Source organism: Thermobia domestica, chromosome 12 (assembly GCF_964235325.1).
Source record: "Thermobia domestica chromosome 12, izTheDome1.hap1.1, whole genome shotgun sequence".
NCBI lineage: Eukaryota > Metazoa > Arthropoda > Insecta > Zygentoma > Lepismatidae > Thermobia > Thermobia domestica.
In genome coordinates, this window is record NC_137465.1 from 189,718,432 (window position 1) to 190,871,864 (window position 1,153,433).

General features: G+C 35.9%; 1 protein-coding gene across 1 annotated transcript; it reads right to left on the bottom strand.

Annotated features, from left to right (window-relative positions):
• Nucleotides 1–50,820: 50,820 nt before the first annotated feature.
• On the bottom strand, nt 50,821–749,744 carry LOC145666909 (uncharacterized). The gene is made up of 4 exons (XM_081734500.1): nt 748,942–749,744; nt 168,693–168,826; nt 83,533–83,590; nt 50,821–55,009 (listed from the first exon to the last, which is right to left on the bottom strand). Exons 1-4 carry the CDS (start codon nt 749,006–749,008, stop codon nt 54,879–54,881), a joined length of 390 nt encoding a protein of 129 aa, XP_081590626.1. The 5' UTR covers nt 749,009–749,744; the 3' UTR covers nt 50,821–54,878.
• Nucleotides 749,745–1,153,433: the final 403,689 nt, after the last annotated feature.

Below are 1,153,433 nucleotides of genomic sequence, written 5' to 3' on the forward strand. Positions count from 1 at the left end.
TCCACTATTCCAGCTTTACAACCATCACTCTCACATGTAATAAATATTGACCATCCTCTTACAGCACCAATCACTACACATGAACTTGAACACGCACTTCATAAGAAACGAAATACTGCACCAGGCATCGATCATATTTCCTACCGGCTAGTAAAAGAAGCTCCACTCTCTTTACTTACACTACTCGTTACAGTCTACAACTTTATTCTCCGCACCGGTTTTTACCCTATGGATTGGAAAGTGTCCAAAATCTGCATGTTTCTTAAGCCTAATAAACCAGCACATTCTGTGACTTTTTACCGCCCAATACAACTGACAACAGTTTTCAGTAAGCTGTTTGAGAAAATTCTTGTCCAACGGCTTCATTTACATATCCAAGAGAATAACTTATTGCCCATACACCAAGCAGGTTTTCGACCAGCCTTTTCCATTAACGATCAGCTACTTCGGCTCTGTACAATAATAACAAATCAATATAACAAGGCCTTTCCATCGTGCCTCGTTTTAATGGATCTTGAAAAGGCTTTCGATAAAGTATGGCATTATGGTCTTATTCAAAAGTTACAGAAGCTAAACCTCCCGATCTGCTACTTACGTATCATATATTCGTTTCTAGTAAATCGAATTGGATATGTTTATATAGGATCTGCTATCTCACACCCTATTTTTCCGTATTGTGGCGTTCCACAGGGCTCTGCCCTCAGCCTGCTCTTATATATACTATATGCGTCTGATATACCAAAACCTACGGAAAACGTATTCTTATTTCAATATGCCGATGACACGGCCTTTCTAGCTCTGGGCAAGACTATGCATCAGATAAGCACGACATTACAATCCACTCTCAATGGATTTTGCAATGGTGCAAAACTTGGAAACTTACTGTCAATAGTGACAAAACGCAAGCACTGGTCTTTTTACCCCCAAAACGCCGCTCCAAGGTTCATCGCAATCCGCAAAACCTTAAAGTCAAAATTAACGATCATTCTCTTCAACCAACTATTACGGCCACATATCTCGGGATGGTATTCAATTCCAAACTCAACTGGAAAGCTCATCTTGAGAAAATATCTCAAAAGGCTAATATCCGGCTCAATCTTCTCCGCTGTTTAACTAGCACTACTTGGGGACTAAACGCCGCCTTGCTCCTAAATACATATAAAATGTTCCTTCGCCCTATCTTAACTTTTGGCCACATCGCTTGGTGCAACGCTCCCACGAAGTTCTATGACCGTTTGTCAGTACTCGAGCGTCATGCCATTCGACTTGCACATCGTATCAGGCTACCATATCCCAACTTTCTGACTTATGAGCACATTGACTTTCCTCAACTGACTCAACATCTCGCCGATCTCCGCTTGAAATATATATTCTCTCGTCTATCAGTCTCACACCCATTTCTTCTCGATACCCTACAAGCAGATGCTAAAACTGACGCCCCGTATAAGTTTTTGCACACACCATTAAATATACTTATTACGATGTATCTTAATACTGAGCATCCTACCGCCGCTGAGCGGGATATCTTTCATATTTATCATATTGGTGATAATCTCCCTCATTTGTTTCCATCTATGCACCATGTATAATTTCAACACTAACACTGGGCTTTCCACATGTCGCCATCAGTCTCGAGCCGCCCCGAGACAGAAGAACTAATCTGCATTTGTCTTCTTAACAATGTGTTTGTGACTGTGGCGTGCACGCACTGCATCTCATCTTTCACCGTCATCATATTTATTTGATAAAGCACCTCAATGCCTATGTACTCTTTCTTAATGAACAAACTCCATGGCTCTGGATAAGTAGAGTAACAAATAAAACACAGTTCTGACCAGAGCAGAATGAAATATATTAAAAACTATACTTACAATGTTACAGTTTCAAGGACCTAACGTCCTCTTCATCTGATGTTTGTGTTTGTGTCTGATGAAGAGGACGTTAGGTCCTTGAAACTGTAACATTGTAAGTATAGTTTTTAATATATTTCATTCTGCTCTGGTCAGAACTGTGTTTTATTTGTTACTCTTTCTTAAACAGTAAAAAAAAAGTTTCCTAGTTGCACCACTTTTATATGTGTTCTTTTCTGCACTCATGTTTAATATTTGCACTAATCTTGTGTTTAGATTTTTTCATTAATCTATGTTTTTGATAATTTCACATAGACCGTCATCAAATCTTTAACCCTTTCCGAATCCTGGCTTTTTGGGCTATTTTTTTAGACTTTCAGTCAAGCAGCTACTGTATCGTCACTATTTATCCTAGGATCATAGTTCATACCTCATTCTCTTTAGAATAGAGCTGGCTTTCAAATGGTACCACTTGCATGCTCATACCATATACCAGAAGCGGGGAAAAATGTCAAAGTGAAAGTTTCGGAGGGAATTTTTTTTCTCGAACTTTAGCCCCCCCTGGACCCCTCTGTGTGAACGTAGCCATCTAAACAAATCTCAAAAATAGTACTTGGTATACTGAACGTGTGTGCCAAATTTCAAGTTTCTATCTTGAATAGTAAGGAAGGGAGAAATTTTATCAAAATTTCCCACAATGCCCCAAATTACCACAAAACACTATGATCTCAGGGGAAAAACTCCTGAGACATCCCTAATTACCCTAGGGTTATGTGTCGCCCATATTCTCTTCTGAATAGAACTGCCTTTCAGGCGGTACCATTCACATGTCTCCACCTTGTATCTAAGGCGGGAAATTCCAGAAAAAGGGATTTTTTGGTCTAAAAATCCCTTTTTTCAACTTTTAGTCCCTTTGGACCCCCCTGTTTTAACGCAGAAATCTGAAAAAATCCATTAAATACCACTCGGTGGACTGAATGTTTGTGCACAATTTCAATCTTCTAGGTGCAAAAATAGACCTGCCAGAAAAAATTCAGAAATTTCCCCATGTTACCCTATACAGAAGTATATTTTGAAAAAATTCACTGAGACGTCCCTAATTACCCTAGAATAATAATTCGACCGTCATTCTCTTCAGAATGGAACTGCCTCTCAGATGGTATGACTCACGTGTCTCCATCATGTATGTGAGGCGGGAAAATCCTGAAAAAAGGGATTTTTTTGGTCTAAAAATCCTTTTTTTTAATAGTTTTTTCCCCCTCTGGACCCCTCTGTTTTAATGCAGAGATCTGAAAAAATCTGATAAATACTACTAGGTAGGCTGAATGTTTGTGCACAATTTCAATCTTCTAGGTGCAAAAGTAAGCCCGCCAAAAAAAATATCCCATTTTTCCCTATATAGAAGTATATTTTTCAAAAAATCCCTGAGACGTCCCTAATTACCCTAGGACAAAAAAAACCGGACGAAAAAGCTCAAATAGAAGAGAAATAACGCAATGTACCATGAAAAATGCGTATGGTACAAATTGTACCATAGGATCCCGAAGGGGATAAACAGCAGTGTACTAAAATCTGTGCCAAAGAGAGGGCGTAACCCTCTAATGGCTAGGGTTAGAAATATTCTTTGAAATTAAATGATGAATAAAGAATTCCATAAATCCCTAACTCTTTACTACTACAAAAAAATATAGATATAGTACAAGGATCTGGGCTTGGTTCAGAGTTCAGAAAAACATATACGGAAATGTTATATTCTTTATATCCTAATTACATTGGCGACTTTTTTTCGGGACAAAAATGTGCCCGCATAACATACTGGAAAATATTGCTGGAGACCTCTAAGCTGGAAAACAATGTTGGATCCAGTAACAATTTATCCTGGTTTTGCTCTAAATTATGCTATTAATTGGACGAAAATTAATGGTCCAGCAATCAAATTCAAGCACAACTTTTCTTTTAATTTGGAGCGGAGGGGACACAAGTTCGGATACCATGTTGAACTCTAGGTTCCGTCTCCTTAGGATGTTATGAACATTCATCCCATGGAAAGCAATGCCAAACCACCATGGATTCACCTTGCCAAGGGACTTTTAGGTCAAATACCTACCTTCGGACAGAATATCATTCATTAACAGCCATAGAATAACACATTGTAAAATTTTGACCCAGAATATATGTGAGACTGCGAGACCATGCGAGAAAGTCTCGCGCGAGACGCGAGATGAGACTCAAAATTTTATGCGAGACGCGAGACGAAACGAGACCAACATTTGAGGCTGCGAGACGAGACGAGACTTTTTCATTTCTCGTCTCGTGTCGTCTCGCGTGCATCCCTACCCACCAACTTATGGTGAGGAGAGAAAGAAGAAAAATATCTAACCTCCATTTTCTGCATTGAGACTACATGACATGTAGCAATAAATTAACACACTATCCGAACAACATGAGGCCTTTCCCTAATGTAACATGATGTATGGAAACAATTACATTCCTGAAAATTATGCTAGTTAGGGTCTACTTGTGAAAGGTTTGCAGTCTTCCTGTTTCCTATATAATACGTATTCGCAAGGTCATTCAGCTGGCTTTATAATTCATTTAACAGGCTGTCCACATATTACGTAACGCTATTTTTGACCAATTTTTACCCCCTCCTTTCCATTTGCATCACTTCGTAACGCAAGGCCAAACCACTTCTCCCTTTGTTACGTAACACTTTTTGATTTTTGTTGTTTCACCAATTTTGCTTATTTTGAGGGTTATTACAATAAGAAAAAACTATCTTTAATAAAAAGTAGAACTTTTTATTACGAAATGTGTGTATTCTGAATACATTGTAATATTTTTTCGCCAATAAATCAAAGTATTAAAAGATGGTAGTACCGTAATAATATTGTAACCCCATAAGATTGTTTAATTAACCAGTCTTAATTCTTCAAAATTTCATACTGTCGTTTTCCTAAGGAAATCGACCCATCTTTTAACTTAAACTAGAAATACAAATCACTGAACAATGCAACATTTGCTTTTATTTTAAAATAATAACTATGTGACAGTTTCGCCAACCGTATTGGCTTCATCATACACTATATTGGCTTCACACAGTTATTAATTTAAAATAAAAGCAAATGTTGCATTGTTCAGTGATTTGTATTTCTAGTTTAAGTTATTACTAGCACATTCTGTGTGATGGAGGCCTTTAGATATGTAAAGGTAGCTAGTAATATGAACCAGTTCTATTCATCACACAGAATGCGTTAGTAATAACTTAAACTAGAGGCCTTCATCACACATAATGCGCTAGTAATAACTTAAACTAGAAATACAAATCACTGAACAATGCAACATTTTATTTTATTCTAAATTAATAACTGTGTGAAGCCAATATAGTGTATGATGAAGCCAATATGGTTGGCGAAACTATTACACAGTTATTATTTTAAAATAAAAGCAGATGTTGCATTGTTTAGTGATTTGTATTTCTAGTTTAAGTTATTGAAGATATGCAAAGGTATTATGAACCAGTTAGTTACTGAAGATATGCAAAGCTAATATGAACCAGTTAATAATTCGATTCCATCCTTATAAGTCACCGATGATTGACAAGGAGGAAATATTGCCGGAAGATGCAGATGAAACAGCATCTAAAACCTGACATCGACTCTTTTTTTCCAGGATCCAGGATGCTTCGTGTATTTGAAGTTCATTAGTGTCGACGATCCAAAGTTCTCTTTCTCGTTTATAGCAGATTCGAAGTGGCTGCACACGTGAAGGATCAGGGACATATCGTTTGTGAACAAGCTTTCGAACATCTTCTTTGGACGTTAGTTTACCCCTTTCCAAATTCTTCTTGTCCTAAATCAGCGCCAGAATGCGAATAAACTCGATTTCTCCAAAAATATTCAAATTCAAAAATAAAAAAATAAAAATCAGTACGAGATGAATACTCGACGAATTAAGTTTCAAATATCTTATTTTGTTCTGCAAAATTGAGGATCGTGTCGTTGCGGAAAATGTTGTTTTACGCAAAAGAGTATCTTCATACAACTCTTCTGTATGTTGCTTCTTTTAACATACGAAAATCCTTAGAAGAATAGAATGGATAATGATATAAATCAAAAGTTTTGAACAATATTCTCAGAAACAATGATACAAGTGGGAACACGAGGGCATTTTTAAGCGGCGGTTACGGTCACTAACGACTAACTCCAGAAAATCATGTGCGGTAAATGAAATGTTACGATGGCCAAGAAACGGAGTTTCATTGTATTGTGATTCATGCAGTGTTCGTCATCAGTCATACTGGTATCTAGTAGCGTCTTCGAATCTCTTCTGCACGATTCAATTTATATAAGCTCCATGTTTGTAATTCCCCAAAACATTAAAAATACTTATTAACTTACTTATAAGAAAGATAGGAACTGAATAAAATTACTTGTTTGAAAGATTCCATATAAACCTGAAAATAAAAATAAAAATTACAGCAAAAAATACATGCAATTACGTAATGATGACGTAAACCCCCTTTTCCCTCCTTGTCAAACTTCGTAACGCTAGGCCTAACCCCCTCTCCCCTTTGCCGTGTTACGTAATATGTGGACGACCCCTAAGATTGCTAAATAGTAATGAAACAAAGTTCCCTCCTAGTCACAAAATTGTGTGCATCCTGTATTTGTATATTTTATACGAATCGATAACTGAGTAACTAAGTTACACATATGTACTAGGTACCGCATTGCTTTAGTTGGCTATCTAGATATGTATTCTCATATATATGTATATATTTCTTTTTTTGCCAAACATTTATACCCGTACATCTAAACCGTATTGGTCTAATTTGTTTCTGTATCGGGTTACTAGGTTTCTACTTTCGGTCACTCCCCCCCTTTTTTTTAAAAATCCTTTTTGTTTTTATATGTTACTGTGATCTGGCTAAACAATGTTAGCGGTGAAACAGATAAAGTCCCCACTACGCGTACACACACACATACACACACACACACACACTTACGGAGCCAAGCATACGCTCTACCGGTCAAACGCTGTGGTTTTATTTTTTTAAAAAAAAGGAGAGCAAAAATGGTTCTCGGTCCTCTCTGGTCTGACACTGTGCCCCAAATTCTCGCATATTCTTTCATTTTTTTCTCTATCTTTCTCACACTCTCTCTCTCTCTTTACATCTATCTTTTTCTCTCTCTATCTGTACTGCACAATCGAACATTCACGAATCTATTCCGACAAGATGGCTGTGAAAAAAAAAATCGTAACACAAAATCGAAAATCTGTCTGTTCGCTCTCCTATTCTCGACTAAAGTGCTTTGTTATGTCTCCAGTGTGGCAAATCGCCACCAGATGTCAATTGGTCGTGAAAAAGACAACTATAGTTTTTTTCTTTTTTACAATACTCTTTCCCCTTCTAGTATAGTATTCCTAATTTTTTTTCCTAATTCAACTCCATTGCATTCTAATACTATTATAGTCTTTAAATATTTCCCAGCACTTGTTTTCAATTTCTATTTTTTAAAATCTTGTTTCTTGCCGAAAGAGAGAAATAAAAAGTTACATGAGAATGTTTGTTTCGAGTTGGTTCATTATATTCTTGATATGTATATAACAGTACACGGAGCGCAACATCTGCTTCGAATTGCAACGTTCGAGGTATTTAAAAAAAGATAGAAACGGCAACTATATAATTGCTCAATTAATTCTGAATCTAAACAGGTCTGAATTGATTTTTGCTTTTTTTTTTAAAAAAAAAAAAAGGGAAAAAAGGCCTATAATTTCAGTGTTTCACTTTAAAGTTGAATTGATACGGAACGTGTGAAAATCGCTGTGTATAATTGTGTTCCATTTTTAATTTCTTTTATAAGAGTAACACAATTTGAGAAATTGAGCTTAGATTTTCATTTGTTTCACAATTCTATCCTAATTGATTTCATATTGTCGCTCACTACATTTTCCAATCCGTGCTCCTATATATATGACACTGTATTGTAAAAGGGACTAACTCATAAGTGAGAGATTTTTTTCCCATTAGGTTTACCTAAATTAACTTGACATCTGCATGTACTCAGAAAAAAGGCCAATCAAATTTGAAATAATACTATTACACTTAGAGCGAAGTGAAATAAAAGCTGAAAAATTCAGAAAAAGTATTTCGTTAGATGTTTGATATAAAATAAATTATGAACAAGAAGCTACCAATTCGGAACCAGATTTGCTGAATTGTAACCATCAACAACATACTCAGCCAACGTGTTCCTTGAATAGAAACAAAAGAAAAGTTTATTTTTCTCTTCGGTTAATGAGATTTAGCCCAAAATTATGATCAACTCTTAAAGTATGGTTAATGAGACATAGTCCAAAATTATGATGAACTCTAAAAGCATGGTTAATGAGATATTGCCTAAAATTATAATGAACTCTTAAAGTACGTTTAATGAGATATAGTCTCAATTTGTAATTAACTCTTAAATTTTTATATTTGTTTAATATTAATATAGATAAAATTTATATCAATTAATAGATTTTATCATGTTCAAAAAAAGAGCTGAGAATAAATTCTGATGTTTTGTTTTCGAGAAAGTTGACAAGAAATGGAATTTTATAGCTCTGAAAAGTATGTCGTTCAATACTCAAGCAGAAATGATGGTGAAAAAACCAACGTATTTTTTTCATATTTATCAATTGCTAGGATACATAGGAACAACAGATGGCAGAACGTCTACTCATGTGAATGTTGTCAGATAATTCATACGTTCCTACAACTATTTTCGTGAAGGATTACAGGAAATATCATATGCTGCTTGTTATTAGGCGCATATGTAAATGCATCTCGTAAAGGTTTTGGGCATTGCAAGAAAGTAACAACTAGTACAAACTCTCACTGTCAAGTTACTTGATATCCATGATACCATACCAAGATGATGGCCCACAGGTATTCAACCTGAAATAGAGCTCCCTCGTGACTAAGCGATTAACATTCGGGTCTTTGGCGTGGGAGAGCAGGTTCGATTCCTGGCAAGAGCTCAGGTAATTCTTATCCCACGTTAAGCTGTAGGTACACGTCTCAATTAGCCTCGCTGCTGAAAGGGATGCTATAAAAATCACATTGCACCACAGCTTAGGGGGTTTGAGTAAGGCTAAAAACTTCATCCTGTAAAAAAAAAAAAAAAAAAAAAACACTTGTTCAGAAACATTCACATAAGCCTCGGACAAGGACTGATAACTTGGCACGACCTCAGCAAAAGAAAATGGACGTGAGATTTGGAACATGAAATATTAGAAGTCTTTATAGGGTAGGCGTGTTAAAACCCGTAACGAGTAAGTTAGGGAAATACAGGATGGACCTAGTAGGAGTTCAGAAGTTAGGTGGAAAGGAAATAGAACTGTGAATTCCGGAAATATTACGCTCTTTTACGGGGAAGGAAATAAAAGTCACCAATTTGGAACAGGGTTTTTCGTTCATAAACGAATATCAGCAATTAAGCAGTTTGAATTTGTTAATGATGAACTTTCTTTTATTACTCTTAAGAGTCGGTGCTGTGATATTATTGTTTTAAATATACATGAAGTAACAGAAGTTAAGGATAACGAATACAAAGTAGAAACTGGATTCAGTTGGCTAAGGATAGAAGTCAGTGCAGAGCTTTTGTGAATGCGGCATTGAATATCCGGGTTCCATAAGCCATAGAGTTAGTTTAGAACAGATTTTTAATTTATTTATTTACTACATATGAGAACATCTGTTCTTTGAATCCACCTAACAATTATACTCATGCCGTAATAGTGACAGAAATCATTCACAAATAGTAACTTACTTAAAACCCATTCCTCAAACGAAATTATTGTTTATTTCTGATCCTAAGCCTGTCAGCAAAATTATTAACACATGATTCTGTTTTTTTCTTTTTTTCTTTTTTTTTTTTTTTTCGGGAGGCCAAGTGTTCATTTTTAATGTTTCTCAGTTGCTGTTCACAGTCTTTTGTTCCTTCCCCGACCATAAACAATTAAAACACTTCTTTTTTTTTTCCTGATTCAAAATGGCTGACTCCCTCTCACTTAGGTTGCTGTTGGGAATCCTTTTTATTTGTTGGGTGAGTTCTTCCTTTGACATGTTTTGAGCTGCAAATGCTGGGAAGCTATTGAGCCACTTTATATTGTCCTCACGCCTTCTGGCGGAATGCGATGTTCATTTGTCACTCGCGTTGATGATAAATGACGTAGCGTAAAGGTGAAGTGAAGATAGAGCGACATGATAAATTAGAGAATTTTGGCTTGATGTGTTCAAAAGCTTCTGTAATTTATAACTATATATAGAACAGCTGTATTTGTGGAGTCAGAAAAAGATCTTTTCATATTGCCAAATAATTTTTATATATATTACACTTGGTTTCAAAAACATTTAGTTCTGTTTGTCTATTTGTTACTTCCCTTCACAACGGATTCGTCTTACAGAAATAAAGATGTACTCTCTGTGTTCTTTAGTTATACATTGGATTAACTCTTTCATATCCTTTTTTTTTTTTAAATAAGAATTTGTTCAGTACTCCATGTCATTACTTTGTTGCTTCTTTGATTGATTGAATTGTATTAACACCTTTATCAGATGCAGCTCTATATAGACTTCGTTGTAGGTCTAGTGGCTAGAACGCGCTTCTTTGGTGCATGGAGTTCAGGGTTCGCTTCTTGGTAAGATAATTTCGAAATTTGAACGCATTATGGTGGTTATTATTTCACTTTAAACTGTAGATCTAAATTCCTACCAACTGATCAACCAATCAAATTTATTTAGGACGAAACCTCCAGTTTAAAGCATGATTTGAAGTATTTTCAAGAATCGAACCCTCGCCTCATTCACCACAGACACTAGAATTATAAAGGTAACCAAGAAACTTCTGTTGTTTTTTTGTGGAAATCTGTGTTCAATTGGTCCTCACACCGTGAGCTGAATGCGAATGGAGATAAGGCAAAGGGCTTGTTGGTATGGATATATCCAACATACTACCTGGTTGTGGCAGTTCAGTTACATCGGGAACTTGCATAAGGACAGAGTGAATATGGGACATCCACAGAGCGTCATAAGGACGTGTATGCTCTACGTCTTCAAACTGAGGTCAAACGCCGCTGAAGCGGGCCGGAAGATCTGCCAGACCTATGATGAGGATGCCGTTACTACACGGACAGTGCAGCGGTGGTTTAACAAGTTTAAAGACGATGACGAAATACTCGAACACGCCAGAAGACCAACACATATACGAAATGAAGATCTTCAGGCACAGTGGCCAGACGTGTGAGAAACTGAGACTACAATTCAGTATGAGTGGAGAAACCATTCGGGAGCAGCTCCATCAACTTGGGAAGCACTAGAAGTTGGGTCGATATGTCCCACATGATTTGAATCCGGCCAGAAAGCAACGTGAGCAGACGCCTGTGTTTCTTTGCCGTCTCGTCAGAGGAAGAGCCATTTCTGGACAGGGTGTTACCATGTGATAAAAAATGGGTCCTATACGAAGCTCCATGGGTCCGTTACTATTGGTTAGCATCCCATGAACCTGTTCAAAAACAGCTGAAACCAGCACCGCACCAGAAGAAGTTCCTCCTGTGTGTTTGGTGGACTGGTCGTGGCGTCGTCGCTTAGGAACTGTTACCAGCTGATCAGAGCATCAATGCAACTGTGTACTGTCAGCAGTTGAACCGCATTCAAGAAAAACTCAAAACTCTGGAGTCCCGAGTCATTCTGAATCGCAAACGGATCCTCCTGTTACAGGACAACGCTGAGCATACGTGGATAGGATGACTCGGGTCACGATTCTACGACTTAGATAGGAAACACTATTGCATCTGCCATACTCCCTGGACATTGCACCGCTCGATTATCACCTGTTCCATTCCTTGGACAATTACCTTAGAGGACGCTGGCCCAAATCCCTAGTAGAGGTACAAAATGCACTTGATACCTTCTTCACTTCACGGTCCACCAAGTTCTACCGCGATGGAATCCATGGCCTTTCAGTACGTTGGTAGAAGGTCGTCGATTCTGATGGGAACTACTTTTTATTTTTCAGGTACATCTTAGGTGACATATCATTGTTCGAAGGTAGTGGGTGAAAAAGCGACAGAACTTTCTTGGTTACATTTAAAGAAATATTTTCTCTTTCTCTGGTGCGGAAATCCTTTATTGTGTAAACAGTGATGATTTCAAGGGACGGTTCGGAAACGAATTCCACCGAAAACAATTAGGTACATAGTCTCATGTAATGGAGTATTGTTATCCCATTTGGTTTACCGTTGTCCTACTTCGTTTACTGTGGTCTTTTCAACCTACCCGAATCTAGCAATGTATAGCAATGCATAATAATAATAATAATAATAATAATAATAATAATAATAATAATAATAATAATAATAATAATAATAATAATAATAATAATAATAGTAATTTCAACTTCTTTGGGAGAATGAGCGTGGTGTTAGATGGTGATACGAGCATAAAGTCAAGTGAGTGTTATATTAGACTGATGATGTGGTCGTGACGTCGAAATGATGATGTGAGTGTGAGGTCAAGTTAGCATGATGTCAGATTGATGACGTGAACGTGAGGTTGAGTGAAATTAAGTCAAAGTAGTTGCGTTGAGTTGATTTTGAGTTTAACGTCCCTTTCAGCAGCAAGGCTATATGAGACGGGACCTACTGATTAACGACGAATCCAAACAACATGAACACCTGCCGGGAATCGAACCCGGGTCTCCCACGCCAAAGGCGCGTACGCTAACAGCTTAGCCACGAAGAAGCTCGTTAAGACAAAGTAGGTACCATTGGCTAATTCAGTTCATAAATTGCTACACATATTAAGTTTTTTTCCACTCTTCTGTTTCTACACAGTTTTCCATTGTCTGTGATAAACACAACACTACTCTCTATCCAGAGCGACATTCCTAAATTAGTCATGTAATATAATGGAGAAACAAAAAGCAATGTCTGCCTGTTTTTTTTCCCTTGTTAAAAGGTATATATAAATTGTCAAATAATTTTATTATAGACAGCTACCTCTGCAATGTTATTACTACAATTTACATATACGGTATATAGTATATGTATTTGGACAGTACAGGAGAAAAATAATGAAGGCTACGAGAAAAAGTAACAGTGGCCTATAATATTTAAATGTTTTCAACAGCTCGCTGCTGGGGTTCCTATTAAAGTCTTCTTAATCAATCAATGACATTGCTTTCAATAGTAATCTGAATGTGGGAAATCGTAAAGGTGAACAATCCATTGAGAAAGTTCAGGAAGAACGTGAGCATAAATTTGAAAGACAAATGCAATATCAAAAATCAAACATCACTCATCGTTTAATGACCATTGTATACATAATGCTGACAGAGTTTAAACAATCTTTTTTCTTCGAAGTTTGTAAATTTTTATAGACATATTTATATAACATTTTACAATATTATTGAATAATATACAAGACTGTCCATACAATAATAATAATAAGTAGAGCCCGGATTTCTAAGCAAAATGCTTATTTCGTTCCACACTTCTAAAGATATGTGGAACTATTGTACTGTGTAGTGCACACCCTGACAAGCAAATTTAACCATTGTTGATAGTGCTTAAAAGACTTATTATGGTAAAAAATTTTTTGCTTACTTATTTTACTATTTTCAATTAAAATTGCATGCTTTACTCAAAAAATGCAGTGCTGTTATTATTGATTTAATATTTTCCGCATTGCATCCATAACCACAATTTCAAACTTTCCGATTTCAGAAAACAGTTGAAGGCTCGAAATCTTCAGAGACTCATGGAAAGAATATTCTATAAGCTTAGTTAAGTATTACCATCCTGGTTACAAAACAATGTGCAAAATTTTTGTAGAGCTTTCCACTGAAGAAACAAATATTGAAGAGGAAAAAATGAAATGAAATCTTTGAGTTTTACGTCCCACGTTTATGCCGGCTAGTCTAAAGGAGACGATGATGATGAGAAATGAACGAAATGGTGGAATGAAGAAAGTTGGAGGAAACGGGAGAACCCCGAGGAAACCCACGCACACGGTGTTTGTCCACCATAAAGTTCACTTGGTGGGAGCAGGGTTTGTTGAACCCGGAACCCCATGCATCAGAGGTGAACGCTCTATCACTGAGCCACCGCGGCAAATATTGAAGAGGAATTCATCGAAGAAGAACTGTATTGCTTTCCGCATGACCCTATGACGTCATGTGACGTGCAAAGAACATTTTCAATCCACAAATCATTTTTCATCATTATAGTCTATTCGAAGCAGTGTGAGGAACTTTTCAATTTTGCTTTCTAATTTGACATTGAAACTGTCCGTGGCAGAGATCAGAATTGAAGCTATTAGTTAGAACCTACCTTCCTCCAGCTAAAATATTTTTAACAAGCAAGACCAAGTCAACTCTCTTTTAACCACATTTATTTTATTCATACAGTGACTTTTTCTCTACTACTATACTACATACTATCTTAAATTTATTCTTTAGTTCTTAATTCCTTCGTCTTGCTTTAACTTTTCACCTACTTCCCTTTAGGTTTCTGACAAGCTACTGCGATATGCGTTGTGTGTAGCACAGTTTGTCCTTCATCTGACGTGAGTTATTGAAAATGTATCACACATATAACAATATTGTATTTCAAGACTCCCATAACATTAGTAAGTTCTTTACCCAAACTTTTACAACAATTGTTTCGGCATTAGCCTTTCAGTTCCAATAATGAAGGTTCTATCTCAAATAAAGGAAACACACAGAAAGAGAGATAGAGAACAGAAAGAGAGAGAGAGAGAGAGAGAGAGAGAGAGAGAGAGAGAGAAATAGAGAAGGAGAGAGAGAAAATGAAGGTTAAATGTTAGAAAAAGGAACGATGTAATTACATAGTGTTTTAGAAAAACCTAGAAAAGAAAAACATATAAAAAGGACCAAAATTACTTAGCCGTAAGTGACAAATAGCTGTATCGTGTTATAGATTAGGGCATGTGACAGCAAAAGGCCCAGAAACTGCTTTTGACGTCTTAAAAATTGAAGTGAGTTATTACAGAGGTAGACTGCTGAAGCAATAAGTCGCTGAAAAGAAACAAGAAAAAAAGAGTAAAAGAAGAAAACGAAATTAAAAAGGAAGGAAGGGGGGAGGAAAGACCTTGTAACAATTTTCCTTCTACACGTCCAAAAACCGAAACCAAAACCAAAATTTAAAAATAAAAGGAGAAATGAAAAGGGTTCAATTGAAATTCTTTATTCTTCAGATTTCAGGAATGCCATTTCGCATAATTTTCGTATAACTTTACAAAATTATGTTGTTATACATTTATTAATTTCATATTGTTCTTTAAAAAACTTTTTAAACACTTTTACCGCCCCACACTTAAAAGATTATACATTTCCTGACACACACACACATACACACACACACACACACACACACACACACACATATATATATATATATACATATATATATATATATATATATATATATATATATATATATATATTTCTCAGAAAACGCCGGTGAATTCATCAGCATTTGAGAAGTATAAAATCACGTTAAGTGATTTGAGAAGCATAAATTTGTTTTTTCTTGTTTAGAGCATAATTCCCTTCTTGTTTTTATAAGCTGCATTTTTTCTAAAAAAAAATGTCCTCTAAAAATAAAAATGCAACATATAAACGCGAATAATAAGTAATATGTACACCAGACAACATAGCATCATTTATTTCGAACATGTGTCCTGGAAGTATGAATCATCATTGTTGTTGGATTAACATTGGCTGTCCTTCATTTAAGTGAGAAGGACAAAGAAGCACTTATTTGGTACATACGTACTTGAAGCGTAGGTTTTGTTGTTGAGCTAACATTGCCTGCCATTCAATTAAGTGGGAAAAATACAGCAGCATTTACTTGGTACATGTGTGCTTGAATCATAAATCATTATTGTTGTTGAGCTTACGTTATATGCCATTTAATAAAGCGGGATGAATGCAGCACCATTTTCTTGATACGTGCGTACTTGAATGACGAATCATCGTTGCTGTTGAGAGAATTAAGTGGGAGAAAACAGCAGCAGTTATTTGGTACATGTGTACTTGAATCATGAATCATTGTTGAGCTAACGTTACCTGCCATTCAATTAAGCGGGAAGAAACAGCAGCAGTTACTTGTTACATCTGTACTTGAAGCGTGAGTTATTGTTGAACTAACGTTGCCTGTCATTTATTTAAGTGGGAAGAACACAGTAGCACTTAGTTGGTATATACATGTGTATTTGAATCATGAATCATTGCTGTTGTTGAGCTAACGTTGACTGCCATTCAATTAAGTGGGATGAACACAGGAGCTCTTGGTACATTTGTACTTGAATCATGAGTCATCGTAATTGGATTAACGTTGCCTATCTTACAATTAAATAAGAGTAGTTAATATGATTGCTGTCTCCTAATAATAGCAAGCCCAAGACTAACAAGTAACTGGTAGTGCAAGTGTACCAGAGCCAGTAACAGCACTGTTTAAAGGCAACTACGTGCCCACACACACATGCAGTAGCGTACGCAGATATTCATCACGGGTATTCAATCACTCATTCTTGTGTCACTCGATTTTGTTAGTTTAACGTCCCATGGTTATGGCCTTATAGGCTAAAGGAAACGGATAATTAAAAATAGTGAATGATTAGGAAATTAATTTTTTTGTGGTCTCTCACCAGGAATCAAACACGGGATCACCTACACAAAAGGCGCACTTGGTAGACACTAGACTATCAGAGAGAACGATGTTCTTTTACGAAAATTGATTTTTGTATATATATTTATTTAGTAAATGTTTGCTTTACTATACTATCTTTATCAAGGTAGGGGTTAAAACACGGGAACTCTTGTTTACGTACGTCACTGCACATATCAGCCGATACTCACCTAGAAAGCATAATAAAGGCGAAGGGCTTTTAAACGAAATCCTTGCACTTTTTTAATAATAACGAAATCATCATTCACTCCTTCGTTGTTTTTCTCCCTTCTTTGGAATGAATTGGAATTTTAATATTTTTCTTCAGCTCGATTTATATTTTTAAAAAAAATTGTGCTATATACTTAAATAAAAGTAGGTTACTAAATATTAAAATTATATCTAATATGATTTAATCTACAGAAAGTAAGGGACTTCAGAAAGTTGAAAGAAGTTGGTAAAGTCAAATCATTATAATGTGCAGAAATTGTGTCTTCACGATGAACTGTGTAGAATAATTACAAATTTTTGGGATGCAACATATTAGATTTAATTCTAGTGATACTGATAATCATTATTTATTTGAAATTATGAACTCTAAAATTCTCATCGTCAGATCAATGTTGAAGTCATATTTTCATTTTCATTTCTTTCAGTTCACTAGCACTTCAATTACATTACAGACACGGAACTATTTCTATTTTATGTTGACTTCTTTATGTATGTTTATTTTTGGATCGAAAGATCCAATATATTTCAGGCACAAATTTTCTTGTAGGCCTTATATCTGGAGAACTACATATAGTGTAGCCAAATCCAAACTATCACTTAACTCAGTATGATGTGCTTATTCTGCTGTAAAAAGTCCGAAAACTCGATTTAGGAGACTTTCAAACATTTTGTGGCCCCTGATCCAGAAACTAATTATTGGTCAAGCTCGCAATGTTTTAATGCATTTTTTTAAGGATAATTCCTAAAATTCTTGGACAAGGTCGCAATCGTTTGATCCAGTTTTGGTTCAGGGTCATTAATAAAATTCTTGTTTTAATTAATAAAACTACAGATTCTTTCCTTTGACCATATGCCAACAATCACCTTATTTGTGGTTTATCTATGTGGTTTGCATTTTTCACAATCCACATAGTAATTCATCGAACTGTAAAGCGAATGACCGAAGAGACGCCTAGCAAAACCAGCTGGACGAGGTAGAGAAGAGAGAGTCGAAGCTTGATATTTACACAACGAGGATGTAGACTCGTGAGTCACAAATTCGAGTTTATAAGACCGTATCTTGCCGTAGTCTGTAAAGAGTTGAACATTGCACGAGAATGTCTCTTTTATTGGAAAAGCATTAGTGTCTCAGCAAAGTTCACCGTCACTGAAACAGCTGTATTCTTGTATGTACCATGTCGGACTTTCAATTCTTATCACTTGTCGATGAGAAGACAGGAGATGTACTAATGGAAAGACGACAATTCGCCATAGGATTCATCGCAGGACGATCAACGGGAACATCAGGCAAGTACAAGTAGATTTAATATGTCCTAACTATCATTACATAGACCCTACTCGTATTACCCTTTTCATTCCCGTTAATATCACAATCTGCTTTCAATTTTAAATGTGTCCTGTTTCATTTATAAAGTTACCTATCCCATTACTCTTGCTCTATTAATTTTAGTTTACAAATTCCTGAGACGGCTTGTCAGTTCTGAATCTACAACCCTGAGGCTGCCTTCACATTAGGATCTTGTGAACCGCTCGTGTGAATCTGTAGTGTGAAGACATTGAATAGTCTCTCAAAAGATCGTGGTATACTAATGCCACATTGACTTGATCCCTAGTCTTTCGTTACAAGCGCTGCTATCGGCTGAAGGAATTCCACTCGCCTTCTCTCGCTTAGCAACAGCTGAACCCTTATTGGCTCAACGCGTGGGTGTGTGAGAGTGTCAGCTTTAGTTCGCATTTTTGCCACGGCTCAAGACATTTTGGCAGCACAATACCAAAATGGCAGCCATCTAGAGCCAAAAGAAGCTGTAGCTTTAATTTTGGTGATAAAGTGCAAGAAAAAAGGAAAAGAAGGTATCGAACAATGTGGATTCATTCTATAAATCGATCAAGACTGGAAGAATGTTCATTTTACAATCTGTTTCCTAAACTAAGAGAAGATGAATGAAAATTTTTCAATATTACTTCAGGATGTCTACATTTTCGTTTGAGAACTGTATAATAGTATAAAATGTACATTTCATCAGAGTAACGCCAAAATGAGAAAATTTTCAACATCAAATATATGTACACATTTGTCCATTCCAACCGAGTTCACGCTCATGAGTTAAGGGCTCTCATAAGGCCGTGCTATTTTCATTCCCGCCAGCAACCTGCTCGAGCCAGCTACTAGCGTGGTAATCTTCATGACAGCTGCAGCTCACTTGCACCGAAGCGCATGTGTGAAGGCGTAGTGTACATTTAAGACAATGTAATGCTAACAGCTGCAGATCACGTGAGCGGCTCATAGGAATCCTAATGTGAAGGCTACCTTAAGTTTACTCTTGTTAATTTGAGTTACTAGAGCTGGATAAGACGTAGCAGCACATGGTGGAATGATATGACGCTTATGCCTTATTTATAATCCTTAATTTTGTGCCCTATATAATAACTTCCCATACAAATCAATAGGCTTAAAAAGAAGATGCTGTTAAGAAATTAACATTGTTTAAAAGGACTGGGGTTACTGTCCCCCCCCCCGCTTTCCAAGGATAACGCTTTACTTATGAGAAGGTTTCCACGAATAGACAAATAGTTTTAGCTTCTGACTCGAGATATAGAAACAAGAGTGTTCAGATATTTGCGACATCTAGCAGGAAAACTTTGTACTGTAAAAATAAACCGTTAAAGATTATACATAAGTTTGCGTCCCTAAATTTTAAACTTAATTCAATCCGTTGATTTCTAACACCTTTCGAGTAATAAATTGAATTTTCGAATTCTGGCGTTTCCCAAGGAATTTTGTTCTCTTTCTTTCTTCCTCTTTCCAGTCATTCTTTCGTTCTTGTCTTTGATTGGACAAGCACTAGATGACGTAAAATAGATAGTTGGAGCGAAGAGAAAGAAAGAAAGAAAGAAAGAAAGAAAGAAAGAAAGAAAGAAAGAGAGAGAGAGAGAGAGAGAGAGAGAGAGAGAGAGAGAGAGAGAGAGAGAGAGAGAGACAGAGTGGAAAAGAAAAAAAGTTCTGATAGAATTACCTAAACGTTTCTTTTTAGACTCCGCTTAAAGACGTTAATAGAACAGAAGCAGGAAATCAGTGCCTGGTCTAAAGGGGGAAATATTTTTTCCCTTCAAATTCCTTAATATATTTTGAGGATATTTTATGAAGACAGAGATCCAAGCTGTAGAACGTGGACATTGAGATCAATAGAAAGAGAGAAAAAAATCTACACAACACGTGTAGCTTCCTTTAATTTTGTGATTTCGGCTCTAGAAGTTCAAACGTCTTGATCTTTCCCCTTTATACATCAATAGACTTGTCATCTTTTCGTAAGTCTAAAGCATGATATACAGGTACGTACAGATCAACAGTTCTTCATTCTGAGATTTATACATGGAACAATTTATAGTGAAAATAGAAGGATATATATATATATATATATATATATATATATATATATATATATATATATATATATATATATATATATATATATATATATATATATATATATATTAGCATCAATTACCCGCTTCGCTGGGTTAAAGTAAGAAAAATAGTAATATGTTTCGTTAGTCAGTCATTTTTTACTATTACTATTACTTGATATTGGTCATTTTCGATGATATATATATATATATATACCCTCTCCTCCCCATTTACGGGCCACGGCATCGGAAGTGTCATTGTTCATTTCAGCGACCTCGAAAATTATGAATTCGATACTGATATTGGTACCTCCCTTCAAACATTTTTTTGCGGGGCTCAATTTGGATTTAACTGGCATCAGAAGTGTCACTGTTCATCTCCTTTAAGTTAAATCGTCAAAGTGGTATGACAAAAATAATTTCATGTTCGAACTTAATCTAGGTTGAAAATTTGATCGAGATCGGTCCGGTGGTTCAAGAGTTATTAAGTTTTATTTATTTTTATCTATCACTCCCTCCTACCTCCTCCCCTAAGTTCTATCGTAAAGTGAATACCGTCCTAGGCCCGAATGTTGAAAATTTGATCGTGATCAGTCAGGTGGTTCAAGAGTGAAGTCACATAGACAGTCACTTTCATTTTTATTTTTTACATATATCTCCGCCTCCCCTCCCCCTCCTCTACGTTGCACCGCCAAAGTTAAATGATTAAAATTATCCCAAGCCCAAACGTCATCTATGTTGAAAGTTTGATCAAGATAGGTCTGGTGGCTCAAGAGTTATTAAGTTTCATTTATTTTTATAGATTTCTCCCCTCCCCTTCCCCGCCCCTAAGTTCTACAGTTAAAGTGATATAATAAAAAAACACCTCATATCTGAACCTCATGTATGTTGAAAATTTGGTTAAGATCAGTCGGGTGGCTTAAACGTGATGAAGTCATAAAGACTGTCACTTTTATTTTTACTTTTTTGACAGACATCTCCCCCTCCTCCTCCCCTTCGTTGCATTGTAAAAGTGAAATGATGAAAACATCCCAGACCCGAACCTTAGCTATGTTGAAAGTTTGATCGAGATCGGTCGGGTGGTTCAAGAGTTATTAGGGGTATAAGTTTTATTTATTTTCATATATTTTCCCTCCTCTTCTCTCCCTCCCCTAAGATCTACTGTCAAAATGAAATAATAAAAAACTTCCCAGGTTTGAACTTCATATATGTTGAAAATTTGATTAAGATCGAACGGGTGGTTCAAAAGTAATTAATTCACGAACATAGTCACTTTTATTTTTATATTTATTGATTTTTGTATATATCCCCCTCCATCCCCTTCCCTACATTGCTCCGTCAAAGTGAAATGATAAAACTCTTCCCAGTCCCGAACCTTATCTACATTAAACATTTGATCAAGATCGGTCGGATGGTTCAAGAATTACTAAGTTTTATTTATTTTTTTCTATGTCCCCTTCCTCTTCCTCCCATAAGTTGTAACGTCAATTTAAATAGCTAAAAACACTCCCAGGCCAGAACCGCATCTGCGTTGAAAATTTGATCGAGATTGGTCGGGCGGTTCAAGAGATTAAGAGTTACAGACATAGTCACTTTCAATTTTATAAGATATATATATATATATATATATATACATTGCTAGATCCAGGATTGTCTGAGGGAAGGGGGGTGCACCAGTAACTACCAAAATAACCAATCACACTGAAACTCTTTAAAATTACATCTGATAATGTTCTTTATCCCAGACAACACTGATGCAGAGAACTGAGAAAAGTATTTTAAACAGGGTCGCAAGTGTTATGCAGGAAAAATGTTTTTCTCTGCTACTGGTTTCTCTTTTCTTCCCTACTTGACAAATGCTGTATTATTTTGCTTGATGCATCCTTTTCCTTCAACCATTTGAAAATCGACTTAAACTATTGCTTTTGCAAAGCTCTGCTTTCTTTTAAGCCCCAAACGGAAAAAAATGATGGCAGGAAGTTTCGGAAAGTTGTTGGTATTTTCACTGCTAGCTTCTCGTTTTAGATAGTGTATATTTACAACGAAGGAAGGGGGGGGGGGGCGGTGGCCGTACACCTTTGCACCCTCTAAATCCGACCCTATATATATACATACGAAACAAAATTCATAGCATCCCTTGTTGGTGGTCATTTAAACAGAACTTATGAACCATTGAACCGATCAAAAAAAAAAAAAAAAAAAAAAAAAAAAAAAAAAAAAAAAAAAGAAAAAGAAACATCAACAGCAGCGGTTTGACTGCAGCCAATCCACACACACACACTCACAAATTAACGATTGAGCCACATCAGTATTTCGATAGTCACAGGTAGTACATACAGTGGGTCGAAATTTACAAATATCAATTGCATATTCTTATTTTATTAGCGTTTTGGATAATTCATCTAGGATTTAGGAATTAAGTTTCTGAGCTTTCGGCATCTATGGCCATGTTAGCTCGTCTCGTATGAGGGTAGACATCCCTCGGCGATTACACTATCCGAGGATAGGGAAGGAAGGAAGCGGCCTGGTACCTGTATGTTAGATACTATCTCGGCATTTGCCTGGTGTGAATGAGGAAACCCTCACTAAGAATAGATGGCCTGAAGAAATTATATACTTTTTCGACCGAGTGTCGTCACGGAGAAACGAACCTGGGACCATTGGATAATTTATTATCCCGTCTTTGATATAATTCGGGATGCTGAAAATTCACTTAAAACTCTGGATGTCCTGCCTGATTCGCGACAGGTGGGAACTCTGTGTATCCACGTATGTATTGTTCTTGAGAACTATTTCTTGTATTATGAGCTACCACATTTACTAGGTATTTCCTTCCTTCTTCACTTGCGTATTTTACTCTAAGATTTCAGCAAATGGTTTTGATATTTCCTTTTTTCAAGTAGTATGTGCGTCATCATAAGTATTGTCTGCGTCATTGTCAGCAGTATGTGCGTTACTGTTAGAAATAGAGTGTCACGGTTAGGAGAAGAAAGCGACAAAACCTAGGTAGATACAGTCTTTTACTTAACAGTATATACACTGGCCAGCCACCACCTATTATTTTTTGAATGAAATCAGTGGGCTGAAGCAAGAGACACAACAGAACCTCTCTCCAGGGTGACCCTCTTCAACCAGTCTCTGTGATTCTTGTGAGTTGAGTTGCGAAGACCACCGAAATATTTGATAAGGGCCAGATTGTGATGGCCAGACGGCTGGAAATGAACATATCAAAGACAGTACGACTTGTCAGATATTCGCGAGCTGCGTGATTAGTGTTTTCGAAAGGTGGGGAAAGGACAGTAAAACCAGCACCAAACTATAAGATATGAGATGGCCACACTTCATTAAAGATGTCGAACGTCCTGTCGAAGTTCGTACAACAGTGGACAGGATGGGGATAGGGAAGACAACAACGGACAAAGCATGAATGTGTCTGAGAACACAGTTCACCGTATACTTTTATATGTGGCTCCCTGAATTCGATGTCCCACATGTGTAACAATGTTTACCGCACGGGATCATCGATAACGATTACAGTGGACACATTGTCATCGTGGTTGAACCACAGAGGAAGAGCACGACTTTCCATGTTCCGATGATTCACGATACTGATTTTGTCACATCAATGACCGAGCCAGAATATGTAATCTTCTAGGGGAACAGCTGCTAGTAGGTAGACGTGAACAGTAGAATGACAAGAGAGCGTTGGTAGCTCTGTTATGCTTTGGGGAACTTTCACATAATCATCAATGGAGCACTACGTATGCAGGATGTCATGATAATTTGGAGGTCTGCACGGGCTCGGGCCTAAAAACCAAGGTTGTGCTACAGTCATTTAAGGAGTACAGTAGCGGATTTCAATTGATGTAATGGTCTCCAAATTCACCCGATCATAACCCAGTTGAACAACTTTAGAATGTCATTGATGTGCAGAAATGGTGCACCATTTCTTCTGCCATCCATGAAGGTCTCATGTTCCCATGCCAAATCACATTGGTGCTGCCTTGCGTGCCAAAGGTGTACATATCCGATATTAGATAGGTGGTCACAACGCTTTGGATGATCACTGTATGTAAACAATCGATTCCAGGAGAACAAAAATCATCGATTATTATTGGCCAACAAAAACGTACGTTTTAGTGCCGTAAAAATACGTTTTTTTATTTTTTCGAAAACTCATGCATTGGAATTTAACTCAAATGTTTCAGTTTGTTCAGCACAAGATCTCTGAGTTGAAATACTTTTCATCTTGGAATAGAGATGCAAAAAACCCGGCTTTTTTGAATCGATTGTTTTTTTCACATAAAAAGCCGGCTTTTTTGGAAAAAAACCGAGAATTTTGGAAATTTTGGCTTTTTTCATTTTCATGATTTTTCTATCCAAATAGCTTTCTTATAGTATATTCTATAGTTAGATAAGATTTCCACGACCTGAATGCCATATTTAGCTCTGTAATCCACCATCAAGATGGATGGAGCACATATTTTACGAATTAAAGCTAACATGAAGAATGTAGTATTTGAGGGCAATTTTACAGGTTATTTAACTTTATTTTAACTTTTGAGTTATCGACATTTTTTTCCTTCTCTAGATCATTTTAGTTTGTCATCCGTGTTTCATTTCTAAGAGCTTAGTACTCCAGCTTCTAGCACGAAAGTTAAACTTACGTTTTTCTATATATCCGTCAAAGAATACGTTTTTCAATATGTCCGTCAAACCGTATTTGCACATTTCTGTTATACTGTAGTTGTGCAATGATTTAGCAATAATTTTCCAGATACAACCTTGAATACCAATTTATACAAATAATCAATAGCGGATTTAGAAAAGTAGTTTGGGAGAGGTTTCTCTGATTGTTTCGTTTTCTAAAAAGTCCTAATTTTATTTGAGAGGTGCTTGAAGTTTATGAGTACAGGCATAACTAATATTTCGTTTCATTTATATGTTTAGCAATAATCTTCCGGATACAACCTTGAAGATCATTTTATACTGAGAATCAGTGGCGAATTTAAAAAAGTGTTTTGGGAGGGATTTTCTTACTACTAATGTTTAGTTTTTCTAAACATTCGTAATTTTTACTTGACGGGAGCTTAAAGTTTATGAGTAAAGGCATAACTAATAGATATTTCGTTCGTTTTAGACATTCCACAACTTTGGAGAACAGGCTTCAGTCCGAAAGACCGATCCTCTAACCTTCGCAAAACCGTCACTGCTGGTAATTAGTAATAATAACGATTTAAAAACAATAAGAAGGGAAGTCGGCCAACTCCTACACTCCTAGTCGGCCAGTACACGCACTATTTCTACATTCTCAGATGGAATGAAGGAAGGCTTTGTCAGAATGGTCGAATGCTGGATTGAATCCCGGACTTCCCGATAGAAGCGCAAAAGCCAACCACTCAGTCACGTTTGTTGTGCAGTTGTATTTAGCTTAACTTAAATATATTCCGTAGTCTTTTTTTTTTTTTTTTTGTTCCGTAATGATATGTTGAATCCCTCTTGTTAAAAATTCAGAAAACTTGAGGACTGGGTAAACCGTGATGGTGGTCAAGGGCGCCCATGTTGTGGTTTCCAAGGAGGGGAAGTATAAGCGACGTTTCAAAAATAGTTTCAAATTTTGCTGTAACTAATGTAAAAATCCTATTGGATTTTCAATATTCTGAAGTACATTTTCCTCTAGGGGGGCAAGCGCCCCCTTAACCCCCCTGATGGGCGCCCTTGATGGTGGTTATAAAAAACTTGACTGTAGAATTTCAAGAATATACAGAACCATGTGCAGCCTTTAATTGTATCATACAAATCTAAGTATTTCTCTTATGTTTTATTTTAATTTTATTTTGTTTCAAAAAGAGGGTATGGAATATTTTGAAGTAAAAATACTACATACAATTTTGCTAGTTATTTGTGTATTTTTTGAAAGAAGTTTTTACTCTTAGGGTTGGCTCGTTTACACCAGCTGTTTTTTTTAAATAACTGGTTTAAACTAAAAAAAATTAAAAGAACAAAAATGCGAATCGTGTGAACTTCATGGTGACGTTTCACATGTCAAACCATCTGCATTAGTCTTATTTCCTTTTCACCTTTTAATCAAGGTGTCCCATGTTCAATTCTCGGTCGTACCACAACCCTTCTTTCATGTGTAAACCAAGTACTTTTTCGGATGTCACTTTAAGCGAAAGTCTTCTCCTTGATAACCTCGGTATTACGTAAGGATGTTAAGCCTAAACATACAAAACGAAACCAAATTATATATTTCTGCATGCCTGTTGTTTTATAAAGAAGCGAAGGTTGCTTAAATATATTGATTAAAATTGGTAAAATTTATCGATTGCCTACTTAGCTTCCAACATTAGCTTGGATTGGACTTTCAATGATACCTACATACTAAATTTGTAATTTAATACCTCAGTTTTAGAAAAATAAACACACTGCTGAACAAGCCTGCACTTATTTAATATCAAAACACATTTACACGTGACGTTTCGATCTTCTATCCAAGATCCTCATCAGACGTACACTCACGTCTCATGAGGATCTTGGACAGAAGATCGAAACGTCACGTGTAAATGTGTTTTGATATTAAATAAGTGCAGTCTTGTGCAGCAGTGTGTTTATTTTTCTGATTTTATTCGCAAGACGTTGACTATGATTGTGTGTCACTCAGTTTTAGCGTACTGATTATAATACGTTGACCTTTAAATTTTACATGCAAATTAAATTTTACAGGATTTTCCCGTTATTGTTTTACATTTAAAAGAATGACGGGATTTTCCCGATGGCTAGGGCGGGAGTTTCTCAATTTAAGAAATTTACTGACCGGACTTCTTTAAGCTTATGGGACCTCTTCCAGCATAACCCCGTTGTTGAATAATAACACCAAGGCGAAACAAACTTATTTCTGTGAATTTGTAATACAAATACATAAAGCAAAATATCTAAATCAAAAAACCTGGTTAAAACCCCCAAAAAGCCTGGTTTAAATTGCCCCCTCAAAACGGGTTTTTGGCATTTACAGAAACAACCATGGTTCTTGCCAACTCTGCTTACTTTTGTATATAGGAGGTTAAAATGTGTTTATTATATACATTGGTTAATCCTTTGGAATTCATAATGTAAAAATGTTGAAATAAAATTGTTTAAAATATCTTTTCGAAATTCATGGTTTACTTTCGAGGTTTTATATTATTATCGGCATCAACCACTAATTAAATGACTTTCTGTGTTATAGAGAAGCGAAACAAAGTCTGCTTTATCGATTTAAAGCAGAATTTTGAAAAAAGCCCAAAATTTCCCAAGCAAAAAAGCAAAGCAGAAAAAACCGAGTTTTTTTCCAAAAAAGCCGGTTTTTTTCCGAGCCCTTGCATCTCTATCTTGGAACAATATTATTGTTAACCAAACGAAATTTAAGAGTGTTAATCATAAATATTTCGGCTACATTTCATTAACTGTACGAAGTACTATAGTTTTACTACCTCCATAATGAAATACTATGTATACGTTGGAGAGATGAAATGATATAATGAACTCATTGAATTTAGTTTTGTTATAAGTTTTATCTTTGTGCGTGGCGTAGTTACAATACAGAATACATTTTGAGGATTTTCTAGGATATATCTTATTTTATCTAGGATCAATGTTAAAAAAGCAAAACCATATCTACAAAGAAATCAATGTCGACTAAAAGCAGGAAATTCGTGTTACTATTCAGTTCAAAACCTTTTGTCGTCGCGAATTCTGTCGAGGAATTTAAAGCTTGAAATATCTAAAACGATAATCATGCTTGTTGTGCTGTATGGTTGCGAAACATGGTCGCTTACTCTGAGAGAAAGGCGTAGGCTGAAAGTATTTGAAAATAAAACCCTGAGACAAATGTTTCGACCCAGGAGAAACAGGAATGTTGAATAGCGGAAACTTTATAGAGAGGAATTACATAATTTTTATCGTTTATCAAATGTTGTTAAGTTCATCAAGTCTAGGAGGCTCAGGTGGACATGTCATGTAGAAAGAAAGGAAGAAAGTACTAACGCTTTTGAAGTTTTAACTGGAAATCCAATTGGAAAAGGAACATTAGGAAGATTTAGGAACAGATGGGAGGATAGTATTAAGATTGATCTCGCAGAAATAAGAATACAAAGTAGAAACTGGATCCACTTGACTAAGAACAGAAGTCAATGGAGAGCTTTTGTGAACTCGGCGTTAACATCCGGGTTTCATAGGTCATAGAGTGAATTAGTTGATATATATTACTTGATTTTCCTGAAAATTACTCTTGAGAATGATCACTTCACCATATTATTTATTTTTCAGCTTAATGAGGTATATTGCTTTGTATGTGTCTCATATTTGGACATTTTTATTCTCCTTACCCTATGAAAAAATGTACAAATTTATTCGCTTAATTTTCTTTTTGAGGTGATCTTGGAATGTAAGTGATGCAGAAAGAAAAATAATTAAGATATATCGCGTGTAAGCCCTTTTAAGTGAATAATATTTTGGTGATGTTCGTTCATATAGACTTTTAGACTCTAACGTCCTCCTTCTGAAGTGCAGGGTGTTCAAGAAATCCTGGTACACCTACGTTTGAATATCACACGGAACATTGTCAGTGTAATTTTAATTGTGGTATTGATAACTCTGCTTTCACTGTCACAGAGAGCACAGTCTCGTATTTTTGTGTTCAAAACCACTTGCAGAGTTTCAGTTGTACCTAGGTAAAGCCATGACTGATGTGAATGTCTGCAGCTGCACGTTTGAGAAACACTTTTATTGGGAGTTTGTCACTGACAGTCTCCGAGTGGACGTTGTGTTCCCGTGGTTCTATATAGAGGAAAGGGGTCAAGTGGGACTTTCAACTTCTCTCCGGAAATTGACTTTTTCCCAATTATGACGTTTTATTTTGCTGATTGTGACCTTTACTCTTCACGGTGTTTTACCTTATCATAATTATTACTTTGTAGATTTTCTATTATATTCTTCTTATATTTATTACTTTTTACTTTTTTTCTAACAATATCTTTGCATTGTACAACTTTAATTATTTTTGTAACTTGCCGATAAGTCCTGTCCAACACAGTGGCAAAGTTTTTATCTTTTTTGGGTCTCATTTGTGACGCTTAACAGAAGAGGAAGAACATTGAATGGCAGGAACGACTACAAACATGTTAAACAATGGGTACATCCACTGGATACATAGTTTTGATGTATAAATAGTGAACTATAACATGTTCCTATCATTCAAAATCTTTCAAATTAACGTCCCACGATTATGCCTGTTAGGCTAAGAGAGTAAGATGATTAAGGCATTTGAATGATGATGGAAGATTCGGTGAAATGAGAATGTGGGAGAGAAAACCCATGGACACGATGTTGTCCAACACAAACTTACTTGACCGCGGATCGATCCACGGACCCCACACACCAGAAATAAGCGCTCTCTATCGCTGAACCACAGTGCCCCCTATAATGTGTACTTAATAAATACACTAAAATTACGCTGACATTGCTTTCTGTGATATTTAAACTTTGGGGTAGGGGGATTTCTCTGACGCCCTATAGAATTCCCAAGTAATTTTATATTCTAGATTTTCGTTTGGTAAAATTACTGGGAAAACGACATGCATACACTGATTACAATGTTTGAATATTAAACAATTTATAATTGCAAGAGCTATGTAATTGAGTGAATGTACGAAATTTACTTACAACTTTTTTGTTTTTTAATCTTTATCTTGAACCGAGAGCACAAGTGTATTTTGTGAAAAGATAAATAATAAGCAATTTAAGCTAAACATTTTAGATAATTGCTTCTTGCTTGGTAATCAAACTTCTAACTTTTGAAATGCAATACTACTTCAACAAACCGATTACTCTAATTTCATCATTGAATTTGTATGTCAGTATTTAATATCTGAAAACAAGATTACGTTACGGTAATTGTGAGATTACCAATTATATGAACAGAAATATTAAATTAAATTCAGTGGAGAGGAAGCCTACACAATTAGTACTTTCCTATATAACGGTTACGTTGTTTCTTTTTTAGAATTTCTTCTTGCATGTTTCTTCTCTGTTAATGATATATAGATAAACTTTATGATGATATATATATATGATATGATATTTGTAATTTGCTCTATCGTAAATTTGATACTTGCTTCTTATATTTACTTTCAAAACTTTTGAATTTCGTCTTCGATCTGTGCTTCATGGACGAATAATCAACTTTATTTTCACCCACGGTGCATTTATAAAGTAAAGAAATAAATAGTTTTTACTTACCACTTAGAAATGGTCATTAGTTCAAAATGTAATATAAACTTTTATTGGCTAACTTTAAGGGAAGCTATCTATATATTAAAATGCTACGTTTATATGTTTGTGGCCAAGAAAAGTTTATATGTTTGTGTCCAGTTCTTTCGACAATGATATCTCGGAAACCCAAGCTCTAGGAAGAAGTCATTTTCACTGATCGATTGCAAATATTGTGGACTATATCGTTCAGTTCTAATTGAATATTTTTTTTAAAAAAATGGCCCTTATTTCTTTATTACATTTTTTAGGGGTACACTGGAAGTATTGATGTTTAAAAAGTAATGCATCGTATCCTACGTGTTATACATTCCAACACCACACAATTGTATACAGGGTTAGTAAATCACTTCGGCGTTTGTTTAATGGGAAACGAAGGTTGACCATTTCTTCAGTCTAAGAAGCATCTTTTGGAGTGTTTTGCCCAATGAACACCATATGTCACTGACATTATAATTATTTGTGTATGTAATGTGGTTGCTTATTACATAGTGCATGCAAGAAGAAAGAAAACTGATCATACATGAATTAGAAACTCCAATCGCAAGTAGGCTCAAATGTTAGAAACGGTGCGAGATATTGGAAAAAATAATAGAAAAATCTCTTCTTTATGGTACCCCTTGCCGATTTTTATCAAGATTTCTTTCACTTATGTCTGTAAAGCGTCATGTACAGACGTGAGGAATGACAAAGAGAATCATGCTCATATCTGAATGATGCGCTATGTAGAGAGTGCAGGTACAGCTAGTATATAATTAAAAATATGAATTTTATCGGTACGAGCTAAAAGAATGAAGTTTATCTAAGTGAGGGAGGAATACCAGATTGAAGTTTCGAATAGATTCTCGGTTTTAGAAGCTTCGGAATGCATTAGTGTTGAGGATACTTGGATTGAAATTAGGGAAAGCATTTAAATTTTTGTAAAAGAAAAATTGTGGCATGCGGAAAAACATAGAAACAAACCATGATTCGACCAGGAATGACCTAAACTAGCAAAGAAGAGAAATCTGCATTGGCTAAAAAATCCAAACGATATAACTACATAAAATTTCTTTGACATCAGGTAGGAAGCTTACAAAACCTTTAGAAGAAAGAAACTTGATTGTTTGAAAACTAAAATTCATGAACTTTAAGACAATAGTATAAACAAATGCATTAGAGATATCTCTACACGACTCCAAAAATGCATTACCACCTGCAATTCTCCCTTTCTTGCAAATGTAGGGAATCCAAAAAATAGAAAAATGAAATGAAAAAATGAAATTTTGAGTTTTACGTTCCACGTTTGTGCCGGCTAGACTAAAGGAGATGGTGAAAATGAGAAATGAATGAAATGGTGGAATGAAGATAGTGGGAGGAAATTGGAGAATCCCGAGGAAACCCACGCACACGGTGTCGTTGGGGTGGTTGAGAATTAGAAAGGCGTTGGACCAAACCTCAAGATTGTTACAAATATAGCAGTGTGACAAACTGCAAATAATAGAATAAAATAAATTGTCAATAATGACGATTTTACTATCGTGAGGGCAATGGATAACTTAAAATGTTACAAAATGATCTTACTTAGGCAATTCAAACAAGACGAATAGAAGGAAATAGATATAAGAAGAAACAGGTTTCTCTCCTTTTCCCAAAAATATCTCGTAAAAAAAGAAAAAAAGTTACATAATGTAAAGCTTAATATAAAAGCCTAACAGCACAAAAATAAAGATCCACACCAAACGGAAAGAGAGACAAACACAGAATAAGGGACACTAGTGGCGTAGCATACATGTTGCCCTCACATGCAAGATCAACAGATGAGACCCTAGTTGTAAACCCAATTGTTTTAATAATAATAATAATAATAATAATAATAATAATAATAATAATAATAATAATAATAATAATAATATATGTCAATATCGATATCGGCGATATCGATATATCGACATATCGCGCAGGCCTAGATCTGTGAAATGATGCAGTAATAATAATAATAATAATAATAATAATAATAATAATAATAATAATAATAATAATAATAATAATAATAATAATAATAATAATAATAATATATGAAAATGAAATTTGTATGTCATGTGTTACTTGTTTGAATTGTCAATAAATTTCGATCTTCCACGTTTATAAAATAATTTGTAAATAATTATTTTCCTTAATCGAAACAAGTATATTTTGTTATGTTGTCAGAAATGCAGTGTCTCCATCATACCTTTTGTACCATCACCTAATATTGAGTCCATTTATACTAGAAAAGTTTTTTTCTCCACCCATAACCTGTGGAACGTTTGAAAATTTATTATTGCTCATTTGATGTTTTACTTTCCTTCTTTTATTTGTTCATTGGTTTTGAGACCCGGGTTCGATTCCCGGCGGGAGATCATGCGGTTCGGACTCCACTTTAATCAGTAGGTCCCGTCTCACATAGCCTGGCTGCTGAAAGGGACGTTAAACTCAAAATCAACTCAACTCGCCCATTGATCAATTTGTTTCTTCTTCAAATCAAGAGCACAAATTTCGTTTCTTGGTACTTGATTTTTAGCAATCAGATATGATGAAGTCACTCCTCACTAGAGGTCTGCACGAGCATGGGTCAAACCTACAGACCAGATTCGGGCCTACAAAGCATATAACACTTCGGGTCCGGGCCTGACTTTTATATTTCTTATATAAATTTTTAAATATACAACCATTTTTCTCGAACCTAACTTTGTAAATATAGTGTAAAACGATATTTATTGGACCGTTCTTTATGGAGAACTTTTAAAGCATAACTACAGAATGAAACCTTTGATTGCTGTAAATAGAAATACAATTTTGCGTTAATTATCAAGTTTTTGTAATTCGGGCTTATTTCGGGTTCATTTGATTATCACACGAGCTTTGGCCTCAATGCTAAAACATATTTCGGAGTCGAGTCGGGCCGGGCCCGGGCTGAAAATTCCGGCTCGTGCAGACCTCTGAGGTCACTGCATCGAATATGCGTTTCGGGGTAAAATGTGCACTTCGTAAGAAAACGGACAGCATGTAGCAGAAGCTGCTACGTTGAGTTGTTGTTCTCAACAGACAGGAGGACTCCGCAAAAAAGACAAATTCACTCACAACTTTAGGTATATTATTGACAATTTATTATATGAATGTGTACGTGTTGCATCAAAAAAGTGCCTGATGTAATACTGAGTATTTTTGTATTGTGCTTTAGGGGAGAAATAAAAGCATAGAGAATTGCGAGTCTGGTTGCCGTTGTAAAAGCAATTCATGGCTTACATAGGGAGTTGGCAATTTTAGGAGCAACATGCAATTTAGCATATATATGTGTGTACTGTGAATGGGGAAATACGCGCCCTGCTATTTTGGGAGAAAACGCGCATCTTGCCCTGCAATATGTTGAGAGATGCAGAACAATAAGAAGAGTATATTTCCCTATGGGATAGAAGGACGACTACATTTGTAAGCAGAAGGGAAGGGGGAATTAACCTTTAAAAATTCACTAATGTATTTTTAGGCAGATTTCGAAAGTAATACTACCTGTTACAAGACCATGTTACGATTTTCGGAAAATTTCTACGTAATTTTTCGTTTAGTGGTACCTAGACCTCCTTAAACCTCAAAACGGGTTGCATAACGTGCGTGGCACTGAAATCTACAATATATTTATTCAGTATACAAATGTCAGAATGTACTTCAACCTGTAGGCTTGGCCGAAAGGGATTTGTTTACTTTCTTGTACGTATAGCTACAGGGGTAAATCTGAAACTGTTGGTACGGCACTCAGCCCTTTTCGTGTGACTGGTATTTTTCCATTAAACGCAGATGCTGTTCCTGCATATGCGCACAGTCCATCTGCGGGTTTCCGATCTCCAACAGAAGAAGACAAACGCCAATGCCATCAGGAGAACCAGCTTGTGCAAAATGTGAATAACGAGAATGCACCATTGCCTCAAACTGAACTCCATGTGTTATGCAGCAATGTTCCATGTGTGTCCGATGACAACAGCTCTACATCTCAATGACTATCGCCAACCACATCATTTGTGACATTGTGTCCATTGCCACACATGACACATCATCACCTGCTACTACGGGAAGAAAACGTCAAACTGCTACTGTTCTTACATCTGATCACTATATGACTTGCTACGTTTAATAAAAGCTTCTACTAAGGCTACTGCTTAAAAAAAAAAAAAAAAAGGAGTCACGAACACACACACGCACACGCACACATACACAAAAACAGCAGGACAGGACCATCCATCATCGGCAATTCGTACGAAAAGCAATCATTGTGGTGCCTGTAATGGACAGTTTTACGCAGAAGAAAACGGACAATAATGGATACAGCATATCAGATGCGCACTATGGTATCACGTTTCGTGCGTATCTGCCCAAGACATGATCTTCGTCTGTGATCAGTGCCACAAATAAGATAGTGTTACTTCTTGTGATAGTGTTTTGTTTGTAACTGTTCAATTCATGTCATATCAACACAAGAGTTTGTAGACAGTTCAGATGCTACACACCTATGTTAGAAGTTATAATACTTGAAATAAGGATTTTGAGCTACGTTTATAATTTATTAATACAGGGAAAATACTTCAGTCAGTGGTAACAAAAGTTTGTTTTTGTGTAAACAAAGAGAAAACATTAAATTTACGTTTCCTTTCATGAAAGTTTCTTCATAATTTCTTGGTATTTTCATAATGTAAGTTTGCAATATTGCTTCATTGTATGATTTCATAACGTGGTTCTAAATTAGAGTTTCAGATATTTGATGTATTGCTTGTCAGTAGTTTTACATTTTGGTTTGATAATTAGACACGGTGCGCATATTACCCCAGTGTCGGGAAATATGCGCCCTTACCACCCTATGGCATATTTTTGTGTATGATGCCTTTCTGTAAACTTTTTTTTTCATGCTTGCTAATGGAATTATTTACGGAGATATTAAACTTTGCAACTACGTACTGATTTTTGGGTTCCTTTTTTCCACCTGTGCCCGAGAGTTCATTTTATCCTTAAGGAGCACATATTCGACGCAATGACCTTACTCCTCACTAGCATGGACTTCGCCGATAAGAAAGAAAATACTGCAGACTGAAAGTTGATAACATTGACACGTATTGATGACTCATTATAGCTACTTCCCGGTTGTACAGAATTTTGTTGGCGTAAATTATGTTATAGTGAAAATCCCATTTATATATTGCCAATTTCGAGGAAAATTCCCTTTATTCCATTCCGAATAATTAATATAAAAAATCCCACAAAATGGGATATTTCTCGAGTTGGCATCACTGACCTTTATATATGTTATATCATTCAATATACAGCACATACATGTAGGAGGTCCACGGCATTGTATGAGATAAAAACGATACCATGGATCTCTAGCGGTCAGCAAGCCACTAATTGGGAAAGGCTGTTCTAGAAAGCAAAGATAGAAGATATTCCATATATTCGTACATAAATGTAGGTAGATTATTTATTTAATTATCCCATTGATAATTTGAAATAGTTATCTGTTCAAACACTATTTAAGAAAATGTCATTAAATAGATAAACGTACGACTTAATAAGAAAGTTTCATATGACTACAAAGCAATAACATTAACAATTTTGAATTATAATTGTGTTGTTATACATTAAGAAGCCATTATCTGTTGACTTTTTCTAGATATCATATTTTATGTAAAAATTATATATAACAATTTATTTAAAAAACACTGTGCTAACTTCCATAAACTACATTAAATTTGTTTCTCAATTTCAAGCGCCATCTTAGACGTACAAAAACAATAATCTATTTCCCTTCCACTTATGAAATTTCCACTCACCAATTTTCAAAATTTGGAAGCAACCCAGAACGTATAAACAATTAAAAATTAAGTAATTTGTAAGGTGTTCAGAAATTTTTTTCGCGTGATTAGCTTTGTACTTACGATTTGGCTAATGCGTGATTATAATAAGGACCTTTCTAATAATATTATCCACGACTTTTTAATCTGAAGCAGTGATGCCAACCTGGAAATTTATAATATTCCATATTGAAAGGAAGGAATTCCCATTTTGCTCGTAAATTTTCAATATGCTCTACTAATTACATCAATTTGAATATTTAAAAAAATATGAACATTAAAACTATTGTATGTCACTTACTTTCTTCTACATTTGAGTTAATTATTTACAAATTCCGTTATTCTAGATTTATTAAATATTTGATGATGTAAGTGATTTTCTTAATTAAAAGCGGCTATTGAAAAATGTTGCAAAAAACAAGTACGTTTTGTTGATTGACTTTTGAGTTTAACGTCCCTTTCAGCAGCGAAGCTATATGAGACGGGACCTACTAATTAATGTGAAATCCGAACCATACGAGCTCCCGCCGGGAATCGAACGTGGGTTTCCCACGCCAAAGGCGCGTGCCCTAACCGTTGAGCCACTAAGGAGCTCTAAGTACATTTTGTTGTCAGAATTTACTATATTCATCACGCTTTAGTTGCATAATCTTCTACTGAAAGCAATTTCTATTTGGTAATTTACCTTCTTCCGTTAATTATTTTTTTTTTAATTCCAGAGTACAATTTACAATCATTGATGCTTGTTTTTGGAAATTCACAAGTTACTGCATAAATCATTACCATACTAGCATGCACTTACACTTTCCGATAACAAATATTGGAAATTAGTGTTGATTTCACGTTTCTTTAAGTGTCATTAGTCTACTTTCCGCACACAGAGAATTTCGTTGGCGTCAATGAAATAATATATATATATATATATATATATATATATATATATATATATATATATATATATATATATATATATATATATATATATATAAACATGTGTTTTCAATTTTGACGAGGATTCTCGTTATCCCTATTCAAGAAATTAATATAAAAATCCCATAAAATGAGATTTTTCCCACGAGTTGGCAGCACTGGTCGGAAAATGCAAGTCACGACTTGTCGGCAGGATTGTGCAAATTAGTGACGATTTTTGAAGATTTTCTCCGGGTGGAGGGATTTCCATACACTTAGGGTGAAAAGTAGTATTACAAAAATATGATATGAGCACAATAGGATATACGGTTCCGGGAGAAATTTGTCCAGGCTCACCCACTGAAATCATCACTGGTCCAAATACATTATAAGAAGAAAGATAAGACAGTATTCTGGCTTTCCTTTTTCTACTCGTGTGTTTCCTCATCTCTACTCAAAGGTCGTGACTTGCGTCTATCGACAGAGGCATTAGTCGTGGATAACATAAGAGAAATATTACGGAAAGTATAATCACGAGTCAGTCAAATTCTTAGTACCGTGCTAATCACTTAAAAGATAGCTTCTGAATATGCGCTATGTTCTTTTCGTTTAAGTTCAGACAGTAAACTATCAACTACCCGGTCTAACTTCCAAAATAAGAAAATAAAGAAAGTAACTCTGTAATAAAATGTGAAATATTTTTTGTACGATCTACTCGACTAGTAACGCCTTCATAAAAATATGAGTTTGCCAAGGAAAAACAGTCGTCTATCAAAAACTTTTTCAAAAGCTAAAACTAAGTCTGGATGCTTTTAGGCCTGCCCTTTCAGATTTATTTAATAAATTACAGACACTGTTAAAATTACATTCTTAAATCTGAGAAACCATTTCTTATCTGTGCACCGACAATATCCTTTCTTAGAAACAAGAGTTTGGAACTCTCATTAATGAGAAATGACGAAAAGTAGATGAGGTTGTATTAAGTGGAATGAGAAAACATACTGTTACTTTCCTTATGAATGAGAATTGTAAAACCTCATTTCTAAGAAAATATTGTCTCGGTGCACAGATAAGTAACAGTTAATCAAATTTAAGAAATTATTTTTTTTTTTACAGTGCAGCCACACACAAAAAATAAAAATTCTGTGTACCGGACCCCATGGTATTTACTTGATTTGATGTATTTTGTTACACAGAATCCAAATTTCGAAACCCCAGGACGATCGACCAGAACAATTTTGTTTTAGGGCGAAAAACGCGTGTACTCGCAGTTTAAAATCGCTCAAATCTTTCGCCCATAAAAAATTGACACGACGAATCGTCCTGGGGTTTTGAAATTTGGATTCTGTGTAATGGAATCCATATCCTGAGGTCCGGTGCAGAGAAGTTTTATTTTCTGTGTGGCAATGATATGAATGAACAGTAAAACAAGCTTATGTTATTTATCTAAGAATTAGACCTGTTTTATGCTAATGTTAATGTTAATGTTTTGTTTTATGTTAATGTTTTGTTTATATTAAATATTATGTACGTATACTGTACATCATTTTATGTTTCCTGCAGTTAAACCAAATATAAAATTTATCTTAAAAATGTGTACAATATTTTTGTTCCGGGACATCCTTTCTCAGTACAAAGCAAAAGAAAAAATATTAAGCACTGGGGTGAACTAAGAGGTCAGAAAATGTGAATTAGGGGGACTTTTTGTGTAAAAATTTTGTTTTGTATTGGTGGGACAAGAAGTGAGTAATTATAACACTTTGGCTTATCCGGTCGTTTTGTTATCCTAGTGTAAACGCACCAACTAAAACTAGAGACAAAATTGGTATAAAGCTGACTTTGGTCTCATTTGATGTAGAATCCATCCAAGATTGACACATTAAAAGCCCACCGCTATCCGAGTTGAAATAATGTACACAGGGTGGTCCAAAGTTGCTAAAATTACGATGTAAAGTACATAAAATAATATTGTATAGAATAACTTTATGTAGTAAATAATATAACCCATATGAGAACTTCAATCCCTTCGAAGTGGAAGACTGCACAGTTTTACATATATACATTAGGATGGAGCGAAATGGGGATCGGTTATCAAAAGTTGTCCAATGAAATACGGTAGCACTAGGTGTCAAAAGTTGTGTATTGATTAGTATAACATTCGTAATTTTTTCATAATTTTTTGTACTTCATCTTCATTCCCCGCAAAGGCCTTAAAATTTTGTACTTTTTATGAAAATTTGATTCTTTTTTTTAAAATATTGAATTTTTAAAGCTGCTCAATGAAATCGAACTAGGTGACAAAAGTTGCATAATGCCTAGATTAACTACCCACTCATGAATTTTAAAATAATTTGAATCTTCATCCCCCGTAAGGGCCTGACATTTTGGAGTTTTATGAGAAATTTCGAAATTTCACATAAAATGTTAAAGGAGTTTTGAAACCTGCCAAATCACTTCACACTAGCTTAAGAAAGAGTTGTTTTCACTACCGTAACACCCATCGTTTTAAAATAATTTTCTTACTTTATCTTATTACCTGCCGAGGCCTTAAAATTTTGGAATTTATAACGTCAATCTCAAAATTCATTGGACACTGACAATTTTCAAGAACTGTCAAATAATATTCTACTAGATGTCAGGCTTGTGTATGACTAGTAAAATTTCCATGATTTAAAAAAATATTTTTCCTTCATCTTCTTTAACTCCAGCAAGTTTTAAAATGCAATTTCACTGTAATATTTGAGATGCATTGAGCATTATATTAAGATACATTATGTAGCTCTTTGCTCGTTCCCAGAACCACCCAGAACTCATCACGTGGAAGTGGTTACATATAGAGTTCCGCCCTTTCTGCCATCCCATCTACCCTACCTTTAGAAATGATCTCTTTAACTCGTTAGTTTGTAATCAGATTTTGTTTCGAATATGGTATGAGGGTAAGTTCAAAAGTCTTGCTCTGATTTCTCCATCTCGAACTAAGACACCACACACTTCAGACGAATCTTCGCTTACAGTTTTAACGTACCTCTCGATTGCTTGGGTATGACATGGCAAGTCATGCTTGGTTACTTCGTGTTCCTGCTGGTTGATTAGGTCAATATAATTCTGAGTACTGTAGTGTATTGCTGGAATACTGAACATGCTTACAGGAGGTGTTTGGTTTGAGCTGTTTGACCTTCCGTCAAGGATTCTACGCATAGCTAGTTCTCCAATATGCTTTCGATCGCTGGCGAGCATAGATAGTAGTAAAGTCTCCGGATGCTTGAAGAAACCATTGCGCTGAATTGCCCTATCTACTATTAGCTTCAGTTCATTGCTTAAGCACCGTGAGAAGGCTATAGTACGACATAAGTTCACAGAAGCATCCTTGATAGTAAGATTACATTTAATGTAAAACCACATCGGAACATACACTTCGATGATGAATGTAACCAGCTCCTTCAAGTTCGAAGATGGGTCAGTAGTGCTTATGTACACTCAAAGCACCTTGTTGGCAGTAGTAATCGATCTTGCAGGATTTCAGGATTTCTTGATGCCAAATTCGGTGAACACCCCCTAGCAGAGAGTGCTTTGTAAATATCCCACATAGTGATGTGAGGTGGAAAATTTTCCGCTATATTTATCCGGAAAGTTTTCCATTCTAAACAAACATCAGTTATCAAGTAGCAATTCCTGACTAATCATAAAATTGATTGAATTAATGTATAGAAATGTTAAAAAGTGAAAGATCGTTTAAAGAATCTGAAAATTTTCATGGCTCAGACACTTTTGAGTAGTATGTAGGAACAAGTGAAACAACTTTTCATAAATCGAAATATTTTCTGTCGTGAAGCAAAAGTAAAACAACTTTTTGTGAATCGAAAAGTTTTATTGCTCTGTAGAAACAAGTGAGAGGAATTTTCATGGTTCGGAAAATCTTCATTACGATGTAGAAACAAGTGGAACAACTTTTCATAAGCCGGACAATTTTGAATATTGTGGATAGTAATGCTAGGTGGAAAATTTTCCGCTATGTTTAACTGCACATTGAGCAATCAAAATGAATTCCTGTAGAGGTAAGTTAGACAGCAACAAATTATAATTTTTCAATTAGTTTTCGGGAACCGGAAAATTTTCCTATATTTCAAGTTGGTAAGAAAAAAATTACATAGTATCTCTCTCTCTCTGCGAGCTTCTTCATTTTTAAGCAGTTAGCGTACGTGCCTTTGGCGTGGGAGACCTGAGTTGGATTCCCGGCGGGAGCTCATGTGGTTCAGATTCCACGTTAATCAGTACGTCCCGTCTCATATAGCCTCGGTGCTGAAAGGGACGCTAAACTCAAAATCAACTCAACTCACTCTCTCTCTCTCCCTCTCCCTCTCTCTCTCTCTCTCTCTCTCTCTCTGTGTGTGTGTGTGTGTATATGTGTGTGTGTGAGTAACTGAGTGAGTGTGTAAAGTACAGGGAAAATACATTGAGTTCGTAGAGTACAAATATCCCATTTCATAATTTAAAATGTAACAAGAAAGCGAAACGAAACTTTTGTGAATGTATCAATTATTTCAAAATAAAAAAATCCACTATTTCTTCACATACAGGCTTGCCTATGTAACAAAATAACTACATAAAAATTCCTTATGAGGATTATTTTTGAAACAGAAAATAAGAAGAAATGTTTTGATTTTATTGTGTTTAACACTCGTAAATTATAGCTTAAATATTAGAGATATATGTAATTAGTATCTTAGAGCAGATATTTTGTATTGTCAAACTACCATTATTATGTATGAAATTGTATTAGAAATAATAACTAGTCGATACAAGAAGTACATATTTAACAAAAGAAAAATATATTTTTATTTTGTAGATAAGAATAAAATTACGGTTGCTTTTATAACGCAGCACTAATAGCGCAGCTTTTTATATATACAGTATCTTTTATTATTTTACTGAAAGAACAACTACACAGTCAGCTTGCTTATTAGTTACATTATACTTTCTCTATATAAATAAATAAATGTTTACAGTATTCCCAGAAAATGATCAGTATTTGTTTTCATGAGTTACTTAAACTGGAATTTTGGTTAGTCAAAAATTTACAGTAGGCACTTTATATTATCTCTATTTATTTATACAGGATGTTTCAAAACAACACTGACAATGTTTGGGAGGTGATTCCTGACACCAAGAAAAGACAAAAGGTATAGACCAACCTGGGTGCACAAATGCCTCCTTTCGGAGATATAGGCTGCCAAAATCATGAAAACGTGAACGTTAAAGGTCCATAGCTCCAAAACTATGGGACCTAACATAGTCGGGTCAAGACTTCACTTAGGAACTAGTATGTGCCCTATAAATATCGAAGTTTCAGAATCCTGTGATGCTTCCGCCACAATTTTTATAGAGGTAGTTGGTGAGTACTTCAAATTATATGCTCGTAGCCAAACTACTTCTATAAAAAACTGTTGTGTGAGTACCTTACGATTCTAAAACATAGATTTTTGCATAGGGCACATATTAGTTCCTAATTTAAGTCTAGACCCGATTTCGGTAGGTCCTATAGTTTTGGAGCTATGTATCTTTAAAGTTCAATTTTGCATGATTTCGGCAGCCTATGACTCCGAAAGGAAGCATTTGTGCACTCAAGTTGGTCTATACTTTTTTCTTATCTTGGTGTCATGAATCACGTCCCAAATGTTGTCAGTGTTGTTTTGAAACACGCTGTATAAGTTGCAAGTATATAAATCCAGAAAAGTAGTAAAGATATGAGGTAACTTTTTCTTACGCGTATTAATCTGACGAAATATGATTTTGTGACGACAAAGGTGAATTCTGAGGGAAGAACACATTGAAGTTATAGAAACATTTTTCCGGAAATGAATCATTAGATTTTCAATTAATGAAACTTTTTGAAGACAATATTTATTACCAGTGATGAAAATTTTCCGGAATATTTTCCGATTCATAAAATCGTACTCCATTTATTCCTACATCGTTGTCTAACCGTAAAAGTTATTGGTTTCTACAGAGCAATAAAACTTTCCGATTCACAAAAAGTTGTTTTACTTTTTGGTTCAAAATGATTTAAATTTTCCGACTCATAAAAAGTTTTTCAATTTTTCCATACACGATGAAATTTTTTTTCGATTGATGAAAAATTGTTTCGTTTGTTCCTACATAGTACTAAAAATTGTCTGAGCCATGAAAATTTTCAGATTTTTTAAACTATCTTTCACTTTTTAACATTTCTATACTTGAAATCAATCAATTTTGTGTTTAGTCAGTTATTCTTACCTGATCACTGATATTTGCTTAGAAGGGAAAATTTCCGGAAAAAATATAGTGGAAAATTTTCCATCTCACATCACTATGTATTACCTAATAAATGTTAGGCTAAACAACGAGGTAGGAATAAGTACAGTATGTTTTTACGAATCGGAAAATTTTCATCATTGATCTCACACATATTTTTGGTCTGTGCTAAGGTTTCTGACGTCTTTTTCTTTCATGGTCGGAAAACTTCCTTCAATTGCTTGAAAATCCTCACAATTGGTTAAACTTCTTCCTGTACATAGTTCTCGAGAATTTTTGAGGACCCACTGTTGTGCCATCTAAATGATCTAGAGTATGGCTTAGAACATACCATAAAAACTGCAAAACTTTAGGCCCTTGTGGGGAATGAAGATACAAATTATTTTAAAAATCATGAATGGTGTAGTCAATCTAGTCATTAAGCAAATTTTGTCACGTAGTTTGATTTCATTGCTTTAATAAAATTCAATATTTTCAAAATATTCAAATTTTCATTAAAAAAAATACAAACATTTAGGCCTAAGACTCTTACGAGGAATGAAGTACAAAAATTATGAAAAAAATTCACGAATATTATACTAGTTAATACACAACTTTCGACACCTAGTGCTATTTAATTGGATAACTTTGATTTTTACGCTCCACCCTTATATACCAGTTTCAAGTTATAAGTTTATACATACAAGTGATACAATATTTTATTGTTCCTTCACATAACACAGGCAAGGGTGTGGCAAAATATATTCTGCTGAAGATGTAAATGAATCTGAATATTATAATTTACGAAAATGAAGTTTCATGTTTCATGTAATGTCGGCTCCTGTTACAACGACATGGTGCATTCTTAGGTTGTGTTTTGAGCAAAAAGGTTCTATATATAGAGATTAGCTGCGAGTATATTGAATAAGCAGTCGTGGAGATGCGTTGTCGCCATTATAATTTAATTTTGTTCTCGAGTAAGCAATAAGGAAAATCAAAGATGACAACCAGGGCCTAGAGCTGAGTAGTATTCACCTGGTTATGGTTTATGCTGAGGATATAAATATGGTAAGGGATGATAAGAGAACAATAGAGAGAAATGCAGAGGTCTTATTTAACCCTTGCAAGATAATGGGCTTAGAAGTAAATGCAGAGAAAAGTAAATACATAGAAGTTCGGATAGTAATACTGCAAATTATGGATGCGTTAAAATATCAAATAATACTTTTGACAAAGTGAGTACATTCAAATATCTAGGATCAATATTAACAAACGAAAACCAAATTATATTGCAAAATCTTCTTTGAAAACACGCTCCTTCGCTCAATTATACATAATTAATGTGGACGTAGCAGCGTTCGAGATATTAGTGACTGTTAACACACAATATCATTAATTTTCACTTTTAGCTAGTAAAAGGCTTTCGCGTTGTCCATTTCAATAGAATTTTGACTCCTTGTTGGCTCTTTTTATTGAAAGAACAATGTAATTTTTTTGTGTCACCCTGTAGATGCGTATGGATGCAACTTTGAAGAAACGAAAAGAGCATGTACTTATGTAAAATTGTACAGTCTTCCACGCTGACGGGATTAAAGTCCTTATGTGAGTCATATTTGACTACATGAAGATATTCTATTTTATGTTATTTTATGGATTTTACATGATACACTATGTGGTCAAAAGTATCCGGACACCTGGCTGAAAATGACTTACAAGCTCGTGGCACCCTCCATCAGTACTGCTGGAATTGGCTATGGTGTTGGCCCACCCTTAGCCTTGATGACAGCTTCCACTGTCACAGGCATACTTTGAATCAGGTGCTGGTCGGTTTCTTGGGGAATGGCAGCCTATTCTTCACGGAGTGCTGAACTGAGGAGAGGTATCGATGTAGGACGGTGAGGCCTGGCACAAACTCGGCGTTTCAAAACATCCCAAAGGTGTTCTATAGTTTTACAAGTCAGGACTTTGTGCAGGCCAGTTCATTACATTGATATTATGGTCGTGTAACCACTCCGCCACAGGCCGTGCAGTATGAACAGGTGCTCGATCGTGTTGAAAGATGCAATCGCCATCCTCGAATTGCTCTTCAACAGTGGGAAGCAAGAAGGTGCTTAAAACGTCAATGTAGGCCTGCGCTGTGAGAGTGCCATGCAAAACAACAAGGGGTGCAAGTCCTCTCCACGAAAAACACGACCACACCTTAAGACCACCACCTCCGAATTTTACTGTTGGTACTACACCGCTGACAGATGACGTTCACCGGGCATTCGCTAATCTCACACCCTGCTATCGGATCGCCACATCGTGTACCGTGATTCGTCACTCCGCACAACGTTTTTCCACTGTTCAATCGTCCAATGTTTACGCTCCTTACACCTCGTTTGGCATTTACCTGCGTGATGTGTGGCTTACGAACAGCCTCTCGACCATGAAATCCAAGTTTTCTCACCTCACGCCTAACTGTCATAGTAATTGGAGTGGATTCTGATGCAGTTTGGAATTCCTGTGTGGTGGTCTGGATATATGTATGCCTATTACACTTTACGGCCCTCTTCAACTGTCGGCGGTCTCTGTCAGTCAACAGATGAGGTCGGTCTGTACGCTTTTATGCTGTCCGTGTCCCTTCACGTTTCCGCTTCACTATCACATCAGACACAGGGGGCCTGGGGATGTTTAGGAATGTGGAAATCTCGCGCACAAACTTCTGACACAAGTGACAGCTAATCACCTGACCACGTTCAAAGTCCGTGAGTTCCGCGGAGCGCCTCATTCTGCTTTCGCACGATGTCTAATGATTACTGGAGTCGCTGATAATGAGTACCTGGCAGTAGGTGGCAACACAATGCACCTAATATGAAAAACGTATGTTTTTGAGGGTGTTCGGATACTTTTGATCACATAGTGTATTGCAACAACTTTGGACCACTCTGTATACATTATCTCCACTCGATAGCGGTGGGTTTTTAATGTGTTAATCTTGGATTGATTCTGCATCAAATGAGACCAACGGAAGCTTTATACCAATTACTTCTACCTCGCATACTGGTACGCCCACACTAGTCTCTTCCAACACATTAGATTGGGTAGTCGCCAGCTACACTGTGAAAGATAAAATAGCATTTAAACAATTTTAATACTTATGTTGAGGAGGAAATATATCAAGTGTGTGTTTATAAAGTGTATGTACAAAATCGTTCATTCTTCGAAAGCAGTATCTACTATGACATATTTAAAACACTTCCTCTTAAACAATTCGAAAACAAAGTGATGACATACATTTTGCACGTTTTGTACATACATCTGGGACATACTTGGACAACACAATATCCACAAGGGATGAATATGTGTCATCTGGAGGTGTTCAAATAGTGTTGGTAATTTGTACAGTGTTCTACTGTGTCTAAAAGTAGTTTCCTTATTTTTTTCCGTGTACTGTGTTTCAAAATTAATCATATTTTTGAAATTTCAACCTCCATATTCACAATTATAGAATCTGACCGTTGTGGTGATTCCTCGAAGTTATCCACGATTTTGCCGAAACTATTTACAGGAAGACTGATGTAAATCATTGTAGTTGGTAGTCCACCAACATTTGCTCTAAAGTTTTAGCAATTTCTTAATTTTAGGCTATTACTTTCTCTACCGCAAACAACCAACCTAATGAAATCTAACCCAAGCTAAGTTTACCTGACCTAATCTAATCTCATCTAACTTGAATAATTTTGGTAACTTTTAACCAACCAATATACCTCACAAACTCTCATTACGTACTGAACTAAAAGTGTTGGTCAGTTTTTTATTAATACCTCACTTACATTGGGAACCCAAAATAACATCACATGTTCAGTTTATTCTCCACTTATGATTGTTCATATTTATTAACATGACAACATGTATAAATTTTTTGTTGTTTATTGGTACTGCGTACAAGACAATATTTGTCCTGTACGAGTATGTAACCGTTTTTAAATAGGAAAATATATCGTCGGTGGCAATTCAAAACCTGCTATGTGCATTTTGCAGGAGAAGCGAAAAACAGTATCCTGGTTAGCTTTTTGGCTTTATAAAAGTGGTTATAAGTAATATTTGATGCTGCACGTAACTGGTACCTTCTCAAGTTACTTGAAAAGGTATCAAGTTACGTGCAGCATCAAATATTACTTATAACATCACTTTTATAAAGCCAAAAAGCTAACCAGGATACTGTTTTTCGCTTCTCCTGCAAAATGCACATAGCACGTTTTGAATTGCCGCCGACGATATGTGAAGTCACGAAATATAATACGTAAAAACATGAAAGAGGTGAAAATATTAATTGAAAAACCTACCAAATGAAGGGCGTTGGTAGTAGATGGGAGTGAGCAGACACTATGATGCGATTCACTTTAGAGTTCATATGCTTTGTGTTTCTCATCATTACAACAAAGCGTACAAATTCTAAAGCAAAGCACACCAACAATATTCCGCGAAGAATCAAACATCTTCTCTTCCTCGGTTTCTAATCCATCAAAATATCTTCACTAACCTGTTTTTAGCATTTGTTAACCACATTTCAGTTTATTTTTAAATCTGTATCTAAAAGGAAAAACAACTGTACTTCATGTTTAAAACATACTTTATTCATCAATCAAATATATATGTCCACACAATGATAATTATACTACCTCAGAGAATATATTATAAACAATTGTAATATCTGGAAGATACTATTATATTTGAAGATACTATTATATTTGTTGCTGTGGAAAGGAAATAAATTAGTAGAAATTTCAAATTACCAAAACCTGGGTACGCTTTTGAAAAAAAAAAGACCATCATAGAAGTTTGATGTGTATATACCTCATGATGCGCAAAGATCATACAAAATGTAGCAAATGGTGTAACTTCAAATAAATATGAGAGCCTTATTCCATAAATAAATACCAGTCTTCTTGGAGTCAAGGTAGTATTAACGCAGCTGTACATAGGACATCTTAAGTTGGTTAGCATAGAAATCTCAGTTGCACAAGGATACATGTTTAAATTATTTGCATCTGTGGATCACTCTCACAGAGAGACTGGTGGTCAAGTTTCTTTAACAAGACTATACATTAGCTTTTTGTTCCACTGTGTATTACGTATGGAAGGAAATCGAAGTTAGTTATATGCAAATATCCAAGAAGCATATATGGTGCTAAGAAGAGTGAAATTGATACACTTGACTCTCGTAGTATTTGACTTTGCTCTGGTATTTCCTCCATGGTATATATTAAATTAATTAAGTTAAAGTGAAGTGATATCAGGGAAAAATGTAGCTGGTCAGAACATTGGTAACCATTTTACCAGATTAGTTATGCGAGAGATCCCTTAACTATATTAATTGAAATATTACTTCACTATTTAGATACGGAAGTATAATTACTAGAAATGGCTACTCTTGAAACTATTAGCATACTCGTATAGTCGAAGAAAACTATGAATATTTAGTACAAGTTTAGTTTTCCAAAAAATAAAGAAAAATGTTCAGATACTTAGGTATCTGCAAATAGTGTTTTACGAATATAGCATATATACATGAAAATGAACTGACAATTTTTAGTTTAATATTTCATGTTTATATACCTTTTAGCTAAAAGAGACGGAATGATTAGTGAAAGTGAGTGATTGTGAAGTGAAGTTTTTGTGTTGTTCCAATGGTAATGGAACTCGAGACCAGATGCACCAATGACGCACGTGCTATCAACTAGGCAGCGGAAGGGTCAGTATGTATATATATACGTGTATAAATAGAGTTTATGAATTTTACTTGTATTTGTATGTTTAGTAATCAGTGTAGTTCACAATAAAATAAAATAAAATAAAATACTTGAATGAAAACTTAATACTTATATTTTTCGAGTAAAAGTAATAGTATTTGATATTGGGATATATTTAAATTTTGATTGTAGCTTAGTTGGCAAATAGTACCGAGGATTAAATGTCATTTCCTTAAAGAAAATGACAGTAGTGTATTCATTGATTATCATGTTCTGTTCTATAGTGATATGAATTTGATGTTAAATTCAGAATTCAGTAGGATTTCGTAGGATTCAATCGATGTAGGACTCAGTATAAAAATGTAGATGAAATGCAATGATCCAAATAGTTATTTAGAATACTTTAGTGGAGATTGAAAATAAATACGATAGATGAGCAGTTTGCAAGTGAACATTTATGGTATGCATAATTACTATTAATAAAAGTAAGCGATATTATATAAACACATGCGGTATCTTTTTAAGTGTATAATAGGTGAGACTTGAGGTATCAAGGCATGAAGTCATTGATTCTTCCATCTCCTGTTGAACTTGCTGTAGCTGTTTTCCTATCAATGAGTCAAAAACTTTCCTTTCCAACTTTAGTTTTCCTGCTTCTTGATACACACATACACTGCGTGCCTTCAACAATATGTCTCTGGATCCAACTCCCTGGAGTAGTTTGGGAACTACTTAAAATGCAAATAACGGATAATGATATACGTAATTATATAACTAGGAATAAGAGCAATTCGTATGAGAACGCTGAACTCACTGTTACAAACAATTTTTCAGATTTTATCGATTCTTTTGCGTCTCTAAATAAGAAACTTTCAGATCGCAACATATTCAATGTATCTTTTTGCTCTAACTCATATACATTACAAAAAAGGTGCATTTTTCTCAAAACTTCGTTTCGTAAGCGCGAATTTCGAAGAAAATCTTACTGTAGCAAATGAAACTATTCTTAGAACTAGGTAGGTAAATATTTGAGAAAGCAGGCTTCAAATTTACATTCAGGGAATTTTAGCCATTTTCTTCCATACAATATTTTTTCGTCATATCTTCTTGTGACAAGAAACATTTCACCACAAAAAGCAACAACAACGCTATGTGTAGAAGAAATATTTCGAAGATGTAGGATTTATTCCTTCCAGCACTTAAGTTCTTATTGTATGCATTTTTAATAGATATTTAGAATGCGTAAAAACGTCGCAAAAATAGTATTAGCGGCTCTGTATCATCGATGGGCAGGACAACTATTTTGCATAATGTAGATCATAAAATTGTATCTGTTTGGCATGTGGTAGTTCTTTGATAACTATGGAAGAGATGACCAAATAAATTAATTCATAATTTTCACTATAATACTGGCTTCGATTTTATCCTTATATTTTTTCTTTGTGCTCCTTTAAAACCAAAACTATTCTAGCTCTCAGTTATAAATAAGGAAATTTATTAATAATAAAAATATTAAAATGAAGAAAAATTAGTTTATTTGTCACAATTAAAACTATACATATAATTACCAATTTGTATAATTATAAATGTTTGAACGAAAGGAAAGGTTGAAGATAATACAAACAAACTTCTAATTTTATTTTTTAGAATACGTACTTCATTAAAGTTGTGAATCTTTCTAAATAATACTAATTCAGATCTTGATTACTTTGTAGAATTTTTCTTAGCAGTTTACGACTACTTGTATTATAATATATATATATACGAATATATATATATATAACATTACAACGTAAGCATACACAAAAATACTATTGATACGACACTATAATAATACTAATATCAATTTCTAAAAGGTTCATTAATAGGATAAAAATAGTGTTAATGTTAAGCTACAAGGATAGGAACACGTAAAGAAAATAAATTGAATGTGAATGAAATGTTTCCCCAATTGTTGCTACATCTTGTGCTAAGGGACAGCATTAATGGGACAAAATTCTTTACACTATGTTATACAATCTACATATAATAAACTACGAAAAACATCATTTCTCTTTATTTACGTGGTACTTAGAATATTTAGAATATAATCAGCAAGCTTCCAGTACTCCTCGCATGGCATTTTTGAAATTATATTTTCTCTTTCTCATTACACATGTTATTATTACTTTGTAAAACGAAGCTATTTCATATTTTATGTACATTTTATGAATTCAGTGTCTCTATCATATGATTTAAAATAATTTATGCTTCGTTTCGGCGACTAATCATTGATAAATATTCCAAATTGTTTACACTTGCTACTTAGAATCTGGATGCTATGTAGTAATAATAGATATTAATCTACAATAATTTAATTATTGAAAATTAAAAAATATAATAGATTTAGATGTATATTTTGAAATTTTAAAGGTTTGCTGTAAAACTGGTCCCTATAGAAGCAATTAAATTAATTATTTTGTTAAGTATTACTTACATATAAACGCATTAAATAAATTAATCAACTAAACATTTGCATTAGTTATTTAATAGATGTTTTATATCTAAAGCAAGCTTGCAGCAAAATATTGTTCTATTAAATATAAGAAAGATGATGCACGATCTAGTCAAATTAATTGAATTTGAAGTAAATCAATTATATAATATTGCAAAACAGTTAATCATTTACTGATTGTCCTACGCTGGTTCGCATAAGAAATAATATTGATGTTTGATATTGCATAGAATGTTATGTTTACTTCTTTGAAACATATATTAATCAAACACTTTTGTCTAAACAAAAAGAAGACATTTATTTGTTACAAACATTTACAAAGTGTATAGATTCTTGTAGTATTTGATAGTGTATGAAATATCAATTTGCTTTTATAATATTTATTATAATAAAGTTATTTTCTAACAATATTATATAATTTTGTTTTGATATGTATTTATTTCCAATATTTACATGAGTAGAAACAACAAAAATAGTAATAAAGCTCAATTTTAAGTTGCGAAACATATTCGCATTTAGAATTAAACATAAACATATTTTGTAGTGATAATTGAGTCATTTTGATTATAATATAACGTAAAAGATATATTAATTTAAATATTAGTACACAATTTTATTATTCAAATTAGATATTAACACCTTCATGAACTAGGAGACTGGAAGCTCGCATAGAAATATGCAATTATTTTACTTCTTTAAAAAATGTACATGTTTGTTACTAATATTTAAGTATTGATGTACAGAATACTAATTAATATCTTGGCACTTTCTTTCGCCATTTTGAAGAAGTTACAAGAAAGTTTGCTTTATTTATAGCATGTTGCAAATAACTTCATTCAAGTAACATATTTCATACTAAACTTATTTTGTTTGTATATATGTAAAGAAGTTAATGCATTCAGATTCTTCAGTATATGCAAGTGTATAATTTTACTTATATATATCTATATATATAATTTTTAATGATTAGTTTCGAAAATAAAATCTACACATTAATTACCAATACATGAATCTTATGTTCATATATTTTTATATATCTATGTGTATATATATAATATATCTATATGCAAATATATGCATACGAACGAATGTCTATATATGTATATAATCAGTTAAACAACTATTATATCAATAGGTGAAAACATTATGTATATATTTTACTTAACTTGGAAAAAGCATTACTCCTTTTTTAAAGAACGGAAAATGTTTCACATAAACACTTTTCAAAGTGCGAACTTGTTTATAGTGTTCTACAAACTATTGTATGTATATATATCGTATAGTAGACGTGTATATATTTAGTTTGCAGAAATATTGTTCTGCAACATTTATTGTATAAATGTAAATGGTTTTGAACATACTTATTACCTTCCATAAACTCGCTCATTCTTTAGATTCCGTTCGCCAATCGTAATGAATGATTAGAATATGAACAATCCCGACCTTCAGAGATAATAAAGATACCGAAAAACGTTTAACTAGAAATAAATAAGATTGGTAATCGAAAAATGTTCAACTAGAAATAAATAAGATTGGTAATCGAAAAACGTTTAACTAGAAATAAATAAGATTGGTAATGGTAAAACGTTTAACTAGAAATAAATAAGATTGGTAATAGAAAATGTTTTAACTAGAAATAAATAAAATGGGTAATCGAAGCACCACGTTTAACTAGAAATAAATAAGATTGATAATCGAAAAACGTTCAACTAGACATAAATAAGAGTGGCAATCATATCTCAGCAAGATAAATACAAACATATTTTATTAGCACAATAATATGAACAATTTAATGCTGCATATTCTATACCTTTCCAAGCAACTATTGTCCAATATCGTATTGTAAAATGTATGCGTAATAACAATGGGTGGATACGCAATAACAAAAATATATTATTATCAACTGTATATGTGAATAGCCATTAAATTATATGAATTATTATAAAGTTTATAATCAATAAATTGTTTATATAACTTGAATAAACGGTAAAAAGACATAATGGTTTTATTTCTAATACTGTAGGAATTTCTCTAGAAATTTGCTATACTGCATATTATATTTTCAATTTGTTTTTACTAAAGTTTTATTACGTTACGAAATTTTGGAAGATGAAAACTGGAAAATGCTTCTAATTTAATATCTAAGTTAAGCTTAGAAGATAAAAGTAATACATAATAAATTTTTATTATAGTGTAAGAAATTCATAAGAAATGTTCAAAATGTGTTTAATTTGAAATATAGCTCTTTAATAAAACAAAAAATAATATATTAATTCTAAATGGTTGATTTGGAAACTTTTGTTCACCGTAATCAATGCCATTTCTTCAATGTACTCTTTACTAAAATTATATAAAATTATTTACATCTTCACTGAGACTAGAATGTACCCATTAAAATACTTGTCTAGCAGCAATATTTTGTGTTCTCTATTGTTTATTTTTAGCTTATAAGAGATGTTCCTATAATACTGATTAATACAACTTATTACGATTCATTTATTATCATTTAATATTTCTTACACTTCAAAAATAAGAAAAGAAATCTACAATTTTTGTGCTAATAAAAATTGTTTGTATGGAATAACGCACAGATTAATAGAATGCATTTGATTGCAACAAAACTTCCAACGTGTGATACAATACACTGACAGAATATACTTTAACGTGAAACACATAACATTAAATGCTATGTAATTCAAACAACATAATTAACAAGTACTGTTGTAAAAACATAAATAACGTGAACTATTATTCTATACCATTCTGTGTGCACCATCCAAGACAAAAACACAGAGTTCTTAAGTTTCAGAGAAGAACTGTTCCTGCACTCTAATACCTATTAGCACTTTTCCGATGTTAAAGACATCTACCAGCAAATCTTTTGAAGAGTTTTTTTTTATGTTTTAACTTTTTAAGGCATGGTTTTTAGTTGTAATTCTGAATGCTTATCATTGCCTTACATACTGTGCATTTTTCATGAATAGACGTCTGTTGTATCATGTTGTTGTGTCTTCTTAATATTATTTTATATTTATTTTTCTTGAAAAAATATTTGGCGTTAGCGTTCTGAAGGCTGAGATAATTAGAACAGCCGGTGGTACGTTACCCAACCGATGATAGTAGACGCCATTAATACAACAGAAAGCCGTGAAGCTCCAGCATCATTGCAACCATCGGCATCATTGCAACAGTATATTCGTGTGTCTCCAGTTGCTGTAAAACAGAAACGAGACTATTATTTATATGTACTAACAAGTCACAATTTATATACTTTTACAACATGCAGCAATCAAATTTACTATTTTTAAATGGGTATCAGTTATCGATGGTCTTTAAATATGAATATCATATTTTGCATTTAAGAGATTGACCAATCTTCAAAAAGTAATAGAGATGCAAACATTTTTACCTAAAAATATGAGTGAAAACACAATGGAAGGTGTACTTTATTACATGATAAATATAAGAAGCAGGCTTAAAATCTGAGAATTAATTCGTTTTTGTTGATCGTGAGAAGTTATAATCGCATACAGTTCAACCTTTATTATATCATTTTAGTTGCGTGGTCATTCCATTCAGACGACTGATCGTTTGTAGAATGTTGATGACAAACAGGCAGCAAAAATGACTCAAAGTTTATTTTTGAATATCATGGTTTTATCTACGTCTGTCATTATTCATTATCAGCTGTTTTATTTAGTACTCATGTATACGTCTATTTTAAACATCCCATTTTTATATTACTTATTCATCATATACACTATTATACTAACAACATAAGAATAATTATTTTGGCATTTTATTACTTTTGTTCTAAAATCAGGTAGGTTAGTTTTAATCCCAGCATATGTCTTTATGATTGGTAGCTACAAATGGTGTTGAGTAGCGTCCGGTCCTTTTAGTTCCCTTCAACCAAAAACCATAAAGAGAAAGATAGGTAGATCATGGCAGATAGCGGGACATTTTTCTATAATAATCTGTTCTTTGAAAATGACAAGTGTAAATATCCTCTCATTTGCTTGCACTTTGCTAAAACATTTGAAGCAGAAACTAAATGGCAGAAGGACAATCGACAATAATAGTGTATGCCTCCTCCAACACATACGTTCTTCTCACAATAAATTCAGGACAATTTGTTGGTTCCTTGATTTGAAGCTTAGCGTCCCGTTCAGCACAGAGGCTATATGAGACGTGGGTCAGTTATACCATATTGCAAGATTATTAACCACATATACGTATATACGTATTTATGAAAGGTAAACAAACTTATCTGTGACAGTTTTTGAGAAAAGCGTCCGAAAAGTACTCAACACCTCTGGTAGATTTCTCTACAAACATGGCTTATACCACTGCATAAATTTGTTAATCCAACATTGGTACACAGCATATAAAGAAAATAGTTTTAGCTGATTTCGAGAAAATATCATTTTTTAATTTTGATTCCTCAGTAAACTACTCTTATCTTTGAGGAAGAAAAATATCTTAGAAACTCTTCTAAAGAATCTTCGGTTTAAATGTGGTGCGAATTTGTTTGAACGATGTGATTGCTCGGCGTGTAAACGCATTACATTGGAACAAACAAACCGATATACAAAATCACTTTTTTTCTGTATATAGAGGCCATGAAACGTATGAATTCGTTGAAATCTAGAATTCGATTTTTTTTCAGGTCATCGTCCTTCTCTCCCACCGTTGCTCGAAAGTTAGTACGAAGTGTGTGAATATCACACGAATTCCTATAATTTCAAATGAGAAAAGAGGGAGAGATGTATTAAATTGTTGTTTATATGCATGCACCTCTTGAAACAGGAGTGGCACCAGCAAATTTGAAAGGAGATAACTGAAGAAAATTACACGTGTTTCATAACTTACGGTATTTTTAACATCATTCTGTAACGTATATAGGAACCACCATCTAAAACGTAAGTCCTGGGCGAGATAACACCATCTATAATGTAACGGTTATAACATATTATTGTTATATTTTACACGTTACATTTAGCCCCAGTTCGTATAATTTTTAATTATATCAACACGATCAAATTACATAAAGTCCAACACGTTACCTTGTAACAACATTCCTTTTTATTATTCTTTTCACAACTCCATTATTATTATTAAGAATAATAATAAATTCTCCTTATGGTTGTTATAGCAACCATAAGCTAAACAACTATCTGCTGTTATAATAACAAATAGTACAGTTTATACATATAAAATCAACACATTTTCAGTTACTACGATTAAATCTTATTCCGTGGTGCGCGGTGGCTCAGTGGTAGAGCGTTCACCTGCGGTGCTTGGGGTCCCTGGTTCGATCCCAGCTCGCACTGTGTGGACTTTGTGGTGGACAAACACCGTGCTCGTGGGTGGGTTTTCTTGGGGTTCTCCCGTTTCCTCCCACTATCTTCATTCCACCATTTCATTCATTTCTCATAATCACCGTCTCCTTTAGCCTAACCGGCATGACCGTGGGACGTAAAACTAAAGATTTCATTTCATTTTAAATCTTATTCCTTTATATTTAGAATCAACAACATATTATCTCTTTCCTTCTTCTTCTTCTACTCAATAAATTGTGTACTTTTAAGCACCGTTGTCCAAAATCAAGATATAAAATAATATATATATATATATAATATGTTGTATATGTGGCTCCTGACGAGGACTTCTTAAATTGGTTACAATTTAAGAAAGAATCCTGGACCGTTACATAATTTTACATACATGGTTACATTTCTTTTCGAATAGCCCTCGTATATATAAAAATTACAATACATATATATTAATTTCATTTTATCTCATTCTTATATTCATTTAACAATTAATTCCATTTTAATTGTATAAAAGTTTCGACGAAGAGGACTAATTCAAAAAAATATGATCAATTCCTAAAATAGATTTTTCAAATCAATATTATGGGAGCTCATTGATGAATCAACGCAGTATATGTTGACATACTATATAACTTATTTCTTCTATTTGGGCAAAAGTACAATACTAATAAACGATATTTGTATCAAGGCATAGATGTAAATTGCATAGAATTCAGAAGTACAAATTACAAAGGAATTATAACCATACACTAAATGAAACAAAATAAGACTTAATTAACATAACGGAACAATACAAATAAAGAAATTATTATATTAAGAACTAGAAAAGTAGGGTAAAAGCACCGAATATGGAATACTTTTTGTTTCTTCTTTATTTCCTAGAAATGCGTATTTCCGAATAAAAATATTACACATCATTATACTTGTGATACCTTTGCAAAACAAAATACAAGTGTAAAAGTTTATTCCGCGTTATTGATTTTTTACAATATTACAAAATTTAAAGAAACTCAATTTCCCATATTAGGCACACCCTGTTCCTAATATGGAACATTACTTGCTCTTAAAATGGAGTACTAGAATAAAATATGCTCATCTGGCTACAATGCGACATTTGGATAATTCGAGAATGGGCAATACATTCGAGCAATTTATTTATTTATTAAAAAATAAATTTATTTATTGGTTCAAGGAAAGGAGCAAAAAAAGTGTTTGGGCCTCCAACTTCGAGATCGCATCAGTCCTTAAGATAAGTCTACGAATTGGAAAGGACCGGGCCCTTGTCTCAGGAGAATACAATCTCGGCATATTGCTAATGGGACGGAGGAAAACCTGGTAAACCTCACTCAGAATGGGCGGTCTGAGCAGGGATCGAGCCCATGCTCAAATTATCCAAATATCGCTTTGTAGGCACTGTGGCCTATATCATATTTGGTAGGCCTGTAAGAGAAGTAAACAAAAAATACGTAACATTCTTAATATAATTAAAACATAAAACAGCAGAAATGCCAGAATTTTACGTAGTACAATGATAATTATAGAACTTGACTGGACTTATTCATTATTAGGCCTGCAGTAATAGGCTGTAATGGCTACTTATTTTAACTTTTGGAATAGCTATAATATATTTTGTCTTCAAATAAGTATGTTTACTAGGTACGACCAAGAATAAAAATAACAAAAGGAAATATTCGGGGAAGCAAACTACGTGCTACAAATAAAGTAAAAGAAAAATGTCTACAGTATATAAAAGAAAAAGTTCAAACATACTGGATTAGTGTATCTTACGTCGTCCATATTTTGACTCCAGTTTTACTTTGCAAAACAACGGGCACATAATTTCTCCACCTTTCATGGGATACATTTCGTGGGACCATTTTTTACAAACTGTACATTTTAACCAATTTTCCTCCCCTGCACTGAACGACCAGAATGTCCACATTCCTCATTATCATCATCAGTAGGATCACTTAATTGTCACTATCTTCGTTTCACTATGTAAACTATCATTATCTTCATTCAAGTCACTCATTGACTCTTCGGATTAACTTTCTAATTTGTAGTCGGGTGATGCTGCTTTTTTCTTTTTTTGGCATGTTTCAATTGGAATTTGTTGGGTGCAGTTAGAAAGCAAAACGTTCTTTAACTACTTGCAATGATGAGGTAAATGCCCATTGTGATGGAGAAGAGGCAGTTTCTAAATCGTTTTCATGTGGAGTGATCGCTTTCGAAAACGTGTGTTGCGATGCTGTGGTTGTAGTTGTGGTGGCGGACTCAGTACTTCAATCGGTACTGTCATGCTCTTCTCTTTGCTTTGCACTATATACGACTTGGTAGTTGGGACATTTGAACCAATAAATAATCTGTGAAAATTTCATTCCAATCAGTTCAGGCATTCAGGAGTTATCATAAGACACACAGATATATACCCACATATACAGACAACAGAAATGCCAAACGTCTTGACTAGGAGACGTTCGCTGACGGTCGGTCTAAAATAATATGTCAGGTCTAATATATCTTACAATACAGTTATTCTTCTTCACTTCTAGTTTACATACGTATGATCCTATTTAGGAATATTCCATAGTAGGATTCTGCTAGTATTCCATATTAGGAAAATCGCCATTTTGGATAGTTCTCTTCCTACACACGCTTACGTTATTCTCTGTGTACTGAATCTTCATGGCCTTTTGGTATACTATATATGTAATCTGAATATCACAAATTCAACAATAATACATGCCTTTTGCGTACATTCAGCACTCTGGAAATATACGCCCGAAAAACTCAAGTTCTTCAAAAAATATTCTGCAACAAAAGAACATGTTAGGTTATCGTTCGGCAGCAAACGACTCATGCACAGACTGAGAATAACACTGTGTACAAGTTTCCGTAAAGTCCACTCGGTAGCAGTACATAGCAGACAAAATAGTCTGGTATTTCATATTAGAAACGTATTCCATACATGGCGCACCCACCCTATATATAGATTAGAATATAATATTATGTTTTATTTATTCGAGCGTGTTTATCATAATTTTTAATAAGTGATATTCGGGTTCATATCACAATTTGCTGAAAGTTAGTATCCATTATTTTTATTATCTGTATAGAATTCAAACAAAGTCGAATTACAAATGAAATCATACTTGTATTCAAAGTGAAATAAAACAAAAACCAATTGAATATGTTTTGTCGGACGCCACAACATTAGCTTAAGTTACATTGCCAAAGGGTTCGGTTAAGTTGCATTGTACGCCACAATCTTGTACACAGTTCTGCTCATTATGTACTTCAACGGTATTTGGATCCTTTTTTGAGAATTTCTGGCATCTATGGATCTATTACGAAATCCATTTCGTGTAAAATTAAACTTATTATTCGCTTGGTTCCTAAATGTATTACGATTATTGATCCTGTTTCTCCTAAAATTAGATTCAGTTCTATTACCGGTAAAATTGGGTTCAGTTCTACTCTCGTTACAATAGAATCTATTATTATTTCTCGCATTAAAAACGCCTTCTTCTTGTACATTGTTGTTGCGAACAGGTACATAACTAACTTGATTACGATTAGTATTAGCTTGATTTCGATTACTATTATCCTGCAACATAGATTTATTTTCAAAATTTTGCACTATCATAATACGGTGATTGAAATTAACGCGTTGTGCAGAAATCAACATTTGTTGCAACTTAAAAGGTAACAAGATTCGAATTGATGCTATTACTATTGATTCCTGTTGATATGGATTAATTAACGTCAATTCATGAAATACGGATATTACAAAATCAGTGAGACTCTTGTCCAATTTTGGGTTATATTGTCTATTTCGAACTAAGGCGTCTCTATTGGCCAACATGAAATCATTTTCAAAATTGGATGATAAGGTATTTTTAAAATCTAAATAATTACGTAAATTACTTTTGATTGCTTTGAACCATACGGAACACGGTGGAAATAAAACATGAGGCAGAATTTTCTAAATTTAAAATCGGTCCACACCAATTAAATCACATTCCTCCTCGAATTTTTCTAGGAATGTGCTGGCCGAGATGTCATCTGTCTTTCTACTAAATTTTGTTAATGATCTAATTTCTCTAAACCCCTCGTAACTACCTTTATTAGTATGATTGCAATGCTTGGAATTTACGAGAATGTGTTTTTGGCGGTGAGATGGATGATTTCTTCTCCATTTTCTCTCTATAGTAGCTTCTCTATCGTCTTGTTCTGAATATTCTTCCGATGAATTATCTTCCCCTACTGCTCCAGATTCATATGGAATAGGTTCACCATTGATGGCCGGAACTCGATCACTATTTGGAGTATTAAATTTCTCTTTGATCGCATTTACTTCTTCTTGCAGTTCCCGGATCGGGTTGGTATTCTCATTAACTACAGTTTTCACAACTTCCACCGAACTTTGTACATCAGCAAATCGATGTAAAATCTGTTCCATCTTATTATCTGTCTGTTAATTTGAAATGTATTTGTTGATTTATTTGCTCAAATTTAGCATCCACCTGTTATGTTAGTTGATGTGTTATGGATTGAGTTATTTGGTGGGACATTTGCTCTAGCTGAGTATCCATTTTTTGTTGTGGCTGCGATATTTGGTGGGACATTTGCTCTAGCTGAGTATCCATTTTTTGCTGTTGCTGCGATATTTGGCGAGACATTTGCTCTAGCTGAGTATCCATTTTTCGCTGTTGCTGCAATTTTGGTGGGACATTTGCTCTAGCTGAGTATCCATTTTTTTGCTGTTGCTGCGATATTTGGTGGGACATTTGCTCTAGCTGAGTATCCATTTTTTACTGTTGCTGCGATATTTGGTGGGACATTTGCTCTAGCTGAGTATCCATTTTTCGCTGTTGCTGCGATATTTGCTAGCCAAGCTGTCTTATAAGATCAGCCACGTTCGTAGAAGAGTTCATACTTGTTAGCTCTACATCACCACCTTCTTCATTTATATTTTCATTTCCAGAAACATCCATTTTTATGTTTCTATAAATTCTTTTCCCACTTCTGAGCAAAGTATACTCCGTGTTGAATACAATGCTGAGACTGCTTTACTTTACTTCAAAACTAATCTCAAGGTCCTGGTCGGTAAACCACCATCTAAAATGTAATATATAGGAACCATCATCTAAAGTGCAAGTCCTGGGCGAGATAACACCATCTATAATGTAAGGATTATAACTTATAATTCTTATATTTTACACGTTACATTTAGCCCACAGTTCGTATAGTTTTTAATTATATCAACACGATCAAATTACATGAAGTCAAACACGTCACCTTGTAACATTACCTTTTTATTATTCTTTTCACAACTCCATTAATAATTATAGTAATAATAAATTCTCCTTATTGTTGTTATAACAACCATAAGATAAACAACTATCTTCTGTTATAGTAACAAGTAGTACAGTTTATACATATAAAATCAACATAGATTTTCAGTTACTACGATTAAATCTTATTCCTTTATATTTAGAATCAACAACATATTATCTCTTTTCTTCTTCTTCTTCCACTCAATAGATTGTGTACTTTTACTCACCATTGCACAAAATCAAGATATAAAATACAATAGATATACAATATCGTTGTAATTCGATCGCTTGTAATAAACCTCTGTAAAATTCACAAACTGCGTAAAACCTCTACATAATTCAATTCGAAGTTGCTTGCTTTTATTTCTTCAATAGGATTATATAAACTCTGTCCGGCAATGTGAAAAATTTTGTATTCATTCTCTTTGGTACTGTAAAAAATGTGCATCATCACACACACACAAAATAAAGTCTCGTACAATTTACATAATTTGTATATCTTTCTTCTTGGGCAAAAGTATAGAAGAATTGGAGAAAGCGAAAAATGTTACTTGCTGCAACAACTATTGATATTAGGTAGATTGCAGTAATAATAAACTGAGAGCAGATTATGGTCTAGTATATTAACATAAATAAGACTTCTCGGTTTGAGTCATTAAAATAACACAAAAACAGTTACATTTTGTATTAAGGCGGAGCATGCCCCTCGGCCTCTTCTGGATCCGCCATTCCCCCTTGAACTGACTATTTTGTTTTTGCTACATGTTCGACAACGGCATGGAGGCATGTACACCTAATTGTTTCTTAATGGTAATTTCACTCGTTCGTTGTGTCGTCTGATGTTTCTGCCAAGGATGGTGATCAAACGTTTCATCGTACGGAACCTGTTTTACCACTACTTATTTTTACACTTGGTTGGCAACACTGACAAACCGGGGTCCTTGGGAGAGGGATACGTCCATAATATATTTTCTCTAGTGACGAATGATGTTTATGCCACGTTTCATGGATATACATCTAGTGGTACAGAAACCATATACCACATTGCATTTACAATTCGTTGGTAACACTGACCAAATGGGTACGTCGGGGTGCAAAGTGATATTATCAAATTCTTTTCCAAATCACATTCTAGCAATGAGCCAAAAAGGAACACAACGGGCTTAGATGATTTTGCGTAACGTATTGTAACATTCATTTTTACGTTTGTCGAATATGCCATTCATAGGGTCACAAACACTAACAAACAGACCCCTCATAGGCTCAGATTGTGGGTTTGCCCGTGATTTGAAAACGGTTTCGTACTTCTCATGGCAAGAGCTTTCAGACGATATATAGGTTTTTACCAAGTACTTGGTCTCGGTATGGAATCATCCCTAGTTAGTATCGGAACTAGTCTTGCCATGTAAGGTTTTCAAACTAGTCAAAAATTTTTGTGCAAAACCAAGTGTGATCGGTATAGACAAGTGGTTACCGCATTTGATTTCTATCTAGATGACCAAGGTTCGAATACATGCAGGTTCGAAATTTATAACACGCTTCAATTTCAAAATCAATCCATACTCGATGTGGTATGCAAAATCTTCTCCTATGGAGAAGGAAATAGATGTTCAAATGGCGGAAAATTGGAGTAGGTCCACCAATGGAGTCAAAAATTTACGAACTTCCTTCTATAGTTCCAAATTTAATATTTCAGATAATTTGAACAATTTTCTAACTCATGTATGATCAATATTACTTTTTCTTTCTCCTCACACGCAGTATGTTGTAAAATAATTCATTATACACACAACAAACTATATCAATAATATAAGGTATTCGTTTGGACAACGCTCCAAAGATAAAGATTAACTTCGAAATGGAGAAATTTTCCGTACGTTAAGCTGCACAGCAAAAATCTGTCTGTACAGACCTACCAACCGTCGTCAACGGGTTGAAATGTTAGGTGTAAATTGGGTTGCATCTGTTTAGGCTTTTGTGATACCAGCAAAAGTACTGAACACAATCTAATGGAGTTATTGGGGGGAATTACTTTTGCTGCTGACAGTACAGTAATAATTAATTTTCACAAAGTAAAGGCGATTTAAATGGATTTCAGGGAACAAATCAGTAAAAACAAAATTACAGCTCATTTCAAAGAAAACTAAATCATTTTTTCCACAAAAATAATTTAATTGAGCTAAAAAAAATAAGAATGGCCTGGAGCTGTTCAACAAACTATAATATTTTCTGTGAGTCTTCTCTCCAACAAGAAATTATAACGTAACTGGGCGTCTCAGTCACTATGACATAAACTAGTGTTGTCAATTGTTTCCTTTTTGTACCTAATTGGCACCAATAAGTGAGATTCCTTTTATAGTTTTGAAACTATGTTAAATTTGCTTAGGCATATATTGAGGAAATGTTGAGGATTATAGAGATATATATATTGAGGATTAAGGTTAGAATTAGGAATTAACAGAGCAATTCTAACATCATTAAACACGTCTCATACAGCCAACCTGCTGAACGGGACGTTAAACTCAAAATCAACTCAACTCTAACATCATTAAAAAGATACCTAGCCTTTTACGTATGCCACGTAGTTATTCTTTACTAAAAAGGCATTCTGAGTGCCTATAATTTTAACAAGCCATTACTTTACCAAATACTACTACTACTACTACTACTACTACTACTACTACTACTACTACTACTACTACTACTACTACTACTACTACTACTACTACTACTACTACTACTACTACTACTACTACTACTACTACTACTAATAATAATAATAATAATAATAATAATAATAATAATACAGAATTGTCAATAGAAAATGAACATTTTTCTGTACTTTTACAAGTTGTATATGCGTAAAGAGTATTGTGTGACATAAAACTTAAAGATTTCATTTCTTCTTTTCATCTTTCCCTCTATGATCTTCTCCATCTTACTCCAATACCACATTTCAAAGCTCTTTCAGGCATTTCTTTTCTAACTTTCGTAATGTCCAAGTTTATACAGTACATATGTAGCAAATTCTTCCAGCAAAATAATTAGTACTAATTTATCATTGACAGTGAACGACACATTTCTTAGGGTCACAAGAATTTGGTTTATTTTTATATTATTCTTTTTTTTAAAAACAATACATCTGAGAATCTTGTTAAGTTCGAAGTGACCTATGTTTTATATTGTAAAGATCTGCTTCTGTTAGAGAAAGTAAAGCATAGGTAGCGCAAATTACAGTTCGGAATCGTTTTCCTACTACCGGTTTTTTTTATTATAAAATCATCTATGATCAATATTTTACAGAAGTACTAACCAAATGTAAATTCTCTAATATACATTAGATTCGTGGCTAAGCGGGTTAGCGTACGCGCCTTTGGAGTGGGAGACCCGGATTCGATTCCCGATGAGCTCATGTGGTTCGGATTCCACGTTAATCAGTAGGTTCACGTCTCATATAGCCTCGCTGCTGAATGGGACGTTAAACTTAAAATCAACTCAACTCTAATATACGTTAGAGAAAGGTGGCCTAAGCAGGCTAGAGTAGGATCTCTATAGAACTCTGAAGCAAGCTAGATGGAGTGGATTAGGAATCCTTAATGCTCTGAAGCAAGAAAAGAGAGTGTAAAAAGTCACAGAGCTGCAAAGCAAGCTAAGCGACTAACGTTAGGAATCCCGACACAGCTCCGAAACAAGCTAAGCGAGATAGAGGAAAGCCTAGAGTTCCGAAGCAAACTAGCGGCTTTGTGTTAGATATCTCCTAGAGCTCCAGAGCAAGCTAGAGGAGGGGTTGACCAGTCGAGACTAATAGCTGTCGTTGAAATCTTCTCGGTTAGATACGCGCATCAGGCGAGGCAGTGGCGCTACTGTTTCATCATCGTAATGTGACTGGTAGTGTAGTGTAGCTGTTGTCTCCGTCGTCTGCAGTTGTGGTATTCCATAGCAAGATGAACGTGCTTGTTGTTTATAAATAGGAGCACATGTTGGGTGTTTGTAGACACAAGCACGTGTGTCATCACAATATTAGGACATTTCAAACAGAAATCGAAATTTAAGAGTTAGTGACTATTTTAAACAGTACCTCATTAATCTTACCACATACGGTCGTCTTGCTAGTATTATAATAAACAATTTAATGAGGGTATATTTCAATATCACTTTCAGTTCAATAAGTATATTATTTGTACATCTTGCAGATAATCTGTTTTTAGGTTTACAAATTAATTATTTTTCTTCTTTTTCTCGAAACCTACGCATGAGGTTTTACATCTACTTTTGTTCAGCTCAATACGATCTATCAATTAGTATGTGTCAGCTCTGGTCATTCTTTTTTCGTTAGACTCTAATGATATTGAAGAATGTGAGTACATGTTTCTAGAAATGGTACTTTTCACGGAGATTCTTAGTGTGTAAATAAAAGTAAAGTAAAGTGATAACCTGTTAAGTTTTTAATATATACACAATGCTATTTCCTGTAAAGGTTTGTATTTTGCATTAAATATTAAGCACATTCGTTACACAAATACAATTCTTTGTCTTTGTTACAGGATATATCTTCGTAATGCGCCATGATTCCTAATCAAGAAAGCAGCGAAAAGATATTAATGGTAATCAACCAAATGTAAATGTAAAATTTTTAGTCTTTAATTGTATGGGAACAAAACTTTGGACTGTCTCTTTCACAGCAGTGTCGTATCTTGAGGGAAGTCATATCGACACAAATTACAACTTTATCATTACGAGTTTAATGAATGAAACTTATCCAATATGTTTATTGTTGTATGCAAGATTTTCTACCGTATGTCAGGTTTGCTTTGTCTTGCCCTAAAAAGCCGCCACTGCTTTTCAGTAAATGTCTTCTAAAGAATGAAGATATATTGTAAAAACTATTCAATAAGTATGTAGAAACACACGTATCTTTCAAGTGATGTTCGATGTTATAACGATAATATATAAATGGTACTATGGACAATGGTTCGTAACGTATATGATCAATTTGATTATGTGTTTTTCCGTCTGGTGATGTCCAAGTGTATTTATGACCGTCGCGATGTGGAAATTTTGTACTCTTCACGATTAGATTTTTGGATGTTGCAAAGTTCACGAGTCTAACACCGTTGTCATTACTTTCCTTATGCAGAATTTCGTTCCCTATAATCGGTTTGAAAATATCCTCTCGTCCTATCTTCGCATTGAAATCCCCTAATAGAATTTTTATATGGTATCACGGAAGTTGGTCAAATATCCGTTCCTCTTCTTCGTAAAAACTGTCTTTTATATCGTCATCCTTATCTTCAGTTGGGGCATGTACATTTAAAACAATAATATCACACCACCGTCCCTTAAGAGTAATAAAAAAAAGTCTGTCAGTAACAAATTCAACCCCTTTAATTGCTGGTAATATTAGTTTATGGACGAAAAACCCTGTTCCTAACTGGTGATTTTTATTTCCTTCCGCGCAAAAGAACGTGAAATTTCCGGAATTCACAGCTCCATTTCCTTCTCACCTAACTTACTGGACTCTACTAGGTCGATCCTGTATTTCTCTAACTCACTCGTTAAGGATTTTAACGCGCCTGCCCTATAAAGACTTCTAATATTCCATTTTCCAAATCTCATGTCCATTTTCTTTTGCGGAGGTCATGCCAAGTTATCAGTCCTTGTACGAGGCTTTTGTGAATATTTCTTAACAAGTGCTTTTTTTTTTTTTTTTTTTTTTTACAGGATGAGGTTGTTAGCCTTACCCAAACCATGAAGCTGGAGGACCACTCCTAGTCGGCTGTCCGCGACTGCTTATTCAGTATATTCGCAGCTAACCTCTATATCAAGAGGCCTTCTCCTCGATCCGCAACCTGAGGACGCGCCATGTCGTGGTGACAGGAACCCACGTTACACGGAACTTAGTTATCATTATATAGATATGCTGTGGAGATGAGGATGATAGATGAGGCGAGGTGCATGATCACATCACAACACAGGGAAAAGTTAGTTGACGGATGAAGTTATCTTCTCACTTAGGGGCTACTCTAGGCATTGATGAAGACAGTGGGAGCCCATGTCAGTTGTGGATGAATTTATTGTGCAATATAGGATGGAAAGATGAGCGGAAGATGATCATGAATTTGATAGTCTACAAGTAACCCCAGTTCTAGGGCATCATGAGGTAGTGTGTAGCAGTACAGGGTATATAGGTGTAATAGCGGTGGATGGAAATATCGAAATAGTGATGGGTGGAGTGCCATATGATGCATACGTAGTGGTCAGAAGTAGAGGATGGTGTGCTTCATTACGATTGTGTATGTAGCTGAGACGTAACTTTTCGAGATGAAACTGCAGAGATGGAAATTCGATGCGGTTGTATAACTCTGTTGTTGGGCTAGGTAACTTAATTCGAAATACAATACGTAGTGCATGTCTTTCTAAGATTAAGAGCTTTTCGTAGAAGGAGCGTGCAGCAGCTATCCAGGCAGTGTGACCATATGTTAGAGTCGGTCGTAGGAAAGCTTTGTAGGTATTTAATACTGTAGTGGGTTTCAACCCCATGTTGTTCCGGTTAACCTCTTTAGGAGATTTAGTCTATTGTAAGCCTTGGTAGTGACTGTTTGAAGATGAGGTTTTCATGGTAGATGTCTATCGAAGGTAATGCCTAGGTAGGTCACTGTTGAGCGTGCCTGTATAGGTGTATGGTTGACATGAAGTGTGAGGCGGTTGGGATTTCGACGGACTCATGAGGTTTTCTTAGATGGAATGAATACAATGGCCTGGGTTTTCGTAGCATTAATTGTTAGGTGCCATTTATCACACCAGCGGAGGAAATCGTTAATAGCTGTTTGTAGAGATGTGTTTATTGATTGGGTAGTCGATCCCAAAGCGAGGAATGCAGTGTGATTGTCGCACTGAAAAAGATAGGCTTTATATGGTAGTGGAGGCATATCAGCAACGTAGAGAATGTACAGAAGTGGCGATAAAGCCGATCCTTGAGGAACTCCGGATAGCAGAAAAATAGGGTGTGATAGGCAGTTTTTAATAGAAACATAGGAAAGACCACCAACTAAGAAGTTGTAAATCAGACGGATATATGTGAATGGAAAACGGTACCGTATTAATTTATAGTTAAGTGCTAAGTGCCAAACTTTGTCAAACGCTTTCTCTAGATCAAACAGTACAAGACATCATGGCTTGACGGAATTATAATGATGTGTGACCATAGTGGATAAGCGAGGCAGTTGATCGTTCATAGAATAGCCTGGTCGAAATCCTGCTTGATGGATGGGAAGAAGGTAACGGCATTCTACGTATGTATGTAGACGTAGGACAAGTATGTGTTCTAAGATTTTACTGAAGGTATACGTTAATTGTATCGGACGATAAGATGATACGCTTTCAGATGGTTTGTGAGGTTTCGGAAACATTAACGTCTTTGATGTTTGCTACTGGATAGGAAAATAGCCTGATCGAAGAATGAAGGTAAAGATGCTGGCAAGCAGAGTAAGCAATGAAAACTGACTTTCTTTGATATGTCGATAAGTGATATTATCGAATCCTGGTGCACTATTAGGTTTATTTCAAACAACAGTGATGATGTCCTGAACTGTAATTGGTTCTGTCAGAGGTTGATTAAATGGAAGAGTATGAAGTAGATGAGTCTGTAAAGAAGGAGATGAAGTATTGACTGTGTCTGCTGGATGGCGATAAGTAGGAGGAGACCTATTAGATTTGAATGCTGTTTGAAGAAAATCAGCGAAAGCGTTGGCTTTGTCTGTATCTGATTGAATTCGAGATTTCCCTTGTAATAGTGGGTAAGGTGTTTTCGTGTATTTTCCACAAAGAGTGTTCAAACGTTTCCAATACTTTGTGGGATGATCGGTATCAGAGAGTAAATTACATGTTTTAACCCAACAACGTAGTTTGTAAGCACATATCTAGTTTTTGACCATCCACTGAAGTTATTGATAATGACGAAATGATTCAGGATTGCCAGTCCTTTGATAATCTCGATAAAATTGTCGAGAGCGGGTAACGAATGTGAGGTATTGTGGAGGTAATGCAGGCCTGTACGGTATTGAGGTAGAAAGTGGTATGAAGAGAGAACTTGCCTCCTGGGTTGCAGTTGTGATAGTGTAGATACTAGCATAGAGTTCGTCTTCTGTAGTGGGTGTCTCTAATGGCTCTATAGCTGTCATTAGATGAGCTCGATACTGATCCCAGTTTGCTTTGTCAGAGCATTAGTGCGCTGGAAATGATTAGATGAATTGATAGTAGTTGTACGGAGCTGAAGTTTAATTGGAACATGGTCACTGCCGACTGGATAAGAGCATCAATATAAATAGGAGGGGAGACTAGATTAGCTGAAGTAATGACGATGTCCGGAGTAGTTTATGAGATGGATCTTGTATGTTTAGGCAGATTGTGAAGGATACCAAGTGCATGAGTCGTAATGAAGTTTCGGAATGTGGTGCTGTCTTGTTCTGATCTACTATGCATGTTAAAATCGGCTATGATTATAAATCGTTTATAGTTATCGGAAATGTACTGAACAAAGGATATAGGTAGTGGATGGCCGGGTCTTATGTAAATGGTGGCAACAGTAATGGCTACGTTACGGAAGTATAATGTAAGTAGGAGGTACTCAGGAAGACCAGGTAAATTACAATGATGTCTGCGAGATGGAACACGATGAGGAAAATCCACAGCCGTTTCCCCATTAGCTTTTTTGGACTGAAGCTATCCTACCTGATCAATGTGTAGCCAGCAGACTGGCGAGAAATGGATGGAGTAAGGAAAGTGTCATTAAGGATAAAGACTGTGGCTCTTTCCTCTAGTAGTAACGCTTCGAATAAAGGTTTGTTTTTAAGAAGAGAACGAATGTTAAGAAATATAAATGTTAATGCCATGAAGAAACAGACAAAACTAAACAGAAGTTTCCAAGCGAGATGTATGGAAATATACATTTTGTCCTGAATAAGTCGCATAGAAGTTAACATGAAAAATCTCTTTCGTTGCATTAGTAATATGCTATAAGACGTGAGAGCTATGAAATGGTTGGATATTGTGTAAGGTAAGTGTGAGAAAAGCAAGAAGATTTTGCACTGTTATAGGCGAGTCCATAGAAGGAGGAACATCAGCGAAATAATTGTGCGTGCGCAATTGTACTACATGCTCAGGACGTTTACTTCAGGAGCAGGTTTTCTTTTGCATTTATAGCTATATGTCGGATGTGCCTCGTGACAGGTAGAACAATTAGGTGTTCGTTCTAGATTTGGACAGGTACGCGTTAAGTGCTCGCCAGAGCAGTAACCGCAGATGTTGGTGTTAATACAGGTGGCGGCGGTTGTGTGTTGATTATAAGCCTGACATTTTTCACAACGAATAGGCAAAGCTGCAGAGGAGCGAGAGCGTTTGACACGATGATTCCTGTAATATATATATGCGCCACTAGTCAGCAGACTATCTATGCTGCTTTGCGATGATGTTAAAACTCGAACCATGAATGTGGGGTCTGTAGCGTTACGGATTCTCAGAACTTTCTGAAGACTGTGTCTTTCGTAGGTTAGTTCTTCTTGAATCTCCTCATCGGTGTAGGAAGGTTCGACACCCCAAATAACCGCAGAAAGCAGTGGTGTACATTTTAGAGGATGCATTTGTTTTTGTTTAGACGCATTAAGACTGCTAAGTTGAGCATCTTTGCCAAACGTATCAATAGGCACATTGTTCTTAATAGTGCTGAGTAAATTAAGATCATCACTTTTAAAGAATTATCCATTTCTAGTCTTGATAATTTCTTTAACAAAGTTGTAGGAAGATATTTGCGAAGTTGTATAGCGATGTGTTTTTCGTGCGAGAATTTACTGTCGAATTTTGTCAATAGGAATGAGTAAGTTGTTGCAGATGGTATGCTGGAATAATCCGAAGCTGCAGATGTTCGGTTTCCATGTTGTTGGTACCTATCTCTATATCCAATTTTATGTGTTTTTTTACTAGGTGGTGAAAGCTGCAAACGAGTAGCATAGCTACCTTGATTTCTTGAAGAGTGTGAACCTACAGAGTTAATGGAATTTTGAGATGCGCTCCTAGTACGAACAGTTCTTTTGACCACTCTTTTCGTTTTTGCACTTTAGTGGAACATCCAGAAGGTCCAGGAATGAGGCCAGGCAACCTGCGTCGACCGGTTATGGATTTGCCAGTGTCAACGCCAGATTCTGCCATCGTGAAAGTCGCCTAGTGGACTAACCCCGAGTATGAGATGATGACTGATGCCGATGAGTGATTATGATGTACAAAAATATAAGCTATCCTCAGAAAGCGTCAATTTCCGTCAATCCTCTAAATAACGTATGTCTAGGATGATCACAGATGTGTATGCTACACGTGATCCTCGCTATCAGATTAACAGTTATAATAGAGGCTGGGTTCAGCTCAAGGTATCTCGTAAAAACGGATAATGATAATGATATGAAGTGCATTGAAGTCACAATCAAATTGGGAACATTAGTTGAGACACATGAGGGTTAGATCTTCTGTCTCGGGGCGACTCGAGATTGATGTAAGACGTAATGATAGCCCAATATTAGTGATGAGTGCAGAACATGCGCTAAAATGGAAAAATATGAGGTAGATGATCTCTGACGATGTAAATGTCAAATATTGCTCTCTCTAGCGTCCAAATTTGTTGTCTGAACATAGATTGTGGTGAGGATGTTGAGCGGTGAGTGCTGATATGGAGATGGAGCATCTGTAAGGGCATCAACTCTTAAGGTATCAAGATAGAGTGGATGAGCATTTGTAATGCGCGATTGAATGTATCTTGTCCGGAGGGTAGCAAGTTGATTAAAAATGGCTGGAAAGTAAATGTGTTCGTAGGGCATGTAATTTGGATATGGTAATCGAATTCGATATGCCAGGCGAATAACATGGCGTTCCATAATTGCTAACTTCTCGTACAGTTTAGGTGAAACATTACACAAGGCAATGTGACCAAATGTGAGAGAAGGTCGGAGAAAAACTTTGTATGTCTTTAGTAAGACATCCGCACTTAGTCCCCAGGTCGTACCCGTAAGGCGGCGTAGAAGATTTAATCTAATTGATGCTTTTTGCGCCAGTTTTTGAAAGTGAGGTTCCCAGGTGAGTTTGGTATCGAATACCACACCAAGATATGTAGCAGAGGCGGTTGGTCGAAGAAAATGGCCGTCAACTGATACACAGAGATTAGCGGGATTTCGGCGTACTTTAGTTCTACGTTTTGGTGGAAGGAAAACAAAGGCTTGTGTTTTCTCCGAATTGACAGTTAATTTCCATTTCCTGCACCAAGTAAGAAAGTTGTCGAGTGTAAGTTGTAGGCTTCTGTTGATCTGAAGGATAGTTTGCCTAGTGATAAAAATGCTGTGTCGTCAGCATATTGGAAAACATAGACATTAGGCAGTGGTCTAGGCATATCTGAGGCATATAAGATATATAATAATGGACTAAGTGCAGAGCCCTGGAAAAATAGGTCTAGAGAGAACACTTTCTATTGAAACATATGCTATTCGATTACTTACAAAAGAATAAATGAGACGGATGTAACAAGTGGGAAGTCGGAGTGACTGTAATTTGCGCAGCAAGCCATAGTGCCATACCTTATCAAAAGCTTTCTCTAAATCCATAAGGACTAGACACGATGGAAGAACTTTATTGTATTAATTGGTGGGAACCGTGGTTAGGCGTAGCAGTTGATCGCTAATAGAAAGCTTTGGCCTAAAACCTGCTTGATGTGTTGGTAACAGATCGTGTTCTTTAAGATAAACATGTAGTCTGTTGACAAGAATCTTTTCAAATAGCTTACTGAAGACAGAAGTTAACTGAATTGGCCTGTAGGAAATAACATCAAGAATAGGCTTGTTTCGTTTATGAAACATGCCCACCTTTGAGACTTTCCAATGTAGCGGATAATAACCAAGGTTGAGTATGAAATTATAAATTACAAATAGATACTAGCGAAGAAATAAATAGAGGTGGAGATTCTTTCAGCATCCTATACGAGATACTATCAATTCCTGGTGATGTGTTACGTTTCCATCGAAGAGCGGTGTGTAATTCAGGAGCAGTGATTGGTCTGGTAAGAGGATGGTTGATGTCGGTTTGATGTGATGTAAAATGTAGAAAATGTATTCTGGAAATACCAATGCGTTCGCTCTGGCATGGAGACTCAGTTGGAGTGAATACTGTTTGTAGTTGGTTTGCAAAAGCATTCGCTTTATCTGCATCTGAAAGAATTGGAACATTATTGACATGGAGCGGATATGTTGTAACAGTGTTTTTTTCAGTTAATTGATGAAATTTCGTCCAGTAGCGGAGGGGATGTGCTTCGTCTCTCAGCTTATTGCAAGCATCAATCCAGTGCCTCCGTTTATACGCAATGAGGTAGTTTTTAACTGCCCGTTGCCATTGTCTGTGACAATGAAGATGTGCCTCGTTCCCAGATGTGCCTCTCGAATGTGCTGCCTTGCACGTTTTACAATGGCCAGATATTGAGGCGGTAACTTTGGTCTGTGTGGGCAGATTTTGTCCTCAGGAATGGATGTTTGAGCATTTGTAGTTAAGGTATCTGTAAGCCGGGAAATAGTGTAATACAATTCAGACTCGGGGGTTGGTGCTGTCAGATGTCTAATGTCTCTTGCAATGGTTGTTCTATAACTATTCCAATCAGCTTTATCATATCGTTTAACTGTACGAAACACGGGAGTAGTGTGGCAATCTTTGCCTTTGTTGACTGTTAGTTTTGCTGGGCAGTGATCACCACCGATTGTGTCAAGAACCTGTATTGTACAGTCTCCGACCAGATTAAGTGATGTAATTACAACATCTGGTGTTGTTTGACTACTTGGCCAGGTATGACTAGGAAAGTCATGGATATACAAATGTAGCTGATGAGTTGCGTAGTTAAAAAAATGTTGTTTCTCCCGGTCGCTTCGACTATGGATATTGATATCAACCATAATGATGACATTTTGAAAATTTTGTGCAACATAATTGAAAAAATCGAATGGAATTGGTTGTCTCGGCCGAATACAAATGGTATCAACGTTTATGACGATGGAGGGAAAGTAAACAGAGAAAAGAAGATGTTCTGGATGATTGACATAAGCCTGTAGGTGATATTGACTGAATGGTAATTTTGGTGAAAAACCTATTGCAACTCCACCTTGAACTCTGGCGGTAGGTCCTCTATAGTCATATCAGTCAAGGAGATAACCTGTTAGGCGTGCTGTGATATTAGGTTTGAGTGAAGTTTCGTTGAGAACAAAAATATCAATTTGTCCTTCGAGTAAAAGATGCTCTAGGAGAAGTTTGTGTTGCTGGAAAGATCGTATATTGATAAATAAGAAATTCAAGACTACAAGCAAGAACGAAATAGATTTAAACAATAGTTTCAGGAGGCGCGATTTGAAAATGAGCATATTGTCTTGAATATGTACCATGCATATTGATGTTAAAGAACGATTTTGCAGTGGCAGTAATAGTGCGAAGTATATGATCGCGTTGAAATGGCATTACGTTCTGGAGCACTATGGTGAGGTAGCGAAGAAAATCTTCGATACTGAGCGGATGTAGGATAGATTGTGCTGGCTGGAGGTGTAGTTTTATCGCTACTTTGAATAGGTTCAGTAAACTCCGGGCGGGTAGGTTCCGCAGAGGGCTTAGCCTTGCAACGGTAGCTGTACGTGGGGTGCGCGTCTCCGCAAGTGGAACACTTTGGAGGTTGTTCTTGATTTTGACACAATCTAGTTTCATGTTGGTTGCCACTATGGTGAGGTATCCGCATCGTGGTTGATTAGGACAATTGTTAGTGAAACGAGAGTTGTAGGATTGACATCTCTCGCATCTAAGAGGTACTGACCCAGGAGTTTTAGAAGGCTCGACTCTATGGATTTTCTTATAAATAGGGGCACCATGCGCCAAAAAGTAGTCAATAGCCTGTTGGTTTTGTGATAATACGCGAACCATATATGTTGTTCCGTTATTGTTTTTTATGCGTATGCATTTTTCAATGTTGATGCCCTCTTGAATAAGCTCCTCTCGCACTTCGTCGTCTGTGAACTCTGGGAGAACACCACGTATAACGACAGATAACATTGGCGATTTCTTAGCAGGTGGTGATTGTTTCGGCCTAGAATCAGACTTTTTTGTTAGTTTTGCGTTTTTCGCAAAGATTTCGTAAGATGCTTTATTACGCAAATAGGTTCCGAAATTAGGATCTTTTGATTTGATATATCCATTCCCAGTCTGTACTATTTGTTCAATATTTGCGCGTGGAACGTATTTAATGATCTGAAGAAAGATTATCTTTGGATGAGTGTATTTCGTGTCAACATCGGTGAGAAGAAAATTGTAAACAAGATCTGGAGTTATGCTGAGAGTTACAGATGACGATTCTGAAGATGGCGATCCAATATCCATTGGTTGGACGTTAGAAGATTGAGATCCACTGCAAAATCTCTTTGCAGATTGGGTTGAGTCAGTGGATGGATGTCTTTCTTTAGACGTACTCGCTACTGGTTGACTATGAAAAGTGTCGAGTGCATATGAGCATAAATCTCCTTCTCAATCCTCACAATATATGTACATGTCCCTTTTCAGACACAAGTGAAAGACGTCTTGATAAAAAAAAAAAAAAAAGGCAAGGGGTATCATAAAGGGGAGATTTTATCGATTATTTTTTCTCAATATCTCGCACCATTTGCAAGATTTGAGCCTACTTCCGGTTGGAGTTTCTAATTCATGTGTGAGCAGTGTTTTCTTTCTTCTTGCATGCAGTACGTAATAAGCAAATACATTACATATACAATTAATTATAATATCAGTTATATATGGTGTTCATTGGGCAAAACACTCAAAAAATAAAGATTTATCTTAGACTCGGGAAATGGTTATCCTTCCTTTTTAATTATATATATATATATATATATATATATATATATATATATATATAATGTTCTGTGTAATGTCATTAAAACGAACTTAGGACAAATAGACGTTGTATAACGTAGTGTGTACTGAATAATGAAAAATTAACGTTATAATGTTTAACATTTTTTTAGTTCTTCAACCTCTTTGACGTTTAATCCATTCTTTTGTTCGGAGATCTTTAAGAGCCGCGATATTTTCATACAAATTATTTGATGTGTATTTCCAGTGTAATCTTTAAGGATTCTCTATAGAGGTCTCGTTTATGGAAATTAGACGTTTCCTGCATTTAAAATACAATTCAAGGCGTATATAAAAAAGAAACACAATTGATAAAATACTTGGAAGTGATATTTAAGCATTACAGTTTGGATGTCATAGAAGGCTCGTATTAGAGTTGACTTTTTAAATAATTTTTCTTATGGTCCTACAAAATATCCAGGAATAGCAGGTAAATATCTAATATTTTTTTCTTCTAGTTCACGGCGTTCTCTGTTCTCCCTAAAAGCGAGCTGCTGTAACTAAATTTCTGAGAGGAACCGGCGCTTTACGCGGAGAGTCAATGAATATTAGTCAGCATCCGCCCACATCGTTACTTGACTACGTGGTAGAAAATTAGGTGCCCATGAGAGTTTCTGTGCACCATTTTCGTAACATCGAGATCGTAGTTTAGGTTGGTCTAAGTGAAACTGGGAATACACCACTGTTCTAGTCAACATTCATATATATATATATATATATATATATATATATATATATATATATATATATATATATATATATATATATATATACGTGTGTGTGTATGTGTGTGTGTGTGTGTGTGTGCGTGTGTGTTTGATGTTTCACTTACAAGATAACTAACCTAACTTTATACTCTTACCATCAATAACACAAAAAACCGAGTAGCTTTCTTTTGTGATACCGGTATATATTTTTATGAATTTAATTATATAAAATGTTCTAGTATCTCGAGTCTTGTAATTCTACCACTATTTCCCACACACTATTATTGTTAATAGACTATCATTATTACTATCAGGTTTCTTCCCATCACATACAGGTTAGTTATCGTACGTTAGGAAGTTCCGGTCTTTCAAAATTTATTTATTTATCCGTAAGAATTTCCATCATAAATATATTATTTTAATTAATCTTCTTCTTCCCCCTCTTGTCTTATCTTCTATTATATTCCTTATGAATTCCTAGTAAGATCATTTACTTTCAAATCATACTCTAACCAATATAAATGATTCTTAAATATTGAATAAAAAGATTGCTGTTATTAAAGGTTCCGCTTTGAAATGAAGTTTTCAGACTATAGGAACAAGCTATTTCATCCTCACTACGAATTTGAAATATATTTTAAGTATCAATATATAGTATGAATAATAATGCTCTCTAGCATGAGACAACTCACACAATTTAAGAGCAAATGTTTCGATAGCTCATTTAGAATATTGTTTAATAAAGAACAAGTTAGAAAAAAAATTGAAGAAACTTTCTCTTTGAAATTACTATGTTGATCTAGTGCGAAACATAGGAAGTGATTTAATACTTAGAATTCACTGAACAGAATTATTTCTCGGCGGTACGTGAGTGAGGTTATTTTCTTACAGAAAATGATTAACTCTTTTCCTAGTTCGAAGGGAAACCTATAGAAGCCGATGGTAATATGGAAGAGGACTGTAATAACGGAATCGTTCTGACTTTCCAATCTTATATATGTTTCAGTATTGAAGTTATTTTTAGTACGTAACCTTCTCGCGATCAATAACTGAAGCACTATATTGCAATCTTGTAGAAGTAAATAGAAAAAAATTTACTATATACATCTGGAAACTTCTACTTTGCTCTATTTTCTAACATAGTTTCCATAAACATTCAAGTACTTATCATACCACTGTACTAGCTTAGAAACTCCATCAGCATAAGGAGTCGCGGTGGCTCAGTGGTAGAGCGTTCACCTCTGGTGCTTCGGGTCCCGGGTTCAAATCCTGCTCCCTCCAAGCGAACTTTGTGGCGGACAAACACCGTGTGCGTGGGTTTCCTCGGGTATCTCCCGTTTCCTCCCACTTTCTTCATTCCACCATTTCATTCATTACTCATAATCATAATCTCCTTTAGCCTAACCGGCATAACCCCAGGAGATGTAAAACTCAAAGATTTCATTTCATTTTCCATCAGCATAAGAATCTCTCGCCTGTGCCTTGAGCCAGTTTGTGACCGCATCTTTCAGCTCCTCATCATCAGCAAAAGGCCACTTCTTCATATGCATGAGGAGACGATAATCGCTGATTTTTCCAATTAATTTTCTGAACGGGTTCATTAGTTGCTATTTATGGCTTACAACTTCTTTTTCGTCTGAATGTTTGTTCATCCACTTTTAAATGAACGAATCCATTCACATACAACTCCTTCACTCATCCCACTTGATCCACACACGGGACAAAGTTCCCGCTGAGTAGCTACTGTCGATTATTGTTTGGCTGTAAGAAAACGTATAACAGCGCTTCTCGCACTTAGCGCGGTTTTCTATTGCAGCATACATTTTGAGACGTTACAAAAGTGGAACTAGTGATCAACCTTCACTCTACCACGGCTGAATGCAGACTGATCTACCGTTCACGTCTGTGCGAAGGTGGAGCACTGCCACCACTACTTCACGCGCAATGACCAATCGGAGGCTACATTCCAAACGTGTGTCATAGAATTAACTGAATAAATCAATGTTCCTGAACTTGTATTTTATTCACTATAGCTTTGGAAATATTCATCAGTATTAATGAAACAAAACTGACCAAAGCACCAAAAATATATTAATAACACTTGTGTAACTGATTTAGCAATGTAATATAACTATCATCAGACACGTTCGTCACATTGCCGAAACTGTTACACAAGTGTTAATATATAAGCGGCTCGGGCGAACATAACGGTAAGCGTCACTCCCGGTGAAATTGAGCTATTAGGTGCAATGGGTTGGGATTGGTCCATTGGATAGTATGTAGGTAGTTTAATTTCGGAAATGTACACTCATGTCCAAAATTATTGTCACATGCGTGTAAATATTTTGTTCTAGGAATACAATTTGAAAACGAACTCGTCCAGTGTTTTTTTTATAATGTTAGTATGTGTATACCCAATGGGGAAATCGCGGTCGAAAAGAGGGATGATGGCCACAGCCGATGGTGGCGGGCCGCCGGTACGGATTATACATGACTATGTACAGAAAAAAAGCATCTTTTTGCCGGCTCGGATCAGAGGCAGCAGGTAACCGCAAACACTGTTCCGACCCTTTGCCGACTGTATGACGGCAGAGACGCGACGTCGCGGCAGGGATGGTCACAGATCCGTCTCTCTGCCGAAGAAACTGAGAGCCTCTATGCCGCCATCGTTTTAGAGACGACTTAGCCGCTAGGACGTCTATTTCTCGACCCTAAACCAGCCTTTGAAATGTCGACCGTAAATCAACCGTCGGAATGTTGTTTTTCCAACGTCTTTTTATAACAAAGGTCGTAGATTTGTCTCGCCTTTGCCGACCCAAAATTGACCTGTAGGAAGTTGTTTCGACGTTGCTATGCCATCACGGCATATTTTCCGCGAGTCTGGCAGTTGCGGGTGGCCCTTTCGCTGCGGAGGCGGACATCGGCGGCAATTCCCCATGGGGTAATTGGCAAAGACATGTATGTGGCTAATTTCATGCCAAAAGTGCACTAAATAAGAACAATAAAATGAATATAAAACTTCCTTGTCCATTTAGCAACATTATGTTTTACTCATTCTAATTTTCGTATTTATAATTCTTTTCTATGAAAGTTACCACAAATATATATTTTCCGACTATACAGATAGTATCAGTATTAAGAAGACAGTTATAGATATGTGACAATCATTTTGGACATAAGTGTAGCTACAGATAGCTGAGGGTGCTTGTTTTGATATGTGCCATTGCATTAAATTGCATAGGAATGTTGAACATTCTTTCCCAGTTTATTCGAAAGTTAGAAAAAGGGACACATTATTACTTATGTTTGACCAAGCCGCTCATATATTTGGTATTCTAGTCAATTTTGCTTTATTAATACTGTTTTTGGACATCTGATTTTTTTTTTTTTTTTTTTTTTTTTTTTTTTTTGCAACATAGGTATAATCATCAGTATGGACTTGCTTAGATGAGAATAGTAGTCAGTTGAAACGACTTACGTCGTAGAAAGTCCCATCAAATGTGAGGGGTGATTTCACAACGCCAAAGAACAAAATGAAGCCGACATCACAGCAAATATATATTGCCAAACACTCTAATCCGCGACTTGCCTTCCAAAACTAATATTACGATATGGAATTATTCTGATTCATGACAATGTCTACCCACACATAACTGCCTGTGCTGTTGAGACAATTCAATAATTGTGATAGGACAATTTAATCACTATTCATATAGTCCCGACTTTGCCTCTAATGATTTTATTGTATATTGTGTTCCTTCACCTGAAAAGATGGCTTGCTTCCCAACGTTCCAATGGCAATAAAGTTCTCATCGCATCAGTTCCTGACTGGCTGAAGTATCAGGCGTCAGATTTCTATACGGGGAGTCTACAAGAACCTAGTGCCATTCTATCAAAAATACTTCGTGGTGGGTGCAGAAAAGTAACCAAAGTATGCTCTAGCATAGAATCAATATTACAATTTTCTGTAGGAATCAAGAATGTGTCCTTATTTACAGTGGAGAAATATGGCTACCCTACTTGGGCTAGAAGTACTCCCTTTATTGAATTGACTTGACTTAAGTTAGCATGTACAGTCAGCGACAAAACTTCTTTCCATTTGCTGAAATTATAGTTCACTAAATAACTTCAGAATGGAATGAAAATTTGAGTACAGTCTTCAGTAAATTAAAAAGAATTTAATTTTCTACTCATTTCAGCCTTGAAACTCTGTGAAACTACGTACGTTTGACCGTTATTCCCAAAATAAATTTACCAAACAGAAAGAACTTTTGTGGTTGACTGTACAAACCGTGTTCTAGTAGACATTAGTTAGCAGACCAACCAAGGCTTTTTGCAAAGATAAAATGCATTGGTAGCTCTCGAATGGAATCACATCGGTAAAAAAAAAATCAATTGTATTTGCTATAAGCAGTTATGATTTCAGAAGATTTGCCCACAGGAAAATTTTAATCTAAACATGTTTGGGGTTGAAAAGTACTATAAAAATATTGGCAATCCGCATTGAGCACAATCAAATATATGTCTCAGGGGGAGAACTTCTTTACTCTAGGGGGAAATTTCTACAGTCATCCACAGAAATCATCACTGGCTACAATCTAAAGCAAAAAAGAAACTGATTTTCCTGATTGTCATATACAACAATAAGATGTTTGATAAGTTTTCTCTCTTTAGATTATAGTGGTAGAACTGTATTTTTTTTATCGTTTCGATTTCCGTCAAGAACGGATACTGAAATAGAGCAAATAAAATCATGTAAATTATGACATAGTTATTAACCCCTTCCATTCCAGGTTCATTTTTCTATAATATGTGGTGGGTGCTGTAATAGCAAGTTTTCATTTATTATTAAAATATTGTTTAGACCGTTATATAGGGCAGATTTATTGGACAAACTTCAACGAATATCATTTTTTGTACAATCGCACGCGCTCGCACAAATACACACATGCATCTCCCCCACACACATGCATGCACGAGAAGAGCACTCACATTACTGATTAAAAAAAAACTGCATTGTTGAACATTTGAACTGAAAAGGGAAATTTTGATGTTTTGAAGGGATTTTTACTGCTACATGTTGGCAATACTGACTGGTGAAGAGTAAGGTGCTGTTACCTGAGGAGAAACAGTAGATATAACGCGATTCTTTCGTCCGCTAAAAATTTCGTTACCTCGATTAATACGATTCTTAATTAAAAAAATACCTTTTCTTAATATCCCCATGGAAGTCACTGGTATTTTGCAAAGAAGTATTTTATGACATTCACATGGCTGTCACTGGAACGAAAGGGGTTATTGGTTATTGAAGCCTTTTGGTCGGAAAAATAAACATAAGTCATTTCTTTAAAAAAAATAAACGAGATGATGTAATATATTTTACGTATACGTACTTTTAGGTTTGCAGTCAAACGAACAGTCCCTTACATGGCCTCCTTCGGTTACGTATTTCTGAAAAGAAGGGAAAAAAATTTAAGAAGGTGTGATGCATTACACTTGTGATTAATCACAATTTGATATAGGAGATGGTGCAGGTTTTTAACCTGAATACTACAACTAAAAGTGCTTTTTACTATGACAGAAAGAAATCTTGCATAAGAATCCTAGAAACTCCTAATTAATGTTGAATGCTCTATAAAATATCACAAACAATATATTCATTATAGATATTTTATTTGTCAATTACAACACAATCTCAACGTAGATTTCTGTTTAGCTTATAATAAATTATTTATAGATTAAATTTATATTATAAATTAGATTTTTTTTTATAATAATTGCCTGATATCCGTCGTATTATCAATACTATTCCTGACCAGCCCAAAATCTTTAACTGTATAACCATGTTTGTGTTGGCTGTGGCACGCTGTACAGATACATATTTCAATCCATGTTATACAGGGTGTCCCACTCGTAAGAGGCGCTGGGAAAGTGTTATAAAAATCTTAATAAAGGCATTATTGCTGTATGGCCGAATCAATTTGAAAATCGATAAAAAGTACCAAAATGTGCTGCACTTGGTTATATTTGGTTGAATTATATTACGTTACGTTAGATTACATTATTAGGCGTGTAGTTTTACTATACGAATACATAATATAAGTAGAAGTAGTAGGAACGGGTTAGTAGTAGTAGTAGTAGTAGTAGTAGTAGGAATGAGTTAGTAGTAGTAGTAGCAGTAGTAGGAACGGGTTAGAAGCCCCTCAGGGATTCGTTGGGTTCTGCTCTCGACACGAAATGGGCAAATTAAAGACTTGCCCAAATTTTTCTGTGCATTTTACAGTCTATGGATCCGTATAATAAAACAAGTGTACCTCTCCGCGAAATAGTCCATCCGCCTCCACATACAGTGCCGCTTACAACATCAAAAACAATCAGCAAATACAACCACTTTCTTAACTTTTACTATTCCCCTTACCTTACTTTCACTCATTCTTTCTCACAAACTTAAATAAATTCTCCAATTGACCCGGTAAATTTCCTAACACTGGTCCGGCGATACAGCAGTTAACCCTTAATAAAAGTGGGTATGAAACCAAATTTGTACATAACATACCTTTATGATTGAAAAATGAAGGTACATTACAACAGGTGCTGGAAATAACCTAACCCACCTGCGTACACAGTTCAACACGGTTCTGAATGTTCGTGAATGTTGTTGCCAAAGTGTTGGGCGTGACTCTCTGGATTTCACTACGGATGTACTCAATTAACTCGTCGATGATGCGTGGTTTGTTCTTGTACACATTACCATTAAAGTGAGACCACAGAAAAAAGTCAGGTGACCTGAGGGCCATAATAATGTGAAAATCCTTACGTGAGAACATCCACCATGAAATCCAGGTAGTCACGCCTAATGCTCTGGCAGCAACATTCACGAACATGCAGTCCCGTATTGAACTGTGTATAGAGGTGAGGGGGGAGGGGTTCACTTCCAGCACCTCTTGCAATGTACGTTCATCTCTCAACCATGAAGGTTCATGTCCAAATTTTGTTTCATATCTTCTTTTAATAAAATTTTTACATAACATTTTTCTCGGGGTCTCTTACAAGTGGGACACCCTGTATAACTATAAAAAAATACAAACAATAATCATAGAAATTCCTAATAACAGTATAAAAAAGGCATCGAAAGCAACACATTGGGGGGATAACCAATCAACAGCTAAATGTAAACTGGGAGTTCTTTTCTTCTATAACACACACACAAATATAAAATGTTTTCACTCAAGAAAAAAAGTCCGTTTCCTCGTTTTAATGTGGACAAAATCCAACATGACTCGACTCGAGGAGAGCACGGTGGCTCACTCACTAGTAGAGCACTTACATCTGGTGTGTGGGGTCCTGACTAAGTAAGTTTGTAGAGGACAACATCGTGTCCGTGGGATTTCTCGGGATACTCTCTTTTCCTCCCACATTCTTGTTCCACTATTTTTTCCATCATCATTTACTTGCCTTAGTCATCCGTCTCCCTTAGCCTAAGGGGCATAATTGTGAGACAGTAAACTGAAAGATTTCATTGCGACTCGACTCGTGCCTCTTATATTGTGGAATATACAAATTATAGCCAGCAGAACTCTTTTCGTGATGAAAATCCTGATAGCTACATTTGCAGTCAAATTCTCATGGAGCTCCGTTATGTGCATATAATTCTCAAGTTGAGACGGTAGTTTTGTCATCGGTGATTTGAAGCAATTGTTATCTTGTTGATTTGTTACGAAACCGTTGATTTACACTACATATTTTATTCATCGGTGGCCTTGTCTCTGGAATACATTTTCAACCACGTTTATTTGTCTGTTTCATATGGATTTCATGTTTCTACTGTCAATAAAGGTATGCTTTAGAGTTAAGCATTAATAAATACAACTCTTTTTTTTTCGATATGCTCAAGGCTGTATTTAACATTTTACTAAAAGAAGCCGCCTATACGCTCAGGAAAATTTGCGCCTCCTGCCAAATGTGTACGTATTCAGTTATGTGTTCACAAAAACAATACAACTGACAAAAGATGGAAAACTATATTTTTACGCTGGCAGCCAATAAGCAATAATTAAAGCTGCTTCTGGCGGCAATAGCATCGTAACTCGATCGCTGTGGCAACAACATTATTTTCAATAAAGAATTTCCTTAAATCTCTTCCGCTCTTTAGCCTCTTTTCTTCCGCTTCTCACTGTCTTTACTATACCTGGATGTTGGTCGTCTTCCATTGACTCTCGTCCCTCTCTGAAACGCCGTACCATATAAATATACGCGCATGGAATAAACAAGTGGCTCCATACACTTCTTGCAACATTTGATAAGTTCTATTGCAGTCTTACCGAGACGCGCACAGAACTTGATGTTCATTTTGTTCCATGTTGAATTTACGACTCAGCTTAGTAACACCTGTCTACACCCACCATGCCCACACACGTAACTGTCAGTCAAGATTAATGCATTGGTATCAGTTACTCATGGAACGTTCCTCTTTTGTTTGCACTACAACTGCGCTACATGTTGAGAAAAAAAAATTAATCTCGATTTCAAATTGCTGCACTGTGCAATTAAATAAATAAAACTCCTCTCCATATTCTTTATCTTATACTTAATCTGACACCTGTTGACAGACAGAAGGATAAAGCCGATCTATAAGATTTCTAATACTTATATAGTTTTGGAGTCGAAAAGGGTAAGTTGAACCTAATGGAATTTGTGTAGGAAGAGTAGTGTATATGAAGTCGTTCTGCCTTATGTAAAACTATTGAAAAATAGAAAAATATTAAATTATTAAGAATGCCACAATATTTGTTGCCATACATGAAAATAGTTCTTAAACATTAAAGAATATGTAAGAAAAGCTTTAAAATTAATAGATCTACAATGTAGGATTTCTCTTGTCTACGTACTTTTCTTCACTTTTGTAACTAGTTTTCCCAGTATCGGACCAAATATTTTGTGTATTAATTTATCTGGTAATTCCTTATTCAAATCACAATAATCTGTAGGTTCATTTTGGCGTTCCCATTTTCTATTCAAATAACAACTGTACACAATAATAAAGCAAAATCCGAAATTGACTATGTATGCTCACTTTTATTGTTGTTATATTCTGACAACGAGTGCTTCTTCCAGACCTGTTTTTGGGGGGCACTGGCCCTCGGAGCTCTGAGAGTGCCCTCCCAGAGCAGACCAAAATAATACGTCTATAATATAATAATAAATAGAATAGTATCTGGAGTGCCAACCCGGAATACTAAGTGTGCCCCCCCGGAACATTGTTTCTGAAAGAAACACTGACAACACTGTAAAGTAATGCAGAAAAACTACTAATGTCTGCACTATCAGCACCCTAGTTCATTCACACGTAAATACAACGGCAACGACTGTACTAAAACAATTCAGTAACACTACTGCTATGTAATACTAATCATAAAACACGACTACCATAGTCAGAATAGACCACCTACATCACAGTTTGCTTGCTCATCCAATTAAGTTACATGAAAAAATGGTGAACTTTAAGGTCGTTTTATCTCGCGGTTGCGGTAGCGTTTACTTAACCGCCGTGTTTTCTAACTATATTGAATTAAATCGGCGGCGATTTGGTGGTTTCTAGTTGCATAGTATTATATAGAACCTTTTGTGCACAGCGATTTGGATCAAAGGGCAGACTCATTTGATTTCAACGTAGTTAGAAAAACGCGGCTGTTGAGCAATCGCACCCACAACCGCGTGGATAAAAGAACCCTAAAATTCAGTATTCTTTTAGACAACTTCATTGGATGAGCAAGCGAACTGTGGCATAGATGGTCTGTTCTGACTACGGCAGTCGTGTTCTATGATTAGTATTACATAGCAGACGACATACTGAGTTGGTTTTGTAGAGTCGTTGTTGAGTTTACATGATGTTATTGGGTTAATTAATAGTTTTCTGTATTGCTTTAGTGGAAACGTTAAGTATCACATCCTCAATGTATCAGTACAAGATTCCTACTGATCAGGGAAATCAGGGAAAACTCAGGGAAAATGGTGCAGGTCAGGGAAACTCAGAGAAAAAGACTGGAAATCAGGGAAATTTTAGATTTTTTTCTAACATTAATTGTACACCAATTTCAGCTTAGCCAACCATTAATGATCACAATATGGAACGTTGCTCGGATGAGCAAGCGAACTGTGGCATAGATGGTCTGTTCTGACTACGGCAGTCGTGTTCTATGATTAGTATTACATAGCAGACGACATACTGAGTTGGTTTTGTAGAGTCGTTGTTGAGTTTACATGATGTTATTGGGTTAATTAATAGTTTTCTGTATTGCTTTAGTGGAAACGTTAAGTATCACATCCTCAATGTATCAGTACAAGATTCCTACTGATCAGGGAAATCAGGGAAAACTCAGGGAAAATGGTGCAGGTCAGGGAAACTCAGAGAAAAAGACTGGAAATCAGGGAAATTTTAGATTTTTTTCTAACATTAATTGTACACCAATTTCAGCTTAGCCAACCATTAATGATCACAATATGGAACGTTGCTCAGATACTTATGAGTTATAATTGGAATGTACGTATGAACAATTGGTTATTATTTATTTCTATGGAATAAATATTCTCATATATTCACCGTTATTTATTCCTTGTTTATACTCCAATGTCACCTGACACCTGTCATGAAAGTCAGGGAATTTCTTGCCAAAGGTCTGGGAGAAGTCAGGGAAATAGATTTTTCCAGAATAGTGGGAATCCTGCAGTAGAAACATAAATATCACAGTGGTAGAGCGTTCCCCTCCGGTGCTTGGGGTCCCTGGTTCGATCCCAGCTCGCGCCGTGTGGACTTTGTGGTGGACAAACACCGTGCTCGTCGGTTTTCTTGGTGTTTTCCCGTTTCCTTCCACTTTCTCTATTTCACTCATCTCTCATCATCACCGTCTCCTTTAGCCTAACCGGCATAACCGTGGGACGTAAAACTTAAAGATCTCACTTCATTTTATAAATATCACACACTAAATGTATCAGTAGTAGAGCTATCATGTCTTGTGCAAGGGGTTCCTGGTTTGATCTCACTCCCACATAATTTGAATTTATAGTAAATGGCATCTTGTCCATGTGTGTTGTGAAAATCCTTCCATTTCCTCCCATATTTTCATTGCACCAATTATTTTACAATCGTTAACTTTCAATAATCGTACGTTTCTTTTAGCATAAAGGGCATAAGCATGTGAAGTACACATGGGGAGTATTTCATTTTTTAAAGAAAAAGAAGTTTTTTAAAAAACTAGTTTCCTATACTAGTGATTATACATGCTTTTTGCTTTAGTCTCCTAGCCCGTACTTATGTAAAATGGGCCCTAATCGTATGTCTGATTGTTTATACAGTACTTCTATGTAATCCATATTTCAAATATTTTCGGGTAATATATTGCACGTCTAAGAGTAGCTCCATATTCATTGATTTCTTTCCTCGAATGTTGATCTTTTGTCTGTTAATGAAAGGGAAAGTTTGTGAGAAAAATGCGTGCAATTTACCATTTACTTCAGCATGGTGGGTTCATCCTTTGTATTCATAAATCCCAATAAAAGCGATAATAAAATGAATGATGTATTTGTCTATACAAATCACTCAGCTAGCGTATCAGAAAACGATCGAGATATGGTTTTTTTCCATTTTTGTCCGGTTACTGTTACAGGCCATCCTTTAGAGAGCAAGCTGCTAATATTTGAAGACGAAAATTCTACTGAAAAATGAAGGTTAAGAGTTTTAGTATTGATTTTCCGTCATTCTAACTGATTGCAGAAGTGGTTCAACGTACATCCGTCTCTCTACATCTCGAGTTCTTCCTCACTAACTCTAGCTGCCTCATCCTCCTGACCTCATCTCCTCCTTTCTGACCTCTCACACTATAACTCTTTGCATTTTTGTGTCAAAGACGGGAGACATGGTTCGTAAATGTGTTCGGCATTTTTGTATTATGTCGAGAATATATCGTCGCACGAGAACCCTAGGAACGTAACTTCATTTTCGTAGGTTTACAGGCGAGAGAACAAAAATATTATTTCCTTAGAAAGATGTGTTTTTAATAAGATGGTAATTGAGCTACATTACAACAGATGATTAACAAGGTGAACAGATGGCGTTACGTTCCATTTACACCAAGTGGGGTTTTCAAACTCATGTCCAAACATGAAGAAAACGAATTTTTGGAGCTACGTTCCTCTGGTTGTCATGAGACGATTGATTATTAGAATTTGGGTTATGTATCAGATTCTGTGGGTTATAGAAGAGAAAAGTTCATGGCCGCAGAAAAGAAATTGCACTAGTGTTGATTATCCGAAGCTAAACTAATCCAATGAGTTGAGGTGGTTTTGAGTTTAACGTCCCGTTCAGCAGCGAGGCCAGTGTTGCCACACTTGGTACAATCGTACCAAATTCAGCCCTTTTTGTCATTCATCGGTCCCCATGTACCACGCTGGCATTTGCAGCCCCCTTTGTGAAAAAGTTGGTACAATTCCACCCAATTCAGCACCATTTAACAAATACTTGTCACATCTTCAAAAGTGTCAGTAAGACTTTTCCTACATCTCATGTTACTCATACTCTGAGTTGGACTTAAAAAATACTGTTGAACATGAGATATGATATCATGTACTTTCTGTTACTGTATGTGTACTGTCTTACTGCACATGAGGTGTGATGTTATATGATTTCTGTTCTTGTATGTGTATTATGTGTATGTGTGCTGCACTACTTAGAAATAATAGATACCATTGTGACTTAAAATTATTAATAATGTGTTATGATGTCTTTCAGGAAAGTTTCTGGGGTTTTACATTTTTCACAAATGTCAGTTTACTTACCTTATATTCTTCTTCCATTCTGTTATTTTCTTTCGGTCGTGAAATAAGCGAGATTTCGGTGTAATAATTTATATTTTAATATTTTATTATAACGTACTGTTTACACACGAACTCGGAGATGATTGATTTGTTCCTGATTTTATATATTTTTCATATATATGGCCATAATACAGTTTTGGTTTATTGGTAACTGAAATAGAGGTGCGTTTAATTTTCTTACAATACATACCGAAGATAACTGTTTTCCCTTTTAATTTGCGGCCTTTGTTATACTTCCTACGTGCGAGAAAAGTTTCATCTACTTCTACGGTTGTTCGGAGTTCTCCTATTTGGATGTTTTAATAAAGAGCACTTACTTGATTTAGGATCTTGGAAGGGGGTGGGGAAGTGTTCTAGAACTTAACCTCTTTTAGTTTCATGTTATAGAGCCATGTATTACAATGGTATAAAATAATAAATATGAACAAAAACACCAGAGGTGCAAAAGGTGCAGCCAAGTTCGTCAGCCTCAAAAAGTGTTGAGATGAGGATGGATGAGCCAAGTTCCTTGGCCACTGCATCCGAAAGGAACACTGGAACTTGGCGCGAAGTGTCTAACATATTCGAATACATTAAGATGTCTGTTCCTAGTTTCACGGCCGGGACATTTCAGCCCTAAGGCTAGTGGTGACCCCCAAATCCACCACGCTTACAAACACCATCCCTAAGGCTCGTTAACATCATTTACTTTGACACTTCGTTGAGGAATATAAGTTTTCCTTGTCTGGGTTTCGAACCACCAATCTTACTGCAGTATACTGTATATGTGCCTTAGCGCATTAGCAAAGTTGTTATTCCTAAGATTGATGGTGGTCCCAAACCCACCACCACTATCCCTAAGGTTCTTTAACATCATTTTCCTTGACACCTCGCGCCAAGTTCCAGTGTTCCTTTCGGATGCAGTGGCCAAGGAACTTGGCTCATCCATCCTCATCTCAACACTTTTTGAGGCTGACGAACTTGGCTGCACTTTTTGCACCTCTGGTGTTTTTGTTCATATTTCACTTCTTTTTGTAGTCCACCATGTCAATATCGTATATTGGAATTCTCAATTGTGGCATATTGCTGCATTTAAATTTAAAATTGTACATTTTTGGAGGAGTCATAGTGTGTCACATACAACATTAGTTTCCAAGGGCTCTCCCACCGGGAATCGAACCCAAGACCTGTACAAGAAAAGCGCACATGCTAGCCACTAGAACAGCGGGGAGGAGTTATTCTATTAAATATCTGTTAGAGCGTTATGTCCAAACGAGATTCCAATTCATTTACACGAAGTACAAAATCACGATCGCTAACATCTCATTTTTCATTACCTAAATACGAAGAGTATCAACAGGGCCCAAAACCCTTGATGCTGAATCCTCGCTGCTACATCACTAGACATAGCTGGTGTTTCAATATACCTAGTTGTACCTAGTTGTTCTCTACCTTTTCACATTGCGAAATTACGGAGTTCATTACATGACGCGCATGTTGCGCAGTTTCATACTGCCGCGGGTTTTCCTTCCAATGATATACACCTTTCAAATAGCTTGTAAACTTAATAATATTTGCCACCAACATATTCTAACTGTATATAGAACTACATGAACTGACATAAATTAAAGGGATGCTTCCGGTTGACGTGGAAAGTTGAAATGATGAAGGGGGATGAAGAATTTTCCCATGTTATTTAAATAGGTCTTATATATATATATATATATATATATATATATATATATATATATATATATATATATATATATAATCTCATGTTTTAGGAACTTGGAATAAAAAAATTGAAATTCGGTATGCTTGTACGTTTTCATTAGTATTACCTAAATAAATCAGTAAAAATAAACAATTCCAACTTTAGAGTGGTTTTATGGGGAACTGAAAAATCTTTCCCATGGTACGTATTTATATGGGACACCTTCTACACCCCAAAATTATACGGCACTTCCTGTAGAGCTACAATGATTAAATTTGACGTGATTGTAGTTTTTCGGAACTAACCGACAGAAAAATTGCCAAAAGTGAATATTTTTAATTTTTAGGGAGTCTAAAGGGGAGATGAAGAAATTCCCCATGCTATTTAAATAGGCCTTTTCTTGCACTTATAATCTCATATTTTAGGTACTTGAAATTAGAATACAAACGTGAAATTCGGTATACTTCAACGTTTTCGTTAGTGTTACCTAAGGAAGTCAGTAAAAATGAAAATATATAAATTTAGAGTGGTTTTATGGGGAACAGAAAAACTTTTCCATGTTATTTATATTGGACGTCTTCTACACCCCAAAATATTTAGGTACTTCAGGCAGGGTTAGAATGATGAAATTTGGCACGATTGTAGCCTCCCAGGACTAACCAACAGGAAAATTGCTAAAATTGAATATTTTTAATTTTTAAGGAGTCTAAAGGGAGATGAAGAAATCACCATATTATTTAAATAGGCGTTTTCCTGGAATACAAAATCTTATCTTTTAGATAGTTGAAATAGGAAAAGAAACTTGAAATTCGAGAATTGTAAGCTTAAGAGGTGTGAAGAAGTAGGACGAGCAAAAGCGAGAACCCCCGAAGGGCAAATTCAGGAAATATGAAGAGCAAAGGCACGAAATTCACTGTTGATGAAAAGGCTTATACGTAAGAGATTCTCACACTGTTCACAGATGGAGACACGAAGTATCAAGAACATTTTTACATAACGACTGTGGTAACTATAATATAACTCTGGCACTAGTATATTTGCGAAATCGGTTACATTTTGTTGCTAGTCTCACATAAAATCGAACAATTGGATTTCTCATTTCTTCGAAAACTACATTAATTTTAAACATTCTCACCTGAACATTATCTTACTTATCAAATTAATTTCAATATCTATTTAATACCAATGACTGCAATGAAGGAAAAATATTCACCGAAAAAAGACAAAATATTGGCTCTCGTTGTCTGGGTTTCCAACCACGAAATTTACATCAGTATGTACGTGTCTTAGTCCACGGTTTTAAAAGTTAATTGATTCACAGAACGTGCCTCATTAACTTGCTTAACTACTTATTACTAGCTCTCACTTATTTTACTCACACACTCAGAAAAACTGTATGTGGCATACGTAAAAACGTTTGTTACATGTGTAAATCCTGTAGCTGTTGGACTTAACGTACACTAAACGTATAACTGAAAAAGTATATTTGAACGTACTTTCTGTATAAGTGTTCCGAATAAACGTACTTTCTACACGAACGAAAATACTTTATGTAGGCGGTCAGGATCTCACATACAGATGGCCGTATGTAACTTATAGCTGACGTACGTAATGTACGGAAGACTGTTAGATGTCAGACATCCTGCAACGACATTGTGTAACATCTAAGCGGGAAAGAGGGCAGTACGTATGTAGCATATGGATAACGTATGTTAAGTATTGATTTCTGTAGTAAACATAAGGATCCCGCATATTTGTACACTATACCGCTATCCGGATAACGGATTTTTCTCAGTGACAGCTCATTTTTCTATTAATCTAGAACGGCAAGGACACGAACACAGAAACATCGAGGAGAGTTAAGATTCCAAAGGCTCATCCACCGGGAATCGAACCCAGGACCCCATACACCAAAGGCGCACGTGATAGCCAATAGACCAGCAAGAAGGACACCAACTCGACACTCAGACGATTGACAACATTATCACTATGCAGATGATGTGTTCAATAACGAAATCGTTCCCGATTTCTGATTGTAACGACAGTTTTTTTGCTAATGAAAAAATTTCCGTAGCAAATTCCTCAAATTTCATTTTCAAGCCGTTATAGTGTACCTTTATGGAGAGTTTCGCATCTTTATCTTCTTAAGAAGTAAATAATGGCTATGGACAGTTTTTCGCCCATAAGAAGTCCCCATAGTACATTCCTTAAATTTGGAACCTTTACTTACACAGGTTATTACATAAGGTAGGTACCATTATGCAGAGTTTCAATTCTCTATCTCATTTGGAAGCACCTAATCAATGATGAGTGAGTAAATGAACCGATCTCTGTTTGAGTAAGGACAATTTTTTGCCCATAGAAAATTCCATAGCACATTCCTTAAATTTCGGATATTTTTCATATTCAAGCTATTATAAGCTACCTTCGTGTAGACATTCACATCTTCATCTCATTGGGAAGACCTAATGGCTACGGACAATTTTTCGTCTATAAAAAATTTCCAATAGCACATTCGTCACATTTCGGACTTTTTCCATACTCAGGTCATTATAAGATACCTTTATGCAGTTTCACGTTTCTATCTCATTGGGAAGTACCTAATCATTTTGATGAGTGAGTGAGTGAATCGATTTCTTGCTTGGCTAAGGACAGTTTTTTGCCTATAAAAACTTTCCCGTAGAACATTCCTCAAATTTCGGACTTTTTCCATACTCAAGTCATTATAAGGTATCTTTATGAAGAATTTCACGTTTCTATCTCATTAGGAAGTACCTAATCAATTTGATGAGGGAGAGAATGAAACGATTTTTTTCTGGCTAAGGACAGTTTTTCGCCTAAAAATAACTCCCATAGCACATTCCTCACATTTCGGACTTTTTTCGTATTCAAGTCATTATAATGTACCTTTATGCAGAGTTTCACGTCTCTATCCCATTGGGAAGTACCTAATTATCTTAATAAGTGAGTGAGTGAAACGATTTCTTGCTTGGCTAAAGACAGTATTTTTCCCATAAAAACTTTCCCGTAGAACATTTCTCAAATTTCAAATTTTTTTCCATACTCAAGTCATTATAAGATATCTTTGTGCAGAGTTTCACGTCTCTGTCTCATTACAAAGTACCTAATCAATTTGATGAGTGAGTGAGTGAAACGATTTTTTTTTTTTTTGGCTAAGGCCAGTTTTTTGACCATAAAAAATTTCCCACAGTACGTTCCTCAGATTTCGAACTTTTTCCATACTCAAGTCGTTATAGGGTACCTTTATGCAAAGTTTTAGGTTTCTATCTCATTGGGAAGTACCTAATCAATTTGTTGAGTGAGTGAGCGAATCGATTTCTTGCTTGGCTAAGGACAGTTTTTTGCCTATAAAAAATTTCCCATAGTACATTCCTCAGATTTCGGACATTTTTCATACTTAAGTTAATACAGGGTGCCTTTATGCAAAGTTTCAAGTTTCTATCTCATTGGGAAGTGCCTAATCAATTTGATGAGTGAGTGAGTGAAACGATTTTTTTCCTGGCTAAGGACAGTTTTTTGCCCATAAAAAATTTCCCATATCACATTCCTCATATTTTGGACTTTTTCCATACTCCAATTGTTATGGGGTATCTTTATGCGAAGTTTCACGTTTCTATCTCATTGGGAAGTACCTAATCAATTTGATGAGTGAGTGAGTGAAACGATTTTTTTCCTGGCTAAGGACAGTTTTTTGTCCATAAAAAAATTCCCATAGTACATTCCTCAGACTTCGGACTTTTTCCATACTCAGGTCGTGATAGGGTACCTTTATGCAGAGTTTCAATCTCTGTCTCATTACAAAGTACCTAATCAATTTGATGAGTGAGTGAGTGAAACGATTTTTTTCTGGCTAAGGACAGTTTCTTGCCCATAAAAAATTTCCCACAGTACATTCCTCAGATTTCGGACTTTTTCCATACGCCAATTGTTATAGGGTACCTTTATGCAAAGTTTCTCGTTTCTATCTCATTAGGAAGTACCTAATCAATTTGATGAGTGAGTGAGTGAAACGATTTTTTTCCTGGCTAAGGACAGTTTTTTGCCCATAAAAAATTTCCCATAGCACATTTCTCATATTTTGGACTTTTTCCATACTCCAATTGTTATAGGGTACCTTAATGCAAAGTTTCTCGTTTCTATCTCATTAGGAAGTACCTAATCAATTTGATGAGTGAGTGAGTGAAACGATTTTTTTCCTGGCTAAGGACAGTTTTTTGCCCATAAAAAAATTCCCATAGCACATTCCTCATATTTTGGACTTTTTCCATACTCCAATTGTTATAGGGTACCTTTATGTAAAGTTTCATGTTTCCATCTCATTGGGAAGTACCTAATCAATTTGATGTGTGAGTGAGTAAAACGATTTTTTTTCCTGGCTAAGGACAGTTTTTTGCCCATAAAAAAATTCCCATAGTACATTCCTCAGACTTCGGACTTTTTCCATACTCAGGTTGTTATAGGGTACCTTTATGCAGAGTTTCACGTCTCTGTCTCATTACAAAGTACCTAATCAATTTGATGAGTGAGTGAGTGAAACGATTTTTTTCTGGCTAAGGACAGTTTTTTGCCCATAAAAAATTTCCCGCAGTACATTCCTCAGATTTCGGACTTTTTCCATACTCCAATTGTTATAGGGTATCTTTATGCAAAGTTTCACGTTTCTATCTCATTGGGAAGTACCTAATCAATTTGATGAGTGAGTGAGTGAAACGATTTTTTTCCTGGCTAAGGACAGTTTTTTGCCCATAAAAAAATTCCCATAGCACATTCCTCATATTTTGGACTTTTTCCATACTCCAATTGTTATAGGGTACCTTTATGTAAAGTTTCATGTTTCCATCTCATTGGGAAGTACCTAATCAATTTGATGTGTGAGTGAGTAAAACGATTTTTTTTCCTGGCTAAGGACAGTTTTTTGCCCATAAAAAAATTCCCATAGTACATTCCTCAGACTTCGGACTTTTTCCATACTCCAATTGTTATAGGGTACCTTTATGTAAAGTTTCATGTTTCCATCTCATTGGGAAGTACCTAATCAATTTGATGTGTGAGTGAGTAAAACGATTTTTTTTCCTGGCTAAGGACAGTTTTTTGCGCATAAATAAATTCCCATAGTACATTCCTCAGACTTCGGACTTTTTCCATACTCAGGTTGTTATAGGGTACCTTTATGCAGAGTTTCACGTCTCTGTCTCATTACAAAGTACCTAATCAATTTGATGAGTGAGTGAGTGAAACGATTTTTTTCTGGCTAAGGACAGTTTTTTGCCCATAAAAAATTTCCCGCAGTACATTCCTCAGATTTCGGACTTTTTCCATACTCCAATTGTTATAGGGTACCTTTATGTAAAGTTTCATGTTTCCATCTCATTGGGAAGTACCTAATCAATTTGATGTGTGAGTGAGTAAAACGATTTTTTTTCCTGGCTAAGGACAGTTTTTTGCCCATAAAAAATTCCCATAGTACATTCCTCATATTTTGGACTTTTTCCATACTCCAATTGTTATAGGGTGCCTTTATGCAAAGTTTCAAGTTTCTATCTCATTGGGAAGTACCTTATCAATTTGATGAGTGAGTGAGTGAAACGATTTTTTTCCTGGCTAAGGACAGTTTTTTGCCCATAAAAAATTTCCCATAGCACATTCCTCATATTTTGGACTTTTTCCATACTCCAATTGTTATAGGGTATCTTTATGCAAAGTTTCACGTTTCTATCTCATTGGGAAGTACCTAATCAATTTGATGAGTGAGTCAGTGAGTCAGTGAGCCTGAAAACTGCATATTTTGGGGGTCCAGTACTCAAATATGGTTGAAGATAGGAATGTGAGATTTGGCATATGAGTATATCTGTGGGACATCTCCTTACATTCTAAATTTCATGTTTCTACCCTTAACAGAATCGTTTTTACAAAGCCTCGAAATCGGCGTTTTTACCCAAAACTCTTGTTCGTGTATAATATGCTTACGGCAGTGCAGGCCAATTTTCATTTTCTTCGCGGAACTTGGCTGCCATGCACTGCCGTGCATGTTGATTCAGCCCTTTTTGTTTCAATTTGGTACTAATTTTTTAGCCCACTCCAGAGCTAAGACTGTGGCAACACTGAGCGAGGCTATAAGATACGTGGACCTACTGATTAACGTGAAATCCGAACCACATGAGCTCCCGCCGGGAATCGAACCCAGGTTTCCCACGTTAAAGGCGCGTACGCTAACCTTATAGAAACGAAGGAGCTCTAAACAAATCCAATACAATGACTAATAGTCTTCTTCATGATATCTAACTTCACATTAATCTTCATAGTTTTGGGATCTTACAGGCTGATTGAGTGGCGACTGGCGTACGAGTGGCTAGTGGCTTTGACGCGCGTGCTTCGGGTTCGGTTGCTAGTTCGAGATTATAGAAATTCCACAGTATTACGGATGTTCTCATTCCACATTAAACTATATGTCCACGTCTCACATGGCATTGGTACTGAAAAGGTAGGATAGGATAGGAATTTAGATTTCTGGGCGTTCGGTATCTATGACTATTTAGCCCGTCACGTTTGAGGGAGGACGTCCCTGGGCGAGCACACTACCTGAGGAAAGGAAGGGAAGAAAGGATTGGGGAAAGAGAAAAGCGGCCTGGGACCTATAAGTTAGGTACCATCCCGGCATTTGTCTGGCATAAATGAGGGGAACACAGGAAAACCTTATTCAGGGTGGCTGGCCTGAAAAAGCGTTTTACACTTTTTCGACGAAGTGCCCCCCACCGTGAATCGACCTCTGGACCGCTTGCACCGAAGGCGAGAGCTTTAGCGGGTACTGAAAAGAGAAGCTAAACTTCAATAAACATTTTACATTTGGGTAAAATATAGGGCTCCCAGACGTACCGGTTTAGCCGGAACAGTCTCGAATTTACATAATCACCCTCTCCTTAGGCATTTATAAAATTATTCACATATTCAAGCTACGATAATCACAGATCAAACATAATGTCGAGCTACCGTTATGTTAAAGGCTGAACTCTATTATATTTCTCATGAGAAGTAATACATTTCATAATTAACAAACAAAAACATAATACAATCGCACCACAAACTCTAACAACATAGCAACGTCCAACTTCATTATTATATGGTACGAATTCTTTGATCTGTTACCCATATTTTAGTTAGCTACCCATCACTCTATATTTGTTCGAAACTGAAAAATGTCCTGATAAATCGCCAAAATAATATCATCAGTGCGATATTTTTTTTTCTTAAAAAATCTACTTTTATTAGTCATCGTTACTCAACTAGTGAGAATGATCTACTCTCTATCACTCACCCTTGGTGAGTGTTGACCATATTTTAATGAAAAGCAAGGGTATAACTATGAATATACTGTAAATATTCATAGGGTGTCGATGTGTCAATGTTTTTTAGTCTAAAAATCTGCGAGCCCTAATTAAGTATCGAACTTTGTGTGGCTTAACTAATACAAAAATTCATTGCCTCAGAGAAAGTCTCTCCAGCAGTGGCGTAGGGAAGGACGGGTATGAGAGGGGCTGCCCCCAAAGTTTTCCGACAAAATGCTTTGGTTTTCAAAACAAAATATGCCATTAAACTGTTCCTACACAAGCTGTTTCCACCAATGTCGTTTTATTCTTTAGAAATGTTTGCATTTTGGGGGACATGGAAATCGAGTTTTCCAGAAATCCTTGTTGTTCAAAGGAAATAAAGGTTTTGATTTTTTTTTTAAATTTAACGTCTCGCTCAGCAGCGAGGCTATATGAGATAGGACCTACTTATCAACATGGAATCCGAATCACATAAGCTCGCATCGGGAATCGAACCCTGATCTCCCGCGCCGAAGACGCGTACACTAACCGCTTAGCCATGAAGGAGCTTACAAAGAGGCGAAAAGAGCGAGGACCTATATGCATATGGTGACCTTGAAGTTTTTGTTCTATTGTTTGACATAGCAATGACCACATTTTCACGTACCGTCTTTGACACAGTTTGTAGACTGAGCTAGAGAATACTGAAAAGAATCAGTTCCTTTCTAATCATAAAAAGAAATTCTGAAAAAAATTACTTTACTTAGTTGAAGAGCTAAGAGGGAATTGACATGTTTGAACCCAAGAAACCATTGACCTCGATAAAAATAACAAAACACGAGACTTGTCATCGTCTATTTTGAATGCGTTCCCAAAAAGATTAACTACAAGAAACCTCGGTTTAATACCATTCACTTCTAGCTGCAAGTGGCATTAAAGAAATCGGCGATCAATTGATTTCGATAAATGCTCAACAGCTAGTTTCCTTAGCCTACAAGGGTGAAAAAAAGAATGAATGAAACAAAGAAGGGGTAAAAATAAAGATTTTCCTTTGTTGTTTTAGTTTCATTCAGATTAAAAATATTTGAGGAAAAATTAACAAGAGAGAGCGGAAAACAATAATAAAGACTTGTAGCCAGAGACTCTCTCACAGAAATCTCTGATGTTTGATCGATTAGAGCAGTTCAGAAGATTTGCTTGAGTAGAAGCTTAATTGAAGTAGAGCTGCTAAACTTATCAGAGAAGTAAAAGAAAGTTTTACGGCTTTTGGGGCAAAAATAAGATATGTGAATTTTAAAATTTATATGTAAGAAACATACATAAGGTTTCACATACTAACGTAGAAACATTTTAATTCGAAATTGGGCAGTTTCGTTAAAATTATTTGAGAGGGTGCTGCAAATATAATGGTTGATGCTACTTCTGGTGAAACTTAGTTATTAGGTAGAATGAGTGGTGATCGAGCTACAGAAGAGTATGTAAGTAGTTTTATTTCTGAAATGTACCTACAGAAGATAGAGAAAGCTTGTTTGGTATGTGCCATTACATTATATTGCATGAGAATCGGCAAGCTCCTTCTCCATTTCACTCCAAAGTTAGAATATGTAACATGCCATTGTGTTCGTCCAAGACGCTCAATTGCAAACCATAAAATACAAAAAAAAAAGTATATTACAATTCCCGGTAGGAGATCATATAGTTTGGATCCCACGTTAAGTCGTAGATCATCGTATTAGGGCCTATATAGCCTGGTGCTGAATGGGACACTAAACTCAGGCCGAACCAACAAACACAATTCTTTGTTGCCTTTCAGTTATATTTTTCTGAACACTTTGTATCTCTTAACAGTTCCACATGATTGTTTTAGTCTATGCGTTCAAAGTATCCTCCGAATTGGGTGCGGCTCCAGGGATGGGGGCGATCGCGGATCCAGAAGAGAAAACTTTCTTATTTTATAAATAAATAAAACCCATCCCAGGGTTTGGAGCTCTTTAAAGTAACTCTAAGTAGCAATATTACAACCCCCCCTCCCCACACAAGTCCGTCCTAGATACGCTTCTGCTCTCAATACATATTGAAATTTACAACTTGAAGTTTTGCTTTTGTTAGTCTCCAGTACCTTCTGTTATTGACATCGATATGTTACGATCGGTCGAAAATGCAATCTGATCGAAGCGGTGTTGACAGACAATGAATAAGATGCTAGAACTAAGTTATTCTTGAACATAAGGTTGATGTGCCGGTTAGATAGAAAATAAAAACGACAGCTTTTATTTTCTTTCCGAATACCAAGTTATTTCTTTGGATGATATTGTTGACAGTATGCGAAATTAGTTCATCTAATTAAAAAGAAATACTTGTTTCTCGCACTACCATAAAAGAAAAGATTTTAATAATATTTAAGGCTCTCACTTAGCTATTTCATTCATTAAAAAATGAACAAGAAATTGCTTTACGTGGAAAAGAAAAATGTATAACGTAAAATAAGCCAGTGAAGGGTAAAACTTACGAGGAAAAGAAAAACGCATAGCATAAAATGGGCCAACACAGCGTAAAACCTACGAGGGAAATAAAGCATAGAATAAAATGGGCCAGTACAGCGTAAAACGTACGGGGGAAAAGAAAAAATATACCGCAAAATGGTCCAGTAAAGCGTAAAACTTACGAGGAAAAGAGAAACGTGTAGCGTAAATTGGGTCAGTAAAGCGTAAACGTTACTTAAGAAAATAATTGTAATAATGAATAATCTTTTATAAGCTCTTATTAATTTCAGTTATTCCAATTTTGTAGCAATTTATTTATAGCTAGAGTACCAGTTCAAGTTTCTATCAGCTAAAAAAGCTGCCATGTTTATGACAAAAACATTTGAAAATGTGAAAATAAAGAGAAATTACATTGAAAATAACACGACTCAAGAATTACAGTATTTCCGAGAGAAACGATTTTCAAGGTAGTTTAATATTATACATACCCTTAATTACTCAAAAGACTTGCGTGTCTCTTTTGTGCTTTGAAGTTTCAACGTCTTTTCTTGTTCGCAACTTTTTGGAAGAAATGTTGATGTTATGTGGAGGTTTTATTCTTAATTTTCTACTTCAAGTGTCGCACCCTAGCGAGTTTCACAAAGCAGGAAATTATTATCCTTTTAAAGTAAGTTTCCAAGTAAGCGTTTGTGGCCTTTCAAAGGACTAGGAGTAAGTACCTTTTGTACACCAACGCATCGCGGGTTCCAGAACTTATTTTTACATTTTAAAGAAAAGACGAAAAACAACCATTCACTATAAGGAATTGGTTATTTGAAAACGTTAATAATAATAATAATAATAATAATAATAATAATAATAATAATAATAATAATAATAATAATAATAATAATAATAATAATAATAATAATAATAATAATATTACCGAGCGGAGTAGTTCAAGTGGTAGAGCGTTGGCTTCGCATTCGGAAGGTCGCGGGTTCGATTCCCGCTGCCGACCATCCTGATTGGGGTTTTCCAGGGTTTCCCTCAATCCTACCAGGCAAATGCCGGGATGGTACCTACTAAAACAGGCCCTGGCCGATACCTTCCCAAATCCTTTCCATTGTTGTTGTTATTGTTATTGTTATATATCCAGTATAAAATGGCTTCAAAGCTGTATCTGGTAATTGTTAAATAAATAAATAAATAAATAAATAATAATAATAATAATAATAAATAGTAGTAGTAGTAGTTGTTGTTGTACTTCTAGTAGTAGTAGCTTGACCTTACCACAAAATACTAAATGCTTTAAGTTATTCTTACACTAAATGCTAAATGCTTTAAGTAGTTATCCTTATAAGAAAATAGTAAATAGCTGGAATATAAGAAAATAGTATTTTAGGCCGCGGGATCTTAGTGGTAGAGCGCACATCTTTTGTACGTAGAGTCCCTAGTTCAATTCTAACTTTCGCTAAGTAGGTTTTGTGGTAGAAAAACACCGTGTGCCTGCATTTTATCGGGGTGGTCCTATTTCCTTCCTCTTTCTTCATTACTCTATTTCGTCCATTACCACCACCTACCTCATGCGGGAATTCAGTAAAATCATTTGTAAAAAAAAATAATCTGGACGAAACTTCACTTTTCGCACTTGTTAACAACAAAAGCTATGGAAAGGGTGCAGAATATATGTATTACAGAAAATAGTTTGGGTCAAGGGTTTTTGACAAATGAAAGAATGCCGAGGAAGAATTTCTCATTCCCTCTTTCCTTTTTGAGTTACCTATTGCGTCAAAGATTTTCGTTTGGAGATACTTTACAGCATGTATTGTACATCAGTCTTTACACGCTTTTTGGCTCTGTCTAAAAAGAAAGTTGGAGTATATAAGCAACTCAACTTCTTGTAGGTCGAATATAACTTCTTACTCAAATTGACTCATTATTATTAATTCGATCATTTAACTTAAAATGGTGTATTTCTCACCACTGTGTGTGCCGTTCTGATTGGCTTGCGGACCCTCTCGTATAGTCTTGCGGACCCCAGGTTGAGAAAGGCTGATATAGTGTATTTCCTTATTACATACTGCATGCAAGAAGAAAGAAACTAGTGATTATACATGAATTAGAAACTCCAACACGAAGTAGGCTGAAATCTTTCAAACAGTGCGAGATATTTAAAAATTCTACCCTTTATAGTACCCCTTGCCAATTTTTATCAAGACATCTTTCAATTGTGTCTGTAAAGGTACATGTACAGATGTTGTGAAGAATGACAAGGAGATTCATGCTCATATGTGAATGATGCGCTGTGTAGAGAGCGCAGATTCAGCTAGTAAGTGATTGTTTTCATTTTGCTGGAAGATGCTGCTTATTTATTTATGTCGAGTATAGAAAATGTGCTACCACGTAGCAGACTTGATCTATTGTTCCTTGCCTAATACTAATGGTGACGCATAAAATCTTAACAGTGATACACACTGGCTGTAAATAGTTTAGTACGTTATTTTGCGCTCTAATCTGTTTCCAGACAATTGCGCTACAAAATTTATATATTCTTTCCTAGAACTGTTTAGTACAGAAGCAGGCACATGCGAATATACGGAACATCCTGTATACTGAAGAAAAAAAAAAAAATAAAACGGTTTCTAGGAAGTGACTTGTATTACACCGTGAACTTTGGCATTAATTTAGCTTCGTTGCCCGCATCAGTGAAAACTCTAATTTACCAAACTGATTCCACCTCATCTCCGTTTCTTCTACCCTCTCCTATTTAGCAGCCGTGCGTGCTTTTCTCTCGCTTTTATACCCTCAATATTCACTCTCTCCCGGTCTATATTTGCTTCATTCCAAAATGCTTTCAACCCCATTTTTGCATACAGTTTGATTATACGCTCACTTCTAAACTACGTAAATGCTCCCGTGATATTTGGTGCGTCAGTTTGTCTTACAAGAGCAAATCAAAACCGCTTTAACAAAAAAAAAAAAAAAAAAAAATGTTTTGAAACCAACCTTCGTCCAACGTTTCTAGTAGAGGAACGAACTTTAAAAATGTATCAGTGGTAAAGCGTTGACTTCGGCTGCATGGGGACCTTGGTTCGATCCCAACTCGTGCCAAGTGAGTTTTGTGGTGGACAAATACCGTGTGCGTGGGTTTTGTCGGGGTTCTCCCGTTTTCTGACACTCTCTTCACTTCACTAATACGTTCATTTCTTATCATCACCGTCTCCTTTTAGCCCAGCCGGCATAATCGTGGGACGTAAAACTGAAATAATTCATTTAATTTATGAAATACACTAATTACTTCGACTCATTTTTGTGGTAAACTCACCTACTGCCCTTGTAAGATAGATCGGTGTGAAAAATTTCTCGTTCAGTGTTCATATTGTTCTAAATTGATAATACTCATTAATGGAAACACTACGTTTTCAAAAAAAAAAAAAATAAAAAAAATAAAAAAAATAAAAAATCTCATAGCTTTGTATAACATTAATGACTCAAAATGTATTTTCTTACACAGTAGTGTAAAGCTCATAACTGATAAGGGAAGCGAAGTTCCACTTCCCTTTGGATCGATTTCTTCATTTAGGTTAACCCCTTAAGCGGGAAATTTTCAATTCTAGGTTTATCACGTGTTGGGTATTTTCGTTTATTACAAAATCAAGTAGGTAATACTTAACTCCTATTATACTTGGTACAAGTATTTCAGAGTTACCAGGATTTCCATTTGTTACACTCAAATCACTCAGCAAATTTGCTATAGTCTCGTCAAGAACAAAATTTCCTTGGAATAGCACCCGCAGCAGAACTTGTGCTGGCAGTCATTTTCTAACAAATGACATACAATGCACGATACAATATAGTACGCAAAAGAAATGCCAATCATACAGTAATCAAGTAGGAATGTTGTCAATAGGTGGCATGTTTTCACCCAACTTGACGCGTATTAGCGGTCTACACAAGAATGAAAAGTAAAACAAGATTTAAAATCACGTAAAAACAGTTTAGCCAAAAAGAACGTTACATCGGTCGTGACGCTTATAAGCGGTCCACCCGCTTAAGGGGCTAATGAGTAGAATCAACCCAAAAGAAACAATAACATAGGAACTAGGAAGGGTGGCTTCTATGTTTTGAACATGAAGTAGGCTGATAGTAGAATTGGATTCACAAGGGCAGTGAAAGGAATATTTCAAAGATCTGAGAGATCTTTCTGTTTAAAAAGAAAACACATTCTCAACACTATTTGAAACAACGATACAGTACATACGAACAAAGAAATCAATAGTTGTACTAAGATTGCTATTGTGGTTAATTTAAAAATATTTTGAAAACCTTATGGATTTAACGAAAATGTGACATATTGAAGATAGTTAAATTTCAAGTAAACTAAACTGAATTTAAAAAAAGACCAATGATACACAAATCTGTATTATTGTAATTAATTCTTTATTTTGCCAAAGAGTAAAATCGTTTTTTTTTCGCAGAGATTTAGGTTCTTACACAGAACATATTTCGAGATTTATTTGCCACCTTTCATCATTATGACCTCTTTTAAAATCAAATTTAACATTAAAGTAATTATATTACAAAATAATTATTTATAACAAATCTCAGTGAAATGAGTGACTGGGACCTAGGTATGCATCTGAAGATATACAATGTCAATTGAGGTTAAGAAGAAAAGAAGTGTAAGCCCAAGAACTAAATTTAAGAGAAGGAAATGCTATCTCTGTTAAATCAAAAATTACTGCATAGAAGGACATTAAATTAAGTTTCTTACTATCAAAAGCCGAAAATAATCTTCCATTTATAGCAACTTGCACTATAAAATGTAATTGAATCCATGGTTGCAAATGGAGTTGAATCCACTTTGTATGGTGTTGACATATTAAACAAACAAACAAAAAAAAACTATTTAAATATCTTTATTGCACATCTTTCTGCACACAACCTATAATCCAACACTGTGTTTACTACGTTATTTAACCTCCGACTCCGCTCTTTTCTATTCAAAAAGTTGCGTATAACCCTAGAGGATCGGAAAATGAGTCAGGTTCTGAATGCATTTTTTCATGAATTGCAATTGAAGTGTAAACTAAAATTTGACATTAAATGTTGCTCATGTTTGGTTCTGACAGAAACCTTCATATGTATTTACTGTGAAAATACCCGCAGAGACTAGGGATATGAATAATGTATTATTATTGAAAAAGCAAAGAATTAAATTATTTAACAAAAATTCATTGTTATTCTAAATGATTAATATTTTTCGCATAAATTTATTACAATAAGCATTTGACATTTCAAACCAGAATGAATTCCGGGTTCAATTCCTATCCTTTAAAGAGTTCCACTGCAAAATCTGTCTTTTGACCTTATAACTGTTTGCTTTAGATACAGTGTACTACTGGAAAGCATATTATTCATAGTCACTTTATGTTACATTGAAATTTAATAATGTTTTATTTTTCTAGATGTTTCTACCTCACTCATTACAAAACACCGTTTCTCTTGAAGTCGGATTTCAATTACATAATTCATGTTCAGTCACCTTTTCCCAATATAATTCCCTGTGAGAAGTAACTGTATTTATATTTCGCATATATTCTGAACATGGTTTGGTATGTGTGATCTGAATTCAGTTGTCAATTAATGAATAACCATATTACATTTTTAATCATCCCACGTCTGTTTATAACGAGCGAAATTGCATTCTGAATTATAAACACACATTTGTTCATTTGTTCTCTCTCTCCAGCAATATTTTTTATAAGCCACGCTAAAAACAGAATGGATTGTTAACATTTTGAACTCCTTATGTCAATGTATAATAGTAACAATCAATGTTTAAAGAAGAAAATGTCTTTTTGTAACGCTTTGTTAATGTTCCTCTTCAACGTAAATACGGCATCAGGCAAAACCAACAAACGCAGTTCCTATGTTGTATAATGAAGTTATTATCCTTCCTTGGTATGTTACCCACATAACCTTTCTGTTAGTATGGCTGCATAGCCAGTTGGAGAAAATTGGAGCAGATAATATGAAATTTCCGTTCTCCCTTTGATTTTTGTAAACAGTAATAAACCAATCGCAAGGACAGTGCTCATTACCCATTATTACTCATGAGTGTTGTCCTTGATTGAGTTGTGATTCATTTATTATCAATTAGAATTAGTGTCTATCACCGACAAGGATTTGAGTAAAATGATCGTAACTTCTCTCCAAACGTACGAATGGGAAAACATCACTTAGGCGATCAACGTGGCTGCAAAATAGTGTTGTCATTATCAATACCAATGTTCCGACAGGAAAGTAGAATATTTTCTTTCTTTTCTTTTCTTTTTTATAAAATTATTTATCAAGCAGGATTTGTTAATACATTGGTTTGTATACCTATGCATTCTTGGAAGATAAAGCCATTAATGAAAAGCAAATGGCTAGATAGTGGTCTCTCTTGATTTGAAATAACTTCTATGAAGTATTTGTAATTATTTATTATTTATAACTTTTCACAGGGAGAATAAGTTTTATTTTGGACATAAAAGGCACCAAAACCCACAAATCAACTTAGGGACCCTCAAAACTATGAATTTGACACTAATATAAGTCATTTTCAATTATTATTATTATTATTATTATTATTATTATTATTATTATTATTATTATTATTATTATTATTATTATTATTATTATTATTATTATTATTACATGTAACCATCCCCATTTGGAGTACTGATAGGAGCTGAATTTGGATTTAAACGGCATCGAAAGTGTCACTGTTCACCTTAGCGACCCCGGAAACTACGGATTCGACTCTAATATTAGTCGTTTTCGATCGTTTTTATATCTCTCAACCCTCTTCCAAGTTGCACCTTCAAAGTGAAGTGTTAAAAACCATGTCAGGTCCGAACCTTATCTATGTTAAGAATTTGATCGAGATCGGTTGGGTGGTTCAAGAGTTGTTAAGTCACAAACATAGTTAGTTACTTTCATTTTTATATTTATTAGATAGATAAATGAAGCTTAAATAAATGGTTTATGCAAAGGCACAATTACATTAACATTACCACTGTCTCTGAAGATAGTAGGCATGTGATCTTATGTAGATTTGAAACAAACTATACATCACAAATTCAATATTACAATTCCTGTACTATCACAAAAGAATCTCATCACAAGTTGCCTTCTAAAATTATTATTATTATTATTATTATTATTATTATTATTATTATTATTATTATTATTATTATTATTATTATTATTATTATTATTATTATTATTATAATCTAGTGCGTCAAAAATGTATACACATTTTGAACCGTCATAGAAACTGTATTTCTTACGCTACAAGATTCAGTTTCTGAGAGAAAGTAATGTTATATTTCTTCAATAGGTAGTAGAAGAATTGTCGCTTTAACTACTCAACCCAGTTAGTGGCAAGACATTATCTGCAAGATGGCAGACGTACGTTTGAGCTTTGAGGCGCGGAAGCTGGTAATTAAGTGGTACTGGAAGTTTGAGAATGTTGCTAAGGTTCAAAGATGAGGTGTACAATCGTAAACCACGTAACCTAGACACACTTTGGAATGAGATTCAAGCAGCGTATGCAGAAATCCCATTGGACACGTTGGCATGATGTACGGAATAAGTGGTGTCTTGTACTCTGAAATGTATTGATGCTGAAGGCCACCATTTTGAACAGTAACCATATTTGCATAAGAAAGTGTATTTATGTTTCAAATTGGACTTTAAGCTTTCCATTTCCAGCAATTGCACCTTGTAGAACGGAACCTAAATTTTCTATGATGATTCAAAGTGTGTATACATTTTTTGACGCATCCGGTATTTATTTATTTTACGCTGTATGACTCATGGCTGAATTAATATTTTATAATCAATTCATAAGACAATGTAAAAGAAAGGTATATTTTGTTAAGTTTCTACTTTCTCATTTAAGAATACTACAAACATCCAATAGTTCATAGTAATGAAATATCAATTAAATCAAGGAACACAGTGAAGGTTTATCTCTCAAATATTAGTAGATATTTTTTTTTTTTGTTGAAATCCCTTTTACTTTTTAAAGCTAAAGCAGGGAGTAAAAGTGAAGGGGAACGCGGGAGAACGCCTTTTCCCCACTTCCAAAAAATATCTAGAGCGTCCACCCACTTTCTAAAAAATTACAATGGGCAAAGATAGGCACTGGGGATGGTGTGACGTCATCCGTTCACCTACCTTTTCAGATCTACTTTTACCCCTGGATAAAAGGAACCTTTGCATTTAGTTTGCCCGCTTGTCCGACAAATGGACTTCAAATTCGGAATCCTTAACCTATCTGTCAGTTTGTGTACTTATTTCTCTCTTTCAGAATTAAATGTGGTGTATAGACAAATAAATATACTTGATATTCAGAATGAGATCCTGCAGGCACGTAGCCAGGAATTCGTAATAGGGGGGGGGGGTCCGTGACGAAACACTATGGTTATCACACCAGGGGCTGGATCGTTCTAAACTATTTTACTGGCGACATACATTAGTTCGTTTAGCCAGGATTTCGTAATGGGGGAGAGTCGTAACATGAAATATTGTGGTTATACACCAGGGGCTCGATCAATCTAAACTATTTTACTGGCAACATACCCATATTGGTTCATTAGGACAATAAAATGAGGACATGTTAGTAAGTATTTTAATAACAAGCTATAAAGAAATCTCCAGTAAAAGAATGTTTTAAAAATATTGAAAAATATATAGCCTTTCGAGGTCATTCGAACTCGGTTCGTATTGTGTTCTTTCTTCTTTTGTCTTACCTTCGTTTAACGCCGTCAAGGATAGCAATGAGATCTCTTTGGCAGTTAAGACATCCTATAAAATGGATTAGTGTTGCTGCGAAATTGAAAATTTCTATAAACGTTTAACTGTAATCTAAGTTGCCAGGCTCATATTATTGGTGATTGTGGGTATTTTTTAAGTTCTACCTGAGAGTCTATCTGATCGAACCGATTCATCGATTGTCATTTGTAGTCCATAGGATTACCATGGAGTTAGATGTAACTAGGAATGTTCCGTTCTAATAATGTCCATTTTAAACTTGAACCCCTTCCGTTTCCTCCTCACAAAGTTTCTCATAAAAAAGGGTAACCAAACGTTTGCTGTAGTTTTATATTTTTAACGCTGATTTTTCTTTTTCTCTTTCTTTTTGTTTCGTCGTTTCTTAATTTTTTCATTTACGGTTTCGAAGGGGGGGGGATCCGGACCCCCCGGACCCACCCCTTTGCTACGTGCCTGGATCCTTCCATTTATCTGGTTATCTTTAATAGCATGACCTATTATTATCTCTCTGTAAATGTTTCTATCCATCTGCATACATGAAATACCCTGTATCTCCTTAACGGTAAGAATTATCGACTAACTCGATTCAGACTCAAAATCCATATAATCGATTTACTCGATCATTTACAATATCACCTCCTATTTGGAATTAATACTTTTTATTTACCTGCTTGTTTTGTAAGTAATGATTTTCTGTCTCTTTGCCTGTAACATTCGGTATCTGGAAAGATACGGATAGCCTTCCGAAAAAAGAGAACTCACATTCCGTATCAGACAAAAGATGACACATTATAGATTCAACTGATATTTTAAATACTTTCACAAAAATTCTGTTGAGATGTGGCATAATATATTATGCAGTACCAGAAAAAAAGTAATAAAATTATTGTCTTAATTAAATAGGTGAGGTGGTCTAGGAGGCTCAGGTGGACAGGTCATGCAGCTAGAATGAAAGAAGGTAGGAATGCTTTCAAAGGTTTTACTGGAAGTTCAATCGGAAAGATGACCTAGCCGCAGATGAGAGAACAATATTAAGACGTACTCTATCTCACAGAAACAGGAGTACAAAATAGAAATCCATCTGGCTAATAATAGAAGTCTATGAAGAGCTTTTGTAAACGCGGCATTAAACCTCCGGGTTCCATCAACCATAGAGTTAGTTACTTAGTTAAGTAGGATTCCAACTATTTTATGGCATGTTTACAGTGTTAAGGGTCTTAATTTATGTTGAAACTCAACACTTATTTTTTTCTCAGACTTCCAGTCATATTTTAAAGAAAGTGTGGCTAATGACTATCTCTTACTAATTAAACGTCTTGTGATGGATAAGAACATTATATTAAAGTCTCCATTGTACTGTCCTATCTTTGTGGATTGCTTATATTTATTGCCTGATGATGTGTCAGATCACCACAAAGTAATTGGATTCATCAGCTGCAAACAACGGATTGTAGATTGCAGATTCATTGCACCACCAGGAAAGCCACACCAAGAGAAGAAAACACAAAGCATTCTAACACATCAGGAATGATTATGATTTTAATTGCATTAAAGATGGAAATACATAAGTTAAACCAACTTATGATGTAAACGGATCACTCTTTATTTAGCTTCAATTAGGTTAAGGGCGATAACAGTTTCTGATGCGACATATGACTACATAACAGGTGAGACGCTAAAGATACATTTAAGAAATGCGTGACGTACAACTCATGTTTACATTCGTCATTGGCTATCAAATGTCTAAGTAGAATCATCATGTCAAATATTCACCATATAATTATAATAATTATATTATCTTATATATAGTATCTTTATTTATTGATTCATTTCATCAAATGTTTATATCAATTATAATTAATAATCTTCGCCGCAGAATATCTCGCAGGTCATCTCCGCTAGCAACGGAGTACATCAGACTATCAATTTAAAGCCAACGCATTATACAATAGAATTAGCTCCTGAGCATCGATATTACAACTTTGACTGCTATCGCCATATGTTTGAGTTAATTCAAAGTTAAACAACAATTCCTGATACGATATACACCAAATGTGAGAATAAGAGAAAGGAATATACTCCATTCACAGAATCCTTACGGATTCCGGACGTTTGGGTTTAGCTGGACATAATTTAAGCTATACTACATCCAGAAACAATATATATATAACATTACCATTTTAGAAGAAAACTTATGTATCACACACTTGAAAGACCTATTTTTATATATATGCCAAAACTATTTTCTTTCTAACATACAAAGATCAAACTTCAAATGTCATGCGAAGAAGAATAAAAACAGGCATTAGTTTTACTGCCAATTTCGCCAGCATTTCTATGGTGCAGATAAATTTTATGTCATCTTTTTACTTTGAAGATTAGTTTGGTACAAACTACAAAATAACATAAAATGCTGTAATGCATCAAACCGGTCCATTATACCATTGTAGGCGAAATATTTAGTTCAATTATCAACCAATGATATAGATATAATCAAAGTGCATATTATCAACATGAAGAACGCTTTTTAATTAATATCTTACCAAGGACAGGAGGTAATAAATATCAAAAATATTAAACAAAGTTTGAAAGCAACTACTGAAATTTGAAGCACTCTACAAATAGAATAATACATGCTTTTACTGTATCAACTGTTCATTAAATCTTAGAGTTCAAGTAACAAACCTGCTTTTACAAGTAGGAAATCCTTTAAAGAGAAAGAGAAGTTAGACTTTTTTCTTTTTGAGTATTTCAACAGTTTTCCCTACTTTCTTGTTTTCTTTTTATATTAATTCAACAAAATAGACGTGTTTAATCATGAATCAATTTAAGGCTCAGTAGTAATTCCATGCTAATACCAGGAACAAAACTTTGAAATCGACGAGAATGATTACATTTTTACATTGTTTATCTAAGTCTAGTTTAAGCTCACAGTTAGGCGTACATATTTGTACTTATCGCGTAGCATATGTATCTGAAAAGGAAAGTAACAAGAAGTAGTAACATTAGGAGGATGGTGAAGGGGAAAATATGCTCTTTTTATTATATATGTCTTTATTTCAATTAACTTTTCATGTTTTTGCTTTCTATGGTGAATGGGTTGTTGTTCACTTAAAATTAAATGTTGTCTTTAGCAGCAAGACTATACGGGAGATACCCCACAGTTTGATGTAGGATACTAACAACATTATCTCCTACTGGGACTAGAACGCGAGATTAACTCGCCAAAGACGTGTTCGTTAGCAATATAATCACGAAAAAGCTCTGTAGGTTACATAGAAACATAAAAAAAAGGATCAAAACGATTGTAGTCAATATAATATAATCTTGTACATTCAGCGACAAAAATTCTTTCCGTTCGATGAAATTTTTATCATAAATAACTTCAGAATGGAAGGACTATTTGAGTGCAGTCTTCAGTAAATTAAAAACAATGTAATTTTCTGCATGTCCAGCTATATCACCGTTATGCCCAAAATATAAATTTTATCAAGTGGAAAGAGCTTTTGTCGCTGAATGTACCAACACCCTTTCCTTAGTAAATGAAACTCGATCTCGCGACTTCGTCTCACACCCGCCACCCTGCGTCTCAGACCATTCGACTAGGCACGCTAGAGGTCTTGAGGATTGAAAAAGTAAGTTAGTACGCAATGACGTTAGCCATAAAATTGCTCTTGGGAACGCCTGGTGACGTACAAAAGAATCTTTGTGACATAACACCTCCCTATTAGCTGGTAACACTTACTTTTCTAACTTTGTCAGTTGATCTTGCACACCTGTGTGCTCCGTCTTGGCCTACGCGCTAGTTCGGAACTTGGAGCAATTGATGACGCTAGGAAACACTTCCTTGATGAACGTTGATTTAGAAAATTTCAATGAAGGACGAAAATTTGATCGTTCTGTGTTGCAATCCACTCCGAAGTATTGGGATACTACTATGCAACCACACAAACAATATGGTTATGCGGGTGACATACCAAAAAACGATAAATGAAATCCACAAATGAGAAATTGCACCAAGTTGCTTAAACGTCATTCTGAAGGACAAGCATTCTCTGTTGCAATTCTTTCCGAAGTATTGGGGTACTACTATGCAACCACACTAACAATATGGTTATGCGGGTGGCATACCGAGCAAGGATGAATCCAATCCACGTAGGAATTACACCAAGTTGCTTAAACGTCATTCTGAAGGACAAGCATTCTCTGTTGCAATTCTTTCCGAAGTATTGGGGTACTACTATGCAACCACACTAACAATATGGTTATGCGGGTGGCATACCGAGCAAGGATGAATCCAATCCACGTAGGAATTACACCAAGTTGCTTAAACGTCATTCTGAAGGACAAGCATTCTCTGTTGCAATTCTTTCCGAAGTATTGGGGTACTACTATGCAACCACACTAACAATATGGTTATGCGGGTGGCATACCGAGCAAGGATGAATCCAATCCACGTAGGAATTACACCAAGTTGTTTATACATCATTCTGAAGGACAAGCATTCTCTGTTGCAATTCTCTCCGAAAGATTGGGGTACTACTATGCAACTACTCTAAAAATATGGTTACGCGGATAGCAAAGCGAGCAAGGATAAGTCAGTTCCACAAAAGTGGAATTATATTAAATTGCTTGTACGTCATTCTGAAGGACGACCATTCTCTGTTGCAATCCTCTCCGAAGTATTGGAATAGGAAGGAAGTAAAGGAAGTAAAGCAAGAAAGTAAAGGGATCACACGTAGTATCCTAGACGATGTGTGTGATCTACAGATCACATCATATCTTGACCAAACTTTGCATGGTAGAACTTATCTTGATAGTAGGTATGTGGCATACTTTCTTCTGTAGTTTTAGGTTCCTATTAAAGTTGGGGTTAAATTTAGTCGCCTAGCTAATTTTTATTTTTTTTACATCTATTTATAATAAAGAGTTGCTAAAATCAATGAAGAAAGTATATATATATATAAACATAGGGCGAAAACTGTGTTATTTACGTGTTATAGGCTGCCGAAAGCTTGGGAAAACGAACTTTAGTCTTAAATATTTCACTAACTACTAAGCGTAGACGTGATGCGGCTTGATATCGTCAAAGGATCCTAATCTGCTCTATCCAAAGTTGCAGTTTTCAAATTTGTGCACTGGCGGCGCAAGGGATTCCCCAAAAGACGTGAGGGATTCCCGGACATTTTATAATGTAAATTGAGTGGACAAAAGCATGTAAAAGACGCCTCATTAACCAGAAATAATACTACGTGGCAGATCAGTATTCATACACGCAGATTAAAAGATGGCGGATGAAGTAATAATCACTGTGCGTGGTTGCATACCTACTCAAAAAAGTACTAGTAAAAACCTTGTACAAGAATTCACTGGAAACGTCACGTGGCTACAATGTAAAATGCGTATAACACAAGCCGATAGGTAACAGAAGGTAAAGAAATTCCGATTGCATATGTGATGTGCTCATATTAATGACATCGCATTGCTTTTAATGACGATCTGTTACTAATGCTAATGTCGTTTAGTTTATTTGTGTTTCGTAAAGTACATACTCGTCTGTCATTCCCCCAGTATCTTTTCCAACCCCTTCGTGGCTAAGCGACGTTAGCGTATGCGACTTTTGCATGAAAGATCCGGGTTCGATTCCGGGCGGGAGGTCATGTGATTCGGATTCCACGTTGATCAGTTTGTCCAGTAGCTATGCGAACGTCATGCTAATACACATCGCTTCATGTCTCGTGTTCTCTTTACAGATGAAGCTACATTTCCCGTGATGGAGTGTTCAATACTCACTATCAACATTTGTGATCTGAGACAAACCCACACGGAACATCAACTCTTGCCGATCAGAAACGGTGTTCTGTGAACGTTTGGACAGGAATCGTTGATAATTATCTCATTGGACCGTACCTACTACCACAAGCCTTGACCAGGTGGGAGTATCGCATATTTTTCAAAGACGTTCTGCCTGAACTATTAGAGATTGTGCCACTGGCTGTTCGTCGAAACATGCTTTTTTATGCACCACGGTGCTAGAACACGTTTCGCTGCGGAGATGGGAAATTTTCTCAACGCATTCTTTCCGAACAAATGGATCGGCGTAGAACGACCAGTGTCTTGGCCACCTCGCTCACCAGATCTTAACCCCTTTCATTTCTTTTTCTGGGGCCATATGAAACATCTAGTCTATACGACGCCAATACAATCACAGTAGGATTTGCTTTCTCGAATTTTGGTGCTGCCTGGAGCATTAGGGAAACGCCAAGAGTGTATCAACGCGCCCGCCGGTGCCTTCACCGCTGCTGTAACTTTTGCATTGAAGTGGCGGGTCGAAACTTTCAATACGTTTTGTAGTGACAGTTCTGACAACCATCCTCTTTTAATTTTAACAAAGACTCTTCTCTGTACCTTGTTCCCTACAATTCTCTTCGGTATGCAGTCCCGTTATACGATTTGGGACAAGAAACATCAGCCTCTGTTACAACAAACATCGCAAGTGGAATGAATGTTTTGTTTCACGTCAGTAAGTTTAGAACATTAATTGAAAAAAAAAAAAAAAAAGAATGTATGATAGTCACATTTATGTGATATACTGATCAAAACAAATGTGCTCAAACAGTTATGTGTATTATTATTATTATTATTATTATTATTATTATTATTATTATTATTATTATTATTATTATTATTATTATTATTATTATTATTATTTCTTTAGTTGTCTTTTAATAGTAGTTCTTGTTCAATTCCTGTAGTAGTAAAATTGGAAGCGTTTTCAAATGCGTTGCGATATCATTAATATGAGCACATCAGCAATCGGAATTTCATCTTCTGTTACGTATCAGCTTGTGTTGTACGTATTTTTCACATTGTAGCCACGTGACGTTTCCAGTGAATTCTTGTACAACGTTTTTATTAGTACTTTTTAAGGAGGTATGCAACCACGCACAGGGATTATTACCACATCCACCATCTTTTAATCTGCGTGTATGAATATTGATCTGCCACGTAGTATTATTTCTAGTCAATGAGGCACTTTTTACATGCTCTTGTCCAATCAATTTACGTCATAAAATGTCCAGGAATCCTTAACGTCCTTTGGGGAATCCCTTGCGCCGCCATTGCACAAATCTGAAAGCTGCACATTTGGATAGAGCAGATTAGGATCCTTTGACGATATCATGCCGCATCATGTCTACGCTTAGTAGTTAGTGAAATATTTAAGACTAAAGTTCCTTTTCCCACTCTTTTGGCAGCCTATAACACGTAAACAACGCGGTTTTCGCCCTATGTTTATTAGAACTTTGTTGTTTGTTTTACTTTCAGGAATCACCCCTCTGCTTTTGTATAACGAATTTAACGCTATACTATATATATATATATATATATATATATATATATATATATATATATATATATATATATATATATATATATATATATATATAATTGGAAAAGCATTTATTATCATTGAGCGGAATTGTTTTTATTGAAAATAATAATATCAACAAAACATTTTCTATAATATGTTACAGGAGAGACATACATAACGAATCATGGCCATTGATATGGTCGCATGTATGTGGTCGCGTGAAACCTGGTAAAGTGTAGTGTTAGTGAAACATAACCTGTGCTTTTTTATGAATTGTATTTTATTTAGATAATAAATCGTATGTATCAGATCAAGTAAACAGTGTGATCAAGGATAGAGATTGCAAGTGACATGTGGTGTTGTGGTTTTGCAAGGAATTCATTGTTGCATTACCGAAAATGTTTACCGAATACCAAGAAGTTTGATCTCCCTTCTTTTATCAAATACAAATATATTACAAATGAATGAAGATGGGATAAAATCCACTTTTCTGAAATGTGTAGTATAGCGATTATCATTCTGACTTTATAATCAAGAGGTCCTGGATTTGAATTCTTTGTTCACACATATTGACTGGGGGTTCTTCCAGAGATTTCCCTCAGTTTCACCAGAGTATATCATGATGGGGTCATCAAATACACAACCTGGTTATCTTCCTTTGCCATGACTATTATTATTATGTTCATTTGTTTTTTTATTGAAGTTTATCGCCTCTATTCAGTATCGAGGCTAAATGAAACGTGAATCTATAGTTTAAGAAGGGATCAAAGCAGTCAAGGGATTTAATGGTTTTCCGCCGGGAATCAAACCAGGAACCTCAAACACTAAAGTCACATATAATAGAAATTAGCTAAGTAGGAAAAATTATTATTATTATTATTATTAGCAGCAGCAGCAGCTGTAGTAATAGTAGTAGTAGTAGTAGTTGTTGTTGTTGTATTTGTTAATGACTCCCATTTAAATTGGTTCCATAGGATATATCCAGAGGAATAATAAATAAAATGATGTGAAAGACAACTCAATAAGAATGCAATTATTTATTACGTGGGAAACCTAGAAATAGTAATTTGATTGTGAATAAAGAAAAGATAGTTATCAAAACTTTATAAATAAATTTTCTATCAAGTGCACTGTAGACCATTTCATCGTAGACCATAAGAACCAGATAAACGTTAACTCCATTTTCGTAGGTTTACAGAAGGGAGGGAAAAAGTTTTTTTTTTTTTTTAAAAAAAAGCAAATGTTGTTTTATTAAGATTGTAAACATATTATTGCATAACAGACAAGCCAATGACAAAGTCAACTTCAATAACACTCAAGTAACACCAAGTGTGACTTTCAGAATTATGTTCATAATTTCAGGAACAAAAGTTCCATTCTTGGAGTTATGTTTCTCTGGTTTTCATACGAGGATTTGATTCTCATATTTCGATATCCTGTATACTACAACCGCCTGTGCTATTATGCAACCTTATCCGCAGTAAAGAATGTAAGGTTGCCTATAAGCATGTTTCTTTCAAACAGAAAGGGAATTATTGGTGCACCTATATTAAAGTTGAATGAGAACATACTCAGGGCATATATACAGGTCCCGGGTTCGATTCCCGGCGGGGTCCCTCGGTCGAGAAAGTGTAACACGCTTTTTCAGGCCAGCCACCCTGAATGAGGTTTTCCTGGGTTTTCCTCATTCATACCAGGCAAATGCCGGAGTGGTACCTAACTTATAGGTCCCAGGCCGCTTCCTTCCTTCCCCAATCCTTTCTTCCTTCCCTTTCCCGGGATTGTGCGCTCACCGAGGGACTTCATCCCTCAAACCGTGACGGGCTAAATGGCCTTAGATGCCGAAAGACCAGAAATCCAAATCCTAAATCCTACGGCATATATACATGAACGGGTCAAAATGAGAATCTTTTATTTTTTTGAAGTCGGTTAAAATCTGTTTAAATTGGTTACATAAGTTATACCCAGCACCCAGGGAATAAATAAAAAATAAATAGAGGCTGCTAATGACTATTCAAATGAATAAAAATTATTCTTTACTTAGGAAAATCCAATAATGATACATAGAGAAAGAAAGAGAAAAGAAAGAACAGAGAACAGGAAAAAGAAAGAAACAAAAATGTTAGGTAAGATTATTTATACTGTAGAAACGCATCCGTTAATCCTTAATTCCTTACTAATACAAACTCCTTACAAATTTAATCAGATTTATATTTTGTAATGAAAAAAAAATTTTTTTTCCTTTAAAAGGATATATTATTTTTCTCATATTTTCTAATTTCTTGCTATAATTATGCAGTATGTTGCACTGGTTTAATTCTGAAAAGAAAAAAAAATGAAAGAAATATAAGGAGAAAATATATTTACAAGGAGGAAGTTATTAAAAATATAATATCTGGCGTTGGAATTGAGTCAGTAGGTGAAAACAGTTACCCATTGCCTAGGTTTTGTCTTACTTAATTAACCCAGAGCTCAGCTTCGCCCAGCACTTCTCCGCTTTTGCTTCCTGCCTGAGTTAGAGAAAAAAAAGTTTTGTGGATTCTGGGTCGTGTGCCAGAATTCTTAAGCAGAAGAGGAGGGGGAGGGAGGGGTGTAAAGCATATGTTCCTTCACAACAGGGAAACTTCACAGACAAACTGTTCCTGCTAATATAGAATTTTCTTCCTCATTTCTTGGGAATTCACCACACGGCAGTTTGTGATTCGCTGGTCGAGTATCATTATAGATTCTTTTTCAGTTTAGACTTTCAGCTTGGGAGGAGGTGAGTTTGATGAGAAAAGGTTGTAATATGTTGTCGTACTGCAACTGACTTCGTTTATTATTATTATTATTATTATTATTATTATTATTATTATTATTATTATTATTATTATTATTAATAATAATAATAATAATAATAATATTATTATTATTATTATTATTATTATTATTAATCCTTAGTAGCAGAGACATCTTGGAAACCGCTTGCTGTAAGCTTGAATTGCAAATAGGACAAGCTTGCATATAGCTTGACTGGAAAACGTGCAAGCATGCCACAAGCTGGATTCCAGTAACGAAATTACATGAGGGCAATCTTGTATTCAGTGTTCCATTCAAGCTTGACACAAGCGTTTTACAAGTGAAATCAAGCCAATAGCCAATGAATAGCCTGTGATGCTATGACGCTCTGCGAAGGGTCTAAAGCATCGCTTGCAAGTACAACAAAAGGCAGATCGTATGAAAGCATGCGTTTCAAGTGTAAACGTAGAAAGCCAGAAGCCAAGCACGCACTAACTGTCTTCCTTGCTTCTTTCCAAGGAAAGCTTTCTTGCTACTAGGGAATATACCTGTACATCTTTGCCCTTTCTAAGGAGAAGGGAGTTCAAAAAGTATGCCCAAATTAAACCACCAAAGTAGTTCCTTTAGTTCAGGGCATTCTCGAAAGATCTGATTCCATCAGTGATGAGAAAGCAATTTCCATAACATTTTAATTCACCCTTGTCGAGTCATTACTGTAAGAATTCTTTTCAACAATTGAAGACCTGAATTGCATAACATCCCAAATCCAATTTTTCTCTTCGTATTTTGCGTTTTTTTTTATGGTAGCATGTATGCTTTAATGGCTATTTACTTGCATAATACGTAAATCCAAATCAAACCCTGTTTAAAAAAATACAAAATAATTTCAGCTAAACAGAATAGCATGCCAAGTATTTGGTCTAGGAATTAATTCGTGCGGGTGGACAAGAGATGGCGCAACGAACGGAGTGTCCCACAGTTCCGTGTATCCACACATGTGTTGCAAACCCCTGTCATCGCGTATCGTTCGTAGTATAGGGCAGTGGATTAAAGCGTCAACAACACCAGTTTGTAGTTAAGTGAACATGGCGCAATTTGTGCCTGATAAAGTGTTTTTTGCGGGGTGTCCTGCTGCATTACTTTAACATGCAGAAAAGTGCGACTGAAAGTCATCGTATTTTGGTGGAAGTGTATGGTGACCATGCTCTAGCTGAGCGAACGTGTCAGAAGTGGTTTGCACGGTAGAGACCTGCACGGGCCGGGCTTGGGCGGGCCGACTCTATTATTTCTTTGGGCCGGGTCGGGCTTGGGCGGGCCGACACGGTTATTTCTTTGGGCCGGGCCGGGCTTGGGCTGGCCGACACTGATTTATCTTCAGGTCGGGCCGGACTGGGGCCGATCAGTTGCAATTATTGGCTTTCGTTAAACGATAATTGGAATAAAGCCAAACGTTGAAGAAGTGTGTCCGTGAAAAATGTTACAAAGAATGCAATAGCTATTTACAGTTTGTGTTGCGTAGCGGCTCCCTTTCACTATAGAGGATTGCAGGCATTATGCGGCAAATTGAGCTCTGACATTGCCCTTCACTGAACTCAAAATATAAAAAGAAGAGGTGGGAATGTTTTGCCTGTAGCTAAACAATATTGTCATCTTCACTTTATGCTAAAAATCAATTAACTTAGATTTTTGTTACAGGGAATGGAGTTTTTGTTCTCTCGATGACAGGCAAAGTTCTAGGAGGCAATGGTACCATTCGGGAGGCAAGCGTCAGGTTGTGAACCAAAGTTTAGAAAATGTTTCTGAGGATTAGGTCAAATGTAGTACTAAACTTTGAGAAAGATTGGGGCTCGAGCTAATTTTTTTTAAAAATTATCGGGCTGGGGTCGGGCCAAAAACTTTTAAAATTTATCGGGCCCGAGCCGGGCTTGGGCCAAGAATTTTGAAAAACTTATCGGGCCGGGCCGGGCTCGGGCCGAAAATCTCCAAAACTTTTTGGGCCCGGGCTGGGCCGGGCCTAGGTACGTTCGGGCTGGATTGGGCTCGGGCCGAAACATTCGGCCCGTGCAGGTCTCTATTGCACGGTTTAGAAGTGGTGATTTCGGCTTGGCAGACCAAGAGCGAGCTGGACAGCCAAAAAAATTTCAAGACAAAGAATTGACAGCATTGCTCGAGCAGGATTCGTGTCAAACGCAGGAACAACTTGCAGCAGCATTAGGCGTTGATGAAACAACAGTCTCCAAACGCTTGAAAGCCATTCAGAAGATGTGACATTGGGTTCCACATGAATTGAAAGACAGAGATGTTGAAAGACGAAAAACCATTTGCGAACTGCTGCTTCAACGACAGAGCAGAAAGGGGTTTCTGCATCGAATTATTACGGGTGATGAGAAGTGGATCCATTACGAGAACCCTAAACGAAAAAAGGCCTGGGTGAAACCAGGTGAACCAGGTCCATCACAACCAAAACGAGATATTCACTGTGCAAAGGTTATGCTGTGCATATGGTGGGATATGAAAGGTGTGGTGTACTATGAGCTGCTGCAACCGGGAGAAACTATGAATGGAGAACGTTATCGACGACAATTAATGCGTTTGAAGCAAGCTCTGGCCAGAACACGACCAGAATGGGAGAACAGACATGATAAACTTATTGTTCAACATGATAACGCTCGCCCACATGTCGCAAAACCGGTCAAAACCTGTTTAGAAAATGTCGGATGGGAAGTTTTACCCCACCCGCCGTATTCACCAGACGTTGCTCCTTCGGACTACTACTTGTTCGATTGCATGAACAACGATTTGATTGGACAGCGGTTTACTTCTTCAGAAGATATCGAAACATGGGTCTCTGACTGGATCGCTTCCAAGGATGAGGACTTCTTTCGCCACGGAATCCGTACATTACCTGACAGATGGGCGAAAGTGGTGGCTAGCGATGGACAATATTTTTCTTAAGGTATTTATGTATTTTGTGTTTGTACTACAGCTTCAATGTGTGCGTACCAACCGCACGAATTAATTCCTAGACCAAATATAATCTTCTTGTCTTTGTTCTAAAATCACAAAAATACTCCGCTGGACTTGGGATCTTCTGCTATTTAGGTCTTCAATTCTTCACATTTGTGTATCCTGTATGGTTCTTTCTCATGTTCTGTGGTGTATGGAGACGTATTGTACATCATTTCTTATCTGTTGGTATTCATTCAAGTATTGTACATTCTTCTTGCAATATTTTCGTCTCACTCTCGATTCGATGATTTTTAACCTTCATTGCCATCAAATATTTGATCCATATATTCTCATTTTAATTTTTCGGGAAAGTACTACCGTATCAACATACACACGTCTTTTACCCCCTGTGTTTTCTAAGCTGGATATGATAAGATGATAAATACCTCATTTTGTTAGCACCTTACAACGATATGTTGTAAATTTTAATTGTACTCTTGTATTCTTTGGGCAAAATGTCTGATTTTGTCTATAAAATATGCACTCGCCAGCTGGATTAAGAAGAAGAAGAAAAGAAAATATTTAATATAAAATCAATGTATTTTTTAAAAAAATGAATGTGTTGTTGTCATCACCAAGACGACATATTTAGTTATTGCTATGGTAACAGAAGTACCATAACAATATTTGGGAAAGTATAATAAATTTTGCCTTCAATGCAAGTAGTAATTAGCTTTGTAGTTTAGAGCGCAGATTGTAAACTTTGATTATAACTGGAATGGAAAATAACAAAGATTGCAACAATTTTCCATTCCATCTGCAGACCAAAAAAGAACCTTGCCCCCATTCTGGATATTTATCAGAATTTCATTTTTCTGAAATGTCCTTATATCAGAACTGACACAACAGCAACACCAGGAGTCAACGACGTCGTACCAAGGCAATACCAGTTGAAACCATGATTTAAATATCAAGATAACAAACGTCAAAGAAGTCCCCTTTTATTCGTCCCTTGTGGTCAGTTGTGAGTAGGAACTTACGTCCGACGACTCATCTTTCGTCCTTGGTTTCTGACCCGGAGCCGATCTTGCTGAGCCGGTCAAAGAAGAGGACTTCATTGCCCAGGAGGTACAATTAAATGTTTCTGGGAAACACCGTGATTGCAGAACCTTGATCCAGCTGTCCGTGAAGTGGTCACCTTATGAACCAGGATCGAGTCCCGACTGCACTACGCTCGACCTTTGACCTTTGTGCCGAAGTGTTGGTAACAATGTAGCTGAGGTTTAGTTTTGTGCTTGCAAGAACTCAGAGCAAAATTTATAACAATTATCAAACAATCATTTGAATTCCTTTTTTCACAATCATCGCCTTACTTCTCTCCATTTTCTGTTTTACTCAATTTAATCCGTTTGTGTTTCATTTCTTGCACCTCAAAAGTATATCTCATCACAAAACCTTCTTTCTAAATTAAAATTTCTTCCTATTCTTTACAATTTGACATAGTGTAGACGCTTGTGTTCCTGTTATTTTATATTGGATAAGATTGGCTCCTGTAAGAAAATAAGATACCTATAAGAAACTTTAAGCATTAAAGATTCACATACTTATTTTATTTTCTTACAAGAGTTACCCTTATCTAAAATAAAAGGAATACCAGAATCTATACTATAACACAACTATCTATCTACCTATATATATATATATATATATATATATATATATATATATATATATATATATATATATATATATATATATATATATATATAGGGTACACTAGAACCAACTAAGCAGTTTTAAGGAGCAATAAAAAGTAAACCTGGATATATAGAGAAAAAATGTTTTTATTTTCTAAATTAGTACAATATACCATTTTACATTCATTTAGTTTTGAAAATAATGTCCTCAAGAAGGCGGCCGTTAGCATTAATACATTGTTGTAGGCGATCCCTGAGCAGCTCTTGCACACATATCGCGGGGTGTGGCATTCACTTCGTCAATAATCCGCTCTTTTAACTCTGGTAGAGTGTGAGGGCGGCTTTTGAAAACCTTTTCCTTCAGATATCCCCAAAGAAAGTAGTCACAAATGCCCAAATTTGGTGACCGCGCAGGCCACTCGACATCACCCCTCAAAGAGACGAAGCGTCCCGGAAACATTTGTCTCAAAACATCAAGTGAAATTTGAGCTGTGTGAGCAGTAGCCCCATCCTGTTGGAACCACAAGTCCCCCAGTCCATGTTCTTCAACAGTCTCGTCCATTCTGGGTTGCAGAAAATTTTTCAACATTGAAACAACGTGTGGAATTCACTATCACGGACACTCCTTCCTCCTAAAAAAAAAGTAAGGGCCTACCACGCCAAATTGTGATATGGCACACCACATTGTTACTTTAGGAGAATGTTGTGGTCTTTCATGAATAATTCGGGGGTTACTTTCAGCCCAGTAGCGAAAGGTTTGCTTATTCACGCACCCACTAAGATGAAAACGGCATTGCTGTGTGGAATGTTGAACTGTCGCCGAAAAGCTCGTTGTGTAGCGATCACAGATCTGTTATTTTCATAATAAGCGCGAACGGCAAAACCACGATGTACATCGGTCCAGACCATATTAGCTACTGAAATGGGGTCAACAACTGAACAAAGGCAGACCACGTGCAACTGCCTACCCCCACCACAGCTCTCGCGGTAATCGATAGAAACTGCTTAGTCGGTTCTGCCGCACCCTGTATATATATATATATATATAAATGAAAGTGGCTTTGTGACATCATACCTCTTGAACCACTCGACCGATCTCGATCAAATTTGCCACACAAGTGAGATTCGGGCCTGGAATGGCTTTTATCACTTTACTTTGACGACACAACTTATGGGAGGGGAAGATATTTAAAAATGATCGAAAATGACAGATATTAGTGCCGAATTCAGTTTTCTGGTTCGCTGAGAAGAACGGTGACACATTCGATGTTGATTAAATCCAAATTCAACTCCGCAACTTGGAGGATGGGGAGGTATTTAAAAATGATCGAGAATAACCTATACTAGTGTCGAATCCATAGTTTTCGGGGTCACTGAGACGAACAGTGACACTTCCAATGTAGTTTAAATTCAAATTCACCCCTTTATGTCCAAAATGAAACTATTCTCCCCGTGTGAAGTACGGGTATTTTGCTGGTTGTAACTAAAAAATAAATAATGGTCACGTTAGAAAGGAGAGTTAGTGATGATATATATGATAAATATTTCATAATATAACAGAAATATTGATGGATAGAGTTTCAAATATTGAAAGATCTCGTCAATCATCAGCGCTTCTAACCATACCTTTTCGATTAAGCTTATGAGCAGGGCCCGGATCTTGTTGACCTAAAAAATTTTTAAAAGTGACCTATAAAATGACACTAAAATTCCTGTAAACTGACCCTAAAATCACAAAAAATTGACCTTAAAACTTACGTTTTCTCAAACTTTTATTTCATTAAACGTTCACATTTTTAAATATCCATTGGATTTTTAATTAACATTTCTCACTCATATTCAAAAAGTTTTGTTTCAGTTAGTTGCAGTCCATTTATCACTTATGTCGATTGATCAGTCCATTGTACGGCATTGTAAGCGTCAGTTCACTCCCGAGTTGAAACTAGGAAGCACTCTTAAACAATAAAACTTAGCAAGTTTAGACTACAGGAAAATAATAGATAAAAACACGTTTAAAGCCCTTGTGCGCCTTCTAATGCATTTTTAGTTATTCACGTGATAACATTCATTGTGGTCAATAACCCAAAACTATCTGTTTGGCCACCTACCAACCCCCGCCTTTCGTTAACCAGCTACAGTTTAGTTTTCATTAGCTTGTTAAGAATGCAGTTTTTCCACTCCAATAGTCAGGGAGTAAGAAAAGAGATTATTCAACTTCGTCTTTTCCACATCCGTAAACCGTGTTCATTTAAAGATTTCCTTATGTAGAAAAAAAGAATAAAAAGACCATAAGTGACCTAAAAGTTACCTTAAAATATTAAAAAAATGACCTGAAATTTCAAAACAGCAAAAACAGACCAAAAGTTGATCCTAAAAAACTATATTTTTAGAACCTAGAGTTGATGGATAACGTTTTTACTTGAACTTGCCTTGTCCTATGCGGAACAGAAGAAAGTTGACTTGTCAACAAGATCCGGGCCCTGCTTATGAGTAATATTGACATCTTAGAACATGTCGACTCGAATACTTATTTATTTATCTTTACAAAGGCAATAAGTTTATTCACGACGACTGTGAAAAAAATTGACTGTTATATTAACCCGGAGATTTTCAGAAACGCTTATGAGCATGAGTTCCATTTTTTATTTAGAAAGCGATGAGGTAATTATAAATGGCTATATTTTAATACCTTTTTCGTTTAGCTGTTGATACGGTTCTCTTTGTAAACAGCATCGAGAAGGTGAAAATTACAACAGAACATCTTAATTTGAAGAACAACATAGATCTAATTGAAAATGAATGTGGAACTGACAAATATAATACTCAATAATCTGCATATATATACAGGGTGTTTCAAAACAATACTGACAACTTTTGGGAGGTGATTCCTGACACCGAGATAAGACGAAAAATATAGATCATCCCGGGTACACAAATGCTTCCTTTTTTAGGAGTTATAGGCTGCCGAAAACATGAAAAAATTAAGTTTAAAGGTCCATAACTATAAAACTATGGGACCTACCATATTCGGGTCAAGACTTCACTTAGGAACTAATATGTGCGCTATCCAAAAATACATATTTCAGTATCCTAATGTACTCACGCAACAATTTTTATGGAGGTAGTTTTTGAGTATTAAGAAGATGAGGAGGGAATTTGTAAATCGTCCCGTAACAGGGAATAATGGTTTTTAAATATTTGCTTGTTCGTTACATCTCCAATACTATTAAGTGTAGAACCTTATATTTTATACAATTGTCCATACATTTCAAGTTCTTAAAATGATTTTTTTTTCAGCTTAAGCAGTAGATAAGCGATTTTTTTCAAGTGCGGCTACTAAGGAGGGATAACGGGACTTGAATAATATGTTATTATTCACCATATCTCCGTAATTTTACTAGGCGTAAAATTTTGAAATTTTGTATATATGTTTTTCTGGCACTCTAGATAAATAAGAAGGGATTTTCTGAAATGGGAATAACGGAGTTTGAATGAATTTTTCCCGCTCTCCAGATCTCTGAAAATATTAAGCGTAGAGCTCTGAAACTTTGTTCAAAGGACCTTGAATTTCAAACTGTAGATCAGACGAGCTTTTTGAAATGAGGCCGCGGAACGGAAATAAGAGAGTTTGAATTTTTTGTTTTCCAAATCTCCGAAATCAATAGGCATACAACCTTGAAATTTTGTATAAATGTTCTCATTGCAGTTTAAGCTGGAAATATATAAAGATGCTGATATAAAACGCCTAATGTCTATAACTCACCAACGGCTGAAAATAAAAAGAGGAAACAAAATGTAAGGTATGTAAATGCCATAGGGTGCGTTGTATGGAATTTGCTGTTTGTTCCATACAGCTCCCTAGCATGAGGCACTGAGGTTCGCTACAAAATTTCAAGTAGGAAAGTGTTTCATTAGATATATCACGGAAAAGATCATAGAAATACAATCAGCTTTTGTAGGAAAACTGGTGTGTGTGTGTGTGTGTGTGTGTGTGTGTGTGTGTGTGTGTGTGTGTGTGTGTGTGTGGAGCACCATTTACGTAATGACCACCATTTAAATATGAGTAGAGTAGCTGTTAATACATCTTTCAAGGGAAGAACTGCAAAACCATAGCAGATGTATAACGATAGCTAGGCAATGAGACATAAGTGTTCAGTGTAAAAGTGCATTTCGTGGAGTGAAATAGAAATCGATATTGTTTGTTTGTTCTTGATCTTTTTGATGATATATCAAATGATTTATTTTCCTATTTAAAATTTTCGAGTGATAGGGACCCTGTAGACAAATATCAAACTCCATTCAATGAGCTGTATGACATTTTCCTACCCCGCTTTTCTGTTTCATCTTTTTATCTTTAGCTATTTGTATTTATAAGACTACACATTTTGTTTGACTCTGCTAGAATTCATTCTTAAATAATGGCTATTTCGTAAACATAACATCATACGACAAAATTTTCCTACAAGAGTTGTGTGTTTTTCAACAATATATTAAATGATATATCTACTCACTTAAAGGTTTCTAGGGAACCCCTAGTGTCCCTCGATGAGGGCCCCTATGAGACAAATGAACCACTCCATTCATCGCGCTATATTACATTTCCCTACCTCACTTTTTGTTTTATATTTTACCTTCAGCCGTGTGTGTTTTATGAGTACTGAGCGTTTTATATGAAACACACGATCCATCTATCTAACATGTAGTTTTAATGATCCTAACGAAAAAGTGAAACTATATTTATGTAAGTGGAAAATCTTGTCCCCTACATCACCTATCCAAGCTAAATGTGAAATGACTTCATTATTACGAAATTTCAGCTACTGATAATTTCTATTCCAGCAAGCAACCTGTCGGACAATTAGAAACAAGATTGGAATATAACATAGAGACGAATATATAGCGCACTATTGAAAAACATAATCACATATGCCATATGCAAGGAAAATCACTTTACACATCAATTTCCGGAGAATAATGGACTTTCTGAACAAGAATAATGTAGCTTTGGAGAATCCAGTTTTCAGCTCATCACAAAGAAAATCCTGGAAGATGTGTTTATCGTAAATTGTATGTTCTGCACTGCTATATGTCCATCAGTGTAATTTCACGCTGATTGCTAATAGTATACTAATCTAATTTGCTTTCTTCCTCTATCTCTTAAGCTTTTGAAGAGCTACCCAATCTCTTAACTCTGAGGATTTATATCTTTCGTAGCCTCCGTTACAGCACAAGAATCACCAAATTAGTTTTCTCAAAATAGGCCATTACTTTAGATTTTTAAAACACAAATCATTCTCTTAGTAACCATACAATGATATTTTTGTTAAATAAGAATGAACGATTGAAAACGTGAAACCAAATTAATTTAATATTGATCGAATTCAGCTCCTTTACTTATATTTTTACTGTAAAGGTTTTATATATTATAAAACTTACTGATGATTGCTTTTAAGCGAAGTCAACTCATATATGACAAAGTACAGAAAGTGAAAGTCGTTAATATCATTGCAGACCTTGTTACAATTATAATAATGAAGCGCGCAACACTGCCTAGAATAGCAGGTCGAAAGTTTCTGAAACTCTATTATTCTAGTACATAAAGAACAGTTCCGTATGTGACAACAATTATTCATATAATGAGCATTTATATATTATTGGTTGCTTGATTTGGAGATTCGCGTTGCTTTCTACCATAAAGTTATATGAGACGTGTACCTTAGAGGTCTGCACGGGCCGAAATTCTTAGCCCGGGTCCGGCCCGGCCCGTGAATTTGTAATGGGAGACCTAACCCGATTCCGAAATGTTTTAGCATTTAGGCCCGAGCCCGGCCTGAGCTCCTGTGATAATCAAATGAGCCCAAAATAAACCCGAATTATGGAAAATTAATAATAAACTCAAAATTCTATTTTTATTTACAGCAATTAGAGGTTTAATTTTGCAGTTGTGCTTTAAAAGTTTTCAAGGAAAAACGGTCCAATAAATATTGTTGTACAATGTATTTACAAAGTTCGGCCTGAAAAGGCCCGAGATATATCGTTGTATATTTAAAAATTTACGGCCCGAGTCCGGTCCGGGCCCAAAGTGTCATATGTTTTGTAGGCCCGAGTCCGGCCCGAACCTAGTGTACCTACAGCTTAATGTGGGACCCGAATCATACGATATGTTTTTACACGGTGGCTGTTATATAAATTTAATTACAGTTGTGAAATGTTGAGGAGGTAGACGTGGGAAACAATATACATAGACATACTGGAGATGTATTTGTTGGAAGAAAACTGTTGTTTGTGCGGGTCAGTGGGTCGGTGGGTCAGTGGGTCAAGTGGGTCAAGTTTTCTGAGTGGGTCAGTGGGTCGTGGGTCAACAGCATGTGACCCACTGAGACCTACCACCCACCGTGACCCACTGAGATCCACCACCCACCGTGACCCACTGTAACCCACCGCCCACCGTGACCCACTGCGACCCACCACCCACCGTGACCCACTGTAACCCACCGCCCACCGTGACCCACTGCGACCCACCACCCACCATGACCCACTGCGACCCATCGACTCAGTATGATCTACCGACCCTCTCTGCCCACTGCATTGTAGACAGTATCTTCTGAAGACTGGTAAATTTGTCTCCGTTTTACTTTCAAGACCATTTTCCTTTCTTTTCCACTTGTTTCTCTCTACTTACCTGAGGTGAGTAGGCCCTATAATATGAAAAAAGAACTTCAGGCACTTTTGGATATTGATATTTTTAATTGTAATAATAGCAATAGGACTTACACTACAACTTGGCTTTCGAGACCTGTGAGTTTTTAGAGGAGCTAACTACTGGAAAAAATACATTTTTTGAATCACTGTAATATATAAATTATTTATAAAAAATTGAATGTAACTATGTGTACCTGATTATCACGGTCAAATTGCAAAGTCAAATGAAATTACTTTTGGTATATAGTTAGGCCGTAATCCAAATTGGGATGCTATTTTGCTTTCATTATAATGCATAATATCCTAAGGAGGTAGTGAGGATCCGAATTTTTGCGAAAAGAAATAGTATCTCGCAAGCCGTTAAACTTACGGAGCTGAAATTCAGTGTATTAACTCTTTATTGAAAATAAACAGAATGTGTCCTAGCATTTTTTTAAAATTCTCCTGAAATAAAAAAAATCAGGAACAAAAAATACAGTGTTTGGCTTCATATATCTATTGCTTTCTGCTATAATAATTGCTGAAGCTATTTATTATATGAAACGCTCACAGCACAGGGCAATCAACCCATAAAGTTGTGAGAAAAATAGGCATAAAATTTGTACTGTAAGCTTAATTACACGGAAATTTGAACTTTGGATTGTACGGATAATTGTATGGAAAATTTTACACTTTTTTTCCCTTTACGTTGGTACTTTGATTTGGAACTTTGAAATTTCATCGTTTTTTCCACTGAAAAGTATTGATAATTCAACAAGGAAATAATTATACTATGATAATTTAATTGAAATTCATCGCAATTTGGCACATGGCAAACAGCAGTGTGGTAATTGAAGTTGAAGGAGGAGGGACATTCCCATTCACCTCTGAACACTTTCCAGGAACCTCGTTCCCTTTCGATTTCTAGACGGGGAAGGGAACTTGGTAATGGTATCAAACCTTCATACTGTGATTACAAAAATTAAACTTATAAACAAATGAGAAATCATCAGTTTATCAGGTTTTAATTGATAATTTATTCACAAGATTCCCTATCAAAGGCGTGGTAGATGAAGTTTCTGTTCTACAAGGGTCAACATTGCCAACTGACATGGTCGATATGCAAAAGATGTTGTATAGTGATAGAGAGATGATACTTCTTGCTGAGTATTTCAAACCTGACCAAGAAAAATCGTTATCAGACTTAAGTCTAACAAGTAGATTGTCGATGAGAAGTTGCAGAAATCGGGTAGAAGTATTATCAATTTCCATGACAGTGCGAACGGGGATTTCCCGTTATGAATTTACAGATGACTGATATTAGAAATACACTAAGTGCTCAAACATTGTCTAACTTGTTGTTCATCAATGTTAATGGTCCACCGCTAGGCAAGCTCAAAGTAGATGAGCTAGTTATTTCTTGGCTGAAGGATGGACATCATTCCACTGCGGATGATTTACCGCCAATAAGTTACCAATAGGAAATAAATCCGATTTCAGATTTGTTTTAAGGTGGAAAATTACGAGTTACAGAAAATGTATACTTGTATTACTAATGGCTTATTTGTATTATTCAACTTTGTACCTACTTTTTAGTAAGTCTCTTCTTTGTTTCAGGTAAACTACTTTTGAATAAATATTCATAATAATTGCAATTATGCATATTTGTAACTTAAATTTAACGTGGTGTTTTAGTGATTACACAAATTACAATTATGAGCATACTTTATGGAGATGCTCTCACATAGGGTACCCGAGCACCTTTATACTCTATGAACAACTGATTTTTCAAGTCTTTTGTGAGAAAAATACTGTGAACTGAGAAACTATAACCTTTTCCATATTGTACAAGGGTATTTTCCTGCGAATAGAAGTTTCTTGTGGAATGCGTTCAGAAATTAACACTTCCAAGAATACTCTCTTAGTACAAGTATATTTTAGGCACACACCCCACCTCGGACTGTTTCAATTTCCTCACTGACAAACACTTTACCATATTATATCGTAAAGGTAAGATCCACAGTTAGGTATACGGACAAAATCTCGCGGCCGAAACATCGCCGCCCAAAATCTCGCCGGCCAAAACCTCGCGGGACAAAATCTCGCCGGGCCAAAACCTCGCGTGGCCAAAACCTCGCCGCCCAAAACCTCGCGGGACAAAATCTCGCCGGGCCAAAACCTCGCGTGGCCAAAACCTCGCCGCCCAAAACCTCGCGGGACAAAATCTCGCGGGCCAAAACCTCGCGTGGCCAAAACCTCGCCGCCCAAAACCTCGCGTGGCCAAAACCTCGCCGCCCAAAACCTCGCGGGACAAAATCTCGCCGTGCCAAAACCTCGCCGCCCAAAATCTCGCCGTGCCAAAACCTCGCCGCGAATGAAACTTTTCTTTAAAATTTACCCAATGTGTTTCCTAATATGCAATTCCACATTACAAATAATAATAATAATAATAATAATAATAATAATAATAATAATAATAAAAAAATAATATACAAAACATCGTGTACGTGGGCTTTCTCGGGTTATTCCCGTTTCCTCCCACTTTCTTTATTCGATCATTTCCTTCATCCTGGTCATCTACGTCTCCTTTAACCTATAGGACATAATCAAGGGACGTCGTAAAAACTCATATATTGTTTCATATTTTCATAAATATTATTAGATTTTTGTTAAAATTTTAAGTTTTTGGATGTTCCAAAGTTCACGAAACTAACCTCGTTAGTTGTCATTACTTTCCTTATGCAGACTTTCTTTCCCTATAACCAGTTTAAAAACATCCTGTCGCCCTACCTTCACATTGAAATCCTATAATACAGAAATAGAATTTTCATATGGTATCGCGGGACTTGGTCAAATACCCGTGATACTTCTTCTGAAACAACGTCTTTTATACCGTCATCCTTATCATCTGTTGGAACATTTACATTTTGGTCAGGCGAGATTTTGGGTATGGCGATATTTTGGGGCGCGAGGTTTTGGCCCGGCGAGATTTTGGCCCGCGAGGTTTTGGGTGGCGAGGTTTTGGCCAGGCGAGGTTTTGGCCCCGCGAGATTTTGGCCCGCGACGTTTTGGGAGGCGAGGTTTTGGCCAGGCGGGGTTTTGGCCCGGCGAGATTTTGGCCCGCGAGGTTTTGGGCGGCGAGGTTTTGGCCAGGCGAGGTTTCGGCCTGGCGAGATTTTGGGCCGCGAGGTTTTGGGAGGCGAGGTTTTGGCCAGGCGAGGTTTTGGTCCGCGAGGTTGTCGCCGCGAGGTTCTGGCCGCGAGGTTTTGTACCCAAACCCCACAGTTATTGTAACAGAGCGTTGCTTGAGCGATTGACTAGAAATTCAAACTCCGATTAGTGACAACTTCACAGTTTTGTTTTATTACAAGTGTAAACTCTTTAATCAGTTCAGAAAAGGCCGTGGATCGTGTTCAGAGTTGATGACGATGAATTTTGATGAGTCAGAGAAGGTGAAAGTGGATGAGTGGTTCATGGTGGGTGGTGGGTCATGGTGGGTCAGAGTGGGACATGGTGGGTGGTGGGTCAGAGTGGGTCGCGGTGGGTTGTAGGTCAGAGTGGGTCATGGTGTGTGGTGGGTCAGTGGGTCGTGGGTCCAGTTTTCATTGACCCACGCCAACTCTGGGTGGAAACTATTATCTGCACAGTCTCGCGAAAGTATTAGGAGATAAATGCATTAATAAGTGCCTGCTTATAGCAATGTTATAATTATGGTTAAAAGAAGGAAAAATAACTGTGTATGCTGCTGGATTCATATATTCTGGTTTATAGTTTTTGCTGCACTGAGAAAAATCCGTTCTCCGGACAGCGGTATATTGTACAGCGGGGGACACTTCAAAATGGTACAGCCATATGGAGATTTACGGCTAAGGTGTACCATTTAGAAGTGTCCCCCGCTGTACAAATATACGGTATCCTCTTACTTACTACAGAAATCAGTACGGAGCATATGTTATCCGTATGCTACATAGGTACTGCCCTTAGATGTTACATCATGCCGTTGCAGGATGTCTGACATCTAACAGTTTTCCGTATATCACATGAATATATTTGTTACCTTCGTCAACTATATGTTATATACGTCCATTTGTATGTGAGATTCTGACCGCTTATATTGTTTCATACGGAAAGCACCTATAGATAGAACACTTATACTGAAAGTACTTGTATTATAAAACATGCGTTTTCAGTTATACGTTTGCTGTACGTTAAGTCCAAAAACTACAGGAATTACGCATGTAACTTATATTTTTTTTCTCACGAGGAAGGTCCATAAACCGTGAGAGTTGAATTTTGATGAAAATTTGTGAAAAGATTCAGATAGAGATGCTAAGTAACGTAGTAATAGTCACTCGATGCGCAAATGCTTCGTTGAGCTGCTATACCGACGCCATCTTGAAATTCAGTAGGCAATGTCCAAGAATACCCTTTTGGCACAAAAACGAAAAACCTTTTGATAGATCTGACTTCAGTATTGTAAACCAAGGTAGAGTATCTATATGTGGTAGTACTTCCAGTGCATGATCGCCATTTTGAAAGGCGCCATATTGAATCGCCGTCAAATATGATAAATGGCAAGGGGGACATGTGGGATATCAAATAGTACTGGAATTTTCTCCTGAATCCATTTCCATAACCAAAGTTTACATATCTGTTTTCACTTCAGAGTAAAGAGCTCTTTTACCCACAGGAACATATAAAAACTGTGCGAGTTAGACTTGTGTTATGAAACACGGTCGTGCGAGCTCTTGCAGGATTTTAACTAATGCAGTAGTTAATGCAGTACAAAAGCCACTACCAATCAAATCTTGAGACTAGTAAGATAAATCGTTACTTAAATTGAAATGCCTGAAATGAAAAATGGAATAGCAGCATGCTACAAGTTATACCTATTTCAAAGTGCGATGGAATAGATTGCTGGTCGATGAAACACATGCCGAATAGTGCTGACGAGCAGAGAATACCAAAGGGATTGTTCGGATATATATTAGAAAAATGATATAAACTGGTGCATATTAGTTGAACGACCAAAATGGTTGGGATTCCACTATAATCAGTAGGTCCACGTCTCCTTTAGCGTAGCAGACATAAGTGTGGGACGTTGAACTGAATCTAACCAACAATCTATTTTAGGCAATTTTACATGGTCCATTATATTGTGTTTTCTTCTCCAATCTTGAAACCTTACGCAAAGACGCTCATTATTGCAGAATATTGCATTCTTTTGCACTCATACTTGACTCATACTTGAGAACCTATAATTTACCGTGCATATTACGAAGTTAAAATACTTTAATGTATTTATTGCCAGTTTGTCTAAATACAATCTATTTATTGCAGCCGCATTGGACAATGAAGGGTATTTAAATTATCAGTTCACAGCCAATTCTTAGAAGAAGATACACCTGGAAATTTAGAATTCACTGTTCTTGTGTCTGTTCTGCTATTAGTGATAAGAGAATGCATACACACCTGCTAAGAATAGATGGCAATAAAGATTATTACAAGATTCAAAACCAAGTTGCAATCCATAAAACAAGTCTCTTTCTTGCTTTTTCCTTCAATATTAAATAATTAAATATCTGCATCTTTCCACCTTTAACGATAAAACACTTGCTTATAATAAGGGCAAGACTACTTTTCATATCAAAACTGTGATAAATAAATAACTGTAGCAAGTGTTCACTTGTTCGGTGTACAAGTTATATGGCATAATTTTCATAAAGAAAATGCATTCTGTTGTGTATCATCAATTTTATGCGCCAGTCCTAAAGGACATGCTTGCATATACATGGCAGAAATGTGGGTACGTAACAGGAGCAATAGTTAGTTCATTTACAAATGTTCTGGAGACGAGTAGAAAATAGTGTCTGTGGTCATGAAGATTGTGACGAAAGTGCATTTGTTCAGTGTTTGCACTGCTCCATGTCGCTGTGTGCTAATCATTTCGTTTTTGATCTCCATCATCACAACTGAAGAGCAAAAGGTTAGTAGGTTCATATTTGCTTATGTCCACCAGTTTATATTATTTTTCTATTAATTGTCTAATAACTTCAAGACATATTCTTGTAAAGTCATATGCGCCGTTGCACGTAGCTTATATTACAGCAATTAAATGCTATGCATAATCTTAACACACACAGACTCATATATAGAGCACACTTTGAAATAGGTATAATTTGTTACAGTGCTGCTATTCCATTTTTCACTACAGGCATTTCAATTTAATTAATGATTTCTCTTACTAGTTTCAAGATCTGATTGGTATAGTGGCTCTTGTACTGCATTAGTTAAAGGTATTGCAAGTGCTCACACGACCGTGTTTCATAACAAATGTTACTTGCTCAGTTTTTATATCGTCCTGTGAGCTAGAAAGCTCTTAACTCTGAAATGAAAACAGATATGTAAACTTTGGTTATGGAAATGGATTCAGAAGAAAATTCCAGTGTTATTTGATACCCCACATGTCCCCCTTGTCATTTATCATATTTGACTGCGATTCAATATGGCGCCTTTCAAGATGGCGATCATGCACTGGAAGTACTCCCACATATAGATACTTTACCTTGGTTTACAATACTGATGTCAAATCTATCAAAAGGTCTTTCATTTTTGTGCCAAAAGGGTATTCTTGGACATTGCCTACTGGATTTCAAGATGGCGTCGGTGTAGCAGCTCAACGAGGCGTTTGCGCATCGTGTGACTATTACTACGTTACTTAGAATCTCTATCTGAATCTTGTCACAAATTTTCATCAAAATTCAACTCCCACGGTTTATGGACCTTCCTCGTCAGTGTGTGTTGTATTAGGTATTGGTTTGTACACTCTAAATTTTGTTAATACATGAAAGGTATTCTAATTTTAGGTTTATATAAATTTGTATTTATATAGAATTTATAAAAATAAATTTATATCAGCTTCTGACGGAAATCATAATTATCAAACTACACTTTCATTATTAGAACAGGAAAATGATTTGTTTGATGTGTGAATATATTATGTATGAAGATGTTTATGTGTCGTTAGGTCTAATTCTTCAGCCTAACCGTATAAGTTAAAGATACTGATAAAAATACTTACATCAGCATCCACATAAAATGAATCTATGTAACAGTATTAATATGTAGCTTTCCAATTTAGTAGTATTTCCAACTATACTTGCGAAGGATAGTTATTTAATATTTAGCATATTTTAAATGTAAAATAGGTTGAGTGTATGCGCAGTAATATACCTACGTATGTAAGGTCTACGTAATTTTGTATTCAACTATATGATTTTAAAATAATAATTTTAAAAACAGCAGCTCATTTTCTGAGAATTATTTTTTATACATCGAAGTTAATAAGTCAGAGAGAAACGAATTTTATTAAGATTTGAGGATTGAGGAAGTGATTTTTTGTAATTTAATCAATTTAGTCGGGCTATTTTCATAATCTTATGAATTCTTGTTGTTTCTGCATATGTATATTAACTGGGTTTTATTTAATTGTTTTCATGGTGATGTTTCAGTAGCTTCTGTTCTATACATAGTGAAGAAGTGAGTTGGGAAAAGATTTTTTTTTAAGATCGTCTAGAATCGATGTGGAAAAAAGACGTATTGTGCAGCAGTGTGCAGAACTGTGAAATTACTGAAAATTATTGCGACTACATACTCATTGGACTATTTAAATTACTGTTAAAATCGAATGAGTCTTTTCTAAATCTCACTCAATTTATTAATTTAACTTCAACAAACATTTTGTCCTGAATGTACGAGGGTGAGTCAAAAACTTAGTTGCACTGCTTTAACAAAATACTACAAGATAGAAATTTTACAATAACTTTATTTGTATCGTAAAGTTTCATTCACAATCTATTTTCAACGTAATTACCTCCGTTATTTAAGCACTTGTCGAGGTGTGGTATAAGTTTTTCTACGCCTTCCGCAAAGAAATCCCGTCCAATGCTGATCGGCAATAATGTTATGGACACTACCATGAGAAATACCCAGTTCATTTGCGATTTCGTCTATTGTTATGCGTCTGTTTGCAAGAATTAATTTATTCACGCGAGCAACGGTTTCCGGATTTGCCACAATGGATGGTCTTTCCTTGCACTCAGCATCGTCAATATCTGTATGTCCGTTCTCAAACATTTTACACCACTCCACGATAGCTTGACGTGACATTGCATTTTCCCCATACACGTAATGCAACAGCAGATAAAGTTTAGTCCAGTTACACCTTTTCGCGTACATAAAACGAATCACTGCACGCATGTCCAATTTGGACGCCACTTGCAGCTGTGGAGACATGTTAACGACTGATTATCAGAACACATCTATTTGCCTCGTGAAAGACGCTACGTCACACGATACAACTACATGTTTGCAGTGTTACCACACAGTTTCATCAAAATAGCCTTTAACCGAAAATATTTACGAATTAGTGCAACTAACATTCTGACTGACCCTCGTATATTCTCAGATAAGTATTTGTAAAATCATTATTACATTCATTTAATTATTCTGTAAGAAAAACGATAGACTAGTGTTCTTTCAACAATTTATTGGTATTGCTATATTTATTTGTATTGCACGAGCCTTCTACGTTGTATGATCAAAGACGTCATCATCTCCTATCAAAACTGTTGGGGCACACTTTTCTTGGTGGGTTGTAGGATTTAGGTTTTAGATTTCTGGGCTTTCGGCTCAAAGGCCATTTAGCTCGTCACGTTTTGAGAGATGACGTCCTTCGGCGAGCAAACAATCCGGGGAAAGGGAAGGTAGAAAGGATTGGGGAAGGAAGGAAGCGGTCTGGGACCTATAAGTTAGGTACCACCCGGGGATTTGCTTGGTGAGAATGAGGAAAACCCAGGAAAACCTCATTCAGGGTGGCTGGCCTAAAAAGCGTTTTATACTTTTTCGACCAAGTGTCCCCACCGAGAATTGAACCCGGGACCGCTCGCACCGAAGGCGAAAGCGTTAGCGATCTTGGTGGGTTGTGTTGTGAAACGTACAATGAGGAGCATGACCAGAACAAGCACTATTAGAGTCTAGGATCGTCTCTCTGCCGTCCGACTCTGGGGACTTCCAAGAGTTCATCACCGCAGAAGCAGACCAAGAAGGAAGTCCAGGCTCCCACCCAGATATCATCAATAAGTTGAGTTACAACAATTCACTCATCGCTCCTGGTAGATTTGACGTAATATGAAATCCAATCGTCAAGTTTAGCATTGGTTCTGGTGCATTCACGCCAGGGAGTTAGACATCAATTTCCAAGAGTCATTTCGTCTATTTGAACAACTACAACATCGCCGAGAACAAAGAATAATTAAAGCAAGTGCTCGCTTCGTATTCTAATTGTTAAATCTATTATCTTCCCTCTTTTACCTTCCATGTAATTTAGTCGCTATTTTATTATTTAAAATTGTTGACTTTCATTTATGCATTGAAGTATAACCTTTCATAACATTAACTGCGTTTTAATTGTCAGTTCTCACTCCCATCTGCATCCCTTTGTTTGAGTAATTTATGGTAATTGACGAATAATTCAATTTCTGAGCTAATTGAACTGACATTCCACAACTACACATATTGGAGATGCGGGGTATTCATGGGTATTGATGGTGGAGATTGCCAAATTGTATTAGCTACAAAAACACACAAATTTGATGTAATTTGTGTTTCGCAAGCACGTGAAATTTGTTTCAAATAATTTTAAGATTAATAAGTAGTAATTTATAGAGTTAATCCAACTAAAAAACTGCAATTATTACATAAAGATCAGTGTGTTCGTCATTGGACAAGTAGCTATATTTAAAATTGTAAGCAGAAATACTGTATTTTGTATCTTCGTAAGTATTTGGAAGTATTATGATATTAGAAAGTACAGGTATAATTTGATAGAATATTATAACAAACGGAATTAGTGAAAATGGAGTTAAATGTATACAGATAAGAGTAAAATTCATCTGTGGATAGTTGCTTATACTAAGCCGTATCAGTCAGTCTAGCAGTGTAAGCGTATATACGAGTTAGAAACTGACTCGGCAGTTACATATAATGTTAAAGTGAAATATTGAGAAGTACTTAATTCAATCACTGACAAATTCATACAAGTACTGCACAGTATTTTGTATTTTATCTTGATAGACAACATAAAGTTCTTTCTGACAATATTATCCAAATGTTTTCTCCATATTAGTGTATATGGATTTTAAATCAAAATTTACGCAAAAATTCCATAAAATGACAGTTATATTGCTACTTATTGAATTTATAGGTCTACCATACGTTTATTCGAATTATTTTACTTGAGATTGGTATAGTACATATACGAGGGGGAGTCAGAAACTAAGGTTACAGGGCCGATATTTCTGGAGTTTCGTCTGTTATAGAGGAATGAGAAGTGTGTGATAATTTTAATACATGAAGTTGGTAACTATGCAGAGTTTCAGCCATCCGTCACCTACAGCGCTAGTTGTAGTAAACAAATGGCGACTCGTATGGAAAACTCTAGGATCTTATAAAATAGAGGATCTGCCCTTACAACAAAATCTTGAAGCCATACGTCACAGTTTCGCCCCCCTACTCTGCCTACTCCGCCCAATAAGATCGCAATCTTTTGAGCCAACAATCATGGCGGAAACGAAAGTAGCCAATCAGACGATGGCAGATACGAGAGTAGCCAATCATACGTGCCGATGCTCGGTTGTTTTTTTTTTGGCTTCACCGATTTAATAGGATGAAGATACATATGGACAGATCCTCTATTTATAACATCCTTGGGAAAACTAGTCTTGGAAAGAAGTCAGCTCAGTTATTCAATTTCTGTAGGCGAAAACATGTAACCGCGGATGATAATTCACCGCTAGCTGGTAGATGTTTGTGATGTTTCTTCTTCAGCATGTCGCAGAATGATGTCGGCAGTTTGCGGCTGATAGAGATGCGCAGTGGCCGACTCAGCACGGTATCAACAGATTTGAACACAGCTTGCGTGGAGAGATTGATACAACACAAAAGGAGGATCACGTTACTACATCTGATGGCAGAATTGAGATTGTCGTTCAGAAGGAGCACGTAGGAGGCCGTCATTTCGCTTCAGAAGAGGAGGAGAAACACTTCGTGACAACTAGGGATGGCCTGGTGGAACCGGTTTTCGGGTCTGAACAGTTCCGGTTCTAGAATATCTGGTTTCGGAACCGGTTTTTCGGATCCAAGTCTGGAACCGGTTTTTTCGGATCCAGGTCTGGAACCGGTTCTTCGGATCCAGTTCTGGAACCGGTTCCCAAGATCCAGTTCTGGAACCGGGTTTTCGGATCCAGGTCTGGAACCGGTTCTGAAAACCGGATCTCCAAGAACCAAAACTTTGTGACCATCCCTACGCAAAACCAGAGCTGCTGGCAGACTGTGAACAGTGTGCTAGATGAAATGCTGGAAGCGACAGGCAGGCGCCCAGGCGGCGGGCGCTTGTCTCATTTGGCTAAATAAACTGGGTAACTGACAAACTCATTGGCTAAACAGGCAAACTGGCCAACTCATTTGGCTAAACACCCACTGGTGGACCAAATTTTTTTTTCTGGAGGCACAAGCGGGTCTGGGCGGGGAAGGCACAAGCGCATGGTCTTTGCAGTGTTTTGAAGATGAACTTTGTGCCTCCTTTACGGGTCTTTGGGGGCTTTCGGACCTAGGTCTGGAACCGGTTCCTAAGATCCGGTTCTGGAACCGGGTTTTCAGATCCAGATCTGGAACCGGTTCCTAAGATCCGGTTCTGTAACCGGGTTTTTGGATCCAGGTCCGGAACCGGTCCCAGAACCGGTTCTGAAAACCGGATCTTTGTGGCCATCCCTAGTGACAACATGACTGAACACGTAAGGACAAGATTTTTACCAGGAGGGAATCTTCAAACTCATCTGATGATGCAACAAATGCTTCAACCGCTAAGGAGACTATATCAAAAAATAACCTGATGTATGTACTATCTGTTGGCCGTATCGGTTGTATGAAATAATATGTGTATACACGGTTTCACTGCAGGCTTTGTAAACTTACTTTCTGATCACACCTCATATGAACCAGCTGATAAATACTTTTCAAGATAAATTGTCTGCTCTGATTAAATAAAAATGATTTCATCTAATTTGCGCCTTTGGCGTGGGGGACCCGGGTTTGATTCCCGGCGGGAGCTCATGTGGTTCGGATTCCACGTTAATCAGTAGGTCCACGTTTCATATAGCATCGCTGCTGAAAGGGACGCTAAACTAAAATCAATTCAATTCAATTGTTTTCTACTTAATTTCTACTTAATTTGTTTTCCTCCTTCAAACCTCAATTAGCTAGTTTAAAACGATGTTTGACATGGCCGATTCATAGTAATAATAGTATTGTTAATAATTATTGCATAAATGTGTTACATCTGTGCAACGAAATAAATTGATACTTTAATACTCGTAATAATAAATACAGATCGTTTACGTAGAGTATAGAAAATGTGTTATATATTATTTTCGTGGATAAGCACATAATTTTAATAAGAGTGAAAAGCGCCAATATTAAACATACCGGAACTATAAAATATTTAAGACATAGGTTAAATTATCGTCAGTGAAAACTAAATAATTATTTTAGATTACTATTCTATGGTTTGTATGTAGATAATTATTGCGTGTTAAATATCTGTAAGAAACTAATGACTATTCTCTGTAATAGGTGTCGATAATTACGAATAAAATTTATTTTGATGAATAAATTTACGTCATATGTATTACAAGTGCAATTTATTTTGATCAATTCATTTTTTTGTTATATGTATTGCAAGCGCCGACTAGTAACAAAGATCTGTAATAAAAAAAATCAATTTATGTAAACTGCGAAATTGCTTTGATTTGCTTTTAAAATTGTGCAAAGGCAGATATACTTAATAAAGATTCAGTCAATTTACAGTTTTCATTACGATCATTCAAGTAGATAATAGACCAAAACACAACTGAATTAGTTATTTAGTGAAATTACTTTAGAACTGATAGCAATTGGATTCTTAAAGAGAATAACAAATCTAGAATTATAATTTTTTAAAAAAATGTTTTACTTAGGCAGCCTGGCGCAACAAAGTTTAGTTTAAAAGAAAGCTATTAGATTTGTCATTAATGTAGTTAGAAAAATATTAATTTTCTCGCTGTATAAAAGTGGCAATTTTAAATTAACCCAATTTTCACACATTTTCTTTATTATCACTACTAGTATTTGTTAGTATTATTTCATTATTAATAGTAGTAGATTTTCTCACTACAAATATGTATTTTCAATGTTATATCTTCTTTAGAGGAATATTAAATTAGCATATAGGCCTAATTGGATGCCTATAATGTTTAACACTGTCAAAAAGTTTTTGTACATGTTCATCGTCTTAAGACATGTCTTCGATTGCATTTTCTTTTACGCATAATATCCTCTTCAGTTTAGGAAAGACATTTGATTAACTTTAGAGCAACCTTCTGATTTCTGGAAAACTAATACACATGAAAAACATTCTAAAAGCGCAATACATTGAGGCCTATATTTTGCCTCGATGGTTGACGACTAAGGAAGAGGGTTAGCAACTACTGTGATACTTCAGATGTCTAAAAGTTCAATTGGTCTTTTGGGAAAACAGTATCCATGTTGCCGTTGTATACTTGAGTTAGCTCATGTAGGATATTCATATGGAATTCAATTTCTTTAGCTGGTTCATTGCTTGTTTACTGTAGTTTAGCAGAGAAGCTACATAAAACATGGGTTTACAGTTGAAGATGGAATCCGAACCACCGCAATGATTTTAAATATCAATGCTCTCCCACGTGAATCGAAGTTGGTACCACATGAACTAACGACGAATGCGATATAGACTACACCAGCGAAGAGTTTGAGTTGGTTCCTATAGGAAAAGAAAGCATCTATGTGAAATATTAATACTTGGATTATTTCCTTAAGGAAAACAAAGATGGCAGGTAAATCTCGAATACTTTAAATTAGTCCGTGTCAGAAAACAAAGTATTTATATGAAATTTGAATAATTAAATTGATTTCTTAGTTATATGAGAAACTCAAATAATAGCATTGGTTTTTGTAGGAAAACAAAATATCAATTTGAAAGTTGTAAAGTTGCTTTTTTCCCGTAGAGAAGAATATATTCTTCCTGTAAGAAAAACTCCATAAGTATACAAAGTATCCATCTGAAACTTGAATTATTTAATTAGTTCCTGAAGAAAAGCTAATTATTCATAAAAGTTCCTTGACTCCTGTAGGAAAATAAAATATCCATGTGAAACTTGAATATTTAGTTGGTTCATATAATAGAAAACAAAGTGTTCATATGAAACTTAAATATTTGTATTAGTTTCGATAGAAATATATGGAATGTATTTGAAATTTGTAAAAGTTCATTAATCCTACAGGAAAATAAAATATTGTAATGTGCCATCACAGTTTAGGTATTATAATTTGTTTTGGAACCAATACTTTCCGAACATACCGCGAATTGTAAATTTTAACATATAATTTTCGGTATATGTACTAATTCCGTTTGTTCTTTATTTAAATCGAAATTAATGTGGGTGCTTCAGAATAATCTAGGAAAAATTATATTTTGGGGAATAATTTTATTATTTATATATTATTTCATTGTAATTTCTGTATATGGATATTTCAAATGGATGATTATTGGAATTAAACATCTTAATGCGATATAAAAACATAGGCAAGTAATTGGACAGAATTTAATGAAATTGTTCACCAATCTGATATTTGTTAGAATACTTTAGACCCCCTTCGTCCCTCTGAGAAAAAATGAAATGAAATCTTTGAGTTTTACGTCCCACGCTTTATGACGTCCCTCTGAGATGCCCATATCCTATTAAAATCCAATTTCATCCAGTTTTTACTATTTTTAATTGGCTTTGTATTTTTCGCCGTCAAAATTCCTCTACTCTGATTGGAACTATATTTCCACCTTAGTATTATGGTGCGCCTTCACCTTGTTCTGCTTTGGACACGATTAGAGTAAGACCACGGTAGTTCTGCTCCCGAGAAATTTGGATTTTCTGCAGTAGAAAGCAGTAGAAAGTAGTAGAATTCAGGTAATAATGTACAAATTAGTTAAATAAACACTTCAGAAGTAAAAGGGAGCCCTAAACTGTAAAATTCTGTAGTGAAATTATTCAGAAAAGCTAAAACATGGAATCCAGGTCAGCAGACGCCATGTTGGTGAACATTGATAGTTATGGACGGGATTCATAGTGGTTTGTGATCTCTCCAAACTAAGATTTGAAGATTAGTGCTTACCTTCAAAATGTCCTTCACCCTCCCAAAGTCAATTAGGGTGCGATAACCTGTTCATATATAGTTTTGTACGTAGTATATATGATTTTTTAAAACATGGTGGTACATGTAGGTTATTTGGTAGTTAATTTTCTTTATGTCAGTGTAGCTTTTAACAGGGACTCCAATTTACCCCTAAATTGATCACAGCTTCCGACGCATCATGGGTTAAATATTTTCATAAAGGTTCTTTTCCCCTCAGGAAAGGGACCTTCCTTTCTTTAATAGTTTCAATATGTCCCTCTTGGGGCATTCAAATAATCTTGTAATTGAAAAATAGATTAGTTTGATAGAAGGGCCACTCGGTGCTCATTATTAAATTCCCTTCTCAGTTCCCGAGCTGGTTTAGAATGGTGAAATTAGTGAGTTGTTCGATATACGTATAGTTAGTTTGTGCGATAAGTAGCAGTGATGTGTGTGTGTGGGGGGGGGTGGTGCATGTATAACTAATCTATTTAAATACGGGGTATTGTTGCTTCTTAATTATTTATCTCTTTTGGTCCGTTGTAATAAGTACATTGATTCGTAATGCAAATTTATAGTAATTCCGTACCGTTATTCCATAGTCAGTGGCGCATTTACGATTTTGTTTCGGGGGGCTTTGCTATCTTTCGGGAGGGGCTTTGCTAACTTTCTTGAGGGGCTTTGCCTGAAATTGTGAAAATTCAGCAAGATATTTCATATACTTTAATATAGTAAGTAAGATTTCGGGGGGAAGGGGCTTAAGCCCGGAAGCGCCCCTTTAAATACGCCACTGTCCATAGTATACGACTCATGGTTAACTGATAATAGTGTACAAAGCACTTTCCTTTAGAAAAGTTCATTGTCACCGTGTAGCGCCCTCTAACGTCTAGTAAACAGCCGCTCGTCGTCAGTGTTTTGTAACTATGAACACTTAACAGAGTAGGTATTCTTTAAAACACTCATTTTCTTTAATTATTAGAAAATATCGGATAGCTACGGTTCATAATAATAATATTACAATCGATAAAGAACACTGTAAAGCAAATATATTGAAAAGTACGAAACATTAGGTAATTCCATAATTAAATAACTAATAAATATGAACTTTACATTTGTTCTTAGCTAGAAGTTTACATACATAACGCTATTCGTCAGCAGATGGCGATTTCTAATTTCTCTCTTCGTTGTGCTCCGTAATCAGCTTCATTGCTGTTGCTCTCAGAATATAAATGGATTTAGTTAAGAGTACAGTCAATAGTATTGAATTCTCGTTGAATACTTACAAATAATATGAAGCCGTGAAGTGTAAATATACTGTGGTTTGTAATGAAAGAATCTAGCATTAGTTCACATAAATTCCCACGTATTGATCAGTGTGCGATAGTTTAGTGGTTTATTGATTTTGATATACGAATAAAACTACTTTGAATAGTCTTGGGCATAATTTTCAAAGGTTGCCCAAACAGGAATATATGTTATAAATGTGAAGAAATACAAATGAATAAGAATAGTAATGATGTATATTTTACAGTAAGTGTGATTAAATGAGAGGACACTCGTAAATTTATGTGCCCAGTAATATACTTTGCCATGAGATATTGATTATTTATATGTAATGATGAAGGTTTCGAGCACTGTGAGGAAGTGTGTTTGTGAAAATGATGGATTATACTTGCACTTCGTAGCCTAACATTTAATCATAATAGTGCGTACTCACTGATCATCTGGTACGAAGATGTGAACAGTGTTCATGTAGTAAATGATTCCAGATAGTTTACAAAAAATTACAGAACACATAGCTGTTTTCCTAATTGGCACAGTTCAAATATACGAGTCCAGCTTTACATTTGCGATAGTACTCTGCAACTTTGAAATTTTTTCCACGTCATCTGATTAAGCCAAATTCATCACTGTTCGCAGAGGTGACGAAGCGGATGGAATGAATAACATAGTTAATTTATTACAGTAGAATCTCTTTATTCCGTACCAAGGTGTCGATCCTCCCCTCCTAAATATTTTCATTTCCCTTAGTTTTTAAACTATGTAGTGATTGAAATTAAATGACACCTCAAGATTGGTGCCCTTGCGGAGTTGGGAGCTACTAGTAAGATTTGGTAGACAACTTGCTAGTACAAATTTTATTTTATTTAAACTTTTTTAATTTTTGGCATATCCCAGTTAGAATTTTCTCTATTTTATTCACTTCCTTCTACTTTTCCACACTTTACTCGGAACTTCTTTCAGTTTTTGAGGAATCGGATACTTTTTTATTTAGAAATCCTAAATTAGAAAACACACTGACCTTCCGGCTGGACAGGCAACTTGAGCGAATTGGTACCGGAAACGGTTAATAGTCAATCATTTCAAAGGCTTATTCCTTGTGAGAAGGTTGCCTAGAACGCACGTACTCGTACTTAGGCGCGCAGAGACCTCTTTGGGCCACGCATTTAGTAGGCCACCTGTGTTGTTAGATATATTTTTGGCTCCGAAGTTGACGATTGTCATATATAAAATTCGACCATTTATCTTTGTAGTTTTAGTGTCTTAGTTTATCTCCTTTGGCGAGTCGTTGTTTCTCTTCCCTAGCTATCCTTCTATTTTATCTTCTCTAAGAACCTTTTTTAATTTTGCAACCTTCCCCCCAAGTTTCAACTCGACAAATTCATGCAATTTGGCATACGTCATTCGAATCTGAATTTCGGACTGAGACGTTGCGAGACACAATTCGTGTAGATATTCACTTATGTCAAACATCGAGGGACAGTTTCTATCATAATTTGACCCGCCGCAATAGCGAGCGATAGTCTCGTATGTAATCCAACTTTTGCTTTCGTATATTTTATTACCCGTTTGGGATTCTTCGTCGTACTATTCGTTATTTCCACTTTTGTTTCCATTGATCACCGTAAAGATATGCTGTGTAGATGTTTGGGCCCATAATTCTTATTAACATTTTTTGAGATTTAATTATCTGGATAGTAAATTACAAAGTATGTTTATAATTTCTGTGTTTACGTGCGTGCCTTGCATGAACTTTAAATGTCCACTCTTTTGAAATTGTTTGAGAATACATATTTTTTTTTACCATTATGCGCGGTTAATTGGTCATTATATAGTTGGATTTTCTTGTGTGAAGTGTTGCAACCTTAGAATTTAATTAATCGGGGTCAGTGATTTGAAGGATTAAATGATGATTGATTTTATGTATGTTGAAATATAAATACTTGTCGAATATAAATGTTATATTGAAGTAAAATTATAATGTTGAATTACTTAGATAAATATGTGTAAAGGGTCTTGGTACCTACACCGAACGGTTGTTGCTTGCCATATTTTCGGAAAATTCGACGAATATAAAATGTGAATTTAAAGTATACCGCCGCATGTTAGATATTACCTTTAATCTTTGTAATGTGGTTAACTAATGTATGTAAATATTAACATCTCCTGTTGTCATACTAACTACATGTGGCAAGAAATTAAACCCTAAATTATCATTAAAGTTTACTCTCAATTACATAAACACGAAATCTTCCTATACAATTACATTTCAAATTCATTCCTCATATATGAATCCTCGAAACTGAATAGTTTTCTACTTCAGTAATCGTGGTCTTGATACTAAAGTGAAATCTCTTTGAACCTAGAAAATTCTCGTTTTTCTTTACATTTCGCTAATATAACTATAAATGTGTGCACTTAATGTAAAATAAAGTGGTAGTGATTTAAAAGGTAGTAAATGGACGAGATAATAAATGGAATGACAAAATGAGTGACGTAGTCACTGCGATTAATCCCGGAAATTGGAAAATGTACAAACCAATAAGCCGACAGACTGAATATGCGTTGTTCACGATTTATAAATATTATTTCACGTGCGTATATCTAAATAAAGTGAAAATGAGTGCATGGACACTAAAAGGGTGCCTTACGAACACGTCACATAACAGGTCATTTGAAAGTACGAGAAGAGACTCGTCTAATCATCTTCTTAAGTTTTTTTCTTTCCCTACGTATGAGATACGGACTCGTTTAACCATCATTTTAAGTTTATTTCTTTCCTTTTACGCTTTATTTTATCAAAATTTAAATTACGTTTTTTGTATTTCTTTTTCTTTCATTCTTCGGTTAATGTCAAATCTATATTTATGTGATCCAAGACTCTATGTGGAATGATACTTTTATATGTGTATTCAATTGCTTGTCACAAATATTTTCTTTGTGTCTAAATTTTTAATAGATGTAATAAATGTAGACCAACTATAGTTAGATGATGTGTTTTTTTTGAACTGATTTACCTATGTCAATACATTGTCTTGTATGTATGTGTATGTGCGTGAATTAATGACAAATTTAGCTTTAAGTAGTAGCTTTTAACCTTGTTTTACGACGATAGTGTTTACAATATTGTGTAATACTATATAATATGTGTATTGGTGCATGGCCAAGGTCATGAAAGATAACTAACTCTAAATTATTTTAAATCGGCTCTGGAAAGAAAGCCGGAACAACAGGATGAGCTTGGATAACGACATTCTTTTTAAGAATCATGAAAACTTCTATTTGTGGAAAATATGTAAACCACTTTGATTTTTTTTCTTGGCTTATTCAACTGTGTGTTCGATCTCCACTATGGGAATTCAGCTATTGGATAAAGGTTATTCAACATTCGGGAATAACAGACAAACGATTAAATTAATACTTGTTGCCATCTGGGCTGGGTCAGGGTAACTCCCACTTGTGCAGTTGCCTGGATACAGGTCAGGGTAGTATGAGCGAACATGTGTAACATCAGGAACAATCCTGAATTGATTTTCTAATAATAAAATTCGGATATGAATCTCCTTTCGAATAACTATTCAAGCTTCATTATAATATTCCCGTCATTATCCAGTAATTCCTCATCTCTAGTTCTTTCTTCCTTAATTCTCTTCTCCTTCTTCTTTCCTCCTACCTCCCTATTCTTCCTCCTCACTTTTCCTATTTTTAATAAAACTGAAGAGGAGCCGTGACTGGGAGTCGTCTTTACAGACACGGTCAATAAATTCATTTGATATTTATCTTCGGAAGTCCTATATTAATTAACCAATAGCAAAATATACATATAAAGACACAATACCGAAACTCATTTATTTTATTTTAATTTATTTTCTAAATTATCCGATTTGAGTTTTAAATTAACGACTCTGCTTTCCCACTCACGACATATCGTCTTCAATATTGATGTGAAACTTGATAAATTTGACAATTTGATACACTTTTTAAAGCTTTTGTGTTAAAATATAACGATCAATAACGAATATATCAAATAAGAACCATATTGTAAATTACAGTGGAATTATAGCTGAATTCTAAATACTACTAAATAACTAATTTAGTTGCATTTCAGTCTGTTATAAACTTAAATGATATATAGAAATGTAAATGATCCTGAATCTTTATTAAGTATATCTGGCTTTGTACATCTTTAACGATCAATCTTTATTACTTTAATTTCAAATTTATTCTACACGTTAATTTTGAGTATAATTTGATAATGACGTCAAGGTTTGTTTTCCTGTAATTTGTTGTATTTTTTTTTTGAGAAAATCATATAGAATAGTAAACTTGTTTAAAAAGTTTGTAAATCTAGCTTGTAATAGCCATATAACACTCAATTAAAGTTAAACTCTGTACTATTCAAGAGTTATTTTCTAAAAATTCCTATTTGGCAAACAAATGAACATATTAAACGATATTTTAACACTAAAACTTAGATTTTCCTTTACATAAAACTTTATATTAGAATTTTAGGATATTTTATGTTTACAGATGTTTAACAAAGACTGTATAGTTTGAAGAACGCCAATTTGGATTCTCTCCAGGTAGCCCAACCCTCGCAATTCTGCTGTTTTGTTTCACCAAATGTGTTACGAAGGATTGAGCACCCACAGTTTCTTTTCAAAGCATAATATTTATCCATTGCAGAAGACCTTCCAATTCTAGAGGAAAGGGGAGAACATTTGTTGGGACGAAGCGTGAAGGGTTGGCAATACTCCAGGTCCATGAGACCACAAAGTTTTGAGAAGCATACACCAAAAAAGGAAACAAAAAAGAAGGTTGCTTCTTTTTTATTTTTGCAAGGGAGTGAACGGCAAGAGAGAATACCCTTTACTTTCGAAGTGAAAATTTGGGGGGTTTGAGGGAACTACAACATCAAAGAGACATCAGTCTTAACTATAAAATACTCTCGTGTAAAGCCTGATTCACCAGCAAAATTATCAAAGAACGTCTATTGAGACAGAAAGGAAATAACTCTTATGTTTTATGTATAGCTTTTTCGTTTTATGTTAGCGCATAAGGATTTAATATAAAACTAATGAAAAAAAGAAATATGTATAATTGTCAAGCATGGATATTCATATAGCGCTTATAGTAATCCTTCAACAATTCGTTGGAAAGTCTTTACTAGTTCCCATAACTTTTCGTATAGTTTATCTATAAAAACAAGATGTTGGATACCATTATTATTATTACAGATAATAATAATAATAATAATAATAATAATAATAATAATAATAATAATAATAATAATAATAATAATAATAATAATAATAATAATAATAATAATAATAATATACTATAAAATACCATTTGTTGAAACCTTCTCCTTTTACTAAAAATCTTAGCGTTAAATCCTTCAAGTTCCACATGCATACTTTGTTTTCCTACTGGAACTCACTCAAATATTCAAGTTTTACATAAATACTTTGTTTTCCTACTGGAACTCACTCAAATATTCAAGTTTTACATAAATACTTTGTTTTCCTACTGGAACTCACTCAAATATTCAAGTTTTACATAAATACTTTGTTTCCCTACAAGAACTACCTAGGTAACTACACGCACACTCTGTCCCTTCAGTGCATTTACTTCACTATATCTGTCACTTATGTCATCTACCTATTGGGTATAATTATTTTCCTACTTTTTTGCTAATTACGAGCATACATCTTTCAATACTTCGATGTGTATCTCGGTGATGCAAAATTCTTAATTCTTTTAGTATTTACAGATTCAATCATTGCTTCAAAACTGATAGGATACCTTCATTGAAATATATTTGTTTCACAAGTATCGGTATTTTAGTTTGTACATTATATGTTATATAGATATATAGATAACTCATCATATATATCAAAATCAGAGGAAGCAATTGTTTTCTCCAAACGACTGTTTCTTCTTCTTAATCAATCTTTCGATTGCCTTCACACAGCTTTACACTCTTTCTTCTCCTGACGAAGATTTTTAGTTTCCATGTACTCTTTTTCCCTACTTCTCTGTTCTATTTGGTCTGTACATTTCAATTGCTTCCTCTTTCTACGTAATTTTTCTTCTGTAATTCTCTCTATGACTAATAAGGTGATTTTTCACTGTTTCACCAATCATCCTTCCTCTTTTCGAAATTTTCTCTGGTTTACTCCTCTCTTCTCCTACCGTTTTCTATAATATATATATAGATATCTATTTGATACTTTCTCCACACATCTGATTTTCAACATCCTACTTTAGGACCACATTCTGAAGGCTTCTATTACCCGTCTTTCCTCTTCTCCCAAAGTCCATGCTTCACATCCGTACAACGCCAAACTTCATATACTATGTTCTTTATCAGCTTTCGTTGCGTTTTGGATAAATATTCTTAATTAGAAACTTCTGTTTTTCTTTGAATACCTTCTTGTCCTGTGCTATTGTGGGTTTCACATCTTGTTTTCATCTATTATCGCTTGTTAGTTTACTCCCTAAGTAAAACAATTCCTGTATCTATTCCACCAGCTGATCCGCTATTTTATTTTCCATTTTCCTCTTCTTTTTTTTGCGTATCTCGTAACTAAACTATTGTCCTGTCCCATAATCGTTTCGTTTCATAATTTCAGCACATTAAATAGTATTTGTTTAGTAGTGCCTAGCTATAGTCTACACAAGTATTCTGCCATCTGTGATCCCCATCGTGACTTTATAGTTAGCCATAAGATGTTGGCGCATCTGTGTTTGATTCCTGATGAGAACTAACGTGGTTCAAATCTTACGTTAAGCTTAAAACGAATAACAATACTTGCTATGTATAGCACTTTGTATCATCCATTAATTTGAACTAGTCAAATAACGGAAATCTTTCCCTGTGCGTGCTTCAATCAAGCAGTCTAAGACCCAAATCATTAGTCGGATTTTCATTCAAAGGTTTATTTGCCCCTACCGAAGGTCACCTGAGGCCGTGCAGACACGAACACGCGCGTTTCATGTAGCTCTCGGAAATTAAAATGTCTTGTTAAAAGAAATCTTGACCATCCAACTTTCTGTTGACTAGCCTTGCACAATTACAATGAAACCTGTCTATGTTGGCCACCATCGGTTCTATCAAAAAGTGGTCAACTTAGACAGGTGGCCAACTTACAGAAAACAAGTGCGATTGGTGTATTTTTAGAATAGGATTTCTAGTATTACTTGATTGTAAAATTTTAATAAGCAGTGGCACGACAGCTACTTATAAATAATGTTTATAGAGTAATCATAAAAATATACAGTACTAGAAAATATTACTATAGTATGTTTAATATATGTGCATACCTTTCTCTTCCTGAAAACTAGTGTGGTACATTGGATTATTCGGATTGAAAACACAATAACACAAACAATCATGAAATAGATGCGTATGTACGCAGTTTATTGAAATTGATATTATAGTACAGTGAATTATTCAGATTGAAAACGAAGAAAAGCTAAGTTATAAATTAAAAAATTCATATGCAATTTATATGACTTCTTTTCAGTTGGTACTGAATGGTGGTTCATTCTAGACTATGCTTTATTCTTTTTGGCAGATATGCAAATTCTAATATTGTAGTTAATGAGCTAAAAGTGTTTCCCTCGGAGCAAAAGATGTTTTGAGAAAATCTTGAGGGAATTCATATCTAAAAAGCTCCGCTATCTTTTGACAAGCCGATAGGTGCCAATAGTTGACAACTGAGATGGTTTGTTTTCAACCGGTATTACTGAAGCTCCCCACTGATGAGAGGAGCTGATATAGCTAATGGTTTTACCAAAACAGACAGGGTAAACAAACACGTATAACAATTTCCAGAATTCCTGTACGTGCTTTTTCTTATTCACATCTTCCTTCACCACCCTTTTATCAGGGCAGTCTTCTGGCCATTGACCTCCAAGAGCAAATCGCGCCAATCCTTGCTTCTTTTCTCCAGCCACAAATACAAAACATCTGCCCCTTATATGAGAATGCGAAGGAGTTAAGAAAAATAACAAAACGGTATTTTGCGTGGCCAAGATATGCAGGTAAATTTATCATTATCATCATAGGATAAACATTGCTTCAGTGTGGCCAACTTCCAAGATAGCCAGGTGGTCAACTTTTAGAGTAGTAGTATGTAACGAATGTCTTATAGGAAAATGCAGGTTCAAGACGAACTAGGCCAACATAAGCAGGTGGCCAAGTTGACAGGATTCACTGTACCTGCAGCTCGAATTAAATCAAATACGTGCGTTTTTTTCTATAACCAGTTGACATTTTTAGTTAGAGACAAAGGAATTGGAATTTTATATGTATGTTTGTTAGGATATTGACTTTGCATTTTACAAAGATAAAAGCCATGGTGATTGGAACGAAGGTGTCGGTGTCAAATATAGAAGTAGAAGGAGAAAAATAAAACAGGTGACTAGTTTTCGATACCTGCATAGTATTATTAGTGGTGATATGAAATGTGAACGTGAAATCAAAGCAAGGATAGGAATGCCAAAAGAAACCTTTAGGAAGAAGAAAAGTCTATTTTGTGGAACCTTGAATAAAGAGTTGAGAAAGCGACTCATAAAATGCTTCGTGTGAGGTATTGTAGTGTATGGGTAAAAAACATGAACATTACTTAAAATGATGAAAAACAACTGGAAGTTTTCGAAATGTGGGTATGGGGAAGAATGGAGAAAATTAGGTGGAGTCAAGAATGAGAGGGTGTTAAAAATGGTGGGGGGAAACAAATTTTTAGATGTTATGAATAAGAGGAAGAGAAATTGGTTGGGATATTACCTAAGAAGGAACTGTATCATGAGGAACGTGCTACAGAGTATGGAAGCAGGAAAGAGAGGGAAGGGGTGAAGGAGACTACAATTAATGGACGATATCAAAATAGAAAAATCGTAAATGAAGACAAAGAGTTAGCGGAAGGCCGTGGGGGATGGAAGATTCTCAGTTGCAGCAAGTGACATGGCAATAATGCTAAAATACCCATGATGATAATGATGAAGAGTTCTTGCGCAAAAGCCTTCGGTTCTACTGCATGTTATAGGTTAAAGTCGCACAGTGGTCAGTTTTAGTTATCTGATAGCGCAATATTATTTTACGTTTGGTGGATACTTATTATTCATAAGGTACTTATTATTGTGCAACACATATATGAACTTCATATATATGTTGCAAATTAGTAAGTATCTTTTAGTAGCATTGTGGTATTCGCCTTATTCATTTTAAGGTGTCATACAGATTGGTTTGAATACTACACAAATAATAATGTATCAGAGCTAAATATTAATTTATTAAGAGCAGTAGTTTCAAGATTTGATCTAAAAATGAGTGAATAACTCGTCAGGATTGATATTTACAGGGACAAATTTATAAGACAAAAAGGTTATAACTTAAGACACTAAACATCGTTGCATACTGAAATCAAATTTCTTATGGAACAATCGAAGGTTTTATGTAAATAGGTGTTCTTAATTATGTCAGAAAAATTGTCTAAAACAGTAGATTTTAGTAAAATATATATATAGTATATGAGTGAACTAGTGAGATTGTGTTACATAGTGTAAAAACAAGCCTCAGGAGAGAGAGAAAGTGGTTCTAAATTCAAAAATATTTGTTTATCTCAATATTTTAGTTCGCATATAGAGGAACAATATCAAAACATGGTATACTTTTGCCTCAGGTTACATCTTTGCATAAATCAAAATACTTATAGCTAGTAAACCTAAAAATACAACAAAAGTCTTTAGAAAATTTTTGTTTTCACTGGTGGTATTATACACAGCTACGTAATTACAAACATGATGACAAATATACAGGAAGATGTATATTACACCAACTTTAAGCGGCCTTTCTTATCCGTATTGCTAATACTACTATCCATTAACTCATACAGAGTTTGATTATTCGGCTATTTCTAACATTAGAATTACTTCTTCGGGCAAAGATTCGCTTCGTTTTGCTATTTTTCTAAATAGCGATTTAAACATCTGAGGACATCAGGAGTATTGCACTATGGATTTTGTCTTTCATGGTTTGTTGCTGGCTGAAGTAACGAGTGACGCTCCCGAAAGTGTTTAGAGTTCTTTTTGCACTCTTCTTCGACCACTTCGAAAACTTGTCTCATTAATAATACAGCCATATTTACCAATATTCAGTGGTCAAAGTGAGATGGTATGCGGTGGTATGCCATACCACCTCTGGTTTTTTAGTAATGAGGACATACCGTTTTTTGTTTTTCAGTGATCAAGACAATATTTAAATAGCCGGTATGTTGAGTCAAAATCATAATAAAACATACCGCTTCTGCTTTTTTTCCCACTTCGAACACTGCCAATATTTTTCCGTAAGTAAGTATTTTATTTAAGCTCTGAGACAAGTAGAGTGACACAAATAGTGCAGTGACACATATGGTTGAGTAGTGTGCAGGAAGAAATTTTGCAATATTTCAACACCAATTTCATGTCCATATGCTATGTTAGCGAGTACTATATGTAACCGTTCTATTAGCATCTCGTCAATAGCGATGGATATCCTAATTGTAAGTGTCAGAAGGCCTTGAAGCGTAGTTATTGTATGGCGGATGTAAGTAAATAAAACGTGTGATTTATTTTTGTGGATTTATACAATAGGCTAAAACCTCTGTTGTGAGTCATGTATGTGGTCTACAAACCACTAACCGAACCTAATCTATATGAATTGATGCAAATATGTTCGTCTAACACTTCAATAGGTACCAAATTACACAGAAATGGAAGTTGTTGTGTAAGTACGTATTTCTGGGCCGTTAGTGCGGAATAAAGGCTCATAGGTGTATTAACTACAGGTTGTTGCAGACTAAATCTATCAGAACACAAATACCAATATATACTTTGAATAATGAAGTCGTTATGATTACCCATACGCGTCAATAACAATAACAGTTCTTTTTTGTCTATCAAATACAACAAACACTACTATAATCTTATTATCATTAGAATGTATTTGCAATGCGTCGTTTTAATAATTAAATTAGACGTTGAATCAAATTTTCAAACGAAATATGAAGCTTACTTATTCATATTATGAATTATAAGAACACCACAGCACGTTCAGTAAACACATACTTAGCAGATACAGGGACGTCATTTGAGAAGTGCAGGGGACATCCCTTGAGTTTGAGATATGCATATATTTTCATAAAATGTATACTAATGTACTAATAAAGAACATGAAACTCTTCTGTCGCTGCACTATTCCCCCCAAGCACTTAGAAAACCCTTATATGACGCTACCGAGTAAAGGTTAAGTAAATGACGTGTGTAGGCCTACTTACATTAAAAATGAAATCTTTGAGTTTTACGTCCCGCGGTTATGCCGGATAGGCTAAAGGAGACGGTGATGATGAGAAACGAATGAAATGGTGGTATGAACAAAGTGCGAGGAAACGGGAGAACCCCAAGGAAACCCAAACACACTGTGTTTGTACACCAGAAAGTTCACATGGCGTGAGCTGGAATCGAACCAGGAACCCCATGCACCAGCGTTGGACACTCTACCACTGAGCCACCGCGGTCCTTACTTACATTAAAGATTTGGACAATGTTTTACGCAATGAAGAAATTTATTACTGATTGTTTTGCTGGTTTCGTTATTATTAGGGATGGGCAATTCCGGAATTCGGAAAAATTCCAATTTCGGAAAAACTCCAATGTCGAAAAATTACGGAATTCGAAAAAATCCGGATTTTATCCAAAATCCGGAAAGTGAAGTTTCCGATTCCAGAACCCGGATTCCGGAAAATTTTGGCTACATCTAGTTCTTATATCTGTTGACACGAGCAGTACATTCTACAAAACTTTACACATTTATACATAAACATTTAAGAAGTCTATAAAAAATGAAAGTTCAATAGAATCAATTTGTACGCAGTTTGAAACATCTTTTGGAACTCTACAAGTTCACATTTTCTTGAATGTAAGATGTTTCTGTTAATCTTTCCGTGGGTGGAGAGAGAAATAAATAAATAAAAATAAAAAGAATGAAGCAAATAAAACTGGAAAACTTATTTCTCTTGCTACTTTTCTTTTTTCTCTTATTTCCCTCAAAAACAGGTTCACGCGAGGCAACATGCGAGATACACTTTTCTCTTTTTCTTGCTTTATTTCTTTTCTTCCCTTTTCTTCGTTGCTATCTTTTGAATAGGCTTTCCTGTCGAAGCCAATCGAGTGTCATAATCCAACTTTCAATTTCTTTCAACGAGAATTTTCTCCTTGTCTCATCCTCTCTTTTAACCGTACCTAGCTCCCTGATAGCAAATGCAGTGGTAAGACGTATATATATGAAGTAGTTACACAGAGTACAAAGATAGACTTATGGCTTTTGTTGGAAAAGTGTTAGAAAGGAGGAATTTTAAGTTCGAAATGATTTTTCCACAAGTTTCATTCAATCACATGCAGTGTTTGAAGGTTAATCGAAGAAATATCACTATTTAAATCGTGTTGAATCTAAACGGAGCCCCGAATGCTGCAGCTAGTACCTTCCTTAAGGAGCCCTATCGCGGCGAAATTAAAATGCCCCTGATTTTACAGTAATTATGTGATATCTTCAAATATATAAAAGATAATTCGAAATGTGGAACAAGAGCTCCCGAGACAATATTATTTTACATGAGACATCGTTATGACGACTCACTTATCTGCTTTCGTTTTCCATCTATTTAGAAAATATTCATTTATTTTCGCGTTTCTAGATGGCTGCAAACGGAAAGCTACTAGGTAACTCGTGATAACGGTACCCCGTGTAAAATAAGATTGTCTAGGGTGCTCTTATTTCACATTTTGATTATCTTTTATCTATTTGAAGATATCACATAATTGCTGTAAAATTAGCGGTATTTTAATTTCACACTGATTAGGCCTCTTAACAACTACCTTCAAATGTTGTTCCCTGAACCACTTTCAAATTATTATAGTTTAACACATCGAATTAACTCTGAATTCAATGTAAACTTCTGAATAAGCACATTGTTATAGGCAGGGAGCTGACCCGGTTAAAGTGATCCCTTATAGTATTGTTATATCGAACATCTCGAATATTGCCACGTTTTATACTTTACCACAAAAAATAACTGTTCTACAGTCATGCTTAGAAATCTTATTGCCCAGAAGCTCATCTTTAACCCTACAAGCACTTTCAGAAAATCAATACTTTTGCCGTATTTTTAATTTTTATGTGGACTAACATGTGGATCAATCTACAGGTGCTAAGAGAGAGCACTAGAAAAGAAAATGGAAGTTCAAATTTTCCATTGTTAAATTTTGCTGAGCCCCTGTTTAGTAGAATTGTTAATTCACACGATCCCTGTTCCTATTCCGAGTGGGAACAATAAAATTTTCCGATGTTGACACTAGTATAAATGAAATCAGTTTCAGCGCACGTCCATTTCCTAATTGAATTTATATATAAAAAATACATAAACGCATTTTACAGATCAATACTACACCAAATTAGATTAGATTATGAATGATTAGAAGATTTTCTAAAGTTCCTATTCAAAATCTTCAATTTATTATTTTGAACAGACGATTTTTACACATGGCTAACAAATTACAGTTTTTATGAGCACGTCCATAACTAAACAAACTACGATGAAATTTATGTTACCACTGAACTTTTCAACTTGAGAATAACGAAAAGTGGGCTTATTTATTAAATCTGATTTCATCAAATGTATTACCCTTATATTGCATATTCGTGTGGTTATTAGGGCTGTTCCGATAATAGAGTAATCGATAACAATTCGATAAAATTTCAAAACCGTTTCGTCTTTAAAGAATTTTAATTTTTTCGAATTATCGAACTTTCGAGACTCCCGAAATGTTTGAGACTCGAGGTGTTCGAGAGACTCGAAATGATCGAAGCTCTCGAAATGTTCGAAATACTCGAAGTGTTCGAGACTCTCGAAATGCTCGAGGCACTCGAAGTATTAGAGACTCGAAATGTTAGAAACATTCGCCGAGTTTGAGATACTCGAGCTGTTCGCGAGTCTCGAATTGCTTGAAAGCAGGAAATACTGAAGGATCTCAGTATGGTCGCAATTTATCGAGTCGTTTGAATGTTTTGAAAAGTTCAGTATTATCGCAGTGTTTAGAAGAAACAATGTAATCGAGGTTATCATAGGTGTACACTCATGTCCAAAATGATTGTCGCATATCTTAAGTGTCTTCTTGTAAGAATATAATTTGATAATGATTTGTCAGGGTACTTTTAATACTGATAATATGTGTATAATCGGGAAATGTATATTTGTGGAAAATTTCATAGGAAAAAATTATAAATACGAAAATTAGAATGAGTTAAACAAAATGTTGCTAAAAGACAAGAAAGTTTTATTTTCGTTTTATTGTTCTTATTTACTGCTCTTTTGACATGAAAGGACCTCGCACTTTTCTTATGGAAAGTGGCTTTCGGCTAATGTTGTTGAAACTTCGCTGGTTGATAGTTCTTAACATGTGGATCAAAAGTCTCAATGGGCACAAAGAGCGAAATCAACTCCTTCCCCCCAAAAAATCGCCTCCAAGTAGCTGGGGGGGATTGAACTGATTTCAGCATGTAAAACAATTTGTTGTTTTAATTAACTCAACAAGGACCCCAAACAACCACATGTTAGACAATCAAACTACACCACTTGACATCGCCCTTTGCCCCCCACATATCCCCCCCGAGAATTACCTTACGGACGTTCCATATTACTGTAGTTTATAGTTGCGCGTATGTGTTGAAATACCTACAGTTTTGGTCTCACCGTCGATATAATGGGTTTCACGTATCGCTGATTACGAATCTGAAGTGAGAGTTCTAGAATTCAAGATGGAGGATCAATATGGCGGATCAAAAACACGAAACTCCTGAATGTAGCCACAAATAGCTGTTTACTAGAGTATTTTGGGTCGTTGGTTACGAATCTGAGGTCAAAATTCTTGAATTCAAGATTGCAGATGCAATATGGTGGATAAAAACGTCGAAGCCACAAATCGTAGTAGACTAGAGTGTTTTTAGATCGCTGTTCAAGTACGCAACATTCCTTGATACTTCAGCCACCATGTAGAATTATTCTGCACCCTTGCCCTTTACCAAAACCCACCACAGATATCTTAATGCTGAACGGAGTTAAAATAATTCATCAATTATTTGCTCATTATTTTCATCATTTCGGTTTGCAGCATCTAATGTGGTACTTAGCAATGAGTCATCGGGATATCTAATATTCTGTAAATGTCATGCATGGCCTAAATACCACAAGACACTTGCAACGTGCGTACATGTACCTAATGTACGAGCACCGCTTTGACATGTACGGTAGTAACCTTGAATAACATTTTGATCATAATCCTGGTCATCTTCATCATTGGCTATATATGCTATGAAAACTTGATGCTTAGTTGCATTACGGAACCTTGAGTAGAGAGGTATGCGCAGGAATCCCGGTTCAGTTACGTTTTCGTCAAGCTGGAATTGCTCATCGTTATCTCGTATTAGTTTATCTTGGACGTAAGAGGATGAGAGATCTACTTGATAGGTGCCTACAGTCAAATCTCGTAAGTAGTTTAAGTTAAGTACAGGGAAATCAATTAGGCCTTGATCATTCAGCGGTACCCATTGACCGTTCCTTCTAATAAGATTATCTACCTCCATTCTTGCTTTAACAACGTTCGGCATGATTGACCTATTTCTCACTTCTCTAGCTAATTCAATGGTTGCATCTTGCATGAAAATAATGGGATGGTTTCTGTTCAAAATAGCTCCAGCTATGCGATAGAAATTATTCAATTTCTTTGCATGTTCCAGATTGAACGTTTGTGCTAGAAACTTAAAAACAGATCTTAGATGCCCGTTTCTTGCCTCGACTATCCATCGACTTTTAGTAATTAGTCGAGAAGTATTCGCATCTTCTGTTGATAGTTGTCTTTGACGTGGTGGTAGGAGTGCGGGCATTCTATGATCAATTCCTAAACATTCCAGTAAAGGAATTGCATCGCGGTATCCTCTGTCTACTAACACAATGACCAGGATTATGGTCAAAATATTATTAAATGTTACTACTGTACATGTCAAAGCGGTGCTCGTACATTAGGTACATGTGCGCACGTTGCAAGTGTCTTGTGGTATGTAGGCCATGCACGACATTTACAGAATATTAGATATCCCGATAACTCATTGCTAAGTACCACATTAGATGCTGCAAACCGAAATGATGAAAATAATGAACAGATAATTGATGAATAATTTTAACACCGTTCAGCATTAAGATATCTGTGGTGGGTTTTGGTAAAGGGCAAGGGTGCAGAATAATTCTACATGGTAGCTAAAGTATCAAGGAATGTTGCGTACTTAAACAGCGATCTAAAAACACTCTAGTCTACTACGATTTGTGGCTTTGACGTTTTTATCCACCATATTGCATCTGCAATCTTGAATTCAAGGATTTTGACCTCAGATTCGTAACCAACGACCCAAAATACCCTAGTAAACAGCTATTTGTGGCTACATTCAGGAGTTTCGTGTTTTTGATCCGCCATATTGATCCTCCATCTTGAATTCTAGAACTCTCATTTCAGATTCGTAATCAGCGATACGTGAAACCCATTATATCGACGGTGAGACCAAAACTGTAGGTATTTCAACACATACGCGCAACTATAAACTACAGTAATATGGAACGTCCGTAAGGTAATTCTCGGGGGGGATATGTGGGGGGCAAAGGGCGATGTCAAGTGGTGTAGTTTGATTGTCTAACATGTGGTTGTTTGGGGTCCTTGTTGAGTTAATTAAAACAACAAATTGTTTTACATGCTGAAATCTGTTCAATCCCCCCCAGCTACTTGGAGGCGATTTTTTGGGGGGAAGGAGTTGATTTCGCTCTTTGTGCCCATTGAGACTTTTGATCCACATGTTAAGAACTATCAACCAGCGAAGTTTCAACAACATTAGCCGAAAGCCAATAGAAAAGTGCAAGGTCCTTTGCCACATACATGTCTTTGCCGATTATACACATAATAACATTATAAGAATTCGTTATCAAATTATTTTTCTACAAAAACATATTTATAGATATGCGACAATAATTTTGGACATGAGTGTACATGTACTACATATATGCAGGGTGTTCATTTTAAAAGTTGTCTCTCTTGAAATGAAGCGAAAGAAAATTTCTTCCCACAAACTCGATACTGGAAACTTCGATATATTCGATCTTTCGATAATACCCGAAACTTCGATAATACTCGGAATTTCGATAATACCCGAAACTTCGACAGTACTCGAAATTTCGATAATACCCGAAGCTTCGATAATTTCAAATGCTCGAGCGCTTTCGAGTATCCGATGACAATTCGATAAATCGATAGGTCCTCAGCCTTATCGAACACCCCTAATGGTTATGCCATAAAACTGACCATTTTCGTTGATTTTTTCTTTAAAAATATTCATATCAGAACTCCATCATAGTTTATTTCCACAAATGAAAAACTACATTAATAATTCTATCCTGATCAAAATAATGTTTTTTTTTTTTTTCAGAAATGTTTAATGATTTATTTCTTTGATTTAAGTATTTCCCGCACTTTTCTATTTGCATTATAAATTCCCCACCATCCAAATTTCTTTGCACGATAAAACCCACGTGACCCTTTAAATAAAGTAACAACAGATAACATAATAAGCCACATATTGTCAGATAACATCCAAAATCACATATTTCTATCGAACGATACGTTTTATCTTTGATTCCAGATAAGATGATAGGAGATCAAAATAAATTTTCTCTCCACAACCCTCACGCACGAGAAATGATAAACGTGAATGTTGATGTTTCTTTTTTTCACCATTAACGCTAAAACACACGAAGGTATTTAAATGTTCTAAAGAATTAATTACAACTTTCATAATATTATATATTAATCTGTATTAGTGAGACAAGTAAACATTTTAAGTATAACTGTAAATTGAATTAAACATGTATCATTTAGTATCAAGTATTTAGTAGTCAGGATTTTGATGTAATGTTGGAATAGCAAATGATGACCAAGTTGGAAACTGACAGAGCGTTTTTTGTGTTTATACAATAATATTTTGGGGGGCACGGCGGCTAGAGGGTACAGCGCTTACTTCTGGTGCGTAGGGTTTAGAGTCGATCCCCGCTCAAGTAATTTTGTGGTGGATAACATCTTGTCTGTGGGTTTTCTCGGGATACTCCCGTTTTCTCCCACATTCTAATTCTACTAATTCTAAATCATCGTCTCCCGTGGCCTAAAGGGGATTATCGTGCTGTATTAAACTGAAGGATAATTTCATCTTATGCAATGCGCAAGCAAATGCAATCTACGAGTATACGCCCTTTATATCTACCTCAAAGAAACGCTAAGTAAAAATAGGTTAACACGAAACTATAATAACTACTGCATTATAGTATCTTGTAAATTATTGATTGCAGCCAGTGGCGGATCTAGAACGGAAAAACTGGGGAAGCAGCCAGACTCCAGACTATGATAGTTATATCATGGGTGTATTATTTAACTTCCTAAAATATATACATAATAACTTAAATTATTTTTATCACTCAAAAAACTGGGGAACCTAGGCCCCCCGGCCCCGGGCTATATCCACCACTGATTGCAGCTTCGGAAAATTCAAGACTTACTAATAAAACTCTAACTGACAAAAGCAGTATAAATATATTTTATGAGTATATATATATTGCTTTGGTCAGTTGGAGTTTTGTTAACAAATATAGTATCTTATTTTTTGTTGATTGATTGATTGATTTTGAGTTTTACGCCCCGTTCAGCAGCGAGGCTATATGAGACGTGGACCTACTGCTTCTTATTTTTTGTGTTAATATACAATATAATTTTCATGCATGAATTGTTAATATATATTTACATTGATGTCCGTAATCCCGAGTTCGAGTCACATTTATTTTTGATTTAGTGAGTCGACTGAGAATTCTGAAACAATTCAGCATTCTTCCAGAATATTAAGTGGTAATGAAGACGTTTTTGTAGAATTACAGAAATAACATCAACCGAAATCTAATATTTCCAGAGGAATAATATCTGTATTACAGTTATTGTATAGTTAAATGAAGAGAACCAGACAGTAAAAATTTTTAGGACACTTCCTTGGCTACGTGGGTGGAGAAGAATATCTAGTTAAAAGTTTATATATATTGAGATCCCAAGTGAACCCAACGCCTTGATCTTCCACACTCTGTACCATAAGTCTTTAAAAAGCGCTATTTAAAAGGAGAAAATAAAATAAAAGAACTCACCACACATTGTGCAGTAACTGAAGAACATTCTTTAAGGTCCCTCTTATCTGTGTAGTTGGTACATGGGGTGATGGAGCCCACTCCCTCTGTATATTCTCCACAGATATAACAATGAATAGCTAGAGATGGCATTACTGAAACAAAGAAACGATCTCAAATTAGTAACCAACACAACATACTCCAAATCAAAAGAAATAAACTTTACATAGAATAGTTTGTTTTAAAACAACAAACAGGGACATAGGAAGATAAATATAGAAGTCAGTGGTAGCGCGTGAATGAAGTCACATAAGTACAATTTTAGAATTTTATCGGCACAAGTTAAGAGAAAATATATTACTTGTATAAAAAAAATTAGAAATGAGATAACTCTTCTTCCCATAGCTTGCACTGATAAAATTGGATACAAAAAATAGGACATTAGATGAATTTTCTTCCTTTAGCCAGTACCGAAAAAAATATACACAAAGATTTAGAACATTAAATACGTTTTCATCCCTTATCTTGTAGCGATAAATTCGTATACAAAGAATTAGGACATTCGGTAAGTTTTCTTCACTTATCTTGTAGCGATAAAATCATATACAAAGTATTAGGACATCCGGTAAGTTTTCTTCACTTATCTTGTAGCGATAAAATCGTATACAAAGAATTAGGACATTCGGTAAGTTTTCTTCCCTTATCTTGTAGCGATAAAATCATATACAAAGTATTAGGACATCCGGTAAGTTTTCTTCACTTATCTTGTAGCGATAAAATCGTATACAAAGAATTAGGACATTCGGTAAATTTTCTTCCCTTATCTTGTAGCGATAAAATCATATACAAAGTATTAGGACCTCCGGTAAGTTTTCTTCCCTTATTTTGTAGCGATACAATCATATACAAAGTATTAGGACATCCGGTAAGTTTTCTTCACTTATCTTGTAGCGATAAAATCGTATACAAAGAATTAAGACATTCGGTAAGTTTTCTTCCCTTATCTTCTAGCGATAAAATCATATACAAAGTATTAGGACATCCGGTAAGTTTTCTTCACTTATCTTGTAGTGATAAAATCGTATACAAAGAATTAGGACATTCGGTAAGTTTTCTTCACTTATCTTGTAGCGATAAAATCATATACAAAGTATTAGGACATCCGGTAAGTTTTCTTCACTTATCTTGTAGCGATAAAATCGTATACAAAGAATTAGGACATTCGGTAAGTTTTCTTCCCTTATCTTGTAGCGATAAAATCATATACAAAGTATTAGGACATCCGGTAAGTTTTCTTCACTTATCTTGTAGCGATAAAATCGTACACAAAGAATTAGGACATTCGGTAAATTTTCTTCACTTATCTTGTAGCGATAAAATCATATACAAAGTATTAGGACATCCGGTAAGTTTTCTTCCCTTATTTTGTAGCGATAAAATCATATACAAAGTATTAGGACATCCGGTAAGTTTTCTTTACTTATCTTGTAGCGATAAAATCGTATACAAAGAATTAGGACATTTGGTAGGTTTTCTTCCCTTATCTTGTAGCAATAAAATCGTATACAAAGAACTAGGACATTTGGTAGGTTTTCTTCACTTATCTTGTAGCGATAAAATCGTATACAAAGAATTAGGACATTTGGCAAATTTTCATCCCTTACCTTTTAGCGATAAAATCGTGTACAAAGAATTAGGACATTTGGTAGGTTTTGTTCCCTTATCTTGTAGCGATAAAATCATATACAAAGTATTAGGACATCCGGTAAGTTTTCTTCACTTATCTTGTAGCGATAAAATCGTATACAAAGAATTAGGACATTCGGTAAGTTTTCTTCCCTTATCTTGTAGCGATAAAATCGTACACAAAGAATTAGGACATTCGGTAAGTTTTCTTCACTTATCTTGTAGCGATAAAATCATATACAAAGTATTAGGACATCCGGTAAGTTTTCTTCCCTTATTTTGTAGCGATAAAATCATATACAAAGTATTAGGACATCCGGTAAGTTTTCTTCACTTATCTTGTAGCGATAAAATCGTACACAAAGAATTAGGACATTCGGTAAGTTTTCTTCACTTATCTTGTAGCGATAAAATCATATACAAAGTATTAGGACATCCGGTAAGTTTTCTTCCCTTATTTTGTAGCGATAAAATCATATACAAAGTATTAGGACATCCGGTAAGTTTTCTTTACTTATCTTGTAGCGATAAAACCGTATGCAATGAATTAGGACATAACGATAAAATCGTATACAAAGAATTTGGGATTTCGGTAAATTTTCTTCTCTTGCCTTCTAGCGATAAAATTGCGATAAAATGTCCCAGAATGAGGACATTCGTTAAGCTCCTTCCCTCATCTTGTAGCGATAAAATTGTATACAGGAAATAGGACATTCGGTAAGTGTTTTTCACTTATTTTGTAGCGATAAAAGTGTACACAATTAATTAGGACGTTAGATGAGTTTTCTTCCTAGCTTATTGCAAAGAACTTGTATACAAAGAACCAATATATTAGATAATTTTCTTCCCTTATATTGAAGTAATAAAATTGTATACAAGAATTAGATAACTTTCGAATATCTCTCTCTCTCTCTCTCTCTCTCTCTCTCTCTATATATATATATATATATATATATATATATATATATATATATATATATAATATAATGCATGCTATCTATCTCTTCTATTTATCTATCTATATATAAAAATGAAAATGACTATATTTGTGACTCCATACCCCTTGAAGCACTCGATTAAATTTTCAACATATATGAGGTTCGGGTCTGGGATGGTTTTTATTATTTCAATTTGAAGGTGCAACTTGGGGAGGGGGAGGAGGTGTGTATTTATTTATATATATATATATATATATATATATATGATCGAAATTGACCGATATTAATGTCTAATTCATAGTTTTTGTGGTCCCTAAGTAGATTGGTGACAGTTTTATTACCTCGTATTTCTAAAATGAAATATTCTCCCCATAGGTATTCTGCTAGTTACTTTATAATTACGAAACTATTATTATTATTATTATTATTATTATTATTATTATTATTATTATTATTCGGAGTACTTCAGTCCTCAACGGTACTGTGACGGTGTGCTCTGTAGTTACGCCCTGCTGGGTGACGACGAGCTCGGTATATGTTATACAGTATACTTTCCTGAAGCAGGAATGGCATTCATACTTTCCTGAAGAAGGAATGGCATTCATACTTTCCTGAAGCAGGAATGGCATTCATACTTTCCTGAAGCAGGAATGACAAACACCAAATTAAACCCTATTCCACCTTTTAAACACTTCTAGTTTCACAATTGAATCGCTGTAATTATAGCTGCACAATGTACAACTAAAATTATATTGTTTTGAATCACAGACTAAATATGCACACACAAGTTTGTTATCTGAACTAGTCTGAATTATCTACGTTTAAAATCAAGTGAAATCTGCATTCGAGCAGAACAAGGCTCTTAGATTGTGAAAAACTGAACACGTTATGAGGCATGCCATTCTTTTTACAATAAAGCAGACAAAAACGTTAGTTTTGAAAAATCTACGTCTTGATAAACGTTTTTAAAAGTAGAACAGCAAAAGTACTTCTTTAGAAATGTTTTCAACTTCTTTAAACGTAAGTGCAGACAGCGTTAAAAGATGTCGATTTTCAACAGTTAACGAGAGATGATGAATCGAATATATCGAAACTTTAACGATTAACTTCTTTTGTTCTTGCTTCTCAGATTTCCTTTCCTATTTCTCCCTCCCCCTCACTCGCTTTTTATTATAAGTCTTTCTTTCAACACTTTTTGTGCAATCTTTCACTCAACTTCCTTAGTTTTACTTTTTTTTTTCTTTTTTACACATCCTTTTTCTTATTCACCTGGGAGTATGCTTGGCAACTTTCCAAAAATGAAAAAAAAATATAACCTTCAGAAAGAAATTTCAACTCGTAGTGATGTAAGCATACATAAATATGTATATTCTACCTTTTGGCCCAGCTGTTTTTGGATTGACCATTCCACACATAAAAGCTTTGGATTAGAAAAAAACAATTGAACAAAATTACTTTTTCGGTCTTTTTTCCACTATGCTGTTACTGTGATTTGATCAAGATTCATAAATATATTTGTCTCTTTCAGTTAACGTTGATTTTACGATGTGGTGTTTTCGGATTTGTTGTATTATCTATAAGTACACTTTACTAGATATCAACCTGACTACAGTCCGGCTCAAACCTCCTGACATTTAAGGCGTGTCCTATTTGTCACAATATCTAATGCAAGTTGGGCGATGTTGTCTAATAACTTTGTTCTTGGATTAGTAGAAAGTAATTTCAAAGGTAGGTTTTTATGATATATATATCACTTCAGCGTTAATAAATTTGTAAGAATGAAATTATTTTTCATTATCATAATTACTCGCGTTAATGTTTTACATTGCACCTGTACACGAAAGGAAACGAAATCTGACAACGTCGCACCTGCACACCATTGGCTTTCGACACAATCAAGAAGTTTGAGCACGATTTTAATCCTGTGAGCAGTGTTCGTGGATTGAAGGAAATATATCTAGTCTAGGGAAATTTGGTAGCAAAATTTAGCAAATAGAGAAGAAAGGGAATTTTTAGAAATTAAGACGTTGACATTTACGGAAATAGTCCGCAGAGTTGAGTTGCAGACCGCACTTTCTGGTTCTACTTGTCTTCTACCTTGTATTCAGAAGAATCGATAAGCTTCAATTTTCCTGTTTCCTCCGAAGCTGTCCTTGGTTGAGATTTTGTTGGATGATCCCTTCATAGGGTTTCCACACTTCTTGGTCTAGCCGGAGCTGTCCCACCTTTAAATAATCTGTCCCCTCAGGCTACATTGAAAACTGTAGCTTTAAGGAGACTCAGCACTCGCCCTTCCGTCATATTCTGCAGCATTGCCTTGGCAACAATAGCCATGTGGACGAGCATTGTCATGCAGTATGCGGGCTCAAAACACAGCGATTTATTCAAATGCCTAAATTCCTCTAGCGAACTAAATGACTAAATAATTTATTCCTCTAGCGAACTGACAGAGTTACATACTTGAAACTGATTGATTACTTCTTCCATAGATGACACTATACGCCATGAGAGTCTTACAACCAAAGGCGCAATATTTGAGTCAGGTCTGAAACTTTTGGAAATACTTTCGTATATTTCTAAGGATTATATAATTATCTTTAGGCACAATTCTAAAGTTATGGTAAAATTTATGTATTCAAACAGATGTGTTGTAGTACATCAAACGACTAAGGGCGTACTGTTAGAGTAGAACTACAGAAATTAGTATTTACGTATGCCGAAAAGAAAATTACTGATTAAATAGCGTTTTCAACAGTACGCTTGTTATATCATTACAGTTGACCACTGTAGCAAATTTTGGGAAAAAGTCGATAAGTTTAGAAAATTCGATTTCCAAGAAAGCAACAAAATACGATTTTTCAAATTAATGACTTTTTTTTAGTGATTTTAAAATTACGATTTAGTGACTTACTTACAAACTTTTACTGCTACAAAAGACTTGTCCTTAAGTAACCAGGTACTATAGTTCGAAGCAGTTCTGATATATATTTGTTTTCCTTTTGTTTATTTGAATTAGGCCAAGCGTCGGTGAATTAGGCAAGTGGCTCAGCCTATATTGTGTGCGATCAGACTTCCAATTTCCCGCTTTGATTTTTTTGTTTTCCCTTGCTCTCTAACGGGAAACGATACCACAGTAGAAGCACATCAACAAAGAGGAACAGTGATCGGAAGAATATTCCCGGCTAATAGTTAAGAAAGATGGGAGAGGAATTAAATGTGAAGTTCCGTTTGTGCAGACGATTTTAACATAAGAATTGCAGATGGAACGCATGTCTTGCAAATAATTCTAAGATTGTTAAACGACGAACAAAAGGGATATTAGTTGGAACTGTTGAAAATAATCTAAATTTGTCGAATAGGAGGATAGCCCGACTTCATAACAGGCGTTGTGTCATAAATATATTGGTAGAATCCCGACACTAAGTGCAATCCTCGTAGTGCAAGAACACTGCTTTACTGATAATAGCAAAGTAATACAAAATTCTTCGAATGTGAAGACTATGGTGAGTGGTATTGTGCAACATGAATACACTCTAAAGAGACAGACAGTTAAGCATTCATACTATAAAAGTGTTCTCTAGTGATTGTATAAATAGTTTGGCGCAAGAAGCCGGAATTCTAATTGTCAAGTATTGGATCCTGTAGCACGGTTGGTCATCGCACCTTTTCAATAATAAAATATTTGGCTAAATTTCAAATTCCTGTGCTACTTCAGTAACCCTATTTCAATATTTGACTCCTTCGGATCTATTCCCGTTTCCATATTTAAAAGTGACACTTTAAGGAAAGAGATTTGGTAGAACAGTAGAGGTTCTGTCAAATACTGAAACAAAACGTTAAGACCTTCAAAACAGATGATTTCCAGGAATATTTCCTAAGTGTGAACGTTATTGAAATCGATATGTTCAGCCTGCAGCTGGCTGCTTCGAGGACAATCCATCCAGATGATCTGTAAGTACTGACATTCTTACATTATGAGTCCAGCCTAAAGAAAAACCTCCGAATTAAACCACGTGTAACAAACTTGAGTTGCTGTAACGTGATACAAAAATACAATATCAATATACGTAAATATCCTTTATAAAACCAAATTAAAATATTTTAATTAAATATGATTTTCTTTATAGTTTTCAAAAATTGATAAATTGTTAATACTATGACATAGATTTGTTGAATAGGTATACTGTACGTTTGTTCCATAATGTTAATAATAATAATAATAATAATAATAATAATAATAATAATAATAATAATAATACAACTCTAGATAGTGTTCACAAATAATATTGGATAGAGTAGAAATTAAAAATTGTATTACAATCCTGGCTGGTTTCGAAAAAACTTCTACTATTTTAAATCAAGAAATAAATAAAATAAAATACCTTTATTCATGATTCTTTCCATTAGTACCGATAATTCTTAAAAGATTTGTTAATGCAAAAGAAGTTTAAAGAATAGCATTACAGTTATTGGCAATCTCTAAACCAGTTCCTTAAACACTTCCTACTGTTAAGAAATATTAGAAAATAGAGCGTGCTGGGATATTTGTTAATGTAAAAACATGTTAGAAAGTTGAGTTTACTTGAATGTTTTCTAATGAAAAGAAATGTTAGGAAGTAGAGTTTACTTGGATGTTCTTTAATGTAAAGAAAGCCAGAACGTAGGTTATTTGAATGTTTTAAATGTAAACAAATTTTGGAAAGTACAGCCTACTTGGATATTGGGAATGTAAAGTGATGGGGAATAGAATTTACTTGGATTTGTTTATGTAAAATATATATTAGAAAGTAGAGTTTCTTTGTAATTGTTAACGCAAAGAAATGCTAGAAAGTAGAGTTTACCTGGGATGTTGATTAATGTAAAGAAATGGATATTTTCGAATAAAGACATATTAGAAAATAGAGTTTACTTGGATTTGTTCATGTAAAAATATATTAGAAAGTAGAGTTTCTTTGTATTTGTTAATGTAAAGAAATGCTAGAAAGTAGAGTTTTCCTGGGATGTTGGTTGATGTAAAGAAATGGATATTTTCGAATAAAGACATGTTAGAAAATAGAGTTTACTTGGATTTGTTTATGTAAAAATATACAAGAAAGTACAGTTTACATGGATTTGTTAATGTAAAGAAATGCTAGAAAGCAGAGTTTACTTGGGATGTTGGTTAATGTAAGGATATGTATATTTTCGAATAAAGACATGTTAGAAAGTAAAGTTTACTTGGAATTGTTCATGTAAAAATATATGAGAAAGTAGACTTTACTTGGAATTGTTGAAGTAAAGAAATGCTAGAAAGTAGAGTTTACTTGGACGTCAGTCTACAGTTCCGACTCCTCAACAACAACCACTAGCAACAAATTTTAAGTTGTCTTCCTGTTTGATCCTTTCCAAACTGCAAACCATGACGAGAGTGGGAGAGGGTAAGACAGAGAGAGAGAATGGGAGGAAGACAAGAAAGAAGGAAAAGAGAAAAGCGTGCAATGTTTGCAGATCCTCCAAAAAGCCGAAACTGAAACTGCCTTTGCCAGGATGATGGATTAATCTTGCGGACCTCGTTAAAGCTAGACATCTCTCTCTTTCTCTGTCTCTCTCTTGCTTTTTCACTGTACTTTTACACACAACCCCTCACACTGTCATATTTCGTGTAACTAGAATAGAAAGAAAAAGGATAGACAATTTTTGCCCTGTTCCCTTTTATTTTCTGAATGACCATATACCAACTGAAAACTAGAGCTTGTAGTGATTTTTTTTTTCAGAGCTTAAAGATAGGTTTGGGAGTAATATTGCAAAACAAGTGATTCGTCTATATAACGAACCACTAACTTTGTATCAAACTTCTGGACAAAACAGCTAACAATCACACGATGTTTATTAAATATAATATTGGAAAATGTCACTTTCAAACGTATTACGGACACGTTTCTAGTTAGTTTATTTTCCAGAATAACTATGGTTGTCACATCAAATATTTTTGTAGTGAAAGTTTTTCTTTAATCTCAAGAGAATACTGATGGGAATTAAATTAATCCAATTATAGTTTTAATCCTTATGTTTGTATGTGCAACAATGTTAAAAAATAATGAACACCCACGCCAAAAGATTTTAATTAAATTTACAGTGAAACTTTGGCAAATAAACTTTCATTACGTCATCGTTAAATAAAGGTCACCCCATTTTATGAAATATTTAGTTTAAATTACTAATAATACAGAGCAAGTCAAAATGATAGACCCGATTTCAGAAATTTATTCTGTAAAATCTAAATAATGTATTATTGTCAGACATGCGCTTCGAAAGGCTGATCTTCAAAGTTTATTTTCCACACAGTGCTTTCAGTTTCTACCGCTAAAAATCAGCAGCTAGTAGTTAAGGAAAATGACGTCGACTTGAGAACAGACATCTTTTGTGTGCTTTCAGGGCCCGGGTCTTCTTGATCTAAAATCTTCTAAAAAGTGACCTATAAAATGACACTAAAATTCCTCTAAAATGACCCTAAAATTCACAAAAATTGACCTTAAAATTTGTTTTATAAAACGTTTTTAAAACGTTGTCATTTTTTAATATCTATCAGATTTTAATTACCGTTTCTGACTCATTCTCAAGCTTTTTTTCAGTTAGTTGCAGTCTATTGATCAGTCCATTGTATGGCATTTTACGTATTGAAAGCGTCAATTCACTCCCGATTTGAAACTAGAAAACACATTTAAAGAATAGAAGTTCGCAAGTGTAGACTGTATACATGAGAATAATAGATAAAAACTCCGTTTAAAATCTTTGTAAGGCTTCTAATCCATTATTAGTTATTCACGTGATCACATCCTTTGTGGTCAATTATCTAAAATCATCTGTTTTGCCACCTACCAGCCCCTACCAGTACTCAACCAGCTACAGGTTAGTGTTCATTAGTTTCTTAGGAATGCTGTTTTCTATCCCAATAATCAGGAAGCAGGAAAAGAGATAATATTACTTCGTGTTTTTTTAAATCCGTAAACAGTGTTCATTTAAGATTTCCTTATGTAGAAGGAAAATACCAAAATGAGCATAAGTGACCTGAAAGTTACCTTAAAATATTAAAAAGTGACCTGAAACTACAAAACGGCAAAAATTGACCAAAATTTGACCCTAAAACAAGATACTTTCAGAACCTTGAGTTGACGGATAATGTTTTTATTTGAAGTTGTCTAGTACTATGCGTAACAGAAAAAAGTTGACTTGTCAACAAGATCCGGGCCCTGTTCATTATGATGTAAGCAAGTCTGTGATTAGTATGCAATTGCATTTCCGTACCAAATATCGGAGTGACCCATCTATGGGGAAGACTATTCGTACCACCACTTTCCACAACATTGAATGACCTATGTGCCCACATCATAGCAGCCATTGCTGATTTTGCCCGCAAGATGCAACGAAAAGTTTGGCAGAAGATAAACTAATGACTTGATATGTGTCCTAATACGCTAGGTGCTAACATTGAACATTTGTGATAAGTTTGAAGAAACCTTCGACATCTTATCTTTATTAACACGTGTCTCACAATGACATGTTTATTTAATTTCACAGAAATTTTTGAAATCGAGTCCATTATTTTGATTTGTCCTGTACAGTATAAGATTGATATTCCTTTCATAAATGTTTTGATGTCAGTCCTGTTTATTGTATGAGATTAGATTGAAATTTAATATAAACATTCTAATCTATATTTGCCAGTGTTCCATTGTAGTCTTGGCTGCAATGACCACTCTAGCTATCTATTGAGAATTCAAAAATTCACTATCATTCAAGAATAAAAATCGTTTGGATTAAACCACAAACGTAAGGCATCTTTACTCGTTAAGATATTAACAACACATTCATTCTATTAGCCAACTCAGCTGAGATAATTGTTGTAACTATCTACTATAAAAGTATATTTCGTAAATTCGCTTTTGTATAAATGTTATGGTGTAGAGTAACTGACGGACGTAAGTCACCGTTATCCGTTAAGGCATTGCAGATAACGGAAACTTTAACGGTAGCTATCTATAATCAATATCCCATGTATATAAACGATTTTTTAATTTTTTTCCTGCACATAGCTAGAGAAATTATCCCAGTCTAGTTCATTAGTGTAGTCAATTCGTTAACATTTTAACGAAAAACGGTGACTAACGGTGGCTATCCATTTCTTATACGTGGAAATATTGTGTATGATCCTTTGTACTGTCTTTACCAGTGTTTATCATTTATTCATTTTTTTTACAAGTCAATCTCGTTTTCTAATTGTCGTACTATAAGCGGTCATAGCTAAAAGGAATGCTAAACTCAATCCAACCAATCAAGGATGTACGTAAAGGTTGGATCCTGTAGGGTCTGAGCTCCCGAAATTCCTACTTTTCTCTAAATATAACCTAATTTTAAAGGTAATTTTACACATTTTTATATAATTGGAGCTAAGGTACCTTTTACTCGAATTAGGCGTTCGTTTGTTCGGAAACTCCTCCGAGATCCCTGAACCGCTCCTAAACCAAATTTTACAGGGTGATTCGAGAGCACGCGCTGAGTGTCATAAGAGGTTTATGTCTGGATCGAACATAATCATTGAGGAATAATCACCGGAAAACGGGATTTTTATAGACTTAACCTTGGAAAAATATTGGCGCGCAAATTCTCATTGTAAACAATGGAAAATAGAATTTTCAGAACTAGAAATAGGGCGAAGCCCTTTTTTGGTTTGTTCTGTGAGCACAATTTTTCAACCCTATTTTACCTGTCACTGATATTCCAAAACCAACGAAAACATTGCACTAAAAGATTCTATGAATAATCAATAAAAGTCAATCCCTTCGCTCCAAATTTGAAATTATTTCATACCTAGTTTATCCTCATATTGATTTCGGACCTCAACGAAATAAATTCCTGCGTACGTCCTTGCAACCAACTAAGCTTATTGAGTTTAAAAAATCTTTTTGCAGGGAATATTGATCAGAATTTTCAAAATATGGAGATTTCTTCATTTCCTTGATATGTTCGCACTAACTTATACATAGTTACACCAACTTTGAGGTGTCTGTTTCGAAAGAGTATGCATTCAGAATGGTCTCGTGTAAACGTAATTAGGATATTCAGTTTATTCTTTGGACCTATAAACTATGAAATTTCTCAAGGGTGAAAGTGTTACTACTCAGTCATTTTCACGTATATTTCTGTATCGCTTAGAAACAATTTGTTAATGCATGTTTCGTAAACCGAAACATTTTATGAGAAATAAGTATACTTACTTTTAGGTACGCATCTAAACAACTGGGGTAACGACAAAAGTGGAAAAGGGTAAACATACTTGTCAAAATGTATTAACTGACTTCCAAAAAGCACTAAATATGCAGAAATTGAAAATCTTTTGTAAAAAAATATTAACCAACCTCAAAAACAATGGCTGAAAAGCAGAAAATAATTTTAACAGCGCTAAAATGGAGAAAATGATTTTGAAAAGTACTATAACGTTACTACTATAAAAAAATGAAGTGTATGTTAAACCACACAAACTAACTTATACATAGTAAAATTATCCATTATTTGAAATGAGCGAATAATTTATTTAGTTTAGGAGAGACTATAAATTTGGTTATTGATAATATTGTGTGGTATCCTTAATTAATTAATATCCTAAATAAATTAGGAGTTATATTTGAACTACTGTATTATAACAATTTGAATCAAATACAAATCTCTAATTTGATTTAATAGGTAGTTATACGGTAGTATCCTTGCATTGTAAGTACAAACTAAAGGTTAATTGTCAAAGAATGAAATTCAATTGATGTGTAATTATTACATTATAAGTCTTTCTAGTTGAAACAATTAATTGCAATTTTTGGCATGTATCAAGTACACTTAAGGTCTGATATTTTCGAAATTAATTTGACTTTCAGAATTGGGCTTTTCGAGAGATCTCTATGAGACGTGAATAAAATACGTTCTCAATTTCTAGACAAATTCAATTAATACAAAAGGTAAGACACATGAAAAGTGGGAAGCTTTGATATTCTCATTTCTCAAAAGTCCAGAATAATCTACTTCGACATGAGTTCTATATCCTGTCCCTTTCTGAATTCTGTCACTCTTTTTTTGGGGGGGGGGGGAGAATTTATATGCAAATCTTAAAAAACACTTTCACTTACATGAAAATCATAAACAACTAGTACGCCATACATCAGGGATGTACGCAGGGGGTAGGTCTTGGGGGTCCGGATCTCCCCCGAAATCCCGACTTTTTTTGAAAATGTAGACTACTTTTAGGGTCAATTTTAGAAATTTTCATATAATTTAACCTCAAATTGTATTTGGACCCCTCCCGAAATAAATTCATGCGTACGTCCCTGTCATACATCCTTGTACACTGTTTTAAAGTTGTTTTGGAGTTGCAAGTTCCTATTTCATTAAAATAAATTGTTTCTTGGTTTTGAAAGTACCTTTGACTTCCTGTACAATCATGCACAAAAGTTTTTAATATTTTTATCATGCACACAAGTTTTAATATATCAAAAATACACAAAAAAGTTTTTTTAATGTTTCAAAGATATGATAAAGGATATTAACATTAGTTAATGCAATATTACGATTTTAGCACCTTTTAAAATTATTTTCTGTTTTAAAACCGATTAGAAGGTATTGTTAGTGTTATTAACTTAATGTTTTGGTTTCAAAATCTCTCTTTTACTTCGCTTAATTCGTCTCCCTTCAATTTTTTTTTGTTATAATTGTTAACATCTTTATTTAGCAGCAAACTCTCCCTCTCATATGTGTTGATGTAGAATTCCAGCGACCACCTTTAATATTGAACAATACCTCTGCTTTAAAAAGAAAGAAATATTACAAATAAATACAATGAAAACTAGAATAGATAGTTAGTGAGACAAATACATGACTTTGTTCTTTATTTTATTACAATTAATGTCTAGCCAACAATACAATTCTTTTTCTTTGAAGCATTGTAAACTCGCTTCGTTGTTACATGCCGAAGCCATTACAGTCATGTATTTTGTTCGATATGCTTGAGCTCAATGTCTGGTTTTCAACGATCGAAACATTCAATTCAATGTGCCCGTAAATTTCTGTCAGAGACAATAAAAGAATTGGGCTAATAACCTAAACATCTGACAAAAAAGAAACTTTTTTTTATATCAGAAGTAATAATCTTGTTACTTGTTTTAATGTTACGCATAAAAGCAGATGCTATGTCTTTATAAATTCTGATTACTCTTCATATACAGGGCGTTACAAAATAAAACGTTCTAAATTGACATACATGGAAATAAGAAGAAAGTTTATCTTGTACTTTTTTCAGAGATGTATGATTATGGATATAGCGTCAAGCTATAATGCTTTTGACTAGGCCTAGATAGTATACTATCTCAAAATGAAACATTTAATTTAACGTTTCAATGTAATGTATCTGAGGCTAAAGGAGAGGAACAATCATTGGACGCGAATGATTTCAAAAGAATTGTTTTAATGAGAAAGTGAAAGGAACATTCGAGAAAATCCATGGATGCGGTGTTCTCCGCCACAAATTCTTATAGTCTGGCACCGAATCAGAGATCTCTCACACTAGAGATGAGCCTACAACTGAGTCACCTTTCCAACCCAACCATATACACGTAGAATTTTGATTGCTAGTTTTAGAGATAATGTAGTAGAAACCACGTTTTGTAAATGGTACACTCAATCTGTACGTTAACCTGGAGTGTGTGCTAATCTCCAGTACCGTTCCCGGCCACGGGTTTCCTTGATAATCTCCCACATTCTCATTCCATCAATAGTTTTGTTGGTTGAACTTAACTTTAGCGCCCCTTTCAGCACTGAGACTATATGAGACGAGAACCTACTATGTAAGGTGGCATCCGAACCACCGTAATCCGTTTAACTTCCAATGTCCTCACATTGGGAACCAAACCAGGGACCCCGTGCTGCAAAGATATTCGATTAGTCAATGGACGTGCGGAGAGAGCTATCAGTTCTTTAATGCTCATTTACCTCATTGGTCATTCATCCCCTTAAGCCGATATATGACATAACAATGGAACGTAAAAACATAAATAATTTATTTAAGTTCCCGTGTGTATCCATATCTGTAGAAATATCCTGTGTCTTTTAGCAAAGGTGCATGCTGGTTTTACTTTATTGTTTTGTTGTGAGAAACCCTGATGGAAACTTTGCAACTTTTCTGAAGAAACACTCCCCAAGCGTATGAAGTTCTACAATTCAGTGTGGTTGCTTGACGTCATCCACACTAACTCTCATATACACTTCTTCTGCCTTCATTTTCAAGTAGTAACGATGCCTGTAAGGTACTGTACATTAATAAATAAGCGGCTCGGGTGAACATAATGGCACGACACATGTTCTAACTGTCGAGTAAATTAAAAAAAAGGTTAATCATTCCCATGTAATTCAATGCAATGACAGATACCAAAAACAAGCTACCCCTACCATCTGGAGGCACGTTTCCGGAAATAAACTACCTACATACTTTTCTGTGGTTGAATATCTAGACATTCTCTGGTTTGCTACTTAAACTGTGTTTCCTTTGGAAAGAATACTTTATACTATTAATTGTACCGAAAGTATTATGGTTTCAATTTTTTTTAACGATGTTTTGTGTCAGTGTTTTGACAGCACTGCCCTGGACAATCACATCAGAATTTAACCTCTGATTATAACAATTCCCTTGTTTCTCGGTCCAAAATACTATGTTCAAGATTTCTTGCCATTCCAAGATGTTAGCTCTCAGTAATCTTGAGAGAAAAATGTTGTTGCAACGACTTGCTGCTTCTGCGATTTCCTGGAAAGACGTTGTGAGTATTAACGTTATATTTTATTTTAAGTTATTGCCGGGTGAGTATTAAATTGCGTAAATTTTGAAACACGAACTTATTTTTGAACTCAGAACAAAAAATGTGCTGAATGAATCTTTGTCACTGTTGCTACCGTACTGAGACGAGCTGTCGCGAGTTTACTGTTTACGCGGAGGTGCTGAAAGTGAAATTAACCCTTTGCATACCAGTGACATACATGTGAATGTTATTAAAATTATATTTGTTATTAAGGGTCCTATAAATCCTAGAGATGGTGAAATGTGGATGTTGGTGGATGCAGGGCAAGACTTGGTTCTACTATTTCTCGTTACGTGACAGCACCTTACTGACAAAAGACAAAAGAAATAAGTGTTCTCTCAGTAGGTGGCAGGCCTAAGGGACCATTCAATTACAACACAATGTGTTTGTTTTAACGATAAACAATTAACAACTTCGAGATCTATTTCGAGATCGGAAAAAGAAAACTTTTGTCTTTGATCTCCTGTCAGTGTTGCTAACCTGAAGCAGCATAAAATCCCTTCAGAACTCAAAATTCCCGTTTTCAGTCCAAATGTTCCACAATACAAATAGACGGCAAGTCTTTACTTTAGGCAAGGCAGTGACAAGAAGCGATTCATGTGAACCGGTTCTCGCAGTTATAGTTAAAATTCCCAAGAACGAAAGACAGAAAACAACATGCCCTGCGGGGCTCTAATCCGTCTTCTCTCCCTGACGCTCGCTCAGCAATACTATGTGTGTCAGGAATGGCAACGACATTAGTGAGAAAATATCTATGTGAATAAGGAACAGCAAAGAATTAGTGACAACCTGTGAATAATATTAACAGTGACAGAATATCACTGCCTTGTCCAAAGTAAAGAGTTACAGCAAATATTTTTTTCAGTAATATTTTCCTTGCGCGTGCACACTATCTATGTCCTACATAATGGTTTAGAAACTCTTTTAACAGTAAATAAAAACCTCATATTACGGTATGCACATAGGAAAATGACACCTGGAATACAAGGGGTTAAGCAGAGTGGAGGAGTAACCTGTTATTTTGTCCATAGGAGGGGAGGAGGCTTAGGCTTAGAGTTGGCTAATTCTGCAAGATGTCTAAATCTGTCGCTGGGAAAAATCAGTTAAGTTTCAAGCAACCGACTTTATATTAAAAATTCCCTTATTTTCATTGACAGTAACTGAGCCCTCTATGGTTGTTTACAGACAATAATTGAGGGTATCTCGTCTCAGAAAGTGTGCGTTTCTATTGGAAGAGCCCTGTCTCATTTCGCATATCATTAGAAGCATTGTGTTTCGTGAGCTACAAGTACTCCTCCCCATTGTTTTACTCGCATCGGTACTTAAAACGATCTTAAACATCTAAATATTAATCCTCGAGTCGTAATTGATTAATGTTATTCATTAATATCGACATAGTTTCACTGATTTTAGAAAATGTGATCAAAACCATTAAATTCTATTAACGTTATTATCAGGCCCGTATTTATAGTCTATATTTTGTGTCCCTGTGCTCTAAATAATTTGCCGTCCCCGCGCACAAACTTACGTATCAAATAAGGAAACAAGCCATGATTTTGCAAACATACCAGCTCTTGTAGGTATTACAAGTTATAACGTAATTTCAACCGGTCTAATTCTTTAAATGATGATAATGATGTGGTGTTCTGCCCGAAGATAGGTGTTTGACCCGAATATCCCCGGGCAAGATGAATAAATGGTAGTTTGCCATTTCCTTTCATGGGATGATGATGACGTACTAAGGACGGGACCTAAAGCTTAACTTGGGATCCGAATCACTTGTGTTCTCACTGGGAATCGAACCCGGGATCCCATGATTACAAAGCAAGGAACTTAATCACTCATCCATTAGGGACACATTCTTTCAATACTGGCATGTAATTTATTCATGTAGGTTTTAATTTACTGGCCTGAGAAAATACATTCTGTTAATTTTTAAACAGCCGTTACGTCATTTTTATATTCCATAATTTCACTTGCATTATGATTGAGTTTCTTAAATATTTACTCTTACCACTGTAATAGTAAATTATGGAATTACAAAAACTAGGCAGTGTTTATGATATTGTTTATTTTGAATGTATAACATAACTAAAGATTATAGCGTTTAGTAAAAAGGCGTTTTATAACACTTTACATTATTCACCGTCAGTAATAGTTTAATAGCATATATATTAATAATACAGACTCTTTTTCTGTCTGTCTGTAGCGCTTTTCAACTCGAGAACCATAATAGATAGAAACATAAAATTTAATATGTTTTAAAGGTTTCAGAGAAACGATCAAAAGTCACACCTGAGCTAAGATATGGGAATGCAAAGTCCCCATAAGAATAACATGGAGGCATTTTAAAAATAATCGAAAACGACTAATATTAGAGTTGAATTAACAGTTTTTGAGGTCGCTGAGGTGAATAGTGACAGTTTTAATCTAATTCAACTTCATGGTCATATTCCACTCCCCAGGGAAGGGGAGAGATTTTAAAAGTAATCTAAAACGACAGATATTAGTGTTGAATTTATAGTTTTCGAGGTCACTGAGTTTAACGGTATCAGTTTTCATGATGTTCAAGTACATTCTCATTCCTTGGATGGGGGTGGGAGAGGATGACTTTTTAAAAATAATCAGATAAGCTGGCTGATTAGTAACTACTGTAATTAAAGCGAATTATACACATTAACATATTTTCTTGCGTTTGCGCTAGACTCTGCGGGTTGGTAGTTTTAAATATTACTTTATTGTGAATCATTTTAAAAAAATTCCAAAATTTTGCCGCTCTCTAAACACTGCCGCCCTGTGCTCGAGCACAGAGTAGCACTTACGTAAATACGGAATTGCTTATTATACAGATTAAAGAATAATACGACTACAAATAGTATTAGGTCTATTAACAGTATTAACAGTAGGGAAAATTAGTCTGTTACATGTATAGTGCTGCAATGCTAAAATTTTTAATACGTCTATACTCGACCGTTTTCAAATATAGCATATTCTCACCCTATACGCTCCTTATGTCGTGAATTTAAAATGAGCGTGCGCTAAAGTAAAATAAAAAAATATTAGGTAGGTATAGGTCATATAGCATATATTCCTCAGTATATGTAGTTTTATTTTTTTTATTTCCTACGTATGTAGTTCTTGGAGACATTTATAACACTCTTTAGTTATGTCAACTTTTTTAAAGGTTTAGGTGGAAATTTTATTGTAGCTGTTTTTTTCTCTCTGCCTTGAAAACATTTCCAACTTTGTTTTGGGACACAGCTGTTGGTGAAAGGTTGCTGCCAACAGTGTTTCGTATTATTTATGTTGCTAGAAATTGAAATCGCTAAGGGGTCAACACACACACACTCACACATAATATGTAGAAAAGCAAAAAGTAAAGTATTTGTGTGTTTATTTATATTCCTGAATAGATATTAGGTGTATATTCATATAACGTATACAAGAAATAGGAAACAAAACAGAAAGAAAATAAAGAAAATGGGAGAAAAATAATGCAAAGAGAAAACTTAAGAAAATGATAACTGAGTAATACAAAACAGGAATGGCTCTATTGAAAGCAGTGGCGGCTTTCGAGAGAAATCATTTTGCTCAAATTAAGGAAAGAAACTTTATCTAATGTGGTAATTCTTACAAGTAGTATACGCGCCACTGTTAAGATTTTGTATGTGTCGCTGTTAGAAATATGTGTGTGACTGTTAGAAGTATGTGTGTCATTTTTGAAGTATGTATGTTAGAAGTATGGTGTCACTCTTAGAAGTATGGTGCCATTGTTAAAAGTATGTGTGTCATTGTCAGAAGTATGTGTGTCGCTGTTAAAAGTATGATGTCACTGTTGGAAGCATGATGTCGCTGTTAAAAGTATGTGTCACTGTTAGAAGTATGTGAGTCACTTTTAGAAGTATGTGTGTCAATGTTTGAAGAATGTGTGTCATTTTAGAAGTATGTATGTTAGAAGTATGGTGTCACTCTTAGAACTATGGTGTCACTGCTAAAAGTATGTGTGTCATCGTTAGAAGTATGTGTGTCACTGTTAGAAGTGTGATGTCGCTGTTGGAAGAATGGTGTCGCTGTTAGAAGTATGTGTCACTGTTAAAAGTATGTGAGTCACTTTTAGAAGTATGTGTGTCATTGTTAGAAGTGTGTGTTGACAACATAGTGTTCTTGTATCTTTACAGGTTGTCTCCCACATACTCATTCCAAATATTACTACTTATTTACTCATTACTCATCCGTCTCGTTTAGCCTGCAAGACATTATGATTGGACATTTTCATTTTTTTTTTTCCATCAAGAATTACAATGAATGTTGCTAGTCTTCCTCTATACTTTTTTCATCAGCCAACGTCCAGGTACAATATAACCCAAACCGATTCCAACATTTTAGAAGCGAGATTGCAAGCTTGAATCATACAAAAATAGGTTTGGGTTAGAAATATGTAGAAGACCCATATACCCCATATACCTCTATTTCTATAGCACGTGAAGCTTTTGTATTTTTTCTTACATGATACAAGGTTTTTCTTCAAGTCGAAACCAGGAAAAGAGCAAAAGAAGATAAAAAAAATAAGAAGCAAAAGAAATTGAAAAAAAAAAAAAAACGTTGATAGCGAAGGCAACGGATTTTCCAGAAGTAAAAAAAAAAAATCCTGTTTCTACATCAGTGTATTTTATCTTCTTTTGCTGTGCATTTTTTTGCAGGTAAAAGGAAAGCGAGTGGCTTCTCGATAAACTATAAATCGAGAACGCAAGAATATCAAGAAATGCAGTGTTGCAAGGTGAAAAAAAATCAATAAGTAAATGTTACCAAAATGGTGAAGTGTTGCAAACTTTTTTTCTACACGTGTAATCCGCACTAAAAATTTCTAAACTTGATTGATTCCAGTGGAAACGCTTTATACAATACGGTAAAACTATATTTTCTTTCTTTAAGTTTTCTGCGATAATATTATATTTTCTTGAATCAATTAATCAATATATTGTAGGAAATTAAATAATTTGTTGAAACTATAGAAAGTAATGCGATAACACAGTTGAGGGTGAAAATAGCGATGCAAATTTGTTTATACAAAAACTACAAAACGTCTAATAATAGCAATTGCATAATACAGAACCGACTGAAAAAGAGAAGCGCAAAACATGCCGTCGTTTAAAACCAGCGATATGGCAGTGGGCATGGTGTCTCAGTGTTAAGACGCTTAGTCTGGTAAGTATGGTCCGTGACTCGATCACCGGCCAAGTAAGGTTGTGGTGGACAACATCGTGTTTGTAGGTTTTGTCGTTTCCTCCCACATTATCATTCCAGCGATTCTTTCATCAATATTAACTTCCTTTCATCATCCGTCTTCCTTAGCCTAATGGAAAAATCATGGGACGTTAAGCTTTTCATTTTCATATCATAAAACCAGCAATGCAAAATTCAGCGTTGGTGCTATAATAAGCTAATGTATTTGATGTCTTTCAAGTGTTGAATCATTTTCATGGGCACCAATCCTGGGAGGGCTTGAGAGGGATCTGGCCCCCAAAGTTCCCTTGGGTAACCCAGAATGTGGATATATTTACTTGGATCGTTTCTTGAATATCTAACACTAACACATGAACGCCCTCCAAAAGTTATACAGAAATTGGTGCCGCTGCTCTTTTCGTAACATACTGTTTATATTACTAATGTACACTCATGTCCAAAATGATTGTCGTATATCTATAACTGTCTTCGTGTATGAATAAAATTTGAAAATGATTTTGCAGGGTACCTTTAATAATGATACTATGAGTATAATCGGGAAATGTATATTTGTAGTAAATTTCATAGGAAAAGAATTATAAATACGTAAATCAGAATGAGTAAAACAAAATGTTGCTGAATGGACAAGGAAGTTTTATTTTCGTTTTATTGTTCTTATTTACTGCTCTTTTGACATGAAATTTGGCACATATATGTTTTTGTTGATTATACACATACTAACATTATAAGAAATACCGGGAAAATTCGTTATCAAATTATATTCCTACAACAACATATTTATAGACATGCGACAATAATTTTGGACATGAGTGTACCTCTGTTCGTGCATTATTGTTGAGTTGAGTTGAGTTGATTTTAAGTTTAACGTCCCGTTCAGCAGCTAGGCTATATGAGACGTGGACCTAGTGATTAAAGTGGAATCCGAACCACATGATCTCCCACCGGGAATCGAAACCGGTTCTCCCACGCCACAGGTATGTGCATTATTGTTATTCCCAGTGATGTAGTCCTAAAATTTTCACAAGGTAAAATTATATGATCGTGTCTATGTTGTTATAAACGATATATATTACAATAGAGAAGACATTTTTAAAAACGAACAATGTAAAACTCACATTCCATAATGAAGATGTGATGAAGATGAATTTGCGCTTTCCCCCTGGCCTCCTAAATCTTCTGATCCGAAATTTTGTGATTTTTTTTCCTTTTGGTTATGTGAAAGAGACAGTGTATGTACCTCCACCAGGCGCGCCCCCAGATTTTTTGTTAAGAGGGGTCCAATCTTTGGCGGGTCTCATATTACAAGCCACTACGTCTAGGTAGTATTGAACGGGTATTATTCTGCACCCGACAAGACGATGCGTAAAACTTCGACCTACATTTTTAGTCAGAAATGATACAATTAGATTGTTTTTTATATATATAAGCGAAAGAATAGAAATGAAGTGTTTGATCAATTTTGTGTGCTACATCAATCATTTCCGTGTCAAGCAAGTGTAGTTTTATTGCTACATACAAATGTATGTTGAGTTAGGAAGATTTTTTGTGGGGGTTCCTGACACGCTGGACCCCCTGTGTGTGCGCCATTGATCGAACATTTGTCAGACTTTGTCTAAAACTTGGACAGTTTCTGTATATTTTCATGTATCATTCATTATTGTATGTGTCACACATTTTTAGTTCAATCCTTTCAAACTCGATGAACCATTTATAACCATCCGATATAAAGGTTGTGATACTATTTTATTTTCTAAAAGCATTGTATGCTATTTTCTTGAACTCTTAGATAAATCACTGCATTAATAACATAAATTGACGTAAGTACACAGAAGGAACGAACTCATTGCAGGAAAGGACAGAGAAAATTGCGTAGCCTATTATATTCAAGAAGGGACTAAGGAAATTGTGATGAAGATTAGGATGGAAACACGAATATCATAGTTAAATGAAGCTTTCGTACTTTCAACTATACGTCCCACGATTATACCGACTAGGCTAAAGGCGACGGTGATGATGATGAGAAATGAATGAAATGGTGGAACGAAGAAAGTGGGAGGTAACGGGAGAATACCGAGAAAACCGATGCACATGATATTTGTCCACCACAAAGTTCACTTGGAGTGAGCTGGGATCGAACCAGGGGCCACATGCACCAAAGGTGAACACTCTACCACTGAACCACGGCGGCCTCGTAGATTTCGTACGGATATTCACTGATCAGAACAACATGGACAGAGCTGATGTAGATCTTCTATTTTTCTTTCTCTTTCTCTCTATCTCTCTAGTCAGGAAAGAAAACGGATTTTTTTAGTACGATCGATACACTTGAACAGCGGCTAAGAATAGGATAGAAAAGAAAGTGACGTAGCCAGTTTATCACTGGAGGCACGACTCGTTTAGATAAATAAGTAAATAAATAGAAACAAGAAAGTATTATATGTTTTAAAGCAGAAGATATACTCTACTGACCAAGATTAAGCAGAGGGTGTACGGCGTACACCGGCGTATACCTTCGACTACAACTCTGGTTATGATGTGATACCACATAACCACAGGACAATAGTAATGCTCTGTTTTAAGTGCACTTTAAGTCAGTGCATTTGATTCGAATTTTGCAATATTATTCGAAGTTATTGCTACACCACCACCTTATGCTACTCACCACCACAAATGGTATTGTTAATTCGGTTATCCTGAACCTATTGTTAAAATTTCTCATGCTTCGGTAACTAGTTGTTAAAATTGATTCTCTACCTCTATAGCCGGTACCATTCTCAATAAATAATAATAATAATAATAATAATAATAATAATAATAATAATAATAATAATAATAATAATAATATTTTTAATTTAACACCTCATGGTTATTCCTTTCAGGCTAAGAAGGTCCAATAATTAACGAAAGTGAGTGATGATGAAAGACTTGAGTTGATTTTGAGTTTAACGTCCCTTTCAGCAACGAGGCTATATAAGCCGGGACCTACTGATTAACGTGGAATCCCAACCATATATACTCCCTCCGGGAAGGATTATGAGAATTAGTGGAATGAGGCTGTGAAAGGAAACGGGAGAACATTGAGAAAACGCATGGACACGATATTATCCACTGGTCCGCGTATCTCTCGTACACTGAGAAAAATCCGTTCTCCGGACAGCGGTATATTGTACAAATATACGGTATCCTCTTGCTTACGATAGAAATCAATACGGAGCATACGTTATCCGTATGATACATAGGCACTGCCGTTTGATGTTACATCATGCCGTTGCAGGATGTATGACATCTAACAGTTTTCCGTATATCACATGTATATACTTATGTTACCTTCGTCAGCTATATGCTATATACGTCCATTTGTATGTGAGATCCTGACCGCCTACATTGTTTCATACAGAAAGTACGTATAGATGGAACACTTATACAGAAAGTATTATAAAACATGCGTTTTCAGTTATACGTCTGGTGTACGTTAAGTCCAAAAACTACAGGAATTACGCATGTAACCTATCTTTTTAAGTATGCCACCTACAATTTTTTTTCTCAGTGTATCATGTACCAAGGACCTCTCGCATTAGAGGTTAACGCTCTATCATTGGGCCACAGTACTCTGTCCTTAATAATAATATACAAATATATACGTATTAAAATAATCATATAGTAATAGTATTAATACGAATCCCACTTCCTACTAATCTAGAAATCTTTTTGTTAAGCGATTTGAATAATACTACTGAGTATAACCGAATATAACACTAGCTCAAGACAGTCATACAGTACTGTACGGATTTTCAGTGTTATTCAACTAATAAGGACTATGTGTTACAGTATTTAAGCACATTATCTTGATAACTAGCAAAGTACTCCTCCGACAGAGTAAAATTTAATACTTTTCGCAGCGTCAATTATCCACTTCCCTGAGTCTCTACTAATACTGAAATGCTCTCTGGTAGAAGATTTTTTTTTTGTCTTAAAAATTAAATATTACTATTCTGCCTAAATGTCGATTTAAACGGCAGCGGAAATGTCAGTATTCATCACAGCGACCCCGAAAGCCATGGATAATATCAGTGATTTTCGATCATTATATATATATATATATATATATATATATATATATATATATATATATATATATATATATATAGAGAGAGAGAGAGAGAGAGAGAGAGAGAGGAAAAGGTGCAAATATGGGCTACCACTTTTTGACTGCAAATAACTCGTAGATACATGGAAGTCGAGTAAATTTAATTACTGCAATAAAGACTATGCGATATTTCCTACACAAGATATTAAGAAAATTGAAAATAACAAATCACTAGTATTGTACATTTATATTTTTCTGACACTCTACGAAATCACGGTTCAAGAAATGGTGGTGCAAATATGGGCTACAAGCAGGGGTGCCCATCCCCCCCAAAGCTGATGGCGCACTCCCCCCAAAAACTAATAATCTCTTCCCTCCTCAAAACTCAAGTCTTCTAAAAAACAATTGCCCAGTGTAGCAGTAGTTTTTATAGTAGGCCTACTAGTAATTGTTATTTTTGTTGTTGTTTTTATTTCCTGTAGTAGTATTATATAATGCTTGTGGTAGTAGTAGGGGCAGTAGTAATTATAAAAATGGCATTACTTTTATTAGTAGTCTTGGTAGTGTACAATACTAAATATGTTCTATAAGGATATTGAAGGGTATAAAAACTTCTACACACTGTGTATGGCACAAGTATTCTTTTCTTACAATTAGTAGTATTATTTTTTTCTTTACAAAATATTGATATAATTGCCTTGTACATGAAAAGTAAGACGCAAGTTACAAGTTATTGAGTTTGATACCAAAAGAAAATGTTGTCCTCGAAATTAGCCTACAAAAAGAAGTGATATCCAACAAAAAACATTCCTGTAAAAGAGCCAAGTACGAGTGGCCTTAAAAAGAATTGAAATCACAAAAATAGGCGCCAAGTTCTGGTGCACAACAGTTACAAACACTCAAGGAATCACTTTCAAATTTAGATTTGAAACTTGGCTGTTGTCTGTATGGTTACCATTAGCTCACAATTATGTCAAACTACTTTATAATTTTCAACAGACAACATAGGCAAGTTTCAAATCTAAATTTGAAAGTGATTCCTTGAGTGTTTGTAACTGTTGTTCACCAGAACTTGGCGCCATCCTTTCATATAGCAAATTGCGCGGTACTTCATTCATAGAGTTTCTAAGCAGGGGGTAGGGGGATTCATTCTCGAGATTAAAAAAAAAAATCGCATCGTGTTCCAATGTTATTCTGACGACAGCAAAATTACTTATTCGACATTAGAGTAAAATTCTTCCCCAATTTTTTTCTCGATGGCACAACTTGCGCCATTCATCCCTCCTGTAGGCGGCTCTTCTCTCTTAAAACAAACCAACCTTTCCTTTCATACGGCTACTTGCGCGGTACTTCATTCATCGAGTATGGAAGCAGGGGGTACGGGGGTTCACCCCGGAAAATTTTTGAAAATTAGCTTCTCAAAATCGTGTTTTAATGCTATTCCGACAGTAAAATTGCTAGTTCGAAAGTAGAGTAATATCCCCCCCAAAATTCTTCTCAATGGCGCAGCTTGCGCCATACATCCCCCCTGTGGGCGGCCCTGGCTACAAGTACAAAAACATACTAATATGAAAAAAAAGTGGTACAAAAGATCACAATACTACCAAATGTAAGTCTATACACTTAGAGACAATAGTTACACACACACTCGTCGTGTTCAGCACCTGCGCATTCATTATGTGCCCATATGTGACACTTTATGCACTGAGTATCCCGTGTGTATCCGCTGAAAAGTTGCCGCGACAGAAAATGCAGCGCACATCTTCATCTGTAGGTTTCTGCACGCCAACAAGCAGATCTAACTCCACGTCACTGTCACTGTCGTCGAACAAAGTTGCTACAGATTTTGTGGATGATTCCCCATAGTCCAGTCTTCTAGCAGAGGTTGATTGCTTCGTTGCAGAGCCTGTCATTTCTATTTTCTTGCCTTTTTTTTTTGCGTGTTTTGCAGTTGATATCGTCGATTCATACAGGGACTGCCTATACGGGGATCCAGTTATGAGCGATTCAGCGCTACTCTTGCGACCTCTTTGGCTTGTCTTCTTCTTGATGGTGGAAGGAGGTGCATTTGAAATTTACGGACCAGCTGTTGATGGACCTGCATGAGACTGTAAATCTGAAGCACTGCTTGGTGAAGAGGACTGATTTTCTGTTGATGGCACGCTGCTTGTTGTCCCTGCATCAGTCTCCACAACAACAAAATCTTCGTCAGTGAAGATGCTCCTGTCAAACGGCATTATTCCTGTAACACGAAAACCATTTACTGCTACGTCTGCTCTCTGCACTTTCAAAAAAGCTCTTCCGAAAGTCCCAATGATGTCATAAGGACTAAGAGGACCATTGGAATGAAGAAGGGCAGATCTGATCTCATTGCTGTAATGATGCTTGAGAGGACCCATAAAAGTTTGTCCAACGGTTGTAACTTTTGCGTACAATGGTGCGGCAATGATTTAAAAATAAATCTGTCCATGCTCTACCGGCTTCTTCTGATGTGAAAGGATGAGGCAAACCATTCACTACTGCTATACTACGGCCGCTATGTCTCTGGCTCTGACAGTTCTGCACGTGGACAAAACAATGTTGCCAATTTGACCTTTATACACTATTTTGTTTGGCTTCGGTTCTGAAGAACTAGCCATTGTCACCAAATAATAACACTCCTTAACAGCACACCCAAACACACACAAAGAAAAGAAAATAAGTTGCAATAACCAAACACGGTCTCAAAGCACTTTTCACTGAACTATGCACAAACAAAAGGAAGAATACGGAGCGGCAACAACGTCTGGTTTCCATGCCAGCGCGGTGACAGCTCGGCCACTCATTGGACCTTATGGGGGGGTGTTAATGTAGTATCAACCCTCGCTTTCTTTTTCGCATAGCTGTCAGAGCCAGAGATACAGCGGCCGTACTTTAATTGATACGCAAGACGTCTCAAATCTGTCACCGTGAAACCAAAGAAATGTGACATAAACAGTAAATATTCCACCAACATCTTCTCAAGACAGTCCGTCTTCCGAGTAGTTTCGACGCTGCTACTTCAGGAGAGAGAGATGTGTCCTTGCTAAGAGATTGTAATGTTGTGCGAGGATAGTTAAACACTTGTGCAGCTTTTAGTGTCCATATTTTCTTTTTTCTGACAGCAGCAATTGCTTTCGCCATGTCTTCTTTATTCCATTGTTTCCGTTTATTCTGTGGCATATATCTCTGCTTGCTCCTTGGCATGCTATAAAATAAATCGTAAAGACTAATTAGAAGCTTGGCTCAACATGGTGCAAATATGGGCTGGTAGCCAATATTTGCACCAGGCAAGGTAGCCCATATTTACACCACCACGTCACATCTCAATTTTATATTCCATATACCATTGTTGGTGTTATCTGCACCTAACATACACAGTACCAACAATTCTAATATTTGAACTCAACAGACACACTCAGAAAAGGACGCCCCATACACTCATTTCCAAGTAAAAATATGAAACATATATACCTGCGAAAGTTTTTGTTCCCTCGAGAAACAACAAAAATGCACTATCCACTCTGTATGAGGCTGTTTCACTCACAACTGCATCCTCTACCTGAGTAGCCTCGTACCAGTAACTTGTCGCATTCTCACAAGAGTGCGTCACTTAACACATCTTTAATTTGGATTGACAGTATTTGCACCATAGCCGATATTTGCACCTCCTCCTCTCTCTCTCTCTCTCTCTCTCTCTCTCTATATATATATATATATATATATATATATATATATATATATATATATATATATATATATATATATATATATATTGTATTATCATACAACTGATTAAAACATGTATATATCAAATTCAGGAGGAAAGATACTTCCTCATGTTCCCTTAAATGACACCGATGAACTATATGTTTATGAACTAGGTGACTTTTTTTTCCCGCTGACATTTCTTTTAGTGTGCAATTTTATATCTTGTCATTACTGAGGTGAAAGCGATTTGAGAAAATCCAACAGAAGCTAAAACCTTAAATAGATGACACCCTGACGATCACCAGTTAATAGGGTTTGAAACTTTAAAACGTTCCTTTTAATTCTTGAGTGGGCCAAAAAAGCTCGAATCAAAACATAAGCTGCCGCAGTATATATATATATATATTCCTATCTCACCGTTAAAACTAAAAAAAAAAAAAAAAATAATAATGCTCAATCCATAATGAAGTTTTATTACAGTTATGAATCCGAGCGCAGAGACCCCAGATTCACTGTCATTTCCATCAGATACTAAAAGAGGTCACCAGCGGCGTCAAATTGATGAAAGGCACGTCATTGCTCCATTATAATACATCAACACGAAGAAAGCGCGAGCATATTATAAAATATAGAATAGATACAATATATATATTGAAAGCAAGTAAAAGTCCTTGTTCTTTAATATCAAGGACATGGAGTTTAACGTTTGCATACAAACACATTAAGAATGTTATGAAATTACACGCTCGGTGAAATGCGTTTATCATCTTAGCTCTTAACACAAAATGGCAGTTAACGGCGTTATGAGTGTTTACGAAACATTTAATGACTCGGTAGGAGGAACATAATGGTGCTCTTACCTTGTTCATTTAAAGTCAGATTCTTGGAAGTGCTTAATATTAAAAAATTAAGTTGCAAGGTAAGAAAAGGTACATTAAATAGGGAGAAACTTTGTTAGTATATCACATTATGTTTGATTGAACGTGTATAGAAGGATTTCGCACTTTTAATGAAGGAAGTTGCAAAGTCTATTATTTAAGTTGGTGTTCAGATAAAAGGAACCTGTGTGATAGGGGAAACAAAACAACACTGTGATGTTACTATACAGGGTGAGGCAAAAAAAATGTTAACAATCGGGTGTTCTTTTTCTTTTTTGTTTTGTAGATCAAACAATGGCGTGCCGATATTCCATTGAGGAACGAAGGAAAATAGCTGCCTAGATGGAGGTTTTTCACTCCCCAAGCATCGTACAAGAAAATTTCATGGCCTGGAATAGACGGGATGCACCTTTGCGCCTGGCAATTGGTAGGATCCAAGGGCGCCCATGTTATGGTTTCCAAGGGGGCAAGTATAAGCGACGTTTCAAATATAGTTTCAAATTTTGCTGTAACTAATGTAAAAATTCTATTGGGTTTTCAATATTCCCAAGTACAATTTCCTCTTAGGGGGCGAGCACCCCACCTTGCCCCCCCCTGATGGGCGCCCTTTGGTAGGATCTACGAGAAGTTTGTAAGGACGGGGTCTATTCAAGATGATTCCAAGGAAAACAATGGTAGAAAGAGATCTCTCCGAAAAGAAGAGAATATCATCCTCGTCGAAGTAGCGATGGTAGAAAGCCCAATCAAGTCTTCGCGCAGACTTTCTCTAGAGACTAACATTTCTCACAGGTCCGTTTTTAGAATTTTACACCGTGATTTACAAATGAAGCCAGATTGTGCAGCATCTCACAAACGCAGACAAACAAGCAAGTGTGAATGTTGCACAATTTACCTTGGAAATGTGCATGGAGCCGGACATTCTGTTCATCTTTTCTGACGAAGCAACATACCACCACAGCGGTCGTATGAATAAGCACAACTGTCAAGGACCGCGTGTGTGCCAGCAATCTAGCAACTTGGACTATCTGAAATACTACATCACTTAGATCATCGGTGCTATCTCAGCCCAAATGGCCCAGAGGGTCATATAATCAACAATGTACAGATTTTACAAGTGCATTAAGCGAGATGGGTACCAAATTGAAACCCTGTAACCAAGTCCTTGCCTTGTAATTTCACGTATGCCTCGCCTATCTATGGCTAATACCTGTCCCGAGCTTATTGAAGCAGCCATAATGAATGAGATTTTCCATGGTTTTTCCTCATTCACACCAGACAAATACTGGGTTAGTACGAAACACACAGTTTCGCGGCTGCTTTCTTCCTTCTCCCTTTCCTAGAGGGAGGTCATCCCTTATAAGTGACGGTTTCAAGGATGTAGGTGCCCATAATGTCCAAAAGTATGTATAAATAAATATCGTCGTCGAATATTAAGAAAATTTCGAGCATCACAAATAACGCCTAAGGTTGGTGCAGTATATGGTGGGTCGTCAAATTATCTAAAACACTTAAAAAATATGCAACAGAAATTCTTAGTGAAATTCGTAAATTTCGACCCACGACGTGTGCCCATGACTATCGAGACACGGATACGTTTCTGTCGATAAAATATTCCGTGCTGGCAACAATGAAATCATCGCCAACAATGAAATTATTCTTTGTGCAGCTTCATTGGTTCATTAATTTCATTCAATGACCGGTCAATAACCTAACACAACGAGGTTTAGGTTTCATTTTTATAAATTTTAATTTTCGTTGCAACTTTCATTTATGAATATACTATTTCAGGTACAAATTTGAGTCTATGGAAGCGGCGATCTGCACAAATTTGATAAGAATGTCCTGCTTTCGGCTTACCAAAAGGTAGAAACTCCGATCTACGTTGCCATTGTGAGATCGATTTCTACTTTGAATTTTACGTCTCTTTAGTTTCACATGCTATATTATAACCTACAGACTAATGATCAATGGCGGCTCTAGATTGGAGCCGAAGGGACTTAGGCCCCTCAGTTTTTGACTGACAAAAATAATTGAAGCTATTATTTATATATTTTTGAAAGTTTATACAGTAGACTATCGAGTATCCGGCTCGCGACTATCCGGCCTAGTTTACTTTTATCGTAATTAAATGAGGAAGGCAAGGCATTGAAAGCGGGTGTCTGCTACGATCCTCCTATGTATCGTGTGCAAAACAAGTTGTGACAGGAAAAGGGAGGCGTTCTGCTCTTTGTTCATTGGTTCGTCAAGTGTGTAACGAACTTCAATACAGTACGTTTGCCGCTGTTCCTTATTATAACTGTACAGTACGTTCAGTACTGTATTCGTAAATTGTTCTTGGGTATGCTTAATGATTTTTAGGTATACTACAGTGAAGATTTGAAAATGGGTAATAAAAAAAAGTTGTAGTGACTATGGAGGAGATATGATGCGCTATACAACGACTAGACTTCGGTGTAACAGCAAAAAAATATAGCTTCAGAATTAGGAGTTGGGTAAACCACAGTGGGGGACAAAAAAATCGAGCAGAAATTGAAAAGTGGTGTGCTGCACAAATCGAAGTGGAATATACTTAAGGAAAACCATGTTGTAAGGTAAGCGTAAAGAAGTTGAGGAAGCTTTACTTTTGTCTCATGAACAGTTAAGAGGAAAAGATATACCTATAACTGGGCCAATATTGCAGGAAAAATCTTTGGAATTTAACCCTTTAATTAGCAAGCATTGATAGCATTACCATTGATAGCATCACTGAAGTTAAAATTCGAGCGGATAACGCAATAGAATGCGATGTTGCTTGTGAGCTACAGTGCCAAATAAAGGGTTAAGCGACAAATAGAAGAACAGTGGGTTTTGGTATAAAAACTTTGTCTTCTGGTATTGGTGGGGCAAAGAAATGAGCCCATAGGACTCCGACCTAACCGGCTTTTTTTGTTATCCGGCCTGCACTTCCACCACATTAGGACTGATACTCGTGAGTCTACTGTAGTAAGCGTTGCCTTTTATTCTTTATGGGACATTTCTAGGATAATATTAATAGTTATGAGTTGTTTATTTGTATTCAACATCTGTTTTCTTCGAAAATTTCTAGTTTGAATGGTTCTAATTGAATCACAATTGAACCTTGGGGCAAAAAACCATTAAGTCCAAAAAGTGAAAATGTACTAGACCGAAAATAAATCGACACGTATTGTTTCGTTTCTTTTGGAAAATAGGGTAAGGGGGCCAAAGGATCCCTTTCCAATAATGGGTCACCTTGATTAAAAGAGCTACTTTAAAGAAACTGAACTCTGCCGATGCAAAGATGACTTCAAAGTAGAAAATACGGGTTTTGTAGTTTTTGCGAGAAAAGGGTTGCAGGGGCAATGGCCCCTTTCGAAATGACAAAGGACCCCGCATAATCCTTATGGAAATTGAATTTCGGTGGAATTGCTTGAAACCGTGATATGTTGTAGATATTGTGACCCTGAGGAAAAGTCTTAATGGACACAACTAGCACTCACCGACTGTTTACCACTTTTAAAAGTAACCGGAGATAGTGATGTTCTGGATTTCGGTGAAAATGACTGAAGCTATGATAGTGTAAGTTGTAAATACTGTGATCCTGAGAAAAGGTCAATTGGCACATCACTAATCACTACTGTTTGGCTACCACGAGGCCTACTTTTTTGAATCTGGATTTCGGTTAAAATAGCCGAAACCGTGATATGTTGTAGATATTTCATTCTGAGAAGAAGACTGAATGAACACAACCACAAATCACCAATCGTTTGGTCACTACAGGGCTACTTTCTTGAAAACAGCCGAATATAACGATGTTTTGGATTTGGGTAAGATTGAGTAAAACTAAGATGTGCTGAAGATCTCCTTATGAGAAAAAGTCTCAATGGACCCAACCATTCAATTATCGAATTATGGCTGTTTGGATGCTACAAGTCCAGATTTTTTAAAACACCCAGATTACGATATATTTTATTTCGGTGTTAAAGAATGAAACTGTGATATGTTATACATGTTGTGATTCTGAGAAAAATTATATAGGGCTTTCCTTTGTCCCGCAAGATGAACTTCTGAATGTTGTCTATGCTTATATGATGTCCTCTACTCTCCCCATCCATTTTTACGGGTTGTGGGATCGGACGTTTTAGGGTTTCATACAATTCTATCAAAATTTCAGAGTATCCTTACCTTCTGCTGTTTTTAAAAATATAGCCCCGTAGTTGCCAAATGGTCACTCATTGATGGTTGTGTCCATTGAAACTTTTTCTCAGGATCCAATATCTACAAAATATCACAGTTTCAAGCAATTACACCGAAATCCAGAATAACGGTACCTCCTGCTCGTCTAGAAAAGTGGTCCTATGGTGGTCAAATGGTCAGCGATGGATGGTTGTGTTTTTTCAGACTTTTTCTCAGGATCACAATATCTACAACATATAATGGTTTCAAGCAATTCCACCGAAATCCAGAATATCAATATCTTCGGCTGCTTTCAAAAAAGTGGCCTCGTAATGGACAAACGGTCAGTGATTGGTGGTTATTCCCATTAAGCTTTTTTCTGAGGATCAAAAATCTACAACATATCACGATTTTAGTCATTTTTACCGAAATCCAAAATGTAGTTATCGTCGGCTATTTTCAAAAAAAGGGCCTGTAGTTCAGTGTAGTGATTTGTGATTGTGCCCATTGAGACTTTCTCTCAGGAACACCATATCTACAACATATCACGCTTTAAATCAATTCCACTGAACACTAATTTCCATAAGGATTGTGCGGGATCCTTTGTCATTTCGAAGGAGGCATTGTCCCTGCATCCCTTTTCTCGCAAAAACTACAAAATCCGAATTTCCTACTTTGAAGTCATTTTTGCATCGGCAGAGTTTCGTTTCTTTAAAAGTGGTCTCTTTAATCAAGGGGACCCTTTTTTGAAAAGGAGCCCTTTGCCCCCCTTTACCTATTTTCCAAAAGAAACAAAATACAGTATACGTGTCGATTTATTTTCGGTCTAGTATATACTTATGTGCCAGGTCTGAAGAAAATCGGATGTAGAGAAACCCTTGTGAAGCTATCTCCTTTACACTTTCATTTTTTGGACTTGACGGGTTTTTGCCCCAAAGCAGACCGGACTGGCTACGTCGAAGGCTCCTGGCGCTGACAGCTACTTATCCCCTACCCCCCAAACTTTTTGTAACGTCATTTTACATTTAAATTGTAAATCACTTTTAGGAAAATGTAAATGAGCTAGTAACTTTCTGTAATGATCCGTTTCCGTATTACCATTAAAACCAGACTCATAACCAAAGTTTAAAATGTCATATTTAAAATATAGTTTTCGTACACATCAAAGAAAACATACATACGTAAGATATAAATGTGATAGTATTCTATTCAGCCTATTAATGGGTTATAGGTACATAACACAGGCTATATTTCCATAACTGCAAGTTTCAAAAAGCTACGATACACATTTTCTAGAAACACAAAACTGATCAAGAATCAATACAATATTAGAACATTAATAGTTTTCACGTTACAGTACTTATTTTTAATAACTTCAATTTCAGTTCGTCGCTTGATTTGGCTATTTCATCAATCACCAGATCATTGTCAATATTTAAAAACAAGTCTCTTTCAACTGCAATAAGCATTAGAGAAGAGAGCTTCTCGTTGGTCATAAAGGCCCTTAAGCGATTCTTCACAATTTTGCGTTTGGAAAAAACCTTCTCGCCTACTGGGCAGAGTCATTATATATTTTAATGTTGAATACAACTTTGGAAAGAGACCTGACTGGGAAAAAAGCTCATACACAATTTTGAATGCACACGATAAATATTTCTTCTCTTGGCTGTGGTATTCATATAAAAGTTCATCACATTGTTCGGCGTTATCATCATCTTCACTGTTTCCATCACCTCCCTTTCCCTTTGAGGTATTTTCAGTTTATGCTAATGTGGAGTAATATAGGTATGTGGCAAACTGCTTCACTTCCTGTATAACGTTCAATCTACTGCATTTCGCGAGTGCGCAGACTTTCTGAAAAACATTTTCAGGGATTTCTTCGTTTTTATCATATTTTTTTTTGAGTCTATCAAAATATGCTTGTTGGTACTGATCTGTCAAAAAATGCTGTTTATAGCCGAATTTAAAATATTGACATATATTGTTTTCAGTTTTAGAATCGAAGGAATCTGCCTACTATCATCTTCAGAGAGTTCCCCATTAAGTTTTTTCCTTTGAGGATTCTTTTTTCTCGAAGAGAAGTTTCTTTTTCCATTATGACGTCGTTTTCAAAAAATAACTCCGAATTAACGTAATGTACCTACTTTCTCAATTTATTTAGCAAGTTTTCAAAGTTGTCATCTGTTCTTTTTTGCTTACATGTTTCAACAACGTATTTACCAAATGCCATGCTTTTGAGTAATCTAGTATTTTGCTTTGTAGAAACACTGACACAGGTGACTCCACAGAAAAAAAAAGATCCAACAAAACAAATTTTCAATTTTGTTCCATTGCCAAATCAAATTTCGGGCTGTAAATTTAATTTTGAAATCAAAATTTATATTTATCAGTTCTAACAAAACTGAAAAGTTTGGAAGCAAACTTGACTGAAATTCGTCTTGTAAATCAAAATTAACAATGGCTTAAGGTGCCTTATGTTTGCTCCACCATCATGTACCTCCTATCTTCTGTAATCTGTATAATTTTTCTGACCCTGCGTTGAGCTTCTTTGTCTCTTTTTTTCATACAGATATCTTCTTGTATGAATGGTTCAAGAAAGTTGCCGATTCCTCTTTGAGGTCAAACACATTTTCTGCTTCAGGACAATTGATAGTTCAGTCAGCCATTACTACATTTAAAACATGGCCCATACAATGAGTGTAAATTATATTAGGATTATTAGTTTTCAGATAGGCCTGAAGACCCTTGTAGAATATTCTTTTTCACTAGATACTTAAAATTTTAAGTATCTAAAATCTTAAGTAAGAACTTAAAATTGATTTTTTTTTTAAAATACCACTTTATTTCTATGTTCAGCATTTGGCGTTGTTCGTTTTTTCCCCACTTTTCAGCACTGAGGCCCCCCGAGCTCAGGGGCCCCTGGCGATCGTTAGGTAGTCAGCCTGGCCAGTCCGGGCCTACCCCAAAGTCTTCAATTTCTTGTAATATAAAGCGCAATGTCTTGTGATCAATATATTTTATGCTATGATAAAGTACTTTTGAAATGTATATTTAAGAAATAAAATTTGTATTTAGAATTTAAACGTAGGGAAATGATTAATGTGTATCTGTCTGATGATAAAATTAATAATGGATTTATAAAAACGTATGAAATTAGTAGTAATTATTTTATAGTGACAATGATGAAAGTAGTAGTAATCTTAAATTTGGTTATGATGAAAGTAGTAGTGCTTATGAGAATGAAAATGTAGAAGTATCAAATAACAATCAATGTAGTAATAGGAGAAGAAGAACTGGTGGTCGTAGAAAACAAATGAAATGATTTTCTATATAATTAATAATTGGTGACTTATTAATTGTAACTTATGTGAATTTTTTTTATAAAACGGAAACTGTAGAGGAAGATTTTCTATATGAATAGAAGGGTCTAGGTCAAAACCCCCACAGCCAAAACCCCCACACTCAAGAAATGTCAAAACACCCACACAAACGGTCATAACCCCCACATAAATGGACAAAACTCCCACACAAATGGTCAAAACCTCCACATGCAGAAATTGTCACAACTGCCACACAAATGGACAAAACCCCCACAAAATCGGACAAATCCCCCACACTCTGAAATGATCGTCATTCCACGTCTTTGTTGCGGCTCTTTATGACGCCCAAGAAGAATAGTTGGAACATCAGTTTAACTGGAATAAAAAATGTTATTAAAGTTTTCTGACAGCAGCAATTGCTTTCGCCATGTCTTCTTTATTCCATTGTTTCCGTTTATTCTGTGGCATATATCTCTGCTTGCTCCTTGGCATGCTATAAAATAAATCGTAAAGACTAATTAGAAGCTTGGCTCAACATGGTGCAAATATGGGCTGGTAGCCAATATTTGCACCAGGCAAGGTAGCCCATATTTACACCACCACGTCACATCTCAATTTTATATTCCATATACCATTGTTGGTGTTATCTGCACCTAACATACACAGTACCAACAATTCTAATATTTGAACTCAACAGACACACTCAGAAAAGGACGCCCCATACACTCATTTCCAAGTAAAAATATGAAACATATATACCTGCGAAAGTTTTTGTTCCCTCGAGAAACAACAAAAATGCACTATCCACTCTGTATGAGGCTGTTTCACTCACAACTGCATCCTCTACCTGAGTAGCCTCGTACCAGTAACTTGTCGCATTCTCACAAGAGTGCGTCACTTAACACATCTTTAATTTGGATTGACAGTATTTGCACCATAGCCGATATTTGCACCTCCTCTCTCTCTCTCTCTCTCTCTCTCTCTCTCTCTCTCTCTCTCTCTCTCTATATATATATATATATATATATATATATATATATATATATATATATATATATATATATATATATTGTATTATCATACAACTGATTAAAACATGTATATATCAAATTCAGGAGGAAAGATACTTCCTCATGTTCCCTTAAATGACACCGATGAACTATATGTTTATGAACTAGGTGACTTTTTTTTCCCGCTGACATTTCTTTTAGTGTGCAATTTTATATCTTGTCATTACTGAGGTGAAAGCGATTTGAGAAAATCCAACAGAAGCTAAAACCTTAAATAGATGACACCCTGACGATCACCAGTTAATAGGGTTTGAAACTTTAAAACGTTCCTTTTAATTCTTGAGTGGGCCAAAAAAGCTCGAATCAAAACATAAGCTGCCGCAGTATATATATATATATATTCCTATCTCACCGTTAAAACTAAAAAAAAAAAAAAAAATAATAATGCTCAATCCATAATGAAGTTTTATTACAGTTATGAATCCGAGCGCAGAGACCCCAGATTCACTGTCATTTCCATCAGATACTAAAAGAGGTCACCAGCGGCGTCAAATTGATGAAAGGCACGTCATTGCTCCATTATAATACATCAACACGAAGAAAGCGCGAGCATATTATAAAATATAGAATAGATACAATATATATATTGAAAGCAAGTAAAAGTCCTTGTTCTTTAATATCAAGGACATGGAGTTTAACGTTTGCATACAAACACATTAAGAATGTTATGAAATTACACGCTCGGTGAAATGCGTTTATCATCTTAGCTCTTAACACAAAATGGCAGTTAACGGCGTTATGAGTGTTTACGAAACATTTAATGACTCGGTAGGAGGAACATAATGGTGCTCTTACCTTGTTCATTTAAAGTCAGATTCTTGGAAGTGCTTAATATTAAAAAATTAAGTTGCAAGGTAAGAAAAGGTACATTAAATAGGGAGAAACTTTGTTAGTATATCACATTATGTTTGATTGAACGTGTATAGAAGGATTTCGCACTTTTAATGAAGGAAGTTGCAAAGTCTATTATTTAAGTTGGTGTTCAGATAAAAGGAACCTGTGTGATAGGGGAAACAAAACAACACTGTGATGTTACTATACAGGGTGAGGCAAAAAAAATGTTAACAATCGGGTGTTCTTTTTCTTTTTTGTTTTGTAGATCAAACAATGGCGTGCCGATATTCCATTGAGGAACGAAGGAAAATAGCTGCCTAGATGGAGGTTTTTCACTCCCCAAGCATAGTACAAGAAAATTTCATGGCCTGGAATAGACGGGATGCACCTTTGCGCCTGGCAATTGGTAGGATCCAAGGGCGCCCATGTTATGGTTTCCAAGGGGGCAAGTATAAGCGACGTTTCAAATATAGTTTCAAATTTTGCTGTAACTAATGTAAAAATTCTATTGGGTTTTCAATATTCCCAAGTACAATTTCCTCTTAGGGGGCGAGCACCCCACCTTGCCCCCCCCTGATGGGCGCCCTTTGGTAGGATCTACGAGAAGTTTGTAAGGACGGGGTCTATTCAAGATGATTCCAAGGAAAACAATGGTAGAAAGAGATCTCTCCGAAAAGAAGAGAATATCATCCTCGTCGAAGTAGCGATGGTAGAAAGCCCAATCAAGTCTTCGCGCAGACTTTCTCTAGAGACTAACATTTCTCACAGGTCCGTTTTTAGAATTTTACACCGTGATTTACAAATGAAGCCAGATTGTGCAGCATCTCACAAACGCAGACAAACAAGCAAGTGTGAATGTTGCACAATTTACCTTGGAAATGTGCATGGAGCCGGACATTCTGTTCATCTTTTCTGACGAAGCAACATACCACCACAGCGGTCGTATGAATAAGCACAACTGTCAAGGACCGCGTGTGTGCCAGCAATCTAGCAACTTGGACTATCTGAAATACTACATCACTTAGATCATCGGTGCTATCTCAGCCCAAATGGCCCAGAGGGTCATATAATCAACAATGTACAGATTTTACAAGTGCATTAAGCGAGATGGGTACCAAATTGAAACCCTGTAACCAAGTCCTTGCCTTGTAATTTCACGTATGCCTCGCCTATCTATGGCTAATACCTGTCCCGAGCTTATTGAAGCAGCCATAATGAATGAGATTTTCCATGGTTTTTCCTCATTCACACCAGACAAATACTGGGTTAGTACGAAACACACAGTTTCGCGGCTGCTTTCTTCCTTCTCCCTTTCCTAGAGGGAGGTCATCCCTTATAAGTGACGGTTTCAAGGATGTAGGTGCCCATAATGTCCAAAAGTATGTATAAATAAATATCGTCGTCGAATATTAAGAAAATTTCGAGCATCACAAATAACGCCTAAGGTTGGTGCAGTATATGGTGGGTCGTCAAATTATCTAAAACACTTAAAAAATATGCAACAGAAATTCTTAGTGAAATTCGTAAATTTCGACCCACGACGTGTGCCCATGACTATCGAGACACGGATACGTTTCTGTCGATAAAATATTCCGTGCTGGCAACAATGAAATCATCGCCAACAATGAAATTATTCTTTGTGCAGCTTCATTGGTTCATTAATTTCATTCAATGACCGGTCAATAACCTAACACAACGAGGTTTAGGTTTCATTTTTATAAATTTTAATTTTCGTTGCAACTTTCATTTATGAATATACTATTTCAGGTACAAATTTGAGTCTATGGAAGCGGCGATCTGCACAAATTTGATAAGAATGTCCTGCTTTCGGCTTACCAAAAGGTAGAAACTCCGATCTACGTTGCCATTGTGAGATCGATTTCTACTTTGAATTTTACGTCTCTTTAGTTTCACATGCTATATTATAACCTACAGACTAATGATCAATGGCGGCTCTAGATTGGAGCCGAAGGGACTTAGGCCCCTCAGTTTTTGACTGACAAAAATAATTGAAGCTATTATTTATATATTTTTGAAAGTTTATACAGTAGACTATCGAGTATCCGGCTCGCGACTATCCGGCCTAGTTTACTTTTATCGTAATTAAATGAGGAAGGCAAGGCATTGAAAGCGGGTGTCTGCTACGATCCTCCTATGTATCGTGTGCAAAACAAGTTGTGACAGGAAAAGGGAGGCGTTCTGCTCTTTGTTCATTGGTTCGTCAAGTGTGTAACGAACTTCAATACAGTACGTTTGCCGCTGTTCCTTATTATAACTGTACAGTACGTTCAGTACTGTATTCGTAAATTGTTCTTGGGTATGCTTAATGATTTTTAGGTATACTACAGTGAAGATTTGAAAATGGGTAATAAAAAAAAGTTGTAGTGACTATGGAGGAGATATGATGCGCTATACAACGACTAGACTTCGGTGTAACAGCAAAAAAATATAGCTTCAGAATTAGGAGTTGGGTAAACCACAGTGGGGGACAAAAAAATCGAGCAGAAATTGAAAAGTGGTGTGCTGCACAAATCGAAGTGGAATATACTTAAGGAAAACCATGTTGTAAGGTAAGCGTAAAGAAGTTGAGGAAGCTTTACTTTTGTCTCATGAACAGTTAAGAGGAAAAGATATACCTATAACTGGGCCAATATTGCAGGAAAAATCTTTGGAATTTAACCCTTTAATTAGCAAGCATTGATAGCATTACCATTGATAGCATCACTGAAGTTAAAATTCGAGCGGATAACGCAATAGAATGCGATGTTGCTTGTGAGCTACAGTGCCAAATAAAGGGTTAAGCGACAAATAGAAGAACAGTGGGTTTTGGTATAAAAACTTTGTCTTCTGGTATTGGTGGGGCAAAGAAATGAGCCCATAGGACTCCGACCTAACCGGCTTTTTTTGTTATCCGGCCTGCACTTCCACCACATTAGGACTGATACTCGTGAGTCTACTGTAGTAAGCGTTGCCTTTTATTCTTTATGGGACATTTCTAGGATAATATTAATAGTTATGAGTTGTTTATTTGTATTCAACATCTGTTTTCTTCGAAAATTTCTAGTTTGAATGGTTCTAATTGAATCACAATTGAACCTTGGGGCAAAAAACCATTAAGTCCAAAAAGTGAAAATGTACTAGACCGAAAATAAATCGACACGTATTGTTTCGTTTCTTTTGGAAAATAGGGTAAGGGGGCCAAAGGATCCCTTTCCAATAATGGGTCACCTTGATTAAAAGAGCTACTTTAAAGAAACTGAACTCTGCCGATGCAAAGATGACTTCAAAGTAGAAAATACGGGTTTTGTAGTTTTTGCGAGAAAAGGGTTGCAGGGGCAATGGCCCCTTTCGAAATGACAAAGGACCCCGCATAATCCTTATGGAAATTGAATTTCGGTGGAATTGCTTGAAACCGTGATATGTTGTAGATATTGTGACCCTGAGGAAAAGTCTTAATGGACACAACTAGCACTCACCGACTGTTTACCACTTTTAAAAGTAACCGGAGATAGTGATGTTCTGGATTTCGGTGAAAATGACTGAAGCTATGATAGTGTAAGTTGTAAATACTGTGATCCTGAGAAAAGGTCAATTGGCACATCACTAATCACTACTGTTTGGCTACCACGAGGCCTACTTTTTTGAATCTGGATTTCGGTTAAAATAGCCGAAACCGTGATATGTTGTAGATATTTCATTCTGAGAAGAAGACTGAATGAACACAACCACAAATCACCAATCGTTTGGTCACTACAGGGCTACTTTCTTGAAAACAGCCGAATATAACGATGTTTTGGATTTGGGTAAGATTGAGTAAAACTAAGATGTGCTGAAGATCTCCTTATGAGAAAAAGTCTCAATGGACCCAACCATTCAATTATCGAATTATGGCTGTTTGGATGCTACAAGTCCAGATTTTTTAAAACACCCAGATTACGATATATTTTATTTCGGTGTTAAAGAATGAAACTGTGATATGTTATACATGTTGTGATTCTGAGAAAAATTATATAGGGCTTTCCTTTGTCCCGCAAGATGAACTTCTGAATGTTGTCTATGCTTATATGATGTCCTCTACTCTCCCCATCCATTTTTACGGGTTGTGGGATCGGACGTTTTAGGGTTTCATACAATTCTATCAAAATTTCAGAGTATCCTTACCTTCTGCTGTTTTTAAAAATATAGCCCCGTAGTTGCCAAATGGTCACTCATTGATGGTTGTGTCCATTGAAACTTTTTCTCAGGATCCAATATCTACAAAATATCACAGTTTCAAGCAATTACACCGAAATCCAGAATAACGGTACCTCCTGCTCGTCTAGAAAAGTGGTCCTATGGTGGTCAAATGGTCAGCGATGGATGGTTGTGTTTTTTCAGACTTTTTCTCAGGATCACAATATCTACAACATATAATGGTTTCAAGCAATTCCACCGAAATCCAGAATATCAATATCTTCGGCTGCTTTCAAAAAAGTGGCCTCGTAATGGACAAACGGTCAGTGATTGGTGGTTATTCCCATTAAGCTTTTTTCTGAGGATCAAAAATCTACAACATATCACGATTTTAGTCATTTTTACCGAAATCCAAAATGTAGTTATCGTCGGCTATTTTCAAAAAAAGGGCCTGTAGTTCAGTGTAGTGATTTGTGATTGTGCCCATTGAGACTTTCTCTCAGGAACACCATATCTACAACATATCACGCTTTAAATCAATTCCACTGAACACTAATTTCCATAAGGATTGTGCGGGATCCTTTGTCATTTCGAAGGAGGCATTGTCCCTGCATCCCTTTTCTCGCAAAAACTACAAAATCCGAATTTCCTACTTTGAAGTCATTTTTGCATCGGCAGAGTTTCGTTTCTTTAAAAGTGGTCTCTTTAATCAAGGGGACCCTTTTTTGAAAAGGAGCCCTTTGCCCCCCTTTACCTATTTTCCAAAAGAAACAAAATACAGTATACGTGTCGATTTATTTTCGGTCTAGTATATACTTATGTGCCAGGTCTGAAGAAAATCGGATGTAGAGAAACCCTTGTGAAGCTATCTCCTTTACACTTTCATTTTTTGGACTTGACGGGTTTTTGCCCCAAAGCAGACCGGACTGGCTACGTCGAAGGCTCCTGGCGCTGACAGCTACTTATCCCCTACCCCCCAAACTTTTTGTAACGTCATTTTACATTTAAATTGTAAATCACTTTTAGGAAAATGTAAATGAGCTAGTAACTTTCTGTAATGATCCGTTTCCGTATTACCATTAAAACCAGACTCATAACCAAAGTTTAAAATGTCATATTTAAAATATAGTTTTCGTACACATCAAAGAAAACATACATACGTAAGATATAAATGTGATAGTATTCTATTCAGCCTATTAATGGGTTATAGGTACATAACACAGGCTATATTTCCATAACTGCAAGTTTCAAAAAGCTACGATACACATTTTCTAGAAACACAAAACTGATCAAGAATCAATACAATATTAGAACATTAATAGTTTTCACGTTACAGTACTTATTTTTAATAACTTCAATTTCAGTTCGTCGCTTGATTTGGCTATTTCATCAATCACCAGATCATTGTCAATATTTAAAAACAAGTCTCTTTCAACTGCAATAAGCATTAGAGAAGAGAGCTTCTCGTTGGTCATAAAGGCCCTTAAGCGATTCTTCACAATTTTGCGTTTGGAAAAAACCTTCTCGCCTACTGGGCAGAGTCATTATATATTTTAATGTTGAATACAACTTTGGAAAGAGACCTGACTGGGAAAAAAGCTCATACACAATTTTGAATGCACACGATAAATATTTCTTCTCTTGGCTGTGGTATTCATATAAAAGTTCATCACATTGTTCGGCGTTATCATCATCTTCACTGTTTCCATCACCTCCCTTTCCCTTTGAGGTATTTTCAGTTTATGCTAATGTGGAGTAATATAGGTATGTGGCAAACTGCTTCACTTCCTGTATAACGTTCAATCTACTGCATTTCGCGAGTGCGCAGACTTTCTGAAAAACATTTTCAGGGATTTCTTCGTTTTTATCATATTTTTTTTTGAGTCTATCAAAATATGCTTGTTGGTACTGATCTGTCAAAAAATGCTGTTTATAGCCGAATTTAAAATATTGACATATATTGTTTTCAGTTTTAGAATCGAAGGAATCTGCCTACTATCATCTTCAGAGAGTTCCCCATTAAGTTTTTTCCTTTGAGGATTCTTTTTTCTCGAAGAGAAGTTTCTTTTTCCATTATGACGTCGTTTTCAAAAAATAACTCCGAATTAACGTAATGTACCTACTTTCTCAATTTATTTAGCAAGTTTTCAAAGTTGTCATCTGTTCTTTTTTGCTTACATGTTTCAACAACGTATTTACCAAATGCCATGCTTTTGAGTAATCTAGTATTTTGCTTTGTAGAAACACTGACACAGGTGACTCCACAGAAAAAAAAAGATCCAACAAAACAAATTTTCAATTTTGTTCCATTGCCAAATCAAATTTCGGGCTGTAAATTTAATTTTGAAATCAAAATTTATATTTATCAGTTCTAACAAAACTGAAAAGTTTGGAAGCAAACTTGACTGAAATTCGTCTTGTAAATCAAAATTAACAATGGCTTAAGGTGCCTTATGTTTGCTCCACCATCATGTACCTCCTATCTTCTGTAATCTGTATAATTTTTCTGACCCTGCGTTGAGCTTCTTTGTCTCTTTTTTTCATACAGATATCTTCTTGTATGAATGGTTCAAGAAAGTTGCCGATTCCTCTTTGAGGTCAAACACATTTTCTGCTTCAGGACAATTGATAGTTCAGTCAGCCATTACTACATTTAAAACATGGCCCATACAATGAGTGTAAATTATATTAGGATTATTAGTTTTCAGATAGGCCTGAAGACCCTTGTAGAATATTCTTTTTCACTAGATACTTAAAATTTTAAGTATCTAAAATCTTAAGTAAGAACTTAAAATTGATTTTTTTTTTAAAATACCACTTTATTTCTATGTTCAGCATTTGGCGTTGTTCGTTTTTTCCCCACTTTTCAGCACTGAGGCCCCCCGAGCTCAGGGGCCCCTGGCGATCGTTAGGTAGTCAGCCTGGCCAGTCCGGGCCTACCCCAAAGTCTTCAATTTCTTGTAATATAAAGCGCAATGTCTTGTGATCAATATATTTTATGCTATGATAAAGTACTTTTGAAATGTATATTTAAGAAATAAAATTTGTATTTAGAATTTAAACGTAGGGAAATGATTAATGTGTATCTGTCTGATGATAAAATTAATAATGGATTTATAAAAACGTATGAAATTAGTAGTAATTATTTTATAGTGACAATGATGAAAGTAGTAGTAATCTTAAATTTGGTTATGATGAAAGTAGTAGTGCTTATGAGAATGAAAATGTAGAAGTATCAAATAACAATCAATGTAGTAATAGGAGAAGAAGAACTGGTGGTCGTAGAAAACAAATGAAATGATTTTCTATATAATTAATAATTGGTGACTTATTAATTGTAACTTATGTGAATTTTTTTTATAAAACGGAAACTGTAGAGGAAGATTTTCTATATGAATAGAAGGGTCTAGGTCAAAACCCCCACAGCCAAAACCCCCACACTCAAGAAATGTCAAAACACCCACACAAACGGTCATAACCCCCACATAAATGGACAAAACTCCCACACAAATGGTCAAAACCTCCACATGCAGAAATTGTCACAACTGCCACACAAATGGACAAAACCCCCACAAAATCGGACAAATCCCCCACACTCTGAAATGATCGTCATTCCACGTCTTTGTTGCGGCTCTTTATGACGCCCAAGAAGAATAGTTGGAACATCAGTTTAACTGGAATAAAAAATGTTATTAAAAAGTACAAGGGCAATACATGCAACCAGGATCATTTCAGAGTGTGGGAGATTTGTCCGATTGTGTGGGGGTTTTGTCCATTTGTGTGGCACTTGTGACTATTTCTGCATGTGGAGGTTTTGTCCATTTGTGTGGGGGTTTTGTCCATTTATGTGGGGATTGTGACCGTTGCTATGTGTGGCTGTTTTGTCCATTTGTGTGGGCGTTATGACCGTTGGAGGTTATGACCGACTACCAGTGTGGGGGTTTTGGCTGTGGGGGTTATGACCGTTCGTGTATTTGGGAGATTTGTCCATTTGTGTGGGGGTTATGACCGATCGTGTGGGCGTTTTGACATTTCTTCAGTGTCGGGGTTTTGGCTGTGGGGGTTTTGACCGTTCGTGCGTTTGGGAGATTTGTCCTTTTGTGTGGGGGTTATGACCGTTTGTGTGGGCGTTTTGACATTTCTTGAGAGTGGGGGTTTTGGCTGTGGGGGTTTTGACCGGTTCCCGAATAGAAGATGAGTTTTATTAATAATGTCATGAATATATGAAAAAAATAAATCAAATCTGAAGATCAAAGTGGGAAAACAAGAAGGTAATGAAAAATTTAAATAATCGTACCATAATTATACTTGATAGGCTTTCTATAGAAACAGGAATAATATATTATTCCTGATTAGAAAGAACAAACTAATCAACCTAATTAAACAACATGACGAACAACAAGAACAAAGAAATAATTGTCACAAATTAAAATTTTAAAAAAATGTTTCCATTTAAAGATGAAATTTTTGAGGAAACAAAACCTGAAATACCTGAACTAAAAATTGAACTCAAGCTTCATTCTTGAACAGATTACAGTATGTAGAATACGAAAAGTTCGACTCTAGAAAATTCTTAAATGCAAGTGGTAGAATTGTTAAAAATATGATTTAAGACAGTTTTAAACACTTTAACAGTTTTAAACAGTTTTAATGCACTTAAAGTAAATATGTACTTCATTTGTAAATTAAAGAAAACAAATTAAATGAACATAACTTCAAATAATAAATGAAATAATACTTTACAGACCTAAGTGAATTTTATGCAAACTTTATAAACGAACTCAGAATATAAATGAAAGAATTTTAAGGTTCTTGTTACATAGAACTTCCAAATATGATTCAGAAAAATGAGTGAGTTAATATTAAGACCAAAGATAAAATGTTTTCATGGTCATTTCTATCTGCATTATATTCCGTTAATAAACTTGCAGACAGAGTTTCTAAATATGAAAATTATGAGGAAGACATTCATATTCCTGATCAAATTAGAGATATAAGCAAGTTTGAGAAAAGAACAAATATTTCCATTAGTATGTTTGAATTTGATAAAAAAAAAAAAAACTTTTCAATTTTTCCTCTTAAAATTGAAACTTGTCTGTTATATTTAAAAGAAAAAAGAAAACCAATTATTGGATTAAAACTTTATTGAAACTTGAGAGCAAACGAATAACTAAAGATGGACAATATATTATTGTGTGAAGGGAGTTAGGGTAAGTATTTTGAATCAGAAGATGTCTTGAAAGAACATGAAGAATATTGTGGATTATACTCTGCAGCAAAAGTAATATTACCAAAACAATGGAATAAAATATTGGATTCTTTAATAACAGACGTTCTTCAAGAATTCTTTTCACAGTAATAGCACATTTCGAATCATTATTACGACAAATTAATACATATAAACCTGGTCTAGAGACATCACATGTAATCAATATGAATAGTGATGTGTCATTTGCACACTGTGTTTTAAATGTTATTCATACACGATGTTTTGTAATTAACTACAAAACGATACAACACATTCTTTATTCTTTTCCTCTTTCCACCTGTGGCAGTAGGTTTAGATAAGGTCGTTAGATATACGAAATACTCAAAACATGTATACTGTCTTTCTTCTCTTACAAGAAGAAAGAATACATTAGTAAATGAATTTCGGGACCATCTTGCGCAAGGTAGTAGTAGACATTTAAAGTGTTAATATTACAAACTTGGCAGAGTGAGGAGCGTCTATGACACGTGCAAGGAGTCTCGTGTTCGATTCCCGCTTGAGTTAGCTTTCTTTTGCTTTTACCAGTAAAGTAGTCATATCTAACTACGAGTTAAATATTATTTCATCATATGTTTATAATGCATAAAACAATAGAAACGTTCAAACCAGTCATAAAACCTTTCAATGTTCCATGTTAACTGGCAAAAATGTAACATATTCCGTAAATATATTGATATCACGAGTTATATTATGGTTACCACAGTCGTTATGTAAAAAATGTTCTTGACGCTTCGTGTCTATATCTGTGGACAGTGTGTGAATTACAAGGGAGATGACGGGGAAGTCTTCTTTTGCTATAGCATTCATCCAGTATTCTCAAAGCTAATCTCAGTTCATCCTAAGCACCATTTTGTTTTCTATTTGCTTATAGTCATTTTTTCACATTTGTCTAAAAGGAAAACTTGTTTTATAAGAAAGAAGTAACTCTTGAAGTTTTACAAATATTTAAACATGCAGTCCTTTTTATTTACAAATCCAGTTGTATCCCATGCGATGCTTTTCCACCAAATGTAAAAACGGACATTTTAATCGCAAAAATCCAATAGAAGCCAAAATACTGTATCCAATATATATTTTATGAGATAGAAGGTTGAATTGCTAAACATGAAAACACACAAATAATACATAGCCTAAATGAACCCACGTCTGGAAGAACATAAGTAAATACCTATAGCCCGAGGAAGAAATGTGAAAGAAGCCACAAGAATACGTACGTCACATTTGCATTATACAAGAAAGTAAACAACAATATTGTAATTGGCGGTCTGGAGAGAACTGTTAGTAAAGTAATTAGTTAAAAATACCGATATGTGCGTACTTCAGTGTTGCACACATCGCACATTCATATTTAGTTATCTCTTACTTCAATCCGTTCCGTCACAAAAATAACTAATAAAAAAATAAAATCTAATCTTTAATTTACCGTTCTCCGCTTATGCTCTTTAGTCAAAATAAGGCATATGATTTATGAAAGTGAAAGGAAAGGACTGCGAAAAGATCGATAGAATTAAAATGTGGGGGGAAAGGTAAGAACATCGAGAAAAAAACACAGACACGGAAATTGTACACCCATGACATGGTTTAGAAACAAGAACCCCACACGCCAGAGGTGACACTTGAGCTATCGTGCCCCTTATTATTATTACGTATTCTGCCTTCTGGTAGGTCCTAGGAAGTTTGTTTTAAGGTTTGAACCTGGAAATGTTGCTTCCCCTTTTCTTGATCTTCAGATTCATCTTTTAACTCTCAATATTTTCTTCTATTCTTCAAATTATCGATAAGTTTTGTTCTTTTTCTTCCTATTCCTTGCTTCACTTCCATTTTTCCTTCTATGATAGTATGAAGAAGACATTTTCTTCGCAAGATGTGCCCAATCAAATTGTCCTTCCTACGAAGGATGCTGGCAAAAAGCGTCCTCTTCTCTCCTATACATTTTAAAACAACTTCATTTGTTCTCTCTGTCCATTTTATATTCTCCATCTTCCTCCATCACCACATTTCAAAGCTCTCTAAATATTTCTTCTCTAACTTCCGTAATGGCCAAGTCTCTGAACCATACGTTCCAATACTCCATAAATAGCACTTGACCAACTTCCTCCTTAATCTAATATTAAGGCTGCTAGTTAAAAGTGATCTTTACTTGTTGAATGCTTCTTTGGCTGTGGCAATTCTCGACCTGCTCTCTTTGATACAGTAATCATCTTTCATCAAAATACTTTCCATAGTCCCAAATACTTGCCTCAACAATAATAATAAATTACATGCACACACTTCTTCAGTTTATCACTGTTGTTCTTCTCCAATCCTTGTGTCCCTACTTATTTACATTAAAATACAATTTTATTTGAAACACTTTAATGTGAACTGTTTCGGATTTATCATCTTGTTTGTGCAATATCTCAGAAATTTCCTTCTTTCAGGTTAATATTTCCGAAACCCCTATTCTACATCCACTGATACATTACTAAAAATAAGGGATAAAATAATTGCTAACCCTTTCTTCCAGTCCTTAATTGGACATTTCGTTCTCAAGCTATGGTCCTTTCTTACATAATTCCGATATGCATCTATGATTGTCTATATTTCTTTTTGGCTCCGTGTGAGGAATCATTTCGCAAAGTTCTTTGGTTTCATCTCTGAACATCCCCTCCTGCATGTACCGTTTTTCTAAACTATGAATACTGATCTGCATCCAAAACTTGGGCCTTGTATGGCGTATTCTGGAAGGGAATCTTCTTTTTGCTTTTACCTAGGTGATAAATATTATTTCCTTTACTTTTCGTAGATACAAGGAATTTCCTAATTTCTTTGAAGGCTACCCTTGCGCCGCAGCGAATTGTGCATTAATGACATCTACAACTAAAAAAGTTGAATATTCCCTTTTATCCGATTTTAATACGAGATTTCGTTTACAAACTGGAGCAGCGGTGGCTCTCGATCCCAGCCCCCGCCAAGTGAACTTTGTGGTGGACAAACACCGTGTGCGTGGGTTTCCTCGGGGTTCTCCTGTTTCCTCCCACTTTCTTCATTTCACCATTTCATTCATTATTCATCATCACCGTCTCCTTTAGCCTAACAGGCATAATCGTGGGACGTAAAACTCAAAGATTTCATTTCGTTTTTCGTTTCCAAACTATGGATGTTTACAATTTTTTGTAGAAGAAATGTTCTTCTAGTCATAGATCCGTAAGGTTGCATTTCTGTACCCAGGTTGGTCTATACTTTTTGATGTCAGGAATTACCCTCCAAAAGATATTGAAGTTGCTTCCGAACACTCCGTATACATAAATATGTAGTATATAGTATGTGTGTGTGTGTGTTTCCGCCAAAACACGTCTTCAGAAGTAGTTCCAGGTTTTCCTTTTGATATAAGAAGTATTATGTTTTGTCCTTGTTTCAAAAAGACACAGAAGATTTAGGAGACCTAACCATGGCGCACAGCGTGGGGCAATGTAAAACAGCCACCAAAAGGAAAATAGATATCTCCATCTCCACTAAAATCTTCTTAGTCATGCTTTTTTTAAAAAAAAAAGAATAAAAGAAAAAAGCAACATTGATTTGGGTACGTACACCTACAGTATATTACAACCACAATATACACAAATACAGGACTTGTCTTTTTGTATGGTTGCATTGGCACGTAAGACGCGGAGGGAAAGATAAAAAAGTGGGGGACGACCGACTACACGCTAAATCCCTCAACCCTTTCTTTTTGTAACCCACTCTTCGTCGTGTCTCCTTCCTTTTGGTTTTGAAAATTGAACAATTCAAGCGAAGAAAAGGAACCTCTTGTAAGTCCCAAGACTTCGTACAGCTGCGCAACGCCACAAATCTTTTGAAGCCAGTTACCGGAAGAGAAATTGACATTTTTTCTTCATAGTATTTCTTTTACAGCTATTCCGATTTCCTTCTTGTTTGTGTGCTTGCCTGTCTTTCTTTTCTCTTTCTCTCTCTCTCTCTCTCTCCTTCGCGGAAGGAATAGGAGAATGACTACCAGAGGAAGCAAGGAAGAAGAAAAGAAAAGAAAATCAAACCGAAAATAAACACAAGACGAAAACGGAATAAAAGTGTTTTGGGGTTATTTTCCGTGTGAGTCCAAGCAGAAAAAAGTTAGTTCACAACTTCTTTCATTTGCACAGCGTACTTGAAAAAAACCTTTATTCTTGTTGTTGCTTTCGCGTTCTTTCCTTAAAGTTACCGACTCATATTTTTCTTTTTTTTAAAAAAAAGTTTATCTTCTCTAAAAATACGAGTTCTGTCCTCAAACTATAAAAAAGAAATAATTCGACGAATTCCTCCGTAAGTCATCAGAGAAAAGAAAATATGCTTAACGAACAGAAAGATAGGTATTATTTATATATATATATATATATGTATATTGTTAAATCTTTCCGCTCAGAAGTTTTAATTATTTCTTTGTTTCTCTTAAGCGTATTTATGGTTCGATTTAGTTTTTTGACGTAAAAATAAAAACAGAAAAGAGAATAAAGCGGAATATATACTTATATATAACATTTGTTTTTTAAAAATATACAAATTTCCTTACTGAAAGTAGGGAATTCGTGTTATTATTCACTCCAAACTCATTTGTCTTGCTAAATTGTGTCGAAGAAATATTCACGAAGAAATTAAGTGTCGACTAAAAGCAGGGAATTCGTGTTATTGTTCAGTTCAAAATCTCTTGTCGTCGCGAATTCTGTCGAAGAATTTGAAGCTTCAAATGTATAAAACGTTAATCATGCCTGTTGTTCTGTATGGTTGCGAAACATGCTCGCTTACTCGGAGGGAGAACTTAGGCTAAAAGTATTTGAGAACAAGATCCTGAGATGAATATTCGGACCGAAGAGGAACGCTAATGGTCGAAACCTCATAACGAGAAACTACATACTTTATACGGTTTACCAAACATTATCAGGGTAATCAAGTCTAGGAGGCTCAGGTGAGGCAGGTCATATAGCCAGGATGAAAGAAAGTAGAAACGCTTTCAAAGTCTTAACTGGAAGACCAATTGGAAAATGACCATTAGGAAGATCTAGACGCAGATGGGAGAACAATATTAAGATGGATCTCGCAGAAGTTTAAACTGGATCCAATTGGCTAAGGATAGAAGTCAGTGGAGAGCTTTCATGAACGCGGCATTGAACATCCGGGTTCTATAGGCCATACAGTTAGTTAAATCGTGTTGAAGAATGTTAATTTTAAAACATAAAACGATAATGGACACTTTCACTGTTTTTTTTCTATTGCGCTATGAATATTTCAAAGCCAGCTGATTACGGAAAACACTTTCTTTCACTTACGAGTTAATTCTAACTAGTCGAAATTTGGGATTGAATTTCGATCTGTTACTCATACACTTAAAACAATGACAGTCAAGTTTGTACGTAATTTGCCGGTTCGGGGAAAACTGTCTTAGCCGCTCAGTAGAGAAACGGCAAAGAGGAAGGTACAACATCAAGTGTCTATGACGTTGCTAAGAATCCACACGTTTGAATCCACTGTCTTTTCTGCTAGGCTATAATGTAGTTGTGCATTGTTCGAAGATATTGTCGGTGTAAGAAAAGTGCCTCCAAGTTGCCGCTTGCTTGGTACTCACGATAAGCTCGACGTGAAGAAGAAATTAATAAAAGGTATCTTGGTGGCTAGATAGTTTTTTTTGCAGATGTTTATGAGTAGAAGGAATGGACTATTACGCTGCACTTTGAACAGCTGCAGTATGTCAGTGTGACTTGATCAATACTGATACCCACGAAGAAGGTACAGTGAGTGTTCGAATGTCGTCGTCAATTGTGGAAAGATATTGATTTCAATTAACACCTGATGATATAGGTTTTCTTGGCTGGTAAGGAACTTGGCTACTTTACTTAACATGCAGTTCCAGTTTAATAGGAACATAATAAATATCAATTGAGTAATACTAATAAGAGGAGATAGAGAAAACGAGGTTATGACAACATCAGGAGTTGTGTTGCTAGCTGGTCTCGTAAAGTGTGGCAAGTTCATTGGTAGTACAAGAAATTAGAGTTGAAAATCTTTTCTGGGTAAATATAAATAGTAGCAAAGGTGACTGTGCGAGCTAGAAAGTATATAGTAGTTATATTGTATTCAGGAAGATTGAGAGTTTGAGGCATGGTAGCGGAAAAATATTGTAGAGAGTGCTAATGTCGATAACTGTACCGAAGTACAGACGTAGTTCGGGTGGAACATCATAGTCGACGGCGAAAGTGCGAAACCTCGTAATTCATCAAAACCAAACATTTCAGAACGAGTTGATCTATCAGCAGGGAGCGGATGTTCAGGGTGAAAGTCACAACGAAAAGATCAAAAGAAATATCAAATGAAAGCTATCATATTAAGCGTACTACTTCGAGCAGTTGGATTTGAAAATCAGAGTAGTCGATTCAGAGTAGTTGGCAAGGAGCTGAAGGTTAAAACGTAGTTGAGCTGTATGAATGATTTGATTGAGAATGTGCATGCGAAGGAACGAATGGATAGTCTGTCAAGTTATCGTGAGAAAGCGTAGGAAGTCTTCGATAGTATTAGAATGAAGTAAAAAATTGACATGTAGAATAGGACGGTCAGTAGACCCTGTAGTTGCAACAAGTTCTAGTTTTGAAAGTTCGACTAGTGGCTTAGCCTTACTTCTATAGCTGTAAGTATGTCGGATGTTTCTTAGGACATATACTGCCCTGTTGTGGTGCTTTTTGATTGGGACAATCCTTATTAGTATGTTACCTTGAACAATATTCACATTTAATGTTGTTAGTACACTTGGATGTGGAAAGTGTATTATTTCGTTGATGTTATCAAGCGTGCTCTTCATGGTTAGCATCCTTTTAGAAGAATACATCTCTTTCAGATGGAAGAATTTAAACAAATATTGGTAGAGGATGACGGAGGTACTGGTCTAAGCGTTGAAAATTTATTTTGTTCTTTCTTAATTATTGTAAACCAGGTCATTATGGTCTTTACGACCATAATCATAAATTTTAGATAGGTTGAAGCAACAGTGAGTGTAATGTTATTGAGTAACACTAGTGAAATACATATAAAGAGATATTAACATATGCAGTGATGAATTGATAATTAAGAACTGAAACGGCAATATGTGAAATAAAGTATCGTGGAGAAAATGTATACAGATATCTAAGAAGAAAAATTTAGAAAAACAAATATACTATTGTACATTGTGATATAGGGTCCTTAAATGTTCGACTACCAAATTGAATTAAAGCATAACAAAATGGTGGAGCGAGGTGCGATACACGAGACATTGGAGAAATTGACAAAACAAATGAATGTATCTTCTGCTTCGGGGCCAATCTAGGCCGACGACGCACGGAGCTCTGTTAGGGATATAAGGTAAATGATTGAAAGATATGAGGCAGATGGGCAGTAGTTTTCTAACAAGAGTAGGTCCGGATGATTAGGTGACAAAGTAATTAGGTGGTAGCAGTATTAAGTGAAGAGAAGACATAATGGAGAATAGATGTAGTGAGGTCGAACTCGGTGTAATTCATAATGATGCATGGTATTCATAAGTAAAGGAAGCTGAGAAGTATACCGAACAGTGATGAAGTTTTGCCTAAAAGACTCAAGATGATGGGTGATGCTAGGAAAAGTAATAAGCTCGTAGATATAGCAGATGGGACTGGGTAGTTGAATGCGGTGTGCAATACAGAATGCATGACCTTCCAGGATATGAAGTTTTTCATAGAAGGTTACAGGTGCATAAATCCAAATGACAGTAAGAACAAGCCACATGAAGTCTTTGTAGGTATTAAGAACTATGGTTGGTTGTAAATCCCAGGTAGTTCCCGTAAAACGCCTCAAAAGGTTTAGGCGTAAACAGGCTTTTAACGACTTTCTATAGATGGGATTTGTCAAACTCGTAATGTGAGTATCAAAATGATGTTCAGATAGGTGACGGCTCTGGCGGGAACAACTGGGGTATGTGAGAGTAACGATAAGTTATAGTGAACTCTGGAGCGTTTTCTATGGGATATGGACGTTATATCTTGTGTTTTCGTGACATTTATAAAGAGGTTATTTTTGTGCATCATCGGGTAAATCGGCTCCCTGAAGATACTAGTTAATCTGGCGAATAGTTTGCCAATGCCATAAGCAGTATTATCGACATATTGAAATAAATATAAGTCTGGAGGAGAAATGGGTAAAATCTGAAACCAAGAAGATGTATAACAAAGCTCAGAGCAGAAACCTGAGGCACTCGAGACAAAATGAATATGAGATGAGGATTTGATTATTAATGGAGATGTAGAGGAGACGAGAGAAATTGGTAGACAAATAGAATATACTGCAAGTAATAGAAAAAGGTAGTTGGATAAGCTTGTAAGGAAGTGCCAGGTGCTAGACTTTGTCAAAGGTCTTTTCAAATTCGAACAATTGATGAGAAGAATATTTGATGGAATTGTGGTGATTATAATGAGATTTGTGAAGCGAAGAAGTTGATCATTGATGGACGATAGTCTGCTTGGTGAATAGGGAGGATTATACCTAGTTTCTAGGTAAGACCTTTTAAGGATGCGTTGTAACGTTTTACTAAATGGGATGGCAGTTGAATGATTTTGGTAGGACGGTGTGTTGGAGGTAACTTTTTTGGGCTTGAGGAATATGAAAATATTAAAAGTTTTTCAGTTGGAAGAAAGAAAGTATAAATTAGTGTAGGAAGGTTCATGACTATAAGAAGTTTTGTTTGATATGATGTTATGTTATATTGTCAAAATCAGAGATAGAATTACTTTTGTAGTTAACAGCAGAAAGGATTTAACTATCGAGATAGAGGACATCGGATGATTCGCAAGTGTGTGAGTGATGCTGGGTTGTAAATGAGGAGAGCCTTGAAGGATTCTATCGACAGAATTTGTAGTATTATTGAGACTAATAGGCGGTGTACCAGTGAAACTTTCCTATCGAAAATCCGCAAAAACGTTAACATTATCCTGATCTGTTTGAAGAGCTGCGTTATTGTGAAGAAGAGAATAAGCAGATTTATTGCATTTACCACAGAGAGCTTGGAAGTGTTTCCAGAATTTTGTAAGATGGGCAGTTCCGTTTAGAATGTTGCAAGTCTTTACCTAGTTTCTTAATTTATAGGCCTTGGTATACGTATGCACTGTATGACTATAGTTGAGTATAGCGATTAAGAGTTTCTGAGTTTCTAGTGCGAAAGTAATTATTCGCAACATAGCTGACGAGTACGGAGAATCATAGTTAAATATTTGGATGGAAACTTTTCTAGGGAACAGAGTATATGGATGACATGATTGATAGTAGTGCTGATTGTTCAAATGTATGTTATAATTGTTTTTCTGTAGACACTGGTGTGTGGTTATTCAGAGATTGCGAAAATGAAGTCACAGTATTTGTTCTCATCGTTTCTGTCATAACGAAGAAATGAGTGATATGGTGCAACTTTAACAGGCTAAGGGGCGTGAGGATACGATATATGGGTTTTATAGAGTTGCAAGATTACTGCCAATAAGATCAAAGCTTCGATTGTGCAATATAAAGCTAGTGTGGTAGAAGTGAGGTCATCTCAGATGTTACTTGAGTGACAGGACAAGATGGGGATGACCCATGAATAATATGTCGTATTCAGAGTGACAAACTGTGTAAAATTGCTACGTTCAGCATTGCAGCAACTCAAGCGAGCACGTGTCATTGAGTCCATATCATGAATATTGTATGTAATAACTGATCGTTAGACTTTGAAAGTTGTAAGCTTTTGCCATAAGCATTTGCCATTTGACATTTACGAGTATACCAAGTAATAAACAATGTATTACACAAAAATAACGTTGTGAGCGTATGAATTTTCTGACAACGTTTAAGTGAGTAAAAATACAGTCACATACTTTTTCTATGTGCACTATGCTTCTCTTAGTCATAAACTGCATTTCGTTCCTTGTAACCATTTATAAAAAAATGTATGCTACACATTTTCCCTCATAAGAGCTATGTCCGTTTAATAAGAATGCAAATATTCTTGTGAAAGTAGTGTTTAGTAACTGCATATAAATAACAGCCAAAGAAGTGTTACTACAAAGACTTGCATCTTGTCAGGGGGTGAATTGAACTACTAGTACAGAAACACTTTACTCCAAAGTACTCCAACATACGGGGAAGTAACAACACACTTGTGTCAAAATTTAACACCACTCGGGTAACACAGATCCTTATATTGTATTAACACTACCAGGATTTACTGTCTAGGTGCAGAAGGGAGGATAATATTGAGATGGATCTCCCAGAAATAGGAATACAAAGTGGAAACTTGATCTAAGGCTAAGGATAAAAGTTAATGGAGAATGTTTGTGAATTCAGCATTGAAACTTCGGATTCCATAGGCAATAGTGTTAATTAAATTACCTTCATATTTTATTTTTACCTTCTATAAGTCAACTCAACTTCGCTCTGCATTACCGTACGTCAGACGTCCTAAACTTGTAAATTTTAAGAGAACCCGAGCAGAAATCAAGAAAATAAAGAAAAAAAACTCAATGTGGAGGAGTTTAGAAACTCTTCAGTTTTTGTTCTGATTTCACAATGTTTTGCGTTGTTTTGTCACTGGATTTTAATTTATTCCGAAAGGTTAAGCAAATAAATTACAAGTCTTAACGTGGAAAATGAAATGAAATCTTTGAGTTTTACGTCCCAATGTTATGCCGGTTAGGCTAAAGGAGACGGTGATGATGGGTAATGAATGAAATAGTGGAATGAAGAAAGTGGGAGGAAACGGGAGAACCCTGAGAAAACCCACGCACACGGTGTTTGTCCACCACAAAGCTCACTTGGCGGGGGCTGGGATCGAACCCGGGAACCCAAGCACCAGAGGTGAACGCTCTACCACTAAGTCTTAACGTGATTATATTTAGTTGTACGCATACCCATTCCTCATTTATTAGGTATGACACAACTTCCCTCCCAAAGTTACCACTGATATATCTTGCGTAGGACCGCTGTAAGGGCCATTCCATCACCTTTCAAATGCGATACGTCTCACCTTTGTAAGTAGAATAACAACAAGGTGAAAAATAATCAACATAAATAAAAATGATTCACAACCTGTAACTTTCATATCATTGACAATAGAAAATCTATTCACATGAAAGTTTTTGATTAGAATCAGCCATACAACTAATTCCCAAAGTATTGTCACTTGCTCACTGAACACTCTGTATAAGGTGTATGCGCATATACACAAGAAGAAATAAATACGCACACGTACTTTACGCAAAGGGGGAATATTACTGGTGAGTGCTGCGCAGATATTGTTGGCTAAAAACGAAACGATACAAGAGCCGTGAGCCCGTTAGTCACTGGATGCTGTGCATGCTGTAGTTTACTCCGTACTATACGTTTGTTCCTTCTGCAGTCTTGTTGTACATTGTTTGTTTTTCTGTACGGACCTCATATTTTCTCAGCTTTAGAGTCTCATATGTTCCTTATTTGGCAACACTGATAACCCATCTCTTGTCCTTCTTATTTCCTTTCATATTTTAATCCAATTGTTTTAATGCCATAAAATTGTGTACGTTCTACTTGAAAAACTATAAGGTTGTGTTGGGATGTCAACACTGATTGTGTAATACTACTGCCGTGTTCTCGGTCACGTGTCTTCCTCCCAAAGTATCAGGTTATCTGCACACATTTTTAATTTTTCTGCCTTTTCCCGGCATTTTTGAACTATAACCCGGCACAGCCTCACCGGTCACTGTTTGGTATATGCAGTCGCGTATTTACGATGCAGTCGCGTATTTGGCAATTGAATTCACCAAATCGGAATGCTATAACAAGATGGATTGGCGTGGATTTTTAAACCAACCCTCGTATTATTCCAACATCAATTCTTGGAAATGAAATGCGACTAATCAACAGTTGGAAAAGAACAATGCTCAGAAATTTCTCACCCAAAAGGTACCTCACTTTTCCAGACACTCTTACTTCCTCCCGTCAGTCCATATTAAGAAGAAAAAATTAGCTACTCTCGAGAGAAACGTCCACGCAGAAGCCCTCATGACGATGACAGAGTTTTACGTGACAATGTGAAAATTATTAATAATCGTGAATTCTACAATTTATTGGAACAATCGGTGTTTCTAGTGTGATTTCTATTAACCTATGAACCATTCATTATATATTATTAACAATATAATAACGCAAAAACTTAATGTTTTCTACGAACTATATTTTAGTTTAGTCAGTGTATTCTTGCGCTGTGATCTGGCAACGATGTGACGCGCGAAAAGGCGGAGAGAGCGTCAACACCTACAAAGCAAGGCAAACGCAAAAATACCAGCTCTCTAACATGGAAATCATATTAGCAAATATATAAAGTGAAGAATTCAGTATATTCTTAAGTTCCCTTATAAGTTCCACGCAATATTTACAATGGCATAACTACCAAAATTAGTAATTTGTACTTTGTTGTGTGAGGAATGCATATTCGTCTCATATTTATGGTCGACTTTTGAATGAACATACGCAGAGAGGAGTGTCACTGTAAGCCGTACCATGAAAACATCAAATAAACTTATCTTCATATAGTGATGAAGTGAAGTGTCTGCAGTGAATAGTACAGTCGCTAACCGATCCATCATTTTCGTTCGACCGAAACTGCGCGTATTATTCAGGTATCGTCTCGGTACGTTCACCACAGTGATTGGGCCATTCTTTTCATTGAAATATTGTGTTTTGTGTTTTCATAAGTTTGTAAATGTTTTATATTCCTGGAATTGAGAAGCTAAATATAAGTGATTTCGTAAATATTTCTCTTTTCAATATGCAGTGAAAGCAGTTTTTCATAATGTCAAAGTGTGTGATTTATATTGTCTTTCTCAGCTAATGGAGAATATTACTTTCTTATAGTATACAGGGTTTAGGTTAGAACCAAACAGGTAAGGTATCTATAAGCAGTGAAGGACAAACATTACTTTCGTCTCCCACTATCCATCTGGCGTAAACCAAATGTCTCTAGTTAGTGCTACGCCCGAATCCTAGGACCGTGGAGGAGTGAAGATACTTGTTTATTGCCAGTCTCTTACGTCACTTTACTAATTTGTGCATTTGAATGATGATGTAAAGGAGATTTTGGGAGATCCAAGGTTCGGATCCCAACATTATTATTAGTTAGTTTTCTCGGACTGGAACAAACGAGTATCGAACCCCATTACATCTGGCGCTTCGAATACGGACATCCGGAACTCGAACCCAGGACCGGCACTCCCCTTATATCTGGCTTTCCCGAACAGGAACAGGTAATGAACGAACCCGGCACCATTATATCTGGCGCCCGAACAGGGACAGATGCTTTAGTGTGAAGAAAGCGAATTTTTGAACTTCACTGTTTTGTATTCAATGCCACTAATTTGCATGTTGTATTTTTAAGTATAATATTTTACAATGTCAACGCTTAGTGAAACGGAAACACTGCTTGAAGCGGTGAAAAGTGTGTCCGCAGATTTGGCTGCAACTAACCAAATGCTAAAATCAAATCATAATGAGTTGACCAAAAATTTGATAATCTAAAAATACAATTGGCTGAATTACGTGAAAAGTATGAAACGCACAAAAAGGTTGAAAGTAATTATCGAGAGCTGTTGAATCAGCCAAACACTGCTGAAAAAACGCAGGTAGGTCCTAATGTATGCACACCAGAATGCGAAACAATCACTGAAATTTAAAATGTGAACTTAACAATTAATGTTCTGCGAAAGAAATATATCCTTGCATTCTTTCACATGTAGTGTTACTTACATTTTTATATTTTTGTGTTCATTTTAGAGTATATGATTCATAAATCCACGTACAAAATGCTAGCGCTGAATTTAATGAATGTAAGAGCACAGATAGAGTTACAGTACGCTAATGTAATAAATGAATATAAGTATAGTACTGTTCCATTTTGTTTAGAAGAGTTTCAAAATGTTTTAGGCCTCGATGCAGAAACTCATAGTTTCAATAGGGTAGCGAAACTTGCAATTTGCGAATATGTATTCAATTTTAATTGTGAATATAGGAGAGATATAGAAAAGGAGATAAATCTCCGTGTACGTGGTATTAGAAAAACTGCCCAGTACCAAAAATTGAAAGAGAAATGTGCTCGCGGCAAAAATGTATATTTTCAGTATGTAGCAAAAAAGTTGAAACTTCAATGTGATGACGTTAATGTCAAGAATAAGGTTATTGAAATAATAGTTCAACGGCTACAGAAAAAGTATTCCAATGACGTTAGTTCCTTTAGCAATCAGGATAGTACGTTCAATGAAGAGGAGAAAGAGTTATTTTCAAGCAATGTTGAAAATTCTCCTGAAAGTGTGGTTAGTAGTATCAAATCTATTCTCAAAAAACGTAGTAAGGATGTTAGTTTACATACTATGTCATGTAATGTGGGTCAAACCGATAAGGAAAATAGAATTCCGAAAAGGGTTAAATTCGCAGATGAATTTAACGTGTACCCGTTAGCACATGTTCGTCATAGTTGTTCTTCTGAGGTTAGAACTAAAAGTTGTAAGAGGAAATTGGAAAATGTTGCCGATGGTCGTGATTCATATCCAAATCCTGTTAAGAAAGGTAGGTTATCTGAAGTCCAAGAATCACATTTTGTTCAAACTAATGAAAGTGAAAATAGTAGGTGGAATGAATTATTTCAGTTGGATAATAACACTGTACAATTACAAAGCATTACAACCAAGCTGGAAAATATTTCTGTTCTACAGAGTAATGATGTATTTTCTCAAGGGAACGAAGTAAGTATTAAATTAGCCAGTGTAAATGTAAACACCGTGCAGGTTGACTTTATGGAGGCGACCTCCAATAGTAGTACGAGTGTGGTTAACATAACCACCACTAGGGAAATAAAAAGTGATACTGTTGTAGTATTTTTAGACAAGAATAAAGTCTGCACTTGTCCCTTATGTGATAGGAAGTGGGTGGATCAGCTGTTTCCCCCCTCCGGCTCAATGCTACTTGTTCGAAAAAAATGTTTGTCTGTAAGTCCTGTAATTTTTGTGGTGTATACACGGCATGTTACGAGTTTTCCCACAGTAAGCTGCATCAGGCAACCAATTCAGATTGGCGAGTTGCATTATTTTTCCAGCGGTAATATATCTTTAGTGTTGCTGAAAGGTACAGTATGTATACTCGTAATTGTATGTTTTAATAGAAATGAAACCATTCCATGTTCGCTTGGCATACATCATGCAACTAGTAAATCTATGAAATTTAAATTCAAGAAAGGTAAGAAAAAGTGTATTGAACTAAATCAAAACGTTCAGATTGATTATCCACCAACCAATACTCTGTACTCAACTCGAAAGGTTATTGAAAAATTTAGGAACAGTAATTTCGATTTGGCAACCATGAAAAGTAGGCAAAGATTTTTTCATCGTGCGAAAATGAAAAATAACCTAAAGATTCGCAAAAAAGTGCGTAAAGTAAGTAAGGTATTACGCCTACGTAGAAAGTGTAAATTTTTCGCTGCCAACATTTGTAATGACACTCAAGTAGTCAATGTTCCGAGTGTACAAATCAATCGTAAGAAATCTGCTAGTTCTTACAGTAAGGTAGAACAAAAATCTACTGTTTACAGAATGTTGCGTTCTTGTACTAACAAAACCCAATGGATGCCGATTATGGAAGTTAAACTCAAAATTTTTGAATGCATGAGAATTTTACTCTATGATGTTGTACTAAATCCAATACGAAAAGGAATTGGGTAAACGACATTGACACTTAGCCGGATTGCCCATTTTCCATATTTTGACCTTGCAATGAAAAATAAATTTTGGTTATATCCATTGCAAAAGTTCTTTTATACAAAATTCTCAGGTGTTAGTAATTATTATTCATGCTATAAATATTTTTCAACACTGTTAGTGATTTATAAAATTTCGAATGCTCAAATAAAATGAACAAAATTTTATTGTATGTATCATGTGAATGGCTATAGCCAATAGATTCAGGAAAATTTTGAATATTAATTTTTTCACTTTATACATTGTTGCACCTCATAATATATTGAAAATGTTGAAGGAGAGATACCATTTTTAAAATCTTGATATTTCATACATACGTAATACGAAATTACTTGTAATCGCATATTTTTTCGTTAACACATTCACAACGGAATTTAATTTTTCGAATCATAGAAAATATAGTGTTTCTTTTCGAAGTGCAAGAGTACATTTGCGTAGTGAAAATTTTCAAATATAATGAAAGGAAATAAGTTTAAATTGTGAAAATGTGGGAAATCTTTACAGGATATTCCATCACGGTGTTGCAATTTTACAAAATTAAAAATTTGTCGAATCACAAATTTAAATATTCTGGTGAGAAACCATTCGGTAATAAACCTGAATAAGCACATTTTAAATTAATGCAGTAAAGATTTCAACTTTTAAACAACATCCATGCGTCAATTAATAGTAATGTATACTTACGATGTGTTATCTCAATTTATTTGTTTTAACCATCCAGTATGCCTCTGGGATTACTAATCAGCTGAGGATACTTGGAGTTTGGTGTGGTAAGTTATTGTAGTAGTATTTTACACCTGTACCCACCTTCATGGCGCGTTGTTAAAAAAAAAGGCAACGAGACATCCTATTATAAATGAGTACCAAGTAAGTTGTGTACATACTAATTGTTAGCAACCATTGTTGCATTTACTTTGTATTAATCTTTTCGTTGAGTACGAAAATATTTCAAGCAGTACTTGAAGACATTGAAGCAAAGGTTCCTCCAATATTATGGGTTATTCATATTATGTAATGCCCGGAGTAGGCAATTTTCTTATTAGTCCCCTCTATATTATTTTTGAATTTTAACCAAACGTTATATCTTTTCACTTTGCTTCGGGGATGGAAACATATTAATTAACAAATGGGTTAGGGTCTTGCCAATGTTATGCAGGCAGTATATTTTTATATACTTTGAGCGTGACGAGCTCACATGTGCCGAGTCTTTCATTTCATAGTAAATGAAATATTTTTAGTGTTATATTTACCCATGTGTTTTTAATATTTCACCTTAACAATATGTGAACCAATCGTGTGCACTATATCATATGTTTTAATTGTGTTGAATTATTTCGAATATTCTTGATAAATGTCTTGTGTTAGCATGTCAATGAAAGTACATTTTTGAATTTTATGAATAATGTTGATGTTTTCATTGTAATAAATTTTCTACACATATAGTAGGAAGGAATATCTCATTTTCGTGAAAAATAAAATCATGATTAGCTGAATTACTTAGTGGTATATGCTATTTTGAGTGATACCGTGTGTTTTATCTTAGAATTAAGAAGTATTATTGCAGAATCTTAAATCAATTTTACTATTTTAAACTTATTGGTATACATTTAGTTTGTATTATTGTGCATTCTTAAATATGGAATTGAATACAATACCTTACCAAACCTAACATGTTATTAAATATGATGTTTATTCATTAAATATATTAATATGTTTGTGTAATTTAGTTTGAATTTTGAAAAACATTATGAAGTATAATGTTGAATAGTATTTTGAATTACATATAACTATTGATTTATATTCAAATATTGAAATTATTTTTGTGTTTACATTTCAAGAAATAATTGAAATAAATGGAAAATATAAACAAATAATAAAAATGAAAGGACTCAAAAGACATTTACGAAATGGCCCTCGCGTTATCGTAAATGGCCCTCGCGTTCGTAATCCTTCGAATTTCGCGATCATGTGCGTTCGAGTGAAGCCTACAAACTGTTATTCTTCAGTGTGAACGAACTTAAAATGACATTAACCCTCTATGGACTAATGGAGTGCTGTAATTGCTGTTATATTGCAATGCGGTTAGGAAGATTTGGATTCCAGGGTTCTTGCCCACTTCTGTAATACCTTCAGTGGACAGTCCGTCGGCCACCATCTATAACAAGATGGATTGGCGTGGATTTTTAAACCAACCCTCGTATTATTCCAACATCAATTCTTGGAAATGAAATGCGACTAATCAACAGTTGGAAAAGAACAATGCTCAGAAATTTCTCACCCAAAAGGTACCTCACTTTTCCAGACACTCTTACTTCCTCCCGTCAGTCCATATTAAGAAGAAAAATTTAGCTACTCTCGAGAGAAACGCCCACGCAGAAGCCCTCATGACGATGACAGAGTTTTACGTGACAATGTGAAAATTATTAATAATCGTGAATTCTACAATTTATTGGAACAATCGGTGTTTCTAGTGTGATTTCTATTAACCTATGAACCATTCATTATATATTATTAACAATATAATAACGCAAAAACTTAATGTTTTCTACGAACTATATTTTAGTTTAGTCAGTGTATTCTTGCGCTGTGATCTGGCAACGATGTGACGCGCGAAAAGGCGGAGAGAGCGTCAACACCTACAAAGCAAGGCAAACGCAAAAATACCAGCTCTCTAACATGGAAATCATATTAGCAAATATATAAAGTGAAGAATTCAGTATATTCTTAAGTTCCCTTATAAGTTCCACGCAATATTTACAATGGCATAACTACCAAAATTAGTAATTTGTACTTTGTTGTGTGAGGAATGCATATTCGTCTCATATTTATGGTCGACTTTTGAATGAACATACGCAGAGAGGAGTGTCACTGTAAGCCGTACCATGAAAACATCAAATAAACTTATCTTCATATAGTGATGAAGTGAAGTGTCTGCAGTGAATAGTACAGTCGCTAACCGATCCATCATTTTCGTTCGACCGAAACTGCGCGTATTATTCAGGTATCGTCTCGGTACGTTCACCACAGTGATTGGGCCATTCTTTTCATTGAAATATTGTGTTTTGTGTTTTCATAAGTTTGTAAATGTTTTATATTCCTGGAATTGAGAAGCTAAATATAAGTGATTTCGTAAATATTTCTCTTTTCAATATGCAGTGAAAGCAGTTTTTCATAATGTCAAAGTGTGTGATTTATATTGTCTTTCTCAGCTAATGGAGAATATTACTTTCTTATAGTATACAGGGTTTAGGTTAGAACCAAACAGGTAAGGTATCTATAAGCAGTGAAGGACAAACATTACTTTCGTCTCCCACTATCCATCTGGCGTAAACCAAATGTCTCTAGTTAGTGCTACGCCCGAATCCTAGGACCGTGGAGGAGTGAAGATACTTGTTTATTGCCAGTCTCTTACGTCACTTTACTAATTTGTGCATTTGAATGATGATGTAAAGGAGATTTTGGGAGATCCAAGGTTCGGATCCCAACATTATTATTAGTTAGTCTTCTCGGACTGGAACAAACGAGTATCGAACCCCATTACATCTGGCGCTTCGAATACGGACATCCGGAACTCGAACCCAGGACCGGCACTCCCCTTATATCTGGCTTTCCCGAACAGGAACAGGTAATGAACGAACCCGGCACCATTATAATGCTCCCTTATAAGATGCTAATATCAATTTATTTTAAAACATAAGAATGGAGTATCGATTAGATAGGAGGTAGAACGTAACCTGTTGCATTATTTTTTGAATACTAAGTTATCTCGTTAATTTGCGTTGTTGACAGTATCTGAGAAATCAGTTATTTTTTAAAAAAATATATTTTTTCTTCGCACTAACCTATATAAATATTTTAAAGGTATCCAGGACTATAATTCCTTTTATTTATCAAAAACACAAAAGAATTCGTTTTAGGGGGAAATAAAAACGTATAACGTGCCAGAAAAACCTAAAACTTAAGTGAAAACAATTTCTGGCAACCCTACGGGACAATAGAAACCTTGATAATAGAGATACCCAGCAAATGTGAAAAATATTTGTCACTGACATGGCTTAATTTTAAAAATATTGTAGAAAGCTCTTATTTTCGTGTTTCACAATATGTTTGAGTTATGTGGCTAAAAATTAAAAAGTGCGACGCCAATACAAATGGAGTTTTGTATTGATTTGCTGCCAATTATATCACATCCATGCATCACATTACATTACATTATTGTTTTTTAACTTTATATGTTTGATTTGTTCATTTTGTCATGGATTGGTTTGTTTTTTGTGTGTATTTATTTATTAATATATTTCATATTTTGTCAATCATACAGAGAGTTTTTCTAGAGTTCTTTACACTTTCCAATTTACTATAACTTTGTAATGAATAGAGATATTTCAGTACAATAAAGTTTGTATTATATTGAAGTCTATAAATTATTACCTTGCAACGCTGTACATTTCGAAGTTCATGTGAATGCAAGCAATTACATGTTTCCATAATGAAGTGAATTTAGAAGAGGTAGCAGTCAGTATTGTGATATGCAGAACTGAAATTTCATTCTGTGCGTCGAAGAACAGCAGCGTATATGCCGGTATATATCCACCGAAAAATCATAACCGAGGCAAAAGATCACGTTAAATTAATACATGTGTGCTGTACTGAACGTTTGAACTTCCTTATTTCGTCTTTTTTTATTTTATTTTTTTTTCGAGGAAGATGCCGTCCCCGTCCCGTTTCTACCTCAACAGGGTGCAGATGTCCCTTTTTCTCCAGCAGGTTGCATTCACCATTAAAGATCGAATGCATTTGCAGCCCAGCAGGTTGCACTTTCCATTAAAGATGGAATGTACTTTCAGCAAGACATGCTTCCTTGCAATTTTGATCTCGCAGTCAGATTGTATCTGGCAGTGGCGGATCTAGAAAGTAAAAACTGGGGGAGCAGCCAGACCGCAGACTATGATATTTATATGATGAGTTTACTATAAACTTACAAAAATATATAAATAATAGTTTAAATTATCTTGTCACCCAAAAACCTGGGGAGGCCTTGGCCCCCCCGGATGCCACTGGTATCTGGATCAGTAATTTTGACTTTTAGGGATTGTCCGCAGAGGATCCGCATCACAGCACGGTCACTAGACGTAACTCTCCGTGACCAGTGATTTATCCAGAATTTTGAGCTTGGAGGGTGTTCAAAAATCTGGGGGGTGCAGTCTTTCATTAAGATCGTATACTATTATCGTCTTTTTAATTACCTTTTTTTAAACAACTTTTAAAATTGGTTGATGCAACGAATGATTGCATTGGATTTCCTTCCTCAACCAGAGCCAATTAGCGTCGACTTTCTTATACTTGGTGTGACGTCAAGATGAAATTGTTGGCAATCGATAGATCAAACGTTGTTGTGACGATCGCAGCCGTGTAAAAGTTGATTTCCGTTCAATATTGCATTGCGTGCTTTGCTTGAAAATTTATCTTGGCGAAAGTAAGTTGTTTTATTTTATTGGCACTTAAAAACAAGAATTCAAAATCTTTTAAAAACCAAAATAGCAAGATTTTTAATGGTGTCTTCCTGTTCTGCGTAAAGGCCCCCCAGCACTTTGAAGAAAACATTTTAAATAATCTTATCTTTAGGCAGAATAGAAATTTCCGTGCTGCCTAATCTTTTGAGACGAGGAATTCTGTCCAGGGAGGGATTTCTTTTAGAGATTTTTTCTTTAGTAATTGTAACAAATTCTGAAAGAAGAATAACTATTCCTTTAAGTTTTATCACAAATTTCAGATGTTATTTTACTTGTTCTTCTCGGAAAAATGACTAGATACAGTTCCGTTATTAATAGTGTTATTCACATCTATTTCAGTAAAAATGAATGTGATTAAAAAAAAAAGCAACCTGCAGAGAAATGGAAAATTGAATGACTCAGTTGCAAGAAAACCGTCTGACATTGTAGCTGAAACGAAGATAAAACAAATTTACTTTGGTCTAGTATCAAGTCATTTCACAAAAAAATTTTATTCAGTTTTCTGGTAGTTCACCTCCAACATGCTAAGGCTCGCAGTCAAGGGCTGTTTTAGGATTTTAATTTTGGGTAACCCATTCCCTCGTGTATGGATACATGCACATTTGATTGATTAATGAATTACTTTTACAGTAGTGGTTAATGCTGTTTACTTATTTACCATTAATACAAATCTATTTACCCTTAAGTGGAAAATCTATTTACACTTTATTGTATCTTTTAGTATTTATAAATTTTTGTGTAGGATCATGCCTACGAGACCTACCCGCTAAAACCGTCACTGCTCGCAGTATGTAAAAGGTGTCATAGTTCACATCCTCAAGACATGTTTGGATATATATTAAGCAAACAATGCAAAAGAATGGGTATTCCCGATTATCTGACCTTTTGATTTGATTGAAACTAAAAAAAAATATAAGTATTTCAATATTGATATTGATATTTTATATTGTTGTTATTTACATTGACAATATAAGGAGTTGTGATGGCGAACAATGCTATTCAACTTTTTTTGGTCATGCACCTCTAGACACAGTTTGCCATCCAATTTTGTACCCCTGAAACTGTTTAAAAGAAATTCAATCGAAATGAAGTTATTAAACTTAATACACATGTTCTGTTGCTTTAAAAGGGTGACCAATAGAGACCCAACAAAAGGACAATTAGAGAACCAATCAAAAGACTATTTACAGGGGGATAAAGTGTATATCCGAAAAAAATTAACATGAGAAATTTCAAAACGTACGGGAGACATCCAGTTCTACTGAGGGGATTTTTCCCTCATCGTCCCTTATAATTTGCACACTGGGGACAATGTTAAAAATTCAAAAGCTAAAAGTAACTTCAGAACTAAACTGTTAATGAGATGATTGAGTTTGTTTCCGGAACGCCAACTCCTCGATTCTTGGTCGAATCTTCGACAGTGCGAGAATCAGAGCTGGTTCTGGATTGAAGCAATTTCTGTGCTTCGTTTTTATTGATGTCGATGCGGAGAAACCCTGTTCACATAAATATGTTGATCTAAATGGAAGAAGTTGTGAAACAGCACTGGTCATTCAGTAAATTCTCCTACTATGATCATTCAATAAATACTGAAAATATGCTTATTTTATCATTACGTATCCCTAGAAAACTCTTCGCGTACCCCAAGTGAATAGCACTAATGTAGAACACTAACATTCTTTCTGAAGTGTTCTACATGAGTGCTAACATTCTTTCTGAAGTTTCGCCTTATGCATCCTCTTGCATTGTTTACTTAGTATATGGCCAAATATTAAGCCTGCCATATGTTTTTCATGAGAATATGGGACGACTTCAATCCACCTCTCCTCCTACAACCTTCCAGCACGATACATATTTTTGGAAACATTTTCACTGAATTATTTGAAATAGGTACAAGGAGGTAGCGAACGATTCGTTCTCAGGAAACTTTATGCTTCTGGAGAAATCCTATGAATGTTTTGCATTTACACATGATATTATTTTCCATCTGAATATGATATATTATTCAAAAATGTAGCAGACGAAAGAAAATCATGGACCTATAATGTCCTAAATAGACACAATAATGTGCTTTTGTTCTGGCACAGTTGAACTTAACGTCGTAATATTTTTATGACCTTTGAATGTAATCCAATGAACTGTAGCCCTGGTTATAATCACTTATCTTCCCTGTGCTTGTAGATGTAGAAGCACTTGAAATCATCTTATGTTTGCTTGTTTTCTGAAGTTGAAGAATGTCCGAGTTTCCACCACGTGCAATGAAAAAGTAGCATTGCAAATTTTGCAGTCAACTTCATAGTCAAACTTCGTTGCTTACAGAAAAGGGCATTTCTTCTTCAATTTTTTTTTAAGTGTACGTCCATTTAGGCATTCTTATTGACACAAAATTGGAACATTTCACTTGTGTTATTTAATAATAGCTTAGCTCGTGTACTTGATCAAATATTGCAGATCTCTTTGACTGCCAATGGACAACTGCAACTCTGTGTTGGAAGACTATTAGCTTGGTCGCTATGAATTCAGAGAGAGTGGTATGATAACTTGCACCAAGCTGTTCATGTCACAGCTTATTTGTTCATTCACTAATAACAGGATTGCCAGCCAATGTCAGAATTTTTTATTTTTTACTTTTCAATAAGCTGATATTGAAAGCAGAAATGGTCCGGGACTAAAATACGGCACATTTGCCTGTCCTGGTTAAATTTACGGGGACGTTGGACATTCGGGTCAAAAATCGGGACTGTCCCGTTTTTACGGGACGTATGGCAGGCTTACCAAACATGTCTTGAGGATGTGAACTGTGGCACCTTTTACGTAATTGAACTACTGAAAAAGTAAATAACATCTTGATGTGAAATAATTTGATATTACACCGAATTAAGTTTACTTCATGTTCATTTCAGTTACAATGTCAAACGGGTTTCTTTCAACTGAGTCAAACAATTTTCCATTTGCCCGCAGGTATTTTTTTTTAATCACATTCATTTTTACCAACGTAAATGTGAATAACACTGCTGATAAGGAACTGTATCCTTGTCATTTTTCCGAGAAGAGCAAGAAGAATAACATCTAAAATTTATGATGAAACTTGAAGAAATAGTTATTCTTCTTACAGCCTCTGTTAGAATTACTAAACAGATTAATACGAACGCAGGACAAAATTCAAGAGGACAAATCCCAAGAAAAATTCTGACAAAACGGAATAAATTCAAGCGACCGAATCATAGGCGCAGATTAATAAAATAATGATTTTTTCTTAAAATGTTATCCATGTAAAGTGATATCTGAAATTATTCACTTTATGAAAATAACATTTTTTCAAAAAATACTGAAAACCCAATAAAACACGTAAGACTGTTATAGTAAGTATATATATTTCACATTTTGATCTTTGCCAAAAAAAATCTTGATCAGTATTTCAGAATTAAAATAAATATTTATACATTACTCAAAATAAAAGATTGCTATATGCTATTACACAAGGACGACTTTTTAAAAATCAAATAACATCATAGTTACTTTTCGTAATTCAAATGAATGGGCTTACTGTAATATTCCATACGTATTTCAAATGTATTAAAGGTATAATAAATAGGAATACCCAGAACTTTTCATATGAGTATGTGTAAAAGTAATTAAAGTTAATCTGCCCTTTTATTATAACATTTTTACGTTTTATTGAGTTTTCAGCATTTCAAAAGAAAGAAAAAGTTATTTCAGTTGAAAAAATACAGATAACATTTTAGAATATATCTGTATGACAATTGAAGGGAAAAATAATCACATAACGTGTCCACTGGTACATTCAAGATATACTCTTGTGATTTTGTCCTACCTAGGTGACGTTTAAGCAAATATATATGCAGTATTGCAGATGTTTTGGATGAACAGTACCGGAAAGTTACACCAGGTTACAGGACAATGCAGGAATACATTGATTTGAGCAGTGAACAGTTGTGGCAATTAAGAAGACACATATGTAGTGCTACCAGATGAAACTTTGAAGATGTTATGCAATAAAAACCCTGTTCATTGACATATCTCACGGCACTGCGTAGAGTAGACGCTTATGCTTTCGCCTTTGGTGCGAGCGGCCCAGGGTTAGAACAGATGTTTCATGCAATCCATTCTGAGTGAGATTTTTCCTGGCTTTTCTTCGTTCTCACCAGACAGATGCTGGGATGGTACCTAACACACAATTGCCAGGTACTTCATTCATTCCCAATCGCTTCCTTCTCTGGATAATGAGAGCTTGCCGAGGGGACATCATCCCTCATACATGACGAACTTCAGGCTATACATGCCAACAATGCCTAGAAATATCCATAAATGAACTATCTATCTATCTATCTATCTATCTATCTATCTATCTATCTATATGGAACGAAGTTGTAGTTAATTGAAATGTTGTAAGACTTTCAAGGAACTCCGAATTGTCCAATCACGACCATTAAATTATTTTGATATTAAAAATCAGAACCATTTGGAAAATTTAATAATAATTTCAAGGAGACGTATTCTAGGATAATATAGGAGGTGAGCTATATGCTTTGAAAGGATGGTCGCCTCGGATAGTATTAATATAATATTTCAATAAATACTGACATTACATGTGGAATCTCGGAGAAAATTCTTCTACTAATATCTTGTCTCCTGTGGGCAACCATCCTCTGAATCCTTTTTCTAAAAAGAATACCAGGCCTTGAAACGTGGTCAAACATTACCCTATTTCGCTATACTCAGTTAACATACAATTCCAGAAATTCGCATGATAAAAGGCAGAAACCGCAAATGAAAGATCTGCTAATCAAGGAAAGGAGAAAATAAATTGAAAGAACGCATATTTTTTCCTTTTATATAAAAAGGGATTCCTTATTTTTCTCTTTCTCTTCACTAAGGTTGAAAATTGTGAAAAGGGTCTGCTCGATGAAATAAAGCAAAGAGTGTGTGGAGCGGAAGGTGAGGAAAGGGTGGAGGAGAAGGTTGAAGAAGCATTCATATTCAAAAAGCCATAGAACTACGTACAATTCTACGGCTAGAACCATTCGTCAGTGTCTTGATTAAAGCCGCTCCTGTACTCAATCAATGACAACGCTTGCAAAAGTGGTACGTATAGAGTTAGTGGGATTTCCAGTCTGCTAAAGGGGGGGGTTAGAGGGAAGGGGAACGGGAATGAAGATGGTACTAGCTTCACTAGATTTCTGTTCTCTCTTCAATGTGGATGTTTTCGGTAGTTGCTTATAAAAATAATTTCTCTATTACCTTTGATAGATGATCATATACAAGGTGTTAATGAACTTTATTGACAAACTGTAAGAGGTGATTCCTTACATCAATATAAGAGAAAAAGTTTATATCGACCTGTGGGGAAACGTGCATAGTTTCAGAGCTAGGGCTGTCCAAAATCGCGTAAAAGCAAAATTTCAAGAGGCCCTAGTTCGAATTCGAGAAAGTGTGAATGGTGGTGCTTATCAGCATAAAGGAAGTCACGTATGCGTAATCTAAAAATGCATATTTCTTTAATGTTCAATGGGTCTACAGAGTATTCCCTGCAGGGTGAAATTCCCAGACATGCCATGAACCGAATTTCGAGATATGCTCTGACTTTATGATTGGTCCAAAGTAGGCAAACAATATGCCTTGGCAGCAATGAACATGGAATCCTTTCGCGGGATGTCGGAAGTGTTAAGTATCATCAGCAGCAAGGTCTCCCGTACTCGGGAAAATCCATGCTACGATGTTGTCTTTCACACTTATTAGTGAAGAAAACGTGAAATATACCGTGACGAAATACATCGCAGCACACGTTATTCCGAACACAAAAACACATGCAGTTGCCGATTCCTAACACTTCCTACTTCCCTCTGAAGCATTGAGTGTCCATGTTCTTAAGGCTTACCTCCTGCGTACTTTGGACCCTCCTTGAAGTCAGACTATATCTGGAAACTCTATTGAGAGCATATCTGAGAATTTTGCCCTGTGGGGAATACCGTGTACACCTATTGAAAATGGATGAAATATACACTTTTGGATTGTGTATTCGTGACTTTCTTTACACAGATAAGGACCACCATCCACAGCTTCTGGAATACGCACCAGGGCCTCTGGAAATTTGTTTTTTCTGCGATTTTGGACAGCCCTAGCTCTGAAACATGCACTTTTCACCATAGCTCCATATGAACTTTTCTCTTATTTTGATGTGAGAAATTACCTCCTACAGGTTGTCGGTATAGTTCATTAACACCCTGCATATCATATTTGATAATAATTGAAAAAATGAAATATAATATTTAAGTTTAACGTTCAACGCTTATACCGGTTAGGCTAAACGAAACGGTGATGAAAAATACATGAAATGGTGGGATGAAGAAAGTGGGAGAACCCCTAGAAAACCCATGAACACGGTGCCTGTCCATCTCAAACTGTACTTGGCGAGAGCTCGGATCGAATTAAGGACCCCATGCAAAAGAGGTGAACGCTCTTCCACTGAGCCACCGCGTTCCACGATGATAATTGAAGTAGAGGCGAATCGTGAGGGGAGTCAAATCTTAAAAAAAAATGGTTCCTCACTACACACTAACAACAATTAGGACATCAAGTAAGTTTTCCTTTTAGTTTAAAGTGAAAAAGAGTTCCCTCGTGGCTAAGTAGTTAACGTATTCGCCTTTAGGATGGATGACTCGTGTTCGATTCCCGGCGGGAGCTCATGCAGTTTGGATCCCAAGTTAAGGTGTAAGTCCACGTCTCATATATCCTCGCTGCTGAAAGGAACGCTAAACTCAAAATCATCATGTTGAAGTGGTAAAACTTTCTTTTGTACTAATGTGTCTTCCCTCACGAGTTGCCACTGAATTGATGCAAAATGACCTTACAACAAGCAAGTTTATAATCAAAATAAAAATGGCCTTTTGATTCAACCATTATATGCACTTAACATGTTATATAATAATAGTAAAGTAAAAATAAGCGTCGATCCTCATGCGGGACAGATCTTAAGAAACTTAAATCATGGCTGCCCAGAGGAGACCACATATTAGAATTGGTTTTCTAAATATTTCAGGTGTAGTTGCAGTAAATATTTGAATTTAAACACAATCAGGTGCGCCCATTTTGTAACGTTATTTAAGATTCCCTTTTTGTTACATATATTTGCCCACAGTTCGAGTAAGTCAACACGATTTGGTACTTTAATTTTTACACTTAATTGCAAAAACTAACAATTGCATACCTTGGAAATTAGACTCGTCAAATATATAGAACAACTAATTTTTATTGTCAAAACTCCATGAATAATAATCTTGCTGTTGTCATAGCAACACGAAACAAACAATTATCTCTAGTTATAGCCACTATCATTTCATGAATATCAATCTATCTCAAGCAAGGATGTTATAAATAGAGGATCTGCCCATATGTATCTTCATCCTATTAAATCGGTGAAACCAAAAAGCAACCGAGAATCGGCACGTCTGATTGGTTACTCTTATTTCTACCATCGTCTGATGGGCTACTTTCCTTTCCGCCATGATTGTTGGCTCAAAACATTGTGATCCTATTGGGCGGAGTGGGCAGAGTAGGAGTGGCGAAACTGTGACGTATGGCTTCAAGATTTTGTTATAAGGGCAGATCCTCTATTTTATAAGATCCTTGATCTCAACATATATTCTACATTTTTCTTCTTCTTCTTCATAACATATTACGCACTATTAAGCACCGTTGCCCAAAATAGCTACAATTAGAAATGAAAGTAATTCAGAGATGTCAGATATACAATGTCAGATATACAATATCGTTGTAATTTCACCAACGTCCATAAAATACTCTATACATCATCTCGACATTTGTCTCTGCAAATCAATATCTGTTTTTAGATTTTTTATGGCTCTGATTTCGAGTATGATTCCACACTTTGTTAGGTTCGGTATCTAGGAGAGTTGTAGTGGTTGTGGGAGTATCTTGGCTTTTCTTTAGGACTTCAGTATATGCCTAAATCTATAATTCGGCTGACAGAGGGTTCTATTTGCATTTCTGATGAGGAAACAGCTACTGTCTCAGTTTCTTTTGCTTAGTATAAATTGTTTTCACTGCTGTTCGTCAGGGCGAGACATTTTGTAGATCTTCCTCTGAGGTTGCATTTGTCTTATTGGTGTTAAGTGTGGATTAGGTTAATTGTGCATGCATTTTCAGAAGTTGGTGGTGCAAAGTCTCCGTAAGTGTTTGTGAAAATGAAAGTCCAAGTCTCTTTGCATTTGGCCTATGGATCTGTGTCTAGTGTGGCCTATAACTACCCGCGCACCTTTATTTTGGAACACTTGGAGATGTCTCTAATGCGTCAGAATTGCATGTTACCAAGCTGAATGTGCGTACATCAAAATAGGTCTCATGAACATTTCGTACATGTGTCTCCTTGTATCGTGTTGAAATTCATTGCTAAGCAATACCGGTAATACTGCGCGGAAGTGTTCTATTTTTCTTTGCTGTGTCTGAAAGGATACGTGGCTGCCAAAAAGCACACGCAACTGTTTGACCTGTGTTCGGAGTTAGAGTGGTGATGCGTGAAAAAAGTAGCTGAATAGGGCGTTGCTTGATGTTCTTGGAGTGAGATGAAAATGTAGTGGAGAACTGGGTAGCTAAGAATATACACAAACAAGTTTGCTACTAAGGAAAGAGACAGACTGTCGCTATGGCGTGGGAATAATATTGGGTTAACGGTTGAGTGAAAGTATACCGACAATACTGTTATGATGATAAGATTTAAGGAAAAAGGGAAGGATCGAGTAATGATACAGGCATACGTATTGACCATTGCATAGACAACTAGAGGTAGAGGGAGTTTATGAAGGAACAGGAAAAGTATATTCAGGTTGAAGAGAAGTGCATGCACAATTATAATGGAGAAATTATAATTCTGTTTCGAGGAAGATTAAGAAGGTACTTAGATCCGTGGGTATGATTTGGGAACACTTTTCGAAAGTAGAAGTTATTCGTATTTGGATATTAATGATTCACCTAGCATAACAGCAGATGGAAATCCTCCGAGAAATGAACATTAAATAGATTATGTTATGATTCAGCAAATATATTAAAATAATTTAAAGAACGCAAAGACTATCTTTGTAATTGGCTATATATAATAGCCTATATAATAGACTATTTAATAGGAGATGACAGGAAAACAATAGAAAAAAATGCAGAGGTCCTATTCAACGCTTGCAGTGATTTGGGTTTAGAAGTATACAACGGTACGTTGTATATTTTTGTACATTCTTATCACTTGTAAATTTTGGGCGTAAAGTATTTTTATATACGTACTAAACTAGGTTGTTTGAAGAAGAAAAAGAAGTTAGTCGGATATAATATCGATAAAAAGAAGATATTTATATGTTGTCATAGGTTTTTAAAATAATGAGATTGTGAATAAGAGGTTGGCAGGACAACCAGATATAAATAAAATGATATAACTGCAACGTAGCTTCGCTTTAGTTAAGGCTCAATAACAATTTTTGAAACAACCGTTTTAAGTAAATGTAGAGAAAACTAAATACATGGAAGTGCGTCGGGACCGTAATACAGCAAATTATGGATGCGTTAAAATATTAAATAATATTTTTGAAAAAGTGGATACCTTCAAATATCTAGGATCAATATTAACAGGAGAAAATCATATTCACGAAGGAATTAAATGTCAACTAAAAGCAGGGAATTCGTGTTATTATTCAGTTCAAAATCTCTTGTCGTCGTGAATTCTGTCGAGGAATTTGAAGCTTAAAATATATAAAACGATAATCATTCCTGTTGTTCTGTATGGTTGCGAAACATGGTCGCTTACTCTGAAATAACATAGACTGAAAGTATTTGAGAACAAGATCCTGAGATGAATATTCGGACCGAAGAGGAGCGGGAATGGTCGAAACCTCATAACGAGAAACTACATACTTTATACGGTTTACCAAACATTATCTGGGTAATCAAGTCTAGGAGGCTCAGGTGAGGCAGGTCATATAGCCAGGATGGAGGAAAGTAGGAACGCTTTCAAAGTCTTGACTGGGAGACCAATCGGAAAACGACCATTAAGAAGACCTACATGCAGATAAGAGGATAATATTAAGATGGATCTCGCAGAGACAGTACTACAAAGTAGAAACTGGATCCAGTTGACTAAGGATAGAAGTCAGTGGAGAGCTTTTGTGAACGCGGTTGAACTTCAGGGTTCCATAAGCCATGGAGTTAGTTAGTTTAAAGACTACCTTTATGGGCTATTGTATGTTTCTCTACCTGATCACATCTGTGTTCTGACCGAAGTGATGTTCAACAGAATACTGCATCCAGAAGAAACAGTTGGATTCTGAAAAGTTGAAAACAAAAAGTAAAAGATATCTTCAAACGAAAATTAGAAGAAAATTATTCAAACGTGAAACTCACATACTAATGGCAGAGAAAGCAAATTCCCCTACATTACGCTGGAAGTAAAGCAACAAAATATCGTAAACAGAAAGCAGGAAAGTAACCATGTGGAAATTAAACATGAAGAATATAAAGGAAAGAAAGGCTTTAAAATTTAATAATACAGTGGAAGGCAAGTGATAAACAAGAAATTAAATTACAGAATGATGTACAAGGAAGGAAACATACAGATCATAGGAAGGATCTTAGGGGAAACATGTGAAGACCTAGAAGAATTATAGTACCCATACACGATTCCTCGGTTTATGCAAACAAGGCTGTTTGTGCAAACAGTTTGACCATGTATAGTGCTGTATGAACTGTTTGCGCAAACTTTTGTGCAAACCTTTTCCCCATCGAACTCGTTCGAAAATTGTTTACACGAACATTATATTTGCGCATTCACGAGGACCATATATGGACACGTTTGTGCAAACACGAAGTTTAATTCCGAGTAGGAGGCCTAGTGTACAGACGCTTATTTCTTGCGCTATCGCGTCAATGAATAGGAATCAAGAATTCTGGTGAGAATTTATTGAACTTTATCGAAATTTACCTGAACTGTGGAAGATAAAGAGTAAAGATTATAAAAACAGGAATCTAGAAAAATGTGGCATAAGAGAAAATGGTGTATAAAATGAAGGAAATAGATCAGAAGGCGGATTGAGAGTCAGTGAGGAATAAAATCAATTTTCTAGTATTTCACCAAATGTAATTGAATCTGTTCGTAAATAATTTTCGTAGTCCACAGACAAACTTATCTCAAGCTCGGTTATTAAATTTTGATGACTAAACTTAAACAGTTTCTTGAACCACTCTTTCATCTACACCCTCTTCTTTCTTTTTGGTTTCGCAGGTATCTCCGCTTCCAAAGTATAAGCAATTACTATCGCTAAACAAGCTCTTCAGTGGCCATGTTTACGCGATCAAACTCAAAATTGAACTGAAATTTGTGCAAACAGTTGAACCGTGTATGGACTAGTGTTTGTACAAACCTTGGATCGTCTATGGGTCCCTTTATAAGGAGAAAGGAAAGAATGAGGAAATGTACAAGAAGGTGAAATATGTGTAAATTGTGAAGAAAGAAGCAGGTATTAGAATGGTTTTAGGAAATAAGAAAGGGAAATTAATCAGTAAGTAAAACTGTTGGATAAGAGACTGTTAGGAAATTGGAAAAATATTTTTGGGGTATTATTTAATATTTGGAGTTGAACGAGAAGTCACATTCTTGAAGAGGTAAACAGGGTAAGGGAGGATAAGAAATAATTACCATACTGTTTGGGATGAGTTTGAGAAAAGAAAATTTGAGCTGTGGAATTGAAAAGAAATCGAGATATAATATTCCATCTGGTACTGATATGTATTTATTAAGAATGTGGGAGAAATGCAAGAAAAAATGTTGTGTCACTGTAATGCAATGTATAAAACGGGGCTATAAAGCTTTTTGAAGACATTGGCTGAGAAAACGAATACAGAGAGATATTAGTTCCTCAATACAATTAGCCTCATATTGTACACAACGAAAATTATTACCCGAACAGTGAACAAACTGCTGTATAAGAGAACAAGTTCCACAGCCACAAATGAACAGTCTGATGTGTAATGTTTAAAGGTACAAAAGATACTATTGTTTTAGGAAGAAATGAAAAGAAATCTTTCAATTTTAAGTCTCACGGTTTATGTCATGTAGGCTAAAGGAGTCGACGACGATGATGAGAATGAATGAATGAAGAAACGAAAAAAGTAGAAGGAAACGGACGAAGCACAAGAAAATTTCCTCCCACACTGTTTGATCACTACAAAGCAAACTTGGCATAAGCTGGGATTGAACAAAGGTCCCTACACACTAGAGATAAATGCCTTACTACTGAGCCACCGCGGCCGCACTGTTGTAATAAGAGTAAGCGTGTAGAGAAAAACCCAAAGAAGTGTATCTTGTGTCTGTTAATCTAGAAAATGCTTTTGATTGGGTGAAATGGAAATTCTAAAATAGGTTGAGTTGGAATGGAAAAATTCAAAAATTCATAAGAAACTTAAACATGGACCAAAAATTAAGTCATAATACTGAAAGATGACAGAAGACAGTGTTATTTAAATGAGCGATCGATGGCAATATTTTCTCTCTAAACACTTTTAAGTAATTTTGAGAGAGCGAATAAGATATACAGATGTCATGTGGATACGTTTGTGGTTATAACCCTCTTATTCATCCCTTTAAACATAAAATCAATATAAAGATAGAAAGTTTTAGGAAACGCTGTGAGGAATATGGGACTAAAAGTAAACGTTAGAAAGGCAAAATCCAGTGACAATTAAGAGCATTGCTCTATATGAAAAGTTTAAGTAGCAGGAGGAAAGTCGAATAGGTGGTTAGAATCAGTTCCGAAGACATGCAACTCTAAGGTAAATAAAAACAATCAAGAAATATGCATTTAGAATATAAGTAAAGCTTGTGTTTACCCGTTTTAGGTAATTATTTTAATCTAGAAAGAGGTTCTAGCTTTTACCTCTCTCTCTAACAGAGTTATCCTTTGTGATTTGACCAGGCCCGTATCCAGGGGGGGTCTGGGGGGCCGACCCCCCTAAATTTTTGCTGGCCCCCACTAAAAATTTTATGGTAGGCTTGCAAATGAACTACAATGTGGTGATGAACTATAATATGGTTGGATCGGGCCCCCCCCTAACTTCAGTCGGCCCCCCCCCCTAAATTTTGGGGCTGGCTACCGGCCTGGTTTTGACTGTACATGTAATTGGTGATATTTATGAATTAAGTCCAGCTTTTTTTTGTTCAGGAACAAATGATAGTTACGTTAGGTGTTGAATCACTGTAGTTGATGGGTAATAGTAAATAGTTGTGAGTTGTGAATCGCGGTCAGAGCCGGATTTAGACATGGGCCCAGGACCATTGCGGCAATTTAAAAATATTTTAAAAAACGATAAAACTATTGAAAATACATATTTCACCAACGACTCAATAAAATAAGCGAAAGCCATTTTAATGGCTGTGACTACGATAATATTGTGGCAGATTAGTCGTAGCAAATATTGTCATAAGTCAGTTGGTTATTATGGTGGTTTGATCAGTTGTGAGTGGATCTGCAGAAAAGGGCGGCAGTAGACAGGTCTACACTCGAAATGCTGGCCAGATATAGGAATTAAAATATATTACATAAAATGAATAATAAGAAATAAGCACAGTAATAATAGTAATGGTAATAATTATAATTTTGTAGCAAACGTAAAATAATATTTTTAGAAGTGGATCCAGGAGAATAAAAGTTTTGGAGAGCGATGCGATTGGTATGGTTAGGGGCGGCAATTTCGCTAGGCCCCATGGGCGCGAAACATGGAAGTATGGCTCTGATCGCGGTGGATTTCATTCACCCAAAACTCCTCCGATCAATGCTCGAAATGGGATAAATTTGATCCAGGCTTCATTCTATCTCTGCTTTGGAGTGCTAATGTATGCTAATGATTTACTGTGGTTGATCTACAATTTTAATGATTCATAAATCCATTCGACTGATTTTAGTAACGACATTAAAAACACATGTTTTTCACTGCTTAATTTATTACTATATATACACACATCCGTAATTATTGTTATGTAGCAATAATATAGTAAAGAGCGTACTGTGTGGGATTCCATTACGATTTGAGTTTAACGTCCCTTTCAGCAGCGAGGCTATATGAGAGGATTCCATTACGAAACACATTGCTGCACTTATTCGTTCGTCTGTTTGGGTGTTACCTTTTTAGATTTCGAAACTTAAATGTATATAAGTATAGGAAATCTTACAGAACGACTTTCTCCGTCCGTCCATCCGTCTGAGTGTTCTCAGGCATCAGAGCAAAACAGTAAGAGATAGCAAAAGTCGAAGCAGTCCTTCTTATAACTTTGTTTTGGCACATTTCAATGAATTTAAGAAACACTGAGAAATCCTGCAAATATATTTCTGGACTAGAGTATTATTCCACTCAGAGACCTTTTAGGCTAAGGAAGACAATGATTAAGGTAAGTGAATGATGATGGAAGAATTGGTGGAATAGGAATGTGGAAGGCAAAAGGAGTGCTCCGAGAGAACCAATGGACACAGTGTTGTGCACTACAAACTTACTTGGTCGGAGATCGAACCTGTGACTTCACACACTAGAGGAATGTGTTCTACCACTGGACCACCGGGATCACCACTTGGGCAATATAAAACAAGCCTTTCAATATATGTAAGCCATGTTTCGAACAGTACTAGATTTCAGTTATAACTCAGCACATTCCCAAGTGTGGTATACAGCGTTATTCGGTGGAATTTGTTCAATTAGTTTCTGAGCACAAATTGTAATAGACGGAGAGACTAAAAATAAACACAGAAATTAAGCTTCTAAAGCTTCCAAGTGGAAGTAACTTGGTGCAGGAGGCTTGACTTGGTGTTCTGGTAAATGGTTAGAGCAAACGAGACAAGTGAATGAGGTTGTGGAAAGAAAATAACCTAATATTGGCAGTGTACATGTAGTTCCATTTACAAGGCCCGATTCTGAGCGAGCACAAACTTCAATGAAGTTAGTAACCTGGATTCAAGCAAATCTTAAAAAAAAGAAGTAGTGAACCTCACTGAGTTCAGAAAAATCTCGAACTTCATTGATAGTGAATCAGAGCCGTCGCGAGCCTGAAAGAACCCCGATTTCAAAACGGACAACTCCACTTACAACTCGTGGCGTTTACAAGAAACAGACTTTTGGATAGTTCGAGAATGGTAAAGAATTTTATCAAGCATGATTATTAACCAGTGAGTAACAACAATCCAGAATAGAGTGATCGTAACTGTACTTAAAAAAAAAAGACTTGAAATCTTTGAGTTTTATGTACCACGTTTATGCCAGCTAAGCCAAAGAAGACAGTGATGAAGAGAGATGAATGAAATTGTGGAATGAAGAAAGTGGGAGGAAATGGGAGAACCCCGAGGAAACCGACACGCACCATGTTTGTCCATCACAAAGTTCACATGGTGCGAGCTGGGATTTAACCAGGGACCTCATGCACCAGAAGTGAATGCTCTACTACTGGGACACCGCGCCCCATGACTCTGCTGGAACAGAATATGACCTGATTTTGATTTTCCGTTTCTGTTGCGATAAACCTATGGATTTATTAACTTATAAAGTTAATCACTATTGTGATGCTATGGTCGTCATGTACGTTAAACAACTCATTGGATATATACAGAATGTAGACTGTAAAAAATTCTATTAAGTCTCGGTTTTTAGGTTAGAAGTCAAATCCTAAATTCATGGAGAATATTGGATTATAGAGAAAGAGGAAAAAAGCGGACTCGAATGTTCACCCTAAGGCCAAGATACCAGAAACGAAAAATAAATAAATAAGTAAAATCACTTCTCATTTCTTGATGCGTTTTTCTTCTATATCACCCAAATCGAGGTCAGATGTTTTCGCTTCGTAACATGGCTTGATTCCGAGAGTCAAATGCGTAGAGAACTTGAGAGAACCAACAGATTGTATTATTCATATGTCACCGCGCTGTCTGCTTCATAATGCATAAAGTGAAGGTTATTTAGGGGGTGAGGCACAAAGAAGGGGAGAGTATCGAGGTGTTCATCTTGAACTGTTCCTCGTCTCTGCCACTACTTATTTCATATCAACATATATACATATGTGTATATATAAGAGTCAGAGCCAGATGGAAGAGCAATGTCTTTATTAATATGGTGACGAAGATTGGCAATGCTTGCATATTGCATATTACTAATTTATGATATGTATCCTTACTTTGCCAGGAGAAGAGATTGGAATGAGACTAAACATTTATTCAATGCATAAGGAATTATTTTTTTAACTCATGAACAGTACGGATTATGAATGAACATTCACTTAAATTTCCACTAACGGTAAGATTTTTACTGTGCTACGTAAGGTAAGGTAAAAAAGGTTACGAACAGCGCTAGATAAACTCACGTTTCTAAAGGTGCACAGCTCAAATTATGCTCAGAGTTAAAACATCGAGCTAAATTCACGCTCAAACTCATAATTTGATACAACGCCGTGGATTCTGTTTTGCTTACCGTAATCCAGTTTTGAGCAAACTACAGTAATCTAGTTTTGAGCAAACATTTAGTCTCATAGGGGCCGCTGTGACTCAGTGGTAGAGCGTTCACCTTTGGTGTATGAGGTCTCAAGTTCGAACCCTGCTCACGCAAAGTGAACTTTGTGGTGGACTAACACTGTGTGCGTGGGTTTTCTCGGGGTTTTCCGGTTTCCTCCCACTTTCTTCATTCCACCATCGCCGTCTCCTTTAGCCTAGCCGGCATAACCATGGGACGTAAAACTCTAAGATTTCATTTATTTTTTTTTCAATTAATCTCATTTTAACGCTTACATGTAGGAATAATCCATCTTTAAATCTGGTTCTGATTTTCGATTCCGGGCGGTGCGGGAGTATTTGGCTCCAATACATAAATGAACAGTAGCTCGCAGGAACGTACGTATGGAATGGGTTCTGGGAGTCCGGACACCCTAAAATTTAAACTTTTCAGTAAATTTTGTCTAATTGTAGGGTGATTTTACAAATTTTAATGTAATTTAGCCTGAATTTGGATCTCCGACAAGCTTGGACCCTCACGAAATAAATTCCTGCGTACATGCCCGGTGGTTCGGAATCTTACTTTGAGGAGTGGGTTCTATCTGAGGTAACAGCGGGAAAATGGAGGTAACAGTGTGGCGTAGTCGAGCAGTCTGAGGGGTTAGGTTCACGTTCGTGAGGCGAAACCCAATGGAAGTTCGATTCTCTCTGAAAAGTATAAGCATTTTTAACTGTTCTCGATATTCCGGAATTAGTGTTCCAGTAGAGTATAGTAGTAATGAAAAATGTAAGGAAGAGATTAAATAAAGGTAGAAAGCTGATTACGGGTGCGAGGTACCTGGTTCGATCTCGAGTCACTTGATTTTGTGGTTGCCAATATTGTGTTTGTAAGGTTCTTTCTCGTTTTCCCCATTTTCATCCACACTTTAATTTCACCAATTCACCCGAAGTGCAAGCGGTTCCGGGTTCGATTCTGTTGGGGACACTCGGTCAAAAAGATTAAAAGCTTTTTCAAACCATCCATCCTGAGTGATATTTTCCTGGGTTTTTCACATTCACACCAGGGAAATGCTGGGATAGTACATAACGTATGGGTTCCAGGTTGGTTCCTTCCTTCCCTTTCTTCGAATCAGGGGCGGATCCAGGACGGACTTCTGGGGGGAACAGTCGGTAGTAATACTGCTACTTAGAGCTACTTTTAAGAGCTCCAAACTTTTTATGGATGGGTTTATTTATATATAAAATAAGAAAGTTTCCTGTTCTGGGGGGGTGGCGATTGCCCCGATCGCCCCCCCCTGGATCCGCCCCTGCATCGAATAGTGTAATCGCTGAAGGACGTTATTCTTCATACATGATATAACATAGACATACATGCCGGAAACGCAGAAATCTAAATCCTAAATCTACAAATTCTTTCATAACACTGCTGGTTAAAAGTAATTTTGGTTGGATGAAACTAGATGTTTATAGTTTTTAAGCTCTTACAAACGAATCTGAATTTATCCTGCTCCCTTCAGTTTAAAAACACTTACCACTATTAATCTTTTAAGAGTAACGTTATTATTTAAATAAATTTAGGATTTTTACCCTAATTAACTTAAGATTCATGGTTCATAGAGCATTGTCTTTAAATTGATTTTTGCTTTCTCTTGACACCACATAATGATACCTCACGATCAACAATTTTAATGAAATCAGGAAAAATTCAAGTAAATTCTCAGAAAAATATTATAATCTTTAGAAATCTCTGTGCCCCTGATAGAGCCATAGTGTGAAGTATCTACAGAAAATGTACCCAAACATTATTAACTATTTCGAACTAACTGTCTGCCAAGTTTCATTAAAATACAATTGATAGTTTCAAAGATAGGATTTTTTTTAAAAAATATATATATATTGCGACATTTTGAAATATAACAAATGTACTTAATAAGCTGTTGGTCATACTCTCATTATAACAGGTTCGTGGTTTGTACGTTATGCTCTTTAGAATAATGCAAACTTTTGAATGATACCCAAAAAATGTGTTGGGTAAATTCGAAAAAAAAAATTGACATTTTCCTTTAAAATGGTATATTTTAATTTAGGAACCCATATCGGGACCTTAGTATCTGACGCCTACACAAGAGGTAATCCAAATAGTCCTACATGTCCTATGTTATTAATTTTTCAATTTGCATTGAAATACGTTTAGTAGCTATGACGATATAATTAGTAATTGAACCAAGGATAATATATTTTGTAATAACAAATATGGCTTTCGAGAGGTTGAGGAACAAAGGAGGTGTAAGAAATGTAAGTTTTTTGGAGTACCTCTGATGCAGGTACCTGATACTGGGGCCCCGATAGTGTGCCCAAATTAAAATATACCGTTTAGAAGAAAATATCAGGAATTTTCCCACATTCATGGATCGTTACACATGCATTGAATACCGTTCGAAAAATTGTATTTTTCTAAAGATAAAGTGACGTATTAACCATGATCAAAAGCTTATTAAACTCATTTTTGTATTCAAAATGTCGCAATATATTTCGAAAAAGAAATCTCATCTTCACAAATATCAACTGTAGTTCAATGAAAGTTGGCATAAATACTGTTCGAAATATATAATAATGTACGGGTACATTTGGTGTGGTACCTCGCACTGAGGCCCCACCAAGGTCATCTAGATTGGTAGATAACATTTTTTTTTTCTTGAGTAACTTCTCGACCTTTCACAAATTTCTCCAAATTTGTGGATAATGAGGTATTATTGTGTGATATCATTTGAAAGCACTTATCATTACAAAGTTAATGATGTACTAACCATGGATGCAAGTTAGGTAGGGTGAAAGTCTAAACTGTCCTTTTAAAAACGTTATTTTTTAAGGATTACTATTACTGTTACTGGTATTATATTTAAATTGGGGGATACAGAACCTAAAACTAAGTTCAAATTTGGTTTCAGAAGCTCACAACGCATAAGAAATAGTTTCCTAAATGAAAGTCATAGTTGAATCATGTTGGCATATCTAATCATTCACTTTCTAGAGAGCTTGATTTTCCTTAAAAACCTAATAGATATGGTTGGTTCCAGTGAATAACCGGCTAAGTCGACTTTTTTTTTTTGAAAATTGAGATTTTACAGGTATAAGCTTCTTTCGGTTAGTTCTACATTATGTAGAAGCGGCTAAGGCGAATTCATAAAATTGAGGAAGTTAAATTTTGTTATGTCAAAATTACCATGGTAACTGTTGTAAAATTTAACTTTAAACTGCTCTACTGTAATATTTACTTTTCTCGACTTAGCCGGTTATTCACTGGAACCAGCCATATTTCCTCTGACTGTGTGTTCTAGCAATTAGTTCTTGAGACTTTTTGTCTCTTAGACTGACGATCACCAGGAATTTTAGCTCGTATATAGAGGGTCAAATTTTCGGAATCGTGTTCATTGCTGGAAGTGGTATTCAAACCAGAAATGATTGCCCAGTAGTAGAACGTCATTTCTGGTGAGTGGAGTCCCTGGATTAACCCCATTTTTGCACCAAGCTGGCTTTATGGTTGACAAACACCATGTGTGTGGTTTTCTCGTGGTTCTTCCGCTTCCTCCTACTTCCTTCATTCCACCATTTCATTTGTTTCTCATCATCACCGTCTCCTTTAACCTACACGGCATAATCGTGGGACATGAACCTGAAAAATTTCATTTATAGTCGGGAAACTATGGCAGGCAGGTAGAAGGTGTTTTCTGCAATCGATTAAAGCATCCCAATAAATATATTCCATTTTTACACCTAAACTCTTTACTAAACCCGGAAGTGGAGTAAATCTACTATCACTTCCGGTTTCAATAATAATTAAGAAAATATAACCCCTTCAAACTTAGCGTGCTGCACATGTGTCATTGTATTTTTCTGAGTTCGCCTTGCTCTCTGATAGCGTATTCGCTAAGGTGTCGACTGGCCAACTGGAAAATCCCAGTTAAATTCTCAGTAGGAACGTGATTTATGTATCATTCGTCTTTCGTTTCAAAGTGGCTAAGGGGTTCGTCCAGTTTAGTGATATAATGGGTGTATACTGACCTAATATTTTTATAGTTTAGCTCTGTATTCACCTTAAATTTACCAAAGAACGAGCGAATATACTATATTTCTGAAAACGATTGAGCATATACTTACCAAAACTCTATCAGTACACACTGGTTAAGTCTGCGTAGAATGGGATCCTGGTTGGTAAAGGCGGGAGGAGTGTGGTTTTGAATTCATCACGTACAGTATTGTATATGTTGACGTCAGGAAAAAATGGAGTCTTATCTCCACATTGCGATAACTTACAGAAACTCCGACACATACACAGGAAATTATTTAGGGAGTTTCAAATTCAATATGAGGACAAATTATATTAAAATTTCTAAAATCGTCCCCAAAATGTACACTTAATCAACAGAAAAGACGGGATCTCGGACACCCCAGGACCCACATCCTGTTCACATCCTTGCATGGCGTGTTCCGAATGGAGTATCCTTTTACCTTTTTCAACTACTTTTACGTTAATCGCATTTCGATAGATTACAAACAAAATATGATATTGGAAAATTTTAAAAGTTTTACAGGAAAATGCTAGCACATAACGAAACATCGAATCATCGAGCTACTGTGAATAATATGTATTAATGTTAATTCTCATGCTTAGATTTTTGTAGAAAATCAAGAAAAATGAGTTTTTGTATACATAAAAATTGAATCTGCACTGTTACCACAGTACATATTAAAGGTTAATTCACTCATAGTGTGCTGTTCCCATACCATGTCATGGTCCACGAAGTTCTTTTTCAAACTTTTACATTGTCAGTTCATTGGATTGTTTTTTTTTTTTTTTTTAATTTACACATGACGTGCCGTTCCCATGCCTTGCTCCGACTGGCGGCCTTGAAGAGATCAGGACGGCATGAAAGCACTAACTCAGGAAAACTTTGACAAAGTGCATGAAATCATCATGAATGATCCACGAATGATCATCAGGCAGATTACTGAGACAGTGGGCTTGTCTACTGGAAGCGTTCAGTGAACTATCACCTAGTATCTGGCAATGAGCAAAGTTTCCGCGAGATGGATGTCAAACCTTTTGGCATCTGATCAAAAGCTCATCACACCCAACACTTCAAGGAGCAATATTAATCTCTTCCGGACATATTCAGATGCCTTTCACACTTAATTCATAACAGTAGACGAGACCTGGATCCACCATTACTAATCCGAGTTCAAACAAAGTTCCAAGCAGTGGAAACGCCCGTTACCCTCCCCATCCGAAAAAGGTCAAGTCAGTGCCTTAAGGTGGAGAAGCAGTGGCTACAATATTTCAGGATTCGAGGGAATAGTGATTGTGGATCATGTTCCGAAGGGGCAAATAGTGACTGGGGGGTATTAAGCAGGTCTTTCACGACAGCTGTGTGATAATATTCGGCAGAAGTGTTGAGGGAAACTGGCAGCAGGTGTGTTTATCCATTAAGACAATGTCCTTAGCCACAAGTCAGTTATCGCAATCGGAGCAATTCATGACTGCTGCTACGGATTGGTCCCGCACCTACCTTATTCGCCTGATTTGACACCTTCTGATTTTCATTTCTTTCCAAAGCTCATAAAGAAGTTGAAAGGTGCTCATTTTGAAACTGATGATTACTTCGTGCATGACGTAGATTAAATTTTACACGCCGTCGACAAATCATTTTTTTTTTACCAGCGGGATTATCGTACTTGAACATCGGTGGGCAAAATGTGTTGACCTGTCATGGGACTATTTTGAAAAGTAACACCATGCATAAACTCTCTACTGCTCCGTTCATAGGTAGGCTTTAACTTTTGTAACAACCCTCGTATATATACTTCATATTTTGTAAGTAAATGATTATATAATAGCGACAGCATGGATAGTTCAATTTAAGCCAAGATAGTGAGAAAGTTTAGTGCGACGACCTTTTATTTTTTCTATTCTATTAATGATTCTTTTCGCAACGTCAATGCTATTTTTCAAGTTTTTTGCTCTAACTGTATTAATTATTCAGTACAAATTATAATTGGACCAAAATGACCATAATTTTGTAATGAAAAAAGCAAAAATAATTACGTGGTATCTTTCTGAGAGCAAGAACTCCTAGAAAATGGCATTACAATTCTCTGTTATTCATTTAAAAATTTTCACAAATCAATATAACGGTATTCAAAATAGCTACCGAGTGTACATGTGTTCTCCTATGTTATAATCGTTTTGTTTCTCCCGCTGTGCATTGATTTCACACTTTCTTCACCACACCAATTTTAGTTGACCTAAAGTCTAGCGCGCGCTTTTCGTGCGCGGGATCTTGGGTTCAATTCTCGGTGGGAAATTCTTGAGTTCTTTGAGCATGTTATGATGGTTCGAATTTCACCTTAAAACTCTAGGTCTCCGTCTTATATAGCCTTGTGCTCAAAGAAATATTAAACTCCAATCCGATGGATATTTCTATACTTTTGAAAAACCCTGTAGATTAATTTCTTTCAAACAAATAAGCTGAGGTAAAATTTTCGAAATCACTTCGTACTTAAGCATAGAAAGACATATTTTTTTCTTTTCTTCAAGTTTCTTTCTTCAAGATCTCCAGTGCGTATATATATAAAGGAAAAGAGCATGTTAAGAATGGTTCAATCTATGTCAGATTCATCTTAAAATGATTTATGGTAAGACCCGCTTTTCGTATGCTGTTCTGAATGCGAGCTTAATGTTCTTGAATCCAAAAAATGGGAGAACGATTTGCAACCCAACTGTGAAGTGAATACTGTGTTGGTGTGTGAACCGAGAGTGCACTTTCCTCCTCCCCCCTCTTGAAATACTGCGAGTTAGACAACCGGTGACGCAGGCGAGTAAAGTGGGAAAGAGTGCTTGAACAAAAGTATTCTTTTCGATCAGTGGACTATATACGTCCAGAAATGGAGGAAATATAGGAAGCATATAAGTGTCTCTGTGTGTGAACAACGTAAAAGTCTGTTGCAAGAGACACGAAATAAAAAACTAGAAATGGCTTGGAATTTTCAGAGAAGGAATGAAATATTTTTGCTTGCACCTGTTGCACAAGAAGAATTAAATACTTTATCTTGAGTAGTCATTAGGCGGTAGATGTGTGAGTAATAATAGAATAACACACTGGTAGGAAAAGAGGAACTTAAATTCATGAATAATTTGTTCACATCTTTTTCTCCTTCATTACTCATAACATGTTAGAAGAGGATAGGTAGTATCATGAAATTATTACTTCGTTGTAGCTCACAATGAACATATCCTGTTCACTTTTATGTCCCACGTTTGTGTGCTCTGAGCTGAAGGGAACTGTTGATTGATAGAATTGAGTGGTTATGAAATAACTGGTAGAATGAGAATGCGGCAGAAAATGGGAAAGCCCTGAGAAAACCCACGGACATAATATTGTCCACCATAAATTTACATGACTTAGAATCGAACCGGGGAACCCTTGTGTCAGAGGTAAATCCTCTACCACTGAACCATAACGTCGTAGTAAGATTAAGTAGTAAGATTTTTCTTTACTAGACCTACTAAATTTACCTTAGCTTTCAATTCATTGATTGAGACTTTAACTTCCCTCGTTAGCCCCTCGGCTAAACGAGGCAGGACCTACTTTCGCGTTTGTATCTAACAAGGAAGGTGTCCGAAGTGTAAATCTCAGATTTCAAAAAGGGTTATGCAGATTGTTAGGGGTTCATGGAATAAAGATCGGCACAACAAATTTCGGCGGAACCCTATATTTGGGTGGGGCAGTGCCCCATTTGCGATTTTCGGCTTTCGTAGGAAAAATCGGCCTTTTCACTTGAAAATTGACTTATTGTTGTCTACAATCGTTGTCATTTGTCTTCATTTGCCTAAAAATGCTTTAATTGTGGGTCTGAGATCCCTATGCTTGTGGAGCCCCCTCACAAGTTTGATACATGTTCCCCGTTCATTTTGACAAGCTGAATTCAAATATTTGATTAAAAGTACTTTGTGGAGCACATGTGCGCACAGGTCTCTACCTAGTTTCTGGGATGCTAAATTACAAGTTGAAAGAGAACTGAAGGGCTTGAAATAGGAGTTTGGCAGAGTCAGTGTTTACTGTATGGATTGTATGTTTTACAGAAATGGAACGCTCCCCCGGAATTAGTAGCAACAACGATACTACAATGTAGGTGATGTCATATTTACTTTAAATTGTGTTCATATTTGATATTTTGTAATTAATGATTAGCAAGTATGTACTGCAGAATCTTTTGATACATGTACTAGAAAGCCCATTTGTTACTTCGTGGCTAATAGAAATAGTATAGGGAACATAACGAACAAACAAAATACTAAAGAAAACGGCAGAGACGTCAGCTAATCCAATGGCTTTGGATTACTCAGGGCGCGGGAGCGAGGATCTTTCTCCACTTGCTTACCCAACTGCTGCTTCAGCGAAACCTGTCTGACCACAAGCAAATAATCTAATTTAGACATGGACTAACTTTGTACAATCATTTATTTGGTACTTATGAGTATTTTAAAATTATAAAATTAGTTTTCAAAAATAGAGCACAATCAATTCTATCTTGTACAAACAAAATTAAAAGGAACCCCAGGCGTTGTAAACGACTAAAAGATTGGGTGTACAATGTTAAATACACTCACAGACCATTTGGCGCTATTTAAACCATGCGCGACAAACCAATTTACTCCATTCGCGAATTGCACGCGTCCTTGAACAGACACTGTTTCGAGTTATCGTCTTATATAGAGATTGCATATCTGTTATTAGGAAGCCAGTGTCTTATGTCGCGTTATGAATTTCGTTTATGTTCACTGTACTTACGTATTTACATACGTGTTAGTAAATTGGATACGTTTTGAACACGTGAAGCCTCATAATGAATCCTGTGAATATCATTTCACTTTTACAAACTGCATTTCCTGCTGAAAAATATGTAGCAAAGATTATTACAGATAAGGAAAAAGAATTGGCGCCGTTTTCATTGATATTTTAGAATGTGGCATGAAAGATCCCATTTTTGTTGTCGAAAAGACGGCAGAACTCGACATCGATAAATGCTTAACAGTGACCATAACCGTCGACGATCCGGAATGCGAAGTTGTAGAAGATGACATCCATAAAGGCGATGCAGTACCAACAGAATACAAGAAAAAAAGTCGTCAAGTTTTGGAAATCTAAATCAAGTCCTGGAGGTAAAAAAAAATATCAAGTATACAAACTATATTTAAAAAGTAAAACATGCGTCGCAACTTTACCGGTGGGAAGCTTAAATTGATAATCAAGGAACACGCAATGACAATGTTCATCTATTTCCAATTTTGTGTATGCAATGTTCATTGAAGCCAAAAGAGATTTCATGCCTGTACATGACATGGATCTCCCGAATGAGCAATTGAAAAAGCGAAAGAAATTAATCTTGATAACTTTAAGGTTTCCAAAAGTTGGTGCTCCCACTTGTGAGGGGAACCGCCCCCACACCAGGGATGCCCGTCCCACAATTGAAGTATCTTTAGGCAAATGAAAACGAATGACAACGATTGTAGACAACACGTCAATTTTCAAATTAAAAGGCCGATTTTTACTACGAAAGCCGAAAATCGCAAATGGGGCACTGCCCCACCCAAATATAGGGTTCCGCCGAAATTTGTTGTGCCGATCTTTATTCCATGAGCCCCCCCTAACGATATGCACAAACCTTTTTGAAATCTGAGATTTACACTTCGGATACCTTCCTTGTAAGACTGAATACCTTTATTGGGAAACGAAACCGGAACATGAAAAATAAGCACTAGTTACTTGTCACTAAGAGACAAACTTTGCTTTTAGTGCTCTAAGTTATAGAGGATACTTCTAATGCAAAGAATCCATTGTTTAATCTCAGAAATTAATATGTGGTACGTAAAAAATGCTTGTGATGAGATGAGATTATTTGGAGTTTAACGTCCCTTTCCAGCAACAAGGCTATATGAGACGTGGGCCTACTGTTTAACGTGGAATCAGAACCACCTGAGCTCCCGCCGGGAATCGAACCCGGGTCTCCCACGAAAAAGGCGCGTACGCTAACCTCTTATTCACGGAGGAGCTCATAAAGAATGTTTGTAAGTTAATATGATCATTGTTTTTACGTTTCTGGTGAAGCACATATCTCTTTATATAATCTGTTTTGCGAAATTTTAATTCTTAAGATATGTATTATTTATTTATTTATTTATTGAACCTTGAAGTCTCTTTTCAGCACCGAGGCTATATGAGACGTAGACCTACAATTTAAGGTGGAATCCGAAGCACCGTAATGGATTCAATGTTTGTAATGCACTCCCACGGGACTCGAGCCCGGAACTCCGTGCATAAAGGCGCTCGGGTTACTAGCCACTAGACCAATGGGGAGGGATTGAGAAACATAATCAAAGGTATACAACAAATATTCACCCCACGGTCAGAAATAGTTATCCGTAGTTGAAACTATTAAATGTCACACATTCCAGGAATATTTTACGTTGTTTTATGTGGATAAAACTTTAAAAAGCACTTACGTACTCTATCGTTCGAGTTTTACTAGTGATTGTAATTGTGAGGATGGATGCCTTACTTGACAATAAAACGCTGTAGGCTATCGTGAATGAGTAGTATAATTGAAATGAACCTCGAGTATTCGAGTCAACTTACAATTGTGCGTCTGTCTTGTCTTACAAGTAAACCTTACGTTTGGGTGAATCGAGTTGCTGACTGAGACACATATGAGAAAGTAGTACTAAATGTGGTCAGTATTTCAGTGAAGTTGTAGGTGCGAAGCTCCAAGGGTTTAGGAGATACAGTTACCAGAACATCACATGGAAGTACAGAATAGTCTGCATACAGTTGGAAGTAAAAGCCCTGTAAGTCCTCTTGTAACGACAAAAGGTGAATAACAAATATATGGGTACATATTAGGACTAGAGGGAAGTCGTATAGTAAGGGTATTTCTGACGGCGGCCATCTTGAAATCCGCCATTTTGAATTAAGGTTAAGTTTTTAAAATAGGAATAGGGTCATGTGATACATGATTTAAGGCGCAAATTTAATCAGAAGAACAATGGTGACGCTAATTTTGATTTACGCGCAATTGGTAAAAAGTTACAGGGAAATTAAATATTGTTGCAACAGCTTTACCACACCTTGTAAATTTTGTGTTAATAATAATTAAATAAGAAGCAGGTGGATAAAAATTAGGTCTATCGTAAGAGTTGCCTTGATGGCTGCCATTTTATGACTTCGGGCTAGAAGTTAATCAGAAATACAATGGTGGCGTTATACCATTAGATTTATGGTAAAATTTGCTATTAATAAGGTGTCAATGTTACGCGTTTTGTTTAAAACTTTTGTCTGATTCAAAATGGGGGATTTGAACATGGTCGCCCTAAAGGCAAGTCTTACCATAGACCTAATATTTATCCACCTGCTTTTTATTTAATTATTATCATTAACACAAAATTTACAAGGTGGGGTAAAGCTGTTGCAACAATATTTAATTTCCCTGTAACTTTTTACCAATTGCGCGTAAATCAAAATTAACGTCACCATTGTTCTTCTGATTAAATTTGCGCCTTAAAGCATGTATCATATGACCCTATTCCTATTTTAAAAACTTAACCTTAATTCAAAATGGCGGATTTCAAGATGGCCGCCGTCAGAAATACGCTTACTATACGACTTCCCTCTAGTCCTAATATGTACCCATATATTTGTTATTCACCTTTTGTCGTTACAAGAGGTCTTACAGGGCTTTTACCTCCAACTGTATGCAGACTATTCTGTACTTCCATGTGGTGTTCTGGTAACTGTATCTCCTAAACCCCTGGAGCTTCGCACCTACAATTTCACTGAAATACTGACCACATTTAGTACTACTTTCTCATATGTGTCTCAGTCAGCAACTCGATTCACCCAAACGTAAGGTTTACTTGTTAGTATAATGCAGTCTAACTTAAGTATTTTCAAGAGAGATGGTATATGCTTCCTTGGAGGCTTAAGATTCAGTCATATCGACCGAACTGAAGTTGGTAAAGGATAGAGTAATGAAATCTCCAACATTAAAAAAGAAAAAAAAGAAGAAAAACGTTCTCTCTCTTCCTCAGTACATAACATTGCTACCTTCAATTAAACAAATATGATATTCATTCTCTTACCAACAGGTGTAAGAGCTTACGCATTTATATTTTCTACATAGTATCAGAAATATTTTCGGTCATACTCTAGGGTTGCCAGATTCTTCAAGGAGAAAAAAGCTACTTTTTTCACAACTTTTAGGGAGGAAAGGAAGATTTTATGACTTTTAGGACAAAAAGGAAAATTTTATGACTTTTAGGAGAAAAGAGAGACTATTATTTTTAAAGGAAAAATGGAAGAATTTATGACTTATAGGAGAAAAGGAAGATTTCTATGATTTTTAGGGAAAAAAGGGAAATTTGTTTATGATTTTTAGGGGAAAAAGAAAGATTTTCAAAGGAAAAAGAAGATTTTATGACTTATAGAGGACAAAAGGAAGATTTTATGATCTTTAGGGGAAAAAGAAAGATTTTATGATTTTTAGGAGAAAAAAGGAAAATTTTATGATTTTTAGGAGAAAAAAGGAAAATTTTATGGTTTTTAAGGAGGAAAAGGAAGATTTTATGATTTTTAGGAGAGAAAAAGGAAGATCTTATGGTTTTTAAGGAAGAAAGGACGATTTTGTGATTTTTAGGAGAAAAAGAAAGATTATATGGTTTTTGAGGAGGATATTTAGAATTTACATATAGCTAACACACATATGCCTTTGACATAGTACTATAGATTTTTTTTACTTGGAAACTAGGTCAGTTTCATTAAAAATAACTGCAACATATAAAACACACAAAAAATATTATAATGCCTGGTTGGAGCTTATTTAGGGTTTGAATCCTATGTCAAGTAGTTGGTAATATAGCCTCGATGCTGAAAGGGACGATACTCTCAATTTCAACGAACCAAGTATATTATATAAATATTGGTTGCCTTGTAATTATATTTTAATGAAGAATTTGAATCTCTTTACAGTCCTACATGCTTTTTTTTAACGTTTCTAAAATCTTCGTCGAACATATTGAAATTCACTACCATTTAGAATTATGCTTTTATAACACATCTAATTTAGTTCAGTGAAGTTTTTAATTTAGTTTTAGCTAGCTTCTGTTATTGAAGTAAGTATATTATGATTGATCGAAACTGCTATGTGAACGAGATCAAATTATTCTTAAATGCAAAGTTGGAGCGGTAGTTAAGTACGAGATAACAACGTAACTTGTTACAGTTTCTTTCAGAATATTATATTACATCACTGGGTTGAGTTGTTAACATTACAAACAATTAGCTCCTCTAATTGTTTTCTCAATAACCCCTTCCATGCGTAATTTTCAGATGCGAACCGCTGTAAAAAGTGTAGTTTTTTTGAGAACTTTGGATGTTGATTCTAAATCTGTTTCAAAATCACTTACATCAGAATCACTAATTAATAACTCTTCCTCGATGTCAGCATCGTTGAAATATCGTTTTGAACACATTACTGTATTGTCTGCTTTCAAACAAAACAAAGAATGAAAAGTGTATTTGACGAAGCCCATTTGACGAATTTAGTTTCTTTCTTTTTCCTCTTCTTCTTTTAATTAAGCAACAATTGAAACCAGCTGAGCGCAAACTCGCTAAATATTGTCGGGATAACATTACTCATACTATGGGCAAGTATATTCGCCATACGCAATACAAAATAGCCAAAGCAAAATGAAAGCGTATATATACGCCATCCGCACAGTAGGTGCATTTTGAAGATACGAGTTAACTTGCCACTCACACTGAAGGAGATAACTTATAAAAAGTGTAGAAGTCTTCATTTCTTTCATTCTTTTTTTTAACGGTAGAAATCATCTTGCCGGGAAAATAAAAATGTGTAATGTAAAACGTACCAGAAAAACTTTAAAAAACTTACGAGAAAAACGTAAGATTTGGCAAACCTACCATATTCTCATCTATTCGGGGTGGAAACATAATTCAACCGGGGCGTTGCCTCTACATTGCTACTTTCCCGCCAAAATTTATGTATAAACGACTCCTTTTTTTTAAAATTAAATTCCTTGACTGACACTTATATCACATTACCGAGAAACTTAGTAGCTTAGTGATTGCGTAGTCACTCAACTACATTCAATATTGAATGAATATTTCAAAGAATGGAAACGAAATATATATCTAATGCAAAGAGTTAGATCAAGGTTTCTCAAACCTGGGGGTCGAGAACACGGGGAGTTCCCAAGAGGGTTTCAAGCTGGTTGCGAAGATAAGCTTAAGAGATAAATCTTCTAGTTTTGATCTCTTCTACGGTTGAAAAACGGATACTTTGAGGCCTATATTTAGCTTTGGGGATATCCAAACATCCAATGGTGCTGAACTGCTTTTAAGGCTATTAAAGTCTCTGAAGCAGATTTTTCTCCAATTTGCACATGAACTTGATGTTTGCATGTTGCTCGATCTGTGAAATTGCTTCAACTGATCATCACACACTCATCCGTTCAGCTACACTTCTCGTACGCTGCTTGTTATGACCTGTTCACACTTGTCAAATTCATAAGTAGGCAACTTAAGGACGGTACTGTACAAGGCTCATTGTAATTGCATCACAGATGCCAAAATAACAACGGCATTCCGGAAAATTTTTGACTGGCCTTCATATATAGTTCATAAAAAATCATTGATAACTAACCAACTCTCGTTGTAATTGTTAACGATAGAAACAAATTCATCTAAAGGCTGCAATACAGTCCAAGAAACCAACAATGGAAATTGCCACAAATTCCTATGCAAATAATACTAAGATACCATGCACATAATAATAGGATACAACAATTTCGTCACTCCAAATTTCATATCACAGACAGGCATGAATTCCGAGCGCTAGAAGGAGTTCATTATATAATTCACTCCCTTTTTCATGTATTTAAGATTATCGTACATAGTTGATCTCTTTTTCTCTCAATTTTGAAAATTTGACTTGATACCCTTGTGTTCTGAATGTCCCATATACCCATCATGTTTACATATTTTCATATTAAACAGGAATTTTTTTAGTTTTACGTACCATGGTTGTGCAGGCTAGGCTAAAGGAGACGATGATGATGAGAAATGAATGAAATGGTGGAATGAAGAAAGGGAGAGGAATCGGGAGAACCCTGAGGAGAATGGTGTTTGTCCACTACAAAGTTCACTTGGTGCGAGCTGGGAATGAACCAAGGACCCCATGCACTAGAGGTGAACGCTATACCACTGAGCCACAGCAGCTTATTTTTACGTTCAATACTAATCATATTGTAAACTTCCTTTTTTTTCTAGTTATAAGTCCTAACGCAGAGACGTACACAGGAATTAATTTCCAGGGGAGTCCGAATTCAATAGGAGGATAAATTTTATTAACACGTGTGAAATTAACTACTAAAAATTAGACTAAATTTACAAAAATGTAGGGATTTCGATGAATTCGAAGCCCCAGGCCCCATCCCGTGCTTAGTTCCTGGTTCTGACTATTTCTGTAATTCATAAATGTGATGCAATGTAACTTGCAAGGATACGGAATATTGATTGATAAAATTATTATTTAAATTACTTAGAAACTGGTCGAATTTCAAGAACCACATCACGTATATAAGACTATACAGGCCCGTATCTAAGGGGGGTCTAGGGTGCCGCCCCCTAAAATTTTCACGGTAGGCTTGCAAACGAACAATATATGGTGTTAAATTATAATATGGTTGGATCGGCTCCCTCTAACTTCTGCCGGGCTCCCCTATATTTTTGAGCTGGTTACGTGCCTGAGACTATATAAAACTCTTATCAGACCTAAACTTGAATTCGCAAATGCGATTCGGTCAAACATTGGCAAAACAAATATTTCTAATGATAAAATAGAAAGGGTTCAAAAAAAGTTTATAAAATATGTAGGCCTATATTTCCATTTACATTTGTACCACTACAAGAGATAGAGGTTTTTAATGTAGACCTTTTACCGCAATGACGAGGACAACAAACATTAAGATTCTTCGAGTCCATTCTAGAAAATAAATTATACAATCAGTACCTTCTAGGTAATATCTCATACAGAGTACCGACTCACAAAGTAAGGAAAACACATTTATTGTGTAAGAACGGTAAAAAGAACTCTGTATTAAGCACCTTACTTACTATGTTTAATAACAGAAGACAGGTCTCTTAGAAATTAGGGTTGTGTTAGGTTTTTAGTACTTTTATAATGTTTTATCCTGGTATGACAACAATTCATACATATTTTTTGTATATATACATATATACAACCTAATCATTAAAATCGGGCAAATTTAACGTTTTACTTTGTTATATTTTACTTTATGGCCTAGTTTTAAACTATGAAATATTAAAATTGTACTCTTATATGATACTACCATCCAATTCTAAGTTTTGAATTGTATTATGTACAAAATGTTCAATTACCTTGTACAGAATGTTATACTTGGCCAACGCTGCTCTTAGCACTTTCATATGTTATTAAATTAAATTAAATTAAATTATTATTATTATTATTTAAAAAAGTTGAGAATTTTATAATATACTCATTAGACTATTGACGTGAAATCAATAGATAGAGATTTTAAATATAGAGAAAAGTTTGGTATTCGGCATAGGGACCATCATGAATTACAGTCTGGAAACGGTTTTCTTTTGTGAAGGACGTCTGTGCATGTGAATGAGTGCTTGATGTAGGGAGAGAGAAAGAAAGAGAGAGAGAGATAGGGGAGTTGATGCTCTGTGGTCCGAACCAGTATTCCCCATTAGAAAGCATCCTACCCTTTTATTCTGCTGTCACACTCTGCCTCCCGTCCATTAAGCATCCTTCTTTGATTACCTAATGAAACATCCTACCACCAAAAGTGACCGAAAATTAAAATGGAAAGAAATTAATCCTTTTTTTTTTAGATTCAAAAATAATTATTCACTGAAAATTAGGATATGGATTTCTCGTGCATCGACTGTGATTGGTTATTAGCAGCAGACGGAATTTCTTCCTGGGAGAGAAGATAAAATCTATTCTATTACTAAATATATGTTAAAGTGAGAATAATTCCTTTTTGTTTGAAATACAGTATTCCCAAGATATTGAATTTTTTCATATTGTTGAGTTATTATTAATAACATTTTTATTTATAAAATATGAACTAACTTGTTCCTGTGGCCTTCGAGAAAATCGTAGGAACAAAATTTATTATTTGAATCAAGCAAAATTTTCTGTTTCCCCCAGATAAACAAGTAGTGTCGTCCGTTAGAATTGTTTTTATACGATAGGAATATATAGCTACTACAGTTATTAATCCCGTTTTCATCAGATCAACTTGCAGACAGAGACACCTGGCAAACCGGATTTCACAGAACAACAAAACTGTACACATACCGTACTTATATCAGTCTCTCAGCTGCTATGTAGAAAAGTATAGGTGTTGTAGTGAGCAAAATCCAGTGGTTATTCTAATCTTTTAACAACCGGTTCTCTCTCTCTTTTTCTCTCTCTCTCTATATCTATCTATCTATCTATCTATCTATCTATCTATCTATCTATCTATCTATCTATCTTTAGCTGCTAGGGGTCTAAAAAGGACGAAACAATAGATATATTCTAAATTTTCTAACTTTGATTTATTTGCTCCTCTCTATACTATATTGACTAAATCTTGATCTGAAGAAATGCGTGAAGCAATAAAACTATGAATATGCTATTGCCATCAACACGTTTTGTTCTAATTTAGTTTTCGGAATGTAATGATATTTTTCCTAAAATATCACTATTTTTGTGGAAATGACTTTTGATGTCACCGTTTTACAAAGAAATAAGTATAAAAAGCTTTATCGACCCTATTATCTATTCACAAATAAATATTTTGTTGTTTTTTAAGAAACAAAATGTATTTTGTTCATTACATACCACCAAGGCATCTTTCTGTGAGGCGAAAAAGTCGAAGGACAAAAAAGTTTATATTTTCCAATAAATTTTGTCGAGAGTGGTAAAGGACTGTGAGAAACATCGTTATAGAAAGTTTTGTTAATTAATTTTAATAAATAACATATTTATACATATCTATAATTTTGAGGGGTTTAAACGGGACGAAATGTTTCCAATAATTTGGATTTTTTTAAAATAACAACAATATTTTACATCTTATTGCAATGAATCTGACATAATTCAATCTAAGTAGCATAAGAAACGTTTTCCCGAGATGTGTCAGTAATTAGATAGAAATAACGTTGATTGATATGACGATATTTTTTATGGTCAAGGGGTTTTTTCGGGACGATTTTTGGTTATTTCCAGGTATCCAACTCTCAACAGAATGTATAAGAAAATGTCGGCAACTGTGAGCGTATTCTTTATAACGTCTCTTCTCAAGCATTTCTCATTTCATAAACTATTCTGTTTAAACAGTTCACAGAAATTAGGATGGAAAATTGACAAAAACAGTGTCTACCAACATTTCAGATGGAACATCTCGCCATACACAATTGCTTCGGAGAAAGTCGCATCACCGTTCGCTCATAACAAACAGTATTGAGAAGGGGGGAAATATGTAGGAGGAGGAGCCCTCCCCACGTGCGTCACGCAGCAGCTGAATAGTTGATTGACACCTGAAGTTCCTTTATAGCAGTTTTCTTCCGCTGGTTATAAAGCAGTAAAGCGAACAAGAAAGACTGGTTACAGATTTCAATAACAATTGTATAGGCTGTGCTCTACACAAACATATTTAAAGCTGAGAAAATATGTAGAAGCCCTAGACTAAAAGACACACACCATTTGAAATATTATAATATATAACTACAATACATGTATATAGAATAAGAAATACATGTTACTCAGTGATAATTAAATAATCCAATGTAACACCACTCTACAATATATCCCATATTTTCAGGAACACCATCAATAAGACCGTTATATTGTTTTATTTATGGTTTAGTGTCTCACTGGTAATTACACTGAAAAGAGAGGTTCCGACTTCATCTGATCTCATGCAGTTTTTTATATGGTTTCTTGCCTTTCACTCCTTACATTGTGTCGTTTATTATTATTATTATTATTATTATTATTATTATTATTATTATTATTATTATTATTATTATTATTATTACATTATTAGTGAGTTGAGTTGATTTTGAGTTTAACGTCCGTTTCAGCAGCTACGCTGTATGAGAAGTGGACGTACTGATTAACGTGGAATCCGAAACACATGAGCTCCTACTGGGAATCGAACTCAGGTACCCCACGTCAAAGACGCGTACGCTAATCGCTTATCTATCTAGATACTACTACTACTACTACTACTACTAATAATAATAATAATAATAATAATAATAATAAAGTTTAAATTAAAAGACAAATTCTGAACAAAGCATGAGCTCCTCCGTGGTTAAGCGGTTAGCGTACGCGCCTTTGGCGTGGGAGACCCGGGTTCGATTCCCGGCGGGAGCTCATGTGGTTCGGATTCCACGTTAATCAGTAGGTCCACGTCTCATATAGCCTCGCTGCTGAAAGGGACGCTAAACAAAAATCAACTCAACTCTGACCAAAGCATATATTAACTAATAAATAATAGCATTACAGTTTCGGCAAATTAATTTGCCGAAACTGTAACGCTATTATTTATTAGTATATATATGCTTTGGTCAGAATTTGTGTTTTAATTTATACAAGAAGCTCCAATGCTAGAATGAGTGGTATTCAAATAATATAGTTAATAACATCAAGAAATTTTGAAAACAATAATATTGGGAGAAAATAGTTTTTGTGGTGGTAAATTGAAGAAATGAAATTAACACTAAAAGCATTTGCGAGATTAAATGTTTTTATAAACTAAACTACTTCCCTGATATTCGAGAAAACCGTACTCAATGTTTTTAATTTCTTCATTTTACCTTCTCAAAAATAGTTTCTTCTTTGTAATGCATTTTATAAAAACTTTGCTTTGTTATAATTTCAGCATCATCTTTACTAAAGGATTTACCAATGAATAAATGAGTTTATTTATAACCTCTTTCTAGTACCGAAGCTATACGTTGCTTGAAAACAGTAATGGTTTTAGATTTTCCCTCAGGGGTGAGGATTTTAATACACTATGTGTGAAAAGTAATATTGTTGAAATGGTAGGAAATCCACATTTAACATGCTCAGGAGGAATTCAATAGCTCCAAGGGGCTCCCTGTCACTCTCTGAAATAATCACTGCTTGAAAATGAAATCTCTGAGTTTAGTGCCACAAAATTATGCTCCAAGGCTGAAGGATATGGTAGCGAATGAAACAAACAAATGATGGTAAAATCTTGGCGATATAAAAAGCGGGAGGTAATGGAAGATCTTCGAGAAAACCCGTGCACATAGTTTTCATTCTCAATGAAACCGGCTTGGCGAGAACCAGGACCGAAGCTGGGGCCACATATCCTAAGAAGTAGGTTGGTGCTCTATCACTGAGCCACCGAGGTTTTCGTATAAGTGAATCCATACCTTAAGATCGAATCAGATCTACGCTAATGAGTTCAAATTTTAAAGCTGATCAAGAATCGAACTCGGAGCCTCTTACATCACGCTCGCTAACCACTAGAACAGAGCGGGGACTGTAGGGGGTGAAATACAGGGACCTGATCCCTATTAATTGTAACTTCCTGAAGTTAGCTCCCCTCTCATCACAAATATGTATTCCAAATATTATACTTTATTCCTTTTAAGTCATTTTTAGTACTCAAACAGCATCTTCCCTAAAAATCTCGAAATCTAATTTTGTAAAACAAACACAGGGGCTGCATCCAGGATAGCGATCGGGGGCGATCGCAACCCCAAGAATAGGATTTAAAAAAAATAAAACCCATTACAAAGTTGTAGCTCTTGATTTTTTTAAAACTTTGTATTATAATTGTAGAATAAAAACTAAAATAAGTAAGTCTTCAATTGCAGGAGTTAAATGAATCAATACATCTCAATAAATTACTTGCATTGGAGTTCTTGCTCAGAAAATGCCCACTTCCGAAAATGTAGGTGGCTGCTTCTCCTCTTTCTTTTCAAGATGCAATATTTTGAGCTATCCGTTCCTTCTCAAAACTAATTTCTGCTTCTTGTTAACAATTGGTAAACAGTAAGCTATAAACCCATTTGTCCACAAGTGTTTGCCAATATTCCTGTTTTAGAAAGTCCAGTTTGACAGTACAGAAAGTCAATAAACGTAATGGTTCTGGCATTTTAGATGCAAGTGCAATTGAAAATACAAAGAAGGAAGTAATATAATTAGCGTATGAATAGAAATTAAAGTTAATGATTCAAGAAGAATTCGTATTCTTATTATTATAATTATTCTACTGCTACTACTGTTATTTACTGCAGTAAGATTGGTGGTTCGAAACCCAGACAGGGAAAACTTATATTCCTTCACGAAGTGTCAAGGTAAATGATGTTAACGAGCCTTAGGGATGGTGTTTGTGAGGGTGGTGGATTTGGGGGTCACCATTAGCCTTATGGCTAAAATGTCCCGCCGTGAAACTAGGAACAGACATCTTAATGTATTCGAATATATGTTAGACATCTCGCAGATGCAGTGGTAAGGAGCTTGACTCATCCATCCTCATCTCAACAGTTTTTGAGGCTGACGAACTTGGCTGCACTTTTTGTACCTCTGGTGTTTTTGTTCATATTAATTCTACAGAAGAGTCCATTCCCTTTTCTAAAATTGTTTTTACTTTTCGTTTTTTTCTTTCTTCTTTCTTTTTTGCAATATATTATTACCTTGTTTTGAGCTCGAACGACTGCCCCCCCCCCCAATATTCAACTTGGATCCGCCTCTAGTTACACAATTAAGGAATTATCCACAGAAAGATTCATTTAAAATTTTTTGTTGTTTATTACAAGCGCTTGCATGCGTGGAATAAAACGAAATTTCTATTTTACGTAGATACCAATGTAAAGCTAATTAATGTTAACTGGAAAGCAAAGTTGTTAATGTTTAATTTAGTCGGCAATGTTCTAGTGAGATCAGCGAAGTTAAATAGTACCGGATCTGACCCGAGTGACCATGCGTACTCATTACATGGTATCGGCATTTCGGTATCCACCCAGCGTCGTGAGGACAATTGGGGAACTACTTGAAAGAAAGTATTGAACTCGGTGACTTCAACTTTCGGCTATTCAAGATTCGTCTAATAACCTCAGGCAATGAAATTTGCAGATGTTAACTCAAGAAAAAGTGTAAGCGAATCTTGAATTCAAGATTGCCTTATGTGAAATTATGTTGGTAGTACTGACAAGAAATGACAAAATTTAAAAAATTTGTAGTTTCTAAATTAAAATAAAAATAAAAATAAAAAGTACACATCAAAACAGTATAAGCGCAATTACACTATACGACTAGATATTATATGTTTGACACCAAGATATGAAAATATTACGTGAAGTTACAAGCATTACAGAAAATATAAAATAAAGTCACAAATTCGACGAGAGTTTACATAATTCATAAAATAAAATTAAACAAAGCACCAAAGATCAGTATAAGCACAATTACGGTATAGATAGTATACGCTTGACATCGAGCATCACCATTAAAAGTGTAAATTTTTAATTAGGTGCAAACTGTTTTAGTGCGGTATGCACACTGGCGGATCCACGGGGAGGGCGGAGGGGGCGACAGCCCCCTCCAAAGAGTTTTTTGAACTTTCAGCATTTATTATTGGGAAATACTAATATGGTCTTTTCCCGACCGATCCAATGTGTGTGACAAGCCTAGCAGAGTCTGATCAAAATGTGTGGTACTTAATTGTACTTAATACAGATATATTTAAATTGTGAATACTTCTCTTTCTAGTTCTTTTGGACGGTCACCATAAGCTCCAAAGGAGCGTGAATATGATTCATTGGACGTTGGACGAACAACTGTAGGAAGGGGCTAAGACGACTCACTCTTTGAACTAAAAATGTGTTATTGTGTCCTAGAAAAAGGATATGAAATGGATTTCGGAATTCCGGATTATAACCTCAATTACCTTTACGACCTTGAATAAAGTGAAATATAGAATCTACAGCGCTCCTTACCGAATAGCTCTGGAAGGAGAATTTTCGGTTGGTTGATTGACTAATATGTACACTCATGTCCAAAATTATTGTCGCATATCTTTAAATATGTTCTTGTAGGAATATGATTTGATAACGAATTCGCCCGGTATTTCTTATAATGTTAGTATGTGTATAATCGGCGAAGACATGTATGTGGCAAATTTCATGTCAAAAGAGCAGTAAATAAGAACAATAAAACGAAAATAAAACTTTCTTGTTCATTTAGCAACATTTTGTTTTACTGATTCTAATTTTCGTATTTATAATTCTTTTCCTGTGAAATTTACCACAAATATACATTTCCCGATTATACCCATAGTATCAGTATTAAAAGTATCCTGCAAAATTATTATGAAATTATATTCTTACAAGAAGACAGTTATAGATATGCGACAATCATTTTAGACATGAGTGTACTTACGTCGTTTGTCAAAATCGATGCTTTACAGAACGAGAACTAGAGTTTAAATTTGGATCTGAACCACCGTAGTGCGTTCCATGCTCGCTCACCGGGAATCAAACCACAGGACCTCATGCATCAAAGATCAAAAGTACGTTCGCTAGCTACTAGACCAATAAAGAGACCCCTGACTTTTGGGGTTCAACACGGAAACATTAGGAAGGACCAGACATTCATTGTGACTTCTAATGGCATTTCACGAAATCCTGAGTGAAAAACTTCGCACAGGCCAAACCGCTTAAGCTAGAAACTTTAAATTCGGACACTAGGTAAGATTTGTATCGTAGGGTATCACTAAGGAAGAATTTTTGGAAATTCGAAGAAAGGAAGGGAGAATTGGGTGGAAATTATTTTAATAAGATGGCCATCTCTTCGAATCAGTTAAGACGAGAGACTTGAAATTTGGCATTTGAATTTCTCATTTAAAATAATTTGACACGCTTTTCAACGTTTTGTGATATTTTAGTAAAACGGAGAAAAGAGATGGAAAGAAAAAGGGGCGGGAATTGCAAATATTATAATAAGATATCAATATCTAAGAATCGTTAAAGGTTAGAAACATGGAATTTAGTATATGGACTTTTCAGTTAAAATAATTCAATACTTGTTCCAGCGTATTTGATATTTTACTTACAGTTAGAAGGAAGAAAAGGGGTGGATTATATTATTATTATTATTATTATTATTATTATTATTATTATTATTATTATTATTATTATTATTATTATTATTATTATTATTATAACATGACCATATCTCGGGATCCCTTGCGATTAGAAACATGAAAGCTAGTAGTTTGATTTTTCTATCTGAGCGGTTTTCTTTCACTTAATGTAGAAAAGAAGGAAAAGATATGGGGGTGGTTCATTAAAGTACCTTACGAGATGTTTGAATTTCGTGACAGAGTTTTAGCTCAATCCAATTCTATATGAAAGACAGAAGGAGGAACGCGAAATATTGTGCCCCAGTAGCACGTAAGAGCATTTGCTATATTGTGCAAGGCCGTATGCCGAGCAAATTGGGGATCTGGAACGAAGCCCTACCTAGACTAAGGCTAGCATAATATAATTTTATTGTTGTTGTAAGCATAGCTATAATTATACTATGTTTCGTGGACCGCACACAAATATAGAGCTTTTGTATTATTCTTTATACACATATACTTTTGTTATCTATTTTTGCGTAGCTCGAGCCTCCAGTGTTTCTTCCTGCACCCCGGACCTCTGACAGTGCCCCCCGGATGAGACCAAAATTATACGTGTATAATATAATAATAAATAAAATAGTACCAGCAGTGCCCCCCCGGAATACTACGTGTGCCCGCCCGGAACACTTTTTCTGAAAGAACGACAGGTTCTAACTGTTGTCCCGCAATTGTTATTCAAAATATAAATGATTAGAGCAAATTGTACACTCTTTCGTTAAAATTAATATTATCGTCAATACAGTATTTTCTTTTGTGCAAATACCGGTACTGTCAACGACAGTGCATCTGATATGTTGCGGTGATTGTGTGTGAAGTGAGCCACGCCTCCGAAACGGAAGTACGTATTTAATTTAAATGTACAGAAAGAATGTACTTCCATTAAAAAAAAAAAGTTACAAATTCGGGTCCTAAAGTGGAATCAGGGTTACACCCGCTCCGCTTCAGTCCCGGATTCATATGCATCCCATTCTTGCAAATTCAAATTCTGATCACCTTGAAGCTACACTCATCTTCCAGGAAGCGGACCGCCCCTCTCAAACGATCCTTCTAGATCCGCTAGGGAGTATGCAGGGGTCTGAACCGAAAAGAAAAAAAGAATAGTAACAATAAAACTTATGGGACAGCTTCTTCCAATCAAATATAGGCATATCCTAAAAGTGACCAGATATTCACTTAAGCTTCACCCAATATGGCTGCCATATCTCATGTGATCGCCGCAGTCTATAGAATATCCATGTTTCCTTGATTTCTTACCTTTCGTTCAATTATACGATTATGAAACTTATAACAAAATATTTTGTAAACAAATTTCTTCTCGTTTGATATAAAGTACAATCTCTGTAGGTTTGGTAGATATAAAGTTACAAATGAAGGAGAGGGTTGTGTCGTTTAATCTTGTATTTTTTTTCAAGCGTATTTTTCTGATTTTTCATAAAGAAAGCAGATTTCATCAATCAGTCAAAATGTTTAAATACATGAAAATACAGGAGGAAACATGGATGATGTGATGATATTTTTACATGAATTTTCAGGAAGTAGCATGGCTTTGTCTCTGTTGCAAAAAGGGAAGAAAACCTTTGAAACTACTCAAGAGATATACAGTTAATTGTAATAGGTTGTGAGTATATTCAATAATTCTACCACGAATCCTGAAGAACTAGTAAAAGTGGGATAACGTTTCCAATTATACTTTTATGCATCCCATGGGGTGACACACTGGCTTTCTGTCGATATTTCACATACAGAAGACTTATTTCACACCAGTCATTTACCTCTCAGTTTTACTCTTAAGAGCAAGTGTGAGCAGACGGCACGTATAGAAAGTGTACCATAAGGAGCTAACTTTGCTGGAGCAACATATTCAAGTAATTAATATGGGGAGCAACATATTCAAGTATTGGGGATCGGAAGAGAAAATGGGAACGCTAACTAGTTCGTTGTTTGGACATAGCAGCACCATTTTTTTTAAAGCTCGTGTATTGCAAATGTAAAACTCTCACGTACTTGGGCCTATTGTTTATGTTCGAGATTGTTTCACTCAGACATGCAGTGGCGTAAGTAAGGGCTTGGGGGCCACCCAGCAGACAACGTGGAATGGGGCCTCTTCTCTGTCCTACATCACGATTTGGAGCCCCGTGATGACTTTGCCTCCCCTCCCCGCAATGCGGGGTCTGCAGGGCCTTTATTTACACCCAACCGTATCGTTTATGTCCCAACAGTGTACCGTGCCAGGAATGGACTTTTTTTGTCTTTTATGTACCATAAATTATTTCTATCGCTTATAAAAAACTGAATTTTGCTTAAATAACGTTTTCTCTATAGATTATTTTGCTAAATAAGATTACAGAAACTTCCGTATAATTACCTATTGTTCTCAAATGCATCATATTTTGTATATGTCAAGTGTAATTTTAGCATGTTCACAATTTTTTTCTCTATTTTTTTTTTTTTTTTACTTATATAAATATTATTTGTATAAACAAACAAAGAAATCAGAAAAATACGCTTGACAGAAACACAGGCATAACATTAAGCGATACAAGCCTACTCCTTCATTTCTAGATTTATATCTACCTGACCTACAGAGATGAATATACGAAACGAAACTAAATTTTATTCACAAAAAATATTTTGTTACAAGTACCAAGACCGTATAATTGAACCTAAGCTAAGAAATAAAGAACATCATTATTTTTCTATACACAGTGTCAGCCAAATTGAATATGGCAGCCACATTGAATGTAGCTCAAGAGGAATGTTCGGGGACTTTCAGGATATTACTATACTTGATAAAAGGAAACTATCCTGCAAGTTTCGTTAGGCTACCAATTTGCGCTGGGTTTGTCAAAATTTTCCGCTACATACTGGACTATTTAATAAGAACGTGAAAATACTTTCAAGAAAAAATTATAACTATTAATAAAATGCAGGATTACCAACGTATGCGAGCTAAACGAAGTGCTTTAAAAAGTCAACTTTCGCCTAGTAAGAAAATTAACTGTGTCATCGCTTTGATTGACGTTTGCATAGCTAGGAGGTATTAGGCGAATCTTGAATAGGTAAAACTTGAAGCCCGGGGAACTCCCGTCTAGTAATCCAGCATTAACGGCGAGGGGAGCGATGTGCTGACCACACATCACTCCAAAGGCATAAGTGCCGTAAACCAGCTTTTAAGCCATGGTCCGCTAAAGGCTGTTACGCCAGTGTTTTTTTTGAAGTTTAATTCAGTGATGGTAGGTAGTATTCTGAGATTTATTATTTTTCTTTTTCCATTTTGCATAATTATGTTTTTTTCTCGTTATTATATAGATATAAAACATTCTAGCAGTTTCGATTTGCTCGACTACAAACACGGAAGTGTACGATAATTTGGAACTATTCATACTGTTAGGTGGAAAAAAAAGGTTGTATACCTATATAATACATCACAGTCTTATGAGCTTGTATAAGAAACAGGAAGTGAAATCTGAACTAGGAGAGATATCTGAGTTTGAATCTCGTGTTTGGTGACACAACCCGAGACCACAGATAATAAAAGATGATTGTTGGATTTGAGTTTAGTGTCCCGTTCTGCACCAAGGCTATATGAGACGCGGACCTACAGCTTAATGTGTAACTATAATATTATGGAGAATAAGCGCATCGTAAGGTTGCAATAGCCTCGTGTTATAAAGTGTCAATTAAAGTTGGTGTTGTGAAAGGTAATTAAGGATTTCATCCATTTGAAACAAATATTGTATTAATAAAATATCTATTTGTTAAGTTAATGAACTTGATTTTCTTTGTTTAACATGGCAGTCAAAGAAGAATTAATGGATAATAAATACGAAATTGTAAAATTTAAATTTTCTATCGTTTAAATACATTCTTGCTACTATCGACGGCATTATCTGGTAGGAATATTGAATAACCCTGATTCAGCAGGAAGAAAATAAGCTATAGTATTGAAGTTGATTGATTAGAGTTTCACTATATAACAAATATTGAGGTTATATGAGACAAGATATGTTGTTTAAAGTGAAATGTGGATCACTATTCGAGTTTTATCCAAGGCTTGATATACGCACTAATGATTGAATCCGCAAAAACGCATAGGAAGCACGAGCATTGCAACTTAGCTACGAATGGACACGCCATTCAATAATTCTAATTCAAGAATGAAGGCTAAAAATAAGAAAGATGAAACGACAGTCTGTACGGTGATACTACTTTCACATTTTTTTATTTCACACTACTTATTCCGAGACGAAATCGAGACTTGACATTCTAGATCGAGACAAGCGTACAGTGTGTTTATCGAGACGAGATCAGGATCGAGGCCATTATTTGTCAAACGAGTCAAGTTCTACACTGCGGTCTCGTCTCTTTACCACCCCTAATCCGAACTCCTCTAAATTGGACGATTCTCTAAAAGAAGTTGAAAGAATTATAGGCTCAACAACCATTTGTAACATAGTTTAGAAAATGTTCATGATTTTTTGATGATGAACATTATACCAATTTACCAACATTATTAGGGAACTATTCACACAGGTCCTGAGAATATTCAAGAAATCACCACTGGAACTGTTCCCATAGGCGGTGACAAATATAACTATGTGTAAAATTTTGGATGGCTGATGCCGTGAATGATAAGAAATAGTACCATGTTTTGTGAAGTTTATTTCTATGTGCCAAACAAAAGGAAAGACAAGCGGAAACAATGAAAGCAGAAATTTTATCTGCTTTAAATCAACTCGCTCATTTCAAACATGGGAGAGTGCGACAAATGAGCGATAAAAAAAAAGAAAGAAAATAGGAACGAAAAAAGACAACTGACATAATTTACCTGCAATATTGATCATAAAAGAAAGTTCAAAACAAAGAAAACATTTTACTGGATGGTAGAATAATTATTTCGTTCTGATCAATAACCTTAACAAAAAAGGAGGTGTGTAAAATTAAGCATGTCTGCATGAACTCGTTTCAATCCCTGTACTCGTTTCAAAATTAACGTGGGATTTCTAGACATTTTCTACGGTCTATCTTCGCACTTTCCCTCACTTATCTCCCACCCAATATACGGTCTGCCACTAAACACTCTTTTTCTCTGTTTATTTTGGTGTTGAATCCAGTGCTAGTAATCAGTTTCAGTAATTTAATTCACCAAATCGGAATGTTCCCTTGTGAGTACTATTTGTTCACGGAGTTGTTACTTCTTCTTTAGAAACACTTCGTATATGTAGTTACTTTGGGGATTAAAGTCGATCCTTTGGCGATATCTCATATGGGCAGTAATGATTTCAGATTTGTTACTGATGGATTTCAATACATTGGATGTGAAAAGTACTACTGCAAAATACTGGGAATCCCCATTGAGCTCGATATGAAATAGGCCCTGGGGGAAATTTCGTAGTTCCGGGAGCAACACCTTGGGCCACCTCTTGAAAAATATTACTGCATATGGGTGCTAGTGACCGCCAATTATTCATACAACAATTAGTTCTTCGTGTAGCTGCGGATCTCCTATTGATTTTTCTTGTAAAGTTAAACATTTTATAAAAAAGTATCTTTACTGAAGTTTTTGCGCGAAAAACTGCTTTGAAAGAGACATGGGAATAGACATTATTTTATTATTATTATTATTATTATTATTATTATTATTATTATTATTATTATTATTATTATTATTATTATTATTATTATTATTATTATTATTATTATTATTATTGTGATGCTTTATTTTGTTTAACCCGGGAACGGTCGACAGGTGAGCGCAGCACTCACCCTATTTTATATTTTCGTTTCAAAGCCGGCCTAGTGGGGTCACAGACCAGAGACGCTGTCTAGCTGTGTCTTGTGTGTGAGAGCCAAGTATAACCTTTTCATTCTCTTCTGTTGGAGTAGTTATTTATTTATTTTTGTGAAAATTTTCAAAACAATGTTCGAATAATATTATTTAAAGAACATAAGGAAATTTTTGTAATAACGAATAAATTTACACAAATAATCCAGCTTCCAAACAATTTATCGCATTTATTATACTTTCTAATTTCAACGACATGGAGGTCCTACAACTATCAATGGTATTAAACCTCGTTGTATATGCTATGGCGAAATAATTATTCAAGAAAAACAGGACCGTGCTGGATAGGCACTCTAGTTCTATTGAAACATTCAGTGCCAAGTAGCACAAATTGACTATGAAATGTATTTTTTTCACTTTAGTTTGATATTAAGTTTTTCTATGCAGTGTCAGTATAACCCCGAGAAAAAAAAAGTTAACCCTGTACGAATCTGGTTTTACAACTTTGAGGAAGGGGTACTAAATGTCACGGCCGTCTTGCACTGCAGCGACTGCGGACTTGTTATCTCAGTCACTGCTTCCCTGATGTATTTCTCATAAGTGCAAGTTAAATAATTAATCTGAAAGTTATTTTCGATACCAGTTTGCTTGGAACCTACCACAGCGTTCCGTTTCTTTTTAGTTTTCATTTCAAACTCACGATGAAATATTTTGGGTTGTCAGTATTATAATAAACATGAATAGATTTAAACGAGAAGGATGTGAGTGAAGCCCTTAAACTGTATGCCCATGTGTCATATGGTCTAATTGTTAAAAAGAGACGTTAACTTCAATAAACAACAAGCAAAGGAGATGGTAAGGGATGAGAAAAACGAATGATATTAAAGAAATAAGTGGAATTAAGAAAATAGGAGGAAAGGGCAGAACCACAAGGAAACCTATACACATTGTTTTTGCGCAGCACAAAAGTGCAATAAGCATGAGATGGATTGAATCAGGGATTCAGTACCAGAGGTGAATACTATACCACTGATCCACCGCGGTCCCGTAGTTAGGAGTCCATGTGTCAAGCCTCCCTCCCCCTACAAACACACAATTTTGAAATTCAAAGTCTTTTGTACGGCAAAGTCTTGTGGTATGTTTTTACTTTTTGTACCGAAAACCCCAAGTTTTGTGCTCTCGCCGCTCTGAAGTTATAGCAAGAATAAATTGGGAGGGCTGGAGACTTCGGAAATTGAAAGTTCATTCTGTGCAAAAGTTTTGTACTAGTTTTGTGCTGAAAACTCCTAGTTTTGTTCTCTTGCCATTTTCGAGTTCTCTCTCTATTAAATATGGGGTACCCATCTCTCCAGCCACTATTTTATAAATTGAAAATCTTTTCTATACCAAAGTTGTTTTTAACCCGTTTACTCTGAAAACCCCAAGTTTTGTGCTCTTGTCGTTCTCAAGTTATAACAATAATAAATTTGGAGGTGCGGGATGAACCTCTCACTTTAGAAATTAAAAGTCTTTTCTATGTCAGGTTATATCCCCAGTTCCGTGCTCACATTTCTCAAGTTAAAGCAACAATAAATTTGAGGCCGCGGCTGGAGACATGCAACAACCCACTTTAGAAATAGGAAGTGTTTTCTATGCTAAGATACATTACCGCAAAATTGGGGGCCAACTTCGTGAAGTTAGCATCCCATACGTCACATATAATTTTAAAACCTACATCAATTGCTTTAAAATGTTTTGAGAGGATTTAAGACTGAAATCCTAAAGTTTAGAAGTTTACACTTCTCAAGATACAGCCAGTAAAATAAAGGAGGGCCCCCATTTGTCACGAATAATTAAAACTACGTTAATTGTTTTGGATTTGTTTCGAAGGATTTATGGGTGAAATTGTTAAGTTTATGAGTTAAAAGTTCTGGATATACAGTGCAACAAAATAGTGGGGTCTCCCATTAGTCAAACTCTTCGTGAATATCAATCGTTTAGGAGTTGTTTGCGAGGACTTAGGAGTGAAGTCCCAAACTTCAGGAGTTTTTTTTTTTTTTTTAAAGATAAACGGCTGGAAATAGTTTACGTGTTGTTTGCCGCGACCTCATTTTGGTGTTGTTTGCCACGGTATTATCTCTGGCTTATCTTATATCACAATCGTGAAGATTTATACATAATCGACTCATAAGCTGAGGGTTGCCAGATGACCATATCATAAAAATCAAATCTATTATATTTATAAACATAATACATACAATACAAACTGTCCGAAGCACGTTATTGGGTTACTACGCTATCAGCTGCTAACGCCGTTGTTAAATTTATTCAAGTTGAGTTCAAGCACTCGATGCAATCATTTGTGTGCTTAAAATCTCCCCAAATGCAGTTTCAAAATTTATATGACGTACAATTTGTGTGTGTTTGAATGTGTAGCCAATGTTGAATGTAGGTATTTCATCAGGACCACCCATAAGTAGGAGGTAACCATCTCGAAAAATGAGAACCCGGACCTTCAGGAGGGGCATGTTTTTTTTTTCTTTTAATCTTTCATAGCTTTCCTAGAGATTAAATTAAACAAAATTAGATTTAAATATATGGATTTAGCAATCTTTTAAACATCTTTGGTGAGAGGAAGGAAACTTCTCTTGGTAATACAAAAATTTAGTGAATTTTGTATTGTTAGTTGGCTAATTTCAAGCCCACTCAGAGAGCTCCTTTGTGGCTAAGCGGTTAGTGTACGCGCCTTTGACGTGGAAGACCCGGGTTCGATTCCAGCGGGAGCTCATGTGGATCGGATTCCACGTTAAACTGTAGGTTCACATCTCATAGCCTCGATGCTGAGCGGGCCACTAAAAATTAAATCAAATCAATTCAACAGAGATTATTAAAATACATAGGTCGGCAATCCCTTCATAGCTTTTTTGAAACAAGATGGAATGTGCATGAATTTGAGTAGATTTGAGTTAAACATCCCATTCAGCAGCAGACTGAGACATGAACCTACATCTTAACATGGAATCCGATCCAAATAAGTTTTCGCCGGTAATCTAACCCAGGTCTCCTAACCTAAAGGCGCGTGGCTATCCACATAACCACAAGGGAGCACTGTGTACGATTTGATACAATGAAACCTATGGCAGAAGTAAACTAGCAGATTACATTTCTCTAGGTTTGAACGATTAATTCTCTCGGACGTTTGAAGGTAAAATTTAGACCATATAAATGTAAGAAGTTGAATTCCGCAATTGAAAGATAAATCATTCGATACTACCCCCAGAAAAAAAAGAACAATTTAAAATATTGTTTTTGTGGTGTAATCGTACACAAGATCGTATCTCAGATGGATTCTCGGGGTGCAGAAATGAGAAAAATTTGCTTAATTTTTCAAGCAAGTCTCAGAGTAAACACTTTAGATGACAGCGATGCAGTAGGTTCTTCTGTTTCCTACCACTTTCTTCATTACACTATTTTTCATTCATTCTGATCATTACCATATCCTTTAGCTTACACGTCATAACCATGGGAAGTAAAACTGAAATATTTCATTTCATTTTTCTAAAGTATATAAAACCCAGTTCTTTAGTCGCGTAGCATAACGGAAAAAGTAACATTTTGTAACAGCCCATATTAAAAACTCAGTTGAAAGAGAAAATGCAATTATATCAATTTACTAAGCTATTGTGAAATTAATGATGTTTTGTGTTCAAAGGCGAGAACATTTACCACTTGTTCCAGAGAATCAAAAAGAGACGTGCTTTGCAATCCTTCCTTTTACTCCAGGTGTGTGTGAATTTTCGCGATAATGTGATATGGCAAGATCGGAATGCAAATCGTGGCAAAATGGTGGCAATCAACATGAAAATTAAGTCGTGGCAAACAACACGCTACCTGAAAATACTGGGGATTAACTTCGTGAGGGAGTAACTTCCTGAAACTAGCTCGTCACAAAAAAAAAAAAAAAAAAATCAAGCTCACTCTCGAAAGTCTCGGTCTCTCGTTTCGAATATCGACAAAAAAAATACATATATATACCATTGTCTTTACTCAAAATGCACGCATTGTTAAGTTACATTTCTGATAGTAAACAATTACCCTTGGGTGACCGTGCTCAGAGGGGTATACACGGGAGAAAGAGGAATTCCACCTCTGATCACAAGGTATATCGAAAGTGTTTAAAACAACTCAAATTTTGAGTTGTGACTCAATATACTGTAGATCTATTCCCTTTCAAGTCATTTTTAGTCAAAGAGCATGTTTCCAACAAATTCCGAAACCTAATTTTGTAAAACAAGCACATAAGATTTCTACCTTCCAATATTATTTTGTTACACATAGCGGTAGATCCAGAGGATTTTTTTTTTTTTTTTTTTTTTACGTTGTAGAAGTTTAATGAAGCAATACATCGCAATAAATTACTTGCATTGGCGTTCTTGCTCAGAAAATTTCGACCTTCGAAAATGCAGGTAGCCATTTCTTGTTCTTTCTTTTTAAGATGTGATATTTTGCGCTATTGCTTCGTTCTGAAGGTTTGGTGCTGATTGCCACGTGCGCTGACTGCCACAGCCAATTATTGGTGCTGATTGCCTCGACTGGCGCTGATTGCAAATATCAAGATGCTGATTGCCACGAAGGTGAGCTGACTGCCACGAGCCTGAGAGAAACTATTTGGAAAGAGCGGAATTAATCCGTCATACTAAATTTACTAATCATCATACTAAATTAATATGAGGGATTAATTTAGTAATCATCACAGCAAATCTATGTAGCATCCTGTAAGTTACAAAGTTGCTCACTAAGTGTAACGACATACGCTTGGATGTTTATAAAGGGATTGTCTTTTCTGTTATATGTACAATTTGCACATTTCGTCGTTTAAATTAATTGTTTTATTGTATTATTTAATGGATAAGTATTATAAAGTAAAATTAGTGTGTATTTATTCACCCAAGTAATGTTTTTAGAGTCAAAGGAAGGGCTATTTAAACAATGCTAGAAGGACAGTTCTTGGCATTAATAATAATAATAATAATAATAATAATAATAATAATAATAATAATAATAATAATAATAATAATAATAATAATAATAATAATAATAATAATAATAATAATAATTCCACGTCTAAAGAACTAGATTTTCCGGGTGATCATCTTCGCTTCGAAGATGGAATTTCCTTTTTGCAGTACGATAGATTGCAACAAGATAAACGGATTTTGTGTTTTGGATATGATGGTCTGAAGTCAGTGCTGACAAGGGAAGTTCGGGACAAAGCACTCACCTGCAGAGAAACTAAGCATACCGTTTGAAGGACCAATTCATGCTGATTTCAACAGGTAATAATATTCCTGTACAGTTGAGAACTGTTCGAGATATTCAGATTGGAAGTTTATATGGAAAAATGAGTGGATGCATATTTAAACGCGTTAAGTATTTTCTCCCATAGCGAAGCCTGATGTTTTGAACTTGCTACTGCTTGATCACTGGGTCCATTCACAGACAAATTGTTAATTACAAGTTGCATGACGGATGACAAAAGACATAATGGTTGAGAAGATACCAAAGAACTGCTGCACACGGGGATACAACCATTTGATGTGTTTGGATTCCTATCAATCAAAGATTATGGCAGAAGATTTGTACAGAGTACCGGTATGAAACAACTTCATCAGAACGTTATGATGTACCAACGAAATAATCAAAGACAGTTCGTGTCCATACGAATCAGTTCCGATCACCGCAATACATTGGATTGTTTCATTTTGCGTTTCACAAGGCAGGTTATAGGCCTATACCTTTTGAATCACTTGTCGAATTTTCTTTCTGCTTTGGTTCTGCGAACTGTTCCCTTGACGGGTGCAACGCAATTGCACATATAAAATGTTAATGGTGCAAGGAAGTCTTTTGTCTGTGTCATTTCTTCATAAAACAGAAGAACAACAGTGATCAATTTTCATCTCTAACCTATCATTATTGTGAACAATATAATGACTAATTGTATCTAACAAACCCGTTAGTTATTGCAAAACAGTTTTTTTTCCTATAACTTCCGATGGCTTTCAATTCGTATGTCAATATTCATTGCTAATTATGTTGCACTTAACGCGTTTAAATGTGCATATCCTCATTTTCTCACATAATGCCAAGTTGAATATCTCGAACAGTTCTCAACCGTACATGAAATTTATTAGCTTGTTGTAATCAGCATGAATTAGGGCTTCAAATGGCATGCTTAGCTTCTCTGCATGTGAGTGCTTTCTCCCGAACTTCCCTTGTGAGGGACAGCCAGCAGTGTTTTTTTCTTTTTTTTTTTAATGTAATTTTCAAGAGCTGCTCGAAACAATTTGCGCAGCTGTACACAGTTCATGCTGACATAAGGAGTTCAAGTGAGAACACATAAATCGTACCAATTTTGTACGTACCGCTCCCTGACAAAACTGAAAGTACATACAGAGACCTGTTTACGTTTGTTAGAAGTTGGTCTGAACAATACGATCCTAAGGTTCATCACGTTTCTTTCATGCTTCTTGACGTCCGGTAATGTTACGTCTAGCAACTTCCTCTCAGGCTCGTGGCAGTCAGCACGCCATCGTCACAATCAGCACCTTGATATTGACAATCAGCGCCAGTCGTGGCAATCAGCACCAATAATTGGCTGTGGTAGTCGGCCAGCAGCAATGACAATCAGCACCGTTCTGAAAACCGATTTCTGCTTTTCTTAAACAATTGGTAGACAATAAGCTTTAAACGCTATCTGTTCGCAAGTGTTTGTCAATATTGCCGTTTTAGAAATTCTAGTTTGATAGTGCAGAAAGTTAATAGACCTAAGGTTCTGGCATCGCATTCTTTTTCTTCTTCTTCTTCTACTACTACTACTACTACTTATTATTATTATTATTATTATTATTATTATTATTATTATTATTATTATTATTATTATTATTATTAGTAGTAGTAGTAGTAGTAGTAGTAGTAGTAGTAGTAGTGGTAGTAGTAGTAGTAGTAGTAGTAGTAGTAGTAGCAGTAGCAGAAGTAGTAGTAGTAATCCATCAGTATCAACGTTTAAACAAGTTAATTGTACAGAAGAGCCCATTCCCTTTTATAAATTGTTTGACTTTTTTTTTTTTTTTTGTAATATATTATTACTTGTTTTGAGCTCGAACGATTGCTCGCCTGGCAATACTCAGCCTGGATCCGTCCCTGGTTACACAGTTAAGGAATTATCCACAGAAATATACGTTTAAAATTCCCTGTTATTTTATTACAACAGCTTGTATGTATGGAATAAAAATAAATTTCTATTTTACGTAGATAACGATGTAAAACTAATTAATGTAGTGGAAAGCGAAGATGTAAATGTTTATATAACTCGGCAATGCCCTAGTGAGATCAGCGAAGTTAAGGAGTGTCGGGTCTGGCTCGAGGAACGATTGTCGACCATGCATACTCACTAGATAATATTGGCATTATGGCATGCACCCAGCGTCATAAGGATATTTAGGAAGCTACTTAAAAGAAAGTAATAGCGAACTCCGATTGAGAAAGCCAGTATTAACGGCGAGGGGAGTCGAGTACTGAGCACTCGTCACCCCCACAGGCATGAGTGCCACAAACAGAATTTTAAGCCATGATATCCGAAAGGGGATTTTTCGGTCAACTGTAATTCAATCATAGTATTTAGTGATGAGCAAATGCAAGACCAAGATCAAGACCGCGGTGGTCTTGGTCTTGGTCTTGTACTGCAGCCCTTGGTCTTGGTCTTGGTCTTGCACACCCAGTCTTGGTCTTGGTCTTGCATGCAAGAGCCTTCAAGTCTTGCATTTAAGAAATCTCAAGCTTTTCATAGGTAAATTTTAAGGATATAAGGGATAATAAACTCTACAATGCGCCAATAGTAACGGAAATGCAATGCATGTTTCTAAATGTAATATAGTTTTAACTTTGTGTAAGTATCATGGTAGTGTACAACATAGGTGATGACCTTTCCTTTTTTGATGGGTGCCCACGCTTCACTACCTGTAAGATATGCCTAAATCACAACGTTTCGTAATCTGTTTATATTTTTAACAGATCCAACACTCCACTGGTTCCCAAACTGGAGAGGCTACCCCTGAAACGCATGAAAGATAAATCAAGACGGCACAGATTATTGAAATACCAATTGCAAAATTATTTTTACACTCTAAAGGCGCCAGATTTTTTTCAACCACGATTAGCTAATCCTTGTATTAATCAAACTTCCAATTAAATATTGAGATTTTGTTTTACTGATTCCAATATGTACTCTATGGGTCAGAAACATTGACATTACGCAAAAGTGATGAAAAAATGCAGGATTTCGATACATGGGCATGGAGAAAAAAGCAGAGAATTAGCTGTGTTGAACGGACAACGAATGAGAAGGTGTTAAAAAATTAGCAGTAGGGAAAAAAGAAGAATTTTAGATATTGTTAAGAGAAGGAAGAGGAACTGGTTAGGATATTGGCTGAGGAGGAACTGTATTATGAGGGACGTGCTGGAAGGTAGTGTGGAAGGAAAGAGAGGGACGGAGCGAAGGAGACTAGTTGAAGGAAGGTATTAAAACAGAAAATTGCTACATCAAGACGAAGAGACTAGCTGAGGACCACCGAACATCGAAGCTTCTCAGTTGCAACAAGTAACCTGCCAATAATGGCAGAATAGCTATTATGAAGATCATGATATATTTAGCAATATTGACTAACAAAAGAGAAATCAAACCTCTTAATATTGTAGAATAATTTGAGTAAAAACTGAAAACGATTCAACTGTCTATGCCTTTTGTGTAAATTCAATCTATATAAATACTTTTGACCTGTATTGGAAATACAAAATAACGGCATCAAACGCCAAGTTATTTGAAGTCTCACTTGTGAATATGGATTACTAACATCAATTACCCACTTCGTTGGGTTAAACTTAAATAATAATAATAATAATAATAATAATAATAATAATAATAATAATAATAATAATAATAATAATAATAATAATAATAATAATAATATATTTCGTTAGTCACTTTTTACTATTAGTAAAGCGCTCTCAGACATCGATCATTTTTTATTATTTTTTATATTTCTTTCTTCTTCTCCTCCCCAAGTTCCGCTGTTCGTCTCAGAGTCCCCCAAAACTAAGGATTCGGCACTAATATAGGTCATTTTCAATAAACTTATATATCTCCTTCACCCCCATGTTGCGAGGTACGGCATCGGAAGTGTCATTGTTCATCTCAATGACTTCGAAAACCATGAGTTCGACATTGATAATGGTAATTTTGATAATTTTATATATCTTGTACCTCCCTCAAGTTGCGGTGCTGAATTTGCATTTAAACGGGATCGGAAGTATCACTGTTCATCTTAGCGACGCCGAAAACTATGGATTCGACACTAATATTTGGTCATTTTTGATCATTATTATGTATCTCCCTCTCCCCAAGTTACGATGCTGAATTTGGTCGTAAACGGTATCGGAAGTGAAAGTAATCAACTCAGCGAACTGGAAAACTATGGATTCGACAATAATATTTGTCATTTTCGATCATTTTTATATATGTTCTCTTCCCTCCGCCAAGCTACGGGGTGAACTTTCATTTAAATAGCATCGGAAGTGTCACTGTTTATCTTAGGAACCGCAAAAACTATAGACTCCATTTTAATATGAGTCATTTTCGATCATTTTAAAATATCTTTCATTCCCCTCCCCTAAACGGCACCGTCAAAGTGATAGAAAGAAACCATCTCAGGTCCGATCCTCATCTATGTTGAAAATTTGACCAAGATCGGTCGGGTGTTTCAGAAGTTATTAAGTTTTATTACATATATATATATATATATATATATATATATATATATATATATATATATATATATATATACCTCCTTTCCTCCTCCCTTAGGTTTTACCATCAAAGTGAAACAAACTCTAAAAACCTTTTCAGGACCGAACCTCATACATGTTAAAAATTTGATTGAGATCGGTTCAAGAGTTATTGAGTCACAAACTTAGTCATTTTTATTTTTATTTATATTGATTTTTGTACATATTCCCCTCTTCCTGCTCCCCTACATTGCTCCGTCAAAGTGAACTGACAGATATCATTCCCCAAGTCAGAACACCCCAACACCCCTTAAAAAAACACCCCAAATCAGAACCTCATCTATGTTAAAAATTTGATCGAGATTGGTCGTTTGGTTTAAGTTTTATTTATTATTTTATAACCCCCCTTCCCCTCCCCTAAGTTTTACTGTTAAAGTGAAATGATGAAAACACTCCCAGGCCCAAACCTCATCTATGTTGAAAATTTGATTGAGATCGGTCTGTTGGTTCAAAAGATTAGGAGTCACAAAAATAGTCATTTTCAATTTTGTAATATAAATTTATTGTTGTTGTATAATGTTATATTGTTTAATCCTCGATGTGTCGTATACCTAACAAGGCTAAATATTAATAAACAATTATTCAATGTATAAGCATCCGCTCATGAAATCAAACTTGCGATCACATGCACTAAGTGTTTGTCAATGTCATGAAAATGTTATTTCGATATTAGTTTTAAGAGTACGCATTGAAAATTTCCAACGGATGCTTGAGTCTCGAAGTCAAGGTCATACCCATGTAGTCGACACCTATGGTGTACGGTATTACTGATGTTCGATCTACATTTCTCTTTAGTTTTGGAAGAACACCACTAATATGCTTTGAAATGAAATGAAATATCTAGTTTACCATCCCATGATTGTGCACCAAGGCTAAGGTAGACGGTAATGATGAGAAATGGCTGAAGAGGTGGAATGAAGAAAGTAGGAGGAAACGAAAAAAATAACGAGAAAAACCACGCACACGGTGTTTGTGAACCAAAAAAGTTCACATGGTGCGAAATAACACCTGTGTCGCTTGAAAACGAGTAGTATCTACAGAACACGTGAACAAGCAATTCAGAAAACGACATACTGTTGCTATAAGCTACAGGGGCAGATTGATTTACACGGATTGCATAAACTACTGGAATACATTCACTTCAGCAGCATTTTTACTGAAGCCAAGAAATTCATCTCCTCCTTTTTTACATTATATAAAAAAAATCAAGTAGTGCCGGTACTTTTGCAAGACTCTTGCGCAAGAGTCTTGGTATTGGTCTTGGTCTTGCAGGTATGGTCTTGCACACCTTGGTCTTGGTCTTCGTCTTGCATCGGGATTCCTGGTCTTGGTCTTGCATGCAAGACTCTTGCAAAAACTGCAAGACCAAGACTCTTGCGCTCATCACTAATAGTATTCAGCATTTTGAGATTTAAATTTTCTGTTATCGTTACGCAACTGTACTTTTTTCGTAATTATATCAAAAATTCTAGCAGTTTCGTTTTGCTCCACTATAAACACGAAAGTATACAACAATTTGTAATTTTCATTCTTTACAACAGAAAAAAAAACATGCCTATATAATGCATCAGGATCTTATCAGCTTGTATAAGAAACAGAAAGTGCAATTCGAACTAGGAGAGACACCTGAGTTCAAACCTAAACCTAACTCGATTGAAGATGCAACCGAGATTATAGATAATGAAAGGTGATTTAAGTTTAGCATTCCCTTCTGCACCGAGAGTATTTGAGAAGTGGTCCTACAACTTAATGTGCAGCTATAGTATTATGGAGAATAAGCTCATCATGAGATTGTAAGAAGGCCGTGTTATAAAGTGTCAATTAAAGTTGGTCTTGTGAAAGGTAATAAAGCATTTCATATATTTGAAACAATTATTGTAGTAGTAAAATATCTATTTGTTTAGATAATGAACATTATTTTCTTTGTTTAATATGGCAGTCAAAGCAGAATGTAATCTATAGGCTATATACAAAATAAAAGTAATTAAAAATGATCGAAAATTACCGATATTAATGTCGAATCCATAGTTTTAGTGTCGTTGAAATGAACAGTGACACTTCCGATGCCGTTTAAATCCAAATTCAGCTCTGCAAATTGGAGGAAGGAATGGGTACGTATACCTTTCGGGTCCTTGTCTTCAAAAGCGAATTGCACTTTGTGGCAACGTCGCAGATGGAGAACCATTGATTACATCTACCAATGCATCAAATAATTACATCGATTCTTGCCAGATGACAGTTAAAGTCAATCATTTGCGTTTCTAGCATGTTAAAATTGGGGGGCGGAGACGACTAGAATGCTAGTAAACCTCAAATAAAGTTATGTGAAAATTATGAGTAAACTGAAATCTACTTTACTAATGACATCCGCTCTTTCTAGCCTTAGCAACACAGTTCTTCATAATTTTCTTCCATCAATTTTAGACTACTTGCCGAAAAAAAGTATGTTTGTCTATAATATGATTATTAGATAATTTCTTCACCTTGATATTCCTACCGTTGAATCCCTGCTCAGTTTTCTTAAACGCATTTGAAGCAGTATAGTTTCATAGTCCTCATATATTTCGATTCTTTAGCTAACAAAATCTTAACACTCTGAAAGAAGTCATACGATGATGCTTGATTTGATTGTGCATTTCGATTTTTTTAAAAATTTTTCTTCTGCATTCTTAATGAACTCAAAATGTATATTATCTACCTTTTTGTTCTTAATTTCGCTGTATGTTTTTGAATTTGTCCAATGAACTATCCTCGTTTACTTCATTTTCCGTTTTAATGTCTAAAATGTACTGTTTATTCTTGCTGTCATCCGACTCCTCAATGTATTCTTTCCATCTTCTTCAAACTCAATTCACTCATTAAACACTCATTTCTATCTTTAATTTCTATATTGTCATAGTAGTTGTCCCTTGCTGCCCTTCTACAGTATTCGCATGAAATTTACTCTCATATATAATATTCAAATTTCTCTATCTTTTTAAATTCTTTTTGGTCACCTTCGCTTCTATTGTATATTTCCGTCCTTGTAGATTTCCCTTCTTAATTCGAAGATAAACTTTCTATACATCCTTTCCTCCCCTTATCCAGTCTCCCTTCGTCATGGAAACCAATTGTTGCTGGTTAGGCAATGAAAAACTTATGTGCCTGTAGCAGATACTACTTTGACTAACTAAGAAGCGTAACTTTAAAAATAAATAAATAAACAAAATCCTTCTTTCAAAGTGACATACGTCAGGCGGACATTCTATTCACGCTAACCTAATGTTTAAGAATAGGCATAATTTTAATTTGTTCTGCCTATATTTTTACTTCTTTCACATAGATCTAAATACTTTCAGCATTGATCCATTTATCTCGTATTCAGAATATTTGGGGGACGCGTCCCCCTTTAGACCGCCAGAGACGCCCGTGAAGTCAATAGAGTTGATACTAGCACCAATTATTATCTTAACAATCGATATAACTGTTTGATGGATTTGTAGAGCGATGCTAATGCTCAAAATTAATATGCGATTCTGCCACATAGTGAAATTTTAATTCCCCATGCCAGCTGAGAGAGGCCCTGGGGAGCATTCCATCATATAAGATTTTCCCTTTATTTTGACCTGCAGAATAGTGTTCTGTAGTTTGTGGGCGCTTTTTTTAGGACACCCGTTATATATATATATAAATAACCGATAGTAGTGTCGAATCAATAATTATCGGGGTCGCTGAGACGAACAGTGACACTTCCGATGCTGTTTAAATCTTCTAAGTCCAGCTCCCATTAGTGCTCTTAAAGAGGATGGTGACTTAGAAATAATTGAAAATGATCGATATTAGTGTCGAATTCATAGTTGATGGGTGACAGTATTTTTGCTATGTCCAAAATGAAACTTATTCTCCCCGTGCAAAAAACGGGCATTCTGGTAGCGAACAATAAATGAGAAATTGTAAAATTTAAATTTCCTATCATTCAAATACATTCTTGCTGCTATCTACTGTGTTATCTGGTAGGATATTGAATAACTCTGATTCAGCAGGAAGGAAATTAACTATAGTATTGAAGTTGACTGTGAAGAGTTTCTCTGCATAGCAAGTACTGAGGTTATATGATAAGATATGTTGTGTAAAGTGAAATGTGGATCACTATTCGAGTTTTATCCAATGCTTGATATACACCCTAATGATTGAACCCGCGAACACGCATAAAAAGCACGAGTGTTGGCCACCTACCTACGAATGGATATGCCACACAACGATTCAAATTGAATAATAAAAGCAAAAAATGATACTACTTACACATTTTATTTATTTTATACTATTTACTTTGAGACGAGATCGGGACTGAGACCACTTTTGTCAAACGAGACGAAACCGGAACTGCAGCCTCGTGTGTATACCATCCCTACCCGAACTCCTTCAAATTTGACGATTCTTTAAAAGAGCTTCAGTCTCAAAAAAAAAATCTATAATTTAATTTAGAAAGTTTTAATGTTTTTTATGATCAATTTTATATCAATTTGCGATCATTATTAGCGATAGGTATTGAGAGTAATCAATAAATCACCATAAATCATCACCAGGACTGTTGTTCACACAGGCGGTGTCAGATACAACTATATGTAAAATTTGAATGGCTGATGGAATGAATGATAAGAATGGTACCATATTTTATTAAGCTTATTTCTATGTGCCAGATAAAAAGGAAAGACAACCATATCTTTGAAGTTTTTTAGGGTACACAGACAGTAGAGCCTACAAACAATGAAAGCAAATATTATCTACTCTAAATGCACTAGCTCATTCGTAACACTTGAGCAAGTGACAAGAGAGCGTTGCTTTTTTATAATAAGAAAAAAGAAAAGAAAAAGAATGAAAAAACAACTGACAGTTTTCTTGAAACATTCATTGTAAAGGGAAATTCAAAGGATTTTAGAACACAAAGGAAAAAATTTAACTTGATGATAGAACATCTATTTCACTCCCGTCAGTAACAAAAATGCAGGCGTGTAAATTTTTTTTTATTTTCATGTATTGAACCAACAATTTGACACATGGAAGGAATTCCCCCCCTTCCGCATTATGAAACCTTTTGCTGTGATTTAGCTTTTTCCGTTTCCCGACTATCCACTACCGATTTCTTTACACAACTGGATACTTGAGATGCAGTTTACAGAGGTCACATGGATCACAAGCACTTTCGAAAGAGACACCTGTGAAAAAGGGGGAAAGGGTCATCGGGTTAATGATCCCTAAAGGGTAGTGCAGTGACTAAGTGCTAAAGGTATAACATCTGGCGATATTCGTCCTTTGCTCAATGGCAGGAAGTTTCATGTGAATTTTATAGTGTACAACGCGGTGTTTGAGCTTTATTCTACCTTTCTTTGGCGTTACATGGGTTCCTCCATTATAATTCACTGTACATCATTGTTGTTCTTCATCTCAATGGGAGTAAAACGAAGATGTTGAGGACTCATGCTTGATTTAGAGGTTAGAACGCTTGCCTTCGGCGTGCGTAGCCCTAGGTTCGATTCCCACTGTGATACGAAAAAAGTGGTTCTGATTCCACAATAATAAGTAGGTTCACGTCTCCTTCAGCCACCACGGCGTAAGAGTGGGACGTTAAACTCAAACAAAGCAAAAACCAAAATAGGTTAAGCTTTCATTTCATGTCGAGTTTTCTTCAATTATGAGTTTTATTTTTAAAAGTAGTGTACTAAACCCGTAGTTTTAAACACAATTTACGAGCAACGAGTAAGTTCTATCTCTAAAATCCGTCGATCGAGTTTTTCATTGTTGCAATGTTTTGAAATATTTTCCATAAAACTTATTCTACCTGTTCGAATAGCGGGCATCATAGGCGCCGACTTCGGGGGGGGGAGGGGGAGGCAGGACACTTTTGGCCCCCAATATTTAAAGGTGGTGTCCTTGTCCCCCGAATATAATCCAGTTTAGGAAAAAGTAACAAAGAGGAGAAAGAATTTCTGTCGTAAACTTTGTCGTACCTTCAATTCAATATTAGGAACAGCCTTCTTATTCGATACAAAACGCCACTTTTAAAGTTATGTTTAATAGAGCACTGAAGCTTCAACCAACACTATCGCAGCACTGATATGACAAGGGATGATCAATGTGGTGCGCAAACTTGCAGTGAAGTTCCCAAATTTTGAACTTGAATTTGTTTTAGGCGAATTTGATTTAGGTCTTGAAATTCGCAGCGGAACGGATGGAGCGGACCGAGATCCTGTGGGGAAGGGGCTTTCATCCAGCACCTGATAGAAAACGTCTGAATATGGTGATATATTTATTCATTGTTTGCCCCCCCCCCCCCCGATCGGCGCAAATCCGTCTTCAATATTGAGCGAGAGGGGTAATATATATATATATATATATATATATATATATATATATATATATATATATATATATATATATATATATAAGCAATGTTCAAAATATTTATGAAATTCAAAAACAATGTTGTGGAGGATCAGGAGAGCAGAGTTGTCTTCAGTGGCGTATAGGGTGCTATCGAGCTCAAGATCGCCTCGTAATAAATCTGTTAGTTTTTCGCATTCCACTTAGAACAATAATCAATAATCCTTCTTAGCATTTCTAAGAATTTCATTGGCTTTCCATTTTCTTATGCTCTTTGTTCAGAAATAATACTGTATTTGCCAAATTTCATATAATGTAAGAAATGCGTCCTCTTTTTCTTTCTTTTGTCTTTTCTAATTTTCTGTTTCTTTTTCTTGATGTTACTATCTTTGGTTTTGCCTATCATACTTTATCGACCGTTGTTAGTTGTGATTCAAGTCGGCTGTCATCAGTAACACCTAAACTAACAGGAGTTGATAAGCGAAACTGGTGTTCCACACCAACTTGAGCGGATATCAACATGACGGAACTTTAGTTATTATAACAAAGGAAAAATTATATCGTTTTTTATTTTAAAAAGAAGGAAATGTTTGAATTAAAGAAAATCAAAACGGGAGAATAATTAACCTGGAAAATTAGGTAGGCCAAGAGTATACTTCCTTTTTCTTCTATGGATATAATAAAAGGTGAGATTCACTCCTAAGTTTTTGTATTATACCATATAGGATTTATCGGTCTGCAATTCTTGCCATTGAAATTTCAATTCATGCATAAATTAAAAAACATTTAATACTCAAACTCAGGTGGGCAATTGCCACTTCCTTTCCTGTGTTGGGCGTAGCCCCTCGAAACAAAATCCTAAAGGCCCCACTGGTTGTCTGCAACATTGCGAGGTGGGCAGACTTGAGACTTATTCTAGGAAAGGGAGATGAAATCCATATTACGGTAAAGGGCCGCAGTGGCTCAGTGGTAGACCGTTCACATCTGGTGCATCGGGTCCCGGGTTCAAACCCTGCTCCCGCGACGTGCACTTTGTAGTGGACAAACACCATGTGCGTGGGTTTATTCGGGGTTCTCCCGTTTCCTCCCACTTTCTTCGTTCCACCATTTCGTTCATTTCTCATTATCACAGTCTCCTTTAGCACAACCAGCATAACCATGGGACATAAAACTCAAAGATTTTCATATTACGGTAGATGAATCTGATTTCTGAGGTAAACATGTTGTAGAGTATATTATATATTAGGCGATGTAGATGAAGTAGTAGTAGTACATATTCGTATTACAAATCACTGTCGTGAACGCATTATGAAATCTTAATACCTGAATATTTATAATTGGTATGTTTCCAATTAGGCATCAGCAATGATCCACGTTAAAATTTCGGACACTTGTTTTATATATAAAGAATAACTTCCCCAAAACTATGAAGAAAGAAAATTATGTATGACGCAACAATACTCTTATTTGAGCAAAATTATGATAATTTCAATAGCATTACAGGAATCGTTACAGAAATCTGACACTGCAGTTAACAGATGTAACCTTAAGATTACGGAGAAAAATATTCCAGCAATTAAATTCTTTTCTTTACTTACGAAGCATGAGTAGATGCCTAGTCTGATACTACAAATAGATGAAATGCGCGTTTACTGAAAAGATAGGTTGTACTGACGTAGGGTAGTCTATATACTCTTCGTATGCTAGGGCCTATAGAGGAGGAGATAAGATTTCACATCAGGTTACGTCACGCACAGTCGCACACCTTCATTTTCATTAAAAATAGAAAAGCCAAAAGAAATCAATTTCATCTCACTTTCCTTTGAGGCAGTCGGACACAAATCATCACACTTATCTGCAAAAAGCACTTTTCAAATCGGATTATTGGAAGAGCCTCAGCCTCCAGTTCCAATGTTAGGGGACATGTCTCCCAATTTCCCCGGAATTTTGCCCGTACCTACAGCTGAGACAATTTTCCAGGATGAGAGGAACATATTCTCCACTGGCATTTATTGCAATTTGTGCCCAAGTAGCGGATGTGGAATTAATACATATTGATGAAACTACTAAACGCACTACAGCACGAAGTTCAGTTTGAACTACTACAGAACACGATTCTTTCTAATATATATATATATATATATATATATATATATATATATATATATATATATATATATATATATATATATATATATATACCGGTAAAAGCTAAGAGAAATAAATTCCATCATACATTCCTTTATGGCAGACGGACACAAATCATAACACTTATCCCAAAAAGCACTTTTCACGTCAGATTATTGGGGGACTGTTCCCCAGGTACAAGATTGGGGGACATGCCCCTCTCATCCTCCCGGGATTTGCGCCAGTGGTCCCCCCAATATTTTCTTCAAGTCGGCGCCTATGAGTGTTACATTCCGTTATTTTCATCTTTTTATTAACTCTTCTGGAGCATGATGTGTGTATGTTTTGTATAAGTCATTATTAATGTCTGTATAAAATGAATTATGATATTATTCTTATTAACACTCCTAAAGGCAATATTTAGATGCATGTAGCAAATTCCTTGGTGTGTCGAATATTCAACAGCTTCTCTCTCCCTACTACGTTCTAAAAATATGGGTATATTTTATAGGTTTTAAAATATATTACCGATAAAAGCATCAACCGGAATAGCTATAGCGCAAATTCCATTGCAATCAGTACAATACTTTCCAACTTACAAAGGTGTATACACAAATTTGAATCAACCTTTTATCTTATCGGTGTCATTATGAGGTTTCACTGTATATTATTATTAATATTATTATTTTATGTCATTCTTTTTTCACGACGTAGCATTCATATATCACATAGCTGGAAAACTGGGATTATAATTCTGTAGTTGATGAGACCATGTAATACATTCGTTTAATGTATCTTTTAATGTCTTTATTACTGATCTTGAACAATAAAGCACATTTTTACTTATTTTTGCATAAAGCGTGATACTTGATATGCTTCTTAGTAGATATAGCAAATATGTTCCTCAGGGATATTGCTATTTCAAGAATTTCAAACCAAAGTATTCTAAAATCAATACTTTGTATTTTTCTGTAAACATAAAGTATGTAACTGAATTAAATTATGTACCGCTGTATTTTCTAGTTTTCTTGTATTGCTGATAAAACATTCTAGTCTTGGATTTGTGTGCTGTAATATGCATCTCTATTACAGTACACAAATGGCATGTCTGTTACAGCATAAATATTCATGAGCCAAGTGAGTTTAAATCATAAGTTTTCTAAAAGGAGCTTCAATTCTTCCCAGATTCCGTATGCAATAAATAAACTCTTTCTTGTAATCTTTGGTGACTTTGCCATTGCACCCTCGGTATTCATATCTCCCTCACGTAAGAAATCCGTCTGGCTATTCGAGGCCGCGGTGGCTCAGTGCTAGAGTGTTCACTTCTGGTGTATGCGGTCCCGGGTTCAAGCCCTGCTCCCACCAAGTGAACTTCGTGGTGGACAAACACCGTGTGCGTGGGTTTCCTCGTGAATCTCCCGTTTCCTCCCACTTTCCTCATTCTGCCATTTCATTTATTTCTCAGCATCACCCTCTCTTTAGCCTAGCCGAAATAACCTTGGGACGTAAGATTTCATTTCATTTTTCCGGCTGGCTATTGACCTTCTAATCCCCCTTTTCCTCGCTAATGATACTTCTGTGTAATTGGAAATCGCGGAAAATAAACTTCCACAGATTGAAAACATTTCATCTCAGTCTCTACTGCGAAGGCACGGAAAATTCTGGAGTGCTAGATGTTAATAGAACGACGTCATAATTCTATCTTTTTAATCGATTATTAAATTTGGAAGTGGCAAAATCAAAGTAATATGGAAATCAAAGAATCGGAACAAAACTCTCCCAAAAGACAGAATCTACTGCCATGATGGCTTGTAGTTAGGGATGAACATGACGAGTCCGAAGCGAATTTTCTTTCAATTCCACTCGGGAGCTCGGCTTGGAAATTTTATCCAACTCGACTCGAATCAAATCCAGTGTAGTTTGAAGTACACTGAATGGGCGGATATATGAAGGGGAAAGGATCATACGCCAGCATTTTCTTTGTTCAAGGGAAGGATACAAGGAGGAGTTCGGACCTTCAACACCGAGGTCACATTTGCCCTTTAGGTTGGGCTAGGATTAAGAAAGAAAGCGGCTCTAGTCTAAAAGAGTAACTATCATCCCAGCATTCACCTGGAGGGACTGAATAAATCAGGAAACCCCTCAGTCAGGATGTCCTACCGGAGCATGGGTTCTTGCCAACCTCGACCTACTAAATAACGCGTGGCAGGCATAGTGATCTCTACTCCACTGGCTGGTGATTACACACGACTTCAATATTCATGGCAGTACCGTTACTACTCACAAACAAGAGGAAGGGGCAAATACAACACAAAATTAAATTAAAACAGGGTGAATTTTACTATACATATGTTTATTAAAACGTTGATATTTAGTTATGATTAATAACAGAAAATATAGAAAAAAAATATCTGTCTACTGAGCAATGAGCATTACTATCTAAATAGAGGTGACCTAATAGATTAAAGAATTTGTCTTCAGAACAACAACTGGTAGTTAATTGTTAACTCGTAGTGTTTTCCAGCGTTGGATAAAGGGAAAATGTCTGCCTATTAAACGGTTTATTCGTTTCACAATAAATGAAATTTCAACGTTGAATCAACGTATGTATTACTAAGGTTGGTGGTGGCGCCAGTGCCGTAAACATTGAAGTGGGATGTGATCCTTCATCCTTCATATGCCCGTCTCTTCCATCTTTCATCTTTCGTGTTTGGTCCAATTTGAAATATAGAAACATTTTAGACCGAAAGCCTATACTTTCCAGTAACATTGCTTTCTTATGTCTCATCTTTTTTTCATATCTTTAATCGCTATCTAGATGGCCTATGCAACCAGACTTATGGGACACAGTTTATTTATACAGTACACTCACATCCTATATACTATACTGTATATACGGGGATAATGTGTACAGATGGACGTTTGTTGTTCATGAAAGTAATCATACTTCAGATGTTTTTAATAATATTGAAAACAAATCTTTCACAAAACCTGTAACACATTGTTAGAAATCCCTGAGAAATTGAATCGTTGCAGAATGTTGGGTGCAGCTACACTGCAACAGATAAAAATACTTATTCCTTGTCCATTTTGTTGAAATGATCTGAATATTTTCTTCAAGAAACGCAGCGTTCAGAAAACAATGCTTTGAATAAGTAAATTTCTCCACCCAAAAAAAAAAAAAAAAAAAAAACAAAAAAAAAAACGGGAACAGTAAATGAAAAATTGAAGTTGGGGCATACATGCATTCAATTGGTGCTATTAGGTTTAAAATGAATGAAAATAAGTTTTATATAATTTCAAACTTAGTTTTAAATTCTATATAAGAAGTGCTCTCAAGGTACTCGTATTAGTAACCCCTGAATCAAAAGACCAGCCTTAAAAAATAACTATATGCATGTGAGGGAAATGGATGAGAATAAAGTGTAACAGTTTCAAAAGTTTCAATTCTGTAAAAATTCTCCAAAGAAAACTGTCATAGTGTTTCTGAGGCCAACTTGAAAATTTTAAGTGATAACTGTTAGAAAAAGTAGTGTTTTCTAATTCTCGAAGTTAAAAAAGTTACTTCGGAGTCTGAGGGAGAAGCCCCGAGAGGAGCTTTGGGGACGAAACCCACATGCGTAGAAACATAGAATATGAGGGCCTATACCTACGCTTGGTTCTTCGGTGTCCTGGTCAGGGCTCCTTGCGGCGGATTATTAGGGTTCTACGGTAATAGATTTTCACAGTATTCTTCCGAGTTCATCCGCAAGTTAGTAAGCACTGTGCTAGCTTTTTCTCGAATTACTGGGAAAGAATCCTATTTACAAAATTTTAGCTTGATTTTGCTACACGCAGCGATGTTCATGAGACGATATTTGAGATTGTCTCAGGGTAATGTAGTCTCGTGTCGTTTTCGGGATGTGACGAGATGTGAGAATTGCCCTTTCTCGGGAGCAACACTAAAATTATTCCACATTACTGCTTACTTTTCATAGCTTTCGTTTTCGAAACAAAGAAATCTATGATCTCTAAATGAGCTAAAAGGAGCCGCACGGGTAAACGAAGTATCAAACTCGATTCGACTCGAAAATCGACCTAAAAACTGTGACTAGAATACAGAAAATTTCTCTGCCTCGGCTGAAAACTCGACTCGTACCCATTCCTACTTGTAGTAATCTGGCAGTCTTCTAAGGATATTCGTGGTATTTCTCGTGCCTTAACCGGCCTCTGGGTCCGCGATTGTGCACCATTTTGTGTAAAAGTAAACAAATCACTATTTTGGCAGGATATTCTTAAATATTCACGAATATAACCAGAACTAGGAATTCAGAATACATGTGTGTGTGGTTTTGTTCGGAAAGCACGTCCGTGCTGAGGATAATGACATATAATACACGACCCACATGACTACACAAGCAAATCAATTTGTAGTTGTAACTATATTTTCGGAATGTGCATTTTCAGTTCTCCGAGAAGTATTGAAACCCTTGCAAAATAGTCCAAATTGTTTGAAATTTCAGTTTTCCTGAAATTGTTTGTCTTTCCTCAAGGGAGTAACGCATAAATAGGTGATTATATTACGATAATTATCGAACGGTCTATGGACCCTTGAAAACGGACATTATTCTTGTAAATATACGCTGATAGAAGAATTCTTAAGGGAATATTACACATGGCTTTACGCAGGGGTATAGCCACGGGGGGCCATCGGGGCCAGGCCCCCCCAAATGGACCAGTTTTTAAAACATTATAGTGAGATTACCTCGCTTCAATCATTTTAAAATAACAAAGTTTACATATTAATATTTTATGGAAAAATAGTATTTTACCATACCAATCGAAAAATAGTATGGTTTCTCTTCCTTATACTGATCGGAAAATAGTATGGTATAGTTTTTTGTGACAACAGATTACACAATTTACTGTGATTTGTATTTGACAGTTTGAAGACAAACATCCTAACAAGTTTGTGTATATTACTGCTTCATAGAAAAAATGGCGCCATATAATATTTGCCGTTGATACGTATGGATTATTTGTCTTCCCGTCGAGTTAAGAAAGCTACACGATTTCCGTTTCAATTGCCACGGACAATGGCCCAAAAACAGCGCTGTAACTTAGATTTTTTTGGAGGGAGGTAAGCATTAATACGGGTATTGCAAAAGAAATAATAAGTCTTCCACAAGTTATTCTTAAATTGCACAAAAATCGACAGTGTCTAAAATGTCATTCTTCATTACTATAATTAATATTATCCTTTCCATTTATTTGTTTTGCAAATTTGTTATTAAATAATCTGATATCACACTTTTCCAGACAGAGTTTTAAGATGTCCATGAACAAGGAATCAAATTTCTTCTTACACCTTCGTTGTTTAGACTACAAAGGGCTAATACCTATTTGGATTTCCCTTGCCAATTTACTTAATAAAATATGAAATACAACATACGATATTTTAACAGAAAAAAATAGTATCCTATTAGTTATGCAATCTTTCGGCAAACAAAGTACTAGAAACAGCTAGGAAAACTAATGTTGATACACAAATATTCAGATCAGATCTTACGCCCTCACTTTTAACGTCCAATCGCCGCCACTGCTAACAAATACCATAAAACAATGGTATTCAACTAAGGGCGTGGGTAGATAAGTATAGTGAAATGATTCGTCTTAGGTGACATATGGATGTTGGAAGATGGTGTGTGAGAAAGCGATAAAACTTTCTTGGTTACCTTTATAGATAGGTTCTGTGTACAAGGGCTTAAATTGAAATAGTTATGCACAAAAGTGTAGTGTTTGGTCCGAGGCAGTATTCTTAGTTAAACATAATAAAAACACCACGAATATAATTTATGAAGAAAAACAATAAATAAATAAATATAATAATAATAATAATAATAATAATAATAATAATAATAATAATAATAATAATAATAATAATAATAATAATAATAATAATAATAATAATAATAAGCTAAAAACAATGAAGGAAACCAAAATTTTCCGGTTTTTTCAGGGCTCAGAAACACTAGCTGCAACACATTTTTTTAAAAAAATTTTGTACATTGCAGCTGCTCCCCTTCAAAAACGACGGCCCCCCTACCAAAACCTGCTGGCTACACCCCTGGCTTTACGCTTCTCTTTAAGTCCAATTCCACTTTGGAACTCTTAAGTAACAAGAGAATTTGGCCGTAGAAATAACAATGGAAATAATAGTTTCGAAAGTAAACTGTGTAATTTGAATTTCCTTATCTTGTGTTCCATTCCATTATTTTTATATCTGCTCCTTTAAAGAATTATAAATGGATGACGGTAAAACTCTATATTATGAGAATTCAACTAGACAATAATACATTATACTGTAATTCATTTTAGAAACATAGTCAATCTCAAAAGTCGAGATGTGACTACGTGAGATAGTTTAGTGCCGCAACATAGAATAGTGGTCAAAGTACTTGTTCCAGTATCTATTCTCGGTAGCATAGTAAGCAATGAATGAAGAACAGACAAAACGGACCATATCTTTACAGAAACATTATATTATGTAGCTTCGTTTATGAACAAGAACGTCAGATTGCACCTAATAAAATAATCGAAAACTTATTTGTTATACTTGGCACAATTTTATCACTACAAGACGCTATATACCCAGGAATACTTCCTTGTTACCACCTAAGCAAAAATCAACCGTACTCACCAGCTCGTTTCATTGATTGTCATATTCTTTGCATAGCCTGTTGTAAAGGCAGACAAAAGGAACTGTAAAGCAATAAATCACCTCTAGTTTTCACGTGTCAGTACCTCACTAATATTCTTTTCCTCTTGGGAATTCACTTTACCTGTAGTTTCAACTTATACACGATATACCATAACAAGTAAGCGGAAATGATGTGTTTGTTATGATTTTCAGTAATATTTTTGTTATTTTTTTATTTTCAAAATTTAGTACCTACCATGTTCCATATTTAGTCAATTATAAACACACAATAATCTCCGAGTTGCTTCGTGTAAATAGACAGAAGGCATACTAGCTGAGAGTAAGAGAAATCTTGAATTGACGCACTGTAGTGTCCATAAATCATGTCTATTTACTGTATAATTGCAGTATCTTTTCTTCTTCACAGAGAGAATGAAAATACTGTAAAGCATATCGAGAATGTAGATTATACTTTATAACCAGCGTGAGCCAAAACTATATTTGTAACAAGTTTTGGCTATTTTTGTCTCATGGTAGCTAGCTACCTCAGCCTTTTAAAACGGGAGTAATAACAGTGTATAGAAAAATAGTCGGAAACGTTGTTTCATTTAGTCGTCCGTTTTAGACCCCTTGCATATTTTAGTTCATTCCAAGATGGGTCTAAACGCGCCGGAAAAGATCTGAATAGACCCCTTGGATATGAGGCGTTTCTATCTATCTGAACTTACAACAAATGGCTACAGCGAATCAAATGACATACTTTGACTCAATAGTGTGTGGGCAGCGCGTTGACTTCCAATATTATTTATTGTTGTTGTTTTTTTTTTTCGAAACAAATATTTGATAGCTCATAATGTAAGGGTTTCCCAATTGCCTTAAAACACGAGAGCAATACCGTAATAGTCATAATAAATTAAACTGTGAAGGAAAGAAATTTCGAAGAATCAATTACGAGAAGATAACTTACAGCTTAGAAGCTGAAACAGAACAACCTTATATAGAAAAATGGTCACGTGATGAAAAAGCAGTTGGAGACAGAAATAGTTTTGTACTTTTAATATATTAAAGTATTAGCCGAGAGTGGTGGGTCTGGTGTAACCAAACATACTAAACCTAAGAACATCAACATATTGTAATATAGTAATCAAAAATAGAAAATTTTCATCATGAGTTTAAAATACTTTTGCATCTGTATGTACACAAAACCATTTGCTAACTTTTATTTTCAACAGAATGCTTGGTTACAGGATTTTCCGATTGCAAATCAGTAAAGATTACCGATGCTCGACCAGTAAACACACATCCTGCTTTGACCTCTACTGATACACATATTTGTGGGCAAGTAAACCTCAGTATGATGAAGCCGTAGTTACTCTGTTATTGTATACGTAAAATCTCTAATTCTATAGCTTTATACTCTGCAGTTTTTACATACATTTTTGAACAAGTTAGAATTGCTCTTTCTAATTGTGTACTATTAGTCTACTAATCTCGACTGTGTCCAGCAGAATACTTCCTTACAAGTACACATGCATGCACAGAGGCATCACTTTCTAGTTCCAAAGAAACACTCATTTTGGAACAGGTTGGCCCATTTTGTAAGTGCGCATTCATGGTATGGCTTCCACATATAAGGGCACGGGTTCAATGAGATGACATATAGGTCTATCTTTCATGTTTAACTTAAACCAAACATACTAGTGCCCCTTCGTTAGCCAGGGAAGTGTGGGGTAAATGACAAAGTATAAATAAATCATTATGCGTACCTCTAAGAAGCCTGCGGTGATTGGAGCGTGGTGACTAGAAACTGCCACTAGATGGATTTAAAATACTTTTTCCCAAGTTAAATATTTTCCTTACCAAAAGCGTAAGAGTAGTGAACTTTGAATGCATACTACAGGTATCTCTTTACTGTTTCATAAGTCAAGACTAATCTAATTCGTTTCCGTGTATCCCGACTTTTTATTTTTTCCTTTTTTTTAGTTCTTGTGAAAGCTGATAGATCAATTTTCAAGATGTAATATATACACTTTCAGTTTTTCCCCAAACTTTTCGCTGGTCTAGTAATTAACACGCGTCCTTGGTTCATTAGATCATGGGTTCGATTCGTGATGAAAGAGTACCTAAATTTTAAAGTATTATGGTCGTTCACATTCCATATTTCACTGTAGATCTACGTCTTATATAGCCTTGGTGCATAAAAGAGATGCTAAACTTCAATAATCATCATAGTCTTTCCCCACATACTTGTAACCGGTTTGAGTTTTATGAAAGTTGAAACACATTTAGTTTGCAACATCATACTTGAAAAAGGACTTTGACCATATTTCGTGAAAACAGTGGAGCTTCCAAAATGATTTTTTCTACGGAGGCTACTGAATCCTCCCACACTTGATAATAGATGAAACGGGAGAACCCAGAGAAAACCGATGCACACGGTGTTTTTCTATTCCAAATCTGACTTGGCAGTAGCCAACCATCGAACCAGGAAACGCCACCATAAACGGTCTACCACTTTATCAATAAGATATTTATAAACTATACCTAAAAGATGTCCCAAATTGTAAGTGCTACATCAAGTGCTTAACCTCCTGACACCCCGCGTAGAGCCGGCTCTACAAAAAATTACCACATTTGCCCGTTCGTTCCTGTGGATATATCGAGCTTTGCTGAGTTGAAACCTTTTGTAGGGTAATTTCTACAGTTCAAATTTTGCTTCCGTCGGACGAACAATAGCAGATGCGCCTTATGTTATGCAATTGGACAGCAGTTAAGATCTCCCGTGCTTCATGTTGCGATTCTGTCTGGGCGTCAGGAGGTTAATGTTTTACGTTTCTATTTTAATGTTTTTGTGTATTTATCTTTTTATTTATTCAGTATTCCGAATTACTTGGAATTAAGATGTGTTTTGTTTACTTGGATGACTGTACTTTTAGTGATCTTGGTATAATGGTAGAGTTGGAAACTAATATAATATTTATCATTTTAAAAAAATCCCAAATGAGATGGAAGAAATATAATGGGTATATGTAGTTTGATACTATAATGCTACCACAAGCTCTTATGTCATGATTATTGCTATTCTCGTTGCTATAGTGACTAGCACTCACGACTTTGGTACGTGGGGTCCCGAGTTTGATTCCCGGTTGAAAAAGAACAGAAATTGGAACGCACAAATGTAGTTCGGATTCCACCTCGAACTTTAGATTCAAGTGTCTAATAGCCTTACTGCTGAAAAGAAACACTAAACTTCAAATCACTATCAGATGAGCATAATTTAAGTTTCAGTAAACACTTTAAGAAAAGTATGTTGGTAGCACTGATCGTCCTGCTTAGACCCCTCCGTCCCATTTAAACCCCTATCGTCCGGCTTAGACCCATTTTTGGTCCTCAATAGACCCATTCGTCCCGTATAGACCCCTTGTGTATTTTCGTGCATTGCAAAAGGGGTCTAAACTGAACGAAAACGTCCGGAATAGACCCATTGCAGCTACCTATCTATCTATCTATCTATCTATCTATCTATCTATCTATCTATCTATCTATCTATCTATCTATCTATCTATCTATCTATCTATATCTATCTATCTATCTCTATCTATCTATCTATCTATCTATCTATCTATCTATATATATATATATATATATAGATAGATAGATAGATAGATAGATAGATAGATAGATAGATAGATAGATAGATAGATAGATAGATAGATAGATAGATAGATAGATAGATAGATGTAGAGAGAGAGAGATGGAGATATAGATATATATATGCTGTCCCATCAGAAAGGTACCATATTTTGAGGAACGATAGTATTGGTCAAGACAAGCAATCGATCGAGACATCGATGGAAAGACAACTTTGTTTTGTACACATTGCTCCGAAGTAATATATCTCGAGAACTAATGAAGACATTGGAGTCATTCAAAATAGGCATTAGGGGCCGTTCACATATTACGTAACGCTCTTTTTGATCAAGTTTATCCCCTTCCTCTCTCTTGTTACACTTCGTAATGCAAGGCTGAACCCTTCCCCCTTTTTTATGTAACGCTTTTGGATTTTAGTCTTTTCATCAATTTTGCTCATTTTGGGGGTTATCACAATAATAAAAGAAAAAGCCAATTTTAATGGCAGAACTTTTCTTTACAAAATGCTTGTATTTTGAATATATTTCTAGTGTTTTCTCGCCAACAAATCAAAGTATTAGAAAATGGTAGTTCGGTAATAATATTTTAACCTCATAAGAGAGAACCAGTCTTAATTCTTCGAAATTCCATACTGTCGTTTTCCCAAGAAGATTGCACCCAACCTCTTAGGTCACCGATGATTCCCAAGGAGGAAGGCTGCAGGAAGATGCAGGGGAAACGGGAAACAGGATCTAGAGAATTGACATTGACTTCTATTTTGTGGAATCCAGGATGGTTCCTGTATTTGAAGTTTCTCAGTGTCGACCATACAAAGAAGTTGATATATAAAAAAATCAGTATGAGATGAATATCCGACGAATTCGGTATTTAATATCTTATTTTGATTGGATCGTTCTGTCGCGGACAATATTATTTTACGAAAAAGAGTTTCTTCTGTTTCACATGCGAAACCCCTTGGAAGAATAGAGTGGGTAATGATTCAAATCAAAAGTTTTAAATCTATTCTCAGAAACAGCGATACGAGTGGGAACGCGAGGGCATTTTCAGGCGGTAGTTACGATCGCTAACAACTAACCCCAGAAAAGCGTGTACCGTAAATACACTGCGGCGATAGCCACAAAACAGAGTTTTGTTTTATTTTATTGTTCACTGGGTTCGTCACCAGTCATGCTGGTGTCTAGTAGCGTCCATTCTGCATGATTCAATTTATACAGGCTGTATGTTCTCAATTTTCCAAAACAATATAAAAATTTATTTATAAAAATGAAAAGAACTGAATAAAAATTATTTGTTTAAAAGATTGCACATAAACCTGAGAAAAAAAAAAACACTTTACGTAACGAAGACGTTAACCTCCTCCTTCCTCGAGTCATATTTCGTAACGCAAGGCCGAACCCTCTCCCCCTTTGCGGCGTTACGTAATATGTGGATGACCCCTTAGATACGTATCATATTCATTACATTCATAGATCCCAGTATCCCGTACAAAATCCCGCAATTCATATTCAAATTTCTATCTGTCCATTCAAATTTCTGTCTGCATTGAATTGAAACAATTGAAAGTTGTTTTAACAACAATTCAAGTGAGTGGAAAGGTACACAGTAAAAATGGTTGTGTTAATTCAACTCAATTTTAACACAGGGCAGTGGTTCAAGCGTGACTACCACTATGCGGTGTTAATTCAACACAGACCCCGAGGTGTTGACGTTTAACACAGGGGGTATATTACCTTTTTAACATATAACCAGTGTTGAGCGGTGTTAAATTCAGATTTGTGTTAGTATTTTCAGTGTTGATTCGACATCATATCAGAGTCGGTAATGTGGGGAAACGTATTGAGTGTTACTTGTGGTGGTGTTGCACCAACACGAAGAAAGTAACACAGTGTGTAGTGTGTTAATTATTTTGTGTTAATATTACACCATGTCAAGTATCAATATAACACAGTTCCTGTGTTATTTCAACATCATTTTCTTATTTCAACACACATTCTGTGTCATAATTCAACACTCCATTCTGTTAAAATTCAAGGTCAGACCACTAGATTAACACCGTTTTTGGTGTTAGTTCGATTCCACTTGTGTGTTACTACGACAACTATTTAAGTGTTGAAATAACTCCGTGTGCGATGTTGATGTAACCATTTTTCTGTGTTGGAAAGCTTGTGGTGTGCATGCTTACACTTACAGAAGATTCTAATTTTAAAATAAGAATAGTAAACTACAGAACACTACATTTAGAAAATCTTCAGAAACTTTTCTAGAATGATACGAAACTTTTACCTATCTCCTTATAGTATGTTTGCTTTCTAATCGTGTTTCTACTTGTTTTCCGCCATTTTTGAAACAGTCTTCGGTGTCTACTGGTGAGCTTTAGTACATTGTAGAAGTGCCACAGCAGTGCGGTGTTGTTTCTCGCTGTTGACATATTTCTTCAGAAATATTATGTAAAACAATTGAGAACTCATCGCACGGTTTGCATGTTGAAATTTTGAGAGTACCTAGATTTATTCAAGTATTTCTTTCTTCTGTGTTTGTCTGTAGCTTCAGTTTATAAGACTTTATAATTAGGTGCCCGGCATATTTGGCAATCACGCAGGAAACAATACCGAAGATTCTACACTTGTGTTAATTTAACACACAGGCTGTGTGTCATTTCAACTACCGGCATTTGACACACAACTCTAAATGGAGAGTGAGTTGTTCAAACCACCTCTTTGTGTTATATTTTAACACAATCGTGTTAACACATAGGCATGTCGTTGAAATAACAACGATTTTTTTACAATATATAGGTGTTTTCACTAATTGGTTTTGCTTCTTTGTTTCACTCTTGGTTAGGACAAGCGTGTGTGCGTTTAACCTGGGTGTACCGAACGGTTCTGAAAACTCGAAATATTTTAACAACCGGTTCCGGCGAACCGGTGCGAACCGGCTGAATAGCACCACTGGCAAAATCCTATGGAAAAAATTGCTTTTTGAGAAGAGAACGTCATGGATGCTGTTTTCCACACACACTTTAGCGCTTACCACGTGGTACAAAAGTGTCGGAATATTGACTTTACGATAGGACAGGTCACTGTTAGGATTATAATTCAATGTTAAGCACAGCAGTCTCCTCCACAATCCATATTATCAATGAAATCGCATCCCAGGACTCATTTCTACTAAAGAAGATCTGGGATATGATGACTTATGAGTATCCATTACTACAACGTGTTATATCTAAGCTAAACAGATCCGAAATATGATGGCCTATGAGAACCCTTTACCAAAAGGTGTTATATCTGTACTAAAGAAGATCCGGGATATTTTGGTCAAGGACAATCTATTTCCACAGTGTGTTATGGCCGTCCAAACTTTAGTATGTGGTCCAATCAACAAAGGAGTCGGACAATCTGTCGCAAATTGAGGCTGCAAACTGTCCGCAAAGCCAACATGCATGTCTTCTAACCAATACGGCATATCTCGGAGCAATGGCGCCGACTTTCCAAAATTTATGTAGGTACATATCAATGGAGGGACACTGTCATAAAGAGCTGTACTGTGATCAAGTAAAATATACCGGAATTATAAGAATAAGTTGAGGCTGCCCTAGCTCAGTCGGTAACACGGCTGGCTTAAGCGCAAGAGAAACGGGTTCATACCCGCTTCCAAACTAAAACTCTTGTGGGTGCGCCGCACTCACAAGATTATTTATGTGGGTGCAGGGGTCTCGGAGTACCCATGTAGTCGGTGCTCATGTCTCAGAGCAAAAAGGAAGATCAAAAAGCTGCACCAGTGCCACCTAGCATTTGACAGCTGGAAATTTGTTGTAACAATGTCTCACTTTCCTTTTATCCATCAGATATATATGATTCGCTCTCACTATAGAAATATTTGTTAATTACATTATTTGGCTTCAGAAAAAAAATATTGATAACTCCCTTCCCCCGGCATGAAGTGTGCCGATATTTTGCCTTGGAAAGGTGACAACACTAGAACTCAATGAAAATACATTCCAAATGGTCAAAAGTATCTTCCATTTATATTGAAACTGTTTCCCAAAGTTAAGATACACGACTCCCACTATAGGCGCGAGAACTAGCTGTCATGTAGCAGTTTGGTATTGCTATTTGAACAAATCAATGTAATTTCTGAGCGAACATATTTTTTTTTCTTGATTTCGCCCATACTATCACTAGAAACATCTCATATTTTCCTCAATTAAGGTCTGAGACACAATCTGAAAAAGGTAATTGCATTGAGGATAACAAACATAGTTTCTAATGACCAAGGGCGCCGATCCTGGGGGACCGAGGGGGCTCGGTCCCCCCAAAGCTCATGTGGGCCCCCCTCATTGTATTTGTAAATTTACAATATTTGGCATAATTTGAGTGCAATTTGTCTTGAAATGCTTATATATGCTTTCTGCATCTGAATCCCCCCCCCAAAAGTTACAGAGAAATCGGCGCCCTTGCTAATGACATAAAAAAAAATATGTGACTCGAGGCTAAATTGGCAGTTTCTAACGACACACCAATACATTTATTACATAGGAATTATAAACGATTTCTAATAATGCGTTCCAATTTATCTCATAGCAAACAGATATAGTACTGATAACTCACTGCAAGATTATTATTATTATTATTATTATAACTTAGTTTCCACATTATTATACAGACAGAGCCTTCAAATAAGAGAAAACATTACAACAGCGGAAGACAGGTAGCTACAGTATGTGCCTAGCAACAGAAAATCTAAGCTTACTTTCTAATTGTTGACTATTGACTTCTCAAGGTAGCAACAGGTAACCGGAAATATACTAGTACATTTAAATGTGAAGAGTAGGAGCAGTAAACCTGCGAATGCCAGCAGCTGAAGCAATTACAAGAAAAAAAAAATGATCCTGTTTCTAAAACAAAAATTAAATTCTTGGGATGGCTAAGTATTTTTATTTTCATTTTTTTAGTTTGCAAACGTAACATATAGGCCTATACAGAGTTACACACTATTCATATTGAGCATATTTTTATTATATGTTATGTAGGGCCTTTATGATTTAAATGCACTCATTTCCCTTTTCCTTTTATCAATTATATATATATATATATATATATATATATATATATATATATATATATATTGCTCTACAATATTGGAAGATTTATATTGCATTATTACAGAAAAATAAACTCTGGTAACCCCGCTTGTCTCGTAAATAGCTGCATGAAGCATGCCGACATTTTGCCTTGGAAAGGTGACAACCCTAGATTTAAACAAAAATGCATTCCAAATGGTCAAAATTCTCATACATTTATTTCTGAAACTGTACAACTGTACATACATTTGTACGAAGTCTTTTATTCCCATTGAAAGATTGACGGGACGTAGGAAGGTTACGCCTTCTCTTTCTCCAGAGTATTGATAAAAGATTGGATGTTAGACAGTCGTGGGAGGGTAAACATACTGTATTTTCTTTTGTTTTAGATATTGGGTTTTATGAAACAAGCGGTAAATATTCTAGTGTGTGAGAAGTGATTCATAACACTATGCATGATGGATGCAGGACTTCAGAAGAGGTATTAAGACATGACCTGTTAAAACTAGGGATGGCCAGAACCGGTTCCTGGTGGAACCGGTTTTCTTCTCTGAATGGATCCGCTTCTAGCAGATCCGGTTCTGAAACACCGGTTTTTTGGATCCAGATCCGGAACTGGGTTTTCAAATCCAGGTCTGGAACCGGTTCTGAAAACCGAATCTGCAAGAACCGGTTACTCGCGGAACCGGTTCCACCGGAACTTTGTGGTCATTCCTACGCTAAACACGAGCTGTTGGCAAGCTGTGAACACTGTGCTAGATGAAATGGTGAAAGCGACAAGCAGGCGCCAAGGCGGCATCTGCTTGTCTCATTTGGGTAAAGAAATTGGGTAACTGAGAAACTCATTTGGCTAAACACCCACTGTGTACCAAAACTTTTTCCTGGGATCACAAGCGGGTCTGGGCAGGGAGCGCACAAGCGCGTGGTCCTCTTTGCAGTGTTTTGAAGGTGAACTTTGTGCCTTGTTTACGGGTCTTTGGGGGTTTTCGAATTCAGAACCTGTTCCTAAGATCCGGTTATGAATCGGGTTTTCGGATCCAGATCTGGAACCGGGTTTTAGGATTCAGGTCTGGAACCAGTTCCGCAACTGGCTTTGAAAAACCGGATCTTTAAGAATCCGCCGCGGCCGGAACCGGAACTTTGTGGCCATCCCTAGTTAAAACGTTCAAAGTTTGACAAGGATCAAAGTGAGACGGTGTATATGTAGAGATGACTATCATAAATTCAACGTTCGGAACAGCAATCTTCTGAATTTCTGTCTCATTCATATATTGCAAAGAAGTGGTCGAAAGTGGGATAAGCAAAATGGGAGACTGTGCAAGCATGGTCCAAGAGTTCGGCAAAGAGGGCGTGAGATGCAGCAAAGTGATGCGTAATATAAAGGGATCTCAGACAATAGAGATGGTCCAAAAGAAGAGGCAGTGATGTATCACGAGAAACGTGGGCATTTGATGTTCTTTGAGGAAGAGAATTAGAGGTCTGCACGGGCCGGAATTTTTACCCCGAGCCCGTCCCGTCCCGTGAATTTACAATGTGAGCCCAGATAAGAGTCCGAAATATATTTTAGCACTTAGGCTCAAGCCCAACCCGAGCTCGTGTGATAATCAAATGAGCCCGAAATAATCCCGAATTACACAAACTTATTAATTGACACAAAATTGTATTTTTATTTACAGCAATTTGAGGTGTAATTTTGCAGTTGTGCTTTAAAAGTTCTCCAGAAAGAACGGTGCTGTATATCGTTGTACAGTATATTTACAAAGTTAGGCCCGAGAAATATGGTAGTATATTTAAAAATTTACGGCCGGAGCCCGACCCGGGCCCGAAGTTATATATGCTTTGTAGGGCCGAGCCCGGTCCGTGAGCCGGGTCAGGCTTAGGCCCACGGGCTCGGCCCGAGCCCGTGCAGACCTCTAAAGAGAATATGCGATACGTAATGTTTGGCGCTCTAGGACTTGAAGGCGAGCATAAAACTATTTGTTTGCTGACAGCCATGCTAGATGGCCATATGTCACAGCTGCATGAAAAAAGATTTTATATGTGCAGAGCAACAGTTCGGGATTTAGGCTCCATGAATGTTGTGCCTATTAAGGTACGTAGCAAAATAAGATGACGGAATACGAGCGTACCTAAAGCGGTCAAATGAGTTCGCCGAGAGACATATTTATCAAAATGGACCCCAAGGTATTTGGCACTTCTTTGTAATGGAATGTCTGATCCCAGAAGTTCAATATTAACACATTCATTATTACAAGAAAAACAATAGTTATGTTTTCTGGGACCAAAAAGTGCAATTTGTGTTTTTGTAGGGTTGAGTTTAACCCTTTAACGCGCCATTTTTCAGACCAGACTGATTTTTTTTTTAAATTGGAGTGGTCTCGGTGTAAGAAACACGGGAATTCTTTTTTTTTTAAATAAAGATAATAGTATGGGGTGTATGGGATATTTTATGGCGTTTACATATAGAGACTATACAAAGTTACGCGTTGACATCTGCAAAGTCCACTAAAACCGGATAGAACCAATAAACGATACGAATGTCAGCGTACTTGCACTTTTGCACTCATTACCCTTCTGTCTAACACAGAAAAAGTCAACAGTTCAAAACCTGTCCACCTAAACGAGCAAAGAAAGCTCAAAACTGACAATATGGCGCAACTCCGCGTGCAACAAGTAAGACAAAGAGTTCAACGCTGGCTTACTATGACATCTAGCGGTAGAGATGCAAGGGCTCGGAAAAAAACCGTCTTTTTTGGAAAAAAATCGTTTTTTTCTGCTTCGCTTTTTTGCTTGGGAAATTTTGGGCTTTTTTCAAAATTCTGCTTTAAATTGATAAAGCAGACTTTGTTTTGCTTCTCTATAATACAAAAAGTCATTTAATTAGTGGTTGATGCTGATAATAATATAAAACCTCGAAAATAAACCATGAATTTCGAAAAAAATATTTCAAACAATTTTACTTCAACATATTTACATTATGAATTCCAAAGGATTAACCAATGTATATAATAAGAAGTTTTTAACTTCCTATACACAAAAGTAAGCAGAGTTGGCAAGAACCATGGTTGTTTTTGAAAATGCCAAAAACCCGTTTTTGGGGGGATATTTAAACCAGGTTTTTTTGGTTTAGAGCAGGCTTTTTTGGTTTAAACCAGGTTTTTTGATTTAGATATTTTGCTTTATGTGTTTATACTACATATTCACAGAAATAAGTTTGTTTCGCCTTGGTGTTATTATGCAACAGCGGGGTTATGCTGGAAGAAGTCCCATAAGCTTAAAGAAGTCCGGTCAGTAAATTTCTTAAATTGAGAAGCTCCCGCCCTAGCCATCGGGAAAATCCCGTCATTACTTGAAATGTAAAACAATAACGGGAAAATCCTGTTATTGCTTTGCATGTAAAATTTAAAGGTCAACGTATCATAATCAGTACGCTAAAACTGAGGTATTAAATTACAAATTTACTACGTAGATATCAATGAAAGTCCAATCCAAGCTAATGTTGGAAGCTACGTAGGCAATCGATAAATTTTGCCAATTTCTATCAATATATTTAAGCAATCTTGGCTTCTTTATAAATCAACAGGCATTTAGGCATGCAGAAATATACAATTTGGTTTTGTTTCGTATGTTTAGGCTTAACATCCTTACGCAATACCGAGGTTATCAAGGAGAAGACTTTCGCTTAAACTGACATCCGAACCGCTACTTGGTTTACGCATGAAAGAAGGGTTGTGGTTCGACCGAGAATTGAACATGAGACACTTTGATTAAAAGGTGAAAGGGAAATAAAACTATTGCAGATGGTTTGATAGTTGAAATTTCGCCATGAAGTTCACACGATTCGCATTTTTCGTTCTTTTTATTTTTTTGGTTTAAACCAGTTATTAAAAAAAAGTTGGTGTAAACCAGCCAACCCTAAAAGTTAACACTTTTTTAAAAAAATACATAAATAACTAGCAAAATTGTATGTAGTATTTTTACTTCAAAATATTCCATACCCTGTTTTTGAAACAAAATAAAATTAAAATAAAACATAAAAGAATTATTAGGCTGCACATCTAGAGCGTTTGGTTCTGTATATTCTTGAAATTCTACAGTTAAGTTTTATATAACCACCATCACGGTTTACCCAATCCTCAAGTTTTCTTAATTTTTAACAAGAGGGATTCAACATATCATTACGGAACTCCCCCCGCCCCCCCCAAAAGGACTACGGAATATATTTAAGTTAAGCTAAATACAACTGTACAACAAACATGACTGAGTGATTAGCTTTTGCGCTTCTATCGGGAAGTTCGGAATTCAACCCAGCATTCGACCATTCTGACAAAGCTTTTCTTCATTCCATCTGTGAATGTAGAAATAGTGCGTGTACTGTGAGTTGGCCGACTTCCTTTCTTATTGTTTTTAAATCGTTATTATTACTAATTACCAGCAGTGACGGTTTTGCGAAGGTTAGGGGAGCGGTCTTTTGGACTGAAGCCTGTTCTCCAAAGTTACGGAATGTCTGCAACAAACGAAATATTTATTAGTTATGCCTTTACTCATAACCTTTAAGTTCCCGTCAAATAAAAATTACGAATGTTTAGAAAAACTAAAAATTAGTAAGAAAAAACCCTCCCAAAATACTTTTCTAAATCCGCCACCGATTCTCAGTATAAAATGATGAGGAAGATTATTGCTAAACATATAAATGAAACGAAATATTAGTTATGCCTGTACTCATAAACTTCAAGCACCTCCCAAATAAAATTAGGACTTTTTAGAAAACGAAACAATCAGAGAAACCCCTCCTAAAGTACTTTCCTAAATCCGCTACTGATTATTTGTATAAATTGGTATTCAAGGTTGTATCCGGAAAATTATTGCTAAATCACTGCACAGCTACATAATAACAGAAATGTGGAAGTACGGTTTGACGGATAGGCCTATATTGAAAACGTACGCTTTGACGAATATATAGAAAAACGTAAGTGTAACTTTTGCGCTAGAAGTTAGAGTACTAAGTTCTTAGAAATGAAACACGGATGACAAATTGAAATGATCTAGAGAAGGAAAAAAATGTCTATAGCTCAAAAGTTAAATAGTCTCTAAAATTGTCCTCAAATACTACATTCTTCATTTTAGCTTTAATTCGTGAAACATGTACTCCATCCATCTTGATGGTGAATTTCAGAGCGAAATATCGCATTTAGGTCATGGAATTCTTATCTAACTATAGAATATAGTATAAGAAAGGTATTTAGATAGAAAAATCATGAAAATGAAAAAAAAAAGCCAAAATTTCCAAAATTCTCGTTTTTTTCCCCAAAAAAGCCGGCTTTTTATGTAAAAAAATTATCGATTCAAAAAAGCCGGCTTTTTTGCATCTCTATCTAGCGGGAAATTCAAAATTTCATTAGTGAAAGGGCATCTTAGCTGATACACAAAGCTGCTTTTCTATGTTCGAACTAGAAACTGCATGGTCCAATACAATTTCAAATTAAACTTTGTATATATGCAAAGCTGCGCGCTAAAGGGTTAAGTTGCCAAGTTTACTTTGAAATTGTATCCTATAAATATTATAGTACGGTAGAAGTATAAAACACACAATTAATAAAATTTTCAGTTTTTTTTAAAAAAATAATATTTGAAATCCATTATTGAGTTAGTTCTTGATTTCCTTCTCCTAAAGTATAGTAAGTAGGTCTTACTTAGTTCCCTCTTCCGCTTATCTTTCATTGTTGCCAAAACGTGCATAGTTTTCTATGTAAATAGACACAATTTCTGACAACATGTTGCGAATGTTTGTCATGGAAGATGAATATACACGTTTTCTGCTGACACTTTACAAACTTTATACACGTAGTTAAAAACGCACTTTAGAAAATTTATTATATGGATATTAAAGGCATAGATTCCGAAATCTTGTAAAATTTTCCCCAGGAATTAGACAAAAAACTTTCTCGCGGCATCTAGGATATGTTAGTAAAATTAGAAGGGGAAAGTTTCTGTCAAAGCACATATCTTTATTTTATTTATTTATTGTGAGAGCATACTATGCACATTTTTCGTTATACCTCGAAAAAAGTTTTACTTGGAATATTAAGCAGTACAGTTTCTGATGACATCTTGTAAAATTGTTTGGATACAAGTTGAATGGATACACTTTCCGACATACCTCATAAAATTTATTGCGTGGAAATTAAACAGAAACTGTTACTGATTGAACTTAGCTGGCCTTTTATGTTGACGCTAATCAAACACAGTTTATATCTTGAGAGCTAAATTTCCTTTACAGCTTCTTTACGTTCATTATATTGTAAAACAGAGAATTTATTCAAATTTTGATTAGAAATCACTTAAACCGTTTAGAAGAAAATGAAAATGAAAACAATATGTGAGAAAACACTCTGTACATATTTTCTCAAGATGTAAATTACAATGTCAGCAAATAATCAAGGGGTAAAAGTGATGGAGAACGCTGGGGACGTCGTCTCTTCACTTTCACAAAATATCTTTCGCGTTCCCCCACTTTCTAAAAAAATTCAATGGACAAAGATAGGCACGGGAAACGGCATGACGTCATGCGTCCCCTTCCCTTTTCAGATCCACTTTTACCTCTGCAAATAACAATGCAGTTTCCTAAAATATGTCAATCATCAATAGTTATAAATAATGCCCGCCCCTTCGCCTTCAACCCTCTGGTGTTCATCTGGCTCAGCTTCCTTAGTTTGCTCAGGATTCTTAGGTTTTACGCTGGATCAAAAACAAAATATCCCTGCGAAAAACTTTCCGTTTAAAGTTACACACCAGAGATGGAGTGGGTCAAGTTTTCTGAGTGGGTCAGTGGGTCAACAGCATGTGACCCACCACCCACCGTGACCCACTGTGACCCACCACCCACCATGAGCCACTGTGACCCACCACCCACCGTGACCCACTGCGACCCACCACCCACCATGACCCACTGTGACCCACCACCCACCATGACCCACTGCGACCCACCGACTCAGTATGATCTGCCGACCCTCTCTGCTCACTGCATTGTAGACAATATCTTCTGAAGATGGTAAATTTGTCTCCGTTTTACTTTTAAGACCTTCATTTCCCTTCCTTTTCCACTTGTTTCTGTCTACTTACCTGAGGTGAGTATATCTAACCAGGTAAAAAAAGAACTTCAGGCACTTTTGGATATTGATATTTTTAATTGTAATAATAGCAATAGGATTTACACTACAACTTGGCTTTCGAGACATGTGGGTATTTAGAGCTAACTACTGGAAAAATACATTTTTGAATCACTGTAATATATAAGAAATTGAATGTAACTATGTGTGGCTGATCATCAGGATCAAATTGCGAAGTCAAATGAAATTACTTTCGGTATATAGTTCGGCCTTAATCCAAATTGGGATGTTATATTGCTTTTATTATAATGCATAATATCCTAAGGAGGTAGTGAGGAACCGAATTTTTGCGGGAAAAAAATGAGTATCTCGCAAGCCGTTAAACTTACGGAGCTGAAATTCAGTGTATTAACTCTTTATTGAAAATAAACAGAATGTGTCCTAGCATTTTTTAAAATTCTCCTTTATGTGGGGGAGGGGCACTTTCTATATATGGAAAATTGGTAATGAGTTGGTTTGTAAAAAATGGGGATGGGCACGAGCGAGTTCGAGCGAGTTTTCTTTGAAACTCGACTCGACTCGAAACAGACATGTTTGAACTCGACTCTAGAACTCGGCTCGAAAAATTTCCTCCAACTCGACCCGAAACTCGACTCGAATTTGGTTCGAGTTTCGAGTCGAGTCGAGCCAAAACGAGCCAAATCGAGCCTAATCGTGTGTGTAGTTCAAGTACTCTCTTCAAGTATCATACATACACAATACAATTATTATCAATGACACCACTACTACTACTACTACTTATAATAATAATAATAATAATAATAATTATTATTATTATAAGGACCGCCGTGGCTCATTGGTAGAGTGTTCACCTCTGGTGCATGGGGTCCCGGGTTCCATCTCTGCTCCCGCCAAGTGGTGGACGAACACCGTGTGCATGGGTTTTCTCGGGGCCCGCCCATTTCCTCCCACTTTCTTCATTCCACCATTTCATTCATTTCTCATCATCCCCATCTCTTTTAGCCTAGCCGACATAAGAGTGGGACGTAAAACTCAAAGATTTATTATTATTACAGCGTTTTTGCTTCGCAATCGGAAGGTTCCATGCTCGAATCCAGAGTTCAGTTTCCTGACTGAGGTTTTCCAGGGTTTTCCTCAGTTACACCAGGTCAATGTTGAGATGGTACCTTAAAATACAGACCCTGGCCGCCATCCTTCCACTTCATTTCCCAATGTTGTTATTATTGTTGATTTGAGTGCTCCAGTGTAAAATGGCCTCTGAGATTGTATCTGGTGGCTTAGTAATAGATAAATAAATATATCTCTCGTTCACTTAATTCTGCAAAAGATGGCTGATGTGGGCATGAATTCATACATTTCCAGGTACATATACAGTTCCTAAGAGACCACCACTTTTACGATACTTTTTCGATACGAGACAGACACAAACTTTGTCTTCTAGACTATTGTCGTGGTCTGTATATGAGTAAATTTAATACACAATCTATGCTACATTCGCGAAGTGTTCTCTCGGTATTCGTGTAAAATTGATTCAAATGCGAAGTTCTCCGCGGCCTAATGCATATTGCACTAATTTTAACGGCCCATATGAAATTTGCATATTTATGGGCCTTCATATATCCGGAATTCAATCATACACTACTATAACGCTCGGGAACAAATATTTTTTACACTAGTTTCTTTAGATGGAACTGGACATGAATGTGGGTATATACAACAAAAAATTGGATCAAGTATTGGACCAAAGAATTGTTTTTAATGAATATTAGTCTAGTAGTACTTTACTGAGTAAATAAGCAGAACGATATGGAGGAGAGATTTGAATCGGATAAGCACTACAGTGGCTTGTGATTGAAGAAGACAAAATTATGTATGTAACACTGCTGTCAGAAATAAGATAATATATTGTAGATATTCACTATTATTATTATTATTATTAATAATAATAATAATAATAATAATAATAATAATAATAATAATAATAATAATAATAATAATAATAATAATAATAATAATAATAATAATTTTAGCACGCAAAGTGTCACACGTAAATATTTCGTGAAAGCAGAGAAATGAACTTGTTTTTCCGATTGCCTTTGTAAATAGCTGTGGGATTCTTCCTGTTATTTGAGGAGTGTCTGCAAATTTTGACTACCATAGCTTTGCTGAAGTAAATGACACACTGCCGCGGAAAAGTAATATTGTTTTTCTCCTATTTTATTGCCTACTATAAAAAAGAAAAGAGCTTAAAACTATTCAGTAAAGAAAAGTCTGAACCTCTGTAGGGAGGGACCTCTGATTACAGATTCCGTTTGGTGGTAACTTGTTTACTTGCAAAGTTGCAGGGCTATTGAACAATAAACCACACGTGTTCAGTTGCAGTCCAGTCTAAATCTGTAAGAACGTTTGCCTTCAATGAATAAGATAAAAGAGAATTTCCGGCCATACAAAATATGAAGAAGCGAAGTCAGCACTTTATTTACCATGACATGTGGGGGGCGCAGTAGTAGAGCGTTCACCTCAGGTGATTGGGGTCACTGGTTCGATCCCAGCTCGCGCCGTGTGGACTTTGTGGTGCACAAACACGTGCTCGTGGGTTTTCTCGGGATTCTCCCGTTTCCTCCCACTTTCTTCATTCCACCATTTCACTCATGTTTCATCATCACCGTCTCGTTTAGCCTAACCGGCAAAACCGTGGGACATAAAACTTCAAGATTTCATTTCGTTTTTACCATGATATGAGAGGATTTAGCGAACATCATGATAATTGTCACTTCTGGTAAAATTAAGTTATTAGGTGGACTGGATTGGTATTAAACCACAAGGGAAACTTGTTTGGTATGTGTCATTGTATCGAATTGCATAGGAATGATGAACTTTCTTTTCATACTTACTCGAAAGTCAGAAAATGTGGCATACAATTATGTTTCCACGAGCTGCCCATGTTATACAAATAACAACATTGTTATCCGGAATAGGCTTTTTATAATATTGGTAATAATAATAATAATAATAATAATAATAATAATAATAATAATAATAATAATAATAATAATAATAATAATAATAATAATAATAATAATATGTAGAAACTAGATGACGATTATTCTTCTCGCAAGAAATTCTAAATATGAGGAATAATATTTAAAAATACCATAGGAAAATTATAAAGCTAAAGACAATATAGGAATATCACGAAAGAGTATTATGAAGATAATTTAAAGTTAAGTATGATTTCTTTTGTCACTAGAATTCTTTATAATGATTGATACTAACAGAAAAACAGACTAATAAAAGCAATATGTTAATACTGAAAAATTAGTAATTTCTCCATATAGCCTATGATAAGATATTCAGAAAAGTGATCAATTTTGAATATCCTTCTTATTAATCATTCATAATGGGAGCCATTTCAATACAGCTATACACAGTCACATATATAAAGACAAGGAGATTTAATGTTGATAATTATGGTTGGAGGGGTTATTCGAGATATATATATATATGATAAAATATTGGAAAATATGGTAAATTTTACGTATTAATTAATTAATTACGAGTATTCATAACGTGAGAGCTGCTTCAACACGGCTATAGCATAAAGGTGTATACCAGGAGATAAATTGATACCCACATCAATTTGATTAAAGAAGGGTTACATGAGGCACATCATGTATAGGCCTATACTAAACTTAGAATACCCCGGCAATCCTGTTATTTTTCTGTTCTGGAGTTAGCAGTTATCTGAATCACCGTGGTGCTCCGCCCGGGTTTAGGATTGTCAACGGATCGAGTGGCTCGGCTCACAGCTCATCTACTATCAATCCGAACCGAGAAATGAGACGAGTCAACACCTCACCTAACCGAGACGGCAAAAACCGATGGCTCACCTGAGCCGAACAGAACCAATTCGGTGGCTCATCCCGAACGAGTTGGCTCAGGCCATCGGCTCAATTGAGCCGAGCCGATAGCTCATCCCAACCGAGCTGGCTCGAGCTGTTTTCTCTGTTGAATCGAGCCGAGCCCGTTGACATCACTACCCGGGTTGGGTTTCTGCTTAGGTTCAGAAATATTGCCGTGCAGGTCTCATCCTTGATGGTAAAAACTACAGTATATACATATATTGGTGCTCACGACATTTGAGGCTGTCCTTTTATTTAAAAAAAATCTATTGTGGTCTCGTTATCGAGACGAGATGAGATGCAAGCAGTGTCCCCTCTCGTGAGCAACACTAAAAGTATTCCACAGTACGGCTTACTTTTCTCATGGCTTTCGCTTTCCAGTTTAATCAGGCCATGATTTCAAATCGAGCTAAAACGAGCTAAACGAGTGAGCCATGTATCAAACTCGACTCGACTAGAAACTCGATCTCAAAAACAGTAACTCGGCTCGAAACTCGACTCGAGAAAACTACCTTTGACACGGCTCGAAACTCGACTCGAATTCAAGTCGAGTTTCGAGTCGAGTCGAGTTTCAGCTCGAATCGTGCCCATCCCTAGTAAAAATGATCGAAAACGATCGATGTTATGAAAAAAAATCAAAAACAAAAAATACAGTGTTTGGCTTCATATATCCATTGCTTTCTGTTATAATAATTGCTGAAGCTTATGTTTATTATATAGAGCGCTTACAGCACAGGGCAATCAACCCATAAAGTTGTGAGAAAAATAGGCATAAAATTTGTACTGTAAGCTTAATTACACGGAAATTTTAAGTTTGGATTGTACGCATAATTGTATGGAAAATTTTACACTTTTTCCCCTTTACGTTGGTCTACTTACTTTGATTTGGAACTTTCAAATTTCATCCTTTTTTCCACTGAAAAGTATTGATAATTCAACAAGGAAATAATTATATTATGATAATTTAATTGAAATTCATCGTAATTTGGCACATGGCAAACAGGAGTGTGGTAATTGAAGGGGAAGAAGGAGGGAAATTCCCATTCACCTCTGAACACTTTCCAGGAACCTCGTTCCCTTTCGCTTTCTAGACGGGGGAGGAAACTTGGTAATGGTATCAAACCTTCATGTGTAATTACAAAAATTAAATTTATAAACAAATAAGAAATCATCAGTTTATCAGGCTTTAATTGATAATTTATTCAGAAGATTCCCTATCGAAGGCGTGGTAGATGAAGTTTCTGTTCTACATGGGTCGACATTGCCAACTGACATTGTCGATATGGAAAAGATGTTGTATGGTGATAGAGAGATGATACAGATCCACCGTTATTGTAACAGAGTGTGCTTGAGCGATTGACTAGAAATTCAAACTCTGATTAGTGACAATTTCACAGTCTTGTTTCATTACATGTGTAAACTCTTTAGTCAGTTCAGAAGAGGCCGTGGATCATGTTCAGAGTTGATGACGATGGATTTTGGTGAGTCAGAGTAGGTCAAAGTGGATGAGAGTGGTTCATGGTGGGTGGTGGGTCACGGTGGGTGGTGGGTCAGAGTGGGTCACCGTGGGTGGTGGGTCACGGTGGGTGGTGGGTCATGGTGGGTCGTGGGTCAGAGTGGGTCATGGTGGGTGGTGGGTCAGTGGGTCGTGGGTCACGGTGGGTGGTGGGTCAGTGGGTCGTGGGTCAAGTTTTCATTGACCCACGCCAACGTGCATAAAGCTTGTAAATGTTTAAGCGTTCCTTTGCTCCATTGACTTTTATGGGAGAAATGCTTTCTCGATGAATATTCCAACGTACAGGCGCGTACCCAGAATTTTTCGTTGGAGCTCCAATACGTCTATGTAGGTTTCTTATTCTTAACCCGAAGAAACGACAAGTAGTTGTTAATTACTGCCACCTACATTCTCAGAAAATCTGAAAGGAAGAGTGCAGCTGGGAAGTAAAATAAAGTCTTTTTTTAGGCTACATCAATAAATCATTTCTCTGTTGAAGAAGTACAGTTAGACCCTATATTAAAGTGTACTAATGTTAGTCGAGTTACAAAGTTTTGGGGGCTCCGGACCCGGTAGATTTCCCCAAGAGCGCCGATTCTGGGGGGCCGAGGGGGCCCAGCCTCCCCCAAAGCTCATGTAGGCACCCTTTTTGTATTTATGATTGTACAATATTTGACATAATTTGAGTGTAATTTGTCTTAAAATCTTCATATATATACCTTTTGATCTGAATGGGCCCTCCAAATTTACAGAGAAATTGGCGCCCTTGGATCTCCCCGTGGGTGAGCCCCTGCCTCCGTGATTTACCACTTTAAGATATTTTTCATAAACTTGACAATCAATTCTCTTAACCAGAGGCGTATTTAAGGGGTGAGCTTCCGGGCTTTAATCCAACCCCCCGCCCCCCGAAATTTTATTTACCATATTACAGTAAATGAAATATCTTGCAGAATTTTCACATTTCCAGGATTAAAGTTAGCAAAGCTTCTCCCCGAAACAAAATCGTAAATACGCCACTGCCCTTGACTGTCATAAACATTCTGGTGAACATTCGTCGAAGGTTCAAACGAAGAAGCGTCAGAAGTGTGTTATATTTCTTGGGGATAATGATATAACATACAAAAATATTCATGTAATACCGTAACAGAAGGAACTCGATATCATTAAGTTTGTAGTATCATTTAGTTTGCAACTGATGTCTTATCATTGAATTACTACTATAGGGTGACCTAAAGAAAACACCAAATTTGATGCATATGCCCAGCATGTTTCACGTTTAAATTAGCTAGTCACTAGATTTGTATTTCCAGTTGCCATAGCGTCCTGATGCCTGATTTATATGGCTTGGTTTTCAGAAATAATGTATTGATCAGAAGAAAATCTCTTCCTAGAGACCGCAGTGGCTTACTCACCTCTGGTGCGTGGGGTCCTTGCTTTAATTGCAGGTTTCGACAAGTGAACATTATGGTTTAAAAAGAAACATGTGGGACTTCGTCCGAGTTCTCCCGTTGCTTCCCACTTTCATCATTCTAAAATCATAACTAATATTATGGTCATCGTTTTTCTTAACCTCAGTAAATGATCGTGAAATGTTAAACTAATAAAACAAATCTGTTGCCTCCTAAAATGAGTATTCCACTAGGATGATTAATAGGCAAACCGATATCTCAAGGAATAATGCGCCAAATAAGGATCTAGAAGCTGATCCTAGAGCAACAAATGTTGAAAAAAATTGACACCAACAAATTTTTTCCCTAGGGGTGGGGAAAGGATCGATTCCAAGGGGGACAAGAGGAGGCACGGTGGTCAGTGGTAGAGTGATTACCTCTTGTGCATGAGGTCACTGATTCAATCCTCGGTCAACTAAGTTTGTGGTGGACAACACCCTGCTCCTGGGTTTTCTCGGGGTCCTCCCGTTTCCTCCCACTTTCTCATTCCACCAATTCTTCCATCATCCTTCACTTACCTTAATCATAGTCTTCCTTAGCCTAAAGTAAATATGAGACTTTAAACTGAAAGATTTCATTTCATTTTTTCCAAGGAGGGCAAAAGACGCACAAGCACAGTCGCAAAGAGACATATTAATGCATGCGTATCTGAGCAGATATTCTTATTAACTACAGTAAATAAAGTATATTATAGTATTTAATATACATATATTAAACACTACATGTGAGAGCAAATTAGTATGTTTTGACACGTATTTTCAAGAACTGAATGCCTTCGAAAATCCAAAGGGGTCAGCTACCCACTTTCTCTCTGCTTTAGGCACTACTGTTATTAGCGATTAACGAAAAACAAAAGATGTCTAAAATTGAGTCATATATCAAATAATCAATAAATCTTATAAATTAAACAAAATTATATGTATGAGTGTGAAACCTCCACATGCGTACTTTTCGAGAAAAAAATATATATAATGGGTAGAAATCAATTAATCTGAAAACCTAAAAATTGATGCTGTACTAGCAGAGCCGTAGCTAAGGGGGGGCCAGCGGGGCGCCCGCCCCGGGCGCTGATAGCAAGGGGCGCCGAACGAGCGAGGAGAAAGAAAAAGTGGTGTTGGACATGAGTAAAATACGAGTCGCCCCCAGAAAGTATTGGCGCCCTATTAGATCAATATTGCTGTCGGTTATCAATGAAATACGCAGATTTCTTAAAAGTTTTCTTGCTCGCTTCGCTCGCAACCCAAAAGTTTAAATAAGTCATAAGTTTTTACTTATTACTTAAAGGGTTTATTATAGATGATTTCTTAATAACATGTGGTATACAAGGTCCCGAATAATGACTTATAGTGTATGCAGGACAGTGGCGTATTTACGATTTTGTTTCGGAGGCTTTGCTAACTTTCGGGTGGGGCTTTGCCTGAAAATGTGAAAATTCTGCAAGATATTTCAGTACAATGACAGTCTGTGGACCTCGGTGCTGGCTTACGCAGCTAGTACCTGGGCACATAGACTTGTTGAGCGAAGTGACAACAAAAGCAGGGTCAACAGAGTACAACGCTCAATCTTACAACGATTAAGCGGTGCATACAGGACGACTCCTGGCGAAGCACTCTGCGTAGCACTGGGAATAATACCAGTTCACCTTAGAATATTGGAGCGAGCTGCCAATTACTGGATCAGGCGTGGGGAACCTGAAAAAACTGTTGACATAATAGGCCACCTCTGCACTTCCAAGGCAGAAACAAGGGCCGGCATACTGGCAGCCTGGCAAAGGGAATGGGACACCTCCGAAAAGGGAAGAAGAATCCACGACGTGCTACCGGATGTGGCTGAACGGCTGCTCCTGAAGCACTTGACCCCAGTAAAAGGCCTTGTACATTTTGCAACAGGACATGGTCCATACAATGCAAAACTCCATGACATGGGGTTAGTGGCAGTGGCACAGTGTGAGTGCGGACGTGCCCTAGGTACGCCTGAGCACACTGTTATGGACTGTGAACTTGTCCAGCAGGTTTGCCCTGCGGAAAGAGAAAGGTTACTGCATATACCGCTAAGGGACATCTTGCGTTCTGAAGCACTATGCAGTGACATGGGGAAGCTCGCAAGTGCAGTATCAGACTTTTATAAAGCGAGATACTGTGCATTGCTACGACAGAGACGAGGTATCCTCCCAAGAGATCATGGAATTGACGAGCGTCTGCCACAGGAGTGAAAACTGTACATAGTGTAAATAGCGTATCTTAACGAACTCCAACTTGGAGCGATAAACAAATGACTGGTCGGAAGACCTAAAATACTGGACGAACTCCTACACGCAAGCAGACAGGACAAGGAGCATTAACCTCCGCTAGGGGAAATGTCTCAAAAGGCTCGACCCCCATAACCCTGCCAGGGGATGAGGGAAACCGATCCCAAATGGGCGATTAACACGTGCCATTGGGTCTGGTAGTGTACGTGGTACCTCAACACGGTAACAAGTGAGGTAGCTCTTACGGGCGGCCCTACCGGGGGAGAGCAGTGGCCACGGCCCTTCTCCCAAATGGTGGCTTACACGTACCATTGGGTCTGGGAGGAGATACCAAGTATCTCAACGTGTTCGTGGTACCTCAACACGTAAAAGAGAGGTAGCCCCGTATTGCTTGGGCGATCCTACCGGGGGGGGGGGAGTGTCAGAATCCAACCTGCCGAGGGACGGACCGGAGGCGGAGAGCGGCCAACCCCAGGAATCTGGGCAACGGTCATGAACTGCCAAAGGGAAGAAACTCTGCAGGAATGGGCTGGCACCAAACCCAAATGGTGATGACACGTACCATTGGATCCGGGATGAGATGCACGAGCATCTTGACGTGTGTGTGGTACCTCTACACACGGCGGTTGCCAGTTGAACGATAGAGGTAGGCAGGGCCGGGACTCGAGCCCCCTCGGGCATTGCCTGGGGTTCCCGGATTGGGTTGGACTCTGCCGGGCTGTGGTCATACCGTGGGATTCGGTACCATGCGGGAGCTAATCCCAGGAACCTGGGTAACGGTGAGCGTATGGGGGAGGTGAGCTTGCCTTGAAACGCTCGGGCGCTATGCCTGCAGAGCATGGTAGGGCCTGACTCGCTAGCAGGACCGCCTCCACCAGTAGGGAACTGGTAGGCAAAACTTCGGTGATGCCGCGAGGTGGGCGTATCCCACCCCCTTAATGAATAAGGGATACACGCTTCGGCGCCAGGATTGAGGGACAGATCTTGACAGTGTACATAGTGCACAGAAATCGAAGAACAAGAAAGAGGAACAATGGGCAGGGTGCCTTGTTTGGTGGAACCTGTCCGACAAATAGGCTGGAAGGCCGCGGGTGCGCTCTCCATGCGCGCACGTAATCGTGGAATAGTAGACCACTCTCTCCTAATACTTTACTATAATAAGTAAGATTTCGGGAGGGGGGTTAAGCCCGGAAGCCCCTTAAATACGCCACTGATGCAGGAGCATTTTTAAAATCAGAAAGAATCAAAGTCGTGTTCGGCATTTAACAGCGATGAGTTTGCTTGTTCAAAACTTTTTTTTTTCATCTACCCAATCGGATTAATCATGACGCACAGTGGGGCGAAAGCACTGAATTCTTGGCAAAAATAAGAATTCGCAATATGAAGCAGAAAATTGAAAGAAAACCAATTAGTTCGGTGTGTGCAGTGGCTACAATAATGTTATTTCGACATTATTTCATCAAAAGCATAGTGTTTTACATCATAAAAGGAAATAGGTCTATTCCTTATATTCGCGCCTAAATTATATAACAGATTATATGATTGGCATAAACAAACGCGTGGGCAATATGCTTTGATTTGGCAATTTACGATTGGCTTATATTCTTACGCATGAAAGGAAAAAGTGTACTTATTCATTTTACAACTGAAGAGTAATAAAATTGAAGAAAAGTTCTTGCTTCTCAAAATTATTTCAAACTTGTGGAGGATTCGTTATGACAATGAAGATGCAAGGACGCTTCAATACATAAAAATTATCTCATCACAAATTCTCGATATGGATATATTATCAGATATATTAAACATATTATGATTTACAAGCATCAGTAACTTGTTCAGTTTGTTTTATATATTGCATCGTGCATTACTTGAGCTCATTTCAGGGCTTGATTGGAACATTCTCAGTTGGAGCGAGCGGAGGCTCATTACAGTTGATTCCAATGTCACTTCTGTGCACGCATCAGAAAAAAAAAAAAAACTAAATTGATCAACACCATTTTAAACATGGTTCTACCTTATGGTCCATAGATAGTTTAGCATTGGCGTTTCAAAATGTCACCACCATTAATCAAATATATTTGACTAGAGTTTAGTTCTGTAGGTGAATGCCAGAGAAGTATGACTAGATGTTGGAAACAAGATGGGTCCTGGAGGCGAAACCCCCAACGAGGTCTGGGGGCAAAATTCTCAGAATCGACCTATATTCAAATTCGTCACTGCGTGCATGGGGATCACACGTCTAATAACCTAACACTTACTCTCACATTCATCCCAGCTAAATTCAAAAGCAGCAATGCATCCAGAATGCGGTTTTCTTCAAACATTTTCATGCGCTATACTTCCCAAAAGTGCAAATATGTGCAGGTTTTCTCTTTGCATACAGTAAGAACAATGTTTCCGCTACGGCATATTAAAAAATCACAGACATTCGTATATGCCATATTTTCTACTAAAATGCCATTCTATCGCTTGACGATAGTTTATATGCTTTCAGTATCACAGCATTTTCCAAATATGATATTAAGTAGGAGATTATCATAGGGATATGATAATGATATTAGCATCATTGCAAATATGACTATTGACTACACATCACATCAACATTCTAAATATACAAAACGATACATACATGTCGGTCGTGTCACCATGTTTACCAGCCACTGAATATCTACACGCAATGTAGGAATAGTCGCATTCAAAGTCAATTTCCTATCTTCTGACGCTAAGCAGCGCCTCTCCGGCTTCGGCGGATAACCAAATTTACACGTCCCATGAGTTCATTGTAAACTGCTATCACTTCTTTTCCTGCACACTATCTTATGTGTACACTATTAAGCTTTCATTATAACAAATCATATCAAGTCAATCTTTTACTTCATTTTTCGAGTTTTTGCTGAGAATTGCCTGGTTTGGGCCCAGTGTGCGATGGTGAGAATGAAGGTATGAAAATGAGAAGAGTGAAGGAACATTCAAGCTGCTGTTTGCGCGGGAATATTAAAAATAAACGTAACGAAGGGGAACAATAACATTTTCGAACTTCAAGCAGTTGTAGAATAGGGGCTTATCCCAAGGAAGTTCGACTTTTTCAGACACTAGTCACTATCTATGATTTATTTTAAAATTCCATTGACATATCAAATGCTTCCAATTTGGAGGAATTTATTGGGTTCATTTTTTCATAAACTTTTTGTATCGCAGTATATTATTTTGTGCATACGTGTTTAGTTGTGTGATGTTTTTATCTATCTACATTCACACATTCTTTATATATGTACGTGTTAGTGTATTAATTAATAATATGTTAATTAATATGTTAATAATAATATGTTAATTAATAATAAGTACCTTAAATTCGGAACTTTCATTCATTAAGAAATTAAGTACTAAATAATTACTATAATTTCAGACATATGTAGTAGCCAAAGTATATTTTGGATTTTAAGTACAAACATTGAACATATTCTTCATCTCCATCGATCAATATTTAGAAATTCACAAAGAAGGCTCCTTCTGAATTTCCATTACATTTCACAAAATATTTTTTACCGTAAAAAGATCGAAATTAAAATGCTATTGATGTCGTCACATACAGAATAAAATTAAATAGTTTACAATTATTACTGGCAATTAATACTATCACCCATTTCGAACGATTAAAAGAACATAGTCTAAATGTATTGAAATTTCATTTCTTATCGTTAGTACGAAACGTTGTAAATAGTAGTAACTTTTAGTAGTATTAGTAGTAACCAAAGGTAGTTTTAACAAGTTTAACAAAAAAGTCCAAAATAACACTCTTGAAAACAACTCTTATTTGAAAAAGGTACATAATGATCGCGTTCGGTTTTTGCGATGGTCTTTCCAAGAAGATTAATAAAAATTCAACTTAGCATAACAGCAATAACAACAAAAGCTGTTTTGCTTATATATATATATATATATATATATATATATATATATATATATATATATATATATATATATATATATATAATGATTGGTAAGTAGAGTGTAGGGGCGCCGAATTCTACTTCGCCCCGAGCGCCGAAATCTCTAGCTACGGCTCTGTGTACTAGAACCGTGCCACTACTGAGGTAAAAGTTGTATTGAAATAAGTATATTCCCTAATTGAGCTCTTCATTATAATATTAGGAAGACGATAGTGTATTGTATGTTAATAAGATATACAATAAGATTATCATTAACGCTTAAATATTACTTTTTGTTTAACTCAAATATTGTACAAATTAGGGATGGGCAAAACCGGTTTTTATAAACGGGAAACCGGTTTCTAGAAAAAACGAAATCCGAAAAACCGACATTTCCGTCTTCTCCAAAACCGGTTCGGTTTTTTCACCGAAAACGATTTCGGTTTTCTTAAAAACCTGTTCGGTTTTCACCGAAACTGGTATCGGTGAAAACTTTTGGAAAACACATAAAACTAAAAACTATTTCTGTGGGAACGGAATCCGTTTCCGGAGAAGAACGAAATACTATTCTGGTCAGAAATAGAACAAATTTTGCAAAAAAAAGTAACCGGTTTTGAAGAAAACTGAAATCGGATCCGGTGGGAAGCCGAACCGGTTTTAGAGAAAACCAATAACCCGTTTCGATGAAACCCGAACCGGAATTTCGAAATTTAAAAAAAACGGTTTCGGTTTTCCTAAAAAACAAAAACCGAAAAACCGGTTTTAGTGCCCACCACTAGTACAAATGTAAGACGATAGACCACATCGAGATGACTTATTTGAGGGTAAATTTCATGTGCAGTTTTCGAGGAAATCGAAAAAAATAACTCCTATGGTGCTAAAAAAGTTTGACATTCATTCCCAGTAAAATTGATCGTTTTTATTTTGCTGGAAAGAAATTATTTATTTATGTACTATATATATGTCACTGGGATCGCAATACTGTAAACTATGGATGCGTCAAATTATCAAATAATACTCTCGTTAAAATGGAAACTTTTAAATATCTAGGATTAACATTAACAGACCAAAATCAAATCCACGAACAAATTAAATATCAACTGAAAGCTTTCGTTTCATTATTCAGTTCAAAATCTTTTGTCGTTGGGAATTCTGTCGAGGAATTTGAAGCTATAAATATATAAAACACTAGCCATTATTGTTGTGCTGTATAGTTGTGAAACACGGTCGCTTACTTAAGAGAAGAACGCAGACTGAAAATATTTGAGAATGAAATCCTGAGACGAACATTCGGACCCAAGAGGAACAGGAATGGGAAATGACGGAAACTTGATAACGAAGAACTACATAATTTATACAGTTTACTTAAGATTGTTAGGGTCATCAAGTCTAGGAGGCTCAGGTGGGCAGGGCATGTAGCCATAACGGAGAAAAGTAGGAAAGCTTTAAAAATCTTAACTGAAAACTCTATCGGGAGAAAACTATTAGGAAGACCTAGGCGCAGATGGGAGGACAATATTATGATGGATCTCGCAGAAATAGGAATACAAAATAGAAACTGGATCCAATTAGCTAAGGATAGAAGTCAGTAGAGAGCTTTTGTGAACGCGGCATTGAACCTCCGGGTTCCATAGGTCATAGAGTTAGTTAGTTAGTTAGTTAGTACTGTATATATAACAAAATACATTGTTATCTAGCAGATTGTTGTTTGTCTTTTTCTAATAAAAACACACATACTCATTACGACCATGCTACCTTTGGACGATATCTAGCAGATATCGTTGTTTGTCTAGCAGATTGTTGTTTGTCTTTTCGTAACGAAAACACACATACCCATTACGAACATGCTACTTTCAGACGATACACTGTTATCTAGCATATTGTTGTTTGTATTTTCCTAACGAAAACACACATCCCACTACGAGCATGCTATCTTTAGACGATACACTGTTATCTAAGAGATTATTGTTTGTCTTTTCCTAACGAAAACACACATACCCATTACGAGCATGCTACCTTTAAATGATATACTGTTATCTAGCAGATTGTTGTTTGTCTTTTCCTAACGAAAACATACATGTCCATTAAGCGCATGCTACCTTTAGTCGATACATTATTATCTAGCAGATTGTTGTTTCTTTTTCTAACAAAAGCACACATACTCATTACGAGCATGCTACTTTTAAACGATATACACTATTATTTACACATACACTATTATCTAGTAGATTGTTTATCTTTTCCTAAAGAAAGCACACACATCAATTACTCGTATGCTACGTGTTAGCGAAAGAAGAAGAATGTTTTAAGGTACAGAGGACTAGTCGAGCCCTTGATAAGAAACCTTATATTATTATTGCCGTAAGTGTACTCCTTAATAAGTTTACATTTATAGTGACTACTCTTCAACATCTTTATTCTATAAATAAAATTTTTATATTTACGCTATATTTTCGTTCAAAATATTTCCGTATATACTCGAATCTAAGACGCTATTTTTATCCCAAAATCTCGGATATAAAATGAGTGTTGCGTATTGGAATCGCATACAAAATCGCATACAAAGTGATAGTGAAACTTTGTGTTAAAATAGTGAAAGTGCTTAAGCAGAATGTCCTCTGTTCACACTGTAAGTAAGATTGCAAGATAGCACCTTTGTTCTATTTTTAATCTTGACATTTAAATGCTCAGTTTGAACAAATAAACCTATATCATTTTATTTGTACTGTCAAATTCTGTGGTGCTTCATTGAATATTCAGCATGTGTCTTAGAATTGAACACAAGAAATTGGCACTTAGAAATGGGAGTGCGTCTTAGATTCGAGTATATACGGTAATGGCTTGGATCTAAAAGAGCCAATGTCACTGTGTGGCAAAAATAAAATGTTCGTAAATTTTTACGTCTGTAAATGTTTATTTTCTTGAGCACGTAGAGGAAATATGAACATGAAACATTATATATTCCAAACTATTCCATAATGACATTTTGCAGTTCTTGGTTAAGAAAATAACCATTTAGAGACGGAAATATTGCGGAAGAAAATATTTTTATCTAAAAGTGACATTGGCGCATTTTTCAATTCAAGCCACTAATTATCGCAAGGCGGTAAGTAGCTGTCTCATTATTTTACATTAGAATGCATTGTAGTAATATTAAGACAACATATGATATAATGAGTGAAATATTATTCATTACTTGCCAAGCTGTTTCTTTCTTTTTTTATTACTTTTTGTATCGCTTTGATAGGAAATGTGACTTCAGCAGTTACAAATGATATCTACTGATCGTGTTAATACGTGTGTGATAGTTAAGAAAGAAGATCATGCCCTTAAGCTGTTGAGGATTTTGTGCTACTCTGACCCTTTCCCCTAAGGCCACGTGGGACGAAGAGAAGATTCTCGGAACTGTGTTTGAGCACTTAAAACTTAACTGTGGGAGCTCCCATGAGACGTATCTGGTTCGCATCCTTGATCCGAAGTTGTAGCAGCATTAAGTTCCTCTCACACTCTGTCGCTTTAAACACAAGCTTTTACTCGCGGAGACACCATATTTCACAAGACCGAAAACATGGATCTGTCTTCATGTCTTGTGAAAGTTTCTGAGGTGAGGAAGAAAAAAAAAAAGTTACGCGAGAATTGTAGTGGGGATAAGAACTTGGGAAACCAAGAGGAAAGGTGTTTGTTAGAGCTTTACTTGCGAGATCACGCCGTGTCGTAAGGAAGGTTTGTGAATCCTGACACTTGTAAACAAGAGTAATTAATATTTCCTTCAAAGAAATGGTTTTACATTTCACTTTTTACCTTAATAAAAATAGGCAGCAGGATAGTTTAAGTTAACAGATGAATTCTTCTTTTGATGTCGATCTGTGGCGGAAATTATGTTAGTGTATCTTCTCGGGATTCTTTTACAACTTTTATTCTATAATATCCTTCAAAATTACTCACATACAAAATTACATTCCTAAAAAAAAAAATGATTACGTCCTAAAACCTCAACCCCAATAGAGGGCGAAACACTAGTAAAAAAAAAAACACTTACGTTGAGTATGGTTTTTCTATTATTTACAGAATATGATACATTTACATTAAAATGTTTATTTCGTTCAAAATTTAAATAAAGAAAGTATATTATATAAAACAAAAATACTATAAATGATGTGAAACCTTTGAATTTTACGTCCCACGGTTATGCAGGTTAGGCTAAAGGAAATGGTGATGATGAGAAATGAATGAAATGGTGGAATAAAGAAAGTGGGAGGAAACGGGAGAACTCCGAGAAAACTCACGCACACGGTATTTGTCTATCACAAAGCTCACTTGGCACGAGCTGAGATAGAACCAAGGACCCCATGTACCAGAGATGAACCCTCTACCATTGAGTCACCGTGGCCCCAATAATACTATAATTGTGTTCAAGGCGGGAATTTCACACTATTGCTCCTTGGGAAATGAAATCTTTCAGTTTAACGTCTCTGGATTATACCCTTTAGGCTAAGAGAGACGATGATTAAGGCAAGTGAATAATGATGGAAGAATTGGTGGAATGAGAAACTGGGAGGAAACGGGAGTATCCCGAGAAAATCGACGGACAAGTCCACCACAAACTTACTTGGCCTGGGATGGAACCAGAGAGCCCATGCACCAGAAGTTATGGCTCTTTCTATAGCTTAAAGTAATATTAATATGATAGTGGAGTCTACTATAGACCAAATAATATACGAGACTACAATATGAGACGGTAAAGGATCCTTCATTGTTAAATGGTTAACATGTTTTTTTTTTCTGTGTTCGTTGTTCTTGGACAGACTGCAGTGTGTGCAGGGGCGTAACCACAGGCTTAGAGACCTCCAGGCAACTTTTATGATACCTCCTACGGCTTTCTACATATGACAATTGATATCCTTACAATCTTTATTATATCTGAATTTTTTTTTATAGCCCACAGATTAGAAATAAGCAACTCATAATATAATTTATGTGTAGAATATACATATAATTTATTTCTAGCTTAATAATTTTATAAACGTAGTATTCTAACAATTTTCATACTTTAAAATTCTTTCCTTCTTGCTTTAACTTTTCTTTGAAATCATGCTTCGTGGCTCGATAGATAAAAAGAGTTAATTCTTTTAATCCTTGTTCACACATTGTGTTCCTCAGATAGATTTTATTTGTATGCTTATTTATTTATGTTAAATTTGTAATTACCATGATATGATAACATATATCTATCATTTCAATACCCTACCCACACACAAGACAGATATCTCACAGGCTATAGTAATAACTTAAGATCTAAGAAAGGCATGTATTGATATAAAAATTAATACCATGAGTTTAATCTCTTTGATGTTAAGAATGCATTTATGAAAGACAAAAATATTGAAGAAAAATTGCACCGAATCACGTGTGGTCCCCTTCATTTTCTGGGTTCCTGAATATTTACTCATCTAGCCACTCTGCACTTACGATCCTGAGTGTCGAGCTGCGTCGTGTCTAAGCGGTTAGCGTACGCGCTTTTTGACGTGGGACATCCAGGTTCCATTCCTAGCAGAAGCTCATGTAAGTCTTAGTTTGGATCTCGTGACAAGTTGTAGGTCCCACGTCTCATTATAGCCTCGCTGCTGAAAGAGACGATAAGCTCAAAATCAAATCAAACAACTCTGAGTTAATGTGGTTACCTGAGACAAAATCCTAGAGAAGCAATTTAGTTTTCCATTTCATTTAACCTCGGCAAGGGACTACTAGCATCCATAGTATCTGTACGCACATTCCTGGATTCGATATCCTGTGGGTACGTTTGAGTTGAGTTGAGTTGATTTTAGTTTAGCGTTCCTTTCAGCAGCGAGGCTATATGAGACGTGGACCTACTGATTAACGTGTAATCCGAACGACATGAGCTCCCGCCGGGAATCGAACCCGGGTCTCCCACGCCAAAGGCGCTAACCGCTTAGCCACAGAGGAGCTCAGTGTAGGTACGTTTGGCTCTAATAGAAACTTCGTATACTTGAGATTCAATTTTAAGCAATATGTCTCGTGTTAGATATCCTCGAAACTGAAAAAAAAAAGGATCATTAAACACCAATCAATTTTGTTTCCTCTTGAAATTTGTATTCAAGTTTTTAAAGCAAAATTTTAGTTAGTGTTCCTGAAATACAGTAGATCATTAAATGAATTTATTGAGTTTAACGTCCCACGATTATGACCGTTAGGCTAAAGGAGACTATAATTAAAGCAAGAGAATGATGATGGAAAAAATGGTGAAATGAGAAAGTGGGAGGAAACGGGAGTATCCTGAGAAAACCCACGGACACTATGTTGTGCACCACAAACTTACTTGGTTGGTGATCGAACTGAGGACCCCATGCACCAGAGGTAAGCGCCCTACCACTCAGCTAAATATATTTTTAAGGAGCTTGGATTACCAAAACTCCTTTAGATATTTACCTTGTTCTTGTAAGGGAGGCAAGAAATCACAAGAATCAATTAATGGGTGCATCACCGTCAAATTTAGTGAGGATTTTGTGGGTCAAAGTTAGGAACCATGTTGGTTGATTAAGGTGATGCTCAAACTGGAAATGATAGAAATCAACCATTTCCCGTTTTTTTTATGTTTATCAGTATACAGCAGGGTTTCTCAACCGGGGTGTCGCGAAGATAAGTGAAAGAGATAATTATAATTAGAATCTAATACCGGAAAATATTTTTAAAATATTTTGAACTTTATTCTGATAGACATACTGTAAAGAACAACAAAAAAATAGCTCTACTAAACGTTTTCAACAGGTGCAGAGTTGTTTAAAAATCAATTTAAATAAAAAGAGGTACGGTATGAAACTAATGAGAACTTCATATTGAAATACCAGAAAAAATACAAATGCAACAAATCCTGCACATTGAAATACAGTTAAAATTGAAAGATAATGAGATGCCTGAGCATGGTGTGATTTCACTAGTGTGGCAATCTCCGGTTCAATTTTCGTGACGCACATTATCAAGTTATTTTCAACTGATGACTGCTTTTTTTTTGGGGGGGGGGTCTTTGTTTTAATACTTACCATGGAAGAGAAAAAAACTCGCACCGGTACGATGTAACAAATATAATTATTACTTTAAAGCAGCAGACATAAGACCAGGATATTCTTCTCACTTTGTTCTCTTTAATGATATGACCCAAAAATAAGGGAGTTAGAAGTGTTAAAATTTTCAAACGGTCTCCATTTTGAAACAATATGACGGATCAGATCCGATATTTGTAATATGAATGAACGGACCAAATTTGGTTTTAATGCTTCCCAAATTCGCTTTTAGGGAAGAAATGGATTCTACTATTATAGAAATAGATGGATATCGTGAGATATCCGCAATAAATGTCTTGAAAATCCCATTCAAGCTGATTTCAAACCAGAAATTATAAGGGGGAGTCAAGATAGGAATTAGGTTGAGAACCACTGCTATAAAGTAAGTTAACCACTTCTGGTTTTCAACATTAATTGTTCTAGAATAATAACGGTAAAAAAAATTAGCAAGAAGCGATTTTCTAAAATCAAATAAATATTCAAAGAATATATTCTAAATCCGCTTGTAGTGTAGAGTGGGGTAGGGGGACTCTGAACGGCGGGCGACTCTGAACATATTAACGTTTGTCATTTGTTACCAAAAACCGCCACCTTGAGTTTGGTAGAAATTGGTGGAATTGGAGGACGTTTGTGTGGTGAGCTAAATATTCGCGCGACGTGAGGAACTCACGTTTGTTTTGGAGAGGAAAGCGAAAGAGACAAACACAAATGTAAGGATCAAGTAATAAAATAGCCATACTGTAGTTTGAGACCTTGTGTATATAGTGTGTAATTTCTACGAGAGACAGCACAGAACCACGTTGTTGATGCATCGAAGTTTGGCGGGGATTTGGTCATGCCTGACTGCCACATGCTGACTGGTGCTGCCATCAGTGAAAAATTACGAACACTTAACCGACAACCTGCGTTGTAAGGCCACTCTGAACAGATTTAATGGGGTGACACTGAACACAGCTTTGTATTGCTGTTATGTTGCTTTCACTGTACAGTTTGTACACAGTGCCTTATCAGGGTTTTATGTTTCATTACAGCTGCCCAAAGACTACAAGAGAGTAAAGAATGGCACAAAATACGAACGATGGAATGAGCAAACAATGGCGCAAGCCTTCGAAGAAATTAAAAAAACTGTCCCTCTGCCAGGCTGCCGAGAAATACGAGATACCCAAGGGCACGTTACACTTGCGGTTGAAATCTGTCAGTAGGAGATTACAAGGAGGTCAGCCCGTGTTTGTGAAAGAAGAGGAAGACGAAATGGCAAACTTGTTGCTCAATGTGGCAAGGAAAGCTTTCCCTATAACACCGCAAAATGTAAGAAAAGCCGCATTTGACTACGCTGAAAAGAAAGCACTGAAACATCTTTTCAACAGGGAGACGCGATCGGCGGGAAAAGATTGGCTTCGATTGTTTCTCAAACGAAATCTTGAATTATTATTACGAACTCTGAAACAGCTATCTCTTACAAGAGCAAAAGTTTTGAACAAGGAAGTTGTCACAGAATATTTTGATCTCCTGCATCAAACCGTAGAAGGCACTGGCATGGTCCTCTCCGGAACACATCTACAACGTGGAAGAGACTGACCTTTCTTTCAACAATAAACCAAAGTGTGTTGTGGCAAACAAAGGTTGTTCAAATGCAGTGTTCGTGACATGCGACGAGAAAGGAGAAAGTGTTTCGTTAATTAAGGTAAACGCGCCGGATTTCGACAGGTTAAGGACCTTTTTCAAAATCAATTGTCTATTGTGGCCATAATATTGGTCGGTGTTGGCCCATTTTTTTCCTTGAAATGTGCAGTCTCTACTAATACTAAAAGTCACTTCAAGGCTCAAATGCTAATGTTAAATTTTTTTATGAAACTGGAACTCGCCAATTGAACCCGAATTCGACACACTTCACCTGGTTTCGACAGTTGCGGTATCTGAATTCGACACCTTCAATTATATCCATGTAAAACATTAAGTTGGCATTATTAGTAGTAGTAATCTCTTCTCAGCTTCAAATATTGTTTTATTATTATGCAGAAATTGTCAGACGGGAAAAAGAACACAACTTAAATTTTCTGAACTGAGTAGTTACTTCGACGATCCTCAATTCGACATGCAGGAACCTGATTTCGACATTCCATATCGAACTGAGGTTACAACTATCGGAGAATTATGCAACAAATAGCTTTATGAAATACTTTGAACACACTTGTACGTTTAGATATTCAGTTAAAATTATATTTGCACTACTGAGTATGAATTCGACAACTTTGTCGAAATCCGGTTCACGTTACAAATAAAGGCTCGTGTTTTCGACAACCCCCAGTTCATGTTACATCACAACCTTTGTCCTCATAGAAGGAAACAAAACGCACTGTTTGAAACTCCTTTACAACATTAAAGTACCACTATTTGCTTGAAGCAAACCTAACTTTAATAAAAGTCTTAAGAAAATAACCTGCCGCCTTATGATTTTCTTAAGATTATGTGTTTTTTCTCGAAGAGTGTATCACACACACAACAATGTACTTCTTTTCTCCATGCGTATGACTCATCTACTGTAACCGTGCTTTTGACACGAGAAAAGACACTCCCATAATGTTGCCACTTCTTTTCACGATCGCAGGGATGACATCTTACGCTTATTTCACAACATTTAAGCACAGGTATGTCGAATTCGGGTGCCTGTCGAATTCAGGCGCGTTTACCTTACGTGATGTAATGCTGCAAGCACTTTCATTTCTGTCCTGGGTTATCTGCAATAGGTAACTGGATCCAATGTTCAAGATGCAGCCGTTGGTACCGCATAGTCTGTGTGAGCACTGGTGACAATGTACTTTTTATCTGTGGACGTAGAACCAGTGCGTGAGCACATGTCAGCATTGCTTAGTTCTACAGGGTCTACGTTCCCCAAGGAGTTTTAATATCATTGATTTTGTTTTGACTACAGATCATGCAGATTATTCTTCCCTAAAATATATACGTTTAGTATTTCTGAATATTTTTAGTGCTTTTTTTAATGTTCAGTGTCACCCCTCCCTTGTTCAGTTTCACCTCTCGATTGTGGGTGACTCTGAACAGAACACACGTGTTCATTTCCATGTACGTAGCATCGATTCTACCAGATATCGCGCAGTGCTTGCACTGAGTGTTGAACAACATATATGGGTTTCCAGTGGCGTATTTACGATTTTGTTTCGGGAGGGGCTTTGCTAACTTTCGGGGGGGGGCTTTGCCTGGAAATGTGAAAATTCTGCAAGATATTTCATTTACTTTACTATACTAAGTAAGATTTCGGGAGGGGCTTAAGCCCGGAAGCCACCCCCTAAATACGCCACTGTGGGTTTCGATTCCATGTAAAGTTTCTTCCATTCGTTGCGAACCATTTGCTTATAAGGTAAATTACCATGAAATTGTTCAGTGTCCCCCCACCCCACTATATTCTATTCGAAAATCGGTAAAAATATGTGTTTGCTCGGTCTTGTGTTCAGTTGGATAAATTTTGTGTTTTTGGTTAACTGTTTTGGTACAATTTGAATAGGATATGTTGTCTATCTTGGTCTGTGATTTGAATGCTTTAAGATGTTTATCAGATTGATTTCAGTGCATGTTAGATGGTGTCTTGACTGTCGAATTCAGTTAACCAGGCAAGCAGTGCACTTAATTGTGTTTACTTTATAGTTTTTCTTCGGAATTTTTGTTTCCTGAAATATATGCTATTTTGTATCTTGTCAATCTTCTTGTCAGCCTTCGCTACCAAATTGGCCAATTAAAGTTGTCATTTCTTCTACAGGTAAAGGTAGATTTAATTTAGAAAATAAATGCAACTCTTCTGTAAAACTGTGCTAAATACTTATCAGGTTGTTTGCGTCTGGTTCTGACATATGCTAATTTGGCTTGGATCGCTGCACCTCTTTCCTTCTACAACAAACTGAAGATGTTGGAATGCCATTCACTTCGCATTGCATAAGGATAAAATTGCCCAGCCCCACATACGAATTGTACGAAAGAACGCCTTTTCCACATATTCTTTTTCATCTCGAATCTCTCCGTCTGAGATATATCGATAAACATCTACATGAACGCCATCCGCTCCTTATAGACACTATGAACGCCCACATAGACTTTCCGATTTCAGCTCCTATTATACATACACCGCCAAGGGCGCCCATTTTGTGGTTTCCAAGGGGGGAGCAAGTATAAGCGACGTTTCAAATATAATTCCAAATTTTGCTGTAACTAATGTAAAAATTCTATTGGGTTTTCGATATTCCCAAGTACAATTTCCTCTTGGGGGAGGGGTGAGCGCCCACCTCGCCCCCCCTGATGGGCGCCCTTGTACACCACCATCTCTTCTCTTCACGATCTACCATTACACTCTACCTCCAAACCACAACTATCTCCCCTTAGCAGAAGAATTGAAGACCGACGATCCCCAACCCCTAATATGTCCATTATTCGCACTCTAATACCTCTGTCACTAATCTGGGCTTCCTTTTGTCTTTCATCAATGCTTGGAGCAGCCCCCAAGCGAGAAGATTAACCAGCATCTGTTAACTGACATAACCCAGTGATGAGTTGTCTTTTGCACTTCACATTACATTTCGCCTTTTCTTCTTCATCTCATGATTGTGATCTAAAGATAACAATGTTCCATCTGACAATATTTGAAATAAATAAATAAATAAATAAATAAATAAATAAAAATCCTACTCTATAATTATCCTACCGTCTTTCCTTATTTTTTCTTTCCCTCCTAACTACGTATGATACTATCCCATAGACCAGCTACAACTACTTCTATTTCTTCCTATTATCCTACCACAAACCTTCCCATAGAGGGCGTAACCCTTGAGCAGGTAGCTAGCTTTGGCTAGCAAAAAAAAAAAAAAGTTTTGAAAAATGATTTTTAACACAATAGAGGTTGTAATAGGTAAGAAAGAACCGTTTTCTACAATCAATCTTCCAAATAGTACATTCTTTTTCCACTCTAGAATTTAATCTTTCTAGTGAAAACGCAAGTGTGGAAGAAATGTCGTTGAAACCAGCTCCGTTGTCAATATTAATCGAGAAAATTTAAAAGAAACCAAGAAAGTTCTGTTGCTTTTTGTGGAGGTTTGTGTTCAATTGGCCCTCAGTTTAATGCGAATGGAGATAAGGCGAAGGTCAGTTGTTGGGGTGGGTATATCCAACATGGTGCCTGATTGTGGCAGTTCAATTACACGTAAACTTCCGTAAGGACGGAGTGAACATGGGTCCTCCACAGAGCATCATATGGGGGCCATAGACGCATACACTTGCATGGCCAACATGGATAGAAAATTTGTGTTATCATGCATGTTGGAAGATTTATTTTGCTCACACACGTATCAACTATTGTTGTTGAACTTACCAGAAGAATGAATCGGAGGAAAGAGTCACGTGATTTCTTCCGCTGTCGTGATTGGCGGACCTAAATATAAAACAACCAACTTGCATGAACGAGCACATACAAAGTAAACGTGCACAAAGAACGGAAAAACCATCGTGCACGTTTACAGAAGATTTTCAAAACTTTCAACATGCATGAACGAAGCCATACACGATCATTTTGTCTGTAGTTTTATAATTTTTCATGCATGTTAGAATGTTTCTTCATGCATGGGTCTGCTTACATGGGGCCCCTTTAAGGGCGTGTATGCTGTACGAGTTCAAACTGGGGTTAAGCGCCGCTGCACCAGCGCGAAAGATATGTCAGGCCTTTGGAGAGGGTGTCGTGACTATGCGGACAGTTCAGCGGTCGTTTCACAAGTTTAAGGACGGTGGCGAAACACTCGAAGACGCACCACGTCCCGGAAGAAAAACTCATGTACAAAATGAAGATCTTCAGGCAGCAATTGAGACGAACATCGGCCAGCATGTGAGGAAATGGGACTATAATTCAGTGTTAGTGGAGAAACCATTCTGCATCACCTCCATGAACTTGCGAATCACTACAAGTTAGATCGATGGGTACCACATGATTTGACTCCGGGCCAAAAGGCAACGCGAACAGACATTTGTGTTTATTTGCTGTCTAGTCTGAGGAAGCAGGTATTCTGGACAGGGTATTGACATGTGATGTGAAGTGCATCCTGTACGAAGCTTCACGGCGCCGTCATCATTGGTTAGTAACCCATGAACCGTTTCCAAAACAGCCGAAACCAGCACTGCACCAGAAGAAGGTCCTCCTGTGTGTTTGGTGGACTGCTTGCGGCATCGTGCATCGGAAACTGCTACCAGCTGGTCAGAGCATCAATGCAGTTGTTCACTATCAGCAGTTGAGTCGTGTTCAAGGGAAACTCAAAACTGTGGAGCCAGCACTTCTGAATTGCCAAGGAGTCCTCCTGTAACAGGACAACGTTAAGCCCCACAGGGCTAGGATTACCCGGGGCACCATTCTACGCCTCGGATGGGAAACACTATTGCAGCCACCATACTTCCCGGGCATTGCAACGTCCGATTATCATCTGTTTCATTTCTTGGATAATCATCTTAGAGGACACCAGTTCAAATCCCTAGTAGAGGTGCAAAATGCACTTGATACCTTCTTCGCTTCACGGCCCTCCAAGTTGGGCCGCGATGGAATTCATGGCCTTCCAGAACGTTGGCAGAAGGTTGTCGATGCTGATAGAGACTATTTGTGATCTTCCGGGTGCGTTTTAGGTGACATATCGATGTTCAAAGGTGGTGCGTGAAAAAGCGGCAGAACATTCTTGGTTACTTTTATACCATGATATACAGACGACACTCCTTCACATGATGTACAGGTGATACTGCTACCTGTTCATTTTTAAACTTGCTTTTTCATCGTAAATTTTTGGCATGAAAGAGTTCAATCTAAACCCATTGCAAATAGATCTCGAAGAATGGGGTTTTGCATAACAGAGGGCACGCACATACAGAACTTTATTTCGACGGAGTGTCCAAAATTAATAGGAAGATGAATTAAATTAATATTTGTAAAATCAACCATAAAATTATACTAAATTTACAGAAAATTCGGGACTTCGTGGAGCTCGAACCTGCAGGACTCATTGCCTGCGAACGTCCTTGGCAGGGAGGTTTATAACAACAAATGTGGAACAGTTAACGCGAAGTATTTATGTAATTAATTTTGCACTTTACAGATAATACAAATGACTTAATATAAAATCTATAATATGCTCTCAATTTAAAGTTTTTATATGAAAGATAGGAATACCGAAAGAAGGCTTTAGGAGGAAGAAAATCTTATTTTGTGAACCTTGAATAAGGAGTTGAGAAAAAGACTCATAAAGTGCTTCATGTGTGGTATTGTGCTATGTGGGCCAGAAACATGGACATTACGCAAAAGCGATGAAAGACGAGTAGTAGAAGCTTTCGAAATGTGGGAGTGGAGAAAAATGGAAGGAATTAGCTGGGTCGAGTGGAAAACGAATGAGAGGGTGTTAAAATGGTGTGGGAGAAAAGAACAATTTAGATAGTATTAATAGGAGGAAGATAAATTGGTTGGGACATTGGCATAGAACAAACTGTATCGTGTGGAACGTGCTAGAGGGTATGGTAGCAGGAAAAGGAGGAAGAGGGCGAAGAACACTACAATTAATGGACGATATCAAAGTAGAAAAATCGTACCTAAAGATGAAGAGGTTAGTGGAAGACCGTGGAGCATCGTGACCTTCCAATAATAGCAGGATATCAATGATGATGGTGGTGGTGGTGGTTAATATGGAAGAACATTCAATAAAGGTCTCCTGGCGTCATTAGTGTGAATGTGAAACATATTAGAAATAGTTCTGACATATTTATAAAATAGTACGCAACAAAGGGAGTTGAGAAAGTTTCTTTCGAATAGACTTACTTATTCATTTACTATAGTGGATCTTCTTAAGTCAAATAAAGAACGTTAAACATTGAAGACCAGACGAAAAAAGTCAAGTATTATATGTGGCGAAACAAAATTACCATGAATGGTAGCTAATGTTGATAGAACTTTCGCATTAATAGAATCTTTTCTCTTTTATGTTAGAAAAAGTACAAACTTTTCTACTTTCCAACGTTAGACACAAGTTTCTAGAAAATTTCGCATATTCCTTTTTTTTTATTATATCACTAAAGAAAAGTTAGTTTCTTTTTAAAGTACATTAAAAAGCATGAAAGATCTGGAGCGATGCTTGTGCCATCTTATAACGTTCTCAAGCACTATACGCGGCGACATATATCAGAAGTGCTTTTCCCTATTTTCGTTAGTTGCTTTGTACGCGGAAATGTTTCTGGTACAGAAGGTACGATCTCTTTATACCTGAAGCAAGTTTCTGCTCTTTACCAGACGAGAGCAAACCGTAATTAAAACTTATACGGAACGAACCATCGAGGTTTAGAACAGCTGAAACTTTGGCATAAGTACAGAAAAAAAATGTACATATCATTACTCTTCGCCTTCCCTTTCCTCCGTTTCGTGGAAATTTTGGCAAAGATCCAAAAACCTACATGCTTCCTTGAAGTTTTAGAACATGTACTCCATGTCCGGAAGATCTTTATCGTTTTCAAATTATATTTCTACGTGTGATAGTTGTGCATGTGGATTGAACACGTGTCGTGTCTTGAAGACGATATACTTTAATCATCTAATAACAAAGAGTAGTGGTAAAATATGAGTGCAGTGTATTCGATGTAGACAAACTAATATTCCGGTTCATGGAAAATATTGTGCTTGTGAGAAAGACACTTATGTTTGTGATTTTTATTAAGAATTGTAACGAATTTTGTGGAGTAAATTTTATTTTATTCATTTTAGTCTTTTCTTGATGCAAACAGCAGAACATAATTTTATATTTCGCTACTGTTCTAAAACCTATACTCATTTTACCTTCTTTCACATTTCAGTAATTAATTGTTTTCGAAAATTGGTTGGAACTTCAGCTTATTATAGACTAGTTGAATATAGCCATGCTTCGCACGGGGGCTGTATTTGGAAGTCAACGCCTGTGGGAGTATCACCATTGATCTCGGCGACCGCGAAAACTAATACTAATATCGGTCATTGGGCTTTTTTTTTTTTACATGTCTCGGTATCTCCGCGCCTGCTGACTCCCGGCCCACATACAATTGTAACTAAATTTGCTATTCATCGCTAATGAAAGTATCACCATTGATTTCAACGACCGCGAAAACTATGGATTTGACGCTAATATCGGTCATTTTGGATTATTTTTATATGTCTCGGTATCTCACCCCCCTTCCCCGGAACCCCCGACCCGGAGCCGAATAGTGTGAATTTGGAAGTTAATGCGATCGGAGTTTCACCATTGGTTTCAGCAACCGCAAAAACTATGAATTCGACACTATTATCGGTCATTTTCTACTACTTTTACCTTTCCCGGTAAACGCCCCACTGAGACCCCCCTGGTTCGAATTTTGACAAAAACGTTTCACTCTGGTCTGGAGCCTGGACCAAGGTATTCGTGACTAAAATTCGGTAACTCTCAGTCAATTTGTTTGGGTCCCAAGCCGGTTCCGGTAAACGCCTCCCTGAGATCCCCCTGGTTCGAAATTTAAAAAATAGGCTTCGTCTTGATCTGGGGTCTGGGCCAAGGTACCCCTGACCAAAATTTGATAACTCTCGGTCCACTCGTCTGGTCCCCAGGCCGCACACAGACAGACAGACAGACAAACACACAAACAAACTCTTTATTTTATTTATATTAGATAGAAGCTGGGATGAGCCCAACTCCATGCAAAGCTGTGAAACTCACTCTCTGTTGTCGAGCCGATCCTGTATCTGGCTCACCTCGGCCAGCATATATAGCGATCTGCATTCCTTAGTCGATGAGCTACTCCCGCACAAGATTTCGTTCAGATCCGGCCAGTGGTTACCAAGGAATAAAGCATCTCATAAAAATCGATCCGAGCATAACGTGTCTCTGGCCTAGCTCGACCACCAAATATAATAATCTTTATTTGTTAAACGATAAGTTATTTGCCTACCAAATTTGATTTAGAGCCGGCCGGTAGTTTCTAATAAACAAAGTACAACATATAGAAACTACACACACTTTCACGAACATACATAAGCTGTGAAACTGTATAAGCTCTCATTCGCTTACAGTGGCCAAGTACAGCATAGTTGCTAACGCTCTGTCCTTGGTGCGAGCGGTCCCGAATTCGATTCCCGGTGGGGACTCTCAGTAGAAAACTCTAACAGTTTTTTCAGGCCAGTCAACCTGAGAGAGGTTTTCCTGGATTTTCTCATTCACACCAGGCAAATACCGGGATAGTACCTAACATATGCTCCCAGGCTATTTCCTTCCTTCTACATTTCTTTCTTCCTCTACAATTCCCGGGCAATGTGATCGCCGAGTGACGTCATTCCTCATACTATGACAGGCTAACATATGGTCATGGATGCTGAAAACCAGAAATCTAACTTCTAATCCTAGTCCCGTATGCTTATGCCGAGAGCTTATAATAACTGGAAATTCAGTTCTACGAAATGGGATTGTACGTTTGTGTAAAATATTTAAACCTTAGAATATTCTCCCCTTAGAATATGCATGTATATGAAAGTGAAAAGATAAAAAACATTAGACATACTATTTTTGGAATATATTTTAAATATCCGTATCTTCCTTAGGACAAGTCCTTTAATAAAAAGAGCATGATACAAAAACATAGCTTGAAGTGGACATAATTCTATGTTCCAAAATTAACTTCAAATTGATCAGCAATTTTCCCGTAATATGATCAAAAACTACAGTCAACGTTGATTTCAATTACAGCAAAAACAATTACAGAAATTAGCTCCTTTTAAAAATAGGAATTTTCAAAAAACTGGAATACATACACCGACTTACATCTTTGAAACTTGACGGGCTTATGAGATACTAACCGCCTAATGCAGAGTCGTTTTGACGTATCACTAGCGTCATACTAAAGGACTGACTACTGCAGGAAACATATGTTAGTCGAACCCTTTAGTATGGCTCTAGTCACACGTCAGAACGACTCTGCATAAGGCCTTAAATTTTTAGCATTAACTATGACCTTCCCTCTGGACCCCTTAGTATGTATTTTAATCAACGTAATGGGATAAAAACTCACCTCGAGGTACATTAGTTAACAACAATGTTTAAAAATTAAAGCATCCCACCGAATAACGGTGTATGGCACATTATGGAATATACTGAGTTGTCAGTTGAATCAACGGTTAGCGTACGCGCCTTCGGCGTTGGAGACCCGAGTTCGATTCCGGCGGGAGCTTATGTGGTTCGGATTCCACGTTAATCAGTAGGTCAACGTCTCATATAGCCTCGCTGCTCTGATTTTGAAAAAAAAATTGGCAGGTAGATACTATACATGAAATAAACAAAAACGTGTCTTGTATCTTCTGCGGAAAAACAGTTTTAGGGTGCAAAAGCCCCCACCCAAAATTGTAAAAGTTGACGCCCAAAAGGCAAAACAAGTGAACCGAAGTCAACGAAATTGTACAACATATTGTAGACGTAAAATGAGGGAACACGTGTTTCATATTTTCCTGAAAAAAAAAATAAGAAAAACGTTTGGGTGGGATAGACCACTCCTAAACTTTGATCATGCAATATCAAAAGTGCTAGTAACAATGTCAGAAGTGTTTAAAGGACATGAAGAATTGGAACGACATATTGTGTAGGGATACGGAATAAATAGAATACGGAAAAACGGTTTTAGGGGGCAAAAAACCCCACGCAAAGTTTTTGAAATTTGAGGCCCAAAATGCAAGAAGAAGTACATTAAATTGAATGAAGCTGTGCACAGATATTGTAGACGTAAAATGAGGTAATTGGGTTTCGTATTTGCCAGGAAGAAAACGGTTGAGTGTGGCACGGAACTTGTAAACCGTTGATTACGAAATATCAAAAGTGCAAATAAGTATAGGTACGTTAGAAGTTCCTAAAGAATATGGAGAATTGCAATGAAACTTCGTATAGGGACAATTTGAAAAATAAATAAAAATAAAAATAAAAATTAAAAAAAAAAATGTTTGTTATGGTAGCCTCATCCGCATTTATACACACGGTTCTTACTTTCTCTTTCTTGACGTGCGTGGGTGTACGCTGTGTCGTACGTCTCCTTCAATCACCATCATCATAAGATATCCAACGTTCTATTAAGTGGCACGTTACAGATGTTAACTGACGTTCTTTAACTGGTACCCTTATTCCTGTAAACCATACCACGAAATACAATTCCTACGATGCTAATGAATGAAGGGCAATATGACAGCTACAGCGAGGAATTGCCTGCATTACGCATTAGTAACGCAATGTCCGGGTTCTTGAATAAATGGGGATCATAAGGAAGGCGTTGATTTTACATCGCACGGAGGTTTAACACATACCGTGACGAACTTAGCGTAAGCTGAGAAATATAATTATCCTAAAACCATAAAATGATTTGATGACAATATTACATTTTCAATTGATCATGTATTGTAAATCTCAATCAGTTACAATATGTGGAACATACAACATACAAGTAACAGTCTCGTCCAAGTATACTCCATCAGCAAGGTAAGTGAATAAACAGTAAATAACTTAATGTTCTCACACCGTATTACATGTATTACTTCACATCATATACCCTGTACACCTGTACATATCTTAGTTAAAGTAGTTAGTGTTTCTATCTTGTAAATAAATCGTTAGGCTAAGGTGTTCCTATTTCGTATTACAATCTTGCTTTATTTCTTTCAGGTAGCGTTCTCTTGTCTCGCTTCCTAGGTGTTTCATCGACTACAAGAATCAATGGATTCCTCTTCAGTGTGTATTAGGTGAATATTTAGTTAGGTATTCTCTTTTTCCTATCTCTTTCTCTTTCCTTTCTTATTTCTTTTTTTATTATAATTTCGAATGCATGATTTTTACATTATTATTTAAATTGCTTATTCTGTTACTTTTATGCAATCATTATTTATATTTATATATTTATTTAGCCTTCAAATGTAACTTCGTCTATTCATTTAACTTCATGAATATCGTCGACACTATTACATTGCATTTTTTTTCAGAGAATATACTATCCTTGACTCCACGCCGAAGGTATGTCGGATAAGTACATTGTTATGAAGTTTAATTTGCTCTTAGCTTAACGAAACATTTCCTTACGAACACACTCTGGAATACTCAAACATGTAACCATTTTATTTATAGGCATTTAATAGACGAGTGTGAACTTAGCAGGACCACTTTTGAAAATTATAAATATTTGCATACCATACCGTTGTACTGCGTTTGCACCGATTTGTTCCGTAAAAATTTTCGTTTGTACCGGTCTCAAATTCGAAAAAATCGAAAAATAAATTGGTCCTGCTAAGTACCCGAGAACATAGCAGGACCACTGATAAATTTTCTAGAAATTTGAAAATTTTTCTGTACGAATCGTCTGTACTGCGTGTGTACCGGATTATACCGTACAAAATTTTCGTTCGTACCGGTTTCAAATTGGGGAAAATCGGACAATAATGTGGTGCTGCTAAGTTCACTTGAGGATAGGACTATTGACTAATTTCCTCAAATATTTAAAAATATAAATATTCCAATAATTAAACAAAAAGTGAATGGATACAGAAAACAAAACAAACTTTATTGATATGGTAAAAGTAAGACCTGTTTTTACATCGAATATGCTTAATAGGGTGTCTTACTTAAAGTGCAAACAATATCCATAAACAAAACGGAAGGATTTATACACAATAAACAAAACAAATAAATTCACATCTAGCTCTTGATATAAGTAGCAAGATAATAAACACTTAGGTCCTTTAGGGAACTGTATGCAATATCGTTCTATACCCACCAAAAATACATGTGCTACTGATTATTGCATGCATTTAGTGCTCTCTATTGTGACAGTGAAAAGTTCAGGGAACAAGTTGACAGTGTAAATCCAGATACAAATTAATTTTCTATTATAAAACTAATGTGGAAAGTTTACAATGCGGCATTTGCCTTATCAATTGTGAAAGTACAGTTTCGAATATATTAAAATGAATCTTTCATTACTTTCCATCCTGGACAGAAACAATAACTTGCAGTTCTCTCACTTGTACGACACCGATAATTTTCAGATCGCATGTTTTCAATTGTTGAATATTGCACCAATCATAAGCATGGTTATCAAAATTTTAGGATATATCTTATCCCAAACTTTCTCTCTAATCTCTAATCTTATCTCTAATATCTTTTCTTCTCTAAATTTGCAGGACCACTTTATTTTTCGATTTTTTTCGAATTTGAGACTGGTACAAACGAAAATGTTTACGGTACAATAAGGTACAAAAGCAGTTCAAATGATTCGTACAGAAAAATCATCAAATTTGTAGAAATTTTCACTGGTCCTGCTATGTTCGCGTGAACTTAGCAGGACCACTTTATTTTTCAATTTTCTCGAATTTGAGACCGGTACAAACGAACATTTTTACGGTATAATCTGGTACAAACGCAGTAGAAACGATTCGTACAGAAAAATCATCAAATTTGTAGAAATTTATCAGTAGTCCTGCTATGTTCACGTGAACTTAGCAGAACCACTTTATTTTTCGATTTTTTCGAATTTGAGACCGGTACAAACTAATATTTTTACGGTACAATCCGGTACAAACGTAGAACAAACGAATCGTAGATAAAAATATTCAGATTTGTAGAAATTTGTATTCTTGTCCTGCTATGTTCACGTGAACTTAGCAGGATCCCTTTATTTTTGAATTTTCTCGAATTTGAGACCGGTACAAACAAAAATTTTTATCTTACAAACCGGTACAAACGCAGTACAATCGTATGGTATGCAAATATTTCTAATTTTCAAAAGTGGTCCTGCTAAGTTCACACTCGTATTTAATAGTACTTGGTCTTATGATTGGTATATTTACCTTTTACTTTGCTGAATAGTATTTACGTAAGACTATATTAGTTATTTCAAGTCGGACTTCAATATTCCATTTCCTACTGAGAATTTTGACGAACATCCAAAACTTTTTAGCAAAAGCAGTTCATTTTAGTTATGTGACAGAACGATGTCGGGGCAGACATTCCCCGAAGGAAATACGTTTTTAGGAACTTATATTTGACTCTGTCATACAATTAAATTCATTTAGTCTAATTTATATAATAACAGTTTTACCTCTCTAGAAAAACAAATCCTTCTTATTGTTAATATTAAATATTTTGCTGGAGATATATCTTAAATCTCAAAGAAAATTATAGTTGTTTGTAAACTTTTCGTTTTGAAATCTTGTGTATTCTTAATTCTTAAATTTTCTTCAGTTTTTGTTTTTTCTATTCAGGTGCCAGAATTAGACCTTTTCGCCAGATTTCAGTTTCATATAAAGAAATACACTAAATTATAGCATGAAATACTAAAATAAAATTACATAATGTGTAGAGAATAATTAAATTAAAATATGACATATGAATTGATCTGTATTCTGAAGTGCAAACCTGGAGCACTACATGTTTTAATTTGTGCAGGGAAACAGTGTTGGGGCCTAGGCCCCCTCCGAAAAATGTAAATTTGACCGTAATAGCGCAGGAAGGAGTGGACCGAAGCAAATGGAATTGTGTGTAGATATTGTATAGATCCTATGTACAAGGCCTTTCGTGTTTCTCATGTGTCTCTATCCGTTTTGCTTCAAAGTTGGCGCATCAACAGCCAACAGGAAATTAATCGACATTTGTTTATGCGGAAAAACATTCTAAGGGTTAAAGGTGCCTCCTAAAATACTATAAAATACGCTATACTGTTTGTGCTTGTTGTTGATCTACCAAATTTGAAGAAATCGGATGGAGACACTTGTGAAACACGAAAGGCATTATTTTACAAATCCAATGTCTACATACAATTTCATTCGCTTCGGTCCACTCCTTCCGCCACTCAACGCCTTGGTCCACTCGACAGTTTTTTTTTTTTCTTTTCAGGAAAATACGAAACACGTATTTCCTCATCTTACCTCTACAATATTATGCAAAATTTCATTCAGTTCGGTCCACTTCTTCATGGCCTTTCGGGCGTCAACTTTCACAATTTTGGGTGGGTTCTTTTGTCCCCTAAAACCGTTTTTCCGCAGAAAATTCGTATTCGTTAATTTTTTGTCTATTGTCTCTACAAAGTTTCGTTGCAATTCTTCATGTCCTTTTCACACATCTGACATACTGCTATTACCACTTGTGATTTTTCGTGATCAAAAGTTTGGACGGGTCTGTGCCCCCACCTAACCGTTCTTTCCAGGAAAATACGAAACCCGTATTCCATCGTTTTACGTCTACAATATCTGTGCACAATTTCGTTCACTTCGGTCCACGTGGTTTTGCCTTTCGGGCGTCAACTTTCAAAATTTTGAATGGGGGTTTTCGCCCCCCTAAAACCGTTTTTCCGCAGTAGATAAAAAACACATATTTGTTTATTTTGTGTGTAGTATCTACCTGCCAAATTTGATCGAAATCGTAGTGTTACACTTGGGAAGTGTTACTTGTCAGTCAGTGGCGGCGGTTGGACGTTAAAAGTGAGAGGGCAAGACATGATCTGAATATTTGTATATAAATGTTAGTTTTCCTGGTTGTTTCTAACATTTTGTTTGACGAAAAGTTGTATAACTAATAGGATACTATATTTTCAGTTAAAATACCGTATATCGTATATAATAGTTTATTAAGTAAATTGAGAAGAACAACACTGAGAAAAATCCGTTCTCCGGACAGCGGTATATTGTACAAATATACGGTATCCTCTTGCTTACTATAGAAATCAATACGGAGCATACGTTATCCGTATGATACATAGGCACTGCCGTTTGATGTTACATCATGCCGTTGCAGGATGTATGACATCTAACAGTTTTCCGTATATCACATGTATATACTTATGTTACCTTCGTCAGCTATATGCTATATACGTCCATTTGTATGTGAGATCCTGACCGCCTACATTGTTTCATACAGAAAGTACGTATAGATGGAACACTTATACAGAAAGTATTATAAAACATGCGTTTTCAGTTATACGTCTGGTGTACGTTAAGTCCAAAAACTACAGGAATTACGCATGTAACCTATCTTTTTAAGTATGCCACCTACAATTTTTTTTTCTCAGTGAACGCAAGTAGATACTAGCCCTTTGTACTCTTAAACAACGAAAGTGTAAGAGGAGATTTGATTCCTTGCTCATGAACATCTTAAAATTCTGTCTGGAAAATTGTGTGATCAGATTATTTAATAAATTTGCAAAACAAATAAATAGAAAGGATAATATTAATCATAGTAATGAATAATGATGCTTGTTTTGCAAAAGTTATATTGAAACTGAGGATTAATGAAAAACTTAATATTTAATTCCACACATGCTATTAAATGTATGTTATTACTCTTAGAAAATGAAAGACAGTAAATACTACAAGCATATGCTACGACATTTAAAGAAATATTTGCTTTTGCAACTTCTTGAAATATGTTCGTTGCCATTAGGTGCAGATTTCACTTTCTTGGAACACATCAAAACACAACAATACTTACAATCCACACTTCAGTTATACAAAATAAACTTAAAACTTAGAATTATGTTCAATTTACTAAATTTTATTGTATATACACTCGTACATCCTTAAACACAACACTTCACTCGTATATTACACTACAAAACAATGGAAAAGGTAGAAGTTGTTTCTTATCACGCTCTTTTTAATCGATATTCCTTACTTTAGAAAGAAGAAAATACATTTTAGGAACTGTCAATTTTTGTGCAATTAAAGAATAACTTGTGAAATAGGCCGTACTTTTTTGCATAATGTTCTTTCGATTAGCTTCAAAGCGGCTCACTAACATATCGAGCCCTTGTAAGAAGAAATGAAAGTATGCTGAAATTGTGCTCCAATATTTGCTCCAATATTAAAACGCAATTACTGTAGCTTTCTTTACTCCACGGGAAGACAACCAATACGTATTCACGCAACAGCAAATATTATATGGCAGCATTTTTTCCTATTAATCAGTAACACATACAAAATCGTTACATTTCCAAATGAAACTATATACATTAATTGGTTACTTAAAAAAAAGTGCGGGGGCAACTGCCCCCCTTTGCCCCCCCTAATCGCCGCCCATGTTGTCAGTTGATGTAAGTGTTGTACGAAACATGATTCCCATGTACTGTCTGATTCCCATGTTTCCCATGTTTCTGCATTGCCTAAGGGATGGCGGTAATATATTGCCAAACTAGTCTCTGAGCCGTACAATGCCGTAGTTAAGGAACGTACTATAAGTTTTCTCTACTTTTTCACAATTTCATTGAAGTATGTCACACAATGCACTTGAGGCAATTTTTGAAGTAATTTTAAACAGTTATAGCCGATTTCTTGTAATTTGCCACAATACAAGATCAGTTTCATTTTTATATTTTAGATATCTCACATGCGTGTTTGAAAACAGTTATGTATCCAAATACACATTACCTGTTACACAGAGTGACTACCGCTAGAACTTTCGCACTAGATATAGCGTCTTTTATAATATTTCAGTGTTCTCATACGTTCACCAATAAATTTAGTACTTTTCTCTTGCTCTTCTTTTCTCGTAAATACATTTGGGAGAGAAAAGAAATATCATGAAAATTTGGCAATGTACGAAAATTTCACTGTTCCTGGTAACATTATTCTTGCTTTTATTAAACAGTGGTATTTACAAGAGCGGAAGTGGGACATAGGTGCTGTCCGGTCGCCTCCTCCAATTAATAAATAACCACAGTAAACCAGTAAACAATATTACATAATAGCCGTTTAAACAGTAGGCTATTAAGGAATTAAAATTCGATTTTGTCAACAAGTTCATTTTATGATATTTCTTGTTTTCTCCCGACATCCCTCTGTATTTGACGTACTTGTGTTACTTTACTGGTTTTAGTAGCGTAGTTGCTAACGCTCTCGGCTTCGGTGCGAGCGGTCCCGGGTTCGATTCCCGGTGAGGGTACTTGGTCGAAAAAGTGTAAAACACTTCTTCAAGCCAGCCACCCTGAATGAGGTTTTCCTGGCTTTTCCTCATTCATACTAGGCAAATGCCGGGGTGGTACCTAACTTTTAGGTCCCAGGCCGCTTCCTTCCTTCCCCACTCCTTTCTTCCTTCACTTTCCCCGGATAGTGTACTCGCCGAGGGAGGTCATCCCTCAAACGTGACGGGCTAAATGGACTTAGATGCCGAGAGCCCAGAAATCTAAATACCTATTCTAATCCTTTCGTGGTTTTACAGTGAGATCTAATACGACAATTGAGCAGGGATTCCGCCAGGATTTCAGTTTGGGAGTGTAAAGTCAAAATTGGGAAGCTGTAAGTGGTTTGCACGGTTTGTATCGAATTTTGACTGTAAAAATTTTAAAATTTTAAACCTTCTAATAAGATATCAATATCGTAAAATGTCATAAATAAGGTAAAATTGGAGCAGAAAAATTTTTAGTACTTTTCCCTCAAATCTAGTACTTTTTTCTTCATAGGTTAGTACGAAATATTTTTGCTGGGTGATCACACTGCTGCTAAGTTTCTCAGCTTGTTCCTACATCCAACCTTTACTTCACTTCTGGTGATATTTTGACTTACGAAGAGTAGTAAAGATTATGTTGTGAGTGTTGAAACTTTTGAATTACTGTTGGTCTTATTCCAGGTTATGGATATTTTATAATCACGAATAAAGATTAACAATATTGTATACGTTCTCATAAAATGACTTTTAAAATTTAATGTTGCACGATTGTGCCCTATACGCTAACGGAAAACAGATAAATAAAGAACGAGAAGGCCGGAGGGAACTGGAGAACCCCTAGAAAACCACGGACATGACGTTGTATGCCACAAATTAGCTTTGAATGAAATTAAACGAAGGATCTCTGACAATTTTCAGAAATGAGCTATGCCACCGAGCCTCTCTATACTGTGAAAAGTATTCCAGTATTCCCTTTAAAATCACATGCTTCGGCACAAGAACCAGCAAGGAGTCGATGGGTGCCGTCATACCGATAGAACACGAAGAGATACGAGGAAGTTCCCGGTTATATAAACGGACAATTGGAGGCACAGGACATAAAATGTTAACTGGTCATATCCTACCGATCCCTCCAAGCTGCAACGGGCGGGAGAGACTCCTCTAACCTTACCTCTGAGTTGCAATAGGCAAGAGGTATGTATCCTCACTTATCTCCTAGCTGTAGCGGGTAAGAGGTATCCTCACCTATCTCCGAGCTGCAACGGCCAGGAGGTATTAATCCTACGTCTGAGCTCTAACGAGTAAGAGGTATTCCCACCTATCTCCGAGTTGCAACGGGGAGGAGATAGTATTAACACTACCACTGAGCTGTAAGGTGCAAGAGGTTTCTTTAGGCCCAGCTTCAACAGGCAGGGCTATTTTTAAGCAGAAAACCTGAAAGCTTCGAGCTGCAACGGCCAGGAGGTCAAACTATAGAGGAAAGAACTTTTATAGACTTCCTTGTAATCTTGTGTACACACTGTATAAACTCTTCCATAATAAAAAGAATAAGGGGAAACAATTCTGTACCGTTACTCTACCGAATATTACAGTACACTTCACAAATGATAGATTAAGCATGCTTTCACCTGCCTATTAACGTCAATAAATAAAATTGTAGATTTCGAGACTCAAAAAATCAAAACAAATGACGTAAAAGGCACTCCCACAATGCCAAGGTCAGTCACTGCTCAGCAAGCAGTGATTCGTGTGTTTATGATTTAAATTTCTAAAGAAGAGAATGGTACGCATTTCACTTACACGCTAAATTTTTAAGGAGTTTGGTTTACAAAACAAAACTGCTTTATCTGTTTTCCCTATCTGTCCGTGTGTTTGTCTGTTTATCTGTTCGGAAGACAAAAATATCTCAAAAGCTACTCGATGAATCGCCATAAATTTCAGCCAGGATGTAGGGGATTAATAGTTAAAAATCGAGTTCGATGATAGAGATGAACAATACAGCGAAAGTGGTCGAAATAAATTATTTCCTGTTTTAACGTTGATGACTGTAGGGTACAAAATAATAGTAAATACCGAGAAGAGCTAATTTGAAATCGATTAGACGTCCCAATAATGCGTTTCATCTCCATCCATAACTCTATACAAAAACCGGAAGTGATATAAACTTACTATAACTTCCGGTTTCAATATTGATTTATATAGAGAGAAAACGATAAGAAAGAGAAAGAGAGAGAGAGTCATTTTTTAAACTGATTTAGCGTTATAAAAATAGATACCACCTTCTCTCTTAGTTCTCTATTCAAATCGGAAGTGGAAGAAACCTACCACTTCCGGTTTTAACGTTGATTGCTATAGAGTAAAAACGGAAATAGATATCAGAAACTGTTTTTTGTTGCAATCAATTAAGCGTCCCAAGAGTACATATGTTCCACCTCCCCTCTAATCTCTCTACTAAAATCAGAAATGGTAGAAACCTAACATCACTTCCGGTTTCAATTTGAATTGAAAAAATATCACGCCATATAAACGAAACTCCATCACATGGCAGGGGCCGCGGTGGCTCAGTGGTAGAGCGTTCACCTGTGGTGTATGAGGTCCCGGGTTCAAACCCTGCTCCCGCCAAATGAACTTTGTGGTGGACAAACACCATGTGCGTGGATTTCCTCGGGGTTCTCCCACTTTCTTCATTCATTTCTCATAATCACCGTCTCCTTTAGCCTAACCGGCATAATCGTGGGACGTAAAACTCAAAAATTTCATTTCATTTCATTTTCCTTCACGTGGTGTACACGTGACATTGCTATTTTCAATTCTGGAGATGAAACAGCAATGATCGTACACACTTCTGGATACAGCTAGACTATTTCTCAAAAGCCAACGGTATACCAATACAGATTTTTCAACAATAAATCACTACGCGGTTGATTTCCAGACTCAGTTATATCCATTCACTTTTTTATAATCAGTAGATAAATATAACAGCAACTGAAGTATTTTTTGTAATGCTACCTAAAGAGAAGGTTATTGGATACGTTAACCAGTTGTCCATGTTGAATATCTTCACCATCTTAGGTTATTATTATTATTATTATTATTATTATTATTATTATTATTATTATTATTATTATTATTATTATTATTATTATTATTATTATTATTATTATTATTATTATTATTATTTGTTTTTGCGAATTGATTTATATATTCCTATCTTAGTTCACTATGGACAGGTGTCGATTTTTGGCACTTTTTACTTTCATTTACTATATATTACTAAGTACATCTAACCTCAAGAAATATGTCGTTGGACATTCGAAACCGATTTATTTACATCCTGGTATGGAACGTGGTGCTTTACGATTCAGAGACGTGGACATTGACAAAAGTTGAAATATCCAAGCTGGAAGCAATTGAAATGTGGTTTTGTCGCAGAAGGCTGTACATTCATGGATCGGAAGGAAAAGGAATGAAGACGTACTAAATTAAGGCTAATGAAGGACGACATATCATGAAGATAATAGGAAAAAGAAGAAACAGCATGCTTGGCCAGCTTATTCAGAACTCCAAATGAATCACCGTGCTGATAGAGGGAAAGGCAGAAGGAAAACGAGGAAGAGGAAGACAAAGGATAGAATACCTAGATACAGTTATGAAGAAGAGATCTTATCTAAGTATACAACAGCTCTCACAAGGAAGAGAAGTTTTAAAATTTGCATGTTTCCTACCTACCTATGGTTGAGGTTAGAAAGAAGACTAAGTACTACTGGTCTACGAATGTATCTATCTCTCACGGCGCTACGCCTTACAGTTTCAGAGTTGTTGCAGTTGTAAAAGAGACGGGTGTCCACTAAGGATTTCATACTTTGCTTTCGTTTTTTGCTTCTTCCGAAAAACTAGATTTTGTGACAACCGCCTTTAGTGAACTACAGTGCGGATATAGAGAAATATTTTGTTGTTTTGTTTAAAATGAACTGCAATTTTTATAGTTTGATTTTACTGAAGTCCTCTTCAAATCTGCTTATGTGTCTCTTAATTTAAATCAAGTAATACTAAAGTATACAACTGACCAATGGTTAGTAGTAACCATATATAAAACTACATGAACTCACTCACTCACATAATATAACGGGTACTTTCGATTGACGTGGAAAATTGAAATTTGTATGTTTGTAGGATTTAGGATTTAGATTTCTGGGCGTTCGGCATCTAAGGCCATTTAGCTTGTTACATTTCAGAATGCCTCCACGAGAAAGACGTCCCTCGGCGAGCACACTATCCGGGGAAAGGGAAGAAAGAAAGGATTGGGGAAGGAAGGAAGCGGTCTGGCGCCTATAAGTTAGGTGCCATCTCGGCATTTTTCTGGTATGAATGAGGAAAACCTAGGGAAACCTCATTCAGGGTGGCTAGCCTGAAAAAGGCTGTATACTTTTTTGACCGAGTGCTCCCACCCCAATCGAACCCGCGACCGCTTGCACTGAAGGTGAGAGCTTTAACGGGTATGATTGTATTTTTTCGAGACTAACCATAGGAAAATTGTCAGAAGTGAAACTTTTTAATTTGTAGGTGATCTAAAGGGGAGATTAAGAAAATTCCTATGTTACTTAAATTTGCTTTTTCTTAGACTTGGTGTTTTAGGTACTTGGAATTGGAATAAAAACTTGAATTTCGGCATGATTATACTTTTTCGTTAGCGTTAAAGAAGTAAAACAGCAAAAATAAAATTTCTAACTGTAAAGTGGTTTTATGGGGAATTGAAAGTTCTTTCCCATGTTATTATTTATATTGGACATCTACACCGCAAAATGTTTATGCACCTCCTGTAGGGTGACAATGATGAAATTTGGCATGATTGTAGCCTTCGTGGACTAACCCAGAGGAAAATTACCAAAACTGAATATTTTTAGTTTTTAGGAAGTCTAAAGAGGAAATGAAAAATCTCCATGTTATTTAAATGGGAGTTGTCTTGGGATACAAAATCTTATCGTTTCTGTAGTTGAAATAGGAAAAGAAACTTAAAATTCCTTAGAATTGTGGGTTTAAGAGGTGCAAGGCCTAAGCCGAGCTAAAACAGTTATAACGGAACTTACCAAAAATTATTCGTATATTCAACTGTAATGTCCTTATTTCGATAATCTTTTCTATTTGTATCAAGGTAGTTCTTAATGGACATGTCGTCGTTGATAAAATGAAATACATACCGGCGTTGTCAAAATAGACTACTTTACTTTAGATGTACACTTTTAAATTAAGGAAATATTAAGAGCAAATGCACGAAATTCAGTCTTCAAAAACAACGGCTGATAGACATGTGATGCGAGGCCCTAAACCGATCAAACGCGGGGGTCTGGGAGCGTGGCCTCAGCTGGTGAAAGGCTAGTGTGTATATATAATGCAAATTTATATTTTGAGAAAATCGTGTGGAATATTTTGCTAGATTTGAAGACGAAATCAATAAAATTATATCGTTTAGATTCCAGTTTCATTCAAAGAAGATCAAAAATAAATCCCAATATAAATAAATGGGCTAAAATAACTAACTAGGGTAAGATAACGTAGGATGATAAGCAAATATCTGGAATTCAAGGCAGGAATCTGAACGGAAATATTGGACATGTTACCTAATTTTTCTGAATTGTTGATGATAGAAAGAACTCGAGGATTATCTCCAAGGTAATTAGTATTCAACATCAATAATATCCGTGTCTTGATTGTTACTATGATACTTATAACGTAGTCCTGCTTATTGCAGTTTGATTACAGCATTAGTTGTATTTATAACATAGTCCACCGGCTACGTGACATACCGGTACATAAGGTACTGAAAATCAACACCATTCATAAGGTTTTTATTCTAATATGTACATTGGCAAAGTTTCTTTTCTGTGAACTGTCATAGAACATTATATTATTGTTTCTAATATGTATTTTGTTAGGCTTTGGAGGCATTCTGAAACTGTAACATTATATAATGTCAAAATTGAACACTTTATTTTCACGATTTTTAACAGATCCGGAAAAGAGGACAAAAACTAAATTTTCAGCTTCGTTGCCATCTAGTAATGAAGAAATAATACAAAACAGTGGTTTTGGTTCTTGGTAATATTTTCTCCGAGCACATTTTCACACGTATGGCAAGATAGCCCCCCCACTTTAGAAAATTCAAACAATGACTAGGTCATTCGTTTGTACTACATTTGTACCGTTTGTACCGAAAATATTTTCGTTTGTACCATTTTCCTTATAGGGTTACTTGAGAGGTCGACTGGGGGGGCTATCTTGGCGCCAAGATAGCCCCCCCGTATCACAGCACAAAAAATTGGAATATACCATTCGAAAGCAAATCGTTTGTACCGTTTGTACCGAAAAAAGTTTTGTTTGTACCCTGATAGTTTTCGAGAAACAGGGGATGATATTTTGGGCGGGGAGCTATCTTGGCGCCAAGATAGCCCCCCCCGTATCACAGGACAAAAATTTGAAATACACCATTCGAAAGCAAATCGTTTGTACCGTTTGTACCGAAAAAAGTTTTGTTTGTACCCCGATACTTTTCGAATAACAGGGGATGACATTTGGGGGGGCTATCTTGGCGCCAAGATAGCCCCCCGTATCACAGCACAAAAAATTGGAATACACCATTCGAAAGCAAATCGTTTGTACCGTTTGTACCGAAAAAAGTTTTGTTTGTACCCTGATAGTTTTCGAGAAACAGGGGATGATATTTTGGGCGGGGGGCTATCTTGGCGCGAAGATAGCTCCCCCGTATCACAGCACAAAAAATTGGAATACATCATTCGAAAGCAAATCGTTTGTACCGTTTGTACCGAAAAAAGTTTTGTTTGTACCCCGATACTTTTCGAATAACAGGGGATGACATTTGGGGGGGCTATCTTGGCGCCAAGATAGCCCCCCGTATCACAGCACAAAAAATTGGAATACACCATTCGAAAGCAAATCGTTTGTACCGTTTGTACCGAAAAAAGTTTTGTTTGTACCCTGATAGTTTTCGAGAAACAGGGGATGATATTTTGGGCGGGGGGCTATCTTGGCGCGAAGATAGCTCCCCCGTATCACAGCACAAAAAATTGGAATACATCATTCGAAAGCAAATCGTTTGTACCGTTTGTACCGAAAAAAGTTTTGTTTGTATCCTGATAGTTTTTGAGAAACAGGGGATGATATTTTGGGCGGGGGGCTATCTTGGCGCCAAAATAGCCCCCCGTATCACAGCACAAAAAATTGGAATACACCATTCGAAAGCAAATCGTTTGTACCGTTTGTACCGTTTGTACTGAAATTTGGGGGCTATCTTGTAGGCAAGATAGGCCCCCTAATATGTACTTTTTCCATGTCCATTAATAAGTATCATATGTTTATCCATGTGAATTGATGTGTATTTAGAATTCTGGTTTTGCATATCAAAATAAAAAAAAATGAATTTTTCAGTAATAACTCAACGTTAGAATTGAATCGGCGACTGGGAAAACAGTGTGAGTCCAAAATAAACCATTTTGAAGTAAAGGCAAAAATAACACTAAAGATGTAGTACTACAAGTTGTAATGAAGAGCAGTGCAATTTGCAAGACCTTGCACGTTATAACAGAATGCTATAATGTCGACTGTACATTTCTGGCATTAACTAACGAAAGTTATATTTTCAAGTATCTCAAAATGCGTTTTGTGGACTATAGTAGTTTTCCTCTCACCGATTCAATTAAATTTTCTCTATTTCTGCCCTTTTCCTTAAGTAAATACGTATTATTCAGCAATGGCCTATTTGCTTTCGTCTATTGTCTATGAAAGCGGCAAACTTCTCGAGCCGTTAATGTGACAGATATAAACAGCTAATTTTTTCAGTTGGTGTAAAGCTGAAACGTGGAAGAACGCAGTTTAGGTGAGCAAACATTTCATCTTTTAGTTTTCTTTGTTTAAGATTATTTCTGTAAATCCAGTTTCTTTCTGAATTTGTACACACTTCGTTATGCTTTTTACGGTATTTATTTACGGAAAAGGGCACAAATAGGTTAAATTTAATTGAATCGTTGAGCGGAAAAACACTACTAGTGCACAAAACGCATTTTGAGGTGTTTGAAGAAAGAACTTTCGTTTGTTAATGCCACAAATGTACAGTCGACATTATAGCATTCTGTTATAACGTGCGAGGTCTTCCAAATTGTACTGCTCTTCATTACAACTTGTAGTTCTACATCTTTAGTGTTATTTTCGCCTTTAACTGAAAATGGCTTATTTTGAACTCACACTATTTTCCCACTCGCCGATTCAGTTTTAACGTTGCGTTATTCCCAACAAGTCCTTCTTTTCATTTGGATATGTACATCAAGAGATCTAAATTCACATAAATTCACATGAATAGACACATAATACTTATTAATGGGCATGGAAAAAGTACATATTAGGGGGCCAATCTTGCGTACAAGATAACCCCCCCAAATGTCATCCCCTGTTTCTCGAAAACTATCAGGGTACAAACAAAATTCTTTTCGGTACAAACGGTACAAACGATATGCTTTCGAATGGTGTATTCCAATTCTTTGTGCTGTGATACGGGGGGGCTATCTTGGCGCCAAGATAGCCCCCCCAAATGTCATTCCCTGTTTCTCGAAAACTATCAGGATACAAACAAAACTTTTTTCGGTACAAACGGTACAAACGATTTGCTTTCGAATGGTGTATTTCAAATTTTTGTCCTGTGATACGGGGGGGGGCTATCTTGGCGCCAAGATAGCCCCCCGCCCAAAATATCATCCCCTGTTTCTCGAAAACTATCAGGGTACAAACAAGACTTTTTTTCGGTACAAACGGTACAAACGATTTGCTTTCGAATTGTGTATTCCAATTTTTTGTGCTGTGATACGGGGGAGCTATCTTGGCGCCAAGATAGCCCCCCGCCCCAAATATCATCCCCTCTTTCTCGAAAACTATCAGGGTACAAACAAAACTTTTTTCGGTACAAACGGTACAAACGATTTGCTTTCGAATGGTGTATTCCAATTTTTTGTGCTGTGATACGGGGGGCTATCTTGGCGCCAAGGTAGCCCCCCCCCAGTTGACCTCCCAGGTACCCTATAAGGAAAATGGTACAAACGAAAATATTTTCGGTACAAACGGTACAAACGTAGTACAAACGAATGACCTAGTCATTGTTTCAATTTTCTAAAGTGGGGGGGCTATCTTGCCATATGTCATTTTCACCATCTGTTATTTTGTCATACAACGGAATGAAACATATTACCATAGTTGAGATAACTTTCTTTGCTTTGAAAGGCGTAATCACTGCGAAATTGTAATACCGCTAATTTTACGGTAATTATGTGATATCTTCACGTAGATAAAATATATAGAAATGTGGAACAAGAACGCCCTAGATAATATTCTTTTGAATTAGATACCGTTGTCACGAGTCACGTAGTAGCTTTCCGTTTGCAGCCATTTAGAAACGCCAAAGTAAATGCCGATTTTCTAAATGACTGGAAATCGAAAACGAGCTCTTGTTCCACCTTTAAATTATCTTGTATCTATTTGAAAAATATCACATAATTACTGTCAAATTAGCGGTATTTTAATTTCGCAGCAATGGGGCCTCTTAATCACTTCTTTTCCGTATTTTTGAAATACTATATTATTACAATTATGCATTTGTATATTTTATGACGTAAACAAATAATAGATATATACAATGAATAGTGACGTGAAGCACTTAAAGTGGGAGGAACTACTGCAATGTTAAAGTTTCCACTGATTTAATAAAGTTTCCACTGTTAAAGTTTCCACTGAAGCTCAATATTTATTGAAAGTAGTGTATAAGCTACCTTTTTCTCCTTTCCTGAAACGAGCAGAAGATGAATCATACCTGATGAATATGAAGTGAGTCCACACAATACCAATGAGATCTATAGTAAGATACATTATTAAATATATCGCCGGAGTCTATAACACATAGTTAGAACAACACATTAATTAAAGATCGTCAAAACAAGAGCCGGACATAACAGATGCACGTAGGTTGTTAGAATGGCATCTTTTTCATTAGCCTTTGAAGACTTATTCAATTGATCTTGTATCTCTCTTAATGGCAGGGGCGGATTTAGGTATCTTTTGACTCTCCCCCGCCACTACATCCACCTCTTAAGAAACTGTACACCCACGAAATTGTCCCAGCATATCTTTGACAGTTTTGCTTTACAGATATTTTACAATACACAGAGAAAAAAGTCACTGCTGTTCAGTTCCAGATGAACTTGCCAAACGTATGGCTGTGGAAACTGAACATATTTAGTTAAATGAATGTTGTGAGATGTGCAATAAATAGTATACCAGACGTTATATTGCCTGTCTTACTGGACACATATAGTTCAACAGTATGCTAGGAAGGTGCTTACCAATCAATCTGGCTTAGACACTGAATAAGTTTAGCTAAATACATTTAACGAAATATATTCAGTTGCCATCGCCATACGTTTGACAGGTTCATCTGGAACTGAACAGCACTTACATAGCTCTTTCTGTACATTTACTTTTTAGTATATAAAGGTACAATATCTTTACGGTCAGCAGTTTAGTAGATTTCCTCACGCAACGCTTTCTGACCAGAGTGTGAATTATAAACTCGTTTTGACATAAAAGTTTGGTTTGTTATTTTACTGTCACTGTAAAAACATTAGAGGTCACATTTACTGACCGATTACCGTCAATTCTGACTGCCAACCGATTACTCTAAACTTAATGGTACTACTGTAAAATTAATATGCTATAGGCCATAAAAAGGCCGTATTTATGCCCTATTACTATAACTTTAACACTAACGCCGTGAATTTTAGGGTAATCGGTTGTGAACAGATTACTCTAAAATTGATGGTATTACTGTAAAATTGACACGTTATAGGCCATAAAAAGACCGTATTTACGCCCTATTACCATAATTTTCACACTAATACTGTATATTTTATAGGGTAATCGGTTGGCAGTCAGAATTGACGGTAATCGGTCAGTAAATGTGACCGTAATTGTTTACAGTGGTAATAATGGACTGTACCAAACCAAAGAAAACGTAAAACGTTGTTTGCTCCAAATGTTAATTTTCTTTCTTTTGTGGCCCCTCTGAGCTCTGCGGGCGGCTATAGTTAGTTTGGTTTGTTTGCCTAGTCGGAAATCCGACGCTGTCCTTTGAAATTATTGCTGACAACTCCGTAAATTGCGATCGAGATTTAGAAATTAGACTTGTTTCTCTCAAAAACATTGTTACTAAGGTTTTTAGTGACGTTCATTACTGGCGGAAGAAAATAATGAGATTTTTGGCTAAAGTGAAAACAAGTTTGTTAAATATGTTGTTCATTGTACGTAATGATGAAGTTTTGTATTTTATAAAGATTGTATGTAATTAGAAACCTTTTGTTTTATGAATTGTGTATGTAATTAGAAAATTTTTGTTTTATGAATTGCCAGCACACCATTTCTCGTTTAATAACATCTCATTTAGCAGATCAATAAATTTACTCTCCTTTATATTCTAATCTATATATATAAAAGAGAACGCACAAAATCCTTTGTCCGCTCATCACGCTAATACGGCTGAACCGATTTCTTTCATTTTTGGGGGGTTGTTAGGATTTGGACCCTAGATGGTTTTTATCATATCACTTTAATTTTCAATTACCAGTGTCTTGAGATAATTGACCAATCAGGTGTCAATACGTACAAAAAATCCTTTGTCCGCTCATCACGCTAATACGGCTGAACCGATTTCTTTCATTTTTGGGGGGTTGTTAGGATGTGGACCCTAGATGATTTTTATCATATCACTTTAATTTTCAATTACCAGTGTCTTGAGATAATTGATCATTCAGGTGTCCATACGTAGAAATCCTTTGTTATTAGTTCATCATAGGTATAAAAATAAACGTATTTATATGCAACCCGCATGACCCTGTGACTCGGCGGGTTAACATAACTAACAGGCGCTATAAATCACTTGAAAGCGAAAAAGTAAAAATTATCTAAGTAACAAAGTTTATTGCGTTCCGGGGTGACCGCAGCGAAGCGGGGTGAACGCTGCTAGTATACTATATAAATATTATTTTACTGCAACAAGTAACATACTGTTATTTTTCTGCAATATAAAATGTATAATTGACAAGGTCATTTGTTGCACAGAGTTATCTGACAACGTCCAGAAACCTACAGAGCACAGAATGTAACATGATCATAGAGCATTACGGAAAATCTCACATACAAAGTATATCCGTACAGGACCATGATTTTTTTTACATTCTCAAAAGAAACAAGTATTTACCTTCAAATGAACCTATCCCCTTCAAAATAATTACCAGAGGAGGCAATACACTTTGTCCAGAGTTTGTACAGATCTTGAGAATCAATGTTGATAGCCATTAACAATAGATTTTCGCAAAATAAGCGTAACATTTGATTTAATTGTGTAATGTTTGCAAATCTCCGCTCTTTCATGACTACCATTAGCTTGGGATAAACTAAAAGAAATCAGAATTCGATAAGTGTGGAATATATGGTCGGTGATTTAGCACTATCACTAAATGTTTAGCAAAATATTGTTTTACAGACAATGCTCGGGAGTTTTGTTTCGGAATCATAGTGTAAATGCCAGGTTTTATATCCGGCCAAGTTGCACTTTAGGAAGTTGATGTTCTGCACTGCAGTATCCACTAAATCCTTACAGTAACCTTTTTCTATTGGCTTTTACCTGATCTGTCAAAATGGAAGACAGAACCTCATTTTCACGTCTTTGGTGTCAACTAACCTAAAGCTTACCTGAAACATGACTGATAGTTGCTGCCTGATTAGGTTTAAATGTCGTATCAGCTCTTACCAGTACGCGAATTTTATTCACATTTTCCTCATTCCCTGAGGTTCAAAAGAAGAACTGAACTTGCTTCTCGTTTACATTTCAAGTGGTTATGTATTCAATTCGATTCTTGCTAATGTTGCAACAGGGTCCTTCTCCACTACAACGTTTCATAGAAGATTTTTCCAATTTGTAACAAATCGTTAGAGTGTTGTTCTAAAGTATTTAAATGTGTGTGTTTCGTACGGCGATTCATATTACTGCATGTGCCATAGACAAACTCATTTACAAAATGTATCAAACCGGTTTAAATAGGCACTAAAGAAAAATTTAGGTATATGAGCACCTCTTTCTAGTTACGGTAATATTTCTAAGGAAGTCCGCTATTTTTTTTAATCGGTTTCTTTATGATCGAACCTTCTACTATAGTATTTGATGGATATGGAGGATCTAACATAAGAGATACGATCCACTCACAAACAATAAAGTTCTACGCTTATATTAAGGTGAATATAGAAGATAATGAAAATGTCATGATTGAAGATGATTTTCCTTTCAAACTACACGAACAAAGTAGGTCTTCCAAAATGGCTACTGGAAAGCTTCTGGGTGTAACGTACACCAAGCAGTTGTTGACGTGGGAATCTCTATTACATCAAAAGCCATTCAAGTAAGAGCAACATGTTCGTCGGTAGTTGTTCGTGAAGATAGGTCTCCTTTTACTGTTGATATCTTATGCGCCAGATAAAGGATTCATGTTAATATATGATATGACTGAAGAAGATTGCATATATAATATTCGACAGATGGAAGGCCAATTAGGATATATATACAAGGGTATATCCTTTTCTAAATGCATTCGCTGGATGTGATTCAAATTCTGCTTTTTCAAAAAAAAAAAAAAAAAAAATGCCCCGGCATATCTTTGACAGTTTTGCTTTAGCCACAGACTGTTTTACAATATATTTATTTTTGGAAAAGATTTACGGAAAAGTTACATGTACAAGTAACTTTCCAATTATGGTCATTCCAGTTATTTCTAGGGCAGTTCGCGTCTCTTAAAATCTGTTTCTTTAGGAGCGCACTTTCTATACTACTATAGTATTTGATGGGTATGAAGGAAGGCCTAACATAAGAGGTATGACACACTCACAAACAGTTGCATTCTACATTTCTATTAAGATGAATATCGAAGATAATGATTAAAAAATCTGAAAGTGATTTCCTTTCCAACTACACGAACAAAACGACTACTAGAAAGTATCTGGGTGTTACCAAGCAGTTGTTGTCACGAAGAACAATATTACATCAAAAACAATTGAAGTTCTTCGGTAGTTGTTCGTGAAGATACCGGTCTCTTTTTACTCTTCATATCTCATGTGACAGATCAAATATTCATGTTAATATATGGTATGACTGACCAAGAATATTGAATGTAAAATATTCGACAGATGTAGGGCCAGTTAGGACATATGGAGAGGTATATGCTTTTTCAAGTACATTCGGCACAACTGATTCAACTTTGGCTTTTTCAGCATAAAATCTACTTTCAACCGATAGTAACCATCACATCAAATGGATGTTTTCTTCAGGGGCCGCGGTGGCTCAGTGGTAGAGCGTTCACCTCTGGTGCTTGGGGTCCCGGGTTCGATCGCAGCCCCCGCCAAGTGAACTTTGTGGTGGACAAACACCGTGTGCGTGGGTTTTCTAGGGTTCTCCCGTTTCCTCCCACTTTCTTCATTCCACCATTTCATTCATCCCTCATCATCGCCGTCCCCTTTAGCCTAACCGGCATAACAGTGGGACATAAAACTCAAAGATTTCATTTCATTTCATTTCATATTTTTTGCAATTCTTCTTCATTCTTCCTGATGCGATTGATACTATTGGTAGAGAAATTTTTCCTGACTGAACATTGCATGAAAGAAGAAATGAACATTTAACAAAGCAAGATATATTTATTTGAAAACCGATATCAAGAAGAGAATCAATGGAAATTTTAGCCTTGCAGTACATGACAATAGCAATGAACTAAGTACTCCACCTGCACGACGTTAACGTCCGAAATACGTAATAAGATGTTTATGAATATATACCTACAATAACTGTACAAATTCCACGTTATTATACACGTATTGCATATATTTGATATTTAGTGTATTACCTTTATATGCGATAATTTATATTGCCATCACTTTAAGTATTTATGTTATTATTTTTGGTTCACTGGAATTCGAGTATCAAATTTTAAAGAATTTTGATCTCAGAATCAAAACCAGATGACAACGATGCCTCATCTAGCATAAATTGCGATTCTCCACTACTTAAAATCAAATAACTCTGTTAGTTTTCGTGACACAGAAATAAAACATGTGTTGTTTTAAACTAACTAGAATGACTTACAATATTAGTGCACGAACACTTACTAATATTCTACAGTCAGAATAATATTTATGTTCAAACTTTAAAATATATATTCACCAAAAAAAAGGGCAGGGATGGAAATAACCACTCGCCCGGGGAAAGTGGTTCATCGGTGCAGACAAGTATTTAATATTATACAGAAGGTATGTACAAGATTTATATTGCGAGATGTGGGCTAGTAGCTATTTTCTTGGGACAGTAAAATTTTGTTGCTTTTTTGTATTCCTGGTTTAGTGGAACCTTGAATCAAGAGTTGTGAAAAAGACTCATAAAATGTTTCGTGAAGAGTATTGTGTTGTATGGGGCAGAACATTGACATTATGCAAAAGTGATTAAATGCGACTGGAAACTTTCGAAATGTAGGTGTAGAGAAGAATGGAGCGAATTAGCTGGATCCAGCAGAAAACAGATGAGAGGGTGTTACGAATAGAGGAGGATAAAGAACATTTTTAGATATTTTTAAAAAGGGGAAGAGAAACTGGTTGGTACATTGGCTTAGAAAGGAAACCGTGACATGAGAGACGTGCTAGAGAAGATAGTAGCAGGAAAGAGAGGGAGGGAGCGAAGGTGGCTACAATTGATGGACGATATCAAATCAGAAAAATCGTACGTTAAGACGAAGAGTTTGGTGGAAGACTGTGCAACATGAAAGCTTCTCAGTTGCGGCAAACGACTTTGCTAATAATGGCAAAATACCTACAATAATGATGATGTTTAATTCTACTGAAATATAGATAAATATTATAGATATGTTTAGAAAAAGCAGTCATTACTGTAAGTTGAGTTTAAGTTAGATCCCGACAAAATTTACTTTCGACCGTCCTTTGTCCTAGTGGTCTGACTGCAGGCCACTATATTTTAGTCACTTATATCAAGTGGATATGAGATCCTTCCCATACCAATTGTAACCTATTATTGTTATTATTATTTGGTAGCACATATCTTTTGCACTTGATGCGTAAAATACAAGTCAATATTTTAAAATATGGTCTATCACGGAAATATTAGCTTAGTTTTTCTCGTTTCTTCAGCTTCGACTTCATGGAATTTAATCTCGTAAAGAATGTGCCAGCAATATTGTTATTTCCGGTACAAACAGTAGTGATTTATTCTTAAAGATTTATTTACTATACAACGCAATATGTGTATACATAAAGAGATAATAGGATCTTCTATACCGCATTACGCACCTATTTTCTTGGAGACATGATTTCTAATAGGCTTGAAAGCCTATTCTCTTGGTTATTAAAAATAACGCCATGTATTATTTTATAATGTCCGTATAGAATACCATTCATTATATTTCTTCTCCATTAAGTACCAATGAAAAGAGAAGATACTGTGGATCAGAATTCTGAAATGTCCAAGTTTACATAAAATGAAGTGCCTCTAATAACACAGTTCGTATCTTGTTGAGATAGATTTTCCTTCCTACCACGGATATTTTTCCAGTGGATTGCCATGCTTCCTGATAGAACTCTCCTTTTGCCTACGATAGAGTTGCTGCTAGACCACCTGTGTAAATGTTAATCTAATAGACCTTTGGTGTACTAAGTCCCGGGTCCGAGTCGTGAACGCATTACATTGGTTCGGATTCTACCTTAAATTGCAGCTTCACGTATCAAATAACCTCTGTGATAAAAAAAAGAGACACTAATTAACAGCCAACTAATAATAATGTTCCAATCACTTATAGCAGACGGCACTGTGTTGTGCGGGCAGTGAATGAATGAGGCAAGTACGATGTAGGGCTGTTCCGATAATCGAGTAATCGATAACAATTCGATAAAATTTCAAAACCGTTTCATCGATAAAGAATTTTAATTTTATCGAATTATCGAACTTTTGAGACTCCCGAAGTGTTCGAGTCACTCGAAATGTAAGAAACATTAGACAACTTCGAGACACTCGAACTGTTCGAGAATCTCGAATTGTTTGAAAGCAGCAAATACAGAAATATATCAATATGATCGCATTTGTCGAGTCGCTTGAATATTTAGAAAAGTTCGGGATTATCGGAGTGTTCGAAAGAAACGATGTATTCGAGGTTATCATAGTTGTATATAATATGTATTACATATATGCAAAGTGTTCATTTTAAAACTTTTCTCCTTAGCAATGTAGTGAAGGAAAAGTTTTCCCCCCACAGATATGTAAAAGGTTTAAGCAGTCTGTCAGAAGAGAGAAAGAGGAAGAGAAAACATGCATCACCCGAATGGAATTGGAATCCAAGACAACATTAGTCTACTAATAGTCACTTTGCCGATTGCGCCAATAACGGGGCAGGCAGAAAAATAATTTTACATATGATTTCGACAAATACAACTTTGCAATAACTTATCAGATGAAAAAAGTTGTTTGACTAGTTTGGCTGCAAGAAGAAATCATTGGAGAGGTGAAGGAACCGAACTGTTCATCACTACTTTTGATAATACCCGAAACTTCGATAATACTCGAAATGTCGATAATACCCGAAACTTCGATAATACTCGAAATTTCGATAATACCGAAACTTCGATAATACTCGAAATTTCGAAATACCCGAAACTTTGATAATAGTCGAAATTTCGATAATACCCGAAACTTCGATAATTTCAAATACTCGAACGGTTTCGAGTAACCGATGACAACTCGATAAATTTTCCCTTCCGAAGTTCGATAGGTCTTCAGCCTTATCGAACACCCCTAGTACCATGTCGTTTGTGTATATATATATATGAAATAAAATAAATTCAAATTAACACGTAACAGAAACACAACACAAACACAGTAGCACAACACAACACAGTAACACAAATCTTTTCAAATTTTAGTTTATATTTTTATATAGACAGAGTTTATTTATTGGTAATACACTTTGTTTTTATTATAGAGAAATGTTTGCAAATTTAACCACGAGAAATGGCGAAACTATTAACTACTTCGATATTGCGTACAAGCGGATGAAAACAGAGGTTATTTATATTATAACTTGTTAAAAGAAGCTAAATATATGGCGAAAATCGTTACAGGGTAATACGTAAGGAAGTTATATAATCGGCTTAATGAGAGATCGTGTGAAGAGTGTAATGTAAGAAGATATTTTAGTAATGTATGATAATGGACTGCATTAAGGTGCATTATATCTGCTAACATGGGATGTTGAATGAAGAGATGCAACTTTTATGGAATTTTTGTTTTCGTAAGGTAGATAAGACGGGTGTGAATATCAAATAGGTTCTGTAATATGTAAGGTAAATGGAACTGAGAAACAAAGTGCGATAGGCTATTTGGAGAACAATCTTTAAAAAAAAAAAATAGAGGTCAAGTTCCAGATTATGTCCATAAATTCTCTCCACACTGTAAAAAATAGAACAGCATTTAAACACTTTTAGTACAGATGTTGAGCGGAAAATATACATATCAAATATGTGTTTATAAAGTGTACTTTGCGTTCCAAAAGCGTTCATTTTCCGGAAATACTATATAGTATGACATATTTAAAAACACTTCTCGGCAAAGAGTTCGAAAACAAAGTGATAACACACATTTTGTACATATATCTGGGACATACTTGGACAACACAGTGTCTACAAGGAATGAATATGTGTCGCAGGAGGTGTTCAAAGAGTTTCGGTAATGTGCACAGTGTACTACTATGTCTAAAAGTAGTTTCTGTATATTTTGCAGTCTATGTTCCAGATATATGTACACTGCAAAATACTAATATCAGGAAGTGCTTGACGTATATTTGGCTTTCCGGTTCATTGTGTGAAGATGTGAAAAAATATAAGTACAATAACTGATTTCATAGCTCTTTCGCGGCTGTATGATCAATATTCGAGCCTTTAGCGAGGTAAATCCGAGTTGGTTTGAGTCCCATTGAGAGCTCATGTGGTTCGAATTTCACCTAAGTTGTAGGATCACTTGTCACACAACGTCGGTGCTAAAACGGATGTTAAACAACAAACCAACTAATAACAAATCTCTATCTCCTTAAAATTAGGTAGGTTTTAAAAGGTGCGAAGTTTTCAGGATTTTCTCAACGAACGACATACCTTTTAGCAACCTCGGAAATTATGCATCATGATGTATCCATAAGCATAACATTTTGTTAGGCTTGACGTCTCAACTGATATACGTGTTGTCTTTGGACAATAATTTAATTAAAGATGTAAAATAAAGTTCAAGACTAAATAATAATAATAATAATAATAATAATAATAATAATAATAATAATAATAATAATAATAATAATAATAATAATAATAATTTTGTAGTATACTAGATTCAGTCTAAAACTTCCCGGAATCTAGCTCTAGTTTTGGCATTTGTGATGCATATTGAATCTTGTAAAGTGCAGTCTTTAACTTGCTTAGTTATGAATATAACAATTGTGAACAAGTCATAACAATCAGTTTACGAGTAGCGTAGCTAAACGGAGGAGTATGCAGTGATCATTTGGTTCAATGTCGCGGTTCAAACAGTCCACGAACATCAAGTTCATGTGCAAATTGGGGAGATGTGCTTTAGATACTTATTTTGATAGCCTTAAAGTTAGTTTACGGTGTCAGTGCTTTAAGAGTCTTCATCCCGGCGAAATTAAAATACCGCTAATTTTACAGTAATTATGTGATATCTTCAAATAGATAAACGATAATTGAAATATGGAACAAGAGCGCCCTAGACAATATTATTTTGCGTGAGGTACCGTTATCACAAGTCACCTAGTGGCTTTCCGTTTTCAGCTGTTTAGAAACGCGAAAATAATGCCGATTTTCAAAATGGCTCGAAATCGAAAGCAGATAAGTGAGTCGTGATAACGGTTTCTCATGTAAAATAATATTGTCTAGGGCGCTCTTGTTCCACATTTTGATTATCTTTTATCTATTTGAAGATATCACATAATTACTGTAAAATTAGCGGTATTTTAATTTCGCCGGGATGAAGACTCTTAAGGAAAACAGCACCAATACCCGTTTTGCCACCGTAGAAGACATCAAAACCAACGCGACGGCTGAAATTCAGAAGATACCAAAAGATTACTTTCGTCAGTGATTTCAGCAATAGCAGGAGCGGCAGCGGAAATTTGTGTGTTCCGAAAGTGTCTACTTTGAAGACGATCAAGTAAATATGTACTTTTGTTGTGGTAATGAAGAGTCACAATAAAATTCCGAGAAGTTTTTGAATGATCCTCGTATTTCATTAACTTTACTACGTTCTGTACTTACATTAATGTCATAGTACGTCAGTATCAGCCTCATCTTAATGGATGGCATGATTTCGATCAGCATCAATTTTTAGGTTTAAAAAAATATTAGTTTTCTTAATCTCTAAAAGTACGCATTGGTTTGTAAACTGATTTATATGATTTTTTTTTTTTTTTTTTACTCAGAGTCATCTACCGATTGGTATATATTTGATCTTTAGGAAAACTCTTTTCCATTTAAATACTAAAAATATTGTAAATTTTAACATGAAATATAGGTATAAGTATCTGTCTAACATTGTTATACCTGCTGCATATGCTGCAGAAACAACTCCGAAAGCATACTGGCATAGGATGTGCAGGAGTGTTTCTTTTAGAAGAAATGGTCAGGGGGCACATATAGTATTTGGAGAGGCACATATTATTTTCACACCGTACTACTCTATTTATTATTATATTATAGACGTATTATTGTGGTTTCCTCAGGGGAGCACTATTAGAGCTCCAGGAAGCATTGCCCCCAAAAACATGTCTGAAAGATACACTGTGTGCAAGGGGTTGGCTGGCTTGCACAACTAGGTAGAACTAGGTAAAACATTCCCACATTAATGAAACCTTCCAAAGAAATTTATTTCAATCGATGATCGTAGAAAGGATCTGAGTGCATTTTGTGTAGCTTTGAGATATTAAAGAAAAGCTATTTAAACCCAGGACTACAGACCTTTCTTGTTCTCAACCTATAGCTGAATGTTGCGTTTGCACTTTAGACACTTGCCCTCTCTATACACAAAAGTTGCGTATGACCCTAGAGAATCGAAAAAAAAAAAATCGTAAATCAAATTTCAGAAAGATTGCCTCGGGTCCTCTCTGCAATGATAGATTTATTTAACAACTAAACTAAAATGAATAAATCTCTTTCATATTCGTATTTAACCTCCTTATTATTGAAAATGTCAGCAATATCAACATGTACGTATAGTAGTTGTGTTACCTTCCTAATTGTATAAAAAAAAGTTATTAAATAGTGTTAAAAATACTTGTCTGTTGAATAATGATTGTAAAGTCAAAATATTAGAAATGCAGCAGCAAACAACATATATACTTAACAAGAAAATTACGGTAAATAATTCGGAACAAAAAATTAATAAATTTCACTGAATTATTGAATTTATGGAATAGTACGTACACAAAATAATTCGCGTATTTGTGAATTATTATTGGTAATAACTTTTCAAGACATGTGTAAGGTTGATTAATTTGAAGTTTCAGCTATATTGTATTATGTTATTGTAAAACTCCTACATGTTATAGTAAGATGTGTACCGCAGCAGACATTAATAAATGATATAATATCTTCACTTTTATCACCGATCAATTTTATTTGCTCCAATATCTTCCCAATATCTGTAACAATTGCCCATTTCACGGAGCCAGTTCACTCCTGGACAATTGGTGTATTAAGGTATACTCAATAATCTTAGATAAGAAATCTGTGGATTTGTTTATAATGTCATTTGATTTATCCTGCTTATCGTAAGAAATTATTCCTTCCTGAGCCTTAAGCTCGCTATTTACTGTAGGATAAATTCGTGGCTTATTCAAAGCAGTATAGTGGCCACGACGACATCTAAAGTCTGGGTTCTACACGAATCATAGAACTACTTTTCCCTCACGTGTGATACATCGGAAGAATTCGGTACGATTCGTGGAATTGCATTCCGAACGCACACATGAGAAAATGCGAAACAGCAGAGATGCACCAATAACGTTGCCAAACTCAGAAGACATGGCAAATGAGTGAAAAAAATAGTCAGAGAACTATGAGTTAAGTTGAATTTGATTTTTTAACGTCCCGTTCAGCAGCAAGGCTATATGAGGCCTGGACCTACTGATTAACGTGGAATCCGAACCACATGAGCTCCCACCCGAAATCGAACTCGCGTCCTCATGCCAAAGGCGCATATAGTCCCCCAAAACGCATATACATATATGACAACAACAATAACAACAAAACGAAATTTAGCGGCAGTCCAAGAACACTGCACTCTCAGGAGACGTTCGCCGTATATCAAGAAAGACTTCACTGGTAAAATTTCATGGTCGGTGAAACATTGACGAGAGGGACATACCCTCGCGTTCTATTGGGTGGTGAAATTGGTAAATCTACGTCAAGCTTCACGACTCCTTGCGATCAATTTACATGCATCCATTTAACTTTTTATCTTTTAGTTTGTCCACAAGCACACCTCACACTGTATTTCTTGAGAAATTATTTATAATTTTCGTCATACAGTATAGCAAAAGTGCAACTAGCGACATCTATTAGCGTCAGACATACAAGTGATAGTGAGGTAGTAACATCTATTAATGTGGCAGTTTATTTTTATTATTATTGTGTCGCATAGATTGAGACATTTATTATTTATTAGAATAAAATATTACGATATGCTTTTTCATACATTGTTGCTAGACAATATGAGCCCAGCCTAGCCTCTAGCGACTGCAATGACATCTGGTATTCACTCCCATCTCTCTTAAATCTGATACTTCTTTTTGTTTTACATTAAACTGGGCTGTAACGCGTTTTCCTTCTATTCCGGCATACAACTGTATCAGTGAACAAAGACTGGAAGGAGAGAGAGAGAGAGAGAGAGAGAGAACAAAATATAACACATAACAAAACAACAATAACAAAAGGAAATACTCCGCGAATGTCTCATCATCAATGACTCTTGAGACAGTGCCATCTCTCGGGCAGCGTTTGTAGCTTTATATGCAGAGCGGGTAGCAGTATACCCTTAAGAGTTGTATTATATACATTCATACAGTGACTTTTGTCTGCAACCATGCTTTTTCCTTCTTTTCTGGAAAAAAAAGGAAGTAATACAGTCTGGATATTTTGTCCTTTTTTTCCTTTCTCTCTATTTTCCATTTTTCTCTTCCACATGAAATTTCTAATATGATTCGTCTTATCTCTGTTTTATGTTCACACTATACATGTTTATCCTTTTCCATATCAGAATAACAAATGACTTCAAGTCTTGGCATATGAAGTCCTATTTAGAAAACATTTCAAAAAAAGTTCTGATTAGAAATCTTTGTATTAAACATATAACATTGCAAATATTCTGATAGCTCAAAAGTGAATGCTTACCAATATATTATCTTTATACTGGAGAGTAAATTCAGTTGAAAATAAGGTTGCTATTTAGAATTAATTTTATCTAGTGGCGTACGCGATGGAGGTTTCGGAGTGTAGCTCCCCACTCTGTTGACTAAGTTATTATGGAGAAACAAACAATTGCAATACTTATATATATATATATATATATATATATATATATATATATATATATATATATATATATATATATATAAGGGCGGATCCAAGGGAGGGGCTATAGGGGCCTTGGCCCTCAGGTATACACTGGATAAAATGGACTTCAATCCTCTTTTACACTGGATAAAGCGGCAAACTATGGTTTAGCCCCTCCCTTGATCATATCCTGGATCCGCCACTGTATATATATATCCGTGTAACGTGGGTTCCTGTCACTACGGCATGGCGCGTCCTCAGGTTGCGGATCGAGGAGAAGGCCTCTAGATATAGAGGTTAGCTGCGAATATACTGAATAAGCAGTCGCGGACAGACGACTAGGAGTGGTCCTCCAGCTTGGGGGTTTGGGTAAGGCTAACACCCTCATCCTGTAAAAAAAAGTACTTATTCAGAAACATTCACAAAAGCCTCGGACAAGGACTGATAACTTGGCACGACATCAGCAAAAGAAAATGAACATGAGATTTGGAACATGGAATATTAGAAGTCTTTATAGGGCAGGCGCGTTAAAATCTGTAACGAGTGAGTTAGAGAAATACAGGATGGACTTAGTAGGAGTTCAGGAAGTTAGGTGGGAAGGAAATGGATCTGAGAATTCCGGAAATTTTACGTTCTTTTACGGGGAAGGAAATAAAAATCACCAGTTAGGAATAGGGTTTTTCGTTCACAAACGAATATTACCAGCAATTAAACGGGTTGAATTTGTTACTGACAGACTTTCTTTTATTACTCTTAAGGGACGGTGGTGTGATATTATTGTTTTAAATGTACATGCTCCAACTGAAGATAAGGGTGACGATATAAAAGATAGTTTTTACGAAGAAGTGGAACGGATATTTGACCAACTCCCGCGATACCATATGAAAATTCTATTAGGGGATTTCAATGCGAAGGTAGGACGAGAGGATATTTTCAAACCGATTATAGGGAACGAAAGTTTGCATAAGGAAAGTAATGACAACGGTGTTAGACTCGTGAACTTTGCAACATCCAAAAACCTAATCGTGAAGAGTACAAAATTCCCACATCGCGACGTTTATAAATACACTTGGACATCACCAGACGGAAAAACACATAATCAAATTGATCACATTTTAGTAGATAGAAGAAGACAATCTAGCATAATTGACGTCCGGTCGTTTAGAGGGGCTGATTGTGACACTGATCACTACCTGGTAGTAGCGATAATACGGGAGAGATTATCGTTGAATAAAGGTAATATTCAATGTTCGAAAACGGAGAGATTTAATTTAAAGAAATTAGAAGAGAGCCAGGTAAGAGAGGAATACCAGATTGAAGTTTCGAATAGATTCGCGGTTTTAGAAGACTCGGAGTGCACTAGTGTTGAAGATACTTGGATTGAAATTAGAGATAGCATTAAAAGTTCAGCAATAGAAAAATTGGGACACGCGGAAATACGTAGGAACAAACCATGGTTCGACCAAGAATGCATTAAACTAGCAGAGAAGAGAAAACAGGCAAAATTACGGTGGCTACAAAATCCGAATGAAACAACTACACAAAATTTCGCAGATATCAGGCGGGAAACTTCCAAAACTTTTAGAACAAAGAAACGGGATTTTTTGAAAGCTAAAATTAAGGAACTTGAAGATAATAGTAAAAATAAAAATATTCGGGACATGTATAAGGGGATCAGCGAATTTAAGAAAGGCTATCAACCTCGTGCTTATATATTAAAGAAATCTGACGGAACAGTTCTCACCGATACGGATAGCCTCTTAAATAGATGGAAAGATTTCTTTGACGATTTGCTGAACACGCAGCCAAAAACTAATGTGCGTGGAGAAAAGGAGATACACACCGCAGAACCGTATATTCCAGAACCCAATCGAATAGAAGTGGAAGCCGCTATAAAGAAATTGAAGAAACACAAATCTCCGGGTGTAGATGAAATTCCGGCTGAGTTAATTTTAGCTGGAGGCGAAAAATTGTGGAACAAGATACACAAACTCATTCTCCTTATCTGGAACAAGGAAGAATTGCCACAAGAGTGGAAAGAATGAATCATTGTTCCAATTCACAAGAAAGGCGACAAAACTGACTGTAATAATTATCGAGGCATTTCTCTTCTGTCAACATCCTATAAAATCCTTTCAAATATTCTGTTAGCAAGATTGACCCCATACGCAGATGAAATTATTGGAGATTATCAGTGCGGATTTAGACGAAATCGATCAGCTATCGACCAAATATTTACCATTCGCCAAATACTCGAAAAGAAGTGGGAATACAATACCCCGGTACATCAACTATTTATTGATTTTAGAAAGGCTTACGACTCGGTTAGGAGAGGAACATTATACAACGTTCTTACAGAACTTGGAATACCGAGAAAGCTAATTAGATTAATTAAGTTATGTTTAAGTGAATCCCAAAGTAAAGTCCGGGTAGGAATTTTTTTGTCCACTAGCTTCCACGTCGAAAATGGCCTGAAACAAGGAGATGCGTTGTCGCCATTATTATTTAACTTTGTGCTGGAATACGCCATAAGGAAAATCAAAGATAGCAACCAGGGCCTAGAGTTGAACGGCATTCACCAGGTTATGGCATATGCTGATGATGTAAATTTAATAGGGGATAATAGGAGAACAGTAGAAATAAATGCAGAGATCTTATTAAACGCTTGCAGGGACATGGGTTTAGAAGTAAATGCAGAGAAAACTAAATACATGGAAGTGCGTCGGGACCGTAATACGCCAAATTGTGGAGGCGTTAAAATATTAAATAATGCTTTTGATAAAGTGGATACTTTCAAATATTTAGGATCAATATTAACAGACGAAAATCATATTCACGAAGAAATTAATTGTCGACTAAAAGAAGGGAATTCGTGTTACTATTCGGTTCAAAATCTCTTGTCGTCGCGAATTCTGTCGAGGAATTTGAAGCTTAAAATATATAAAACGATAATCATGCCTGTTGTTCTGTATGGTTGTGAAACATAGTCGCTTACTCTGAGGGAAGAACATAGACTGAAAGTATTTGAAAACAGGATCCTGAGAAGAATATTCGGGCCCAAGAGGAACGAGAATGGGGAATGGCGGAAGCTTCATAACGAGGAACTACATAGTTTATACGGTTTACCCAACATTGTTAGGGTCGTCAAGTCTAGGAGGCTTAGGTGGGCAGGTCATGTAGCTATAATGGAAGAAAGTAGAAACGCTTTCAAAATCTTGACTGGTAGGTAGACCCATAGGAAAACGAACATTAGGAAGACCTAGGCGCAGATGGGAGGACAATATTAAGATGGATCTCGCAGAGATAGGAATACAAAGTAGAAACTGGATGCAATTAGCTAAGGATAGAAGTCAGTTAAGAGCTTTTGTGAACGCGGCACTGAACCTCCGGGTTCCATAGGCCATAGAGTTATATATATATATATATATATATATATATATATACATAGGGTGAACCTGAAAGATACTGAAAGAGTATTAATTCTGGAGATGATGAAATTTGTTAGTGGATGCCAGGCAAGACTTAATTCCACTATTTCTCCTTAGATGACAACACCTTACAGACAGAAAAGACAAGGCAATGTGTTGTCTTAGTAAATGACAGGCCTAAGGGAGAATTCAATTAAAACACACGTGTATTTGTTTTGACGATAAACAATTAACAACTTCGAACTTTATTTCGAGATCGAAAAAGGAAAAGCTTTCTCTTTGATCTCCTGCACGTATAGTTCCGAACAAACTAGAGGGTTTGGGTTCGGTATCCCTAGAGCTCCGAAGCAAGCTAAAGGACCAGTCGCAGGCTGACAGAAGTCGCGGTGGTCCTCCTGAGGTACTCCAGGTGAGGTGAAGGCACTGTTGTTCTTCGTCATCACATGACCAGTGGTATCACTGTTATCGCTGTGTCTGCAGCTATAGTAATCCGTAGTAAGACGCACGCGGTTGATGTTTCCAATAGAAACACACGTGAGTTGTTTGTAAATATTCGGGATATTACAATATGAATGGAAATAACATTTACTACATTGTGACATGTCGAGTAAATGTTCGTATAATAATATGTATCACCTACCACGACATAACTATTTATAGAGTTAGAAGGTTTATACATTTCCTCTTGTCTAAAATGTATAAAGTGCGTGTTAATGTAGGAGCGTGTGAACCTTCCAATTCCAATTGGGTTTGTTATGTCTTCGTAGCTACTAATATTTGATGCCTGAGATCCTCTCTCTCACTAATTTCAACCCTGTATTTAATTTCCTTTATAAAACACACACAATGTTCTATAAAAATCTGAATATGTTTAATAAATGGAGTAAAATGAGTCGTAAAAAACGCCATCATTAGATTTTTATTTTTGTGTTCTTTGCTATTTAAACCGTTTATTTATGCCTATTGATTTAGAAAGTCAATTGTGCGTAACTTGGGAACTGTAAGCCAGCGCAACATAGTATTTCGTATGATTATACAGCAGATTAAGGTCTTAACCTATACTAAGTTTGATCCCCATTGGATGAGTTCAAATTATGGATCTTTGAGGTCGTGCCGAAGGGCATGGGAGGTTTAGAACTCTTCAACAGAGACTCTTAACGCAGAATAAAATTGTATTTCGACTTTGTTTGAAATCTTTTCTATTTAATACGTATAATCTCCGATTTTTCTTTCGGGTACTTTTTTTCCTACCTAAATAAATTGAATATTTGTAAGAAAAGCGAATAGCTCATGTATTTTGTAACAGGAGCCGCGGTGGCTCAGTGGTAGAGTTCACCTTTAGTGCATAGAGCCCTTGGTTCGATCCCAGCTCGCGCCAAATGAACTTTGTGCTGGACAAACACAGTGTGCTTCGGTTTTCTCGGGGTTCGCCCGTTTTCTCCCACTTTCTTCATTCCACCACTTTACTCATTTCTCATTATCACCGTCTCCTTTAGCCTAGCTGGCATAACCGTGGGACGTAAAACTTAAAGAAGATGTATTTTATAACATTGCAACAATCGTAAGATCTTACCTGCTGCATTGTGAGAACTGGAAGGAAATTTTGGAACTAATATTCCTATTTCAGCATTCTTCTTTAACACATGCGAAATAGAAACGCACGAGTATTGTTATTTGCATTAACGTATTATTTCAACAATAACACTTCTGAACACTGTTTTTCTTTTCTTACTTCTTTTTGTTTTGTTCTTTTCCGTAGCTTTCTGCAGTTTGAAGATTGTACTTGATGATTCTCTCAATGTACTTCAAAGTCTGGAAAGCGGAAATGTGTTTGGTGCTATCCTGATTGACTTCTCAATGTGTTTGCTAGTATTCATTACTTATTTTCCGTAGGATTTTGTTATTTATTGCTAGAATTTTTTATGGATATACGCTAGTTTTTTTTAATGTAGCTTATATCATCCTTATACCTTCATTACACCTCTGAATGAAAGTAAATATATGCTGAACTATTTTCGATTTTGATTTTCAGTGCAGCAGCAAGGCTATATGAGACGTGAACCTATAGCTTAACGTGAGATCCGAACCACATGAACCCCCACCAGGAAACTAACCCGGTCTCCCACGCCAAAAGAGTGTACACTAACCGCTTATCCTCGAGGGAATGTTGAGCTATAAAAATATTACGTGGTTATATGCCGTGTATTCCCATATACCCTCCATTTCATTCTTACTATATTTGAAGTCTTAGGTTTTTCTAAAATAATCTCTCACTACTAGTAAGTCTAAGATTTGTTTGACATTGAACTATTTTTCGGAAATTTCTTGTGGCAAAAATCTTACCACAGAAAATTATATTGAGCAATTGTAAACTATTGAACATCATTTAGTGCACAGATGTATCGTGAAAGTTTAGAAGAAACTTAGAATAGACATATTCGGCCAAAATTAACGAACATCAAAAGATGAAAACTAAACAATGTCGAAATTTCAAAGTTGATTTACAGCAATAAATGGCTGGCAGATTATGAAATGAAGTTATCCTTGTATTGTTTCCCTTGACTGTTATTTGAAGGAAATTAGCTATGAATCTTAAAGGCGTAATATATATACTTAGGAGATCTGATTGAAAAAGTTAAGAACCATGAAAACTTAAGAAAAACGTTAAAGACTTTACTGAATTTAACTAGTCGACGGTATCAAAACAGAAAAATCGTACGCGAAAACTAAGAGGTTAGGTGAAGACCATGGAACATGGAAGGTTATCAATTGCGGAACCGACCTGCCAATAATAGCTGAATACCTAACTTATAATGATGATGATTATGATGATCGCATAATACAATATAGTCATTTAGTATACGTTCAAATATCCTTTGATATTACACGCTCGTCATGCAATATAGTTAAAACATAATGAATGAATAAGTTGAACATGCAGATAATGAAAAGAAAAAAAAATCCGATCAAAACATACTGGCAGTATCTGTAACTATAAATACATTTGTTTTGAACTCCACCCATTGGTCAAATGAAATTGCATATGGTTAAATCGTTTACATTAACTGTGGTATCATGCAATTTCTCTGAGTGGTTATACATTGAAAGCTGTTGTATTGAATCTATTCAATGTAATCAAATATTGATTGAATGTTCACAGCCAATTAGTGCTATTGGCTGACCAAACCCTCAATCAACATCATAACCCCTAGGATTGCAACTAAAAATGTATTCATTTCATTATGATTATATACACACAAATTGCAAACAATATGCTCAACACAGGGGTCTATCTGAAACATGCTATTTCATAATGTGAATATGTAACGGGAGATCATGAATATTTGGAAAATATTATTGCTTCGTACTTAGAATACTAGATCAAATCCTGCAATATTTCTCCTTTTCGCCACGTAAATATTGAATTGGTACCAGTGGAGGAATTTTGAAAGGACCTATTAATATTTGTCTGATATTATTTAAAACATCTCAATGAGTATTTTAGTATAGGAACATCAGGACCAAGCCAACTTAAGGTACCAGGGGGCCTTCTCGTTCCTCTTATATCAGTGCCCATGGTTTGTACTGATATATATCAACCAGGAGTGTCTGTAATCCTGGTTTTTCACACAGGTAAACAATAAATAAATAGAATGTCTAACTAAGTAATACAGTTCCTTTGCAATTTAGTGGAAACATCTGGATTGGAAACGCGTCAGATGACCGGGCAACAGAGAGATAGCAACCGTAACGTCGGACTGCTGCTAATGGTGTATTAAGGCGAATTCCGTACTACGTGAGGAGCAGTATAATGGTAGTAAGCAGTGTAAAGAGCACATTTTGGTAGAGTAAAATTAGCAACCTATCTGATTTCCGAAAACAGCAAATACATGGCGCTCGGCTATATGGGGGAGGGGGAGTGTGATGAAATTGTATTGGTTGTGTTGCCAAGGACAATGTCCAAAGTGATGACAAACCTACAAAACTAACGGCAAAAACAAATCTGTGAAAAGAAACAGTGATCGGAAGAAAGTTCTCAGTGACAAGTCTGGGTGACAAATATAAAGTGTTTTCCACTTACCATGTTGACAATCACAGTTCGCCGCGAGCTATATGAAACGAATATAAGTAGTTGCTTTGCACGGACGAAACCGCTGATAAGGCACCATAACGCTTTAGGATATCATCAATGGAACCGCGAACATGCAACATGGACCGCTAATGACTGGAAATGTGAGATATGGTCAGATGAATCATCGTACCCTACACCATATTTAAAACCGTGGGACTAGATAAACCTAGGTATATCTAGGTATACTTAGTCTTGTGCTTACACTCACTAGTTGTGTCATTGCCCGTGATTATGTTGCCATTTTAGGAGACTACTATGTTGTACGTCATATGCTGCAGATGCTGTTCTTGGGCAATGACTCAATATTCAACGATGATAATGCTCCCTTCCACACAACTGGAGTTGTCGTCTGGTAGTTCGAGGAACATCAAAGCGACATTGAAGGCCTCCTGTGGTGATTCCTCCCTGTTTCGCCTTTTCCTGTTTCGCCTTAAGCCATATTAGAAAACATGTTCATAAGCATTTTATCTTAAGGCGAAAGAGGAATTCCTGTTTCGCCTTAATGTATGATGCAACACGAAGCAAAATTTCTCAAAGGGGAATTTTCTGCTCACATTGGGAATTTCTACAAACGAAGAAACGCAAACTAAAGATACTCAGTATATTTTCAGAATGACATATATAAATACATCTAATTTACACTGCACATTATTATCACAAATGTCCAAACACCTGAAAGCTTATGATTCTAAATGAACATAATGTGAGATTGCATTTACATATGATATGGTATCAATTTCACCTTCTTGTAGTCTTGTCTTTAATACTTGAATCTTCCTATTCAAACGCTTCCATTTAAGCTTCTTCTTCGCAACATTCCCAACTTCAAGTAGATGCATTTGCGACTCATTTTCATTTTGTTCTTGTCTCAGAAGATTTACGAAAGAAAATATGTCCAGATGGTCCCTTGACGCAGCCCTCTGCAGCTTGGAGTGCCATCCTTCTGCATGGTTTTGTTGTCCGTTCCTCGTCATTATCGAATTGGTTTCATAATATGTTGCAAAAATAAAAACGGACATAAATAGGGAAACACAATAAAATGAATGAATGAATGAAAATAATAAAGTCCTGTTCTACTCTGCACCAAAAATCAATTGGTAGATCAAGAAATGTCTAAAGTGTTATTCAAGCGTGTTATACTCCGTAAGAAAATCTAAAGATTCAGCAAATAACAATTAAGTATAACCGTAAATATAATCAAAAACCATATAACCACTTCTTCACATACAATTCAAATGAACAATAGGTGACAAAATAACTAAAATCTAATTAAAATCAACTAGAAGAATTTAAATACTTGCACTTACGGCGGGAAGAGAGCATTATTATCATCTAACCAAGTGTCCACCAGGTAATCGAGAAACTCTTGTTCCTTTGGAAGGGTCATAGCATCCTCTTGTAGTTGCAAAAACACAACGTCTAACTGAGAAATTGGCACTAGTGGTAGCGCTGCTGCTTTTCGAATTCATTTCCTCAGATCAGAATTCTCCCAATACATGGTCGATAAATCCAAAGTGTGTACTTTCCTCCACAAAGCTTGAGCCAAATGGAAGAAACAGCCTCTGATGGTTACATTGGGAAACACACGAGTTGCTGTATTAATTGCAGCTCTTTCGAAATCTATCACTATTTCATCTGGCTTTAGCTGTAAAGCATTCTTCTGAGCTTGCTCCTTCAGGATTTGCAATAGTCTAACATAAACAGCCTCTTCTTTAGTGGTAAGCAAACAGAATATAAGCGGGAACGACTGTCCAAGATGTTTTCCATGTAAAGTATACAGTTGAGAAAATAACCTAGGTGGGGGGCGCGGTGGCTCAGTGGTAGAGCGTTTACCTCTGGTGCTTGGGGTCCCGGGTTCGATCCCAGCCCCCGCCAAGTGAGCTTTGTGGTGGACAAACACCGTGCTCGTGGGTTTTCTCGGGGTTCTCCCGTTTCCTCCCACTTTTTTCATTCCACCATTTCACTCATCTCTCATTATCACCGTCTCCTTTAGCCTAACCGGCATAACCGTGGGACGTAAAACTTAAAGATTTCATTTCATTTTTTTCAAAATAGCCTAGGAACGATCTTGAATACCTTGAACGATCTTAAATGTTATTTTTTTTAAATATATTTCTCGCTGCTCAAATTTACACTTGTGTGGTGTATAAGTTTATGTAAATAAGATCATCTCTCTTTTTGGGTGGTTTGAAAAATATACAAATAATGAAGAGGGATTTTTCACCAGAAATCAGAAAACTAAAAATTAAAATTAAAACATGCTGCTTTATGTACTTCTCCCGCTAGCGAAATACATTTTATGTACGCTGCAGACACGTTACAGCAAATAAGATTAACATCAGTAGAAAAAATAATTTTTAAATTAAATTTTCCGGTTTTTGCCGACATTTCCGAAAGATTTTTAATGTTTAAAATGTCCGGCTCCATAATATATATTTGATTTTAACATACCGTTATTAACTAAAATGATTCTGGCCCCGTTATTATAACACTCTCTGCGATAAAGCGGGAACTTCATAAGATTCCTTAAGATTTAAATGGGTCTCTTCATAAATTAATTTTATTTTAGTAGCCATTCTATCACGGTTCTAACATTAAAGGAGTGGTTCACATATATTTGTTGACACAAAATTCCCTTATTCTAATACAAGAAACATAAGCACTCAATGATCTTAACTGTAAATTAGTAAATATAAAATATTTTTCATTTTAAAAGCATAATGTAGTAAAATATTCGAAAATTTTAATTTTTTTTCAAATTTTCGGTTTGTTTTTCAAGCTTGGGGAAAAAATGGCAAAAAACGGTAAAAGAAAGTTAGCTATTTTCTCCGTCGAATTTTGTATATATATGCATCTGTACATTTGTAATTTCCAGTATACTATTGTATTTTTTCTTCTTTCTTTCAATGAATTTCAAATAGCTTTGTGAGTTGAATTACCTCTCTCTTAGATTGTAATCGTAGTAACATACTTCTTTGAAACTAATTTCATTAAATGATTGACTCTCTATAGTGGTTGGACCAATTACGGTTGGAGTCTTCTGTAAGCTTAAGATAATATACATTAATAACACTTTTGTGAGGTGAACACGGGCCGGGGACAAAATCCAGGAACTGTGAAAAGTAGCTATGATGTTATTTAACTGTGAAGGTAACTGTGATCTTATTAGGATGCCCCTATGATTCTTTCCCTTGGATTTTGTACTGCACTCGGTGAAGTTCAGCTTTGTTTGATTTTTCATGTTCTTAGTAACATTCTTCTTTAAAACTAATCCCGATGAATCAATAACTGCAGCTTCCTATACTGTGTAGACCAATCATAACCCGCCTTTTGTAACTTTAAAAATATTTTCGTTTTAATAATAATTTTGTTGAATGAATTATCCCCTTAAAAATACTCTTATTATATGAAATTTCCCTTCAAATTGTAAGGCGAAACAGGAAAAGGCAAAACAGGAATTCCTGTTACGCCTTAAATCAAAGTTTGATCTTGTTATGTTTTTAAAGATGCCAGGGGGGCAGAAAACACTGGAAAACTTGTGTAAGGCAAAACAGGAAAAGGCGGAACAGGAAGACACCCCTGTGGTTCGTTCATTCTCCTAATCTGAACGAAATTGAATTTTTGTGGTATGTTTTGGAGACATGACACCGATGCAGATTTCCCTTTCCATCCTCTGGTACTGAGAAATGCACTGCGCTCGGAATGGTGTAATATTTTACTTGCTACTGTTGACGCCCTCTATGACTCCGTCGCACGTTGCATCAGAGCCGTCCTGAGTGCGAGAGGTGCTCCAACTCCAAATTAAACTGGTGAATTACATTTGTTTCAGATATCTCCAATAAATTGATAAATATGTACACATGTAGAAACTACTCAAATACAAAACCACAATTATGAAACAAGCTTATACGATAAGTACTTAATATTTTCCTGACCAAAGTATTTACTTCTTTCTTAAAATTAAAATATGTCGTAACAGTTTCAATAATGCAACGTTACGTTATTGAAACTGTTACGACTTATTTTAATATTATTAAAGAAGTACATACTCTGGTCAGAAAAATATTAATTATTTAAGTGATAACTGCAGTATCAAGATGGATGGAGTTATATGAAGCTTATACGATATTTCAACAATCCAAATTGAACGCCAGTCGATCCAAATACGAATGTACTGAATTGATATGAGTGAAAAAACATAGGAACTAGTCATATGAATGCATTAGACATCAATGCAAATGGGTTACCAGGTATTTCAAAACTAATTTAATTTCTTTGGCAGTATGCTAATGTATATTTAGAAAATTCAAAGAATTTGACAATCTTGGAAAAAATCCGTTTGGAATGACCAACTATAATAGAACATGAAATGTTTCTAGTTTCTCCATGTAAGTTAAACTGCTAATGTTCCTTCAGAATGTCCAATTCCTTTCAGTACATAACAATGTTTTCAACACTCAAATTAAAGTAAAATTTCCCTCACAGAGATAAATATAATCATCTTCTTCAGGTTGAGGCAAAACTTCTTTTGTCTCGGTTGTTTGTACTGGGCTACTTTTATTCGAACTAGTTGCAAACCTGTGGATGAAATTTCGTATAGAGCAGCGTTTCCCAACTGGTGTGCCGCGGCACACTGGTATGCCGCGAATGGACCGCTAGTGTGCCGCGAGGAATTCGAAACAAAATTATTAATTCTATAGCAACCAAATTGCAAGACATAGGAAATGATGTATATTTTTGTATTTCACATTAGTATGAATTTCTAGCATAAAAAAATACTCTAATTGTAATATATTATTCTACATCTATTACTGTGTAGCAGACAGTACGGTTAGCTACTATGTTACACTTCAGTTGAGAGTCATAGTAACACCCAAAAATTGAAGCTCTCGTACGGTACGCGTCAAATGAACGTTCGTAGAACATTCATTCGCACATGAATGACAGAACAACACTTTGTTCAACAGCTGTGTTTTGACTTCGACGCATCGCAAGCTGTGTGATTGCAATAATATGCACCGGTTTTGGTTAAAACAGCAAAATTAAAAGTACAAGACATTTGATTTTTCGTTCGTTATTTAGTGATCTTCGTTCTTAGTGAAAGGTTGGATACAGTTTTCGAAAAAGAAAGCGTATTTTTAAAAATCTGAGTCGTATATTTCATTGCAATTGTTTTCTATTTTAAAATTAGAATAAAAAGTAAGCATAATGAATTAGCATAGGAGAAAACTACTGATCGAACTTTCATCTCTGTGAGAAGGAAATCAGTAATCACAGAAAAAAATTACCATGGTATTTTATATTTGCAAATAATACTAATACTAATACTAATACAAATAATAATAATAATAATAATAATAATAATAATAATAATAATAATAATAATAATAATAATAATAATAATAATAATAATAATAATAATAATAATAATATCTATAAGTGTGCCGCGAAAATTCAAGTAACACCCGTAGTGTGCCGCAAGTTAAAAAGGTTGGGAAACGCTGGTATAGAGAATAACAGTTTTACACAAGACGCAATCCAAAAGTTACCATTAAAATTAAAGAAAATGTCTTCGTTTTCAACCTGTTCCTGAGTCCGTTTTTAACTTTATTCACCTGACTGAATACATTCTTCATTTCCGCGTTTGAATGTGGAAGCAATAGTTATCTTGTTTTTTTTTTATTTTTTTTAAAAAAAGACAACGAAACTAAGTCTGAAAATAGATCATCATTTCCAGCATCTGTGTAATGATTTACTTCTTCCAAAACCTGTTACAATTGAACATTTGTTTACTTTTGTCAATATTACCTTCAAATTTCAGAGCGAAAGCTGAAACTAAATCAGAAAAAGACTGTTTCACCGGTTTCAAATCCTTATTGACATTGAAAAGCGACATTTTCTCAAGGATGTTTATATTGTCAGAAGTCTATTTTGAATTTCTTTAAAGTTTTTAAAAATAACACAAGTCTTCCTCCAAAATTTTACTCAACGTTTACTGGTAACTTACAGGTTTTGAGCTCATTCTTTGCTGTGTAACCAAGATATGAGGAGAGATTAATATAACCATTCATGCTATATATTATGGGGACAATCTAGCAGTGGGACTTAGAATGTTACCACTTAGAGAACGCATCAAACTTCAGAAAATAGCAGAATGCAGGGACGAATCCAGGACGGACTTCTGGGGGGCGGTGGGTTGTAATATTGCTATTTAGAGAGCTACTTTTAAGGGCTCCAAACTCTGGTATGGGTTTTATTTATTTATATATAAAAAAGAAAGTTTTCTCTTCTGGGGGGACGATTGCCCCGATTGCCCCGATCGCCCCTGGCAGAATGACAGAATATATAAAAAAGTGGCTAAACTCAGAAAATGGCCAAAAATGGCTTAAAGCAAAAAGCATGTGGCTAGAAAAGTCACTAGTGGCTTTTTGGAAATTTTGTGGCTAGCCAGACCCTCAAAGTAGCCAGATCTAGCCACAAAGTGGCTAAATTGGCAACACTAGTTCAATCACGAAAGAAAGTATTCTTCAGCCAAGGGCGCCTATATTATGGTTTCCAAGGGGGGGGGCAAGTATACGCGACATTTCAAATATAGGTTCAAATTTTGCTGTAACTAATGTAAAAGTTCAATTGGGTTTTCGATATTCCGATCCTCTAGGAAGGAGGGGGGGGGCGAGAGCCCCACCTTGCCCCCTGATGGGCGCCCTTGTCTTCAGCTGAAAACTTTCTTTTCCTAATAACTCAACAATACATTAACCTATTAGAGTACCGACTTTTACAAGTTGTCAAGTTATAACTATTCTAAGGATAACAACAAAAAGATCCATATTAATTCATCTGTTCCCGAGTTACTGGCAAAAGAAAATGTGTCAACTGTCAAATACTTTCTTTTACGTGTGTACAGTACATAAGGTCTTCGTCATTATGTCAAACAAGAAGAAAATAAAAAAAGTAACTGGATTGAAAGACATGGAAGTAGTGTTGTTGCTCACCAGATACTACTTTCATTCAAGTCTTTCATGTTAGACATGTATACGAAGATAGTTTTGTAATTATACTTTAGTATGAAAAACGAGTAAATAGGTATTACATTGCAGTTTCTTTCTAATTTTTTATAGAAGACGAAGAAGCACTATTATTCCATTAGTGCTAATAGCGAGGAACCTAGGATTGATTCATCGTATAAATGTGTCAAAAGTTTGCAGAAAACATTAATATGGTGGATCTCCAAAACTGCAGTGCTGCATTATCATTTACATAAGAATAGTTGATATTAGAAACGAAAACGGCCGTAAAACGTGACAAAAGATAGATCCTTGACGTTTGCTAAAATATTAAAGTAATGTTTTATTATATGCTACCGTATTCAGTACATTTTAAAATTATAAATTAATTGGGTGCAGCCTAGGGAAACTTGAAGTTTGTATATTGTTACTCATCATTATCATCATAGAAATTCTGCCATTTTTATAAAGGTAACCAAGAAAGTTCTGTCGCTTTTTTACCCACCACCTTCGAACATTGATATGTCACCTAACACGTCCTAGAAGATCAAAAATAGTCTCCATCAGCATCAATGACCTTCTGCCAAGTTCTGGAAGGTCATGGATTTCATCGTGGTAGAACTTGGTGGGCCGTGAAGCGAAGAAGGTATCAAGTGCATTTTACACCTCTACTAGGGATTTGAACTGGCGTGCTCTAAGGTGATTATCCAAAGAATGGAGCAGCTGATAATAGAACGGTGCAATGTCAGGGAGTATGGCGCATGCAATAGTGTTCCTCATCTAAGGCATAGAATGGTGTCTCGAGTCATCTTAGTCATCTGGAGCTTAGCGTTGTCCAGTAACAGGAGGGCCCCTTTGCGATTCAGAAGTGCTGGATCCAAAGTTTTGAGTTTTTCTTGAACATGGCTCAACTGCTGACAGTACACAGTAGCATTGATGCTCTGATCAGATGGTAGCAGTTCCCGATGCACGATGCCGTGGGCAGTCCACCAAACACACAGGAGGACGTTATTCTGGTGCAGTGCGGTTTCGGATGTTTTGGAACCGGTTCATGGGATGCTAACCAATGATGACGGCGCCGTGAAGCTTCGTACAGGACTCACTTCTCCTTACATGTCAGAACCCCATCAGAAATGACTCCTTCCTCAGACGAGAGAGCAAAGAAACACGTCTGGGAAAATAGCCTCCCGACTGTAGAAAATTGAAACAATGACTAGGTCATTCGTTTGTACTACGTTTGTACCGTTTGTACCGAAAATATTTTTGTTTGTATCATTTTCTTTATAGGGTTACTTGAGAGGTCAACTGGGGGGGGGGCTATCTTGGCCCCAAGATAGCCCCCCATATCACAGCACAAAAAATTGAAATACACCATTCGAAAGAAAATCGTTTGTACCGTTTCTACCGTTTGTACCGAAAATATTTTCGTTTGTACTATTTTCCTTATAGGGTTACTTGAGAGGTCAACGGGGGGGGGGGGGCTATCTTGGTTATTGATTTTCTTATACAATTCTGACAGGTTATTAATTTTCTTTCAGGTTCCGCAACAAGCACCATATCATTTGCGAACTGTATGCACCTAATCATCTTACCCCCTAAGGAAATACTGTGTTCACTTTGCAGGCTATTCTTGACTATATCTTCTAGATATGTATTAATGACGTCGGCTAGAGACAAGATCCTTGTCGAACTCCCTTTCTAGTTTCACTCTCTCCAACTACTGCAAATTAAATATTATTGATTGTATTTGACATTTTTACGCGATAAAATGACTGGAAGCTTTCGAAACGTGGGTGTAGAGACGAATGGAGCGAATTCGCTGCGTCGAGTTTAAAATGAATGAGTCTTAGAAATGGTAAGGGAGAAAAGAACAATTTTAGATATTATTAAGGAGAGTAAGAGAAACTGGTTGGGACATTGAATAAGAAGGAAATGCATCATGAGGGACGTGTTAGAGGGTATGGTGGCAGGAAAGAGATGGAAGGGCGAAGAAAACTACAATTAATGGACGATATAAAAACAAGAGGATCAAAACTCGTAGGAAAGACGAAGAGGTTATCGGAAGACTGTGGAGTATTGAAACGTTTGTGTTGCAGCAAGTGACCTGCCAATAATGACAGAATGCCTATGATGATGATGATTATATTATATGTTAACAATGGTCAAAATGACAATTTATTATTATTATAGTATTTGTTGTAGTTATGAATAATGGAAGTAGATCGTGACGTAGATCAGAAATGGAACGTGACTATACTACATCTCGAAGACTACTTATTTTGTATGGTTAATATTAAGTTTGGATTATGTTTTTCCAACGTTTAACGTTACAAAGCATAGAATAACTTAAATAGTAGAAATATGCATTGGTTACTCCTGATCTAAACGATGAAAGTTCAAAGCTGCACTAGCCCAGGGGTGGATCCACTGGGACGATTGGGGCGTTCGCCCCCCCCCCAGAAGAGGAAACTTTCTTATTTTATATATATAAATAAAACCCATTACAAAGTTTCCAGCCCTTAAAAGTAGCAGTATGACAACCCACCGCCCAACCAGAAGTCGGTCCTGAATCCGCCCCTGCACTAGCCGTCCATTAAAGTGCATTCCTTTCCATTCCCATTAAAATGCAAAAGTATGTACTGTTGTACTAATGACAGATAGTAATATAAACAAGGTATGAAATTCTTCCTTTAGGTGATTAATGATCGAACATTGGCAAAACACTGACGATAATGCTTGTAGTTTCGCTACTGTGTCAAAAAAAAGTGTTGTACTTACACATATTTAAATCCTTTTTTTCTATCTTCCATATTTTGATGATACTGCCATCTGATGTTTTGAAACGTAGTTAAATACTTCATCATTGGGCGAACTCTGGTGATCACAAGAGCTATCAGTTACATCACCATTTGACCATGTCGCGTATCGCGAGCTGTGTTCGATCATTGAGTCATCAGGTGAAAACCACATCTGTGGCCAATACAACAACAAGAATAAAAAAAAGCGTTTTGATCAAGGAAAAATTGGGTAATTTATCAATGAGAATGTGATATTGAATGCTGTAAAATTTATGTGAAGGTTTGACGTGTCATGTGGTCATGCATTTATTATCGAAAACTGCTGCAGCGTTGAAAAATTCTTTTTATTAATCACTGCGTATAATAGCATTTGCAGTTATGTGTTAAAATAATGAAATACAGATATTTCATGAAGATCAGTAGCTCCGAGCTTATTCTGGTTTTGTACCGTACGCTTAAAAAGGAAATTTTACTTTATATTGTAGAAAATAATATAACAACTTATTCACTTCCAATGCGACATGAGACATGCTCTACAGATTATTGTGGAATCCAATAGCCGTTTCATTATAACAATTCTTCCCTCCTAAATGAAAGGTGGCGCAGTGGATCAGTGGTAAAGCGCTTACCTCTTCTGCGTGGGATCCCTAGTTCGATCCCGACCAAGTAAGACCGTGATGGACAACATAGCGCTCATGAGATTTTTCGTGGTACTCCCATTTCCTCCCACAGTATAATTCCACCAATCCTTCCATCATCATTCACTTGCCTTAATCATCATCCCAAAGGGCATAACAGGCCCATATCCAAGGGGTCTAGAGGGCCGCCCCACTAAATTTTTGCTGCCCCCCTAAAATTTTCACGGTAGGCTTGCAAATGAACTATAATGTCGTGATGAACTATAATATGGTTGGATCGGGCCCCCCCATAACTTCAGCCAGTCTCCCCCTACATTTTTGGGCTGGCTACCGGCCTGGGGAATAATCTTGAAACGTTAAACTGAAATATTTTATTTGATTTCTGTCCTAGGTGAAATATTAAAAAACGCTGAAAAAAAAAGTTGAAATACCAAATTTTGTGTCTCTAACCTAAAGTGATTTCGAGGCCATTTTATTATAATACACACCTTTTTCTTAATTTGTAGGAGAAATTAAAAAAACCTGAAGCAGGTCTTTGTATTAAATGAAAATGTTAAATACCAAATATCACATCCCTAACCTTTCAAATGATTCCAATATTTCAAAGCACTACACAGACAAAAATCCGTTCTCAGGAGAGCGGTATATTGTACGAATATACGGTATCCTCTTGCTCACTATAGAAATCAGTACGGAGCATACGTTATCCGTATGCTACATACGCACTATCCTTAGATGTTACATCATGCCGTTGCAGGATGTCTGACATCTAACAGTTTTCCGTATATCACATGCATATACTTATGTTACCTTCGTCAACTCTGACCGCCTACATTGTTTCAAACAGAAAGTACGTATAGATGGAACACTTATACTAAAAGTATTATAAAACATGCGTTTTCAGTTATACGTCATCTGTACGTTAAGTCCAAAAACTACAGGAATTACGCATGTAAGCTATCTTTTTAAGTACGCCACCTACAATTTTTTTCTCAGTGTATCATATTATAACAATTGTAACCATATCGTTTTACTTTCCCGTCCTTTTTTCTCCCCCTCTAGGATTTTTTTTGAAAAACGGTTAAGCTAGAAAGAAACTTGAAACTTTGGCAGTAACGTAAAGTACCACTGAGGAAAGGGTTCTCGAAAATTCGACGAGGAAGGGGGCAATAGCGGTGATAACTATTATAATAAAATGTTCATATTTCCGAATATCTGGAAGGTAGACACATACAATTTGGTATATGGACTTCTCATTTAAAATAATCAGATAGTTGTTTAAGCAGTTTGGCCTCGGCGTTGATCAGTCACTCCCTCAGTATTTCCTCTTTTATATGTAGCCTATATCCAAGGCTAAAAGTGGATCTGAAAAGGTAATGGGACGCATGACGTCATGCCGTCCCCCGTTCCTATATGCCCGTTGTAAGTTTTAGGAAGTAGAGGGACGCCATAGATATTCTTTGGAAGTGGAATAATGGCATCCCCCGCGTTCCCCCACTTTTACTCCTATATGCACCAAGATGAGTCACAATGAGATATGGTTAATATACATAATAATGAATATATATAATTGTGGCCTGGCAGTTGATAGTAAAATTATCCTATTTTCCAGAACGCTTCATGATGTACAGTTACCAGCCTGTGTTCAATAGTGAACGAAGACTATACAGAGTATTAATGAGATGTACCGACAAAGTGTAAAAGGTGGTTCCTCACATCAAAATAAGATAATACAAGTTCATATGGGCATGTGAGGTAAAGTACGTAATTTCAGAGCTAGGGATGTTCAAATGTGTGGTAAAAAGACATATGGCTTTGGATCATATGACAAGATCGATCCAAGATTGCGTGATATGTTGCAAACAAGTCTTTGAAATTCTGGATTTTTAGATTTGAAAATTACATTGTTTTTTATGTATGATTTTCGAAACATCAGCTCGTGAGGTACATATTAAATAATTTGGAGTATAATTCGCTAGTTATTGTGCTTGGGGTCACTGGCTCGATCCCAGCTCGCGCCGTATGGACTTTGTGGTGAACAAACACCGTGCTCGTGGGTTTTCTCGGGGTTCTCCCGTTTCCTCCCACTTTCATCATTCCACCATTTCATTCATCTCTCATCATCACCGTCTCTTTTAGCCTAATCGGCATAACCGTGGGATGTAAAACTTAAAGATTTTTCGCTAGCTATTACGCAATAGTGCGTAAACAATTACAGATTTGCATTGTTCATGATTGTCGAGGACATTGATGCAGAACCCATTGAATTAACAATATCAAGCGTTTTGCTAGAATTTATCAAACCTTAATTTTCTCGATACGTATACTACTGCTCACTACTAGAATTTAAAAATTATACTGCTCGTTATTTGCTTCTGTTCTTATGGTAAAGGCAGGTAGACTCTTCTGTGAAAAGTTTAAAAATTACAACCTACAAAGCTGTTTTTCTGTTCGGGTCTAATAAGTTTTTAATTGAAATAATTTGCATAAAAGTAATATTCTTTACACTGCTGATAGCATCACCTTTGTAGATTTCAACTAATAGGTTTTGCAAAAGAACAAGTAAGTAAAATATACGCCATCCGTACGTAGTTTGTGAATATTTAAGTTAGGTATTAGCAAATATCTATTCCACTGAACACTTTTTAATTACAGTGGACTTTTTTTAATTCGAAGTCCAAGGGGACACGAAACAACTTCGAATTATCCAAAATTCGAATTATCCAACAACATTTTTCTCACATAATATAACAACAAACAAACCAAAGTACTCTGCATCAAAAAACATATTCATATGGTGTAGACTTTACTTTTAAAGCAGCTTATTTGCGTGATCGAATACCGCAAACTAACAAATGACACTGACTCCACATAATTCGAACTACGTGTACAATGAAAAATATATTTACGTACAACATACATTGAATAGCCCAAACAATTAAACACCGGTAACAATTTGAATATTTTGTTCTCATTTTTAAGAAGTCGTAAACCTCATTTGCTTAAATTTGATTGTTTTTGTACGGTTAATAAATCTTGAAATTCTTGTATTGCGTGAAATACGATATTAATAGTATTTGGTTGACTTTATCAATAATTCATCTTAAATTTTCAACCAATTCTGAAACAAGATGAGATTGGCACACGTTCTCTATCTTTACTTCTTCCCCAACTCACCTTCATCTTTATCATTACATAGATTTTCTATTTATCTTTTGTATTACTCTTCCTATGGCTGCATCTGGATAACAGAAAACACGTTAAAACTGTATTTCTCTGTTTACATCTGTCCAACATTAAAAATTTTCAACTGATTTAGTTCGAATTATCCAAAACATAGGTTCAAAAGTTCGATTTATCCGCGATTTTTTACTATTGTTTTCAATACAGTTTTCAAGGGGAATTGATTTCTGTTCGAATTATCCAATATTTCGAATTATCCAAGTTCGAATTAACGAAACTCCACTGTATTATATCAGATACAAATAAGTAGGTTGCATCGCTCTTCTGTACCATACGTGAGTCAGCTCTGAATCAGTTGTGTGTGACTAATTCACTACAATTGGCCGTTCTAATTTGAAACTTGCGTTAGAACTAATACAAATAAACATCAATTCAAGTATTATTCCTAATTTTTAATACTAAAGTATACGAGAAAGTGATTAATATGAGCTACGTTCAGTGTGTAGTTGGATTTACAAAGAATCACTGCCCCCGTGTAATCCAGCACAAGAGAAGCAACTTCTACAATATAATTTATCACAGTGATTTAAAATCGCTCCCAACACTGCTACTTTGTTTTCGTAACCTGCTGATTCTCGCTTTCTTCATCCGGTCTCTCACTCATGCACCCTCATTTCTCATTGGACTATAAAGCAAATCCTCTCATCCAACCAAATGTCGTAAAAGTAGAAAACAAACGATTAGAATAAGCATTTCGAAGACGTTAAAAATTGATATACTAGGTCTATATTTTTTTATTGTAATTTGCAGTGGCGGATCTAGAAGGTAAAAACTGGGGGGGGGGGGCAGTCAGTACCCAGACTATAATAGGTATATATAAACTTTCAAAAATATATAAATAATAGCTTAAATTATTTTGTCACTGAAAAAACTGGGGGCCTAGGCCCCCCGGATCTGGCCTAGATCCGCCACTGGTAATTTGTGACAAATTTTATCGTAGAATAGGTTATGAAGTACCCTGCGTTATACGTGTAAAATAAGTTCATTTGCTAATTTAAACCAGCCAAAATTAATGATGCTGGTTTAATTTTAGCACACCACATTTTGGAAAATCTACAGGCAAAATCCAATACTTTGCATGAAAGGACATATTTACCGTATAAGGAGCACATTTTTGCAGGCAAACAGAGATAAACACAAAGTAATACAGCTGTATTTTAGGTTTACAAGTGTAGGGTTACTACTGTAAAATCATTACAAGTGCTTTATTACAAATAAAATAAGAGAGTGGATATAAAAGATTACTTTATTAGATACCTAGTGAACAGAAAATGTATTTTATTTTACAAGTGTAGCGTTAGTAGTGTGAAACCATGACAAGTGATATTGAACCTAGTATCATTGCCAAAACCCTGCCCTCGTTTTCACTACCCTCGCTTACGCGAATACCCACCATCCCTGACGCGCATCCTTTATTCGGACTCACCCCTGCGCTTCGCCCTGCTGGTGCTTTTCTTTAAACTTGGCACATATATACAAGATAGAAAATAAATCCACACGCATTTCTTTTTTCTTTCGGAAAATAGGTTAAGGCAGATAAAGAGCCTTTTTTTTTTTTTTTTTTTTTTTTAGAAAGGGCCTACTTGATTAAAAGGGCCACATTAAAGAAACGAAATTCTGCCAAAGCAAAGATGACTTCAAAGTGGGAAATACGGGTTTTGTCGTTTCTGCGAGAAAAGGGTTTCAGGGCGGCAATGCCCCCTTCGAAGTGACAAATTTGCCGAGATTAGTGCAGACGTCCATTAAGTGTGACCCTGGATCATCTTTTCGGAAAGCATTTGGTATATGGACAAATCAGCGACCATGGATCCCATTATGTTTGTGGGCACACGTTTTGAAATAATACTTTTGGCCACAGGATCTCACACAGGGTTCTAGACAGGGAAGAAAATAAAAATCACCAATTACAAACAAAGTTTTTCGTTCACAAACGAATAATATCAGCAACTAAGCAGGTCCAACGCAAAACTTGCAAATGGCAAGACGGATGAAGTAGCACAACGTTTGAAAGTTGTTAAACAAGGAAAATAAAACACATGTGTTTGTGTTCTGCGGGAAAAACTGTAAAAAGTTGGAGGCAAAAGCCTACTTATCCAGGGGTACCAAAGTTCATAAATGCCCAGTGATAAACAAAAGACGCTCTGGCAATGCAAAGAAAACCTGAAAGAACCCCACTGTTCCACTAATTTGTAGCAAAAACGAACAAGTCGGATCGTAATTGAATCATGGGGTAAAATGCTTTCCGCTAGGTGGCAAACACGTCACATTTCTAGCCTAGGAATTAGTTAAAACGAGTGCAATGAGGTTTATCAGATGAAATATGTTGAACGGGCAGTGAACCTAAGATATTAGACATGAGAGCGTGTACTTGGTACAACTTCGGAAGAGAAAAATTAGAAGCCAAGCACATCGAAAAATTGAGCAGTGAAACTACCAAGTCAAATGATATAAGCAACTCGAATAATAGAAAGTTTAAAAAGTGGGTGAGAAACGAACAAGAAAGGAAAAGAAATGTTATGAAGAGTATGAAAAGAGGAGAAGAGCACGTAAATTGGAAAGGCAAATATGTTCCGAAGAAAACTATTGAACCAGACTGCAAATGTAAAAGGAAGTTCTTTTCGAAACTAACAAGGAACGGACAAGAATGTGTCATCCGGACGTCTGAATCAAACTTAGCGAAAATTGGAAGAATGTCGGGAAAATTCCCTCCAGAATCCCTCTCATCAATTTTGGACTTCCCTAGAGTGGCCTCGGATAAAAGCACAGAATCCAAATGTATCTTGAAAAATACTATATGGGATAAGAAATGTGTGTACCAAGCTTTGTATTGATAGACATAATAGATATGAGAAAAATGTGTATTGGTATACAAGCTTCTCCCTCATATCTATTCCGTCTATCAATACAAAATTAGGTACACACATTTCTTATCCCATATAATGTTTTTCGAGATACATTTGGATTGTGTGCTTTTATCCGAGGCCACTCTAGGGTAGTCCAAAATTGATGAGAGGGATTTCTGGAGGGAATTTTCCCGACACTCTCCCAATTTTCGTTGTTCAAGTATGTTATGGACTCCAATACATAACAACTCTGGCAACAATGACTTTCCAATGAAGAGTGTTGATGCAATAGCTATTTCACTGCGAGTCCACAATTTTCTTTTTTTAATGAGCCTCAGAGACTTACTCCGTTGTCCATTGTACCTATTTTTTTGTGTATGATCATATCTTTGTTATGTTTATCGAATGGACTAAGTTTGATTCGGATGTCCGGATGACACGTTCATGTCCGTTCTTTATTAGTGACGTGCAAAAGAACACACTGATAAAACAATTCTACGATATTGGTGATAGAAACATTCCCCATTTGGGACATCCCGGAAACATTCCAGTCACCCATATTCACACCTGTTTTGTGGGCATAACAATACTAACAGGAAATGTCATACCTACATCAAAGGGCTCTGTAATCAACATACAATTATGTGATAGTCACGTTGGTATCTATGCGTATTTGCATTTCCTTGGGTCGTTGTTTGTGTCTCCTGTTTCCTCCTAGATTTCACCTTTTGAATAACATCAGTTTATTCACCGATGTATTTAATTTTATTGCGTTCAACACCGATTTCGTCATTTCGTCCCCACATAACACAAAACGCTTCATGTTTTCCTATGGAAACAACGAACCCTGCTTTTTCTAATTTCCGGTCACCTGAACTTAGTCACATTTTTGTTTCTCTAGCGCCAAGCTTTATTAAATATGGGGCCCATTATATTCAGCTGCTGGAAGATTTACGCTATCTTAATCTAATATTAGATAGCAAGCTACCAACCGAACCGAGGAATGTAACGATAATCTAAGTACAAATGCTTACATCAAGCTACACAGATGAGGAAGTAGAAGAAACCTATGAGCAAATAGAAGAAGTATTGATGAAGTTCAAGACAAGGACAATTTAATCATCATGGGTGACTGAAACACGGTATTCGGCGAAGGCAAAGAAGATAATCTAACTGGGAATTACGGCCTAAAAGAAAGGAATGCGAGAGATGCACGATTAACTTAGTTCTGCAAAAGCCATAATCTGACTGTAACGAACACTCTCTCCACTCACTCGAACCATTAAGAAGAAAATATACATGGGCATGACCAGTAGACAAAGAAAGATATCAAATAGACTACATACTGGTCCAACAAGCATTTAGAAATCAAGTGAAGAACAGTAAGAGTTACCCAGGAGCAGACGTTAACTCAGACCATAATTTAGTTTTAATGAAGAGCGAACTCCGACTAAAGAGGAAAAGAGTGGTAGTACCAAACAAAAGAAGGAACACAATCAAGCTAAGAAGAGATGAAAATATGAAAAGGGAATTTGCAAATGCGACAGAGAAAGAGATGTCTGAGGTAGCTTTAGCAGACGATGGCATCAACTCGAAATGGGAAGACATAAAAGCAGGGATTACAAAAGCTGCCGACGAGCACACAGGAAAGGAAACGAGAACCCAATATAAACCCTGGATAACAGCAGAAATATTGTAAATGATGGAGCAAAGAAAAAGACAGTTGAAGATAACAAACAAAAAAGAGAAATACAGAAAGTGCAGAAATCATATCAACAGAGAATTAAGGACAGAGAAAAATGGATAAACTAGTTGTGCAAAGAATTTGAGGAAAATATAGCCAAAGGCAATACAGATACGGCATAGGAAGGTTAGGAAACAGTTCGGTGAGAAAAAGAAACGCACAAATATTATCATGGACAGGGACGGAACAACGCAAATGGAAGAGAAGCAAATAACAAGGAGATGGAAGGAATAAATTGAGGAACTCTACAAAGGAGACAGAGTGAACGAAGAAGAGAAAAAAGGAGGAAGACGTGGATGAAAATGAATTAGGATCATCATAGGCGCCGACTTTTGGGGGGCAGTACACTTTTGGGGTGGGGTCCTCGCCCCTCCAATATAATCCGGCCGAGGAAGAATTAACAAAGAGGAGCAAGAATTTATGTTGTAAACTTCGTTATTCCTTTAATTGAACGTTAGGAATAGCCTTCTAGGAATGGGTACGAGTAGAGCTAAACCTCGACTCGACTCGAATCGAGTTCCGAGTCGAGTCAAATGTAATTTTCTCGAGTTGAGTTCCGAACCGAGTCGCTGTTTTTTAGGTCGAGTTTCAAGTTGAGTCGAGTTTGATAAATGGCTCGCTCGTTCAGCTCGTTTTAAATCGTTTTAAAATCATGGCATGATTAGACTGGAAAGCGAAAGCCATGAAAAATGTAAGCGATAAAGTGGAATACTTTTAGTATTGTTCACGAGAGGGAACACTGGTTGTATCTCGTTTTGTCTCGATAACGAGGCGACAAAGGATTTTATAACGAGGCCTCAAATGTCGTGAGCACCAATTTAAGTATATACTTTAGTTCTTACCATCAAGGCTGAGACCTGCACGGTCGAATTTTTGAGCCCAAACAGAAGCTCAACCCGGGTAGTGATGTAAACTTGCTCGGCTCAGTTCAACGGAGCGAAATGCTCGAGCCGGCATGGTTGGAATGAGCCATCGATTCGCCCCAACTGAGCTATCAGCTCTGTTTGTCTCGGTTTGGGTGAGCCATCGGCTTAGATCGGCTCACCCAGGCCGACAACCCTAATCCCGAGCCGAGCAGTTTTGAACATGCTTGGCCAGCGCCCTATAACTTTTAACAATATTTGGCCTTAGCCAAATCCTTGCTTCTCCGGAACTCAAATCCAGAATCTCGTGAACGATGGCCATTCCTCCTAGACTTCACGACTACCGAGGTCGGCACTCAATTAGTTTTTAGTATTCAGATAGAAACCACCTATCTTTCATGTTTATACACAGTGTTGTTATGATAATAATAATAATAATAATAATAATAATTAGTTGTAGTAACAGTAGTATCATTGATAATAATTACACTGCCTATGTAGGATAGTTGAAGAAAGTACTTGAAACTACATAAAATTTTGCTCCATGTGGCTCGTTCTGGCTCGACTCGACTCGAAACTCGACCAGAATTCGAGTCGAGTTAGAGGAAATTTTTCGAGCCGAGTTCTCGAGTCGAGCTTAAATATGTCTGTTTCGAGTCGAGTCGAGTTTCAAAGAAAACTCGCTCGAAGTCGCTCGTGGCCATCCCTATAGCCTTCTTATTCGATAGAAAAGGTGGTTTTCAGACAGGTGTTGAATAGAGCACTGAAGCTTTAACAAATACTCTGGCAACACTGACCTGACAAGTGAAGATCATGCAGTGTGAATTTTGCAGCGGATCGAGATTTGGGGGGGGGAGGGGGCCTTCATCAAGCAGTTAAGTGAAAACGGTTGAATACGATGATGATATATTTATTCATTGCTTGGACCCCCCAATATTTTCTTCAAGTCGGCGCCTATGAGAATCATCAATTTTACAGTGCGAAATTGACAATGATTTGGAGAAAATGCAACATGGCAAAGCCTCAGGAATAGATCAAATGCCAATGGAAGTGATTAAGAATCTCATAATAACAGCAAAGAAGAAACTATTTAATCTTATTAATGAAATGTACAACTCGGGAAAAATACAAGTAGACTTCGAGAAAAGCATATTGGTACCTATCCCGAAGAGAAAAGGCAAACGGAAATGCAAAGAATACGGTACGTTAAGTTTGCTTTCCCATGCATCAAAAATACTATGCAAAATTGTCGCACAACGAATAGAAAGGAAAATCGAAGAACAGATATCGGAGGAACAATTTGAATTTAGAAGAAAAAGGGAAAAAAGAGAAGCAATACTGAGTCTACGGTTGATCATGGAACAGCACATCAGAATAAACAAACCAATTGTGATAGCATTTGTAGATATAGGAAAAGCTTTTGACAATGTAGACTGGAATATCATGTTCAGAGCATTGAAGACTCTGAAAGTGGATTACAGACAAAAGAATAATATGTCAACTTTATAAGAACCAGACAGCTGTTATAGGAAGAGTTCAGAAGGAAGCAAGAAAAAGTAAAGAAGTGTGGCAAGGATGTGGACTTTCAGCTCTCCTATTCAATGTCTATATAGAAGAGGCTATGAAAGAATTCTTTGGTAAAAACAAGAAAGGCGTAAAAGTAAATGGTCAGGTTTCCAACACAATAAGGTTTGCTGATGACGTAGCATTGATAGCTGAGAACAAAAGGGACTTGCAGGAAGCACTTTCAAACATGAGCGACCAACTGGAAAAACATGCAAAATGAAGATAAATAAGAAGAAAACCAAAGTGATGAAGTACACAAGAGTAGGACAGGAAGAAGCAAACGTATGGCTAGATGAAGAGAAAATCGAACACGTTAGAACGTTCCCCTATTTAGGAAGTCTAATATCCTCGTACGGAAGACGTGAAACAGACGTAAGTTCCAGAATAGCGCAGGCTAAACAAGCATTCAATAGGAGAAGAGGACTACTAACATCAAGAAATGTGTCATTAGACGTTCGTAAACGATTTATTAAAACCCTCTTATGGAGCGTGGCTCTTTACGGATCAGAGGGTGGACATTGAGAAAAGCTGAAAATCCAAGCTGGAAGCATTTGAAATGTAGTGTTGGCACAGAACGCTGCGCGTATCATGGACCGAAAGGTAAAGGAATGAAGAAGTACTAAAAAAAGATAATGAAGGACGACAGATCATGAAGATAATAGGAAAAAGAAGAAACAGCATTCTTGGCCATCTTATTCGACACTCCGATTGAATCACCGTGCTGATAGAGGGAAAGGCAGAAGAAAACCCAGGAAGAGGAAGACCAAGGATAGAATATCTAGATGTAGTTAAGAAGAAGAGACCTTATCAAAGGATAAAACAGCTCTCCCAAGCGAGAGAAAAGATTTAAAATTTACATGTTGCCCACCAACCTATCGTTGAGGTGAGCAAGAAGAATCTAATTTTCCCTAGACACCAGTTGGAAAGTTTTCACGCTTTTATGTTTTGCGCATACTTTATATAGTTGTACTTTCTCTTTGACAGATATTGCATGACTAGTAATTTAGGGAAGCTTTATCATTCAAAGGAGATGTTTACCCCTTATCTATAATACTTATCTCGTACACACACAGAACAAATGTTAAGTGGTTTTGGGACGTCTCTACATTACCCTACTTTTGAAATAGTGGAATACGTACTCTCCTGTTTTGACATCTGTATCAACGTTTCAAATCTATAGGAGTGGCAATGGACTTTTCGATCAAGTTTGTGTTTATATGTTGACCCGCATTCTATTGCACAGGTGTAGACAGTCAAGACTCCCTCCAGTTTCTTTCACTTTATAACAACTCTCTACGATACGCAATTTGACCCGTCTTGCTATTTGAAAATTATGAGTAGGACTCGTCTGAGACTCTGGGGCATATTATATATATATATATATATATATATATATATATATATATATATATATATATATATATATATATATATATATATATATATCGTAATACATTGTGCAATTTCAAAATAATGAAATACGTGTTTTCCTGTTTCAAATCTCTCTCACCGTTTCATATTTATAAAGGTGGTCATAGACTTTTCAATGCAGATTGTGTTTCCATTTTAACCCGTCACCATTTTGCACTAGGGTATCGCAGAGAGTCTAGACTTACTCCATCTTCTTATATTTAACAATAGCTTTCATTCAATATGCTACTCGACCATCATTGCCATTTGCAAATTTTGCATTGAACTCCGTCTGGGACCCTAAGGTCAAAAATATTATTTCAAAACTGTGCCTAGAAACATAATGGGATCCGTGGTTGCCGATTTGTCCATATACCAAATGGTTTCCGAAAAAAAAAAAATAGATCCAGGGTCTCACTTTGTGGACGCCTGCAGTAATCTCGGCAAATTTGTCATTCGAAGTGGGCCATTGCCCCCTCAAACCCTTTTCTCGCAGAAACGACAAAACCCGTATTTCTTACTTTGAAGTCATCTTTGCGTCGGCATAATTTCGTTTCTTTAATGTGGCCCTTTTTTTGAAAAAGCGCTTTTTGTCCCCCTTAACCTATTTTCCGAAAGAAACAAAGAAATACGTGTCGATTTATTTTCTGTCTAGTACCGGTATATATGTGCCAAGTTTGAAAAATATTCGGATGACGAGAAATCCTTGTAAAGCTATGTCCTGTACACTTTAACTTTTTGAACTTCACGCGTTTTTGCCCCAAAGTCTTCAATTGTAAAAGATAGGAGGATATTGTTTTATTTTCTTTTTTTTTTTTTTAAATATGTGAATTCATACCCCGAGAACAGCGTTCCCATCTCTGACTTTATCTTTCTGTTGCAATGGGAAGTTATAATTTACCACTTCCGGTTTGAGTACTGAATTTTCATAGTTTGGTAGCAGGGGTGTCATTTGCAACTCCAGGGGGTCAACTGTCCCTCCCTCTTGAGTTCGAGATTTATATACAGGGTGGCCCAAAAGTAGGTATACACCCCTGCATTGATCTAGTATAACATTCTAGTTTATGGGTTTATTTGCTTCGGCTGTTCCGAGCTTAAAGTGTAAGTAAAAGAACACTAAGAATAAATAATAAAGAAACTAAGTCTACCTGATGGATAGCAATAAGAAATGATATAAAATGCAATGAGCTGTTCAGGACGGTACTGTATACCTACTTTTAGGTCACCCTGTACATGTTAATCAATAGAGTAATATACCAGTGATGAAACCGTACCAGTGGTCAAACCCTATTTACCCTCCCCCTTAACTTCATGCAAAATCTGAAACGACGCTGCTTTTTAGATGCCTACTATAGTTTCATAATTCGAAACAAAAGTCACTTGTTATTTGGAACTAACGACGAAAACTAACATAAGATCGTTCACTTGGATACTTTCTCGACAATGTTGTTTGAAAAAAAAAAAAGCATCAATTCTGCAGGCGTGTGTTGAAAGAGAAAGCGTTTGCCGAGTCTCTTTCTTTCTCATTTCGAAAAGAGAAAGTCACACTCAAAAACTTAGCAACAAGAAAAACAAAGAGTTCAAAGCAAACTAAGTGCGTATAACAAAGAACAATGGAAACAAAGTGTCGCAGAAAACTTTTTTCTGTTTGTCCCTTGTCTTTTCCTTTGTGTAACTTTTTCTACTTTGTTATGCCATTGTCGTTTCATGCCTCTTTGATCTTCGATTCCCTTGTGCTGATAAGATTCTCAGATAATACTGACTACTATGCATCTAGAGAATTCACGTATTGTAGTTTCCGTTTTTTGGTTACCCAAATGTCATTATTGTTTGTGTTTGTTTATTATCTGCTGTTATATAATTAACGTCTTCTCTCGTGTACTATGATCCTGATTGTTTGTTTGATCTCGTGAGTACTGTTCATATTTTACTGTATCATTGATTATTCGTTTTGCAGTTTAAGCTTCCTATCCTGTACCGAGAGCAGTTGAGGATTGGAGCTGAAAATTAGCGTGGAATTTGAATCACGTAACCTTACTTCCAATCGGGACTCGAACTCTTGCTTCCTACATTAAAGGCGATAACTCAAATCAGTCATGATGAGATTATCCTTGACATAATACGGATTCAGAGCCAAAATAGATCCTTTCCATAACTCTCTCATGGACTTACGATGAGTGTATGATTCTTCGATGTGGGAGGCCTGAGTTTGATTCTCCGTAAGAGTTCATGCTGTTCAGATCACACCTTAAGTTGTTATTCGACATCTCATATTGCTTCGGTGCTTAACTGAACGTTAAACGGAATTCCAATTAATTAACTAACCTAGACCATCTCTAACAACCATCATAATCAAAATTTTGACATGTTTGTCTAACTATTTAGTTTAACGAACCCAGAAGTTCATCGCTGCAGATAATAAAACAATTACAGGCTTCAACTTGCTGGAATAGGGATAACTTATCTCCCGAAGTTCTCCTTTTATCTTATCTTAAATCCTCTTTTATCCATCCAGATGTATCTTTCCCATAGTATGTCGATATAACTAAACATTCCCCCCAAAATATATTTGCCATCTACTTGTAAAAGTCTATAACACTCTAATCCAGGAATGCAAATAAGTAACAAAATTTTACTAGCCCAAGGAAAAAGCTACTAGGCCACATGGCACATCCTAATCGTGACTATTATGGTCTTTACTGTTTAAAAACTTGCCCGCGCCGATTAACCACTCACCCTGGGCGAGTGAGCGAGTGGTTATTTGCATCCCTGCTCTAATCCATAATATGGATAGTAAATATATACAGATATCAAAATAATGGAAATACTTCACATTGTATACGGAGCTGACCACAATTTTCCTGCAAAACAGCTTTGATTCGCCTTCAAATGAGACATTTAGGACATTGTTTCAAGCTGGATATTGTAGTATTTGTTATACAATACAGCATTCTGTTCTGTCAACGAGGATGAAGAAGGATTTGCTTCGAAGTTGGCTCTCCAGAATTAAATGCAGGTATTCAATAATGTTGAGATCTGGAGATTGGATAGCCAGTGATATGTTGCAGTTCATTCTGACGTTTATGAAACCACGCCTCAGTAGTTAATGCTTTGTGACTTAATGCATTGTCATTTTGCAAAATCGTGCTATTTCGAAAAATACATATGGAACACAAGATGAATGTCAGTGCCTAAAATATCTACATAACTAACGGCATGGAGTACCAGAGAGTTAGGGCTCCCAACAAAACAGTTCTGTCATCGTGTTTGACAGTTTGGCAGTTTCAGGCATAAGCTTCTTTGAGCGTTCACCTGCGTAAACATGTCCTATTGATAGAAATAAGATGAAAGAGAACTCATAGATCCCTAGTACAACCATCAGAGGTTTACTTGCATGTTCTTTGAACAATTTTGATAAGCGGTATTGAAATTTGCAGATCCACTGGGAATGTTCACGTTATGCAAATTATGTCTGTAGGCTGCTACAGTGCAGATAATCCATTTCAATGTTTTATTATCTTTGCCACTGAGGCTTCTTTTCCGTATACTATTATTCCTCATTGATGTTGTCTTGTTATGAGCTCTGAAGATCGCAATCATCTTGGCAACAGTTCCTTGCGACACACGTAACATATTGAGCACCTCGCATGTATTTATGTCAACTAACAGTGCATCCAAAATTTGACTTTTGAAAATTTAGGGAGGTGTTTAATTTCCCATCACAACAGTCTGCCCAGTCTATATACCCGTTCTATTCCACCTGATGTATACACCACAAGAGTGCTATCATCTTAAACATTTTATATGTTTGCAAAATTGTGCCATCGTTTGCGTCTTATCTCGTTATACCAACCTTCAACATCTTTAATAAAGATGCTGACCTATTTCATGTAATTTGGTGTTGGTTCTACCGTCCTTTCCTCATCTTTGGAGGATCCTAACTACTGCAGCTCGAAAGTCACGCTGTTTAGGAGATGCTTGTTCCCAACCGTCTAGCCATCACAATCTGGCTCCTATGAAACTCTGTTATATTGCTAGGTTTCCCCACTATACGCACAAACACCACACTGACTGATCGAGTAAGACCTATGTCACCGTCTGCTCTGTTATCTACCTCCTACGTCAGCCCAACGACTTCTTTTAAGAAGTAGTAGGGTTTCATGTTTAGGATGGTTAGTGTATGAGTCATGAACCTACAGATTAACGTGGATTCCGAATCACATGAGCCCCCACCGGGAATCGAACCCAGGTGTCTCGATGTTTCTGAAGGATGGATGTTTCTGAAGTGTTTGTGACAAGTGACTTACTACTAATATTGATACTAATGGTAGACTATTTATAATGATTATTATTCTGATGATTATAATATACTTAATACGTTTAATTATATTTCATTTTTCAATTTCTGACTTTTTTATACAAGTGGAGCTAGGCTTCAACTCAATGTAACTTAGGGATATTACGCAATGCGTCATCCACCGCTAGTATACATTATATCGTCCTTCTATATAGGTCGCCTAATGCGCATTATGGTGTCAAGTAATGATTTCAGGAGGCAGCTCGAGGAAAAATACCCCCTCGGAGCTACATAAATTCCTCCAAGGCATATCTTCGATTATGCATACACACAAACACCACACTGACATATCATTATGCATAATGGGAATCACCAGTATTTATGCTGTACTACTTTAACCCCCCTCCGTATATTGAAAGTCTGTGCAAGGGAAAATCTGAAAGTATAACTAATGTCGTACAACTGTGATATACATTATGCCATTCATTTGCTATATACACTATGATATATATGATATGTCGATATATAGTGCTATATACACTATGATATGTCGGTAACTCTTTAACGTGCCTAACTGTATATCATTTTTATTCTCGTCATAAAAACATAAGATCCGACTGTAAAAGAAAAGTGTAAATGGTTGAGTGGAAGAAAAGGTTATGCCTTAACTCCGCCATTTAAAATAAGAAATAAGTAAATAAATAAATAAATATGATATGCAGTCATGATTTCAGGATATGGTCCTTCGTAGAAATTACCCTCGAATCTACATAACTTCCTGCGGGAAACACATGGGTTACCGATCATGCTCAACGTGTGTTACAAATATTTTTGCAGTATTAGTATATGTATTGGAACTTTCCCCAAAGGAAATCTGAAATCATTACTCATGTCGTCCAACAGTAATATATGTTACATCATTCACTTTTAATATACATTGTCTTCCACTACAGCACATACATCATGCCATCCACATCTTGTATACGTTATGACGTTCAACTGCAGTATGTATTATTTCTTCCAACTATAATATACAAAGCAATAAGTTGTCCACCTGAAGTATACATCTTGACATCCATCTCTAGCGTACTTTATGATATCCAGCTCTACTATACATATCTACCATCATACTCTACTATACACGCTTAATATTATCTAACTCTGCTGTACGTAACATGATTCAACTGCATTATACAAATTTCAACTCGTACTTTTGAAGTAGGATTTATTGAAATTACACCTTGATATTAATGCTTCTAGATGTAACTAGCAATTTTGTACGCTCTTTAAGGCCCATGTCAGTTTTAAACTACTTAGAAATAAGGATATTAATTGCTAAATCATCCAAAATATCTGTCTTGTGTATCATTCAATCTGGCTACGGTTCTAAGTGTGGTGCAGCCCAGTATCATCCGTTCTACAAAAATGAATTTTTGAACATGAATGCGTAGACATGGTTTGCCTTGATTAGTAAAATCCTATACATAAGATGACTGTTGAAAAAATATGCTAGGTTCGAACATGGATCTTACATAATAGTCCTAATTTGAATAGATACTTGCATACACATAAGATTATAACGACTATTAATATTTTACCGAATACAAAGAGATACCATAAAAGTAAATCTAGATCAGTTAACTTCCATATTTTTGCAGTATCCTTAACATGATAAAGGAAATAGTTATAAAATACTCACATCTGGTATAAGGACATCCTTTCTAGATCCCAGATTTGTAAACGTTAATATTATATTTGTATGTGTTCTTCAAGGTTTGGCCAAGTGGGTGAAAGAATTCAGCGTATTGCACCTACCTGAAAAAAAAAGAAAAATACATGAAATTTATAACATTTTATCATTGATAGTATCAGATATAGAAAACAATTCACTCTTATTAATGAGCATATACGTAATATATATATTTAAAATGTAACCAAAATATTTTTGAACTTTACGCAGTGGACTCCTCGGTTCGCGAACAAATTGGTTTACGATCAAGTTTTGTGAACAATTTCTCGCTCGGCTTACGTACAGTATTTTAGTATACGAATGCACACACATACGTGTACTCACAATTTCACGGTTCCAGTGGTGTTTGTACGCGTATGCCGTGAACAGAATCTGCTATAGAGCACCGTTATCGAAAACTACGTTTTGTTCTTTTTCTACTTTGGCATTTTAGCCCTTTTATTGTTTTAATTAACGTTTTTTGCATTTTCGCACATTTTGCGCCCTCTTATTTACTTCACATTTTGTGCACTTTATTTACATGCGTTCTTTTTTTTTAAAAAAATAAAGCGAATCACACTAAAGGAGAAAAATGAAACTAATCATTCTAAAAGAGTAAAAAATAACTATGCATTCTAAAATTTACCTCTAACAATCAGTTTATGTGTGACCAAAACAAAAATAGTAGTGTTCTCATATTTAATCAATTTACACTACACAGGTTGTATCAATACGGACTCTACAACTTTGCCAAGTTATATTGATATATTTATTTAGCTTTACAGACATGGTTTTATCTAATTTTGTAGCAAAATATATCAAGTGGTTTTTTTTTTTTACCTTATACCTAAAGAGATTCAATGTGAATTCCATTGGTGATGCGGCTGTACATTCCGTCTGAAGTCAATTTGTTGCGAAACACAAAAATTCCTTATGAGCAATTACATTAGTGTCTTTTAACTCATATACCATTTCTAATTTGTATGTTTTGAGATGCCACCGTTTTCTCAAGTCAAGCCAAGTTACTATGTGGTGTGGGATGCCCAGTTGTCGAGAAGCACGCCAGGTTGATTTCGTAGGAGTGTTTAAAAAGCTTTGTCTCACTTGCTCTACAACGTTTTCAGACGTATTTGGGACGACCTGAATATTTATTGTGTCTTACCAAACATTCAGTTTCAATAAAACACTTATATCAATGATAAATAGTATTCGTACTGGGAGGATCTTTACCATACTTTGTAAGAAAATTACGTTTCACAGTTGTCGCAGACTTGGATTATTCAAACCAAAACACACAGTTAGCACTCTCGGGATCTGTACAGGCAAGACTCTGACCTTTGCTGCAACCAGTGTTGCCACAGTCCTAGCTCTGAAAAATAGTACCAAATTGAAACAAAAAGGGCTGAATTCATTATTTTATACCAGTGTAATACATTGCTCTATAGCACGAAACTAAAAGAGATAAAGCTCTAGAAGACCGTCTCCCCCTCTTCCAAGAGTCCAGGACCAAGAAAGTGCTCTTTCTAAAAATTACTTAAAAGCATCTAAATAGGAGGACCCCGAACAACTATGAAAGTAGATGAAACTTTTCTCGCAGATAGAAAATATAACAGAGGCCGCAAAAATTAAACGGAAAAGCAGTTATCATTTTCGGTATGTATTGTAAGAAATATAAATTGGTATACGGACAAAATCTCGCGGCCGAAACATCGCCGCCCAAAATCTCGCCGGCCAAAACCTCGCGGGACAAAATCTCGCCGGGCCAAAACCTCGCGTGGCCAAAACCTCGCCGCCCAAAACCTCGCGGGACAAAATCTCGCTGGGCCAAAACCTCGCGTGGCCAAAACCTCGCCGCCCAAAACCTCGCGGGACAAAATCTCGCCGGGCCAAAACCTCGCGTGGCCAAAACCTCGCCGCCCAAAACCTCGCGTGGCCAAAACCTCGCCGCCCAAAACCTCGCGGGACAAAATCTCGCCGGGCCAAAACCTCGCCGCGAATGAAACTTTTCTTTAAAATTTACCCAATGTGTTTCCTAATATGCAATTCCACATTACAAATAATAATAATAATAATAATAATAATAATAATAATAATAATAATAATAATAATAATAATAATAATAATAATAATAATAATAATAATAATAATAATAAGACACAAAACATCGTGTGCGTGGGCTTTCTCGGGTTATTACCGTTTCCTTCCACTTTCTTTATTCGATCATTTCCTTCATCCTGGTCATCTACGTCTCCTTTAACCTACAGGACATAATCAAGGGACGTCGTTAAAACTCATATATTGTTTCATATTTTCATAAATATTATTAGATTTTTGTTAAAATTTTAAGTTTTTGGATGTTCCAAAGTTCACGAAACTAACCTCGTTAGTTGTCATTACTTTCCTTATGCAGACTTTCTTTCCCTATAACCAGTTTAAAAACATCCTGTCGCCCTACCTTCACATTGAAATCCTCTAATACAGAAATAGAATTTTCATATGGTATCGCGGGACTTGGTCAAATACCCGTGATACTTCTTCTGAAACAGCGTCTTTTATACCGTCATCCTTATCATCTGTTGGAACATTTACATTTTGGTCAGGCGAGATTTTGGGTATGGCCGCGAGGTTTTGGCCCGGCGAGGTTTTGGCCCGCGAGGTTTTGGCCAGGCGAGGTTTTGGCCCCGCGAGATTTTGGCCCGCGACGTTTTGGGCGGCGAGATTTTGGCCAGGCGGGGTTTCGGCCCGGCGAGATTTTGTCCCGCGAGGTTTTGGGCGGCGAGGTTTTGGCCAGGCGAGGTTTCGGCCTGGCGAGATTTTGGGCCGCGAGGTTTTGGGAGGCGAGGTTTTGGCCAGGCGAGGTTTTGGTCCGCGAGGTTATCGCCGCGAGGTTCTGGCCGCGAGGTTTTGTACCCAAACCATATAAATTATTGCACCTTATTTTCGCTTATCCCACGACCGAAGGAGGATAATAGACCCTAAGAAGAATACAAGGTAAGTAAACTGACATTTATAAAAAAAAAAAAAAAAAAAAATGTAAAACCGGTCCAGGGTCCTAAAATCCTTCCTTGAAAGACACCACTACACATTGTTAATAATTTTAAGTATTATAATACGAAGTATTTGTTAAATAGTGCTGAATTGGGCAGAATTGTACCAACTTTTTCACAAAAGGGGCTGAAAATGCCAGCGTGGTACCAATGGGCTGATGAGTGACAAAAAGGGCTGGATTTGGTACAATTGTACCAAGTGTGGCAACACTGGCTGCAACTGCCGCTAGCGCTTGCGGTGGCTTATTTCTGAACTAGTGTACTACGTGAGTTAAAACATGATGTATTTTGCAACAAAATGACACCAAAACCGTGAATAAATTATTATGAGCTTTCAAAGTTGTAAAGTCCTTTTTTAATCCCTTCCTTTTCCTTTTATTCATGCATAAATAGATTTAAAAAAAAAATCTTGAAAATAGATTATTTTCGTTTTTTTGAGTATGATTTATTTTTTTTCAAAAAAGAGTGTTTTTATTGTTTAATTTTACCTTATTTTCTACTTTTTAATAATAATTACATTTTATTCTATTTCATACATTTATTATTATTTACATGTTGTTTCTCAGAGGTCCATCTCAGTACGGTCCCTCTAAAATTTAGTTAAAAAATGTATAAATATACAGAAATATATGAATGAAACAACGGAATATTATATTTACACGTGACTTATGTCGCCGTGCAAATTTCATCATTGTATGACGTCTGAAAATGAGTTAAATTAAGGTAGCAATATTTAAGGAGAAAGTTGAAGTACTGTAAGTACAAGTATAAAACATACAGGGTGTTTCAAAACAACAACGAAACGTTTAGGATATGATTTCCGACACCAAGAGAAAGACAAAATATATAGACCAACCTGGGTGCACAAATGCTTCCTTTTGGAGTTATAGGCTACCAAAAACATGGAAAAAAATGAATTTTATATGTCCATAGTTCCAATACTATGGGACCTGCCGTAGTCGGGTCAAGACATCACTTAGGAACCAGTATGTAACCTATCCAAATATCCATGTTTCACAATCATGCGGTATTTCTTCAACAATTTTTATAGAGGTAGTTGGTAAGTACTTCAAATTATGTGCCCGTGCCCAAACTGCCTCTATAAAAATTGTTACGTGAGTATCACGGGATTCTGAAATATGTAATTTTGGATAGCTCACATATTAGTTCTTAAGTGAAGTCTTGATCCGACTACGGTAGGTCCCATAGTTTTAGAGCTATTGACCTTTACAGTTCATTTTTTAATATTTTTCGGGAGCCTATAGCTCCGAAAGGAAGCATATGTGCACCCAGGTTAGTTCATAATTTTCGTCTTATCTGGTGTCAGGAATCATCTCCCAGACTTTATCGGGGTTGTTTTGAAACACCCTGTATAAAGCTTCTCCTGAATTTAATACGAATGCAGTTACTATTCATATAATTATAAATACAGTAGTACGAAATAATCACACATTCCTAGTCTAACATAGGATTAGTACAAGCAATACTTTTTAGTATCAGCGTCATATTAATAGATTCCGTGGTTATCGTATAGTATCAATATTCAGGCTTTTAAAAAATCAGTTTTCCTCAATTTTCTCGAAAAGCACGCATAATGATTTCACTTTATTCAGCTTAATGAGATCTATCAATTTTTATACATATCATAATTGAGGACAATTTCCGTTATACACTAATAATATTGCACAACTTTGTTGCCCTTATTTCAATATTAACGTTACAAAAAAAATACGTTATCGTTTCTAGGTGGAAAGGAATGTTTCCGTCTCTTTCTCTCTTTCGGTTCTGTTGTCTATACCCGCACGTATTCGTTTCAATTGGCAGAGAAAGAGAAGAAGAAAAGCGAGAGAGAGAAAGAAACGGCAAAGATAAAGGGGGGTGAACTCTTTTGACGTTGAGGAAATATCGCAAAAGATCAAACCAAAGTATTTGAAACGTTACAAAGATAGAAAAGGGTCGTGACTTCAAAATTGGAAAACGATATCTCACTCAGCGCCCCTTTTCCTCGCTTTTAACAAGCTTCTTATCAATTGTAAAGTAACGTTTTCGGCCAGTTGAAAGAAATGAGGAGAAAAGAGTGATTGAGAGAGAGAGAGAGAGAGAGAGAGAGAGGAGAGAGAGAGAGAGAGAAACGAAGACCAGAATTAAACTTGAGTTTTCCGAAATAGCTTCTCCTTTCCTGAGAGAAAGTACGTACTTTTCCCTTCCATCTGCAAATGTGATTTATTCGTTATACGCTGTCCTCTTCTTTCTCCCTGTCTTATGTACTTTCTAAACAGATCTCTTTCTGTGTGATCTTTCCCAACTGCCACAATTACACTGTCTCTTTCAAGGGATGAACGACTAAAGAAGTTGCAGTGCGCCTATGAATAGTTATTATCTCTGTGGGTACAAGTGTATATTTGCTTATATATTATGTCTAAAATAAAGCAAATATCTATATATTAAAATGCTAGAAAAGTTTATATATGTGTGGACGTTTACATATTCGTTTCCAATCCTTTCGACAATGAGATCTCGAAAACCACAAGTGCTAGAAACATGCTGCTTTCACTGGTCGATTTCAAATTTTGTGTAGATTGTTCAGTTCTCATTGAATATCTAAATACAAGGTAGTTATTTCTTTATTGCATTTTTAGGGGTAACTCGGAATGTTGAATTTTTTTTAAAAGTAAAGCCTCATATCCTACCACTTATACATTCCAACACTACACAATTGTATAAAGGGGAAGTATCTTTCTCAGAAGTTTGTTTCATGGCGAAATGATAATGAAAAACGAAAGATAACCATTTCTACAATCTAAGATAAATCTTTATTGTTTGGAGTGTTTTGTACAAGGAACACCATATATCACTGGTATTATAATTAATTGTGTATATAATGTATTTGTTTATTACATACTGCATGCAAGAAGAAAGAAAAACTGATCATACATGGATTAGAAACTCCAGCTGAAAGTAGGCTCAAATCTTGCAAACGGTGTGAGATATTGAAAAAAATCACCCTTTATGATACCCCTTGCCGATATTTTCCAATACGTCTTACACTTGTGTCTGAAAAAGGACATATACAGATGTTGTGAGGAATGACACGGAGATTGATGCTCATATGTAAATGATGCGCTGTGTAGAGAGCGTAGGTTCAGCTAGTTGCAAGTTAATTGGCTGATCAGCTAGGTGATAATCAGCTAGATGCATCGAGTTGCTGCCCGAGACATATGTGAGAGAGTAGTACTAAGTGTGCTCAATATGTGAGGGAAGTTTTAGGTGCAAAGCTCAAAGGGCTTAGAAGATAGAGCCATTAGAATGTTAATGGAAGTACACGTTATAGTCTATTTCTTACGTGATCTTATGATCACTGGTAATATTCTAGCTGCCAATGTCTTGAATGCGGATCAAAGTCGCTTCGAGAAGGAATTGCATTCGTACCGGACGTTGAGGGAGAAAGGATAAGTGAAGATCAAAACAACAGTGGAATATGTGAGTCCAAAATCTCATTCTTGCATCATAATGCCGGTTGTGTCCATGGAAGGAGTAATTCTGCGTCCCATATATGTTCTGGTGGTTGAAACAAGCGCTATGTTCCCTGCAGTAAAGCCAGCCAATTCTGCTAATATAATCTTAATCTACTTTGCTCGTAAATCAGCGAACATGAATAAGCAGAATCTTATGATTTTCTATTCGGACGTCATGTGGAGAAGCATTCCAGGTGATAGGAAGAAATTCCCCCTGCTACTTGATTCATGATCTGTGAACAAAGACGATAGTCATTCGTCACAGTGTTTGCCAGTAGGTTTTGCATTGATCAAACGGCTGACACCTGATGGATGTAGTGGCATGATTCAGCCTTTGGATGTTCACTTCTTTCGTCCATAACAAAGCCTTTGTTCGTTTCATCACTGATACAGCAATGGCAGGAAGTAAAGTAAATATTTGGCATTATGAATTCGTTAACTTCAATCGTTAACAATTTACCAGTTCAGTGCTCCTCGTTTTCGCAATATGTTTCGATTCGCTTTCCATAAGGCTGAATATTTGAATGGGGATCCTGAAGGTTCGATTGATCCTTACGATTACTGCTTTGACGGAATTGTCAATTACAAATATTTCAAGTGTGACTTGATTGCGTTTGTCATGTGTGCTTACTGTGAGCAGAGTATTTGTGCTAGGCATGGACTCTTTTTCTGAACTGCATATTGATTGTAGTAATTGTTAACTTTTCTGTGCAATAAAAAAAGAAAAAACACTTCGGATTTGTAAAACAAAGAACGTTATTTTGTGTTTCATCACTTAAATATGGTAGAAACACGAACATAATCTAATTTATAGGAAATAATAGGTATTACTTTTCCCTTATGTTTTGAACTATGTATTACTTCTATAACATGACCTCCGTGTGAAATTCTAGTGGCTCTATCTTTTAAACACTTTCAGCTTTGCACCTAAAATTTCCCTGACATATTAAGCACACATAGTATTACTCTATCACATATGTCTCGGGCATCAACTCGATTCAGTCAAATGTGACCTTTACTTGTTAGTATATTTATTTTAAAATCAAAATATTTATTTAAAATCAGTACCTTTATTTTAAGATCAATCAACGCTTAGTACATTTTTTAAAAAAATTAATCAATCCCAGTATCTTTAGTGTAAAATCAATCAACTCTGTGTGCTTTTATTTTAAAATCAACCAACGCTTAGTGCGTTTATTTTAATTAATCAATCTCAGTATTTTTATTCTAAAATCAATCAAAACTTAGTTACCTTTATTTTAAAGTCAATCAACGCTTAGCACATTTATTTTAAAGCAATCAATCTCAGTACCTTTATTTTAAACTAAACCAATCAAAAATTGGCTTGTCATATTAACGTTTCTACATATATATGATTGAATGGGGATGACTTTAAAATAATATATGAGAAATAATAGAAAATGCACACTCTGAGAAACCATTTGAATGATGTTTTGTTGAACTTTCTTTTTAAAAACAGTGTAGTTTAAATATTCAGAAAAGGTTTTTCAATACTTTTATGATATATGGAATGCATTTCAGAAATAATCGTTAAAAAATATCAATCACTATAGAAATATTTATATTATAATATTTGAAAAGTTTTCTCAATCTTTTTTTTACGTGCACACACACATCTTTGTGTGTTCCTTGCGTAACACATATTTGGGTTGTAACTACATATATTACAAAGTGAATGTTAGCAATCGATCATCTCTCTCTCGTCTGCCATATCACACAAGCTATGTGCCAAAACCAGCTGGAATTTTGACAGATATCTCTGTGTATATCCCATTTCCTCTTTCCCCTCTCCCTCTCCGCACACTCAGTCACTCACTCAATAACCTCCATCGATACGGTTATCCATAAATACATTCAGGTATCTTCAATTTGTATGCAGTTTCTTGAGTTGAAGTACTAAAGGTTTACTCTGAAAAAAATATTAATTAATAGTGTAAATTACAAGTGATATGGAAGTCATAGTTTCAGGAGAAATTGCCTCTTTTTTAGGGACTTTGTGTTTCACTGTTGCGGAGAAAATTTATAATAATTATAATCTGATAGGTACACTGAGAAAAAATGTATGTGGCGTACGTAAAATCGTATGTTACATTTGTAAATCCTGCAATTTCTGGACTTAACGTACAGCAAACATATAACTGAAAACGCATGTTTTATAATACTTCCTGTATAAGTGTTCCATCGTACTTTCCGTATGAAACAATATAGGTGGTCAGAATCTCACATACAAATGGACGTACGTGTATATTACATGAAACTGACGAAGGTAACATACATATATGTATGCAATATAAGGAAAACTGTTAGATATCAGACATCCTGCAACGCCATGATGTAACATCTAAGGGCAGTGCCCATGTAGCACACGGATAACGTAAGCACCATACTGATTTCTGTAGTACGCAAGAGGATTCCGTATATTTGTACAATGTACCGCTGTTCGGAGAACGGATTTTTATCAGTGTAATAATGTATTGTTTTACAGGAACTACATAATTGATATGGTTTACCCAACATTGTTAGGGTCGTCAAGTCTAGGAGGCTTAGATGGGCGGGTCATGTAGCTAGAATGGAAGAAAGTAGAGACGCTTTCAAAGTCTTGACTGGAAGACCAATCGGAAAACGACCATTAGGAAGACCTAGGCGCAGATGGGAGGACAATATTAAGATGGATCTCGCAGAGATTGGAATACAGAGTAGAAACTGGATGCAGTTAGCTAAGGATAGAAGTCAGTGGAGAGCTTTTGTGAACGCAGCATTGAACCTCCGGGTTCCATAGGCCATAGAGTTAGTTAGTTTAGAGAAATGGACCATCTGTTTCTAGCAGAATAAAAACTAGACGAATGACATGCATTTCAGCATCATCAAGTTTGTTTTTGTTGATTCTCTTGATAAATTTCCCATCGAAATTCACCTACAAGGCTGCGATTTTAGTCATCTTGATGTAATGAATCGACTCATATATGTCTAGTACTAGCTAATTATTATAGGTAAAGGAATCTTAAACTGCTAATTATCATATTGGACTATATCTAATTAACCATAAATGGTCCCGCGTAGCGTAGTCGCTAATACTCTCGCCTTCGGTGCGAGCGGTCCTGGGTTCGATTCCCATTGGGGAAACTCGAACGAAAAAGTGTAAAAAGCTTTTTCAGGTCAGCCAATCTGAATGAGGTTTTACTGGGTTTTCCTCATTCACGCCAGGCAAATACGGGGGTGATACCTAACTTAAAGGTCCCAGGCAACTTATTTCCTTCCCCAATCCTTTCTTCCTTCCCTTTTTTCGGATAGTGTGCTCGCCGAGGGACGTCATCCTTCGTACGCGACGAGCTAACATGGTCACAGATGCCGAAAGCCCAGAAACCTAAGTCTGAAATCCCCTAACTAACCATACTGTCCGCTTGCTAGTGTCATGAAATTAAATCTTTAAGTTTTAAGTCACATGATTATGGTGACTAGACTAAAGGAGATGGTGATGATAAGAAATGAATGAAATGGTGCAATGAAGAAAGTGGGAGGAAACGGTAGAACACCAAAAATCCCACGCACATGTTGATTGTCCACCATATGCTCACTTGGTATGAGCTAAGAGCGAACCAAGGACCACATGCACAACAGGTGAACGCTCTACCACTGAGCCACCGCAACCCTTGTTAGTGTCATGACTAAAAGTTTGACAAAGGTATGCTACAGAATCAATTTCATCTTAGTACGTGGCCTACTTATCGTACAACATAAATTGTTAGTATTTTATTTAAAAAATTAGTTTGTCGAAAACTGCGCATGAGGATTTTCAATTATCCAGGTCATTTTATTAGTGAAATGAGATTTATCTATCGATTTATGTCTCATTTTTTATTATTCTTTGTTTCGTTATACGCTAATATTGTAGAATGATGTACCCCATACTCAGTGATTTTAGGGAGTACATCATTAAGTATTTCTCGCCGGAATTACGGAATTCTTCCTGTGCATATTTCCGATTGTGCTCAACGAAGTTTACCAGTATCCTTGATGTATTACTTTCACCTCCTCCAAGTGTATTGGAAGTCACCCAAGGAAAATCTTCTGAAGTCATCAATGCCCACAATTGATTTCTAACTCACTAAATCTAATGTGCCTCTTCAGAAACTTAAAAAAAAAAAAAAAAAAAAAAAAACTTGCTGTCGCATAGTATCGTGTGTGCCTATTGGTGGCTAAACGTCAAACATTCATGGTCCTGGATTCAGTACAAAAATATTTTCTTCGCATTAAACCTCACGTAATTGCTTTCACCAGTCTCATATAACATACTAGACAGCTGTTCTATTTCAAGTGTGCCCCTGTTGGCGCTGCTGTCAATGTGTGGTGTTTCCGTACAGCCCTCAAAAGATGAGGAAGGAGTTGCTGTGACCGAGACTTTCAATAAGTTGGTTGCGGACAGGATTGTTTCCCCATAGCAAAGGGAAGGTTTCCTCTGTAAGAGGGCGCTGTGGGTGGCGCTGAAGTATGTTTCACATATTTTCCGAGAGCATACTTGAAATAGAAAGGCACTAGGGTTAAAATACCTTGTTATAAGAGGGATTGTTAAATATTGTCAGTAATTTCACTGTATCTCTCTAGGTTGTGCCTACTGTCTTATGCCTTCACGTCTTATAAGCTTACGCTGTTGTGGTAATGTAATGGTAGTTTGATCTTAAGTGCTTCACTTTTATTTATTTTATAGCAAAGAGAACATGACGTTCGGCTGGTGGTGTACATCAAGGAAAAACAGAAGATAATGGCACGATTTGATTGGTTTGAAGATCTATCAGATATTGAAATTTGTGGAAGACATGCAGCACAATTCAGGGAAGTGAATAGAAGTATGCATGGGTGGCTCAACTTCTATCATTACAACGATCAAGGCGATAACGTTTTGGGCAGATAGTCAGAAAATGGAATGTTGATCTCTCGTTATGAGCCAGAATCTAGAGAGGAAGTATTGAGTGCAAATATCCAGGATTACTAATAATAAAAAAAAAAAAAAAAAAAAAAAAACTCTTGCACTCAAACACCGCGGGAAAGGTGATGCTTAACATGTCTGGGACTAAAACGGATCTGTACGAGGCGCGCACTCACGCGGGGGACCATTAGGTGCACCTAACTCAACATACATTTGTACACTTTCTTTATAAAACTATACTTGTTTAGGAGAGAGCTAAATGATATAGCATGAAGATTTGTTCTTACACATCATCATACTCTCTTTCTCTTATAAAAACAATCTAATTCTATATTTTTTTCTGAAAATATAGATGAAAGTACTTAACAATTACCCATCGTCTTTTCGGGTTCAGAGTAATACCCGTTCAATACTACATAGAGTAGTGGCTTGTAATATTGGACCCTTCCAACAAAAAATTGTACGGCGTAAGCGATAAACGAAGCCACGTGAAACTAAATCTCGCTGATTTGCTGTTGGCCTACTGACGCTTGTACTCCTCCGCAAAATAGTTCATATGATTTGATTATTGCTTCTACTATGAATCTCCATATAAACCTACTATATTATTATAAATGAGAAAAATATAATACAGATTATCTAATGATACTGCAATCGAGTATGGTTAATGAAACAATAGAAATAAGTACTAAGCATGCGCAGAAATTATGGCGCCAATTCAACTGTGGAGGTGTGTTCTACTTTTAAGTCTGAAAATTGTCTCACATGAATCCCGGTTCTGCAAGTGTTGTGGTGAAACATCAAGGTAAACCTTTACTCACTAAGCAACAATTGTTTACCAGCGAAATTAAAGTATATTTTTTCTTAATCTTTCGAGTCTTTTTCTTTCTTTTCTGCTGCTGCTGTATCTGGACAACACGAGACAGTATTGTCAAAAAGCACGTTTATAATTTGCTCCTCCCCGTGGGGAGTGGGAGTGATACATCACTAGCCAATCGTATTTGTGACAAGCGGAAGGATACAAATAATTTGTTTATAGGAGTTTAGAGCTTACGTTGAACAGGGAATAGGTGCGCTCCTGGTTTATATTGGAAGACAATCTGAAAGTTAAGCGTGCAAGTGTGTTGGCCAACTATCCGAATCCAGCAATTTGCGCCTAACAGCAAGATATATTGTCAAAGATAACATTTTTGTCGCATTGTCACTGCCCTCTGTTCTACCTTGATGTACACTAGCAGCCGAGAGGCCATGTTCTTGGTGCGTGCAACAAAAGAAAGAAAAATCAAACAATTAAAATCAAACTTACGCAGCATTACCACAAAAATATAACCTTAGAATATGCGAAGGCAAAAATCAGTGTGTACAATCTAAAGATGATATGAAGACATTGCTGATAATTTTTTGACTTTTCCTCTTATAATATTATTAGGTTATTGATGAATGTTGCTGATTTCATTTATAAAAGTCCAAACAGGAATAACATTTTTTTTGTCACTTCCTATTTTTTTTTTACACAACTGACTATTTTGAGATAACAATTGTATCTTCTCTGATTGCTTTTTTTTTTTTTTTTTTGAATTTAGAGTGATACGATGTATTTGTTTGTGACTATAGACTTCCAATTATGGGGACCGGTAAATATTTAGCAGAAGGGGTTCAGAAGTACGTAAAAAAATACAAAATTTACGGCAGAAATGGAAAATGCAGTATTTAGACCTAACATAAAGTAAACTAAGCTAATTTAAATTAACCTAATATTAATAGAAATAAGCGAAATTCTATCATTTTTCGAAAATTATGCTGCACCCCTACACTAATACATATAATCTAACATAACCTAACCTAACCTAACCTAAAGTAACTTAATTTTAACAGAAACTATAGAAATTGTAACATTTAGTAAAAAATGCTGGACTCTTCTGATAAACATTGTCCTCGGGACCTGTTTTCTTAATGATACTTCTTGTAGTATTTACAAATATTTGTTAATTTTATGTCTGACCAATCTATACCTGACGCCATTGATGGGCTTTCAGGTTCAAGTTCAACGTCTATAAAAGTGTTAGTTAAAGTCGCAGATGTAAATCCATGTCGCCTGCACAAGTGTATAATTTTATTAAATTAAATTATATTGACTATTTTATAGTGGTATATACATTGATCATTAATTAATTAAATGTCCCATAGGTAATATATTTTCAATAATTATTTACTCAACGTATAAATTAAATTATTTTAATTCTACTAATGTTGATAATTTCTAAGCTATTAATACCTGTTCCTCTCTAAAAGCTTTGATTCGTTGTATGCTATAGAATAAAATCATTATTAATTACAAGTTCTAATTATTGTGCATTTTACGTTTCTTTTTACTTTGCCTACTAACTAACTTGCGGTTACATAACTATTAATGTTCAGATCTCAATAGGTTCTGGTTTGTTACTGATAATATGCATTATGTGAATTGGCGGTTTAGCTTGTCAAATATTGGACTGCCTACAGGTGAAAAATAATAATCGTCTATAGCTTATATACAGGGTGTCTCAAAAGTAATTTTGTTAATAACAAAAAAAAATGTAAGAGGGGAGACCGTCTTCAAATATGGTGTTTTCAGTCTAAAGTGAAGGAATTCTTTAAATCGGATGAGCCGTTTGGGCTGTACACTCTTTATGTGCCCAATGTTAAATAAAAATGGAACGTTGCCATTTACCTGGACCCACAACATAAATTAATGAAGTTACTGTCTTTTACGCTAATGTGCCGATGACCAGCCCCAATCTCAAACATGACCCCATTTACTCTACTCTTACAAAACTTATCCACCTCCCGGTAAATGGTAACGTCGCATCTTCATTTAACATTAAGCGCATAAAGAGTATACAGTCCAAACGGCTCGTCCTATTTAAAAAAAATTCCTTCACTTTAGATTGAAAACATAACATTTGGAGACATTTTCCCCTCTTATATTTTCTTATAACAATAGATAATAAGAGAGTTACCCTATGTCAGGGTACAGTTACCCTGTATACTGTGTTCATGTCGCTTAGTTGCTAAATTATATTGTGCTTGGGATGGAATGAGTAATTATTTGTTTCATATAGGTAGTTACAACTTTATTAACATTTAATATGGCCATTGTACTAATAATAAATACTAAAGCACAATCAAGTTCAGCATTAACATTATCCATTTTAAAATAAAGGCAAGCAGGCATATACCATAGCAAAACAGCGTGTCTTACTTATGAGGCATTCGCGTTACTCACAGGCTGTATTAGATATTGGACAGTGTTAGATATTAGATTAGATATTGGACAGTGTTAGATATAATAATAATATCTATTAGACACTGTAACATATTAATAATTTAATTAGAAAAAGGCTTTATTGTCCATGTTCTTGTTCGTAAAGCCTGTTCCTTAGTCTACAAGGAATTTCTTTCTTGGTTGTAGGTTCCTCTTGTCTTTAAGTTAAACATGAATATTAAATATGATAATATTTCCCGTTATTAACATTTATTATTCAGAATGAAAGTCTATCAAAAAGTGGCAAAAGTATAGTAAAAATTGCGAAGCCACAATGGCTTAGTGGTAGAGCTCTCACCTTTGGTGCGAGGAGGTCACTGGTTGGATCCCAGACCGCGCTAAGTGGGTTTCGTGGTGGACAACGCTGTATACGTGAGGTTTTTCAGAGTCCTTCCGTTTCTTCCTACTTTTTTCATTATATCATAATCATGCATATCATCATCACGATCTCCTTTAGCCTCAGTATAATAGTAGGACGTTAAACTAAACGGAAATAACTAAAAGCTCACACATACTACATTCATACAATTGTTTCCATCACCTTGTAGTCTCGAACCGTCATTAATCCTATAATCTATCTTGTTTATTTTTCTGCCTTCATATATTATTAACTTCATTTCTTTCTGTTTTTCTTTTCGATTATTACTAATTTCTTACATCTTTCCCCCACACAGACTATTTCAACTGCCTTTACTTTATATACTGAAGTCTCAATACTCAGAAAACTGTAACCGATCACTCAATGATTTGACTCATCTTCTTCAACTCAAGCCTACCGAAAGGTTTCTTTGATATTGGATTTTTGATTAAATCTCTACTATCGTACATAATTTTCGCGACGAAGCTGTATTTCCCGCACCTAATGTATCATGCTTTTATTATCTATATGATATTCAGTAACAGGTGCAAATATTGTGAATTTCCATATTGTGTAACTTTCGAAACTTGATGTAGATAAGAATTAATAAAAAATAGGATTGCAAAAAAGAAGAAGAAGAAGAAGAAAAGGAAATGCAAAAAACACTAGCAAAATGTAGACGAAAGAGTAACATTGGAAGATAATTCTTTTTAAGAATCTACAATATTAGTAGTGTTTAACGCAAGTGTACACCCAGAAAATTTAGTTGGGAGGAGTCTAAGACTGGACGGGGGGAGGTTTAATACTACAAGTCACTACGTCTATGTAGCATTGAGCAGATATAATTGCGCACCCAAAAAGACGATAAGTAATTGTAAAATACTTCCACCTATATTTTCGGGGAAAACATTATAAAGCGAGATTATTTTTGTAAGAGAAAGAGTACAGATGAAGTGTAAGATCAAATTTTCATGCTACATCAATTATTTTTCTGTTAAACAAATTAGTTGTATTAAGAAAGTATATTCAGTTAGGAATTTTTGGGGAGGTGCAGACCCGGTGGACCCTTCCCAGTGTGTGCCGCCTGTTTTACTCCAAGTAGATTATGTATTATTTATTTGTATATTTTATATCCATATAAATACAGGGGGATTTAGAATTTAGATTTTTTGGGCTTTTGGCATCTATGGCCATGTTAGTCCGTTACATTTGAGGGATAACGTCCGTCGGCGAACATACTCTCCGGGAAGGAAGGAAGGAAGCGGCCTGGGACCTATAAGTTATCTACCACCCAGCATTTGCCTGATGAGGATGAGGAAAACTTCTTTCAGGGTGGCTGGCCTGAAAAAGCGTTTTACACTTTTTCGACCGAGTACGCCTACCGGGAATCGGACCTGGAACAGCTCACACCGAAGGGGAGAGCGTTAACGACTACGCTACGCGGGACTATTCCACAGAAAAACAGGAAATTAAGGAAATTATATCTATTGCGCAATTTACCGTCTTTATTTAACGATAATACACATACCGGTACTCCTAAGAATAACGCCTATGCTACTTATAAAATTATTATTACAGTGATGGATTTTATTTGTGTTAAATTAGATTAAAGAAGTAACATATCGTCTAGTTTATTGCCCAAACTAAAACAAGTAGGCAATTATCTGTATCTTTTAAGAAAATGAAGAAAATAAAAATATGATATCTTCTTTACCCATCCTCAAAATTGAACCAATGCAACATATTAACTCAGTGAGAGGTTGATGAAAAAGAAACCAAAGATACAAACGATATCAGATAACAGTGGGAAAACAAATGAGTAACGCACTGCGTCAAGATCTTAGTATCAAGTAACATTACCACCTCCATTTCCATCTACGAAACAAAATAGACAAAAAAAAATGCATTTGCATTATCATTATTTGGCGCAGCAATAAGAGTTTGCCTTTTTTTTCCCTCACTGTTATTATACTTATCGTAAGTCACGTGTTATAGAATTACCTTACAACGAAATGTACTTTGCTCTAATGACTTTGATAGGGGTTTTATTTCGATTACTCAGTTCTTAATTTTTTTCCCTCGACGTCGTTCCACCAATAAGCATCTAGATTGTTAAAAAAGATACACAGCACAGTCTTCCCGCTCCTTATTTCAGATATGGTTCTCTTTGAAGATGCGGTTTCAATTCAATTATTTATGACGGACTCAAGAGGATCTTAAATACAAGAGTCATTAGCCTCTTTTCTTTTAATGTACTTTGATGGCTGAATTAAGTTAGATATTAGAACATACACACTTAAGTATTCGTTCTGCGCAAGGTATCATTTTCTACCTTCCCTTATGTGTGTTGCTATTCCAACTTAGAAACAATGGCGCACCTACGAGGGATATCCACGGGAGCTAGCGCTTTCTCCCAAAAATTCCGAACTTAATAAATATATATTTCTAAACTTTCTCAGAGAAATGACTAACGTTGGATGAAAATTTGATTTTACACTTTCTTCTATAAAAGCAATGATTTTTTTTCGGAAAATATAGTAAGTGGAAGTAATTTTACAATTACTTATTATCTTTTCGGGTGCAGAATAATACCCGTTCAATACGGCATAAACATTGTAGTGTTGGACTTGTAGTGTAGGACTACTCTTCCCCCAAAGCTTGGATCTCTCCCAACAAAAATTTCTAGGTACGCGACTGCTTGAAAAATATTTAAGGTCTATACTATTTATTACAATAAAGAATAATGGACTAGGGCATTCCCAATTTAGCGAAAATTTGTCTTCTACTGATTTTAGCTAACCTTTATTATCTTACGACTTTCCCAATGAAGCAGAAAGTTGTCTTTCACTGCTTTCAGCTAACCTATATTATCTTATGACTTTCTCAAGTCAGCAAAAAGTTTCCTTTCACTGCTTTTAGCTATTGTCTTATAACTTTTCTTTAAGCGAAAAGTTGTCTTTCATTGCTTTTAGCTAACCTTTATTATCTCATAAGTTTCCCAATTAAGCAAAAAACTGTATTCCCCTTCTTTTAGCTACCTTTATTATCTTGTGACTTTCCCAAGTCAGCGAACAGTTGTCTTTCACTGCTTTTAGCTAATTTATATTATCTTATGACTTTCCCAAGTCAGCGAAAAGTTTCCTTTCACTGCTTTTAGCTATTGTCTTGTAACTTTCCCTTAAGCGAAAAGTTGTCTTTCATTGCTTTTAGCTAACATTTATTATCTCATGACTTTCCCAATTAAGCGAAAAATTGTCTTTCACTGCTTTTAGCTAACCTTTATTATCTTATGACTTTCCCAAGTGAGCGAAGAGTTGTCTTTCACTGCTTTTAGCTAACCTTTATTATCTTATGACTTTCCCAAGTCAGCAAAGAGTTGTCTTTCACTGCTTTTAGCTAACTTATGTTATCTTATGACTTTCCCAAGTCAGCGAAAAGTTTCCTTTCACTGCTTTTAGCTAACCTTTATTATCTTATGACTTTCCCAATTAAGCGAAGAGTTGTATTTCACTGATTTTAGCTAACCTTTATTATCTCATAAGTTTCCCAATTAAGCAAAAAACTATATTCCCCTTCTTTTAGCTACCTTTATTATCTTGTGACTTTCCCAAGTCAGCGAACAGTTGTCTTTCACTGCTTTTAGCTAATTTATATTATCTTATGACTTTCCCAAGTCAGCGAAAAGTTTCCTTTCATTGCTTTTAGCTATTGTCTTATAACTTTTCTTTAAGCGAAAAAATGTCTTTTATTGCTTTTAGCTAACCTTTATTACCTCATAAGTTTCCCAATTAAGCAAAAAACTATATCCCCCTTCTTTTAGCTACCTTTATTATATTATGACTTTCCCAAGTCAGCGAACAGTTGTCTTTCACTGCTTTTAGCTAACTTATGTTATCTTATGACTTTCCCAAGTCAGCGAAAAGTTTCCTTTCACTGCTTTTAGCTATTGTCTTGTAACTTTCCCTTAAGCGAAAAGTTGTCTTTCATTGCTTTTAGCTAACATTTATTATCTCATGACTTTCCCAATTAAGCGAAAAATTGTCTTTCACTGCTTTTAGCTAACCTTTATTATCTTATGACTTTCCCAAGTGAGCGAAGAGTTGTCTTTCACTGCTTTTAGCTAACCTTTATTATCTTATGACTTCCCCAAGTCAGCAAAGAGTTGTCTTTCACTGCTTTTAGCTAACTTATGTTATCTTATGACTTTCCCAAGTCAGCGAAAAGTTTCCTTTCACTGCTTTTAGCTATTGTCTTGTAACTTTCCCTTAAGCGAAAAGTTGTCTTTCATTGCTTTTAGCTAACATTTATTATCTCATGACTTTCCCAATTAAGCGAAAAATTGTCTTTCACTGCTTTTAGCTAACCTTTATTATCTTATGACTTTCCCAAGTGAGCGAAGAGTTGTCTTTCACTGCTTTTAGCTAACCTTTATTATCTTATGACTTCCCCAAGTCAGCAAAGAGTTGTCTTTCACTGCTTTTAGCTAACTTATGTTATCTTATGACTTTCCCAAGTCAGCGAAAAGTTTCCTTTCACTGCTTTTAGCTAACCTTTATTATCTTATGACTTTCCCAATTAAGCGAAGAGTTGTATTTCACTGATTTTAGCTAACCTTTATTATCTCATAAGTTTCCCAATTAAGCAAAAAACTATATTCCCCTTCTTTTAGCTACCTTTATTATCTTGTGACTTTCCCAAGTCAGCGAACAGTTGTCTTTCACTGCTTTTAGCTAATTTATATTATCTTATGACTTTCCCAAGTCAGCGAAAAGTTTCCTTTCATTGCTTTTAGCTATTGTCTTATAACTTTTCTTTAAGCGAAAAGTTGTCTTTTATTGCTTTTAGCTAACCTTTATTACCTCATAAGTTTCCCAATTAAGCAAAAAACTATATCCCCCTTCTTTTAGCTACCTTTATTATCTTATGACTTTCCCAAGTCAGCGAACAGTTGTCTTTCACTGCTTTTAGCTAACTTATGTTATCTTATGACTTTCCCAAGTCAGCGAAAAGTTTCCTTTCACTGCTTTTAGCTATTGTCTTGTAACTTTCCCTTAAGCGAAAAGTTGTCTTTCACTGCTTTTAGCTAACCTTTATTATCTTATGACTTTCCCAAGTGAGCGAAGAGTTGTCTTTCACTGCTTTTAGCTAACCTTTATTATCTTATGACTTCCCCAAGTCAGCAAAGAGTTGTCTTTCACTGCTTTTAGCTAACTTATGTTATCTTATGACTTTCCCAAGTCAGCGAAAAGTTTCCTTTCACTGCTTTTAGCTAACCTTTATTATCTTATGACTTTCCCAATTAAGCGAGGAGTTGTCTTTCACTGATTTTAGCTAACCTTTACTATCTTAAAAGTAGAAGTTATTATTAATAATTTAAATGTCAATTAGTGATTTATGCTTCAAAAGTTTGATCAAACCTCAGAATTGATGTCACATCACTCGGGAACAAAAAGTCTGTACAAAATATATTTCACATGTCCATTAAGCATTTCAAGATCAACCTCCATAACAAGTTTGTTCAAAAGTTCTGAAGATTACGTACGATATGTACGATACAGACCTCACCATTAAGCTAGCCACTAGAGGAAGGCCAGCTAAGCCAAAGCAGAGGGAAGCATTAGAGGAAGTGCGGAGAGAGGAATAAGTCCATTTACTGTGTGTCTCATTCACAGGATTAGGAATGCCATTGTCTTGCACTTCATCAAGTAAATATGTAATACGAGGTTTTGTTTTATTGGTGCCTGAGAATGCTGAATCTCGGCTTGGCTGTCCTGTTCTCTGGCATACGACACTAATAATACAAAAAGGATAGATATTGTACGTGATCAATGAAATTCGTCAAATTATGACGAAACCTGGCGAACAGAAAATTAAACTATTACAATCCCATTTTTTTAAAGAATAAAAGAATTATTTTTTTTATTTAAATCTCTATAAAAGACATATCCCATGGAAAGCAATGTTTCAGGTATTCAAGCATTTTAAAGCTTAAGGCATTACAAGATATCTTTACCCATAGTGAACTTTGCTGATAAGCTCCATAGAAGGCAAGTTATTATTACTTTAGACCAATCAACAATATGTTTTGGGTAGTGATATGTTGCGTTCAAGTTGTCTAAAACGGAGCAGGAAAAACCCTCCAAGAAAGGGCAATAGGATATATGTCCATCTACTAGTTATAACTATTAATGATAATGCTTTTAACGAGTAGGAATCTAATGGCGTCTCTTGTGTCAGCGCCCCTTAAGGTAAGCTTACACTCTCCTTTTCTTTTCCCTCAAAGGCTTCCAGGAACCTCATGGCACCAACTCGCACGGTACAGCCACGCAAGGCAAGAAATCATTTTGTTTATTCATAAGAGCGCAAGATTTGGGCGCAACATATTCATACATAGTGCGAATGAAGGTCTCCGTTGCACCGAAAATATGTACAAACTATGGTCGGTACTGTACTCGAGGAAGTAAGGAATAAAAGAGTTATAGTCAATTTGTGTCAGTTAATTAGTTTAGAAGCTATAACATGATACGTGTAAATAAAGTACTATAAAATATTAGAAACAATTCTGGAAACAGCTTGATACTTGACAATATGGTTTCTCGGTAGCTTGAAGCCATCGTGCTTTGTGCGACATCTAATGTTATTACTAAAAAATGTAGCTAAGGGAAGTGAAGATGAATGTACATGCCTTGGTTCAGTAAAATGTTATATGATTCTGCCTGCAAAGACAGTTGTGTGAGGAACAGTAATTGTACTTGTACATAAGGACGGGTCCAGGACGGACTTCTGGGGGAGGGCAGTGGTTTGTAATACTGGTACTTAGAGTTACTTTTAACAGCTCCAAATTCTGGAATGGGTTTTATTTATATATAAAATAAAAAGTTTAATCTTCTAAAGGGGGGGAGGAAATTGCCCCGATTGCCCCACTGGATCTGCCACTGCTTATATGGAGTGTAATGTATAAAGGCGTGAAATAGTAATTTAAGACATTAGTGCTGTATCGCCGGGCCAATTGAAAATCGAAAAAAGTATCAAAATGTATTGCAATCGGTTATATTTCGTTGGATTAGATTAAGTTTCGTTAGATTACGTTACATTAGATTAGGGACATAAAAAGTAGTACAAAAAAGACAAACCTACCTGTGCTAGGTGGCCACTAAAAAGCAAGAACGCTATCTAACCAAGTCAAGCAGGGCGAAGATGGCGAGACCGCGCGGTAGCGCGGTGGTGCATCCGAAGGGATAAGACGCGTCAGCGACGCTGGGTATAAGCGTAAGCGAGAGTAGTGAAAAGATGTAGGTTTTGATAACTAACTAACTAACTAACTAACTAACTCTATGGCCTATGGAACCCGGAGGTTCAGTGCCGCGTTCACAAAAGCTCTCCACTGACTTCTATCCTTAGCTAATTGCATCCAGTTTCTACTTTGTATTCCTATCTCTGCGAGATCCATCTTAATATTGTCCTCCCATCTGCGCCTAGGTCTTCCTAATGGTCGTTTGCCTATAGGTCTACCAGTCAAGACTTTGAAAGCGTTTCTACTTTCTTCCATTCTAGCTACATGACCTGCCCACCTAAGCCTCCTAGACTTGACGACCCTAACAATGTTGGGTAAACCGTATAAACTATGTAGTTCCTCGTTATGAAGTTTCCGCCATTCCCCATTCTCGTTCCTCTTGGGTCCGAATATTCTTCTCAGGATCCTGTTCTCAAATACTTTCAGTCCATGTTCTTCCATCAGAGTAAGCGACCATGTTTCACAACCATACAGAACAACAGGCATGATTATCGTTTTATATATTTTAAGCTTCAAATTCCTCGACAGAATTCGCGACGACAAGAGATTTTGAACCGAATAGTAACACGAATTCCCTGCTTTTAGTTGACATTTAATTTCTTCGTGAATATGATTTTCGTCTGTTAATATTGATCCTAAATATTTGAAAGTATCCACTTTATCAAAAGTATTATTTAATATTTTAACGCCTCCGCAATTTGCCGTATTACGGTCCCGACGCACTTCCATGTATTTAGTTTTCTCTGCATTTACTTCTAAATCCATGTCCCTGCAAGCGTTTAATAAGATCTCTGCATTTATTTCTACTGTTCTCCTATCATCCCCTATTAAATTTACATCATCAGCATATGCCATAACCTGGTGAATGCCGTTCAACTCTAGGCCCTGGTTGCTATCTTTGATTTTCCTTATGGCGTATTCCAGCACAAAGTTAAATAATAATGGCGACAACGCATCTCCTTGTTTCAGGCCATTTTCGACGTGGAAGCTCGTGGACAAAAGTTTTCCTACCCGGACTTTACTTTGGGATTCACTTAAACATATCTTAATTAATTTAATTAGCTTTCTCGGTATTCCAAGTTCTGTAAGAACGTTGTATAATGTTTCTCTCCTAACGGAGTCGTAAGCCTTTTTAAAATCAATAAATAGTTGATGTACCGGGGTATTGTATTCCCACTTCTTTTCGAGTATTTGGCGAATGGTAAATATTTGGTCGATAGTTGATCGATTTCGTCTAAATCCGCACTGATAATCTCCAATAATTTCATCTGCGTATGGAGTCAATCTTGCTAACAGAATATTTGAAAGGATTTTATAGGATGTTGACAGAAAAGAAATGCCTCGATAATTATTACAGTCAGTTTTGTCGCCTTTCTTGTGAATTGGAACAATGATTGATTCTTTCCACTCTTGTGGCAATTCTTCCTTGTTCCAGATAAGGAGAATGAGTTTGTGTATCTTGTTCCACAATTTTTCGCCTCCAGCTAAAATTAACTCAGCCGGAATTTCATCTACACCCGGAGATTTGTGTTTCTTCAATTTCTTTATAGCGGCTTCCACTTCTATTCGATTGGGTTCTGGAATATACGGTTCTGCGGTGTGTATCTCCTTTTCTCCACGCACATTAGTTTTTGGCTGCGTGTTCAGCAAATCGTCAAAGAAATCTTTCCATCTATTTAAGAGGCTATCCGTATCGGTGAGAACTGTTCCGTCAGATTTCTTTAATATATAAGCACGAGGTTGATAGCCTTTCTTAAATTCGCTGATCCCCTTATACATGTCCCGAATATTTATATTTTTACTATTATCTTCAAGTTCCTTAATTTTAGCTTTCAAAAAATCCCGTTTCTTTGTTCTAAAAGTTTTGGAAGTTTCCCGCCTGATATCTGCGAAATGGCACTTGACATGGTTTCATACTGGTAACGCTTCACTCGTAAACATAAAATACAGCTTCTGTACACTGTGCAGAAATACATTGCCGTTGAGTTTGAAGTCACTTACCTTCTTACTTTTGCAATTTCAAGAAGAAAATCGTGTACAACAGTTTCGTAGCTGTTGCCCGTTATTTTTGAATAGTTCTATATAACTCACACATGATATGTCACACCCTTGACATACACGCGCCATTTCCACACTGCCTTTCGCGCCACTATATCATAACAAGTGTATCTCTCCGCGAAATAGTCCATCGGCCTCCACATACAGTGCCTCTTACATACAAAAACAAACACTTTCTTAACTTTTACTATTCTCCTTACCTGACTTTCACTCATTCTTCCTCACAAACATAAATAAATTATCCTGTTCACTTGTAAATTTCCTAAAATTGGTCCGGTGATACAGCATTTAACCCGTAATTTAATTTAACTTCATTTTAAAATAGTTTGATTTAATGGAACTCCTCTTCTATATAGTTGCTCTGTCCGTGTGTTTGTCCGTCCGGGACACACAATCTCTTAAAAACTAATTGATGGATTATTATCAATTTTGGCATGATATAAATGGTCAAAAGTTAGAAACCAAGTTCTCTGATGGATGTAATATTGAAACTGAAAGTGGTAGACAACAACCATTTCCGGTAACTAACTGGTTCAGTGTAGCTTTGTTATCTTAAATAAGTTAAACTAGAAATACAAATCACCAAACAATCACCACATGTTTATTTAAAACTAAAACATGTGTAGCAGTTTAGCCAACTAATTGAACATATTTTCTTCATCAGACACTCTTACAAACAAGAAGGTGTTGCGTGTAAATATAAGGGGGTCCTAGAAATTAGTTGTGGCCCCGTGTGGCGTAGTCGCTAACGCTCTCGCTTTTAGTGCGAGCGGTCCCAGGTTCGATTCCCGGTGGGGATACTCGGTCGTAAAGGCGTAATAGCTTTTTTAGGTCAGCCATCTTGAGTGAGGTTTTACCTGGATTTCCCTCATTCACACCAGACAAATTCCGGGATGGTACGTAACATATAGGTCCCAGGTCACTTCCTTCCTTCCCTTTCATAGGATAGTGCGCTCGTCGAGGAACGTCATCCCTCATATACGTGACGGGCTAAATGGTCATACATGCCGACAGCCTAGAAATCTAATTTCTAGTTCTGAACGCTGATTAGTTGGTCAGAACGGACTCAGCCAATCATAATATAAGTTAACAAAAGTGAAACTAAACACCATAAAACCCTTTCCCTCCCTGTTTTTTTTTCGTAGATAACTATAAAGCAGAAACGATAAAAGGTAGATAGGAGCAGTTTACTGCAATCTAGTAAGCACCCCAAAAATATGTTTCACGTTCATCCTTAACTCTCTATTGAAATCGGAGATTTACTAGAACTTCAGAATTTAAAATTGATGTAGGTAGAGCTACAAAAAAAATAAATAAATAAAATAAAATAAAATAAAAATATAATAAGAGATAGCAAGAAGCAATTTGTTTTTCGGGAACTAATATAGCGTTCTACGAATAGGTACCATTTCCTCTGTTCAAACCCGAAGTAGCACAAAACAAACACTTCTTTCATCGTTGACCGCTATAGAGATAAACCGGATATGGATAGCGGGAAATGGTTTTCTGCAGTCCATTAAGTGTTCCATGAATGTATTATATTTTCACTCGAAATTTCTACTAAAACTGGAAGTAATAGATATCTGACACCAGATCCGGTGTAAATATTAATTAAACAACACGATATATATAAACCAAACTTGTTCGCGTTTTACATCTGATATTAGTACTTGTTTATTACTTATCGTATTTTTTTCTTTTATACTATCGAACGACGAAAGGAGAGAAGAAAGTATGGTGAACGTAAAATAAATCGAATTGGATACTTTAACCGATTTACACGTTTCGCGGACCAAATACACTGAAAAAGTGATTTCTTAACAGCTGTCCGTCCATTCATCCTGATGTACACTCATGTTTAAAACAATTGTCGCATATCTATAACTGTCTTCTTGTAAGAATATAATTTGATCATGATTTTGCAGGGTACTTTTAATACTGATACTATACGCATAATCAGGAAATGTATATTTGTGGTAAATTTCATAGGGAAACAATTATAAATACAAGAATTAGAATGAGTAAAACAAAATGTTGCTAAATAGACAAGAAAGTTTTATTTTCGATTTATTATTCTTATTTACTGCTCTTTTGACATGAAATTTGCCACATACATGTCTGTTGATTATTCACATACTAACATTATAAGGATATCGGTAGAATTCGTTATCAAATTGTATTCCTACAGAAACATATTTATAGATATGTGACAATAATTTCGGACATGAGTGTACATTCGCCTACAGACCACACAGTGGTCAAGGTTCCTGAACCAAATTTTTAGCTTAAAGTTCTTATGTCATTCTCCGGGATGTGTCGTATTTCCTTCCATTTCCTGAAAATAATTGTAGTTTAATATAGGGTCAAAATAAATTTTAAAAAATATGAGAACTGGGTGTATCAGTTTTGTTTACATTTAATAAATCAAGTGTTCAGTAATCAACTCTTTCCTGTAAATATCATTTACCTGGAGAAAAGCACGAAGGATATTTTTCTCTTAGCGGGGTGAGTTCTTTCCGAGCAATTTTCTCACAAACGACTACGACGATTTTCTTCATATTTCATTGAGAACCTGATACATTGGAATAACTCATTTATCCTGAAAAATGTACGAAGTGTAGTTTGGTTTTGGGATGAGTTTTTAGGGAATTTTTCTTTAAAATTATTCAAGTGATTTTGTTCTTATTTCTTAATAAGGATATAATGTTTCATCGCTTACATAAGAAAATCCCGAAAGGTTAGTTCCCTCTTGAGATGAGTTTTTCATAGTTTTGTGAACTCTAACGTACGTGATATTTTGTTGACATTTTACAAACAAACAATTCATAATTACCAAAACATATGGCATAATTCATTGTTTGTGTAAACATGTGCAAGGCAGTGAATTTTCTTCTTTGGGTGAAATTTTCCGAAAGCATCTTTTAATTTTGTTCGTATATCATCAAAACATGTTTCATTATTGCTGCACAACACAATTTCGGTGAGCGAGAAAGTTTAGTGCGGTAGCCCGTATCTTTTATTTCCTTTGCATTTTGTAGTAAGTGGTTTGATGTTAACCACTTTAACAACCCATTGTGTTCTCATGCTCTTGTACAGTTTAAGTATAAAAAGATTTTATATTCATTTTATCTCATTTTGTATTATGAAAGTATTTTATTTCATTTTGGTCCCTCTGGCATTTCCCAACCTAGTTAGTTGTAAAAATAAGCTCCAAATTACTGTAGAAACTGTAGAGTTCTTAAAAGTAAAAGTCAAATTGAAGGTGATACATCATATCGTTAAACATTTACATTTTTTCTCTGCAAGCCAAGGGAAGAAAGTTATCTAATATATAACTCCTGTATTAGGCTTTCTTAAGATATTTCTCATCTTAGATGTAGCGATAACATTTACATTTTACGGATATGACTTATTTCAAGACACGCCGCCATATGTAAAGAAAATAGTTTTTCAATAGGTCCACTATATTTCGTCTGTGATGAACAGAGATCTGTTTTTTTTTCTGTCTAAATAGCATTAATGTTGGTAATTAAAACTGAACCTACCAAAATACGCAGTATTGTTTTAGTATATACTATAATAAATTTACTAAAGATAATTTGATTTTGCCTTAAGTAACATCCACTGAGCATCAATAAACATAAATAAAATAAGTGACATTTGCTTCCGGGTATACATAAAAAGGTTATTAAACTTTTGTAAATTAACATAACGGCATCAAAACACATTAATTTGTAACTAAAAAAAATATGCAGTAGTTTGTTTCCATCATAAACCACTACATAGCCTGCAGCCATTACGACGAAATGATTTTCCACCGTATGCATTTTGTATGTGTATGTATACATGTATTCGTGTGAGCATATAGGAAGCGTCGCGACGCAGAAAGAGACATAAACGAGAGGGCGAGCGAGAGATAAAATGTAATTATGTTGCATATTTAATTACGAAGCCGATGTTTCATACGAAACAGTGTTTTTTTATAAAACATTTATTACCTATCAATATATCATGATTTCTAATATTAGATGTGAATGACATATTTTTTGCTTATATTTATAGAAACGTGACGAGGTTAAAACTTCATTAGAGGAAACGTTTTCTAAGTAATGGGCTGAGACTAGCCCATATCCAGGGTGTCTAGGGGAGAAGGGCCACCCTAAATTTTTACTGCCACCTAAAAAGTTTCGCAGTAGGCTTGCAAATAAACTATAATATGGCGATGAACTATAATATGGTTGGTTCAGGCCCCCTCTAACTTCTATCGACCCTCCCAACAGTTTTGGGCTGGCTACCGGCCTGGGGTGAGGTACGTAATTAGGGGAGGCCAGAGGGGGTTGAACTCCCAGTGAAGGGATTTAGATCCCCTAGAACATTGATTGGTTTACTAATATGTTCATGCACGTTCATACATGTACATGATCAACGAAAACAAGCAGTCAAGAAATTCTTATATTTAAAAAAAAAGAACAAAAATTTAACTTGTATATTCCATCATAGCTTTGGACATATTTCATAGTAATACGTATTAATAAAGCCCATACCTACCGAAGTACTAAATACGGTATATTTAAGACACTTGTTTAACAGTTTTGACAACGTATCATCGCCTTCATCAGATACGTTGTCTGCTCTGTTAACGGCTGACGAAGACGATGATACATTATCGATATACGTATCAATAACGTCTACACACACCGAAGTACTAAATACTGTACATTTAAGACACTTGTGTAAAAGTTATGTCAATGTATCATCGCCTTCATCACATGCGTTATCTGCTCTGACAACGTGTCTGAAGAAGACGGCGATATATTACCGATATATTAATAAAGTACACACTCACTGAAGTACTAAATACTGTATAACTAAGACACTTGTGTAAACGTTTTGTCAATGTATCATCATCTTCATCAGATGCGTTATCTGCTCTGATAACGTGTCTGATGAAGACGATGATACATTACCAAAACCATTACACAAGTGTTTTAAATGTACATAGTTTAGTGCTTTGGTAAATGTGGATTTTATTAATGCATGTTAAAAATTTAGTATTGCTGACTTTTCGTTTCTCCGAGAGACGCTGACAAAGGCATTATTTATTTATTTAACTTGACAACCTTGTTATCCTGGAAGTTTTTTTCGTTGTTCAGTTGACAACAGTTCTTTCCTGAAGAAAAAGTAGATTTAAGACGTGTTTTCAAAAATTCAAATGTTTTGTCGCAGCCAATATTTCATTTATTGTGCTAATCTGGCTGTATCGGTATTTTTCTCTTTCCATTCGAGTCCCGCATTGTTTTCAATTTTGCATGTAGAAATGCTTTAGGGAAATGTCAGATTACTAACTTGGTAGTATGAGGGTAAAAGTGAGGGGGAACGCGGGGGACGCCATCCACTTTTACCCCTGGGTAGAATTAGATTCATTTTGCATACTTTTTTAAAATTTAGAATCTACTAAAATCATCATAAATTGTGCTAATTGTTTAGTTCATTTCAAATGTTTTTGTGTCTAAGTAGCTTATTAAAGAAAATCGTATTTATGTACTAAGAAAATATGAATGTATGGTGAACTCAGGTTAACCTTTCCTCCCTCAAAATATATCTCTGCTTTCTTTACTTCAATAAAGCGGTCATCACTAATGAGAAGAGTCCTTGTTTCAACTCTAGGTTATGTGAGATTGTGATGGAACACTGTATCCATGAGCATGCACGGGGTTGTTCCGTCTTCTTCTTCTGTCTATTTTTCTCTAAGAGGCCTAATCATTGAGAAATTAAAATACCGTTAATTTTACAGTAATTATGTGATATCTTCAAATAGATAAAAGACAACCGAAATGTGGAACAACATCGCCCTAGACAATATTATTTTGCATAATGTACTGTTATCACGAGTCATCTAGTACCTTTCGGTTTGCAGCCATTTAGAAACGCGAAAATAAATACCGATTTTCAAAATGGGTGGAAATCGAAAGCAGATAAGTGAGTCGTGATAACGTTATCTCATGTAAAATAATACTGTTTCGAGAGCTCTTGTTCCACTTTTCGATTATCTTTTATCTATTTGAAGATACTACATAATTACTGTAATATTAGCGGTATTTTAATTTCGCCATGATGGGGCCTCTTTCACTTTCATTAAATAGGGTCTCCTCTAATCTACATGAGATTATCTCAATATGTTGTTGAGTCTGCTCGTTTCTAAGGGGTTAGCATACGCGCCTATCGCTAATGAGAAGAGTCCTTGTTTCAACTCTAGGTTATGTGAGATCCTGAGACATGGGTACGAGACCTGGGTTCGATTCTCGACGGAAGCTCATGTGGTTTGGATCCCACATTAAGCTGTAGGTCCAATCCTCGCTGCTGAAAGGGACCCTAACTGAAAATCAAATCAAATAAATAGCTACGTTGTTGAGTTTATCTTATTATCCTTTTCCTAGTAAAAAGATTTCGTTATATACACTTACAATTAGTGCAGTCAAAATAAGGTTTGAGGTAGACATTTAGAATACAAAGATGGGATCTGGAATTTGTTCGTGATCTCTTCCTCATTAACCTCTAGAAAATCCAAAAAAATCCAGTTGCGGGTTTTCCGTTATTTTGAATAAATAGTCTGCCATGTTGGATTTCTCACAATCACTAAGTTTATGCCACATAACTTTTAAATTGATTAAAGTAGAAGGATCATCCTGTCTTTATTATACTTCTAGTATTATAGGCAATGTAACAAGTTATTATCACTTTTCTCCGAGTAACCATTTTTGCATAACTTTAGGATAAAGTGATAAATTGGGATTTGTATTAGGGGACATAGTCTTTTCATTGCTTCGTAAAACTCAACAGAGTAGATATATAAAAAATGCTCGGATAAAAGTTGTTAGAAATTTCATAAGCTTTAAACCGATGTATATATTGTCACTATATAAAATGTCAGAGATGCACAATGAAGCTTCAAACGTCATCGGACTGCGCACAATTTCTGTAGAAACATATTAATGAATCATTAAGATGAAGGAAAAGATATTTAGTGATTTGAGATGGCTTTCCATTGCAATTTCCGTTAAGTATCAATAGGTTTGGTAGTCCGGCTATTTTAATAAGTAGTTCATAAACAGTGTCATTGGCAGGGGGTGCGCAAGAACCCTGAAAGTAGACTTTCGCACCATCTTCTGTACGTAGGATTAAGTGTCCATTGAAATAAGTGCTTGATTTAAACGTTTTAAAAAGGAGATGAAATCTAACTGACGTTGTTATCTCGCAAAAATTCCAGTTGCGGGTTTTCAGCCTTTTCGAATACATAGCCCTAGTCCAGTGCAATTACGGCAAAAATCGATCAATCTTAAGATTTTCTTTTAAAAAGGACCAAACCTCTTAGAATATGATCTATGTATTGATATTATACTAAAATAGTACCAAAACTGTAGTTGTTGGTTTTCCCGCCATTTTAAATAAGCAGTACGCCATCTTGAAATTTTCCTCAGCACGTAGTTAGGGCTTCTAAGCCAATAAACATTAAAGTATCATTCTTTCTTTATTATATTTCTTATATTATAGTTTACATAATAAGCGATCACTTTCTCCGCGTTGGCGTTACTAAAAGTTTAGTGTACCTTAAAATTGTATATATTAATGCTTGAAAACATAAACTTAGGAAAAATAAAAATGGCGATTTAACCCTCGAGAAGTCGCGCTGAAAAAGTAACGCGAGTAGTCGCGCGCGGTCAAAAGGACCGCACGAACATAATATGTTGCAAATATCGTTTTAAACATTTTTTCTTGTATTAGAAACATAGTTTTGTATATTTTCTGATTAAGCGAGATTAAAATATTTATTATTATAAGTTTTACAGTAGTAACTATTAGTGGAACCTACTATTAGACATGTACTGCTTTCTTTTTTATTTCTTATTTGGAATAAAATGTTTTTCTCGTTACATACTTATTTAGATAGATAACTACGCACTGGTTTTATTGAAACTTCTAATTCTGATGACGATCTTTTGTTTTTGTCAATTCTTTAGTTCGTCTAAAATTAGAAATGCAATAGTAAATTAGTAAAATAAATACTATATACACATAACAATAAGAGAAGCTTCAAAGCGCATTTTACATTCAATTATAGCTCACTCGTAGCTAAGCGGTTAGCATACGCCCTTTTGGCGTGGAACTTCCGGGTTCGATTCCCGGCGAGAGCTCATGTGGTTCGGATCCCACGTTAAGCAGTAGATCTACTCTTACATAGCCTTGATGCTAATAGGGGCGCTAAATTGAAATCAAATCAAATTTACATTGAATTATTTTACGGTCCTCTTATTTTGAAACTTTACCTATACAACACTACATTGAATTATTCTAGGTTATATTCAAATTTACAGTGTTTACACTTCGTCGTCGCTTATTTCAGCTTCTGCTGCGCTGACTGCATTCGGGGAATCGCTGGTCATTTCTGGGTTTAAGATCTTCAGACTGGCTCGCAGACTCTTCAATTCCAGTTTCGTGTTCACTCACTTCTACATTATCTGTTTTTATGATCTTTCTTAGACAAAGCTTCCACGAGATCATCATGGCTGATTTATCCGAATAGTCCATTCCTAACATTTCCCTCCATTGTTTTAAGCTGTTCATTTCTAATTTCCTCTTTTTCCACACTTGGTATCAGTTTGTTAACTTTGTCGAACTCTCTACCATCCATTAAAATAATATTCATATTTATAAAGCTTAAAACATCTCCAAAGCAAAGGTCACGTGCAGAGCGAAACACTGAGAAAAAACATTACACGGTTAGTCGCGCGCGGTGGAAAGCACCGCAGAGTCACTAAACAATCACTAGTAGTTAAACTAAACAACGGATAAGGTAGAGATTGAGCAGGAATGTTCGGGAAGGTGAGGGGTAAGATTAGGTAGACGGTGGAGTCTGTCGGACAAACAGAGTGGGCACACGATTTAAAATAATTTCCCTGCGGTGCTTTTGACCGCGGCGCGACTACTCGAGGGTTAAACTAGGGATGAATTATTAAAAATGAAGGAAAATATACTTACCAAAATTATTTGAGATGCATTTTGTATCCGATTTACTGCAAATACCATTATATCCTGTTTCATGATTTTCACTATTTCACTATACGTACTTGCTTTCTTAATTGTGCTTAGATTCTTCTGCGCATCTATTAAACTGCTAAACTTAAAAATATTGTAGTTATAAAAAGGAACACAATATATCCTGATCACCAGTTGCATTATAGAGACCTACCTAATAGCGTGTGGCACCAACTTTCGCTTTAATAAGGCGTCGTTCCATGGCGCTTCAGATGTGTTAGATCAGATTGAGATGTGATGACCATGTTGCCAGGGAAGTGTTGCCAGATCAGAGGAGTGCTCATCAAACCAGTTTGCTGCCATCCTAGAGAGGTTGGTCGACACATTGTCCTGCTGCAAGATGAGGTCACCACCTGGATGTAGCAGCCGAGCAAATGACAAGATATGGTCGTCAAGAATATAGTGGTAGCGTTTACTTGTGAGGGGCTGTGTTACACGTGTTAGGGGATCCATTTCCGCCTACGTAAACATGCCCCTGATAGGAATACCACCAGCAGCAGCCTGCACAGTTCGATGCTGTCACGGTTGATCCATTTCCTCATGCGGTTGACGACACAAAATTCCCATACCGGTTCATTGGCATGTACCAATGTGAAACTGTCCAGGCAATCTTTTTCCACATTTTCACCGTCCAGAGGCAGTGTTCCTTTGGCCATGCTAGACGTTGTTTCCTGTGTTGTGCTGTTAGAAGTTATACTAGCGTGGGTCGATTGCTTCTGTACCCCATCCGAGCAGGAGATTGCGAATTTTGTGGCTGCTGACACGGCGCTGTTGTCTTGCATTGAACCTCTCCGGGATTTGACGCACTGTGGCCCGTCTCTTGGCTGTTTCGATGAGGGCCACTCGGCGTCTACCCCTGTCGTCGATACACTCCTGACCGCATCAGTTCGCCCGTGTGGATGCGGTTTTACCGGAAGGCAGGTACTCGCGATACACCTTGACACAGTTGCTTTTGAATATCCGAGTGCCACAGCCACTTCCTAAATCGAGCCACCCAGTCGTCTGGCCCCTACAATTTGACCACGGTCAAGTGCACTTAGGTTTTTCGTCTTGCCCATCACACATTGCATTGACACGAATAGTGATAAAGGAAGTACACGGCAGCAGTATCCTCGGGATGCATTTAGTCACATGCACTGGTGGAGACTCTGCAGGGTGGCTTCTGCAACTGCCTCGCTGTCTTTAATTCAACTGCTAATCAGTGTATATGGCACCGTAAAAAGCCTTTCGATAATAAATGATCTTAAAGAAAAGTTCTAAATGTAGTAGTGTAGTTTCAGACTTACTTTTCTGGATGGCGTTTTACAGTTGAATTTCCACAGTTTTCGTTAACTTCCTTCTCAAAGGAGTTGGTTTTGGTGACAGCTTCATCATCACTTCCTTCATCTGCATCTGCTATTACCACATCCGTGTCGACTACTCTGCCCATAAAATGATGTACACCGTAACTTCCTTATTTTGCACCCACAATTGTTTCCGCAGTTCGCCTGGCAGTTGCATGCTATAAACTTTAACAAATCTTCTGGAGCAGGTTGTTCAAATGTTGTTACAGAAAGAAGGCAATCACCACAAATTCTCCAGCTCCATTCAGTTGGCCATCTTTTGATTTTTCCGCCGCTGAAATTGATTGAACACATGGAGATTATGCTGATTTGCAGCAGCTGTTATTGGAGATAGTATTGTACAACGGTACGTTGTATATTTTTATATTTTTGGGCAATAAATATGTACTAGGTTGGTTTTTACTATCTGAAGAAGGGAAAGAAATAATTTTTTAAAATAATATGATTGTCAATATATAAAAGATATTCAAATGTTCAAAAATAATAAGATTTTGGATATGTTGTTGTCAGGGGCAACCAGATATATAATATAAATAAAATGGAATCAATGTAAGGAACGAAGTGTGTGTATTATTTAATGTGGCTCAAATTTAAATCAAAAAGGAAGAACCAGTGATTATATTTTTATATTATCGTTGTAACTGCTAAGTTGAAAGTGTCACTAATACGTTGTTTGGATACAATCTTTTTGTACATGCAGAATCTTGTACAATCCAGATTTTCTTTCCCTGCACATCTATATAATGCTAAGAACATTTTGTTTACTCCAGCAGCTACCACACCTTCAGCAGATGATGTTGGTTTGTTGAAAACATCCATTTCTCGACGCAGTTCTTAATTTTTTCCCAGTATTTTGTAAGCAGCTTTCCTCCCCTTACTGTGTAGAGCAGAAGTGTTATCACAAATAAAGGCATGCAGAAATAAAATGCAGTTCACACTATTTCCCAATGCTCCCTGAAGTTTGGTACTGCTGTGTGGTGGCTTCCAGCCAGGAATAAACATGTAAGTCTCAGCTGTTGCGAGTGCTACCATCAGAACCAAAATATATGGATATTTTTCCACTATTACTGACGAGCAAGATTTTGCAAGATTTGTTGCGATTAACACAACTAATGTGTCTGCATCTTCAGTTGATTGATGTATGGTACAAAAATATTTCTCGAGATATTTCGTCAGAAGAGTTATCAATTCGAATTTGTTCTTTGTGTTAGAAAGAAATTCCTGTTAAGATAAACTGCGTGAATGTTATCATCAACGATTACGCGTAAATATGGTTTCTTTGTTCATGTCTAGAGTTTTACATTCTTTACGCTAGGTGTACCATCGCAACCATCAAACACAATACATTATTTACCATAATGTTTTGTGATAAACCTCACTTATTGCTCATATGATTGGCCGCAAAATTTACGGAAAACCAACAAATAGAGTTCTGGGACTGTTTTAGTTTAATATCAATACACAGAACATATTGTAATAGGTTTAATCTTTTATTTTTTTTAAAAAAATCTTTACATTTGATTGATGTTTGTCGTAATTGCACTGGACCAAGGCTATATATTCAAAAAGGAGGAAAACCAGCAACTGGAGTTTTTTTTTTTTTTTTTTTTTTTTGCAGGATAACATATGCAGGTAAAACATATTTCAATAGATATCATCTTCTTTCCAAAACGTTTATCTCAAATACTAATTTGACACTAATGGCACGTCCCTGTTGACTAATTTGACACTTTGACGCGGTCGCTGAGATCAATGGTGAAACTCTGAACGCATTAACTTCCAAATTCACCCTATTCCGCTGCGGGCCGGGGGTCATGGGGGGTTGATTCGGAGACATATAAAAGTAATCAAAAATGACAGATATTAGTGTCAAATCCATAGTTTTCGCGGTCGCTCAGACCAATGGTGACACTTCCATTAGTGATGACTTGCAAATTCAGCTACCACTGTATGCGAGCCGGGGTCAGCTGGGGGGGGGGAGACTGAGACATGTAAAAATAGCCCAGAATGACCAATATTAGTGTCAAATCCATAGTTTTCGCGGTCGCTGAAATGAATAGTGATACTCCCATAGGCGTTGACTTTCAAATACAATCCCCATGCGAAGAATGGGTATATTCAGCTAGTAGTAAATAAAGTATAAATGTTGTTATAACACATCTTTCGTGGACCTCTCCTGACGCAGAAGAATTGTGACAACTTCTAGGTGAAATTACAGAAGAGAAAAAAATGAAATGAAATCTTTGAGTTTTAAGTCCCACGGTTTTGCCGGTTAGGCTAAAGGAGACGGTGATGAGGAGAGATGAGTGAAATGAAGAAAGTGGGAGGAAACGGGAAAACCCCGAGAAAACCCACGAGCACGGTGTTTGTCCACCAGAAAGTCCACACGGGGTGAGCTGGGATCGAACCAGGGACCCCAAGCACCAGAGGTGAACGCTCTACCACTGAGCCACCGCGCCCCTACAGAGGATAAATTTTGTACAAACATTGTACAGAGGATAAATTTTACAAACTGAGACAAGCGTACTACAAACAAACCAGAGACATGAGAGAACCTTATTACTAGTCTTGTCTCGTTTGGTGGCCTACACACTGCAAGGGAATACTATTATTATCTTTACTTGTGAATGAAGTACATAATTTCTATTAGAATTTACTGATTTTGAAATATCATCTAATAAGAAATATTTTGACTTTAGCTACCGCCAGCCCAATAAGGGACAGTTAGCAATTTATTTGATTGTACTCCATCGTTGTAAACAGATTTTTGCTCTTGTTGTCCGGTTTGGTATCACCTTGTTCCGTGAATATTATGTTGCGAGAGATAACGCACGTTCTGCAATAAGAGGACGAAACCCGACGATAATCTCTATGAACAGACGGCTGTGATATAAATTTCCCCTCTGCAAAGTAGAAAGCTCCAACCAACCCATTCTTGACGGACGTTACCATGTTTCTCGCTCTACAATGTAAATATGCGTAACAGTTGTAGCAGCACAAAGCAGGAAAATAGGGTATAACTTTACTTCTACGTATAACTTTACGTCTTTTTCTACAAGAAAAGAAAAAAAAAAGTTTTGTCATTTCTTCAAATATAAAACACTATTTTTACAGCGATGAATGATGTCTTACTAGTAGCACTACATGAAAATAACGATAGAACATTATAGAATTAGATTTTTCCACGTCCCTGTTTCTCAAAACATATTTAAGCGTTTTTTATATTTACATCACATCGAAAGTGTACGCTATTTTTCTCTTTTTCATGTTTGCATGTTGACAGCGTTGCCATATGTACACAAAAGTCTACTGTTCTTACCGAAATTCTAGGTTTTTAGTACATAATTACATACTTCAGCATGCCTGCAGGGACTACCACCCTGCATAGCAGTGTTGGGCAAATTTCAATTGAATTAACAATTAACAATTAATCTGTAAATTTAATTGTTAATTGCAATTAACAATTGAAACAAGTAATGGTTAATTGTTAATTGCAGTTGGCCATTAAAAAGGAGAATCAATTGCAATTGATCAATTGATTGAAAGTAATTGCAGTGGAAAGTAATTGCAATTGAATTCTGTAATTCAATTGCAATTGAAATTAATTGGCAATTGATTCAATTGCAATTGATTTCCACAGCAATTACTTTCAATTGATTGATCAATTGCAATTGATTTTCACTGATAATTTTCAACACTGTAGTTCAGAGAGGGCGTGGGGCAATGAAAACTTTAGCCACGACCAATTGACTCACCACCCGTCGTGACCCACGACCCACCGTGACCCACTCTGACCCACCACCCACCATAAATCACTCTTACCCACTGTGACCCACAGACCCGCCAAAACCCATTGTCATCAACTCTGACCCATGATTCACGCCCTCTTCTCTACTGACTAAAGAGTTTAAACTTGTAATAAAACAAGCCTATAAAATTATCACTCATCGGAGTTTGAATTTCTACGATCAATCGCTCAAGCATCGCACTAATACAATAACAGCGGATCTGACCTTTCTAATATAAATAAAATAGTTTGTTCGTGTGTCTGTGTGTCTATCTTTGTGCGGCCTGTGGACGGGACGAGTGGACCGAAAGTTTTCAAAATTTGGTCACGGGTAGCTTGGTCTAGGCCCCAGACCAAGACTAAGAGATTTTTTTTAATTCCTTACTAGGGGGTCTCCAGGAGACGTTTACCGGGACCGGCCTGGGGACCAGACAAGTCGACTGAGAGTTACCAAATTTTGGTCAAAGATACCTTGGTCCAGGTTTCACACCAAGGCAAAGCTTTTTCGAAAAAATTCGAACCAGGGGGTCTCAGGGGGGCGTTTACCGGGACATGTAAAAGTAGTAGAAAATGACCGATATCAGTGTCGATTTCATAGTTTTCGCGGTCGCTGAGATCAATGGTGAAACTCCGATCACATTAACTTCCAAATTCACCGTATTCTGCTACGGGCCGTGGGTCAATGGGGGGGAGGGGGGAAATACCGAAACGTACAAGTAATCCAAAATGACTGATATTAGTGTCAAATCCATAGTTTTCGCGGTTGCTGATATCAATGGTGACACTACCATTAGCGATGACTTTCAAATTCATCCACCGTTGTATGCGGGCCTTATAACGAAATACTTTGTATCGGTCCATAATTACATATATCTCGGGCAGAAAGTGCTTTTACACAAGCACTATACCTGTTATAATGTTAATTAAAAATAATAAAAGAAGAATGTTTTTAATATATAAGAAATATACATTATTGTCTAGTTGGTTGCTATGTCGTTGTTTATAGATACTCAGTGGACATGTTTGATTGCAAGTCGGTTTGTGTGAATATACATTAAAAGGGAATCAAAGAATAAATTATTTAATATTCATCATGGACTTGTAATTTCAGTAGAAAAGGTGAGCATACTAGTGAATATAACTTCAGAAGATATTTTAAGGTGAAAACGATTATTGCCACTAAAGATATAACTGAACCAGGGTTAACGACTACCTTTGGTGAGTCGTTGTAAAATTTTGGTTTACCTCACCCGGGAATTCTTGTAAATTCATATCCCGAAGTCTAAAGTAAGGGTGAATTTACCTTAGTAAGAAGGTTCATGAATACGAACTCAACAGTTCTTAGAAGTGGCAGAGTAATCACAAGAAAAATCATGATTGGTGAGACAGTAGAGAATGAAACTGTTGACAGTGCTAACAACGAGCAGAATATAGCTCCTATTGCACCCGGAATGTTGACCCTAGAGGATAGAATTTTAATAGCATTGCAACGACAGGAACAAAGCCGAAAGGATGATTTAGAAATTATGAAACAAAATTTAGCCCAGATGTCCGAAGAAGTAAAACAAACAGTACAGCAAAAATCTGAAGAATTGAGTAGACGGTATGAAGAAGTGAATGGACGATTAGAAAGACAGTATGAAGAATTGAATGGACGATTAGAGAGACAGCATGAAGAATTGGGTAGGCAGTTAGAACAAATAGATCAAAAGTCCGAAGAAGCGAAACAATCTGTAATACAAGCTGTGACAGACATCACGTTACAATTCGACGAGAAGTTAAAAAGATTATCTGAAGATTGCAAGGATAATTACAATCATGTAATCCAAGAAGTTAATATTGTAAAAAAAGATTTTGAAGTAATCGAATCTTCTGTTCGTCAGCAAAAGATTCAGGTGACAGATAATTCTAACCAAATACGTGCAAATACACAATTGATATCTACCTTACAGGAAGAAATTAGGACGTTACAGATTAAAGACAATGCATACAACAACAACATTGTTACTGATCGTTTGGAGTTCCCTCATCCACAAGTGATGCCCTCGCATTCACCCGAAGCAGATCGACAAGGACCTTGCGTTATCTCTTCTTCAAGTAACTCATCCGATGAGGATATTATTTTGGAAAGAATTCAACCAAGGAATACAGATGGGCAGAAAAGAGATGGTGGAACCACACATAACGCAGTAGGTAGAAATTTTCACTCAACACGAACACGAAACGGTAAAAGAAATGTAAAGTTAAGTGTAAAAATGAGCGAAATACGTGCTATGAGTAAGTTTAGTGGTAGATGTAATGAAAATGCTACTTCTTTCCTAGAAAAATTTCAGGACGAATGCAGTATAATGTGTATAGATAAATCTCAATATATGAAACTAATCCCTCATTTATTACTTCCACCGTGTTCTTTATGGTTTAAGGCAGTACGTGAACACGTCAACACATATGAGGAATTCAAGGCAGCGCTGATTGCAAATTATGAGAATGACTTTCTACTTGCAAACAGAGACGCTACGATTAGAAATCAACCTTTTAATCCTCGCGTGCACAAATCTGTTGTTGATTTAGTTGTGAATACGTACAACGAATTAAAAATCGTAAATCCATTGCAATCTGAATCTAGAGTGATTGCATCTATTCGAAATCTACTACCGTTTAAATTACAACAAATCCTGTTTTCTACGCAATGCATGAGTTTTAATCATCTATTAATGCTTGTTCAATGTTATGAAACTCAATACCAGGCACAGAATCATCAAGCAGGAGTAGGCAAAATTAAAAACAATTCAGATAACTTTAGATCAGTACCAGTCCGGAATCTAAATATCCGTAATGTAGACGATACGGAACATAACCTAAATCGAGTAAATTTAAACAATCAGAACAATCAGAATAGGCAAAGATATGATGGGAACACACCTAACCTAACTAATCGTGACAATAATTATGTCAGACCATTTAACCAAAGTAGATTCAAAAACAGACGAAATATATGGCGAAATTCTAGAAATACTGTAAACTACATTGATAGACGTAACCGTAGTTCAAGAGATGGCACTTCGTATCAAAATCAAAATAATGACACAATTCCTGTACAGAATAATAATGCGGGACATAATCATGATTGTGCGGTACAATGTACTTTATTAGAATCATATACAAGTACGAATCTAAACTGATTGCAGTTGATGTGGTAGGGGTTAAACCCATATCAGCTATTGATTCTTATGAATATTTATGTGTGAAAATAAATTTAATTTCTTCTTTTCGTTCACTTGAACATAGATTATTATATCTACCATACGGGAAGATGTTAATGTTGTTACTGATTAAAAACAAAGGTTATTTATATTATATTGATTTATGTTGAAACTTTATTGTCAAAGATTATATTCAGTAGAAGGTTCATTCTATTAAGCTAATTATCCGACGACTGTACTCATGTGTCACCTTATATCAGCGTTTCCCAACCTTTTTCAACTTGCGGCACATTATGGGTGTAACTTGGATTCTCGCGGCACACTTATAGATATTATTATTTGTAAATATAAAATCCCGTAGTATTTTTGCTGTGATTACTGAGCTCCTTCTCACAGAGAAGAAAGCTCGATCACTGTTTTTTCCCCCGTGGTAAATCACTATGCTTATTTTTCATTCTAATTTAAAAGCAGAAAACAATTGCAATGAAATATTGGACTCAGGTTTTTAAAATTACGCTCTCTTTTTCGGAAACTGTATCCAACCTTTCACTAAGAAGGAAGATCACTAAATAACGAACGAACAAACAAATTTCTTTTACTTTTAAAACAGAAATGTAGGAAATTTGTCAAAAGGATTGAATGAAATTTTAAATTTTCAAGTTACGAAATAGTCTGCAACAATAAAGAAACAATAATGGTCATAGCAATGACAACAAATACTTTTTTCAACATTAGAAATGTATAGAACAGTAACATGGTATGAAACTTAAAATTCTAGATTCATAGTAGAGGTTCATAGTAATGTGAAATACAAATATACATTTTCCCCTGCGTTTTGCAATTTGATTGCTATACAATTAATCATTTTGTTTCAATTTCCTCGCGGCACACCAACGGCCCATTCACGGCACACCAGTGTGCCGCGGCACACCGGTTGGGAAACGCTGCTTTATATGATATTTGGATAAGATTCTTTTGTATCATGACGCCTTGTTGATATGATGTATACTCTAAAATACCATCTTACGTAATTGTTATATAATGCGCACTGGAAAGAGCAAACATTTTTTTTAACATGACCGTTTTTAATGATGATTGAAATCGTTGATCATTGTAATTTGTGTTTTAAAATGTAATTATCTCTTACGCTTTTGATTTCGCATCCTTCGTTGATTGTATTAGTAAGCGACGACATTTTTTAATGATAAAAGATAAATAATAATGGAATAAAAGTTTTATTATAAATGTATTTATATGAAGGAAACTTAATGAAGTTATATATGAAGGGCGATCAAAATGTAGAGAACACGATTATTATCATGTCATTATTATAAACGGACCAGTGGTTCTTAAATATAAAAGTCAAGCTCCCTTGTAACTTTTATATTTAGTCCCTTTATCGGGCGACATTTTATATAACGAGATACTTTGTATCGGTCCATAATTACATATATCTCGGGCAGAAAGTGCTTTTACACAAGCACTATTCCTGTTATAATGTTAATTAAAAATAATAAAAGAAGAATGTTTTTAATATATAAGAAATATACAGTATTGTCTAGTTGGTTGCTATGTCGTTGTTTATAGATACTCAGTGGACATGTTTGATTGCAAGTCGGTTTGTGTGAATATACATTAAAAGGGAATCAAAGAATAAATTATTTAATATTCATCATGGACTTGTAATTTCAGTAGAAAAGGTGAGCATACTAGTGAATATAACTTCAGAAGATATTTTAAGGTGAAAATGATTATTGCCACTAAAGATATAACTGAACCAGGGTTAACGACTACCTTTGGTGAGTCGTTGTAGCCTTGGGTCACCAGAGGGGGGAATTCCGAGACATGTAAAAAAATAATCGAAAATGACCGATATTGATGTCAAATTCATAATTTTCGGGGTAGCTGAGCTCATTGGTGAAACTCAAGACCGCGTTTACTTTCACATTTAGCCCCCATTAGATAAGAAACGGGGGCATTATGAAGGGGATCACGAGATATGTAAAAATAATCCACAATGACCGATGTCAATTCTGTAGTTTTCGCGGTGGCTGAGATTAATGGTGATACTTTCATTAGCGATGATTTTCAAATTTAGCCAGCATTGTATGCGGGTCGGGAATCACCGGGGGTGGGGAATTGCGAGACATGTAAAACTAATTTAAAGTGACCGATATTAGTGTCAAATCCATAGTTTTAGCTGTCGCTGAGATGAATGGTGATACTTCCACAGGCGTTGACTTCCAAATACAGCCCCCATCGGCTGCGGACCAGAGGCATTGTTTTTTTCAAAATTGGAACCAGAGGATTATAGGGATTTTTACCGGCATATGTAAAAAGTAGTAGAAAAGGGCAGATGTTAGTGTCACATTCATAGTTTTCGTGGTATTAGTTGGGGGTTGGTGGGGGCCAGAGGAGATTGTTTCACAATACGAACCAAGGGGGTCTGAGGGGGTGTTCACCGGGACATGTAAAAGTAGTAGAATTTGTGTCGAATCCATATTTATCGGGGTTGCTCAGACGTATAGTGACACCCCCGATAGTGTTTACGTTCAAATTCAGCCCCATCGGCCTTCCCAATGAAAGCACATGTACGTTGTTGGATATATATTCACACAAAATATATCCAATGTTAGAAATGTTTCTTAATTGTTCTCCCGTTGTTCAGTTTGTTTACATTGATATTTTATCTGATCCGTGCGAAGAACGGGTATAACAGCTAGTACGAAATGGTAAAGTGTTTGTTATGGACCAAATTACAATGAATTCAATTATATATTATAGATAATTATTATAATTATAACTAATAAATATTTCCTTGTTGAATCATAGAGCTCATCCGTGGCTAAGCGGTTAGCGTACGCGCCTTTGGCGTGGGAAACCCGGGTTCGATTCCCTGCGGGAGCTCATGTGGTTCGGATTCCACGTTAATCAGTAGGTCCATGTCTCATATAGCCTCGCTGCTGACCGGGACGTTAAACCCCAAAAGCAACTCACAATCAAATCAACTTGTTGAATTATACATATTTTTCAGTGGAAAAATGAATACAATTTAAAAGTCCCAAATCAACGTAAAGTAGACCAACTTAAAGGAAAAATGTATAAAATTTTCCATATAATTAAGCTTACAAACTTAAAATTTCCATGTAATTAAGCTAAATTTCCATTTTTGTGTCGTTTTGTGCGCCTATTTCCTCGTTTTCTGCGTCACCGGAAATGGGTCAACGTTATCCTACAAATATGGCGGAACAAGTTAATGTTGTTCCGTTTGTTCCGTCAGGAACGATTTCGAGGTCGTTTCCTTCACATCTTCTTGTGCGTGTTTTCTACCGTTTTGTAAGCCTATTTCCACGTTTTGTGAATCAATGGTAGTGGGTCAAAATGGGCATTCAATGTGGGAAGAAAACTGATCCACTCTCCCACCAGTATCGAATTTCAAGGTCGCTTTTTTCGCATTGTTTAGTGCATATTTATACCGTTTCTGCGCATACTTTCACGTTTTGTAGGCCAACGAAAGTGGGTCAAAGGTGACCTACAAATATGGCAGAGAAAGATATATTCATTCCACTTTCAAGGTCCATTTTGACCCTCTTCCACTGATGCACAAAGCGACACAAATCATGTATAAAAAGTGTGAAGGAAACGACCTCATTTGATGGTGACGGAACAGCATTAAGTTATTCCGCTATACTTGTAGGCCATTTTGACCCATTTTTGTTGTCGCACTAAAGTGGAAATAAGAGCACAAAACGGTACAAAGCAGGCACTATACGATGCGAAAGAAACGACCCCCCAAATTCGATAGTGGCGGAACAATGGCTCTATTTTCTCACACATTGATGGACCATTTTGACGCATTTCTGGTGATGCTCAAAACGTGGAAGTAGGCGAACAGAACGGTACAAAATACACACTAAACGATGCGAAAGAACCAACCCCGAAATTCGATAGTGGCGGAATAGTGAGCCATTTAACTCCCACTTTAAAGGCCCGTTTAACTCACTTCCGGTGACCACAAGACGAGGAAGTAGGCACAGAAAACTTTTAAAAAAATTATCACTAAACGATGCGAAAGAAACGACCTAGAAATTCGATAGTGTCGGAACAATGGGTCATTTTGGTCACACTTTGGATGTCCATTTTCACACACTTCTGGTGACGCGCAAAACGTGGAAATAAGAGCACGAAACGGCACGAAACATTCACTACTCGACGCGAAAGGAAGGACCACGAAATTTGGTAGGTATAGTGGTGGAGCAGTGGGTCATTTTCGTCCCACCTTCGAGGCCCATTTTGACCGTCTTCCAGTGACGCACAAAACGTCGAAATACGCGCACAAAAGGGTATGCAATGTGAAATTAACGACCTCGAAATTCCATAGTAGCGGAACTCTTGGTCATTTTCGTCCCATCTTGGAAGCCCATTTTGACCCACTTACGGTGACGCACAAAACGTGAAAATAAGGGCACGAAACGGCACGAAAATCCACTAGTCGATGCAAAAGGAAGGATATCGAAATTCAGTAGTGGTGAAACTCTTGGTCATTTTCATCCCACCTTCGAGACCCATTTTGACCATCTTCCAGTGACGTACAAAACGTCGAAATAGGCGCACAAAAGGGTACGCGATGTAAAATTAACAACCTCGAAATTCGATAGTGGCGGAACAGTGTGTCATTTTCGTCCTACCTTGGAAGCCCATTTTGACCCATTTCTGGTGACGCACGAAACGTGGAAATGGGGGCACGAAACAGCACGAAAATTCAGTAGTCGATGCGAAAGGAAGGATATCGAAATTCGGTAGTGGCGGAGCAGTGGGTCATTTTCGTCCCACCTTCGAGGCCCATTTTGACCGTCTTCCAGTGACGCACAAAACGTCGAAATAGACGTACAAAAGGGTACGCGATGTGAAATTAACAACCTCGAGATTTAATAGTGGCGGAACAGTGTGTCATTTTCGTCCTACCTTGGAAGCCCATTTTGACCCACTTTCGGTTACGCACTAAACGTGGAAATAAGGGCACGAAACGGCACGAAAATCCACTAGTCGATGCAAAAGGAAGGATATCGAAATTCAGTAGTGGCGAAACTCTTGATCATTTTCATCCCACCTTCGAGCCCATTTTGACCATCTTCCAGTGACGTACAAAATGTCGAAATAGGCGTACAAAAGGGTACGCGATGTGAAATAAACGACCTCGAGATTTAATAGTGGCGGAACTCTTGATCGTTTTCGTCCCACCTTGGGGACTCATTTTAACCCACTTCCCACGACGTACAAAACGGAAGTAGACGCACAAAACGGCACAAAACGATGTGAAGGAAACAATCTCGAAATTCATTGGTGGCAGAAGAGCAATAACTTGTTCCGCCATATTTGTAGGCCCATTTTGACCCACTTCCGGTGATGCACAAAATGTGGGAATAGGCGCATAAAGCGACACAAAACACGCACAAAAGATGCAGAACAAAGTACCTTGAAATTCGTTGGTGGCGGAACAAGTTAATGACGCCGTGAGCACCAATATAAGTATATACTGTAGTTCTTACCAGTTGGCGCGGTGGGTCAGTGGTAGAGCGTTCACCTCCGGTGCTTGAGGTCCCTGGTTCGATCCCAGCTCGCGCAGTTTGTACTTTGTGGTGGGCAAACACCGTGCTCGTGGATTTTCTCGGGGTTCTCCCGTTTCCTCCCATTTTCTTCATTTCATTCATTTCCTATCATCACCGTCTCCTTTTGCCTATCCGGCATAAGCGTGAGACGTAAAACTAAAGATTTCTTATCATTTTTTGTAGTTCTTACCATCAAGGCTGAGAACTGCACGGTCCAATTTTTTAGCCAAAGTAGAAGCCCAACCGGAATAGTGATGTCAACCGACTCGGCTTGGTTCAACTGAGCGTACAGCTTGAGCTGGCTTGGTTGGGATTACCCATCGACTGGGCTCAATTGAGCCAATGGCTTGAACCGGCTCGGTAAAGACGAGTCATCGGCTCGGCTCGATTGGAGCCAATGGCTCGAACCAGCTCCGTTGAAACGAGTCCATAGGCTGGGTTCGAGTCAGCTCAACTGAGCCGATGGCTCGAACGGGCTCGGTTGGGGTAAGCAATCAGCTCAATTCGGCTCGGCTCGTGTGAGCCATCGGCTGGAGCTGGCTCGGTTGGATGAGCTGTTGGCTCGGCTTACTTCTCGGTTCGGCTCGATAAGTGAATAAGCTGTGAGCGAGCCGCTTGAGCTGTTGACAACCCTAAGCCCGGGTCGAGCAGTTTTGAACATGTTTGGCTGGAGTCCCATAACTTCTAACAATTTTTGGCTCGAGCCCGAATACTTGCTCCTCCTGAACTCAAACCAAGAACCTCGTGACCGATGTCCTTGCCTCCTGAAGATTTCTTGACGACCAAGATCGACAGTCAACTAATTTTTAGTATTCCGATACAAACCGCCTATATTCCATGTTTATACAGGTACACGGTGTTATAATGATAATTAATTATAGTAGTAGTAGTAGTATCATTGATTATTATTTTGTCTATGTAGGATACTTGAAGATAGTAGTACTTGGAACTACACAAAGGATTTAGCTCGAATTGGCTCGACTCGACTGGAAACTCGATCCGAATTCGAGTCGAGTTGGGGGAAATTTTTCGAGCCGAGATCTCAAGTCGAGCTCAAAGATGTCTGCTTCGAGTCGAGTCGAGTTTTAAAGAAAACTCGCTCGAACTCGCTGGTGCCCATTCCTATTGTATGCATGACGGGCGTATAGAGTTCTTTCGAGGGGGATAGAACCATAAACATAATATATTTTTAAAAATACTTAGTTTCCTGGCTTTCTTCCCAGGGGGGGGGGAAGGGATGGTAGGTATCCAGCATTTCTTATAAGTACCTTATTTGAAATATGTAAAACAGTAACAAGTGGACAACACAATACACACACATCTTCTTATCTTCAGTTTTAATTGCTGATTTCAATTACAATTAACAATTACAATTAACAATTACAAGTTTCAATTGTCAATTGCAATTAACAATTAAATGTTTCAATTGCACCCTTTGCAATTGACAATTAACAATTAAAAGTTTCAATTGCCTGGTGACCAATTAACAATTAACAATTGACGAAAATTTAATTGCAAATTTTATGATTGAATTCAATTGCAATTGAAATTAATTGTCAATTACAAATTGAAATCAATTGCAATTGAAATCAATTGCAATTGATTTTCAGAGCAATTACTTTCAATTGATTGATCATTCAATTGATTGATCAATTGCAATTGATTTCAATTGATTTTGCCCAACACTGCTGCATAGAACGTAGGAATATATACAATTTGTATGTCTTAAGAATCAATTTGCATTTTGGCAATAGTTTATTTATAAATGCTACAGTCTCTAATTACCTGTCAAAACCTAGCTGCAAGCCATTAATGGAAGACAAATATCTTTGAGTTTTACGTCTCATTGCGATGCCAGCTAGGTTAAAGGAGACAGTGATGATGAGAAATAAATGAAATGGTGGAATGAGGAAAGTGGAAGGAAGCCGACGCACACGGTGTTTGCTCACCACAAAGTTCACTTGATGCGAGCTGGAATCGAACCAGGAACCCCATTGTAGAGGTGAACGCTCTCCCACTGAACCACCGCGGCCCCAAATGGAAAACAAGACTATATTATAGTGACTCGTGACAGCGAATCGTTTATGAGACCCACTATAGAACTAAATGAACAATACCTATACAAGTCGGCTAACTTGAGATGACCCTGCACAGCACGGTAAAGAACATTCTCAATGTGTTAGAAGAAGATATTTGTCCTCCTTTTCCTCTCCGTGCACGAACATTGAAATATCCAGGATATTTAAAAACACACATGTTCTTAAGTCTCGACACCACGTGAGTTTCGCCCCATGATCGACAGCTAACGCCTTAGATTGCTCAGCTACCTAATACCAAACCCACTGAGGCAACGTCTGTGAAGTTGTTCCGCTCACCTAACCAAATTTTCCTTTTCTTATCCACATCGTTAGTTTATGTTGGTTTTGCTAAAATTATCGTTATTTTCGCCCGAGCTATATATGGGAGGGCTAATTCACAGTTAGTGGGAAACTTTATTTCTAGAATAAAATTGTTATTTTTGCGAAACTAACGATAGTTATAGCAAAACTAACCCAAACTAACGATAAACTAACGATGTGTTATGAACAACGTTTGAAATTCGTTTGTAGGTGGGGAATTGGGAAGTTGGCTTGCCCATTTATTGTTTGAATAAAAAATTTTATTTTTTCGAGGCTGACGATAATTTTAGCAAAACTAACGTAAACTAACGATAAACTAACGATGTGTTATGAAAAACGTTTGAAATTCGTTTGTAGGTGGGGAACTGTGAAGTTGGCCTGCCCATCTATTGTTTGAATTAAAATTTTATTGTTTCCAGGCTGACGATAATTTTAGTAAAACTAACGTAAACTAACGATGTAGATTAGAAAAAGAAAAATCCCCGTTAGGCGGGTGGGACACCTTCCCAGACGTACTGAGGCAACACAGCCAAATAGTGTGAGGTATTTGCTCTGTGTGTTTTAGTAATAGTGTTCATAGTAACAAGAAAAAAATCCATTACTTAAACAGGAATATATTTTTCCTTAAATACAATATAGAAAAAATGTTAACCGTTCAGACTATCTGAATTGTATGTTAACCATTGATGGTGAGAGTTAACCATTGATAGTGATACAAAGGATTTCTCCTTTTGTGTGTAAGAATTTTAGAAAAAACAATCTGGCAACTCTGCTGGGACAGGAAATTAGATACGGAATGGTCGTTGTTGAAATAACATACAAATTCGGATGTTTTTTTTTAAAACTTTATTTGAATGTAGAACGAAAAAAAAGTCATTTGAAACGCAAGTACTAAAATAAACAATTTTACATTTAGCAACTGATGGAGAAAGAGCAATCAAAAATTTATTAGTGCGTAATAAAATAATATTGAACTATATCGTTTTATATTCAAAGAATCTATAATGGTAGAAAAAATAAATGTGTATATTTGTTGCACAAAATGGTAGGATGGAATTCAAACTAATTTCTAGCATCGTTTAGGAATGAGCACATTTGTATGCAAAAGTTACATTTGTGACAATGTGTGGAATTGCTTGTATGAAGCAAATTTTACATTATAATGCTACGATTGTGAGTTTGAATTTCAAAGAATAACTCTGTCTTGCAAATGGCATGTTTTTACAGACTTCCAAATTGCAGCAATATGCATAAATACTGGGAGTCTTATACAACGCTGTGTTCGTCCGTATGTATATCGTAAGAGATATCAAGAAGTTATTTTTTTTTTACTGAGTATATGGATTCAGTAACCCCATATTGTTTTCATCTTATCTCTTAAGCATCTATTAAATCGGAAATGGTGCAAACTTACCATTTCCAGTTTCTCATTGATCACCATAGGGCAAAAACAAAATACAGGGTGTCCCAAAAGTAATGGTGAAAAATGAAACCACAGATTTTTGGTACCAAAACAAGAAGAAATGTTTATATGACATATAGTCCGGAAATGGATAGGGGTGAAGCTAGACAGCTTCGAATCTGGAGGGAAAGGAACTTCACACCTGCCAGCGGAATAGGAGCTAGGAAGGGGGTTCAGAAAGACATAAAAATCATATCGGCTTGACATGTTAAACGCTTGTTACATAACTGCGCCAGAGATTCTCCATACGTCATTTAGGAATTCACCGAATGTCTGTACGGCAGGGGTAATGAAACGGTGCAGTAAAGATGGAAACCATACAGAAGAAAGTTGTTATGCATGACACGCACATCTACAATGGGAGTCAAAGCAATGATCACTTAGCATGGTTGCATAATCTCAGCGGCAATGGAAAGTAGTATACCAAATAGAAAGCTGCAGAGAGAGGGTAGAAATAAGAACAAGTGTAACTAGTCATGTCATGTAATGAAATAATAGGCAGAATCCCCAACGACTTACTGTATTTGTAACGTAGTATCTTACACAGAATAGCAGTACAAACTGCTAGGTCATACATGCTAACAATAAACGTATCTACAGAAGATGTTCAAAGTGTTGTCCTTCCAAATCTACGCAACGTGTTAATCGTGAGTTTCGAATGTATTCCATCACTCCTGGTGTGTTGCGTGATTATTCACACGCATCTTATATGCGGTTTTGTAAATTGACAAATTCACTTCCCTAAGACTATCGTTCTAAGAATAGGTTTCTTTCACGCTTTTATCTCTTTATAAGTTTAGAGTAATTGAACTCTACTACTATTTCGCGGGCCGCGTTGGTTCAGTGGTAGAGCGGAAAACGTCAATTTTCTGAAAAAAAGAAAAGAAATTCTGATCAAAAATAAGACCCGTTCGCAGGTAAATATCAAGTGTTTTCACTTTTAGAATTGAAGAAAACCTAATTCAATTTCTGATAAGAGTTAAAAGGTGATTTCAATCTCAGGTATAAAATACAACTAGCCTCGATGTTGACAAAGAACGTTTACTTCTACTTTTTAGTCCATTTTATAAAATATATTATTCTTAAAGGTTTATTGAGTTCTCATTTTACTTTCTATTTATTCAATATATTTAACTGTACTGTCGAAGACAGTAGTTGCTTTCTCTTATTACGAAAAGGAAGAAGTTCAAATTTGATATGAAGTCAACAAAATGATTCGACGCCTGCAACCAACCTAACATCAATGGCTGTTGGGTTGCATAACCAACAGTATTTCTAAAATAAATACGTACTTTTACGCAAAAAAGTAGACGCTCCAAAGAAAATTGTGCGATAATATTGTATTATGGTTTGATTTATGTATCTTTAAAAGTTTCAAAGCTCTAATTCGCATGGAAGTGTGTGAAATTTTAGTTGCTATTTAACAATAACAAACAGAAAGTAACCCATTAAAGGCATTGTAATAGTAAAATTGGAAACATTATCTCATTTTGTATAGAAGGGCATTTCTCATGACAACACAGGGTTGCAGTTTCCAGAAAACAAATGAAACATTGTATTATGCTACTAAATTAACAGTAATTAATACTATTGCAATATGATGGTTCATAACTATTTCGTATTTCATGAGCTAAGATATTTATGATATTGTGCGTGCGTAGTATTGAAGCAAATATAGTGAGGAGAGATGAGTGGTTATGTGCATTATTTTACAGTGTTGCCCGAATATAAGAGCAGTAACAGTCAGTATACATAATCCACTTTCTTTGTATTAATTCCGAATAACTAATAATTTGTAAATGTAGAGGCTTGATGCTTGTATTTTCATACCTTAGCGGCAAAGTGCTACTTCCTGTGTGCATGTCCCACATTCGGATCGTCATGGGGAAGAGAAACTTCGACTGCTTAGTAGTAGAGCGTTCAGCTCAATTATTTGGGGTCCTGTCTCGATCCTAACTCACATCGAGTGGGCTTTGTGGTGAACAAATACCGTGTGTGAGAGTTTTCTCGGGATTCTACCGCTTCGTACCTTTTCTTCAGTATCTCATTTTATTCATTCTCATCATAATCGTCTCCTTTAACCTACAGAGCATATGTGCGGGACATAATATTGAAAGATTTAGTTGTATCATTGGAGTACTTGCCTTGTAAAACATATCCGTTTAGAGGGTCGGGTCTCAGTTTGAACAGTAATCAACTGACCAATTATAAATGTGTACTTAAATTTCTAACATATACTTGACATTGGATGTTCGTTTTAATCTTAAATATGATGAAATAGTGTTTCCCCCGAACTAAACGTGGTTATGTGTCCATATAAAGCCCAATGAGCTTGAGCTGAGACTGAACCAGCTACCCCACTCACTAGAAGTGAACGCTCTATTACAGAGTCACTGTGGTCTTTAGTTCAGGCTTGGCTACACGACTAAATGAATGGGATGAAATACAAGATACAAAGGGGAACAGAAAGGAGAAAATACCTTAACAAAATTATTTTTGGATTTTTTTTCTATCAAATAACAAGAAAACAGAAAGTATTTGAAAAAAATGTATTTTTGTTGTCTAAAAGAAACTTTTCTTTAGAACAAGGAAACAGAAATAAAAACAAGACGGTGTCACATTTTTACATAAACTTGAAATATAGCTTCTGCTTTCATTTCCTTATATATATATATATATATGTATATATATATATATATATATATATATATATATATATATATATATATATATATATATATATATATATATATATAATCTTGCTTTCATTCCATTAAAAAAGGGAAAAGTATATATATTATTTCCGCAAACTTTTCCATACTACTAAATTAAGAACTACCAATATCTTCAGTCTCTTTTACTATTTTTTTAAAAAAAGCAAAAAAATAATAATAATGAGGGAAAAGTCACAGTAGAATACGATAACTTGTTTTCAACAAATAAAAGGATACACGCGTGGGAGGACTAAACCTTTCTGCTGCTAATACTGTCTACAAGCTCTTATACTTGGATGATGATTGTTATAATAATACAGAGCTTGATTATTTATGATTTTCATTAATTTTTTCCTGAAAAATCAAGGACACTACCGAACTTAACACAATCTTAGCATGGCAGTAGAACTTGACCAGGTTATCCCTTTTTTAATTTTGAAATTTTTAAAGTAAAGTTTTAGACTTTCAGTCAAGCAGCTACTCTCTCATTACTGTTTATCCTAGTATCATGGTTTGTACTTCATTCTCTTTAGAATAAAGCAACCTTCCAAACAGTACAATTCGCATATCCGTATCATATACCTAGAAAGGGAAATTAGGGAAAAATGAGAGTTTTTTTTCCGAAAAATCCCTTTTTCAAAAGTTTATATCCATCTGAACCAGCCCTGTCTTAACATATAGATCTCAAAATTTATTGAAAAATACTAAGAAGTTTACGCAATGAGTGTGCAAAATATCGATTTGATATCTTAAAAGCTAAAAAGGGCAAAATATACAACAGGCATTTGCAAGAGAACAAAATAAGGCTTTGCTTTGTGCTCTTGAAGGCCCAACAGAAGACGTCATGACCCCCACCAACTTGACGAGCTCCTTCTAAGAACACATGTGACCTGTTTGGCAATGCATTTACGACTGAACAATAAAGAAATCCAGCAGTAATAGATGAGCTATTTGAAACAATACTCACCATAAATCCTGAAAGGGCTATACAAGAATGTGAAAATATTTATGTTGTGTAGGCTTTTGGTTCCAGAGTTATGGGCTATATCGAAAGTGAGATGTAGACTTAATGAAATCCTCGCAAAACAATTTTAATAAAGGTTATTTTAAATAATTAATGAGCGATGACCTTTCACTCCAACTGAGAAACTTATCTTACTTTCTACATCGATGTTCTGTAATTAAGTACTTTTTCAAGTATCTCACGATGTTAAATCAGCAATAAAAATTGTGTTAACATTCAATTCAATTATGCGGAAGAAGTCTTGATTATCAATTCCCGATACATCATCGAAACCTATACCATTTTTTTATCTTTTCGTTCAATTAGTTCTCACGTACAACAGCGAACAAGAAGGCGGTATTGCTTTCTTCTCAATAAATGTTATTCTTCAGTAATACCTAGAAGTAGGGCTTACTAAAGTCACGTTGTTGTAAGAAAATCAGTAGCTTTAAAACCTAAATAATAAAATTTGTAGTTCAGATGACATACAGGGTGATAATTAATGAACTATTTTAAATAAAAAGGAAATTAATGACAAACTGCGTAGTACACAAACGGTATTGCAAGTGTAAAGGCACTACAGACATTCGGATTTAGGTTTTGCCATGTCCGATATGTCCGCCATCTTTGGCGATGATGTGGCGCAGACGAACAGCAAAATTCTGCATGACCCGCTATGGATGACCTCCTAAATGGCCGTTTTCAGCTCTACAACAGTTTTGTGGTTATTGCTGTATACGTTGTCCTTAACATTGCCAAGCCCCACGAAAATGAGTCACATGGGTTCAGATCCGGGGAATATGGCGGCCAAGCGAGTCCCATTCCAGTGGCCTCTGGATACTACAGAGCCAGAATGCAGTCCCCAAAATACTCCTCCAGGAAGTCAAAAACTCTCAAGGTCCGATGGGATCAAGCTCCGTCTTGCATCAAACACATCTTGTTGAAATCAGTGTTTGGATAATGGGTATGGAATCATTTTTCAAAACCGTCACGTATCGTACAGTTGTCACCGTGCCGTCAAGGAATATCACACCGATTATTCCATGGCTGGACATTTCATACTACACCGCCACTGTTCAAGGTGGAGAGACTTCTCCATTGCGAAATGTGGATTTTCAGTCCCCCAAATGCCCAATTTTGCTTATTGACGAACGCATCCAAACGAAAGTGGGCTTCGTCGTTAAAGTGCGTTTCGTCGCATGCGCATACGAATTCTCATCATGGCCTGTGATCAACCACTCAGTTTGAACGTCATCAGAAATTTTGATGGTTTTATTTCATATAGTTCATAAATTTCCACCCTGTATGTAAGAGTTGCATGGAGTAAGTATGAATTTGGGTTCAATCTACGACCATGAGTTTTATTTTATCGTTAAACATGGTTATATTTACACTGTCATCGTAATAATATTTTGAGGCCAATTCGGACGCGTATTATCAATTAAAACCTAACTTACGTGAGCTTTGGAGTAATATACAGTACACTTTGACCAGCGTGACAAATTATTTTACTGCTAAATTCATAATTTTCTTCGCGAAGCAAAATAAATATTTTTTAATGCTGTATGATGTAACTGGAAATACTGAAAATAAAATTCGGATTGTATTCATTAATTTCATTACCATGTTTAATTCTGTTTTTATACATATGCTTCCTGTTTGTCTATACCTACGTAGATAATTTATCTTTCCCATTTGAATTAATGTTGATGGACTAACACCATGTACGTGGGTTTTTTCAGGATTCTTCCGTTTCCTTCCATTTCCTTCATTCCAGAATTTCTTTCATGACTGTCATCAAAGTCTCCCTCATCAAAGCCTTGGTATATAATCGTGGAACATTAAACTAGAAGTTTTATGTTTTTTTAATTAATATGTGACTTGCTTAAAAATATTTTTGCTTAAGACATGATTATGGATATACGGTTTGCAATAATATTCATCCCACAATATGCTTATTCAAACAATTTTCATCTTACTTTTGTTATTTTTTTCGGTTTTCGGTATTGTTGGGAAGGAAAGGAAGTAGATTTTACATATTTTGGGACATGTCTTTGCTTTCATACGTACATCTTTTCTACACATTCTAAGTGTTTAGGCTTTTACTTTCCATACATTACACACTTTTGTTTCTTATGATTCGTATTTGACTTGATTTATATTTATATGTTTAATTCGCTATGTCAATGGACCAAATCAGGATTCTTGCAAATAAATTAGAAAAATATATTCTGATTACATTTATGTTGTAAATATTTTAGTTTTAATAAAACAAACAATGCAGTAATTCATTTGGCTACCTATCCTGAGTATCTTAGCTTTAGCCGAAATCCAAAAATGTTCATAATTCCTGTCAACATGTTTACATTCTGTGGACAGAGATTCGAAAGCAACGCCAATTATTATGTCTAAATTATAACGCGTGATTGGATTAAGGAACGGAAAGATGGAGGATTTTTTCCTCTACATAAAGTATGGGCATAAAGCAATTCTTTGCAAAGAGAGGAAAGTCATGGAATATTACATAATGCAGTATAACAGCTATAAATTGGTTTATATAAGTTAAAATATAGACTTTGACACATACAAATGTAAAGAAAGAATTGGTACAGCAATCCTAGATTAGGAAGTAGGAATTATAATTATTGGCTTTGGGAATCTATGGTCATGTGCGAAGGAGGAGACCGTGCTGTCTATGGGAGGAGGGCCCGGGTTCTTGCACGTCATTCTATATTGTCTTTCTGGAACAGTAGATTCTATATTCACATCACTGTGCCTTCATTCAGTTCAACAGAATGTTTCAGAATAGGACAGTCCAGAATAAAATTTGTCACGGAAGGATATGCTACAATTATTCAAAGGCATAAACTTATTAAAAATGCTGTTACATCCGACGTCGAGACATTGTTCGTACATCTAGATACACTCAGGTCACACCAACACTCGTTGAAAGTGAATTGTTGTTCTCTAATGTGCCACCAATTGCTGCTTCCAGAGAACATCATGCGTCGCGGATCTGCACTGTTTTAAGTGTGCTGCTATACTACACATGCTGCAATCGTAAAAAGCCAATTTTTCCTGTTGTATTTTCAATGTCAAGCAGTGGTGTGCTATTCTTTAAACTCAGTTACTCAAAACACGTGGAACCACCTAACACATCTATCCTTATTATAGCTTCAGTTTTTCAGTCATGCTACTAATAGTTCACATTTAGGCTAATAGTTGTCACTAGCGGCGCTACCTTTAATCTGACGCCAAGAGATATCGCTAGAAAGCAGGCAATTCCCAAATGAGACGAAGGCTTGGCGGTATTTTGGATTTTGAATTACATTTTGAATCTGTTGATGAAATTTAACCGATCTGCCGATTCATTTCAATCACTAAGATTATCAATTTTGGATAGATACAGGAAATGCATACATGATTTTGTCTTCGATTATATGAGATAACCAATTGCGATATCAGTACAAAGTTACTCTACAATAGTTTCTATTTGTACTTGAGATGAATCTCTGGAAATGTACAGGAAATAACGGTTAACCTAATAGGGAAACCTTCGTCAGGAGTATGCCCTAGTATAACCGTTCTTGCATTAACATTTTCATCTTGCAATCCGCATGGAATACATAAGCAATGTACGTAACTCTGAACGCTAAGGAATATTGCTTGAAATTTATCCAACCGCAGGAACCTTCTATATACGGCTGTTATAAAGTTCATTACACGTAGTAACATTTTGCCCAGCACGGAACTTGAGAAGCTCCAATGAAATCACTCAGCGAGGCATTAATAATAATAGATCACAAGGGTCATTCTGAAAGACCTTTAAGACTATATATATATCCGGAAACTTTCCGTTATTTTTCGAGAGGAAAAGAGGGTAAAAAAGAAAAAGAAAGGTCCAAAACGACAAGGGACAGAGAAAGATGTCAGCGAAGGAGGAAAAAGGATAGGGACATGTGGAGAGAAAGGGTTGGGAAACTGCAAAGACAGACATTTTACTGCCAACCCGAGTTGGGTTTAACGGTGGAAAATTTTCAACTGCCGTACTTATAAGTCGCTTCCGCAGTAGCCCACAAGATCTACAGAAATGGGGGAAGGTAGATCATTTTCCGAGTACGTGAAAGTAGGAAGAGAGAGAATTTCTTCCTTGAGTAAGGCAGCGAATAGCAACACGGTCTTGGAATTCACAATTCCGGTTCTTTTTTCTTTTGTGGACCTGTGATTTCTTATCTAATAGAGGGGAGTGGTTTTAGTTCCAGAGTTCTTGTTTTTTCTTCTTTCTTTTTCTCGTAATCTCGAGAAAAGAAGTTCTTGGGAGCTGGGAAATAAGTATTCGGGCGATTGATTTTAAAGAGCCCAGCAGGTAAGCCAGCTCAAAAGTTTGGAGAATTTACGTAATTGCTCCTTAAACTGTCAGTTATAAGTAGAATAATCAGTCAGAAAGTCTGTTATAATCTTTTCTGTTCATTAGAGATTATTTTCTCTCGCAGAAATGAACGTACAACACCAACTCCGTTATGGTTGTATGCACACACTTACACACGCACTTTTGTCACAGGAGACGCCAGTTCGATCCCTTGTGAGAGATATGTGATTCAAATCAGACGTCAAGCTGTAGATCAACATCTAATGTAGTCTTGTGATTCAAATCAGACGTCAAGCTGTAGATCAACATCTAATGTAGTCTTGTGATTCAAATCAGACGTCAAGCTGTAGATCAACATCTAATGTAGTCTTGTGATTCAAATCAGACGTCAAGCTGTAGATCAACATCTAATGTAGTCTTGTGATTCAAATCAGACGTCAAGCTGTAGATCAACATCTAATGTAGTCTTGTGATTCAAATCAGACGTCAAGCTGTAGATCAACATCTAATGTAGTCTTGTGATTCAAATCAGACGTCAAGCTGTAGATCAACATCTAATGTAGTCTTGTGATTCAAATCAGACGTCAAGCTGTAGATCAACATCTAATGTAGTCTTGTGATTCAAATCAGACGTCAAGCTGTAGATCAACATCTAATGTAGTCTTATGATTCAAATCAGACGTCAAGCTGTTGATCAACATCTAATGTAGTCTTGTGATTCAAATCAGACATCAAGCTGTAGATCAACATCCAATGTAGTCTTGTGATTCAAATCAGACGTCAAGCTGTAGATCAACATCTAATGTAGTCTCGCTCCTGGAAGGGATGTTGTACTCTAATTAAACCAATTAACACCTAACCTCACCACTTGTTCGAGTAGTGGCTAGTAGACTTGCTTTCGGTGCACGTGGTAATGGGTTCGATTCCTATAGACAAAGCATTGAAATTTGAACTGTTTACGGTAGTTCGGATTACAATGTGAACTGGAAAGTTCGCGTCTTCTTTAGTGGAGTCTAAACTTCAATAAAGCAACAACATTTAGTACCAAACTTTTTTAAAAGAAAAAAATTACCTTATGCTGTGAAAAAAGAAAAAAGACAACTAGGAAAAGATGCAAAACTAAGTTTACCAAACATTCAAATTGGAAATACTATTGGCTGTTCATTGTTACTCAGCTTTATGAATTAGTACGTATGTTGATGTCTGTGAATCTGGTCATACGCACACCCGAACAAATTGAAACGAGACTACTTAAGGAGCATATTACAGACAGGAGAACCCAAAAGGTATGGGAGATCTATGATAACGTGATTGAAAGGAAATACATAATTTAATTAATAACAATTAGTAGCAATTGGAATGCAAAAGAGCAAAGATGGCAGAGCTTTGAAAAGCAACATAACGCAGAACAGCTTTACACAAGATGCGTAGTTCCATATTTCTTCGTCTGTTTCGTAGGTGATGAAGAGCAAAGTTCTCAATGTTTTAATGGCTTGGAGAGCGAAGTGATTTGTAAGATTCCGCTTTGAAATGAAAGGTAATCAAATAATTAATTCCGAATGACCGATCATTGTCTAATTAAGAAGTGACTATTTTGCAAATGACCAAGAAATGACTAAGATTAAGCTGTTTTAAATTGCTTCTGATTTGTCTGTTCCTCTGACGTATCCCATAACATAATTTTAAAACATATACCTAAAATTAGTGCTACCGACCTATAATGCTTAAAAAATAGTGCTGTTACACAAACATCAAAAAACAAAAAAGATTCTGGGTGGTACTAAGTTCACGCTAACCCACCCACTAAACCGATTGAGACGAAACCCATACACAAAATTAGTGTTAAATTAGTACTGACGATTACTATAAAGATTATCAGAAAGCAAAATGATACGAAAATGTTTAGTAGCGGTATTATCAAAGAAAACAATTGATCCCTCATTTTTATGATGAGATAAATACAACTAATTTTCTTTCTACGCGATATCGTCAGCACTAATTTAGCACCAACTTTGGGTAAAGATTATAAAAGCCAAAAGCCACACGAAAAGTCGAATTGCGGAGGCATTTAAATATTAATTTTAGGAATGGTCTAAGAAATGAATCAACAGATTGTGATCTTAGCAAATAATTTAAGGAATGATCCAAAAATTGTATCAAAAGATTGCGATCTTGGCCAATAATTAGTTTTTGGATCAGGGGTTTCAAAAATTTGGAACGGCTCCTAAATCGGGTTTACGTATGTTTTACGGAATAAGCACACCATACTGAGTTAAGTGATAATCTTGGTTTGGTTACACTATATGTAGTTCTCCAGATATAAGGCGTACAAGAAAATGTTTGATTCTATGAAACATATTAAATTTTGCTGATTAGGGGACATAAAATTTTTAAACGATAGTAAGCACATCATACTGAGTGTATTGTTAGTTTTGGTTTAGCTGCACTATATGTAATTCTCAAAATATGGGGATTACAACAACATTTTTGATTGAATATATTGAATTTTTTGGATCAGGGGACACAAAATTTTTGAACGACTCCTAAATCGAGTTTTCGTATTTTTTTATGGAATAAGCACATCATGCTAAGTAAATTGTTAGTTTTGGTTTGGTTACACTATATGTAGTTCTCGTGATATAAGGCCTACAAGAAAATTTTTGCCTGAAATATGTTGGATCTTTTGATCCAGCATGAAAAAATTGAACCCTTATTTTCATGACAAAACGATGAAGGAACTTTTCTTTAAAATAACCTGATTTTTTAAAAAAAATCTTTCCAATAGGTGACTACGAAAATGGACTCAGATTACATGCTGTATGTTCCGTTTGGGATTTCGTGTGATAGGACGTTCATTCATGATTTTATGAGTGAGCTATCATCAGCCATATTTTTAAAAAGTCTTACTTCAAGACTAATTTATGATTGATTAATTGTTTCTATCTCTCGGTTTTCATTCTGATTATTCTGAGAGATTCTTTGTGGCTATGTGGATAGGTGGGAGGTCTGAGTTCTATTCCCGATAGGAGCTCGTATCGTTCTTACTATACGCTAAGCTATAGGAACACGTCTCATATAGCTTCGCTGCTGAAATCAAACCATTACGAATACTACACGACGGTTAAAATAATTGAGCACAAGAAACGATGGTTGTATTAGATATTATTTTAAACTGGCGAAGTACAGGGTGACAATTAATAGACTATATGAAGTAAAATGGAAACTAGTGACAAACTACGTAGTACACAAACTGTACTGCATATGTAAACGGCACTACAGACATTCTGATTTTGGTTATGACACGTTCGATATGTCTGCCATCTCTGGCAATGATGTGGCGCAGACGAACAGCAAAATTCTGCATGATCCGCTGAAGTGTGGGAACGTCGATTCAGTCGATGACCTCCTGAATGGCCGTTTTCAGCTCGGCAATGGTCATTAGGTTATTGCTGTACACTTTGTCCTTAACACAGTCCCACAAAAGTGAGTCAAATGGGTTCAGATCCGGGGAATATCGTTGTCAAAAAGTCCCCTTCAGTGGCTTCTGGGTACACCAGAGCCAGAATGCAGTTCCCAAAATACTCCTCCAGGACGTCAAACACTCTCATGGTCCGATGGAGTCGCGCTCCATCTTGCATGAACCCATCTTTTCGAAATCAGTGTAACTTTGGACAATGGGTTTGAAATCATTTTCTAAAACCATCACCTATCATGCAATAGTCGCCGTGCCTCCAAGGAATACCGCACCGATTATTCTATGGTTTGACATTGCACATCACACCATTACCCTGTCCTGCTCTTCTTTCTTCATCTACAACGTAGACGTTATGGACAAAGGCGAGAAGCTTCTGATGATGTTAACGCGCAACGGAAATAGAATTTTAGGATTAAAGTCGTCCAACGCACAATCAAAGAAAACCGTGCTAGGTGACTTTGAATGGTCCGAGTCGCATAGCTCCATGCAACACTAACGCATCCAAGTTCGGAATATAGAGAGTCCGTACCCCAAGGAATCGAACATTTCTCATAGTTGCATTCAGAAAGAACATATATTAATTAGATTATCAAAACAGTTACCGGAATAAAACATATTATAATATTATAGATTGGACCTAAAACAAAATTGGTAAATAAATCAAATATATATATATAAACAAAACATAAATATTCGCATAAACAACATATCACATTATCTGTACACAATACTTATTTTATTTTCTCTTTTCTGACTATCTTTGACTTGCCCATAAACAGAAATTCCAGTAATGTATAGTTCAAGACAATAAACAAAAGTAATAGGCTAACAAGTAAACCTTACGTTTGGGTGAATCGAGAAGCTGACTGAGACACATATGAGAAAGTAGTACTAAATGTGGTTAGTATTTCAGTGAAGTTGTAGGTGCGACGCTCCAGGGGTTTAGGAGATACAGCTACCAGAACATCACATGGAAGTACAGAATAGTCTTCATACAGTTGGAGGTAAAAGCTCTGTAAGACCTCTTGTAACGACAAAAGGTGAATAATAAATATATGGGTATATATTAGGACTAGGGGGAAGTCATATAGTAAGGGTATACCTGACGGCGGCCATCTTGAAATCCGTCATTTTGAATTAAGGTTAAGTTTTTAAAATAGGAATAGGGTCATGTGATACATGATTTAAGGCGCAAATTTAATCAGAAGAGCAATGGTCACGTTAATTTTGAGTTACGCACAATTGGTAAAAAGTTACAGGGAAATTAAATATTGTTGCAGAATATGTATTAGTCGTTTACCCCACCTTGAAAATTTTGTTTTAATGATAATAATTAAATAAAAAGCAGGTGGATAAATATTAGGTTTATAGTAAGAGTTGCCTTGATGGCGGCCATGTTCAAATTCGGCATTTTGAAGCAGACAAAGTTTTAAACAAAACGCATAACAGTGACACCTTATTAATAGCAAATTTTACCATAACTCCAACGGTATAACCATCTTTGCTTTATCATGAACCAGCATTTGTTATTGCATTTACAAGTTGCTAATTTAAGGAAAAATGACCAAAGAGGAATTGAGTCATAATTGAACTTGGGTCTTTCTTCCAGAAAAGTCCTCAATTAGTAGTGAATCAATATGTAGTTCAGAAAAGAGTGCATCACTTGCACAAATGCTCTGCTCACAGTGAACACACCTGACAAAGGCAATCGAGTTACACTTGACACATCTGTCGTTAACAATTTCGTCAAAGCAGTAGTCGTAAGGAGCGATCCATTTAATTTTGTGCTGGTTAATGATAAAGCAAAAATGGTTATACCGTTGGAGTTATGGTTAAATTTGCTATTAATAAGGTGTCAATGTTATGCGTTTTGTTTAAAAATTTTGTCTGCTTCAAAATGTCAGATTTGAACATGGGCACCATCAAGGCAACTCTTACCATAGACCTAATATTTATCCACCTGCTTTTTATTTAATTATTATCATTAAAACAAAATTTTCAAGGTGGGGTAAAGGACTAATACATATGCTGCAACAATATTTAATTTCCCTGTAACTTTTTACCAATTGTGCGTAACTCAAAATTAACGTGACCATTGTTCTTCTGATTAAATTTGCGCCTTAAATCATGTATCACATGACCCTATTCCTATTTTAAAAACTTAACTTTAATTCAAAATGGCGGATTTCAAGATGGCCGCCGTCAGGTATACCCTCACTATATGACTTCCCCCTAGTCCTAATATATACCCATATATTTGTTATTCACCTTTTGTCGTTACAAGAGGTCTTACAGAGATTTTACCTCCAACTGTATGAAGACTATTCTGTACTTCCATGTGATGTTCTGGTAGCTGTACCTCCTAAACTCCTGGAGCTTCGCACCTACAACTTCACTTAAATACTAACCACATTTAGTACTACTTTCTCATATGTGTCTCAGTCAGCAACTTGATTCACCCAAACGTAAGGTTTACTTGTAAGTAAGATGTTTCTCAGTAATTTTTATTTTTACTAGTGGTGGTATTAAATTTATTGGTCGTTGATATGTAAGTCGCTAGTCTGAAACACAATTCTAACTGAGCTGTTTAGTTTATTTATCATTTCGATTGTAATGTTATATATATATATATATATATATATATATATATATATATATATATATATATATATATATATATATATATATATTGGTTATTGACATAGTTTGTAATGCTCGTCCTTTAAATATTATAGAATAGTGCTCATTAGTATGTCATTTAGTTAACATTATTGCTTATGCATTATATTTTCATAGAATATTTTCTTTCATAGAATTTTATCATTATTTTAATTATTTCATTATTTTATATCTATATAATTATTTTTATTATTATATAACACTCATTTTTTAAAACAATCTTCAGTAACATAAATATATTTCATGTTTTTCGATTCTCTTTGTTTCTTTATTCTACGCATAAACAAACATACCTCAAGCTTCACATGAAGTAATTATAAGAAGACAGCTTCAACACAAGATTCCCAACATGGCACTATATATAAAATCTGTGTATATCTTCTAGCCGACTTCACATCTTCACCACAATCATTAATCTTATCAGCAACATCTTAGGGTTAAATTCCAAAGTTGGGCGTCCGTTTCCAGCAAAAGTTTTAAAATTTACAGGAAAGATATGGATAATTTGATCGTTTGTGTGCTTGATAATATATAAGAGTCTCGAAAAATCTGTTTATTTGTTATATATATGCGGCTATAAACATGGGACTATACGGCGAGCGGAGGGAACTACTTGGCGCAAGGTAACCAAACAGTTGCATTGTGGGAAAGAAATGAGCATTTATGTTATCAACATGGCGAATGTACAAGGGAAATGAACTAACAGTTTTAACATTTGTGAAGCAATACGTTGATAACGAGCAAAATCTTTTAAAAGTTTGTGAAGAGCACGGATTAATGAACCTAATGACAAATTACACAAAGTGTGCAGAGGAGATAACAGCGAAAAGCGGACGTCCAACTTTGGAATAAATGCCACATCTTAAGTAGAAAAGTTGGTAGGACTTGAAAGCCATCAGCTGATTTTGAGACAGATAATGGGTCATCATTTATTCATTTTTTTAGAATTGCATAATTTCACATAACATCTTACATTACAATTACGATAAACAAGTAAATAACTTTTAGAAACAAAGTTATTAGTTATATTTCACTTCCAATTCTATATTTGACTTAACGTTCAGAATATTCAATTACACTTATTAATACTAGAGCAATTAACATTTTTTAAATAATCTTTTGAAGTACAATATGTTTATATCAATTTTCATGCAGTTATTTATTTTTTTAAAACAAAAGACGATAATGTATCATATCCACCTTTTCTTTCTTCAGCACAATTTTAAGGTTCAGAAGTAGATTATGTTCACCAATGCTTCAAATTAATATTGAATTACTAAACATTATAGAAAGCTATAACAAAATCAATAACAAATTGTTAACATAGAATAGATGAAATAATTAACAAGAAATTATGAAGCAATATTTAACTCTTGTAATTTCCACGCGTAACGCGGGGCATTACAATCCGCTAAGGGTGGAGAGACTTCTCCATTGCGAAATGTGGATTTTCAGTCCCCCAAATGCGCCAATTTTGCTTATTGACGAACCCATCCAAATGAAAGTGGGCTTCGTCGCTAAAGTGCGCTTCGGCGCATGAGCATACGAATTCTCATCATGGCCTGTGGTCAAAGCCGTAACTAGGGAAGGGGCGACCCGAGCGCTGATAGCACTGGCCGCCGAACAACCAAGAAGAATGAAAAAGTGTCAGCAAATTGCAAACGATGCGGCGCCCCGTATGAATATTGACGCCCCACTAAATCAATATTATTGTTGGTTTGCAAAGAAATAAATTTGTTAAAAATTTTTTTACTCGCTCCGCTCGCAATTTGTACGTTGCAACAAGAGTCACAACAACTTTTTACTTATTCGCTGAAAGCAAGGGGGCGCCGAACGAGTAAGAAGAAATAAAAAGTGTTGGAAAAGACCAAACGACGCAGCGCCCTGTATAAGCATTTGCACCCGACAATTTCCAAAGAAATACATTTGTTAGAAATTTTCTTACTCGCTCCGCTCGCAAGTCACACGTTTCAATAAGAGCCACAAGAAAATTTTAGTTATTACTTTGATTTGTTAATGACAATGTGATATACAAGGTGTTGAGTAATGACTTATAGTGTATGGAGGAGCGATTTCAAAATCAGAAACGGTCAAAATCTGAAATACGTGTTCGGTGTCGTGATGGTAATGAGTTCGGTTAGTTAACCATGCTTTTCTATTTAATCGGATTAATTACAATGCTAAGAATGAATGTATGAAAATGAGAGGAGTTAATAGACACATGCAAGCTGACTTTTGCGCAGGAATATTAAAAATGAAGGTAAACAGGGGGAATAATAACAATTTCGAACTTGTAGAATAGGGGCTTAAGGAATCAGAACTTAACTGAACTAATTTTGTCTTTATCAAAGGCTAATAACTACGAGTGATTTTTCTTTATTCCATTGAAATATAAAATGCTTCCAATTTGAAGTAATTTATTTGTATCACTTTTCCATCAACTACTTGTATTGCCAGGAAATTTTTTCTGTGCATACGTATCTAGTAATGTTTTGGTTTTATCTATCTACATACATACAATATATTTGTATTTATATGTGTCTGTGTGAACGTAATATGTACTTTTAATATGTTAATTAACAATAAGTAATCTTAAATTCAGAACTTTCATTCATTAAGGAATCAAGTAATTACTATAATTTCAAACATGTGTATTAGCCAAACTCTATTTTGTATTTTAAATACAAACATTAAACTTATTTACGTCCTCGAAATTCTCAAAGAAGGCTCCTGTTGAATTTCCGTTATACTTCTATGAAAATTCCTTTCACTTGTTTCTACAGAGCAAGAAAACTTCCCGATTCACAAAAAGTTGTTTTACTTTTTGCTTCAAAATGATGAAAATTTTTCGACTCATAAAAACGTCTTCAATTTTTCCATATAAGACAGAAAATATTTCGATTCATGAAAAATTGTTTAACTTGTTCCTACATAGTACTGAAAATTGTCTGAGCCATGAAAATTTTCAGATTCTTTAAACGAACATTTCTATACATGAATTCAACCAACTTAATGATTGCTGAGGAATTGTTGCTTGATTACTAATATTTTTTTAGAACGGAAAATTTTCCGGAAAAATATAGTGGAAAATTTTCCGGAAAATTTTTCACCTCACATCACTAATTACAACCCACTGCCTCCCCCCCAGAAGTCCGTCCTGGATCCGCCCCTGAAACGGACTGCTGTGGATGAATAGGTTTTGGAAATCTTGAGGGAGAAATCGACACCTACTATGGGAGATGTCGACACTACATAAATAATGAAATCCTTCACATCTTTGGAGTACAAGAAACATAAAACATAATGAAATAGTAGATTTAAGGTTGCTACTATCTACGTATGCTTTTTTGCAAACTTTGTTACGATTCACAACAACCTGAGTTGAAATACAAGAGGAACATTGAAACAATGTAAGCTCGTTAAAAACGAACTTCGTTTTACACCTGTTTTTTAACATATTGCTTTCAGTATTTGCTACCCACAGTAATCAACAATCTAAAATCATAATGTAACACAATCATTTTCGGAATCCATATGCGAAGAATCAACAGAGGCTGATTTCTTTCAACAGAAACTGACTTTCTCATAGTCTTCTTTCACATTTTGCCAGGGCTCTTACGAACAAAGTTCCCATAAGATAAGTTGAAATTGCTTTTCAAACTGCGTGAGAATATATTAAGGATTGACAATTTTGAGTACTCTGTAATGGGTGACAACATTTCTATACCAGCATTAGAGGCTTTCTTTAATATATTTGGAGTTTTGACACGTGTACTGTGGTCATCTAAAACCAATCGTATTTTTTACCATTAGGCTTATACCGGACTAAATGACCCAGAAACTGATAAAGCGTGTTTGTTATGTAACCTAAACCATGATGTATACACTAAGATGAACCAGACGGTAGTCCGTTTGTCTGATTAGTTTCCTTATAACAAAGGAACTACATGTCGAAATCTCCCTCCAATCACTGTCGATTTATTCCCTAAATGCATTGATTAACAAAAGCTGGCACGAGTTGTCACTGTAATAAGCAATGTATGTCAATCTGACACACATGCATACAGAGGGTATACTCTATCATAATACCAATCCTTTGCTTCCTTTCATTAACATATATTACAGCTATACCTTATTTTTGACTTACTGAAACTTATAACATGAATATTCTTTTTTCTTATATAAAGCTTTATGTACCCCTTTTAGAGGTTTCTGCTTCCTTTGTAACAGGCAAAATTAACTTCTGTGTATATCGACACTAACCTTATACGTACTGAATGTTTATTCTCGTATGATCACTAGTTTTGCAGTACCTTAAAAGTGTCAAGAACTCCTGAGTGTCGAGATGTCGCCAAATAACCCTATATATATATATATATATATATATATATATATATATATATATATATATATATATATATATATATATATATATATATATAGAGAGAGAGAGAGAGAGAGAGAGAGAGAGAGGGCGCTCATGGCAACTGGTGTAACTTCAGAAATGGAGTTTTCTTTTCAGAAGAAAATTTTGAAGATCAATGTCCTCTAAAATTCATACTTCTTTTATAGTTACAGCGAAAACCATAACTGCGAAGTTTATTGTATAATGCTTATAATGAATAACATTCTCTTGATATGATATACATGAGATGTCGAAGTTCAAAGCCCTCTCTTGAAAAATATCAGTTTGGAAGTTAAATCACTTGGCATTCAAGTGGTTCATATGCTGAAAAGATACGTTTGAAGTTATGAGTGCATCGTGAAGTTATGAGTGAAGAGTTATTGAACTACATCGAATACAATAAATTCAAATGACGTGTGTGTGTATGAGTACTTGAAGTTACTGGTATCCATACATGAAAGCAACAACAATACACCAAGTACCTTTGTATTTTTTGTGAGTGGGATAGCCGTGACAAAGCCACCACGTTTATATGTAAATACTGCCTGAAGTCAAAATTTCATTTCTTTTACCAGGAACATACTTTGTAAAATATCTGTTAAGTGCCTAAGCTATGTCTTTTCCCCACCAGCACTCACCACACTTTGTTAGGTAAAGTTTTGTTAAGTACTAGACAGAGAAGATATAGATTTCACCATTTGAAAGAGCAATTTCCAAACTTAAGTGAGACAAAAATTGAAAGGTCCACATATTAAGGGGTCAGACTACTAAATATTTTTCAAAAGCTAACAATTTTTCTTTTGCCAGTTTTTCGTAAGTGAAAAAGGGATAATGAAATGTAACTTACCTCAGTAATAGATAATGTTATTCTACACCCGAAAATACGAATTGGAAAACTTTTTAGTGTTGCCATCCATAGAAATTACAGTGTGACCACAATTTGAATTATCCAAAAATCTAGGTTATGGTAGCGACTAGGGAAATGAACTCAACGGCAATTGATCACTTATCATGCGTTTCTTGTTAATTACTTTTTAAATAATATTTGTATTTTAATTCTACTGATAATTAAAATTTATTTATTTTGTACTCTTTATTACAAAATAAATACAAACATTATTTACAAAGTAGTTAACAAGGAACACAGACAGCATGGTAAGTGATTAATTGCCGTTGAGTTCGTTTTTCTAGTCGCTGCCATAACCTAGATTTTTGGGTAATTTGAATTCTGGTCACACTGTAATTTCTATGGATGGCCACACTGAAAATTGTTCCGATTCCTATTTTCGGGTGTAGAATAACATTATCTATTACTGAGGTAAGTTACATTTCATTATCTCTTTGCACTTACGAAAAACTGGCAAAAGAAAAATTGTTAGCTTTTGAAAAATATTTAGTAGTCTGACCCCTTAAATCAGTCATGCGGGATATTTTGAAACCAAACTATCAGAAACTACTTCAATAGTATCTATTTTGGAGGAAATTCTTCGTTGCCGTGAATCGTGGTCGAGATTCGTAAGTTAAGGTTTCTCATTTGGATTTTTGATATCATTATCTTCACTTATACATAGTTAATTTTGTTATAATTAACATTTCAGTAGTAATATTTTGTTTTGAGTTACAAGCTATTAGTATAACGGTCAGTTGTGAGTATTCTCTGTTTGCTATTGAACTTAATTATCAAAATGCTTTACGTATTTAACATTTGACAGAATGAGAGAAATTTATGGAAATATTGTATTAACTATCTTAAAATAGCATGTATGTAAAATTAAAAGTAGTGATATCTTGTGTTCTAAATACAAATTATTCACGTATCAGTTATTCATTAATTTGATCTAAATTTGTTATTGAATTTATCACAATGCTTAATTTTGTTTGAATTACATTCATCAAATATAGGAGTTCACGCAAGTTTTAGAGAACACCGGGGACAAATTTGGTAGAGGTTTAGAACTATGTAATAACAAAAATAAAACTGATAGACACATGACTCTACTTAAAGAAAATCGTATAAAAGGAGTCGTGATTCCGAAATCACAGTTCCAGTTATTTTCTCAAACTTCGATTCATCACTGAAGGAGAAAAGTGTGTGGAAAGATGTGGAAGTGCCTATTTCCATTCCCCCTTCCCTTCTCAAGGAAGCATAGATAGAGTCGTTGGTTGAGATTTCAGCGCAACACACTGTGATCCTAGTTCCAGTGAATGATATAAAAATGCCTGGACATTTTTCATCCATAATATTTGCACCAACGTAAGAAGGGTTGGAAAAATGGGAGGAGCAAGAAGAAGTAGGCCTCCTCTAACATTTTTTGGACCTTGTTCCTTCTTACATTTTGTTATTTCGGCCGTCACTTTTTCTTACCTTCTTCCTCGTGCTATACATATTTCAGTAGCCCAATAAAAGTCCAACACTCGCGGGATTTAAGAAGAGGAGCTAGTCTTGACTTAAGTAAAGGACGAAACCCAGCCTCTGTGGTTATATATACAGGCAAAGGGCCAAGTATTACCCCTTCATAGTGCGCATGTGCTGTAAGTACATGGTTATGAATGTGTCTATGTGTGGCCGGCAGTTTTTTGTCATCAAGATCACTGCTTGCCAGACATTTTTATTGCCCGTGACTGCCATATGGTGCTTCTTGGTCATGAAATCCACTAATGCACGCTTCAACATAGACAGATATAAGGAAAAGCACTCATATCTACATATGTATACAGTTGCATATGTAAAACGAGCGTCATAAACTTGAATATGCTCAATGTTTCTCGTAGTCCATGTTATACTTAAGATCTTATTAGGAAATGTGTGGAATGGCTTTCCTTCTGTAAAGGAAGTACAAAATTTAAAAGCAATTACACATAAAGGGAATTTAAGATACTGTTTCCAGTAGTTTGCTGGAAACTCTAAACCTCCAGTAGTTGCCGCTCAAACGACAGAAGCATCTGGAACATGCTGTTGCTGTATTGTTTTTAATGAGGAGGTAATTAAAAACCGTTACAATTCTGATGAGAAAACTTAACACATCACTTATATTTTCGCTCTTGGAGTGGAAAGCCGTAATTGCAGTCGCGGTGACAATATATTTGGGTCTGATCATATCTTAAGGTTTAGTTTCATGTTTCGTATCTTTGGTGATAAAATGGTACGCTAGTCTAGTATACTCTCTCCGCGTCACCCGAATTGGCGAATGGTGTCACCCAATAAGCTCGCAGTGCACTGTTACCAAATCTTCAGTGACGAATCTAATCTTTCACAATTGTCCACAATTATGAATTATGAATGATTAGAGTCCTCAATGAAGGCTTACTAACGGCATATTACGAACTTATTGGCTGATGCCACACGCCAATTCGGGCGACGCGGACTATAGTTAATTCAATTTATTTCACTCATTTAGGAATAAGAAGATCGCCTAGCAATTCTGGTTACTGTCACCTAGTGGATATCTTAAAAATGGAAAATGACAGATTTGTGTGTTGAAGTTCAAAAACTCGCTGAGCAGAACGACTAATATTTCCTGGTGTGCCTAAGTAAATGTCTCCTCTCTCCTTCAAATTGTTGCAAGTGAACGTATTTAGTATTCCGTGTACTCTTCTTCTTCTTCTTCTTCTTTAGACTATTCGGGTATTGGTGAGTATAACTTGGTGAATCAGTACAGTATCAAAATGTCAAGATATACTGTTTAAAACATTCATTGCGAACTACGCTTTTGATATAAACTAATTATTTGCTGAGCAAAACTATATATTTTCAATAAAATTCAACACGTGTTACAGTTTCTGCAACTAACTCTTTGGCTTCATCAGACACTATGTGGTCTTTGTGTCTGATGAAGCCAAAGAGTTAGTTGGTGAAACTGTAACACATGTTGAATTTTAATGAAAATATATGGTTTTGCTCAGCAAATAATTAGTTTATATTTAATTATAACAAAGCAAAGCTTCTATTTATGGGAAATACGCTTTTGATTAAATACGTATTGTTCCACTACAATTTTGGTTAAGATGAATATTTGTATCTTCAGCATTTCTTTTCTGCTCAGATCTCTGTAGAATATTTGTGAGTTGTGATATATAAAACAAGTGGGTTTCGTTTCACTGTGTGGAACTACGGTAGATTACCAAATTGTTTCTAATCAAATACTTAAACTTGAACACGTACATCTACGCGTATAACTACTTGAATGGATATCGGAAACAGTTGATTTCCAGTTTGCATATAGAGTTAACGGAGGAGATGGAACTTGAGGCCCTGAATCAATTATAAAAAAATAATATATTATAAATCAATTATAAATCAGTATTGGAATCAAAAGAACCACTACATTTCAACCACTTTTAGCTTGCGTAGAGTATCGCAGGTGTTAACGGTATTTTCTCTCGAGACGGTGAATCGAAAAATTCTCGATGTTACCGTTTATTTTCAACAGTGATAAACGTTGAAATCAAAAATGGTTAATTTAAACCACTTCAGGTTTTAATAGAGGGTTTAACACAGAAGATAAACTTATTCTGACCTTGAATCGATTGCTAAAAAGAAAAAAGTATCTCGAAATCATTTTCCATTTTCCCTCTATATGGAAATCAGTATTGAAACCGGAAGTACGACTTTTATACTACTTCCGGTTTTAACAATATCTTTGAATGGTAATAATATGTTCTCTTGATTGCCAAAAGCTGTTTCTCACTATCTATTACCGCTTTTTTCTAGGCTGACTAAAGCTGAAACCAGAGAGTTCATTTCCACCACATCCAGTTTCAATAGAGTGAAGCCAAGTCTTCGGACGCTGAGTCGATTGCAAAACACTACACTTTCGTATTTTTCGGTTTTTGCTCTATGGAAATCAGAACTGAAACTGGAAGTAAGGATACACATGAACTCCTTCCGGTTTCAGCAAAGTGTTGTGGACAGTCATACTGTATGTTTTCTTGACACACAGAAATGTTTGTAAAAACCGCTTCTCGCCTAACTGTTACTGTTTACGTTCTATGGCTTCAAAAGTAGAGAATGGAAATGTTTAAGGTGAACCATACTTCAGCTTTGAATAAACGGTTAACGGAGAAGTTGAAGCCTTCATTTGGGGTGCTGAATCGATTGAAGAAAAAAAAAACTCCGTTGATATGTTTTTACCGTTACCGCTATACGAAAATCAGTATTGAAACCGAAAATAATTGAAAATTTGAACCATTTCCGGTTTTTGGTAGAATGTTATGGATAATCATAATATAATGTCTTGAGACGCTGAATCGTTTGAGAAAAGAAAACTTCGCACTATCTGTTAACGCTTCCGTTCTATGATGGTAAACGTTGAATCTGAAAACGCCTAATTGAAAGCTGAATCTCTTGGGAAGCTGAATCAATTGCAAAAAACGTTCCTTGCTTTTATCGTTTCTGCTCTTATACCTGTCGACGGACGAACGAACAAAGCCGTTCTATAAGACTTCCAACACTTACGCATACCGTACTTTAGAAGGGTGATAAAAATGGATGCAAAACTAATACAATAAAAATGGATGCAAAACTAATACAATAAAAATGGATGCAAAACTAATACAATAAAATCGATGCAAAACTAATACAATAAAAATGGATGCAAAACATACAATAAAAATGGATGCAAAACTAATACAATAAAATGGATGCAAAACTAATACAATAAAAATGGATGCAAAACTAATACAATAAAAATGGATGCAAAACTAATACAATAAAAATGGATGCCAAACTAATACAATAAAATCAAAGAACAAGCCGAAGTGAACCGAAATTAGTAGCTCCTGCCACGCAAAGCTGTGAAACATAGCCCCTGTTCTCGGCTTGCGTCTGTCTCTGACCGAGCTCAGTCATCAAATATAGTTGTCTTTATTTGTTAAACGACGGGTTTCTTTTTCACCAAATTCGGTTCAGGATTAGGAGTTAGGAATTAGATTTCTGACCTATCAGCTTCTAAGGCCATGTAGCCCGTTAAGTACATGAGGGATGACGTCCCTCAGCGAGCACACTATCCGAGGAAAGGGAAGGAAGAAAGGATTGGGGAAGGAAGGACCATTATGTTAGGTACCACCCCGGCATTTGCCTGGTGTGTGTGTGAGGGAAACGCAGGAAAATCCTCACTTAGGATGGGTGACCTGTAAAAGCTGTTACACTTTTTTGACCGAGTGTTTCCACCGAGAATCGAACCCGGGACCGCTCGCGCCAAAGGAGTCAGCGTTAGCGACTACGCCATGCGGTGCCACCAAATTCGTTTCAGATCCACCAAGTGGTTATTGAGAAATAACGTACCACATATAAGCCGAGCCGATTCTCTCCCCTGACCGACTTCGACCACCAAATATCAGTATCTTTATTCCGTAGACCAGGGTTTCTCAACCTGGGGGTCGCGAAGATAAGCGGAAGAGGTAAACATAATTGGAATGTAATATCGGAAAATATTTTTAAATATTATTTTGAATTTTGTTCTGATAAGCATATTTATATTTTTATACATATTGTTAAGAACAACAACAACAAAAAAAAATATGTATAGTAAACATTTTCAATGGGTGCAGAGTTGTTTAAAAATCAATTTAAATTAAAGAAGTACGACATGAAACTAATGACAACCGTATATTGAAATACCAGAAAAATACAAATGCAACAAAATTTGCATATTAAAAATCAACAATGGACAAATTATTGTCAGCAATAAAAGGAACTGCTTTTGTTTAGTATCCTCTATTGTTCTTAGCAGATTTGTAGACATATGTGTGTAAGCGAATAGTCTTTTTTTCCAGCAAGCTTGCCACAATGATAATATATTTTTGGTGTGGGGATTTATTTGTTTCCCAAAATTTAAATGCCAACAAGTTGCTTTTTAATGCTTTTTGGTGATACTGAACACATACACAAAAATGCACCAAATTCACAACAATATGAGGTAACTCAAAGTAATGACCTCTCGAAAATTAATACTCAATAACATTTTAACAACTGTTCAAGTTTTTTAAAACCAAAATTAGAAATCACTTTATTTTTTTTATCATATGACCAAAAATTAGAAGACCTATGAAGTTTTAAAATTTTAAAACGGCCTTCATTTCGAAACAGAATGACGGATCGGATTCGATATTTGTAATATGAATGAACTGATCAAATTTGGTTTTAATCCATTCGCTTTTAAGAAAGTTATTGTTTCCAAGAAATGGATTCTACTATTATATAAATAGGTGGATAGCGTGATATCTCCGCAATAGGTATATTAAAAATCCCACACAAGCATATTATAAACCAGAAATTATAAGGCAGTCGCTGGCAAGAGGATTTGATTTTTTTTTAAAAAGTGGGCCATGATAGCAATTAGGTTGAGAACTACTTGCCCAGTAGAATGAGGTTTAGATCCGACCAGTAGTTACCAAGAAATAGAGCACCACGTACACATATAAACTGTATATACGAACCTGAAGTGAAACTACAAAGTCCCTATCGTTACGCCTGGAACTAGGATGCATAACACATTCTATAATAGTAAATGCTGAATTATTCAACCATACTTAAATTGCAATGGATTAGTAGAGCTTATTTGATGTGAATAGGCACACTTGGGCTTGGCTAATTGTTTTTAAGGCTCGTAATTATTTTTATCGTTTTTTTTTTTTTTTTACAAAAATCTATTATTTTATTGATAAATCACATTGGCCAACATATAAAAGGATACGTTAGATCTGTGGTAGTATTTTTGCTTGAACATTGTTTCCAGAACACACTATTTTATTCAAAAAAATGTTTTTTTTTTCTGGATACGTCAAAAATATCCTTTACAACTATCAACGCTACAAAAGATCAAACACTTTTTGATCCATTCGATAAATATTGATGTGTATTAAACTTTACATTAAGAATTACCGCGATTATTTTGTGTGTGTTCCTTGCAATTGATTTTAAGCAGTTTGCAAATTTTTGGAAAACATTTCTGGTCATTTAAACAGTTACTAAAATTCAACGTTACGATTTGTCTCATTGGTTTTATTCTCAAAATGTCTCCATAGACAACGATAACATTTGTCACAAAAATCATGTGTCAAATTTTTGGTTGCATTTCTTTTGGGACACTCTGTAGAAAAGATTTATGGGAAATTGTGATGACGTATGTGCAAGTGTACATGTTGTGTAACATGTTTGCCGACGGAAGGCTCGATGTTACGGATGAGCAAAGAATAGGAAGACCATCGATTTCCATCAATGACAGGCATGTGTCTTATGAGGGTTCGATTAATATTGACGATAGAAAACACCATCCTCTGGATAGTCCTGAGCTAGCACCCTCTGACAACTATCGTTTTCGATCATGAACAAAACCTCCGTGGTTAAATTATTCACACACTGTAAACTATTCAGTTCCATCTCGTATCCCATCAATTTTTGACAGCTAAATCGTTGCATCTTATACTTTCACGCCTGCTGCAGTCTCATCTCATACCCTACACATAACATATCTATGATTTACCTTAAACTGGTTACACTTGGTCATGCTTCAATAAATGTTGAAATTCTTTTCATAGTACTTTTTTGGAGTTGTCAAATACTCTCACTAACATATTCACATTCTTCTAAAAAAAAGTTTGTAATAATATGTAAGTTTACGAAATTTACGATACATATTTGAGTATATAATTTTGTATATTTTAAATGAATGGGAATCTATTTTAGATTATTGAGTAGTAAATCTCTTTAAATAAATATTGATTATGTATGACTTATTTACATAATCGTATAAATTGTTGATTTTATTGTAGTTAAGCATCCCTTTCAGCAGCAAGGCTATATGAGACTTGGACGCACAGATTACCGTAGGAAAATCTCCCATCGGGAAAAGAACTCGTGTCTCCTACGTCTATTTATTGATTGAGGGTGCCACTTATTTATCCCCTTCTGGTTTGCAAAACAGTTCTTTCGCCTTCTTTGGCACTTAAAAGTGTGTGCCACTGATTCTGGAGTTGCTTAGATCAATAAATGCGGAATAACACCAAAAACTATAACACCAATATTCTTTCAGCAACTGGATTAAGGACTAATATAAGAATGAGCAATTATAATAGAAAATAAAATCATGTGACACAGTTGAAATGTAAAGTTGCGTTGCAAATAATGCCACCATTCGGAGAAAACAAAAAAATCATAAATAGATCTACAATTTGCTAGTAAATAGTGAATTTTACTTCAACTACATTACATAATTCAATTACAATTTTTTGCAGCAAAATAGAAAGTATATGTTTCTTTTGGTAACAAACGACAGTTCTTAGCACCATAAGTTCTTTTTCGGCTTTTTTCGAAAACTACGCATAGCAATTTACCCTCAAGAATACAAACCACCACCCTCTGGACACCCCTGACCTAACACCCTATGACAACTATATTTTTCAATCATGAAGAAAACCTCCGTGGATAACGTCTTGACACACTTGAAACGATTCAAGTTCATCTCGTATCATCTTATTTCATATCCCATCAAATTTTGACAGCTATATCGTTGCATCTTGTACTTTCACACCTGCTGCAGTCTCATCTCGTGCCCAACGCATAACATTTCTATAACATACAATAAGGTGGTTACATTTGGTTGTGGATTTTGCCCAGCTCATGTGTAGTCTATTGGTTAGTATGAATCCTAGTTTTACACAATATTATAGCAAAAAAAAATGTATATAATATTATGTTATTATTGTGAGGATGTCATTAACGATACTATGTATTGTTGTCTTGCTAGATCATAACGAAAAGCTTAATAACACTCTTAAGGAGCTCCTTCGTAGCTAAACAGTTAGCGTACGCGCCTTTGGCGTGGGAGACCTGGGTTCGATTCCCGGCGGGTGCTCATGTGGTTCGGATTCCACGTTAATCAGTAGATCCACGTCTCATATAGCTTCGCTGCTGAACGGGACGTTAAGCTCAAAATGAACTCAACTCGACTCAAAACACTCAGTACCGTGCCGTGGGGAGTGCGACGACCCCAGGTGCGGAAGTAAGGGGGCGCAAAATTCGAGAGAAAAAGGCGAGAAAAGAGAGGAAAAGTTACTTGAAATATATGTGTAGGGCACCGCCGTATACTCTCGCCCCGGACGCTGATTTTCCATGGTACGGCACTGATAACACTTTAATTTCAATAAGTGGCATGGTTCTCGTAAGACATGAATTTAGAAAGAAGTTCATTATTTCCTCAAATACACGTGAACTTTACACTCATGTATATGTTTCGCTCAACTCAATTAGATCTTTTCAATGGTATCTGGTTTGGGATTTTTCTTTTCATTCAAGCTAACAATAGTGTAAAATTTTGAAGAACGCACCCATCTTCTAAGCATCCTTAACAGAGGTGAGCACATAATGAGGTCATAGTGCATACAGATCCACTTATCCCCAAACTTGGTAACTTCACACACATTTCTAAGACTTTTGAATAACATGCTTATACAAACGAATAATAAATCTAAGCAAGAAATTTTGAATTTACTAAAAAAATGTCTAACAAACTGTTTGCTCGTAGCCTACTTCTGTATTTTTCAGTTTGTGTAAAATCACAATTGTCAAATCTAATTAATTACATTAATAACCTATTTACACATCATCGCGCTATAATATAAAATATTGATACCCATTATGCTACCAAGTGTTGCGCAACGGATAGTTCCATGCCAGCATCTAGCCTAAAACTAACTATATTATACGCAATTTTACATATTGACGTGAAATCTGAATTTTTTGAGTTCTCACAAAAGACAGAAATTCTCATCAACTATCCACAATAAAATTCTGGTTAATATATGTTATTTAACTGTTTTAATATCCTACCCGCTATTTCGTATTGGAAAATGTAATGCATTTTTTTTAAATAGCTACAAGTTTTACATTTATATATGAGAATATTGGGTAGAGTTGAATTGAATTGGGATTTAGTGCTCCATTCAGCAGCAAGGCTATATAAGACGTGGGCTTACAGCTGAATGTGGGATCCGAAACAAAAGAACTTCCGCTGGGAATCGAACCCGAGTCCCCCTCGCTAAACACACGTATGCTAACTACATAACCACAAAGGAGCTCATATATATATGAGAATGTGAAACCAAACTTATGCTCAGAAAAATAACAACTCGGAGCGGTGTCTCAGTGATAAAGCGCTCAGCTTTGTCTTCTGAGATCTGGTTACCACCAAATGGGGTTTGTGGTGGACAAACACCGCGTATGGGTATTTTGAGTTTCTCCTGTTTTCTTCCACTTTCATCGTTCTAGCATTATTAATCATCTTGTCATCACCGTTTCCCTTAGCATGGGTGCATAATCGTGGAATGTTAAACTAAAAAGAAAACAGAAGTGATTCTCTTCTGTCCCATCCTCAATCGGAGTTGTACATGTAGTTCATATCCTACGTACGTTAAATTATGCTTTCGCTTAGCATATAGCTTCAGAATTTTTTAGGAGGGAAAAATGTTCAATTAATGAAGGGACCGCAGTGGATTAGTGGTAGAACTTTCACCTCTGGTGCATGTGGTCCTTCGTTCGATCCCAGCTCAGGCCAAGTAAGCTTTGTGTTTCACAAATAACGTGTGCATGGGTTTTCTTGGGGTTGTCTCGCTTCCTCCCACTTTCTTCATTCCACCATTTCATTCATTTTTCATCATCAATGTCTCCTTTAGCCTCGCTGACATAATCGTGAGACGTAAACCTTAAACATTTCATTTCATTTTTCATTTTAAATTAGTCAGCTCAGCTTTGTATTTTCAACTTGCTCCTAGGAATATTATGAACTAACCCCTAAACTTATTCACATAATAAAAATAAGATCGAGTTTTTTCTTCTCTCAAATGGGAAGTGTCAACTGTTATAAGGAAATGAGAAGAAGGAGCAATACAGGATATTAAAAAACATTGTATTTTATTTTACTTTGGTATTAAGTCTATAACATATAGAGTTCAGAAGAGCATCCATATTTCATTATCCACTGCGGTTATCTACAATTGGTGAATTATCACTGGAAAATTTGATTGATATTTTTAGAAGTAAGACAGGTATCAACCCGATAACATAGGCAATAGCAATTGAAACTGGATCCTAGATTTCTGCCTGAATGATATCCCGCAACTATAGACTTCTAACAACTTCTGAACATTCTTATACGATAAATTCTATTATTTTCTTAAATGACTTAATTTTAAATCTTATCCTTCGGTTAACTGGATATCCCTAAATTTAAGCTTATTTGATCATTTATGCATATAGAATAAATGCATTTCCTTAGAAGGAATGCTTATCAGAAATGTGTATTGTGATAAGCATACAGCACAATGGATGTACAGGCTTACAATAAATCAAATATACATATAACTATTTGCAATTTAATAAATCTTATTATAATAAACAACTCGTGCATTAATTTGAATGATACGTTGTGTAGTAATTAACAAATTTAAAGATCTTATAAATTTCTCATAATTCTGACGAGCAATTTGAAGCTTAAAATGTATAAAGTGATAATCATGAATGTTGTCCCACATAGTTGCGAAACATGGTCCTTACTTTGAGGGAATAACGTATACTGAAAATATTTGACAAGAGAATGAGATGAATATTCGGATCCAAGAAACATGGAAATGGTTAATAAGGAAAACCTTATAACAAGGAACTTGCATTTTTTTTTTTTTTTTTTTTTACGGTTTACCAAACATTGTTAGAGTCATCGAATCTATGATGGGCAGGTCATGTAGTCAGAATGGAAGAAAGTAGGAACTCTTTCAAAGTTTAAACTGGAAGGTGGGGGCGCGGTGGCTCAGTGGTAGAGCGTTCACCTCCGGTTCTTGGGGTCCCTGGTTCGATCCCAGCTCGCTTCATGTGGACTTTATGGTGGACAAACACGGTGCTCGTGGGTTTTCTCGGGGTTCTCCCATTTCCTCCCACTTTCTTCATTCCACCATTTCATTCATCTCTCACCATCACCGTCTCCTTTAGCCTAACCGGCATAACCGTGGGACGTAAAACTCAAAAATTTCATTTAATTTCATTTCCTAACCGGCATAATCGTGGAACGTAAAACGCAAAGATTTCATTTCATTTCATTTTAAACTGGAAATCCAATCGGAAAACGACCATTAGGGAGACCTAGGAGCAGATGAGAGGATAATATTAAGATGGATCTGGCAGAAATAGGAATTTAGAGACTGGATCCAGTTGACTGAGGGCAGAAGTCAATGGAGTATTGAACCTCCGGGTTCCATAGGCCATAGTGTTAGTTGGTTAGTTAAAAATTCGTATAAAATGAATAATATTGTACTTAGTGAGGCTTGGTCATGGTTAAAAATGAATTGCTAAGTCTCTGGCGGAGAAAAGAGAAGCTGATATTACTTCAAGTGTTCCAACTCGTTCAAGATGGTTTCAGGGGACGAAACGAGAATACACGAAGTGCAATTTTATCATTGAAACTGTGCAAGAACCTACCATTACTTGGCTCAAGAGTTTGGAGCAAAACTTCTTTTGCAACTGCTACGATCGATTTGATCTCTCAATGTAATAATGTTTGCACTACTGTGGAAATTACATGGAATATGATAATGTGAAACCGTATATATGACATACTATAGGTTCATATTTGTACTTAAAAAGTTCAGGAATAAATTCAATACTTACCTTTCTCTTTAATTCCTTCTTGTATACAGTAAATATTGGTCATTTAAAAAGCTCAGATTAAACTCTGCTGTCATCTAGTAGCGATTATGAGTTCTACACTCGCTATACTCTCATAATTTACTGGCATACCACTTTTATTGCTTTTCACCTATTTGGTTTGATCTTGGAAAATGGTTGCAAACCATTGGCAAAAAGGGGAAAAAAGTTACTTAACGATGACATGATGACATATGCTGTAGTAACGGAATAAATACGGATTTTTATGTGGACAGGGAGTAGTAATTTTCTCCTTTTAAAATGTCTCTACATTACGGAGAGTGAATTTCGATCCATATTGTAGATATCTTATGATCCCATCACATAGTGTACTGCATTTTCTCAGAGGAACACGTCAATATTCTCTCCAGGACCAGTTTTTGAAGAAAGAAAGTAAGAAAAAATATCTTCCGTGAACCACACGAAGAAAAACTTTTTCATTTCAGGTTTCACACAAAGTAACCGTTAAGATGTCTTTTCTAGCCCCCCTCACTCCCCTCGTTCCTTCTCTCTTTGGCAAATGATAAACGACTCGCGTGAGACCCATTATTTGGGGTTTTCACAAGGCTCATCTCGGAAGACATTGCTGGACCTGTCGAGACATGGCTGTATATGCGGAGCTCGTTTCCAGTCAGGGGCGTGCTGCGGATTGCGATTGGGAAGGGGACGGATGCCACGTAACGGGTTTCTCTAGCGCGCAAAAGAAGCGAAATAAAGTTTTGCTGGAATAAGTTTCGGTTGATGTAGCATCAGCCTGCCATTTAAGTCATTCTTTTAACTTCTTCTTCTTGCGTGTTGTATACAAATAGACTTTTACCCATGATAGCGTAGTAGGGAAGTCATCTACCTGCTGATTACACGAACCAGGTTCGAGCCACAAAAGAGGCGAAATTTGTCTATCATTCTACCCTGTACCTAATGCAACTCAGGAGTGAAAAGATCACGCACCCTCCGTAAAATTGGTTACTGAGTACACTTGTGGGGAAGGAAGGTAATGGAGGGCAGAGAATGTCGCTGTCTATGTACTATTCTGTACGTATCCAAAGCAAGATAAAGTTTAGCCCAGATATTTCCGACAGACGTGGATCTGCGTATCATGCTTGCTAACGCTATCGCCTTTGGGGCGAGCGGTTTCCGGCTCGATTCCTGACGCGAACACACGGTTGAAAAGATATAATAGCTTTTTTAGCTCAACCATGATGAGTCAGGTTTCTTCCTGGATTTTTTTTATTCACACCAGGCAAATGTCGGGATAGTACCTAACATATAGGTTCTAGGTCGTTTCCTTTCTTCCCCTTCCCCAAAATGGTATGATCTCAGAATGACGTTATCCCTCATACATGAAGTACTTAAGGTGATAGATGCTGTTAGTGCCCAGAACTATGTACAAATAAATATATTCTCAACGAATGCTCTACAGGGCAGAGCTCCCTCGTGGCTAAGTGGTTAGCGTACGCGCCTTTGGCGTGGGAGATCCGGGTACGATTCCCGGCGGGAGCTCATGTGGTTCGGATTCCACGTTAATCAGTAGGTCCACGTCTCATATAGCCTCGCTGCTGAACAGGACGCTAAACTAAAATCAACTCAAGCTCTACAGGGCAAGGCAAAATGTGTGAGGAATCATAATGACATTTGATAAGGGGTGTCTATAAGTGGGGGCGTAACTTATAGGAGTTATGACGACAGCGGCGGTCACACTGAAATCTGCCCTCTTGAATTTGAGTTACGTTTTTTGAATGGAAGGGGTTCATGTCGCATTTCATTTTATAATGCCCTTTTCTGAAGAATACACCTGTGCAATCCGTTTTGCGATATCTTTATTTGTGCAGGAGTTATGATCTGTTAAATTTTAAAATTGCAAGGAGGTGATCAATTGTCTTTATCGTTGCAGGTGATCCACAATGGCAGTTTCACAGGAGGAGTGCATTGAAATTGTCTTAATGAGTGGTGAACGAAGTACCAGAGTGATTGCTGATGACTTCAATGCAAGGCATCCTGAGAGAAATGTCATTTCACATTTGACAGTTTCCAAGTTATTGGACAAATTTCGTGCAACAGGTTCTGTGGCGGATAAGCCACGCAGTGGACTTCCAAGAACAGCCACCGACGAGGAAACTGCAACAGCAATTGTGGCATCGGTTGTGTAATGTTCATATCGCAGTAAACGTTTGTTATCAGCAATATCCGGTGTCAGTTAGCGTTCAATCCTGCGCGTGTTGTACACACACCAATGCCACTTGTACAAGTTACAGTTGCAACATCATCTCTAGGAATATGTTTCTGATCGGCGGCGATAATTGCAGAATGGGCTCTAAATCAGAGCAACAGTAAATCCAAATCCAAACTTCAGAGATAGGTGTTATTCATTGGCAAAGCTTACAAGGTGACGTAAACAAACAGAATCATCGTTACTGGTCAGATACAACCCCTAGTGAGTGGATCCCTGAAAAAGTGGTGGTAGAGGAAAGATTATGGTTTGATGTGGGATTTGGGATCGTGGGTCGTGTCTGGTGATGGAACTTTGAATAGGGAGAGGTATCGTAACATGCTCATGATAATGTGTTTCCAACGCTGTTAAATCCGCAGGTTAATTTCCCCACTTTCTTCCAACAGGACGGTGCACCTACCCACTATTCTACCGTGCCCAGACAGTTTCTGGATGAACACTTTCTAGGTCACTGGATAGGTAGGAAAAGCCCACCACAGGTCCTATGGAAAGGCCACCACGGTCTCTTGATCTCATATCTTTTGACTTTTATCTATGGGGTTGTAGAGATTTTTACTGTGAGTTTGTGTCATTGTCATTATATTTGCATAACGTTTCTCTTTTGTTTAAAAAAACAGTGTGTGTGTGTGAGTGTCAGCAAGTTGAGCACCAAGAGATCCATACAAGACGGTCCTCCGGCATTCGTAAAAAGACAATATAACAGTAAGTTGTAAGTGTTTCAGTTGTTGTGTAGTTAGTGCAAATAAACATTTATTCATTTATTACAATTAAGTTGTTTTGTGAACATTTATTCATCAAAAGACAAAACATTGGTCAGCTCCGACCGGATCACAGTGAACTAGCGTTTGATACAAACTGTGAATGTGTATGTGAACAAATGTTACATTGCTCTTTGTTTAGTGCTGTTCATGTGTGCAGTGACATTTATTAATTCTTCTGGAAACTATGTGAATAGACATAAGTGAGAACACGTTCATCAGTGTGGACTTGTGTGTGGACTTGTGTTTATTAGTTAGTGTGGACTTACAATATTTTTCAAGATGGAGGACTCAGAAAGAAGCAAGTTAGTGAAACAACGTGGTGTGTGCAAAAGTCAACTGACAAGAATTCAAAACTACGTAAGTAATATTAATTCAACAACTACAATTAGTCAGGTGAAAGTACGTAAGACTGCAATGATTGAGTTGTATAAAAAGTTCGATGAAGTACAATCACAGTTAGAAATAAATTACGAACAAGTAGAGGACGATGCATATAGGGAGGAGTTTGAAACCAGTTACTATGATGTATTAGCGCAAGTAGAGGATTTTATTATTCAGCATAGCCAGGAATCTCATTCAAACAATTCCTCGAAAAATGAGAATCAGGTGTCAAATGATCAATTAAAATTGCCTCGTGTTGAATTGCCATCATTTGAAGGACGATACGAAAATTGGCTTTCATTTTCAGACAATTTTAAAGTTATGATTCATAATAACGATAATGTGTCAGTGTTGCAACAGTTCCATTATCTTAGGAGTGCATTGAGAGGGGAGGCGTATGATTTAATAGCGAATCTGCAAGTTACAGAAGCTAATTATAAAATTGCATGGCAATTATTGAAAGACAGGTATGAAAGTAAGCGTTTGATTGCAGCTACTCATGTCCGTAATTTGTTACATATTAAATGTATCACAAAGGAAACTACATCAGAATTAAGAGAATTTATTAATACAGCTACTAGTAACTTGAATGCATTACGAGCTTTAGATTTGCAGACACCACTAGATGAGGTTTTGTTAGTTCAACATTTCGTTTCTCAATTAGACAGTAACACTAGGCGTGCGTGGGAGTTACAAATCACAGATCATTCTTTCCCTCCCTTATCAGAGTTCTTTGCTTTCTTGGAACGTAGGTGTCAAGCATTTGAAACTATAAAAAATGCACCATCGCAGGAAGTAGTGTCAAGGTCAAGGGGCGATAAAAATAGACAGAGTGCTGAACCAAAACAAAAAGAAAAAACAACCAAATCATACGTGACAACTCAGTCTTTCTGTAACTTTTGTAAACAAAACCTAATACATCAGCTGTTTAAATGTCCTGCATTTTTAAACGCTGAAGCAAAAGAAAGACAAGACTATGTTCGAGATAATTTATTGTGTTTCAACTGTCTCAAAAAAGAATGTAAAGTAAAGACGTGCAGATCAGGTGGCTGTAAACGTTGTTCCAAAAAGCATAATACCTTGCTGCATTATGATGTAATGTCAAAAGCAGATGAGAAAACCAGTGTTGCTAATTCACAATCAAGAAATTTTTTCGAGTCATTCTAATACGAATAGGGAAAATATAACACAAGGTTCTTATTGCATTTTCAAGGGAAAACCAAATGTTACTGTTATGTTATCTACTGCTATAGTAAATGTACGAGATGCAAATGGTAAATTACATCCATGTAGAGTATTATTAGATTCTGCCAGTCAAAGTAATTTTGTAACTGAAGATTTAGTTCAAAGGTTGCGTCTACCTAAAAATAAACACCGAGTTCCAATTCAAGGTATTAATAGTGTGATTAGTGAAACAAAGCATTGTGTAGATGTACATATAGAATCAAGAATTCGTGAATTTGCAATTGATGTAAACTGTTTAGTTTTGCTCAAAATAACAGATAACATTCCAAGTAGGCCAATAGATCATGCTGATTGGAACTTGCCGACAGACATAGTGTATGCAGATCCTAACTTTCACCAACCAGATACTATTGACATTTTGTTAGGCGCGGAAGTGTTTTTGGACATTTTGCGATCACATAAACTAACTAGACCAGGGAATTATCCAGTAGTACAAGAGACTGAATTTGGGTACATTTTGGCGGGTGAAGTTCCGACAACAAGAGATTCTAGTATACCACAAGTGTCATTTTTTGTGCAAGAAAGTAACCTTGATAGACAGTTACAGGCATTTTGGGAGCTCGAAACTATACATTCAACAGTCATGACTCAAGAAGAAAGGCAATGTGAACGACACTTTGAGGAAAACACTACCAGAGATAGCAGTGGTCGATTCGTTGTACGTCTGCCAATTAAGCCAAATCATAAACCATTAGGAGAATCATATAATTTAGCTCTTCGTAGATTTTACCAGCTAGAAAGACGGTTGCAGCAGTGTCCAGAAATTAACGAGCAGTACTGTAACTTTATGAGGGAATATGAAGAATTAGATCATATGAAACCAGTGAAAGAAGAACATGAAGATAATGGTATGAAATGTTATCTGCCACATCATGCAGTATTGAAACCATCCAGTACCACAACAAAGCTAAGAGTGGTGTTCGACGCTTCTGCAAAGACTTCAACGGGGGTTTCATTAAACGATATACCCATGATAGGACCAACAATCCAGCAAGATTTACATTCAATTGTCACGAGATTTCGAACCTTTCCTATTGCTTTTACGGCGGATATTCAGTCAATGTATCGAATGATTAAAGTTCATGAAGATGACATTGGACTTCAAAGAATTCTGTGGAGATATTCATCAGTGGAACCAGTCAAGATTTATGAGTTGCAGCGGGTCACATATGGTGAAGCATCATCACCATATTTGGCTATGGCGTGTCTTCGAAGGTTAGCGGAAGAAGAAAGAAGTAAATATCCTCAAGCAGCGACAGTATTGGAACGCGATTTTTATATGGATGATGTAAGTTCAGGATGCCACAATGTTGAACAGGCGTTAAAGCTTCAGAAAGAACTTATTCAATTATTGCAAAGCGGTGGGTTTACTTTAAGAAAATGGTGTTCGAACGAGCCAGCATTGTTGGAAGCAGTGCCAGAAGAACATAGGGAAATTAACTTACCGTTTGAATTTGAGTCCGAGTCAGGTGTTTCAACATTGGGTTTATCGTGGAATCCTGCATCAGATAAGCTTCTCATCACCAACAAGTCAGTTAAAGAATGTCTCACGACCAACATACCAACCAAACGTCAAGTGACTTCGACAATAGCAAAAATATTTGATCCTTTAGGACTTATCAGCCCTGTAGTTACTCCGTTCAAGATTTTCTTACAACAAATGTGGATCCATAAGATCAATTGGGATGATCAAATACCATCAGAGCTCTATCAACAATGGTTAGATCTGTGTCATCATCTTCCAAGTGTTAACGAAATACAAATTGATAGATGTGTAGTATTGAAGAATTATGTTCATGTCGAGATACATGGGTTTGCTGACAGCAGTCAACTTGCGTACGGCTGTTGCATTTATGTTAAAACTGTGGACATTTCAGGCAAAACTACTGTTAAACTTTTGGGTTCTAAATCGAGAATAGCTCCTATTAAAAAGGTAACGTTACCAAGACTTGAACTTTGTGCGGCAGTACTTTTGAGCAGGTTGTATCACAAAATTATTTCAATATTAAACATTTCAGTGAATAGTACTTACTTCTGGACCGATTCAAAAATAGTGCTTGCATGGATATCATCTCCAGCTGCCAGATGGAAGGAGTTCGTGGCAAACAGGGTTGCAGAGAAACAGGAGATCACATCAGTCAACCAGTGGCATCATGTGTCGTCAATGGACAATCCAGCCGATATTATTACACGGGGAATGGATCCGAAACAGTTGAAGGAAGCAGATATTTGGTGGCATGGACCCGCATGGCTTGAATCATCTGCATGGCCCGAACAATCAGAAGTGGTAGACGAAGATGTTCCAGAAGAAAGGAAAGTAACGAGCATATCTTTAGCCAGTTATGAAGGTGACATAAGCTGTCTGAAGAAATTTTCATCATTGTGGAAACTATTGCGAGTTATTTGTTTGTGTCGTCGTTTTATTTACAATTGTAAAAATCGCAACGAAAAGAAAGTAGGAACTATTTCCACTACTGAAATTAGTGATACTTTACAACAATGCATTAAGCTAATCCAACAGGTTAGTTATTCGCAAGAATTCAAGGACTTAGCTTCGTCAGGCCAAGTTTCATCCCAAAGTGAACTTAAATCTTTGTATCCATTTGTAGATAATGAACAGTTGCTACGAGTGGGAGGACGGCTAAAAAACTCTGGCTTACCGTACGATGGCCGACATCAGATCATCTTACCACCTAAAGAGCATCTCACCAAATTGATAATTGAAGCGGAACATAGAAGATTGTTACATGCTGGACCGCAGTTATTGATTTCATCATTGAGGCAAAAATATTGGATCCCACGAGCTAAACAAGCCGTTCGATCTATCATTCATCAGTGTCTAGTTTGTTTTAAATTGAAAGCGTCAGCCTCAGAACAACTCATGGGTGAATTACCATCAGCACGAGTACAGCCAGCTCGAGCTTTTATTCACGTAGGGGTGGATTTCGCCGGTCCCCTAATGATTAAGCAAGGAACTAGATCTCGTAAAGTGACAAAGGCGTATGTTGCAATATTCGTGTGCTTAGCAACCAAAGCGATTCATATGGAGTTAGTGAGTGATTTGAGTAGCCAAGCATTTTTAGCATCTCTTCGAAGATTTGTGTCCAGAAGAGGCAAATTTTCGAACATCTATAGTGACAACGGAACCAATTTCATTGGAGCTCAGCGAGAACTTAAGGAGCTTCAACAACTACTCAGTTCACAACAATTTCAAAACTCAGTTCAAGATGTTGCAGTGCAAGAAGGATTTACATGGCATTTCATTCCACCCAGAGCAAGTCATTTTGCAGGCATTTGGGAAAGTGCAGTGAAGTCATTTAAGTTTCATTTAAGAAGAGTAGTAGGTTGCACGATTTTGACATTTGAAGAACTCAACACAGTCATAACACAAATAGAAGCCTGTTTGAATTCAAGACCAATCACCGTTCTATCCAATGATCCCGATGATCCTTCATTTTTGTCGCCAGGACATTTCCTTATTGGTGAACCTTTGATGAGCATTCCTGAACCAGATCTAATGGACATTCCGACCAACCGATTATCAAGATGGAATCATCTTCAGAAGATGAAGCAGCATTTTTGGAAAAGATGGTCTCAGGATTATCTACATGAACTACAGCAGAGAAGAAAATGGACAACAAAACAACCTAATATTTCTATTGGAGATGTGGTTCTAATCAAAGAAGACAATTCTCCTCCATTGTCATGGAAATTAGGTGTCATTCAACAAGTATTTCCGGGAAAGGATGGACTAGTGAGAGTTGTGAGTGTAAAGTGTAAAACAGGGACTGTTAAGAGACCAATTACTAAAATTGTACCTTTACCTAAAAGTGATAATGTGGATTATGTGTAAGTTGATTGACTTGGTTCAATCAAGAGAGGGGAGAATGTAGAGACTTTTATTGTGAGTTTGTATCATTGTCATTATATTTGCATAACGTTTCTCTTTTGTTTAAAAAAAAACAGTGTGTGTGTGTGAGTGTCAGCAAGTTGAGCACCAAGAGATCCATACAAGACGGTCCTCCGGCATTCGTAAAAAGACAATATAACAGTAAGTTGTAAGTGTTTCAGTTGTTGTGTAGTTAGTGCAAATAAACATTTATTCATTTATTACAATTAAGTTGTTTTGTGAACATTTATTCATCAAAAGACAAAACAGGGGTCTTTGAAATAAATTGTGTATGAGGTAAAAATTAACAATGTATCCAAGCTTTGCCTGCGTATTGAGGAGGCGTGTACCTCTGTTGACCCACAGACCAAAGGATATGCGAAACGAAAAATATGTTGTACTTATTTTTCTCGTGTTATGTCCTGATGGAGATGTCTATTCATTGAAGTCCCCACATGTAATGTTTATATGTTTATTTATCTTCCATTTACATATTTCAGTATTTCTCGCTTCATACCTACCTTCCTTAGTAAAGTTTGTATGACTTTTGCGGTAACCCTCATATAAAGTAATGGGAGAAATTTTTTTTACAATTTTTGTAAAAAAAAAAAAAAGTGATTGTGATGTACTAATGTATATACTTTCTTCGTAGGTTGTTCATCTGATGTACTGTAGTGCGTTCAACGATCTCCCATCGAGAATCAACCCGGATTATATAACAAATGCGTACGTGTTAGCCGGTAGTCTAGGGACAAGGTCTTCAAATTCATGAAGTAGAGAAGAAAATGTGAAACCTAAAAAGTTAAGTGCAGTTATATTTTGTACTTTTTATTTAGCACCACCCTGCATATAAAATTTGCAAAATTAGCAATCATTTCTGAATTTATACATGTTTATTCTGGGAAGTATTGTGACCCAGTAGTAGAGTACGCTCGTATGGGTCTTACTTTGATCTACGTAAAGTGAGATACTGCAGTGGGAAGGGAATCATTGCGTGAGCGATCTTTCATAGCTATTGTTATAAGTGAATGTTGTGTTAGTATTAGTAGTAGTAATACTTCATGTTCCTACTGCTTTATGCTCTGCAACTACTTATGAGATAATTTAAACCGTTTCACTTTATTCAAATAAACAGGTATGGTTCTTGAGGTAAGATTTTCCAGAAAGACAAACCCAACAACGAATGTAAACAATCGCATACACATGTGAATTAGCACTTTTAATAAAAGTAAACCTAACATATACCTTTATGTTTTGCGTATCTCATAATTTGTTCTTATCTCATCATAGATTCTTATCATATTAACCCCTTCAGTGCGTAATTTTCAGATGTGAACCACTGTAAAAAGTGTTTTTTTTTTTTACAACTTTGGAATTTCTTATCTTTTAATGTCTTTTGAAACTCTCAAGCAATCACAATGAAATTTTCGGCATTATGATCTTTGTTGCTTCTAATTAGCTACTATAACTTGTCATTGTCGCATTTATGGTTATCATCATCATCATCATCATATGGTTAGGTTACACAAAATTTGGAAGTGCCTCAACAGATCAAGCCCATTTTTTCTGTGTGGTCTCTTGGGGTTCCTAGGTGAGCGTAAATATTGTCGGGAATAACATTACTCATACTATGGGCAAGTATATTCGCCATACGCAATACGAAATAGACTAAGAAAAATGAAAGCGTATATATACGCCATCCGCACAGCATGTGCGTTTTGAAGACACGAGTTAACTCGCCACCCACACTGAAGGGGTTAATCTCTTTCTATAGGTCTCTCTGCATATTTCACAACCTAGTCCAACACACATCGAACTTTATTACAAATATTATTACTTCATCAGTAATTATTATTCTAGTTTATAATAAACAATTTTTGTTAAATTCAATTCAGTCCTCTTGTGTAAGAGCAATAAGGAATAGGTAAGAACAGCGACCAAGAGTTAGGGAAAATTGTTTTTTTAAAAAAAACAAGAAAAAAAACGAGTTTTTCAAAGTTTTTTATGTGTGTGGCTTGAAAATTTTTAATTTTTTAACATTTCAACTTTAATGAAGAAATAACAATACGTTTCCTCTTTCTTTTCTCACTATAACACGAAAAACTATTTAATAATTAAATTCTGACGAAATAATATAGGGTCAATCCATTTCAAATAATCCAATTTTAAACAAAATTGTTGCTCAACATTTTTTATTTTCCTGACTTTTTTTGTCATGAGTTCCCTATAGGTAGACAGTCACAAAACAATGTTTGAAAAAATTTTGATGCCGTGTTTTTTTTTTCTGGCAGTCATTTTTAAAATGGTGGTTGGGCAAATTTTATTTAAAAATGTGGTTTCCGGAAAGTTTAATTGCCAAGCTACTTTTAAAGATATCAGAATAATTCAAAAACCAGTGTGTTGAGCATGAAATGAACTTTAGGTATACGTTATTTTAATTTTCTATCATGCGAGGAAGTCAGTCAAACTCTTTATTGTAAAAGCTCGGAAAGAATATGTAAATCGTTAATTTTGAATACCATTAGTTTTATGAATGAAAGGAGACTCACTAATGATATGCTATTTCTGTGTTGAATACTTATATAACTACGTGCAGTATAAGTTGTTCGTCCTGGAAATGCACTCCTCTTTTTCTAGAGCTTTTCCAAAATGGCAGAAAGCCTTTTAACGTTAATTTTGTCAGGTCAATATCTAAAAAGGGACTGAATGAAAACAACTGAAAATATTACAGAATATTCTTTATAGAAACAGAAATGTCTCACAGAAAAATTATGACTGAGACTCAACTACATTTAGACTAATAGAGTAATGAATTTCTGTAAAAACTCTACCCTTCTACACTCTCTGTAGTGCCAAGCTAGCAAACTAGGCTTGAACTAATTACAACTGACATTGGTCGAATCATGTTTAAATCATTACAGACAATACATGATCAAATACTTTCTACTTTTAAATAACAATGGGGAGTGCTAACAATAGGTGAGAGTTCTAATTCTTAAACATAACTTACCGATACATTTTACTGCCCTACACTTGCGTACAGTATACACAAAACACGATATTTCATTGCATAGTTTATCAGTTATGTTGTGTGTTCTATAAGACATTGTTCTGAGTTCCAATGGAGTCACTTATCGTACTATTTCCTTTGCAGTCACACAAGCAGTATGATTTTTGGAAAGTTGAAAGGGAGTTCTTGGTCCAAAAGGGTGAAATAAATGCACCAAAACAACAATGTTATTGTAGAATATGGGAACAGGGCTCTATGTGCTTGAAAATAAGAAACAAGCTGTTACGGTACTTAAGAGATATAGTATGTTGAAATATAGTTAGATTAGAATGGAAGTTAGAATATGATAGGAGTCAGATTATAATTGTTGTGATTATGAGATATAGTTTATGAAGTGAAAAATGGATTGAGATTGATGTATAACAAGATGAGTATACTTGTTGAGTATCATTGAGATAGATAGATGTATTATAGAACGGCACAGATTAAGAGTAAATATAGGGAAGAATTTAAGTGTGTATCTTTGTAGATTTTAGTAAACTAAGAATTATCTTCACTTATGTCTTCAATTTTTCCATGTCACAATTTCTCATCATGTATACAAGTAACAAGGTCATTGTTTGTAAAAGATGATACGTTTGTAAAAAGTATTGAGGTTTGATTATCATCGAGGTTTGAACCTTTGGAAGTAACAAAACATCTTGTTCGTCACATATAGGGACATATCTGTGATAGTTTCTTGTTCCCTTCACCGATAAACAACATTCAAATCTCTTAGTTAGTTTCCATTTGTTCAATTTCAGCTGAGTATATTTAACTCTTGTAATATTCTTTGAAAGTCTTTGAAGAGAAGCTCATGTGACTTCTAGTTTTGTTGTTGCGCCTTTCCCAATGATGTTTTGGTGAATTTCTTTCACCTTTCTGGAACAGGAACTGCCTTTCAACTTTCCAAAAATGATATTGCTTTGGTGCCTGCATAGAAAATAGTACGAAAAGTGACTTCATTGGAACTCACAACACTGTCTGGTAGAAAACACAACTGAAAAACTATGCAATGAGATATTGTGTTTGTTTAACTCTCTAATTAAAATTGAAGCTGGCAAAATGTTAAAGTTTTAAATATATAAATACATAGAGAAACATTATTGTGTGTATACTGTAGGCAAGTGTAGTACAATGGTAAGTTATGTTTAAGAATTAGAACTCTCACCTATTGTTAGCACTCCCCATTGTTATTTAAAAGTAGAAATATTTAATCATTTATTGTCTGTAATTATTCAACAATTGTCAATTGTAATAATTTCAAGCCTAGTTTGCTACCTTGGCACTCCACGAGCGTGTAGAAGAGTAAAGCTTTTACTGAAATTCACTGCTCTATTACTCTAAATGTATTTAAGTCTCAGTCATAATTTTTTGGTGAGATATATCTATTTGTATAAAAAACATTCCGTAAAATTTTCAGTTGTTTTCATTCGGTCTCTTTTTAGATGTTGGTTTGAGAAAATTGATGTTAAAAGGCTTTTTGGCCATTTTGGAGTAGCTCTAGAAAAGAAAGAAGTGTATTCTCAGGACTAAAACTTATACTGTGGGTAGTTATGTAAGTATTCAACACAGAAATAACATATCATTAGTGACTCCCCTTTCCTTCATAAAACTAATAGTCTTCAAAATTAAGGAGTGATACAGTTTTTCCGAGTTTTTACAAAAGTTTGACTAACTCTCTTGCATGATAGAAAAAACAAAATACTGTATACCTCAAGTTCATTTCGTGCTGAACACACAGGTTTTTGAATTATTCTGATATCATTAAAAGTAGCTTGGCAATTAAACTTTCCGGAAACCACATTTTTTAAAAATTAAAATTTGCCCAATCGCCATTTTAAAAATGGCTGCCAGAAAAAAACTATGGCATGTATTTTTCTCAAGCAGTGTTTTGTGAATAACAACCTATAGGGAACTCACGGTAAAAAAAATCAGGAAAATAAAAAAGTGTTGGCAACATTGCCTGGGTGATTTGAAATGGATTGACCCTATACGATTAATTAAATAAACAAAAATAGTCGATTATTTGATAGGAAAGAAAAGCTAACATGCATCCTAGATATTATGGCATAGCTGTATTTATTGTTGTTAGCAAGTAGACGGTTTTGTTGGCTGTGATGACTTTGCTAAGACATTGTTCTTAGAAATAAAAGTATTCGTTAGGTGTGACACTTTTGCTGTCATTGTTCTTACAAAATAAAAGATTTCGCTGGGTGTGATATATTTGCTAAGTCATTATTCTTAGCAAATAAAAGGTTTCGTTCTCTGTGATACCTTTGCTAAGTCATTGTTCTTAGGAAATAAAAGGATGCTTTGCTAAACCATTGTTCTGAGCAAGTAAAAGGTTTTGTTGGCTATGATACCTTTGCTAAGCCATTATTTTTAGCAAATAAAAGGTTTTGTTGGCTATTAAAACTTTGCTAAGTTATTGTTCGTAGCAAATAAAAGGTTTCGCTAGCTGTGATACCTTCGCTCAAGTAATTGTTCTTAGCAAACGAAACGTTTCGTTGGCTGTGATATCTTTGCTAAGTCATTGTTGTTAGCAAATAAAATATTTCGTTGGATGAGATACCTTTGCTGTCATTGTTCTTAGCAAATAAAATGTTTCGTTGGCTCTGATATTTTTGATAAGTCATTGTTCTTAGCAAATAAAATGTTTCGTTGGCTGTGATACCTTTGCTAAGTAAATGTCTTGGCAAATAAAAAGTTTCATTGGCTGTGATATCTTTGCTAAGTCATTGTTGTTAGCAAATGAAAGATTTCATTGGTTTTGATGCCTTTTCTAAGTCACTGTTCTTGGCAAATAAAACTTGACCTAATCACTGACTAATAATATGTTTATCAGTATTATTACCTCTATACCTTTAGTTTATCATGAGATATGGGGTCTTGTTAAAAATACAGGGTATATAAGAATACCATGACTGTTTTCTTTGTTCATCTACCTGGTTAATTATCATTACCACGGTATTATTATCTCACTGCAAACTTAACACCGCTCAACATTGGCTCTGTGAAACAGCGGTATCATCGGGCCTGTGTTAATCGCAATGTTGTTGGCGGAATAACACGATAATGCAGTTAAAATTAATTTGCATTACTACTTTTTTGCAATTTCACATCTTTAACTTCATAAACTTCTTTATCTTAGGTATTTTCTCAATAAAGACTCGGAAATTTGAATGTTTCACAAATTGCCTACTTTCTCATTTAGGAATAGAATTTTCGAAAACGTCGTAAAACTTGTTCAGTTATTTTCAGTAAGGAGTTAATATAACGAGTTTCATCTTCCTAACTTAAGTTATTTATAAAATATTCTATTTTCGATTAAAAAAATCTAATTTTATCCAGTTTAGGATGAGCGTTTAATAAAAAAAAAAAAACCTTGTTATCTTGTGCTTTCGCAAGTAAAGGAGTATGCTGTCCAAATTTAAAGTTTCTAGCATAACGTATGGTCTGAGACAAGTCACTCACTCTTTTTATTTATAATCTAAATTCAGAGAATAAAAGATTATTGAAAAGCATGCTACACCTTCATATTTAATAGCCTTACTTTTGTGATTAAATTTGCAACCACTTGAAGTTATTTTGCAGAGTTCAAAAGTCATATAGGTAACATATATATATATATATATATATATATATATATATATATATATATATATATATATATATATATATATATATTTACTTCTACCTCCATTGTCTGGAGACCAAAAGAATAAGCGAGCTCTTAAAACTCTGGTCAGATAAGGGAATTTGTACTTTTCGTTAACGGAATCAAATGGGAGAGATATTTTGCAATAGATTTCAAAGTTGACACTATAAAGTGTTATGTAGAAACGTGCCTGAAATCTTAAAGATACGAATAATTCCGATCAGGTACACACATTATTTAGTTTATTTAATGACCAAGCAGTTTGCCACACTGAATCTATGGATCGTCTTTTGGCAATGAATCCCAAAATAAATAAAAAAAGTGAAAAGTATAGCATGTTCTGATATTTGGGACGACAAAGCAGTTCAGTATGAGAGAAACAGCTTCCCAGATTTCTCCCCTTCACGTTTCTGAAGTCCTGTCCCCTCCAGGCACACAGAACCTTCCTTCACTCCGGCAAGGAACACAAAGGCTTGGAAAACGTGTCCAGAGTACAACTTGTCTTTGGAAAAGACGTCCCAGAAAGGTCTCTATTATTATGGCTTGGAAATCACAGAGACTCTGATTCTTTTTTCATCGTTCACAAAGGAACTAGTTCTCTCAGTAATGCAGAGATACGAAGAACAAGTTTGTCAATGAGGGGACTTTTAACGTCAAATTCTAGAATTTGATCGATATAATGATCAATATTTTATTATTTCATTTCATTTTATACAGTTTGTTATCAGAACAATCTATTGGATAATACAATTGCCCATTACAGAAACTGAGGGCTACTTATGCCACATCCCAGGAGATTTCCATCCTTCGTGAAAATACAGGGGTGCTTATAACTCAAGCTGAGTATGATCCGAGATAGGCTATACCTCGGTGTAAATTTAACAGCGCCAGGAGGGACACTCAATGAAATCTCCACTGATGGGGTGCATATGAGGCAAGAGTTTAGGTTATCTTGTCTAGAAAATATGTCATGAAAGTGCCTCGTGGGGGAAAATGCATGCCTGTTTTATTGGAAAAGCTGTTTCATCTCTTATCGCGTCTCTTGAGCAACTATCTACGCAATTATATACAACTCTTGATCAACTCTTGAGCAACTATCTTGAGCAACTATATACAACTCTTGAGCAACTATCTTGAGCAACTATATACAACTCTTGAGCAACTATCTTGAGCAACTATATACAACTCTTGAGCAACTATCTTGAGCAACTATATACAACTCTTGAGCAACTCTTGAGCAACTATCTTGAGCCATTATATACAACTCTTGAGCAACTATCTTGAGCAACTATATACAACTCTTGAGCAACTACGAAATTAAAATGATTTGAATTATGATGTTAAGCTATACGTCCACATATCGTATAACCTCAGTTCCGTACTGAAAAGGGATGGCAAGCTACAAATAAAGACAATACCTTTTATGTAACCATAACAGCATAAGGAATCGAAAGCTTTGAAAACATCATAAATTTAATTCAATGCCATGCACTTATTAATTTTAGGACAGATTATAAGCTATGAAGAAATTTTTATAGAGTGTACAACTAGAGTTGGCGAGATCGAACTTGACATATTTGCCGCGCAAAAGGAAATAATGTCTGCTACATATTTGGTACATTGTCATTCTGATGGAAATTACGAGTGACAAATATCAACATTATCTCACTTTATCATCATTTCTGCTCGTAAGTGGCTCTGAAATATCGTCCTGTTCAATATTACGTGAAGTAATTTGATTAGATAACTGTTAAGGGTCTTCATTAGGGCGAATTTAAACTACCGCTAATTTTAGAGTTTTTCTGTAATATCTTCAAAACTAATAAAAAAACATTCGAATAGCAGAAGCGTAGTGAACTAGACAATACGATTTTGTGTGTGATATATTTACCACAATTCAACTAACTGCTTTCGGCATGCCGTTACTTGCAGAACCGGCAGAAAATGCTAAATCTATCTACAGTTGCAAATTAAAAACAGATAGATGAGTTGTGATAACGGTGTCACATGCAAAATTGTATTGCCTAGTTCACCACGTTTCTGCTTTTCGAATATTTTTATTTGTTCAGAAGATATTACGGAAAAACTAAAATTAGCGGTAATTTAATTTCGCAGTAGTGAAGACCCGTAACTGACGTCCGTCTACACGATAGCGAAACAGATGTTCATTGAATGGGCATTAGCAGAAAGTGGGGGAATATTAGTTTAGAATACTGCAGATACAAAGAAATGGCACATTTTAAGGACTAATTTACTTAAGGCTACCTTTCCCCTAATAGAATTAAGTGGAAGGTAGGAAAAGATCAACATTTAACTGGTATCACTAATTGAATTGTATAAATAATAACGTTAAGATATATGTGAGAGTTGATAATATATCTTTAAAGTCTTGTCCTTTAAAGGAACAATTTAAAAATATATTAAAAAGAACATCGTTAAAATGTTACATTTTCATTAGATATATTTGTTTAATAGTGTTTGTATTTTATGGGATAATAGTTAAATATAATATTTGGTTTGCATCCAAAAGGTGTTGCTGTCAACTTCTTTCTTACGTATTTAGTACTTTCTTTGTATTTTATAAAATGATGTCAATATTCAGTGTAATCTATACTAATAAAAGTGAACATAATCTTTTTGTAATAGAGTTATGATCAAACTACTGAACTGAACGGCTGGGTAATTTTTTTTTTTAGCTACTCCGGGAAAAAAGTTACACTGTGGTGGGGTCTGACAGACCACAATTGTTTCTTTCACAATTAATGATTTAATAGTTTTTTTTTAATTCCACAGTTAAGTAATCAGTGGCGTATTTAGGGGTTATTGGGCTCAAGCCCTCAGAAATAAATTTGCTAGTTTTTCGCATTAAACGTACAACAATAATCCTTTTTTCTAAAAATTTCTAAGAATTTCATTGACTTTCCATTTTCTTGTGCTCTTTGTTCAGAAATAATAACGTATTTATGAAATTTCATTCCATATAGGAACTGCCTTCTTTTTTCATTCTTTCGTCCATTCTACTGTACTGTTTCTTTTTCTTAGTTGTTACATTCTTTCGTTTCTTTTATCATACTTTCGACCGTTGGAAGTTGTGATTCAAGTAAGCGATGCAAGTTGCGATGTAAGTAACACCAAAGCTAAGTGGACCTGATAAACGAAACTGGTGTTCCACACCAACTTGCATGGATATCAACAAAACGGGTAGTTATTTTAGCAAAGGAATATTTACATCGTCTAGTTATAAAGAAATGTAAATGTTTGAAATAAAGAAAATCAAGACGGGGAAATAAGTAGCCCGGGAAATTAGGAAGGCCGAAAGAAAGGTTTCCATTTTCTTCTATGAATAGAATACGAGGGCGGGGGAAAAGTTCTCGTCTTGACCCAGAGATGGCACTCCAATCAGCAAAATGTTGTTGTTCTTGCCTAGGGACGCTTTCTCAGTTGTTCGTATAACAAGTGTCAACTTGTTCTCTCAAGTAATTTGTGTGCAGGCATTGTTGCAGTTAGACGTTTTGCGTGTTAGTTGTGAAAATGGATAAACTTGAATATCGTGCGGTAATCAAATTTTTCGTTTTGGATGGATTAACCCCTATGGAAATTCATCCGAAGATGACAAAACACAAAAGTTTACGAAGACTCTGCTCCTTCCATGTCAACCGTTAAAAAAAGGGAGCAGCTGAATTTAAACGTGGTCGCACATCCCTCGAAGATGATCCACGTGAAAGAAGGCCGAAAACCGCAACCACACCGGAATCAATCGAAAAAGTGCATGATATCATGTTGGACGACAGGCGAGTGAAGGTGAGTGATATAGCTGAGAGTGTGGGGATATCGGAGGAACGGGTACGAAGCATCTTGCACAAAGAACTAGGGATGCGAAAGCTCTGCGCAAGATGGGTGCCGCACAGGCCCGTATACTGGGGTCCGGGCCCCACTAAATTTTTGCGGGCCCCTTCTAACCTTTCCACGGTAGGCTTGCAAATGAACTATAATATGGTGATGAACTATAATATGGTTGAATTGGGCCCCCTAACTTCAGCTGCCCTCCGTACGATTTTGGGCTGGCTACCGGCCTGGTGCCACATTTGCTGACTGCCAACCAAAAGCAAATGCAAAAACGATTTCCGCAGCAATCTTTGGAACTATTCAAAAGGGATCCGACCGATTTTTTGCGGCGATTTGTGATAATGGATCAGACGGGTTAACCACTACAGAAATGAAATAGCAGTCCAAGCAGTGGGTGGAAGCCGGTGGTAAAGCACCGAAGAAAGCGAAGACGATCGTATCGGCCGAAAGGTCATGGTCAGTGTATTTTGGGATGCGAAAGGGATCATGTTAATTGATTACCTTGCAAAAGGGAGAACAATTACAGGTGAATATTACTCCAACCTTCTTGACCAGCTGGATGCCAAAATTTGCGAGAATAGGCCTGGCTTGAAGAAGAAGAAAATCATCTTTCACCAGGACAACGCACTTGTGCACAAGGGTGAATTGGCGATGGTAAAACTGCGGGATGTGGAGTACGGTTTTCTCGGCCATTCCTATATTCTCCTGATTTGGCATCATCGGTTTTCTATCTCTTCCCAAACTTGAAGAATTTTTTGTCTGGGAAGCGCTTCACATCAAATGTGGAAGTTGTGAGGGTCTGGATGACTATTTTCACAGCCTTCCAGACTCTAACTTCCGGGAAGGAATACTGATGTTGGAGAAACGCTGGACCAAGTGTATTGAAGTTAAGGGAGATTATGTCGAAAAATAAAATCATTTTCGAACTGAAATTCGCAGTCTTACATTGTCAGCCGGAGACAGGAAGGAAGGAGTGGAAAGAATAACGACGCCTGACACACAAGCCAAGCCACTGCGAAATTCAAGGTCAGTCGGAGAAAAGCAGTGGCCATGAGCAGAGTGTGTTACTCAGCGTAGCGAATGCAGGTGTCCCAAGACTGCAGGTGTACTTCTTTGAGGAGGATCAGGACAAATTCCTGCCTCAATTGGTGACAGGGGACAAAACCTGGATCCACCATTGGGATCCTGAGAGCAAGCACCTGTACCTGCACTTGCGGGTACAAAGTTTTTCGTCGGACAACGAGGTCCAACAGGCTGTTTTCCAGTGGTCTGCATTTCATGACAACTATCCTTTTCTCTGGGTCTCTGGGATCTCTTCGCTGCCCACAAACTGGCGAAGCTGCATAGACCTTCATGAGGACCACATCGATAAACAGGGATGACCAGGTGAGTCAATCTGTATTCCTTCCTGTTTAAGTAGATAACTTATTGGACACTCCTCGTATTTTCTTATATTACCTGTCTCCACTCTAAACAGAATAATGACTCCAAGGATTTTTTCGATATTGTAATGGCTAGCGCGTGCGCCTTCGGTGCAGGAGTGCTAGGTTTGGTGGGAAAAACCTTGAAAATTTGTGCGCAGACGGGAGTTCGGAATCCACCTTAAACTGTAGATTCCTGTCTTATATAGCCTCAGTAGAAACAGGCAAGCTAATCATTAATTAATTAATTCAGTCAACCAACAACTACATAGTTTAATAGTGACGTTAATCTATACTTTCATTTTGTTTTTTCATCTAATGGATATCGTGCGAATAATTTTGAAATTTACTACGTGCAGCCCTGACTTTTCTTTTTCATGTAACTTCTCACACACATTGGTAAATTTAAAAGGAGAGTTTTTAGAACCATGGTCTATGTGGATGAAAACATCACATGACCATGTATAATTGATTTTCGTTAGAAAAGGAACCAAAGCTTTCCTTGTTATTTGTCCATCTCATAACAGATATTATTCACGATATTAAGCTTGATAAAATAATACAGAAATCCACGGAGTGACTTGGCATGACCTATTGGACTAGCTGGAACTCGAACCATTACTTGCAGCTTATCTAATAGGTTGATGCTTTACTACTTGGAACTTCTAGTGACACTGTGTGTTTGTTGCTTGTTGTTCAAGAACTTCCTTAGCCAAATACATTCACTACAGTGTGGAATCACTGGAATAACACGCAAGAGTATGGCCATCAAAGATTAATGTTAGAATTGTACATATATGCTTACCTCTGGGACAGAAGAACAAAAGCTTTCCACATACCTTGTCAATATGGTCGCCATGTTGGATAAAAGTCATTATGGGATTGAGATGCATGTAATAACATCAAAAACACATTAGTGGAATTATTTTTGCATTATTTTTAAAGTAACAAATCTAGTTTTTAAAGTAACGAATCTAGCAGACTTCTCTTCTTAAATAATCTGCTCGAAGTACGTAGCTTTTTGCAGAATGATTAGATAATGATTTTTGTACAATGAGCTCAAAAATTAATGAAGAACCAGAAAAATAAAAGTAATCCCGACACTTGTAGCGCAGTTAAAAACGAAGTCTTTAATTCAGGGTGACTAAACGCCCTGTTTTTTTAAATGAGATTGTCTCTTTTTTATAAAGCTGTCCGGAGTCCACAGAAAAACGCAAATAGAGCCCGAAATCTTCCATTCTTGGATCCATTTTTGGATCGTAGCTGCGAAATCTTCATATTTGTGTCTTCGTTTCGATAGATTTTCAACTTTTGTAGAATGGTTGCATATCTTTCGGCTCTGTAATGAACTAAATGTTTCGGTGTTTGATAACCTTTCGTGCTTAGATGATCACTGACATGAATAACAATTAAACAATGATTATATCAAGGTGGATTAAGAGTTTGTCGCATACCTTATTTTTTAATAATATTACTTTGTAAGTGTGGTTAGCCTATTTTAATTTAATTTAATATACATTTTTTTATTTTAGAGTACAGAAGACTAATGAATTTTTAATTGTATCAAAAGATCTAATATATATTGCAATAAAAAATCTTGTAGGCCTTATGTCTGGAGAACTATGTATACTGTAGACAAACTCAAACTATCACTTAACTCAGTTATTATTATTAGTAAGTATTCTGCCTTTCGACAGGTCCTGGGACTAAAGTGGTTTCTTTTTTTCAATTTTAAATTTAGGTATTTCCAATATTTTCTTTTGTTTCTCAAATCACCGATCAGTTGTGTTCTTCCTATTCCTTGTTTTCCTTCCATCTTTCTATGGCGATATGAAGAAGACAATTTCTTCGCAGATGTGTGCTCTTCTTTCCTATGCGCTTTAAAACATCTTCGTTTGTTGCTTTATCTCTCCATTTTATCTTCTCCATCTTCCTCCAATACCATATTTCGAAGAGAGCTCCTCTGTGACTAAGCGGTTAGCGTACGCGCCTTTGGCGTACGAAGTCTAACTTTCGTAATGTTCAAGTCTCTGAACCATATATTCCAATGCTCCAGATAGGCCTATAGCACTTGACCAACTTCTTCCTAAGTTCAATATTAAGTCTGCTAGTTAAGAGTGATCTTTTCTTGTTCAGTGCTTCTTTCGCTATAGCAAGTCTTGACCTGATATCTTTGGTGCAGTAAGCGTCTCTTGTCAAAATATTTCCCAGATACTTGATATTCTCGACCTCTTCAATCTCTCTTTTTTCTACTCTGACCCGCAATGGCGCGTCTCCTCGGGATATTCTCATGACTTTCGACTTTTCGATGTTGATTTCTATTCCTTATAGTTTTCTGGTGTCAACTATTTTGTCAATATTCTTCTGTAGTCCTTGTTTGGTTCTAGCTATAATAACCGTATTATCTGCATATCTTGATCTTGTTAATGATCTGGTACTTATTCCGTAGAATATACGAAAACTCGATTTAGGGGCCGTTTAAAATTTCCATGGCCCCTGATCTTAAAATTTTTGTATAAGTATATGATTGTGAAGGAATCGGTAAATTAAGAATGTGGGAGGAACGGACATTATGATGTCCACCGCAAACTCACATAATCTGGGATTGAAAGAGGAACCTGTTGCACCAAAGGTGAGCACTCTACTACTGAGCTACAATACCCTTTCGGACCCTGAGTTCTTGCCTGACCTATGAGCAGAATAGGAACTCAAGAACATCGAAGATAGTTAAAGCGCTAATCTTAAGAGAGACTTGAATCCCAAATCGATTTCACCTTACGATTAGGAGACAAATTCTCAGACCAATCGGATACACCACACTGATGTGAGTCACTGTGTTCCGTTTGTAAGTTAAATGACCGGAGCAAAATGAGATTTCGTGAAAAACTACATTATTGCTTCTTGAAGAATGTCGTTACCTTTATGATAAATTGATCTTAAATCTGATGCAAAATTAACTCTGCGCTAGTAAAGTATACTAGGAAATCTATGTATTACGTGGTTGGATGCCCGCAGAGTTTGAGCTGAAACTTGAACTACGTCAAATTCAAAGTTTGAAACAGTCGGAATACGTTTCAAATATCAGGATGTACAGTTGAAGCATATTTTCCACTCACTCTCTATTCTCAGACAATATTTGTTTTCTCCTCATTACTTCATCTTTAGGCTCACTTAAGGAAACACACAATAGAATTTGGTTCTAGGCACACTCGTTTCTGCAACATGTATTTAGCAGTTAACCGTTTCTGCGTTAGATATTTAGTGAGACTAACTGATTTCCCATAAGACAAGTGATTTTATACCACACTTAGTATGACATTCACATAACATCATTGCCATTGTCAGTGATGATTGCTTCATATAATGAATTTCATATTCGCTCAGCAACTAACGAACGGGAAGTTAATGCCCATCCAGGAGTGTCCACAAGCGGGTTTCAGGGTGCAGATTGCTCCCTTAAATGTATTTGAGAGGAGATAGTTTTTCATTGGAAATGGTACTATTAAATTGCAAAACGGTACATTTGGGAGCCAGAATGGTAAAATGTAGTGATGCCACGGACCACAGGGTCTAGGCTAGTGCTCTCAAATGGGTTACCTCGGGTCGGGTTACGGATCGGGTCGGGTCAGGTCAACTCGGGTCGGGTTGTCAGGTCGGGTCAGTCGGGTCAGCTCGGGTTGGGTTGTCGGGTCGGGTCAATCGGGTCAGCTCGGGTCGAGTTATTCGGGTTGGGTTGTCGGGTAGGGTTATTCGGGTTGGGTTGTCGGGTCGGGTCATCGGGTCATTCAAATCGAGTCACTGAGGACCGACCCGACCCGTTGAGAGCACTAGTCTAGGCACCCCAATTTTCTGAGTGACAAAAATAATTAAAGCTGAAGCTATTATTTACATATATATTTTTGAAAGTTTATACTAAACTCATGATATACTTATCATAGTCTGGATTCTGGTTGCCCCCTAGGTCCGCCACTGGTAAAATGGATGAGGAGAATGTTAAATTTCGTGGAAGAAAGGTAGGTTTGGGGGATTGTGACGAAGAGCTTGGGGGATGTGCACCGGTGTGCACATCTATGTAGAAGTAAAAAGTTCTTGAATCTCATTCCTAAATTTCTAAAGATCTATGTAGTATTGCAGTGGTTGTTCTTGCAAATTTCGATTATCCGTCCACGCTCTAACCTTCTTTCCGGGCTATATGAGAGGATTATCTACACCTTAAAGTAGATTAGGATTAGGAATTAGATGTCTGGGCTTTTAACATGGCCATGTTAGTTCGTCACGTATTGGGGATGACTCTCTCGGCGATCACACTATCCGGGGAAAGAAAAGGAAGAAATAATTGGGAAAGGAAGGAAGCATCCTGAGACCTGTATGTTAGGTTCCATCCCGGCATTTGCCTGGTGTGAATGAGGAAAACCCAAGAAAATCTCACTCAAGATAGCTGTACTGTAAAAGCTTTTATACTTTCTTCGACCGAGTGTTCCCATCGGGAATTGAACCCGGGGCTGCTTGCACTCCTTAAAGTAGAACCCGAACCACTATTTGATTTTGTAATTAAGACTATTAACTTTGGAGAACGAACCATGAACCACGTGCCTAAAGAAGTCACACATGATGCTCACTTGCCCATGGTTTTGAAATCCTATTGAAGTGTTTGCAAAATATACAATTCTTATGTTGGAAATAAAGAGGGGCTAGACTGGGGTGAGAATGTAGGTTTATGTAGAAAATTATTTATACTCAGAATGAAAAAATCTAGTTCTTTGTATGTACTTCCCTTTTTTTTTTTGTCAAATGACTATATATTATTTTAAATACTCTGAATAACGACCAATAATAATCCATTTAACAAATTGATTTTGTCACGGAGCAGAAAACTCCGAATCGAAGTGACAAAAAAATCACTGAATCAAAGTACCCTGTGACATTCGAGTGTACTACGGAAAGAGGAATGTTCAAATCTACTGGTGTACTTTGCTCTCGTGAGCTGGGTCTTAACTGGATCAAAGCAACTGCTGAATGGGGTTTTCGGGAGAGTGTATCCCCTCCATGCCCAAAGAGGATTACAGGGAAAAAAACTTAAAGGATATAAAAAGAAGAAGAAAAGTAAGTGAAAAAACTGAGAAGAACGAACGCACGAATAAGAGCCCTGTAACGAGGAATGGTCACTAAAGAAAATAATACAATGGGAGGTAATTCCTCGCACGATTCGGTCAATTGAACGTAAAGGCATTTAATTTGAGTTGTTCCGTAAATGCTCCACACGTATTGTCTTTGTTTTCTTTGGTAGGGTTTATAAAGCATCCTTCTGTTTACGCTATCATTTATCATGCTCAAAGACATACAAAATATGGGTTATAAAACTGACGAAAATATAAACTATTCGTACTTAACCCATACGCTAAAGGTACATACCTTTTTTACAACTATTGGAACCCTTTATTTCACTGAAGATTCCATAAGTCAATTATCTGCAACTTTTATAAGTAACCAGTGGCGGCTCGAGAGAGAAATCACATCCAATTAACATTTTATCGCTTCAAACTAAGGGAAGATAAATTTACCTAATTCAATAATTCTAGTATACATAGATGAAAAATGAAATAAAATCTTTAAGTTTCTCGTCCCACGGATATGTCAGGTATGCTAAAGGAGGTGATGATTGTGAGAAATGAAGGAAATGGTGGAATTAAGAAAATGGAGAACACCGAGAAAACCCACCCACACGGCGTTTGTCCACCATAAAGTTTACTTGACGCAAGCTGGGGTCGAACCAAGAATTCTAGTATGCATTAGATAAGTTTTGTTCCAAAACTCGATCCGATAGAGCAACATAAATTCCACGATGGGTCTTTTCCCTGCGAGTCGCCACTTTTAGTAACAATAAGATCTCAATAGTCTCTTACAGACCTCATCAAATGCAATTTTCGTATGCATATAATGTTCAACTTGTGCTGAGTGAAGAAAGTGGGTTAAATGGTTGTCTTTCCACTACACTTACACATACAGTATATCATTCACTATTCATATTTACATCTTTTCCGCCGTAGCTTTTACATAATATATTTCCCCCTTTTCCCCAAATTTTACCCCCTCGTTGCTTCGCTATCTTTTATTATATGATCTTTCCCGATTGACGTTTCCCCGATTTTGAAGTTTCCTTCTTCCCATTTGTGACCTGTACTTTCCACGTCATATAACATTATTTTACTTATTATTTTATATTCCTTCTACTACATACTTGATTATAGTTATTACTTTGAACATGTTTTATTATACCTAGTTTTTGTACTATACAGTGCACTTTTTGTTACCTGTGTAAATTCCCGGAGAGTCTTCTATAAGACGTTTCGACAAGTCTTTCTGTTGTCACATTTGTGAGTTTTTACAGAACAGATTGTCAGGAGCCTACATATTCAAGTATCTACAACTCATTTCTCGTAATTCTACACCCATTTCTAGTAATTCTACATTATATTTGCTTAATCCATAGTACTCTTAGGGATTTAGTCACCGGGGAGAGGGTTCGCCCCCATCAAATGAATTCGTATGCTATGTGTTTAAGTTATTGTAGCCATATGCCAGACTTTAAAAATTTGTACACTTTTAGGTTCCACAATATATATATATATATATATATATATATATATATATATATATATATATATATATATATATATATTAGGGTGGAGCGTTTTGCACTTTTCTTGGAAATTCAATGACGGCTAGTGCGGAAAAGGTGCCATTAGTGGCACCGATCTTACTGATTTTTTAAAAATTTTTTGGGACAATCCCTTACCCTGCCTCAACGGACTTAAAGTGTTTTAAGTGTTTGGTTAGGCAACACACACAACATCAATGACAGAAAAGCTACTTGTGGTCGTTTTTAGAGTTACCTGATGGCTATAATACAATTATTTTATTAAAAGAAACTTGTAGCAATGCCAGTAAACAATTTTAAAATGTTTATGAGTCAAAGTACAGCCATATTAGCTCAGTTGTTGGAATTAATGTCCAGATTTTGTTTGGAATGCCACGTTAAGGATGATTAAGGGCATAGCTCTTCATATAACATGATTTGTTTTTGGCAACTCTTTGCTTGTTATGTATACCGACAGCAAATGCCATCTAGCGGCAGACTACACAACTTCATGGTTGCTTACTTTGGCCACGCTCTTCGAGCGTCGTCGCAACGTCCGGCTCCGTCTAGAAGATTCGCGTATCTCCCGCTCGCCTCGATGGCTCCAGAACCTACACAGGCGTTTCTAGAGTATTCTAGCTCGAAGTTCGGCGGTGGTATAAATAGTGCGTACTTCGGCCAACCAATCCAACAGGCTAGTTAATTGCAGCTTAAGCTTTAACGGTTTTAGTTCGCTACTGTTTCTGTTAAGACAGAGAGTTTGTGCATTGTACCTAAAGTTACAGTCTTCTTAGTGCAATACGATTCAGAGACATTTTGTATACTTTGGTTTCCAAGTTCTGAAGCAATGGAAAGCAAGAAGAAGAAAAAGCCTAATACCAGACCAACGCGGGAAAGTGTGAAACGAGACTTATTTGGCACTCCAAGTGAAATAAGTGAAGTGCAGTTAATCAAGTACGTTGACGTTATGCGACATTATCATTAGTTTTGAAGTGGTTTAATTGGTGACGAAAGTGTAACTAAGTTACCAGTGACTGACATTTGTAAATTAGTTGGACAAATAGTTGTACATATTTGCCGTAAAGCAAGCTTTCCTATGGTTTCAGAAAAGAGAGCTTTTGACATGCTGAAAACATTATATAATAAGTGGCGCACCAAGGAAAAACATTTCAGTCGACAAGGACAAGAAGCAACACTTCGTGCAGGTTTTTGTTGCAACGCGTTAAAGTCTCTTTTTGATATTGCGTCTTGCAAATGTAAAACCGCCGAAGATTGCAACTGTGAGAGGACACGCAAGATTCCAAAATGATAATTCAAGTTTCTTTTGGACCAGAGAACATCACGGGAAATGAGCATTGGTAACATTTACGTCCGAACAATCAAATCTCTGTCAAAGATGTTTTCCCGTAAAGTGAGCAGATTTAAGGGGCCGACAACCAAGAAAGACGCTGGAAGTGTTGAAGCAAGTCCATCAACTAATGGGATTAGGCATAGGCACAGATCAAAGACATTGGTGTCGTCAGGGAAATCCAGCGAAGGTGTTGAATCGGGAAGCACGTCGGGACCTGACTTCGAGGCGCGACCAAGAAAGAAAGATAGCCTAAAGCGCATCTGTCTTTAAAATGCAGCGGAGGCAGCGTTTAGAACTGGAGCTTCAGATAGACAGGTTGCTTTGATCGCTTCTGCTTCGATCGCTTCCTACTTCAGGACGCATGACTCATAACGCCAGATTACAAAATTCTTGTTGTTGACAGATCTAAGGTACGAAGAGGAAAAGATAAACTGGGTGAGAAGATCCAAAAAGAAAAAGCTCGCCTAGACTGGTCGATTACAAGTATCTACTTCGACGGAAAAAATGATGCAACTCTTGTGCAAGAAAAAACTTAACGGCAAACTACGAAGACGAGAGGTTACAGAAAAGCATATCACAGTTCTATCGGAGCCCGGTTCAGAATACTTGGGTCATGCTGCACCTAAGTCGGGTACTTGCAACGATATTGTCGACTCTATATTGGCGCTTTTAGAGAACGTGTCAAGTCTTGAGGCAGTCGGCAGCGATGGTGAAGCCACGAACACAGGATGGGATAACGGCGTAATAAGTCAGATACAAAGATCCCTAGGAAAGGAACTGCAGCATCTCATTTGCCTTCTTCATACCAACGAGTTGCCATTTCGATACCTGGTTACCAAATTGGATGGTGGGACGACCGGACCCAACGCTTTTTTCGACCCCATCGGATTGAAATTAAAGGATAGTGTACGATCGTCTCCTTTATACCCATTCCCGTTGAATGGGTGTCTGAAATGGAAAAACCAGATGGTTTAAGGAGCGACCAGAATTATCTCTTTGAAACTTGTAAGGCTGTTGCTGCAGGAATGTGTACTACCGATCTAGCAGACAGAAAACCAGGACCCTTATCACATTTACGATGGCTTACATTGGCCTGTAGGATGCTTCGCCACTACATCAGTACTGATAAACCTAGTTCAAGTGTATGTCTACTTTGCTAGTACATTGTTAAAGTATACGCTCTCGTCTGGTTTGCAATACGGCGAAATTCTTCGTGCGAAATGGGCGCCATGCATCTGTTTAGCATAGTTAAGCTATCACGTTTTCTGCCAGAAAATCTACAACACATAGTTCATTCTGTTCTACAAACAAACGGATACTACCCTCATCATGAAAACCTGCTGATAGCGATGACAGCAGATGAAAATCCGCATATTAGAACGTTAGGCTGGAGAAGGATAAAAAAAGTAAACTCCAAGATCAAGCCGCCCACGTGACTTCATTGTTCCGAAATTAAAGTTTACAGCTGAAAATTACTACGACATGATTAATTGGCCTAAATGTCTAACAGAGCCGCAAATCACATGAAACATAACGGATCAGCACCTTGAAAAAACATCCAAACTTCAGCTACTCTAACAACATTCCCTTGCCATAGTCAAGCTGTGGAACGCACAGTGAAGCTGGTTTCCGAGGCAGTGTCGAAAAAGTGCGGCCAGAACCAAGAGATATCTACGTTAGAGCGAAACTGAAGTCTAGAACAAGAATACCCCGCTTCAAGACCAAGAAGAACTACGTGACCTAAGGTCAAATGTCAACGTATGCTTACTGGGTGGGTGGGTGGGCGGAACTCGATGTGCAACTACCTCCCCATGGTGAGTTCTGGGTTATTTTGCGTACAGAGCAAAATAAGCGAAGAGTTGCACAAAGAAAATCGTGTTATATCAAGGGATATGCCTATAATCATTGTTAACGTGGCATTCCAAACAAAATCTGGACATTAAATCCAACAACTGAGCTAATATGGATGTACTTTGACCCATAAAATTTTTAAAATTATTTACTGGCATTGCTACAAGTTTCTTTTAATAAAATAATTGTATTATAACCATCAGGTAACTCTAAAAACGACCACAAGTAGCTTTTCTGTCATTGGTGTTGTGTGTGTTGCCTAACCAAACACTTACAACACTTTAAGTCCGTTGGGAAAGGTAAGGGGTTGTCCAAAAAAATAAAAAATCAGTAAGGTCGGTGCCACTAATGGCACCTTTTCCGCACTAGCCATCATCGAATTTCCAAGAAAAGTGCAAAACGCTCCACCCTATCATATATATATATAAAACCTATTAATAGGTCAGCAGAAAATATAATTATAGAATTAAACTTTTACAATACCAATTAGGGAAGTTTTATTGCCTTGCGACTACATCTGGAGGTGAAAATGAAACGAAATGAATTTCAGTTTAACGTCCCACGATTCTGCCATGGAAGATAAAGGAAGGGATGATTAAGCAAAGTGAATTATTATAAAATGTTAATGGAATGAGAATGTAGGAATTAGTGGGAGAACCCTGAGAAAACTCACGGACATAATGTCCACCACTAGCTGATATGGTCTAGGTCGGACTAGGGACTCTGTCCGCACTAGAACTTCCTGTATTTCCTTGGAAATTAAAAAAATGTGACAATAATAGCATTAATAACTATTTAGAACCACACAACCGTCTCCCTAGTTGAGGTACTGACTATAATATGCGTAAAAGGTGTGTACCTCTGTAAGTCGGGGTGATCTATCTTGTTTCCTTTCATAGGTAAAGAAAATGTTAAAAATGTAAATTTCGGAGATATTTGACCTGTTTTATCCTATTGGATGAGGCTTTATTAGTATGGGTAATATGGGTAAGTCAGGGTTCAATTGCCTTTCATAATACATGAGTACATTAATTCACCCCTCTTAAATATTCGGAGGGGTACATAGAACCACCCCTTAAACTTGGGAATTATCAAAAAAATAAATACGGTAAATGTTTCCCAGGATCTAAATACATATTGTTGTAAATTTACGTGGCACTTTTATGGTATAAAATTGACATAAATTCAAGATTTGGAGATTTTTTTTATCTGATTTTATTCTCCTTGATGAAGAGGTTTATCATGTTATATGTTTATGTGGATGAATATAGAGTCGAAAAACTTTTATAAAACGGGAGCATATTGGCGCACTGCTCTTAAATTTTGGAAGATATATATAGCACCATCTCTTAAATTTGAGAAATATTTAAAAAAAACTATTAAAAATTGGTAAATGTTATCTAGAATCGAAATACATATCACTGTAAATTTGAGTGGTCTATCGTGTTCCCTTTTGTGAGTATAAAATTAACATAAATTCAAGATTTGGTGGCTTCTGACCGAATTTTGTTCTCTTTGATGAAGCGTTTACCATATTATATGGTTATATGGATGGATACAGCGGTCCAATACCTTTCATAAGAGATGCGTACATTGATACTATTTTTCAAAATTTGAATGGGTGTACATAGATCCATACTTAAATTTGGGAATTGTCAAACATAAAATTTAGTAAATGTTCCTTAGGTCATGAATAAATAACTGTAAATTTGGGTAGTTTTGCTTATCCCCTTCTGCGGGTAAGAAATTGCCAAATATTTATATTGCCACGTGTTTAGCACTGATCGGTTATTAACCTATTTTATTTTATTTTATGGGCTTTATTACAACATATAATGATATGACTGAGTACAGGAGTCTTTTCTCTTTCATGGAACATAAGTACATTCATGTCCAAAATTATTCTTGCATGTCTATAAATATGTTGCTGTAGGAATACAATTTGATAACGAATTAGCCCGGTATTCTTATAATGTTAGTATGTCTATAATCGGCAAAGACATGTATGTGAGAAATTTCATGTCAAAAGAGCAGTAAATAAGAACGATAAAATAAAAAATAAAACTTTCTGGTCAGTTTAGCAACACTTTGTTTTACTCACTCTAATTTTTGTATTTATAATTCTTTTCCTATGAAATTTACCACAAATATACATTTCCCCATTTTACACATAGTATCAGTGTTAAAAGTATCCTGCAAAATCATTATCAAATTATATTCTTACAAGAAGACAGTTACAGATATGCGACAATCATTTTGGACATGAGTGTACATTGATGTACTCTTAATTTTTTGGGAGGGGTACATTGGCCGACCTTTCAAATTAGGAATTGAGAAAAAACATTTGGTTAATGTTCTCTAGAACTCAAATATATATATTTGTAAATTTGAGTGGCCCCATTTACCCGCTTCTATGGGTAAAAATAAATTGTCAAAAATACCAAAATTGGGAGTATTTGAGCTATTATTTTGGATGAGCATTTATTGTAGTATATATTTATAGAGATGAGCACAGGGGTCATTTTTTTCAAGTAATATAGGTATATTGATACTTTTTTTTTAAATTTTGAAAGAAGTACATTGGCAAATATACAGGGTGTTTCAAAACAACACCGACAACGTTTGGAAGCTGTTTTCTGAATCCAAGATAAGATGAAAAATATAGACAAACGTGGGTGCACAAATGCTTCCTTTCGGAGTTTAGCCTCCCGCAAATATTAAGAAAAATAACTTTAAAGGTTCATATCTCCAAAACTACTAGACCTACCGTAGTCTGGTCAAGACTTCAATTAGAAAATAATACGTACCCTATCCAAAAATACATACTTCAGAATCCTACGGTACTCACACAACAATTTTTATAGCGACAGGTTGGCTACGGGCATACAATTTGAAGTACTTATCAACTACCTCTATAAAAATTGTTGCACAAGTACCACAGGATTTTGAAACATTGATATTTGGATAGCGCACCTACTAGTTTCTAAGTGAAGTTATGACCCGACTACGGTAGGTCCCATAGTATTGGAGTTATGGACGTTTGAATTTCATTTTTGTTTCATGTTTTCAGTAGCCTGTAACTCCGAAACGAAGCATTTGTGCATCCAGGTTGGTCTATACTTTTTGTCTTATCTTGGTGTCAGGAATCACCTCCCAAACATTGTCGGTGTTGTTTTGAAATATCCTGTATATTGGTAAATGTTCTCTAAACTTTAATATATAAATACTTCCTTAAATTTGGTCGGTCCTATTCACCACCTATTATGGCATAAAATTGACAATAATATGCTGTCAAAAATAATACTTTATATCTTGCGGAATTTTAAATTTTGACAGGAAAATTTCAATTCGCATGAAACTCGACGATTGAATGTTGCGCACTGAGAAAAATCCGTTCTCCGAACAGCGGTATATTGTACAAATATGCGGAATCCTCCTACAGAAATCAGTACGGAGCATACGTCATCCGTATGCTATATAGGTACTGTTCTTAGATGTTAGATCATGCCTATGATGTCTGATATCTAACAGTCTTCTTTATATTACATACATATAGGTAAGTTACCTTCGTGAGTTATATGTTATATACGTCCATTTGTATGTGAGATCCTGACCGTTTATATTGTTTCATACGGAAGGTATATACAGATGGAACACTTATACGAAAAGTATTTGTATTACAAAACATGCGTTTTCAATTATACGATTGCTGTATGTTAAGTCCGAAAACTACAGGATTTGCAAATACAGCATATGATTTTACGTACGCCACATACATTTTTCTCAGTGTGCTTAATGTTTACGAAGATAAATTGTAATATATAGGACTATTCATATGGGTGAATAGAAGAACTCATTGTCTTTTAATGAACATGACTACATTGAGATATTCTTTTTAAATTTCAGAAGTAGTTCAAGTGGCCTACCTTTTTTAATTTTGGAATTGTCAAAACATTAGAAATTCATAATTGTTCTCTGGGACTCGGATACATTTGCATGGTTTGTGTCCTTTTGTGGCTTAAAAATTTGTTTCTAAGTCTAGACTTTGAAACGTCATAGTTTAAATATCAGATCTTAGTCTAGTGTGCCTTGAATTTCATGTATGTACTAAACTTGTTCCAGCCCGAGGGACAGGTCTGAAATACACTTGGAAACCGGGAACTTCGATACTTGGAATAGGAGAAATACAGACTTTCAGACTCCAATTGGGAAACTGGTCACAAATATAGAAACTCTACCTTGCATGCTTAGGTCAAATGTATTTTTGGTCTGTTGTGCTGTTGATATGAAGCAGGATATGAAACGCGAAATAGATTACTACTTAATGTAGAACTATCGATATTGTACGTAGTAACAACTTAAACTCATATCTACACGCTGTTTTAGTATATATATCTCAGAAATACAACTATTTTTATTCGCTCAACAGCTAATTCACTTTGGGGAGTAATTTTAAAACTAGTTGTGTCCATTGCCTGGAGGGACTTCAATAGCATTATTTTATACCATTACTCACTTGAAGGAATCTCATTTTTAATTTCCCGTATAGTGTTAAGTTTTTCTTTAACTAGCATAATTTGTTGCAAATGTCGCATAGATTTTGACAACGATTTCATATTTTATAACTTATGCATGAAAACACCTAAGTACACTCTTGTAAGCACATCTGAAATTTACAGGTATTTTATTAGACATTTCGTGATTACGTTAGTATAGAAAATCGATTACATCGCCAGCTATTAAGACAATTATGTATTAATCCACATCAGCTGTTAGTAGATATTCAATACATATATTTTTCCTTTTGTGTTTAAAATGCTCATATATATATTCCTGTGAATTAAAACCAATCTACTCAATACAAAATTGTATTTATCTAGATAACTTCTTTGCATTTTTAAAGTTATTTCGTAAGAATTTTGGGTATTTCCAATTATGAGAAATTATGTGTTATTTTAATTAGTAAAAGCAATAGGAGGTCTCAGTGTACAAAAACGAACATGGAATATTTAGGTTACTAAATCAAAATCTTTTAATCGTATGAATGTCGTTTTTTTGTATCTAACTTACTTCTACCATCATCATCATCATCATCATAGGTATTCTGCCTTTATTGGCAGGTCACTTGCCGCAGCTGAGAAGCTTCCATGCTCCACGGTCCTCCGCTAACTTCTTCGTCTTCGCGTACGATCTTTCTGTTTTTATATCACCCATTAGTTGTAGTCTCCTTCGGTCCCTCCCTCTCTTTCCTGCCACCATACCTTCTAGGACGTCCCTCATGATACAATCTCTTCTTAGGCAATGTCCCAACCAGTTTCTCTTCCTCTTCTTAATAATATCTAAAAGTGTTCTTTTCTCCTCACCCACCATTTCTAACACTCTCTCACTCGTTTTCCGCTCTACCGTGAGCTACTCAAAATCACTAATTCATGTCTTTTTTAATCTGGTTTATTCTTAATCTGTGCCTTATTCTCTCTTCATATAAATCTCATAACTATCATAAATCTTCTTAAATCATACTTATTTTTATAATGGAAATCTTTCTTGTAATCTTAAATAATATTTTTTCATAACATCATTAATCTACATCTTAGTTATATCTTATTTCTTTCTATTTGCACATACTTATAACTAGGACAACCCAAAAGCGTAAAAAGCATAAAAAGCAATTTACACATATGGTTGGTACCTTCAACATGGTTGTGGTTGTCTAAGGGTCCAGAAGAAACTAATTTTAAAATCATAATAAAGCATAATTTTAGAAAATAAAGCAGAAAACATAATTTAAGATATATAGCACAATTCTTGGAAAAATATATTAGAACAGTTCTTGGAAAATTCTGTTTAACTTCAAGTGTAACATATTGTATGAATATTTTTTAAAAGTAATATTTACAGTGAAAAACCTTTTAGAACACAACAATGCAACATGAAAAGCTTATTTTTATTTCTGTAAATTTTTCAGTGTAATCCTTTGAAGTGGAGAAAAGAAAAAAGGAAAAGAAGAAGAAAAATTTCAATGAATAAACAATAGTTCCGTCATCAATGAATAAACAATAGTTTTATTCAAAGTGTAACTGAACAGTAATTTATAATGATTTGAAATGTACAAAAAGTGCACAAGAACTCCACATGTATACCTCTTGAACTTGAGCACTTTTGGTGGCATTTTTTTACTTTCTCTTTCTGCATATATGCACCTCTAAAGCGCACACAAGTGATAATAAAAAAGAAAAACTGACTCGAGTAAAGCATATCTCTTTACAAATGTATTAAGTAGGAAGTTCATTAAACATGAAAGAAATTGGTTGCATAAAATATTAATAAATAGATCAAGATATTTAGAATATTTAATGTATAGTAAATATACATTATATACGATTTGTGTTAAGTAATGATTGAAATCAATAATAAATCATAATTTGGAAATGTATAAAGCATAACTAAGCAAAAGATAAAGCATAATGTGGGTTGTTCTACTTATAACCATTTACCATAGAAACAGCTAGTGTCACATTTTTAAATACTTTCTACCTATGTACTCTTATATTTCAACAGAATACATCTTGTAAATTACAATTTTGACAGATTTATTCTAAGTCAGATTACCTTTGCCAAAGAATAATAAATATTAATTTTTATTTTAAGTGAAATTTCATTTTTTTAGCATTTGTACGGATGTACCTATCAGCTGCTAAAATGCCGGCCTAATTTACATTATTAAACTCTACTATTATTATTAAAATACATATACATTTTAAATAGTAAGTACAACAAGAGTTTTACATACTCTGTTCTCTGAAAAACACAAAAGATAAACCAGCATATAGTAATGGGTTATTGTGAGTGTTTGAGAAGCCGAGACCGTTAATCCCATGTCAACCTTAAGGTTAGTGAAAAGGGACAAGTTTTGTCGACAGATGTCACTACAGTCTTCGAATCTCTCCCATGTATTTTTTACCTTTCACGAAAATTTACAATTTCTCTTACAAATTTCAACCTTGGGACTTCAAATGTTTTAGAGAAGGAACTTCATAACCTATTAAAAGAAACAATCCGTGCCGACTTTTTAATTTAAAATTTTCTTCATTCTTGAAACAGTTCCATTGTTAAAGGTTTGGATATGCATTGCCACAATCAAGCCGTTTCAACAATGAAGAAAATTCTAAATAAAAAATCGGCACGGATTATTGCCTTTGATAGATTATGAAGTTCTTTTTCTAAACATTTGAAGTCTGTAGGTTAAAATTCGTAAGAGAAATTGTGAATTTTCGTGACAGGTAAAAAATATATGGGAGACATACGAAGACTGTAGTGCCATCTATCGATAAAACTTGTTCCTTTAAATCAACCTTAAGGTCTACGCTTCATATATCCTCGGTGTTTTAAGGGACGTTAAACTAAAATCCTATCGAAATCAGAAGCGAAGAGTCCATTACACTTTAGAGTAGGAGCAATTGGCTAATATTAAGCCTGGACTTCCTTATCATATTTATAACAGAATATGAATATATTTTTCATGTCAATACTTTAAAATAATTTAAAAAGCTTAAATTAAACATATATTTCGTTACTCTTATTTACCTAACTGGATGTACAGAGTTGATAATTTGTTACTTAGCTGATTCTGAGTTTGGCATCTTACCCTTGTGCGGGTTTATATTATATTATACTATACTATATATATATACAGTGTGTTTCGAAAGTCCCCTATTATACGATAACACTGTTATTATCATACTTACAACAAAATGTAAGAGGGGAACCATCCTCAAATATGATATTTCAATCTAAACTGAAGGATATTTTAGAATCGGACGAGTCGTTTGGGCTGTACTCTCTTTATGCACCCAATGCTAAATGAAAATGCAACGTTGCCGTTTATCTGGACCCACAGTATAAGAGAATGAAGTTCCTTTCTTTTACGCTAACGTGTTTGACGGCCAGTCCCCATTTCAAACAGTCACTTCATTCACTTATGTTGTGGGTCCAGGAAAATGGCAACATTGCATTTTGATTTAACATAAAGATTGTACAGCCCAAACGGCTCGTCCGATTTATATATTTAAAAAAAAAAAAATCCTTTACTTTAGTTTGAAAACATCATATTTGGAGACGGTTTCCGCCTCTTACATTTTGTTGTAACTCTGATAATAACAGAGTTACCCTATGTCAGAGGACTTTTGTTAACTTATAGTTACATTTCCTAGAACCTAGCTAACTTCACACATTATCAACACCTATGTTTCAACAAGATAGAGCACTATAAATATAATAATATTTATATTATGTACATATGTATGTATTTATGCGTGTGTAATATGTATAAATTGTTTGTATGGTGAGTTATTAATGCTTTCACATTCTGAAAGAAGTCCTTTAGTTTTCAGAATTGAAAAACTCGGCTTTCTTGATCCATTGGCTTCTCCTAGAAAAGCTTGCTGTCTACACAATTGAATACTCTTCCGTTATCACATCGTATAAACATACAAAATTATGCACAAACTAATGAAAAACATTTTAAAGCTTTATTTACTGTTCTTAATTCAATATGATTTTTTTTTTGCTATTATAAAACTTAAAAGAGTCTGGCAACACTGAGAGCTCATCGACTTGCAAATTTACTTCTCGTTACTTGAAAGTACCAACATTCTCTCGTTCAACTAGATTATAAGTTTAAGAAAAAAAAAAGATGCAGGAAGAAATATTCCCTCTTCAATTTTTTTGCAAGTATAGGATATGTATTACGTACAACTATTACGTATTTAGGTTGTCGTCTCTGCTTACACAAACTGGAATTGTCTTTGCGCTGTTTCTTAATAACAAAGTTACGCAAAATTTAAGTTGAGTGCACTTATTCTTGATGTCTGGAAAGTTGTCTGCAGAAGTCTAGCACATATTTCGTGAAATTATGACACTAAAGAAAAAGGATTGAAAGTAGTTTCGCAACAAGCTGAATATATTTAAACATATTTATACAGTATATAATATAAACTTGATTTATACTTAGTAAAACTGGGTCATGATTTTTTCTTTTATTCTACAAAAAATAGTTAATGTTATAACGAGTTCGTAGTTCTTTAGTTTTGAGTTTAATGTCCCACGACACTGCTCCGAGACTAAGGGAGACAGTAATGATGAGAATGAAGTGGTGGGGTGTATCAAGTAGGTGAAAACAGAGATGGTAACTAATTTTAACTTAACTGGGTTTGATAACCTCAGTAGATGGAGGCTGTAGCCAGGAAATATTAAGACGTTCACTTCTTGGGAGGAGGACTATAACAAACCATGGCAAATAGCCTCGTTGCTGAAGTCCTCATTAAACACCAATCAGTCAATCAATCAAATCATAGCAAATAGCTTCGTTGCTGGCATCCCCATTAAACCCCAATCAATCAAACCATAGTAAATATTTTCGTTGCTGACATTCCCATTAAACACCAATCAGTCATTCAATCAAACCATGGCAAATAGCCTCATTGCTAACGTGCCAATTAAGCCAATCAGTCAGTCAATCGAACCATGGCAAATAGCCTCGTTGCTGACGTGCCAAGTAAGCCAATCAGTCAGTCAATCAAACCATAGCAAATATTCTCGTTGCTGACGTTCCCATTAAACACCAATCAGTCAATCAATCAAACCATGGCAAATAGCCTCGTTGCTGACGTGCCCATTATGCCAATCAGTCAGTCAATCAAACCATAGTAAATAGCCTCGTTGCTGACGTCCCCATTAAAAACCAATCAGTCAAAAAATCAAATCATAGCAAATAGCCTCGTTGCTGGTGTCTCCATTAAAGCACAATCAATCAAACGATAGCAAAGTTGTTAGAAGCCAAGACGTGACTTAGGAGACGAAGATTCGTGTAGTCAAATCTGTGGCTATTCCAACAGTAATGAATGGACGTGACAGCTGGACATTGAAAAAGACAGATAGAGAGAAAATTGAGTTCTTTCAGTTAGTCTATGGTATAGTGATATGAGTATAATGGTGAAGAGAACTAATAAATAGATACCGGAGGAAGTAAAACTTGAGCCAAGTATTTAAATTAAAGTGGTCACATTTTGGTCATAGAATGATGAGATATGTTAAGAAAAGGAATAAGTGAACAGCAGAAAACAAGTTGGATTGATGGAATTTAAGAAGCAATAAACCAGAACATGGGAAAAACTTTAAAAAGCGGTACACGACAGGAGCAACTGGCGTGATATGATCAGGGACATTAAGAAAGTACTAAAAGAGGGAGGAATTGAGCGTTATGACGTCACACATTGGACAGTGGAAATGGTTGGTCTAAGGGATTTTGTATTTACTTTTATGGAAGAGAGAGAATTCTGATCATAATCAAAACGGTTAAATTAACATGTATATTTAGACAGAGAGTAAAGATGATAACACAGACTTAACATTTATGAATGAATCTGTGGAGATAATTGAAGATGTTAGTATTAAATATCCTCTCATATTCAAAGTTGTTTTCAGATGTAATCAAAAAAACTTATTCTTTGGTTTAAACTGTTGCAAAACAACAGAATTCTAGGTTTCACATATCTTTTCATACGGTGAGTTGTAAGATTTTAACCTTACCAACATTTTTTCAGGTTTAATAAAAAAAACTGTTAACCTAAAAAGAGTTCAACCACAGAACAATTTTGTTCTTTAATATTTAAAAAAATCCATCGTGAAAGTCACCGTTACCCGTGTGAAGATGTTAACCTACTGAATCCATTAACCCCTTGCGTTCCAGTGACAGCCATGTGGATGTCATAAAAATACTCCGTTGCAAAATACCAGTGATATCCATGGGAATGTAATAAAATACTCCATTGCAAAATACCAGTGACATACACGGGAATGTAATAAAATACTCCATTGCAAAATACCAGTGACATCCATGGGAATGTCATAAAATATTCCGTTGCAAAATGCCAGTGACATCCATGGGAATGTAATAAAATACTCCGTTGCAAAATACCAGTGACATCCATAGGAATGTAATAAAATACTCCGTTGCAAAATACCAGTGACATCCATGGGAATGTAATAAAATACTCCGTTGCAAAATACCAGTGGCATCCATGGGAATGTCATAAAATATTCCGTTGCAAAATACCAGTGACATCCATGGAGATGTCATGACAACGTATGCTTTATTAAGGGCCGTATTAATCCTGAAGATGATGAAATTCTTCAGTGGATGCAAGGCACGAATTAGTTCTAGTATTTCTCCTTAGATGGCAGCACCTAACTGACAGAAAGGAAAAGAATGTTTTATCTGAGTAGATAGTAGTCCTAAAGGAAAATTCAATTACGACACACACTTGTTTGTTTTGACGAAGAACAATTGGCAACTTTAAGATCGTATTTCGAAGGTTCTCAATCAAGATTCTCTGAAACAATCGAATCGATTTTGTTCATATTTCATACACAAGTGTTTTATTAATATCCCTGCAATACGACATCAATTATTTCACTAAAAGGTCCACAGATAATAGTGTACTTTGAACGGTTCTTTAGGACAAGTTTCTCAAACATGGCACGAGTAATTTTGATTTTATTTCATAAATAAATATCTCATTAATAACTTGTCATATAATGTAGGTAATTTCTCCCGAAATTTTTTTATAATACATAGTTTACTGTACAGTATAAGTTTATTTTTGGAAGACTTTGCTCAAATTTCATTGATTAGTACTTCATAAACAATCGGTCTATGTAGCCTATCATTCTGGTAAAACTAAATATAGTTGGAATCAGTTTTGTCTGATGTAAAACTTAAAAATTTATGAAATGGAACCGAAACAGTTTAGTGCGATGGCTCGTATCTTTTATTAGTTTTTCAATTTTTATAGTTTCTATTTTCATTTTTATAGCTTTATTTCAGGAAGATTATACATGAATTTGCATTCTCCTCTGATTAATCAATTCAGAATGAGAAATTACTGGAAAATTCAAGTAAGCGACACTCTTTACTATACTAAGAATGGATAAATTGAGGTACGAAACTCTTGTTGATATTAGAGAATAAGGTCTATACCAAATGACTATCATATGTGGAATGCCATACACGAGACTTGCCAATTTGAAAAAATACCAATCTAAATTATCCTACAGATTTCTAAATTACGGCAGATTTTAAATGTATTTTTCCACACTAACTTTTAAGATCTTACTCTTATGACTGGTGTATGTGTTACTATAAGAAGTGTGTACCACTTTTAAAAGTATATGCACCATTGTTCGGATTAAACGTATCACTTAGAAATATATATGTAACTGTTATGCATATGTTTATCCATTATTGGATCTTTTTTTTTTTGTTTGTTTGTTTGTTTAACCTCCCACGTTTATTCACAGAGGCCAAAGGAAAAAAATGAAATCTTTAAGTTTTGCGTACCACGTTATGCCGGTTAGGCTAAAGGAGACGGTGATAATGAGAGATGAGTGAAAATGGTGGAATGAAGAAAGTGGAAGGAAACGGGAGAACCCTGAGAAAACCCACGAGCACGGTGTTGTCCAACACAAAGTCCACACGGCGCGAGCTGGGATCGAACCAGGGACCCCAAGCACCGGAGGTGAACACTCTACCACTGAGCCACCGCGCCTCCCAGAGGCCAAAGGAGATGGTTATGAGAGAATTGATCATAATTCTGCCGTCCTAAGTGAAAAGACCTTAACTCCACATTTTTCGAAAATCGAGATATTGGTATGGGAATGTTCGTAGTACAATTCTGCATCTATCTAAAGCGAAATTGACGTGGTTTGACCAATAGGTAGGGGGTAATGACGTCATGAGTGTTTACCTTATGTTCAAAACTGGAACTGAAAGTAAGCAAAAAGACCTTAAGTGGCAATTCATAAGCAAAAATATTTAACTGTATTACCACACAAATTTTAGATCGTGAAAATATATTTAATAAAGTTTACTGAAATACAAGAAATTTGAACGTACAGCCTAAGGCAAAACGCGTTTTGCTTATTTTTTCGAAAGTATGTGAAATGGAGATAAGGCCTTTTCGCTTAGCAGGGCAAAATGGTGGAATGACGGAAGTTGAAGGAAAGAGGAGCACCCCGAAAAAAATTACTCACACGGCGTTTTATCAGCCAGAAAGCTCAGTTGGTAACTTCTAGACTCGAACTAAGGACCCCCATGGACCAGAGATAAGCGCTTTAAACCTATGCCACCGTGGTCCAGTATTAGGAATAAGTATCTCACTCTTAAGAATATGTGTGTTATTATTAGAAGAAGACAAGTAATGTGCTAGATCAGTGGTTCTCAACCTTTTTTGGCTGACGACTTTATCTAAACGTCCAGGACATCACGACACGCTTTATTGATATTTTTATTATAAATTATGGAAGATTAGTAAAACCAATTAGTCTTTATATTGAGCATGATTGCTACCGCAGAAAGTGTTGACTGATACAGTCTATCTCGATTTTAACTAATTTTATTATTAAATTTTTCATGATTTTTAAATTCTAAAATTTCGCGACACACCTTAGGAGACTGCGTGACATACCAGTGTGTCGCGACACATCAGTTGAGAACCACTGTGCCAGTTCATATTTCTCTCTCTCTTTTTTTTTACATATACAATACATAAATGTATTCCAGCAGAATAAAATATAACACTTATTACGAGGAATGGCATACTCGTATTTAGCGAGGAATGGCGTATTTTCTAGCTTCATCAAAATTAGTTTTTTTTTCTCTCTTACGATTTTCTCGTAAATTGTGGATAATAACATAAACCTTCCCATATTTTGTTCCGCTTAATGATATCTATCAATTGGTAGACTGTCTAATATTTTGAACAATTATCCGTGACATACACACACACTATTAATATTGTATTATTATAGTGGAGTGTTGTTTTAGCTGTAATTCTACAGGAATCATATTACATGAAGTGATTGCGGGCAATAAAACAAAAGAACAGTATGTGAGAATAGAAAGGGACGTTATCTTCAGAAAAGAGTCGCTCTTTGCATTGGAATGAGGAAAGATTAATTTATATTTGTCTAAAGAGATATAAGCAATATACACACATTAGAGGTCTGCACGGGCCGGAATTTTGAGCCCGGGTCCGATCCGGTCCGTGAATTGACAATGTGAGGCCCGAGCCGAGTCCGAAATATGTTTTAACATTTAGGCCCGAGCCCGACTCGAGCTCGTGTGGAAATAAAATGAGCCCGAAATAAGCCCGAATTACAGAAATTTAATAATTAACGCAAAATTGTATTTTTATTTACAGCAATTAGAGATTTAATTTTGCAGTTGTGTTGGAAAGGTTCTCCACAAAGAAAGGTGCAATATATATCGTTGTACAGTATATATTTACAAATTTAGGCCCAAAAATGCCCGAGAAATATCGTTGCATATTTAAAAATTTACTTCCGAAGCCGGGCCCGAAGTGATATATGCTCTCTAAGCCTGAGCCCGTGCAGACCTCTAATATACACACATACAATACATCGTTTCTGACAGCTCACAAGTGAAGGGTGTCTCAAAACTAAAGCCGGATTTGAAGCTATTATAAATCGAATTTATGTATTTGAAAGAAGCAAACAAAACACATCATTCTCTTCAGGAGATGTTGAGGTTTAAGCTTTGAAACACAATATCGGACATATGACTCTCCCCTCCTACTAGCCCTACACATGATCGCTCGGTCCATGAAATTAACCATCACCGGCACGCACATTTATCCCATCAGCTTCGTCGAGAACACGTCGAATTTCTTGTTTGAGTTCCAACAGATTACGGAGTTTGTTCTGGTAAACTCGTAAGTTAGCGTACCCCTATAGGAAAAAAGGTCACAAGGTATCAGGTCACAAGATCGAGTTGGATAAGTTTGGTCTCCTCGTAACGAGATTAGTCTGTCTGGGAACTTTTCAAGCAGCAGAGCAGCTGTGTCTCCTGAAGTGTGGCAAATTGCGCCGTCTTGTCGGAACCATAAATTGCCAATGTTCTTTTGATCCAAACGGGACCAAACAAAACAGTGAGCAACGCACGATAACGAACTCTATTCACCGTGACAGCCTTTCCTTGTTCGTCTTCAAAAAAAAAGTAAGAACCGATTAAGCTCCCAGTCCAAATCCCACACCAAACCGTAACTCACTGTGTATGCATGTCTTTTTCATGAATTACTTTTGGGTTCTTTGATCCCCATATTCGGCAATTATGCTTGCTCACAAAGCCGTTCAAATGGAAGTGAGCTTCACCTGAGAAAATTACGCGCTTTCTGAAATCAAGGCTATCTCCTTCCTTTTCCAGGATCCATTGCACAAATTGCCGCCGTTTTCCATGATCCACTGGTTTAAGATTCTGTGTTAACTGAACTCTGTACGGGTGTAAGTGCAAGTCTTTTGTTAAGATTTTGTGCATTGTTACTGGACACAAGTGCATTTCTTGAGCACCACGACGACATGATTTTCCCATGATTCACAGTAACAGAATCACGCACAGCAACATTTGTCTCACTCCGGCCACTTCGAAGGCGCCCAGGGCTTTTGATGCCTACTGTTGAACCTGTTTGTTCAAATTTCTTGATCAACCTACGAACAGTCAACAAATAACTAGCGTGCATTATTTATGAAATGACCCTCGTATTTGAATTCACTGTTGCAAAATTAGGTTCTATTTCCGTCCTTATTTTTCTAGAAAAACCGGAAGCTGTAAAAATCTGTAGAGCTTCCGGTTTCAATTCTGGTTCCGGTAGAGTTAAAACAGTACTAGTTAGAGATTGTTTTCCGGTATCTGCTTTCATCTGTGACCTTATCCTTCTATTGCAACCGAAAGTGATAGAATTACCACTTCCGGCGTAAATTTTGAACCCTCCTAGTTCGGAATTCTACTGTAATTTCACAATGTGAAATGTAATTCACATCAGTTTTCACTACACTAAAACATGAGTTAATATCTGTGTGTATGTTCTGGTCCTTCTATTATTATCATCACATAAGTGACAATTCATTTTTTTTCTTGATATTTTGGTATCAGAAAGATTACTCATTCTTACCGAAGATAAAAGTGACAATATGTCAGTAAGAGGAAAATAAGGCGATAGGACACAGAGGTAAGGGTAATGTATTTTCATCTTAGACAATTTCCAGTCACACTTAACGCACTCACGTTTCTCTGCTATACCTACTAAATCCTCCATAGGCTCTGGCCACTTTACAAATACTGCAATGACAGGGCGACGCCAAAGCACTCAATCTAGCGAATGAAAAATCTTATGTCACTGCTGATAGATTCAACATTAACCATCGAGTCGTAAGAAGGAGGGAACCTCGATATTGGTATTGGACTTGATCCAGATTTTCAGATATGATGACGTGAGATAGTGGCATTGGGTGGGGGAGGAAAGAGAAGAGTCGAGGGTTGGGTACACGCAAGATATTCTTTCTATATAATCCCCCCACCCTAGCCAAATCCCACGAGAAGGTATTCTTTCCCATCCTTGTTCAACTGAAATACTATATTCTTCCCATTTGGAGAGCGAAAAAGTGCAAGCCTCTTTCTGCTACTCGAATCTCTCCAGTTTTCTATCTACCAAATGGTACAACAAAAAATAAGCACCTCCCCTTCCACGAAATCAGCCTTGTCGGCTTTGATTTCAGTCCCCAACGTTCGTACTTCTATAATTTATCTTAACCAAGACCTAATAGTTCACCATTAATAACCTAAGACACACATTTTAAATGTATATGTGATCTGCAATTAATTTTGCACCAATTCAGTTACCGACAAAATCACTCTCTCTCTCTCTTTCTCACGTACTTCCTTGCCTCTTGTAACGTTCACATCCACCCGCTCTAACGGGAAACCAACACTCTTGTCCCGTTATGCCGAAAAGAGCCTGGAGACTGCCTGGCGTGATCGCGAAAAACCTTTAAAACATTCTACGCTGCGAAACTCTTGGGGTGATTGATTACTTAACATTACGTAATTCACGCTGGATAGCCTAGCAACCGATTGGACGAAGTGAGCGTTCGCGCCAAGTGTAATGTAGCAAGGAAAGTTGCTAACTAATATAATTAAAGATATGCGAATTAACTTACAGATGTGCAAATGTGATTGTTTTACGGTCTCTGAACGTTAATTGACATATTTCATATTCGAAAACTTTGATAATGCAACAATATTGAAAATAATAATAACAATAATGGATTGGATATTTGAGTTTAGCGACCATTTCAACAGCGAGGCTATATGAGACGTGGATCTACCGATTAAGGGTGAAATCCGAACTACATGAACTCCCTCCGGGAATCGAACACGGGTCTCCGTAATAATATTGATGAAGAATATTGTGAAGTGTGTTACGTACTATAAGGACCCGTATAATATAATTTACTACAATAGCTACGAAAGAGTCTTCCATACGAATTTAATTTATGAAAAGAATAATCTGCAAAGTACATATTTCTATGGTAAATAATAATCAGTATATTAGACAGCAAAAATAAACGCCGTGCTCGATGAAATTTTTCTTAAGGAAACCATTTCGTGCTGTGAACGATAACGATATTTTCCTTTTCGTTGTCTTGAGGTGTTGTTTATATTCAAATTTCCTTGTAAATCAGCAGTGAAAGAGTTTGCGAAATGAGATAACGGGTATACGATAAATCAGTGGGTTACATTTAATCATATCTTTCAATCTTCAATAAGAGAGCAAGAAATCTTCTTTGTGGTTATCCTACCGAGAAATGTCATTGGAAGCAATCTCATTGTTACTTGAAGCATTTTTTTAGGTATTCGTTCAGCCGTAAATTCAGCAACACTCGTCACCGTTCGATCAACGTTTTCCTTCCAAGATCACCATAAATATCTCCTAAGGAAGTGATTCTTTGTGACGCATTAGAAATAAGAGGAACTCACTAACTAGTTCTTTTTTTAAATATTGATTTATTATCACAAGTAGCGAGCTATCTTAAGGCACAATTATATATAAATCTCTAAAATTCACTACTATTCCGGTCAAGTTGTTTAGTATATGAGTGAAATAGATATTCCTTTTTGATTTTCTTATTTCTGATCATTGGGAATAGTTTATACAAGTATACAAATGTATGACGGATCAGGCTAGGTTTTTACATTTTGTTTCTTAGTCCGATTGAAACTTTAATCAGATCCGATTCATTACTTAGGTTTGTATTTCTCTGGTTAACATTTTTTTTTTTAAGATTTCCAAACCACATTATGCATAAGTATTAGAGATCTTATAGAACAGCTATGCCCTTCCATCGTTATAGAACGAGAACGGTAATACATAAAGACAAACTGTTTTCTGGAATCGAATCAGAGTCTCAGGGAACTATATCACCTGCGCTCTTAACATTCTACTAAAATCGAAAATAGTTGAAATTTACTAGCACTTCCGGTATCAATAATAATCACTATAAATCAGTAACGGTAGAATATAATGAGTAATGGCTTTCTAACACAATGGATCGTTTGAGAAGGGCAGAGGACAAGACAAAAGTGAAGTTTTAGCTGTTTAGAGTGACGATTTCATGAATGAAGGAAGAATGATTTAATTTCTGTTGCTACACAAGCTGAAGGAGGGAAAAGAAAATTCACTAAAAGAGCTGATCAAATATGACCATCACCTGACGAGTAAAAGTATCGAAAACATTAAAAAAAACACATATAGATGTTCCTGGTTCACTTTTTACCGGGACGATCTTCTTTGTCCCATACAAAATATTGGACAAAGTCTTCGATTTCTCCTGCTAACAAATCTTTCGAGATTGCAACAATCATACATAATTTCATTGGACAAAATATTTAATTGCTATTGATCCTTTCCATCATACTGATGAGTAAAGAGACAAAAGACAGATATTTCTAATTTATCACTCCCCGCTGGTCTAGTACCGGTAGCTAGAGTGCATGCCTTTGTGCAAGAGATCCGAGGTTCAGTTACCGGTCCGTTTGATATTTGAATGCATTACGATATTTCGGATTCCACCTTAAGCTATAGATTCACGTCTCAAAAGGTTACAAACACTCATCAATCAATCAATCAATCAATCAAGGTAATATTATTGTTGGTTAATTCCTCAGATAACATTAGTTTTTCTCTCAATGGTTGCTGGAATAAAATATACATTATGATGATTTCAAAAGATTTCCTGTGGGAAGGAACATTCAATACAGTAATACGAAAATACTAGTTGCCTGTATTTAGAACAATCTGAGATTTGAAGAAGACTTAGCCTCTCCGGGAAAGAAATTCTTCCCGGACCATCATCTGGAAACATCTCTGGATACGTATGATACATCAAGATGATTTACTTAATGTTTGCCTGATGCAGCGTAGCAAGCATTTCTAATATTAGTAAGTACCGAACCCTGAATTCTCCTTTGGGATAGTATAGTCATTTTAAATTTAAGGATAGATAGAACCCATATTATCTGAAGCAGTATATATTTCTACTTCATCAGTAGAAAAGTGAATTATAAAATGCTCGAGTAATTGTGTGGAAAATTCCGTACCTAGAACACTATATGTGAAATACTAATCTCCCATAACAAGTTTTCGAATGCTGGAGGTGCAGCACCTTCTAGCAAAAGCAGATGCTACTAAATTGTTAATTATGCTACAAAGATTGAATCCAGTTTGCGGATCACCGCTACATTAGTGTGGTGCAGATGGGAAATGCTTTTACCATCTCCCGCGTTTAAACCCTATTTCGTATTCAGCCTGGTTATACCTATCATCATAATTATATCTCTAGTCGATACGAATAAACGCTAAAATGCATATACTTCCCTCCATTGTGGTACCACGCAAACTCATAGGCACAGTGAGTGAGGATTACATAGCAATGGATTAAAAGAAATTCTCGTAGAACGGGAAATTAAGTTCTAGATGAATACTTCATATTAAATTAAGATATGTAATTTGCTTTATCCAGTCATTTATTATTTTAATACCAATGAAAGGATGAACATACTAATTGGAATACAAAATTTAACAATATTACTAGTACATAACGAAAAGAATGTCCAAAGATGTCAACCCTTAGATTTCTTTGTCCTGAACAAAATTATATGAGTGAGCTTCAATCTTCATCCGTAATTTCTGAGAAAATTGAGAAAAATAAATTTATTGTAAACCTGCTGTGTGATAGCCACACTCTCTCTCAAAATGAAACCGATACTAAAATACTGTATACATCATTACAGCTTTTTATTGAGATACTAGTAAAATTCCATTATATACTATTTGTTTAACACTAACATTGTGTTAAGATTAGATATACACATATTTACTGGATAATCTGAAATAGCTGAAACATACCAACAGAGGCAGATCCAAGACGGACTTCTGCGGGGGGGGGGGGCACAGTTTGTTCTAGTATTACTACTTAGAGCCACTTTTAAGAGCTCCAAACTCTGGGGTGGGTTTTATTTATACAGTAGAGCGTCGATTATCCGAACGTCGGTCAACCGAACGACCGCTTAATCGAACTGTGTACTCGCTCGCTTAAAGGATTTTTTTAAACGTTAATTTTGTGTACTGTGTGTATTGTTCATGCAAAATGCGTATGTAATATGTACATATTTTTGTTTAATAAACTGTACCACATACTATATATTCCTACTAAAGTTGCCTTTGTACGTTACTTTGTAATACTTAAAGAGATGCCTGTTTTTATGAATAAATTTACTGTACAGTACTTCTTTTTGGCAAATAAACATGTACAGTTCGATTATCCGAACAAACCAGTTTTCCGAACACCCATGTCCCCCAATTACTTCGGATAATCGACGCTCTACTGTATATTGTAATGTTTTTGGTAGAGTCAATAATGGTCCGAGATTTATCCCTTCACCAATTTTATTATAAAATTTGATAAATACAAAATGTCTTTGATTACAAAGAGAATAATGCTGTTTCCTTGTTAATGTCCAAGTAGATGAGCATAGGTGTTTTGCACGGTGCTCCTTCTCTCAAGGCAGTCTCCAAGGCACCTGCCGGTTCGATGGGTTTGGAAGGATAGCCCCCCTCAGCTCAAGGCAGCTTCGCAAGGCTTGGTTGTTGAGAGGATCCCTAGTCCAGTGCGACCTCGGGAAGGATGGGTGTCCCCTAGTCCAGTGCGACCTCAGGGCGGTGTAGGTGATAAAACGAAATATATATAAATACTTCGCTTTAGCCCTGATTCGTTTTACGTATCTTTTAAATTATCATGTTATTATAATAAACATATCAGCTACTAATTACTGACCATAAACATGAATTGCGTCCAGATATCGTCGATTTATTCTTCTGTTTTATAGGTACATTAAATATCAACAGCAACCATATCTTTCGTATACGTATCCTCTAATTTCGTGTGTATAACTCAGTAATGAGCTTTCCCATAGCAACTAATAATCTTGTCAATAACAACATGTCCTATCAATAATAAACTAATAATCTTATTCATGACAACATGTCCTGTCAATAACAACGTTCTTTCTTTTAATTAATATCTAAGCTATATGCTTAATTATTGCGCCTCTGATCAGTGTTGATAATATAGGTACAGATTAACTATAATAGGGATATATCGCTGTAGAAATGTCGCCCGAACGGGAATTCCGTAACAGTATTACAGTGAAGGAAAGAACCCTGTGTATTTTCAAAACATTCACCTTTTGAATAGCCCTCGTACTAATTATTATTACATCAATCCTCGTATTAATTATTATTATTACATCAATATAAATATTTTTCTTTTCTCTTCTTTCTCCATATATATATATATCAATTCATTTATAACAACATTTTTCTTTTATTACTAATTACATATCATAAAACGTCGATTCATTACAAATATCATTTATGGGTCTATTCAAAATTATAAGTAATTGATGACTTACGCAGAGTTACTAGTTAATTGTTCCTCTTTTACATTGAGCGATAACATCCATATACAAATAACATTATTTACAATTAAGATCGTCATCTTATCAAAACAACAACAAGATCAGAAGGCAATAATTACGTTTAAAAGCTTCAATTTAAGTTCACTGTCATGGATTTCAAGTTAATACAATCGAATCTCTTTTGAACATGTAAAGTAAAATAGAGGTAAACATAACATTCAGAGTTAATACAAAGATAAGATAAATTAATCATATGATAACATGTTGCATAAACATAAAGTTCAAATGAAGTATTCACAACACAACTCGTAACATCTGAGAGAATAAATTAAGAATTGTTATCCAAGTTTAATTTAGTTAACATATCAGGGTTGAAATTTTAACCAGCTTTAGCCGTTTACCTGCTCCAGCTTTTCATATCTAAATTATATTTATCATCAATATTATTCACAAATAAATTAATAGACGAATTTTGCGTCGAATAACTGTGGGAACCTTCGGCTGGTATGGGATTAACCCCAACCATATCAGCGGGTTTTAGTTTAAATTATGATTAACAAATGGGTCAATTAAAGTACATTGAACACCACAATCTTGGTTATTCTCTCTTGATCCATTTCCCGTTTCATTTATTACTTCGGTCCTATTCCGACAGTTCCTGCCATCTCGAGATCTCCAATTGAATCTGTTTTGGGTCACACTGGTATGCATGACATTGTTACTGTAATTACGTCTTCCACGAAAGTTTCTTCCGTTCGTCCAACTGTTCCTCGGATTATTATAATTCGTTCCATTTCTACCGCTAGAATTGAATCTTCCATTAGCTCCAGTTCCAGTACGTATAACAGATCTTTCACTAATTCCAATGCCAGTATTGTCACGTGACCTCTCATCGCTGCGAAGATTTTCGGTATTTTCATTAGTTATATTCAAGTTTCTGACGGCAATCGGATTCGATGGATTACGATTACTCCCATTAGGATTCGGGAATTGATTCTCAAAGTTTTGAACTAAAATTATGAGATGATTGAAGTTTACGCATTGAGCTGACAACAGAATTTGTTGTAATTTATACGGCAATAAAATGCGTACGGAAGCGATTATTCTGGATTCGGGCTGAAACGGATTGACGAGTTTAAGTTCATTATATGCATTGATTGTAAAATCCGTAAGAGATTTATCGACCCGAGGTGAATAGTGTCGAGTTCGCACCATCGCATCACGGTTAGCTAACAAGAAATCATTTTCGTAATTAGCCAACAAGGCCCGTTTAAATTCTTCGTAGGATTTTATATGGTCGCGAATAGCCTTAAACCACAAGGAACAAGGAGGAAGTAACAGATGTGGTAACAACTTCATAAATTTAGATTGATCTACACCCATAATTTCACACTCTGCTTCAAATTTTTCTAAAAACGAGCTTGCGGTTTCGTCACACTTACCGCTGAATTTAGTCATGGCCTTAATTTCACTGACCTTAACATTTATTTTGCTATAGTTATGTTTTTGTTGGCGTTGATAATGGTCTGGAACCCTTTCGCACTTATTTATCTCCTTTCTCCTTTTGCGATCTGGACTTTGGAATCGCCTACTGTGGTTTTCCACAACTAAACCATCATCAGTAGAACTCTTAGAAGAAGATATCCCGTCAGTTTCTATTAATGGAGTTCTCGGGCAGTTATGCAATGTTTCCTGTTGATGATGCATTGTTTCCTGTTGATTGGGAGTACTCAAAGCCTCTTTATACATAGGATCATTGTAGTCACATTCCCTCTCTTGTAACGATCTGATTCCCTCTTGTAAGTTGGATATCAGTATGCTATGTGAATTAACCTGGGCAGTAATATTCACTATCTGATTTTTTTGTTGGGCTGTCGTCGATTCTACGGCTTCAACGGCTTTCTTTATCGACTCTGTTTCTAGAGCTAGTTGATCCTGTCTATCTTGCCATTTGTTACTAAATTGTTGAAACCTAGTATCAACTTCTCGCGTCATATCATTTGTAATTTTGTTGGTGACTTCATCAGCTAATACTTGCAAATTTTCTTTCAAATTGTATTGCAAGCGATCAAAATTTTCTTGCACACCTTGTACTTTATCTGAAAGAGATTTATGCTGCGCTAGTATCTGTTCTAGCTTTTCATCGTTTGATTTCAGCTTTTGATCGTTCAATTTCTGCATCTGTTCTAACTTTTCATCATTCAATTTTTGTTGTTGATCCAATTTAGTTTGTTGTTGATCAAATTTAGTATCAAGTAGTTGACTAAACATATCAATAAGGTTAGAATAGGAATGTTCAGACAGAGTTACGGCATTTCCAGGCATGGTTTGGTTTGAAATACTGGGTACTTCTTCAATCTCGGAATCCTGCATATTAGCAATTCTTTGTATTCTCTTCCCACTTCTCAAAATAGTGAAACTCATAAAAAGGTATATATACGTATGCACATAAACTCAGTTCTTACTATTCTTCGGAACTAAATAGTATAGTATAGTCCCGTGTCTTCGGCACCAGATAAAACGAAATATATATAAATACTTCGCTTTAGCCCTGATTCGTTTTACGTATCTTTTAAATTATCATGTTATTATAATAAACATATCAGCTACTAATTACTGACCATAAACATGAATTGCGTCCAGATATCGTCGATTTATTCTTCTGTTTTATAGGTACATTAAATATCAACAGCAACCAGGGACGTACGGAAGGGGGGGGACACGGGGGTCCGGACCCCCCCCGAAATTTCGACTTTTTAAAAATTTAGCCTAATTTTAGGGGCAATTTTAGCAATTTTAATATAAAATAGCTTCATATTTAGTTTGAACCCCCCCCGAAATAAATTCCTGGGTACGCTACTGACAGCAACCATATCTTTCGTATACGTATCCTCTAATTTCGTGTGTATAACTCAGTAATGAGCTTTCCCATAGCAACTAATAATCTTGTCAATAACAACATGTCCTATCAATAATAAACTAATAATCTTATTCATGACAACATGTCCTGTCAATAACAACGTTCTTTCTTTTAATTAATATCTAAGCTATATGCTTAATTATTGCGCCTCTGATCAGTGTTGATAATATAGGTACAGATTAACTATAATAGGGATATATCGCTGTAGTGATTTGATCAGTTGGTCGACTGATGCTGGGTCCCTTGGTGTTTCTCCTTTTATTTGTCCTCCTCGGGTCCTTTCGTGAGGTCCGTCTGCTTTCGGCGTTCCTCGGTGTCCTTCCGCGTTGGCTTGCTGTCTGTTATGTTGTTTGTAAATAATAACACGTGTTGAGTTGACACGTGCGTCTGTTGTGATGTGGGGATCCTTGCAATATAAAGTTTCCTCTTCTGGAAGGGGACACTTGCCCCCCGGATCCGCCCCTGCTTACCAATGTTGGTATTGGAACATTTATAGCTCTCAAAACAGCTCTGATGTGATGTGGAAAGGAGGCATAGAGATTGTGAATAGTGACAAGTGAAATATACCGCCAATCCAAGTGCAGTGCATCACTCAGTTCCATGTAAAAGGATAGGAGTCATAGAGATTGTGAATAGTGACAAGTCCTTTGAACTTCCTTCAGGGTGACATTTTCTGAATTCAGGCAAGATAATGCATAAGATATTTGTGTGTTTGTACGGCGGGGGACACTTCTAAATGGTACAGCCATATGGAGATTTACGGCTAAGGTGTACCATTTAGAAGTGTCCCCCGCTGTACCAAATATTCAGGAAAATAATATTCGAGAGTCCTCCTAGCTTACACATCTTCCAATCTTAATTCTAAAATTAAAAAGCTGTAGTCGACGAAGATAGGCTTCAATAAATTGGCGTATTGATGAGAAATTGGAAAAAAATTATCTGCAAATTTTCGTAAGTTAAAATGCTTTTCTTATGCAAAGTATAACTCTGTCACATTGCTTGCTTGATCTTGACAGGAAAATACTGTTTTTGCAAGCGCAAGAATGGTATCGATAACTAAGTTTTCAGGGAATGTTTGATACAAAACTCATACACATGCACACAAAAGATTGACCGGAAAACAAAATCCTTTACTCGTACAATGCTCAATTAATATTAATCACAAAGAAAGAAGTTGTATTTTGACGCTATCCTGCATATCTCTCATTCGGTCCCGGTCACAGACATCAATTTAGTCATTTGCACTGAGAAAAAAGCGTATGTTGCGTACGTAAGAACAGTGGCGGATCTACGCCAGGGCCGGGGCGGCCTAGACCCTTCCAGTTTTTTGAGTGCCATAAATAATTTGAGCTATTATTTATATACTTTTGAAATTTTATAGTAAACTCATGATATACCTATTATAGTCTGGATTCTGGCGCTCCCCCAGTTTTTACCTTCTAGATCCGCCACTGTGTGCAAACATATGTTACACGTGTAAATTATGTAGTTTTTGGACTTAAACTACAGCAAACATATAACTGAAAACGCATGTTTCCTAATCCTACTTTCCGAATAAGTGTTTCATCTATTTTCCGTATGAAACAGTATAGGCGGCCACGATCTCACATACAAATGGACGTATATAACATGCAGCTGAGGAATGTGATGTAACAGCTAAGGGCAGTGCGTATGTAGCATATGGATGACGTATACTTCGTACTGATTTCTGCAGTAAGCAAGAGAATTTCGTATATTTGTACAATATACCGCTGTCTGAATAACAAATTTTTCTCAGCATGGTTCCCACGCATTTACTCTACTGTTCAAAGACGTCCAGGAACTGTTTGTCAGATATGTTCAAAGCAATGTATGTCAGTTTCCAGCTCCAAACACTCGTGAAAGGTTATTTTACAGGGATTCAAAAATGAAAGATGACGAAGTATTAAAATGGAAGGGTGTAGATCAAGCAGGTGAAACTCAGTATCTGAAGTGGGCCAAATCCTGGGCCAGATGCACCTAAGGCGCATACGCTACCATTAGTTCAGTGACAAGTACTTTTTCTTTGATTCTGCAGCTATGATCATCCGTTTTTTCTTTAAATCATAGTATCAGTAGAAAGTTCCCTAGAAAATTCAGTTAAAAATGAAATAAAATCAACAAAATTCTATATTTTAAAAAAATGTATGCGGAGTCTAGGCAGAAAACTAAGAAAATGTGACTTTCTGTATATTACATGTATGTGTAAAGGGTAAATATTCCAGGAGAAGTCGTTGTAAGCAAAAAGACGGTACTCAGAAACACGTATTTCAAGCAGAACAAACGGAAGAAGTTCCTGTGGAAAGAGAAACACCGTTGTCTGCAGTAAGAAGATTAAGTCTTGTTTTCCTTTAAAGAACAAAGGACTTAGGCTGACATTACCGGTAAAAGAACGCTCAGAAACTGTACTGACGTTAAATCGGTTTGCTACTTAAAGGGAAAAGTAGCAACTTACTGCAAAAGAACATTGCAATAAATAAATGCTCTGTTTTTGTATTGAATGAACATTGATTACAGAGATTTGTTTTTACTTTATATTTTTTCTGTTTTTCTTTTTGTAGCTACATGATCGAGAAAGGTGCCAAGCTTTCCTATAATTACAATTTATTTTAAGGTAAGGAAACTATATTTAAACAAGTAGCTTGTGGCATGAGTTTATGACATATGGAGTTTTATAAAATAATATATAAATTACTAGATATTAATTGTTTTCTTTAAGCTGATTTAAAAGTAGTAAGTGTATGAAATAGAGTATGCCATAAAGTACATAACTTTTGAAATGTCCGCCATTACTGCTAAAGTATTCGGCGCTCTCTGACTACTAATCATAAAAACAAGAACAGATGAAAATAGTGTATCATTCAATGTTGCCAACTTACTAGAACAGAAATGGCGGGTATTTTAAAATTTGCGTTCTTTATGAACACCCTTTACACTTGAATGCATGATTGCAGAAACGCCTTGAATCACATCTATTCTGAAGGTTGGATTATGAACTTTTCAGATTCTCTATTATCATACGTAACTTTGTGTATAGAAAGGGCAAATGTCGGAGATGTTATAACTGCCTAAACGCAACGTTGAATTACAGGTTGAGCATAAGAAAAGTTTGCAAACTGGATTTAAATAGTTTCCTTCAATATCTCAAAACAAACACAAAAGGATGTCAGGTCTTTTCTAAAATGATTGATTCATTTTGACTTTGCTTAGCACAACTTTTTCCAAAGACGGTCTTTTGACTTTTTCTGATTTGATTTGAGTTTACCGTCCCGTTCAGCAGAGAGGCTATATGAGACATGGACTTATATCGTACCTAATGTGAGATCCGAACCACGTGAATTCCCGTCGAGAATCGAATCGGGTTTTTCCGAAGATGCTAGCCGAACAAAATTCATGATAAGTCTTCACAAAAATTAAATTAAATTTTTAAGTTTTACGTCCAGCGATTTTGCCGGCTAGGCCAAAGAAGACGGTGATAATGAGAAATGGTGGAATAAACAAAATGTGAGGAAACAGGAGAACTCCGAGAAAACTCACGCACACTGTGTCTACCATAAAGCTCACTTGGAGCGAGATGGAATCGAACCAGGGCCCCATACACCAGAGGTGAACGCTCTGCCACTGAGCCACCGCGGCCCCAGAGAAACTTTAATCTAGATAAAAGTTATATATTTTAATATTTTCCATTAATTAACCTTATGTTCCATTCATCTTTTTCGTTTCACCATGCTTTCGATAACGTGATTCATAATGCATTCATTTCCATATCGTATTTTAACAAGTCCCTTTTCTTTTAAATATGTCTTTAGTACTTGTTTCTCTAAATCCACTCTCAACACCTTCTCACTTGTTTTGTTTTCGTTCCAACTAATTTGCTCCGTTCTTCATCACACTTATATTTCGAAATCATATATCCGATTTTAGTCACTCTTTGCTTATATATCCGTTTCTGATTCTTTGGATAGTTTATTTGAAGTTTAGCGTCTCGTTCAACACCGAGGCTAAATGAGACATGGATCTAGATCTTAACGTGGAATACGAATCACATGATCATCAAACTCGCACTATTTCTGGTTTATACAGTACAACACTCTACGCATTTCGTAAGTTCCTATTCTTATTTTCATTTCTTCTCGTTCTTTTTTTTGTGACAGAGAAAGGTACTTTGTGGATTAGTGAATGAAGAGTTGTGAAGAGTAATTAAATGTTAGTGGTTAACCGTAATAGTAGAACCATGTGAGAAAGTATTATTGTAGGAACTTTGGTGGATCAGTGGTACAGAACTAACCTTTGGACTGCCTCGTTCGATTTTACCTCCTGTTAAGTGGGCTTTATGGTGGACAAACACTGTGTGTAAGTGTTTCCTGAGGGTTGAGTTCTTCCATTCCTTCCAATTCCTTTGTAACACCATTTCGTTCTTTACCATCATCACCATCTTCCTTAACTTCAGAACATATTCGTGGAATGTTAAAATATTTTTAGTGTTCGAAATACAGGTATCAAGAAGGTTGAAAAAAAATAGTGACGTAAAACCAAGCCAAATGATGCAATTTTAGGAAATGAAAACAATATTTGTGATAATATGAAAAAGGTGGAAAATGGTAGGAACTATTTGAGACTAAATAGTACTCTAAAGGTCGTAATGAAAGGTATAATGAAAGTAAAACGAGTAGCAGAAGAAGAAGGCAAATAAGTGACGGTATTCAAGCAGGTTAAGTTCAATGTTAAGGTAAAGAAGTAGCTGCGGATAATAATCTTTTGCACTCTTACGTCAACTGTGAGTCGACTCGGTAAACTTCTCTGTCCATTCTTGTATTGGGACGCTTCCCACTGCAATCTGCCATCATTTGCACTCCTATGTCTCATTTCGGCCGGTTTGTTTCCGCCCTTTCTTCATGTAGGTCTTTGTTTCCGCATAAGGTGCCAAGAGCCTCTGTAATGTGTGGGTGTAACACTCACGTTCTCTCTTTTCTGTTGAAAGGAAATCTAGGTAACATGTTTGTTTTATGTCTCCTTTTATAATTGTAGGAAGAAAAAAGTTGAAATGCGATGAGGCAGTAGCTTCTTTAGCCGTAAATGATTTTGATAAAACGGTTTCAGGAAGGAAAATGATCGGAAAGTTACTGTAAATGGTTTGGAAAGCAAATCAAGTAATCATCATTAGAGATATTCTGTCATTATTGGAAGTCACTTGCTTCATCTGAGAGGTTTCAATGTCTATGGTCTTCCGCTAACCTCTTCCTCTTCACGTACGATTTCTCTGTTTTGATATCGTCCATTAATTGCAATCGCCTTCGCCCTCTCCCTCTCTCTCCTGCCACCATACCCTCTAGCACGTCCCTCATGATTTAGTTCCTTCTCAGCTAGTGTCTCAACCAGTTTATCTTCTACTTCTTAATAATGTCTAAAGTTGTTCTTTTCTTCCTCATCATTTGTAACACCCTCTTATTCATGTTCCGCTCGACCTAGCTATTTTTTTTCATTCTTCTTCACACCCACCCTGATAAACACCATGTTTACGAAGATATTTATGTGCCAGGTGGGGAAGCTTGCGTGCTACAGTGAAATTTAGAGCTATGTCGACGGTAGTTCACTACCAGAAGGGCCACTCCTACCTATTTGGTCTAAATGGAATAGTCAGACGAAGAATCTTTGGGAGAAGGCAGCAATTCTCCAGTAACCACGTTGGCGTAAATCATACTAATTGATACGGACATTAACTCCAGACGGGGTCAGAGTGACTTTAACGGCTGGGATAATGTAGGGTGGAAAGCAACGGGAAACCATCACTTTAATTTTCTCTAGTATGCAGAGAGCAGAAATCAAGCAATATAATGAGAAAAAAGATTAAGAAAGTGAACCAGAAGAGGATATAACAAATTGTGGTAGTTGTAATGCACTACCGGCAATTAGTGATTAAATGTGGTATTTAGTGTTTCCCATAAGTCGAGATGAAACAGAGATTTCTTAATGATATACAAGACTAGAAATAGTCTTTCAATAGAGAAATGTATACTTTTCGAGACGAGAAAGCACTTTGAGGACACTTTTTCGAGCCAAATCTCGTCTCGGGGGCCACACTAGTGGGATTTACCGAGTTTTATTGAGATTTCCAAATTTACATTTAGTATTTACTACACTCTTAAAAATAATTTCTTAAATTTGAGAAACCGTTTCTTATCTGTGCACCGAGAAAATATTTTCTTAGAAAAGAGATTTGGCAATTCTCATTCATAAGAAAAGTAACAGTATATTTTCTCGTTTCGCTTTATACAACCTTATCCACTTTTCTTCATTTCTCATTAATGAGAATTTCAAATTCTTGTTTCTAAGAAAAGATATTCTCGGTGCACAGATAAGAAACGATTTCTCAGATTTAAGAAAGTATTTTTAAGAGTGTAACCACGTTTACAATTAAAAGCAAAGGATATGAGAGAAAATGTGTTAAAATATGTTTTAAGCTAACAGTTGAAATATATTTAAAAAATACTAGTTGAAAACAAATTTTTGTAGCATAAAAATGCAGTACAAAGGGCTAATGTAGCTTTTGAACTTATGGTAAGTGATCTGCCAAAAATGTCCATTATTGCTTATAATAATGATAGGTTTATAGCTAACCAAACACATTTTGAAGTACACCGTGGAGTATTTAATCCTGAAGGTATAATAAAACTTTGAAAATACGATCTCACATTGGGATATAAAAGTTGGCTAAGGTCACAGTGTCTGTATTTTTGAATACTCGAAAAAAAATAACAAAAAAAGGAAACATTGTGACATGTTCATGAATAAAACAAGTACTTTTTCAATCCCTATCGTCCAGGTAACAAGCAGTTCTTTTTCTATTTTTAACAAATTTATTGCCACGAAGCGTATGTTCCGCATTGTGTACGCTTTGAATAACATGTTCTAGTGACTGTTCGTCACAATAAAACTTCAGTTGGGTTTTTTCTTTGTTGTTTTCTATTTTAATGCAGCCAATTTGGTGTTATTTCTCATGCTTTGAAATTCAGTTAATTTTAATTTCTGGTGCTCTTCCTATAGACGCAAGCAGAGGCACATTCCTTCCCTGCCATATGATTTTCCGCACACACTTTCCAGTTCGAAAAGCGTTCAAAATGCAGCAGACTCTTTCCTTTTTTCTAATGAAACGAAGAAATTGCATTTTCCCTCCATTAAAGAAAACTATTCTTTCAGAATTCATTGACAGAAGAAATCTGAAAAGATATAACGTAAAGGTATGTGTGTTAGCTGAAAATAAATTCTGGAGTTTACATTATACATAATGTCACTTTAAATCATGTCTTTATGAATGGTTTCTTGTTTCTTTTTAAAACTCACTCCCAGATGTCTGATGTATAACATCATCATCAGTATTCTACAATCTTTGGCAGGTTACTTGCCGCAACTGAGAAGCTTCCATGCTCAACTGTCTCATCCTAACCATTTCGTCTTTACGTACGATTTTTCTGTTTTGATATGGTAAATTAATTGTTGTCTCCTTCGCCCTCTCCCTCTCTTTCCCGCCACCATACCCTCTAACATGTCCCTCAACATACAGTCCCTTCTTAGCCAATGTCCCAACTAGTTTCTCTTCCTCTTCTTAAAAATATCAAAAAATTGTTTTCTTTTCTTTTTTTGCTCCCACATAATTTCTAATATCCTCTCCATTCTTCTCCACACCTATCTTTAAGAAGCTTCCAGTCATTTTTCTTTCATAATGTTCATGTTTTTGACCCATATAGTACAATACTCCAGACAAAGCATTTTATGAGTCTTTTTTCAACTCTTTATTCAAGGTCCCTCCAAATAGTATTTTCTTCCTCATAAAGGCTTATTTCACCATTCCTATCCTTGCTTTTATATCACCTTCACACTTCATATTATCACTAATAATCTATCCAGGTATCGAAGTAACATACAGAGAAGTACTATTTTGCGATCCGAGTCACGGGTTCTCATAGGTTGGTTTTAGGACGCAGGCTGCACTCACGAGATTATTTGGAGAGGAATATAATTTTTCCTTATTTTTAGGTAGAAATGGTACAATCAAACCGGAAAATGGTAAAGTTTGAAGGCGAATGATAAACTGGAGAAGGGGAAGAAATGACAAATTTTTGAGGAGAATGATAAACTGGGGAAGAGGAAGAGAATGGTAAATTTTGGAGGAGAATGATAAAATGGGAAGGGGAAGAGAATGGTAAATTTTGGAGAAGGATAAACTGAGGAATAGGAGGAGAATGGTAAATTTTGGAGGAGAATGATAAAGTGGGGAAGAGGAAGAGAATGGTAAATTTTAAAGGAGAATGATAAAAAGTGAAAGGGAAAGAGAATGGTAAATTTTGGAGGAGAATGATAAACTAGGAAAGGGAAAGAGAATCTTAAACTTTAGAGAAGAAGGATAAACTGGGAAAGAGGAAGAGAATGGTAAGTTTTGGAGGAGAATGATAAACTGAGGAAGAGGAAGAGAATGGTAAATTTTGGAGGCAGAGTTGCAAATTTGGGGAAAAATAAAGTTGGAGAAAATTGGTATATTGGGAAGCAGAAAGATTTTTTTGTTGTTACATTAAAGTCATTGGAGAAATGGGCCCTTAATTGAAGGATAGCCCTGAGAAGTAGATGGAGCAATGAAGGTAAGCTTACGAGGAAAGCTTTGCATAAAGAAGTGTTAACAGTAATAATAGATCCTCTGCTAGTGTACCTGGAAAATCATAGACTTGCGATATCGAAGCCCTATTTTGTCTATTTCTATTGTAGTTTTTAACTTCAAATTTCCCCGAACGTTCTCTCTCTCTCTAATTTATTGAGAGGGGAACAGCAAACTGTAACTTTACAGAGCACACAGTTAAGAATTTCATTCTGAATATGACCTTAAGATATAGACTATGCACCTTCACTTCCAATTAGTTACGTAGGACGAAAGATGGTCCCTGTAAGCAATGCTCACAAAGATGGTGATTATAGTAGAGTAATGAATGACATTGTTCTAAGAAAGTACATGATAAGGCATGAATTAGGGAGAGGGGGATGTAAGTAACACGTTCCAAAGAAATTTTTACCAGTTTTCAATAATTAGGCTATGTTTTTACAATTTATGCTTACTGAATTTTAATTTTCCAAAATATTACATGCCTACGTCATTAGAAAGACTTTCAATAACTCTGATAATGTGCACAGTTTTTTTTTCATGCTGAGGAATAAATATATTTTTAGATATTTGGATTCTATTTTCTTTACACCATTTCTTCAATTTGGCAATATTTCTTGCCTTATTTCTATGTAGGCAAGGACGTACACAGAGTCTTGGAGGCAGGTGTTACTGAGGCAGTTCTTCATTCTTTGCAATATATCGTGTACAATGATTAATAACAGTAGAATATAATATAATGCAGTGAATTTTTATCATTAATAATAAGAAAGATACAGAGAAGTACAATACTTGATACATGGAGAATAGTGTGAAACATCTTGCAAATTTAAAAATGCAGGAAATAACGTAGAGAAACAGTGATATGTTTGGAGGGTCCGCATAATATAATATTCTGGTGAGATGAGAAGTGGAGAAAAATACAGATAAGTACCGTTTTACAGTATAAAACTTCCCCAAGCATCCAAACTATGGAAATTCAATACTTAAACTTGAAGTAGTACATCTATAACTACTTGATTAGAGGGAAAACCAAACATAAAAACTGTTCTGCATGTATTACCTTTGTATTTATTCTCATTTTAATTACTTAAACAGTTAGTTAAATTTTCTCTTTAAATTTTTCATAAGCGCAATATATTGCATTGTTGGTGCCTTCCATTTCAACTCAGGCAAAAAAATATAAAATTGTACCATCACCATCTCAGATATTGTTGAAACTTTTTTTTATAGCAACTAGACATGTTTTTAAGAGACCCATATTTTTTTGTTTTGTCGAAAAAAAATTTTCCCGCCAAGTAATGGGCCATCAAAGACGGGGAGTACAATTTATGAATTGTAAAAGACATGGAAAATGGTCAATTTCGGAGCCTCACCATTCGGCTATGGAGACAGGTAGAGTTATAATTCTTGTTGTGGTATGTACATAGGGATATAAATAAACTATATTTTATTATAGTTTGGTTTGCGCATGCGTATCTTTTTGTACATAAATTAACAAATGAACGTCAATTTATCTGAAAAGTCGAATTTTGCGAATTTTTTTCGAGCACTTCCGGTTCGAATTTTAAAATTCTGTTTTCACGGTTGGTAAGACCTAGTTACCCGCTTTCCGAAAAAAAAATTGTGTCGCTTCTGTGCTCAACCGTTTTGTCGCAAAAAATTCGAGAAATTGTAAAATTTTCAAAAATCGCCATTTTTGGGCGCCATTTTCTCGAAAACACCATATTTTAAAATTCTGAAATTTTGTCAGATGGTTCAACTTTACCTGAATAATAAACACACCAAATATCATTCTCGACCAATGCTTCATGGATTAACTGCAGCCTTTTAAAGTTTCGCTAATTTTGATGTCACAGTTAGCAACACTGGGAACAATGAAAGTGCAATGATTTGATGATGTTTGTGATTCACAATCATTAAATGAAGAATAAATGGTTTTCTTGGCCTTTTTTTTTATTATTTTGATTAAAAAGGCTCTCTGAAATAGTAAAATGAGCCTCCGTCTACTCCTCCGTTTTCTTAAACTGAAGTAATCTGAGGTGGAAATTACGATTACGAAACACACAAATTTCAAGTTCACTTACTTAAAATGGTCTTCGGAAACAAAATTTCACTTCTTTTTTTTTTTTTTTTTTTTTTTTTTTTACATGGACCAATCATTTGCTTGGTTGTTGTCTTCTTTGTAACCGTGCAGATGCTCCAATAGATGTTGCTTCACTCATAACTCATCCAAAAGTGGATCTAGGGGGGGAAACTTTCTTATATATATATATATATATATATATATATATATAAAACCCATCCCAGAGTTTGGAGCTCTTCAAAGAGCTCTAAGTAGTAGTATTACAATCCCCCCCAGAAGTCCGTCCTGGATCCGCCCCTGCGTAGCACATTATCGATAGTCACAAAACACTTATTTTCACTTCTCTTATGCTCTTCTGGAAACCTGTACCCTGCTGAAGGTTCATGTGGAAGCATAAACAGCACTTAAACTTCACGTAATTCATGATTTATTCATAATATTTCTGCTACGCACCACTGGTTATCATACATATATGTATATAACAAAAGTTCCCTTTTGCAGATTTCTTAAATCTACACTTTGAATTGCAAAAGTTCGATTTTGGGGGAAGTATGAAGTTAGTTCATGGTGACCCGTTACTGCCATAAAAACTTCGCAATTTTCCGAAAGCCAAAGATAACTTCGTTGAATACCAGTTACCGGTCGCATACTTTCCCTTTTTTCTTCCGGAAGTCGTCGAATTCAGTTCCAGGTAACAAAACGAGAGTAATACCCGGAGTTTGTACTTGCACTATACTCACGAATTTTCCTGTGGTTTTAGTGGGGACGCGGTGGCTCAGTGGTAGAGCGTTCACTTCCAGTGCCTGGGGTCCCTGGTTCAATCCCAGCTCGTGCCGTTCTGCATTTCATTCATTTCTCATAATCACCGTCTCCTTTCGCCTAACCGGCATAACCGTGGAACGTAAAACTTTCATTTCATTTTTTTCTTCTGCGGTTTTAATACTGTGTATCTGTTTTAGCCTAAGGCCATGGCACGTTGCCACATTCTTTGCCCCCCCCCCTTCCCCACTACCGTCGCAGAGACCCTTGCATGGCCGGTTTCACTGCAAAAACACTGCTTTATCGGACCTGTCTGCATCTCGAACATCTGAAAGCGATTTTTAAAGTGGGATGCAGCACCATCAGAAATCACTGACACGGTTTGGGAAATTGTAGACACCTATTTTCACGTATTCAAACCTTTTTCTATAAAATATATTTTCGCTTTTCTTCGAGTATGTTTAGAATCTTGTCTATGACTATGAGTACATGAGCCGAATCGTGTGTTTTATCGTCGTTTATTACAACAAAACTGTCAATTGTTTCATATTTCGGTGATAACTCTGAATTGCACTTTGCAGAATAACAGTTCAGTTTTCAACGAAGTCCACATGAAGTAAAATAGAATTTGTATCTTGAAATTTTATACGGTTGTTTTCGGTAGCAATTGATTCTCTTTGGATTTTCTTGATGTAGTCATGAATTACAATTCTTACAGTTATACCGGCAATGTACGATACGAAAACAGAAAGTGGCACAGTTTTTTTTTTTTTTTTTTTTTTTTTTTTAACGAGATCATTATTCTCCCATATGGCATATGTAATCACTTTCATTTTCATCAGGATCAATAATTAAAGACTTATTTCTTCCACTCCAGGACATTCACCACATTCTTGAAGAAGACAGCTGTCATTTTCTACGGATCATACTACTAAAGGAAATTGGTCACTCATGACAGCTTCAATACAGGTTGCACCTTTGATTTGTAGCAACGCAGTAGCAGCTAACTTAAAATTTGCACAATACACACACACACACACTTCCCTCTCAGGTTGCGGACTGACCCATTTTAGTCGAATACTGTAAAATTCGGAGTGACCCATTTTTATACTGGGATTGTTCTGTTTAAAAATTCAGTAAATTTCTTTGGAACGCGTAAGAAAACGTTTCGATTTTTTTTTTTTTTTTTAACTTTTTGTCATTTTTCGATTTTGTAATGACATCGCACTTAATTGAGACTTTGTCTGGAGCATTCCAAATCATACTGAGGTAATAGTTTAGGCCTTTTATAGATCATCAGAATTCATTGAATGGCCATTTCAAGTAAACTTAAAATTTGTGTGTTTCGTAATCGTAATTTCCACCTCAGATTACTTCAGTTTAAGAAAACGGAGGAGTAGGGGGGGGCTCATTTTACTATTTCAGAGAGCCTCTTTGTTCAAAATAATAAAAAAACCAGCTAAGAAAACCTTTTATTCTTCATTTAATGAATGTGAACCACAAACATCATCAAATCATTGCACTTTCATTGTTCCCAGTGTTGCTAACTGTGACATCAAAATTAGCGAAACTTTAAAAGGCTGCAGTTAATCCATGAAGCATTGGTCGAGAATGATATTTGGTGTGTTTATTATTCAGGTAAAGTTGAACCATCTGACAAAATTTCAGAATTTTAAAATATGGTGTTTTCGAGAAAATGGCGCCCAAAAATGGCGATTTTTGAAAATTTTACAATTTCTCGAATTTTTTGCGACAAAACGGTTGAGCACAGAAGCGACACAATTTTTTTTTCGGAAAGCGGGTAACTAGGTCTTACCAACCGTGAAAACAGAATTTTAAAATTCGAACCGGAAGTGCTCGAAAAAAATTCGCAAAATTCGACTTTTCAGATAAATTGACGTTCATTTGTTAATTTATGTACAAAAAGATACGCATGCGCAAACCAAACTATAATAAAATATAGTTTATTTATATCCCTATGTACATACCACAACAAGAATTATAACTCTACCTGTCTCCATAGCCGAATGGTGAGGCTCCGAAATTGACCATTTTCCATGTCTTTTACAATTCATAAATTGTACTCCCCGTCTTTGATGGCCCATTACTTGGCGGGAAAATTTTTTTCGACAAAACAAAAAAATATGGGTCTCTTAAAAACATGTCTAGTTGCTATAAAAAAAGTTTCAACAATATCTGAGATGGTGATGGTACATGCTCTGCCTGAATTGAAATGGAAGGCACCTGTTGTTTTTTCATAATGTGAGAATGTAATCGCGTCAAGAGACTCTTTTCTCTGGAGTGAAAGTGAAATACGAGTGCCGATATCTCTTATGTTTGGACATTTTATATTCAGTGTTTTTATAGTGCATTGTGGGTTTATCTTAGTATCGTGTCTACAAAGGAAGAACATTTTACTTTTTCTACAGATCCAGATAGTTCTGCAGACACAGACAAGCTATTCTTTTATATTATTTTATAATTTGTTCGTTTTCCTTGGAGGATACCATGCCTTTTACTGTGTATTGTTTTTAAAGCCGGAACGTTTAAATAATAAGTACTTCATACGCAATACTTTTCTTTCTTTTTCTTTCTTTACTTCTAAATTAATTCGTTTTCCCGATCACTTCCAGCACCAAATTATGTAACATATACTCTTTATATATTGAATATAGAAAGAAGTGAGTATATGTATAACAACACATATCGCCACCGAAAAGCAGAAAGGTGCTAAGCGCCAAATTGCAAATTTCTCAGAGAGCATAAAAACGAACAAAATACTAATTAATTCCGATTCTTTCATTCTTCTGTGAAGTATCTGTCTATTGGAAATGAAGTAACTATGTATTGGATATAAAGAAGCATGAACTTTAGAAAACTTTGAAAGAAAACTTTGTTTAGAAGTGTACATTCTCAGACACATGTTGTAAATGCACATTTGTTAAATAAACTCGACTAGCTTCCTTCTTTCCTTTCCGCATACCTTCGAGCACAGCCTGATACTTCCCGATTAGGTCATCATTCTTGAATTGATCAAAACCACGAAGAACAGAACAACAAGGGGTATTCAACACACGATTGGGACAGGTGCAGGATCATCAGAGAGAAACGGATCCCACCATTGGAGGACCACCGACTCCACAAGTCAAAGAGTACCATTCTGACGGTTCATTGCCGCAGACACCTTTAAGTTTGTCACCAGAGTAGTAGAATGAAGGTGTAGGAGGACAACATCGCAAAGACGCATCATCGACGCCCCTTGCAGTTCAACAGGATTAAGATCCAGATGTTGACTGTCACCAGCTAATCCAAACTTCTCCAGATATTCATTCCAGATGACCAGGACGACGCCAGCTTCATTGGATACATCAGGCTAGTGCTCATTCCTATTCTTTAATTACAACCTTTCTCTTTCTCTCACCCTTTTCCCCTTACTAGTCATTTTTTAAATTAAAAACATTTGAATTTTATTTAAATTCAACCACAATTTTACAGTTAAGTACCGTGTTGTGCATCAGTTCCATCCCCATTTGGTTGCATTTATTTATTTCATATTCTGAGCTATAACTGATGACACAGCACCGGCACACTTCTATAGAATTCAGTTTTCATTGCAGACCTTTCATATTGTCTCCTGCCACTTATCTCCTTTCTGCCAACATTAAATATGAAATGGGAAGTCAGGAAATGCACTTAGTTGGAAATCAAGGCGAATGGTGCTTAGCACCTTTCTGCTTTCTGGGGGAGATGTGTTCTTGTTATCTTTTACCATTTTCGTTCTATGGCGATAAACGTTGAAAATGCAAATTGTTAATTTAAACCACTTTCGTTTGAATTCACTGTGTATATATGGTTAACGTTGGAGATGGAGAATAATCTTGGGATGCTAAATCGCTTGCAAAAATCGCTTCTTTATATTCTTTACCGTTTTCGCTCTGTGCAAATCAGCATTAAAACCGGAAATAATTGTACACTTAAACCACTTCTATTTTTCGTAGAGTATTGGAGATAAACGTGATGTGTTGTCCTGACACGCTGAATTGTTTGTTAGAAAACGTCTCTTGCTATCTGCTACAGTTTCTGTTCTGCACTGATAAACATTGCAACCGAAAATGATTAATTGGAACCTGCTCCGGTTTTAATAGAGAGTTAACGAAGAATATGGAACCTATTCTTGAGACACTGAATCCATTGCAAAAATCGCTTCTAGATATCTCCTACCGTTTTCGCTTTGATATCTATTGAAAGATGGACGCATGGGTGGAGACATAGCCATCATATAGGGATTCCAACACTTATGCATAGCATAGTTTGACAGAATAATAAACTGACAAGAAGAGAAAGAATAACAGACAAATTCTGACCAAAGCATATATTAACTAATAAATAATAGCGTTACAGTTTCGGCAAATTAACTTTGCCTTCATCAGACACATTATCTCCTTCCTTCTCCTGTCCTTCCATCCGTTTATCCTCCTATTCAGACTTGGAGGTACTTCTATCTGAATGTGTCTGATGAAGGCAAAGTTAATTTGCCGAAACTGTAACGCTATTATTTATTAGGTTATATATGCTTTGGTCAGAATTTGTCTGTTATTTTATAAAAGAAGTTCCAAAGCTAGAATGAGTGGCATTCAAAGAGAAAGAAGAAGAAATTTCAATTCATCTACCTTAAACTAATGAAAGATAAATACGTTACATTTAGAGATGAACGTAGACAAAATTATATATATTTTTGAATACTTCACATTGTTACATTTCAACTATTCGCTATCACCTCCGGCTTTAATACTGATTTAGATAGCTCATAACAGACATTCGGGTCCGGGTTCCTGCTATCAATTCAACGTCCCAAAAATAGGTTCCATCTCCTCCGTGAACTCTAAATAAACTAGAAGTTGTTCAAATTAATTATTTCCGATTTCATCATTATTATCCTCATAGAACAAGATTGGTAGTAGTTAACAAGTCGTTTTCTTCAATCGATTCAGGTTGTCAAGTGAACATACCATGACTATCTGCAACACTCTACCAAAATCGAAAGTGGTTGAAATTTATTTCCAAATCCCATATTGTTGCATATCCAATACAGCAAAAACGGTAAGTGAAGGTTATTTTTTTAAAATCGATTTAGAGTCCCAATAATAAATCCCATCTCCTCCGTTAACCCCCTAATCAAACCGGAACTGGTCCAAATTAACCATTTTCGATTTGAACATATACTGCCATAGAGCAGAAATGTTATTAGATAGTGACAAACGAGTTTCTGCAATCGATTGAAATTTACTATTACTTCTTATTTCAATGCTGACTTTCCTAGAACAACAAGGCAAGAGATATCGAGATGCATTTCTTTTTGCAATAAGTCCGAAATGGTTTGAACGAATCATTTCCGGTTTCAACATTTATTGTCTTAGAACTGAAACGGTAATACATTGCGACAAACGATTCTCTGCAATTGATAAAGTGTGTCAAAATATATATCATGGCAACTCATATCATTCCTTCGAAACAGCAAGTGGTTGAAATTTACTAAATCTTTTGGTTTCAAATCTGATTTCCATAAAGCAAAAGCTGTAGGAGATATTGAGAGTAGTTTTTTAGCAACAGAATCAACGTGTCTAAGAATATGTTCTATCTCCCTCTTATCCCTCTATTCAAAGCGGAAGTGGTTCAAATTAAGTATTTCCGGTTTCAATATTTATCGTCATAGAACAGAAACAGTAACGGATAACGAGTACGCCTAATGGCTTTTTGATATGGACTCAGCATCCGAGTAATTGGTTCTATCTTTAATGTCATTATTCTATTGCAACTAATATTTATAGTGAAACTACGTCATATTTAAGTATTTACTTCGCATAGCTTGGAAGTCTATCGTGGTTCCACATTGTGAAACAAAACTCACTAGTTCTGTTTATGTGAAAGTAATTTTAGCAATTATCTTGTGTCTACTTAAAACCATGTTTCTCTCAGAGTGCTTATTAAAGCTAATGCGCAACGAACAAATAAAAAGACAAATATGAAGTAATTACAGTTACTTAACGTGTAAAGTAAGTAATATTCGTTTCTCTGTATACATTTGAGTGTTTGTTTCCCTATTATTAATAAATTTGTCCCACTCGACATGTCACTTTAACGTTTGTTCACTACTATCTCTCCGTTGGAGGCTTTTTTCCATATCTGGAAACCGGTTACAACATTGCACGTGTTTCACTTTCAGTAGCGCTCTAGGGTCATTACAGAATAATGTGACTCAGGTGGGCCATTTCCGTACAGATAAAAATTAAAACATTCATACGAGAAAGTCCGTGGTACATTTATTCCCTCACAATACTCTCTCTTCTTCAACTAGAAAAATCTTGGTTTTACATTCTTATTCTTTCACATTAAATTCCTCTGCCGGTAATGCAAATACTTACCAAGTTCCAAGTGGCTAGCGCTCGTGATTTTTGTGCATGTGATCCAGGGTTCGATTCACAGTTAGAACCCAAAACATTTTGTGTTAATCCAGCATAAAGCAATATTGAAAGTGCTTTAAGACGGACGTCGTACAATTACGTTCATCGTATCTATTCTTATTGTCATTATTGCGAGCGTAGAATTGTCTATTGCCTCTACCTTTGTTGTTTCGATGGTCATTTTTCCTATCCTTAGAATTACCATTACGTTGTTTTGGTCGTTTATCGTAAGTATGGGAGTTAGGATTCCTATCTTGCTCACAATTTGTGTTCTCATTCCGAAAACGTGATTGTCTATCGTTGTTGTTACGATCATTTCTATGTCTGTGGTTCGAGTTACCACCTCTTTTAGCCTTGATGTTATTGACGTTTTGATTATAATATCTATTTTGATTATTGTTAACATAACTGAAAGATCTCTGATAGTTTTAAGAAGTTTGATTCTGTCTATTGTTAGAATTATTGCCTGCATATGTTTTTCCTCTCTATTTTATTGGAAATAAACGTTTCTAATTTCTGACTAGACGCCAAAAATTCCCTGATATTGCTACAAGAATGCAAATAAACCTCTGTGCGAAATCTCTGGGGTAACATGTGTTTGATATCAGTTAATATGAAATTCTCTGATAACTGTGGTGTCAATTCTCAAACTTTAATTAACTGATCTAAAGCAAAAGAGTGTGCTGAATCATGGGTCTTGGGATCGAACCGAGTTGCTTTACACCGATAACCTATGCTGTATCGTTGCGTCTTCAGCAAAAGATTGGATTAACGCCTTTCTAACCTCTTCTAAAGTCTTAAATTTTCTCATTGCGCATGTACTGATTCAGTAGCAGGATCACCCTTAAACTTAGGTAAATAGGCAATAATTCTATGTGTAAGATGTTTTTTCAGTTTAGCTGTTTCCATTTCCCTGTAACTAGCCTTCCTATTATTCTGTCTACGATTTCTATTTTCAATAAGCTTAACAACAGTTTCGTCGCTACTGCTAATTTCACTATGTTCAGTTTAAGCCGAATCACTGTCAGATTTGTATCTAGTTCTATCATAAATGCCACTGTCGGTATTGAGTTCTGATTCCCATTTTTTATTTTCGATACTTTCTTCTTTTTGGAATACTAATGCCAAATCTTATCTAATTTCTAATAATTCCCGCTTAGCTACTTTGATTTCAGCGTTGTTTTCAAAAGCCTGTTCGTTTTTAACTTTAACATGGTAATCTAGTTGTCTAATCTCTTCATAATACATTTGCAGTGACCCTTCATTCTTTTGGACCTACTCTTTTAAGTCTACAAATTCCTCGTGCATTTAATCTAAATGACCTTTGGTTTCCCTATGAAATACAAGCCAACCTTCTTTATTAGCGTTACATCTATCAGTCCCTCGGTCAATTCTAATCTTTCGGATATACCCATTAAGTGACATCTAACACATGTATTCTATTGGCTATTTTTGTAGTCCCTTCCTCACATTTCATTTTAACTGCTTCTATTTTTGCTTGTAATTTTACAAGGTTTTCTTCCTGACTACTTAATTTCTACCTCATTTATGCTAAATTTTCTTTATTTTCTTTCTCCGCCTAGAGAGGTCTTAAAATGTTCTCTATTTCCAGCTTGCATTTGTTCAAATATCTTAAGTAAGTTATCTTGTTGGTAAGCCATAATGTAAATAAAATTACTAATCACAAGTAATAAATGTCGATAAAATTCAAGCAGAACACATATACTAAATAACGGTATGTGTGTACGAAAATATTAAATTTTATTATTGTCTCCGTTAGAACAACCTCTAGGGAGAAAAAATATGTTTAATATAATTTTCTGTTTAAATATTAGTAACACTTATTCACACGGCTACTATCTCCATCTTCAAATCACTGACGGTTTAGGTCCGTACTTCGGGTGCCATTAAATTGTTGTAGCGGTAACTGTTCGAGCACCAACGGTTTCGATTAGGGTTTCTGTTTTAGGGCGTCATTAAATTGCTACTTACTGTCTTCCTCGGGTGCTGGCTCCTAGAATAGTCCCTGAAGAAACAATTTATAACAGCCTGGTTCAGAGCTCGTGTCCTCTTCAAGCGCAAATTAGCAATGATAAAATAAAATAAGTATATGACATAGGTAGCCTTAGTGGGTCGAAAATTCAGGTTTAACTGTATTTCAATTGTGTACACACATATGCGTATATACGACTGGCAAGCTACTGATTTCGTAAGTATTTGCACACACACAAATAAAAAAGGGAAAATTGCCTTGAACGAATTCCTATTTATTGAGTTATGCGTATATATATGTAGTGAAAGAAAGGATACTGATAACACACAAATTTTCACTTGTTATAGCATGAATGCTTGACCGAACGACACTTCACACACACTCTTCAGAAATATGAAACACTTAATATCACAAGAGAGAGACAGAGAGAGAAAAAATATATATGGCAATTGAAAACACTGAGAATATAGCTCTTTGGTTATTCCTATTATCATATTCCCTAAATCACTATCTACGTCGAAGTTGGGCTTTCACTGAGAAACAGGGGCAATGAGTATGGGGATTGAGTAGAGCACCAGTTTCCAACGAGGTTTTGTAGCTTCATGAATGACTCACTTTATAAAATTATATAAGGAACATTTTGTTCACTTTACGTGTTGAGGTTGTGGTTGTAATCACACAAAAAAAACTTAATACTTGGTCGTAGACATCCACATACTAGAACATAAGTAAGTTCGTCCAACGTATGCTTTACTTGCCTTATTCCCTTAACACCAAGCGCGAATTTCTCGCTTCTGCCAAAACTCGGGAAAATCACGTCGCCATGTCTCTGGTTGGCAGTGTCTTTTAAGATTCAGTATGAGAAATACACAAGTTTATATATTCATACTTGATGCAAATAAAGTTACGGTATACTCAGTAGTTCTGACAACAAGTCTTTTAGTTTCGTGAGAACAAAGAACTAGAAATTGTAATTAAATGAGTATTACAGACCAACTTTAAGAATTCAGTCTATAGCTGATGGATTCTTCACGTAATAGTTCAATACAAAATAGTTTAATAAAAAAGAATACAGATTGGCAATTGTGGAGATTGACCATTCTGTCTGCAATTCACACATACTACGAACCCAGTTCCCACCGTAGTTGAGATAAGAAAGCGTTGGTGTGTCGGACTCCGACGGTCAATGTGCACCTGCCTGCAATGTAACAATTTTATATAGAAAGGATTTCCAAGCGTTGATAATCATTCATATGAAAAGTACAGCATGCCCCACAAAAAAGCAGGAAATATGGATTTTCTACAATAAGAGCGATTGTATGTGGAATAATGTGTGCTACGTGCAGTTGTATAGTTTTGTTATGTTCCATTGTGTATATTACGTATGTGCACCAAGATGTTCCAAGACATTAACACAGTTATGGGTGATCACGAATGGACATGGCAACAAGACGGTGCGAAGGCCCATACAGCAATCGATACTGTGACATGGATAAGAATTAATACTCCTGACTTCATCGAACCTAACGACTGGCCGTCTAAAAGTCCAGCCAGATCTCAACGTGATGGATTATTGCATTTGGGGTATACTGCTACAGAAGGTTCAAAAACACAGGAGAGAAATCACAAACATTGATGGCCTGAAAGCTGTACTGACAGACGCATGGGACAATGTTATACTTCAAACTATCCAGAATGTCACCGGAAATTGGTTACGCTGCCGCTGTGTGGAAGCCAAAGGGCATCGTTTTGAACAGTTGCATTGATTATGAACATTCAAGTAAAATATAAATGAAAATATGTGTGTCCACCTTATATTACAGAATCTACAATAAATTTCCTGCTTTTTTGTGGGGCACCCTGTATATACAAAATAGTCTTAGTAGCCAAAATCATGAGTTGGTAACTTCACTCAAGAAAAGAAAAATAGAAGCACTCTGCAAACGAAATAAGCATTCAGTTCAATAAGGAATGATTTCTTTGTATTATTGCCTTTGGGAGTAAGTCTAGAGAATACCTGCATGCAAAGAAAGAACGCAGTTTCTCACCAGATCGAAAGCGTTCAGAGCAAAGCAAGAAAACAACTTTTCCGTTTTCATGAATAAAATAATAATTTTACCTGTTGATTAAAACGATAATCATGCTTGTTGTTCTTTATGGCTGCGAAACATGGTCACTTACTCTGAGGGAAGAACATAGATTGAAAGTATTTGAGAACAAGATCCTGAGACGAATATTCGGACCTAAGAGGAACGGGAATGGGGAATGGCGGGAACTTCATAACGAGGAACTACATAATTTATATGGTTTACCCAACATTGTTAGAGTCGTCAAGTCTAGGAGGCTTAGGTGGACAGGTCATGTAGCTAGAATGGAAGAAAGTAGAAACGCTTTCAAAGTCTTGACTGGAAGACCAATCGGAAAACGACCATTAGGAAGACCTAGGTGCAGATGGGAGGACAATATTAAGATGGATCTCGCAGAGATAGGAATACAAAGTAGAAACTGGATCCAATTGGCTAAGGATAGAAGTCAGTGGAGAGCTTTTGTGAACGCGGCATTGAACCTCCGGGTTCCATAGGCCATAGAGTTAGTTAGTTAGTTAGTTACCTGTTGATTAAAAATTGGAGAAAATATACAGTTTGTCCAATAAGTGCGGTGTTATGGCTGTGCTGAAGGCCATAAGACACGTGCTAAAAGACGTGAACTGACGAAGTTTTCTTCAAATATATCACAAGTGATATATGTGAGCATCTTGCGTTAACACAGCATACGTACATCAAGCCGATAGTTTGTCTCCTGCCAAATCTTTTGTGGCGTGTTGCGGTTAATAACAGTAATTCATTTCATTCTCGCTACTGACTCTTAGCGGTAAGAAGTGGTAACACTGCGTGGAAATTGAATTTTCAAAGTTAACCTTTCAAATTGCATAATAACATATGATTATTAGATTTCACAGAATAAATTTCTGAAATCGGGTCCATCATTTTGACTTGTCCTGTATAAAAAAAAGAAGAGAGAGAGAGAGAGAGAGTGAGCGAGATGGATATAGATACAGATAGATAGATAGATACCATTAGCTAAGCTTAAATTGAAATGGTAATTTCTATCTTTTGGATAAAAGGAATGTGAACTAGCGTAAATCTATATCTATGCATGTTGTAGGAGAGATAACGTTTGAGTGCTCAAACTTGAAAGGATAGATCAATCGATGTTGCATTCTGAGTCCGCACAAATAGACAGAAAAGGCGACCCATAAAAGAGAATTATTTGACATGCATTTTCAAGAATTTTTAATATATCCTTAATAATATGCTATAACAATTTGTAAGCTTAAAACTTCCTTTTTTTATATATAAAATCTCAGTTTCCTACCATTATAGAAGTGTAAACATTCCAGAAATATTTCAACAGAAAAGTTTCTATTTTGACAAGAATCGCGAAATATAAAGCGTACGAAAGTTCCCACCTGGAATGTTGATATCATTGGGAGATCTCGAGAATCAAATCGGAGTGAAATTGTCTGAAAGGAATTTTCAGAGCTTCGTATATATATATATATATATATATATATATATATATATATATATATATATATATATATATGCAGACATTGGTATTGAAGTAGATCCCACGTTGTGATGTAATCAATACGAACTCTTTTGTCGCGAAAATGGTTACGCCTTCTTTACGGTAGTAGAAAGACATTTGGTGACGAATCAGCGATAAAAGCGTTTTGGAAACACAAAAAAGTGGAATCTTGTAAGAAAGAGACTAGAGAAGAAGGAGGGAAAAAGAAGGATGATGTGAAACAGAGATAAAATGACAAGAGAAGTTTTATCTCTGAAGTTGCACAGTTTGAAAACCTTTTCTTCTCTTTTTCTCCAATCTTTTTCTATCTAAACCCTTTCTATATCTACTGGAATTTAATTGAGGGCTTGAAAAGATAGATTTGTCAATGCTGATCCACACCATCTAACGGAAATTTACAATTCTAGGACTGATTTCTGCTGAATAATAATATTTTTTGCTTTTCACTATGCTTTCACAAAAAGAAGGATTTTATTTCAGTTAAGAAAATAGTATTCAATAATTAGAGTGGTTAAGTATGAACAATAGCAGTATCTAGAGACACAATTGCAATTAATACTATTGTTTTCCAGTTTTATTTTAATTGCAATCCAAAGTATATATGTATGCTTTATGTTCGTTTACGGTAATTTAAAAAAATGAATGAAATCTTTCAGTTTTACGCGTCCCAAGGATATATCGGCTTGGCTAAAGGAGACGGTGATGATGAGAAATGAATGAATGATAGAATGAAGAAAGAAAGAGGAAGCGGGAGAACCCCGAAGAAATCCACGTACAAGGTGTTCGTCCACCACAAAGCTCACTTGGCGCGAGCTGAAATTGAACCAAGGACCTCATGCACCAGAGGTGAACGCTCTACCATTGAGCCACTATGGTCCTTTTGTGGTAATTTAGCTAGAATTGTTATTCTTAAAATGTATATTCTTAAAATGTTATTCTAGGGAACCCTTTCTTTTCTCTTTAAATATTAATACTATGAATTTATATTTTAATAGAAACTGAATGAAATACCCGTTTCTTTTAAGGGAAGAATAGGTTTCCTAGAATTTTTTGAAAGGTATACTTGAACCTCCATCTTCTTCCTTCCTCTTAGGAATTGAATCGAAATGAAATGATAAAATCCCATCTCAATGTAAGTGCTGACTATGTGTAAAACAATCATATCAAGCGGTACAGTCTTTTTACTATGTGAAATTTCTAAACATTCTTTGTCCAATGCCTTGATCCAAATATTAAGAAAAAAAATGAATCTGAACGGCTTAAATGTTTCCTTATTTTTGGCATGTTACAAAATGAAATAGTAAAATAATACACAATTTATTCATGGTTATGACACTGTGTTACATAAAATTACATAAAAGAGGGAAAAAGATGAATGTTTTAATGTAAATTTTGACAACTGAAAAGAACATAATTAATTTATTTACACATTAATAGAAAAACAAATACTATCAAGGCAAGACGAAATTTTGGCAAAATAAGAAGAAATGCTAAAAGAACAAGAAATGATGGTAAAAGAAAGATATACATTAGAATCAAATTGGGATAGTAAACGTGAAAATGAAAATGCATCTTTCAATGACAATGACAGTTATGATGAAATAAATTCTTAAGTGCATATTGTTTAAAATATCTTTCCGTCGTTGGTACTCAGAAACCAAGTCGTTATTTTCTTCCTTATATGAGAAAGATCTCCTCTAATTCTTTACCTGTGGGTAACGTACCCAAAATGGCTGACACGTTCCCACGTCGAATTGCGACACTGATCCGTTGAATAAGGAAAGATTTAGATCATTTATCTCCCGATATAAGTGAAATACGATGGCCGATTTCCTTGATAAAATTAGCTCCTTCTTGACCCCAAGTACCACTTGACTCGATGGCAATTGGAACAAACCAATATTTATCAACGAGATTAATATATTTATTCCTCTTGTCAGTCTCCTTATGAGCAGCTACGAGACCTGCGCGTGATGATGAATGTGGAAGATTGGAGGGAGCATAAGTATCAGTGCAGGTGAAGTCCCAAAGTAGAGCTTTCCCTTTTTTCCAGGGCACTAATGTCATTCTATCTGGTCTTTTTACGTCTGAACGACTGAATCCGTTTGGTTCTCGTACTGATGGGACACCTGCAGATGTGAGAGCTCTCAAAATGATATTGTTCACACTTGAGTGCCGTAATTGTCTACCTGCCCTGCTCTTGCATGATAAGCCATGTAAGCATCTCTTATCGACGAGAGCATTACAAGCACAACACTATACAAAATTGCTCTCTATTAGCACACTATAAGCTGAATTTTCGAAAGAAAATGTTTGGACACGTGTCAACTTAGTTTTAGTAAGGAGACTTAAAAATACAAGTTTAATCTAAGTTAGTGAGATACTTTACTTTTGGTATAAATTTTGACCTCACACTTTACGAATGTTGTAAAATATTTTATAAGACATTATTGAGTTTGTACACTCATGTCCAAATCTATTCTCGCAAGTCTATAAATATGTTATTGTAGGAGTATAATTTGATAACGAATTCGCCCGGTATTTCTTACAATGTTAGTATGTGTATAATCGGCAAAGGCATGTAAGTGGCAAATTTTGTCAAAAGAACAGTAAATAAGAACAATAAAACAAAAATAAAAATTTCTTGTTCTTTTAGCAACATTTCGTTTTACTCACTCTAATTTTCGTATTTGTAATTCTTTTCCTATGAATTTTACCACAAATAGGGTCTATACATTTCCCGATTATACAAATGGTATCAGTATTAAAAGTACCCTGCAAAATCATTATCAAATTATATTCTTACAAGAAGACAGTCATAGATATGCGACAATCATTTTGGACATGAGTTTACTTTTTATAATAGTAAACATGTACTTTTTATAACAGTTGAGGTCGTAATGAAAGGAAAATTGTTATATTTGAATGAACAGAGGAAGAACGTAGATATTGTAAAACAATTTTTAATACGTTTTTTATTATTTTCCTCAAGATTTCTTCGTAGTTTATTAAAATACCTATCAACATATCCTCATTTTATTGTCCTAACAAACCACACGGACCCCCCCCCCCTTCGCAAAATCCTGGCTACGTGCCTGGATCAGTAAAGATTTAACCTTTTATATAGAGAGATTAATTAATAAATTACCATTCTTTCAATGTTTTAGGTTACGTATTCCAATTGAAATGGAACGGTGAGAGCCTAGTCAGCAAGGGTGATATCTACTTGTTTCTCTCCTTCGATGTCTAAACGTTTCTGTGATTTCCCCTTTTTTTCTGCTGTTCTATGTCTATCGCTGGACAATAGTTTCTCTTTCTAAGTTTGTTCGTATCCTCGCTGGCATTGTGTGTTTTAAGTTAAAAGTCTACGTTAGAAATAATGGAAATATTTTATTACGCGTATCAGTGAAAAACGGAATGCAACGTGAATTTTGAACTCTCGTTAATCCTTACATACGCAGCGTTCGTAGTTTGAGGGAAATTTCCCTTAATCTAGGAAAATTTCATAGGTTAATTTAGCAGAAAGGGAAAAAGGGATTTTTTTCGATAAAACGTGGAAATCTAGGGTAATTCTCGCGCTGACTGATTAACCAATATAAATGTTTAAATTTTTCTCTGTTCTTCAGAAATAAACCAATTCCATAGCAAATACGGTGTAGTTCGTGTGTGTGTGTTCAAAGTAACATAATTTGTACCCATATTTGCGTATAAATTTTTTATTAAAAAGCCAAAGAAAAAGTTTTAAAAAAATAGAAGCCAAAAGCAAATAAATAAAATAAATGTGGTTGTTTTTTCCTTTAATATAGTTAAGTTAATCTTATCACATAACTTCAATCAGTAATTGGACACTCAATAAAGAAGGGAAAATTTTGCCAGTCGTGGGAAATTTTCTTAAGGAAACTTATGAACACTGTATATAAGAACATTTTAATGAAAGTATCACGATAATTTCCCAGTTCCATTCTCATCAATCAGTTCAGGCGTTTACTTACCATCCGATCACAATGAAAATGACTTTCATTTTTATTAACACAGATTAATCAATAATTACAAATTTATAAATTTACAAATATACACAGTAAGGCCTATATTCTGGTTTTAATGGAAAACTTGAAGGGTATCCACGACAAGGTTCGTATTACATAACGTAGATTATAAATACAGTAATGGAATTTTAATTTAAATCAGACTGGATATATGTATGAAAATCTGTATTCACGTTGTTTTGTGGTATTTGAATTTAAAATCTTCTCCCATTACCTCCATAAAATTAATTACGCATTTCCATCATTAATCAAACAAAACAGGGCAAATCGAAAACCAATCATTACTCAAATTGAACAATACATTTTATTGGTGTTGTTTGCTATTTTTGTGGTGGCTCAAATAGTATTTTGCTAAAGTGCAGAGTGCATGTAAGCGCTACCCGTTTGGTTTTGCTATTGTCTTCTCATACGTCGATTATCACAATTAATTCATTTGTTTCTACCAATTACATAGTTCTAGAGAAGTAGTTATAGTATTTGAATAACTGACGATTTCGGTTTTGGTCTGTACGTAGTATGATGAGTTTGTTTTGTTTTATTTTAATTGTTCAGTAGATTTTAACTGGAACCCATAAATGACCTAAGCGGAAAGGGGGAAAAGGAGAAAAATCAACAAATAAACACAATTTCCGTTTTCCTTTTTTTTTTAAAAAAAAAAAAATATTTTCCTAATCGGCAGGATAGTAAGTTTATTCTTGTCCTCTCCCTGCCTCGATCATTTCCACAAAAAGCACACACACACATGTAACGCATGCTGTACGGACAAAACAGACCCAATCAACCTTTCAAATTAAGCATTCAACTGCAAGAAGGGACGTTTAACTCATACACATACATACAAACATGCACACAAAGACTAAATATGTTTGAACGTGGAGAGAGAGAGAGAGAGAGAGAGAGAGAGAGAGAGAGAGAGAGAAGAATCAGAATAGATCTAAACCAGATGGATGTTTTCCCAGTACAATTGGTGCGTTACTATCCGCTTATTGAGATATCACGTTAGCTTAATCATGCTTGGATCTGTCATCATAAAATATGGAGAAGATTTTTTATGTTTGTTTTGTTTTGATTGTTTAATATTTAAATTGTCCATGACACATTTCTGTGAAGAGTAACAAAATGCACTGGACAGACATGTTTCTGCTGCAGCAGGCATTTTTTTTAAATAGTAATAATAAAAAGTGAAAGTTTATCATATTCAATTCTAATGTTAGGTTTATAAATAATAAATTTAAAATTCATGTACTGTATATCATTTAGTTTCCTGTCTCATTATATATTTATTAGTTATGACTACAATTCAATTATGTACTCTCATTTCTTCGAACGAATGGTTTCCTGCAAACATAACTTTGTGTTATGAGGCGATATGTGATATATATACACAAAATATCTACTAGTAAGACTATTCATGGCTTTGGATTAATTGTTTTAACAAAAGAGACACTGACCAAAGCTTAAAACTTTACTTTATTTTAAATTATAATTTGTAACTGTTTCGGATATCTAGCATATCCTTCTTGAGACACTATCGAAATTAATGAAAATACAGACATATATATAATCTTTGTTTTTTTAGTTTGTAAAGTTTTAAGCTTTGATCAGTGTCTATTTTGTTAAAAAAAATAACTACGTGGTAAGTTGAAATTCTATCTAGGACTTGGATGTGTTAACTCTTGCTCATGGTAAATCAGGAACTGAAGATGAAATTAAAAAAAAAAAAAAACAATAATAACAAAGATGGTAAAAATCTCAATAATCATGAAGATAGTTCATTGCGCGCGAATTTTTGAAAAAGTGTTTCCATATCCCATTCCCAGTCGAAATAGCCTAAACATTTTTTGGTATTAACGCAGCAATTAAAAGAACTACTTAAACTAAGAAATTATACGTAGTCAGGGGCGGATCCAGGACTGACTTCTGAAGGGAGGGGGCGGTGGGTTGTCATACTGCTACTTTTAAGGACTCCAAATTTGGGATGGGTTTTATTTATATATATAAAATAAGAAAGTTGCCCCTTCTGGGGGAAGGGGAGATCGACCAGATCGCCCCCCCCCTTGGATCCGCCCCTGTACGTAGTACATACCAATTTGATATGAGCTAGTATTTTGTGTCACTAATTCACACCCGTTTCTGCTGCCTTCTTTCCTAACAGTCCACATAACCTTTGTGGGCTATCATATCTAGTTTTTTGATCAGTGATTAGAAAAGTAAAAAAGTCTCGAATGTATTTGGACTGGCCAAAGAAAGAAATATCTACATATAAACTGAATAGTATTTAAAATTATAACCCAGACGTTAGAAACATACATAAGTATCCTAGGGAAGATTTTAAGTAAATTTGCAATTTGATCTTAATAGTAGGAATATAATGAAATAATCAAGTAATATTAACACAAACATTTAATGAAACTAGGGGTAAAATGAATAACTGTAATTTGGAAGTAACTATAAAAAGAGTAAACAAATGACAATATAAACATTTATAATCTAGAACTGGTTTGGAACATAAGTCAAATTAAAAATTGAAATTAAAGATAATAGACTAGGTATGCGATATGAAAAATATGCAAAAATATTAGAAAAACTTTTGGGAACAAAAGAAAATACAGATTGAAAGCAATATCAACACTAAGTTATAAGAGCCTTCTTGTGGCTAGTTAGTGATGGGACTTTCGGGACCGAAGATCTGGACTGGATACCACATTAAACTGTGAGTCCATGGCTCATATATACTCGGTACCGAAAACCAATACCCACTTTTCCAATTTACAAGCTAATATTCGCCGTCGGATCAACTTGTTACGAAATTTCAAAGGCATTAACTAGGATCTTAACACCAAACTTATTCTTTATACATATAGTTTTTGTTCATTCTGCTCTTCCGCATGGACATGTCGCCTAATTATCAGCCCCACAAAAGTTATATGACAATTGCCGCCTTGCTTATTCATTGTCGCCACACGCCCCGTCTCCCGAGATCTACCGTCGCACAACAATATCAACACTCTTATGTCATCTGTACAGTTTCCGCTCTCACTACATTCAATGCCGCAGATCAGACACTTATGCAATTTTTCATGAACTCTTACACCAGACACCAACTTTACCACGTTATGCTTATTCACTAAGAGATCTCTTGCTATTTACGAACGCGATCAAACCGCACTTCTCTATAACGCCCGTTGCCGCATTTATTGTCGCTACCCCTTCATTCATTGCATGTAACTTCGTCACTGCATCCCATTGTCATTAACTAACAGGGTTCCAAGTGTCTAAACTCACTCTGAGTAGCCTCAGAGCAGAAGATTAACACCCACTCGCAACTAATATTCAACGTCCTTGTGATCTGTTACCTGCACTTCACTCCATCAGTTACATTACATGTCATTCTGAAATCTTCTTATGTATGCGTAAATTAAAATGCAATAAATAAAGAAAATACCAATCTCCAAATAGACCAAAAAGTAACTTGACGCTCGTAGTCCCAGATAAGGTATTAACTTCTATGGCCCGCCCATCTTCAATTTTTTTCTTTAAAAAAAAAACGTTGAACTGATTTTTCGTTAAACTCATCCTAACAATTTTTAATTATATTGATAACTTATAAACAATGAAGAATAACAACATAAAAACTGAACCAGATACTATGTAGTATCTACAAGGTTTTATTATATGAATTCATAAATGTTTCCAACACGTTTCGTATAGTGTATAAATTTCGAAGCAAACACTTATTACATCAGAATTACGTCCTCGAATTTCTGCCCTATAAGAAAGAGGTTTGCAAACACAAATTAGTTTGTTTAATCAGATATTTCCCGGCTCACTTCTGTACTTTTTTTTAATGTTCTTCTCTAGCACCCCTTTTTGCACGGGTAAATACGTTTCATTTCGGGCATAAAGAGGTGAATGAAGATTCAAACGACATCGGAGTTACTGTTCGTCTCAGCGACCCTGGAAACTCTGGATTCGACACTAATATCGGTCATTTTCGATCATTTTAAATGTCTTCTTCCTGCCCCTCCCCTAAGTCACATTGTCAAAGTGAAACACGAAAAACAATCCCATTCCGAAACCTCATCTATGTTGAAACTTTATTCAAGATTAGTAGGGTGATACAAGAGGTATAAAGTTATAAACGTAGTTACTTTCATTTTATATATATGGAAAGCGTTCCTACATTATATTTTATAGATATATATAAAATGAAAGTAACTACGTTTCATTTTAGTGCCGAATCCAGAGTGATATTAGTGATAGTATTAGTAATAGTGATAGTGATATTAGTGCCGAATCCAGAGTTTCCAGGGTCGCTGAGACGAACAGTAACTCCGATGTCGTTTGAATCTTCATTCACCTCTTTATGCCCGAAATGCAACGTATTTACCCGTGCAAAAAGGGGGTATTCTGCTAGAGAAGAACATTAAAAAAAGTAAAGAAGTGAGCCGGGAAATATCTGATTATCTGACTAATTTGTGTTTGCAAACCTCTTTCTTATAGGGCAGAAATTCGAGGACATAATTCTGATGTAATAAGTGTTTGCTTCGAAATTTATACACTATAAATTTCCATTTTATATGTACGGAAAGCGTTGCTTTCATTATATTTTATAGATATACAGATGGTGATCAGAAAAATGGAAACACCTGAACGAAATTGCAACTTACCAGATTAATATGGTGTCGGGCCACTTTTCGTCTTCAGAACAGTCTTGATGCTACGTGGGATGGAGACATAGAGGTCGTGAATGGTAGTAAGTGGAATTTTACACCATTCCTCGTGCAGGGCATCAGCCAGTTCTGTGAGAGAGGATGGAGGTGGAAATCGTCGCCGGAGTCGTGTTTCCAAGACGGACCATAGATGTTCAATTATGTTGACATCTGGGGATTGGGCGGGCCAGGGGAGGTGTTGAACTTCATCCCGATGTTCCTCAAACCACGCTGCAACAACGCCAGCTGTGTGAATGGGTGCATTATCCTCCTGGGAGATGGCATCATTGTCCGGGAACAACATCCGGACCATAGGATGCAAGTGGTCTCCTAAAATTGCGACATAATCGTTGACAGTGATTCGTCCGCTAAGTGTAACCACAGGACCCAATGAAAACCATGATATGGCGGCCCACAGCATCAACGAGCCGCCACCATGTTTCACAGTTGGGCGGAGACACTGCAGATCATAAGCTTCTTTGGGCGTTCTCCACAGATAAACACGGCCCGTGGTTGGGAATAGGGTGAAGGATGACTCATTCGACCATATCACACATTTCCAGTCCTCAATGGTCCAAGTTGCATGGTCGCGGCACCATTTGCGGTGTGCGAAAACGTTATGGTCCCTGCTGAGCGGTTTGGCCCGTGCAACACGATCCCGTAAGTTCATGTCATGTAATTCGCGGCGGGCTGTGATTGTCAAAACAGGGTGGGGGAGATGCTGATTGAGTTCCTCCGTCACTTGCTCCGCAGGGGCACGACGGTTCTGCGTGACAATGCGCTTTAATACCCGGCTGACTTGTCACTCATGATTTTCTTCCGCCCACTGTTCCGCTTCCCCGATGTGGTTTTCCCGTCATTACCTTCGACACTGTCCCACGCGACACACCTAACACAGTAGCCACTGCCGTCACACTCACTCCACATAATCGCGCATCAACAATTTGCCCTCTTTGAAAATCTGAGAGGTCTCCCATTTTACACTACCTCCGTCTGCTGCTGTCACTGGACACTTCTGTTCCACTGCGCCTGACGTAGTATGGAGACCGACCTAACACACCATCACCAGCGGTCCGGCGCTGCGGGCGCCACGACACCATTGCCAACCCATACATCTGACGTGTTGCCAACTACAGGTGTTTCCATTTTTCTGATCACCATCTGTATATAAAATGAAAGTAACTACGTTTATGACTTTATACCTCTTGTACCACCCTACTAATCTTGATCAAAGTTTCAACATAGATGAAGTTTCGGAATGGGATAGTTTTTCGTGTTTCACTTTGACAATGTGACTTAGGGGAGGGGCAGGAAGAAGATATTTAAAATGATCGAAAATGACCGATATTAGTGTCGAATCCAGAGTTTCCAGGGTCGCTGAGACGAACAGTGACTCCAATGCCGTTTGAATCTTCATTCACCTCTTTATGCCTGAAATGAAAAGTTTTTACCCGTGCAAAAAGGGATATATATAGGTTATTTTTATTTTTCCATTAAAATTTTTTAAAATGGGGATGAGTTTGGGCAAGAGGATTAAAAAATGAACACTCAAAATACTTAAATGAATATAAACTGAATTCAGCTTTGAAGCATATATATATATATATATATATATATATAGAAGAACAGGGACAAGTTACCTTAGAAACGCTTCCTATTTTAAAGAGGATAATGAATCAGAAGCTTAAATATTTGTGTATGAATCAGTTCCAGACCTTTTGTTCCCGGTGGTGATATGAGTAGAAAATCTTGGAATTGCATTCTGAAATATGAGAATGTGACATGTTGAACGGTATATTTATACACATATATGTATGTATACGTTTCTGAATTACTGCAAAGATGATGGAGAAGCCACTCGTATGTAAAACCCTTGCCACATTCTCTCTATTTGCACACTCATTAATTAGATTTACTTTGTAATTAACTTAGCAAAACGGGTGCTCAAGAGGAAAGGAGGGTACAGGAATAGATGGGGGTAATTCTATCTCTGACGGTCGGTCCCTTACTCACAAAACTTACTTAGTTTAGTAAGAGTAACAGATGCTAGAAGTGCTTCTTCCTCATACTGTTTTTTTTTTTTTTTTTCCTTTTTGCGCTTAACTAACAAACTCAATTTTGATGTTTGACAAGACTAAAGATGAATTAAAAATGAAGAACTTTCTCGCACTGGCTGAGTCATTTTTCTCCTGATCAGAGTACACATAAGAACTGTAGTGTAAAAATTGTTTCCAAGTTCAAAATATGGTAAAATCGTAATGTACACAAGCAGCTGCGCAAATCTCTCTTCAACGGGGGGGGGGGGGGAGGGGGGGAATGGATAAGACCGTTCTCATAATCTTTTCTTTTCTTTCTTTTTTACTTTTTTTTTTTTTTTTGCGGTGTCCAAAATATTTATGAAGTTGAAAAACAATGTTGTGGATAATCAGAGGAGCAGAGTTGTCTTCAACGTTGGGAGGCGGGCTGATTTGAGGCTTATTCTGGGGGACCTGAATTTCATCTCACGTTCGTTTGTGGCAATCGGACAAAAATCATCAAATTTCCCCCAAAAAACACATTTCAAATCGGATTATTTGTGGGGGGACAGTCCCTCTCATTTCCAAGATTGGAGAGGACAAGTACCCCTTTTCTCCCTCGGCATTTGCGCCCGTGTACACAAGTGATTTGTAGTCTTTACCAGTTGGCTTTGCACGAACGAAGAGTTCAAGGTTAAATATTTGTCAGAAATATTATTAACATGTGATCTATTTTGTGTATTTTTCGAGATTACTGTTTTCATCACAGTTAATGCTTAGAAAGTAATATCTCAAGTGGGTTCTATGTATAAGTATGTATTGATATTTATGAGCTAGCGTTATGGTTAACGATATTGACATGAGTTGAGTTGCGTCGCAATAACAAAGTTCTGGACTTTACCAATGTTAGATCCTTTTAATTTCAAGTGTGTCACTGTTGGCGCTGCTGTCAATGTACATTTTCCCGTGCCTCCGTCCAAAGAGGTGGGACAAATTGATGTGGTCGAAATCCTTCAATAGTTGAATGCGAACAGGATTGTCACACTGAATTATTCCACGGGCTTCGCTCTTGTTACCCATTCTAAGAAGCCAACGATCTTCACTCGCCAAAACCAAACGACTGAATGACTAATTGGCAACTCAGCCGAAGTCATTCACTTCTTTCTCCAAAGTAAAGGGAAGTTTTTCTCCGTAAGAGGGCGGCGGGAGTTGGGCCGAAGTGTTTCAAATATTTTCCGCTGACACACTTGAAATAGAAGCGCTCTAGAATCATAGAGTACCAGAGTCCAATAATGAATCTTATTCTTATTACTAGAATGTATATGTTATACCAGATAGGTTATTATAGTAAGTGACTACAATAAGAAAAATATAATGGTAGAGAGAATGGTGCAATAAGTGAAACACCATTGCAAGCAATTGATTTAAAAATATAGGCCTACTGCCAATGTGACACAGAATCATGTAATGCTTGGAATAAACATACCACGATATGTTTAAGACATCCTAAGAGTGTAAGAAAGAAAAATATAAATAATTGGAATATCATTACACACAATACATTAGAAAATTCTTACCATTCTGACAGAGAAGGATGTAATATCTGAAATACCATTATGTGAAACAGTTTTAAATCATCTTAACAATTCGACAGAGAAAGATGTAATGGCTGAAATAATAGTACATACTATACGCTTAAAAACACTTTAATAATGTGACAGGGAGAAGTGCGTAGTGCTTGAAATCATTACGCGCAGTGCTTTAAAAATCATCTTATAGGTCCATCTGACTACCTTCGTTTACTAATCATTCATATCGTCTCTTTAATGCTTTAGCAGTAGATTTTTCTGCTATATGAAATTAAAAAAACGGCATAATTTTGAGATAAAATGATTTTAATAAACTAAATATTTTAATTTCCATGTTATCTGATGTTGTAAGTTTAGAATAGATCTTGGGAATTAAGTTTGTTCTCACATTACTCTTTTGAAATATAATAAATTCAACTAAATACAGCAAAGAGGATCATGTATGGGATATTGGGAGAGGCATTTCGCACTAAGTAAAGCTTAATATCCTTTATTATACGCAACTAACATACCTTAGCTACTGTGTAGGTTCCATAGAAGCTAGGGAATATCATAGATTTTAAACGGGATTTAGATAGCCACCGTTAAAACCACCGTTATCCGTGAAAGTGTTAACGGATTGATTCCATTAACGAACTCGGGAGAGATAATTGTTCTAGCTATCTACGGCGCAAAGAAAAAGAAGAAAAACAGAATTCAAATATTCACTTCCGTTATCTTGTGAGGTAACGGACAATATACAGAACAATATATAGGTGCCCACAAGATATCTCGTGATTATTTCATAAATGCCCCAGAAACCAGAGAGCGAACTACCAGGGAGATAAGGGAGTAATTTACCCCTCAATGATATGTGATCCCCCTTATGAAACTAGAGGATTCGTGTTCCCTTAACCATGTTTATGACCGCGGTGGTTCAAACGTAGACAGGTTACCTGTGGTGCATGAGGCCCTTTGTTCGATTCCAGCTCGCGCCAAGTGATCTTTATAGTGGGCAAACACCGTGCGCGTGGGTTTCCTCGAGGTTCTCCTGTTTCCCCCCACTTTCTTTATTAGACCATATTCATTTCTCATTATCATCGTCTTCCTTAGCCTAGCCGGTATAACCATGGAACGTAAAACTGAAAGATTTTATTCATCTCATTTCCTAAACTATGTTTTGTGATAAAAATTTCGAGTATACTGTCAAATAATATTTCTCTTGCTGTTCCATGTAATTTTAAGTTGCAAACTGCCTTTCGTGATGTATATTTTTAAAGTTTATATTTTTAAAGTTAATTGGCTGGTTCCAGTGAATAACCGGCTAAGTCGAGGAAAGTAAATTTTACAGAAGAGCAGTTTAAAGTTAAATTTTACAAAAGTTACCATGCTAATTTTGACATAACAAAATGCTATAACTTCCTCAATTTTATGAATTCGCCTTAGCCGCTTCTACACAATGTAGAACTCACCAAAAGAAGCTTATAAATGTAAAATCTCAATTTTCAAAAAAAGTCCACTTAGCCTGTTATTCACTGGAACCAGTCAATTCTAAAGTTACAGTTATCACAATATTTACATTTCCCCCTATTTTCACCGTCATTTATAACTATTTTATTGTGTCTGTTGTTCTAACTTTCAAGTGTATACCCTTCAGTTCGTCATCGGAGATGAATTAACATGACGATGTTACAATAAGCGCATGCTATACTAAGGCTGTCATCTACGAATTTGCAAACGTCTTACGTTGTAGATACTGATTGTAAGATATTTTCAATCTCCCACATATTCTGAAAGTTAGGTTCGAATATCTCAGGCTAGATATACGTGCTAAGCTTATTAAGTTAATAAATTTCTTCTTTAATACTGTTGTCATATAATAAGTAGAGTGTAATAATAAGTTTCCTTTTAATCTTGAAGAATACTCGAACCTGATTAATTTTTTAATGTTTATTAGTCCATTTTCGTATAAATACAATACGTGGATTAAGCTTTTCTAGATGAATAGTGTCAAAGATTTAGGAGTAATATTTGACCAGAAGTTAACATTTAAATCTCAATTTGAAAGAATAGTACCATACGCATACAGGAATTTGGGTTTTATTATTAGAAATACAAAAGATCTCTCATGTTTTGATGCAATAACATTGTTTAATGCTTTAGTTAAAAACAAGTTATAATATGCAACTGTTATTTGGTAGCCTTATGTTCAATCAGAAACCCATTTATTTGATAATATGGTGCAAGATTTTTTTATCTATATATTTGTAGTTAAAAAATTTCAGAAATCCCCTTCAAAGAAACAGTATTTCTTATCAAATTTTGTTAAATAAATTTCAAGTTAACTCGGCAGAGTCTAAAAGAGAAAACATTCAAATTTAATTTTCTATAAAATAATTAATAGCTTGATTCATGCGCCAGACTTTCTCTGTTTATTTAGTTTTGTTGCGTGCTCGAAAACTTTAACAACTCGTTAATTTTCAGTATTCCAAATTCTACTAATAATTATTATATCTAATCTGAGTTAATTAGGATGTCAACGATTCAAAATAATTTAATATCATTAGGGACTATATCTTGATTGCAGTGCTCCCTGTATTAAATACAGCTCTGTCTTAAACTATTATCAATTATGATAAAATGAGTTTATATCTGTTTGTAAACATGTATAAAGTGAATATCCTATAAATTTGTGTATACATTTTGTCTGTGTATACAAATTCAATCTATTACTTTCGGTATGACATAATTCTTTCGTTTAAATGTGTGTATTTGTATTTTAAAGATGCATGTCTATATATCGTATAATTTATATATGAACTATTTTCGCTTGCTCTTTTACCATATGTATTTAAATGTATGCACTTAAAAATTATGTAGCATCCAAAAGCTCTATTTTGGTTGAATTGTTTTGAAAGAATAAAAAATATTTGTGTGTATGTTGGTAGATGCAAGAGAGCATCATTGCCTCATTTGTGTCCTATTGAATTTCATTTTATAGTTAATATCAACAAACTAAATCGCACACCACCATAAATTATCCGCAGGAATACTGAAGGAAGTTCCGTTTCTGGGACTTAGGTGTATATCTGGATTAGCAAAGGGAAGTATGAAATGTGCACTGGCTGAAATAGGATACCCCAATTTCTTGGAACTGACGTCACTTGGACGTCCAACGTACATATTTATGCTATTTTGGTACACATTACGTATATTTCTAAATGAGCATCGTTTCTTGATATTATTTTAAGTACGTTATTGAGTACATGTGGCGACGAATGGCGAATATAGTTAAAATTACGTATTACTGGAAAGCCAGTTTATGGCCAAGTGGGCAATGCACATGCACTGTGCGTGTGGTCCCAGGTTTGACTCCCGTTCGGAGAACTTGCCGCGGATACAAACTTGTATAGAGTTTCCTATTCTACTTCAAGCAGTAATTCCTAGGGATGGCCACAAAGTTTCGGTTCCGGTGGAACCGGTTCCAGAACAGGATCTAAGGAACCGGTTCCAGACCTGAATCCGAAAACCCGGTTCCAGACCTCGATCCGAAAAACCGGTTCCGGAACCGGATCTTTTAGAACCGTATCCGTTCAGAGCCGAACCGGTTCCGCCAGGAACCGGTTCGGGCCATCCCTAGTAATTCCTGCCTCGTACAGCATCGGTGTTAATAAAAAATATCAATCAATTCTAGACAACCAATCTACTTAACTCTTTTGTTATATTTGCTCCATTGTATATTATATTAATGGACGATTGTTTTTTTCCTTCGGTTGAAGAAGAGTATATTGCAAAGAAGGGAAATGTTTTACAGAATGAAATATTCACTTTATTAACGTAATTACTTTCAGCATTAACAGTATAAATCACACTGTATACGCTCTAAGTTCTTTGGGGGTACGGAAAGTACAGTAGTGGAGTGCTCACTCATTGTTTGAAGAATCCCTAGTTCGAAACCAGAACGTGTGAATTAATGATGGATAAGATTGTGCTCTTGGCTTTTCTCTGGGTTCGCTCATTTGTTTAGATCTTCTTGTTTCGCCAATTTTTTCATAATCATTTGCTTTCAATAAAGCACCTGTCTCGTTTAGCCTTAAATACATTAACGTGGAACTTTAAATTAAGGATTTCATTTAATATTTTTGATCATTTGTACCTTTTTTTCTTTAAAACAACTAATCACAAGGGTAGTATACTAGCATACTAGCAATGAAATTAATCTTGATGAGCGTTTTATAGATATGAAATATCATTGTGTGCAGATTTTTAGAGATTCTTAAGTTATTGACTATCAAATTTAGGATTGCACTTGAAATCAAGAAATTGAACTCATAAAAGGCCATTGATAAAGGTTATTCTAATCTTGACCTAACTTGGTATTGTGGCAAACATTATGGTTTGTAGAGCAGACCAACATCAATAAAGAAATGGATCATGCATATAGGTATATATTTCTACAAAGTGAATATGACTTTCTATACAATAAAACATAGTTAGATATTGATTTTTTGTATTGCCTATACTTATTCATTGTTTGTATTTAAGAAGATAATTGGTTAGTGGGTTTTACATTAACTTAGTTAGTTAATCCGACTTAGTTTATTTAATATATCATACAATATGTAATGCCGTTAGGAAATAAATACTCATGAAATGAAATTCAATCCAATATATTCTCAGTATAGCTTAAATACTTGGCCTGCTTAGTATGCGTGTGTAGAATGTGTGTTGACAGCCATTGAACGAATCAGTTAGAAGATACGATATACATTACTGTACCTGAAATATTGTCTCCAGTCTGTATGCCTACTCCAGTATTTACGGTTAGAGGAGACTAGATCAAAATACAATGCAAATGTCAAAATGATTATGATTCAATCACAGAGGTCCTAATCAGGTCTTTATAGAATACACTGAGGAAGCGGAACTGAAATTAAATGTCCAAAGATTTGTTATTAAATGACTACAGGCAGACACAGATACCCAAGATACAGGGAAGAACTTCAAAACCAAAGTTTTCCCTGCAACTTCGATATAATAAGTAAAGGAAGTTTATAAACGAACAGCTCAAACTGAACAGTCAAACTATTCTTTCTCATCACTATTTCCAAATTGCAGTCACATGAAAAAAGCGAAAAGCTCAGCATATATCGTATAAAACACAATTTTCACTATAGAGTGTTTCTTGGATTACAGAGAACTGGTGAATTCCTCCAATGACATAGATAGAAACACTTAGGACTCACTCCAAAATCATGTTCAGCAATGCCACAATGTCTCAGGCGCCTTCACTCAATAAGGATTGTTCAAAGAAGACTACAGAAAAGACGACATTTTGTGGTTATGAAAAGGAATATTCCATCGACTGTAAAGGACATATCCTTTTCCAGCAGACGAAAGAACTCTGACAAAAAGGAAACTAGCCTAGCCCCAATACGCTTAGACCTACTTTATATCCAAGTTGTGTCATCAATTTAATAATACCAATCGTCTTCTGAAATTGAACTAATTCAGTAAGCTAATTTCCTTTAACTTAACTTCTATTCTCTAAATGAGAAGTTCAATAACTAATATGGGTTAAATTCCAAAGTTGGTCGTCCGTTTCTAGCGACATTTTGCAGATTTACCAGGAAGAAATGAATGATTTGCTTGTTTATGTTCTTGATACTGTATAAGGAAGCAAAAGTTGTGTTTATTTTCTTATATAAACGGTTCTAAACAAGGAACTATTTGGCCAGCAGAGGGAACCACTTGGCGCAGGGTTAATTCATGGTAGGATTATGGAAATGTAATGAGCATTTGTTTTGTAAACATGGCAGGTAATAATCAGGAAAATCTACTAAAAGTAAGTAAAAGTTAAGGTTTAATAAATCTAAAAATAAATTGTAAAAAATGCGGTAGGCAAATAACTGTAAAGAAACGTGGAGAAAGTTATACTTGTCAATGTAACGTTAAGTATGGTAACAACATGGCGGAAGGTTCTACAACACAGGTCCCTCTTCCCATTTATCTGTAATAAAGACAGAAAACAGCGTGTCCTGTGGAGTTCTAATCCACCTTCACTCGCCAACGCTCGCTCGGCAATACTTTGTGAATTAAATATTAAACTTTGACACACAAAGGAACCAATTATTACGCTTTTAGCCAAAACTAGGCAGACGACCAACTTCGGAATAAATGCCACTCATATAGTGAGTTCAGAACGATAACTTGAGAAAACATAGGCAAGTAACCAACTACCAACCAACAATGTATAGTTTCAGTGACTAATAACTGCTACCCGTTTTACAATATGCGTCACACAACTTTTTTTCACATAATTACACAGCAATGTCTTAAGTGTTTTTATTAACTATGCACTCACTTACGTACACACTCACTTATTTCATCCGACACACAACCTCAGTAACCATATTTTTAATAGTTTTCTTATTACTAACAATCAAAAACTTTCGTCTTTTTCTTCATATGAGTTCACATCAAATATCTGAAACATTTATTGCCCAACTTTATTAACTACAATCAACACAGTACCATGCTCAAAAACGATGTCAGGACCTAGAGATACCAATGCATCCTGATCTACTGATCAAGATCCTAGCACAGCAACATAATTATTGGAGTGATGATCCCCTATAAGAAATATTTCGCAGAAGAACCTCTTAGGAACCTAAGACCTCCACCTTGCTGGACGTTCTTCCGCTACACACATGCTACCAAAGAATGCCACTTTACAACAGTTTGCTATAGATGTGGGGAAAAAACAAGAAAAATTGCAACCGGCCAGTACGCAAGGAGTTTATGTTTCCGATAAAGAACCTGGGCATCACGTTGGAGCAATTGCTTCATGAAATCTCTAAGAAGAAACCAGAGCACCCGAACCAAGCTCATTATTGAATCAAACCCATTCTACTCTTTTACTATCATCAACGAAACTTTGCAACATCCTATGGTCGTCCAGCACAAGGGAAAAATTAGAAAATTCATTGGAGAAGCTGAAGAAGATCATCCCACTCCACCCACTGCATTGACCATGGAACAACTCATCGAATGAGTTATTTTTATTATCACTATTATAGCCAAATACAGAAGATTTACCCAGAACTAGCCAAGCAATCTATAACGCCACAGAGAAAATCTTAAAGAACCTCCGTATACTTTGACATTCAGAAGTGGAATCTACGTACAGGTCTTTACTAAAGAATAGCATTTATATACTACTTTCACATTCTTCCCGGCTTCCATCGAGAAGGACTCATCATCAGCACTACGAACAGGACCGAAGCTATCTGACACCGACCATTGGCTAGAAACCATATCTAGGATATATTAGAGGGTCACTCAGTGCTTTGCCTTCGACGAACCCTTCCTGATCCATGAAGACTGAAGACTTCACCACCTACCTGCAATAAAAAGAAAATATATTACGTGCAAAATACCCGCTAAGTTAGATATCCTTTCAATTTTGTTTGGAATAATAAGTTTATGTGTTTTGATGATGATAATAATCTCCAGATGCAGGTGAAGAAAGAAAAGCCATGAGCATGATGTGTATACCTTATGAAGTGCATAGCATCTTCGCATTTTCCCCAACCTTTCAAACTTATTGACTTCTTTACTGCAGCAAAACTGTTCACCTAGAACTTCAAATCCTTTTACCATAAAATAGACACTACGTAGGACATTCAGGTAACACTAGAAGCCACTCGCAGCCTATTTAAGGGGAATACACTCATTAATTCGTTTGTTGTTCGCCACGTCCAGCTGAGCATTGTTACCACATAATCCATACAGTTCTACCCTACATAGCAAACTCAAACGATATGCAGCGGCTGCACCTCGAATTCAAATTCAGATGCATCACACTTCAATCGGAACTTCTCATGCTAGATAGTAAAATCCTCGAGAAACCCATAACTCAAATCAATATATATTATGACTTTACCTTTACCAAGACAGAAAAAGAACCGTAAGTAGAACATTGAAACTCAAAGACTCTGACCAGAACTACGTGTATAGCAACTTAGCCACCTTCCTTGCCTACATTTGAAGCTTCTTCCTGACGAAGAGGAGTATCCTCATCTTTCTTCTACAAAACTGCTTCCAAATCCAAAACCTAAATGAACCTGTTACTGCAGGAAACAAACATGTCCACATTTCGTAATTTTACAGGAGAGGCAGAAAACTGAATAAAACTATCTTTACGATATTTCCATCATAACATGTATTTTTCCTTTAATGATAGAAGTATACGTGATTAAAATACGCATGTAAAATTTGTGTATCACGTAAGGGGATAGAGGGGGCACTGTTTTGTGTTTTGGACATGTTTGATTTTTGCTGTAAATGCTTTGTTCAAACGAATTGTAGATTGAATTGGTTAAAGAAAACCACAATGATATTGATAAGTATCCTTTATTGAAAGAAAACGTAGCTGTTAAACATTTCTGAATAATATATGACTTGTGGAACTACAAATTTATCAGTCATTTTTATTTATCATCAGAACGTGTTTCCGTTGTGATGGGTCAGGATGCTATTGAAGTTCAAAATAGCATCTTCTCTTGAGGAATGTAGACCAACGTTTTTTGATGTTATCCATTTTCTTGTTGTTTATGGGCAGGACAGAGTGTTTAGAAGAGTTCCTCAGCCTAAAAGTATCCACTATCAACCCACATAGCACAAGTACGTCCACGGGATGTCCGAGACTGAGCCCGCAACGGACGACGGGACATCCACACGTGCTCCTGGGACATCCACAGGATTTCCGCAGGAGATCCAGATGTCCGCTAATATCCCGGGATACGGGATATTCAACGAGACCATGAAGGGATGTCTATTGGTTTTCCCTCGGACCTACTGTCCCATCTGGGACGACCCGTGGACATCCTACATGGGAATCCTTCAGGACATCCCATGCAGGACGTCCATGGGATGTCTTCTCATTGACCCATGAGTGTGGGGGGTTTTGGCTGTGGGGGTTTTGACCCAGACCCTGTGGAAGTTATGACCGATTGTGTGGGCGTTTTGACATTTCTTGAGTGTGGGGGTTTTGGCTGTGGGAGTTTTGACCGTTCGTGCGTTTGGAAGATTTGTCCATTTGTGTAGGGGTTATTACCATTTGTGTAGGCGTTTTGACATTTCTTGAGTGTGGGGGTTTTGGCTGTGGAGGGTTTGACCTAGACCCGTCCCGATAATCCCGGGAACCGAATGGGATGATATGGATCAAAATGGGACATCCCAGGGACGTAGTGTGCTATGTGGGAAGCCACCAATATTCATGTTAACTAAATATTATATGAGGTTGCATGAGAAGTACATCTTATGGTATTTTGGAATGTTGGAAATCGTTTTTAGGTGTTTAGCGATTTTTTTTGCCATAAAAGTCATCGCTTAGACACGCTATTTTGTAAAATTCAGCCACAAGAAATTCTAGTCTATGAAATTAGTCGCTTTCATTTGGACAAAGGAAAACTTATTGGAGATGGTCGAGGAAGTTTCAATGAGCTCAACAACGTAATCTATTGTGTAGTTTTCCTCCTTCCTCAGCTTCTCCGTATTACTTCGAAATCCCTACCATTGGGCATGAAGGAGTGACCTCTACCGGGAAAGCTACAAAGTCTCATTTCCTGCTGATAAGGAACTCGTCCGGCACAAGTTTCGTTTCTGATGTCCGTGAACCTGGCACAATTTTTTTAACATTACAGGTCGTCAGCACTAATTGGGCACTAATTTTTGGCATATGTTTTAAAATTAGTGCCGATGTGGGTGGGGCCAGGTTCACGGACATTCGTTTCTGCAGTAAACGAAAAATAGAAGTCGTTGGGGGGCCCCTTGTTATTGAGCGGACAAGTGTCATTTCGGTGCTACACGATGCATTGATCTATTACAAACCATTATCGTCACAGAAAAGAAAATGTGTAAATGTTGGACATGTTTGCTTTCTGCAGTAAATTCTTAATTATTCACAGAGCAAAATAGTTTGCAACCATCCCACAGTAGTAAACCTAAGATTTAAATTGAAATAGATAAGTGGCGACTGCCCAGTATTCAGTCGAAACGAGGCCATCAATAGATACAGTTGTGGCCCAATATGTTCTATGATACATGCAAATGACGATCATCAAGCAAATTAATGAAAACTCTTTTCATCGAATACAATTTCCTATCTTGAGTTGAACAAACTTGTTTTCACATTCGTGGAAATGTATTGGACTACATTGAATATTAGTGCACATTGTGTAATTAGTAAATATTAGTACTTGTATTTATCTATGAAAGTTGATAGATAGTAGAATCCATAAAGACTATAAATTATATTCCCCAAAATTATTGGAAGCACGTAAGCGAACATAAAACAGTACACAGTTTAAGTAAGCTGTGGAAATTGTTATTATTATCTTTATTTTGTAAAGGGTCACAAGAGTGTAAAATGTAAACAGTGACATCTTTCATTAATTTTTATTTTTATTTTATTCAATAATGTCAAACGCAATACCATGCATCAACGATATTTGTGTGGAACATTTCAAGTTCGGTATTCTAATATATCGACGTATGACCAAAGACGCCAACTCGTAGAACTTAAAAAAGGTTGCTAGATCATAGATCTAAAACGAAACTAGACCACAGTGGAAAAGAGAGCTATACTTTGCATCTCCATCTGACCAAGGCTAAACCCAAAACTGGCCGGGACGCCGGGACGACCCTTTAAATCCGAGACGTTTGACGAGCCTACCGTTCAAGGGCGCCGATTCTGTGGTTTCCAAGGGGAGGGGGAGTATAAGCGACGTTTCAAATATAGTTTCAAGTTTTGCTGTAACTAATGTAAAAATTTTATTGTGTTTTTCGACATTCTGAAGTACAATTTCATCTAGGGGGCCAAGCGCCGCACCTTGCCCCCCTGATGGACGCCCTTGCTACCGTTACTTAAATATATGATGCTTTTAGATAATATTGCTATTCAGATAAATAGATCTAAGCTGTACTTGGTAAAGGATTCTAGGATTCTAATAATATAATATGTTTAGTTATGTAAGTAATATCGAAGGTATCTGCTTCATATGGAAATGATGATTTCACGCGTGACACAAGAAATTCCTCCTGAGCTAAGAAATGTCCCCTAGGCAAACTTCCAATCCTGCTCAACGTGCTTTAACAACATTTTCGCAATATCACTTCCATCCTCTGGGTGTTGAAACTACCCCGGGGGAAAAACCTGAAATTATCCCTGTGTGGAAAATAGGGATTGTAGAGTCCAATTCTATATTGAAAATTGAATAATAATAGTAATAATGAAGATAATTCTATTTATAAGACAATAACGTATCTGTCTGTGAGTAGCCTAATACGGTATGCAGGGATCTGAAAAGGTAGGAGGATGGATGACGTCACGCCATTCCCCGTGCCTATTTATATCCTGCTAATATGCAAACTTCAAAACAAGCGGGAGTTACAGGTTTCATAAACATCCAGGTAAAAGTACTTACTGTTAGACACTTAAATACATACTTAGTCCTTATTACAAGCACAAGACATCTCAGTCAGTCATACTATTTCCCAAAATATCACAGTCAGACTAATAGATGTCCTTAATTGCGTTGCTTCCTACCTGGCGCCAAGGAATGTCACCACCATGCAGGCAATTTGCAGAGAAGTCGGAACTACTACTACTACTACTACTACTACTACTACTAATAATAATAATAATAATAATAATAATAATAATAATAATAATAATAATAATAATAATAATAATAATAATAATAATAATAATAATAATAATAGGTATTTTGTCATTATTGCCAAGTCACTTGCTGCAACTGAGAAGCTTCCATGCTCCACGGTCTTCTGCTAACCTCTTCGTCTTCACGTACGATCTTTCTGTTTTGATATCGTCCATTAATTGTAATCTTCTTCGCCCCCTCCCTCTTTTTCCTTCCACCATACCCTCTAGCACGTCTCTCATGATACAGTTCCTTCTTACCTAATGTCCAAATTAGTTTCTCTTCCTTGTTCTTAATACTTAAAATTGTTCTTTCCCCCCTACCTTTTCTGACACCACCTTATTCGTTTTCCGCTCGCATCCCATCTAATTCTCTCCATTCTCCTGCTCCACATGCATATTTCGAAAGCTTACAATGGTTTTTAATCATTTTTGTGTAATGTCCATGTTTCTGATCCATACAATACAACACTCTACATGAAGCATTTCATGATTCTTATTCTCAACTCTTCATTCAGAGAATATTATTTTCTTCATCCTAAAGGCTTCTTTCGCCATTCCTAACTTTGTCTTTATTTAAGATAACAACATTAATAATAATAATAATAATAATAATAATAATAATAATAATAATAATAATAATAATAATAATAATAATAATAATAATAATAATAATAATAAAGAGACAACTTTTCAATAAGTGTGTATTCTATTTTATTTTGCTCCGTTCAAATGTAGGAATATTTGTCACGAGACAACGAGAGCGGAAGACTGTAAAATATTGTACGGTGTGATATATGGTTTCCTCTTGTTTCATTAAGGATATATTTTTCTGGTTGTAAAATAATTGTCTTTTGGGAACCAGTTGCTATATACGAAAATTGAATTCGTCTTTGTTTTACAGCTTCTGTAGCGAAATATATTCTGCAGTCCCCTTCCCCCCCCAAAAAAAAGTGCAATAAGAGAATGCGTAATATAAAGGGTGAAAAAAATCCATTGCTCGTTTCGTCAGGTCGTAAAAGTAGACAAAAGTCCCTTCCCTCCCTCCATTTACCCTCTTGTGTCGCCCTTGAACGACCTGATAATATGACAGCAGAACCTACTCGTCCTGAGAATATTCTCCATGTACGACACGTGTCTCTTTAACTCCTATCCCGCATTGAATATGTGTGTGCACATTTCAGTACTGCTGTTAACCTAAATATATATACACATATATACAAGAGGACTTTTTCGAATTTGGGTAATATCGTAAAAAGAGAGAGAGAGAGAAAAGCAGGCCATGCATGCGGGTATATGTTTCTACATTGCGAATGTGGCTTTCTATACAGTAAAACATAGCCTTGTTATTAAATATGGTTAGATTTGGTTTTCTGTATTACCTATTTTCTATATTCTGTATTTTCTAGTAGCCCTATTACCTATATATATATTCATCCCTTATATAGTATTTAACATGAGTTGAACAGTGGTTTCTATAATATTATACCATACAATATATAATGGGATTCTCTCTCCGTTCTTTTTTCGTTTTTCCTGGTTATGAATTTTATTTAGTAAGTAAAAATGCATGGAGCGAAATTCAATCCAATACAATCACAGGATGGTCGTAAACAGGATGAATTTTTCATGTTCAGCGTAAATGGGTATTTTTTTAATTATAATTTTTTTTGAGAGGCAAGCTCGTCTGCATGATTATCATTAAATGTGCTCAAAAGCGTACACACTGTAGACGGATGTTTAATACAAAAATTAATGTTTATACTACACATTTGCCGCGATATATATATATATATATATATATATATATATATATATATATATATATATATATATATATATATATATATATATATGATACCATTTGTAGTTTTATGTATAGTAAGCGAACACAATGTCAAATATTTTATTCATTAACTGTATACTTTTATATGTAGTGCGTTACTTTTTATATAGTAAGGTCTAATTAACTTTTCGTTCATTGAAATCGATAAAAAATCAAACTATGTTTCGAATTCTATAAATGTCTATTAACTCACTATAATTAATATCGCAATAGTTCTGAACGTTTCATATTTTGAAAACCTGTAAAGTTTCTACAATCTACAATAATACCACTTTTATTGTAATTTTGCGCAGTAATTTGTGTAAGAAATTAAAATTTTCAAGAAAATTTATAATTTTTATATAGTATTTTCGGCAACAATGGAAGCTAAAGTTATTTGCTTTGGTCTTATACATGGACCTGAAATAATAAAAATAAACATTTTTCGTATTTAACGAACACATATGACAATCAAAAGCAAATTAGAACAAAAGTAATGACTTACAAAAAACTAGTAACTTTGTTATTCTACATACTTCCTAAGATGGTATCTTGTTTTGAACGTATCCACATGGATATCTCTAGTCTTAAATGTTAAATCCATAATGCCGTCAAGAAACGGGAATTGATTTGTCGTTGAACTTTATTAACAAAATTACAGTAACTCATATTGTAAACAATTATGTTGGAAGTTTAAATTTCGGCTTCCTTTTTCTTTTCTTTTCCTTTCCTTTTCTTTCTTTTTTTTTTCATAGAAAAGATAGTATGTAGAGTGCTGAGTAGAGTATGTAGTGCTATTTAGTTATCGTATTTCCGTTATTGTTCTAATTCCCGAAAAGCTGGAATTGAACACGGGACCTATCTACCAAAGACATATACTAGTCATTATAAAAATAAGGAGGACAGGACACTTCATGAAATCAAACCAAACCGCGGAAAACACCTGAGCTTAGAATCTTCGGACTCCTAATGGAGACATACAATATATTCAAACACCGCAAAATCTAAGGCAAACAATCAAAAGTGAGCGAATGTGACTTCTTTTTCTACAAGATTATTATGAGTCTTAATAGAAATGACCATGCGAACGAATCCTGATAGAATATTTGACGTACTTACCAGGCGCGTACCTAGAAAACTTTGTAGGATGAGTCCAAAGTTTGAAAGGAGGGTCCAATATTATAAGAAACTACATCTATGTACGATTGATCCAAAGTAATTATACAGCCGAGAAACGATATGTAATTGTTAAGTTCCGCCATCTATAGTCTAAGAAAAAAAAATATCGAATTAGATTTTTTTAAAAGAAAACAAATAGTACGAATCAAGTGTAACATCAATTCTTTAGGCTTCATCAGTCATTTCTCTGCTAAACATTATAGCTTTATTATGAAAATGTACAAACGCAAGTCGAGTTAAGAAGTTTCGTGGGGGGACCCGAACCCGGTGCATTCTCCGTGTGGGTACGCCCCTGGTGCTCACGCTAGTTAAATTCAGCATAATTTTAATGTGTTTATTACAGTTCTCATACTTCTTTTTTGTTCAATGAGATGTCGCAAATATACTACACAATTCAGGTCCACTGCTAATCCCCCTTGTATAAGAAAAGAGAAAAAGAAAATAATAATATTTTCATTTCAGAATCTATCAGCCATGTATTACTTTAAATGAACTTTGAAATTTCGACACAGTATAGTTTTCACCTCTAGATGATAGTTAACTTTAGTCGATTATGTTCTAACTTCTTTCTAAACTTTTACAATTCGTCAGTGCACTAAAAGATATATAGTAGTTTGCAATTACTCAAGAGAATCCTCTATAAAATAGGGTAATGATAAGATTTTTGTTGCAAGAAATCTTCCGAAAAATACTTCCGTATCGAACAGGCCTTAGGTTCACTAGTATTGAGAAAATATTTTAGAAACGCCTAACATTACACACTTATGCGAGAGTATGTGGAGTATACCCACCTTAATATATTTATAGTTCAGCATATATTTATTTTAATTGAGAGATGTAATGGAGGTATAAGGATGGATGTAAGCTACAGTTTTGAAAACGGTCGAGAGTATATCTACCAAAAATTCTAGCAGCACCCAACTGATGGAAATTATAGACAAGAAATAATAAATAAGCCTACTAGCAAACACATTGATAAATCAATCAGTATACCACCACACAACATATTTTCACTTTTACCACTTCCTTCGGGTTCCAACAATAGAGAAGGTAGGATTTTTCCATTGTAACAATGTTTCTAAGTAGAGTATGTTTTGATAAGCTATTCGCTTTTCTTACAAACATTTAGTTTATTTAGGCAGGAACACTGTAGCCAAAAGAAGACCAGAGATTATACGTATTTAAAAATAAGTCTTGAAAATAAATTAAAATTGCATTTTGTTCTGCGTTAAGTTAAGAATCTTTGGGTTAGGGTTCTAAACCTCCCATTCCCTCTCCGTACGACCTCGGAAAGACGTGATTTTGTTTCTTCCCTTAGTTTATTTTCATTACAAGAAATTGAGATAAAAAGAAATGTAGGTAAGTGATTGAAAAAATAAGTTATACTACTATATTTTTCTATTTTAAATTGCAGTTCAGTCTTTGATTCTGTTTAGAGTGCCACATCGCTGGAAATTAGTCACCAACAGCTGTCAACGCTGCTCAGAACGTTAGAAGACCGCAGCTGCCCGCGCTTCCCTTCTGTACTTCACACAGGGCAGTCCATCACGCTCGCTGCTCTGTTGCAAACGTGGTGTAATGATAGAATGCATATATACAAGGGGTAAACCAAGCTGGCGGTAGGAATGAAACAACATAATAATATTCTAAATATTATTAAATATCAACAAACAGTGCACGATATTTGGTGGTTCATGTGCTCTTGCGAAATGTATAAGGTGACGGCACTAATTGAGACGCTTTCTTTTCATATGTTTAAAATGCTGAACTGCCGTCCTCTATGGTGATTGTCCAAGGAATGGCACAGGTGATAATCAAAAGGTGCAATGTCCGGATAGTATTGCGCATGGAATAGTGTTTCTCATCCAAGGCGTCAAATGGTGTCCCGGGTCATCCTAGCCACGTGGGGCTTTAGCGTTATCCTGTAACAGGAGGATCCCTTTACAATTAAGAAGTGCTGGCTTCAGATTTTTGAAGTTTCCTTGAACACGGCTCAGATGCTGACAGTACACTGTTACATTGATAATCTGAGCAGATAGTAGCAGTTACCGATGCACGATGCCACGAGCAGTCCTCCAAACACACAGGAAGACCTTCGTCTAGTGCAGCCCTGGTTTCGGGTGTTTTGGAACCGGTCCATGGGATGCTAACCAATGATGGCGGCGCTGTGGAGCTTAGTACAGGACCCACTTCTCATCACATGTCAGCACCCTACCCAAAAATGGCTCCTTCCTCAGACGAGACAGCAAAGAAACACCTGTCTGCTAGCGTTGTTTAATGACCAAGAGTCAAATTATGTGAGGATCCATCGACTTAACTTGTAGTGCTTCCGAAGATGATGGAGGTGCTGCCGAATGGTTTCTCCACTTACAGTTAATTGTAGTCCCAGTTCCTTACATGTCTGGCCACTGTTAGCCTAAATTGCTGCCTTCCTTTTGTACATGTGTACAAGACCTTCTTTTTGTACATGTGTTGGTGTTCCGGCATGTGGTGCGTCTTCGAGTGTTTCGTCATTGTCCTTAAACTTGTTAAACCACCGTTGCACTGTCCGCGTATTCACGACACCCCCACCAAAGGCGTGGCGTATCTTCCGGCCTGTTTGATCCCAGTTTAAACTTGTACAGCATACGTGCCTTATGACGCTCTGTGAAGGTCCCATGTTCACTCTGTCCTTACGCAAGTTCACGTTGTAACTGAACTGCCACAACCATGTACTATGTTGGATATACCCACACAAATAACTGACCTACACCTGATCTCCATTCGCATTCAACTCACGGTGTGAGGGTCAATTGAATACAGACTTCCACAAAAAGCAACAGAACTTTCTTGTTTACCTTTGTAGCATCCACTACCAAATTTCAACACTTCCAGGATTAGTACAACCTTTAATAAGAGATACATTTTCGTGACATCCGCATGAATTTCTCTGGTGCCCAATGGATTAATTACAACTTTATAAGGTGAAAAGAAAACCCTTCTACCATGATGGAAAACCTATATTGTGTATATGTATTATATAAAGACTCAACATTTATCAATCGCCAGATCTTGTCGACCTGAAGAACAATTGCATGCTAAGAGTGAATTTTCATAAGTAATGTTCGAGAAAATAATCCACAATTAACTTTTTAATGCATTAGAAACACATTATAAGTGATTAATTATACGAGCAGAAAAACACAACATCTATTGAGATAGAACTGTTATTAAAATATACTCCGAAAAGTCTTATTCCAGTCAAAAACATAATATGATCAGAACATTGATTAACACAGTAAAAAAAAAAAAAAAAAAAAAAAAAGCTGTCTTAACTCAAAGCAATGGCAATGGCTATATATTATGATACTTATGTTAAATATTAAGATTTAACTGGTACTATTAGAAGATCCAATGGATTTTGTAGTAAATTGTTAAAATGGTAGTGGTTATATAATCTACCGGTATTGTATGGATTGGATGATTTGTATGGATTGAAATACGTCGAGAAGAGTTGTAAGAACATTATTATTATTATTATTATTATTATTATTATTATTATTACGTATTCTGAATTTTGGAAGGTTCTGGGACTAATGAAGTTTTTTTTATTTATTTAGGATTACGCCTGGAAATGTTTCCTTCACTTTTGTCGATCTTCAGCTTCTTCTTTTAACTTCCAAAATTTTCTTCTATTTTTCAAATCATCGATCACTTGTATTCTTCTTCTTCCTATTCCTCGCTTTCCTTCCATCTTTCCTTCTATGGCGATACAAAGAAGAAAATCTCTTCGCAAAATGTGTCCAATCCAATTGGTCTTCCTACGAAGGATGCTGGCTAAAAGCATCGCCTTCTCTCCTATCCGTTTTAAAACATCCTTGTTTGTTACTCTGTCAATTTTACCTTCTCCATCTTCCTCCAGCACTAAGTTTCGATGCTCTCTAAATATTTCTTCTCTAACTTCCATAATGTCCAAGTCTCTGAACCATAAAGTCCAATACTCCATATATAGCACACAGGGACATACGCGGGAGGTAGGTCCTGGGGGTCCGGACCCCTCCGAAATTTCGACTTTTGTGTAAATTTACCCTAATTTTAGGAGCGATTTTAGGAATTTTAATATAAAATACCCTTATATTGAGTTTGGACCCCCAAAATAAATTTCTGCGTACACTACTGGCAATTGAGCAACTTTTTCCTTTGTCCAATATTATTAAGTCTACTAGTTAAGAGTGATTTTTGAATAATTCTTTGTCTATGGGAATTCTTCATCTGATCTCTTTGGTGCAGATACATCCCAAATATGATCTTCTTAAGTTCACTTTGTTCTACTCTGAATCGTAAGGACGCGTTTCCACTTGATATTCTCATGACTTTCGACTTTTCGATGTTGATTTTAATTTCATATAGTTTCCCAGTGTCAACTATTTTGTCAATCATCCCCTGCAGTCGTTATTCGGTTCTAGCTATAATAACCGTATCATTTGCATTACCTGATCTTGTTAATGATCTGCCCTCCAACCTTAAAATCTCTAATTCTCATTAATGCTTTCTTCATTAAACAGCCACTGTAAATGTTAAATAATTGATGCGACATACCAAATCCTTCCTCTTCCAACTTCCACACTATTGTTTCTTCCTTGATTCAAGCATAAATTGACTCGTTGTCCTATGTACAGGTTGCGAATGAGTCGTCGGTCTCTCCAGTTGAAAACCGATTTCTTTAAGTATTTTCGAAAGTTTGATCCAATTGATCCGATCCAGAGCGTTTTGCCAGTTGAAACACAAACATGACTCTACCTTTACATCAAGAACTCGCTCTGATATCTGAGAACTCATCTAATTCAATAACACCTCTGGTGCTTTTTTTTCTTTCCGTAGTTCCAATTGATCTTCCTCCATCATTTCTATCTTACTTCTGTGTATCTTTTCCTGTTCAGCATGAGTGCAAGAACATGGGAAAGAGATGGCACTATCTCCACTAAAGTAAATTTTGCAGGAATTCTCATGCGATCACAAAAATATTTTCCTAAAGTCTTACATAAAATATAATATATTGGTCATTGCTGTTATAAATTTCAAATATATAAAATAGCTCTTGCGTATGGCTTCGCTCAAATCTAATAATTAAAACCAATACGCATTCTCAACGTTAGTTACTTAGACATTTACACTATCCTTCCACTTCAATCTATACCGATTTATTTATCTGGTTTTTACATAAAATCTTTCATAAAATAAAACAATCTGAGGTGCTTTTAACACTATTGCTAAATCGTTATTAATGAAAGTTTCGATGGTCGCTTTCGATTAATTCAGATATCAATATTATAAAGGCAACCAAGACAGTTCTGTTACTTTTCCACCCATCACCTACGAACATTGATATGTTATCTAAGACGTACCTGGAAGATAAAAAATAGTCCCCATCATCATCATCGACGAGCTTCTGCCAACGTTCTGGAAGGCCATGGGTTCCATCATGGTAGAACTTGGTGGACCATGAAGTGAATAAGGTATCAAGTGTATCTTACACCTCAACTAAGGATTTGAACTGGCGTCGTCTAAGGTGATTGTCCAAGGAATTGAATATGTAATAATCAGATGGTGCAACGTCCGAGGAGTATGGTGGATGCAATAATGTTTTCCTCCCAAGGCGTAGAATGGTGTCCCAGGTCATTCAATTCAGAAGTGCTGGATCCAGAGTTTTGAGTCTTTATTGAACGCGGCTCAGATGCTGACAGTACGCAGTTGCATTGATGCTCTGAGCAGATAGTAGCAGTTCCCGATGCACGATGCCGCGAGCAGTCCACCAAACACACAGGAAGACCTTCTTCTCGTGCAGTGTTAGTTTCGGCTGTTTTGGAACCGGTTCTTGGGATACTAACTAATGATGATGGGGTTGTGGAGCTTGGTACATGACCCACTTCTCCTCACATGTCAACACCCTGTCCAGAAATGGCTCCTTCTTCATACGAGACAGCAAAGAAACACAGGTGTCTGCTCGCGTTCCTTCTGGCCCGGAGTCAAATCATATGGGACCCATTGACCCAACTTGTAGTGCTTCTCAAGTTGATGGGGGGTGCAGCCGAATGATTTACTCACTCACACTGAATCGTAGTCCCAGTTCCTCACATGTCTGGCCACTGTTCGCCTCAATTGCTGCCTGAAGATCTTGTTTTTGTACATGTGTTGTTCTTCCGGTACGTAGTACGTCTTCGAGTGTTTCGTCATTGTCTTTAAACTTGTTAAACCATCGCTGCACTGACCGCGTATTCACGACACCCTCACCAAAGGTCTAGCATATCTTCGGCTTCGCTGAAGTGGCGTTTAACCCCAACTGACCTTCGCCTTATCTCCATTCGCATATTATATGTTAAGTCTTCCTGCTAAGTTCACGTGAACTTAGTAAGATTACTTATTTTTCGTTTTTTGAGTTTGAGACGAGTACAAACAATACTTTTTGCGCTACCACTCGGTACAAACGCAGTACAAACGATTCGTAAAGAAAAGTCTTGAGTTTTATAGAAATTTGTAGTGTAGTTCTGCTAAGTTCACATAAACATAGCAGGACTACAATACAAATTTCTATAAAACTCAAAAATTTTCGTTTATACCTGTCTCAAATTAAAAAAAATAAAGTAGTCCTGCTAAGTTCACATGAACATAGCAGGACTACTTTATTTTTCGAATTTGAGACAGGTATAAACGAAAACTTCTACAGTACAATCCAGTACAAACGGTTCGTACAGAAAAATCTTCAAATTTGTAGATTTTTTTCAGTGGTCCTGCTAAGGTTATGTGAACTTAGCAGGACCACTTTATTTTTCGACTTTTTCGAATTTGAAACCGGTACAAACGAAAAGTTTACGGTACAAACCGGTACAAACTTATTAGATGCAAATATTTATAATTTCCAAAAGTGATCCTGCTAAGTTCACACTCGTAGCTAACAGTGACACATCTTCCAATAGTGACGCACAAAATCCAAAATCGGGTAGTTTGCCGTTCTGCTGCATCAAAGAACTCCTCAATTTTGGAGGATCGTAATTTGGGGTGGCAGGCGTCTTATCTAGTAGAGAGGTAGGTGTCCTTTTGAGTGTACACCATGTCGTAGTCGACAAAACATCGTACTAGTTTTTTTTCTTGTTCAGGAATTTGAAAAAAAAAAAATGTGGGTCATCAGCAACAACGCAGTATGCATTACGCATCGGCTTCGTGCTTTGTATAATTAATGGAAGCCACCAATTGAGTAATGGTTTGTTTAAATTACGTCGATTTAAAGCAGTATTCTCTGTACTTCCCAGAACATAATAATAATAATAATAATAATAATAATAATAATAATAATAATAATAATAATAATAATAATAATAATAAACAACTGCCGTATCTTCTTTGGTTGTAAATTTATTAATTTTCCTAATAAGGGTGATCTTTCTGTCGCACTCTTTATAGTAATTTGACATGAATCTAAAAATACTTTACAACAGTACTTCAATCATTCTTTATAAAAAAAAGTCCCACGGAAAATTATTGAATATAACGTACGGGATCGGTGAAACACGTCCAATCTGCACGAAAATAAAATACAGTGTTCAGATGTTTGGTTTCCGAGTTATGGATGGGCCTTCAGAGTTGGGCTTCAGAATTTTTGCCTCGGAAATTGATATTTACAGTACACTGAAAAGTACTGTACATGGAACAAACTTATTAAAAGTTGTCTTGAGCCATAACAAAGTAAGTTATGAGAAGGTTGATTAGCTATGTTCTAAGTGCAGTGTTCATTTGCAATAAAAATTTGATTTTAAAATCAACAAAAGATGATTTTCTTTTAGCCATAGGGAAACTTACTACATAGTTTCTTAATATCGAATAGTATAAATATTTTACTGTATATGCGACAGATGAATTGAATCATAGTTTCTCAATAGCCTTTACTTCAAATAACGGAGAACTAAATCATGGATTTTCATTGGGGTATAGTTCAAATACTTTACTATGTATGTCGTAGACATACTAACAGTGAATTAAACTATAGTTTTCTAAATGTCGTAGACATATTAACGGAGAATAGTTCTATAGTTTCTTAGTAGCTTATAGTTCAAATATTTTACTAAGTAACCCATAGACGTGTTAACGGAGAATTTCACTGTAGTTTGTCAATAGGCTATAGTTTCAAATATTTCACTACATTTACCATAGACACATTGCGAGAATTGCACTATAGTTTCTCAATAGGCTATTGTTCAAATATTTCATTCTATATGTCATGCACATATTAACGTAGTAAAAATGAAATCTTTGAGTTGTACATCCCACGGTTATGCTGGTTATGCTAAAGGAGACAGTGATGATGAAAAATGAATGAAATGGTGGAATGAACAAAGTGGGAGGAAACAGGAGAACCCCGAGAAAACCCACACACACGGTGTTTGCTCACTACAAAGTTCATTTGCCGCGAGCTGCGATCGAACCAGGGACCACATACAACAGAGGTGAACTCTCTACCACTGAGCCACCGCGGCCTCATATCAACGGAGAGATACAGTACAGTTCCTCAATAGGTTACAGTTCAAATACTTCACTATATATGCCATAGATATAGAATTAACTCATAGTTTCTCAATAGTTAATAGTTTAAATAGTTTATTATGTATGGTATAGACATATTAAGAGACAAATTGACTGTAATTTGTCGATATACTTTAGTTTAATTAAACCGTAGGCTCTCAAGAGGCTATAGTTCAGATTCTTTACTATATATATCATAGACGTATACTAAGGAGAAATTAAACATAGTTTGTCAGTAACATTAGTTCTAAAAGATATTTTACTATGTGTCATACAAGTAGCGATTTATCCATTTAGCAGAGGAAATAATGTGTTCTCTTTCTTTTGTGTATTTTCAAGTAAGATTTTCATTATTCTAAATACTGCATTTTCTAGGAGGAAAGAAGTCCCACTTATTGCTGCCTTACTGCATTCAAGCTCGATATCGTTATTCTGCAAGGTTGCAACGACGAATGTTTTCTTCCGAATAAATCCGAGCAGAGCCGAATATAGCAAGGAATTGAGAAAGCCAAAGAAAGCTGTGCGCTTGAACTGTTCCATCCCCTGTATAGAGCAAAGCGGAATTCAGTGCTTAATAAAATTCAGTTTGCTTATATAATTTTAATTTGCTAAGGAATAAAGGATTTGTTCACCATTTGTATAACGTTGTATGTGATAATGGATAAAAATGTGGAAGGCTTAGGTTTCCATACCGTTAGTTAAACTTGTGTAAATAAAACGGCAATGGAACAAGTGAATTGAATTGATTTTGAGTTTAACGTCCCGTTCAGCAGCGAGGCTTTATGAGACATAGACCTACTGATTAACGTGGAATCCGAACCACATTAGCTCTCGCCGGGAATCGAACCCGGGTCTCCCATGCCATTGACGGGTATACTAACCACTTAGCCACGAATGAGCTCAATGGAACAAGTGGGTGGAAGTAGACAAAATTATTAAGGTCATTCAATGCTGATGAGAGAAAAAATGAAATGAAATCTTTAAGTTTTACGTCCCACGGTTATCCCGGTTAGGCCAAAGGAGACGGTGATTATGAGAGATGAGTGGAATGAAGAAAGTGGGAGGAAACGGGAGAACCCCGAGAAAACCCACGAGCACGGTGTTTGTCCACCACAAAGTCCACACGGCGCGAGCTGGGATCGAACCAGGGACCCCAAGCACCGGTGGTGAACGCTATATCACTGAGCCACCGCGCCCCCACATGCTGATGATAGAATTAGTGGAATGAGAATGTTAAAGGAGACAGGAGTATCCCGAGAAAACCCACGGACACGATTTCTAGGTTCATGCATTTGGAAATTTTGTCTTGTACAGAAATGAACCAGGCAGAGTATGATAGATCAAATGAAATTGTGTCATTTTGGCTCATTACACTTTATGATGATATACGGTACTTTAAATGGAAAGCCTACTTCTTATCTTACAGAATTTAAAACAAAAATAAATTCTTACACTGGGCATTTTCTAAATAGTCACCATTATTATACGAAATTGTTAATTGAGTATTCATCAAGTGATAAATTGACATATTAGTCATGTTTATTTTGTTACTGAAAATGTGTTTGGAATGTCTCAAAATTAGTGATCATTTCTTATGTTAATAGTGAGTGTCATTTTTCCCAAAACCATTTCCATACAAGTACTGCGTAAAGATATTCCATTATAGAAGGAGTGACCGTCTAATAGATCATCAACCCCTCTATTAGACATTTGAAAATAATAATAAAAATATGAAAGCAAACAAAAAAAAAAATGTCTGATTAATCTCAAATGTATTTTTATAGTAAAAGCAGAGATTAGGTTATAGGAGACAGGAAGGTTAGCAAGTCAAAGAGCAACAGCAATATAACATTGAACTGCTGAATTTGATTGTAAGATAGAAAGTTGCAAATGATTTGTTGAACGCAAATATGTTTGCTAGAATTTCCAGTAGAATTCAAAATATAGCTCTGTAGCAGAGGAAATATTTAACGCAATAAGGCATGAAAAATTTCAGTTCTCTATTTGTCGCAATATTACTTCCGGAAATATGAGACTTAATATCTTTGAACATTGTTACACCTGGAAAAATGATTTCCATGATTACTGGAAATTGATCAGCCGCAGAATTGGCAGAACATGTGTGAAAATAAAATGAAGCGTTTAAAGTCCACGATTATGCTGTTTAGGCTAAAGGAGACGGATGGTTATGAAATAATTCGTGGATTAATAATGTAAGAGGAAACGGGAGAATTCTGAGGAAACTCATGAAGATAATGTTTCCCGTGTTAAACGTATTTTAATATTACCTCGTGTTTGACACTGTCTAAGGGTGTATTACTATTCATGAAATATTCCTCGATCGGAAACAGCACCACATGCATTGCGGCATACACATATTAAAGTAAAATTGAATTGATATGAAATGAAATATTTTAGTTTAACATCCCATGGTTATGCCAATTAGGCTAAGGGAGACGGATAATTAACGTAAATGAATGTTGATGGAAGAATTGGTGGAATTGAATATTGCGAGGAAACGCGAGCACCCGGAGAAAACCCATCTGTAGACCACCACAAACTTACTTAGCCGGAGAACGAACCCGGGACCTCATACACAAGAGTTAAGTGTTGTACCACTGAGCCACCGTGCCCCCGACAAAAGATAATTCAACCTATTCACAACTTCATTTTAGTAATGGCACTTAAAACAATTTAATTTGAGTTCCAACTAATTAACTTGATGTCACGTAGTTCAGTATTAATTTTTCTTTTTTTAAACGAAAAGAAATAGCTTGACATTTCGTGAAATGTAATTATGAAAATAGAACAAAAATAATAATAACAAAATATTCGTTGAGAACATATTACCAATTTCCTATTGACCAAAATCATTTCCTGTCAATTTAGTTAGTTAATTTCCTGCCAATTTGATTAAAGACTAAAAATAGACAGAGTTCCACACCAGTTACATTGAGAGAAAGAGAACTCAAATTAGATACATAAAGAAAATATAGCCAGTATTTCTGCATTCGCCAAAATAGAGAATGTTGTTGTAATTGAACACAGGCATAGGACGAAAGTACTGATCGATTCAAATTAAAAGTAACTTCTTGTTTTATCTTATTTTGTAAGTAGTGCCGGCTGAGCGAGCGGGGCTACGGCCCTGGGCCCCGAAGTAGGGGCGAAAAATTAAGAAGGAAACGAGAAAAGAAAAGAAGAAAAAAAAACAGATTGAAAAATGATTTGGAATATTACTGGTATGTACTTAAATCATCTTCCTGCTTTAGGAAATTGTTCTATAATGGTACTCGTATGTGCACATATATAAGCTGGAAGGAAAAAGGCAATTAAAAGTGCTCAAAATCAAAGGAAAGCAGGATTTATTTTTGAAAATTTTCTTACTCTTCGCGCCAGCAGTGGTGGCGTTTTGCTACTGGTCTGTCAACCTCAATCATATGTACGGGGTCGCTGTCGTATACTCTTGCCCCGGGCGCTGATTTTCCACGGCATGGCACTGTTTGTAGGTGGAAAAGCAATAGGACGCTATGCTACAAGAGATCCTGGTTATAATGTGAGCATAGTCACTAATAGTAAAACAGTAGTAAACACTGGTGCCTCCAAGCGGTGAGAAGGTACGTTAGGAAATAGTTTTAACATGGGAATCCACAATTCAGCATTTTAAAAGTATGTTGAGGCTCTTATAGCGTGGTTTCTACAGTTTTAACATGGGAATCCACAATTCAGCATTTTAAAGGTATGTTGAGGCTCTTATATCGTGGTTTCTACAGTTTTAACATGGGAATCCACAATACAGCATTTTAAAAGTATGTTGAGGCTCTTATAGCGTGGTTTCTACAGTTTTAACATGGGAATCCACAATTCAGCATTTTAAAAGTGTGTTGAGGCTCTTATAGCGTGGTTTCTACAGTTTTAACATGGGAATCCACAATTCAGCATTTTAAAAGTGTGTTGAGGCTCTTATAGCGTGGTTTCTACCTTGAAGGCGAGATGGTCTGGTGAGAGATAGCCTATAATAGGAAGATTGATCTTGTTTGAAGTTTTGTGTACCCGCTAATTCCCCAGGAGTCAAGCCCTGGTAGGAGGTTGGAGCCCATGTTAATAGTAGGTTCATTGTTTGTAACCTCGGGATTACATAATGATGTAAAATGAAAACCTTTTAAAATCCATTTTCTTCCTTTTCCAATCTGTTGAGCCAAAGATAAGCTTACGAATTTGTCAACTACGTTGAAACAAAATGAAATCTGTTGAAATGTACGTCATACAGTTAATTGATTATATATTTCAGCTGACAAATTTATGTAAGTCATTATAGACATAAAAATAGGAGGAGAGAAAATAAAACAGGTATCTGGTTTTCGGAACCAGGGTAGTATTATTAGTGGTGATATGAAAATGTGAACTTGAAATAAAAGCAAGGACAGGAATGGCGAAATAAGCCTTTAGGAGGAAGAAAATGCTATTTTGTGGAACCTTGAATAAAGAATTAAAAAAAAAACACTCATAAAATGTGGAGTATTGTGGAGTATTGTACTGTATGGGGCAGAAACATGGACGTAGCGCAAATATGATGAAAAATGGCTGGAAGCTTTCGAAATGTGGTTGTGGGGAAGAATGAAGAGAATTAGCTGAGTCGAGCGGAAAACGAATGAGAGGATCTTAAAAAATGTTGGGGAAGGAAAGAACAATTTTAGATATTATTAAGAAGAGAAAGAGAAACTGGTTGGGAGATTGGCTAAGAAGGAAATGTATCATGAGGAACGTTGATTGATTGATTGATTTTGAGTTTTACGTCCCGTTCAGCAGCGAGGCTATATGAGACGTGGACCTACTGATTAACGTGGAATCCGAACCACATGAGCTCCCGCCGGGAATCGAACCCGGGTCTCCCGCGCCAAAGTCGCATATGCTAACCGCTTAGCCACGGAGGAGCTCTCATGAGGAACGTGTTAGAGGGTTAGGTGCAGGAAAGAGAGGGAGAAGACAAAGGTAACTGCAATTAATAGACGATATCAACACAGAAAAAAATGTACGTGAAGACGAAGAGGTTAGCGGAAGACTGTGGAGCATGGAATATTGTCAGTTACGGCAAGTGACCTGCCAATAATGGCAAAATACCTATGATGATGATGATGATATACAAATTTATAAATTTCAGCTTACAGTTATTATAAAGGTGCTGAATCTAGGGGTTCATATTACACGAGAGCCTGGGCTCTAGTTATCATTCAAAATATATTTCTGATCTTATGTGTTTCTTGTTAACCTTCTAATATATTTTGATTTTAAAAAAAAATAACATTTAACAATTAGCCCTTATAAGGCTACTCAGGCCTCTGGCCAGCCCAAAATGTAGGGGGAACGGCTGAATTAAGGGGGGCCCGATCCAACCATATTATAGTTCATTAGCCAACCTACCGTGAAAATTTTAGGGGGGAGCAAAAAATTTAGGTTGGGGCGGCCCCCTAGACCCCCCTGGATATGGGCCTGAGACTACTGTGTTATTGACGAGCCTGTTCAAAATTAAACATAAGAATAACATTCGTAATAGTGAAATTAAAATTAGATTTTAAATAAAAATTTCATTTTAAAATGCATAAACTGGCATTTTAAAATGAATTTTAAAATGAACCTAATTTTTTTTTAAATCTTACAAAATTTGAATTAAAACGCCATTTTAAAAATAATATTTTGCGAGTGTTTAGAAATTGATTGTCAGGAGAGGTTTCTGACGCCAGAAGAGGTTCCAGACATGAATAAAATGGTTCTTTGGGAATGGTGGTCAAAAATGCGGCTTTGACACCACAAGATTTCTTACGTTGTGTTTGTAAGAAAGCATTCGTTTCCAAAATATGGTTTTGAACAAGGAGGGAATGCTCTGAACCTCTAAATGCTACAATAGTTTGCCTATTACTGCAATAAATAACATATGTCTGTAATAAGTATGTCTATAAATTTTCTCTAAAAGTAACGAACATTTCTCAACTAGCCAAAGCTAGTTTTAACAAGGAAACATTTAGCGAAAAAAATAATTTTCTAATACAAATAGTGAATTTCAGTATTTACTAATTAATACTGATATTAACGAACAGGCTATGATAAAACTTATTCTAACTAGGTAATTCGGATATTACCTGTTTTAGGATTTTGGCTCGTATTGTAAATCTGTACGCAGTTAATTGCCAGATGTCTAGAAACTAAACCTGTAGAAGACATTGGGAAAAAGTGAAAGAATTTTTATTTTCAAGTACCATATTTATTTCTAGTGACGCCCTTCAACTTTTCTTTGTGGTAAGGGAATATGTGGGCATGCACCAACATGATGGAATGCAAAATCCATTACGATAATATGTCCGTGTTCTGTCCGGAAGAAATGTGAAGTTAAATGTTGAATCACTTAGAAACCCAAAGGCAGACCTAGCCTGAGGCCCAGGGCCTAGGCTCATAGTTTTTGAGTGACAAAACTAATTTAAACTATTATCTGCATCTTTTTGAAAGTTTTTGGTAAATTCATGATATTCCTATCATGATCTGGCTTCTGACTTCCCCTCTGTGTTTATTTTCTAGATTCGCCACTGTATGGACATCATATTGTTAATCCTTACATCTAAGACGAGCAAACGTTTCGAGGTTTATGGTGGAACATTTATTGCATATATATATATATATATATATATATATATATATATATATATATATATATATATATATATATATATATATATATATATATATATATATATTTACTCTAACTGACAAATAAAGAGAAACAAAGTTGAATATAACCGGAACGAAAAAGAAATCTACTTTGAAATGTATTCATATGCTGGTTAAAGTATTTCTTTCAAGATTCTTTTAAGACCATGTATTACAATCCTCTAGAGATGTCGGTGCGCCGTCTATTTTTCAAAGTTTCCGAAGAACAAAAAGTCAACCAATTCTCTCGGGACTGCTGCAACAAACTCAACAGAAACCAGAAACGTAGAAGAGCCGGAGGCGTAGGACTTTGTGGTTACAAGAGACTTCGATCAAACTTTTGCTACCCGAAACCTCTAACTGCAGGAACTTGATATAGTTAAGGCATACGTATGTAGAAAACGTGTAATTAGTTAAGAGTTAATCAACACTTTTTCTTCTCTTTCTGTAAAACTAAAATAAATATCTAATAATAAAGAATTCTAAGATAGTATAAGCTTTTTTAAAAAATGTCAAAAGATTAAAGACAAAGTCCAATTGATACATCTCAGTGAGCTGAACAAAAAGATTTTCTGTTAGTTTAAATCTTCATGTGTAATTTTAAAGAAAATTTAAGAAAAATATTTCTTGTAAACCTAAAAATTAATATGCTATTGCTACGCCACACATTAATATAAAACTGATACGTAAAGTTTTCTTATGACTCTAAGAAGAGCTCTGTATACAGCCCAAAGTTAATGATAGCCCAAAGTTATGATGAACTCTTAAAGTATGGTTAATGAGATATAGCCCAAAATGTTGATGAACTCTTAGAGTATGGTTGAGATATAGCCCAAAATTATGATCAACTCTTAAAGTATTGTTAATGAGATATATCCCAAAATTATGATCAACTCCTTAAGTATGGTTAATCAGATATAAACCAAAGTTATGTTAACTCTTGAAGTATGGTTAATGAGATATAGCCCAAAATTATGATCAACTCTTACAGTATGGTTAATGAGATATAGCCCAAAATTCTGATAAACTCTTAAAGTATGGTTAATGAGATATAACCCAAAATTGTGATGAACTCCTAAAATCTGGTTAATGAGCTATAGCCCAAAATTTTGATCAACTCTTAAAGTACAGTTAATGAGATATAGCCCAAAATTTTAATAAGCTCTTAAAGTATAGTTATTGAAATAGATCCAAAAAATTATGATCAACTCTTAAATTATGATTAATGAGATAAAGCCCAAAATTATGGTAAGCTCTTAAAGTTTGATTAATGAGATATAGCCCAAAATTATGATGATTTTAAAGTATGGTTATTGAGATATAGCACAAAATTATGATAAACTCTTAAAGATTGATTAATGATATGTACCCCAAAACTAAGATCAACTCTTAAAGTTTGATAAATGAGATATAGACCAATATTATGATCAGCTCTTAAGTATGGTTAATGAGATAATAACTCAAAATAATTATAAACTCTTAAAGTATGAATTAATATAAACTCGTAAAGTTTCTGACTATAACCCCCTTAGTATAAATATTACATTACCTTTTCGGGGTGAAAAAGAGACTTAAAAAATTATGATGAACTCTTAAAATATGGTTAATGGGATATAGCCCAAAATTATGATGAAGTCTTAAAGTAGGTTAATGAGATATAGCCCAAAATTGATGAAGTCTTAATGTAAGTTAATGAGATATAGCTCAAGATTATGATCAACTCTTGTGATGAACTCTTAAAGTATGGTTAATGAGATGATTGTTAACAAGTCTTAGACTTTAATTTTTATTTACGTATAATATTGTCCAAAAATAATACAGATATCAATTGATAGATCACATCGAGCTGAAAAATGTACGCTTGGCGGTTTTGATGCGTAGTTTTTGAGAAAATCAAAGAAAACGAGAATTATATTGGAAAAGTTTTATGATTTGACTATATGAAAAACTATATGATTCCCGATGGAAGCCCATGTAGTTCTGATCCCACGTTAAGATGTAGGTTCACATTTCACATAGCCTGGCTTCAAGACCAATCTCATACCATAATATCAAAGAATTGTGTAATGCGTTATATTAATGATCACATATACTGAAATTTATTACTCTGTTTTCCTTATCCCTAAAAATTCAACTTTCTACTATGTTTTTGTATTGTACCATGATAATTCAATTTGATTAGATTCAGCTTCTATGCTAATATTCGTACCTTCAGAAAATCAACAACTACATTTTTTTAATGGAAATTCTTCTTATTAATACTATTGTTGTTATTGTAATAGGTTAATCCGTTACCTGTCCAAAAATAAGGGGATCAGTAAAGTGGTTATAAGAAACAATAAAATATAATATATTCATAAGAATACAATAACTATAAATTATACGTTAGAACAAATTAAAGGGCACCCCCACTAATTTGCGGCTAGCGCGCGTGCGTTTGGTGCATGGTGTCTCGGGTTCGATCCCATGTGGGAGATCTGTTAGAAAGCCCATTTAACGTACTCCGGTGGTCCGGATCCTACCTAAGACTGTAAGGTTCCATGTTATATGGCCTTGGCGCTGAAAGGGGTCACTAGAGTAGCCTTCCCTTTGCATAGTAGATACTCACTCAAACTCGGGGAGTCCGAAAACTTTTTAGTGGTAGTGTAGGAAACAGCAATATAATTATAACGGGTAGTGAACACTTATTTCATTCTGCAATAGTTTTTGTTTCTGTTCAGTATAAAAACATTTTCTCGATTCTGCAAAATTTCTCTGTCAAAGAGAAATTTAATTTCTTTTTCACTTACAACTAAAATTCACATTTTTTGTACAAGAATTCTCTTATGTACAGAGAAAGCTGTAATTGTGCAGTAGAAACAAAGTAACAATGGCGTTGTGGTTAAATTGTTCATTCGCAATGCACAATACAACAATGAAACCCATAAAACATGGAACAATTTTATGAGTCTATGCATATCAATACTCGACAGTGCTTTTATGCGAAATGAAATGTAATTCACCTTTTTGCTCCTATTTAATTAGGTAGGGAAATTTTCTGTTGACTTTGTAGTTTCAAAAAGAATCACACTGTGTAATATTTACGAAATAGAGAATTGTGTAGTCATTTGAACTAACTTCGGTAATTTGATTTTAGGGTTTGCAGTGGTGACTTCAGCTTGATTACGGTTTATTATTGTCAGTTTACAAGATATATATTTAGTGTATAAAATTAACTATCTGTAACGAACAGCCTTAAAATTACTGTACGCATTCTCCATCTATACTTTTAAAGTTATAAGTCGCATTATACAGTACATACAGCAATACATTTCTCAGATTGATTTCATAGAATGAAATCAATTGCGTGTCCCTTCATCTTCTCTCCGGATATACAACTTTGCTCGTTGGTAAGGCTACTGTGAGCTGTTTGAGAAGCCTTCTTTTTGGATATCCTTCAGTTCCTTTGTAACGGATATTTTGATGGCCTACACGGCATCAAGAATTTCTCTTTAAGGTGAAGTTTCGGCTTTAGGAACAAGAAGTAGTCTCCTGGCGCCAAATCTGACGAGTACGGTGAATGGTCGAAGGATATAACCTGTTAATAATGTTACATTTCTAAAGAAGACTTCCGTTACCAGAGCTAGTCAATTGTGGCGTGATGTGATAGGCAGACCTAGTAGCAGTCATTGATGAACTGGTCTCCTGGAACAAACTCGTGGTGAATTAAGTCCTTAGCATCAAAAACAGCAGTGAACAGAAGGTGACTTCTATGTGTGAACTTGTGTGCGCATGTGTGACTTCTATGTGTGTGCGCAATTGTGACTTCTATATGTGAACCATGATTGGTCTTGCCTTCTCTATCAACTTTGTGTTCTCTAAAAACTCCTTGTCCTCACGAAAGTGTGTATAATTTTCAAAGGTATTTGCTATAGGAAATGTTCTACACTGTAAAAAATAAAACGGCATTTAAACCTTTTTAGTACAGATAATGAGAGGGAATTATATCAAGGATTTTTGACAATTTTAGTACACAAAACTGATTGCGAGATCTAATCCATACTTAAAATACGACCGAGATACCGCGCAGCGTGTAGCACTGTTAACTACTGGTCGACCATTGGTTGGAGTATGATGAAACTTGCTCCAGTGACTGGACAGACAAGTACCAAGGCGAAGGCGAGGCTTTTGAACTCTCGTGTGATGTTTTGCTTTCTCTGGTCTCTAAAATTTCAAACCATGAACTTTGTTGTCGAACTGGTATTATTATATCTTGCGTTTTGACATTTCAAGTGGATAGTGCACGCGCCTTTGATGTACGAGGTTCCAGATTTAATTCTTGGCGGAGAAAATTGAATGAACTACATAAATTAAGATCCCGCACTAAACTATATCTATGTCTCGCCTTACAGATTCTCGCTGTTGAGAAGATATGTAAATAGAAACCAATACAGAGAATTATGGCGAATCATTACAAGCACATGATCATTCCATCTATGACAATTTACAGTAACGCATATCACGAGAAACGTGATTAATATCAAGGCAAATGAGTATATTGTTTTAAAGCTTGAATCCACGAAAGATTTCAAATTATTTCATTTAGTATTGAAACTAAAAGTAGTATATTCATAGCATCTGATTGCAATATAAAAGATAAGATCAAAGATAGAATCTGCGACGTTGAATTCATATCAAAAAACTATTACTTGCTACGAGTTACTGATTTTGCTTTATGGAGATTAACATCGGACCGCATATGCGGTAGTTGATGCCTATCACTTTCGATTTTAATAGAGAAATAAATTCAGTGACCAAATATATTCTTGCGATAATAAATCTATATCAAGAAACTACATGTCGCTGTATATTTCCGTCTTTTACGATAGCAACCGGAAATTTTCGATTTGCACCACTTCCGATTTGAATAAAAGGGGCGCAAACATCGAAGTGAAACATACTCTTGGAACGCTGAACCTATGTCAAAAAGCCTTTTATCGCTATCTCTTACCATTTTACTTCTGCGAAGATCATTGTTGAAACAGGAAGTAGTAGTGAATTTATAGCACTTCCGGTTTTAGTAGAAGGACACGACATACGAGTAGAAAATGAGACTACTTTTGGGACGCAGAATATATTTCAGAACGCTATTTCTCTCTATATATTTTTGTTTATGTTATATGATGAAAAAAAAGTTGGAATCGGTTTGTACAATTTCTGGTTTGAATCCAGATTTAATAGAGTAAATAAAACCCATTATTGAGACGCCCAATTGATTCTAAAAACTGCTTGCCGCTCTTACGTTTTTGTTCTATTTACTTCAATAGGAAGTATGCCAGTAGTAAATTTAAATTTCTACCACATCCAGTTTTAACAAAGGGAGATGGACGAAGATGCTATATTTTCTTCAGATGATCAACCATTCAAAAAGACCGCTTCACGATAGCTATTGCCGTTTTTGCTGTAACGTCTTTTGGCAGATGGAAAGAATGAAATGAGAGGAGAGAAAGCAAGGAATAGCAAAGGAAGGAAACAGCCTGGGACTATTGTAATAGGTACCATCCCGACACTTACATGACGTGGATAAGAAAAACCCACGAAAATATCATTCAGGACTTCTGATAAAATTTTCCCTTTTTTCCCATTGAGTGTCCACACCGGGAATAGAACACGAAACCGCTCGTACCAATGACTAGAATGTTAACTACGCTATGTGGGGCCACCCGTTCTATAAGATTCCCGATACTTAGGCCAGAATAGTTTTGAAGTCTAATAATACTTATTGATGTTAAAAAGAACGATCAATAATACTAATCAATCATTATTTCTATGAATATAAACGGTATTACGCGTATCACGCAAAACTGAAATTTATCTATTACAGAGTGTATGTACTTTGATAGAGCAATAGATATTAACACACTTCTTATATAGCCTAATTTGTAACCAATATAATAAATACCATAAAACTTTATACAGTAACATACCAAATTATTGGGTTTTCTTTAAATTTATTTTGCTTTAGTTATGTTTATAAGTATTATTCAAGGAATATAAGAAATAAAAGAACTTTTATAATCGTTGGTTATAAAATGAAGTTCAAGAATTCAACAAACTTAATTTTTTAAAACAAAAAGAAGTATTTGTAGCTTCTACCACTCAACATAACACACATTTATGTGTAGAAATCTGTCTGCCTTTTTTCAAAATAACCTTCGTAAAAAATTTTAGATTAAGTGAAACATGGCATGTGTTTTCTTTACGGCTATTGATCCTTTTCAACTAAAAGATGTTGCTCAAGTTTGAAGTCGGTCCAGGGTAAAAAAAAAAAAAAAAAAAAAAAGTATACAGATTTGACCAGAAATTGCAAGTTTGCACTTTGTAACTTGATAGCGAAATATTTTTGTACTACGAATTTGGTAAAAAATGATTTCATTTTGATTGAAGATTTCTTTGTTTCTCTTTTTCTTTTGGAGACTTACTAATAATGTCTAATGTTTATGGAATAAGTGCGTTAAAAATAAAGTATCAAGTCAATTATTCTAAAGTACATAGTTCATTCGTTTTATTATATATTTCGCCTTTATTATTTAATAAGATTGTTACAATTACTATAAATATCTAATTTTAAATTACGTTCTCGTGTTGAAATTATCTATAAAAATAATTTTCTCTTATACCAAAGAATATCATCCTTATGGGACATTTTTGGTGAGTTCTAAATATTTAGCTTCTGTAGGCTATAGCAAAGAGGGTTTCCTTTTATCTTAATTCTATTTCTCTTTGACCTGGAGTCCAGGTAGACAGATCCTAATATATTAACCATGTAATAAAAATGTTACACTCATGCAAGTACACTTTTTAAGCTTAATCCTTGTCCTTCATAAAATCTCAAAATATTCCCGTACTTATAATAGAACTATCACTATGATTTACACCACGCCAATTATAGCTCAATAGCTCAGATATATTCTCCTTAAATATCGTAAACTATTAAACTCTACTAAATTGCAAGTAAATCCTAATACAGGGCACAAAATTTCCGGTCGCCAGATCGCCACTGGCGACTACAAATTTATAGCTAGCAACCAATGTTTACTAGGAATGGTTTCTGCTTAAACTTACAGGGCTAAGCAGTTTGTTTCGCACGAAAATAATTGTCACTGAGTGAGAGGAAACACGGAATGTGAAGCCTTCATAACGTTGTAATTCGCCTCCTTTCCCACCCTCAATCGAAATGGTTTCCCTCCAATGGTTACTTTCTTCATTGACATTGAATCAGGCACTGAAAAAGATTGCACTGAATACATTTTTACGAGATACCCGAATTTGCTTCCAACTGTCACATCTTGTGCAGTTTTACCTGTGGGGATACTGCTTCATGTGAGAGAGGCTTCAGCAGTCTCAGGGTTAAGACTACCTAAAGAAATTCACTGAAGACTGACACATTAGATGATTTGCTGAGAATTTCCATCAATGGCCCTTCACTTAAGGACTTTGATCCGAAAACTGCAATCGACAACTGGTACTTCAGTGCAGAGCAAGAGCGTTACACAAACGTGAAGTCTTAAGGTAAGATATTTCTTAACAAGTATATAAATTGTCCAATTCAAAATTGATTACCCTGAATCTAATTGTCTGGTTTTAAAATTTTATGCCCCAATGTAATCTCTTTGTCAAACCAAAGGCCGTGGGGGAAAACTCTTATAATTTGTACGTGAGAGATACTGGCGAACATCACTTTTGGATTGGCGAGTGCGTCTGACTTAAAAATTTTGCACCCTGTCCTAATACATTACAGAGAATATTGATTTGATCACCTTAAAGCGGGGAACATATTTCCGACAGCTTTCAGCTCCTATCATAACAGTTTGATTTGCTGAAATTACTATATGCTTCAGTTAACACGGCCCTAGTCTAAAATCAAAATCAATGTATGTACACACATGTCTATAAATATGTTGTTGTAGGAATATAATTTGATAACGAATTCGCCTGGTATTTCTTACAATATTAGTATGTGTATAATCGGCAAACACATGTATGTGGAAAATTTCATAACAAAATAGCAGTAAATAAGAATAATAAAACGAAAATAAAACATTCTTGTCCTTTTAGCAACATTTTCTTTTGCTCATTCTAATTTTTGTATTTATAATTTTTTTCCTATGAAATTTACCACAAATATACATATAACGATTATACACATAGTATCAATATTAAAAGTACCCTGCAAAGCCATTATCAAATTATATCCTTACACTAAGACAGTTATAGATATGCGACAATCATTTTAGACATGAGTGTACGTACAAAGTTTAGAAAAAAAAATATAGTCCCTAACACTCTTGTCTTTGGAGTGAGCGGTCCCGGGTTCGATTCCCAGTGCGAACACTCGGTTGAAAAAAGTGTAAAAAGCTTTTTCAGGTCAGATATCCCGAGTGAGGCTTTTTTCATTCATACCAGGCAAATACCAGGCTGGTTATCTATCATGCAGGTCCCAGGGCGCTTCATTCCTTCCTCAATCCTTTCTTCCTTCCCTTTCCTCGGATAGTATGATCGCCAAGGGACGTCATCCCTCATATGTGACGGGTTAAATGGCCGTAGATGCCCAAAGCCCAGAAATGGAAAATCTTAAATCCTAAGAGATTTGTTAAGGGAATTAGATATAGTAAAATTGGCTAGAACTAGTCTTTGTGGAAATTTTCGGTGTTCTGCTCAAATGCTATAATGGAGGCTAAAGTCAGGGATTGTTTCTTTCGTTCATTTCCTTTATTTTTCTTTTCTTTACTTTTATTCAGTTTGCCATGAAAATATTGTACTCAAAACTTTTATAAACCATACACTTTGATATACTCTTGCAAAGGATCTGCAGCTCTTGTGACGACGAGATATTGTGATGTTTAACACTCTATACTGTAAGTGTTCTTTTACGTGATGATCCGCGCACCCATCAGTGCACCGGATTCAAACTCCGGTTATACCTTGATTACCTTGGTATTGCATAAGGGTACAGAAATAACACTCAAAATTAGCAAATAACCATCAAATTTCTGTACCATGTGATTATTACAATTTTTGAAGAGACTTTTAGTATTTCAACAAAAATTAATTTTAGTCAGAATCACCTAAAACGGAGCGCTTCATAAAATGAGGGAGACAATTGGCAAAATCATAATTGAAAGGCCAACATTTTCCCTCTTACTCCACTTATAGGAAATATACTTTTCTATAGGATTATGGTCGGCAGCTTCGGACCTCTGCTAAGAAGGGTTTTGGGTTCGATCACAGGTTATGAGAGTTTGAAGTGGACCACATCGTGTCCATAAATTTACTCATAAGTATCTTGTTTCCTCGCACATTCTCACTCCACCGATTAGTCAGATGAAACTGAAATCTTTAAATTTTACGTCCTACGGTTATGCCGGCTAGGCTAAAGGAGACGTTGATAAAGAGAAATGAATGAAATTGTGGAATGAAGAAAGTGGTAGTAAACGGGACAACCCCAAGAAAACCCATTCACACGGTGTTTGTCCACCACAAAGTTCACTTGGCGCGAGCTGGGATAGAACCGAGGACTCCATGCACCAGAGGTGAACCTATAGCCTATAGTGAGAGGTAAAATGGAGAAATTTCATATCGTTTCAAAATATATTTCTCTACGTCCGTACAGAACTACACTAAAATTTGTCAATTCATTACAAAAGTTTCAACGTCGTATCAGACAGCTCTGTACAGTAATCTCCAACTTACTTCTACGGATTCTGTTAAAAGATGAAGGTTAGTAGAGAACAGGGTAAACTGCTGATGACTATAGAAAGCTAACAACATTATGAACTCAGAGATTATCTCCGGGAAGTAAGACGAGTTTCTTATCACTTCTACTCAAACTCTTTACCACAATTCCTTTCCATGTCGCTTTCATCCCGTGGCCGTACTGGAAAGAGATACGGAATAAAACAGTTCGATTGGTTCTGTTGAGGGCATCACCTTCCCCTATTTCAGAAACGGAACTCTCCTTTCTCCGTTACAGCGATAAGCTTCCATGTGGTCACTTTTCAAGGTAAAGTTCTTGAATATTCCACTATCTTAATCTGCAAACTTTGATTTATTTTGTTACGCGCTACAATACGTTATCTGAAAGGAGAAAGGTGCTCCTAGAGAACTTAAGAATCTTGGTTCTCGTTTTTGACTTAAAAGTGTATATGAGCCATCTCTCGTGTTCCGTTTCCCACTGCTGTTCAACCAAACATCGGAAACAGTAGTTTAGAATTAGAGCGCTCGTCTTCCATGCGAGGAGCTCCTGAACCGATTCCAGATCATGGCAGTTTGCAGTCAACAACATTCCAGTCATGTGATTTATCCTGTTTTCTTCCATATCCTCATTTCGTTAATTCGTTTGCCATCGTTCATTATGTGTCTTCTTTGGCTTACAGGTCACACACATGGGACGTTAAATATTCATTATATTGTAAATTAAGAAATTTTAAGGTTATTTATTTATTTATTTATTTATTTATTGAAGTTTAGTGTCCCTTTCCTACACTAGGCAATATATGGCGTGGACCTACGGTTTAAAGTAAAATACGAACCTCTGTAATGCATTCAAATTTTTAATGTTTCCCACCGGGAACTGAACCCGGAACTACGTGCATCAAAGGCATACACTGTAGTTTACTAGAGCAGCAGGAAGAACGTACATTTATTTAAGTGTAGATCAATGATACCACCCAGGCCCGTGCTGGCCCACCGGGACACCGGGACGTGTCCCGGTGCGCCCTCCGAAATATCACAGTATAAACAAAAGTTTTTAGTAATAATTTCTTACAGTTTTATTGGTAAAGAACCCGTGAAAGGTGCAGTGCGCCCTTTACATTAGGCGCCCTTCCGAGACCACATCGAAGATGAACGATGTTATTTACTGTTCTGTATAGCACAGATCTGTACAATAAATACACACCGTTACTGTTGGCGAAGAACCCGTGAAAGGTACTTTGCGCCCTTTATATAAGGCGCCCTACGAAACATCATATTATAGATAAGTGGTTTTAGTTATCCTGTATACCAGCTTTGTTTAAAAAATTCATATACTGACTGGTAGTACAGAACCTGTGAAGAATACAAGACGCCCTTTACATAAGATGCCCTGCGAAATATCACATTATTTTTTTATTTTATTCTTCGGTATTTCAGTTTTGTATTATAAATTCATACAGTTGCTATTGGCAGAGAACAGTTAAAGAATATAATCTATCTAACTAACTAACTCTATGGCCTATGAAACCCGGAGGTTCAATGCCGCGTTCATAAAAGCTCCCCACTGACTTCTATCCTTAGCTAACTGCATCCTGTTTCTACTTTGTATTCCAATCTCTGCGAGATCCATCTTAATATTGTCCTCCCATCTGCACCTAGGTCTTCCTAATGGTCGTTTTCCAATTGGTCTTCCAGTCAAGACTTTGAAAGAGTTTCTACTTTCTTCCATTCTAGCTACATGACCTGCCCATCTAAGCCTCCTAGACTTGACGACCCTAACAATCTTGGGTAAACCGTATAAATTATGTAGTTCCTCGTTACATAATTTCCGCCATTCTCCATTCCCGTTCCTCTTGGGTCCGAATATTCGTCTCAGGATCTTGTTCTCAAATACTTTCAGAAAGTTATATAGCTATAAAACGAAACAATGTGATACATCAAGAATAGTTCGGATAGTCAAACGTACGATACATTTATGTGATACTACACTGACACTAGTCTCTAATTTACGATTTTTGCGGCATCGAAGCTTTCACAGTCTTAATATGCATCCATATATCCGAGTATATTGACTGTTCCTGTGTGTTTTAAAGCAGTGTTCGTATAATCAGTACCTGTTGTATTTCTGAAATAAAGCTGTATTAATTTCCGTAAAATGTGGTCTTCCTGTCACCACGGCACGGCGCGTCCTCAGGTTGTGGATTGAGGAGAAGGCCTTTGGGATATAGAGGTTAGCTGTGAATATACTGAGTAAGCAGTCGCGGACAGACAAGGGGTGATAATCCAGCTTGAGAATTTGGCGTGAGGCTAACAACCTCATCCATTAAAAACAAAGGATTTTTCAGATAAGTTCGCAGAATCCTCGGATCAGAACTGATAACTTGGCACGAACTCCGCAAAGTAAAATCGACATGAGATTTGGAACATAAAATATAAGAAGTCTCTATAGGACAGGCGCGTTAAAATTTGTAAAAAATGAGTTTAGAAATAGAGGTTGGACCTAGTGGGATATCAGGAAGTTAGATGAGAAGGAAATGGAGGAGTCAAGTCGGGAAATTTTACGTACTTTTACGGGGAACAAATTAAAAATTACCAATTAGAAACAGGGCTTTCTGTTCACAAACGAATCCGTAATATCAGCAATTGCATAGGTTGAATTTGTTAATGATAGATTTTTCTTTTACTTCTCTTAAGGTTGGTAGTGTAATATTATTATTTTAAATGCACATACCCCAACAGAAAATAAGGATGGCGATTTAAAAAATACAGTTTTTACGAAAGAATAGAACGGGTATTTGTTCATCTCCTGCAATACCATATGAAAATTCTGTTAGGCGGTTTCAATGCGAAGGTAGGACCAGAGGGTATTTTCAAACCGATTATAGGTAATAAATGTTTGCATAAGGAAAGTTGTGACAACGGCGTTAGACTCGTGAACTGTGCAACATCCAGAAACCTTACCGTGAAGATTACAAAATTCCAACATCGCGACATTCATAAATATACTTGGACCTCATCAGATGGAAAAACACATATTCAAACTGACCATGTTTTAGTAGACAGAAAAGAACAGTCTAGCACAACTGATGTTCGGTCGTTCAGAGGAGTTGATTGTGATTGTAAGAGAGAGACTATCGTTGAATAAAAGAAATATTCAATATCTAAAAACGGAGCGGTATTTTGTTTAAAATAGAGAAGAGTCAGGTGAGAGGGGAGCCGGATTGAAGTGTCGAATAGATTCTCTGTTTTAGAAGGTTCGGAGTCACTAGTGTTCAAGATACTTGGTTGAAATTAGAGTTAACTTTAAAATTTCAGCAAAATAAATATTGGTGCACGCAGAAATACGTAGGAACAAACCACGGTTCAATCAGGAATGTATTAAAGTAGCAGAGAAGAGAAAACAAAAGAAACTGCGATGGCTACAAAATTCGAACGAAATAACTACACAAAATTTCATTGTCATCTGGCAGAAAACTTCTAAAACTTTTAGAACAAAGAAACGCTACTTTTGAAAGTTAAAATTAATTAACTTGAAGACAATAGTTAGAACAAAAACATTCGGGACATGTATAAATGCATCAACGAACTAAAGAAAGGCTATCAACTTCGTGCTTATACAGGGTGTTTAATAAGTAATGGTCATAAATTAAACCGTAGATAGTACACGCCAAAACTAACAAAAAATCCTAGTAAACATGTGTCCGCAAACGCTTCCTAACCGAGATAGGGGCTGTCGAAAGTGTGAGAAAATGAAGTTTAGAGACGAATATCTCAAAAAGTATGAATCGAACAGAGGGCGGTCCAATGAATGACTATCGAAGTCAGACCTGCGCTATGCAGAAATTCATGGTTGATAACTCTGCAATGCGCGCGCAAGGGATTCCACAAAGAAACGGAGGGATTCCCGGAAAATTGTCCAAGGAAAGGGGGCTAGAGATGATCATCGAGGGCGAGTCTATCCACCAGAAATTCATAAGTCGTGGTACCAGGTCGAAAACTCGAAAAGATACAACATGGCGGACAATGTTTACGTGCCGTGTGTGGTTACATAACCAGCAGGGAATGAGAGAGGCAATCGAAGAAACGTGATGGTGCATGTTGTGAACTACTTCAGAGCACATTCCTAAGACGAATACACATGTACGGAGTAGTCCTTTACTGTACCAATAGCAAGGTAAAACAAACGAAAATGAATGTAATGTTCGAAAGGAACACTGGTAGAGCATGCAAGCCAGCTAGAAATACTGAATCGGGGTTGCAACAGACGTTGTGAACTCACGTTTGGTGCATGATTTTGCGGGTTCAAATCCGTTGAAGTGCCCACTGAATGCAGTGGTTGTGATCCCAGATTTTCCAAATCGTAGGTGCCGTCCTTCGAAGCTCCTAAGCTCGTTTAAAACAACAAAAACTCAATCAATCGAACGCCTGTAGGTTGCTCATTATTTGGTGCATCCCCTGTACGTATACGTAAAGAAGAAAAACTGTGCGCGCAGTTGTTGTCAATCAGCTGGTAAGCCAGGAAATATGGAATGTAAGAACACTACATTGTTTCGATTACAGACGTGAATTGGAAACACGCTTGTCTTTCCACGTTTGTTTATTATGTTGCCTAAAGGGTTCTGCTACAGGTCTACATGCTTTCGTCGTACCGGAGTAGTCGCTTGGGAGAATGATTCAGAGTGTAGAGGTTCGTTGTCTTCACTTGTCTTTCTCGCCTACAGTGAATGTAGTAGTTCTGTGTGTTGAAGAGGTGTGAAATGCGCGTGACTTTACAGTGTTGTGGATGTACTTACTTCACCGTATTGCGGGGAACAGTGCAATAGTTTCAGTAGTGTTACAAAGCCACGGGGATACTATTGTGGAGTGGTAATTAGTGCTATTAGTGTGTTGCTAAATTATTGTTTACCTTGCCATTGATACAATGTACAGTAATATTGAGTATGCTGACATGCACTTTATGTACGGCAAAGCAAACGGGAATGCGGTAGATACCGCTAGGTTATATCGCGAGACTTTCCCTACGAGACAGCAAGCAAACCGAAGAACATTCAGCAGAATACATCAGCGGCTACGAGAATATGGGAGCTTTACACATTGTTCCAGGCCGGGAAGGCCAAGGACAGTACTTACCCCTGAATTAGTAGAACGCGTGCTATAGGCAGTGGACGAAAACCCAGGAAAGAGCACAAGACGTGTGGGACTTGCCGAACGCGTATCCAATGCTCTCGTATGGCACATTCTCCATGAACAGCAGTTTACCCATACCATCAGTAACGTCTCCAACCTCTGGCCCCACAGACTTTCCGGCGAGTATGCAGTTTTGTCAGTGGCTTCGCAGACAAATTACTGGTTATCCTCATTTCACTGATGACGTCCTATTTACTGATGAAGCACAATTCACCCGGGATGGCATTGTAAATTTTCACAATTCTCATGTAGGGGCCCCTGAGAATTTACATGCAATAGTAGTTTTTCCTGAAATGTGTGTGTAGGACTCTTAGGTGAATACCTCGTAGGACCAATCTTTCTTCCTAATGCATTAACTGAGATCTCATTTTTGTGATTTCTCCAACATGATTTGCCTCTTCTACTCGAAGATATACCTCTCAATAGGCGTCAGGGACTGTGGTTTGTGCATGATGAAGCGCCAGCACATTTCTTTAACCGTGTCAGAGCACGTTTACATGCCTGATTCGGACGAAAGTGGATATGACGTGGGGGTCCTATTGCTTGGCCACCGCGCTCCCCGGACTTAAATCCTTTAGATTTCTTTCTGAGGGGCCATGTAACATCGCAAGTTTATTCTACCCCTGTTGCAACAGTAGAAGACCTTCGAGAAAGGATGGAACAATGTTCCAGACATATTCAGCAGGATGGCGATGTGTTATCACGAGTACGTGGATCTTTGTGAAGACGGGTACGAGCATGCATTCGCATGAATGGACGACACGTCCAACATTTACTTTAACGATAGAGGTAAGTTAATTTCTCATGCGTCTCTTCTGTGGTTACACATCTGGGTATTTACTGTTTACCTTATGATTAATACTGTACACATTACCAACATGACGATTTATGTTTTTTCCATTGCAATCCAGTTTGCGGATATTCGTTACATTAACAGCTTAGCACATAATGCTTCATCAGTGCCTTGCATACCGTTTAATTTACCTAAGTGCTGCCATACTTGTATGCATTAGTTGACGGAATTCTTTCTGGAGCCATTTACAAGTACATCTCCACACTTCGATTGCCTCTCTCATTTTCTGCTGGTTATGTAACCACACACGGCACGTAAACATTGTCCGCCATGTTGTATCTTTTCGAGCTTTCGACCTGGTACCACGACTTATGAATTTCTGGTGGATAGACTCGCCCTCGATGTTCGTCTCTAACCCCCTTTCCTTGGACAATTTTCCGGGAATCCCTCCGTTTCTTTGTGGAATCCTTTGCGCGAACATTGCAGAGTTATCAACCATGAATTTCTGCATAGCGCAGGTCTGACTTCGATAGTCATTCATTGGACTGCCCTCTGTCCGATTCATACTTTTTGAGATATTCATCTCTAAACTTCATTTTCTTACACTTTCGACAGCCCCTATCTCGGTTAGGAAGCGTTTGCGGACACATGTTTACTAGGATTTTTTGTTAGTTTTGGCGTGTACTATCTACGGTTTAATTTATGACCATTACTTATTAAGCACCCTATATATTAAAGAAACCTAAAGGAACAGTTCTCACTGATACAGATAGCATCTTAAATAGATGAAAAGATTTCTTTGACGATTTGCTTAACACATAGCCAACGTGGAGAAAGTGAAATGCATGCAGCATAACCGTATATTCCAGAACCTAACCAGGCAGAAATAGAAATCGCTATTTTAAAAATAAATAAATAAATAAAACACACATCTCCGGGTGTAGACGAAATTCTGGTTGACTTAATTTTAGCTGGAAGGGAAAAATTGTAGAGCAAGATACACAAACTCATTCTCATTATCTGGAACAAGGAGGAATTACCACAAGAGTGAAGAGAATCAATCATTGTTCCAGTTCAGAAGAAAAGCAACAAAACAGATCTAATAATTATCGAGGTATTTCTTTCCTGTCAACATCCAATAAATCCTCTTACACATTGTATTAGGAAGATTGACTCCATACGGAGATGAAATTATTGGAGATTATCAGAACGGATTTAGGTAAAATCGATCAACTATCGACCAGATATTTACCATTCGACTAATACTTGGAAAGAAATGAGAGAATACAACATCCTGGCACATCAATTATTGACTTTAGACTCTGGTAGGAGAGAAACATTGTACAACATGCTTACAGAATTTGCAATACAGAAAAAGATAGATTAATTAAGATATGTTTAAATTAATCCCGAAGTAAGGTTCGAGTAGAGAAATTCTTGTTCACGAGCTTTCACGTTGAGAATGACCTGAAACAAGGAGATGCGTTGCCGTCATAATTATTTAACTTTGTTCTGGAGAGCACTATAAGGAAAATCAAAGACAGCAATCAGGTACTAGAGCTGAATTGTATTTGCCGGGTTATGGCGTATGCTGATGATGTAAATTTAATAGGGAATGATAGGACAATAGAAAGGAATGCAGAAATCTTAATTAACGCTTGCACAGATATAGGCTTAAAAATAAACGCAGAGAAAACTAAATAAATGGACGTTTGTCGGGATCGTAATACTGCATTTTATGGATGCGTTAAAATACCAAATAATATTTTCTTTCGACAAAGTGGATACTTTCAAATATCTAGGATCATTATTAACACACCAAAGCCATAATCACTAAAAAAAAAAAAAAAAAATGTCAACTGAAAGCAGGGATTTCGTGCTATTATTCAGTTAAAAATCTTTTGTTGTTTCTAATTCTGTTGAGGAATTTGTAGCTCAAAATATAAAACGATAATCATGTCTGTTGTGCTTATGGTTGCGACACATGGTAACTGACTCTGAGGGAAAATCGCAGACTGAAAGTATTTGAAAACAAGATTCTTAAACCAATATTCGAACTCCAAAAGGAAAGGGAATGGGGAAAGGCGGAAGCTTCATAACGAGGAACTGCATAATTTTATACCGTTTACCAAACATTGTTAGGGTCATCAAGTCTAGGAGGCTCAAATGGTCAGGTTATGTAGCCAAAATGGAAGAAATTAGAAACGCTTTCGAAGTTGTAACTGGAAATCCAAATAGGAAAATGACCGTTAGTAAGGCCGAGGCGCAGATGGGAGGACAATATTAAAATGGTTTTCGCAGAGATTGAAATATAAAGTAGAAACTGGGTTCAGTTTTATAAGGACAGAGATCAATGGAGCGCTTTTGTAAACGCGGCAATGAGCCTCCTGCGTCCATAGGCGTGCTATATTAAGTTATTGATACATTTATCTTCTTTTTATTTGACAGAAATGTTATTACAGGAACTAAAAAGTTTTTCTATAGTAAAGAGGATTTCGATTCGAGGTTAGCTATTTACGTTAATACTAAAACAAATTTGGAAATTTGGTGGTGATTTTCATACAAAATGTCACCCATACTTTCTTTCAAAGTCTCTCTCTCTCTCTCTCTCTCTCTCTCTCTCTATATATATATATATATATATATATATATATATATATATATATATATATATATATATATTCCCGTTTGTATGGGCGCCCTTTTAGTAGACTTGTCCACCGCCCTTATTAGTATCCCAGCACGGCCCTGATACCACCTATATTCGTACGAGGGAGTCATTATTTTAATATGGTGAGAAAAAAGTGCAACCTGTCAATCTTCTGCAATCCCATTATGAAGCCTTTCGTGATCGAGTGGCTAGCACGCGTGATCTTAGGTTCGATTTTTGGTACAATACTGGTTTAGGATAGAATAAACGTGACAAGGGAACATTCCAATTTGGTGAATTCACTTGCTGAAAGTGATTGCTAGCACTGGATTTAGAACCAAAAGAAACAGAGAAAAAGAGGGTGTTTAGTGGCAGACCGTATACAGGGTGGGAGATAAGTGAGGGCAAAGTGCGAAGATAGAACGTAGAAAATGTCAAGAAATGCCATGTTAAGTTTGAAACGAGTAGAAGAATTGAGATCAAACGTTGGAAATGAGGAATGCATGTAGAGCTCCACTGAATAGGCTTAATGTGAATCATAGGGGACACATGAAAAACCGCCATGTTGGACTTAGCGCAAGAAGAATATACGGGAAAGGGCTTATGTGATATATGGCTCTTGACACACGCCGTTTGTTGAAATCAATAGTGACGAATACAGTTTGAGACTCCGTAACAAGAGGTGTTACACGCTATGACAATGTAGCAATACTGTTGTAAAGGAGACGTGAATGAGGAACAACCACAAACTTGAATGAGGCTACTTTCGAGGCAACAATCGTCCCGATCCGCCGAATATTCGTTTCCATGCTGGGAAAAGTGCAAATATGACCAAGGACAACCTGAAGGAGTTTATGACTGACATTTTCTGGCCTTCTATAGAGCAGATAAAACTGCTGCTCCTCGTTGATTCCTGGAGAACCAATAAAGATGAAGAGTTGGTGCAGAAACTAGGCAATGTTGAACTTACCCAGCTCCTTATCCTTGATGGTTGCATGTCACTCATACAACCATTGGATGTGTTCTTCTTCCGCCCGTATAAGAATTTCGTAAAATATACAACAGACAGGTTTTCTGTCATCTGACTTGAAAATAAGACAACGGTATTTCATTAACTTGCAATCACTCACCCAAGTCCAGTTTACAGCACCAAGCTTCCAAGGTATGATTAGATATTGCAAGGATCCCCACGTCGCCGTACCATGCAATAGCCATGCGTACTACACGTGTTGATAATAAACACAAACAAGCAGACGACGATCCCGAAGAGGAGTCGCCCACCATCGCCAACAGTCGGAAGGACGAGCATTACCGAAGGAAGTCGACAAAACAGGATAAAAGGGAACTGCACGCCTCGACCAACATCAAACTACCCAGATTGATCGAAACACCTACAACCCCTCTCACGACGCTTGGTCACCAAGAGGTACCCATCCTTAAACCCACGAAACTTGGTCACCGGGTTCCTTTCCTCTTTCTCACGACGCACGGTCACCGAAAAAGAAACACTTAATTTCAAGCCCTCTCACGGTCACCGAGAGAACTTCCCCTGCAAAGCCCACGACGCTTGGTCACCGGGTTTCTATCTTAATCTTTCCCGAATATATTAGAGGAATTACTTATTATAATTGTGTATATAAGAAGACTTTTTATAATAAAAAGGTTAAGGGAAAGTCCAAATTCCGAGTACATTTTATTGCTCTATCCAAGAAATTTTACAATATGCTTTCTACAAAACTGGATATTTGCAAACAGCACCTGGCACATTCATGACGCCTGTTTACTACTGCTTCAATTTCAATACCGGCGACAGCTATGACGAGCCCGATTGTCCATCTTTATCGTTTTTCAAATGTACCCACTGTTGTCTCCATTTTTGTATCAACCACACAATCATTCATAAGTTCCATAACAGTTGCAATTAAACAGAGGTCTCAAACCTTATTGGTTTTTACCGATTTCAAGATCCATATGTCACATGAATCCTTTCCTGTATATATTTCTTGCGCTAAACCCAACATGGCGGCTTTTCAGATGTCCTTCGTGATTCACATTACTCCTATTCAGTGGAACTCTACATGCATTCATCATATCCAAAGTTGATGAACTCTACATGCATTTCTCATATCGTATCCATTTGACCACAATACCTCTACCCGTTTCAAAATTAACTTGGCATTTCTAGACATTTTCGACGTTCTATCTTTTCACTTTGCCCTCACTTATCTTCCACCCTGTACACGGTCTACCACTAAACACCTTCTTTTTCTCTGTTTCTTTTGGTTCTGAATCCAGTGCTAGCAATCACTTTCAGCAATTAAATTCACCAAATCGGAATGTTCCCTTGTGAGTAATTGTTTGGATCCCATTAAATAACCCTTATGTAACCTGGTTGGTGAACAGGGACTTTAACCCTACAACGGCCAACCTATTTTTCTAACATAAACAGCCAAGGTGAGTCCAATGGACTCACGCTGTTCATAATGGGTTATCAGACCTTATATTGTGATACGAAGTGTAATTTCGTATATTTTTAAGTGTTTCTGACGGAATATGTAAGTATAGCAACCAGGTATCTCTACAGTTTTTACAAGCTCGTCAGTGTTGCCATCTGACGTAAAATTTTGGTGGAAATTTAAATTATTTTCCTTGTATTGTGTAAAAGATAGTTTAGTTCTAAATTTTAGTAGGGACAACTTTTGCAAACTAACGATTTTTAAGAAACTTCTCTTTCAAAATACTGTAAGTTATTAGAAACAATGTAAATAATGCAACTGTTTGTTTGGAATGTTCCCATAATCTTCTGGAACTACTGAAGAACATGCTTTGTTTTCCTTGTTTGTTGATTTACATTTTTTACAGTATCTAAGTACAGCCGAATGTTCAGAAAACACATGCTTTCTGCAGGTCATGCACGTTTGCCTTTGCATTCGTCCTTTTCGCGCATCAAACAAGTAAAAAAGTCTTTTCTTCTTTCTTTCTCCAACTTTACGTTGGTAACATCACTATTGTTGAACTCAGCAGCCGCAGACTAGATTGATTTGTGAGACCTACAGCACTTCTATTATCAGTATGTGGCTGGATAAGACTTTCTGCTATTGCAGTAAGAAAATCCTTTCTGGAAATCTTCCGATCACGATGTAATATACTCCAGACGAAATAGGCTGCAAAAGCGCATACATCAGGCATATTCCTGAAAAAAAGTGAATGGTCATATGTTGCTATTTCTTTGGCATGAATATTCATGGACCAATTGGTCTAACATGTCAACACATTTAGTCTCATTATAATTCAATATTTTCTCTGGTTTGGTTGCTTTTCTTACGTCAATGTCTCCAGAATGATGCATACTTCAGAGAAAAATTACAGATCTGTTTCTCTCAGGGACATAATACACAAGTGTAAAATCTTTCTGGAAACCAAACATTGGCGACTTTTCTTCGTCCATTCTGTTTGGTAAGAATTCGGGGGGAACGTTGGTTTTTCACTGTTCCTGTTAGTGTAAGACCATTGCGAAGGAATGATTTGGCTTGATCAAAATCTATGAAATAATTATCACATTGTATATATCTTTTACTTCCAAATTTTCCCCATGGTCAGAGTGACTTTTGAAGCATTGGTTCTTTCTTTCCCAAAGTTCACGTATTAGGGCCAGTTTATCTTTATTTCTTCTGTCACTTTTTGTTGTTTTGCATCAAATTGGAAAAATATGCACAAATAATTGAACTTGTTTTTACCCATCGCACCGCGAAATATTGGTGGTCCTTACTTTTTGTCCGATAGAACTTTTATATTCAGATCTTTGGTTTTGAGACGACCAGTAGTATACAAAATTCTAAGTAAACACTTCAATTCTCTCTCATCGACCGGCTTCCACCGTTTCTGCATGTTGCGTTTTCTGTGTTCACATATTGCATCTTCATGGGTGTACCGAACAATAGTCTTCAATACAGCGTCTTGAGTAAACAATAACAGAGCCTCTAAGGGAGGTTTTTAATTCGGAGAAAAAAACCTTATTGACTCTCATCTGACGATGATCTGAAATTTCGTCTTCTGTGGTCGAGGATTTTCATTATATCATGTGGTTCCGTCCTTTGCATAGACATCTTTTCATTACTTTGGTACCTATTCCCATCATCTTCAATCTCAGAATTACTAATCGTATCAGAAACTTCTAATGTTTCAGTTTCCCAATCACTTCCGCTATCTTCAAGTTCACTACACATAATGTCTTCGTCTTCATCCTCCAAAAACTGGCGAATTTCTTACACAATGTTCAAAGAAGCTTCCATTTCTGCACTTACGTTGGTAGTATCATACACTAACATTTCCACTACCTGCACCACAACAAGAATCAACTGATACAAACGTGTCATATACTGTAATTAATAATTTAAAGACAAATGTACCGATATTTAAATTGGGAACTCAAATATATGATGCAAAGTAGTAGTGAGTCCATTGGACTCATGTTGGCCTTTTGTGTTACGAAATTAGAAAAATAATTTTAAAACATACCCTAATGTATATTTTTTGAATCCCAAATTGTATTCACAATTTACATTACCTACCGATAGTATATCTAGAAAGAGACATATATTGAGCAAGAAATAAATTGCAGCTGGATAACAATTATACGCGATGAGTCCATTGGACTCACGTTGGCCGTTTAAGGGTTAAACTTCAAAAACCTAAATCATAATGAATATTGCAGAGATGTACAACCACAAGGCGAATTTTGTGATTTTTTATATAAAGAAAATTCTTTTGTAGTTTTCCACTAATTTCTTTACTGTAAAACCTCGACATACTGTATATTTTCCGATCATCAAATGTATCCTTGTAACGCTTATTACTGATAGTTAATACACTCGCCGCTTCACTACGTGCGCTGCACTACATGCCTTTCTGATGTCAATAGATGGCACAAGTGTGTAGGAAATTTGCAGATTTAAATCCATTGTGACCATTTGATTTCAACTTAAAAGCTGTCTTGTTTCAATTTAATTATTTGATAAGAAAGGATAAGATCGTGGCCATTCAGCACTAACATTACAGTGGTCGCGCTTTTCATATTACGTGTTTGATCGCTCGGATCACTATTGTGATCCACAGCTTATTTTTTTTCCACAGGCTTATATTTATAGTACTGTTATTATACGGTAGGGGGAGACTATAAAGCAAAGTACAACGCACATTTTAATAATATTTTTTATTATTTAAAGAGAAACACATTTACAAGATTTTTTGTAATTTTAACAAAACTCATAACAAACATATAACAAAACTTATTCATTGTATTGTCAATCAGGCAAGCAAACGCCCCAACAGGTGTACGAGCATTTCTAGCATCACCCTGAGGGACAGGTGCAGGGAAAGGAGGTATTATATTGATATATCGAGCTGTAGAAATACGTGGCAATTGAGGCTTCAAATACCAGAGGGTTGTCTCTCTTTTCTTACCTTTTCCCCTATCTGTGTAAAACTCACGTAAATCAAAATTAGGTAGTTGAGGTTCTCCGGTACTTCTTGCCAATACTGGAATATCATCCTCTGCTACTTCTGCAAGCAGTGGAGGTTCTGCTGCAGCCTCTGCTTTTTTTGCTGATCTCCATTACTGTTGAATTCAGAAGAAACTTCCTTATCAATCAAGAGGTCTTCCTCTACTTCGTCTAGGTCTTCCTCTACTTCAGTCTACATTTGTCCAATTTCGACTTACCTAAAAATTTAGAAGAATGCATGCCGCCAGGTCCGTAAGTGCTCGATGTGTTTCCCTTGGTTCCTGACAGTAGCCAGACAGTGTAATTTGCACTGTAATAGGCTTCTCTGAAGAACTGGGAGGGGAATCTTGTCCCGTTCCCTTTGCACAGCTTTCTAAAGTCCTTCCACAGTTGTCACACGCCGTTTTCCCAAAGTCCGCTTCAGCAATCCAAAGCCACAATAGTCCATAGGACTTGCATCTGGAGATTTAACAGGTATCTCATTGAAAGGTATCACTTGTATACCACTTGCCTCCTCCATCTCCCTGTAGAATGCGAGGGACGATCGTGGGGTATGTGATGAGGTCTTGTCCATGTGAATGCGCACCAGATTGGCGTCATTTCCGTACATTGTTGGAATCTCATGCTCGTAGATCGACCGTAAACCTTTTTGGGAAGGATTCTTTACAGACACAGACGCACCTTCTGAAGTTCTTGGCGCCTTTCTCTCGGTACATGATGGCTCTCGGTTTTCCGCAGTCGGAAAAATAAATCCATTCTTCGTCGAGCGTTACGACGTATATCCACCTTTGTTTTACCAGATGCCGTTCATACAGCTTCCTGGCGTTATACGTTCGTTCCTTTTGGTGGGCATCCGTGAAAAGATGGCCGCGAGATTTCATGACTTTTTCAAACTTGAGTTGATGGTGTAACGTCCGGCTCACAGTCCCCAAAGACACGTCAAGACGATTAGCCATACACCTTTGTGTTGGCGGATTTTCTTGCATTGCCATTTTGCGAAGTTTCCTCTGCGTGGAGGAGGTGGCCTTGGTGCATTCCCGCTTTCTACGCAACTTCGTTGGCGATGCAAATGGTGGAGCTTCGTTGCCCTTGTACATTTTAATAACATGTTTTTATTCCACTTAAACTGATGTTGCAACCATTCTTCTTGCACTGTTTTCTAATGACAGAAACACTAAAGTGGGCGTCATAAAGAGCCGCAACATAGCCTTCCCAAAACCGGCTTAGTTTGGGCGGCATTTTGGTCACAGAGCGGAAACCCACACACTTGGAAACAAATTTAACACAACACTCACAACAATGGTCCTGTTTTGTGCGTTATTGTCGTCCGCGCGGAAAAACAACTCCGTTCCCAGGAAGCCACTGCACAACACTGCAGGACGCCAAGAGACAAGTCGGGTGAGTCCATTCTGCCCGGGAGGGGGAAGGAACGAAATCGGCCAAACGTAGGTTGAACAACCTCTGTATACCAACAATGCTGTCATAGTCACTCTCTGTTTCACTTAACCACTTACGTATCTGTTCACGGTCTCGTCCCGACATTGTAAACACTAATTATACCCAACATACAGAAAACAAACACAGCTATTCCAAAAACCAAAATGGCCAAGTTTTAAAAAATGTAGTCCGTGTTTGGTCGCGTGGATCACAATAGTGATTCATCTATAAAAATGAGCACCCGATAGACGCACTTTTGACAGCAGGAAAGCTGTAACAGCATTGATCTGTTTCACATGATGTGGGTGGAAGGTAGACGGCTGCTCAAAGTCAAGCCTTCTACCAGCTCCTAGTGGCAACAAAAGATATACCTCTGGATCACAATAGTAATCCGCGTGACCACTGCAGTGCTAATATTTGTGCCTTTCTACAGTAATACTGTATATTATAGCAATTTAATCCGTAACTTAAACTATATTGTTCCAATTTAATTATTTGAACATAGTGTTAACGCTGATAATGAACATTATGTTTCTTCTTTTCCCTAGGACAAGGATCATATAAATATTTAAATTTGAGCATTAATATTTACAAAGTCGCTGGATAGGTGGTGGGCAAACTAAAACAAAGTTAAATGAAAAAAGAATACGACTAGCATAATTAGCCTGCTGTTTATAGTAAGCCGAAAGCTTGGTGGAACAACTAATATTAATACAACGAAATTATAACCACTAATAAATAAACAATAAAAAAATCACGTTTAGTAAACACCAATTTCTGCTAGTTATTTATTGATTTACTTAACGAACTTCCAGATATACAGCTTGTACAGCTTACTTGTGCTGGAACTATGAACAATAACATCAACAGGAATCGGAAAGAAAATGAAAGTAATTTCGACTAGGGTACCTGTATTGAAAGGTACCATTTCATAATTTGTCTTGAGAACTAACAAACGTTCAATTCCGGGTCAGCAGCGTCGGGGTTCTCGAAATCTCCCGATAGCAAAGCACGAAAGAGAGATAGCTTCTAGTTTAATTAATATAAACGTGGTAATCCTGCCAGATATATAGTGATTTAGTTAGTCATAAATAGTCATTTCTGATATTTAATTATTGTTTTACTTAATAGTAAATAGTCATTTCTGCTACTTATTTATTGATTTACTTTATCACAAATAATCATTCATGTTTTTTTTTTTTAATTATTGAATTCCAAATATTCATTCCTGTTACTTATGAATTTATTTAATCATAAATATTAATTCGTTCTAGTTATTTATTGATTTTGTTAATCATGTAAATACCCATTGCTGCTTCGTATTTATTGACACATTTAATCGATAGAGAATCATTCGAATTACTTATTAATTGATCTATGTAATTTTGAATATAGCCCATTCTATACTTATTTATTCATTTATTCAATCGTAAATAGGCATTCCTTTTCCTTATAGATTTATTTATCTTCCGGTGGATGATTCTGAAAAGCATAAAAAAAACTCTTTTGTTTTCACTCTTGGCATTGTTGCTGAGTGGTCTAAAGCAAAGATGGCCAAAAAAGGACCAGCGAATATGGCTTGCGGTCGTGTTCAATCCGACCTTGGAAAAATAAAGTGAAATGAAATATTTCAGTACTTGATCGAGGATCTCACTCGGTCGAAAACGTGTAACAGCTTTTTCAGGCCAGCCACCCTGAATGAGGTTTTCCTGGGTTTTCCTCATTCACACCAGGCAAATGCCGGGGTGGTACCTAACTTATAGGTCCCAGGCCCATTCCTTCCTTTCCCAATCCTTTCTTCCTTCCCTTTCCCCGGATTGTGTGCTCGCCGAGGGACGTCATCCCTCAAATCGTGAAGGGCTAAATGGCCGTAGCTGCCGAAAGCCCAGAAATCTAAATCCTAATATCCTCCCTTGATCGAGGATCGAACCAGGAACCTTACACACCAGAGATAAGCGTTCACTACGGAGCCACCGCGCCTCCCCTCATCTGGTCTTGGAATCTGTATGGTCTGTTCCTTTGTTTCTTACTCCATCCATACCAGAAAAAGCATAGCTGATTATTATATTTTACATAGATATAAACATAACGTTTAAATGTGAGAATATATTTTTAAAAATCGTTTGGTTCTCAAGATCTTTCTGCAAAGTAAGACAGTTTCTATCGGGCCAATTTTTAGGAAGATGGAGATCTTCATAATTACTTTAAAATGTCCGTAGTTCAGTCTTTAATTCCCTAGGCGCTTGAAACTAGAAACAGGATATGTAAAATGAAACAAAAATTCAGGGAGGATATAAGTTTCGCACATTCTGAGAATCATGGTCTCAGGGAGGGGAGAAGAGAAATGCCCCAATAAGTACGGTTCTTATTTTGTCCTGGCCGTCACCTCGTTATAAATTGGCAACACAAGTATAAGAAATTTAAAGAGATCTCCCGTAGTTAAGGGGTTAGCATACGCGCCTTTGGCTTGGGATATCCGGGTTCGATTCCCGACGAGAGCTCATGTGGTTCGGTTCCCTCGTTAAACTGTAAAGGCTCAAATAGCCTCACTGCTGAACGGGACGCTAAACTCACAAATCAAATAAAATCTAGACACTTAAAGATCGAAGAATTATGTGTCAACGGTTCGAACAGCGTTTCGAAACATAAAAATGTAAAAATTTTAATCATTTAGACACATTTTTCTGGTATATTTAATTCCGTTGATCTAGCCATTTTTGTCACAAGACTGTGCATACAATGCATACAATCTAGTATATTTTGTGAAAAAAGAAAAGAAATCAATTTTAGGATTTTCAGCAAACTTCCGAGTGAAGTATATGCGGAAGTGGAATAACTGTCCGCGTTCTTGAACCAGAAGGTAGTTCATGGTGTATGGAGAGGGCATGTAAAAAAAAAAAAAAGTGGCTAATAGGGGAACCTTTTATTTCCGGTGAAGCGTTTTTGAACTCAGTTCCTGAAAAAGCAGCAAAAATTGTGAACTTTTCGTTTTACACAGAGAGCGAGAGGATGGATACAGAGAATGTAACGAGGAGGAAATATATTGCAGTTTACTCTTTTTTTCCCCTAATGTTTTCACTTTATTTTGAAGAGAGAGTCAGTTGGTGATAGAATGGACGGGGGAGTTGGGAGGGAACGGATGAGAATTTGAAAGTGTAAGACCAACACTTTTTCCGGGTGACTCACTATGCAGAAATTCCTCCTTTCATTCCAAAAATGGCGGTTTAGCTGCCAACAGGGTTAAGAGAGTAACACGCACCGTATCTAAACCGCAAATTTAATAACTGTATAATTTTCCTCGCCTAACATTTCTTGCTGGACTCCTGCATCCTTTTTTTTTTTTTTAAACCCATACTGCCTCCTCCATCTCTTTATTCCCCCTTCCCCTTTAACCCTTAAATTTTCTCTCGTTTTATTGTGTCTTTCGCAAAATGAGCAACTCTGTGTGTCTAAAAGCCTGAATGAAAGTTTCCTGTGTTTTTTTTTCTTTGTGTACGTGTATATATGAAAGACCACCGAACGGAAAGAAATGTCGCATGGGAGAGACGTAACATAAATTTAAAACACTCTACACACAACGTTTTATTTTCCAGATTTTTCCTAAAATAGACTTATGACATGTCAATAAATTATGTGCTTTTATTATTATTATTATTATTATTATTATTATTATTATTATTATTATTATTATTATTATTATTATTATTATTAAAATAATAGTGTGTTTAAATAAGGCATTAGAAATATTTTTTTGTGGATATATGTTATTTAGCATACACACTTTCGGCCTGAAGACCGATTTCGAGTCCCTGTAGGAACTTATATGCTGTAGCTTGGATTCTGCATTAAACTATTGGTCCATGAGCTACATTCCTTATCGCAAAATTCTGCTTACAGCAACGTAACGAAAAAAAAATGCAAAACACCATCATAACTTCTTTGCCAAGTATGGCAAACTGAGTCAGAAATATTGCTTTGCCTTGACACAGTAGTAACGATGTCACTTTGTCTATTTTTTGTGCCCCTGGGTTCCTGGCCTAGAGTCAATAACCTAGGAATACATAGGACCACCTGCTCTAAATTATTACGGAGGTACATATCCAGGTTCTAAACTATCATACTAATGTTCAGTTATGTTTCCAAAATTTAAAAACTAGTCCTATATTCTCTTCCGAAAATTGAGGGGGTTGGCCAACGTACCTATTTCCAAAATGTAGAGGGGGTACACCTAGGTACACCTGGAAAAAGGACCATAGATCCTGAGCCTGGGGCACAAAAGTTAGTCAAAGTAACTCAAATACTACTAACACAAACAGGTACAGAATGAAAAAAAAAATGAAATGAAATCTTTGAGTTTTACGTCCCACGGTTATGCCGGTTAGGCTAAAGGAGACGATGATGATGAGTAATGATTGAAATGGTGGAATGAAGAAAGTGGGAGGAAACGGGAGAACCCCGAGAAAACCCACGCACACGGTGTTTGTCCATCACAAAGTTCATTTGGCGGGGGCTTGGATCGAACCCGGGACCCCTAGCACCAGAGGTGAACGCTCTACCACTGAGCCACCGCGGCCCCAGGTACAGAATGTGAACGCATGCTTCGTATAGCCTTGATATCAAAAAGAGACGCTAAACTTCGAAGGATGGTTGTGACATATCCGATGCCGTTTAAACCCAAGTTCAGCCCCTAGTAGGGGTAAGCGCCCTAGCGTCCATAGAGTGACCTGGGAAGTGGGGAAAGTGTAAAAATATTTTTTTAAAAATTGATCTATATTAGTGTCAAATCCATAGTTTTGGGGTCGCTGAGATGAATAGTGACAACCAGACGACATTTAAGTCTAGATTTATCCCAATTAGAACCCCTAAGAGGTGAAAAAGAGAGTGACATGTAAAAATAATCAGACCGATTATAACTGTCGAATCTATAGTTTTCAGTGTTACTGAGATAAATAGTCACACAATCGATGCTGTTAAAGTCCAAATTGAACCCCCATCGGCATGGAGGCTCAGAGGGTATGAAAAATAAAATATTTTAAATGACTCAGATTAGACCGAATTCATAGTTTTCGAGTTCACTAAGCTGTTAGATGACAATCCTCATGACATTTCAGACCAAGTTGAGGCAAGATCTGACATCGGCTCGATTATTACATTCAATTCTTTGTATTTTGATAAGGACTACGCTGAAGGCCTTGGTCGTACATCTATATATAAGTATCTTTGAATGTACCTGAATGAATATCGTAACGCCTGGACCTCTTGGACCAATTTCAACCGAACTTGATAGACATATGCCTTACAAACTGAAAATAATACTATGGGACTAAGACACTCCAAGAGATGGGAATTGGAAGTGGAGACATGTAAAATTAATTCAAAATGATCGATATTAGTTTGTAATATATAATATTCGGGGTAGCTCAAATGAATAGCGATGCTTCCGGTCATTTAAGTCCAAGTTCAGCCCTTTCAGCAGCCGGGGTAGGGATGAAAAATAAAACATAGAAAAAATGACTAAGATTAGTGTCGAATTCATAGATTTTGGGATCGGAAAAACAGCTGAGTCGTTTGAAATGACTTTTGGAAAATAGCCAGTACTCACATCAAACTTGGCTTTTTAAACATAACGAATTTAATAAAGAGCGTATTCCGTGGGAGAGACAGTGTTTTAATAATTCAAAAAGAAGAGTATTCTTCTCTAATGTTATAATTATACTTTCATTGAAATACGTATCAAATGAGAAAGGAAAATTTTCCCGTATTATCATTAAGGGAAGTATTTTGAATAAATCTATTCCTCCCGTGCAAAGAACGGGCGTTTTAGCAATGCATATATATATATATATATATATATATATATATATATATATATATATAATATATATATAAATATGTTCGAGCATAACTCTAGAATCGCTAGAGCAAGTGAAACCAATGTTGGTACGTGTATGACCTCTGAAAAAACTACTGTGATAAGACACCACTCAACCTTAGAGGGTGAAGAGAGGGAGTGGCACATAAAAATAATTTTTAAAAAATGACCGCTGTTAGTGTCGAATTAATAATTTTCGCGGTCACTGAGTTGTATAATGACACCTTTGTTGCTGTTTAAGGCTAAGTTCAGCCCCATTAATGTGTATAGCGGATCAGAATGGTTATGTAAAGTTATGTAAACGAAAATGACTGATATTAGTATCGAATCCATAATTTTGGGGGGTTTCTGATGAGTGACGTCCTAATGATATTTATGCTCAAGTTTAATAGAGAAATGAGACCCCAATAGGACACTTAGTGGTGTAGGAAGGGGAATATTATGTAAAAATAATCGAAAAGGACCGATATTAGTGTTTTCGGGTTGGCTGAGGTGAACAGTGACACTCCAGATAGCGAACCCATTATCAGCCATTGTCCCTTTTTTGGGACGGTTTTTTTTACTATTTTTTGAAAGTGTTTGGAAAGATATTCTTCCAATATTTCATTTCCTTTCATTTGTTTACAGTCTATTCTGCATGATACAGAAGTTACTTGCAAACTTGTAATAATACGATGGCCAAGATATGGCGCTACGTTATGTCAAATTTGCATTTTTCAGCTGTGCAAACTTTTTTCCGTTTTAGCGTAATATTTGTACCGCATATTCAATAAAATAACGTTTGTTCTATGACAACATGTATCTCAAAGTAATATGATCATCTGCTATGCAACATAAGTGCATTTAGTTAAATTTCTCATATATTTATTTAAAGCGTCCCAAAATTGGGTCATTGGCTGGATACGTCAGTATATCACACACTTTCATCAAGTAGCCTAGCCTCTCTTGTGTTAGTTACTGTGCGAGCGAGGACCAAGTATTGCAAAACGTACTTGTGAGCATAGCACACTTACGCACTTAGAGGATCGACGGAAGTTCTCACTTTCGGAGGGCAAGCTTGTTTTTTGCACATCATTTAATCATCTTTCATTTCTTTTCCATCTTCATTTGGGCTTCGGCCCTAGGCTCCATTATCATCATGACGGACCTTAGCAATGCTTCCGGACAACTACATCTCGACCAACAAATTCCTACTAATATAGGACCAAACGGACGTCAGAAAACTCATCCACGTATTGTTACTGGCACCAAGGGAAACAATAATGCACAAACGGGAGACAACACTGATGCTGGGGACAGCTCACTTCGAGATCAGCGAACTCGTTCCCGATCACCACACGGGCGTGACTCTATCTCTGAACCTCCGAAACGACCACGCACTAGTAATATCGACAACCAGCAAACAAATAACATGGATTGGGCTTCGACAACTAATGAATCAAATACCTCAGCAACCACTACTCAAGACGTCACTTATAACTTCTTACTAACCGATTTTGACACCAAATACGATTCGGTACGTGCCATCTTTCAACAATTAGTTAAATACGTGCCAAGACCGGAGATCCGTGAAATAATCAAGACACGTAAAGGCATTATAATAAAATCAACTAGGTCTAATTTTGCGACTCATGTACGGAATAAGGCCACTTTCGAGATCTTTGGGCCAAAAGCAAACCTCTCCGCTTTAACTCCTACTACACGTAAGACACCTCCGCCTCCTAAACGTTCACCAATGCTATCGGTGGTAATACGCGGAGTAGAGCCAGACCTCAGAGACGAAGAAATCTACGAAGAACTGCATCAAGAAGGGTTTCCTGTCAAACGATGCATCCGCATAAAGAATAATTTAGGACCAACCTATCTGGTACGTGTGCTTACCGACCAACCACAACTTATAGATCAACTCCTGTCTAAAGGAGCGTATATCTATCGCAGACGCTATAAGGTCGAGCCATCTCGTACACCGGCACCTCTTCCCTTGCGCTGTGAGCGATGCCAACAATATAACTCACATCCCACGTCGGAATGCACTAATACCATTAAATGTGGGTATTGTTCCATGCAACATCCTACCAGGGAATGCCCTAACCAAAAGGCACCACCGCAATGTAGTGCATGTCCTGAAAAACATCCGACATACAGCTATAAATGCAAAGCCAAACCACAACCTGAACCTTCAAAGCCGGAACTGGTTGCTCCTATTCGCTCTATTGATCCTCCGACTCCACCTGCCAACTCATTACTTCATCCAGTTACTGTTGAAGACTTACTACGCTTTCTGACCATTACTCTACAAAATATCCATCCTTTTCTACGCACTCACATACTTACTCAAATAATTCACGCAGCTAAAATCCTGTTTAATATTCAGCTTCACGCCACCTATTCTGGCCCCACAGTACACTTTCAGATCCAACCCCTTGAAGTTTATGTCTAATATGGCGAAATTCAGCTCTAAACCTTTCTGTGTATTTATTATGGCTTACAACTTACTCTTTATGAATATCCGCTCATTACTGACCCATCAAGTGCTTTTTACGCAGTTACTACAAGAAGAACGAATATCAGCTTTTGCATTGAACGAAACATATCTGGCTCCTTACCTGAATTGCTACATACCGAAATATACCATACTCCGTCACGATGCCCCTGCAGGACCACGTCTTTATGGCGGCACAGCTATCGGTATTTGCAATCGTCTGCCATATCGATCCGTAACAGCACCTCATAATATTACTCTTCCTGAATATAACATAACTACAATATACTTTCGAGGCCGTACTGTCACCTTTGCTACAATCTATTTTCGCCCCGGCAAACAACTCAATTATGACTTCTTTCGCTTCATTGACTCTCACTCTAAGCATTACATTATTATGGCAGACCTAAATTTTCATAGTCGTACCCAAAGAGACAAACAGCACTTCCTTGATTTTCTTCAAAATACTACTACTGGTGAATTTCATATTCTACCTAAGCCAACACGACCAGCTAGTAACAGTACTCCTGATGTTGTCATTACCTCATCTTCTCTGACTCCGTTTATCACCATCACGATATTAGACTCCATAGGAAGTGATCATGTTCCTATTAAGTTAGAACTACGCTGCACAGCACAATCTTCATATCCATTGCCAACTAAGAAAATCTACTGTTATAATCAGGCTGATTGGGATCAATACCGCTCTGCACTTAACGATGCTATCATTCCGCTCACTGTACCTAATTCCCAACATAACCTCGATTTAGTAGTCACTACACTAACTGAAGCAGTTCAAAATGCAGCTGATCGCTCTATTCCTACTACTACCGCACATCTTCATAAACCCACATTACCGCCACGATACCTTTCATTAATAACTGCATCACGTAGAGCTTACCGAGAGTACCGAACGAGCGGCAACTTGGAAGCACTTCGACTCCATCGTCAGTACCTACGCATAACACATAACTACATCGTTGCGTACAAGAAACGACAATGGATCCGTACATGTAATACTCTGGGTGCCGAAACTCATCCAAGCAAATATTGGCGAAAGTTTCGTCAACTTACTGGCACAACTTCATCCACGCCATATCCGCTTGTTCAAAACAATCAAGCTCTCACTACTGACTCAGAGAAGGCAAATTCGTTCGCCCTCTTTTTTCAAGATATCTTTACTCCGTTGCCTGGGTGGCACATGCCACAACGACTTCAAACAATCATCAACCGCCAAACTGATCCGACCTCAGCTCACTTACAACCGTCAGATAATCATATTCTTGAACCAAATAATCCACTTACGCAGTCTATAACACCAGACGATATCACTACAAGTCTAGAAAAGAAACGGAATACTGCACCTGGCTTTGATTGCATCACCTATGTACTGATCAAACATGCACCTCCTTCTTTTCTTCTATTCCTCAGCCAACTTTACACTTTCATACTTCGTACTGGTTTCTTTCCACTTGATTGGAGATACTCGAAGGTTCTTCTATTTCCTAAGCCAAAGAAACCTCCATCGGATGTTCAGTCGTATAGACCAATTCATTTAACTAGCTGCCTCTGTAAAATCCTGGAACGGATTCTTGTTCGCCGACTTCATGACCACATTCGACGTCACAATCTTCTGCCTATTCATCAAGCTGGTTTCCGGCCTCATTTTAGTACTATAGATCAGTTATTACGCCTTACCACGGCCGTTTATAACCAATATAACCGGGGTTTTCCTTCTTGTTTAGTCACATTTGATCTCGAGAAAGCGTTTGATAAAGTTTGGCATCCTGGGCTTATTTATAAACTGCATCACTATCTATTACCTATTTCCTACATACGCTTAGTCAATTCCTTCTTAACAGGACGTCTGGCATACATATCCATAAACAGCACTCTCTCTCATCCAATATTCTTACACTCTGGAGTACCTCAAGGTTCGTCTTTGTCGCCTCTCCTCTATCTCTTATACGTTGCCGATCTCAGATTACCAGCCAATATCCAAATTTATCAGTTTGCTGACGATACAGCTTTTCTTTCAACAGCCCATACTATTCAGCAAATTAATCGCCTTATGCAACCTGCCATTGATAGCTTTGTCGACTGGTGTAACATATGGAGACTGAGTATTAACTCTGCGAAGACACAATCAATTGTATTTTTACCACCAGGACGACGCTCCAGAGTGTACCGTAACCCGACTTTACTACGCCTTCATGTTGAGCATACACCAGTTCCGGTTCATTCGACTCTGACTTACCTTGGTATCGTCTTTGACAGTAAATTATCTTGGATCCCACATCTTAAGAAGGTTGTCACCCAGTCTCAAAATCGACTCAATTTACTTAAAAGGCTAGTTGGTACAACCTGGGGCTTACAACCCTCTATAGTACTACATACCTACAAAGCCTTCATGCGAAGTACCTTAACATATGGCCACACGGCTTGGGTCTCTGCATCTGACAAATATTATCAAAAATTGTGTATCATGGAGAGACATGCCTTACGGTTAGCGTATAGAATCAGGTTACCAAGTCCAACTAGGCTCCTGTACGATCTTATCGATTTTCCGTCCTTACTCCAACACTTGGAGCAGCTTCGAACCCGATACATTACTACTCGGTTTGAGTTACATCATGTAATGCTACAGGACATTATACGCTACGATAGAGATAACGATGCACCACCACGATACATCGACTCTCCGCTGCAACACTATATGACACTATATCACCTCCAATTGGACCCTGCCACTAGAGACCCCGAGATCTTTGCCATATATCATCCACGTCATCTATCACCTCATGTTTATCCATCATACGCACAGTGATTACCAACTAATATGGGCCTCCCCTGTCTTCATCAGTTCCTGAGTGGCCCCAGGAACAGAAGATAACTGCATCTGTCCATTAACAAAACCTTGTGATGTGGCGTCTGTGCAATTCATTCATTATCATTTCATCATATCGTCCTTTCAGTTATATATATAATGTTTTCTACTTTGTTACCACTTTTTCCCTTTGTTAGCCTATATGCATATATATAATATTGTTCTACTTTTCACTTATTTACTCCTTGTGCACCTATCACCTTATATATTCATTTTGTGCACCTATTACCTTTTGTTATATTGTTATTGTTTAGTTATCGTTCGCTTGATTAACCATTATCAGTATTGAATGTATGTATAAATTATTTCCTTATTAATGAATAAAGAAAAATCCCATAGACCAACTATAATATTATTGAGTCCAAAATGTATATGAATCACTTCCCCGAAGAAAGGGCAAAACCCTTTAACCGGGTAGACGGCAAAAAAAAAAAAATAAAAAAAAATAAAAAAAAATAAATTACTTCAGTATTATTTCCTATGTGAGTTATAGTTCAGTCCGTCTTATGCAATATTGGTAATTCTAAAGATATAATTAGATGCTGGTGGTAAGTAACGAAGGTTGCATTTCGTAGAGCACTATGACATTGTATAAGCCTGCCCTCACAGTGGGTGAAATTATGAATTTATTAGAAAAGTAAGATAGTGATGAGATCGACCCCTGCCCTTTCATGAACAGCAATCAGATGGAGAAAGAAACAAAACGTGGTTTCATGGACCATAGATTTGATAAAGAAAACGAAATTCTCATTGTGAAACGGAATCATAACGGAGATGAACTAACAAATCCATAAAGATAAGTGCAATATAAGTGTACAAACTCCTTTAGGATAACAATAAAGTAATTTAGAATTACATGTATGTAAAACAAATAAGTGTGCAAATGTGTATTCATTTGGAAAAAAAGCATAAATTTCCCAATTTCAAGGACGTTTGTGAAATGCAAATATAAAATGCTTACGTATTCTGCCATTGTCCCAAAAATGGGACGGGTTGTATTTTCTGAACTATATCGGCTATTTCTATTTTAGCACTACTTTTGCGTCTTTATATCTCATACAGTTATGAATAAACACATTTTATGACATTAACAACGATACAAGGGTTTTGGCGGGTAATGGGTTAAGTCCAAGTTGGCCTTCCATTTGCAAGACAGATGGTAGTTAAAATGAATGAAAAATAAAATATTCAAAATAACTATAGATTAGTGTTGAATCCATTGTTTTTAGGGTCGCTAAGTTGAATAGCGATCCCCGTAACAGCTCCAATGATATTTAAGTAAAACATTAGGCCATAATGGGCATTTCTGTTCTCTAAGATTCGACAGGGGCAACGCCAAAGACGTTCTTCATGTTATTTGTTTCACTCATTTCTTTATTTTCAACCTTTGAAAACGTTATACTCCCTCTGCATGTTAAATGGTTTCAGAATTTAAGCGAAGGGCAATGCCTTCGGCGTTTATCTTCGTTATTAACATTTTATCCCATATTTAAGAAGGAACATGTCAGCTGGCTCGGGAATTTACAAGGCGAAAGCTCAAGGCCTTTCCTCATTGTTATGTATTTCGCTCATTCCTTGACTTTCAATAATTTTATATAAACCTTATTCTTCCAATGCGGAGAAAGGACATTTCAGTTCGTATATATATTGGTTACCCGGCTATGGCGAAGCAAAAAGGACGGTATTGTGTTTGGCTGGTTCATAAGTGGGTATGTTTGTATTCATGTCATTAGTTCCACTGTAGAGCTCAAACGCCTGAACCGATTTCAATAAATGAGTAATCGTTGGAATTGTGATGACTAGGGATCGGATTTTAAGGTGCAAAAATGTGGTAGGAAAAAGGGAATAAAAGGACTGAAAAATCATTCAAAAAGGTACTAATAGGATATCTTTATTAAGTTCTATAGTATACAGTTACATGAACATTCTTTATTTATTACGCCAGCAAATATTGTTAAAATCTTGGCTTTAAATATTGGACATAAATTGCAAAATGATTTTATTTAATCCCAAACTTGTACAACATTCAACATTCTTGTAATAAAATTTTGGTTAAAACCAACTCGGTATTTAAAAAAGAACACTAAAATTAGCAATATTGTGACTTAAGAAACGGTTATATTTGATTATGCACAACATTTCTGTTTTCGATTGTTAGTTTCTGTCGCTTGGAGCTCAGAAGATCTTTCTATGTGGAGAAACTTCGCTCGACATCAAAGGAAACCAGTGGTACACACGTTGTAAGCACGTGGAAGTTTAGTTGACGTTGCAAAGGTGTCTATGCCCGGTTTGTTTCGCAAATTCAATTAAAATTTATCCCTAGCAAATCCGTCAAGATTGCGTCTAAATTTATGGAATGTTATGTGTAAACTAGATTGAAAATAAAACATATTACTCTCCATTTTTTTAAAGCGAGAGAAAAGGAACAATAAAGGTGCTGCAGACTAAAAGAAAAAAGAAAAAGGGAAATTTTATGAATCTAACAAAAAGAGGTGGAACATTCACTAAAAAGGTGAAATAAAGTGTGTTCATTTCAGTTCGTTTTATGCCCAGAAATACATATTTTGAACTTTGGTTATTATAACAACTACCTTTTTAGAAAAGGTGCTGCACCTTAAAATCCGCTCTCTAGTATGACATACAGGTAACATGAGATAAATGACATCACAAAATAGTCAATATGGCGGACATCAGCCACCATTTTGTTTAATCTGAAATTTTACGAGGACTCCATATATATTGCAAGAAAGAGGAAAGGAAATCGATAAAATTAGGGGAAAAAGCGAATTTAGCATCCAAAGTCGTACATAGTACATGAACTATGATTGATTTCTTAAGTAGACCTAAATTTTCTTTTTTAATTAGCTACTTCATAGTTCATACTATAAATACTAAAAAACTGGGAAATAAAAAAAAGATAATTAAAATAATTAATTAAAAATGACTTCGGTGAAAATTATTCATCACCCTTTGTTCTGAATATTAGTGTATAGGAGGCACGGTGGCTCTTTGGTAGAGCGCTTACCTCTCGTGCGTGGGATTCCTGGTTCGATTCCCGGATAAGTAAATTTATGGTGGACAACATCGTGTCTCTGAGTTTTCTCGGAGTATTTTCGTTCCCTCTCATATTCGCATTCCATCATATCTTCCATCATCATTCACTTGCCTTAATCATTGTCTCTCTTAGCGCAAAGGGCATAATCGCGGGACGTTAAACTAAAAGAGAAAAAGAAAAAGAAAAGAAAGAATATTAGTGTACTGTATATGGATGAGTGTTAATATTTCAAGATCTAAAGCAAATGGAACTATTTATAGAGACCTATTAAATCCAAGAAACAACTTTATCCAAATTTATTGAGCTTGTAAAACTTCAAATGTGGGGACATGTAGAAATATTTTTTTTTCAGCGGATGTTTTTTATTTGTAATAAGGAAGGATTAATGGAAAGTTTCAGGTATTTGATCGAGAGGAAGCTATTCATATCTATGTGGCATTTGCCTATTTAAAGTACGATCATGTGTCATAAAAGACAACTTATCTAGTATAAATTTGAATTTCAAGCAGAGCTATAGCTGTATATACATATTCTGCAAACTTAGAAAATCAGCAATGAACATAAATTCATCCAATTTGCTCAGAAAAATGTTATCGTGGATATGAAGTACCAGCCCGTAGCCAACCCAAAAATGTATGGGGGGGCGGCAGAAGTTAGGGGGCCGATCCAACCATTATTATAGATCATTTGCAAACCTATCGCGAAAATTTAAGGGGGCCAGCAAAAATTTAGGGGGTCCCGGCCTAACTAGACCCCCCTGGATACGGGCCTGTGAAGTACTACAAAACTGCAGCTTTAAACGTGAACAAATACTAGCTTCTGATTTGCCGAAACTAGACAATATCAATAAAGATTTCCTTGTATTACTTAATATTTCTCCATATTTTTATATCAGAACTTTCCTATAAATTAAATATAATTTTCTAAATAATTTTCCATTATTAGATGACATGCACATTAATTTTGAATTTCAAATATAATTTACTTTTTCTACTCATAGTAACACAATAAGGAAAATGTCTGTTATGTCTAATTAGTCGTCATGAAATTAGAATAAAATAACATAAATAAAACACAAAAATCCTTAGTGAATAATTAATAGTAACATAGTAACGCCTAGTAACGCATAGTAACATTTGAAAGAAAACAAAATCTAAACTTTTGTTCTTATGCTCGAAGTGCAACAGTATATGGATCATCAAACTGAGATGAATTCGTACTTAATCGGATGGTATACAATTCCAAATAGTCCCAAATCTTAAGTATTTTTTCCCAAACCATCTACAGCCGCAAATTACGCTAAAGCCCATGTTTTCGGACCAGTACGATGATTTTCGTGATATTAGGCCTAATATGTAGTTTCTGTTCTAAACGTTAAAAAATTTAATTAAACTCTCCATACATTCGTTACTTTTTAAAAATATGAAGTAAGTCAATGAACAATTATGTCAGTTTCAGCACAGACGTAACGAAAGGGATCCAGAGAGTCAAAACATCTCCAGAAACACAGGTAAGATTCTTTCTCTCATAAATAAGAAGGCATGTCCCTCCCTCTTGCGAAATCCTAATTAGGCAATTGAAAGAAAGTGATTTAATACAGCTGTTTTAGACGTAGGCAATAATGTTCCCCACTCGGCATTGGAACGAAAAGGGACGGTTGGGATGCGTTTGACCCTTTCATGACTTGTTAGGTCTTTTTTTTTTTTATTGTTGGACAAAAAAGATTATGCACATGTATTTTACAAATTATCTAAAGTTTAGACTTTTTTTTTACAAATAATAATAAAAATTATTATTGTTTTGTTAAAAATTCGGTTATTATAGATTTAAAAAAAAATCAGTCAAAGAAACGTTCGTTGATCCTTTTCTTTTGGAAAGTGAAGGAAGTAAGCACATGTTAAAAAAAAAAGTTACCCAACAAATTAAAGGTAATCAAGTCTAATGTTGCATTCAACAAAAAATTAAAAGTCTACTATAGTCGTATTGCTTCTATACAATCTATATATATACCAGTTGAGAATGATCCAAGAGTATTACCAGAACAAACTTAAAAAGAATGGAGAGATAGAGCTGGAAGGATAACTGTGACTGTTCCTACATGTAAAAGTAAATCTTTTTATCCGCACCTTCTATTTCTCGCAAAAATGAGCAAAATATCATATCTATCATCTCTCTATGACTTACAGTTCTCAAGATATGGCTGCTTAAAACATCTAGAAATTCGAACTCTTTTGGCCAATATCTGCGGAACGGTGCCCAGTTAGCCAGTAGACAGTTAATCAGTGGCCACCGGTTACTATTTGGTACCAAATTGTTCATCCTCCTCTTAGGTATTGATCAACATCTCTCTAACTTATGGTTCCCGAGCTATGGCTTGTTAAATATCTAGAAATTGGCCATTTTTGGTCAATATCACGGGAACGGTAAGTCATAGAGAGATGATATTGGTGTTAATCAATATCTAAGAGGATGGTAAACATTTTGGTACCGATATTAATTGGTGGCCATTGGCCAACCAGTGGGCAGTTGGACAGTGGCTACCGGTTACTATTTGGTACCAAAATATTTTCCATCCTTTCAGATATTGATCAACACCAATATGATCTCTCTATGACTTACGGTTCCCTAGATATGGCTCCTTAAATCTCTGGAAATGATCCATTTTTTGGCCAATATCTCGGGAACGGTAAGAGTGACGCGAAAAATTTAATCACTCTCTCTGATAGTTTTTGATACTCTATCGAATGCATGGTTCAAAATTGAAAAAATCGCAAATAACAGACAGACGGACAGACAGACACACAAACATAGAGAATTCAGTAACGAACTTTTTAAGTTTGTTGAACATTTCGGGGACAATTTATAGAAATAAAATTTTCTTTCATGGACTCAATTCTGAAAATAAGCATTGAAGAATATATAGTATATAGTGTTACCTTTTCCTATTTCTTAGATTACTTCGTCCATACCTTATATTCAGCCTTGTGCATAGAATGATTTGATTAGAAGATGATGACGGGCGTTCAGCACAATCGTATTTCCCCAAGGAGGCACCAGGCTCAAAAAGTTTGAGAACTTTTGATTTAATACACTATAAAGTATTGTATTAGTGAAATATTTAAGAGTTTGTGTGTAGGGTAAAAACTTGAGCCTCCAGCAATTATAACTTCGTAAATTGCTTCACATGTTTCTGAAATACAAGAAAAGATCAGGAAACGTACGTACTAACTACATTTTCATACGAATATTCGTACACCATTTTCTGAATATCAGATGGCGCTCTTCTTAAATTCCCAAATTAGATTGCATTTCATGCATTTTCGCTAAGGTTATAAAAAATGCGATTACAGACAAACTAAGATTTATCCGAGTGAAAAACATATATGTTATCTTATAAATATAATTTGTGTCAGTCTGTGGTATTTTTTTAGAGTTGAAATCTGTTACGTGAACCTAGGTCAATAGTAAATAATTAACTCAATCAAAACATATTTTTAACTGTGGTAGTTACACTTTGTCAGAATTATTTAGGGAACATTTAACGAAGATTGTTTGAAATTTCAACATGCTGGAAAATTGTTTTCAAAGGAAGGTATAAACGAATCAACTACAGATGTTGTTCGCACACAGTTACGCATCCAGAAATTTGTTGAGTTGATTTTGAGTTTAAAGTCCCTTGCAACAGCGAGACTATATGATAAGAGATCTACTGATTAATGTGGAATCTTAACCACATGAGCTCCCGCCGGGAATCGACCCAGAAATTTGTGTTTGGGATACCAAAGTTTGGGAGCAGTGTTTCTTTCAGAAATAATATTCTGGGGAGTACATTTCGTATTCGGGGGGGCACTGCTGATACAATTCTATTTATTATTATATTATAAACGTATTATTTTGGTCTTCTCTGGGGGATACTCTCAGAGCTCCGGGGGGCAGTGCCCCCCCAAAAAAGTCTGAAAGAAACACTGTTTGGGAGTAGTTAGTATATCTGTGTAGTATTATGCTTGCATTACTGAACACCCAATAAAAGATAAATAATTTAAAGTACTCGCACTTGTATTCTCAGCAAAAGTAAGAAAAATCTAAATTATTATTTATAGGATAAAAATAGTAAAGATGTAGTGTAAGACCAAATATTTAAAGTACATAAATTATTTCTCCTAGGGTAACCATAACTAACTAAATAACTCTATCGCCTATGGAACCTGGGGGTTTAATACATCATTCACAAAAGCTCTCCACTGACTTCTAACCTTATTCAACTGGATCCAGTTTCTACTTTCTATTTCTTATTCTGTGAGATCAATCTTAATATAATCTTTCTACCTGTGCCTATGTCTTCCTAATGACCATTTTCCGATTGGGCTTCTAGTTAAGATTTTGAAAGCGTTCCTACTTTCTTCCATTCTGGCTACATGACCTACCCACCTGAGCCTCCAGATTTGATGACTCTAACAATGTTTGGTAAACTGTAATTACGTAGTTCCTCGTTATGATGTTTCCCCATTCCCGTTCCATACAGTAACCATATTTCTCTTTTTAAAAATGTAAGTTCTCCATGTTTGCAATCCTGCCAGATACCTGCATTTCCGAACGCGTTGGCATAAGTCGGTAGATGGGGCTAGACAGATAGACAGCTCATGGTAAACGTGTTTTGTCCCATTTCGATTGGTAGGAGCTAGGCGCGAAAGACAGGCAATCAGTGTATGTGATAGACGTAGTGCTGTTATAAGATAGAGGGCAACGAAGTGTGGTCCATTGTTCCAGATGGAAGGTTCGAAGCTTTGTGGTAAGTATAGTATTGCGAAGACGAATGCTTTATGTCTACAATGATATGTGTAACGCTGTGTGTTGTACATTGGGAGTCATATTGTCACCCCATTTGTGTAGTCTTTGGAAGTGCTTGCAAGTTGCCATGCACAACAAAGGGTGGCGAAATTGCAACCTATGCTAATATGCATGACGTAATGGAGCAATGGCAGTGATATCTTCTTTCCTTCGATTTTCAAATCTATTTTCTTTCGATTTAGTTGCAGATAATGGCAGACAGACGGAATAAAACGAAATCTGCAAGTGGCCATCGATTGATTTAAAGAACGTTGTGATCAGCGTTACCCAGCAACAGCAGTCAAGGCTGCAAGTAAACAATTCAACATGCCACGTCGAACATTAGGAGCCTATGTACAAGCACGAAAGACACAACATACACTTCCTAGTGGAAAACCTGTGTTAAATGTAGTAGAGGAAGAGGTCTTAGTTCAGAGGGTTGTGCGACTAGCAGATGTAGGACTTCCTCTCACACCTCGACTGTTGAAAAAATCTGTCTACAAGTTTTGTACACGAAACAAAGTGCCACATCCTTTGAACAGTATACAAGGTGCAGCAAGTTAAACATGACTTCGTGGATTTTTGTTACGGCACTCTGAAGTAGCGAAAAGGCAAGCTCAGCATTTAAATGAAGCCAGGGTTCAGAAGTTAAATAGATAAATATTAGAAATGACTATGTATTATGTTTATCATAATATTCATTTGGTGAAAATATGTACGCCAGTATTTGTTTTGTCAAGCGATTTGACTTGTCACCTTTGTTTACAGTAGGGGTGGCAAAATTGTGGACAGGGTGTATACAATTTCGCCAGTTGCACACTTTTTTCTTTCGTATTTGGCAGTAACATATTATTAGCGTACGGATGTTATTTTTGTTACACAGATAACTTAACCCGTATATTATCAATTTCCAGTACGAACGTATCGCCATACCAATAAGGAGTTTGAAACAGTCGTTCAAAGCTTAACGTGGCGAAATTACGCACGCCTACCTAGTTCTGTCGAGTAACGAAGTTCGGGGGACTCGATGGACCACCCTCATGGGTGTGCCCTTGTCCGTGATCACGAAGCGCGTTGTTTAAGTAGCTATAACGGAAGCTAGCTACATCACCGTGCTCAAATGACAGTTGCTCTTTCTTTTGCAAAGTAAAGTCAGACATTGTATTCCATCTCCCTACTTTGACTTCTGATCGTAGCACCACTTCCGAACTACATATTTACAATAGCTTCTATCTTAGATATTCATAGTTTTGAATGAACCAAAATACGAGAAAATTTAAAATCAGTTGATAAAATAAAAAAGTCTGACTATACTGTACAGGATGAGTTCTTTTAAGAAAGAAACACTTGAGACTGCAAAATATTTCGAAAAATGCCCGAAATAAAACATTTTGGAGGAGGAAATTTACCTGATAAAATTATTCCTCCGTGGGGTAGGAAACTTTCGAAATTTAAACTGCAAACTCCATTCTTTTTTAAATTTCAGACTTTGATTCTGCAGGAGAAAATAATTAATTTTATTCGAAACATTTTTTACCACTCATGACAGATAGCACTGTAACCAGTGAAAACTAGTATGAAATACGAGCAAAATCGTGAGGTCTTTTCGTAAAAGCTTAGTTAAAGAAAACACAACTGAAATAAATTCATTGTGGACTTTTTCTCATCACAAATGAATTATGCATTATTCTTCAAGTATTCATAAAATATCAACAAACTGTCACGGACTCTGGTGAATTGATTATACTTTTGTCCGTGATTGTATTTTTAATTCATTATTCTTCAACTGTTTTATAGACTTTCGACGAGAGGAAACTGAATATTTCAAAACTAAATTGAAGACTACAGGGGAAAGGGGAGGCAAAGTAATTTTCTATAACTTGACACAATTGCCCTGTTTTCCACTGACTCACCTGCTTCTTCCCTAGTGGGCAAAATCTTTAGCATTATTTTTTTTTTAAGTTACTAACTTCCTTCTTAGTGTGGGATTTAATTTTTAGTACATGCCAACTTCCCCTTTCAGGCTACATAATTCTGCTGTCAACTAATTTTCTATCATTTCTTGACTTACCTCCTTTTTCTCCGGTGGTCTTCAACTGTTATTTGCTTATGTAATCCAGTCTCCAGCCTATACTCCGTAAAAATTTCTAGTTCCGGAGAATTTTATTGCTGGAATGAGATAGTGATCGAATAAAAATAAAAATCGTAGGTAGACATCTGTTATCCTGTTCATTATCTTTTGGTATCCATTTTTCAATATGGCGACTGCTATAACACTTTCCACATTATCTCGGGAGCTACTGACACTTTTTGAGTGATTTAAAAGTATAAACCCATGTTCTCGGAGTTATAAAATGTGATGAAACCGTTTGCAATTACTTTTAAATAATTTCGAGTATATTTGTACTAAGTATGTTTACTTACACTCCACGAAAACTGTAAAAAATGAAGTAATAGGATTTGTTTTTATTATTTCAAAACAGAGGCAAGGACGACAAATACATCTGCGACAATTACTCCTCAAGGTGTTCAACTTAGTCGTCTATGCATGAAAGAGTCCTTCGATAGCAGCAGATGTATATACAATTTGTCAACAAAATATGTCAGAGCGATTGACCAATACGGCTACCGGAATTAAAAGGTTACAAGAAGTTGTTGAAATTCGAATGTCGACATAAGTAAATGTATAAAAGAAAACGACAGACAGAAAATAGGGTATTACAGTGGTAACGTTTGTTACAAGGTTTATAGTCTAAAAAACACGTAAGAGTAATTCGAAAATCGAAGGAAACCGAAGCAGCTGAAAGGTTCTAGAAAAAGAGTGAGAATGTTCATTATTTCCAACAGGAACATCAATGATTCGGTCAGAAAAACGGGGAACATTCTGAACTGAGTAGCGTAGTTTCACCAGAGCTTTTGCCGCGCATTATATGTGCAAACGTAGCAATCAGAGGAAAGATGGGAGATATTGAAAATATAGAAGTTATGAGTCAATACGTACAAACTCTTTTCTACTGCAATTTGCCATCTCCAAGACGAGATATTTTGTCGATCTCCTGACCTGGATAGTGAGGGAAGAAAACTTTCGCAGCTGATCTGTACGTATATGAAAATTGTATGCGAGAATGCGTCAAAAAGTATGCGAGCAGTTGTAGAAACAGAAACGGAGAAGCGTCCATCATCAGAAAATAATTCTGTATTTCAAAAAAATAAATGTGAAGTTAGAAACACTTATTAATTCTGGTTATACCCTGACCTTATCTCAAATGAGACACGCTATAAAACCTATCAACAAATATACGAATAAAAGTTTATAACAATGAAATCAAAATATTCCTCGTACGCACATACGGCGAAAGAGTACACTTTTTCAAATCCAATAGAAAGAATGAATCACTTCCGGTCTTTTGGGCAAGTTTGACACCAGAAGAAATTCGGAAACAGTTCGAGCTAACGATGCATCAAACTGTGCTGCAAACATTCTAAGAAAAGATTTACTTTCTGTGGATTTCGGACTACAAGATAAGTTTTGTGACTCTTCGAACTTTAGGAAATCATAGGAAACAATACGTATGCCAAATAGTGTAGCCACATTTTTCATCATTGTTCCATATGAGCAAGTCTCGACTTACGAGTGTTGATAATGTGATTTTCGAGAGCCAAGTACATAATTCAGATTTGGACGAGGAAATATTGGGGATGTGTGACGAAGTATATGATGGGGAACATGCTAACGATTTTTGTGTTCCTACCAACATTCAATTTTCCAAATTCTTATCTACGGGCTGAATCATAGAAAAAAGAAACTTCCCCTGAGAGCTATGATCGGGCATTCAATCTACGAAAAATGCAAAAGAAAAAACTCATAGCATCTATGAACAAAGTTGGTGTATCTGTGAGCTATAACGAGGTCAAATGAAATAGAGATATTCTTGTGATGTATGCTATCGAATTTTTTGCAATTACAATCATACCTGTATCATGTCATTTCACAACAAAAGATTTCACAGTTGCAGCTTTAGATAATTTCAATTTTGAAGATAATTCATCTTCGAATGGAGTAAGTAGAAGACATCAGACTGCGATGATATTGTTCCAGGATTCTATCAATGATTATGATTCAGGTAAAGCATCGGTATCGTCGCTGATCCCTAATAGACGAAATTGTGCACTAAAATCAGAGCTGCCATGTCAACACGTTTTGATGTACCCTCTTCCATCTAATCTTCCAGATTCCTTCAACGTAAGAGAAAATGATGATCCTAAGTTACTATAAGTAGGTCAAATAGCTAAGGAGGTGGAATTCCCGATATCATACATAGGTTGTCCAGAAGACACAAGCGCTCTAAGTAAACTTCCAACATGGAGTGCTATCCATACAAAGACAAAAACACCCAACTTCTACTGTTGTCCAGAGGACACAAGCGCTATAAGTAAACTTCCAACATGGACTGCTATCCATACGAGACAAAAAACACCCAACTTTCTCTGAAGCGAACAGCCTTCCTTCTTGTATTGTCATCACGAGTAACAGACAATGGAATAATAAAAACTGCCTTGAAGAATTTTGAACATATTCGTGGACAACTGCAAGATCAAACTATTCTTCCTGTGTTTTGAGATGAAACACTTTTTCGCATTGTGGTGGACATAATGCTGTCTTGTCCTCTGGAGTTTCAGGATATAAATCCTATGGTGGGTACTTTCCACAAGACAAAAATCAAATTACGTTGCGCTGGAATGGTTTCCAAAGTTTCGAAGATTCACAAAACTTATCTTGTAGTCCGAAATTCACAGAAAGTAAATATTTTCTTAGAAAGCTTGCAGCACATTTTGATGTATCGTTAGCTCGGATTGTTTCCGAATTTCTTCTGGTGTCAAACTTGTCCAAAACACTGGAAGTGATTCATTCTTTCTATTGGATTTGAGAAAGTGTATTCTCAAATGCGTACGAGGAATATTTTGATTTCATTGTTATAGATTTTTATTCGTATATTTGTCGATAAGTTTCATAACGTGTCCTCATTTGAGATAAGGTCAGGGTATAACCAGAATTAATAAGTGTTTCTAACTTCACATTTATTATTTGAAATGCAGAATTATTTTCTGATGATGGACGCTTCTTCGTTTCTGTTTCTACAACTGCTTGCATACTTTTTAACGCATTCTCGTATACAATTTTCATATACGTACAGATCAGCTGCGAAAGTTTTTTGTCACTCACTATCCAGATCAGGAGATCGACAAAATATCTCGTCTTGGAAATGGCAAATTGCAGTAGAAAAGAGTTTGTACGTATTGAGTAATAACCTCTATATTTTCAGTATCCCCCACCTTTCCTTTGATTGCTACGTTTGCACATATAATGCACGGCAAAATCTCTGGTGAAGCCACGCTACTAGGTTCAGAACGTTCCCCATTTTTCTGACCGAAACATTGCTGTCCCTTGTGGAAATAATGGACATTCTCCCTCTTTCTCTGGAACCCTTTCAGCTGCTTCGGTTTCCTTCGATTTTCGAATTACACTTACGTGTTTTTTCAGACTATAAACCTTGTAACAAACGTTGTCACTGTAATACACTATTTTCTATCTGTCGTTTTCTTTTATACATTTACTTATGTCGACATTCGAATTTCAACAACTTCTTGTAACCTTTTAATTCCGGTAGCCGTACTGGTCAATCGCTCTGACATATTTTGTTAACAAATTATACATCTGCTGCTTTCGAAGACTCTTTCATGCATAAACGACTAAGTTGAACACCTTGAGGAGTAATTGTCGCAGATGTATTAGTCGTCCTTGCCTCTGTTTTGAAATAATAAAGACAAATCCTATTACTTAATTTTATACAGTTTTCGTGGAGTGTAAGTAAACATACTTAGTACAAATATACTCGAAATTATTTAAAAGTAATTGGAAACGGTTTCATCACATTTTATAACCCCGAGAACATGGGTTTATACTTTTAAATCACTCAAAAAGTCTCAGTAGCTCCCGAGATAATGTGGAAAGTGTTATAGCAGCCGCCATATTGAAAAATGGCTACCAAAAGATAATGAACAGGATAACAGATGTCTACCTACGATTTTTATTTTTATTCGGTCACTATCTCATTCCAGCAATAAAATTCTCCGGACCTAGAAATTTTTACTTGGGTATAGGCTGGGGTCAGGACTAATAAGTTCTCTATCTGTAAAAGCTGCTCGTATAATTCCTTTTAAATTTGTTCCAAGTACGGAATTCATCTATCTTACACAAATCATCGTGAAAATTCATTTATGTCAAATACGATGAGAAAATGAATTCTTTAGATACACGTACTTACTAATTCAGGCAGTATACAGTGACTGCGTGACCTCAGCACTAGACACGAAACAAAAACTAGTATGCTTTCGATAGTCGAAGTAGTTGAGACTCAAATCTCAGGAAAAGAACATCGTAGCTAAGCTAGGAACAGACCTGATAGATCTAAGGATTTGTATTCTCCAGACATCTACATTTTACTTCATGAGTTTAAGGTATGTATTCGTTTCGTATTTTTCAGTACCTAGTCATGATGAGGTACATGAAAAATTTCAACGGACACGAATAAATATAAAATTGGCGCATTAAAATCATTCCCCCAAAACTCTGTTCTTTCATTTCGTCATAAACAAAATGTTCATGAATATTGGTGCAAGAATTATCGATGTACAGATTTCTAAGAAAGGTTGGGCATTCCTATGACTACGACACTTCTCGCGTACATTTTGTTCTATGTTAAGTATATATAACACATAGCATAACCGCAAAACCACCTAAATAGTATTTGAGAAAATTGTGTGAAAAGATTTTACCCTCAAAACTGACATATCCATTATACAATTTTTCAGGGCAAATGAGTTAAATCATGAGAACAGAACAAATTTAAAATTTGTGGAGGATTTCTTGCATGATATTACCTCAGCGCAAATTATATATATCAGAATAAACGGATGGGTAGGTTTTAAAATTACTTTTCCGGTAGAGGGGAGGTCATGAAACGAGTAACTTTGTTGAAATTTCGAATTCAGCTTTCTTTTCAAGGTCACTATACTTTCTTCTCTTCTACACAGAGAAAAAAGAACGCATGTGGCAATACTCAAAAGGTACGTTATATTCATAAATCATGTAATTTTTTGACTTAACGTACGACTTGTAGCAAACATATAACTGAAAACATATGTTTTAAAATACTCTCCGCATATGTGTTCCATCTATACGTAATTTCCGATTATATATATATATATATATATATATATATATATATATATATATATATATATATATATATATATATATATATATGTATAGGCGGTAAGGATCTCACATACAGATGGACGTATACAACATACGTATAAATGTGTAATATACGGAAGATTGTTAGATGTCAGTCATCACAGCGGCATGATGTAAAATCTAAGCGGAAAATTCAGTATGTATGTACAATATGAATAGCATATGCTCCGTACATATTTTTGTGGTTGACATATGGTTTCCATATATTTGGACACAATACATCACTGTCCGGATAACTGATTTTTCTCAGTGTATCAACGCTGGGAACAATGCGTCTTTTATTTTGTAGACATTTTGTATCTGTAACAGATAATCTAGCTAATGCACTAAAAACACGTTCTGAATTTGACAGAAACATTGTTGATAATGTGAAACAATAGAGTAAAATCTCCGAGATCTCATAAATACTTATTTATTTTATCGGAAGGTTAATACAAGCATGAAATCAAAACAGTAGTTTAGTTTTCATTATCAGGAGACACTGGAAGCTAACATTGAATTACAGAAGAACTATATGACAGAAACTTTTCAAAGCAGTTTCTACCGCTTTTAACAATCTGGACGTCGCGTTACATGGAGCGATTCGCTTCGTTTTAGACGTTCTAGAGAGCTACCACTTTGAAAAAGTAATGACGAAGGTACAGAAATCTGATCGATCCTTTCTCTCGGATATTGACAAAACTTTCTGTATACGGTGACATTCTCAGACCACCAGGACACTGATAGAAGCACAAAATTGTAGCAAACGATACCTTGGAATATATGAAGTTTCTACTTCTGCAAAATGAGGTATCGGAGACATAGTACAAGATATGTGTACCTAATACTTAAAAATTATAACCAGAATAGCTTAAAGTTTATAAATAGAAATCATTAGGCCCTAACAATGCAAGAATGTAAAGATTTTAACTGATATTACGATACCATGAACTCATACTATCAGTTTGTCGTTGTTAAATTATGGTAAAGCATGATAGGGACAATTCTAATAATAATGGACAATAGTCTTTGTTTTGACATGATAATTGTTAATAATAGTTTTGCTAATGACTTGCGCCATCACATTCATGCCTGACGCTAATAGATGTCACTATCTGCACTATCGGGGGTTAAGAGATCCCTCGTGGCTAAGCAGTTAGCATACGTTGCCTTTGGCGTGGGAGAACCGGGTTCGATTCCCGGCTGGAATTTATGTGGTTGGGATCCAACACATTTAAATCTTTATTAACATTACTCTGAGAACAACAACAATATTTACACCCCCTTGTAAACGTAATTGAATTTAAAATATGTATGCAGGGTTGCCATCTGCCAATTTTCAAATCGTTATTGATTTATTTTAGCAGGAATGACTGTTGAAAACGTCAGTGTGTGTGTGTGTTTTATAATTACTTAATGCATCTCTACATTTTATCTAGAAATTCAAAAACTGCAAGAAAGTGTGCATTCTCACAGGCACGTAGCCAGGATTTCGTGAAGGGAGGAGGGGATCCGTGACATGAAATACTGTGGTCATCACACCAGGGGCTCGATCATTCTAAACAATTTTACTGGAACATATATTGGTTCATTTAGCCAGGATTTCGTAACGGGGGGAGGGGGAGCGTGACATGAAATTCTGAAGGCCCAGGAGCTCGATCAATCTATGGTAAACTACTTTACTATCAACATATATTGGTTTGTGAGGATATGTTGGTAAGTATTTTAATAAACTATGAATAAATCTCGACTGAAAGAATAATAATAAAAAAAAAAACGCATTGAAAAAGATTAGACAATATTTACATCCTTACTCTGTTTATTGAAATATAACAATTTTTCTTTCATTATGACCTCAACTATTGTAAAAAGTACATATTCACTATTAGAAAAAGTACATACTCAATAATGTCTTGTAAAATATTTTGCAATATCTACGTTCCTTTTTCTGTTGAATCAGATGTTAACAGAACTTTCTTTCCACATATATTTTTGTTTTTATTATTCCGTCAACTAATGTCTGTTTCAAATGACAGATTAAAGGAGCAGTAGAAAATTGTTTTTTTGAAATAACATGTTTGATATTGCAAGAATGCGATGACGAAAAATTATGATTAAAAAAGTCGACTGTTATACAACGGCATTATGCTTTCGGAAGCTTGAAATATCCCTGACTAGTAGCAGAAATTCTGAGAATTCCGTAACTTTTCTAGAAATTTCAAATTCCCTGACTCTTCCAGGATATATCGCTCACCTCGCAACCATGTATTGCAAGTAATACAAATCTCCTTATAAGAAAGAGTAATCAAAAGTTTCCTGATTAAAAAAAAAAAACGCGATCCTTCTTTTTCTCATTTCATTTAGTTTCATCCTTCCCTAAATTTTTTCATTTTTGGTCTCGAAGGAGGGAGTCCGGACCCCCTCCCCTTGGCTACGTGCCTGGTTCTCGAATTATTGTATAGTCACTCATTATCACACAAGCATTATTGTATATAGCGTTAAAGCTTTTCAAGATAAATTATCGTATAGTTGGCAAGCCTGAAATCTGTTTTTATTTCGGTCATGTCCATTTCTTGAAGATGAAATAGGCCAATAATAAAGGGACAAATTTGAATAACAACAGCAACAGATTGTAAAAAAAAAATAAAAATAAATAAAATAAAAAAAAAATAAAATAAAATATTTAAAAAGTGATCAATTAAATACTATGTTTCAATATAATTTTATATAAAAAGATAAATGATGTAAGAAAAAGTTTGCGTTTTTGGAGATTTATGAATTATTCCTTTCAGCCGTACATTAGATTAGAGTTCATAAAGAGTATGTCGATGAATAATCTCTCATTACATAAAAGAAAAAAATAAATAAGCATTTCATTTTTACAATCCTCAGCATCATTTGTATAGAGCAGACAAATCTCACAAGATCTCCTGTAAGACAGACACACACACATATCCATTAAGAAAGTTCCATTATTTCCTTTTACGAAATACTTCCACACTTTAATAACTCTCCATACATTGGTGGCCTATTTCACGAGGAGGAATTCTACTTCGTAATTTTAGTCTCTGAATAGACACTCGTTGTTGGCTTTTAATAGTTGCAACAAAGCTAATGAGAAATTTTAATTGAGTTTAGCAACATTAATTTTGTTTGTGACCTTCCCGCGAGAAGTTTGTTTGTTAACAGAAATATTGAGTTCTTAAATACATATTTAACAAGCGTAAACTGTTGAACAAAGCCCTAATAGAATTCTGAAGTAGACATGTTAATTAAATGAAAATGGGCTTTTGTAGTATTTTAAGAGCGGAATAAGTTGCCTTTTTACCCTTATATTAACAAAAACGATAAAAAAATACATTTATTACTATGCTATAGTACAAAATACAACAAAAATATTAAAAGAAAGCAATTAATAGTGTCAAAAATGAAAAGCCACCATTAATTTTTTTTTTCAATTTCTAAAAAATAAAATTGAATTGAAATTACAATAATAGTGGAGTAGAAGACGGAGTGCAAATAAACTTCGTCCCACTCGAAACATCTCATATATCCTCGTATTGAACTTTATTCCGCATATAATGAGATACGGAAATCATACATTTCGCTAGGGCGCATACATTTAACGCAAGGGTGCTGATTCTACAGGACAGGGGGGCCCGAGCCCTCCCAATGCTCATATGGGCCTCCCATGTATTTTTATGAATATGTACTTTTTTATATGTATGTATATGAATATACAATATTTGGCGTAATTTTAATTCGATTTGTCTCAAAATCCTCGTATATGCCTTCTTAGACCCTTGTCTGCAAACAAACATTCATATGAATCCCCCCCCCCCCAAAGTTACTGAGAAATCGGCGCCCTGGCCTTAACGGAAGTTTTGGAATTGTTAGTTAAAAATAAAAAAAAAGAGATAAAATGCTTTAGTATTTTAAAATTTTCTTTCTCAACTTTATTGAAGATGGAATAATGAAGTTTCCACGTAGAAGGATCAAAAAGTAATGAAACTGATTTTTTTTTTTCATAGAGATATGAACCGCAAACCAACACTTGTATGCTACTACGAGCGCTTGATGTCCAATGAATGAGCTGTAAAAAAATTCAATTTTCTGTTACACATGGAAAGCAATATTAAAAGCTGAGTGTAGTTGGAAATTGCTAGCATAACTATTTTATTGTTATACAATTTATAGTATAAAAACTACAAATGTGATAAAAGTGGTTCTAAATACGTGGGATGGTTAAAAAAAGTTACAAAGCCTATTATGTCTTATGTATGAGATATGTTTGGAAGATCAACACACCTCATGACCTCACTCAACACTTGTTCTCGATATAATCACAGTTTTTGTTCAACCGCTTATCAGAAGTCAGATAAAAGTTTTCTATACCATTCGCATAGAAATCCTCGTCAAGTTCTCGTAGCCACCGTGAGGCAGCGGTTTTGACATAATCAAATGCCAGACAATGTTGGCCAGCCATTTTTTCTTTATGAAATGAAATTTTTAAGTTTTAGGTCCCACGTTTATGCCGGCTAGGCTAGACGGTGATGATGAGAAATGAAGGAAATGGTGGAATGAAGAAAGTGGGATGAAACGGGAGAACCGCTAGAAAACCCACGAGCACGGTGTTTGTCCACCACAAAGTCCTCACGGCGCGAGCTGGGATCGAACCAGGGACCCCAAGCACTGGAGGTGAACGCTCTACCACTGAGCCACCGCTCCCCTTTTTATCTTTAGAACACGGAAAAGGTGAAAGTCACTGCCCTATGTCAGGGATGTAGAAGGGGTGCTCTATTCATTCCAAGTGTAACGACAGTGATTGATGGTCTATACCGCTATGTCCAGGGTTGTAATTAACATTATTGGTTCGTCTTCCGGTTTTTTTTTTTTTTTTTTTTTTTTTTTTTAATTTCGCCCTCAGCATACACCTCTACAATATGACTATGAATGTCAGCAGCTGTATTGTTTTCAGACCACAGGAACCTCACTTCTACACTTTACCATTTTTCCAAACGAGTCATCATTTTTAATGCCCGCTTCTCGAGTATAAATGATCAGAATTCGAAGTCTTCAAACTTGGACCAAGACAGACATGTTATTAATCTACAAATAAATTTCCGTTAAGTTACAGTGAATAACATAACAGTTTTATTTCTTGTAACCTTTTCCTCGATCCAGCAATTTATTACATTATAATTAGGATCACTCAGTGAGACTTGTAAGATTAACATCCGTCCGTCCATCCGACTGTCACTCAATACTGTAACTCTTGAATAATTGCAAACTTTTCATCCGTTTTTTATTTTGCAATTACCTCGATCGAGTTCTTTAAGAGAGTCAATCCACTAACAGCTTAACAGGAAACGGCGATTTCAACAGTCGAAATCTCTAACCCATATGCCATAAATTTAAACGATTTTTTTAAAATCTGTCTTTTGTAGCTATAGCTATTATTTCGGCTGTGTTTGTTACCTAGTTGAGTCAATCAGTTAATGCCTTAACGGATAACGGCGATTTTTAACGGATGTTATCTGTGAACCCAGATTTTATATATCGAAGCGATTTTTTTTAAATCTTTTCTTTTTTGCAATAAATAGCGACAGCGATTATCTTAGCCAACGTCATTAACGGAGTCAATCCATTAACATATTAACGGATAAATAACGGCATCTTTAACGGTAGCTACCGATATCTCATACACATATTTCACGTGATCCTCTTTACTGTCATTATCGGAGTTTATTTATTGATTGATAAAATATTGAATATTGAATAATGGAAATCCGAAGTTAAACCCTAAAAAATTACAAATATACTAACAGGTACACTAATGTTAAAAAAATCATTAAAACTGGTACAGGAGTCTAAGATGAGTGAAATGCCAAACACTGTTATATTTATATTTATTTATGTATTTATTAAGTTGCAGAAATATTGGGCATTACAACATATATTATTAACAGTCGTTCTTTCAGATAGTGTTGTAAATAGAAAAAAAACCGTTCGTATTTTTTCAGAAATTTACGTTTTTTTAGAAAAAAAACATTGCCTCTCATTTTTTCTAAATTTCGTTTTTTTTCAAATAGTCATTTGTAATGCATCTTAAGTCTATTTAAGTATTAAATATTTTTTGTAGGTATAATCACCGTAAAGTGCAACATAAATTACACTCTAGATACTGATACCTACAAATATTTTACAATTTACATGAATACCATACCTATTAACAATTCGGGTTTCAGCAGTTTTCATCAATATCAACTAAGAAATAAAAGTAGAAATGAAATTTTGTTTTTTCGTGAAAGCAGGCCTTTAATAAGAACGAAAATAATGTCACGAACAGTATAAAATTCAAATAACTTGTCTAAAGGTAAAAACTAATACTAATTTGCCTAATAGTATTTTTCTAAATGTCATATATAAATAATTTGTCGACTAGATATATATATGATATGCAGAGCCATATGTGCAACACGTGCATTTGCGTGGAGCGGGAAGTTTGGATGGTCCGGCAAAATCTGTCATAAGTATATTATTTAAATTAAATATTTCTTGTTGGAAACAGACTTCATGATGATGGTAGTTACATTTACTAAGCTGACCTTCTATTTGAATACTACATTCATAAATTATGTTTAGGTTGCATTACTTTAAGGCCATATGAACAATGCTAAAGCAAATGGTCGAATAAATCCGAACACAAATTGCTTGATTGTTGCCAAATGCAAGAATTCAATTCTCGAATAGTAGTGAATATCTGTTCCATTTAGTAAGTTATCACAGTTTTGATATGACAACTAGTCTTGTTTTTGTCAGAAACAAGTTCCTTATCATAGAAGATAGAAACAAGTTTTTTTTTTAAATGTTAACAGATATAGAAGAGAAATAAAGATAAAAGAGCTAGTTACACTGGAATTGCAAACTGATACATTGAGATTGAAGCTCGATATTGAATTCTATAAAAAGGATTACCATCTTTACTCTGCAGGTGTGTTTGCTTTATCTTTCACTAACATAATAGATTAATATTTAAAAAAAACAGACACAACGCGATTGCATTTTTAGTAAGCATTTAAGCCTTTCTGAGTGCAACTTCACTTACCCTTACCTTTGATGTTCATACTGGAGTAGCATACCTAAAATCATGACTTTTTAAGATTTGTTCTTTCTGGAGAAAGGGGGAGGCGGCAATTATGCCATTGTATGGGGCGGCAAATTAACTAGGACAGGCCCTGATGATATGTACATAAAAGACATGAATATAGGATGATACAATTTGAAGTAATGCAGGGTGTTTCAAAATTAATATTAGGGTTTTGAAACTTTGTAGTATCTATTACAATTAACTTACAATTATAAATATTATATCAAATGAAAGAGCAACTCAAACAGTTTTGTACGCACGCATGTACATGTACATGCAATGCAGTTGCAGTCCTTTTCGTTTGCAGTTGCTACAGGTCTAAAGCCTAGAGACTACGGTTTACGTGCCAATTTCGCAAGTGAAATATTGCTGCATAACAATGAAGATTTTCTGGATCGTGTCGTCTTCAGTGATAAATCGACATTTCAACTAAGATCTAATGTGAACACTCATAATGTTTGTATCTGGCCGTCAGCAAATCCTCAGGAGATGGTACACTTGAAACGAGACTTCCCTAAATTGAATCTGTTTTGTGCCATATGGCGGAAAGTTTATGGGCCTTTCTCGCCTATCGACTAGATGTGTGCCGTGTGACGAATGAATCTCACATTGAACACTTGTAGCAAAGACTGTTTGAGGTGCTCTTTTACTTGATGCATTGCTTATAATTGTACGTAAAATGTAATAAGTACTACGAAGACTTAAAACCCCAAAATTCATTTTGAAACACCCTGCATTTCTCATCAACAGTGTTGGAACTAAGATGTAAAAATGAGAGAAAGTTTTCCTTATAAAGTTATTGTTTACAACAACGATATTATTATTAGTCGAGACTATAACTACAACAACAACACGAGTTAGTAGTCAAAAAAGGTAATCAAATATATAGTCGGTGGCCTAGGTGGCCAAAGTGGCACACACGGGTGTGTCATTTGTTTAATCCGCTCCTGTGTGGACACTAATTAAGATATCGGGATATTATTCTTGAAAAATATGGTTGGACTATAGTTTATCATATTATTTTTTTTCTTCTGCTGTCGAATTTCCTTCTCAAATTTCACCCAGTCAAAAATTCGAGAATTTTCTAATTTCGAATTTCCTTTACTTCTTTTTTCACCTGTAGCTTCCTTCGTTGTAGAAAGACCTCCATAAGACTTGCCAGGTAGATACCTCGGATGAATACCTAATGGGGCGTTTACACTTGGTCGATTTAGTCGCACGACTAAATCGATTTAGTCGCAGGACTAAATCGACTCGCTGCATTTGCCACTAAATCGAAGCAACTAGGCCGAATCAGATCGATGGATGTGTTCAATTATTTCAATCACAGAAAATAGAACGTCTTTCAATTCAGTTGCCAGTCGATTAGTCGCTTTCGATCAACAAGCGATTAAGTTGAATTTCCGTTTACACGATCGATTAAGTTGAAAGTGACGTCAATTCAACTGAATCAAACGCAAATCGACTAAGTGTAAACGCCCCATAACTGTTGACATCAATTGGACGGGCCTGCGCGCAGTGTTGTCAATTAGAGAAATTAAAATTTTCCTAAATTTGGGCAAAAAATTATAAATTTTTGTTTATAAATCCGTACCTACACGTCCGAGTGGAAGTCAACTTACGCCAATCGAACATTTTTCCTTACTTAACAAACGCAAGTACAGATCGTGACAATGGAGTAATTAGGGAAGGCACGAAAAATTCTTATTTAGGTTCTAACCCTTGATTTTTCTAGTTTTTCCCTACTTTTCTGTTTACCGTAATATATTTTTGGTAATTAGAAGTTTTGTTCCTTAAATATCGTTATAATACTTGTAGGATATATTAGTGGTGTACCAATGTTTAATTTAAGATAGTTTGCGTCTGTCCGGTAGCAGTGTTACCAGCTACAGAAAATTTTAATTCCAGATTTTAGGGGGAAATTTTGGAAAAATTATCTGTTTTCTCTCTATTATTTCCCTCTTGTTGGCTATATCGGACCAAACGTACCAGTATTTGGAAGTCTCGTCTTTGCTCTACACAACGCACTATAGAAAGTTTCAGTAGAATAATTAGGGGAAGTACAGGTGAGGTTTACACTAGACCTTGTTCTCTAATTGAGAAGATAACTGTGATTTTTTTAAAGGCAGAATGAGATATTTTTTATTGACATGCTTACTTCACTAGATATCGTCACAATACTTGTAGGATATATTAGAAGGATACAAAAGCTTATTTTAAGATAGTTTGTGTGTGTCTGATAGTAGTGTTGCCAGCTACAGAAAATTTTAATTCCAGATTTTAGGGGCAAATTTTGGAAAAAAATCCCTTTTTATTTCTATTATTTCCTTCTTGTTGGGTACATTCGAACAAACGTACCAGTGTCTAACAGCCTCATCCTTAGCCTACACAGTGCACCATAAAAAGTTTCACTAGAATAATTAGGGAAAGTACAGTTGAGGTTTATAATAAACCATGTTCTGGAAATGGTAAGAAAATGGTGAATTTCTGAGGTAGAATGAGTTTTTTCAATTTCATGCTTACTTTGTTATATATCGCCATAATACTTATGGGATATATTTTTGGAGTACTAAGGTTTATTTTCAGATAGTTTTCGTCTGTCTGATGGCAGTGTTTCTAGCCAAAACAATTAATTCCCGCTTTTAGGTGAAAAAATTCGGAAAATTTCTCTTTTCCCCTCTATTATTACCCTCTTACTGGCTACATTGAAACAAACGTACCACTATCTGAAAGCTTCCTCTTTGCCCTATAGAACGCACCATAAAAAGTTTCAATAGAATAATTATAGAAGCTGTAGCTCCGGCATATTTGATTTTTGCTTGTGAGGCGTAAAAAGTGTCAAAATTTCATGTGTATGACAGAATTTTTTCTTTCCCTTTTTGAATGGAAGCCAGCGACTTCAGGATTTCACTGTACCTTGTCAACACACCAAAGATTTTTTTAGGTTACTTTAGCCCATATAGCAGCAGTGGTACTAGGTACAAAAAAATTTGAAATTCGGTTAGGGAATTTTTTGTAAATTTTCACCCCTACATTTCCGTCAATAATTTCCCATCCATTGGCAACACTGCAATGCAACTTACACCAAAAAATAGCCACATCCATCTTCTAAAAACCAAGGCCTTAAGCATGTCAATCGAATGAGTGATTTTTGAGCAATAAGTCACTAACTAGAAATGTAGGAAAACGCCAAAAATGACCTGGGTCCGAAAGGAATAATTACACAGATTTGCTAGTATATAGGTACAAAGAAACAAAAGATTTCTAAGTTACGAGGGCTTCGACTCAAGTTCTGTTGATTATTTCAATAATCTGCAATGTAAATCAATAAATCATAGTTGCCAGAAAAAAACAGACATTTGAAAAAAAAACATGAAAAAGAACGATGCTTTTTATTGAAAAAAAAAACTTCACAGAAAAGAAACCGTTTTTTTTTCAACACTAGTATGTGCCCTATCCAAATATCCATGTTTCAGAATCCTGCGGTACTTCCGCAACAATGTTTATAGAGGCAGTTGGAGAGTACTTTATATTGCATGACCGTAGCCAAACTCCCTTTTAAAAAATAATTCGTGAGTACCTTAGGATTCTGAAACATGTATTTTTGGATAGGGCACATACTAGTTCCTAAGTGAAGTCTTGACCCGACTACGGTAGGTCTATAGTTTCTGAGGTATGGATCTTTAAAGTTCATTATTTCAAGTTTTCGACAGCTTATATCTCCGAAAGGAAGCATTTGTGCACCAAGGATGGTCTATACTTTTTACCTTATCTTGGTGTCAGGAATCACCTCCCAGACGTTGTCGGTGTTGTTTTGAAACACCCTGTAATGTCCAGATGAACGTCGTATATAGAGATATGATGAACCTAGTGATATTTTAAAAATTAGGCTAGCAGAAGGAGGCCCATTACTTACATCATAAGACTTACACAACACGAAGCTGTTTCTCCTTATATTTTGGAAATGTAAATCTAGTTTTTCCTTTATTTTTTGGGGCCTCCGAGACAGTGGGGCCCTAAGCTATGAGCTTGTTTAGCTTATATGTAAATCCGGCACTATTTCTAATGATTGGCTAGTAAATCCGGCACTGCTTCTTTTGATTGGCTAGTAAATCCGGCACTGCTTATAATGATTGGTTAGTAAATCCGGCACTGCTTGTAATGATTAGCTAGTAAATTCGGCACTGCTTGTAATGATTGGCTAGTAAATTCGGCACTGCTTGTAATGATTGGCTAATGGATAACGATTTCCACAGCTGTTTCAGTCTAAACTGGGTATCTGACAATGCGAACTGTTTTAATATTTAAGTGATTATTTACATTATGACCATTCTACTTGCGTTTTAACAAGGAAGATTATGTATGGATCAAACCATAGTTGTTATTAATATGAAAATTCATAATATAGCTACATAGCTTACATGAGAAAATGAATGACAGAGTACTTTAAGTATGCAAAATGAGTAACACGATGTATGTGGGATCTCTAGCGCTTTGCACCGCCGATTGTGGCCAATGCTTATGATGGTGGCAAACACATGCCGAGTTCACTATATCACATCGAAACAAACAAATACAACCCAAGAAACTAATTTTGATATCATAAACACTTTATCTTATTACTTTAGAGTAACTCTTCGTGTAGTTACTTCCAGAATCGCAACTAGAGGCGAGGAAAGCGGAGCATGCTTCCTAGGCGTGTGGTTGGTCGGACTTACTAAAACGGTAAGTTAATTTGAAGAAGCACCGAATTTCGTGTTTGTCCCGGGCGACACAAATCCTACTGGCGCAAATCCCAGGAAGCGAGGGGGCATGTCCCTCCAATCTTGGAACTGAGAGGGCTGTCCCTCCAATAGTAATCCGATTTGAAATTTGTTTTGGGGGAGAAATGTGATGATTTTTGTCCAATTGCCACAAAGAAACGTGAGATAAAATTGATTCGTCCAGAATAAGCCTCAAATGCGCCCGCCTCCCAACGTTGAAGACAACTCCGCTCCTTTGATCCTCCACAATTTTTTTTCCAGTTCATAAATATTTTGTACATTGCTAAAAAAAATAAAGAAAAAAGAAAAAGAAAAGAAAGAAACAGTCTTAGCCCCCCCTCCCAATGTTGAAAACAGATTTGCGCCCCTGACAAATCCTACTTACTCCTAATTGCTCTATCGTTTCCCTTATGGAAAATTGTCAAGCAGAAATGATCTCTACGGATTCTCCAGTTACCTGGTGGGAGCTCATGTGGTTCGGATTCCACGTTAATCAGTAGGTCCATGTCTCATATAGCTTCGCTGGTGAACGGGACGTAAAAATCGAAATCAATTCAAATTCACCACTAAATTGAAAATGTCTTCATTACAGTAGTGCAGATATCAGGCAAATTGATATTGGTCTTGTGAGAATAACACATAGACATATCGATAGTAAAGAAGCTATAACGTACTACGAAAATTATTTATGAAAACAGGTGTTCATTGTTGCTCAAAATTTTGTTACTATTCTGTAAAAAGTGAACTTCAGGTTTTAGTTTAAATGACTCTCATACCATTATGGAATTTTTTTTCCAAATTACAGTTCACTTCTATATTTTCCTTATATAAGTAAACGGTCGAAATATATTTGGGGCGATCATACTAAGTAGAAATGAGTATTTAAAACGAGGAGGAAATTTCCTTCTAGAAAAGCATAAATATGGTTTCCAATTATACAGTAGATTTATCAAGTACATCTGCGCGTTCTCTTATCTTTAAGAATTACTTGGTGCTTCTTTGGGGGCGGAACCAATAGGGATACTGCCACGCTACTGAGGATACTGAAACAAAAATGATGTAAAGTCTGATACCTAATATATCTTGGAACCGAAGAGATGCGATTATGTATCTAAGCATTTAAAGTTATAAAACAATATCAGTTTTAATTACTGGCGCAAATCCCGGAGGGGTGAGAGAGACATGCACCCTCCAATCTTGGAACTGAGTGGGTCTTTCCCCCTCAATAATCCGATTTGAAATGTGCTTTTGGGGAGAAATTTGATGATTTTTGTCCGATTGCCACAAAGGAATATGAGATGAAATTGATATCCCCGAGAATAAGCCTCAAATCTGCCTATCTTCCAATAGTGAAGACAACTCTGATCCTCCACCACATTGCTTATCAACTTAATAAATATTTTGGACATTGCAAAAAAAAAAAAAAATAAAAATAAAAATAAAAATAAAAATAAAAAAGAAAAATATATTGAAATGGTCTACCCATCTCACCCTCCCCCCCAATGTTGAAAACAGATTTGCGCCGCTGGTTTCAATTAAATAAATTATAAGTTTGATGTGTTTCGTTTGTATTTTATTTATTCTAATAGACCTTCCGAAGGCAAATTGACTCTTTTTATTAGCCATTGTGTGTTGTATTGATTTAGGAAATGAAGATCTATTCATGGACATAAAGCCTCGCTAATATAAAGATCTACCGATGGCTATATTTAAAAAAAAAAAATCAATAGAAATGAAACGCACCTTCAGTAGTTTAAGTAGAAAGGAACGTTTGAAATAAACAAAATTGGAATATTTTACTACAATAATCAGCACGTCACTTTAGGGTTTGCTTGGGAGGAGAGGGAGAGGAAACTTTCAATATAAGTAACGGGTTACAACTAAAAATCTGCACAAAATGTAAGGTAAGATAGAAGCAACCAGACGACAAATGGAAACTATGTTTTAACGTTTATTTACAGTATATACATAGGCAAAAAAGTAAATGCTAATGACACATTGCAAATGGTCCGTGATCAGCTACAGTCCGCAAAAGTGTTGGAATAGACGCACAGGCTGTTTGGACGAGAGTTGGGTCAATTTCTTTTAAACATTTGCGTATTCTTCTTTGAAGCTGCTGAACAGTTTTTGCCTCCCGATTATGTTTGTACACCTTGTCTCTCAATTGTCCAAAAAAATCTTCGATTGGGCGGCACTGGGGCAAGTTAGTTGGATTTTTGGTTTTGGGCAGTAATGGGATGTTTTGGGACATGAGGTACTCCTGAGCCTTTCTCGCATAATGAGAGCTGGCTTTATCAGGCCAGAAAATAAAATTATTGTCAGAATGATATTTTCGTATAAAGGGAACTAAGATCTTTTGAAGACATTGCTTCACGTACACATCTTGATTGATTGCTAACCCACTAGGCTTGAAATAAGGCTGCGACACACTTTTGTCCGATACAACTAAATAAAGCATCACTTTGCTTTCAAATTTCTGCTTGCCTTTATATTTTATATTAGAAGGAGTGTGTTGCTTGTCTGTGGAATAATAAATGTCATTTCCGGGCATTTGGGCTTTAGAAAGGCTAAAGTAACTTTCATCATCCAAGACAAACGATTTTCCTTTGTAATTTCTGACCATCCAACGACAATTTGATTTCACAGTCTTTATTTGAGTGTCTGTGTAAGATGGAACTTTTTCCTTTTTGCATGCTTTGATTCCCATCGATTTTAATGTTTTAGATATGTATTGTTGTGAACACTTGATGTTTTTGCTACGTCGTTCTGACTAATGTTGTCTTTCTTGTCAAACATCTTTTTTAGTCTTTGTTTATTTTTATTCGTCATAATTGCTGCCTTTCAACCACTTCCTGCGTTTCTTTCTATTGTTCCGGATTTAAGTATCGCATAAATTGTTCTTTTTGGCACATCTTCAGCAGCAAAGTGTTTCACACAATATGATTTCCCCAATTCGTGATGTTTTTCATCGAAATTTACAATGCGTACACGGAGGACTTCTTCCTTTGACGCCATTTTCTACCAGTTACTTCGCATCTGAAAGAAAGCAAACATATTGTGAATTAGACAAAGAGTGTACTATCAACATACCAAAGAATAGCGAGACTGTGTCAATAGGTTTTATTTTATGACTCCGCACATTTTGTGCAGATTTTTAGTTGTAACCCGTTAGGTAGGTACAGTTTCGAACATATAATTGATTAACATATGTAAATTTTCCAAGCTCAAAAGGGGGAAATGGTTTGTTATTAAACAAATATTCTAAAGAGATGTCAGTAAAGTGCCACGTCAGCTTATGAATCTAAATAATTTCAATGTCTGTACTCAAGTTTTTGACACTAGGCTACATATTACATAGTAATTTCAGTATCAGTGTTGCCACACTTGGTACAATTGTACCAAATTCAGCCCTTTTTGACATTCATCGGCCCGTTGGTACCACGCTGGCATTTTCAGCCCCTTTTGTGGAAAAGTTGGTACAATTCTACCCAATTCAGCACCATTTAACAAATACTTGTCACATTTTCAAGAATGTCAGTAAAACATTTCCTACTTCTCACGTTACTCATACTGTGTGTTGGACTCTTAAAAAATGCTGCTGAACATTCATTCAGTGACGTTGTACCGCATAACGCTACAAACTTTGTTTGGAATATTCGTAATTCAAACTACACTGAGAAACAACGCTACATGGGCGCATCTGTGCCGCGCATGAAGGAGACGAGAAATTTCAGCTTGAAATATATATATATATAAAAAAAAAAAGCAGCACATACACGTTGAATCAAGTGTTGAATATTTTGAAGAAGATCAGAGGTGCTCTAGTAAGTATAATTTATGTGTCGTTGCAAAGATTCTACCACCAAGTTTGTCCGGGTCCTTCTATTTGGATGTTTTTAAAAAGTAATTTTTAAAAAGAGCACTTTCTTGATTTAGACTCTTGGAAGAGGAGGGGGGAAGTGTTCTAGAATATTACCTCTTTTAGTTTCGTGTTATAGAGCCATATATCACACTGATATAAAATAATGAATTCAGCCCTTTTTGTTTCAATTTGGTACTATTTTTCAGCCCACTTCAGAGCTAGAACTGTGGCAACGCTGTTCAGTATACAATATTTTGGATTCGATTTCAGGTAGGGATACATCGTCTAGTAGAAATAGGAGCATAAGCTGGAAATCCACTTCAAACAATCATAACTATACTGTATTATTTATACTAAAGAGGCACATGAATTATTATCTTAGCCATGCATCATGTTCGGTATCAAACTCTTCTCTGTATAAATGGGGGGGGGGGGCGGTGGCTCAGTGGTAGAGCGTTCACCTCCGGTCCCTGGTTCGATCCCAGCTTGTGCCGTATGGGCTTTGTGGTGGACAAACACCGTGCATCGAAAAATGTAGATTTGTTTACAGAATAAAGTTTGGAGTTCAACTTCACACTGGATTTCCAAATTTAAAATTTCAATTCAAAACCTAAATCAATCATTTGTTTCCCATTTGTTATTGGTTGTTTTGATTTTTAAAAAATGATTGTTTCGAAAAAGATGTTTAGAAGAAATTTATAAAACAGCATAATGTATAATAGAATAAAATAAAGTAAATGTAAAAATATATTTATGAAATAAAGAGGTGTAGCCACCTTCAAACTGGCCCCCTTTTTCAAATTTCCATTCAAAACCTAATTATTTCCTTTTCGTTTGTTGTTGATTGTTTCTACTTTGTTTTGTAAATATATCTTTTTGTTTCTCAAAATAAATGATTTTTTCTTCAAAGTAATCAATAACAAACGATTGATTTTGGCTTTGAATCGAAATTTGAAATTTGAGTAAATCACTAAGAAGTTTCCCCACAACCAACTGAATTTTCTGAATATTTATCTACGTTTTTCGAAATAATCATTTTCTTTTTTTAAGCTTCTGTTTTGAATCGAAGTTTTAAAATGAAAAGCTAGTGTAAAGTTGCACTGTCCTACCATCAACATTCTTTTTAACGTTTTTTGAAACAAAGCATTTTTTCTTCAAAACTCTCAGTAACAAACTATTGATTTTGGCTTTGAATCTAAATTTGAAATTAGAGTAACCAGTTAGAAATTGGCCACGTCCAATTTAATTTTCTAAATATTTCTCTACATTTTTTGAAGTAAACATTTTTCTTTGAAATAATCAATAACAAACAATTGGCTTCAATTTTGAATCGACATTTGAAAGTAAGGGACTAGTATGAAATCGGCCGCCCAACTTCAGTTTAGTAAATATAATTTCAAGATGCTCCTTGTTCAAAGATGTTCCTTTGAACCACATCATTAAAGGATGACTTTCCTCCTTTACTGGACGGTTATAGTGAGAAGGAAGTGATACGTTTGACAGAGAGCGAGCTGAAATATAACCCGTACGTATTTTAGTGTTCAACACAGCAGAAAAGGTAGTATTACAATACTCCCCATTAGTGAACTGGATTGTTGTACAAGAAATTTGATTTTTTTTAAGTAAACCTCAGAGTCTTAAATTGTCCCTTAGCTGGCTCCATCACTTAGCCAAATTTTACAATGTGGTTTCAATAAGTTTTTGCGTCCATCTTGTTTCTCCTATTCTTTGTCCCAGCACATACGACTACGCTAAACCTAGGCACACTGAAATATTACTGATAACATTTGTATATTATTTATTTACCTTAAAGACTATTAGTTATTATTGTTTTTAAAATTTATTTATTTGAGTTCCGATAAGTATATAAGATGTGTCTTACCAAACCGTGGTTTTGGAAAATCAAAATGATCTTGATTTAAACGCTTTATTTTATAATTCTAGCATAAATGTTTGAAGTTACGGTTTCCCCCACCATTCTCATGGCTGTTTTATTTACTTATCTACTATATTGATGGTTTATAAACATGCTGAATGATGGACATTCTCAAATACATTTTATTCAGCTTTGGTTAATCAGTCTCATATACATTTGAACATATTTTGTTGCCTCTATAAAATATAAAATATTTATTTTTAGGTACGTCTTTTAGTGTAATTTATGTGTGTGTGTGTCTATTATGTAGCACCTTTGCATATTTCGATTAACTTTATGTGATTTTTATTTATATTTGTAATGCTTAAGAGTTTTATTATACTCGTGTGAGACTCGTTGTTTCCAAAGGTGATTACAATTCAATTGCTTTGACTTTTTTTTAGTTTTTGCTGTCGCTGAGATCAATCGTGAAACTCTAATCGCATTAACTTCCAAATTCACTCCATTCGACTGCGGACCAGAGGTTACCCGGGGGGGGGGGAGTGATACCGAGACGTAAAAATAGTCCAAAATGACCGATATTAGTGTCAAATTCATAGTTTTCGCGGTTACTGAGATCAATGATGACACTTCCATTAGCGATGACTTTCAAATAAACTCAGCCATCATTGTATGCGGGCTGCTGGTCACCGGGGGGTTACCGAGACATGTAAAAATAATCCAAAATGAAATTCATAGTTTACGCGGTCCCTAAGATGAATTGTGAAACTCCGATCCCATTAACTTCCAAATTCAGCCTATTCGGTTGCTCGTCGACGGTCACCAGAGGGGATAGCGAGACATGTAAAATTAATCCAAAATGATCGATATTAGTGCCAAATCCATAGTTTTCGTGGTTGCTCAGATCAATGGTGACACTTCCATAGCGGTGACTTTCAAATACAGCCATCATTGTATACAGACCGGGGGTCATCGGGATATTACCGAGGCATGTAAAAGTAATCCAAAATTACTGATATTTGTGTCAAATCCATTAGTAAAATAAGTGCTTTTATCTTTCGTTGTTCAGTTTGTTTGCAGTATATTTTATGTGATCCGTGCGAAACGCAGGCATAACAGCTAGTATGTTAAACAAAAGTACGTGAAGTTCCATAAGGTTTAATAAAATGTAAATTCATCGACCTTATTGTTCTGAGAAAATTCCTTAACTTGCTGCTAGCAAACTATTGTTTTATTGAAATCTCTCGTGGCTATGTAAATAACGTACGTGCCTTCGGCGATTCACGTCAGGATCTAATGCGGTTCGGATCCACTGTAGGTTCACGTCTCATATAGTCTCCTTGTCTAACGAGGACAATAAGCTTACACCAAATCAATCAAAAACTATTGTTCTATTATTTAATTATTGTTGATCAAATCATGATAAGATGATTGCTGTTATCCATTTTTCTTTCTTTCTTTTTTCTTAATTCTACGTAAATGTAACATTCTTCAATTAGATATTTAAGTATTAAAAGAAAAACTTATAATTGGACTATTATTTCACTATTCGAAACTTTTCTTTTAAGTAGTGTGTTAATGTTCTAGGTTTTCCACGATATGATTCATTTGAAAGAAAAGAAAAGAATTCAGTGTTTTGTCTTGTTTGCTAGATGTGTCCCAAAAGTTATGAAATATATTTTTTTGCGGAGTCCCGACAGGTCGCAGCAGATCGAAGTGTGTTGAGTTAGTTAGGCGGGACCCTCAGCTTTGCAGCACTCACTAGATCAGTCTGCTCCAAGCATCTGTGGCGTCAGGATCGCTGATTTAATGCACCCCTGTTTTGACACCACATCATGGCGAATACTTTCGAACAATGTCGATCAAGTAGTGCACAAAACTCGACAAAAACGCTGCAGAAACTCATAAGCTGCTGCAGGAAAGGGTCATCCGCATGCGAAACGATATCGCCGCTACCTAGCTCCTGCATCACCACAATCCACCCAGCGACACGTCTCTGTGCATCCATGAGTTTGGTGAAGCTGACAACACTGCCGCAGCCACCCTACAGTCCCAACCTCGCTCCGTCCGACTTTGTTTTGTTCCCCAAGGTAAAGAAAATTGCTTGAAAGGCGCCGTTTTGACAGGATTGAGGCTATCCAGGTGGCTGTCACCACAACTTTGAAGGTGATTCTCGTTGAGGTCTTCGAGCTACGGGAGTTATACCGGCCATGGGAGAGTCAGTGAAGGAAATGAGTGCATGCTCATAGACAATACTTTGAATAATATTATCCCTTTGTACAGATCTTGTTAAAAAACTATATATATATATATATATATATATATATATATATATATATATATATATATATATATATATAGTGTGTGTGTGTGTGTGTGTGTGTGGGTATGTATATATTTCATGACTTTTGGGACACACCCTGCATGTTAAAGACAGCTCTAAAAACGTATCATTTGGATCGCTATTAAATATTTCTTCTTTTCTAAATTTAGTATTTTATTCATGCTGTGGGAATTCCTTGTCTAGCTTTATTTACTTAATCTAAAAGTTTACAAACTTTTATTTTTATTTTGTTTTATTTTTAGAAGAAATTCAAGAGCTTCATGGTAGCATCTTCGGCTTTTTTTTCAAATAGCTAGGCTCGTTCAGGAGTAGTCACTAAGTTGTAGTTATTATTTTTTTTTTTTTTTTACTTTCTTCGCACTCAGATCATTTACCCGTCATCACTCCTAATTAACTTTAATAATTTGTATATATTACCGTAGACTTTTTTTTTTAAATCAAATGTTCCCTCGTTCTTTTCCATTTAGTTAAAAACAACTATATTTTAAGTGTCCTTTTATCACTTCATTCCACCTATTCTGTCTGCAGTCGGATCCGAGTCGAAACCTTGGTCTTTTTTTTTTTTTTTTTTTTTTTAACATCATGATAGACTCGCTGCAAAAGCGCCAGCACAATACCAATTTTGTGTTAAATTTTAATATTATGGTTTTAGACGAAAAGTGACGTTAGCAATAATGACGTCGTTGAATTAATTGTGTTGTTAAATACGAAAAAAAAAGTGGTTACTTGAAATTCCATCAATGATAAATATTCGAAATCATTACCGAAAATAGAATTGTAAATAATTCGATTACTTCGCGTCTTTCTCTGTCTTCTTTAATTTTTGAGTCAATTCGATTTTCATATCAAAAATAAACTCTCATAAAAAAAAAAAAACTTGTATCAAAATTATAGCCGTAAAAGTGAAGTAATTTATTATTTTGTATGAAGGAATATTTGTCTGTTCTTCATCAAATGGTTTGAATATTACGAAATGTATCCTTTACTTGAAATTACACACAAAATAGCATAAATATTATAATTAAAAAAGCATGATAATTTTAACGTAATTGAGTTTTCTCTAACAATTTAATTAACCACTGCTTACCCAAGCCAATAATATATATATATTTTTTTTATTTTTGCCAGCATTAATGGTACAATTAGAGTTTATCTGTTATCATCCTAACAGATCCTGTACCCTATAGTAAGTGCAAAGTGTATTTACCTTTTTCTTAAAATTCAATGTGGTACCTATGCTAAAAGCCTTATCTACCTTTTACACACTTCAATTCTTCAGTTAATGGCTCCTGTTTTGCATTGTAATTAAAGCATTGTTTACAAAATGTGTGCTTTTCAAACCCAAGACATATAAAAATTAAACCCTCTTAACCTTATAAATAAGGAATATATATATATATATATATATATATATATATATATATATATATATATATATATATATATATATATATATATATATATATATATATATATATATATATATATATATATATATATATAGGGTTGTTGGATCCAGGATTTTCTGAGGGGGAATCCGTGGTGTGAATGAGGAAATGCCCTGGAAATTCTAAATGTCTGTTCTCGGTGAATACTTTTCTTTCAACTTTTGAAAAATTGACTTAAACTATCGATTTTGTAAAACTTCTCATTATTTTAAGCTCAAACGAAAACATGGCAGCAGAAATTTTCGGAAAGTATTGCTATTTTCACTGCTAGCTTCTCACTTTAAGTAGTGTCTATTTACAACGAAGGGATCGTGCACGTGCACCTTTGCACGCTCTAAATCCGGCCCTGTATATATGCCAGGGCTCCGAAAAATTTTCATCAAACATAAATGCCAGTTTTTAAAACTCGGCGTCATAATAACACAAATTCAATTTGATGCGAAGGCCAAATATCTGAGCGGCAGGCTCGTTTTCCTAGTCGGCATGTTGACCTGGTATTCGAGACTTTTAGAGCTCTAGATATGTACCGTATATCCTATTCCAAAATCTAATTATTATATCTTATCGGCTATAGGGAAATAATTGTATTCAACCACACAACTAAAATCATTGCTGAAAAAATTTGGGAAAGAGAATTTGGGAAAAGAACCTCTCGTTTGCCCATTATGGCTGATCTTTCATTGCTTGCTCCTGCAAGAGGAGTAATGTATGTGATGTGTATCTCAGAGAATTAACAATGTTCATTGAATAAAACAATTGCCACTAGGTGGCTCTTTCATCCAACCGTGTAGGTAAATAGCCCATGTTTATTCGTCCAAGATAAAAAAAAAAAACAGATAAATGTAAATAAATAAATAAATCAAATTAAGTGAATAGAGACTATGAAAATATTGTGTTGTTTCTAAAACTTAGTTTCTGTTCTTTAATAATAACATTCACCATTAACAGAACAGTAAGAGCTAATCATGTAGCTCTTTCTTTAGTTCTAGATGCAGAAGATTCTTTCGTGGTTGTGTAACGTAGAACTCTTACTGTTCTATTTGCGGAAGAAAAGATTTGTAAGCTACTGCTCATGAGACTTATGACGTTTGTCTGAAAAGGAAAAGCACGTGCGCTTTTAATTTGTCTTTATTGTTCTGTGTTCGTGTCTTTGTCGGGTCTGATAGTTATCAGAAGTGGAAGAAATAGAGATTAATAGAAAGCATTTTCCTTTTTTTTTTTAAAAAAAAAAAAAAAGTAGTAGGACACTCATATCCAGTACAAGAGATCTCTAGTTTGATCTTGAGCCATGTTGTTTTGATGGGCAGTATACCGGTATTTTCCGTGATTTTTCGCTGGGTTCTTTCTTTTCCCGAGAAACATAAGCATGTTATGTTAAAGAGTAAATTTTATTCCTCTTAACCTTATAAATAACTTTCCCTTTCAGGAACTTAGCTCTATAACCTTATGTATAATCTTATGCTCTTAAAACGAATATATTAAGATTATTATATATTAATTGCTCCAAATGTTTAGTTTCTGATTTAGATGCCAGTTTCCAAAACTAGGCATCATAATATAAATTTAAATTGTTGCAAAGACCTACATATTTTCACATGAAATTCGCCGAACTCGTATTTCTATTTGCCATGTCGATATTATGTGTCTGGGATTCTTCGAACCCTGTAGAACAAACATATATATCTGGGGCTGAGAGGTAAATTATGCCAAGTCACTTTTTGGTCGAAATTGACTTATATTTTTCTTTACTTACCTCAGTACGAGGGCACTAAGAACGTTTTGAGATGTGGACAATTGGAACGCAGGAAGTGAACATTTTTTCTGTCAATAAACAATCGACCCAATTCAACAAAATATTGTCTTATAAACACTTTTTCACTTCTCCTGTGAAATTAATATTTTATGACTTATGCTGCTTTACTTCTCAGCCCCAGATATACATTTAGACCCTAGATATATATTTCCAAAAATTAATTATCATGTCTTATCAACTATAAGACAATAACTGGGATCGGAGTATGTTTAGTACAAGGGGTCCAGAAGCACGTATAAAACACAAAACTTACAGGAGAAATGAATGATACAAGTACTTAGACGTAACATAACGTAACCAAATCTAACCTAACCTAACATAAACTAACCTAAGCTAACCTGAACTAACCTAAACTAACCTAACATTAGTAGAAATAAGCTGAATTCTATCATTTTGTTTTTTGGAAAATTATGCGGGACCCCTACACTAATTTAACATAAGCTAAACTAACCTAACCTAGCCTAAACTAACCTAACCTAACTTAAGCTAACCTAATCTACTCTAAACTAATCGAATGTGAATAGAAATTACCAAAATTGTGACATTTTTTAGAGAAAAGAGCTGGACCCCTTCTGCTAAACATAGGCCCTGGGATCAACCGCAGAATTGAGATTATTGCTGAAAAAATCTGAAAAGGAAATTTGAAAAATCAACCTCTAGTCCAGCCATTGAGACAGATCTTTCACTGCCTACTCCTGCAAGAGTAGCAATGTATGTGACATGTATCTCAGACAATTAACCATTTTCATTGGATAAAACAATTGCCACTAGGTGCCTCTTTCGCCCATCCATAAAGTAAATAGCTTATTTATTATTCGTTCAAGGGCAAAAAGGAAACCACAGAAACTCGTAAAGAAATAAATAGAGAAAAGTTAAATGAGTAAAACTAATTATGAGAATAGTAAACAAGTAAATAGAAAAAAGTTAAATGAATGTAAGTAACAGTGAGAATAATGTGTCGCCTCTGGAACTTAGTCTCTGTTCATTAAATATATTTAAGATTGAAGATTAGATGGTATATTTTTTAGAGCAAAAGGGAACAGTGCGATCAGTGATGCTACTTTGAGGGAACTTTCCTTCGGCGTTCCAATAAGAGATTTAGCATATATATATATATATATATATATATATATTTTTTTAAGGAGGGAAAAGGGAGATTTTGTGAATATGAAATAAAATGTAAGAAAATTTAACTTTTCAACAAATGTTATGTTACTAAGCGCTGTGGCAATATGACGAAAGACGATGGCATTCTTTCCGGAATTCCACCCACATAGTGACAAACTTTTTTCCCTCACAAGCCTTCCGCGGCCTGGCTTGAGGATGTCATACAAGATAATATTGAAGTAATAACAGAAAATCAAAGGCACACATGTATGTTGTTGAGATATGAGCACAGTATAATAATCCATAGATATGCAATCATTCTCTCTTTAAACAATGATATAAAGGTATATGCTTATACATATTGAACTAAAAATAGGAAAATTTTATCTCAAAAGATAATTTTTGAGCATTCTTGAGGGAAATTTTAACTTGAGGACCTAGCATCTACTGAGTGCGATACGTTCACCAACAAATCTAGTACTTTTCTCCTTCTCTTTTTTTTCTCATAAATACATTTGAGAGAGAAAAAGGAATCTCATAAAAATCTGGCAATGTACGAAAATTTCACTGTTAAGAGTGTCAGGAGGGAACATCCATTTCTATCGATTTTGTGCTGTAACTTACAGTCCATTCTATTGGGAAGTACAAAAGTGTCAAAGAACAATTAGATAGCAGGCACATGCGTATCATGTTCCCTCAAGTACATGGGAATGTGTCCAGTGTGTGCCTTATGTACCTCTGATGGAGAAATCACATGGATGGCAAGTGATAGTCACAGTCTATGTCCACCCTTAGGCAAATGCCAAACATGTACCTGGGGAACGTGCCTAGTATGTTCTAGGCACGTTCCCCATGCCCTAAGCGTCAATGAACCACAAAATTACTCATCCAAAATATGTTAAGTCACCTATATTCGTAATGTGTTTACATTAAATTGAGTCTGAAAACACTTTAAACAAGTTAAAAAAATCTACCCCAGGGTGTTCGCGAACCATCAACCTTTGGATTACTAGGCGCGTACTCTTCCGACTTGGTCACGGAGGCAATAAAGAGAACGTCGCTTGTAGAGGGATTAATTGTTGAGGTCTATTGAATTTGGCGAATCAATGTGCTCTTTTAACTGCATACATTCGACGATAATCGTTTGGGATCAGATAAAATTTACTCACCTTGTAATTTTATAATAAAATGACGAGTGTCTATTTACTTTATTTCATTGTTCTTTCATATTCACTTTCAAATGATCAGCGACAGTTGCCATCTAATAAAGTTGATGCGTTTGTTGCTTCTAGTACACAGTCGCTTAGAAAAAGAAGCAACAAATGCATCAAATGTGGGAAATAAATTTAAAACACCTAAATGGCGCATGCCTAGCACATCTTGTGCTGTTATTGTATCTGAAACAGTATGTACCTACAGGACGTACCTAGAGCGTGACAGATATATGTCCCAAGTGACGACATAAAAACAAATGACTGTTAGAATGCGAAACTGAGCCAGGTATATAAATGCTATATTTGTGGTACATAGTTGCAAATATCAATTAGGTGAAGTACGTACTTAGCACATGAATATCATATGTTTCAAGTGTCGGGTACCTAAAAAGTAGCTGAGGCACCTAAATAACACATGCCTAACACATCTTGTGCTGTTAGGGTTACTATTGGGTGATCTATTCAAAAACGATTTAGATTTTGTTCATATTTCATAAAAAAAAAACTTTCATTAATAATATGATAATATGGTAACTCGTTTGTCCTGCAAATTCTACAAGGAATAGCTTATTTCTGAGGATGAATAGTTTTGAATAACTTTCTCAAAAAGAACTAAGTCCATTTTTTCGTATTTCGTAAATAAGGGCGGCTTCATTATTAACCCTACAATTCGATATAAGTTATTTCTCCTTTGAAAAAAACTCACAAGGTGTCGTATAGTCAAAAATAAATAAAGAAAAAACTTAAAACGATTAGTTTGCTCTTAGGAGTGAGTTTCTTTACTCTTTTTCTTAAAAAATCCTCAAATGGGATTTATGTGATTTCGTTCATACATCATGAACAAATATTTCGTTAATAAACATTATATCAGAAGTCTGTGTGTGTATATCTGATATTACTATCTACTACGGATAGAAATATGTATTTCACTACTAGAACTATGTGTTTCACTGTTAGAAGTAGATGCATCACAATTAAGACTGTATGCGTCAGTGTCACTGTTAGAAGTAAATATGACACTGTTAGAAGTATGTGTGTTACAATTAAGGTTATTGTGTCACAGTTAGAACTATGTGCGTCACAACTATGTATCACTGTTAGGAATATATGTGTCACAGTTAAAACTATGTGATTGATCGTTGCAAGTATGTATGTCACTATTAGATATATGTGTCACTGTTAGAAGCATGTTAATGTTAGAAGTATGTGTGCCACAATTAGGACTATGTGCGCCACAATTGAGTATGTGTGTCAGTGTTATAAGAAGTTTGTCATAGTTAAAATTATGTGTTGTACGGTTAGAAATGTGTGTCTCAGTCAGAAGTACATGTTTCACTGTTAGAAGCATGTGCGTCCCAATTAAAATTATGTTTGTCACATTTAGAAGTACCTGTGTCAGAGTTACATGTAAATGCGTTAGCGTTATAAGTAAGTGTGTCACTTTTGACACTATATGTCACCGTTGGGAGTATGAATGTCACTGTTAGAAGTACGTGTGTCACTGTTAGAAGTATGTGTGTCAGCGTTAGAAGTATGTGGGCCAGTATTAAGGTTATATAAGTCACTCTTAGAAGTGGGTGTGTCACTATTAGGATTATGTGAATCATAGTTAGGACTATGAATATCATGGTTAAAAGTATATGCGTCACTTAGGAAGATATGTGTCACTGTTGAATATATGTGCGTCACAATAAATGTTATGTGTATCACTGTTAGCAATATGCTTAAAAAACCGTTAGGAGAAGGCATTAGATATAGTGTAATTGTTATATATGGGGCGTTCAGAGCACAAGAGAATTCAGTCCAATAACCAAAGATGTGAGATGAAGTGTTCATAAAGTTTAAACGGTTCATTTAAGATGAAATATTAAAAATAAAAATAAAAAAAATGATCCAAAGTGAGGTTCATTCCTTTAGGCTGGACGCACCGTACACAACACACTAAAATACAAAAAATTAAGTTCTAGCAGACTAAAACCTACCAATTATTATCGACATAAAACGATATACTTTCATGCAACTTAAAGTCATTTTCTCGAATTTCTCGAAAGCAAGCATAAGAATAAACTCTCAAGTGTATCATTTTGTTTAGCTGGATGCAAACTATCGAGTGATATATGTCTAATCTCAGGACAAAGTATGTATATATGCAGTAATAAAACAAACATTAAAGTTAAGGGGTTAATAATAATAGCGTTTCATTTATCATACTATGTTCTTTCGTCTTGCTAAAGCCAGTACAGGAAAGGTTAATGACGTTACGCTTCAGCGTCAGTTTGATCTTTAAATAATATTTTGCTTATCGTATAGCGTTAAATTTTAGTTACATAAAATCTTATTTTTAATTTTGTCGATAACTGAGTATAAGGAATAGCACTCACTTACCTTATTTCACTCTGTTGAATGTGACACATCAAATGATTGGTGATTTAGATTTTTTTTTTCGTTAAGCATTTTAAACTTCCAAATTATGCTATTAATAAGGTTTGAAGTCTTACAGAAAGGCTATGTCCGTCCGTCTTTCTGTGTGTCAACAAACATCAAAGCAAAAACGATATGAATTACTGAGGTACATTTTGTTTTGGTAAACGATTCTGCGTCAAAATAGTAGATTCTATCTACTCCGTCAACTCTGTATTCAAACTAAAAGTGATTTTGCCTCAAAATAGTAGATTCTATTTACTCCGTTAACTTTGTATTCAAACCAAAAGTGATTTAAATCTGTCATTTCCTGTTTCATCGTTTATAGCCATAGTGCGACAACGGGGATAGATAGCGAGAAGCGGTTTTCTGGAAACAATTCAGGCGTCCAAGGGCAACATACTATGACTGCTGTACTATGTACTATGGACATTTTGCCAAAACCGGAAATGGTTTAAATTTAATATTACTTCTGGTTTCAATATTGATTTCCACAGGCCAGAATGGTAATAGATACCGAGATGCGCTCTTTTGTAATCGATTCAGGTTTCTAAGAGTAGGTTCTACCTCCTCCATTAACCACCAATTCAAGCCGGAAATGGTTTAAATTATCGATTTCCGGTTTCAACCTTTATCACCATAGAACAAAAACATTAAGGAAGTAATGACTTTGTGAGATGCATTCAGCGTCCGAGGAACAGGATCTGTTTTTTTTTTTTTATCTCATTAATCTATTACAAACCAGTTGTTATAAATTTACTACTTGAAGTTTGAGTGTTGAATTCCCATAGTTTGGAAGTCTATCGTAGTTTTACACTGTGAAACGAAACTCACTCGTTTTTATGTAGAAAATATCTTATAAGACACATTTTCTAAGTATTTGACATTATCTATTTGATTATGCTATTTTCACTACAATTAAAGAAGTAATGGAGACCGTCTTTTGAGTGTACAACGAGATACTTTGTATCGATCGATAATTACCTGTATCTTGGGCAGAAAGTGCTTCTACACAAGCACTATACCTGATATAATGTTACTTAAAAATAACAAAAGAAGGATGTTTTTAAGATATAAGAAATATACATTATTATTGCATAGTTGGTTGCTATGTAGTTGTTTATGGATATATAATTAACATGTATGATTGCAAGACAGTCTGTGTGAATATACGTTAAAGGAGAATCAACGAATAAATTATCTAACACTTATCATGGACTTGTAATTTCCGTAGAAAAGGTGATAATACTAGTGAATATAATTACGGAAGATATTTTAAGGTGTAAACGATTACTGCCACTAAAGATTTACTTATATTATTAGCCGAACCAGGGTTGATGACTACCTTTGGTGAGTCGTTGTAAAATTTTTGGTTTACCTCACCCCGGGATTCTTGTAAATTCATATCCCGAAGTCTAAAGTAAGGGTGAATTTACCTCTGTAAGAAGATCCATGAATACAAACTCAACTATTCTCAGAAGTGGCAGAGTAATCACAAGAAAAATTATGATCGGTGAGATAGTAGAAAATGAAACTGTTGACAGTGCTAACAACGAGCAAGATATAGCTCCCATTACACCCGAAATGTTGACATTAGAAGACAAAATTTTAATGGCATTACAGCGACAGGAACAAAGCCGAAAAGACGATTTAGAAGCCATGAAGCAAAATTTGGCTCAGATGTCCAACGAATTAAAACAAACGGTCCAGCAAAAGTCAGAAGAATTGAGTAAAGGATTAGAGCACATAGAGCAAAAGTCAGAAGAATTGAGTAAAGGATTAGAGCACATAGAGCAAAAGTCAGAAGAATTGAGTAAAGGATTAGAGCACATAGAGCAAAAGTCAGAAGAATTGAGTAGAAGATTAGAGCAAATAGATCAAAAATCAGAAGAGACGAAACAATCTGTTATCCAGGCAGTGAGAGACATCACATTACAGTTTGATGAAAAGCTAAAAAGATTATCTGAAGATTGCCAGGATAATTATAACCATGTAATCCAAGAAGTCAATTGTGTAAAAATGGATTTGGAAGTAATAGAATCTTCTGTTCGTCAGCAAAAGATTCAGGTCACAGATAATTCTAACCAAATACGTGCAAATACTCAATTGATATCTACCTTACAAGAGGAAATTAGGACGTTACAGATTAAGGACAACGCATATCACAACAACATGGTTAATGATCGTTTGGAATTCCCTTGCTCACAAGAGATGACCTCGCATTCACCTGCAGCAGATCAACGTGGACCTTACGTTATCTCTTCTTCAAGTAATCCATCAGATGAGGACATTATTTTGGAAAGAATCCATCCAAGGAATACAAATGGGCGGAAAAGAGATGGTGGAACCACGCATAACGTAGTAGGTAGAGATTGTCACTCAACACGAACACGAAATGGTGAAAGGAATGTAAAGTTAAGTGTAAAGATGAGCGAAATACGTGCTATGAGTAAGTTTAGTGGTAAATGTAATGAAAATGCTACTTCTTTCCTAGAAAAATTTCAGGATGAGTGCAGTATAATGTGTATAGATAAATCGCAATATATGAAACTAATCCCTCATTTATTACTCCCACCATGTTCTTTATGGTTTAAAGCAGTACGAGATCACGTCAATACATATGAGGAATTCAAAGCTGCGTTGATTGCAAATTACGAAAACGACTTTTTACTTGCAAACAGAGATGCCACGATTAGAAACCAACCTTTTAATCCTCGTTTGCACAAATCTGTTGTTGATTTTGTTGTAAATACGTATAACGAATTAAAAGTCGTAAATCCGTTGCAATCGGAATCTAGAGTGATTGCATCTATTCGAAATCTACTACCGTTTAAATTACAACAGATCCTGTTTTCTACGCAGTGCATGAGTTTTAATCACTTATTAATGCTTGTCCAATGTTATGAAACTCAATACCAGGCACTGAATCATCAAGCGGGAATAGGTAAAATTAAAAACAATTCAGATCACCTTGTACCTGTTCGTAATCTAAATATCCGTAATGCAGACAATACGGAACATAACCCAAATCGAGCAAATTTAAACAATCAGAACGAGCAAAATAGGCAAAGATATGTTGGGAATCCACCTAACCTAACCAATCGTGACAATAATTATGTCAGATCACTTAATCGAAGTAGACTCAAAAACAGTCGAAATACATGGCGAAATTCCAGAAATACAGTAAACTACATGGATAGACGTAATCGTAATTCAAGAGATGGCACTTCGTATCAAAATCAAAACAATGACGCAATTCATGTACAAAATAATGCGGAACATAATCACGATTGTGCAGTACAATGTACTTTATTAGAATCATATGCAAGTACGAATTTAAACTGACTGCAGTTGATGTAGTAAGGGTTAAGTCTATGTCAGTTATATATTCTTATGAACATTTATCTTCAAATTTGTGTGTTAATGACAATAATGAAAACAACCCATATGACTTTGAAGTACAACACATTAAAGGAGTAAGTAATGGATCCGTAGATATTTCATTACTTCTGTTTCAATAAATGATAATTTTCAAATGATTTTAATTCTTTCTTGTTAATGTGAAGAATTATAGTCCGATTCATAATTGATTAAAAGCAAAGGTTATTTATATTATAGTGATTTGTGTTGAAACTTAATTATCAAGGATTATGTTAAGTATAAGGTTCATTCTATTAAGCTAGTTATTCGACGACTGTCTTCATGCATCACCTTATATGTTACTCGAATAAGATCCTTTTGTATCATGACGCCTTATTGATATAATGTATGCTGTAAAATATCATCTAAAGTAATTACTATATAATGCGCCCTAGAAAGACCAAACATTGTTATCATCACCGTTTTTAATAATGATTGAAACTGTTGATCATTGTAATGTGTTTTAAAATGAAATTATTTCTTACGTTTTTGACTTCGTACCCTTCGTTGATTATATTAATAAGCGACGACGTTTTTATAATAAAAGATAAATATTAATGAAATAGAAGACTTGTTATAAATGTATTTATATGAAGGAACTTTAATGAAGTTATATACGAGGGGCGATCAAAATGTAAAGGACACAATTAATAGAATACCATTATTATAAACGGACCAGTGGTTCTTAAATATAAAAGTCAAGCTACCTTGTAACTTTTATATTCAGTCCCATCATCGGGCGACATTTTATACAACGAGATACTTTGTATCGATCGATAATTACCTGTATCTTGGGCAGAAAGTGCTTCTACACAAGCACTATACCTGATATAATGTTACTTAAAAATAACAAAAGAAGGATGTTTTTAAGATATAAGAAATATACATTATTATTGCATAGTTGGTTGCTATGTAGTTGTTTATGGATATATAATTAACATGTATGATTGCAAGACAGTCTGTGTGAATATACGTTAAAGGAGAATCAACGAATAAATTATCTAACACTTATCATGGACTTGTAATTTCCGTAGAAAAGGTGATAATACTAGTGAATATAATTACGGAAGATATTTTAAGGTGTAAACGATTACTGCCACTAAAGATTTACTTATATTATTAGCCGAATCAGGGTTGATGACTACCTTTGGTGAGTCGTTGTAAGTGGAGAATGGAAAATATAACTTCTTTTTCCGGTCATGAAGAAAAATCCTATTTTAAGGTGTCAGATGCAGGTCATTGATTGGATTTTACTCTTTTCTGGAAACATATCTTTAAGATGGCGAGTCATTTGCGCCCATGTGGAACTCTTAGAGTCCATGTGGATAGAGTCAGTTAGGTTTGATTCAACACCGTACGAATCCATTTGAGTAGAATGCTTATACGCTTTGTAATTTTCTGCGCATACCTTTCTCTGCCTAAATGGCACATAACTTTCTCTACAGAAATTATTAAAAAAAATATTTATATTAAAGTAATTTTACATCATACTGTTTATAGAAAAAATATAATAAAAGATTACGGAAAAAAATCCATAATATATTATAATTTACTCTACCTTTGTTTTACCTAAGTAAACCTTTATAATATAGACTAGCTAAACTTCCTGTTCTTCGCATTGGGGAGAGCATTTTTATTGAAAGTAAGTGTGCTCCCTCAGTATACGCTTTTCAATGAAAGAATACACAAATCCATAAGGTACTATATTTTTTACACAAATTTGAACTTTTAATATGCTGGTATATTAATGTGACATAATGTAACAAAAACAATTGAGTTAGGCTTATGTTTCATAATTCATTTCAAACGATTGCACCGTTTTCCATGATGCGATCACAAGCAACAGACAACGCTGAATTCAACGTGATGAAAAATATATGAGTGTCTAGAGGTAAGCACCACCTCCGTCGAAATGAAGTTATTTGGTGTGGAATAGATTTGGATCGGGCCACAAAATAGCATGCAAATAGTTGAAGTTCTGTTTTGTATCCGCATACTATAGGAAAAGTCTGTGTAGTATGTGTTACTGCATTGCATTGCAATGCACTCCGAGCCGCTCGCATTTAGAAATTGTTCCTTCCCCTCTTTAAAACCGAAATTGAAGAAAACATTGGGTCACATGTCTTCTTGTTTGTAATGTGGAGTTTGTATGCCGAAACTTTCAGATGCTAGTGTGATACTCTATTTTTTGCGCATTAATTTTGAACCGTATCCTCCACTTAGGATACGTTTGTTAATTAAAATGGTGATTAAAATCTAGCTCTGAGGTAAATATGTTACGAAATTCATTTCAAAGTTTTTAGCAATTAGGCTCGTGATGCGATCAGAAGCAACAGACAACGTCGTTTCCAATGGGAAGGAAAAAATATAATGGAAAATATCCCTTTTACCTTAAAAGAACAATTTTATTGATCACTGAAACAAGATCGCTTCTTTTTAACAAGGACCTTATATGGAGAGAATCCCAACTTGAAGGATTCATGTAGTACTCAGTTCTAGATAAAACATCCCAGAATCGAATCTCATCTAGGGATGGCCACAAAGTTCCAGTTCCGGCGGAACCGGTTCTCGTAGATCTGGTTTTCAGAACCGGTTCTGGACCTGGATCCGCAAACCCGGTTCCAGAACCGGATCTTAGGAACCGGTTCCAGACCTGGATCCGAAAACCCGGTTCCAGAACCGGATCTTAGGAACCGGTTCCAGATCTGGATCTGAAAACCCGGTTCCAGAACCGAATCTTAGGAACCGGTTCCAGACCAGGATCCGAAAGCCCCCAAAGACCCGTAAAGGAGGCACAAAGTTCACCTTCAGAACACTGCAAAGAGGACCATGCGCTTGTGCCCTCCCCGCCCAGACCAGCTTGTGCTACCAGAAAAGAAATTTTGGTTCACCAGTGGTGGTTTAACCAAATGAGTTGACCAGTTTGCCTGTTTAACCAATGAGTTTGCCAGTTTCCCAGTTTATTTTGCCAAATGAGACAAGCGGCCGCCGTCTGGGCGCCTGCCTGTCGCTTCCACCATTTCATCTAGCACACTGTTCACAGCCTGCCAGCAGCTCGGGTTTAGCGTAGGGTTGGTCATAAAGTTTCGGTTCCAGCGAAACCGGTTCAGCGATTAACCGGTTCTTGGAGATCCGGTTTTCAGAACCGGTTCCAGACCTGGATCCGGAAACCCGGTTCCAGAACCTGATCTTGAGAAACGGTTCCAAACCTGAATCCGAAAAACCGGTTCCGGAACCGGATCTTCTAGAACCGTTAAGGCCCGAAAACCGGTTTCACCAGTAACCGTTTCTGGCCATCCCTAATCTCATCTATGTTGAAAATTTGATCGAGTTCGGTCGGGTGGTTCAAAAGGTACGAAGTCACAGTGACTTTGAAATTTATGTATTAGATTAATAACAAAATCAAATAAATGTATCGCGTCTTCGTAGACGTTGAATAAAGTATGCAGTTAGTCGAAAAAGGTTATGAACCACTGTGTTAACGAAATTGTTTTTGTGTTGATAATGTTCCACATTGTCAAAAAATAAATAAATAAATAGATAAATAAATAAATAAAGTAAGGAAGGAAGGAAAGAAGGAAAAATGAAAAAGAAAATTATTGAAACTGGAAATGTTTCGTATTGCGCAAAACATTCGCCTTTCATTAACTTTACCGAATAATTTATAGATATATATTACGTTTACGACATAGGGTAGCTAATGACATTTACGATGTACGATCTCACCAATAATTTTCTTATGCCTTTAAATAGATTGACGTTTAATGGATGTATTCGTTGTATATTTTTTTCACATATTAGATTTTTTTTGACCCTATAGTATTAAGTTCAAACCTTTACCTTGATGGCGCATAAATTGAAAACTAGATTCATATTCTAACTTTGATAACCTACAAACTGAGAACTAAGTCTTCGTCAACTATAGAAGACAGAAAAATTAAAGATGTTTTATGGAATTGTGAGAAATTCTAAACTATTCATATTTTGCGCTAAACACTGACTACAAGTTTTGAGTTTATTTTTGAAATTCTTTTAGTACATAAAGCTGTCTACAAACGTTTGTTTATAGCACATAGTTTCCAAATTATTTCCAGTTGAGGAAAACGTTTTCTATTTGTGGAATTTGCATTACATGCCCATTTCGAGTACAAAGTAATGAAACACATCTCTCTCTCCCAGAAGTCAGAGCTGGACAGAAATGGATGGTTGGAATACCACTCCGAATCTTCGTTTGTAAACAATTTTTGACAACGAATATTAAATTATTTGCTAATGAATATTTAAATTTATTTATTTACTGATTGCCGTGGAAGGTTATTTTTTCCGGATTGATTTTAAAAAATCAAAATGAACGACAAAAACGAAAAGCAAGAAAATCGACAATGGTTTATGTTCAGTGAAGTTCTGCCAGAATTTTGGTATTGATATGCTCGACCGTTTTCCCAATTATAGAATGTACACATCTCCGTATACGTTTGTTCTTTCGTAAATTTAAGATGAGTAAGCGCTAGATTCTAAAAGTATTAGATGAGTATACGCTCGATACTCCCATATTCGACCCATTACATTTCTCCATACATTTAAGGGATTAGAAATTAGATTCCTGGATTTTCGGCGTCTACGGCCATATTACCTCGTCATGTATGAGGGATGACGTTCCTCAGCGATCACACAATCTGAGAAAAGGGAAGGAAGGAAGCGACCTGGGTCTTGTATGTTAGACACTATCCTGGCATTTTCTTGGTGTCTATGAGGAAAACACAGGAAAAACCCATTCAGGATGGCTGGCCTTAAAAACCTTTTTTTTTACCGACCGGGTGACCCCTCTTGGAATTTCCATAGATCTAATATATAACATATATTCCTAACTATATTATATCTATATATACTACAAGAGTAAATTGGCTTAGTAATCAATATCTAGGACAAACTACTATTAGCAATAAATGTGAAATTACGAAATAATACTCTTTTCTTTTTGTCACGCAAGCAAGCCCTAAAGAGAACTTTAGATATATGTATGTTAACTTAAAAAGAATGAGAATAAAAGAAGTTTCCAATGTTTTCCTAATTACAAAATATATTACGAATCTCTGAAGTAAGGAAGATTAAACTGAACATACAAGCTACTTGTTCAAAAACAAACGAGAAACGTGTTTTAAGGTTTCCGTAAATCCCGCTGCTAAAGAAGAAAATGATAAATTTTCTGTAATATTCAAATTTCCGGTTTTGTATTCGTAAAATGTAGAACGTGAGAAGTAATTAAAGTTGGAGGTGTGGAATTTCATATCCACATAAATTCTTAGTATTTAATAACAAATAATAATAATAATAATAATCAGTGTTTCATAATATTTTCACATAGAAAGAATCCACCAAATTTCATAAACACATATATATTAATCAGATATAATCGCGTAAGAAGTCGTTTATTATTATTATTTTTTTTTTCGATTTTCGTCTCGGGGAAGGTAAAGAGTCATGGAACGCTTGTTTAAGCACGATTTTTCTCCGATTAATTCTAATAATACCAAGCATATATACAACCCTCATTGCTTCTGTGTTGTGCACGCTTACATAAGAACAGAGGATGAATATCTTGTCAGTGAAATGGTTGTGGAGAAATTCTTTAAAGACATTCTTTATCCTCTGTTTCCATCCAGCTAATGAAGGCGAGGAACGACGGATGCTTACTCTTTTTTTATCCAGGTTCTGTATTAAGATGGATTGGTTTTTATTTGAGTTTAGCGCCCTATTTAGCAGCGATGTTGTATGAGATGTGGCCCTACAGCTTAACGTGGGATCCGAATCTGGGAAACTTCATCTGGGAAACGAACCTCATGACCCCCACGCTAGCAACATAGCCATGAGGGAGCTCCCGACGATAAGGGGTGTTACTACTAACTAACTAACTAACTCTATGGCCTATGGAACCCGGAGGTTCAATGCCGCGTTCACAAAAGCTCTTCATAAAAGTTCTATCCTTAGCTATTCCCTGTTCAGCGTAAGCTCTTTAACTCCGATAAACAAAACATTTGTATCCTTCCGCTTGTCACAAATACGATTGGTTAGTGATGTATCACTCTCACTCCCCACGGGGAGGAGCAAATTATACACGTGCATTTTGACAATACTGTCTCGTGTTATCCAGATACTTACAGCAGCAGCAGAAAAGAAAGAAAAAGACTCGAAAGATTAAAAATATATATTTGAATTTCGCTGGTAAACAATTGTTGCTTAGTGAGTAAAGGTTTACCTTGTTGATGTTTCACCACAACACTCGCTGAACCGGAACTCATGTAACACATCTTTCAGACTTAAAAGTAGAAAACGCCTCCACAGTTGAATTGGCACCATAATTACTGCGCATGCTTAGTGTTTATTTCTATTGTTTCATTAACCACACTCGATTGCAGTATCATTAGATAATCCGTATTATATTTTTGTCATTTATAATAATATAGTAGTTTTATATGGAGATTCATAGTACAAGCAATAATCAAATCATATGAACTATTTTGCGGAGGAGTACAAGCATCGGTAGGCCAACAGCAAATCAGCGAGATTTAGTTTCACGAGGCTTTGTTTATCGCAGTTTAGAGCTTAGGCCGAACAGGGTTTAACTGCATCCAGTTTCTACTTTGTATTCCTATCTCTGCGAGATCCATCTTAATATTGTCCTCCCATCTGCGCCTAGGTCTTCCTAATGGTCGTTTTCCGATTGGCCTTTCATTTAAGACTTTGAAAGCGTTTCTACTTTCTTCCATTCTAGCTACATGACCCGCCCACCTAAGCCTCCTATACTTGACGACCCTAACAATGTTGGGTAAACCATATAACCTATGTAGTTCCTCGTTATGAAGTTTCCGCCATTCCCCATTCCCGTTCCTCTTGGGTCCGAATATTCGTCTCAGGATTTTCTTCTCAAATACTTTCAGTCTATGTTCTTCCCTCAGTGTAAGTGACCATGTTTCGCATCCATTTAGAACAACAGGCATAATTATCGATTTATATATTTTAACCTTCAAATTCCTCGACAGAATTCGCGACGACAAGAGATTTTCAATCGAATAATAACATGAATTTCCTGCTTTTATTCGACATTTAATTTCTTCGTGAATATGATTTTCCTCTGTTAATATTGATCCTAGATATTTGAAACTATCCACCTTATCAAAAGTATTATTTAATATTTTAACGCATCCATTATTTGCTGTATTACGGTTCCGACGCACTTATATGTATTTAGTTTTCTCTGCATTTACTTCTAAACTCATGTCCCTGTAAGTGTTTAATAAGATCTCTGCATTTATCTCTATTGTTCTCCTATCATCCCCTATTAAATTTACATCATCAGCATATGCCATAACCTGGTGAATACCGTTCAACTCTAGGCCCTGGTTGCTATCTTTGATTTTACTTATAGCGTATTCCAGAACAAAGTTAAATAATAATGACAACGAGCTCCTTGTTTCAGGCCATTTTCGACGTGAAAGCTCGTGGACAAAAATTTTCCTACCCGGACTTTACTTTGGGATTCATTTAAACATATCTTAATTAATCTAATTAGCTTTTTCGGTACTCCAAGTTCTGTAAGAACGTTGTATAATGTTGCTCTCCTAACCTAGTCGTATGCTTTTCTAAAACCAATAAATAGTTGATGTACCGGGGTATTGTATTCCCAATTTTTTTCGAGTATTTGGCGAATGATAAATATTTGGTCGATAGTTGATCGATTTCGTCTAAATCCGCACTGATAATCTCCAATATGGAGAAATGCCTCGATAATTATTACAGTCAGTTTTGTCTCCTTTTTTGTGAATTGGAACAGTGGTTTATTCTTTCCACTCTTGTGGCAATTCTTCCTTGTTCCAGATAAGGAGAATGAGTTTGTGTATCTTGTTCCACAATTTTTCGCCTCCAGCTAAAATTAACTCAGCCGGAATTTTATCTACACCCGGAGATTTGTGTTTCTTTAATTTCTTTATGCGGTTTCTACTTCTATTCGGCTGGGTTCTGGAATATACGGTTCTGTGGTGTGTATCTCCTTTTCTCCACGCCCACTAGTTTTTGGTTGCGTGTTAAGCAAATTGTCAAAGAAATCTTTCCATCTATTTAAGATGCTATCCGTATCAGTTGTACAGGACAAAAGAAATCAACCCTCTCTTGAGTTAGCTCTTTCCTATACTTTGTTATTGTTTCGCTACTTGTTGTGGTATATATATTATATTATATTTACATCGATGTGATTTTGTTGTTATGCGGAATTCCTTTATTATTATTATTATACTACAACAATAGCTTGTGTTGAAGAACATTTACATGTTGACAAACGTTGGAAACGTCTGAAGCGTTGGCCCATCACGCAACGGTCGCCATCCCATTTAGCTTGTGTTATGGGAAAATACCTGAAGGATACAGAAATTAAACAAGTTCATGGATAACATGTGAAATAACATCTGGGAATGAAAAACAGCGTAGCTCGGCGAAACTGAGAAAATGGATATGTTACACTAAATTTTCTTAATATTTGAAATAAAACTTGCACTAGAATTATTGTAAACTTTGATTTATAAATACTTCATAAATATATACATATATTTTAATGATCCTTGTGTCTTCTGATTTTGACAGGATTCTGCACATCGCGTCCTTTCTAGAGTCATATCCTTAATAACGTAATTATTATGATTCAACCTTCCCTGCATCAATTAATTAATACATTATTTTATTCATCATTTATATATTATTTTTCTGTATATTAATTAATACATTATTCATTCAATATATATATATATATATATATATATATATATATATATATATATATATATATATATATATATATATATATATATATATATATATATATATATATATATATATATTATCATTATTATTTCTTCATTCTATTCTCCTTTCTTCCTTCCTTCTTTATTTTTTTTTAAAACATACTATTAAAATTATTTTCTTTATCTGCAGGTTCGTTGATTACAAACACGATATTACTATAATTAATTATAAGAAAATAACTTATACGGAGACGCGAGGCTTCATCCGTCATATTCAAGATCATACAAACGTACGTAGTTTGGAACCATTAAAATAAACTTGTTCCAGAAATAATATCCAAACAATGTTTCTTGCCACGATGTACATTCTATAAAATCAGATTCATTTCACTTCGTTATTAAATATATTGGATTTCTGTAGTATTGGATTTCATGGATATATTCGCAGACATAAAATTTTGTAACATATAAAATTTACTTTATATTTTAACATTTAGATTATCATTGTTATTGATCGGTGGAAGAAACGGTTCAGGGAGAGAAAAGTCTCTCCGACCTAAACTTTAAAATTAATACATTTTTCTTTCATATCTCCTGCCACAAATAAATAATTAACATTAAACATATTTTTACCTTCAAAAGATATATTTAATTCTGGACAGCAATTCTTAAAGGAGATATTTTAATTAATCTTCAATCTTATTAAATTCATCAACTATTTTTTTTCTTATTGAATATTATCGATTCGAAAAAATTATTTTATGTATATTTTAATTTTAGTATCTGAAGATACAGACCAGTGTCAAATTTCCCCTGTCCAAATACTAAGTAATGCGCTGAGGTGTAGGTATAGATTAGCGGCGCATTACACAGTGAGAACTGTACCGTCAGATTTCTTTAATATATAAGCACGAGGTTGATAGCCTTTCTTAAATTCGCTGATCCCTTTATACATGTCCCGGATGTTTTTATTTTTACTATTATCTTCAAGTTCCTTACTTTTAGTTTCAGAAAATCGCGTTTCTTTGTTCTAAAAGTTTTGGAAGTTTCCCGCCTGATATCTGCGAAATTTTGTGTAGTTATTTCATTCGGATTTTGTAGCCAGCGTAATTTTGCCCGTTTTCTCTTCTCTGCTAGTTTAATGCAATCCTAGTCGAACCATGGTTTGTTCCTGCGTATTTCCGCGTGTCCAAATTTTTCTTTTGCTGAACTTTTAATGCTATCTTTTGTTTTAATCCAGGTATCCTCAACACTAGTGCACTCCGAATCTTCTAAAGCCGAGAATCTATTCGAAACTTCAATCTAGTATTTCTCTCTTACCTGGCTCTCTTCTAATTTCTTTAAATTGAATCTCTCCGTTTTCGGACAATGAATATTACCTTTATTCAACGATAACCTCTCTCGTATTATCGCTTTTACCAGATAGTGATCAGTGTTACAATCAGCCTCTCTAAACGACCGGACATCAATTATACTAGATTGTCTTCTTCTATCTACTAAAACGTGATTAATTTGATTATGTGTTTTCCCGTCCGGTGATGTCCAGGTGTATTTATGAACTACGCCATGTGGGAATTTTGTACTCTTCAAGATTATGTTTTTGGATGTTGTAAAGTTCACGAGTCTAACACCGTTGTCATTACTTTTCTTATGCAGACTTTCATTTCCTATAATCGGTTTGAAAATATCCTCTCGTCCTACCTTCGCATTAAGATCCCTTAATAGAATTTTCATTTGGTATCACGGGAGTTGGTCAAATATCCGTCCACTTTATATCGTCATCCTTATCTTCAGTTGGGGCATGTACATTTAAAACAATAATATCACACCACCGTCCCTTAAGAGTAATAAAAAGAAGTTTATCATTAACAAATTCAACCCTTTAATTGTTGGTAATATTCGTATGTGAACAAAAAACCCTGTTCCTAACTGGTGATTTTTATTTCCTTCCCCGTGAAAGAACGTAAAATTTCCGGAATTCACAGATCCATTTCCTTCCTACCTAACTTCCTGAACTCCTACTACGTCCATCCTGTATTTCTCTAACTCACTCGTTACGGATTTTAACGCGCCTGCCCTATAAAGACTCTAATATTCCATGTTCCAAATCTCATGTCCATTTTCTTTTGCTGCGGTCGTGCCAAGTTATCAGTCCTTGTCCGAGGCTTTTGTGAATATTTTTGAACAAGTGGTTTGTTTTACAGGATTTGGTTGTTAGCCTCTCCCGAACCCCCAAGCTGGAGGACCACTCCTAGTCGGCTGTCCGCGACTGCTTATTCAGTATATTCGCAGCTAACTTCTATATCTAGAGGCCTTCTCCTCGATCCGCAACCTGAGGACCCGCCATGCCGTGGTGACAGGAACCCACGTTACACGGAAGGGGTGTTACAGATATTTTAAAATAAGTGAACAAAATCTGAGTTTTCTTTGAAATTCTGCTCTTAAGGTGGAGAAAATGGGAGAGATTTCTATAATGTATCATAATTTCCGATTTTATTAAAGAAATCGTTTCGAGCATGTAAAGTAAATGATACACTTCAAAAAACAAATAAAGAAACAAACGGGACGTTCAAAGCATAAGGATTCAAATTCAATTACCAAAGTTGAGCTGCTTCATGGCTAAGTGGCCTTTGGCGTGGGAAACCTGGGTTCGATTCCCGTCTCAGTAGGTCCCGTCTCATATAGCCTCGCTACTGAAAGCTTAAATTCAACTCACCTAAATTACCAAAGTTGTAAGAGAAAAATATAAAGCGTATACGCTCTATTGGAATATATGCACAATCAGACTCAGACAGACAGACAGACATGAAAGAAGCTTCAGGTAAAGAACGTAAAAATTAAATATTTCCAAAATGATCAAAATGAACATGAATTTTTTGTGCACTGAGCTCTACAAATATTGCGCTGTAAAATTACATCTTTGTGAGTAGAATAAGTATATTTAATGGTTGATTTGTACACGATTAATAAATCTATCTTCAAGAGTAAATAAAAATTGAACTACAAAATTGAAAGCAAAAATACTATTAGACAAAAATGACGTCCGTAAATGCTACATTTTTGTGTTGAATTAAGTTTAATTCAATTACTTGTAAATTCATTAAATGAAAATGTATTTTAAAGTTAGGATCTGTAGGATAACGCTTTGGTTCTTATCATTGAAGTCAATTGTCACAATACTAAAAGTTCTTAAATTCAAAATTCTGAAAAATCTCTGGTTTTTAGTTTTAACGTAAATTTAAAACTCCAAAGAATATACTGACAAAATTGAAATATTCATTAATATATGTTTGAGTCCCGAGTTCATACGTCCACTCGTTTGGTACATCTTTTTATTGTCACTGTAGCATGATTTAATACAATTATTTTTCCTAAAATTCGTAGTTCGATTTTTTTTTCTGCAGCCTAGTGTTATATATCACCAATAGAATTTCGTCAATGAAAAATGGATATTTTTAATGACATGCGTAAAATCAATGGTAAGATAAGGATTGTTAAGAATTGTTGAAATTTGTTCGATGGTTTTCGAATGTATCAAGAGCCGGAATTATAATCTTACCACCCGTAGGCCGAAAAAAAAAAAATGCCGCTCCTCATCCTGACATACAAAATGTTAAGGCAAAGGAAAATAAAAATAATAAACTTATATAACTACCTATGCGTACCTTTATTTCAACGATTTTGTATAAATTTTAATGAATTTTTATTTGGAATATTCTGGAAAGACATTATTTGAATAGTTTGAAATTTACATTTTTTAACCCCTTGCGTCCCAGTGCGTGCTGTAATACCAGGTTGTCATTTACTGTTAAAATACTGTCTAGACCAGCGTTTCCCAACCTTTTTCAACTTGCGGCACACTATGAGTGTGACTTGAATTCTCGCGGCACACTTATACATATTATTATTATTATTATTATTATTATTATTATTATTATTATTATTATTATTATTATTATTATTATTATTATTATTATTATTATTATTATTATTATTTTGCAAATATAAAAATACCATGGTAATTTTTTTCTGTGATTACTGATCTCCTTCTCACAGAGGTGAAAGCTCGATCACTGATTTTCCCCTATGCTAATTGATTATGCTTATTTTTTATTCTAATTTTAAAATAGAAAACAATTGCAATGAAATATACGACTCAGATTTTTTAAAAATACGCTTTCTTTTTCGAAAACTGTATCCAACCTTTCACTAAGAACGAAGATCACTAAATAACGAACGAACAAACAAATGTCTTGTACTTTTAACTTTACTGTTTTAACCAAAACCGGTGCATATTATTGCAATCACACAGCTTGCGATGCGTCGAAGTTAAAACACAGCTGTTGAATAAAGTATTGTTCTGTCATTCACGTGCGAATGAGTGTTCTACAAACGCTTACTTGACGCATACCGTACGAGTGCTTCCATTTCTCGATGCTAGTATGACTGTCAATTGAAGCGTAACATAGCAGCTAACCGTGGAAATGTGTACGAGCCGAAATACTGTCTGCTACACAGTGATAGATGTAGAATAATATATTACAACTGCAGTAATTTTTTCCATGGTAGATATTCATAGTAATGTAAAATACAAAAATATACATTTTTTCCTATGTCTTACAATTTGGTTGCTATAGAATTAATAATTTTGTTTCGATTTCCTCGCGGCACACCAGCGGTCCATTCGCGGCACACCGGTTGGGAAACGCTGGTCTAGACCATTATATAAGGCATAGTTATTGTGCAATCGCTAGTAGAGCATTCACATTAGTGATGAAAACAATATTTGCATTGTGGAACATTTGGAATGAGGAAAATAAATTTTGATGTTCTGAAGGGATTTATGCTGCTTCAGTTTGGCAACACTGACCGGAAATCAAAGACACTGGAGTGTCACTGGAACCCAACGGGTTAAAGTAAAGTTACAGAAATGATTAGAATTAGATTACTTTTATTTTCGGGTGACGATGGGAGAGAAAGTAATGCTGAGCGTTAAAATAATCTAATACAAGATTTCAACGAATTTGCAAGTTATATGGCCCCCTCATGGCGGAAAAATGAGTTTTGGTAATTTGTGCACTCGTTCGACCCAACGTAAATGTGTTCGTTTGCTTAGATGCCGTATTATCTGGTGTACTCGCACCAACTTTTAAGATTAAGCTTTTTATAAGTTTATCCAATGAGATGTATTCGAATTTTCTTCCTAATCTCAAAAAGAAGGGTAGTTTACTGAAATATGAAAAAAAAAGAAATGCGATTTTCTCAAAAAATAATGCGGGCAATATAGTTCATATTTCATAAATATATGATTCATTAGCAAGTTGACAATATTGTATAACTCCTTTCACCTGAAAAGCGACAAGGGGTAGATAGTTCACTCTTAGGGGTGTGGTTTTCCAACGATTTTCTGGAAAAAGACCCAGAGTAGTTTGTTCATATTTCATAAAAATGTTCCATTAATTACTTGACATTACAAAATAATTCCCTAGTTCTAATAAAATTCATAAGGGATACTTTATTCTTTGGGATGATTTTTAGAACGATATTCTGAAAAACGATTCCGACGATTTTTTTTCTTATTTAACAAATGACAATATGGCATAACTCCTTTGTAGGTAGTGTCTACTCCTGAAATGTTTCTTTCGATATTTTTTTTTTTTAAATAAAAACGACAGGTGATTTATTTTCATATTTCTTAAATGTCACATTAATAAAAACCTAACAATACATCAAAACTCGTTTGTCTTGAAAAATGCACAATGTATAACTTACTCTAAGGGGTGAGTTACTTTTCCGACAATTTTCTCAAAGGCGACTCAGGCATTTTTTTTACAACTCGTAAAAAATATTTCTCATCTCATGAACATATCTGTATGGGAAGTTTATTCTTGGGAGTGAATGTTTTCCATCTTTTATTTAAATATAAAATAAGAACGTCTCCTCTTCTGTCGGGGGGGGGGGGACGATCGCACCCCCCTGGATCGGCCCCTGGCATTACATAATCTATTTTAAGAAATTGGAACGAGAAAGTTTAGTGCAGCGGCCCTATAACATTCACAAGTGCAATGATAAAAGAAATTCGTTTGGAATTTTCATCCGTAATAGTGTGAATATTCAAATACTAAAACGTTCGCTAAAACGAATAAAATACTGCAATTGTTTAGATTATTGAAACTAATGTTCCTACTGAAATAAGACATAATTATTTTCATAACAAGAACTCACAATGTTTCAATATTAATTTTTTTTCTTTATTCACACTAAAATCATGAAAGTAAATGGAACTGGAAAAAAGATCATCACGAAGTAGTATAAGAAAATTCATTATTATTATTATTATTATTATTATTATTATTATTATTATTATTATTATTATTATTATTATTGTTGTTATTATTATTATTATTATTATTATTATTAGCTATTATTATTACTTAAGTTTTGGATTTTCTTTGACTTGCATATTAAATTTTCGTCCAACGTGCACCCCTTAATCGAGATCAAGTTGTAAGTCCGGCCCTGAATGTATGATCTCATTTGACTAAAATTAGGTCACTGCCTTGGGTCACGAGAAAAAGATTTGACATGGCCTTCATGATGAGAAAGTATTTTGGCGCGAATGTGTGAGGGTTTTACTTAACAGTAATGAAATCTTTCTTGCATCAACAACTATCCTGAAATTTAAAAATAAAGTAATAATAAAGTTTGTATATATTACATTGAAATATATGCAATAAACCACACTTTTCCTGAGCAAAAAACAGGCATTTGTGACGAGTGTGAACTTAACAGGACCACTTTAGAAAATTATAATATCTGCATACCATACATTTGTACCAGTAGCGTAGCCAGGATGTGTGTTTGGGGGGGGGGGCCAAGTGCTGTTATAGGTACATATAGAAAAATTACAAACAAGAAAATATATAAACATAAAAATATATAAAAAATTACAAACATCAAAGTACCAAAGTACATTGTCGGACCTCTTTGGGGGGGGGCCCGGCCCCTCCGGGCCCCCGGCCTCAAATTGGAACAAAATCGAAAAATAAAGTGGTCGTGCTAAGTTCACGTGAACATAGCAGGACCAGAATACAAATTTCTACAAATCTGAAGATTTTTCTGCACGAATCGTTTGTTCTGCGTTTGTACCGGATTATACCGTATAAATTTTCGTTTGTGTCAGTCTCAAATTCGAAAAAAATTGAAAAATAAAGTGGTTCTGCTAAGTTAGAGCTAATAGAGAGATTAGAGATAAGATATATCCTAAAATTTCGATAACTATACTTATAATTGTTGGAATACTCAACAATTATTGGCATTATATTGGCATTAAAACGTGCGATCTGAAAATTATCGGTGCCGTACAAATGAGAGTGTAGTGTTTAATACTTTGCAAAGGTCAGTTGAATTATTTTCTATGCATAAAAAAGGGAAACGAATTGAATTAGTGGTATTATATTGTAGTTGGATACACTGAGTAAAAAGTTAGTTCAGTAAGTTAGTTGGGGAGGTACAACCCTAGTGTAAAGACGTCCGTGCGACATTGTAGCAATTGTAATATCTAATGCCAAAATATAAGTATATAATATATTAATGAGCACTAATTTAACCTACAAACAAATTAACCCGTCCATGCGAGCTTTTATTATAGTGTGCTATCGAAAGAGATTTATATAAAAGAAGTTTAGTGGAGTCAGATTACGGAAGACATTATCCTTTCGATAAAGAAGACAAAAGGAACATTGCAAGAGAACTGCAAGTTATTGTTTCTGTCCAGGATCGAAAGTAACAAAAGATTCGTTTTAATATATTCAAAACAATACTTTCGTAATTGATACCAGTGGCGGCCGGTGGACTGTGGTTTCGGGTGTTGCAGTACGAGCGATAAGAGACAGAAGATATAAAGCTAACTCATTGACTAATCAGCATAACTTTAGATGCAAATGCTATGTGACATGTTAAATTAAATAAAATTCTGTTTTTAAAAAATAAAAAAAATGCAGAACATTTTATCCGATTAATCACCTTAATTAATTAGTAAGTTCATTCTCCTCTCTTTGATTGGAGCAAATCTGTCTAATACATGCTGGTTGAACTCTGATATTCTTATTGTCAGGTCTTTTTCGATGGAAAGCATAACCAATGGTGATAACCTTTCTTGGGACATTCAGTTCCTTGAAAGTGTCAATTCTTTCTCATGTGCAAAAAACTTTTCGTCGTTTGCTGACGCCATAGGTACTGTTAATATTAATTTCAAAGTTTTGTAGATTTACTTAATATTTTTTCTAGATTATTGCGAACGATTCATTCTAGCAAACTCAGTCCTTGACAGTGATCCGAATTTCTCTTCAGCGTTGACTGAAGAGAGTTCGTAACAGAGATTAGTGTTATAAAAAATGTACATTAAACACACTTTATTTACAGTTTATCCAGGAAAATTTAAAATAAATTGAGGAAATGTATCTGGTGCAAACAACACTACTGTGTAAGATATCCTGTAAATTTAAACTGGATTTTTTTTTTCGAACACTCTCCTGAATTACCCTTTGCTTGTTTTGTCTAAGCCTTAATTGCAAATTTTTCCTCAGTTGAAAGCTGGTCAATGTTTTTTGTAAGTTATTTACAGAAGTCATGGTATACAATTCATTCAGAATTTGTAGGTTATTTACAGAATTAAAGCACACACAATAAAATTAAACCTAATAATTAAAAACCAAAACAGCTGATACAAAATAGGTAATGGTATATGAATTCCGAATGTCACATATTCATACATCAACACACACATATGTGCGTAAAAGAAAAAAACTACATTCCAAATCATCCGTCTTGCTTGTTACGCAATGCACGATGAACACAATAACCTTCCACATGAGGCGAAACAATGCCTACCAATGTGATATGTTCTGGAAAGGAAACCTCGAAACCCGCCAGATGAAGGATCAGCATGTAACAGAAGCCAAAATATCAAAGAACATCAAAACAAACAGCACTGCCAGTTCTACACCCAGAAATGTTAACTGGGAGGGGTCCAAAGTATTTGAGGGAGATCCAATACGTCTGCATAATATGGAACCTGTCTTATATTGCACCCGAAAAGACTATAAGTAATTCTTACTTACTGTCACCTATATTTTTAGAAAAAATGATAAAACGATTATTTTTATAAGAAAATAGGAGTACATGATGAGGCGTAAAATAAAATATTTAGCCTACATCAATCGTTTCTGTGTTAGAAAAGTATAGTTTATTAAGAAAGTCTACAAATGTTAGTCAAGTTTCCAAATTTTTGGGAGGTCCGGACCCGGTGGACCCCCTCGTGGCTACGCCCCTGAGCATTGCTAACTAGTCCCAAATTCAATGTGGAGTTCCCCATCATACTGTTTTATGTTGAAATTATCAAGAGTATAAAATATACTTATTTTATAAAAGAAATATGTTTATACTAAAATACTATCCACAGAGGGGGGGGGGAGCGATTCTACATACTGACTTATTAATATTTGATTCACAAATTACTGTAGAAGAAGCCTTCATTATCAATATAAGCTAAGAATTACTTGTAAATGTGGGTCTACTTTCATTTGTTTTCTCCTCTACTAGATATTTTGTTTCCTATTTTGTAATTTTGCAATCACTTTTTTTTAATTGTCATTATATTGATTTTCTTCAGTATGGTCCCGTAATTTAAAAATATGAAAGCATAAAAACAAATTCCATTTGTTAATTGCTAGTGAAAAAATTCAGAAATCTTATTTAGCATGAAAAACCTTCTCGTTCACTGGAAACCGTGCTGTGTTGCAGAAGCACTGCAACGACCAGTCCCTTTAACTTCTGAGATAGGGGAAAGGAGACTTAACATTTGCTCCAATTCCCGCGCTGAAGGAATCTGGTCGTTGCATGCTCGCTGCAACACAATGTAAATTAGAGACTTTGTGACGGATTATTTTTCGCTTTTTAAAATGGATTAACGGAACGGACAGTTACAGAAATAAAAAATATGTTATTTAAAGTGTATATGCAAGTATTAAAAAGTATTTTTTCTGTTTACTACTATTGATAATAATATTTTTTCTTGAAATACTTTGGTCGTTGCGCAACGCTGCAACACTAACATTAGCCGCCACTGATTGATACGGCAAATGCCGCCTTGTAAAATTTCCATTTTAGTTTCTTAATAGAAACCCAATTTGTATCTAGAGTTACACTGTTAACTTGTTTCCGAAACTTCTCACTGTCACACTAGACAGTACTAAATGCATGCAATAGAGAATCAGTAGCACATGTATTTTTTGTGCGTATAGGACGACATTCTATACAGTTCCCTAAAGGACCTATCTAAGTGTTCATTACCTTGCTACTTATATCAAATGTTAGATGTGAAATTATTTGTTTTGTTTATTGTGTATAAATTCTTCAGTTTAGATTATGAATATTGTTTGTACTTTAAGTAAGACACCCTATTAAGGATATGCGATGTAAAAATAGGTCTTACTTTTACAATATAAATAAAGTTTGTTTTGTGTTCTGTATCCATTCACTTTTTGTTTAATTATAATTGGAACATTTATATTTTTTAAAATTTGAGGAAATTAGTCAATAGTTCTGCTATCCTCAAGTAAACTTAGCAGGACCACATTATTATCCGATTTTCCCCAATTTGAAACCAGTACAAACGAAAATTTCTACGGTACAATCCGGTACAAACACAGTACAAACGATTCGTGCAGAAAAATTATCAAATTTGTAAAAATTAATGAGTGGTCCTGCTAGGTTCATGGGAACTTAGCAGGACCACTTTATTTTTCGATTTTTTCGAATTTGAGACCGATACAAACGAAAATTTCTATGGTACAATCCGGTACAAACACAGCACAAACGATTCGTGCAGAAAAATCATCAAATTTGTAAAAATTAATGAGTGGTCCTGCTAGGTTCCTATTATGAAGACCCCCACTGATTCACCCCAGTGTGGCATGCTTGTGGTCACAGTGATTCTCAGTGGGGGAGATTGGTTCGAGTGGATCTTGGAAACAGGCTCCATCTTGGATGTCCAACTGATTCGGCCGGTCCTGTTTTATGGGCTGGAGTAAGGGAGGACAACAACCTACCGGCGGAGGGAAGAATCCTCCGAAATGGGCGATTAACTCGTGCCATTGGATCCGGGAGAGTACGTGTGACCCCGTCACGTCCTCAGTGGGGTAGGTAGCCACGGCTGCCGTACCTACCGGCGGGGGTGAGCCCTCGGGTATCCCTCGAAATGGGCAACTAAGCCGTGCCCTTGGGTCCGGGAGATAAGGCTGCGTGGTACCCCAACACGCTAAAAAGAGTGGGTAGCTGGTGTGTCCAAGAGTGTGGGCGGATCCAGCGCCCTACCGGGAGAGTTGTATCTGCTCTCAAAGAGAGTGTCATGCGTTCTCTTGGGTCCGGAATGGGATACTTGTATCCTAACGCATACTCGTACCTCAGGAGTGCTGAGGAAGTGGGTCACTCCTTCGTCCCAGGTCTTCTGCGTTCAACTGGGTGCAGGAGCCACGACCCTACCAGGGGAGTCGCCGCTCCCAAATGGCCATTGTCTTTAAAGGTAGACAGTCTACATCAGCCATTGGGTCTGGTAATGTACGGTTCACCTCTCCCGTAAGAGGAGGTAGTTCCGGATTGTTTGAACGACCCTACCGGAGGAAGGGTGTGGGTGTCCCTTCTAATGGTGGCTTACACGTACCATTGGGATTCGGACAGGTAGCTATGCTACAACGTGTACGTGGTACCTAAACACGTTAAAGATAGGTAGCTCCGTATTGTTTGGGCGGGCCTACCAGGGGAGACACGGCTCCCTCGGGAGACACGGCTCCCAAATGACAATGTTTGCCTTGAGCAAACGGTCTACATCAGTCATTGGCTCTGGTAATGTACGGTGTACCTCTACCGTAACTAGAGGAAGTCCCGTATTGTTCGGACGACCCTACCGGGGGGGGGGGAGTGTCGGAATCCAGCCTGCGGGAGGACCAACCGGAGATGGGAGAAGGGCCAATCCCAGGAATCTGGGTAACGGTTCTGATCCTGTTAAACGGAGGGAGTTCCGTGGGACATGGGCCGGCACCAAACCCAAATGGTGACTTAACACGTACCATTGGGTCCGGGATGAGATACGGGAGTATCTCGACGTGTGCATGGTACCTCTACATGACAAGGCGGTTGCCAGTTGAACGATAGAGGTAGGCAGGGCCGGGATTGAACAAGCCCCCTCGGGCATTGCCTGGGGCCCCGGTTTTGGGTTTTGACTCTGCCGGGCTGTGGTCATACCGTGGGATTCGGTAGCTTGTGGGAGCCAATCCCAGGAATCTGGGTAACGGTGAACACGGGCGGGAGGTGAGCTTGCCTTATAACGCTCGGGCGCCATGCCTGCAGAGCATGGTAGGACTGACTCGCTAGCAGTCTGCCTCAACCAGTAGGTCTACTGGTAGGCACTCAGGACTTCGGTCTGGCCGCGCAGTGGGCGTATTCCACTCCCTCAGTGAATGGGGGTGACACACTTAGGTGTCAAGTTTAGGGGACAAATCTTGACGGTGCACTTCGTGCACGAGCAATAGCGTATATTGTGCAACTACGGGCGGGGTGCATTGTAGGCGGAACCCGTCCATTAAATAGACCGAACGGTCGCGGGCATGCTCTCCATGCATGCAATTAAGCGTGGCATAGTAGACCACTAGCTCACAATGTATACTGTATGCTTATAATTTAAATAAAACTTCGTAATTTAATTGTTGTTAATACGACTACTTACCTCCAAATTACTATTGCTATTTAAACAAAAAAGTTAAAAAGTATGAGGCCTGTATGTTGCCTTAAAATTAAAAAGGTGCTCATCAACTTTGAGCTAATTTTGAACCACTGTTTTGAAGTATTATGTATATATAGATTACACCTACATTCACGTACTTGAGATTGCATTGAATGTGAGATACTAACTAACTAACAACTATTGTCTATGGAATCCGAAGATTCAATGCCGCGTTCACAAAAGCTCTCCATTGACTTTTGCCCTTAGCCACCTGAATCCAGCTTCTACTTTGTATTCCTATTTCTGCGAGATCCATCTTAATATTGTCCTTCCTTCTGCGACTAGGTGTTTATAATGATTTTTTATTTATTTATTTATTTTTTTTTTAGAATTCCAGTTAAAACTTTCATATCATTCCTACTTTGTGCGATTCTGGCTACATGACCTGCCCACCTGAACCACCTAGACTTGATGACCCTAACGATATTTGGTAACCTGTATAAGATTTTTTCGTTATCAAGTTTCCACTATTCTCCATTCCCGTGACTCGTGGGTCCGAATATTCCTCTTAGAATTTTATTCTCAAATACTTTCAATCTGCGTTTTTTCCTCAAAGCAAGAGACCTGTTGTTTTGCAACCATACAGAACAACAGTCATGATTATCGTTTTATGTATTTTAAAATTCAATTTCTCGACAGAATTTTGAGAAGACGAAGGATTTTGAACTGAATAATATCACGAAATTCTCTGCTTAGACATTTAATTCCTTCGTGGAAATGATTTTGGCCTGTTAACATTCACTCTCGATATTTGAAAGTAGCTGCTTTGTAGAAAATATTATTTGATATTTTGATGCAACCATAATTTGCGATCCCGGTGAAGTTTCATGTATAATTTGTGCCAGGAATAAAAGTGGATTTGAAGAGGTAGGGGAATTCTTGATATCATACCGTCCCCCAGGGACGGATCAAGGAAGGACTTCTGGGCGGGGGGGTTGTAATACTTCTACTTAGAGCTACTTTTAAGAGCTCCAAACTCTGGGATGGCTTTCATTTATATATAAAATAAGAAAGTTTCCTCTTCTGGGGGGGGGGGCAATCGCCCCGATACCCGCCTGGATCCACCTGTGCCTCTCTTTGTCCATTGTAAATTTTTAGATAGTTCGGGGACACAATAGATATTATTTGGAAGTGGAGGACCGACCTCCGCCTGCGTTCCCCTTTACATTTATCCCTTGTTTGCTCTGCATTTACTTCCAAGCCCATGTTCTTGCGAGCATTTAATAAGACCTCTTTTTCTGTGAGATAAATTGTACTTGATTCATTTGTACAAGAATCTTTCTTATTTTCACGCCAGATGTCGCATAACTAGCTCCGAAATTTTTTTCCCTCAATGTAGGCAACATAGCAAAGAAGAAAAATTTATTTGAAAATGTTTGACGGAAGTTTAATGGAGTCGCAAACTTTAAACGGCTAAATCCTTGTTTTTTCTTTTTTCAGGATTCGCGACAACGGCTTTCCCAGCAAGTATATTTTGCACAGAGTACATATAGTAAAATATTTAGATCCTTGTGTATTAATTATTAATTTGAAAATATTTAATGTAGCTTAAAAATCTCGTGCTTTTTCTGATTATTGCATACTTTTTTTTCCCGTTAATTTCTATCGGCGTTGCCAGATCTAGTATAATGCAGCTAGATCTAGCATAATTTGCATGTCTTTAGCATCTAGCACCTTGCTTTTAGCATCCTCCCCAAATCTAGCATAATTTCAGCAAGTTTGTCAAAAAGTCGCAAAACCTGGAGATGGGAAAGAAGTTGGTCGTGGGAAGAAAAAGAACGGCAGAAATGTATCCTCCCCCATTGGTTCATCAGTCGGTAAATCACGTGGCAGTGTTATTGTTCAAAGCAATTGAAACGGCGGGAGGGCATCCCTCTACCGATGCCTTTAAAGAAGAAGATGGAAATAAAAAGTTGAGTTGAGTTGATTTTAGTTTAGCGTCACTTTCAGCAGCGAGGCTATATGAGACGTGGACCTACTGATTAACGTGGAATCCGAACCACATGAGCTCCCGCCGGGAATCGATGGAAATAAAAAGAATTTAGTGTTTCTGAAAATGAGTTACAAAAAGAGTTTTATTGGAGCCGGTAGCTTTTTGACGTTAAGATGAAACATATAGCATACAAATACAGGTGACTCAAAGGCCTTTCGTCATATTTGACCCAGTCCACCCCAGAGATGCATTTTTCCTTTTTTTTTCTTTTTTTTCTTTTTTCTTTTTTTTTTTTTTTTTAGCTCCACCGAGGGTTTTCTACAAGGATGTTATAAAATAGAGGATCTGTCCATACAACAAAATCGTGAAGCTATACATTACACTTATTCTGCCCACTCCGCGCCACTAAGATCGCAATTTTTCGAGCCAACAATCATGGCGGAAACGAGAGTATCCAATCAGACGTGCCGGCTCAGACGATGCTCGATTGTTTTTAGGCTTCATTCAGTTCATATGATTAAGATAGGTTTGAGCAGATCCTCTATTTTATAACATCCTTGGTTTTCTAATCCTTTGACTGTGAGGTCATTTTCTTTCTAAAAAAATGGTAGCAAAAAAAAACCTCTAGTTTCCACAAGTTTTAATGTTTGTGTTGGAACTTCAATATTTTTTTTTGTTTGTTTGAATTAGGTTAGCAGGAACTAAAAAGGAAAAAAAAAATAGAAAGCCTTTTCTACATCCTGAGTTGTTATTTTGAATTTTAGAGATTTTCTTTTCTTTAAAAACTCCTGAATTAGTAAATATGACGATCTAGCACAAATTGACCGAATCTATCATAACTTCAATCAGGTTTTGGAATAATTCCGAGCTGTGAGTCTGGCAACGCTGATTTCTATTCACAATTTTTGATGATTCTTTTAATTTAGGGTTAGGTTGTATTATGTAATTTAAAATTTCATGTGATTGTACCTTTACTTCTCTCACATTATTCATATTCACCATGTTGCATCCTGAAGGTGAATCAATAGAAGAAAGTTCCAATATAGTTATGCAACATAATGTATCTAAGTAACATTTATATATTTTTTGTATTATCTTTGTTAATCTGGGAATTGTATATACGATTCAGTTACTTCAATAGCAGCCTATTATTGCGTACACCCTTATTTGCGTTTTTTTCTGCACACACAAACACACACACACACAAAATGTATGTGGCGTGCGTAAAAACGTACTGTACATGTGTAAATCCTGTAGTTTTTGGACTTAACTTACGCCTATAGGCAGGGCCTATAGGATCTGCCCTACAGCAAACGTATACGTAACTTATGTTTTATAATACTTTCCGTATAAGTGTTCCATCTATACGCACTTTCCGTATGAAACAAAGAAATGCATATAGACGATCAAGATCTCATACAGATGGTCGTATATGACATATAGCTGACGTATATAACATATGTATAAATATGTAATATACGGAAGACTGTTAGATGTTAGACATCCTGCAGCGGTACACTGAGAAAAATTTTCATAGAAAATTTAAGAGTAAAGACATGTAAAGTTGATTTTTTCGTGATTCCGTACTTAAATTACGTACATTTGGACTTGAAACCATTATAATGTTAATTTATCATGTCGCGAAGTGGAAATACAACATGCTGCATTTTGTCTTTTATGAAAAATCCGTAGTACGCAATAAATGTACGTAACGACAGGAAGGTTTTCAGTTCTGTAATGTTAAGAATGCATTCCAGACTGGACAGAAAATGTGACGTAATCCACAAGAGATAAATGCCTTTCAGGAATGAAAGTATTACAGGTTATCCTATCCAGTACGTGTTTTTTGACATGAGTAAGGAAAATATCGCAGGAAGAAGAACAAATAGTCTTTGTAATGCATTTTTTACATTATAATGTTAAAAGAAACTCAGTAATGTGAAAATGTTCGTAGTAAAGTGCAAACTTCATGTCAGTAATGAAATTTTGTCATGATAATGAGACCTACCCATTCTACACTGTGAAGATCAAACAAATCCGTACTATACAGACATTATGTAAGGGGACGAAATTATCATTATTTTTAAAAGATAGACTAAGGAAAACATGATTACGTACAATTGCTACGTACAACTGACCTTTCACTCGGAAAGTGCGATAAATAAAGTACGTAAAAGTATGATAGAAAGTCATTATAATGTTATATATCCCAGAAAATGGATAAAATGACATTTAGAACGAGTAATTTACAGTAAGTAATGGAAAAAAGGTCCTGAAACTCTGTGTAATCATACAGTTGTTTGGTATTAAAGTCTGTATTGTCATGTTACTTTAATATTACCATACAGACAGTAACGCATTACTCCAGTTATAATAGATGGGGAAAAAGAAACGCAAAATTTCCATCATCCACAATTCCACACTATATATCAAAACTGGGATGTTTTTGTGCTAGGACACAAGAATAACAGATAGCAGCGCTATTATCTTGTAACTTTTATCCAACAATTCACACGTTCACAAAACTATTATTGAGACAGGTAGGCATACAGAAAACGTATAACATTATTTGTTACTTGGTACAAATGCCAAAGATACTGCGTAAATCTTTGATTATTTCAAACAATAAAATCGTGCTAATTTTCACAGACAGTAGATAAGTTATTTCTGATATGACAGGAAGACAGGCGCTGGGTGCTTACAATTTGTATATTCCAAAAACGCTTGTTGCTTACAATTTGTATATTCCGAAGGAGCATGTTCCGATCCTATATAGTGGAGTCTACATACTGTTAGTATTTGCGTGCACTATTTACTGCAAGCTTTATTCCGATGCTTGGAGAAATAGTCTATATGCAGGTGCGAAAAACACATTGCTCGATCGGGTTTTAGTCTTCCTTTCATTAATTTCGTCCCTGACTGTTACAAGCATTTCACTATACCGTGGTAAGGAAGTCTATGCATAAGGAAAACAATGCAGTCAAAGCATGTATTCGTATCCTTTCGTCATGGCATTTTCACAGTAGTGAATGCAGATTTAACTGGAACATACAGTGTGTAAGTCTCCACATAGAGATTTAAATGCAGTCAAGGACGGAGTTTCTACCATTCCTTCATGTGATTTTTCCATGTTTGCCTCGGAAAATGTCTAGCAACAGCTAGAAATATAACATTCCTGTTTTGTGATTTTTTCATTCCACTTGAGTTTTAACATGACCGGTAATGATGTCGCTCCATTATTACTGTTATTAACTATGACATCATATCTTTCATAAGTTCTGACGTCATCATTTTTATCTGGAAAAGTAAGGAGAAAATATACGTACAACGGACAAGAACAATTAACATTCTCAGTAATGTTGGAAAGTCATTCTTACGAAAGGTCCTAAAAATCACTTGAATTTACGTACTTTTTACTCGTAAATTTTTCTCAGTGTATGATGTAACATCTAAGCGGGAAAAGGCAGTAAAGGTAGTAAACATAAGGAATCCGTACATTTGTACAATATACCGCTGTCCCGATATTCCATTTTATACTATTTACTTCTTCCGTGCTTTTCTCTTATTTTTTAATTCTTTTTTCGGATCAAAAGATCCAAACCCGAACTATCGTTTAACTCAATATGAAGTGCTTATTCCGTTAAAAAAAAAAAAACTCGATTTAGGATCCGTTCAAATATTTTGTGGCTCTAGATCCAAAAACTAACTATTGGCGAAGATAGCAATCATTTGATGTATTTTTTTGGATCATTCTTAGAATTCTTAGCCAAGATCGCATCTTTAATCATACCTTATTTTTTAAAAATATTTTATGTTTACATACTGCATTTTTATTCAAGGGCGCCGGGGCCCCCAAAGCTCATGTGGGCTCCCTATTGTTTTTATGAATATACAATATTTGGCATAATTTGAATGCAATTCGTCTTAAAATCAAAATGCCGCCCCCCCCCAAGTTTACAGAGAAATCGGCGCTCTTGTTTTTATTCACCCTATTTTCCTGTTTATGAATTCCCTGTTTCAGTAATTACTTTATTATTACTTTTTAGATATTCTGACTGTTGATAGGTCCTGGGATTAATGACGTTTAATGAACTTAAAAAGTTCGTTACTGAATTCTCTCTCTCTCTCTCTCTTTCTCTGTGTGTGTGTTTGTGCCTGTGTGTGTGCTCTTTAAGATTTTTTCCAATTTTGAGCCATTCGATGGAGCATTGAAAACATGGAATTTTTCACGTCACTCTTACCGTTCTTGTGATAGCGAAAAAAAATTCTGATTTCGGGAGATTTAAGGAGCCTTATCTGAGGAACCGTAAGTCACAGAGAGATAATATAGGAGTTTATCAATAGGGCTATCAATATTGATTCAATAATTATTGCGTCATTAGTTATTCATTCAATAATTATTGAGTCATTAGTTAATCAAATAAATTTAATTTAAAGATTTCACATAAACTTTAAAAAAATCTTTTAATTCGTTCTGGCAATGCTTTTGGAGTGTTCGCAACTCATTTTTTAAAAAATATTTTTTATACTAGATAAAGGAAACATTGAAATAGTGATAGATATTTTTTTCTTGTATCACACTGAGAAAAAAAAATGTAGGTGGCGTACTTAAAAAGATAGGTTACATGCGTAATTCCTGTAGTTTTTGAACAGCAGACGTATAACTGAAAACGATATTTTATAATACTTTCTGTATAAGTGTTCCATCTATACGCACTTTCCGTATGAAACAATGTAGGTGGTCAGGATCTCATACACAAATGGACGTATATAACATATAGGTGACGAAGGTAACATAAGTATATGCATGTGATATACGGAAAACTGTTAGATGTCAGACATCCTGCAACGGCATGATGTAACATCTAAGGGCAGTGCCTACGTAGCATACGGATAACGTATGCTCCGTACTGATTTCTATAGTAAGCAAGAGGATACCGTATATTTCTACAATATACCGCTGTCCGGAGAACGGATTTTTCTCTGTGCATACACACTAAATTCTGAATTAGTTATGTCAGGACACCAAGACATGCTACTCCGTCTCCAGGTACAATATTGTCATCTCATCAATGTGCTCACATTGGAGGTGAGCCAATTAATTCCGTGAGCGTACAAATCTTACAGTTGAAATAGGAACTCCATTCTAAGAACCCTGATTCTCTAAAGATTCCAATCTTTCAATAGACTGAAAACTATAAACCCTGTATTCTTGTTTATAAATGCGAGTTTATATATGCAAAATTGAAAACTTTATTCATATCACATTATGTACTTCATTTATACGGCTTTATTATTTAAAACTATGATATTTAAGCATTCATTCTAATGATAAAAGAAGCTGAATTTAGAGTAAAAATTAAATATACTGCAACGAAATTTTAACGTTAGTTATTGTTAAATATATAAAATGCAGTAATGTGCAACATTTTTAAGGAGCTTTTTATATATATATATATATATATTTACCTTGTCAGTCCATCCGGAAGACAAAAGATCTGGAAAGAACATCTTGATGGATCACCACCAAATTTGGTCGCGATGCAGAGGGTGAAAATTTAGGAATAGACTTCGGTGATAGAGAAGATACTTAAGCTGGAAGTAGCGGTTATCACGTTGATTACTGTAGGAGGGGGAGAACGGTAACAGATAGCGAGAAACGGTTTTCTGCAGTCGATTAACGTCCCGAGGATGCGTTTAATCACCATAATTAACTCTGTACTAAAACCGGAAGTGTAAAAATTGATCACAACCGGTTTCAATGTGATCTACAAGTAGGATGGCAAAGTGGCGTAACTCATTTAAAAAATGAGATTAAGTGATTTCCGTGAACTTAGAACCATAATTTCTTGGATTGCCAAGTTGTGTATCTCAGAGTTAAAAGACGAAGCCAAGACCAAAAGATGGCATCACAAAGAACCAATTTTGTCTGTTTTTTTCTATATCGATTCTAATAAAAGTCTCTACGTCTCACAATGTCTCAAAACTGAGATACGCCATTTTACCATCCACCGCCTCATATGATCTATGATAACAGATAACAAGAAGCTGATTTACGATAACAGATAACAAGAAGCTGGTCTACGATAACAGATAACAAGAAGCTGATCTACGATAACAGATAACAAGAAGCTGATCTACGGTAACAGATAACAAGAAGCTGATCTACGATAACAGATAACAAGAAGCTGATCTACGATAACAGATAACAAGAAGCTGATCTACGATAACAGATAACAAGAACCTGATTTGCGATAACAGATAACAAGAAGCTGATCTACGACAACAGATAACAGGAAGCTGATCTACGATAACAGATAACAAGAAGTTGTGTTTCTGGATCGATTTAGCGTTCTAAGAACCAATACCATCTTCTCTCGTAACCCTTTATTCAATCCGTGTCAGAAATCAGCCAGTTTGGATTTTAACGTTGATTGCTATACAATAAAAATCGTAGTAGAAAGGAATGGTTTTCTGCAGTCAATTAAGCGTCCCAGGAATATATTCCATCTTCATCCTAATTACTTTGCTGCAATCAGAACTGGTAGAAATCTAGTACCACTTCTGCTTTCAATAGCAATACAAACCAAATTCCTACACGTGACACAGCTACTTCTTTTAGTTTCTAATAAACAAGGATGCGTTTCGTAATTATATTTATTAAAACATAATAGGTGAAATTAGTATCTGTCGCTCAACATGTTTGTTCCAAGCATCTTTTTTTTTTCAAATTTTTCTGCTTCTAATTAGCGTAAAATCTATTTTTCCTAAAATTTGAATAATTTATGACAAATCCCAAGTTCCATGGTCAATACTTTGAGAAAAAAAACATCAGCACAGGAAAATACTTTATATCATTGCTAAGAAAGTCTAGGCAATAATAATAATAATAATAATAATAATAATAATAATAATAATAATAATAATAATAATAATAATAATAATAATAATAATAATAATAATAATATGCAATGTGTAAGATTCATAAGGCCCTCTTATTTCATAACATAGAGTGTACTTCAGATAAAAGCTCAAATTATCACGTAAATACGTACAAAATCACTAACAAATTACTCTATTAATTTTAATGAATACAGTTTACATGCGTGGGAGCTCAAGTGGATTAAGCCTATACAGAAATGCATATAAAGCGCCTAAATTTATTTCATAGTATTATTTTACACTGTAATACAGTGATCGCAAGAGTTGTGAATTCCTCGTTTACGAACTATATTTCAGAATGCGAACGCACACACCGATAATTGAACGCAACCAGTATACGCGTTTTTCGTAAACATTATCTGTCACCGGAGTTCTGTGTTCAAAAACTATTTTTTGTTCTCTTTTGCCAATTTTGTGTCTGTCCTTATACTGTTTTGTTTAATTTACTGTTACTTAACTGACTTTAAAAATGTAGAAAAAATCATAGAATAGAAACGCAAAATTGTAAAAAAAAAAAAAAAAAAAAAAAAAAGTACACACAATAACATGTTCTAGTGGCTAAGGCAGATTAATTGTATTTACATGTATTTCAATAGAAAAAATAATTTCGATTTATAAACATTTCGGACTTATGGCTAATGTTAATAGATTAAGTACATAACCCGTGTGTATACGAAGTCTCTGGTTGGATCCAAGCCAACGCACTTTGTGGTGGACAAACACTGAATGTGTGAGTTTTGTCTGGAATCTTCTGTTTCCTTCCATGTTGTTCATTTCCTCATTGTCATCCATCTAATGATTATCTTCTCTCTTAAAGTTGGTGCATAATCATGAGACGTTAAAAATATATATTGTATACAGGGTGACCCAAAAGTAGGTATACATCCTGCATTGATCAAGTATAACATTCTAGTTTATTTGAATGTGTAAAGGATTTTAAAGTAACGATCTTATTACGAAACATATATATATATATATATATATATATATTGTTTGACCGTTTTTCGTGTTATGTTTCACATTTCATTTTATTATTAAATTACATTTAAGGAGAGAGATTTTAGAAGAAACTTGTTCTCATAGAACGCCATAACTCGTTGTTGCTAAATTTGTAAGTTAAATTCCTGGATCCTAGCGTTGCAGTTTGAGAAGCTGTGAATTGCGGTAAGGGTCGGAAAATAATTTCTCAGGTAAGTATCCACGCAGAATTTCATTATTACTTCCTTTGTTATCTGGCACCAGAAAACACTCGACACTACCTGGCAACACTGCACTATTCAAGCAGTGTTTTGCATAGCACCGAGAACATGTAGTGATCCACCTTAACGGACTAAAAAGGATACAATAGCGATCCAATATTCCCTATCGTCCGTAAATTAAAACACTGAATCTGTAATGGCTAATTCTTACGAAAGAAAGAATAATAATAATACAGTTTTGCACTTTTATTAAGCGCGCTATCAAACCTGTCAATGTAAAGTACACTATATATATATACATTGTTAAGTTTTTTCAGATGAAGATAATATTCTTTTCAAAGGTAAATGAATGGCACAAAATTAAATAAAATAGTAAGGGCTTAAGAAATAACAAAAAATACATACAAGAACAAAATGTAGTTTATGGAAACAAAACTTGATCAACTGTATGAAAGCACTACTAGGCGTGAAATTGGCCCGAAATATTTTTCGTAAGCCTAGGGGAAAAAATGTTTACAAAACTTATGTGTAAACTGATATGTTCGTAAATCGTTGATTCACTATTCTATTTATGTTTATTTCGCCGTAAAATTCAATTCTTAAAAGAATATTCTGCATATGCTCTTAAACTTGACACTGGAATATCTGAGAGTTCGCACTGAGAAAAATCCGTTATCCGAGCAGCGATATATCTTACAAATATATGATATTCTTATATTTACTACACAAATCATTACGGACCATACGTTATCCATATCCTACATATACACTGCCCTTAGATGTTACATCATGCCGTTGCAGGACACCTGACATCTTACAGTCTTCCGGATTTTACGTAGTATACGTATGTTAGATATGTAAGCTATATGTTTCATACATCCATCTGTATGTGAGATCCTGACCGCCTATATACAGTTTTTCCATTCGTACAGAAAGTACGCTCATTCGGAACACTTATTCGGAAAGTACGTATAAAATATACTTTTTCAGTTATACGTTTGTTGTACGTTAAGTCCAAAAACTACAGGATTTACACATGTAACCTACGTTTTACGTATGCCACATACGACTTTTTTCTCAGTACGAGACGGGAAATTAGCACCTAAGAAGAAGTATTTTATTTTTATTTTTTTTAAAAAAAATGTATGCTGTGTAGAAGCGAGCTTTAGTTTTTAGTTTACCTTTCTTCCACAAAAATGAAGGAAGTCCTGTATTAACGTTTTGTACGTAGAATAAATTATACAATACATAACTAAATGGTTTATGATCTCTTCCAAATCATAGTCAGTAATATCTCCAGGACCGACTTCTGGGGGGGGGGCGGTGGGTTGTCATACTGTTACTTTTAAGGGCTCCAAACTTTGGAATGGGTTTTATTTATATATATATAAAAAAGAAAGTTTTACTTTTCTGGGGGGCGATTGCCCCGATCGCCCCCCTGGATCCGCCCCTGCTAAGAATTTTCATCAATAAGATTGTCAACTGCAGCTTTTCACTTTTGAATGAAACATTTTGAAAAGAAAAATTTCATAAAAAATTAAGCTAAACTCTGTACATGATGGCAAGAACGAAAAAAGTGTGACCTAATTGTTTTTTTTATCAGTAACTGAGGAGTTTTTTTTTTTCGAAACTCGGTAAATGCATAGACGTAACTTTTTCGAAAAACGCATTTTATGAAAATTGTCATCTTCTAGGCATTAATTTGATTGCGTTTTTTTGTTTCAAAATTTAAATATTTGCTTTGATATTAAAAACTTTTTTTCAAATGTCGATTATCGAGTTTTGAAAAACAAATCTCATAAAATTTAGACCTACCTGAACAAAACTTAGATTAGAATTTTTAACGCAGGAAACAAAGTGCGTAGCATCTTGATTTGATTTCTTCATACAACACTCTAAAAGAAAAAAATATCACAATTCTTACGGTGAAACTTTTGCGCAACGTGTTGCCAGCTATACAAAAGTAAATTTTCGCAGCTGTTCTTATACTCATAAAGTACACTCTTAAAAAAAAAAAAAAAAAAAAAAAAAAAAAAAAAAAAAAAAAAAAATCAGAAGCTATACGATCTCATGTATCCGGAAATTACGAATGCCAGATTACAGATTACATTATAAACATTAAGAATGTTTCCTGATTAATTTTTTATATATATAAGTGTTTAATGCATTTTCGATAAATATAAAGAATTTTTATATTTTTAGTTACAAATTACAACTAACAGATACTATGCTGAAACAGAACAGATAGACCATATTTTCGCACAATTTGTGTATTATCTATGTAATATTACATTCGGAGATGCTACAGTTTTGCTACGAGAATATTATGAAGGATATTTAAGGGCCGCGGTGGCTCAGTGGTATGCCGGTGGGTGTAGCCGAGCAGTCTGAGGCGTTAGGCTGATGATCGTGTGGTGAAGCCATTGGGGGTTCGAGTCCCTCGGAAGAGCAAGGGTGGAATTTTAACTGTCCTCGATGTTTCTGTGTTCGTGTCCCTGTCGGGTCTAGTAGTCCTGAGAAGTGGTTAAAATAGAAAAAAATAGTCAGGAAGTTTTTTTTTTTTTAAAAGTGGTAGAGCGTTCACCTCTGGTGCATGGAGTCCCAGGTTCAAACCCTGCTCCCGCGAAGTGAATTTTGTAGTGGACAAACACCGTGCGCGTGGGTTCTCCCGTTTCCTCCCACTTTCTTCATTCCACCATTTCATTCATTTCTCATCTTCACCGTCTCCTTTAGCCTAGCCAGCATAACCGTAGGATGTAAAACTCAAAAATTTCATTTCATTTTATGGAGGATATCGACTCCAAACCATGAACAAAAGTTGAAGTCGTAGGACGCACAGACCACTATACAAGATAAATCCATATTTTCGTTCCCCACCACACCACTTCGCATTCAGTAGAACTGGATTAAAGGATCACGGATTATGCAGAGTCTACTGTAATATAAGTTCTGCCTGTAGCCACAGAAGAACTAGAAGTTACTTTCAAAATTTTCTGCTGTTCTTCATAAGTGCAACATTGCACATAATAGCAAAAAGAAGTAACAACTGAAGCATTGAACTTCAGAAAACGGTTTATTGCCGCTACATTTCATATAGCTACCGTAATTGCCCCTTCCCCGAAAATTTGCATGGATAAATTAATATCTCAACCCAATGTATGTATTGTAATTGGTTAATTGACAGCTAATCAAGATAGCAATTATAGTATGATACTGATTTTCTTTGTTTCGTACATTCTTATTTTCATATTGTTCTATTGTTTTCCGTTGATTTGAAAATTGTTAACTTAAAAATTACAAATTAACTTCTAGCTACTCGAATAATCCTATAATAATAATAATAATAATAATAATAATAATAATAATAATAATAATAATAATAATAATAATAATAATAATAATAATAATAATAATAATGTCTAGTGATACATTACATACTCAGGCTAGAGTAGATGGATGATGAATGGTCATAAAATAATTGATGAAATTAGAATTTGGGAGGAAACGGGAGAATCTCAAGAAAAATGCACAGAAATGACATTATGCAACACAAACTCAGATATCTTGCTATAGAACCAGGGGATCTTCTCATTAGAAATGAGCGCTTTCTCACTTTTGTATTGTTAAAATCTCTTTCTGATTTTTATATTTCTTTTTTCATTCCGACAGTTCTCGAGACCACTAGGATTGAGAGGGATACGGACACAGAAACTTCGGGGACAATTAAAAACGACCATGCTCTTCAGAGGAACTTGAACCCCCAATGGATTGCGCATCACCTTTGTCTGCTTAACACTTCAGACCATTCTGGTACATAAAAGGGTTTAGGCGACAAGTATTATGGCGTAATATTAGTGAAGGCGCATCTCAAGGAAGGCTTGATCCAAAGCCATGTAAGTTTGGAGGGAACAACTGCTGTTTCAAATTGGATTTTCTAAAAATTTCTCCCGCTTGCTATTAATTACCCCACTCCATCAATTTATTTTTGTACCATTTACATTAATCGGCCTTCCGCTTTAGTATATGGAAGTAACTGAAAGAAGTTTCATTTTAAAAAGATCTCATTTTAAATCATTTTTGACAATTAGGTTTTTCTGGTTTGAAAGTGTGTTTTCTAAAATTATCATTAACATGGGTCGAGATTGATCAAGCTACTTCGGGAAGATTTTAAGCTTATATACATTGAAAAATATAACCGGGGTTAGATAGTTTTGCGTATAAAAGTTGCTTTGAATAAGGGTTTATGTAACAAATTTAAAATTTCAAAGGTTAGGTTTTTTTTTTATTTATAGTTTTCGCGCCATGTTTCACAGATTTTATATCCTGTTTCTTTAAATTATGGTTTCACGTACTCATGTAAATTACTAATATAATCTGTAAAACATGACACGAAAAGTGAAAACATTAAAAAAAATGTTATGTGAGATCTTATCAAAATTATCTCCTTATATCTTTGCCTTTAATATTCAATGATATGATATGAATTTATCTATAAAATACTGTAACTGGGACGTATAGATAAACTGTTTAAGTATTTTATATTTGAATAGTATTCAAATGATATTTGTAGAAGAATTTCCAGTTATGGTGCAAATCTCTTATCTTATTCACACTGGCGTGCCTTATTTTTTGATGCCCCCGTAAAAAAAAGATAAGATCAGTGGCGTAACTTGCATAACTTTGCGGGGAACCCTAAAGCTAGGCATTCGAAGGTAGTCACTGAAGCAAGTTTGGAAATGGCCATATTAAGTCCATTATACGGATAAATTAGGAAATGCATGGATATCCATTATCTATAATCCATTATTTGAATCTATTTTATTCAGATATCCGTTACCCATATAAATATTATTCTTAATATACATATATTCCTAACATTATCCGAATAAGACACGTTACTCATTTCTAATTATAGAGTAATGAAAATCTTAATCTCTCGAGCAAGAGAAGATCCGTAATTTTATATTTTGTTTTCTTTAGTAATAAACAGAAGTATGTACTTACCTGTGATCAAAAGTACCAAAAGACTTCCCCAAAACATTACTTGATATGTTGATTTAGACGCTTCCATGCTTCTTCTTGATATGCACTTCACTGCACTTTATATAAGTAAAATATCGAAGGTAGAAAAAGAAATTCAAACTTTTTCAGGATTAAGAAAAAAACTGTAATTTTCACACACCACGCGTTTTGCTTTTTCTTAAATATTTCTTATTATTTTATGTGAAACCACTAATATTCTTTCCTTTTTTTTAGAATATAAAATATGTAAAAAGTTATGTTCCGCCAAATACAAAAGAAAATTAAAAAATAAAGAAAATATATATATTTCCTTTAAAAGAATAAAGTTTTATCCCGTATTTTCCGACTGTTAGTGTCTTTTGTTTCTACGGTAAAGTTGACACTTCTTAAAAATTGTCTACAAGCCACACAAAAATGTGGTCCTCGTTTGTTAGAACTTCTTACAAAGTTAATATTTTACCTGGTTTTTATTTTGGACTGTTTGTTTGCAAGTGATTGATTTCGTAATCTTGACAAATAAAAGTGTCATGTATTTCCTTCGTGGGGGGGTTAACCGCACTTCTTCTTACAGATCGTTATGATAGAACGATGTAGAGATCTCGCACAGTAGTGGATTTCGCATGCGATTCTATATAGTACGACGTGCGTCGTGAGCGGAGCGATGCGTCTACTTTTTTCTTTTCTTTCAGACAGATGAAAAAAACTTATTCCGTGGGTAGGTTGGTAGGTTTTTCGTGGTTGTCGCTTTCGCGCCTGCAACCCGTCTACTACACACGAAATCAACCTCGGCTGCCCTCGGCAAACGACTACGAAATTACGCGAGAAGTCGGCTAACATCGAGCCTCCGAAGAGAAGCGAACGGTGACGTAACTAACCAACTCCACTTTCGCACACCTCTCTCATTTTCTCCTTCCGCGCTAATCTGAATGCATCGTCTAATGGAAATGGGAGGGAAATTATGTGAGAATAAGGACACGCTTTTTCGCTTCTTACTTTTAGCTAATAAATATTTTATTCTAAAATATAGGTATTTTGTAGTCTGTTCGATGTTATTACATACGATATTGCTCTTAGGTATCTAGGCATTCAAGTTGCCTCGTTGTCCAATAGGTTTCAATTCATCCTTCCTAAATAATTCCACTGTCCCTTTTGTAGCTAAGTGCACGTGTTCTTTACCCAATTAATTATTCAAGTAACTCGTGAACTTAGCGATAACATAATGTGGTACAGAATTATGTATTATTTTGGTTATAATTTCATGATATGAATTTTAGATTAGTTAATATACTAGAGCTTAATATCTCTCTCTCAACGCTGAGGCGTTATGACCCACAACTTAACGTGAAATCAGTACCATTGAGTCACCACCGGAAATGGAAGCCAGATCTCCTGCGTATAATGGCTAGTTGAGAGCATTAATATATTTTAGTGTTTGTTACTATTTCTATCAGGTCTGAACTCGTTATTTCCTTACACATGTATATAGCATCTTCATTTCATGCCCGTACATTTTCCTAATGACTTACAAACGATTCTAAAATTCCACGAAAACATGTGGAATTTTAGAGAACTATGACAGTTTGTTCGCCCGGCCGTCCGATCATTCATGGACAAGTATCAAAGTAAAAACTATAAGAAATTGTAGTTTTTTTAAACATGGATCAGGTGTCCTATTAACGGGTCTCCATTTTCTCTTTTAACTCTCCATTCAAGCTGGAAGTTGTAGAACCAACCATTTTCAGTTCCATGATAGATCAAAATCGGTGACACATAGTGAGAAACGATTACTTTGCAATAGATATCTGTCTCAAGAATGAATCTGACTCCAGTCTTATCTAGCTCTTACTAAAATCGGTAATCTGGTGAGGAAGACTCGGCTTCGAATCCCAGTGCGAGCTCATGTGGTTCAGATCCCACGTTAAGTCGTAGACGCACGTCTTCTACAGCCTCGGTGCTAAAAAGGGCGCTAAATTTTAATAACGCAACGAAAATCGGAAGTAACAGAAATTAAAATATATTAAATATTGATCTCCATAAAGGAAGTAAGAGAGAGAGAGAGAGAGAGAGAGAGAGAGAAAGGGAGAGACATTGCTCTTTGATATAGGTTCAAGATATCAAGAATAAATTTAATCTCCATCCTTGTCCCATATTCAAACTGTAACTTGTAGAAGTCTACCACTTCCCCTTTCAATTTTAATTACAATCGAGGAAAAATATATTAAGAAGAGAGAAAGAAACTTTTTGATATGGACTCAGTGTTGCAAGACAGATTTTATCTCCTTCCTTACCTATCTTCTGGAACCGGAAGTGGTAGAAATAATACAATACTGCCACTTGTGGTTCCAGTATTTATTCCCGTAGATCAAGAACAATAATAGGATGTGACAAAACGAATTCTTTTTTTTTTTAAATATACTAATTAAGGATTCCATTTTAGATTAAATTACATTTTCAATAGATTCCATTTCAGCAAATATTCTTCAGCTCATATTGGTAGTAGAAGAAACGTACAGTCAACAACAAAAGTTCTTTTCGTTTGATGAAATTACTTTCGTAAATAACTTCAGAATAGAAGGACAATTTGAGTACAGTTTTCAGTAAATTAAAAAAAAAAAAGAATTTACGTTCTGTACGTTCCAGCCATAATACCGTTATACGCAAAATAAATTTCACCAAACGAAATGAACTTTTGTTGCTGACTGTACAACTTCCGATCTCAATATTTATTTCTGTAGAACAAACACAGTAAAGAAAGCAACAAACTATTTTTTTTTTTTTTAAATATAGATTCAGTAAACTAAGAACGGGTTCCATCTTCCATCTTAACTTTCTGGTGTAAGCCAGGGGTAAAAGTGCGGTGAAAACGCGGGGGGACGTCGTCCTCTCTCTTCCAGGAAATATCTGTGGCATCCTCCACTTTCCAAAACATTACAATGAGCAAAGGTAGGCAGAGGAGACGGCGGGACGTCATGCGTCCCCTTACCTTTTCAGATCCACTTTTACCGCTGGTGTAAACATAAATGACAGCTCTCCTAGTTTCATTTTGAATATTGAATCTTATAGCTCCGAAGTCTATCGTAATTTTGCTATGTGGATTGAGGTACCGAAAACATTAGTCATATAATATAGTAATATCCTTGCGAACGTGAAATAAAATCAAGGATAGGAATGGCGAAAGAAGCCTTTAGGAGGAAGAAAAGTCTGTTTTGTGGGACCTTGAATAAAGAGTTGAGAAAAAGACTCATAAAATGCTTTGTGTAGAGTGTTGTATTGTATGGAGCGGAAACGTGGACATTACGTAAAGGTGACGAAAATCGACTGGAAGCCTTCGAAATGTGAGTGTGGAGAAGAATGGAAAGAATTAGTTGGGTAGAGCGGAAAACGAATGAGAGTGTGTTACTAATGGCGAGTGAGAAAAGAACACTTTTAGATATTATTAGGAAGATGAAGGGAAACTGGTTAGGACATTGCCTAAGAAGAGATTGTATCATGACGGACGTCCTAGAGGGTATGGGGCGGGAAAGAGAGGGAGGGGGCGAAGGAGACTATAATTAATGGATGATATAAAAACAGAAAGATCATACGCGAAGACGAAGAAGATAGCGGAGAACCGTGGAGCATGGAAGCTTCTCACCTACGGCAAGTGACCTGCCAATAAAGGCAGAATACCTATGATGATGATGATTACATACTGAGTACTAAAATTTTTCATACATCATTTTTAATTCTTCGTCTACAATAGATGGGTAGTTCGGAAAATGTTTCCGTTTTATATGTTCTGTTATCCTCCATTCCTCTTGCAATAAATGAATGTAACTTTCTGAAGAAATTTACTATCGACTAAAATTAGGGAATTCGTGTTATCATTCAGTTCACAATATTTTGACGTCGCAAATTCTGTCAACGAATTTGAAATCTAAAACATTTATATATGAAAGGATAATCACGCCTGTTGTTCTGTATGGTTGCGAAACATGGTCGCTTACTCTGTGAGAAGAACACAGATTGAAAGTATATGAGAATATAATCCTGAGATGAATAGTTAGACAGCAGTGGAATGGAAATGGAGAATTTCGGAAACTTCATAACGAGGAACTACATAATTTATACCATTTGGGTCATTCCACCTCAGATCGAACAATTTTCGAAGGTCTTCCCGGTGACCATCATGGATTTTCATAGCTGGGTAGTATCAAGAATTAAATACCAAGTTTAAAAGCATTCATGTAAATAAAACAAAAGTTATAATAAGATTCGCATCATAGTGCGTAGGCACAATATTTGCCGAAATGAGTGATGTTGCCCGCAGCACGTTTCCAGAATCTGACAACTTTCTCACTATAAATGACATCAAAGTGAAATTTACAGGATTTACACAACTAAACACAAAGTGTGTACTAGCACCAGCAGAATGTTTTTGCAGCAAAAATTCTGGCTGGCATATTCATTTCAAATCAAAATAAAAACACGAAAACGTAAAATGTTACAAAGTTGAGAATTTTTTATGGGAACAAGAGTGGGTGGGGAGAATTTCTACCAATCCTTGGATACACCATCTTCCCTACTTTCAAACATGATAATAACAAAACTGTAGGTCACTTACTTTTGTTGTAATTTAATAGTGAACATACAAAAAAAAAAAAAAAAAAAAAAAAAAGCAAAAACAACGAAAAATACGCAAGTTGCCAACACTGTAGCACAATTCTTATAGCTCATACGAACTTCTGTACTTGCAAACATGAAGACCATATCATATTGTAAATGTCACATAACTTTCATCTTTTACTGCAAGGTATGAGGGAGTTATGAATCTGTAAAAGGTAACTAATTGATTTAAATCTCGAACAGTAACGTAATGCACCAAGTCGTCGTGACGCAATTGGGAGCGCGTTGGATTGGCATTCGGGAGGTCGCCGCGGGTTCATGTCTCGTGGCCGACTGTCCTGACCGATATTTTCCAGGGTTTCCCTCAGTCCTACCAGGCAAATGCCGGGATGGTATTTAGCGTACAAGCCCTGGCCGATACTTTCCGAAATCCTTCTCTTTGTTATTATTATATATTTCTAGTGTAAAATGGCACCTGAGATGTGCCTAGTGTCTATTAATAAATAAATAAATAAAAATAATGAAGTCGACAATTGACGAAGTGTATAAACAAAACTGTGAATATTTGTAATGTACAGGGTGGGCCAAAAGTCATTTGACAGTCCTGTAACAGAAAAGTTTGCTGGGAAAGAAATGAAATGAAATCTTTGAGTTTTACGTCCCATGATTATGCCGGTTGGGCTAAAGGAGACGGTGATGATGAGACATGAGTGAGATAGTGGAATGATGAAAGTGGGAGGAAACGGGAGAACCCGGAGAAAACCCACGAGCACGGTGTTTGTCCACAACAAAGTTCACTTGGCGGAGGCTGGGATCGAACCTGGGACCCCAAACACCAGAGGTGAACGCTCTACCACTGAGCCACCGCCACTGGTATACTATATGCACTGGACTACACTTTAGTTCTGTGTGGATCGAATTATTGAGTGAAAATTCAATTTCGTATATGCCCTTATCCCACTGTTGTTGTTTATCATGGAAAAATATCTTTAACCCATTTTTTACAGAACATATGTATCTTTCACTCAAATTCGAAAAGGCTGCGTAAGGAGAAATCCTGATATCTTTGATCCCTTGACTATATAAAAAATCCGTGAACAATTTAGATACAAAAATGGAGTGACAATCATGGGCGAATGCATGAATAAAACCATGCCTACACATTAACTTATACATCTTATTTATAATACTTTGGCTGGACAAAACTTTAATAGGTTCCAGATAAACAAAACGTGAACAAGCATCTACTATAATTAAACAATAACGTCCTGATTTTGATCTTGTTATTGGCCCAATTACATCTCCATACCAAAGACAGTTTACAGTCTTTTCATATTCTGATACTAGCAACCCCATCTTTTTCTTATTTTCGGCTTTTGCTAATTGACATTCTCTACAAGTGGTTACATATTCCTTAATATCTTTCAAGATACCAGGCCATGTATAGCGCGAGGCTAATTTCCCAATCGTACGGCTCACCCCTCCATGACCACCGGGCAAAATTTGTCCATGATAGAATTCCAACAATACTCTCCATAAATTTTTGGGAACACAAACCTTATAGGGATTCTTATATGCTTTTGTTTTCTTACAAAGTATTCCGTTTACCAATTTATAACCTTCTACCTGTTGTTTGCTTTCCATTTTTTTAATTATTTCTGACAAAAAAGGATCTTTATACTGATGCTCCTTAATAGATAAAGATGCATAGGGCATATCCCACATATTTACCATACATAGATTTTGCATTTCCTCATCACTAGATTGTACATTCTCAATCAGTTCGAAATCATGGGTGTTATATACTCTAGAAATAAAGTCAGATGTTACATTTAAATTTGACGATATGTGCTTAACATCAAAATGGAAGGCAAATAACCTATGCAATAAGCTACCATATTTTTTTACACGTTTAATATTCTTGAGGGCATAAGACAAAATTGATTATCTACTAGTAATTCAAATTTATTGTGTAAATAGATTTTAAATCGTTCTAGAGTCTCCACTACTGACATCAATTCAAGCAAATAAATGGCTTACTATAATCATAAGGACGTAATTTTCGACTGAAATACGCTACAGGTCTCAAGTAGCCTTCTGAATCGCACTGTTGGATCACCCCTTCAAGACTTTTTAATGATGAATCGCAACACACTATAAACTTTTGGTTTAAATCGGGTAATTTAAGCACAATGTGGGATTCGAACATTGCCTTGATATCATCTAAGGCATTTTTCTGGGCGGGTCCCCAATGAAATGCCACCTTAGGAGATCTCAATTCATTTATAGGATGCATTATTTCATGAAAACCAGGCACGAACCTTGAGTAATACTGCAAGAATGAACATAAGCGCAACACCCCTCGACGATTTTTGGGTGCTGGTAAGTTTCGTATAATATCTAGGCGAGCAGGATTCATTTCAAATTTATTATATTCAATAATATGACCTAAATAAGAAATTCTGGTTTGAAACATAACACTCTTATCAAGTGACAGCGTAATACCATTTTCACGAAAAAATATTCAACACTTTTGTCAACAATTTCTTATGCGAAACAATATCTTTAGAAACCAGCACGACATCATCAAAAAACCACTCCAATCCTTCCTCTTTTAAGGGATATAACAAGTCTGTCATAAGTTTTGACAACAAGTAAGACCCCACAGATAATCCAAAAGGTAAATAACGAAATTGAAAAAGGCCTCGGTGCGTCAAAAACGCAGTATATTGGCGCGAATTCTCAGATATTTTCAGTTGCAGATAAGCTTTACGTAGATCGATCACACTAAAGATACGCCCTTGAGATAATTGTGCAATAAGATACTCAATAAGCGGAGTATATTGAGAATTAACAAACAGTCTATCATTCAAACCTTTGTAATTCACTACTAATCTTCTTCCGCCACTCTTGTTTTTAACCAGAAATGCAGGAAAAGCCCAACAACTATTACTTTTTTCAATAATGTTCTGTTCCAACCAATCATCAATAATTTTATCCATCTCCTTCTGTTCGCTACGTGAAATCGGATATGCTTTATTTCGAATAGGGGTTTCATCAGTCACTTTTAATTCATACTCAAAGTTTTTAACCGTTCCAATACGGTCACTGAAAACGTCTGAATAATTAGCAACCAATTCATTTACATACTTTGGTAAATCAGAATCTTCATTCACCAACTTGGGATCGACCAAAACCTTGGTAGCCTGCCTATTAGGAAGTCTCGTATCCTCTCGTTCATTGGATCCATCCCCCTGTATACCAGAATGTTGAAAATTATGTACCACCGCCCTGGATATAGCTCTGCTTTTTGAACCTGTTTCGGCTTGCACACCATCGTGATACGCCTGATGTTCCACAAACCATTTAGAAGTCGGAACCTTATGGGACCTGGAATGATTAGTTTCTGGGGCAGAATCACTTTTCATAGGAGTCGGGGTATTGTTTAACCTTACTGGAACTTTAACTTTTCCACCATCTATTATAAATTGTTTCTTATTAATGTCTATTGCTCCTTTAAGAAAACTAATTCCGTCTATTCCTATAATAAACTTAGGTGATAAGTTTTTATGCAAAAAGAATTTAAGTTTGTAAGTTAAACCACCAATTTTTATCGGTAGAACAACACATTGATCTAAATAAAGCACTTCCTTTCCAATCCCCACTCCACGGAAAGTATCTTTAATATATTGCACTCTCCAGTTAGTGTTTTGTTCCCATTCTTTAAAAGAGTCTATATCACAAAGATTCACTGTGCTGCAAGTATCTAGGGCTCCTTCTACCTTTCGTCCCAAAAAATACGCATGGATAAATGTAGCTATAGGTTTCCTAATATCTTCGGTTGACGTTCTATTCATCAATGCTGCCTGTTTTTGTTGTTGCTTTTTATACATACAATTTATGACTCTATGATCCCCGCCACAAAAATAACATTTTATTCTCTTTTTACACTCAATAGAAAAATTTGACCCGCACATTTCATCATAGACTAATTTTGATCTTTCATAATTCACATATTTAACAACTTCCTCATAAAGTTCTTGATAAGTTTTTGGAATATTATATTTAAAGATTGCGTATCTAATATCTGGTTTCATACCCTGTAAAATATTCAATTTAATACCCTCTTCATTTAGAATGCCTTGAAACACCACATAAGCATCATAAATATTACTAATATATTCCAATATATTTTCATTCTTGCTCTGAATAGGGTGGTTGTGCCAGTCTTCGACCACCCCCTAGTTGCCGACCACTTTTCACTTTAAAATCATATATTAGGCTTATTTTCCAATAAAAAAGCATACTTTTCCGTTATAATTGAATTGCAGCTTATTCTGAACCAATCACAAAGATACTGTCAAAATATATTGCACCTGCATTCGGTAATAGCCAATCAAATGTATGCCTACGGAAGACGCACTGACTTTTCGACAACTTTAATCTGATGCAAATGGGAACGACAGCGCCCTGTTTTTTGTGCTTTTCCATAGTTTTATCTCACCAGGTAAGAAATGCACATATTATTCTGTTACATGGAACTGTAGAGCATATTTTAGTAATTAAATTTTAGTGATAACTGTAAGGTATGAAGAATAAATCAATAAAATGTAGTGGTCGGACAATGACTTATGAAATATTCTTTGTTAACTAGTGTTCGACCACAGGGTGGTCGAGCACTGAAAAATTGTAGAAATATCAATAACGACTAACTTTCGATTCATCTGCATGAAATGAGTACCTAGTTACCAATTTTGAAGTTATAATGGAATACGAAAACATTTACTAGTATTCGACCACTACTTTTCGTAATACATTTGTACTGGTCGAAGATTAGCTGTTTCTTTCTCAGTGTCCGACCATGCTTTGCGTTTGTATTTTCTCGCAGAATTTCTTGATTCAAACACTAATTCAGTGATCAATTTACATTTGTTTAATTATCTGCTGAGTCTTACCGTTAATACATGAATATTCACCGAATGGCCGTGGCTCAGTGGTAATGGTGAAGAGGCAATCCACTGAGGGTTCGAATCCCTCTCAAGAGCAAGGGTATTTTTAATTGTCCTCGATATTTCTGTGTTCATGTCCCTGTCAGGATTGGATTACCTCCAATTGGCTCGAGGAGCATTCAGACTTAATGTCTCGGCTGAGACGAACTTTGAAAAAAATAGTAAAGCGTTGGCTCAGCATTCGGAAGGTCCTCGGTTCGATCCCAGCGGTCGACCATCTTGACTGAGTTCTTTCGAGTTTTTCCTCGGTCACACCAGGCAAATGCTGGGATGGTATCTTCTAAATAGGCCCTGGCTGTCTAACTTCCAACATCCTCTCCCCCACCTTATCCCGGTCGGAACCGTAGATGCCTAAAGGCCATAAATTCATGTAGTTTCCCAACATTTTCGTGGAAAATTAACGGCACTGTTAGGGTATGACATTTAATTTGAATAATAAATTTTTTATATTTGGTCTAATTCGTTTAATACTGAACTTACACTATTCTCGCTTAGTCGTGGAACGCATTTAAATATTGTTAGCGGAATAGCTACTATCAGCTTACGTCTGAAATACATCTGTTTTCCTTGCATGTCCTTAAGAATTTTTGTTTCTTTCAGAGATAATGAGTGAGTAGGCCTAAGCTTAAACTGCCATCTTATTCAAACGAGGATCTACAAAAAGCTCTGGAGGCTTGTCGCAAAAGAAAGAAAAAAAAAAAGCTCTCCATACGAAAGGCATCAGTAATCTATGGAATTCCTCGGGTAACGCTGATGGATAAATTTCATGGTCACAGTCCCAAAAAGCGAAAAAAATAGATCCAGAAACATACCTAACACAGAAAGAAGAAGAGGGATTAGCAAACTGGCTCCTTAGTGTGAGCAAAAGGGCTTTCTACAGAAGAAATACGATCTTCTGAAGTGTTAAAAAATTGTCGATTCAGAAAAACGCAAAACGCCGTTCAAAGACAATCGAGCTGGTGAAACCTGGTACTACACTTACTTGAGAAGACACTCACAAATCGTGTCCCTAAACTTTGAACAAGGCGCGATACGCTGTAACCGAGGGAAACATTCGCTTGTGGTTTTAGGACCTTGAGAAATACTTGAAACAAACGGGACAATCTGATATTCTAAATGATTCTGAGCGAATATTTAATGCTGATGAATCCATCTTTCAACTGTGTCACAAATCAGGAAAGGCGTTGGGGTCCAAAGCGTGGGAAAATATGTACGAGGTGAAGGGCAACGAGAAAGAAACATTAACACTGTTTTGCACTTTTTCCGCAGCAGGAGAAATTGTATCCCCGATGGTCGTATATCTGTATGTAAGACATCTTCCAAAGGACGTCATCAGTGCAGTTTCTTCAGAGATTTTCATAGGCAGGTCAGGTCAGATAGCGGCTGGATGCGAAGTGAAACACTACGAATGGATAGCAAACGGCTTCCTAAAATGGGTGAATGATCCCTCTATTAAGAAACCAGTTCTTCTGCTAATCGACGACCACAAGGCTCACTTGGCAATGGAAGTCAGCGAATTTTGTTCCAGTTATGCTATAGTACTCTACTGCATTCCACCAAACAGCACACATATTCTTCAACCCTGCGACGTATCAGTGTTCAAATCGTTTTCGAGAGTTCTACATGGAAACTGAGTAAAATGTTACAGTGTTATTTCTGCACCACTAATTAAAAGAGTGATATACAAGGTAGCAACACAATTAGTAATTAAAAACGAATTTAGAAGATGGGGTTTATACCCCTTCAACCAGAGAAGACGAAGCATGTTTGGTGCTGCATTCCACTGAACCTTAAATGAATTTGGTGGTCCCTTTCTTGACAAAACTATCAGAAAATTACTTAATCTCAGCGACTATTGTGTGAAAGTGCGAAGTGATACCTGGAAAACTAATGATGTAACATCTACAGATGCTATTAGTTTGGTAAAGTTATGCTTTAGCTTTCATACTGTAATTAAAAGCACATTAACCGAGTAGTGGTCGATGACTAAACAGTAGGCGGTCGAACATTAACGAAAAATGGTCGAACACTAAAAGAAATCAGTTACTGGTGTTTCTCCGACTAATATTACATAAAATGGTATAAGTTATCTCAGTTTTTGATAAAGTATGGATAAAATATAGTTTTAGGAACACATGTGAGCTACTTGCGTCCTCCTAAGTTGTTCCATTGAGTGAAAAACGATTAAGAACCATAAGAAAATGAGTTAGGTGGTCGAGGACTGGCACATTTACCCTACGTTCAACAACAATCTATTTATTTCTCGTAAACCTAATGGTGTCAACAGAGAAGTTCGTAAGGCACGACATACCTCCAACCAATCATTAACATTACCCAACAACTTAAGTAATTCTGTATTTAATAACCCAGTAGTTTTTCCAATAGCCAACATCATAATACATTCTAAGGGAAACAACCTCAGTTTAGTAATTTTATAAACAGAAAGCAAAAACTGAAAAAGTTCTATATCTTTGCTTCCAACACAAAAGGGTATATTACGAGCAAAATCGTTTAAAGATTTTTGTGCTGAATGAGTTACAAGTTTACTTAAATCTGTTCTCAAAACAGAAGCATTAGTATTGCATGTAAAATTATTTACAACCGATTCTGAAGGAAATATCTGAGTTCCAGCCAAGTGCGAACGAATTGCTTGTATTTGTGCTGATAAGCTATCACCAGCTGTTGAAGGTGAACGACCTTGACCACCGGCTGCTGTTTGCTCTTGGCCACCTGCCACCCTCGGGCGACTAGGCGAAGCCTTAATACAAATGTTATCACGCTGATTTTTATTGCCACTTGCAAGAACAAATGAATCATTTTCTACCGTATTATTCTTTCCAGCGTCACTCAAAACACCAAGATCACTAGTGTGATTTTCCACACTAGGATTTGTCAATTGAGGTTGGTTAATTACTAAAACTCCAGTATCACAATTTTCGAAATGATCAAGTTCAAGACGTAGGTCATGATTAACAGGTCCGGTCGCCATCTTACGAACCATTCGGTGACGCTCAATACAATTTTAATTACTTACTATTTAGCTATAATGCAACCCTTTTACAAAATAATCCGGCTCTAGCTATCACATAACAAAAAATAATAACATATTTTACATTCCCACTCACCAACTGAGATCACAGGCTGCTATTTAGTTTTGTAACGTATATCCTGTTTCTAAGTATAGCCTATATATATAGTACTGCAATTATTTTGGAAGGATATTAACACGTTACACGCGCACCTGCCTCCGCAAAGACAAGTTAAACGTGCACGCTGGAAGGAAGGAGAACTAAATTCCCCCACTAATAAATAAATTACGGTTATGTTGGTATAGTTCAAGTAACTGAACAAAAGTGGGAACTTATTATATCCAATATCTATCAGTAATAAAACACAAATAAGTCTCATAGCACGCCAGGTAATCTACGCTCTACATTAGGCAAATAATAGATTTAAATCGGATATTATCAACTTTATATCTGTAAACTCGAACAATATAATTAAGTGCCAAATTTGAGAATACCAAAAAAATAACACAAAATGAATTTAATTTAGATCACAAAATTGCAGTTAGAACTCAACTATAAAACCCGTTATCATTCAAATATCGACCAGCGATAACAGCATCGAAACAACCACAATGTTAAATGGCGTACTAACTTGCCAAGATAAATTCTAGCAAAATAATTTACTTACAATAGGTATTCCAGTTATAAACCAAAGCTTTTACAGCAATAAACTCACATATTCACAATTTATCAAATACATTATCAACACTTAATTTAATTTAGAAGCCGATTAGGTTGAAACATATTAAAGTTTGACACCAAAGATAATCGTTTTCCTTCCTATTTGATAGCAGCCTGTGATCTGACGATCCCAGGTAGCGCTGCACATGAACAAACTTATCATTCCAAAAAGTACCACCAGAGGTCATTGAAAACCATAACCCTTCTTGAAATGATGTAAATCTCAGTTAGGATACTATTATTATTACAAATCGGTGGAAAACTTGCTAACTTCGTTTTAATAACAGAAAAATCGAGGATACTTACAATTTACAATTATTATTTTAGAAAATTCAAAACCTTGACTATTAATGACATATTACAGTGTGTAGGAATCACTTATAGCTTAAGGAATATACTGAGAAGATGCCTGATGCATACTGTCGATGATTGTATATAAAGTGTGGTATAGTTCTGTCTCTATGGTAGGAGCTGATACAGATGTGAGAATATTGGAAAGGCATTGTCTGTATCTAGGCCAATCTGCACGGGCGAAACGCTACTGAGCGGGTAGCTGTTGGAGTACAGGAGGTGATTGAGGCTTCTGCTGACGTTCAAAAACAAGTTTGATAGAGATATGGTCACTCTCAAGAGGATCAATTAAAGTCAAAGTAACCTTCAAGAGGATATTGGTGAAGTTATAATAATATCAGTAGTAGTGTTGGAAGCTGATCTAGTCGGTTTAGGAACATGATGAATAAAGAATCCTGTCGTGTGGGTCTGAATATAATTAGGAAAAGTGCGCTTTTGATGATCTGAGTGACTATGGTAGTTAAGATCGGCCATGATAACGTGGCTACGGAATTTGTCTGATATGAACTGATAGAAACGGAGAGGAAAAGGTTCGCCAGGTCTTATATAAATGCTAGCAACAATGATGCAATAATGTTTGAAACATAAGGTTGGAGATGAAATGTTCAAGCAAAGATTTCTCTCCAGTAGCATGTAATCGATGGTGGAAAGCCAATAGCTACACTACTATTAGCACGGCGAGCTGGTGTGGTATTATCGTGCGAAGAAATTGATAGGATTGAATTTTACTAGAGCTTTTCGGTGTACGGAATGTCTCATTAAAGAGAAAACAATGCATGTGTTCCTCCCAGGAGCAGCTGTTCGAGTAATGGCGTGTTTTGTCTGGAGGGAATGAGTGTTCAGAAATAAACAGTGAACTGTCATAATGAACAGTTATGAAACTATGAAACTGTTGGACTGCAGATTAATAAATGGTAGACTAACTGTGCGTGTAATTGTTAGAATAGGTACCACTAAGGACGAATATCCATTTCCGATTGTAATTATTCGCCTCGAAATTCTGAAGTACGCAATTTGTTTACACTGATTTATACATCTAACACGAGATACGAAATTACCAATCTTTCGTAGGCTGTTTGTTTCATCTTTTTTCTTCCATCAAACAAAACAAAAACTTGTTTTGTTTCAACAGAAGATAGCATAATTACATTACATTTAAAGTCTAACTGATACGCAACTGGTTGGAAATCTTTGATAAGATATATTGTGCCCTCTATCAACTTAACATAAAATCCCAAATTATTTTAAGCACTTCATTCTGATTATAAGTTACTATTCTCAAAATATTTGTAAAGCGCAAAAAGTTTCGGATATAATTTAAAACTTCAAAATATTACTTTGCGTTATGTGAGGATAAGGTTATGCTAATTAATCCCAACATTCAATTAATCAGTGTTAGCTAATATTTTGAAGTAGAGGCATCTTTTCATTCACGGAACTATAACACAAATAACACATAAAAGTGTGACAAAAATCTACTAATAGGGGCGTCATTTAGGGGGGCAGGAGGTGGCAAATGCCCCAAGAGTTTGAGGAATACGTATACTTTAATAGATTGTCTACTAATATATTAGTACAAAACGTGAATGTCTTATGTCGGTTGAGCTCTTGCCCCCTCAAACAAAGTCTGAAATGACGCCCCTGGGCTGTTTTCTCTAGTTATTCAAAATAATACTATATCGAGCAGAGGTGAATCTAGGATGGAGCAAGAAGGGCACGTGTCCCGGACGTCAGTGACAGAGGGGCGCAAAATACATTGTAAAAATGGTTGTTAAATTTCCAGTTGTGTATCTTGAAACTCTGGGCGTGTTTACCTCAGTTTATATAGGATAAAATGTTTAGAATGCAACAACATCTGTATTATAACTTGATATTTTATAACGCATGCATTAATGCTGTCTTCGTTCATCCATATATCTACTGAGTTCATCTGAGTTCAACCATATATCTACTATAAGTTGTAAGCTAAGTACTTTATCTGAAGCCATGAAGATTGAACTCAGAAAATAAATTCCGAAATGAGGTACCGGTACCTTGTTTATTTTTGAAAAGTAATAAAGAAACCTTTGAAACTGACTTCGAATACAGGTTTCTACAATGCAAATTCGAGTTTTTTTTTGTGTAGGGCTCCTCTGACAACCTTCTGTCTAGATAAGCCTTGGATACCCTAAACTCATTATTTTTTGCTGTCATCTTCTGAGTAACATATCAGAATTAACGTTACATTTTGAAGAGGCAGGTTGAAGCAGAAAAGCTTGAATTCGACACTGAAACTTGAACATATTAATAAAAAGGAACTCCAAAACCTTGATGTATAATCAACACAAAATCACAGTCACAAATTCTTCTGTACTGTTTCCTATTTTACTTTTCTTCTTAGTCCAGTGGCCAAACTGTGTATTATTGGCTCATCGGGACAGACCACTTTTAGTCAGATATCGTTTTAAACGTAAATCTCGTCTTATATACCTTCATTGCTGATATGCGTAAATATGACAATGTGGGTTGTAGAGAAGAGTGACCTGACTACATTCATGAACTGCAAAAAGATGATCGACTGGTGAATATGCTTAAGAGACCTCATCACTGCTAAATTAAAATACCGCTAATTTTACAGTAATTATGTGATATTTTCAAACAGATAAAAGATAATCGAAATGTGGAACAAGAGCTCGCTAGACAATATTATTTTACGAGATACGGTTATCACTACTCAATTTATCTTCCTTCCGATTTTCAGCTATTTAGAAAACTGGCGTTTATTTTCGCGTTTCTAAATGGATGCAAACGAAAAGCTACTGGGTGACTCGTGATAACGGTATCTCATGCAAAATAATATTGTCTAGGGCGTTCTTATTTCACATTAAGATTATCTTCTATCTGTTTGAAGATATCACATAATTACTGTAAAATTAGCGGTATTTTTAATTTCACAGTGATTAGGCCTATTAACGTGGCAGAGCTGGAGCCTGATCTAACATATTATGAAGGATCACGTGAACAGCATTGATACGTTGTTGAACGTAGCATTAGCAAAAACAGTAGAGATGCTGAAAAAGAGCAGGAATAGTTGTGTGGTGATAGATTTCTTGTGGTTGTAGTTCGAACAGGTAGTGAGTTGACAAGGCACAAGACCTGACTTTCGAGGATCTGTAATCTGTCATAGAATTTTCGTGGAGGGGATAACCAGGCGATACATCCATCAGCAAGAGCAGGACGAACACAGCAACAAATTGATTCTTCGGCTTATATTAACTTCTAAATTAGAGAGATGAGCTTTCCAGCTAAGGTGTTTATGGAAGATCACGCCAAGAAATTTAACACCATTTTGCAAACATAATTATAAATGAAATGAAATGAAATCTTAAGTTTTACGTCCCACGATTATGCTGGTTAGGCTAAAGGAGACGGTGATTATGAGAAATGAATGAAATGGCGGAATGAAGAAAGTGCGAGGAAACGGGAGAACCCCGAGAAAACCCACGAGTACGGTGTCTGTCCGCCACAAAGTGCACAGGGTGCGAGCTGGGATTGAACCAGGGACCCCAAGAACCGGAGGTGAACGCTCTACCACTGAGACGCCGCACCCTCGCAAACATAATTGTGAGTAAAGGAGTGATATTTACGGGGTGTTTCAAAACAACACCAACAACGTTTGGGAGGTGATTCCTGACATCACGATAAGACAAAAAATATAGACCAACTTGGGCGCACAAAAGCTTCCTTTCGGAGTTATAAGCTGCTGAAAACTTCAAACAATGAACTTTAAAGATTCATAGCTCAGAGAATATGGGACTTACCGTAGTCGGGCCAAGACTTCACTTAGAAGCTAGTATGTGCACTTTTCAAATATCCATATTTCAGAATATTACGGTTCTTCCGCAACAATTGTTATAGAGGTAGTTGGAGAGTACTTCAAATTATATGCCCGTAGCCAAACTCCCTCTATAATAATTGTTGTGTGAGTACAACAGGGTTCTGAAACATGTATTTTTAGATACATGTTAGTTCCTAAGTGCAGTCTTAACCCGACTGCGGTTGGTCACACATAGTATTGGAGCTGTGGATCTTTAAACTTCATTTTTTCAAGTTTTCGGCAGCCTATAAGTCCGAAAGGAAGCATTTGTGCACCCAGGTTGGTAGGGTATGTCAAAATAAGTGTTACAAGCCAATATCTTGCGAACTGTAGTTCAAATAAGAAAAATGTTAAGAGTCAATGTACAATACAGAGAGACCTAAATGTGGGTAAAACACGAGGTTCTCCCCGCCACCATTTTGGTGAAGAGGAGTATACGAGAAATTTTCAAATGGGAACATAGGTCGAGTGATACCTCATTCGAAAGAGCTTGGAAAATTGAACAATTTTTGTAGGAAACAATTTTTGATATGGGGCACCATTTTCAAGATAGCCCCCAAAAATGGTCCATCATGGAGCTCCGGACCAATTTGAAAATGGTGTCAATTTCAAATGACAATATAGGTCGAGTGATACTTGTTTGATAGATCGTGGAAAGCCAGACAGCTTGGTACAAAATTTGTTTTGATTTCGGACAAACCTGTTTCAAAATGGCTGCTAAAAATGGTTCTACATTCAACTACAAAACGCAGTGTTCAAACCGAGTGTTACAAGCCAATATTCAGCAATCTATGCATCAAATAAGAAATATGTTAATAGTCAATACACAATACAGACAGGCCTAAAAATGGGCCAAATACGAGGTTTTCTCATCATATTGTAAGTGAATAACATGTAAAAAGTGCGGGGGTAAAATCGACTAATAAGGGTAAGGTTACCGTAGTAATAATAAGAAGAAAAAGAAGAAGAATGACAGTAGTAATACTAATACGAAAAATAATAATAAAACTAATAATAATAACATGAATGACAATAATAAGACTATGAATAATACTAATACGTATGCGCAGAGAGACGTCTTTCTCAATCATTACACATCCTATGAGAAAGTGGTAGGAAGGTATCAATTAGGCCCTATATGAAGGTAGCATCTCAACATGCGCGCAGTTAGAGTAAGAAAAACCTGTCTACGTCATTGGCCTTGGGAGTGGAACTGATGGCCTTCGGAACATAGCTAGTACTCTACTTCCTTAATCCTGGCTGGTTTACTCACGTGTCAATAAAGCCGATCACACAGGGACGGGAAATGTGATTTTCATTCTTCCACTGGAAGCATGTGAATGTACCTGTGTGTTGTGTGTTCATGCAGCATGAATAGTATGGTTTTCTCTTGTTGAGTGGTGGTGTTCAGCGCAAAATCATTGTTGATGTTACATTGCCTAGCAGTTAGTGACTTAAAGGTAAATGGCAGTGTGGATGTTGTAGGTAGGAGCTGTAGTTGTGTGTAGGAAGGTTCAAAAGCAGCAGACACGACGGGATATCAACTTTGGTGACAAGTATCCGTACAAGGAAACGAACACACGATCACATCCATATTACTAGTTTGGGCAGCTTTGAATATGACAATTCCAGTGTTTGATCATTGTGCCGATATGTTGGGCGAATGTAGAGGAAACTACCGCAGCGTTGTACGGATGTAAGCAATGCGCTATCCCCAACGCCAACAAACATCTCATATGGTAATTTTGCAATTGGAGAGACTTTTGCGGCAACATGGTAGTCTTGTCCGGGGACGGGGTTTGGGTCGTTACTGCTCTGCAACAAATGAAGAACGTGCAGCTGGAATATTGGTAGCAGTACATGTAGACCCTCATGTTACTACCTCCCTTAAGCCAGTGGAGTTAGCCAAACATCTGTAGTGCGTATTTTGCACGAGTACAAGTTTGATCCTTATCATATTATATTACATCAGGAACTATCTAGCAATGATTTTCATGCCAGAGTGCAATTTTGTCTATGGTTGGAAGGTATGGAAAACAGACAGCGTAACTTCATATCCACCATCTTGTTTAGCGATGAAGCTAGTTTCACGAACACAGGACACGTAAACCGGGATAATATGCATTATTGGGCTAGAGAAAATCCACTATGGCAGAGACGAGTTGCTCATCAGCATCGGAGGTCTCTTAATGTATGGTGTGGCATCCTTGGTAACCATGTCATTGGGCCATATTTTTTTAATGGACGTCTTACTGGTGATACCTATGCCTAGTTAATCGGTGATGTACTATTGCCGGAGTTGTTAGAAAATACAACAACTGAGAAATCTTGATATTTTCCTTTACTGGAAGGGGGATCGGTTGTCGTCGTTAATGACTTCAGAAACGCCCCTTTCGTTTGTCGCTCCAAAATATATAAAGTGGCAAAAACCCTCCAAAAGGCGTAAATTATCCCTTTGCCAATGCCTTTGTCTTTATCTCGGAAGTACGTATGTAATAGTTAGTTACCGTTGGTACAATGATAGTTCTAAGAGTGGCAAGGTTCTAGCCAGAAAACAGTGTTGCCACAATCCTATCTCTGGAGTGGGCTGAAAAATAGTACCAAATTGAAACAAAAAGGGCTGAATTAATTATTTTATACCAGTGACCCTATACAGGGGCGGATCCAGGACCGACTTCTGGGTGGGGGACGGTGGGTTGACATACTGCTCCTTTTAAGGGCTCCAAACTTTGGGATGGGTTTTATTTATATATATAAAATAAGAAAATTTCCTTTTCTGGGGGGACGATCGCCCCGATCCCCCCTGGATCCGCCCTTGACCCTATAACACGAAACTAAAAGAGGTTAAGTTCTAGAACACTCCCCCCCCTCTTCCAAGAGAGCAAATGAAAAAAGTGCTCTTTTTAAAAAATACTTTTTAAAAACATCTAAATAGGAGGAACCCGAACAACCTTGGAAGTAGATGAAACTTTTCTCGCACATAGGAAATATAACAGAGGCCGCAAATTAAAAGGGAAAACAGTTATCATCTTCGGTACGTATTGTAACGAAACCAAACGCTCCTCTATTTCAAAGTGACCAATAAAGCAAAAAAAAAAAAAAAAAAAAAAAAGTATTGTGGCCATATATGAAAAAATATAAAACTAGGAACAAATCAATCATCTCCGAGTTCGTGTGTAAACAGTACGTTATAATAAAATATTAAAATATAAATTACACTGGTCGGCAAAATGAACCATTTTTCTTTCTCTCCCATTTTTCTTTTCGTGTCACTTGGTTTTCCTACTCCTCTTGCAATTACTACAGGTGTCTTGCGTGTCACATTCCAACAGAAGTCTACCAATATATTCACACTCCATTTACCACTGTAGCGCCTCTCCATGGTAGCTATTTGCTGATGAAACCTTTCCCCGTGTTCATCACAGACCTCATCTAAGCTGTACATTTCAGGGAAGAAGTCCAGGTGGCAATGGAGGAAGTGTAACTTTAGGGACATATTGCATCCCATGTTACGAAATGAATTAATTAACCTGCCCACAATGCCTTTGTAATCAGGTGACTTATGATTCCCTAAAAAGTTACTGCACACTTCTCGAAAGGCCTCCCAAGCCTCACTTTCCACTTCATTAAGCTTAGAAGAAAATGTAGTATCCTTTAAAACGTCTCTGATTTGAGGTCCCGTAAAAACATCTTCTTTCACTTTGGCCTCGCTGAGTCTTGGGAATAGTTTTCTGAGATGATTAAATGCTTCACCATCCCGGTTCAGGGCCTTGGCGAAGACCTTCATGAGCCCTAATTTGATATGAAGGGGTGGTAAGAATATTTTCTCCGGATCCACAAGACGTTCATTAGCCACGTTCATCTCCCTGGGACCAGTTGCTTCCTTGGCGGCCATTTTGTGATGGTGTACTGATCTTTGGCTCGACTATCCCAATGACACAAGAAGCAGCAGTGCTTTGTGCAACCTCCTTGTAAACCGGTGAGGATGGCAATAACCTTAAGGTCAGCGCATACAGACCACTGGAACTGTTCGTACTGTATTTTCTGCATTAGGTTTCGCATGTTCTCGTATGTTTCTTTCATATGTACAGCATGAGCAATAGGGATGGATGGCTTTTCATCGCCATAGTGTAGTAACACTGTCTTGAGACTTACCCTAGAGGAATCTACAAATAATCTCCAATCTTCAGTGTTGTAGTTCAACTTCAGTTGTCCCATAAGCGATGGAATGTCACTGCAATACACCAGATCACCATCCTTTGTAAAATTAGGAACTAGGCTCACTTTTCTTTTCCTATACATCGATATATTCACATCTTGGTTTAGTAGATTCCATTGTTGAAGTCGTGATGCAAGCAACAGGGCCTTAGACTTGGGAAGGTTTAAGTCTCTGATCAGATCATTCAGCTCTTCCTGACTTATCACATGTGGTTCATTAGTGTCAGGCACTGGAGCGTAATTAGGATCTGACTGTGTACTCAAAGATTGTGCAACATCCTCACAAGCAGCAAGTTCTTCATCAGATGAAACACAGCACAGGGTGTATGAGTACGGGTACAGGCAGACAAATATCATGTTTCACAGGTCTCCTCGCGGAATCTAAGTTAGGATACTGTATTTTATGCTTCATGTTTTTTGAGAAACATTTTATATTAGTCAGGAAGAAGTAACAGTCTGAAACATGATCACGGGGCTCGCTCTAAACCATAGGTACGGCGAACGGCGTCGATTTATGTGTACCTTTCAACCATCCTGTGCGAGTACCCGCACACGAGTTACAACTTTATTTCGAAGCCCAAACGCGATCCTGGTCGTCGATTTTACACCCGAAGTACAGATGGTAGGCTGTCTTCAGGAACGGTAACAATGGCCTACTTTGTCTCTTGAAAATCACTTCCCCACATATGTAACAGAATTAATCTGTCGAATTGTTGCAAGTTCTAGGCATGTTCGTTTAACACAAACGCAATATTTCACGAAGAAATATTTTTCACCTACGGTATACACAGACACAGCGTAACACCACCTTCTAACACAAAGATCAACTCGAAACTGAAATATTTGTTTCACGCTGCAACGTGTTGTATGCCTTGGCGCCTTTTTTTCAACAATCTGTCTGTCGTCTAGACAAAAGGGAGCCGACGAATGATCGCAAGTTGATTACGAAATCTTTCTCCGTCAATAACGCCTAGGTTTTAGGTATGCAGTGTGGAACAATAAATCTTTGCAACCCAAGGGGAGAAAGTACGTTTCCGGAAGGTCGTGAGCTAGAGAAAAGAATGTTCCTGGGATATAACCTAGTAACAGTTCTTGGATTAAGATAGAAATTCAGAATTATGCACTCCAAACACGGAAAACACATATTAAATACGAAAAATACGATTTTTCTGTCAATTGTGGGAACAGGACCCCGCAAAAAAAAAAAAGTGCTGGAACTTTCTCGATGAGATATTCGTAATCAGCTTCTCGAAAACTATCCGGCACACCCTTTCACCCTCGTGGGAGGATTTTCATGCCGACCACTGTTATTGCACCTTATTCTCGCTTATTTCATGACCAAAGAAGGATAATAGACTGTAAGAAGAATATAAGATAAGTTAACTGACATTTGTAAAAAATGTAAAACTGGTCCAGAGTCCTAGAACTTTCCATGAAAGACACCAAAAGAGAGATGTAGAGAAAGTCTTACTGACATTTTTGAAAATGTGACATGTATTTGTTAAATGGTGCTGAATTGGGTAGAATTATACCAACTTTTTCGCAAAAGGGGCTGAAAATGCCACCGTGGTACCAACGGGCCGACGAATGACAAATAGGGCTGAATTTGGTACAATTGTACCAAGTATGGCAACAGTGCCAGAAAAGAAGACCGTTACTAAAAAAGTATTTAATATTTCAATATCTTGTTCCACGCTGAGGTTAATCACGTATTGTATGATATATTCACCATATTTAAACATAACATTGAGTGTTCTTTGAAATACACAATTAATTTAATTAAAATTTAATAAGTGATCTATAATTTACATGTCCGCTTTCTGAAAAAATTAGACAACATTGTTCTCTTCATGTTCTACATAAGTTTATTCTTGAACGTTAAACACTTCAATGTTCAAATAATTTAAATTTTTATACTGTCATCTACTGGGCGTTTTCTCTATTTCCTTGAACATCTCCTTTCAGAAGTTTTTAATACACGGGGTATGTCCATCTTTTTGAAGTTCTTGTTCTTAAGTTCTCTAAAAAAGAGCTTCAGAAGAAAAAGACACTTCCTGGAGTTCTCAGTTTCTTCTGCTTTTAATTTCACTCAGTTTCTTCCACCATGGAGTCCCATTTTCCTTCCTAAAATAGCTGCACTTCACTGTCTAACTACAAAAACTTTTGAATTTATAAATAAATACTGTATATATTTCACAAACTTTTCTCCTCTTCGTTTCCTATAGGCCAAAGAACCACAAAATATAATTTCAAATAATACACATTTTAGGCTGTCCGAAATGCAAATCATTACAATAGGCGAGATTCTTTAAGCATCTGACTCGATTGATGAATTAACCAGCTGGACTCGAATATTTCTAAATCTCCCTGCTGGGTGGTTATATGGTCAGCGTCAGTGGCGGATCTAGAAGGCGGATCTCCCTCGGGGGGAGGCAACAAGAATCCAGACTATGATAGGTATATTATGAGTTTACTGTAAACTTTCAAAAATATATAAATTAATAGCTTAAATTATTTTTGTCACTCAAGAAACTGGGGGCTTAGGTCCCCCCGACCCTAGCCTATATCCGCCACTGGTCAGCGTACGTGTCTTGGACGCGGAGGACCCTGGTTCAATTGTCGGTGATATTTATGTAGCTTGGTTATCACGTTAAGCTGTAGACCCACGTCTTATATAGATTCAATAATAGGACCTAGGACCTATTATTACCACAGGACTCAATAATAGTCTCAATCTTATTATCATGACATTGTAAACGATGCTCTGAGCCTATTATCATGAAGGCTCAGATATTAAAAATTATTATTATATTTATTATAATTACGTTACATGATAAGCTACAATCTTCGTTACATTACCAATTTTGTGTTGTTAAACTTTAATACAGACAGATTATCTTTTTAGCTGCAAATTGACGTTAGTAATAATGACGTTTCACACACTATATTGTTGTAAACACACACAAAAAATCTTCACTAAATTACTTGCAAATCTAATTCTAGAGGTCCTAGTTTGATTTCGAGTAAATTTTTGGTGGACGACATCGTGTCCGTGGGTTTTCTCGGGGGTACTTAACGTTTTCCCCAACATTCTGATTCCACAAATTCTTTCAACATTATTCACTTACTTAACCATCGTTTCCTTTAGCCTAACGGGCATAATCGTGGGACGCTAAAATGAAAGATTTCCTTTTTCATTTCCAATACTTAAAAAATATCAGAATCAAAAATGAAATTGAATAGTTCGGTTACTCGCACCTTCCTCATTCGTTCTTCAATTCGTCGGCCAACTCTATTTACACATCGGAAATAAAATGTGAAGTGTCATAAAATATGAAAATCAAAATTATGTAAAAGTGAAATGTTTTATTATTTTGTGCGTAGCGATGTAAAAAATGATGTGAAATCTTTAAGTTTTACGTCCCACGGATATGCCGGTGAGGCTAAAGGAGACGGTGATTATGAGAGATGAGTGAAATGGTGGAATGAAGAAAGTGGGAGAACCCCGAGAAACCCACGAGCATGGTGTTTGTCCACCACAAGGTCTACACGGCGCGAGCTGGTATCGAACCAGGGACCCCAAGCACAGGAGGTGAACGCTCTACCACTGAGCCACCGCGCCCCCCTGCGTAGCGATGTGTGTGTGTGTTCTGAATTAAATAGTTTGAATACTACGTCAATGTATCCTTTACATGGACATATGTACAATATTTTAATTTTAAATTTTAGATAAGAACGCAGAATAATTTTGACATATTTTACTTTTGTCTAATAAGTTAACTTAACAATTCTTAAAAAGAAACAATAATATTTATATTGTTGAGTTGAATCAGCACTAACAGTAAAATCAGAGTTTGCTCTCTTGTATATTGTCCGTTATCATCCTAACCGACAATATAATCTGTACTTCGTAATAAGTTCTGAGTGTGTTTACTTCCAACTTTTTTTTTTAAGATCGTATATGTATGATCATAATCATGGGTATTATCCATTATTGGCAGAACACCTGAAAGCAATTGAGATGCTTCCATGGTGTTCGACTAACCTATTTGTCTTCATGTACGAATTTCAGCTTTGACATTGTCCATTAATTATAGCCTCTTTCTCCCTCTCTTTTCTGCCACCATATCCTCTAGCACGTTCCTCAGGATACAGTTCCCTCTTACCCAATGTCTCAACTAGTTTCTCTTCCTCTTCTCGATAATATCTGACATGTACTCTTGTCTTCCCATTTCCAGTACCCTCTCACTTTCTTCCGTTCGACTCGATTAGTTCTCTCTATTTTTCTTCACACCCACATTTCGAGACTTTTCAGTTGTTTTTCATCATCGATTAATAGCCCTGATCTTCACAAAAAGTAAAGAAATTGAAATGAAATCTTTAAGTTTTACGTCCCACGATTCTGCCGGCTAGGCTAAAGGAGACGGTGAGGATGAGAAATGAACGAAATGGTGGAATGAAGAGAGTGGGAGGAAACAGGAGAACCCCGAGAAAACCCACGCACACGGTGTTTGTCCAGCACAAAGCCCACTTAGCGCGAGCTGGGAACAAACCAAGGACCTCATGCACCACAGATGAACGTTCTACCACTAAGCCACCGAAGAAATACAATATCTGGCTATAAAATATGATTCCAAATCAAACCCTTAACCTTATAAATGTGCATCGCACTACATCTTTGAAGCTATTACAATTTGTCATGATGCAGAAGTTCCATAAAGTATTACCAAAGCTCATCTACTGGAAATGATATGAGCGCAAGTTGCTATATATCACTAAGAGACTGGTGCAAATGTCAGCCGGGACAAGAAATTTAATTGAAAAGCTTTGAATCACTTTTCGTATCATCTTTATTTGTTGCATGATTTTGATGTATTGTTTCCTTCTATTCTTTATGTCTCTTCATCGAAAATTTTCCTGTAATGACTTTTTTGAGATCCCAAAAGAAGCATAAGACATACAGTTGCTGTGTACTATAGTATTTGGTGTGGTCACAAGTAAATTTACACAGCTTGAAGGATGGAATGGCTCAAAGAAAGACATGTGAGTATCGGAAAAGTTTAGAAGATAACCCATCAAAAATTGAAGTAGAAATGGGGGGGGGGGGGGGTAGGGAGACAAAGATGAATTACTATAGAGCACTTACATTGAAATAGGACCAAAGAGCCATTTCGACCAATTTGTAGCGTCTCGCTATTGCATTCGTCGCAATACCTTAAAAAATGTTGCCGGTGCCTTCTGTTCGTCACAAGCCAATAGCATTTATAACAACCGAAACTAGGAAAGAGAAATAAGAAGAAATTTGTCCCGCGAGGAAGTCTCACGACCTTCAGTTATTGAATTCTTGTTGTTTCTATTCAGGTCACAGTTATTTTCTAGTCACTGTTTTCTTCCATTTTGCAAAACAGATGAAAAATGTATTATTCCTTACAGGAAACAAAACTAGATGAAGATAAGATTTGCTTTCCTTTAACGTTATAGTGATCATAAGCAATAGAGTAAACATAATGGATATACGAGGAACGCTCAATAAGTTAAAGGAGTAAAGGGATGTCTGAAAGCACTTACTCAGATTTCTCCCTAGGAGTAGATTAACGTCTGAAAGCACTAACTCAGATTTCTTCCTAGGAGTAGATGAACGTCTGAAAGCACTTACTCAGATTTCTTCCTAGGAGTAAATGAATATCTGAAAGCACTTACTCAGATTTCTACCTTTTCCTCATTTCAATGTTCTTCGATTAGTAGAACGTCGAATACCAGGAGTAGAAAACAGTTTTTGTCACAGCCGTCAAACTAGTCGTGAACAGCATAGAGAGTTAGGAATTAGATTTCTGGGCTTTCGGCATCTATGGTCATATTTGCCCGTATGAGGGATGACATCCCTCGGTGGTCACACTATTCAAGGACCGAGAAGGAATAAATGATTGGGGAAGGAAGCGGCTTGGGGCCTGTATATTAGGTACCATACCGGCATTTGCGATTGGGAAAAAACTCACTCAGAATGGCTAGCCTGATAAAGTTGTTACACTTTTTCGATCGAGTCTCCCCACCGGGAATAGAACTCGGGTGCATAGTACAAATAATCATGGGGCCGCGGTGGCTCAGTGGTAGAGCGTTCACCTCTGGTGCTTGGGGTCCCAGGTTCGATCCCAACCCCCGCCTAGTGAACTTTGTGGTGGACAAACACCGTGTGTGTGGGTTTTCTCGGGGTTCTCCCGTTTCCTCCTACTTTCTTCATTCCACCATTTCATTCATTACTCATCATCACCGTCTCCTTTAGCCTAACCGGCATAATCATGGGACGTAAAACTCAAAGATTTCATTTCATTTCATTTACAAATTATCATCACCGTTGCTATAACTTGATCCACGAAAGTGCTTCTTTTCAGTTTCTCAGAGAAGAAAAGGTTATCTGGGGCCTAGTGTGGAGAATAAAGTGGATGCAGAAGAAGCTGAAATCCGCACTGTTGTATGGCAGACCTAGAAACAGTAGGTTGCTGGGTATCGCTGACATCGTGCCTCGCTCATTAACATCACCGGATATCAACGTTTCGTACATTACCAAACCGAACGATGAATACCAGTGCTTTCTATTTTTTGCTTTTATGCTAAGAAAGGATGATGCAGTTGTTATACCGAGTTTCGTCATCCCACGATTATTATGCGATCTTTTGGCATAGGATATAATTATTTTCCCTCGTAATCATAATTAGAGTATTGATTGTGAAAAGAAAGAACTGGTAGTGATTTTCCCAATTTGAACAAAAATTGCCCATTATTGAATTTAGCAAATTTTTACTATAGCTACACACTACTTTTACTGAACACAACTTCATAATAATATTTAACAATTTTGTTCCGTGTATTTTCCCGTAATTATTGTACTAAATATGTAAATTTTATTTCGCATTCTTAAGCTATACTACACTTCAAAACTATTGAATTGAACTATTCAATATTGAAAGCGGTGGTAGTACATCTACAACTTCGGATCATAGTAGGAAAATAAGCTCAGGTGTAAGAAGTATTCTAGGGACACTAAAACTGACAACAAACCATTTATTGCCATCTCATATCATTTTCGCTTTACGGAAATTAAAATTGACATGGAATCAACAACGGTAGTAGAGTTGTACAACTTCGAATTTTCAGTGGAGAGATTAGGGCGGAGACGTAATACTTTCTCCAGACACTAATACGAGGGTTGAAACTTTAATAGTAGCAACATTGCTTTAGAGACGCTGCCCAGCGAAATCAATTAATGTTCCTCGTACCACATGTTAAATACTTACTTATCTTACCTCAGCGCAAAGGGACTTGTTGTTCCGACGTCACGAGCAAGGTAATAGACGAGAAAAAGAGAGCCTCGTGCAACGATCTGTCTATGGCATATACAGTGAGACAAGATTGTTATCAAGGTGTTTTCAAAACAAGAACAACGGAGTTGGATAAAAATTGAACGACCCAGAAGCCACAGAACATAATCGTTTCATCACAGTCCTCAAGAGGCTTCCAGGATATCTGCATTGCCTTATAGAACAGTGGCAAGATGAGTCAGAGTCTCAATGAGGGACGCCAAAATTTGGAAGACATGCAACAGTTTGTTTGTTCTCATGTTAATGAAGAAGACGTTACTGCGTTATAGGACACTGATCGACGCCATACTATTCGTGAGCTGGACGAAGAGACAGGATTATGCATATGGCTGTTTTGTATATTCTGAAGGAACGTTTGGGCATGAGAAAAATTTAATCATGATAGGTTCCGCATGAGTTGACGGAAATACAGAAATGGCTGCGATTCCAAGCTGTTCGTATCCATTTGGAACACCACGATCGAAAGGGAGATGCTTTCTTAAGCCGTATCATTACACTGGATAAAACAAAGATGGGCCAAACCATATTAGCCACAATTAAAGTGGCAATGAAACGAATAACATCACTATGGGTCATCCCGAAAATTCAAAGTTTGTCAGAACTCCAGCAATGATGATAATTCTCGTGTACGACTTGGATGGTGTAATTATAACACACACCGTTCCCCCACCTCAGACAGTCAATGTGCAATATTTTTGTTCCTTTCTGAAACACAGCTTCCGATTTACCTTGAGAAAGAATTGACAACACTTTTTGCAGAATCTGCCAGTAGTAAGCGCGACACCCTGTCTAACTTTGGACTTTGACCCCGACATTTGTGACGTCATAGGTCAAAGGTCAATGACCTTGGCCCGGGGTCAATGACCTAGCGGTAGCTAGGACCACTCCCTCTAAATTTTGGCAGGGGTACCATGGACCACCCCCTAAATTTTGGCAGGGGTACATAGGACCACCCCCTTACATTTTAGAAATTGCCAAATCTAAAAATTTGGTATGGTAGCCTAGGACCACAGTATGTACCTCTATTAGTATTGGGTGTCTATGTCGTTCCCTTTTATGGGTAAAAAATTGCCAAAAATTCAAATTTCGGGGGCCCCCCTTTGATGAGGTGTTATTACTTTATATAGTTATATGGGCGTATACAGGGGTTAATTCTCTTTCATAAAACATGGATATATTAATGCACTCCTTGAAAACTTTGGGAAGGGTACCTTGGCCCACCGCTTAAATTTTGGAAATTGACCAATTTAAACATTGGGTATTATAGTACAGGACCCTAATATGTATTATGATAAATTTGGGTGGTCCACCTCATTCCCTTTTAGGGGTACAAAATTGCCAAAAATATAAACGTAAGCAATACGTTGTACCACGTGTTTGGTTTTCGACCTAATTTATCTGCTTGGATGAGGCCCTATTACCTTATATAGTTATATGGTCATGTATAGGTGACCATTCCCTTTCGTAAGACATGGGTATATTGATGCACCCATTAACATTTTTGGGAAGGGCACCTTGGCCCACCCCTTAAATTGTAGAAATTGCCCAATTTAAACATTTGGTATCATAGTATTGCACCCTAATATATATCATTATAAATTTGGGTGGACCATCTCGTTCCCTTTTAGGGGTACAAAAAATTGCCAAAATATAAACGTAAGCAATACGTTGTACCACGTGTTTGGTTTTTTGGTCCATTTTATCCCCTTTGATGAGATCCTATTACCTTATATGATTACAGGGGTCTATTTCCTATCATAAGAAATGGGTATATTGTTGCACCCTTCTTAAAATTTGGCAAGGGGTACACCTAGAGATGCAAAAAAGCCGGCTTTTTTGAATCGATGGTTTTTTTCACATAAAAAGCTGGCTTTTTTGGGAAAAAAACGAGAATTTTGGAAATTTTGGCTTTTTTCAACTTCATGATTTTTCCATCTAAATAGCTTTCTTATAGTATATTCTATAGTTAGATAAGAATTCCATGACCTGAATGTGATATTTCGCTCTGAAATTCACCATCAAGATGGATGGAGCACATGTTATACGAATTAAAGCTAACATGAAGAATGTAGTATTTGAGGGTAATTTTAGAGGCTATTTAACTTTATTTTAACTTTTGAGTTATCGACATCTTTTTTCCTCTCTAGTTTGTCATCCGTGTTTCATTTCTAAGAGCTTTTAGTACTCTAGCTTCTAGCGCAAAAGTTAAACTTGTCCGTTTTTCTATTTATCCGTCAAAGCGTACGTTTTTCAATATATCCGTCAAACCGTACTTCCATATTTCTGTTATACTGTAGCTGTGAAGTGATTTAGCATTAATTTTCCGGACACAACCTTGAATACCAATTTATACAAATAATCAGTAGCGGATTTAGAAAAGTACTTTAGGAGGGGTTTTTCTGATTGTTTCGTTTCCTAGAAAGTCCTAATTTTATTTGGGAAGTGCTTGAAGTTTATGAGTACAGGCAAAACTAATATTTCGCTTCGTTTATATGTTTAGCAATAATCTTCCGGATACAACTTTAAAAATCATTTTATACTGAGAATCAGTGGCGGATTTAGAAAAGTATTTTGGGAAGGGTTTCTTACTAATGTTTAGTTTTTTTAAACATTCGTAATTTTTATTTGACGGAAGCTTAAAGTTTATGAGTAAAGGCATAAATAATAGATATTTCGTTTGTTGCAGACATTCCGTAACTTTGGGGAACGGGCTTCAGTCCGAAAGACCGCCCCCCTAACCTTCGCAAAACCGTCACTGCTGGTAATTAGTAATAATAACGATTTAAAAACAATAAAAAAGGAAGTCGCCCAACTCTCAGTACACGCACAATTTCTACATTCACAGATGGAATGAAGAAAAGCTTTGTCAGAATGGTCGAATGCTGGTTGAATCCCGGACTTCCCGATAGAAGCTCAAAAGCTAATCACTCAGTCATGTTTGTTGTGCAGTTGTATTTAGCTTAACTTAAATATATTCCGTAGTCTTTTTTTTGGGGGGGGGGAGTTCCGTAATGATATGTTGAATCCCTCTTGTTAAAAATTCAGAAAACTTGAGGATTGGGTAAACTGTGATGGTGGTTCTATAAAACTTAACTGTGGAATTTCAAGAATATACAGAACCAAAAGATCTAGATGTTCAGCCTTTAAGTGTATCATATAAATCTAAGTATTTCTCTTATGTTTTATTTTAATTTTATTTTGTTTCAAAAAGAGGGTATGGAATATTTTGAAGTAAAAATACTACATACTATTTTGCTAGTTATTTGTGTATTCTTTAAAAAGAAGTGTTTACTTTTAGGGTTGGCTGGTTAACACCAACTTTTTTTTTAATAACTGGTTTAAACCACAAAAATAAAAAGAATGAAAAATGCGAATCGTGTGAACTTCATGGTGACGTTTCCAGATATCAAACCACCTGCAATAGTTTTATTTCCCTTTCACCTTTTAATCAAGGTGTCCCATGTTCAATTCTCGGTCGAACCACAACCCTTCTTTCATGCGTAACCCAAGTAGCGGTTCGGATGTCAGTTTAAGCGAAAGTCTTCTCCTTGATAACCTCGGTATTTCGTAAGGATTTTAAGCCTAAATATACGAAACAAACCAAATTGTATATTTCTGCATGCCTAAATGCGTGTTGTTTTATAAAGAAGCCAATATTGCTTAAATATATTGATAGAAATTGGCAAAATTTATCGATTGCCTACGTAGCTTCCAACATTAGCTTGGATTGGACTTTCAATGATATCTACGTACCGGTACTAAATTTGTAATTTAATACCTCAGTTTTAGCGTACTGATTATGGTACGTTGACCTTTAAATTTTACATGCAAAGCAATAACAGGATTTTCCCGTTATTGTCTTACATTTCAAGTAATGACGGGATTTTCCCAATGGCTAGGGCGGGAGATTCTCAACTTAAGAAATTTACTGACCGCACTTCTTTAAGCTTATGGGAGTTCTTCCGGCATAACCCCGCTGTTGCATAATAACATCAAGGCGAAACGAACTTATTTCTGTGAATATGTAATATAAATATATAAAGCAAAAAATGTAAGTCAAAAAAGCCTGGTTTAAACCAAAAAAGCCTGGTTTAAAACATCCCCCAAAAAACGGGTTTTCGGCATTTTCAAAAACAACCACGGTTCTTGCCAACTCTGCTATCTTTTGTATATAGGAGGTTAAAAAATTCTTATTATATACATTGGTTAATCCTGTGGAATTCATAATGTAAATATGTTGAAGAAAAATTGTTTGAAATATTTTTTCGAAATTCATAGTTTATTTTCGATGTTTTATATTATTATCAGCATCAACCACTAATTAAATGATTTTTTGTGTTATAGAGAAGCGATACAAAGTCTGTTTTATCAATTTAAAGCAGTATTTTGAAAAAAGCCCAACATTTCCCAAGCAAAAAAGCAAAGCAGAAAAAACCGAGTTTTTTCCAAAAAAGCCGTTTTTTTTCCGAGCCCTTGCATCTCTAGGTACACCCCTTCAATTTTTGGAAATTGTCCAATTTAAGCATAGGACAGGACCTCAATATGTTTCGGTGGTCCTATTGCCAAATCTTTTAGTACAACCACATTTTCGGTTATTGACTCAATTTATCCTATTTGATAAGGTTATAAGGTATGGACGGGTATCCCCTTTCAATTTGGTAGGACCCTTCGGGTGTAGTACGGTCACGTGATCGATGATGACAGATTCAATAATGTCACAATAGACGTACATTTGTGATGGTAAGCATAATCGTACATCCGGTGTATATTGTCCCTTTTCCATATCTTTTAAATCACTTTTCGGTTCCAATCCAAGCATTAAACTAACACTTGGTGAGATTTGTACAGAAGTAAGGATTTCGTTATTGGGATGTCTTATGAGGCATATATTATTAGTTGCGTCATGAGATATAAATAAATTGATTTCTTTATGATGTATATTAATTGCATGAATAAGATCCCGTATATTGTTATAATAGCGTACAGGGATCGTTACAAACTTCCACGGTTCTTGATCACCACTACTTGATGATTTGTAATATATTTTATTGTTTTTACTGTTAATGTTCAGCAAAGAATGTGGATAATGAATTGCCACATCCCATTTCTGGCGAAATTCTACACGTCGTTGTAATTTCGTAATATATGAAGTCAATGTATTTTCTGGAAAATAATCCATGGAACTATTACTGGAAAGTGTAACGTAAAAATCTTGATCAGGTTCCATTCTTCTTCTCCTTCTTCAATGAAGTTGCAGGGATCCACGAATTGAATGAGGAAGGATATCCTTTCCACTGGACGAGATACTCCTTTCTGCGACCTTTTGTTCTTGTACGTAATATTTTATCGATGAGGAACGTCGAAGGGAGCGGCACTGGTTGTAATTCTTCTCTGTAGAAAACACCATCGATGAGTTGATGATTTAAATCCTCTAGTCGATACACTGGTGGGTTTCTTGGTACAATGGCTTTACTCTAAATATTTCCCAAGTCCAGTTCTCGAGGTAACCCTTGTCAAAGATACGTTTTGTTTTACTTATACGAACAGTATCACCAACAGATAAATCCGTATCTTGTTTTGAACGTTGTAGCTTTTTGTCGTATAAGTTATGCCACACCTCCAGTAAATTGTCCTGAGAAACGTTTGCAGGTGCCATTTTAATACTGGAATGCCGACTTTCATTGTATGCTTTTACAAGTAAAGGCAATACTTTGATGTAATTGTATGTTTGATATTTGGTAAAGTATTTCCACATATGATGTTTCAATGTCTGATTAAATCTTTCTGCGATGCTGGCTTTAATATCTGGATTGTTTGTTGTAACATGTTGCACGTTGTGTTTCTTGAGAAACTTTTGTACTGTCTTATTGGTAAATTTAGTTCCTTGATCACTACGTAGCACAATTGGTTTCCTGTCCTGGAAAATCATTTCAAATGCAATCGCTATATCCTCGGAACTTTTTGATTTTAGTGGTACAGCCCACCCGTACAGACTAAACACATCAATCACTGTAAGAATATAGCGGTAATTGTCATTATAGTTTTGAAGTGATTGTAAATCATTTAAATCACATTCCCATTGATCATCAATATTGTTGACAAGATAAAAATCTCTACGGAAACGACGACGTACAGGACGATGTAACGTGTAGGTACGTTGCTTGTTTAACCAAAGTTTTATTTTGACTAAAGGAATAGATTTTCCTGTGGCTTTCCATAATTTCTTTGCAGTAGAAAACGATGCAGGGTGTGATGGATTGTAATAAATGGATTTCAACATTTTGTTCATGGTTTGTACGTTGACCATTGTGGAATGATACGTTTTCTTTTTGGTCGGACTTCTAAAACATCATCATCATCTTCTTCTTCTTCTCCGGAAGAAAATAATTCAGGTGCCGGTTTTGGTGGTGCAGATCCTTCAGATGCGGTTGTACTATTATGCTTGACAATATAGTTTAATCTTCGTGGATTACCAATCAATTCTTGATGTGTGTTTGGCGATGCAAGGTAGTTGCAAAACGATTCCCAGCCTTGAGGATTAGAATGTTTCCTCAGTCGAGTCACATAGCACATTAAATCTACAATACTGGATCCATGTAGTTTATTATCGTTGATGTACACTGTTCCTTTATGATCCCACGTAATTGCGTCATCTTGTTTTAAACGACGGAATAGTAGTTCGGCTTTCTTACGATATATTTGTGGTATTGCGACTAAAATTTCTTGTTTCGTGCTATCGTCAACATTCGGGACATCACCATCAGGTTTCATCGATGTAATTGTAGGTGGTATTGGTTCTTCTTGTTTACGTATCACATAAAGATATTTCTGTAATATTCTATTGTACTGATTCCATTTTTCTTCATCACTTGGATATGATGTATTCAATATAGATTGCATTTCACGATCGAGATTAGATTCTCGATTTTCATTCACACGGGATGATGATGCATGCATTCGTTGAAGCATTTCTGGTGGCACTAAAACCATCTTCTTGCTATGTTCCATGATGTTTATTGTTTAAACAAAATACTGGGTAACACACTTCCTACAATAGGTGCAAGTAATGCAGGTAAGAATCCTCCTTGTTGTACGGCTAAATGTTTCTTCTTTTTATCCAATGATTTTGTATTGTCTACGAGATAGCGGATCGTGTTCTTGTAACGCTTTAATCTTGACTTCTGCGCACTTGTCAGTGGAACATTGCTTTTTAAGACATTATAACAACATTCACAAATACTATGAATTAATGAAGCGTCTGCATTGGCAATAATAGCTTTACGCAATCTTGGTTTAGCTTTGTGCAGAGCACGTAGCAGATCAGCGTGTTTCACTGTAGGAGACATCGTGACAGACTAAGTCATTCTTTTCACATGCACAATAATTTAAACATGTTTTGTTGGTACCTAAACATAATGATGCAAATCGTCGGGAAAAATATTTGTATGAAATCGCATTTCATCGGGTGTATCTTGTTTAAGATCCATCAGTAAATAGCCATATGGATCTCTTGTTGCGTCTGCATAACTTTCTTGTAGAAACAGTGGATGCTCAGACATGATTTGATAACTCATATGCTTGATTTGTGACTTGTCACGTGGATTTTTAAACAACACCAAATACGAACAATTTAAACTCATATTTCTATTGGCTTTACTTTGATGAAATACATTTTGTGTTATAAAAATCACACTAATATTTCGATGATGCGATCCTTTCGTGAACATATCAACAATATCACTATTCACTTCTCGCATATGGTCATCAATAATAATCAAATGTGGTCCATCTTGAGTCTGAAAATCTTTCATTCGTGGAAGTCCTTCGTGAAATTCTACTGGAACCGGCATTGTTGCATACACGTCTTGCCATTCTGCATAATACCAGTATATCTTACGAAATTTCGCATTGATCATGGTTGGGAGATGTGACAGTAATCGCTTCACAAAATACGTTTTCCCACACCCACTAGGTCCTGCGAGAATACAGGTAAACGGATGTTTCCACTGTGTATCCATGATGTACACTAAAACCTTGTTTCAAAATGATGAGTATTTAAAGCGAGTACAATTTTTTTTTGTTTTAGTTTGTAAATTCTTGCACTCACTTGTAAATGTTGGCGAGAAACGGAAAAACCGTTCATCTGTTTATCGAATAGTTGAAAACCGTTTATTTGTTAATGGAATAGTTGAAAACCGTTTATTTGTTAATCGAATAGTTAAAACCCGGATAAAGTTTATCGGTTAACCGTGAAAGCTGATCACTGTTTGATTTAAATTTTAATTGAAAATTTTTTGTTTCAAATTTTGTTTGAAAATTTTTTTCGTTCCAAAAATATTGTTTCAAACATTTTTGTTTTGAAAACTCTTTAGTTTGAAAATTTTTTTCGGTTCAAAATTTTTGTTTGAAAATTTTTTGTTTCAAAATTTTTGTTTGAAAATTTTTAGTTTAAAATTTTTGTTTGAAAATCTTTCAAAATTTTTCGTTTCAAATTTTTGTTTTGAAAATTTTTTAGTTTCAAGATTTTCCTTTAAAAGTTTTCGTTTCAATTTTAGTTTTGAAAACTTTGGTTTGATTTTTTTTAGTTTGAAAGTTGAAAAAAGGTTAAATGCCATGAATCTTTCCTTTCAAAGTTTCCACCTAATTCCTAGAGAACATTGACCAGGGACATCGTCGCGCATCAAAACCAAATCATCGATCACGTGACCGTACTACACCCGAAGGGTCCTACCAAATTGAAAGGGGATACCCGTCCATACCTTATAACCTTATCAAATAGGATAAATTGAGTCAATAACCGAACACGTGGTTGTACTAAAAAATTTGGCAATAGGACCACCGAAACATATTGAGGTCCTGTCCTATGCTTAAATTGGACAATTTCCAAAAATTGAAGGGGTTTACCCCTTGTCAAATTTTAAGAAGGGTGCAACAATATACCCATTTCTTATGATAGGAAATAGACCCGTGTAATCATATAAGATAATAGGATCTCATCAAAGGGGATAAAATGGACCAAAAAACCAAACACGTGGTACAACGTATTGCTTACGTTTATATTTTGGCAATTTTTTGTACCCCTAAAAGGGAACGAGATGGTCCACCCAAATTTATAATGATATATATTAGGGTGCAATACTATGATACCAAATGTTTAAATTGGGCAATTTCCAAAATTTAAGGGGTGGGCCAAGGTACCCCTCCCAAAAATTTAAAGGGGTGCACAAATGTACCTATGTCTTATGATAGGTAATGGACCCCTATACATGAGCATATAACTATATAAGGTAATAGGACCTCATCCAAGCAGATAAATTAGGTCGAAAGCCAAACACGTGGTACAACGTATTGCTTACGTTTATATTTTTGGCAATTTTGTACCCCTAAAAGGGAATGAGGTGGACCACCCAAATTTATCATAATACATATTAGGGTCCTGTACTATAATAAACAATGTTTAAATTGGTCAATTTCCAAAATTTAAGGGGTGGACCAAAGTATCCTTCCCAAATTTTTCAAGGGGTGCATTAATATACCCATGTCTTATGAAAGGGAATGAACCCCTGTATACGCCCTTATAACTATATAAGGTAATAACACCTCATCAAAGGGGATAAATTGGGTCAAAAACCCCCGAAATTTGAATTTTTGGCAATTTTTTACCCATAAAAGGGAACGACATAGACACCCAATACTAATAGAGGTACATACTGTGGTTCTAGGCTACCATACCAAATTTTTAGATTTGGCAATTTCTAAAATTTAAGGGGGGTGGTCCTATGTACCCCTGCCAAAATTTAGAGGGGTGGTCCTAGGTACCCCTAGGTCATTGACCCCGGGCCAAGGTCATTGATCTTTGACCTATGACGTCACAAATGTCGGGGTCAAACTCCAAAGTTAGACAGGGTGTCGCACTTACTACTCTGCCCACCATTTTGCTGGAGAACGTTCGGCCGCATACAACGGAAAGTGCGACTCATTTGTTCGATTGATGGAAGTTGCAAGTGCTCTACCATCCATCCTACTCCCCGAACTTAAGCCTATTAGACTTTGGCTTGATTCCAGAGATAAAGAAACTTCTTCGTGGCATTTATCAAATGTATACGATATTCAGTTAGGAATACAGTCCTAATACTATATTTGTTTCTTCCTTACTTTTCTTTATTAGTGCGGTTGATGTTTTTCTAATGTTAGTACGTTGGTGTGTTACTGAACACTGTGAATTTTGAACTAAAACGATTTTTATTTTAAATTCTGTTCTTTGCAATTGATAGTTAGAACAATTATCTCGGTTGAGCTCGTTAATCGAGTCAGACAATTAACATCTTCATATTAAAACGGTGACTGCAAATCCCGTTCATTCAAAAATGAAAGCATAGTATAACGCAACCCCGAATACATTTGAGGGATTTGGGTTGCATAAACAATTAGGCTGATCAACACAGCCGTTCGTTCATAAGACCTTTATTGTCTATTTTTGTGTGTGTGTGTTCGGTTTACCAAAATCTGCTTTATATATTTACTCTGCCCATGGAATAACTCTTCTGTCCTAATGGGAGAGACAAAATTTCAAAAACTGCTTGATAAATCTATTAATTTTAACTAAGATGTAGAGAGTCAAAAGTTACAAACTGACCTCTTTGATATACGTGATCCATTCAGGTTACCTCAAGATATAAATAGTCAAAAATTAGTTCCCCATTCATTCCTATACGAAAAATTATGGATACTATCCTTGCTTGATAGATTCCCTGCAGCGCTCTTGCGATTAACGTGTTCGTATAATCACCAGAATGAAAGTACTAATGTGTAGGTGAAATACTGTATAACGCTAAAATGAAGCGAGACTATTTTCTAGTAGATAAATCTAAAGATTTAATTCTACTTTCGAATATGAATTTATCTTGAAGAATACCTTGTTTAATTTGCAATAAGTACTGTATTTAAGCTTAGGTTTGGTCAAGCTTGTTAAGGAGTTTAGCTTACCAAGAACCAAACCAAACTCGTTCACATGGCGTACACTGCAATACTTCCACTTGTTCTCTTTCCTTCTTTTTCTTATTTTCTGTTTCTGTACAACACAACTTTTAACTACCTTCATTGCTCATTGCTACCCAATTTTATGTTGGGTAGTTTGGTTTGGAATTCAACATTTCTTGCAGCATCAGAGCTAAATGAGTCATAGAACCGACAGTTTAAAGTGGAATATGAACTACATCACCTTCAACTGGAAATCTCTCCTTTGCTTCATGGGCTGAATCCAGTTATACTAACCACATAATCTACGTTGATTTTAGGAGGTTGTCTGGAGGAATATTTCTATCCCAAAGCCACAAAATTATCCCCGGGACGATATATTGTACAATGCTGAGGTTAGAGTCCCAATGTTTTCGTATTATTACGTTTCACCCCAATGCAATGAAATTTCCCTTGTGGGAAATCTGAAATCATCACTCAGTATAATTACTAGGGAAACCTATTGTTCTTTCATTTGGTCTATTTTATACATATATATTTTACCTGTTGTCATTGATATGTGATAATGATACACACAGAAGTAAGTTTTACTTCACATTTGTTAGATTACGGAATAGTTCCAAACTAAAGCAGATTAATATTTTAACCACAACTCATAGTTTTATTGAATTCGGTTTCAATAAGAGGAATAAGGAGCCTCTTCTCAGAATCCTGAATATTTTTAAGAGATTATTTTTCGCTCTTACTGTATTTAGTACAGTTGTCGGAGTTCTTGATGTTCATTCCCCATTTTCGTTCAATCACACCTTCTGTGAATAAGAAAGCTATACCAAAGTGTATGGTCATTAAGAACCAAGCTGTTCCTACTTGTGGCGATGTTGTCATTTTTTATATCTCTTTTAAACCGTGATGAGTGATTTTCATATTTGAATTTTAAAGGTAATATTTTTTTCTCGCCACTAATCAGATCCATACATCTTTGGAGTATCCAGGCTATTTCATTTTCTTTTTGTTTTCTTTCTTGCTTAATCAACACATTATGATGTTCTCAAGTGACACACAACAGAGCGGAGGCTACTCACACCTCATTCCGAACGAAAACTGTTTCAAGCAGTTCACAACACAAGATTTCGGAGAAAATATCCATTTCATTACCATATAGTGAGTGGAGACGATTAATAGATCAGTTTTCTAAAACTACTCAATGAGGCCATCATGAATTTGCCTCGTCTTTACATTATACTCCAATTTTTAAACCGGAAGCGACAGAGTTCTACAACTTCCGGTATTAATATGAGTAAAAGTGAGGTTGAAAATGTGACACAAAATTCTCAATGAGAGTCAAACTTCAGACCGGAAATTGTAGCAAATTTGTACCACTTCCGGTTTCAGTAGAGAGTTAACAAAGAAGATGACATCTCTTTTAGGAATACTGAACCCCTAATTTAAAGAAAAAGTTTGTTGCTATAGCCTACTGTTTTTTCTTTATATCGATTGATATTGAAACCGGAAATGATATATTCCAGCCACTTTCAGTTACAATAAAGATATTAGAACTGACATTAAACTTATTTTTGGGATGCTAAATTCACACACACACACAAAATGAAGATCACTATTAAGAATTAAAGTGGATTTCAATCTCATCTGGTTTCAATGGAACAGTGATAGGAGAAGAGAATGAATTTATTCTGGGATTCACACTAGACAAAAGATTAAGTTGTGTCATCCACAAAATATACCGTGAAATTGATGTGTCGTCTACAAAATGTGTATTTCAACTGGAAGAGATCTTTGTCGATTCGAATCTTGTCACAAAAATGCTACCACGTCTCAAACTCTGTCATGAAAGTGATGTCTTGTTTCGAAAAAATGAATATTTCTATTATGAGAGCTCTGTCTGACTCGAATCTCGGTACACAAATTCTGTCTCGTCTTGAAAATATGTCATAAATGTAATGTGTCGGTTGAAAAAAAATATGTATCGGTTTCTACTAGAAGAGCTATTTTCGCTGGAAAAAAATTCTGATGAAATTATTACGATAGGTGATGCCCCTTCTCAAAAAAAGAATGATTTTATTGAAAGAATTTTATTTCGATATAAATCTTGTTGCAAAATATTTGTCCTGCCTCATCTTGTATGCAATCCTAGTCTATACTGGACATGATGAATCTATACTTAATAAGCGCTTTTCGTGATTTTCTACCGTTTCTAGTACATTGCGATTAACATTAGAACCGTAAATGGTAGAATTATGTTACTTCCGGTGGGAATAGAGAGAAAGAGACAGGAAAGAAACATATTCTTTGGACGCTGAATCCGTATCAACCAAAAGTTTCTCGCTGTCTCTTACCTTTCGACAAACAAACAACGTACGGCCAGACGGTCTGATAGTCAGACAGATAGATAGAGAGATAATGATCAGAGAGACAGTCGGACGATCAGATAGACAGATAGACGTATGGACGGTGAAACAGACAAATAGAGAGATTGACGATCAGACAGACAGGCAGACGGATGGTCAGATAGACGGATGAACGATTAGACAGACGCCTGGTCAGCCAGACCAACGGTCAAACAGTCAGATAGACGGACGAGCGGTCCGACAGACAGAAAGACTGAAGATCAGTCAGACAAACGGACGGAAGGTCAAAAGTCAGATAGACGAATGGACGGGTAGACAGACAGACAGAGATTCAGACAAACAGGCAGGCAAACCGTCCTACCATACTTATGTTTTGCACAGTTTGAAAGTCCAAATCGTCTGTTGTTCACTTTATTAGGGTCTACTTAAGAATGAATATTGATAAAGTTTAATTTTATAACTCATAGGGAAGGAGGATACCTTCACGTTTTGTTTATGTCATCAACATTGTTTAAGTTATGCGTTTAAATTAAATGTATTTATTAGTTAAATGTGACAATGATTAAAATAAATAACTCGGTTTTGTCAAATTTTTAGATATACTGAGAAGTGGAAGTTAGTATGCATGTATATTATTAACGTGAGGTATTTTTTTCAATTGTAATAGATTATATCTCGTTAAGCTTTTGCTTGAGTTTTGACACATCTGTATTCTTCGTTGAGCGCAGGCTAATGCAGACAAATATTCTCGTTCATGAACGCCATTAGAGAAATATATGCCTCTATCACATTAAATTGTTTGAATTTCCAATCGATAAAGCGAGGCTTTCAATTCGTTCATTCTCTTACCTGTATACAGTGGAAAAAGATTAAAAAAAAAAACGTAATTAAAAGATAATGGATTTTGATGAGCACCGTTCCGAAGGTCATTTAATCATTTTTTTTTTTAAGTTTTCATCGTATGTGAATGTATTCACAGAGAAAAAGGGAAATAAAAGTATCAGAGAGAATAATAGAGAACCATCCAGGCATATATGTTGCAAGTATGAGATAAATAAATAAAACTAAGACAAATATGTTAATTACCCTTATTAATAATACTTTTTATTGGCAGAATTAATTCAATACAGACTGGTTCCTAATACTTCGAAGTTCAAAAATTCAAAGTTAAAAAGTAAAAATGTTACTACTCTCGAATGTAAAAATAGTATTTTCGGAAGATACAACCCCAGTACGGAGCGCGTAATTAAAAAGTTTTTCATAAGATGCTGTAAGTTCCCATAGACCTACACAGGGGTCTACTGGCTCTATTAAGAGGTCAGTGGTGCTGTTAACTGGGAGGACGCCATACGTTTTTTGTAGAGAGGATATTATAACATTTATAGAAGTTTTTTTTTTTTTTTTACTAAAATTATATACTATGATTATTATCCTTACTGTACCATGCTTATGGTTACTCTTATCACGTTTATTGAATGATTAATTGTTGTAATTAACTGGTAACTTTTGTTTAGTAGGGAGTTGCCACCTCAAGAATATATAAGTGTCTGTCTGTGTGTGTGTTTGTGAGTGATAGTATGCATCACAAGATTGGCCAACCTATTTTCGCCGATGATCGACATCCAAAACAACGAAGTACGTACCATTGATTACACATAATATTGACAAACAACACATGATTAGTATATAGTAGTACTCACTATAAAAACACCAAGGTTACGTAATATCTTGCACCAAAATAACAACGATACGAAAACCGGTACGAATATCGATAATCAAACATCGAATACAGAGAACTTTCAATTTTTAAAGATGACAAAAATGTTACTCACTACGCGAAAAAATAAAATCTTTATTTCATCTTATACGTGATCAGTGAACGAGAAAATAATGATAACTGCTGCTTCATATAGTACAACCTTGTTTTGGTTGATACTGTAAGAACTTATTGGATTCTATGTTTGTTCTAAAGATAAATTCCAAATAGTATTTTCCAGTAGTTGCAAACCTGGAGTTATTATATTAATCGAGTAAGAAGTTACACTACCTTGCCACGTCTGCTAGCACAAATTGAGTGCTACAGATTTTGACTTGTTTAGTTTTGCAAAATTCTTATAGTAGAACTGCATCGCCAAAAACAAACACATTATTCAAATATATTCGTTTTCTAATTTAGTGAAAAGGTCGCATTTGTTTTAAAGTTCATTTTTTCATGTTTTCGGCAGTCTATAACTCCGAAAGGAAACATTTGTGCATCCAGGTTAGTCTATACATTTTGTCTTATCTTGATGTCAGGAATCACCTCCCAAACGTTGCCGGTGTTGTTTTGAAACACTTTGTGTATATAAAATTTTACATCTTTGTTCATCAAAGTGTTTTAGCAGTTTCTACCTCTTTTAGTTGGAATCATTCTGATACTTTTTTCGTTAGGAATTTCAGACACAGAATCTTTCTACCTGCTAAGAAATATGTATATTCTCTATCAGAGTGGCCTTACAGTGCCTTTGAGAAATGATTAGCTTATATGACGTCTTATGCTATCATTACTTGTGTTGATGAATATTAATGTTCATATCAGCCGTGCCATCATACGAAATTAAATGACACATATACTAGTACTAATAATAATAACTTAATTTCCTTGGATTAAAGAAGACCAGAGTAATGGACATTGCGGAAAGAATACACTAATATTTCCTGCTCTAATCGTTTCTTCGATTAAATAATGCATAACATGAAAATTACCTAATCGCTCAATATACATTATGAAAGAAACGGATGAAGAATGACGTATTTACATGCGAAACATATGGAGTATGAGGTATGGGCTTGAACTTAACGTAGACACTTATTACTAATCAGTGTAGTATGTCACAAGCTAACCATCGATATACCCTACTTCCTTGCATGGCACAAAAATTAATATTAAACAAACAGTATAATAGCAGTGATATTATTTTTTGATATTACTATAGCACTGATATTGCTTATAGGTTGATTCACTACTAAATATGGCACGAGCATATAGTGGCAAGCTGTAAACTTTTCTAAGATAGGTAACTGTGAATAGCTAGTACCGACTAAGGCATTGGTCGCCAAGTTTATGAAGTTTCTGAGCTACCATACCGTTTTTAAATCCTACTCAGAGCTACCAACCAAAATAACTACCAATTTTGTTTTTAAAAAAATCTTACATTTGTTTATTGCCTATAAACTTACATTTCTGGTAAATATAAAATCGAAGTAACCAAGTTAGCAAGTGTCTAATATACACAGGAAAACAAAACGTGCACAACCCCTTGCGTATACAATCAATTGTGAGATGAGATGACAATGACAGTTGCGCGAAAGAAACAAACAGCTGTTGTCGTCAGCGCCCTCTGTCATTAGTGTCAGGTCAGTGGAGGAACCTAGGTTAGACAACAGGACTTCAACGCGATATACTGAAAATGTTCCTGCGAGCTACTAGTAGCTCGAGATCGACGGTTTGGTGATCATTGGTCTAAGCTAATTCCGCATGCTAGTATTCATTAATTACTAAAACTTCAATGCTCAAGAAAGGAATTTACGTTATCAAAATTAAAAACAAACATTTATCACGTAATTACAGCTATAAAGAGTTCCCACTCTGAACCTGAGGTGCATTATGCTACCGGAACCGGTATAATCATACTCATCATAGTTATACTATTCAAATTTATACGAAAATAATTTAAGGCGTATGAAATATTCTATGTGAAGGTTTAGATTTTACGTCTCCACCACAGATAATGCCACCGCCGAGAGGTATGAACAAAACTTTGCAGTTGAAAAGAATTACTAAATTTGTTGTACTAAATCAACCATCCTCGAATTTCCACTTCAGTTGGCAGGACTCCTGCGAAGTAAATACAATGGAGACCCGATTATCCGAGTTTCGATTAACCGAGATTCCGTATTATCCTAGCTAAATCCAAACAAACAAAAAATTAAAAACCAATCCGTGTAGTCTACAGTTATTTGTTCCAATAACAAAGCACATATAAAGCTGGCTGTAAAGATGGCAACTCCGCCCAACACTGCCGCAATAATTAAGCTTTAATTAATGCGAGTTTTAATTATTGCAAGTCCTGACTTTCAGTTTGAGAATGCACTGTTCTACGTCGAACAGCAAGACGACACAACGCCATCTGACATTATGATATTGCTACGTTTGTGCAATATAGCTGCCAGAAATGTGACACTTTAATGAATCAAAAGAGTATGAAAGACATTTTTCAAAAAATATGTGTATGCTAAACAGTACTTATTTCTGTTGTGTTTTTACGTATCAATATGATACGCATTTTATTTACTGTATTATGGCTAATTCCTTATGTATGTATGTTTAATTATATGTACTGTACTATACTGTATGTCCAACAAAAACAATAAATATAATAATAATAATGAATAATGTAATAACGACTATAATTACTGTACAAAATACTGGTATTCTATGCATCCATCCATATTAACCGAATTTTTGCTTATCCGAGTTAGATCCATTCCACATTAGCTCGGATAATCGGGACTCTACTGTATTTGGTTAGAGATTACTTTATAGGACAGTTATACATTCTAACTTCGTTCAGGTCCCTAAGTAAAATTTCTCATGGAGCTTACATAACATTCCCAAGTTAGACCTCAAAACCCTGCTCGGTGTTGAAACACCACATTGCACAACTAAACATAACGAGTAATCATCTTTGTGCTCACAAAGTATACTTAAACAGTTTTGCGAACGGAGTCATACTGAGTTTATTTGTTGTTGTTGTTGTTGTTGTTGTTGGTAAGACTTCGAACTGATGATTGCATGTAGACTGAACATCCTATACACATAATGTTAGTTTAAAATCCAATAATACTGTATCAGGAGTAATCCTAGCACATAAATAGCAGATGATTTTTCAAAATTGCTTACACTACATTACACATAACTAATGTTGCGCTTTTAACAAACTATATTTCTCCCTTTTGTTAGACACCGAAAATTTGCTCTCGTAATTCCTAATTAAATATTGATACCATTTTATTTCTCCCAAAATTTATAAAATATTCATTTATACACAAATGCAAAAATTCTTGGAAATGCAAAAATGCAAATGCAAAATTGCAAAAATTGTTTGCTTCGTTTTTCGAATTTTACTCATCAGTTCTCTCTTCCTTATTATTTCCTGCTTCAATTAAAATACATATATTTGTGAACAGTAAGCACTAATTAGGACAATAAATTTATATTCATCGATTGTCATGTATTACTCTAGAATATGCGTGCAGTGTTAAAAGTTCAAAGTTTCTAAAGATTAATTTTCTATTATAGAATACGTTTCAAATATAACCAGCTGTGAATGCTTCAAGGGCATTACCAGAACGAAATTAAAAGGAATTAATTTTTCTTATTAACTTTTACAGGCTTTATACCAATTATTCTATGTATTTCTTCATTATAGTTATTAAACAATTCCTGTAATAAATTTATCCATTTATAATTTCTCTGAGTATTAATTTTTTCCACATGTTTTGTTTAAGATGTTGTTTTACAAAGACACATCCTCAAAATGGAGAACTCAAAATTGAAATATTCGCAAAATACCATCTCTCTATAACTTACGGTTCCCAAAATGTAGCTTGTTAGATCTCTGGAAATTGAAACCTTTTTGGCCAATATCTCGGGAACGATAAGACTGACGCGAAACATTCCATGGATAGTTTTTGATGCTCTTTCGAATGGAGGGATCAAAATTTTAAAAATTCAGACACACACACATAGATATAGAGAAATCAGTAATAATCTTTTTAAGCTAATTGAATATTTACATCTACTCAGAGTGCAACATATGGCTAAGGGAATTTTAGCAACCTACACTTCTATTATTATTACAGCAAAATTCTGATTGATGCTTTATAGAGATTGGAATGTAATAAAGATGTTTAATCACACGTAGTCCTTGATAATCAATGTACTCGTATATTTTAAATATAATTTCAATTTCAGTTAATTTATAAATCAAATGTCTGACTTATTATTGTTTACTTACCACCATTTGCAATCATAGCTATTATTTTGTAGCAGTAGCGTACATCAACAAAAGGCATCGCAGCGTGTCGCCTAAAGAATCGAGAAATACAGAAAAAAATATAAAATAGCATAAGCACCAAGTACACGTTCACAGTACAATTGTACAGTAGGGAATAATACATTCTGGTAACATATCTAAACAAAAGCAAATCGTCCTTGTATTTAACAGCATACAATACGTAACAATGCAAACTATTCATAACAGGAATATCAATGTCACGCAGTCATCCAGAACGCAAACACCTCAAGATAAAACAAGGCATTAACTGTCTGTCCTGATGCCACAATTCCTTATACACAATGTACTTTATATCGTAAAAAAAATTTAATTTTGGATTTTCACTGGCGCAGTTTCTTGGCTTGTCGAGAGTTAGCAGACTTTCACTCTGCACTCTGATGTTTTGTCGATGGGCCATATTGAAAACCCACGTCTCATCCCTATTAATGATATTCAGGAGGAAGTTAGGGTCTCTACTGTCAGTAGTAATCAGTTTTTTGTAGTGATCAACCCTGTCTCTTAGTTCGTCATTTGTTAAGGAATTCGGCACAAATGAGTTCAAAGACCTTCCTCTTGTTGAGATCTTCGGTTATTATTTGTCGCACATTTTGCTTATTCACGTGCAACTCCTCAGCAAGGATTCGTAGTGTCGCATTTCGTCCTTTCGTGATCAGTACTTCCACTTCTTCACCCATTTTTGTCTTCTGGTTATCTTTGCTGCATCCAGATATTCGTTGTCTTCAATTGACTCCTGTCCCCCCCCCCCTGTAACGCCTGTGCCATGCAAGTACAGGCGCATGGGATAAACAACTAGCTCCGTACACGTGTTCCAATATTTGATAATTTTCTGTAGCAGTTTTATCTATACGTGCACAACACTTGATGTTCAGGTTTTGTTCCAGGTGCACTCACCACACTCAGACGTGTTACTGTCAGTCAAGGTCAAAGCACTTTGTATCAGTTACTCATTAAGCATTGTTCTTTTGTTTAAACTACTGCTCCCTTGAACAGCTGTATCACATGTTGAGAAAACGAGTTTCAAGCTCAAATTGTCGTACAGTATATATCACTTATCGATGGGAACATTTACAACTTATAAGATCAATATGGTGTTGGACACCCCATCGCCATCAGCATAGCTCTGATGGATGCGGAAAGGATTTATAAAGGTTGCGAAAGGTATCAAGTGGAATATTACACCGTTTCGCGTGCATAATCACTCAGTGACGTAAAAGAAGATGGAAGCGGAAATTTCCAACATATTCATGTCTCCTAAACGGACAACAGATATTCAATTATTTTCAATCCACTCCCAGAAATATGGACAACCATAAAATAGACAACCAAATCATCGTTGCCCAAACACCGAGTACCACAACATCACTAATGAAGCATCGGTTACCAAAATATTTACGATATATCGAGAACCAAAACGTCGAAGACACGTAAATTCTACGACCAAAATATCTATAGGACGTAACATGAACAATCAAAACATGCATAATATCAACAACCGAAACACCATCATGTGTTTCGGATATCCCACATTAAGCATTAGGTCCACGTCTCGTATGATTTCGCTGCTGAAAGGGACGCTAAGCTATAGTCTAACTAACCAAAGATATGCCAACTGCTAAAATAGCAAAATAATGCAATTTATCCGCTACTGGCATACACAACAGTAACCAAATATTGATCATAAGGAATTTTAATTTTTAAATATTAAAAATTTAAATATTAATCATCATGCTGAATTGATATGCAATCCGGAAGGAAAGAAATGTTGACAGCTGACGCTTTGTCACATGTCAGATGATGTGAAATAGGCTTCTTCCAGTTGGTGCAATAGGGAATTATTGAATTTTGTATTTGTAATAAAGTAAATTACAAGTAGTTTTTTCTATGAAATGGCTACTCTAGTTAATAGGGTAATGAGAAAGAAACTATGAAATTTTGCCCGGGTTTTTAGTGTTATAAATTGTTATACTTTGTTTTTAGCTAAAAGCATTGAAAGCATTGAAAGAATCGAAATCAGAAAGAATTAAAATTCATATGCACTCTAATTTAGTTAAAAATCTTGAAAAAATTGTAGGGGAACGCGGGGGGACACCGTCCGCCCACTTCCAGAAATATCTATGGCGTCCCGCACTTTCTGAAAAAATTACAATGGGCAAAGATAGGCAGGGGGAACGCTGTGACGTCATGCGTCCCCCTACCTATTCAGACGCACTTTTACCCCTGGTTGGAACCACCATTACTATTAGAATCGATTACCTCAATGTACTTATAAATTTCAGTATCAGAGATACGGTTGAACCATATGTTGAAAACGGAAGGAAAAATGTACTTACAAGACAGACATATTACCGTGAATTCTCGACATCTGTGGAAGTTTGGTTTCATTCCATACTTCTGATGTTCCCACAAGATGTAGTGTGCATACACGGAAAAGAAAAGTATAGTAATTAATCATTTCATTCGCTGGGAATAAGGCAATTTGTACCAGAAATTTACCAATATTTGTTGTGGTGAACAGATCAGTCAGATAGAGACTGTTATGGACACGTTAAGTGAAAACATCGTAAGTTTCATTACGATTCGATTAAGTATAGTTTTACTACTATCTACTGTGCTAAATGATATGCGGTATTTGAACATTAATTGTACAAGGAAAGAGACAAACTAGAGTATTGGAGTTATTGACTCTAGTTTGGTTCTCTTTACACCAGTGATGCTAACCTGAAACGCTATAAAATATCATCTGGAGAGGCGAAAAAATACTATTTTGTGTCAGAATTTCCAATGTTGTATTATTATTATTATAATACTAGTTGAATATACCCATGCTTCGCACGGGAGCTGTATTTGGAAGTCAACGCCTGTGGAAGTATCACCATTTATTTCAGCGACTGCGAAACTATGGATTTGATAATAATATCGGACATTTTGCGCTATTTTCACATGCCTCGATATCCCCCCTCCCCACTGACCCCGGCTCGCATACAATGGTAGCTGAATTTGTAAGTCGTGGCTAATGGAAGTGACACTATTGATTTCAGCGACCGCGAAAACTATCGATTTGACACCAATATCTGTTTATAGGTGATTTGGTCGTCGATATTTTAGGTGTCAATGAAATGGTTGTCTGCTATTAAACCGTCAATGATTAGTTGTCGATATTTTAGGTGTTTATGAATTGATTTTTTATGAATTGGCTGTTGATGATTTAGTTGTCGATGTTTCGGTTATTGATGATTTCTCATCAATATCAATATTCTCATCAATAATCAACGGAAAATTATGTTATGTTATCTATGATTTCAGTTGAAATAGTAGTCTGAAGAAGGAAGTGATATACTTCCGAAACTGTAACATTTCTCGTTAATTTATAATAAAGAATATAGACAGCCTTGTAAGAAAGTTCTGTTTAATTTATGTTTAAGATGGACACAAGGCCTTTTTATAAAAATGTCTATGTTGGTCATTTTCCGAGTCTTCAGAGGAAAATTGATGAATGGAAAGATGACAAAAGAAAGGAAATTAAAATTGAAGAACAATTGAGATTCTTATATAAGTGCTTAGAAGAAGGTGTAACTCCGAAAGGACTAGTGGTAAAGAAAAAAGGAGTAGAGTGCAAAACAGTGAGATATAGAAACTTGATTAGAAAGCTACAAAAAGAACTCATATGGGATGTGATCAGGAGGAAGAAATTAGAAGTGAAGACTGTAAAAGAGCGTAATGAGAGAAACAAAAGGCAATTTGAAGAAAAACTAAGTATACTTGTCAGAGAGTGGACGATAGAAGGTCTCAGACGTTGGGAAGAAAACTACAGGGAGAAAGAGAAGAAGAGGTTAAATGAAAAAGGAAGAAGAATAGGATGGAAGGAAGAGAAAAGAAAAGATTCCAAGAAGAAGGTAGTAGTTATTGGAGGAGCTGAGATTACGAAAGAAGAAGAGGAATTTTTAAGTCTAGGATACAAGTTTAAGGTGGTAAAATGTAAAACGGTCTTAGAAGAATTGGTTTATGGAGCAGAAGAAGCTTTACAGGAGATAGAAGATAAAGAGAAGGTGAAAGAAGTAAGAAGAAAAATAGTGAAATTAGTGAAAAATGTATCAAAAAAGAAGAAATCTAATCTACATGAAAATGAATTACAAGGTTTAAAGATATAGATAAAACAGAAAAGATATAGTGGTAGAACAAGCGGATTAAGAAGGTGCAATAGTGGTTATGGAGAAAGGTTGGTATGAAGAGAAGCTCAAGCAGTTGAATGACAGTACATATGAGTAAATATCAGAAGCAGGGAAAGAAGAAGATAAGAAGACAGGTAATAGAAGAAAGTAAGAAGAAAGGATTATCAAAGTTTATTGATGAAGAAAGAAGGATACCGAAGATGAAAGGTTTTCCTAAAATTCATAAGAAGGTTTAGGAACCAGAAAAGAAAGGACTGTTATGTTTAGTGTGGACGTGAAAAGTATGTTCCCCAGCCTCAAGAGAGAAGTTCTAAGAGTAGTAGACAAGGTGATGAAGGACAGAAAAATTGAAAACTGGGATAAGGAGAAAATGAAAAAAAGCTTTAAGGTTTGTGTGGGACAATAGTTTCTGCAAGATAAGTGATAGGATAGTGAAAATGAAAGATGGGTTGAGCATTGGATCATGTATAAGCCCAGTAATAGCAGATCTGGTAATGAATGAATTGGAGAAAACAGTGATAGAAAAAGGTGGTGATAAATTAATATTGTTCTGTAGGTATGTGGATGATTGTTTTGGAGTATGGAAAGGAACCAGAAGGCAATTGGAGAAATTTATTGGAGATTGAATGATGAAAGAAAAGGTATCATGTTAGAGAAGGAAATAGAAAAAGAAGGTCTAATAAATTTCTTAGATATCAAAATAGAGAGAACAAAGGAAGGAAATTTTATAACATCATGGTTTCAAAAAGCATGTGCATCAGAAGTTTACTGCAATAAAAGAAGTGATGTCGATGAAGGAACAAAAATTAATTTCATTAGGAATATGGAAGAGAAGATCAAAATGATAAATACGAAGGAAGATCAAAAGGAGAAAGGTATAGAAAGACTATGGGAACAATTGAAAGACAATGGTTACAGTGATAAGGACAAGAAAAAGAGCAGGAAGAGAAGGAAGAAAAGTGAGAAAGAAGAAGAGAAAGAAGAGGACAAGAAGAAAAGATGGCATGGTATTGAAAGTGCAGGGGTGATATCAGAGAAGATAAGAAGAATTCTTAAGAGAGAAGGTATTAAGACGTACAGGCAAGGAGGAATGAAGATAATAGATATCATCAAGAAAAAGAAGATGAGAACGTCAGCGGAATTGTGTAAAAAAAGGAGTGATATATGAAGTACCGTGTGGGATGTGTGATAAGGTGTATATAGGAGAAACCAAGAAGAGAATGCAAGAACGTTTAAAACAGCACAAAGATGATGTAAGATTGAAGAGAGACACGAATGCTATTTACAAGCACGTAGATGAAACAGGCCACGAAGTAAACTGGGAAGGAGCGAAAATATTGGAATATGAAGGGAGACAACTGGTTAGGAAGTGGAAAGAAGCGAAGAGGATAAAAGAAGTGTACGTTAAAGCTATGAACTTGAATAGTGGTTTGAGTAGTAATGAAGAATGGGAGGACATTTTGAAAAGGGAAGAAAGAAGAAAGAAGAAAAGTAGAATATAAGGACAATATAGGGTTAGAAATTTTATTTATATGTTTTTCAATATTCACGTAGTTAATTAGTAATCAATATTCAGGTAGAAAATTTAGTATTCAATATTAGGTAGAAAATTTCAATATTTAGATAGTTAATTAGTATTTAATTTAGTTAATATATGTTAAAAGAAATATAAAGATTAATTAACAATGTATTATTTCTGTTAAGAGTTTAAAATTGTCACAACAATGGACATATATTTTGAATTTTAATGAAAAATAAAAAAAATGATTCTTGATTGGTAGAGATAACAAATTATGTTATGTTATCTATGATTTTAGTTGGAATAGTAGTCTGAAGAAGGAAGTGATATACTTCCGAAACTGTAACATTTCTCGTTAATTTATAATAAAGAATATAGATAGCCTTGTAAGAAAGTTATGTTTAATTTATGTTTAAGATGGACATAAGGCCTTTTTATAAAAATATTTATGATGATTTCTCTGTAGATGAATTTGTTATTGATGATTTGGCTGTTCAATAATTTGGTTGTCGATGACTTGGCAGTTCATGATTAGGTTGTCATTAATTTAGATTAGGTGAATTTGTTGTCCTTGCATTATCTGTTGATGACTTGGCTGTTGATTATTTGTTCGCCAATAATTTGTTTATCGATGATTCGGTTATCAACGAAATGTACCATCGATGTTAAGTGCCGTTTATGAATTGGTTGTCAATATTTTAGGTATCGTTGAATTGGTTGTCAATGATTTGGCTGTAGATAAATTGACTGTCAATGATTTGGTTGTCGATGAATTAGACGTCGAAGACTTGGTTGTCGGTGATGTGGTCGTCGATGATTTTCCTGTGGATATTTTAGCTGTCGATAAATTGGTATGTGTGATTCCTTTTTAAGAATTGGTAGTCAATGATTTGGATTTCGATGATTTGAAGTCTATGTTTTGGGGATCGATAATTTGGCTGTCAAAGAATTGGTTGTCGATCATTTGATTGAAAATAAATTGGATATCGATGATTTAGATGTCGATGTTTTGGTTGTCGATGATTTGGTGTCGATATTTTAGATGTGAATAAACTGGCTGTGGATAATTCAGATATGGAAGAACTGGCTGTGGATAATATAGATGTCGTTGATTCTGTTCTCGATTAAATATACAATCGATGCTAAGTACCGTCGATTATTTAGTCGTCAATCTTTTAGGTATCGTTGAGTTGGTTGTCGATTAGTTGGCTGTTGATGACTTGGGTATCAATGGCTTGGTCATCGATATTTTAGCTGTCGATGACTTGTCAGTCGATGATTTGGCTGTCGATGGTTTGGTCGTCGATATTTTAGCTATCAATGAATTGGTTCTTTATGAATTGGCTGTCGATGGTTTGGTGTCGATGACTTGGCCATGGATAATTTAGGTGTCAATGATTTGTTTGTCGATTAAATGTATCGTTGATGTTAAGTGCCATCAATGAATTCATTGTCGATATGTTGGCTGACGATGTCTTCGAAGTCAATGATTTGGGTCTTGATGAAATTTATCATTGATGTTATGTACTGCCGATGAAAAGGGTGTCGATGTTTTGAAGTGATACCAACTAGGAACTACGAGAAGCTATAACACCGGTGCTGATATCAGGGGATGGCTCCGAAACAGAAATTAAGCCCGGGACAAATCTCCGGTCGAGCTCAATTTAGCTTACAACTATTTTCACAGTAATACATTAACAACCTGTGTATTGAAAATCCTTCAGGAGAAATAGTCTGAAATCATTGCTATATAACACTATAGTGATTTCTCCCTGTGTTGCTCAATTGATCCTCCAGATATAATCAGATCGATATCAAGGTGCGAAGTAGAAAGTAGGCTACAAAATAATCCATAATTTTAAGCTTTACTGCAGAATAGTTAATACAACTTTAGAATTTTTTAAATGTATTTATAGACAATACTTAAAAGAAGATTAAACAGATGGGAAAGTGTCACGGAAGAATTATACATTCTTTATTTCTTAGATATTTTATTTCTCTGTTTTGCTGCTTGAAATGTTTTTGGTCTGACAGCTTTTATCCTCTTGTCTGAATATAGCTTCCTTCTGCAGCCAGCAGCGACATCTGTATTTGCTCCCAGTACAATATCCTTCAAGACCTTTTTCGTTTTTGTTTTCATAAAGACCTTCACAATTAAAAAGACATAAAAGTATCTCCATTTTCGTTTTGTATCTTATTTTTAGTAGATGCTGTGCATATGCACATATTCTAAACTAATCTCAACTCCTTATCAATAGATGTGCATGACAATATGGCTGTATAAGTAAACATAGTTATTTTTAGCTATATTTTTCTGATTATACTCAGCTTGTCAATGCTGTGCTGACCTAGTTTAAGCAGAAAATTTGTTATAAATTTTGCAAACAATTGTAAATACAAATTTGCTTTACTGGAGTACGTCCTTTCAGGTTTTCCCGGGATACGAAAGGGAGAAATAAGACATTTTGTTCAAATTGTGTCGATTCTTTGTAAATATTCCGGCACAAACAGGCACGCATAAACAAGTTTCTGTTGGGAGGGATCCAAGGTTTGGGGGCTGATCCAATACTACAAGCCACTATCTAAGTCCAGGCCCGTATCCAGGGGGGTTATGGGGGGCCTGGCGCCCCCCTAAATTGTTTCTGTCCCCCTAAAAATTTTACGGTACACTTGCAAATGCACTATATTATGGTGATGAACTATAATATAGTTGGATCGGCCCCCCTAACTACTACTGCCCCCCTCCCAACATTTTTGGAGCTGGCTACCGGCCTGTCTAAGTCTATGTAGTATTGAGCGGGTATTCTTCTGAACTCGAAAAGACGATGAGTAATTGTAAAATACTTCCATCTATATTTTCAGAAAAAATGATAGAATTAGTTTGCTTTTACAAGAATATAAAATCTGAGTTTAACGTCCCCACGTTTATGCCTGTTAGGGTAAGTAAGACGATGATTAAAGCAAGTGAATGATGATGGAATAATTGGAAGAAACGAGAGTAGCCGGAGAAAACCCACGAGCACGATAGTGTCAACCACAAACTTACTTGGCCGCGGATCGAACCAATGACCCCACGTACCGGAGGTATGCACTCTACCACTAAGCCACTGCGATCCCACTTTTAAACGAAAAAAAAGTACGGATGGAGTGTAAGATTTAATTTTCATGCTACACCCATTATTTCCCTTGTTAAACTAGTATAGTCTTATTGAGAAGGTGTACTAATGTAAGTTGAGATAGGAAGTTTTTTTTTAGGGGGGGGGGTTGATCGAGTGAACCACGAGTGATTGCATCCCTGTGTTAGAATAACTGCGGATAGCTGAACACATATGTGAACACTGTGTCAAATATTATCTTCTAGCACTCTTTAAATGTGATAGGCATTTTTTTGAACCTTAGTCAGTATATTTGTCATTATATGAACGCAATGCCTTGAATTATATGAACGTGTTCAAAAAAGATCTCATTACTAGCAAATTATCCCTGATGCAAAAAAAAAAAAAAAAAAAAAAACTAAATATACATTTCATTTCATCTTTCAAATATCTGTAAGAATGACAATGGTTTTCCAGATACAATCTTTTTGTAGGAGAGTGTAATGATAGAGTTAGAACGAAAAATTAAGAAAATTCGTAGAATAATCAGATACCAAAAAATACGGTGAACCAACTACACAGGTAATATTTCAAAACGAAATATTTTATTCAAGGCTGCAGTAAAATAACGTAAGAAAGGACATTTCTTCGGAAGTATTTGCTATATCAGTGTCAAAATTAAGCTGATTGTAAAAATTGCTTCAAGCCGGGTCACCGTGCTAAAGAGAAAACCGCAGTAGAGTGAAATTTACTCTCGATTGTCAAATACATACAAGAATACATTGCAACATATGCTTTTCTTGATAATCCCAATAAGCGTGGCTTCTGTGGAAAGTAGACTTTTTTCTTTTTAAGTTGAAAGTGATCAAAATTCAGTTATCATCAATTCAGTACTAACAGCTTGGCACTTTTGTATACACAATCTGAAAGTAATAAGAATTGAGCTTAAACAAAACATTAACATACTTTTCAGAATAGAAAGGAAACTCAAGGAGAAACTCGAACATGTGAGTTTCATTTCGCAGTGTGAAACTACGGCAGACTTCCTACTCAAACTTGAAGCATTACATCTATAACTACTGGTTGCAATAAATTGATAAGATCAAAGATAGAATCTGTTCTTTGAACACTGAATCCACATCAAAAAGCCATTATTCGCTATGCCTGACTGTTTTTGTTCTATGGCGATAAACGTTGAGACCAAAAATGAAGGACTAGCTCGGGAGAGTAATTCTCCCGGAAGTAGATACTAAATTGGCGTTATTCGTTCTGGTTGGTTGGCGATATCCATTTCTTGCCACGTGGCATACATATAGCAGAAATCGAACGCTTGCTGTTGTTGGTTCTCGTGGCCCAGTGTGCCCTTTCCGCTGGTCTCGTGGCTAGCACGTGAGCCCTTGGTGTACGGCGTCCTGGGTTAGATTCCCTGTGGGTGAGAGGTTGTGATTTTAACTCCTCGATGTTTCTGTGTTCGTGTCCCTGTTTTTCGAGGAGATTGCAAAAGCCAGTTAAACGAGTATAGCAAGTAAAATTAATAATAAGTGGTTCAAGTATGTTACTGAGACACGGACGGTGAGTCAGTTAACTTTTTTTTTTTTAAAAAAAAGAAAAAAAGTGTGCTAGCCCTACAGGCTAATATCGGAAATCGCTTTTGGTGTGGGTTCAAACCCGGCCCAAGCATTTTTTTTAACATTTTCATAACACTATTTTTTCTTTAAATAAGTTTAAAATAATACTCAAAGTGATACTTACATTTTTTAAAGATAAGTAGTAGTAGTAGTAGAAGCCCCGCAGGGCTCGTTTTGTTCCATCTTGACACCCATGATATACATTTTGTGACCAACTTAAAACAGCCAGCTAGGGTAGCGCGCAAAAAAAGCGTTCTTCCAGGAGTATTACTCTTCCGAGCATTTTCTAAAAATGGTTTGTTTGAACTACTTCCGGATTCAATAGAGGGTTAAAGGATGAGATAGAACTTACTCTTGGGAAACTGAATCGAAACCATTGATGTGCCTAGGAATTGAAAACCTCGGTGCAAGAAAGGGACAGCCTCAATTCAAGGGCGCCGATTTTCTTTTTAAAATTGGGGGGCCCATTCAGATGCAGACGGTATATATATATATATATATATATATATATATATATATATATATACGGTATATATACGGTATATATATATATGAGAATTTTAAGACAAATTGCATTCAAATTACGCGAAATATTGTATTTCATAAATACAATATGGGAGCCCACATGAGCTTTATGGGCCCGAGCTCCCGGTCCCCCAGGATCGCCGCCCTTGCCTCAATTGTATAATTATTTAGTTGAGGATTGAAAAGAAAAAGAAGTAAAAACAACTTATTATCATTTTAGCCTCCAAACGTTTTGCAGACAAAAGTGGTTATAGGAATAAAACCTTCCTTTTTAAAAACCTTCGAAGCTATAGTACAAGTACTGATTTTTAACAGTTTTTTTTTTTTCAATCCTGAACCAAATATACAATTGGAGTTGTTCCCTTCTTTCACTTAGGTCTTGAAACAAATTCATAAATATTGAATGTTTGTAAAATACCGACATTTTGAAAATAAAAAAGGTAAACATCAGGGTAAATGCTCATTTTATGTTTACTTACGAATTTTGTACTTACACGATTTACATCACGTTACAACCCGTTTATTACTTTTTTTTTTCTAAAGAAAAATGGACCAATCCTCTTGAAAGGAAACAAAATCTTTCGGTTTAACGTTGCATGATGATGCCCTTTAGGCTGAGAGAGAAAGATCATTAATTCAAGTGAATGATGATGGAATGAAAATTGGTGGAATCAGGATGTAGGAGGAAACGGAAGTATCCCGAGTAAACCCACGAACACCATGTTGCCCACCACAAGCTTTCGTGGCCGGGGATTAAAGCAGGGACTCCGCGCGCCAGAAGTAGACGCCCTAGCACTGAGCCAATGTGTGTTTACTAATTCTCTTGTAAACGAGCTGTTGAAAAGAAATGTAATGACCAAATCTCGCATATCATAGTTTCTATGCGAACATACACACAGTGTATGTATATATTTAAAAAAAACGATTTAGAACAAAACACTCCTTCTCCAACCGTTACAATTTTCCGAACGAATCATAACCTACCCGAATTGTTCTATTCTTCTTCGAGTTCTAGATTCAGATCTGACGAATTGCATCTTTATCAACTATCTTAACTGTTAGTTGTCACGCAGAACACGAGAGAGCAGCAGCTGCGGACTTTCTGAGATGGTGCTGGCATCTATTGAAGTAAATGCGCAACATCTTCAATGTATCATCCTAAACTTTTTAATAGATCGTTCTATTTCTCACTTGCTGTAAAATACATTCTAGTACAATATCATATTATTTGCGTTGTATGAATGAAAATAATGTTGAGAGATGACATATACAGGGGTGCCCACAAAGGGGGCTATGACGCAAACTGCGTCATTGAAATATTTGGGGGGGGTTAAAATCTATATAAATATGTTTGAGGGGATGTAAAAATTAATCGAAAAGATTTTTTTCATGGAAGAACACCTACGGATAGATAATTGAGGGGGGGTGCGTCATGGACATGAGGGGGGGTGGGCACCACTGACATATATGACAATCCTTATATACCATTAAGCTGAATGAATAGATATGGGCGAGTGGCATGATACGTAGTTTTTGAGAAAACCATCAAAAAATGAATTTTTCTATAAACGTAAAAAATGATGCTACGTAGGGTATGCCAGATTTTGTAAAAGAAAAAGCGGGACATGAATCTCAGAATATATGTAATGTCAAGTTTCCTACTAATTTAACCAGAGTCAGTTAGTTACCTGTCTTTTCCCGATTACACATAATTTTCTTGTTCATTCTTTACATAGTTAACACAATTGAAGACCTACAATGGAGCGTCTCTTATTCCAAATTCCTATCTATTGTGTTTAGCAGGTCTTAAATATCGCGCTGTTTACGACACATTCTTCCATTTATAATTGAAGAAATACTTTTTCTTTGTTGCATCATTAATTGAGTGAGAAACACTACTCTAAAAGAAATACGGTATAAATTTAGCATTTAGCAAGTAAAAATACATTTACGCTAAATTCAGAATGATAAACAGAAACTAAATCCCTTGAAAGACTTATGCAGACTCTACAAAAGTTTGGCAGAAAACAAAATCCAGTATCAAAATTGAACAATTCACATAGTTGTATGTGTTTAATTGTCACTTCTTGTGCTAGAGAAAGTTGTTACGTGATATTTTCCATAAGTAGAAGCTTTGCTTTGTTATAATTAAATAGAAACTAATTATTTGCTGAGCAAAACTATATATTTTCATTAACATTCAACACGTGTTACAGTTTCACCAACTAATTCTTTGGCTTCATGAGACACTATGTGATACAGGATAACTGTACAATCGTATATACATACAACAGCTAAGATTCCTTTCTTCTGATTGGCTACTGCCAGCAGCAAATCCCTTTCAATTATACTTATTAGAAAATTTCTATATATATGCATTCTATTGTTGCTAATTACACAAAATGATGATCTCAACTAATTTAAACTAACAATTAATTAACTTAAACAATTAAGTAAATAATTAAATACACACACACACACACACATACATACTTACATATATATATATATATATATATATATATATATATATATATATATATATATATATATATATATATATATAAACATATATATAAACATATAAACACTATTACACCTAAATATGCACACATATACACATATGCACATATATAACATGTACAACAATCAATATATATATTCACATTTTATACTTTAAGCTTTTGTAACAATTTATTTATGAATTAGTACAAACACAGCTCTATCGAGAACAAAGGGTAATTAAATCACATGTTTATATCCTATCCTACTGTAGTTAATTCCTTTCTTCTCTTCCCTCTTTTTCCTTCTGCATAATCTAGTTCCTATTTTATCATTTCAAGTTGTTGAGTCTTATTTATGAATTGCGGGCGGGGGGGCACGGTGGCTCAGTGGTAGAGAATGGTGCGTGGGGTCCCTGGTTCGGTCCCTGGGAAAATAAGTTTGTGGTGGACAACATCTTGTCCGTGGGTTTTCTTGGGGGTATTCCCTTTTCATCTCACTTTATCATTCAACCAACCAATTCTTCCATCATCATTAACTTGGTTTAATCATAGTCTCCATTAGCTAAAAGGGCATAATCCTGGAACGTAAAACTGAAAAGTTTTCATTTCATTTCATTTATGCATTGAAGCATAACCTTCCACACTATTGATTGTTGTGAGCAGTCAGTTCTCATTATTATTTCCATCCCTTTGTTTGAACAAATTATGGGCAAAAAATGGCAAATTATGGCAAATCATAAGTCAATATCTGAGCTAATTGAAGGGACATTACACATCTGCACAATATAACTGAAATATATATCCTGAAAGAAGAAAGTATGGTTAAAATATTTTGTATAAACCTTACTCTTTCCGTGCGAATACCAAGCATTACACCCAGTTAAATTAAAACTAAAATTCGTCTCTGCTCTCTAGTGACAGAAAACATCCATGTGATACGAATAAACAATAACATAAAAGATAGAACTTTGAAAGATGCGAAAGCTCCTTTTTCTAATGGCTAAATTTAGCAACACCTATTCAACAGATTTGCTTTGATGCTTTTAGTTCCAACATATATTGTGCAGATGTCTCTCGCAGTTGTTGAATTGAATTTCATGAGCGTTAGATCTGCCACCTAGCGAACGTATTTCAAAGCATCTTGAAATCGAAATCGTGCCGAAAGTGAAGAAGTCAGATCTCTTCTCTTTCAACATATTTTAATACAGGTACAGGGGCACATCCACGGGGTTCACCGGGTCCGGAACTCTCAAAAACTCAACACACATTTGTACACTTTCTTAATAAAACTATCTTGCTTAACAGTGAAGTGACTGATGTAGCATAAGCATTTGATTTTACACTTTACCTGTACTCTTTATCTTATAAAAACAATTTACTTCTATTTTTTCCCTGAAAATATAGGTGGAATCATTTTACAATTACTTATCGGGTACAAAATAATACTCGTTCAATACTATACAGAAGTAGGCCTAGTGGCTTATAGTATAGAACTCCCCCAAAGCATGGAATACTCCTAACAAAAAAAAAAATCTAGGTGCGCACAGTACAGGTATCGTACAAATTTTATCTTTTAAACAGAACAAGTGCAATAGTGGACTTGGCTTACGCGGTGGCTCAGTGGTAGAGCGTTCACCTCCGGTGCTTGGGGTCCCTGGTTCGACCGCAGCTCGCGCCATGTAGACTTTGTGGTGGACAAACACCGTGCATGTGGGTTTTATCGGGGTTCTCCCGTTTCCTCCCACTTTCTGCATTCCACCATTTTCATTCATTACTTATCATCACCGTCTCCTTTAGCGTAATCGACATAAGCGTGGGACGTAAAACTTAAAGATTTCATTTTCTATTATATTACTCGCATTTACTGAAAGAAAAGGTTCCATGATGATTATACCAAGGACATTTACCATTCAATTAAAATCATTGAGTTACGCGTTGCGACGTGTGTAAGTAAATTTACATGAGTAATTTTTGAGAAAACCTAGAAAAAACTATTATTTATGTTTGGAGCTAGGGATGGCCAATTCCAGATTGTTTCCAAATTCCGGAAAGTGACATTTCCAATTCCGAAAAATATTTTTTTCGGAGTTCGGATTCTGGAAAGTTTTAGTTATGTCAAGTGTAAACCTTAAAAAAAAAATAAAAAAAAACGCTCACATAATAACCACTTTGTCTAGATATTAATATGACACTGATACTGAAGTATATACGCTAATGAAGCTTCCTGCTTCCTCCAGCTTTGTGGTACACAAAAACATCGTATGCATGTGTTTTATTGAGGTTTTTATATTTTCTTCTACTATTTCCATTCCATTATTATCACCCATTTCATTATCACTGTCTCCCTTAGCGTCTTTACATAATCGTGGAACCACAAACTTAAAATAAAAAAAACTACTTAAATTCTTAGTGAAAATGAGAAAAAAAAACTTAAATTCATATGGTATTTGGAATAACTAATAGGTGTATCTCAAAAATTGTGATTTAGATTTTACACCGGTATCTTATATAGCTTTTCGAGATCTACCGATCGTTGTAAAAATAATAGAAGACAGATGATTTCTTCCTGAGATATCGAACCGATAAGAAGGCATAACTCACATAGGGGCGTCATTTCAAGCTCCAAGGAAGCATTTGTCTCTTCTGGATTTAACATTTGTATCCAGCTTAATCCATAAGATAATAAAATACTAATTAAAACCCAGGAAATCTACTAACATCTAGGGTTTTGCCCTGGCCTCCCTAAGCAAAATCTGAAATTATGCTGCTGATCTCAAGGCAAAAACGGCTGTGCACACCACCAAAAATGTAAGTTTAGATAATGAAAGTAGTGCAATCTGATAAGTGCTTTATTGGTTATTTCACCAACTATATAGCGACATGTAAACAAAAAAATGTCGATGTTATGTAACCAAACAATGCAATTGCATATTATAGGATTCGGCATGCAAATTTTAACGTTAACAAATGAAGTTTTGAGGCCATTATTTCTCACGAATACAATTATAGAGAGGTCTTTATGAACATTGTCATTAGTAATGTATAGAGACCGGATGTTAGGCAAAATGCCTATTCTTCAATATTAAAGATATGATCAAAAATAACGTTTTAAAGTTTATATGGGGCTCTTAGTTTCAATTTAAGCCAATTTTATTTTGTCTATTTTGCCTATTTCGCCCTTTCCTGACTAAATAATTGCTTTAGTGTCTAATGTTGTCTATTCTATACATTTCCTTCAAACTAAGAGTTTATTTATTTATTTTTTTTAAATAATAATTTGGTATTTCAAGAAAGGATTCTGCCTCTTCCGAGAAATATCAGTGCTGTCTGTGGTGATAAGATTCCGTAAAATTTTGGCCTGATATGTGCACTGATGAAGTGTATAAAAATTTGGACTGTTATGCACAGTAATAAAGTGTATAGAATAAATTTCCCAAATATACATGGAATACATGTCAAGCTTCGTTTTTATGTATAGAGTAAAAGAAGATACAAACATACAGATATGTTTCTATATTCTTTGAACGTTATCTATGACTTGAATTTACCTTTTATTTGTATTGAGTATTTATCCTCATTATTTCGCGAAATATTTTAGTACCTATTTTTCTGCCTTTTTTTTTTAATTTTAAGTGCCTATTCTCCAGGCTTTTAATGCCTAAGCATGCGGTCTCTAGTAATGTACATTACTACAGTGAAAGTTTCCAGACTTTAATTTTATTTTTCAAATATAAACTGAGGATAAAACGTAACGTAAGCATAGGGAACTTCGTTCAGACTAGGTAAATAATATTGATAGATCATAATATGTACATTTAGTACATGAAATGCGTCATACGAAGAATATGGAATACCAATATTTATATTCTCTGGTTAATCTTTCTAAAGGTATAAAACGTTTATCTTTCTCGTATATTTCCATCTCTGTTTTTTTTTTCCTACCCTATCTACGTTTGCTTGAAAAAAAATCAAGTTACAAATTCTCTCTCTCTCTCATACATACAGTATGTGTAATTGGACATTAGATCAAATATTATCATATAACTAATCTAACCAATAAAGCAGCCCAAAGCGTAATTTTAGCTCATTTCAAATTCTGCGGGGTATATTATTGTATTTACGTTTCTCATATGAAAACGATATCAGTTTACATTTGGTGTTTATATTATAAGATCTAATATGAATTTAAACACCAAATGTGTTGTATCCATAGAAACAGTGGACTTCATTAAATTATTTGTGCATAGATATTTTTAAAAACTATAAAAAAAACGCATATTTCTTCTCTGTTTTACTCCGTTGTAAATAATTTTGAAGTAGATTTGTTTTAAATCTTTGCTTTTGAAATAATGAAAAACTATAATCTGAAATATCAGTGGTTTTAAATTATTTCATGATACATATATGGCCAAATAAAAGATGGATTTGGATATCAAGCAGTCTGTCAATATATCTCTCGGCTTGTTGCTAGGATCTAGATATTAGCTTAATGTTTTGAGATCAAACTAAATGTTTAATATTTTTATAGATTATCCACCACAGATATTTTACTATTTTTTTCTACCCAAAAATTTTAATCAATCTTCTTTATATAGGGTGTCTCAAAAGTCCCCTGACATAGGGTAACTCTGTTATTATAAGGGGAAACAAAATATAAAAAGGGAAACCGTCTCCAAATATGATGTTTTCAATCTAAAGTGAAGGATTTTTTTTTTAAATCGGACCAGCCGTTTGAGGTGTACACTCTTTATGCACCCAATGTTAAATGAAAATGCAAAGTTGCCATTTACCGGGACGTGAATACATTTTGTAAGAGTATGGTGATGAGGACATGTTTCAAATGGGGCGTGGCAATCGACACGTTATTGTAAAAGACAGTAACTTCATTGAGTTATGTTGTGAGTCCCATTAAATGACAACTTTGTATTTTCGTTTAACAATGGGTGCATAAAAATTGTACAGCCCATACGGCTCGTCTGATTTTAAAAAGAAAATCCTTCACTTTAGATTGCAAATATCATATTTGGAGAAGGTTTCCTCTCTTACATTTTGTTGTAACTCTGATAATAACAGAATTACCCTATGTCAGAGGACTTTTGAGACACCCTGTATATTCGTGAGTCCGCCTGGGAGACAAAAATTTCAAGAAGAATTACTTAATAGATCGCTATGAATTTTGGCCAGAATGTAGAGAATCAAAGGTTTAAAATCGAATTTCTTGATGGAGGCAACCAATCCAGTGTTTTTTATAGCTTCCACATTTCCCTTGCGTTGGCCAATCACTTTTTGACTTATTATAGAGTAGTCGTAACTTTACCTTTGTCTTTTTAATTTAATTCACTTCATTTCATTTCATTTTAAATCTCCCTTCAGCTGTTTTCCTCTACGACCACCCGAAAATAAGCTAAAATAGAAATTTTAATATATCGTCCCTCTCGAAACAAAAGGGCGTATCTCATTTTCTTAACTTTTCCAGGAGACAAACTTAAATCTTTCCTCATTATTTCTTCTATCGTCTTCTTTTAAAATGTAGTTTAGTATTCTTCGTTTTAGGTATGTAACTTACGAAATCAAATTAAATTTTGACAGAACACGATAAAATGAACTTCTGGTAACATCTTTAAACTTCTCTCCTGGAAAAGTTGAAATAAAATGAGATACGCTCCTTTGTCTCGAGAGGGACGATTTATTAATTTGATCGAAGATATGAAGAATCAAGAATTGGTTTCCCATGTATTCCTTTGGGTCTAACTAACTAACTAATTCTATGGCCTATGAAACGTGAAGGTTCAATGCCTTAAGTTTCAATCTTCGTTGACTTCTGTCCTTAGTCAACTGATTTAGTTGCTACTTTGTATTCTTATTACTGCAAGATCCATCCTAATATTGTTTTCCCATCTGTGCCTAGATCTTCCTAATGGTCTCTTTCTGATTCAATTTCCAGTTAAAATATGGAAACCGATCTATGGGTCTAATTATAGATAATGGGTGATATCAATAAAACGGAGAAGTTACTCATTACGCCCAATATTGAAGTAGTTACTCGCATTGGTATCAATAAAAAGAGAACTGAGCACTAGTCGTCTCGGCTGACCTCGAAGAAGCCCCGCCCTCTTGAAGTAACTACACCTCTATTCTCGTGCCGAGTAACTACTCCGCGTTTGATATCAATAAAAATCAAAGACTCTTCTGTGATGCTAGTAACTTCTCCAAATTTGTGGAGCCAGCTAAATAGGTGACTCCGTGCGAAATGTGGCAGAGTATATGATTGTTTTGCTATGTAGCAAAATTTATAAATTGCACAGAAATGTTGCAAATGGAGATTACAAAAAACATAGGTTCCTGAAAGAAAATGTAGAGTAGTTAGCACAACATTTTTTTAGGAGAATCAACGGAAATTTGGGGTGATGCACTACGTAATGATGAAAAGATGCGGGTTTTCTTGCTTTACGTGAGTGATCCGGGATTCCAGGTCTGAATGTCAGGGGATTCTGTTGTGGCTCAAAGTACTGTGTCTATGACTACTACAAGTGTAATGTATGCGATTATTGCGAAATCTGAAAATTGATTGTTTCCGGAGGTGTGCATAATATTCAAACAGCAACGGCAGAGTGGCAAGAACAATATGCATTTCCGGGTGCTATCGGAGCACTTGACTATAAACACGTGGCAATAAAGAAACCTAGTATTTTGGAGACGAATACGCTAATAGGAAGAGCTCCTTAATGGCTAAGCGGATAGCGTACATGCCTTTGGCATGAGACCCGCGTTCGATTCCCGGCGGGAGCTCATATGGTTCGGATTCCAAGTTAATCAGTGGGTCCCGTCTCATATAGCCTCGCTATTGAAAAGGACATTAAACTCAAAATCAACTCAACTTAACGCTGATAGGAAGGGTGTATACATGAGAATGTATATTTTTTTAATGCCAAGGTGAAAGGGGACACGTATGGTGTGGAAAATGCAATCAGATGGACGTGCTTTACGACGTGACTGGCTGTACTATTTTAAAAAAGGAAACAAAGGGACCAAGTGTCTGATTTCGTTCTTAAAGCCAAACAATCTTGGACAAGACCTTGGACAACACGTGATATGCACTTGTCGTGCTAATCTTGATATTGCTGGATTCCAATCAACATCCATCAGTTCCAAGAGGTTCGTTCCCGTGGTTTCAGTATTATTTTCTTGTTTCCCGTTTTCTTTTTCAAATTAGTTTTTTTTTCTTTCTTTTTTAATGCTCGCTCGGATATTGATTCTCTTTTGGATTTGTGTCTCGGTCGTAGATGTATTTGATATTTCCTTGCATTTCACTGTAATTGCCTTCAAAGCTTCGGCTTTCCTTTGTTTACTTTCTGGTAATTGTGACTTTGAAAGTACTACTGGAAACTCTTTTATAATATCCACAAATACACTTTGATTGAAACTGTCGTTGCTACTTGCCCGCATGGTACTTGCCGAAATGACCGCGCGACGGATGGGAGAAATGAGTAACTACTTCTTTTATTGATACGACTCAGTGCTACGTGCAGAGGAAGCGCGAGTAAACGTTCATAAATTTGGAGCAGACTAGACCTGAGTAGTGGCTTGTTTTATTGATACGAAATTTAGGGAGGAGATTACTCCAGGTGTAGTTACTCCGATTCTTGAGCAGGACTTCTCAGGAGTAGTTACTTATTTTTATTGATATCACCCAATATCCTTGCTTGTTAGACTACCCGCCGTGCTCTTCAGAATATCGGCTTAGTAGATTGCTAAGGATACAAAACTAAACTGTCAGACCAATACAACACTAAAATGAAACTAAACGGCTTTCTACACGTCAAATCTAAATACATAACTATTTTCAGTTTTGAATCATTTATTTGAATCTTCATAAGCTATTGAATGAGGAATGGAGGAGGGTGTGGAGAAATACAAAAATTTAAACTTCTATTTTCAAGTTGGTTACACTGAGACTAACTAAACCCCTTGATTATGTTGTACATTTTGACGCTTCTACTTGTTTACATACTGAAAGATAAAAAATCGAAATTAGATATTTTCGATAAAAAAATCTCTATCGATTTTTTTTTTTTTTTTACATTTCATACGTAAGTATCTCAGTGATAAACAACATAAAATGGGCGTTACTTTTTCTTTTCTGGAAAATAGCATGAAAGGAGATATCTATTTTAGTTTGTTAAGTTTCATTTTGAGAAACTTGTGTTATAAACGAATCCAATGGAGCCGCGGTCGCTCAGTGGTGGAGTATTTATCTCTGCTGCGTACAGTCGCTAGATCCTTCCCATCCCGCGTTTTGTTGTGGCCAAACACTGTAGAGGAGGAGCTAGGTTAGCCCAAAGGGTGCCGATCGTGGGGGGAGCAAAGCTCATTGTGGCCCCCTGCATTGTACCTATGAATATACAATATTTGGCATAATTTGAATGCAATTTGTCTTATAATAATCATATATGTCTTCTGTATCTGAATGCCCCCCCAAACTTACAGAGAAATCGGCGCTTTTGCTTAGCCCCCAATGGATCCCCCCACACGACTAAATGAAACTAGTATTTTCAGAAGCTTCAAACATCCGTGAAACAGATTTAAGATGTTAACACAAGAAAAAAAAAGTGTTCCGAAGAGTAAAAATTCAAGATGGCCGCTAGCCGCAACATTCTTTATGTATAAAATAACGGCTTTCTTCAAAAATTTACAGAACAAAAATTATCAACAGTAGAATTATAAAACATATCTTGTTTTGTTTGGCATATAACAGGCCGTTAAAAGCATATATTGTTGTCCCCATATTTGTTTAGGTTTAGAAGAAATAGAAGAAAAATACCAGAAAAGAACATTTTTCCCGTTTCTTTGAATTTCTCTTTTCGCTTACAGAGACACCACACTTACTTTAGAGCCAAATTTATTACCAAAATATTCTATCTTGTATCCTCCGATAGCGTACTAAAATCTATGAGTAACACTTGAGTAGTTACAAAGGGAAAAATAATTACACGAAGTAAAGCAAATCCTCGCAAAACCCTTGAATTTATATATATATATATATATATATATATATATATATATATATATATATATATATATATATATATATATATATATATATAACAGTAGTTCGTTTATCTTCATTCGAAGACAATATATACATGATAGAAATATATTGAAGTTTTCAAAGAATTGTTTCTTTCATTCACATTCGCACCTTTCGAATTCACAGAAAAAACAATCTTATAAAAACTTTTGTTTATCTTAATTGTAAGACAACATATTCATGATTCCAACATATTTAAATTTCTAAAAGAATCGTTTGCTTCTCATGATTAACTTCTGAATGTACAGAGAAATAATTTTAAACAAAAGAAGTTCGTTTATCTTAAGTGTAAGACAATACAGAAATGATTCAAATATATTGCAATTTCTAAAAGAATGTCTCCTTCCCAAGATCACATTGAAAGTGTTCCAACCATATAATTTAGATACATTTTGTAATATTGAAATTATTTCAAATTTTTCAGATATGTAAATGGATAATGGTGCATTACGTAGGTTACATTGGTTTTGGTTTTTATGTAATGATATATATCTAAGACTTATGATCGCAATCAGTGTTTCTTCCAGACCTGTTTTTGGGGGGCACTGCCCCCCGGAGCTCTGAGAGTGCCTTCCCGGAGGAGACCAAAATAATACGTCTATAATATAAAAAATAGAATAGTATCGGCAGTTCCCCTCCGGAATACTAAGTGCGCCCCCCGGAATATTATTTCTGACGCAATACGGCATATCAAACTTTACACTCATCTTCTGAATCATCTTAAATATCTGATAAGCTGCCAACTGACAGGAGATCAATATTATCTTCGTTTTCATCACCATCAATTAAAATATGAGGCCTGTCGTCCGTAGCCAAAATGTTCACTATATTTTCAGGTAAAATGAAGCCCTCTGGCCACACCGGTTCTAAACACTTATCACAAATTTGTCACCCATTTAGAACTGGGCTTAGAAAGTCTGGCTTTGTTATGCGTGATTGTTTCCGTATACCATATCTGTAATTTACACATTTGATATGTTCAAGTAGCGAACGTTTGCACGGTGGTAGCTTGGAGAGATACCCTTTGGAAGAACATGTTATCAGTTTATCTTCACCAATCATTTTCTTTAACATAAACATCTGAACTTTATCAACGTTTCTCAAGCAAGAGTGTCCATACATGAAGGAAGTAAATTCATTTAATTGGACTTTTAATACTTCAGAAACATCCCATTGGTTTTCTAAAGCAGCAAAAGTGTCTTGAATTACTTTGTTCTTCTCCATTTCTTCAAATATATCACTTTACTTTTCCCCTTAAAAGCGCAGTTGCAATCTTTACTAGTGAAGTAATGCAATCCCAAAGAGCATCACAGAAACATTGGTCAAATTTCCTTGTAATATAGGACATATTTAGAAGTCGTTTGTTTCATCCATTTCCAGTATACAAATAAAGTAGCAAGGGATCCAACATTTGTGCATAGTTAAGTAAAATATGTCACTATCGGGCTTCCTACCGCCACATTCTTATAATTATTTTTCTTCTTTTCCGTAAATAAGGAAGACTATTACTCTAGTATCCGTTTCTTCTTGCGTAGAATGAGGGGATTCAATCTCTTTCTCTTAAATTGATTTTCCATCTGATGTCAAAAGGAAAACCTTTCGTTGAACAACAAGCATAACTTTCTAGCAACAAGTCGTGTTGATGCGATGCTGAATCACTCTTCCACACACAATGCATTAGCTCCACCAATAGCTTCATATTTTCATCATGTTGCAGAAAGACACGGAAATCTGGGGTTTTCTACTGTTAAGCCCCTGAAGTAATAGTTTTTCACTACATCAACGGCGCAGATGTTCTTGAGATTTTATACAACTCTTCACGTAGATATCAGTTGAAAATATTACATGTGCTTAACGCAGGGATGCAAATAAGCAACAACATTTTACTCGCCCAAGAATAAAGCTACTAGCCCACATCCCACAATAGAAATCATTTACTTACCTTCGGTATGATATTAAATACTCGCCCGCACCGATGAACCACTCGCCCCGGGCGAGCGGGCGAATGCTTATTTGCATCCCTGGCTTAACGACTGTGGAAGCAGTTTCAGACAGATTTCCCCAAAAATTAGTGGAAGGTTTTCTCCCACTTTCTATATTTAACCATTATTATTCACCACATTATCATCATCCCTCTGTCTTAGACTTTATGCAAAACCATGTAATATTAAAGTCAAAAAGGAAAAATGTAACAATTTCGTTCATACTTTGAAAGTAAATTTTACAACTGCCTAAAATACGATAACTTAATTATTTTCAGAAAATATGTAATGGATAATAATCTAATAAAGGGGTGACTTAATTTTGATTAATTTTTCTTTTTCGAGAACGGATTCACGATTTTTGTTAAATAGCATTTACGAAATGAACATTTTCTTAACTACTCAAACATGCGAGATTCCTTGTGATTCAGTTCTTATTTCTTTTTAAAGAGAGCTTATTTTCAATATGTATGTGTGATTACAGAATATTTGTTTGGACTTCAAGGGAAAGTGACTATGCTATGCAGAATATAATAACATGCCTCGTACTTTACTTTTTTGAGCCCGTAGTTCTTAGTGGTACTGACTGAGTTCCTACACCATCTTTGTTTTTTCACATTTATGAGGGCTAATCAAAAAGTATGGTCACAAAGCGTGCAGTGAATCGTTTCTACCACGTTGTCACGAAGTGTTTCACCTTTTTGTCTGAAGCGAAGCGATGTCCTCTGTAGGTGCTTCCGAATGACATTCCCAAGTCTACCATCAGATGTCGTAACGTGATTCTCCTCTTGTCTTGAATCAGGCTGAGCTGTGTTCAAATCTGTTGATCTGTTGACGCAGTGCTGGGGCGGCCATTGCGTTTCGAATCGATGACATTTTCTCTACCAGCCGCTAACTTTCGACATCATTCTGCGACATCCTGACGAGACATTACAGTCTCTCCGTAAACATCTACCAGCTGTCAGTGAATTTCAGAAGCGATTACATGTTTCACCCACAGAAATCAAACAACTGAGCGGAATTCTTCATAAGACCAGTTTTACAAACAAGTCGCAATTAGTGTTTACATACAACTAATGCCGTAGATGGAGGGTGGCTGAAACTCTGCACAGTTGCCAACTTCATGTATTAACATTACCACACACTTCTTACTCCTCTATAAGATACATTTCGTACATGGGGAAATTGTTTTCCTGTTTTCTTTGAAATGAGTGGAAGTTTTAATGTAATTATTTTTAGTGTTTCAAGTGTAGCTAAATGTCTTTTGCTCTTTCAAATTGAATTTCAGTTATTTATAAATTTAATATTATTTGAATTAAGGGAGCTTGCCCCTCTAATGTACACCTAAGAACTTTTTTATATTTACTTCAAAATCAATCAACAAATCGATACAAGAAAACATGCTGACAATATCACAGCATTGATAATAATATAGTATAACAAGAACAGTTTTATTATAAGATGTGAACATGAAATTTTTCAATTTTCTAAAATGCTCAAAATAACATTGATCAAAATACTATTCTCAGTATCGGACAGATTAATATAAATATTAAACCGAGGTGTGCTTGTAAGTATACAGGCAAATGTTATGTTGTAGTTGTCAAATACAATTTATTTGCTATATTAATAGTATTATATTAATCCAGTTCTTACAATGTTAGCTGACAGGATGTGTTATATTAGTACTTTCAGTTCAAATTGTCCAGCAGCTCTCCGAACATTACAGTTTCCCGCTAACATACTATCCACAGCTTTCCTCATATTTTCTTCATCCCATTTCCCTTTCTTGTATGTAGTCATCCTTGTGCCAAGCCTCTGAAAATAAATCCCACCCTAAATATTTTCTCAACTAAGGCTAATTAGGTAATTTCGTCTGTCCGGTACTGGGACCACACGATCTTCTAAAAAAATATATATTATCAACTAAAGGCTACCGAAATTTTAGTTAAAGCTTCCACACTGTACGCTTCTTTAATTATAAATGTAACCAAGGAAGTTCTGTCGCTTTTTTTTTTTTTGGAGGTCTGTCTTCAATTGACCTTAACATAGTGAATGCGAATGGAGATAAGGCAAAGGCCAGTTGTTGGTGTGGGTACATCCAACACACTACTTTGTTGTGGTAGTTCAGTTACACCGTGAACTTGCCTAAAGACAGAGTGAACATGGGACCTCCACAGAGAATCATAAGGGCCTGTATGCTGTACGAGTTCAAACTGGGGTCAAACGCCACTGCAGCAGGGGGAAGATATGCCAAGCCTTTGGTGATTGTGCCGTGACTACACGAACAGTACAGCGATGTTTAACAAGTTTAAGGATGGTGACGAAACACTCGAAAACGCACCACGTGCCGAAAGACGAACACATGTACGAAATGAAGATCTTCAGTCAGCAATTAAGGCGAACAGTTTCCAGACATATGAGGAACTGGGGCTATAATTCAGTGCGAGTGGAGAAACCATTCGCCGGCACCTCCACTATAAGCTGGGTCTATGGATTCCATATGATTTCACTCCGATCCAGAAGGCAACGCTAGCAGACACGTGTGTTTCTTTCCTGTCTCGTCTGAGGATGGAGCCATTTCTGGACAGGTGTTCACATGTAATGAGAAGTGGGTCCTATACGAAGCTCCAAGGCGCCGTCATCATTGGTTAGCATCACATGAACCGGTTCCAAAACACCCGAAATCAGCAATGCACCAGAAGAATGTCCTCTTGTGTTTGGTAGACTGCTTGCGGCATCCTGCATCGGGAACTGCTATCTGCTGGTCAGAGCATCAATGCAACTGTGTACTGTCAGCAGTTGAGCCGTGTTCAAGAAAACCTCAAAACTATGGAGCCAGCACTTCTGAATAGTAAAGGGGTCCTCCTGTTACAGGGCAACGCTAAGCCTTACGTGGCTAGGATAACCCGTGACACCATTCTACTCCTTGGATGGGAAACACTATTGCATTCGTCATACTCCCCTGACATTACAGCGTCCGATTATAATGTTAAATTCCTTGGACAATCACCTTAGAGGACGCCACTTCAAATTGCTGGTAGAGGTACAAAGTGCAGTTGATACATTTTTCACTTCACGGCCCAGCGATTTCTACCGCGATGGAATGCATGGCCTTCCAGAACGTTGGCAGAAAGTCGTCGATGCTGATGGGGACTATTTTTGATGTCCGAGGTACGTATTAGGTGACATATCGATGTTCGATGCTGGTAGGTGAAAAAGCGACAAAACTTTCTTATTTACCTTTATATTAAGAAATATTATGCGGGTAAAGTAATTTACTTCACTCACCTGAGGAGGGTGAATATTCTGTAAATGTTACAGGCGTAATGCAAGAAACAGCGAGGATCAATTTTCAGCGATTTATTTTGAGACTGGCGAGTACGACAGACAAATGGCTCCAAACTCTTGCCCCTGTTGATAAATGCTACAGATGCATGTAGAACAACTTTTGCTCTTTATCGCCGGAATGCTAAAAGTACTACTTTCGGCACTGGAAACAGTTCGGTACTGGAGCAAGCTCCCCTAAATGTAAATATTAAAATCATATATAACAAACTTTAATTTTTACGAAGTGAAGGGGATTTTTAAACAGATTTGACGAAAAAATCAGTAAAATCAAATCATTCAAAATCCCGTTTGTTTGAAGGATAAACAGGAAACAATGAGCTAAATATTAAAAAGATGACGCCGGTATTTAATATCGTTATTTGCATATACATTATACAGAGCTCCATTAGAAGTTATGCACACATTCCCAAAATTTGTACCAAAGTAAATGTAGAAGGGGAGTTGTATTACCATATATTATTATGAGTTCTGTCGTTCCTCTGTACGTCTTCTATATTAAAGTCGTACAAGTGATTAGTGTATATCACACACTCTTACACAAAACCTTAAAATACCTGATCTAGGAATACCTTTATTGCTGTGTATACGTCGGAAATCTTCAAAATTTCAGTGATTTGAAGTTGCGTAGTAGTTTTTAGTACAAGGTTCTGAATAGGAGTACCACCAGGTAATTTTTAACATATAGATTGCATCCACAACTTTCTTTCTTTCTGTTTTTTTTTTTTGGAGGGACAATTTTTTTTTTTTTTTTTTTTTTTTTTGCAAAATGGCACAATCAAATTTTAATTGTACCACAATGATGCTTTTGAAAAATGTAAAAAGTTTCTAAATTGAATAGAATTTAGTGCACAAACCAAGTTATTTTGATCAACAATTTTAGAGGGAGGAGTGGATAATAGAATGACAAATTTTGTGGGAATGATCACCTCTACATCAAAGGGATGATCGGAAAGTAAGTTTACAAGTCTGCTGTGAAACGTGTATATATTGTTTCGTATAACAAATAGATAGTAGGCTATATACATAAGCAGTGGCGTATTTACGATTTTGTTTCGGGAGGGGCTTTGCTAACTTTCGGGAGGGGCTTTAGCTGAAAATGTGAAAATTCTGCAAGATATTTCATATATTTTACTATAGTAAGTAAGATTTCGGGGGGGGCTTAAGCCCGAAAGCCCCCCCTAAATACGCCACTGTACATAAGGTTATTTTTAGACATAGTCTCCATGTCTGTTCAGGCACTTGTCGCGTCGTGGGATAAGTTTGAAGAGTCCCTCATAGTAAAAATCCTGTTCTTGTGTGTTCAGTCACGTTGTCACGAAGTGTGTTACCTCCTCGTCTGCAGAATATCGTGGACAATGTGACGAACGCTTCCGGACGACGTTCCCAAGTCTGCCATCAGAAGCCGTAAAGTGATGCTCCTGTTGTCTTGACTGAGCTCCTCCACGCGAGGTGTGTTCAAATCTGTTGATGCCGATCTGGGTCGGCTACTATGCTCCTCGTCGGTGACGTTTTCTTTACCAGCCAGTATTCTGCGATATGCTTGTGAGACATTATAGTCTCTCCTCGGTTACATGCTTCGCTCACACAAATCGAATTACTGAGGGAACTTCTTCGTAAGACCAGTTTTCCAAACGAGTCGTCATTTATATCTGCCTACTACTAGCGCCGTACGTGGCGGGTGGGTGAAATTCTGCTCGGTTGCCAACTCCATATATTAAAATTATCACACACTCCTCATTCCTCAATCTGCCGCGGTGGCTCAGTGGTACAGCGTTCATCTCTGGTGCATTGGGTCCTTGGTTCCATCCCAGCTCGCGTCAAATGAACTGGACAAACACCATGTACGTGAGTTTTCTCGGGGTACTCCCGTTTCCTCCCAGTTTCTTCATTCGATCATTTCTCATCATCACCGTCTCCTTTAGCTTAGCCGGCATATCTGTGGGACGTAAAACAAAGATTTCACTTCTTTTTTTTTCATTCGTCTATAACAGAGGAAACTCCAGTAATTTTAATTACTTGTAACCTTAATTTCTGTTCCTTCCTTGTATACTCATATCTTTCATTTCAAGAAGCAACAAAATTCTAAAAATTGTTTAGTTGCTCAAAAAGTAATTCGTGATAATACTAATTTTCTACTGTCTTTCGTGCTCTAATTTGAAACTTTATCATATTCGATTCCCGAAAGTAAATTACGAGTAGTTGTACATGCATCAATGAAATATCAATGCACCAAAGTTCGTGTTTCAATTATTTGAGACTAGAAGGGAACACGTGACAATAGTAATCCACTGTATAATTGCGATTGTCACAACTATCTCCAACTAATGATCCCAAGCCTAAAAATATCTTTAACATGATTATAGCATTTTCAAGACTTTGGAAATCCATTTTAAGTATTATATATTGGAAACAAAGTATTAATACATATTCAAGTTCCATGAATTTGGACAAGGGAGCTATAAACTAAAAGAGCCCCTTGCATACATTTTTGTTTTTTCTGACCCAATAAATACACAAAAGTCAATCAATATTGAATGAAATTGCTCTTATAGTGTATTTTAAATAGTAGTTGAGTTTTGTGTATACAAGCAATGACAGACGTTTGTTCTACACATTGACAAAAAAGTTATAAAGCATATAATAAGAGAACTACAGTAATAAACTTCGAAACGTCGTGTACAATGAAAGGCAACAAACATGCAATGCACTGAGGTTACATGAATATCGGATATGTACAGAAGACTATGTGCACTCTGTGGTGATGCGAACCCAAACTGTGGAAGCGAGGGTATTCAGATGGTAGGAACAATGTGAAAGTTGACATGAGTCAAAGGAACGAATCCTAGAGATTTAAGCTGTGAATAACATTGTGTAAATGGCAGGCGTATAAAGATAGACGAGATAGTTAACAAAACTAGAATGTCTCATAGAAAAGTGCCTAAAATACTCTATGAGAAGTTGTGGTTATATTAAAGGCTATCGAAGCAATTAAATCATGATGGAAGTCTTCGAACCCACACACAGTCAAAAGTCCTTACCTCACAGACGAGGCAATCCAAATGAAATCGACCAATGATTGTTGCTGACAAAATTTAGTTTTTTATTAACTTTTTTTAACCTAAGTTTGTACCACATTCAGAGAGTTGAAAACGGGTATTCATTTATTTTTTAACCGCGCAGGTTTCGTCGTAGCGGCCATTTTGTGTAGACGATTGAGCGTATTTTGAACTTTTCAGAGAATTTCGTTAAACGCTGTAACTTTTTAGGTTTTAAAGATAATGAGTTCAAACCAAAACCATATAAAAGGTAATGGAATGGACAACATTCTGTGTTCTGTGCACATTGAAACATACTGCAGAACGTTGAAAGAAAAAGCTCTGAACACCAAGGTTGTGAACCTAGAAATGGCCATTTTGGAATGTAAATTTTGAAATGAAATAAATGAGACTCACCTTCAATTTTTTGTCTATGTAGAGACTAGGTAACAGACAATGTCCGAAATAAGTTTCAGATCTGAGAACCATATACATGAGTTTGGGGGAATTTTTAAACATTGCGAATTTTTGAAAGTTGTGTATTTTCACCATCAAATATCTTAGGAAGGACACAAGTGAAAAATCTCAAATTTGTGCAAAATATATGATAGTTATTCAGTAACAAGTGGGTAAAATTGTATCACTGGGACTTGAGTAGTTTCTGAGTTATAAGTTTCTTCTTCACTGGGACTTAATATCATGAAGCGCCATTAGGAGTGGATATCATCTTTGTAGCAACAGTCAACATGACAGTAATGTTTAATGGATAAAGTATGCATAATTTATGAATCATATCTTGTACAATGGCGAAAAGCCTCTGTTATTTCTTTTCTGCCTATAGCGCTGCTGTTAAGACATCAGTGAGGTAAACAGTTGACTAATTTGTGTGCAGAGTTCGGCACTGATATTGAAAGTACGACCTGTAAGAGTTGTGAACTCTGTGGGTGTGTTTCCGTAGTGATTGGCACCCTCACTTTGTCATTCGTAGATAATTTAAGGAAAGGTTCTTCGGCCATGGGGATGGAAAAAGTTAATAAAAAGATCTTTATTTTCCTGACTGACGTTTTTAATTCGCCCAATCCGCCATTTCTTGTCGTAAATACAGGCTACGGTATCATTAGGTGCAAATGACAACATGCTATGTTCTTCATTACATTTGATTTGTGTTTGCGTCAGAGGTATAAAACTATGATATGATCTGGCAATGATAATTCTTTTACAAGTGGCAAATCTCGAATTTCTGGCTGTTTGAGAGCACTTCTTCTGATGAAACATACATAAATTGTATGGCTGAGATATTATCAACACAAAACCTGTACATCTGTTGAGCTGTTAAAATCGCGCTGCAACAACTTATAACTCAGACACCACTCAAGTCTCAGTGATGTAATTTTACTCACTTGTTACTGCCAAACCATTGTCTATTTCGCGCAAATTTGAGTTTTCACTTGTGTCCTACCTGAGATATTTGATGGTGAAAATACATGATTTTCGAAAATTCGCAATGTTTAAAACTTTCCAGAAAATCAAGTATATGGTTCTCAGATCTGAAACTTGTTTGGGACGTTGTTTACTATCTAGTCTCTATGTAAACAAACAATTAAATGTGAGTCTCATTTATTTCGTTTCAAAATGAAATTCCAAAATGGCCATTTCTAGGTTTCCAACCTCAATGTTCAGAGATGTACGTTCAACGTTCTGAAGTACATCTCAATGTGCACAGAACACAGAATGTTGTCTATTTCACTAACTTTCATATGGTTTGGCTTAACTCATTATCTTTAAAACCTAAAAAGTTACAGCGTATAACGGAATCCTCTGAAAAGTGCTAAATACGCACACGTGCCTATAGAAAATAGCCGCTACAAACAAACCTGTGCGGCTAAAAAATGAATGAATACCCTTTTCAACTTCCTGAATGTAGTACAATTAGGTAACAAATTAAAATAAATAAATAAATTTTGTCAGCAACTTTTGACCTGGAAATTGGTCGATTTCATTTGGATTGCCCCAGACGTAAGGAAATTGCTGTTGGTTCCTGGAGTAGGTAAGGAATGGTGCTTTCTAATGACTTTTTACCAATCACACGGTAAATATTGCTTCATATGAAATTGCAACACAGAACACATTCAGAAGAGAAGATAAATGAGCAAGTGAAGTGTTGTTGTTGTTTGACAACATATGGCAAAGATCGAGCGAAATGACATTTCATCATCTGCAAACCTTCGATTGAGAGTTTTATCTCATTATCCATACTACGCGGACCTTGCTTTATCAGATTATATCCCCTTCAGCAACGCGAAGGAACATTTACAACGTAAGTTTCGTTCTTTGATTCTCATGAATTTCATATTGTTGTCAGCAACCATGCGCGACAGATACCAAACGATTGTTCTCCCACGGATGTCAAGAAGCAATCTTTACGCTGTCAACTTTGTGTGGACTTACGATGGGATATGTGGAACTATCTCTACATATGTAGATTATATATGCACAACACAGCCGATGGCGTAGTCGGTAAGGTGAAAATCTGCTAACTGGGTAGTTCGGGTTCGAACCCGTGTGGAGGTGGGATTTATTTATCGCTCAACCGTGTTTCCAATGGAGCTCAGGGATCTGTCCAGCCTCTGGAAAATGCATACAAGGGAAGATGGAAAAAGGCAGACGAAACGTGGGAAACAATCTCCAGTAAGCACAGACGTTAAGAGAATGTGCAGCGTTGTCATATCGCCTGTAGGTTATCACAGCCAGTTTCTAATGGGACACCTCTTTACCTTTAGGAAAATGAAACTTGGTTTAGACAATTGCTTTCTTCACAATAAAAGCGATGTTGCCGGTTGCTAGTGACCACATGATGGGTAAGAGGTTCAAAAGTTTGAAATGGAGTTTGGAACATAGTACCTACCTTCATCTGCATCTTTAAGGTGTTTTTGCTTAAAGGGAGCATCGTAAGGAGTTAGAGAGGGTTCAAAATGTATGTAAAAAAAATCCAGTACTCACGAGCGTATCAAGTCAGGAAGATGAACCTCGGTGTGGACTTATGTCCAAAATGATTCTCGCATATCTATAACTGTGTTCTTGTAAGAATATAATTTGATAATGATTTTGCAGGGTACTTTTAATACTGATACTATGTATATAATCGGGAAATACATATTTGTGGTAAATTTCATAGGAAAAGAATTATAAATACGAAAATTACAATTAATAAAACAAAATGTTGCTAAATGGACAAGAAAGTTTTATTTTCGTTTTATTGTTCTTATTTACTGCTCTTTGGACATGAAATTTGCCACATACATGTCTTCGCCGATTATACAGATACTAATATTACAAGAAATACCAGGCGTATTTGTTATCAAATTATATTCTTACAACAACATATTTATAGACATGCGACAATAATTTTGGACATGAGTGTACATATATATAAACTCCTTATTAAAACTAGTGGACACTTGTCCTAACATTTTTAAAAATTTCCGTCTAGGAGGAAAGAGGGGAATTTTCTATAATTCCATTTTTCATATTGAAAGGGAAGTTTCCTGTTTTGTGATCGAATCGGCGAGAAACAGTTAAACAGTTTGAATCGACTTTTGGAACGCAATTAGTTCCCATCTTGTGCTAAGCTTCTACCATGTTACTTTGATTAAAAAGTGTATTCTAATAGGCTAAAGGTAGTTCGAAGTTCATGTAAAAAAATACAGTATCTCATGAACCTTCGAAACTGAAAGAAGAAAATAAGCAGACACTTGTTTCACATTTTTTTGAAATTTTCCGTTTTAAAAGGTAAATTTTCAACATTTTTTCTCTTCACATTGAAGCCACTGTTGTATGTTGCTTGTAATCGCATGACAGAAAAACGTTTGATCCGTTTGAAGTGAAGTTTGAAAGACAGTACCTGCCTCTGGACGGGTTTTATCATGCCACCTTGATTAATCCTTTTGGGAGTTTGGGATTTCTAAGATAAATTTTAGACTTTCGGTCAAGCAGCTACTGCATCATCACAATTTATCCTAGGATCATGGCTCGTACCTCATTTTCTCGAGAGTAAAGCAACCTTTCAAAAGGTACCAGATTAGCATATCCGTACCTGTAAAGGGGAATTCGAGGAGAATGGGGCTATTCTGAAAAATTCCTTTTCTGAAAGGTTTAGGCCCCCTGGACTGGCCTGTGTTAACGTACAGATCTCAAAAGCACACTGAGAAAAAAAATTGCAGGTGGCGTACTTAAAAAGATAGGTTACATGCGTAATTCCTGTAGTTTTTGGACGTAACGTACAGCAGACGTACACCGTGTATAACTGAAAACGCATGTTTTATAATACTTCCCATGTAAGTGTTCCATCTATACATAGTTTCCGTATGAAACAATATAGGCGGTCAGGATCTCACATACAAATGGATGTATATAACATATAGCTGACGAAGGTAACATAAGTATATGCATGTGATATAAAGAAAACTTAGATGTCAGACATCCTGCAACGGCATGATATAACATCTAAGGGCAGTGCCTATGTAGCGTACGGATAACGAATACTCCATAGTGATTCCTATAGTAACCAAGAGGATACCGTATATTTGTACAATACCACTGTACGGAGAACGGATTTTTCTCTGTGCACTTGAAAAATACTAAGTGATATACGCAATGCATGAGAAAAATAGCAATAACTCGAAACTTAGGGAGATACGTATTTTCGGATCCCATAGAACGATTTAGACGACATTTACAAGAGAACAAAATAAGATGTCTGTGTTGTACTTTTAAAGGTCAAACATATGATGTCATGACCCCGACCAACTTGGAGAGCTCCTTCTCAAAACATATGTGACCTCTTTCGCAATGTATGTACTATTGAACAATAAAAAATCCAGCAGTAATAGATGTTATATGGGTGTTTTAAAATAATACATACGTATGGTACTATAAATTCTGAAAGGGTTAACGGATATATCTTAAGGGCAGAAGCGAACTTTGAGAGTGGCAAATGGGGCGACTGTCCAGACCCCGCGCTTACAGGGGCCCCGCGTTCTGAGGATGGTTCGTCCAAGTACTAGATACAAAAGCACATCGTGATTTTATCAGTAATCAGACCCCGTGGGGTCATTATTGGCACTAGTGCCGCTTCTGCTTAAGGGGAATAGTGTTTCAAATGTGTACGTAAAATAGAGTAGGGCTATCTAATTTTTTTTTATTTTTAAAATTACACTTTCATAAAAATGTGTATCTTAAGAGGTTCAAATATTTTCCATAAACTTATACTCTGCGCGAATTATGGGCATTTGAGCGAGTATCCAATAAAAACTAGAGGAGTAAAGGAATTTACTTACTCTAGCTATGATCAGATAATAGTATTGCATTTTCCCTTTAGCAACTGAACAATTTAGAAACATATTCTTTAAGAGATAGATAATTCATTTGGTACTAAATTGGATTTGCTGTGTATGATGGTAATGTAGAATGCTGCAGTAATATTTTTTTATTACATAAATGACTAATGCGTGAATGAAGCGAAAGATTCATAACGTTCAAGCTACTAACTCTAATTTATTAAAATTCATAATCCCAGAAAAGAATAAAAAAGTAGTTTTTCCCCTTCTTTTCTCTTGTTTCTGTTGATTAACAAATTAATATTTTAAAATGGGAAACACATTCACCGTATTTGTTTCAGGATCACTTTTCGTGTATGTTATTGAAATTAAAATTTCATAGCTGTACGTTTGTTTTCATCCGATGTGAATAGGAATCTTAAATTCAATTTGTAAAAGTTTCTGACAATCCCTTTCGTTGAATATTTTATATAGAACTAAACTTTTTTAAAAAAAGATCATAAGTACATGTATTCGGTTTATTGTTTCATTCTTAATGCATATTTTTTATTACAAGGGATAAGTTAGAATAGGTAACTAATATTTTGTGCTTTAGGAAAGATTTGAAATTAAAACGAAAAATACGAGGGTGAGATCAAAAATTATTTAAACGTTACGTTCTGTAATTTATTGACACAAAAGTAGAGGTTCAACATGTGAATCAGTGTTCTACTTGGTCACCTCTCTTCTTAATTCACTTACAGGGTTGAATTCAGGGGGTAGCCCGGGGGAATTCCCCCCCGAAGAAAATTCATTCCCTCCGGAGAAACAAAAAATTTCAGTCACAAAATGTAGAAGTTACTTCATCCAATTATTTGCTTTCTTTCCGTGCACGTGCAGACGAAATCCGATCTCTCAATATACATATAAATGACGCAGACCCAGTCTATATAAATATTAAACGTAACATCTAAGATAGAACACCAAATAGTCAATAAAACTTGTATTTCTTAACGCTATGACCGAGTTTGGCAGAACATGAAATTGTTAACTGTTGAAGAAAGGTTTGTATTTTAGTAGGTGCTATGCTCTCGCCCTATATTATATATTAGTAGGTAGCGCTAACACAGATTGAGATAGGAAAGGAAAGATAGGGAAGATCTTTCGATCATTCCATATGGTCTCTGATGTCAGCAGACTTCAGTTCTTGAAAATGTACAGTTCTTGCATTATTTGAAATAGGGCGCCTAAATCCCATTTCTCCCATCGGAAGTATCAGACGTAAATGTGTTTTACGATTCTTAAAGTAAACACACCTTTCTTTAATTAAAAATAAGTCAGTTAAAGGGTGAGATTCAGAGTGCGTCATTTAGAGGGGTCAGGGAGGAACAGTTATCCCTCCTTGTTTAGAGATTTATAAAGAATTTATCAATATGATAGTAGTATATGAGTAAAAGATTGCTATTGAAGGTGATGAAGATCCTTCTCAGTGCCGTGCCATGGGGGAGGAGCAACGGCACCGGGCGCCGAAGTAATGAAGTAATGGGGCTTTGTAAAATTCGGGAGGGAAAGAGAAAAGAAAAGAAGGAAAGAAAAACAGAGGAATAAAACACATGTGCACATGTGCACATATATAAAATGAAAGGAAAAAAGTAATGAAAAGTGCTCAAAATCAAGGAAAAGTAGGGTTTACTTTTTAAAATTTTCTCACCTTTCGCGGCTGGTCTGTCGACCTCACTCATATAGACGGGTGCCATCGTATACTCTCGCGCCAAGCGCTGATTTTCCACGACACGGCACTAATCCTACTGAAGATTTCGTAAACTAAACTAATGATGTGTATGCAGTGAAGAAACCAAGGCTAATATGCTTGATCTAGAATCAGAAGTGTGAGAAAGGATGATAAATTTTTGTTAAGATATTCCTATGTAGCCCTATGTTTGTTTTAGGACAAAAAATATTTCAGTTAATTTAAATCTTTTTAAAAACTTATACATTGGTAACAAACAGTAACTACTGAGTATAGGAAATAATAACAAAAATAGTTACTGTAAATAGCAGTTAAAGTTCAGTGTAAAATATTTTTGCCAGTCTTTATTTAATGTTTTAGATAAAATTAAACGATTGTTTTTTGTTTTGTTTTTTTAAATTATAATCTCTCATTGAATATTTAGCAGCAATTAGTCTCAATATTAGGTAAGATGTGGATGTGAATGGAATTGTTAAATATGCTGCTTTCTTGCAAAAATACAGAAAAACAACCATCCCCCCCCCCCCGAGGAGTTGACATTCCTCCCCGGGTGAAAATGTCTGAATTCAACACTGTTCACTTAGTCCAGTGATCCACACATTTACACATTCCTTCCACGAAGAAGGTTTTCGGTTAGCCGTGAGGCACTTTTGCACCGCTTCTACACGTCAAAGTTTGTAGGCAGAAACATAACTAATGTTCAACCAAGACGCTACTTCGTCGATAGTAACTCGTAGATTCGCCGGAATCATCTGTTGATCTTTCTGAATCTTGTAGTCTGTGGTGGTGATAGGCCTCCTCCTCCCTTTTCGTGCATCACACTCGTCCGGATACAATCACGAAAAATCTTTCACGTAATAAGGTACTGTTCCCTTCTTATGATAGAACTCTATGGTGATATGCAGCTCCTTTACAACCTCTGATCAGGTAAATCCGATAATTATTTGTTGTTCCTCGTTGGCGAAAGCTGCTAGTAGAGTAAACATGTTTATACCGTAATGGTTTCCAGATCTTATGGTTTAAAAACAGTAATGTCTTAATTAAACTATAATTGAGGAACGTAAGTAAAAGTAGGTTTGTACAGGATGAATGGCAGAAGCCACTGACAGCTTTTACCTTCCATCCAATGCAAAACTACCTTTACTTATGTTATTCAATTACAGTTTACATAATACTAATCATTATGAATTTAATCATATTTAATAACATAGAATTCACATTTAATATTCAATAGTTACTACATTCAACACAGTGAAAATCAAAAGGAAGCTCTACGTTCATTATTGAGATTATTGGAGAAATAACAGAATGTAAGACGAATTACTAACGAGCCTGTCAACGTTGAGTTGCAAGACTATTGAACCACAAAGAAAGAAAAAGAGTAATTTTAAAAATAGTGAAAAATTTTAAAATTTCAATTTTTAAAATTTTATATTCTGTATTACTGCCCTCGCATGGTAACGTCACTAATAGTTTTCTGGTATTACTCATGAGTCATCTACCGCCGAAGTTAAGAGGCTTTCATACGTGCCAGTCCAACACCATATTAAGTTATTAAGTTTCACTTTTTCAATTTGTTTCTATTAAATTAATAAGTGCTAGTACATTGGTCGACAATTGCAAGGGATAAAGCACATTTTCAGCCATAATATTTTTTAACAGATATTATACACGCTTTATTGAGCAAATATGAGAGAAATTTGTCATCATAGAAAGGAACAGGAAATGCAAAACCAAACAAACACATGGAGAGCACGATGGAGTAATAAAAAGTCAGGTTCCATGAATAGAGATGAGTTGTGTGCAAATCAGTAGGGCTATGAGCACCTCGGACACAATACATATTGCATATCTTTTTTGCCAAGCTCTCCATGAGAAGGTTCATGAATTCCACGTGTATGTTGCCTCGTTCTTCCTTTAGGGCAGTTTTTACGTTCTGAATGATCAAAGGTGGAGGAGTCCTCTGTGCAACTCGTCGTCCAGTGCGTTTGTCATCCATGGGATCACTGCACCACAAACATATTCTACCAGGATCCCATTACAATACCGTCCCCCAGTTAAGGATTCGTCTGTTGCAAATATGTGCAGTGTTGTTCGTCCATTCTTCATGATGCCCGTCCATACCAAAACACCAGTGCCATCATACCTGTCCCATTCCCATATTTTCGGTATGTTAACGTGTTCCTCTTTCTCGCCACACCAATTGATTTTAACTGGACACACAGAACCGTGTCTCATCTGTCAACATAAATTTTGCCCAGTTTCCCTCGTCCCGATCGCGATGTGCCACTGTAAGCTGGCACGGCGGTGGCTAGGAGATATTAGAACACACTTAACGGGCTTCCGATACTATTGAGTGGCCTTGAAATTCTTCCGGGGGAATACATGAATCTGATGCCCCGCTAAACTTACTAGCCATTTACCCGGGAGTGGCACGTCAGTTCCTTAGGGCCAATTGGCCAATGTAGCGATCATGTCGAGCTGTTGTACTCCTACCACGACCTCCACTATGCATGTGTACAGACGTTCCTCATGTTACAGTAACTTTCTTCAGTGCACGTGCAACCTCTGTAACACTTTGAGCTGCCTCAAGAAGACCAACAGTGTTTCTACGATCATAATATCAGAGGATTCCTATGGCACATTTTCCAACAGATCAATTAGCTTGCTCTACAGTATTGTAATCACAACAGTGGCTGTCGTGCTTGGCCATGTCCTACGAGTGCAACCTTCTGATTCAGTCTGGCGTATGTTCCTGAAGAGGAACCTCGCATCGTCCGGTTGCCGCCTCTCTTGGATGCAATGGCTCACTAGTACCCTGGAGTGATATATGCCACTTCATATCAACGAAGCCGAGTTCTTAAAACTTATGACTGAAAATGTGTTTCATCCCTACTAATTGCCAATCAGTGTATTTGGCATATAAGAAAAAAATACAATATGTAAACAATTATTATAACATAATAATATGTAAACAATATAATATGTAAACAATTATTATAACATTTCGTGGAGAATATTTTTATAATTCTTAGTGTATTCAAAACGTACATTAAAATGCTACAAAATATTGAAGATGAGTTTTGTAGACGATTTATCTTACATTGAATTTAGAAAATTAAGAACAATGTCACAGAATTATCAGTATTGCCACAGTCCTAGCTCTGGAGTGGGCTGAAAAATAGTACCAAATTGAAACAAAAAGGACTAAATTCATTATTTTATACCAGTGTAATACATGGATTTATAACATGAAACTAAAAGAGGGTAAGTTCTAAAACATCGCCCGCCCCCCGTCTTCTGAGTCCAAATCAAGAAAGTGCTTGTTTAAAAAAATACTTTTTAAAAACATCCAAATAGGAGGACCCCGAACAACCATGGAAGTGGATGAAACTTTTTTCGCACGAAGGGAGTATAACAGAGGCCGCAAATTAAAATGGAAAACGGTTATCATCATCGGTGTGTATTGTAAGGAAACCAAACGCCCCTCTATTTCAAACTGGCCAATAAACCAAAACAGTATTATGGCCATATATGACAAAATATAAAACGAGCAGCAATTTGAGTTTATGTGTAAACAAAACGTTACAATAAAATATTAAAATTTAAATTATTGCATTTTATTCTCGCTTATTTCACGACCGAAGGAGGATAATAATTGTAAGAAGAATATTGTGCTACATTTTGTTTTCAAGATTTCAAGCTAAAATTCCCACCGCACTGTTTCTTCGTCGTCTCCTTCATGTGCGGCGTGGATACGACCATCTAGCGTAATTTGTTTCTTGACATAGTTCGAATTATGAATTATCCACACAAAGTTCGTAGCGTTATGCAGTGTAGTCTAATGCCATAGAATGAATGTTCAACACGGTTTTCTAAGAGTCCAACACATAGTATGAGTAACGTGAGATGTAAGAAAAGTCTTACTGACACTTTTAAAAGTGTTAAATGGGGCTGAATTGGGTAGAATTGTACCAACTTTTTCACAAAAGGGGCTGAAAATGCCAGCGTGGTACCAACGGGCCTATCAATGACAAAAATGGCTGAATTTGGAACAATTGTACCAAGTGTAGCAACACTGCCGAACACAAAACTGGTAACTGATAAGAAAATCACATTTAGACAATTTCTTCTTATAAAATTAGTAATTTAACGAGAGTAAAAAAAGTAATTTAAGAAACAGATGCTTTGCACTAAAACTATTTTAACTACTATAATATATCGGAACACGATTATTTGTAAGTAAATTATTTATTTGTACGGACTGAATCTGTAACACTTCAGAAACCAAGCTGATGTACATGTATTTTCTAAACAAGCGGAGTACCATCTACTATCCTAGAGAAGAAATACAAACCATTATCATACACCCAGGCCCGTATCCACGGGGGAAGCAAGAGGGGGCGGGGTCCCCCTAAATTTTGGCAGGCCCCCATAAAATTTCACGGTAGGCTTGCAAATGAACTATAATATGATGATGAAGTATAATATGATTGGGTCGGGCCCCCCCTAACTTCTACCGGCCCCCCTTAATTTTTGGGCTGGCTACGGGCCTGCATACACCTACAAAAAAAGAAGCAAGTTTGGTTTCACATTGTGGAATTACAATACACGTTCAAAATACAGGAATGGACCAGAAACTGATTCGTCATTTGGAGACGGCAGGGGAGCAGGGGTGGATTCAGGGGGGCGATCGGCGCAATTACCCCCCAGAAGAGGAAATATTACTGGTTTATATATATAAATAAAACCCATCCCAGAGTTTGGAGCCCTTAAAAGTAGCATTATGACAACCCACCGCCCCCCAGAAGTCGGCCCTGGATCCGCCCCGGCAGGGGAGAAAGGCGGAGTTAGCACGGGGCCTGGAGCGGCCTAGGCCCCCAGTTTTATCAGTGACAAAAATAATTGAAGCTATTACTGATATAATTTTAAAGTTTATAGTATACTCATGATATACTCTCATAGTCTGGGCTCTGATCCCCCCCCCCCCAAATTTTATGCTTAAATTGGTTCTTTTACATGCTGACTAAAAATTGATGGTGATTTATCAAATGGTTCTGGTGACTTGTTTTGTCTCTCGGACAAACACTGTAAAAACATAGAGAGGAATTTTGATACCTCAAATTCTTTATAAATTGAGTTTGACATTAGAGAGTCTGCACTAGCTCCTTGTGAATGCGCAGGATTTAGGCTCTATAACCTAGTATGCAGTTGATACAAGGTTGTGTTACATGATAACATTAACGTGCTTTTGATAACGTGTATGGCAATCAATCTGGGAAAGAAGGCAGAGAGAAGACAAAGTACGGAAACGTCGCAATCAATGATAAGCAATGTAGGAGGGGGTGAATAAATAATTTCAATTGTTAGACGTATTAATGGAACTTAACGCGTAATAATAGAAATAATTCATAAGTTACCATTCAACTAAGAATTAAAAAAAGCGGAGGGGGGCGCGGTGGCTTAGTGGTAGAGCGTTCACCTCTGGGGCTTGGAGTCCCTGGTTCGATCCCAGCTCGCGCCGTGTGGACCTTGTGGTGGACAAACACCGTGCTCGTGGGTTTTCTCGGGGTTCTCCCGTTTCCTCTCACTTTCTTCATTCCACCATTTCACTCATTTCTCATTATCACCGTCTCCTTTAGCCTAACCGGCATAAGCGTTGAACGTAAAACTTAAAGATTTCATTTCATTTTTTTTTTAAAGCGGAGAAGTGGCTGGATAAACATAATTACAGGTAGTATTGTCACTTTTATAATTATGTGTGACACTTCTAGGAGTTTAAGTGTCAGTGTTAGGGGGATGTCTATAACTTAGGGGTATGTGTATCACTGTTAGTGGTATATGCACATTACTATTAGAAATACGTATGCCTTGTTAAGAGAAGAAAAGCAACAATAAATGAAATATGCTACTTAACATTAAATTTTTACACACGGTATACATTTTATAAACAAACAAACACGTTCTAAGACACTAAAATTTATTATTTACTATTTACAATGAAAAGTATAACGTTTAGCATATAAGTTCATTCCTAAATCGCTGTGAGAGAAAGGGCGCCGATTTCTCTGTAAATTTGGGGAGGGGTCCATTCAGATGCAGAAAGCATATATGAGGATTTTAAAACAAATTGCATTCAAATTATGCCAAATATTGTAAATTTACAAATGCAGTAAGGGGGCCCACATGAGCTTTGGGAATGGGTCTCGGCCCCCGGGATTGGCGCCCTTGGGTAAGAGTATAGCTTCAAAGATGTCTAAATCAAATTTCCTTGCATAATACTTAGTGTAAAGGAAGATAATTTCTAGTATATCGTAAGTTTAATATTCCTTTTCAGCACAAGTGGTAATGTGCACGCGAGTTGAACAGCTTTTACGCCCGAACTACGTGAAAGTTTACTTCACTTGCGTAGTAAATACACGCTTGGATTAGAATTAGAAATTAGATTTTTTAGTTCTTCTCAGCTATGAACATGTTAACCCGTCACGTATGCGGGATGACGTCTTAGCGATCACACTATCCGAGGAAAGGGAAGAAAGAAAAGATTGGAGAAGGAAGGAAGCGGCCTGAAACTTATATGTTAGGTACTAAGCCGGAACTTGTCTGGTGTGAATGAGGAAAATCTCACTCAGCATGGTTGACATGAAAAAACTTTTAAACTTTTTCGACCGTGTGTTCCTACCAGGAATCGAACCCGGAACCGCTAGCACCAAATAGTAGAGCGTTAGGGACTACACTACACATAAATACATTAATAAAATACAGAGTTCTAGTTTGAAAAAAAAATATTTGGACAGAGCAGGAAGGTTAATAGATAATATAGGCAGCGGTGCCCCCCCCTCATATCCATAACGCACCCCTCTCAATTGTCTATCCGTACGTGTTCTTCCATGAAAAAAAAAATACTTTCGATTAATTTTTACCCCCCCCCCTCAAACTTATTTATATAGATTTTTAACCCCCCAAATATTTCAATGACGCAGTTTGCGTCATAGGCCCCCTTTGTGGGCACCCCTGACATAGAGCATAATCTTAACCAGAATAGAAAACAATTTTAAATATATTTATTCAGCACAATATACGGTAACTTCCAATAGCATACTTACATTTCTGCGTCAATGAACCTTTAGTGTAATTAGACATAGCATTAATTGGTTATTTAGAGTCTATAACTGCTAACTGCTTGAAACAAACAAATTATAATATGGTGTCTAGTCTGTTACAATTTCATTCATTCCGAAGATGTGTTTATTAATTTCATTTGATACAATATTTTCTCTCCTGGGCTGAGGTCATTGAGATGTTTGTGAGCGCTTCGCTCTTAATTTAAGCACGAAGCATGTTAATGTGCACCAGTTTTCTGCTGGTAATGCACAACGCGAATCTTCCTTCTTGAAATAAACGTACTTCAATGTTTCCGCATGGAATTAACGAAACGAAACACACTCTCTCTCTGCTGAATACTTGATGAGGTACATTGACAGTGTTACTATCTCAAAACATCAGTGTTTTCTTGTTTTGTTCTTTAATAATTTTTAAGGCTCTAGTAGTTTTGCATAACGCACTGTTGATGTCCAACTTATCCTTCTTATGTATAGAGTTTTGGATATCTGGCACTTCTCTCGTAAAAGAGCCTCAAAGTTAAAACTAGAACGTTTTCTCAGATAGCAAACACGATTTAACAAATATATCTTTAGTAGTTGCACAACTACTGTAATAGATGTCTCTTCTATACACTAAATTCTTTAACACTAAATTTAATTTCACTATGGTTTAGTAGTAGAGCATTTACCCTTAATTTGCGGGATCTAGGGATAGATCCAAGACCATGTAAATTTGCGGTTTAAAAAAAAAGGAATCAATAAATTATTCTCGTAATTCTGCCGTTCCCTCCCACATTCCCATCCCACCAATTCTCCTAATTATTTACGTTCACTAATTATCCGTCTCCTTTAGCCTACAGGGCATAACAATGGAACGTAAACAATTAAAAATTACATTTCTTATCCATTTTGTTTGACACATTGAATTCAGTATGATGCTGTAATACAACTTTCGGTTTCGATTGCGTTTGAGTTTGGTAGTCCATTTCAGCTCCTTACAAACCTTATTCAGGGGCTATAAGAGATTCTGTGTTTCAGCTTAATAACGGTTTCGAACATATGAACTTCCATTGTTAACAAAGCTAAGATCTGCGTCGAACGCATAAACTTTAACCAGCTGGCTATTAGTTTGCTTATACAATAGTGATTACGTATAAGGTATGGGTACGCAATAATGTGTGTTCAGCACTGTTGATTACGATTCAGTTTCTTGACTTTCCAATTATTTGAATAGTCAATACGATTGTATTCAAATTACCGAGAAATAATATTAAAAAAAATTGTTCGATAGATATATTAAAACCTATAATTTGTACGCTATTAAGTTTGAATACATTGCTTTTACTTCTGAAATTAAAAATGAAATCTTTGAGTTTTACGTCCCACGTTTACGCCGGCTAGGCTAAAGGAGATGATGATGATGAGAAATGGATGAAATGGTGGAATCAAGAAAATGTGAGGAAACGGGAGAACCTAGAGAGAACCCACCCACACGGTGTTTGTCCACCACAAAGTTCACTTGGCAGTAGCAGGGTTTGAACCAGAGGTGAACGCTCTACCACTGAGCCACTGCGCCCCCTACTTTTACTTAAGTCTTGCACACAATATTCTATATTCCTATTTTATCTATTTTCGAATGCTCCCAATTTGTGGTAGACAACACCGTGTCCATGAGTTTTCTTAGGGTACTCCCATTTCTTCCCACATTTTCATTCCACCAATACTTCCATCATTGCCTTAATCATCGTCTCTCTTAGCGTAAACGGCATACGCGTGGGACGTTAAACTGAAAGATTTCATTTCATTTCGAATATTCCCAATATCACTGTCATAATATAAATATGTTTTTTCACTCTGATCTAAACGGTTGGTTAAAATGGTTCTTACATACATTAATTTAGTTCAATTTGTACCTATAATACGAGTACCTCGTAACATACACTTCAATTTAATATTACAGTTTTAAATTGGTTCTCAAATAAGAAACCCATTATAAAAGAAGGGTAAGGTTTACCTATTGGAGATATAACAAAATAAACTGAAGTAATTAAAACTAACTTTAAGAACCTCGATTGATAAGGCAAAGTGAAGCATCTATAAACAGCTAAGAAACAAAGAAGAAAAGATGAATTACAACAATTAAAAAATCGTTATATTTGAAAATTAATTAACGGTTTTCGATATAGCCTTTAACAGAGTTAAAGAAGAGGCTTTTATTAAAAATTTTGTAAGGAGGAACACGCAAAATCCGAAAGAATTATAGTTAGAAAATATTCAGGAATATTATTTCCTTGATAGACATATAAATTATTTCCTTGATTGACATATAAATCAATTCAAATTTAAAAATTCAATAAGGAAGATATTAAATTGTTTCTGTGTTTAAATTTATAATTTTCGGCAGAACAAAATCTCTAACTTAATGTCTTACGGCTATGCTCTCGATTCTCTAAAGAATACGAGGTGTGATCATAAAACATATGTTGAATACTTTTATTAGAAACAAAATAAATATGGTGAATACTTTTATTAGAAACAAAATAAATATGGTGAATACTTTTATTAGAAACAAAATAAATATGGTGTATACTTTTATTATAAACAAAATAAATATGGTGAATACTTTTATTAGAAACAAAATAAATATGTTGAATACTTTTATTAGAAACAAAATAAATATGGTGAATACTTTTATTAGAAACAAAATAAATATGGTGAATACTTTTATTAGAAACAAAATAAAAATGGTGAATACTTTTATTATAAACAAAATAATAAACTTATATGAAATTTGATTTAATCTCCATCAAAGTACTGCCCTTGGGTAGCAATGCACTTATCCGAACGTTGAACCAATGACTGGTAGCGTTTCTGGAAGGCTTCGTTTGGGAGGGCGTTCAAATGCTGTGTTATGGTCCTCTCAATGTGAGGAATAGTCTCGAAACGATTTACTTCAACCATGGTTTTAATTTTAGGGAAGACCTAGAATCGAATGGTTCTCTATCTGGAGAGCACAGCAAATGTGGATGGACATGAATACTTTTTTTTCGGCCAAAAACTCGCGGATAGAAAGCAAATTGTGACACAGTGAATTTTCGTGGTGAAGAAGGAAGCCATTCGCCCATTTAATCGGCGGTTAAAATGCTTTTCACAAACCCATACGAGATGTTTAGTTCAAAGCTCTCGAATAGTCATTCGCCTGCTTGAACAAATCATTTGTGCCACTTTTTCACGTTTTTATCTGTTTTTGACGCCGAAGGACGTGCCAATCGTTGCTGGTTTTCAACCGACCCTTTATCGCTTTTCAATCATTCATACCACTTGTAAGCAGTCTTCAACGTTACCACTGGCCTCTGAGCTGTATCTGGTGATTGTTAAATAAATAAATAAATATTCTTGAAACGCTTCAATTAATAACAGTAAAACTCTTCTCGCTATCTTTAATCGTTTGTATTCTATAGCGATCAACGTTAAAACAAGAAATAGTTGATCTGTGACACTTTTAGTTTAAATATAGTTAAGAGAGAAAATGGAACATATTCTTAGAACATTAAATCGTTTTAATAAAAAACTGTTTTCTCCATCTCTTACCGTTTTTGCTCTAGGTATATTAATATTGAAACTGGAAGCTGCAATGCCTTTCTATCACTTCCAGATTTAATGGAGATCTAAAGATGCAGATAAAATGTATTCTTGGGATTCTTTATTGATCTTAGGAAACAGCTTCTCGCTATCTATTACCGTTTCAGCATCTTAACGATTAACCTAGAAACCAGAAATGGCTGATTCCTACCATTTCCGGTTTGAATATGACCGCAATAAACGGTCTTGATTTTTAACTATAGACCCTCAACATGATGACAAAAATTGATTACATGATGACCCTCAACATGATGACAACATGGAGTTAATAGTTTCTTTTCGCTTGTTTTTAATTGACAGATGCGATACCATGCGATACGACTCTGCTATGAATGCTTTTGATCCTGTTTAGCAGGTAGTTAATTTATGCAGGGTATTCACAAAGGAAATATCATCAGTGTAAGATGTGGTATAGGAGCAGCTCGTTCTGAGCAACAAAGGTCCTACGCACATATCGTCTATCGAGAGGGACTACAGTACAGTTTTTGAAAATCTGTAAGGAAATGTCTAGTATCACATATCTTGCATATACAGCGTATCGTACTTCCATACCTGAAGCTTTCATTCATTAGTTCAGTCGGCGAATAATCGATTCCAGGAGCTTTCTTGTCTTTAAGTTGTTTCAACGCCAAGTCAAACTTGTCTCTTGTAACGTTATCACCAATTTCCACGGAGCAACAGTTTGGTATCTTGTCCTGCTCAGAGGTATTGTATCCTCTTTTCTGCATCGTTCTTATATTCATACACTAATGCATAATCTTCTTTCTGCATTCTGTTCCAATTTACCCTCCTCATGCCAAAGAAATAGGTTTTAATAGATTTAAATATTGTTTTCAGTTTACCTTCCCTCGTCAACTTATACACTTCTCTTCGCCTCTTTTCCATATACTGTTCCTTATCTTTAATTCGCTCCCTGTTGACCTCATTCCAAAGTGCCGGTACTTCGTTTTCTCTTTTCAGTGTTATTTTGTTTAAGTAAGCTTCGTTCCTCGATCTTCCTTATACTGTCATCAGTTTCCATTATTTCTTTCTTTAGACTTTTTGTCTTACAATTACTTCACCCGCTACCTCCAACATATTAGTTTTCAGTCTGTTCCATTACCGTTGGATGGAACTATTTTCTATCAAATCTCTGTCTGTTATTGCCACGTTGCTTCATCGTTATTTTTCAGTCTTTCCAAGATCCATTTCTAACTAGAGTTTCTTGAATTTTTTGTAGTTAAGCTCACACTTTCTTAGCACCATGTTGTGGTCACTGTCTGTCTAACCCTGTGAAACTTCTGCAATTCTTGACCTAATATCTATATCAACTTTTGGCTAAAATATTATCGATCTGGTATCTTTGATTGTGGCTTGTAGATTTCCAAGTATGTCTCCTATGTGGATGGTGTTGGAACCATGTGTTGATACTATTAGTTTGTGACGGACACGAATTTTATCAATGTATACTTCCTTCAGTCCTCTTTCCTAATCCGTAGGGCCCTACACAATTTCCATCCACTTTTCCTATCATATCGTTCCAACCTTAATGATGACCAGACTGTTTTCTGATTTAATTTCTCTTGTGATTCCGTTTATTTCGCCACAGTTCCTTTCAATCTCTTCATCATCATAGGAGGCTATTGGTATGTATTTAATTGAATTATTACCACTATATTTAATACTCAAAAAACTACAAAAGGACGTCTGGATCTTTTGCTGGTGCAACAGGATGATGCAGTTACTAATTGTGAATTATTACCGTTACCTATTATTAATGGTTACATATTCATGAATTTTTGAAAGACAAGTTTACTTGAAGTTGGATTGACTGCAGATCACCAACATTACAATGACTTCTTCGAAGTTCCGATTTGACCAAACGGGACTACAGCTTAAAAGAATACATCAAAGTAAAAGTAACTGCAAAAATTTGCCATCATACAGACGACGAACTAGGTAATTTGTTTTATCCAGAATAGTCAACTCTGTACTATTGACTCACCGCGCTTCCTAAAAATAATAAAGAAGGCGCGGAACGATATGATTCATCACAAATTTATTTCATGGGTGTTGTTATTATATTCAGATATGTTCTTGTCTTGGTATAGATATACACATGTTTATAATTATACAGATTTTTACATATATATGAATATTCTGAAATGTTCCAAAGAAATGACAATTTGTGAAGATTTCAGAACATAGAACGTCTGAGAGAGAGGTGGATTTTGGATATTTTGAAAATTGTATATCGGAACCATAGTGTTTCTTCCAGACATCTTCTTGGGGGACACTGCTCCCGGAGCTAGGTGGGTGTCCCCGGAGTAAAACAAAATAATACATCTATAATATAATAATAAATAAAATAGTACCATCAGTACTCGCCCGGAATACTAATTGTGCTTCCGAAACATGTTTTTCTGAAAGAAACACTGATCGGAACAAACTAAAGTGCTGCCAAAATTTCTTGAGCCGTGGCCACATCCACGGGTTGAGCCAATAAGGATTCAGGTATTGCTAAGGGAGAGAGCCTTAGCGAAAGGGAGTGGAATTCCTTGAGCCGATAGCAGCGCCTGGATCGTAAGACTAGGTCTCAAGTCAATGTTGTATATCTATAGCTGTGTGATCGATGCAATTGAAATAGAATAAATGTGGCTATAATGTGTTTTGTGTGAGTTGTACTGCGATGCAACTAGGGTTATTATTGAATATTATGGGAAAGGAAACAATAGTTTGATATGCTTAGTTATTGGAATATGTGTGTTGTAAGCAATTAGAGACGTCTATGAAATTATGTAGTAACATGCTTCAGATCAAGGCTCTTCACGGTAACTTATATGTAATAAGCTTAAAGAAAATGGGTGCAGATACACATTAACAAGTTTAATATGATTGTAACCTGATTATGACTGTCTTTACAACGACATGGCTTTTACCTTATTATGACTTCCTTTACAACAATTTCTTTGTCATGAGTTCTACCCTATTAGGACTTTCTTTACAACAATTACTTTGACATGATTTTTACCCCATTATGACTTTCTTTACAACAATTACTTTCACATTATTTTAATCCCCTACGATTTTCTTCACAACAATTATTTTAACATGATTTTAATCCCATTATGTCTTTCTTTACAACAATTACTTTAACATGATTTTTACCCCATTATGACTTTCTTTACAGTAATTACTCTGACATGATTTTAATCCAGTTTTCTCTTTCTTTACAACAATTAATATGACATAATTTTTACCCCATTATGACTTTCTTTACAACAAATACTTTCACATTATTTTTACCCTATTATGACTTTCTTTACAACAATTACTTTGACATGATTCTTACTCCATTAATACTTTCTCTATAAAAATTCCTTTGACAAGATTTTCAACCCCATTATGGCTTTATGTACAACAAATACTTTAGCATGATTTTACTCCATTGTGTCTATCTAATTTATGTTTCAATGATATCCATATTTAAACCAGCTACGTACAGAGCCAAAGCTACCTTTCTTCCTCATGCTTTAGATAACATTTATAGGTTTAGAATAACATTAGTGTCCTCAGTTTCTTTGTAGAACAGAAACTTTTAAAGATTCTTTCTTTCCTTGTGTGTGCACGACCTAGAAACCAAAGTCCTGACACTAATTAACAGCTCCCCGTTCTCCCTAACTCTTTAATTCAGGGATATTCCCCACCGGTTTTTGAACAAGCCATCCTATGGAAGACACAGAAAAGAAATTGCTTCATTAAAAGGAGTCAGCGTCACAAGTGACACCGTTCTTTTCCCTGCTTTCGGGAAATTGCTACTCTCTGTATCCACTTCCAATGTAAGTCGGCGGGAGTTAATGAAGTTTTAAAAATTAGCACTTCGTATCGTGGGATGTAATCTGGAAGAATAACATACATCAACTAGATTTTGTTTGCTTCTCTTAACTCTTACACCTTTTCTCATTTTCTCTTACCATCTTTCTTTTTTTTAAAAAAAAGAAGATAATTAAGGATGCGTTGATGTGAAATGTTTTCTCCAATTTTCTTTAATAGATTATGTAGATTTACTCTTTACTTTCTGTCCACAACTTATAGTGCTGGGGCAAGGGCGGAACTGGACGAACTCTTAAGTAGTAGAAAAAAGATTCTTAGCTTTCCTCTCCCTCTCTCCCTGGGTTTTTACACGGCTGGTGGTGATGCTGTTGGCCATGAGGGAGAGGGTGAGCGACCCTTCACCCTCCTCGATGCAACCATATGCTGGGAAAATGTTAACGTCGAAATGTCACAGAGTCCTCTTCAAGTAAATGAGAAAACTTGAACATCATGCTTCATGTGAGGGATGTCTGGTTTGAACAAACAAGAGGAATGACATAGTGTTATTCTTATTTTTCATTAGCTGAAATGCCCGTTCTTCGCATGGGGGAGAATAAGTTTATCAAAGTCATTTGAGCTCATCCTCTCTTAGGATATGCATGAGGGATGAATTTGCACTTAAACGACATGCGGTGTTTCACTATTCATGTCAACGAGCCCGAAAATGATACACTAGACAAAAATAGCCGACAATTATTTTCACGTGACACCTTTTACAGCTTCATCTCCAATTCCTTGCTGAAAATGAGCAAAATGCCTAGGTTAGGGAAGGATCTGTTCACCTACAGTAATATGGACGCCTGTTAATTGCATTCGGCTCTGATAGGCTAGAAGACATCACGCGATCTAATCATAGGGTATTTGTCATACGGATCAGTGTCCTCTTGATTTTACCATGAAAGTTGTTAGAGAGCTTCGAAATGTGGTGCTGGACGAAGATGATGAACATATAATGGACAGAAAGAATAACAAACGAAGATGGTTTGAAAAGGATAGGAGATATGAGGACGCTTCTAGTCACCATCCTTCGTAGGAAGGCTAATTGGATTGAACACATCTTGCGAAGAAATTGTCTTCTTCACACCGCCATAGAAGGAAAGATGGAAGGGAAGCGAGGAATAGGGAGAAGAATACAGCTGAACGATGATTTGAAAGATAGGAGAAAATATTGGGAGTTAAAAGAGGAAGTTGAAGATCGAGAAACGTGGACAAAATATTTCAAAGCCAAAGTTAAAATCAAGAAAAAAAGAAAAAAAATCATTAGTCCCACGACTTGCCAAAAAGCAGAATACTTACAACAACAATTACTTTTTTTGTATCATCCAATACATTTTCTTAGGGACACGTAGGACCGCCCCCCCCCTAGATAATGGAAATTTCCAAAACTAAAACTTTTGTACGGTAATATAGAACCAGGATATGTACCTCTCTAAATTTAGATGCTACATCTTGTTTCTTTTAGTAGGTAAAAAGTTACCAAATATGCAGATTTCGGAGGTTTATTTCCTATTTTATTCTTTTTGATTAGATTTTATTACGTTATATGACTATTTCGTAATAAGTGAGAATTACAAGGGTAAAATCAGTTTCAGGGCACAAGGGTTACGTTGGTGTATTCCTCATTTTTAGATGTACATGTATGTCGGCCCACCACTTAAATTTATAAATTGTGAAAAAATTGGCGCATCATCTGTAAAATACAAAGAACTATTGCTGCTGCTATCCGATGCCAATTTTCTGGTATAAGTTCGACATTGTATCCGGAAATGCATAGGGAGGAAGTTCTTCCTAAGATGGTATTGTGCAAATTATACTGTTAAATTGGGAATTACAACGACGTTCAAGTATATATTGCAATTAAATGTGAATTTATCTTTTAAAAGAAGAGACTATTGTTACGTTTCAATAAGAAAGCCATTTATAAGTAATTCCAAATGGACAACGAATAAATTGAAATGTATAAATTAACATAATTATTATCAAAATGTATGGCTAATTGTGACATAAAGTGGTAATTCTGAGACAGTTGTATTCCAATCATTAAGCAGTGGGATTGGTTGGTAAGCCAATAGGTTCGGTTTTGTATATACAGAACGTATTAATATACAACCTTTCCCTCCATACGTATTCCGTCTATCAAAACAAAACTTGGTACACACATTTCTTTTCCCCTATAGTATTTTTCTAGATCCATTTTGATTGTGTGCTTTTACCAGGAGCCACTCCAGAAGAGGATGAAAGTTGATGAAAGGGAATTTGGAGGGAATTTTCCCAACATTCACCGAAATTTCCCTGATCGAGTGATTTATGGGTCCCGATGCATAGCAACTCTGAAAAGCTTGTTTTATGTTGAAGGATTGAAGTACAAACCATGACTTTCCAATGAACAGTGTAGATGCAATTACTATTTCACTACGACTCTACGATTTTCTTTATACTAACAGGGTCAATGGGCCCCAGGAACATACTCCGTTATCCATGACACCTTTTTTTGTGCACTAACATATCTTTGTTATGTTTATCGAACGGACTAGGTTTGATTCGGATGTCCGGATGACACGTTCATGTCCGTTCCTTGTAAGTAGTTTGCATATTATGAAAATTGAGAAAGTAATGCACAATAATTTTGCCAATGATGTTACTGGGGAAACACAGGAAAATGTACAGTGTCAAATGTTTCTATTATTTTGACATAATTTTTAGATTCGTTTTGTATCATTTCTCATACCAGATTCTCCCCGCTGCTAAATGCTCTGGCTAAAATTTGAAGCTTCCTAGGAGTCAAAAGTGAGCCAGGGTGCTAGGCGACGCTATTAGACTTGTAATTTCTGATGTGAATGATATGTACGACTCGCATTGGATTGGCACTACTTGAAATTTTCACTTTGTCTTCAAGAGCGAAAGGAGACAAAGTTATGATGTTTAAAGTTGCTGAACACAATTTACACTGCGTTTTCCTTTGAACTTCAATATGAACAAGAAAAATAATCTAAAAGTCCCCACGCAAGGTTTTAAAATAAGTGTGAGATATGTCAGACATAAACGCATTCTAGAGCTATCTTGGCTATATAATTAGGGTTTGGTGCAGAAAACCTGGGTTCAGTTCCTGAAACCCGGGAACTCCTGTGTTTCCGTTTCCATGATAAGCTGTTAGTTCACGCTTCATATAACTTCGTTGTTGAAAGTAATACCAAACTCTAAATTCAATGCAAAGACACTCTAAATACTTACTTTAAATTTGACACTAGTACAAAATTTCTCGCGATGCTTGAGGAGGAAATTCCCATCTACATCTAGCAACACTGACGGCAGAAAGCCAGCAGTTGAATCTTAATACTTGTCCAACAAATATAACCATACATGGGTGGGAACGTCAGCGCAAATCAGTGAATGAGAATAGCTTACATTGAAACGTATTGGCTCTCTCCTTGCCTCTGTCCTGTCAGTGCTCGTACTCAAATCTGGGAGTTTGGGTCTCCCACCATACAGTAGAAAAAATTAATAATTCTTTGCTGCACGTCGGAAACACCCTCTGAAAACTAATCTAAATTAATTATACATTTTCTAAATAACAAGAGTAACTAGATTGATTAAATTAATGTGGGTATGCACATGTAAATTTGCGAAAACCTACAAAACCGCCTCAGCCACAAGTAATGCCGCATTTCCCATTAGGCCAACTAGAACTGTGCCTAGAGCGCAAAATGTTTGAAAAGCGGAAAATTTATAAATTAAATATTTTTAAAGTTTTCGTGTTGTTTTTTGTTACGTAGTTGTAGCTGTAACATCTAATAAGTTGTGTTTAACTGTAATAATTTTTTTAACTTTTAAGCTAGGGATGAAGGGGTGGAGAAACATTTAATTATTGGGGGCGCCGACTGCAAAAGTGCCTAGGAGCGTCGAGATCTTAAATGCGCCACTGGCTACAAGATGAATTGAAGGGAAACGAGAGGAATAACGGAAATATCTTTATTAATGGTGCATGTATTTTTGTCCTGTAGATGGGCTACTCACAGAACTATACTCAGTTTGTGCATTATGGTTTTCCAAGCTTCAGAATCTTATTGAGCGACACACAATCTGTTACCTTTAAATGTTCAAAGGAAAAAGGAATATTACTCTGAAGATAAGAGCCCTTCTACTGGTAAGGCTTTGGACAATTGCCTGGTTTCCCCATGTAAAAATGCAACTTAGTATGTGATATAAGGGGAATACGAGAATAAGTTAATATTATTTTCGTGATTCTTACAGGCTTTATGTGGTAGTTGTAATTGCAATCGATAGTGTTCTCTTCCGTAAAATTTAGAAACTGTTGAAGAATCAAGCATACTGCAAATAAATTGTTTCAGTAAGTATTAAATTAGTTACATGCAGGCCCGTAGCCAGGGAGGGGTTAATGGACTCAATCATATCCCATGTATTACTTTTCCTCATTCCAAGAGTTTGAAGAATCACAACCACGACAAGCATTCAAGGCATTGGACAAGATGCCCTTCCAAAAAATACCCATATGAAAATTGACCCGAAAACAGGCTATGTTACATGAATGTCAGTGCCTGGCTTGTGTATATGTAACATTGCAGGTAAAAAACATTTGTTTTGCCGACTTGACAGTACATGTCCCACGTGTGCCTGTAATTAACGTGTAAAACATGCAACATGTTCATGTTCCTTACAGTACAAGGAAAACGCATCTCTCATATATGAAACTGGTACCAAAACTGTGATGTCTGGAGAAAATGTACATGCGCCTCTATAATAGTCAGATACAAAAAAATCAGTGGGGAATTCGGAAGTTTTGTGTATTGTAAAAGCGGCAAATATGCTGTTTTTCACGTGATTTGAGTCTTTGCGGGGAGCACCCACGAAAATAAATCAATGATTGCAAAATGTTTCCAAATAGCAATTTGCATCAGCTCACTTTATGTTTTCTGAGTGGCCCCGAACCATTTGTTTCACGATTTGTTTACAAATCTACGGAATGAAGAGAACTTTAATTCCTTATATGGACTCACAGAAAAAAAATCAAGACGGCAGCAGAACACCGAACCTATTATTTTAAAAAGATTTTGTCACACACCATTATAATTGCGCGCAATAATATGTACCAGAGTGCTTAGCGAATTTCCAGAAGGAAACAAAAACAGTAGAAAATGAACTACAGGCAAATGTACCTCGCCAGACGTTTCCAATTACTCTACTGACTATTATAACGCCATAAATATAAAGGAGGCACCCATCAAGTCATTTTTTGGTGGAAAAGTTATCGAAAATGAAACTAATATCAGAAGCAGGGTCATTTGTATCAACATGTGTAGAAGGTCAAGAAGAAACTAAACGTCAAACATCTGATTTCCACCATGTTGATGTTGATTTCCACCATGTATCAGACCTTGGCAATACAAAACCCGCTCACCCGCATCTTCCAAATTTTCCAGGTTGCAGCATTTCTGGTTCAATTCGACGATTTCGTCCAATATGGTACAAAACATGGGATTGACTCGAGTATTCTGTTATGTTAGATGCTGCCTTTTGCTTCCCATGCCGGAAATATCCGTCAAGAAACAGTGATCCCTCATTTGCGCAGAATGGTTTCAGAGACTGGAAGCATACAAATGAGAAAAATAAGGGATTTTCTCGTCACGCCGATTCTGAAACTCATAAGCACGCTATGGCTTGCTACTTGGACCAACGAAAACGTGAGGATAAAATCCGTTGGTAAAAGTCGTCTTGGCAAGTACAAAAGAATTTCGCTTTACAATTACAGAATATGTAGATACAGCGAGACTAATTTGTCATGTTTTTTTTTATTTTCTTTCTAATGTAAGAAGATACAGAGATATTGACTTTTACAGATGAAATTTGATCAAAGTATCCCCATGTCACGGTAGGTAATATTTTCGCTAGTGTTAATAAGCATTTTTTCTCACGTTTAATTAGTTTCAAATCTTACGAAGACAATACATTAATAATAATACACTTTACATTAAACCAGTGATAGCCAAACTGTCAATCGCGAGCTACTAGTAGCTTGCGGGGATATTTTGGGTAGATCACGTTAGAGGTCCAGTTGGCTAACCTTGATTCCTCCACTGAGCTGACGCTAACGACAAGGGTGCTGACAACAACAACTGCTTGTTTCACCAGTAAACTGCCATTGTCAGCTTCACCTCACAGTTGACTGTATACACGTGAGGTTGTACACATTACGTTTTCCGTGTGTATATTAGACATCTGCTAAACGTTATGTTTTTCGTGTGTATATGAGACATTTGCTAAACGTTATGTTTTTTGTATGTATATTAGACATTTGTTAAACGTTATGTTTTTCGTATGTATATTAGACATTCGCTAAACGTTGTTTTTCGTATGTATATTAGACATTTGCTAAACGTTATGTTTTTCGTATGTATATTAGACATTTGCTAAATGTTATGTTTTTCGTATGCATATTAGACATTTGCTAAACGTTATGTTTTTCGTGTGTATATTAGACATTTGCTAACTTGGATAGTTCGATTTTATATTTACTAGAAATGTAAGTTTATAGGCAATAATCAAATGTAAGATTTTTTTTTTTAAAGTTGGTAGTTCTTTTGGTTGGTAGCTCAGAGTAGGATTGAAAAATGGTACGGTAGCTCAGAAGCTTCATAAATTTGACGGCTACTGTAATAAATATTAACTCAATAGTAGAAAAACTTTTTTGGTTTGAAAGTTTCCTATTTCGATTCCCGTACATGTAAATTTGTGATGGACAGACCGTAGGTTTTCTACGTGTTATACCGTTTCATCTTCACTTTCATTCTTCAAATGATTTTTATATTCATTTTCATTAGTCATCTGTTTTCTTTAACCTACAGTGAATAAAAAAGGGACGCAAACTGCAAGTTTATTCAATGCAAGATCAAAGAGGATAAAATAAGTTGAAAGGCTTTAAATTTTGAAGCTTTAAATTTTGATTTTCTTTTTATGGAAGAGAACGAGGTGGACCACCTACATTTACAGAATTACATACTATTATACTAATCTTTTAGTTTTGCAATTTCCAAAATTTAAGAAGTGGTCCTATGCACACCTTCCGAAATTTGAGAGGGGAGCCAACATTTAAAGAGGCATTGCCAACATTGGCAAAATTTAAAGAGGTAGTCTTATGTACCTCTGGCAGGCATGTAGCCAAAGGGGGGGTTCCGGGGGGTCCGCACACCCCTTCGAGATTAGAAATGAAAAAAATAAGGAATGATAAAACAAAATGAAATGAGAAAAAAGAAGGATCGCGTTAAAAATTTTAAAAAATCAGGAAGCTTTTGCTTACTCTTTCCTATGAGGAGATTTGTATTAGTTGCAAAATATGGTGGCGAGGCAGGCCCGTATTCAAGGGTCTAGGGGCCGCCTCCCTAAATTTTTGCTGCCCCTTTAAAATTTTCACGGTAGGCTTGCAAATGAACTATAATATGGTGATGAACTATAATATGGTTTTATCAGGTCCCCCAACTTCAGCCCCCCCCCCTAAATTTTTGGGCTGGCTACCGGCCTGTGGCGAGGTAAGCGAGATATCCTGGAAGAGACAGGGAATTTAAACTTTCAAGAAAACCTACGGAATTCTGAGAATTTCTGCTACTAGTCAGGAAGATTTTAAGCTTCCGAAAGCATAGTGCAGTTGTGTAACATTTTTTTAATCATAATTTTTCGTCATCGTATCCTTGCAGTATCAAACATGTCATTTCAAGAACAAATTTCTACTGCTCCTTTAACCTGTCATTTGGAACCGACAGTAGTTTACGGTATAATAAAAACAAAAATTTATCTGGAAAGAAAGTTCTGTTAGCATTTGATTCAAGAGAGAAATAAACGCAGATATTGTAAAATAGTTTACAAGACAGTATTAAGTATGTACTTTTTATAATAGTTAAGGTCATAATGAAAGAAAAATTGTTATATTTAAATAAACAGAGGAAGGACGTAAATATTGTAAAATCTTTTTCAATGCTTTTCTTTATTATTTTAATCGAGATTTCTCATAGTTTGTTATTAAAATACTTACCAACATATCCTCATTTTATTGTCCTAACAAACCAATATATATTGATAGTAAAGTAGTTTAGATTGATCGAGCACTTGAGCACTCAGAATTTCATGTCACGGACCCCCCTTTCATGAAATTACGTGCTTGCTACGTGCTTGCCTCTGGACCATGATCCTGAGCCAGGGACCTGGAGGCATAAAACATGAGCCCAAATGGTGCACATACTATTGTTTGTTTATCTTTTTTTTTAATCAAAAATAGCATTTTGTTTTCCAAATTAATAACTTTGTTAAGCTCGGCTTAATAAGTTTGTTCTATCATGTATTGTTTATTAAAAAATATAGAAGGTGCTGGTGCCTTTAATTAGTTATGACATTGTTTAGTTTTACAAAAAAAATGTACAAGAATTTAAACTCAAACATTATAAAAATTTAAGTTACTTTATTTAGCTATTCACTATTATTTATGCTTTTTGCTTATATATAAATATATTTCATCAGACCTTCATAATATTACGTAAATGGTTAGATTTTGAGCTTGCATTAGCAAATCAACCATGAGTGTGCGCAACACACCGGTTGGGAAATACCACATTATAGGCAAGAAATTTAATTTAATGAACTGTCTAAAAAAAGCTTACAAGATTAATTTACAGAGAAATGGTGTAGAAGGTAGTAACCATCATTAGTATCGTATCCAGGACCTCCAGAATAATTTTCAAACAATAGTAATCTGTTCCCCACGTCTGCTCTACAGTGATAATGGAGAATGAATTTTGGAATATAACAATAAAGAAAAAACTGACTACACTTGTGTTAGTTAGAAGGTTGTATATGAAGGAAATAAAAAAGAAAGAAAACTTTGTGTTGCTCTATTCCCTCAATAATGGGTACTAGAGAGTAGAACAAAACCGCTTGACTTTCACAGGCTGCTGCCTGAATTATTAATGAAACGAGGAAGCAGTTGACTTTCTCAAGATCTCCTAATCCCTGTACAAACTCTTTCTCCAAACTCAGAAGAGAAAAAAAGGGAAGGAACAACAAATAAAGATAAATAGACAAGGGAAGTACTTTTTTCTTAAAAGAAAAAAAGAGTGAGAAAAAGCGAAAAAAGTAGTGAATGCAAGAGAATAGAAGAGATAAAAGAAGTTCAGAAAAGCATCGTGTCCGGAAGTTTTATAACGCAGGGAAAGGAAGGAGGTGAAGCGAAGTGTTATGGGTTTTCTAGTAGTTGACCACCATTCTTTTTAAGTTTCAGAATGAGCGAATACTTAACGAATGGTGCCGTGTTCTTTGGCAATTTTAGATAAACCCGAACACTAAAAGAAGTCGAAACACAAGAAAGTGAAAAGCACTAAAAGCTTTTCTGGAATCGATTCCTGATGAAAGTTTATGCAGTTGCGAATCAATACTAAAACTCTAGTTTTAAATCTAACATAATTCTTTTCGGTATGGCTAAAACGACATTAACAATGGTGAACATTTGCAGCCATTTTCCTTTTTTTGAAACCCATTGCTTTATATGTAGTTATTTTTCTGTTCTCTTCGAAATAAAGTGGAATATCTATTGGTTTGGTATTATCTATTTCTTTAATAGAAATATTTAAATATCTCTTATTTTGTGAAAATTAAATTGTGCTGATCATTTTAATATTTATTTAGTCTTGCCATAAAGTCTTGCCATTAGTCTTGTCTAGTCTTGTCATACATTTTAAGCATATTGACACAAAATTGTTAGAGAAATATTTTATTATTCTACAAACATGACTTAAGTGGATGAATTATGAACGAAAATCACATATAATTATTGAAAACTGTACTTGTGTTCACACAGTCCTTAAGGCTTTATGGTCACTAATAAAGTGGGATATCTTTTCTTACAAGCTTTCTCCTGGAGCTTGGACCACAATTTATATTCCGAATGATCCGGAGTAGAAGAAGGCAAATCTGATGAAGTCCTTAACATTTGATTCCAGCCACTGCTGGGTTGTCCGTGTGACTTGTGTGCTGGGGCTGAGTGCTGCTGGAAGCTCCAGTTCTGTACATGGAAGACATTCTTGACTAGTCTCTAGAGCATTGTCTCTTGGTACACTTTGGCTGACATTTTGACCCCCTTTTCACAGAAATCGAGCTCCGTTGTGCCCTCGTAACTCAGACTACATCTCATCATGACTGAGGCAGGATACTGACCTTTCTGGATCTTTGGAGCCCTTCCACTAGTTTCTCTAGAGAATGTGGCATACAGTATATCCTGTCATTGTTCGCATTGAAAGTCTCCACAACACTGAAAATCTTTTCATCAGTGAAAAGAAGTCGATGGTCCCCATTTGCTAAGGTAAACGCTTTGCTTTCAGAAGCCTTTGGCTCTTCAGTTTATTTGTTAGGAGATGTATTTTGAGTTGTTTGTAACCATGGAGTTTCATGTCACATAGACATAGACATTTTCGACATCTTTATCTCATGAGCCATGACTGACTGTTCCCTCACTGGATTTCGTTGGACACGCGTTGCACACGGTCGAAATAGAGAAAAAACTGGACGAAACCCGAAAAATGAACTCTATCACTGGAATGAACGTCTATAATCTTTTAGTAGAGGAATATTCATTCTATATAGATCGGAACTGTTTTTCGTCCTGGTGACTTATTCATGAAAAAATACGCACCAAAACTGGATAATTGGCCGTCCTTGTAAAAATTCTTTTCGTGTGTGGTAGTATGTCGGAAGTGTTACTCTTAAGTCTGTTGATAGTTATGAAATGTTAAATTTTGGTATTGTTGATCATAACAATAGCAATCTTTTAAGGTCATTAGCAGGTCTCTGAAGCACTTCGTCTGCGCACTGGGGAAATTTTTACAACTCCATCTCAAAGTCAATTATTTGCTATATATTTGAAGACTTTTAAACTTTTCCAAGTATTCTGTCGTGTTGTCTTGCCACCTAGACAAGACTTCGCGTACATGGTAAATTGCTGGAGAATTTACTGTACCCGTAGCTCCTTTCCCAATAGAGATGCTAAGTGATAAAGCTCAGAAGTCTCGAAAACAGACTTCCGCAGCTATCGCGAGAAATAGTGCCAGAAAAAGTCCAGGAAAGATACAAACCTAGACTTGTTACACAACCTGATAATTTCATCGCTTACAATCAGGGTCCCCAAATCATAACAATATGCCGAAAAAAATGTTACAACTTTTAAATAGCTATCGCCAATCTCATGTTGGGCACCAAAGACTTTTGAAAGTGATGTTGGGCACCAAAGACTTTTGAAAGTGATTAATTTCACAATCGATTTTTTTGATTTTTATTGTACTTGTTTGGATAACTTCCAATGTTTTTGTTTTCAAATATGGATGTTGCGGGATTGTTTCGTTTCTGTAAACATTTCTTACACTGACTGACTTTTGGTTAACTTCGTTGTTCATATTTATATGTAGTTTTTCGTTACTGTTCAAAAACATGTTTATTTTGTTTATAATAAGATTTTTACTCTTCAATTATAATAAGCATAGCATTACCATAAGTTCTAAATTATTTTTGTTCTCAAAACGGCCCAAAATGGTATTTGTGAACCTGATGTTTAAAATGTCGACTTTTTTTTCGCTACCTATATAGCGTCGATCCAATGCCAAAACCGCGAATGTGCTAAATTTGGCGTTTGGGTTATAAGCATTTTAATATTCAACTTACCCCGAAAAATGAGTATATAGACAGGTACATGTTTTGGGAATTGACGATAACTTCGAGTATAGTTATATTTCACAAATGGGACTTTCGTGTTGAAAATCTGTGTGGCCAAAGTAACATGAAACTGCACTTAGGTGAAAATGGCACAATTTGCACATTCGCAGTTTTGGTATTGAACCGACGATAGGCAATCCGCATCACTGACTATAAACGGTAAATTATACACATTAGAGCAGAACAATCGAAAATAGGCTAATGTGCTTAAAAATTACCACCCACGCTTTCAATACAACCATAAATAATTTTGTCTCGTTTTCTCGTCATTCCGACCATTGTGCGCCGCCACTGCTTCCACGAGTTCTGGTGTTTGTACTGTGCGCAGTCTTCCTAGCTATGGGCGATCTGTCACAGTTTAGTCTCAACAAAACGCTGGATAGTGCAGTAAACTAATTTTCTTTATTAATTTGCAGCTTCTGGAGGGTTCTGAAAATCTCAATTGGTGATTTGCCTACCCTGTGCAACGCTTTCACGGCCACACGAGTTTCATATTCGTCCCATTCCATCTTGAACACTTACAACTAGCACCTTTACACTTCTTCAGTTCATCCAGTAATGACTCACACTTCACGATGTCGCTCTTGACGTCTCTCGCTTGTCTGGTCGGAAGTAGTCGTCTTCAAATTTTGGTACAGTAAGACTAGGTAATAATCACATTTCATTTAAATAATATTAAGTTCATAAATGATGGAAATTCATTTCTAAAAAGCAAGAATTTTTTAATAAGAAGAACCCATTAAAATACTACTTAATTTCAAAGTAAACGGAAAAATTATTCCCCATTCTCCATAAATACCAGGTAGGCCTACATAAAAATGGTGTAGGTTGTCAGTTCTGTCAAGAAAAGCTTTCAACCAATGAAAAAATAAATGAAAGAGGTAAATACTATACATATCTATATATAGTATTCTATATATAGTATATTCCAAATATACCCTGATTTCAAGGAGGGTCCAAAGTAGGCAGAAGGTAAGCCTTAACATCAGTGGACACTCAATGCTTCGGAGGGAAGTCGGAAGTGTTAGGAACCGGCAGTTCCATGTATTTTTGTGTTCGGAATAACGTGTGCTGTGGTGTATTTCGTCACGGTATATTTCACGTTTTTTTTTCAGTAATAAGCGTGAAAGAAAACATCGCACATGCGTTTTCCCGAATACAAGAGACCGTCCTGCTGACGATCCTTAAAACTTCCGACATACCGCCAAAGCATCGCGGGTTCATTGGTGTTAAGGCTTGTTGTTTGCCTACTTTGGACCAATCATAAAGTCAGAGCGTATCTCAAAATTCAGTTGATGGCATGTCTGCGAATTTCACACTGCAGAGAATGCTCTGTAAACCCATTAATGAAATATGTATTTTTGGATTGCGTATGCGTGACTTCCTTTACGCTGATAAGGACCACCATCCATAGTTTCTCGAATTCGAACAAGGTCCTCTCAAAATTGGGCTTTTTCGCGATTTTGGACAGCAATAGTTCTGAAACTATGCACTTTTCCCCACAGATCGATATTAACTTTTCCTCTTATTTTGATGTAAGGAATCATCTCTTACAGTTTGTCGGTATAGTTAATTAACACCCTATATATATATATATATATATATATATATATATATATATATACGTGTGTGTGTGTGTGTGTATGTACGCGTGTGGGTGTATATATGATCATTATCATCACATATATTTTAATGTTAATAGAAACGCACTGGTTATTTGGAAGTTTTAGTGAATTTTAGCTTAGAACATTGCAGTCGATTTACAAAGTATTATATCGTGTTTAATTAACTCGTTATTATAGAAGTGCATTCTGAGATGTGGTTCATTTCTATTCGTTTGCCGTTTGCTCATTAGAGTAGAATCCAAACCGCATAAGCTTCTACTGGGAATCAAACTTGCGATTCTCCCGTGCCCGAAGCATGTGTATTAACCACTTAACCACGAGAGAGAGAGCTCATTTTCCTTATTGACTTAGGATTTTGTCCTTTTTAATACCCTATGTTATTTCTTTTCTACCTACTTTTTTTTATAACGTCACTTATAATATAATTTAGAACCTACTCTTAAGAATATTTTAACAATGTTCTCCTTCTATATTTAATTTCCTCTGATACTGACTTTCTTTGGTAATGTAATTAACAGGTTCTCATTGGATTTTCATGCGAAGTAGCTACTATTCTGCATAATTACATATGATATATAGTTAGCGTACATGTCTTTGGTGCAGGATACTCGGGATTGGTTTCTTGCTTCAGAGAGGTTGTTAGGATTTTACGTTAATCTGTAGGTCCATATCTCGTGTAGCCTCACTGCTGAAAGGGTGGATAAACCCTAATCCATCTATCTATACAGGGCCGGATTAAGGGAAGGGCTTAGGGGGACTATAGCCCCGGGTCTTCAGGTGGACAAGGGCCTCCACTCTGATAAAAATCTCAACTGACTATCTTAAAAGAATTATGAAGATACAATCATCATAAAATAAAATATGACCAAAGATATGAAACATATTCCCGTAAGTTTCCTGTATTAGATAAAGTAGGTGAAATCAGCAGGGCCACTTTTCTTCTATCCCCGGGCCTCCAGCTGAGTTAATCCAGCCCTACATGTATACATAATCGCATTTGGAAATCGCATTTTCGTAATATCCAAATTAATGCGCCTTCTAGTAAAGAGATAAGAAATTCACGGATAACTTATATTCTATGTATTGATTGGAATGTTTAATAGAACAGATGGAATGTTTAGTCCTGATAGATACTCCCACAGGACTTTCGCCGTTGGGGGAGGCAAAATACTGACAAACAAGCAGAGTCTGAAATCTTCACATATTTTGATGCACGCGTAAGCATATTAGATCATACAAAAAGCAATAACTAACACATATATTCGTATTACCTACAGTAAATTAGGTATACAATAATTGCAAATTTGGACTCAAGCGATCGATTTTTATTGATTATTCCTGTTTTTTGGTGATAATTCCTCGATGGTGTGTCCAATTGAGACATGGTGCCACCTAACGAGCACGCGCTCTCGAATCCTCAGGTCAAATCTGGTTAAGAATTGCTCGGGCATCTCGGAGGAGTATCCAGTCAACGAATACCTAAGTTGATCAACCATGTCGGTCCCGGCGTTCCCCACAGGGGACATAAAATATGACGATATTATTATTGCTTTACAACTTTAAAATCAGACTGGCAACATTGAAAACTGTTTACAGAGGATAATCGTAGCTGGATCATCCCTTGTAAACATTTTTCAATGTTGCCAGTCGGATTTTAAAATTGTAAAGCAATAATAATGTCGTTATGTTTTATGTCCTCTGTGGGGAACGCCGGGTCTGTTAAAGAGGAGATTCGCTTTGAAACATTGTGTTTGTAGAAGTGATCTGGCATTTCAGATAATCAGTTTTTCGGTGATTATTCCTCAATGGTATCTCCGATCGGAACATACGATCCCTTACGACACTCTGCGCACTCACTCGAATCATCATGTTAAACTTGGTGAAGAATAATTCGGACATCTGTGAAATCCATTAGTCTTGGTTATGCGTTATGCGGCTGCTTCGGACTGTGTTATGCGGAAATACTTATAGGCCCCGAAGTCACCCAACCACACAGGGTGATATAGGACACATTTTAATGTCTTCCAACTGTGTCCATTATTGGTCAAAAATCTATTGTTTCATGTAGTGTAAAAACATATCCTCCATGATATAGCTATATACATTAACAACATAATGTAGCATGAATCCAACAGAGCTGAAAATGTTCCAGGTGCGGAGGATTTCACCCCAATTTGACGGTACATATAGTAGACACTTGAGCTACGAACTTTTAAGAACTTATTCCGTTCCGTAACCCTGTTTCTAATCCAATTTTTTTATTATTAATAATTTAAGTGCAATTATTCCGTTTTAGCCACAAAACATGGTACAATATATATGATTTTCTTTTTATATATATATATATGTTTTTACTGTTTTTCTGTGATGAAGAATATAGAATGAAATAAAATTATCTTTTTCCAAGAGAAGTAACACAAAATTGAACAAAACACACAGAGAAAAAGAGATGTGGTATATGTAGGTTATATGCGTAAATCCGGTAGCTTTTCGACTTTGCGACTATATATAATATCCTGTCGTAAACTTATAACTGACAACGTGTGTTTTATAACACGTTCCGTATAAGTGTTCCATGAATACCCAATTTCCGTATGAAACAGAGAACTGTATATAGACAGTAAGGATCTCGCATACAGATAGATGTATATAACATAGCCTATGCCTGACGTATGTAACATAGATATACATATGTAACATATGGAAGACTGTTAGATGTCAGACATCCTACAGTGGCATGATCTAACATCTAAGCGAGAAAAAGAAAGTACGTAATGTAGCACAGATTCTGACATGATATGTACAAATTTCCGTAGTAAACATATGGATTCCATGTATGCGTACAACATACAGCTGTCCGGATAACGGATTTTTCTCAGTGCAGTATGAGAGCGATAATAGAGACTCAGAAAGAGCGAGAATAGGACAGATAGTAATTTTTCAACACGGAACTCTGGAAGATAATGTTTACGGGAGATGTGCAAAAGCACACGGAATGGCTGGCACTATGTGTGAGTTCGTGTCCGAATCTTATTGTGCGTAAATCGAGGGAAAAACTGTTCACAAAACTTTTTCGCGATCCGTGCGGTTCGTACAATGGTACACAGGGATGGATCTATTTATCTATGAATCAATCAATCAATCAATCAATCTATCTACCTATCTTCTCTTTTCTAATATTTTATAAGCCCATTGCTTTAACATTTTTTATAGTTTATTAATTTTAAGTTAAGGGTTATGAAGTATAATTAATAACACACGTTCCTCTCTTTGCGGTTGCTTACTATTTAAAACACTTTAACAAATCAACATGGGGAAAACGAATGTGCGTTTGGTGTTTCTTATAGTTTTTGCTTGAAATGTAAAACACACATGCCATTTTACGATTCAAGAGAAACAAAAGTTTAGGTAGATTTCGCTTCGCAGAAAAGCCAACCCACAATGAATGTGATAAATTGTTTAATTTAAGTAAATAGCTCGGCTTCAACAAACGTTTTGTTGTGGCTGTTGTTAGGAAAAATAAAAATAAAGGGAAACTTTAAGCACAGAAACAATGGATAGAATAATGAAGTAGTTAGTAAAAATTATAAAAAAAGGAACAGTTTGAAATGAAAGACACAATGGGATGGATTTTAACGAAAGATCTCAACGTTTGCTATTTGCTTTGCCACTGTGCCAGGAAAGTAATTACAAATATAGCTCTTGATACAGAGAGGATGATGATACATACATGCATATATACACTATTATATAAAAGCTACATACATACATATTATTTTAATATGCGTAATATATATGTACACACAATGAGAAAACGTAAAGAGAAAAATAGAAAGATGAAGAGAATGACCAAAGCACTAGCAGGGCTTCTACTCATGGACTGTTTGCTCTTTGTAATCTCACCTCTGGAGTAACACCTGGGAAGTAACCATGACAACGCTTCCGCTATTCAGCTGCACCATAGAGAGACACCGCGTGGAAAAAAAAAAGAGACAGAGATGAAAGGAAATATGACAAAAAAATATATGAAAGGAAGCTAATATCCAAAGAAAAACCACCCTCACTTGTACCAATGAGGAAACATTGCTAGACTTCAGAAAAATATGTTTTTAATCTATCGTCTTATTTCTACTTTCTTTTTGAAATGCCTGTTTCGTCTAATTGTCTTAAAAATAATCATTACTTTCACGCCAATACAAGCTTAGTTTTACAAGAGGTAAATGCACTATTGTTGGGAATAGGTGTGTCACAGTTAGGATTATGTTTGTCACCGTTAGCAGATAGAAAACGATCATAGATACCATCTAATACTTACCAGCGTACTTTCTTAAATATACCACAAACAAGAATTATACCATCCATTCCAGTAGAATATATAATATTAATCTATCTATATACGCATATAAAAATGAAAGTTACTATGTTTGTAACTTCATAAATTTTGAACTACCTGATCGATCACAATCAAATTTTCAACATAGATGAGGTTCGGGCCTGGGATGGTTTTCATAATTTCTTTTTGGCAGTGCAACTTAAGGGAGAGTTAGGGGGTTATAAATATATATATATATATATATATATATATATATATATATATATATATATATATATATATATATATATATATATATATATATATATAAAGGTTCGAAAATTACCGATGTTAATGTCGAATTCATAGTTTTCGAGGTCGCTAAGATGAAGAGTGACACTTTCGATGCCATTTAAATCCAAGTTAAGCTCCGAAACTTGGGGAATGGGGAGAGGGGAAATGATTGAAAATGGCCGGCAAGACAAAAAACATCCTCTATTAGAGATCGCTTCAGTAATAGTGAACGGAAAATATTACTAATTTTAAGACAACAAAGCGGGTAATTGGCATTGGTTATTATTATTTTGAATAAACAATATACTATTTACTGCTATAAACATGCGTTTTTCTCGATTGTTTCGAAATTTACGCATCAGAATATACTATACCCTCAAGCACCTAATTTCTACAGCTCGATCTCATCTATGGATTCGTCTTTGGATAATATTATTATTAAAGTTCATAAGAGTTATTCATTATTTTAGACTATATTTCATTAACCATAGTGTGTAGCATAGTCTTGTACATAAACTAAAAAACTTAATGAAAATATTGCTTACTCTGAAGGAAGAACGTAGACTCAAAGAGTATTTGAAGATAAGATCCTGAGTTGAATAATCGGATCCAAGAATATTCAACGGAAACGGGGAATAGCGGAAACTTCATGACGAGGAACTGCATAATTTACACCGTTTACTAATCATTGTTAGGGTCATCAAGTCTAACTTAAGAGATCAAGTTGAGCAGATCATGTAGCCAGAATGGGGAAAAAGTAGGAACGCTTTCACAACTTTTAACTGGAAGTCGAATCGACAAACGTCCATTAGGAAGACCTAGGAGCATACGAGAGAAGGTATTAAGATGAATCTCGCAGAAATAGGAATAAAAAGTACGAGAGATACTGGATCGAATTGGCTAAGGAGAGAAGTCAATGGAAGGTTTTTGTGAAGGTGGCATTGAAACTCCGGGTTCCATAGGCGGCTGTAGAGTTAGTTAGGTGCCGTGGTTATCATACGGCAATAATTTGTAGGTATGCAAAAATATTTTCTCGTTTTCTTCGAACCCTACGTGTGAGTATTTTCACCGACCCATTTAATTTTTCCACTTCAATTATATATATTGATTGGTATGTGATTTGGATATTTTTTGTAAAAAGTTTGGTATAACAATACTCCTTTATATATTTACTTTTTTCTGAATGTTCCATTCGTCTGGATGTCAAAAAAGTATCAAGAACTACTTGACGGATCGCCATAATTTTGTCCAAGATGTAAAGGGTCAAACGTTAGAAAGGAAGTTCGTTGATGACGTATTATTAAATCCGGAAGTGTTGAAAATTAACCATTCCTGGTTTTAATATTGATAATGGGAATCGATTCCGTGCAATCGAAGTAACCATCAAAAGAATATGTTTCCTTTTCCTCTTTAACTCTTTACTGAAACCGAAAGTGATAGAAATCCACTACAAATTCCGGTTTCAATATTAATCTGCATACAGTAAAAACTAATGGTGGGCACAAAAACCGGTTTTTCGGTTTTCGATTTTTAGAAAAACCTAAACCGGTTTTTGAAAATTTTCAAAAAACCGGTTTTCTGTTTTTCACCGAAACCGGTTATCGGTTTTCTCCCAAACCGGTTCGTTTTTCACCTGATTCGGTTTCGGTTTTCTTCAAAACCGACTCCGGTTTTTCTTCCCAAAATTTGTTCTATTTCTGACCAGGGTGGTGTTTCGTTGTTCTCCGGAAACCGAATCCATTTCCACAGAAATAGTTTTATGTGTTTTGGAAAAGTTTTCACCGAAACCAGTTTCGGTGAAAAACCGAAACGGTTTTGGAGAAAACGGAAATGTCGGTTTTTCGGGTATCGGTTTTTATAGAAACCGGTTTGCGGTTTTTATAAAAACCGGTTTTTGCCCATCCCTAGTAAAAACGATAAGAGATAGCAAGTAGCGTTTTTTTTATTTAAAAAATCAATTTAGCGTTATCGGAATATAATTTTGTTGTGCTGGATGTAAAATTCTATTCTTTCCTCTTTCTCAAAAATAAAACCGGACTATTTTATCGCTACGGGTTCTCGAGTTATTCAAATTTCTTATTAGTATACTTTTGGCCAGACACACTAAATAGTGGATACTAGACTTATAAAGTATTATGTACTTAATTCGTTCTGTAACTATTCGAATAACTGTAACTATTCGTTCTGTACCCCTTACCTCTTGACCGTCTATTCAAACCGCAAGTGACAGGAACCAACTTCCGGTTTTACTCCGGTTGATCACTATAGAGAAAGAAGGGTAATAAATTGCGAGAAATGATTATCTGCATTCAATTAACCGCTCAAGGATATATTTTATCTCCACTTTATACTGTCTACTAAAACCGGAAAACGTTTCAAATTTACGTGTTAGATGAAACCGCATTTATTATTCAGTGTAACAAACTAAGAATGCTGCAGTATCACAAGCTATAGCGTATAACCAACGTTTGGATACCTCTACAACAATAATATCGCAAGTGAAATAGACATGGCAACGCCCATGAGAAATACCTTTATGTGGTATAATATGACCTTTATGTGACGTATTTCCAACAAGCAGAAACAAATTTCCAAGAGATTGAAAACTTAACTTAGTTTAAAATATTTTATTATGAAAAAGAATTTAAATGAGTATCAGATTGGTATCACATAAATGGTTTCCAATAAACGTACAGATCATAGTGCTCTTAACAGCAATTTAATGTTTTTTCAATTTATTTCGAAAATATGATGAAAATTAGTAAGATTTGCAACACAAAGTTGAGTAATCGCAATAACTTGTTACTACAACTATCAAAACTCAGATTTTTTGAAGTGGGGTGCAAATATTTTTTTTTTTTTGGGGGGGGGAGAGTCTAAATTCAATATAAGGATAAATTATATTAAAAGCTCTAAAGTCACCAATTAAATTAAAATAAAGTTAGAGGAATTTCGGGATTTTGGTGAGGGACTGTCCGTGTGAAGTGTGCATTACTCGGTTTAATGAGAGTGAATGGAGACGGAAATCGCGCCGAATTTGTATCCTAAAAATCTGCGATACTCCCGTATGTTCATGTCATGTAAATCACATCGGACTATGATTGTCAACACAGGTTGCAGGATGTGCTGTTTAAGTTATTCTGTCTCTTGCACCGTAGCCGCACGCATGTTCCGAGTACCAATATGCTAAAATGCTTTGGGAAATCTGTCACTGAGGGCTTTTTTATTAACCACTGTTCCTTTTCGCCGATGTGCTTTTTAAACTGTTATTTCCATACCCAACATACTTGTCACTCCAGTCATGTTCGCATCAAACAACCGAGCGTCAACAAATTGCTCTTGTTGAAACTCAGAGAGGTCGCGCACATTTTGTACTATCAGCATCTGCTCAATTCGCTGCAAATGTCGTTCCTTACGTAGTAAAAAGTTTGCCTACCCCTAACATACCATCACCTCATATACCAACATCTCAGCTCTGCGGTCACCGCCTGATCGTTGCCATCCCACACATTTGACGTCTTTCCAACTCCAGATATATCCATTGAATTGATAAAAATGACATGGAGTTGCTAGTATAACGTCACTGGTTATTTATCGAGGTTAAGGGAGACTGTTATGATCATTATGATTAAAGTGGTGTAATGAAGAAAAGCGGAAATAGGGGAAGAACCTCCCCCCAAAAAATGAAAACAGGCGCATGGTGTTTATTCATTACAAAACTCACTTGGCGGGACGGAACCAGTTATCCTATGCACAAGATGTGAACACTCTATCACTGAACCACCTTGGCCCCATTTTGCCAAGGTGTACCATTCGGTAGTACATTCATCTACTTGCATTTTGAATAGGTAGTTTAATTTATGCTTTATGCCGAAACAAGATGGATGTTAATGGCAGTAAATGATTATGCAAGAGAGAAAAACCTAAATCTCTATTAAATCAGCTGTTCAATGCTTCTCACTATAACTTAACATAATCTGTGATCGAACCGAAGGTCCTCGTTTCAAAGTTGAGAGCTCTACCATATATAAAATCACTGAATTTCCGTTTTTCCTTTCGGTTATATTATTCCGAGCTCTGCTAAGACTAGTGAGTGTACTCTATCAGTTACGCATGGCTGATTTGGAAGGACCTTACATTGCAGACTACAAGGATGGAAATACTTATTTAATATCCCAGAAACATGGAGGCATTTACCAATGAAATATGTATAATTAGAGAAGGTTCAAAGAGCATTCCAATGAAATTCAAATAGATAGATCTACATACATGATAATTTTGCTTGTCAATTCGCCTATGTCAATACAGAGTTCATGCATTTATTCGATAATTTTCACAGTTGGACAGATAGCACGGTTATTAGATTGGAAGACTAATGGATATTAATTGGATAGCAACAGACCATTACGATTGAAGAGAAACTATCTATCTCTTGAAACATTTGTATTACACCAAGTATGGTAGGTTAAACAGAGCAAATACTGTATTAACGTAATATTTCGTAGGCAATGAGTATATGTATGTCAAGTACTGTATTTTAATTGAAACTTATTCATTGTTCTATTGCGTAATTTACTTCAAAATACGCTAAATTCAAAAGTAACTTAGCGGAAAATAATCGTAATGTATTTTTTATTCATCATACGGATCGAAACGCATCGATAACAGATACAATATTGGATTCGTATGGATTGATATACGGCGGTTTCGAATCTGTCTCATCTTGAGTCAAAAATCGGTGTCTGATTCTCGTTTCGACCTGGAAATTATCTTCACGATAGTTTTGAAAATTGTGTGAGATTAAAAAATATACGTATAAAGATCATAGTATAATCATGCAATCTGTCGTTAGTTATTTTTATGAGTCACTAGCAGAAGCGCCCGTTGGAAGCACGGAATGGAGACTATGCAATTTACAACATCGTTGAGTGATTTGAGGTGTCTAATTTTAGGAGCGTTTCAGAGTCGAAAATCAAACCCCCTATAGTCGAAAATCAAAGTTGATTAGAACTAGTAAAGACCTATCTGTATAAAAATTGGTATATGTGAAGCGTACATCAACTCCTTTCTATACGAAAATTTGATGATATACACACGTCCTTTTATATACATACATACACGAGGGAGGATCCAAAAGACATCGGACTTCAGCTCTAAAAAAATATTTTTCTGCCACGTTCAAAGTAATCTCCATTAGATGCGATGTAATACTCTAGTCTTCTTTTTCACTGTTTGAAGCACCTATGGAACTCTGCAACTTTAGTATCGTCCAGTGCCCTCTGCTCAGCTCTTCCTACTCCCTCTACATCATTAAAATGCCTCTTTTTAGATTTTTTCGTTCTCAGGAATAGAAAAGAGGTCTCACGGGGAGGTGCATTTCGCCAGGCCCCCCAACTTGGAGTTTCGAAACAAAACATATGCCAATCGTTTGTGCTACGTTTGTGCCGGAATGTACCGCAAAAAGTTTCGTTTGTACCTCTTCTGGTACGAAGTTATAAGGGTTTTAAAGTGGGGGCTGGAGAAACGGCAGCCCCCAATCTTATAATTTGTGCTAGGTTTGTGCCGAAATGTACCGCAAATATTTTCGTTGTTACCACTTTCGGTGCCACGTTATAAGAGTTTTAAAGTAAGGGCTGGGGAAACGGCAGCCTCCAACCTTGGAATTTCGAAACAAAACCTATGTCAGGTACGAAGTTATAAGAGGTTTAAAGTGGTGGCTGGGGAAACGGCAGCCTCCAACCTTGGAATTTCGAAACAGAACCTATGCCAATTGTTTATGCTACGCTTGTGCAGGAAAGTACCGCAAAAATTTTCGTTTGTACCACTTCCGGTACGAAGTTATAATAATTTTAAAGTGGGGGGGCTGGGGAAACGGCAGCATCGCTACCTTGGAATTTCGAAACAAAACCTATGCCAAAATCGTTTGTGTTACGTTTGTGCCGGAATGCACAGCAAAAAGGTTCGTTTGTACCACTTCCATTACAAAGTTATAAGAGTTTTAAACTGGGGGAAGGGGAAACAGCAGCCTCAAACATTGGAATTTCGAAACAAAACCTATGCCAATCGTTTGTGCTAGGCTTGTGCCGAAATGTACCGAAAACATTTTCGTTTTTACCACTGCCGGTGCCACGTTATAAGAGTTTTAAAGTGGGGACTGGGGAAACGGCAGCCTCCAACCTTCGAATTTCGATAGAAAACTTATGCCAATCGTTTGTGCTACGTTTGTGCCGGAATGTACCGCAAAAAGTTTCATTTGTACCACTTCCGGTAAAACGTTATAAGAGTTTTAAAGTGGGGGGGATGGGGAAACGGCAGCACCCCTATTTTGGAATTTCGAAACAAAGCCTATGCCAATCGTTTGTGCTACGTTTGTACCGGAATGCACAGCAAAAAGGTTCGTTTGTACCACTTCCATTACAAAGTTATAAGGGTTTTAAAGTGGGTGCTGGGGAAACTGCAGCCTCCAACCTTCGAATTTTGATAGAAAACTTATGCCAATCGTTTGTGCTACGTTTGTTCCGGAATGTACCGCAAAAATTTTCGTTTGTACCACTTCCGGTAAAACGTTATAAGAGTTTTAAAGTGGGGACAAGGGAAACGGCCGCCACCAACCTTGTAATTTCGAAAGAAAACCTATGCCAATCGTTTGTGCCGGAATGTACAGCAATTTTTTTTACCACTTCCGGTGCGAAGTTATAAGAGTTTTAAGGTGGGGCTGGAGAAACGGCAGCCCCCTACTTTGGAATTTCGAAACAAAATCTATGCCAATCGTTTGTACGAAAATTTTTGCGGTACATTCCGGCAGAAACTTAGCACAAACGATTGGCATAGCTTTTGTTTCTAAATACCAAGGTGGGGGCTGCCGTTTCCGCAGCACCCCACTTTAAAACTCTTATAACTTTGTATCGGAAGTGGTACAAACGAAACTTTTTGCCTTACATTCCGTCACAAACGTGGCACAAACGATTGGCCTAGGTTTTGTTTCGAAATTCCAATGTTGGAGGCTGCCGTTTAACCAGGCCCCCCACTTTAAAACTCTTATAACTTCGTGCCGGAAGTGGTACAAACGAATTTTTTGCGGTACATTCCGGCACAAACGATTGGCGTAGGTTTTGTTTCGAAATTTCAAGGTTGGAGTCTGCTGTTTCTCCAACCCCCTACTTTAAAACCCTTATAACTTCGTACCAGAGGAGGTACAAACGAAACGTTTTGCTGTACATTCCGTAACACAAACGATTGGTATAGGTTTTGTTTCGAAATTCCAAGGTGGGGGGCTGGCGAAATGCACCTGTCACGGGGCCTGGCCTGGCAAATTCGGAGGGTAGGAAACGATAGCCTGCCTACTCGTGAGAGCCAAAATATCCAGATCCTGTGTGAGCAGGCGAGGAAAAAACTTAGCGGCAACTCGTCTCTTTTGCAAATCCTCATTGAAAATCCGCTGGCACGAGTACCAACTCACTTCTGTCTGTTTTGAAATTTTGTAGATCAAAACAACGATCTTTGTTGATTTTTGGCGGATTTTTTTTGAATATTTTCGTCGTTTCAAGATAATGAATATCGCCCAGAACATGATCTTCAACATTGATCTCATCGGGCCTTATGCAGAGAGGTTCTGACGCGTGATTAGTGCCATACTAAAGAGTTCGACTAACATATGTTAACTGCAATAGTCATGCCTTTAATATGATGCTAATCATACGTCGAAACGACTCTGCATAATGCCCATCATGTTTAAAAGGCTCAAACCACACGAAAACTCGTGTGCGCATATTGCACACTTCTTAAAAGCCTGTTAAAGCATTTGGTAAGCTTCCGTAGCAAGCAAGAAGCAAATTTTCTAACATATTTTTTGTTCTTTTAAATCTCTCATAACGATTTCGCAGATGGCAAACGAGAGTAGTTGAGAGAAACAACACTACAATCAAAGATCAAACTTCCTACGTTGACGTCGCTTGGGCAACTTATTAGAGAATGTCTCATACTAGATCTACCCAACAGAACAGATATGCCTACACTGTAAATCATATGGTGTAATGAAACACCCCAAAGTACCCTTCTCAGGTGTGATGTAGCACCTATGAGGTGTTTTTGTGAATAAAACACCCTTAGGTGTCACGTATACACCCTCTCCGTGTTAAAGTTCCACATACAGGTGTGAGACAAGCATAAGGTGTTACTTTACACCCTTTGAAAAGGGTGTAAAGTTAGTAGGCTAGGGAATAAACGATTAGGCAGAGGTGTAAACTGATCAATCAGGAAGTTCACATTAGTCGTTTTATTACTCTTGTAAGTATATATTATTGTCAGGCATGCAAATATAGTATTCTTTTCAAATATAAATATTTTTAACGTTGGTCTTCAAACGAAATATACGACAAAAGTAAATAATAGAGGTTGGTGTAAGAAATTAGTATGACTAGTTGATTCATGTAGTGCCGGAAACTGACCAACTACTTGAATTACATAATTTTTTGCGTGTATCATACGCGCTTTTGGAAAGGAACACAACATTACAGGTAAAGTATAGCATTTCATAATGTTAGTATAATTTGGATAAACATTTTTATTATTTAAGATTGTAATCAGTTAAGAAATATTTAAGAACGTTATATTGAAGCAACTCTTGCATGCTGCATTCAAGCTGGAATAGACGTTGTTATATTTAATTCGCAAAGCTTGGAACACGAGATGCACTTTTCTCTGCTACAACTTTGAACCTTGAGCACAATGCTACAATGGGATGGTCCTAGATTCCTCTTAAACCAACATCTTTCATACATGACTTCGCTTGGCATTACTGCGAAATAACATTTCTGTAACACTGGGTAGAACATTGCCACTGGTAGGCTTACTGATTTCAGGTAGCAAGCTTAGTAGGCAAGGTTCTACAACACAGGTCCCCCTTCCCACTGAGTTGTAATACAGATAGAAAACAACGTATCCTGCGGGGCTCTAACGCGCCTTAACTCGCTCACGCTCGCTCTCCAACCTACTTGTATGTTAGTGTATAGCAAAAAATGCGCATTTTTCTATCATTTTCTGTGATTTTCTGCTTCGATAAAAACAGTGGTAACGAAACTAAATACCGGGAGGGAAGAGTTTCACTCTGCAGTGTATCCAACTATTTTTAAAGGTAGCAGTTTAGGCCAACATGTTATAAGTAGCCCAATCTGTTTGTGCTTAATAAAGAACGCCATAAATTATATAGTTGTTATTGAATGGAGGAATCAGTGGCGTATTTACGATTTTGTTTCGGGAGGGGCTTTCCTAACTTTCGGGGGGCTTTGCCTAAAAATGTGAAAATTCTGCAAGATATTTCGTATACTTGACTATAATAAGTAAGATTTCAGGGGGGCTTAAGTTCGGAAGCCTCCTTAAATACGCCATTGGGAGGAATGGTTCACCATTCTTGTAGTAATGCAGAACTATCGTGTATAATGACATATGCATGGAAATTACCAATTTAAGAACAACGTAAAACGTACTTAAGTGAGATTCTACCATGTATTAAGCAGCGTGCGGGTTTACGTTCGACGCACCAATCGAAATAATTGTTGAAATATTATAATTCTTTCACCAATTTCCTTCCCATTGTTTCCTAAAACATTTGTGCCGGCGACATTTAAATATCTCAATTTGCGTAGATAAAATTCAAGGAGGCCACCAGAGATAATTGTTGAAATATTACAATTCTTTTTCGATTTGCTAATAAATACAATTTCCGGATGTATGGCATAAGAACTACAGTGCAAAAGCATAAACCAACCTGTGATAGGTGGTCACTAAAAAGCACGAATGTTACCTAACCGAGTCAGAGTAGGCGAAGCTGCTGTGCTCGCGTTGGGTTCGTACGAAGGGAGCAGGCGCGTCAGTGCTGGTTTGTATACGCGTAAGCGGAGATGGTGAGAAAGAAATGGATTTTGGCAAATATATGAATTTCAATAGCAGTTATCATGGTTTCATACAAGTAACGTTCCACTTGCAAAACATAAAATACTGCTTCTGTACATTGTGCAGAATACACCTTCAGTGGAAAATAACATTTAATAGAGTAATCTCTCATATGCACTCACTTATTTTATCCACCGTAAGGCTCTTGCAATGATTGCACACTAGTAACCCTACAAATGTAAACCTAAAATACAGCTGTATTACTTTGCATAAAATTTTTTCGCCATCAGAAACATATTCCTTATAAAGTTTTAATAATGCAAATACAATCCGCAATAATGTGCTTTAATGTATAATTGTGTAATATGTATATAACAATGTGTATAACAAAATATATAACAATATATATTTAGTAGTTTCTTATACTTCAATGTTAAAAAGATGTTCAACATGCACCGTTAGAAAATTAAATACACATTGTTTATAATACAATGATTAGGAAAAAAATTAAATTTGACTGTTAGAATTAAAACAAAATTTGTTTTCTAATAATCATCTATGTACAATATTTTTGAGATTATATGAAACCCTACTGAAAAATGTAATATAGCATATGTAAAATTTTTTCTTAACAATAAAAAAATTTAAACAACTTTAATTATATATATATATATTGTAACAACAAAGCAATTTTTGCCTAATTATTTACATTAACATTTAACAATGAAATATTGTTAAAACCGACGGCCTCATTCAAATTTGTAACATTCAAAGTTAATTAAAATTAGAAATTAGACAACAATAAGATCCCACTTTGCATTAAGTTCGCTGGCAAAACTACAAAATATTACATTCCTTGAACAGTGCACAATTTACATTTTACAGATTATTAAAATATAATTATTCACTAATACACGTTATTGTGATAAGCCTCACAACAGCATCCTCAAACCTTCGCCGAGATTACAAACAAAAGATCTCCTCCAGTTCCTTACCAGAGGGTAGCGTTCCCAAAACTGATGCAACGTTCCCTCTTTGTACTGCCATGCTGATGCGTTGCAGTAGAAACGAGGTTGCTCTAGCATCTCCTGACGATAAACGAATGCGGTGACCAACTTCTTTTATAAAGCTAAGGCCTTCGGGACCCCATGAACCACCCGATTCGACAGCTATAGCGACAAAATGATATTTGTCGAGTAAATTGCTATATTTCCTGCGCTTTTCTGTTTCCCGGCGAGCAGCCACGTTGCCAGCTTGTGCTGAGGAAGAATGTATATTTGAAGGGGCGAAGGTGTCGGAACAAGTAAAATCCCATAGAAGTGCTTTTCCTTTCTTCCACGGTATTAGAGTCATACCATCTGGCCTCTTGCCGTCTGCACGACTGCATCCCAACGGTTCACATATAGAAGGAACTCCTGCTGAAATTAGTGCCCTCACGATAATGTCGTTGACGCTGGAGTGGCGTGAATGTCTGCCCGCACTATTGGCACAGGAGAGTCCATGAAGGCCCTTCTTGTCTACGACACTTCTACAGGCAGGACATCTGTGTTGCTCGCAAACATCTGCTCCCAAACGCAGTGCACTGGCAATTCGAAAACTGTCATTGGGAAGATGTAATCCTAAAGAAGGTGACGGGATAACATGGAGCCAAGCGCCTGCTTCTGTAGATGATGTAGCTAGAAGTCTGGCCTTATCTTCTGGGTTATCGGATGACTGAAGCAGAGCTGAAAAGTGATGATTTATAAGAGGATCGTCCCAAGAGGATTGTAGTCCTCTCTTATCAAGGTCAGGGGGATCTGATCCCACTATAGATGACCACTTAGCAATGCTATCGTTGACATCCGAATCCGATACTAGGCTCAGATCTTGTTGGAGAATGGTCTCGATCAATGGCTTAGCGCCATAGAATGAAGACAGAAAGGATGAAATAGCCAGATCCATGGCGCGACGAATGCCGAGACCTCCGTGGTTAACAGGAAGGGACGCCTGCAGCCAAGAGTTATTGTTGAGTGAACAATTCAGGATAGATTCTAGACCGGTTTTCAAGGTGTTGTCATAGCATTCCAGTAGATCAGCATCCCGCCAAGAAGGAGCACAGCGAAGAAAGTATAGCAGCCTTGGCATGGACAATGAGGCACGTAGTAGGTAAAAGGCAGAGTGAGCTGAAATCAAGGAAAGACGTGTAAAGAAGAATTCTAATTTAGAAATTTTGTCTTTTAATATTGTTCGTCTTGCCTCATTAGATAATGCTGCTCCTAATAAGCTGGCGTCATCTGTCGAAATTCTTTGAATCCCAGGCGCGGCTTCGTCAAACAGCTTAAAGAGATTATTAGACTGCTCATTGGAAACTCCGAGAAAGCTGATGTCACATTTGGAGAAATTCATTTGCAATCCGATCTCCTTAGCCCGTCTACGGATCATTTCTAATGTCTCTAGTACTGTATCCTTGTCTCCAGCTATAGTCCCGTCATCCAAATACCATATGTTCAGTTCTGTATTGATACTATTAACGATGGATTGTAAAGTTAGTGCGAACAAACCAGGGCCAAGAGGGTCGCCTTGTTGTACGCCACGCTGAGAGAGGATTATTTCATCTCCTAAGTATAAGTTGCTCGGTTGCGAGTAGCACTGATGTACGTATCGATAAATTGATGGAAAATTGTTTTTTACCTGTATGAGCATAGAATCACGATTCAGCTCGTTGAATGCGTTTCTAAAGTCTATATTCAGAAACACTTTCTCCTGATGGCGTGGAAAAGAGTAGTACAGACAAGCAGCGTGGACTGCTGCTTCTGCTCCATGTGAGACGCAAACTCCCAGTTGGTGTGGGGGTAGAAAAAGTGTTAGAGGTTCTCTAATTCTATGGCAAATTATTTTGGCTGACAATCTCCTCCACACATTGCCTACTGCGATGGGACGAATGCCGCCACTTTTCTTCCTCAAAGCTATTAGTGATGCTCCAAAGAAAATAGGTCTAATTTCCATGGGCACATCACCCGAAATAATCAAGTGGAGAAAATCACAGATGGCGTTAGTCAGGTGTTCTTTAGCTTTGCAGTCTTGGGAGAGTAGGAGGTCCTTTAATATTGAAGGACGGAGACTGTCCATACCTCCTGATGACCCGGAAGGAAATGATCTAAGTGCCTTCGTAAACTCGTCAGCTGATACTCTGGGCACTGGGCTCATACTGGGCTCAATGAGATCGGGAGGTTCAAAAGGGTGGCTGTGAGCCGGGTGTTTCTCTTTTAATGCTTCTAATACAGATCCATTCGGAGAAGCTATAGTATCTTCTGAGATGAGAAGCCGTACTGCGTTGCGGACATCACCATCTACTAATTTGTTCTCGACATTCTTAATGTTAAAAGTGGAATTTACTGGTCGTCGAGCTTTGAAGGATTTTTTACTGTGGTTAGGAAGGGCTTCGCAACGAGAATCAGACCAACATCGCACTCTTTGTTTAACCCATGATGTTAAATTATTCACTTTGTCAGCTTTTGATGGCACGCGGAACGTAAGGAAAAAAGAAGAGATCCATCCAAGCTTCTGAGTCATTTGTACGTACAATCTGTTGCAATACCTCACACAGAGAGTCTGCCACTGTAGCTCTAGCCCCTCAAGGTACCCTGCGCAACATTGGAATAGAAGACTTTAATCTTGCTAGAAGCTTATTGCATTTGGAGATCAAAATTTTTCTTGGGTGATCGATATTGTCAGAGGATGGTTGCGACTTCCGTGAAAGCGAGCATGATTTGGTTTTATTGATATCATAATGGCACCTGCTATTATGAATTGCTAGGCCTTTTAAACTAACACATGATTTGTTGCAAAGCTTACAGGTAGTCTCGTTAGGCTTGTTTGAAAAATCAATGCTCATGTTTAATGTGGTATCATTTTGGGTTTGATTTTTTTGGTTGAATTTTGATCCTGATGCGTTGCTTATATGCGAGAAATCTGCATTAATGGCCCTGCAGTCTTTATTGATATCATCACTAATACCAGTGAAAGGATTACTGGTATCATTAGAAGAGTCACGATCATCCTCCATAGTTATTATAAAATTTTAAATTAGAATTTTAAATTTAAATTACACCCAACTACATTGTTGGAAATGTAACAATGTTTGAAAAATAACGACCATTAATTGAAATCCGTTAACGACCATTAAATAGCAATTTGAAAATAGCAAATTTTCAATCATCTGAACCACTGAAGCGATTCGAAAACTTATTTCACCAAAAGTCCCATCAGAACTTCAACCACAATGTACTTCATAACAAAGAGCACAAAACCTCACTTCACCTGCACTAAACGAAGAGAATTGCGCAGAACGCGAAAGACATGTCTGCTTCCAATCACAACAATCACAACCTTATAAATATATCTTTTCGTGCAAAGTATTAAATTTTACCTGTAAATATTTTAAAATGTGATGCGCCAAAACTACATCACTACCTTAAGCAGATTGGGTTAAAAGAAAAAAATATTACGTTTTATTCGAGTTCATTATAAAACAGGGGCAACCCGTAAAGCACAGCACTGACGATGTCAATGACTAAAAGATTGCTTTAGTGTTGACAACTTAGAGAATTACACAATATCATAAAGTTTAAATCAGTTTAAAGCTCACTATGCTTGAGCTTGTTTTAAATATACATTTATCGGTTGACAAATTATTTTCTCTTGTTTTAGCCAGGGAAGAATTCAAACACGTTTCCACTCGAGAACTGTATAAGTCCTCGCCGTTGGTCTCTCGGCTGTGCATGTGCTTGTGTATGTGGTTCTGGGTTGAATTCCAAATGAGAAAAAAAAATAATTTTAGAATCCTTTACTTGCTAAACATCTGTCTTCTCTATCATAAAGAGCGTATGCATGCGACGTTAAACTAACGAATTTTCATTTCATATTTTTTTTCGATGAATGTGAATCCTTTGGGGGAAAAGGAGGTGAAGAAGAAATTTTCCTTTATTTTTTTTAAAAAGGCTATGGGATTGGATATTTTCTCTTTCGGGATTGGCTAGTGAAACTTATAGTGCATCTTTCTTTTAGGATTATTATTGAAATCCAGCATTTTGGTAAATATGGAATAAAACTATTGATAAAAAATCAGCGTGTGGATAGTGTAAGGGTAAGTATAATTGCTTTAGCACATAATAAATTTACAATTTCTTTCAGATTCTAGGTCTCAAATGGAAAGAATTAATTTTATAGTTTTAACATACAATATAATTTTGAAACTAGGGAACCTAATGTTATCTTTGTGTCTGTAATACGTATTTATTTGTCGATTGACTTCAGAGGACTGAGTTTAACCCATAAGCACAATTTGCCTATAGTTCAAATATATCAGATGTACCAGTGGCGGATCCAGGATATGATCAAGGGAGGGGCTAAACCATAGTTTGCCGTTTTATCCAGTGAAAAGCAGGATTGAAGCCCATTTTATCCAGTGTAAACCTGAGCGTCAAGGTGGGGGCTATAGCCCCTATAGCCCCCCTTGGATCCGGCACTGAGATGTACGATCGTCTTTAATAATATCTGACCCTCTCCCTCCTCTACCTGAAAAGCCCTGTATTGTTATCTACGTATGAAATTCAAAGACAAAGGAAATCGTCATCAACCAGTTGTATTTTTATTTCAAGTCTAAGTATTAAATTGTGCTTCGTGTGGTTGTAAAAGGTTGGGTGTTTTTTTTTTCTTGTTAATCTTGAATTTAGGTACCTCATACTGGCACTCATCTTCATGAATTGTTGTAAGAAGAGTCCGCGTGATTTTCGGCCAATTGTTTCATCACCGGTATATTTGAGCACAGAGGTAACAGTGGAAGCCAAACTTAGTTTTTCTCAAACTAGATACTTTGAAAAACTTATGCAAGTGGTTTTGTTATTGAAATACTCTAATACAATGAAGAAATAAGAATCAAGTATCAACGTTATCTTCTATGCAAAATAGATGAGTTCGCGGTAGCTCAGTGGTAGAGCGTTCACCTCCGGTGTTTGGAGTCCCTGGTTCGATCCCAGCTCGCGCCGTGTGGACTATGTGGTGGACAAACACCGTGCTCGTGGGTTTTCTCAGAGTTGTCCCGTTTCCTCCCACTTTCTTCATTCCACCATTTCATTTTTTTCTCATAATCACCGTCTCCATTAGCCTAACCGGTATAAGCGTGGGACGTAAAACTGAAATATTTCATTTCTATGAAAAATGGAGTTAGGTAAAACTATCACCACTGTTTTAATTCAAAAAATATATAGCTACTCCAAGAAATCTGAAATAGTTTGGAAACCTACGGGGGACGCTGGGGCAAAACTTCTTACCTCGATACGTTGTATTTTCCTTTTTAATGATGATACACTTTGTTTCTGTTTTTCTATCTGTTTCAGTGTTTCACATTTAGAGGAGTGGCCACAGACTTTAACGAAAGCTGTGTTGAGATTTTGATCTTCCACCAGTTGGCACAGGATTAGCGTTTTAAAATAGCAGCAGTTACCTTCGCCGTGTCTTCACAGCTTCTTCTCAAATTCTCTAACATTGCATTAATTTTGATTTTAGATTCCGGAAATTGTTCCATCTTTTTTCTTTTAAAAATACCTTGCAAACGGTGTACTAATTAGCTCTTCTTGTCATTTGAAAATTCTATAGTTGAACCTTGCCTGGAACAATCCGCTGAACTCTGGTGCAAATTTTGTTACCTCGATACGTGATACGGTACAGAAATGAAGAAATGCGTCTTTTCTTGTTTTGAAATTTCTTTTACAGGATGGCAACGGACTTCATGCCCATCCTGTATATTTAAGCACAGTCAGCTTTGGATTCTCTCTGAAATAAAAAGCATTTAGACAAGCAGATATATATAAAGTTTGATATCGATTGGTTTGTTTAGGCTTAACACCCTTATTTGACCGCGGGGTTGGGGCAAGGGATCTGATCCCCGGTTTTCACCCTAGTAATTTTGTAGCCCACCGGGTTTCGAACCCGGAATCTTCTGACTAAAAGTCGAAAATTAGATACAATGAACGTAGATGGATTGACTTTCAGATATAGGGAAATGTGAGCCTGAAGTTTACACGATTTGCTGCCCTAGTTTTTCGTATTAACTATTTAAAAAGAGTTCTCAGGACTACGGGGCCACGAAGTGCATATTTCGGATCTCGAAGGCCGCAGCCCTGTTTCAGGTTTTAGTGTCCCTTTTATTTATTTCATCAAATAAATAAGGGAATCACTTTTGATTACGAAGGTTGATCAAACTATTTGCAGCGGCGTAAGGGTTTCTTTGGAAATAAACGATTCCTTGTCGGTTTTCCGAAACCTCGGGGAAAAATATAAGCTATACCAGGTTAAAATACCTTGCTGGTTTCAGCAAGAATTTAAGCTGGAATTATTATAGAAGCTTGCTGGGTTTTGCTGAATATGCTCGATGCAGCAACGGCTTTCAAAACCGACCAGACATACTGGAAAATTTTACTATATTAAGCTAATTCAGGAAAGACTTTCTAGCGTATATTTAAACCTGTGTAGTTAATAAAACGACGAATGCTAAATCTCTAAAATTGTCAGAGATAGTAAAAATGTTAAAAGTCTCCATAAGTTAATATTTATGCAGAGTTCCTACCGGTCAGGGAAGTCAGGGAAAATGACTTGAAATCAGGGAAATTTTATAAAACATATTTTTTCTAACATTAATTGTAGCTGCACCAATTTCAGCTTAACCAACCATTAATGATCACAGTATGGAACATTGCTAAGATTTATATGGGTGGTAAGTGGAATGTAAGTATGAGCAATTGATTACTGTTTGCCTCTAAATGTTCTCATATATAAATATTCACCGTTATTTATTCCTTATTTATATGTCAACGTCATCCAACACCAGCGAGGGAAGTCAGGGAAATTTTATAAAACATATTTTTTCTAACATTAATTGTAGCTACACCAATTTCAGCTTAACCAACCATTAATGATCACAGTATGGGACATTGCTAAGATTTTTATTGGAAGTAAGTGAAATGTACGTATGAACAATTGATTACTATTTGTCCTTATAGAATAAATGTTCTCATATATAAATACTCACCGTTATTTATTCCTTATTTATGTATCATCATCCAACGCTTGTCATGAAAGTCAGGGACTTTCGTACCAAATGTCAGGGAAGGTCATGGAGAAGTAGTACTATTTATTTGAAGCACTATTTCTCCAGCGTAGAAAGTGTGGCTTATTAAATCACTTAATTAGACATATATATATATCTGTTCTTTTTTTTTGGGGGGGGGTGCTCGCCATGACCGCCATTTTGTTTTCCGTTCTGTATGCACCGTCTATACTTCTAAAGTTCAAGGAATTTCTCGATAGCTTCGGCAATTTGTTTTCAATGTAAGTACTATTTTTACCTAAATTTTAACCTGTTCTGTTTAAGAAATGGATGTTTCGAAACTGTGCGGTACGTGCCCAAGAAAAGAGCTTGACGAACCAACAGTAAATTTCATTGGTTCATCATAGCTCTGGGGAATCCCTTGCGCACGCATCGCACAGTTTTCAAACACATTTTTATAATAAAACATTTATGATTTCGTAAGTGATTTGTTAAGCTGCACTTCCTTCTACGTTGGATAATATTTCAAATATAGGCCTCTGAGGTTCATTTCCCATCCTTTTGTAAGCATATATCTCTGAAACGTATATTTTGTCTAAAGTTCAAGAACAGTTTTTTTTTCTTGTTTTCACATCCAGTATCTAATATTCATTTTTTGTATACGTGTTAATCTAACACCCTGTATACACCTGAAAACTTCTAAATTGTGACAAGGAAAAGGCAGAAAATTTTCGGTCGCCACAAAAGTGGGAATATTGTCATATTTCCTTGTAGGTTACTAAGAGATATATTCCTTCTATAGTTTGTATTCCATGTATGTAAATGTAATGTTTAGTTAAGTGAAATAAACGAAATAACTTTATGTAAAACAAAAGTTTTCCTTCATTTTGTTAAAAGTGTACAACTTGTAGAATAGTAAAAGATGCACGTTCATTGTATGTATTTTCACTTGTAATTATAACGAAATATTGGATAGGTTAATAATTACCTGTACCTTGGGTAGAAAGTGCTCATACATAAGCACTATACCTTATAGAATGTTAATTTAATAATAACAAAAGAAGAAGGTTTTTAATATCTGTAAGATATTAGAGAGTATTATATAGTTCGTTGCTATGTAATTGTTTTTGGATACCGAATTCTCATGTAAGTGTGCACGACAGTGTGAATGAAAAATACATTAAAAGTGTTTCAACTAATAAACCATTTAAAACCGTTCATCTACTTTATAATTCTGATAGAGAAGGTGAGAATAGTATTATATACATAATTATTAAAAATATTTTTACATGAAAACAGTTACTACCACTCAAGTTCTTTATATCATCGATCGAACCAGGTTGACGACTACCCTTGGTGAGTCGTTATATAATCAAGACTTTGTCAAAGTGTAATGGAATATGCTCCCACCGAATTTGTAACAAATCACCTTTCAGGTGTTCCCCCTTCGTACAGGTGAATGCTATTTGCATAACGTTACCTGCACTGTATTGTGTTGATTTGTATATTGCTTTACATGCAGTGCACACGGTAAGCCGTGAAGGCCTGTAGTTTCTAAAAACTGGGTTCAATTGGCGGATTTAATCAAGAGTAGTATACGTGAAAGTTTATGCAACTTTTCAGATGTAACTGCTGACTACATCACTTCGCATGATGGGCTGTTCTCCCTTTGTCTTTACTTGTTGGTGTGTTTTTTCTCAAACACGAAAAAAACAAAATTTAAAGCACTAGCTCATCATGCGAAATTATGTAATCAGCAGTTACATCTGAAAAGTTGCATAACCTTTCACGTATACTACTCTTGATTAAATCTGCCAGTTGCACCCAATTTTTAGAGACTACAGGCCTCCATGCCTTATAATGTGCACTGCATGTAAAGCAATATACAGATCAACACAATACATTGCAGGTAACGTTATGCAACCAGCATTCACCTGTACGAAGGGGGAACACCTGAAAGGTGATTTGTTACACCTTCGGTGGGAGCATATTCCATTACACCTTTCGCGTGGAAGCATTTACACCCTAACGAGTAACTCAAAGGTTACACCCTAACCCTAATTTTACACCCTAAGGTGTAACTATGGTGAAACTAGAAAAAATTGTTTCACCCTAAGGTGTAATGTTATACCTTCCTTTTCAGTTACACCTTCCAACTTGTCAATTCCACCTCAAAGGTGGCAGCATTTAGGTTCCACCTAAGGGTGTAAGTGAAGGCAGTGAAGTTACTCCTCAAAGGTGTTTCTTTACACCCAAGGGGTGATAGTTTTGCGGCAAAATTTGCAGGTTCGTTACACTTTTAAAGTGTTAGGTAGCACCTTACAAGTGTTAGTTAACACTTTTCGGTACAACCTTACACCTCGTGGGTGTAGTTGTGCGAACTCGATACTGTACACCTTTGGGGTGTAACAAATCAGCCGGTGGAAACTTTACACCCTTCACTTACACCTTGAGATGGAACCTAAATGCTGCCACCTTTTTGGTGTAAAGTTACACCTTTTTGATTTACAGTGTAGGAACGACTGCGCGCTTTTAGTCCGTTTTTTGGTCCCTTTTCGTATATACTGTATGTATGTATGTATACATACATACTCCCAGTGGTTGATCAAGGCTTGGATATAAGCCCGCATAATGATTTGGATTCCACTTTCAGCAGACTCTGTTTTGTATATCTTTGACACGCAGAAGGTACTACAAACTCCAGCTAATCAACAGTTTATTTTTGATCTGTTGAATGATTCATTTATTTCCGCATACGAGATAGCACTCTAGGTAGTTCCAAAACAACAGAGAATTGAATCGTAACGTAAACGCGGTAGCTCAGTGGTAGAGTGTTTACATCTGGTGCATGGGGTCCTTGGTTCGATCCCAGCTAGTGCGTAGCTTTCTCGGAGTTCTTCTGTTTCCTCCCACTTTCTTCAATCCACAATTTCCTTCATTTCCCATCATCACGTCTCCTTTAGCCTAGTCGGTATAAACATGGGATGTAAAACTTAAAGATTTCAATTTTTTTTAACTATTTGTCTTCGTTTTAACGATACAATGAAAGTAAAAATAAAATGAAATATATCGTTTTACCTTCCACTTATGGCTGCTAGGCTAAAGGAGACGGTGATGATGAGAAATGAAGGAAATGGTAGAATTGAGAATCTGGAAGGAAACGGGAGAATTCGAGAAAACTCACGCATTTGGTGTTTATCCACCACAAAGTTCACTTGGCGCGAGCTGGGAACGAACCAAGGACACCATATACCGGAGATGAATGCTGTACCACTGAGCCAACGCGGCCCTCATACAAAGAAAATACTGATTGTAATATTAACAGAAACACTTAACTAGATATGCATTTAAGCCCTATTAGAATAGTCATAGCTTCTTTACTCGCTGCGAGATGGAATTTTAAAATGCAAGTTGGACTTATTGTAATAAATAAAATAAATAAATCTAAAGACTTTTCGTTCGTCATTCACTTACATCTTTAAATACATAGTTTGCTTAACTAATAATTGCATTAGGTAGAACTCGTTCGATTTTTTGCCTTGTTATTGTTCCTAGATGATAGCGTGAACCATTAGCTAAAATTTGCACAAAATATACTTTAATTTAAAATAAAATATATTAATTGTTACAAAGGAGTAATAAAAATAAAAGGCTCTTTGAAAATTAAGTGCATTTTATTACCTTTTTGTAATTACGCTACAAAATTACTGAGGAAAACTTAAATATTTGCTTTAGTATATTGGGGAAAAAAACACTATTTCGTAAAACTGTTTTACTTAAGCATATAACTGTATATACTGTAGTTCTACTTTTTAATTAAGAATTTTGTCTTCCCAGTAAATTTTTTGACAATCAAGTAGATGATTCTAAATATAGGGAACTAGATAAACAAAAAAATGATCTGTTACAGAGATGGCAAAGTTGTCTGATGATAACAAAAGAGAATAAATCTCCAAAGTATTTTCGCCCGTTTCGGATGTTAGACCCAACCACATTCTGTAACAGTACCAAAATCTAATACTTGCACACCGTTGGCTGTATACAGAAGATGTTACATCCTTTACGAATTTTAATATATTTGGCAAGTAATATTTTATTTCTCAAGATGAAAACTTAATATTTGTTAAGTATATTGCAACTGTGGTTCCTATCAAAATGAAGCATGAGATCTACGTAGTTATTACGAAAAAGAATTTCTTCCGATATTTTCCGCAATAAGATCTAAACAATAAGACTAACTTACGTTTTATATTTAAAATCAACGTATTTAAGCTAGCGTATCGACTCTTTTACCTTTCGATTCGATCAGCGTTTATCTGTCTGTCCGTTGTACGATAACATTTATATTAGGAGTGTAACATATATGAGAAAAACGCAGTTGCACAGGTTTGACTATTATCTTCAGTTCCTTTAATTGTAAAAAATGGCAATGTAAAGAATAAAATATGCAACAGTGATAATAGTTTAAAACGGGATTCTGACAACTAAATCGGAAAGTTCTATTATTCTTTCGAAAGAAACTAAAATTTATAACATAATCCAAGCTAAATATTTGCAACCTAAAGTTAAATGACAGTGCAAATGTAATGAATACTGTCTAATTATAATTAAATATGTAAGAAAAAAGAATGTGATTTATACTATATGCTGTATAAACTGTACAATAGAGATGAGAACAAAATTCAAGCAAGTGAATTCTCAATACTAACTGATTGCAACTGAATTTTTAATAATAATAGAAAATTGATCTCTTTATACAAAAATATTAACATTAATTATGAAAATATCAAAAATACCTACCAATATACAGTATGAACTGAATAATAGGAGATCTTCCATGAACATAACACTAATTAAACCACATTAAATAGCTGACTATTCTTGTTGAACACAATCAAATTGGCTAAAGATAATGGAATCGCGTCGATATTGTTTTAACCAAACACACTTCATAATAAGAAGACATAAAGAAATCCAAAGTATGACCTAACTTTCTTACAGTGAATTAGACGAAGTAACACATCTAGAAAAGACTTCACAATAACTAATTTGAATTTTTCAATACTACTATTAAATATCTCAAGTAGTAACGACAAATCTTCTTCGATTTATTCTTGATTTCAATTTTAGGTGGGGCAGCGGTGGCTCAGTGGTAGAGCGTTCACCTCTGGTGCTTGGGGTTCCGGGTTCGATCCCAGTCCCCGCCAAGTGACCTTTGTGGTGGACAAACACCGTGCGCGTGGGTTTTCTCGGGGTTCTCCCACTTTCTTCATTCCACCATTTTATTCATTACTCATCATCACCGTCTCTTTAGCCTAACCGGCATAAGCGTGGGACGTAAAACTTAAAGATTTCATTTCAGTTTTTTTTTTCAATTTTAGGTGATATTGCACCTATCCCGTTCCGAGCAATTATATTCGGTCCAACTCCGAGCTTTCAAACGAAGGAAGAGTAATTCCGTAAAATGCCGTTGGCGCTGATGGCTAACCATGCAACGTCAAGACATTCAACTTCATCCCTGTAGTAGCTAAGAACACTACAGGGTAGGAAACTAATCCAAATTATCAAGAATAGAGATAATTTGGAATAGAGATCTAAATCTTTAATCGTTACACGACTGAGACTAGTATGGAATGAGGCCAGTGCATTGAATAAAGCTTCAAGGTCGAATCATTGTGTTACACAATAATGGTACATGCTAATATTATGATGCTGGTTACTATGGTAGATGTTCTGTAAATAATAATGTTGGTGAGTTTAGAATTGGAGTCTGATTAGTATGAAATTGGATTCATGGAGTAATTGTATATTTTCTCGTGGAAGTGAACTCGGGTACTTTATGAATGTATTAAGTATGTATATTATGTGATTGTAGGAACAGATTGGAGTAAAATCAGATTGTGGAATATGATGAAACTCAGTCTATGCAGTGGTGCCACAGTGAGTCATCAAGGCCGAAAAAGTGTCGCAGTGAAAAATCTGCTAGGAAAGTGATAGGTGTCATTTTTTAAGACTGTGAAGGGGTAAGCCTGAGCGAGTATCTGGAAAGAGGCACGACATTGAATGCTGAAAGTTATACGAACTTCCTCGAAAAGTTATGTAACGTGTTGAAGGAAAAAAGGAAAACCGTCCAAACGCGTCGCCTTCTTGCAAGACAATGCTCCTTACCATGAAGCAACCATCGCAATGCACAAACTGTGTGAACTTAAATTCGATATCATTGGCCATCCACCCTATTCTTCAAATAAAGGCTCCTCAGACTACTATATTTTCCCAATACTTAAGATGCGCCTGAAAAGAACTGACTTTAGAGGAACTAATGACATCACAGCAGCTGCAGAGGCATTTTTTACAGCACAAGACAAAATGTTTTATTATCATAGGATAGATTTGCTGCAGGTCGTTGTATTAAATATATCAACCTACAAGGCAATTACTTTGAACAAAATGCTATCACCAGTGGCGTAATTAGGATTTTCTGTGGCTATGCACAACACGTGAAAAAAACACATATTTTTCCCTTTAGGTGCCGACAAATTTTAATGAAGTTGTGCATATAATAAATTTATTTTGGGGGACTTGAGCACGATAGCCACTTCCTAAATACTCCACTGACTATCACTATGTGTCTGGCGTCAAGTTTTCACCCCGAGGCCAGAAACTTATCTAACCCCCTCGTAGAAGCAGTCCCCTTAATGTTCTTTGAGTAGGGGAAACCTGGGTATTCACGAACACTTAAGCTTTGATTATAAGTAACTCTTTTGTTTTTAGAGATAAAATTAAGATTCCTTATATATGGAAAGCTTGGAGTTCTTGTGTTTACTGAAGTGCAGAGGAAAGTCAAGAATAACATTTTGCAACAAATCAGTGAGATATATTAAAATGTACCTATGTTCGAGATTGCCCCAGTAGTCGGGGTGATTCTGAACATACTGTTTCCTTTAAACTTTCCTTTACGAAAGAAGCAAAATGCATTAAAACACGAGGGGAATCAAAAAGTAATGCCTCCTGTGTCACAAAAAATATATTAATGAACATAGAAGAAGACAAGGTATTGCAGAGCATAGCTTTAACTGTCCTTTCCAGAATCCCACTCTTTAACATAGTCTCCATGAATTTGAACACATTTTCTTCATCGTTGAACCCAGGCGTCAAAACCTTTTTGGAAAAAATCAGGAGGATGCTTTTTCACCCATGATTTTACACCTGTTTTAACTTCATACAAATCATTGAATCGGCAACCACGTAGGTGTTCGTTTAAAGGGCTAAACAGATAAAATTCAGAAGGTGTCAAATCAGAGCTGTAGGGTGGGTTAGGCACATCTGACCAACTCATTTTCGCAATCACCTGAGTTGTGAAAAATGACGTGTGGGCTTACATTATCATGATGGGGTTTGATGGAATGAATGTCTTTCAGTGGTCTCTTCTTTCGTAGCGCCAAAGTGTGTTTACGTAGGTTTCCCTGTCAATTGTAGCACGATCCTGCAGGAAATCAACAAGAATAACATCCTGTGTATCCCAAAAGACAGTTGCCATAATCTTCCGGGTTGATCTGGAAGACTTGAATTTCTTGGGACGGTGAGAATCACTGTGGTGTTATTTCTTGGATTGCACTTTGCTGTCAGGGTCAAACAGGTATGCTCACGTCTCATCTCCAGTGACCACATTTTTGGAGAAATCTTGATTTTTAACTGCAAATGCGTCCAGGAGTTCTTGACAAATGTCCACTCGCCTCCTCCGATTATCAACAGTCAATTGCCTAGGTGCCCACTTAGCACACAATTTGTGATATCCCAAGTCAGCAATTATTCCTTGGGCAGAGCCTTACGAGATGTTCAAAGCATCAGCAAGATTCTGAACTGTAATGCGCCTGTCTCCTCGAATCAATTCCTCAGCACGTTCTAGATTTGCATCTGTGATCGGTGTTGTCGGCCGGCTGCTTCTTGGTTTATCAGCGATTTTGTTTCTCCGTTGTTAAACTTCTTCACCCAACGGCTTACATTGCTAATGTCCATTACCGCACCCTCACAAACACTCTTCAAACGCATATGGATTTCCTTAGGCGGACAACCTTCTTTCGCCAAAAAATTCGATGACAACTCTTTCTTTTTAGCTTCAGATCCATGGTTCTAAGAACTCAATCCGAAAAAGAAAAGATTACATTAGTGGAGGAAAACTACCTCTATAACGTCATGCATAGATAAGTCAGTAACTGTAATAGAAAAAAATATATAATGAAGGGGGGCATTACTTTTTCACCCTCCTCGTACATTAAAATTATACCGTAATTAGTATTTAAGTAGTTAATAAGAATTGTAATTACAAACTTAACTGAAGTTAATAAGAAACATAACCAGACCTCATCATCTTTGAAACTATTACGAATGAAAGCTAATAGGTAATAGGCTAAACAAAAAATGTACTCTTATGAAACAAATCCAGAGTTAATGGTGAATTAAATAAAATATCCATTAAAATAAAAACATTATTTGGAATTGTAGAAATCAGAGATATATCATAAATGCATTAATGTTTTGCACCCAAGGAGAGTATTCTTTATTAGTTCAATTTTCAAATCCAGTTAATAGGTTGAGTTGATTTGAGTTTATCGTCCCGTTCAGCAGCGAGGGTTATATGAGACGTGGACCTATTGATTAACGTGGAATCCGAACCACATGAGCTCCTGTCCCGGTTAATAGGCTGAACAAAATTGGGTAACTGCTAATGGACCCTACTAGGATAAATAAATTTGTAAAACACTCTGTGAATCACACACAGAAGAAATTACATCCTATGATGAAGGATTATATATCTAAAATAGCGTTACTGACCATAGAATAGTGAAGTAGGCTACTAATGGCCTAAAATAATAAATATAGCAAACTATTCTAATTAATAAAACCAATAACGCTTATTACCATGACATGATCTTTTCCCCCAAAACAATTTCATTAACTTAGTACTTACTTATCAATTTAAACAAGTATTTACATTTTGTTTTGATGATTTATTTCACTTCATGGAACAATCTTGAACATTCCGAGAAAATGGCAAACATTCTGTCTGGCATTTCCCCATGAGACACCATTTTATTGTTAAAGCTGAAATTAATTGTTGACTACGTACAGATTAGTAAGATTACAAAGAACTAATGTTCAAATATAGGGGAATATATAGTCTCACCTGTAACAATACAAATAAGATAAGAGCCAACTTACTTTTGCCCAGATTGTAGAGTCTACATTATAAGTGAATCGACAAAAACATCAAAACGTCTTCTTCCTGGCAATCCACTCAACTGACTGTCCCAAATTGTACAGTATGCTACACTTTTCCAGGTCTCTTCGCTAGCGTGCAGCAATATCGACCGTTTTCTAAGAAGCTTCCATGGGCGTAAACTTGGGTGTTCGTCATTACCTCAGTGTTCGCGAATACCCGGGTTTCCCTTATGTACCCTGAGCTCAAGTCACTTAGCTACTTATATTGATAACGTATTATTCGTCAAAGGTAAGCGAAGCTTTAATTTGCTAAAAAAAAAAAATGACGAAGCAAGAGTGTCACTGCCACTTCGAAATTCTTTTATTCAGATAGATGTGGCTATACTGTATTTTCTAACGTGCACATCGAATTACGCTGATATTTAAATATTTAATTAACTACCATTGAAAATTCGTGTTAGTTTTTATTTCTTTCTGTGAGCAAAGCTTTATGCGACATAAAGAAGGACACTTCCTTCGTAATGTGCTGATTACCGGTTTCTGTACCAAAATTTGTGTAACAAAAAACAATTTATTAAAAATCTTACAAAGAGTAAAATACTAAATAACCAAAGTTCTAAAAATAGTTTTGAGCTTTCTTTATGTGAAATGGTAGTCGTTACTTGCAATGTTGGTGTTTCCTGATCGCTAGGAAGGCACAAATAGAAGGCATAATAACAGTAAGAAGTGAGGTACGATTTTAGAAACTTAATAGATCAAAACACCAATAAACGTCCTTTCCATTATCAGTGAAACTTCTTGACTGGCTTCCTAAACATAGGTGGACATAGTTTGAAACAATAGTGTGGAGGAGAGACCCTACTGCTCCTTCATGATTCACGAATCAAAAGTGCACGGAAATTTGAACAAAAAGAAAGAAATAAAAAATAAAAAAGGAAAGAATGAAAAAATAGACATAATGAGAGAAAACTCGGAGCTTCAGCTAGTTGGTGGTTAGTTGAACGTAAGTTACGAACCATTGAATGGGTACGAACAAAATAACATCATTCGCACTGATTTCACAGTAATAACACAGAAACATTTCCGATAGAACCATACCCATATGGTGATCATTAGTGTAAGGAAGGTGCCGGTTCACTGTTTTCACTCTCGCTCCTCTCCTAAGAATGATGCCGTGAAAAAATTAGCATTTAGTATATTAAGATATACACTATGTGATCAAAAGTATGCAGATACCGCCTAAAACATACGTTTTTCATATTAGGTGCATTGTGCTACCACCCACTGCTAGGTACTCATTATCAGCGGCCTTAGTAATCATTAGACATCGTGAGAAAGCAGAATGGGGCGCTCCGCGGAATTCACGGACTTCGAACGTGGTCAGGTTATTGGGTGTCACTTGTGTCAGAAGTTTGTACGCGAGATTTCCACACTCCTAAACTCCCTAGGTCCACTGTGAATATGTAATAGTGAAATGGAAACGTGAAGTGAGACGAACAGCACAAAAGCGTACAGGCTGACCTCGTCTGTTGACTGACAGAGACCACCGACTGTTGAAGAGGGTAGTAAAGTGTAATAGGCAGACCATCACACAGCAATTCCAAACTGCATCATGATACATTCCAAGTACTATGACAGTTATGCGTGAGGTGAGAAAACTTGGATTTCACGGTCAAGCGGCTGCTCATAAGCCACACATCACACAGGTAAATGTCAAACGACGCCTCGCTTGGTGTAAGGAGCGTAAACATTGGACGATTGAACAATGGAAAAACGGTGTGTGGAATGACAAATCACGGTTTACAAAGTGGCGATTCGATGGCATGGTGTGGGTATAGCGAATGCCCGGTGAACGTCATCTGTCAGCGTGTGTAGTGCCAACAGTAAAATTCGGAGGTGGTGTTGTTATGGTGAGGTCGTGTTTTTCTTGGAGCGTGCTTGCACCCCTTGTTGTTGTATTCTAACAGCGGAAGCCTACATTGATGTTCTAAGCACCTTATGGCTGTTGAAGAGAAATTCGGGGATGGAGATTCAATCTTTGAACACGATTGAGCACTTGTTCATATTGCACGGCCTGTTTCGGAGTAGTTACACAACCATAACATCCCTGCAATGGACAGGCCTGCACAGAGTCCCGACTTGAATCCTATAGAACACCTTTGAGATGTTTTGGAACGCGACTTCGTGCCAGGCCTCACCGACCTACATCGATACCTCTCCTCAGTTCAGCAATGCGTGAAGAATGGGCTGCCATATCCCAAGAAACCTTCCTGCATCTGATTGAAAGTATTCCTGCGAGAGTGGAAGCTGTCATCAAGGCTAAGGGAGGGGCAAAACCATATTGAATTCCAGCAGTACCGATGGAGGGCGCCACAAACTTGTAAGTCATTTTCAGCCAGGTCTCCGGATACTTTTGATCACATAGTGTATATACAAAAATCACGTATATCCAATAATGTCTGAAATGATAAGGATAGTTTTGGACCCATCTTTATGAAACTCTGTGTACGTCACTGATCTCGAGATTCATATAGATACATATCGCGGCTCGAAATTTCCAAATTACAATAAGAATTTCTGTCGTATATTTTGTAAATGTTTTGGGTAATACATCATACTGCTACATAATGAGCTGCTCATAGACGTAAGTCGAGACGTCAAAAATTGTGTTAAAATTCAGAATGTCCATTAATTCTTAACAGGTGTATAGCAGATCAACTATATCTTTACCTGATAGTTTTAGAAGTAGCTACTCTCAATAGATGATGCTGAGGTAAGTACGGTATTGCACGTTCTTTTATGAAATTCATGCTGAAAGTGTGCATACAAGATATTGTATATACTTTGATAGATGTCACTGTTATTATTGTATGGTCCTAAATGTCCTTTTGAAGTTCTTTAAAGAGCTCTCACCTCATACTTATTACCCTTCTTCAAAATATATCATTTTCTTAGTTCAACTTTAATGATTATGATCAAAGTATCTAATCTTTTAATGGATTTTAGAACATTAGTTAAATGAAAATCCGTAAATGATATTTTAACACTGTCCTATATATTATGAATATATAGTAACACTTATAAGTAAATGACAATCCATACAGGTGATAAACCTCATACATCTTATGTTTTTGCTAAGATTAAAGAAGAATGTGCTTATATAGAGAACTATTAGTGAAATCTAAGAGTGGGGGGAGTGCGTAGTTAACTCTTTTGTAGGGCTACCTCCTTTTGTAAGGCAAAATGTATGGACATTTGATGCAGCTCTTTGGAGGTGGAGGGGAACATGCTAGCAATCCTTTTTCCGTAATAGTGCCTTTAACATCAACATTAAACACGAAAGTCGGGACATTAAATTTCTCACAGAATTACGTCTAGATAAGGCTAATTTTCTATGAAGCAGGATTGTCCCGAAAAACTCGGGACGGGCAGTGATTCTAAAGAACTGAATATTCGGACACTCCGAAAATGGCGTTTTGCTATTTAGTACAGGCAGTGTGAGCGTCAAAGATAAGCAGGGGACCTTTAGATCACTTGTAATCAACAGGGACCTCCTGTACCGGAATGTAATGTAATGCCAAAGTTTTTGTGGGTATAAGTTGGAGTATTATCAAAGAACAACGTATCATCTTCCTGAAGTGAGATTTGTGTCTTGGTCAACTGGGGCTCGACTAATGTTCACGAGCTGATACTTGAACAGCCCGACAAATGACGTATTCTGTGTTAATAGCTGCTACAGGATCCTACTGCTACAGTTTGACATCAGATCATCAAATGTTATGAAACATGATGTTTCTGTGATATTCTACCAGTGGTTAACAATGATTTACTTGCAGACCAAGAAGTACTGTCAACTGTCGAAATGGAAAACGTTTGAAAGGAAGATCATATGTATGTGATGGAATATAAAGTGTGTTCTTTTATGGAAACTTGTTCCAGACGGCAGTACTGTAGATGGAACGCTTATCGCTGCACAATTACAGCTAATCTATGATTTTACATGTCTTTTGTCAAAAAGAAGAGAGTTATTTTTCTGGTCGATAGTATCGAATGGTTACTTAGAAACTCCAGGATTTGCAGGGATTCAAATTAGTAAAACACGCTGGGTACAGTTTAGACATTAACCCTTCAGAATGCCATTTGTTTCACTCATTCGTGAATTGTCTACAAGAAACAGGGTTTGAAATGTTATTTTATTGTTAAAGTTGCTGTGTATGAGTTTTGGTCTACAATTTCGCCGAAAAGTATCGCTATACGACTGAATTTCTCGTAGAGCATTGTCAAAAGAACAAGCCAACACGTTCAGATAATAGTGCTAATGTACTATGTTTATCAAACACACAGTAATTAAGTTGGAAAGGAAATATTTACCAAAACTTGCCTTTACATGTAGCATTCTTTATGTGGATTCATACTGAGTTTCAAACTTGTTTGAGAAATACTTTACAGAACAGTGTTAGGGTGTGTTCCGGATCAGCTAAACCACTACACACATTACAGAGAAAGTTATTACTTACCATGGCATTTACCTTAAATTTGTTTGTTTAGTGCAAAAAGCAAGTTGATTGACAGCATATAAAATTCTTTCGACCATTTATTTATCTTCATGAAATGAATTGGAATGAAATATATTAGTTTAATGTCCAACCATTATGACCTTTTGGCGATGATTAAGGTAAGTGAGTGATGACGGAAGAAATGAGAAAGTGAGAGGAAACGAGCGTACCACGAGAAAACCCACATATACAATCATCTTTAAATCTCAAATTTGTAAGTTTTCTATAATTTTACGCATGTACTCTCTATTTTATCTATTTACAATCTATGTTATTATTGCAATTAAGTTATAAACCTTAATTGAATCGATGATTATAGAAAGGAAATAAATCCATTTTTTATGAATTTGATTTATGGGCATTTTCAGATTCTCTCTAGGCTTTTATGCAGCTTTCTGTATGTAAATCTTTCAAAAGTTTAACAACATTGTAAACATAGCGTTGGATTGTAAGTTAGCAGAAAAATGGTCATTAAAGAGATTTAAATAGTTTTGCTTTAATGTGTTAAATCTATACAAAATAGATTCAGGTCATCTTTGGAATTATCGATTTAATTGCTAGTATTGAACCAATCACTTTGGCAGGATGCACACTTTTATTCCATTTCATGCCTTCTTTAATTTTATCTATTTACATACTATTTTAGTATTATTAACTATACTACATTATCACTAATAACAACACAACTAAGAACTTACTCATCCTAGATGATACGTAGTTAATATATCGTATGTTGCCATCCGCCTGGTGGAAATTTCGGCCCTTCTAGGAAAGCTTGGCACAAAGTTGCAGTGGCCTTCGTCAGGTTATGTCCTCCATTTTTCCTGCAAAATGGTAAATATTGTGGTTGTAGTTTTGAGGCATTGTTAACCAGTCTAATTGCAATGCTGTAAACCAGGTGTCAAATCGAGCGATTGTGGCTGCAGTTGAATATTGCAACCTCATCTCCTTCAATGTTTCTGTGACGATTAGCGATTTATGGATACTGGCATTGACATCACGAACGGCCTACCGCCGAAGAGTTGGCAAAGTGTAAACAACGCTGAATTGTCTAGGATTGCTTGATAGGCGTAGACATTCATTGTTACAGATGTGAATACAAAGAAATCCAGTCCAAACCGTGAAAAGCAGGTCCATATCAGGATTCCTTCTCTGGGCAAGTTTCCACATGATGGTAAACAATACACGGTAAACAAAGCTAATCTAACAAGCGTCATGTATACAATCGTGCGTTGGATAGTCGCCAATATGTAGCGTGATTCGTCACTCTACGTGTTGTTTTTCGACTGTACCACTGGCCGTCCGCGTAGAGCTTACACCAATGTAACCCTTCGGAGTTCTAGTACAGATTTTTAGGTACTAAAGTTGTGTCTTATTATTTGGTTTAAAGGGAACCAATAAAGCATTTTACTTCGATACTTTTGTTTTTTCAAGAGTAGAGGCATTGATTTTACGCCTTTCTGCATCCAGACATAGGAGGTAATGACGTCCTAACTTAAAAAAAATATTTTTGTTAGGTCCATGTTTATTATTTTTGGCGGGTTTACTCTTTCACCTAGAAGATTGAAATTTTGCACAAACACTCAGTCTATCGACTAGTATTTGACAGATCTCTGCGTTAAGACAGGGGGGGCACAGACGGACAAAAAATATTTTTACTAAAAAATCCCTTTATTCACGATTTTCCCACCTCAGATACATGATGGAGACGTGTGAATGGCACCACTTAAAGGATGTTCTATTCTGAAGAGAATGATGAACAAACCATCATCCTAGGGCGAATAGGATGTCTTAGGAAATTTTTACCTGAGATTCTGAAAAAAAAATAGTCTAGACCTATTTTTATTATTTTATGCCGGGTTTACTTTTGAGACTTTTAACTTCATGTCAATACACCACACAAAAATTACAGCAGATCACAATCTCGATTTTACCCGTCGTTATTGCATTGTTATTGCTCGTTAGTACCCATGTCCCATTATTAGTGCTCCATAAAAAACGCCTACATTTTTGAAGAAATCCTTATTGGCCTGCTAACTCATTGCCGGCAGACCAGAGACGAAATCTACTTCAGACCACAATTTCGAATACTCCAGTCATTAGTGCTTCGTTAATGCTCTTAGTGAAGCATATCTCACTGCTAGTGCTCAACAGATAAAGGCTACATTTTTTGAAGAAAGCCATTATTGGCATGCTAATATCGTGCGAGCATAACAGGGCCGAAATCTATGACAGATGACAATTTTGACTACACCCGTCATTAGTGCTTCGTTAGTACTTGTTAGCCCCGCATATCATATCGTTATTACTCCAGAGAAAATGACTATATTTTCTTTTAAAAAGCCCTTTATTGCATGTTAATTTCGTGCCAAGGAACAGGGGCAATACTTACGGTGGAAAACAATTTCAATTTCACCCATCGTTAGTGTTTAGTGACTGATCGTTACTGCCACATGTGCTATCTGGATTTCGAGCTACTGGAGTTGTTCCGTATAATCCATCAGTTATCCTGGAAAATATACCGGATGCAGAAGAGAGACAATCAATTAGAAGACCTGCATGTCTTGAAAACATTTATCCAGAGAATTTCTAATTGATTTTCCCTCTTCTGCATCTGGCATATTTTCCAGAACAACTGATGGATTAAACGGAACAAGTCCAGTAGCTCGAACTCCAGATAGCACAATGTTCTCCTTAGGTCTCATTTCATCCCAAAGTCTGCTTAACAGCAGCAGAAAATGCTCTTTGGGTAAACATCCTGATACCATGTTCTCCTTCCTCCATTTGCTTAGGATCTTCCTTCAGATGATCTTCATGAGACGGAACATAGCCACGTCTAGAGGCTATGTAATATGTGTAGAATTCGGAGGTAACGTCGTGAAGTTGATTTGATTCTCCTTGCAGGCTTTTATTACAGTAGGTAAAAAATGTGACCCCAAGTTGTCTCCAACTACCAATTTCTTTCCGTCCGTCTTCTGGGTGTGTGGTAAAAGGATTGTGAAAAACCAGCGCTTAAATGTTCTGGATTCAAACCAACCAGTGTTCGTACAATCGTAGAAAGTTCCTACAGAGCCACCCTCGGTCCAGCCTTTATAAAGATTTTTGGCTTTGTACACAACAAATGGCGCTAGCAGTTCTCCGCCTGCAGTAATACTCACCATAAGAGATAAATTCATTTCAGAATGATCCTGCACTCTCTCCATTCTTTTCATACCTCGCGTTACCAACATTTTCTTCGAACCAGGGTCGTCCGATAAGTTTGTTTCATCAAACTTGTACACTAGGGAAGGTTCTACTGAATCTAGTGCATCCTTTATCCTGGTAAAATAATCTACCACAGCTGTACGTGTAACGGATGGTCGAGATTTCTTAGTATTACTTGCAGTTCTCAATACAATATCATTCCTTTTGAGAAATTAATAAATGAAATCGTTTCCAGGCAGATTTTTAGAAAAACAGGGTGTGTTTACTCTTTTCTTATCCGAAAACTTTCTTATCCATTATTTTAATATCAAAAGGTGTCTAGGGATAATCCCATTTAGCAACCTCCACCATAGTATTAACAATCACTTTTTCTTCCTCTTTTGTCAAAGTTGGGGCCCTTCCTACAGGTTTAGTACATTGGCCCTTTAAGTGATTTTGGATTGTTTCCCTGCTCATATTATACTTTTTGCTGGCTTCATTTTGACATGCCGTTTCTAACATCCTGAATAGCCCTTTGTAGATTTTCATCTGTATAAGGTTTATATCTTCTCTTTCCATTTCCTTTCTCGTAAGTTCTGACCATCTTGAAAGAAAGGAAGAAATACAGCACACCACTGACTGTGACTCCAGTCTACTCTGTAATGAAACTCGAAATAGGGTAGAGTTTGTAAAATGGCGGTATCATTCGTATTGGCAATAGTAAAAATAATAATAATGTACAGTACTTTATTTGTCTAGTTGTTGGTCAATGTTGAAGTAAATGTTGGAAACCCGATTAAAGAAAAAAAGAGCTAAAAGGAGAGAAAGAAATTTGCTTGGAACAGCGTCGCCAAGTTTACCCCGCTCTATGCCAATGTTAACCCTGGGTGCCAATGTTCCCCCATTTTATGGTATGTATTAGTTTGAACAACGACGTTAATCTTCTGCTCTGTGGCTAGTCAGAAGGGGTGTAGACACTTGGAACAATGGTAGTGTAAACGAAGGAGTGCAGTTATAAAAAAATGTGCTGTAGATGTCTCGATTAGAGATATAAATACGATGATAAGGGTTATGGAAATCTGTGGCCTGTTCACATTTATGAATTGGAAGGAGATGATCGACTTGCGAATAAACGTAACGTGATAAAACTGGAGTATGCTCGAGAAGTTCATAGAGGATTCGATGAGCATCTCTGATATGATGGTTAATATAACGAGAGCGAATACGATAGAGATGTGGGAGAAGTGTCGATATATTAGTGCCGTAATATACTTCTTGTGTTGGGGTGCTACGTGGTGGGAAGTATGCAAGTCATTAAACATGACGTTCCAGTACTTCTAACTTGTATTAAAACTTTAATGGAGCTGACAACCAGACGATATTTCCAAGAGTTAGAGCAGGTCGCTTGGATGGAGGTGGTGTTTTGTGACTCGAAGGCTGCAGTAACTGAATGTTTGTCTTGGTGCCAAATGTACTCACCTTATAAATTAGCTGCTGACAGAGATTAGAACTAGTCGTTTTAAGGATGATGCCGTTCTGAGTTTTGGTAAGTTAACTTCAATCCAGTTGTGTGCAATATTGTATCAGCTTAAAATAGAAGGATTTAATGTTATGCAAATTAGGTTCTAACTGTGTAAACAGGATGGAGATTAGCCCCAAGTTTACAGAAATTCATTCCATAGGAGTTACAATGGATGTGTAGACTGCTGTAGTAGATGTTGATGAACCGGGTTTAGCTTTCTGTGGACTCTTTAAAGCATTGGTATCCATAAAATGTGCAGGTGATTGTGAACGTTCTCGGTCGGTAGGAGGTGCAACATGAAAGTTTTGATGCAGACGTTCTTTGGTTTCAAGGATGAGTTGTTTCTCGCCAATTTTTTCCTGGTGGCCCCATAGCCGTTGCTGGGAGATCTTGATTATTCCCTTTACTGGAATATGCGAAGTTTAGTATGCGAGGCGGTGGTAGTCCTCGTTAATGCCTTCAGAAGGGTGGAGTCTTCTTTGTTTGTCACTCGAAAATATATAAAGTGACAAAAACCCTCCAACAGGCGTAAAATATAACTTTGTCTTTACCTCGGAAGTATGTATGCAAAACCAATTACAGCTCTGAGGAGTCAAGGTTCTAACAAGAAGAGATTGCCTTAATGATCGTTGGAAGTAAAATCTTGTGTATGTTCATCATATATATAAACTGACAATATAATAACGTTCTATGTAACTTATACCTTCTATTCAGGTTATATATTATCTTCTTCCACTTCTTTTACTTGAGTGTCTTTACTGTATTTCTGCAAGGTTTTCGTATTTATTGCTAACATCTCGGCGTTTGCCAATAGTATTACGATCAATTTTAGTAGCTAAAGTTGTGAGTACATCAACTGTTCTTCATCTATATGTCCATAATAAAGATAAATTATCGAGATCTTGCCAACAAGGGCATCATCTAAGTTCAATATTTAGTGAGAATCTTCCGTCAATAAGTAAGGTAAACGATAAATTAAGAATACAAGTAATCATGTCATAATGTATGATATATCTACAAGTATTCATAAGAGACAAACTAAATTTAGGTTACTGATTTAATGCAATAGCATTTGTATATCTCACCTTTAATATCATTTATAGATTATCACCTTCGTTGTGTTTAGAAAGAACATTTCAAGGTTAAACATGTACTTGGAAACGTTTCTGGTACATTTAATTTTAGAAAAGAGTTAGTAACTAATATATTTAGCATACAGTTATACGTATACGGAATTTAAACAATTCCTGAAGAGAAGTATTCCCGCCTCAAGCAACATACCTAAGATTTTAAATATGCCTTTTGAAACTAACATACAGCCTAAAATAACTTATGCAGTGGATTAACCAAAGTGTAGAAGATTCTGGAAATATCTCTGGAGCATAGTATAATCCCTGGTAGTCTGATAATAAGTTTATGGAAGTAAGCATAGTCACATCCACCATTCGAGTCTATCACGGGGTCTGTCTATCAGAATCGATCCGTCTATCCGGCTGTCTCTTAAACGACAACTCCCGTAAAACTTAACCGATTTTAGTAAACCTAGGCATGTTCCGTCTCCCAACATTCCAAAATAATGTGTCTATTGGAGGAAGTAGAAATACATTAAAAATAAATGTCCTAAGCTTCAAAATATAATTATTTATTTTAAATGATTTTAAAAACAAGTCTCAATACCTATCGTGAAAATAAGTTGATTAAAATGCAAAACAGAGTTTTTTTAAATTTGAAAGTTATTAGGATTGAATCAAAATGAAGTAATTCTCGCTGGGGTTACGCCGTTGAAAAAGTGTAACACGCTTTTTCAGGCCAGCAACCCTAAATGAGGTTTTCCTGGGTTTTCCTCATTCACACCAGGCAAATACCGGGTTGGTACCTAACTTATAGGTCCCAGGTCGCTTCCTTCCCCAATCCTTTCTTCCTTCCCTTACCACGGATTGTGTGCTCGCCGAGCGACGTCGTCCCTCAAATCGTGAAGGGCTAAATGTCTTTAGATGCCGAAAGCCCAGAAATCTAAATCCTAAATCCCTAAATCAAAATGAAGTAAGAATGAAGCATAAAACTTTCTTCCTACTTCAATATTTGAAGAATGAACTTCCGTGGTAAGTATGGCAGTATCGTTGGAATTATCCATACACAGTCTTTGCATTTTTCCTAGAGTTTACAGTGCGTTTGAAATGACTAAGGGATGGCATATATATTAACTTTACCCCTTGGAATGTCATTCCACTATATCGTCCGTAAAATAATTCTAAATGAAATATAATATTTTTATATACTTTCCGACTACATCTATCTGTTTGAAATCAGTCGAAAATGAGAAAGTGAACTTTCAAGTCTGCTCTCTAATTTAATAAATGTATTCCAATATGGGTTTGGTAAAATAATTTGATATTCATATACTTACTATGTTTGATATAACATGTGACGTATTTAACGGGAGGCTTCCGTGATTATGCCGCCCAAAATTTTATTTACTATTCTAAAGTAATTGAAATATCTTGCAGAATTTTTACGTTTCCAGGAATAAAGTTAGCAAAGCCGCCGCCGAAACAAAATCATAATTACGCCACTGGATGTGACATACAAGATTTTCCCATAATTCTAACACCTCCGGGCTGAAACCAATTTCATAAAGGTAGTAATTTATTCCCCTTTTCCTCTTCCTTGGGTAGGAAGTTGGTTTGCGAGAAAATGTCGTGATCATTCTATGATTTTTATGAAATATAGTGATGTTGGTGAAGGATAAGCTATTAAAATGTTCAATAATAATGAAAACTCTCTTTTCTCTGAAGTTCACAGCTTTATTGGTTATCTTTTTTTTTAAACAAATGCTAATTGTTCTTTTAAAATTTGGATCTGGAAAGCAATTATTTTATGTATTTAAATGAAAAGAAATTTTAAAGAAAGAAATAAATTAATCATTTCTAATACAACCTATGGCACTGTAGTTCTAAATATCGCAAAATCAATACATAGATACCAGAACTTGTAAAGTGTTCAATGTACTCACTCATAGTCATGATAAAAAAAATCTCTAATTAAATTATTCCTTTTGCAAAAGCTCGCTAGAAATATAGGATGTCACATGCTATGCAATATTGTCTTAATTACTTGTAAGTGTGGCTCTAGAAACTGAAAATGCTTTTAGTTTTGTAAATGAAATCAAACATTTAGTTTATTTACTGTTTAATAAGATTACTTCGCATTTAGACTAATGAAACTAATAGAAATTCTCATTTGGCATCACTATTCACAATGTATTGCACATAATTTCATTCTCTCACTTCCTTGTTCTCATTAACAGGGCTCCCTCTGTCTCAACACGCTCTCAGTAGCCCCAGAGCAGAAGATTAACACCTTCGCCTCAGAAAACATCATGTGTCCTTAGTTACGTAAACAGCACTTTATTGCTACAATCACTTCATGTATTAAGAGCAACAGATGAAGAAAGAAGTAATTCCTGATACCTTTTTACTGCCCTTAAATTCACGCCACAGGCACAAGAGAAGATGTTACCTTCATTGGCGCATCTATGTATTCATAAGAATGAAACAATATAAGCATTCAATAGTTTTTTTTTATAGAAATACACGTTGGTAGCAGTAATTGTTCGTTATGTCTGAAAGTGAATTTAGCCGAGTATTGTAGCAATAATAGCGTAAGTAAACATACATCAACAAATATAAAAATGAAAGAAGAATATCATCTTCTATACTTTCTAAAATCAAAGAGCGCACCTAAGTCTGTGAAAATTATTTCAATACACTCACCATTCCTTTCACAGACTATGAACTGCTACTGATAGCTTTGCCTTATTTCCCATATAGTATTTTTTAATATTAACACCTTTTACTTCGTTTCTTTCTTGTAAGTTCACAGCTCAAAAACCTAACTCTATTCAAACGAAATTTACTAATAATGTAAAATAACTATTTATACACAGTTATAGCGTTATGTTAAAATACATTAAAGCATTGAGTTTATAGTTATCATCTTTATTTTCTACGGAGGTTACATGGATTATACCTAGATAGGGCTAAAACCACTGTTTGTAATTTTGGAAATATCGTTTGTTAATTTAGACCTGAAAACACAACATTCAGCACAGAATATGTAGTGGTAAAGGGTGTCAAAGATGTATTGTCGTTTTAATTCTAATTTGTTACTAGACTTCAAAATTACTACATGATTGTTAATTGGCAAAGCGAGTAGTTTGAAAAGGCAGGTTTAATTCAGATAGGTTAATATTCAGTCTTAGTACTTACCAATTAGGGGGAATCTTATTCGCTTTTATTTTTGAAGAAGCAATATAGGTTCATTATATCTGTGCTTCGATATTGGAAACAAGTGTAGTCAGGACTTACTTTTCCTATTAGGCCAATTACAGTATTGAATCTTCAAAATCATGTACTATCTGTCATATTATTATACTTTTTTTTACTATTTTATTGTCATTATGCTGGAAGTAATCTCGAGTTGGATTCCCAGGGGCAGTTGGTAGAAAATATGTGAAAGTTTTTCCAGACTAACCATCCTGATTTAACTTTTCCTGGGTTTTTATTCGTTGACACCCAAAGATTAGACATAAGCCAAACGATAAACCTCATCAATCGAAACGAAGTTATAAAAGTGAGTGCAGATCCTAATGTGTAGTTTTTGAGAAAATGAAAAAAATAGACTTTTATGTAAGCCTAAAAATGGATGGTGTTTGATAAAGAGGTTAATGTCCCAACACTATGATTAAGTGTAAAACTTCATTTTTTTGTTTACGTATATTATTGTCCAGAGCTAACACATGTTTGAATCGATAGATCACATGGAACTGAACAAAATGAAATAGTTTTGGATAAATTCTCATGTGCAGTTTACGAGAAATCCAACCAATACTGAGTTTTGTAACGCTAACGTTAGAACAGATTGTTTGTTTATTTATGGTATCTGTAAAAAGTAAAGAGGAACAAAGTTGTTGTCTTCTAACGTTATCACACAAACTCCTAGCAGTGACGCACACTCTTAACAGTTATTCTCACAATGACAACATTGATATACATACTACTTATATATACAGGGTGTTCATTTATTATGCAGCCAAAATCAACTGATGAAATCCTCACACCTAAACAATAAAGAAGTCCAAATTAACATAGGGCGAAAAACGCGTTGTTTCAAAGTTACGGGATGAAGAAATCCAGAAATTTTGAGTCTGCTTAGCTCGAAAACTATGAGAGATATCAACAACGGTTAAAGACATATTAGAGGAACTAGTATCCAGTCTATCTAAATTACCATGTCTCAAAGTTGAGACATATCAGAGCAACGGATTTTATAGAGGGAGCTGCGGTATAGGTTCCACTCTTCCTCCCCTCTCTCTAAAATCATATGCGCGGGTACAACCCAAGTCTGAAATATGGTTATTTAGATGAGAGTGTACTACTTCCTCTAATATTTGTTTAACCACCCTTGATATCTCTCATAGTTTTGAGCTAAGCAGACTCAAAGATACAATTTTCTCGATTTCGGCATCCCGTAACTTTGGAACACCACGTTTTCACCCTATGTTCATATGGAATTTTTCTATTGTTTAGGAGTAAGGATTTCAGCAGTGAATTTTGGATAATAATGAACAACCGCCATATATCTATCTATCTAGATATATGTATATACGTTTGGGAGGTGATTGCGGACACCAAGATAAGGCAAAAAGTATAGACCAACCTGGGCGCACAAATGCTTCCTTTCGGAGTTATAGGCTGCCGAAAATATGAAAAACTGAACTTTGAATGTAACTAGTTCCAAAACTATGGAACCTACCGTACTCGGGTCAAAACTTCACTTAGGAACTAATATGAGCCCTACCCAAATATACATGTTTCAAAATCCTGCAGTGCGTCAGCAACAGGTTTTATAGAGAGGGTTTGGTTACGGGGATATAATTTGAACTATTCGTGAACTACATCTATAAAAATTGTTGGGAAGTACCGCAGGATTCTGAAACTTCGATATTGAATAGAGCACATACTAGTTGCTAAGTTAAGTCATGACCCGACTACAGTTTGGTCTCATGGTTTTGGAGCTATGGACCTTTAAAGTTCATATTTTTTAATGTTTTTGGCAGCCTAGGTAGCATCTGTGCACCCAGGTTTGTCCATACTTCTTGTCTTATCTTGGTGTCGGAAATTTCCTCCCAAACGTTGTTGGTGTTGTTTTGAAACACCCTATATATATATATATATATATATATATATATATATATATATATATATATCGTGGGAGAAGGCCTCTAGATATAGAGGTTAGCTGCGAATATACTGAATAAGCAGTCGCGGACAGCCGACTAGTAGTGGTCGTCCAGTAGGGCTAACAACCTCATCCTGTAAAAAAAGCACTTGTTCAGAAATATTCACAAAAGCCTCGGAGAAGGACTGATAACTTGGTACGACCTCAGCAAAAGAAAATGGAAATGAGATTTGGAACATGGAATATTAGGAGTCTTTATAGGGTAGTCGCGTGAAAATCAGTAAGGAGTGAGTTACAGAAATACAGGAAGATCGTAGTACGAGTTCAGGAAGTTAGGTGCGGAGGAATGGATCTGTGAATTCCGGAAATGTTACGTTCTTTTACGGGGAAGATAATAAGAATCACCAGTTAGCCACAGGGTTTTTCGTTCATAAACGTATATTACCAGCAATTAAACGGGTTGAATTTGTTACTGACAGACTTTCTTTTATTACTCTTAAAGGACGGCGGTGTGATATTGCTGTTTTAAATGTACATGCCCCAACTGAAGATAAGGATGACGATACAAAAGACAGTTTTTACGAAAAAGTGGAACGAATATTTGACCAACTCCCGCGATACCATATGAAAATTCTATTAGGGGATTTCAATGCGAAGGTAGGACGAGAGGATATTTTTAACCCGATTATAGGGAACGAAAGTCTGCATAAGGAAAGTAATGCCAACGGTGTTAGACTCGTGAACTTTGCAACATCCAAAAACCTAATCGTGAAGAGTACAAAATTCCCACATCGCGACGTTCATAAATACACTTGGACATCACCAGACGGGAAAACACATAATCCAGGCCTGTCCATGAATTGGCTCCCGGAGCCAAAGCGTGAGCGAACACGAGCGAAGATAAGAACAGGTGAGCACAGGTGCTGCTAGCTTCGCTTCTTCCACTGCATCCGATAAGTGTTGCCAACCACACATGATGGCAAAAAACATATGGCCAAACCTGGCCAGAAATTTGCACGATGATAAGCACAGAGCAGACGCAAGCGTGAAATGTGCAGGTGTGCTCCCCCCTCCCCATTTCGAAAGCAGTGACGCGAAAACACTGCAGGAAATAAAATTGGTACGTTTTTTGGTCGAGGAAGACGCATGATAGAGGTTACAGTTAGCGTTGAAGTAACTAACAAATGAACAAGAAATAAAGAAAGAAACTAATATTAAACATGTCATCTTACAGACGTAAAAACGACTGCAAAAATCGGAAACGAATTGTTTCAGACCTTTTTAGCTTGCTTACACAATTCATGACGTTGTATTACATTAGCATTCGGTCTGTAACTTGTCACTCGCTTCACGTTTGCTAAGTTGTAAACGCCTTTCGTTGCTAGATTGATAGCAGAAGGACGGGAGGTTGAAAATAATAATAATAATAATAATAATAATAATAATGCGTATTATTATTATTATTATTATTATTATTATTATTATTATTATTATTATTCGGACCAAAGAGGGATGAAAATGGGGATTGGAGGAAATTCATAACTAGGAATTGCATAGTTTATACCGCTCACCTAACATTATCAGGGTTATTAAGTGTAGAAGGCTCAGGTGGGCAGGCCATGTAGCCAGAATGGAAGAAATTAGAAACGCTTTCATAATTTTAACTGAACACCCAATTGGAAGAAGACCACTGGGAAGACCTAGGCGTAGATGGGAAGACAATATTAAGATGGATCTTGCAGAAATAAGAGTACAGAGTAGAAACTGGATCCAGTTGGCTAAGGACATAAGTTAGTGGAAATATTTTGTAAACGCGGCATTGAACCTTCGGGTTCCATAGACCATAGAGTTAGTTAGTCATTATTATCTAAATGAAATGTTCAAATGTTGTTAAGAGACAATTACACAGAAGAACTGAGTTCCGACCAAACACTAATTTGCCGGAAGGAAATTCCAGTGCAGTCCAGCCTACTTTAAGCGTTATCCGTGCAACCCACGTTTCATGTTCAAAACATTGGGAATAATTGTTCGTATCATTCAGTTGGAACGTTTCCTTCCGAACTTACGCTATTACAGTAGACCTACGCTATTACAGTAGGCCTACGCTATTACAGTAGGCCTACAACATTGTGACTTTCAAAATCAGTCAGTAACTATCGAAGAAAGACAAGCGTGTAGCTTCAGTCATTGAAATGATTTAACATTCTTTTTCACTTTTAACAAGCCACCGGCAAGCAACCAGCCAGGGACAATACATTTTTCCTTATTAAAAAGACACTCCTTGTTAAAAAAAAACTAATTGCAGTCACTAACGGTCACTCCTAAAAATGGAAAATCTCTTTGGCTTTCTTAATATTTTGTTTGATTCTTTGCGATCAAAGTAACTTTAAAAGTGGAGTAAGAAATACTATTCTTCCTATTGATAGTGTAATAGTGGCTTCTAATCTCCACAACCAACCCCTTGCTAAGCCTATTCGTACACACATACATGCATAAGCTAATTTTCTGGAGATAATACTTAGATAATTACAAACAAGTGCTACAGTTTTTTTTCGTATCAACAGATTATCTCTTTTCCTAAAAAGCGAAACAACATAATATAACAAACCCACACTCGGATATAACAAACCCACATCCTTCTTTAACAAAAGGAAAGAGAAAAGAAGAAAGGGAACGTACATAGTTTATCATTTGATTGCTGTTACAAGTTTGTATTGTCTATAGTTAACGGTTACCACATTGTAAAATAACACATTACACTAAATGGCAATCAGTTACCATACATACTTTTTTTTTGGTAAGCTAGTGATTACCGCCAAGGTTGACAACACTTCCGCTCCTCTAAGGACGAAACCCGAAGATCCACGAAGCACGAACAATGGTATTTGCCCGTAGAATGCTCGTGAGCGTTCACGAGGAGAGTTTCCACTATCTGCTCGCCGTGGGCAGGGCTGACATAATCAAATTGATCACGTTTTAGTAGATAGAAGAAGGCAATCTAGCATAATTGATGTCCGGTCGTTTACAGGGGTTGATTGTGACACTGACCACTACTTTGTAGCAGCGATAATACGAGAGAGGTTATCGTTGAATAAAGGTAATATTCAATGTCCGAAAACGGAGAGATTAAATTTAAAGAAATTAGAAGAGAGTTAGGTAAAGGAGTAATACCAGATTGAAGTTTCGAATAGATTCTCGGCTTTAGAAGATTCGGAGTGCACTAGTGTTGAGGATACCTGGATTGAAATTAGAGATAGCATTAAAATTTCAGCAAAAGAAAAATTGGGACACGCGGAAATACGTAGGAACAAACCATGGTTCGACCAGGAATGCATAAAACTAGCAGAGAAGAGAAAACAGACAAAATTACGCTGGCTACAAAATCCAAAGGAAATAACTACAACAAATGTCGCAGATATCAGGCGGGAAATTTCCAAAACTTTTAGAACAAAGAAACGCGATTTTCGGAAAGCTAAAATTAAGGAACTTGAAGATAATAGTAAAAATAAAAACATCCGGGACATGTATAAGGGGATCAGCGAATTTAAGAAAGGCTATTAACCTCGTGCTTATATATTAAAGAAATCTGACGGTACAGTTCTCACTGACACAGATAGCATCTTAAATAGATGGAAAGATTTCTTTGACGATTTGCTTAACACGCAACCAAAAACTAGTGTCCATGGAGAAAAGGAGATACATACCGCAGAACCGTTTACTCTAGAACCCAACCGAATAGAAGTAGAAACCGCTATAAAGAAATTAAAGAAACGCAAATCTCCGGGTGTAGATGAAATTCCGGCTGGGTTAATTTTAGCTGGAGGCGAAGATTGTGGAACAAGATACACAAATTCATTCTCCTTATCTGGAAAAAGGAAGAATTGCCACAAGAGTGGAAAGAATGAATCATTGATCCAATTCACAAGAAAGGCGACAAAACTGACTGTAATAATTATCGAGGCATTTCTCTTCTGTCAACATTCTATTAATTACTTTCAAATATTCTATTAGCAAGACTGACCCTATACGCAGATGAAATTAATTGAGATTATCAGTGCGGATTTAGACGAAATCGATCGACTATCGACCAAATATTTGCCATACGCCAAATACTCGAAAAACAGTGGGAATACAATTCCCCGGTACATCAACTATTTATTCATTTTAGAAAAGCGTACGACTCGGTTAGGAGAGAAACATTATACAACGTTCTTACAAAACTTGGAATACCGAGAAAGCTAATTAGATTAATTAAGATACGTTTAAAATTATCCCAAAGTAAAGTCCGGATAGGAAAATTTTGTCCACGAGCTTTCAAGTCGAAAATGGCTTGAAACAAGGAGATGCGCTGTCGCCATTATTATTAATTTCGTTCTGGAATATGCTATAAGGAAAATCAAAGATGGGAACCAGGGCCTATAGTTGAACGATATTCACCAGATCATGGTATATGCTGATGAAGTAAATTTAATAGGTGACGATAGGAGAACAATAGAAAGAAATGCAGAGATGTTTTTAAACGCTTGCAGGGACATAGGTTTAGAAGTAAATGCAGAGAAAACTAAACACGTGGAAGTGCGTCGGGACCGGTATACAGCAAATTATGGATGCGTTAAAATATGAAATAACACTTTTGATAAAGTGGATAGTTTCAGATATCTAGGATCAATATCAACAGAGGAAAATCATATTCACGAAGAAATTAAATGTCGACTAAAAGCAGGGAATTCGTGTTACTATTCGGTTCAAAATCTTTTATCGTCGCGAATTCTGTCGAGGAATTTGAAGCTTAAGATATACAAAATGATAATCATGCCTGTTGTTCTGTATGGCTGCGAAACATTGTCACTTACTCTGGGGGAGGAATATAGACTGAAAGTATTTGAGAACAAGATCCTGAGACGAATATTCGGACCCAAGAGGAACGGGAATGGAGAATGGCGGAAACTTTTAACGAGGAACTACATAATTAATACAGATTACAAAACATTGTTAGGGTCGTCAAGTCTAGGAGACTTAGGTGGGCGGGTCATGTAACTAGAATGGAAGAAAGTAGGAACGCTTTCAAAGTCTTGACTGGAAGACCAATCTGAAAACGACCATTGGGAAGACCTAGACGCAGATGGGAGGACAATATTAAGATGGATCTCGTAGAAATTGGAATACAAAGTAGAAACTGGATGCAGTTAGCTAAGAATAGAAGTCAGTGGATAGCTTTTGTGAACGCGGTCTTGAACCTCCTGGTTCCATTTGCCATAGAGTTATATATACCTCTAGCAACCTATACCTCTAGCAAATTTTTAACCAATGAGATTCTGGTGTGTACTGTATCTTTATCATTTCACTTTGACGATGCAACTTAGAGGAGGTGGTAGAAATTTAAAAATGATTGAAAATAACCGATAGTAGTGTCGAAACCAGAGTTTTTCGGGTCGCTGATATAGACACGGACACTTCCGATGGCGTTTACATCCAAAACAAAACGTATTCTCGCCGTGGGGAAAACGTATATTCTGCAAGGAAATTTATACAAAGTACATGTAGGAAATTTACACTTTTCTTGTTTTAACGATAATTTTAGAATTCCTAGGTTCTTTTGTTACGAATAGTATAAAGATAAGTAATGGTGCGGAAATCAGTGGCATATGCAAGGGGATTTTGATATTTAAATCTCCCTACTTGAGAAAGATAAAATTCAAAAAGAGGTATTTACTAATACTAAGATATTCAGCGTGTTTATGAACTATACCGACAAACTATCAGAGTAGACTCCTCACGTCAAAATAAAAGGAAAAGTTCATATTGACCCATGGGGAAAACTGCATAGTTTCAGAGGTACAGCTTTTCTAAATCGTGAAAAAGCTAAATTTCGGCAGGCCTTATTTCGAATTTGAGAAACAATTTATGGTAGTAGTAGTTATAAGCGTAAATGGAGTCACACATACGCAGTCCAAAAATGCATACTTCTTCAATGTTCAATGAGCGTACAGAGTATTCTCTACAGGGTAATATTCTCAGATATGCTCTCAATAGTGTTTTTAAATATGCGCTAATTACAAGGTAAATCGAAAGTAGACAAGATGTAAGATTGACAAAAATAGACATCCAGTGCTTCGGAGAGGAACGAAAGTTTTATGAAGTGTCAGGTCTACAGTCTTTTGTGTTCGGTATAACGTGTGCTGCGATGTAATTCATCACCATACATTCCATCTTTTAGCATTTATAAGCGTGAAAGAAAACATTGCAGCACTCGTTTTTTCGAATAGTAGAGACCGTCCTTTTGACGGTTCTTAACACTCCCGACATCCCACCAAAGGATTCTGTGTTCACTGCTGTAAAAGAGTATCGTTTGTGTACTTTGGAACAAGCATAAAGTTGTAGCACAACTGAAAATTCGGTTGATTGCATATGTGGTAATTACATCCTGCAGGGAATACTCTGTGCACTCATTGAACATTGATGAAATATGCATTTTTGGACTGCGTATGCGTGACTCAATTTACGCTGATGACTACCACCATCCATAGTTTCTCGAATTCGAAGTTGGGCCCGTTGAAATTCAGTTTCTTCGAGATTTTGGACAGGCATAGCTCTGAAACTATGCAATTTTTCCCATTGGTTCATATGAAAGTTTTCTCTTATTTTGATGTAAGGAATCACCTTTTTCAGTTTGTCGGTATAGTTCATTAACACCCTGTATATACAGACAAATCAACTTATATGTACTTGGGCTCTTGAACCCATCCCTGATAAACTTCTGCGTACGTCATTAACGGAAATATAATTTTAGATTCTAATTGAGTGTTTTTGCGTGGGTACTTGAGAATTGTAAGACGTGAGGATTTAGGTACATGTGATACTAATTCTTGTGCAATTCTCTAAATCGTTTGCTATAGATTCAAACGTTTCAAGCCAAGTCCCTTTACAAGTAGAAACTTTTATGATTTTTGGCGGTTTATAAGTCTGAAATGAGATTTCATTTGATTTTTTTGTTTAATACAATAAATCACATCTAAATTATTATACTATATCAGCGATGTAAATAGCCACTCGCCCACTCTTCCGGGGCGAGTAGTTTATCGTTGCGGGCGAGTATTTAATATCAGACCGAAGATAAGTAAATGATTTTTATTCTGGTATGTGTGCTAGTAGCTTTCTTCTTGCGCTAATAAAATTTTGTTGCTTATTTGCATCCCTGTACTATATATATGCTTTACATACGAGAATTGTTACTATTAACACTTATATATATTTCTATTAAGTTTGCTACACAACGTATTAATACCGAAGCTTGTGTAACCGAAGAGACAATAATGTAAAATGCCATTAAGATGCTATCAGTTAAAATGTTATATTATAAAAGTTTTCTATACCTAAGGTACAGAATATTTATTTCTAATCTTCAAGTTACCTACAGGTATGGTCACTAGAGGGCAGCAAAAAATTCTAGTTTTAATTTTAAAAATAAAACATCACCACTTTGGAGCTAAACAAATAAGAGATTGTAATGGTAGCCCTTGCGGTTACAGGTTTCTTTTTCTTAATTTTTTTATTGCGCAACAAATTTATAATAACATATATAGTTCATCAACGTATTCCTGAAAAACACGCGAGAACTAAACAAAGTTTGGCCCAGTAAATTTACTAAAGTCGCCACGGCAGCAACTCGCCACGGAAGAGAAGAAAACGCAATCTCCAAGTTCGTGTGGGCACAGGAGTATACAGAGACGATATACAAATCACATCGAACGGATTGTTAGTTTCCGTAACGAACTTAGCAACAGCTAAGGAAAAATATAGACTAATTAATATATCGCTTTTAAAAATAACTTTGTACACTATGAAATACGATTTATGAAATGTTATATTGTAACTTAAAATAATACATGAAGAATTCAGAAACCAAAACAATTTCAAATAGCAGGAAGTACAGTACACTTGAGCTAGCAACAGACTACTTAATTTATCATAATGCCGCAGTGTCATCACATAACAATTCTACATAATACAATGTTGGACAATAGTCTCGATGTAAGTAATATTTTATTTCGTTTACCATAGACTTAATGCGTAGTTAGCAGTAGTTTTAGTGTTGTTTCTATAAATATTTTAGGTCTTAGGTTAAGTTCTTAGATATTTGTTTATTGCTATATTGTATTTTCTTTTCTTATATATGTCTCGTCGAGATGACATGATTCCAAGCACCACCAATCCCTTTCTTCAATACAGGTAAATATATTTTATTTTAATTTTCTTATTTTCCTCTTATCATCGTAGACTTTATTATATAATATCTTTTATCATTTATTATAATTCTTACTTCTTTTATAACAAATTAAAATTGTATCTGATTATATTTCCTTATAATAATGACGCTATGTATCCATTAAAAATTCGTACGTTTATTTATTTATTTAATTGTTCGCATTATACTTTTCTTCCAGGGGTTAACCAAGGTTGATGCTGGTTTTAGAATTTCTACTCGTCGAAACAGGTCATCATATATCAACTGTATTTATATACTTATAAGAAAACATCACTAACTTAACCTCGACATATTGCTAACTAACATCTAGTATGCGTGCATTCTAATTCTCCAAACTAAGTAATTAGATATCCATTGCTGAGTAATTAGATATCCATTAACTCTTACTGTACTTGTTAACACACCATGATGACGATTACTAATAGACATTTTGTTAAGTTATTAATATCGAGTTTTCTTGATATATAGTAAACAAATGATATAATTGTATTGTAAATGACTAACTGAAAATTTTGAAAATAAGACGGTGATGAATTAAATTATAAGCATTATCATTTGTAGTGGCTGAGTGGGCTTTTGGGGTTTAAAAATCCCCAAATCACTAGCCTTTCTAGTGACAATTCATTTTAATTATTTCGCCATTCACAAAACCAAATATACAATATTTAATAAATAAATTTTATGATTTTACCTTGTAAACGACTTGTTAGAAATAAATATCGATTTTACTTATCAGTTTTCCAGAAAATATCAAATCTTATCTTTGATGAAAATCCTTATTACTTTTAAAAGCAAACTTCGTTCTGGATATATAAATTTTCTTTTCTTCTTCAGCAAGTACCAAAATTTGAATCTTTTTCGCCCACATTGAATATTCCAATGTAATATGTTTCTATAAAAATTTTGGGTACAGATTGAGAATACGGTAGATATTACATAAACGTGAAAAAAATTAAAGTTAGGTCAAAAAAATACAAAACAAGATATAAACTAAGCATAACGAAGAAACAAACAAGAAACAAACGTAAATTAAACAAAATAATCTGTAGTGCTTTGCCGTCATTGTGGGGCACTACAGTTCTCCCCGTCGTTGGAAAAGAAAATTTTATAGAAGTAAAATTTTCTTCACTGTACGTCTTTCACATCAGTGGTCATCTCGTCAACTATCTGCGTTCTGTTACCATATTTACTTAGTAATCGTTCTTTCTCTTCCTGTGAACATTTGAAGTATTTTACGTTTCGAAAATTGTGTGTTCCAGCCGGTTTGTTGTCCAAAGTGACTAGTACAGCACAATTTTTCAATATTCGTGCAACTCTATAAGGTCCTGTGTAACAATGCAAGTACTTTGAGGTTTCACTTTTGAGATCCGACGATTGGTAATGGGTCCGTCGCATAACAAGATCATCCGGTTTAAAAGCTATCTCAGATCTACAATTCGTTGCGTCTTTTGACGTAATTTTAGGTAGGACAGGGTTTTTTATGAAAAACATTCGATCATGGATATCCAGCGGATATAATTCTTCAGACCATTTGAATGCGGGTTTGAAATTTTCTATTGATGATTCTCTAAGGAATAGTTCCGCAGGTGTCTGATAAGTAACAGTATTCATGGAATAGTTTAACAAGTTTTTTATAAACGTCAACATATGGCTCCATTTGTTGTGATTGTCTGCGCAATACGTCCGAATTATCAGATTGAGGTATTTGTGTTTCCTTTCTACTATTCCATTACCACAAGGATTATAAGGTGACGTTGGTTGATGTTTAATCTTGTTATTTTCACAATATTTCTTCCAGGCTCCGGACATAAATTGTGAACCTTGATCCGTGATGACTACACTGGGATAGGGTAACAAGTAGAAATAGAACTTTTCGAGCGTTCTTATAATTTCCACGGTTATAGCTTTTCTAAGAGGGAAATGCATGTTAAACGGGAGTAAATATCTACCACAGATAATATATCATTAAATCCGTTGCTATTAGGTAACTTTTCCTCAAGATCTATTCAGAGTTTTTCATGAACATAGTTTGCAGAGAGATGGTATGTCTCTTTTTGAATCTGTTTGTTAGAAGACTTATTTCGGGCGCAATCTAAACAATTTCGAATACAATTGATCATATCACGTTTCAAAGTACGCCAATAGAATATGGATCGACAGAAAGCCAAACATTTTTTATGTCCAAAGTGACCTTGGTTGTGAATTCTGGTAACGATTTCCCTTGCCATATTTTTAGGAATCACAATCCACCAACTGCCTCGTCGCATATTTTTAACAAATAATAAAGAATTATATAATTTTATGTATTCGGGTTTGTGTAAAAGTTTCTTGTTTAAACGATGCAATAATCGTCTTCGCGTTGTTCTTCCAATAACTTCTTCGCATCAAACAATTCTGGATCCTCTTTGAAAATAAAATTTCCATATATATATGGAATACGTCATGTTTTAGTTGTTCAATTGTACTAAAGGATGTCAAAGTTCCGGTTTTTTCTAGTGGATAACGACTGAGAGCGTCAGCTATGAAGATATCTTTTCCGGCAATATGCTCAAATTTTAAGTCGTATCGTTGTAGTTTCAAGATGATCCTCGTAGTTCGAGCATCCAAGTTCTTCTTTGAAAAGCATATGTTGCGGCTCGATTGTCGCAGTGCTCTATGGTTGTTCGTCCTAAGATATAACTCGAAAATCTTTCACATAGAAAAAGAATCGACAGAAGTTCTATTTGAAAAATTGACATTGAAAGTTCATGCATTTTGACTCGTCGACTAGCATACGCTAAAATGACTTCTTTGTGTTCCTCAGGATATTAACATAAATATCCTGCTAAAAATTCTTGACATGCGTCACTATATATGTGGAAGAGTAAATCAAAATTAGGCTGTCCTAGTGCTGGTGGAGTACTAGCTAGTTTTCTTAACGTATCAAATTTTTGAGTTAATTCTTCTGTAAACTTGAAAGGGACATCCTTCTTCAATAATTGATGAAAAGGTGTTGTCAACTTAGCATAATTTGGAATATGTCTATGTAACCATCCTAAAATTCCTAAAAATGATTTCAAGTGTTTTCGATTACGTGGAATCGAAAAGCATCGTACAGATTCCGCCATTTTAGGATCAACTTTCACTTCTTTGCCATTGACGATATGGCCAAGGAATTTAATTTCAGTAACTATGAACTTACATTTTTTAAAGTTCAGTGAAAAGTTTGCATCATCAAAGATTTTCATTACTTTCTCAAGATGGATAAGATGTATTTCTTGATCAGGGGAAAAACATAATACATCATCAAGATAGACCGTAACAAAACTTCTAGTCGACATATCAAAGAATTTGTTCATCGTATTTTGAAATATTGCTGGCGAGGAACGAAGACCTATTGGAAGGATCTTAAGACAGTATTGTCTTCCGAGATATACAAAACTCGTGCACTTGTATGAGTCAGGATGTAATGCCAATCCGTAGTATCCTGCTGTGCAATCGAATGAGGAAAAGTATTTGGCTCCCGATAACCTCGACAAAATTTCAAATATAGGTTCCACTTGGACCTTGGGCGCTACAACTTTTGTGTTGAGGCCACGCAGATCTAATACTGGCCTTACACCGCCAGAACTCTTTCTGACACAATGCATAGGCTTCCTATACGGAGAGGATTTTTCCCCTGCCATTCCATGTTCTACCCATTTCGTTAGCTCAGCTTCGAATTCGGAACGCATAGCATAAGGAACATTATAGAGCTTCCCGACGACAGGTTCATCATCCGTCAGTTGTATCTTATATGGTTCTGTTTTTATTCTCCTCGGGTATTCTGTGAACATCGGTCTATAATGAAATAGCAGGTTCTTTAGTCGTTCTCGAGTAGGTTCAGTTAAATCATGCCTGTTGTCCAGTAAGTTAATTATGTCTTCTTCCGTAACGTTTGATTCAGGGCTCTTTATTCGTTCGTATTCATTACGATCTTCAAAAGTTACCAAATCAATTGATAGAAGCGACAGTTGTAAGAAGTTATGTTTTGATATATCAACTATGATTTCTACATCCAAATTATCCCTTAGTCTTATTTCCTGTTTATCTACATCGATAACACAGTGGAATTTCTTCATAAACGGACTTCCTAATAATATGTCCGGCTTCATGTTTTTAACTACAAAGAGAGGAGTCTCAAAGAGGTTTTCTTGCAGCTTTAAATTTTTCACTTGGAATCCCTTGACATTGAAGTGTTCCGATCCCGCAAAACTCCTTAAGGTGAGATGGGAGTAGGGACGTAGTTTTACAGATGGAAATTTTGCTTGTACTTGTTTCCAAATTCTTTCGCTTAGAAGATTAATTTCAGCACCTGAATCTATCACACAAGTGAGAGATATATAGCCTATACTGCCTTGTATCGTCGGTGACGGATAACAATAATTATCACTTGATAACTCAAAACTTTTTTCTTCAATAACAAAAGAAACTTGATAATTTAGTTCTAAGGGTTCGTTATACTCTCCAAAGTTAGATGATTTGTTAAGAGGGATTATAGATAACAAATCGCAATCACCGCCCCCCTCTATGACAGGTTGCGGAGTCAGTTTCCCTGATTCTGTACAGGTTGAGGTTGGATAGGCGTCTGAATTTCATTTCTTGCCTGCATGTCAGGCGTCGTATTATTTGTATTCTCGTAGAATCTTGCAGAGTTTTCAGAACTGGCATTAGCAGGCTCACTTCTTAGATTTGATTCACCTTGACAGAGACACGACCTATTCATCCAAGGACGAGGACAACCAGTCATTCCGGAAGTTGACAAGTTGTAATTCAGGTTTCAACATCTTCTTTGCCAAGTTCGGTTATTTGGACCATAATTCCTATTTTCGTTACTTCTCAATTCGAGTCCCGTGTTCCGGTTACATTGTGGTACCAATGTTGTAGGTTGTGTTAACGCTTCCGTTTGCGATGCCGTGTCTATTCTGGCACGCTTTACATAGTTAATTCTAGGCGGTCGATTAAAGTTTCGCCGTACACTTTTGTCTCTCTCATCTATTTCTTCATGAAAATTTCTTCGGTTGTCACGATGTCGACTATGATAGCTATTAAATGGTGTAGTGCTATTGTAGTCCTCCATATTCATTATACGCATTAACAAAACATCAACGGTAAAACATGGGTTTGCTCTTAGGATTTTAGCATCATCACCCGGGATATTATTCAGAATCAAATCCATGAGTTCCGCTTCATCCACATTGTCCACAATCGCTCGGTATTTCTGAATTAAAGCGCAGACGAAATCCGCCAAAGAAGGATATTTGCTGTGATCATATTTCATTCCTTGTAAATTACGCTTTTGTACTCTCTCAAGACGAGGAGATAAATATTGTCTTCTGAAGTATAGCACAAAATCTTCATAGGAGCGCAATACTGGTTGAATCGTTCGAAACCACGTGCTCGCACCTCGGGTCAAGCATCTTTGTACAAAATACAGCTTTTCGTCTTCGGTCGCATGTAATAGCTTGAATGTCTGCGTTAAATCCTCAAGGAACGTTTTCGCAGAACCATTCAATTCCCCGTCGAATTTCGGAAATTCCCGTAGATCACTTACTCTTATTCTTGTTTCGGTTGGCGGTACAAGACAAGGCATTTCACTATTGAGACGATATTGTTTAGGCGTCAGATCTTCTTTGATAGAAATACAGGGTTCTGCACAGTATATAATAAATGTGGTTCTCTTGCAAAACTTCCTGCCGGATTTATCATATACCCCGAAGTAATGCCACTCCCATTATATCCTTCCACATTCGCCAAGGTGACATGTTCTTCATGTTTGCTTGCTTCTCCGTTTGTCGACTGGCTCATTACCGTTGTAACAGTAGCGTTATACGTTATAGAAGAGCTTTGTAAAGTAGGTATAATAGGAGTATTTGTTTTACAGACGTCTATTACTTCGATCTCAGTATTCGCTTTTGTGTGATTTCCTTAGCTTCAGAATTTCTTCCTCTAACCATTGGATTCTTTGATTCACATCATTTTCTAATTTCTTCACTCGCGTATTATTAGTTTCAACATTTTTACTGACTTTACACTGTTCGCTTTTCATAGTTCCTATTACAGTAGTTATATCATCGCAAGATCTTATCAGTTTTCCCACAGATTTCTCCAAGTTATATACTCTTTCCTCCGTCTGGTTTTCCTTTACCTGTAATTCCTGTACATCTTTTTAAACAATTTTCACATGTTCGTTGAAATCTCTTCGCACCTCCATTTTCAACATCTCCATTTCTCGAGTGTTCTGATCCAGTTTCAGTCCCAGTTTGAAAATTTCTCCAATCAGGCTCCGAATAAAATCATTAGATAGCATTTCTTCCGTTTTCTGGATTTCTCCCTTCTCAACTACGTCTTCCATTGGTATAGTTATATCAGCTTCTTTTGAAGACGCTTCGGCAGGTTTCTTATTTTGAAAATCCGTTGTATTGTCTGTCGAGTCATGAACAAGGCTGTCTATCATGATGATTATTTCATTCACTTGATCATTTGCTTCGAGAGACATCACTTCCTTCTCTGTCATCATCTGCTTTTCTTCATCTGTTTGTTTCCTTACGTTTGCAGTATATCCATTTTCATCTTCCTCTGCGCTATATGTAATAAGGTCCTTCTCACTTCTTTCTTCATTCACTTCTTCACTTTTACATGTATCACAAATCCATTTCACCGACTGTTCACTTAATAGTTCAGATTGTTCTTCCGATAAGTTAATACACTCCACGTGAAAGGAACCATTGCACTTATCACAAACAATGCACTTTTTAGTACCCATTGTTCGCTTTCGTGTCTTTTTACCACACATAACTTCTCCTTCATCACAACATTTATACGTTATTACTGTTTCATTCTTCCACATTATTTTTCTTTCTTTCTCATTAACAATGATTCAGGGAAATGTCAACCCCTTCCACTAGCCACTTAAAACAAGAAATATTATACGTTAAATTCATTTTTTTTTAAATTCACATTTTCCGTTTTTTCCGTTCAAACAGTAATTTCATAGTTATTGAAACTATCGTCTCCATCTAACTCCTATTTCCACTCAGGTTCCTGTATTCATACGTGTTTCCTGATGTTCCTCTTAACCTCATTCCACAGTTGTCATGGATACCTATCCTGGCTGGGTCGCCATTTTGTAATGGTAGCAGTTGCGGTTAGAGGTTTCTTTTTCTTAATTTTTTTATTGCGCAACAAATTTATAATAACATATATAGTTCATCAACGCATTCCTGAAAAACACGCGAGATCTAAACAAAGTTTGGCCCAGTAAATTTACTAAAGTCGCCACGGCAGCAACTCGCCACGGAAGAGAAGAAAACGCAATCTCCAAGTTCGTGTGGGCACAGGAGTATACAGAGACGATATACAAATCACATCGAACGGATTGTTAGTTTCCGTAACGAACTTAGCAACAGCTAAGGAAAAATATAGACTAATTAATATATCACTTTTAAAAATAACTTTGTACACTATGAAATACGATTTATGAAATGTTATATTGTAACTTAAAATAATACATGAAGAATTCAGAAACCAAAACAATTTCAAATCGCAGGAAGTACAGTACACTTGAGCTAGCAACAGAGTAGTTAATTTATCATAATGCCGCAGTGTCATCACATAACAATTCTACATAATACAATGTTGGACAATAGTCTCGATGTAAGTAATATTTTATTTCGTTTACCATAGACTTAATGCGTAGTTAGCAGTAGTTTTAGTGTTGTTTCTATAAATATTTTAGGTCTTAGGTTAAGTTCTTAGATATTTGTTTATTGCTATATTGTATTTTCTTTTCTTATATATGTCTCGTCGAGATGACACGATTCCAAGCACCACCAATCCCTTTCTTCAATACAGGTAAATATATTTTATTTTAATTTTCTTATTTTCCTCTTATCATCGTAGACTTTATTATATAATATCTTTTATCATTTATTATAATTCTTACTTCTTTTATAACAAATTAAAATTGTATCTGATTATATTTCCTTATAATAATGACGCTATGTATCCATTAAAAATTCGTACGTTTATTTATTTATTTAATTGTTCGCATTATACTTTTCTTCCAGGGGTTAACCAAGGTTGATGCTGGTTTTAGAATTTCTACTCGTCGAAACAGGTCATCTGTACTTATATACGGCCTGTCATCTGTACAGGTAATATGTACTGTCATATATCAACTGTACTTATATACTTATAAGAAAACATCACTAACTTAACCTCGACATATTGCTAACTAACATCGAGTATGCGTGCATTCTAATTCTCCAAACTAAGTAATTCGATTTCGAAATCACATACCTCATCGCCATCACATTTGCCCTAGTCCTCACCTCCCAGAGCATATCATCACTACCTTATATTTCAATTCAATCGTGATCTCCTTCCCTACTATTTAGGTTCGCCCAGGACACCCTATTCCACTAACATCTTTTAGTCACATGTCTGACGCCTATAAACATTATATCATCCTCGCTGATATCAACAATCATAGTCTCACTCCTGTTGAACGCACACAATTCTCAGATGATATAACTACTCACACTACTGACATTCAGCACATTCCTCCGACTCCTCCTAGACCTGCATCAAATAGCCCTGACATAGCTATCACTTCAAATAGACTCGTTGCTAACATCACCCTTACAGTACTCGACCTCCTGGCAGTGATCATGTCCCGATCAAGCTCTCATATCATATTGGCTATGCTCGACCTCACATTGCACCTAATCCACTTCGAACTCCACGTTTCGACAAAACTGATTTGGATCATTACCGCGCCTACCTTACCACTGCCGTAACTCATTTGCAACCTCCCATTACATCAGATGAGCTTTATACACATATTGAAACAATTACTTCAGAAATCACCCACGCATCAGAACTATATATTCCCATCACATGATCCACACCTTATCAGCCTAAATTGCATCTGCGTTACCACACTCAAATCTAACGTTCCCGGCAAGCTTATCGAGACTACGTAAGAACACAAAATCTCGAAGGTTTTCAACTTCACCGTCAGCTGTAACGTTCAGTTAAAAACTACATTCAAGCATACAAACGCCGTCAATGGATCAAAACTTTTAATAACCTTGCCGAAAATGCACACTCTTTACTTTATTGTAAACGTCTCATCGCACCCTGTGGAAGGTATAGCAAAACCTCCTATCCTCACATCATCGACAACATTCACGCACCATCTAATCAAGATGAAGCAAATGCCTTTGCCGACAATCTACAAGACATCTTTACACCATCCCATCTGGACCACATTTTTGCCCATCCAGTCGATCATATCAACATCGTACATAATTTCCTTCAACCAAATCTTAATCATATTTTGCGGCATCATGAACTCACAGCTCCTATCATTGTTACTGACATCGCAACCATCATACAACATACGTCGCCCCTAGGCAGAAGATATTCCGCATTTGTCCCGCTAACATCCCCTACGTGTTGTGGCGTCATGCGCACTCATCCCATCCCTCATGCTCATCTATGCCAATAAAATATTTTTAAAAAAATTATTCTGTAATATATAGTATAAGTATGATATGTTTTACCTATATGTTTTATGTATTCTCTGCCTCACTGATGATTATGGTCTCAAAGATCATAATGACCTGACATCTGAAGCTTTTATATAATAAAGGAAAGTCTCATAGCCGAACGCCCGTACTCCCACATCCTTAAAATTCCAATGCAATCCTTCCCTTAAAGAGGGTGTAGCCCTTTACAGGGTGGCTAGCCTGCGGGCTAGTCATTAAAAAATGTTCACTACTGTTTATGGATCTCTGTTTGGTGGTGACCCTTTAAGACTTGAAGAAGTAATATAGGTTAATTACATCTATGTTTCGTTATTAGAAAGACATTAGGGTTGCGATTCCTTCTCCTTAATTCAAACATACAAGAGCATCGTCAAAATTACTGATTTCTATTGACTAAACCTACCTCATTAGTAATAAATCTCATTAATATGATAGGTATGAATAGTATTTTCGAGGAAAAGGCCGTGTTTGCACTTTTTTTTAAAACAAAGAAAATATTTTTATTCTTCTACACGCTTTTCAGCGGTATGAGACCTGGCGTTCATACCCTCCTAGTTATGTACTCAGATAACGTCGTAGTGAGTGGAAATAGTAGGATTTTAATTATTTTTTTGCTTAACAACCCACTATTATGCAGTGAGATTAGATGTAATAATGGCGGAATGAAGAAAATAGTATGAAACGGGAGAACTCCAAGAAAACCTACGCAGACATTGTTTCAATCTACCAAATATTTCCTTCATAGACTATTGATATTTGTGCCTTATTTTCCACGCAATGATTTTGAAATATTAACACTTTTTACTCTCTTTCTTTCTGGCAAGTACACACATGAACAACCAACTTTCCGCAAACGAATTACGAAACTTATCAATAACGTAAAATAAGGGGTTGAATGTCGCAGATTGCGGCAACGAAATACAATATTTACAACGAAATGAACAGCATCAGGCTAAATGTAATAATAAGAGTAACAAACGTTACAGTCATTACAGTAGGGTGATTAATAAGGGAGAAAACGAAAAGTTAAATTGCCGACTGTATGTGTTCGCGAATTGAAGCCTTACGAGGTGAGGTGGCAGTAGAGCATAATCTGACAGTGTTTCAAACCCACTGTGTTATTAACTAACTTGGGATATATTTGATGCTGTATTATCATGGGAATCAATGTCAAACAAAACGCGCCCTGCGGTACTTCTGTTGCGTTCCTACCCTTCCTCTTCCTCCTCCTGCTACTACTTATTGTTCTCCAGCAACAAGAAATCGATTATTGAAAATCAAAAAAGTTAACATACGGCTCTGAATATCACGCTTACATATATGAGCCAAATAGAGTACTACTCGGTATCCTTCTGTCTGATTTGGCATAACTCAGCGTTGGTGATTTCACTCTGACTACGTAGTGCATGCTGACTTGGGTCAACCTGGACTGGGTCCCAGTGTATAAAGGCATACACATGCGTTAGCGGCAATGCAAACATTTTTCTTCGACTTCCTACAAACTAAATAGTTTGTCGTCTTCTTCTCTCATAGTTGTGTGTTATGCAGCTTAAGAAATATTTAAGATTAACTTTCTCTTTTTTAGATTTTCCCTTCTAGATTTTCCTGATAATTTCTCCCATACTACACAATGAAGTCCATCAATGTATTCTAGAATACCCCTTTTCCTTTACTCTTAGTATCCCACAACAAAATTGAAAGGGGACGCAATGACAATATTGATAGAATGAAGAAAAAGTTTTACTTGCCCAGTCATCATATATTTAGGTATTTGTCTTCGTTCAACCATACAAGCAAAGTGAAAATAAATTGATATGTTCAAGTTTTACGTCCCATGTTTATACCAGCTAGGCAAAAGGAGACGGTGATCATGAGAAGTGAACAAAATGGTAGAATGAAGACAGTGGGAAGAAACGGGAAATCCCGAGAAAACCCACGCAAGTAGTAGTCCCCGGCGTTTGCGCGAATGACTCATCCTCACTCTCTTTCATGACCGGGGTGAAAGGTCAATGACCTTGGCCCGGGGTCAATGACTTAGGGGTACCTAGGACCACCCCCTCTAAATTTTGGCAGGGGTACCATGGCACACCCCCTAAATTTTGGCAGGGGTACATAGGACCACCCCCCTTAAATTTTGGAAATTGCCAAATCTAAAAATTTGGTGTGGTAGCCTAGGACCACAGTATGTACCTCTATCAGTATTGGGTGCCTATGTCGTTCCCTTTCATGGGTAAAAAATTGCCAAAAATTCAAATTTCGGGGGTTTTTGACCTAATTTATCCCCTTTGATGATGTATTATTACCCTATATAGTTATATGGGCGTATACAGGGGTTCATTACCTTTCATAAGACATGGGTATATTAATACACCCCTTGAAAAATTTGGGAGGGGTACCTTGGCCCACCCCTTAAATTTTGGAAATTGACCAATTTAAACATTGGGTATTATAGTACAGGACCCTAATATGTATTATGATAAATTTGGGCGGTCCACCTTGTTTCCTTCTAGGGGTACAAAATTGCCAAAAATATAAACGTAAGCAATACGTTGTACCACGTGTTTGGTTTTCGACCTAATTTATCTCCTTGGATGAGGTCCTATTACCTTATATAGTTATATGGTCATGTATAGTGGTCCATTATCTATCATAAGACATGGGTACATTGGTGCACCCCTTGAAAAATTTGGGAAGGGTACCTTGGCTCACCCCTTAAATTTTGGAAATTGCCCAATTTAAACATTGGGTATTATAGTACAGGACCCTAATATGTATTATGATAAATTTGGGTGGTCCACCTCGTTCCCTTTTAGGGGTACAAAATTGTCAAAATATAAACGTAAGCAATACGTAGTACCACGTGTTTGGTTTTTGGTCGATTTTATCCCCTTTGATGAGGTGTTATTATCCTATATAGTTATATGGTCATGTATAGGGGTCCATTACCTTTCATAAGATATGGGTATATTTGTGCACTCCTTTAAAAATTTGGGAGGGGTACTTTGGCCCACCCCTTAAATTTTGGAAATTGCCCAATTTAAACATTTGGTATTATGGTACCGGACCCTAACATGTATTATGATAAATTTGGGTAGTTCACCTTGTTCCTTTTAGGGGTACGAAATTGCCAAATTTTAGTACAACCACGTGTTTGTTTTGGCTCAATTTATCCCCCTTGGATGAGGTCCTATTACCTTATATGATTATATGGTTATGTATATTGGTCCATTCCCTATTATAAGACATGGGTATATTGATGCACCCTTTAAAAATTTGGGAGGGGTACCTTGGCCCACCTCTTTATTTTGGAAATTGCCCAATTTAAACATTTGGTATAATAGTATAAGACCCTAATATATATTACTATAAATTTGGGTGGTCCATCTCGTTCCCTTTCATGGGTACGAAATTGCCAAATTTTAGTACAACCACGTGTTTCGTTTTTGACCTAATTTATTCCCTTGGATGATGTCCTATTACCTAATATGATTATATGGTCTTGTATAGGGTCCATTTTCTATCATAAGACATAGGTACATTGATGCACCCCGGGAGGTGTACCATAGCCAATCCCTTAAATTTTGGAAATTTTTCAATTTAAGCATTCGCTATCATAGTACATGACCTCAATATGTATCATGATAAATTTGGGTGGTCCACCTTGTTCCCTTACATGACTAAAAAAAATGTCAAAATATAAACATAAGCAATATGTTGTATCACGTGTTTGGTTTTTGGCCCAATTTATCCCGTTTGATGCGGTCTTATTAACGTATATGTTTATATGGTATATATATATATATATATATATATATATATAGGTTCATTTCATATCATAAGACATGAGTACATTGATGCACCCTTTAAAATTTGGGAGGGGTATTTTGACTCATCCACTCAGTTTTAGAAATTGTTTAATATAAGCATTTGGTATCTTCGTACAGGTCTTCAATATGTACCACTACAAATTTGGATGGTCCACATCGTCCCCTTTCATGGGTAAAGAACTACCAAAAATCAAATTTCGGAGGTTATTGACTCCTATTTAGCACGTTATATGGTTTATTACATCTATATGTTTATGTTCTCTTTTAAATTTGGGAATTATAAAATAACATAATTTGGTAAACGTTTTCTAGGACCCATTGGTGTTTCTCTTATGGCCAACTATTCAAAATTTAAAGGTTATTAACCGGCTTTATTATTAAATAAGTACAGGATTTATTACTTTTTCATAAGACACAGGTGTATTTGTGTACCAATCTTAAATTTTGGGAGGGGTAAAATTTCTTATTGTCATATCAATAATTGGTAATTGTTCTTTGGGTAAATCATTGTGAAATATTAGTATGATCACGTGATCAGTTATTGACCTATGATGGAATTAGGAGTCCAGGACATTGGTACATTTAAACTTTGTAGGATAATTTGAGAATGCGTCATTGGTATTGATTATTACAACCAAATATAAACGTAAGCAATACGATGTACCACGTGATTGACCTTGATGAGGTAGTGTACAGGGATACATAGCTAACCTTATTGAATCTTATGACTCATAGTCTTAAGGGAATACATGCTACAACACTGGCAAAGTTATTGTTGATGTAATTTGATTGGTTGATCACTATCTTTCGTGCAATCTGATTGGCTGATCACTATCTTTCGTGCAACCTGATTGGCTGATCACTATTTTTCGTGCAATCTGATTGGTTGCTGATTTTCAAATCTTTGCTGCATTCAGTTTTAAGTTTTGTTTAACATTTAAAAATCTTGGTTTCGTTCAACATTTTGGACTCACTGATAAATATGATCAAAACCGTTTATTTGTTAATCGAATAGTTAAAAACCGGATAAAGTTTGACGGTTAACCGTGAAACGTAAAATTTTTTTAGTTTGAAAATTTTTTGTTTGAAAGTTTTTGTTTGAAAACTCTTGTTTCAAATTTGTGTTTGAATTTTTTTGTTTCAGAATTTTGTTTGAAATTTGTTTCAAATTTTTTTGTTTGAAAATTTTTTTGTTTGAAATTTTTTTTGTTTAAAATTTTTTGTTCGAAATTTTTGTTTTGAAATTTTTCGTTTCCAAATTTTTTTGTTTAAAATTTTTTTGTTTCGAATTTTTTTCGTTTCAAAATTTTGTTTGAATTTTTCGTTTCCAAATTTTTTCGTTTCACAAATTTTGTTTCAAAGTTTGGTTTGACATTTTTAAAAGTTTGTGCACTCATTAGTAAAGAACCTGAACTGTTTAGAACAAAAACCTCTGGCAACATTGTGGTGCAATAGTACACGTCAGAACATGATGTTGTAACGTCATCAGTTTTGCATCATCGTTCGAGTTAGTATTCATGATAACATTATCATGGCTACTTGTCTACAGTTTCTAAACACACGTGATGTGATGAAATCATTTACCAAGATTACTGATTTACAACAGAATGTACCTTATAGAATCTTAGCTAGCCAAATGATCCCTACAAAGTTTGGATTAAGAATCGTAGTGAAGCTTGAAAATGATAAGAATATAATTTTACCAGCAAGATATTTACCCATGGAAGCATCAAAACAAGAAGAAGTGTTGCGTTTCTTAAATACTGGATCTGTATCTTTATGTTACAAAGGATTCTTGGGTCGAAGTCATCAACTTGAATTTAGTACACAGCCGGATTCGTCAGCAATTGTGATGAAGTCATGAATTCAAACGTCAGCACGTCAGACATAGTTGTATGAATTTGGTTGGTCAGCATGACGTCAGCAACTGTGATGAAATCATGAATTCAAACGTCAGCACATTCCTTACCAATGACGTCAGCAATAAATATAAACCAGCAAATACAGTGTCATCCCACGAAATCATTTGATCAAGTGCGTTTCAGGAGGAAAGATGTGTACTTCTAACGATAAAGAGTTCATCTTCGCAAGCTATTATCCAATAAATATATTTCAAACAAAACATGTGATGATTGGTATCAGTGCTAGAACATTTGAACCAGTGATTCGATTGGGCAAAGCAGAACAATTTGGTGTACAACTGACTTGTGAAGAATGGCACGAATCGACCAAATGAACGATTATTTTCATGATGAGCTAAATGTGCCCATAGTCAAATCATTAGGCTCAAATCATGAAGTGGTGCTGCGTACAGTCCTCGAACAGAAGATGGTGCTGTTACGTAAAAAGAGTACATTCCATGTCCCTCGCAACATGGTGTATCTAACACAAACGGAATGGAACAAATTCATCAGCGTATTTCAGTGTGTGAAACATGCAGTGGAAGTGTGCAACAAAACAAGTATATTCCTGAAAAAGTACTATTTTGAAAAATGTGTTATGCATATTGTACAACATGTATCTAGATATTGTGATGGTTGTCAACATCGTTCGTGGGTGCATAACTGTATTGATAAACAGTTTATTTGTGATCAAATGGACATTGAGTTTCCACCAATTGATATTGCATTAGACCTTAAAAGACTTCAACTGGAATTAAAATTATATGCTAAAGACAAACTAGTGCACGAAGTTCAAAATACATTGTATCGACAATATCCAGAACCACTATCTGGTATGGATGTATGTGGAGTGTAATAAAATGATCCATTTTAATGAATTGTATTTTTTCATTTCAAGTACAACCCCAGGTTCTGACGTGTACTATTGCACCACAATGTTGCCAGAGGTTTTTGTTCTAAACAGTTCAGGTTCTTTACTAATGAGTGCACAAACTTTTAAAAATGTCAAACCAAACTTTGAAACAAAATTTGTGAAACGAAAAAATTTGGAATCGAAAAATTCAAACAAAATTTTGAAACGAAAAAAATTCGAAACAAAAAAATTTTAAACAAAAAAATTTGGAAACGAAAAATTTCAAAACAAAAATTTCGAACAAAAAATTTTAAACAAAAAAATTTCAAAAAAAAATTTTCAAACAAAAAAATTTGAAACAAATTTCAAACAAAATTCTGAAACAAAAAAATTCAAACACAAATTTGAAACAAGAGTTTTCAAACAAAAACTTTCAAACAAAAAATTTTCAAACTAAAAAAATTTTACGTTTCACGGTTAACCGTCAAACTTTATCCGGTTTTTAACTATTCGATTAACAAATAAACGGTTTTGATCATATTTATCAGTGAGTCCAAAATGTTGAACGAAACCAAGATTTTTAAATGTTAAACAAAACTTAAAACTGAATGCAGCAAAGATTTGAAAATCAGCAACCAATCAGATTGCACGAAAAATAGTGATCAGCCAATCAGATTGCACGAAAGATAGTGATCAGCCAATCAGATTGCACGAAAGATAGTGATCAGCCAATCAGATTGCACGAAAGATAGTGATCAACCAATCAAATTACATCAACAATAACTTTGCCAGTGTTGTAGCATGTATTCCCTTAAGACTATGAGTCATAAGATTCAATAAGGTTAGCTATGTATCCCTGTACACTACCTCATCAAGGTCAATCACGTGGTACATCGTATTGCTTACGTTTATATTTGGCTGTAATAATCAATACCAATAATGCATTCTCAAATTATCCTACAAAGTTTAAATGTACCAATGTCCTGGACTCCTAATCCCATCATAGGTCAATAACTGATCACGTGATCATACTAATATTTCACAATGATTTACCCAAAGAACAATTACCAATTATTGATATGACAATAAGAAATTTTACCCCTCCCAAAATTTAAGATTGGTACACAAATACACCTGTGTCTTATGAAAAAGTAATAAATCCTGTACTTATTTAATAATAAAGCCGGTTAATAACCTTTAAATTTTGAATAGTTGGCCATAAGAGAAACACCAATGGGTCCTAGAAAACGTTTACCAAATTATGTTATTTTATAATTCCCAAATTTAAAAGAGAACATAAACATATAGATGTAATAAACCATATAACGTGCTAAATAGGAGTCAATAACCTCCGAAATTTGATTTTTGGTAGTTCTTTACCCATGAAAGGGGACGATGTGGACCATCCAAATTTGTAGTGGTACATATTGAAGACCTGTACGAAGATACCAAATGCTTATATTAAACAATTTCTAAAACTGAGTGGATGAGTCAAAATACCCCTCCCAAATTTTAAAGGGTGCATCAATGTACTCATGTCTTATGATATGAAATGAACCTATATATATATATATATATATATATATATATATATATATATATATATATATACCATATAAACATATACGTTAATAAGACCGCATCAAACGGGATAAATTGGGCCAAAAACCAAACACGTGATACAACATATTGCTTATGTTTATATTTTGACATTTTTTTTAGTCATGTAAGGGAACAAGGTGGACCACCCAAATTTATCATGATACATATTGAGGTCATGTACTATGATAGCGAATGCTTAAATTGAAAAATTTCCAAAATTTAAGGGATTGGCTATGGTACACCTCCCGGGGTGCATCAATGTACCTATGTCTTATGATAGAAAATGGACCCTATACAAGACCATATAATCATATTAGGTAATAGGACATCATCCAAGGGAATAAATTAGGTCAAAAACGAAACACGTGGTTGTACTAAAATTTGGCAATTTCGTACCCATGAAAGGGAACGAGATGGACCACCCAAATTTATAGTAATATATATTAGGGTCTTATACTATTATACCAAATGTTTAAATTGGGCAATTTCCAAAATAAAGAGGTGGGCCAAGGTACCCCTCCCAAATTTTTAAAGGGTGCATCAATATACCCATGTCTTATAATAGGGAATGGACCAATATACATAACCATATAATCATATAAGGTAATAGGACCTCATCCAAGGGGGATAAATTGAGCCAAAACAAACACGTGGTTGTACTAAAATTTGGCAATTTCGTACCCCTAAAAGGAACAAGGTGAACTACCCAAATTTATCATAATACATGTTAGGGTCCGGTACCATAATACCAAATGTTTAAATTGGGCAATTTCCAAAATTTAAGGGGTGGGCCAAAGTACCCCTCCCAAATTTTTAAAGGAGTGCACAAATATACCCATATCTTATGAAAGGTAATGGACCCCTATACATGACCATATAACTATATAGGATAATAACACCTCATCAAAGGGGATAAAATCGACCAAAAACCAAACACGTGGTACTACGTATTGCTTACGTTTATATTTTGACAATTTTGTACCCCTAAAAGGGAACGAGGTGGACCACCCAAATTTATCATAATACATATTAGGGTCCTGTACTATAATACCCAATGTTTAAATTGGGCAATTTCCAAAATTTAAGGGGTGAGCCAAGGTACCCTTCCCAAATTTTTCAAGGGGTGCACCAATGTACCCATGTCTTATGATAGATAATGGACCACTATACATGACCATATAACTATATAAGGTAATAGGACCTCATCCAAGGAGATAAATTAGGTCGAAAACCAAACACGTGGTACAACGTATTGCTTACGTTTATATTTTTGGCAATTTTGTACCCCTAGAAGGAAACAAGGTGGACCGCCCAAATTTATCATAATACATATTAAGGTCCTGTACTATAATACCCAATGTTTAAATTGGTCAATTTCCAAAATTTAAGGGGTGGGCCAAGGTACCCCCCCAAATTTTTCAAGGGGTGCATTAATATACCCATGTCTTATGAAAGGGAATGGACCCCTGTATACGTCCATATAACTATATAGGGTAATAATACATCATCAAAGGGGATAAATTAGGTCAAAAACCCCCGAAATTTGAATTTTTGGCAATTTTTTACCCATGAAAGGGAACGACATAGACACCCAATACTGATAGGGGTACATACTGTGGTCCTAGGCTACCATACCAAATTTTTAGATTTGGCAATTTCCAAAATTTAAGGGGGGTGGTCCTATGTACCCCTGCCAAAATTTAGGGGGTGTGCCATGGTACCCCTGCCAAAATTTAGAGGGGGTGGTCCTAGGTACCCCTAGGTCATTGACCCCGGGCCAAGGTCATTGACCTTTCACCCCGGTCATGAAAGAGAGTGAGGATGAGTCATTCGCGCCAACGCCGGGGACTACTACTACGCATAAGGTGTTTGTCCACCACAAAGTTCACCGGGTGCGAGCTGGGATCGAATCAAGGACCCCATGCACCGGAGGCGAATGCTCTACCACTTTATAAAAGTTAACTGATTCACCGAACGCGCCTCATTAACTTGCTTAACTACTTATTGCTAGCTTTTTACTTAATTTTACTCTTTTCACTCGTTTTTTCAAGTAATTTAGAACGACAGGGACACACATACAGAAAAATCGAGGACAGTTAAATTTCCAAAGACTCTCCCACCAGAAATTGAACCCGGTACCCCAACAGCTAGATATGCATTTAAGATATATTAAAATAATGTCATACCTCCTTTACTCGCTGAGAGATGGAAATTTAAAATGCAAGTTGAACTTTAGTAGTGCGATAAATAAAATAAATAAATCTAAAGACTTTTTGTACATCATCCACTTAAATCTTTAAAAATATAATTTGTTCAACTAATACTTAATAGCATTAGGTATGACTCGTATTATTTCTTCGTTCATTATTGCCCATAGATGATAGTGTAAAGCGTTAGCTGAGATTTGTGTAATATAAATTTCAACTTAAAATAAAAAAAATATTAATTATTACACAAAAACAATAATTATAAAGGACGTTTGGCAAATTAAGTACTTTTATTTCATTTTCATAACCACCGAACAAAATTAGTGAGGAAAACTTAAATACTTACTTTAGTATTTTGAAGAAAAAACAGTATTCCGTAAAAATGATTTATTTAAGCAAATTGCTGTATTTATATCTGGTATACTTGTACTGTTACATTATGAGCACAGACTAGAATATACAGACCGCAAACTCAGTGAAAAACTGGAAACTTGGCGACAGTACCGCCTCTAACACGCGACGACGGAACTAACCAGTCGATCTGACGTCACCTACGTGGAAATTTCGAAAGTAACTATTACTCTTTCGGTCTTTTAGTTGCATTTGGGGAACAGCTTTTTATCTGTTGAACTGCTGGAACTTAGATATTTTCAATGTGAACTCTTTAAAAGAAAGAAAAATCTGTTAATATAAAAATGAAAAAGTTGGAAAGGAACCTCCGGTCCAGAGACAGTACAAGAAAAGTTAACATTAGCTTATCAGATCTTTCTGTACTACATCTAACACTGAGATACGAAACAGACGAAAATAATCTGCCGATTACTATGACAATCCATGACGTCACGTTCCAAGACCGATGTCAGCGCCATCCACACACGACGACACTGATCCCGCCCACTGAGAGCGTTGATTGGTTCTTTTGCTGTGCAGACGATCCAAAATGATTTCAATAGTGCATATAGAAAGTTGCTCGTCTGTATGTATTCTGGTCTGTGATTATGAGTTCTGTTTTCCCAGTAAAAGTTTTTAGACAATCAAATACACGATCCTAAATATAGGAAACTATATTTTAAAAAATTGATCTGCTAGAGATGGCAAAGTTGTTTGTTAGTAGCAGAAGAGAAAAAGTCTGGTAAGTATTTTCGACCACACACTGTAATTGTACCAAATGTAATACTTACACAACGTTGGCTTTAGAGAAGATGTAAGCTCCTAAGACAAAACCCATTACTTCCTCTAGGTATAATTATTTATTTTTGAATTTTAAATTCCTATATGGCTAGTAATTATTAATTTCTGAAGATGAAAAATGCTAAGTATATTACTAAGTACATTGCAACTGTATTTTTTTTTTTATCGAAATGAAGCATGAGATCTATATAGGTATTACAAAAATGATTTTTTTCGAATATATTTTCCACAATAGGATCTAAACAAGAAGACTAACTTACGTTTTATATTTAAAAAAGAACTTATTTAAGCTAGCATAGCGCCTTTTCCACATTTCGATTCGAACAGCGTTTCTCAGTCTGTTCGTCTAGCACCCTGTCCGTCTGTCTGTTGTACGATAATATTTATGTTAGGAGTGAGATTAGTATGGAACGAGGCTTGTGCATCTAATGAGGCATTAACATCGGAATCGTAGTGTTACACAATAACGGAACATGATAATATTATGGTGCTGGTTACTATGATAGATATCGTGTAAATAATAATAATGATGAGTTTATAATTGGAGTTTGATTAGTATAGATATTGTGGGCCTTATGCAGAGTCGTTCTGACACGTGATTAGTACCATACTAAAGAGTTCGATTAACATATGTTTCCTACAGTAGTCAGGTCTTTAGTGTGACGCTAATCACATTTAAAAACGACTCTGCATAAGGCCCTGTGTAAATAATAATGAAGATGAGTTTAGAATTGAAGTTTAATTAGTATGAAATTGGTATGAAAATGGAGTAATTGCATTTTCTCGTGGAGGTGAACTCGGGTAATTTATGAATGTATTAAGTACATTATGTGATTGTAGGAGGAGATTGAACTAAAATCAGATTGTGGAATATGATGAAACTCAGTCTATGCAGTAGTGCCATAGTGAGCCACAAAGGCTGAAAAAATGTCGCAGGGAAAAATTTGCTGGAAAAGTGATGGTTGTAATGTTTGGGGACTGTGAGTGGGTAATACTGAGCGAGTATCTGGAAAAGGGACTACATTGAATGCTGAAAGATATGCGAATCTGCTGGAAAATTTACATATCGCATTGAAGGAAAAGATGAGAGGAAACCTGTTCCAAACGCATTGCGTTCTTGCCATATTGCTATGAAGCAACCATTGCAAAGCACAAAAAGTCTGAACTTAAGTTGACCATGCACCCTATTCTTCAAATCAGGGCTCTTCAGACTATTATATTTTCCCAATACTTAAGATACGCCTGAAACGAACTGAATTTAGAGGCACTAATGGCGTCATAGCAACTGCAGAGACATGCTTTGCAGCAGAAGAGAAAATGTTCTATTATCGTATGATAGAATTGCTGAATGTTCGTTGTATTAAATATGTCAATCTGCAAGGCAATTACGCAGAATAAAACGCTTTCACTATGTATCCGGCCTCATGTTTTCACTCTGAGGCCAGAAACATATCTAATCCCCCTCGTAGGAGCCACCCAACAATGTTGTTTCAGTAATTATCCTGAGTTGCTAGTAATACCACAGCTCGCTGGTGTTCCCAAGCTATCTAGCTTCAGACATTGGTAACGTATTATTCGTCAGAAGTAAGCGAAGCTTTCATTTACTAAAAGCAATGGCTAAGAATAAATGTCACTATTACTCCAAAATTCTTTGATTGACACATATATACTCTATTTTCTAACATTTTTATTTCTTCCTGTGAGCAAAACTTTATACGTCAAAGATTAGAATCTTCCTTTGTAATGTGCTGATTACCGGTCTCTGTTACTCGAATTTGCGTACCAAGGAACAATTTACTAAAAATCATACAAAAACTAAAATACTAAGTGACAAAAGTACTAAAAATAATAGTATTGAACTTTCTTTTATGTCAAACTAGCAGCGTTCACCCCGCTTCGCTGCGGTCACCCCGGAACGCAATAAACTTTGTTACTTAGATAATTTTTACTTTTTCGCTTTCAAGTGATATGATAAAAACCATAGAAGATTGCAGTAAATGTTAACATTATATCGCCTGTCATTTATGTTAACCCGCCCCGCTTCGCTGCGGTCACCCCGGAAGTTTTCGCTTTCAAGTGATATGATAAAAACCATAGTAGATTGCAGTAAATGTTAACATTATATCGCCTGTCATTTATGTTAACCCGCCGAGTGACACGGTCATGCGGGTTGCATATAAATACGTTTATTTTTATACCTATGATGAACTAACAAAGGATTTGTACGTTATGGACACTTGAATGGTCAATTATCTCAAGACACTGGTAATTAAAAATTAAAGTGATATGATAAAAACCATCTAGGGTCCAAATCCTAATAACCCCCCAAAAATAAAAGAAATTGGTTCAGCCGTATTAGCGTGATGAGGTAACAAAGGATTTGTGCGTTCTCTTTTATATAATAGACTAGCAGCGTTCACCCCGCTTCGCTGCGGTCACCCCGGAACGCAATAAACTTTGTTACTTAGATAATTTTTACTTTTTCGCTTTCAAGTGATATGATAAAAACCATAGAAGATTGCAGTAAATGTTAACATTATATCGCCTGTCATTTACGTTAACCCGCCCCGCTTCGCTGCGGTCACCCCGGAAGTTTTCGCTTTCAAGTGATATGATAAAAACCATAGTAGATTGCAGTAAATGTTAACATTATATCGCCTGTCATTTATGTTAACCCGCCAAGTGACACGGTCATGCGGGTTGCATATAAATACGTTTATTTTTATACCTATGATGAACTAACAAAGGATTTGTACGTTATGGACACTTGAATGGTCAATTATCTCAAGACACTGGTAATTAAAAATTAAAGTGATATGATAAAAACCATCTAGGGTCCAAATCCTAATAACCCCCCAAAAATGAAAGAAATTGGTTCAGCCGTATTAGCGTGATGAGGGAACAAAGGATTTGTACGTTCTCTTTTATATATAAGATAGTAGTCGTTACTTGCAATGTTGGTGTTCCCCGACCTCTATGAAGGCACACACAGAAATCTGTTTACAATAACAGTAACAAGTGAGGTACGATTTTTAAAAAAAACTAATAGATTGATACAGCAAGAAACGTCGTTTCCATTCTCATTGAATTTTCCTGGCGTATTTATTATTCTAAACTTAGATGGACATAGTTTGAAACAATAGTGTGGAGGAAAGCTTCAATAGTGCTGCTTCAATATTGGCGAATCAAAATTGCACAGAAATATCAACAAAAAGAAATACATAAGAAATAAAAAAAAGAAAGATAATGAGAGAAAGCTCTTAGTTTCAGGTAGTTGGTGGTTAGTTTATCACACTAAACACACTAGTGGCGTATTTAGGGGTGGGCTTCCGGGCTTAAGTCTCCCCGTAATCTTACTTAATATAGTAAAGTATATGAAATATCTTGCAGAATTTTCACATTTTCAGGCAAAGCCCTCCCGAAAGTTAGCAAAGAACTCCCCGACACAAAATCGTAAATACGCCACTGGTTTAACATAATTAGTTACGAATCATAGATCGGCACAAAGAATTTCTGTCGCATATTTTGTATGTGATATGAATAATACATCATACAACTACATAATGAGCTGCTGATAGACGTAATTCGAGAGGTCAAAAATTTTGTTAAAATTCAGAATGTTCCCTAATTCGTAACAGCTGAGAAGCCGATCAACCACTTCTTTACCTCATAGTTTTAGAGGTAGCTATTCTCAATATATGATGCTGAGGTAAGTACGATAGTGCACATGTTCTCTTATGAAATGCATACTCAAATTGTGCATTTCATACAAGATACCGTATATGCATTCATAGATGTCACTATTATTGTCGTATGATAATAAATGTCCTTTTGAAATTCTTTAAAGAGCTCTCACCGCATACTTATGACTTTTGTTCGAAACATATAATTTTTTAGCCCCACGTTAATGATTGTGATCAAAGTATCTCATTCCCAAAAGGGTTATAGAACATTATTTTATGTAGGTTTGTAAATGACATTTTAATAACTCACAATATATTATCAATATGTACTTACTCTTGCAAATAATTTTCAATAACTACAGCTCGGGTGAGAAACTTTCAATGTATATCTTTCTGCTAAGAATACGAGGGTTACTACGAAAATTTTGAGGTGTGAAATAATTTACATACTTAAAATGAATTTAACACTTACATTTTTCAAGTATACACCATTACAGTGTACTAGTGATGGGCAAAATGATTCATTTCGGGGAATCCATTCATTTACTCTGATTCACTAAAATGATCCGATCATTTAATTCGTTCATATGAATTGGTTGTCAGCGCATTCGATTCGCGCAAGTGAATTGGTTGGAAACACTGTTGCCACACTTGGCACAATTGTATCAAATTCAGCCCCTTTGTCATTCGGCCCGTTGGTACCACGCTGGCATTTTCAGCCCCATTTGTGAAAAAGTTGGTACAATTCTACGCAAGCACCATTTAACAAATACTTGTCACATTTTCAAAAGCGTCAGTAAAACTTTTCTTACATCTCACGTTACTCATACTGTGTGACATCATAAGGAGCGAACTCGGAGAGGATTGATTGGTTTCTCGTTTTATATATATATTTTCATATACGGCCATAATACCGTTTTGGTTTATTGGTCACTTTGAAATAGAGGCGCGTTTGGTTTCCTTACAATACGTACCGAAGACGATAACTGTTTTCTCTTTTAATTTGCGGCCTCTGTCCTACTTCCTACGTGCGAGAAAAGTTTCATCTACTTCCACGGTTGTTTGGGGTCCTCTCAGTGGCGTAGCAATAGGGTATGCAGGGTGGGCATTGCCTAAGGGCGCAGGACGTTTCGGTATATTAGGGGGCGCCTCAGATTTTTAGTAAAAGAGAAGCAATTATATAAATGGAGCCCCAAGTTTTCGTGGTCTTCATTTCCAAACATGGCAAGATTTAAAATTCCTGCTCACTTCGCTCGCAGTTTATTACATTGCGTATGAAATTATTGGCATTACTATTAACTCGTCGAGGTTATAGCACTGTATGATTAAGAAATTAATCCTCCTGTTTTAATACGATACCAGTCCTATATTACATAAGCTTACTAATTATAAATAAAATTCCCTTGCACAACAGGCTTTCAACAATAACGACAAATTCTATGACCTATAAGATCTGGAGTAAAACGAGTTAAAAAGTGTTATCATGAGGCACAGCACAATTCCCACGTACTGCAACTACAGAGAACCAAGCACAAACACCAAAGTTGGGCAAACCGGGCAACTGCCCGGGACGCTAACGTCAGGGGGCGCCCAAACGAGCACTTCAAAATAAATTTTCGAACGTATTTTCTAACATCACTGTAATAAAATGGAAAGTATAGGCTAGGGCTAGGTGAGGGGGCAAAGACTCATTGGCAGGGTGAAAATTTTGTCTTCGTCCGCTCCTGACCTTGACTGAGATGACGTGGTGTTAAATGGATGAGGACAATACTGACCTATTTAGGCTCTAATCTCAACATTATTGGAAAGTAATAATTAGCTGATCTTCTTAAATACCGATTGCAATATTACAGTATTTTTGTAGACATGATAACTTTTTTTTGCAGTTAGCAAATTTTTAGCCCTGTTTTAGCAGAAAGAAAAATCTCATATTGGTAACACTGACCAAAGCTAGCCAAATGTGGGATATGACGCGTACGCGCAAGTTACAGATGGTCATACATTGGCCTATTAAATGAGTGAGGGGAGCACCACTAGAGATTTTTCCTAGGGGCGCCAAAACCCATGCCACGCCACTGGGTCCTCCTATTTGGATGTTTTTTTTAAAATAATTTTTAAAAAGAGCACTTTCTTGATTTGGACTCTTGGAAGAGGGGGGCGGAGCGTTCTTGAACTTTATCTCTTTTAGTTTCGTGTTATTATAGAGCCATGTATTACACTGGTATAAAACAACGAATTCAGCCCTTTTTGTTTCAATTTGGTACTATTTTTCAGCCTACTCCAGAGCTAGGATTGTGGCAACACTGGTTGGGAATGATTCGGGCATTGAATCAGTTAAGTTTCCACGCATCTATTCTGCGCAGATGAGTTATTCGATCATATGAATCGCTTAGGCTACTGCACTTCTTTTCTGCTCATCTTAATAAATTCCTTGTGAAGAAGCACAATCCGCGGCAGAAAATCTGCAACATGTGGATGTAAGATTATTGTGAAGCTACGCCTAACAGCACAGGGAATGAACATAACGTCTAAATGGAACGAATCACGCCAGGATAAACCTCGACCTCCTCCCCGTGCACACTTATTTTGGAGCGAAAGACTTCGTCATTTCACAATAAACTTATATGCTCATGTTGTAGGTTTTTTGCCGCGGATTGTACAACCTCGTGTATCATCTTTGCAACATGACACGGCCAGCGTTGCATTGGGGTGAGTGCGTGGTGGCTTGGGAACTCTTAAGCTCAGTGCTGTTATGAAGTTTCAATAATATGTTGTTGCTCTACTCCCATTGTTGTTATTTTTGCATCCTGTTTTCATATTAAGGGTTGAGGCAAAAACTAAAACTGTTTCAATCTCCACGTTTTTTGTGCCAATTTCAGTTCTCGAGGAAATACTTTGTTGAAATATAATTCATAAAATTTTCACGGGATACGAGCAGTTTTAACAATTTATTTTCAACTTCTTATTGTCGTACATATTAATATGGGGAAAACTATAGAGCCCTAAGTGCAATGTATAGGCTGTATTGATGTTTTTGTTTTTAAATACAAAATGTAGGCACCTGCTATGCAATGAGTCCGTAGTATCATATTCATTTCTGGTGCATATTATTTTCCCAGGTTATGTACACTTTGTAAAATACACATTATGTTAATGAATTTCTTTTGTTGTTATAAGTCTTACAGTTGTGCATTATAGGCTAAAGAAGAAGCGGATGATGAATTAAAGTAAATTGTTATCTCGCAATCCATTCTATTCTACCCTGAGGTCACCGTGACTCCGGTGCGTGGGGGTTTCTGGTTTGATCCACTGCTAAATAAGTTTGTGGTGTACATCATGATGGCCGTGGGTTTTGTCGGGTACTCTCGTTTCCTCCCACACTCTCATTCCACCTATTCTTGCATAATTATTTACTTGCCTTAATCATTCGTTTTCCTTAGGTTAATGGACATAAACGTGGAATGTTAAACTGCAAGATTTATATTTTATCCTATTAGATTCTAAAATATGTTCTATTTTATTCTTGACTGGCAAAAAATAATGATCTTTTTGAATTCTTTTGAGTTAGAGAAGAAAGGGAGTTAACACATTGACATATATTTACTATTATTGTGATCATTTTATAAGGTTTCCCTCTGGGAGACATTGCGTAAGCGCGGAATAAAATGAAATGTTAAAAACTTTTACGTTGCATGGTTATCTTCGTCTAGACTAAAGGAAACGATGATGATGAGAATGAATGAAATGGTGAAATTAAGAAAATGAGCGAAAACGGGAGAATTCAGAGAAAACCCACACATATGCTGTTTGTCCACCATAAAGCCCATTTGGAGTAATAGGAGAAAATCAGGGACCCCATCCACCAGAGGTGAACGCTTTGACACCTCTGGGGATAATTCTTAGCCTCGGGGTATTTTCTCCTCGCCTATCCCTTAAATCATCACTGTTCGTCTATATTCTTAAGAGAAAAACATTAGTTAGTTAAATTTGAGTTAAGTTAATTTTGAGCTTAACGTCCCATTCAGCAGCGAGGCTATATGAGACGTGGACCTACTGATTAACATGGAATCCGAACCACATGAGCTCTTGCCGAGAATCGATTTCGGGTTTCCAACATCCTCTTGTTTACATGGAAGCTCAGGAAACCATTTATACCTGTACGTCCATTTCAATAGTAGTAAAGCGAAAAATAGGTACCACTAAGCAAGGACGCCGATTTCCCTGTAACTTCGAGGGGGGGCATTAAGGTGTGTTTGGTTGCAGACAAGGGTCTAAAGGATTTTAAGACTAGTTCAAATTATGCCAAATGTTGAATATTCATAAAAATACATTTGAGCATTCGGGGGTCCGGGCCCCCCAGAATCGGCACCCTTGCCACTAAGCTCTGTTGCATGTGGACAAGTGTTTCTAGTGAAGGATGCAATGCATTATGTTCCCAGAAAGAATCTACGTTCGTCTTTCTATACATTTATATACATTTGTGAAATCCATTATGTACAGTACAAATAGTTTACAGTGCACTTTCTCTGTGTAAATATTGTATTTAAATTGAATATAATTGACCTTTTTGGCTAGTGCAGTTGAAAGTGATGGTAATAGCTTTATCCAATGTACGTTCAGTATCTTGATAATATAGATAAATGGTCATCAAGACTATGCTGAAACTAACTACGAAATCGTATTACCTGTAATTGAGCAACACTGTCAGTACTTCAGGACGGGAAGAAACCGACAGAAAAGTTTATTTTGAAAGTAATCTGCTTCCAACAACGCGACTTCCTCTTTTCGCAAGAAGCGACCCTACCACGCAGAAATAAAAAAAAAAAAAAAAAAAAAAAAAACGCATCTACGAAAGTACGAAGAAAAAGCACGTGACGGTTTTCTTTCTTTTACCATTCTCCGTGAAATGCAAGCGCATTTGCAGAAGCAAGCCTACCAACTCTTTCACATAAGCTAGGACTCTGTGATTCTCAATTCATTTCGATCACGGCAAGCAATTCAGTGGAAAGTACAAATGATTCATTAGAATAATCGATTAAATTCTGGCAAGAATCGTAATTCATTTAATTCACGCCATGATTCGTTCATAATGATCGAATCGTTCATGATCAGCACAACACTACACTGTACACACATTTGCATCCTCGAAAACCACTTTTGGAAGGAGTATTGCCAGTCTTTTTCTTCAAGTGTTGAAAGTTCATTCTCGTAAGCTACTACAGCTTCTTCAGGGCTGCAAAATCTCTTCCCACGCAAGCGGTCTTTGATCCTGGGGAACAGAAAAACCACACGGGGCCAGGTCAGGGCTATTAGCGGATGAGTCATAAGTATGACCTCCGTAGATTCTAAAAACTGAATTGTGATGTTGGCCGTGTGTGCGGACGCGTTGTCATGAAGAAGCAGGATCCCACACAATCCAGTTCTTGGACACCGTTCCCCAATCTTCTAGAACACTTTTGTTAGGCAAACAGTGGTGTACCACTCAGCAGTAACAGTCCATTGTTCTTCAAGTGGAACAGTTGCAACATGTCCATGTTTGGAAAAGAAAGTTGCGACCATCTTCTTCCCCACACTTTGCGGTTGCTTCACTTTCGTGGGTGGATTTTCGTCTGCAAAGATTCAAACTGTAGACTGGCGTTTATTTTCAGGATCAAATTAATAGATCCAAGTCTCATCACCAGTAACAATGTAAAAGACGCGTCGAGAGTTGCCTCCATCAAATCTTGCAAGCATTTCTTCACATCATTCCACACGCATGAGTTTCTACTGTTCACTCAAAGTGTGAGGCACCCAACGAGATTAAACCTTCCTGAGCCGAAGATGATCATGAAGAATTTTTGTTACGGCTGGCGATCCAATGTTCACTGTAGATTCAATGTCCTTGAAAGTTGTTCGAGGATTTTCTAGAATCATTTGTTCCACACCGGTAATGTTTTCATCTGACACAGCTGTTGACGGACGTCCAGCTCTCTCTTCATCTTTAAGCGATGTCCGGCTTCTTCTGAATTCACCAAACCACCGAAAAAATGTAGCACGGGAGGAGCAAGGTCCCCAAATGTCCCCTGCAAAGGTTCAAGGCTTTGTGTCTCGTTCAAACCAGTTTTGAAATCGTAAAGGATCATTGCCCAAAAATGTTCCCTTTCGAGCTCCATTCTAGACAGCCGAATATTGCTCATATCAACAAACAAGTGAAGGCGATGCGGCCATGCCGATAAGCGAGACGAGTTGAAACTTACTTTGCTTCTTCGCTCTGGATACCACTACCAATGCAATTGTTGGAATTCAAATACTGTGCAGCAACAATGCGTATCTCAAAACTTTCGTAGTGACCCTCGTACAAAGTTTGTGCTTGTAGTGAATTATTGGTGAAAACCAGGGTGGATTGATTTAAATCAGTCTGATTTAAATCACGATTTAAATCAAGATTTAAATCACTTGATTTTTTAATAAAAATAGTTGATTTTAATCAAATTCCAAAATAATTTAAAGTGAAAATAAGTAAAGTCCTGTTTCTGTATTGTTATTTCGATTATGGAAGATGATAATCATAATACAATGAGACTCAAATGTACAGTTTGTACAGCATAGTATGAAAACAAGTGTCATGCAGAGGATGATTAGGGAAAATCCCGTTTTGAACGGGTAACAGGGCAATCCTCTTTTCTTCTCTTCGTAACATATGGCTTATATTGTAAATGGTTAACTATTCTAACGGGGAAATCACCATCGACATTTAAAACGATGATTCTTTTGTGTGCTCGTGTATATATTTTTTCCCAGATAATAGGGCGTATTTAAAAGTGTCCTACCCCCTCTTCGAAATTTTTTCTTTAGATTTTAGGCAAAATTTATGTATTTCGTGCCTCAAGCTAGTTACAGTTTTCTTAAGAATATGCCCCTGCCAAATATAAGTAACTTTTGTGGAAAAAAGTGTCACTTTGATAAGCGTTGCTGTACATTTTTCTTAACGCTTAACCTTTTAAATTATATCACCTATTTTTAGGTGGTAGGATAAAATCTTCATTATTCGATTTAAAAAAGTACCAGTAAAGCTTTTTACTTAGTTTTTCAGGACTGAAAGCACTGTAGAGCTCCTTACATATGCTTTCACGCCTCTCTGCGTCGATACATAGAATGTGATGACGTCATAAATTTTAAAAATATATTTTCGTGCCTATTTTTATTACTTTTTAGGCGAGCCTACATTTTGCATTCAGAAGGCTGAAATTCTGCACACTCGTTCAGTGCACCCTTAGTATTTTTCAGATGATTTCAGATCTCTGTGTGAAAACAAGGGGGTTCTGAGGGGCAAAAATAAAAAAAATGGATATTTTTAAAAAAAAGTAGCTTTCTTTGCGACTTTTCCGCCTACGATGGGGACGTATGAATGGTAGCACCTAAAAGGCTGTTCTATTCTGAAGAGAATGATGTACGAACCGTGATCTTAGGATAAATAGGGATGTCTCAGAAAACTGTTACCTGAGATCCTGTTTTATACGGGAAACTGGGATATTTGTGGATATTATTTTTCGCGGGCTTACTTTTGCATCAAGACGTTTGAAACTTTGGACACTCATTCACTGCACCCCTTAGTATTTTTCAGATCTTTGCCTTTAACAAGGGCGGTCCAGAGGGGTAACAAGTAAAAAAGGGGGATATTTCTTAACAGAAAATTCCTTTTTTTCGTGTTTCCCCCCCCCCCCCCAGATACACAATGGAGACATTTGAATGGTACCGCTTGAAACTCTATTTTATTCTGAAGAGAATAATGTACAAATCATGATTCTAGGGTAAATAGGGATGTCTGAGGAAATTTTTGTATTACATCCGGGTCATCTGGGGTATTGTGGGGAAGTTTTTAGCTCATTGTTAAATATTTTTCCCGTCCTTACTATTCCAGATAGAAGCTTGAAATTTTGTACACACATTTAGTACACCCTTAGTATTTCCCAGTTAATTTTGAGATCTGTGCATTAACACAGGGGAGTCCAGAGGGGATCAAAATTTGAAGAAAAAAATCAGAAAAAATCCCGACTTCTCTCAAAATTTTCCGTTTCAGAGACATGATAGAGAAAATGTGAATGTTACCGTTTTAAAGGCTGTTCTGTTCTGAAGAGAATGAGGTATGAACCATGATCCTAGGATAAATAGGGATGATGCTTGACTGAAAGTCTATAATTTACCAAAAAAAAGCCATGGTTTAAAATTGTAAAGAAACATTGTTTGGGATTGATATATGTTAACGATTGGGGATTAATTCAAAAATTCAACCCCAATACTTTCACTTAAATGATATAATTGGCATTTAATACTAATTCGTAATATTTTCATTCAGTTCGCGACTTGTATTATACGAGGAACAAGATTTGATTTAAATCAAAAAATCGATTTAAATAAAAAAAAATCATCAAAAATGATTTTTTTAAATCATTATTTTCTTCCACTTTGGTGAAAACTAAAGATAAAAATAATCAAAAACAGTATTTGGGAATTGAGAGAAAACTTTTTAGTAGAGCTGCCTCCTTTTGGAAATCAAAATTGGGTACACTTAACGCAGCTCTTTGGAGGGGAAGGGGGTATGCGAGGAACCTTTTTCCATCATAATGCCTTTCAAGTAAAGTAGCTTAGATAATTATATTGTGTAATTAATATATGGAAAATGAGACAGTTTATGAGTCCTATAGCTATATATAATATAATGATATAGGGTAAACTATGCAGTGATTGGCACCCAGATAGTAATTGGCACTTTTCCAGGTAATATTCAAAAAATAAGAAAACAAAACAGTTTTTTGAATGTATTCATTAACGGATGGCAGCACTAGTCTTTGTTTTTATATTCTGTAAAGTTTCTTTCCTACTATTTTGGTATTAGAGTGAAGTGGTTAATGGAATAGATGGAAAAAATTTCCTAAAATTAAATGTAGTCTTATTTCTTATGAATTGGTTAAGGATGTTTAAAGAATATTTACCATCGTTCCAACTTATTAAATGTTACTTACTTTTTGGTTTATTGGCACTGCAGATCAGGAAGTATCAAAATGTGTTTTCCCATCCAGCAACTTTGTAACCCATCTCCCCATTGTTGAAGAAATGGGGGTGCCAATCACTGTATGAAGAAGTATGTGCCTAGACAGTAATTGGCATACCCCTGTCAATAACTATCAAATAAATATTTTGTATATGATTATGATATAAGGCTTGTAAAAGCTTTCAATTAGGGAAAATACAAATGTACTAAATTCTCGTGTTTCTACGTTAACTCTTTCTAGTTAATGGCACCCCTGCCAATTACTGTATATTGTGGTGCCAATCGTTGTAATTCAAAAATAATCAAATTGAAAAAAGTTGATCATTTCAGTTCTTAGTTTCGATCGCGTGAATGGCTTATTAGTATAGTGTTATATAACACTAGACCAAGCGCCAGAATCTCATTATGAGATAATTAAGTATAAAGTTTCTAAACTGAATCGCATATAAATAAACTTGTGCTTGTCTTTAAAACTATTTGTAGGCAAACGCTACTATTAATTGGTGGTGATTTTTATTTCCATGACTTCCCAAATAGAGTAAGTCATAAAACAGAAATTCTAAGAAGTGGCGTTTTGCTTATTATGCAAAACACTGTCCGTTTTTGTTGTTTTGTTTCAATTGAATCAATGAGTTTGGAAACCTGTCATAAACAAGTCTTTTCAGGATATGGCATGTTTTCAAATTAAAGAAAAGTTTCAATGCTTAATATTTTCTACAACCAGTGGGAGGAGATGACTTGTTTTCAGCCTAAATGGTGTTTCCAGATCAATTGAGCTAGAACGTGCAAGAGTCTCAATTTTGTCAAAATGTGGAGATGATTGGTCATCGAACTTATCGATTCAACTTATATTTAAGGCGGCAAGTTGTGGTAATGTTAATTTTAATATCTTGTACTGAAATAGTTTCTGTTGGTTAGAGGTCTAGCCCAATATTGCAATATGCTATGAATTCGAATTCTTAAATATTACAAGCAAATTCTTGAAGATGCTCTCGAAGCAGTTTCAGAAGACATGAAAAAAAAAAAAAAAAACAACTTCAAAGATGTACGCTATACCAAGATCTACACAGTAATTGCGTTTAAAATCCTAATTGCAGAGTATAGGGAGTGTTCTAGATGAAACGAGTGCCAAAACGTCGATTATGTTAATGCTAAAGATTCAATAACAGTAATGTTTACATTTAACGCTAACGGTGATACAACTCCATCAATGATAGTGTACCCTTATGTCCATATTCTAAAAGATGTGGCAGAGTCTGTTTCAAAGGGATGGAGTGTTGGACATACTAACAACCGTTGGATGAAAGGCGAGGTATTCTACGAATACGTTGCTAATGTGTTGTACAAACAACAAAATGTTAAATTTCCAATCATTTATTTCGTTGATGGACATAAGACGCACCTAACCTACCAGTTGAGTCCGCTATGCTGTGAGTTACAAATATAACTTATTGCTTTGTATCCAAATGCAACTCTTATGCTTCAAACAGCACATCTTGCAGAATTTCGGCCAATAAAGAAGGGGTGGAGAAAATTGGTTCGGAATTGGAGGCATAACCATCCCGATGAAATATAAATAAATTGAATTTTGCTTTTCTTCTTAAAGAAGTGGATAATTATATTTCCTAATCAACTATTAAAATTGGTTTTCCCTCCTTTGGCTTTATTCACTTTGACCCAGATAGTATGGACTATAGTAAATTCGTTAGGAACTCATCTACGTCCTCACCAATTTTTCCTGAACATTTTTGTGCGGAAACAAACGAAGCTATTGTCTTAACAGCTGAGCAGTACTCAGACATTGTAAGACTAGATGTATTGTAATAGTTGGAAAACACTAAAGTGTAGAAAGACTCGGAAAAGAATCGTAGTGTGGGAATATCAACCTTATGTTGTATGTGGAGACATTTCAAAACATCTACACAAAGCAGTAATCCAGGTTCGTTAGGGAAAGAAATTAATCCAAATGTTCTTCAACATCTTCTAGTAGAGGACCCGTCAGTCAATTAAACAGAAGAAACATCAGGTGCCGCCATATATGAACAAGAAGCAAATGTAAATACTTGGGATTAAAATAACTCCAACAAAGTTAGACCATCATTATTTTCTGGTATTGCAAATGTAGAGACATTTGAGAATGAAGTCAGTGCATTGTGTTCAGATAGTGCTGAGATAAGTAAAGTCTTCAGTAGATAGTTGAAAACTGACAATTTAAATTATTATGCGTCATTTGATCATCTGCATTGACAAGAGACACCTAAGCGCAAGGGGAAACGTAATATAGAGTGCCTACCGTTTGTTGTCACCTCAGAGAAATACCAAGAAATGATAAGAGAGAAGGAAACCCGAAAGAAGCAAATTGAAGAAGAAAAAGCTAAGCGGAAAAGAACGAGAGAGGAATCCAAGGCAGAAAACGAAAGGAAAATTCAAACAAAAATAGGACATAAAGATTGTACAGCCAAAAATGAATAAAAAAATTGTACAGCCAGACAGGAACGAGGAATAGATGATAGTAGTGCCATAACCAGAAGTATATCTCCTCAGAATTCAAAACAGGAGCAAACTGTAAAGTGAAATTTGTTCGGTGCCCAAATAAATGTCAGTAAGAACTCCAATAAATCATGTCAAAAATGTGCACTACCGTTAAACGCTTACATGATTACGCGTTCTTTGTATACAAATAGTGTTCATTTATATTGCATTCCTAGAGATCACAAGATTCATATTCCAGAAGACCTACAAGATGATGATTTTGTGTGCCATATTTGCTACTTTCTGGACGAAGACAGCGAAGATATAGATATACCAAGTTATGATGATAGTAATATCAGTCTCTGCAATACAAATATTGCAACCCTTGTTTCTCTTTTCCTTCTTCCATATTTAAATATTTATTAAGCTAGAGTTAAAAACAGAATATTGGTCGTTTTGCCTAAATTTAAATGTAATTGTTTGTAGAACGTTGTAAACAATGTTAAGTGATTTCTTGTAATTATTGATCAAAGAGTAAACTGATAGTAATATATTTCGGCATATAATGTAAAACTATGTTGTCTTTTAGAAATAAAAAACATTTGAATTGCGGATTACTACAGTGCCGATCACTATAGGAATAAGTGCCAATTACTGTATTTTCAGTGCCAATCACTATTGTTTTATACTTGTGTTCACTATAAGCTCTACAAACCTTTTCTGCTTCTGAAATACGTAAAAAATACTCGTTCTCCATAATCAATATGAATTAATGTATATTTAGAGAAAAATCAAGAGAATATATTTAATAAGATGAAAGATGTAGACATCTATATTTTAAAAAATCCTTAAAGTGCAAATCACTGTTCGGTTTACCCTATATCATAAACAGTGGCGGCGTTTGGACGTTAAAAGTGGGGGGCAAGACATGATCTGAATATTTGTATGTCAATCTTAGTTTTCCTGGTTGTTTCTAACACTTTGTTTCACGAAAGGTTGTATAACTAATAGGATACTATATTTTTAAGTTAAAATACTGTATATCGTATTTCATATTTTATTAAGTAAATTGACAAAACCAACGCAAGTAGGTACTAGACCTTTGTACTCTGAAATAACGAAAATGTAAGAACAGATTTGGTTCCTTGCTCATGAACATCTTAAAATTCTTTCTGGAAAATTGTGTAATCAGATTATTTAATAACAAATTTGAAAACCAAATAAATAGAAATAACAATATGAATCATAATAATGAATAAGGAGTCTTGTTTGGTAGATGCTATACTGAAACTGGTGATAATTGAACAACTTAATTTTTAGTTCCACACATGCTATTAAATGCATATTATTACTCTTAGAAAATGAAAGACAGTAAATACTACAAGCATGTGCTACGACATTTAAAGCAATATTTGGTTTTGCAGCTTCCCGAAATATGTTCGTTGGCACTAGGTGCAGTTTTCACTTTCTTGGAACACATCAAAAGACAACAATACTTAGAATCACTCTACACTTTAGCTATACAAAATAATCCTAAAATCTAGAATTATGTTGAATTCACTAAATTTAATTGTATATACAGTCAAACCCTTAACACACACCACTTCACTCGTATATTACATTACAAAACAATGGAAAAGGTAGAAGTTGTTTCTTATTACGCTCTTTTTAATCAATATTTCTTACTTTAGAAAGAAGATAAGACATTTTGGGAATTGTCAGTTTTTGCGTAATTAAAGAATAACTTGTGAAATACTTCTTTTTTTGCGAAATGTTCTCTCAATTAGTTTCAAAGCGGCTGACTAACATATCGAGCCCTTGTAAGAAAGGGATATAGAAGCAAAACCTGCTAAATCCATTTTTGAATTTTTTCTGGGAACGAAGAAAAAGTGACGCCCTCATGTTTTCAGAATTGTTGAACAACTTTATTTGTTTAATGGTTGATTTCACTCATTTGTATTAAGTAGGGACCTCTAAACAAGAAAATTTTTAAACAGTTCTGAAACATAAGGACATCACTTTTTCGTTTCCTGACAAAACTGAAAATAGATTTAGCAGGTTTGGCTTCTATACCTCTGGATTGAAAGTATGCTCGAATTGTTGTGCTCCAATAGGTTAATTTTAGGTTGTTTTCCGTCGCACTTAAAACGCAATTCCTGTAGCTTTCTTAACTTCACGGGTAGACAACCAATACGTACTTACGCAACGGCAAATGTTACATAGCACCATTTTTCTTATGAAACAGTAATATATATATAAAATTTATATTTCCAAATGAAACTACGATATATACATTAATGGGTTGCTTCAAAAAAGTGGGGGGCAACTGCCCCCCTTTGCCCCCCCCTAATCGCCGCCCATGATCATAAAATATATGACTAATTAAAAAAGTAATAGTAGGTATGTGGCATATATCTAGATCCTGCCGCTGCTGTAAGATACCTCTTATTTTGAGGGCTCTCTATAATAATGTGGACACTAAATTAAAATAATAACAATAATAGTCACCAACATCATTAGTAAACTTGAAAGTGTAGACATTTTAAAATTCCGACGGAGCGACATTGGTACGCGGCGAATTATGTATCAAATTGGGAATGTCCCAAAAAATTCGGGATGTGTAGTAACCTTAAAGAACTGAATATTCGGACTTGAGCAATTTTGCAGAGGCAGTGCGAACATTAATGACAACTTTGGGCTGGTAGATAACTTGCAGTCAAGACCGACCTCCTGTACCGGAATGTAATGTAACACGAAAAGTTTTAGTGGGTATTTTGTTAGACCGTTATCAAAAATATAAAAAAATATCCACTCCCAATAAATGTTCGTTGTTTCATAAATTTAAGTTGAGTATACCTTGTATTATCAAAATAAGTGACTATACGCCGTAGAGTCCCGTATACCTTCCTTTACATCCTTGGGAATGTTCGAATCACGCACAAGTACACGTTAATTGACAACAGAGATGGGATCAATTCATCTCTTCAAAGAACAGCGCGTTATCTTGCTGAAGTGAGGTTTTTGTTTCGGTCAACTGGGACTCGACTAATATTCACGAGCTGATATCTGAAGAGCCCGACAAGTGATGTATTCTGTGTTAAGAACTGCTACAGAGTCCTACTGCTACAGTTTGACATCGAATCATCAAATGTTATGAAACATGATGTTTCTGTGATACTCTACCAGTGGTTAACAATGATTTACTTGCATACCAGGAAGTACTGTCAACTGTCGAAAGGGGGAAACGTTTGAAAGGAAGATCATATTTATGTGGTGGAATATAAAGTGTGTTCTTTTATGGAAACTTGTTCCAGACGGCAGTACTGTAGATCGAACCCTTATCGGGACACAATTACAGCTAATCTATGATTTTACATGTCTTTTGTCAAAAAGAAGAGAGTTCTTTTTGTGATCGATAGTGCCCGTGCCACAGGCTACGAATGGTTACTCAGAAACTCTAGGATTTTTAGTAATTGAAATTAGTAGATCATACTGGATACACCCGAGACATCACTACTTCAGATTACCATATGTCTCACTCCTTCGCGAATCATTTACAAGAAACAGTGTTTATTTCTTTTATGTTAAATGGGGTTAAGTAATAGGGTGCAGCGTTTTGCACTTTTTTAAAAATTCGATTACGGCTAGTGCGGGGAAGATGTCATTATTGGCACTGACCTTACTGATTCTTTTTATTTTTTTGGACAACCCCTTACCCTGCCCCAACAGTTTTTTTACGTGCTTGGTTAGGCAACACGCACAACACCAATGACAGAAAAGCTTTTAGAGTTACCTGATGGCTTTAATACAATTATTTTATTAAACAAACTTGTAGCAATGCCAGTAAATAATTTTAAAATGTTTATGAGTCAAAGTACAGTCATATTAGTTCAGTTGTTGGAATTAATGTTCAGATTTTGTTTGGAATGCCACGTTAACGATGATTATAGACATAGCTCTTGATATAACAGGTTTTGTTTTTGGCAACTCTTCCCTTGTTATGTACACAGACAGCAAATGCCATCTAGCGGCAGGCTACAAAACTTGGTGGTTGCTTACTTTGTCCACGCTCTTCGAGCGTCGTCGCAACGTCCGGCTCCGTCCAGAAGATTCGCGCACTTCCCACTCGCCTCGTTAGCTCCAGAACTTACGACGACGTTTCTAGAATATTTTCGCTCGACGTTCGGCAGTGGTATAAATATTGCGTACTTCGTCCAAACAATCTAACAGGCCAGTTTATTGCAGCTTAAGCTGCAACGGTTTTAGTTCGCTACCATTTCTGTAAGACAGAGAGTTTGTGCATTGTACCCAAAGTTACAGTCTTCTTAGTGCGATATGATTCAGAGACATTTTGTATACTTTGGTATCCAAGTTTGGAAGCAATAGAAAGGAAAATGAAGAAAAAGCCTCATAGCACACCAACGCGCGAAGTGAAATGAATGAAGTGCAGTTACTTACGTACGCTGACGTTTTGCAATATTATCATTGGATTCGAAGTGGTTTAGATGGTGACGAAAATGTAACTAAATTACCAGTGACTGACATTTGTAAACTAGTTGGACCAAGAGTTGTACATATTTGGCGTAAAGCAAGCATTCCTGTGGTTTCAGAAAAGAGTTTTTGACATGCTGAAAACATTTTATAATAAGTGTCGTACCAAGAAAAACATTTCAGTCGACAAGAACAAGAATCAACACTTCGTGCAGGTTTTGTTGTACACACGGCAAAGTCTCTTTTTGATATTGCGTCTTGCAAATGTAAAACCGCCGAAGATTGCAACTTTGAGAGGACACGAAATATTCCAAAATTAAAGTTTCTTTTGGACCAGAAAACATCACGGAAAATGAGCATTGGTAACAATGAAGTCCAAACAAGTAAATCTCTGTCAAAGATGTTTTCCCGTAAAGTGAGCATATTTAAGGGGCAGATAACCAAGAAAGACGCTGGAAGTGTTGAGGCAAGTCCATCAATTAGTGGGATTAGGCATAGGCACAGGTCAAAGATAATGGCTTTGTGAGGGAATCCAGCGAAGCTGTCGAATCGGGAAGCACGTCGGGATCTGATATTGAAGCGCGACCAAGAAGGAAACATAGCCTAAAGCGCATCTGTCTTCAAAATACAGCGGCGGCAGTGTTTAGAACTGGAGCTTCAGACAGACAGGTTGCTTTGATCGCTTCTGCCGTACTTCAGGACGCGAGACTCATAACGCCAGAGGACAAAAATCTTGTTGTTGACACATCTAAGGTACGAAGATGAAAAGATAAACTGGGTGAGAAGATCCAGAAAGAAAAGGATCACCTGGGCCTGGCGATTAAGTATGTATTTCGACGGAAAAAATGATGCAACTCTTGTGCAAAAAAAATTAACGACAAACTGCGAAGACGAGAGGTTACAGAAAAGCATTTCACAGTTCTATTGGAGCCCGGTTCAGAATACTTGGGTCATGCCACACTTAAGTCAGGCAGCGATGGTGAAGCCCCGAACACAGGATGGGATAACGGCGTGATAAATCAGATACAAAGATCCCTTGGAAAGGAACTGAAACATCTCATTTGCCTTCTTCATACCAACGAGTTGCCATTTCGACACCTGGTTACTGAATTGGATGTTGGGACGACGGGGCCCAACGTTTTTTCTGATCCCATCGGAAATAAATTAAAGGATTGTGAACGTTCACTGATCGCCTCCTTTATAACCATTCCCGTTGAATAGGTGTCTGAAATGGAAAAAACAGACGGTTTAAGCAGCGACCAGAATTATCTCTTTAAAATTTGTAAGATTGTTGCTACAGCAATGTGTACTACCAATGTACCAAACAGAAAACCAGGACCATTATCACATTCACCATGGCTTACATTGGCCTGTAGGATGCTTCGCCACTACATCAGTACTAATAAACCTAGTTCAAGTTTGTGTCTACTTTGCCAGTACATTGTTCAAGTATACGCTCCTGTCTGGTTTTCAATACGGCGAAATCCTTCGTGCGAAATGGGCGCCATGCATCTGTTTAGCATAGATAAGCTATCACAATTTCTACCAGAAAATCTAGAACACAAAGTTCATTCTGTTCTACAAACAAACTCCTAGATCAAGCCGCCCACGTGACTTCATTGTTCCGAAATTAAACTTTACAGCTGAAAATTCTTACGACATGATTAATTGACCTAAATATCTAACAGAGCCGCCAATCACACGAAACATAACGGATCAGCAGCTTCAAGAAAACATCGGATCTTCAGCTACTCTAACAACAACATTCCCTTGCCATAGTCAAGCTGTGGAACGCACAGTGAAGCTGGTGTCCGAGGCAGCGTCGAAAAAGTGCGGCCAAAATGTAAGAGATATCTACGTTAGAGCCAAACTGAAGTCTAGAACAAGAATGACCCTCATCGAGGACAAGAACTACGTAACATAAGGTCAAATGTCAACGTATGCTTACTGGGGGGCGCAACTCGATGTGCAACCACCTCCCCGTGATGAGTTGTGGGTTATTTTGCGTACAGAGCAAAATAAGAGAAGAGTTGCGCAAAGAAAATCGTGTTATATCATGGGTTATGCCTATAATCAACGTTAACGTGGCATTCCAAACAAACTCTGGACATTAATTCCAACAACTGAGCTAATATGACTGTACTTTGACTCATAAACATTTTAAAATTATTTACTGGCATTGCTACATATTTCTTTTAATAAAATAATTGTATTATAGCCATCAGGTAACTCTAAAAACGACCAAAAGTAGCTTTTCTGTCATTGGTGTTGTGCGTGTTGCCTATCCAAACACTTAAAAAACTTTAAGTCCGTGAGGGGAAGGTTAGGGGTTGTCCAAAAAAAAAATAAATAAATAAAAAAAATAACTAAGCTCGGCGCCACTAATGGCACCTTTTCCGTAGTAGCCGTCATGGAATTCCCAACAAAAGTGCAAAACGCTCCACCCTCTTATGTAAAGTTTTGTCTTTATAATTGGCCGAACTGTCTTCATGAAAGGAATTGAAATGAAATATATCATTTATAATGTACAACTGTTATACTCTTTTGGCTATGATTAAGACAAGTGAATTATGATGGAAGAAATGGCGGAATGAGAAAGTGGGAGGAAACGAGGGTACCACTAGAAAACCCACGGACACAACTACTGGCGCAAGTCACGGGGGGATGAGTGGGACATCTCCCCTCCAGTCTTGGAACTGGGGACTGTCCCCCCTAAAAAATCCGATTTGAATTTTTTGGGGGGGAGAAATGTGACTGTGTCCGCTTGCCACAAAGAAAAATGAGATGAAATTGATGTCCCCCCAAGAATAACCCTTAAATATGCTGGCGCCCAAATGCTGAGGACGACTCTACTCCCCTAATTTTCCACATCATTGTTTTTCAACTTCATAAATATTTGGAACATCACTTAAAAAATGATGAGAACGATTTTACCCGTCCCCCTCAATGTTGAAGACATATTTGCGCCACTGGACACAACCATTTTTATATCTCAAATTTCTAAGTATCCAATAATTTTATGCATGTACTCTACATTTAATATAATTACATACTATGTTATTGTTGCAATTAAACCATAAATCTTAATTGAATCGTTGATTATAGAAAGGACATGAATCCATTTTTTATGAATTTGATTTATGGACATTTCCCGATTCTCTAGGATATACTCTGTATAGAAATGATTGAAGTCAAAAGTTTAATAAGATTGTAAGCAAAGCATTGAATTATAAGTTAACCAAAAGATGGACTTTGAGGAGATTTACATAGTTTTTCGTTAATGTCTAAAACAATACAAAATAAATTCAGGTCGTCTCTGCAATTATCAATTCAACTATTATTATTGAATCAATCACTTTGGTCGTTTACATAATTTTATTTCAATTTATGCTTTCTTCAATTTTATCTATTTAACAAAAGAAACACTAACCAAAGCTTCAACAAGCACTGTATCTTAAACTATAATGTGGTACGGCTTCGGATATCTAACATAAGGTGTTCTTAATTTACTGACCAATCCATTTCTCTGGTAAAGCCGTAATGGCTATCGACACCAAACTCTACAAAAATATCAACCTCTAGGATTCCGACATATTTATTAAATATCGTAAAAATATCGTGATATTTAATATATATTTATCACGACAAACTTTCAAAAATAAGATAAAAACGGAAATTACAATGGCCACCGACACCAAACGCAACACAAACATCAGCCTCTAGGATCCCAACATATTTGCTAAAATCATAAAAGTATCCTGATATTTAAAATATCTTTATAACAAAAAACTATCAGAAGTATGATAGAAACTTTGCCACCATCGAAACTATAACGCCCACCGACACCATACTCCACACAAATATCAACGTCTATCACTTCGACATATTTGATAAAAATCATAAAACTATCCTGATATTTAATACATCTTTATCGAGAAAAACTGTCAAATATATTATATAAACTTGGCCACAACGGGAACTATAATGGCCACCGACACCAAACTCTAAACAAATATTAATATCTAGGATTCCAATATACTTACTGAAAAAACATGAAAATATCGTGATATTTCACATATCTTTCACGAAAAACTATCAAAAAATGGTGAAACCTTCGTCACCACTGAAACTATAACGGCCACCGACACCAAGCTCTACACAAATATCAAAATCTAGAACTCCGACATATTTACTGAAAATCAAGAATATCGTGTAATTAAAATATCATTATCACGAAAGTCTATTAAAATAGGATAAAAACTTTGCCACCACCCAAACAATAATGGCCATCGAAAGAAAAATCTACACAAACAACATCTAATAACCTGACATATTTTCTAAAAATCATTAAAACATCGTGATATTTAATATATCTTTCTCAAGAAATACTGTCAAAAATATGATAAAAACTTGGCCACCACGGAAACTCTAATGCCCACCGATAACAAGCTCTGCACATATATCAACCTCTATGACCCAGACATATTTACTAAAAATAGTTAAAATATTGTGATATTTAATATATCTTTATCACAAAAACTGACAAAAATATGATAAAAACTTCGCTACCACGGAAACTATAATGGCAACCGACAACAAACTCTACACAGAAATCAACCTCTAGAACCCCGACACGTTTACTGAAAATCATAAAAGTAACTTGATTTTTAATGTATATTTCTGACCAAAAACTATTTAAAATATGACAAAAACTTGCACAGCACGGAAACTATGATGGCCACCGGCAACAAACTATATATATTATAACGAAATACTTTAGTTTGTATAATATTTACCTGTACCGTGGGCAAAAAGTGCTCATAAATATGTAATATACTTAGTAGAATGTTCATTTTAAATTAACAGAAAAGAAGAATGTTTTTAATATATGTAAGAGATTATGATGGGATAGTTGTGACTATGTACATGTTATGTGTTGACCTAGTCAAGTGAATTTATGTATTTTACGGTCTTAAAAAGAATATTTAAGACATATCAAGCAATAAAGGTGAGACTAATAATCTTTGAATATCTGAGTTGTTTTTTGCATAAAGAAAAGTAATTATCGCTTCGTAACTTATATTTTACAAGACGGACCAGGTTGACGACGCTTTTCTATAGAGTCGTTATAAAAATTTGGTTTACCAAACCCGGGACTTTTGAAAATTCAGTTCCCGAAGAAGGAAAGTAGGGCTGAATTTACTTGGATATTACCATTTATGAATACGAACTTAACCGTATTACGAAGCGGTAAGGTCATCAAAAGAAAAATGGATAGTGAAATAGTGCAACAGGAATCTAATACCAGTAATCCAGGTGAAATTAGTGCAACACCAAGTTTGTCATCTGAAGATCGACTTTTGTTAGCTGTGCAGCGACAAATTATGCAAATGACGACTGAGATAAAACAAACCATGGAACAGAAGCTCAATGAATCTAACACAAACATGGAACAGAAGTTCTATGAAGCTAACCAGACCATGGAACAGAAGTTCTATGAAGCTAACCAGACCATGGAACAGAAGATAGAACAGAAGTTCTATGAAGCTAACCAGACCATGGAACAGAAGATAGAATTGAAATTCAACGAAGCTAACAAGACCATGGAACAGAAGTTCTATGAAGCTAACCAGACCATGGAACAGAAGATAGAACTGAAGTTCTATGAAGCTAACCAGACCATGGAAAAGAAGATAGAACTGAAATTTAACGAAGCTAGCAAGCAGTATGAAGAATTAAGTAAACGAATAGAACGGATAGAACTGAAATCAGACGATACGAAACAAACAATCGTCCAGGTGATGAACGACATATCCTCGCAGTTTGAAGAGAAGTTAAAAGGGATAGCCGATGAGTGTCAAGAAAAGCACGATCATCAAAATCATGAAATCTGTGCTGTAAAAAAGGATTTAACGTTAATAGAATCTTCCGTTAAACATCAAAAGATCCAGTTGGCTACTATGCAGGAAGAAATTAAAACGTTACAGGCTAGAGACACCATTTATCGCAATAATCTGGGCAGTGATCGCTTCGAGTTTCCCCAATCACCGGATATAAATACGCCTTCGCCGGAATCTGAGGAGGATATTATATTAGAGGAAAATTGTCCGAAGATCACTGATGAACGAAATATAAATGGTATCATGACACAACACGCTACGGACCGGAACAATCACACCACAAGAACAAGGAGTGAGAAAAGAAAGGTAAAGTTAAGTGTCAAGATGAGCGAAATCAAAGCCATGAGTAAATTTAGTGGTAAGTGCAATGAAAATGCTAGTTCTTTCTTAGAGAAATTCCAAGACGAATGCAATATAATGTCTATCGACCGATCACAATACATGAAATTAATACCCCATGTATTACTCCCACCTTGTTCCTTATGGTTTAAGGCAATACGTGATCACATTAGTACATATGAGGAATTTAAAGCGGCATTGATCGCGAATTACGAAAATGACTTTTTGCTGGCAAACAGAGATGCCACTCTTAGAAATCAACATTTCAATCCTCGATTGCACAAATCTATTGTAGAGTTTGTTGTAAATGTCTATAATGAATTAAAGGTTGTTAATCCCTTGCAATCGGAATCAAGAATAATTGCATCGATTCGCAATTTGCTTCCATTTAAATTACAGCAGATCTTATTTTCCACTCAGTGTATGAGTTTCAGTCATTTATTAATGCTTGTACAATGCTACGAAACTCAATACCATGCTATGAATCTAACACAATCAGGAATGGGTAAAAATAAGAATAATTCAGATCATTTGGTCCCTGTTCGGAATTTGAATATCCGAAGTATGAATAATACTGAACCGAACCTAAGACGAGTATACTCTAGCAATCAAAATGAACAAAATAGACAAGGTTATGTAGGGAATCCGCCTAACCTAATCAACCGAAGTAGACACAAAAACAATAGAAATACATGTCGAAATCCTAGAGATGCTACCAATCCTATGTATAGACATAATCAGTGTTCACGAGATGGTACTTCGTATCAAAATTCAAATCACGATGAAAGACATGTACAACCTAATGTAGAACATAATCACGATTGTGCAGTACAGTGCACTTTATTAGATTCATATGCCAGTGCGAATGTAACATGATTACCGTTAACGAAATTAGGTTAAACCCATGTTGGTTATAGATTCTTGTGAATTTTCGTTTTAAAGTTTGTGTTAATATTAATAATGAAAACTTGGTTATAAATATTTGAAATGCATCTAGTTAAAGAGTTAGTAGCACCCAACATTCTTGATCAAATAAATAAGAATGAAAAATAACAATAATAATGAAAAATGTGTTTATTTAATAACAAAAAGGTGTCTTTTGTTTCTGTAAAATAAATTTATTTACTTCCATTTGATTATTCAAACGTAGGTTATGTTTAATTTTTATTCTTTCTTATTAATGTGAGGAATCATAATTCAATTTATAATTAGTTAAAGGCAAAAATTATTTTATATCAGATTGATTTGTGTTTAATTATCAAAGATTATGTTAAGAATAAGATCCATTCTATAAAATCAATTATTCAATGACTACCTTGAGTGAAATTCTTCTTTATTTTGGACATCTTAGTGCTACTATGTATACATTACAATTGCAACATCTAACTTATTTGTTATACAATGCGCCCGAAAAGAACAAATATTATTTGTCACATCATCGTTTGTAATGATGATCGAAACTAGTAATCTTGATAATTTGTGTTTCACCCTCGTTAATTATATTTCTAAGCGACGATGTTTTTAATGATAAAGAATAAATAATAATGTAATAAAAGAGAAATATTAATGAAATCAAAGATTTATTGTAAATGTATTTATGTGAATGATAATAACTAATATTTTATATATATATGAGGGTTAACCAAAAAGTAATGAAGATATATACGAGGTGTGATCAAAATATAAAGAACATATGTAATGTACGAACATTAATCTAATAAGACCAGTGGTTCTTGAATATAAAAGCCAAGCCTACTCATGACTTTTATATTCAGTCCCTTTATCGGGCGACATTTTCTATAACGAAATACTTTAGTTTGTATAATATTTACCTGTACCGTGGGCAAAAAGTGCTCATAAATATGTAATATACTTAGTAGAATGTTCATTTTAAATTAACAGAAAAGAAGAATGTTTTTAATATATGTAAGAGATTATGATGGGATAGTTGTGACTATGTACATGTTATGTGTTGACCTAGTCAAGTGAATTTATGTATTTTACGGTCTTAAAAAGAATATTTAAGACATATCAAGCAATAAAGGTGAGACTAATAATCTTTGAATATCTGAGTTGATTTTTGCATAAAGAAAAGTAATTATCGCTTCGTAACTTATATTTTACAAGACGGACCAGGTTGACGACGCTTTTCTATAGAGTCGTTATAATATCAACCTCTGGGACCCAGTCACATTTACTAAAAATCGTAGAATTATCGTGCTTTTTAATATATCTTTATCACGAAAAACCATCAAAAATATGATAAAACCTTCGCCACAACGGAAATTATGATGACCACCGACACCAAACTGTACACAACTATCAAGCTTTAAGACCCCAAAAAATATGCTAAAATCATAAAAGTATCGTGATATTTAAAATATCTTTATCAGGAAATACTATCAAAAATATGATAAAAACTTGGCAACCACTGAAACTATAATCGCCACCGAAAGGAAACTACACAAACAGCAACATCTAAAACCCCAAAATATTAATTAAAAATCATAAAAATATCAGGAAATTTAATATATTTTAATCGAGAAAATCCATAAAAATGTGATAAAAACTTGGCCACGACGGAAACTATAATGGCCACCAACAACTAACACAACACATATATCAAACTGTAGAACCCCGACATATTTAATAAAAATCATAAAAATATACTGAAATTTAATATACCTTTATCGCGAAAAACTATCAAAAATATGATAAAAACATGGCAACCACCGAAACTATAACTGCCAATAACTCCAAACTCTACACAAATATCAACTTCTAAGACCCCGACATATTTCCTAAAATCATAAAAATATTAGGAAACTGAATATATCTGTATCACGAAAAACTACCAAAACTGTGATAAAAACTTCGCCACAACGAAACCTGCCAGGTATAATGGCAACCGGCAGCAAACTCAACACAAATATCAACCTCTACGACCCCGACGTAATTACTAAAAATCATTAAAAAAATATCTTGATATATACTTCATAGTTTTTCGTTATAAAGGTATATTAAATATCACGATATTTTTATGATTTTTAGTAAATATGACGGGTACCTAGAAGTTTTTTGTGTGTAGAGTTATTCCTCCGGTCGCCATTACAGTTTCGCTGCTGGCCAATTTTTATCATATTCTTTAAAGTTTTTGTGATAAAGATATATTAAATATCACGATATTTGAATGATTTTTATTAAATAGGTTGGGGCTCTAGATGTTCGTATTTGTGTAGACTTTCCTTTCGGTGGCCATTTTAGTTTTCGCGGTGGCCAAGATTTTGTCATATTTTTGATAGTGTTTTGTGATAAAGGTGTATTAAATATCCCGATATTTTTATGATTTTTAGTAAATATATTGGTATTCTAGAGCAAAATATTTTTGTAGAGTTTGGTGTCGTTGGCCATTACAGTTTTCATGGTGGCGAAGTTCTTATATTTTTGATAGTTTTTCGTGATAAAGATATATTAAATATCACGATATTTTCATGGTTTTAGTAAACATGCCGGGGTCCTGGACGTTGATATTCGAGTAGAGTTTGCTGTCGGTGGCAATTATATTTTCGTCGGTGTCCAAGTTATCTTTTTTTAATATAGTTTTTCCTAATATAGATATATGAATATCACGATATTTTTTATGATTTTTAGTAAATATGTTAGGGGCCTAGAGTTTTTTTTTTTGTTGTTGTTGTTGTGGAGTTATTCTTCCGATTGCCAATACAGTTTCCGTGGTGGCCAAGTTTTGATCATATTTTTCATAGTTTTTCTTTATAAAAATGTATTAGATGTTAACATATTTTTATGATTTTTAGAAAATATATCGGGGTTGTAGAGCTTGATATTTGTGAAGAGTTTGGTGTTGGTCTTCGTTATAGTTTCGGTATTGGTCAAATTTTTATCATATTTTTGATAGTTTTTCGTGATAATGATATATAAGATATCACGATATTTTTATGATTTTTGGTAAATATGTCTTGGCCCTAGAGGTTTGTTGTAGTGTATTTTGTTTCCGGTCGCCATTACAGTTTCAGTGTTGGCGAAGTTTTTATCACATTTTTAATACTTTTTCTCATGAAGATATATTAAATATCACGATATTTGTATGATTTTTATTAAATAAGTCGAGGTCCTAGAGTTTGTTGTCGGTGGCCATTATAATTTTCGTGGTAGCCAAACTTTTATCATAATTTTGATACTTTTTGGATATAAAGATATATTAAATATCAGGATATTTATTTAGTAAATTTTCGGGGTCCTAGAAATTGATATTTTTGTAGAGTGTGGTGTCAGTGGTCATTATAGGTTCCGTGGTAACCAAGTTCTTTTCGTATTTTCGATAGTTTTTCGTGATAAAGATATATCTAATACACGATGTTTTTATGATTTTTATGACATATTTTGGGGTCCTGAAAGTTGATATTTGTCTAGAGTTTGTAGGTCTGCATTATAGTTTCGGTGGTAGCCAGGTGTTTATCATACTTAGATAGTTTTTCGTAATAATGATATATTAAATATCGCGTTTTTTAAAATGATTTTTGCTAAATATGTCGGGGTCTTAAAGTTTGATATTTGTGTAGAGTGTGTTCTCTGTGGCCATTATAGTTTCCGTGGTGGCCAAGTGGTAATTTTTCGTAATAAATGTATATGAAACATCACGATATTTCTATCATTTTCAGAAAATATATAGGTTTCTTAGAGGGTAATATTTGTTTAGAGCTTGGTGTCAGTGACCATTTTGGTTTCCGTGGTGACCAAGTTTCTATTATATTTTTGATAGTTTCTCGTGATAAAGATGCACGGTATCTTAAATATTACGATATTTTTATAATTTTTAGGAAATAAGTAGGAGTCCTACAGGTTGATGTTTGTGTAGAGTTTGGTGTCCGTATCCATTATGTCTTTGCCGGTGGGCAAGTTTATATAATATATTTTATAGTTTTTCGTGATAAACATATCTGAATACTACGATATTTTTCTGGTTTTTAGTAAACATGTCAGAATGCTAGAGGTTTTTTTTCTGTAGAGTTTTTCTTCCGGTGCAGTTAATGTGGTGGCTAAGATTTTAGCGAATTTTTTTATAGTTTTTCGTGATATGGATATAGTATATATCACGATATTTTTTGATGTTTAGTAAATATGTTCTTGTTCTGGAGGTTGATATTTGTGTAGAGTTTAGTGTCGGTGTCTATTATACTTTCGCTGGTGGCCACGTTTTTATCATTTTTTGATAGTTTTTCATGATAAAGTTATATGAAATATTACGATATTTTTACGATTTCCCGTAACTAAGTCGGTGTCCTAGAGGTTGATAAGTTATTTGTGTGGTATTTGGTGTCGACGACCATTGTAGTTTCCGTCGTGGCCAAGTTTTTATTATATTTTTCATATTTTTTTCCTGATAAAGATTTTTTTCCTGATATGAATTTTAGTTAATATTTCGGTGTCTTAGAGCTTGATACTTCTGTAGAGTTTGGTGGCAGTCTCTATTATAGTTTCGGTGTTGGCCAAAATTTTATCGTATTTTTGGTAGTTTTTCATGATAATGATATATTAAATAACACGATGTTTGAATGATTTTTGTTAACTGTGTCGGGGTTCTAGTTGATATTTGTAAAGAGTTTGATGTCTGTGACCATTATAGTTTTCGTGATGACCAAATTCTATCATATTTTTGATAATTTTTTGGTGATAAAGATATATAAAATATCAGGATATTTGAATGATTTCTTTTACACGTGTCGGAGTTTCATCGGTTGATATTTCTATAGAGTTTAACGTCGATGGTCGTTATGGTTTCGGTGGAAGCCAAGTTTGAATCATATTTTTTTTTTATAGTTTTTCAAGTTAAAGGTATATTTAATATCACAGTATTTTGCTGATTTTTAGAAAGTGTGTCGGTGTCCCAGAGGCTGAAATTTGTGTAGAGTTTGGTTTCGGTAACCATTATAGTTTCCGTGGTGACCAAGTTTATTTATATTTTTATTTCTTGGTGATAAAGATATATTAAATATCACGATATTTGAATGACTTTTATTAAATATGTCGGCTTTCCAGACGTTAATATTTGTGTTGATTTTCCTTTTGGTGGCCATTGTAGTTTCTGCCGTGGCCAAGATTTTATCATAGTTTTGATAGTTTTTAGTGATGAAGGTATATTAAATACACCGATGTTTTGTTATTTTTAGTAAATATGTCCGGATGCTAGAAAAAATATTTTTGTAGAGTTTGGTGTCCGTGCCCGTTATAATTTTGTGTAGGCCAAGCTCTTATCACATTTTTGATAGTTTTTCGTGATAAAGGTATATTAAGTATCACAATATTTTTATGATTTTTTGTAAATATGTCTGGGTCTTAGACTTTGACATTCATGTAGAGTTTGGTATCGGTGGCCATTATATTTTAGGCGATGGCCAAGTTTTTATCACATTTTATTACAGTTTCTCGTGATAAAGATATACGAATATGACGTCGTAAATATGTCAGGGCGTTAGATATTTCCTTTGTGTAGAGATTTTCATCCGGTTGACATTGCAGTTTCCGTGTTGGCCAAGAATTATCATATTTTTCATAGTTTTTTTTAATAATTTTTGGTAAATATGTCGGTGTTGTGGAGATTGATATTTTTGTAGAGTTTGGTGTCGTTGACCATTATATCTTTGGCAGTGTGCATGTTTTACGTAAGGCAAGATAGCCCCCCCCCCCACATTAGAAAATTGAAACAATGACTAGGTCATTCGTTTGTACTACGTTTGTACCGTTTTTACCGAAAATATTTTCGTTTGTACCATTTTCCTTATAGGGTTACTTGAGAGGTCAACTGGGAGGCTATCTTGGCGCCAAGATAGCCCCCCCGTATCACAGCACAAAAAATTGGAATACACCATTCGAAAGCAAATCGTTTGTACCGTTTGTACCGAAAAAAGTTTTGTTTGTACCATGATATTTTTCGAGAAACAGGGAATGACATTTGTTGCGGGGGGCTATCTTGGCGCCAAGATAGCCCCCCGTATCACAGCACAAAAAATTGGAATACACCATTCGAAAGCGAGTGGGAAAACAGTGTGAGTCCAAAATAAACCATTTTGAAGTAAAGGCAAAAATAACACTAAAGATGTAGTACTACAAGTTGTAATGAAGAGCAGTGCAATTTGCAAGACCTTGCACGTTATAACAGAATGCTATAATGTCGACTGTACATTTGTGGCATTAACTAACGAAAGTTATTCTTTCAAATATCTCAAAATGCGTTTTGTGGACTATAGTAGTTTTCCACTCACCGATTCAATTAAATTTTCTCTTAAATTTCTGCCCTTTTCCTTAAGTAAATACGTATTATTCAGCAATGGCCTATTTGCTTTCGTCTATTGTGTATGAAAGCGGCAAACTTCTCGAGCTGTTAATGTGACAGATATAAACAGCTAATTTTTTCAGTTGCTGTAAAGCTGAAACGTGGAAGGACGCAGTTTAGGTGAGCAAACATTTCATCTTTTAGTTTTCTTTGTTTAAGATTATTTCTGTAAATCCGGTTTCTTTCTGAATTTGTACACATTTCGTTATGCTTTTTACGGTATTTATTTACGGAAAAGGGCACAAATAGATTAAATTTAATTGAATCGTTGAGCGGAAAAACACTACTAGTGCACAAAACGCATTTTGAGATGTTTGAAGAAAGAACTTTCGTTTGTTAATGCCAGAAATGTACTGTCGACATTATAGCATTCTGTTATAACGTGCGAGGTCTTCCAAATTGTACTGCTCTTTATTACAACTTGTAGTTCTACATGTTTAGTGTTATTTTCGCCTTTAACTGAAAATGGCTTATTTTGAACTCACACTGTTTTCCCACTCGCCGATTCAGTTTTAACGTTGCGTTATTCCCAACAAGTCCTTCTTTTCATTTGGATATTTACATCACGAGATCTAAATTCACATAAATTCACATGAATAGACACATAATACTTATTAATGGGCATGGAAAAAGTACATATTAGGGGGCCAATCTTGCGTACAAGATAGCCTCCCAAACGAAATCCACTCTTTCTTTAAAATTATCAGGGTACAAACAAAACTTTTTTTCGGTACTAACGGTACAAACGATATGCTTTCGAATGGTGTATTCCAATTTTTTGTGCTGTGATACGTCATCCCCTGTTTTTCGAAAACTATAGGGGTACAAACAAAACTTTTTTCGGTACAAACGGTACAAACGATTTGCTTTCTAATGGTGTATTCCAATTTCTTGTGGTGTGATACGGGGGGCTATCTTGGCGCCAAGATAGCCCCCCGCCCAAAATATCATCCCCTCTTTCTCGAGAACTATCAGGGTACAAACAAAACTTTTTTCGGTACAAACGGTACAAACGATTTGCTTTCGAATGGTGTATTCCAATTTTATGTGCTGTGATACGGGGGGCTATCTTGGCGCCAAGATAGCCCCCCCAAATGTCATGCCCTCTTTCTCGAAAACTATCAGGGTACAATCAAAACTCTTTTCGGCACAAACGGTACAAACGATTTGCTTTCGAATATTGTATTCCAATTTTTTGTGCTGTGATACCGGGGGGCTATCTTGGCGCCAAGATAGCCCTCCCAGTTGACCTCTCAGGTACCCCTATAAGGAAAATGGTACAAACGAAATTATTTTCGGTACAAACGGTACAAACGTAGTTCAAACGAATGACCTAGTCTTTGTTTCAATTTTCTAATGGGGTCTTTGTTTCAATTTTCTATGTTTTTTAGTAAATGTGTTCGGGTGCTTTAGACTTTTTGTAGTTTTTCTGCCGTCACCATTACAGTTTCTGCGGTTGCCAAGATTTTAGAATTCTTTTATCGTCTTTCGTGATAATGATATGTTCAATATCACGACATTTTTTATGATTTTTATTAAATATTTCAGTGTCACAGAGGTTGATACTTTTCTACAGTTTGCTGTCGGTCTCAATTTTAGTTTCTGTTGTGGCCAAGTTCTAATCATATTTTTGATAGTTTTTGTGAAAGAGGGATATGAAATATCATTTATTTTTATGATTTTCAGCAAATATGTCGGTATTCTAGAGGTTGATATTTGTGTAGAGTTTGTGTCGGTGACCATCATAGTTTCCGTGCTGGCCAAGTGTATATTATATTTTGATATTTTTTGATAGTTGTTCGTGATAAAGATATCTTAAATATCAAGATTTTTTTATTATTTTTGGTAAATATGTCGGGGTCTGAGCGTTTGATATTTGTGTATAATTTTTTATCATTTTTCTTATTTTTTTATAGTGTTTTGTGATAAAAATATATGAATATCACGATATTGTTAGATATTTAGTAAATATGTCGGGTCGTAGAGGTTTTTTGTTGTGTAGGGTTTTTCTTCCGGCCACCATTACAGTTTCTGTGATGGCCAATTTTTTAGCAAATTTTTATCGTTTTTCATGATAAAGATATATTAACTTTTACGATACTTTTATGATTTTTAGTAAATATTGCGTTGTCTTAGAGTCTGATATTTGTGTAGAGTTTGTGTCGGTTTCAATTATAGTTTCGGTGGTGGTCAAGTTTTTATCTTATTTTTGACAGTTTGTCGTGATAAAGGTATATGAAATATCACGATGTTTTTATGATTTTCAGTAAATATGTCGGTTTCTTAGAGGGTGATATTTGTTTAGAGTTTGGTGTCGGTGACCGTATTAGTTTCCGTGTTAGGCTAGTTTCATATTTTTGATATTTTTGGTGATAAAAATGTATTAAATATCAGTCTGTTGTGGCCACGTTTTTATCGTAGTTTTCGTGATAAAGACATCTTTATCGTATTTTTGATATCTCTTCGTGATAAAGATATATTAAATATCACAATATTTTAATGATTGTTAGTAAATATGTTAGGGTCGTAGAGTTTGATAATTGTGTAGAGTTTGGTGTCGAGGGATTTTATGGGTTTTGCTGGTGGCCAGAGAATTGTGTTGGTCAGTAAATTAGACACACCCTCTAACATATCCTTCATTCGACATTATCTATTTACACAGTATTTTGGTATTATTAATTTCACAACATTGTGATAATGACAGAGCACCATATCACTTCATCCTGGGTGATGTAGTTTAGTTTATGTGTCGCTATTCGCCGTTGTGAAAACTTCGGTCTTTCTAGAAAAAACTTTTTACATGGTTGCGGTAGACTTCGCCAGGTTTTGTCCTTCATTTTTCCTGCGAAACGGCAAGCAGTGTGGTTGTGCTTTTGAGGCGACGTGGTTGAGGCTTATCCAGTATTCCAAATAATGCTAAAGCAATAAAGCAGATGTCAAGCCAAGCCAGTTTGGCTGCAGTTGAGTATTACAACTTCATCTCCTTAAACTTCTTTGTGATGTTTTGCTCTTTATGGATAGTGGCATTGGCATCACAAATGCTCCACTGTCTAAGACTTGGGAAAGTGTAGACAACGCTGAATTGTCGAGGGTTGTTCGATAGGCGTAGGCATTCATTGCTCCAGACGTCAATACAAAGAGATCCAGTCCAAACCGTGAAAAGCAGGACCACATTGAAATTAATTCTGAGGTCAAATTTCTACATGTCGGTACGAACGATACACACCGGTAAACAGAGCTCATCTGACGAGCGTCATGTACAAAATCGTTCATTGGGTCGTTTGTAACATGTAGCCAGCGTAATTTGCCAGTCCACGAGATATATTTTGGCAGTAGCACTATCCAGCGGCGCAAATCTCTCTTCAAAAAAAGGGAGGGCAAATAAGATGGTAACAGTTTTTTTTTTCTTTTGCTAACTGATGCTCAAAATAGTTATGAATTTGAAAAGCAATGCTGCGAAGGATCAGTGAGCAGAGTTCTCTTCAACATTGGGAGGCGGGCAGACTTGAGGCTTATTCTGGGGGACATTAATTTTATCTCACTTTCCTTTGAGGCAATTGGACACAAATCATAATCATTTAAAGAAAACATTTCAAATAGGATTAATGGTGGGGACAGTCTCCCCCAGTTCCAAGATTGGAGGGGACATTTCTCCCTCATCCCCCCCGGGATTTGCGCCAGTGGCACTATCTGCCCCTGTCGAGTTTACACCAATGTAAGTGTTGGTGCTTGTTCACTTGTATGATTCTTGGATTATTGCCCTGCCGATTGCCATTGACCTCAGTTCTAAATCACTTCTGTGAGCAATAGTACATAATATGCTGACTTCACTCGCAGTTGCCGACTGGAACAATGTGGCCACAGTGTCTAACAACTTTTGACGATACTCTTTCACTTTGTGTCTGGGACTTGATCGGCTACTTTGAGACAACTTTTGAGGCTTCCCTGGCTGAATTACGGCTTATCACTCCCGGTGAGTTCTATTTTACAGAAAATAGCTCAATTGCAAGACGTCTATGAACTGGCTGCAACAAAACCTTATATTTTGTGAATAATGAGGATGTTTGCAATCAAATGTTCTAATTCCAACAATCTAGCAAGAAATTTTGAGTAAATTATATATCTCAAACTCAAAATATTAGAAAGTTAACTCACTCTTTGGATAAACAGCCTTGTATAATTCAAACCTATTGTATGGAGTAACAAGTTGCTAGCACTTCAAAAACTTACCCGTTTATTGTTTTGCTTTTACTAATCTTAACCCTCAGCAAGAGGTTCGTCACCTCTGCAGGCTCAACAAACGTTCATTGCAATTATTGCCTTGGCTCATGTTTTCTAAATTTATTACATTTTTTAAGAGTTGCAATTTGTCAGTTCGTGAATAGTGTTGGGATAAGCATCCAGCAATCTTTTTGAATTTTGAAGACTTGCAATGGAATTATTTATTTTAAACGAGAATGCATGAGGAACCTATGGACCTATATGAAGTAAAGACATGCAAATGAAATTATAACAAATTGGTGTTATACGAACACAAAATTATCAGGAAATGTAGCCTACAGATTGCGCAAACGACAAACAATAAAATAATTTTAATAAATACAACTTTAAAGGAACAGTAGCAATGATAGAAAATGTCAAAAGAGGCACAATATGACAGTTCCCAAAACATTGTTTGTACCATGAATATAATATGAAAACAGGTAACTTGTTTATAAAGAGGTGTAACTTAATTGAGTTCCCGATCAATATTCATTATAAATTTTAAAATCATGAATCTTCGACAACAATCGCTAGAAAACGAATTCTTTTTTTTTGTCCGACTAGCTAAAAAATTTCAAAAGAAAATAAATAAATAAATATACGAGTACAATAAAGAAATAAATATACGAGTACAATAAAGAAATAAATATACGAGTACAATAAAGAAATAAATATAAAACAAAACAAAAGACCCTTGATTTACACAACAATCATATTTCGTTTTTCTTTTTGAAGTGAATTTTCATTTGATTTTTCGTCTCATCTACTATACAAGCTACGTCTTCGACATTACTTGAATGCAAAGTTGGAGTGGTTTCGTTGTACGATGATTCATGTCAGTAAACGAGTTTTTGAAGGGCAAGTATAGGAAATAAATAATTACATGGCAAGTTTTAAAAATTCAAAAAGATTGCTGGATGCATATCCCAACACTACTCATGAACTGACAAATCGCATCTCTTAAAAATGTAATACATTTAGAAAGCATGAGACATGGCAACAATTGCAAAGTGCCAGTTCGAATCTTAAAACATCCGGTGAAAATTAGGAGTGTTGCCAATTTGAAAGATCAAATAATGGACCTTTGGTGCACATAGGAAGCAGTCCTAAATTTATACTTGCTAACTATAGAACATAAATAAGCATACCATTGACTTTTTGGGAAAATTTGCTATTAAAATGAGGTGTCACATGCTATGGTTTTCATTTTTCAAACTTCACTTTAATTAAAAATGGCGGATTTCAAGATGGCTGTCGACAAGGATGCCCTTACCATATCACTTCTCTCTAGACATAATATGTATTACAGAAGCTTTTATCCACATATTATTATTAATACGCGGGTCAGAAGCGGAGGTAAGGAACTTTTGCACGTAGTAAGTGAACAATTAAATGCCTGTAACTTTTCCCCACATGGGTATATCTCAAAACTAGCTTCACAATTGTCTTCCTGATTAAATTCTAGCCCAAAATTATGTATCACATTACCCTATTCCCATTTAAAAAACTTGACCTTAATTCAAAATGGCGGATATCAAGATGGCTGCCGTCAAGGTCATACCTACCATACAACTTCTCCTTAGGCCTTACATGTATCTGCATGGTTGTCCTTTCGTTAACGCTCCGTTTACAAACGTTAGTAAGGAACTTCTGCAGTAATCTCTAATAACCACATCACAACTCTTAAGAATTATAAAAATATAGAAAACATGCACCATGGCAAAAATTTCTGTCATCGCAAATCATACATATATGCCCTCTATCAGCTAGAAAAATTTCATTGAAATCGGAGCCGGACAATTGGGTGATGTCCTTTGTTAGTATTGCTTGTGATAACTTTGTTGAGGGTTGACGAAGGGGAAATACACTTCACAAAAATAAAGAAATATCGGAGTAATGGTTGTGCATGACATTGAATTCAAGTTAGTTATTTTCACGACACAGTGGTAGTCCGAGTTTTTTTATTCGCCTACGAATTTGTGCATACAATGCAAAGTTGTCTTATGTTATTGTAAGTGCACCTGTAGAATGTGGAAGTCATTTTGTAATTTTGTAAGCGAAATGAAACATACGATATTATTAAAATATATACCTTGTGACTTATAGTGTATGTTTTAATAATATACATATTAAATCATATTTAACTTGTTAGTATTTAATAAGATTGATGTAGTGTTTTGCGCAGAAATAGAAGTTGAAATCAGTATTGTTCATTACTTTTGAAAGTGAATATTAATAGAATGTTATAATAACAGCAAAGATAAATAAAAATCAACACATATGAAAATAGACCAAGGTATATCATCATCTCTATAGACCAGTAGCCAGCCCAAACATATAGGTGGGCGGTAGAAGTTAGGAGGGCCCGATCCAACACTACTATAGTTCACTTGCAAGCTTACCGTGAAAATTTCAAGGGGCTGGTAAAACTTTAGGGAGCCCCGATTCCCTACACCCCTTTGGATACGAGCCTGCTTCTCCATTTCCTAAATATTAAAGTAACATTCGGAATCATGAAGTGTACTGTAGCATTCTATGCTACATTGAGTTAGAGCTGCCGGTACTTTGTATCACCCTGTATATGCTGGTTTCTGGATGTAAAAAATAAATATGGACTAACGATAAAAATAATGAAAGAAAAGAAAGAAAAATGTCTAAACTCTAGTTGTATAAAAGTTATTCCTAGTTTTGTTGTTTCCTCGATTGAGTAAATCTATTGTGTTTGCCTTTAAAAAAATAGAGAAAGGAAGAGCGAATGCTTTAGAAGCGAGTTTGTTATGTAACAATTTCAAGGTTGCGAGAGCCGATAGCCAGGCACTTGCTGCGTCGAATACACTTCTGGTTGTACCCTTCTGGTTACAGCTGATCGTCTGTTAACGAAAGTATGGAGGAATGGAAAGTTTCGAGTTTGGATTTATCTTCTCGTTTGTAACGTATTGAATCGGAAGAATACGAAGAAATTAAAAGCTATCGTTTGGCATTATATTTGGTATAGTTTTACGTTCGCTAGTATTATCGAATTTTCTACCAAGTGTTCTACTATTAACCAAACTAATTTGGAATGGTTGAGTCGAGTAGAGGCGATATAGGACAGACTATACCAAGGGCGGAATAGAGCAGTTTATAAATTGGTGAGTATAAACCTAGCTGTAGATACTAGAACCTTAAATCCTGATAACCCTGCTTTATTAATTTATCTAATATTTTGTCCTGTTAACCCAACTAGTAAGAGTTATTAGATTTCTAGACTTAGTAGTTGGTGAGAAAATTCTTGTAACGTTGCTTTCGGATACTTCATTTTTCATAAATTTACTTGGAATTAAAAAAGTTGGAAATGGGCATTTAGCGTCCCATTATAGACTTTTACTTTTTCTCTTTTTGAGATTTCTTTTGAGAGATTAGTATTTCGGCGTCAAATTATATTTCTTGTTCTTGCCTTGCGTATTTATTAGTATTGGATTTTTCGCGTTAATTTGTGTTTAGAGTTGTAGGTCAAGTCGTAGTCGCATTTGAATAATTATTGATACTATTCCGGTTGATATTAAGCAACCTTTGAAATTGTTAATACTGATCAGATTGTTCTTGTTTTGAATTACTTAAAAAATTAATAATTAGTGTAATTAACTACTATTTTCAAGCAGCATTCACTTATTGTTCAATTGCATTTAAGCACGTTTCTATTTTTCATATTAATCAAATCATTCACAGAATTTAAATTGTTGTTGTTAGTTTGTTATTTTTTTCTAAAGATTTAGTTTTTTGTAATAAAAATCAAATTGAATATTTTCTTTTATTTCAATTTATATCTTGTAACTGTAACATTTACGATTAATTCTAATCTAGATAAGTTTGCGAATTATAGATTGGGAGATTTGAAGCCTGTATTTTTAGGGTATATTTTGTTCACGCAATAATTTTTGCTAGAAACTAGAGCCATGTCACATGATAGTTTGGCTAATCTTAATCAGTATTTATTTGTCTTGATTAGTATTAAGAAAGGTGTCAAACAATCATCGGCACAAGGATTGTTACAGTACCTAAGTGTGCGAACATTCTTTCAATATGTATGTCAGAAATTACTTTCACAGTCCACGACTTACTACTGAAACGTCTGCCTTATTTTCTACACAGTGATATTTCAACATCAACACCTTTTATTTCGTTCCTTTCTCGTAACTTAAAAGCACAACAAAATAATTTTCTGTAACGGAAACTTAATCCCTAGAGATTCTAGTGGGAATAAGAAGGTTGTATTATAATAGGATAGTATTCATTTTCTTGTACTTATCAACTGTTTTCGATAGTGTTTACATATATATAGGCTATATTTGTTTTATTTTTGAAGAAGCAAAATAGGTGCATTATACCTACGCTTCGGTATTGAAAAATAATGTAGTCATGCCTTACTTTTTCTTAGTTCAATAATGGAACCGAATTAGTAAAATTACGTATTTTTTAACAAATTAGTATATTTGTTTCTATTATTGTATTAGTAATTGTATTACTATTATGGTGCGAGCAGTCCCGAATTAGATTGTTGGGACACTCGGTCGGTTATGTGTGAAAACTTTTTCAGTCTAGTCATTATGATTTAAATTTTCCCGGGTTTTTTCTTCATTGACATCCAAAGATGAGACATAAGGCAAACAATAAATCCTACGAATCTTAACAAAGTTATATACGCAAGTGCAAATCCGCAGGTATAGCTTTCGAGAAATTAGAAGGAATCAAATTTTATGTAAACCTAAAAATTGATACTGTTCGATAACCACAGCAGGGCGAAATTGGCAATTTTGTGTACATAATTAATGTACTATTGTCCAATGATTGTGATTCATTTTTTATGGTCAAAAATGAAGAAAATGAAACATAGTGAATTAGACTGATTTACTAAAAGTCTGTCATTTTAACATGCAGAAAGTCGTACGAGATGGGGATGAAATATGTGATATGACAATATGTGAATCTGTAATGTAAGACAAATAGATCAGTGCACTATAGTGGTACGTAAAATATATTATGAAATATAAATTTAATAATGGTTGAAACGTAGGGTTTATGTGGTCAGACATTACACAATACATTCACACAAACACTTGTGTTATGCAGGACAAATTGTTACGGTACAGCTTCGCGCTGCCAGGTACGCACCATCTTTAGACGGTTACCTTAGAGAACTCACAACTCTTTACCTCCAAATAATGTAGCTTTGCACGGTATTACTTGTAGGTTCAGAAAGCTCGTCCCTTCGACAATCGTCTAATAGTCCGGGAAGGCACGGTTCACCTCACAGTATCGGTCCAGATTCGGACGGAATAATCGGAGAGGAGACCTGAGGCGTGATAAAGAAATTAGGTGAGAACATCACTCACTTTCACAGAACAATTACAAGTAATTCAACAACCACGTTTTCGCCTGGTCATGCAACCTGAAAAAAGAACAAACAAACCTAAATAATTTCAGTGCTATTTATTGCGATTACTTGAACGTACCTGTAACATTGTACATATTTTACTATATACCTTGCCCCAATCGCGTAGTTGGTTTGTTGAAATTCTTTGATGTTTTTCACAAGAACAGTCTTAGTCCGTGAAAGCGCGCTATCGTTTGTGATCACGTATCTAAAGTCTTCCCATCATGAATCTGATGAATCTTCTCGCAATAATTGTCCATTGTATCACTGTTAACAATTTATGAAGCAGGCTTCCTAGGCGAACATGATTACTACATTATTTAGTGAGTTCAATCGAAGAAATTGGTTTAATCAATAATCCTTCATATTAATCGGTGTAATAAGCGTCTATTCATTTAAGTACACCTTGCCGAGTCCTTTTTTCAACTCACTCTCGTTCACAACCCCTCTTGTTATAAAGTACTACTTGGGGCAGATTTACTTTAATAACGGCTTATAAAACACTTGCGAAAAGCACTAATACCTGCATTACTATTCTAACAGATTATTTATGGAATTTTGAAAACAGTTCTAGTTTTTCTAAAACATAGCGTAATTCAAATCCTTTTAAAAAGAATCTGGTGTCGAGATAATAATATGCTCAGCAAAACTTGCTGAATCATCTTCCACATACACTTACACCAACATTGGTTTACAAGTCTGCAGTTCTCTCTACTTTCTTCTTCCTTTTCTTCTATTCTCTTTCTTTCTGTACTACCAGGTGGCAGTACAATTAATGGAAAGCATACACCATACGAATTGTACAAATTCAAATGAACTTCACAAAATACACTAACGCAGAATTTGCGTTGGAGCGAAAAAATATATCAAGCAAAAATTTGGAGCAGTTATAAAATATAGATATGCAATTCTACAGTATAAATCTATGTAAGTTAGACTGTATGTACTATATTGAACTATCACAAGTTAATCACATGTATCAGCATGTTCTTGCTGGGTGTTATTTCAATCACTATTGTCTTCACTATCACTTACACAGCTGCCGCTCTGCTGCTGCTGTAATGTAAGGCTCCACCGGATGGATTAGTATTGCTGTTGAAAGTTTGTTTCTCTTGCTTTGCAGAGGTCTTATTGAGGAAAGGACAGGGTCCGATGTAGTAAGTTTAAAAACAGAGCTTCGTTGGTAGCACATCGTGAGAAATTTCTGCAGTGATGCTGCCTGAATCGACGTACGGTCTTTATTTCATGATTTTTGAGTTTCGTCGCTTAATTGTCAAATGGGAAGTAATGCATTAGAAATTATACAAGGATCTGGAAGCAAACGTTTATGCACAGACGCAGGTAATACCACGTATACTTATCGACGAACATCTAGGCAGTCTGAAGAGCATACTCATCGAATGCAGTAACACAGGATGTGAAATCTGCAAGAAATAATTCCCACCACAACATCAAACCTCTCAATAAGTATCTCGTAAATCGCAGTAATTGCTGCTGACAGACTTGGATCTTGGAAAAATCTTCATGCCGATGCCGTATTGACAGCATTAGATGTCCCACTTCCATGAGGCGTGGGTTGATCCACCAAAAGACCTGTTTCAGTTTTGAATTTTGCACGTATCATTTCCTTTATTGTTGTCAATTTTCGTTTATCTGCTTCCATAAATTCCCTTTTCTTGATATCAAGGCGATACGAGACGTGTACAAAGCATTCAGAAAAGCGAATCTATGCGTGGAGAGTCGATAATCCAAATTTAAAGATATCAACATTAATGGGCCTCTTTCTAACTTTATCATTATCGTTCATTTGGGTTGCTGAACCAACGCAAACATTATTGTAGATGAAATAGTGTAAATTGCTTTATCTGCTTCTCGTATGCCAAGTACCTCCATCCCACGACTTTCAAGGTACCTTGTCTTAGCAGACTGAGAATGACTGGTTTTCTCAAAGGGTATATTCCACAGGTCTCTATATATTGGCTTATATTCCATTTTTACTCCTCTAGAGATAAGAAACAAAATTAATTCCGAAGTCAAACTATTTTCACACAATGCATTATCAACACGTTATTTCTATATTTGTCATCATTATGTCGTTTGTAAACGTGTAACACACTACTGTTGCTTATATCTTGCAAAAGCATTCATTTTAACATCCATCACCTCATGATACATTTTTCAGTGCAATTTGTATAGGGGCACGCATGATCAACTATAGGTTTCACATGTTACACCTTACATATTGTATTTCAGGTGTACAATGCTTGTATTTCAGATGTATATCGTGGTACATTTTTTGAAAGGCAAATATTATAACTACAGATCTTGATTACAACAACTTGCTCAGTTTCATTTACATCACCTAGTATTCATTCTGCACATTTGCAATGTACATTATTAATGTATATTAATAATAATTGCAATACTCAGTAATAACCCATACTTATACTATATTCAAAGATCGCCTGAATTATTTTTATTATTTTGTGTTTATTCCTTTTGTTTTTATTAGATACTGAATACTGAAAAAATGAGGCTAAAATGTTAAACGACTTTTGACGATGTATTTTCACTACGTGTCTGGGACTTGACTGGTCAATATGACACAACTTTCGACGTCTCCCTTTCTGGATTGCGGTTTATCAAAATTTGTCAGTTCTATTTTACAGAAAATAGCTCCAATGAAATGCATCTATCAACTGGCTACAACAAACCTTATCTTTTGTGAATAATGAAGATCTTTCAAATCAAATGACCTAATTCCAATAAACTGCCAAGCAATGTTGAGAAAGTAAAGTATCTCCAACTCAAAATCTTACAAAATTAACTCATTTTCGGATAAACAGCCTTGAATAATTCAAACACATTGTATAGACTAACAAGTTGGTCGCACGTCGGAAACTTACCCATGCCTTATATTGGTTTTACTTGTCTTAATCCTCAGCAGCTCTGCAATCATTAGCTCTGCAAGCTGCACATTGGTTCATTACCAACGAAGAAAATTCCCCAAATGTTTGATGATTACTTTAGTGGTAAGATACATCTATTGAACGTATTTAAATACTATGGAAAATTGGCAAACATTAAACGATTCTCTCTCGAAATTGCTGAGTGGTGGAGCAAAATTGTCTTCGGATTCTCCGTGAGGAGCTAGAAATCTATGGGAATCAGCCAAGACAATGCAGGGAGGTTCAAAAAGTTCAAATTTGCAGAACAGTGTAATTTGAAGGTGGTGACTTAAGGAGCATTAGTCCTTAACATTAGGTATAATATATTTTCAACAAATAAATTATAATAAAATGATAACAATGTTTATATATAGAATTCATGATCTTTACAAGTATAGCAACTGGCGTGAAAGATGTGGTGAGGTGCATACACAGGGCAACATGTGGGTGATACTAATTAGACAAATGAGGTTCAGCTTAGGGGCTTCTGTAAGCAATGATGAAGACAAATGAGGCCCATGTTAATAAAGAATGGTAATAACTGTGCTGGAAATGATGGATGAATGAGAGAAAGATGTTCATGAATGACGTAATTTGTGATGGTAAGTAATGCGGGATCTAACATTGGTAAAGTATAGTAATATAAGGTGAAGAGAAGGGAAAGTGGAGGATGATAATAACGGTGAGGTGTTCGATGAAGTGCTAAAGAACGCATTGTATCCTGTAGCAAAGGATGTCGTGTTTCCAAGCGTTTGATGACAAATGTTACCCGCAGCTTTTCAAGGTAATATTGTAAAGTCAGAAAATAAATTTTGCGTAGAGATCCTATGTAGGACTAGGGAACGTAATGCGGAACGCTGTACGGAAAGCATGGAGTTCTAGAATTAAAAGTTTATTGTAGAACATAGCTGGGACAGCTATCCCAGCAGTAAATCCGTAGGTAAGGACAAGTCGTAATTAAACCTTGTAGATATTTAGGATGGTTTGTGCTTAAATACCCTAGGTGGTACTAGTCAATCGTTTCAGGAGATTGGGTCTATTATAAGCTTTAGTGGTAATGGTTTTCAGGTATTAGGACCAAGTAAGGTGGTGATCATAGGTAACTCCCAGATATGTGATGGTGTTACTGATTTGAATAGGCACCCCATCAACATACAGAGAGAGATTGCGTGGGTTTCGGAGGACTTTGGAAGTTATTCTAGGTGATAAAACTAAGATGGCTTGGCTTGTGTTTTAGCTGCGTTAATAGTAAGATGCCAATGAATACACCAAGTGTAAAAGCGATCGATAGCTGTTTTGCAACATAACGTGAGCTTCTAGATACTTGAATATCTTAGAGCTTCTGTTCAGGCTATATAATTTTTTGACTTCTAATTACTTGGGTGTGTTTACATTATTCTACAAAATTTTCATGTTTATTTTTTTTATTTTAGAATTTGTAAATATTGTTATACACAATTTTAGCGGATAAAAATTATGAGTACTATCGACTGTTCTTCGGGTATATATTTACAATAAAGATAAATTGAATATGTTGACAACATTGGCACCATCTAAGTTCAGTATTTAGTAGGAACCTCCAAAAACAATAAATTACGAATATAAGTTATTGTATGATGTATGATTTATCTACAAGCAGGTGTAAAAGTGACGGGGAACGCGGGGTAAAATATCCGTATCGCCCCCACCTTTCCAAAAAAAAATTACAATGGGCAAAGATAAGGACAGGGGAGAGGGTGATGTCATGCGTCCCCATACCTTCTCAGATTCACTTTTACTCCTGTATGCAAGTACCCATAAGTGACAAACTTAATTTAGGTTAAAGGTTTAATTCAGTTCCATTTGTATATCTAACCATCAATATCGTTTAGGTTTTCGCCTTCGCTGTGTTTAGGAATGGATATTTCAAGTTTGTTGTTGAACATTCTGTAATTTACACGCGTTTTGTTTTTCAATCCAATTAAAACTACACGCCGCGCAAAACAATACGTTTATTTAAAAACTAGTAATTGACATTATCTGATTAAGTTAAATGATATTTGGTAGTGTCTGGTGAAGTGGATAGTTGGCGAAACTGTTACACTTTATTACTTTTTAGAATAAACGTATTGTTTTGCTCAGCAAGTAGTTTTAATCGGTTTTTGAGTCTATTAAAGCAATGGGAAATACTATGTTCTTGGCATATTTAATTTCAGAAAAGGCATAATATAACTTATTTAGCATTCATTTATATTCATTCGTAATTTAAACAATTCCTGAAAAAAAATGTAAGATTTTAAAAATGTCTTAACATTAATTACATCAATTCAGTCCTAAAATAACTTATGCAGTAGGTGAACCGCAATGTAGAAGATTCTGCAGATATCTCTTGAGCATAGAGATGTTCTTGGTAATGTGTGTCATTCGACAATAAGTTTGTTAAAGCAAGCTTAGCAACCTCCAACATTCGCCTTATGTGTCGCTCCTCAGGATCAGTCCGTCTATCCATCTGTCTCTTATACGATAAATCCCGTAATGTTAAAATTAACCAACTAACTCTGTGGGCTATAGAACTCGGAGGTTCCTTGCAGAGTTCCCAAAAGCTCTCCACTGACTTCTAACCTTTGTCAACTTTATCCAGTTTCTACTTTAGTATTTCTATCTCGGCAAGATCCATCTTAATATTGTCCTCCCATCTGCGCAAAGGTTTTTCTAATGTCGTTTTCCGATTGGTCTTCCAGTCAAGACTTTGAAAGCGTTTTTTCTAAGCTACATGACCAGCCAGACTTAATGACCCATGCAATGATAGTAACCACTATAAATTATGAAGTTCCTCGTTATGAAGTTTCTGCCATTCCCTATTCCCGTTCTTCTTTGGTCCAAATATTCGTCTCAGGATCGTGTTCTCAAGTACTTTCAGTCTATACTCTGCTCAGAGTAAGCGACCATGTTTCACAAGCATACAGAACAACTGGCATGATTATCGTGTTATATATTTAAGCTTCAAAAGGCTCGACAAAATTCGCGACGACAAGAGATTTTGAACAAAGAATAATAACATGAATTCCCAGCTTTTAGTCGACATTTAATTTCTTCGTGAATATGATTTTCGTCTGTTAATATTGATCCTATATATTTGAAACTATTCTCTTTATCAAAAGTATTATTTAACATTTTAACGCATCCATAATTTGCGTATTACAGTCCCGATGTATTTAGTTTTCTCTGCATTTACTTCTAAACCCATATCACTGCAAATGTTTAATAAGATCTGTTCATTTCTTTCTATTGTTCTCCTATCATCCCCTATTAAAATTACATCATGAGACTATGCCATAACTTGGTGAATACCGTTCAACTCTAGGCCCTGGCTGCTATCTTTGATTTTCGTTATAGCATATTCCAGAAAAAAGTTGTATAATAATGGCGACTACGCATCTCCTTGTTTCAGACCATTTTCGACGTGAAAGCTCGTAGATAAAAATTTTCCTACCCGTACTTTACTTCGGGATTCATTTCCGATTAACCTATCATCCCGTTAACTTAACATATTTTAATAAAATTTGGCATATACCTTCTTCCAGGGTTTCAAAATAATATAAGAATATTGGAGGTGGTTGTAATAAAGTAAGAATAAAAGTGTAAATTTACCTAAACTTTATATTGTTATTATTTAAGTTATATGATTTTAGAAAGTGTGAATACCAGTCACGAAAATAATTTGATAACAATGCAAAAATAGTATTTCTTTTAATTTGGAGATTCCCAGGGTTGAATCAAAATCAGTAAGAATGAAGCGTAAACTTGCTTCCCTGTTTGAAGAATGAACTTCCGTAATAACTGTGGCAACATCGTTGGATTTGGTCGTATACGAGGTCCTACAATAAAGTAATGAGATTTTTTCATCTGATGCTGGAAAGTGCAGATTGGAACCGCCACCAGCGTGTGATTTTAGCACACCACGTGGCACTAACGAAATATTTTTCGCTGTTGAGTTAGAGGTTGAAGAGTACAATCGTGTGCTGGCCCACCGTCGAAATGGAAGCACGTAATATTAAGCAGCGCTACCCGATCTCCTTCTTTGTGAAACTTGGTGAGACTGCCCTTGTATCGTACCGAAAGCTTCAACAGGCCTTTGGAAATGAAGTGTTATCGATGGCACAGGTGTATCGTTGACACAAAATGTATGCGGAAGGCAGTACAAAAATCGAAGATGAACACCGCAGTGGGCGACCCAGAAAAACACGAACGGAAGAGAACACAGACAGGGTGATGGAACTTGTGCGAGCGCATAGACGATTAACCGTAAAAATTATTGCGTATGAACTGAATATGAATCGAGAAACAGTGTGTCTAATATTAATTCAAAATTTGGGAATGCGAAAAATATGTGCCAAACTGGTTCCGAAAAGCTCTTACACAGCAACAAATGGATGACCGGAGGATTGTGGCGGCTGATTTGTTGGACCAAGTGGAATCTAACCCGGAATTACTGAACAGAATTATCACTGGTGGTGAACGTTGGTGTTTTCAATATAATCCCGAAACGAAACGTCAAAGTGCGAAATGGTGTTTCTAGAGATTCGCCACGACTAAAGAAGTGCATGCTTGTGTTTTTTGACTCCAGGAGACGTGTCCATAAAGAGTGGGTATCTCCAGGGCTGACAGTAAATCAATATTTCTACATAGAAATTCTCAAAAGACTTCAAAAACGCGTCCGTGGTGTTCGTCCTAATATTACTGACACCTGGATCATTCATCAACACAATGCAACAGCCTATACTGCATTGTCTGTTCGGCAGTATTTGTCATCAAAATCCATTACAGTACTACCACACCCTCCTTATTCAGCGGACATCTCTGCGTGTGGTTTCTTTCTGTTCCTAAAGGTGAAAGTAGTTCTTGAAGGACACCATTTTGAAGCCCAAACATACATTCAAACAACTGTAACACGGGTTTTGGCATGCATTTCAAAAGATGACTTCCAGAGATGCGGATGGAGTAAGTGTGTGCAGGCACAAGGGCCGTACTTTGAAGGTGGTCACATTGTGGTTGGTTGAAAATGTAAGTAAAGTTGTTTTCTCTAACAATTCTCATTACTTTATTGTTAGCCATCGTGTATTCTTTGAATCTGTACCACAGTATTCAATACAATTGAAATTAGTTAGAATGGCGGATAATTCCTATAATTCCTATACCTTTGGAATGATGTGCCACTATATCGTCTGTAAAATGAATATATGTCTCATAACACTTTCCTATAATCCCTACTCTTCGGGATTGAAAAGAGTCTTGTGAGGGTACTAATGTGTGTCCTTTTGCCCTCCCTGTATTAAGAAGTAGATTTTAAAATACATTTCGTGAACATTCTGCGATTTTTATGAAACATAGTGAAGTTGGTAAAGTTTAAGTGATTAAAAAGCTCAATAATAACGGAAACCCTCTTTATTCTACAATATACACAGACTTACTAGCTGTCCTTTCGAAAAAAATGGCTAATTGGTTCTTGAAAACTTTGGGTCGGAATAACAAACTCATTAACAATTCAAGGGCTCGGGGCAACAAGTGCACAAGCCACACTTTTGTGAAAATCCTTTTTATTTTTTAAATGATGTATGGTAAGGATATCTACATTTTTAAAAATATGTTTCATCAGATTCCCACACGATGGCAGAACTATCGTGACAGTCATGTTGTTGCCCAAAAGCCTTTTTTATTTCTTTGTTTATAAAAACAATGAAATCCCACAGAGAAAGATGGCATCCTGCAGTTAGGATCATGCTGCGAGCAGAAGAAACTTGTTTAATTATGATGATTTGGAGAGCAAAAGTAGTGGAGACTCCATATTATAAATGTTTTAAATATTTTAAATCATATTATAAATTGTGGGATGTCATAGTATTATATTGAAATTTTTCTTTTTTTTTATTTAGATTGTAGCTTATATTATAATTTTGCTATGATGGCTGCAGAGACTTAGACGACGTGTTCATTTTCTTTTAAGTTTACAGGGCTAGTGAATCATTTAGTTGAGAAAAGTGGAATGTCTGAAATAAAGAAAAACGTTCTTCTGTTCATAACTCCAGATTAGTTAGGTTTGATTTCCTTAGCAACTATAACATTAAATTATAATTATCTGACGTGATATTCTTGTACTTCTAAATACTTGCATGAAACAATTAAAAATACAAATCACATGGAAGAATTTTTCCTTACTCTAGGCACTCCTCTTTAATCAGGAAGTGGTACTAGTGTTCTGAGTCCTAATCACTCAAGATGACATTCGCCTGCTGCATGATATGAATTGAAACATTAATTAAAGATTTGAATACAGCACCCACTTTGCTATTTATTTGGATCCGGAATTGTCACAGGTCGGAACATGTTTATCGTGTCACTATGATTCTTGTTAAGTGATTTTTGTAAATGCAACAGAGTCAATTCCATTTTTTCGCATCAGAAGTAGGAGAAAGAAGCCACAACATTATATTATACAAAGATAAGGATTATGTAGCAGCCTTGATCCAAAAAGAAGAGATTCCATATTAGACAAAATGAACGAGAACAATAAAATGACTCTAGCTCCCCAACTATAGTTACTAGTATCCCGTATCTACCGGTAAATTTAGGATCAAAAAACTAGAAAGTTCGTATACGTTTCGGCTTGGAGCTAAATATTATAATATTGAAATCCATGGTGTTCCAGAGGGAGTAAAGAAAAGAAAAACACTGAATTATTTCTTCCTGAAGAAAATCGTAATCATGATGTCATGTCTTTCAGTGTTGGCTGCACACCAAATTCGTACTCGTGGGCGTAAAACAAAGGTTTTTAAGACAGTTAGACACTATCAAACTTTTCATCCAATTTTCTTGCATATAACTCTGTGAGGGCACTTTCCTAATATTACCAGACATCTCGTAGCCAAATAAACAAAAAATGTCATCACGTTAAAACAATAGGAGCAAATGGAGTTCACATGAGTTATAAGCGTATGCATCGTCTCGAGTGTTTAGTAATTTTCATGTTTCTCAATATGATATCACCCAAAGATTAAAACTGGGACAGTCGACTGTGAGACACAACCTTTGCTTGATTCACAACCTCCTTAAGTATTGTAGTGCTGAATAAGAAACAAAATGTTGCAACGTGTAGGAAAACTACTTTTGGAAGACGTTCATAACGGAAGACGGTTCCTACATTGAACGATTTAATATCTTGTATGTAATGGTAACATTTTGGTAATTAGATGCGTGAGTTCTCCCATTAGACGTAACGAGTTTTTCAGTTAGTGCACAAAAAATGTCTCGTAATCGGGTTTGTCTATGAGGTGAAACATGAAATTAACGTAGACCGAAATGTATATGTGAACCCTATCTACTTTCAGAAATCTATCATGACACCAATCCATCGAAAAATATTCCTCCTTTGTACAAAGGGAACAAAATCAGGTGCAGATGCACATGAATAAAACGTCCACCTATGCCCTCGGGTTTTATCATGGCGAAGCACGAAACGAGAATCCGTGCTATTTTCTTTCATGGTACTTTTGTCGAGCATCCTCGTCTCAAGTCAATTGATTTCTGTGCATATGTATTTCCTACAGTGTCGTCCTAGGTGACAATGGAATATCTGCTGGGAGAAATGAGATGGAATACCTATGTCTCTGCTCAATGTAGTATTGTGACAGAAGAAATTATAATTAGATGAGTCATTATAGCTCAAAATTTTGTGATTAGTTTTAAAAAATCTTATAAGCATGGTATTTTGAGATTATATGCTTTCGGTTGTAGTGAACAACATACTAAAAGTCCCCAAAATCACAGGTGTGCTACGACCGCCATATTGAAAAATGGTTGCCGTAATAAATCTATTCTTTTGAAGTTGTGATCAATAAAAGAAAATCTTATATGCATGGGGCTATGTGAATAAATGCATTTGTGGTAGTGAAGAACATAGTGAAATCCTCCAAAACGCAAGTTTGTCATGGCCGCCATATTGAAATTCCGATGTTGTAATATGAAATAATTAGAAGACGTTATGAATTCTTTATACACTTACATTTAGCTATAATGAATAAAATACAGAAATCCTCTTGTACTACCTGTAACATATTGCAATATAAAGCCATTTTATTCGTTTGGACCCTCAGGGGTACTGACACATTTTTCCTCTCATCAGCATCAGTGGAAATTTAATTTTACAAGAATATGTTATATTTATACACATTTCAGCAACCTTTGTAGTTTCTGTACAATTTTAATTTGAAACTATATACCTCACAAAATGTTTTATTAGAAATAAAATAAATGAAAAGAAAGTATATCTTTAGAAATAAAACAAATGCAATCAAATTTTGTCAATCACCACTTTTAGTCTGCCTTCCTCGGCATCAGAAAATAGATCACTTGTACTAGGCTTATTCAAACAGGAAAGTCCTTAACAGTTTTTACATACGGGAGTACAACGGTTCTTAAATATTTATTGATGAGCTATTAAAAATGCAAAAGCTCTGTTGAATAAACCTTCCATTTATTTATATTTAGTTGTCCTGACAACCACGTTCCAAAAACTTACTATTTAAAAATTATATAACATATGAATATCTTCTTAAAAATCGATATTACTATTTTCTAACTTCCTCTTCTTTTTTTCTTCTTCTTCTTCAAAATAACCTGGTGTAGTACATATATAAAATACTTAGCGCCCAAATGTACAAGTTTACAAGTAATAGAAATATAAAAATATACAATGTACCGTTGTATATAATGGCGCCCGACGGACTTTACCTTTTATTTATTTATTTATTCAATAACAAGAAAAAGAATTCTGGACCGTCTACTTTTATATATTCATCATTTGAATTTTCGAATGCACCTCGTATACTCGAAAATTAAAATTCACATAATTATACATATATATTATACTAAATTTCATCACAATATTATTATCATATTTCTTTTCATATTTATTTTAAACTTTATCATCATCTTCATTTATTTATACGTTTCAACGACGATATGGGACATTCGAGATTTAATTTACAAGTTATTCGATTCCTTTTCGGGGCCATTACATGCTTGTTACAATCCAACCATTATCTATTTGGGCAACATGAAGAAGGTTTTGTAAGTGATGTAAGTGATATTCATATAGTTGTTCATCAAACATAAAATGATAAGATGTAAGACATAGTTAAACAAATATAGATTATGATTGTAATATCGATAATAATCAGAACATAATATAATAATTAACGTCTTCTTAGCATCATAATATGAATGGTGTGATTGATATTTCATTTTCGCAATCGCAAAAAAAAAAAAAAAAAAAAAAAAACACACACATAAATAGTATGAAACACAAATATCAAATAATACACATAACATTAAGACATTTGTAGATATAATTTCAGTAATTTTAAATATACTTCAATAACATGGAACACGAATAATGTGATTGATAATACAAATATCAAAGAAAACAAAAGAACATTAAAGCGTTTGATCAAATTAAAAATCAATTTGATATGTCCTTTTAGACGTCCCTACATTAGGTTAAGTTACATGACCAATAAGTTCATTCAAGTCACATTGGAAGTCACAAATAGAAACATAATATTGTGCATTATTTACTTCTATAGTGCTTCGTCTCTTACGTTGAGAATTTTCGCCATCTATGAAATTTCTACGAAGTCCACATCGAACGAAATCAGATCTAATGCTTACATGCTTCTTAGGTGTACGTGATCGTACTACACTAGGATTAGGTTGAGTTACACAATCACTACCACTGTTACTACTATGATTAGGTTCGTTTACATCACCGGTAAAATCATTTTCGGTTCTCTTTCGTTTTTTTTACTGATGTCGAGATATCGTGTCTCTTAACATATCTGTACCTATTCTTTCCACAATGCTTACGGCACTTTGTCCTACCACGGGTTTTGTTTCTCCTGTGATTAGGTTCAGTCGTATCACCGGTACACATGGATTTAACATCTTCCTGCACATCTTCCTGCACATTGTAATCACACTTCAATCTCACATGAATACATCTAAGTTGGTCTCGATTAAGGTAAGTTTGATTCAAGCTAGCAATGTATTGCATAATTGATGGATTTTGAAAACTTTGAAACATCACACTTGGATGATGGAAATTAACGCACTGCATTACGTTCTGCGAAGACACCATCAGACCGTTCGCCAACATCTTTTCGTTGAATACACAGTTCAACACCTCCAATTCAATTGAACAATCACCACAAGCATTGGCAGGAACGCACGCTTTCTTTCTGGATTTCACTAATATTGGAATCAACTTTCTTCCTGCTGCATGAACCAGGACGTGTGCATATCACCCAAAGGTTCTATTACCATTACCTCATTTCCAGTATCACTATCATGTAGAATATATCGTGAATACAAATGATCAATCGCATTCATGAGACGAAAATGATCATAACTTCTCGCACATTGATACAAAATCTTCATATACACATCAGTAGGACAATTAAAAACATTCGAACGAAGAGAAAAGTTAGGATAACCTGATCCAATCTGTACGGCAGTATGCTTATACCAACATTCAGCTAATTTCATACAAACATTCAAATCAATAGCGTCATATTTCTTCGTCGATGCCCATTTTGTATCCACAGAAGGTTCAGGTTCATTTAACGTATTCTTGCTGACTGACGATGAAGTTTCGGGAGCTGACAAATCTTCTTTAATCTGATTGGTATATTCCTTTACTGTTGTCTCAAATTTGGCAGCAATTTGTTGGTTCATTTGTTGTAGTTGATGTTGTTATCCGTCATTACGATGTTGCATTTGCTCTAATCGCTCATCAAAATGTTGGGCTTGCTGATTCGCCTTTTGATCCAACCTTTCCAATTGCTGGTTCACCTTGGTCCTGGGCTTGGTTCTTAATCTGTCGAGATAGTTCCTCGCTACTTCGAGCTTGGTCTTTGAGTCGCCGTGATATTTCCTTTAAAGCTTCCAACATATTGTCGGATGAATTTACTACATGGTTGTATATTGTTTCACTATCGGTGACATTCATCTTTTTCCGATATATAATGCGGCCACTTCTTAGAAAAGTACAATCAATGTATGGCTCAATCTTGATCGCGTTTTACTATGCTTCGAAAACGATACTTTCCACTCTCGGGTTTTCGGCACCATATACATCGGTTCTTAAATATTTATTGATGAGCCATTAAAAATGCAAAGCTCTGCTGAATAAATCTTTCATTTATTTATATTTAGTTGTCCTGACAACGACGTTCCAAAAACTTATTATTTAAAAATTATATAACATATGAATATCTTCTTAAAAATCGATATTATTATTTTCTAACTTTTTCTTCTTCTTCTTCTTCTTCTTCTTCTTCAAAATAACCTGGTTTAGTACATATATAAAATACTTAGCGCCCAAATTTCCAAGTTTACAAGTAATAAAAATATAAAAATATACAATGTACCGTTGCAGCAGAACATAACTAACCCGAGTTTCTACAATAACATTTGTTTTAGCATGTAGATCGATGTTCACATGAAATAAGATTCATCAACTCTTGAGGTGCTGGCCTCCTTGTCATGGGCACTGAAGACAAAGTATTTCCCAACTTACCCATCTCTAGTCGATTGGCTTCAATTTATTGTCTTTCCTTAGCTGGATCTGAAGGTACACACGATACGAATGTTGGGCAGCTGCGTCACTTGAAGGAGGTAGTGATAAAAGGTCAAACGTCATGTTGAAAGGTTGTTTGGATATCATGTTATTTTACCTGTATTACCGTAGATCGTCCAATGTTTGTTGTTGTCCATCACCATATAATTTAGTAAAAACATTTCTCCTGCTTTGGATATCTGCTCTCGTGTTGCCATTAGGTTATAAATACTAATATATTTCCCTTAGATTCGTATTTTTCTGTACGAGGTATAATGCATTTTATTTACCTTGTTTATATAACGCCGAAGTTGTGTCACATCTCATAGCTGCGTAAAAGAAGAGAAGTGAAGTGCCTTAGTACATGTTTCTCCCAACAGAGATTTCTGGCGCTGAAGAGAGAATAACTTCGGCTTCTGTTGACTGGATGCTGGGCAAGGAAACCAGATCATATTAGTTTCACTTGACAAAGATGTTGATAGGACAAGTAAATCTGTATCTCGACCGACCAACCACTACCGATGATATTGTGCTTGCCATCTCTATAGGAGCTGATACAATGAGTATATCAGCAATTGCCTCAGCTATGAGAACATCTATGTGGGACGACTTGCAGCAACTAGCTAGAAGCTCGATTAATGATGCTTTGTTTTTGTTATTTGCAAGGAAATATTCCTGTGCAGATGCAGTTACTGCATTTATGAAGGCAAACAAGAAAGTTTTGTCGCTTTTTGTGGAGGTCTGTGTTTAATTGTCCCGCACACCGTGAGTTGAACGCGAACTAAGATAAGGCGAAGGACACTTGTTGGTGTGGGTATGTCCAACATACTTCCTTGTTGTGGTAGTTCAGTTACTCCGTGAACTTGCTCAAGGACAGAGTGAACATGGGATCTCCACAGGCCATCATAAGGGGTTGTATGCTGTACGAATTCAAACTGGGGTGAAACGCCGCTGCAGAAGGGCGAAAGATATGCCAAGTCTTTGGTGGTGATGTCAACACTACGCCGACCGAAAACGTACCACGTGTCGGAATACCAACACATGTACAAAATGAAGATATTCAGACAGCAATTGAGGCGAACAATGGCCAGACATGTGAGAAACTAGTACTACAATTCAGTGTGAGTGAAGAAATCAATCGGCAGCACCTCCATCAACTTGGGTAGCACTATAAGTTGGGTCCATAGATGGATCCTACATGATTTAACTCCGCGTCAGAAGGTAACGCGAGCAGATACCTGTATTTCTTTTTTGTCTCGTTTGAGGAAGGAGCCATTTCTAGACATGGTGTTGACATGTGATGAGAAAAGGGTCGTGATACCTTCTTCGCTTCACAGTCCACTACGTTCTACCACGATGGAATCCAGAACATTGGCAGAAGGTCGCCGAAGCTGATGGAGGCTATTTTTGATCTTCCAGGAAAGTCTTAGGTGACATCAATTTTTGAAAGTGGTGGGTGAAAAAGCGACAGACTTTCTTGGTTATCTTTGGAGATGAGGTTGTATTGCCGGTGAAAATCGTTGAGCTGCTTGCCTTTGCTACTCCAAGCATTTAATTGTAGGTTTGTCTGTTTAACCATCGAACACATCAATGCAATTACTGCTAATAGGAAAGTGTTGATAGCTTGTATCAGCACGATTTAATGTTGATAGATGCGATTAGTTGTAGTGCAAATTTTATTGGAAGATTGCGCCAATATTACATATGTATCATCATCTTCCAATGTGGTGACCACTATGACAGTTACAATTTTGGAAACTTCGTATTTGTGCTTTCCACTACACCTAAATGCATTTATTCACAAAGACTCATTTCAAAAGTTTCAAACTGATCATAGCTTTAAAATAACTTCCATAATAGAGAGGCCTTTTACCAAGATGGCAGCTATAGCACAGTTTATACTTTTGATGGATTTACGTATGGTATTAACTACCAATGTTTTACGTCTATTTGCAAACTCTCATTCTTGTCAGTTTTCTTGTAGTAACAAATTCATACGAAGTTTTCATATTGTGTCGGCCATTTTCCAACCATAGCACATCTGTAATTCTTTTCCAACATTTAGTATAGTCTTCACTCTAACAAAATGCACCTATAAAGTAAGTTTCATGCTTATAAGTATTTTCTTAAACTTGTCGCAGCTTTAAAACCATTTCTTATACTGCGACCGCCATTTTCCAATATGGCAGCCGTGCACACTTACCATTCTTGGTGACTTTTAGCATATTTTTTAATGCTTCTTAATACATCTATTTACAAAGTCTCATGCTTAAAAGGATTTTTTGAACTAATTTTCATATTATGATCGGACTAAATGTCGGGCAATAGTCCCTCTTGCTGGTCTTATGATGAGGACCAACTAGTGTTAGTGGTACGATATTTGAAATGCTAAGTAAGTACTGTTTAAAAATCGATCGAATATAAGCCAAACATCCTTCTGTACCGAATTTACTTAAGGACATTCTTAACGTATTACAGCTTAGAAAGTTGACACCGTGAAGGAAATATTACCCTCAAAAAAAACAAATATGAGGAAGATAAGGAGGAAACAATTTGACGAACTTCACAGTTAACTCCAAATCACATTCTTTCATTCATTGGCATGTACAGGACCTTGGGTGCGTGTGAACACTCGGTAAATGGGTACTCTAGGCGCTTCAACAGAAGCAGAAGTTGCTGTAAGCCCGTAGTTCCTTGCCCACCCATCACAGACTTGAACAGTTTTGGGTAGAATGGTGACGGGATGAAAAGAATGTCTTCTATCATAACATTACACGCAAACATCAGTGGCCAAGAGGTGGAAATGCGGGAACAAGCTTCTACGCCTGCATACTGATATTGAGAATTTGGTGGAATATCCATAAGATAATCCATTTTAAATCAAGCCAGTTAACAAGTCAATCAATGCAGATGTCTAGTGGCAGCAGATTGAACATCTAGGAGCTGCATTGTTGAAGGAACACTTTGTTCTGATTCATTGGAAAGTTGCGCTCATCCACGATGAAAATGTGCGCCGACTCATGGGAAGAAGAACGGGTCTTAAGTTCAAGGAACGTGGCTTGGAGGAAATCCCCACCCGCCCTTTTCACCAGATGTTACACCAACAGGTCTTTTCAACAGCCCTCAGAGCCATCTTTCCGTGAATACACTCAAAAGTGTGCTTAACGTATGACAAAGAGTGACCCATAAAAACAGCGTGAAAAACAGCTGACCTCTTTCAACGGTGGATTCAGTGACTTGTTGACAGATGGCAGAGCGTTATGCAGCTCAAAGGGGACTATTTTTGTGAGAAACAGTAGCGTTTCAAGTAAGTTGTTATTTTTTCCTCACTTTTGAAAAATATGATGTTGTTTACGGGATGACCTAGTAGATCTTTCTTCAACAGTTTGTTCTTGATTGAGAGAAAGTAGATTGTTTTCTCCTATGAACTCGCGTACAGTATCCTTTTAAATTGAATAGTGCTACTTGTTTCATTTAAGTATGATTGATAGTCAGCTTTTACATTTAAGTTAACTTAGAATATAGTTAAAATGATGTCAGTACTGATTCAGTTTGCTAAATGGCAGATTTAGACATTGGGAGCGGGAATAGTTTCTTGTACAGTCCTGATTTTAGTATGAATCATCAATTACTCCAGCGAAAGAAACATGACACCTGAGGAAATCTCATGGTACAAGTGAAAGAATCGTTGTGGTGTCACCTTCTGCGTTCTGAACACTTGAGTCTCGTATGGCTATCTTGGATAGGAGTTCTTTTTCTCTATTTACCTTTACGTTTGGTGAAATTACTTAATTGCTTTGAAGGATCCTGGCACAGCCATTGCAATAAACTAAATTGTACATTAATCAAATCCACAACTAAAAATAATGGTTGTTCCATTTTCCCTACTTGGAAACGAAATTTCAGTCTCAAGTTTTGACAGTTTTTGTAATTTCCGAGAAATTATATGCTAGTGATAAAGCCGAAAGGAGAAAGTTCTGTTCCCAAGTTGATCTATATTTTCCAACACCATGTATATGTAGCACAATGCTAGTGATATAAGATAATGTAGATATTCAATAACATTATAAATAAATGACTACCGGTCGTATATGAAATAAACAATACACTAGCATTACTCTGCTTGTCTAGTTGTTTGCGTGTGTCTCTTTTTCAGTGGAAGGAGGCACAGATGCTCAATTAATAAACACTTACCTCTGGTGTGTGAAATCCCAGGTTTGATCCCCGAACATGTAGTAATTGTGGTGGTCAATATTGTGTCCATGGATTTTCTCGGGGTTGTCTCGTTTCCTCCCATACTATCATTCTACAAATTTTACTATCAACCATACTATCATACTATCATCGTTCTCTTGCCTTAATCATTGTCCCTTTAGTAAAAACGGGCATGATTTTGGGGTGTTAAACTGAAAGACAGATTTTTGATTTCCGGTATGAGATCCTTGCAATTTGAATACATTACAGTAATTCCGATTCCACATTAAATTGTATATCCATGTTTAATATAGCTTCGGTGCTCACAATGGACGATAAGATACAGTCAACATGTTTCGTGAATATTTTGATGGGATAAGTAAGGGCATATGGCATACCCGCTCTCCTGATTTATTTCTACTGTCTTTCATTTTTAGATGTATTTCAAAGACAGCCCATAACAATAACTTTCGTGAAATATTGTTTCAGAAAAAGATAAGAAGAAAATATTTATACATTTTATCAAATAATCAAATGGTTGCAAGGATAAAGATGTTAAAGCATTTATTAAGCAGATGTTTAAACACAAGCATTTATATATAAATAAATGATCTTTCTTTTAACAATATCTTTCTTGTTTCCCAATTATATCAATGCCATACATATGTCTTTGGCGCTGGAGACTCGGGTTTGCTTCGTGCCGAGAGCTCATCTGATTTCTACCTCAAGTGAAGCTACAGTAATTTTTCTCATTTAGCTTTGCTGATGAACGGGACGATAAACTCAAATCAACACAAACCAAAAGCCCAAGCGATTGTGAAACTTGCGCTCCATCTACGACATGATTTAAACAGATACTCGTTAAAGTATTGGTATAATATATTTTAAACCTGATTTTCATAGTTGTAACTAAAGTGGGGACAGAATCTCCAGGACTTGTAATCTGTCATAAACATTTCAAAGAATCTGACAACCAGACGATATGTCAGGCCATGAGTTAGTTAAGGGAGTACAAAGGCCTTGTAAGTTATCAGTCTCGATTTTAGGCCTCAGATTTTACCTCGTAAACGACGTAACAAGTTGATTCGACGGTGGATATTAGCTTTGAGGTTGGAGAGATTAGCTTTACAAGTAAGATGTTTTGTGAAAGGTGACGCCAAGATACTTCACACTATTTTGAAAGGTTAATGAGGAACCTAAGAGTGTGAGATGTAAACACTCATTATTTTTAATTTGACAGTATGTGTTGCGTTTGAGTCCAAATAACGTCATTTGAGTGTTTGTTGTATTTAATTTCAATTTCCTTTTGCAACACCAACTAATAAGCTTGTGAGTTGCTTGTTACAGTTTTTTGTTAATACAATCCTTGAGGAACATAATACTATATATGCAGTATTATCTGGAAATTGTAGAAAGTATACTGGTGGCTGAGATTGTGGCATATTGGCGAGATATAATATGTAAAGTAGGGGCGACAAAACAGAGTATTACGGCAATCCTGCTCCAAGTACAAAGTGATATGATTGAGCATTATTAATTTTAACGAAAGCTGAACGGTGATGAAAAAAATAGCTATACGCCATACGTATGTTAACGCTTGAAAGCGTAGCAACTTGAAAAGAAGTCCCTGATGCCAGACTGTTTCGAATGAGCTCTCAGTACCAAATGAAATTAGTACAGAAGACACACATTTATTGAATGTTGAATAATATAGCTAGATTCTTACAAAAGTTGATCAGCAGAACTAACTAATGGTCGAAACCCGGATTATGTAAATGGCAGAAGAGAATAACTACGTAGGTAACAGGGAAGTCTTTTCACCAAAATTCGTTTCAATGTTTTGCAGAAGATATTTGTGAGAGTGATTTGTCGGTAGAAGCCTACGTGGTAGAATCTTGATGTGGTTTTAGGAATACTAATATTTTGACGAAATTTTATTAGGTACAAACAAAGCCTGTTGTGAGAATAGTCTTATAGAGCAACGCTAGGAAGTATGAAATACCGATGATGCCTGCCGTATTTTGGTCATAAGTTATAGTAATTGGCTTTAATTGTTGATGAAGCAATAAAATATTGTGATTTTTGTCCTCTTTTAGTCGTCTAAATGTTCATCAGATCGGTAAAGAAGTGTAAGAACGTGAGGTGTAAACTAGAGGGATTTGAATGGAGGCTGCTTTCTGGGACTGCATGTTCGGTATCGTTGATGATGAAGTTACTTAAAGAAATCGAGACGGAGTCGATATTATCCAAAGGTGTGATATTAGTGTTTGTAGATAGAAACTGCTTAGAAATGTAGATAGGATACTTCCCCTGTTTTTGCAAAATTATATTTTGTGCCTTTAATTACTGTGCGAGTACCAGATGGAATTATTGTGAAAAGAATGAGTAAGTTAATACTGCCTACCGAGTTGAGTACCTCCACGTTAGGTTTAGTTAATAGACTGTTACTTACTATGCCAACAACAAGTGTGGTATTACTTTCAGACCGACTGGTGTGGTAGAGGGATTGAAGAACTGAGAACTAGAAACACTGTTGGTGTCCACTACATAAGGGAATGGTAATTCATTTCTAACTAACTAACTAAATGAACGCTAACTCTATTGCCTATGGAACCCGGAGTTTCAATGCCATGTTCATAAAAGCTACCAACTGACTTCTATCCTTACCCAACTGGATCCAGTTTCTACTTTGTGTTCCAATTTCTGCGAGATTCATCTTTATATTGTCCTCCCATCTGCACCTGCGTCTTCCGAATGGTCGTTTTAAGATTGGACTTCCAGTATGAACACTTTGAAAGTGTTACTACTTTCTTTCATTCTTGGTACATGACCTACCAACCTGATCCTTCTAAATTTGATGTTTATAACAAGGTTTCGTGAACGGTATAAGTTATGTAGTTCGTCTTTATGAAGTTTCCGCCATTCAACATTCCCCTTCTTCATTCGTCTCAGGATCTTGTTCTCAAATACCTTCAGTCTATGTTCTTCCCTCAGAGTAAGCGACCATGTTTCACAACCATACAGAACAACAAGCATGATTATTGTTTTATATATTTTGAGCTTCAAATTTCTCGACAGAATTCGCGACGACAAGAGATTTTGAACTGAATAATAACACGAATTCCTTGCATTTAGTCGACATTTCATTTCTTCGTGAATATGATTTTCGTCTGTTGATATTGATCCTACATATTCTCCTATCATCCGCTATTATATTTACATCATCAGAATACGCCATAAACTTGTAAATACCATGCAGCTCTTGGTTGTTATCTTTGATTTTCCTTATAGCGTACTTTAGGACAAAGTTGAATTGTAATGGCGACAGTGCATCTTATTGTTTGAGGCCAGTCCTGACGTGAAAGCAATGGACAAGAATTTCCCTACCCGGGCGTTACTTTGGGATTCATTTAAACATATCTTAATTAATCTAACTAGCTATTTTGGTATTTCAAAATCTGTAAAAATGTTGTACAATGTTTCTCTCCTAACCGAGTCGTAAGCCTTTCAAAAATAAATATATAATTGATTTATCGGCGTGTCTTATTCTCATGTTTATAGTATTTGTCGAATGTTAAATATCTGGTCGATAGTTGATCGATTTCGTCTAAATTCGCAGTGATAATCTCCAATAATTCCATCTGTCTATGAGGTCAATGTTGCTCATAGAATTTTGAGAGGATTTTATAGGATGTTGAGAGAAGAGAAATTCCTCAGTAATTATTACAATCAGTTTTGTCGCACTTCTTGTGAATTGGAACAATAATTGATTCTTTCCACTCTTGCGACAACTCATCTTTGTTCCAGATATGGAGAATGAATTGATGTATCTTGTTCCACAGTTTTCTCCCTCCAGCTAAACTTAACTGAACTGGAATTTCGCCTATACCCGGAGATGTGTGTTTCTTATTTTTCTTTATAGCGATTTCTACTGCTGGTCGGCTAGACTCTGAATAATACGGTTCCACTATGTGCATTTCACTTTTACCACGATCATTTTTGGTTGCCTGTAAAACAAAGAAATCTTTCCTTCTATTTAAGATACTGTTTGTATCAATCAGCTTTCCATCGGCTTTCTTTAATACTTAAGCGCGATGTTGATAGCCTTTCGAAAAATTCGTTAATGCCATTCTACATGTTCCGAATGTTTTCGTTTTACACTATTATCTTCCAGTACAGTAATTTTAGCTTTCAAAAATTGCGTTTCTTTGTTCTAAAAGATTAGGGAGTTTCCCGCCTGATGTCTACAACATTTTGTGTAGTTATTTCGTTCGGATTTTGTAGCCAATTTTGCTTGTTTTGCCTTCTTTGTACGTTAAGTGCATTTCTGGTTGAACCATGGTTTGTCCCTACGTATTTCCGTTTGTCCCAATCTTTCTTTGGCTGAAATTTTACTGCTATCTTTGATTTATGTCCAAGATATCATCAACATTAGTGAACTCCGAATCTTCTAAAACTGAGAATCTATTCGAAACTTTAATTTGATATTCCTCGCTTATCTGGCTCTCTTCTAATTTCTTTAAATGAAATCTCTCCGTTTTCAGACATTGAATATTTCCTTTATTCAACGATAATCTCTCTCTTATTACCGCTTCTACCAAGTAGCTATCAGTGTCATGGTCAGCTCCTCTAGACGACAGATTTTGTTATTCTAAATTGTCTTTTTCTATCTCTTAAAATGTGATCGATTTGATTATGTATTTTTCCGTCTGGTGATGTCCAACTATATTTATGAATGTTGCGATGTGGGAATTTTGTAGTCTTCACTATAAGGTTTTTGGAAGTCTAACACTGTTACCATTACTTTCCTTATGCAGACTTTAGTTCCCTATGATCAATTGAAAATATCCTCTCGTCCTACCTTCGCATTGAAATTCCGTAATAGAATTTTCACTTGATATTGCGGGAGTTGGTCAAATACCCGTTCCACTTTTTTCTACAAACTGTTCTTATTTTATTATCTTTGCCCTCTGTTGGCGCATGTATATTTAAAACAATAGTATCACACAACTGATCCCTAACAGTAATAAAAGAGTTTACCGTTAACATATTCAATCCGCTTACTTGCTGATATTATTCGTTTGTGAAAGTTGAACCCTGTTCCTAATTGGTGATTTTTATTTCCTTCCCCATGAATTGCGTAAAATGTCTGGATTTTACAGCCCCAATCTGTTTCCACCTTACATTCTGAACTGGTACTAGGTCAATTTTGTATTTCTCTAATTCACTCGTTAGGGATTTTAACGCACCTGCCCTACAAAGACCTCTAATATTCCATGTTCCAAATCTCATGTCCACTTTATATTGCTGAGGTCGTGCCAAGTTTTCAGTTCTGCTTCGAGGCTTCAGTAAAGTCTTTTGTACAGGATGAGGCTGGTAGCCTAACACCAAAACCCCAAGCTGGAAGACCACTCTTTGTCTTCTATCCGCGACTGCGTAATTAGGATATTTGCAACTAATCTCTATATCTAGAGGCCTTCTCCTCAATCCGCAACCTGAAGACGCGGAATGCCGTGATGATAGGAACCCACATTACACTGATAACACCGGCCTGCGAAATAAAACTTTCTTCTCCGGCAAAAGCTTGAAGAGACGATTTAACGTCATTTACGTGTGCTGATTTCAAATATCTAAACCGTTTTTGCCTATCACGTACATTTTTTTTTTTTTTGCTATTTGCATTCGAAATTCTTTTATATTTTGGTAATTTTGATAGGAAGCACCATAATAGAGAATAATTGGGACATGAATGGGACATGATCAAATTGCAACGAATATACAAAACACGACTTTATGTAACAGGTTCATTTGTAAAAGGTATAAATCTCATCACAAGAACACTGCATTTTTGTCTATCACATAGAGTTTGCTACTATATGAAATCATTTTTTTTTCATACTGTTTTAATTTCAACACAATTCACCATAATAGACAATATTTGCAATGTGAATAGAACATGATAAAATTGTAACGAATATACATAAAACACTACTGAATGTAACACGTTCATTGCTAGAATCTAACTACAAGAAAACTCGTTAATGCCTTTGGTGCGCATTGATTTGAATGAACGCTGTGTTGATTTGTTTTTGTGTTCCTGAGTAGGCTTATCTCGCAATAGACACCAACAGTAGCCCGACATAATGGAGACGTCCCATCGCACGTGATATCTTCGTTTCATTTCTTTTATGTTTTGGTGGAATCACTCGCCATGTTCCTCGCTGGATGCTCTTAAATTTGCAGGAAAATAGTCCAGATGACTATACAGGAAATGTAATTTTAAGCTCATGTGGCAACCTAATTTCTGGAAGTTGTATAGCATGGTTTAGACAATCTGTTTGTAATTTTGATCTTTAACATTACCCATGAATTTACTGGAAACATTCGTTAATGATTCCCATGCCTGTAGCTGTGTTTCGTTTGTCGCTTTATTGATTATATGAGCCTTCATAAGCTTCGGAATTTGAGGTCCGTCAAAAAGTTCTTCCTTAATTTTGGCATGTGACAGTCCTGGAAATTTCTGACAGAGGTACGGAAAGCAGGGCCTACTTCTATCCAAACTCTTAACATACTGCCTCATAATTCACAATTTTATATGTAAAGGGAGCAATAACACATTATGAGAATCAATTAGTGGACGATTTACAAGTTTTTTGCTCTTGGCACAAACTGTTTCTTCTTGGGCCACGCAGAAACTAATCAGTGTCTATCCTTGTCCCGAGACGTCCTACCCGCACAGAAAACACGGGAACTTTGTATAACGTGATTCCTGTGCCAATATGATACAGCACACTTTTAAATCACAGCACAATAACCTTCCGTGTTCATTGTACTTCAGTTTCTGCAAAACCATATATAAATTGTGATAGTTTTCACGAAGAGATGAATGGGCGACTGGCATTTCAGCAAGTTTATTCCCATTGTGCAGATTAACATCTTTGACACTTCGTTTACTCGAATCAGTAAATAGACGCCAGTCCTTTGCTTGGTAAACTTTTCCAAGATGACAAATCAAGCCAGGGATATCACAGCAAAACACAAGTTCTTCTTCTTGAACAAAAACTGCCTGAAATCTTCCTCCAAATTTATGTATTTCTCTCTTTTAATCTTGATCGTAAAAGTTCACTTTTTTCTTTAGTGAGGCCTAGGTCATTTAAGTCAAATCATTTAAGTCACACTGATTATAAAGACGTGGAGTTTTATCTTCAACATCCGGTATAAATGTATCATCATCACCATCCTCCGCAGTTGAAGATGACGAAGACACACTCTGGTGTCTGTATTGGTAGTTTAGGGTCAGGAATATAAGGTCCATATGGTATGGCTGATGAAAGGCTCGGATACACAATGTGCTTTTTGTTTTTCTATTGAAACCGGACACTTTACATCACGGATGCAAATAACCACTCGCCTGGGGCGAGTGATTCATCGGTGCGGACTAGTATTTAATATCATACCGAAGAAAAGTAAATGATTTCTATCGTGGGATGTAAGCTAGTACCTTCCTTCTTGGGCTAGTAAAATTATGTTGCTTATTTGCATCCCTGCTTTACATACACAAAAATAACAGTCGTTAACATGATTTCTTTGTTCCCGCCAAAATATTGGGATTCCGAATACCATTGATGGCAACAACCCTTTGTACAATTACTGCAGATTTTCTACACACGTTTTACACACCATATGAGGTGCGAAATTCTTGTGCTGATCACCTAATTTTATGTTAAAATATGCCAAGTAATGGCGTAATATTTCGTTTCTGGTCTTTAATTGTATAATGGCCACATACATAACAGAAAGAGTTTGGATTATTCTCACATTTTTGCCTCCGAACATCACTGTCACTTGTCAGTGTTAACACAAACTCACTCAGGGATCGGCTTCAAGTGCACGTTGTAACTTGTAGACAAAGACGTGATACACGTTCCAAAAATCCCCACTCAGACAAAAGAACTTGGCGTATTGACCTTGTCTGGCACTGTGCATGAACGAAGTACAGCTGTTATATTTGATGTTCAAGTGTTACTTGATAATTACCTAATCCCCTCCTAAACAGAGAACATACAATATCTTATTCCAGACATGTACATACGTGCATTGCATACACCCAATCTACACCTTATTTACAAAAACGAAGCTCCATTAGCATACATATAAGAAGGGATTGTGACAAATCCGTACGTGATACGAAACAACTGATATTATTTTTTACATAAGGACACTATATCTAACGTATATCAAATAAAATTACTTTTGCCGGGAAACTCTTCGCAGGCCGGTATAATTAATGTTTGCTATTGCATCGGTTTTGAAACTAAATTCATGTATGTAGGAAAATGATAAGATAAAGGTTGAGTGGTTCGAACAGAAATAGTTGCCAGATGGAGATTAAGTCCTGAAAAATTAACTGTTGTAATGACATGTCAAGAGTATTGATAAGGGCATGGTGGTATGATAGGACGACGAGGTAATAAGTTTTTAATGATAATAGTGCTCCACCTAGAGCAATATTGTTGGGAGTATTAGTTCGAAACAGATGGTAACGAAGGAAATAGAAACGATTTGATGGTTTGAGGAATGTTTTTTAAGTGCAATGCAATCCACTTCGTACAATAATGCCATGGTTTCGAGCAGAACTACATTAGTTTGAAGCGAATGGATATTAGCAAAGAGCAGTTTGACGGCTTACCTTTTCCTTTTCTTATCCATTCTGTTCATGATTATTCGATTCATAGAGAAAATGAAAATGCGGATAAAGGCCTGAACAGGTGGCCGCCATATGAAGATGAAAAATGTCGAATGCAGCTTGCGTAAGAATATCGTCACACTAAATGGAAACAATTTCTTTAGCTTTAATGTAATATGTTTTCTACGGTTGGAGGATGTAGAAGCATGATTTGAGTTCCTGTGGAGACATTGGAAGATGTAGAGGACGTGTGTAGAGGCAATGGAATAAAAGTCTCAGATTTCTTAGTTATAGGTTGAGGTTTGCTTTTTTATTGGTAGGAATATGTAGGATGATTGTTATTACTAGTATTGCAGACAGAAGGTAGATTTAGTACCGTGCAGTTTTCATCTTTGGGAGGTCCTTTGCAGTGAAAACAAACTGATGGTAGAGTGTGTTTATTTGTTTGTTGATTGGATAAGAATTATATTGGTAGTAATTTTCACATTGTATATATAGAGTGCTTGTTGCGTGTGTGAAGGTTCAACTCGATGACGAAAGTGATAAATGAAACTACGTTTTAAGCAGATCATGGATGAAAACTTGGTTGTCAGTGAGTGAACGAACCATGTATGTTATACTAGAGCCATTTGTAAGACGAATTGCACGAGAAAGATGAATGTCATGACCTTGAATTCCTCTACGATTTCTTGTTCTGTGAAGGTGCGATCGACAACACGCATCGCTATTGAAAGCAGCGGCGTGCGTTTAGATGGATGTGGTATTTTATGTCTCGATGATCGCAGTAATTGCACTTACGCATTGGTACCAACTTCGCTGACTGACCTTATAGATTAGATACGGATAGAGATTAAATTTAGTGGATTTAAGAATTATGTCGTTCTGAGTTTTTACGAGTTTTGCAAATTCAATCGCGTGCAATATCGTACCAGTCTTATATAAGGTGATTTTACATTATGTAAGTTTGGTTCCAGCTGAGTGAAGAATATAGAGATGATTTCTCCTGTCATATTCCAGATATAAGATTTATCAGCTGTTATTTTAATATCTGTAGATGCTAAAGCTTTTGGTAGACTTTGAAGACCCTTCAATACGAAGGACAAGCAGGGGACTGTGTATGGTCCCGATCTCAAGGAGAAGAACAGTCGCAAGTTTGGGAAGAACTGTAAATTTTGCAGTTCTTGGCAAGAGTTGTTTCCCTGTGAGGTTCTAGTGATGGCTAGATTTCAGTTCATGGTAATCTTGAGTGTTCCCCTCGTTGACAATGTAATGTCCAATTAACGAGGCATGGATCGTCATCAGTGACTTCAGAAATTGGAGCCTTTCATATGTCGATCCAAAATCTTATTTTTTGCCTCGTTCGTTTCCTCGTTCGTTGCTAACAAAGTTCAATTTCGTTTCCACCCTAAGATGTGCCAGCCAAGATATAGAGTAGTGCAATCAAAATAAGGTATGAGATAGACATTTAGAATAAAAAGATGGGACCTTTTGGAATTTGTTCCTGATCTCTTTCTCATTAACCTCCAGAAAACCCAAAAATGTCCAGTTGCTGGTTTTCCGACATTTTGACTAAATAGTCTGCCATCTTGGATTTCTCATATGCACTTAGCTTATGCCACATAACTTTTAAATTAATTAACGTAGAAGGATTTTTCTTTATTTACTATACTTCCAATACTGTACGCAGTGTAAGAACTTATTATCACTGTTCTCCGAGTAACCATTTTTGCATGACTTTAGGATAAAGTGAAAAATTGAGATCTGTATTAGGAGACATCTTTTCTTCATTGCCTTATACAACTTAACAGAGTAGAAATATGAAAAAAGTGTTGGAATAAAACTTGTTGGAAATTCCGTAAGCTTTAAAACGATGTATATATTGTTACTATATGCAATGTCAGAGATGCGCAATAAAGCTTCAAACGTCATCGGACTGTGCACAATTTCTGTGGAAACATATGACTGGATCATTTAACATGAAGAAAAAGATATTTAGTGTTTTAATATGTCTTTTCATTGCAATTTCCGGTAAGTATTAACAGGTTTTTGGAAGTCCGGCTACTTAAATAAATAGTTCGTAAGCAGTGGCGTCGGCAGGGGTTACGCAAGAACTCTGAAAGTAAACTTTAGTACTATCTTTCTGTATGTACGCCTGTGTGTCCATTTAATTTAGTGTTTGAGATAAACGTTTTAAAAAGAAAATGAAACCTATTGAAATGTTTTACTGATGTTGTTTTCCTGGAAAAAATCCAGTTGCGGGTTTTCCTCCTTTTTGAATATATAGCTTTGGTCCAGTGTAATTACGACAAAATCGATCAAACTTACTACAACAGCCCCAGAACTCTAGTTGCTGGTTTCCCGCCATTTTAAATAAACAGCACGTCATCTACAAATTTTCCTCGGCACGTAGTTTTTGTCTTATGGGTCCTAAGCCAATAAACGTACAAGTATAATTCTTTCTTTACTATACTTCTAATATTATAGGTTATATAATATGTGATCACTTTCTCCGCGTTTCAGCAAAACTTCAGCATACCTTAAAGGTTTATCTATTAGTGTTTTACAATATGAATTTAGGAAAAAATAAAAATGGTGATTTAAACAAGAGATTTTCATTAAACCTGTAGGAAAATATACTTACCGGAATTATTTTACATAAATTTTGTATTTGATTTGCAGCAAATACTATCATATCCTGTTTCATGATTTTCAGTATTTCACTCTACGTACTACCTTTTATAATTATGAATAGGTTCTTCTGCGCATCTAGGCCTATGAAACTTATAAAACTAATTAACATTTTAGTTATAAAAGGGAAGACAATACACACTGATCACCAGTTGAATTATAGATACTTACCTAATAGCGTGAAACACCACCATTCGCTTTGATAACTGCGGCTAACCACCACGGCGTGGACTCCATAGGGCGTTTGAATTGTTGTTGTGGAATCTCAATCCATATCTACTGCAAAGTCTCCCACACAGCTTGTAGGTTAGTTGGAAGAGGTCCACAGCCGAAGACGTCGTTTCATGGCGCCCCAGATGTGTTAGATGGGATTGAGGTCCTACGACTGTGTTGCGAAGGAAGTGTTGCCAGATCAAAGGAGTGCTCATCAAACGAGTTTGCTGCCATGCTAGAGCGGTGGGCCGGCACAATGTCCTGCTGCAAGATGAGGTCACTACCTGGATGTAACAGCCGAGCAAATGTCATAACATGGTCGTCCAGAATATCGCAGTAGAATTTATCTGTGAGTAATTGTGTTACGTGTGTTAGGGAACCCATATCAGTCCACGTAAACATGCCCAGATGAGAATACTACCACTTGCTATCACGATGGATCCATTTCATTTTGTATTGCGGTTGGCGATGCACTCTTACCGGTTCATTGGCAAATACCACTGTGAAACTGTCCAGGCAACTTTTTTTTTTTTTTTTTTTTTTTTTTTTTTTTTTTTTACATTTGAACGGTTCCGAGGTAGTGTTCCTTTGTCATGCTAGACGTTGGTTTCTGTGTTGTGCTTTTAGAAGAGTCACGCACTCGCGAGGGTCGATGGCTTTTGTACCCCATGATGAGCAGGAAGTTTGCAAATTGTGCGGCTGCTGACACGGCGATGTTGTGTTGCATTGAACCTCTTCGCGATTTGACGCACTGTGGATCGTGTACCGGGTGTTACGATGCGGGTCACTCGGCGTCTACCCTTGTCATCGACACGTCCCTGACCACAGCAGTTTGTCCGTGTGTGTGCGGTTTTTCCGGAAGCCAGGTACTCAAGATACACCCTTGACACAGTTGCCTTTGAATATCCGAGTGCCGCAGCCACTTCCGAAATCGAGCCACCCAGTCGTCTGGCCCCTACGATTTGACCACGGTCAAATTCTCTCAGGTACCTCGTCTTGCGCATCACACACTGCACTGACACCGATACCGACAGAGGAAGTACACGGCAGCAATACCCTTGCAATGCTTTCATTCACATGCACTGTTGCAGCACCTGAAGGGCGGTTTCTGCAACTGTGCTGCTGTCTCTAATTCAACTGCTCATCAGTGTAAATGACACCGTAGAGAGCCTTACGATAATAAATGAACTTAAACTAAAGTTCAAAATATACCAGCGTACTTTGAGATTTACTTTTTTCGATGGCGTTTTGCAGTTATATACCCAGAGTTTTTGTTAATTTCCCTCTCAAAGAAGTTAGTTTTGGTGACAGCTTCATCATCGCTTTTTCATCTGTATCTTCAATTAAAGTACTACTATTACCACATCCGTGTCTACTAATCTATCCACAAAATGATGTACAATCTAGCTCTCTTCTTTTGTACCCACAATTGTTTCAGCAGTTTGCCTGGCAGTTGCATGTTATAAACTTAACAAATCTTCTGGAGCAGATTGTTCAAATGTTCTTACATGAATACGAAGACTATCACCACAAATTATCTAGCCTCATTCAGTTGGAGTCATCTGATTTTTCCACTGCTGAACTTCATAGAACACATGGAGACTATACTGATTTGCAGCAGCTGTTGTTGGAGATAGTACTGCTAAGTTGAAAGGGTCATTAATGCGTTATTTGGACAAAATCTTTTTGTGCATGCAGAATCTTGAACAATCGAGATTTTCTTTCGCTTCACATCCATATAACGCTAAGAACATTTTTTCTCCAGCAGCTGCCACATCATCAATAGATTATGTTGGGTTGTTGAAAACATCCATTTCTCGATGCAGTTCATTTTTTCTTCGTATTTTGTACGCAACTTTCTTCACTTTATTGTGTGAATCAGAAGTTGTATAATAACCAGTGAATGCATGCAGAAATAACATAGAGTTCACCATATATCCCAATGCTCTCTGAGGTTTGGTACTGTTGTATATCTTATGTGGTGGCTTCGAGCCAGGAATGAAAATGTAAGTCTCAGCTGTTGCAAATGCTACCGTTAGAACCAAAATATCTTAATCTTCTCCCACTATTACTGACGAACCAGACTTTGCAAGACTTGTTGCGATTAGCACAACTAATGTGTCTGCATCTCCAGATATTTGATGTACGGTACAACCAGATTTCTCTAGATATTTCGTCAGAAGAGTTATCAATTCGAATTTGTTCTTTGTGTTAGAAAGAAATTCCTGTTAAGATAAACGGACGTGGATGTTATCATCAACGATTACGCGTAAATATGGTTTCTTTCTTCCTGTGCAGTGTTTTATATCCTTTAAGCTAGGTGCACCTTCGCAACCATCCAACACAATACATTATTTACCATAATGGTTTGTGATAAACCTCACATATTTCTAATATAATAGGCCTCAAAAATTATGGAAAACCAACAATTAGAGTTCTGGGACTGTTTTAGTTTAATATCAATACATAGACCATATTCTCACACGTTTAATCTTTTATTTGTTTAAAAAAATCTTTACGTTTGATTGATTTTTGTCGTAATTGCAGTGGACCAAGGCTATATATTCAAAAATTAGGAAAACCCGCAACTGAAGTTTTTTGCAGGATAACACCAGCAGGTAAAATATATTTCAATAGATTTAATCTTCTTCTTAAAACGTTTGTCTCAAACACTAATTTAAATGGACACACAGGCCTACATACATAAAGACCGTCCTATAGTCTAATTTCAGGGTTCTTGGGCACCCCCTGCAACGACACTGTTTACGATCTATTAAACTAGCCGGACTTCCAAACCTGTTGATACTTACAGGAAATTGCAATGAAAAGACGTCTTAAGTCACTAAATAATTTTTCTTCATGTTAAATGATTCATTTATATGTTTCTGCAGAAATTATGTGCAGTCCGATAACATTTGAAGCTTCATTGTGCCTCTTTGACGTTGTATATAGTAACAATATATACACGATGTTTTAAAGCTTATGGAATTTCCAACAAGTTTTATTCGAGCACTTTTTTCATATTTCTACTCTGTTAAGTTGTATGAGCAATGAAAAGAATATATCCCCTAATACAGATTTTAATTTTTTACTCCATCCTAAATTCATGCAAAAATGGTTACTCGGAAAAAAGTTATAATAAGTTTTTACATTGCCTATAATATTAGAAGTACAATATAGAAAGATTGATCCTTCTACGTTAATAAGTTTAGAAGTTTTGTGGCTTAAACTAAATGCTATGAGAAATCCAAGATGGCAGACTATTTATTCAAAATGGGGAAACACCGGCAACTGTTTTTTTTTTCTTTTTGAAAGGTTCTATATTTGTATTGCATGTATTTAGGTTTCACCCCGTTTTTTATGTAATTTGACTGAACTACTGAAGAAGAGACAGTGTGAGAATCATTATATGTGACCTTAAAGTTTCTAATCAGATGTAGTTATTTTTCTAAACTTCTGTTATTTGGGAGTGTTTACTCTATTTCTGCAATATATTCACGTTTATTGCTGATATCCCAGCATCGGGCAAAAATATTACACACATGTTTGTAGCTAAAACCTTTGCGTACCATCTACTGTTGTTTAACCATATGTTCATAATAAAAATAAATTGAGAATATTGATAATATTAACACCATCCAAGTTCAATATTTAGTAGGAATCTCCCATCAATAAGTAAGGTAAACAATAAATTAAAAATACAAATTATCATTATATCAGGTATGATTTATCTACAAGCAGGGGTAAAAGTGGATCTGAAAAGGTAGGGGATGGTAGGTAGCGGCAGGACATCATAACCCTGCCTATCTTTTCCCATTTTATTATTTTTAGGAACTGGGTGAATGCCCTACATATGTTTCGGAGGTGGGGAGAGGGCGTTCCCGCGCGTTCCCCTAACATTTACCCCTGCCTACAAGTATCAATATGAAGTGACAATTACACACATCCAATGCCGTTTAGTTCGCTACATTTAGAAAGAATTACTTAAAGGTCGTCTAGGAACATACTGTGCTGTACATAAGTTTTTGGTAGATTTAATTTTAGAAAAGGCCTAATAATGAATATAACTTATTTAGCATACGCTTATTTAATCAAATCCTGAAAAAAGTATTTCTGGCCTCCCCAGATAATACACCGTATACCCAACATTTTAAAAATACGAGGGTAACTACGAAAGTTTTGAGATGTGAAATAACTTACATACTTAAAATCAATTTAACATTTACATTTTCTCAAAGTATTCACCATTACACTGTACACACTTTTGCATCCTCGAAAACCACTTTTGGAAGCAGTGTTGCCAGTCTTTTTCATCGAGTGGTGAAAGTTCATTCTCGTAAGCCATTACAGCTTCTTCAGGGCTGCAAATTCTCTTCCCACGCATGCGATCTATGATCCTGGGGAACAGAAAAAAATCACACGGGGCCAGGTCAGGGCTATACGGCGGATGAGTCATAAGTTTGACCTCCGTAGATTCTAAAAACTGAATTGTGATGTTGGCCGTGAGTGCGGACGCGTTGTCATGATGAAGCAGGATCCCACGCAATCCAGTTCTTGGACGCCGTTCCAGAAGCTTCTGGAACACTTTTGTTAGGCAAACAGTGGTGTACCACTGAGCAGTAACAGTCCTTTGTTCTTCAAGTGGAACAGTTGCAACATCGCCAGATTTGGAGAAGAAAGTTGCGACCATCTTCTTCCCCACACTTCGCGGTTGCTTCACTTTCGTGGGTCGATTTTCGTCTGGGAAAATCCAAACTGTAGACTGGCGTTTATTTTCAGGGTCAAATTGATAGATCCAAGTCTCATCACCAGTTGCCTCCATCAAATCTTAAAAGCATTCCTTCACACCATTCCACACGCATGCGCTTCTGCTGTTCAGTCAAAGTGTGAGGCACCCAACGAGATGAAACCTTCCTGAGCCGAAGACGATCATGAAGATTTTTTGTTACTGCTGGCGATCCAATGTTCACTGTAGATTCAATGTCCTTAAAAGTTGTTCGAGGATTTCCTCAAATCATTTGTTCCACAGCGGCAATGTTTTAATCTGACACAGTTGTTGCCAGACGTCCAGATCTCTCTTCATCTTTAAGCGATGTTCGGCCTCTTCTGAATTCACCAAACCACCGAAAAATTTAGCACAGGAAGGAGCAAGGTCCCCAAATGCCGCCGGCAAACGGTCAAGGCTTTGTGTCTCGTTCAAACCACTTTTGAAATCGTAAAGGATCATTGCCCGAAAATGTTCCCTTTCGAGCTCCATTCTAGACAGGTGAACACTGCTCACATCAGCAAACAAGTGAAGGCGATACGGCCACGCCGAAAAGCGAGGCGAGTTGAAACTTGCTTCGCTTCTTCGTTCTGGATACCACTACCGAACGCAATTGTTGGAATTCAAATACTGTGCCACAACGATGCATATCTCAAAACTTTCGTAGTGACCCTCGTATATCTTTTTAAATTCAATCAATTCAGTCCTAAAATAACTTACGCAGTGGATTAGCACCAATGTACAAGATCCCGCAGATATATATTAAGTATGGTAGATGGTAATGGTAATGGTAGTTTATGGTAATATAAATAATCCGATAATGAGATTATTCAAGCAAGCTTAGCCACCTTGTAACATTTCAGTCCATCTGGGTGTCTGCGGGTGTCCGTCAGGGTCAGTTCGTCTATCTCTCTGTCTGTTCCACGATAACTCCCACAAAACTTAAAAGACTTTAATGAAGTTTGGCATGTGCTTTCTCCCAAGGTTTCAAAATAATATAAATCTACCGGAAGAAGTTCTGATCCATTAAGAAAAAAGATGAAAATTTCCATAAATTTCATAATATAATTATTTAAATTATATGATTTTGAAACACTGTCAATACCTGTCACGAAACTAATTTGATTGCGATGCAACAAAGTTTTTTTTTTTTTTTTTAATTTGAAGTGTTGCAGTGTTCAGTCAAAATCAGGTAAGAATAATTGACAAAAATTATTTTGTACTTTTATATTTTAAGAATGAACTTCTGTAGTAACTATATGAATAACATTGCATTTGGCCCTACATATTTTTTGATTTTTTCCTACAGGATCCAATGCTTTGATATGCCTAAGGGATAACAGATATACATCTCCCCTATACCTTTAGAATACCTTTATAATATTATATTTTCTGACATTTTTCGACTTCATCTATTTAGGTTTGAAATCAGTCGAAAATGGGGGAGTGAATTTATAAGTCTGGTCTCAGATTTAATATATGTGTTCCACGATAGTTTTGGTAAAATTATTTGATATTGATAAAGAATGTTTTATATTTCATAAAGCATTTTCCCATAATGTCTACTCTTCGGGTTTCAAACCAACCTTATGAGGGTGTTAATTTCCCCTTTATGCCCCTCTTCGTGATTAACAAATAGTTTTGAGTGAAACTTTAGTGATCATTGTCCGATTTTTATGAAACATAGTGAAGTTAGTAAAGAGTAAGCGATTATAATGTTCAATAATAACGAAAACCCTATTTTTTCTATAATACACAGCTTTATTGGTTGTCTTTTTTTTTAAGGAATAGCTAATTGTTTTTTAAAACTTTGGGTATGGAAAGCAATTTATTTTATTTATTTAAATGAAAAGAAATTAAATGAAAACTAAATCCTTTGTTTCCAATACAATTTAAGGCAGTGTAGTTCTAAATATAGTAAATATCAACACCTAGATGTCAAAACTTTCGAAGTTTTCAATGGAGTCGCTTACAGTCATTACAGAAATCTCGAATTAAATTATTCCTTTTGCAAAAGCAGGAAAAAGAACAAGACATTGCATACCATACAGTGTTGTCATAATTTAATGCAGGTGTAGCTTTGGAAAATGGAAGTGCTTTTAATTCTGTAAACGAAGTGACACATTTAGTTTAAGCAGTGTGTAATAAGATTACTGTAACTATACTAGTAATCTTATCAACTTTAATTAAGTTCCATATTTCGCCGCATTTAGACTAATAACACTGAAAGAGATCCTCGTATTTGGCATCACTATTGCACATAATTTCAATCTTGCAATCATTTGTTGGCACTAACGGGACTCCCATGCAGTGTTGCCAGATCTACCGATTTTGCAGATCTCCTGCTTTTTCTACGTTCTACTGATCTACTGCGAAAGAAAATGAAAAGTTAACAATCTCCTGTTTTTTCTTTACTTCGAGAAGTTGGAGAAATATATTATAATTGATGTTGAATTTTAAATGTTTCTTCACATAAAAAGATGAAATTTCTCCGTTATAATACACAAAGCTCTGTAGAGCATATAGTTATACAGCTTTACTGTATATAATATGAATCCAAAGAATACAACTGTACGCCATCTTTTATATGCATTATGGTTAGCGTTTCTATGACTTTCTGTAAGATTAACAAGTGGCTTAGATCATTTCTCCACGATCGTCAGCAAGAAATCGTCTTACGCCACGATCACATGTGACTCTACCATATAGCTAAGTTATCGCTACATGCATGAAAAGACATTTTCCCACTCCACTTTGCTCTTTCATTACGTTTTACTTCACACACGTGGGTATCAAATAATATTAATATAAATCAGGACTTTTCCCTTTCATTAGCTCAACGTAGTTAATCGGAAATGAATTCTGGACTGCTTGTTTTGTCTACTGCCCCCTTAATAATGGCAAATTTTATTGCCCCCCCCGGATTTACATTCAAACGCCATCACTGTATATGTCCACTGCTCTCTCCTGTTTTTTATCTTCGAATCTCCTGCTTTTCTAACTAACTGGTCTGGCAACACTGCTCCCATGTTCTCAAACCACTCTGAGTAGCCCAACAGCAGAAGATTAACACCATCGTCTCAGATAACATCATGTGTTCTCATGTTATGTGAACAGCAGTTCACACTCACAATCACTTGATCTCTGATCGCATTCTTATGCATTAATAGCAATACATCAAGAAACCAATAATACCTGATACCACGTAGTGTAGCTACGAGGGGCCCATCGGGGCCAGGCCCCGCCAAATGATTTCCTGGCCCTCCTTAAATTGCCAGCTTTCTAAACATCATCGTACGATTATCGCGCTTCAGTCCTTTAAAAATAACAAAGTTTACATATAATTAATAGTTTACAGTAAAATAGTATAGAAAAATACTACTTTACGATACCGATCGAAAAATAGGATGGTATCTCTTGCTTATACCGATTGGAAAATAGTATGGCATACTTTTTGTAACAGCAGATTACACAATTTAATGCGATTTATATTTGGCAGTTTGATGACAAACGTTTCAACAAGGTATTCTAAATAGTACCATAAAAACAATGGTACAAAACTAATTTGTAAGTACATTATATTTTATGTGCTGTAACTAGTTCTTTAAAAAACATATTTTTTATCAAATTGAAAATTTGGTGAAAAACAACGTTTTTATTCAGTTTTTCAATTTGGATTTCATTCTCCTTTTTTTTTTAAAAAAAAAATACTACTTGGTGTAAAACAGGAAATGAAACAGCTATTAATAAGATAGTTATTTTTGTTTATTCATCGATAATAAATACATCTTTTTGTTAGAAATCTTAAAGAAGTGAAGTGCAATTTGAAAGAAAATCAATCTTATGTATTAGGTAACCAAGAATGTTCTATCGATTTTTCACTAATCAACTTCGAACTTGGATATGTCACCTAAGACGTACCTAGAAGATCAAAGAGAATCCCCATCAGCGTCGACGAACTTCTGCCAACGTTCTAGAGGGCCATGGATTCCATCGTGATAGAATTTGGTGGGACAAGAAGCGAAGAAGGTATCAAGTACATTTTGCACCTCTACTAGAGATTTGAACTGGCGTCCTCTAAGTTGATTGTCCAAGAAATGGAACAGGAGATAATGGGACGGTGCAATGTTCGGAGATTACGGCGGACGCAATAGTGTTTCCTATCCAAGGTGTAGAATAGTGTCCCTGGTCATCTTAATCACGTGGGGTTTAGCGTTGTCCTGTAACAGAAAGACCCTCTGCGATTCAGAAGTGCTGGCTCCAGAGTTTTGAGTTTTTCTTGAACACGGCTCAACTGTCGACAGTAAACAGTTGTATTGATGCTCTGACCAGCTTGTAGTAGTCCCCGATGAACGATGCCGCGATCAATAGGAGAAACGTCTTCTAGTGCAGCGCTGGTTTCGGTTGTTTTTGAACCGTTTCATAGGATGGTAACCATTAATGACGGTGCCGTGGAGCTTCGTACAGGACTCACTTCCCATTACATGTCAATACCCTGTCCAAAAATGGCTCCTTTCTCAGACGAGACAGCAAAACAACACAGATGTCTGCTCGCGTTACCTTCTGGCCCGGAGTCAAATCATGAGAGACAAATCGATCCAACTTCCCAAGTTGATGAAGGTACTGCCGAATTTTTTCTCCACTTATACTAAATTGTAGTCCTAGTTCCTCAATGTCTGGCTATTGTTCGCCTCAATTGCTGCCTGAAGATCTTCATTTTCTATATGTGTTATTCTTCTGGCACATGGTGCGTCATTGAGTATTTCGTTACCGTTCTTAAACTTGTTTTAAAAACCCGCTGCACTTTCCCCGTAGTCACGGCACCCTCACCAAAGGCCTGGCATATCTTCCGCCCCGCTGCAGCAGCGTTTGATTTCAGTTTGAACTGGTACAGCATACAGGTTTTTACGACGCTCTGTGGAGGTCCCATGGTCACTCTGTCCTTACGCAAATTCAGGGTGTATGTGAACTGCCATAACCAGGTAGTATGTTGGATATTCCCACACCAACAACTGACCTTCACCTTATCTCTATTCGCATTCAACTCACGGTTTGAGGATCAATGGAACACAGACCTCTACAAAAAGTGACATAACTTGCTTGGTTACCTTTATAGATAGGTTCTGTGTACAAGGACTTAAACTAAAAAAGTTATGTAGAAAGATATAACATTCGGTCAAGGGCAGCGGTTCTTGGTTAAACATTATAAAAACTACCTGGATTATAATTTATGGAGAAAAAGCATAATAATAATAATAATAATAATAATAATAATAATAATAATAATAATATGCTTAAAAACTGTGGTTTTGCTTTTCCGGAAGGAAACAAAAATTTTTCCATTTTTTAGGCCTCAAAAACACTAGCTGCAACACAATTATTTTGGCTTGCCCCCCCTTCAAAAACGACAGGCCCCTCCTACATAAACCTGCTTGCTACACCCCCTGCTGATACCCATTCCTATTTACTGCTCTTAAATTAATGTTACTGGTCCAAGAGAAGGCGTTACTTTCTATGGCGCATCCATCTATTGATGGGAATGAAACTGCATATATATAAACAGACGCTGCTAGCAATAATTGTTCATTATGTCTGAAAGTGGATATTAGTCGAATATTATAGGAATAATAGTGAAAGTAAACATACATCAACAAATATAAAAATGACAGACATATCATCTTCTTTATTTTCCAAGTTTTACAATAACAGTTGGAATCAAAGAGGGCGCTTAAATGTGCGGAAATTCTTTCCATATATCCATAATTCCTTTCACAGACTTCAAATCGCTACTGATATTTTTGTCTTATTTTCCACACACCGATTTTTCAATATTAACATTTTTACTTTCTTTCTCGTAAGTTCATAGCTCAACAACAAGCACGGCCAACAAGAGATGGTCTCTGACGTTTCTTACCACATGCGGTGGGACATTGCATCTCCTACTTTGATACCAGTGTTACCAACCACGATCACTCTGTCTTATGCCACTACAGTTGCACCGAAAAAAAGAACCTTGACACGCGACTAGTGGAAATGTCACTGCGAGCTGCCAGACACGTTATCTTACTGGACGCACTATAACTTTACTTAATCAAAACTTTTCAACAATGTAAAATAATTATTAAAACATAAGTTTTAATTAGTTATTGCAATATGTTAAAATGCATTCAGGTATTAATAAGTTTATAGCTATCATCTTTATTCTTAATTTTCACGGAAGTTGCAGTTATTAAACCTAGATAGAACTAAAAACACCGATTGTATTTTAGAAAATCTCGTTCGTTATTATAGACCTGAAAACACAAGATTCTACACCAAAGGTATAGTAGTAAAGGGTAGTTAGAGACGCGGTGACGTTTTAGTTTTTATTTGTTTCTAGGCTTCAAAATTACTGCATTGAACTTAATCAGTAGAAGTAGTTGTTTGAATATAAAGGTCTTTACAAAGGCTAATGTTCAATTTTTGTACTTAATAATCCGACGCCATTTTTCTTTTCCAGTTTTTATTTTTGTAGAAGCATTATAGATGTACAGTTTGTAAAAAAATAACTGCATCACTTACATTTATGGCAATAAATTTTCTTATTTGGGTCATATAAATTGTATGATACAGCATAACATATTTTAAATTTAACCAGGATGTTACTGGATGTTTATTGTAACTACTAAATTAGTTCAAACATAGTTGTCTTCAATTATTCACAAAATTAATGTAAAATGAAGTACCCCTAGAACACACAGAACTATATTACAAAAATACTTTGCAAGAAACTAATTGAAAAAATTATCTTATAAGGTAATATTTAGCAAGGAAAAATATGTTTTTCTTGATTTCCAAGCGACTGAATAACACAATATCATCATTTTTAGTATTGTCCTTAATTTAGTATTTTGTATGGCCTTCTTTAGCCTTCCTGACAGCCTGAATTCTTCTGAGCATACTGTGAACAAGATTACGGCATGTTAACATGTCTAAATCATGGTACCAAGTATGTATAATTGTTGCCATTAGCTGGTTCTTGTTTTCAAAACACCTTTTCCGCAGTTTCTTGTTCATAATATGCTACAGGTTTTCGATAGGATTTAAATCTGGTGAATTAGGAGGCCACCTGATTCTCTCTATATCCATCTCCTTAAACCAATTATTGACTGAACGAGATCGATGGCATGAGGCATTGTCATCCTGAAAGTAGAATTTGTTCAGATTTGCTTCTGTAAAATAAGTCCTAGCTGTTGGAATTAATTTATGATCAAGAATTTGTATGTACTTTCCGCTGTTAACTGAACCATTACAAATTTCAATTTTTCCAATTCCTCTCGATGTTAAGCAACCCCACAAGATAACACTTGCCGAGAACTTCTGTGTCTCAGGTATACAATTATCATTTAATTCCTCCCCCCTATGCGTCCAAAGCTTCACTCCAGCATCGTTTACAACAATATTAAACTTCTTTTCGTCCGAAAAAATCACACGATCCCAGTCTTCCTCTGTCCATTCCCCGTACCTTTGCACAAAAATGTTCCTTGCATCCTTATGTTTCTTTGTTAGTTGCGGTTTCCTTTGCTGCTTTTTCTTGTTAAATCCAAAAGACTTTAGTTTAGACACTACTGTTGAATGGCTCACTTTAATATCTAACTCCATTTCCATTTGTGCAGCCAGTTGACGTGAACTCATGCTTCTCTTCTGCAACGCTAGTGATTTCAATTTTCGATCAACCCTCGCAGATGTTTTCTTTTTCCTTCCACACCTATTTCTAAGCAGTGTCCACATTCTAGCTGTTTCTTAATGATTCTTGACACTGTAGACTGATGAACGTTAACTTTTCTACCAATTTCTCTTTGACTTACTCCTTCCTTCTGTAGGGCCAATATTTGTCCTGGCTTGCGAAGTGAAGTGTCTTTCAAGCTCATGATTCGTCAAATCAATAACAATCTATTCGCATTAAATACACTGCTTATATATTTATAAACTTCAGAACACTATAAAAGCAAATACTGCAACACCAATCAGGCAAACAATCACGCGATAAGAACAATGTGCATTACTTTATCAATCTCCACCCTAGCTGCATATGCAGTTTGAACGACACTAGCCAACAACAGACCAACCTGGTGACAAAAAGGGGAAACAAATAACAACAAAACAAAAGACTGTGTAAGAGAACCACACGAGATTTGTTTTTATGAAAATCTATGAATGCATATCACTACTAAAAGTAACTACTGTTATTCTTTAGATGCCCTGCCATACTTTTAGCAAGTGATGCAGTTATTTTTTTACAAACTGTATTATATCTACGCTTGAATATTGAATAGAACTGTAGTCAGGCTTTATTTTTCTTTAGTTCGACAATGGAACAGTTTGCACTTTACAATTTTTAACTATTTTTTGAGAATTCACTAGTTCTTTCACTACGAAGAATATAAAGTAAGTAAGGATGCGGAAATTAGGGACATATGAAAGGAATTTCGATATTTAAATTTTCCCTACTTCAGAAAGATATAGGATCTAGTCCCGTATCCAGGGGGTCTAAGGGGGCCGGACCTCCCTAAATTCTTACTGGCCCCCTCTAAAATTTTCACAGGCTTGCAAATGAACTATAATATGGTGATGAACTATAATATTTTTGAATCGGGCCCCCCTAACTTTCACTGGGCCCCCTCTAGATTTTCGCGCTGGCTACAGGCCTGGTAGGGTCTAATGCAAAAATAAATATGTATTCATATTAAGATACGTAGACCTATAGAAACAAATTAACTTATTAGTACTTGGGACCTTGAAGCCTTTCCTGACAAACTTCTGCGTACGCCACTGGAGGAAATATACATTAAGGTTCTAATTGAGTATTCGTTGCGAGAGTACCAGTGGATTGCAAGGCATGGAGGTTTAGATAGATAACTTACTAATTCTTGTATAATTCTTTGAATCGCTTGCTACAAATTCAAAGTTTTCAAACTAAGTCATTTTCGAAATCTTATATTTCACATGTTCGGTGATTTGTAAGAATAAAATTAAACTCTTTATTCGATATTTGTGTTTAATATAAAAAAAACACATCTAAATTAATACATTCCATTCATTAACACTGTATATGTTTTCAATACGACGATTTTTAATATTAACACTTACATTTATTTCTGTTAAGTTTGCTACATAACTTATAGATACTTAAGATTTACGCGAACTGGCCACCTGGAATCTCTAACCAGGTAAAAAAATAGGGTATCCGTAGCTGGCGGAGAAAAATAAGCAAGTCACTAGTATTTCCATCCCATTGGTTGAATCGCGAACTTCTAAATACGGTTGGATTACTTGCCTCCTTGAGGTTCAAGGAAACAACCGTCGAGTTGATTTTAAGCCTCTACGGAGGCTAACGCACCTAACTGGTCTTACCCATTGACGACTTTGCTATTCCTCTTGGTTTTACGGTTTATTTGGCATTATTTAAAACTCGGGCTTAGCCCACCAGACGGTTTTCACTATGGCGGACAATGGCATCGATCAAGGCAAACGCACAATGAGCAAACATACTTTACCAAGTATCATCCCTGGTCCTCCTGGTTGCTCCACTAAGGTGGAAAAACGCAAGGTGCAGTCACAAACCACTTCTGGTCGTACCAGAAGCTCATCTCAAAGCTCTGTTACGTCTGTGGCTTCCCGCTCTTCCATAAAGCAAAGTTATTCTAACCGCTTGCAATTTTCACCACCTGCAAAGAAAGCACACACTGCACCAGATAGAATGGAGAACACTACGGATATGGAAACAGATTGTACTGCGGCTCCAGCTTTACCTCGCTCTTCATCACCATCAATTTACTCGTTTCTGTTGACCAATTTTGATTCACGTTTCTTGACTGAGAAACAAGTTGCTATACAACTACGCAAGTACCTTCCTCGTGCTTCACTCAAAGAAATAGTCAAGACTAGGAACGGCTTCATTTTCAAAACAGAAGATGCAAACCTGCTTAGCACTATAAAGAACAAAGTACCTATAGATACCTTCGGCAAAGATGCTAAACTTACTAACCTTAATGCATCTCAACGCAAGCAAATACCACCACCTCGCCGTCCTCCGCTCCTTTCCGTGGTGATTCGCGGTGTTGATCCTTCTTATAGCGATGACGAGATTCAGGAGGAACTTACCTACGAAGGACACACACTCCAGAAGGTTATACGAATTAGAAACGCTGCAGGCCCCACGTACATGGTTCGAGTACTAACTCCTTCTCAAACCACCATTGATTCTCTTCTGACTAATGGAGCATACATTTATAACAGAAGACACAGAGTTGAACCTTCACGGTCACCAGCACCACTACCACTTCGATGCGAGAAATGTCAGACATATAATCAACATTCTACCGCAACATGCCCAAATACTACTGTTTGTGGCTACTGTTCTGGTGAACACTCCACTCGTACATGTCCCAATCTACAACAACCACCGAATTGCCACACTTGCCACGAACAACATCCGACATATAGTTACAAGTGCAAGGGCAAACCTGCCCCTACCGAGGCTCACCCTGAGTACGTGGCACCATTACGTACATATAACTATTCTGCAGACGTTCCACAATCACTGGACTCTTCTATAACAGTGCGCAATATGCTTGCTTTTCTAACGCTCACTCTTCAAAATATCCAGCCATTTCATCGTTCGCATGTCTTAAAACAAATCACCCACGCAGCCAGAGAAATATTCCATGTTACATTTCATGCTACTTATTCTGGTCAAAATGTCTATTTTCACACATCACCTTTGGAAACTACTGTCTAACCTACTCATCATGGATATAGTCTTTATATTTCTCAATATTAGATCCATTTGGCAAAATAAATCTTTATTCGAAGCGCTGTTACTGGAGGAAAGAGCTGCAGTGTTTATCCTTAACGAAACGTTTCTCACTCCCTCTATGACTTGTCACTTTTCTGGATATACACTAATTCGACAAGATAATACTCTTCCTAGGAGGCGTGCAAATGGAGGAACAGCCGTCGGATTTTCTCCACGTATCCCATCACGACGACACTTTTGTAGGTTGCCAGATCTGCCTGAATATCTTATAATTACTTTATACTTCCGTAATATAGCCATAACTATTGCCACTGTTTATATCAGACCTGGAAAGCCGCTACCTACTGCATTCGTGCAACACATTTCCGATAATTATAAGAGATTCATAATTATGGCCGATTTCAACATGCACAGCAGATCACAAAGAGACAGAACTACCTTTCAAACCTTTGTCACAACTCACACGACTGGTATCATTCATGATCTTCCAAAACCCACTAGGCCTGAATCACAAAGCACACCAGATATTGTCATTACTTCTGCTAATCTCGTTTCGCAAATCCATATTGATGTTCTCGATCCATTAGGAAGTGACCATGTTCCGATCAAATTACAACTCAGTACTCGTCATACGTCTCAATCTACAGAATTTCAAAGAACTAGCCTCCGTTTTGACAAAGCCAACTGGGAACAATACAGAACATATCTCTCGGCAGCAGTAGAGCCTTTGCAACCTCCTACATCAGAGGACGAACTGTATCATGACATCCATACCATCACAACTTCAATCCAAGAAGCTAGTTCACTTTACATATCAGTAACTACATCAACTCCTTATCGACCAACATTGCCACCAGAATATCTCACATTTATCACTCGCTCTCGACAGTTTTATCGTGACTATCAACGTACAAAAAATCCAGAATCACTCCGTCATCACCGGCAACTTCAGAGGATGGTCAAGAATTACATTTGTGCTTACAAGCTAAGGTGTTGGGTTAAAACCTGTAATTCACTCTCTGACGTCACTCATCCTAGCAAATACTGGAAACGTTTTAATGCTCTTTGCGGAAAACATGCGAAAACACCATATCCATTATTAAATGGTGACTTACCTATACAAACAGATTCCGACAAAGCTGACGCTTTCGCTGATTTCCTCCAAGACATCTTCACACCACTCAGTTCCACATATTCATATCGACATCCAGCTGACACAGTCAATCCATCTTCTCCTTCATTACAACCTCATGTCCTTCATACTCTTCCGCAAAATGAACCTCTAACAGAGCCAATCACAGTTAAAGATATCAGTACAGTTGTTCGCAACAAAAGAAATAGTGCACCTGGCTTTGATACAATAACCTATCGCCATATAAAAGAAAGCCCGCTTATATTGCTTACTCTGTTAGCCACGATTTTTACTTTCATTCTGCGAACTGGCTATTTTCCTGTCACCTGGAAAACTTCTAAGACGTTAATGTTTCCAAAACCAAAGAAACCTCCTGCCAATTTATCATCCTACCGCCCAATTCAATTAACGTCTACTTTTAGCAAAATCCTAGAACGTATTCTAGTAAGACGTCTGCATGTATACATAGAAAGACGCCAGTTACTTCCCATACACCAAGCAGGATTTCGCCCAGGTTATTCGATCAACGATCAACTACTTCGTTTAACCACCATGGTTACACAACACTATAACTCGGTCAAACCATCATGTCTTGTATTATTTGACCTCGAGAAAGCATTTGACAGGGTATGGCACATCGCACTTATATACAAATTAACTCATCTTCGATTTCCTGTTTCATATATAAGACTGATATACAACTTTTTAATCGGCCGTCTGTCATATGTTTCAATAAATAACTGCCTCTCACATCCTATTTTCCTTCACTGTGGAGTACCTCAAGGATCGGCTCTGTCGCCACTTCTCTATCTTCTCTATGTTGCCGATATGCCTCCACTTCCTGATAAAATTCACCTATTTCAATATGCCGACGACACTGCCTTTCTTGCCTTAGGACCTACTATCCAATCCATCAGCACTGCTCTACAGTTAGCAATTAACAATTTTCTTCGCTGGTGCGACAAATGGCAGCTAACGATCAACGCCACAAAAACACAGGCCATTGTCTTCTTTCCTCCGAAACGAACATCAAGAGTCAGAAGAAATCCTAACTGCCTTTCACTACAAGTAGACCAAACTCCCATCCAGGCACGATCAACTGTAACTTACTTGGGGCTCACATTCGATAAACATCTCACTTGGAAACAACATCTTCAAACAGTCACAACTAAAGCATACAATAGGCTTAACTTATTAAAAAGGCTCACCGGAACGTCCTGGGGATTAAAAGCGAACACAATTCTGAACACATACAAGGCCTTTTTACGGCCTGTGCTGACTTACGGAAACGTTGCATGGATTGCGGCCACCCGCACAATTTATGAAAAGTTATTAGTGTTAGAACGACATGCTTTCCGCATTGCATATCGAGTCAAACTGCCTAGTCCCACAGCAGACTTGTACAACCGAATTCAGTTTCCTACACTTCAGTTTCATCTTGAAACTTTACGTCTCACATACATATGCTCTCGTTATAACACCCAACACCCTTTACTTCTGAATACTATGCACCACTTAGCTCTCCATCCTTCTCCATCTCGATATTACCCTACACCGCTATCGTTACTCTATACTCTCTACTGCTACACTCTACCTCCTGACGCCTTAGACCAGGAACTCCTCATAGACTATCAAGTTCATGACCATCTTCCACTCATATTTCCATCATTTGCACGCTGAATCCATCTGCTACTAACAAAACTCCCATTGTCTACTTTGAAGCCCCTAGGCGAGAAGATGATTTCATCTGTTGGATTAACACTTTTAGTGTTGTGATGTGATAGCACGCCTCGCCCCATCCTTCATGCTCATCATTCACAATCTATCTATCTATGGTATGCCTTCTCACCAGGTACCCATATTACTTTGATATATCAGTTGCTCCAGTTCAGGTTCGGAAAGCTCCTTAAGTCCTTAGCAATTATTATAATAAAAAATTCTCAGAGACCATCACAAAATCAATTAAATCTCCCATTTACGCAAGACTCTTCCCTAAGAGAGGGCGTAACCCTCTAAAAGGGTGCTAGTCATGATGACTAGCTATAAACAGACGACGAACGAACGAGATTTACGATGCTATTGTTTAAAGCGTTATATTATAGTACTTTTATGTGCCTAACGTACAGACGTAATTATTCTTAATCTTGACGCTGGTTACAGATATTGTCCCTAGATAGGAGTAGTAAATACTAGTTATAATTTTAAAAACAACCATCGCCACTTTCGGATATAAAAATAAAAGAATCTTCAGAAACAGTAGTTGGAAAGGCACTTTTTTAGAAATAACTACCATTACTCTTCCTATTTGTTAAGAGACTTACTTGTTACCGCTTAACATTTAAATTTCAAATTTAATAGTTAGAAAGAACTATTTGTAGAGCTTATGTTCAGTGTTCTTAACAAGTTACTTGTATGGCCTATGTTCAATATTATCCAAATGAAACTACAAGTAAATGAACACTCATGGTTTCAGATATGGCGTTAGGTCTACATCCTGGTGCTCGTCCATCTTCGGGTGGATATGAAGTTTCACTTAAAGAGAAATGTTTTCTACTGGTTATGAATGTGTTGCCGGTTGTGAATCTTTAAGATTTAAAGAAGTAATATACGTTCATTGTAACTACGTTTCGCTAATAGAAGGAAATGACGGTTGGGATACTTTCAGCTTGAAGAATTGAAGAATTAAACAGCTTAGTCAAGATGACTGATCTCTTTAGACTAAACCTACATCTTATTACTATTTCATTAATATGATTATGTTAACACGATTATGAGTATTATGTTAATTTATATTTGTAGCTTGAGGAAAAGACCGTTTGTTTTAAAAGAATAGTTTTTTATTGTTCTATATGTAATATTTTTAGCGGTATGAAGCCTCAAGTCCAAAACCCCATACTGATGTACGTATATAACCTAATAATCAGTGGTAAATAGGAGGACTTTTAATTTTTCTTTTTGCTTAACGACCTACTATTATGCTGAGGAATAAGGAAGACGGTGATAATAAGATGAATAATATGGTGGAATGAAGAAAATCGTAGAAAACGGGAGAATTCAGAGAAAACTTATTCCAGACATTCTTTCAATCTATTAAGCATTCCTTTCATAGACTATTATTAATATTTTTGCCTTATTTTCCACACAATGATATTTCAATATTAACATTTTTTACTCTCTTTCTTTCTTGCAAGGTCACACCTCAACAACCTAACGTTTCGTAAACGTGCGAAACTTACCAATAATGTAAAATACCTATTAAAACACAATTAGTTTGTAGCATTAACTAAAATGCATTAAATGACTGAGTTTATACCTAACATGTTTTTGCAAATAGGTAACAGTCATTATACGTAGATAGTGCTACAAACACTGATTATAAATTTGAAGATATCGTTCGTTACTTTAGACCTAAAAATACAAGGTTATATACAAACTCTGTAGTAGTAAAGTGTAGCCAAAAAGTGATGTCGTTTTTGCTTTTATGTACTACTACACATCAAAATTACTATATCAAAGTTATTCCTTACAGGTATTAGTTTGAATGAGAAGCTTGTATTCTGATAGGTTAATGTATACTTTTGTACTTACCTGTTGGACGCCATCTGGTCTGTTTCTGTTTTTGTTTGTTTTTATTTTTGAAGAAGTAATATGGGTGCATTATACCTATGCTTCGATATTGAAAAAAGAAGTGTAGTCAAGCCTTATTTTTTTTTAGTTCAATAATGAAATTCAATAATCAAAATTATGTTTTCTCTATCAAATTACTACTATAGTACTTATTTTTACTATCTTATTATAATTATGGTGCGAGCGGTCCCGGCAGGCCGATAACCAGCCCAAAAATTTAGGGGAGGGCGGCTGAAGTTTGGGGGGACCCGATCCAACAATATTATCGTTCATCACCATATTATAGTTCATTTGCAAGCCTACTGTAAAAACATTTAGGGGGCAGCAAACATTTAGGGGGCCTGGCCCCCCTAGACCTACCTGGATACTGGCCTGGGCCCCGGGTTGGATTTCCTGGGGCACTAGGATATATTTGAAGGATTTTTCAGGCTAGACATCCTGATTTAAATATGCCTTGGTTTTTCTTCATTCATACCTAAAGATGAAATATAAACCAATCGGTAGACGTTTAAGTGTATATATATGTGAGTGGTTTTCGAGAACATGGAAAAAATAAACTTTTATGTAAACCTAAATGTTGATGGTGTTCGATAACCACGATGCAACTAATACTTAGGCACCTAGACAGTTGTGAAGCTTTCATTACGATTCTATCAAGATGCCATTTTATAATATGGTTAATGTCCTAACATTATGTTTAAGTTCAATTTTCATTACCTATGTAAACAACCTTCACCTCTGCTTACCTATGTAAACAACATTCATTTTTTGCCCAGAGATAACAATTGTTTCAATCGATAGATCACAATACAACTGAACTAACTAAATAAATTCTTGTGCAAAGTTATCGAGAAAATGAACAAAGACTTGATTTTTGTGTCGGTAAGAAAAACGTCGTTTATTACTGATAATACTTGATAGTATTTCTTGTAGAACGGATCGATTAGGGTCTATCTATTTGTTGTATACGTAAAAAAAATAATATTGTTCTTGTTTTTCTTCCAACGTTAGCATACATAACCCTAACAGTGACACACAGACACTCCATACAGTTATAGACATAATCCTCACAGTGATGCACGTACTACGTGCTAATCCATAAGAAAGTAAAATGTAGGCCAATTTTCACTTTTCTAGTTTTAATCATATATTATTTAAAATCCCCAGTTCTTTCGTTACGAATATTAAAAACTGTGGGTACGTCCGCTTAAATCAGTGGTGCATACAAAGGAATTTCTGTATTTAAACATCCATGCTTGAGAAATATGTAATGAAAAAATAAATATTTTCTTATGTAGATCAACAACCACTAACTTAGATGTATCATTACAGATTTTATTGCAAATGTGTTAAATAGAGGGGGGTCATGTGGATGAATCTATAACTGACCCTTAGAAAGCCTATCATTTGGTAGGCCACGATTTACTCATACAAAACTAAGAACTTTTAATTTATCTTGAAAGAAAAAAAATCTTTTGTGTCCTATTTGCAAAATCGTAATCAGGTTTTCATGTACAAAGGATATGTTTTTCTAAAAAAATATAGCTTTGTCTGGGGTCCCACAAGGTTCAAATATTGGTCCACTCTTATTTCTTCTAGTCTTTAATAATCTACTATCTTACATTTATTACTCAGACACTCTTCTATTCGCGGACGACCTTAAAATCTTCTCCAAAATTAATTCGCTTGAGGACTGTGTAAACCTACAAATAGAATTGTGCAATAATTTGAACTGGTATGACAATAACAAGATAAAGGTGAATGTGAATAAATGCAATAAATGCATTTCATGCAATAAATGTTCTTTCATTCACCCATAAAGAAAACAGTATGAAACATGAAAGAACTATTTTAGAGACTCTATTGAAGGAACTATTTTAGAGATACCTAACTTAATAAAAGATATAGAAGTGCTATTGACCCTAAATTAACTTTTACTTATTGAAACAATTATTAATAATTCATATAGATATCATGGATTTATTATCAGAATAGACAAAGAAGTTCGAAAAGATGTTACATTAGTGAAACTCTATTTCAGTTTTGTGAGTTCACAATTTGAATATGTGATTCTTTCTTGGTCATCAAAAACACTGGAGCACAGTGATATGATTGTAAGGATACAATCAAAATTTTTGAAATTACTTACTCAGAAATATAGAAAAACTGGGATGCATCCCAAATACGAGTCATACTCAGAAACAGTACAAAACTTCAATATGCATACTTTGAAACAGCGAAGAGAACATACGGATCTTTTATTTCTATACAAATTACTACATGGTAAAATTGACTGTCCCGATCTTACTTCCAAGATGCAATTGCATGTCCTGTCAGGTAAAATCCAACTAGGAAATAACATTTTACTGCATTTTACTGCCTACATTTTACTGCAAAAAGGAAAGAACAAATATCCTCACTGTCTCCTATATAGAGGATAAGTGTTTCGTACAATGCAATTAAAAGGGCGTCTGGGATGGAAGTGTTTGGAATGTAACAGATATTATATAAGAATAGATTTAAAAATACATGTGATAAGGAAAATGTATAAATGTATAATTTTGATAAACTATATAACTCTAACTAAATGTATTTACAGACGAACCACACTGTAACTGAACTTAAATAGATAAACACATGCATATAAAGACATGTATTCAGACAAATCAAATTATTTAAACTTGGAACCTTGAAACCCTCCCTGACAGACGTTTACATACGCCACTGGCAAAAATATAGTTTTAGATTTTAATTGAGTATGGTGTTGCATGAGCATCAGAGGGTTGTGAGACATTGAGATTTATATAGATTGTATACTAGTTCCTGTTTATTAGGATTTTTTTGTTTAATATTAGAAATCATATCCCAAATTTATGATACTGTGTATTTGTTTTCCATACTAGTTTTATTTAAAATATTATTTCTATTAAGTTTGCTCCAGAACGTGTTGAAACGTAAGCAGTCGTTTTTTCAGAAAAAAATGTCCCGGGGGGCACACTTAGTAGTCCGGGAGGGCACTGCTGGTACTATTCTATTTATTATTATATTGTAGACGTATTATTTTGGTCTCCTTCAAGGGGCACTCTCGTAGATCCGGGGGGGGGGGGAGAATTCTCCCCAAAAAACAGGTCTGGAGGAAACATTGTACTTAACCTTATATATAACCGAAGAGTTAATATAAAATCACACTTGAGAAGCTACTAGTTAAAATGTTATGCTATAATACTTTTATGGACCTCATGTACAGTCGTATTTATTCTTAATGTTCTAGGTGGTTACATATACTTTCCATAAATAGCAGCATGTAATTTTAGATACAATTTTAGAGAAATACATAATCACTTTAAAGCTTACAATAAAAGATTCTTAAGAGAACCTAGCTGAAGAAGATGACTTTTAAAGGTAGCTTCCCTCATCCGTACCATTTCTTAGTAGCTTTCTTTGTTCTGGACTAATATTTAAACTTCAAGTTTTTTAGTTAAAAGGAAATTATTTATAAAGTCTGATTAGTAATCTCTAGTATTAATTTTGCTAGTTTGCTAAATCTTAAAGAAGTAATACAGATTCATTATATCCTACGTTTGTTACTAGAAGGAGATAATACTGTATCTGGGTTTCTGTCTCCTTAATTAACTATAGAACCACATCGTCAAACAGACCCGTATCCACGGGAGGTCTAAAGGAGCCGAGCCCCCTAAATATTTGCTGCCCCTATAACAGTTTTACCGTAGGCTAGCAAATGAACTATAATATGGTTGAGTCCCCCCCCCCAACTTCTACCGGGCTCCTCCTACTTTTTGGGCTGAGTTGAGTTGAGTTGATTTTAGGTTAGCGTCCCTTTCAGCAGCGAGGCTATATGAGACGTGGACCTACTGATTAACGTGGAATCCGAACCACATGAGCTCCCGCCGGGAATCGAACCCGGGTCTCCCACGCCAAAGGCGCGTACGCTAACCGCTTAGCCACGAAGGAGCTCACTTTTTGGGCTGAATAACGGCCTGTCGTCAAAATTACTGTTTTCCATTGACTAAGCGTACTTTTTATTGCTACTTTACTAACAGGATAAATATGATAATTACATTAATTTATATCTGTAGCTTGGTGGGAGAAACGGTGACCACTTTTTTTTCTAAAAAGAATAAATTTTTATTTTTCTATATTATGTATCTTCACGAGCGCTTTTCAGTACTGTGAAGTATGAAAATGAAAACTTCGTAGTTATGTACTCTGATAATGACTGGTAAATGGTAGGATTTTCTATATTCTTTCTTTATCTTTCTTTCTTTTTTTCTTCTCTTTGCTCAACGAATCACGATTATGCAGTGAGACCATAGGCTGAGCTAGAAATTGTCTGCTGGAGGGGGGCAGTGGGGACAGACCTTTGGGTCGGTCTCGGAGGTCTTGGTAGGTGGCCATCTTATAGGTGGCATTTTTATTTCTTTTCAAAACGTTGGTGAGCAATGCTGCCCATAACTCCGCCCATGAGTGAGACTAAAGGAGACGGTGATGATAAGTTGGATATTAATGGTGGAATTAAGAAAATGGAAGGAAAGGGAAAATCCCAAGAAAACTCAGGCAAACAATTGGTTATCTACAAAGCAGTTCAGTCGGACCAAGCTAGATTCAAACTTACTCCATGTGCCATAGTTGAACTTACTACAACTGAAGCAGTGCAGCTCTACAGAACATCCTATATTATCTCTAGTGAATGGGTGGCTGTATAAAGGTAGAAAGAGTTTGTACTATTCATTACAGTTTGTTGGACTTATTCTTAGATATTCTGGTGAGAAAAGAGGATTGTCACAATAAATCCATACTTCAACGAGAAATGCCATCATACTTTGTGAACTGTAAAGTTTCTAGTGAACAGTTGAGGTATTTCCTCAGAGCCAAGTAACGACACTTGCGATTCATGTAAGAAATTAATTAGTTGATCAGTCAAAGGAATCTGTTTTAAAAAGAAAGACTTAATATCACAATTACATTTTCGTCGCACCGAAACACAATCGAGATATAATTCAAGGAAGCTTGACCATACGTATTGAAAAGAGAGAAATGTAAAAATAAAATGAAATCTTTAAGTTTTACGTCCAACGGTTATGCCGGTTAGGCTAAAGGAGACGATGATGATGAGTAATGAATGAAATGGTGGAATGAAGAAAGTGTGAGGAAACGGGAGAACCCCGAGGAAACCCACGCACACGGTGTTTGTCCACCACAAAGTTCACTTGGTGGGGGCTGGGATCGAACCCGGAACCCCAAGCACCAGAGGTGAACGCTCTACTTCTGAGCCACCGCGGCCCCAAGAGAGAAATGAAGGTAACAGTGGATCTACATGGGACTAATAATGTTTGCAATTCGATTGTATTCTTTATACATTTTTACAAAAATAATTTTCAGAAAAAATATACACCTGGTCACTATTCGAAACCAGTCATCAAACAAAATCTGCCATTATTCTGCGGAGATCTTGGCATGCTCGTTGTCCCAAACTCTAAAGACGTCATCATCGCACGTAAAACGTTTCCCTTTGAATTTGTTCTTTACCTGAGAGAAAAGCACGAAGTTGCATAGAACACAGTCAGGACAGTGGTAAGAATGTTGTAACAATATTATTCCTGTGCTTCCCAAATTCTCCAAATGAACTTTGGAATAGTGTGCTGCAGTGTTATCGGTGTGAGGAAAAAATTGTTCATCCTTTGAAGACTTTGGCAATTTTAAGAGATATTACACGGTGTACCACAGTCTTGTTAGTACCTACATAATTCGCTCTACACTTCTTCTCGCACTAAAGAATACGACCTCCATTCTCTCTTCATCTATCAAGATTTTTCAAACAGTCATTAAGTGTTCTCATCTTCGAACACCCACACTCTGATCTGAATCCTGATCGGATGTCATAACAGTATGGCCATGTTCTCACCACTAACTTGCTGTGGGTCCAAATGAGACACAATTTTGAACACGTATTATTCATGACACACACATCCGAGCAGACTGCTGTTTGCACTGTTTCACACATTACATCCTCTGTTATGCGATTGCAGGCAGTATCAGCTGAGGAGACAGTCAGCGGGAAATTTACAGCCGTCGAAAGCGGAATTCAATCAGACTCATGTTCGAGATTTCGTGGTGAGGAATGCGGGACTCTCTGACGCTGAAGTTGTGAAACACTTTCAAAAAGAAGGGTTGAGTCATGCAACTATATACACAACATTAAAACGGATCAAAGTTGGGATTTCAATGAAAAAAGAAGGGGGAGGAGAAAATAAAAACATTGATGAAACAAATCAAGGGGAAGATTGTATCACTGATGGACACGAGCGATGAATGTACCATTCCAAGTGCTACACGTGAATTAAAAGTGAGTCGTGATGTTATGAACAAGAGGTTACTGGAACTAGGGATCAAAGGAATGCAAAATAGGATGCAGAAGGAAAGAAGAAAAGAAAAACTCATTCTGAACAGGGACGAGTTTCGTGACTCTAATGATGATAGGGACGTAATAATGGATGATGAAACATATATTGATAGGAATAGGTGTGATTTTATTGGAAACATGTCGTATTTTGCATCTGGTCACATTCCTGTTCCTGAATCCGTAAAATTTAAATTCAAAACTAAATTTCCACAGAAACTACTCATCTCGATGGCAATAAGAAGAAAAGGTCATACTCTGCCATATTTTCACAATCAATCAATGAGCAATTAATCAAAATGAATGCATTCTAAAGAAACTTATCAAAGAAAACTATCTTAATAGTGATTACATCTCCTGGCCTGATTTAGTTTCTTCTTACTATGCAATAGGGACGCAGCAGCTGCTGGACCGGGAGGAAGTGGAATTTTTGCAGAAAGAGCCCAACCCACTAAATGTGACACAAATCAGTCCCATTGAGAAATTCTGAGCTCATTTAAAAGCAAAAATATTCCAGCCACCACATAAACCTAAAATATATAATGTTTGAAAAAAGGAGCCAGGAAAATAATACGGTACGTCAATTCATTGCAAACTACTTCGTACAGGTGATGGGGGATGTGGATTCAAAAGTCAGAGCGGCTGCTAATCAGGGTGTTCTCCCTATCATTAACTGATTTCATGTGATTGTAGAAAGTCTATTGTGTTATCAGTACAAAAACTGTGGCTTTTCATGTGCAAGTAAACAAAATACGGCAATTAAAAATGTGTCTAATTTGAATCTACAGCAGGTTACTTTGCACTAAGGAGATTTCCAATTTTTAAAGTTGTCCAGTATTCCATGACACCACAAAACACGATAAGCCCTCTGCCAATGTATCAAATTATGCGGTACATAAACGATACAAGCCTTTTTTAAAAAAAGAAAAACTTAAAACCACTCTCGCGGACGGGAACGAACTGCTGATGCTAATTTCTGAAGTTAGTTAATAATTATATTTGGTGTGCGGTCAAGCGAGTGTCAGTCTCAAGCACATTTCATACGGAAGTAAAATTTCCTTCAGTCATTAACAAAGACGATCAACCTGACGTTGGAGTGAGCTCGAAATAAATATTTCCTCTTTGAAACTCCAGAAACCACCTAAATTTTGTTATAATGTAAGGACGATGCTCTTCATGCGCAGAAGCCGTTTCCTCCGAACTTAATATTTTCTGTATCTAGTGCATAGATAGTAGTTTTGTGTTACTCGACATATACTACAGTGTATCATGTCTGAGGGTACAGTCGAAGGGTAGACGATGCCACAGTGAGAACTCGACCCCTTGCCCCGCTTGGCGTCATCACTAGTTTCTGGACACCCCTGCGAGAAAGGAAGATGTTAGAAATAAATTATGGGAAGTGATGTGAGGTGGAAAATTTTCCGCTATATTTTTCCGGAAAATTTTTCGTTCTAAAAAAATATCAGTAATCAAGTAACAATTCCTCAGCAATCATAAAATTGGTTGAATTCATGTATAGAAAGTTAAAAAGTGAAAAATCGTTTAAAGAATCTGAAAATATTCATGGCTCAAAAATTTTTCAGTACTATGTAGGAAGAAGTTAATTTTTCATAAATCGAAATACTTTCTGTCTTATATGGAAAAATTGAAGAACTTTTTACGAATCGGAAAATTTTCATCATTTTGAAGCATAAAATAAAACAACTATTTGTGAATCGGAAAGTTTTATTGCTCTGTAGAAACAAGTGAAAGGAATTTTCATAGATTGGAAAATTTTCATCACGATGTAGAAACAAGTGAAAAAGCTTTTCATAATCCGGACAATTTTGGATATTATGTATAGTGATGTTAGGTGGAAAATTTTCCACTATGTTTAACTGTACATAGAGCTACAGAATTGAATTTCTGTAGAGGAAAGTTAGTCAGGAACAAATTTTAATTTTCCAATTAGCTTTCAGGAACCGGAAAAATTTTCTAATATTTCAAGTTAGGAAGTAAAATTTTACACAGTGTTTATCTCTCTCTTTCTCTGGGAGTTCCTTCGTTGCTAAGTGGTTAGCATACGCGCCTTTGGCGGGAAGACCTGGCTTCAATTCCCAGCGGGAGCTCATGTCGTTCGTATTCCACGTTAATCAGCTGGTCCCTCTTATATGGTCTCGCTGCTGAAAGGGACGTTAAACTCAAAATCAACTCAATTCAACTCCTCTCTCTCTCTCTGTGTGTGTATGTGTGTGTGTATGCAAAGTGCAGAGAACATACATCAAGTTCGTAGAGTACAAATATCGCATTCTATTATTTAAAATTTCAATTTATTAAAAGTCATGAATATTTTCCGATTCATAAAACATACTCCACTTATTCCTACATCGTTGTTTAGCCGTAAAAGTTATTGGTTATATATATTGTCTTAAAAAGTTTCATGAAGTGAAAATCTAACGATTCTTCATTTCAAGAATGTTTCAGAAACTTCAATGCGTTCTTCCCTCAGAATCCACCTTTGACCTTACAATATTAGATTTCGTAAGTTTAATACAAGACGGTTTTCTCATAGCTTTACTACTTTTATAGATTTACATATTGAAACATTTATAAATAAGTAGATATAATATAAAGTGCCTACTGTAAATTTTTGACTACCCAAAGTTCCAGTTTAAGTAACTCATGAAAGAAAATACTGACCATTTTCTGGAAATAAACATTTATTTATTCATATGATTATTCAGAAGAGAAAGTGAAATATAACTAATAAGGAAGCTGATTTGTGTAGTTGTTCTTACCATAAAATAATAAAAGAAACACAAAAAGCTGCACTATTAGCGCTGCGTTCTAAAAGCAACAATACTTTCATTTTAATTTACAAAATAAAAAAAGCATTTCCATATATATGTACTTGTTCTATGAAATCATCATTATTTCATTATTTCTAATACATTTTTATACATAATAATGGCAGTTTTACAATGGCATCTGCTCTAAGATGTTGATTACACAAAATTCCAATCTTGAAATTATGATTTACGAGTGTTAAACACAATAAAATCAATTTTTCTTCTTTTGTTACAAAAATAATCTTCACAAGGAACTTTTATGTAGTTATTTCATTACATAGAAAGTCCTACATGTGAAGAAATACTGGAGTTTTCTGTTTCTGAAATTGATAGATTGACATAGGTTTCTTTTTAATTTCTTGTTACATTTTAAATATTGGAATGGAATATTTGTTCTCTATGACCTCCATGTATATTCCTTGCACTTTACACACACACACACACAGAGAGAGAGAGAGAGAGAGAAACAATGTATATTTTTACTTCCCAACTTGAAATATTAGAAAATTTTCTGGTTTCCGAAAGCTAATTGGAAAATGATAATTTGTTGCTGTCTAACTTTCCTCTACAGGAATTGAATTTTATAGCTGAATGTGAAGTTAAATATAGTAGAAAAGTTTCCACCAAACATCACTATGCATAATATCCAAAATTATCTGGATTGTGAAAAGCTTTTTCACTTGTTTCTACACCGTGATGAAAATTTTCCGATCTATGAAAATTCCTTTCACTTGTTTCTACAGAGCAATGAACAAGTTTTTTCACTTGTTTCTACATCGTGATGAAAATTTTCATTCATGAAAATTCCTTTCACTTCTTTCTACAGAGCAATAAAACTTTCCGATTCACAGAAAATTGCTTTTCTTTTTGCTTCAAAATGATGAAAATTTTCCGACTCATAAAAAAGTTCTTCAATTTTTCCATATAAGACAGAAAATATTTCGATTCATGAAAAATTGTTTCACTTGTTCCTACATAGTACTAAAAATTTTGTGGCCCATGAAATTTTCAGATTCTTTAAACGATCTTTCAATTTTTAACATTTCCATACATGATTTCAATCAATTTTATGAATACTGAGGAACTGTTACTTGATCACTGATATTTGTTTACAACGGAACACTTTCCGGAAAAATATAGAAGAACATTTTCCACCTCACATCACGGCTAAACAACGATGTAGGAATAAGTGGAGTATGTTTTTATGAATCGGAAAATTTTCATCACTGATCATGAGTAACTTCACTAAAGTGTAGCCATCTATTCGTACACGATGAACGCAGATTGAATCTTAAGTTTTGAGCACTGGCAGTATATATATATATATATATATAATGAAATTATATTAATAAATTAGTCTAGGTTTGTGAGTTGCATCCTGAAATTACTAGATTTTAATTCAAGAAGCTAAAATGTAGGATTTCCTATGAATAGTGTTGTCCACGTAACGAGACGAGATGAAAAATAAAATATTCTTAACTCATCTCATAAATTTTGACTATTATCCCAAGGTATCAGCCACAAAAATGTTTTCCTTCCATTCTACTTGAAATAGATTCTGAATTTTTACTGACCTAATTTGGAAGGATGTCAATTGAGATTGTTATATTTCTAACAGATGAGTGAAAGAAATGATGAACTACTAGCTGAACCTGTGTTGCCCACACAGTGCATCAATCAGATATGACCATGAATCTCCTTGTCATTCCTCACAACTTCTGTACGTGTCCCTTTACAGACACAAGTGAAGGATGTCTTGATAAAAGTCGGCAGTGTCCTTAAAAGTGTTAAATTAGAACTGAATAATATACACAAAATTAGCAATCAATCAGTGAAAACGGCATCTTTATAAAGTCTATGGTTCCCGAGAGCTCAAAGTTGATAGGATTGGCAACAAGCTTATAAACTTTTCTTGATCACAAATATATAAACCTAGCATTATATAGACAATTTTATAGAATCCAGAAGGACGTAAGAATGTTCCTAGGTATAAGCCACGAAATATTTTGAATTTGTTCTGTATCAATCATCTTCGAACTTGGATCTGTGAATGACAACGATCATGCTTCATACTGCAGAATTTATCAATAAAAAGTATGTCATTCCTACAAGATGAGTGAAATAAATTATAGGGTATTATTTTCTGGCAGCGGTGTCATTTGGGAAGGGCAGGGGGAAATATCCCCCTGTGTTTAAAATCATACCATTATCATTTCTAATAAATTATGCACTAATGTATTAATAAAAACATGAAAGTCTTATGTCGGAAGATTCTCGCCATCCCTGGCAGAGCATGAAGTCTCGTTACTGCAGTGGCGTATCTAGAAGATAAAACTGTGAGGGGCAAACCAAAACTCAGACTCTGATAGGTATATCACGTTTTTACTATGAACTTTGAAAAATATATAAATAATAGTTTAAATAGTTTATGTCCCTCAAAAAACTGTTGAACCAAGGCAAAATATGGGGAATTCGACCTTTTATCACTCATTATCTACGTAACTATGAGGCTTTGGACTTCTGGCCTCATAGCACTGTAAAGAGTACATGAAATTGCATTATTATTATTAAGTATTCTGCTTTTTGGCAGGTCGTGGTACTAATGAGGATTTTTTCATTTTATTTTATTTATTTATTTATTTATTTTAGATTTGGGCCTGGAAATGTTTCTTCCATTTTTCTCAATCTTCGGTTTCCTCTCTTAACTCTCAATATTTTCTCCTATCTTTCAAATCATCGATCAGCTGTGTTCTTCTTCTTCCTATTCTTTGTTTCCCTTCCGTCTTTCCTTCTATGGCGTTGTGAAGAAGTTAACTTCTTCGCAAGATGTGTCCAATCCAATTAGCCTTTCTACGAAGGGTGGTAGCTAGAAGTGTCATCTTCTCTCCTATCCGTTTTAAAACATCTTCGTTTGTTGCTCTCTCTGTCCATTTTATCTTCTCCATCTTCCTCCAACACCACATTTCGAAGCTCTCTTAATACTTTTTCTCTAGCTTCCGTAATGTCCAAGTCTCTGAACCATACAGTCCAAAGCTCCATATATAGCACTTGAACAATTTCTTCTTAAGTCCAATATTGGTGCCTGCTGGTTAAGAGTGGTCGTTTCTTGTTTAATGCTTTTTTTTTCTATGGCAATTCTTGACCTGATCGCTTTGGTGCAGTAAGAGTCTCTCGTCAAAATACTTCCCAGATACTTAAAATTGTGGACCCCTTTTGTTCTACTATGATCCTTAAGGGCGTGTTTTCATGGGATATTCTTATGATTTTCTACTTTTCGATGTTAATTTCCATTCCATACAGTTTTCCAGTGTCAACGTTTTTTTGTCAATCATCTCCTGTTGTCCTCCTCCTCCTTCGGTTTTAGCTATTATAACCGTTTCATGTGCATACCTGAGTTTGATAATGATCTGCCCTCCAATCTTGAAGTCTCCAATTTCCATTAATGCTTCCTTCATTAAACATTCACTGTAAATGTTGAATAATTGGGGCGACAAACTACATCTTTGTCCTACCCCTCTTCCAATCTCCACACTATTGGTTTCTCCTTCGTTGGTGCATATAGAGCATTAAAAATCTATTCTTTTTAGGAGAGTGTACACACAACCTTTTAACCCAAAGCTTCATATATAAATTTACATTTACATAATTTTTATGATATTAATAAAGTAGTAATAAGAAATATGTTTAGCCAATAGAAGACGGAGATCGTGATTATGCGGTACGATTGTTGAACAAAGGTGAGAATCCCAGACATCGTTTCCATCCATTAAGGAAGCGTAGATATAATACGTCTATGTTGCTCGTTCAAAAACTAAGTAATTCTGCATAATAGTGATAATAATTAGGAATTATATGTTTGGTAATGAGGAATGATATCTCTTGGCGATCACAGTACAAGACGAAATGAGGAAGAAAGGAAACGGCCTGAGATCTTTATATTAGGCGTACATCCTCGTACCTACACAGGGTAGCTGGCCTGAAAAAAAAAAAAACCTTTACACATCTCCGATTGAGTGTTCCCATTGGAATCCAACCCGAAACCGCTCGTACCATAATAAAATAGTAATACGAACCATAGAAATTTAATAGAGAATAATTAATTTTGGTGACTCAGTTCCATTCTTGAACTAAGAAAAAGTAAGGACTGACTACACTCTTTTTTCAATACCGAAGCGTAGGTATAATACACCTATATTGCTTCTTCAAAAATAAAACCTGACAAGATGGCCGCCAGATAAGTATACCCAATTGAATATTAACCTATCTCAATACGACTTGCTCATTTAAATTAGTATCTGCACGGTTTTACTTTGAGATAGCAATTTTAAAGTTTAGTGAAAAATAATGACTAAAAAAACACCACATCTATGATTGCACTTCACTGTTACACTTTTGTGTAGAACCTTGTACTTCCAGGTCTAAAATAACAAACGATATTTTCAAAATTACAACCAGTGTTTTCAGTTCTATCTAGGTATAATACGTGTAAATTAAGAATAAATATATAGCTATAAACCCAACGTTTTAATGCAATTTTAACATAATGCCGTAAAGTAATTAATTGTAGTTTAATAGTTGTTTCAGATGTATCATTATGTGTTCTCGGTGTCATGCTAAACTCTGCTTGAATAGTACGGCGTTGCCAGATACTTTCGAGTGTTTATTGGTGCCAGATAATAAGGGATGTAATCATGAAATTATGCTTGGATACTTACTTTAGAAGTTAGTTTTCCACCCTCACCGCAATTCACAGCTAAGTTCCGCTTCTCAAACTCCAACGCTAGAGTCCAGGAATTTTCTTATTGTGACTACTGCAGTAAACATATTGCATAAAATTTGGTAACAGCGCCTTATAGCATTCTACGCAAGTTTATTCTCAAAATTTATTTCCTTAAATGTAAATTAATATTTAAATAAAATGTGAAACATAACATGAAAAATGCTCAAACAATATATCTATTTCGTAATAAGATCATTACTTTAAAATACTTCACGCATACAAATAAACATTTCATAAAACTGAGCACTACTAGTAAGATCTAACAGCAAGTGCCATCTTGTGTGCTCATTGTAAAACGAATCAAATATTTTCTTTTATTAGTTACCCCTTTTGATATCACAAGACACAACCAAATGAATCAGTGTCTTGTGTTATAGTAGACACATAACTTTATCTTGTAGTACAATATTTATAATGTGTAACGTTTCATTGAGCAGTAGTTAAGGTAATGAGCTAAACTCTTTACTGACTTGCGGGTGGTGATCCACCTTAAGGATATGTACTTGTGCTGTTAACTTCCGAGAATTAAAGAAAGTAAAAAGTATCAGTATTGAAATATCATTGTCTGCAAAATAATGCAAAATTATCAGTAGTGGGACATAGTCTGTGAAAGGAGCAGATGATATAGGATATGTTCGCACGCTTCGGTGTGCTCTTTGATTCCAATTCGCTATTATTACTATAAAATTCTGTTAATATTCACTTTCAAACATAATGAGTAATTAGTGCTCTCAACGTGTACTTCTATACAAATATATTACAGCAATCTCGTTAAACAGTAACTAAACTAACTGTATCATGTACTATATACCATAAAGTATATATTTTGATAATCACGTGTTTAATTTTGTTTACATAATTAAAAACTACACATTCTCCTATTTCACTTGCAATAAAATAAGTCAACATTTGGCGGTATGTACCCAGGCTGAGGTAACAGTGGAACTGAAAAGGTAGGGGGATGCATGACGTCACACCGTTCTCCGTGCCCGTTATAATTTTTAGGAAATGGAGGGACACCGTAGATGTGTTTTGGAAGTGGGGTAATGGCGTCCCGTCGCGTTTCCTCCCACTTTTATCCCTGTTCTTAAGAAAATTAAAGAAACAGTCATTTCAAACAATACTCACTATGTCAGAGGAATACAACACGAATTCAACTGTATGGATAATCATTACGCTCATATCTTCTTGTATTAGTATAGCGCATTTATGTTTCATAAACCGTTAATTCTCCCTTTTTTTCCTCACTCTTGTGCCACTTGTAAATAGCGGGAAGGGGAGTTTAAATAAATATTGCTAAGAGGAGAAATTCATAACTATTATAGAAGTATACTCCTAGTAGTAATCAATTTGCTGCAACCACGAGCGTCAATATAAGAGATTAAGACATATACAGATGTATTAGGAAATGAAAGCTATCTGCCACATGCTTAACTCTTTGCGGCATAGTGAGCATTTTTTGCATCACCGATTTATTAAACGATGTTGCATGGTGATGCACTTATTGCATCACTTTAGTGAACGCTCAGCTGGTACTTGCACAGTGATGCAGATTTTGAATCACTTATTCGATGTAGTTACGATGTTTATTACTAGGTGGCTCGTCATGTTATTTTCAGTCAATTGTCATATTCTCGCATTTTGTGGTTTTGTTATGGTTCTGTTTGCACGCAGTGAATGCGGTGATAATTACATCGGCGCTGTTATTGGTAAGTATGCTAATTTACGTATATTGTCTATGAGTTCTTGTATTTTAGATTCTTGGGATGTAGTACAGGTGATGTAAAGGTTAAATTCGTGTTTCTTATGTTATTTGTTGTAATGCAAAAGTTGCATCACTGTGCAACAAGCCGATAAAAACGATATTGGTTATATGAACATGTGTTTCTCATACGACCCAATTTATGTGTAATAGTTTTATTGATCGTATTAAGAAAATGATAAAATACAATAACACCAACGATGTAATCCTGGGGGAGCTCCGAGGGCGCAGTCCTACCTCAGAAAATTTTATTTCTAACAAAAGTCTTAAGTTTTCAGAGAAAATATTTTTAAATATATTTTATACATAGGTACAGGGGTAAAATTAGGGGGATCGCAGAGAGATGCCGTCCTCCCACTTCCAGAAATAAATTATAATGAACTAAGACCAGGGGGAACGACGTGACGTCATATGCGTCCCCCTACCTTTTCAAAACCGCTTCAACCACTGTATAGGTCTCTACGTGAACTCTTAGCATTAGCTCCGCAGCATCCTTTCCACTGTATAACTATCTAAATACATTTCGTTGAATTTCTTTTGTTTCAAAGGATTTGGGCTGGATTGAAATATGCTTTCACGTTTCGGTGCAACCACTAGCTTTTCCATGAAAACCACACATGAAAATAGGCACTACTAGCTCATTATCTAGGCTTCTTATTTTTTATTTAGTTATATCGAGATGCCCAAAAGACTAACAGAAGAGGAAATTGAAGAAATTATTTTATATGAGGAGATTCCTTCCGAACCCGAATCAGATGGAGACTTAAGTGATGTAGAAGATGTTGTCTTACCAAATGAAATTGAAGATCTCAATGTGAGTATTCCGCAAAGCGATTCAAGTGGTCCATTTTCAGACGCCGAAGGTGACAACAATCCGGAGGCAACAATACTGCAGCTAGTATGTTCTTCTAGAATATAAAGTACCCACCCGACTGGAAAGACGTCAAGATTCCATCACCTGCTAAACTTTTCAACAGTCACACAGGGCCGGCAAATATTATGCAAAATTTAAAAGATCCACCTCCAATTAACTTGTTCAGACTGTCAGTAGATGAGTCTATTGTAGACTCAATAGTATTTCAAACAAATCTGTACGTACAAGTTCGATATTTACATTGGAAAAATTGGTAACAAAGCTCACAGGAATCTTGGGGAATCAGTAGTAAAGAAGTTAACCAGCGATCTCAACGGGAAACATTACACAGTGTATTTTGATAACTACTTTACTACATATGACCTCTAGATGATTTGAAAGCAAATGATATCAATGCATGTGGGACTGTCAATAAATTAAGGAGACATCTTCCAAAGTTTGCAGACGACAAAAGCTTTGATCGTGGAGAATATCAGTGGTTCGCAAGTAGTAACACCGCAGCTATAAAATGGAAAGACAATAACTGTTTTTATGTACTATCGAATTTTCATGACTCGCGGAAAATTACATTCGTAGCTTGAAGGGAGCGGTACTGTTCAAAAATACAAGTAAATTGTCCCGAAGCGATTGTCGATTATAATACAAATATGAACTTTGTCGATCGCTTCGATCAATTGAAAAGTGTTTACGAGATTAATAGGAAAAGCCGCAAATGGTGGCATCGTATTTTTTCTTTTTTTATCGACGCAGCTATAGTAAATCCTTTTGTATTACACGAAAATCTTTCCGTTAAATTTCGTCATCTCTAGTAAGTAAAAGATGCGTTGAAGTACCAACCTCTCGATCATCTTCCTCACCAACACAAACAACTCAACAAAAGAAAGTGCAGCCAAATGTTCCATCAGATTTTCCACAATCTGGTTCATCACACCATCCTAGAAGGTCTACTCAAAGAAGATCTGCTTTATGCAGTACCAAAGCTAAACCAAGACAGACATTTTGGATTTATGCTGTGTGTGACGTGCCTCTTTGGTTAGGAAAGAGGCGAGACTGCTTTCAGAAGTACCACAAATGACGGTTCCCAAAGTTGTCACGAGAAGAAAAGTTATGTAACGTAGGCTATATTTCATATAATATTTTTGTTCAAATCTTTGTATGGATAAATATATCTTACTTAACAGTACGTTCTATTTATTTCATAATACATAATACATAACACATAATAATTCGTGTTATTTTAAAGATTTAGTTTTAGATAAAGTGCATCATATTCGTGGAAAAGCATTAGTGTTGATGCACAGTGATGCAATAAATGCATTACCCCATTTTGGCGCCAATAATTATAAACTATGATAAAATATATTATCACTGTATTTTGTAAGCTATTATATTCAAAAATACATATGGTTTATATTTACTACCACCAAGATGATTTGGCACTCTGTCACGCTGCAAAAACGTTGAAATCATGGATTGAGGAGCATGACCAGGAGCTATCACACCTCCCATAGGTCCCACAATCATCAGATCTGAACATCATTGAGCCATCGCGGTCTGAGTTAGAAAGGCGTGTTCGGTCTCATTACCCTCCACCAGTATCCCTTAAGGAACTGGAGTATGTTTTGGAGGAACAATGGTACAAAATTTCACACCACGATTCAGGAGCTGTATCTACACCCAGCGTTATCACGGAAAGAAGAGTGAACGTTTTGGGGATAGTATTTGCTTTTGTATGGGAGCACCAAGACTGTTAATTTAAACATCTTTACCAAACATATCGATAGGCAACTTGTTCTACCTTACTGGAACAACCAGAAATACTAAAAATCAGTAACCTATATCTGCCTTATGCGCATTTGCCAAGGTCCACCAACGTGAAAACTGGCTGGTGCGCTGAGCCTGGGTGCAATGAAGAATGATGCTGAGGAGTGATATGTAGTATTATGTGAGATGACCCGTTTGGATAGTTGTTTGGGTTAGACAGCTCACGCTACCTTCAACGTATCAGTAAGCGCCCTTGACTAGCTGAGCCTGACGCTCACAGCTCCTGATAACGTAAAAGTGAGTGCCGAAGATTGAAGAATTGAAGGTCATTAACAAAAGAGTACGGCGAGCAAAGGAAACTGCGATAAGAAACGAAACGGCGAACGAAACTTAATTGATCGAAAGTGATGATATTACAAGGTAACCAAAAGAGCTCGGGATCCTTACGAGAGTTACACCTTCTTTCAGGAACGAGATTTGATGAAAGTTTTTGGAAAGTTTATTGTAGATAAACCAACTGCTTTTAAAATTGTTAATAGCAACAGTATACATAAATAAATCCATAAATTGTTCATGAGACAACATTCTGTGAGGTTATAAACACAAATCGGAAAGAGAAATATTCATAGAGCGAAATGTATACAAAGAATATTAAGGATCATAGCAGAGTAAGAGGTATTAGCATTCATGATATTTACGAGTATACAGTAATGAGAGTGAATGATGTGGCAAGGTGCAATACACAAGACAACACATGGATGTTCTTAATTAGACAAATGAGCTTATCTTCAGTCTAGGAGCTACTCTAGGCATTGATGGAAACGAATGTAGCCTAGGTTAGTAAACAAACGTAATCACTGTGTTAGAAAAAGATGGGTGAATTAGGGAAAGATATTTATGAATGACGTAATTTGTGATCATAAGTAAAGCGAGGTCTCATAGTAATAGCAATACTATAAAACTTACGTAGTAATCTTCAGTTTCAAACTACAAATCGGAACCAGTACCCTCGTCATTCTTAAAATTCTTATTAACACGGTGACTCAGTGGTAGAGCGTTCGCCTCCGGTGCTTGGGGTCCCTAGTTTGACACCAGCTTGCGCCGTGTGGACTTTGTGGTGAACAAACACCGTGCTCGTGTTTTTTTCGGGTTTCTCCCGTTTCCTCCCACTTTCTTCATTCCATCATTTCATTCATTTCTCATCATCACCGTCTCCTTTAGTATAACCGGGATAACCGTGGGACGTAAAACTTACATATTTCCTTTCATACGATTTCTTATTAGCGCTACTTTGAACAACAACAATATTTTCACCCTCCCGTGAACGTAATTGAATTTGAAGAATAGATACGAGGTTGTCATTTGTCAAATCTGAAATCATTTTTGATTTATTTTAGCAGGAATGACTGTGAGAACCTCAGTGTGTGAGTTTTATGGTTACTTAATTTACATCTACAATTTATTTACAGATTGAAAAACTGCAAAACAATGTGTGTTCTAAAATTATCATATATTCAGCTAATTATTGCAAAGGCATTATCATATATAGCATTAAAGCTCAAATTATCATATATCACGCTAAATTGTTGTCTGGTTGGCAAGCCTACCTCGACCGGCGGATAACAAACTTATCCATATTATCTTGAAAAGATGTCTATAAGAAATATCATTTCTTTAAACTTGAAAAACCATTTAACAGGAGTTGTGGAGAACCTACTTAAGTATGAAAAAATTGTAACTAGTATAAACATGAAGAATCTAAGTAGTTATGATTCTAACAGTGGTTCCGAAATCCCTCATTTTATTTATTAGTGACAGCTCTAATCAAAAATGTGTTTTACACCTTCAGTGTAGCCTAGTGATATTCGAAAGGACAGCTGAACAAAATATATATAATGATTTAATTCACGATATGTACTGTTTTGATGTAACATCATAGAATTTGTTCTAAAAGCTTCTGTCAGTGAAACTCACTTAGTATAAACGTCACTGAATAATGTTGAGATTAGGTTAAAGTCATTTTTATTTAGTTTTTGTTTTTTCAACTCGAAAACCTCATATAAAACATATCAAATAATTCGTGTTGATCTCACGCTTCGGAAGCATGGCCAACGTTTGGGAGGAAGCCCCGTATGCCTCGCAATAGGTACAAGTCTGCACCAGACATCTTTTATTGTAATGTTGGTTAAGCAATATAAAAAGTATTGTTTTCCGTATACAAGAAAGCTACCTCCTTAAAAATGACTCTGTCCTTCCACCTGCCACCTACTCAGGAAATTAAAATTGACATCGTCACTGCTCGCTATGACCTATAGGTATGTCGTCAAGCGTCGAAGAGTCCCCACTCTGAATAATCCCCAATGTATCCTCAGAATATGTTGTTTATTTTACTTAATACGGTGTGTGTGTATATATTGGCAAATTGAAACAGTCAGGATAGCTATCGCTAAAATTAGATTCGATATTTTCATGTGAGAAAGGATGGAACGTGGAATTTCACACTCTCGCGTTCTCGTTCTTAGTTATTTAATCGTAATTAATTGCGGGTAGAAGCATAACTTTTTTTTTTGGAACTGAACCAATTGCAGTACGAAATTCATCGGTATAGTTAGATACCAGATTTGCTTGTATGAAAGGGTGAAGATTAGGTCTTCACTCTCTCTTTCCTCCGTTTATTTTATTTAGTAGACGGATTCAACATTATTATCGGTCATTTCCCACAATCCTTTTATCTCACCCCTGCCTTTCTTTCATCAGCTTTTTTTCAACATGTCCTGCTTGTATTCGAGATGGGAAACAAATCGTGGAAAACCAATGTGCTTACATAGTTGGACTAAACGTTTTACACATATCGTGCCCAAGATTGAAAAATGTGACGTTCAGATATTTTTGAACTGCTATAAAAGTCATATTTAAAATTGTAATATTAACGGTACGTCTCTAGCGCATATTATGAGTAAATACGGAAGTGAAGCAACTACTAAGAATTGAGAAATCGTGTACGGCAAGATCTATAAATGCTTATGTGGCCTTTTTTAAAATAAATAATTTGTACAATATTCTTAGCGTTCGATGAATATATGTTCAAGGATAAGACATATACCAATAAGCACATCATTCAGAACTTCGTCACTTTTTATTATGTGACAAGACATGACAATATAATTTACTTGAAATCAAGGTTAAGGTTAGGATTTTGCAAGCCTTTTGATTTCATTATCTAAATTTTGAAAATTTTGTAAGTTACAATGTTTTCAAACCAGATCTGCTATATACCAATTTATTTCAGTATGTAAGTGTGTTATTGAATATCTATTTTGATTAATTTGATCCTTTTTTTAAAAGTAAGTTCCTATTTTATTATTTATTATTTGTAAATGTTTATTTTCCTGCCTATTTTCCATTTTTACTATCTAAGTTCCCGGTCTGTTGTTGTAAAATTGGAACTTTTGACTTGAAAAAATATTTTCAACACAAGAATATTTGACACTTCTCAGTTTACCTTTCGTAAGTTTACTTTATAAGATAACACTGGCCAACAAAAGAAAGTTTTTCTCTGTCTCAGGAACTCCAATAGGTGAGTCTAACAGTATTGACAGCGGTGATTTCAAATCCAGTTTTAGTTTTTCATCATGCACACATGCGCTGTGCGCATGTTTCCAGTTCACACTCTGTTTCATTCTGTAGAGAATGACGTACGAACCATTATTTTTGGATAAATAGTGCAATATTGGGAACTGTTTCTCTCCTATTTAGTCCTTATTTATATATGATATTGTGTTTTGACGACGAAGATTGCGAAATATTTTTCCCTCATAACGATTCAAGATATTGGAATGCAACTTGGTAATCAAATTACCTCTAACTTGTAATATTTTTCAAGATACGTCATATTTTAGTACCTGTAGCCGGGGCAGCATCGTAAGTGCAAACTTTATCAATAGGAATTTTTCAAGCAGATTTCTGGCATTATCCTTAATTTTCGGTTTTGCGTACATCATGCACATATACACATGATACCCTTGGAAAGATTGTTTCATTCTGAAAAGAATGGCGTACTAACCATGATACTCGGATGGATAGTCCTGCAGCAGTAGCTACTTTCTTATAAACCTGCTCGGGTTTACCGGATTAGTTGTATTGTATCTGATAAGCTGTGGGTGATGGATAAATTTCGAATACGGATTCTGCTTCAGCAAGCAAAAGTGTATCAATTTCAGTTAATTACAGCTCTAAGACAAAACCCTATTGACTAGTGTAATCAGTGGCTTAATTAAAGGGAGGCTTCCGGGTCGAAATTTTATTTACTATTTTAAAGTAAATGAAATATCTTGCAGAATTTTTACATTTGCTGCAATAAAATTTGCACACCCTCCCCCACAAAAAGCAAAATTGTAAATTCGGCATTGAGTATAATCATAACATTATGCCAACAATCTTACTATATACTAATATACAATAGCTTTTAACATTGTTAAATTAAACAACAGGTATAATGTTTTCAACATTTTTTTCTAATTCTACTATTAAATCACAAATATTATATATATAGATGGTAGTTGTATGTAGTAGTTATAATTTTGAAACGATATTCGCTACTTTAAAATTGGAAATGAAAGGTTCTAGAAAAATGTGCAGTTGTAGAAGTTTTACATGGAAAAAGCTTGCGTTTTCTTTGTTCATTACCAAACTTCAAACTTTTGCATAAAATTGTACTATACCTTCGCTTAAATAGTTTTAAAAAAGTGTTTATTTTGTTGTTTTCAGTATTTTTTACTTAGCTGGTAAGTCGTATCCATGGATATTTCAGGAATGATTTACTGTTCTTTTTGAAGAAGCAATATAGTTGCATTATACCTACGCTTCGTTATTGAATATAAATGTATTCTATATCAAATTAACCTTCTTCCAGGGATGTAGAAGGATGTATAAAATGCATACCCAAACAGAAAAATAAAGACACTGCTGAACAAGATTGCACCTTTTTAATAATAATAATAAAAAAAACACATTTACACGTGACGTTTCGATCTTCTATCCAAGATCCGCATCAGACGTACATTCATCAAGAGTCTTTTTATATTAAATAAGTGCAGTCTTGTTCAGCAGTGTGTTTATTTTTCTGATTTTCTTTGCAAGACGTATGACTATGATACCCAAGCAATATTGCATCTCACTATGGCCATCATATTCTCGCAAGTCAACTTAAATTTTCCAAAGAATGAGCATACACGGGGGTGGGTATATGATATATTTTTGAAAAAAAGGTCGATCGTGTATCTGCGCCGTAACATGGAACATATTCTGGGAGAACAAGCATTAATATTTTGCTCCTTCCTAGAAAAATATCGATTAAACCCTAATAAAATATGAAGTATAAAATCCTCCGTCTTGCTAAAATCCAAAAAGTATATTAATATTTTCATTATTTCTAAGGTCCCAGTTGGCCGTTTTTCTTAAGTAGATCAAGTTTAGATTTATGTTTCACTTTAGGGAAATAGTTGTTCAGATGATGGTACAACAACAGCATCTTTATTATCTTCAGTTGTTTTGCAAATGGTTTGCCTGTGTCTTTCGCCGTTTAATTACGAAATAAAGACTGTAAATAACATCAGTATTATTGAGAATATAACGCTATATGAGAGACGAAAAACCCAGGAGCCCACAATGCGACATTCATGGTTTCGGTAGTTTCCTCTATCGTCTGCTCATAATATCCAAAAGCAGCCATCGACAATCTATCTTACATTTGCTACGAAGGATTGCCACTCATCAATATGTACGCGTTCGTCTACTGCACTCATCTGAAGATGAAGATCAAACATCGTGTCGCACACATGTCTACATAAATTAAACCAATCGCACGCCGTATTAGTGGGCCTGCGATTACACTATGTCGTCCTATCCTGATTCTAGTGAAAAAAAAGCAGTAATAAAACTTATTTGGCATTTGTAATTATTGATATATTTGACATTGCTCACTCTTATATTTAAAGTTCCTGTACTCCTTAGGCTGACTATTGCCTCACCTATTCTTGTAACAACTTCCCTTATTTCACTACTACACTAAAACATAATATGGTATTTTATTTGCATGGAGCAAAAAATCTTGACCATGAAGTTTCCGAGAATGTGTTTGGTAGAAATCAGATATTTTCATCTTGGCAGTACCATTCACAATATCTAATAGCATATTTCGATTTCAAAAATTAAACTTTCACTTGTTCGAGAGACGGGGTGTTAAGAGAATGCGGTAATTTAAAGTGAAACCAAGGCTAAAGTAAGGGAGAGGTAAACCAATACACGAATATGTTGAATCGTAGTCATACCTAACGGCGAATACGTAGTAGATACTTTTATGTGATGAATAATGCCCGGTAGGTCATCCATTACGAGATCTCTTAATCTCAAAAATTAACTTCGATATCACTTGCAGCCAGTTATATAAAACGTTATGTAATAAGAATTATCTGGTTAAGAAAACGCATGACTCTCAGTAGTAGATGTAATATCCTGGTATATGCAGGTGTTTGTACGATAGTGTAAAAAATCCAGAACGAAAGATTAAGTATTATTCAAAAACTCTATAAACATTCAAGTTACGGTTCAATTAACAATATTTATTTTCAAATGTCATCTTCACATAGGCTACATAAGGTGTAATCAAATGAGACTCGTTCAGAGCCCATATTTCCATTACCGGTAGGTGTATTGAGAGACGTGTACAGGAGAAGCATGTATACATGATGATTACGTTATGGCATCTGAAATTTAGAATAAGTCCCCGTACGCGCTAAAGCACTTGTCTCTTGCACATACTGTGAAGTGACTGTGTATTAGAAGTAACTGTGAATTTAATTCGCTAAATTAAATTATTTTATTAAATTACATTATTAACCAAAGAAACACGAACTTTTGAAAATTCATTGGAAGAAAACTTTGATCAGGATTGTACATTCTCAGACACCTGTTGTAAATGCATATTTGTTTAATAAACACGACTAGCTTCCTTCTTTCCTTTCCGCATACCTTCAAACATCATTCTGCTTAACTAATCATTCTGCAGCCAAACAAAACCACGAGGAACACAACAACAAGGGGTACTCGACACACGATTAGGATAGGTGCAGGATCGACGAGAGAAGCGGATCGCACCGTTGGAGAATAACCAGCTCCATAGTCAAGAGTACCATTCTGTTGGTTTATCACCGCAGACTCATTAAGCTTCAGCAGACTAGTAGAATGAAGGTGTAGGAGGACATCATCGTAAAGACGCATTATCGACGCCCCTTGCAGATCAACAGGATAGAGATCCAGATGTTGAATGTCTCCAGCTTATCTAGGCTCTTCCAGGGAAAAACATTCATCGTTCCAGATGACTAGGACGACGCTAGCTTCGTTGGATTTATCAAGCTAGTGCTCATCCTTTATCTTTTAATCATAACCTTTCTCTCACACACACCTTTTCCCTACTAGTCATTTTTTCAAAATTAGAAACATTTGAATTTTATTTAAATTCAATCATAATTTAGTTATCAAGTACCGTGTTGTGCATCAGTTCCATCCCCAATATTTACTTTATCTATGAGTATTTTTAGAGATTATTCTGAGCTACAACTGATGGCACAGCATCGGCACATGGATGGAGATGCTGTGAGGCTTACGCCGTTGTAACGATTCCAAATTTCTAAATATTTTTCGATAGTTAACAGTTAAAAGATAATAACGATGCATTTTGAGTAATTTGTACAGTGTAATTTATAGTTTGTGAGAAATTGAGTAGAGTTATTTTTAGCACACAGAGTTATTTTTAGTTTATTTTTAGACAGCAACGGCACTATACATATATGAGGTTTTTTAGTAGTGTCCAGCAGAAGCAAATATTGCCAGATAGCGGAGCATCACCTGCAAGTGCATTATCCAAGACTCTGAGTGTTATGCTGTCCTGAGTAGTCGGGCAATCTGTAGGGTTTTCTGGTAACTTCACCAAAGCAGTATGGCCAAGTTCTATCTTTTCTGCGTAATAATAATCTTCATTTCTATCAGCGAAGAGGGTACTTTATTTCCATGGTTATCAAAATATACCTGGAATCAGAGGTAAAAGTGGATCTGAAAATGAAGGGGGACGGTAGGTAGCTGCATGTCGTCTTATTATGTAGTGCTAGGGTAATAAAGTTACAATGTGTTCGGTGTGACACGAGGGACAGTATACAAAGTGATGATGGCTTACAAAACTCACGGCAAAATCATATCGGTGAGGAGGAACAGTAGTCGCAGAAAACCCTTAATGACAGGTTCTACCTATAAGATTTAAGCGGATTGTCACTTAGAATTAATCTATAGTGAGACTGCAGTGCAGGTGACGGAACAATACCAGCAAGTATTCGCCGCACAACCAGTGACAACAAGCGCATCCGCCGCGAGTTACCGGACGTGGACATAAAGGATGGGTTAAACTGCAACTAAGAGACCATAGCGATTAAGTATGACGCCACTGTTGCCGTGGATGTGCAACATACATCACTGATATATTTTTCAAAATATGAGTGTATTTATGTGTGGCGGAAGCATCATATGATTCATAGTGGTTCCGCCTAACTGTGAAACATGTTGGTGATTGTGATACTGTAGACATCAATATTATGGTTTCAGTTGTACATATGCTGACGTTTAATGATGATTATTATTTTAACATTTTAGGGAACCAATATATGGTCTGGATTTGTTTCTGGTTAATGATGTCGTTATCCAGGACACCATTTCAGGTTTCTCCAGGTGGGAGCAACCAAAAATAAAAGCTTAAGAGATTAAGCAATAAGAGATTAAGCAATCTATTGAAACGCATCTCTTAATCAAACTCAGGGGTCACGTGGCTCTGTGCCCTCCGCAAGTGACACCCTTGCTCTAGTATGATAATGTTCCTATTTCTAGAGGTGAAGCTGTTGAGACATGGTTTGAGAACATCGGGAAGAAATCTAACAACTACCCTTACACACACAATCCCGAGATGAAAACTATTTAAGCATCTGTGGTACGTTCACTGGCGCAAAAATCGGGTGAGATGAGGGGGACATATCCCCTCCAATCTTGGAGCTGGGGAGCTGCCCCCCAATAATCTGATTTGAAATGTGTTTCTTGGGGAGAAATGTTATTATTTGTGTCCAATGCTACAAAGAAAAGTTAGATGAAACAGATGTCCCCCAGAATAAGCTTTCAATCTGCCCGCCTCCCAATGTTGAAGACAGCTGTGCTCCCCTGATCCTAAACAGTATTGCTATTCAACTTCAGAAATATTTTGAACACCGCTAAAAAAAAAAAAAATGTCTTACCCGTAACCCCAATGTTGAAGACAGATTTGAGCCGCTGGGTACGTTTGAGAGATATGAGCCAAGATATGTAGATATGTAGAATTCTGCACCATCCTCTCTTACAGAACTGAGTGTTGCATGGGGCACGGAAATTTTGTAACATCCAACATTATGATTCATGACCTACACTACTCGATTCCATGTCCCATTAGAGCTATTTTGATGGTGGAAAGAGGTCTAATGCTGGGGTAAAAGTAGATCGGAAAAGGTAAGGGGGCGCATGACGCTACGCCATCCCCCGTGCATATCTTTGCTCATTGTATATTTTTTAAAAAGTAGGGGTACGCCACATATATTTTCGGAAGTGAGGGAACGACTCCCCCGCGTTTCCCCTCACATTTATCCCTGTTCCAAGACCATAAATTGATAAGGATTTCTATATGTATCTTACAGTTAATCTGTAGTGATATTGTAAGTACACAGATGTATTTTCTATTTAGAATACATGTCTTACATATAAATCGTAATGCTATTGACTCAGAAAGACTATTGACAGCTATACATCTGATCGGATTGTACCGTAAATTTTTCGTTTGTACCGGTCGCAAATTCGCAAAAGTCGATAAATAAAGTGGTCCTGCTAAATTTACGTGAACATAGCAGGACTACTGATAAATTTCTACAAATTTGGAGATTTTTCTGCACGAATCGTTTGTACTGCGTTTGTACAGGATTTGTCGTAAAACATTCCTTTGTACTGGTCTCAAATTCGAAAAAAATCGAAACATAAAGTGGTCGTTCTAAGTTCACGTGAACATAAAAGGACCACTGATAAATTTCTACAAGTTTGAAGATTTTTCTGTACGAATCGTTTTTACTGCGTTTGTACCGGATTGTTCGGCAAAAATGTTCTTTTGTACCGGTCTGAAATTCGAAAATTTTTAAAATAGTTTGGTCCTGCTAAGTTAACGTGAACATAAAACTATTGACTAGTATCTTACTTTTGGAGAATATGTGAATTTTAATAATTATTATACAAGTTTTAAAGTACACATAACACGAACTAAACTTTATTTACGAGTACATTGTAAAAATAAGATCTGTTTTACATCGACTATTTAAAATGCTTAAAAGGTGTCTCTTACTTAAAGTGCAGATAAAACATAGCTATAAAATACAGCGAAAGACTCATATACAACGAACAAAAAGAAATACATTTACATCTAGAAATTTTCAGTTACGTCAGCTATTTTGTCAACTATTGACTATTTAGAAAATAAAAGAGAGAGTACGGATTTCAGCAAACTTTAGAAAAAAAGAATTATCATGACTTCAGAAACTATTTTAAAATCCAAAATCACTCAAAACGTAATATAATGTACATAAAACATAATTCACGAAAACATACTCTATAATCTTTCTTACAACAGAAACATAAGTTATTCGTTACACACATATTTTAATGTAAGCATTTATGTCATGTTTATCGTTTGTAAAAAAAAGTCTAACTATACTCTAAAATAAAAATTCTACTTCATCTTAGCTCTCCTACTTTTAAATGAAAAGAAAAACTTTAATTTGGGATTCAAAATGTTTTTGAATCCCGATCACTATATTAAACTCCAATGTTAGTTGTCAACTTGAATAAACGAAGCGTATAATTCCAATAATTTTCATCACACTCCATTTTTTAGTGTGTTAAAGGTATATATAAATTAAACCTTAAAGGGAAGAGAATTAACAGGGGTATTTTTTTAATGCGAATATCAAGCACTTACAACTTCGAATTGAACACTGCAAATACACTGTTAATTCTATTGTAACGCTAAATTAATATTACCATATACACACAATCTGTTAACATTCATCTGTAAAAAACTATGTACAAACTGTTTGGAAATAGAGGTGGAAGATATTTTACTCGTTTCTCCAGCAATACTAACCAGTTTTTGGAATTCTTCGAAGTACAGACTTGCTGGAATTTTAAGAGATGAATCAATCACACTTACTTTTGCTATTTAATACTTTTCATTTGTAATGATTAATATGTATTATTGTATTTGTTTGAAGTTATATCGTCCTAATATGCCAACACAATGAATGTACAGAATACCATATTAAACAGTGATTTCAGAAAACGAAAATTATTGAACATTAGTGAATATAATAGTGAAATGACTCTTTAGGAAACAGACAAGAGACTTATGCTTAATAGAACTTGATACACATATTCAAAGTACTGAAAAATTACAAAAAGCATTTTCACGAATTTAATATTAAAGATACATCCTAAAATTTCGATAACCATGCTTATGATTGTTGCAATATTCAACAATTATTGGCATTAAAACGTGCGATCTGAAAATTATCGGTGCCGTACAAGTGAGAGAACTGCAAGTTATTGTTTCTGTCCAGGATGGAAAGTAATGAAAGATTCCTTTTAATATATTCAAAACAGTACTTTCATAATTAATAAGACAAATGCCGCGTTGTAAAATTTCCATATTAGTTTTATAATAGAAACCTAATTTGTATCTGGAGTTACACTGTCAAATTGTTTCCTGAACTTCTCACTGTTACAATAGAGAGCACTAAATGCATGCAATAGAGAATCAGTAGCACATGTATTTTGGGTGCGTATAGGACGACATTCGATACAGCTTCTTAAAGGATCTGTCTAGGTGTTTATTATCTTGCTAATTATATCGAGTGTTAAATGTTAATTTATTTGTTTTATTTATTGTTTATAAATCCTTCCTTTTAGTTTATGGATACTGTTTGCAGAAGTAAGAAACCCTATCAAGCATAGCCGATGAAAAAATAAGTCTTACTTTTACAATATAAATACAGTTTGTTTTATGTTCTGTATCCATTGCCATTTGATTTAATTATTGGAATATTTATATTATTAACATTTGAGGAAATTAGTCAATAGTTCTGCTATCCTCAAGTGAACTTAACAGGACCACATTATTTTTCGATTTTCCCGAATTTGAAACCGGTACAAACGAACATTTCTACATTACAATCCGGTACAAACGCAGTTCAAACCATTCATACAGAACAATCTTCACATTTGTAGAAATTTATCAGTGTTCCTGCTAAATTTACGTCAACTTTAGCAGGACCGCTTTATTCATAGATTTTTTTCGAATTTCTTGCCGGTACAAACGTAAACTTTTACGGTACAACACGGTACAAACGCAATACAAACGATTCGTACAAAAAGAACTTGAGATTTGTAGAAATTTGTATTCTGGTCCTGCCAAGTTCACATGAACTTAGACGGATCACTTTAGTTTTCAATTTTCTAGTATTTGAGACCGCAACAAACAAAAATATTTACTGTACAATCCGGTACTAACGCAGTACAAACGGTTTGTACAGAAAAATCTTCAAAGTTGTAGAAAGGGTCTTTCTTAGTAAGATTGTGAAATCGGTTCTTGATCCAAATTGGGTCGCTATTGACCCAAAAGGTTACCCTTGACATAAAAATCCATAAAAAAATGACCCCTACCCCCTCCCCTTACCGAATTATCGTATCATACATTCTCAAAATTGAATATTTTTTGATGGGGGTGCCAAACAATTTTGAAAGTTTCACAGATTGTAGATACTGTCTAGATGTAAATGTGCGTTTTTTCCAAAACCATCGATGCATATTTTCTTTATTTTTTTGCGTATTGAAAATTTGAGGGACACGTCGCTGATTTTTTGGTTAAAAATTTGCTATATCCTTAAGTACAACATATATTTTTTTCGGGGCCTGAAAGTGGTGACAACATTGTCAAAAAGAAATAAAACTGAAAACAAACATTTTTTCGCACAGTTTTCCCACCATTTTAGGGCCCTCAAGGTGAGGGCCATTCAAACAATCCTTTGCTAAAGTTCATAATTTTTATTTCTCTTGCGTCCCCTTCGCATCTGTCCTTCTTCGGCTGCTTCGATTGTGACTATTTCGGAATAGAAACACCAAATATATATATCCGTAACAGTGCTTCCACTTCAACCGACTCATACACAACCAAGTTACAGAGCTCGCGGTAGAGAGCGCTACTGATAGAGAGCGCCACTGTGTGTGGCCAGTGAAGCAAGCACTGATGGATACCAGGAGCCGACTTCAGTGACTTCCTGTAGGTAGTCATAACTTTGTTGAGACTGCTGAAGCCTCTCTCACATGAAGCAGTGAAACTGCACAAAATGTGGCAATTGGAAGCTGATTTGGGAATCTCGTAATGAAGTTTTAGATTGTGGGGGGAAAGGAGGGGCAAATTACAACGTAGTGAAGATTTCATATTCCGTGTTTTCTCTTACTCAGTAACAATTATTTTCGTGCGGAACGCAAACTGCTCAGACCTGTGAGTATAGCCTGAAGCCATTCCTACTGAACACTGGTCGCCAGCTCTAAATCTCTAGTCGCCAATGGCGAGCTGGTGACAGCAAATTCTGCGCCCTGATCTAGATAGTGTCTACAATCTGTGAAATCCAGTATCTATAATCTGTACGTTTAAAATGTTTCGACCACCCCCACCAAAATTTTAAAAATATTCAATTTTTAGCATGTATGATCGATATTTCGGTATGGGGAGGGAGCAGGTGGTCAAATTTTTTGCAATAGTTTTAGGTTAAGGGCAACCTTTTGGATCAATAGAGACCCAAATTTGGATCAAGGGCTGATTTCACTATCTGACTAGGAAAGACTCCTTATCAGTGGTCCTGCTATGTTCAAGTGAACTTAGCATGACCACTTTATTTTTCGATTTTTACGAATTTGAGACTGGTACAAACGATTTTAACGGTACAATCCTGTATAACCGCAGGACACACGACTGGTACAGAAAAATCTTCAATTTTGTTAAATTTATATTCTGGTCCTGCTAAGTTTACGTGAACTTAGGAGGACCACTTTATTTGCAGATTGTTTCGAATTTGGGAAGGGGTACAAACTAATTTTTTATTGTACAAACCGGTACGAACACAGTACAAACGTATGATACGCAAATATTTAACATTTTCATAAGTGGTGCTGCGAAGTTCACACTCGTTGATTGAATGCATTTTTACTTTGTGACAAAAAGATTGGACTGAATTGCCTAAAGAATCATTCTTACATATACACTATGTGATCGAAATGGCAGCCCAATCTTCACGGAGTGCTGAACTGAGCAGAGGTATCGGTGTAGGTCTGTGTGGCCTGTCACGAAGTCGGCGTCCCAAAACATCCCAAAGGCGTTATATAGGATTCAAGTTAGGACTCTGTGCAGGCCAGTCCATTAGAGGGATGTTGTGGTCGTGTAACCACTCCGCCACAAGCCGTGCAGTATGAATAGGTGTTTCATCGTGTTGAAAGATGCAATCGCCATCCCCAAATTGCTTTTCAACAGTGGGAAGCAAGAAGGGGCTTAGAACCCTGCGCTGTGAGAGTGCCACGCAAAACAACAACGGGTGCAAGCCCTCTCCAAGAAAACTACGACCACACCATAACACAACCACCTCCGAATTTTACTTTTAGCACTACACACGCTGACAGATGACGTTCACCGGGCATTCTCCCTACCCACACCCTGCCATCGGATCGCCACATTGTGAACCGTGATTCGTCACTCCACACAACGTTTTTCCACTGTTCAATCGTCCAATGTTTACGCTTCTTACACCAAGCAAGGCATCGTTTGGCATTTACCTGCGTGATGTGTGGGTTATGAGCAGCTGCTCGAACATGAAATCGAAGTTTTCTCACCTCACGCCTAACTGTCACAGTACTTGGAGTGGATCCTGATGCAATTTGGAATTCTTGTGTGATGGTCTGCCTATTACACTTTAAGACCTTCTTCAACTGTCGGCGGTCTCTGTCAGTCAACAGATGAGGTCGGCCTGTACGCTTTTGTGCTGTACGTGTCCCTTCACGTTTCCACTTCACTATCACATCAGACAAAGCGAACCTAGGGATGTTTAGGAGTGTGGAAATCTCGCATACAGACTTCTGACACAAGTGACACCCAATCACCTGACCACATTCGAAGTCCGTGAGTTTCGCGCCGCTTTCTCGCAATGTCTAATGACTACTGAGGTCACCGATAATGCGTACCTGGCGGTAGGTGGCAGCACATTGCATCTAATATGAAAAACGAATGTTTTTGGGGGTGTTCGGATACTTTTGATCACATAGTGAAGCTAAAATGACATTTTTTCAATATAAATAAATAAGAATTTATCAGTGTATAACGAATAAGTCCTCGTAAACAGCTGCATTGATTTAAATGAATTTTACTTTGTGAGTTAACTCTGGCCTGACTAATTGTTTTAGCACAGAGCGAATGTACTGTTACGTTTGCTGAGGTGTTCTTAGAGGTCCGGAACCCAGAAATTCTGACTATTGTTTTTAATTTTAGTGTTTTTTCAAATAGTATTATTATTTATCCTCACATTCAAATTGCACCCACCAAAGTAAATACCAAGACGGCATATTGGTAAGGGTCACAGGCTGTAAGAGAGACACAAGCAAAATTAATCGAAAACAAAATATGTTATTGCTAAATCCATAGTTTTAGGATTTAGGTACAGTGACATGAACAGTGATTCTTCCAAGGTCTTTCAAGTCTAAATGCATTTCTCATGTTTATCCTAAGATTGGAAAAAGGTTTACACACTTTGATAAATCTATACCTCTGTGCCCAGCTAGCATAAACTTAAGCTAGTCTGTTTTCAATATAAGTAATACTTTATACCGTTACACTGAGTGAACAATTGAAATTTTTTCTCGACTTAGATATTCAATAGGGACAGTGGGATTATAAAGTGGAATCCGGATGGGGAATTGCTTTTCTGAGTATACACGTATATATACATATAATGTAGTTAAGAGTATAATAATATACCTTCCTAACGAAAAGTGTGAAACTCTACTTACATCGATGATAATACTTACAGCCATCCCTGTTGAAGATAAACCTGGAGCTCTTCCACACAACTCTAAATGTTAAGAAAGAGAGAAGTTTGTTGCTAACGTGTAGTGTTGCCTTTGAATCTTGGCGACATTAGTAATCATGTTTTCTCTTTTCGTCTCGTAAAGGTTGCAGAAGTTTCGTCCCGTCCCGTTTTCTCAATTTATTTAGGGTACAAAATGCATGCTCTGATTTTTCTCTTAATTTCATCCTGAACTAAACAGAAATGAAATGAAATCCTTCAGTTTTACGTCCCACGTGTATGCCGGTTAGGCTAAAGAGACGGTGATGATGAGGAATTAATGAAGCGGTGGAATGAAGAAAGTGGCAGGAAACGGAAGAACCCGAAGAAAACCCACGTGCACGGTTTTTGTCCACCACAAAATCCACACTGTGTGAGCTGGGATCGAACCAGGGACCCCAAGCACCGGAGGAGAAAGCTGTACCACTGTGCAACCGCGCCCCCCTGAACTAAACAGAATCCTTCAGCAGACTCCATAAAAGTGGAATATACCAGCATTCAAACCATCTTTAGTATCAAACTATATTGTGCAATGACTTACATATCCTTAAAACGTTATCAATGCTCTTTGTTGTGTTCATACAATCACTTCATCTGTACAGACTTACGTAAAGACTTATGTAAACTACTGTTGCTCATGAGACCCATGAAATTTATCATGTCAGATTTGGAGAGGAAATGAGAAATTTATAATAACGTGGCAATTACTACTTCCGAATTTATTACTTAACATTTAAAAATGTCGTCTCAGTATTTCACCCTTATTATTCTTTCCTCGGAGATGTTGCTTGCCATTTGGTTAAAAACAAGCAATAAATGTTTTTCACAAATCAAAATAAATCTACTCTAGCCATACTTTTGGTTAAATTCCTTATGTACTTATAATAACTATGTTTATTTCACGGATTACAGTAAAACCTATTAAATCGGTTACTTTAAATTTGAGCATTGTATAATGTGTCAATGTGGACTGACGGGATTGACGAAAGAAAAAGGAATATTTATACAATTTATAATATTTCATTTCCTTCAGACCCAAGCTGTACACTTGAGTTTATGTGCAATTTACTCTGTGCACTTGCGTTATTTTTGAACTAACGCTTCTTTTATGCTAACCGTTTAGACAAGATTGCTATCATTCAAGACATTCTTGAGAAGAATACCACCTGTCAGTCAATCAGCTGGTGTCTGAACAGATATGTAACGTTAAATTTATTACTTGAATTTAAAAGTACAGTATACCTACTCTGAATTCCTGATACGATACGTCCTGGATGTGGAATGTGTCTGAACAGGAAGTATAGCTTAACTATATTTTAATGCTAACTGAAATATGGTAAGTTTTTGCTTTTAAAACTGACGGATAAATTTAAAGATTACAGATTTAAATAAACCTCTCAGATTGAGCTTACTAATGTGAATTTTACTTTAGAAGTGCAGTTTTAGGGATTTATCTTCGGCTATTTGACATGTTTGTATGATAGAGTGCGCGGCGGATCACTTTAAATTCTACGGAGTTTTCTAACAAACAATGCAATAATGAAGGAAATGAATGCAATCGCATTTATTACAACTTTCTCTCTGTTAACAGAAGCCCTAGGACCTGAAATAAGAAGATCACAGAGAAGTGTTACAGCTGTGTATATTCATCGTCTTTCGTAATCAACTAGAATAGTTATGACAAATTTAAAAGCTCTTCAGATAGTTCTATGATGAATTTCATTAGTGTCAGATATGGATTTAGGTTTCTGGGCATTTGGTATCTATGGTCATTTAACCCGTTATGTTTGATGGATGACGTCTCGCGGCGAGCACTCTATTCGAGGAAAGGGGGAGAAGAAAGATTGTGAAAGGAAGGAAGCGGCCTGGGACCTATAAGTTAGGTACCACCCCGGAATTTGCCTGGTGGGTATAAGGAAAACCCAGGATAATCCTCATTCAGGGTGGTTGGCCTGAAAAAGAGCTTTACACTTTTTCTACTGAGTGCCCCCATCGAGAATCAAACCCGAGGACCGCTCGCATCGAAGGTTGAGCGTTAGCGACTACGCTACGCAGTGCCACATCACAAATTTCAATCAGTAATTTTGTTCCATTCGAAGTTTAGGAACTTAACCATCTAAATTAAAAATGTTAAATCACTTTTCCCATTTACCTTATGTTGAAATTTACAACATCGGTATATTATTACAGAAGAGACGACACAACTACCTGCAGTAAACAGATGAAACAAACAGGAAACTGTTAAACAAGGCGTCCTTTGTAAGACGGCTACACAGGTATCGAGCGTCGCCTGGAGAGCACCTCTTAGACATCGAAAGGCTCTGAGTGTCATTGCTTCAATTCCATGTTTCGATCGCTGAGCAAATGCGATTGTAGTGGGCACAATTGTAGTAAATTTCATTTATTATTTCTATTGTGTTTATTCAAGACATTATCCAGAAATTATGGATTCGACACAAATGTCAGTCATTTGAACATGTTATTTTTCATGCCTCTCCCCGAACACCCTTATGACGATTCGGACTCAATTTGGCGTCGAGCTGGATCTTGGGTGTTAGTATTTACCTAAGCAACTACGAAAAATATGAATTTGACATTAAAATCCGGAGAATCGGGTATGTATTATCTCAAATGCATATTTCGAATCCCTGCACCACCCGGCACAAAATTTAAAAAACTGCGTAGGCGATTAGATCTGGTAAAGATTTATCTAGAACAATCTTTGGTTGCTTTTTGCCACTCCGTTTTATGCGTAATATTAGGAACAGGTAGTGAGACACACGCTTTATGTTCGCAGCGATGTCTTGTCAACGATGACAGTTCTAACAACGAGTTTCTAGTCTTAGGAAAAATATAGGAATTGTTGTTTTCTTACATAATTGTATTTTTCATATTAAACCTTAATATCGTTTACGTCCAATCTAAAATCGCACCACAGGAATGTTCCACGAGAGCTCATATCAATTTTTAATATACCAGCACATCAGCCTCTATACAGTTTATCTGATCGTAGTGTCCATGTAGAGGCATACTGTTAGTATTTTGAAGAGCTCAGGCAATATAGCGAGTGAAGTCGAGTGTGGGAATTTGATTATGTAGATTATGTACCCATAATTATAGGGCAATACCAGAGAACGCCTATTATGCAATTACGTAACATCGAGTTGGATTCTACAGTGAGGCTGTGAGGAGAGGCTGGAGTTTCACAGAGTAAACACTTACGTGGATTGTGACGCGTCAGTACTACAGCGGTGATGTTCATGAAGAGTGGCTTACATTTCTAGCAGAAAACGTGTCCCTTAGTATCCTCGTGATACAAAAGACAGACCGAAGAATTCTTCGGGAAATCTTAACAATAACCAATCCAATCAAAGTTATACAGTATACGGCAAAACAAACAATAATGAAATCGCATCGTTGACATTTATTTATCTGTTGCACAACATAACGAAACATAGGAAAGGTTGTGAAATGGATGTCAACTAACTGTTACTCAACACGTATTGTAAATTTACAAGGAATAATTCCTGTACATCATTTGTTCAAAATGTTGAACATTATGTCGCACATATTCTTCATAGCGGTCCTGCAGATCGATGAACATGTTAGTGAACACGGTTTGCTGGAATGACAAAGCCAATGACCCAATCTTTTCTATTAACTCCGGTATAGTGGTAGAAAGTTATCTGTTCAGAAAATTCTTCCTTCAGCATACCCTGTATGTAGGCATCTGGAATCATGAGGTGAGGGGAGTGGAAAGGATATGGAAAATACGTTCCACAGCAAATCAAGCAATGTCCAAACTCTTGCGAGCAGAAGGATAAGTGACTCACTTGCAGTGTAGCCAATAGCTCGTTCTTGCTGCATCCATTGGTGTTATAAGACAGATTTTTCGTGCTGTAAAAGCCGCACAAATAATGCAAGACAGGGTCAATAATCAACTGTCGATTGATGTGGCGATCAAAGTACACATGGCTTTTCATCAATGAACCATACGTTACTGATGAAATCTTCATTTTCATATGCCATAGCTAACACTCCAGAGCAATACAGAAGACGTCCACGCTAATTTTCTGCAGTGAGATGCTACCCCACACCGTATGAGCGAAAATATTGCTCGACAATAAATGCGTCCTCCTCTTGAAAACGAAAAAAATATTAAATACAATAAAATAAACTTTAGCGTGGATGGGAGGTGGTGTCGCTAGCGGAAGGAAAGAAAAAAAATCATAAAAGGTTTATGACTAGGTTAAACCATGACTAAATCACCTTATTACTATTCCTTCCGTATATTGCTCATTTTCTGGTTAAATTTCATATCGGACTCCCGAAAAAAAAAACTATCCAAACAATTTATTGACCATGTTAATACCGACCACTCCCAGCCACGGCCTCGTTTTCAGTTTGTTAAAAATAGGAGAAAAAAAGAAAGAAAAAATATAAGCAAGGAAAGTAGGAGAAAGAGGTAGGAAAGAAGAGGAAAGGAATAAGGGAAATGGATAGTTATTGAACTGAGTTTGTCTTCAAGTGCTATGGGGTAAGGATTTAGTACTAAGGTATTCAGATGTAGACACATGTTCATACATACAGCTCAGACCTAGACCCAGATAACCACGACTACTGGGTTATCCCAATCTAGCCCCGATCGGTGAAAAAGTTTAATTTTTAATAATTCATCCACTGTTTCCGAAGTACTCAAATAATATCCATTCTTGAAAGTTCAGACCTTGAAATCGACCACACATATAAATTAGCCAAGGAAAAAAAATCAAAATTATCAATGTAATATTCATATTTTATGCGTCGATATAAATTTCGATGTATCTGAAAGAAAACGTAGTATTCAGGCTCATCCTGCTATGTTAGCTTCTCTCCCAGAGCAGATTTAAACCAGTCGGTATTGGTCCTTCATGACCTTGGTCGTGAACTACCACATATCTTAAACTATTAAGCGTACATTACCAATATTAGTACAGTACAAAAATTCGTATCAATACTACAACTTAAAGCTAGATTTATCACCCAATCACACTCTCATTCACACAGGACAGTGTACAGGTATTGAGGTTTATAGTCAAAGTAAACCATCTAACTACAATTTTCACAAACATTTATTACATTAATTTAAAAGAAAGAAAAGAAATTCAAAGCACAAATTGTTATGTCAGTAGCATATACATTGATATATATATATATATATATATATATATATATATATTCGTTGTTTGGATTATACAATGGCATCGTTCTAGATGCAGATGAATATATATATAACTTTGTTTACACAGACGAAGAGAAAAAATGATATTATCACATATATGACATTTTAGATACTGTAAAACAAATTGGTAATTCACAATATGAATCACTAATATATTTCCCTTACATTATTTATTTAACAGCGATGAACGAGGGGAAAGGAAAAAAAAACTTTTGTGTGTAACTAAAAGATGAGTCTTTACCTCATAAGTTAGGTCTTCAATAATATTTATACGTCCTGACGCATATATCAAACGAAGCGTTAAAATCACAACTATTAGGCACTATTCATAGCGTCCAACTATTTCGCTCTACTTTGTTTCATTTATATATATATATATATATGTATATATATATAGTCATAAGCATAGCTCATCGAGCAGATGCTACACAACTTTATACGCACATTCACATTTTCAATAGTTTTCCCACCTTGGGATTCTAAAAGACGAAATTTTGTTTATATCACACTTAGTATATTTTCGTTCGGGTCGGTCCGATTACTAATTGGTCAGTTTACCATATCTAAGTCACCTCTTCTTTGTTTGGACACAACCTTTCATTTTATTTAATTGATTATGTAAAAAAAAGTTGATATAGAGTATTCCAGTTCGGAGCGACATTTTCATAAGTATTAGGATAGAGATGGCTGGGATCCAGGAAAACACCACTAATTAGGATTCAGGATAGGTAGGTGAAGGGGAGGGGAATGTAAGGGTACACTTTTCAAGTAACATATCATCGTCGAACAAATATTAAGCCGGTTGATGAGTTTAGGTTACGTTTAAGACCTGCCGTTCTTCCGCAATACATGTTAGTAACAATATTACATTTAGAATTACTAGTTACATTCATTGGAAAAACATTTATTACGCGGCAGTATTCTTAACATCTACCTCTCGACATTCACAGAGAAATTACTTAAAAAAACACACACACACACACGGCAACCAATTAGTGTTCGGTGTAAATGCGGCGCCCTCACATATATCCTTTCAATCAATTTAACATTTGGTGTTTCAGTTTAATATTCTATTCATATTTAATATATATTTACATTTCGACACATACATATATATTCAATAAACGCGCACACATATAACTTAATAGCCCCAACAACATATTCAGGGTTCAAACATTGTACAGAGAAACAAAATTCCCTTTTTATATATATATATCTATATATACCGCGTGATTATAAACTTTAGATTTTACACATGTGTTTCAAGAGTAGGTCATAAAATAAACAACAACAAAAATATTGTGGCAGGCACGTAACACAGAATATTCATAAATACATGAACATATATAAACAAAACAATTTTTATCTTAACTTTGGGCCCAGGATTACAACAATATTCACGGAAATCAAATAAATGGAAAGTGACCACTGGATCAAAAGAGAATTCCAGACGGACAATGGTGAAGGAATGAAAGTGGAAATTACGGTGTACTGAATCGTTACTCACTTCGGCAATGGGTCAAATATAATGTAAACCCAGATCCTAAATATTTCATCAAACGAATCGTGTCTCGAGACGTCTCAGCTGGTCATTTCGGTTAAAAAAAATTATACATTAATTCATTGATATATTATACTTTCAAAATCGGAGGGGAGAGGTTGAAAATTAAAAAAAAAAACTTGAAGTAAGAAGGAAGAGAGAGATAAGATAGAGAAAGCGGCGCAAACGAAAGGAGAAAGATTAAGGTACTACTCACTACACAGACGAGTGATCGAATTTAAATATATAACAATTCACATCCAAAAATATTCACATATGCCGAAAGAGGGTGGTTTACTTAAATACGTAAACTAGGGGGCGTCCTGCTGCCGAGGATGCAAGGCTGTTTCCATCAGATCCCAATCCCACAAGAGTATGCATGTAAGATTGAAATCTGAGCCCCGTATCCGGCCCAGACCAGCAGGATAAAAGGAGAGGGGGAAGGGACCAGGTAACTGCGTCCCCAATTTCGAAATCTCTACGTAAAAAAATATTCGACCCCTCAGAAGAACTAAGAAGGTTTAAGGACAGTAAAGAAACTAGAGTAAAAGTAATAGCTAAGATATCCCTAACTAGTAATTTGCCAAAATTAAAAAAAAAATAAATAAACTGAATTTTGGATCGCTGATTTCAGTGACCAAACATCACCGATGGCTACCCTGCGCAGACATGCCAAGGTCTGGGACGTCGTTAATTTCCATCATCTAATTAAACTAAGAAAAGAAACGAAAATACTCAAAAGGGTCATGGGTCGACGTCCGGGTACGCGAATGAACCTTAAATTCTAGTAGCGGTTAATTTAATTTGATTTGCCTCGTCTGTCCTATTCACTCAACAAACACTGTATGGTAGCGTAATATGAGGGAAAAAAATCTCAGAGTCATAGGATCTTCTCTTTCATAACCGACTGAAAACATAATTCACAACAGCCCAAAACACCAACTATTTGGTATCATGATCGATGAGCAATTACATTTAGTTAGCCATTATATGATGCTATCCCTTCCCTGCTGTCAGATGAGATTGTTATAAATAGATACTACTGTTATAGCATACTCAACTACGAAGTAATAATATATTCTGACATATAACTCGCCTACCTTGTCGAGTGATGTCTCGGCGTGGGGGTCAGAACTCGAAACGATTCTCACCACGCATTTACGTTTCATCTATATATCAACATATGGCTAAAATACACTTGGCCCATGTATACACTATACGGGTGTCCTATCATCTATTCTCTTTTACTACACTACATTTATATTTCACTTATATTATCATTTTATTCATATATTTGTTAATTTCTGACAACGCAGTATTCTTTTTAGATACCCTGTTTCTTCTATCTATGCCCGGACTATACATTAATTTCATCATATACTTTAAAAATCTATTAATCGCTTCCCGACCAACACGCAAGAAACATTACTCGACCCAAGACTTCTTTGCCACACAAACCATCCTATATCTTACTTCGCAGCTGCTTTAAAACAAATCTCTATATAGATATATTCACAAAAAAAATATGCGCTATAATATTGCTGAATGTGATAACATTCTGACAGCAACAATGAAAATTATTCTGCAACCACAAAAAAAAAAAAAATTAGAATTCAATATCATAATTTCAGAATGGAAATAGCATCACATTGGCTGACTTCTGTTAAGAATCTATGCATAGTTTATTTACTTAAATATTTTCATTACTGGACTACGCAGAATGTCGCAGTTTTCAGAATATTAAAGTGTCAAATCACATTATCCAACTATCTGTTCATATGGGCCGGAAATTATGTTTACTGAGTTTTAATTCGAAAATAAAGGTCATAAAAGTGGAACCTAATTCGAAAATGTGGAACCTAAATCACTAACTGGGTTCAATGGTAAAATATGCACGACTGATAGTACTAAATTTCGACACAAGGGCGCTAGTAACTATTTGATCGAACTGTAAACTATGAAATGTGACCTTGTACACTGAATTATTGTACTATATTACTCCCACTTTCAGATATGGATTATAATGAGTTCATTTAATGACGGAATACGAAAATCGAATAGTAAATACCACACTGTCCATATTTAATTATCTCACGCTCCCAATCACTCACTACTACAATTACTACTACAAGAAAATGTTTACTATATTACGAATACACACATACTACTGAAACTACAAGACATATTATGCTAATACATACTAATCATCACTACCATTAATTTTGTTATCTATATAACACGAATAAAATTCATCAGAGTTTACCATTTTGTTTAAATCGGCTCTAGTTAATTTAGAGGAAGGAAATGGACAGTGAAAACTGAACCAATTGGTCCTGATTAACTCATGATATTCTGTAAGCTACTGGTCAAAACGTGTCCCAAGGGGACATACCAAAGCTATTAATTTAGAGAATCCCCTCCCTAAAAGGAAGGAAACCTAGAGAATTCAATATTTAGCCCATCCCTACTGGAAGCTATCCCAAATCGGGATTAAAACAGGAGCCCTTAAAGTTGACCTAAGCGATCATTCTAAATGTTACAGAGACTGCTAAACTTAAAATACCGCCATGTGGGTTAGCAAAAAAAAATCACTTGCTATCTATATCAACAAGTTACTACACGGACAGGTCTTGACTTTATATGATATTGGGAGGGGTGAAAAGGATAATCACTGTATTGAAGTTACTGAGTCAAAGCAAATGAAGAGTTTATCGCACCAAATTAAATGCACTTAAATGCCGAACCTGTCCACACTAATTGTTTACATCCAGCATGGCGTCCTGTGTTTGGCAGCTACATTTCACTGAATTTTAGTCTGTTTTCACTATGGAGATTTACTAAATTTTAGCTCCTGTACTTCAGGGTTAATGTAGTTTCAACTTTAAAATATAAATTACCTGGTTTACTCTGCTTTTCTGCTAGAATCCTCTCAATCTACTAGCTGGTTAAATACGCATCTTTACTTTTCTGGTGGGTGATGTAGAATGAAGACGATCGCGCCTTGATATGTAGCGTGGGTAACTGCACCAATCAAAGTAAAGCTTTTTTGGCGGTGGAGTATTTAAAACGAATAAAAAATGGTAAAATCTGGATTGAACCGGATCTTTAGAGGAACATTGGTACCAAAAGAGGGGTGAGGAGAATCTAAAATATTGTGACAAAATTTAGATTGGTTAATTATTCTAAAACTTCCATCCAATGGTGGGCCTATATTTCCGAATAGCACTGACACCGTGAGATTTGTAATCGTCTATTTAAATATGCATATATGAGATTTATAATTAGTTAATATATAAATAAAGATATGAATCCCCAAAATATGATTCCTAAAGAATTTTTTTACCGTCTTCCATGTTAATTTGGAATAAAATAACGAACAATTAAATCACTTATATGGACCGAAAGGAATTTTTTGCTAAATAGAAAGTACAGTCGGTGTAAAAATTTCTGGGACCCTCCCATCAAAAATATTATTACATTAAATTGTAATGTTACATTACACTCTGTTGTGAGTAACATTATCTTCACACCAACTGCACACTACGCTACTCCACACACAACTGAGCACACATGTGGCACTCACAGCTCATACCACATAACATCCGTGCGCCACCCGTACGCGAATTTCAGTATTGTTTGTTTTGCCGCATACTGTAGTTTCCCCTCAGGTGAGCATGTCGGCGGATGATGAAGAATCGGTTGTTGATGACTGATTACTTATGATTAACTCAAAAGGCTACTTAACCAAAGCGGCATTTTTGGTGGTACTTGAAGGTACTGCATTGGTGAGACAAATCTAGAAGAATGGTATATAACAATGAGAATCGTTTATGTTTTGAACATCATGACAGCCATATGAATTTGCATCGACTTGTAGTCCGCTAACTGACCTCTTCATTTCTGAAGTACAACCTTATGCACGAGTTACGAAGCTTAACATCGACCCAATGTCCTCTGCTCGGTATGTTACTTCACCTGTTGTGCTTGTCTGTCAATTATCTCCAGAACTAAATCCTGTTAATCATACGTAGTAAAGGTAACTTGGGCTCTCATAGACCTGCTGAGCAAACACCTACAGGTAGTGTGAGATACCATTTCTCTAACAGTTTAAAATCTATGACTGTAGACAGGAACACGTCGTAATTGGGAAGACATTCTAAGTTGTCGCCATCTTGAAACTCTAAAGGCTTAACCATCAGGTATGTCAGTTCAAGAAACAGACTAAGCCAATTGCTAAATATAATATTTATTTGTGTTTCATTAATGATTATCCAATATCGGACTTCCGAAGACAAAACGGAGTAAACTTATTGACCGCGCCTATAACAATAACTCCCAGTCACGACTTCCCTTCAGTTTTAATTTAAAATAGAGAAAGACTGAGAAAGGTATATAGAGGAAGTCAAAGGGAAAATGAAGAAAAGCCGAAGAGGAAGAAGAAGGAGAGGGTCAGAAAATCTTTTGATAGGACAGACATAGTTGAGAACGATGATTTTTATGAGATAGGTATATTGGATGATATATTGTGAAGCAGAAGAAGATAAAAGAGGGAAAAGAAGAAATAAAGATAATGGAAAAAGTTCGGAATAATTATCAAAATACAGTAAAGAGATTCAAATGAGAACTAAAGGTACTTCATATCCCAATCCTATTACTCGGGGATCTAGATTGAAGTGTTCATGGTAGACAAATGTTCCCTCATACAACTCTAAGGATCCAACTGCACAAGTTGGAGTTACCCTGATCCAACTCAGATAATGAGAATTGCTAAGTTAATCCTTTTATTCGTTGTTTCTCATCATTAAAAATTTTAATCCATTTACTGACTCTTATGCTGTGAACCAAACAGATGTTTGGGTTACCCAGGAAAGAAAATATGATAAGCATATCTTCCGAAAATTGGAGTTCTTGAAGTTTTTGAACAAACTGTTATCATTCCTAGCTTCATTCCTCTGCTTAGGCTTCCTTTTAGAGCCGATTTGAATTAATTGGAGTATAGTCACCTTCATGACCTGGGTCATGACTCAAATGAAAACAAATTTCTCATTAGTACATACACATAACAAAGATTATTAATTTCCATTTAATTTTAGAATTCACTACTTAAAACTAGAATTCTCATTCACTCACCCCCACACTCATACCGTATTCGACAATGGATTGGTACAGGTGAATTGGTTAAATATTGACTTAAGAAAGGAAACTATCCCTAACTATAGTTTCGTAAGATTTATTACATTTACTAATGATAAGAACACAAGAAAGGTTATTAGTTACATGCAAATATACATACATATATTAGTGTACGTATAACGTCAAAACGTATCTATCAACATTTAGATGAAAAAAAAAAACAAAAAAATATTAAAAAGTTACTATAGTTTAACATTCGTAACGTTTGATCGAATATCATTTGTTATAGTTTCAGAAAGAAAAGAATTTCACCGAACGAATCTGACCTCTCGTTGTTTTAGATAATATTTATTTAGCGTGTCCATACTTCACTCATTTGGTGTCCATGAACACGGTATCGTTTTGTAAATGCACATACTGTGATGCTTGTTTATTTTAAACTAACACATATTCGGTCTGAATAGTTAGTAAAATATATACATATATCCGTCTATAAAGCCACTTAAATTTCTATTATGCAGTTTAATTAGACTAAATTTTTATTCTTGTTATTTCGTTGGTTATATAGTTAAAATCAATATCACTCGAAGATTTCAAATCAGTCACATTAGTATAATGTAGAAAACAAGACGAATTCATAGGATTATTTATTGCGATAGTTGTCCACTGTGGACTTCTCATAGAAAACTTGGAATTATATTGCAGACATTACTTATTGCTTTCGAAACGTCATCACGATTACTGAGATGAACTACACTATTTGGTTTGGAAATTCATACGTAACAAGCGGGAAAAAGGGATATGATTACATAGTAGAAATCCAGTTTCACTATGTTTATGGACATACTTGATACTAATGATGAGTTTCGACAAGCTGCCTTTTTACTCCATGCATCATGCAATTAGTGAGGTAATACATAGGTGTTAGATACATATGAGGTGGAATCACACCACAAGGACTGGAATAACTTTTAAGACGGTATACTCTAATTCTGCATTTTATATTTTTCGAATTTATAAAACTTTAACAACGAACGAAATTTTTTATATCGCAACCGCTTGGGGAAAGTAATAAAGCCCTTTATCTACATCAGACGAAGTATTTTAACATTATACTATATTCTTCATTATAACACGTATATTCATTAGATATCTATAATTGAAAATACATATATTTTCTCATTTTCTAGAATTTCTAGTTAATTACCCCGTTCACTATAATCTCAAGGTTCCACAACTGTATGCCATACAATAAAGAGACTCGACAAATGGAATGAGTAACCGTACTAAACTACAAAAAAGTCTACATTTTACTTAATCCCTAGTGATTCAAATAGTAGGTATTATGAGTAGGCGGCAGGCATGTAAATCGGTTTACAATGCTAAAATTTTGCAGTATCCAATACAAAATGATAAACTTATAGACGTTAGGAATAAATCCATGGCCCCATGCAACCTAAAAAGAAAGATTCATCTCTATAGCATGGTATTGGAACAAAATTGAACGGAATGACCGCGATTATGGTGATCCAGAAACCTTTCATCTTGATATGCCAAGGTTAAACAAATTATGTAAAGTATTGAATGTTATTTTACCGTGGTGAAAATGTAAGCAAAATTAAATCATCTTCACGACTACAATGTGTCAACTAGCGATGGTAAACTGTCCCTTAATATACAACGGAAGTATATAACTTTACAAATTATAACTTGCAACATCTCGTGTAAATCCAAACAATATCTAGATAATGTATCTAAGTTTTAATCAGTTATACTAAATGGTTATGTAAATTGACATATTAAAAAGAGGGGCCAGGTTGGAAAAAATCTTAGAGAAGAAAATAGAAAGACAGCTAGAAAAGAGAACAAAAGTGTATAGAAGATAATATAGAATACTAGATACTACAAGAAAAGCGGTCGAATCTAAAAAAGAATTATGTGACAAATTGTCGACTTCAAAACCAAACATGTAACTTAATATGCCAAAACAAGTGGCCTACTAGATGCGTGACCTAAGATGTCTCTGAGCACCAAAGTACGAGTCCGTGCCTTCTAGGCAACCATCTCACAAGGAATAAGCCTTGTGGAATGATTGACTACTAACTGTCACCGGTACCAAGTCGCTCAGATTACAGCCGGGTCTACTGAAAGGTTGGTGTATGCTATTAATTTAGACATTTTTAATACAACCAAAAATATCTGACCCCTCATAAAACAGAAGATTTTAGGTTTAAGTATGGAGAAAAATAGTTCAGAAGTCAATAAATGAAGAGAATTCTAAACGAGGATAGCCAAAAATTAATGAAAAACATAAATAAAATAATTTTGTAATAAGTCTTGTGAGTCGATTCCAGTCCGCAATATTCGTGAGATCTTGAGGTGCCGATTAATTCCAATTACTATATCTTTAGAAGTGAAAGATATGAAAGTGCATGAACATAGGACTTGTGGCATTTTGATACGGGGAAATATAAACTTTTACTGTAATAAATCTAATATATTATCCACCCTTATCCATCCCGTCACCTATGTAAACACTAACTGACTTAATTCCGTAAGGTAACATTCAAGAGAAGCAAAAATCTCAAACACTAACCAAGTACTATTGCGAGTCGAAGGTTGAGAGCACAAGTGTACTTTAACTTCACTATAATTCAATAATTGTTTTTACCGTTCTTTAATTTCTCTTGAACTGATCGAAAATATTTAATAAACAAACACTACTCACATCGTCAGGTCAAAAAACAGTTAGTACATACAAACCGTCACATGTCAGATTTTCTTGAGTTACTAATGTGTGTAAACGGCGAAAATTTTATAAAAGATTACGGAATACATATAGTTCCCAGAAATACTATTCTTTTCGTATACTTCTTCGCCTCAATTTAAATAATTACGGTTACGCAAACAAAGTTACAAGTTAAGGAAAAAAAGTATAAAGTTGTGATTTATCAAATAATAAGTTTGCGACGACTGGATTATTGTTCTACATAACATTATAGCTAAGTTTAATTTTATTTACCATTTGTTTATTTGGTTACAGAACGTATAATAATTTTAGGAGAGGTCATAAGTAAGGTACATCATCGTTTTAATTACTCACGAAAATTGTAGCTGTGGAACAATTCCAAATTAACTTTAAAAAACAGTCATTTTAAAGATCGCCTAACTCCTTAACTGTTTCAATCAACAAAAGACCCTTGTTGTGCGATTTCTTCTCGCATCAAATGGCGCTGTAAAGTGAATATAAGCTATGTACTGGGAAAATGTTTTGTGCACTATTAACAGCAAATTACACATTTCACAACACGATACAAATATGTAGAATCACGATGGATTTGTTCTAGGGGCGATTTACGTATTAGGTTATGCCGAAAGAGATAAATAATTGAGAAATCAACAATACATTGTGCTCAAATAAGTTATCCAGCACCCTCACATATACATTACATCTACTCGCAACGTACTAAAACTACATATATAATACATATTATTACACGAGGTCAAATTCTGCATATGTACACTAAACACAACTACACTTTTCTGAACACCAACACATTTTTCAATTTGCTCTAGTCCGAAAAAAAGGGGGATAAATTGGACCAGATAGCCCTTGTACTAAAACTAACCTCCATTTTCTAAATTATATTATTATTAAAATTGATCCCAAAGGGATTGATTAAGGAAGATCTCCTTCTGGAAGGAAACCATACCAAACCGTTCAACCCATACCGAGTTTTGGAAGCTAGGCCGAATGAGAGTAATTAGGAGTCCCTACTACAATTTACTTGGACATATTAATGTTTAATTTCAAGAATACAGAAACCAAGTATACCGCCATGTTCCCTAAATTACAAATATACCACACAGAAAACTATGTCAAGGACAGGCTATCGGATATAACTCTGTAACGAACGGAACGAGGAAATTCTGAAAAGGTTTGAATTTCCAAAAATTAGTCTGAAAAGCTCACAAAAGCGCAAAATCAATACACTATTTCAGGTCTGTCCAAGAATGATTGCAGCCTCAAACATGGCGATCACAGTACTAGATTTCATATTTGTAGCTTTCTGATTGTTTCTCCGGTTAATCTCCATAAGCTTCCGAGTAGTGTATATAACGATTTAAACTAATATTACCTGTATTTTCAGTTTTTCTGCGAACTTTATATTCAACAGCGACGTGAAAGGTGTTGATTCCATGATGACTGACAGACAAAACGAGGTAATGGCGCGCCACGTCACTAAGGTGGCATTACGTTCCCAATCACAACGCAGGAATTTCGCGCGGCGGAAATACAAAAGAAATAAAAAAATAGTAAAAACCGGATCAAACCAGATTTTAGCAGGATATGGGATCTTATCGGCACGAAGGAGGTTCAACGTTGCCTACCAAATATCGGATTGGTAGATTCGATTCGGAAAATTATATCCAAGCACTTACCTATGCATTATCTTGAAATAATAATGCATATTTTATAATTATCCAAATGAGATGCCCACACACAAAAATTTACGGAGAGAAATAATACATAAATAAAAGAAATTATTTCACGAAAAATTATATTTCTTAATTATTCTAAAACTTCTAAATTAATGATATCTGGATAATGACAAAACTGATTTGGTATGTAAACTGAAATATACTGTAAAACATGATAATATATACTATTGCTATACAGTATATTTAAAAATTATTCAGACAAAAAAGATTTTAATATACTACCTCAGCTTGGTAAATAATACAGCGTACCCAATATGAGAGGATGATGATCTTCGTAACTTCTAGTGATGTAAGAGTTTCTCTATGTGGTACGGTCTACTGTAATGTTGGAAATGTGGTATGATTGTAAAGGTGTTGTGTAGGACTGAGTAATTTAATCATGTTAGTAATTCGGAAGTCATGTCTTTCAAGTATGAGTAATTCCTGGTAAAAAGTATTTAGTGCAGAGACCCAAGCTGTATGTTCATGAGTAATGGTTGGACGCAAGAAGCATTTTTAAATATTGAGTACGTTGGCAAGTTTTAAGCCCCAGGTTCTGCCAGTTAAACGGTCCAGAAGATTTAGGCGATTTTAAGTTTTACTAGTAATCGTAGCAAGATGTCTCTTCCACGTAAGATGCCGATGTTACATCTAGGTGTGTTGCTGTCCTACTGATCTGTATTGGAGCCACGTCAACCTGAAGCGATAAACGGTTGGTATTAGACGAACTTTGGTTGACTTTTTAGGCGGTAGAAAGACGATGGATTGAGTTTTAGAAGCGCTATTTTTGCACAACTGATGTTTGTAAAAGTGTGATGATTTCCTGGACTTATTGCAAAGTACAAGGAAGGCGGTATTAGCAGCGTGCCAAAACGTGCAATTTGTCTGGAATTTGGGGCATATCCGTAACAAAGAGATGATAGCAAAGAGGTGATAAAACCGAAACTTCAGGTACGCCAGAAACTATAAAGATTGAATGTAATAGTTGATCGTTTATAGAAACGTATGCAAGACGGTCAGACAGAAAGTTGAAAATAAATCTACAAAGGTAACCAAGGAAATTGTAGCACTTTTTGTGTATCTCTGCGTTCAATTGGCCCTCACACTTTGAGTTGAATGCGAATGGAGATAAGACGAAAGTCAGTTGTTGGTGTGGACAAATGCAACATCGTACCTGACATTTCAGTTACACCGTGAACATGCGTTAGGACAGAGTGAACATAGTACCTCCACAGAGTGTCAGAACGGCGTGTATACTGCACGAGTTCAAAATGGGGTCAAACACCGCTGCAGCAGGGCGGGGGATATATCCGGCCTTTGGTAGAGTTATCGTGAGTACGCGAACAGTGCAGTGGTGTTTTAACAAGTAACATTCGAAAACGCACCACATGCCGGAAGACCAACATATGTACAAAATGAAGATCTTCAGGCAACAATTATAGCCAATAGTGGCCAAACATGTGAGCAATTTGGGACTACAATTCAGTGTGAGTGAAGAAACCATTCGGCAGTACTTCCATCAACATTGGAAGCACTACAAGTTAGGTCTATGTGTTCCACATGGTTTGGCCCCGGGTTAGGAGGCAACACGAGCAGACAACTGGGTTTGTTTGCTGCCCCGTCTAGAGAAGGAGCCATTTTTGGACAGCACGTTGACAAGTGATGAAAAGTTGATTCTGTATGAAGCTCCAAGGTGCTGTCGTCACTGGTTAGTATCCCATGAATCAGTTTTAAAACAGCCTAAACTAGCACTGCACCAGAAGAAGACCCTCCTGAGTGTTTGGCGGACTGCTCGCTGCATCTTGCATCGGAAACTGCTACCAGTTGATCAGAGCATTAATGTATTTACAATACATTAGTTGAGCGGTGTTCAAGAAAAGCTCAAGACTCTGGACCAGTACTTCTGAATCGCACAACAGGACAACGTTAAGCCTCACGTGGCTAGGATGGCCCTGGACACCATTGTACGCCTTGGATAGGAAGCACTATTGAATCCGCCATACTCCTCGGACACTGCACCATCTGACTATCGCCTGTTTCATTACTTGGAAAATCACATTAGAAGACGCCAGTTTAAATCCCTTGTAGAGGTGCAAAATGCACTTGATACCGTCTTCTCTTCACGGCCCACCAAGTTCTATCTCGGTGGAATCCATGATCTTCCAAAACGTTGGCAGAGAGTCGTCAATGCTGATGGGGACTACTTTTTGATATTCCAGGTACCTCTTAGGTCACATATCGATGTTCGGAGTTGTGTGGGGAAAAGCGACTGAACTTTCTTAGTTACCTTTATACTACAAGGAACTGGGATATGTAGGCGAATAAGTTTGTGAATGAGAGTTAGATTCCATACCTTACAAAACGCTTTTTCTAAATCTAAAAATAGAAGACAAGAAGGTTTGATGTTAATATAATATGTGATGATCAGATTTGTAAGTCGAGGAAGTTGGTCATTGATACCGAAAACAGGTCTGAATCCGGCGTGATATATGGGGAAAATGTGACGATGAGCAAGGTATTATGGAGTCGTATTGGTTCAAGAATGTTGCTAAATGTGGATGCATATTGAATTGGACAATATGATAACACGTTATCTAACAGTTTTGTTCGGTTTAGAAAAGATAGTCGATTTCGAAGTTTTCCATGATATTGGGAAATATCCAGTTCCGAGAATGAAGGTATAAATGTTTGGTAATCAGGGTCTTTCATTGGTAGGGTGATAAGTGAAGTTATCAAAACCTGACACAGAAATACGTTTCGGTGGAAAGCAGATCTGAGATAATCAATTGTAATTGGTGAAGTTAATGATGTATCAGGTAGAAGGGAATATCGTATGTTAAGTTGTAAAACGTAAGAATTCACATTAACTTTCCCGGCGGGGTGTGAAGAATGATCGGAATGTAGAGATGTGAAGATTCGTTGAAGATTGTTTGCAAAAGGGATCTTCTGCTGGTGAGTTGCCGATCAAAATAGGATATAGAGTACTTGTATATTTCCCACATAAAGTATTGAATCGTTTGAAGAATGATTGGTATCTGAAAGTTTATAATATGTTTTAATCCAACAACGAAGATTATAAGCGCGAATATAATTGCGGACTGTGCGCTATAACTGTTTATGATGACGCAGGAAGTCTCGATTATGAGCGTAAGTACAGTCACGATTTAGCTGTCGAGAATGTGTTATCATGGTGAGGTAGTTTGGCGGTAAATTGGGCTAATATAATCGGAACTTACTGGTAGGTTGAAACCTATACCAGCTACTTGGTTTGCGACACTTATAAGACCTATAGCAGTGTAAGGCTCTTCTGTTGTAGTTTCTGTAAGGTGGGCTGTGATGGTGTAAAGACGTAATTTGTAGTTATTCGAGTTTGCTTTATGAGAACGAAGGCTGGCAAAGAGAATTGGTTGCGCTTGCGTTGGGGTAGAGGTATGAGTGTTAATGGTAAGTTTTACTGGCACACTACCAAATAGACCTAAAGCTTCTACAAAATTATGTGAGGGTAGAGTTGTTGATAAAATGACTACGTTTTGTTAAATCCAAAATAATACCCGCCGTGTAGGTGGTAACAAAATTTTCGAAGTTAGCTCTTTCTCGATCGTGTCAACCCTTTATACTTTAAATTTGCAACACAAAGGTTTAGGTAAATAACATAAACCTTGATATTATAATATACCTTGAGAATGTGAAAGCATTATGTTTTAGATAACGCTATTTTGATCCAAATTAAGAATATTTTACATTAGTACACTATCCTACTGTGAGCAATAATTCTTTGATTCAAAAATGTGATTTCTTAAAACTTATAACATCCGTAGATTTGAGTACAACGTTTAAATTGCCAGAGTCATCTAAAATTGTCTAGTAAAGATAATTAACAGGAGTTGTGGAGAACCGATTTGAAAATGAAAGAAACAAATGTCACTAGTATCTCTAAGCATGAATCCAAGTAAGTTTTTAGAAGTGATTGTGAAACTCTATATTTTGTTTATTACTGTGATCGCTCTTACCAAAAATGTGCTTTGTTAGTGATATTCGAAAGAGCAGCTCAACAAAATATATACATAATATATAATTCAGAATTGATGTGACATTAAAGAATTCATTCTGAAATCCTTTGTTAGTGAAACTATACGTATAGTGTAAACATTAGTGAATATTGTTGAGATCAGGTTAAAAGTTCTATTTACGGTGCTTTTGGGTTTTTTGTGCACTCCAGTCCTCCTGTTGGTTAAACATTTGGCCTGTTTGACCCCATAAATGACAAAATATAGCGTAGATAGATAATGATGTTTCTAAACTCAAACCTTGATATGAAACATAATAAGCGCTTGGGAAGCATGACTAAATTATTAGGGCAAGCCCCGTATGTCTCCCGTGTACGCTATAGCTACAGGTCTGCACCAGACATCTCTTATTGCAATTTGTTATTTAAGCAATATAAATTATTACTTTTGGTATAAAACAGCTATTTCATTAGAAATGTCTCTTTCATTCCGCTTGACCCGCAAAAAATTAAAACTGGCGTCGGCAATGTTCCGTCTGACCTATAGATATGTAATCAAGCATCGATGAGTCCCCAACTTGAGTCGGCTCTGAATAATCCCCCGGAATGTAGCTAAGCTACGACGTGAACGTGGTTCCTAGACACGTTCAAGATAAGTAGCCCCGTATTGCTTGAGCGAGCTTACCAGGGAAGACACTGCTCCCCAGGGAGACACGGCTGCCAAATAATAGTGACTGCCTTGGCAGACTTTATACATCAATCATTGGTTCTGGTAATGTACGGTGTAGAGCTAATGTAATAAGAGGAAATCCCATATTGCTTGGACGATCCTACCGAGAGGGGAATGTCAGATTCCTGCCCACAGGGTGACCGAACAGTGGCTGGGGAAAAATGCCAATCCTAGGTGTCTGGGTAACGGTTCTGTTCCCAATTTAAGGGACGAAACTCTGTGGGATATGAGCTGGCATCAAACTCAAATGGTGATTTAACACGTACTTTTGGATCCGGGATGAGATACGGGAGTATCTGGGTGTGTGGGTAGTACTACTAAACACAAGGCGGTTGACAGTTGCACGATAGAGGTAAAGGGCCGGGACTTAACAAGTCCCTTCGGGCATTGCCTGGGGTCCAGATTGGGTTGGACTCTGCCGAGCTGTTGTCATACCATGGGATCCGGTAGCTTATGGAAGCCAATACCAGAAACGGTGAGCATGGGGAGAGGAGATCAGCTTGCCTTGCAACGCTTGGGCACCATGCTTGCAGAGAATGGAAGAACTGTCTCGCTAGCAGTTTGCCTCCACCAGTAGGTAACTGGTAGGTGGGACTTCGGCGGCTCTGTCACACAGTGGGTGTATCCCACTCTCTTAGAGAGTAGGGATTATATGCCAAAACATCAAGGTCAAGGGGCAAATCTTAACAGTGTACCTCGTGCACGAGAAGAAAGTCCAAAGATAAGAGAAACTACGGGCAGAGTGACTTGTTTGGTGGTACCCGTCCATCAAATAGGCTGAAGAGCCGCGGGCACGCCCTCCGTGCATGCATTAAATAGTGTGGTGGTAGACCACTAGAGCCGACGCGTCATCAGGAGATATTTGTACTTTATGGAATATGGTGTGCGTAAATATCAACAAACTGAAACAGTCAAAAAAGCCATCGTCATAATTAGATTCGAAATTTTCATGTAGGAAAAGGTGCAATGTGGAATTTCACACTCTCACCTTCTCCATCTTATTTATGTAATACTGATTACTTTCTCTCACCCGCGTTCATTTTAATTATTAGACCGATTCAACACTATTATCGATCATTTTCCACAATTTTTGTATCTCACCTTTCCCTTTCTTTCATCAGCTTCTTTTTCAACATATGAAGCTTGTATTTGAGATGGGGAGCAAATTGTGGAAAATGAATGTGCTTATATAGTTCACATGTTGGAGGAAGTATAACACGTAACATCTATAAAATTGAAAGCGTCATGATTTCATATGTGTAATGTGCTATAAAAGTCGCCTCAAGAAAGCGGCTGCGGCGCAAATCTGTCCTCATCATTAAGGAGGATACGGGTAAGACCGTTCCCATAATTTTTTAAAAAATGTGAAAATATTTATGAAGCTGAAAAACAATGCTGTGGAGAATTAGGGAAGCAGAGTTGTCTTGGGAGGCGAAAGATTTGAGGTTATACTGGGGGGAGGGTATTAATTTCATCTCGCTTTCCTTTGTATCAATCGAACACAAATCATCACATTTGTCCGCTAAAAAAAGAAAATATTTCAAAACGGATTATTGGGGGAACAGTTCCCCCAGTTCCAACATTGGAGTGGACATGTTCTTCTCATCGCCCTGGGTATGCGCCAGTGATTACCTGTATGTCCTTAACACATATTACGAGTAAATATGGAAGTGAAGATAACATTGGACCTTAAAGAACTACTAGGAATTGAGAAACTATGCACGGCAAGATGTCATAAGTGTTAATGTGGCCAATTCTTTTATAAATAAGCTGAGCAATATTGTTAGTGTGTAATGAATAAATGATTAAGGACAAAACATGTACCAATCCAACAAAAGCAGAAGATCTCCGCCCTATTAGTATACTCCCTGCACTCTCCAAAGCATTAGAGCATATAATACATAACCAATTAACTAAATTCCTCGAAAAAAACAACATCTTAAATCCGTTTCAGTCAAGTTTCAGAGCTCAGCACAGCACTTGCACTGCTCTAGTAAATATCACTGATTATATTCGTGCCGCTATGGATGAACGCCAAATTACACTGTTATCTCTACTAGATTTTTCTAAAGCTTTCCAAACTATAGACCATGACATACTGATTGCCAAACTGTCTTCCTTCTACAACTTTTCCCAGTCAGCTTTATCTTGGTTAAGCTCCAATTTATAAAATAGAAAACAAAAAGTAGTCACTAATATCATATGTTCCAATACGAAACTTGTTCCATGTGGAGTTCCGCAGGGTAGCGTCCAAGGATCACTTCTGTTTTCCTTATACATCAACGGTTTACCTGAGCACATCACCCATTGTAAATATCACTTATTTGCAGGTGATATACAATGCTATTTAACCACTAATCTCCTAAATTTAACCACCGCAATTGATCACTTAAACAGTGATATTGATAGTATCTGCACATCGGCACGTAACAATGGACTGCAAGTAAACCCAAACCAAATCAAAACTTATCATTCTTGGTTCTCGTAAACTACTCCCCATAATCAATATTACAAGCCTACCGAATGTTCTTGTAAACAACGTAGCCATTCCTGTAAGCGGTAGCGCCAATAGCCTAGGACTTCAGATCGATAAATTCTTAAATTGGACAGACCATATTAATATAGTATGCAAGAAAGCTTATGGCTCCCTTCATTCTCTTCAGCGTTTAAAAAACCTTCTTCCGGAATCCATTAAAGCGTATCTGGTTCAATCATTGGTAATCTCTCATTTAGGTTATTGTGATGCAGCATATGTTGATTTAACCGAAGATCTGACAAAACGTTTACAGCGCATTCCGAATGCCTGCGTTCGCTTCATATTTAACGAAAAGCGCTTCCACCATATCTCCCATTGTTATCAGCAACTAGGATGGTGCAATCTAAGCACCCGCCGCCGCATTCATTCTCTAACACTTTTATATAAAATAATTAATTGTAAAAAAAAACTACTTATCTATCCTCTAAATTTAAATTTCTCGGCGATACTCACCCATTAAATACCCGTTCTAAAGGAAATACAACATTCGCCGTTCAAACGCACAAATCTAATTTCTTTTCCAAATCTTTCACACTATTTGCCACCAAAGCTTGGGATGACACCCCTGAAAGCATCAGAAACTCTGGTTCAGTGTTGACTTTTAAACATCGGTTTAAAGAATTTCTTTCTAATGAAGGTCTTCAGTAAAAAAAAAAGTTACGAAACTATTCCTTGCGTTACCATGCAGTTGTTCGTTTTTCTTTTTTCTCTCTCTTCCTATTTCTTCTTATTTTCTTTTCTATTTCCTTCTGATATATTATACACAATCATTTAAATATGTGCATCATGTTATGTATACAAAGTCAATCATAGGAATGTATTTTATATGGTATATATAATCAAGATTGATTTCTTTGTTTCTCTCTCCTTGTATAGTTTAACATGTCTTCAGCGTTGTCGCTTGTTTATTTTAGTGTTTATTTTATATGTAATAAGTTTCATTTTCCCTTTTCATGTTTTATTTTATGCATTGTTCTGTATGTCGGTAACTCTTTAACGTGCCTAAGTGTATATCTTTTTTATTCTCGTCGTAGAAAAAACTCTATTACGAGATCCGACTGTAAAAGAAAAAATGTAAACGGTTGAGTGGATGAAAAGGTTATGCCTTAACTTCGGCATTTTAAATAAGAAATAAATAAATAAATAAACAAATCAGCAGAGACATAAAATATGTTTAGAACATTGTTAGATTAAACAGTAGGTTTAAAGATCTCAACATTTCTTATATTCTGCTGTTAGATCACAAATATTTTCCATAGATGGTAGTTGTATGTAGTAGTTATACTTTTAAAATGATACTCACTCCTTTAAAACTGAGTATAAAAGATTCCAGAAGAAAAGTGTACTTGTATAGGATATATAAGGAGGTTACTTGCTTTTTCTTTTTCATTAGCATACTTCAAACATTTACGTGTCTTCAGCTTAAATACTTTGAAGAAATACTCTTACTTTTAGGTTTTGAATATTTTGCTCTCGGGTGTTTGTTCAGTATCTATAGTAACGGATAAATTATTATTTTTGAAGAAGCAATATAGGTGCATTATACCTACGCTTCATTATTGAAAATATGTTTATTCAGGCTTGATTGCTTTAAAATTGAGCAATTCAAACGGATCTTTAAAATTAGCGTATCATCTTTCAAATGAACCTACTCCCAGGAATGTAATAGGGAATATACGGTGTATACCCACTTAATATTCTATCTCACTATGCTAGGTATATACTCAGCTAAAATCTACGACAGAACAAACTTATACGTGGGTGGTTACACGATATATTTTTGAAAACGACCGTGTGTGTACCTACCAAAAAAATTACCACTGTATCACTACATATTACTTATTATATAGAACCGGCGCCGTAACTTGCAACTTTTTTTGTTTCTGGGAAGGCAAATACTAATATTTGTCCCCTCTAAAAATATGTACGGTAGCTCCGCGTATCGTAGTCGGTAACGCTCTCGTCTTTGTTGCAAGTCGTCCCGGCTTCAATTTTCGGTTGGGACTCTCGGTCGAAAAAGTATTACAGGTTTTTCAGGCCAGCCACCTTGAGTGTGGTTTTTCCTAGGTATCTCTCATTCACACCAAGCAAATACTGGAATAATACCTTACAATGGTCCCAGGCAGTTTCCTTCCTTCCTTCCTTTATATCGGATAGTGCGCTCGAAGAGGGACGTCATTCCTCATATACGTGAGGGGCTAAATAGCCATAGATGCTGACAGCCCAGAAATCTAATCGTAATCCTAATCCCTAAAAATATGAACTTATGTCCTATTAAAATGTGAGATAAGAAATGTGCTCCTGTTCCTAACATTCAAAACTTTAATTAACATTTTTTTACTACTTCTGGGGCTTGTAGTTAGTGTCTTACTGAAGTAGGGTCAAGTTTTGATTTATATCTCATCTTAGAGAAATATATTTTGTCCAAAGACCGGGTATCAGTAGCACCTTCAATTATTTTCAGTTCTTTTGCAAAAGGTAGAGTGTGACTAGTTCATCCTTCATTACTTAAACTGAGGAGATAATATTTTGACACGATTTAGCTTAATGAGACCAGGTTCTTGTTTCACTTAAGAGGGTCTTTTTATATCGTGGAGAATCTATTATGTTCTTCAAATTTCCTGGGATACATTGAGAAGCCACAAATGTAATAACATATATCGTTTGTGCTAGAAAGTATTCGAACTTCAGTTTTTATGCAATGAAAATAACTTCACTATGAGAAGAGAAAATATGCTGGCCAACTTAACGTCAACTTGGTCTGGACATTTACAAAAACAAACAAAAATGCGATTTTAGCAATTTTTTCACAAAGAATACATTCCGTTTTTAGAGAAAACTTGTTCTGTTTTCAATATGCGATGTAGCGTGTGTTTCTGAATCTTGAATAATATTCATGGGAGACGGTAAACATAAAACATGTGCGTATAACGAAGCACTAACATTTTGTAAAAATAAGGCTTCAAGTTCCTCCGTTTTAAGAAGTTAAAATTTAAGTGAAAATGAACTGAAACTAGCTCTGACAAAATGGACTTTTGCGTACCAAACTGCTCAACATAATCACAACTTCAGATCGATAAATTGCTCTTCAGAAGTAAGTCAGTGCACTTTTGACCCAAAATTTACTTGTTCACGCACAAAAACAGAGGTGTTTGTGTTACCTCAAAGCTTGAGTTTACAATACAGAATACTAACTTTATCTCAGACTTAGCTAATTCATCAGACTCTAAAACCGTTAACATGTTCCTGTCCCAGTGAGATATTCTGCTACAGAAAGAAGAGCTGTACAAGTGTAGTTATTAGAAGTGGAAGCATTGCTCGATGAAACAGCTAACACGAGTTGTAGATAATAAAGTGTATAAACAATTTCGGTGCGATTAAGGAAACAATTGCTCTTCATTACAACAAAATTCAATATTGGTGGTCTTTCCAGGAGGAGAGTTAAAGTTGAAAAGTTTGTGCCGTAATATTTTTGAAGTTGAGAAATTTGAACCTGATATTCTCTGTGTACGATGTTTAGCTCACATTACCCACAACACCATTCGAACAGCTGCTTTCAGTTGATGTTGAATGCACTACTTGAAAATTTTGTTTGTATTTCTATCTGTATTTCTGAACAGTACGAGTGTCTAGATACTGCGAGCGTTAAAGGATTTCTATCAATTTGTTGATCACGAGAACGAAACTATTTTAGAACACAATAAAACAAGAAAGCTAACTCTTCTTTCTACTGTGAAACAACTATTGAAAATGTTTCAACCACTAAAGTCATATTTTGAATGACAAGATATATGTCCATATCTCATTATATAGAGTAGAAGGGGGAATTGGGTGGTACATTTTTTTAAATATTTTCATTTCAGTATATGTGTATGAAATTTAATTACACCCAAATGTTGGATGGATAGATGATGATCAGAAAAAAGCTTTGATGAATTTTGAGAGGGTGTAATAATGACAAAAAACACAAAAACTGATTTGATTGAGAAATGACATATTTGAGACAGTTTCAGGCTTGTTTCTGCTTTGGTTTGAGTCATAATAAATCGCGCACCTGTTAATGTTTTAATCCTATTTTTTTACTGCTGCTTAAAAATATCATAAGGTTGGTGCTGTGAAGAGCAGCAATTTTGAATCCTCACTGTGAGCAGTTAAAATTTTGTTAAGATTTGTACTTCCCAATTACACCCAGGGAGTAATTGGGCGGGTGATGTGGGGGTAAATTGGTGGAATACCTTAAGTGAATATTTCTTTGAAAGAATTCATTTAAATGCTGTGCTATCGTTGCCTTTTGTGGTGTACACTTTTGTTTCATAGTGCACTGGGCTTATTAAGCTATTTTATTCAACTTAGGCCTCCAGAGGCCGTTGCGTATGCCATTAGTGCTGATGCTGTAAATAGGACCTGTTTGTCAATCCAGAGTTCCAACACATGTTCTATTGTAATAATTTAGTTTTTAGCGTTAGTCTTATTGCTTTCTCCTATGTTTGTTTGAATAACAGGGCCTGTTCTCTTGTTCTTTTATTTTATTTTATTTTATGTTTACGTTTTCGGCCAAAGTTTTAACGACATTATAGTTTTTTTTCCTATGTGATACATTTTGGATTAAGTTCACAGGACAATATATAATGCTATAAGCAATAACTGGAAGCTTGAAAAAGCATTCAAATATCTTTGAGATTTAGAAACAAGTTACTCGTTATATGCGTAAACAGAGGTATATTTTTTTTATCTAGGCCACACAACACTATTAGTTTTTAAGTGGAATATATGTTGTACACACCAAATGAAAGGTTGAGTTTTCTTCATTTACACCCAAACATCCAACGGATTTATGTGCACCGACAATGATTTTAATCTTTTGCACCCGATTACCTCCTTGGAGGAAATCACAGCACCAACAACAAAATTGTTGTAGCATCAAAAGTAAAGATTCCAAAAGCTTACCACTACCATAGTAGGTGCAGAAAAACGTGCAACATACAATCAGTTCTTAAAAACTAGAAAAAGCACCTATAACTTGTGAGTGGAAAAGGTTGAAAAAGCACACCTCCCAATTCCCCCTTCAACCCTATATATTTTTTCAAAACATCTATATCTGATACTTACCACTACCACCGTAGGTGCAGAAGAACGTGCAAAATACAATCAGTTCTTAAAAGCTAGAAAACACACCTATAAGTTCTGAGGGGAAAAGGTTGAAAAAGCATATATCCCAATTTCCCCTTCTACCCTATATATTTTTTTCAAAACATCTCTATCTGATACTTTCCAGCTTGTCTATCTATTATTCGCAATCGGTCATCCACTTTGAAAGATGCAACTGAAAAAGTGGAAAGTTATTTTTTGTTTCAGTGCAATTAGTATTACAATACTATTTTAAAACAAACTTTCTTTCCAAGTCTGAAGATTCCTTTCTTTTTTATTTTCAGTAAAAATACAATACTTGCTATGTTGCAGAAGGAAGTTTGGGGTCTAAAGTTATTAATTTTTACCAGTACCTACATGAATTTTATCAAACTGCAGTAGACTATTCCAATCAAATGGACTGTATCATTATAGAAGTTTGAGAACTTCAATGCAGAATCCTTGGTGCAATTCCTCGGTGGACAGAAATGGTAGAGACTGGAAACTTTCTCCAAACTGTTAAGCCTTCATTCAAAATCGAGGAAACACTTCTGTGAGGTAAGTTTCTGTGAATTATACATTTTGTAATGCTAGATACGCTGGATGGGTGGAAGGCTTCGAAAACGTCAGCAGATTATTTCCCATTTCAAATTTCATTGCTAACAATGAGCAATCCGGGCAACAGGTTACCCGCAGACTACTAACTATAAAGGTAACCAAGAACGTTCTGTCGATTTTTTACCCACCAATTTTGAACACCAATATGTCACTTAAGACGTACTTGAAAAATTAAAAATAATTCCCATCTTCATCGACGGCCTTCTGCAAACGTCCTGGAAGGCCATGGATTCAATCGCGGTAGAACTTGGTAGGCCGTATCAAGAGCATTTTGCACCTCTACTAGAGAATGGTGTCCCAGGTCATACTAGCCACGTGGGGCTTAGCGTTGTTCTGTAACAGGAGGACCCTCTTGCGATTCAGAAGTTCTGGCTCCAGAGTTTTGATTTTGTCTTGAACACGGCTCAACTAATGACAGTACACAATTGCATTGATGATCTGACCAGCTGGTACGAGTTCCCGATGTACGATGGCGCGAACAGTCCACCAAACACACAGAAAGACCTTCTTCTAATGCAGTATTGGTTTTTGCTGTTTTGGAACCGGTTCATCCAATGGTTACCAGTGATGACCGCGCCATGGAGCTTTGTACAGAACCCACTTCGTATCACATGTCAACACCCTGTCCAGAAATGGCTCCTTCCTCAGGCGAGACAGCAAAGAAACACAGGTTGCCTTCTGGTTCGGAGTCAAATTAAGTGGGATTCATCGACCCAATTTGTAGTGATTCCCACGTTGATGAAGGAGTTGTTGAATGGTTTCTCCTCTCACACTAAATTGTAGTCCCAGTTGCTCACATGTCTAGCCACTGTTCGCCTCAATTACAGCCTGAAGATCTTCAGTTTGTACATATGTTGGTTTTCGGCCACGTGGTGCTTCTCTGAGTGTTTTTCCAGCAGTCCTAACTTGTTAAACCACCGATGCATTGTCCGCGTAGTCACGATACCCTTGCCAAAGGCCTGGCATATCTTCCGCCCCGCTGCAGAAGCGATTGATCCCAGTTTGAACTCTTACAGCGTACACGCCCTTATGACATTCTGTGTCGTTCCCATGTTCACTCCGTCCTTACGTAAGTTCACGGTGTAACTGAACTGCCATAACTATGTAGTATGTTGGATATTCCCACACCAACAAGTGACCTTTCCTTATCTCGATTCGCATTCAACTCACGACGTGAGGGACAATGGAACCCAGACCTCTACAAAAAGCGATAGGATTTTCTTGATTACACTGTAATCTCGATCTAGGAAGGTAATTCTTAAACAACTTTGAAAACCAAATATTATATAAATAAATGTTTTCCAAGAAGTTCTGTTTCCTTTCTACGTATATCACTACATTGGATTGATTGATATGACTGAATTTTAATGGGGACGTCACCATCGAGGGTCACTATATTGTAACATTGACCGATACTTAGTGACTTACCACAGACCACCGCTAAATACGGTACATGCAACAGGAATGTTGATGAAATTATTACACAAGTTACTGTGAAAATGAAATGAGATGGTCGTCAAGAGGACCGATCTCAGATCTCGATGGTCTTCATTTCATCGGAAACTATCACATCTCTCGATTTCATTTTGAATTTATTAGAAAGCAATTCAAGCTATTCTATTTGACAACTGTTGATTGAACCAATCCTATTTCACATTTGTCAATAGTTGTCGCTCAAGTTTTACAATCACATATTATTAGCAGTATATACCATCCAATTTCTCATTCAAACAGTCATGGAGTCTCTCAACATGGCCAGAAATTTACCGGCATGATTGATACTTCATCACAAGTCATTGAAGTCACGGAGATGCATAAGATATTTTATTTGTATCAAATTCCTAAGAATGTTTTGTTTTTGATGATCACATAGATTTTCACATAGACTTACCCTTAGGTAGTAGTATCTATTTTGTTCTAGAGTGTCGAACGCTGACCATTCATCACTGTAAATAGTAGTTCCTGATGCCACTTATCGCTTTATCATCGGAAGTAATGCATATCTGTCTCTTCGTTTAATTATGAAGTATCAACTCTCAATAACATGACTACCATTAAGAGCAGGATGGCATGAGGGATGAAAAACACAGGGGCTCTCAGTATGACTTTCATGGTTTCGGTTGTTTCCTACACCTTCTGCTAATGCATTATTTAGAAGCAGTCATCGACTATCTGAATTGCGTTTGTTACAAAACTGCCTCTTCAATAACTACAATATACAATTAACTCACTGCCGTATTCATTAAAATGTTTACTAATTATTTTCCCCCAATATATATATATATATATATATATATATATATATATATATATATATATATATACAAGGTATACAACTTTGCTTCCGCCGTTTTCCGATAGTTTGCTACAACGGTAAGTAGCGGTCGAAATAAACAGATCGCAGACGTCAGGCAGTTGGCTTGGACCTCTGTCAACATAACCCCATTCAAGCATTAGTCGATTTGTGTGCGTCGTAAAGTTGTTCTCGATTGAAAATGTCAGTTTACGAGCCACATTCTCGTCATTTGCGGAAGGTTCTACTTTTTTGTTTTAATATGAAGAAAACTGCGGCTGAGTCTCATCAAATGCTCTCAAGTACTTATGGTGAGGACGCTACTAGTGAGAGAACGTGTCTTGAGTGGTTTCAACGCTTCAAGAACGGTACTTTAACGTCGAAGACCAGGATAGTGGTGGAAGACAGAAAGTTTTCGAAGATGCAGAATTGGAGACATTGCTGAGTGAAAACCCGCGTCAAACTCAAGAAGAATTGGCACGATCATTGGGAGTGACACAGCAAGCCATTTCCAAGCGGTTTAAAGCCATGGGTATGATTCAGAAAGAAGGAACTTGGGTCCCGTATGAGTTGAAACCAAGAGACGTTGAACGGCGTTTGTGTGTTTGTGAAGAGTTGCTTCAGAGGCAAAAACGGAAGGTAGTTCTGCATCGCATTACGACCAAGGACGAAAAATGGGTTTAATACGATAACCCTAAACGCAAAAAATCATGGGGATATCCCGGCCATGCTTCCACGTCGACGACCAAACTGAATATTCGTCGCTCCAAGATCATGCTCTGCATTTGGTAGGACCAGCTCGGCGCCGTGTACTATGAGCTGTTAAAACCCAATGAAACAATCACAGGCGATCGTTATCGAACGCCATTAATGCGTTTGAGCCGAGCAATAAAGGACAAACGGCCGCAATACAGCGAGAGGCACGTCAAAGTGATTTTGCTGCTCGACCCCACGTTGCAAAAGTGGTCAAAACGTACTTGGAAACGTAAGATGGGAAGTCCTACCCCACCCGCCGTACTCTCCAGACATCGCTCCCTCTGATTATCATCTATTTTGATCAATGGCGCATGACCTGGCTTTCCAACACTTCCAATCTTATGACGAAGTCAAAAAGTGGATCGATTCGTGGATCGCCTCAAAGCTGAAACATTTTTTCGACGCGGCATTCGTACGCTGCCCGAAAGATGGGAGAAAGTAGTGGCCAGCGATGGATAATACTTTGAATAATGCCTAGGTAAGCAATTTTGTCATTAAAGTGTCATATGTTGGGGAAAAAGCGGTGGAAGCAAAGTTGTGCACCTTGTATATAATGTTGAAGTGGCATATTTTAGACGCACGTGTCTATATTCAATGCGCTTTTTTATTCTTTTTCTGAATTTATCCCTCCTCCTTTTTTCTTCCTTTGTATTAACTGACAAACTTAAGTCCGGTGTGCTGACGTTTTCTCCCAAACAGTTAGGTCGTTGCTTTACTCTTCTTATACAATATCAAAAATTACTTACAAAATCTGTCCTTTGCCGCTGTAAACAACAGAATCACTTATTCACTAGTCACCAGGAGAACACTAATACTTCATAGTCCTAGCACTGTCGACCTCCCGGGCCGAATGGTTTGCTGCGTGCCTCACACCATTAGACTTCCGGACCGAGTGCTTGTTCGGTCTTTGCACTATTAAACCTCCAGACTGAATGAGTTGCATCTTACCTGCAACAGTCCGTCACCTGACTGTCAAAATGTGTACTTGAAGTAAAAATGTCCGTGATTGGCTGGTCAAAATGACCTGTCAATCAGAGATGGGCTTTGATGTCTTTTGGTTAACTATGGGTGACTCGCTTCTTTTCATGTCCGTGAGAAACTCCTTAGAAATTAATTCTCATAAGTGCTTGCATAAGGGGTTATTGTTCTAAATACACACATAAATGAAGAAAGGGTTCGTTCTCGGCGTCTGTCTGTCCGAGAGCAGTAGAAACACCGACATCTACCTTGTGAACTTATGCTTACTTTCCGCAAATTGGATGAAAAGAATACTAATGAAATAAAGGTTTTTATTTTTTGCTCAGATGAGAGCGTCTCTATCGATTACAATTTAGATCCACGTATCTAAACACAATTTATTAGGCTTTCGCAATTATTGATACTTTGGCACTGGTTACTTATTTTACTACAACACTTACCGCAACTTGATAGGTTATTTCCATGGTGTAATAAACGTTGAGCATGCAGGTCTGTAACCTCAGTGAAATTACTCGGTAGAAGGCAGATGTTCTCATCGTGCTACAAACAATTTACAAATAGATAATAACATGTTTAACTTGAAAAAAAATAACTTTTACTTGTTCGAGGGGGGAGCTTTACGACAATGCAGACTTTAACTGGAAGCCAATGATAAAATATGGAGGAGATAACCAAATAAACGAATGAGTGTATCGTACTCATAACCAAATGTGACTACATGGTCACGTATTGCGATAGATAGATCTCCCTGTCACCCATTAACCACAAAAATTAACTTCAACTGCATTTGGTCCAGTTTTATAAAATGTTATGTAATAAGATTAGTCTGGTTAGAAAAATTCATGACTGACAGTAGTATACTTCTATATATACATTGTCGTATGTGCAGGTAGTTTTCGTGATGATGTGTACATTCCAGAAGATTGAGTATCATCAATGAATGACCCCATCAATATGTAAGTTTCTTTCACATAGTTTACATCAGAGATAATCAAATGAATCCCGTTTCAAGCTCACACATTCGTCTTGAGTAGACATATTCGGAAACAGAAGATGCATACATAATGATACGTTTTGGAATTTGCAACTCTGAGTAAGTCCTCATAGGTCTTAAAGCACTTATCTCATTATTCCACTAGCTGACAAATCCACCCAGGTAGAAAACAGTCGGTTGTAGGGCAAACAACCCACTCACTTCATCCTGAACTACAGCACCGGTGTGAAACCCTTTCATATCTTCTTCAGTGGACCAACCACGTGAAAATTGTATTATGACAGGTTTGAGTCGTACGGCGAATGGCGCAGCATCTGTTATTTGAACTGTTGGAACAAGTCCTAGTCTATTATGGAACATGAGGTCGGGTGTTACCGTGTAACACGATAACACGTGACATTAATGTTTTATGTTGTTTGCGTTTGATTGCCGAAAGAAGGATATGCCGTAGAGAGACTCTCCTGGGGGCTCGAAATCGATCACTTATTGTTCTCTGCATAAAAAACGACAGGCTGACTTTGGAAACTCTAACCTGTGACTCGGACCACTTGGAATTGGTGGCAACGCACACTTCCAGTGTATATTGGCAGATTTGAAACTTGGTTCAAAGTAGTGGTAAAATTGATCCGCTACTACAGTTCGTAAAAGAAAGTCGACCTCCTTTGTGTGTGTAAGCATAAAACATTGAAGAGACGTGCCATACCTTCTTGCTTTAATGTTTACGTAAGTATAGGTGATACTCATTGTCAATGCCTTGTGCACCAGGAACATAACGTTTGTTAGTGCTATTCCTACTTCTTGTTCAGTCCTGCGGCTATTGCTCGAATATCTAACGTCTATAGTGACGGACACGTTTATCTACGCATAATACCACGCTTTGATATGTACACAAGAGGATGTGCCCGGGCAGGACGGAGGAGATTGGTTGTTTTTCGGCCCAATGAAGGACGGTCGTCTGTGATACGCATGCATCTCCATAGACATCCTTCATCAGAAGGAACACTTCAGACAGCAGATCTGAAAGAGATGTTGCAGCTGAACAGAGGAATCATCGTCGTGACTGTGGAGACCTTAACGAGACTGTGGAGACTGTGGTGTTAACGAAGTGTCACTGACTGGAACCACAGCCAGACGCATCGGCGAGAGAAAAACTGCTGTGAGCAGAGAAGAGTTATTAGCCACAGAATAGTCTTCTCAGGTAATTCTATGAGCATCATAAGAAAGAGCTAGTGTGTTAATAAAGAACTGAGAATTACATACACAGTACACACACCGCTTCCTGGAGAAATAGGCATTGTTTTGCATCAGCTGGACTCTCTATCGTGAGTCAAGCTTCGCGCTGGCCATATATATAGGTTATACAGGCTTTGGCGACAGTCGGCTGACGTGAACACAATACTATCTCTTTGGGATAGCATTAGAGAGGCAAAAATACAAAACTTAGAGAAACCTTTCCCTTCTCAACGAAACAAGTTTTATCACTAACCAAGAAGTGGGCCCTTTCCAGAGACGTGCCGAGACCCCGGAAGAAGACACCAAAGAAAAGACCGGCGGAGACAACTACATAAGTGGTGCAACCAGAATATGAGGCTTGCATGGAACCTTTCTTGAAAGTTGCCTCAGTGATCATCCAGGACGTCTACTCAGGATTTACTGAAAGCGACATAATCATAGCCATAGCAAGAAAACTTCACAGATACGAGTTTGAAGTGAAGCGCTTACGTGAGCAAAACTATAGTGTACATTTCAGAACAGAATTGTCGCGGAGCATGTTCCTAAAGATCTTCAAAAACTCGGATCCAGCTATAACTTTCGGCTCCAGGTCAGTTATCCTGGAAGGACACGATGATAAGCAACAAGAAACTGCAAAATGTCCGGATCCTCAACCAGAAGACAACACACAGGCAGAGAAACCAGCACCCACACAGGTGAAAACACACACTCCGGCTCTTATGAGGGTTGCACAAACATGCAGTTGAAAAACCAATCAAGCCAAGTTACGAAGCCACACACAATAGAGAAATCCAGCCCTTACGAGGACCACAGAGAAACCACGCCAGAGGAGAAATCAGCAGAAAAAGAGGAAAGCAGAAATCAAGACAACTCTACCCAACGGGAAGAGGCTCAGAAAGGAGAAGTGCAAAATGTCCAGACGGAGGAGGGCAATTTCCAATTAGTGAAGAAGAAAAACAGAAGAAAAACCAATTCCACTTCCAAGGAGTCAGAAAAGAAGCCACCACGAGAAACAATATATACTTGCGTGATCAAAGGGTTCCCATCACAGGCAGCATTGAACCAAACAGAACAGCACTTACCAAGCAGAATATTAAATTCACCAATCTTATTCGTGTCCAAACGAAAACAGGACAAGCGCCTATGCTGAGACATTCTCAACCAGTGCAGATGACGCAGACAAGCTAACAACGCATGGACTAACAGCCCAAAATAGACGCTAAGGTAGAAAACTCTAAACTGCGGCCAAGACCGATGCCCTGCTGGAACTGCTACCAGTATGGGTATCGCTGCAACCACTGTACAGCACAGCAAGTATGTTTCCGTTGTGGAGAATCTCACACAGAGGACTGCAGAAAACCTATTAACAAGAACTTCTGCGCTACTTGCAAAGAAGCCAACCATAGAACTGGAAGTAGCAGCTGTCCCAAAAAACCGAAGACACATAAGCAACACAATCTTACCAATATCTCAATAAAAGAGTCAATTATTACAACTGGCCCTTTTCAGGACCAGAACATGCAGAAACCATCATCATCCAGCAAACCTCAAAATTACAACCCAACAGAAGAAAAAATAAAATCAGCAATAGATTCTGCAGCCGACCACATCATTACATGGATAACTACAGTTCTAACAATAGCAACACCACACAACGAACGACATAGGATAGTAGACGCCATACAACTAGCAACCAAAAAAGTTTTCTCAAAAGCCATAAAGGCACTACAACAACATCCGGCAAGCTTCACATCACTAGGCCCACCTACAAAATAAAAGAACAAGAAAAATTTACTAGCATCGATGTCTCAGAAGACAAGAATACCAATAGGAATAAGGAAATCCAGCCTCCTCATAATACACGCAGTAGTAGCAGCAGAAGGAAAAGATAGGGGAAGATGAAGTAAGCTGCAGCCTGCAACTCTATGACAACAACAGCACAGACAATGGACTACGAGATGGACTTTTTTGCATGTTAAAAAATAACAGATGTCCCACTAAAAAAAACACTTCCCCATTACAGACAACACAGATTTGTATTAACACTTAACAGATTTTAAGATAGGTTTGCAATATAACAGATAAGTTGTTAATTTATTACTACAAACATGTTTACATGGATTTTTGCCACCCCTTCTCAGTGAGGTTTTGCCATGTAAATAGACTATTGCATGCAGCATGACCAATTAAGGTTTTTTTCCTGGTTTCCAGGTTTTTTTTTATCCCTCTATCAAAACTCATGGAGCCAAAAACCTTCTCGCGCTTTCCTATCTTCTTGTTTTACCCTTCTTTCTTTCTATCTATACTACTCAGATTCGCGTGTAAATGTCTCGCTAAGACAGAAACCGCGGTACACACGTTCCGACCCATGCTTTAAGTTTGCAAATGCATGCAGGAGAAGCACGTAGATACGTATAGGTTGGTGCTTCACTCACGGGGCAAGCTTTCTTGCTAAGGGGCCCTCTGTATTCTAGCTTTTCCTTTTCTGTTCTGTTCTGTTACACTTCAGATAGTTGACGTCTCTGCACTCAGAAACTGATTGGCAATTCGCTTTTACCTATAACCAGTGGCGTATTTAGGGGGGTGGCTTCCGGGCTTAAGCCCCCCGAAATCTTACTTAGTATAGTAAAGTAAATGAAATATCTTGCAGAATTTTCACATTTCCAGGCAAAGCCCCCCCGAAAGATAGCAAAGTCCTTCCCGAAACAAAATCGTAAATACGCCACTGCCTATAACTAAGAATGATTCTTTAGACAATTCACTCGAATCTTTTTGTCGCAATGTGAAGATGCATACCAGGTGAAGTATTATAAGAAAACAGATATTTTTTATGGAGAAAGGTCAAACTAATGTAATCAAAATTTAAGCAACGGTATTTCTTCTTCTACCAACCATAATACGAAAGATGGCTAACGTAAATTACATTAATGAAAACTCCAACGAATTTGTGTCATCCAGAAGAATGGATGTTTTTTTCTTATTCTAGCAAATGACGTACAGTCACTTTCACTTAAATAATTATAATTTCACATCAAAATCCGTATAAACATGCTATTGCAATCCATATCCTCTTACTCATAAGCTGCACCTTGACCTGAAGTCTTTTTAAATAAAAACACTGAAAGTACCTAACTTCTCTCTAATACCATCAACTACGGCGGTATACAAACTGCAATACAACTGTAAGTAAAATATATCGTGGATTGTCGATTACGGGACAGATTCCTCTGAATACTGTAAAATACCGTCAAATCCTTTGAGTTTCAAGAACATAACTACTATTACCCAGGTATTCAATTTTACATTAAAAATAATAAGGTCTCTAATCCAATCTATCTATAATATAATAAGGTATATAGTCTAACAAATAATTTCATAGCCTGAAACATAGAACTTATTATTCCAAATAATTATTTCACCTAAAAATAAAAAAATAATAAAGCCCTTCAATTCATGTTTATAACTAGGGAGGCGGTGGCTCAGTGGTAGAGCGTTCACCTCTGGTGCTAGGGGTTGCGGGTTCGATCCCAGCACCCGCCAAGTAATTTTGTGGTAGACAAACACCGTGTGCGTGGGTTTTCACGGGGTTCTCCCGTTTCCTCCCACTTTCTTCATTCCACCATTTCATTCATTACTCATCATCACCGTCTCCTTTAGCCTAACCGGCATAAGCGTGGGACGTAAAACTCAAATATTTCATTTCATTTCATTTCATTTCATATTTGTAACTAGACCTTAACCATCATCTTCACTCTTCCCTCCGACCCCCTCGTTTCACCGCCGCAGCTGGCTCGAATTTCACCGGATCTCACTAAACCTTAACTCCTTCAAACACTAATTAATAAACAAAAGCAAGTACTGCGACCAATTATAGCTCGTTATTTTCAGATGGGAATAAAATTGCAATTAAAAAAAATATTGGTCTTCAGATTACAAATACGACTGACCCTACTTACATTATTCAATTGCTTACTGACGATGGAGTATACATAGGAATTGCTGTCATCGCACACCACCGCCTCTCTGCATCTCGAAAATTGTCTTACGTACAACTCGTATCCTACCAACAAGGGCATAATATTCCATCAGTTTATCATCATTGCAAAGGACCTCACAAAACTATTATTGCCCGCTCTTAAATCAACCTTTAATATGTAGCTTGCAATGAAAACCTACTTACTCTTATCAATGTAAGGATTAACCCAAAGTCTTTAGCTGACAAACCACAAACTGTCGTTCCACTACGTTTTCATGTCAAATATATTTGATTGGTTAATAATTTGCAAATTCAATCGTTTCAAAAACTTTGTTTGTTTTAATTACTAAATGTATGCTAAATGTATGATTTTGTTCAATTGTTATATACTATCTGAACCTGTGCTATCTTCTTAGCGCATCGTTCTGCTATGAAAATGAATCTCCTTTCCACTGTGCATGTCTCTTACTCACACAAGTAAAGGATAGGATAGTGTGAATTGCTATGTACAGATGTCAGAATGAGTCTGTAGCAAATTTGTAGAAGTAACACGGTATCAAGTGGAAATATTTTTCTAATAAATCCATATCCGCCCGAGTACGCCTCATTGGGCCTCTTGAAGTCTTTGAAGTCGTCAGCATGCAATAGGTTTTGCCATTCAGATTTAAGAAAAGATCCTGGAATATCCGTCAACCCGCCATACGTAACTTCTCTACTGTTCACCTAAGACCGTAGTTTCGGCCTGCAACAATGTTAGTCTAATTTCATGGGAAGGTTGCGCGGTGGCTCAGTAGTAGAGCGTTCACCTCGCGTGCTTGGGATCCCTGGTTCGTTCATAGCTTGCGTCGTGTGGACTTTGTTGTATACAAACACCGTGCTTGTAGGTTTTCTGGGGATTCTCCCGTTTCCTCCCACTTTCTTCATGTAATTTTTACATACAATATATACTCGATTTTTAACTAATCGTCAGTAAGCAATTGAATCATGTAAGTAGGGTCAGTCGTATTTGTAATCTGAAGATAATTTTTTTTTCAATTGCCATTTCATTCCCATCTGAAAATGGGCTTGCCTCTGTATTCATCTTAGCAAAAGCTGTGGTCTTATAAAACTACATCTGGTGGAAGTCGACATGTCTTGGTTACAATAGAGTTATCTGAAATAATTTTATGATTTTCTTAACAAGAACTTAATTGTGTATTGATTGAATGCATCTTTACTTTGCAAAAAAAAAAAAAAAAAATTCGAGTGAATTGTGTAAAGAATCTTTCTTAGTTATCGATAAAATAGCATTTTCTCAATATAAATAGATAAGAATTTCACAACGTTCGACGAATAACTCCTCGTAAATAGCTGCACTGATTTTAATGAATTTTAGTAGATGAGTAACTTCTGCCCTAAGAAATTGTTTTAGTACAGAGCGAGTGTTCTGTGACGTTTGCAGAGTTGTTCTTGGAGGTCCGGAAACCCGAAAGCCCAACTTTTATGCAAATTTGGTTTAATTTTAGTGAAGATTTTTTTCAAATATTAATATAATTTATCCTCATATTCAAATTGCACCCACCAAAGTAAATACCCAAACGGCATATTGGTAAGGGTCACAGGCTGTAAGGGAGAGACAAGCAAAATTTATCGAAAACGAAATATGTTATTACCAAATCCATAGTTTTAGAATTTAGGTATAGTGGCATGAACAGTGATACTTCCAATGTCTTTCAAGTCTAACTGCATTTCTCATGTTTATCCTAAGGTTGGAAAGTGGTTTACACACTTTGATAAATCTATCCCTCTGTGCCCAGCTAGCATAAACTTAAGCTAGTTGGTTTTCAATATAAGTAATACATTATACCGTTACACTGAGGAACAATTGAATTTTTTCTCGACTTAGATATCCAATAGGGACAGTGGGATCATAAAGTGGGATCCGGATGGGGAATTGCTTTCCTCAGTATACACGTATAAGATGCATATACTGTAATTAAGAGTATGGTAATATACATTACTAACGAAGAGAGTGAAACTCTTCTTACATGGATGAGGATACATCCATCCCTCTTGAAGATAAACCTGGAGCTCTTTCACACTAAGAAAGTTAGTAGTTTGTTGCTTCTGTGTAGTGTTACCTTTCAGACTTGACGATATGAGTAATCGTGTTTTCTCTTTTCGTCTTGTAAAGATAGGAGAAGTCCTGAGTAGGTGAGACTGAATTATTCTACAGGTACCGTTATGTTTTATAAATAATATAGAAAGTAATGGTCTGTGTTGGCAGCCGGTTGTGTTAGGTCATTAGGGTTTGATGACATGCTTACGTGTGCTTGAAAAGTTCTTATGTTTCTTTTTTTTAGTTGTGCTGACATGGAAAGGTCATGTGTTCTTTTTTCGAGTCTGTATGCGTGTGTGTAGAGACTTTATACTGGCTATTTTTAAAAATAATAATGGAAATTTGAATTGGTTTGATTTGAATTAAATCTGTTGATACGTCATTCTGTATCACGTACTTTCGCAGTAGTGATTAAATTAATATTGCGCAGTAGTGATTAAATTAATATTTATATTCTCCTAATAAATTAGTCGGAACAAATAAGATGTTCGAACAATATGTGAGAGAATAAAAGATTGTCGAACAATATGTGAGAGAATAAAAGATATTCTCTTAATATATTTAACGGTTCGATTTCTATGAAATCTCATAAAGTGGTAGGAAATTGTTTTATTTGTTAAAAAAATAAGATGTTCGAACAATATGTGAGAGAATAAAGGATATTATACAAATGGATTTGACTAATAGAAACTTACATTATACCTGTTAGGCTAAAGGAGATGGTGATTATTTTATTTGTTAAAAAATAAGATGTTCGAACAATATGTGAGAGAATAAAAGATTTGTCGAACAATATGTGAGAGAATAAAAAGATATTCTCCTAATAAATTAGTCGTAAGAACTTATTTTGGGAGGAAACCATTTTATTAGAAGGTGAGAACACTTAAAATGTGTAAAAGTTTAAGTGATACGTACTGGGATCGAACCCGGGACCCTTAGCATCGCAGGTGAACACTGTATTGTACGGGGATTGAACCTGGGACCCTTAACACCATTGGTGAACGCTGCATTGTACTGAAAATGAATCCGGGACCCCCAAGCACCAGAGATGAACGCTGTATTGTATTGAGAATAAGCCTGGGACCCTTAGCACCAGAGGTGAACGTTGTATTGTACTGGGATTGAACCCGGGACCCCCAAGCACCAGAGGTGAACGTTGTATTGTACTGAAAATTATTGCAATTCTGACATGTAAATTGGCGAGAAAAAAAACATGGGAAATACAAAGTGTGTGTGTGTGTGTGTGATTTGAATGGTTTATTTATTTATTTTGTTAATATTCATCGCTTTATTGATTTGTTTATTCCTTATAGTTAACTCCGTGTTTACAGCCAAGTTTGAAATACGGAGTGACTGAATTGTTCTTCCGTCATTGAGAGAAGGCGAGCTTAGAATGAACACAATTTTATTTTTGTAAATGCCATTACTTCCGAGTCACTGCCTTATACGCGTTTCCCTTTTGCTTACGTTAGAACTTTGAGTGCTGACACAGATATAGAATGTCAATGTACTTTCTACTTTTATTTCCGCTTGTACTGAAATAACCTTAGACGCTTTCTCCTTGACGTTAGAACTCTGAATGGTGACATACTGAAATATTTTTCCATTAACTATGATTGTCACTGCGATACTTATCGGCAGTGATGAAGAAGACAGATAGAAATTTTATGTTTCTTCCCCCTTTAGAAGATGTTTTGGGACAAACACGTAAATGTATTTTTGTGGCAATATCTGATTTTGGCAGAATATCTAATATCTGATGAAAGTTTTACATGTAAGCATTTTCCTTAATTAGATGAGAACCGTACATAGCTACAAGGCCCAAATGTCGATACCCTGTCTGAATGAGATTTCTCCAGCGGTTGACGAACTTGTAAATAAGAAATTTTTAGATTTCTTGCCGTAACACTGAATAAACGATGTTAGTGGACATGATGACTTTATTTATAATTAATGAAATCGGGTTGAAAACCTGATGAAAACATGATGCTTGGGGGGGAGGGACATAATGAAATCCTTGTATATATATATATATATAGTATTGAAATAAAGTTTGTTATTATTGTTTTTACACAGTTCCATAGTGTGTGTGTTGAAAAACTTTATTTGTGTGATTATTGAACTTTTTTCGTCAGTGATTTTAACAGAACGAACTCTGATTTTTAAGGTGAGAACTTTTTAAATGCTAAACTGATATGTATTATTCACTTAATTATAATGAAAGTTTTTTGAATAATTATTGGAAAACTACACGCTTTGCTTTTGAGAAACATTATCGGGGGAATAAACCTACGACCATTTTGTAATCATGCAAGAGGGACATTATTATTATTATTATTATTATTATTATTATTATTATTATTTCATTCTTTCGCTTTATTAGAAGCTCATTCTTATTTGCATTCTCCTAATAAATTAGTCGGAACAATATGTGAGAGAGATTGAATAAAAAGATATTCTCCTAATATATTTAACGGTTCGATTTCTATGAAATCTCATAAAGTGGTAGGAAATTGTTTTATTTGTTAAAAAATAAGATGTTCGAACAATATGTGAGAGAATAAAAAAAGATATTCTCCTAATAAATTACTCGGAGCAACTTGCAAAATAAATCGTTTGCTGTGCAAACTCTGAACAATTTAAGATGTTCGAACAATATGTGAGAGAATAACAAGATATTTTCCTAATAAATTAGTCGGAGCAACTTTTTTTACGGATCGATTTCTATTAATTTAACCTCTCGTAATGAATTACTCGAACACTTACAGTGTGAACCTACAAATAATTTCGAAAATATTTTAAAATTTGCGATCATATTAAAAATGTGAACCTAGAAATAATTTCGAAAATATTTTAAAATTTGCGAACATATTAAAGAATGAATATACGGTCCCTTGAGAACCGCGATTATGATTTACCAAAGGCCTAAAGACGGACCATTTACTTGTAGAGTTTTATTTGCTTAATTATAGGATGCTTAATTACAATATGTTTGATTCATTTGTTACGATTTTTTAACTGTTATACCGATCACTTTAAAATCAGTTATACCTAATATATATATTTATATGTACGTTGTACAGATTGAACTTGAACTGTTTAAGTAAGCTCATTTGCCAATAGATGGCATACTACTACGCTTTGGCAACACAGCTGATAATCTTTTAGGAAGGCAAATGTTTGAACTAAGACTAGTATTTTCAGAAAGAAATGTTTTAGTCTTGGGGAGGAGAGGTAGCGCTTTTTCCCAACATTATCGCGTTTTAATAGTAAATATTACTGAATGTTAGTTATTTGCGTGGGTGCTAGCCACATAACGCATACAATAGCTTTAATGTTAAGAAAGAGAAAGGATGAAAATTTTACGGACCCTCTAAATACATTGGTTATTGAACACTGTTTTTTTATTTGAAAAAACTTGTTGTGTATCCTCTAAGCAAAATGAAATGATGTCCCTCTAACTAAGTGGCATTTGCATGTCAGATAGATTACCTAGATTTTAACAGTATTATAGCAAAAGAGAATTATGTGAGGTTATTTCTACCATATACGTTGACATGCGTTAAAGTTTCCCATTAGTTAGTCCCTACAATTGCGGTTTTTTTTTGAATAGGTAATAACATGATGATGATAATTATGTTCAACTGAAGGTCCATATGTGTTGGTGGGTCCCCCTTAGGGATTTGTAATATAATGAACGTTTGGTGGTTTACTGATAGAAGAAGAATCAACTATGCCCTCACAAATTGTTTTATTAACAGAACACAACTGCGAAAGGTTCTTGGTACCTATTTAATGCTATCAGTAGTATTTCATGGATAAAAAAAGAAATATATATTATACTTTACCTTTAAAATATAAATATATATTCGGGAATAATAAAAAAACACGTCAACACGGCACACGGGGTTAAACTAAACTAAAGTTAATTTAAAATTTCTCCTACAGATGGCATAGAACCACAATTTTCTATTATAGTTGATTTTGTATTAAAGTAACGAAAACAAATGATTGAAGAGAATTATATAATGATTAGTACGGGGTTATTCGATGAAAGAAAGAAAAAAAATAAGTATAGAAGAAGAAATGTAATTTTACTGTTTTAATATGGTTATTGAAAACACATACACAATCTTATTTTTGTTTCTTGTTGAAAGAATATTTATAAGTTTAAAATTGATATAGAGATGCATAAGAAAACCGATATACATTTCGTTTGTTCATTTATGACCGATTCAAGGTTTGAACTAAAGACAATGCTTATATGAAGCGAACTTATCATATATTTTATTTTTAATAATCACTTTGTTTGAGTTTGTCCGGGTGGAAATTTGATTTATATACAGTGAAAAAAAATAACTTAATTTGTTTAGTCCGTCATATTTTGAGGGAAATGGCGTGAAAGATATATTCAAATATTGCAGAATACATTTGAATGTGGGAGAATATTTTATAGCTAACTGGATTGGAGTGACATTGAATAAAACCCGAGATTAAATATAATACTTATTATTGAAAATTAATTTTCAAACCTTTGCAGCGTTGTTGCTGTAGGGCATTTAAGGCTGGTTGCTTATAAGCGTAGGCCCGCCCGGGATTTGAGCTCACGCACCATTGCTAGGTTAACGCGGAAATTAAACCCGCACGCCGCTGTTAAGATGACTTTGTTTATGCGCGTAAGCTTCCCGGGATTTGAACTCATACGTCAGTGTTAGGTCTACGCTGGAATTAAATCCGCATTTTAATGTTAAGGTGACTTTGTTTATGCGGGTAAACCCGCGCGGGAATTAAAATTGTACGTCTTAGCACGAAAGGCAATAACATTAAAAATTATGACATGCGAAATTTGTAGATGAGATGGTAAGTATGTTTGCAGTAAAGATGGTAGCCTTAGTGAATACGGTACTATGGTTTTGTTTGCACCAAAGACAGAAGCATTAAGGGTTAGAACATGTTAAGCCATTGGAAATTAAATTGTGATTCACTTTAACAAAATGCGTTAGCCTTAACGTGAAACTTTTAGGATACAACCGGAAATTGAATTCGTGTTCGTTAGCACCGTTTATTAAAATATATGATCATACTGTAAGATTTATTAATAGTAGCTTAATTTCGGTTAAGCAAGGCGTTCAGCAACATTGATATATGAGACATGAACCTATTAAATAACTAACAATTATTGGAAAATAAAGTTGAAAACTTTGGGACGTAGGCTATCGCTTAAGTTAAATTGATTTTAAGTTTGTTGTTTTCTTCAGTAGTATGGGTTTATGAGACGTATACCTACATAAAGTGAATTGATTTTAAGTTGCTATCCCGTTCAGTATTATGGGTATATGAGACGTGTACCTACATAAAGTGAATTGATTTTAAGTTTGCTGTTTTGTTCAGTAGCATGGCTATATGAAACTAGTATTTTACCACAACCGGAAATTGAAGGCGGGACAGTTTGTACCAATAGCGTGATTATTAGCGTTAATCACTATGTTAGGCTACACAGGAACACTAGACTTGATTTAAGAGTGATATTTTTTCTTATAGGTTTTTCAGAACAAAAAAACTGAAAATTAAACATATATCTCACACAGATTTAAAACTTTGACCCAAAATATTCCCATTGAAAACCAAACATAAATTCTTACATGTCGGTGAATTTTTTTTGTGACGTTTACCCCTTTTAAAATTATATATAAGTTGTCCAAGTTAAACAATGTAATTGAGTTTGTGATTAGAATAATAGAATTTTATTAGTTTTGATTATAATTGATTCCATTCTGCTGAAAATAATTTGTACTAATAATACTTTTCTTTATTTTACTTTAGAAAGATGGAACCGCAGCCAAGTACTTCCGCCGGTGCCTCCTCCTCCTTCTCCTCCTCCACCTCTTCGTATCGCCACATCCAATGGTTTAATAAAATGGAGGAATTATTGGATGTGGCCGAAGGCAGAAAAAGAAGAAGAAGAGATGAACAGAGGAGAAATAAGCGGGGGCGATATAACCCAGTGGAGGTGGTGGAAGAAAAAGTACCCCAAGAAGTAATACTGGTAGAAGAAGAAGTGATACCAGTGGGGCAGATAACAGCACCATCATTGGAACCAATGGTAGAAGAAGTCATCCCAGTGGGGGAGAAAGAAAAAGAAGTGATGTCAGTGGAACCAATAGCAGCACCAGTGGGGGAGGGTGGAAATGATAATAATGATTTGTATTTATTAGAAGATGGGGAAGACGATGTGTTTATAGAAGCATATAATAAATGGAAAAGACTTGAAAAAATAAAAAACTAAAGCAAAAATTTGTGTAAATACTTGTAAATAGAAAAAAGAAAGAAAAAAATGTAAATAAATCATGTTTTTGGGTGAATAGGAAAATTTTGAGTTTCCTTTCCTTTGAATTTTAAACCTACCTAACAAAGGTCATAAAATGTCTAACTTTTTTTTCCGTGCCATATTGAACTTATATTGCTGAATATTATGTAACGAAACATACAGATACCTTTTATTAACAGTAACGTTTCGAAACATAGAAAAGATATTTTCAGAATAAGAATTGTTAGAATTTTTAAAAACATGAAAAAAATCTTTATGCTTTCCAGTACGCTGCACTATTTAGTTAACAGTTACCATTGAAGAGTTTTTTAAAAGCAGGAAAAAAATCTTTATGCTTTCCAGTACGCGGCACTATTTAGTTAACAGTTTCAATTGAAAAGATTTTAATTATGCTGTCATAACTACTTTGATTTCCCTCCAATATCAAATTTTACTTGAGTTTTCCTTTTATTTATTTTTTTAATCAATATACATAGTTGTAGGGTAAAACAAGTTTAATGAGATATTTGCTGGTGTCCATAAATACGAATTAAATCAACAACAACATTTTCGTTTACTAATTAGTTGTTGCTATTAAATGATAGTATACTGAAAGAAAAGTCTGAATTTTACTTTTTGATTAAATCCGTTTAAGATGCCTGAATGAATTTATGTTGTTTCGTTTTATAAAAGCTCTTGAAAAAGTATATGATGAGAGTGGGAAAAAACGGGCGAATGTTGAGAAATTTTATGCAGACAAGATAAAGAATTTGAATACTTTTTTTTCTTCTGTGAACACTAAAATGTAGTTGGTAGCAGGGAACATAGAATGAAATCAGTTTTTTATTCCTTGAATAATTGACTAGGTATTTCTTTTGGGTTTGAAGCTGTGGATTTGCGATCCACGGCATTTTATATAAAATTTTGGGCAAAAAAAACAATAATATCCAGCTATCTAAGGTAAATAATGATAAAGGGTTTCAGTGTAGAATGACATGTATGTTAATTGGCATACCATTATCTACTTGGATGAAAGAAAAAATGAAATGGAGTCCCGTACACTTAGGTCATGAAGATTTGTTGTATAAAAACTCTTAGACACTTTATAAAAAGCGGCCCTGAAAAAACATAGATACAGAGTGTTTAACCATTACATAATTCAGAACTTGATACTTGTAACGAAAATGTTCAAATAATTGGAGCATCCTAGGATCGACCGCAAGCACTAAAGGTGAGCCTTTACCACTAACCCACCGCAATCCCCAAAGAAGAAGAACTTTAGTTCAGTTCAGTTCAGTTCAGTTTAGATACTTTGTGCAGCACGGAATCGAACTCTGAATAAATGTAAAGATTAAATAGCAAATTGTCTTTTAAAAATAAAAATTACTACTTACTAATCTGTGTACGCTTAATTATAAAATTATTTTGAATAATAAATTAAATGTGTGAGTCCCACGATTATGTCGGATCACTTTAGAACAGGTTATGAAATTGGTGGGATGAAGAAGTGGGAGAACACGGTGTTTGTCCAGCACAATTTATAAGAAATAAATCCAAACTTAATGTTTGTCATAAAAATGTTGAAATAATTAATGCAAGCGGTAATCGAACTAGGGACCCTAAGCAGTGGAAATGAACGCTTTACCACTGAGCCCTTATGTCTCCGCTATGATAAATGAAATAATTGATGCAAGCGGTAATCGAACCAGGGACCCTAAGCAGTGGAAATGAACGCTTTACCACTGAGCCCTTATGGCTCCGCTATGACAAATGAAATAATTGATGCAAACGGTAATCAAATCAAGGACCCTAAGCAGTGGAAATGAACGCTTTACCACTGAGCCCTTATGGCTCCGCTATGACAAATAAAATAATTGATGCAAACGGTAATCGAACCAGGGATCCTAAGCAGTGAAAATGGCTGCTTTACCATTGAGCCATTATGATCCTATAATAACAAATGAATACCTAATGAAGAAAAAGTCTAATTGTAGGAACCAACTAGCACTGAAAAACATTGAAACTTTGTCAGCATAGTAATTTTTCTAATTTTATTTTATTGCATGCTCAATTGTATTTCAAAAGTGTTAAAATTGAATGTGAATCATGGGACTGACCTGTTATGAAAGAATAAAAGTTTGGTCTCGATAAGAAAACAATAGTGAACTATGGCTAACGTACTTATAGATGTATTATCAAATCTTTGAACAAATCTTTTCTGTTTTGAACAGTACATAAGTAAAATTAACGAACAACTGTGTGTCAAATAAGTAAGATTAATACATACTAAAAGATGGTTGTTTTCAAGAACTTTAACTGAAAATTGATTCTAGTGGCCTTTTTTTAAAAAAAAAACAAGTAGTTAAATGAAATGATAGGAAAAGGTGGTAGATTAAGTTTAGTTGACCTCCCCTTTGAACAGTAATGGGGTATTTTTATATATATAATCTCACAAAGTTATTGTTCGTGAAGAAAAGTCTAAATAAAATGATGATTTTCTACATGACTATAGTCTGTCACCACCGATAACATGTACGCTATCCGCTTAGCAAAGAGGAGGAGGGTCATGCTGGGAGATTGAATCTAATTCAATACAATAAAGATATATAACCTAACGCATTGACATAAAAAAACCTGTTTAAATAAGTAAATGATCTTTGAATATATGTCATATAGACACGAAAAAAGAATACAGATAAATAGGAAATAAATCAGTGATTACTTGTACAAATAAATTTTAGTTTCATGAAACTTCAGACATAAGAAGAAGAAGTTTGTGAAACAGTTTATTCTCCTTTGCCATTGCAAAGATGGTGTTAGTTTTTTTCTTTCCTAAGCTTTTAACATATAGCCTACCTAATGAAAATTCACAGGAATTTCTAGCACTGATCAAATACATGATGTAGGCTTCAGTTTTAACATATATTCACAATTTACTACATGGATTGTCTACAAGAATCCTTAACATTTGGCGAGTTTTTGATAGCATTTGTTCCTCCCTATTGTACGCGATACTTTATCTGTAAACATATTTAGCGAAAGTTCAATAACTATTGTCTCATGATAACAACTGTAATAAATTTTTCAAGTGTGGAGTATTCTGTAAATAAGATAGCACCACTCGTTGCTAAAAGTTGTCACAAAAGGAAGTAATCCACCATGTCTTAAATATAAAATAACCAAAAGTATATTTTAAAAAAGGATTTAAAAGCATTATTTATCGATACGTTGGAATCCAACAGGCTAATTAAAAACAAGCAAATACAAAAGGAGCTATTGGGGTTCAGGTATCGTGATTTCTAATTATTGCTTTCAATGTCAATATATAGAAATTTAAGCACGCGCAGTAAACGGTCTGGGTGACTTTGTCGGTTGTAATATTCAAGTTAATTTGGATAAAAAAAGAATAGTATCTAAAACTAATAGGAGGTGGGAACTATGAGTTTCAGGTCTACCTTAAACTTGTTCAAACATGTTTTCATTGGTTAATTCAAACAGGGCATTACATCCCACGGTGAAAAGTATAAATAACGCGGTTAAGAAAGCTACATAAGAATATTCTTGTGCTGGATGTAGTCGATGAAAAGATTTCTTCTTCTTCGTAAGGTGGTCAATGAAGATATTTGTGCCTAGTGTCTTTTTTATTTTAGTTTGATCACTTCTTATTTTTTACCGATCGCTTGGTACACAAGCTCAGAGCAGCTACGCTGCGAACATTTAAATTCTAATTTTTTTATTGGTTCGTTTGCTAAGGAAAATGAGAACACTTGCAGTGTGATTATTTTATTCGTTCGTGTTATTTAAAATTAGAAAGTCGTAAAAGCAACTACGTTGTGAACTATTATATAATCCGTTTACTTTGTCGAACTGAAAAATGTCTAATGCTGAAAACGTGTTGGTCTGTTTCTGCGATAATATTCACATAACCATTCAGTTCGACAAAGTAAACGGATTATATAATAGTTCACAACGTAGTTGCTTTTACGACTTTCTAATTTTAAATAACACGAACGAATAAAATAATCACACTGCAAGTGTTCTCATCTTCCTTAGCAAACGAACCAATAAAAAATAAGAATTTAAATGTTCGCAGCGTAGCTGCTCTGAGCTTGTGTACCAAGCGATCGGTAAAAAATAAGAAGTCATCAAACTAAAATAAAAAAAATCACTAGGCACAAATATCTTCATTGACCACCTTACGAAGAAGAAGAAATCTTTTCATCGACTACATCCAGCACAAGAATATTCTTATGTAGCTTTCTTAACCGCGTTATTTATACTTTTCACCGTGGGATGTAATGCCATGTTTGAATTAACCAATGAAAACATGTTTGAACAAGTTTAAGGTAGACCTGAAACTCATAGTTCCCACCTCCTATTAGTTTTAGATACTATTCTTTTTTTTATCCAAATTAACTTGAATATTACAACCGACAAAGTCACCCAGACCGTTTACTGCGCGTGCTTAAATTTCTATATATTGACATTGAAAGCAATAATTAGAAATCACGATACCTGAACCCCAATAGCTCCTTTTGTATTTGCTTGTTTTTTAATTAGCCTGTTGGATTCCAACGTATCGATAAATAATGCTTTTAAACCATTTTTTAAAATATACTTTTGGTTATTTTACATTTAAGACATGGTGGATTACTTCCTTTTGTGACAACTTTTAGCAACGAGTGGTGCTATCTTATTTACAGAATACTCCACACTTGAAAAATTTATTACAGTTGTTATCATGAGACAATAGTTATTGAACTTTCGCTAAATATGTTTACAGATAAAGTATCGCGTACAATAGGGAGGAACAAATGCTATCAAAAACTCGCCAAATGTTAAGGATTCTTGTAGACAATCCATGTAGTAAATTGTGAATATATGTTAAAACTGAAGCCTACATCATGTATTTGATCAGTGCTAGAAATTCCTGTGAATTTTCATTAGATAGGCTATATGTTAAAAGCTTAGGAAAGAAAAAAAACTAACACCATCTTTGCAATGGCAAAGGAGAATAAACTGTTTCACAAACTTCTTCTTATGTCTGAAGTTTCATGAAACTAAAATTTATTTGTACAAGTAATCACTGATTTATTTCCTATTTATCTGTATTCTTTTTTCATGTCTATATGACATATATTCAAAGATCATTTACTTATTTAAACAGGTTTTTTTATGTCAATGCGTTAGGTTATATATCTTTATTGTATTGAATTAGATTCAATCTCCCAACATGACCCTCCTCCTCTTTGCTAAGCGGATAGCGTACATGTTATCGGTGGTGACAGACTATAGTCATGTAGAAAATCATCATTTTATTTAGACTTTTCTTCACGAACAATAACTTTGTGAGATTATATATATAAAAATACCCCATTACTGTTCAAAGGGGAGGTCAACTAAACTTAATCTACCACCTTTTCCTATCATTTCATTTAACTACTTGTTTTTTTTTTAAAAAAAAGGCCACTAGAATCAATTTTCAGTTAAAGTTCTTGAAAACAACCATCTTTTAGTATGTATTAATCTTACTTATTTGACACACAGTTGTTCGTTAATTTTACTTATGTACTGTTCAAAACAGAAAAGATTTGTTCAAAGATTTGATAATACATCTATAAGTACGTTAGCCATAGTTCACTATTGTTTTCTTATCGAGACCAAACTTTTATTCTTTCATAACAGGTCAGTCCCATGATTCACATTCAATTTTAACACTTTTGAAATACAATTGAGCATGCAATAAAATAAAATTAGAAAAATTACTATGCTGACAAAGTTTCAATGTTTTTCAGTGCTAGTTGGTTCCTACAATTAGACTTTTTCTTCATTAGGTATTCATTTGTTATTATAGGATCATAATGGCTCAATGGTAAAGCAGCCATTTTCACTGCTTAGGATCCCTGGTTCGATTACCGTTTGCATCAATTATTTTATTTGTCATAGCGGAGCCATAAGGGCTCAGTGGTAAAGCGTTCATTTCCACTGCTTAGGGTCCTTGGTTTGATTACCGTTTGCATCAATTATTTCGTTTGTCATAGCGGAGCCATAAGGGCTCAGTGGTAAAGCGTTCATTTCCACTGCTTAGGGTCCCTGGTTCGATTACCGCTTGCATCAATTATTTCATTTATCATAGCGGAGACATAAGGGCTCAGTGGTAAAGCGTTCATTTCCACTGCTTAGGGTCCCTAGTTCGATTACCGCTTGCATTAATTATTTCAACATTTTTATGACAAACATTAAGTTTGGATTTATTTCTTATAAATTGTGCTGGACAAACACCGTGTTCTCCCACTTCTTCATCCCACCAATTTCATAACCTTTTCTAAAGTGATCCGACATAATCGTGGGACTCACACATTTAATTTATTATTCAAAATAATTTTATAATTAAGCGTACACAGATTAGTAAGTAAGTAATTTTTATTTTTAAAAGACAATTTGCTATTTAATCTTTACATTTATTCAGAGTTCGATTCCGTGCTGCACAAAGTATCTAAACTGAACTGAACTGAACTGAACTAAAGTTCTTCTTCTTTGGGGATTGCGGTGGGTTAGTGGTAAAGCGCTCACCTTTAGTGTTTGCGGTCGATCCTAGGATGCTCCAATTATTTGAACATTTTCGTTACAAGTATCAAGTTCTGAATTATGTAATGGTTAAACACTCTGTATCTATGTTTTTTCAGGGCCGCTTTTTATAAAGTGTCTAAGAGTTTTTATACAACAAATCTTCATGACCTAAGTGTACGGGACTCCATTTCATTTTTTCTTTCATCCAAGTAGATAATGGTATGCCAATTAACATACATGTCATTCTACACTGAAACCCTTTAACTATATTTACCTTAGATAGCTGGATATTATTGTGTTTTTTGCCCAAAATTTTATATAAAATGCCGTGGATCGCAAATCCACAGCTTCAAACCCAAAAGAAATACCTAGTTAATTATTCAAGGAATAAAAAACTGATTTCATTATATGTTCCCTGCTACCAACTACATTTTAGTGTTCATGTCTAAAAATGTCTAATGCTGAAAACGTGTTGGTCTGTTTCTGCGATAATATTCACATAACCATTCAGTTCGACAAAGTAAACGGATTATATAATAGTTCACAACGTAGTTGCTTTTACGACTTTCTAATTTTAAATAACACGAACGAATAAAATAATCACACTGCAAGTGTTCTCATCTTCCTTAGCAAACGAACCAATAAAAAATAAGAATTTAAATGTTCGCAGCGTAGCTGCTCTGAGCTTGTGTACCAAGCGATCGGTAAAAAATAAGAAGTCATCAAACTAAAATAAAAAAAATCACTAGGCACAAATATCTTCATTGACCACCTTACGAAGAAGAAGAAATCTTTTCATCGACTACATCCAGCACAAGAATATTCTTATGTAGCTTTCTTAACCGCGTTATTTATACTTTTCACCGTGGGATGTAATGCCATGTTTGAATTAACCAATGAAAACATGTTTGAACAAGTTTAAGGTAGACCTGAAACTCATAGTTCCCACCTCCTATTAGTTTTAGATACTATTCTTTTTTTTTATCCAAATTAACTTGAATATTACAACCGACAAAGTCACCCAGACCGTTTACTGCGCGTGCTTAAATTTCTATATATTGACATTGAAAGCAATAATTAGAAATCACGATACCTGAACCCCAATAGCTCCTTTTGTATTTGCTTGTTTTTTAATTAGCCTGTTGGATTCCAACGTATCGATAAATAATGCTTTTAAACCATTTTTTAAAATATACTTTTGGTTATTTTACATTTAAGACATGGTGGATTACTTCCTTTTGTGACAACTTTTAGCAACGAGTGGTGCTATCTTATTTACAGAATACTCCACACTTGAAAAATTTATTACAGTTGTTATCATGAGACAATAGTTATTGAACTTTCGCTAAATATGTTTACAGATAAAGTATCGCGTACAATAGGGAGGAACAAATGCTATCAAAAACTCGCCAAATGTTAAGGATTCTTGTAGACAATCCATGTAGTAAATTGTGAATATATGTTAAAACTGAAGCCTACATCATGTATTTGATCAGTGCTAGAAATTCCTGTGAATTTTCATTAGATAGGCTATATGTTAAAAGCTTAGGAAAGAAAAAAAACTAACACCATCTTTGCAATGGCAAAGGAGAATAAACTGTTTCACAAACTTCTTCTTCTTATGTCTGAAGTTTCATGAAACTAAAATTTATTTGTACAAGTAATCACTGATTTATTTCCTATTTATCTGTATTCTTTTTTCATGTCTATATGACATATATTCAAAGATCATTTACTTATTTAAACAGGTTTTTTTATGTCAATGCGTTAGGTTATATATCTTTATTGTATTGAATTAGATTCAATCTCCCAACATGACCCTCCTCCTCTTTGCTAAGCGGATTGCGTACATGTTATCGGTGGTGACTGACTATAGTCATGTAGAAAATCATCATTTTATTTAGACTTTTCTTCACGAACAATAACTTTGTGAGATTATATATATAAAAATACCCCATTACTGTTCAAAGGGGAGGTCAACTAAACTTAATCTACCACCTTTTCCTATCATTTCATTTAACTACTTGTTTTTTTTTAAAAAAAGGCCACTAGAATCAATTTTCAGTTAAAGTTCTTGAAAACAACCATCTTTTAGTATGTATTAATCTTACTTATTTGACACACAGTTGTTCGTTAATTTTACTTATGTACTGTTCAAAACAGAAAAGATTTGTTCAAAGATTTGATAATACATCTATAAGTACGTTAGCCATAGTTCACTATTGTTTTCTTATCGAGACCAAACTTTTATTCTTTCATAACAGGTCAGTCCCATGATTCACATTCAATTTTAACACTTTTGAAATACAATTGAGCATGCAATAAAATAAAATTAGAAAAATTACTATGCTGACAAAGTTTCAATGTTTTTCAGTGCTAGTTGGTTCCTACAATTAGACTTTTTCTTCATTAGGTATTCATTCGTTATTATAGGATCATAATGGCTCAATGGTAAAGCAGCCATTTTCACTGCTTAGGATCCCTGGTTCGATTACCGTTTGCATCAATTATTTTATTTGTCATAGCGGAGCCATAAGGGCTCAGTGGTAAAGCGTTCATTTCCACTGCTTAGGGTCCTTGGTTTGATTACCGTTTGCATCAATTATTTCATTTGTCATAGCGGAGCCATAAGGGCTCAGTGGTAAAGCGTTCATTTCCACTGCTTAGGGTCCCTGGTTCGATTACCGCTTGCATCAATTATTTCATTTATCATAGCGGAGACATAAGGGCTCAGTGGTAAAGCGTTCATTTCCACTGCTTAGGGTCCCTAGTTCGATTACCGCTTGCATTAATTATTTCAACATTTTTATGACAAACATTAAGTTTGGATTTATTTCTTATAAATTGTGCTGGACAAACACCGTGTTCTCCCACTTCTTCATCCCACCAATTTCATAACCTTTTCTAAAGTGATCCGACATAATCGTGGGACTCACACATTTAATTTATTATTCAAAATAATTTTATAATTAAGCGTACACAGATTAGTAAGTAAGTAATTTTTATTTTTAAAAGACAATTTGCTATTTAATCTTTACATTTATTCAGAGTTCGATTCCGTGCTGCACAAAGTATCTAAACTGAACTGAACTGAACTGAACTAAAGTTCTTCTTCTTTGGGGATTGCGGTGGGTTAGTGGTAAAGCGCTCACCTTTAGTGTTTGCGGTCGATCCTAGGATGCTCCAATTATTTGAACATTTTCGTTACAAGTATCAAGTTCTGAATTATGTAATGGTTAAACACTCTGTATCTATGTTTTTTCAGGGCCGCTTTTTATAAAGTGTCTAAGAGTTTTTATACAACAAATCTTCATGACCTAAGTGTACGGGACTCCATTTCATTTTTTCTTTCATCCAAGTAGATAATGGTATGCCAATTAACATACATGTCATTCTACACTGAAACCCTTTAACTATATTTACCTTAGATAGCTGGATATTATTGTGTTTTTTGCCCAAAATTTTATATAAAATGCCGTGGATCGCAAATCCACAGCTTCAAACCCAAAAGAAATACCTAGTTAATTATTCAAGGAATGAAAAACTGATTTCATTATATGTTCCCTGCTACCAACTACATTTTAGTGTTCACAGAAGAAAAAAAAGTATTCAAATTCTTTATCTTGTCTGCATAAAATTTCTCAACATTCGCCCGTTTTTTCCCACTCTCATCATATACTTTTTCAAGAGCTTTTATAAAACGAAACAACATAAATTCATTCAGGCATCTTAAACGGATTTAATCAAAAAGTAAAATTCAGACTTTTCTTTCAGTATACTATCATTTAATAGCAACAACTAATTAGTAAACGAAAATGTTGTTGTTGATTTAATTCTTATTTATGGACACCAGCAAATATCTCATTAAACTTGTTTTACCCTACAACTATGTATATTGATTAAAAAAAATAAATAAAAGGAAAACTCAAGTAAAATTTGATATTGGAGGGAAATCAAAGTAGTTATGACAGCACAATTAAAATCTTTTCAATTGAAACTGTTAACTAAATAGTGCCGCGTACTGGAAAGCATAAAGATTTTTTTCCTGCTTTTAAAAAACTCTTCAATGGTAACTGTTAACTAAATAGTGCAGTGTAGTGGAAAGCATAAAGATTTTTTTGATGTTTTTAAAAATTCTAACAATTCTTATTCTGAAAATATCTTTTCTATGTTTCGAAACGTTACTGTTAATAAAAGGTATCTATATGTTTCGTTACATAATATTCAGCAATATAAGTTCAATATGGCACGGAAAAAAAAGTTAGACATTTTATGACCTTTGTTAGGTAGGTTTAAAATTCAAAGGAAAGGAAACTCAAAATTTTCCTATTCACCCAAAAACATGATTTATTTACATTTTTTTCTTTCTTTTTTCTATTTACAAGTATTTACACAAATTTTTGCTTTAGTTTTTTATTTTTTCAAGTCTTTTCCATTTATTATATGCTTCTATAAACACATCGTCTTCCCCATCTTCTAATAAATACAAATCATTATTATCATTTCCACCCTCCCCCACTGGTGCTGCTATTGGTTCCACTGACATCACTTCTTTTTCTTTCTCCCCCACTGGGATCACTTCTTCTACCATTGGTTCCAATGATGGTGCTGTTATCTGCCCCACTGGTATCACTTCTTCTTCTACCAGTATTACTTCTTGGGGTACTTTTTCTTCCACCACCTCCACTGGGTTATATCGCCCCCGCTTATTTCTCCTCTGTTCATCTCCTCTTCTTCTTTTTCTGCCTTCGGCCACATCCAATAATTCCTCCATTTTATTAAACCATTGGATGTGGCGATACGAAGAGGTGGAGGAGGAGAAGGAGGAGGAGGCACCGGCGGAAGTACTTGGCTGCGGTTCCATCTTTCTAAAGTAAAATAAAGAAAAGTATTATTAGTACAAATTATTTTCAGCAGAATGGAATCAATTATAATCAAAACTAATAAAATTCTATTATTCTAATCACAAACTCAATTACATTGTTTAACTTGGACAACTTATATATAATTTTAAAAGGGGTAAACGTCACAAAAAAAATTCACCGACATGTAAGAATTTATGTTTGGTTTTCAATGGGAATTTTTTGGGTCAAAGTTTTAAATCTGTGTGAGATATATGTTTAATTTTCAGTTTTTTTGTTCTGAAAAACCTATAAGAAAAAATATCACTCTTAAATCAAGTCTAGTGTTCCTGTGTAGCCTAACATAGTGATTAACGCTAATAATCACGCTATTGGTACAAACTGTCCCGGCTTCAATTTCCGGTTGTGGTAAAATACTAGTTTCATATAGCCATGCTACTGAACAAAACAGCAAACTTAAAATCAATTCACTTTATGTAGGTACACGTCTCATATACCCATAATACTGAACGGGATAGCAACCCAAAATCAATTCACTTTATGTAGGTATACGTCTCATAAACCCATACTACTGAAGAAAACAACAAACTTAAAATCAATTTAACTTAAGCGATAGCCTACGTCCCAAAGTTTTCAACTTTATTTTCCAATAATTGTTAGTTAGTTAATAGGTTCATGTCTCATATATCAATGTTGCTGAACGCCTTGCTTAACCGAAATTAAGCTACTATTAATAAATCTTACAGTATGATCATATATTTTAATAAACGGTGCTAACGAACACGAATTCAATTTCCGGTTGTATCCTAAAAGTTTCACGTTAAGGCTAACGCATTTTTGTTAAAGTGAATAACAATTTAATTTCCAATGGCTTAACATGTTCTAACCCTTAATGCTTCTGTCTTTGGTGCAAACAAAACCATAGTACCGTATTCACTAAGGCTACCATTTTACTGCAAACATATTTACCATCTCATCTACAAATTTCGCATGTCATAATTTTTAATGTTATTGCCTTTCGTGCTAAGACGTACAATTTTAATTCCCGCGCGGGTTTACCCGCATAAACAAAGTCACCTTAACATTAAAATGCGGATTTAATTCCAGTGTAGACCTAACACTGACGTATGAGTTCAAATCCCGGGAAGCCTACGCGCATAAACAAAGTCATCTTAACAGCGGCGTGCGGGTTTAATTTCCGCGTTAACCTAGCAATGGTGCGTGGGTTCAAATCCCGGGCGGGCCTACGCTTACAAGCAACCAGCCTTAAATGCCCTACAGCAACAACGCTGCAAAGGTTTGAAAATTAATTTTCAATAATAAGTATTATATTTAATCTCGGGTTTTATTCAATGTCACTCCAATCCAGTTAGCTATAAAATATTCTCCCACATTCAAATGTATTCTGCAATATTTGAATATATCTTTCACGCCATTTCCCTCAAAATATGACGGACTAAACAAATTAAGTTATTTTTTTTCACTGTATATAAATCAAATTTCCACCCGGACAAACTCAAACAAAGTGATTATTAAAAATAAAATATATGATAAGTTCGCTTCATATAAGCATTGTCTTTAGTTCAAACCTTGAATCGGTCATAAATGAACAAACGAAATGTATATCGGTTTTCTTATGCATCTCTATATCAATTTTAAACTTATAAATATTCTTTCAACAAGAAACAAAAATAAGATTGTGTATGTGTTTTCAATAACCATATTAAAACAGTAAAATTACATTTCTTCTTCTATACTTATTTTTTTTTTCTTTCTTTCATCGAATAACCCCGTACTAATCATTATATAATTCTCTTCAATCATTTGTTTTCGTTACTTTAATACAAAATCAACTATAATAGAAAATTGTGGTTCTATGCCATTTGTAGGAGAAATTTTAAATTAACTTTAGTTTAGTTTAACCCCGTGTGCCGTGTTGACGTGTTTTTTTATTATCCCCGAATATATATTTATATTTTAAAGGTAAAGTATAATATATATTACTTTTTTATCCATTAAATACTACTGATAGCATTAAATAAGTACCAAGAACCCTTCTCGCAGTTGTGTTCTGTTTATAAAACATAATTTATGAGGGCATAGTTGATTCTTCTTCTATCAGTAAACCACCAAACGTTCATTATATTACAAATCCCTAAGGGGGACCCACCAACACATATGGACCTTCAGTTGAACATAATTATCATCATCATGTTATTACCTATTCAGAAAACCCCGTAATTGTAGGAACTAACTAATGGGAAACTTTAACGCATGTCAACGTATATGGTAGAAATAACCTCACATAATTCTCTTTTGCTATAATACTGTTAAAATCTAGGTAATCTATCTGACATGCAAATGCCACTTAGTTAGAGGGACATCATTTCATTTTGCTTAGAGGATACACAACAAGTTTTTTCAAATAAAAAAACAGTGTTCAATAACCAATGTATTTAGAGGGTCCGTAAAATTTTCATCCTTTCTCTTTCTTAACATTAAAGCTATTGTATGCGTTATGTGGCTAGCACCCACGCAAATAACTAACATTCAGTAATATTTACTATTAAAACGCGATAATGTTGGGAAAAAGCGCTACCTCTCCTCCCCAAGACTAAAACATTTCTTTCTGAAAATACTAGTCTTAGTTCAAACATTTGCCTTCCTAAAAGATTATCAGCTGTGTTGCCAAAGCGTAGTATTATGCCATCTATTGGCAAATGAGCTTACTTAAACAGTTCAAGTCCAATCTGTACAACGTACATATAAATATATATATTAGGTATAACTGATTTTAAAGTGATCGGTATAACAGTTAAAAAATCGTAACAAATGAATCAAACATATTGTAATTAAGCATCCTATAATTAAGCAAATAAAACTCTACAAGTAAATGGTCCGTCTTTAGCCCTTTGGTAAATCATAATCGCGGTTCTCAAGGGACCGTATATTCATTCTTTAATATGTTCGCAAATTTTAAAATATTTTCGAAATTATTTCTAGGTTCACATTTTTAATATGATCGCAAATTTTAAAATATTTTCGAAATTATTTGTAGGTTCACACTGTAAGTGTTCGAGTAATTCATTACGAGAGGTTAAATTAATAGAAATCGATCCGTAAAAAAAGTTGCTCCGACTAATTTATTAGGAAAATATCTTGTTATTCTCTCACATATTGTTCGAACATCTTAAATTGTTCAGAGTTTGCACAGCAAACGATTTATTTTGCAAGTTGCTCCGAGTAATTTATTAGGAGAATATCTTTTTTTATTCTCTCACATATTGTTCGAACATCTTATTTTTTAACAAATAAAACAATTTCCTACCACTTTATGAGATTTCATAGAAATCGAACCGTTAAATATATTAGGAGAATATCTTTTTATTCAATCTCTCTCACATATTGTTCCGTCTAATTTATTAGGAGAATGCAAATAAGAATGAGCTTCTAATAAAGCGAAAGAATGAAATAATAATAATAATAATAACAACAACAATAATAATAATAATAATAATAATAATAATAATAATAATAATAATAATAATAATAATAATAATGTCCCTCTTGCATGATTACAAAATGGTCGTAGGTTTATTCCCCCGATAATGTTTCTCAAAAGCAAAGCGTGTAGTTTTCCAATAATTATTCAAAAAACTTTCATTATAATTAAGTGAATAATACATATCAGTTTAGCATTTAAAAAGTTCTCACCTTAAAAATCAGAGTTCGTTCTGTTAAAATCACTGACGAAAAAAGTTCAATAATCACACAAATAAAGTTTTTCAACACACACACTATGGAACTGTGTAAAAACAATAATAACAAACTTTATTTCAATACTATATATATATTAATATATAAGGATTTCATTATGTCCCTCCCCCCCAAGCATCATGTTTTCATCAGGTTTTCAACCCGATTTCATTAATTATAAATAAAGTCATCATGTCCACTAACATCGTTTATTCAGTGTTACGGCAAGAAATCTAAAAATTTCTTATTTACAAGTTCGTCAACCGCTAGAGAAATCTCATTCAGACAGGGTATCGACATTTGGGCCTTGTAGCTATGTACGGTTCTCATCTAATTAAGGAAAATGCTTACATGTAAAACTTTCATCAGATATTAGATATTCTGCCAAAATCAGATATTGCCACAAAAATACATTTACGTGTTTGTCCCAAAACATCTTCTAAAGGGGGAAGAAACATAAAATTTCTATCTGTCTTCTTCATCACTGCCGATAAGTATCGCAGTGACAATCATAGTTAATGGAAAAATATTTCAGTATGTCACCATTCAGAGTTCTAACGTCAAGGAGAAAGCGTCTAAGGTTATTTCAGTACAAGCGGAAATAAAAGTAGAAAGTACATTGACATTCTATATCTGTGTCACCACTCAATGTTCTAACGTAAGCAAAAGGGAAATGCGTATAAGGCACTGACCCGGAAGTAATGGCATTTACAAAAATAAAATTGTGTTCATTCTAAGCTCGCCTTCTCTCAATGACGGAAGAACAATTCAGTCACTCCGTATTTCAAACTTGGCTGTAAACACGGAGTTAACTATAAGGAATAAACAAATCAATAAAGCGATGAATATTAACAAAATAAATAAATAAACCATTCAAATCATACACACACACACACTTCGTATTTCCCATGTTTTTTTCTCGCTAATTTACATGTCAGAATTGCAATAATTCTCAGTACAATACAACGTTCACCTCTGGTGCTTGGGGGTCCCGGGTTCAATCCCAGTACAATACAACGTTCACCTCTGGTGCTAAGGGTCCCAGGCTTATTCTCAATACAATACAGCGTTCATCTCTGGTGCTTGGGGGTCCCGGATTCATTTTCAGTACAATGCAGCGTTCACCAATGGTGTTAAGGGTCCCAGGTTCAATCCCCGTACAATACAGTATTCACCTGCGATGCTAAGGGTCCCGGGTTCGATCCCAGTACGTATCACTTAAACTTTTACACATTATAAGTGTCCTCACCTTCTAATAAAATGGTTTCCTCCCAAAATAAGTTCTTACGACTAATTTATTAGGAGAATATCTTTTTATTCTCTCACATATTGTTCGACAAATCTTTTATTCTCTCACATATTGTTCGAACATCTTATTTTTTAACAAATAAAATAATCACCATCTCCTTTAGCCTAACAGGTATAATGTAAGTTTTCTATTAGTCAAATCCATTTGTATAATATCCTTTATTCTCTCACATATTGTTCGAACATCTTATTTTTTTAACAAATAAAACAATTTCCTACCACTTTATGAGATTTCATAGAAATCGAACCATTAAATATATTAGGAGAATATCTTTTATTCTCTCACATATTGTTCGACAATCTTTTATTCTCTCACATATTGTTCGAACATCTTATTTGTTCCGACTAATTTATTAGGAGAATATAAATATTAATTTAATCACTACTGCGCAATATTAATTTAATCACTACTGCGAAAGTACGTGATACAGAATGACGTATCAACAGATTTAATTCAAATCAAACCAATTCAAATTTCCATTATTATTTTTAAAAATAGCCAGTATAAAGTCTCTACACACACGCATACAGACTCGAAAAAAGAACACATGACCTTTCCATGTCAGCACAACTAAAAAAAAAGAAACATAAGAACTTTCCAAACACACGTAAGCATGTCATCAAACCCTAATGACCTAACACAACCGGCTGCCAACACAGACCATTACTTTCTATATTATTTATAAAACATAACGATACCTGTAGAATAATTCAGTCTCACCTACTGTCCTGTCCTGTCTCGTTTTCTAAATTCATGTATGCAATCCATGTTCTGGTTTTCATCTTAATTTTGTCTTCAACTTACAGAATCCTTCAGCGTCACCAGGTTTCCATGAATGTACGATATAACAGCATTCAAAACTTTTTTATTACTGGACTATATTGTGTAATCACTTACATATCTTAAAATGTTAACAAATGCTCTTTGTTATGTTCGTTCAATCACCTTATGAATGTATAGTCTATACTGTTAAGAGCTCCTTCGTGGCTTAGCGATAAGTGTACGCGCCTTCGGCGTGGAAGACCTGGGTTCGATTCCCGTTGGGGGGGCATGTTGTTCAGATTTCACGTTAATCAGTACAGCTCACATGGACGAAAAAAAAAACTAAAACAGGGGCAGCGGGGAAATGTCAACGACATGGTCAAGTCCATTTTGGTTTTTGAGATGTGGTCTATACTTACAAGTAAACCTTACGTTTGGGTGAATCGAGTTGCTGACTGAGACACATATGAGAAAGTAGTACTAAATGTGGTCAGTATTTCAGTGAAGTTTAAGGTGCGAAGCTCCAGGGGTTTAGGAGATACAGCTACCAGAACATCACATGGAAGTACAGAATAATCTTCATACAGTTGGAGGTAAAAGCTCTGTAAGACCTCTTGTAATGGCCAAAGGTGAATAACATATATATGGGTATATATTAGGACTAAGGGGAAGTCATATAGTAAGGGTATACCTGACGGCGGCCATCTTGAAATCCGCCATTTTGAATTAAGGTTAAGTTTTTAAAATAGGAATAGGGTCATGTGATGCATGATTTAAGGCGCAAATTTAATCAGAAGAACAATGGTGACGTTAATTTTGATTTACGCGCAATTGGTAAAAAGTTACAGGGAAATTAAATATTGTTGCAGCGTATGTATTAGTCCTTTACCCCACCTTGTAAATTTTGTGTTAATAATTAAATAAAAAGCAGGTGGATAAATATTAGGTCTATGCTAAGGGTTGCCTTGATGGCGGCCATGTTCAAATCTGCCATTTTGAATCAGACAAAAGTTTTAAACAAAACGCATAACATTGACACCTTATTAATAGCAAATTTTACCATAAATCCAACGGTATAACCATTTTTGCTTTATCATTAACCAGCATTTGTTATCGCATAAACAAGTTGCTAATTTAAGGAAAAATGACCAATGTGGAATTGAGCCATAATTGAACTTGGGTCTTTCTTCCAGAAAAGTCATCAATTAGTACAATCAATATGTAGTTCAGAAAAGAGTCCATGACTTGCACAAATGCTCTGACAAGAGCAAACGACACATTTGTCGTTAACAATTCCGTCAAAGCAGTAGTCGTAAGGAGCGATCCATTTAATTTTGTGCTGGTTAATGATAAAGCAAAGATGGTTATACCGTTGGAGTTATGGTAAAATTTGCTATTAATAATATCTCACTGTTTGCGTTTTGTTTAAAACTTTTGTCTGATTCAAAATGCGGATTTGAACATGGCCGCGATCAAGGCATCTCTTACTATAGACCTAATATTTATCCACTTACTTTTTATTTAATTATTATCATTATCACAAAATTTACAAGGTGAGGTAAAGGACTAATACGTATGCTGCAACAATATTTAATTTCCCTGAAACTTTTTACCAATTGCGCGTAAATCAAAATTAACGTCACCATTGTTCTTCTGATTAAATTTGCGCCTTAAATCATGTATCACATGACCCTATTCCTATTTTAAAAACTTAACCTTTATTCAAAATGGCGGATTTCAAGATGGCCGCCGTCAGGTATACCCTTACAATATGACTTCCCCCTAGTCCTAATATGTACCCATATATATGTTATTCACCTTTGGCCATTACAAGAGGTCTTACAGAGCATTTACCTCCAACTGTATGAAGACTACTCTCTACTTCTATGTGATGTTCTGGTAGCTGTATCTCCTAAACCCCTGGAGCTTCGCACCTAAAACTTCACTGAAATACTGACCACATTTAGTACTACTTTCTCATATGTGTCTCAGTCAGCAACTCGATTCACCCAAACGTAAGGTTTACTTGTTAGATGTCGTCTGCTACTCCGGATAGTTATCTGTGTGCTATTCCGTGATGTCATTTGAAACCCCCGTGCGAAAAGTGGGCGAGCCCATACCTAGGTCACACTACTTCTGCTAGAGTACTTCACGTCATCTGTGAGCTGTACGTCCCGTTTCATTTAGCCTCGCTGCTGAAAGGAACGTTGAACTGAAATCAACTCAACTCATTTATACTATGAATAATGTGACACTAAAGAGTTCGAATTTTAAGACTTAGCTAAACTACTGTTTTACGTGAGACCCACATAATTTCTCATGTCGTCAGATTTGGAGGCGAAACGAGAAATTTCTAATCACGTGGTCAGCACTATTTCCGAATATATTCTATATATTTTACTTAACATTCAAAAATGTCATCTCAGTATTTTACCCTTATTATTCTTTCCTTCGAGATGTTGCTTACATCTGATTAAAAACAAGCAACAAGTGTTTCTTCACAGGTTCAAATAAACATATTGTAGTCATACTTTTGGTTTAATGCGCACTTATAATAACTAAACCTGTTCCAAAAATTACTGTAAAATCCATTCAGTCGGTTACTTTAGCTTTGAGCACTGCTTAATTTGTCTATATGGACTGATGTGGATTTATTGACGATAGCTGTACACTTGGGTTTATTATGTGCAATTTACTCTATGCACTCACGTTTTTTTGTGAACTAACGTTTCATTTATACATTCCGTTCAGATATGCGCGAAGAGCACCATCATATTCTCAAAACATTCTTGAGAACAATGCCAGCTGTTAACCAATCAGCTGCTTTCCTCTCACTAAACACGCATATCTGCCAAAACAGATACGTAACGATAAATTTCAACACGTGCATTTAAATGCACATTATGCTCTGTTTTGTTAATACGGTACGTGGTGGATTTGGAACGTTTCTGACAAGGTCGCCGATCGTGGGGGCAGGGGGACCCATTGTCACCAATGTTCATGTAATTTTATGAATACGTATTTTTTAATGCATATACAATAGTTGACATAATTTGAATTCAATTTGTCTTAAAATCCTCATATATTCCTTCTTAGACCCTAGACTGCAACCAAACACACATCTGAATCTAGGCCCGTATCCAGGGGATCTAAGGGGGTCTCCTAAATTTTTGCTTCCCCCTAAAATTTTCACGGTAGGCTTGGAAATGAACAATATGGTTGGATCGCCCTCCTAACTTCATCCGGCCCCCCTACATTTTGGGGCTGGCTACCGGCCTGTCTGACTTTCCCCAAAAACGTTACAGAGAAACGGCGCCCCTGGTCTGAACAGGTAGTATATGGTAAATTAACCCTACGAGGAGCCTAGATTTACTGTATTTTAAAAACACCGAATTCTGGTAATTTTTTTTTAACCGAACGCTAAATTTAAAGAGTATTAAGCAGATTTAAGTTAACCTTGCTAGATTGAGCTTTGCCATTTTTACTTTAGAAGCTCTGTTTTAGAATTTTATCTTCGAGTATATCTTATTTATCTTGACACGCTTCTATAATAGATTGCGCTGCTCATAATCTTAATTTCTACGAAGCTTTCTAACAAATTACATAACTATGAAGAAAAAATATGTGATGATGATTTATCGTACCCTTACATTTGATGACGGAAACATTAGAATCTGGAATACGAAGATCACAAGAAAGTATTACAGCAATGTATACTCATTGTGTCTTGCAATAAACTAGTATAGCTATTTCAAATGTAAAGATCCTTCATGTCCTTTTGTAATGAATTATATTAGTGTCACCTCACTCGATATTTTTGTTCTGACGGCAGCTTAGAAGCTTAAACATCCAGAGTACCACTTACATTATTGTAGAATTTAGATTCCTGGGATTTCGGAATCTATGACTGTTAACTCCTTAAGGTATTAAGGATGACCTTCTCGGCGAGCACACTATCCGAGTGAAGCAAGAAAGGATTGCTGAAGCGGCTTGGGACCTATAAGTTAGGTACCACCCCGGCATTTGCCTGGAGGGAATGAGGAAAATCCTGGAAAACCTCATTCATGATGGCTGACCTGAAAAAAGACCTTTACACTTTTGCGACCGAGCGTCCTCCAGCGGGAATCGAACCCGAGACCGCTTACACCGAAGGCGAGAGAGTTGTCGCTTACACCGAAAGCGACAACGCTACGAGTGACCACACCTTTTACATTATGTTGAAATCCACAACATCAATATATTATTACACAAGAGACGACATGTATTTGCTGAAAACAGATAAAACAAATAGGAAACTGTCAAACAAGACATCCTTCCTAAGACGGCTAAACAGGTATCGAAAGTGTCTCAGGCGCATCAAAACGCCCCGACCACGGTGGCTCCATCTGCTGTGAACTATTTTGCATAATTATGTATCATTATATGTCAATTAATGTAATATCGTCTTTGAAAATATAGAACCAAAAGTACACAGAATACTACGTATCTCAGCAAGAGTGCGGGCTTTCTAATTATGTGAGTTTCAGGAATTTCTTGAAAGAACTTGCAAGTTAAGACTATACTTACATTTAGCGATGGAGCTAGGTATTTGTCAAATCATTCTACGTATATGCACCAAAATTAATGAAAAATGTTTCAGCTTGCTGTGCCAGATTTAAGATTCTCCACTTACAACGAGATACTTTGTATTTTTGGGCAGAAAGTGCTTCTACATAAGCACTATACCAGATATAATGTTAATTTAAAAATAACAAAAGAAGAATGTGTTTAATATATCTAAGAAATATACATTATAGTATAATTAGTTGCTATGTAGTTGTTTATGGATACCTAATCAACATGTATGTTTGCAAGACAGTTTGAGTGAAAATACGTTAAAAGAGTATCAACTAATAAACCATTTAATATCGATCATCGACTTGTAATTTCGATAGAAAAGGTGAGAATAATAGTGTATATAATTAATGAAGATATTTTTATGTGTAAACAATTACTACCACTCAAGATTTACTTATATCATTAGCCGAACCAGGTTGACGACTACCTTTGGTGAGTCGTTGTAAAAATTTTGGTTTACCTCACCCGGAAATCTTGTAAATTCATATCCCGAAGTAAAGTAAGGGTGAATTTACTTCTGTAATAAGGTTAATGACTACGAACTTGACAAGACTTAGAAGTGGTAGAATAATCACAGGAAAAATGAACGGTGAGGCAATGCAGAAAGAAATCAGTGATAGTGATAACGGTGAACGAAGTACAGCACCAGGAATGACATTAGAAGACCGAATTTTACTAGTCTTACAGCGGCAAGAACAAAGCCGAAAAGACGATATGGAAGCCATGAAGCAGGAATTAAAGCAGACGATAGACAGACAATATGAAGAATTAAAGCAGACGATGGAGCAGAAGTCCGAGGAATCCAACAGACGATTGGAGCAGAAGTCAGATGAGACGAAACAATTTATTATCCAGGCAATGAATGACATCACTTCGCAGTTTGATGAAAAGTTAAAAAGAATATCTGAGGATTGCCAGGATAATCAAAACCATCTAATCCAAGAAGTCAGTGGTGTAAAAAGGGATTTGTAAGTAATAGAATCTTCTGTACAGCAACAAAAGATTCAGGTCACGGATAACTCCAACCAGATACGTGTGAATACACAGTTGATAGCTACCTTACAAGAGAAAATCAGGACACTACAGATCAAGGACAACACATACCACAACAACATGGATAATGATCGTGTAGAATTCCCTTGTTCACAAGAGATGACTTCGCCTTCACCCGTATCTGATGAGGACATTATTTTGGAAGAAATTCATCCGAGAAGTACAGATGCGCGGAAAAGAGATGGTGCAACTACACATCACGCCATAGGTAGGAATTGTCACTCAACAAGAACACGGAATGATAAAAGGAAGGTAAAGTTAAGCGTAAAGATGAGTGAAATACGTGCTATGAGTAAGTTCAGTGGTAAATGTAATGAGAATGCTACTTCTTTCCTAGAAAAAATTTCAGGACGAGTGCAATATAATGTGTATAGATAGATCACAATATATGAAACTAATCCCTCATTTATTACTCCCACCATGTTCTTTATGGTTTAAAGCAGTACGAGATCACGTTAGTACGTATGAGGAATTCAAAGCAGCGCTAATCGCAAATTACGAAAATGACTTTTTGCTTGCAAATAGAGATGCCACGATTAGAAACCAACATTTCAATCCTCGTTTGCACAAATCTGTTGTCGAGTTTGTTGTAAATACATACAACGAATTAAAAGTCGTAAATCCATTGCAATCGGAATCTAGAATCATAGCATCAATTCGAAATTTGCTACCGTTTAAGTTACAACAGATCCTGTTTTCTACCCAGTGTATGAGTTTTAACCATTTATTAATGCTTGTTCAATGTTATGAAACTCAATACCATGCTCTGAATCAACAAGCAGGAATAGGCAAAAGTAAAAATAATTCAGACCATTTTGTACCTGTTCGGAATCTAAATATCCGTAGTGTGAACGATACGGAACACAACCTAAACCAAATAAATTCAAGCAATCAGAACGATCAAAATAGGCAAAGCTATGTTGGTAATCAACCTAACCTAAACAATCGTGACAATAATTATGTCAGATCATTCAACCGAAGTAGACACAAAAACAATCGAAATACATGGCGAAATTCTAGAAATGCTACAAATTCTATGTATAGACATAATCGTTGTTCAAGAGATGGCATGTCGTATCAAAATCAGAATCACGACGCAATACATGTACAAAATATTGCGGAACCTAATCATGATAGTGCAGTACAATGTACTTTATTAGAATCATATGCTAGTACAAATTTAAACTGACTCTAGTTAATGAAGTAAGGGTTAAACCCATACCAGCTATAGATTCTTGTGAATATTTATTTTTAAGTTTATGTGTTAATATCAATAATGAAAACAATTCTTATGACTTCGATATACAAGCACTATACTTGATAGGATTGGTTAATGGACTCACAAATATTTTATCACATTTGTTTCAACAAATGATAATTTTCAAATGATTTTAACTCTTTCTTGTTAATATGAAGAATTATAGTTCGATTCATTAAAAGCAAAGGTTATTTATAGTATATTTGAATTGTGTTGAAACTTAATTGTCAAAGATTATGTTAAGTATATGATTCATTCTATTAAGCTAATTATTCGACGACTGTCTTCATGCACAATCTTATATGTTACTTGAATAAGATTCTTCTATATTCTGACGCCCGATTGATACAATGCATACTGTAGAATATCATCTAAAGTAATTAATATATAATGCGCCCTTGATCATGGTGACTCATGTTTTGAAATGTAATTGCTTCTTACTATTTTGAATTCGTACCCTTCGTTAATTATATAAATAAGCGACGACGTTTTAATAATAAAATATATATATTAATGTAATAAAAGATAAATGATAATGAAATGAAAGATAAATTATAAATATATTTATATGAATGAAAATAAATAATGTTATATATATGCGAGGGTCGATCAAAATGTATAGGACATAATGGAATATTGTTCTTGTAAACGGACCAGTGGTTCTTAAATATAAAAACCAAGCTCCCTTGTAACTTTTATATTCAGTCCCATCGTCGGGCGACATTTTTATACAACGAGATACTTTGTATTTTTGGGCAGAAAGTGCTTCTACATAAGCACTATACCAGATATAATGTTAATTTAAAAATAACAAAAGAAGAATGTTTTTAATATATGTAAGAAATATACATTATAGTATAATTAGTTGCTATGTAGTTGTTTATGGATACCTAATCAACATGTATGTTTGCAAGACAGTTTGAATGAAAATACGTTAAAAGAGTATCAACTAATAAACCATTTAATATCGATCATCGACTTGTAATTTCGATAGAAAAGGTGAGAATAATAGTGTATATAATTATTGAAGATATTTTTATGTGTAAACAATTACTACCACTCAAGATTTACTTATATCATTAGCCGAACCAGGTTGACGACTACCTTTGGTGAGTCGTTGTACACTGTTTTTATAAAGGTGTTACCATCATCTTTATGTTTACCGACTTTTAATATTGTGATTACTAAAACCTACTATGATCCTATTGTTTACTAAATTTCTAGAGTTACTGGGTGACTGACAAACCATTGCAGTTTTTTGGGTAATATAATTATTTTCATTTCTTAATAATTGAAAGACATAAGCCATGGTGATTGAAACGAAGGGGTCTGTGTGAAATATAGAAGTAGGAGGGGAGAAAATAGGGCAAGTTAATAGTTTTCGATATCTGGGTAGTATTCTTAGTAAAAACATGAAGTGCGAATGTGAAATAAAAGCAAGGATAGGAATGGCGAAAGAAGCCTTTAGGAGGAAGAAAAGTCTGTTTTGTGGGACCTTGAATAAAGAGTTGAGAAAAAGACTCATAAAATGCTTCGTGTGGAGTGTTGTACTGTATGGAACGGAAACGTGGGCATTGCGTAAAGGTGATGAAAATCTACTGGAAGCCTTCGAAATGTGGGTGTGGAGAAAATGGAAAGAATTAGTTGGGTCGAGCGGAAAACAAATAAGAGAGTGTTAGAAATGGTGGGTGAGAAAAGAACACTTTTAGATATTATTAGGAAGAGGAAGATAAACTGGTTGGGATATTGCCTAAGAAGAGATTGTATCATGAGAAATATCCTAGAGGGTATGGTGGCGGGAAAGAGAGGGAGGGGGCGAAGGAGACTACAATTAATGGATGATATTAAAACAGAAGAATCATACGCGAAGACGAAGAGGTTAGCGGAGGACCGTGGGGCATGGAAGCTTCTCAGCTGCGGCAAGTGACCTGCCAATAAAGGAAGAATACCTATGAATGAATGAATGAATGAATCTTAATAATTCGGATTGCATAATCACCGTACATTCAATTCCTTGAGATTTTGTTTTTTATACTCTCCTAACATTCTCACATAAGTTATATGTGCAAGATGAATTAAGACACTGAATCGCTGTTCATTCCTGTGCTATAACGTTAATGATTATGCAATATCAAAAGTAGAATCCATTGACATTATGCATGTTAAAGCAATTAAGCATTATCATATTTGACTACTATTAAGGAAGAGTGTTTAACGCAAGAAAACGAAGTCTCAAGAACAATCGAAAGTGTGATCACTGATGAGAAGCCCAAGAGGAATCTACAGAAATCATTGTGCTAAGTGTCTAATGAAGTGGTTTTCACGTTATGCAAGTGAACCAATCTGAAGATTTAACCTCTTAAGTTGTTTAAGCAACATTACACTGAAGATAGAATTCGCTTTAATGCTTTTGCCACTAAATGATCGATCGGGATTTGTTTGACACTAAGTTGTGGTTAACGAAGGCAGTCTTTCACGTTGCAAGCTTGTAAACAAACATTTAATCCCCTTGTTAGATAGAAGAGAATACGCAACATTGTATTGAAAACCTGAACAGCGTTCGACAATAACACTTGATGGTAAAATAAAACCCAGTTCGACCTAAGCAATAACCATCTTAAATATCCATTTAACGAATCATGTCTTCTCAATTTAGTCGTCTTGAGAACATCAAAATGCGATTATAATATTTTGAGAAATTTTCCTTCTTTTAAAGGTGGAATTTTTGAAAACCCTAAATTAGGTGATCAGTTATTTTTAATGACGTGTTTGCATACCGTCTTTCAGCTCCGTAAGATAAGAGGCGTATTAGATACTAGTTTGATGCTGTATATTTTAATCGCTTTTCTCTCTGTATACCCATTTCAATAAAAGTGTCATGACACAACTCCGAAGCGAGCGAAGTCCTGCCTAGTTCAAAAATTTATTTTAAATGGTTCAGTCAATCTTCCTTGAAGATGACACTGACAAATTCCATGTCATTTTTATGTATTGATAAAAAAATATAGAAACTGTCCCCTTACCTTCTTACAAGCAGAATTTCTAAAAATGTTGGAACACGTGCCATTTATTTTTAAAAGGAAGTTTGTTATACTGAGTTTCATCTTAACAAGACGAAATGTTTGTGAGATACTCTATATTTCCCGTATATTTTTATTAGTATACTGATTTTTTAAATGAGAATGTTCCATGATAGAAATCTTGCAGGAACACAGTACTAACTATTTTCAAATATGTATTTCATACGGTTGAACTGTTTTCCCACTGATGTAGTGAAATATAGAGATTTCATTTTCCCCCTTAAAAGGAGAATTTTCAAGAGCATTGGAACACGAGTCCACATTATTTTATATACCGGAGTTTTGTCTTTCTAACATGAACTTCTTGTGAGATACTCTATTTTTAAGCAACTTCAAAAAGTGAGGTTCTCAGTTTGATCCGTTTGTTTATGTACACTGTATGTACTGTACTATACTGTATATGTTTGTATTTCTATATGTAAGTAATTAGACAAGTACTGTATGTTTGCAATTATATCGAGAATCGATGGTCACACTTTGATGCAGCTTTCACGAGTCAAATACACTCTCCTTAATGAAGGTTTTGAGTAAATAGAATGTTTGAGAATTGTTAATAATTAATTAGTTTTAACAAAATCAAATAATATCTCCAACACCTAATATTAAAAAGTATCCTGAAATATACAGCTATCAGGTAATCAACTAAGTTATGTGGGTTACATACAATCAAAGGGGTTTGTAACGTAGTTATAACCAGTTTTCTCCAAATGGTTTAGCACTTTTTGATGAGGGGTGTGGAGGTCATTGGCGATTTCATGGCTACTTACACCTCGGTCGTGGTCGATTTTTGTCACAATTTCACCCACTTTTTCAGTGATTGGTCGTCCACTTAGAGACGCACCTTGGATATTACAAATTGAAAACTTAAACAAATATAACCGACTTTAATACTTGCTAAGAATCAGAAAATAAACGCTTTTGGATCATTTTTAATGATCTGACGCAAAAAGCATTATAAACAGAAAATATTAAAAGCACTCACAAATATTAATAATGAATAGCTTTAAAGCAGAACATTGTTTTGAACTATTATCTATAAAAACATTAAGTCCTGCCAAGCCAAAGAATTAACGCATTCTAAAATTACAATCCAACTTGCCGTAACTTGGATAAAAAAATAAAAAGGAGTCTACAATACTGAAGTAATTTGGAACCAAAGCACTAGAGAAAGGATAACTCGCACCACGAGATGGTAGCAAACGTAAATTTAATAATGTACGCACTTTATTATTGCCCAAGCACATTTTCGTTCGATTCCTTTCGTCGGTAAATAAGGATTTTGAGCTTCATGTGCAACAGGCCATGAGAGACGAATCGATTGTACGTTAAACTAAAACTATGAATATCGAATAAGCAGTAGCAGCGGCAGGTAAATATTCAAACTTTTATTTACACATAGTTTTAGCACTAAATTTTGTAGCATTAATATTGGTAACTCCTATTTTTCGCCTTACGAAAGTTCACTTAAGAAATAATTTGAGAACTAGTTGTGTCCAGTGTCCTAGAGTCTTTTTATTTCAAGTTTGGCCTTGCTGGTGCTGCTTTTGATGTGTGTTTTCCTGTACCTCCCTCGAAATAGGAGGGACAAGTTGCTGAGCCCGAGATCCTTCAATAGTTGGATGCCGACAGAGTTCTTTCCCTAAAGTGAACGGAAGGTTTCCTTCGCAAAATAGCGGCAAAGGTGCGGCCGAAATGTTGGGTAAGGAAAAAAAAAAAAGGCATGTCACAAAACAGCATTTTCGAGAAAACGGCGTTATAATAATGAAAACCGGGTTAGTAATAGTAAAGAATAGGGTTAGTAAATATTTTGCCCCTTTTTACATTGACATTTCTACACGTATATATTTCATGGCATATACAGTCAAATAGTACCAAGAGTCTCCAACAGACAGGACAAAGCGCATACATGAAAATTTCTTGTTTTTTCCATTACCCTTCAAATATGTTTCACCTATTTTCCGAGGGTACACTTCAAACAGAAAGATTCTAGTAATGTTTGTTGCTTTATTGCAATAATCACCACTCTTCTCTTTAAAACATGAAATGCTCCGTAAGACGGGGTTACTTTGCACCAGATTGAAGGAATTTTATAGAAAATCGCATGTAACTTAGAAATGTAATGACTTAGAACACTGTATTTTAAGCATATAATAGCTACATATATACTGAAAATATTGTCGCAAGTACATAAGTAAACATTCAACATAACCATAGTTATTGAAATATAAACTTTGGTGCAAAATTACCCAATAGATGAGGCACCACATACAAAAAAAAAAAAAAGTATGTCGAACATACGAATATAATGTTTCTGTACAATGTTTTTCCTTCAGTATTTATACATTTTACTTCCTACACAAAACTGCATGCAGTCTATAATTATTGATTTTAGAATGACGGTACCGGTATCAGTACTTACTACAGTTGTATAATTATAGATATTTGTAAAGAAAAGAATGTATTTTTGGTACCGGCACAGGTACCACATTCGGATAATATAGAATATTTCCCATGAAAATGCCAACTCAGGAACAGAAAAAAATTCCTGCGAACTGATTTGCCTGGGTGCTCTTTATGTCCAAGAATTCATCACAATCGTAACCAGTGGAAGGTTTACTGTTTTGGGGACTTTCAGGCTGAAACCCACCCAAATTGCAGGATTTCTGTTTGTAAAAAAATGCAATGTAATGTTAGTCATTCCTATGCGTATAAGCTTCAAACCCCCGCCAGAAAACTCTAGTGATTTCTAGATAATGGGGCTTCCTGAGTGACGCACCTCTAACTAATTTCCTGGATCCGCCACTGTTGATAATTTATTTTCCAACGAGAAATCCATTCTGGTATCTGCACAAATAGGAAATGTACCTAAAATTAGAAGACAGGAGGTACCGGTAGTAATAATTTCTTATCTTGGACCGGTGCCAAGTAAACCTGATTAGAGGCTTAATCCGCCTTCTGCCAATTTTATTTTTTCTATGACTTTAACATTTTCAAACTTCAATTTCCACTATTGTTTCAAAGTCCCATTATACATGTTAGTATTCTACAAAACTGAGTTAACTTTGACGGATATTCTTGTAGGTGGTATCTTTCAAATTTAGTTGGCTTTATAGTGACTGCGTTCCATATCTCTACAACAACAAACCCTCTGGGTAATTAGAACTGATGTTACCCGCCAACATTCTAGCCATAACACTGTTAGATGATGAGGAGCACTGTGGCTCAGTGGTATAGCGTTCACCTCCGGTGCGTGGGGTCTCTGGTTCATTACCAGCTTGCGCCGTGTGGGCTTTGTATTGGACAAACATCGTGCTCGTGGGTTTTTCTCGGATTTCTCCCGTTTCCTCCCACTTTCTTCATTCCAACACTTCACTCATCTCTTACCATCACCGTCTCCTTTAGCCTAACCGGCATAATCGTTGGATGTTAAAGGTTTCATTTCATTTTACAGTTAGATGTTCTATGTTACGGTTGCAGTTGAAACTTTCTCTTTACAGTATATAGTTTTACCGACAGAGCACTGTGCAACTTTTTTCATATTTTGTGCAAGTTACCTTGAATGCAAGGTAACCCCGTCTTACGGTAGTTTACTCATATGTTGCAATACGTTGTTACGTGTACCTGACAAACTGAGAAAATATTACACTATAACGCACAGTCCTTTAGGTGTAGAGTCCAATTGTTCAAAGGCTGGTTCTGTGCAAATGTATAGTATTCAGAAACTATTCAGAAAATTAAAAATAGAAACCTTCCTTTTACACTTCTAAACTATGTTATGCATAAGTATCGGAAGACTTGTATAGCGGCTATGTCCGTCTGTGAACAAGTATATGAGAATAAAAAAGGTAAGAGATGTCGAGACATGGTTGCTAACAATAGATTCAGCGTCCCAACTCCATGTCGTTCGTAAACTACCTATTTTATCCGGAAATGGTAGATATTAAGCTTTTCCTGTTTCAACGTTATTTGCCATGGAAAAAATAACGATAACGGGCACATTTTTGAGAACTGATTTAACGTTGATTGTCATAGAAAAAATAACGATAACGAGCACATTTTAGAACTGATTCAACGTTGATTGCCATAGAAAAAAATAACGATAACGGAGCACATTTTTGAGAACTGATTCAACATCTCAAGAGAACATATAATTACGTTTATTTCTTAACTAAAACCAAAAGTGGTGGAAATTTACTGTTAGTTACGGTTTCCCTATGGATTTCCTTAGTGTAAACATTGTAAGAAATAGCGTAAAGCGTTTTTTCAAACAGATACAGCGTCTCGGAAATAGGTCTCAGCTACACATTAAACCCTCAATGCAGATCGAAAGTGGTAAAAATAAACCATTTCCAACTTCAATACTGATCGCCACTGAAAGAAAACGGTGTAAACCGGAAATGATAGAAATCATATACTTCCGGTTTGAACGTTATACGTCATAGAGCGTAAACGACAATAGATAATAAGAAGCCGTTCTTTTAATTGATTGATCTTGCATCCTAACAGTGTATTCCTTTGCAATCCTTATCCTTTTATTAAAAACGGAGTGGTAGAAATCATCCATTTCCGGCTTCAAGATTATACATGATAGAACACAAACAGAAATAGGTAGTGAGAAGTCGTTTTTAAAATCAATCCTGCGTCCCAAGAATGTATTCCACTTCCAGCTTTATCCTTTTACTAATACCGGAAGTAATAGGAATCATTCTTTTTAGGCTTCAACGTTATGCATCGTAGAAAATAAACGACAATACATAGTGAGAAACCGTTTTTTATCATCAATTTTGCGCACCGAAAGTAGATTCTACTACAATTCTTACCTATTTTTTATTAAAATCGGAAATACTAGAAACTAGTATTACATTTCGTTACAATACTGAGCTCTGTAGATCACAAACAGTAAGAGATCATAAATGATGACTTTTGATATGTATTGAGAGTCCGAGAAACAGTTTTTGTCTATGATATTACCCCCTTTACAACCTGAAATTATGAATTTGCTATTTCTAGTTTCAATATTAAATTTTGTATAGGTTGGAAGTGTACTGTGGTTTTACACTGTCAAGACAAGACTCACTTCTTTTAGAACTCACGAACACATCTTTCTCTTTCTGTTGTCCAATTAATTAGTTCAGCAACACCTACCACTCACGACGAGACACAATACTATTTCCTTTGTGAAAAAGTTTGCTATGAGACAAAGTACAAACAACTTCGTGAAATGCTGTAAGACGTAGAAAAATACTATTTCCTTTCGCGACAGATACATGTATTGTGAACTATTGCTTCCCGACCGTATATGATTGTAACATTCTCCTCAATTACAGCACCAGACACGTTGCATGTCTGATTGGATAACTTAAGATATCGTGATTTATTTCCTTCTGTTTTTTTAAGCACACACATTTTACTTCTTGGTATCCGAAGTAGGTACGTTATTGTTGATAAGTATGAAGTGAGTAATTCATTTGTTAAATCAGAGATGGCCAAACCGTCGATCGCGAGCTACTCTCCAGTTACACCTAGTTTATAAACAATGTAAGATTTTTTTTTAAAATAAAGAGTAGTCGATTTGGTTGGTAGCTTTCAATATGTTTTAAAAACATACGGTAGCTCAGAAGCTCACGACCACTTGGTTAAATAATGAATATAATCTACAAGTTGATAAAAATTCTTCCATCATTCGCTGGATGTGCAATTTTTTCAGAAACATTTTACAGTACTGATCCTGTTTTATGTGGGACTGTATGTAATTCTGTACCATCCAGAAACGTTAGGAGTGCAAAACATTACTCGCTAAGACCTTAATGCGGTGATACTGCAAATATGTTGAGCTAGCATAACAAGAGATACATACATTAATTCTAGATGTAGAAAAGTTTACAGATCTTGATAATGATTTTGATCATTGCTGTTTTAAATGATTCTGTGGTATATATTATAGTCCCTTTTATTAGAGAGTAGAGTAGAGTAGAGTAGATTTTGGGTGCGTCAACGGTGTTATGTAATCAATCATTTGAATTAAAGTTTTAATCTCGTTTGTTGTGTCGTTTGAATCTAACCTAATCTCTTTGTTCATAAATAAAATCTTTAAAAGAAGAAACTTTACTGAGCAATTCTTGAGCTAGAATTATAAATATACTTTCACTAGGCAATGATTACTGCAAACAGAGTCTTTAGTTGAAATTATAATGTAAGGAGTAATTGAGTTAGAAACAATGACAGTATCCGAAATTTACTACTATTGGTCAAGTTGCAGGTCTTAGTGCATATAGACAAGTTCGAATTTTCACAGAAGTTAACACCCGTAGGAATTTAATAGTCAAAACTGGCAGATAGATTTTTCTAAAAGATTTCAGCACACTAAGCTCATTTTTACCGGTTACCAAATTTGATCTGTCCTTTATTTCGCCGTATGGCACCATTTTTCAAAATGGCTGCCATGATCATTAGAAATTCAAAATCAATGAAAATTAATGATCTTTACGTCAAACTATATGTTTTTGAGGCTAGAAAATTCAAATATGCTGTCTATATTTGTATAGGAATGGCCGTGTTTTATGCTCAGCCATATTTCAATATGGCTGCCATGATCATTCGAAATTTATAATTAAGGAAAATTAATCATCTTTATGTTAAACCATATGTTTTTGAGGCTGAAAAATTCGAATCTGCTCTTTATTTTTGGATACGAGTAATTGGTTGTTTTTTATACGAGTTTGACATGTTATAATATATCTGCCGTCATTATTCAAAATTCAGAAAACCAATTAAAAGTCTGAAAAATTCAAATATACATTCTATGTTTACAGTAATACAAATATGTTTTGTTCTTCAACCATGGAGAAATGCACGTCAGATTTGCACTTTCAGCCTCAAAAACATAAGGTTTAACATAAAGATGATGAACTTTCATTGAGTTAAAATTTGAGATAAGTAAGGCAGCCATATTGGAATATGACTTAGCATAAGCCCCAGTCACTCTTATGCACAAATGGACGGCAGATTTGCATATTTAGCCACAAAAAACAATGTTTTAACACAAAGATGATGAATTTTAATAAATTTTAATTTTTTGGTAATTGTGGGGACCATATTCGAAAATAGCACTGTAGGAACGAAACGATGATAGATCAAGCCTGGCAACCGGTGAAAGTGAATTTAGCATTACCAAATCTTTTAGTAAACATACCATCTTCCTTCTTTGACTATGATTTAGCTACGGTACTTTATTAAGCTTGTAATCTGTGATATTTAAACAGTCTACACAATTAGTTATAGTATTGATTGAAGATTTCATACAGATTCAGTACATCGTAACACTTGAAACTATTAAAATTAGTTATGAGATCAACATTTAAATACTTATGCCTATATGTATTCTTCTGGGCGTTACAAACTGATAGATGTCTTTTCTTAACTGAATTTACGTTTGTCAACTTTTGTATATCATTCTTGGGGAAACTTGCACTGTTGCCTAAACCATAATCAAATTTTGACATATTTCTCTACAATAGCGTTTTGCTTATTTCTACGATTACACACGTTCTTTGGTTAACATCTATTGGTCATAATATAAAAACATTTTCACGCCTTTTCTAACAAGAATGCATTTTTTCATTGCCATGTTTATTTTTTTGACAGTCGTTCTTACTTTGCAATATTGTGCCCATAAAAATGTTTATGGTGAATGTATTTGAAAGAAAGAATGTTATGAGAGGGACCTAAAATGACATATTAAACATAACTTGAGAATTTCCTGTGGAAGATTTTGATTCCTGTTTCATTTATTCATGCGGACTTACTGCTGTGACGCAAGACAAGACGGACGAAGATAATGTACGGTTCAAATGAGACATCCAGTGGCGTATTGAGGGGGAATTATGGGCTTAAGGCCCCCGAAATTTTATTTACTATATTACAGTAAATGAAATATATTGCAGAATTTTCACATTTCCAGGACTAAAGTTAACAAAGCCCCGCCCCCGAAACAAAATCTTAAATACGCCACTGAAGACATCCAATCTTAAGGAAAGTTCTTTATGTCTGTCGAGTATATCCTATCCGTTTCATTTAACATTACTAAATGACTGCTCGGCATTTTACTCATGTTCTTCTTTCCTTGCGAAGTTTGATAGGTACTACTTTCTTTACGTAAACACACTCGTTTAAAAACCAAACAATTAACGTTTTCCCCAAATTAAAACAAATCATTTCTAGTCTTATTTTTGGCAAATATTATGAAAGTGCTCACAAGAATAATTTAGTTTGTTTCAAGAATTTGTAAAATTCATTAAGCCTGTTACCTTCTTAATTTCACTAGTGTTTATAGAGTGATGTATAGTCATCTACAAAAGAATAGAATGCTTTGTGTACAAAATATTAGTTTCTTATGTTGCACACTACAGGGTGACATTTCTCTAATAGATCAAATGTGGCCTTTACTTTAATTTGTGTGAGAGAAGCCCGTATATCGAACAGGTTTATTGCGAGACGCTCACCAAGATTGTAGACGGTGGAACTTGTGGTCCATGCGACCTAGAAAGTAGAAATAGTCTAAAATTTTCTTTGTAGGCTACTGATAAATAATGTAGCTTATAGAAGGGTATCAGGAAGAAGATCAATCTGAAGAACAATTGAAAATGATGTAATGACTAACGAAAATCTCACAAAGAATGTGCAGAAATCATTGAGACAGGCGGCTCATGAAATTAGTATTATACATTGTGCATTGGACCCAGCGGCGCCGACTTTTCAAAATTTATGTGGGTGCACATCAGTGGCGGATGGTGTAAGCCTATATTTTTTCAGGGAAGTCTCTATATTTGATTGATTTATTTTTAGTTAAAATCTTTTATGAACACTGTTATAAAGAGCTATGTTGGACCGATACTATAAGAAAACGTTGAGATTGCCCTAGCTCAGTCGATAGCACGACTGACTTAAATGGAAGAGAAACTGGTTCAAACACGGGTCCAAGCTTATTTGTGTGGGTGCCGCAGCCCCAGAGCACCCACGTAGTCAGTGTGCATGATTGAACCTAAGGGATCCAATGAGGAAGACGATCAATCTCAAGGATAATCGAAAATCATGTCATGACTAAGGAGAGTCTCACAAAGAATCTACAGAAATCATTGACTCAGGCAACTCATGAGAGGAGTATTACACGTTGTGCAATTTAACCTAAGGGTATCAGGAAGAAGATCAATCTCAAGGACAATTGGAAATAATGTCATGATTATCGAGAATCTCACAATGACTCAGGCGACTCATGAGAGTAGTATTACACGTTGTGCAATTTAACCTAAGGGTTTCAGGAAGAAAATCAATCTGAAGGACAATTGGAAATGATGCCATGATTAACGAGAATCTCACAAAAATCTACAGAAATCATTGACTCAGGCGACTCATGAGAGTAGTATTACACGTTGTGCAATTTAATCTAAGGGTATCAGGAAGAAGATCAATCTCAAGGACAATTGGAAATAATGTCATGATTATCGAGAATCTCACAATGACTCAGGCGACTCATGAGAGTAGTATT

Bases quoted from the DNA above. Each gene is read 5' to 3' on its own strand.
- LOC145666909 (XM_081734500.1), bottom strand. From the start codon at position 749,008: ATGGAAGCGTCTAAATCAACATATCAAGTAATGTTTTGGGGAAGTCTT. The intron at 168,827-748,941 runs GTAAGTACATAC...TCTTTGTTTCAG, and splicing joins TTTGGTACTTTTGATCACAG to TAATGCCATCTCTAGCTATT. The intron at 83,591-168,692 runs GTGAGTTCTTTT...CCTTCTTTTCAG, and splicing joins CAGTTACTGCACAATGTGTG to AAATACGTAACCGAAGGAGG.